The 1,092,543-nt window shown below is 37.3% G+C and overlaps 3 protein-coding genes and 5 pseudogenes across 7 annotated transcripts; 2 read left to right on the top strand and 6 right to left on the bottom strand.

The window, feature by feature from the left end:
* Nucleotides 1-47,850: 47,850 nt before the first annotated feature.
* LOC119530609 (hippocalcin-like protein 1) lies at nt 47,851-48,855 on the top strand. The gene is made up of 3 exons (XM_037831523.1): nt 47,851-47,865; nt 47,975-48,229; nt 48,274-48,855. Exons 1-3 carry the CDS (start codon nt 47,851-47,853, stop codon nt 48,853-48,855), a joined length of 852 nt encoding a protein of 283 aa, XP_037687451.1.
* Nucleotides 48,856-61,742: 12,887 nt separating this feature from the next.
* LOC119528932 lies at nt 61,743-62,238 on the bottom strand (annotated as a pseudogene).
* A 66,005-nt stretch (nt 62,239-128,243) lies between these two features.
* LOC119530608 lies at nt 128,244-129,480 on the bottom strand (annotated as a pseudogene).
* A 4,637-nt stretch (nt 129,481-134,117) lies between these two features.
* On the bottom strand, nt 134,118-137,431 carry LOC119528931 (annotated as a pseudogene).
* A 64,443-nt stretch (nt 137,432-201,874) lies between these two features.
* DCTD (dCMP deaminase) lies at nt 201,875-226,114 on the top strand. 2 transcript variants are annotated; one of them, XM_037831061.1, is made up of 6 exons: nt 201,875-202,085; nt 203,774-203,888; nt 205,181-205,316; nt 221,791-221,907; nt 223,312-223,408; nt 224,759-226,114. In XM_037831061.1, exons 2-6 carry the CDS (start codon nt 203,781-203,783, stop codon nt 224,781-224,783), a joined length of 483 nt encoding a protein of 160 aa, XP_037686989.1. In that variant the 5' UTR covers nt 201,875-202,085; nt 203,774-203,780; the 3' UTR covers nt 224,784-226,114. The 2 variants fall into 2 exon arrangements, with proteins under 2 accessions (XP_037686989.1, XP_037686988.1); XM_037831060.1 differs by having other exon boundaries at nt 201,878-202,085; nt 224,705-226,114.
* Nucleotides 226,115-293,724: 67,610 nt separating this feature from the next.
* TENM3 (teneurin transmembrane protein 3) lies at nt 293,725-1,057,107 on the bottom strand. Of its 4 annotated transcripts, XM_037831054.1 has the most exons (31): nt 1,057,093-1,057,107; nt 977,001-977,109; nt 890,374-890,680; nt 868,518-868,796; nt 544,488-544,725; nt 520,722-520,960; nt 465,498-465,620; nt 448,222-448,436; nt 428,382-428,592; nt 427,848-427,949; nt 427,461-427,655; nt 426,168-426,368; nt 419,562-419,747; nt 390,848-390,874; nt 388,232-388,378; nt 369,392-369,608; nt 368,262-368,381; nt 367,435-367,696; nt 362,566-362,833; nt 358,985-359,128; nt 354,982-355,231; nt 353,469-353,489; nt 345,858-346,090; nt 344,610-344,764; nt 343,054-343,928; nt 316,131-316,306; nt 314,627-314,862; nt 306,811-307,107; nt 302,160-303,771; nt 299,307-299,437; nt 293,725-297,276 (listed from the first exon to the last, which is right to left on the bottom strand). In XM_037831054.1, the coding sequence occupies exons 3-31, from the start codon at nt 890,603-890,605 to the stop codon at nt 296,521-296,523; spliced, it is 8,148 nt and encodes a 2,715-aa protein (XP_037686982.1). In that variant the 5' UTR covers nt 890,606-890,680; nt 977,001-977,109; nt 1,057,093-1,057,107; the 3' UTR covers nt 293,725-296,520. The 4 variants fall into 4 exon arrangements, with proteins under 4 accessions (XP_037686982.1, XP_037686983.1, XP_037686985.1 ...); XM_037831055.1 differs by lacking the exons at nt 390,848-390,874; nt 1,057,093-1,057,107; XM_037831057.1 differs by lacking the exons at nt 390,848-390,874; nt 1,057,093-1,057,107 and having other exon boundaries at nt 419,610-419,747.
* On the bottom strand, nt 493,989-494,518 carry LOC119530041 (annotated as a pseudogene).
* Nucleotides 1,041,366-1,042,008, bottom strand: LOC119530607 (annotated as a pseudogene).
* Nucleotides 1,057,108-1,092,543: the final 35,436 nt, after the last annotated feature.

Raw genomic sequence — 1,092,543 nt, 5'->3', positions numbered from 1 at the left:
CAACCTCTTTCTGTCTTCTAGGGAAACCACAAGACTTTCATGAGGAAAGGGGTGGGGGAAGCACTCCTCGGAAGAAAAAGTCCCAGTAAACACCGAGGCCACAGAAGCTCCCGCACGCCGCGCCTTGCGCCCCCGGGAAGCCCGAGTGGTGGCTCCCGAAGGTGGGAAAGTGTGAGAAGCACAGAAAGCCCTGGAAGAGTGTCCGCAGCGAGTCTAGGGACCGCGGCGCTCCCAGGCCAATGCAGGGCGCCTGGTCCTCGGTGACCTCAGCGGCGGAAGGCGAGGACAGGTCCCACCGGACAAGAGCGCCGCGCCTCGCCTCGCCTCGCCTCGCCTGCTCCGGTGGCCGCGGAGGAAACTCCGGCCTGACCCTGAGAAGCGACTGTGCCGCTCCACGGGCGCGCTGCTCGCGGGCCTGGGGCGCGCCGAGTCACCCGAGCCTCCCCCGCCGGGCCTAGGCGCCCACCCCACCCGCAGGGTCCCGGCCAGCCACCGAACCCCTTCTGCTGCCGGCCTCGGCTGCAGGGGTTAAGGACAGTTGGACGTGAACCCTGCTACTGTGGCCGCCCAGGAAACTCCGGCGTGACCCTGAGAAGCGACTGGGCCACCCCGCGACCGCTCCGGTATTCAGTCTCTTTCGTCCGGCCACACGCCGCGAGAAACCCCCCGAGCCTGGTTATGGCCAAGAAGGTGTCGGCGACCCTGGTGGAGGGAGCCCACGGCTGCCCCGAGGCCAGGCTTTCCTCGGCTCCGGACCTGTCCGGAACAGGATTTAGTATCTTTTCTCAATCAACAAGCATTTATTCAACAGCTAGTACATGCTGGTGGGCACAGGGGCCGCACTCCGGGCAGTGCCAGCGGAAGGGGGACTGGCAGGGCCTGGACGCACAGCCTTCAGTGCCCCCAGTCCGTGGGTCAGGGAGGGAACCTCCTACCCCAAAACTCTCCAACCAGATCTACCCCGCCGTCCCCCGTTTATATTCTTCCGGATTACTAAACAGGTTCTTTTAAAATACAAATACCTAGTAAGGCCCCCAATCTCAGCCATTCACATCTGGATGTGAATTTGCTTAATCCTGCCGGCTAAGGCGTAAAGACTTCCCACCCTGTACGGGACACAGTACTTGGCAGGGGCTTTCAGAGCGTTTCAAACGGCCCCTGCCTCCCCTCCGGGATTCGCAGACCCGCGGGATATAGTGAATTGGAATTCACTACTGTGCCGAGCGGCCGAAGCGCGGCTTGGGTAGCAGCAGCTGCCGGGCGCGGATGGCGACTCCGGGGACGGCGCGGGCATCTGCGGACACTCTTGGGGGTGGAGGCGGAGTCCCGCAGAGGAAAGGCGGAGGGCCAAGGCTTGGAACATCATCTCGGAGGGGGCAGGACCGGCCTTCTCGGGTAAGGGTCTTAAAGAGGAGAAGGAAAGGTCGTATTGGCGCTTGGAGCAATCTGGGCCTAAAGCTTAAATTTTAAACCTCCCGAAACTCGGAGAACTTGGAACACCTGGGAAGGAGTAACCGGAGAGAACAGGAGGTGGGAAGGGAGTCACCCAAGACGAATTTGCTCACTTTGACTATCTTTCTCAGACTTCCTCTTTTTCATCCAAGTTTCTGCCCTACTCCATTCATCAGGTCATCCCTCAAGGCTTCTCTAGTTCCCAGTGGGATGTTTTAAATTTATGAATAAAGTGTGGAAAAGGTGGGACCTGTCTGAAATTAATCTCACTCTACAGCGTGTGCTTTGTTTATGACTGCTCTAAATTGGTCCACTTCCGTGGCCAAAATTTGCGTTGTGGTATAGGCGACCAAACCAAATAATTCTTATTTAAACTTTGCTTCCCGGTTTTTGTTTTTTGTCTCCCCCACCAATCAATTAGAAAAACTTTATTATTCTAAAATTTCTAAAATGTCTACATCCTACTTTTTAAAAAACAAAAACAAAAACAAAGTAATACCCTTTGCTGGTGTCATACTTCACTTTATTTCACTGTAATAAACTAGTGTACAGTATTTTTCAATGTAATTTCAAATTTGATCAGCTTTCGGCCAAATGTTTTAACCCAACTTCTAAAGCCCATGAGGAATCCAAAACAGCATATAGCATTAAATGGCATTTATTGTTCCATAAATCTTCAGACTTCAAAAACTAACGTTAAATCGACATTCAAAACTCTAAAGCGATTAAGAGACAAACTCACAGTCTTTCCCATGTGATTGACACAGAAACCATTTGGTCATACAAAAGAAGTTAAGATGATGGAAAGGAAAATTGCTGCCCTACACCCCTTTTGTTTTAATCAAATTTAAACTTTGCTGTTCGGAATTCACACAATTTACTTAGTACCTTCAGAGAACTCTTTAATGGTTATAATGAAATTTAATTTGTATTCATATCTGTAAAAATATAAAGAGTATCCCTGTTTTATAGACACAAACGCTTAGATTTGTTTTGGACTCCAGTTGATCCTTGGCAGAGATCCAGTTTATCCATTGTCCTGGATGCCAGATTAGCCCTAGTCTATGGAACTATATACTAGCCACTAAAGAGTTTATCTCTGGCCCTCAATTTCCTTTTCTCCTGGCTTTACATTTTCTCCAGCACTCATAGCATTTTAGGGTTGAATCTCCATAAACAAGGCTTCCACTGTCAATGTTCAAATCCTGGCTTGCAGTAAAATTAGTGACATCAGAAATGAGTGGACATTGAAAATTATTTCAGAAAATAATTCTTACATCTCTCAAAATTTTATATATACGTACCTTTAATTCAGCAATCCCAGTGCTATGATTTTACTTATGGAAATAAAATTTCCTCAAGATAGACAAGGATGTTCATTGCAACATGTTTTATAATAAAACTGGAAAAAAAAAAAAAACCACCCATGTCCATCATGAACTGAATAAATAAATTATGGTACATCCATAGTCTGCAGGCATTAAAAAAGCATTCCATAAACATAAATTTGCTAATAAGGAAAGCTGTCCAGGATATATTGAGTGAAAAAAACAAGGTGAACTCTGTACTTATTGCATGTAATTTAAAAAAAAAAAAGTGATTTTTAATGTAAAGAACAAGACTGTCTCTTAAACTCTTCCTTAGTGTCAAAGGAAGAGTATAAATAGTAAAGTAAGGTGGGGTTTACAGAAGATGGTGGCTGTCAGGGAAGTCCCATGAAAGAAGCATACATGAGATAAACGAGCATTAAGGTAAAAGGATGAAGTAGAGATGAACACAGACATGATGCTGAAATGGACAGGCATGGCAGAGCATAGTCTTGGAAAGAAATTGATGTGCAAAGAACAAATCTGGCTTGAAACAGCCCAAAGCTGGCTGGTGCCATCTAGTTAGGAGGCTGCCTTGATAGTGTAGATATGTGATCTACAAAGGTAAGAAATAAAGCAGTGGGGAATGAAGAGAGATTGTTTGGCAAGAATTTGCAACTGATTTGATTAAGAAGGGAGAGATGAATAGAGGGAATTGGGATGATTGCGAGATTTTAGGCTGTCAAAAGAGTCAAATAACTGGGAAAAAATGAAGAAACCCAAGGGAGATGTGATATGGGGTTTCATTTTAGCAATTAGAGATACCCAGCAGAAAGTTAAAGGTCAAGACTAAAACTCAAGATAAAGGTCAGGACTGCAAATATACAGTTGGATGTCATCCACCTGCAGGTTTGTAGAGGACTAAGGATTCAGGACTGGGTCTTAAAAAGAAACTTCAGTGCACATCAAACAGAATTAAGTAATCTACCTATAATCCTATTTTTGACTATAACTATTCAGTAATTTGATATGATTTAGTTTATTTCTTTTAAAATATCGTCTCCATTTTCAGTGATGTAAAAATTAGTCACAAGTTTATAAATCATTTCTGAATGAATAACTGTTATAACCTTTATTGTTATGATAGTGAATCAATTCATGTGTGGGACAAGATGAACTGGTTTTCAATATTTTAATCTCCCGTGTTTCCTCAAGGACATAGAGATTATATAAACTGAAAAATTCTAAATAAAGAGAAGGTTCCCTTTTCTCTGAATCAAACTAGTGGCTTTTTTTTTTTTTTTTTTCTGGCCCTTCTGAAACTAAATTGATTAAATAAATAACGTCTCTAATTGTAGTGAATAGGTAACTCTAATCCACAATTCCTAAATATTATTGTCTAGACAGTCTTTAAGAAGACAGACATGTGATCTTAAAAAAAATTCCCAGTGCTGGGCCAAACCAGAAACCTCAATTACCATAACCACTTCCCCTCCAGTTAATTATTATACCCACACCTCAGGCAAAAACAATCCTTCCCTTTCTATAATAAGCAACATCAAACAGATTAGGTTTTACCTTATTCACTGCAGATAGGAGACCCATATTGAGCAAATCTGTGGTGCTTAAAAATATACTTAGTTAAAATCTGCCTTTATTAATTGTGAAAAGGAGTAGAAGCTCAAATGCCATGTTTATAGTATAAAGTATACTATATAGTACATAGAGTACCTATATATTCTAAAGATAGCCTCTTAGGGTAAGTATTCATTTACATTTTTTCTTATATATGAAATAATATGAGGTTCTATTTTCTTTTTACCATTTTTAATTTGCATCTTTTTTCCATTCCATTTTTACAGTCTGTAAATTAAAAAGAACAATTTTTTTAAAAAAAATTTATCACAGTAACATATATACAACATAAAACTACTAATTTTAAACACTTTCAAGTATACAATTCAGTAGTATTAATTATATTCACATTGGTGGTTGTTATAGCATAATCACCATCCATTACCAAACTTTACCTTCTTTCTAAACAGAAAATCTGTACCCATTAAGCATTAACTCCTCATTCCCCATCCCCCTGTCCCTAGTAACCAATCATCTACCTTCTGACTCTATGAATTTGCATATTCTAAATGTATCATGTAAGTGAAATCATACAATATCTGTCCTTTTCTTTATGGCTTATTTCACTCAACATAATGTCGTTGAGTTTCACCCATCTTGTAGCATGTATCAGAACATCATTCCTTTTGATGGCTGAGTCATATTCCATCGTTTGTATATAGGATTTTGTTTCTCCATTCAAAATGAAGTGGTGTGGTGGCTTGGAGTTATGCATCCCAGAAAAATATGTCCTTAATTGTATACCATCCCTGTAGGTGTGAACCCATTGTAAATAGGACTTCTTGATGAGGTTACTTCAGTTAAGGTGCGGCCCAACTGAATCAGGGTGGGTCTTAAATCTATTACCGGAGGCCTTATGGAGAAGGCCACAGAGAGAGAAGGGACAGGTTGCAGCCAGAAGCTGGAAAGTCAACAGAACCCAAAAGAGAAAGGAGGAGAAGCTACCATGTGACAGAAAAACCAAGGAACCACAAAAATTGCCAGTCAGCCAGAAGATAGCAACCCTAGGAGGAAGCAAACCTTCTTACCTCTGACACAGTGAGCCAAAAAATTCCTGCTGTTAAGCCAACCCATTGTATGATATTTGTTTTGGCAGAAGGGAAACTAAAAGAGGTTGCATCCACCTTTTGGTTATTATGCTGCTATGAACATTGATATACGGATATCTGTTCAAGTCCCTGCTTTCAGTTCTTTTGGGTATATACCTGCAAGTGGGGTTGCCAGCTCATATGGCAGTTTTATAGTTAACTTTTTGAGGCACTGCAGAATTGTTTTCCACAGAGGCTGCACATTTTTGCATACTTACCAACAATGTGCTAGGGTACCTATTTCTCCAGATCCTCTCCAACACTTTAATTTTCCTTTTTTTATAGTAATAGCCATTCTTGTGGGTGTGAGGTGGTATCTCACTGTGGCTTGGGTTTCCATTTCCCTAATGCCTAATAATGTTGAGCATCTTTTCATGAACTTATTGGCCATATGTATATCTCCTTTGCAGAAATGTGCATTCAAGCCTTATGCTCAATTTTTATTGGGTTGTTTGTCTTTTTGTCACTGAGTTGTAGGAGTTCTTTATATATTCTGGATGTTAAACCCTTTTAGATATATGGTTTCCAAATATTTTCTCCTATTCTGTAGGCTGTCTTTTAACTTTCTTGATAGTCCTATGATACACAAAAATTTTTAATTTTTAATTTTGATAAAGTCCCATATATCTATTCTTTTCTTTAATTGGGTGTGCTTTTGGAGTAAAGTCTAGATATCCATTGCCTAATATAGAGTCTTGAAGATATTTCCTTATGTTTTCTTCTATGAGTTTTATACTTTTAGCTCTTATATTTAGATCATTGGTCCATTTGGAGTTAATATTTGTATGTAATGTGAGGTAGGGGTCCTCTTTCATTTCTTTGCATGTGGATATCCAGTTTTCCCAGGGCTATTTGGTGAAGAGACTATTCTTTCCTCCACTGAGTGGAGAAAAACAGCAATCTATAAAAGATGGGATTGTATTCTGCTATCCCTCTTTTAAAATAATTTTACATTTACTTTCCTGTACCTCTGAATTTCATTTTCTACTTCATGTTCTCTCTTCCTCTTAGCTCTTATTTCCCTGATGTTGATTCATAAAGCTATGAATTTGGTCTTAAGAAATTTAGCTTCAAATCTTTCAAAATTGTCTGATTTGGAGATAGTCAAATTGAATAGGAAAAAAAAAAACTGTGGAATAAAACACAAACATAACACATGCTCAAAGAAATACATTTTGCCAAAAACATATAGAAAGGTATTTGGATATTAGTATCCAGTGAAATGCAAATTAAATTTCACAGGACACTAATATACAGCCACTAAATTGGCAAAAATTTGAAAGCCTAATAATATCAAGTGTTGACAAGAATATGGAGCTACAAGAATTCACATCAACTACTGGTGGGAGTGCAAATTGGAACAAGAACAGTTTGGCCTTATTTAGGAAAGTTAACTATATTCAGAACCTATGATACAGCAATCCCACTCATAACACACATATACGTATCATGTACATGTCTAACGTGTTTAAATTAGTACTATTTGCAGTAGCCAAAACAGTAAAATGCAAATGTCCAATAAAAAAGAGTGGAGCAGATAATAAGCCATAGTACATTTAAACAATAGAATAGAATATAACAATGAAAAAAGAATGAACTACAGGAATACAGAGCACCTTGGGTGAATCTTTAAAAACAAAATGTTGGGAGAAACAAAAGACTTTGTTGTAATGGTTAAGTTCATGTGTCACATTGGCTAGGTTATGGTGTCCAATTGTCTGGTCAAGCAAGCACTGACCTGATTATTATTGAGAGGGTATTTCATGGATTTAAATCATTAGTCAATTGACTGCATCTGATTACATCTATAATTAACAAAGGAGATTGCCTTCAGCAATGAGAGAACTCTCATCCAATCAGTTGAAGGCCTTAAAGGAGAACTGATGATTTCAGCAGGCAGAAAGAATTTCCATTTCTACTTCAGGCGGCCAGCTTCTCCTGAGGAATTTATGGTAACTGTTCTAGTTTGCTAATGCTGCCAGAATGCAAAACACCAGAGATGGATTAGCTTTTATAAAAGGGGGTTTATTTGGTTACACAGTTACAGTCTTAAGGCCATAAAGTGTCCAAGGTAACACATCCTCAATTGGGTACCTTCACTGGAGGATGGCCATTGGTGTCCATAAAACCTCTGTTAGCTGGGAAGGCATGTGGCTGGAGTCTGCTCCAAAGTTCTGGTTTCAAAATGGCTTTTCCCAGGATGTTCCTCTATAGGCTGCAGTTCCTCAAAAATGTCACTCTTAGTTGCACTTGGGATATTTGTCCTCTCTCAGCTTCTCCGGAGCAAGAGTCTGCTTTCAATGGCCATCTTCAAACTGTCTCTCATCTGCAGCTCCTGTGCTTTCTTCAAAGTGTCCCTCTTGGCTGTAGCAGCTTGCTCCTTCTGTCTGATCTTATATAGTGATCCAGTAATTTAATTCAGACCCACCCTGATTGGGCGGGCCAACACCTTCATGGAAATTATCCAATCAGAGTCATCACCCACAGTTGCATGGGGCACAAAGAATTACAATATAATTAACACTGATAGTCCTGCCCACACAAGATTACATCAAAGATAATGGTGTTTTGGGGGACATAATTCATTCAAAGTGGCCCAGTAAACTTCATTAGTTCCCTTCAGCTTGCCCTATGCAATTCAGACTTGCCATTCCCCATGGTCATGTGAGACAATTCCTTTAATAAATATCTGAATACATCCATACATGTGTATGTGTGTGTATATATACATATATACACATACATATCCACACACTGTGGTGGTGTGAACCTGTATGTACCACAGAAAAACATGTTCTTAAACCTAATCCATTCCTATGGGTGTGAACCCATTGTAAGTAGAAACTTTGGTGAGGCCCACCTCAGTCAGGATGAGTCTTAATCCTATTACTGGGGTCTTTTATAAACAGAATGAAATTCAGATGGAGAGAAAGCCAGAGGGAAGAGCCAGAAGCTGAACATCTACAGAACCCAGAAGAGAAGGGAGAGACCAGGAGATGTCACCATGTACCTTGCTATGTGACAAGCTAAGGGCCAAGGATCGCCAGCAGCCAGCCCCAGAACCCCACAGTCTTTGGGGAGAAAGAATCACCTTGATGATGCCATGATTTGGTCATTTTCTCAGCTTCAAACTGTAAGCTAATAAATTCCCATTGTTTAACCTGACTCATTTCATGGTATTTGCTTGAGCAGCCAATGAAACTAAAACAGATTTTGGTACAAGGAGAGTGGGGTGCTGCTATTACAAAATACCAAAAATGTGGAAATGGTTTTGGAACTGGCTAATGGACACAGGCTAGAATAAGTGTGAGGTGCTTGATAGAAAAAGCCTCAATTACTTTTAAGACTACTGGCAGAAATATGGATGTTAAAAGTACTTCTGATTAGAAGAAAATGATGAATGTGTTGTTGGTAACTGGTGGAAAGATGATCCTTATTTTTAAAGTGGCAGAGAACTTGGCAAAATTGAGTTCTGTTGTCAGGCAGAAGGCAGAACTTGAAAGTGATGAACTTGTATATTAAACTGAGGAGATGTCCAAGCTAAGCTTAGTTCTCCTTGTAGCTTATAGTGAAATGAGAGAGGAAAGAGATAAGCTGAGAACTGAACTCCTGGGCACAAAGAAACCAGAAATTGATGGTTTGGAGAATTCTGAGCCTATACAGAATAGTCCTCCACGTGAGGGTTAATTGAACATGGAACAAGCCAGCAATGTCAGTGGAAGTCAAGATTAGAAATGCAGTTATCCAGGAAGGATCTATTGAAAGTCCTTCTATCTAATGGTTTGGACCCCTGTGAACTACATGCAAAGCCAACAAGTTTTCTGCAAAATTTGTATGAATGGAACCACAGCCAGCCTGGACTAAAAGGGACAGCGAAGAGACAAATTAAAGGAAGAATGACTTCAAGGGCAGAAAGATGAGAGCTGAGGTCCAACCTGAAGACATCTCAGGCCAAAAGAGCAGAACCACCCATGTGTGTAGAAAGGACAGGCCCACCCCTGCACTTGGAGCATGTGGGCCTTCTGCCCTGTTGTTCAGGAAGAGTGCTGCCCCGCCCAGTGCTCAAAGAGGTGAGGCCTGTGTTGCCACCCCAATGCTCAGAGAGGCTGAGGGGCTGTACTCTGTGGTTTGGGAGAGCCTGATCATGATCTCAATGCTCAGAGAGGGTAGAAACTTTGCCTCAGTGTTCAGGGAAAACGTGGCCACTACTGCACAAGCACTTGGAAGTGGAGGAACTGCCACTATACCAGGAGGATAAAACATCATTCTATAGATGACTCTCAGAACTTGAAGTCTAGTGGACTTTGCTCTGCTGGGTTGCAAAATTGTTTGGACCTGTGATCTCTGTTTTCCTTCCAATTCCTTCGTATTGAAATGGGAAGGTCTGTTCGATGTCTGGCACTGCATTGTATATTGGAAGCAGGTAATCTTGTTGTCTAGTTCACAGACAGAGGGGAATTATGCCCCAGGATGGACCACACCCATAACTGATTTTGATGAAACTTTGTACTAAGCATTGTTTCTTAAAGGGCATCAGGCTTTGGGGATATTGTGATGGAATGAATATATTTTCCATATAGAAAGTACACATCTTTTTGGGGTCCATAGGGTAGAGTGTTGTGGTTTGAAATTGTATGTACCCCAGAAAAGCATGTTTCTAGACCTAATCCATTCCTGTGGGTGTGAACCCATTGTAAGTAGTACCTTTGTGATGAAGTTACCTCAGTTAAGGTGTGACCCTACTCAATCATGATGGGTCTTAATCCTATCCTGAAGTCCTTTATAAGCAGAATCAAATTCAGACTGAAAGAAAGCCAGAGGAAACAGTCAGAAGCTGAACATTGCTAGAACATGGAAGAGAGGGGAGAGACTAGGAGACACTGCTATGTGCCTTACCATGTGACAAAGTAAGGACCAAGGATCACTGGCAGCCAGCCCCAGAATGCCACAGTCTTTGGGGAGAAAGCATCGCTTTTTTTTTTTTTTCTGAAGTCCATGGTTTCCATGATGGTTCACGCTTTGTGTTGTATGATTCTATGGTGTTTTTTTTTTATTTGTATTGTGGTAACATACATACAACATAAAATCTCCCATTTCAACCACTTTCAAGTATACAATTCAGTTGTGTCAATTACATTCACAATTTGTACTACCAACATCATCCATCACTAAAACTTTTCCATCACCCCAAACAGAGTTCCGGATCACTTTTTTTTTTTTTTTCATTTTTATTGAGATTGTTCAGATACCATACAATTATCCAAAGATCCAAAGTGTACAATCACTTGCCCCTGGGTACCCTCATACAGCTGTGCATCCATCACACTTAATTTTTGTTCAATTTTTAGAAACTTTTCATTACTCCAGACAAGAAATAAAGTGAAAGATGAAAAAAGAAAAAAAGAAAAGGAAGCTCTAAACCTCCCCTATCCCTAACCAACCCCCCTCGATTGTTGACTCCTAGTATTGATATAGTACGTTTGTTAACTGTTTATGAAAGAATGTTGAAATACCACTAACTGTAGTATATAGTTTGTAATAGGTATATAGTTCTTCCCTATATGCCCATCTATTATTAACTTCTAAATGTATTGTCATACATTTGTTCTGGTTCATGAAGTGATTTCTAGTATTTGTACAGTTGATCATGGACATTGCCCACCATAGGATTCAGTTTTATACATTTCCATCTTTTGAGCTCCAACTTTCCTTCTGGTGACATATATGACTCTGAGCTTCCCCTTTCCACCTCATTCACACACCGTTCAGTGTTGTTAGTTATTCTCACATCTTGCTACCAACACCCCTGTTCATTTCCAAACATTTAAGTTCATCCTAATTGAACATTCTGCTCATACTAAGCAAGAGCATCTACATTTCTTCCACAAGGCAGGAGGGAGAGTCAAAGAAGGTAGAGAGGCAAAAGAAAGAGGAAACAAAAAAAATGACAGCTAGGAAGCAGCAAAAGGAAAAATAACCTTAAATCAAAGCAGAATAAAGAATCAGACAATACCGCCAATGTCAAGTGTCTAACATGCCTCCCCTATCCCCTCCTCTTATCTGCATTCACCTTGGTATATCACCTTTGTTACATTAAAGGAAGCATAATACAATGATTCTATTAGTTACAGTCTCTAGTTTATGCTGATTGCATCCCTCCCCCAATGCCTCCCCATTTTTAACACCTTGCAAGGTTGACATTTGCTTGTTCTCCCTCGTAAAAGAACATATTTGTACATTTTATCACAATTGTTGAATACTCTAGATTTCACCAAGTTACACAGTCCCAGTCGTTATCTTTCCTCCTTTCTTGTGGTGTCTCACATGCTCCCCATCTTTCTCTCTCAACCGTATTCATAGTTACCTTTGTTCAGTGTACTTACATTGTTGTGCTACCATCTCCCAAAATTGTGTTCCAAACCACACACTCCTGTCTTCTATCACCCTGTAGTGCTCCCTTTAGTATTTCCTGTAGGGCAGGTGCCTTGTTCACAAAGTCTCTCATTGTCTGTTTGTCAGAAAATATTTTGAGCTCTCCCTCATATTTGAAGGACAGCTTTGCTGGATACAGGATTCTTGGTTGGTGGTTTTTCTCTTTCAGTATCTTAAATATATCACACCACTTCCTTCTTGCCTCCATGGTTTCTGCTGAGAGATCCGCACATAGTCTTATGAAGCTTCCTTTGTATGTAATGGATTGCTTTTCTCTTGCTGCTTTCAGGATTCTCTCTTTGTCTTTGACATTTGATAATCTGATTATTAAGTGTCTTGGCGTAGGCCTATTCATATCTCTTCTGTTTGGAGCACGCTGCGCTTCTTGGATCTGTAATTTTATGTCTTTCATAAAAGATGGGAAATTTTCATTGATTATTTCCTCTATTATTGCTTCTGCCCCCTTTCCCTTCTCTTCTCCTTCTGGGACACCAATGATATGTACGTTATTGTACTTTGTTTCATCCTTGAGTTCCTGGAGACGTTGCTCATATTTTTTCATTCTTTTCTCCATCTGCTCCTCTGCGTGTAGGCTTTCAGGTGTTTTGTTCTCCAGTTCTTGAGTGTTTTCTTCTGCCTCTTGAGATCTGCTGTTGTATGTTTCCATTGTGTCTTTCATCTCTTGTGTTGTGCCTTTCATTTCCATAGATTCTACTAGTAGGTTTTTTGAACTTTTGATTTCTGCCGTATACATGTCCAGTGCTTCCTTTACAGCCTCTATCTCTTTTGCAATATCTTCTCTAAACTTTTTGAATTGATTTAGCATTAGTTGTTTAAATTCCTGCATCTCAGTTGAAGTGTACATTTGTTCCTTTGACTGGGCCATAACTTTGTTTTTCTTAGTGTAGGTTGTAATTTTCTGTTGTCTAGGCATGGTTTCCTTGGTTATCCAAATCAGGTTTTCCCAGACCAGAACAGGCTCAGGTCCCAGAGGGAAGAAATATTCAGTATCTGGTTTCCCTGAGGGTGTGTCTTAGAAAATTGCTCCACCCTTTGATGCCTCGGGTCACCGTGCTTTTCTGCCCAGCAGGTGACGCCTGTTAGCCTATAATTCTTGACTGGTGTGAGGAGGTATGGCTGTGTTCCCCCAGGCTCTGGGGTCTGGTTCTGAATGGAAAGGGCCCCACCCCTTTCCTCCTAGAGAAGACAGAGCCCCCAGGTGGAGGTCATTAGCATTTCAATGGTCTCGCTCTCTGCTTGTGGTGTCTCTACCCTTCTCCGCTTCACAGCCCTGGAAACTGAAAATGACTGGGGCTTTCTCCACTGAGCCAAAAAAGAAACAGATAGTCCCCTTCATACCCAGTCCAAGGCGACCCTCCGGCTCTCCCAGATCAGTCGTCACCCAAAGCCTCTGTCTGTTTTTTGGGGCTGGGTACCTGTAGTGAGCAGTTCACACTCGCTACTTAAAACCCCAGTTGGAGCTCAGCTGAGCTGTATTCGCTTGCTGGGAGAGAGCTTCTCTGTGGCACCACGCGGCTCCGCAGCTTGGGCTATGGGGGAGGGGGTCTCCCGACCTGGTTCCGCAGGTTTTACTTACAGATTTTATGCTGTGTTCTCGGGCATTCCTCCCAATTCAGGTTGGTGTATGATGAATGGATGGTCTTGTTTGTCCCCCCGCAGTTATTCTGGATTATTTACTAGTTGTTTCTGGTTTTTTGTAGTTGTTCCAGGGGGACTACTTAGCTTCCACTCCTCTCTATGCCGCCATCTTGCCCGAGTCTCTTGAAAGCATCACTTTGATGATGTCTTGATTTGGACCTTTACCTGAGCTCAAAACTGTGAGTGAATAAATTCCATTTTTTAACCTGACCCATTTCATGGTGTTTGCTTGAGCAGCCAAAGAAACTAATACACACACACGCACACACATCCAGTCAGTTTTGTTTCTCTTGGGAACCCTGACTAATATAGATTTTGGTACCAGGACTGGTAATTGAGAAACTGAATCTCCTGGTTGAGATTTTGGAGTTGGTTCTGGGATTTTGGAAACTGATGTGCTAATCTGATTAGATTAAAAGCCACTGATTACCCTATTTCCATTGATCAGGATGGCACTGACAGACCATGGCATGAATTGGCAATAGAGATACATAAGTTATCACCATTGGGTACAGCTACTCAAATGCTTATAAAAGGCAAGGCTCTGGGTGACAGTGTATTTGATACCTTAACAGAGTTTTGTGGAGTTAAAAAGTGTAATAATGTTGGCTGATTGCTCCTAAATATGCTGGATATAGTTATTAAAGAAAGGGATGAGCTCAAGGCCTCAAATTCCCAACTCAAGTGCTACATGAAGAAAAGGACAGTTCCTGCGTGTGTACTGAAAGAAATGCTTATTTCTTGTAGCCATGGACCCCAAATTATTGAAAGCCAGACCCACAGACTCATGTGCAAGTGGCTGAATTATATTGTAAATTGAATTCCTAGCCTTGCAGGCTGTCTGCTTTTAAAGTGAGGGCATTGATAGGGAAAGAATGAGATCCTGAAAATTGGAATGGAGACATATGGGCTAATAATGATGATGGTGGGGACCCTAAAACCCTAAATTCTCTGAGTCTTCTTTGCAGATATATCTGGAATGGTCTACCCTGGATCCTGTCTGCCCTGAGGAATCAACCATCCAGCCTCCACCTGAAAAGTTTAAACCTACTGTTCCTGAAAAACCTGTAAAGCCCTCCACTGAGGATACAGCCTTCACACATCCATTGGAAAAAATTAGCTCTGTTTTGCCAGATAAAATTGTAATAGAATGCCCTGCAGTAGTTGTCTTGCAAGAACACTGCTAATTCTTCTCATGACCCACTCCTACCACACCCTTAACTTCCAGACCCGTAACTACACCAAAGTCCCAACAGGCCCCAAAAGGTGAATTACAAAGTGACTCATGAGGAGATGAGCTACACTCCAAAAGAACTGCATGATATTTACAATCTATACTGACAGAAATCAGAGGGATATGTATGGGAATGGATTTAAGGGTGTAGGATAATGGCAGAAGGATCAAAAAGTTGGATCAGGCTGCATTTATTGATATGGGCCCACTTAGCAGAGATTCTTGGTTCAATATTACAGCTAGAGGGGTTAGAAAGGGCTCTAACAATTTGTTCAAGTGGTTGGCTGAAGTGTGGACCAAAAGTGGCCTACATTACCTGAGGTCAAAATGCCCTGGTATAATGTAGATGCAGGGATGCAAAAGCTTAGAGAGATTGGTTAGAGTGGATTTATCATGTAACACCAGCTCACCCATCACAGGAATGTCTAGAGGACACACCTTTCACCAAGACTGAGGAGTAAATTTGTGAGAACAGCTTCAATATCCCTGAAGACCTCTATGGTTGCTCTTCTATGTCAGTCAGATATTACTGTAGGAACTCCTACCACTGAAGTTAGATCCTTAAATGTAACGGGGATAATCAGATCCCAGGTTGGCAGAAGCCAAGTAGCCACACACAATCATCAAACACAAGGTAGACATGGCTACCATAATAGATAGAAGAATTAAAGCAGTAATCAGAATAGTCTGACTTGCAGAGATGCATGATGTTGGCTAGTTGATTGTGGGTACCTAGAAATGAAATAGATGATTAGTCAGCTAAATTCTTACTTGATCTGCATAAGCAGAAGATTACTAGGTCAAGTGAAAAAAAAAAAAATCTAACTTGATCACAAGAACAGAATTACAGCCCCTTGATCAATTCCCAGACTTGTGAGAGTTTACATACCTAGAACACCTTGAATGGTGAGAAGGATGGGTCCCATTAGGAAAGAATCCTACTACACTGCCAAAAATTTGTACTGTTAAATCTTCCTTCACTCCAGCGGATACTATGGTGCTGGAAGTGTCATGGGCAAATAGAGATGCTGTTTAGAGCCTTTGGCAGGCCACTAGAGGAGAGTCACATCACAGACCCTTAGGATTTTGGAGCAAAGCCCTGCCATCCTCTGCAGATAATGACTCCATTTTAAGAAACAGCTTTTGGCCTGCTATTGGGCCTTAACAGAGACTAAACACTTAACCTTGGGCCACCAAGTTACCATGCCTTAACAGATGGAAAATTTACTTATAGTTAACACATTTAGAGTGTAAATGCAAATGCCACACTAAAGGTTATTCTTTCTGAGATAGACTACGAGTTCCCTTGTTTATGTACTTACAGATTTGGGGACATATATACAAATGAGATCCATGTGCCAGTTTGGATGTATTATGTCCCACAAAACGCCATGTTCTTTGATGCAATCTTGTGGGGGCAGATGTATTAGTGTCGATTAGGTTGGAACCTACCAATTGAGTGTTTCCATAGAAACAATCAACTGTGGACAAGACCTTTGATTGGATAATTTCCATGGAAGTGTTACCCCACCCAATTTAGGGTGGGTCTTAATTGAATCACTGGAGTCCTATAAAAAGAGTTCACAGACAGAAGGAACTCAGAGCAGCTGTGAGTAACATTTTGGAGAGCAACTAGAGAGACATTTTGGAGACAGCCATTGAAAGCAGACTTATGCTAGCCCAGAGTTTCCTCCGGAGAAGCTAAGAGAGGACAAAACTCCCCAAAGCACATTTTGAAGAATGCACAGGAGCTGAGAGAGGAGCTGGAACACAACCTGGGATCAGCAGACTCCAGCCACGTGCCTTCCCAGCTAACAGAGGTTTTCTGGACACCACTGGCCTTCCTTCGGTGAAGGTATACTTGTGTTGATGCCTTAATTTGGACATTTTCATGACCTTTAGACTGTAACTTTGTAACCAAATAACCCCCCTTTATAAAAGCCAGTCCTGGAGAAATTGGAACTCTTATTCATTGTTGGTGGGACTGTATAATGGTTCAGCCACTCTGGAAGTCAGTCTGACAGTTCCTTGTAAAACTAGATATAGAGTTACCCTTCGAACCAGTGATTGCACTTCTCGGTATATACCTGGAAGATCAGAAAGCAGTGACATGAACACATATATGCATGCCAATGTTCATAGCAGCATTATTCACAATTGCCAAGAGATGGAAACAACCCAAATGTCCTTCAACAGATGAGTGGATAAATAAAATGTGGTATATACACACGATGGAATACTACGCAGCAGTAAGAAGGAACGATCTTGTGAAACATATGACAACATGGATGAACCTTGAAGATATAATGCTGAGCGAAATAAGCCAGGCACAAAAAGAGAAATATTATATGCTACCACTAATGTGAACATTGAAAAATGTAAAACAAATGGTTTATAATGTAGAATGTAGGGGAACTAGCAATAGAGAGCAATTAAGGAAGGGGGAACGATAACCCAATAAGAACAGATAAGTTATCAAGCGTAAATTTAATGTTCTGGGAATGCCCAGGAATGACTGGTCTGTTAATTTCTGATGGGTATGGTAGGAACAAGTTCACAGAAATGTTTCTGTATTAGGTTATTTTCTTGGGGTAGAGGAGGAAAATGTTGGAAGTAAAGTAGTTTCTTAAGTTAGTTGTCTTTTTCTTACTCCCTTGTTATGGTTTGTTTGAAATGGTTTTTTTATAGTATGTTTTTTTAATTTTTTTTTGATATAGTTGATTAAAAAAAAAGCTAATTAAAAAAAAAATGAAAAATATGCAGAGCCCCCTAGAGGAGCTGGTAGAGAATGCAGGGGTCTTGGGCTTCCCCACCTGGATGGTTGCTGATGTGCTCACAGACATAGGGGACTGGTGGTTTGATGGGCTGAGCCCTCTACCATGGGATTTGCCCTTGGAAAGACTGTTGCTGCAAAGGAGAGGCTAGGCCTCCCTATAATTGTGCCTAAGTGCCTCCTACTGAATGCCTCTTTGTTGCTCAGATGTGGCCCTCTCTCTCTAGCTAAGCTAACTTGGCAGGTGAAATCACTGCCCTCCCCTCTACATAGGATCTGACACCCAGGGGAGTGATTCTCCCTGGCAATGTGGAATATAACTCCTGGGGAGGAATGTAGACCTGGCATCATGGGATGGAGAACATCTTTTTGACCAAAAGGGGGATGTGAAAGGAAATGAAATAAGCTACAGGGGCAGAGATTCCAAAAGGAGCCGAGATGTCACTCTGGTGGGCACTCTTACGCACAATATAGACAACCCTTTTTAGGTTCTAATGAATTGGAATGGCTAGCAGTAAATACCTGAAACTATCAAACTGCAACCCAGAACCTATGAATCTTGAAGACGATTGTATAAAAATGTAGCTTATGAGGGGTGACAATGGGATTGGGAAAGCCATATGGACCACACTCCCTTTGTCTAGTTTATGGATGGATGAGTAGAAAAATGGGGGAAGAAATTAAAAAAAAAGGCACCTAGTGTTGTTTTTTACTTTAATTGCTCTTTTTCACTTTAATTTTTATTCTTATTATTTTTGTGTGTGTGGTAATGAAAATGTAAAAAATTAATTTTGGTGATGAATGTACAACTATATAATGGTACTGTAAACAACTGAATGTATGCTTTGGTTTGTATGACTGCATGGTATGTGAATATATCTAAATAAAAATGAATTAAAAAAAAAAAAGCCAATCCATTTCTGATATTTTGCAAAATGGCAGCATTAGCAAACCAGAACAATCCAATTGCAATAATTCTGTAAAGCAAAACCATATCCTTCTGGTTATTATCCTGGACCAAACCTTTGTAAAATCATAATAAATTCTGTACAACAATAACCCTACACCACAAATGCTCTAACTGGTTAAGAAACACTCTCAGTTTAAAAGACTGAATACTGTTCCACTGGCCTCCTATGTTGGTGGTGGGGATGGTAGGTAGAATGGTAGATGGGCTGGTTCTTCCCTGAATTGCACTGTGCACAGCAGCTTTTATGGCCCTTACCCATCAGCTCACCTCACCTCTTCCTGCACAAAACATCCAAATCACCTCTTCTTCTAGGAGTTACCCAAACCCTCAAATTGCAAAATTAAATAAATTCTTCACACATCTATTCACTTACTGTGATCAGGGTTCTGGAGATTTAAAGGTGAATAAGAGCAAGGTCCCTGCTAGATTACAATACTAATTCCCAGCATTTGGATATTCTCTTATACTGCGCCATTTTTAAATGTCTTTAAATATCTATAATTTTTTAGTGGAATACTGCCATTTTGATACTTTAAAAATTAGAAATCTGAACCATCTACTTCTTGAGATATAACCAAAAGAGTTAGACTCTGACTTTTTATTTTGAAAAACGTGAATCTTACAGAAAAGTTTAAAGTTAATAAAATGAATACCTGTGTATCTGTCTTCCAGATTCATCAGGAGATATTAATATTTTGCCACATTGTTTTTATTACTCTGTCTATAGGTAAATAGATACACTTTTTTTTTCTCAGCCATTTGAAAGTAAATTATAGACATTATGACACTTGACTTCTAAATATGTCAATATGTATTGCCTAAAAATAACCAAACCAATATCATCAAATCCAGGAAATTAAAATGGATATGATAAATATCTAATTTATACCCATATTCAAATTTCCCCAATTGCCTCAATCTGTCCTCTATAGCTACTTGATTTTTGATTGCTCATTTGTTTAAAACAGAATCCTGTCAAGAATATCATATTTGCATTTGATTCTTATGTTTTTTTAGCCTCCTTTAATCTAGAAGAGTCCCCCCTCCCTTTTTTTTTAATCTTTCACATCAATGATATAAGTTTGAAGAGTCTATGCTGATCATCTTGCAAAATGTCCCACAATCTGGAGTTTTCTGATTATTTCCTTCTGATTAGTTTCAGGTTAAAATTTTTTCAAGGATGCTTCATGGGTGAGATTGTGCGATTGCCATTGCATCCTGTCTGGAAGCACATGAAGTCCATTGTGTCCCATCATTGGTGATGCTAAATTTGGTCACTTGGCTGAGGTGGTATCTGACAAGTGTATCTTTTCTCTTTTGTAATTAATGAGTGTGTGAGGTGATACTTCGGGACTGTATGAACATCCTTTTCCCCAACAAATCTTTCACCCACTGGACTTGGCATTCATTGACCATCCCTGCTTGAATTAATTATTACACTGATGGCTCTAAAATGATGATTTTTCCTATATTTATCAGTCAAGCATTTTTATACAGAGATGATTTTTCCCTACCGCTTCCTGGCATTATTTCTTCTTATGACTATGGACTTATGGTTTATTTTTTTAATTAAATGTGCTATAATCCATTACAATCATTTCCTTTAACACTCAAATTATTTCAGATTTAGCCTGTGGGGACTCCTTCAACTTGGCTCCTGTGTCTTATGGCATTTCTCCTTCATTCTTTGAATACTACCTTGTTTTATGGCACAAGATGATCCGGGCTCCTCTTGTGTTTTCCCTGTTACAGAGCTGGAATCAGCCATTTCTCCCAAAAGCCCTAATTCCTTCTCATAGGAGGCTATACTTAGAAACCAAGATCTAGGTGCCTAGCTGGGTTTATTGCTCTGGAGATGTCACTATCCCAGGACCTTTTAGCAGACACAGTATAGAGATATTTTACATCTATACCCATCTATCCATCCATCTATCATCTATCAACCATCCATCATCTATCTATATATCTATGTATCTATCTATGTATCTATCTATCTATCTATCTATACGTCTGTCTGTCTGTCTATCTATCTATCTACCTACCTATCTATCCAATCTATCAAAAGCATGAATCACACTGATTTCTTCCATTCAAATCCAATACCAGAGTATTCTTTCTGGTTTCATTTCCTTTCCATCATAACTACTCCATATTTGCATTTGTGTTTACTTCTCCAACAGAGAGAAGCCTGACTCTCATTACACTTTATATGTTTACATATTTAATCAGTGCCACTGAATGTAAGCAAACTCTCAAGGCTGCCACTCCTCCATTCCCAGTGAGATGCCTTTCTCAGTCCCTCAGGCCTCCACACCTCAGCCTGGCTGACCCCTCATGGAAGTTTTTCTTACCTTCTGTGGGCCTTCACAGCTGGTGCTGGGCCACACCCCAGCACAGACACCATTCTCACCCCACTCTGGCTCCTACACTCCTACAAACGTGCCTTGCCAGCCACACCTGGATGATCCTTTCCTCTTACTTGGGCTTTGATACCCCAAGCTGAGCCACTCTTCTGTAGGAACACCACCTTTACCCTGCTGATTCTATTCCCCACCCATGTGGATACTTTCCTTACCCATCTCAGACTCCAATGCCCTATGCCAGGCTGTCCCTCTGTGTAGCTGCCCTGCACATCCCACTAGGGATCTGAATCTCCACTCTGGTTAGGGCAGCATTTTTCAAACTTCAGTGAACATAAGAATCTCTTGGCGAGCTTGCTAGAAATGCAGATTCCCAGGTGTCCCAGAAATCGTGATTCAACTGGTTACATACAATAAGACATTCAAATCTACGTTCTCAACATGAGCCCCAGATGATTCTAATGCAATTGGTCTGAGTGATAATTTAAGAACTACTGTTTTCATCTGGAATTAATGGATCAATGGATAAGCATGTTTGATATTTTGATACATATTGTCAAACCGTCTACCTGGAAAGTTGTACCAATTTTCAATTCCACCAGTAGTGCACAGCAATGCACTATCCCAAGCCTTTTGATGCACTCCTATAAAATAGGTAGTTGATGAATACTGGATGGGTAAATGGAGAGGTAGTTTCTCCTACCTCTGGGCCTAAGTTTCCTCATATATATATATATATACAATCAGGATTTTGGATTAAATCAATGTTTCCCAGCCTTGCCTGGTGGTGAGCATCACCTGGAACTCTTGTTAAAAATTCAGATTCACGGGCTTAATTCCATTGCATCAGAATCTCTAGAGGGAAGAGAGTGGGAATCTGTGTTTAGCAAAATCCTGAGCATCTCTTGAATAAGTTCCATTTTATTCCTTTCATTAAGTGAAATTTGTAAATATTGCCCTGATCAACTCTGAATGTTCTCTAGTTCTATAATATTTTGCTTTTGCCTAATTCTACAAGACTTTGTTTAACAATGAGCCATTTGCCATGAACTTTAAAGGAAAAAGTGCAAACTGCATACAGAGCAGCTGTAGTGCTCAAATGAGATATGTATGAATTACAGATTCAGAACATAACTTTTATATGTTTGTCAAGCCTAAATTTTTCAGATATTTTTGCATTTTTAAAGAAACTGACACTGCAAAGATTTAAAATATTCCTAAACTGCCAAGGTTGCATACTAATACTTCTGTGCTTCTTTCTCACTGGAAATATTAAAGTGATGGAATGCTACCTAATAGAATAAAAACTTCAGACCCGAAGAAAGATCATACTTCAAGTAAAAAAAAATTCATGTTTCTCAGTGAAAAGGAAATAAGTCCAGTAGAAAACAGTAACAATGATAAAAGGAATTGGAAGTAGGGCCTATGATGACACACTAAAGAAATAATGTGTAATTTGGAGAAGTTATGGTTAGAGGGTTTGCCACAGAGGACTGCACTGATTCATACAGAGCAAATATTAACTGCTGAAGATTTTCCATACTGAAATGATTTTGCTTTATGTATTATATTGATTTATGTATTGAATTTATTTACAAACACTGTTAAAATTTAAACTCATTAGGTCACTGTTGGCTACTGGATATTTTGGTCAAATAAATCTTCTGGTATAGACTTTTTAAAAAGCAGTTAACAATTATTGAATACTTACATGTGCCAGGCACTGTTTGAATGATTGACTTGTAGAAACTCATTTAATCCTTCCACCAACTTTATGGGATATGTACTATCATGACTTCTTTTTGGGAGGTGGGGAAACTGAAGCATGCAGAGTGTAAATCATTTACCCAAAGTCACACAACTAGTGAGTGATGAAGCTAGGACTCAAACCCAAGGAGACTGACTCCAGAGCTGGCATCCTCAGCTGTGTGACAGCAAAGTAGCAGTTCATGTGGACAATTTTTACGATGAGCACATCATGTCTTTACTTTCTGTCTCCATTTAAAATTGAGTGATTATTATTCACAAACATTTAGGACTTGAGCCAGGTTTCTCACTGTCAGAGAAAGAAGTTACCAATAAGCAAGGGGGAAGTCCAGAGTGAACACTGGGGTACTGAGTTAGTGGTGGAAACATCAGTATAAACAGATATTTAGTTTTATATGACACCCCAGTAGCAAGGAGAATATTCAGCACCCAGATCTTAGTTTCTAAATACCATTCTCCAATAAAGGGATCCAGGGCTACATGAAGAAATGCTGATTCTAGTGATAGAGGGGAAAAATACAAAATGAACCTGGACCTTCTAGTGCCAGAAAGTGAGTGCTCAAAAAAAAAAAAAAAAAAAAAAAAAAAAGATGAGGATACATCGAAGTGACACTAGAGCTGATCTGCAAAAACCTACAATAGCCAAAGCTATAACAATTTGAGTAGCAAAATAAATCGCATATATTGTATTATAACTCCAAATAAAATCAATATACTTGAGTCCAATCATAAATAAATGATTGAATAAGTAAGTAAATGGAGAGAAGGGACAAAACTACCTACAGAAGAATTCTGGATAACATATGTCGATACATCTCCTTCCAGAAGGTGATGCTTAATCCCCTCCCTCTTGAATGTGGGCTGGACTTTTAAGAAGTAGAGGATGGAAAAGGGAAAATAACTTTACAGTGAAGAGACCTGGCAAACTTAACCTTATCTGAGTGATCACGGTGAACTGTAGTGGTGATGTCGTATTGATGGCATGTACCCCTGATAGGATGTGGTGGAAGAGCATTTCACCTCGGTGGTAGTTTCCCCCCAAATCCATGAGAAAAACATCAGACAAACCAGATTGAGAAATGTTTTACAAAGTAGGTCATAAGAGATGAGGAAAGACTGAGAAACTCCCACACATCAAGTAGACAAAGTAGATAAGACAACTATGTGTTACCTGGATTGGGTTCTGGAAAAGAAAAAGGACATTGATGAAATCTGAATAAAGTCTGGAGTTTAGTTAATAGCAATGTATCAATGTTAATTTTTTAGTTTTAACATATGTACCATGGTCTTCAAAGATGTTAACCTTAGGGGAAACTAAGTGAAAGGTCTATGTAAGACATCTTTACAACTTTTCTGTAAATGCAAAATTATTCAAATGTAAAAATTTTATTGAAAAAAAAAATAGCTTAGGTAGATCTAAAACAACTTCTTTTCTGCATGATCAAATACCATACTGGAACAGGAAATAAGGTGATGATGTGAAATTTCCTTTAAGAAGATTTCTTTAAATGTACAAAGACAATCATTGACTTTCACAGCAGGTAGGTGGGCTGCCTCCAGGGGTGAGGCTGGACCATTTTCCATCTTGAAATTTCTTCCAGAAATCTCTGACACGATACAATTTAGATTTAATTCAGTTCATGTAATGTTGGTTAGTAATCTGTAAACCAAGAAGTATATGTCATATGGACTATTTTGAAATATTGCATATTTAGTATGTATCAACCTTTATTATATTATACAATCAAACCCCCAAGGTAAAAGTACAAGCAGGAATAATGAGGACTTATAAAATCACAGACAAAAGTGACACTAATTCTAAATAATTTTGCTTGCTTTCCCAATTTATGTGGACTGATAATGCCTTTCAAAAATCCAATATTCTTCAATAGTTGTCTTGTGCAAGACATTGTGCCATACATTTGGTGAATCCATGGTAGGCACAAGTTAAATATTCAAAAAAAATAAAATGTGAAAGGCCAAATGCACTAAATTATTTAAGGCATAAAAATAAGGTGCATTTAGATGCCTATTTAAGTCTGTAATGCAACACATTTGTGTACATTCCTTAGATAAAAGTTTTTTGTTTATTCTTAAAAGTTCATTATGGTGCAGAGGAAATAAAGTCCAACTGTTCAGACTGCCAAATAGTAGATGAAACAGATGGACTCTGACCTGCCATAAAGGCCAGAAAATTCTCCTGCCTATTTTGGCTTTCATATTGTAACTGGCATGAAAATGTCTGTTCTTCTGCCATTGTGGTTGTACATTGCATAAGCCTTACACTTTCTCATTCTTGTACATCGACCTGTCACAGTCTATATTAGGATAATAGAGTAATAGTTTATAAAGCATTCATTTATAAATAAATATGGGAGATTGAGCACCATAAAACTAATTTGGGCTCAATGCCCAGAGAAATTGCGTATTGAGATGTTGTTGACTTAAATATATTCACTGGAGCTACACCTTAGCTAAACCTCTTGGTGGATTTCTGTTTAATTCACTAAAGGCAGAGAAATATATCACGGCACCAGTATTGATTTACATTGAACTGTAGAAAGGTTGTCCATACTAAAATGATTTTGTATGAGACTATACACAAGGAAATTCTACATGTGTGTTTGCAAATGCTCAGTTAAAAGTCTTAGTCGACTGATCACTGTTGGCTTCTAAGCAATCTGGCCAGTCTTCGGTTTTTGAGTCAACCAGCTACAAAGTTCACTCCTGTATTTTGCTCTGGTTACTCAGTTGAAAAAAATAATTTTTTTTAAAAAGTGTATTGACAAGAGACTTGGTACAGATAAAACAGCAGGGTCTTTTGCTTTTAGCAGAGAGTACTTTCTGACTCTTTTGAAAAGTCCAAAGTGTAAGCTAGAAAATACTTCCTACAAATGAGTGGGAGCAACCTACCACCTATTGATCAGGTCCAGATTTTGTCTCTATTCAAGGGTTCCTGAGGTGTGAATGGCTTTGCTGCCTAGCTTCATCAAGAGTCAGTAACTCCCCCACCTAAAAGTGTTTGCCAGTGTCCAAGTCCATGCACCGTTAAATATAAAGAGCCCTTGAGGAACAGTGAAGAACAGACTAGTCATAAGGAAGGATGATGCTCTCAATCCCCCACCATGGTACGTGAAAGGACACAACTAGAGAGCTTAGCTATTATTTCACAATCTCCTGTGTTTCCTTCCCTCTTACTTCTTTCTCTTTCAATGAAAGGAGAAAATGTTCATTCGTAAATAAGAAGATACATGTAAATAAGAGTGTATTCCTTTTTCTCATTCATTTTCTGACTGCATTTCTTTCTGTATACATGTTCCAAGCTCCTTTTCTTAGAAGCACTAGATGAAATTATAGTAGCTATGGGAAAAGCTTGGACTTTGGGTTCAGAAAGATCTTGGCCAAATTCCTGGCTCTACCACATACTCCCCTGGTAACCCTAACAGGCACTTTACTTGGAGCCTCAATTCTCGTATTTGTTACGTGGTGTGATAGTTAATTCTATGTATCAACTTGGCTAGGTTTGGTATCCAGTTGTTTGGTCAAACATTGGCCTAGTTGTTCCTTTAGAGAGATTTGTTAGATGGGATTAGCAGTTTGCTCTTCATAATGTGGATGGGCCTCATTCAATCAGTTGGAGGTCTTAACAGCAAGAACTGAGGGTGTCAAGGATCAGAAGGAATTCTACCTCATGACCATACCCTCCTCTCCTTGATTTTCCAGCCCAAGGAATTCAGACTCAAGAAATTAACCTCACTCTCATGGTAATTTCCAGCCTCCAGTCTGCCCTACAAATTTGGACTTACCAGCCCCCACCACCATGCATGAGCAATTGTGAATATATATATATAATATATATATTTATAGGTATATAAAATCCTGTAGATTCCTTTTCTCTGGAGAACCCTGGCTGACACACACGGAAACAAAAGTATTTACCTCACAGAATTACAATAAGCATTAATTGAGATACTATATCTGAAATAGTCAGACTGAAAGGTGGCATCCAGTTCATTTTCCTTTTCCTTTGCTATTTTCCAGCCTCTAACAGTCTTTTCTCTTTGCCATTCTTTCTGCTTATCCCTTATCCCAATACATAATTTGCATTACCTCAGAAAAAGGTATGTTTTAAAATATTTTGTCCTTACTGAATACATTCTAAAAATTTCAGTTTCTAATTTAGAAATCTTGTGACTTCAAATTCCTCAGTGTCTCCGATAATAAATGTGTAAACATTATGATGGACATTCTTTTCTCCCCCTTGCATCTGAGCCCTCTTCTTATCTGGGGACAGCCTGACTATGCGAACCTTGGTGGAAGGCAGAGAATGACTCCCACTAGAGGAGCCAGAAGGAGAATCCAGGTGGTACTGAACTGGGCTCAGCAAGTCACGTGCTCCCAATGGATGTGACCATGGTTGAATGGTTCAAAGAGGCAGGGAGAGCAGAGGTGGCAGCAACACCCCATCTCCAAGGGCTGGAGGGGCAGGATACCAAGGGAGCACGGAGTGGGTGATGGCTGGCTTTCAGCAGGAGCTGAAGGATGTCCTCCTTGCAGTGCAGCCCCAGCTGCCTGATGTTGCCCTTGGCCCTGGCTACCCAGCCTCTCTTAGTCCAGCCTCCTTGCTGAGCCTGGTCCTTCACACCTTCTGGCTGCCCATGACAGGCCTAAGAGCGTTTTCAATGAATTCCTTTCTGCTTAAAGCAGGGAGTGGGTTTTGCTTTTGTTGCTACTAAGTACACTAGTGATGAAATTGTCGTGTTTATACTTCTATGTGGCTTTGGATTACTTTTTCTTTTTGGGTCTCTGGCCCTGGTCTGAACACTGCAAGGGGGTAGGGGTAGAAGGGTGAGGAGAGGGGAGGGAAAGTGCTTTCTTACCACTCAGTCTTTGCTTAGGAGCCCCTTCTTACCGTCACGCAATATAATTTCTGCTCTGGTGGCTTTTTGCTCTAGGTAGCTCTTTGGAGACAAATTCAAGAAGTGAAGTTTGTCTGGAACATTTCTGGATCCATTTCCCAGCTTTTGTGTCATTGTCTTGGGGAACTCACCCCTGTCCTAGATAAAAGTAACTGGCTACCAAGCTTCTCTTAGCAACCCTCAATGGTGGGAGCTGTTAGAATTTAATTTTAGTAACCTCACTTTTATTTCTTTTCATCTCACTTTTGTGTTTCTATATGTGTTTGTGTATGTGTGTGTGCATGTCCATGCATTTGCATGTGTATTTGCTTGTGTATTTTCTTTCTTCTCAATCTTCTGATGCAGAAGTCTAGCTAGAGTCAAAACAGTTCACCAAGTCATCACTTGTTAAAAACCAGAAATCAATAGGAAACCCAGAATTAAAAAGATGCTCTTATATGCCAGAAGTTTGTTAAATTTGAAAATCTTTATTTTAAGCATATAAATGCAATGTTGAATATTTTTTTCCCTGCATTTTACAGTACCTTCTGGGACTGCCACCCCACAGGTAACTACAGCCCCACAGGTAAGAAGCACAACTTAAGTAAACGTATATATTTGAAATCATAATAGGGTTGCTTTCTTTGCATTTTCTATTTGAGGCATTTTGACCATCTATTAGTTATTGTTTCTTTTCCTTTCTCCTCAAGCTGCAGCACCTAGTAGCCAGAACTCACCTCACACCCCAGGTACAGCCCCAATCAATGGCGGCCGATGAGAAAGTGCTTCTGCTCCACACTTTACCTCAAGCTCTATCTTTGAAACTTTTATCTAGGACAGGGGTGGGTTCCCCAAGACAATGGCACAAAACCTGGGAAATGGATCCAGAAATGTTCCAGACAAACTTTACTTCTTGAATTTGTCTCCAAAGAGCTACCTAGAGCAAAAAGCCACCAGAGCAGAAATTATATTGCGTGACGGTAAGAAGGGGCTCCTAAGCAAAGACTGAGTGGTAAGAAAGCACTTTCCCTCCCCTCTCCTCACCCTTTTACCCCTACCCCCTTGCAGTGTTCGGCAACACACACTTCTTCAGCTCTCTGCTGTTGATGACTAAGAAATCATTGACCATCAATACAGCGTAGAAGCTGAGCTCATGGATTATCCCAGTTACTAGCTGTGTGACCTTGGGCAAGTTATGGCTTGGTGCTCCTTTTTCCTCTGCTGGAAAGAGAGGTGATTGTTATATTAATAATCTACTCTCTATGGTTTTTGTATGTATTAAATGAGTTAATACATGTGAAGTACTCAAGACTTTGCCCAACCTATTGTAAGGGTTAGCTATTGGTATTATAATGCATATATTCCTTAGTTGACCCGTGAGGAATTTCTACATCTTAGAGCTTTATCTCAAGCTCTATCTTTGAAACTGGCTTCCGCCTTGGACTCCCTGTGCTGATTCTCCCTCCACCACATTCTTTGCTCCAGAAAGTAAATGTGCCCTAGATTTCTTTCTCAGCACTCTTCTGTTTCTAGCTATATGTTTTCTTGCAAGGTGTCTTTCAAGTTACCAGGGCTGTGCAAGGGGTAGGGAATGGGAAGTCAATGCTTAATGGGAACAGAATTTCAATTGCTTGTGTTGATGGAAAAGTTTTGGTAATGAAGAGTGGTGATGGTAGCACAAGTTTGGTGAATGTAATTAGCACCACTGAATGTGGCTTAAAGGGGAAATTATAGGTTGTACATATGTTACTGAAATAAAAAAAGTTTAAAACTGAAACTATAAAAAAACTTTTTTAAAATGTTGGTAAATCTCTGGTGCAAACGAAGTCTGAACCCATAGACTTCATAGGCTCCGAGACCATTGGTAGTTCCTAATAGTACATTAAGCATGTACTATATACATGTGTAAATATACACATACATATATCCTATTGGTTCTTTTCTCTGGAGAACCCTGGCTGATTCAGCCTCATTCCCAGAGTCTATGCAAACATGGGACTCATCAACTCTTGCCTAATATTTTGCAATTACTTCCTAATTGTTTTCCCTACCTCCAATTTTGAATCTCCATCCTTCAAGGAATTGTTTTCTTAAAACGCAAATTAAATGACTTTGTTTTCCTCTTGATTTTATTGACTAATTGTTTAATAAGGAAAAGCCCAGAATTCTTCAGTGGCATTCACATTTTTTCATGATCTGTTAGACATCCTTCCTTTTTGGCTTTAGAGGATTATTTTTAAAATTCTGGCCTCCACCAAGTCACCCAATACACTTTACACTGCAGCTATATTGGATCATTTCAGAATCAGTATAGATTTCTTAATCCTGCAAGTAGCAATCATTTATAGTCTGCAAATATATTGCCCTTGTAGATTACAAGACTTTTCTATAAAGTAGGTCCCATATGGTAAATTGAACAAGGGAGAATTCTGATTTTTTTTTTTTTCCATAAATGATGTTTTTAACTTCATAGACCCTCATGACATCTCATCCTGATGAGTATTTAGAACTGAGGATAATAGTTTGGGTGCATGCATCCCTCATTCATCTTAGGCCTTCAAGGTTACTATGGCCCTGCACCCCCTGTTTCTAATGGTCAAAGTCCAGTGCCTCTCCTTGGAAAATGTCAAGAGTACCAGATTCAAATCCATTGCAACCAAATACTTTTCCATTAAGGCTAATGACCTTTCCATAAACTGTTAGAATTCTTGGTGTGATATCCTGCACAGTAATAAAAATAAAATGGAATCTTCCTTAAATCTTGTTCTCAGGGGCTGCAAGTTCCACAGATTCCTCACTGCAAAAGTTCAGTAGACAGAATACTGAGTCTTGGTAGAGGTGGGGGGGTCTGTCTGAGTAGTTTCCACACCCAGGAGATAGCAGAACTATGCAGATGGGTACACTGTTAGGCATGGGGTGTGGAAGGAGAGGAGGGTTCTGAACCTTCAGTGTGTACACACAGAAAGGGGAATTAATGAAAAGAGACTCTGAAAGGTTTCCAGGTGATCCTAGACATGTGGCAATCAGTGCTTAAAAACTGAGAGTGTTTTAAAGAGCATATTTCTCAGTGACATATTCCTGTCCTGTTAACAGTTTGCCCAAAACTTCATCAGCATATCATAAGAAACTTTATTTTATTTTCTAATTACTCTCAGACTATTTTAGTGTCATTCTCTAACATGGGCAGGGTTTCTTTGGGGACCATTAAATATAGTTTTTAATCTGTTTGACTTGATTTTTTATTTTAATAATACCAGGAGGAATATTCATATATGAATAGGCCTGAAATAATAAAGCTTGGAGCAATTGCATTTTTGGAAAATAGGTCAGCTCCTAGTACCATTAAAAGATAGAATTTGTAGCAATAAGTTTTTTCTGAATGTTGATCATCCAAATTATTGCTATGTACAAGGACAGACATATAGACCAATGGAGTTGAATTGAGTTTGGAAATAAACCCTCACATCTATGGCCTATTGATTTTTGACAAGGGTGCCAAATTCACTCAATGAGGATATAATAGTCTCTTCAACAAATGGTGCTGGGAAACTGGATATCCACATGCAAAAGAATGAAGATGGACCTCTACCTCATACCATATACACAAATTACTCAAAATGGATTAAAGACCTAGATACAAGAACCAAACTATAAAACTCCCGGAAGAAAATATAGGGATACATATTCAGGATCTTGTGTCAGACAACAGTATCTTAGACTTATACCCAAAGCATGAGCAATAAAAGAAAAATAAATGAGAATTCATCAAAAGTAAAAATTTTTGTGTATCAAGAGACTTTGTCAAGAAAATAAAAGACAACCTACAGAATGGGAAAAAATATTTGGTAACCATATAGTTGATAAGGGTTTAATATTCAGAATATATAAAGAACTCCCACAATTCAACAACAAAAAGAGAAAAAAACCAATTTAAAAATGGGCAAAAGACTTGTGTAGACATTTCTCTAAATAATATATACAAAAGGCCAAGAAGCACATGAAGAGATGCTTAATATCATTAGCCATTAGGGAAATGCAAATCAAAACTACGAGATACTGTTTCACACCAACTAGAATGTCTACAATCTAAATAATGGAAAATAACAAGTGTTGGAGAGGATGTGGAAAAATTGGAACACTCATGCCATATTGGTGGGAATATAAAATGGTATAGCTGCTGTGGAACAGTTTGGTGGGGTGGTAGGTTGAATTGTGTAAACACCAGAAAAAAAAAACATGTTCTTAATCTTAATCCATTCCTGTGGGTGTGAACCCACTATAAATAGGATCTCTTAAATATGTTATTTTTGGTTAAGGTGTGGCCCACACGAACAAGATAGGGTTTTTTTTTTTTTTTTTAATTTCAGTTTTATTGAAATATATTCACAAACCATACAGTCATCCATGGTATACAATCAACTGTTCACAGTATGATCATATAGTTATGCGTTCATCACCACAATCTATTTCTGAACATTTTCCTTACATCAGAAAGAATCAGAATAAGAATAAAAAATAAAAGTGAAAAGAGAATACCCAAACCATCCCCCCATCCCACCCTATTTGTCATTTAGTTTTTACTCCCATTTTTCTACTGATTTTCTTTCAATTTTTTAACTTTGTTTATCAAAAAATTAAAAACAAACAGGCAAACAACAACCAAAAAAACCCCACAACATTTCAAACAAAGCAATGGATTAAGGAAAACAAATAACCTAAAATAACTACTTTGCTTCCAATATGTTCCTACCATACCCCAAGAAAATTAATAAACCATGTCCAAACAGAGGAGTAAGAAAAACAAATAATCTAAAATAACTACATTGCTTCCAACATGTTCCTACCATACCCCAAGAAAATTAACTACCCCTAAGAAAACAAAGGAATAAGAGAAAAAAAAAAAAAACCTAAAATAACTCTATTGCTTCCAACATGATCTTACTATATCCAAGAAAGTTTACAAACCATAATCATTCCTGAGCATTCCCATAACATTGAGATTACCCTCCATAGTTTATCTGTTCTTATTAGATTATCATTCCCCCTCCACTAATTGGTATCTCTAGGTCCCCTACAATCTACAGTATAAAACATTGTACATTTTTCCCAGAATTCACATTAGTGGTAACATACAATATATCTCTTTTTGTGCCTGGCTTATTTTGCTCAGCATTATGTCTTTCTTTTTTTTTTTTTTAATCTTCATTTTATTGAGATATATTCATATACCACGCAGTCATACAAAACAAATCATAGTTTCGATTGTTCACAGTACCATTACATAGTTGTACATTCATCACCCAAATCAATCCCTGACACCTTCATTAGCACACACACAAGAATAACAAGAATAATAATTAGAGTGAAAAAGAGCAATTGAAGTAAAAAAGAACACTGGGTACCGTTGTCTGTTTGTTTCCTTCCCCTATTTTTCTACTCATCCATCCATAAACTAGACAAAGTGGAGTGTGGTCCTTATGGCTTTCCCAATCCCCTTGTCACCCCTCATAAGCTACATTTTTATACAACTGTCTTCGAGATTCATGGGTTCTGGGTTGTAGTTTGATAGTTTCAGGTATCCACCACCAGCTACCCCAATTCTTTAGAACCTAAAAAGGGTTGTCTAAAGTGTGCGTAAGAGTGCCCACCAGAGTGACCTCTCGGCTCCTTTTGGATTCTCTCTGCCACTGAAGCTTATTTCATTTCCTTTCACATCCCCCTTTTGGTCAAGAAGATGTTCTCCGTCCCACGATGCCAGGTCTACATTCCTCCCCGGGAGTCATATTCCACGTTGCCAAGGAAATTCACTCCCCTGGGTGTCTGATCCCATGTAGGGGGGAGGGCAGTGATTTCACCTTTCAAGTTGGCTTAGCCAGAGAGAGAGGGCCACATCTGAGCAACAAAGAGGCATTCGGGAGGAGGCTCTTAGGCACAACCATAGGGAGGCCTAGCCTCTCCTTTGCAGCAACCGTATTCCCAAGGGTAAAACCTGTGGTAGAGGGCTCAACCCATCAAACCACCAGTCCCCTATGTCTGTGGTCATGTTAGCAACCATGGAGGTGGGGTAGGCGAATACCCCTGCATTCTCCACAGGCTCCTCAAGGGGGCACTACATCTTTTTTTTTTTTCCTTGTTTTTTTTTTTTTTTTTAACTTTCCCTTCTTTTTTAAATCAACTGTATGAAAAAAAAGTTAAAAAGAAAACAAACATACAATAAAAGAACATTTTAAAGAGACCATAACAAGGGAGTAAGAAAAAGACAACTAACCTAAGATAACTGCTTAACTTCCAACATGTTCCTGCTTTACCCCAAGAAAGTTACCTAATATAACAACATTTCTGTGAAATTGCTCCTACTATATCCATCAGAAATTAACAGACCATAGTCATTCCTGGGCATCCCCAGAACGTTAAATAGCTTATCTGTTCTTCTTGGATTATTGTTCCCCCTTCCTTAATTGCTCTCTATTGCTAGTTCCCCTACATTCTACATTATAAGCCATTTGTTTTATATTTTTCAAAGTTCACATTAGTGGTAGCATATAATATTTCTCTTTTTGTGCCTGGCTTATTTCGCTTAGCATTATGTCTTCAAGGTTCATCCATGTTGTCATATGTTTCACGAGATCGTTCCTTCTTACTGCCGCGTGGTATTCCATCGCGTGTATATACCACATTTTATTTATCCACTCATCTGTTGAAGGACATTTGGGTTGTTTCCATCTTTTGGCAATTGTGAATAATGCTGCTATGAACATTGGCGTGCAGATATCTGTTCGTGTCACTGCTTTCCGATCTTCCGGGTATATACCGAGAAGTGCAATCGCTGGGTCGAATGGTAACTCTATATCTAGTTTTCTAAGGAACTGCCAGACTGACTTCCAGAGTGGCTGAACCATTATACAGTCCCACCAACAGTGAATAAGAGTCCCAATTTCTCCACATCCCCTCCAGCATTTGTAGTTTCCTGTTTGTTTAATGGCAGCCATTCTAATCGGTGTTAGATGGTATCTCATTGTGGTCTTAATTTGCATCTCTCTAATAGCTAGTGAAGCTGAACATTTTTTCATGTGTTTCTTGGCCATTTGTATTTCCTCTTCAGAGAACTGTCTTTTCATATCTTTTGCCCATTTTATAATTGGGCCGACTGTACTATTGTCATTGAGTTGTAGGATTTCTTTATATATGCAAGATATCAGTCTTTTGTCAGATACATGGTTTCCAAAAATTTTTTCCCATTGAGTTGGCTGCCTCTTTACCTTTTTGAGAAATTCCTTTGAGGTGCAGAAACTTCTAAGCTTGAGGAGTTCCCATTTATCTATTTTCTCTTTTGTTGCTTGTGCTTTGGGTGTAAAGTCTAGGAAGTGGCCTCCTAATACAAGGTCTTGAAGATGTTTTCCTACATTATCTTCTAGGAGTTTTATGGTACTTTCTTTTATATTGAGATCTTTGGTCCATTTTGAGTTAATTTTTGTGTAGGGGGTGAGGTAGGGGTCCTCTTTCATTCTTTTGGATATGGATATCCAACTCTCCCAGCCCCATTTGTTGAAAAGACCATTATGACTCAGTTCAGTGACTTTGGGGACCTTATCAAAGATCAGTCGGCCATAGATCTGAGGGTCTATCTCCGAATTCTCAATTCGATTCCATTGATCTATATGTCTATCTTTGTGCCAGTACCATGCTGTTTTGGCAACTGTGGCTTTATAATAAGCTTCAAAGTCAGGGAGTGTAAGTCCTCCCACTTCGTTTTTCTTTTTTAGAGTGTCGTTAGCAATTCGAGGCATCTTCCCTTTCCAAATAAATTTGATAACTAGCTTTTCCAAGTCTGCAAAGTAGGTTGTTGGAATTTTGATTGGGATTGCATTGAATCTGTAGATGAGTTTGGGTAGAATTGACATCTTAATGACATTTAGCCTTCCTATCCATGAACATGGAATATTTTTCCATCTTTTAAGGTCCCCTTCTATTTCTTTTAGTAGAGTTATGTAGTTTTCTTTGTATAGGTCTTTTACATCTTTGGTTAAGTTTATTCCTAGGTACTTGATTTTTGTAGTTGCTATTGAAAATGGTATCTTTTTCTTGAGTGTCTCTTCAGTTTGTTCATTTCTAGCATATAGAAACATTACTGACTTATGTGCATTACCTTGTATCCCGCTACTTTGCTAAATTTGTTTATTAGCTCTAGTAGGTGTATCGTCGATTTCTCAGGGTTTTCTAGATATAAGATCATATCATCTGCAAACAATGACAGTTTTACTTCTTCTTTTCCAATTTGGATGCCTTTTATTTCTTTGTCTTGCCAGATTGCCCTGGCTAGCACTTCCAGCACAATGTTGAATAACAGTGGTGATAGCGGGCATCCTTGTCTTGTTCCTGATCTTAGAGGGAAGGCTTTCAGTCTCTCACCATTGAGTACTATGCTGGCTGTGGGTTTTTCATATATGCTCTTTATCATGTTGAGGAAATTTCCTTCAATTCCTACCTTTTGAAGTGTTTTTATCAAAAAGGGATGTTGGATTTTGTCAAATGCTTTTTCAGCATCTATTGAGATGATCAATTGATTTTTCCCTTTTGACCTGTTAATGTGTTGTAATACATTGATTGATTTTCTTATGTTGAACCATCCTTGCATGCCTGGAATGAACCCCACTTGGTCATGGTGTATGATTTTTTTAATGTGTCTTTGGATTCGATTTGCAAGTATTTTGTTGAGGATTTTTGCATTGATATTCATTAGGGAGATTGGCCGGTAGTTTTCCTTTTTTGTAACATCTTTGCCTGGTTTTGGTATTAGATTGATGTTAGCTTCATAAAATGAGTTAGGTAGTGTTCCATTTTCTTCAATGTTTTGAAAGAGTTTGAGTAAGATTGGTGTCAGTTCTTTCTGGAAAGTTTGGTAGAATTCCCCTGTGAAGCCATCTGGCCCCGGGCATTTATTTGCGGGAAGATTTTTGATGACTGATTGGATCTCTTTGCTTGTGATGGGTTGGTTGAGGTCTTCTATTTCTTCTCTGGTCAGTCTAGGTTGTTCATATGTTTCCAGGAAATTGTCCATTTCCTCTACATTATCCAGTTTGTTGCCATACAGTTGTTCATAGTATCCTCTTATAATTTTTTTAATTTCTTCAGGATCTGCAGTTATGTCACCTTTTTCATTCATTATTTTGTTTATATGGGTCTTCTCTCTTTTTGATTTTGTCAGTCTAGCTAGGGGCTTGTCAATCTTGTTGATCTTCTCAAAGAACCAACTTTTGGTGATATTTATCCTCTCTATTGTTTTTTTGTTCTCTATGTCATTTATTTCTGCTTTAATCCTTGTTATTTCTTTTCTTGTACTTGGTTTAGGATTGGTTTGCTGTTCATTTTCTAGCTTCTTCAGTTGATCCATTAGTTCTTTGATTTTGGCTCTTTCTTCCTTTTTAATATATGCGTTTAGTGCTATAAATTTCCCCCTTAGCACTGCTTTTGCTGCATCCCATAGGTTTTGGTATGTTGTGTTCTCATTTTCATTCGTCTCTATATATTTAGCAATTTCTCTTGCTATTTCTTCTTTAACCCACTGATTGTTTAGGAGTGTGTTGTTTAACCTCCAGGTATTTGTGAATTTTCTAAGTCTCTGATGGCTGTTGACTTCTAATTGTATTCCATTGTGGTCAGAGAATGTGCTTTGAATAATTTCAATCTTTTTAAATTTATTGAGGCTTCTTTTATGTCCCAGCATATGATCTATTCTGGAGAAAGTTCCATGAGCACTAGAAAAGTATGTGTATCCTGGTGATTTGGGATGTAATGTCCTGTATATGTCTGTTAAATCTAATTCATTTATCAGATTGTTTAAGTTTTCAATTTCCTTATTGGTCTTCTGTCTGGTTGATCTATCTATAGGAGAGAGTGATGTGTTGAAGTCTCCCACAATTATTGTGGAAACATCAATTGCTTCCTTTAGTTTTGCCAGTGTTTCTCTCATGTATTTTGTGGCACCTTGGTTGGGTGCATAGACATTTACGATTGCTATTTCTTCTTGCTGAATTGCCCCTTTTATTAGTATGTAGTGGCCTTCTTTGTCTCTCAAAACATCCCTACATTTGAAATCTATTTTATCTGAGATTAATATTGCTACACCTGCTTTCTTTTGGCTGTAGCTTGCATGAAATATTTTTTTCCATCCTTTCACTTTCAGTTTCTTTGTGTCCCTGTGTCTAAGATGAGTCTCTTGTATGCAACATATTGATGGTTCATTTTTTTTGATCCATTCTGCGAATCTATATCTTTTAATTGGGGAGTTTAATCCATTTACATTCAACGTTAAAACCGTGAAGGCATTTCTTGAATCGGCCATCTTATCCTTTGGATTATGTTTGCCATATTTTTCCCTCTCTCTATTAATATCCTTTATTGTACCCAATAAATCTCTTTAGTACTGAACCTTTCTCCAAGTCTCTCTGTCCTGTCTTTGTTTCTCTGTCTGTAGGGCTCCCTTTAGTATCTCCAGTAGGGCAGGTCTCTTGTTAGCAAATTCTCTCAGCATTTGTTTGTCTGTGAAAAATTTAAGCTCTCCCTCAAATTTGAAGGAGAGCTTTGCTGGATAAAGTATTCTTGGCTGGAAATTTTTCTCACTCAGAATTTTAAATATATCGTGCCACTGCCTTCTTGCCTCCATGGTGGCTGCTGAGTAGTCACTACTTAGTCTTATGCTGTTTCCTTTGTATGTGGTGAATTGCTTTTCTCTTGCTGCTTTCAGAACTTGCTCCTTCTCTTCTGTGTTTGACTGTGTGATCAGTATATTTCTCGGAGTGGGTTTATTTGGATTTATTCTATTTGGAGTTCGCTGAGCATTTATGATTTGTGTATTTATGTTGTTTAGAAGATTTGGGAAGTTTTCCCCAACAATTTCTTTGAATACTCTTCCTAGACCTTTACCCTTTTCTTCCCCTTCTGGGACACCAATGAGTCTTATATTTGGATGTTTCATATTATCTATCATATCCCTGAGGTCCATTTCGATTTTTTCAATTTTTTTCCCCATTCTTTCTTTTATGCTTTCATTTTCCATTCTGTCATCTTCGAGGTCACTGATTCGTTGTTCAACTTCCTCTAGTCTTGTACTATGAGTGTCCAGAATCTTTTTAATTTGGTCAACAGTTTCTTTAATTTCCATAAGATCATCCATTTTTTTTATTTAGTCTTGCAATGTCTTCTTTATGCTCTTCTAGGGTCTTCTTGATTTCCTTTATCTCCCGTACTATGGTCTCATTGTTCATCTTTAGTTCTTTGAGTAGCTGCTCTAGGTGCTATGTCTCTTCTGGTCTTTTGATTTGGGTGCTTGGGCTTGGGTTATCCATATCGTCTGGTTTTTTTCATATGCTTTATAATTTTCTGTTGTTTTTGGCCTCGTGGCATTTGCTGAACTTGATAGGGTTCTTTTAGGATTTGTAGACCAATTGAAGTCCTTATCTCTAATTTATCAGATCTACAGCTTCGTGGAGTACACTTTCTCTAACTAACCAGCAGGTGGCGTCCACGAGCCACCTGTTCTCCACAAGCCAGTTCTCCCCTGCTTAGCCTTTTTGGTGAGTGGGGGAGTGAGTCTTGTGGGGTCCAATTGGTGTACCAAGCTTGCGTGTGTAGTTGGTGTTGCCTGCCCTGTATATGGGGCGTGTTTCTGGGCAGTCAGGGAGGGGGGGGTGGCTCTAACAATCAAATCTCCCTGGTGATCCTAGAGTTTTAAAGCTACTGCAGTAGTCTAATCCTTCAGTTCAGTCCTGCCACAGTTTGTCTCTGCCACTGACCCACAAGTCCTTGGTATTGGCGTATGGCTCCTGAGACTTGCAAGTGGGCCCCTCTTCCAGGCCGTGCACCCCGGGTCCTCTGTTGAGGGATGACTGTGCTATGTCACAGGTGAGTGCCGTCCCCCCCAGGGCAGTTCTGGGCTGCTGGGCTGTGTAGGGAGGCTCCCAGTCTGCTGAAATGATGGCTGAATGGGGCTTTGTTAATTCACACTGCTCCACCTTCCCAACTCTGGGACAATCAGCTGAGGTTGCAGGGAAGACTAATGTCCACGCCCAGTTTTGTGGTGTGTGCCTGTTATTTGAAGCACTTCCGTCACACTGGGTTGTCTGGGGCAGTTCTGGGCTATGGGGCTGGCGATGGGCAGGAGTGTTTCCTGTCCACCAGGATGATGGCTGTGAGCGGAGACCCCCCTTTTCTTGGGAAGTTGTGGTGTTTAGTGAATTTTCTCAGCCACTGGATTATTGCATTTTGTCTCAGAGCTCTCCTAGTTCTGCTCTTGACTTGACCTGCCCAAATAGCAAGTCTTTGAAGGTTTCTGTATTGGGCTTCTTAGAGTAATTGTTTTAGAAAAAGAAAAAAGGATTAAAAACAAAACAAAAAAAAAAAAAAAATGGGCCCTCCTCAGCGATCTAATGGGTTATTGAAATGGTAAGAGACAAAGCAACCAGGGCCATTAAGGAAAGGTCCACAGGGCAGAGAGATCAGCTTTTCTTTGGGATTTGCATATGTGCCTCAGGGCCCTTCCCCTTTCTATGTTCACCAGAACTCCAAAAATCCTCCGCTTTTATTTTGGAGTTTTTCGTGTTGTTTTTTTTCTATGCCTGTCTCCTCTCTGCTGGGCTGGCTGCTCTCAGATTCTCTGGTGTCTGGTCTCAGTCTATCTATGGTTGGAGTTTGAATCAGTAGAATGAGTTTCCGATAAGGTCTGCCACTGCAGTTCTCCCTTCTCCTTCCCGGAGCTGACAGCCCCTCCTCCCACGGGACTGAGCCTGGCAGGGAGGGGCGCGGGTCCCCTGGCCGCAAAAACTTACAGATTTCGCTGATCTCAGCAGTTCCACTTTTTCATGAGTGTTGTATGAAGTATGCCCAAAGTCAGATTGCTCTGTGGTGTCCAGTCCACGCAGTTCCTGGCTTTCTACCTACTTTCCTGGTGGAGTAACTAAAACATACAGCTCACCAGTCTGCCATCTTGCCCCGCCTCTGACAAGATTGGGTTTTAATATGGATACTGGAGTCCTTTATAAGCAGAAGAAATTCAGTAATAGTGAGAGAAAACCACAGGGAGGAGCCAGAAGCTGGAAGTCAATGAAACGCAGAAGGGAAAGGAGAGGACATCACTAAGTGATGGGAAAATCAAGGAACCACAAGAATTACTGGTCAACCAGAATGCTGCTGACCCCAGGAGGAAGCAAGCTTTCTATCCTCTGAAACCATGAGCCAATAAACTCCTGTTTTTAATCCAACCCATTGTGTGGTAAACTAAGATAGGCTGTTCCTCAGAAAGTTAAGTATAGAATTACCATATGACCCAGCAATCCCATTTCTAGGTATATACCCAAAAGAACTGAAAGCAGGGATTTGAACAGATTATTTACACACCAATGTTTATAGCAGCATTATTCAGAATCGCCAAAAGGTGGAAACAACCCATATGTCTAGCAGCAAATAAATAGAGAAGAAAATGTGGTATATATGTACAATGGAATATTATGTAGCTGTAAAAAGGAATGAAATTCTGATAGATGCTACAACATGGATGAAACATGAAGCCATCATGTTGCGTGAAATAAGCCAGACATAAAAGGAAAAATTTAGTATGATCTCATTTATATGAAATAATTAGAATATGCAATTTCATACAGTCAGAAACTTGAATATAGATTACCAGAGGTCACGGTGGGATGGAGAATGGGGAGTTAATGCTTAATTATACAGAGTTTAATTTGGGATGATGGAAAAGTTTTGGTAAGGGATGGTGTTGATGGTAGCACGACATTGGGAATGTAAGTAAAACCACTGGATTATATGTTTGAAAGTGGTTAAAATGGGAAATTTTAGGCCACATACATTACACCAGAATAAAAATAAAAAATAAAAATAAACCAGAGCTGTTCAACACAAAGAGTGAACCCTAATGTAAATTGTGGACTATAATTAATAGTATAATTATAAAAATATTGTTTCATCAATTGTGACAAAGGTACCACACTAATGCAAACTATTAATAACAGGGAAAACTGCAGGGGAGGAGGGTGGTATGTGGGAACTCTGTACTTTCTGCATGCTTTTTCTGCAAACCTACAATTTCTTTAATAACAAAATGAAAAAAATATTGCAATATCACTTATTCCATGTATTTGTAACCTGATATTAATGACTCTAAAGGTAGAAATGTAATTTCTTGGCAATTTTTGAAGAACAAAGACTTCTGGTTAAGATATGTGGGAGTTTGAGGCCAAAATTCCATCAGTAAGATTACTCCAGTGGTACTTTACCTTATTTGAGAAAATCCATACAAATCCTTCCCACGTTATGAACAGTTTAATGAACATCCATACATAGAAATTCCATACTTGTAGATGGGCTCCTCCTCCTGCCCACCCAGGTTTTATCTGGATTAATAAAGGGTCATGAGATGCTTCTCCCATCTTGTGGTCAAAATGGGTAACTATTTTTTCAGGTTCATCCTACAACCAGTTCAGCTCTGCTCTGTTCAATAAACATTTATCAAGCTTATCTGAGGGCCAAGTGGGGTGATAATCCCTCAGAGGACAGCCCTCCCTCTCTCCCTTTCTTTTGTCTTTTATCATTTGTAATTCAGTTTGTTTAATCTCATGTCATTGCTTTCTTGAGAGCAGATTCACATCTTCTTTAACCCTCACCTCATTTCCTTTCCTCTCTACTCATGTTCAGTTCCCTTAAAAATGGTTATTTCTCTTCCCCTTCTTCGGTAAGTCCATTTGCTCACCAACAATGACACTAATCATGACTTTAAAGTGAAAGTGTTATGCTGTTAGACATTTTTTCCAAGGAAAGAGGAAATCATAAATTTTATGGTTTTTCCATGAACTTCTAAAGGCCTTGAATCAAGTGCCAGAGTTCCACAAAAAGACTTCTCTGTGTGTATCCTGCTTTTACCTTTTTTTCCTGAGGAACTGACATTCAAGAAAAAGATTTTTTTTTTTCATCTGTTTACTTTTATATTTTATAGCAATAGTAGAGGTTGCTTCCTACTATTTTTCATCATAAATATAGATTATTTCAGCTCTATATTCAGCTGATTATGGGTTAAACCAGCTTTCTTAAGATTCTTCATAAACATAATCATCATTAGTAAAACTGTTTTCAGAGAAAATTCATTCTGAGTTCAAAGAAGTAACTTAAAACCTTTTGAAATGCAGTCCACTTCAACATGAGTATTTTCTGCAATTGAAAAACAGAAAAATTAGGGGCTATTTTATTTGTAATCTAAAAAGATTTACCTTATAGAATAATTTATCATGGAATCTCCAAATCATATGGTCTTCTCAATGCATTTGAACTGTGGTTAAATTTTAAAACTGTTAAAAATAGGAGTAGTTATAAATGCAGTGGAGGTAAACAAAGATAAAACTAGGCAGAATCAAGAAAAGAATTTGAGAATTACAAGATTTCAGAATTTTATTAGCTCCACGCATATGAGATATCCTTACTTGTGTTAAAAACAATTGTGAAGCCTTATTACAATAAGAATGACATTACTTTCAAGACAAATTCCTAGAATTCCTGATGGAAATGCTAAATCAAAGAGTATATGCATTTGTAATTTGGAAAGATATTGCTGAATTTCTCTCCATAGAGATCATAACAATTACATTTCTATTTTTTTTTAACCCCCAAAGACATCATTATTATTGATTTATACAGTCAATGTTTACTGGATTTACCCACACATTTAAAACTTGCTTTCTTCTTCATTCCTTCCACATCTCTGGCCTTCCATATAGGATCATTTCCCTTTTTCAAAGTTTATCCTTTACAATTTCCTTTAGTGAGTTCCTGCTGGCAGTAAACTCCATGTTTTGTTTGTCTGAAAATCTTTCTTTTCTTTCCTCATGAAATAATTCTAGGTTGACAGTTATTTTCTCTCAGCACAATGAAAATCTCATTCTTTGTCTCCTTGCTTCCTTTGTTGTTATGGAGTCAGGTTTTCTTCTGACTAACTCTCAAGGTAGTCTTTTTTTTTTTTTAAACTTTGGCTGCTTTTAAGATTTTTCTCTTTGTATTTTAAAAATTATTGTTATTGTTTCAAGTTGTTTTTCCTGTTTTGTTTGGGTTTTTTTTTTTTTTTTTTTGGTATTTTTAGTTTCATTTGCTGTGTCTAGATGTAGAATTTTTTTTGTCCTGCTTAGGATTTGATAAGCTTCTTAAATCTGTGGATTTCTTTCATTAGTTATTTATTATAATTTCAAATATTGTCTTTATTACTTTTTTATCTTTTCTTTCTAGGACTCTCATTAAACATATATTGGGCCTTCTTATTCTATGTCTTTTAACCTCTTTTCTGTGTTTTTAATTTTTCTCTCTCCATGCTGCATTCTAAATGATCTTTTCTGACCAACATCCAGTTCAGTAATTCTCTCTTTAGCTATATTTAACCTGCTGTTAAATTATATTTGCATATATAATTTCAGTTACTGAATTTTTCAATTTTAAATGTTTTATTTGTTTTTTTTGTTAATGTTTCTGGTCCCCTGGAACACTTTTTTTTTTTTTCTTTTCTTTTTTTTCCTATAGTTTGTAGAATTCCAGCACCTGAGATATTTGTGTGACTGATTCTGTTATCTACTGTGGTGGCCATCAAAATGTGTTTCTCAGATCTCTGACTATAGGGAGTATAATTGTCTGATGACCCCAGCTGCTGTGCTCTGATATCTATAACCACATTTGTGCAGAGACCACATCTTCCTCAGGCTGCTCCCAGTCAATGACCAAGCACAGCAAAGATCAAGGCAGTCTTATTCTTGGGAGGCATTTTTACTCCTCTGATAGGTGATTTTGGTTCAAGGACTCCCCAGTCACCAACCTTGCTGAATTTTCTTAGAACTGCATTGCACTTTAAGCTTCTCCCACTTAACCCTTCTTCTTTTTCTTTCTCCTTCACAGAACCAGAACTTCACTGTGGTATGACAGCTCACCCAGATTCCCTTGGCTGCTCCCTGTTTTCCCTTATAAACATTTTCTCTAATAAATCTCTTGTATTTCTAATCCCACCTTGATGTCCACTTCTTGGAGGACCTGGACTAACACAATTGTACAACTGTGCCAGCAATAATCAAACAAAAAAGATGGTAAATGGAAATTCGAGATTGCTTCTGTTACTGCCAAGCAGGCAAAGAGGACACCATGCTGGTTGCTGGGTGGAGCCCAGATAGTTCCTGGCACAAAATGAAGGCTTAATTGCTGAAGTTTTCACCAATGATGATCTGGAAAAATGTCCAAGTGAAGGGGCTATGGCAGTCTGGAAAAATGTCCAAGTGAAGGGGCTATGGCAGTGATGCAGGCATTCAAAGGATAAAAGAGAAGCAAAAGAGGGCAAAGTAGCTTCATTACTGCTAAATTGTATTGATGCCCTGCAGAAAATGAGAAACTGAGGGCCGTTAACAAGCAGTTAATGGCTAAGAATGAGAGCTAGAGAACTTCAGTGGCAACTTGCAAAGACACTCTTCTCTGCTGCATAGAAGAGCAGACACAGTTGAGCAGCAGGTTAAAAATAGACTTGTTAAAGACCTTGGCATGCTCAGGCAAGTCAGGTCTGTTACACAAACATTAGGGTCCTGTTGGAGGAAACATGGGACCCTGAAATATGGATGAATGCCCTGATGATGTTGGCTTTGTAATCCACCCCCACCGATCCTCAGACTTGCAGAGGTGAACCACCCTTCCATAGTAAGAGCTAGCACTTCTGCCATACTGGCAGACACTGCAGAGGTCTTTCCCCTGCAAGGCATCAGTGCTCCCCACTTTAGAAGTACCCCACCTTCTCCCCTGGCTGCCAGGGTTAAATCCCAATATAACCCAGATGGAGAAATGCTGAGCATGATATAAGAGGAAAGAGAAAATACATCAAAAGAATTGCAAGAATTAGCTAGCATGTACCGGCAGGAACCGAGGGAGTAGCCTGGAATTGGACTTTAAGAGTGCTCATTTAAGACTACTGGAATGTAAGACCAGATGAGCAATTTCTTGGGAGACAGGATTTAATACCCTGGCAAGGATTCCAGGGGATAAGACAAACTCCCTGCTGGGGTGGCTATTAGAAGCCTGGAAAAAATGATGGCCAGCACTGAGCTAAGTGGAAATGCTTGAGTTGCCTGGTAAATGGTTGAATATGAGGACAGTGAGCATGCTGGAATGGAGATATCATGTGAGGGCAGAAGACCCACTAGTGGATTATGTTTTACAACATGGCCCAAAGGCCGCATTATTCACTAAGGTCTCTAGAGATATGCTGGTGAGAGAGATTGGTAAATTCACTGGTGGCTCTCCTCTGTAGGCCAGGGCTGGTGGTAGAATCCTCCTTTGGTCTACAGTTTGCTAAAAATTTAGCTGTAGGTTCTGTTCAGGAATGGTTGTCTTGCACCTCCTTTCACAAGCTAGGGGAGACCCACCCCAGCCCATCACTTTAGCATTAAGCCTGGTTTAATCTCTTTACTATACAGGAATCAACCCCACTGGATCTGGAGTCCAGTTGTCTATTGCTTTGCAGTTCTATTCTGTTTCTGGTCCATAAAGGTTTTCTGGTATTTGGAGTCCTGTTTGTCTTTCTGAGTTACTATTTTTTAATTTTCTCTCTCAGTACTATGAATTTGGAGAAGAGAAATGCATCAAAGTATAAACTCACAGCACCATCTTGACCAGATGTCTGGTTTATCATTTGTGTTTATTTGTTAAGATGGAAGCCACAAGAGCATGACTACATGCTTTACGGGAAAGTATTGAGAAGGAGAAGTTGGGAGAGAGAGGGGATAATTGATGCACTGAGCTTCCTAGGAGAACAGGAAGAGATGGGGTCCAGAGCACATGGGGGGACTGGCCTTGGCAATAAGGAGGGACATGCTCTCTGCTGTGGGAAGGAGGAGGGGATGGCAGCAGATTTGGGTGGGCTTTTAGGTTAGGTGACAGGAAGTTGAGGTGCATCCCATATGGTAGCTACTGCTTGTCTCTGTGAGACAGGATACAAAGCTGTCAGCTGAGAGGAAGAGGCAAATAGGGTGAAAAGAGAACAGGGGTTTGCAGAGAGAGATGTTGTGAAATAGTCACTGACTCTTTAAATTTTTAAAAACGACTTAAGAGCTGGAGTTGATCAAAAAGGCATAACTGTATTATATTTTGAGTATTCCACAAACAAAAAGAATTTTGAATGGTTTTGTGTTATGCATAAGAAATAAAGATATTTCTGGCATTATTTTACCTTTGAGAAACTCTTCTAATAACCTAGCACTTTTGCTTGGGCCTCAGGAGAGTGGCCACTGGCCTAAACTGGTATTTCTTTTTCTTAGCATTGATCCAAAGAAATGTCCCAAACTGCATATGAAGGTAAGACAGCCTTAAGACTAACACAATTTGTTTAATTTTATTTTTCTTGATTACTTTTATTGGATTAAAAACATTTTAAAAAATTTTAGAGCAGTTGTATGTTTACAGAAAAATCAGGCAGAAAGTAGAGTTCCCATATATGCCTGCTCCACACACACACACACACACACACACACACTTTTCCTATTATTAACATTTTGCATTGGTATGGTATATTTGTCATTTGATTTTTTAATTTCATTTTTTACCAGTTAATAATAGCTACCAAGTCAGCTTGCTTGTGTTTGAATCCTGGCTTCTCTATTCATCAGCTGTGTGATATGGAACAAGTAATTTAATATCTTTGTTCTTCTGTTCCTTTACTTGTAACAAGGGTAGAATAGCAATATCTACCTCATAGGGCTATTGTAAGGATTAAACTAGATGGTACATGTAAAGCAGTCAGAATGATGCCTGCTACACAGCTCAATAAAGGTTAGCTGTCTTTGTCATTTCTAATGGTTGTAAAATATTCCATTGTATGGCTGTGTCCTAATATATTCAGCCAACTGCCCATTGGCAGAGACTTCGGTTGCTTCTACTTTTTTTTTTTTTAACTATATAACCAAAACTTGGTGAATACATGAACATACGGAGTAAAAGGATCTCATATACTCCTAGTGTCTCAGTGGGAGTGTAAATAGGTATAAATTCTTTGGAAGTGTTTGATACTACTCATAAGGTTGAAAATGAATATACGATGTAACTCACCAATTCCACTCCTAGATACATGTCCTTGGTGTGAAACTTTTATACATTTGTGTCAGGTGATGTGTGCAAGAATGCTTATAGCTGCTCTGTTCTTAATACCTTCAATGGAAAGGAAAGGACCCAATGTCCAACAGCAGACTGGACAAATACGGCTATGGAAGCAAAAGAAGTATGGCTACATGCAACCAGGGAGAATCTCACAAGCATAAGGCTGAGCAAAAGAAGGTCACAAACGAATACATGCAATAATATTCCATTTATATGAAACTAAAAAACAGGCAAGCCCGAGTCTGGCTGGCCGGCGGTGGCAGCAGAGGCAGACGGGTGGCGCCTGCACCTCGCTTCCTCCCCGCCGCCGCCCGGCTTCCTTAGTCTCTCTGGGCGGCGACTGGCGCACGGAGCCCGCGCTCCGGCCACCCCTCGCGCTTCAGCAACGCTTGTCCCCACGCGCAGCGGGCCCGCGGTCGTCTCCGCCGCAACTGGGCTTCGGAACCAGCGGGCCGCGTCCTGAGCCGGACCCGGGGCATGGCCTAGTGATGCCTGCTGGGTGTCGGGCTCCGCTTGGCCTTGGGCGTAGCCACCGTCGGCCGCCACGGGGAAGCAGAGCAGCAAGCTGCGGCCCGAGGTGCTGCAGGACCTGCGGGAGAACATGGCGTTCACGGACCACGAACTGCAGCACCGGGCCGAGGCCTTCCTCAGGGACTGCCCCGCCGGCCACCTGACCATGGACAAGTTCAAGAAGACCTACGTCAACTTCTTCCCCTACGGCGACGCCTCCACGTTCGCCGAGCACGTCTTCCGCACCTTCGCCACCAACGACGACGGCACCATCGACTTCCGGGAGTTCATCATCGCGCTGAGCGTGACGTCGCGCGGCAGCCTGGAGCAGAAGCTCTGGTGGGCCTTCAGCGTGTACGACCTGGACGGCGACGGCTGCATCAGCCGCAGCGAGGTGCTCGAGATCATGCAGGCCCTACACAAGATGCAAATGCGTGGGGACGAGTTCACTCCGGAGAAACGCACGGACAAGATCTTCACGCAGATGGACACAAACAACGACGGCAAACTGTCCCTGGAAGAATTTATTAAAGGTGCCGAGAGCGATCCCTCCATCCTCCGCTGGTTGCAGTGTGACCCCAGCGGTGCGAGCCAGTCCTAAGGAAACGGGTTTCTGGACAGTCGCAGACAAACACAGGCTTGTCTCTCCGTTTAAGCTTCTCTTGCAAACCTGGATGCCTCCTAAGTCATTCTTGCCCTTCCAGAAACCCCGTGCAAAGGGGACACCTGCGCCAACCTCCCCCGCCTGACTAGTGTAACCCCCCCCCAGCCTCTTTCTTGCCACAGTGACTCACAGGGATGGGTGTACACGCAAGGTTCCTTGGGTTCACGGATCCCCAGCCACCCCCTTCCCAGAGGGACCCCATAGGACAACCTGAAGATACTAGGTAGGACTTCCCAAGACGGCGCCAAGGCCAGCTAACTTATTTTGTAATATCAAGTTATTCTGTCGGAAAGGTGGGGACGAAAACGGTGCGTGAGTAGACAAAGCAAGGCCTTTCCCGAGCGTGGCTCTATCTATCTCGTTTGTTTTCTCTGACCCAAATTGTTTGCACTTGTATGTGCCCTGGTCTTCTTCCTTTATATAAATTATATGTGCACTTACTATGTACTGAGGTCTTCTTTCTTTAATATATAAATTATATGTATGGTGAAGCAATATGTATTATGTGTAGGTCCCATATTTAATGCATCCGATTGTCCTTCAAGCGTGGTTCAGCTTGTGGCCTATGATTCCTTGATTCCTCCTAACCTGGTTGTTTTGTGACATTTATGCACTCTTCACCTGCTTGTTCCAAAAGGCAATGCATGTGCCACCCACAGCCATGGAGATCTACTGTCCGTGCAGCGAATGCAAGTATTTGTTTAAGGTCTGTTCTCCCTGTTGACTGGTCTGGCATTTTCTGTACTAAAAGGATCAAATAAATGGAATTATCTGGAAAAAAACAAATGGGCAAAACTGCATTCATAGATGATGAAACTGCCAAGAAAGGCACAGAAATGATTCTCACAAAAATCGGGATAAATGGCTATTATCTCTAGTGTGGTCAGGAGGGAATGAGAGAGGGGCTTTCAGGGTGCTGGCTGTGTTCTAATTTTTGATCTGGGTTGTTATGTGGATGTTTGCTTTATGAGTCTCTCTAACTGTACATAAGTTTTAGTATTCTTCTCTACCTTTGATATATTACACAGTTAAAAAAGGAAAGGAAAAGTGTAAAGCCCTTCACTGCTGTATGATTATTCAATCAGACAATACTGTGGATAAAGCCAACAGTGGTTTGCCGGAAACCTCACAGCCTCCTCACAAAGCAGCTCTAGGATTTCTCCTTTCCTTCTCCCTGGAGGGTGTGAAACTAATAGCCCTTCATCAACCAACATCACCCAAGCTTGGCCTTGCACTGGGGAAGGCAGAGGCTGTAGGGACGGTCAACAGGACTGGTCCTGAGGTGGATCTGGACCTTGGTTTTATTTCATAACACTTTACTCACAATTCTTGAGTTAAAAGGCACCAGGTGAATTTCTTTAACCTTAATTATTCAGTTTGATGTAGAAAGGAAGATGTGCTTTAAAAATATTTAACTCAGAAGTCCACTTCAAAGTGTTTCTGGTGAGCCACCAGTATTACTGCCAAGAATTTGCTGATTACTCACTATGTGCCTTATCTGAAATGAGTGCCGTGATTGCAGATGAAAAAAATGACCTTAAAATATTCTTAGTAACCAAGCAACTCTGCATTCCAAGAACTTCAAGAAAATTATCAACAACTTCAGATTCTCTTGAGTGTCAAAAACAAAAGTATTTAAAGAGCTAGACATCCAACCCTGGGGCAAGGAAGTTGGGAGACATTATGGTAAATATAGAGGATTTGGAGGAGGTTATTGTTATAAAATATGGTGGAACAAAAATAGAATGAATAAACAAATCATGCTATAGTCAGAGTGGTTATTATATGATAATGATTTAATTAACAACTACACATGGTAACCAGGATAAACCTTATAAACCCAATACAAAGGGGAAGAAAACAAGTCATAAAAGAATATAAACAATATGACTTTATATGAAATTCCATGTACAGTTCAAAATAGGCAAAGGTATTCTATATTGTTTAGGAACGCATGCTTGGGAAACATAAGGAAATTATTACCTCAAAAGTCAGGAGAGTAGTTATCTTCTTGGAGAGGGAGGGAAGACAGACCAGAAAAAGCACATGGCAGCAAACTGCCTTTGTGACAACTGTCACATGCTATTTCTTGGCTTGGGTCATGGTTACACGCATGCCTGTTTTATAACTATTTGTCAAACTCGACATTTATATCAGTTACGTTGCTCAAAGCAACAATAAAAAGACAGTGGAGCAGCTCTGCATATGGCTACTTTACTTTATGTGGGAAACATGCAGGAGGGTCCCATGGCATTGTACTATGGTTTTCCTACAGTTCTACCTGGACACTTGTAAGATGCTGACTTTCCTTATGCAGAAAAGTCTTTTCTTTATCTTGGTCACAGCAGGGTCACATCCACAGGGAGCTTTTAAAAAAATTATTATATATCGTTTAAACTCTTTCTCTATGCTGTTGTTCCTTCCTTGGACAAAAGGGAGAATTGAACCAACATTATTCTTTCCCAGATACTTTGATTAAAAAAAAAAAGTATGTGGGCGTGCTTATGTGTGTGCCTTTGACACATGAAAGGATAAAGTAAAATTAGGTCCTTTGGAGACTGTCACTATACATAACTTATTGCTAAAGAACAGATCTTCTGAAAAGCAATTTGTATCTTCTGTGTATTCAGGAGTCTGTAATATATATTCCACACAAGGGATACCTGGTTTATAAGGTTCTTGGGAAAGGGATTTACTAGAACATATACTTGTAAACTATTGACAACCTGCCTGTCTAGTATAGAAATATTTTCTTTCTATGAACATTTAATATTGTAAATGTTCATAGTGAATCCATATTTTATAATAGCAGCAACAGACTTGTTTCCAAAATTGTGTCTATGCTGTAAAATGAAAGCTACAATGCAATTTCATTAATGAAAAAATTATCTCCTTCCTACTGTGGAGAGAATTAGAGACATGTTGCCAAGGGTAAAACGTTATTTAAAAAGATCTTATTTTAATATAATTTATTTTAGTATTTATGTAAGTCTATTTTAGTATTTATGTAAGTCTTTGGGGATAGAGGAAATGTATATATGATAGTGTCACAAAGGCTTGATTCTAAATAAGATCCTAGTTGAGAAGGAAAAATTTTGCAAAATGAAGTACAGAGCTAAGACTTGGGGATTTAATATATTGAAAACCCTCCTCCAAAGAACTGCAAATGCCGGTAAAATGAAGAGCTGAGTGCTGTAGAAAGCGATACACAGAGAAACATCCAGAACTGAAAACCAGAGCTGTCAGCACCTGGTCTCATGTGGCAGCAGACAAGTGTCCCTTGGAAACCGGAGCTTGGGTTCAACTCTTCGACGGGCACAAGAGACAGGGCTTAGGGCCGACTGAGGATAGGCTTGGGAACTGAGATCTCCCCATAAATCTGGGACCCTTGAAAGAGTAATGTCCGTGAAAGAGTAGATTAGGGGGAAAACCCACTGTCCCAGGCCAAGGACTCCAGTTGATGGGTATTTCTTGGCTTAGGGATACCTGGACCATGAGCAAAACAGACTCTTACAAAAGAATCGTTCCATTCTCTTCTTCAGGAAGAAGAAAATTGCACTCAAAAGGAAAGAGTATGTTGCAAGGAAGAATAGAAAGCAAAGAAACATACACATTTTTGGCTGAATCTTTAAGGGTGGGGATGATGAAAATAATTCAGTATGAGATGGAAAAGATGAAATCAGCAAAACAAAAAAAAAAACAACAAAAAAACAAAAAAAACAAAACAAGCATGGAAAATAGCACAAAAATATGATGATAGAAATAAATCCAATATATCGTTGGTTCTAACAAACATAAAACTAATACAGCATTGGTTAAAAATTGTGTTTTTAAAAATCCTGTTGTATTCTTGTTTACAAGAGATATACCTAAACCATAATGACATGCAAAAGTTGAAAGTAAAGAATCTAAAACATGGAACCAAACATATACTGTATATGTAAACAACAATAACAACAATCAAATTTGATAAGGCTAATCAAAGAGTTAAAGGCAAAAAGAACTATTAGAGATAAAGAAAATATCTAAATAATGAAAAAGGAACAGTTCATATAAAAATATAAATCTGTAATTGTATGTACCTGATAACATAGCCTCACATATAAAGTATAAATATTAACAAAAGGCTGTGAGAAATAAACAAAAGCACCATTATAATGGGAGATTCTTAACATATCTCTCTCTGTAATCAATGATCAAACAAACAAAAGTTTAGCAAAGATATATAAGGTTTTAATAACACAGAAAGCATGATCTAATGCCTGTATGTAAAATCCTATGCCTCACAGTTAGAGAACAGACATTAGTTTTAAGCATGGGTGCAACATGTTTTAGAGTCATAAAGGAGATATCAACAAATACCAAAACATTTATATCATATTGGCCATATTCTCTTCCCTCAATGTAATTAATTTGAAAATAATAACAAATAGGAAACAAAGTCCCATATTTTGGGAAATTTAAAAAAACTTCCAGAAAGTAAGGAATCAAAGAAAAAAAAATCATAATGGATTGACAATCACCAATAGTAATTGAGGAAAAGTGACTAGGCACTCTTCTACATATTTTGCAAGCATTAGCAGATTTAGTCTTCATAACAACCCCATGAAATATGAACGACGATTATCTTTATTTTACAGATAATTAAACAGAGGCACAGAATGATTTAATAAAACTTGTCCAGGAGGCAGAACCCAGCCTATCACAACCCAAAGCAGCTTCTTCACTTAGAAAACAAGTAGATAAGTGAATGATCATGAAAATAATAACTATAAAAATGTGCAGGGTACATCAAAAGTGGTATTGAGTGGGAAATTTTTAAACTTGAATGCTTATATCTTAGTTAAAAAAAAAAAAAAGACTGGAAATTACTGAGATAAATCTCAACAAGGTGAACACCAAAGTAGTAGATTTAAAGAATTAATAGAAAGCATAAATTGATAAAATAGAAAATAAACAATAGAGATTATAAAACTCAAAGCTGATTCACTATAAAAAAAACTATTAAAATGGAAAGGCCTGCAAGAAAGATTGAGCAGGGAAAAATGAGGTAAAGCACACCCACAAATACACTAAGACTAAAAGGAGAGACATTGCCACAGAAAGAATAGAGGTTTTAAAAACCATAAGAGAATGCTATTCACAACTTAACACCAATAAATGGGAAAACAGATAAAATGGACAATTTCCTAAAATAAATAAAACTTATAAAAACAGACTTAAAAAAAAGAAACAAAAACCCTGGGTATGTCAATAATCATGGAAGATTTTATCAGTAGTTAAAAAATCAACCCATCAAAAAACCCACCAACCCCAGAGTTTTAAGTGTATAACAAATGGTGATCCGAATGATATAAAAACTCTCTCTTTTTAAATAGAAAAGAAGGAATGCTTCCCAACTCATTTTATGACCTAATACAAGTTTGACCAGAACTGTACAGGAAAGGAAAATTATAAAGTAATCTCACTTTTGAAAATAGCTAAATTTTGACAAACTGAGTTTCAGCAATATATAAAGAAAAGAATCCATCATGAACAATTTGGGTTTATCCCCAGTGCAAAGAATTTAAAATTAGGAAGTTGTGTTTATGTTATCTGTCACATTAACAGATTAAAAGAGAAAAAAAATGAGAGCATCATGGAAAACACAGAAATAGCATTTGATAAATTCAAGACCAATTCACAATAACATTTTTTTTTACTAAAACAGGAATAAAAAAGAACTTCATTAACCTAATTTTTATTTCCAGAAAATTTCATTTTCCTTAGAAAATAAAAATATGAAGCAAAATGTCAGGTAGAGCTAGGTAGAGGGTCTACAGGTGTTTGTATGTAATTCTCTGAACCTGTTTTTTCTTTTGTTTTGTTTTGATCATCTGGATGTTAAATGGAAAAATAAAACAATAGAGGAAGTGATGATGTAGAAATTAATTAAATGAGACACTGATGTATCTACATTCCTATTGGTTTGTACTTTTCTTGTGATAATCTGATTTTGGTATGGGATGATGCTGGCCTCATAGAATGAGTGAGGAAGTATTCCCTCCTCTTCAATATTTTGGAAGAGTTTGACTAGGATTCAGGTTAATTTTTGGAATCTTTAGTAAAATTCACCAGTGAAGCCATCTGGTCCTGGCCGTTTCTTTTTTGGTGCATTAAGACTTTTAGGATGCCCTCTATATCAAGAAATACCCTTGTTGGCTGCCCATTTATCTTGACTCCAGAAACACCATGTTCTATTACACATCTGTGTGGATTCCCCAACTGTCATTCCAGACTTGCCATCCTAATAGTAATCATATCATCTGGCTTCTGACAGTTAAGTTTTGCCACTTGGCCTCAGATATTTTTTTAATGCAATTTTATTGAGATATATTCACACACCATATAATGCATCTAAAGCTTACAATTAGTGTTTCACAGTATCATCATACAGTTGTGCATTCATCATCACAATCAATTTTAGAATGTTTTCATTAGTTCTAAATAAAGAAAAAAACATAAAAATAAAAAAGAACACCCAAAACATCCCATACCCATTATTCCCCTCTATTATATATATATGGTCTTTATTTTATTATTCATCTGCTTTTACACTGGGCAAAGGGAGTGTCAGTCACAAGGTTTTCACAATCACATGGTCACACAATAAAAGCTGTGTAGGTATACAATCATCATCAAGAATCAAGTCTAATGGATTACAGTTCAACCAATTCAGGTAAAGTGGTACCTCAGTATTCGACGTTAATTGTTTCTGGGAGGCGTGATGAGTACCAAAAATGACAAGTACCATACAAAATTCTCCCATAAATAATAAGGTAAATAAATTTAATGCTTTCCCAAACCAAAGACAATGACATTTTAAAGGCAATATGTAAAAAGAGATGATTGTATATCATTACTTTACATGAGAAATAAACCTGAAAATTAATAAATACTTAAATAAAATAAAATAAAAACCTCATCTACCTGTCCTGAGAGGAGTCCATGACCTAATGGGATGGTGGGAGAAGAGTGGTGAGGAGTGGTTACATGGAGTGTTGCTTGGAAGGAGAGTCCCCCTCCAAAGAATATCGGGCACTTGCACTTCAGGTGTTCTTTCTCTCTTCTGCCTTTTTTCATCCTGCACCACAGGCTCTGACACACTCTTTGTCAACTTCACTAAAAACTTATGCAATGAGGAATGCTTCTGTCTCCTTTTCAGAATTCCTCAAAAATGTGAAATTGGTCATTCAATAAATTCACATTTCTGTTTGTCAGAGCTTTGGATGGTACGTCTCCACAAAGTTTTGAACTTTTGCCCATTCTGCACACATTTCTTTTATCAAAGAACTGGGGACATTGTCCCTTATCTCATCACCTGAAGAACTCTCTTCAGCCACCTCTTGTTGCTGCTCCTTCTGTGGTTCCTGCAGCTCCTCAGTGCTGAGCTCTTCACGATGTTCTTCCACTAACTCCTCAACATCAGCCTTTTTTTTTTTTTATTGCTTCTTTATTCTTAATGACGGTGGAGACCATTGTTCTAGGCATACCATATTCTCTAGCAAGATCAGTAATGTAAATGCCACTCTCATATTTGCCTATTATTATTATTATTATTTTTTTACTCAATGGTGGTGAAAAGTAATTTTCTTTTCTTCTCAGCACTATCACTGCTCATTTTCTTAGGACCCATAATGAGAAAAAAAAGTGCAAAAATACAGAAAATGACCACATACAGTAAGATAAGACAGCAAGGGGATGTGCACAGGGCAAAAGCTTCTGCATGACTAATGTGTGACCTTTGTTTCAGCTGGAAAGGGTAGCGAGTCATGAGGCAAGCAATGCTTGCACATCGAGTACCAAACGATGAGTAGTGGAACAAAACTTTCATATCATAATGCGTTGACTACCAAATTCAACACGTTTGAAAGCAGTCGTGTACCGAGGTACCACTGTATTTCCTTCTAGCTATTCTAGCACATCAGAAGCTAAAAAGGACTATCTACATATTGCATAAGAATAACCCCCAGAATGACCTCTTGACTCTATTTGAAATCTCTTAGCTACTGAAACTTTGTTTCATTTATTTTCCCCCTTTTGGTCAAAATGGCATACTTAATCCCACGATGCCAGGGCCAGGCTCATCCCTGGAAATACTGTCCCACATTGCCAGGGAGACGTACACCCCTGGGAGTCATATCCCATATAGGGGGAGGGTAGTGAGTTTATTTGCCGAGTTGGCTTAGAGAGAGAGGGCACATCTCCTTTGCACATTCTCCTTTGCAGGAATAAATTTCATAAGGACAAGCCTCAAGATCGAGGGCTTGACTTATTAAATTGGGAGTCCCTAAAGCTCATTAGAATATCAGGAATTCCCCAGGTGGGAAATTTTAATATTTCCACATTTTCCTGTCCTTTAAGGGGACCTTGCAATTACTTTTTATTTTCTGCCCCAAATACTCTAGTATTATCAGGGTATTACATTAACCTGAACAGACTAACAAGATCTCATTCCCTATTCTAGAGTTCATGTAATTATGTTGCCTAAATAAACTAACCATACAGGTTAAAATAGATAGTGTGCTACAGAGATTATAAATTTTGTACCAAATCAACATCTTTTAAATAACAGTTAAAACTCAGGAATAAATGTGACTGCTGTAAGAGCTTACAATCTAGGAGTCTTTATAATAAGGCTTATTAAGCATTCTGTACTCCTGCATCATCAATTGCCCAATCTCTGCCCATGTTCTATCCCCTGATAACTTACGCTGTCAAATTCAGTTCTCAGCATGTGCTCATTACAGTTGGTTTACATTAGTGAGGCCTTCCAAAATTTTGTTTCTTATTTCACTCAACATAATGCCCTCAAGGTTCATTCACATAGTTGCATGCCTCACAACTTCATTCCTTCTTGCAGCCACTCATTATTCCACTGTATGTATATACCACAGTTTGCCCTTCCATTCACCCACTGATGTACCCTGAGGCCACCTGTATCTGTTATAAATCATGAATACTGCTGCCATAAACACCAATGTACAAATACCTATTTGTGTCCCTGCTTTCAGTTCTTCCAAGCATATACCAGACAACAGAGTTGCAGGATCATATGGCAACCCAATACCCAGCCTCCTGTGGAACCACCACACTGCCCTCCAGAGGGGCTGCACCATTTTATTCCCTACCAACACTGAACAGCTATATCTCTTTTCCACATCTTCTCCAGCACTTATATCTGTTTATTTTTTAAGCAGTTTTAGTGACACACCATACAATCCATCTGAAGTAAACAATCAATAGCTCCTGATATAATCACATAGTTATGCATTCACCACCACAATCTATAAGAGAACATTTCCATTTCTTCCACAAAGAAAGAGAAAGAGGAAAAAAAAATAAAAGAATAAAAAAATAAAAAAGAGAAACAACAACAACAAGAATCCCACACCCCTCCCTTACATCCCCCTTTATTGACATTTAGCTTTGGTATATTGCCTTTGTTACAGTTAATGGAAGAATATTACAATGTTACTGTTAATTATGGACCCGTTTGCACTGATTGTATTTTTTTCCATATACCAACCCATTTTCAACACCTTGCAGTTTTGACTTTCACTTGTTCTCCCTCACTTGAAAACTTTTTTTTATTTCTACGTTTATTCACTATCATGGTCCACTCTACTTTTTGCTAAGTTATACAGTCCATGTTTTTATCCTCTATCTTTCCTTCTGGTGTCACAATGCCCCTAGCCTTCCTCTTTCAACCATGCTCACACTCAGCTTTGTTCTTTATACTTACAATATTGTGCTACCATCAGATAGTATTAGGCTATTCATTTCTTGATCTTTACAATCAATCCTGTTGAACATTCTGTACTCCTTCAGCATCAAATGCCCAATCTCTACCCTCTTTCTACCTCCTGATAACCTGTGTTCTTAACTTGAATTCTCAGAGTTTGCTCATTATAGTTAGTTCATATTAGTGAGACCATACAACATTTGTCCTTTTGTTTCCAGCTAATTTCACTCAACATAATGTTCTCAAGGTTCATCCATGTTGTTGCATGCATCATGACTTTATTCTGTCTTACAGCTGTGTAATATTCCATCATGTGTATATACTACAGTTTATCCACTCATCTGTTGATGGAACTTTGGGCTGTTTCCATCTCTTGGCAATCTTCAATAATGTCGCAATAAACATAGGTTTACAAATGTCCATTCATGTCCTATCCTTCAGTTCCTCTGAGTATATACCTACTAATGGAATTGCTGGATCATTTGGCAATTCTATACTTAGCTTCCTGAGGAACCACCAAACTGCCTTCCAGAGTGACTGCACCAATCTACATTCCCACCGACAGTGAATAAGTGTGTTTCTTTCTCCACTTCCTCTCCAGCATTTGTAATTTTATGTTTTTTCTGTAATGGCTATTCTAGTAGGTGTGAGATGATATCTCATTGTGGTTTTGATTTGCATTTCCCTAATAGGTAGTGAAGTTGAGCATCTTTTCCTATGTTTTTTTGGCCATTGTATTCCCTCTTTGGAAAAGAGTCTTCCATGTCTTTTGCCATTTTTAATTGGGTTGTTTGTCTTTCTGTTGTTGAGTTTTAGTATCTGTTTATATATTCTGGATATTAAACCCTTATCTGATATGTGGTTTGAAAACATTGTCTCCCACTGCATGGGTTGCCTTTTTAGTCTCCTGACAAAGTCCTTTGATGGGCAAAAGTTTTCAATTTTGAGGAGATCCCATTTATCTATTTCTTCTTTCATTGCTTGCACTTTGGGTATAAGGTCTAGGAAACCACCTCCTATCACAAGATCTTTAAGATATTTCCCCACATTTTCCTCTGAATGTTTTATGGGCTTAGTTCCAATGTTTAGGTCTTTGATCCATTTTGAGTTAATTTTTGTATAAAGTATGAGACAGTAGTCCTCTTTCATTCTTCTGGATATGGACATCCAGTTCTCCAAGAACCATTTGTTGAAGAGGCTGCTCTGTCCCAGTTGCACTGACTTGGCCACCTTATCAAAGATCAATTGTCCATAGTTGAGAGGGTCAATTTCTGAACACTCAATTTGATTCCATTGGTCAGTATACTTATCTTTATGCCAGTACCATACTGTTTTCACCACCGTAGCTTTGTAATATTGTTTTTTTAAATATTCATTTTATTGAGATATATTCACATACCATGCAGTCATACAAAACAAATCGTACATTTGATTGTTCACAGTACCATTACATAGTTGTACATTCATCACCAAAATCAATCCCTGACACCTTCATTACCACATACACAAAAATAACAAGAATAATAATTAAAGTGAAAAAGAGCAAATAAAGTAAAAAAGAACACTGGGTGCCTTTGTCTGTCTGTTTGTTTCCTTCCCCTATTTTTCTACTCATCCATCCATAAACCAGACAAAGGGGAGTGTGGTCCTTATGGCTTTCCCAATCCCACTGTCACCCCTCATAAGCTACATTTTTATACTTGTAATGTTCTTTAAAGTCAGGTAGTGTGAGACCTTTCACTTCATTCTTCTTTCTCAAGATATTTTTTAGCTATTTGGGGCACCCTGCCCTTCCAAATAAATTTGATTATTGGTTTTCCTCTTTCTGCAAAGTAAGTTGTTAGGATTTTAGTTGGTATTGCATTGAATCTATAAATCAATTTGGGTAAAACTGACATCTTAACTATAGTTACTCTTCCAACCCATGAACACGGTATGTCCTTCCATTTATTTAGGTCTTACTTGATTTCTTTTAGCAATTTTTTGTAATTTTCTGTGTATAGGTCTTTTATGTCCTTGGTAAAATTTATTCCTAAATATTTGATTCTTTTGGTTGTTATTGTAAATGGGACTTTTTAATTTCCTCCTCAGAATGCTCATTACTAGTGTATAGAAACACTACAGATTTTTGCACTTTGATCTTATATCACACCATTCTGCTGTACTTGTTTATTAGCTCTAGTAGCTTTCCTCTAGATTTTTCAGGATTTTCTACATATAGGATCATGTCATCTGCAAACAGTGAAAGTTTTACTTCTTCCTTTCCAATTTGGATGCTCTTTATTTCTTTTTCTTGCCTAACTGTGCTAGCTAGAACATCCAGCACAATACAGTGGTGACCGTGGGCATCCTTGTCTTGTTCTTGATCTTAGAGGGAAAGCTCTCAGCCATCAGTCTCCCAGCTAGCACATGGGGAGCTCAGGTGCAGGGAGCTCCTTCCTGGATTCCCACTACATGCTCAAAACAGTGCTCGGCAAGATTGGTGTTTACTGAGTGTAGGCAATTTTGAGGCAGTCTCCATTACACGTTGGGTAGAAATGAAGACTGCCTGATTCAACTTTACTGTAGTTAGTGTATTAGTATCATTAAATGTGGTGAGGAGAATTCTATTCCATTAGTAAAACGCAAGGAAGAATAAAGAATTTGGGCCAAGATTATAACTGGATTATGACCAACTTTCCAAGCCAAATAGATGAAGAAACTGCCAAGGTTAAAGATAGAATAATTATCTTCATAAACCTTGTACTGTTTTATGAATTGCATCATTAAAAATCCTAAGCTTAACAAAAATCTTTATAAGCCAATTCATCAAAACAGGCATTTGGCCAATAAGAATTTAATTTCACACAAAAATGTGCTTTAGGCCTTAGATTTATTCAGGGCCATTTGCACATCTTTATAAAATATTTAGTTTGTTCCAGAAGATGACAAAACAGCTCCCCTTCAGTGAGACCCTGGCCTAAATATATTTGCTTTACTTACATGGCAAGAGGATAACATTAAACATGGAAGTTTTTGACTTGTGGCACTGAATTACAATCTACACAGGACATCCTTCAAAAGCTACAATTAAGGATTCACCTAGCTTTGCAGCAATAAAAGCCTGACTGAGGCCTTCTGGTCCATTTGCTTGACACTCATGTTTTATGCCTTGAAATTTCTTTTGATTGCATCCTTGGAGCTCGTGTAGATCATTTCACTTTTAGAGGTGCTAGTTCTGGCACCCACAAAGGAACACATCAACTCCTCATTTCTGGTTTCCTTGGTTTTGAGGCTTGCATCATACAAGGCATAGCAACAATCCTTTCCAGGAAGCATTCCCACAAAATGCTTGAAAGGATTGGTTATGGTCACTCCTACATCTCCAACCAAGATCTCTTTGCCTTCTTCTAAAATGATGCACATTATGTCTGCACTGAGGCAAAAATGACAGTCTTCTTTCTTTTCTTGATTTCTTCTGCTGTAGAGCACTTCCAAACTTTCTCGTCATAAAAAATGTGACATACTTCACCAGCAGCTTGCACTCCTGAGGACATCTTCACCACATGGGTCACAGGGAAGCAGTGAATGGAGCTGACGAGCACAGAGTCTGGGGAGCGTCATTCTCAGGGAAGCTGGAACAAGCGACTGAGGGAGATGGCCTCAGCTCTTTCGACATACCATTACCCCCATTGCTACCAGAGAGCTCAGTTCTGTAACAGCATCTCTTACTGTCAGCCCTGGGCTACAGAAGACAGACAGTCACTCCTGAGTTTCCCAATGATGCTAGCCCCTCACCAGTGCATTACTTATCACTTTTAGAAATGGAGTGTCCTCCCAAGGAACACGGTGGACTAGTCTTTATGGTAGACTCATTCTAGTGTGCCCACTCTCTGAGTCTTTTGATTCTTTTCTCCATCTTTACTTCATTTTCTGTAGGCCAACACTTCCCCCAAGTTTCTAAGAGTTATCCAAGCAGCATATTAGGTCCAACTGCTGGGACCCTTGCCAGGGTATAAAATTGCAAGTGGTAGGAGAGTGCCCCCATACTGACACTCTTCTTTATGCAGTTTGATATTACAACCCATTCATCCACCACCCTCACAAACACTTCCAGGCATACTCTCTGGTTCCTGCCAGTACATGTTAGTGTACATGTTTGGTTGTGCAACTACTTTTGCACATAATCCCTTAGCATGATCAGCACTTTCACAGTCAGATTGTGCTGATATTTGACACTTATTATGGATCTTGCAGCCAAGAGTGAAGTGTAGGCAGATCCTGAGGAGGAAAAGCATTGTCTTGTGAGGCACTGCCTCACTGTACAGTCTTCAGGCAAGAGAGACTCACTATCTTCCAACAAGGAGGTGTGGGAGACTTCTGCAGGCCCAGAAGGCTCAGGGGAATACAGCAATTTAAAGTTTTCAAGTACATCTACCTAGATATCCGGCAACTTAATTCTTACGATTCTTTTCCTTCCCTGTGGACGTCCTGAATTTATATTCCCACTCCTGCGTTATTAAAGCTATGAATTTCTTTCCCACCAAGTCAACTCTTCTTCACTTTTTTTTTTCCATATCATGAAAAAGAAGTATTTATTGAGAACATTGGATTGAATGTTGGGAACATAAAGAAATATGAACAGGTGCCCTCCTTCATGGAGATTCACTGTGTATTAGAAAGCAGAAAATATGCATAAAAAGCATAAACGCAAGAGACGGCTATCTAAGTAGGATCCCTTTAAGTCACTGCCCCTGCCCCTGAAGCATTCATGAAACTTCCATGATTCGGAGAGGCGCAGGTCTGAGCTCAGCGTCAGCGTAGTCCCCAGCCTCTCCCTGTCCCGGCTCTCAGTCGGCGACTCGCGAGGCGTCCCCTGCGACGACCCAGCTCCAGGGTCTGGGCGGGTGGCGACGCGGAGCCCCTGATCGCTGAGGCGGCTTCCTAGGCCTTGGTCGTCAGGGTCTCGGGCCTGACCGCGGCCTCCGGCTCCTAGGAAGGCTTCCGCAAGGGACTCTCCCACACTCTGCTTGCCTTCTTCGACTTGGCCTGGTAGCTGCGCATGAACCTACCATATTTCTACATCGCGGGCTCCGTGATCCTCAACATCTGCCGTCCGGTACACTTTCAGAGTCCTGATTAAATTGCCGGCCTGTTGGCGGACCCATCCACGGCGGGGCAGCTAACTGCAGCTGCCCAGGGCAAGCCCCGCAGTCTCGCGAGATTCCCAGGCGGCTTTGCTTTCCGATTGTCGTGGATTGCTTGCAGGAACGGGGGAATCACGGGATTCTGGAAGCAGAGAATTTAAATTAAGACCCACGAAAATGTTTAAGAAGACGTGCATCCTTAGAATAGAAACAGGAGAAACAAGGATGTGACAAAGGGCAGAGGGTGCATTATAGAAAAAGGGAGGCTGCTAAACTTTTTAGAAAAAAAAAAATTTTATGTATGCAACAAACTCATGGCCCAAACCATAAGGAAACCAGTACACTTCAGGAATTTTGGATTGTTTTGTAAGTAATACAGTGAATGATGAGGAAGACGAAGAGATTAAGGACATGATGTGGTAGCATATATTTCTTCATCCCACAAGAGTAAACATCAACAATCAAACTTCAGGTGAGAAACAACAAACCTGTACAGGAGAGGCATTCTCCAAATACCAAGCAAAGTAAAATGCTGCGGGATTTCTAACAATGGTGGTACTGTAAGAAAGTGAACTCTTATTTCATTGTCCCTATGAATAATGTTGTTTCAGGGACAATGTCAAGACCTTGGATCCTGAGAGAAGGGAATGCAGTCATAGTACAAAGTTTGGCTATTCAATGAATCATATTTAAATGATCATAATAATGTAAGTGCTGTTTATGTTTTTACTCTTTTAAGAGACTACTTAATTATGGTTACAAAATAGAATGCAGATGTTGTCAGCTTTGATAATGTAAAAAATTAGGGTTGGCAAGTGGAGATATTGAAGGGGGGAGGAGAAAGTAAATGGAATCATAATGGTGTCCTTATAAAGTGGGAAGTTAAGGGATACTGTGTGTTGTTGAAGGAAGAAAGACGTGTTTATTACTTAAACTGTAGGCACAAAGTCTAACGTGGTATATATCTTTATTAAAGAGGGAGAAGAGTAGGGAAAAATAGTATGAAATCAACAGGAAATGCCTAAAAATGGAGAGTTCACGTGGATATCTCAAAGAAAATTGTAATAGTACTTCATGCATTTGAATGTACAAATAGGAGATTTTTAGTTTTTCAGAGATTTTGGAGGTTACTTAATTATGTGTAGATTTAAAACATGAAGAAAACAAAACTGAGGCGATTGTGAACTCCAGGAAGAGTTAAAAGTTGTTAATGAACTACACTGCAGACCTCAACCCTGAGTAATACTAGTCATATAAAGTCGGCCATTATTTTGTAAACACTGAATATTGATTTAACAAAAAATGACTATATAACATTGGGGGAATAGGAGAGGGGTGAGGTGTATATGTAATTGGGGAGAGTCAATCAAAATCTAGTTTAAAAAACTGTCCAGAAAAAGGAGTATAGACATGGTATTTAGAAAAATGGAGATAACTACAGTAAGAGATAGCTAAGATAAACATGGTTGTTCTTGGAGATGGGAAATCAGATGTAGATAGAGAAAAAGCAGAGCAACGCTGTATTTCACTACCAGTCTAATGGTATTGTTTGATTTTTTTGAATTAATTATATGTATTTTTTTGAGTAAAGTTAATTTAAAGAAATTTCATTTTTTAAAATTTCCCAGATAATTAAAAGTATACACCACTGGTTGAGATCCACCAAAGTAGAATGGGATTGAATTTTTAAATCAGGCAGGCCTCTGTTAAAATACAAACTAGTTTTGTGGCTTTAGGTGAGCCCATTTATCCACCTAAACTTTGGTTTCTTAAACTGTTAAATGAGTCTGAGATTTATAAATGTCTGTCTTAGTACTGGATATATACACAATAAGCATTATATGTTGTAACAGAATATAATTAATTAAGATGTGAATAAAACTTAAAACACACACATGCACACACACACACAAAAAAAACCTTTCATGATTCACAGCTGTAGAGGTAGCTCAATTCACGATGAGTACAACATCCAATGAGCATATCTGCATTCACTGTCATCTTCCAACCCTGCCTTCAAATATCTTGGCCACAGACTTTGCTGTTTATTCTTACTTTTTTGCCTTCTCATTACCCCTTAGATTTGTAACACTGGAATCACTTAGAATGGACTTCCTAGACTCCAGTAAAAACACCCCTTCTGGTTAGAATTGACACCCTGAAGCTGCCCCAGCTTATTCTGGCTGCTTCACTTGGTGACAGCTGAGCTACAAGGGTTTATGAACCCAGGGATCCTCCAACATTAGAAAGGCTAGTGACTACTAAATTTGTTTAGGGCTGAGCACAAGACCCCTTTGTGTGTGGCAAATGAGCTAGAAACTGGAGATATATCGCAGACCAAAAAGAGTACAGGCACTCTAAATAGCGAGGGCAAGGGAAGATGCCACAGTCACTGAAACCAAGATATCTGTTCCCAATAATAGGTAAAGTAGTCCCACATTGGTTTGGATGACTTTCACTCATGCTCCCATGGTGTAGGTGTTCTTTAGATGTCACTCTTCCAGTTCTTTCTACACAGGGATTTGCTCGTTTGTCTCTTTCATTAGAATGTATGTGCCTTGAGAGTGGGAACCATATTTATGCATCTCCTCAGATCCCACTTGGCTCACTTTGGGGCTGGATGGGAAATGCCTTCTTTATGCAGAAAGGCAGGAAACATTTGTGACTAACTGGAGGTGTCCATGGCTCCAGCATATGTGAATTCAGGATAAGCCAAGGAAACAGGCCAAACCACAAGGAGCTGAGAACTGGAAAAATTCCTGCCAGAAAAGACAGATATGGGAAGTAGCCAGGACAGCTGAACGTGAGGAGAGCTGGGCAGGAGCTAGAGGTCAGTGACTCACAGGTGCATAGAGTGCACAAGGACCTGAAAGATCATGAGATATAACTGAGATCCTGAGAGCTTAAGCAGCAGGACTTCAACTCCCCTCCACCACAGGGTGGTAAGAACAGGCAAGGTGCTGGCTCCAGAGGAAATAGGCAGAAGAAAAAGACTCGGGAAAACTGAAATTGGAAAGCTAGGTACGAGAAAGTTTCAAGATAGACCTTGGTCATAAGGTACAAATCAAGAATCCAATTACCAAACCAAATAAAAAGTCAGCCTGCTAGACCTTGCTAAATACATGACCAGGAAATGAAGACAAGGAGAAATATTTGTTGGATGGGTGAATAAAAAGGATTTAAGATGCTAGACCATTTAGATAGCAGGGTAGGACTTCTTAAATTCCAACCTGCCAAGAATCAGATTGGTTCCAGATCCTAAACAAGGGCTGAGGTTCCAAGTGAGGACGAAGTGGCTTCTGCTGTGGTGATTCTCCATCCTGTGGGGCCAAGGTTTGCACCAGAACAAGGCAGAGCTTACAGTTAGAGGAAACGGCATGGGTGTGAAAAGGGGAGAAAAGACCTGCAGACTGTGCCATCCCAGGTTTACCTGAAGCTAGAAAAGTTGGTAGCTTGGTCTTACATTCACCCACTCAATCCAGACAGCTGAGCTCCCAGTGACAGCTAGCACCCACTCACCAGCCACGTGAGTGAGCGATCTTGTAAATATTCCTTGATGGTGGAAATGGTGTACCTTTTCTCTCTGAATCCCCAAAACTCAGCTCATTGACTATACAACACAAGCAGATACAACTTAGCATACTTTATTGAGTAAATGAATACAAGTCCTTGTAGAGGACATCTGATGTTTGTTGTCTAGTTTCTCTGTTCTCTCACTCTGGAGATATTCCTTCCAATGTCTTTGGAAAACCTCTGCTCCAGTATACTTATACTTGTGTGGTACTGATCCCACCGCTGGTTGTAGGAGGGAGTTCAGTTTGGGTCACATCAATCAATATTTCCCATTTCCCTTACCCCAGTATGTATTCAGGGGTCAGGATTTAACCCGCACGGGGCCAAGAGGACATGAAGGTATTTTACTGAGGCTTCTGAGAAAGAGAGGCGTGTACTCTCTATTGGATTTGGTGCTCCAAAGTTATGAAGCTTACAGTGGCTTTCCTCTGCAATATCTTGCAACCAGGAGGAGAAAGACCAGAGCTTCTGGGAACTGGAGTTAGGAGATGCTGCCCTGAGCATCTGAGAAAAGAGTCAAGCCAAAGAAAGCACTATCGAGAGAGGAATCCTGCTGACACTTTATTTTTCTCAGTAAGTCCAATCCAGAAGCCAGATCCAACTGAACATCTCAGTTGTGTGAAACAATAACTACCCATTTCATTTTAAGCCAGTCTGAGTATTTTGTTAAATGATGTAGTCATGATCGCTGACAGAGAGTTCATGATAATCAGCCTCAGTATTTTATAATACTACCTCAAAAACTGTTTGGTGTTACATATTATTGATTCATTCCCAATTAGACTATCTGTTCTGTTGGGTCTGGGTCTTAGCTGTTCTGTGCCATGATGTACATATAGAAGACATGCAATATATATGTAATACAGTGATTAGTTAATTTAATCTATTCTTTTCCCAACCTACCTCAAAAGATAGTCTCTTTTCAAGAAAAACTGGGGAGTTGTTGTCTATAGTGATATAGCATTTTTACTGCTTTAAAGGCTGATTCAAAATATTGCAGAATCAAATCCAATCTATGGTGATATTTACAACAGACTCAAAAGAGAAAAACAACTTTAGATCAACATGATAGTCAATTTGGATGCTGTACCTAGTGATGAAAAAGAGAGGCTATAAGGGCATTTCCCAGCATGTGTAGTGTGTCTTCAGAGCTACTTCAGGCAAAATGCAAAATTAGTGAAGATTAGAAATGAAAAAAAAGTTTTTCTCATTTGGCAGAAATTCTAGCAGATTATTGATATATTTCAAATATTAAATAACGATAACAAGTAGAGCTAATAACCTAAATACAGCCATATGCTTAGTGCTGTAGGGTATATTTTTAGGCCCAATTTAAGAGACTTTAAATGTGCACATCAAATTTTTAACAAAAGAGCAATACGTTTCTGGGACAAGTTTAACCTTTGTAATAATTTCCCTCTTAAAAATAAAAAGCTTGTCAGTAGGAAAGCCTACAGATAAATAATGAATTGACAGCTAGCAGCTACATATTCACAGTATATGTTCATCAACTTTAATTACTGGAATTAAAAGAAGGCAGCACATATGGTAAGACTATCTTAAAATGTAAAATGACAGATGTCTATAAATATTAAAATTCTGTAATTATCAGTATAGTCCTTTAATTATCTGCCTTTGGATCTTACAAATAGGAATGATATTTATTCACAAACATTCATCCGTTTAATGTATAAGACCTTGTATGAGGAAAGTAAGATGACAAACTGAGGCCTTTTTAGGGTAGCCTTTTACTTTTAATAATCATGAAATTGAAAGTATTGGTTTGATTTTCAATATACTTTCATAGTGTGAATATTGCAAACCAGAGCCCAGTTTGGACTTAAATATACTAAATTTCCTCAATACTTTTCTTGACGACTGAAGTGTAATGAGTAGGATCATATATATTGACAGGAAATAATTGTGATGTTGTTTGACCTGTTTGACATCAACCCTAGTATTAGAATAAACAAAATAGTAATGTCTGGCTTTCTTTCCCCTAGGAAACCTCATTGGAGTTTGGGAGAAGATGATTTATAGCTTCCTCTCAAGGTTACCTTAACCAGTGTTTTTCAAATTTTAATGTGCATATAAATCCCCTAGAGACCTAGGTCTAAGGTGGGGTCTGCATTTGCATTTCTAAGGAGAGATGCTGCTAGTCCAAGGAAATTGTTTAACAAGGAGCTACAATAATCAGCCTCCAAAAGACCTTTAACATGTTTCAGAGTTATCAACAATTATACAAATCTTGGCTTGTGAGATGTTTTACAGACATCTCTAAAGAATGTATTACCAATTTTTTTTTTTTTTTTTTTTAGGATTGATTCCTTGAGGGAAATCTCTCAGTTCTTTAGGACAAGCTTCCCAGTGGAAATCTGTCAACCCAGAGGGGAAGTGACTGCCTTATCAGAGGCCAAGCAGTTCACACTGGGAGAACTCCCTGTTCAAAATGGTCATCATAAGTGAACAAACTGAAGGGTAATATTAACTCTGATAATTTAAGTAAAGTGTTCTCTGTGCTATAAAATGTTCTGAAATAGTCCAAGAAAAAATGTCTACTTGGCTATTTCAAATGATTCATAAAGCAGTGAACATGCTTTTTTCTATGGAGGAAGTTTTGTATGAGCGAACTAATTCCTCAAATCAGGGAAGCCCCCTTGGCATTCATGTGTTTCTCATGGGGGGCTGGATGAAGCTTAAGTGCAGAATGGAGGGCCCTTTCCTCCATGTTTCCTGCTCACTCATTGTAGGAAACATGTCAGAGGCAAGATGAGAAGGATGGTGGGGTGTTACTGTGACAATTAAAAAAAAATTGGAATTTTGACTGTATGCTTTAATTAATAACTAGTTAATGTGGTTACATTAGTGAGTATTCTTGTTCTTAGAAAATATATATGGAAGTATTACATGTTAAAGGAGTATGATATATGCAATTTACTCTAAATGTTTAGAAAACATTAGTAACATTGGTTACTTAGATGGATAGATAATGATACATCAAATGTGGCAAAAAGGTAAAGTTGGTAAATCTGGGTATCTAGATATGGTGTTCCAGTTTGCTAATGCTGCTGTTATGCAAAATACCAGAAATGGATTGGCTTTTATAACAGGGATTTATTTGGTTGCAAATATACAGTTCTAAGGCCATGTAAGTGTCCAGACTAAGCATCTACAAGATGATACCTTCACTGACGAATGGCCAATGGCGTCTGGAACACTTCTGTCAGCTGGGAAGACACGTGGCTGGTGTCTGCTGGTCCTTTGCTCCTGGGTTGTGTTTCTAAATGGCTTTCTCCAAAATGTCTCTGGGCTTCTGTCTTTGCTCCTCTCCCTCAGCTCCTGTGCAACCTTACTTCTTTCTCCCAGGGCGTTTCTCTCTAAGAATCTGGGGATCTTCTCTTACTTTCTCCAGGGAAAACTCTGGCCTTCATCTCTTTTTTTTTTTTTTTTTTTTCCCTCTTTTTTTAAAATTTTTATTGTGGTAACATATATACAACAAAACATTTTCCAAGAAGACTCCTCTTGGCTATCGTTCCAGATACATTTTCTAGACCAGGTGGACTGGTCCTCCAGTGAAAAAGAATTCCCATTTTGTGGGGGATCACTTTCAATTATATAGCAGCTTCTTCATCTCTTACTTAGCATCTCCAAATGTCCTTCTGTCCGCATCTCCAGATGTCTCCAAGCATCAGGGTCAGCGCCTGTGTTGGCTCTTGGCTCTCTGAAATACTCCAGTGAGCTAATTAAGACCCACCCTGAATGGGTGGGGTCCACGGCTCCATGGCAATAATTCAATCAGAGGTTCCACTCTAATCAATAGATTAATCAGTCTGCCCCCACAAGATTGCATTAAAGAATATGGCTTTTCTGGGGGACATAATACATGCAAACTGACACATATTGGTTATATTGGAGTTCTCTGTATTGTTTTTATATTATTTTGTACCTTTCCTGTAAGTTTGAAATTAAATAAAAATAAAAGTTTTATTTTAAAAGTACAGGTTTAAGCTTTAGAAAGAGATCAGAACAGATGATCAAAAGGCCAAAGCCACCCATCCCCGATGGAAAGCTAAAATCTCTTGCTCAATTTCAACACCCAAGCTGGTTCTCATACTGAGAACTCATTGACTGAAGGAGAGATCATATCCCCATGAGGAAGGACCTCATATACACAGTATATTCAGTATTGATTTCCCCAGTGCTTCTCAGAAGAACATATGGCCATTTACTCTGGTGCCATGCAGAGGGAAGAAGGGGATGCCCATGTATTTCCAGGACTCTTGGACACAGTGTTGGAGTTGGCACTGACACCCAGGGAGCCAAATGTCACTGTGCCTCTCCCACCCCCTCATTAGAGTAGTAAAATGTGGGTGTCAGGAAATAAAGTCCTTGGTAAAGTCAGTCTCATAGTGGGTTTGGTAGCTGTTATGTACCCCAGAAAAGATCATATTCTTTTAATTCATTTCTGTGGGTGCAGACCTATTGTAGGTGGGACCTTCTGATTTGATCAGGTTATTGTAACTGAGATGTGACCCACCTCTTTCAGGGTGGGCCTTAATCTACTTACTGGATTCCTTCATAAGAGGATAAAACATATACAGAAGGTAAAAGATGAAACTAAGAGAAGCTCACAGAGAGAAATACCCAGAGAAGTTTAGAGAAAAAGCCACAGATGGAAAAACCAGAAGCTAAAGCAATGAAATTTTGGAGAGAAAGACCAAAGGACATCACCATGTGGCTTGCTATCTGTCAGAGGAACTCAAGTTCACCAGTAACTGGTCTTCAGAGAAGGTATCATCCTGTTGATGCCTTAACTGGGACATCTTCATGGCCTTAGAACTGCAAATGTGTAAGCTAATAAATTCGTATTATTAAAAGCCAGTCCATTTCTGTTACACTGCATTTCATCAGCTTTAGCAAACCAAAACAGTGGGTTCATGGATCCTGCCCACCCATCCTCCACTCTGTATCATCAGGATAATCACATGTGGCAGCTGGTAGACTCCTTACACTGATTACCAGACTGTGGAGTAGGAATTATCCCTAGTAAGAAAGGCCAGGTGGAAGCCTCTAAAATGTGCCCTCTGACTCAAATAGTGAATCCAAAACAATTACTCATCTCGGGGATAAGAGAGATTAGTGCCATCCTCAAAGACTTAAGTAGTGGTCCTCATTATATCCACATTTAATTCAGCAGTATGGCTCCTACAAAATCTGGATGGATGATGGCAGATGAGAGTGGATGATCACAAACTTAACCATGTAATAACCCAATGTAAGCCATTGTGCTAGATATCTTTACCAGAGCAGATTAACCCAAACTGGGTATATGGTATGTGGCTACTGACCAGGAAAATACTTTCTTTCAATATCCACCAGAAAGGAGGAGCAATTCCCAATGGGATGTGATGAGCCACAGCATACTTTAGTCCTCTTGTCCCAGAACTATGTTAATTCTCCCACTGTCTGTCACCATATACTCTGGAGGGACCTGGATCTTTGTGACATTTGGTTGAACTTCATTGGTTCACTATATTGATGACATTATATTAATGCCATTTCTTGCACACACACAAAAATGGCAAGTACTATGGATACTTCAAAGGGTGGGAGATAAACCCATGCAAAGATTCAGCTGCCTATCACATCAATGACATCTTTAGGGTCTGGGCAGGCTGCAACATTTCCTCCAAATAAAGGATAAGATTTTGCACCTTTTATCTCCAACAACTTAAAAAGAAGCACACGAGTTGTAGGCATTTTCAAGTTTGGGGGGCAGCATATTCTATGCTTGGAATTAGGGCTCTGATTAATTTATCAGTTTGCATGGAAGGCTGCTAGTTTTGAATGGGACCCAACACAAAGAAGGCTCTGCAGCAGGTCCAGACTGTGCTATAAGCAGCACTGCTGCTTGGGCCATATGCCCCAGCAGAAGCCATGGGACTAGCATTATCTAAGTATGGTAGAGAAAGATGCAATGTGGAGCCTGTGCATAGGAGGCTCACAGTGCATATCTCTAGGATTCTGGAGCAAGACCATGCCATTCACAGCAAAGAAGTATACGTATTTGAAAAACTGCTACTGGCATGTGAGTGAGCATCAAACCGTGGAACATCAAGTGACTGTGTGGCCAGAACTGCTCACAGTGAGCTGGCTACTCTCAGACCCACTAAATCATAAGTTTTGTGAGCCAGTAGCTATCCATAGTAAAATGGAATTGGTAGGTGTGGGATTGGACTTGAGCAGGTCCAAAAAATAAAAGTAAGCTTCAAAAACTGGTGATCCAGACACCTAAGTCATCTGTCATGGTTGCAATGATGCTTCTTCCTCAGCTCATACTTATGGCCTTATGGAGAACTTCCAATGACCAGGTTCAGAGGATATAAAGCCTGTGCTTGGTTAATGGAGGGATAATTTTTTTGGAGTATTTTTAAGTTGCATATTTTATTAACATGCATTTATATATATAATATATATAGTAAAAGTGTCCTTTTAACCATTTATAATTGTACAATTCAGTGGCATTAATTGCATTTACAATGTTTTGCTACCATTGCCATCTTCCATAACTAAAACTTTTTTTATAACATGGATGGACCATTTTAATACATAGATGCAAGCCAAAAATGGACTGCTATTGCATTGCAGCCTCACTTAGGGTGACAGTGATGAGGGACAATCTTTCAAGAGGACAGAGCTTTATGAAGTACATCTGTTCCTCTGCTTTGTGTGGAGAATGGAATGGACTGTGGTGAGGTTATCACAGACTTCTTGGCAGAAACAAATAGTTTGAATGGTTGGTCAGGGCCTTAGAAGGAGCAAAATTGGAAGCTCAACAACAAGGAGGGCTGGAGAAGTGACATATGAATGGACCTCTGCGAATAGGCACAAAGTATGAGGATCTTTGCATGTTAACATCCACTCGAGAACATCACTGCAGAGAGGCTCTAGACAACAAAGTGGACAGGAAGACTCAACAAGTAGATGTCAGCCAGACTTTGTCTTTGAACTCTCTGTGCTTGTGCAATAGACTCATGGTTCAAGTAGCTGTGGTGGCAGAAATGGAGGCTATACAAGAACCTAATAACATAGGTTCTGACTCAGCATGGCTGATCTGTAACAGTAATCAGTGTTACTGCTGCATGCCTGACTTGCTAACAAGAGAGACCAGTGCTGAACTCCTGATATGCTAACTATACTTGAAATCAACATGCCACTTGGTAGCAAGTGGAGTACATCAAACTTCTTTTACTTTGGAAAGAGACATGATTACTTCACTTGGTACAGATGTGTTTTGCATATAGGATTGCCTTTCCAGTTTTCAGAGCCTCAGCCAACACCAATGAGGACTCACAGTGTGTTAAATATACTGGCATAACATTGTCTTGTACCAGGTGACCCACTTTGGGCAAAGAACTGCAGCAGTGGGTGTATATATGACCTTGAGATCCACTTATCTTACTACATATCACATCATTCAGAAGGTGCTGGCTTGATAGAGCATTGAAATAGCGTGGTGAGGTACAACCCTTGGGATTATGCCCTTTGAGAAAAGGGTCCTATCCTTCATAATGCAGTGTACACTTTAAATCAGCCCCTAGTAACTCTAATCTACTTTCTGCATTTGACTCTTTAAAAATAGTTTCCAGCTCTTTCTCTGTTGAAATTTCCTGTCTGTATTTGACATATTGTTCACCTTTTCCATGAGGTCTTTTAACATATGTTCCAGTTTGCTAACGCTGCTGTTATGGAAAATACTAGAAATGGATTGGCTTTTATAAAAGGGTTTTATTTGGTTACAAATTTACAGTCTGAAGGCCATGAAAATGTCCAAATTAAGGCATCAACACGAGTATACCTTCACCGAAGGAAGGCCAACAGTTTCCGGAAAACCTTGGTTAGCTGGGAGGGCACATGGCTGGCATCTGCTGATCCCAGGTTGTGTTCCAGCTCCTGTCTTGGCCCCTGTGCATTCTTCAAAAAGTTGCTCTTGGGTGTTTGTCCTCTCTTAGCATCTCTGGAGCAAACTCTGGGCTAGCATCTCCAAAGTTTCAGGAGAAGTCTGCTTTCAGCGGCCATATCCAAAATCTCTCTCTCAGCTGCTCTGAGGCCCTTCTGTTTGTGAACTTTTATAGGACTCCAGTGATTTAATTAAGACCCATGGTGAATGGGCGGGGTCCATATTTCCATGGAGAGAATTTAATCAAAGGTCTCACCCACAGTTGATTGAGTCTCATCTCCATGGAAACATTCACCCTAATCAGAAAGATTAATCAGTCTGCCCCCACAAGATTGCATTAAAGAACATGACATTTTGGGGGACATAATACATCCAAACTGGCACAACATATTAATAATTTATTTTAAAGTTCCTTTCTGATAATTCCAACAGCTAAGTCATTCTCTGAGTCTGGATCTAGAGATTGTTTGTTTTTTTCCTCTTTGCTTTTTTGACTCTGCTGAAACTTCTTTTCTAAATAAACATATGAATCTGCCCTGAGGGATCAACCAACCCACATCCATCTGAAGAGATTAACGCTGTTTTGCCTGGTAAAACTATAATTGCCTCCCCTGAGAAAATAGCCCTCACATCTCTGTCTGAAGAAATTAATCTTGTTTCACAAGATAAAACTATAATGGAATTCCCTGAGGTAGTCGACTTCCAAGACACTGTTAATTCTTCTCATGACCCATTCCACCACCCACCCCTCTCTTCTTCCAGACTAATAACTAGAATGAATTCCCAAGGGACCCTAAGAGGTGTGGCCCATGAGGAACTATGCTGTACTCCAAAAGGATTGCATGATTTCTCCAATTTATACAGACAGAAATCAGTGGAATATGTGTGGGAATGGATATTACTGTTGTGGGATAATTGTGGAAGGAACATAAAGTTGGATCAGACTGAATTTATTGATTTTTTCCCACTAAGCAGAGATTCTGGAATCAGTGTTGTAGCTTGAGGAGTTAGAAAGGGCTCTAACAGTTCTGTTGGTTGGCTGAAGCATGGACTTAAGATGGCCTACATTCTATGAAGCTGAATAGCCAGAACTGACCTGGTATAATGTAGATGAGGGGATCCAAAGGCTTAGAGAGATTGGAGATTGTTTTGCTTGAGCCCCTTTTTGGGAAATCCCTGAAGGACAACAGTGAAGGGAAATCCTTCCAGTGAGCAGAACTTTAAGCAGTGCACGTGGTTCATTCTGCTTGGAAGGAAAAACGGCTGAAGGTGCATTTGTATACTGATTTATGGTCTGTGGTCAATGATTTGCCTGGATAGTCAGGGACTTGGAAGGAACATGATTGGAAAATTGGTGACAAAGGGGTCTGGGGGAGAGGTATGTGGATAGATGTTTCTATATGGGTGAAAAACATGAAGGTATTTGTGTTCTGTGTAAATTCTCACCAGAGGGTGACTTCAGCAGGGGACGATTTTAATAATCAAGTGGAAAAGAGGACCCGTTCTGTGGCTACCAGGTGGCCTCGTTCCCCAGCCCCTCCTGTCATTGCCCAATGGGCTCATGAATGAAGTGGCCATGGAGGTAGTGATGGAGATTATGTTTGGGCTCAGCAACATGGACTTCTACTCTAAAAGGCTGACCTGGCTATAGCCAGAGCTGAGTGCCCAATCTGCCAGCAGCAGAGACCAACACTTAGTCCCCAATATGGCACCATTCCCCGAGGTGATCAGCTTGCTACCTGGTGGCAGGTTGATTACTTTGGACCGCCTCCATAATCGAAGGGGTAGAATTTTGGTGTTACTGTAATATGCCCTTACTCTGGACTCAGATTTGCCTTCCCTCCATGCAATGCTTCTGCCAAAACTGTCTGTGGACTTACAATATGTTTTATCCATCATAATTATATTCCACAGATCATTGCTCTTAATCAAGGAACCCACTTCATAGCAAACAAAGTGACAAAATGGTACATGCTCATGGATTTCACTGTTCTTACCATGTTCAACATCATCCTGAAGCAGTAAGATTGAAAGAATGGTAGAAATGCCTTTGATGGTGCCATCGGGGTGGTAATACTTTGCCGGGCTGAGCAATGCTCTTCAGGAGACTGTATCTACTCTAAATCAGTGTCCAGTCTACTGTGCTGTTTCTCCCATAGCCAGGAGTTATGGGTCCAGGAATCAAGGGGTGGAAACAGTAGTGACACCACTCAAATATTTTCTCATGATTCACTAAAAAAATTTTGTTTCCTGTCCCCACAACATTAAACTCTGCTGGTATTAGTTCCAAAAGGAGGAATACTTCTGCCAGAAGGCACAACAATGGATTTCATTGAACTGAATGCTCAGACTGCCACCTGTCCACTTTGGGCTCCTCATGCCTTGAATTAATGGGCAAAGAAGAGAGTTACTGCACTGGTAAGGGTAATTGATCTTGATTATCAAGGGGAAATAGGACTGCTACTACGTGATGGAGGTTAGGAAGAGTATGCCTAGAATATAGAATATATTAGGTTGTCTCTTCATACTACCATGCCCTGTGATTAAAGTCAATGGAAAACTACAACCTAATCTAGTGAGGATTACTAATGGCCCAGACCCTTCAGGAATGAAGGATTAGGTCCTTCCACCAGGCAAAGAACCATGACAAGCTGAGGTGCTTGCTGAGGGGTAAGGGAATATGGAATGGATAGCAGAAAAAGGTGGATCTAATAAGAGCTACCAGCACATGACTAGTTGCAGACATGAGGACTGTAATGGTTATGAGTATTTATTCCTTGTTTTATGTTTTATATATATCTAAAACAAATATCTTTGTTTTCTTTCCTCTCTCATCCCGTATCATATAACATGAATTATATTAACTTGCTTTGCTATGGTATGTAAGTTACAGGGTATCAAGGATAAGTGTGAGTATCACCAAGGATTTGGATCCTCTTCTGGGGAAAGGGTTAGTGCATTTCCAGTTGTACATAGGAGAGTTGAATTACATTAGGTGAAAGTATAACATATTATTGTCTTTGTTTAGTGTGAGTATGGTTTAGGGAAATGTATGTGGATGCCAAGTTGACAAGGGGTGGACTGTAATGGTTAATTTCATGTGTCAATTTGGCTAGGTTATGGCATCCAGTTGTTTGGTCAGTCAAGCATTGGCCTGATTGTTATTGTGAGGGTATTTCATAGATAAATTTAAATCATTAGTCAGATGATTGCATCTAGGGCTGATTACATCTACAATCAACAAAGGAGTTTGCCTTCAGCATTGAAGTCTCATCCAATCAGTTGAAGGCATTAAAGGGAGAACTGATGATTTCAGCAGTCAGAAGGAAGAATTTTGTCTATATTTACTTCAGCCAGCCTGCTTCTCTGGGAAATTCAATGTCACCTTCATCTGAGTTTCCAGCTTATGTGCTGCCCCACAGAATTTGGACTTCTAACTTCTAATCCTCATGGCTGCATGAGTCAGTTCCTATCTATCTATCTATCTATCTATCTATCTATCTATCTATCTAATCTCCTCTTGGTTCTATTTCTCTGGAGAACCCTGACTAGTACACATGGAAATTGCAGGCATTAACTGATATTAATGGTCTTACAATCTATCTTGAAAGGTCACATAAGAGTACTGTGCCACTACTCCATCCTAGGTACCTACACAGTGGCAAGGAAAGGTAGAGACAAAGGGTAAGGGCAATCTGCCTGACCTTTTGACAAAAAGGAATGTGATTTTTATCATCCCTATTCAAGCTGCTAGACTCTACCTGAGGTAACACAGAATTAGTAGAAACCTTGAAAAAGTCCTAGAATCAAATCCTTACCCTGCTGCCTCTGTGACCTTAAGAAGTTATTTAATCTCTGAGTCTCCCTCATCTACTACAAAGGATTGGGACAAAATAAATGGCATTTTAGGAAGCTATTGCTTAATGGGTACAGAGTTTCTGTTTGGGGTGATGAAAAATTTTGGAAATAGTGATGACGGTTGCATAACATTGTGAATGTAATTGATGCCACTGAATTTTACACTTAAAAATGGTTTTAAAAATTGTTAAAATGGCAAATTTTATGTCACAAATATTTTAGTGGAATACAAAAATTTAAACTTCACTATAAATATAAAATGCACAGTGTCTGTACTTAAAACTTAAAAGATGTGGGCAAGTTAGTGAAAATAACATAAATTGAAACAAATAAAAAAATTTAAGACTAAAAAAAAAAAAGTATTAGTAATAAAATAACACTCACTTCATACTCCAGTATAATATATTCATCAACCTGGCATATTATTCAACATGCCAGAATGCAATTCTCCCAATTTAAAGGGTAAGTTATTTTAAAAAATATTTGATGAATAATTATTTTTCCCATCACCAGTAGGCAGTATCAGTGTCACATAAAAAGGCATACCGCGGTTCATAGCAGCACTATTTACAATTGCCAGAAAATGGAAGCAACACAAGTGTCCATCAACTGATAACCGGCTAAGCAAAATGTGTTAGATTCATACAACGGAATATTATGCAGCCATGAAAAAGCATGGGGTTATGATACATGCAATAATATCAATGAACTTTTAAGGCATCATGTTGGTTGAAATAAGCCAGCCACAAAGGGATAAATACTGTATGATTTCACTGATTTGAAATAATTAGAATAAGCAAATTCATAGAGTCAGAAACTAGAATGCATGTAATCAGGGGTTGGGAAGGGTCAGGGAAGGGGAAATTGAAGCTTAATTGGTACAGAATTTCTTTTGGGGTGGGTGAAATTTGTGGTAATGGATGATGGTGATTATTACACAACATTTGGAATATAATTAAACACTACTGAATTATGTATCTGAATGTGGTTAAAGAGAGAAATTTTACATTGTATATATACTAAAATAGAAATTTTTAAAGATATAGGCATATAAATACATAAGCAAAGTTTTAGAACAAAATGTATAACCTTTCTCCACATATTTTGTAATCTACTTTAAAAATTTGATGAATATGATTATCTTTCTATATCACTAAATATACAACATTATTTTTAATAACTGCATAGTGTTCAATTAAATGGATTTTAATTCATCTTTTAAAACTCCTGGGAGGCGGGGCAAGATGGCAGACTGGGGGAGGCGGGGCAAGATGGCAGACTGGTGAGCTGTAAGTTTTAGTTACTCCTCCAGGAAAATAGGTAGAAAGCCAGGAACTGCGTGGACTGGACACCACAGAGCAATCTGTCTTTGGGCATACTTCATACAACACTCATGAAAACGTGGAACTGCTGAGATCAGCGAAATCTGTAAGTTTTTGCGGCCGGGGACCCGTGCCCCTCCCTGCCAGGCTCAGTCCCGTGGGAGGAGGGGCTGTCAGCTCCGGGAAGGAGAAGGGAGAACTGCAGTGGCTGCTCTTATCGGAAACTCATTCTACTGATTCAAACTCCAACCATAGATAGACTGAGACCAGACACCAGAGACTCTGAGAGCAGCCAGCCCAGCAGAGAGGAGACAGGTATAGAAAAAAAACAATACGAAAAACTCCAAAATAAAAGCAGAGGATTTTTGGAGTTCTGGTGAACACAGAAAGGGGAAGGGCGGAGCTCAGGCCTTGAGGCGCATATGCAAATCCCGAAGCAAAGCTGATCTCTCTGCCCTGTGGACCTTTCCTTAATGGCCCTGGTTGCTTTGTCTATTAGCATTTCAATAACCCATTAGATCTCTGAGGAGGGCTGTTTTTTTTTTGTTTTTTTTTTTGTTTTTTTTTTTTTTTAAATCCTTTTTTCTTTTTCTAAAACAATTACTCTAAGAAGCCCAATACAGAAAGCTTCAAAGAATTGCAATTTGGGCACGTCAAGTCAAGAGCAGAACTAAGAGAGCTCTGAGACAAAAGGCAATAATCCAGTGGCTGAGAAAATTCACTAAACAACACAACTTCCCAAGAAAAGGGGGGTGTCCGCTCACAGCCACCATCCTGGTGGACAGGAAACACTCCTGCCCATCGCCAGCCCCATAGCCCAGAGCTGCCCCAGACAACCCAGTGTGACGGAAGTGCTTCAAATAACAGGCACACACCACAAAACTGGGCGTGGACATTAGCCTTCCCTGCAACCTCAGCTGAATGTCCCAGAGCTGGGAAGGTGGAGCAGTATGAATTAACAAAGCCCCATTCAGCCATCATTTGAGCAGACTGGGAGCCTCCCTACACAGCCCAGCAGCCCAGAACTGCCCTGGGGGGACGGCACTCACCTGTGACATAGCACAGTCATCCCTCAACAGAGGACCCGGGGTGCACGGCCTGGAAGAGGGGCCCACTTGCAAGTCTCAGGAGCCATACGCCAATACCAAGGACTTGTGGGTCAGTGGCAGAGACAAACTGTGGCAGGACTGAACTGAAGGATTAGACTATTGCAGCAGCTTTAAAACTCTAGGATCATCAGGGAGATTTGATTGTTAGGGCCACCCCCCCTCCCCGACTGCCCAGAAACACGCCCCACATACAGGGCAGGCAACACCAACTACACACGCAAGCTTGGTACACCAATTGGACCCCACAAGACTCACTCCCCCACTCACCAAAAAGGCTAAGCAGGGGAGAACTGGCTTGTGGAGAACAGGTGGCTTGTGGACGCCACCTGCTGGTTAGTTAGAGAAAGTGTACTCCACGAAGCTGTAGATCTGATAAATTAGAGATAAGGACTTCAATAGGTCTACAAACCCTAAAAGAACCCTATCAAGTTCAGCAAATGCCACGAGGCCAAAAACAACAGAAAATTATAAAGCATATGAAAAAACCAGACGATATGGATAACCCAAGCCCAAGCACCCAAATCAAAAGACCAGAAGAGACACAGCACCTAGAGCAGCTACTCAAAGAACTAAAGATGAACAATGAGACCATAGTACGGGATATGAAGGAAATCAAGAAGACCCTAGAAGAGCATAAAGAAGACATTGCAAGACTAAATAAAAAAATGGATGATCTTATGGAAATTAAAGAAACTGTTGACCAAATTAAAAAGATTCTGGACACTCATAGTACAAGACTAGAGGAAGTTGAACAACGAATCAGTGACCTGGAAGATGACAGAATGGAAAATGAAAGCATAAAAGAAAGAATGGGGAAAAAAATGGAAAAACTCGAAATGGACCTCAGGGATATGATAGATAATATGAAACGTCCAAATATAAGACTCATTGGTGTCCCAGAAGGGGAAGAAAAGGGTAAAGGTCTAGGAAGAGTATTCAAAGAAATTGTTGGGGAAAACTTCCCAAATCTTCTAAACAACATAAATACACAAATCATAAATGCTCAGCGAACTCCAAATAGAATAAATCCAAAAAAACCCACTCCGAGACATATACTGATCACACTGTCAAACATAGAAGAGAAGGAGCAAGTTCTGAAAGCAGCAAGAGAAAAGCAATTCACCACATACAAAGGAAACAGCATAAGACTAAGTAGTGACTACTCAGCAGCCACCATGGAGGCAAGAAGGCAGTGGCACGATATATTTAAAATTCTGAGTGAGAGGAATTTCCAGCCAAGAATACTTTATCCAGCAAAGCTCTCCTTCAAATTTGAGGGAGAGCTTAAATTTTTCACAGACAAACAAATGCTGAGAGAATTTGCTAACAAGAGACCTGCCCTACTGGAGATACTAAAGGAGCCCTACAGACAGAGAAACAAAGAAAGGACAGAGAGACTTGGAGAAAGGTTCAGTACTAAAGAGATTCGGTATGGGTACAATAAAGGATATTAATAGAGAGAGGGAAAAATATGGCAAACATAAACCAAAGGATAAGATGGCCGATTCAAGAAATGCCTTCACGGTTTTAACGTTGAATGTAAATGGATTAAACTCCCCAATTAAAAGATATAGATTCGCAGAATGGATCAAAAAAAATGAACCATCAATATGTTGCATACAAGAGACTCATCTTAGACACAGGGACACAAAGAAACTGAAAGTGAAAGGATGGAAAAAAATATTTCATGCAAGCTACAGCCAAAAGAAAGCAGGTGTAGCAATATTAATCTCAGATAAAATAGACTTCAAATGCAGGGATGTTCTGAGAGACAAAGAAGGCCACTACATACTAATAAAAGGGGCAATTCAGCAAGAAGAAATAACAATCGTAAATGTCTATGCACCCAATCAAGGTGCCACAAAATACATGAAGAAACACTGGCAAAACTAAAGGAAGCAATTGATGTTTCCACAAGAATTGTGGGAGACTTCAACACATCACTCTCTCCTATAGATAGATCAACCAGACAGAAGACCAATAAGGAAATTGAAAACCTAAACAATCTGATAAATGAATTAGATTTAACAGACATCTACAGGACATTACATCCCAAATCACCAGGATACACATACTTTTCTAGTGCTCACGGAACTTTCTCCAGAATAGATCATATGCTGGGACATAAAACAAGCCTCAATAAATTTAAAAAAGATTGAAATTATTCAAAGCACATTCTCTGACCACAATGGAATACAATTAGAAGTCAATAACCATCAGAGACTTAGAAAATTCACAAATACCTGGAGGTTAAACAACACACTCCTAAACAATCAGTGGGTTAACGAAGAAATAGCAAGAGAAATTGCTAACTCCTAGAAGATAATGTAGGAAAACATCTTCAAGACCTTGTATTAGGAGGCCACTTCCTAGACTTTACACCCAAAGCACAAGCAACAAAAGAGAAAATAGATAAATGGGAACTCCTCAAGCTTAGAAGTTTCTGCACCTCAAAGGAATTTCTCAAAAAGGTAAAGAGGCAGCCAACTCAATGGGAAAAAATTTTTGGAAACCATGTATCTGACAAAAGACTGATATCTTGCATATACAAAGAAATCCTACAACTCAATGACAAGAGTACAGACAGCCCAATTATAAAATGGGCAAAAGATATGAAAAGACAGTTCTCTGAAGAGGAAATACAAATGGCCAAGAAACACATGAAAAAATGTTCAGCTTCACTAGCTATTAGAGAGATGCAAATTAAGACCACAATGAGATACCATCTAACACCGGTTAGAATGGCTGCCATTAAACAAACAGGAAACTACAAATGCTGGAGGGGATGTGGAGAAATTGGAACTCTTATTCATTGTTGGTGGGACTGTATAATGGTTCAGCCACTCTGGAAGTCAGTCTGGCAGTTCCTTAGAAAACGAGATATAGAGCTACCATTCGATCCAGCGATTGCACTTCTCGGTATATACCCGGAAGATCGGAAAGCAGTGACACGAACAGATATCTGCACGCCAATGTTCATAGCAGCATTATTCACAATTGCCAAGAGATGGAAACAACCCAAATGTCCTTCAATAGATGAGTGGATAAATAAAATGTGGTATATACATACGATGGAATACTACGCGGCAGTAAGAAGGAACGATCTTGTGAAACATATGACAACATGGATGAACCTTGAAGACATAATGCTGAGCGAAATAAGCCAGGCACGAAAAGAGAAATATTATATGCTACCACTAATGTGAACTTTGAAAAATGTAAAACAAATGGTTTATAATGTAGAATGTAGGGGAACTAGCAGTAGAGAGCAATTAAGGAAGGGGGAACAATAATCCAAGAAGAACAGATAAGCTATTTAACGTTCTGGGGATGCCCAGAAATGACTATGGTCTGTTAATTTCTGATGGATGTAGTAGGAACAAGTTCACTGAAATGTTGCTATATTATGTAACTTTCTTGGGGTAAAGTAGGAACATGTTGGAAGTTAAGCAGTTATCTTAGGTTAGTTGTCTTTTTCTTACTCCCTTGTTATGGTCTCTTTGAAATGTTCTTTTATTGTATGTTTGTTTTCTTTTTAACTTTTTTTTCATACAGTTGATTTAAAAAAGAAGGGAAAGTTAAAAAAAAAAAAAAAAGAAAAAAGACAAGGAAAAAAAAAAAAAAGATGTAGTGCCTCCTTGAGGAGCCTGTGGAGAATGCAGGGGTATTCGCCTACCACACCTCCATGGTTGCTAACATGACCACAGACATAGGGGACTGGTGGTTTGATGGGTTGAGCCCTCTACCATAAGTTTTACCCTTGGGAAGACGGTTGCTGCAAAGGAGAGGCTAGGCCTCCCTGTATTTGTGCCTAAGAGTCTCCTCCTGAATGCCTCTTTGTTGCTCAGATGTGGCCCTCTCTCTCTGGCTAAGCCAACTTGAAAGGTGAAATCACTGCCCTCCCCCCTACGTGGGATCAGACACCCAGGGAAGTGAATCTCCCTGGCAACGTGGAATATGACTCCCGGGGAGGAATGTAGACCCGGCATCGTGGGATGGAGAACATCTTCTTGACCAAAAGGGGGATGTGAAAGGAAATGAAATAAGCTTCAGTGGCAGAGAGATTCCAAAACGAGCCGAGAGATCACTCTGGTGGGCACTCTTACGCACACTTTAGACAACCTTTTTTAGGTTCTAAAGAATTGGGGTAGCTGGTGGTGGATACCTGAAACTATTAAACTACAACCCAGAACCCATGAATCTCGAAGACAGTTGTATAAAAATGTAGCTTATGAGGGGTGACAGTGGGATTGGGAATGCCATAAGGACCAAACTCCACTTTGTCTAGTTTATGGATGGATGAGTAGAAAAATAGGGGAAGGAAACAAACAGACAAAGGTACCCAGTGTTCTTTTTTACTTCAATTGCTCTTTTTCACTCTAATTATTATTCTTGTTATTTTTGTGTGTGTGCTAATGAAGGTGTCAGGGATTGATTTAGGTGATGAATGTACAACTATGTAATGGTACTGTAAACAATCGGAAGTACGATTTGTTTTGTATGACTGCGTGGTATGTGAATATATCTCAATAAAATGATGATTTAAAAAAAAAAAAAAAAGATCAGTAACCCCCCCCCAAAAAAAAAAGCTCCTATTGTTGGACATTCATATAGTTTAGTTTTTTTTATTGCAAACAATGTTGTAGTAAACATTCTTGTAATAAAATGTGGACAGCTATGACTTTTCTTTAGAGTAAGTTTTTAGGGGGTGGGAGTGGTGGGACAAAATGTCAGCATAACTTAAGGCTTTTAATAAGTACTGACAAATGAAAAGTTGTACCACTTTACATTTAATGAGAATGTAAAAGAATGCTTATTACTCCTTACCTCTGCCAACCCTGGGATTTATAATAATAAATATTGGCTAATTTTATTGAGAAAATGATTATCACTTTGAAATTAAAATATTACCAGTGACATTGAACTTTTTTCATGTTTTTGCTCTTCTTTTAGAATTTCATCTTTTTCTTGTCAATTTTTAAAAGCTTTTTAATATATTGAAGATATTAACCTTTTGTTTGGCATGTATGTTGCAATGCTTCACACTTTATTATTTATCATTAATTTAAAATGGTTTTAATATGGAGAATTTAAGATTTTTATTTGGTAAGATTTATCAGTTTTTCCTTTATGACTGTATGTCATAAAATTTTAGCACTAGAGATAAAATTGTTTGCAAAAATAATTTTTGCAACAAGCCATCTATATCTGGCTCAAAGTCAGTAATGAGCCATATATCCAGTTTCTGTATCTTGTTTATTTCTATTAAATTCCAGGTTTTCAAGAATGACAGAAGATATTTGATGGTTTGTCAGCTAATTCTGCATATTAAGATAGAAAATAAGTCTTGTAAGTACAAAGAGCTTTTTAGCTAATGTCTACTGTCAATATGCAGTCAGATACTTACCCAACAAGCCTGTCACAGTCAAAACTGTAAGATTACACTGAGAATTTCAACTCATGAGTTAGTGGCAAATATATTCCTGTTATGTTGCTGGCCAAAGGTTCCTGGAAATTATAAAAATGGTCCTTAAGGGCATTAACCATGTCATGAAAATTGTCTAAAGACTTTGAAATCTTGGATGATCATCGTTCCTTTAAATAACTAGTGTACTTCAGTGTAGACAAGCAATTTCCTTCACAGTATACATTCAAGGGTGGCAGTTTGATTCTATTTACATATTTTCCTATTTTCTTCAACACTTAAGATCAGAAGGCATCTTTAGTCCACAACTGTTCTCCCAGATGAAACCAATGGATGTTTAGGTGTAGCCTCTTTCATTCACATAATATGTACCCTTCCCCCTTCATGCATAGTTGATGCTTTAATCCCAAAGCCCCTTCCGTTACAACGACCCTACAGTTCACAAAATAATCATTAATTAAACAAGAATGTACCTGTTTATATGGTATGGCTTTTCAAAGACACATAGAACCAAAAGCCATAGGGAGTGTCTTCTCCTTGGATGTGTTGCACACATGCCAGGAGCAGTTTTGTGCCCTATCTCTCAGTACTCTCATCCAACAAGGAGAAATATCTGCTAGCAGAGCACAGGGCAGTAATTACTCTTTCACTTTGTCTGCCATTGATCTGGTTTCATGCCCACCAGTGTCCTTTGAATAGAGGCATTTTGCCAAGAATTGCTCTGCTTTCTCCCTAAGCATGGTATTGGCCATTAACCTTGGGGGCTTATTTTATCAGTTACTTATGGGGATGTCAGTAATACCTGTTACTGACTTTTCTTTGTCTTTAGTGATATAATTCAACAGTTTCCTATTCAGAAAGCAACATTTTGCTTTTATTCCAGAAAACCTCATATAGACACTAGAAAAGTCACTAAGCTTGTTTGAAAATGATGCAAAATTTTTTATGGCTTTGTGGCATGAGACAAAATTTCAATACAGACAATGCACTAGGGACAGAAAGCATATGGATCACTTGTCAAACAAAAATCCAATTTTCAGATATTCATCATCCTATTTACACTTCTCTTTTCCACTGCTTATGTGAAATCATCACCCTCGCTGATTCACTTGTCCCATCACGTACAGATTCACATTCTGCATTTGCACTGGAGCCTGTTTTATTGTCTATGTGTATGATCTTATTCTGGATTGTAATATATATATGTTGTTATTTTCTTTATTTTTTTATAACTCAAAAACCACTTTGAGCCAATGATCCACTCTTGTGAAATGGGGCTATAATGCAACATGTGAGTAAAAATAAAAATGCACATTTAATAAAGTAAGCAGTACCATGTAAATCATTTGGAAGCATATAAGCCAGAAGGTAGCTGTGCCCAAAATGATCAACAGAGATTTTGTACCTTATGTGCAACCTCTAAACACACACACTTATTTGTAGTACTTTAATGGTATTTCTGTGAAGATCAGAGTTTATCCCATATTTCAAATTTGTGACATGTATATGAACAAAATTTGTTTCTAGCTATTTCTTCTGAAACTGTCTGCAGGCTACTTGATGGACCACTGGGACTACCCGTGGTCTGTGAGCCACACTGCTCTATGGTTTCTGCCTTCCTTGCCCCAGAGAGTATATAAATATTTGCCTACATTTTTAAAATTCATTTTATTGAGATGTGTTCACATACCATGCAATCACACAAAACAAATCGTACATTTGATTGTTCAGAGTACCATTACGTAGTTGAGCATTCATCACCAAAATCAATCCCTGACACCTTCATTACCACACACACAAAAATAACAATAATAATAATTAAAGTGAAAGAGAGCAATTAAAGTAAAAAAGAACACTGGGTGCCTTTGTTTGCTTGTCTGTTTGTTTTTTTCCTTCCCCCATTTTTCTACTCATCCATCCATAAACTAGACAAACGGGAGTGTGGTCCATATGGCTTTCCCAATCACACTGTCGCCTCTCATAAGCTACATTTTTATACAATCATCTTCAAGATTCATGGGTTCTGGGTTGTAGTTTGATAGTTTCAGGTATTTACTGCTAGCTATTCCAATTCATTAGAACCTAAAAAGGGTTGTCTGTATTGTGCGTAAGAGTGCCCACCAGAGTGACATCTCGGCTCCTTTTGGAATATCTCTGCCCCTGTAGCTTATTTTGTTTCCTTTCACATCCCCCTTTTGGTCAAGAAGATGTTCTCCATCCCACGATGCCGGGTCTACATGCCTCCCTGGGAGTCATATTCCATGTTGCCCTGGAGATTCACTCCCCTGGGTGTCAGATCCCACGTGGGGGAGGGGAGGGCAGTGATTTCACCTGCCAAGTTGCCTACATTTTTTTAAGTTTTTTTGTTTGTTTGTTTCATTTTTTGCATTTAATTCTTCAATTCTCTGGACTTTATTTTGGCATATAATAAAATATGAGAATCTTACTCCTGCTCTGTATGAGTCAGGGTTTTTCAGAGAAATAGAACCAACAGGATAAGGATATATATATATATATATATATATATATATATATATATATATATATATAATCTATCTATATCTATCTATCTATCTATCTATCTAGAAAGCTTGAGATATAAGGAATTGGCTCACCCGGTCATGGGGGCTGGCAAGTCTAAATTTCACCAGGCAGGCCAAAGTCCTTAGTCCAAATTCCCTAGGGGAAGCTGGTTGGCTGGATATTCTAGCAAGTACAAAGCTGAAGTTGAGTTTGAATTCCTCTTCTGTCCTCTGAAATCCTCAACTCTGGCTTTTAAGACGTCTAAATGATTGGATGCAGAGACTCTGTACATAGCTGAGGACCATCTCCTTTGTTGATTGTAGATACAATTAACTGATTATTGATGGAAATCCCATTTTGAAATACCCTCACATTAACAAGCAAACCATTGCTTAATCAAACACCTGGACACCATAACCTTGCCAAGATGACCTGTAAGATTAACCATCACAGTCCCCATTAGTTAACCTATTATGTTAGCATTATTTATTAAATAGTTTTATTTTCCCTGCTCACTTCAAATGCTACTTTTATCACATAATACTTTCTTACATACTTTAGGCACAATTTCAGGGGCTCCATTCACATGACTCCTGCACATGGGTCTTTCTTCACTTTTTATTCTCATTGGTCAAGCATTCTATTCTTACATCTGCACTATACTACGTTAAATTTAATATATTTTAATATCTGGTAGTGCAAGAGCCACCTAATTTCTCATCTGCTTTCAAAAATTATTGGCTATTCTTTCCCAAGGGCCATGTATATTACTTAGTGGTTTTTGGTTTTGATTTTGGTTTTTACACACAAGGTTTGGTATAAGTGGGAGCATTCTACAAATATGAGATATTTTTCTTTTTACTATTAACAAGCCATTTTACCAAAATAAGAAAGCATTATCTCATTTTTGACTTCTCAGGTTCTGATAGTTATTTGAACTGGAGTGCAACCAATATGAAACATTTTTATAAGAAACCCTTCCTATTGGGGTTCATATTGTTAGTTTTCCTAGGCTGGGATGCTGAGAAAAAATGAATGGATGTGATGTCAGGAACTAAAACAACATGCCAGAAATTTTCTTCAGTGGACTATGTAGATAACTGCCACAATATATGGGCTAAAATAATTCAGATTCAGCCTATATTCAGCCTAAATTGCCAATTGAAAAGTAAAATATTTGGATAACCAATCGGTTTCTTTGTTTCTGTGATCCTGAGCAATTAATTTCTCATGCATACACCAACACATACTAAATTAACTAACTCAGCAAGTCCAGTTTTGACACCAGGGACACAGAACTTTAAAGTAGCACCTCCTTAAAAAGCAAGCAAACAATCAAAAAATTGTGTTTGCTGAGAGTTTGCATGCTCTATGCAGAAAGTCGGAGCAAGCATCTTAGAGATCCAGATGGTTCATGAAGCATCTTTTGATTAAGTGATCTGAAACAAAGGACCCATCAGTGGCATTGTATTCTTAGTGGTTAAATATGATTTGGCCTCTGTAATTAGAATTCACTAAACGAAAACAGAGTAGGTACTACAGTTTGTACTTGCTTCTCTGTGGACTCCGAGTGATTTTTTTTTAATGTTGTTTTATTATATTTGTAATTAGCCCTTGTGCAGGAAGTCTCTTCTAGTTTCTGCAGTGATTCATCGCAGCTTTCATTACAACAAACACCCATGACCCCTGGTGCCTAACTGTAAACAATGATAGTTACTAGCCTCATTAGGAGACTAGCAGATGGCTTATAAAGTTCTCATTGGAGTTTAAATCCATTTGTGACTTGCAGTGCACAAATGTTTATCTTTAAACAGTATAAAATATGTCAGAAGGGGTCTGAGCTCTGTTTTCATTAGTATTAATGCATTTTCATCTTAAGAAAAACTTCTGTGATTACATATTTTTGTTTGTCTTCTTATTCTATGTGAACTGATTTTCAAAAATTTTTTCTGGTTTCTTACTTATTAGAAGAACAAACAAAATATTAACTTCTCACTTTTATTCATTCTACAAATATGCCTTGAACTCCTATTATGAGCCAGGCTAGAACATTAGGAGAGATGCAATGATGAATACAATATAGTATGTGCTCAATACATACTTGCTGAAAGAATCAACCCAAAATTGAAGCTTTTTTTATTTTATGTATTGGTATTTCCTAGTTACATATTACTTGATCACTCTTTCCTAGACATAGAATTGTATTATTTGTCTCTAAATATTTCTTTTAAACTACAAAATGTTAGAAATTTGACAAAGCGTCCTGCATTCCTTTAAGACTTTTCTTAGGCCAACACATTTCTTAACTTAGTGCTAAGAGTTACTCAGATGAAACAATAATAGTGAACATAAATTGAGCACTTAATATTTGTTAGCACTTACTGTGTTGAGGACTTTATGTTTATTATTGCACTTAATTCTCTCAAGTCTAAATAATCCATAGGGAAGTCACTGGTTTTCAATTTTACAGATGAGATGAAGGCTAAAATCATTAATCAACTTGCCTAATTTCTCCCAGGTGAAACATGGTGGAACCCAGCTTGTAACTGAGACAACCTGATTCCACACCCATACTCCCTTTAGCCATTATGTTTTATTCATAACAGGTCTTACATCTTGACATCTTTATCTCTTGACATCCTTGTACCTACACCAGTTCATTCCTACCCAGCATCATTCAAAGTCTACGGTTGCTATTTTAAAAGATGAGCCCTGCCCAGCAGAGTGGAGGGGGTAACAAGATGGCGGCAGAGATGGTGGAGCTCCATAAGCTGAAGCTTGCTGAACTAAAGCAGGAATGTCTTGCTCGTGGTTTGGAAACCAAGAGAATAAAACAAGATCTCATCAACAGGCTCCAGGCATATCTTGAATAGCATGCTGAAGAGGAGGCAAATGAGGAAGACGTACTGGGAGATGAAACAGAGGAAGAAGAACCAAAGCCCTTAGAACTGCCTGTCAAAGAGGAACAACCCCCTGAAAAACCTGCTGATGTATAACTATCCCTTTTTTGTAGTCTGAGTACAGAGCAGACAGTCTGGTCATGTACCTTTGTGTTTTGTGTTGGGTTTAGTGTTTCACTCTGTATACCTCTTTTCCATTCCCTCAGTCCTTTTCATTTATGATCAGATCACACATTTTCAGAAGGGTCTATTTCACTCCAAGTACATGGTCCTACTGAAGCAAAGCAGTTTGTCTCTGGATTATGTAGTAGATAATTGGACCAGGTGACTGCAAGTCCAGACACAAATTTAGTTCTCCTAGCCTTTGTTGTTCTTTTGTGGGATCACCATAATAGGTGATTCGTAAATGCTCTCTCAAGAAGTGAAAAAATATATCTAAGGAGTTTTGTAAGGGAGGAGGGTGTTGTTGGGTAGATGTAATGTCTCTCAAGTAATACTGTATTCTCTCTTGCTTTTGATTTACAGTGGATAAGGGGAGGACAAAATACTAGAGTAGAAAGTGCATCTCGATTTATTTAAGCTATCCCGACAAGGTTGATCATAAACATCTTTTATTTGGGGCTTTTTCCATAAATGCCTGGCCATTTTATACTCCAGCACTTTAAGAACAGTTGAGTCCCTTTTAAAATGTTTGTTCTTTATAGCTGTATTAATGCATTTAATTATAAAAGGCAATGGATGTATTAGTAAAAAAATCAAACAGTATAGAGGAGTTTATAAATTGAAAATTAAGTGCTTCTTATCCCTACCCTCTACCTTCCCAGAGGTTTTTAGTATATCCTTCTGGAATATTTTTTATATGGTGGGTGTATGTATATGTATATTTGAAGGTGTGTATTATATATATACACACACACACACATACATACACACATATGTGTATAGTGTATGCTTATAGTATAAGAAAACACACATATACATGTACATATATACACTGCATACTCTCTATTTCTTGATTTTTCTCCACATCTGGAGAGCTTTCTGTATCATAATGATAATTCTTTATTTAAATGTTACTTGATAACATTCTAGGCATGGTTCTAAATTTTTTTTTAAGTGTTTTCTCATTTAATCCTCATGTCAACCCTCTGAAGTGCGGACAATTATACTAGTAAGTGGTAGGTCTCTTTTTTTAGTTTGTTATTATGGAAAATTACACGTAAGTAGTATATAGCCCCCATATACCCATCATTCAGATTTAGTAGTTATCAACTTGGAATCTTAGTCTTTCTATTCTGTGATGAATTGTAGTTGATTTATCTGTGGATGAACTGTAGTTTATTTATCTAGTCTCTTGATGATGGACATTTAAATTATTCATAATAGCAAAAAAGTGTGCATTGTCCAACTTTTTAAAAATTATTTTAATTGTGGTAACATATATACAGTGCCTCACTTCCCATCTTAACTCCTTATATGCATACAATTCAGTGGTATTAATTACATTTACAGTAATGTGCCACCATCACTACCATCCATTACCAAAACTTTTCCCAAACAGAAACTCTGTACCCACTAAGCAATAACTCCGTATTTCCCCGTGCCCACTCAGCCCTAGTAACTTGAAATCTACTTTCTGTCTCTATGAATTTGCTTATTTTGTATATTTTTATATATTTCATATAAATGAAATCATAATATTTGTTCTTATGTATCTGGCTTATTTCGGTCAGCATGATGTCTTTAGGGTTCATCCATATTGTGGCATGTATCAGAATTTCATTCCTTTTTATGGCCCAATAAAATTCCATTGTATGGATATTAAAAAAAAAAGAAAGAAAAAAAGATGAGCCCTTCTCCCCTTAGATGGTCCTTATTAACACCACAGTATCACCAAGCCAACAGTAGCTTATGTATTCACTGGAATCTCAGTTCCTGCCCAGTCTCCTTTAGCTCCTGCCTGAGTACCAGGCCCAGGAAATACTGCTGTGGCTGAGGGAGGGGAACAGGGCCATGGGGACAGATAGGGAGGAGGGGATAGCTAGAAGGAGGCTGTAAACTCTGCGATGCAGCAACTGTCACCACCATGTAGCAGGCTCCAGTCGGTTCTGATGAGGATGGCCATTGGTTGATGCCATTGGCGATGCCCCTGGGCAAATGCCAGCCCCATAGGGCTTCAGGCAGGATCAGTAAGAGCTGCTCCTGCTCCCACCCAATGCCCCCATTCTCAGGAATCTCAGGACCCCTCTACTTACCAATATACTGAATATACAATATAGAGGAGCATGAGGCACATAGCAATGCCATTATTATACAATTAGCTATCATTACTATTATTACTGTTATAAAAGAGGCAGTTGCTCTTTTGTTTGAGCTCAGTGTGGCCGTGTCAGAATTCATGTCCAGTGTTGCTATATCTTCTGAATTTTAAAAACAAGCTGGAAATATAGATTTTTAAACTGCAAGGTCTCCCAATTTTTAAATGTCAGCACCTAATGCAAATTTTCACAAAGGCCGAGTGAGCCAAAGAAAACACATCTATGACATTTTCCACCTGTCCCCGCCAGTTTGTGAGCTCTGGTGGAATGAGGCTGATGCAGAGTGTTCTGGCTGCAAAGTATCAGAAATGGATTGACTTTATAAAGGGGGTTTATTTGGTTACAAATTTACAGTCCTAAGGCCATAAAAGTGTCCAAATTAAGGAATCAACAAGAGGATACGTTCACTGAAGAACGGCCAATGGCGTCCAGAACACCTCTGTTAGCTGGGAAGGCACATGGCTGGGTCTGCTGGTCCTTTGCTCCTGGGTTGTGTTACAAAATGGCAGTCTCCAAACATCCTTCTGTCCACATCTCCAAGCATCTCTAAGTGTCTGCAAGCATCTGGGTCTGGTTCCTTGCTTCTGTCTTAAATACTCCAGTGAACTAATCAAGACATAACCTGAATAGGCGGGGTCCACAACTCCATGGAAATAATTCAATCAGAGGTTCCACTCTCATCAACAGACTAATCAGTCTGCCCCTACAAGTTTGCATTAAAGAATATGGCTTTTCTGGGGGGACAAAATAGTTCCAAATCGGCCCACAGAGTCACAGAATGAGGAACACAGAATGCAAAGGTGCAGGTGGACTTGGACTTGCCCTGTGTCTAAACAGGTCTTTAGGGGAACTGGTCACTCAGTGTATGCTTTTATGGGCTTAACCTCATATGGCTGGCCTGGCCCACTCCATTGTGCTGCTGGCTGGTAAGAATTCTATTAGACACTATATCCCTCATGCATTCTTCTTCACTTAAAGATTACAATTTGAGGCAATTATTTAAAACAAAACAAAAAGGAATTTAATGACTCAGGAGAGTTACAAGATTTCCATTCCCATAAACCAAAGTCCTTACATTATCTGTGGAGAAGGTATAGCTTAGAATGCATAAATCAGTTCTATGAGATTTCTTGGAAATTAAAATTGTCATATACATGCATACACTTCTATTATGGTGGATTGGTCAGGATTCTCCCGAGAAACAGAACCAACAGGAGATATTTATATGTAAATATTAAGAGATTTATTATAGGAATTGGCTCATGTGACCATGGGGATTGGGGAATCTGAATTCTATAGGGCAGGCTGCAAATTGGGAACTCTGATGAAGGTTTCAATGAATTCTCCAGGAGAAGCTGGTTGGCTGACGTAGAGAAAGAAAATCTTTCTGACTGCTGAAATCCTCAGTTCTCTCTTTAAATCCTTGAAAGGATTGCTTAAGACTTCTCTCATTGATGAAGGCAATCTCCTCAGTTATTGTAGATGTAATCAGCCCTAGAGGCAATCAATTGACTAACGATTTAAGGCCAAGAAATACCCTCCCAGTAACAATCAGGCTAGTGCCTCCTTGACCAAAAAACTGGACACCATTACCTGGCCAAGTTGACACATGAACTTAACCTTTATAGATGGTTACACCAGAGTGTGTAGGCTCTGTCACAATGTACCATGATCTAGAAGATGACACATATTTTTAAAAAAAACAGTGTCTAAAGTTGAAGTTTACCTGCCAGGTATACCGGCACCTGGGTCCTTCACAACCTGGCTGTCAGTGATCACAGCAGAAATCACTCTGGCCTGGTCTTCTGCCCCAGCATCTTCTCTAAACTTCTTCCAGCTGCTCTAGCAGACAGTGGGGGGAAGCACTGCGGCTGATGAAAATATTCTGAGATAGATAGATGGTTTGGAAAACTCAGCTATGGAGAACGAGTATCTACATTAACTTAAAAAACTAAAGGGATTCATGGGATTAAGTAAAGAACTTTGTGTGGCCATGGGGCCTTGTGAAAGGAAGCGGTGGGGAGCTGTATGTGCTGACCACACTTTCCGCCGCCGTGTCCAGGAGGGCCTAATTTACCTCCCACTCAACAGGGAGAAGCCCCACACAGTGGATTCAAGTTGCTCTCTTCTACATTGAAGAATGCCGCACTCAGCATTGTGTTGTGTGTGTGTGTATGTGTTTAATAAGTAATCACTTAGTCCATTACTCATTTGTTTAATTCACTTATCATACATTTATTGATCTACTACTATGTCCCAGGCACTGTGGGAGCCACTGGGGATGCAATATGAACCAGCAACATGCAACAGTGAACCTCTCAAGCAGCTGGCAGGCTGGTGGGGCAGGCAGGCAAGAGAAAAGACAACACACAGTGATGAGAGCCAGAAGAGGGCAAGGACAAGATTGGGAGTCAAGAAAGGCTTCACAGAGGAGGTGGCATCCTGTTTATCTCGTGGTGAAGTCTGCATCTTCAAATGCTACCAGGTCAGTCTCTGTCTGGTTAGAAGGGAGAGGAGTCAGCCCTGAAAAGTTGCTGGTAGCCACAAAGGAGAGTCTAAAGTTGTATGTAATGGTGCCTAAGAGTCTCCCCTGAGTACCTCTTTGTTGCTCAGATGTGGCCCTCTCTCTCTCTAACTGAGCCATCTCGACAGGTGAGCTCGCTGCCCTCCCCCCTATGTGGGACCCAACTCCCAGGGGTGTAAATCTCCCTGGCAATGCAGAGTATGACTCCCCGGGGATGAATGTGGACCCGGCATCGTGGGACTGAGAGTATCTTCTTGACCAAAAGGGGGATGAGACGAAATAGTTTCAGTGGCTGAGAGATTCCAAATGGAGTCGAGAGGTCTCTCTGGTGGACATTCTTACGCACTATATAGATAACACCTCTTAGGCTTTAATGTATTGGAATAGCTAGAAGTAAATAGCTGAAACTACCAAACTCCAACCCAGCAGTCTGGACTCCTGAAGACAATTATATAATAATGTAGATTACAAGGGGTGACAGTGTGATTGTGAAGACCTTGTGGATCACATCCCCTTTATCTAGTGTATGGATGAGTAGAAAAATGGGGATAAAAACTAAAGGACAAATGGGGTGGGATGGGGGGATGATTTGGGGTGGTTCTTTTTTCACTTTTACTTTTATTCTTGTTCGGTCTTTCTGATGTAAGGAAAATGTTCAGAGATAGAATTGTGGTGATGAACGCATAACTATGTTATCATACTGTGGACAGTGGATTGTATATCATGGATGATTGCATGGTGTGTGAATGTATTCAATAAAACTGAATTTAATAAAAAAAAAAAAAAGTTGCTAGTAGTTGCAAGTGAGTCAGAACTGGAAGGAGGAGTTATAGCAGCATAGTGTTCTCCGTCTTTCCTGGACAGGCCCTGCCTCTCCTGATAGCCCTGTGATGCAGAGGCCCACATGCCAAGTTTGTGCCAGGGCCCAGCATCCTGAGTAAAAGTGGGAGGACTCAGTGCTGCCCTTTCTTCCCACCCCTCTTCTCTTTCCTCAGTGTGAAGTTCTTCCCTTTATATTTATCTCGCTGTGGTCTCTTGTTCTGGACCCTCGTCTGTTTCCATTTTTGCTTTCCTCCCCATCTCCCACTCACTTTTCTTCGTATGGTAGAGCAATTCCTTCTATTTTGGGGTCTGTGGATGGAAAAACTGCTCATGGGACCCCGATCCCTTAGCGGCTGTACTTAGCTGCTCAGACTCTGCCATCTTCAGGAGAGGGATGGCCCTGCAAGTGGATTCAGTAAGGTTTCTTGCTTGCAAGAGATGAAAACACAAGTAACATCTCAAGAACTGAGCACAGCTGCTAGGCAAGGATACTCTATGAGAAGAGTATTTTCTCTCAGTATCTGTCCCAGCCTATCTCTGCCTTCAGTGTGTGATTGGGATTCAGAATGTGTCTAGGCAGCCAAAAGGTCAGACAATTACACTGTTCCAAAGGGGAAAAGCTAAATTTGTATGTCACACTCAAAATACAATTGTGCTGATGGCATTTGGAGAAATGACTGGCTATTTTGGATTAAGCTGGTTCTTAAAATAGGGAAACTCACTCGCCAGGAGTTGGAGGAAGACCACAGATTCACTTCAAGGTATAGAGTTTTGGCTTGCCAGCAAATTGCTGTGAGTGGGCAAGGACAGGGGGAAAGTGCTGGGGGAACTAATGACTTGAGTTGGAGTGAAAACAAGAATAAAAGACTTTGTATTCAATTTCCACTCCTTTGGAACACACCACCCTGTGGGAGACATACATAATTGATGATATTACCATGCAAAAGTAGGACTATAGCAATACATTAATATTGATGAATACTTTTTCATTTTTATTGCACTTTTCAAGTATGCCAAAAAACATTAAAAGTTCATAAAAGAAAATAACTTGGCTCAATCGTGACTGATCTCATACCTGAAAATGACTCTATGGTACCACAAGCTTACCAGCCATCTGCGTTTATTGGGACAGTCCCATTTTTCACTATCTGCAGTCCCAGATGTCTGGACGTTCCAGAGAAACACTTGGGTGTGGGTATTGGCTTTTGTCAGAAGCAACGCAGTATTGGGAGATGAAATTCCTTTTCATTCCAGGAATACTTTGGGGAAGGACGTAGACTTTGGTAAATAAGATACTAAATTTGTCAGCTGATGAGAATTTTTTTTAGATCAGGCCATATCAATTGCTCTCTTAAGCTTAAAACATTATCCTTCAAATGGTGGCTTAGAGTGGACTACACAATAGTTGAGCCCTTGCTGGCTTATAGCTCCTACTGCCCTAGCTGAATTTTTGCTGTTCAGAGGTACAGAGGGCCTACACCCCTCTATGCTTACACATTTGAGAGGGAAATAGGTTTCTAGTCCTTTAATAAGTAATTCTAGCTATTCACTCTCCTGCCCTCCAAATCAGTGGGAAGCACAGTGAGGAGGAGATCTATTGCCTGCTGATGTTGAAAGGCTGAAGTCTCCCTGTGTGTAGCAGAGGCAGTAGTACTCACCAAATGTTCCCTGTCTCTCCTACACACCCAGTCCCTTGTACTCAGGCAGTGATGAGCCCTAGGCAGAAGTGAAATGGATGATCCTCACTTTTGGATGAGGGATTTTAGGGTGAGTTTTCCACATGCTCTTCTTCTTCCTTGGAAGGTGCCTGTTGATGGTGGAGACAGCACACAGTTTACCTTGTGTGAGCCAGAAATGAACTTTATAGGTTGAAACTACTGAGATTTTAGGGTTGATTTGTTGCCCTAGTGTATTATAGTCTACACACATTAGTGGATAGTGCTACTAAAATGAGTACAGAATTACCAATTAATATTTATTGAACTTCTATTATGTTCAAGGGGACATAACAGCAAACTTCCTCCCTGGGGAGAACTTTCTCCTTGGAAGGCTCTGACTCACTGTTCACTGTTCCCAAAGGCCTGATGACAACCCCAAACTCTGCAGGCTGGTGACAATCCAATTCAGAAATATCTGTCACCCACCACCCACTCTTGTGGAGGAAGCTTTGGCTCTGATGCCAGAAACTCAGATTAGCTTTTGATATTTAACGTTACTTAATCTTATCTATTTACTTATTTAAAATAACTATGACTTCCTTAGTTTGAATCACAGTGAAAGTACATTTTGTACTTGAAGGAAGATTAATATCTCTTGAAACACATCATTTTGGAAGTAATTTTAGCCTCCTCATTTTCTTCCCCAATTAGGCTGCCATCACAAAATCACCAAAGTACCCCCATCCTTGCACCCTCACCACCAATGGGCTAAATTTTAAACTGAATTATCACTTCAGGGTTTATAGTTAGGCAGTAGGTGGGCAGACGAAATTGTCTTTTAAAGTTTCATTTGAGAGGCTTATTTGTTTTAAAATTCTTCAGAGTAGCATACCTGATGGAGCCTACCATCAAAAAACAAACAAACAAACAAACAACTTTTTTCTACTTTTTGGTATCTTCATTGTAGAAACTTAATAAAGAAAAGTGAAAATTGGTTAAGAAAAGTGGGGAGAAGAGAGTGATTAATATTTCAGTTTCTCAAGTGCAAAGAAATTTCACTGAGATGTAAAGTTTGAATATGTGTATCGCTTTGATTTTCCCTTGATGTATGATTAGGTTTACGAGCTCTTGATATTTAACATTTATACACCAGCTGTACTAGCAATACATTTTGCATTCATTTGCAAATTAGTTTTCAATCCAAGATATCTCTAGATAAGGGAAAAAAATCTCACTAAAGAACATAAAATGGCTCTCATAAACCAGGATATTATATTTTTGACATAAACTAAAGGCAAGAGGGAAAGATGAGGACTAAAAATTTGTTGAGCATGTAATACAACACGTGCCGGTTGCTTTAATACACTTTTCGTCATTTAATTTCCACTACAACTCTGAAGGTAGAAGTTATCCCCATTTTATAGATGAGGATACTGAGCCTGGAGAAAATAAGAAAATTTCTAAAAAAGAATTTGGCCAGCTGTTCTGGTAGGGAAGGGTGGAGCTTGCAGGCAGACTCCAGAGTCCGTGTGCTTTCCCTAGTCCCCCAGCCTGGCCCCAGGAAGATACCACACACAGCTCTGTCTTCAATTCACATCAATTCCAAACTGGCTCTCCAAGGGGTTAGGGCATGCATTTTCAACAGGGGTGATATTGCCCCTGTGCCAGTTTGGTTGTATTGTGTCCCCTAAAATGCTATGTTCTTTAATGCAATCTTGTGGGAGCAAATGTATTAGTGTTGATTAGGTTGGAATCTTTGGATTAGGCTGTTTCCATGGAGATGTGACCCACCTAACTGTGAGTGACTCCTTTGATTAGGGTGTGACTTCTTGATTGAATGTTTCCGTGGAAATGTGGCCCCACCCATTCAGCATTGATTAGTTGACAGGAGCCCTATGGCAGCTAAGACAGAAGGAGCTCAGTGCTTCAGCTGAGAGAAACATTTTGGAGATAGCCTTTGAAAGTAGACTTTTGCTGACACTTTGGAGATACTAGCCTGGAGTTTGCCCCAAGAAGCTAAGCCTAGAGACATTTTGGAGAACGCCATTTTGAAATGCAACCTGGGAGCAAGCAGACACCAGCCACATGCCTTCTGAGTTAACAGAGATTTTCTAGATGCCAATGGCCTTTCTCCAGTGAAGGTATGTTTGTGTTTATGCTTTGGTGTGGACACTTTTATGGCTGTAGAACTGTAAACAAACAAAACCCCTTTATAAAAGCCAATCCATTTCTGGTATTTTGCATAACGGCAGCATTAGCAAACTGAAATTGAGTCCAAGGAGGCAAAAACTGGTTCTTGGGAGGGTGGTAGAAATCTTACTGTTGTTATAAAGTTCAGATATACATATACTACAGGCACAATTATACACAATATATTAGTACTATTAACATTTCTAGGGGTGGGCAATTAGGGGAAAAATGTCTAAAATGTCTTGTGATGGGGGCAATAATGAAAATAAGGTTGAAAAACATTGGGTAAGGGAAGGAGGAGAGCCAGGGAGGCACAGGTAGTCTTCAGTGAATGCCTGGCTCAGCCTTTGCCACAGTTTGTGGCCTGAGGGATGACCTGTGGCTCCTCCTGCTCTTTCTTGCCCTTCCTAGATAAAGAAGTCCAGAGAAGACACAGACCCCAGCCAGAAACTCAGAGTTTGTTGCTAGATCTTAACCCCAACCTTTCTCTCCAGCTCCTTCTTGGGGACATCAATGGTGGATTTATCTCACACTCAGCAATGGTAAAGGTTTCAAGGAGCTCCTTTCTTTAAGCAGCTGGAAGTGGGAACGTTCCCTATGGCAAAGATTCAAAAACCCTCAAGTGTACCCAATTCACGGAGCCTCCAGATATCCTATTGGTCAGGAACAGGTATGGCATTCTCCAACTGCTCTTGTGTAATTGGCATCAAGGGTGGGGTAGGTTGAAGGCTTTTCAGAAAATGAAACTGAGGTCTACCTAAAGATTCCTCTACCAACCTGGGATTCGAGGCTTTACTACTGTAAATTCGGGGTCCACCCTGACACTGGTACTGGGGATTGTGGAAATGGCTCCAATGACTGAATTCTTTTGTGTAACTTCCCCTGCCCTCTATAGAACAGATCTTAAGGTGGACATCTTCTAGAAAGATAACCCTGCTCCACTGTCATTTTAAAAATTACATTAGCTGCAATCCCAGGACAATGTTTTAAAAAACAAAAGCAAAAGACTAAAACTAAAAAGCAGAGTTTCAATATCCTTATCCATGCTTTCTCTGCATTGTAACTGGCCACAACATGTTTTCACTAACTTTTGCCTTCATCTTAAAGAAGAGGGCTATTTAAGATTTATAAATGTGGGATAAAGGAAGAGTTCTGTTACTGGAAGGAGAAAAACTATAGATTTAGGTCACTCACTAACACACTTAAAAGAAAAACGTCCCCAGTGACCATAAATAATTGGATTTCATACAGGGGGGCCCACAATGCTTCAGATAACTCCTTTCCTCTTTATCTGGGTTTTTGATACCTGGTAGGAGGGAGTGGGGGAGAGACGCTTCACAGAGGATGGAGGTGGATAAAAAGGAAAGATCTGACAGTTGCCGTTATTACCGTGTTGTATCATTTACCTCAGCCAGGAGTCACAGACTCACCAGGTCACCCCTGAGGTCGAGGGCAAGACATGAAGTTTACACAGCCATGTGGGGCGGTCTGCTGGTTGGGGGCATACATCAAAGTGTGACAACAAACATGAGAAGATTTGATCAGGTACAGAGATCAAGATAACATGCTTTCCTTGCGATATTCTGCCGGTTTTGTGGAACGGGTGCTTTAAATTTCAACATCAATTCTCTCCGAGCTTCTGAGAAGGAGCAACACAATTAGGGTTCAGTGAAATATCCTGTTTCTGTAGAAGCGAGTTCTTTCTAATCATTTATTCTTTCATTAATATCTTCCTCTGTACCAACTCCAAATTTGAGGGTTTTTTTTTTTTTTGCGCCTTTTTTTTTTGCACCTTAAATCTATGCTGTGTTTTTATTAGCTATTATGTGAAAATATTTATGAGAGTGAAATGGTTCTGTAGGCTAAATATTTTGAAATGGATTTTCCTTTTCATGATGGCATTGGTTGCCAAATATAGTCGCCAAACAGCAGGTGTCTGGATGGTTAGATGGCAGGATGCGAAATACCCGATGGCATTGTTTCTGTGTTTCAGTGAACATGCAGCCTTCAATGTTAGATCAAGGACGGCAACGGAGCAGGTATCACTTCCCCAGCCAAACAAGAAACACCATGAATTCTCCTGAATCTGTGATCCAACACCTAGTTTCCTGAGACTCTGGAGTAATGGCAATGCAGGGACTTTTAGGAAACCTGGGTTCCTTCCAATCCTAATCCTGTCACCACTTACTGGACAGTAAGCCTTAAGAGAGTCCGCCAGCCACTCAGAGCCACATTTGATATTGACATTTGAGTTAATTGTTCGTCCAGCTTTAAAATTCTATGACTTAACAGTTACTTTAAAACTGTGCTGTTGTCAAACATTGATGATTCCTTCTAATTCTGGCTCTTTTGAAAGAATCCAATAATTTTCAAGAACCCTATAATACTCCTCTCACTTTTTTGTTTCCCCACTCAACCATGGAGGGTTTCTAGTTGCAGCAATGTTTGAGCAGCTCTGCTGGATGCTTGCAATCTGCCCTTTGGTCTAGGAGTTATGAAACTCTTGACCTGGTCCCTATCTCTTTCAACATTGTGAGGTTTGAAAAACACCCTTGGAAAGAAGGCGGCACTAGAGACCTCTTGACGGTAGGGGGAGACCCAGGGGGTGTGTATAAGAAACCATACAAAGACACCAATTTCCCTGCAGTTAAAATTAAGTGCAGAAAATAATGTTTTACATCTGCATAGAGTAATTGGCTACTTTCCCCTCAAATGCTACTGTGACAAAAAATATGATTTCCCAGGTTCTTATGAGAAAGTAATTGGAATATTGGACCTGGAGTTCCAAGTTCAAACTAGCTGTTTATTTGTTTGTTATAACAGGGCTAAAATTTCTAGGGGTCACTGATAAAACCTGCTGATGAGAGTTTTTAGATTGTGAAACAGAAAAGCAACTCTAGGTTTAAATTCTCATTAGTTAAAGTCTTGGCAAGGTTTGTAGTAGAAAAGGATGATTTCATGGAAATTGAATGTGACACCCCAGTTCTCAGATTCTGTGATGGGTTCATTTGTCCCAAATTGCAGGCACATATGTTAGTGTTTTATTTTTGATGTTACTTAAGTTTATAACTCACAACTAACCCCCTCCCTTTCTTTTAGATGAGTAGTATGACTTTAAGAACTCTCAAATTCCTGCAATGATTAAGAAAACCAGCAAACTATGTCCTCAACATTAGGGTGGTAACAGTATGACTAAACAATAAAACTCCTTCACTACTGCTAAGAAGATATTTGTGTTATGCTGCAACTTAAAATGAAAAAAAGTATTTAAAACATATATATATGATTTAAAGACTAATATACCAATACATCCATCACCCAGATGAAAAACTAGAACATTACTAGCACCTTGGAAACCCACTCTGTGCCCTTCCTCCAGAACATCCTCGTCCCTACCTCTCGAGTAGTTGTTGGTAACTCTGGCAACACATTAAAAAAGAGGAAATCCAGGAATTGATATATAATATTACATCATATTATATAGCATTTCATATTAGTTTTGATGCTACTATAAATCTAAGAATGAAAACCATTGCACTTGAGTTCTCAGGCTTTACTGTGTGTACAAATCACCTAAAGATCTGGTTGAAACTCAGGTTCTGAGTCAGGAGTCTCGGGTGGGACAAGAGACTGCAAATCTCACAAGCCCCTGGTGATGCCAATGCTGTACAACCACACTTTAAGTAGCAGGGTTAGCAAGGTTGTAGAATGCGTGTCAGATAATTGGCTGCACATTGGAATTGCCTGGGGAGTTTTCGAAAACTGATGCCTTGGTCCGATCCCCAGAGATTCTGATTTAGTTGGTATCAGGTTTGGACTGAGCGCTTGGAATTTTAAAAAATCTCAGGTGTTTCAAATGTACAGCAAACATCTAGGTGAACTGATAGTGCTGGTCAGTGGGCCACAATTGGAGTAGCTGGGATGTAGAACTGCACTGTCCAATACAATAGCCACCAGCTAGGTGTGGCTACTTACATTTACATTTCAATTAATTAAAATTAATGAAATTAAAAATTCAGTTTCTCAGTCACATGAGCCACATTTCAAGTGCTCAGTAGCCACATGTGACAAGTTAATACTGTTAGCAGAGATCCCTTTTGCTGAGAAAGATGTTACCGGGGCTCTGTTCCAGGATCGTCATCTCATCTCAAGAAGAAATTCAAGGATGAAACAAGTATGTATAAGCAAGTGAGAAAAGTTTATTGAGGAAAATGAAAGTACACCCACTAAGGGGTGAGCATGAGGTGTGCTCAAGAGAGACGCGCCCTTCGTGGTTTGGCACAAGGGCTTTTTATCGAATCAAACAAAGGGAGGTGGGTGTTGAAACACTGGTACACTTGGCATGTTGTGATTGGTGAGTAATCATGCAAATTAAGTAGGATAAATAGGCTATTGCGATTGGCTGTCTATACATTCTTGTGACTGGTTAATAAACATGCAAACTGGGATTTATAGGTAAGCTATTGCAATAGGCTGAATACACATTCAAACCAAGGATTGTGAACAGGTTATTTGGGATTGGTCCATGCCGTGGCTGAACAATGTATCTTACTTTGTTCAAATTCCTCGGATATCAGGAGTCTGACTGTTCTCAGCAGATGCCACCTCCCCTACTCCCTGCACTGGGTCCAAAGGCACCTCAGAGTCGGCAAGATGTTTTTCCTACATCTAACCTGCCTCAACTCTGTGCTAGAAAGTTCAGATACAGAACATTTCCATGGTTGTAGAAAGTTCTGCTGGACATGCTGCAGTAGAGGTAATCATTATCCTAATTTTGTGAACTGATGCCTTTGCTTTTCTTTTAGTTTGGTCATCTGTGAATACATCTCTAAAAAAACAGGTGATTTCACTAACTTGTTTTTAAATTTTATATATTATATAAGTAGAATCATATTATATGTATTGTCTATGACTTTCTTCTACTTACCATGTTTTGGAGATTCATCCATGTCAATATGTAGATGTAGTCCATTAATTTTTTATAGTGGCTATGGTGGATTGAAGCTATATGTATCTCAGAAAAACATGTTCTTAAACGTTATCAGTTCCTGTGGGTGTGAACCCATTGTAAGTAAGACCTTTTGATGAGGTTACTTCAGTTAAGGTGTGGCACACCTCAATCAGGATGAGTCTTAATCTTATTACTGTAGTCCTCTATAAGAGGAATGAAATTCAGGCAGGGTGAGGGGAATGCCACAGGGAAAAGCCAGAACTGAAATTCAATGACTGGAGAGGCCGCCATGTGACAGAGGAACTAAGGACAAAGGATCGACAGCAGCCAGCCCCAGAACGCTAGTCTATGGTGAGAAAGCATTGCTTGATGATGTCTTGATTTGGACTTTCTTTTAGCCTCAAAACCGTGAACTAATAAATTCCCATTGTTTAACCCAACCCATTTCATGGTATTTGCTTGAGCAGCCAAGGAACCTAAAACAGTGTTACAGTGTTCTATTACATGAATTTGCAACACTTTGTCTACTTTATTGTTGATAGATATGTGGATTGTTTGGAATTTTCTATTATTATCAATAATGTTGCTACAATAGTATTCATAGTTAACACCTACATAACAGTACTATGTGGCAAGCACTATTCTAAGCACTTTCAAGTATAACTCTCTCAAGCTCTTGATAATGCTGGTATGCTATTATTATCACCATTTTAAAGATGAGGAAGTCAGGGCATGGAGAGGTTAAGGTTAGAGAGCCAGTAAAAGCCAGGATTTGAGCCCAGGCCAAGTGGCTTCAGAGTCCGTGATGCTCTCACCCTCTGCACTTGTCTGCTCCTCTGCTTGGGTCATTTGCTGCACAGCTCCTACTTACAGGGCTGGCTCGTATTCAACGTCACTAGGCAATGCCAAACTGTTTTCCAAAATAGTTGTTTCAATTTATGCTCCTTTAAACGTGGGTGAGATTTCCCATTGCTTCAAGTCCTTTCCAACTCTTGGTAATACTCAACTTGTAAATTTTTGCCAGTCTGGCAGATGTGAAATGATATTTCATTGGTTTTAACATACATTTTCCTCATTACTGATGAGATTAGTACATCTTTTCACATATTCTCCATTTATGCTTCCTTTTTGAGAAATGGTAGTTTATATTCTTTTTACTATTTTTTTATTGGATAGTTTGTATCTTAAAGATTTCTAGGAAATATACTAACATACTAATAATTTGATGGATATATGACTATCTTCTCTCAGTTATGGCCTGTGTTTTCATTCTTTATATGATATCACTTGATCAACAGTATTTACAATTTTAATCTAACAATGTCTTTTTTTTTTTTTTAATGGTTGTGCTCTTGGGGGTTTAAGAAATCCTTTCCTACCAGAAGTAATAAATCTTTTCTCCTATTTTGTCTTCTAAATTTTATAGTTTTGCTTTAATAGACCTGAATTTATTTTCTATCTGTCCTTGTGTGCACATGTATGTGGTGTGATATTTTTAAAATTGAATTATTTTCCATATAAGTAACTCATTATTCCATTTGCTGAATAGCCACACTTTCCCCACTACTCTGCTATATTTGTGCTTTTTCATAAATCAAGTTTCAGTATTTGTGTGGTCTGTGGCAAACTCTACATTTAGCTCTGGCTGTTCTATTCTCTATCCCTGTTCCGGTTACTCTTAATTGCTATTGCTTCAAAATAATTTTGATGCCTGATAAGGGACAGTCTCTAGCCTTTTTCTTCTTTTTCTCTTGTTTTTACTATTCTTGGTCCTTTGTATTTCCATATAAATTTTAGAATCATCTTGTAATGTTCCATAGAAATCTTTTGAACTTTTGATTGGAATTGCTTTGAATCTATATATCAATATGGGGAGAGTTGCTATTGTTACAATTTAATGTTCCAATATGAACAAGACATCTCCTTCTTTATGTAGGTCTTTTTTAATACCTCTCAGTTACGGTTTATAATTTTCTCCTCAGATGGTCTGCACATCTTTTGTAATATTTGTTCCTAAGTACTTTATGTTTTTTTACTATTGTGTATGGTATCTTATTATATTTTTAAGATTGATCATTGTCAGTGTACTAAAAAAATATTGCCTTTTTCAGATTGATAATTTTCCTTCTAGTAAACATGCTATACATTCTTATAATTTTTCTGCAAATTATTTGGAGTTATCTATGTGACAGTTGTTCCCATCTTGCAAATGATGATAATTTTATTTCTTTCTATCCATTCCTTCTGTATTTTCCTTTTTAAAAAACTTATCTTACTGCATGGCTAGTCCTTCAAAACACTCTGAAAGAGAAAGGGTGATGGAAGATATTCATGCCTTGTGTTTTAGTTTTCTGGGCTGCTCCAGCAAATCCCATGAAATGGGTTGACTTAAACAATGGGAATTTATTAGCTTAGTTTTGAGGCTGGGAAAATGTCCAAATCAAGGCATCATCAAGGCAATTCTATTTTCTCAAAGACTGGTGGGAGCAATCGTTGGCTCCACTGTCACATGGCAAGGCACATAAGGCATCTGCTGGTCTCTCCCTTCTCTTCCTGGTTTCAGTGATTTCAGTTTCTTGTGTCTGTGGCTTTCTCGCTGTCTGAATTTCATTCTCTTATGGAGAATTCCAGTAATGGGATTAAGATCCATCCTGACTGAGATGGGCCACACTTTAACCAAGGTAATCTCTTCAAAAGGTACTATTTACAATGGGTTTATACCCACAGGAATCGATTAAGATTGAGAAGGTGTTTTTCTGGAGTACATACAGCTTCAAACTGCCACACTTTGTTTCTGATCATAAGGGAATGTTTGCAACATTTCATAATGAAGTATGATGTTTTTTCAGTTTTTTTCCTTTTTGGTGGATGTCCTTTATCAGATTGAGGAAGTCTTCTCTTCCCAGCTTGCTGAATGTTTATTATGAATGGATTTTCAATGATATCAAATGACTATTCTGCATCTAGATTTTTTTGTTTTGTTTTTGTTTTAATTCAATATTATTGATATATGTTCACATATGATGCAGTCATCCAAAGTGTATAATCAGTAGCTCACAGTACCATTAGATAGTTGTGCATTCATCACCACAATCAATTTTTGAACATTTTCATTACCTCCCCTCCAATAAGAAAAGTAAAAAAGAAGAGCTAAAACATCCCATTCCCCCATCCCTCCCTACTATTCATTTACTTTTTGTCCCCATTTTCCTACTCATCTGTCCATACACTGGGTAAAGGGAGTGCGAGCCACAAGGTTTTCACAATCACATGGTCACATCATGCAAGCTATATAGTTACACAATCATCTTTAAGAATCAAAGATACTGCATTGAAGTTCAACAGTTTCAGGTATTTCCCTCTAGCTATTCCACTACACTAAAAACTAAAGAGGGATATCTACATAACACAGAAAAATAACCTCCAGAATGTCTTCTCGACACCATTTGAAATTTCTCAGCCACTGAAACTTATTTTGTTTCATTTCTCTTCCCCATTTCGGTCCAGAAGGCTTTCTCAATCCCCATGATGCCAGGTCCAGGCTCATCTGTGGGAGTCATGTCCCATGTTGCCAGGGAGATTTATAACCCTGGCAGTGAGTTTACCTGCAAAGTTGGCTTAGAGCGAGAGGCCACATCTGAGCAACAAAAGAGGCTCTCTGGGGGTGAAAGGCACAATTGTAAGTAGGCTTAGTCTCTCTCTTGCAGTAACAAGCTTCCTAAGGGCAAGCCCCAAGATCAAGGACTTGGCCTTCTACAATGGTAGTCCCCAGGGCTTGAAAGAATACGAGGAATTCCCCAGGTGGGGAAATTTAATGTTTCCACATTTTCCCCCAGGCCCTCAAGGGGGCTTTGCAAATACTTTTTATTCTCTGCCCAAATTACTCTGGGATGTATTGGGTTTTCACACTGATCTGTACAAACCAACCAGATCTCACCCCCTATTCAAGGTTCCTTGTAATTATGGTATTTGAATAAACTGACCATATAAGTTAAATTATATAGCATGTTATGGAAAGTATAGATTTTCCACCAAATAAACATCTCTTCCTTTTGTCTCATGCAGAAGTTGAGGTTTTAAAACATAGTCAATATCATCCTTTTCCTTTTAGTCTGGTTTACCTTAGTCCATTTTGTTCATATCTCTAATTGAAGTCTGATCTCTTTTTCATCTTTTTTAACATTTGCTGTATGGGGTAATGTTGACATTCATAGCTGCTAAACTCTGGCTCTGAGTATCAGGTGTCACACAGATACCCAAAGTTCCAGGGACCAATGAGGTTATACACAAACAGCTCATAACCTTAGAATTTAGAGATAACCATTATGACTCAGGAATAGATATGGCCGCTGTAAGAGCTTACAATCTAGGAAACTAACATAAGCCTTCCCCTGATAACCTATTATCTCAGATTCAATTCTCAGAGTTTGCATAGTATAGTTATTCCATATTAGTGAGGTGTTATAATGTTTGTCTTTTCGATTCTGGCTTATTTCACTGAACATACTATCCTCAAGTTCCATTCACCTAGGTGCATATCTCACAACTTCATTTCTTCTTGCTGCCACTTGGTATTTCATTGTATGTATACACCACAGTTCACCATTCTATTTATCGGTTGATGTACCCTTAGGCCACCTCCATCCATTGCGAATCATGAATATGGCTGCCATAAACACCACTGTGCAATGTCCGCTCATGTTCCTGCTCTCAGTTCTTCCAAGTATATACCCAGTAATGGGGTTGCAGGACCATATGGCAACCCCATAGTCAGCTTCCTGTGGAACCACACAATGCCCTCCAGTTGGATCGCACCATTCTACTTCCCTACCAACAGAGAATAGGTACAAACCTCTCTTCACATTTTCTCCAGCACTTGCATCCCTCTGTTTATGTTTTTAACAGTTTTAGTCACACACCATACAATCCACTCTGATTCCCAGTATAGTCACATAATTATGCATTTACCACCACAATCCATATGAGGACATTTTTATCTCTTCCTCCAAAGAAAGTGGAAAAGGAGGGGAAAAAAAGAAGAATAAAAACACAAAAGATAGAAGAAAAATAAAAATACAATACAACGAACAGGTCAATGTCACCACCACCAAGAATCCCATATCACTCCCTTATAACCCACTCTTATAGACATTTAGCTTTGGTATATTGCCTTTGTTACAATTAATGGAAGCATCTTACAATGTTATGATTAACTATAGACTCTAGTTTGCATTGATTATATTTCCCCTATACCATCCAATTTTCAACACCTTACAATGTTGACATTCATTTGTTCTCCCTCATTTAAAAACATTCTTATTTTTGTACATTTAATCACCATCATTGACCACTCTAGGTTTTGCTAAGTTATATAATCCAAGGCTTTATCTTCTATCTTTCATTCTGGTGTCATATCTGCTGCAGCCTTCCACATTCAACCGTATGCACACTCATCTTTGTTCAGAGTACTTACAATATTGTGTTACCGTCACATACTATTATGCTATCCATTCCATTTCAGGATTTATACAATCATTCCTGTGGAAACTTCTGTACTCCTTCAGCATCTAATGCCTGATCTCCAGCCTCTTTCTATCTCCTGATAATCTGTGTTCTCAACTCTCAGATTTGCTCATCAATGTTAGTCCATAATAGTGAGACCATACAGTATCCATCCTTTTGTTTCTGGCTCATTTCACTCAACAGAATGTCTGCTGTTGTTCTAGTTTGATAATGCTGCCAGAATGCAAAACACCAGAAATGGATTGGCTTTTATAAAAGGGGGTTTATTTAGTTACACAGTTACAGTCTTAAGGCCATAAAGTGTCCAAGGTAACACATCAACAATCAGCTACCTTCACTGGAGGATGGCCAATGGTGTCCGGAAAACCTCTGTTAGCTGGGAAGGCACATGGCTGGTGTCTGCTCCAAAGTTCTGGGTTCAAAATGGCTTTCTCCCAGGACATTCCTCTCTAGGCTACAGTTCCTCAAAAATGTCATTCTCAGTTGCTCTTGTGGTGTTTGTCCTCTCTTAGCTTCTCTGGAGCAAAAGTCTGCTTTCAACGGCTGTCTTCAAACTGTCTCTCATCTGTAGCTCCTCTTCAAAATGTCACTCTCAGCTGCACTGAGTTCCTTCAGTTTCTCAGCTCATTTATATGGCTCCAGTGATTTAATTTAGACCCACCTGAATGGGTGGGGTCACACCTCTATGGAAATTATCCAGAGTCATCACCCACAGTTGGGTGGGACGCATCTCCATGGAAACACTCAAAGAATTCCAATCTAATCAGCACTAAAATGTCTGCCCCACAAGATTGCATCAAAGAATATGGCTTTTCCTGGGGGACCTAATACATTCAAACCAGCACAACTGTCTACCATTTTGTTTTTTGGATTTTATACGTCATATCTTATTTTATTTTTATTTTTTCCTCTCTCTTTTTACTCTTCCTGATAGTTTTCATTTCTACACTCTTCTCCAAACCTCTCTCTCCTGTCTTTTCCTATCTGCCTATAGTGTTTCTTTTAGTATTTCTTGTAGAGCAGGTATCTTGTTCACAAACTGTCTCAATGTCTGTCTGAGAATATTTAAATTCTCCGTCATTTTTGAAAGGCAGTTTTGCTGGATATAGAATTCTTGATTGGCAGTTTTTCTCTTTCAGTTTCTTAAATATATCATACCATTGCTCTCTCACCTCCATGGTATCTACTGAGATATCTGTATATGGTCTTATCCAGCTTCCTTTGTATGAGATGGATCACTTTTCTCTTGCTGCTTTCAGAATTCTCTCTTTGTCTTTGACATTTGATAATCTGAATATTAAGTGTCTTGGAGTCATCTACTTGGATCTTTTCTGTTTGAGGTATGCTGCACTTCTTGGATCTGTAATTTTATGTCTTTCGTAACAGATGGGAAATTTTCAGTGATTATTTCCTCCATTATTTTTTCTGCCCCTTTTCCCTTCTCTTCTCCTTCTGGGACAACCATGACACATATATTTATGCACTTCATGTTATTCAGTTCCCTGACACCCTGCTCATATTTTTTCATTGTTTACCCATCTGTTCTTTTATGTGTAGGATTTCAGCTGTCTTGTCCTCCTGTTCATGAATCCTTTCTTCTTCCTCTTCAAAGCTGCTGTTGTATGTCTACATTGTGTTTTTCATCTCTTATATTGTGCCTTTCATTCCCGTAAGTTCTGTTATTTGTTTTTTCAAGCTTACAAATTTTTCCTTATAGTCACCCAGTGTCTTCTTTATATCCTTCATCTCTTTTGTCACATTTTCTTTCAACTTGTTTTGATTTAGATTTATTTGAACATCTTTAAATAGTTGTTTCAATTCCCAAATCACAGTTGAAGCGTTAGCTTATTCTTTTGACAGATCTTTGTGTTTCCTGATGTGGCTCATGATATTTTGCTGTCTAGGCATCTGATTTTCTTGATTAGTTTGTTCTGGAGGTTGTTTTCTCTCTTTTGCTTAGGGTTTTCTTGTTGGTTGTCTTTGATCTCTATCTTTTCTTTGTTTCTCTCACTGGCCACTTGTCTGATTGGCTCTGATCCCCAGTCTTCCCCCCAAAATAAGTTGCCCACTGTGGCCTGCCACAGGGATGGGAGGTAGGCCCTGGGCACCCCAGCAAGTTCACTGTGTGTGGTAATACAAATTTGCTGGCTTCCAGTGGTGCTCTATTTTTCACTGGCCAGCAAGACTAGGGTTTGTTTTAGAGCCCTGCTTCAACAGGTGGGTTGTCCATAATTCTCAGCCAAAACACGGACAGGTTTCCATGCAGGGCATGTACACCAGCTCCTTTGCTCCTAAGAAAGGGTCTGGAGTGTCTTTTTCAGTGTTTCAATTCCCTTGGACTTTCCAGAACATCCAGAACATGGTGCTGTTTGTAACTTAATCATTGTCAGAAGCTGCTTTGCCTCCAAGCACAGGCTGCATCTACACAACTGAGCTGAAACTGCAGGATTCCTATGCTTTCACTTTGTCGGCCAAAATCTGGCACAATGTGGGGCCCCGCCTCTGGCAGAAGACTCCCTTAGCTGACCCAGAACTCCAGCCACCCTCCCCCCCAGGCAATAAAACGGCCACTGGCTGCTCCTTCCCTCAAGGTGGGGGGGAAAGGCTGTCAGATCCAGGGCTGGAGACACAATCTCTGACCATGTTTTCTCAGTCTCTTTGTCTCTTACTGACCTGGGCCTTGAAATGTCCTCCCCTGTCCCCTGGGTCTGCAAATGGTAGGGGTATATCTCACTGCTATGAGAGATTTTATAGTCTTGTCCCTGGTGGGAGGGTTCCTGTCTGCTGATTCTGTGCCTTTCCTGCACTGAGACTGAGTGAGGGGGAGGGAAGAGGACTGACCAGTCCTGGACAGAAGATTCCTACCTGATATTTCTTCTCTTTCTTTAATTCAGCATTTTCAGGGTCATTCTCCAGTCTATATCCTCCTCCAGAGTTTCAAACAATTCAGAATTGTCCTTTTTTTTTCACTGAATCTCTGGAGAGAAGTTTTCAATAGCTGTTTACATTGCCATATTAATGATATCCTCTGCATCTAGTTTTAACTTTCATCTTTTAAGACCTGTTATGGTGAATTATATTAATTGACCTTGTATTCCTAGAGTCAACCCATATAGATAATAATGTATTATCATTTTTATACATTGCAGCATTGAGTTTGCTTATGTTTTGTTCAAGATTTATACATATATAAATTATATCTATCTATCTATATCTATATCTATATCTATCTATATATCTATATCTATATCTATATATCAGGCTAGCCTCACAGGGTGAGTTTCTCTCTTTTTCCATTTTCTGGAAGAGACTGGAATAATTTGTCCCTTGAATATTTGGTAGAACTAGAACAAGCCATCTGAACCTTCTTTTTACTTTGGGGGAAGATTTTTAAACTATAGGTTTAGTTTTATTAATGGTTATGAGTTTTTTTTCTGGAGTCAGTTTTAGTAAGTTATGTTTTTCTAGGGATGTAACCATTTCTTCTAAGTTTTCAAATTTATTGGCCCCAATTTTATATCTTTATTTACCCTCTTCAGCCTGTATAGGTATGCCCATCTCTGAATCCTTAACTCCTAAATAGTTAATTTTTCTCTCTCTCCCTTCCTTCCTTTTATCAATCTAAATATTGTCTATTTTTAGTCTTGTGCAAGACCCAACCTTTGGCTTTGTTGATTCTTTCTATTAAAATTATGATTTTTGTTTCACTCATTTCTGCTTTTATATTTATTATTTTATTACTTGCACTCTTTGAGATTTTTCTTCTCCTATTCTTTTCTAACTTTGTAAATTGGATGCTTAGGTCATAAATCTGAATTGTTCCTATTTTCCAAAATAAGCATGTAAGGACTTTCCCTACCATGTACACCTGATAAATTGTAATCTACTTTCTGTCTCTATGAATTTGCATATTCTAGGTATTGCATATAAATGGAATCATACAGTATTTGTCTTTTTTTGTGTTTGGTTTATTCACTAACATGATGTCTTCAAGGTTCGTCCATGTTACAGCAATGTATCAGAACTTCATTTCTTTCTTTTGGCTGAATAATATTCCATTGTATGGCTGTACCATATTTTCTTTAGCCATTTATTTGTTGATGGACACTTGGTTTGCTTTTGCCTTTTGGCTATTGTGAATAATGCTGCTATGAACATTGGTGTACAAATATCCATTTGAGTCCTTGCTTTCAATTCTTTTGGGGATATACCTCAAAGTTGGATTTTTGAGTCATATAGTAATTCTATGTTTAACCTTTTCAGGAGACACCAAACTGTTTTCCATAGTGGCTGCATCATTTTGCATATCCACTTAACAATGTAGTGTTTCCCATTTCTCCACATCCTCACCAGGACTATTATTTTCCTTTTTTAAAAAAAACAGTAGCCATTTTCGTGGGTGTGAGGGGATATTTCTTTGTGGTTCTGATTTGCATTTCCTTAATGGCCAACAATGATGGGCATCTTTTCATGTGCTTACTGATCATTTGCATATCATCTTTGGAGAAGTGTCTATTCAAGTCCTCTGCCCATTTTAAAAATTGGGTTGTCTGTCTATTTGTTGTTGAGTTGTAGGAGTTCTTTATATATCCTGGACATTAAACCCTTATGAGATATATGGTTTCCAAATATTTTCTCCCATTCAGTTAGTTACCTTTTTATTTTCTTGGTAGTGTCCTTTGATCTTTGCAAGTTGTAAATTTTGATAATGTCCAAATTATATTTTTCACTTGTTGCTTATGTGTTTGTGTAAGGACCAAAAATCTACTGCTTAATACAAGGTCCTGAGGATACTTCCTGTTTTCTTCTGAGAATTTTATTCTCTTACTTCTAGGTTGTTTATTCATTTTGAGTTAATTTTTGTATATGGTGTGAGGTAGAAGTACACTTTTATTCTTTTGCATGTGGCTATCCAATTTTCCCAGCATCATTTGTTCAAGACTATTCTTTTCCCATTAAGTGGACTTGGTACTCCTGTCAGAAATCACTTGGCCATATACATGTAAGCCATAATAATTTTTTTCCTTAAAATTTTTATTTTGAAATAATTTCAAACTCACAGAATTGTCGCAGAAATAATACAAAACACATATGGAGAACTCTAACATATGCCCACCTAGATTCCCATATCTACCAACATTAATATTTTGGCCCATTTGCTGTGTCATATCTATCTTTATCTATCTATCTATCTATCTATCTATCTATCTATCTATCTATCTATCTAACCAACCACAGTTAATTTTTTTATTTTTTTAACTGAGATTGTTCACATACCATACAATTATCCAAAGATCCAAAGTATACAATCAGTTGCCCATGGTGCCATCATACAGCTGTGTATCCATCACCACAATTAATTTTTTTTTCAATTTTTAGAACATTTCATTTCTCCAGAAAAGAAATAAAGACAAAAAAGGAAACCCAAACCCTCCCATACCCCTAACCACCTCCCCCTCCATTATTGATTCATAATTTTGGTATAGTACATTTGTTACTGTTGATAAAAGAATGTTAAAATACTAACAGTAGCATATAGTTTGCAATAGGTATATATTTTTCCTATATGCCCCTCTCTTATTAACTTCTAGTTATAGTGTCATACATTTGTTCTGGCTCATGAGAGAGATTTCTAATATTTGTCCAGTTAATCACAAACATTGTCCACCACAAGATTCACTGTTTTATACATTCCCATCTTTTAACCTCCAACTTTCTTTCTGGTGACATACATGACTCTGAGCTTACCCTTTCCACCACATTCATGCACCATTCAGCACTGTTATTCTAACAACATGCTACCATCACCTCTGCCCATTTCCAAATCTTTAAGTTCACCCTAGTTGAACATTCAGCTCATAATAAGCAACCTCTCCCCATTCTTTAGCCTTGTTCTATATCCTGGTAACTTACATTTGATTTCTATGAGTTTACATATTATAATTAGTCCTAATCATTGAGACTCTGCAATATTTGTGCGTATGTGTCTGTTTTATTTCACTCAATATAGTGCCCTCAAGGTTTCTTCATCAATCCATTTTTCTAAAGACGGTTTTGTTCACATGCCATACATTCCATCCTAAGTAATCAATCGATGGTTCCCTGTATAGTCATGCATTTATGTATTCACCATCATCACCTCTATCTGTATAAGGACATCTCCATTTCTTCAAAAAAGAAGGAAGAAGAGGCAAAGTAGATAGAGAGACAAAAGAAAAAGAAAAAAAGAAAGAGATAAAAACAAAACAAAACAAAAAAACAAAACATGACAGCTAGGAGGCAACAAAAGGAAAGATAGCATTAAACTAAAGTAGAATAAAGAGTGAGACAACATCACCAATGCCAAGAGTCCCATACCCTTCCCCTATGTACCCCACCCCCCGCCATCTGCATTTAGCTTTTGGTATGTTGCCTTTGTTATATTAAAGGAATATATATAATACAATATTTCTGTTAATTATAGTCTCTAGTTTGCATTGATTGTGTTTCCCCCCATATTTTTAATACCTTGCAATGTTGACATTCAGTTTTTTTACCTCATGTAAAAACATATTTGTACCTTTTATCACAATCATTGAGCACCCTAGGTTTCACTGAATTATACAGTCCCAGTCTTTATTTTTCCTTTTTCCTTCTGGTGTCCCACATGCTCCTAACCTTCCTCTTTCAACCATACTCAAGTCATCTTTGTTCAGTGTACTTACATTGCTGTGCTACTATCTCCCAAAATTGTTTTCCAAACCTCTCACTCCTGTCTTTTCCTTTCTGTCTGCAGTGCTCCCTTTAGTGTTTCCTGTAGAGCAGGTATCTTGTTCACAAACTCTGTCATTGTCTGTTTGTCAGGGAATATTTTAAGCTCTCAGCCATATTTGAAGGACAGTTTTGCCAGATATAGGATTCTTGGTTGGTGGTTTTTCTCTTTCAGAACCTTAAATATATCACCCCACTTCCTTCTTGCCTTCATAGTTTCTATTGAGAAATCTGCATATAGTCTCATCAAGCTTCCTTTGTATGTGATGGATCGCTTTTCTCTTGCTGCTTTCAGGATTCTCGTTTTCTTTGACATTTGATAATCTGATTATTAAGTGTCTTGGCATAGGCCTATTAAGATCTGTTCTGTTTGGGGTATGCTGCACTTCTTGGATCTATAATTTTATGTCTGTCATAAGAGATGGGAAATTTTCATTGATTATTTCCTCTATTATTGCTTCTGCCCCTTTTCCCTTCTCTTCTCCTTCTGGGACACCCATGACACATACATTTCTGTGTTTCATGTTGTCATTCAATTCCCAGAGATGTTGCTCGTATTTTTCCATTCTTTTCTCTATCTCTTCTTTTGTGTGTTGGCTTTCAGGTGTCTTGTTCTCCAGTTCCTGACAGTTTTCTTCTGCCTCTTGAGATCTGCTGTTGTAGGTCTCCATTTTGTGTTTCATCTCTTGTGTTGTGCCTTTCATTTCTATAGACTCTGCCAGTTGTTTTTCAAACTTTAGATTTCTACCTTATGTACACCCAGTGTTTTCATTATACGCTTCATCTCTTTTGCCTTATCTTCCCTAAACTTTTTGAGTTGATTTAGCATTAGTTGCTTAAATTCCTGTATCTCAGTTGAAGTGTAAGTTTTTTTTCTTTGACTGGGCCATAACTTTGTTTTTCTTAGTGTAGGTTACAGTTTTCTGTTGTCTAGGCATCAGATTTCCTTGGTTACCCCAATCAGGTTTTTCCAGACCAGAACAGGCTCAGGTCTTGGAAGGAGGTGTTAGTATCTGGTTTCCCTGAGGATGTCTTAGAAGATTGATACATCCTGTGAGGCCTCAAGTCACTGTGCTTTTCTGTCCAGCAGGTGGTGCCTGTCAGCCTGTAGCTCCAGACTGGTGTAAGGAGGTGTGGCCTGTGGCTGTTTTCCCCAGTCTCTGGGGTCTGTTTCTGAATGGAAGGCAAGTAGTAGAGATGGGCCCCACCTCTTTCCTCTTAGGGAAGATACACCCCCTGGGGAGATATCATTTGCATTTGAATAGTATCTCTGCCTATGCTATCTCCACACTTGTCTGGGTCAGAGTACTGGGAACTGAAAATGGCTGAGGCTTTCTCCATTGAGCCAAAAAAGGGACAGAAAGCCCCCCTTTAGGGCAAGTCTGTGGCCACCCTCAGTTTCACCCATCAGCCAGAGATCGCACATGGTCCTCTGGGCTCCCCCTTCCTCCAAGAGAGGTCCTCTGGCTCTCCAAGGTCAGTTGTCACCAAAAGCCTCTGTCAGCTTGTCAGGGATTCATCTCTTATATTGAGCAGTCCACGTTTGTTAATTAAAACCTCAGTTGGCGCTTGTCTGAGCTATATTTGCTTGCTTGGAAAGTGCTGCTCTCTATGGTAGTGAGGCTTTGCGGTTTGGGCTGCCAGTGGGGGGAGGGGACTACTGACTCAGGTCCACAGTTTTGGTTTACAGATTTTATTCTGCGATCTCAGGCATTCCTCCCAATTCAGGTTGGTGTATGATGAGTGGACAGTCACGTTTGTCTCCCTGTAGTTATTCTAGATTATTTATTAGTTGTTCCTGGTTGTTTATTAGTTGTTCCCAGGGGAATAACTAGCTTCCACTCCTCTCTATGCTGCCATGTTCTTCCCAGCCCAACCACAATAATTTTAAAAGGATAGAAATAATACAAAGTATGTTCTCTGATTACAATTAAACAAAACTAGAAACTAATAGTAGGAAAAAAATTTGGCAGACTCACAAATATGTGGAAATTAAATAACACATTCCTAAGTAACCAGTGGATCAAAGAAGATTCAAATGGAAACCAGATGACACAACATACTTACAGGGTACAGCTAAAAAGTAGTGGTTAGAAGGAAATTTGTAACTGTGAATGCCCATATTAAGAAAGAAGGAAGATCTCAAATCAATTATCTAACCTACCTCCTAAAGAGACTGGGAAAAGAAGAATAAACTTACCCTAAATCAAGCAGAAGGAAGGAAATAATAAAGGTTGGCAGAAAATAATGAAATAGAGAATAGAAATACATTAGAGAAAATCATCAAAATTAAAAGCTGCTTCTTTGAAAAGATCAACAAAATTGACAAACCTTTAGCTAAATTGACACACATTAAAAGAGAGAAGGTTCAAATTACTAGAATCAGAAATGAAAGAAAGGACATTACTACTGACCTTACAAAGTAAAAAAGATTTTAAAGGAATACTATAAACAATTGTACACCAAGTATTTAGATAACTTAGATGAAATGCACAAATTCTTAGAAAGACACAAATTACTGAAATGGACTCAAGAAGAAATAGACAATCTGAATAGACCTATAACAAGTGAAGAGATTTAATTGAAGTCAAAAAACTACCCAACAGGAAAAGCCCTTCTCAGATGGTGTCACTGCTGAATCCCTTAATCATTAAAGAAGAGTTAATATCAATTTTTTGAAAACTCTTCCAAAAAATAGAGGAGGAAGGAACACTTTCCAACTCACTTTATGAGGACTGCTTACCGTGATACCAAAATAAGACAAAGGCCTCACAAGAAAATAAAATTTCTCACCAAATCTCTTATGAATACACACACAAAAATCCTCAATAAAATACTTGCAAACTGAATCCAAAAACATATAAAAGGAATTTTATGCCACTACCTATGCAATGGTTTAACATCCAAAAATAAATTGTATTACTAGAATGAAAGACAAAAATCATATTATCATCTCAATAGACACACCCAATACCCTTTCATGATAAAAGAATTCAACAAAATAGGAATAGAAGTAAATTAACATAGTAAAAGGCATCTACAAAAAATTCACAAAAAAGCTAACATCATCCTAAATGATGAAAGACTGGATGCATTTCTCATAAGATCAGGAACAAGACAAGGATGTCTGCTTTTGACACCTCTATTGATTGTACTGGAGGTTTTAGGCAGGTCAATAAGGCACAAGAAAAAAAATAGAAGGCGTCTAGTATTGGAAAGGAAGAAATAAAACTATCTCTATTTGCATGTGACATGATTTTATATGTAGAAAATCCTAAGGAATCCACTAAAACTATTATAATTAATAAATGAGTTCAGCAAAGCTGGAAGACATAAGATCAATATGAAAAAATCAATTGTATTTTTACACTTGTCATGAACAACTCAAACATGAAATAAAGAAAGCAATTTCATTTATAAAAATGTCAAAAAGTATGAAATACTTAGTAATAAATTTAACAAAAGAACTGCAAAACTTATACTCTGAAAACTACAAAACACTGCTGAAAGAAATTAAATTGAAAGAATATACCATGTCCATGGATTTAAAGACTTAACATCGTTAAGGTGGCAGTACTCCCCAAATGCATCTACAGATTCAACACAATTCCTATCCTATTCCCACCTGACTGGGATTCTTGTAGATATTGACAAACAAATTCTAAAATTCATATGAAATTGCCAAAACAATCTTGAAAAATAAGGACAAAGTAGGAGAACACACACTTTTCAACTTCAAAATTTGCTGGAATTGAATGGTAATCAAGAAAGTATTGTACTGGCAAGGGTATGGAAAGAATTTTCTTTTCAACCAAAAGTGCTGGTGCAAATGGATAGCCACATGTAAAAGAATGAAGTTGTTTCCCTCCTTCACAATGTACATAAAAAAATTAACTCAAAATTGACCAATGCTCTAAACTTAAGAGCTAAACCTATAAAACTCTTGGAAGGAAACACGGGTAAATCTTCATGACCTTGGATTTAGTAAAAGATTCCTAGATATGACACCAAAAGCAAGAGATCATTTGAACTTCATCAAAATTTAAAACTTCTGTGCTTCAAAGAATTTACTCAAGAACATGAAAAGAAAGCCCACTGAAAACATTTGTGAACCATATATCTCATAAAGCTCTAGTATCTAGAATATATGAAGAACTCTTACAACACAATAATAAAAAGATGAATAAACCAAAAAATTGACAAAGGATCTGAACAGGTATTTCTCCAAGGAAGATATACAGATGGCTAATAAGCACATGAAGAGATGCTTGACATCATTAGTTATCAGCAAGATGCAAATCAAAAGCACAAAGAGAATATACTTCACATCTACTACCATGGCTAGAATCAAAATGTCAGATAATAATAAATGTTGGTGAGGACATGGAGAAATTGGAGCCTTTATACACTGCTGGTGGGAATGTAAAATGGTGCAGCTACTTTGGAAAACTGTCTTGCAATTTCTCAAATGATTAAGCATAGTTGGCATGTGACCCAAAAATTTCACTCCTAGGTAAATACCTAAGAATAACTGAAATATATATCCACACTAAAACTTGTACAAAATGTTTATAGCAGCATTATTCGAAAGAGCCAAAATGTGGAAACAACCCAACTGTCCATCAACTGATGAATGTGTAAACAAAATGTGGTTTATCCAATACCATGATATATTATTCATTCATATAAAGGAATAAAGTATTGTTACATGCTACAACATGGATGAACCTTGAAAAAATTATGCTAGGTAAAAGAAGCCTGTCACAAACAATCACATGTAATATAATTCCATATATATGATATCAACAACAGGGAATTCAGTAGAGACAGAAAGCAGATTTGTGGTTGCTTAGGGCTGGGGAATATGGAGGATGTGTTGCTAGCTAAAGATACGGAGTTTCCTTTTGAGGTGATGAAAGTGTTCACAAATTGACTGTGGTGATAGTTGCACATATATGTGATATACTAACAAATATTGAATTGTACTCTTTAAATGGGGCTTATATGTTTTATGAATTATATCTCAATAAAGTTGTAAAAAATTTTATTGAGCAAAGGCTTTACAAGAAAAGAAAACTACAGACTAGTATCCCTCACGGACACAGATGAAAAAATCCTTTCAAAATTAGAAAATTGAATCCAGCAATATATAGAAAATGTGAAAGTATCATGAATTAAGTAGGTTATAGCCCATGAGTGCAAGATTAATTTAATTTAAAGTCAACTGATCTGAGGAGGGATTGTGGGAGATGGTGGAGTGGGGAGCCCAAGGATTAAGTCTCTCCACCAGAACAACTATTAAACAGGCAGGAACTGTCTGAAACAACTATTTTGAGACTCTGGTGTCCAGTAGAACACTGTACAGCAGCTAGGGAAGAGTGAGAGGAAGAGGCTGATAAATTATGGTAAAGACTTGTAAATTGCTCTCTCCACATGGTGGTTACCAGCACCCATCGCCCACTCTTGCATCAGGCCACCGTGGGCTCTGGTCACTGGTTAGCTTGCTGATGAAAGAAGGGAAATAAAAAATAATCTTCTCCAAGGTCAGGGGTGGGCACAGTGGATCACTGATCATGGCTTTTGATCAGTGACTTTGGATCACTGGGGGCCTGGCTCTGAGGGCAGCCATCGTTCCAACCTGCCCTGGACAAAGATGGCTGAGAAGACTTAAAGAAGTGATTCTGCCTCAGGGCTGTGGGGAATAGTTCAGGACTGCATTTGCTGGGCAGGTCAAGAAAGCATACCTTTGGGGAGTCATGGAACAAGCCCATGGCACCTTCCTAATCAACCCTCTCCCCCACCCTGCCAGGGATTGCTGGGTCTCTGGCCTTGTTCCAGCTAAGAAAGACTGACTTGGGAAACTCCTCTCCCATGCCCCCAGAATTTGCCCTCTAGGTGAAAGCTGCTTGAGACCACAAGAAAGCAGGATAAGAACCTATTGAAGCAGCAGCCTGGGGCAAAGGATTACATGCTTTAAACATGGGGAAGAGGGAGAAGGTCTGTCTCCTGGGAAATGGAGAGGGCATTCAAACTCCTGTAAACAGGAGAAATCAAAAGTATCTAATAAGCACAAGCCCAGGATGAAACCCAGGCCCAAGAATGACAGGAAGAACCCCGCACTTTGCATTCACCTTGGGCAGACTTCCCTGATAGGATAGCTGGCACTATGAGAGCTGCATTGAAGCAAACAGAATTGAAAGGGGTTATTTAAAGGCATGTATCCCAGAGATCAGCATGACAAATATAGATAGGTGCTTGCATGATATTCTTCTAAAGTATGACACTGGTAAAGAGAGTTGACAAAAGAATGGTATATGGGAAAAATCTACCTATTGCATGCTAGGGACCATAATTGATAGGAATACCTTATTAGTACCACACAAATACTAGGGACAAATAACTGAGGACTGAAAAGAACTATGGGGTGTTTTGGGTCATGAGAATTGTTTAAAATGGAGAGTGATGAGGATTGTACAACTAAGTGATGATAATGTGAGATATTGATTGATTATCATGGACAGAATATATGCTATGTGAAATTAGGAACCCCCTACTTTATAATTCAAGCCCTCCATCTTGAGGCTTGCTCTTGTGAAACTTATGTTTGTAAAGGGGAGGCTAAGCCCACCTGTAATTATGCCTAGGAGTCACCTCCAGAGAACCTCTTCTGTTGCTCAAATCTGCAAATAAATTCATCACTCTCCCCCTGATGTGGGACAGGACCCCCCCCACCCACCCACCCAGGGGAGTAAGTCTCCCTGGCAACATAGGACATGGATTCTGGAAATTAGCCTGACCCTGGCACCAAAGGGTTTAGAATGCCTTTTTTACCAAAAGGGGGAAAAGAAACGCAACAAAATAAGGTTTCAGTGGCTAAGAGATTTCATATAGAGTTGAGAGGCTGTCCTGGAGGTTACTTTTATGCAAGCTTCAGCTAGATTTCCCAAATGGCCACAGTATGATAAGCCCAAGTCAACAGTAATCCTGAAAACCCCAAAGAATACCCAGGTCCCTATCTGAGACTCTATAAAAGTTTTACTCATTAAGTTTATTCTCCAGAAGCTTAAATCCTCCAGAGAGCTCCTATGCCAGCTAAGTCCCCAAACCCAGAGGCAACAGCCTCTTCAAGAATATCAACCAGTTTCATTCCCTTTTCCCACAATGTCAACACCTGTTTTCAACATGAACAAGTTAGGATGGTTACTTCCCAGACATCCTTGAAGATGAATAAAGTGACTAAACTAGAGTTAGAGGTAGCAACAGACAAAATGGAATTTAACAAAGGATTATGAATACTGAATCTCTATATAATTTTCTGTTTCTTAGTTGCTAGGGTATTAGAATAGCTAGAAGGAAAGAACTGAAATGGTGGAACTATAACCCATAACATTCTTTGAAATTTGCTGTATAGCTACTTGTTAAATTGTAATTTGAAAGTTCATCTTTTGTATATATGTTATATTTCACAATAAGGAAATAACTGAAACTGTGGAACTATAAACCATAAAATTCTTTGAAATTTGCTAACTACTTGTTAAATTGCACTTGGAAAGTTATCACTTCTATGTAAATAGGTTATATTCCACAATAAAAAAATCCTAAGGAAAAAAAATGCCCAAGGAGATAAGGAAAATACAGAGAAAAAACTAAAGAATATCAGGAAAACAATGAATGAGCAATATGAGAATCTAATAAAGTGATAGAAGTTTTAAAAAGGAACCAAACAGAACTACTGAAGTTGAACATCACAATAACTGAAATGAAAAATACCCAGGAGGGTTTCAACAGCAGACTGGACCTGGCAGAAAAAAAAGAATCAGTGAACTCAAAGACAAGACAATTCAATGAGTCAGGCTGAGGAGCAGAAAGAAAAAAAAAGAATTATAAAAAACTGAAAATAGCCTAAAAGACACCTGGGACACAATCAAGCATACCAACATGTGCATTATAGTGGTCTAGAAAGGAGAAGAAAAAGAGAAAGGGGAAGAAGGAATATTCAAACAAATAATGACAGGGAACGTCCCAAACTTAGCAAGAGCTGTGACTATGCCCATACAAGAAGCCCAGAGAACACCAAACAGGATAAACATGAAGAAAAACACACCCCATCGTATATTGGTCAAACTGTTAAATTAAAAAGACAAGGAGAGGGTCCTGAAAGCTGCAAGAGAAAAACAATATGTAATGTACAAGAGGTTCCATTTAGATTTAGTGCCAATTTCTCATCAGAAACCATGGAGGCAAGAAGGCAATGTGTTCAAATACTTAAAGTGCTGAAAGAAAACAACTATTGACCAATAATTTTAAATATCTGGAGAGACTGTCTTTCAAAAATGAGGGAGAGATTAAGAGATTCCCAGATAAACAAAAGTTTATCACCACTAGACCTGCCCTACAAACAATGCTAAAGGGAGTTTTTCAGACTGAAAGGAAAGGACACTAGTCATAAAGAAATAAACTGGTAAAGGTAACCATTTGGATAATTATAAATGCCAGTACTATTGTATTATATTTTTTGATATTTAACACCACTTCTTACTTCCTACAGGTGCTGAAATGCAAATACATAAAAGGTAATGGTAAATCTATGGTCTTGGTTGTACAATGTACAAAGATATAATTGGTAACAAGTACAAAAAAAGGTGGGGGTATGGAGGAGTATAGGATAAGTGTATGTTATTGAAGTGAATTTTGTATCAAACTAAATATGATTGTTATATATTTAGGATGTTACTTTTTAACTCCATGTTAACCACAAGAAAAATATATGAAAAAAAAAATACCCAGATAGAAATTAGAAGGCACTCAATATGGTACAACACAAAAAATCAAATAAATATAAAAGTAAGCATTGACAGAATTTTGAGGCACAAAAAAGGTATAAGAATTACAGAGATGAAATAGAAAAATGGTAGAAGTCCCTCATTATGAGTACTGATTTTAAATGTAAATGTATTAAATTCTCCAGTCAAAAGGCAGAGATTGGCAGAATGGATAAAACAGCATGACCTACTGTTTCCTAAATGAAAGACTTTTGGCCTTTCCAATCACTTGTTGAAAGGGTGAGTCTGCATTGTTACCCATAGCACATGACCTAATTTAGAATCAATTTTGGCATCCAGTCTGGCATTTCTAATCAAATTCACAGTCCACCTTTCAGCTTCTTCTGGAGTCATGTTCAGTTTATCTGTGTATGTGTTAATGCTGATACACTGGTGGATGTGACAAAAGTCAAATCTGAAGAGGCGAGTATTTTCAACAAAATCCTCAAGACAAGCCACCAGGAAGAAGTCATTCACAAGAACTGATTCACATTCTCTCAGCTTTTTCTGAGCCCCTTCAAAGTCAAAGTTAATATATAAGCACTATCAAAATCAAAGTTATTATATAGGCAGTCAACAAACTCTGTAATTGGATCTTTATACATGTAAAACTCCTGCTGAATAACTTTGACAGTTCTTTGAACACCTGCCAGCATTTTCTAACATGTTTGTTTGCTCTAACAGCTGTAGTCAAATAGTGGAGAACAGGAGGACACATTGTCTGGACTGCATTAAGATACCGAGTCTGGTAAAGGAAGAGATCAACAATATTGTGGCCTTTGGGGTAGTTGAAGAAAACAGAGACCAGTGAATGGGCCATGTTCACTGTGAAAGAGACTGGAGTGAAGAACTCACAATTATTATCTATGGTCTCTTTTAACCATGTAAGGTCTTCCATGGCTGCATCACAATTCTACGTTAAGATTTCAAAGGCTAGTTTTCCCCAGGGTGAACTCAAAGCATTTCCATTCATTGCTGGAACCAACATTCTACAAAAGTAAAGATGCTCTGCTCCTCCTGAGTAATTCCCACATTCATATTGGAATTTTGCATACCTGTAGAGTGTGTCTAAATATTCCTGCCTAAAACCATGCTAGTCAAACAGCATCAGACCATCCCTGGTTGACTGCATTTGCCTTGTAGATTCTGGATCTTCAAACATCTTCATGATTGGTTCTGTTTCTGCTGGGAGCTGTTTCAGTTGTGCAACAACTGTGGTTCTTTTTTTCTCTCAAAGCATGAGGAATATCATCAGAATGAAGGTTTTTGTATATATCCATAGCAAAGTCTACCATGTTGGTATCACTAAGAAGATCCAGTTTTCCTTGTAGTAATTCTTTTTCATTATATAGCTCCTTTATGGAGAGAAACTCAAGCAACAGAAAGACCACTTGCTGATCCAGAAAGTGTGTGATGTGAGTTGTCAAGTTGCTTCCCAAGGAAAAGGGAGCCTGTAATTTATTTTTGCAGTCAGTTAAGCAACTTGTATTTCACCTTTATCCTTTGAGGCTTATTTTTTGCTTTGTTACAGTGGAATAGCTCTATTTCTACAGAATGACTCTTCTGGGATATCTACTGAATGCCCACTCATTTAATGAGGTTTTTCCATGCTGGCTGGTAAGAACTTGACTATTTGCTAGAGCAGTGTGAACTCTTGGAATCAAGTAGTCAGCAAGTGGACCCCAGTGTAGATTTCTAGATCTCCTCTGTAGAACCTCCTCTCCAGTACTCTACCCTGGAAATTCCAGCCACCCGAGTTTCCCTCATCTCAGTCTGTAAGATCATCATGCATTGCTTGGATTCTCTCTCCCTAGGATCTGGAAAGTGCTTCCAGGCAGGTAAATGTAGGTCCTAATATGTTTATTTCTCTTCTCACATGGATCAAAGTCCTGTGATGTTTGTTATCCAATATCTGAATTTGAAAACAGATGCTTAGTACATTTTGTTCAGTTTTCTAGTTGTTTACAACAGGAGGGCAAGGCCAGGACTATTTACTCCAACAAAGATGGAAATGGGAGTTTGCAAAAGGCTTTTAAAAAATGCAATGTTTTTTCCCTCTATGATCTATTTATGTTTTCATATAACAGCCAAGGCAACTCTCTGAAAACATATGTCAGAGCAAGTTACTTCTCTGCTCAAGATCCTCAAAATGTTTCCTACCTTTCTCAGAGTAAAATCCAATATCCTTCTTACTGTCTATGTCCCTCAATTATCTGGCTTCTGATTACCTCTTTGTCTTTATTGCCCACTCCTCCTCTTTCACACTATTCCAACCATTCCGGGATCCTTCTTTTTCCTCAAACACACTTAACTCACTACTGCCTCAGAATCATTGCACTTGCACTTCTCTATGTTTGGGTCTCTCTTCTATAAGTATTTCTTTGGCTTGCTTGCTCTTTTTCCTCAGTTCTCTATTCAAATGTCAATTCATCACAGAACCCTCTCTGATCATCCTATTTTAAATCACCCCATCACCTGCACTTCAAGATCTATCTATCCCCTTTCCCTGTTTTATTTTTCAAAGCCTTGATAATACCCCAGAATATGCTGTATTTATTTGCTTATTATATTATTGTCTGTCTCCTCCTACCAGAATGTAAGTTCTGTGAGAGTAGGCACTTTGGTTTATTCATTCCTATATTTTAAGTGCCTAGAACAGTGCCTAGGTCAACAAATAATTTCTGGATAAATGATTTTTGAATGAGCTGTGGGCAATATCAGAAATTGTATTTTTATTTTTAAAAAATCATTATTATTTTTTATTAGGGAAGTTGTAGGCTTACAGATACATCATGTAAAAAATACAACATTCCCATATACCACCTATTGACACTTTGCATTAGTGTGGTGCCTTTGTTACAATTGATGAAAGAATATTAAAATAGTACTATTAACCATATAGACCATAGCTTATGTTAGGTATATTTTTCCTCATATACCATCTGTCCTGGTTTGCTAATGCTGCTGTTATGCAAAAATACCAGAAATGGATTGGCTTTTATAAAGGGGATTTATAAGGTTACAAATTCACAGTTCTGTGGCCATAAAGGTGTCTAAACTAAAGCATCAACAAGAGGATACCTTCACTGAAGAAAGGCCGATGGTGTCTGGAACACCTCTGTTAGCTGGGAAAGCATGTGGCTGGTGTCTGCTGGTCCTTTTTTCCTGGGTTCTGGTTTCAAAATGGCTTTCTCCCAGGATGTTTCTCTCTAAGTGTCCGGGAGTATTCTCTTAGTTTCTCCCAGGCAAACTCTGGCTAGCATCTCCAAACATCAGCTTTCAATGGCTATCTGCAAAAGGTCTCAGCTTCTCTTGGGGCATTTTTTTCCCTCTCTGCTCTCTGTGTGAGCTCTCTCTAAAGGATGCCAATTGCCTAATTGGGCAGGGTCTACATCTCCATGGATATAATTTAATCAAATGTTTCCAACTAATCAGTCTGTCCCCACAAGATTGCATTAAATAATATAGCTTTTTGGGGGGACATAATACATTCAATCCAACACACCATCCTATTATTAACACCTTGTATTAGTGTCAATTATTGTTGTAATTCATGAAAGAACATTCTTATACTTGTACTATTATCTCCAGTCCATCATCTACAACTGGGTTCACTATGTTATACAGTCCCATGCTTTATCTTCTAACTTTCATTCTAGTAACATACATGACCCAAAACTTCCCCTTTCAACTACATTCACATACATAATTCAGCATTATTAATTACAACCATCAACACTATCCATTTATGAACCCTTAGAATGAACCTAAACAGAAATTCTCTATAAAGTAAGCATCAGCTTTCCATTCTCTACTCCCAATCTATCATCTGGTAACCTATATTCAGATTCTAACTCTATGAATTTGCTAATTATAATTGGTTCATATCAGTGAGATCATATAATATTTGTCCCTTTGGTGCCTGGCTTATTACACTCAGCATAATGTCCTCAAGGTTCATCCATGTTGCCACATGCTTCAGGACATCATTCCTTTTTACAGCTGAATAACATTCCATTGTATGTATATACCACATTTTGTTTATCCATTCATCAGTTGATAATACACTTGGGTTGATTCCATCTTTTGGCAATTGTGAATAATGTCACTATGAACATAGGTGTACAAATGTCTGTTCAAGTTCCTACTTTCAGTTTTTTTGGGTATATACTTAATAGCAGGACTGTTGGGTCATACGGGAATTCTATATTTAGCTTCCTGCAGAACTTGCAAACTGTCTCCCACAGTAGCTATACCATTTTACATTGCCAGCAGCAATGAACGAGGGTTCCTATGTTTTCACGTCCTCTTCAACATGTGTAAGTTTCTGCTTTATAAATAGTACCCTTTCTAGTTGGTGTAAAATGGTATCTCATTGTAATTTTGATTTGCATTTCCCTAATAGCTAGTAATGTTGAGCATATCTTCATGTTCTTTTTAGCCATTTGTTTCGAGAAATGTCTATTCAAGTTTTTTGCCCATTTTTTAATTAGGATGTGTGCCAGTTTGTATATTTATGTCCCCCAGGAAAAGCCATATTCTTTAATGCATTCCTGTGGGGGCAGATGTATTAGTGTGGATTGGGTTGGAACCTATTGGTTCAGTGTCCAGGGAGATGTGACCCATCCAACTGTAGGTGATAACTCTGATTGGATAATTTCCATGGAGGCGTGGCCCCACTCGTTCAGCTTGGGCCTTGTTTAGTTTACTGGAGCACTATATAAGCTCAGACAGAAGTTGTTCATAGCTAGCTGGAGCTGAGACAGACATTTTGAAGACGACCATTGGAAGCTGATGCAGACATTTTGGAGAACACCATTTTGGAACAGAACCTGGGGGCAAGCAAACGCCAGCTGCATGACTTCCCAGCTAACAGAGGTTTTCCGGATACCATTGGCCGTCCTCCAGTGAAGGTACCCATTGTTTGTGGACACTTTATGGCCTTAAGACTGTAGCTGTGTAACCAAATAAACACACTTTTATAAAAGCCAATCCACTTCTGCTGTTTTGCATTCCAGCAGCATTAGCAAACTAGAACAGGATATTTGTCTTTTTAAGTTGAGTTGTAGGATTTCTTTATATATTCTGTATATTAAACCCATATTGGATATTTGGTTTCTAAATATTTTCTTCCATTGAGTATGTTGTGTTTTCACTTTCATGACAAAGTCCTTTGATGCACGAAAAGGTTTTACTTTTGAGGAGGTGCCACTTATCAATTTTTTTCTTTCATTGCTTATGCTTTGTGTGGAAAGTCTAGGAAACCATTGCCTAATACAAAATGCTGAAGATGCTTCCCTACATTTTCTTCTAGGAGTTTTGTAATCCTGTCTCTTTTATTTAGGCGTTTGATCTATTTTGAGTTAATTTTTGAATTAGGTGTGAAGTAGGGATCCTCTTTCACTCCTTTGCATATGGATATCCAGTTTTCCTAGTACCATTTGTTGGAGAGACTATTCTTTCTCACTTGAGTGGACTTGACAGCCTTGTAAAAAATCAATTGGCCATAGATGTGAGGGTCTATTCCTGAACTCTTAATTCAATTCCTTTGGTCTATATGTCTGTACTTGAGCCAGTACCATGCTGTTTTGATCACTATAGCTTTGTAATAAGTTTTTTTTTGTTTTTTGTTTTTTTTTAATAATCTTGACATTTAGTAATAGCAATAAAACATGAAGGGCATCCATTTTGTTTTTTTCTGTACAAACTATCAGAACATAACTTTATTCACATTTAAAAAATCATCTTAATTTGATTTGACCTACACATCCTCCATCTCATTTTCACCCATTTCTCAAACCTCTCATCACATCTCCCACACCTTCACCAGACTAACAGAATCTACGTGTAGTTAGAGCCAACACCTAATTAGAGCTCAGAAAGTCCTCTCTTCTAAAAGTTTCCTCATTTCCCTGATAATTCCTAAAAAAAAAAGCCCTTCACTCATTCCTTCCATTTCACTTTCACTTTCACATTTAACCATCAAATCAGCAAGACAGACTTTTTACCTTAATCCAAACAAGGTTAGAAAGAAAGAGTTCCTCCACAGAGCATCTTGAGCCTACACCCAGGAGTCTGTGGACCCTGGGTACTGTTCTGCTCGATAAGAAGGTCATTTAGTGGAATAAAAGTCTATGTAATTTATGGTTGAGTTCAGTCCATACTGTGTTAAGTAATCAACCATTAGAAGCTGGAAAGTGAACTTGGTCATCAAAATAAGGTTCTTCAATACAATCTGTACATCAAAGTTCTTTTTGTTGGAGTAATATTGACTGTAATACAGCTGTTGATGCTGACTGAATGATGGGTGACATCTGTTGGTTGGTGGTAGACAAGAAGGATGTGATTTGAATTGGTCTTGCTCTAATGTTGACACAGGTGTAATAAAATGGTTCTGATTCTACCCAACCTTTTTATAAATGCTCCAGAGGTCTCAACATTGCCATAGTGTATTCAAAACCTGGGCTGCTGCTTTCACTACTTTCAGAGATGATCTGTCTCCTCTGCCTTTGGTTATGTTCACCAGCTTTTCTATTGCTCTCAAGTTGGCCAGGGTGTTGGTGTTCTCCATGTTTTTGCTGGTGACCTCATGCAGAGTGCAGCAGATGGCTACTATGGTCTTGTCAGACAGTACACTGGAGGCATTGCCACCAGGCAGCCAGTTGACCAGGTCTCGCATGGCATATTTGCCTATGAGCTACGTGTTGCAAACGTACAGTTTCATATTCCTCAAGGCCATTGTCACTGAAGAAATAACTCTATCATTATCCATTCTCAAAAGTTCTACAAGGATGAGGAGCACTTTTTCTTTGGATGGCTGCATGATGTATGCTACAAAAGCCAGTTGTCAGCAGAGAGGTTCTGGAGAGATCCAGCAGCACCTTCTAAGGTAGCTGGGTTGGAACTTTCTGCTAGAAGAGTCAGATATGGTTTTACCACTGCATCTCAACCTCTTTGGGGACTTTGACAGCCCTGGGATAGGACCAACTCCATCCCATTGGTACTCTTGTGGTGTCCTCTTTTTCTTTTTCTTCTTTCCACAGAAGAAGAAAGACTCTTGGCTCAGAGTCTTTGCTGGGAGACTCTTTTCCTAGAAAGTCCAATTCACTTAGTCCCAGCAGCTGGGCCTGGGGGACCTCCACTTCCAGCCAATAGGGCAGGTTCCTCAGGGTGCACACACAGTTCTCCATCATCTTGCTGTCATAATCTGATGTGTTCACACACATGTGGATCATGTACAGAAGCAAGTCCAGTAGCCCCTCACAAAACTGCATTTGCTTCCGCACTTCCTCCCCTGCAGTGCTGAGGTTCCTCAAGCAACCTGTCATGTTATGCAGAATTAGTGAAGTCTGAAATTTAATTTTATCATCATCATCAAAAGAAGAGTGTTCCATCTAGAATCTGGAACTATCACAATGTTTGTTAAGGTTGAGAGAGCATCTCAAATGATTGTCTTTATGGCATTACATGAGGATAAATTCCAAAGAACTCCTGTACCAGCTCCTTTTCTTCTGCATCAATAAAATTTTTTCAACAGCTGCAACAATGTAGGTAACCTACCTACATTCTTCATTGCTATTTTATTTTCATCTGTAGACTTGCCAAAAACCAGGTTTTAGAGAGCACCACAAGCATTCTTCTGAACTTACAAAAGTCTATGGTCCAAAATGTCAACCAGTTGCTTGATTCTCCCCAACCTACACACCTCCATCTTCACTTTGTTGTCACTGAAGCACAGGTAGACCACTACATTTGCCTGAACCTAGTGGAATTGGTGTTGCAGCATGTGAATGACTTCAAGCAGCTCAGAATCATGCCAGGCAAACTCCCTGGGGTCTTTCTGAATGCTGTCTATTGAAAGTGATCTTGTGGTGCCATCATCTGCCGGCAAAGTGTGAATCTTGTTATAATTGCACTCTTCTACTTGGTATTGTATTGGCCTATATAGGGCTCTGCATAGGTAGCTGGTGTATTCAGTGCATAATTATTTCTTTGGTATGTAAGGATACTTCATCAGCTGGAGGGCCTTTGCAGATTTCCAGCACCTGAACCTATGTGATACAAGGCCACCTGTGATCCTTGGAGTTCTATGATTCCATGGTTGGGGCTGAGATACACTGGGCTGTAATAGATTCTCCCCTCATATATAGGAGAGATGTACAAGTCAGGAGACAGAGCTGAGCAAAGTCTTGCCCAAGCTGGCTGTACTGACTAGCATATGAACTCCATGAGCCTACCAGTATGTCTGGTCAAGGTAGAACCATCGTATTGTAAATGTAATACTGCTGCTGTCCAAATTGCTCCATGTCATGAACAGTTCTTTGCAGTGAAGATATCAGATGCTGTGGTACGTTGGTCATCCCTGAGTATTTGGGGGATGATGACCCCACCTGGCCTTGGGATGGGGACGCTACTTGAGTGTGTACACCCATCAGAGTTAGTGGGGATCCTACTCTGGTGGTGGTTTGGTATTGAGAGGTTGGTCCATTGGGATTGGAGGGCTGGCAGAAGGAGATGGACCCAATCTCTCACACGGTTGTTGGGAGGCAGGTCTTTGTGTGGAGTATGGAGAGGCTGCCTGCTGCACGGGCAATGTGGTGGAAGAATATGCACTGGGGTTCAGTGATTGGGAGTCAGTTACTGATGGAGAGCCAATTCCACAACCCAGAAAGTTCTCAGTGACCCCCTTGAAGGAAACATGCTTGTGCTGATAACATAAGAAGGAGAATGTGCTCTAGATGGAACTAAGCTAACTCTTCTCATAGCCAGATTGGCTACTGATAGCTGAACCAGAGTTTGTCCTTCAGCTCTAGAATCCCTCACCAAATGGTTATTAGTTGATCTATGAAGGAATGCTATTGTCTGCCTTGCTCATGTTCTAGCTGTTGTAGAAACTCCGCAATTCCTGGTATCCTACTGTCAGTAAGAATTCATTTTGTTGAACTTCTTGAGTTACCCAATGGTCCCTCACTTTCATGGAGAGAGGTCAGTTCTGGTGAATAGAGGGTCCCTTGTTCTGGCTCTGTCCTGATGAGACAGGTGGTGGGAGGGACAGCGCCAGGAACTCAAGGTTTGCTTACACCAGTATTCAGCACATCTGTTGATCTCCAAGGAAATGTCTTCTTAGTTGAGTTGGTGCTGGCACTGCTTGGTGATTCTGTTCCAAGCCTACATCTTTCTAGCTGACTGGCAATAATCTGCCTTTCCACTTCAGTTCTCAGGTGAGTCGTTGAAACTGAAGAGCCTGCTCCTTCACAGAAGCTAGAATAATGGCGGCTGTGTCTTGGGTTCCATGCCTGGGCCGGTGGAGGCAACTTCCTGATGGGTCTGTGGTTGCCCCTCCTCCACCAGGGGGGCCTGCTCAGGAGCTGGCATTCTTCTTTCCAGGTTAGGCAGCTGCTGTTGTCACTCTGGGGATCAGAGATATAGGCACCCAGGAGTTGCTGCTTTGGCACCCGAAAAAATTTAAAAAGTGCAGTGGCTAAGTGGCTTCCCATACCTTGCTTCCCCACTCCCTTCCCCCAGAGAGGTTCTCCCACCACCCCCAGTGGTGGCGGTGACCAATTAGTCCCTTTGCCAGGGCCCATGGTGCTGCCTCTGCAGCCGATGTCAACACAGACTCAGCCCCCAAGCCCCCACTACTGCCCAGAGGCCACACAGCAGCCAGCTCAGCCACCTGTAATAAGTTTTAAAGTTAGGAAGTGAGAGTCCTCCAACTTTGTTCTTCTTTTTCAAGATGTTTTTGGCTATTTGAAGCCCCTTACTCTTCCAAATAAATTTGATGATTGGGGCTTTTCCATTTCTGCAAAGTAGGCTGTTAGAATTTTGATTGGGATTGTGTTGAATCTATAAATCATTCTGGGTAGAATTGACATCTTAATAATATTTAGTCTTCCAATCCTTGAGCATGGAATGTCCTTCCATTTATTTATATTTTTTAAAAATCTCTTTTAGCAAGTTTTGTAACTTTCCATGTCCTTTACATCTTTTGATGAATTTATTCCTAGATATTTGTTTCTTTTAGTTGCTATTTGAAATGGACTTTTCCCCTGATTTCCTCCACAGTTTTCTCATTGCTACTGTATAGAAACACTACTGATTTTTGTGCATTGATCTTGTACCCCACCACTTTGCTGAATTCGTTTATTCGCTCTAGCAGCTTTGTTGTCAATTTTTTAGGACTTTATATGTATAGGATCAAGTCATCTTGAACTGCAGAAAGTTTTACTTCTTCCTTTCCAATTTGGATGCTATTCTAGTTTGCTAATGCTGCCGGAATGCAAAACACCAGAGATGGATTGGCTTTTATCAAAGGGGGTTTATTTGGTTACACAGTTACAGTCTTAAGGCCATAAAGTGTCCAAGATAACACATCAGCAATCAGGCACCTTCACTGGAGGATGGCCAATGGTGTCTGGAAAACCTCTGTTAGCTGGGAAGGCACGTGGCTGGCATCTGCTCCAAAGTTCTGGTTTCAAAATGGCTTTCTCCCAGGATGTTCTTCTCTAGGCTGCAGTTCCTCAAAAATGTCACTCTTAGTTGCACTTGGGGTATTTGTCCCCTCTTAGCTTCTCTGGAGCAAGAGTCTGCTTTCAACGGCCGTCTTCAAACTGTCTCTCATCTGCAGCTCCTGTGCTTTCTTCAAAGTGTCCCTCTTGGCTGTAGCTCCTCTTCAGAAGTTCACACCCAGCTGCACTAAGTTCCCTCTGCCCCTCAGCTCATTTATATGGCTCCAGTGATCCAGGCCCACCCTGAATGGGTGGGGCCATGCCTCCATGGAAATTATCTCATCAGAGTTATCACCTACAGTTGGGTGGGGCGCATTTCCATGGAATCACTCAAAGAATTACAATCTAATCAACACTGATAGGTCTGCCCACACAAGATTACATCAAAGATAATGGCATTTGGGGGGACATAATACATTCAAACTGGCACAGATGCCCTCTATTTCTTTTTCTTGCCTAATTGCTCTGGCTAGAACTTCCAGCACAATTTTGAATAACAATGGTGACAGTGGGCATCTTTGTCTTCTTCTTGATCTTAGAAAGAAAGCATTCAGTCTTTTTCCATTGAGTATGATGTTAGCTGTGGGTTTTTCATGTATTCCCTTTATCATGTTGAGGAAGTTTCCTTCTATTTCTATTTTCTGAAGTGTTTTTATCAAGAAAGGATGCTGATTTTTGTCAAAAGCCTTTTCTGTGTGAATGAGATAGTTATGTGCGTCTTTTCCCTACTTTTTGTTGATATGTTGTAATACATCAATCGAGTTTCTTACATCAAATCACCCTTGCATATCTGGGATAAAACCCACTTGACCATGGTGTATAATTGTTTTAATATGTTGTTGGATTTGATTTGCAAGTATTTTTTTGAGAATTTTTCCATCTATATTCATAAGAGAAATTGGTCTGTAATTTTCTCTTGTAATATTTGTATCTGGCTTTGGTATTAGGGTGATGTTGGCCTCATAGGATGAGTTATGTTATGTTCCCTCTTCAATTTTGGGAGAGTTTGAGTAGGATTAGTATTATTAATTCTTCTTGGAACGATTGGTAGAATTCACCTGTGAAGCCATTTAGTCCTGGGCTTTTCCTTTTTGGGAAGTTTCTGATGACTGATTCAATCTCTTTGCTTGTAATTGGTCTGTTGGGATCTTCTATTTCTTGTAGAGTCAGTCTAGGTTTTTTTGTGTGTTGGTAAGAATTTGTTCATTTCATCTAAGTTGTCTAATTTGTTGGCATACAGTTGTTCTTAGTATCCTCTTATGATTCTTTTTATTTCTGTGGGGTCAGTACCCTCTCTCATTTCTGATTTTATTTATTTGCATCTTCTCTCTTTTTCTTTGTTGAAGTCTAGCTAAGGATTTGTCAATTTTATTGATCTTCACAAAGAACCAACTTTTGGTTTTGTTACTTTTATTGTTCTTATAATTCTCAATTTCATTTATTTCTGCTTTAATCTTTGTTATTTATTTCCTTCTGCTTGCTTTAGGTTATCTTGTTCTTTTTCTAGTTCTTCCAGGTATGTGAGCTTTTAGGGGTATAAATTTCTCTTTGCGCACTGCCTTCACTGCAACCTATAAGATTTGATATGTTGCATTCTTGTTTCTGTTCGTCTCAAGATATTTACTGATGTATCTTGTTATGTCTTCTTTGACCCACCGATTGTTTAAGAGTGTGTTATTTAACTTCCATGTATTTGTGGATTTTCCAATTCTTCACCTGTTATGTATATCCAGCTTCATTTCATTATGGTCAGAGAAGATGCTTTGTATGATTGTATGATTTCAATCTTCCTAAATTTATCAAGAGTTGTTTTGTGACCTAACATATGGTCTATCTTGGAGAATGATCCATGTAGACTTGAGAAGAATGTACATATCCTGTTTTTTTGGGTTGCAATGTTTTATATATGTCTGTTAGACCTAGTTCACTTCTCATGTTATTCAAGTTCTCTGTTTCCTATTGATCTTCCTTGGTGATGTACTATCTATTGATGAGAGTGGTGTATTGAAGTCTCCAACTATTATTGTGGAGCTCTCTTTTCTCCCTTCAGTTTTGCCAGTGTTTGTCTTATTTATTTTGGGGCACTGTGGTTAAGTGCATAAATATTTATGATTGTTATTTCTTCTTGGTAGACTTTTTTTAAATATATGGTGTCATCCTTTGTCTCTTTTAACAGCTTTTGACTTAGTCTATTTTGTCTGATATTAGTATAGCTATCCAATTTTTTTTTTTTTTGGTTACTATTTGCATGGAATATCTTTTCCCATCCTTTCATTTTCAACCTATTTGTGTCTTTGCGTCTAAGATGAGTCTCTTGTAAACAACATATAGTTGGATCATGCCTTTTATTCGTTCCGTCAACCTGTGTCTTTTAATTGAGGAGCTTAATCCATTAACATTCAGTGTTATTAGTATAAAGGCAGTACTTACTTCAGCCATTTTGACCTTTGGTTTTTATATGTCATATCTTTTTTTGTCTCTCTTTTCCTTTAGTGCAACCTCCTTTTGTGTATAGTTGATCTTTTGTGATGTATCCAATCCCTTTCTCATTTCAGTTTCTGTGTATTTTTACTTTCTTTGTGGTTACCTTTGGGTTTATATTAAACAACCCACATCTATAACCTACACATTAAAAAAAATACCAACATACCTTCAAGGACTTACATATTCTTTGTTCCTGTATCCCTCTGTTTCCCTCTTTATGTTATTTTTGTCCCACTTTACCACTTTAAATTTTGCACATCTGTTGTCAGGAGATATGCCTTTTTCTTGTTCAATTGTATTCTGATTTTTATATGAATTAAAGAGTAGAGTTGTATATTGAGGATAAAGTGCTGTTGGATTTTGCATTTACCCTTTTAATTATCTTTTACTGATGTCTGCATTTTTCACACTATTTCAGGTCACTCCCTCCTGTCTTTTCCCTTCAATCTGCAGAACTCCCTTTAGGAATACTTGTAGGACAGATCTTTTGTTGATTAACTCTCTCAGTTTCTGTTTATCTGTGAATATTTTAAAGTCTTTCTCAGTTTTGAAAGAACAGTTTTACCAGATAGACAATTTTGGGCTGGCAGTTTTTCTCTTTGAGTACCTTGAATATATCATACCACTACCTTCTCACCTCTACGGTTTCTTATGAGAAATTGGCACTTAGTCTTATTGTGTATCCCTTGTATGTGATGGATCACTTTTCTCTTGCTGCTTTCAGAATTCTCTCTTTATCTTTGGCATTTGACATTCTGATTAGTATGTGTCTCAGAGTAGGTCAATTAGGATTTATTTTGTTTGGGATACATTGAACTTCTTGGACATGTATATTTGCATCTTTCAAAAGAGTTGGCAAGTTTTTGACCATTATTTCCTTCCTCTTTTCTCTTCTCCTTCTGAGACACCCATGACATGTATGTTTGTGCACTTTGTGCTGTCACTGAAATCCCTGAGATACTGCTCAATTTGTTCTATTATTTTCTGTTTGTTCTTCTGCCTGTATGATTTCAATTGTGCTGTCTTCTAGCTCACTGATTCTTTCTTTTGCATGTTCAAATCTGCTTTTTATTATGCCTCTAGTATATTTTAATCTCTACTATTGTGCTTTTCATCTTCATAATTTCTGTTATGTTTCTTTTTCATACTTTCAAATTCTTCTTTATGCTCACACATTGTCACCTTAATATCTTTTATCTCTTTATGTGTATTTTCCTTAATTTCCTTGAATTGATTTCAGATATTTGTTTGAATATTTTTGATTAGTTTTTTCAACTTCTGAGTCTCCTCTGAAGTTTTAATTTGTTCTCTTGGCTGAGCTATAACTTCCTGTTTCGTAGTATGACTTGTGATTTTTTTTACTAATATCTAGGTATCTGATTATCTTGATGGGTTATCTCTGAAGGTCCATTTCTCCCTCTTGTGTAGGCTTTTATGTTGATTTGCTTTGTGTGAAGGTTCTTCTTTGATCCTTGGTCTAACTTATTCTAGACCTTTAGAATAGCCTGTATTTAATGCTTTTTATTTTTTCCACTCTTCCTCATCTGATTCCTTCCCTGGGTATGTGGTACAGTTTTTAAGATTACGCTTTTTGTGCAATTGTTTCCTCTGTTACTTCTCTGGGAATCTTGATCTGTTCTGTTTGTTTTTGTGCAAACTTTTCTCCCCAACTCCTCTGATTTGTTTCAATTGTCTCCCTCACTCAGTGTCCTGTTTTCCTTACACTTTTCCATTCCGGGACCCATCCTATCTTACAACAATTCAGTTTATCTGCCCACCCACCCCCCCCTTTTAATCTGTGAGGCTTTTCTACCTACAGTTTTGTATTCATTAGTGTATCCTGCCTCAGGGAGCCAGAAGGCATCAATCCAGAAATGTAGGTCACTTTAGAAAAGTCCACTTTGCCTTTAAGTGCCCAGCCAACTGAGACTGGATTGAGTGAGGGCACAACAATTCTTACCAGTCTAACGCGCCCCCCCCCACTCTCTCTCTCATTCTTTCTCCTCTCTTGCCCCTGTGGGCCTTTTGTATGCAGCACTCTTAGTGGCCTGTGTTTCACCCTGCAACTCTGTGGACTTAGATCCCTGTGCCTGAATATGCATGGAGTCCTAACTCTTGCTGTGGGTCTATAGTCTCAGTCCATGGTGGAAGGAACCCAGCCCATGCTGCCTCTGTGTCACTCCCAAGCTAGCGGGATTGAGCAAGGGGGAGGAGAAAAGGAATCAACCAGTATCTGGGATGGAATTCTCCTACCTGAGATTTTTTTGTTTCTTTGATTCAGCATTTGTGGAGTCCTTCTCCAGTCTCTACCACCTTCCAGGGTTCTAAGCAAGTGGAGTTTGTCCTTTTATTCACTACATCTCTTATGAGGCTTTTCCAAAGGATATCCCATGTCACCATGTTCAGAAATTGTATTTTTAATTCAGACCTTTAATCTGAGTGACCCCCCCCAAAAAACCAAAAAAACAAAGATTGTAAACTGCCTTCCTATCACTATAACTTGCATTAAGTTGATCATATCAGGGAGATAATGGATGAAATGAAAGATTCAGCTAAGAAAGAGAATTGCTGGGCCAAATAAACAGAAAGTCCATTCCAAAATTCTCACTGTGAGGGAACTGGAAGTTGATAATAGAACTTCACTGATCCTTCTTCATAGTTGTATATAGTGATGCTCCAGTTAATAGTAAATGTATGAAGCTCACATTTTAGAGTGATGGTTATGTCATTCTTATCAAATCTTCTTCAAACTTCATTAAGTCTCAGGTTGGAAAACTACTCTAATATATCGTTATTTAAAAATTGCTGGACTGAGAGGATCCTGGCTGAACATCATGGTTAAGATACTGATGTTCAGAGTGGGCAAAGCTGGTACACAGCACCAGTTACAAAATTATTCAGCCTCTGCCTGTCATATTTTGGTATATAAGTGCTATATATGTATTTTGTTTGTGCTTACTTTTCTCTTCTCAGGATTAATTATTAAATTAATAATGGGTTTCTGGTGAGAGTTTTTTTTTTTCCCCAGTGAATTTTTTTTATTTCAATTTTATTGAAATATTTTCACATACCATGCAGTCATACAAAGCATACATTCAGTTGTTCACAGTACCATTATGTAGTTGTGCATTCATCATCAAAATTAATTTTTGAACATTTTCATTACCATACACACAAAAATAATAAGAATAAAAATTAAAGTGAAAAAGAACAACTAAAGTAAAAAAGAACACTGGGTGGCTTTTTTTTTTTTTGCCCCCATTTTTCTACTCATCCATCCATATACTGGACAAAGGGGAGTGTGGTCCATATGGCTTTCCCAGTCACATTGTCACCCCTCATAAGCTACATTTTTTTTTTATTGAGATATATTCACATACCATGCGGTCATACAAAACAAATCGTACTTTCGATTGTTCACAGTACCATTACATAGTTGTACATTCATCACCTAAATCAATCCCTGACACCTTCATTAGCACACACACAAAAATAACAAGAATAATAATTAAAGTGAAAAAGAGCAATTAAAGTAAAAAAGAACACTGGGTACCTTTGTTTGTTTGTTTCCTTCCCCTATTTTTCTACTCATCCATCCATAAACTAGACAAAGTGGAGTGTGGTCCTTATGGCTTTCCCAATCCCATTGTCACCCCTCATAAGCTACATTTTTATACAACTGTCTTCGAGATTCATGGGTTCTGGGTTGTAGTTTGATAGTTTCAGGTATCCACCACCAGCTACCCCAATTCTTTAGAACCTAAAAAGGGTTGTCTAAAGTGTGCATAAGAGTGCCCACCAGAGTGACCTCTCGGCTCCTTTTGGAATCTCTCTGCCACTGAAGCTTATTTCATTTCCTTTCACATCCCCCTTTTGGTCCAGAAGATGTTCTCTGTCCCACGATGCCAGGTCTACATTCCTCCCCGGGAGTCATATTCCACGTTGCCAGGGAGATTCACTCCCCTGGGTGTCTGATCCCACGTAGGGGGGAGGGCAGTGATTTCACCTTTCATGTTGGCTTAGCCAGAGAGAGAGGGCCACATCTGAGCAACAAAGAGGCATTCGGGAGGAGGCTCTTAGGCACAACCATAGGGAGGCCTAGCCTCTCCTTTGCAGCAACCATCTTCCCAAGGGTAAAACCTATGGTAGAGGGCTCAGCCCATCAAACCACCAGTCCCCTATGTCTGTGGTCATGTTAGCAACCATCAAGGTGGGGTAGGCCAATACCCCTGCATTCTCCACAGGCTCCTCAAGGGGGCACTACATCTTTTTTTTTCCTTGTTTTTCTTTTTTCTTTTTTTAACTTTCCCTTCTTTTTTTTTTTTTTTCAGCTTATTTCCTTTATTTTTTTTTAATCTTCATTTTATTGAGATATATTCATATACCACGCAGTCATACAAAACAAATCGTACTTTCGATTGTTCACAGTACCATTACATAGTTGTACATTCATCACCCAAATCAATCCCTGACACCTTCATTAGCACACACACAAGAATAACAAGAATAATAATTAGAGTGAAAAAGAGCAATTGAAGTAAAAAAGAACACTGGGTACCTTTGTCTGTTTGTTTCCTTCCCCTATTTTTCTTTTTTTTTTTCTTTTTTTTTCTTTTTATTTATTTTTTTTTAATTCAGTTTTATTGAAATATATTCATAAACCATACAGTCATCCATTGTATACAATCAACTGTTCACAGTATGATCATATAGTTATGCGTTCATCACCACAATCTATTTCTGAACATTTTCCTTACATCAGAAAGAATCAGAATAAGAATAAAAAATAAAAGTGAAAAGAGAATACCCAAACCATCCCCCCATCCCACCCTATTTGTCATTTAGTTTTTACTCCCATTTTTCTACTGATTTTTTTCAATTTTTTAACTTTGTTTATCAAAAAATTAAAAACAAACAGGCAAACAACAACCAAAAAAACCCCACAACATTTCAAACAAAGCAATGGATTAAGGAAAACAAATAACCTAAAATAACTACTTTGCTTCCAATATGTTCCTACCATACCCCAAGAAAATTAATAAACCATGTCCAAACAGAGGAGTAAGAAAAACAAATAATCTAAAATAAATACATTGCTTCCAACATGTTCCTATCATAACCCAAGAAAATTAACAACCCCTAAGAAAACAATGGAATAAGAGAAAAAAAAAAACCTAAAATAACTCTATTGCTTCCAACATGATCTTACTATATCCAAGAAAGTTTACAAACCATAATCATTCCTGAGCATTCCCATAACCTTGAGATTACCCTTCATAGTTTATCTGTCCTTATTAGATTATCATTCCCCCTCCACTAATTGGTATCTCTAGGTCCCCTACATTCTACAGTATAAAACATTGTACATTTTTCACAGAATTCACATTAGTGGTAACATACAATATCTCTCTTTTTGTGCCTGGCTTATTTTGCTCAGCATTATGTCTTTTTTTTTTTTTTTTTTTAATCTTCATTTTATTGAGATATATTCATATACCACGCAGTCATACAAAACAAATCGTACTTTCGATTGTTCACAGTACCATTACATAGTTGTACATTCATCACCCAAATCAATCCCTGACACCTTCATTAGCACACACACAAGAATAACAAGAATAATAATTAGAGTGAAAAAGAGCAATTGAAGTAAAAAAGAACACTGGGTACCTTTGTCTGTTTGTTTCCTTCCCCTATTTTTCTACTCATCCATCCATAAACTAGACAAAGTGGAGTGTGGTCCTTATGGCTTTCCCAATCCCATTGTCACCCCTCATAAGCTACATTTTTATACAACTGTCTTCGAGATTCATGGGTTCTGGGTTGTAGTTTGATAGTTTCAGGTATGTACCACCAGCTACCCCAATTCTTTAGATCCTAAAAAGGGTTGTCTAAAGTGTGCGTAAGAGTGCCCACCAGAGTGACCTCTCGGCTCCTTTTGGAATCTCTCTGCCACTGAAGCTTATTTCATTTCCTTTCACATCCCCCTTTTGGTCCAGAAGATGTTCTCCGTCCCACGATGCCAGGTCTACATTCCTCCCCGGGAGTCATATTCCACGTTGCCAGGGAGATTCACTCCCCTGGGTGTCTGATCCCACGTAGTAGGGAGGGCAGTGATTTCACCTTTCAAGTTGGCTTAGCCAGAGAGAGAGGGCCACATCTGAGCAACAAAGAGGCATTCGGGAGGAGGCTCTTAGGCACAACCATAGGGAGGCCTAGCCTCTCCTTTGCAGAAACCATCTTCCCAAGGGTAAAACCTATGGTAGAGGGCTCAACCCATCAAACCACCAGTCCCCTATGTCTGTGGTCATGTTAGCAACCATCAAGGTGGGGTAGGCCAATACCCCTGCATTCTCCACAGGCTCCTCAAGGGGGCACTACATATTTTTTTTTCCTTGTTTTTCTTTTTTCTTTTTTTAACTTTCCCTTCTTTTTTAAATCAACTGTATGAAAAAAGTTAAAAAGGAAACAAACATACAATAAAAGAACATTTCAAAGAGACCATAACAAGGGAGTAAGAAAAAGACAACTAACCTAAGATAACTGCTTAACTTCCAACATGTTCCTACTTTACCCCAAGAAAGTTACCTAATATAGCAACATTTCTGTGAACTTGTTCCTACTATATCCATCATAAATTAACAGACCATAGTCATTCCTGGGCATCCCCAGAACGTTAAATAGCTTATCTGTTCTTCTTGGATTATTGTTCCCCCTTCCTTAATTCCTCTCTATTGCTAGTTCCCCTACATTCTACATTATAAACCATTTGTTTTACAGTTTTCAAAGTTCACATTAGTGGTAGCATATAATATTTCTCTTTTTGTGCCTGGCTTATTTTGCTCAGCATTATGTCTTCAAGGTTCATCCATGTTGTCATATGTTTCATGAGATTGTTCCTTCTTACTGCCGCGTAGTATTCCATCGTGTGTATATACCACATTTTATTTATCCACTCATCTGTTCAGGGACATTTGGGTCGTTTCCATCTCTTGGCAATTGTGAATAATGCTGCTATGAACATTGGCGTGCAGATATCTGTTCATGTCACTGCTTTCCGATCTTCCGGGTATATACCGAGAAGTACAATCACTGGATCGAACGGTAACTCTATATCTAGTTTTCTAAGGAACTGCCAGACTGACTTCCAGAGTGGCTGAACCATTATACAGTCCCACCAACAATGAATAAGAGTTCCAATTTCTCCACATCCCCTCCAGCATTTGTAGTTTCCTGTTTGTTTAATGGCAGCCATTCTAACCGGTGTTAGATGGTATCTCATTGTGGTCTTAATTTGCATCTCTCTAATAGCTAGTGAAGCTGAACATTTTTTCATGTGTTTCTTGGCCATTTGTATTTCCTCTTCAGAGAACTGTCTTTTCATATCTTTTGCCCATTTTATAATTGGGCTGTCTGTACTATTGTCATTGAGTTGTAGGATTTCTTTATATATGCACGATATCAGTCTTTTGTCAGATACATGGTTTCCAAAAATTTTTTCCCATTGAGTTGGCTGCCTCTTTACCTTTTTGAGAAATTCCTTTGAGGTACAGAAACTTCTAAGCTTGAGAAGTTCCCATTTATCTATTTTCTCTTTTGTTGCTTGTGCTTTGGGTGTAAAGTCTAGGAAGTGGCCGCCTAATACAAGGTCTTGAAGATGTTTTCCTACATTATCTTCTAGGAGTTTTATGGTACTTTCTTTTATATTGAGATCTTTGGTCCATTTTGAGTTAATTTTTGTGTAGGGGGTGAGGTAGGGGTCCTGTTTCATTCTTTTGGATATGGATATCCAACTCTCCCAGCCCCATTTGTTGAAAAGACCATTATGACTCAGTTCAGTGACTTTGGGGGCCTTATCAAAGATCAGTCGGCCATAGATCTGAGGGTCTATCTCCGAATTCTCAATTCGATTCCATTGATCTATATGTCTATCTTTGTGCCAGTACCATGCTGTTATATAACTTTGGCTTTATAATAAGCCAAAGGCAACTGTGGCTTTATAATAAGCTTCAAAGTCAGGCAGTGTAAGTCCTCCCACTTCATTTTTCTTTTTTAGAGTGTCTTTAGCAATTCGAGGCATCTTCCTGTTCCAAATAAATTTGATAACTAGCTTTTCCAAGTCTGCAAAGTAGGTTGTTGGAATTTTGATTGGGATTGCATTGAATCTGTAGATGAGTTTGGGTAGAATTCACATGTTAATGACATTTAGCCTTCCTATCCATGAACATGGAATATTTTTCCATCTTTTAAGGTCCCCTTCTATTTCTTTTAGTAGAGTTATGTAGTTTTCTTTGTATAGGTCTTTTACATCTTTGGTTAAGTTTATTCCTAGGTACTTGATTTTTTTAGTTGCTATTGAAAATGGTATCTTTTTCTTGAGTGTCTCTTCAGTTTGTTCATTTCTAGCATATAGAAACATTACTGACTTATGTGCATTAATCTTGTATCCCGCTACTTTGCTAAATTTGTTTATTAGCTCTAGTAGCTGTATCGTCGATTTCTCAGGGTTTTCTAGATATAAGATCATATCATCTGCAAACAATGACAGTTTTACTTCTTCTTTTCCAATTTGGATGCCTTTTATTTCTTTGTCTTGCCGGATTGCCCTGGCTAGCACTTCCAGCACAATGTTGAATAACAGTGGTGACAGCGGGCATCCTTGTCTTGTTCTTGATCTTAGAGGGAGGGCTTTCAGTCTCTCACCATTGAGTACTGTGCTGGCTGTGGGTTTTTCATATATGCTCTTTGTCATGTTGAGGAAGTTTCCTTCAATTCCTACCTTTTGAAGTGTTTTTATCAAAAAGGGATGTTGGATTTTGTCAAATGCTTTTTCAGCATCTATTGAGATGATCATTTGATTTTTCCCTTTCGAGTTTTTAATGTGTTGTAATACATTGATTGATTTTCTTATGTCGAACCATCCTTGCATGCCTGGAATGAACCCCACTTGATCATGGTGTATCATTTTTTTAATGTGTCTTTGGATTCGATTTGCAAGTATTTTGTTGAGGATTTTTGCATCTATATTCATTAGGGAGATTGGCCGGTAGTTTTCCTTTTTTGAAGAATCTTTGCCTGGTTTTGGTATTAGATTGATGTTAGCTTCATAAAATGAGTTAGGTAATGTTCCATTTTCTTCAATGTTTTGAAAGAGTTTGAGTAAGATTGGTGTCAGTTCTTTCTGGAAAGTTTGGTAGAATTCCCCTGTGAAGCCATCTGGCCCTGGGCATTTATTTGTAGGAAGATTTTTGATGACTGATTGGATCTCTTTGCTTGTGATGGGTTGGTTGAGGTCTTCTATTTCTTCTCTGGTCAGTCTAGGTTGTTCATATGTTTCCAGGAAATTGTCCATTTCTTCTGCATTATCCAGTTTGTTGCCATACAGTTGTTCATAATATCCTCTTATAATTTTTTTAATTTCTTCAGGATCTGCAGTTATGTCACCTTTTTTCATTCATTATTTTGTTTATATGGGTCTTCTGTCTTTTTGATTTTGTCAGTCTAGCTAGGGGCTTGTCAATCTTTTTGATCTTCTCAAAGAACCAACTTTTGGTGATATTTATCCTCTCTATTGTTTTTTTGTTCTCTATGTCATTTATTTCTGCTTTAATCCTTGTTATTTCTTTTCTTCTACTTGGTTTAGGATTGGTTTGCTGTTCATTTTCTAGCTTCTTCAGTTGATCCATTAGTTCTTTGATTTTGGCTCTTTCTTCCTTTTTAATATATGCGTTAAGTGCTATAAATTTCCCCCTTAGCACTGCTTTTGCTGCATCCTATAGGTTTTGGTATGTTGTGTTCTCATTTTCATTTGTCTCTATATATTTAGCAATTTCTCTTGCTATTTCTTCTTTAACCCACTGATTATTTAGGAGTGTGTTGTTTAACCTCCAGGTATTTGTGAATTTTCTAAGTCTCTGATGCTTATTGACTTCTAATTGTATTCCATTGTGGTCAGAGAATGTGCTTTGAATAATTTCAATCTTTTTAAATTTATTGAGGCTTGTTTTATGTCCCAGCATATGATCTATTCTGGAGAAAGTTCCGTGAGCACTAGAAAAGTATGTGTATCCTGGTGATTTGGGATGTAATGTCCTGTATATGTCTGTTAAATCTAATTCATTTATCAGATTGTTTAGGTTTTCAATTTCCTTATTGGTCTTCTGTCTGGTTGATCTATCTATAGGAGAGAGTGATGTGTTGAAGTCTCCCACAATTATTGTGGAAACATCAATTGCTTCCTTTAGTTTTGCCAGTGTTTCTCTCATGTATTTTGTGGCACCTTGATTGGGTGCATAGACATTTACGATTGTTATTTCTTCTTGCTGAATTGCCCCTTTTATTAGTATGTAGTGGCCTTCTTTGTCTCTCAAAACATCCCTGCATTTGAAGTCTATTTTATCTGAGATTAATATTGCTACACCTGCTTTCTTTTGGCTGTAGCTTGCATGAAATATTTTTTTCCATCCTTTCACTTTCAGTTTCTTTGTGTCCCTGTGTCTAAGATGAGTCTCTTGTATGCAACATATTGATGGTTCATTTTTTTTGATCCATTCTGCGAATCTATATCTTTTAATTGGGGAGTTTAATCCATTTACATTCAACGTTATAACTGTGAAGGCCTTTCTTGAATCAGCCATCTTATCCTTTGGTTTATGTTTGCCATATTTTTCCCCTCTGTCTATTAATATCCTTTATTGTACCCATACCGAATCTCTTTAGTACTGAACCTTTCTCCAAGTCTCTCTGTCCTTTCTTTGTTTCTCTGTGTGTTGGGCTCCCTTTAGTATCTCCAGTAGGGCAGGTCTCTTGTTAGCAAATTCTCTCAGCATTTGTTTGTCTGTGAAAAATTTAAGCTCTCCCTCAAATTTGAAGGAGAGCTTTGCTGGATAAAGTATTCTTGGCTGGAAATTTTTCTCACTCAGAATTTTAAATATATCGTGCCACTGCCTTCTTGCCTCTATGGTGGCTGCTGAGTAGTCACTACTTAGTCTTATGCTGTTTCCTTTGTATGTGGTGAATTGCTTTTCTCTTGCTGCTTTCAGAACTTGCTCCTTCTCTTCTGTGTTTGACAGTGTGATCAGTATATGTCTCGGAATGGGTTTATTTGGATTTATTCTATTTGGAGTTTGCTGAGCATTTATGATTTGTGTATTTATGTTGTTTAGAAGATTTGGGAAGTTTTCCCCAACAATTTCTTTGAATACTCTTCCTAGACCTTTACCCTTTTCTTCCCCTTCTGGGACACCAATGAGTCTTATATTTGGACGTTTCATATTATCTATCATATCCCTGAGGTCCATTTCGATTTTTTTCAATTTTTTTCCCCATTCTTTCTTTTATGCTTTCATTTTCCATTCTGTCATCTTCCAGGTCACTGATTCGTTGTTCAACTTCCTCTAGTCTTGTACTATGAGTGTCCAGAATCTTTTTAATTTGGTCAACAGTTTCTTTAATTTCCATAAGATCATCCATTTTTTTATTTAGTCTTGCAATGTCTTCTTTATGCTCTTCTAGGGTATTCTTGATTTCCTTTGTATCCCGTACTATGGTCTCATTGTTCATCTTTAGTTCTTTGAGTAGCTGCTCTAGGTGCTGTGTCTCTTCTGATCTTTTGATTTGAGTGCTTGGGCTTGGGTTATCCATATCGTCTGGTTTTTTCATATGCTTTATAATTTTCTGTTGTTTTTGGCCTATTGGCATTTGCTGAACTTGATAGGGTTCTTTTAGGATTTGTAGACCAATTGAAGTCCTTATCTCTAATTTATCAGATCTACAGCTTCGTGGAGTACACTTTCTCTAACTAACCAGCAGGTGGCGTCCACGAGCCACCTGTTCTCCACAAGCCAGTTCTCCCCTGCTTAGCCTTTTTGGTGAGTGGGGGAGTGAGTCTTGTGGGGTCCAATTGGTGTACCAAGCTTGCGTGTGTAGTTGGTGTTGCCTGCCCTGTATATGGGGCGTGTTTCTGGGCAGTCAGGGAGGGGGGGTGGCCCTAACAATCAAATCTCCCCGGTGATCCTGGAGTTTTAAAGCTGCTGCAATAGTCTAATCCTTCAGTTCAGTCCTGCCACAGTTTGTCTCTGCCACTGACCCACAAGTCCTTGGTATTGGCGTATGGCTCCTGAGACTTGCAAGTGGGCCCCTCTTCCAGGCTGTGCACCCTGGGTCCTCTGTTGAGGGATGACTGTGCTATGTCACAGGTGAGTGCCGTCCCCCCAGGGCAGTTCTGGGCTGCTGGGCTGTGTAGGGAGGCTCCCAGTCTGCTGAAATGATGGCTGAATGGGGCTTTGTTAATTCACACTGCTCTACCTTCCCAACTCTGGGACAATTAGCTGAGGTTGCAGGGAAGGCTAATGTCCGCACCCAGTTTTGTGGTGTGTGCCTGTTATTTGAAACACTTCCGTCACAGTGGGTTGTCTGGGGCAGCTCTGCGCTATGGGGCTGGCGATGGGCAGGAGTGTTTCCTGTCCACCAGGATGATGGCTGTAAGCAAACACCCCCCTTTTCTTGGGAAGTTGTGGTGTTTAGTGAATTTTCTCAGCCACTGGATTATTGCCTTTTGTCTCAGAGCTCTCTTAGTTCTGCTCTTTACTTGACCTGCCCAAATTGCAAGTCTTTGAAGCTTTCTGTATTGGGCTTCTTAGAGTAATTGTTTTAGAAAATGAAAAAAGGATTTAAAAAAAGGGCCCTCCTCAGAGATCTAATGGGTTATTGAAATGCTAAGAGACAAAGCAATTAGGGCCATTAAGGAAAGGTCCACAGGGCAGAGAGATCAGCTTTTCTTCGGGATTTGCATATGCGCCTCAGGGCCTGAGCTCTGCCCTTCCCCTTTCTATGTTCACCAGAACTCCAAAAATCCTCCACTTTTATTTTGGAGTTTTTCGTGTTGTTTTTTTTCTATGCCTGTCTCCTCTCTGCTGGGCTGTCTGCTCTCAGATTCTCTGGTGTCTGGTCTCAGTCTATCTATGGCTGGAGTTTGGATCAGTAGAATGAGTTTCCAGTAAGGGCTGCCACTGCAGTTCTCCCTTCTCCTTCCCGGAGCTGACAGCCCCTCCTCCCACGGGACTGAGCCTGGCAGGGAGGGGCGCGGGTCCCCTGGCTGCAAAAACTTACAGATTTCGCTGATCTCAGCAGTTCCACATTTTCATGAGTGTTGTATGAAGTATGCCCAAAGTCAGATTGCTCTGTGGTGTCCAGTCCACGCAGTTCCTGGCTTTCTACCTACTTTCCTGGAGGAGTAACTAAAACATACAGCTCACCAGTCCACCATCTTGCCCCGCCTCTCTCATAAGCTACATTTTTATATAATTGTCTTCAAGATTCAAGAGTTCTGGGTTGTAATTTGATAATTTCAGGTATTTACTGCTAGCTATTCCAAGTCATTAGAACCTAAAAAGGGTTGTCTATATTGTGCATAAGAGTGCCCACCAGAGTGACCTCTTGGCTCCTTTTTTTTTTTTAAATAATGCAATTTTACTGAGATATATTCACATACCATGCAGTCATACGAAGCATACAATCAGTTGTTCACAGTACCACCATACAGTTGTGCGTCCATCACCAAAATTAATTTTTGAAAATTTTCTTTACCACACACACAAAAGTAATTAAGAATAAAAATTAAAGTGAAAAAGAACAATTAAAGTAAAAAAGAACACTGGGTGATTTTTTTGTTTTGTTTTGTTTTGTTTTGCCCCGTTTTCTACTCAACCATCCATACACTGGACAAAGGGGAGTGTGATCCACATGGCTTTCCCAGTCACATTGTCACCCCTCATAAGCTACAATTTTATACAATCATCTTCAAGATGGGTTGTAGTTTAATAGTTTCAGGTATTTAGTGCTAGCTCTTCCAATTCATTAGAACCTAAAAAGGGTTGTCTATATTGTGCATAAGAGTGCCCACCAGAGTGACCTCTCGGCTCCTTTTGGAATCTCTCTGCCACTGAAGCTTATTTCATTTCATTTCACATCCCCTTTTGGTCAAGAAGATGTCCTCCATCCCACAATGTCAGGTCTAGATTCCTCCCTGGGAGTCATATTCCATGTTGCCAGGGAGATTTACTCCCCTGGGTGTCAGATCCCACGTAGGGGGGACAGCAGTGATTTCACCTGCCAAGTTGGCTTAGCTAGAGAGAGAGGGCCACATCTGACCAACAAAGAGGCGTTCGGGAAGAGGCTCTTAGGCACAATTATAGGGAGGCCTAGCCTCTCCTTTGCAGCAACAGTCTTCCCAAGGGCAAGTCCCATGGTAGAGGGCTCAGCCCATCAGACCATCTGGTGAGAGTTTAACAGCCTGTAAAGAGAAATATCTTTTCAGCTGCCTGCCTTTCACATATTACATTCCAGACCAGATTTGGGTTTTAAAAGAAACTTTTTAGTGTTTATAGGCTTTATAAAAGTTGTTTTATACAAATTTTTCTTTAATCCTTACAAACTGAGAAAGCTTTAAGATGCATGACTTCACCAATTATTCTTCACTTATTGTGGAAATTAGATTGAGTTTGTTATTCAGCCAGAATATACGTAAAATATGTCCTGTGGATGCAATATCATTTACCTTTATTGTACTTATAGATGTTGGTTAGAGAAAATAACTAGATTTATTGAGTGTTACACAGAAGAGAAAATTATTAAATTATAGCTTGCCAAGATTCTTCCTTCATACATTTTCTGGAAGAAAATTGTCAATTCAGAATTTCTCTTATGGGTCTCAGAGGCTAGCAATGTATTGAATACAGAAAATGTCTTGTTTTAAACTTACATACATGTGAAAAATTACCTATTAAAAAGTCTCTAGTGTAATGTAATGTACAACTTATGCAACAGTTGTAGGTAGATATAACTATATTTATAGAGATGCACAGATATATATTCTTAGGCTTCTCCACATGTCTTCAAGAATTTTTCTTCTGAAGCTGATTCCCAAGGCTTTTTTTTTTTTTAAGAGTAAAGGAAAGATTATTATTTGGCCTTCACTGACAGTGCTCATTACTTAAAAATTTTAGTCTAAAATTTAGTCTAAGAAGCAAAATTGGCCTTATGCTCATGTGAACATTAGAAAAAGCTCCAAGGTATTGAATATTTATAAGTTTTTGGAGATTGAGAAACTATATTTGTAGATTATTGCCTGAAATAGGTAAATTGAGAATTTGGTTTTGCCTTCATAATTTTGACATAGTTGGTGCTACAGATAATTGATGGAATTTTACTGTCTGAGACAATGAAATAATAACTCTGGGTTACTGTTTGTTGAGGGCACACAGGAAGAGGGGGCTAGATGAATCTGTTGCATTTTTGATTTGAGACCAGAAAGCCCTGCTGTGAAACTATAGGAACAGGCATTCATTTATGTAAAAATGCATTCTAGCAGGAACTAATCCCTCTTTGATGTCACTTTTTTTCATGGTATCTTAATATTAGGAAATATGGTTGCATATGGCTTTATATTCGATTCTGATTCTCTAAGCCTTTTTTGTCCATAAACAAATAAGTAGGATTTTAGGACTGCAATGTAATTTCAGCAATCCTGGAAACTATCTACTAATAAAAATACATATTCAAAAGCACTCATCCTTTTTTCCTAGGTTCAGATATTTAAAGAATAGTCCTCCTTGAGAATCCCAGACTGTTTCAAAATGCCTCTGGATATGCACCAGTTGCTAGTGGGAAAACCTGGGGTTCCTCTACTTTTTTTGTGATGGCACAAGGAGCATTGGAACTTCCTGTTAATGAAAACTTACTATGTGCCCAGGTGTCATGGGACTCAGCTCAGTCAGCTTTATGTACATAGAATGAATCTACTCATGGAAATACAGAATTAAATAAAACAGTAAAAGAAGAAATACTGTGAACTAGCATCAATGTTTACTTAACAAAGTAGATTTGCTTGGAAAAAAATTAACTTTAGTTTTGTTGTCACAGTGAGAATGAGAGTTCCTAGCTGTTGTTTCTATGGGAGAACAGATAACATGGTTACAAATAGGAGGAAAGAACCCTTCCCAGTTAGATGTATGTGAAGCTAGAGTAGAAGATTGAAGGGGCACAGGTCATTTCCCCTTTCCAAAAGCTGCTTCAAATCTTTCTGGCTGCTGAGGTGAATTTTCCTGCTGATTTATGAAAATTGGGAACACCAGCTGCAGGTGAGGAATTTATTTTCTTGTATGAAGCATTGGAGGAGAAAATGTAGGAAGAAGACAAAAGAACAGGTTTCTTTCCTGGTAATTCTAGAGACTACTATATTAGTTAGGGTAATATTACCTGCTATAATAGAGGACACATAAAATACAATGACTCAAACAAGATAGCAGTTTATTTGTCATTCAAGTTGCAATTCAGAAAGTGTGCTCTGGTCCGCTGGCTCTCCTCCACACATCATTCGGGAACTCAGGCTGACAGTTGCTCTGCCATTTTCAATACATGGCTTCCAACATCAATATAGACCCTGCCATCTTCGCTGGCAGAAATTGTGGAATGACAAGTCCAGGGTTAGAGATTTTCTCTTAGACAAGTGAGGAGAAAATTGTACTTGTTACTTCAGACCTCATTTCCTTGTAATATTCTTTCCACCTTGTATAAAAAAGGTTGCATAAATGTTGTTGAGAGGTTGTTCCAGTCATCAAGTTATTCCTCTCAGTTCTAAGTCTACCCTTCTTTGCCCTCCTTTATGATTCTGGAGCTGGACCTTGTAAGTATTTCTTCTTTGCCAGCTGGCACAATGATGGGCTTTGTCAATAGAGGGCACTGGAAAGACACTGCAAGAAGAGGACAGTGGTAGTGGCTTTTGTTCCAGGTTCCAGATTTTTTTTTTCCTACAGTGAGCGGCTAGCAGATTGGCATGCAGGAGACCCAGTGGCGATCTTTCTCCAACAAGTTGCTAGGCCACACAGCAGGTATCTTCCAGTGGACCAACTCTGGCCTGCTGCTACTCTAGCAAATTCTGAAATTGTGAAGACTCTGGGATGTTACCCTACTTGTGCAGTTCTACACACACACACACACACAAACATACACTTCAGAAACACTAGACCTCTGGGTCAAGGAAAAAGACTATTTACAGATCATCTTATTACTAGTTCCCTAAGCCTCAATCCCCCATAGGGTGTTGTGATGAGGGCAGATGTCACCTGTACCAAAGGGGTTTGCACTGCAGAAGACGAACCCCAAAACTCTAAATCTCAGAGTTTATAGAGGGCAGCTGGCCCAGGCATCCTCCCCCCCGCCTCCCAGGAAGAGGTTGAGAGATTTTATCTTTCTAATGTAAACAAATCTTCTCTGAGGGGAGGAAGGAAGGTTCTTAGTGCTGTTATGCTTTGGAATGGAATGTCAATGAATATCTCCAGGGAGATAAACCTGCAAATTTCTCCAGAATTACTTATCTTTGACTTTCCATCCTTAACCCAGAATGCCAGCACACTTTGTTCCAAAGTCTCTGACCTTGCAGAAACATGAAAATATTAGTTGTTTTCTAACAGAACTGTGCCTGGAAGTTGCATGTAGCTCTCCCACCACATTGCACTTAGAATTCAGCCATGTGGCTGTACCTAATTGTAAGGGAGCCTGGGAAATGTAGTTTAGCTCTGTGTTCTGGAGATAGAGGAAGATTCAGTGGCTGCTATATCTGGGAACAAGTAAGTGGCCTCACCTCCATATAGAACAGAAAGTTGCCTAGATTGTATAATTTGAAAGTTTTCCAAAAGGTCCCTTAGCGATCACAAATATTTCCATGTTTTCTTATATTCCTATATGCCACTAGAGGTTCATGTACTTTGTGTAATTTAAAAGTCAGTCTAAAGCATTGTCTCTAAAAATGAAAAAATGATATTTATTTAATGTTCATGACATTTAATTAATTAAGTATGTGAAATGAAAGTGCCAAAAGAAGACATGGGTGAATTCCTTTATAAACCGGAATGGGGAAAATTATGAGTAAAAATTCGGAGGTGAGGAAAGAAAGAATGCCACATACATTTAAATTTTTGCATGAAAAAAACAATAATGTCAAAAGACAAATGACAAAATATAATGTAACTTATATCATATACAAACAGTTAACATACTTACTATGTAGTTCCTAAAATCTTTGGGGAAAAAAACTTGACAGAAAAATGCAAAAAAGATATGAACATATAGTTTGCAGAAAAAGAAATAAAAATGATCCTTAATATTTAAAAAGATAAAGACTGAAAAATCAGTGGGCTAATCATCCATTTCAATAAGTAATGAAAAACAGTAAATTAAACCTAAAAATATAGGATGAAATAAATAATAAATATAACAGCAGAAATTAATAAACTAGAAAACTAACATGAAATAGACTAATAAAACAAAATAGTTGCTTCTTTGAAAAGTGTAATAAAATTGAATACACCTGAGAAGATTAATCCAAGGGAAAAATAAAAGGAGAGAGGAAAAATGCAAATAGTCAATATAGGGAATGAAAAAGGGGACATCACTATAGATCCTACCGATATTACAAATATAATAACAATATGAACATGTTTATGCCAATACACTTGAAAATTTATACAGAGTGAGAAAATGTTTAGAAAATGCAACCTACCAAAACTGGCACTGATATAAGAAATCATTTTAAAAATCTGAATAGTTCTATGTATCTTAAAGAAATTCCACTTGTAATTAACAACCTTCCCAGAAAAAACACTCACAGGCTCCGATAGTTTCACTGGTGAAATCTACCAAATATTTAAGAAAGCAAAAATACCAATTTTAAACAAATAGGAGAAACACTTTGGTATTGGTCAAGGTCCAGTTAAACTATAGAAACTACATCAGTCATTCTTTATATTTAATTTTCTCTGCTCGAATTACTGGTATAATCTCCCAATTGGTGAAACAACTGAGATAGCAGTATGCCATTCCACTGGTCTCTTAGGTTAGTCTCTTCTGGGCTATGGAATATGTAGTAAGACCAGTTAATTCCATGGACACAGTCTATTTCTGCACTTCCCTTGCAATGAAATGAGTTTCTTGATCAGAAGCAATAGTGTGTTGATTATCCGTGATGGTAGACAGGAAAATATGCATAATTAAATTTTGTTCTTTATTTTCAGCAACATTAGCCCCGTGGCTATAATGAAATGAGAGAATTTTAGGACTGTCATGGAAGATTTCTGGTTCTCAGACTGAAACATGAACTGAGAGCTAAAGGATCTGAAATTACCATTTTCTTTGTGTAAGTGCTCCAGTACATTGAGGAAAATTTGTCATTACTACCATCACAGTCAAGTGCAACAGCTTGGGCTTCCAAGATGCTAGCTTCACTAGACACAGCCTCACAATCAACCACAGTTATTAGCTTGATTAACTGTGAGGCAACTGAATACCATGGATTCCCAGTATCCTACTTATCATTGTGAAGGAGCTCAGAACAGTGTCAAGCCCAAGAGAATGACCAAACCATTCCCAAGTTGCCGTCTTTGAGGGTCTATCTCCTGGGATCACTCCCTGTATAGATTCTGTATCAGTCAGGGTCCACTTAAGTGATGAAACCACACCAGTAATTTGAACAGATCTTCTCAATATTTTTTTTCTCTAATGCAATTTTATTGAGATACAGTAACACACCATACAAGTCATATGAAGTATAGAATCAATGGCTCACAGTATCATCACACAGTTATTCATACAACACCATGATCAATTTTAGAGCATTTTCATTACTCCAGAAAAGAAATAAAAATAAAAAAGAAAACCCAAATCCTCCCATATCCCTAATGCCCCTCTTATTATTGACCCATAGTGTTGGTGTGGTACATCCATTAATGTTGATGAAAGAATATTAAGATATTACTGTTAGCTATAGTCTATAGTTAGCAATAGGTACATTTTCTCCATATATCCCTCTGTTATTAACTCCTTGTAATAGTTTTGTACATTTGTTCTAGTTCATGAAAGAACTTTCTTATATTTGTACAGTTAGTCACAGTCTTTGTCCACCACAAGATTTATTGTGTAATACATTCCCATGTTTTAACCTCCAACTTTCTTTCTGGTGAAATACATGACTTTAATCTTCCTCCCTTTTCACCACATTCACCCTCAATTCGATACTGTTAATTATTCTCACAATAGTGTGCCACCATCACCTCTATCCATTTCCAAATGCTTAAGTTTGACCTAGGTAAAAATTGTGCACATATTAGAACCACTCTGTGTTCTCTAGCCTCATTCTATATCCTGGTAACCTATATTCTGTAATCTATGTCTATAATTTATGTCTACAAGTTTAAAATTATAATTAGTTCATATTAGTGAGATCTCATATTATTGAGATTTTTTTGTCTGACCTATTTCACTAAACATAATGTCCTCAAGGCTCATCCATGTTATCATGTGCTACAGGACTTCATTCCTTCTTTCTGCTGAATAATACTCCATCATATGTATATACCACATTTTGTTTATCCATTCATCTATTTCATGGACACTTGGGTTGTTTCTGCCTTTTGGGAATTGTGAATAATGCTGCTATGAACATTGCTGTGCAAATGTCTGTTCGCATCCTGGCTTTCAGATTTTCTGGGGGTACACTGAGTAGCAGGATTTCCAGGTGATAAGGCAGCTCTACACTTAGCTTCCTGAGGAACTGCTAAACCATCCTCCATAGTGGCTGTACCATTTTACATTCCCACCAGCAATGAATGAATGTTCTATTTCTTCACATCTTCTCCAGATTTGTAATTTTCTGTTTTATGTAGCCATTCTAGTGGGTGTGAAACGGTATCTCATTGTGGTTTTGATTTGCATTTCCCTAATAACCAGTGAAGCTGAGCATCTTTTCATGTATTTTCAGCCCTTATATTTTCTCTTTGGAAAAAATGTCTATTTATGTTTTTGCCCATTTTTAAAATGAGTTGTTTGTCTTTTTATTGTTGAATTGTAGGATTTATTCATATATTCTGGATATCCAATCCGTATCAGATATGTGGTTTCCAAATATTTTTTCCCATTGAGTTGCTGCCTTTTCACACTTTTGACAAAGCTCTCTGAAGCACAGAAGTATTCTATTTTGAGGAGGTCCCATTTATCTATTTTTTCTTTCATTGCTTATGCTTTGCATGTAAAGTCTAAGAAACTACTGCTTGTCACAAGATCGTGAAGATGTTTCCCTACATTTTCTTCTAGGAGTTTAATGGTACTGGTTTTTATATTTAGGTCTTTGATCTATTTTGAATCAATTTTTGTATAGGGCCCAATCCTATTTTAATAGAAATAATTAACTAGCAAATTATTAACTACTAAAAGAGGTAAAAGAAGACTCTAAAAAATGCAAAAATAGCGAAAGGAAGGAAGCAGCTATTACCTCTGGAACAAAGAGAGCATAAACAACAACTACAAAAAGGAATAAGAACTTGGAAGTTTTCCCTCCCCACAAAAGGCTGACATTTAGACCTTGTTGGAGAGGGTGAAGCTGCTACAGGAATATGTAGTCTGACAATAGCAAAGAAATTTGTCAGAGCGTATGGGTTGAAGTTGGTCTGCAGGAAGTGGCCCAATGGTGGTAGAGGAACTTGCTGGAGGTAGTCAGCAGTTGGTTCACTGGAAGATGCCTACTGTGTAGACTAGCAACTTGCTGCAGAAAGATTGTCAATGGACCTTCTGCATACCAATCTGCTAGCAGCTGCACACTGTAGGAAAAAAAGAAATCTGGAACCTGGAACAAAAGCCATTACCTCTGCTATGGTCTTGCAATGTCCTTCCAGTGCCCTCTACTGGCAAAGCCCATCATTCTGCCAGCTGGCAAAGGAGAAATATTTACAAGGCCCAGCTCCAGAATCATAAAGTAGGGGAAAGAAGGGTAGATTTAGAACTGAGAAGAATAATTTGATAACTGGAACAACTTCTCAACACCTTTTAAGAAAGCCTTTTACAAAAAGATGAAAAGAACATTACAAGAAAAGAAAATTACAGGCTAATCTCACTCAAGAATCATAATGTCAAAATACTAAACAAAATATTGGTAAAAAAGGACTCCAAGATTGTCTTAGTATTTCATACCCAATTAATGTTATTATAGAAAATTAAGAAATTATTGTTACTTTTCCTAGGAGTCATATAAGTATTGTGGCTTTGTAAGAGAATATTCTTATTCTTAGGAAATGCATTCTAAAGTATTTAGGGGTAAAATGCTGTGATGATTACAATCAATTTTTTGGTAACAGGTTTATGAGATATAATTCATACTATGCAATTCACCCATTTAAAGTGCACAATAAATGGTGTTTTATATATTCACAGAATTGTGCAACCATCACCACCATTAATTTTGGAACATTTAGAGACCCTGTACCCTTTAGCTGTCACACCCAATTCCACCAACTCTCCCACCCCCAGCCTTAAGAAACCACTAATCTACTTTCTGTCTCTATGGATTTGCCTATTGTGGACATTTCATATAAATGGAATCATACAATATGTGGTCTTTTGAGACTGGCTTCTTTCACAAAGCATAATGTTTTCAAGTTTCATCCATGTTGTAGCATGTATCAGAACTTCATTCCTTTTTATGGCTGAATAATAATCCATTATATGGATGTCTATACCACATTTTGTTTATCCATTCATCAGCTGATGGGCATTTGTGTTGTTTCCACTTTTTGGCTATTTTGAATAATGTTGCTATGAATATTCAAGTGAAAATATGTTTTCAATTCTTTTGGGTATATACCTAGTAGTGGAATTTCTGAGTCATATGATAATTCTAGGTTTAACCTTTGAGGAACTGCCATACTGTTTTCTAAAGCAGTCCCACTAGCAGTGTATGAGAGTTCCAGTTTCTCCACATTCTTGTCATTGCTGGTTATTATCTATCTTTTAGTTATAGCTATCCCAGTGGGTGTGAAGTGGTATCTTATTGTGGTTTGATTTGCATTTCCCTAATAGCTAATGATGTTGAACATCTTTCCATGTGCTTTTTGACTGTATATTCTCTTTGGAGAAATGTCTATTCAAGTCTTTTGCCAATTTTTTAATTGGGTTGTTTGTCTTTTTATTGTTGAGTTTTAGGTTTTCTTTGGATATTCTGGATATTAAGCCCTTATTATAGAAGTGGTTTCCAAATATTTTCTCCCATTGATTAGTGTCTTTTCACTTTCATGATAAAGTCCTTTGAAGCACAAAAGTTTTTAATTTTGATGAGGTCCCTTTGATCTATTTTTTTCTTTCATTGCTTATGCTTTGGGTGTAAAGTCTAAGAAACTATTGTCTAACACAAGATCTTGAAAACACTTCCCTACATTTTCTTCTAGGAGTTTTATAGTTCTGGTTTTTATATTTAGGTCTTTAATCATCTCAAGTTAATTTTTATTTATGGTATAAGATAGGAGGAGTCTTCATTCTTTTGCATATGGATATCCAGTTATCCCAGTACCATTTGTTGAAGAGACTATTCTTTCCCACTTGAGTGGACTTGGCAGCCTTATCAAAAATCAATTGGCCATAGGTGTGAGGGTCTATTTCTGAACTCTCAGTTAGATTCCATTTGTCTGTATATCTATTCCTGTGCCAATACTATGCTGTTTTGATCACTGTAGCTTTGAAATAAGTTTTAAAGTCAGGAAGTGTGAGTCCTCCAACTTCATTCTTTTCAAGGTGTTTTTGGCTTTTCGGGGTCCTTTACCCTTCCAAATAAATTTGATGATTGGGGCTTTTCCATTTCTGCAAAGTAGGCTGTTGGAATTTTGATTGGGATTATGTTGAATCGGTAAATCATTTTGGATAGAATTGACATCTTAATAATATTTATTTAGTCTTCTAATCCATGAGCATGGACTGTCCTTCCATTTATTTAGAATTTTAAACATTTCTTTTAGCAAAGTTTTGTAGCTTTGCATGTTCTTTACATCTTTTGATTAATTTATTCCTAGATATTCAATTCTTTTTGGTTGCTATTGCAAATAGAATTTTTTTCTTGATTTCCTCAAGGAGGGATTTTCTTAGCTTTTCTCTTTCTCTGGTCCACTCTGGTAAATTTTTAGCCTATGGTTTAGTTTGTATCTCTTGTGCTATTAGCCTCCTCTAATTGCTTTCCACCAAAACCTTCAATTATTTTTAGAGTGCCCTTAGTCTTGATTTTCACAGACTCTGCTTCAAAGAAAGCCACTTCCTTTGGAGAGAGCTTCCGAACTCTGTTTTATGGCCTGTCTATACCTCTGGTCAAAATCTCTGAGCTACAGCTCTGTAGCTGGGGGCAGGACCATGGAGTACATCTCTTCAAGGACACATCTGCTTCAGTAGCAAGGTGTTGGGCACAGACAGTAGCCTCTGATCTTCTCAGCTTGCCTCTCCTGGTATGGAATCTCTGCCTTGTGAATGAGTTGGGGTGAGAGTAATTAGGATCCTGGTATTCTCAGTGTGCCATGCCTGTGGTGGAGTGCAAATACCTTCAAACCCCCAAAATGGACTATTTTGGTGGGGGAGGGCTCTGTGTTCTTGGCTGCACGCATCTGGAATGGAGTTTTCTTCACACTAAATTGGGAGGTGGGAAGGAGGGAGCATATGGTGATTCAAATGCCACAGACTCCTGCTAGTCTGGATGAATTTTAGTAGATTTTCTTGAATAAATATTTCTTCATTCGCTGTGGGCCTTTAGGACCATTTATAAAGACTTTAAATGGTTGGGATTTAAAAAAAAATAATTTTCACCAATTATGCTTTTTTCTCAGCAGAGCAGATCTGCAGAGCTCCCATATTGCTATTCTAGAAGTGTAATTTATAAAACTTACTTTAAAATATAAATACAGATAGGGAGGGAGAGAGGGAAAGAGAGCGCCAATGTGGCAAAATGTTAGTAATTGGGGAATCTAAGTGAAAGATCTATAGCTATTGATTGCAAACTATTCTTTAAACTACTTGTAAGTTTTAAAATTTTCAAAATAAAAATTAAGGGAAATCATTGTAATCATCAAGGTAATGAATAAAATAAAAATTCATAAAATCACTCAACAGATGCATTAAAGTTAAGATACACTCCATGAGTCTTTTTTTAAAAGTTAGTAAATAAGGAATAGAAAGATATCTCCTTAATTTGATAAAGGGTATCTATAAACATTTGAAGTAAATATCACACTTAATGGTGCAAAAATGAGAGCTTTCCCTCTGAGATTGGGAAAAAGACAAAAAACCTATCATTATCTTTTCTATTCAAGAAGGTGCTGGAGGTCCTAGCCAATGCAACAAGTCAAGATGAAAACGTAGAGATACACAATTTGGAAATGAAGAAATAAAACTGTCATTATTTGTGGACAACATGATTAGTGTATGTGTACCATCCAAAAGAAGGTACAGATTAAACTATTAGAATTAATAAGTATATTTATTAATATTACTTGATCCAAGGTCAATTAAAAAATCAATTGCATTTCTATATACCAGAAACAAATAAAAATAAATTTACAAATTACCATTTACAATAGCATCAAAAAACATCAAATATCTAGGAATAAATCTAATAAAGAGGTTCCAGACTGTATATAAAAGGAATATAAAATATTAATTAAAACAAAATTAAAGACCTAAGTAAATCGAGGAAAATACTTTTCTTATAGATTTACTGTTATAGATATACTATATTTTTAGTTTGTAAGTCTTGAAATTGCAAAATGTCAATTTTCCCCAAATTAATCTATAGATTCCAAGCAATCCAAATAAAAGGACTGGCAATTATTGTGGCAATTCACAAATTGATTCCAAAATGTACACAGAAATGCAAAGGATCAAAAATAGCCACGGCAATATTGAGGAATAAAGTGAGAGGAATAATTCTGTTCTGTAGAAAGACCTATTATAAAGATACAGTAATTAAGACAGTGGGGTATGGGTGCAAATGGATAAAGAGACCAATGCAACAATAATAGAGAGCCCAGAAACAAACCTCCACATATATGGGCACGAGACTTTATAAATGTAGAGCCCTGGGGGAAAAACAGTCATTGCAATAAAGAGTGCTGAATCCATTAGATATCCATTTCAAAGAATAAAAGAAAGTAACACTTCACTCTTATCTTACACTCTACCCAAAAATCAATTCTAGATGGATTGTACACTGTGAAGGTAAAACGATAAAGATTTTAGAAAATAACAGAGGAGCATTTCTTCATGACCTTTGGGTAGGGAAAAATTTCATAGGACATGAAAGGTAATAATATTAAGCCATAAGACTGATAAATTGGACAACATTAATCAAAATTTTTGTTCATCAAAATTTCTCATTAAGTGAATTTTTAAAAAGCTACAGTAAGGGAGAGTATATTTGCAACACACAAAAGCATCTAAGGACTTGTTTTCAGAATATACATAGAACTCTTGCAAATCAATAAGAAAAAGATAAGACAACACATTAGAAAAGTGGACAAGAGTCTTGAACGGGCCATTCACAAAAGGGATATTCAAAGGGCCCATAAACGTATGGAAAGGTGCTCAAACTCATTAGCCATCAGGGAAATGCAAATTAAAATCACAGTGGGATACAATTATGCACTCACTGAAATGGCCAAACTTAAAAGGTTAACTACCCAGAGATGGCAAGGATGTGAAGCAACTGTAATTCCCATACATGGCTGGTGGTAGTGTAAATTAGCACAACCACTTTGGAAAACTGTTTGGCATTTTCTACTAAAGTTGAATATATATGCACCCTATGAACAAACAATTTCACTCCTGAGTATAGACCCAATAAAAATGCATACTCATTTGTATTAAAAGACATTAACAATAATGCTTTTACAGTATTATTCAGCCCAAACTAGAAACAACCAAAATTTTCAATCAACAATTGATGGATAAATAAATTACAATGTATTCATAAGATGGAATGCTGTGAGTGATCAAAATGAATGAACTACTGTTCTACACATCAGAGTGGAGCAATCTCACAGACATATGGCTGAGTGAAAGAAGACAAACACAAAAGGATTTATATTCTGCATACATTTTTGAGTCCATTATATGAGAATACATGTAAGTCCATTTATATGGAGTTCAAACATAGGCAAAACTACTCTATGGTGTTGAAAATCAGCATAATTGTTACATCTGGGGCAGAGAGAAAGAGTTGTGATTGAGGGGAACAAGACAAGGATGTTCTAGGCAACTAGTCATCTTTTATTGACTTGGGTGGAAGTTACCACGTGTGTTCAAATGGTAATAATTCCTCAAGCTGCACACTTATGTTTTGTGCCCTTTTCCATATGGTGCACATTGCTATACTTCATGTATGCTTCATATGCTGCTGTACAGCAATTTTAAAAAGTGTTTTATTTTTCTTAGCCTGGATCAGGGGAGCTGAGTAAATTTCAGCTGAAATGTGCAAATCACTATTACTTTGGATGAAGTAATCAAAGCCTCTACTAATTTCACCTTAAGGCTGCTTAAAAAAAAAAAAAGTAGAGTTTTTGTTTTTTCAGAGTGAAAGAACCCTTTTAAAGTTTGAATCTGCATACCTAAAGTTATGAAGTGATGACAAATGTCATGGGTCTTCACCTAATACTGTAACATTCAGACACCATAATAATTGAGAAACCTCTCAGATGAAGTTTATCTGCCTTACTCATTTTTTGAACTCTGGGTTACTTTTCAAATTTGCAAATTACTGCTAAGCACATACTAGCATCAAGTACATTAGCATTCCTCAGAACAAATGTCAGCATGAATACAAAACCTGTCTTCTTACCTAGAACATATGGTTTTAACAACAACAGTGATATTTTTTAATGTACCAGAGATGAACAGTTTGGCTTGTGCCTTTTTTATGAATTCAATCTGTTCTTGGGTTCCAAGCTTTTGGTATGTCTCTTTCTTTCTGAATGGATCTCAAAATTGAATGGCAATCTGTAGATGTATCTCTTTATCACAAAGGGTACTAATCTTTTGCGATACATGAGAACAGATGAAAGTTGTTTGGTTCTGAGAATGGAAATTACAGATGGATAGAATACCATTACATTGAGCTTCATTGACATTTTCTATTGAGCAATTAGCCCTTGCCAGAGTGCAAAGGCTTCTGCCTTGCCCTGAAGGGATTCAGGCAATGTGGATTTTTATTTATTCCAGAAAAACAAATATTTTGTATTTCCAGCCTCTTTAAATTTCAAGTAGCAGTGTTCCTTTGCTGAAGAGGATGATTTTTGACATCTAAGGCTAAGACTGAGTGTGGGTGAGTGAATGTGTTCATGTCTGTGTGTGTGTCTGTGTATACACAGTATTTATCCCTTATCCTGTGACCAGAGTATAAATGCGAACATAAATAAAAGACATCTTGGGATGCTTATTTTACTTGTATTAACTCGTTTTGTGAAACACTATAAAATCCAACTAATTTAATCTAATTTTTAATATAGCAGAAGCCACATGCTTTAAGATTGCATGACAAAATAATATAAATAAGATAATTCACTTAAAGCAAAATTGTGTAAATGTATCACATGCATAATAAAAATTGCCAGGTGCCTTTTATTTTGGTAGATGCTGTTATTAGTCAAAAGTAAGCACATATGCAAGCAAAATTACTAACAAAGAATTCTTTGTTTTATAAAACTGACCAAAATATTGATGGCACACATGCTTTCTGTGGATGTACCTCTTAGAATAAAGCATAATGAAATTCCACCAGTTATTTTGTGTACTGTTATAGTTTACCTTAGCCTTTAAAAGGATATACATTACTGCTCAGACATGCAAGGAACACATGGCTTATTTTCTATAATTGATACCATCTTGTCTTCAAACCTCCAGTTTAGGTGTGTAGTATGTCTGTGGAGGTGAAGGAAGAAGGGCTTGCCAGTTCAAGCTATTATGGTCTCTTCTGGTTTAAATAGTATCTTCTAGCATTTGCTCAGGTGTCCAGATTTCTTCCCTTCCCCCTTTCTCCCTGTGCTGGTTTGAATCTATCTTGTACCCTAGAAAAGCCACGTTCTTTTAATCAAACCTTGTGGGTGCAGACTTATTGTGGGTGGGATCTTTTGATTAGATTGTTTCCATGGAGATGTGACCCGGCCCATTCAAGGTGGGTCTTAATTAGTTTACTGGGTCCTCTTTGAGAAGATAAAAGGCAGAGACATTTTGAAGAGAGCTCAGTGATGCTTAGAGAGAAAACGCCCAGAGACATTTTGGCAATAGCCATTGAAACCAGAACAAGGAGAGAAGCTAAGAGATGAAATCCAGAGTTTGCCCCAGAGAAGCTAAAACAGGACCCAAGATGCTTAGAGAGAAACCCCCTGGGAGAAACAAGCAAGGGTGCAGGAGCTGAGAGAGAAGCTAAGACTGAAGCCCAGAGACAGTTTGGAGAAAGCAACAGAAACCAGAAGCTAACCCCAGGAAAGGTTCAGCAGATTCCAGCCATGTGCCTTCCCATGTGATGGAGGAACCCCAGATGATATCGGCCTTTCCCCAGAGAAAGTATCTACCACTTGATGCCTTAATTTGGACATTTTCATGGCCTTAGAACTGGAAATTTGTACCCTAATAAATCTCCTTTGTTAAAAGCCAGTCCATTTCTGGTATATTGCATTTCCAGCAGCTTTAGCAAACTGGAACATTCCCCAAGGTGGTGTTTGGGTACAGAGACATGCTCAAATGACCTCTTGGAGGCCAGGAGAGGAGACCTCAGGCCCTCCAGCTCAGCGCTTGTGCTCGCCTCTGAGCCTTTGCTGGCCTCAGTGGGGATGTCCCTGGTTCTCTGCTCCCTGTGCACTGCTGACATTCATGCTGACACCTGCAGCTGATGAACTTGCAGTCTATTCTCTTGGCTCAGTCAGGGCCCTATAGACTTCCCTTGCTGCCACAGTCCCACCTCAGCTCGGGCTGGCTTCACTGACTGCTCTTTCTCAAGTGATTCCTCCATCTGCCCCTGCTTCCTCCCTCCTTTCCTATCGCCACTCTTTACTCTCTCCTCTCTCCCCTCCTCTGTTTCTCCCTCCCTCCCTCATTTCTTTCCTTCCACTAATACTTATTGAGTACCGACTATGTGCAAGGCACTTGATTAGGCACTTGGAATCAGCACACAACATTAGATCCTTGCCTCCTTGGCCTTAGAACTGGAAATTTGTAACCTAATAAATCTCCTTTGTTAAAAGCCAGTCTATTTCTGGTATATTGCATTTCCAGCAGCTTTAGCAAACCAGAACACTCCCCAAGGTGGTGTTTGGGTACAGAGACATGCTAATGAGAGGAGTCAGGCAATAAGCAATAAGTGTAAATAAGTTATGTGATATGTTAGAAACTGATGAGTGCTATTTAAAAAAAAGAAAGAAAACGTAAAGCAGAATAAGGGAGATCAGGAGCGGAAGCATGCGGGGACAGGGCAGGCTGTCACGCTAACTAGACTGGTTAGGGTGGGCAAGGGCAGTCAGGTTTTGTGGAGCCCACAGCTTACACAATGTGGGAAGCCTTCCTTCTATATAAAAAATACAAAATTCTGATTAAAAAATAAGTCCTTAAGTGAATATGTACTTAGAATGAGAAATGATTACAAAAAATTACTGTCCCATTGGAGTGGCAGGTCACTATCTTCTGAGATCTCTTTAAGCAATTCACCGGAAATGCTTACATAGAAATGCTTCCTGATAGTCAACTGTTTTCCCCTCCTTGCACTCCACAGCTACCAGGAACTCCCAGCACACACACTGGCCTGCGTGAGTGACATGTCCTGATAATTAAGTCTCACTCACCTCACAGATAAATCTGCCTCTGACATTGTCTCACTGAGAGAGAGAGATTTGTCCGGGACTGGGAGAAGGTGAGAGAGTTAGCCAAGAACAGCTGTCAGGAAGGAGAGTGTCCCCGGAAGAGGGAACACTGGAGAAAATTCCACCTTGGCCACAATGGCTATTTCTTTCATGGCACTTTATGCAAGCACCAGGGTGGCAAAAATAGAGGCTGGTCAACATCTACTGGATGAGCCATGCCATCTGCCTGGTTGTTTAATGCTGCTTCTGTAGCAGAAATGCTCTGATGGGCCTTAATATGCAGTACAAAGGTCTTCACACTCTGTGTCCACTTCCACTGATCCATCCATAGGCCACTTCCCCAGACCTCCTGGTCCACATTTTCCAAACTTGTTCCTTGAAGGTATTTAACAAACCAGCCAAAATCCTTTGCCACAGCCCCAAAGTCAATGTATATACTCAACTGGGACCACTACTCTCTCAATGCAAAATGGATGACAAGGTACAGTGACCAAAGCCTTCTCATTGGGAGGATTTCCCCCTCATTACGGTTTTCAGTGCCACCTCAGAGTAGTTCTGTGTGCAGAAGCAGCCCATCTTTAGCTCACATCAACTTACCAAATGGACTCATCTGTGAGCCAGGTCAATTTTTTCTCTCTGTCAGTAGGCTGTAGGGATGAGATGAGGGGGAGGTAAAGGAACAATAGGGATTAAATAACACTGGAGTCTGGGTTATCTGTTTTTGCAGTTACTTGTGGCCTTTGTACTGATTCAAGCCCAATCCCAGATGTACCACTCCATCATACAACGGATTGTTTCTAGGACCACCCAGCCTTGTGAGTTGGTGAGCTCATCAGCTCATGAGAAGCTGACATGTCCCATGCCAGACACTTAGTTGTTACAAGAGCCCCTAGCAGACCAGAAGCTGCTTTTCTAATGTATGGACTTCTCTGTGGCAGATGACATGGTCTTGCTCCAGAACTCCAGCATTCTGTGCTCTGAGTCTACCATTGGAGATTTCCAGAGACTTCATATGGTATCTTTATCTTCCACAGAAACCTCTGAACAATGGGATAAGCCAGGACATGTGGTGCAAGCAGCAGGCCTGCTTGTACTGCAGACTGTCTGCTGCAGAGCTCTCTTTTGTTCCAGGCCCCCACCAAAACTGGAAACCTTCTGAGCCTCCCAATTAAATTGGCCAGAGTGATAATCCTAAGCATGGAAACTGCTGCCTCCAAAACTGAAGAAATTTACCAAATTTCCTTCTTTCTTAGTGGTCAGAAGTATAAGGTGAGATAACTTGTCCTTTTCCTCGATGAATATATCCCAACATGCCTCAGACCACTGAACCCCTAAAAGCCTCACCATTGTGTTAGATGCTTGAATCTTACCGAATTTCTCTCTCACCCTCTGGAACATAGATATGTTACCAGGGCATCCAGGATATTTGTCGCTTTCAGATTATCAGATCTGATTCACACAATATCATCAATATAGTAGACAAATGTGACCCTCTGTGTTATGTCCAGACCATCAAGATCTCTCTTCTGACTATGCTGTGATAGGAGGGTTATCAGGAGAACCTGGTACAAGACCATGAATGTCCATCCCAGGTGAGTGCACTCTGCTTCTGATCCTCTTTCCTGATAGGTATTAAACAGAAAGCATATGTAGCAGTTGTGTTGGGCTGCTTCTGTAAAGACATCACATCTGAATTAGCAGCTCTATTGGGGCTGTCACTTGGTTAAGTTTGTGGAAGTCCACTGTTGTCTGTCTTGAACCAACTCTTTTTGACAGGTGCCAGACTGGTAATAAAATGGAGATAATATGGAGACCACAACCCATGCATCCTTTAAATCTCTGAAGGCTGAGCCTTAAATCTGCCATTCCACATGGTATTTGATATTGTCTTTGATTTGGCATCTTTGTTGAGGGTGGAAAGGGTACAGTTTCAGGGACTTCCACTTGGCCTTTCCTACTGTGGTTGCTCTTACTTCACAAATCATGGAATCGATGTGAGGATTCTGCCATCTCCCCAGGATGCCCTCCATGATTGTGAATTTCTGGAACCAGGACAATGACTTCCAAGTCTGTTCTGGGTGAGTCCTACTGTGAGACAGACGAAGGCTGGAGCTTCACTTTTCACCTGCTTTCCATGGGCGCCCATCTTTAATGAGGAGGCATGATGATATTTGCATACTTGGAGAAGCTGACCTCTTCTCTGCCTTCTGCAAATCCCTTCTTGATGTCTTTCGATTACATGTATCAAGCAATACTCTATTGGTTCCACATCCGTCAGGGTCCTATAAACACCATTGTCCATTAACCATCTTCTTAGACCCCTGTGGGTCAGGGTCTCTGGCTGCTATTTTTGTTTTTTTAAATTAAATTCAATTTTATTGAAATATATTCACATACCGTATAATCATCCATGGTGTACAATCAGCTGTTCACAGTACTATCATATGGTTGTGCATTCATCACCCCAATCTATTTTTGAACATTTTCCTTACATCAGAAAGAATCAGAATAAAAAGAAAAAATAAAAGTAAAAAAGAACACCCAAATCATCCCCCCCATCCCACCCTATTTTCATTCAGTTTTTATCCCCATTTTTCTACTAATCCATCCATATACTAGATGAAGGGAGTGCGATCCACAAGGCTTTCACAATCACACTGTCACCCCTTGTAAGCTACATTGTTATACACTTGTCTTCAAGGGTCAAGTCTCCTGGGTTGGAGTCTGATAGTTTCAGATATTACTTCTAGCTATTCCAATACATTAAAACCTAAGAGGTGTTATTTATATAGTGCGTAAGAATATCTACCAGAGTGAACTCTCGACTCCATTTGAAATCTCTCAGCCACTGAAGCTTTATTTTGTTTCTTTTTGCATCCCCCTTTTGGTAAGAAGATGTTCTCCATCCCAGGATGCTGAGTCCAGATTCATCCCTGGGAGTCATATCCCATGTTGCCAGGAATATTTACACCCCTGGGAGTCGCGTCCCACATAGAGGGGAGGGCAGTGAGTTCATCTGCCGAGGTGGCTCAGTTAGAGAGAGAGAGGGCCACATCTGAGCAACAGAGAGGCACTCAGGGGGAGACTCTTAGGCACAATTATATGCAAGTCTAGCCTCTCCTTTGCAGTAATGAGCTTCATAGGGGCAAGTCCCATGATAGAAGGCTCAGCATATCAAACCGCCAGTCCTCAGTGTCTGTGACAACATCAGCATCAGTCCGGGTGAAGAAGTCCATCTCTTCTGCATTTTCCCCCAGTTCCTCAGGGGGGCCCTGCAAATATATTTTTATTCTCTGTCTGGCTGCTATTTTGACCTTGTTGCCCATTATGGTACTCACATTCTCTTTTCCTCTTACCCGAAGTGCTGCCAGCTGACCTCTACTTGTCTAGACTCCTGTCATTCCCACTAATACTCAGGAGCCCAGTTTCATAACAGTCTTCTACTTTCAGCGCTGGCCTCAGAGGACAATCACAGCTGAATTCTTGGTGGAGTCGGCAGGTGGTTTCTGCATTCTAGCATGGCGATTTTCCTGAGTTTTTTGATTCCTTCCTCAACACTCTGCCAGGACGGTTCTGACACCTCACCTCATTTAGTGTGGCTTATCATTTTTTCTAAGCTTCCGAGACCCATCCCAGCAGCAACTGGCTCTGCCTTGCCAGGGGTTCTTGCCAGGACTTTCAATCCTGAGTCACGGGTAAATGCGCCGATATGAAAAAATACACCCTCTTCCTTATTTGGCCTTATATTCTGTCCAGTTCTGTGGTCCAGCGCCTTCAAGATATACTCACAGGTATGCTCTCCCAATTCCCCAGGTACACATTAGCCTTCGGCTCCTTTGTGAAAATTCCCTTCTACTCTAAGCAGGGATAGTGCTTTTCTAGTCAGACCATATTGAGACTTAAAATTATAGTACAGTGATTGTATAGTTATATTGTATAGAAAGGAGGTAGAGACAGATGTTGAGAAAAAAAGATATTGTCATATAAGACATCTGCCTCAGTTGAGGCCTCTTCATAGTCTTCAGCCAATGGGAAGGGTGGATGCTGTCTTCTAGAAAAAGAGAAAAGGAACACTTCCGCAGATGCAGAGGCTTCAGGGGAATCTGGGAATTCAGTTTTATCAACTGCATCTACCCAAATGTCTCCATGCCTTGAATTAAGCCCCCTCTCCTTCCCTATCAAGGCCCTTGAAATTCTGACGTAAAAGGAAATATGAAGCTGGGAAATATGAACTCACTGTGTACTGTTGTACAGATTGTGCACTATGCAAAGGTGTCTGGCCAATGGTGAGAATGGGGATTGAAGTCCAGACAGTGCTTTTTGGGGCCATCTCTATACAAAGGGAGAAACTTTTTTTATTTTGAACAAAGGCTAGTAGAGGTTCAGTGGGAGAAGTTCAATATGTACTGCTGTCAAGCATTCTAGCTCTACCTTATCATGCATGAGTGAGCTAAGATTAGGAGGTCTGAAGGTTACCCAAAGATTTTTCATTTCAGACATCCAAATTACTTTGCCTCTTTGGAGTCACAGTGGGAACCAGGAGACAGAAACAGAAAACAACATTATCCATGTTAAAAATCAGAAATAAATTTGAATTGAGGATAAGACTCAACAACAAGATTCCTTTTATTATGTATTTTATCAACCAAAAATAAAAGCAAATTTCAAAACATACCTTGAGACTGGAGGAGCAATAATCTGAGAAGTTCCCAGTGAATTATAGCTGGAAAATCAAAATTAATTTACAGTACATAGTATTCCAATTTATATATTTATATATAATATATAACCAATATTTTCCTAATTGATTGCTGTTTCTTATCTAATGTTTATTTTTTTAATTTTGTGGATATGAAACTACTTAGATGGGCTTTAGTATTTATTGTTTTATTTTTCTGAACCTAAAATTTATAAGGATTTTCACAAGTTTGGGTGCAACCCTTGTCCCACAATCCTGTTTTTTCTTGTAAAGTTTTAAGTTATTCAATTACATGTCTCCGAGTAGGGGGGTTCTCAGGCTCCTAACCATCATGTTCAACAAGATAATACTGTAGATTCTACATTATTTGTTTGGGCCTTTATGTCCATGGTTATTACAGAGTGGCTCAGAGTCGCAACACTGCTTCCCCTGGTTTTTCCTGCCAGCATAGCCTAAAATCTCCACAATATTCTTTTTCCACTCCTGACATCTAAGCTTCTTCTTTTACATCTCTTGCAACTCTGGCTATCTATTTCCCACTGCCGCCAGCCTCACTGATCCTCAGAGTCTTTCAATATCCTCCTAACTAGTCTTCAATATTTATTCTTTCCAATCCATTCTCTATATTGCACTTAGATTATTTTTCCTAAAATTCCTCTTTAATAATGTCATTATCATGGTCAAAATTTTCAGTGATGCCCCATCATCCCTAGTAGCAACATCAAAACTTATTTTATTGGGCAAGCTATCATTAAAGGTCTTTTGAGTATGCACCCCTAATATGTATGTATTTACTTATAAGTTACACACATGTGCTCCTGTCCATCTATGTATGTAATATTAGTGATGTGTGATATTTATTTTTTAAATAAAAATAATCATAAAAGGGAATTTTAATATTTTTCTTGTTGCACCCCAAAGGATCATTTATTTCACTTCATTTTGGGTAATGGCATGTTCTGGTTTGCTAATGTTGCCGTTATGCAAAATACCAGAAATGGATTGGCTTTTATTAAGGGGGTTTATTTGGTTACAAATTTATAGTTCTACAGCCATAAAAGTGCCCAAACCAAGGCATAAACATGAGTATACCTTCACTGGAGAAAGAACGTTGGCATCCAGAAAAACCTCTGCTAGCTAAAAAGGCACATGGCTGGCGTCTGCTTGCTCTTAGGTTGCGTTTCAAAATGGTGTTCTCCAAAATGTCAGCATCAGCTTTCAACGGTCATCCTCAAAATGTCTCTCTAAGCTGCAGAAGCACTGAACTCCTTCTGTCTGAGCTTTTATAGGGCACAAGTAAACTAATCAAGACCCACAGTGAATGGGCGGTGCCACACCTCCATGGAAATGATCGAATCAAAGATATTACCTACAGTTGGGTGGGTCACATCTCCATGGAATAATCCAAATATCCCACAAGATTGGATTAGAGATCATGGCTTTTTGTGGGGGACATAATATATCCAAACTGGCACATGGCGTATGGGTAGAATGTTTAAAACTCAGAGAGATGGGATACCAGGGAGCTCTACCACAATCCTGGTGCTGAGCCATCACTGCACCCTCCCTTATAACTTGGGTCTCCTGACTTTGGTATACTGGAGACTCAGGTCTGACTTCTCACTGTATGTAAGAAAGTAAAGGAAATGTTATAGACGGCAGTCATAATAGTATTCTAGCTCATATGATAGAATTCCAGAGGGAGTAAAATTCTCTGTCCTCCACACTGAAGTAACAATGAATCTTTTTCCCTTGGAAAGAAGCCGATGGAAAATGAAAGAAATGGAGGGTATAAGTATATCTTCATATTAACTGAATAATTTTATTTTGCTGTTGAAAAAACACAGTCGAGAAAATATTAAAAGAAGATGTTAATCCTTACATTTTTATAATTTTTTGGCTTCATAATCAAGAATGAAAACAGGAAGAAGAATTATTCTCATAGATTGTACAGTACAATGAAGTTGTACAGTGAGGTTCAGGAATATAAATGTTAACAGGTACGTGAATACATCTGTGACTTTTGGCTATTAGAAACAAGACTGTAAATTTCTGCCTTGAGGAAGATTCTGATGATCTATAAAATGTCAACTGATGTTGTCACAAATCCACAGTTCATATGAATCTCATAAAGATTATAGAACCTGCAGCACTTGTTATATAAATGATGAAAGAGTAGTTCCTCTCTAAATCTCCAGCTAGCTACAGTTCAACTGAATGCAAATTAGAAAGCTTAACTGAGACTGAGAGTTTAGAAAAAGAGTTAGGTTTCTCATATAAGTAAAATAGAAAAACAGAAAAATATCTGGTATTGATGTGTCTCCCATAATGCTACTAGAGAATTTACAACAATTTGGAACAACTTTCTACAAACTATTTTAAAACTTCCATTTTCCTTTCTATGGCAACTAATCTCGGTCACTTGGTGCTGAGAAAAATAGATATTTGATTGTGGCCATCAGCACCAATGTTAAACTTAGAGATTAACTATTCCACTTGAATGACCTAATACACTCTATATCTTCTTCAACAGAAATTTTTAATACGGATTTCTATTAAATGAATGTGTATTTGGCACATGTTATATGCCAGGCCTTGAGGATACAGAGTTAAAAAGACTCCCTGCACTTAGGAATTTCACAGTCTAGTGAAGGACACAAACAAAAAGATAAACCAATATCACTATTTTGCACCAAGGGCCACAGTAGATATATAAACAGGATAGTATGTCAGCACATAGAGAGATACCTAATCAAACTGGCAGAGTAAGGTCGGTCTTCCCAGAGGAAATGATGCTGAGCAGACTCTTCCAAGGACAGTAGGTGTCAGCTAGCTGAGGAAGTGGGAAGAAAGTGGCATGTGCAGAGGCAAAGAGCTATGAAGCACTAGACCTAGATTTGGAAATTAAATACTGTAAATGGGCAAAAGGCAAGATTGCAAAATGACTACGTAGAACATTCCAAGGGATTTGGATTTTTCCCATAGAGCAAAGGGGAGGTGTTGAAGAATTCTGAGCAATTAAATGATATGATGCTATTTGCATATTAAGAAAATCACTCTGAAAATAATGTAAGGAATGGATTCACAAATAGTGTCCAAAATAGTCTCCAAAAGAGGGAGATGATTTTGGAATATTGCAGGAATACTGAGTAATGAAATTATGTGAAATTAATTGAAACTAATTGAAAATGAAGATGAAGAATTGCAAAAGGATTTGAAAGTCACTTAGGTTATAGAATCAGTAGGACTTTTTGAGCAATTAACTTTAGGATAAGGGAGAGTGATATGTCTTAGACAACTCCAAAGTTTCTTGTTGGGATAAAAGGATATGAATTGTTGAGCAAGGGAATGCAGAAAGAGGAGCATATTTGGGGGGAAAGATTATATAAGTTTTGGATATGTTGTGCTTGAGGTGCCTATGGGTCACATGAGAGAGGTGACAATTAGGACGTATACTTGATTTTAAAGTTCTGAAGAGCAATGTGGGCTCAAAGCAGATATTTGGAAATCATCAGTGGTAGATAGTCATGGGTGGGATCCCCAGAGAGATTGTGTAGAAGGAAGAGAGAGCCAGGTAAAGACTCAGGGAAAGATAATATTTATGCTGTGACTGGAAGAAGAGGAACCACCAAGGAGAATCAAGTCAAGCAGCTAGAGTGGTGGGATAACTCAGAGAGTGTTCTCATGGAAGCCAGGGGTGGAGGAGTTTAAAAAGGGGATATAGGCAACAATGAATAGGGAGACTGAGAAGGAGGTCTGTATCTTATTCACCTCCATTGCCATTTTTTAACCAGTTTAAATGTCTACTTATGTTCTATTAATATTTGCTAACAATATAAAGTGTATAAATTTAAATAAGGTTCCATAAAATATGCATAGTCAAAATATGTATATAATCACACCTAAGAGTTATGGCCACAGCAAAATACATCTTCCCTTTTATCTCTTATGATAATACCAGAGGTATTCTTTCCAGTTGATCTTGAAGCAAAGCTTGCAAATGTATAAAGCAACTATTCTCAAGATTCCCCAGTGTAAAAATGAAATTTTTATATTATAGAAATGAACTGTGGTATATGACTGAATGGATCCTTTTGAGAGATACTTTATAATGTCGTAATATAACTACTTTGTACTGTCAAGTTCAGCTATTCAGGTTTTTATATTTGTCATAATGTCAGAAATTACCCTGAGGTGTCCAGAGAGTAGCAATACTTTGAATATGATAGAAACATATTCAGAGTTCTCAACACTGTCACAGAAATGTGGAACCTAAATAATTGAATGAGAAAAAATATATTGTAAAAGGTTTATACCATGAATTAAGGCCACAGCATTTTATAATAACCTCAAAAATTGTGCTGAATCTAAATCTGGGATATCTGTCTTTCAGGGCTAAGAGACAAGTTAGTTGAAACTCAGAAACTCATTTGATTGGAGTGCTGTGTGTGCGTGTGTGTGTGTGCACGCGTGCGCTGGTTTGGATATGTTATGTCCCCCACAAAAAGCCATGTTCTTTAATGCAATCTTGTGGGGGCAAATTTATTAGTCTTTTGATTAGGGTGGAAACTTTTGATTGTTTCCATGAATGAAGATGTGACTCACCCAACTGTGGGTGATACTTTAGATTATTCCTATAGAGGTGTGGCCCCACCCATTCAGGATGGGTCTTGTTTAGTTCACTGGAGTATTTGAGAGAGAAGCTAAGAGCTGACACAGACCCAAATGATCAGAGATGCTTAGAGATGCTTGTAGATGTAGACAGAAGGATGTCTCGAGATGCTAACCTAAGAGATGAAGCCCAGAGTTTGCCCCAGAGAAGCTAAGAAAGGACAGCCAGAGACATTTTAGAGAAAGCACCCAGCTGACAGAGGTGTTCTGGATGCCATTGGCCTTTCTTCAGTGAAGTTATCCTCTGGTTGATGCCTTAGTTGGGACACTTTTATGGCCTTAGAACTGTAAATCTGTACTCAAATAAATCTCCTTTAAAAGAGCCAATCTATTTCTGGTATTTTGCATAGCAGCAGCATTAGGTAACAGGAAGAGTGTGCATGTATATGTGTTACGGGACAGCTAGCAACTATCTAGACTAACTAGAGTCTAGATTGTCCAAGAGGCATAATGGCATATATGTTCAGCAAGTGGGGCAATCCCTCCCAAAGGGATCTAAATTTTAGGTGGATGCTCTATTCAGTTCCCTTCTGGCTTCTCAAAGCAGATGAATTCTTAAATCTCTTGACTTCTTTTTATCCCCATCCAATGAAACAAGATGTAGGTTGAACAAAAGTCAACAAATTTGTTCAAATGTAGTTAATTTGTTAGAAAACATGTATGGATTTAATATCTATGAAGAAGTATTGGTTGGCAAAACCCTCCACCATTAAAAATGTAATATTTCTCTCAATTTATTATTTTGGAAATATTCAAAACTGTAGAAAAGTTGAAAGAGTAGTTCAACGAACACCCACACACCTTTCATCTAGAATCACCAATTGGTAATATTTGGCCATGTTTTCTTGATCAATCTGTACATGAGTGCAGATGTGTATATATTGTTTTCTCTGAACCCGCTTGAAAGTAAAATGGGGGCAGCATGACACAGCACTTCTAAATATTCTGGATTCCCTAAAAATGAGAACAACTCGTATATAACCATAGCACCATTAGTAAACACAAGAAATTTAATCTTAGTAAAACAATATTATCTATTCATATTCAAATTTCCCCAATTTTCCCTTTAATATCCATGATCTAATCAAGGATCACACATTGTCTTTAGTTATCACATCTCTTTAGTTCCCTTCAATCTAGAACAATCCTCCCACCCATTTATTTTTGCTGTTGTTGTTTATGGCACTGTTATTTTTGAAGCATCAGTCCAGTTGTCTTCTAGAACATCACACAATCTGGAATTGAGCTTGAAAATTTTTGTCAAGAATACGTCATAGGTGATGCTGTGTACCTCCCACCACATCACCCCAGGAGGCACTTGCTGTCAGGTGGTCCCATTATTGGTGATGCTAAGTTTGGTCAGAAAGCTCATGAGGATAGGGAGAAGAGGGATGCAAGAGCCAGGAACTAAACACTTCAATACATGAGGGAAGAGACCAGTGTGTTGATGACGGTGTTCAGTAGGTGGAGCAAGTGGTATTGACACATGTTGTGAGTTTCAAAGGCGGGTGGGGGAGTGATGGTCTGGAGTGAGGATCGCTCAGTCTTCACGTGCGCTCCAGGTCAGCCTAGTTTCTGCTAAGCTCAGGAAATGGAGTGAGCATGCAAGATGAGGCTGAGGATTGAGGGAGAGATTTACTTATCATAGTATGGGCTCCAGAGGGCAAAGTGTATTATACACAAATAATATGTTTGTGTTTGTTTTGAATTGTTTATAATATTTTAACTAAATAAGAAAAGAAATAAATGTTTATCCAAGGAATATTGGGAAATACAGGAAAGTATATAGAAGACAATAAATACCATCCATAATGTGAAGCCCTGTTGATAACTACTTTTAAATGCTTTGTGTGTTTCCTTTCATTCTTTTTATCCCTACATGTGTGTGCACATATATGTATGGGCTTGCATATATTACTCAAATTAATGTCATACTGTATGTATAACTTTGCATGCTAAGGAACAGTATAGCATTGTGGTTAAGTACATGGGCTCTGGAGTCAAACTGACCTGAGTTCAAATGCTGGCCCTGCCACTTATCAGCTGTGTGATCTTGGTCAAGCTTCTTAAACCTCTGACTCAGTTTCCTCATCTGTAAAATGAAGATAATAATAGAATTAATTACCTTATCAGTTAATATGAAGATTAAATGAGATAATGTATGTGTCGCAACTTAGCACAATGCCTGGCACATAGTAAGTACCCAATGATTATTTCTCTTTTCTTTAACAGATTAAGAATATTTCCTCATATTACTAAATATTTTTCAAATACAGGACTCTTACTGGTTACTTACTGTGCCAGTTTGAATGTATTATGTCCCCCCCAAATGCCATTATCTTTGATGTAATCTTGTGTGGGCAGACCTATCAGTGTTAATTACATTGTAATTCTTTGAGTGTTTCCATGGAGATGCGCCCCACCCAACTGTGGGTGATGACACTGATTGGATAATTTCCATGGAAGTGTTGGCCTGCCCATTCAGGGTGGGTCTGAATTAAATTACTGGAGCACTGTATAAGATCAGACAGAAGGAGCAAGCTGCTACAGCCAAGAGGGACACTCTGAAGACGCCCAGAAGCTGAGAGAGGAATTGAAGTTTGAAAACGGCCGTTGAAAGCAGACCCTTGCTCTGGAGAAGCTGAGAGAGGACAAATACCCCAAGTGCAACTAAGAGTGACATTTTTGAGGAACTGCAGCCTAGAGAGGAATGTCCTGGGAGAAAGCCATTTTAAAACCAGAACTCTGGAGCAGACACCAGCCACGTGCCTTCCCAGCTAACAGAGGTTTTCTGGGCAGCATTGGCCATCCTCCAGTGAAGGTACCCAGTTGCTGATGTGTTACCTTGGACACTTTATGGCCTTAAAGACTGTAACTGTGTAACCAAATAAACCCCCTTTTATAAAAGCCAATCCATCTCTGATGTTTTGCATTCCGGCAGCATTAGCAAACTAGAACACTTACCACCCATTATATTTATGTACTGTGTGTCCATCCATGAGTTATTGAACTTCCATGACCTCAGTTTTCTAATCTGTAAAATGGAAATAATTATAGTCCTACATTATTTTTATGATAATTAACTGAGATAATACATGTGAAGAGCCCAGTAAATCTTAGTGATGATGATGACGGTGGTGTTTCCAGATATCTAAGAAGTTTCCAATGTATACTAATTACATTACCAGTTTTATAATTTCTAGAAATTGAGATTAACTAAAAGTGTAGCGCTTGCTAGAAGAGGAGGTGCTCCTCTGATTGGCCAATGGACAAAATAGATTTCAAGATTCTGAAAGATGCAAGTGAAAGAAAACTTGCATAGCAACAAGTAACACTTTTTTTTCAGTAAAACTGTTGAATAAAGGAAAAAGGTCATACACTTCAAGAGGCCGTGTGATTTGATTATAAAGTAATGAGACAGACTCCATAACAAACTCATTACTTTAGAATCACACCTAGAATGTTTACTTTCTACTAGAATTAGGAAGTTTTAGTGAGCCTAATGATTATGTCACTGGCTGCCAGTTTATGATGAATAAAATACACACCCATTTATTAATGTTCTCTTTGGCTTCAAGCCTTCATTCTAAAAATATGTTGTCTTGGTTTTCACATGATCACTAAAGTTTTAAAAAAATTTTCCCCAGATATCATGTTCCATTTGATGACTCAAATACTAATAAATTCAATACAGTATTTGTTATTGTCAAAGAAAAATTCTGGTAGAGTCTTGGTTATTATCTCTGTTGATGATACAGCTCTAAATTTAAATACGTAATTGAAATTTTTTTGAAGGTGTGTGAGGTCTGTTTGCTTCATCTTCTGCTCCGTGCATGAAATAATTAGCTTTGGTTATATTAACTTTCCCATACTAAAATAAAATTATTCTGATTTTCTCAAACACGCATATTTTTATATCAAAATCGTAGATCTGGGAGTGTCAAAAAGTAGTGGAAGGTGGAACCTGGCCAAAATCAATACAATAAAGTTATTTAAATTGCTGCCTGCCAGCCAGCTGTTGATGTTAAATTAGAGGGAGAGAAAATAGATTATGCTCCTTTCTCACTCTTCCTTTGATAGGTCTTTTTGACAGAAACATTGGGGGAAAGGATTTGTGCCTAATGATGAAGGCTGTGTCTATGTGAGGTTAGGTATTAGGTTGGATTTGTTCACATACTGTAGGCCATTGTTTATCATAATCTGAAGTGGAAAAAAATGTCTTTGGCAATAGTAGATTACAAGACGACCCCACAATAGTTAAATTGAGAGCAAACACATTAACTCAAATAAGAGTACATTTCAAGGTGGGAGGAGTGGAAAATAGAAATCTAGGTGAGTGTGACCATGGGAAGAGCTGGTGTTGACCATAGGGAAGGAAGCCTGAGGAGCTCCCAGACCCAGGCCCAGTGCTCATGTGTGGGTGCCTGTGGACTACTCCGCAGATGCTTTAGAGGGTGTGCTGGTTTGAATGTATTATGAGCCCCAAAACGCCATTATCTTTGATGTAATCTTGCGTGGGCAGAGGTATTAGTGTTGATTCGATTGTAATTCTTTGAGGGTTTCAATGGAGATGGGACCCACCCAACTGTGGGTGATAACTCTGATTGGATAGTTTCTGTGCAGGTGTAGCCCTGCCCATTCAGCATGGGCCTTGATTAGTTCACTGGAGCGCTATAAAAGCTCAGAAAGAAGGAGCGAGCTTACTACAGCCAAGAGGGACACTTTGAAGGATGCACAGAAGCTGAGAGTAGCTGCAGATGAGAGACAGTTTGAAGATGACTGTTGAAAGCAGACTCTTGCTCCAGAGAAGCTAAGAGAAGACAAACACCCCAAGAGCAACTAAGAGTGACATTTTTGAGGAACTGCAGCCTAGAGAGGAACATCCTGGGAGAAAGCCATTTGGAAACCAGAACTTTGGAGCAGACGCCAGCTACGTGCCTTCCCAGCTAACAAAGGTTTCTGGATGCCATTGGCCATCCTCTAGTGAAGGTACCCGATTGTTTATGACTTACCTTGGACACTTTATGGCCTTAAGACTGTAACTTTGTAACCAAATAACCCCCCTTTATAAAAGCCAATCCATCTCTGGTGTTTTGCATTCCAGCAGCATTAGCAAACTGGAACAGAGGGGTTGAGGCCCACATAACAGTAGCTAGTGTTAAGGCACGTTTTATTGACTCTCAGGTCTATGTTATCTTCTTTCTTGCCTTTTTTTTTTTTAAAGTTTCAATCAATTTTTTAAAGTTTCAATCATTCCATATTTTTGTTTCACTTATTCTTTCTATTGCCACAGTCCTTATTCCCCTTGTACCTGGACTATGATAATGCCTTGCATTTGTATAAATATTGGACATTTACATATTTATGGACATCTAATCGACTGAGCACCATTTATTCTTTTTCCCACTGTTCTGCAGTGTTAACTTAGCAATTTATGAAGTCTTCATTATAAATCCTGTTTCTGGATCCTTTATTCAGTTCATGCCAATGCCACATAGTCTTAATTACCATGGTTTTAAAATAAGTCTTGATATCTGGTAAACAACTCCTCCCAACATTTCTTCTTCATCAGTGTCTTGGTTCTTGGCCTTTTACATTTCCATGCATTTTTTGTTTTTTTTTTAATTTGGAACAATCTCAAATTCTCAGAAAAGTTGCAAGAAAAGCAAAAAGCAACGTTTTTTTGTTTTTTTCGGAACCATTTGAGAGTAAGTTGCCTCATCACCCTTGAATATTTGAGTGTGTATTTCCTACAAACAAGAACACCCTCCAGTGTAACTGTACAACCATCACCTCCACCTGCCCCTACCCGCACGCATGGGTGCCTTCCTCGCCCAGCTATGAAGTGGATACCCTGCGCCTGGCTTCCCTCCTACATGGCCAGCCTCCTCTCCCTGCTTTTACCTTGGCACCCTGACCTGGGCCTGCCCCTCAGTGGGGAAGCCCTCCTCACTGCATGCGAAGCTGTCTCTCCACGAGATCACCCTCCTTCTTCCACTTACTTCACCACCTGTGTTGGGCTGCCCCCCACGTGGATACCTGCCTCACACCACTCAGCCTTCACACACTGTGCTGGGATGCCATGCATATACCTTCTGCATCCCACTGGCTCTCCCTCCTCACCCCTACTGAGTGCTGACGCACTGATCTGGGCTTCAGCAGCCTGCACAAAGCCTTTCTCCTTTGCAGGTGCATATCTCACCCTGTTAGGCTGCAAAATCTCACTCCATGCAACCGTTACACTGGACGCTCTCCTTACCTAGTTCAAACCACACCTCCCACCAGACTGCTGTACCTCCCACATATGTGGTCCTTACATGCTTACCATGCAGCACTGAGCTCCATTCCCCCACCCATGGAGGTTCCCGCATCACCTGGTCAAGCTCCAGTCTCTCTTGCCAGGCTGTCCTCCAAGGGGACACCCTTCCCACTCTGCTCAGGTGCCAACATCTTCTTTGGGCCACTGCAGTCCGCTACCCCACCCTAGGAATGCCTGCTGTGCTCAGCCCACTTCAAAGCATTCAGAATGAAGGGAAGGGAAGGGAAGGGGAGGGGAGGGGATCAGCTTGTTAAAGTCCACAAAAATTCTGGTGGGATTTTGATTGGGGTTGCATTAACTATATAGCTCAATGGGGGAGGAACTGACAAATTTACAATTTTGAAACTTCCACATGGAAAGAATGGATAAATTCCTCCATTTATTTGGGTCTTTAATTTCTCTCAATAATGTTTTATAGATTCCTGTATAGAAGTGTTGTACATCTTGCATTAGATTTATTTCTAGGCATTTGATATATTTTTGTCTATTTTATATAGTATCTTTAGTATTGTTTGCTATTTATTGCTGATCTATAGAAATTCAATTGATTTTTGTTGTTTCCAGAAACATTCTTAACTCATTAATTCTAATCCTTTATCTGTAGATTATGTTGATCTTTTTTACATAATTATACAATATACTAATTTTAACAAGTTCATTGAAAAAGTTTTCAAATTTGGGATTTCTTAATGAAATATTCAAATACGTAATGATAATCTTAAAGAACATTAGAGCTGGAGAAGTCTTTAGAGAACACCTGGACTCGCAGAAAAATACATGTGTACACACAAATACACAAAAACATTTTTACAAAAAGTTTTGGGAGGTCCTGGTCTCCTGAAGCTTATCCAGCAGCCATGGTCTCATCTAGAGGCATCCGTGACCCTCGGTTAAGAATCTCTGCCAACTCCTTTGGAAAGATGAGGAAACTAAGGCCTGAAAAGGGAAGTGATAGAATTCACCATCCCCAAAGTATTGTTTCAATTAGTTAAAGAACCAGAACATATAGTTTTGTTATACAGAGCTCCTATTTAAAACAATTTGCCTTGTATGTATGTATGTATGTATGTATGTATGTATGTATGTATTGCCTCTTAAAGCTTCCAAGCAACCTCTTCCCCCAAAACTTAGTCCATTAACATCATGACTTCCCTTTCCTCCAAATTATGCATCAACAAAACCCAGCAAAAGGAAAAAAAAAAAAAGGTGCCACAAAGACAGAACTGTCTTTGAGTGTTGGAGGAGAAGAAACTGAATGAGACAAGCTAAAATACTCTTTAAGGAGCTGGAGGAAGAGAAAGGCTGGTGACATTCATATATTAATAACTTTAATTGCAATTATGTTTACCTCTTCTTTCACTTGTGCTTACTCTCATTTTTTAGTCATCATCCATGCCTTAGCTTCTTGTCAGGAATGCTCTTGGTAATATGTCCTTTTGTAATTTGTAAATTCTTCCTCTACTTATTTCAGTATATCTGCAATGTAGCCCCAAGACAAAGGTCCCTCTGTAAGGAAAGTGCATTTCCTTCTCTTTGTGGGCACTCCATCTACCCGTCATCTACAGAGACCTTTGGTCTGTTCTATGTACACCATCCTTACTCAGTGCCAGTGCTTTCTGCTACCCCTCCTGTGGCAGGTGCAGACAGTGGCAGTGGGAGAAGCATGTTGCAGGGGAGAAGCTGACTTGGTATCTCCACTGAGATGTCCTAGAGGCATCTCCATCGTGCTATTACCAAACAGAACTCTGGTTTTCCTATCGACTACCACCCTCATGCCCCAGTCAGGTTTCCCTATCTCAGAAAATAGCATCTCCATCCCAGCCATATGCTCATTCCGGAAATCTGGGAGTCATTCTTAATCTCTCACTCTTCCTGTGTCCAATTCTTTAATTTTTACCTACAAAATATATTTAAAATTTGTCCATTTTCCCTCTCTCCATTGACACCTAATCCAAAATATCATATCTTCTTGGGCTTCTGTGATAGCCACCTAATGGGGCTCCTTTCTCTCTGTTCTCCATGTAGAAATGTACACCAGTTCACGCCACTCTGTTATGTTTCAAGTCCTTTTGTGGGTTCCTACCACATTCAGAATAATCCAGTCTCATTGCTGTGGTCTGAATACTGCCGCTCACTCCAACTTTGCTGTATTTATTGCCCTTCTCATCCTGTGCTTACATCATTTTGTGTATCCTTTTGTTGCTGGTACAAATCAGTCTCCCTCCAGTCATTAGGTCTCCTCTTTCCCCTATTTCACAGCTCTTCTCACAAATCATAATGATATATGAATTTGTTTCTTTGTCAATTGTACTCCCATCCCCACTCCCACCCAGATTAATCTTCATAAGGGCAGAAAACCTGTCTATTTTTTTCACACTGTACACCAGGTGCTGGGCATATAATAGATATATTTACATATTTTTTACAATGTGTGGTGAAATGATATTGTGAAATATTAAGGCATATTTTTTCCCTAAAATCCACACCAACCCATATACACATGCCTTTTAAAAAATCACATTGCCTCAATTTTGTTAATGTAATTAACATTACCTAATTATATATTTGAAAGTGGATAAAATATGAAGTTTATGGCTGTATATATGTTATCAGAAAAAAATCCACATAACTGAACAACACAGAGTGAACGAAGCCTAATGTAAACTATGAGCTATGGCTAATAGTATAATATAATAATATCGTCTCATCAGTTGTAACAGAGGTAACACACTCATGCAAAATGTTAATAATAGGGAAAGCTGTGTGTGGAGGGGGTATATGGGAACTCTATAAACCCATAACTGCTCTAATAAAAAATCACATTGCCTTTCCACAGTTAAACCTAGAACTGGACACTCCAGACTGTCCGGAAAGACTATTAGAGTTGTAAAGAAAAGGAAGAAAAGTAGTTTTTAAGATTCAAGAGCCCAGATATTGTTTCACCAATAGATTTGGAAGAATTCTCATGATCAAACTGACAACATTCTCTGCCAAAAAAAGAGGCTAGCCTCCTCCCAATGTGGGACAGGATTCCCCAGGTGAGTGAGTCTCTCTGACAATGTGGGACATGGATTCCAGGAAATCCAAGACAAAAAGGGGAAAAGAAAGGCAACAAAATAAGGTTTCAGTGGCTAAGAGAATTCTAATAGAGTCAAGAGGCTGTCCTGGAGGTTATTCCTATGTAAGCTTCACTTATATATGCCAAATGGCCACAGTGTGATAAACCCAAGTCAACAGTAGTCCCAAAAACCCTAAAGAATACCTGGATCCCTATGAGACTCTATAAAAGTTTCACTCACTAAGTTTATTCTTTAGAAACTTAAATCCTCCAGAGAACTCCTATGCCAGCTAAGCCCCAAAACCCAGAGGCAATAGCCTCTTCAAGAACATCAACCAGTTGTGTCCCCTTTTCCCATAATGTCAAAATCCCTTTTCTACAAGAACAAGTTAGGGTGGTCACTGCCTACACATCCTCAAAGACTGAGAAAGTGATTAAACTTGAGGAAGGGGTAGCAACAGACAAGATGGAATTTAACAAAAGTTTATGAATACTGAATCTCTACATAATTTTTTTCTTTTTAGTTGCTAGGATATTAGGAGAGCTGGAAGGAAAGAATTGAAATGGTGGAACAGTAACCCAAAGCATCCTTTGAAATTTGTTCTAGAGCTACTTGTTAAATTGTAATTTGCAAGTTATCATATTTTTGTATATATATTTCACAATAAGGAAATAACTGAGACTATGGAACTGTAACCCATGACATTCTTTGAAATTTGCTAACTATTTGTTAAATTGTACTTGGAAAGTTATCACTTTTATGTATGTATGTTATATTCTACAATAAAAGTATGATTTTAAAAAAAGAGGGGGTGGGAAGATGTGGGGGGACAGAAGGAGTCTTTATGTGGAAGGAAGAGTGAGCAGTGGAGGGGAAATGAGTGAGTTGGGAGCTGTGAGCATCTCTCATCCCCTCCACCATGCTTGTGCTTATTCCCCAGATGAGCTGGGGGTTCTGCAGTGAGAGGGGATCTGTGCTTGCTTCCTGGTGAGGTGCAGGAAAGCCAGCAGCGTGCTGGAGTGTCCAGCACCGAGCCAGCAGGGTGGGGCGGGGCAGCAGAGGTGCACAGAGCCGCCTGACGTGGCTGGGCAGAGAGGCCTAAGACTGGGAATAGAGGAGTGCAGAAGTGGCCGCCAGCCACAAAGGGGCCTCTAGGTTGGACTGAGAATGACATGGAGTCTAGGAAAATGTTCTATCTCATTGGAGGCCAACAGGATTGCTGCCTGCAGGTGGAGACAAGAGAGGACCATGTACCTGTGTGGACAGATGCCAGCTGAGGACCAAACACCTCCCTCGGAGGCCACTTTAGATCCTAAAATTTATAAGGGGGTCCCCTTTATTGATAGAAGGAAAGGGAAGGGAAATACTGAACAGACTGATTTTAAACCCGAAATGACCAAGTTTACATTGTCTGCCTCTGTACAGAATAAGAGCTCCAAGTAGAGGTTAATCTAAATTCTAGAAAAAAAAAAGAATATTTTTTTGTTCTGCTCACCTGAGTTTTGTGTCTTGAAATTGTTGTTCACACTACAAATGAATTAGTGTGTGATACTTCTGAAAGCAGGAGTCTCAGACTCCCTGGAGGTCCCTCTCCTAGAAGCAATGCTTGGTCCAGGTATTTCCCTACTGCCAAAGGTGACTGGATATATACCTGCAAGGTTTTTAAAACTTATGTTTCCATGAATTTCTAATGTGTTCGCTATTTGATGCCAGGGCTTTTGAATTCAGGAATCATACCTTTCCTCTGATTTGGAAATCTCCATCAAGTCTTATATAGTAAGTAGTCTGCCATGAAGGGCAATGTACATCCTTCCTAATGCCTGACAGCCTTCCCCCAGTACCTTTTTCTTCCTATCTCTGTCTTGGTCTTGGCTCTTTCAAGTGAAGTTCTCTTCTGAATTCTCTCTTTCTTAAAAAAAAAAAAATTACTCTGGTATTAATAGCAGGAAGAGGTCTGATGCACTGGAAATGGAGGCACAACTGATGATTCTCAATCCAGTGGGGTCTACAGTCAGGCCGGTTTGACTGCTGATGTCACCACAAACTGCTGGTGGACTAACATTCAGTTTTCTTATCTCAGGACTAGGCAAACAATGGCCCACTACCTGTTTTTGTATAACCCATAAGCTAAGAATGGTTTTACCTTTTTAAATGGTTGAAAAGGAACCAAAAGAAGAAGAATATTTTGACTCTTGAAAATGATATGAAATTCATTTAAAATAAAGTTTTATTGGCACAGAGCCACACTCATTTGTTTACCTGTTTCCTAAGACCGCTTACGCACTCTAATGGCAGAGTTGAGTAGCTGCACAGATGCGACAAAGACAGTATGGTTCTCAAAGCCTGAAATATTTACTATCCGGTCCTTTACAGGAAAAGGTCGTCAACCCATGCCTTATCTGGAAAAAATGTATAATGAGTCCTACATCAGATGGTTTTTGTGAGGATTAAATGAATACAAAGAGAGAGGATATGGGACCGCTCCTAGAACATGAAGGTGCTTGAGAAATTAATCTCTTCAAGCAAGCCTGATACTTTACTTACCCTTGTTACGGCCCCTAAAACAGTTACTTTTGCTTCCAAAACAGTTTTGAAGCACAGCACTGAGCATTTGCATAGGCAGATAGAAGGATAAGCCAAGTGTATTTTGTCTTCTTGTAGAAGTAACTTTTGTTAACGAATCTCCTATAAATGCACAAAGATTCATTTTAAACAGAAACACTTCCATTAATTTGATAAGGCTCTATCACACAAAACAGAAATTACACAGATAAGTTTAATAATGTATAAGTGCTTTAGGGGTAACAGCATACTAGTCGGAAAAGGCCAGCTTGCTCATAAACGTCTTCAAGGATCCAGGAGAAGCATATTGCTGTAGAAAGCATCTCTACCTTGCCTTTCCAAGACACTTCTCTGTCTCTGGATCCTCTCCCCAAATAATTCCCGTTCATCGGCTAATTTTATGTTCATCTGCCACTAGAGAGCACTTTGAGACTAATAAACCTTGTGTGCACCCAGGCCTCGGTTTGAACCCTGGTCTCCCACGATTGAAGGACTGGATGTTCAGTCACTGCGCCATCTAGCTGCCATCAGCGGCTTACAAATGGCTATCAAGGCTGATGGATGCATTTTGTGAAGCTTAGTGACCTGTGGTAGTGATAATGAAGTATTCTGAAGCCCAGATAACATTTTATTCTGTCACTATGGCTTTCTGCCTCTAGTGACATCACCTAATTTGTCCTGCTTTACAGCGTATTTCTAAGGCAAGCATTTTAGCCAGGGTCCCAGTTTCCTTATTGCTCACACTCTTTTCTGTCAGATTGAATTTCTCTCAAAGAGAAAATATTGCTTGATATTGATTCCAGTGCACAAGATAATTTCAGGTTCTCACTCTGCAGTTCATCCAAAGCCCTGTTTAAAATCTTGAAGAGGTTTTCCAAGGCTAAGAGCCACAGTTCAAAAGAACAGCTCTTAAATGTGTTTAAAAGACCCGTGGCTACATTTTCTGATGTTTCATCAGCAGTTTGCACTGATACACTTTCCATTGTTATTACAAGTGAACCATATCACAGAGAGTTGTACCAGCAAGACCATCAAGTTTTCTAAAAAGCTATAAAGCTTTAATGTTTTCTGGCCTATTTCTTACTGTGCTCTTAAAAATGTTTAGCTTCTGCTAAGCCAAATGTGTACCTCTGAAGGCATATGCAGTGAAAAACTCTTCAAGCAACTCGGTCACTGCTGCATTATCTGTACATACAGCAGGAGGATGAGATTCTGTTTGGATGAAGCAGAGGGGGAGCTCTTTGTGGTGTGTATTGTGAATGAATAATACCCACCTTCAGCTGGGCTTTGGCCCAGCGGCTCTGGGTTCTTGCGATGGCTATAAAAGAAGAATCTAGTTTCCTGATCGCTGCTTATGAGCACTTCCCAAAGCCGTTCCACTCTGGTATTATTGTTTGTATCAAAGAGAAATCAAAGGCATCAGTTCTAGCCCTGATTCCTAAACTGAATGAAGCATTTTTAAGGATAGGTTTGCAGGGGATTTCTTTGATGTTTTAAAAAATCCTAAATAATTTCTCCCTCTTTTGAATGACACTTGACTTTCAAGTCAAGAATATTTCTGCATGTGAAATGTCAGTTCTGTCTAATAATAACCTGCTTAATGTGCCACCAAATTACTAATAGAATTTGCCACATTTTTATAAAATGAAGATCTTTCCTCTGTGTAAGTGCCTGGCTCATAGAACCTGGCTAGAACAGTGCAGAGTTACAAACAAAACAGATTGCTTCATAATGAAATTACACTCCAGAAGGTAAACTTGCTATCTTACCTTTTGCCAACACATCCCATTTGTGACGTGACATGCGAATAGTGTGGGAGAAAATAGGCGATCAACCAAGACTTTTCAAGAAATATACTTCTCTGGGTTTCACAGGGAGCCAGGAATATAAAAACATAAAGGAGTGGAAGGAAAGATAAGATGTTTATCTGGAGGTATAGGCATTATTGTGTAGATGCTGTTGGTTTTCAGCAGCCAGACTTAGTTTTTAGCTATCAGTCTCTAAACCAGCTCCAGCCACCTTCCCCTCCAGTCCTAGAGGGTGTTATTTCATGTGATGCTTTTTGTATGGGTGAAAAGATAATAGAACTCTAGCTAAAAGGTAATGTTATCTCTGGGATTTAAGCAAGGATTGAATTAAACAGGACAAAGCAGAAAGATTACATACAGGTGTGTAGGTACATGTATTTATTTGACAGAAACTATGGTTCTCAGGGCTATGGTCATGATAAGGACATATTAACATTTAGCATCTGTCAAGTGCAAAGAAATGGAACTTGTCTCTTTCTTGCCTGGGCTTAACCATAGGCCTAGAAACAAATTCAGATTTCTTCAGATCTGCTTTTTCCTCAGCTGTGCAAGACTAGAGCCAGGGCAACTTCTCATACTCAAGTTTAGAATGATTCTATCTTCTGTGCAGGCTCTGATTCTTTGTGTTTTCTACATTTTGCCTTTCTTCCACAAAAGAAACTGGGGCATGAACTGAATATTGTACTGAATGGAAGTAACAATGAGGGGAGTAAGGATAACCCATATGTCTGTAAACTATTTCCTTCTGCCTTTCTAAGGTAGAAGACACCCACAAAAAATCATGTTCTGCTTTGGGATAGCTATTTTATTGTTGCCTTACCTTGCTACCTAACCATCAAATTTTGATCAACCTGTTCTACAGAGTTTTATTGTCTCTCGGGTAGAGAGGTCCAGCAAGGTCTGATAGCTTTCTTTATGATCCTCAAAGGCTTAGCACAGTGCCTTCCATAGAGGCTCTCAATAAATAGTTGTGGTTTGACCCAGAGGGTATGAGCAGGATGGCATGGAGAAAATCTCACCCGATCAGCTGTGTGAACCAGAGCAAGCTAAGCAATCTTTCCTGGCCACTATTTCCTCATTTGTAAAAAGAAGGGGCTGAACTCATTGATTGCCCGGGTCACTTCCAGCTCTGTACATTCTATGCTTTACCAAAAAGAAAAAAAAGCTCAGATCCTGAAAGAAGAACATCTTATTGCGTTTCTGGACAAAGAAACCCAGGGTCCATTTATGCTTGACCTCCTACCACATTCTGACTTTCTACTCTAATGAATGCAGGTTCTTTCTTTGGCAAAATGGCTCAGCTCCAGGATCCCTCAGTGTGATTCTAACTCTGTGCAGATATTGATTTTTTCTTGCAGGATAGTGGTAACTGTAACCACCAAACTATTACATCTCTCCTGTCCTCTGAGGGATGATTTCAGGAGTGCTGTTCCACCCCCTTTGACTGATATTTTACTCAATCCAGGGCTAATTTGAAGATAGCATTACTAGGATCAAAGTATCAGAATGCTTCGTGGCTAACGGCACTCTACCTTTTATCATTTTTGAGTTGCCTATCAAACGCTGCAGCAAACCGAGGTGGCTCAGAAATGGTACCTTTGGAGGACTCTGACCTTGTTACTGCCATGTTGTTCTCCATCACCTCCCCACCTCCTGTATCAAAGCATGGAATTTCTCACCGTGAACAGAGTCAATAGTTATTCAAACAGGATAGGCTTCCTTCCTTCCTTATTTTGCTTGTTCATGCCTGTTAGAAGGCTACTTTTCGCCTCATGCCATTAGTAACAGATCACTGTTGTCATGGCAAGACCACTGACATTACCCTCAGGATTCACATCCATGGTGAGCAGCGATACTAAAATATTTCATTTGATTCTTGCCTTCTCATTTGAGAAGTTTACCACCAGTGGGCTCTCCAGTTAGCAATGGAAGGTACAATATATGAAGCAGGTAATGACAGCTGTTAACTTCCAAATACAATTTAACAGGGCTTTCTTTTACAACAATGCTTAGGCACTCACTTTGCAACATCTGTTAAAATACACACTGCAATATGAGTGGTGACTCTGATGTCAATAAAGAATTCTATATCCAGAACCATAATACTTGTTGATTACCTCTTAGTAGATTCCAAGATGACCCCAGAGCAGAGGATATAGTTTAACAAGGTCATTAATATTTCTATAAAACTAGCAATCTGATAAATTCTCTTTTGGTAGGCACTTTCACAGAACTAGCATAAGCAACTGTTCTACATGAAGCATTATCTTTTCTTGTACAACATTGAAAGCTTACATGCTGCTTGACAAATTTGAATTTTAAAAAGTAAGAATGATTGGCACTTGGTAACTTACACAGAAATATAAAATGGCACAAGAAAATTGCCCATTTCTTTCAGATTTACATTTTATATATTTTTTTTTCTTTTAAGGAGTGATAAGACATGTAATTTCCATCAAGTTCAGCCAGCTGTGTATGAAAGAGGCTACAAGTTCAGCTCTGTAGAAGAAAAAGCAAGTCATGTGGAGAGCCAACACACGACGAAGGGGCAGAAAGCCTTCCCAGCTGCGTATTTCTAGCCTCCTTTCTGGTACTGTCGATGGACATTTGCAGACCAAGACTGAAGTCCCAAGAAGAAGATTCCACATGTCTTGAAAACAACTTTTTGTTTCTCTGGCCCTCCAGCCCCAATGTCTCACCAAGTGTCTATCCAGTTCTAACTGTGAGGAGGAAAAAGAGGCAGATAGAGAGGTATACCTGGACTTTCCAGATAAAGGTTTTTCTTTATAAATTAGATGCTCTGAAAATTTGGGCATAATTATTTTCTATTAATTCATTTATTTCATACACAATATTTATTGATATACAATATTCAAAGCACCCAGCTCTGCGCAAATGCCCGGTTAACATTTCCTTATTGACCTTCATTATAATTTTGAAGATGTGTAAATGATAAAAATAATTGGGGGCCTCAACTCATAACAAAAATCCTATTTAGGGATCCTGTTTTTTTTCTGATAGGCATATTCTATCATGTCAATTTGCAGTCTGTGTGCCTTTCATTAAAACACACAACTGACCTCATGCTCTAACACACATACAAAAAAGTATACATTGACAAGACCGCATATTTAATTTCCTTTTTTTCTAGAATTTTCTTTGATTTTTAGTGGCTTAGCAGATATTACAGTCATCTCCTTAAGGTTTAAGCAGTTCTCTCTAGCTGAGACTGTTTTATGGGATCATAAATAATTACTCCTTTGAAAAACAGTAGATGTGGTACTTTACCTCTAAGTATGGTTACTGAGCTATGAAAAGAAGTTTTTGGTTCTGATGACCCCCAGATTAAGAACAAAGATATTCTAACAGGTAGTTAATCTTATAATAACATTCATTATGTTAACTGAGCCAGCAATGGGGTTCATTTATTCACCATTTATTTGTGTAGGGGTGGGGGTGGGGGTTATGTAAGTCTTGCAAGGACAAAAACTGGATTATCTTATTCATAGTGGTGTCCCCAACATGTAGTAGAAAATTAATAAAAACTGATTGCATGAATGTCCTTTATTTTAAAAATGAGGAAACAAAGACTCCAAGCTTGTAACATTTGCAGGTCACATGGGCAGTAAGAAGTGGAATTTGGGCTCAAAGTCTGGTCTGGTTCCAAGACCTGTGCTCTTTCTTCCATGATGAACTTGATGCACAGATGTGCTACTTTCCAGTTTCCCAGCCTGTTTCTATTTCCTGAGTCACATCCTTTCTTTGACAAGGAGAGGAGGTAGGAGATTTAGTAGGCAGAATCTTGATAAGGCAGACACCCACAAATGCAGTTAAAACTCCTTCTATTACTGCAAAGGAGAGGCTAGGCCTGCTTATAATTGTGCCTAAGTGTCTCTTCCTGAATGCCTCTTTGTCGCTCAGATGTGACCCTCTCTCTCTAGCTAAGCCAACTTGGCAGATGAAATCACTGCCCTCCCCCCCCTACGTGGGATCTGACACCCAGGGGAGTGAATCTCCCTGGCAACGTGGAATATAACAACTAGAGAGGAATCTAGACCCAGCATCGTGGGATGGAGAACATCTTCTTGACCAAAAGTGGGATGTGAAATGAAATGAAATAAGTTTCAGTGGCTGAGAGATTCCAAAAGGAGCTGAGAGGTCACTCTGGTGGGCACTCTTACGCACAATATAGACAACCCTTTTTAGGTTCTAATGAATTGGAATAGCTAGCAGTAAATACCTGAAACTATCAAACTGCAACCCAGAACCCTTGAATCTTGAAGATAATTGTATAAAAATGTAGCTTATGAGGGGTAACAATGTGATTGGGAAAGCCATGTGGATCACACTCCCCTTTGTCTGGCGTATGGATGGATGAGTAGAAAAACGGGCAAAAACAACAACAACAACAACAACTAAAGGAAGAATGGGGGGGCAATTTGGGTGTTCTGTTTTTACTCTTTTTTTTTTTTATTCTTGCTTTCACTTTTTCTGGTACAAGGAAAATGTTAAAAAAATTGATCGGGGTGGTGAATGAACAACTATATGATGGTAATGTGATCAATGGATTATATACTTTGGATTGTTGTATGGTATGTGAATAAATCTTAATAAAAAAACAAAAACAAAAACAAAAACAAAAACCCCTTCTGAGGTAGTGCCAGAAGAACTTTGACTTCTGTCTTTTTAATATGGTCCCCCCACCCTCAAGGTACTGAACTATATTTCAGGTCGTGCTATAAATTAGACATAGATAACCTGCAGGCCTATAAATAAGAGAATCTATGCCAAAGCCTGTGACAATAATCTTTTCAAACGTGCTGTTGGTGTTAGCAGATATTACAGTCACCCCGTGCTCAATGAAATGCAATCTAGATTGGGCTGAAAACATAACAAACCTCTGTATCTATAGTAGGTGGAGAAATATCCTCAATTTAAACTAGAATACAAGGTATTAACAAGAGAGATTTAATATGTACAGTCACACTTGAAGTTACAAGGTCTTAATGAGCAAGATAGATCAAGAAATGTATTTTCCCCCCTTGGCTGCCTGGATTGGCTGTTGGCACAAAATATTTGAAACCTCAAGTTGTGAAACCATGAATCAGGAAGGTTGCCTGTGTTAGGAATGATGTCACTGTAAGATGAGGGACCTTTGGTGAAATGCCGGATCATTCAGGGTAAAGTGTTTGCAATAAACAGGATCTTGAATTTATTGCAGAGGGGAGTGTGTGCATTGACCAAAATGGAGAATGATGAGAAGTAACTAAATTATGTATGACAGTCTTTACAGAGGAAAGGAAGGAAGGAAGCTTAATGATGTTGTGGTTGAAGGACCAGCGGCAATTGGTGATGTATTTGTCGTAGGGTGCTAAGAAGAGAAATGGATGTACGAAGACCCAAAGACTATAGATGATTGTGACAAAGACCCAGAAGTGGGTTGGGGAGGAGAAGAGGAATCAGGGGCTCAGGACATAATAAATTTTAGTGGCAACAAGACATCCAGGTAAACTTAACTGGACATTAAAAATCATTATCTTAATCTATGTAGCTCTTTCAAGCCTGAGTCTCATCAAGGCAAAAAAATAAAATGTGTAGTTAACAATGAAGTATGTTTCCTCTTTGCTTTCCCTGGCATCCTCCAAGAGCAGTGCATAATTTAATTATTGACTTCACAGGCTGGACCATGGAGATGAAGAATGAGGTGTCTGCATAGTGAGAAATTAGATAGAACCAACTGTTTATTCTCATCATTCTTCCTGCATTAGGTTAAATTAATATAGTTAACAAGCTTTTGTTTGGATTAGCAGCTCAGATCTGGGATGTGCAGATTAAAACTCATGATTTTTATAGTAGCTATTATTTATGGAGTGCTGACAGAATCCTCATGTGCCATGTGTAAACCAGAAATGGGTTATTTTGTCATTCTCTTTTCAGGGACCAGTGTTCCACAAGACATAGGGAAAAGATGTTAGAATACCGAAGTTCATGAAAATCAGATTTAGATCCTTAGGTCATAAAGCCTTGGAAATGTCACTGATGGTTTTTCCTTTTGCCCTGTGCTATGCGTTTCTGATCTTTTTAAGAATTATAACAAAATGTGCATTTTATGGATGGCAAATGTTATCAGTGACAGTACCAAGCCAAGAGGAGTGTGTGTATGCCGACGGTGATGGGGTGGTGGCATGCTTCAACACACACCTCAAGCCCTTCCACACAATCTAAGTAGAAAGTGTGAGCTGGCCATGCAAAGTGCAAATACATCTTCGAGGCTGGTTCCTCCGTGCGCCAGCATGACCCAGTCCGCTGCCCACAAACGATCCCTTCTGTATAAAACTGTGAAGCCTTCACCTATCAGTATTCGCTACGAGGACACGACGATATGACAGGCCCATTCCAGGGACCAAAACGAAGTCTCCTCACCTAGTTTTGCCCTTTCCAATTTCACTGCACTAGACACTCGCATGAGTTGTATTTATTATAGTAATAGCTTTATGTAGTTAATGGTAGATTCGAGTGGGAAAAAAAAAAAAACGCACACCACCAACAAAAAGGACTCAGCCCTCAGATTCTGAGATCTGAAAAATGCAACGGTTAAGAGATCAGACTCCTAGGAGCCCGCATGTGCCCTTCCTCCCGTTCCCCAATGCGGGCGGCGGCCCCGACGGCGGGCTGGTGACGCCGGGGACCCTGAAGGGCAGAGCGGCGCGCGCCGGTCCCAGCCCGGCGGCCTCCCGGCTGTTCCAGGGCGCCACTGCCACCCGCGCGGCGGAGACAAGTCGGGAGCAAAAACCACAGTAGGAACAAAGGGAAACACCCGCTCCTGGGAGTAGTGATATGTCATCTGTGAGAGGAGGCACTCTGCTCCTAATATCTACCGGCCAGACAGTGAGCTGTGCGAGCTAAAATCCCTAATCGCGAGCAGCAAGCGGAAGCGCAACTCCCAGGATCCCCGGCCCCGGCGGCAAGGTGCGGGCCCGCCTCGCCCCCATCCCGCCGGGCCAGCGCCGCCTCCACAGCGCGCGGGGCCACCCGGACCGCCGCCATCTTCCGGCGACGTGGCGGCCCCGCCTCCTCTCCCGACTTCCTTCCCCCTTGAGCGCGCGGGGCCGCCGCGGCGGGAGCGGCGGGAGCACCTGTGGGGACGAGCTCGAGGTTTTGGGCTCGCGGACTGGGACCGGAACCGGAACCGGAGCACCGGCGGGGGCAGCCGTGCGGGTACGCCGCCCGCGCGCCTCTCGCCGCCCACAGCGCGCCACGTGGCGCCGCCGCCAGCACCGGGCGCCGGGTTGGGGCGCCGCGTTTGGCGGCGGGATTTCTGGGGTGGCAAACTCAGACGATGCACCATCCCCTTCCGCTAGATACTCAAATTAGCGAACGAGTGCGGAGCGGGGAATGCTCGGTTTCCTCGCGGTCACTCCTGAGCTCACGTCACCGCGAGCACCGCGGCCTTTACGGGGCTTTCTCTGTGGGGGAAGCAGAGTTGGGCTGGTTCTGGGGAGTGTAAAAATAACAGGCTCTTCTTACTTGTGGGGCGGGAATGCGTGGTTCAGTCCTCTGCTCAGAATTCAGAATGTTGGGAGGGCCTTGGGTTCTGTCTGGGCCGGTTAACTAGATGTCTTTCTGGACCAGTCGTTGAGCCTCAGTTTCCCCGTTTCTGCAGCTGAGTTGCAGCCCTCACAGGGCGCTAACGAGCATTGCCAAAGCCGAGCTAGGAAGTGCCCGGGGGAATGACAGCCCGGGATGAATATGTTCCTTTTCCTCTCCTGCTCCTTCCCAGTCCCTCTCAGACCACCTCCGCCCCTGTACCCCTGCCGGTTCCCCTGCTAATTCTGTTTAGTAGCTACTTACCTGGATAGTGGATGCTAACCCATAAGCCGGGTGGGAAACCAGACCCATCCTCCATCCCTTCATTTAAGGCTTACAGCTTTCTCAGAATTTTGGCTACGGAATCCCGATATCGACGTGTTCACTGCACCCTAGTCTTAGCACTCCCGTGCTTCACAGTAGCCTTCACTTCCAGTTTAGAGCCTGAAGCAGAAGTTCTGGGAAATTCTCCCCTTCCTTTAGAGCAGACGAGTAGGCCTTCTCAAGATCTCTCAGTGATACACATATACCCAGTTTCTGTGTTTCCCAGCGACCTCTCCCATGGCCCTTGTTTCATTCCTTTTGAAAGTTCTAGGCGCCCTTAATGGGCTCTCCCTGTTGTAGCAAGGGCTTGTACCTATAGTGATAAAAGCTTTTTTTACTAAAATCTTGGCCTTAGTAATAATGGTACTTGACTGTTCTCATAGTACTTTATTTCATTAGGAACTTGGGGTTGACAACTGCTGTCTCATCTGGGGAAACTAAAGGACAAATTATCTTATTAATATCAGAATTAGGACTGCTCAAAATGTTTTCTTTGGAATCTAACAGACAATAATTCTGTTTGATTTAGGGCAAGTTACCTACATTCTCAGTATTTGTCAGATGAGATGTTAATACCTACCTTAGCTAGTAGTGAAACTTGAAAGAGAGGATGTATACAACTGTTAGGTTTTCTTTTTCTTCTCCCTACTCTGCTGGCTGCATTTCATAAGGGAGAGGGGTGAAGGATAAGAACAATTTGTAGATTGAGCTTCTGTAGTATTTTAAAAAACATCTTACAAAACGTAAATATGGGAATGTGAAGCTATATGTGCCAAACCCAGGCTTCTGAAGTACCAACTTAATTTCTTAATTTTTTAAAGACCAGAGACTGTAAGGCAATTCTGGTTTCTGTGTTCTGTTATCTCTGATGAATAAATATAGCTGCAGTTGCCCCAGTTTAGAGATCCAAAATTTAAATGTGATTGGGTTGAACTGGCAAACAGATTTACAAAAGCTCTTTTCTCTCTTGCTGTTTTGTTGTGTTTTTCTTCTAGACCCAGCATGAGTGACGTTTCCTGCAAAAAAAGGGATGGCTATTTGGAATGGCCAGAGTATTTCATGGCAGTGGCCTTCTTATCAGCACAGAGAAGCAAAGATCCAAATTCCCAGGTGAGTGAGTTTTTTTTTAATTCAATTTTATTGAGATATATTCACATACCATACAGTCATCCAAAGTGTACAATCAGTTGTTCACAGTGCCATCATATAGTTGTGCATTCATCACCCCAATCTATTTTTTGAACATTTTCCTTGTACCAGAAAAAGTGAAAATAAGAATAAAAAATAAAAGTAAAAAAGAATACCCCACCCCCCAAACCCCCCCCCCCCCATTTTTCATTTAGTTTTTGTCTCGTTTTTCTACTCATCCATTCATACACTGGATAAAGGGGGTGTGATCCGCAAGGTTTTCACAATCACACTGTCACCCCTTGTAAGCTACATTCCTATACAATTTCAAGAGTCAAGGCTACTGGGTTGCAGTTTGATAGTTCTAGGTATTTACTTCTAGCTATTCCAGTGCACTAAAACCTAAAAAGGATTATCTATATAGTGCATAAGAATGCCCACCAGAGTGACCTCTCAGGTCCATTTGGAATCTCTTAGCCACTGAAACTTTTATTTTGTTTCATTTTGCATCCCCCTTTTGGTAAAGAAGATGTTTTCAATCCCATGATGCCAGGTCCAGATTCATCCCCGGGAATCATATCCCCTGTTGCCAGGGAGATTTACACCCTTGGGTGTCAGATCCCATGTAGGGGGAGGGCAGTGAGTTCACCTGCCGAGTTGGCTTAGCTAGAAAGAGAAGGCCACATCTGAGTAACAAAGAGGTACTTGGGGGAGATCCTTAGACACAGTTACAAGCAGGTTTAGCCTCTTCTTTGCAGTAACAAGCTTAATAAGGGCAAGTCCTGTGATAGAGGGCCCAGCACATCAAACCGCCAGTCCCCAATGTTTGTGAGAACATCAGCAACAATCCAGGTGAGGAATCACAACACCTGCATTTCCCCCAGCTCCTCAGGGGGGACCCTGCATATATATTTTTATTTTCTGTCCAACCCAGGTGAGTGAGTTTTATAGAATAATTTGACGCTCAGAGACACAGAGTTGCCCATAAATGAGCAAATTGCCAAAAAGGAAGATTCGTTGGATGTCTGTCAATTGAAAAATTCAGAGTAAATCTCGTGTCTTTTGTGCTACATTCCTGTGTGGTTACATTTTCGTGTTGATGAGTGGATATTCATTAGCTTGTGGGAGCTGCCATAGAAAAGGGACAGGGAGACAGCAAGCTCTCAGCCCATGCACTGTGTGTCTGATTTGGAGCTGCAGTAGTCCCTCTTGTTTCCCTCACGGCCTCCCCAAACGCTTGTAGTCACTAAGTCGTATGGTATGTTTTCCTCTAGGTTGGGGCCTGCATCGTGAATGCAGAAAACAAGATTGTCGGGATCGGGTACAATGGGATGCCAAATGGGTGCAGCGACGACCTGTTGCCTTGGAGGAGGACTGCAGAGCATAAGTTGGACACCAAATACCCATATGGTAGGATATGTTTTATGCTCCATTCTGCTTTAGTGGCATAGTCTGAGTGTCCACTTAAATAAGACAGTTGGTCTGAAGTGCTTCTCTCCTTTTTCAGTCATCAGCAGCTGGGAAGGAGAAAAGTCCTGTGGAATGAACCCAAACCCCATCCCCATTCCTTAAGCTCCAAAGAGAGCCAAGGATAGAAGCGTGGTGGTGGTTTCACAGCCTGGCCTGGAGGTCCAGGGCTCTGTCGCCTGTGGCAGGGCTGGAAAGCTGGCATGTTTCTCAGGCTGTCTGCCGGGCTGTACAATGCCAGAGCTGTACAATGCGGTAGCCCCTGGTGGTGACATCTAGGGAATGTGTGCTGTGGCTCTGTGGCTTCGTAAGTTATTTCTTTACTACTTGAAAGCAGAGTCAGCTAACCAAATTCAGGCCAGGGCTTTGCTCTGGTAAATGGCTGAGTTCATTCAGTCCATCTGCCTCCCGAGGAAATCTGGTTCCAGCTCACCTCTGGAAAGCAGGAAACAGACTGTGAGCTGGACATCAAGAGATGGGTGATGCGGTTTCTTCCCCTTGTCCCAGGGGGGCTCAGCATTCCCCCAGTGGGCTATGGTCAGACCAAAGCCTAGATGTGTACAACTGTGGCCTGGTGGCGTTCTCTGGATTTTCATTTTTAAATTAGGGAAGGATCATTCTTAGAATCTGTAGCTTGAGCTCCAGGGAGAATCACTTTGGAGACTGGGAGGGACAAGTCATGGCTTCACTTTCCTTTTATTCCCTGGAAAATATGCCACAAATGCCATTAAAGAGGCAAATTGGGCTTCATGTCCTAGTTGTTGATTTTTCATTGTTAGACCATCTATTTATTTCTGTAAGAGAACGAACTAGCTCTGTTAGAAGTAAAGTACAATAAGGCCATCCAAATGTAAAAGATTCTGCCCTAGGAAAGAAAGTTTTCAGGGCATAATGTAAGACCTTTCTTTTTTGTTGACTCTTCCCTCCTAGGTTTTCCTCTGAGTTATTATGAAGAATTCCAAGTCTACATTTAGTCTAATTTATGTATTTTTACTAATGTTCCTGGACTTTAATCATATTAAATAAGCCCCATAAATTTCCTTTTAAACTGCTTAAGGGCAGCTTCTCTGTTTTTGAAGAAGTAAGAATAAAAGGCACTTCAAGGTACAGAAGGAATTGAAGGATGAGGTAGGGAAAACTACTGAGCACTCAGGGGTTTCAGGGTATAAAAAGTAATTTACTGATGAAGGGAACTAAATAGTCAGATTAGTCAGTTTAACGTCACCTCTTGTAGGAGTAGGAAGAGTAGGATCGGACTAGAGTGTAAAATTGTCTTCTCGGCCCCAGCTTTATTGTCGATTATAGTGAGTTAAAAGAAAAATGTTCTAAAATATTTTAGAAATTTTCTGTCCTCTTGATTTTCATTCTTTAAACTTTTGATGGTAAGAATGAAGGGAAATGATTAGTTGTTTTTAGGTACAAGCAGAGATAATTTTTCAGAGTATAGTCCAGAGTCCTGTATAAAAATCCTGAAAGTGAAAGGGTCATTCTGTTCAAGATCGGCATTGAAATTTATGACCACCACAGTTATTTCACTGATGGAGACAGGGAAGTGTTCATCCTTGTACTGCACTCTGATGTGGAGACATTCTTAGGGATGGGAGATGTCAGTCTGTTGTATTGAGGCTGGTTGCAAAAGATACCAGGGGTTGGACCAGCCACGAAGGCATCCTCCATGGCTGCTGAGGCCTCTACCAGTGGGACATGTGCCTTCTGCAGTCACCGTGAGTCCCAGGAACATTTGTAGCAGTGACCAAGAAGTCAAAGGCTTTGCAGCACATTTGCAAACAGCCCCCCAACCCCACTCCATCCCACCCCACTCCACTACCAGGGCTCCATAACCTCTAAAGTAGCTGATTTTGTTTGTTCTGAGATGCTGCTTTTTGTTCAAGTTGGGGAGAGTGCCTTTCAGAGCTCCTTCCCGAGGAAATTAAAAAACAAAACAAAACCACAGGCATTTGTCCAGCTTCACTGATTGTTTTTATTGAATAGTCCCTGAGTTTCTGGGCACTGGTTGTCTGCATTATTGTTTGGTATCTGTATGTTACCTCTAGGTTTTCAAAGCTCTTTGTCCTAACTTATCAGTTATTCATTGTATATGTAGCTGTATTAGAATGTAGACAATTTTCTTTCACGAGGATAGGCTTCTAATTTGATATGCCATAAAAGTGGTAGAAGGTATTAAATGGTCTTTAAAATGCACTTAGGCAGTTAGTATTAGCACCATCATAATACAGTATTAAGATGGGCTTTAAGTCTAAATAACAATGACTGTATAATCTGTTTTCCGATTTGTCTTTCTAAGGGATTTCAGTTGACAGAGAAGGGAATGTTTGCATAGTCTTGGATGAGATAGAAACATTTAGTGATAATTGACTAAACCACAAATTCCATTTTTTACTTCTGTTTTAAAATTTTAAGAATTAATTAAAAAAACATGTCTGGGGTTGAGTAGTCTCTACCCTTGGTTTCCTTATTGATATTAATGGTGACTGAGCTGCTATATCAGGAAGGATAGTATCTTAGTTTGCTGGGGCTGTTGTAACAAAGTACCACTGATAAGCTGGTTTAAGCAACAGAAATTTAATATGTCAGAGTTATGTAGGCTAGAAGTATGACATCAGGGTGTCAGCAGGGCCATGCTGTCCTCTTAGAGGGGAGAATCCCACTCATGCGTCTCTCCTGGTTTCAGTGCAGGTGGGCAATCCATCGTCCTTGGTTTGTGGCAACATAATCTGGTCTCTGCCTCTGTTACATACCCTCATTTCCCCCCTTCTCTCTCTCTCCTACCTGGTACTGACTGTGTCCAAATTTCCTCTCATTCTGGGGACACTCATCATTTTGGATTAGGACCCATCCTTATCCCGTTTGGCCTTATCTTAACTCACTGCATCTTCAAAGATCCTTTTCCCAAACAGGATCACTTCCACAGGCCCCGGGTTAGGACCTATCTTTTGGGGGGACATAATTCAATCCATAACAGATAGCTTCAGAGATTATTTGTTAATCTCCGTTAAAGCACTTTAGAGATTATCTAGAGCTCTAGACCAATGATTTCCAACTTGGAATATGGGCACCCTTTTGTAAATGTCAAAAACAAATTTCCAGGGCTCCTACTTAATGCTAATTAAACTTTTAGCATCCTTTGAAAGAAAATCTGTGGTAACAAAATCTACTTGTTGCCAGTAACGCTTTCCATTAGTCTGTACTTTATTACTTAAGTAATAAACGTTTATCTGTGTTTGGAGGAGTTTCCACTTAATGCTAGCAATGCTGTTTATCCAGTCTCTGATGGGTTAAAGTAACTCATCAGCGTTCAAGGCTTGGAGAGTGGTGGGTTGTAACTAGTATTAGGCTGAAAGCCAGTTGCCCGTGACTTTCTTGAACCCTTCTCCAAGAAGGGGGCTTGAAAAAATTGTGTAAGTTCAAGTTTACCAGTTACATAAGCCATCTTAATTCTACTTTATTAATCCTGTAAGTTTGCAAGTCATTGGTCTTGATTGACACTGTGGGGAGGAGGGAAGCAGGGAATACATGTATCATAATTGGAAGATGGAGCTCTTTCTGGGCTGTGCCTCTGGAGAGGCATTTTTAAAGGGTATTTTTGTTCTTCCAGCCTTAGGATCAAAACTTCATAAAGCTATTTGATTATAATGTAGCATTAATATAAAATATTAAAATTCTCCCTGCCAGAGAAACTGCTTTTTATTTCATCCTTTTCCTTAATCCAAAAGATAGTATGTTGTCAGTAACATTACGTGGCAGGGAGAAACCAGTGTTACTATAGTGAGAACCTTTTCGGATGAATGGCAGTTGAAAAACCAGGAAGCAGCCGATTTATTTCAGTTACCATAATAAAAAACTTTTTTGAGTTTTTTAATTTTAGGGGGAAGAGGGTTGCTAAACCCGTGATGATGTATTCAGCTGACATTTTTCATTCCTCTCTTTTTGTGAAATTCATTAGACTGAAGAAAATTAATCAAAATACCAATTTTATAAAATGGAGGTAAAATGCTCTTGGTAATTGAGAAACCACTCTTTCCCACGGTTTTCATACCCAGTCACGACAACATAGTTTACAGGCCAGAGAGTTGGAGTAGAATCAACTTCTTCCATGCTCGAGAGCCAGAAGAAAACTTTTTCTCTCTTAAAAACTTCAGAGACTGTTTAATAATGTTCACTGCATTCATGCATTTTCAGCCTTGCAGCTTCTTGTTTGTTAGTCAGTGGCTTTGTGTTTAGGAGACTTTTTAGGCTTGACCTCCTGATCCTCCTGTCCCAATCTTTCAGGAAGGCGGGACTGCTTTGCCTGCTGCACAACACTTCGTCACAGAAATGCAAAGAGTCATGGTATCCCCAAGAGCTGGTAGCCTCACTGAGCAAATTGGGCAGAAATGGAGACATGGGGCTCTTTCCAAAGTCATTTCCTATTCCTACAGCAATACCCAAAAAAGGATATAATGCTATGAAGGAGAATGCTGAAAAATATGGAATTAATTAAGGTGAGAGTTCAGCATGGCAACTTTAAGGAGTTTTGTCAGTGCTTCTTTAAATTTTATATTTAAATTTAATCTTTATTTTTCAGATTTAGCATATCGTTGAGCATGCATAGATGTCATTTTAGTGATTACTTAGCCATTTACCTTACCTCCTTGAACACTGACATTTTCCTGACTGCCATGCATGTGATATATTTCTTTGGCATCCAAAAGGTTAGTCTGAGAAACTAATTTATCAAGAATTTAGGAGGCTGATCGTCTTAAGCTGTGACTTCCTCACAACTTGTAAGAGCTTCTTAGTAATTAAGACCAAATTTGTTCTTTCAGCCAGTTGAAATTGAATGCCCTCTGGTTTTGTTAGGCAGATCCCTGGATTTGATGACTTGCTGTTTCTTTTTCCCCCTCAGCATTTTAATTCCACTTAGAGCTTCTCACCATTCCTCTCCTCCTTGGCCAACTAGCAGTTGTGGCTTGACGGCCAGTCTAATTAGGGACTTTTGTACAAAATAACTAACATAATCAACTGAAAACCTTTGAACAATATTACTGGAAATAAATTAAGTAGATTACTTTTTTGAATCAATGGGCAAACTCAGGTTTGATTGTGTGGTGTTTCAGATAAACAGGGGAGAATAACAGCTTATGTTTGAGGTTGCCCCCCTTCTCACCTCCCAAAAAAACCCTCAGCTTGTTATAAGCATATTTTACTTTGGGGTGTAATTATTTATAAACAGTCTTCAGAAAAGAATGTTAATAATTGTTAACTTATTTGATTTTTATCTATATATGCAGGGTTAAATGATTTCTGAGGAGCTAAAAATGACTTTTTCACTACAAATATCTACAAAAGGTTCAGAGTAACAAAATAACCCTCTGTTCTGAAGAGCAGATGTAGGAAAAGCTAGAATGTTCATCCATGGGGATCAAACCTGCCCATGAAAATGCACATATTTTTCTTCTTTTTATAAAAAGTGGTTTTCAAGTCAGTTTACCTCATGGAAGTTGTAAGAAAACTTACAGTAGCTCAAAATAGTGGTTCCCTAATTGATGAGAAGTGAGTTGACACTTATCTTTGCATTTTCTCTCAAAAGAAAGGGGTTGTTGAGCAATTGCTAGCTTCAACAGAATTTCACAGGCACCTATTTTAGAAAACAATTGTATTGAGTATTTGAGCTCATTAATTATCTGAATGCAAGTGGATATTCCTAATGATAAATGTAGCCTATCTAATTCTTTAAGTTTGATAAGTCTTTGCTTGGAAATGCTGGGTGACCAGTCATTTGTGGTTAGAGTGAGCACCTGGAGATGTTGTGCTCATTGTCTTTATTTTATTCATCTGTTCTATGTCGTTTATGTAGATTTCAACTGATCTTGCCTGAAATTATTTGGAAGTACTAAGGTTTTATTTTTATTTTGAGTTTTTTCCATCAAGAATCCCCCTTTCATAAGCTTTGTTAATACTGATATTAAAGTAGAATATATATATATAGTTTGCTCTCAGAAATATATAATATAACCTGTTTCTTAAAGATTTTTGCAAATATTTTTATTGCTTTTTTACTTTTACTTTCTTAGGACTATTGCTTTATATTTGAATGGGAATACACGTATCTGTAATGTAACCCCCCCCCCCCCCCCCCCCCCCCCACCACCAAGAAGCTTGAAGCAACAATTACCAGTCAAGTGAAAGAATTTCAGATCATCCACCAAGAGCCCTAGGTTCAGATCTGCTGTGTTTATGCTCAGTGGTTGTGGGGTTATTAGGTACGTCACTTGACCTTTATTTCTCAGTATCTTTATGGAGCAAATTATCACTGAAGACTCCTCTGGTTCTATAATTCTAAGGAAAAATCAACAATACAGTTTTAATTGCATTAGAGTGGGGTGCTGTTTCTCTGTTTACTGGGGTTTTAAGAGAGTTCTGAAAGCATCTTCTGCCAAAGCTGCCAACTGTAAAATGCTGTTGGTGGCAATGACACACAGAGAGAATACACATATGTACATATGGATAAACTAATAGAAAGAAACAGGCTCCATTCCCTCCCTCCCTTCCAACTATTAAAATCTTCTCCAGTTCTAAGATGAATATAAACCACTCACAGACAGTATGCATAAGCAAGAGGGAGCAGTTAGAGAATGTACGTCGCCACACAGCCCTGAAGATTAGGGGACATTAGATGAAAGAGATTGTATAACAGCAGTAAAAAAAAATAGGGCCCTGTGATCAAATAAAAAAGAGAATATGTGAATATATGAGATGTACTCACAACTCTTTGGAGACAAGTTATTTTAAGGCCAAATAGAAAGGACTTCAGAAATCCTTCTGTGAATCAATCAATCTAACAATATTTATTGAGACATAGATATTTGCCTGGCATTGGGAAATCCCTGATCCAAACGCAGAATATTGGTGAAAGCAAGGGAGTTAGAAAGCAAGAAGGGCATACTTTTCTCTCTGCTCATGCCGTCTGAAGGGTAGGTGCCAGCCAATTAGAAGAGGTGTAAATTTCATCTCTGTGCTTCTTTCAAATGATAGATGCCATAGTAAATTTAAAATATTGAATATGATAACTGAGCATGAATTTTTTAATTCTGCAATTAAAAGACTTTGTTCAGAATGCCATTAATTTTGAGTTTAGGTGAACCAAGGGAAGCAGAACTCCTCTATCGTTTTTCCCTATGCAAGTGAGTTATAGCATTTTAGGAATTCAAGTAAATACTAATAAATCATTTATTCTTCTCCCAGTTTATACATTCATGATGGGGGAATTCTCTTCAGTTATCTTGCTTTTTAAAAATTTTAACTACATTTTATAACACATTTTTCAGGGTACTTTCACCTGTAGTCAATCATTCATTCATTCATTCAGCAGATGCTTCTAGGGCATCTAATATATGTTTTAAATGCCAGGCAGTCTGCAGTTGCAAATAAAATGTACACGGTTTGTTTTTTCAAGGAGTTTGCTGTCTAGTCGTGGAGGAGGTAGATATTAATGAAGGCAACTTAGGTATCATTGAATATTGCTTTCTAAGGAAGTAAAATCTGAAATGTTAGATGAGTGCCCTCAGGTAAAGATGGAGAAGGTGGTGTTTGGGGATGGGAAGAGCATTTGGGCAGAGGGATTGCTTGGGTGAAGGCCCTCAAGTAGGAAAGTATTTGGAAAGAATTCAGCTCAAGCTGGGTGGGTGAGGGGTGGCGTGAAAAGGCGAGCTTGAGGGCCTTGGAGGGCAAGGAGTTGGAATTTAAAGGATTCCTCTGCTTTTGTGTGGAAAATGGATTGTTCAGGGGCAGCAGTAGAAACAGACACCAGCTGTGAGGCAGTTTGCATGGGCTGGGTGGGAGGATATTGGGCCTTGGAGAGGGTTGGGAGTGCTGGAGATGGAGAGGGACGGCTGGTTATGGGGTGTATCTTGGAGGCAGCATCAAGAGGCCTGGAGATACACACACACACCATTTCTGGTCTGAACAACTAGATGGGCATACCAGGGTGGATAAGACTCACAGAGGAGCAGGGTTTAGGGGAAGATCAAGGACGATTTGGGCACCTGAAGTTTGAGAGCTCTAAGCAGAGATGTCAGGTAGTCAGGTGCTGTAGGAGTGTGGGGGAAGGTCAGACTGGAGATGTCAATGTAGGCAATTAGAGGACACAGTGTGCAGATGCAGGAGTGGGGGCCCTGGTCTCATCCCTGAGGATGCCCACATTTAGAGGTTGGGTGGAGGAAAGAGTGGGATCACAGAACACATGGAGCAGCGTTTTAAGAACGTGGGAGTGTCAGCTGTGACAATGGTGTTGAGAGGTCTAAGAAGGTGAAAAGATTTCTATGGAATTTTGCGACTTGGAGGCCACTGCTGACATTGCAGCTCTGATGGAGGAGTAGGGTTGGAAGTCAGATTGGAACTGGAAAGGTAAAGAGAAGGTTAGAAGAGGGTGGGCACAACCTGTTGAGATAATGGTTTTGGGTGTTGGGCTATGGAGAGAGCAAAACGATAGGGTGGTGGCTAGATTGGCAGAGGAATGTTGGTTTGTGTTGTTTATAAAATGGGAGAAGGTAGTGGACATCTGTTTGCTGATGGGAATAATCCAATAGAGATGATTGGATCAAGGAAGGGAAAAAGGAGCAAGGTCTTTGAGGAAGTGAGAGGGGACGGCACCCACGCCTGCCAGTTAGTAATGAGAGGAGGGCACTAATGGGCATGTGTGTGCGACAGCAGGCACAAAGGTTAATGGAGCCGAAGGTGGGACGATGATAAATCACCATTTTTCCATGAAGGATGAAGCAAGGTTGTCAGCTGAAAGACGACGAGAGAGGAGGAGTGGTAGCAGACTTGAACAATTTGGAGAAAGTGAGGAATGACTGTCCTAAGGGGCAGGAGAAGGCCTACCAGAGAAGTGGCCTCAGAATGTAGGGCAGTGTCAGTGGCTTGTCCCTCACCTGAGAACCCCGAGACAGGTCCATCAGTCCTGACACAGGATCAGTGAGTTGCCCTAGGCGAGCCTTGTGGAGCTGGGATTAATTGGAACATACACATCTGGACTCGGATTCCAGTGCTCACTGTACAGCCCCAGTTGACCCCTTTAAAGTGGAAAGCTTTGAGGCTCTATAGGTTTGTGTTTGCCTTATAGAATTGTCAAACAATGATTAAGTGGTCTGTTTCTGTTGGCTTTTTTTAGGACATTTTTGTAGTCAAACGTGTTTTGTGTGTACGGGAGGAGGGAGTGGGCATGGCTTAGCCCTCGATGAAATGCGGTATTTCCACATCCTCCTCCTTCGACCCGATTGTGTGCCCTGAGCACACAGGGAAGCGATGTAATTAGAGCTCTGGGGCTTTATTATCAATAATGGAAACACCGCAGCCAGAAATCTCTTTATCCCTAAGCACTACCATTGGGGCTAAGTGGCTCCCCTGGGTGCCATGAGACGCTGCCAGTAGCCTTAGCAAGAGGCAGCGGGGACGGGGCCAGGGGCTGGGGAGCAGAGTAGGAGAAAGAGAAAAACTAAGTGTATTCCTCGCAGTCGGGCTGAAGCGTGCAGCAGCGGGGGCAGGAGAGGGTTAAAGGGGTGGTAGGTAGCATTTACCAGGTAGACATCCCGTGCCAGGCTGTGGTTTCCTGTTAACAAGTCTCAGTCTTTGTAATAGTTCTTGGAGGAAGGTATTTTTCTCTCCATTTCACAGGCCAGGAGGATGAGGCTTAACAAGATGCTTAAGGTCACAGAACCAGTAGGTGGTGGAAGCAGAGTCTGCAGGAGAGGCAGGCCCTTTGTGCTGAGGGATAGATGTAGTCAGGCGGTGGCGGAGGGGGAAGGCAGAGCTGTGACCTGGCGGAGGGACAGGGGTGCCTGCTGGCAAGCCAGAGGCATAGTTCTGAGAGTGGAGGCGGAAAGTTAATGCGTTCAGTGGGACCCGGGCCGTCAGCAGATGGGGCACCCTGGAAATCAGTGCTTCGCCCAGAGCCTGGAGGATTTGCCTGCCTTTTAAGTGAGTGGCTCATCCCCTCCTTGCCATCCCTGGCCAGAATTCCTTCTTGCAGTCATTTCCTTCTGGCAGATGCACCCTCTCTGGACAGAGCTGGTAACAGAAGGTTCACCAGACATTTTCCAGGCTGGATGCTGGGTCATGTCCCCTGCATGCCCCCTTCATCTCAATTCATCTGTTTTATTTTCACAAAACCTTACACTGTAGTAATAAATACCTCCCCACTGGAATTGTGTGCCCCTGGATGCCAGAAGTTCGTGGAGTTTGGTTACTGTATCTTCTGAACAGAAGGCCACTAACTGTGCGTGGCGGGGTGCGGGGGTGGGGTAGAGGCAGTCGTGTCTTGAGTCTAAGCACATGTTGTGGTTGGATGTAGTCTGGAGGGGCCGAATGCTGTCACCCGTCACCCCTGCTCAGGAAGACCCTGCTCCTGGCAACTGGCTCCCCCAGGTCCTCCTCACGGGGATGACCAGCTGGGGCTGACTGCACTTTCAGAAAACAAGAAATTAGGTCCTGTTCTGACTGTTGGCAACAGTAGCTTCACTGGCATGACTCTAGTTCCCAAAGCATTTTTTCCCTTCCCTTTTCCTCTTTTGAGCTGCACTGTTACCCTGTGAGATGGGAAAGGAAGATGTTATTATTCCTACTTATAGTCGAGTAAACGAGTCACATTTAGAGGATGGTGCTTGAACAAGGCATTACCTTTGTGTAGGCAGATCTCAGGGTTGAGACACCTCGTGTTCTGAAAAGCCATTTGTAATCCAGAACCAAAATGACTTGCAGACTCTATTCCCCACCTACCCACAAACAAGGCATTTAACCCCTCATCTCCTGCAATTTCTCAACACTTGACTTTGTGCTCCTTCTTTAGTACTTGTAGCTTTCACGCAGTGCTCTACTGCTCTGGCTGTTTCTGTGCTGGGGTATGTCCTGCCTGTCAAGGGTGAACCCTGCAGGCACCAGCCCCCCCACCTTCCTCCCTGCATCCCCTGAGTCAAGCTTTTTGAGAGTTGTGCAGGGGGCAGGTAGTGTTTGCTGCTAGAATACATCACAGCCCATCTATGGGAAATGTCCTCCATGTCAGACTGTTTTCTCTCCCTGCTGCAGCCCGGTCCAAAGGGGATACTCTTCTACTGGTGGTGGGGGCCTCTATCTGAGAAGTCACAGAATGAGGAATGTGGCAGGGGCTCTGGGGGTGGGGGGCAGGAGTGGGGAGCGGAGGCTGAGATGAGAGTGGTGAGATGGGTGGTTGTCTCAGAGATGTGATGTGACCGTTGACTTCCCAATTGGTTCTCCTTTTCCCCACTTGCCCACTTTATTTCAAATCATTTGAAAACCCTAATAATCAGGTTGCTACTCTACAGATACAGAAACTTCATGAAAGAGAGGTAATGAAGAAAGCCGGCATGGTTTGGGGCCAAACATCTAGAGATATTTGCTTTGGGTTTGGGGGTAGTCATGACAGTGAACATTTTATAACCTTGGGGTGGGAGTGCTTGGGGTGCTGGCGGGTTGGGAGGGGCTTAATTTAGAGGCTATTCTGCTGTTAAATTATTGACTTGAAGGATAGGTACTTTGGAGGCTGACAGTGACATATGAGGCCCTGACGGGAGATGTTTCAATAATTAAGAAATAAGTAGTTGAACTTCCATTTTAGCCCCAGAAGCAGTGAAACGGTTCCTTAAATGGATCTGTTGGAGGGGTGAATGCATGCCCCATCCTTCTGTGGAAGTTTTCCATCAGGCCTCCTGTCACGGAAGCCAGGGCAGGGGAGGGGTGGCCTGTGTACCAGGAGACATGAGCCGAGGTTTAGCGACTCTGATGCCTGTAGGACCCCAGAAGTAAGAACACCTTACTTCCAAGAAGTAACAACAAAAAGCTCTGTCATCAGAATGGAAGGGGAATATCTTGTAAGAATTAACATTGAGTTACTTTTAAAAATGCACAGATCAACCTTGAATTTTGGTGCCCCATTTCATGTCTGTTATTAATTGCAGGGTAAAAATCAGTAAGGAGAAAGAAGAGCTAATAGTGAAGCTCCCCACCTTCTCATTCCAGAAGGTCGTGAGCAGATGCTTCTCGGCTCTGGAGCCTTGACCCTCTGTCTTGTCTGTGAACTGAACTGTCCGTGCTTTGAACATGGTGGCCGCAGAGCCCCGGAACCTTCACAGTCATCAGTCGGGTCGGGGAGTGTTTCCCCAGGGACATTTTGAGGCTTGTGAAGTACAGCCAGAGAGTGATGGCAGGGGCAGTGTGTCCGCTCTCAGGGGCAACAGGTGCCCAGCGACCGGCCTCCTAACCCACCCTAAGTGAGCTGCCACTCCAGGCTGCCCACCTTTTCCGGCCAGCCATGGAGAAAACCCCTCAGGCCTGAGGAAGTCATTTTTTTTTTTTTTTTTAACTAATATCCTGTACCACTACAAACAAGAGTTTCTTTAACCGGAGAAGAAACTCAGTTTTCCTGACTCCAGATTTTATCCCATCATATCTCTGTAGTAGATGAAGCTCAACTGAGGTTAGCACTATTACTGCTAAGTTGTTTGTGTAGCGATTAGATTTTGTTTAGCCTGTATTCAGGTTTTTGTGTGTTTTTTAAAGCCTATTCAAGTAATTTAATAATACCACTGTCTAAAATAGATACTGTATTAGTCTTACATCAAATGAGATGAAACTCAAATCTCTAAGATGTTGAATCTCTTAAATCTAGCCAAGGATGGAATATATCCTGTTAATTTGTCAAACTTCTGGAGAATTGCCTACATGAGACAGTAAGGATTAATCAAGCCCTAGTAAGAGAGAATTTGAAAAATACAGTTTTCTAATTATACAGTCTGTTCTCAGCAGTCCAAGGTTAATGCAGTTCTGAATTCTGACAGTTAGTAATAGAAAAGAAAAAAAAATAAAAAAAGACCAAAGCATGTGAATTGTCTTATAATTACCTGAAACCGAGGTTCTCCTTTTGGCAATCAAGAACTTTGTAATCATTAATCTGATATTTTCAGCACTTGATTCTTTTCTGTTTAAACGTGTTGGGGATCGTTAAAGGTTTTGTGTCCCTCTTTGTGCTTGTCAAATATACATGTAATGTTTGGGAGATTTCCTCTGTTTATTGCTTAGCCACTGAAGAATAATTAGTCTTTTTTTGGGTGGGGGGCAATTTAGATATCTCGTGGATGCTTCCAAGATGCTGTGGTTTCTTTGGAATACTTGGTCCTTATTCCCACTATGGATTTAAAAACTATACTCACCTCAAGGTGACTAACAGAAGCACTGCTCTTTGGTTGGCTTTTGCACTCAGCTAATATTTGTAGCTCTTGCAACTGTTATTTTTGGGCAACATGATAAAAATGCTTGCACTAGAGGAAGATGAATTTATTTCTTTAACTTACTGCTGTCAAATATAAGTAGAATGTTTACTGTAGTGCTTCAAGGTACGGAGAACCCCCAGATAGCCAAAAGAAAAGGCCTGAGAAGAAGATGGAAAATTGGGGGTAGAAATGTAGATTCCAAGGTTTTACAAATAGATCTGCTATCTGAGAGTCTAAGAATAGATGAATTCTTGAAGTCGGTGACTATAGGAGAAAAATTCAAGACCAGAGCCAGGCAGGATTTGGTGGGGCTCCGGGACAGGTGGGAGGAGAAGCTGTTTTCCATGTGTGAAGTTAGAGGGGTGCAGGGATGAGCCCAGAAGTCAGGGGTGCATGACCTTTATACACTTGACTAAACACTTGTGTTTCGTTTTTGTTACTCTCTAGTTTTGAACTTGTGGGATTGTGAATTACTATTTTTAAAGAGCCTCACGTGTGCCTCAGTATCACACTGACACAGAGTCGTTCACATTGCACAGTAGACTTCAACTTTTTCTAACAAGAAGCTTTACATTTTTCCTCTTGTGATTTTGTAGTTAAGAGAAAGGAACTCTGTTTATAATCTTGTGTGTTATTTCTATTAAAACCATCCTTTATACACAGGGTTGTCAGATGCTGCTCAAGAGGATGTGTTGTATATTGTAATTTTCATTAACGAACCAAGACGTATAATGTTAAAGTTTTGCCCCAGACTGTCTCAGAGTTAAAGGAAGATTGTTGCAGTCAGTGTGACAGGTTTTAGAGATTCACGAAAGGACAGCATTTCATAACAGATTCTACAACTATGTAATTCTGAATATTAATACCAACACCATCGAAAGTATTTATTAGATGGAAGAGCATAGTTTTGATATTTGAATTTAAGAGGACTTTCTGTATTTCCCAAGTCACCATCAATAATTGGAAACTGCATTTCCTCCTTTATTCATTCAATAAGTATTTAACACCCAGTATGTTAAAAGCATCCCACTAGGCTCTGGGGGAGTTACAAAGAACCTACAAAACTGGTCTCTGCCCTCAAGGGGGTAGTAAAAGAAACAATTACATCTAATTGTTTTTAACACTGAGCCGTGTCAAGCCCAGTTTCACAGCAGCTGGGTCACCAGGGAAGAGATGAGACTACTTGAGCCTCTCCCGAGGTCAGTGTCCTCTTGTCCTCTCGTTCCCTCCGGTTTGTTGGTTAGATCAGTGAGTCTGAGGGGAGTGTGGCCAGGGAACTTCTATGTCCAGAGGGGATTATTCTCTGATGGGCTGTGATTTGATTAAATGCAGTTTATTTTTTCCCTTTAGATTTTCCTGCAATGCTAGAAACTATTCATTTTTACACATAAGACCTCCTAAATCTTGTTACTCCTAGATTAAAATTAGCCCCTACTTTCATTTCCTGAGAAGGGTTCTAAGAGGTCAGCTTTCTGCCTGTAACATTGCAGAGCTGCTCCAAGAACACATGTGCACAGAGCGATTTGCAGTTTCACCGGAAAATGGGAAGAGTGTGGGCCAGGATCTTTATCCTTTCTGACCCAGAGTAGGTATTCAATAAATGTTCATTGTGACTAAAATGTGTGAGAGCCATGAGTTTAGGCCACCGTTTATTTAAGTCCTCAAAACCCCTGGAAGATGTTAAATGTGGAAGGTTGGTGGGTTGGAGAATGTAGGGGAGATGCTCGAAGTTACCCATGTTTATAGTTCTACGAGTTTTGTATGATTGACACCAAAACTCAATTGTCCTTCATTAATTCACTCAACAAACATTTATTTTAGCACTTGAGTGTGTAGCACATTGTTAAATCTTGGAGATACCGAAGGAGCCCATAAGGTTCCTAAACTGTCTGTATGTTAGAATCATTTGGGGAATCTCTTAAAAATCCAAAGCCCAGGCCTCACCCCAGACCATCACACCCTCTGGGTGTGGGGCACAGACATCAATATTTTTAAATTTCCCAAAAGATTCCAAAGTGCAGACAGGTTTAAGAATTGACTGTATGGTTTGTGAATATATTTCAATAAAACTGAATTAAAAAAAAAAAAAAAAAAAAAAGAATAATACAGTTTACATAACACACCCAGAAAATTAAATAACAGTATAAGACAGCAATACAGAAACTTCCCAAAGCAGGTATGTGATACAAAACAAAATCGATTATTAAAATGTGCTTTCATTAATTGTAACAAATGTTCCACACCAATGCAAGGTCTTACTAATAGAGCAGTATATGGGAATCCTGTCTTTTATGCATGATTGTTCTGTAAACCCATACCTTCTCCAATTAAAAAAAAAATACTAAGTTGGTGCTGTGACTAACACTTGCTCCCTTGCCCGGCGGAGAGCTCCCACGGATTAGGGGGTGGAAACACCTAGGGAACTGGGCCTGGGGATGGGTGGGCTTTGGCAGGTAAGGAAAGGAGAGGTAGGTGCTCCTTTTATCCTTGAATTCAGGCACGTCTGGGGCTGACGCTGCATCACCGTTTGGGGATTGTTGGTGGAATGAGCCAGTGTATCAAGAACTTGTGATTCCACTGCCATTAAGTGGATGAATGTTTTCCTTAAACAAGACAAAACTACTGGTTATATTCTGGAGCTTTATTCTTGGATGTGTGTGGGTAGAGAACTCGGAGGGGAAGCAAATCCCTCGGGATAGAAATGCTCAGCTTCGCTTCTTGATTCTCTCACTCTGAGAATTGCGCCATGCCCTCTCAACGGCCGGCCACCTCGAATATCCCCTTGTGTGCACAAACGAGCCGTTTTTTGTGGGCAGTTCCCTTCCCTAGGGTCTTGTAGAGCGGTGAGCTATTGCTGCTCACAGGGTGGGTGAACAGCCTTGACCTTGGTGTCTCCTGGCTGCTTTGGGTGCCGCAGAACCGAGTGTTACTGTGGTTTTGCTGCTAACTGCCAGCCGGGGCAAACTGCTTGGTCCTCACTTAGTATTCTCGGTACTTGCCATTTCTAATCATTTTTTTTTAATTGAGTCTATTACATGTTATTTCACCAGGAGGCTGGGATGCTTCAACACTGTTAGTCAGTTCTTCACAAGCTGCAATCTAAATTTTTCTTTCTTTCTCTTTTAAACCCGCAGTGTGCCATGCCGAGCTGAATGCCATTATGAACAAAAATTCGGGCGATGTAAAGGGCTGTACCATGTACGTGGCCTTGTTCCCATGCAATGAATGCGCTAAGCTCATCATCCAGGCAGGTGGGAACCGGGCGTTTTCCATTTGTCACATTTGCAGTGCTGCCTGTAGCTCATTGCAGATGTGTTTGATCTTAGATTGCTATTGTTTAGATCTAAATTAATTGCATTATCAACTTTGTAAGATATTTCCTGTGTTTTGTTTTTGTATGGTGCCAGGTATTCTAAGACTAATTGCATCCTCTGTGATTCTTAGCATGTTTTTAATTTAGTTTGCAACTTCTTAAACTGCAAGCTGCCAAAAAACAACACAGGCATTGCATATAATTAGTGTCAATTTACTATTCTCTGACATATTGTGCATAGATTAGGTGGGGGGAGGGAGAGAAATGAACTTCTGTCAGGAACAAGGTCAGCTGGGAGTCTGTATATGAAATTTTAATTTGTATCTTATACGTGGTAGATATTTGAAGATCCAAACATATCTTTGCATATAAATGTCATAAGACTCAAACAATACTACTTCAAGTTTTTCTTATATTATGGTTACCATAAATTGACACCAGTGTGTTCTGAATATTTCACCTTTTCAAACTGTCACATCTATGTTTCAGCTACACTTTATCTCCATAAAACTCTCGGCTTGAGATTTAAACACTTATCGTGTTCAGGCAGATGCATGGTTTAAGGGGGCCGTTTATCACGAGCCCCGTCCATCTCTGGACATAACAGGTCTGGCACTTTCAGCTTCAGAAGCCTCTGTTAAGCACTGTGAGACTGGCTCCCTTGCTTTGCTGCCCCGCCATCCTTCAGGGGTTTCCCACGGGCCAGCCCGAGAGCAGAGGTGGCAGCAGGTGCACAAAAAGAGCACTGGGGACTGCGGGGCCGGTTTCCATGTGTTTCTGACAGAGGCCTGTGGAGAAGCAGTCTTCAGTCCTGGGGGGTGGACTGAGGACCCCTCCAGGTTCCTGGCTCTCAAGCTACTGCTCCCTGGTGAGATCAGGAAAAGAAAATAGATCTTCTCTCCATAGAGCTGGCTTGAATTGGTCAGCAGAGCCATTCTTGGAAGTGTGCGGTGGTACTTCTCTCTGAACTTGCCAGCACCCTCCACTCCCCCCATTCTTAGCTTCTTGAGTTAAGAGAGTTGCCTTGTCCATAAAGAATATTTGGTTGCCTGCAGTAAAGAAAATTTGTTAATCGGATCAACGCTTGACTACTTGACATGTTTTCACTTTGCATTTGTTAAAAAAAAAATCCATAAAGACTGGGGGGCAGATTAAATATAATCCATCCTCTGCTGTATTAGAAAGCAGCAGATATATATTTCAGTAACTGGACGTTGTCTGCACACACAGTCAGAAAAGGTAATTAATCATAGGCACTGCCAGCGCTCCTTCAGCTTCGGCGTGTCTTTCGCACTATCTGTGTCTCTGTATGCTAATGTGGTTTCCATTGTTACCTCTTAAGGTATAAAAGAAGTTATTTTCATGTCTGATAAATATCATGATAGTGATGAGACAACAGCTGCGCGGCTCATGTTTAATTTGGCCGGGGTCACGTTCAGGTGAGTAGGGAGACCTTGGGAAACGGTGTGGTGTGAAGGGCTGTGGAAAAAAACATTTGACCTTGTATGCAGTTTAACTTCTACTTGATGCCCGACTGCCACACCCGGAAGCATCTTTTCAAATTTGATGGAGGAAGAATCTAAGCATATTTTTAGGGATAGATTTTTAAGAGCAGTAACAGAATTATCTGAAGACAATCTGTTTAACAGTTGTACTTTCGTATCAGTAACTTTCCGAGGCTTAGACTAGTCTAGTACTGAGAAATTTTAAATTTCAGAAGTTTTGTAATATTAACATTAGACCATTGTAAATTTTGCAAAGGTAACAGTTCTGGTATAGAAAATTTAGGATGAAAGTAATCAGCCAGGTTGAAACACCAGGAATTATTTTTATAGCAACATTTGAAATTGAGCTTTGAAGTCATTTCGATCTTTATGATTATCTTTGCTTGGCAAAGATTGTGAGGTGTGTTTCACTTGCAAGTTAGTTTAACCACTTTTGGTTCCTGGAGGAAAATTCTCTTGAGACTGGAAAGCTCTGCAAAGCCTTTTCTCTCCAGTATTTGCAGTCAGAGAGGGATTATTATAATAGGTAACAAGTTTAGTCCATTGTATTCTTCACTGGGGGTATAGGAGATATGTAATGAGTCTCTTGAGTTAAACTGCTGTGCCATATGAGACTTTAATCCAAATTATTTACGTAAGCTTTTGTTACTGATTTTTAAACAAATATGCCTAGTCCCCAAATATTTTCCTTTTAACTGTTACAGAAGGTGCATTAATAAGTAGAAGGTTGTTTTTCACTTTTGCATTTTTGGAACAGGATTTAAAAATTACTCCTCACTAAAGTGAGTTGTTTTTTGCTATGTATGAAAGGCAAAAGAAAAACTACTATTTTTTGCTTTAGAGCCACTCCAAGTTGGCTGCAGAAATTTCCTAGGAAATAAGATAAATTTGGTGGAAAACTAGTAATCAGATGTCATGTTGTGTAACTGACTTGTTAGAAATTCTTTGACTCCCAGATAATTCATGAACGCAGATAGCTGAGGAACATACAAGCAACCCCATGCATCTTTTTTTGTCTTAGTCTTTTCCAGGCCATGTTTCTCTCAGTATGGTGCACTATAATTGGCTCCTATAAAGTATCAAGTGAATCCCGGGAAATTCTTTTCTCCCTGCAGAAAATGGAGGTTAAGCCAAAGCAAACAAATTGTGTTAACTACTCAGCAGATAATAGCTTTATACATTTTGTTGGTTTGTGTGGTTTTTTTTTGTTGTTGTTGTTTTTATGTTTAGGAAATTCACACCGAAGTGCAGCAAGATTGTCATTGACTTTGATTCAATTAACAGCAGAACAAATCAGATGCTTCAGTGAGTTACATCTCATTAAATCTCCAGAAGATTGGGATTATCCTCTTCTAAGAAGCCATTAATGCCTTTCATCTTGAAGTTACACGTAACTTTTTAATAGCAAAAGACATCTAAAGAATTCAAAGCTTCAAAGCTTCCTTGCTGTCTGTCTCATCACATGGAATCTACATCTGTTTAAACGATTGATTTATGGTTTGGCATAAGGAACCTATAGATGGCCTGTCACACAGCGCTGGCAGGAGGGCCTTCCCCGCTCCCCCTTTTGTGTCCTGGCCCGCTGGGTGCTGGTGGCTCTGCAGAAGGGCGTCAGCTGCCTGTCATCTGCTGCATTTCGGCAGCCACTCTTCACTGCTCCATGTGCTGGAAGGACAAATAAATAATTGTTGTGTTCCTAGCGGGGATGAGCAGACACACGGATCTGAACATCTGGCCCAAATGAAGCATAACATGTAGTGCCCTTGGAAAAACAAAAACAGGGCCCAAATGACAGCAGCATTAAAGTATTGCTGTAGAGGGTTGAAAGAAAACCAACCACCCACCCACCTCCCCCAGTAAACTAGGTAGGCCAGCCCATGTGTCCTGACAGATGACGAGCGTGGCTGAACCAGGGCCATTTTCTGTGCCCCTGCTGTCCTGCCACGTACAGGGTGGTGCCACATTGTCCCTTTGGGGGTGGGGACCCCGGTTGGTTTTGCTTCTTAATTTTGGTCTGTGGTCACCCGCAAATCTTAGATTTAGTTTATCTGAATAGTGAGCTGTTCCTGCAGGAGACAGACCTGTCTTCCCTCACCCCCAAGGCCACGCCCTGCCCTGCTGGCAGCCAGCGGGGGTTGTGTGGACAGCAGAGGTGGACCCCCACCCCGCCCCCAGACCCTTCCTCTGTGTGGAAATGCCTTGTCATTGCTCCGAGCATCAGCACCGTTCATTTCCAAGGCTGCTCTACCACCGGAGAGCAAATTAATTCCTATCCTGTAAGTGAAATATGGGGAATTCAGCCCACCTGGAGGCAGTTTATTGCAGACTTATTGGTGACTGGAGCTCATTTGTGCTCCTGGCACTGTGCCTTCATCTGCACAAATATCCCCCTCCTAATCGCTGGGAGTTGGTGAATGTGTGGCTGTGCACCTTGTCTTTAATTTCATTTAATTTTTATTAAACATGCTCTGTACCTTTGTTGAGAAAATGGTTTCTTTATCCTAAAGATTATTACCTTTTTAAAGTGTTCTCATACTTGCATGAGTTTTTATTTTGTCTCTGAGGTTTTTGTACTCCATATTCCAGGGCATTTTGTAATTTGGCTCCTTACCAATATTATTAAACTCTTATTAAAATGTACCACACTGAAGTATGTTCATTTTTATATATCATATAATATGTGTAATTCACCATTTCTGTCATTTCTGTGATGCGCACTACATGTGTTTAATGCTCAAAGAACCATTTGAGAGCCTAATGCTGTGTGCTTCCCCTCGTGTTGATGGGTGATGCTTCTGTTTTTGTATTTTGTTTTTTTTTTTTTAACAGTTCTATGGGTTTAAAATTTTCTTTTATTTTGGTAACATATTTGTAACAAAATTTCCCATTTTAACCACTTTCTAATATACAGTTCAGTGGTATTAATTATATTCATAAGTGTTGTGCTACCAGAGTGATGCTTCTCTATGGACCAGATTTAAACTGTAAGGGGAAGGCTCGCTCTCCACTCTCTTTAATATTTTGTCTCAGGTACAGACACCTGAAGGTCCCAGGCTTCTCCCTGGCTTATTGCTGCACTCCTGGCCACCATCTCACCTTAATCTCTTTCTAAATTTCTCTTCTTTTCTCTCCTCTATTTACTTCTGTATTACCCTTGCCCTTTTTTGTTTGCACCCAAACATATATAAACTAAAGGTTTGCAGAAGAAAGAAATCAGTACAGCAACTTAAAGATAGAAAATGGATTAGATTTTTATGTTGCTGCAAATCATGGATTGTAAGCCCTGTTAGCAAGGAGTGTGGAATTTTTGTAATAGCACATTTGTAAATATGTCTAGGGGCTAAATAAAGGCAATTGTGTTTCTCATTTATTAAAATTTGATACTAACTTATATTCTTTCCCAGTTTGTTACACTGAGTTTTAGTGAAAAAGAATTTTTTTCCCTTTTGCGGAGGTTAACAGGGAAGGGTCCCTGCTTTGACAGTCTGTGGCTGGCTGTTTACACAGTGCTGTTCTCACAGTGGCTGTGTAAGTCTTCCATCTAGAGACTGTGTTGCTGAACTTGATTTCCTGGTGGCTGGAGTGTAAGTAATTATTGTCTTAGTTTCTGGTATCACTACAGGACTAGCGGAATCTCCCTGTCCAGAGAATTCTGCAGATGTCAGTGTTCCAGTTAATAGAGGTTTGCTTTGAACTGTCGCCTTTGGGGAAAGCATTCCAGAAGGAAGACGTTTTGAGCAGTTTTCTGCCCCGAAGGCATTACTAGATAATTGTGGCAAAGTGAGACCGTATCTGAGAAGAGTGTTGCTGCCTGTCAGGGCTAATAAATGACAATAAGGAAACCATCTTTTACTGAACCATTGGTGGAAGAACTATATTTAAAAGGCAGAATGTGTGAGTGAAATGATAAGAACTCCATTTCCCTGACACATTTTATGCCTTTCTTCTTTAGTTTTTAGGACTTTCATCTTTAAAGACTTCAGAAGCCCACAAGACCTAGCAATGAAAATGATCTAATCAGTCGTCTTTTCCTAAATTAAAATTGAGGCAAAATAAAGGAACAAGTGTAAAAAGAAAAATTGGATGGAGCTCACAAATAAAAATTTAGCCTCTTATGACCAGTGGTCTAAAATGACTGTGTGCTGGGCATATTTTTTATCTTTCCATGTCCATTAAAAATATCTAGGTTGACATATTAAAAAAGAACAAAGTTGGAGGAATCACATTTCCCAATTTTTAGCCTTATTACAAAGCTACACTGGTCAAAACAGCATGGGACTGCTGCAAGAACAGATATATAGACCAATGGAATTGAGAGTTCTGAAATAGACCCTCACATCTATGGCCAATTGATTTTTGACATGGGGGCCAAGTCCACTCAAAGGGAAAAGAATAGTCTGTTCAACAAAATGGTGCTGGGAAAACTGGATATCTATATGCAAAAGAATGAAGGGGGACCCCTATCTCACAACATATATAAAAATTAACTCAAGGTGGATTGAAGACCTAAATATAAGAACCAAGACTATAAAACTTGGGGAAGGAAATACAGGGAAGTATCTTCAGGAACTTGTGTAAAGCAAAGGTTTCTTGGGCCTGACACCAAAAGCACAAGCAACAACAACATAAAAATAGGTAAATGAGACTTCATCAAAATTAAAAACTTGTGCCTCAAAGAAGTTCATCGAGAAAGTAAAAAATCAGTCTACAGAATGGGAGAAAATGTTTGGAGACCACACATCAGATATGGGTTTAATATCCAGAATCTATAAAGAAATCTTACAACTGAAAAATGGAAAGACAACCCAATCAAAAAATGGTCAGAACTTGAAAAGCCATTTCTCCAAGGAAGATACACAGATGGTCAAAAAAAAAAAAAAAAAAACACATAAAAAGATTCTCAACGTCACTAGCCATCAGGGAAACCAAAATCAAAATCACAATGAGATATCACTTCACACCCACTGGAACAACTACTATTTAAAAAATGAAAAATGCAAGTATTGGAGAGGTTGTGGAGAAATAGGAACACTCATTCATTGTTGGTGGGAATATAAAATGGTGCAGCTGCTGTGGAAGACAGTTTGGCAATTCCTCAGGAAGCTAAGTATAGAACTACCGTATGACCTGGCAATTCCACTTCTGGGTATATATTCAAAAGAATTGAAAGCAGGGACTGGAACAGATATTTGCATGCCGATGTTCATAGCAGCATTATTCACAATTGCCAAGAGATGGAAGTGACCCAAGTATCCATCAAGAGATGAATGGATAAGCAAAATGTGATATATACACATAATGGACTAGTATTCAGCCATGAAAAAGTACAAGGTTCTGATACATGTGACAACATAGATGAACCTCTGAGACGTCATGTTGAGTGAAATAAGCCAAACACAAAAGGACAAATATTGTGTGATCTCGCTGATGTGACATAATTAGAATAATCAAATTCATAGAGTCAGAAACTGGAATACAGGCTACCAGGGGTTGGGGAGGGGTAGGGAATGGGGAGTTGATGCTTAATTGGTACAGAATTTCTGTTCAGGGTGATGGACAAGTGCTAATGGATGATAGTGATGGTTGTACAACATTGTGAACACAACACCACTGATTTATATATCTGAATGTTGTTAAAGGGGAGGTTTTAGGTTGTATTTGTTACTAAAATAAAAATTTAAAGAAAATATTTAGGTTGAAAAATTATAGGTTTTTGTAGAAGAGTCCAAGGAATGCAGGAGAGGTAGCTTTCTTGATGGTGACACATACATTTCAGTACTTGAAATTCATTTGTTTTTATTTTTTAAAGTAAGACCACTCTAGAAATGGCAGTTTCAACAAATCGTAACCAGGAAGCTGTCTAAAGTTAGATGGGAGGCCATAACTCTAAGGGCACAAATGCTTTGCAAGCTTGCTTTTTGTTGGGGAACCAAACTTGATGACTAGGGTTAGAGATTGCCATCAACAGAGGTGCAGGCAAAAGAACGCTTGGCCCAAGACAATTTGGAGCCAGGATCACGTTAGAGGAAAAGGCTTAACACATTTAGACTAGATGAGAGGAACTGCAGAATTCTGAAAGGACCTATAGCTGGAGGGGTCTAAAGCCATGGCGTCATGGATTTCTGTGAATCTCCAAGTATTTATTGAGGCTTCTCATGTAACAGGTAGATGCTCTGATGGTTCCTAGGATTGGGTTAGAGTACACGTAGATGATGGACATTAGAAATATTTGTTAGATGAAGCCCAACTTTGCCAACCTCTTTATTAAGCTAAATAACGCTGTGTCTGTGCCATGTAGATGCCACCTGCACTGTGTTTTCTCTGTGATGATGTTTGATATTATATGTGACATATACACACAGTGCACTCAATGGACTAGTATTCAGCCATGAAAAGGTGCAAGGTTCTGATGCATGTCTGAGTAAGGCAGGTGGGCAGAGGGCAGGAGCTTGGCTCTTACTCCCTTTCCAAGGCCAAAGATTTTAAAGTCCCTCTTTCTCTCATGAAATTGAAATGAATTTTGCTTTTGCCCAACATAGTTCCAAAGATAATGGGGGGAGAGATTCTACATTGATCAAAGAAAAGTTTGCCATCAGCTCATCACTCGTAGTGGTATTACTGTGAGGAGTCCATGGGTGTCAGTCTTGGAGCCTGAAAAAAAAATGTTGCTCTTATTTTTGGTAGCCAACCACCAATTTTCTTCTGTCAAGTCTTGGGCTCCCTATTGAGCCCTGACTCACACATTCATTTGCCTGCTACCAATCTCTATTGAATGTCCAATGTTCCTCTACAACCTAGAACCCTCCACCCTGGCACCCAAACCTCCTGAAGCCTTTCCCACAGTTGGTTTTTGTTTTTTGTTTTTTGTTTAAATCATCTTTCTAATAGACTCTTAAAAAAAATTTTTTTAATTAGAGAAGTTGTGGGTTTATGGAACAATCATGCATAAAATACAGGACTCCCATACACTGCCCCACCACCGACACCTTGCATTGGTGTGGGACATCTGTTATTACAATTGATGAAAGCACATATTCATAATTGTACTGTTAATTAAAGGCCCCTGGCTTAACTTGGGGTTCACTGTTTGTGTAGTGTGGTTTCAAGGACTTTAAAATTTTTTGTTACCATATACACAATCTAACATTTCCCTTTTTAAGCATATTCAGATATATATTTCAGTGCTTTTAATTGCATTCACAGTGTCATGCTATCATCACTACCATCCATTACCAAAACATTTCCGTCATTCCAAATAGGAACTCCGTACATTTTAAGCATTAACTTCCCATTCCCTACCCTTATCCTGTTCCCTGTAACCTATATTCTAGATTCTGACTCTATGAGTTTACTTATTCTAATTGTTTTGAATCAGTGAGGTCATACAATATTTATCTTTTTTGTGTCTGGCTTATTTCACTCAACATGATGTCTTCAAGGTTCAGCCATGTTGTTGAATGTATCAGGACTTCATTCCTTTTTATGGTGGAGTAATATTCCATTGTATGTATATACCACATTTTATTTATCCATTCATTGATTGATGGACTCTGATAGACACTTGCTACACTTCTTTCAAGATTGAGCTTGTTTCTTGTCTTTTCTTTAAAGTCTCCTGAGGCATTCTTCACTTTGAAATGATCTTTTTCTTCCGTGAAATCCTGAAATGGTTATCGTCAGTAGCAATCTTTTTGGCAATGAATCATGCACTGTTTTATGACATCTCACATGTTGTCTAGAATTGTTATTGAAACATTTCATTTAACTTCTCACATTTATCTCTTTCTGCTCTTAACTAGATTGTAAACTCCTTGAGATCATGTGTTGTGTCTTGTGTATCTTTGTACCCAAATGCCTCCCATCCCACCCCACCTGCTTTGCACAGAGCCTTACACAGAAGTGTTTAATAAACATTTTTTACATTAATTTTTCCATCTGAAAGTTATGAACCTGATTGCACTTTAATTCAGTGAAGTAGCTGATGAGGATCCAACTTCCTAAATTATTTTTTCCATGCTGATTTCCTTGTGAATGGCTTGAAATAATTGTCAAATAGAGTGTAAGAGGAAGAAATTTTCCTGTTAGCATCCAGGGTTAATGGGCACATTTATCTTTGAGAGAGAAGGGAGATTACTATTCAAATGCCTTATTTTTAATTTCTGTGTTTCAGTTAAAGCATTCTTATATGTGGTTTTGAATTAGGAATTTGGCAATAATATATGTTCTTGGCAGAACACCCAGAGATGATGTCTCCATTTAGACTCATATGATTCGAGTCTGCCTGACCCTTTCAGGTCTTAAATCACTGTGGAATGCTTACTGTTGAAGGAGTTCTTTATTTTAATTTTTATGAACGAAAGTTGTTGTCTCTTTAGTATTGTTAAAAACTTAAAAATGTAATGTGGTCTAGATTTTAAATGGGCATTTTGTTATGGAATTGCTTCCTCTGCACAGAGAGGCAGCCTCTTGTATTCTCCTGCCTTTTGCCCAATTTTTTTGTGAATAAGCAGGTCTCAGTAATATATGCAAGTATAACAGACAACTGACTCTCAGTGTCTTAAACAAATAGTATATTTTTCTCACATGGTAAGAAACAAATAAGTATTTGCTGGCATTGATTCAGCTGCCCAATGATGTTTACAACAATTTAGCAGTTTTTCTTTATCTTCTCATGACTATCTTTAGCATTATGTCTTCAAGCTTGTTTTGTCATGACAACTGCCATAACTCCTGGCATCACATTTATATTAAATGCAAGAAGGAGATGGGGCAAGGAGATGAGAGTTGTCTCTTGCCTGTCCCTTTTATCATGAAAGAAAAAACTCCCAGAAGCCCCCAGCAAATATTCTCTTACTTCTCTTTGGCCACACCCAGATCATAGGTGCATCCCTAGCTGTAAGGGAGGCTGGCAGGGTACTTGGCATCCCAGAAGGGAGTAAGTAATGGCTGTTGTGTTAGCCAGTCAATGATATGGACCACAACATATTCCTTACTTGGAAAACTGTGTAACAGCCGAATTATGCAAGTTCTGCTCAGCTGCTTTTTTATCTACTAGGTGTTAAAAAAGTATTTGTTGAGTTGAAAAGTGATAATATCTGTTTTACAGGAGTATTGTGACTTTTATGTTGATTTTCAAACTCCCCTGTAGAAATCCTAGTTGGTCAAAGCTACAAGTATTTCACAAACACACACACATACATTTTTTTCTTCAGAACCATTTGAAAGTAAGTTACTTACATCATGGCATTTTACTCCGAAATACTGAGTAAAATTTTATATATAACCATAGCATATTTATCGACTTCGGTAAACTTAACAGTGCCACAATACATTAATCTACCATTCATATTCCAGTTTTTTCAACTAAGTATTATTCTTTAAAGCATTTTCAGTACAGTATCTGTCTAGGGTCCAGTATTGCACTTAGTTGTCTTGTCTCTTTAGCCTGTTTAACTGAACATTTCCATAGTGGTGCTGCTTCTAAAAGAGTCCCTTTCTCCTGCTGCCTTATGCTAAGATTCCATAGAATCAGCAGTTTACAAACTTTTTGGTCCCAGAACTCCTTTATACTTTTAAAAATTATTGAGAGCCCCAAAGAACTTTTGTTTGTGTGGGTTATATCTATTGATCCTTAACACTTTTAAATTAAAGCAGAAATTAAAAAATTTTTTTAATGTATTTAAAAATAAAAATAAACTCTTCAAACTATTTTTATGAAAAATAACTATTTTCCAAGACAACACAAAATCTTTATTGAAAAGAGTACCATTGTTTTACAGTTTGGCAACTCTCTTTAATGTCTGGCCCAATAGGAGACAGCTGGATTCTCCTTTCTGCTTGTGCCTTCTATCTGTTGTGATATATTGTTTTGGTTGAAGTACATGAAGAATGTCCAGCCTCACACAAATATGTAGCTGGAAAAGGGAGGAGTGTTTTAATAGACTTTTCAGAAAATTGTGGATCTTCTTCTTTGATACATTACAGCTTGAAAAGTGGTATTTCCTTAAAGGTTAATTGCAATGTGGAATCTGAAACCATGTCAGTCAACATTTCATACAATCTCACATTAAAATCCATTGATCTACCTTGTACTTTTTACCCATGCCTATTACAACATCATGCATAGGTCATTTGGAAAACACTGGTTCTCTACGTTATACCGAGCTTCTAAATGTTGACGCTTTTCAAAACACAGTATCCAAAAATCACTTTCCTAAATTTCACCACTGACTCATCAGAAAATCATTTCAATTTGGGGAGTATTAAATATGGAGCTCACAATGTCAGATACACATTTTCCAGAGTTCTAATTTTATCTCAAAAGCTTGAATTTGAGCATTTTATCACTTCATTTTCCTTGAAGTGAAAAGTTTACTTTGTTCATTTTCAAGGAAATGTCTGTCATTTATCCAAATCCGAGTAACCTTGGTTTGCCAGTCTTTCAAGTCAAAATGGTATTCCACGCACAAAAAGGATAGCTCAGCTCCCAGCTCAAACAAATGTCCAAGGATTTTTCCTTGGGACATCCATTGTATTCTGGTGTGAAGCAGACGTGCTTATGCATAATCCAACTTCATCCTACAGAATGGTAGATAGGCACATGCACTCAAGAGTCAAGAGTAGTAAAATTAATATTTTTTTCTGCTTCACCAAGGATATTCTTTAGTGAAACTGGCTTTGTTCTTTCTTTTTTTTTTCCCTGAATGTTTAGTGGTGGGGAATATGGTGCGTATCGGTGCCACTGCCTTGCTCTGTTGGGAAGGAGCTGCTAGCTTTACCCACCATAGCTGTTGTCCCATCAGTGCCAATGTGAACACAGTGAAAAATGCAAGTAACATCTTAGTATTATAATGAAAATAATTTTGACAATGCAGATCTCAGGAAAGAGTCCACAGCTTTGAGAACTGCTGCCTTGGATGACAGAGTGGTTCCAGGCTGAAAGGCATTTTGGAAATAATCTGTTCCTTTTTGGTTTTGCTCCTTTCTATTTATGCATTTCTTGGCCTTAATGCATTTCTCATTGCCCAAGAAAAAAAACGAGACTTTTTTTTTTAGTGCATCATTTCCTTCCCACCTGTAATTTTGTCTCCTGTAATATGATAGTGAGTGTGCAAGGTATGATTAACATCATTGCTTTAAAAGAAGAAAAAATAGATGAATTCTTGATATATACCGGCCTATCTTGGTCTGCTGCAGCTGAACAAATGAAACAGTCTGTTACGGTTTTACAAATTAGAATATCACAGACTCTCTTCTTATTTAATGCCACTGTGTTAAAATGTTAATAAGAGACGGTGGACTGAGTCAAGTCACAGCAGTATATTTCGGGAGGATGAACTGTTGAGCAGTAGTTTATCAGCTGCCCAGCAAACTGCTGCAGAAGTGGGCTCTAAGTGCTGATTAAAACTGTCTTCACATTCTGGGGGGCTTCTGGTTTCTTGCTTCCTTTTCACTGAGCAGGGATAATAGTTTTTCTTTCAAACCTTAGGTGAGCCTGATTGACCATCTTCCACATAGAGTTAGAGCTTTTAATTATTGGCGGCGGCACGAGAAAGGCTGTAAGCAACAGAACAGTCAACACTTGAGCAACACATGTCGGCACTGATTACCCCGGCTGGTTAGAGCCGGGACTAATGAGGCGGGGGTCACAGACTCAGCCCCGCAGCCCAGGTAGCCCGGCCACCCTTCAAACGGCCGCCCCCCGCCCGGTCAGCTGCTGCACAGATGCACAGCCTTCTGGAAAGGGACCAGGGAGGCACGAGCCAGCAGCCAGCACGGGCTCTTTTTTGTTTAAAACCAAACAAAATAAAAACAGGTTCTCTAATGTACCACCCCCTGTGAACCCTCTCTAGGAATGTCAGACTTAATTATTTAAATGTAATTTGTTAGCCATTTGGTGATTAATTTTTAAAAAAAAACTAATGATTTATTTGCATTTTTATAATAAGCAACAATTTAATATCTATTAATGAGAATTCAAATGGATAACTATTTAATTTCTTAATAAAATGAATCAGAAAAGTATTACTTAGAAGAAACTCCATACTGTGAGTGTGTTCTCTGTGTGTTTTGTGACCTTGATTCTTTCTTACATTAGAAGAGCCAGAAATGGAGGGGGCGAAGGAAGGTGACTTCAGCCCTTCTGTGGCAGCTCTGACTTCCGGGAGGGAGGGGGCTAGGGAAGGGGCACGGTGGAGGTTTCATTCCGTTCCACAGGATCACCAACTGATAACGACTAAGTCCGCTGTTTTCCCTCACCTCTTTCCCATCACCGTTTGCCTGGTGAGATCGATTGAAGCTGGTTGCCCCACGCCACACCCAGGAGAAGGAGGAGAGAGGTGCAAACGAGCTTAAGAAAAGAGTCCAACAAAAATACACATATACATAAACCTAGCCACTTATTACATAGATAAGAACATCAGTTTTCGTTGGCACAGTATTTAATTTTTTCTTTTAAAGGCGGAAGGCGAGTTCCAAAATGTAGCTCCAGCTTATGAAATCCAGAGGAAAAAGAGGCATGGGACAGCACTGTGGCATGTGTCTTTCCCCCTCCTCCCCAAATGGGGGTCCTTTACCAAATAGCAACAGCACCTCGATTTAAAAGCAGCATGGCAAATTCTCACAGAATAGGTGTTTGGGCACAGAAAGGATTAAACATGGATGGAGCCTGCAGTCCCTGGTCACCAAACACCTTTGCTTAAATACCATCCGTTGGTTGGATTGGCACGGAGGTGTAAGTGGGAAGGAGCAAAATGAGCAGTCAGCAAAATTCACAACCATGCTAAGTCCAAGCAGCCCGTGCAGGGGTCTGGGCTTGAGCGCCAAGTTCCCTTGGTTTGCAGTCCTAGATGTCAGTCTAGAAGCCAGCCCAGAGTCAGGAGTAAGGCCAGCAGCTTCTCCAGGGGAGGGGCAAAAGAATACTTTGGAAATGCGATTTAATTGGTGAAAGGATTAGTTGTTTTAGCCGCCAGTGTTGGAGGATGTGAGCTTGGTGCTTCAGAACACTTGAGGTGCCTTGGCCCAATTAGGAAATCAGCTGGAGCCTCTCGGCACAGGCAGCCATATTACCTGCTGTCTGATGTTTTGCCAACTTGCTTTAGTGCAATCACTCCACTGAACTGGGATGATGTTTCAATTTAGACTCCTGCTCAGTCAGGACTCTTAAAAGCCTCATTGTCTAGGAGTGGGCTTGCTGCCTGTTACCTCTTTCTCCTCCGCCTCTCCTCTCTTGGACATTGCTCACTGGCCAAGTGACCTGTCAGTGTCCCTTGGCTGCGGTGGGCAGGTTTCCACTCTTCCAGGAGCAGCAACAAGCTTTGCAGGGGAAGATCCAAGGCTCTCTAAATGCAAGCTTGGCACCTCGGCATGCGGAGTCCCAGGGCTCTTTGTGAGTCTGCATTCATGGGTGAGCAGCGTCACACATTTGTCGCTGGAGAATATTAGAGTTGAGAATCATCTCGTCTCGCACCCTTGCTTTGTAGAAAGGGGCATGCAGGTAAGAGACTTAGCTGGGCTGGCACAAATCCACAGGTAGAACTGGGACTAGAACTCAGGTTTCCCACCACTGAGGCTGGTGCCCTTGCCCGGATAGGTAAATTTGGGCAAAGGGGCAAGTAATAAATCTGAGTCTTGGAGCTAAAGGAGGCGCTTGGGCTGGATTTGCAGCCTGTCCTCGTACCTCCCACTCCTGATGTTTAGACCCTGCTGGCTTCCGTTGTGTTCCTTGAACACATATTCCTTCCTGGCTCCAGGCTCCTGCCCTCACTATTTCCCCTTCCTGGGTGGAAGCGTCCTCTGCAGCTCTCCCTGTCGTTTGCTCTTTCACATCTCTAGCACTCAGCTCTACTCTTACTCCTCAGACAGACCTACCCTGGCTGGCCCTGGGATCCCTATCCCTCACTTACTATTATATCACCCAATATCCTTCTATCCATCACTATTTTGTCTTTTGGCTCTTGTTGTTGTCTGGTCTACCCCCAAGATAGCAGGGGCTGAGTCTGTCTTACTCATTGTTCACTCCTTCGTGCCAAGAGCGGTGCCTGCCCATGGTTGGTTTTAAATACCCAGGAATCAAATGACTGAATGAACAGATAAACTTGACCTAGGAAAGCCTTAGTCAGAAATGCTTTCTGTAATTCAGTCAGGCTGAATTTCTAGAGGCTGAGGGGAAACATTGCAGATAGAGGGGTCGTGTAAATGGATTCTTCTTGTCATATAGAGTGTGCTTCCTGGAGAAGGCATTTATGATTCCATCCTCGGTGGTGGCTTGGCATCTGTGTGGCAGGGGCCACCCTGGACCACTCCTGGGCGCACCGGCCTGTAGTATTCTCTGTGAATGCTGCCCCCTGCTGTTAAGTCACAGAGTGGTCCTCCGAGGCCCCTTATTTTAGGGTGGGGGTGACCATGGTCAGACTAATTGCAGAGGAGACAGACTGTGCTGTTCTGGACACTGGAATTAGATCCTCTCCTGGAGTGGGGTGGGCACTGGAAGACAGGTTTAGCTATAGCCCCTGAGGGGGCCAGTCATACCCCATAGAGAGCGAGGACCCCCAGCCGCACAGTCTTGGGGCCCAGTCAATGGTGGAGGGAAGGAGCAGGGGGGAAGAGCCATTGGTTATTCGCAAACCAGTGAGCAAGGCAAGGGACAAGACTAGAGCAAGGATGTCCAAGCACTCGGAGGAGCCAGGAGCAGGAGAGCCCAGTGGGCAGCAGGGAGAGGTCTGCCAGCGGGTGACAGGGCCCAGCCACCAGGGCAGGACCCAGGACCTGGACAGGGCAGCTGCTGGAGCAAGGCAGGCTCACCTGTCCTCCAGGGGCTGGATTATCAGTAGCCAGAACTTGTCAGGGGCCCAGAGCTCCTCAGTCCCCCCACTGAAGGACCGGGCCTGAAAGAGTGGAGAGAGGGACCTGCTAGTATGTCAGGTAGCCTCACCTTCCTCCTCAGGTGAGGAAAGCCAGGTAAGTGCTCAGGAGCTTGGGGAGACTGCTCCCTACACACATGATGTCAGGAGAGCTTGTCTTGGCTGAAAACTGTATGGAGAGAAGAATCTGATCATCTGATAAATTAAATACAATCATTTTTCACTTATGAACATATATTTGCATTACTTCTTTCGGAATGGTGTGTACCTTCCTACTCACCCCCCCTTTTTTTGCAATTAGCAAACAGTTTTTCACAATGACACAGGAGTCCTTACTGCTCCAGTGTCCTGGTGTGTGGCCTCTCCTGCCAGCTCAGAACCTGCTGTGAACACCTCCTCCCTCCCTTTGGGTTTCAGCGAGGGCACGTGAGGCCAAGCACATCAGAGACTATCTGTAGAATGCCTCATGGAAATGTGATATAAATGTGATTTAAAATGTGGCTGGTGCCACAATGGACAACTTAAGTGAGAAGTTACTCAGAAAAGTGCAGAAGGGTGGGAGAGAAAGAGACCAAACGCTCTGCTCTCTTCGCTTTTTATTGTTAGAATACATTTTAGGGTGGTCATTTTATGGTGACACACTCTTCATGTTTTTGCAGGATGGCAATAGTAATGATTATGGTTTTTCAGAGGAGGATGGGTGTACAGATCCCTGAAAAAGAGAACAAATAAATCACCAAAATGATTATCATGTCATTTACAAATCCTATTGTCTCCACCCCCCATGTTTAAAAATTAAAGCACTTGTAGGTCTACAGAAAAGTCATATACCCCACGATTCCCTATTATTAATACTTTGTGTTAGTGTGGTACCTTTGTTACAAATGATGAAACAACGTAATTATAACTATGCTATTAACTGTAGTTCATAGTTTACCTTAGGGTTCACTGTTTGTGTTCTACAGTTCTAAGGATTTTAAAAAATTTTTATTCTAGTAACATAAAACCTAAAATTTCCCTTTTAACCACATTTACATATACAATTCAGTTCTGGTAACTACATTCACAATACTGTGCCACCATCACCTCCATCCATTACCAAAACATTTCCATCCCCCCAAAATGAAACCCTGTACTGAATTGTATTGTCCTTCTGTCTTCTCTGGATCTGTTTATTTCTGAGGGGGAAATAGAGAAAAGCTAGGCCAGCTGATAACTGTTATTCCAGTATCTTAACAAGAGGATCTTGGAGTCGAGGGATTTGAAGAATAATTTTGAAAGAGGAAAGGTTACTGCTTGGAGAAATCTAGCAGAAAGGCCTGGTCACACGAGAAACAGCTCAGAGTGGTTGGCAGTTTTAGGGTTGAGGGAGAAACCAAAAAGCAAAAGAGATTCCTCAAAGGCTGGAACAGGTAGAAATGGAGATGGTTTCGAGGCAGTGGTGGGGCATCAGGAGAAAGACTCCAAGGAGACATTGCTCAGGATGGGGGAGCTTGAGGCTGCGGGCAGGGACTCCTAAGGAAAAAGGGCTGGGGTTAACCCTTTCAGGAAGAGCCTGTGGGATCCCAGGGTGGATGGGTTGTCCCAGTGCTGACAGGGCTCCTTGAAGAAGCAGCTGCCCCTGCCCACAGGTGACCACCAGGGCCCACGTGAGAGTGAGAATTCTCAGGTGCGGCTCAGTTCTGGGCTGCCACACCTGACTATAGCCCCATCCTCCTTTCACCCAATCAAGAATTGTAAGCCCATATACACTTCCTGCTTTACAAAAGCCTCAGTTCCTCCCAAATCCACTTTTCTGCCCAGGAATGGCCCTCCTGTTTCATCTGGCTCCCTAGGACCCTCCAGTGCAGACAGCCCCTGGGGTCTCCCATCTGCTCCCCCAGCACCTGGCCACATGTGCAGCTCTCATGGCCTAACAATGCTTGTCGGGTGGCCAAACATGGAACCGGGGCCCTCTCTGGACCCCACGCCCCAGAGAATTTGTGACTGAGCAGCCTTCCTATTATCACTTAGTAATTGGAGTTCTGCAGACTTGGGATTACTGCTAATGGAAAGCAAATGGGCTAAGAATCCAGAAATAAGCACTTGAATAGCCAGCACCACTCAGGAAAGCAAAGAGGCTATCATGCCACTTTATGTGGATAGCGATCATCATTTGTCACAAGATTTGCAAAGATCTTACCAGCCTGAAGAAATGATGCCCCCACCCAGCTTCCTAGTGGCCCTGCCCTCTCTGCCCAGCTCAGCCAAGCAGCTGCCCAGGTAGGTAGCCTCATCTGCAGCACAGCTTGCTGCCCAGCTCCTGGTCTCTCCTTAGCAAGAGAAAGTTGATTTTTACCTTTGCTACCTGCTTTCTGTCTGGTACTCAATCCTCAGAGCAAGCTCTCAGAACCAAAAGCACCCCCTCCTGCTCCTCCTTAGACCCCCTCAGCAGCGCAATGCTGGCCTTCATGCCAACCACAGCCCAGACAACAGGCTGGGACAGGCCCGGGCTGGGGCTGCCGTGGGCCAGGAGCCCGGGACAGTGGCTCTTGACTCAAGGAGAGAGAAATTGCTGTAAAGAGTGACGTTTCCCGGGGCTTGCTGACCTCTGGTCTCTAGTTAAACTTGGCCTTTCTCCTCAGTGGGGTAGTATCAGCAATCATACATTTACATGAGGGGCCTTTTCTCCACAGATCATGCCACCCCCCTCCCAGTTGCTAAAAGGCAATTTAATATGCAGAAGCTCTGCTAGAACAGCATTAGGTCACGACACGAGGAAATGGGAAAAAAAATTCTAACCCACACTCTGCCCTTCATTTGTCCTCCTGGGAGAGCGTGCTGCCACTGGCCAAGGACGGAGCAGGTGGGCTGGGATTCCAGGGCTCTGCACAGAGAGGAACACTGAGGCAACATCTGCCGTTTGCCGAAGACTGTCAAGATTCACGTGAGCTCTCGTGTTCAAGTTGGTCCAAGGGATGGAGGGGCTCAGTTTTCGACTCTCTCGCTCTGGCAGACGCCAGGAAATTTCCAGACAGCCTCTCAGATGCGGGAGAAGCAGGAGAGGGGCATCAACTCTCCGTAACTCAGAAAGGTGCCTATTCTCACTGGCCACCACCTCACTTAGCCATTAAATGTCACCGTGGCCCCATTCGCACAGGGGAGAGCATCTATATCGAGCAGTAGAAAAGGTGATGAAGGAAAGAAGTGGTGAAATGACATTTTTTTCTTCCAGGAGGTTTGTCGTATCTCCTGCATGGAAGAAAATTGCTTTCTGTAAATCTTGGTCCAACAGAACAAAACACCTATTTCTTTCCAGTTGGGGACACAGCCATTCTCATTGGCATAATGAAGATATTGTAAGCTGTGACTTTTACAAAGTCTGAGGGAAACCAATCTGCAATCTTGACAGATATGATCTTTCCAGGATGCGCTGTTCGTTTACAGCGGGCGAGAGACCTCAATTAATTTATGAGCGGGGACAGCAGGATGTGACCCCTTGTGCGCCGTCTAGGTGGAGCTGTCCCTGTCTGAATTTATGTTCTGGTAATTTAAAAAGATTTATATTAAGCTTTTCTTTCATTTTGAGAGTAGATTAAAATTCTAATGGAAACCATTTGTATGCATTTGTTGAATTGAATAGTATTTATGGCTGTGTAAAAAAAAAATTCTGCAAAATTCTGCCGGTAATAAAGTCAGTGAAGCAAGAATAAGTGTAAAAACAGGAAGGAAACACTCAATAGAAGCCATGCTGTATTATATAAGTATAATGAGGGAACGAAGCCAAGCAGAACGGAGCAGGGATTAGGCCCCCGAATAGGATAGTTTTCCTTATTTAGTGTAAGGTTTTTATAGCCCTTTTATGGCTGAAAACCAAATTTAAATTTTGAAAGAGGCCAGATCAGTCTGCGTAGACCCCATGGCCACACAGCCCTTTCCCATCATTCTTGAACCCCTACCGGCGTCCAAGAGAAACAGGCAGGAAAGGAAATTCAAGCAGTGTCTCAGAGAAAATATGCTGATACTGGGAAAAGAAGACACATAAAGCAGGGGGCTAGAGGTTGGTGAGTAAAGCAAAAACCTGAGCTCAAGAGTGTAGTGCAGCTGGAACAGCAGAGCCTGTGCTTTCTGGGCAAGACCAAGACCTAGATGTCAGTTTCCTTCAGCTGCTGTAACAAAGAGCCACCAACTGGGCTGACTAAGACAACAGAAATTTATCATCTCACAGTTTTGGAGGCCGGAAATGCCAAAATCAAGTTGTCGGCAGGGCCGTGCTGCCTCTGAAACCTACCTTAGGGGACATCCTTCTTTGCCTCTTCCTGGCTTCTGGTGGCTTGCCGGCATCCCTTGGGCCTCCGCTGTCACATGGGGGGCTAATCCCTGGTCTGTGTCTCTTCTCTCCTTCTTATAAGGACACCTGTCATATTAGGTTAGGGTCCTGCCCTACTCCAGTATGACCTCATCTTAACTAATTCCATCTGCAACCACCTTATTTCCAGACAAGGTCACATTCTGAGCTACTGGGGGTTAGTACTTCAGCATGTCTTTTGGGGAGACATAATTCAACCCATAACAACCGGGGATGTAGTCGCGCTTGGCTCTGTGGGGTGTGCCCCGGGCACCTGCGTTCATTCATCACTGACGCTGCTCGGCCGGGGCCGCTGCAGTGGGGAAGGGCATGGCCCCCACAGCGGCCTCCCTGTGAAGGGTGAGCTGAGCAAGGGCAGGAAAGCAGGGGTGACCACGTGATGGTCTGCCAGCCCCACCTCCAAGAGGACAGCACCACACAAAGACAACCACAGAAGGTTCCTTTACGGTCACCTTTCTCAGGGAAGAGAATCTTCTTGTCCTGTCGGAAGGGCAAAGAAATTTGTTATTCTCTCAACATCCATCTTGGAGCTGAGGGAGAGAGGGAGAGAGAGTGTGTGTGTTTAACCCAGAGACTCATGGTCTCTCAGAAATGGCAGCCACGATAGCATCTTGGAGTCAGGTAACACCAAGCATGACGGGTAACAGCACTAAGTGAAGAGAAAATGGAAATTTCCCGAGAGCCGCCCACCCTAGCCCCTACCTCTAATTGTAAGCATGTTCTTTAACAGAGCTGCACGGATGTCATAAAATGCCTTACGATGCATTAGAACAGAATTGTGCATTAGCAAGTTTCACAGATGCAAAGTGGAATTGCTGTCAACAGAAGCTTGCATGGAAAATAAGGAACATCTTAAGAAAATACCATCTTCTCTCAGAATTACACAAAGTCTGGAACACGAGAGTTCTCGCTTAGGTGTTTCCAGAGGCAAATGACATCCACATCCCACCCAAAGCACAGGTGCCACTCTGCTCTGTGGATCTCGTCGGCCCTTGGAATCTAGTCAGTTCTACTCGGCTTAGTTCGTCATGTCCGTGAGGCCAGGAAATGGGTCTGTCTGTCAGCGGTGTCCCCGGCATCCAGCACGGTGCCTGGCACACAGCAGAGGCCCTATAAGTATTTGTAGAGCCAAAGAGAGATGCTCTAGTCCCCATGGGTGACACAAACACGAGTGAAACATGGTCCCTATCTGTTGGGGGGCTGAGAGCAGAAAAGCCAGTGCACCTCAGGACTGCATGGAGTCAGCACTTGGCTCGGGTACTCAGCTTAATTTTAAGGGACCAGGGACAAATTTGCAAAACTTACTTTCCTATTAACTGCTTTCAACCTCTATAATGGGTTGATTTCTGTCCCCAAAAGATAGGCCGAAGTCATAACCCCCAGTACCTGTGAATATGACCTAACTTGAAAATAGGGTCTTTGCAGATGTATTAGTGGTAAAATGAGGTCATACTGAATTAGAAAGGGACTTAATCCCATATGAATGGTGCCCTGAGATGAAGAGGAAGTAAAAAGAATGAAAGAGGACCAATACCTCATACCCTATACAAAAATTAACTCAAAGTGGATCAGACCTTAATATAAGAGAAAGTACCATAAAACTCCTAGAAGACAATGCAGGGAAACATCTCCAAGACCTTGTATTAAGAGGTTGCTTCTTAGACCTCATACCCAAAGCACAAGCAATGAAAGAAAAAATAGATAAATGGGAACTCCTCAAAACAAAAGCTTCTGTACCTCAAAGGAATTTGTCAAAAAGGTGAAGAGGCAGCCAACTCAATGGGAGAAGATATTTAGAAGAAGAGGAGGGATGACAAGAGGGGAGAACACCATGTGATGACAGAAGTGGAGACCAAAGGGCTGCAGCTGCAAGCCCAGGAGCACCAAGGACTGCTGGGAAAACACCGGAAGCCAGGAAGAGGCACTGAAGGGTCCTCCGCAGCAGGTTCCAGAGGGAGCATGGCCCTGACACCTTGATTTCTTACCTCTTGCCTCCAGAACCGAGACAACACATTTCTGTTGTTTTAAGCACTCCCCCAGTTCGTGATACCTTATTATGTCAGCCCCAGGAAACTAAGACAACCCCCAATAGTACGACAAGACTTTATGTAATTTAACAGAACTCCTACTATAAGGCAAACACTAGATGTTTTCACATATTTTTATCCTCATGGGATTCCCAAATTAATCCTAGAAAACAGGGAACATTGTTTTCATTATCCTCCCATATCCTGGATGAGAAAAGATGTATTAATTGTCTGTTGTCACATAGCTGCTGAGTAGGAGAGCTGGGATTTGAATTCATGTTTGAGTTCAAGTCGGGTTCTCTTTCATTTATTCTTCTGCTCAGCAGCTATTTATTGGACATTTACTGTGCTGGGAGCTGAGAGTTGTAATTCATCGTCTCTCCTCGAGAAGCTCATGAACCATTAGGGAAAATCCATATGTAACCAAAAACTTCTTGCGTAGGATGCCAAGCGTTAAGATTGTGGGATATATGGGCACAACTCAACGGGGGAGGCAGTCGATGGAGAAAGGATTTTCAGGGAAGGGGAACTTGAGCTAGTTCTTGAAAAATAAGCAAGTTTGTCAGGAAGACTGGTAAGAGCCTGTGCTTCAATCTTGTCTTATTGGTGACAAGCCTTCCTTGACTTCCCCATGTAAAGAGTAAACTTGCTCTCCCTCGTCCCCAGCACTCTCTGCCCATTTTCTTTTTCTGCTCAGACTCAATGCGTACAACATGCCACAGGTGATAGACTGTATGGTGGCCCCCTAAGATGTCCACACCCTAAGCCTCGGGACCTGTGGATATATTACCCTATATGGCAAAGAGAACTTGCAGGTGTGAAAAATTAAGGACCTTGAGATGGGGAGGTTATCCCAGATTATCTGGGTGGGCCCAATGTAATCACAAGGGTCCTTAGAAGAGGAAGGCAGGGGGTCAAAGAGGAGAGTAGATGCTACCCAGATGGCTTATCGATGGAGGAAGGGGCAACAAGCCCCCGCTAAAGGCTGACAGAAGGCAAGGACACAAGGTTCTCCCCTGGAGCCTCCAAAAGGGATCAGCCCTGCCGACAACTCAATCTTAGCTGTAAGTCTCATTTTAGACTTCTTACCTCCAGAACCATGAGAGAATAAATATGCGTTGGTTTCATCCTCCAAGTTTGTGGTAGTTTGTTAACAGCAGCAATCAGAGGCTGAAATGCCACAGATCTACTTGTGTATGTGTTCCCTGCCCACATTCCTCCCATGGACTAGAACTCCGTGAGGATGGGGTCTTTGTCTGTTGTTTTGGCCACAGGGTCCTTGGTGCCGACAACAGAGCCTGGCACAGGAATGGCATGCAGTAAATACTTGTTGAATGAATAAAAATAGAAGGGTTGTGTAGAAAGGGGGACGACTGCAGGTAAAGGCTCTGAGTTAGACCATGGTGGGCTCTGAAATGGGAGGTAGATATGGTTACCTTGTGAGGTGAAATGGGGAAGTGATGGAGGGTGGGTTGAAGACGTCAGAGGGAGCTGATGCTGGAGCATTTTACGTTTTTATTCTGCAAGCGAGAAAGCTGTTGTAGGGTTTTACGTAGAGTAGAGGCATGCCCATATTTGTGTAGTGCTTTAAAAATTTTTTTCTGAAATTAAAAGCAATATTTGCTCATGGTGAAAAATAGGGAAAATAAGGAAACATAAACAGAAAAATAAAAATCACTCATAATCTCACCTCCTAGAGATAGCTGTTGTTTACATTTTGGTATGTGCATGTGTGTGTGTATTTTTTATTCCAAATTGGGATTATACTTTATACACTATTTTGAAACTTTTTTCCCCTTGTCATTCCCCCCATGTCATAAAGTATTCTTCTAAAAACGTATTAAATGATTATGTTCTATCATGCAGCCATAATCAAATTTATTTTACCAATCCCCTGGACAGTTCATTTTCCCCCAATATTTTGTTATTATAAGTAATAACGGTCATGCCTGAAATGTCATAGGCATTCAGTATTTGTTGAATAAATGAAGAATGAATGTTCTGAGAACATCCTTATACATAAATCTTGTATGTATCTCTGATTATTCTTTAGGAAAAAATTCTTGCAAGTGGAAGCATTGGGTCTAAGACTGTACTTTCTAAGGTCTTTCAATATATATGGTCCAATTGCCTTTTTAAAAGGTTGTAAAAGTTATGACCCCAGCAGCAACATATGAGTGCATAATTTCACTGCACCAAAGGTGGCACTGTAATTTTTGAAATCCATATTTGCATTTTAGAAAAGTTTCCATGGGGACAGGGAGGTAGTAGGTAACAGGTTTGTGAAGTTCAGGCAAACAATGAGAAGAAGGTGAGTGGATAGCCATGGAGGTTATATGAGAAAGAAGACAGATCTGAGAGCTAGCTGGATGTAAAATCAACAGGACTGGAATGCAAAGGCCGAGAGAGATGTTAGAAGGATCCTCAGGTGTCTGCCTTATGTAGAATATTGGTTAGGACTCTGCTGCAAGTGACAGAACAGAACTCTGATTTGATTAAGCAGCTGTTCATTGCAAGATATGAGGAGACTTGCAAGTGACTCCAGGCACCAGGCTCCAGAAACAGTGGGGCCAGCGCCACTGTGGGCTCCAGGAGGCATAAAAGAATGAATGATATATCCTCAGGAACTCACCGTCAGGGTGTGCCAATTTTTGCATAACGTTGCTTAAGTTTCAAATTCCAGGAAAAGGGCAAGTCTGGTCTAGTTTGGGTCTGGTGTCCATTCTGTGGCCAGGGGTAGGGGACACCTTGATTGACAGTCCTACCAAGAAGAGGGTGGGGTCTATGCTGTTACCAGCAGAAGAGCATTTAAATGAATGCCAGGCATGCAAAATTCCATGGCTGACCTCCCCCTAGGGCGGTGCCCTGCATGGTGGCAGGGAGTATGGGAGTAGAGTGTTTGGAACAAGTGGAACGTTCCAGAACCAACCAGATCCCTGCTTCCCACATGTAACAGTTCCTGATTATATTTTACTCTCTCATTGAATACCGGGATAGCTCCCTTCAAAATCTGGAGAAGAAGAGAGGATGGCAAGGAGAGACAAATAAATTCCCCTTCTAGACCTGGGATCCTGGCTCAGATCCTCTTTTGCTCTGTCCTGTCAAGCTTCCAACAAACATCCTTTTCTGAAGCCCCTTCCCATAATTTTGTGATCACCTTTCCATGGCAGAAAATTGCTTTTGGGAAGCAGCTCCATCCAGAGACAATGTTTCTCAGCCCCTCTGTATTGGAATGGGGCCACGTGACTATTTCTCATCAATGGGCCATGCCTGTAAGTCACGTGTCACTTCTTGGGCCAGAATTTTTAAGGAACGGTGTGCCCTCTCCACTTTCTTTTTTCCTCATCATGGCTTGAAGCAAAGGGGATGACTGAACTGCAAGATGAAGGAGCCTGGCACCCTGAATCACCACTTAGGGAAAGCCATCCGCCAACCAGAAACACCCATCTTGGACTGTTAATGTTTTATGTGAGTGAGAAACAAACTGTGAGTATGTTATACCAGTGAAATGGGTTTTATTTGTTACAGCAGCTCATTAATAACTGCCTAAGCACCTCTAGATTTAATAAAAGGCTGAGAAGAATTAAAGAAGCAATGGGTCAAAAGGATCCCAGAGGGGTTCAGAATCACACAATTCCCCCAAACTTAGGAAACAGTCCAGCAATTCCACTCCTAGGTATATATACCCAAGAGAAATGAAAACATGTTGTTATGGTTTATCAGGAATGCTATGACAAATACCACATATAGTTGTCTTAAAACAGCAGGAATGTATTGGCTCACAGTTTTGGAGGCATCAAGTCAAAAGTCAAGGTCTCGACAGGCTGTGCTTTCTCCTGGAGCCTGTGGACTTGTGCGGCTGGCTTGCCAGTTCTTGGAATTCCTTGGCTTGTAGATGCATCTCTGCCTCCTTCACATGGCTGTAGTTGTCTCCTCCTCTGGCTTCCACCTCTGCCTTCTACCTCCATGTCCAATTTCCTTTGCCCCTAAGGACTTTGCTCTTTTAAATTAAGGCTCACCCTCATTCAGTGTGGCCTTGCCTTAACCAATAACATCTTCAAAGTTCCTATCTACAAATAGGTTTACACCCGTAGCACTGGGGGTTAGGACTTGAACATATCTCACAAAACCTTGTATACAAATGTTCATAGCAGTATTACTAATAATAGCCCCAAAGTGAAACGACCATCATCAAATCCAACCATCAAAAAGTCCATCAACTGATGAATGGGTAAATGAAATGTGGCATATCCTTATAGTATTATTCAGGAATAAGAAAAGAATGAAGTACTGATACATGCTATGTTGCGGTTTGCTAATGCTGCCATTATGCAAAATACCGGAAATGGATTGGCTTTTATAGAAGGGGTTTATTTGATTATAAAGTTATACTCTGAAGCCCATGAAAATGTCCAAATGAAGGCATCAACACAAGTATACCTTCACCAAAGGAAGGCCAATGGTGACCAGAAAACCTCTGTTAGCTGGGAAGGCACGTGGCTGGAGTCTGCTGATCCCAGGTTGTGTTCCAGCTCCCCTTTCCTGTGCATTCTTTAAAGTGTCTCTTTTGGCTGCAGCACCTCCTTCTGTCTATGAACTTTTTTATAGGACTCCAGTGATTCAATTAAGACCCACCCTGAATGGGTGGGGTAACACCTCCATGGAAATTATCCAATCAAAAGTCTTGCCCACAGTTGATTAAGTCACATCTCCATGGAAATACTCACTCAGAGGATTCCAACCTAATCAACACTAATACGTCTGCCCCCACAAGTATGCATCAAAGAACATGGCGTTTTGGGGGACACAATACATCCAAACTGGCACGTGCTATAACATGGGTGAACCTTGAAAACATTATGCTAAGTGAAAGAAGTCAGTCGCAAAAGATCACGTATTGTATGATTCCATTTATATGAAATGTCCAGAATACGCAGATCTGTAGAGACAGAAAGTAGATTAGTGGTTGCCTGTGGGAGGGAGGTTGGGGGGAAATGGGGAGTGACTGCTAGTGGATATGGGTTTTTGCATGTGTGTGGTGATGACACACATGCAAAAATTAATGGGGACGGTGTTCCAAAATTAATGGGGACGGTGTTCCAAAATTAATGGGGACGGTGGTGATGGTTGTACAACTCTGGGAATATTCTAATAAGCATTGAATTGTACACTTTAAATAGGTGCTTTGTATGGCATGTGAATTATATCTCACTAAAGCTGTTATGTGAGAGAGAAACATAGGAAACAACAACAAAGTGAGATGATAATTAGAAGAAACAATGAAACCTGACAAATCGTTGCTGCTCCTTCCAGCAGCCCAGGCTCTCACGGGGCACAGGAGAGCCAACCCGCAGCGTCCAGATGAAAACGGAGACATCTCCCAGCTCCAAAGAAATAAACCCCGCACGTGTTTCACACAGAGGGCGAAGACTCTCTGCCTTCCATAGGATAACAAAGCTTTATTTTCAAATAATAATCTGAATATGAAGATCAAGGGAGAGCTGACCAGGGGCCAGTCCCAAAAGGGTTCAAAGAGACCATAGATCTTTGCTGGCAAAAGTCTTAAAAAGAAAACAACACAACCAAAGGACACTTCACAAGGAACTGAAATGAAAAGAAAAATGTCTTGAGCTCGTCCGTATCGAGAGAAATGAAAGGAGATCCCTGTTGACTCAGAGAAGTGTGTAACCAAGTTAGGAGCCGTTGAACTGTGATTAGCTCAGACGCCCGTCAGAGGCTCCATTCAGAAAATCGTTTTGAAAAGCATGAATCTCTCTCTGGATGTGAGGTATTACTAGGATTTGTGACAATTACTTTCATTCAAATGGAAAAGAGGAAAACAAAGAAACGGAAAGAAGCCAAAGGCCCCTTTGATTATTTTATTGCAAATTCATACTTTGAAAGGAAAATGAAGAAAACTAAATTCATAATGGCTGATTTTTAAATATCATTGTTTGCCAACAGAGATGAAAAGCAGGAACATTTTTGGTGCCTTAAATTTGGGGAACTTTTGCTTGCCCTCAGTCCTCAGGTCTGGGACCACTTAACCCCTCCACTGCCATGTGCTTCTGTGGCCTTGGGCTCGGTGCTTTCTCTCTCTCTCTGCAGAGCCTGTGGACATGGGGAGAGCACATCATTCGTGAACCCTGGGACTAAGCCCCTTGCTTAAGACAGGTTTGTGGAATAGCTTTTTGGTTTGTGGTGTTATTAAATGTGGTAGATTGAATTATGTACCCCAAGAGATGTATTTTTTAACTTTAATTCCACATTCCTGTGGGTGTGAACCCGTCTGTGTGTGTGAAAATAGGACCTCTTCAAGATGTTATTTTTAGTTAAGGTGCGGCTCAACTGAATGAGGGTGGATCTTAACCCATATCACTGGAGGCCTTATGAAGAGAAGAAACCAGAAGTTGGAGATGGCCACAGGGAGAGGCCAGATGTCAGCAGAAACGGGAAGACCAGACACCAGGAGAGAGAGATCTCCATGTGATAGGAGGCAGAGATGTGAGCCAAGGAACCCTAAAGATTGCCAGCAGCCAGCACAGAACCCTAGTCTTCACAGAGAAAGCGAGTCTTGGCAATATCTTGATTTCGGACTTCTTTTAGCCTCAAAACAGTGAACCAATAAATTCTGTTGTTAAGCCCGAACCAATTTGTGGTGTCTGTGTTAGCAGCTCAAGCAAACTAAAACAGCAAGTCTTTAGGTGCTCACCAAAGCCTGATTGGTTGTAGACAAGGAAACCTGGAAGACTTCTGGAAGAAGAAATGTGTAGAGTATTGATAGGGAGTTTCAAGTATGATGCACGTGAGAGAAGGGGGAAAACTGGCCTTGTTCCTCACAAGATCTTATTAGTTTTGTAGTTTTAGCCCTTGAGAGGTCACTTCTTGCTGCCATTCTTGAAGAACTCCTCTATTTTATTATGAAGGAAGGAAAGAACATGGTGCTGTGTGGCTTTTTAATCCTTGTGTAATCTTGCAGTAGAGGCTTCATTTTATAGGCGAAGCGACTGAGACTCAGAAATGTGTGTAAACTCTCTGTAAGCCCTGGAGTGAGTGAGACCCCTGGCCAGAATTCAAATCTAGCTCTGCGTGACTTCCAAATCCATTGTCATTCTGTTGGTCTGCATGGTCTCCCAAGAAAAACGACTTCTCCTTATCTTCTTTGTCCAAGAAAAATGACTTCCCCTTGTTTCCCCTAGGGGAGAAATGTTTGGGGGAAAAATTGCTATATTTTAGTAGAATTCATGCTTCTGGTCACACTGCATTATTTTGATACGTCCAGGCCTTCTGATTTCCAGAGACTTACACTTATGGCTTATTTTCTGATGCAAGTTGAGGGGAAAGTTGGTGTCAGTTCTCTTCAGTTATCTCCGAGGCTGAACCCAGCAAAAGCCGAAGGGAGGCCATAGAGCAGGAGTCAAACTCTCTCTTGCCACTCAAGGTCCTTGCTTGGATATAACACTATGTGGTACTTGAGATTCTGTGAGAAATGCAGGACACTGGGGTTATTCTTATCCAGTGGCTTTTCCCAGACTTGAATCCTGGTGTTATAAGAATGTAGGATCCCACGCGCTTAGTCAAGAGGTTTGGGACTGATTCATTCACTAAACCACAGGCAAGTTTGCTCCAAATAGACCCAAGGAGTGTGACCAGCAAATCTGGGTGGGGGTGCTTCCTGTCCACTGCCTGCTCTCACTCCATCTCTTTAGTGGGTAGATATTTATTGATCCCCTTAGCCACTGCAGCTTGCTCTCACCATAAACAGATACAAAGTTTGTTTTTTTATTTTTTATTTTTTTTGGAGTTATGGTTTAAAAGCAGGGATAGGGATTGTTAACATTTTTTTCACCAGGGATTGCTTTGGCTTTCCGAAGTGCTACAGACCCCTCCTCAGAATAATGTTTTTAAAAGCATAAAATAAAATACATAGGATTTCAGTGGAAACCAATTATAATGAAATATAATTATCAAACTATTTTAAAAAATTTATTTGTGATAGAGTGAACATGTGCTTTTTTATTAATATGTTAAGTAACAAAATCTAGCACAGTTTTAATAACCACCATAATTTTGAAGTAGTGAAAATGTAACCGAGAAATTAAGAATTAACAAGTGATTATGATTACTGAATCATTATATAGATATTTTTCTTTCTAGATTGTAGAATAGGCAGAAGTTAATATCTGAAATTACTGAAACTCAACTAGTCCACCCTTGTTTATTATATTGGTTATTCTAGCCTACTTGCAGCCCTGTGTATACTTACTGTTGTAATGGTAACAACTCCATCCCTCTTTGTTCAAATCCATAAAAACCCTGAACTTCTTAGACTCAGGGGGACAGATTTTTGAGTTGGTAGGTCATCTGATCTCCTGTTTGGCATGTAGCAATAAACTCTCTCTTTGAAACCCTGGGGTCATGGATTGAGTGTTATGCACATCAGGCAGAGAACACTACATTTGTTCAGTATCAAAAAGGGTGAATAACATTTCAAGATATTTGCAGCAACTGTAATGTGATATGAAAATATTTGTGATTTCTGTTGGAAACAAATCACAGGAATACTACTGTGGTTCTTTGCCCACATTTATAATTAAAGGAAATGCTAAGTTTCATTTAGTGAAAATAAAGATGTAATTATTTCCTACCCAAGTTTATGGATCCCCCTGAACTTACGGAACCCTGAATTCTTGTATGGAAAAAAAAAGCCCAGATTTCTTCTCCCAAGATTTTTTGGAGAAACAACTAACTGATATTATTGTTGTTGCTTTGGGCATTTCTTAGTTCTTTTAATTTCCCATTTCTTGATTTCTCTTATTCACCCTCTCTGCAATCTTAGAATTCTTTCCCTTTTAGCCTTTCACCTTTCTTTGGTTCTGACACCAAAGGCAGGGTTCTTTCACCAGGGTTTCAAAAGGAGACAGAGTTTATTGCTACAGAAGCAAGGAGAACAGATGAACTAGCATTCTAAAATCGGTCTCCCCAGTCTAAGGAGTTTAAGGTTTTCATGGATTCAAACAAAGGGGGATGGAGTTGTTACCATTACAATAACAGTTATAAACAATGACAATTTACTAATGTAGAGGAGTGGAGCTAAGCTAGAACTAAGCTAGAATAACCATTACCATAACAAGTATAAATACTGTGGTCAGGGGTTAGCTCTGGGCTGACTCAAGTTCCTTCATTAGCCTTAGGGGGTGGTCTTTGTGATCATAAGGCTCTAAAGTTGTAAAACAGGATAAGGGGGTACAAGCCTGGCCAGTCAGGAGGTTTTTACAATTATCAATTCAGTGGGTTTCAGTAATTTCAGGTATTTCCTTTTGGCTATTCTACAATATACTAGAAAGTAAGAAAAAGGTGTCTATATAAGGATTCAGTCATCATAAGTATTTGTTAAATCTTAATTTCTTGGTTATAGTTCTGTACACAACAAGAAATCCAAAGAAATACCTTTAAAACATCCAATAAGCAGAAAATTGGGGTGGGGGAGGCAGCTAATGTGCATGTTGTATAATCTTTCTGTACAAGGTGTTATGTGTTGCACCTCTACATACTCAACCCCCTGGGCTCTTCAGTTCTGCATTATTTCTTGCCACCACAGAGCTCTGAGGTCCCTCTGCCTCAGTACCCCAGAGTCCTCCCTCCTCTTGAGTCTGGGGTCTGCATATTTTTGGGGCTCTGCAGCCCTCCAGCCCTCCGGTGTTTCTAGCCTGTGAACTAAGGCAATAGCCTCAAACTTTTTGCCTAACACAATTTTGGAAAACGGTGTATTTCTTTACACATTTTAGGTAAACAACTAAAATTTTTTATAACTTTAAATAGTTTAAAAAGACTTATTTTGGGGCAGATTTTATATTGTCTACCTGCTTTAAATCCATATTTTGTTAGGACCTCGGAGCTGCACTTTTAGCTTTATGGAAAATGCCCTCCCTGTGACCGAAATGTCAAACCAACCAGGCAAATTAGACTTCATATTTGTCAGGAAAAGTGTGAGTCTTCATAGTGACCATCTCATTTCGGAATCTGAATTCTGGGGTGGCCAATCAGATGGAATGAGAGGTGAGAGGAAGGTAGAGACGAGGAGGGCAATGGGAGATGAGGCAGTGGGTTTCCTGCCTACTTGAGTGAACGGTCCCTGCGCTGATTCTTCCTAAAGCTCTTTTCCTTGCCGTCGGGCAGTTCCTCCTGGGGAACAAAGCATTCTGAATTTTCTGTGTTTTAGTCTCCTAGAGGTATTTACACTCCTAGAGGTATTTCAGGATGGGTGAGAGGAAGGCCTTTCTTTTGTTGAGAAGACATTGTGGAAAGGGGGTGAAGTAGGAAGGAAAAGCTGCAAAATGTTCGTGCATTCTCCAGCCAACCAACTGTAGGAAGTTGAAGATCTGGAAATTGACTCCTTTAAAGTAGTCCTGTGGCCACTGGGAAGACGTTGAGGGCTTTGGCTTCATGGAAGACCCGTGGAATAAAGGAAGGGACGGATTCCCTTTCTGATTAACTTCCTTATATAATCACTTCTTCAGTCACCAGATATTTACTGAGAACTTAACCATGTGCCAAACACCTTGCTAGCTGTTGGATGAACAAGGCCACAGTTTCTGCCCTCTTGGTATAGTCCAGTGAAGGAGACAGACAAACGCGGAGCCGGGAGGGAAGTGCTGGGAAAGGACACGGTGCACTGAGGAGAGGGACTGCGCTGGGGCTGGGGACAGGGTTTGGTCAGGGGGCCGGGAGGGCTTCCAGGAGGAGGTGTCCACTCTGATGGAACCAAGGAGTTAGGATTTAAGGGATGATTGTGATTACTGAATCATTATATAGATAGTCCTTTTTACTTTCTGGTATATTAGAGGAGACAGAAGGAAATACCTGAAATCTCTGAACTGTAATCCACCTGCCTTGATCTATGATGATGATTGTATAGCCTTCATCTTGTGCCCTTGTGATTGTAAAACCTTGTGACTGACCCGCACTAGTACACATTGTATTCCGTATGTGGACTTCAGAGTCTTATGATCACTAAAGACAGCCCCTGATGTTTATTAATGAAGGGTTCTTGGGTCAGCCCAGAACTAACCCACCACAAGTCCAAAGTTATCTTGATAACCAAAGCTGGATCTAACCAAAACAGCCCTGCCTAACATGCACAGTAGCTTGCACCTTAACCTATAAGTGACCTATACCTCATTATAATACTAACAATCACGCCCATCATCATATTAAGGCTGTCATCTTCTTTCATATGTTCTGTGACTAAGCATGTAGTCAATCTGCACATGCTCAATAATTATATCACCTCTAATCATATCATCTGGAGCCACTGTGCTCATTATCCTAAAACTTGCCCATCTTTTGATACTATAATGCTATCAGAATTACTGCGGTTCGGGGAGACAGATTTATAGGCTGATAGGCTGTCTGATCCCCTGCTTCATGCCTAGCAGTGAGCTCTTTCTCTCTTTAAAACCTGGTGTCTCGGGAACTGGTCATTTGAGCGCATTGGGCAAAGAAGTCTCCGCTTTTGATCAGTATCACTGAGGCCTGAAGAGCAGGCCTGAGCAGCCAGGAGGAGAAAGAGGGAGGGGATGGGCCAGGGCTCTGCAGGCAGAGGAGCCAGCCCGGCCAAAGGCTTGGAGGCTGGAGAGGGAACACTGAATAAAAGCATGCGCCAAACCGTCAATCCAGAGGAGAAACCATAAGGCAGTTTTAGTTCCCCTCCTGCAAGGCAGAGGCAACGTGAAACAGAAATGTAGAGGCGGCACACTAAAAGTAGTGACTCATCTTTAATTATGATCTGGACATCTTGGCTGGAAGGCCAGAGCTGTGACCTCCCTTTTGCGAGGTGCTATTTATTCTAGCATTTTTCGATTTCGAGGCATTTAATCACTGTCAATTAATTAAGGCTCTGAGGTCCCAGGAGTGCAAGATGGAATTATCTCTAGTTCAGAGAGGGGAAAAGTTAGGGTTCAACAATCCAGTCTGACTCAGATTAGCTCCAACTCAGGTCAGGAGGCCCAGGATTTTAGACTCTTGGTGGGGGGCAATGGCCGTGCCTTTCTCTGTCTTATAGGGTCTGCCTAATAGAGTTGCCAGGTGCTAGTGCTGCTGCTTTCAGGAAGAAAGATAATGGGCTGGGCACTGCACTTGCCATTGTGGGAGCCCTCGGCCGGCCGCCTGCCCATCAGCCAGGGTGGCAGCACATGGCGCTTTTACTCCTGCATTTGCTTTGCTTTTCTGAACTTGGCACAGCAAAGCCAGTCCCAGGAGGACTCTTTCCCAAAAGGAGGAAACACTTTTTGGCTTTAGTTTCAAATATGACTTGCTTTAATTTATTTTTTCCACTGCGGAGAGTTAAGTGGACATGCCACAGGTGGGCTCAGCTCTTGCCAAAAAGACAAGTGCTCAGTCTTTGCAGACAAGTTGGGGAGAGAGCTGGCCGAGGAGGGGCAGCCTGGGCCTCCTCCTGCCAAGGCCGCAGCCTCTGGAGGAAAGCTGGCGTGGCAAGGGATACCTGCTCGAATGGGGCTCTCGAGAGCACAGGCCACAGCGGCAGCGTTCACCATTTTGTCTGGTAACGTCTGTCAGCTGGCATGCAGCATGCATCTGTTTTAAATTTCTGGTTTACTGGAGCAGCTGCCTTTTGGATGAGGCCGAGAACTGAGAGTGACCCAGCTCCTCATGACTGTGTTCTCCTGAGTGTGGCAGTTGGAGCCACGCTCTGCCAGAACTCCGTAGTTGGCCTGGGGCCTGGGGTGGTGACATCCTCCTGGCCAGAAAGATGCCTTTTTTTCCATTTGGCTTTCAGTTTGTAGGAGAGCAGCCTGTCTTCTGCTCCTGCACATGCCAGGGTAGGAAAGGGAGATGGATGACAGGCTCCCATGCCTCTTGCCTGCCCTCAGCTAATTGCTGCCATGTGCTTGCAAATGGTCCCTTTCTCCAATGCCTCACCAGGAGATGGGCAGGTTCTGCAATAAAATATTTTATAAAGTTCTCTCATATGTCATTCTCTTCACTAATTTTCAAGGTATTGACAAGACATCATACAGCCTTAATGCAGTGTAGGTACTCAGATATATGTTGAACGAGTTAGCAAATTAAGTGACTTGGTTGTAACAACATGTGGCTTTGGACCCAGTTCTCCAGGAAACAAGGGCCATGTCTTTCTTTTTTTTAAATTCAGTTTTATTGAAATATATTCACATAGCATACAGTCATCCATGGTGTACAATCAACTGTTGACAGTACCCTCATACAGTTATGCATTCATCACCCCAATCTATTTTTGAACATTTTCCTTACATCAGAAAGAATCAGAATAAGAAAAAAAAAGTAAAAAAGAATACCCAAATCATCCCCCAATCCCAGCCTATTTTTCATTTAGTTTTTGTCCCCATTTTTCTACTCATCTGTACATACACTAGATAAAGGGAGTGTGATCCACAAGGTTTTCACAATCACACTGTCGCCCCTTGTAAGCTACATTTTTATACAATCATCTTCAAGAGTCCAGACTACTGGGTTGGAGTTTGATAGTTTCAGGTATTTATTTCCTAAAAGGTGTTATCTATATAGTGCATAAGAATGTCCACCAGAGTGACCTCTCGACTCCATTTGAAATCTCTCAGCTCCTGAAGCTTTGTTTCGTTTCATTTTGCGTCTCCCTTCTTGTCAAGAAGATGTTCTCAATTCCACAATGCTGGGTCCAGATTCATCCCTGGGAGTCATACCCTTCTTTGCCAGGGAGATTTACACCCCTGAGAGTCAGATCCCACTTAGGGGGGAGGGCAGTGGGTTCACCTGCCGAGGTGGCTTAATTAGAGAGAGAGAGAGCCACATCTCAGCAACAAAGAGGTACTCAGGGCGAGACTCTTAGGCACAATTATATGCAAGTTTAGCCTCTCCTTTGCAGTAATGAGCTTCATAAGTGCAAGTCTCATGATAGAGGGCTCGGCACATCAAACCACCAGCCCTCAATGTTTGTGACAACATCAGCATCAGTCCAGGTGAGGAAGTCCGACACTTCTGCATTTTCCCCCAGTTCCTCAGGGGGGCCCTGCAAATATATTTTTATTCTCTGCCCAAATTACTTTGGGATGTGTCACTATTTCACTCTAACCTATACAAACCTACCAGATCTCACTTCCTATTCAAAGTCCCATGTATTTGTAGTGTTTGAACAAACTGACTGTAGAGTTACATTGTTTAGAAAATATAGATCCTGCACCAAATAGACATCTCTTCCTTCCCTTGGTCTCACATGGAAGTTGAAGTTTTAACACACAGTCATTTTTGACCTTTACCCTTTGACCTGTTTTGCCCTAGTCTCAACCAGATCTGCTTCATTCATATCACTAATTGAAGTCTGGAATGTTTTTCAGTTTTTGTTTTTTTTTTAACAGTTGCTGTATGCGCTAACACTGACATTCATATCTGCCAAGCTCTAGCTCTGAGTTTCAGGTGTCACACAGATGCCCAATGTTCCAGAGGCTAATCAAGTTATACACTAAGGGATTAGCATCTCAGAGTTTGGAGACAGCCATTACAATTCAGGAATAGATGTGACTGCTGTCAGAGCTTACAATCTAGCGATCATTACAATAATCATTCCCCTGTAGGCTGTGCTCTAAGATTCAATTCTGAGTTTACACATTGTAGTTAGTCCATATTGGTGAGGCATTATAGTGTTTGCCTTTGTTTCTGGCAGACTTCACTCAAAATGCTGTCTACAGGATCCATTCATCTTGTTGCGTGTCTCACAGCTTCACTCCTTCTCGTGGTTGCTCAATATTCTACTGTATGCATACACCACATTCCACCATTCTGTTCCTCAGTCTATGTACTCTTAGGGCCGTGTGTTTTTAATATGCCTTTGTGAGTCCCTGGCACACTGGAATATGAGTATTTTTTATGGCAATGATTATTAATAATACACCTACATTTTCTGATCTAAAGAATAATGAGAATAAAGTAACTTGAAAAGTAAGAATTCTGTGTATTCATAAGGAAAATCGGGACAGAATATTTGAAATCAGAACATCCTGTAAAATATAATGGCCACACCTTGAGTGGAGATTTTGATGCTGTCACAGCAAAGTAGTCCAGTCCAATAACCCTCAGCCTGGGAGGTCCCAGAGGCTGCATGCTAAACTTCCTCTGCCCCAAGTTATCCCTTTAAATCAAAAAAGTAAGTGGGAGCATTTCCACACTTTTGAGAAGGAGAGAATAAGAGAAACATTTAATGGGTGACTGTGTGTGAAGGGTGATGTAGGAAAGAAGGGAGCTGGGGAATGAAGAACAGCAAGGGGTGGGGGCAGAAGTGGTGGGCAGGAAGAAGGAGAGGGGAGGCAGAGAAGGGGGTTTGTTATGTAGCCACCTGCCTCCATGTATTCATTCATTCATTCATTCATTCATTATGTTTAGCAAACTTAAACCTTGCTCTTTGCTGGGCAGTATCCTAGATAGGGTGTATGGGGTCCATTCCCTCACTGAGCTATTAAGCTATTAAGACAAGAAGTATGGAAGATTGAAATAATACCTTCATCATTCCACAGATAATATTGAGTGCTCCAATAGTGAATTGGCCCAAATGGGAACTCTTTGAGGTCAATGGCCATGTCTTGTTCATCTTTGTATCCTCAATGCCAGCATATCGACTGGTGACTTGTTAAGGTAACAGTAGATGCTTTAACAAATAAACTACCAAGTCTCAGTGGCTAATATGGTAGAAGTATATTTCTCTCACACACAAATTTCAAAACCCATGTTCCTGATTGACAGCAGGATGGCCAGGGCTCTGCTCCACACAGTTATTCAGGGACCCAACCTGTCAAAAATTGTACCATCCTCAACGTGTGGTGTCCCAGATACCCCAGGGATTAAGAGCTAGCTGGCAGACGGGGGATGAATCTAGAGCTGCACTATCCAATAAGGTATCCAGTAGCCACATATGGCTATTTATATTGACATTAATAGAAATAAAATAAGATAAAGCATCAGCTCCTGTCTTACTAGCCACATTTCAAGGGCTCAGCAGCTACATGTGACTTGTGAGTACTGTATTGGACAGTGCAGAGATGGAAGATTTCCATAATCACAGAAAGCTCCCTTGAGCAGTAATGGCCCAGAGGATCACACTTGGGAAATTTATAGGCACACTTCACTTCCACAGTCCCAATTTTCAGGGATTGTTTAGGGAGGTAGGAAAGGGAGGGGGTATTTGGAGAAAGATGCAAATGGCTTGAAAGGAGGAGAAAGGGCTTTCTAGGTGGGTCCCAGCTAGAATAGAAGTCAGTTGGCAAGAGTGAGCTTAGAGACTGGGTTTAGAGACTAACATAGCCTGAGAATGCTTGTGTTGGAGAGTAATGAGTTAAAACGCTGGGGTGATGGGTCAGGTGACCTTGGAGTTGACCTTGATCTTAGAGCCCACCTCTATTGCTCTATTGATGATGCCCTAAGAGTGTCCCCAGTGGCCTCCAGTTTAGGACACACTGACCCAAGCACAGCTGCTCCCTTGAGGCAGAGATCTCCTTTTCTCACGTGCCTGCCTGCAGCGCTGCCAAATCGGCCAGGTTTGGAAGGAAGGCATTGCGTGAACACAACCCGGTTAAGTTAGACGAACGTTTGATGAATGTGTCTTTCCATAATCACATGGATGACATGATTTTAAGGACTGAATACAGGCTCCATTATGCAGATCCAGGTGGGAGACAGCACAGCAGACAAAACCTTGGGGACTGTAGGGGTCCCAGGAGCCTAGTGTGATGGCCGAGGCTGCAGTGGCAGTGACAGAGAGAGTGTGTGCGTGGCCGGCATGAGCAGGATGACATGGCATCACCATGGAGCATTCGGCGGCTGTGCAGACACAAGCGGAGGTCAGGCTCGATGGCAGGACATCGTGCGGTGCTTTGCTCTCTGAATTTTAAGAGCAATAAAGTAAAACCGCAGCAAATCAAAAGCAGAAATGAGCAAAGGTTACAAAGGAGTTGGAAGTTGTTTAACTTGTAAAAGAGAAATGTAAGAACTGAATACTACAGAGTCTTATTCTCCTGTGTACGTGAGGGTATGACAAGGAGAGTGGGGGCTGCCTTCAGCTCTGCAGAGGACAGAAGAGGTTGAAACGAGCTTCCGTTCCTGCTGGAGGAGGTAGGTATAAGGAAGAACTCTCTGACTGAAAGGATGATTGAACACAGTGTCTCTGAAGATTGCTAGTTTTAATTAATAACCGTCTCCTATGGGAAGGTTAAGCTGTAGGCTACCCAGAGGCAGGCTTGAACTGATGAGCACAATGCCTGGCAATAGATGTTTGTTGAATGCACGAGTCATCAGCTGTTCTTTTGCAATGTTCTCTGTCTTTGTTGTCAGTGCCTTGCAGCAGTGCACTATCACCTCTCACCTGTGTTGGACGGAAAACCTCTCGTCTTTCCTTGCTTTGCTCATGTTTCCTTCCATGTGAAGGAAGTTCAACTAGCATAACTCCTGGCCTTTCTCTGCCCCGTTGCTCCGTCTACGTCTGGACTTGCTGGTTGGTAAATGTGGGAAGAAGGGGCTGGGCACGCTCAACCCAGCTTCTCCCTTCTGCTTGGGAGCACTGTCTGCAGGGAGCTGTGTTCTCCACTGCTCCTCCAAGGGCAGGTTCATCCCTCCTGTTCCATCCAGGACTCCCAGGTCTGTGTGGGGAAGACCAACCGGTTCGGGACGTCACTATCAGGGAAGGACTCTGGCTCCTGTGCCTGAGCTGTGACTCCAACCTAGTGCGTATCAACAATAAGGATGACATTTAAGCCTCCATCTGCCATTCTTGTGTTTATTATCAAATGCTCCAGAAGTCAGGCAAGAAAGAGTCCCCCTATTATTTCAGGGTCCCCCTGAAGAACCCAACAGCCTGGCCTGGCTCTAGGAATAAAACAGTGATCTCTCTACTTTTGCTCCCCTAGAATCCATCCTCACTGCTTGTGGGAGCTTTACAAACTACAAATCGGATCATGTCGCTTCTTGCTTAAAATCCTCCATTGGTTTCCCATTGCAACTGGAATAGAACTAAACCCCTCTCCATGACCCCAGGATCTGGTCTTCTGCTCTCCTGTTTCATCTCAGGCCATTCTCTCCCTTGCACTCAGGCTTCTGCTGCACGGACACCAAGCTTGTCCCACCATCTGGAATGTTCTTTGTCGTCATGCATGTCTGCGCTGGCCTCTTCGGGGAGCTTTAGTCCTTGCCCCCACTCCTCCACATTATCCTTTTGTTCCTCTTGACAGCCCATATCACAATCTGACATTATCCTGTGTTTTCATTGCTTTCCTCATTTATTATCAGTTTGCCCACGAAAATGCAAAGCATTCCCTTGAGAGCAGGAATGAGATCCACCCCATGCCTTCTCCGTGTCTGGCCTAGGATGGTCACTCAATACGTATCTGTGGAATGCATGAAGGAGGGAGGGATCTCTAAATAGATATTGTCCATGATAAATGGAACAAACCTGTACCACGAACCAGGAGACCCTGCTGACCACAAATGAATTGTATGTCCTTGTGCTTGTCACTTAAACTTTTTCACATCCTTCAACTCTACAAGGAGCTTAAACTAGCTCTCCTCGACAATCTACACTGGGTGTCTTGAAAGGGCCAGAAGATCGTCTGCTGGAGTCTCCTGCCAGCCTCTTCTTCCCCTGGGCTTTGCCTGGCTTCCTAAGGAATGCATATTTTCCTGGCCCAGGGCACATGAGAACTTTCCCGCTGCCTGCTCTTCTCTAGTATTTAATGCGGCAGGTGAATTATTTAACTGTGTAAGTGTTTGGGGACAAGGTTTGAAGGGCGAGTAAGATAACAAATGAAGCAGCACTGTTTGCACCATTCTTTTCACTGCTGGGGATTCTCGAGCTTTTATTTTTCTTGGGCATCTCGACTCCACCAACATAAAGAGTAAAACAAATCACATACACAAATCAAACCCCCATTCCTGCCAGAGCCGCTGCGGCCGAATTTTAAATGAGAAGATTATAGCTGCAGCTAATGGAGCAGGAGAGAGAAACACTTGTCCTGGGCTGGCAGCACCAAATGCCCCTTATCACCCTCGAAGAGTCTATTATTTTAATGTTAAACACAGTAAATTGCAAACTAGTAAAGTCACATTCAGACTTTCTTCCCCTCTGGTTGTCCTTATTGTGAGGTTTTTCAGCCGCTCCCTCCCGTTCTGCAGCCTTTATCTCTTTTGGTACTTTTCATTGAACCTTTCAATAAAGTCTCCCTTTTAGTACACAATACATCTCCCCCAACCCTATTCTTCTGGGGCTTTTATGACTCAAAATTGACAAAGGCCTCACTAATGGAAATGCAAATTTCCTACCTGTCAAAGACTGAGAACGCTTTCTGAAGACACAGGCAGGGCAGAAGTACATTAGCATCTGCATATTGGGGAGAGAAGCCTCTTCCATTGAATTTGTAGGATAAAAATGTTTATTTAATACAGGGATATAAATAAAGTGGTAGTGATTAGATCTCCCATGCAGACAGGACAACTACCTGGGAATTAAAAAATTTTTTTATCTCTTTAGTTTCAGCCCATGCGTAATTTAGATTCAAATACCAGATACTACTTTTTGGGAAGCAGATAGGCAGGAAATCTGGGTGCCCTGAATCTCCCCTGGTGCTTTGCTTTCCATCTTGTGGAGTAAAACTCAGCTGAAGGTCCAACTGATGTACGGCTACACTAGGATTTGTCACCTCTGAAGATGAACATCTTTCTCCTTCTTTCTCGTCACTGTTCCTTTTCTTCTCTTATTATTATTTAATTTATTGTTTGTGTGTGTGTGTGAAAAACAAGTGGGTGAAATATGGTATCTGCCTGGGGTTTTACGTTCTAGAGGAAAGCAGGCCCTGGGACAGGCCCTGGAAAGCCAGGGACGGCTGCCCATCTGGAAATGTGCACCAGGCTCTGATCAGCCCAGCTCTCCTTCCTCAAGGAGAGTGGGCAGGGATGAGAAATGCATGCTGTCCCCTGTCCTTGGCCCCTCTGTTCCCTGTCACCGTAGCCTGCCACTGAAGTGAGTAAAGCTTTCCAAGGACTCAATTACGGGCTTCTCCTCGGTGGCCCAGCAGAAGTCCTAATGGTCAACACAACACTTTAATTACTTTTTAAATGCACCCTAATCACGATGACACTGTCACAGAAAGCCTGACAAAAGTGACTTTCCCTGCAGAAGGCCTTCTCTGTGCAGGAAGGCTGTTCTCTGGGAAGGAAGCAAGGCCAAAGCTCGAGCATTTTGAGGGAAATGAGGGCATGGACTCCCCATGCCCTCGATGGGCAGTAGCACCTTTTGGATAGTTTTAAGGATGACAGGGAGATGGGACGTGGCTCCATGTGATGCTGCGAAGAGATGGGCTGGCTCTGTGTGCTCTCAGACGGGGCACAGGGCAGCCCAGGGTGTCTGACCCAAGCCCTGTTAGCATCCTCCCAGGCAGAGTGATTTGTCAAAAATTTAGAGCAACGGGATAAGCTGATGGAAAAATTAATTGCATCTCATTTACTTGGCCTTTGTCTTGTAAGTGGGGAAGGAGAGATAGCCTCCCTTTCTCAGTTCTTGAGTATCCCTAGGAAGAGTTATGGACATTATTCTGAAATGTCTGAGGGCAGAGGACACTGGGGGCCTGCAAGCCAAATTTAGATATTGCTTTGATTTTTCTGAAGTGAATTCAAATGCTTTTCATTGAGCTCAGCCTTCTCCAGTTTACCGCAGTTACCATCACTCCCTCTTTTAGTTACTATCCGGTCCCAGATTTTGAGATTCCAACCTTTAGGCTTGTGCGTGGGAGACTCCTCCTCGGAGTTGGGGAGGGAGAGTGCGAAGAGTGGTTTACTGGGAGGACGGCGGGTGGTGGGTTATGAGAATGATGAGGACCTGTGTCCTGCTTCCCCCCGCAGCCTGAGGGCAGCAGTGCTCTCTGCAGGAGGCTCCTGGGATCCCTCGCCACCTCTGCAAAAGTTTGGGGTTGGGGGAGAGGATGCCAAGAACCAAGGAGCCATGGGCTTGGGGCTTGTCGATGAATCTCTACATACCCAAAGGGACTAAAGACCAAAAGTCTCCTCCAAGCTTCTTCAATTGCATGAAAACTATGGAAGTGCTTGCAGAATCCTGAAGAAGGGATATTAGCCCCAGAAAATGACTGCCAGAGGAAGAACAGGTGGGGGCCCAATCAGATCTATTTATATATTTTACTGATTTTTTATCTTGTAGTATTTAGATTATAAAATATTTTTGTTACACGTATTTATTATATTACATAGAATATATTTATTACAATCTGATATTATATTTCAACATTTAGAATACAATAAAGTACTATAAAATATAGAGATATAAGCAAATAATATATTTTATTTTATGATATATTACTTTTATTATGATGAATTTTGAACAAACAGTAGTATAATAGTATATAATAACCATATAATAGTATATAATAGTCCATTTTTAGCACATCATTATGCCAGCAATTCCTTCCTGCTTTACTGGCTCATCCGCCTTCACAGGAGCTCTAAGCAAGGACTGACCAAGCCCTCCCTGGAATACCCACATTCATGCCTATTTCTGTCTGATGAGTTGGAGTCTTGTCCTCTGGCTTGGAAGGGCCAGAAGCAGAGCCCCTCCTGAGCCCTAGGAGGAAGCAGAATGCCTGCCCAGTGCCCCTGGGAGAGGGGTGGAGCGGACGCCGGCCCATTGCAGCAGCCCCTGAACCTACACGGCGTCTTAGGAGCCCAGCTGTGGCACCAGGGGCATGACTGCCAGATGGCTGTATGCTCCCTGGCTTGGCCGGCCTTGGCACCTCCACTTAGGAGTCCTCCAAGCAAAAAGCTAGAACGTTGGCCAAAAGTAAGCATTTTATTTGAACAAATATCTCCAGCTCTCACTTACCTCTAAGCATGAGGTCAGGAGCTTTTCCTTTCGTGTGCATCTCTTCAGTGCTGAACGGTTTAGAACAGACCCAAACCAATTTGTCCCCACTGTTTGGAAAATATCATTAGTTTCCAACAATTGTGCAGAGTGACTTGTCTTCTTTCCTAAGCCTCCCTACCAGGGGGTGTTATAATGAAAGTGAGTCTCTAGCTGATTGCTGACAAATGTACTGCTATTAGTAGGACAAAAATGAATACACGCCCCATACTGGAGGCTCAGCAAAGACCCTAATCACTGCCCTAGCAGGAAAGTTTCACTTGGAGCCACATTTAAGAATATTCTCTCAGGATTCAGTAATCTTCTGGATGGATCAGGCAACAGATCCTCCATTAAATGCATTTGGGTGGGTGGAGGGAGGGTGCCAGGAATCATCAGAGTTCTAGACCGAGGTCTCGTCCCCAACGGTGATTGTCTGGGGGCTCACAGGCTCCCAAACTTGGTGCAAGTATAGAGGACCTGTTTCTAGGCAATTGCATATTTCCCTAGACTTTAATATCACCAATTTCACTAGGGAAAAATAATTAGAAAACTCCCTTGCCAATGAATGGACCCCATGGTGCAGCTTTAACCAGCACTTGGCGTCCCTGCTACTGCAGGGTGGACTGCTGATCAAAGTCCTGCAAATGCTGGCCAATCCCTTCTAGAGTGTGGCTAAGAGGTCATCCACACACACACACAAAATCTGCACTGTCCTTACTGAGTTATTTTAACATAAGTTATGTACACTCTACCAACAGTAGTGGGCCCAATGAATATTTGTTGAGTGAATCAACGGAACTTCCATTTCTTGGGATTGGGAAACCTCTATCTGGGACCACCAAACCTGCCGAGGAGGAAGGGCAGGTCCTGGGGTATGATGGACTGTGAAGAGGGTGACGGGGGTATCTCTGTGGGTAGGACAGCTTGGCATGATCATAAGTCACTCACACTGGTGGGAAGGATGAGAACAGATTTAGGTTCTCTTGGGGAACATTGCAGGAGCACCTAGAACTCATTTCTGACGCTTCTTTTCAGTTCTTTCCCTTGGGAGGTCTTCGGTCAGCTCCCAGACAAAGTGTAATTACCCTGCAGTTTGTATGCACAAGAGCTGATCCTTGAGAGGATAAGAAACTGAAAGACTTACCAGCATTCACCGCTGGAGTGCACAGGGGGAGTAGAGAAGGTCCTGGAAGGAGGTGGGCGGTGGGTGGGCTGGGCTGGAGAGGCTTCGTAGAAAAACTAATACAAGAGGTCAGTGACCTCCCCACCCAGTTTTTTAGTCCTTTTATCAACTATGGACTGAAAAATGAGTAAAGGAAAACAGAAAATAGGGAGAAGAAGAAAGGACACGTAAAATGAAAGAGACAATGGGAAGAGCGAGCAAGAAAGTGCAGCCAGAGAGGGAGAAAGGGATTTTGTTTTAGCAGTTGGCAGTCTTGAGAACTTTTTTTGCCTAGTGAGGTCAAGGAATGAACACTCCCCTCCAGGGGAACTAAGAATCAAAAAGGAGAAGAAGAAAAGGGAAGAGTGAGGTGGTACCAATTGCCGTTTTTGTGCTCATGACTCCCTGCCTTCTCTCCACCTAACGTCCCTCTCCTAAGTTCCAGACACAAACATCCAACCATGCACAAGGCCCTGTCAATTTTACCTCCCAAGTATCTCTCCAATCAAACATTTCTCCCACCCCTCATGGCTACCATCAACTCCAAATCACCACAGCCTCCTACCTGGACCCATTTCCTAGCTGGCTACTTGATGTCAGCCTTGTCTTAGTTTTTCTAGGCTGTGATCACAAATACTCCAAACTGGTTTTGGGTTAAAAATTGAGAATTTGTTGTCTCCCAGTTTCAGGGGCTGAAGGCTTGCTTCCTCCAGGGTTGGCAGCATTCTGATTGGACAGCCCTCTTCAGGTTCCTTGGCTTTCCCATCATATGGAGATGTCCTCTCCTTTCTCTTCCGGGTTCTACTGACTTTGGGTTTCTGGTTCCTTCCTGTGGTTTTCTCTCTCTCTGTCCCTGAATTTCTCCTGCTTATAAAGGACTTCAGTAATCTAGTTAAGGCCCACCCTCATTTAGTTGGCCACACCTTAACTAAAATGCAGATCAAGACCAAGAACATTTCTACATTGGGGAACATAATTCAGTCCACTACACCCTGGTCAGTCACAGCCCTGCAAAAGGGGAAAGGAGGGAGAGTCCTTGGAGAGGAGCAGGGGCTTGGCTGCGGCCTGACCCCGTTGCTGCCTGGCCTGGGCCCGGTGACCTAACTGGCCTCTGGTATCTCCAAGGTCTACGGTTGTGCGGCTATTGATTGTAGTGTGTAACTGTCACTTATGACTAATGTGGCTCTGGTGATGAACGTGTTTTGAAAGGGAAAACAAACAGGGGACAATTGACTTGTTACTGAAAATTAATTAAAACTAGATTCCAGCAGAGGAGAAGAGGAGAAAGATGTCAGAATAATTTAGAGGCACGGTAAAGGTAAATCTCAGAACACTTGATTTAGCAGCATGTTCAATCATCGTAATAAAGGAGAGTAAACATGTTCTTGTTAGTAATTTTTAGACAGAGCAGACTTGTGTTTCCGGGGAGCAGAAGACCAGATTCTCCTACGTTCTTAAGATCTCTGAAAAAGGATCAAGTGAGTGACGCAGTAAGTGCACAGGATCAGATTTACTTGCTTTACCAGGAGGTACAACATTCCCCCTCTTTTCCAAATTAAAAGAAGAGCATTGCTGCACCATGGAACTTAAGACTTCCCTTGCCTAGGATGTTAATGCAGGTTAGTTTTATCCAACTTCTCTATCCCTTCAAAAAATACTTTCTAGGAAAAGCTGAAACAGGAAGTCATCTGAAACAAGATAAACATTTCTAATTTGGACTTGTCCTCTTTAGGTGATTTTTCAGAAATCTCCAGGGCCCTTGATAAATTAGTTCTCCAGCTCTAATTCCAGGAGTGATTGTAAGGGAGATAGAGAAAAACTGTTGAGAGAAGAGGGATTTAGAGAAGCATTTGTTGGTCAGGGGGAGCTGTCGGCTTGCTCAGCCCTGCCCTCTGGGGTGCCCCCTCGGTGGCATTTGGAGCTGGGCAGGGCCATGCTCCAGCTGTGGAAATCATGGGCTTTCTCGAGTTGGACAGACTCTCGATTTATCGCTTTGTGGATGTCTGCCCTTTGGCAGCTGACTCTCCTTCTTTTAGGCTTAGTTACTTCATCAGTAAAATGGGGATCATCACAGCATCTGCTTCACAGGTAATTAGGAGATTAAATGATGACATCCACCAAAGCCTTCAGAGCAGTAATCCCTTCATAACAGGAGCTAAATTAAAGCTGTTTCTCTCTACTTCCCATACAGTCTGAGCAGAGCTTCGCTTTTCTGACTGAGAAGGCAGGATTGTGCCTTTTATTTCTTCTTTTATAAGAGGGCGTGGGGACACTGTTGCTGGGGGCAGGGCTGGGTGGGGAAAGATGACCTTTTTGCTCTCATGGGAACAAAAGGATGACAGCATGGGGAGAGTATTCATTTGATAGATTGAATTTCTTGAATCGGACAGTTTTGGTTCTAAGTTGGTACTTTGCCATGACAATACACTCAGATCAATAGGGAAGCCTAAGAATACATCTACCAGTCTCCAGAGCCCCACCCCAGACCAACTAAACAGAATCTCTGGGGGTTGGACCCCAACATGGGCATTTTTAAAAGCTACTCGGGTGATATCAGTAATAAGCCAGGCTTGAGAACCCCAGGGGTACCCTGGCTGTGCAATGGAATCACTGGGATGAGGGGATGGGGCTTTAAAAATTACTGGCACCCCCAGGGGTCTTGATATATGGGTGGTGGGGGTAGCAGCCTGGGCACTGGGATTTTTAAAGCTCCCTAGTTGATCCCAAGTTGCAGCATTTGGCTTTGGTTGTCATTTGAGGGTGTTTGGGGTGAGATGTGCAGAGCAAGGAAAAATGGGTTCTCTGTGATTCCAGAAATGGGACACTTTGGACAGCCAGAGGCTAGCAGGAGGGTCCCAGGCCCCAGACAGAGGAGTAGTAGAGAAAGGAGCTTGTTAAAGGAGGTGGGTGTACTGCTTTATGGGAGGCAGTTCAGAGCAGGAGCCCTGGGGTTGCCTGGCTGAGTTCAAGGCTGTGAGCTTGGGCAAACTGCTGAAACTCTTCAGCCTGTTTTCTCATCTGTGACATGAAAATAATAGTGGTACCTGATACATAGGGTTCCCGTAAAACTAGAATTCAAGAATCTACAGAAATCATTTAGCACAAGGCCTGGCAGTTGCGAGCGCTTAGTAAATGGGAGCTGGTGTGCTTAATTAGAGGTGCCTGTCACCCTCCCTGCAGTCTGGCCTAGGCCTGAGAGCCGCAGTCTTAGCTGTCTTAGGAGGCCATCAGCTGTGATCTTCCGGGTTTGAAATGAAACCCAGGAAGGCCTTTCTAATCTTGCCAACACCAACGAAGGCCCCGAGGGCTTTTGGCTGAGATTAAACAAACAAAAAAAAAAAAACAAAAAAAAAAATGCCAGGGCATAAGTTTGCTGAGCCCTAGAGCACTGTGTAGAGGGAGAATCTTCCTTGATCTTTAGCAGGAGCCTAAATCTGGCTTTGCTGCCCTCTATTGACAGAGAATCGGCAGGTGGTGCACCCGGGAGGGCTGGGGGATGGTTTAGCCACCAGGGAGCCCAGGTGGCCATTGGGTAGGGGTCCCCCCCATTTCAGAGGCCCACAGAGGGGCTGCTCCTTTGGGCTGCCGTGGGCCCTGTTGGGGGGCTCCAGGCTGCCAGGCCCTCCCCATGCCGGGCTCAGGGACCAGCCTGCTTCACAGAGATGGTTCTGAATAACGTTAATAAAGTTGAGCTGTCTCTTCCCACAGCATGCTGCATCTGTCTTCATTGAAGCATGCTCTCAGTAATTTCATTGTGGGGTTTTCCATTAAAAAGTTTAATTCCATAAATATTAAAATAAGACAGACAATTAGAATCCAGGTACTCACTGTTACACAGAAGCAGTAAAGTCTGCACTAAATTATTATTATTATTAATAAGCACTGCATAGCACTGGTAATAAGTGCAGGGAAGAAGGATTCGCCATCCCTGTTATTAATATTGTCTCCCCAAGACGGTCCGGGGCGGTGGCTGCAGGCGTCTTCATGTTCCGGGAGTTGAGCCCAAGCGACTTGCAAAGACAGGTAGGTCCTCGGGCGGCTGCAGGGTTGCAACCTTGTTGTTGGTTCAGCTTTGGTGCTCACGTACAGAACCGTCTCCTGCTTCTAGTGCCAGGAGACAACTTCTCCCACCCTCTCCTGACCAATTTCTTCCTGTGTTCTGAAGCTGTTTGCGAGCTTTCCCTGCTCACCCACTCCAGGCAACGGTGGGAAAAGAGGAGAAGGGCTCAGTCCCATGGGTGTTTGCTCAAGAGCCAGAGCTGAATAATAGGTGTCTCCAAACCTCTATATAAATCATGTCGACAAGTCTAAACTATGAATCATTAAGGTAGAAGGGAAGGTAGACGGAATCAATACATACCCAAGTAAGGGGAAAGCTCCCACCACGCTTAAGCTAAAGCTCCTATTTTGTTGTATTTGGTCACAGTTGTAGCTGTCTCATCACTCCATGGTGGATTCCCAAAGTGGCCGCCTTGGAGAATGGAAAATAAAAAAAGCCTGTACTTATTTTTAATCAGAGGGACAAGTCAACTATGCAGCACATCATTTACAGCACATATTTCCTTTTTTTTTTTTTTTCAGTATTTGTTTAAAAAAAAACAGACTTCACTGTGACTGAGAAAACACGTGACCTTTTGGCAGCTCTGCTCCAGGTTGGAATTGCTCCTTTGCAACTGGGCACGGATGGAGGGCTGCTAGGCAGAGGGCAGGCCTGGCACCAAGGCCAGACCCAGTGGGGTTAAGAGACTTCACCTTCTGGACATCTGCTGTGGGTTCCATTCAGCAGAAGCAGCAGTTCCGGCTGATGACATCCCTTCTCAGAACGTACCAGAACTGACAAAGAGACTGCTACCCTAGGCCCATTTCTGACCAGTAAAAAGTGAAGCGAATGTGATGGAAAACTTGGAAGAAAACGAGCATCTGATCTGAGAGTCCCTGGCAGTCGGGAAGGAAATGCCAGGCCTAACAAGAAGGGCATTCTTGGCTTGAGGAAGGCAGATTTCAAAAGCAGAAGGGATCCTGCGGCTGGGCTCTGAAAGGGAAGGTGTTGCAAAAGCGACACTGGGTCACGGTGGAGCCTGAGGTAAAAGGGGAAGTTAGTAACACTGCTTTTGTCTTTATTTAAATGTCTTTATTTAAAATGGTGCTATTTTGTTCATCAAGGATTTTTTTTTGCATTAATTTAGACTTTAAAAAATTATTACATTAAAATTTTATGTATCTTTATTGCTAAGTTTTTTGGCACCCCTTAAATTTTGCATCTTAGTCCAGGCTCTGGGCAAGAGGGATAGGTAGTTCTTAAAAATAGACTTTGGAGGGTCCTTTACTGCATGATTCTGAGAAGGGAAGGAGGAGGTGTCTACAGAGGCCAGGATAGTTGCACAGGGGCTCTCTGATAAGCTAAGGATTGCAAAGAATATTTACTAATCTAGGAAGTAGGGCATCTACTCAAGCGTTGGTGTCTACTGAGAGCTGAACTTGCAGGAAACCTGGCAGAAAGTGAATGAGCTGAGGTGGTCACAAAAGCACTAGCAACCACATCAAGGGGCTTTAGAAGTTAAACAGGTTAAGCAAGGTGGGGAACGTATTAAGCATAGACACATTGCTTTGGAGGGCGTTTCTGGAGTGCAAGGGCTTGTCCACATCTGCTCTCAATCTAAGAGAAGAGTCTTCAAGTGAAAAAAGGTGGAAGACCCTTGGGATGAGGAAAATGAGCTCCAAGTGTGTTGAAAGAAAGCTCCCGACTGTTCTAAATGCATTGTTGCCTCTTGGCGGTGCACCTGAGATTCCTGAGAAGGTCCTGAAGAATGTTCAGCTCCTGGAAGTCTGTGCGGAACCACGGGAACCAGAGATGGGCTCTCTCAAGTTGTCAGAATGAGAAGAAAGCGAGTCAACCTGCAAGAGTGGTGTCTGTCCCAGTAAATGCTACAACACATCACATGTGGTTTGTGATCATCAGGAAGGTAAGTGGGGAATGGTAAAGGTCATAGGGGGTTACCAAGGGCAAATCAGCCAGACAACCCTGCATGTTTGTAGGGTCATCAGCCGGGTTGGTGAGAGGTCTGGAGCTCAGTTCACGTCTGAACTATTGCAAGAGCTCCCTAACTCCCTGCTTCCTTCCGTGCTTTTGCTATAGTCTTGGTGACCACTTATTTTCTTCAAAGCACTGTTTGAAATCCTCGTTTATGTATTTACTGCTGCAAGAGTGATACTAAAGTGGCTGGGGTAAGCATCTACTCCTTTCTTTCTCACGTCAGAGGCTCTGTGTGTCCCTGGCTAAGTCACCCAGCCTCAGTGTCTGCATCTGTAAATTGGGAATGATAAAAGGAGCTCAGCAGAGTGCTTGCACTAACAGTTAGGTGCTGAGTAACTGCTGACTATTGTTTTTCCTCTTGAAACGTAACACAGGTTAAGTTAGGAGTTTCAGTGGCCACCGCTAGAGGGAGCGCTGGCCCGCTTTGTGCCTCAGGGTCCTGGGGATAAGTAAGTGCCTTGTGGTCCAGAAAAAGTCAGTGACAGTGGAGAGGAGTAGAAGAAAGAGGAGGCAGTGGTAGGGGCCGGAATAATCGTAGACGTGATCCCCCAGCAACTCAGGGCATTTGCAGAACCAGCTGGAAGTGATTGAGGGATTCATGATGGACCCACCTGCACACAGGTGATTTTCCTGCTCTTCCCAACCCCCGCTCACTCATTCCTCACACCTGAGTGAGGAGGGGTCCTCACGACATCTGAAGAAAACAACATTTTATAACGGCTTAAATCTGAAGATCTGATTTAAGTGTTTCCTATGAAGTATCTTTTTGTATGACTGTGTTCTGCAAGCTTGTGGCAGAAGGAAGTGTCAACCACTTCCGTTTATAAGAGTTAAAACCCCCCAGTGGGGGTCCAGTCAGGAAAACAGTTATCTCAACAGAGGGAATTTAACGTGGGGAATTTGTTGCATCACTCAGGTGATGGAGGACTAAGGGGGAAAATCACCTAGTTAGGGTGGTGGGACCAGTTGAAAGATTGTAAAAAGTTAGTTTCCTTAAATGTATCCAGGTTTCTCACATGGTAAAAAAAAAGATGAAAATAAGAACAAGAATGGAGAAAGGAAGAAATAGAGATGACTTCTTTTTTTAATGCGATTTTATTGAGATATATTCATATAACATAAAATCATTCAAAGTGTACAATCAGTTGTTCACGGTATCATCATATAGTTGTGCATTCATCACACAATCAATCTGAAGATTTTCATTACTCCAAAAAATAAAATTAAAATTAAAAAGAGCATCCAAAATATCCCATTTCCCTGCTCCCCTCATTGTTCATTTAGTTTTTTTAAATACAGTTTTATTGAGATATATTCACACACCCTATAGTCATCCACAGCGTACAATCAGTTATTCACAGCACCATCACACATTTGTGCATTCATCAACACAATCAATTTCTGGACTTTTTCCTTACTCCAAAATAAAAATAAAAGCAAAAAAGAACACCTGAATCTTTCCATCCCTTCCATCCCACCCTATTCTTCATCTAATTTTTATCCCCATTTTTCCACTCATGGAGATGGATTCTTGCAGCCCCTTCCTTCTTTTCTTTTTTTATTATTACTAGAAAAGTAAATTATTGGGAGACTTCCTAGCTCAGGATCACTTTTAGGAGAAAGGGAGTTTTGAGAAAGGAGGAGAAAGAAAAGTAATTAGGGTTCATCGTGCTCCATGGGGTGGGCCTGTTAGGTGGAGGTCAGTGGAGACGTCAGGACTCCTGAGAGGCGGAGAGGACATGGCAGAAGTGGGAAGAGAGCTGGATGCTGGGGAGGAGGGATTTTAGAACATGTATACTTTGATATTTTTGCTCTGCTTTTGGACTCTCTCCTCATGGAGGCAAGGCCAGATATAAAATACAGTTATCCCTTCCGCATCACGGGGGTTAGGGGTGCGGCGTCCCTGTGGTCTGGAAAATCCATGCAAAAAATTTTTTTTCAGAGTTTCAGGAAACTCCCTAGCTGCCTCTTGATCAACAGATCCTGCTTTTCCCCTTACATTGTGTTGGCTGAACCTTTTAAAAGAACTTTCTCATCAGCCTTTGCTGGCCTGGAAATCTGTAGGGGTAGACCCTTCACCTTCATTTTCCTTTAGGGAATCATATAAAGATGTAGCGTTTTCTTGTATGACGTTAGAGTCTACCTGATGCCTTTTTTATAACAATCCTGTGCTCCATCTACATGGGAGGGATGTGGATCTCGTGGTTTATGTGAATGCTTCACAGTTTTTGGTGCAGCTGTAGTAACTGCTTCACAGATTTCCTTCTCTTTTTTCTTGATACACCTAATGGTCGACTCATTAATGACATAATGGTGGCTTCCACAAAATTCCCCCCAAATTCCCACTTCATTTCTTCTGCTGACCCGTGATATATCAAAACTGCAATGGGGAAAGTTGCGATGTGGGAGGGATAACTGCAGTTTCTACCGCCAATTTTCAGGGACACATGATCTGAAATTCCTCTGCATTTGCCCTAACAAATAAATGGTGCAGAGGAAGGCTGGGGAATTGGTGGTCACCCTTAGCTGTTCTTGGTTCGGCGCTAGGAAAGCAATCTGATTGCGTAGATTTACTGAAGGCAATGGAAGTTTTGAGCTGCGCACAGATGGCCTTCCCTTAAATTACATTTTTTTTTTTTTTTTTTTTTTTTTTGCTTACTAGTAAGGGACATCCTGAGAGAGAAGGATAGAAAGGAGAGTTAATAGCTATTAGTTTCACTGCTAGGGGATTCTCTCCTCAAAGCATGGGAGGATCTGGGCCTGGTGGGTCTAAAGAAGGGCAGCGAGCGGGGCGGCTGGGGTGAGTCCCCTTCAACAGACCCTAGAAATGCTCTGCATCTCCATGTGAAAGACACCCTAATAGCTGTCATTTAGGTGAACTGATTACCATTTAGGCCCAAGTGCCAACAGCACAGTGATGGCCCTGACTGTCATCACATGTGTGTCAGATGAAGTTGACTGTAAGCTTTATTTGGTTGCAACAATAAGTTCTGTTCTGTCTCACGCTTTGTAAACCCAGGCTTTAGTTACTTTGTGCTCATGTGGCTTGTCATCCACACCCGAGAAGGCCCTGTGGCAAAGGCTGGCCCTCGACCTTTCCTGCGCCTACCCTCTCCACCTCTTCTCTCCCCCTCCCCATATTTGGATTGTGACGAAGCTTCTTTCTGGACTCCCTGATGTCAGGCGAAATAGAGCCCCTTTGTTGCACTGTTCTCTCTGGTCTGAGGACGGTGTCGTGATTTGTCTGAGTTGTTATCACAAGCACCACACGAGGGGTTGGCTTAAATCATAAGCATTTATTGGCTTACGGTTTCAGAGGCTGGAAGTCCAACATTGAGATATCAGCAAAGCTTGCTTTCTCCCCAAAGACTGTGGCGTTCTGGTGCCGGCTGCTGGGGATCCTTGGGGCTCCTTGCTTTTCCCAACACACGGCAATGTCCCTTCCCTTCGGCTCTTCCGATTTGCCCCTGACAACTGACTTCCCGCTGTTTATAAGGCCTCCAGGAATCCAGATAAAGACCCATCCTCATTCAGCTGGGCCACACCGTAGCTAAGAAGAATATCTTCAAGAGGTCCCATTTGCCATGGGTTCACACACACAAGAATGTGGATTAAGAGGGAGAACATGTCTAAATGGGGGTGCACAATTCAACCTGCCACAGAAAGGAACTGCAGAATTGCAAGGCTCCTCTGTTTTCTTTTCAGCTGCTCCCCAAAGTCATTTCTTCCCTGTGCAGGGGACTTTCTGTGCATGGCCCTCCCCCTGGGGAGCCTGAGCTGTCACTTCTCCATCACAGGAAAACAATTTGCCTCTGAACCAAGTGACCTGACAGAAGATGGGGCCCCAGTGGAGGTGTGTGAGCAGATCACTCAGAAACACATTATTCCTCTTTATTTAAAAATATTCCATTGATTATGTCAGGACCTATCTGGTTTTCATTATGGTACTTCCTAAAAGATACACACATCAGGGCACAGCAGGCTCTCAAGGCAGGAATATACAAATGCCACTGGAATGCTGGGAAGAACCTGGGAAGATTAGAGCAATTTAAGTGCATTACACACTCGCCCCATTTGAATCTGTCCACATGAGATGAGGCCGTTTGAAGCAGCCACAAAATGAAGGCGCTGAGCTTTTGAATTCCCACTTTTCTGAAGAGCCTTACAGGTGTAGAAGGGTGACCACCTCTGGTTGGGAAGAAGGGAGGAAGGATCTGAATGTTTTGAGCCTTTACCTGAACAGAAAGAAACTGCCACAGACCCAGAAAATCGAGTGTTCCTCTGAAGACCCAGCCAATGGGAGGTAGCCCCAGGATGGCCACACTCAGCCCTGAGAGGCTCCCAGGGGCCAGGCGGGAATGGAGCTGTCTCCCCAACTCCAGGAGAGGTGACGGAGCAGGCTGCCCTGCAACCACGAGGGACACATGCCAGGGAAAGAGGCAAACTGGGCTTCTGAGAAGGAGGTATGTGGTGTGTGTGTGCGCATGTGCGCAGCTTGGTTTTATGCAGAAAGTCATGGGCTACTCTCCACTCTGTTACTATTTAATATAACTACCCAAATGATGGACTCCATTAATTGCTATTTTTTTTGTATCTGAAATGAGGGCTTCTTCATTCAGAGAAGTCCAAAATGATAAGTGAGAAACTCCAGGCCTGTTTGTCAACTCTGCAGCACCGTGGATTTCACCACACAGCCCTGACCCGGAGCCCCACACCCAGCTCCTGCAGTGGCTGAGCCACTTTTTGTGGGGAATCTGGCCAGAGGGAGCCAGAGGCCCAGGGCTCTGGGAGCTCAGTGGGAATCTGAGAGGCTCCGGGGACAGCAGCAGCAGCTTATAACCAGTCCGTCCTCTGAGAGGGGAGAGCCCAGGACCCCACAGAAGCCACCACTGTTATTTGTCCTGACAGTGCAATCCCTTATCTGAATTTCCTAGCGTTCTTCAGCCTCCCCCATGGCTTGGACAGGCTCCAGGCTCTTGCTCAGAATGGAGTCTGGCCAGGCCAGGAACATGGTCCTTCAGCCCAGGCGGCCTTTTTCAGGGCCCACCATGGCGTTTCCTCCTTTGAAGAGCTCCCCTTTCCACCTGGGGAGCCTCAGGCCGAGCTTCTGAGGGGACCAGCCTCACGGGCTCCAGGCATCTGCCCAGTGTTGGTGGCAGCAGGCTTGTTTTGGGGGCCCCAGCAGTGGGTCCTCTCTGAGGGGCCTTCTCAGGAGGTGGATGGAGGCCACTTGGGCCCCCCATGCTGGCCAGGTGTCCCCGTCTGCTCCTGCTGCCCAGAGTTGTGGGCTTTGTCCTAGCGGACCTGGTGAGAGGATATTTGACAGTTCTTTTCTGGGTCAGTTTTCTGGTCATCTGGATTGTAAACTTTTTAGTGAGGAGAGTGTGGATGAATTCGGACTTTGTCCTCCCTCCCATTTCTCTTTCCCGCCACTGCTTTGGGGGAGCAGGTGTACTTATGAGGAATAGGTGCGGTTATGGGGTCCATAAGGGCCCCCATCTAGGGTTGCCAGCTTTCAAACACATGCAAACAAAAGAAAGCAAAACAGAATGCCCAATTGAATGTGAGTTTCGATAAATGACGCATAATTTTAGTATAAGTGTGTCCCAAACCTTGCATGGGATATAGTTATATTAAAAAAAATTCATTAGATTGGCTATTATTAAAAAAAAAAAAATGGAAACTTAGAAGTCCTGGTGAGAATGCAGAGAAAGAGGAGCCTGAGTATGTTATTGATGGAAATGTAAAATGTAATATGCAGCCACTGGAGAAAACTGTTTGGCAGTTCCTCAGAAAGTTAAACATAGAGCTACCGTATGACCCGGCAGTCCCCCTTCTAGGTATATACCTCAAAGAATTGAAAGCAGAGTCTCAAACAGATATTTGCACACTAAGGTTCACAGCAATATTATTTACAATAGCCAAAAGGTGGAAGCAACCTAAAGATCTATTAGCAGAAGAATGGGTAAACAAACGTGGTATATGCACTCATGAAATATCATACAATCTTAAAAAGGAATGATGTTCTGATACATGCTACTACATGGATGATCCTTAAAGATATCAAATTGAGTGACATACATCATCAGACACAAAGGAACAGATAATGAAATAGCTAGAATATGCAAATTTATAGAGACAGAAGGTAGAATATAGGTATGCTGGTTTGAATCTTGGTATGTACCCCACAAAATGCCACGTCCTCTTCATCCATCCCTGTGGGGGCAAACCTGTTGTTGGGTGGGACCTTTTGATTAGGTTGTTTCTATGGAGAGGTGACCCCACCCATTCAAAGTAGGTCTTAGTCCTTTGCTGGAGTCCTTTAAGAGAGCTCACAGAGAGAGAGAGCTTAGGAAGAAAACGCCCTGGGAGAAGGAAGAAAGACCCAAAGGAGAGGCTGAGAGAGGAGCGCCCAGAGACATGTGGAGACAGCCATTGTAACCAGAGGCCAGGAGAGAAGGACCAGCAGACATTGTCATGTACCTTCCCATGAGACAGAGGAACCTGGATGCCATCGGCCTTTCCTCAGAGAAGGAATCTACCACTTGATGCCTTAATTTGGACATTTTCATGGCCTTAGAACTGTAAATTTGCAACCTAATAAAACCCCATTGAGGTGACAATGTGATTGGAAAAACCATATGGACCACATTCCCCTTTGTCCAGTGTATTGGATGGATGAGTAGAAAAATTATTTTCTACACATTGTTTTTGTGTGTGTGGTAATGAAAATGTTCAAAAATTAATTTTGGTGATGAACACACGCCTATATAATGGTACTGTGAACAAAGTGAATGTACGCTTTGTATGACTGCATGGTATGTGAATATACCTCAATAAAATTGAATAAAAAAAAAAAACATTGAAAAAGGCAAACCATTTCTGGTATATTGCCTTCCAGCAGCTTTAGCAAACGGAAACAATATGTTACTAGGAAGGGTGAGAGGGGGAGTGGGGAGTTAATGCTAAATGAGGGTAGGGTTTCTGTTCGGGGTGATGGGGAAGTCCTGGTAATGCATGGTGGTGAGGAAAGTGCGTTAATGCCACTGAATGGTATGCTTGGGAGTGGCTGAGATGGGAAAGCTTAGGTTTATACAGGTTTCCACACATGGAACAAAAAAAAGAACAACAGAAGAGACAATGACAATTAAAGACATTTAAATGCAATCTAGGATCTTGAACTGGAACTAATAATGGAGAAGAAAAGGCCCAAAGGAATTATTGGGACATATGAAAAAAAATGGAAAAAATTGAAACTTTAAGCTTTATAGCAATGTTAAAGTACTTGCATGTGCTTGAACTTGAAAACTGTATTTAAAGTAATTACATAAGTGAATATCCTTGTTCTTAGGAAATGCACATGGAAATATTGTGTTCACGGAGCATGATGTATACACTCTACTCTCAAATGTTTAGAAAATACTTAGATGGATGATAGACAGACAGACTAATATGGCAAATGTTAAGTTAGTGGATCTGGTTATGGGGGGTGGTATGTTGGCGTTCTCTATATGCATTTTGAATTATTTTTGCAACCATCCTATAAGTTTGAAATTAGTTCAAAATAAAAAGTAAAAAAAAAAAAAAAAAAAAATCGTGGTTTCTCTGACATGCAGTTTTACCTGGCGGCTGCAGCCCACCTCCGCTCCCCGTTCCCCCCTGGCTCCTGGCTCCCAGGAGGGCCTGCAGGGCCCAGGTGGAGGGAGGGAGCCTGCCTGGCTGCTTGTAACTCCATCGCTGCCCCCCTCTCCCGGCTTCCTGAGCACCGCCAGCAGCCTGCAGTCTGAACATCATCTCTACCAGCTGGATGCAAGTCTGGCAGGATTTGCACAGAGGGAGGGGGGCAGGGAGGGGAGGGAAGTGCCTGCTGGGGGGATGCCTTCCAGCGGGAGGGATCGGAGCCTCCGGGTGCTTCCAGCTGAGCAGTCCTTGGCATCAGTCTCTGCACTTTGATTTGTTCTGTTTTTAACTGTCTTCAATTTCCCTCCTGGGGAACGAGGGAAGAAAGGTGGGATTCCGAGGCAGGGGGTGGAGTGAATGAATGGCAGGGGATGCTTAGGAGTGGCTGGAGAGTCAGAAGCCAGTTGGCGGAGTTGGGTTGAACTGTAAGGAACAGGGATTCCCAGGCAAAGGCCAAGGAGAGCAGGCGCTGGCAGGCAGGGGGAGCTGCTAGTCTGTGTGCCAGCACCGGAGAGGGGGCTGCAGCCAGATGGGGCCGGACCTTGAGCGCTGCACCATCTTGGAAGGAATCTGTAGGACGCGGCAACTGATTTGGACGTGGGGGATAAAGTGACTCGGAGGATACATGCCTGAGTGGCTGGGAGGAGCGTGGTGCCATTTCCCAAAAACGGATCCCAGGAGAAGGAGGAAGAGTCTGCGGTAGTGCTCCCACCTAACAGCATGGAGGACATGGCCACAGGCAGGGAGAAACACTGGTGGTGGCCGCGGTCCGTGAGGGGATTTTCCTGAGAGCCTTCAGGAATGTGGGGAGGGCCTCCATTTGCCTTTGGGCTTGGACTGCCTGTTCCCGCAGCCTCTGGTGCACTCTCCTGCCAGGGTGGACAGGCCCCGGCCTTCGGGGATGAGGGACAGCCGAGCCAACTCCTCCTGGGGGTAAGGGTAGGCTCTTTCAAAACAGGACTCATGGAGGTCCTTCTGTGATGGGTGAGTGTGGCACGGTGGGTCCTCAGGGAGCTAACTTGGGGTCTAGAGCATCAGAGAAAGGCACTTTGGGAGTGGGGCATCAAATTCTGGGTCAAGAGCAGTTGCGCTGCTCCTTGCACTGGTGAGTATCCTGGTAACTGGGCCGGTAGGAGGTGAGGAGGCCTTTGGGGTGCTCTTGGACAGAAGGGTGCATTGGTTACACAGTCCATTCGTTCATGCATTTGCTCATTCACTTGTTTACCTCACTGGCGCTGAGCCCTGTACCTGCCCAGCACTGTCTTGGAGGCTGGAGTTACACCCAGAGGGTTTGGAGGCTGGGGGTCAGACACGGAAGCCAATAAGTAGAACCGCCACTGTGGAAGCAAGTGGGCACATGATGGCAAGGAAAGGCTTTGGGCTTTAAGTCACACTTACTGAATTGAATCCTGGCCCAACCTCTTAATAAGTTTCCTCATTGAAGTGCTGAGATTCTCAAACTGATCATGCACGGTTTTTGTTGGATTAGAGGTGATGTGCATAAAATTACTCTGCAGGGTTCGTGGCACATGGTAGATTCTTAGTGCATTGTAGCTACTATGGAAATAGGTGCAGGTCAGGTGGGGGCCTGAAGCAAAGAGACTATTGAGGAAAATCTTGAAAATTGGTTGGGTTTGATGAGGACTTTCTTGTTACAAAACAGGGCAGGGTAGAGAAGGGGTAGAGCCTGGTATTTGGAGCCTGTCCTCTATTAAGAGATGTTTATCAAGCATTTAGTATTGAGCCTCAGTTAATCTAAGTATCAAAACTATGAGGCAGTATAGATTTTGGAATCAGAGCGGCTTGGGTTCAAATTCTAGCTCTGATATTTGTGAGCTGTGTGATCTTGGACAAGTTGCTTCACCTCTTTGTGCCTCAGACTCTACAGCTCTAAGAGGGGATAATAATATACCTTCTGTGTGGGATTTTTGTGAGGATAAGGCTAACCAATATATACACAGCATCTAGAACACTGGCATGCAATGAATGCCATAGGTGTTTCTGCTACTAGCATTATTATCCATTGTACCGTGAGGAAAAAGGCATGGCAGGTTTCCGGAACATGCCACAGCCGGTGAGGAGTGGAGCGGGACTTCCACTGTGCTGTGTGGCCCAGAAGCCCACGCTCACCCTTTGTGCTGCTCTGGGGGCTGCTGCTGACTGTGATCTCCCCAGAGACGGCAAAGCTGACCCCGCTAGAAGAACGGTGTGTGGAAATAGGTGAAAAGGGGCCTTCCCAAGAGGAGGGCCGGGATTGCAGGTGAGGAGAGGATAGGCCCCGGGGAAGCCCACACTGGGGCAGCAGCAGGTCGGGGGGTGGGGGTGGGAGGCCCTCCAGAGAGGCAAGGGATGGGGACAGGGTCCAGATGCCCAAGGAGAGGAGGGGGTTCACGGAGAAGGAGCCCGTCAGTGGAATCAGCTCCTCAGAGAGGGTAGGAAGGAGGAGCCTGGAAAGCACTGGGTTTGGAGACCACCACGGGAAGCAGTTGTGGCAGCAAAGGAAGGAAGAGTTAAATTGTTTAGGAACCGAGAGGACCATGTAGAGACCCTGGGAAGGGTGGAAGTGTGGAGGCAAAAACACAGGGCCTGAAATCAGTTGGAGGGGAAAGCTGAGTGGAGAAGGTTTGCGTTTTTGGTGGCTGATGACTTTTATTTTCATTAAAGAAGGGGTGGAGAAATTTTTTTTTTTTTTCAGGGCTTCTGACCCTGGGTGGAAGGAAAAATCCAAGGCCCCCCACACAGGAAATGGCTTAATTTGTCTTCTCTGCATGTTTGTCCCACTGTGGTATCCTCAGCCAGCCTGAATGGGGGTGGGTCCCTGGCACTGTGCTTCTCTGTGCCCTCCCAGTGCCCTGTAAGATGGCAGGGAATAAAGGAGATTTGGAGCCCCTGGGCCTGTGGGAGCCCAGTTGAGGCTGGGAGGGAGGGAGGTCTTAGGTCAGTTGAACCATCAGAAGCTTCCAGCAGGCTATAGGGACACCCCATTCCCTGGCCTGGCCTGGGCAGATGGTTTTAGAGAAATACAACATTTTAAATCTATTGACTATAAAAAATTTTAAAAAGGATACCCAACTATGCAAATCCTGAAGAAATAATACGGTCTGTTTTTGTTCCCTCTTGTGGCCGGCCACGGGAGAGAGATGAGTTAAGTGGGGGGACCCCCGTCACAATTAGAGCAGCCACATGGCCCCCCCCAGGAGCACAGAGATGCCCAATTGGCAGACGGAGGCCTGTCGGAGTTTTGGGTTTTGTGTGAAGGGTGTGCTCCTCGCACCCAACTTTCCAGAGCCGGTGGGCAGCACAGTAACCGATCACCTGCTGTCACTTCTCTTTGAACTCTTAATTAGCTCTTCAATAATTTAGACTATTTCTTTCTACACTATGAATGGCTGACGTTTGAAAATTTTAAGTTTATTTTTTAAACAAGGGCCCGTTATCCTGAGGCCTTCTGGATGTTCTGCAGCCCGGAGGTTACTTAGGGTTTCATGTCTGTTCTGACCGCAGCAGCACACTCCAGGGTTGGCATTTCCTGGGGGCCTCCTGGGTGCCAGGGTGTCAGAGCTGCTCACGGCACTTGGGCGGGAGGCGAATACACACAGACTCGGGGCGATGGCCCCATGAAGTGGGGGTCCAGGGGAGCCCTGGGAGAGGCACCTGGCCAGGGGCAGGGAATAGCATTCTAGGGAGTAGAAACTGCACGTGCAAAGGCACAGGGGTGTGAGCAGGTGGAATTTCCTGGAAACGGGAAGAAGGTCCCCTAAGCTGCTTTTCAGGATATGTCCATCTGTCCTGGCCTGGAGCAGCCAGAGAGGGGGTGGAATGGGGACCTGAAGGGGCTTGGAGCCTTGAACTTGGAGCTCAGACTTTGGGTGCAGCAGGGTGAGCTGGAAAAAGCATGGATATTGGTGTCAGAGGGACTAGGATTTCAGCCCTAGTTCCCCACTCATCAGCCATGGATCTTGGGCAAGTTACTAACCAGTGGGAGGTGGGAAAAGCCTGGAAGGAAGCCCAGCGGCCCCAGGTTCTGGGCTGTGGGGCCCCATCCTCCACCAGCCCCCTTGAGAATGGTCCTCGGAGACGTGCATTCAGCAGCCCTGGAGCTCAGTGTGTGCTCACAGAAAATAGATCTGGGATTCTGAGCCTCGTGGTCCTGCTGGGAGCCCATTCAAGGTAGGGGCAGGAGAGCCAGGGGGACCCGTCCTTGGGGCAGCTCTGCGACCTCAGAAGCTTGGCCCCAGGCAGCATGGGACAACCTGGGCCATGATTGTGGTGCCAGGAGCCAAGCTGCAAGCCCTTACCCACTGCTCAATCTAGGCCAGCTGCTGTTCCCACACTTGACTTGTACTATTCACTTATCCTCACAACAACCCCATGAGGCCAGGATCCCCAGTGTTCAAAAAAGGAAACTGAGTCATAGAGAATTTAGGTAATTTGTGCAACGTCATACAGCCAGTAAGTGGCAGAGCCGGGATAAGGACCCACGTGGTCTGGAGCCAGTGTCTTGACCTCTCGCTCTGCTCCACTGCACAGCTGCCCTTTCTCCTCTGCCCTAGGCTGCTGCTGCTGACCCCTCAAGCCCCAGTGCAGGCCTCACCTCCTCCAGGAAGCCTTCCCGGCTCTCCCAAGTCAGGTTGGGTTACCTTAGTCTGTGTTCACGGCAATCACAGCTCTGTTTGGAAATAATCGGTGTCTGCCTCCCCAGCTAGACATGGAATCCTGGAGGATATGGGGTCTTTCTTCTCTGGTTTTATTTCCTTAGCACCTTCTACAGTGCCTCTCGCCTGCGGGGAGGCTGGATACTCATGTCCTCTTCAGTCTGAGAAGCCGGGCCTTTGTCTGCTTTGGTTTCATGCGAGATTTAATGAGGTAGGGGTGGGGGTGGGGGTGGGGGAGGCTCCATAACTAAAAACCAGTTGCAAACCATAGAGGGGGATCTCCAAGGCCCCTCAGGCCCCAACCCTCTGCAGTCTTCTCTGGCGCCCTGGTCCCTGTGTTGAGGCCCCAGGGCTCTTGGAGATGGGGTGGTGCGAAAGTGGGACCCTGGGGAGCCTCCTCAGCCCTTGATTTTGGGGTGAGGCAGCCTGCTGGTGGAGGACCATTCCTTCCCCCGGGGTTCCCTCCCGACGGCTCCCATCCCTGAGGGAGAGCAGAGTGCCCAGACCTGGGAGATGCCCTGAGGGGCCTGCTCTCTGGACTGGAGGTGGAGGTGTCAGTGAGAAAAAGGAAGTTTACCTTGAAGATAGACTCTCTGCTGACAATGGAAAGGACGACTCAGAAGTGCATGCATGCCCATGTGTGTGTGTGCACACGCATGGGTGGGTATGGGGTGGTGTGCCCATATGTGGCTGGGAAGGGGTTTCCTCACAGACCCCAGCAGCCCTTCTAGAGGCAGAGGCTCCCGGGGGCTGAGGCCAGGTCAGGGAGCGGCTGGGGGCTGTGGATGCCCGGGCTGGACCCTCCCTGGGCTGATTCTAAGCCCCTGTCCTTCTCCCTGGATGGCCCGAGTTTCTGGCCCGAGCCCGGCCGCCAGTGAGGTCCGGCACTGCCGCCAAGGGCGAGCTCCTTCTGCGGGGGACGCCTGGGGGAGAGCAGGGACTCGGGGCTCCGGTGGGCCCTTAATTCCGCTCTGTGTAAGCACCGCTGCTTTTGACAGCTCCCTTAGAAAGCATCACAGAACTACCCGGAGGGAGGGCCTGGGTCTCTCTAGGGACTCTCCTGTCCCTGCCTGGGCTGGTCTGTCCCCAGTGTGGTCCCTGGGGATGGGGATGGGGGCCGTGACCAACTGGAGGTCAGGTCAGGGCTAAGCTGTCACTAATCACTGTTTTCTCCCTCAGTAAACAACAGCTGGGCAGAAGCTGCCAGGATCCTTGCTTTTCTTATTTCTTTTTTTTTGCTTGGCACCATGAAAAGATTAGGCAAAAACACAAACATAGGGTAGTTATTATTGAGGAGATAAAAATGTTATAATCCTCTCCCTCCCCCATGGCTCTGGATTTGATGGGCCTTGCAGTGGCCATTATTTCAGGCATATTAATTACCAGGGAGCTTGAGCATAGTGATTAGCAAGCGAGACGGGGCTGCCCCTGAGAACCACGCAGGGCCTGGGAGGGAGAAATCCCGAGGAGGCCCATCCTTTGGGCTCATTATGTTTCTGGCCTTTGCAGCTGCCAGAAAAAGGGGGCAAAATTGCACAGCCCCAGGTGCAGACCTGAGCCCCCGACGTTACAGCCCTTTGCCTGCCCTTGTCATTCACTCATCTGCCCGGGCTCCTTTTCCGGGCCTGGGCAAGGCCCAGGGGTGCAGGCTGTGGACAGAATTTTGAAGGGGTGTATTATTCTATATGTGATTAAAAATATTCTTACCCCAATTGTCACCAACTGTTTTCATCACCTACGGTGAGAGCTGGGGTGGAGAGAGGGGGTGCCCTTAGAAGGTGTTTGCTGCAGAGAAACGTGTGCAGCCTTGGCAAAGAGGTGCCCAGGGATCCCAAACCTCACGTGCCCTCTCCTCTGCTGTTGAGTCTGCAGGGATTTCTTTCTGCTCTGCCTTTCTCCAAACCCAGCTCGGTTTAATGATGACCATGTTAGACCTGGGAGATTGTGGTTCCTGCAGCACAGGTGCTTTCTCAGGGAAAGAAATTCAGATAATAGTCTTAAAATCACCATAGCTCCTTTTTTTTTCCTAGCCTACCCCTGTCCCATGCAGTGCATGGGCAGGGGCTCAGGGGGAGAGGTTTCGACCCACTTTAAAGATGAACAAAACCGAGGTGCCGGGACAGCAAATGGGCGCCTCACTTCCGTTCAGGCTGAGTTGGGACTAACGAGTAGGTCTCTGCAGCCCGGGGGCTCCTCCCAGCTCCACTGCCTCTCCAGGGGCCGGCTAAGCTTGATTAACTGGAGCACTAATTGGCAGAGCCCGCAGAAAGAGCCCTGAGTTGTGGGGAGGCTGGTCCCATTTCCCTTTGATTCACAAGAGCCAGGCAAGTCTGCTGGCCGCATCTTAACAAGAGGAGAGTCATTGGGGGAGTAATTGCAAAAAATCCAGAGCCCCGGTGCCTCTTTCCCCTCCCCACCGCGACTTGCAGAGAATCCTGGTTCACCCAGATACCATGGTGGCATGATGGGGTCTGGGAGTGAGGGCGAAGGACCCCAACTGGGAGCTGGTTTATAGCTCAGGCCCTTCTAATCTGGAAGGCTGGGGGTCTGTGCTTACAAGGCAAGAAATTGTGTCTTAGGACTGGTTTCCCAAGCAGCCACCAAACACAGCCACAGGTGTCAGGGCAGGAGGGAGTTACTGAAGTAGGTGATGGGGGTCCGCTCTCTGTCCTGGCAGAGGCCCAGGGGGGCAAAGCAACCTCCAAAGGCACAAGTGATTGGTGGCAGCATCAGGCAAGCCTGGGGGCCTGAGACCTGGTGCAGAATGTCTCCTCCTGTCCTAGGTGATTCTTGGAGTGTATGTGTATGCGCGTGCACATGTGTGTGTGTGGTGGTCAGGAGGGATATCTCACCCCTGGCTTCTCCCCACATCACTCCAGCTCCCAGGGGGCAAGAGTGTAGCTTACCCATCCTGGTGAACTGGGAGAATGAATGGGGCACGCTTGGCTTGTGGTGAGAGCTGGGGTCTCTGGGAGCTGACATGTTCTCTGTTGCACGTCCACCTAATTCTGGAATCCAGGTGGAAAGCCTCTGTGTTTTCCATCTGAAGCTACATCTTCCAACTTGGTCTTTATCTAAGGTGATATTTTGGCTTTCATCTGCCATCTTTGGTTTCTTTTTCTTTCTCATTTCAGTAGGAACTTGGGTAGAGAAAGGGGGGCTATTTATTGGGCCCCCACAGGCCTCCAGAAGTGAGAGTGGGCTATAGCCACTGACCGTTTCTGAAGGAGGGCCACCATTTCGGGCTGCCATGTAAAATTAGCAGCTGTTGGCTTCCCTGGGTGATAGCATGGGAGCCAAAGGTTGGATCCATGATTCCTTTCTCCCTGTGGCTGGTGTGGGATGGGTAGACCAGGGACAGGGTTGTCTACCCCCCCTGGGGCCACTCAGCTGCCCCACAACGCAAGAGGGAGTTCGCTTTTCCCGGCTGTCACTCTATCACATTCTGTGAGAACCTGGCTCCCTCAGAAATAAAAATGCCACTCCGAATTTAAATGATCTGTCCTTTTGGGGAATTCTTCCAAGCGACAGGACTGTTAACACGAAAAGTAAAAGGGAAACAATGTGGTAGTTCAGAAATCACTGTTTCAGGGGGCTGCAAAACTCAAACAGCCAGCGGACAATTCCTGGGAGGAAGGGACTGATTTTGATCTGCCAAGCGAGAGGAACATTGTTTGACAAAGTTTCTGCTTGATGTGAAGGGAAATCTTAAGGGAGTGATTTTTGCAAGGACCAGGCCTCAGTGATGCGGTGCATGAAGCAGAAGTAATCGTTTTATGTGTGAAAGTCTGTGGGCAGAGCAAAGATGGGAAAACAGAGGATAATTAGAATTGGCCCAACCATGGAAAGGTGGCGGGTGGCGGGAGGAGAGAAGGGCTTCTTTTGGGTTTCTGGTCTCTGGCACGGATTCTTGGCTTCTCTGACTTTCCTCGCCAACGATGTGCATCACCAGGGGGCGCTAGAGCCCTTCCTGAGACGGCTTCCGCGGCTGCAGTAGCTGGGAGGGAAGAAAGGACCAGCCCGGTGGCGCCAAGTCCCCCCGGTTCCAGATCCTCCTTGGGATTTCGGGAGGAAGTGTCCTAAAGATGCTCCCCGCTGGACCACTAGATGTTGGGATGGTCTTTCGTTCTCATAGAAGCCAGAGCCCTCGAAACTGAAGAAGGAAAGAGGCAAGTCCTAGGATGGAGGCCAAACTTACGGAAAGGTGCCCTCTTTCCTCTGCTACCTGCCGCGCTCAGCTTCACTTGGTGTTAGGCCAGTTCTTTCCCGCTCTGTCATCCCTGCACAGTCCCCCTGCTTTGCAGTGCTACCTGTCAATGCTTGACACTGAAGCATAAACCCCAGGCCTGATTCCTCGCAACCCCCCAACACCCCCTCCCCCTTTTCCTGGATACAGGATTGCACCTGGAAATAATGTCATAGCTGAAGTGAGCTTTTTTTTTCTTTCTTTCTTTTTCTTTTAAACCTGCTTGTTTATCACCTTTTGTCAATACGTCAAAGATAAAAAAACTCTGGTTCTCTGTGATGTTCTGGATAATTATTTAAAGTCCATCTGGTCTACCAAGGGAGAGTTATGGTTTTCCTTCTAAGCCTTAGAAGGAAATGTGGTTACATCCAAGCTTCTGCCAGGTAAACTGAGAGAGACAGAGACAGAGAGAGAGACCAAAAGTCAGAGAGACAGAGGTTGACAGAAGAGTGCAGACAGGGAAAGGAATCCTGGAGTCAGTCTTCATAGAATGTTCTGCAGAACATGTGGACTGGAATCTCCCTAGTATTATTTTTGGAGGAAAATTTGGGACAGAGGGTTTCTTCATGTACACATATGGTCATTAATCAATCATGTGATAAGAACTCCAAGGTTGAGAGCCTTTGGTCCACTTTCTCAGACGTCTACTGATAAGTTCCATTTTCAGCCTTTCAGTCATGTCAAAGAACTTGTCATTTTCAATTCCTTAGGCCTTTATGCTTCCCTTACACCCCCTGATAAAAGTTAACTTGTGAAAACTGGAAATAATTCATTTTGGCCCAGTGGACTTCTTGTAAATCCTGTCAGTTCTTGCAGCAAGTTGTGCCAAATAGAAGGAGTCATTGTGGGTGGAATGCAGGAAGTCTCTGCACACATGTAAAAGAATGCGATTTCCCTTCCTAGTGCGAGCCAAAGGCCTGTGTCTAGGGCCTGCTAAAGCCCAACTCACAATTCACCCTATAAGCAGGAAGGCTTTAACCAAGCCACACTGTTGCCCTAGAAGTCACGATTTATGCTTCTAATTTTAATTTTCTTCAGCTTAGGTCTCAGAAGGATTTATTAAATTTGCTTTGTGAAACCTATTAACTCTAAACTGAATAACGATGTTACTCTAGGCTTTGAATCAGTTTATAGTAAATTCTCTACACACAGGACTCCGGGAATCCTACATTCCTCCATGACTGGATTTTAAGTTGGTTCATAAATGAAAAGGTTTACTCAGTTTACCTAAAAGTTATTAGTAATTGATATCCAGAGACCATTGCTTGCAGAGGTGGTGAATAGCAAATGAGAACTCTAGCAAGAGAGGATATTCATTATCTGGCTTAAATTAGACGGTAGAACATTCAAATGGCTTATCGGTACCTCTTTGGTACTGTGGCTAAACCCTGTGGTTAAAATGGGCAATAATTGCTTCTAACTAGCTTTTATTTTTTCATGGGCTGTGTAGGATGACCAAGGCATACGAATAGCTTATGGAAAGTCTACTTCAATAGCCCAACATATACACATATGCAAATCAGTGATCTTTCTTTTAGAAGTCTTTTTAGATATTATGGATAGTCATTAACATTGCAAGGTAGATTTATCTACCCATGATGACAGGGTGTGGAGCTAGAAATATTGGCCGGCAGAGGGGAGCTCAAGGCACCTGCTCTGTCAGTGGGTCAGGGGCATCTTGGCTCAATGAAAAAAGCACGTCATGACTAAATCATGGCAGCCTTGAAAAGACCAAATGTCCCTCGGGAAAGGGGATGGTTAAGGAGTGTCTTCAGTAGCTCCCTGGATAGTGTTACCAGGGACTGGCGATGTGGTGGAGTCTGCTCATCTGGACATGAGCCACTTCTGTGAACTTGGACAAGTCACCCAACTTAAAGGTTCCTCATCAGTATCTTGAAGTCCCTTCTGGCTCCAACTTTTAGAATTTGGTTTGATGCATTTTGTGAAATGGGGTTCTGGAAGAGGATCACTTCTTTGAAGGAAAGTGTGATAGAATTTGGGTGTCTGGGGACGGGGTAAGATTTTGTTATGTTTCCCTTAAAGGCATCCCAAGTGCTGCAGCTCAAACGGCATCCCACCCCACCCCACGGTGGGTGCTAGCAGCTCCTGGTCCTCCTTTGCATCACAGCAAGTGCGCTGCTGAGCACGGCCCAGGCGGCTTTGCTCACCAACGGAATGTCATGTGTCAGTGCCTTCCTGGCTTCCTCTTTTGGATTCCTCCATTTCAAAAGTGCTTCAGACAGCTGATTTGTTGTTCAACCTGTGAGAGAAACAGCTTCATTTGGGAGTGGGTCAGAACAAAAGGAGAAAGAAAAAGGATGGTGAACAGAGGGATCAGTGGGCATGGTTAGGGTGTTCATCAAAAGCCGAATTCTCTCCTCATCTTTTAACTTGCTCGGGACTGGTTTCAACTGAGGTGTTTATATTCAGGTGTTGTATTTTTGTTCCGGTCCAGCACTTAAAACCACACACAACTGTTAAGTAAAGAGATGAATGCCAGTTTCACAGGCTGTGATGGCAGTGTAGCCCATAACAAGAAAATTATTTTCTAAGATATAATTTTTTTTACCTACAATGTTTTTCTTTGCACTTGTTCAGACATTACTTTTAAGTAAAGCATTGTAGGGAATGAAAGTAGTAATGCACATGTTTTCTCCTGATTAATGTTAAAAGGGTTTTTCTGGACTTCCCAGTATGAACATGTTAAACTATAATTTGAGGAGAAAAAATAGACCAGTTGACCAAGTGGAGTGACCTGATTCTTGTTGGATCAACACGTTATCAAGTTGAGGTTGTCACTACAAAGAAAGTGTGATGAAGTCTGCCTTTTCAGACTAAAATCAAAGCCCTGGTCTGCCAGGCCAGAATTGCTGAACTAAGCATTCCCTAATCAGTTGGTCTGTATGTAGATTTAGACATCTCCAGGCGGCTGGGAGCCTATCAGGCCCAAACTGATTATTCTAATCAAGTGTTTTAATTAAGCACACATATTGCCAGAATCACAGGAACCCGGGCTGCTCTTGAGTAGTAATGGGCGGTATTATTTTCTTAAAATTCTTCTTTACAGTGATAGTGCTTGGCTTTGTGGGGGTTTATTTACCGTTTTTCTAAAGTAGGTCATGGGAGAATCTCCTGTGAAGTGCACGCTGCTGAGCTGGCAGTCTGGCCAGTGGATAAAAAAATTAAAAAAGTTACCAACTAGGTTGCAGATGAGTCAATACCCCAACTACTGCATCTATTTGCATCCTCCACTCGAAACACAAAAGCAATACTGGCCAGCACAAGGTTTAAAAAATATATGAACACACACACATTGGGTTGGCTTTTATTGGAATGCCTAGATGCAATCTATAGTCATCAAGTTATGGAAAATTCAGGTCACATATAAAGTTAAGAAGGCAAATGAAAAGAACAATACAAATCAGACAAAATTTACATCTCAAAATATCATGAAAGCATTTCGACTGGCTTTTCCTAAAATACTTTGATTATCAATTTCTTTTTTGTAAGCTAATTCTTTTCATTATACAGTTCCCCCCTCCCTCCCCTTAGAAAAGGTCTTTTGTTTACATATCCCCCAAGGTCACTATTTCTTGTAAAAGCATGTCCAGATCACAAGTCTTTTTAGAAAGAAATAGGCTCATTATACGTACTAACAAGACACTAATTGGGTTGATTTGACTTCATCTAAAATAAGCACCAGGAGATACTCCAAATCTGTTATTTATCGGTGCCATTGTAAAGGACCAGTCCATGTCAAGAAGAGAATAAGAATATTTTTCACTTCTGTCATGTAGTACAAGCTTTCCATAGTCAATACATCAGAATCATTTCTGAGAATTTAGACTCAGAGCCTATTTCACCCAAAAGTACTTACAGCATGCCAAATACAGTCCTGCAGAAGTTCCACGCAACAGAACTGCAATTACCTAAGTTAACAGTTAAAAAATAAAATGTAAAACAGAGTTTATGTTTATGTGGTTTGAAATATCATAGTTTTCTAAATTTGGGCTTCGTAATACTTGCCAAAGGATTTTCAGGATAAAAAATATTAATGCTAATCTGTGCTTTCATTCTAATAAAATATCAGCATTCATTAGAAGAGTAATTACTTCGGTATGCTCTACCAAACACACAAAGACAGTAATAGCACTGATACTGTAAATTCAGTAGCTATTTTGAAACTTTCCCAGCCAATCTGTTTAATAAACACACCTACTGTGCAATTCTGAGTATGTGGTACATACAAAGCAGTTAGAAAAATTATTTTCAATACATCACTTGAACCTTTATATTTACGACATGTTCACTTGCTATATTTTATCGCCATTATACATAGAGGAAAACAGTGTGTACTATAGCTCAAGGAACTGAGGAATATTTTCTAAAAATATTTTTGTGGCTGAATTTAGCGCTCACAAGAGATTTGTAAGCGCGGCAGAGCTGGCGCAGAAGCGCAGATGGCGGCTGTGCTCCTTCCCGCAGGCGCGCGCGGAGGGCACGGCTGTCAGGTCGCTTCCAGTTGGCTCTGCCACCCCTCGGAGGCTGCCATTCAAACCAGCTCCTGAGGTGGTTTAGTCATGTGGGCCTACAGGGGCTTTTGTCTCTTTTTTTCTTTTTGTTGTCCCTCTGGGTGACCCGAAAGTCCAAACCCCAGACTAACATGAGTGACCCCGCCCGTCTCCATCCAGCTCCCTCGCCTCTCCTGGGTTCCTGCTATCTTTCCTAGGTCTTAAGGAGACATATATTTGTGGTCAAGACTACGTTAGTTCCTTTCATTCTCCCCAGTAGGTTTTCCGGGTATCTGATGTGGTCTTCTCCACGAGGAATAACGGAGATCCCAGGGAACAGGAAGAGTAAAAACCCTGTGTGGTTAATGATATCAACTCCCCATTAACTGATCGGGCTGAGAGGGTCAGAGAACCCCACCTCCCCATGTTTTCAGGCTTCCATTACATTCCACCAGCCTTCATTTTCTCCGTGCCTCTTGGTAGGTAATGGTTGAGGACACTGGCTTGATGAAAAAGAGAAGGAAGAGAAAGGAGCAGTTCTCTGATTAGCCACCCACTTAGGATTGCACTGTCCTATCTGTCTAGTGATAGAAAGTTGCACATTTTTTTTTCCAACCTAATACAAAAATATTAACACTTATGGACATTATAGGCAATAAGTTGTTATATCTCTACAATATAATAATTTATACTGTACAGCTATAACAGATAACAAAAGGTGCAATCCTTTTAAAAAAATCACACAGTTCACATGTTTTCAGCATTTTATTTTTAAGTATAAACTTTTTAAACACTTTACATAAATTAACTCCTCTGAGACTAATATTTGATGTACAGTAAACTGTAATTCATATAAAAATCCATAAACAACTTGTCTCACATAATTTACAAAAAAATCAGGGTTTCCTTTGCTTATCAGTGACAAAGATTTGGTTTGCCCATTTCCCCCCCCAGGCGAACGATGTTGGCATTGGAAAATCCTTTCTTAGATCCCCGCCGTGGCAGAAGTCCCATGTGCCAATGTCCTTTTACAAAGCAGCACAGGTAAAGCAGTTGGGTTGTCTATAAACAGTAATTTTGCCCCACATTTTAAAATTAACAGAGATATAGAACACATCCTAAGCAGAGAGACTACTTCTTGTAAGCAAAGGTCGACAATTCGGTAATATTTGGAAACACCGTACGAATTTTTACCTTAGTTAAACACAGTGCCTCAAAGGAACAGATGGCCTATAAGCAAAAGATTTAGGCCTTTTTTTTCCCCCTCTCTTTTATTATTTTATTTCTTTAAATACTTTCAGTCCAACTGAGTGCAGCGATATGCGTATGTAAACATATTCTTTAAAGCCGATCACCTTTTAAGGTCATTCAGAAAAAGTTGATTTTTGTTTTTTAGTGGATTTTACTTTTTAAATAGCAGTATCATTCTCCTGGAAGGCTCTTCTGTCTCGGAGAGTTCAATTCAGATTGTGCTACAGAAAAATCTGAGCAAAGGTGTGGTTTAGGCTCAAGAGAAATGCAGCAAACCAGTTTGGTCGTCTTCTCAGAAGAGGCTGGCGCGCCGTCTCTTTGGCTGCCTGGGGCGGGGCGGCCCAGGGTGTTACCTCTTCCCGATCTCGCTTTGCCTGAGGAACTGGATGTTGTTGGCGCTGTCGGCCAGCTCGGGGTACTGCTCCACCGAGAGTACGTAGTACCCGTCGTAGCCCTGCACCTTGCCGGCGCTCAGCAGCTGCCGCTTCTCGCCCTCCGTCCAGAGGCGCGCGCCCTCCTCGCCGTCGCGCACGCGCTGCTGCTCGCGCGCCCACGCCCGGGCCAGGGCGCGCTGCCGCGCCTGCTCCAGGATGCGCGCCTTCTCCTCGTCCAGCGTCATGCCGTAGCGCACGTGCAGCGCCAGCGCGCCGAACTGCATCTCCACGTCGGCGAACCTGCGAGTCCTGCCGTTGACCACGGTGGTGGACTGCGACACGGTCACGTTGATGCCGTTCTCCAGGGCCTTGCGCCCGCTCGTCAGCCGCAGCGTGCCCAGGTCGCTCTCGGGCGTGGTGGTCTTGATGAAGTAGTGCGTGTCCTTGCCCTCGATGGTGAAGTGCAGGTTCTCCAGGTAGAAGGCGTTGTTGAGCACGGCCGCCACCTTGATGCAGTCCTCGTTGGCGATGTTGAGCACGTTGGTCTGCACGCGGCCCTGGCTGACGGCCAGCATGACGCCCTTGCCGATCAGAGACTTGACCGTGGCGAACCACAGCCACGACTGCTCGCCGCCGGCCTTGCGCCTGCTCACCTGCACCTCCGCCATCTTCCCCAGGGACAGGAAGGCCTTGGCTTGCCTCGCCACTTGCTGTTGAACTCCGAAAATGGGCTGAGAAGCGAAACAAAATGGAGAGATGGGTTAAAGGACGTCTATAGCATGTAGCTGCGGTGCACGAGGGCTTCCTGGCCCAGTCCGGACAGAAGGAGAGGACTCCGTGGAGCGGGTCAGGGCTTTTCTTAAAACCTCACCTGGTTTTTTGGAGATGAAAAAAAGCAAAAACAAAAACAAAAATCCCCAGTGGAGGAGTGCACTCAAGATCCCCTTCCCTAAAGTGGATTCAAAGGATTTTTGGAAACATAAAGAAGGTAACCCCATCGTGGGTCATTTAAAAGCTTTCTGGTTTCTAATTTGGGCAAAATATTCAGGTTTTTAGGTTTTCTTTTACAAGTTCTAGATGCGCTTTTCCCAAACTCACCTCGTTTGGGGACCCCAGCTTTCTCCATGGGAGGCTGAGGAGAAAGCACCATAGACAAGGATTTGTAAGGCTAAGACTGGGGATGCTCAGGGCCGGGTGACTGGGTCCCATTTTGTATGCTTTGAAATGCTTGCGATTTAATTTAGATAAACTCTGTCCACTTTCCTGGTGAACACAGTTTTAAGCTGAATTTCACCAGTATAACTACAGAACTGAAATGTACGAGGATGCGTGGACAGTGGGACAGCTGGAGATGAGCATTTATTACTTTAGGAAAACAATTATTTTTGCAGATTTGGGGACTTGGGACAGTGGACTATCTACATAGGCAAATGTTGAAATTGAGAGCATCTTAACTCAGCCATTTCTTACACTACCAGATGTTTGTCTGGCCAGTCCTTTCCCAAATGGAAACATCTGTTTCATTTGCAGCAGTGAAAGAAACATTTGTTTTTCTGCACTTGGGGCAGCCTTAGTGTTTTTGCCAGCGATTCCCTAAGCTGTTCTTATGGTGTGCTTCTCTTCACAGAGTTCTTGAACCATATTTAAAAGGCTCCCTAGGAAAAAAGTTGGCAGGTCCATTTGTTCAGTTAGACTTAAATGTTCTCAGACACATTGGAAAGTCATACACAATTAGGACATGCTTGTTCGACTGCATTAGGAAACGTCAGTTGTCGTCATGGTACTTTATCAGTGTAGATAGGTTTGCAATTAGGAATGTTAAAATGGCTCCCAGATTTTTGAGACTTCATGCATTCTGCTTTTTAAACGTGAAAGTGACAACTGAAAAAGGAATTGCTTTTGTGTGTTGAGTATGAAAGCTGTACCCGAAAACAGAGGTATTGGCACTGTAGCTGCTGTGTTGTGTATGTTTTAACCATGAGTGCCTTTTCTCTTTGTATTCATTGAAATTAGAAGAAATTGCTCAAGGCGGGGTATTAATCTTTTGAAGAAACCATGCATTTTCTTCTCCTTATCATTATGAGGTAACTCAATTTCTTGATCTCTAATTATTCTTGCTTTAAGCTAGAAATTCTGGTGTTTTGTTGTGCAATCCCTTCTGATATCTGAATGGTGGGAATTAAAAGTGCCATTTTATGAAATGGCAGCTTTGACTTTGCCCTTTTCCATTCTATTTCTTTTATTTCTCAAAACAGTTATTTTCAGGAAAATTCCATAAATAACTAGTTGTAGGTGAAGTCTTACCAGAGGATTTTTTTCTCCATGAACACTTACATTTTACAGAAGCTGAATTTTGTGGCATTGTTTGTGGGCTTCTATTTTGTAAAATGTATTCCCTGACCTCCTGTTTATTCTGTCTTTGCCTTCAGATCCCAAGTGCCATAAATGTGCTTTCATTGGTGTTCTCTGTTGAAACCCTGAAGTACTAAAAAATGAGCTTTTGTGTTTTATTTCCTTTTGATAATATTTTTCTGTGCTTTTGTTAGCACCCCTAAAAACAGATTTAAGCCTGTTTTACAGGCCCTTCATTTGCTGAATAGAAATACAGAGGTATGTTGTTGTTTTTCTTCCCTAAAAGAGTCAGAAAATTAAAAACGGTTTTTGGTACAGTTTAAACAAGGAGACTTTGATTAAATGTGGGTAAATAAGACAAAAGTAAGCCATTTATCACCTTCTTATACTTTTGCTTTTTGTTTCTTACCGGTATATCATCCCACTGCTGACTCTTCACAAGTTCGTAAGAAGGCTCTGTTAAATCAAATTTGGGAACAGGGAATCCAGGAATAGCATTGTGCAGATGGAAGCCAAATGTCACCAGCCAGCTGTTAACATCTAGGAGAAGAATGTTCAAAATGAATGGTGTTAGTTTATTTTGTGCTTTTATAAATTTAAATTCTTAACTTTAAAAAAAAAAAACGCTCCAAATCACAAATAATAACCTGAAAAAGAACATGTTTGCCTTAATCCTATAATTCAGAACCTAGCCTCTATTTTTAGACATGAAGGTGATAACCTTGGTACCAGAGCTATGGCAAATGCTATAGAAAATGCAGAGTAATAGATACTTGCTTAGACTGGATAAACTGTCATACTTGCAAAGTTGCATCCTGTGTTAGTAATAATGATAAAAAGGTCCATAAAACACAGCAGCATGAAAAAGACATAGTTGTAGAAAACAAATGAAATTTGTCTTTGTAGTTAGTAAAAGCTTGTCTTAAATAGAAGTGCATTATTAGCTTTCAAAAGCGATTGCCCAAGGATATGCGGACTTCCACAAGCCATTTTCTATTAATAAATTGAGGGTATTAAAACCAACAGTTGATTCTTAATCAAAGATGAATGCTGAAAGCTGGCAAAACTGGCCAAGGGCACAGAAGTTCTGATTACCATCAGTTATAACTTCAAAGGCTCACTGTGCACAGGTGGAGACAAACTTTTTCTGAAGAGAACCTGGAAATCTTTAAAATGGTATTTTAAAAATATTGCCATGTGACTCCAAAAGCCATTAAACTCAGAATAAGGCTTTTATTCTATTCTGGAGGTTATAATGTTACAGAACTACTCAGCAGGCTTGCGGCTTTATGAGTACAGTTGGGTGTAGATTATTTTATATATTAAGCACATTGCTGGAAAATTTGAAATTGCATTTCACCTAATATATTTTATGCTGTTCCATCTCTCTTTTGATGTTTCTCAGAAAATGCTGCTATAGCATTCCCTGCAGTCCACGTTGCTAGGAGAGGACGAATTCAGGAGCTGTGGGCTTTCCAGCCTTGCAGTGAGCCCCTGTTGACACCTCTTAAATAACCACTGGTAACTGCTTGTCAGAATGATGGAGAGCCGCTTGTTTCCTATTTCCTTCTCTAGGGCACAGGCTCTCACCTCATTGCCAGCCTGGCAGATTCCTTGTCCAGGCTTCATATAGCTATAAAACCAGTGGTATTCTCCCTCTTTTAAACGGGATGGTGATGGTTGGGGGCAGATAAATCCCAAGTTCATCAGATAGGATGGAAAGTGAAACTTTTTTGTTGTTTTTTTGGTGAGAGTGTATATAAGATTACAAGGTGGCTTATGTTTTGGGGGAAATACTTCCTCCCAAATGTTGGAGTATTTGGGGACAAGAGTTTTACTCTGGACAATATCCATGTCACAGTGAAAATCAGAGTGTCTTAAGTATTGAAAAGTATTGCCAAAATAGCTTGAATGCAGATGTGTTTTGAAAAACCCTGAATGAGAATACTGTAATGGTTTTGCTGAAGCAGGATGATGAAAGAAGGGACTTTCAGTGGGTTCACATGCAAGAGAGAGATGAAAAGCTTTAGGCAGTCTGGAAAAGGAGGAAGCAGTTGTGAAGTGAACAGGGGCAGCTTTTTGAGAGCAGTATGTCTCAAATATTGAACTATGGAGGAGCTTCTAACACAAGCCAAAACAAAACCAAGTCAAACAAACAAACAAAACCCCTAACCAAACCCAGACCAAAGAAAAACAAAAACAAAGAAGGAAAGAAAACAAGGAAGAACCTTTCTTTAAGGAAACAAAAATTATAGTAGGGTAGTTCAGGGATGGAAGGTGGAAGCAGGGAGAACCAGGATCTTTGGAGTTGAGGGTAAGTGAAGAAGTCAGTTTGCTAAAGGGAACTTGAGTACAGCTTGAAGGACCTTGCCTCCATTTTACATCCTAGAAGTTCTGTGGTGGCAGAAGTGGGATCAGATGTTTTAAGTCCTGTGCAAAACTAAGAGAGAACCATGCACTAAACTTGGATAGGTCTTAAATCTATACCCTGAAAATTAGCCCATATTGGTGGATGAAATAATGTGCCTATAGTTGTCATTGTGCAAGAGCTGCACTAAATGGCAATGTAGAGAGTGGTGAAAGAGGACAGAGGAAGTGAGAACAGAAACAGGAGGCAGTAGCTAAGCAACTGTTGGGAGAATTGCTCCATTATTGCCCTAAGGTGACAGTGGTGAAGAGAGAATTAAAAACTTCACAGGGATGAGATGGTGTGTCACACTGCGTTGTTTCACATTGCTTCTTTCCATTATAACTTTATTCCTGCTATAACAAACAAAATTACACATCTGTAAAGTACCTACTATTTATAAAGCAGAATTATATATACTATTGTATTTTATACCATAGCTAGGCATTTTTATCCTCATTTTGTAGTTAAAGGAAACTGAGACAAAAAAGTTACTTTACTTGCCTATAAAGCCACACAGCTTGTAGGAGGGGAGTTGGGATTGAAACCCCAGTTTTGGGAATCCAAATTCATCATGCTTTTTTGCTCTCCTATGTCACTTTCCTTCCTAAAATAACCGGATTCACCATGTCATTTTGAATTGTGGTGTTAGGCATTGACAGGCAAAAGAGGAAGTAACAAACTATGTCTCAGTTTCCCTTTGTGTACCCATAGAGAAACACAGTTAAAAGATAAGGCATTTATTTTTTGTACAAATAAAATATACAGTTAAAAAAGCAATTCCAGTTATTCCATGTCTTAATCTAATAATTACAGTTATTTAGCACTTGGAAAGGAAAAAAAAATTAAGCTTACCTGTGATGTAGTCTTTCACATCATGGATTTTGCTTGCAGGATTGTTATTCCTAAACATATACAGGTTAAAAGGAGCTGGGTCCTTCCCAATTCTTTTCCAGATTTCTATGTCAGGCGTTGTCCATCGCCCTGCCAAAATGTCATAATCTCTTTCTCCAAAGTGGATTAATTTGGTGAGTGGGTCATACAGGCCACCATGAAATCCTATTACCAGTTGGAAGTCAATATTTGAGTCAAAATAGATTTCACCATATGCAGTGTACTGAATCTGTTTTAGCATAAGCCCACTGCTACTGAAAACAGCCAGTGGTGTCCCTGTGTTATCTGATGCAATGTAGAATTCATCCCCACTGCTGATTTCCATGGCAAAAAGATGTCCTTGGAGATCATAATAGAGGGAGGTAATTTCTGAACTTGAGTGGTTGTAGACATGAGTAATCCTCGTGGGATAAGTCAGGTCAGCATAAAAAAACTGCAGGTGCTGCCCTAGACTGGTTTTACTAGATACACGCCTTCCCAGGCCATCATAACGGTAGATCACTGTCCAGCCACTGCCTTTACTGTAAACTCGAGTTAGAAGCCCCTTGGAGCTATATTCAAAGATCTCTGTGCCTCTCTGACGCAGAAAACCATCTTCATCTAACCGATACTGAACATCACCCAGTCGAGTGATTCTGTCTCGCAGGTCGTAGCGAAGAGGCGTCAAACGTGCACTGTTGCTTGGGTTCAGTAAATGGAGGTTTCCGTTCAGATCGTAGTTGTAACGCCACATAATCTTTTCATTTAGGTAAACTGTTTGGAGCTGTCCATCAACATCATATTCATAAGCATATTTGGTAGTGTTGGCAAAGGGCCCTATTTTAATCTCTCTCTTGGTAACCCGGCCCATGTTATCATATTGAATTGTAATCCAGTACATGAGTGACCTGAATATCTCATATTGAATTTCCTTGATGCGGCCATGAGCATCAAAGTGCTTCGTGTAAGTCATTACAGCTGTGGAAATGATCTGGTTAATATCATAGTATATAACTCCAAATTTTCCGAACTGCTCGACTTTACCGGAAATGTCATCAAACTGATAGAGATCAATGGGCAGTGGGGTTTCGTTGATGACGCCTTGCATGCTGGTCACTCGAAAGCTGTTGTCATAGCTGTAGTCAAATCTCGCGTTTACCATCCCATCTTCACTAAAGCGGAAAATCTGTCTGTCAATCAGGGGGCCAATTTGCCTGTATCTGATGGTGCAAATAAAACCATCACTCTGGAGGTTTACTGTTTTTAGGACTCCTGCTGTTTCATCATAGGTAAAACTGACTCTTGTGCTATCATATAAAATTTCTGAGAGCCTGGTCTGCCTTCTATATTTGAATAAGACCCTCCGACTTGTACCCAAGAAAGCCGTTTGCAGAAGCAGCCCTTCCTTATTGTAGTCTGTGATGATGGAGGCATTGCTTTCTGGGGGGTTGTAAATGTTCCGGTAGTAGCCAATGGATCGGATGGTCTGCATGGTGTGGCGGGCCACGCTGGGCATGGTGATGGCAGACAGCCGGTCCCACATGTCGTATTCAAAGATGTATTGCCGCTGGCTGTGAAGCAGAAGAACCATGGACTGAAAAGAGAGAACATACTGTTACCCAGTATTTATGAATGGGGAAAGCAAAAAGAAGATTTAGTGACCACAAATACACAAACACTCAATTTGAGAAAATGATTTTCATTTTAATTGAGTTATCCTTGACCTTACACGTTGTTAACGATTCCCTGCCTAATTTGCTTGGATGCGTAATTGTGAGGGGTTCTGCAAGTAGTCGCTCAGATTCATAATGTGCTACTTGTCATGATTGTACCATTCTTTTCCCAGACATCACAGCCAAGTAGCAGAATGTCAGTGGATTGGGATAAGTCATAAAACAGGCATGGGCAAAGCTGTTTTAAAGACAATATTTCAAGGAGGAGGCAGCATATGGGGAATGCAGTCCTATTCATAATTAGCAGTTATTCAGTAAGGTCACTTTCTCCCCCTCCCTTGATTGACGATCCATTCAAAATCATCTTTTAATTTCCAGTGCATTTAGGGGAGGAGCAAAGCATTCAAATATTTTATGAAGACATGTTTTGTATTATGTGTACATGAAACAAAATATCAACAGACGTTGCTAAATTAGTCACATGGCAGATAAGAGCTGTAAATGCCTTTAACAGGAATATGAATCCAGATAAAATTTTCTGCAGATCGTTACATGACATCTGTAATGACATAAGATCTACATTTTGATTTTTCATTTTGTGAGTATCAAATCTGACTTGTAGCTGAAGTGCTATGAGAATGGTTTCTGGACCATATACTGCTTTGGTACTTAAATCATGAAGTGAATAAATATGCAAATAAAAATAAGCTCTGCCTATTTTGCAAGTAATTCGCAGAAAGATGAATGGCATTAATTTATTAGGCCAGCATTGGAGAAGGTCAACCCTGGGGCTGGTTAAATAAAGCGCGATAGTCACATATGGTTTGGGCAGTTCTTCCCTCCGAAGAAGCTTCCTCCAAAACCTGTTAGACATCAGTGGAATGATGGCAGTACAGGGAGGATGGTTAGGTTGGGAGTCTTCCTGGGACTTATTCTTTTGCTTCTGAGATGCAAATGCATAATCCCTTGTCCTAGGTTCATTCTTTTTCTAGTTATTGTCCACCATCTTCAAAAGCAGTCTGCATGAGTCAGACTCCTGTTGGAGTCTCTTCTGTGGGCATATCCGGGGTAATTTTTACATGTACCAAGAGTTGTTCCTAATAATTTTGCATTCTTCCAAGGGAAACTTGGATTAGTGCAGAATTCACAATAAATTAGTACCTAATTTTGTAGTTACTTAAAATATTTGCTGATAATTAGTAAAATATTATTTGATTTGCTAAGAAAAAGTTTTGACTTCTTATTGCCTGTCCTAGTAAGGAAATGGAAACACTTTGGGTGGGTATTAGGGACTTGGGAGACATGATGAGAAGTTCTGGTTGGCTTTTCTGACCCCTATTGATGCTTGAAGGTGCTCTCGGTTACTGCTGCTGTCATTTTGTGACAGCAGCTCATGTCAGTGCCATGCACCTTGGCTCCATTTAAACATTTTCCAGTCATATTATGATCACTACCATCAATTTTTGCAATCTGAGTAATGTACTTAATTTAAATAGGGGAAACTGTTCTAGAATTAAGCAGCGATCCTCTCAGTTTTTTTTCAGGGAGACAGTCTTGGGGCTTGATGGGTTGGAGAGTGAAATATTTTCCAGGTGTTAGGATTTGTTTCCAGAAAGGTATGTGTGTAGGGGGATCATTCAACAGATAACCAGCTGAATGACTATCTCTAGAGTGAGATGTTTAGTATGGAGGGAATTTGTCATCTAACAGAGATAGTCTGTCATCTTGGGGTTGAATTTATTCTATGGAGAGCAGATTGGTGGGTTTGCAGGAGAGAGTGACAAGTAGGGCCCTAGCTGGAAGCATTCCAGAGATGGGAGTCTGCCTTAAGATAGGTAGCATCCTACAGTGAATTTTGAACCTGAAACCGGTTCTAAGGAAGAGAATCTATGAACAGGCTGTCCAGGTTTAGATGGGATAGCTCACGAGCCAGTGGTAAGGTTTAGATGGAGAAGTGGCATAGAGTACATCTGATGAAGAACAAGATTTTGTGATGTGAGCACAATAATGATGTGGATGTCAATTTTTTGGCTGCTAGGTGTATTGTAAGTAAGGGCGGAGGAAGTAACTGTTAAGAGTTGAGTTTGTAACTTAGGCTACCGTGTAATGGGTGGTAGAGTGCTGTGACGTTTGAGAGGTATTAGAATTCAAAAAAGAGTAATTCCCAGTGCTAAAGTTTGTTTCAAGGGCAAATGAACATTCCATGACTATGCTCTTTGGCAGATTTCTTAAGAAAGGAATTACAGGGAGATTGCCCTTTCCCTTTTTTTTCCTTTTTCTTTCACTTTCATTCCTTCTTGACCCCAAGCTTTATATAGTATGACTTAGCATTTTGCACATGTGTAACCCTAAGTCTTCATTTTTGGTATTGTGCATAGTTCTTAAGAATAGGAAAAAGTCTTAGGATGCTTATCTTTTATATGTAGAAAGAAAAGAGAGATGCCACAGAGTAACTGAAAGTGTGGCTTTGTAAGAAAATAACCTGTTTTGGTTAATAATGACTAAACAGGATCTACATGCTTTTTATGGTTATGCTGAAGCTCTGCCGGGAACAACACATGACTGACAGCTTTAACTGCGCTAACGTAAGGCTCTTTCTTAAATGGAAATGCTAGCATGGAAATTATTTACAAATAACTTACATGCTCAGGGTCTAATTTGTGAATGTTGCTGATGTACAAGCGTGGCAGGTGGGCAGTGTTATGCTTGTTTGTTTACAGTATAAATCACTTAAAAGAGTCTGATAGAACTTAACTAAGGAGAAACTACTTTGCTAATGCAGAAATTCATCATTGCCTTACCAATGCGACTTACATATTGATACTCAGAATAATAAATGGAACTCAGCCATGTGCCACTGTGGTCCCCACCCCTCCCCCAACCCACCCATAGTACTCTGGGCGATTACTGAAAAATGTTGACCATCCCTTCCCTCTTTAAATCTTAGTGTGCATGCATACCTTTTCTAAGTATGTGTAACTCCATGTTTTACCATCAGCAAAGACTCGAGATACAATCCTCCCCTGTCCATCATAATCTACTTTTTCGCTAGTAGTTCCTCTCTGGATGCTGGCAATTTGACCTGTGGATGAGTAGGTAACGTTGACGGCCATCAGCTTGCTGCTTGGCAGCCACAGAGTTGGGTGCCCTGATGTGTCGTAGGCGATCCTCAGTAGAAATTTACGGTGGTCGTCGTAGATCTTTTCCGTCTTTGTTGTTCGATCAAAGTCGACAGAAAGGAGGTTTCTGCCATTAACCTATTAAAAACAAACAAGATGATAAAATAAATCATGTTATTCTAATACTACTCACTTATTAGTCCCCGCTATTGTTTAAACACCATTTCTGATGATTGATTCTCTTTGTCAGTAAATTAGTTTAGCAACTTCTTGGGTACAAGTGCAAGGCAGTAGATTAACTGCTCTTTTAAAAGGTTTCATTAAGCAGAAAGATAGCCTGGCATTTGTTCAAAACCTTTTCAATTAAATTTCATAAACTTCAGCCAAGTGATAAGAAAAATACCAAAATGTATTTGCTTTAAAGTTTGTTGAGAAACTATGAAAGGCAGTAAACATGTCATTTATGTAAATTACTCAAAGCCCCTTCCCCCTCATAAGACATCGGAAAATAATTGCTTAGTAAATTAATCATGGCTACATTAAATAAAACACAGTGGTAAATGTGACTCTAACACTTTGAAAAGCAGTTAAGTAGAAGTTGGAACCCACATTACTGTAAATTATTAATGAGTTTAAATAGCAGGAGGTTACAAACACGATCATTGCTTTTGGCCAAGTGCTGAGATGTCACAATTTTTTAGAATGCCTTTTTGTCTTGATAACATCTGATTAACTGGTAGGGGCCTCAGAATGCTTTAGTTCCACATCTACATGGACTGAATAGTGTACTTAATTGACAAATCTAGCACCCTGTTCCTGCAGTAGGGACTCTTTGTGGCTATGTGCCATGCCCAAAATCTTCCACTAGGTTTGGCTGTTACTATCTGTGATCCTGTCATACGCAGACCAGCATTCATTATTGCGATGGAAATGTGGCCCTGATTAAATTCTACTTTACAAATAGTCTGCAGTGTTTGCCAATTGTGAACCTCCTAAGGGCAGAGATCATGGCCTATTTATAATTTGGTCTTCTCCAGCACTTTGGTGGTGGTGGTGGCTTGTGTGTACCCCAATGCTTATTAAACAGTATTGTAAAAACTTAAGTGGGGAAAATCTTAATTTTACTTTGCCATGTCTGGCTTCAAAATAAAGGCTCCTAAGCCAATCAGTTTATGTACACACACACACACACACACACATATGGAATCACACACACATATGTACATGCACATGTATGTACATTATACATGTATATTTATGTAACAGCTGGGGTAAAACTAATTTTGAATTCTGTTATTGACATTAAACAAGTCCCATGCAAAAATACTCCTTAAGCTCAAACCCTTCCAGTTGGTTGTTCAAAGACAATATTGTGAAATGGTTCCTATGGAAACCTAAAGGTATAAACTAGCAAATTCTGCTTTGATAGGTAGAGTGGTGGTGTTAAAGAAAAAACATCCAGAGAAAAGGGCAGTTCTGGATGGAAATTAGGAGATCTTAATTTTTCTGCTCTCTCTCCCCAGATTTAGCTAATGTGGAAAAAACACTGCATCATAGTAGAAATGGGTGTGTACTGGTGCGTGGTGTGGAGGTGGTGGTGGGGGGTGTGCGTGTGTATTAGAGGGATGGGGAGTCAAAAAGCCTGGTCTCCATATTGATGGGGCCTAGAAGCAGCATTACTTTAGCCTTTTAGCCACCCTGAATCTGTTTTGTCCATCTGTAAATAAAGAAGTTGGACTAGATCCCTTAAGCGTTATCTTTCATTGATTTTTATTTGATTCTGACTGTCTAGCTGGAGGATTCCCAAGCTTTCATTTCCCCATGTGGAAATCTCTGTATATTATTTGCTCCCTGACTTAATGTGCCATTTGTGCAACTTTGTTGGTTTACGTTTGCAGAATGCTTTGAGTACCTAGGAAAGAAGCTACTAGCTAATGTTACAAATATATATTTTTAAAGTTTTTGGAAAGATTGGATTTGTTAACAAATTAATGTGATACTAAACTGGTAGAATCCAGCTCTCCCCTTTATATTTGCACAAAGTTTGCAATATCTTAAGAAGAGGTTTTGCACAAATTTAAATGGTGTCCTTAGGGCTCTTGTGTTTCTCAGATTGTGATTAAAAGAGGAAAGAAATCCTGAATGTTTGGGTTTGCCGCCTTTTCTCTTCCTTCAGCTCTTCTAGGCTGTGAATACCATGAAAGAGTGGCTGTGTAGTTTCCCTGGACAATGCTGTCCACAGGGTTGCCCCATCTGTTTTTATTTTACATTGTATTCATTTTAATTTGTATTTCAATTCTTTCCTGCTTTCCTTAACCCTCCTTTATCTTTGCAGTATTTCCTCTGGTTAGAGTATAAGAAATCTGGTTTGCAGATCTGGTGTGAGTGTTTGGTTGCTGTAAGGAGAATACTCTGGGCAAAAAGGTCTGGAACCACTTCTTTTCACTGTCTATAATGTTACTGGCTTCCGACTTGCTGCTTTGTTTGTGAATGTGGCTACATGACACCAAAACATCCAAATGAAAATCAAATGATGTAATTACTATTGCCACTGTGTGAGCTGCCATGGAAAACATGTCGCCATATGGAAGCATCTGGAAGCATTGTGAGACCAAGCATCTGGAGAGAAGTTTAAAATATTCTTTTTATTCAGACTAATGTATGCAATGCCTTTCTTGTATCCTCTTCTCAAACTGAAGTAACAAGGGAAGAATCAGAATGTGGCTCTGTTTTTCCCACATGGCCAACACAAGCCAAAGCTTTACCCATTCTTACTGTTTCCAGACACCAGCCACTGTTATTCAAATGTAAAATTTCAAAGGATACTAACAGGTCTTGTGTTTTTTGATTCCTCTCAAACAAGCCCAAATGTTCTTCTCTGGATGCTGCGAACAGAAAAGTACAGGAGCCTAGGGACACTTCCATTCTAGGACATGGTCCTGGTTAACGACACCTTTATGATATCATGGCAACTTTTCAATCTTTTTTCCTTTTTTTTTTTTTTTTTTGGATAATCAGAAAACACTAGCATTGTCCCATGACCCAGTGGCCTTGTAATATTTCTAATTATCAGAAATATCAAGGTAAATCAAATAGCTCATCTAAAAATGAAAAATTTATATCAGAGTATCACTATTGAAATAAATCCATAGGATGTATATGGATAAGAGATCACTGTGAATTCCTTAATGATGTGTGATATTTCTTTGAAGTAAACATGGAAACATCCCCCTTTTCAGAGATCATGTCCAGCCTGATTTTAATTAATCACAGCATCACTTTGATATTGGAAAGGGGCAGTTCCAGTTTTCCTCCTGGAATGCTTGAAAAACTTTAAGGCATAAAGACATTAAACAGTTTTCTCAAGGAGAGAGGTGTTAGCACAATCAATTATTAAATTTACTCGATATGTTATAGAGGGAAGTATGGAAGGGCTGGTTCATTACTAGGGCATAATATGGTGATATAGTGATATATCAAGATTCCCTTGTGTCTCTTTAAAAGCATCAACTTGCTACAGATTTTATCTTGCCGCATGTCAGCAAGTGCTAACTGCATTGTACAATCCCACTTTAGGATGTGCCACTCTGATTAAACTGAGAAATGGGACATTGCACAAATGTGACTGGCATAGTAAAATTTAAATATGCTGAAATATGCTTTTGTATTTTTGTATACCTTTAAACACGTTTTTTGGCTTTTAACTTTTGAGGATTGCTTTTTAAAATGATTCACTGAAGTTTTTCCTTTAAACATCTGTATTTTGAACTGGTTTAAAAATTAATTTTATTATTAGCATGCCATCTAACAATTTTTCTAAGTGATTAAAGGCTGGTTCTAATTTTAGCACTGACAAAAATAAGGAATATTTATAGACTGTTATGAGACAAAGACCAGCAACTGCTATGTCTGCATCTCATTTTTTTTAAATTTAGCTATAAACAAGTAAGATAAAGTCTTACCTTTATTCTGCTTATGCTTTCCCACATGTCTATCATGATTTCATTTTCATGTTATGGCTTGCTGAGTCTACCCCTTTTTCCCTCGATTTACTGTTTCATAGAAAATGCTTTTTACGCTGTTCGTTTCTTATACAATTTTTTTCCTTTTCCACTACCTGCCTGGTTTTACTTTATAATCTAATACATCTAGTGTTGATAATTCAGGTTTCTTCTTTATTTCATGATATCACTATTTTCCTCATAATTGTTTTTTCATGTTTCTTAATTTTTATGTTTCCTAGCATTAGACTTTAAATTAGGCAAGTAAAAGCAGGTTAGTAGTAAAGTTCCATGTAAATGCTATATTATTACTGCCAGTGAATATGTGTTTGAGTTTTGACTTACTTTTTTATGTGTGGCTATGGGCAAATAAGTCACTTAATGCCCCTGGACCTCATCTGTATCCAGAAAATGTTGATAATGATGATACTTATACCTTGCATGGTTGTTTTGAGGAATCAATGAAATAAGTGGGTGAAAGGACTTTTTGTCGTATCTGGCTCCTTGTCAGTACCTTAAAGTGTTAATTGTGTGTGAACGAAGATTATTTTTTCCCTGCTGTGCTAAGCTCCATCACCCTTCTCTGCTTAATCCCTTCTTTACAGAAAACATTTGTTTATGGCAGTCAAAAATTTGCAAGTATGCCTTATCCAAATCACTCTCTCACTCTCCCCCTTTCTTAGGAATATCTCAGTGCAAGGAAATAGCAATAATCTGAATTGTAAGGCCTGCTTTCCTCATCCTTTCATTTAATAAATATTTGAGTGTCCACCAGCCATGTGTCAGACACATAGTTAAATTTAGGTCAGTAACTTAAAAATCAAAGGAATTTTCTGCTAGAAAATAATCAAAAGTAAGAGGAGATGTTCTCTTCAGGAGAGGGTGTAATGGAAATGAATGGCTTTTGGGGGTTGATTCAGATTGCTATGTTTTCCTCAGGTCTTTCTCCTTTTTCCCCCTCTTCCCTATTTTGGTAGACTCCAAGTTGAGTCCTTACACCGGATTTTCGTATCATCACTTTCTCCCTAGAATTTCTGTCTTAGAATCCACAGAGGAATGAAATTAGCAGTCAGAGCTGGCACATCCAATCTTATCTTGAATATAAGAAACCCTCCCTTGTGATCTTGGCATTGTCTCTATGAGAGCAATCAAACATATCAGCTGGAAATCTCCTTTCAGTGTGACTGAACAGGCTATTTTAAATAGTGTATTTTCTGACATGTCTTGCTGAGGCATTGTGGTTCTGCTATTTAGAAAGAAACTAACATCCAGGCCTGTGTGCACTAGTCTCTTCCTCCCCAAAAGAGATGTTTTCTTCATTTGGAATCAAGCAGAGAACCAGAAACTTAAGATTGATTTTCTTCTACTTGCCTCTCTCTTTTTTTCTTCTCTTCCTAATTTCTTTTTATGTCTAGAAAAGCAGTGTTACCAAGAAAGAAAGAATATATTTTAGACATAGCTCGTCTCAAAAAATAGCAGGCATTATGTTATGTGGTCAGTTTCTGGACAAAGTATTTCCAATACTCTTAACTTTTTTCCACTGATAATTTTCCTTCCTACCCAGCAGGCTGAACAGCTTCTTTCCCACCCATCCATCTCTTAGGTATAACTGCCCCAGTGTTTGTGTATGTGGCTGAGATTCTCTGAGTCAGGGTTTGGGAATATATAAGCATGCCAGTTTGTTTTCAAAGTATGTTCACATTGTCTCATTTGATTCTTATAACAACTGTGTGAAACAGAGGCAGGGCAGGGTAAATTTTATTTATCTATAATACATCTATATCATAATATTATGGTGTTATCTAGATGATAGTTTATTAGCTTCATCATAATTTAAATATCATAATATAGTTAAGAAAATTGAGGTTCAGGGATGTTATGATTTTCCAGTAAGGTATACTATTGGTAAAAATTGGAGGTGATCTAGAGCCTGTATTTTCTGAATTCTAACCAAGTGCTGTGTCTTCTCTGGTGTGCTGAGTGAAGAACACAAATGCGAGCAGTATCTTTTGTATTCGGATGAAGTCCTGTGTCTGAGCATAGGTGTGACTGGGAGTGTGTTTGTGATGGTATGTACGTAAACATTATCCCTGCTTTAAGGGTAGTTAAGATAAAGCCTGTGAAGTAGCTTCCAGTTTGCAATGGTCCAGGGAGGCAGGGGCCCTGAGAAGAAGCGTTAAGTGGTGGCAGGAGACAGGGAAGGAAGTAGCTCCTGATTCCTAGGATCGGTAGAAGAAAAGACAGGAGTTGGTGTTTACTTAGGCAACAACCCTGACCCCTTTGGAGCTTCTTTCCTTGCCTTTAACTTTATCTTCAACCCCAGTCTTGTTCATCTCTGTAGTATTCTGTTGCTTTTCCTTCTCACTCCTCTCACTGACCTAATTAACCTCTCTCCAGCTTTCCTCAGCTCATTCCTGCAGATCTCCTGATCCAGGGAGGACTGGAGCTAGAGCATCTGGCTCCCACAGACTGGAGTATGGTTAGGTGGAGGTATACAGTGTTGGTTCTAGAAGACCATGTATTTAGAGTCCCAAATACTGGTCTTACAATTGAAGTGGGGTCAGATATATCTAGCAAGTTGGATACAGTCTGTTTTTGACTGACTGATTCTTTTTATTTCATTTCTATTTCTTGGAGCTAGCCAGGGAAAGACTCAGTAGCTGTTTTTAGCCCTGAAGAATTGTCAAAGCAAATAATGTTGGCTTGTTCTAATAATAATTTAACCATTTTTGGTGAAAAAAAAGGTCTTTAATGGTCTCTTCCTTGTTTTATTCTCTCTCCTTGATTTCAAGTTAATATGTTAGTTGGGAAGAATTATCTGCATTTGTCTGATGAACTGAAGTGTTTACTAATAGAATGAATGAATTAGATTCAGTTTATTGTATTCTTAAGGTAGTTTCTTGAAACCTGTTCTTTAGTACTTAATCTATGTTGTTTTTACCATATAGCTGTCATAAATCACAGTTTGACTTCTAGATATATTTGGTCCACAATGTGTATGGTAGGAAAAAAACCTAACAAGATAAAGCAGAGAAGTTTTTGTGAAGATTGTTTTATGAGCAAAAGCAGAAATACCATTACCTTTCTCATAAATAGTATAAATTGGGGTTTTCCATCAGTGGTAAAAAGGTAGCAGTTAGGTTTTGAAGGGAATAACCTTTTATGTGCCCAAACTGAAGTTTGAAAATACTGAGAATGCAAAGAAATAATTCAACTTTCAATTGCCAGCTGATTTCTTTCAATACACATATTTATAATTTGGAAAACTTGGAATATTTAAACCAACTTTTACTTATCCCCAACCCACATAACAGAGTGGGTAAAGGAAAAGTACAAGATTTTTAAGGTAACAGTAGTAAAATGAGTATCAGTTGACTTCTAGGCTATTTGGGATTGTGCTATGTGGAATTTCCTAATTTCCCAGGGAAGAATTTCTTTTTAATCATAGATACGTTGAAAAAAACATTTTCTGAAATACGTGGCTTTTATTATGAGCAGTCTTACTGACTTTAAGGTTGGCCGTAAGTCATGCTGCAAAGTTAAGGTGAGCCACGCTGAGTGTGGCACCAGATGAGAGGGTGGGTAGGAGAGTAGTCACATCCACCTGGACAGGCCACCCACACAGCACTATCACCTGTTCTTCAGCACGCACTTACCCTAAGCTTTCGACCAAAGACATTGACTTTTCCTTGGGCTTGTTCTTTCCGGAATCTCCATTCTACCAAATTTTGACCATTCTCACCAGGGAGAGTCATGTTTCTTTTGGCAACTGTTGGGTTAGCTGTGCCAGCCAGGACGTGTGGCTCTGTTTGGTAGTGTGAATCCAGACCACTGGCATAGATGATTCTAAGGGAGCCGTCGTAACCAATCTGGTAGCTGTTCCTTAACTGATCTACAAGACAAGAAGCAGAAAGCATGAACTATAGCCATGGATTAAACAGTTGGATGGTTGTGCAGGTAGAAGTGATATAAATTTCTAAAACATTGACCAACTCCCGTTACAAGAAAATAAAGAGTCCCTAATGATGTCCTTTTAGAAAGTAGCAAAACAACTTTGATTTCTGGCATTTCTGCAAGACGTTTGGCTGAATATTAAAGGCAAACTTTAGGGGAATTTAAAGTCTTCCACTTCAATAGATTTCCTTTTCTCTTATATTTCTTTTTTACTTTTGCCTGATGAAATCAGAGCTTAATTCCATGGAATGGTCAGTATATATTTTGTAAAGAGCCAAGTATGTGTTGTTTTAAGAGACTGGTATGTTCACCTCTATGGTCTTACACTCTCTCCTACACCCATCCCTTCATAGCCTTTGTCAGGGATCCTTTGAAAGGATTTTAATATTTATACCTTGTATGCCAAAAATATAAGGTGATAGTCCCCCTGATATTAACTTAAAAAAAAACCAATTTCAGCCCTCCCCCACCAGACTCTCATATTGTAGGCTACTCTCTCAGTATTTAAATTTTAAATAATAAATTTTGATTGTTGAGATTACATGACGGAACTGGTAAAAAAAAATACTGAGTCAAGGAAATTTAGCATAGATTTAGGTCATTTGTAAGTATGACCTCACAGTTGCAAGTGTCATTGCAAACAGGCCTTTTAAAGATTACTTGAAAAACAAATAAGACAGGAGGTTCCTTTATGGAGATATTGTATATATGCCTGTAGATTGAATGAAAAAACTGAAAGTCTCCAAATACTATGTAAATGGGGCTTGGAATTTGGTATAAAATTTTCAGTGATCCACTGACTGCATCATACAGATTCAAAAAGTGCTATGTCTCCAACTACTGCACTTACATGGCAATGAAGTAGACCTGCTCTGGAAAACTATGTTAGATAACTCAAAAAGGGTCTGATGATTCATGTGAAGAGTTGGAATTAAGTTGTTTTATTAAATGAGAGTGGAAAAAGACACCTTCTAGATCAACATTTTAAAATGTGATTGAAAATATGTAAATATATATATATATGTATTACTAAGTAAACTAAATAGTATATGTAGACACCAGACTATTTTATTAATATCTCTAGAGATTTATATTTTCATTTTCCTTTCTGGATCATCTTATTAGAAAATGAGGGAATGTCATTTGCTCTTTGGGTGTTACTGGCACTTCAGAATTATCAGTTTAAAAGTATTCTTTCATGTTTACCTTGAACCATGGTATAGAAAGAATCAATTGAGGACAGATTTGAAGTGATGCTGACATCTTCCTCTCGGCTGGATGATTCAATGTCCACCGTGATAGCCTTGTCCATGTCCCCATGAAGGTTTGTGACCACTCCAGTTGGAAACGTAACATTTGTCAGATGACCTTCACTGTCATAACTAAATAAAAGAGGCGTTAACTTGGAGTTAAATAGGAAGCTACAGATTCTTCTTATTTACAAGTATAATGCGTACCAATATTAGCTGCACAAATTTGGAAGAATATTTGTGCATGGGCTATGGATGGTGAGGACTTCAAACATGCTTTGAAGTAATCAGAAGCCTATTTAACATAGAAAAACCTCAGTGGTGAGAGCAAGAGTAAACAGAATAGCTCTCCATCTCAGCATATATTCTTTGAAGTGTGACCAAAATCCTTCTGCACATCTAATTTGCTGTTTCAAAGGGAACATGTTTGCTGATAGTAAATTCCTTAGTATTCCTCTACATTTTCTACAAAATAGATTTAATTTGCTGTTACGTGTTTCAAAGTTTTATTAACTTAGGCCTTCTAAGGCAGTACAAAATGAATATATAACTTATATGTAACTTTGTAAAACAGTATGTATACATACATGTGTATATTTGCATATGTAAAATATTCTTTTAGTGTCTTGAGACATCTCCAACAAACTCATAAAATCAAAGCCTTTTGGACTTTGTTATTTCTCAGCGATTGACATATTTCATAATGGCAAACTGGCACTTAAATGTTGGCGGTGGTGGTGGTAATCTGTCTTGTTTGTATTGACATTGTAGGAATATATATCTTGAATAATGACTTATGTGTATTGAATTGAGATGTAATACTTCTGGACATTTAATGATTATTTCCTTTTTTCATTATACACTTACTCTTTATTACCATATAAGAGAACTTTGTAATTTAAATGCTTGGATATATTTTAAAAAGCTGTTCTGTGATCATAAATATGCATTTTTAGATATAACATTTCACAAAAGTACTGAATTTTTGTGACTTTTGCTATTTGTGGCAGTGCTGGAGAAAATTTCAAATATGGCGTTGTGGTCTGAAGAAAGAAAATAAATTCTGGGTTTAAAAACTAGGGAATTCACTGGGACAACAATATACTTAAAATTGGATTTCAGACTGAGACTAAGGCTGCTTCATTAATAAAACGTTCCATGTGAAATGGAGACTTAAACCATTTCTTGGTTAAAGTAAGCCCAGAACTGTAGAGAAAGAATGTTATTAGAAGAAAGACAGGAATTATCAAGGGAGAAAAGTCAGAGAATGAAGATAGAAGAGGATCATAATAATAGCTGTAAGTGAGGGGCAACAAGGAAATGAGGGATGGAAAAAAGTACTTGAATGGTAGTTTGGAATAAAAGGATAAAGAGATTTAAAAGTGTAAAAATTAGCTTTGAAAAATGTGGTTAGTAATTAGAGGAGATTCTAAGTAACAAAGGCAGAGAAGATTCAGCAAGGGCAATGTCATGATAGAGACAGGGAAGGCAGAAAAGAGGAAGGAGAAAGACAGCTATCTGTTCAGTGCCCAGTGATGAGCTGATCCATTAATTCAGCGGGGACAGTATCAGTCAGATCATGAGTTTGATTTACTTGATCTGACAATTTACAATGCTGCTTAGCCAGCAGCAGGAATGGGCACTCAAGAGGGAGAAGAGAGAGATGGAGAAATGAAGAGAAAGCAAGTGCACCATTAAGTATAAGCATTGTTTGGACTCATAAAAGGTAGACTTGAAGGGAAAAAAAAAAACCACACACACATCCTTTCCAATCCCCCATCAACCCAAGTGCCCCTAGCAGATTAAGGCATATATGAAAGAAATCCAAAATAGTTTATTCTTGTCATTGCTTTTTTTTTTTTTTAAAGAAAGTATTGCTTTTGAAGAAACAAACATGCATAGGTTTATTTATATAGCAAAGCAGAATTAAAGAATTTTTGACAAAACCAGGCTAAAGTTCAATCCTACCTTTCTGAGCCTGTTCCTTACTTTTCTTCCCAGCCCCAAGCTCCAGCCTCACTCATTCCACAGTTTTTTCCTTTACCTAATTTGTATGTTTTTCAGATAATGTGATTTTTTTGATTTCTGATTTATAGTATAGTGTTGGGATAAGAATTTGCTTGAATTCTTTTCCTATAAATTGTTTATTACAGTCATTCTGCTCTTTCACATGATCATTTAAAAATCACTTCACTTCGCTTGTATAAAGCTATACTTGGGTTTTACTCAGATAACCTCATGAATGAGAAAGCTGAGCATTATGTTGCCTGCACTGTAACTTGGAAACCTGTGGGTTAGGGACTGATTCTGAGCTAATCACTACCTCTAGTTCAGAGATCAGAGACTTTGCCTATGTGACATAAGGTCCAAGATTTTGATGATTTTTTTGGTGTGAGACCTATATTTAAACCACAATTGGGGCAGATTCATATCCATGGCAGTGAAGCTTAAGTTTGGCAAAATCTTTGTGTTGCATTACTTTTCTCATGGTATATTGTGAAGAATATGTTTTTTAAAAAGTTGGCATTCTTTTGAATGCTCCTATACAAAAGCTGGTCCAGCACCACATTATTTTTTTCCCATTTTACAGATGGGAAAATTAAAATTTGAGTATGGTATGGTTAGGTGACTTGATTAGGCTCTCCTGTCTCATGACTGAGACATAACTGGAACTTTTATGTGCCTGACCCTAGGTCTGCTAACTAACCGTTTCATAAATCACAATGCCTGATTTCAAGTTGAAAACATAGCTTTCTATAATACCACCTGCGAGCACTTTGCTGATTCATTCTTGCTGCTGTCACTGACCTGCCCTTTTCCGATCCTCTTGCTGGTTTATATTTTCTAGCCCCAATTCCATCTAAAGCACAAACTTCACCTTTCTCCTGTAGAAAGCATTTCTCCAACCTTTGACTTGGCTCTTTCATTGGTTTACCACATGTTCCCTTTCCTGCTGGGCAGGCATTTTGTATCACAGGATGCTGAGCATTCAGACTATAACCTATTAGCCGTTAGTTCTTTGGGAAATAAAAATACAAGTAACCTTTGTAGCTGGTACAGTAAGAATGACACAGGGTTAAGCTGGGATCTTAGTGGCCCAGCTTAACAGTTTAGCCTGGGAAGTTCTGAATTTTTGTGCCTTGATTGAGAGGAGTAGGCACTAATAGGGCTGAAGTGTTTGCACAAGGAAGGCCAGGAAAGCTGCCCTGGTGTAAGGTCCTTAGCAGAGCTTCTCCCTGACAGTTTCTGAATAACCTCTGCCAGCGAATTACAGTGTGAGACCCCATGAGTACAAAGTGTGTAAGAAGTTTGGTTGGGGAGAGAAGCCATATACGAGAAAACTATTAATGAAGTGAGCCGGGTGAGTGGTAGAGATAGCCGGAGCAATGAGCACAGAAAGAGGAAGTGTTTGTATGTTGAAGTAGCTAGGGAAAAGCCATATCAAGCTGGAGACCTAAGCCAGGCTTTGATACAGATGTGGGTGTCAGACGGTAGCAGACGGTAGATAAGGCAGGGGAGAGAGAGTATTCCAGCCAGGAATATAGCAGGGCGCTACACATGGGAGGAGTGAAGATGGAAGAACTGCTAAGAGGTTACCCCGTAGAAGAGCCTGGCTGCAGCAGAGGCTGTATGGTAGATGGAGGGCCTTGGATGGGCTTCAACATTGGGTATTGTGGGGGTGCTGGAGAAGGCTTTATAGAAAAGCCAGGTTTTAATAAGGCTAATTTGATGGCAGCATTGAAGGAGCCTAGGGGAAGGGTGATAAGCCAGGCAGTGAGTGGTTCCCAGACTTACTGATTTCACAAACCGGGAAAAAATATCGAGGACCAACATAGGTTTTAAGTTAAAAAAACTACCATCATTTCATAAAGAAAGGTCACTTAAATATTTCACAGGTCAAAAAGACCTCCTTTCAGGGTGAGGGACAGTTCTTTAAAAGGAAAGTTCTTTAAAAATAATAACTGAAGCTTCATGAAAAAATCCTCCACAGTGTCATTATTTACTATTATTTTTTCACTTCATTGTGAACCATGAATACTTTTTCACAGATTAGTACCCTTGTCAGTGGAAATGGAAACAAAATGAATCAGACAGTCAGACACATTAAAGTTACTGGGGAACTCTGGATAAGGGAGTGAGAGAAAAAAAGTAGTCAAAGATGATTTTCATTTACTTTCAGAAATGTCAGCCTGACCCTTCTTTACCTCTACAAAAATTGGAAAAACAATGCACCAGCAAATGCCCTACTGTTCCCTGAAACACTTTGACCCCAGGTACTGAAAGAGGCCTTTCCATCAAATGTGTGCCTCTGGATATACTCTCTGCTTATGTGCAACTTTGTGGCTCAATTTAATGTTGCTTGGTGTTGGTGGTGAACTAGCCCTGCCTGGCTTGTATATTTGAGATGTAGTTTTCTTTTATTAGCTTTTTGAATTTACATTGCAGTAAGCTCTAGGGAATTTGAATAGAACATCAACTTCATGCGCTCCACTCCACTCATCTGATCTTAGCCTCATAGCTTCAAATTCACAACACAGCACATTCTTTTCTGCTCCTGCCCGACCCCTCTTCACAAAGGACTCTCGCTGGAAAAGACAAACTCCCTCAGGCTCTTAATGACCTTCTGCTCTGTCACTGATGGGATGCTTTTATTTGATATTTATCTGTTTGTTCGTCTTAAATTTTGGTTGCATTTTTGCCTAGATTTGCTGTTTTAGCCTTTGTGGTTTATTTTTAAATCCCTTTCTAAGTTTCCTAAGCAGTGTGCTTATCGACAAATGCCCCAGAGTCACAGCCTCAGTCCTTCTCAGTTGAAAATGCTGTAGTCATCCTGACATGCAAATTTCTCTCTCTCTCCCCCTTACAGACATCATTTTTCTTTCATAATGTCTCTCAGATATTTCTCTTCCTATTCCCACAGCTGCCCTAGACTTTAAAAACTGGTCTTTCCGCCTTTCTCTATAGTCACTGATGCCAAGTTCATCTTTTGAAACACCATTATTATAATACTTCTCTGCTTGAAAATCTTTAGTGGATCCTCGACTGAGAGAAAAATTGACTGAGTTAGACTGTTACCAACCCAGTGTCAATAGACTATTGATATTGTGAATTTATTCAAGTGGAAACAATTTGCAGGTCTCGAAAACTTTCTTTAAAACTCGACAGGATTATTTATGGTCTTCAGTGCTTCCCCATAAAATGGCTTCTTTAATCAAATATTTTGTTTTAAAAATTATCCTCTGCTTTGGAGAAAAATGTATGTAAATCAGGGCTGGGCTTTAGAGAAGCAAGTAAACCAGTAGAGAAGCAGTTATAACTCTGGAGAGGTGGGGGCTGTTGAAGAGTGGTGTGTTCTTTGCCCCTTGTACAGACTGTCGGTCTATAATTCAGCCTGATACTGAATTGGTCGCAAAGATGAGACAAACATATATTTATTCACATAATGTTGGCAGTGCCCCTCCCCCAAACCTCTATTCTTTTCGCCTGTGGAATGGTGAATGAAAGCTAGGTAAATGTATGTTTTATCACTCTCACTGGTTTCTCCAATCAAATCTAAGCCTGTCTTGAGGAGGCAAGACTGCAGTAAATTTTGGTTTAAGCATATTCTGTAGGCCTCTGGATGGGATAAATGTTCAAGTTCAGTCATGACTGGCTCTTAACTTGTCTTCCCCCAAGTAAGCCTCCTGAGAGCTGTTAGTGGGGGTATGTCTTTTGCCTTCAGATTTGAATCACTATGGGAACTCTGAAAGACTTACCTAACTTGTCTTTGTTTCACTATCCCTCTTATACAGACGCAGAATCTTTTCTTCCATCTGTCAGAGTTCCTTAGGTTCAAATTTCCTTCCAGGGTTTAACAGCCATTTATATATATATATATATAATAGAGGATAAAGTTAAATAAACAAGTAAATGCTTGGCAGTAGGGGTTTACTGGAATCTTGTCTTAAGAATGCTAAGCTGCGGTTTTATCAAGTAGAAGTTGGGCCTTGTGGCATTGAAGGGGAGGCCAGATAACAAAAGTTGTTAATTGAACAGCCATTAGAGACTGAGCCAAGGGCTTGTTTGCCCTCTAGTCCCAGATTCTTTCCATTCCACTTCCCACCACCCCTGGTGCTGCTGGAGTGATCCAGGAAAGGGAGCAGGGGGAGGGGACAGACAAAGACAGACTTTCTTCCATCTAATACATAGGATGAGAAGACAAGTAACTATGCTAGAATGATGGAGGAAATGGGGAATGAGCAAATTTTACAGGTCTGACATCTAGAGAAGCTTTATTGGTTGCTAAGATTCCTTTTATCATTTGGATTCTAGTCTTCCGTGACTTCCTTCAGATCATTCTCTGATTCTTTGCAGCCACATGCACTGCTGGGATGTGGCCAGAGGAGCCAGCCAGGCCCATGTAGTTGCTCCTCCCACACTGGGAGCACAGTGTCCTTAGCAGGATTTCAGCTCTGTTACTCTCCTTCCCTGTTCTGGTTCACACCCTACTTTGGGAATAGGCACTGGCTTTGTGCAGGAATTGGTTTTCCTGCCATAAAATGTTACATGTAATGCCAAGGACATTTACTCCAGGTTTTATGATAGCCCATGTGTGCCTGTATGGAGTGAAAAGGTAGGCAGAATATGCTATTATTAAAGCAAACTTTGTTCATGTTGTTGGGTATAGAAAATTCATCATAAGGTAGCAATTAATTGAATTTATTAGGACAAATAAGTATACATTTGCATAGAGTGATTAGAATACTTAATGCAAAAAGATCTTAGAAGATGTACAATATACATTTTTCTCTCTGAGATGGTGGGTGTGTATGTATGTATTTTTAAACCCAACTACCCAAACGTTTAACTCTCCCCTCCTCCTCTTTTCCCTACCGCAGAATATCAGATACGTTAATAAGTTGGGGTAAGAAAATAATTCTATAGTTATCAGTAAAATCAGGGTAACTAAAAAAGAGCAATTGTCTTAAAACATTATGGTTACCAACATCAATAATTTTAACCCCCATGAATGTCATTATTGGCTAGCATGACTACTGATAAATTTTTTACTCTTCAGCAATATCTAATTCCAAGGCAACTGTTTTTTTTTTTTTTAATTGTAGTTTCATTTTTTTGGAGGAGACTGATGTATTTGGAAATACATATCAAGAAAGCACAAAGACATATCAAGGTAGTTGGAGGTTGAAGGAACTAAAATTTAGTTTAATAAACTTTTTTTCTCCTTCTTGCCTTTCTTTTCTCCTCCTCAAAATTTGGGGAGCAGAGACCAACACAGGATTTCTCTGATCAATTAGATTTTAAAATGCCCTTTTGTTTTCAGATAGGTCTATACCAAATCATTTAGGATTTTAGGAAGATCAATCTGGTAGTGGTAGGATAGATTAGAGGGGGGAAGAGACATAATCCAGAAGTGTTCTATACACAAGAGCTTGAATTAGAGGAGCAGCAACTGGAATGGAAAAGATAAGGCACATCTAAGAGGATGATATAGAGGGGAACAAAGGAAGAAAGAAGGAAAGAGGACTCTTGTATTTAAAGCCGAGAGGCTAGATGGTGGCATTATTAACATAAATGGGGGCAGCGAAGGGAGCTAGTTTGGCTTAATCACCATAGCCCAACTTTATATGTGTTTAATTTAAGGTGATGGTGGGATATCTAAGCAGAGAATGTTTCTGTTAGCTTCTTATATCACCAGAGGAAGACAGTCTAATACTTACGGTACTGTCTGGAATTCAGCGGTCTTCCTAAGATTATTCTCTACTTTCAGGTTGGTTTTTTGAACTGTAAGGTGGCATGGGAATTGTGATTTGACTTTCCCAGAATATTCTTTAAAATGTGCTTCTCTTTAAGTGTGCTCCTGAATTCCTATTTGGCTCTGCCCCTCTCTGCCTGCCTGCCTCCATCCTTCCTTCACTCTCTCCGATCTCCTTCTCTTACTTCTTTTGACCATCTGTGAAAATCTTCCTCACTAACAGCTTATATAAAGCCACAACTGATCCCAAAATTCCTCTTCAATTTAAGGAGAGCGGTTACTCCTCACCCTTCCTCCAGATTTGAAAAGAATCATATTTTTTTTGAAGACTTTAACAATCAGATTTATTCTAGTAGCTAATTTTACCTTCATTTTAAAGAAGAATATGAAGCTTAGAAAGTTTAACTGACTTTTCGAAGTTCATATAGCCATTAAGAGTTTTTTTTTTTTGTTGTGTTTTTAGTGAAAACCATGCTCACATAAGCTTTGACATAGACTGTTCAGGCTACTGTTAATAAGTACACAACATAATGTGACCAGTGAAATTCCTTCTGCAGGCAAAGCAGTTTTAAGTTGGCTTCTCAACAGTGTTCACGAAAGAGCATCTCTGTGTCAATCATTTACCATGACACTAAGATGACCAGTATACATTCCTTAGCTTTCTGTTCTTCATAAACCAAAATTCATATTCTGAGAGTTCAGTTACATTCTAGCCTCTGAGTCTCCAGTATATTTCAATTAGCTTTCAAGTTTTCTGTGTTCCACTCTTTTTTGGAATATGTTACAACTCTCTAATCCATGAATAATTAGTTTAGAAGAAGATAACTGGTGCACTTAAGAAAGACTTCACAAGGGAGGTAGGATCTCAACGCTATGCCTCAAATGCAATTTTCACCATTTTTTCTTAATTTTTGGTCTCCTTATCTGTACTACCTACCCTGTTTCCTGGTTCAAAATTTCCCTTTTATGGAAGGAGTATGCAATTTTGTTATTATTTGTTCTAAGTAAGATGTTTCTTATAATTCTATGTCCTTTCCCCTTCTTTAAAAATCCCTCCTAGTATTTTTCTAGATTAGTAGAAGAATTTTATTAAAAACAAAAATGTGTTATGGCTAAGACATTCAACTGTTTTGACTCTTTATTTTGATTAAGGTAGTTCACTAAAGAAAAGATATATTACTAAGGGGTAGCTGTAGCAAATCTAGATGATGGACTGACAGACTCAGTCCATGCATCCATGTGTCATAAAATTAAAATCCTAAGCCAAATATAATTTATGATTATTTTCTGCTGTCGAAACCACTTTTACGGTGATTTGATTTCACGTCGTAAAAAACAAACAATAAAACAAAAAACAAAACTCATCTTTGCCATCTGTTATGGCAATTCTTTTTTCACAGTGATAATTTGTAACATCATCTTATCCGTCATTGTGAAAGTAGAACAGAATTATTGACACTATCATAACTAAAATGTAGAACATTTTGTATGAACATGTTCCTTAACATGTAAGTAGCAAAAACAGAACAGAATCTGATTTAAACATCCAATGGTGAACTGACTTAGACGCCTAATAGCAATAATGTGATTTGTAGCACTAATATTAAATAATTTACATTTAAGTATTCTGGGAACAAACCTGAGGTTTATGTATTTTAACAATTATCTCATAGACAAATACATAATTTATGTGAATTCAGTAGCAGTATTGTCATTAAGAAATCCTCAAAAATGAGGTTCCGGATAGAAAATGTAAAATGCTTCCATCACCAAGGCTTTTTAGTGAATAGAGCAATAAACCAACCTCTCAATCATGGGATCATCTGGTACTCAGTTGACTGCTACCTCCATATTACAAACATTTCAGAGAAAATGCAAAATAAAAAAGACATTAAGTATATTATCTTATATGATCTTTGTCTCAAGTGCTAAGGGGCTTTTGATGAGAATAGGGTGAGACTTGCAAGCCGGAGAGGGGAGGATTACTTAACACCAATTTAAATTTCTTTGCTGCTGCCGCTTTGCATTATGAGGGCTTGCTGATGGGACAAATTGTGACCTGTGCTGTGCTCCATAAAAACAAAAAGGGTAGTGGTCTGCAGTTAAACTGCTACTCGCTTTTTTTTAAACACTCCAGATAGCATGAGTTTAGGGGAAGCGAGAGAAGGGCAGATCTTTCCTCCCTCATGTCTGTGCAGTGTTCCTTTCTGTGAACACTGAGCACAGTGATGGTCACAGAAAAATGTTTTCCAAGGATCAAATTCAGGAAAAAGTGACCCAGTGCCTCTTCTCTTACATAGCTATTATGACAGCAGGCAGAAGTGGCAAAGTGATGATACCCACCTCTAAAATTCACAGGCAAAGGCATCCAATTCAGGATATTCCAGAATTGGTTCCCTTAGGGGTTCAGAAGAGTCTAGGTTGGTCATCATTATGAGAAGGACCATGTTTAAGCCACTTAAAAATAATTAATTGACTAAGGAAGGTTAACACGTGAGACGCATTAAGACGCGAGATGCGTCTTACTTGTTTAGGTAACAGGTCTTGTGCTGGTCCTGAAATGCAGACTTGCTCGACTGCTGGTGTGGCACGGCAGAGTTTTGCTCCAGAGTCAGTCAGAACTTTGCATACCCTCATTCTCCTGGATTTATTCCCTGGGGCCGAAAAATTCACAGAGTACAAACCCATCGTTCTCTTTTGTCCTCCTCCTTGTATTCTGGCACTTTGCTATCCAGGGTAGCACCTGATTCAGCCATACACAGACCCACACACGAGAACATGGCTGTGCAGTGAATGAGGACAAGAAGGGATTTGGGAGATTTATAAATGGAAAGTAAGGTGGAAAGATAAAAAAGGAGTAGGATGCTCATTTGGAGAGAGAAAATTTTATTATTACAAATTGCTGTTATTACCACCAACATAATAAGTAAAATACTAGTTTCGACTGAAATATTAACAGTTGTTTTTTTTGGAATGAGACTTGCCAGGAGCCTGTGAGAAGCTGAAGAGAAAATGGCAGAACCACAGATTTTTAGAGTAGGGGGGATTTTTAATTACTAAGATGCTTTTCATTTTACAAGTGAGGGCACAGAAGCTCAAAGAGGTGCTGTGACTTGCACAAAGTCACACAATTAGGGGCAAGTGACAAAATGTCAGGATCCCAGGTTTTCAGATTCCAGTATCTTTTCCAATCTATATATGCTGTCTCTCAAAAGAGAGCAAATAGAGAGCAGAATCAAAGAATTAATGAAATGTCAATAACATGGAAAACTGAGGTGGATAAGATAGAACTGAAAAGAAAAACAACAGCAGTAGTGTAGAGATTCAGAATTTAAGAAGAAAGAATATTTTGACTGAAATGTCTGTTCACAAATTCTAAGAAAGAAAATGAATATTGTGCAAAGTGTGAGACATAAGGGAAGGCAAAGAAATGGTAAAACTCGGGCAGTTAGGGAGTAAAAGAGAGAAAAGAAAGGAGAACAAACACAAAGTAATGTCATGTGCAAGGGGGGAGGTAAGATTGGAAGCTTCCAAGGAATTAGGGATATAGCATCAAGTAGCAGAAAGTTGACCCTAGCAAATTAACACAGATGTTGTTTTTATTATTAATCCACAGGAAACTCCATTCTGTAAATTCAAATAATTCACATACTTTTCCACTCATAACCAGATCTTCTACATTCCTTTTCAGTTTGATTTCATTCATACTCATAGCTCCAGCTCTTTCAGTGGCTCTCATGTCCACAGCTCCAGAATTGGCTTCTTCTAAATTCTAGCCTGACATTTTGGACTACGCTATGGTGACCTCAAATTTGTAATTTCCAATTCATCTTTTTCTCTACCAGCCTGCTTCTTCCCTGTATTTCCCACCCACTTAGTCACCTAAGTGAGAATCCAGGGACTCATCCTGATACTCTTTCTCTTCCTCACCTTTCTCATTCAGTCACCAAATTATAGTTCATCTCCTAGTAACTACTCTACTCTGTACTCTGTAATCTCAGTGCCTAACCCTGGTCCAGGTTTTCATTTCTTAACTAGATTACTGCCTCTAACTTTCCCTTTTTTTTCACCTTCCTCATTGCTACCTTAAATCGATCCTTATATTGTCACCAGGCTGACTATGTTACTTTCTTTTTCAACTCCTTTAATATAGCCCTGTCTACCCAAGATGGAGGAACTACCCAGAGATAGTCCAACTCTTTCATATGTCAGTACAAGCCCCACTTGATCAGAACCACAATCTCTCTCTAGTCCCATCTTTCTACTGCCCCACATACACTCTAAACTGTAGTCATTCTGAACTGCTTGCTCTTTCCAAAACCTGCCATGCTCTGCCCCTTGAGTTGCTTTCCTCTGACCTAGAAAACTCTCATCTCTTGATGCTGACCTTTAATTGTACCTTACAAGACTCAGCTTAAAAATTATCTCCCCCAGGAAGTTTTTTCACCTCATCCCTCTCCTCGATCCCTAATATGATTTAAATGATCCTCCTCTGTACCCCCAGGTCACACAGAACAACTCTCTGTTTTACCATTTACCATTATAATTATTTACTTGTTTGTTTCCCCACTGGACTCTGAGCTCCTTGAAAGGAGAGAATGTGTCTTATAGCTCTGCATTCTTCAGCATCTGATAACAGTACCTGGCAAAAGCAAATTCTTGTTGAATGAATGAATGCATGAATAAATAATGAGTGCCAGGAAATTAGTGGATATGTAAGAAATTGTTTATGACCAAAGGGCATGGACAAAATTTCCAGCGTATAGCTGGCTATAATTTTTGAAATAATTTCATAATTTGCCAGTTAGTTTGTCTTTGTGTTGGAGCATTTACAGACTCAATTTCTTTTAGGTGCATAATTGATTTTGGAAAGTGTCTCCCAGCGGGCTAGTTGATTGCCTAGGCCAGTTCCATGTGGTTTTGACCCAGTCTAATCATGCCTGTGGGAACACCTCTTGTGTTAAGGAGAATGAGGTACACTTTAAAAATTTAGTTAAAAAAAAAAAAAGGGCTTTATTAAATTAGTAGGGTCTAAATGAATGAATTTTTAATTGAATATGCACATACAGTTATAAACATGAAGATAAACTGTTGGGCATAACCTTTCTCACTAGCTCTAAATTGTAAACAACCACTCCATAAACTCATTCTGATCTCCCTTAGATCTTAAGAGATTTAATATTTAGTTATCCTGAATCATTCTTGGTTTATCTAGGAATTGTCTGATGTATTTAGCTACTCAGCCATTTTGCTTCTCCAAATTATAAAATTCTGTAGTTTTTCTTTTGTAACTACAATTCTAACTTCCTGTGATAGACTGAATCATGTCCCCCACAATTTTACATTCCTAAACCCTGTTCCTGTGGTTGTGAACTCATTTGTAAATAGGATCTTCCAGGAATCTATTTAGATGAGGCCTAAATGAATCGGGGTGGGCCTTAATCTGATAAGATTGGGGTTCTTATAAGTAAAGGAAGTTTGGACATGAAAGTATAAGTTACAGGAGGGCATAGAAAGAGACAGATTGTCATGCAATGGAGGCAGAGATTGACTGCCAGCAAGCCTCATCAAGGACATTAAAGATTTCAAAGAAGGCGTGGCCTGCCGATACCTTGATTTTGGACTTCTAGCCTCCAAAGGGTGAGCCAAGAAATTCCTGTTGTTTAAGCCAACCCATTTGTGGTATTTGTCATAGCAGCCCTGACAAACAAAGATGCTGACCTAGCTGAAAAACATCACCTAAAAGTAAAGTACTTTCTTCTACTTCAGGGAAGGTTTATCATTGTCTTTATTAGAACTTTGTTCCTTCTTTCCCCTTCTAGCTGATGTCTGACCAGTACTCATTACTTAAATTTATTAACTACTTCCTTTAACAAAACAGAGTTTTTAGCCTGTTTTTCATTACAAGATATGGGAAAATCTCAATATATATCAGACTTAAATTCTTAACGTACATTTAAAGGGGGAAAACTAATTTTCAGTAAGAGATACAAAGTGGTATTTACATCAACATTTCTCAGAAAGTTTTGAGGGTCTCACTTTAAGAACCAGAGAGTCACCAAACTTTGGAATGAACTTGAGGACTAGGACATCTTTTTTGAAGTGTGTGTGTCTGAGGTGTGATAGTGGTGATGGATGGGAGGGATGATAAGTGAGGACTTAGGGACTGTAATCTCTTAGAGCTATTTGAAACGTGGAAGGAGGACTTCTGGGGAAGATGGCAGAGTAGGGAGCTCCAGGACTTGGTCCTCCCACCAAAACAACGATTAAACAGACAGGAACTGACTGAAACCACTCTTTTGGAACCCCAGAGGCCTGAATAATACTGTGCAGCATCAAGGGAAGAGTGGGAGAAAGAGACTGATTTTACGGTAAATAACAGTAAATTGCTCTCTCCATGCTATGGCTACTGGCACCCATCCCCTCCCCCATGGGAGGCTGCCCTAGGGTCCAGTCCCTGGCGAACTATTGATGACAGAAAGGGATGTAAAAATCCTCTTCCACAAGAATGGGTAGGCATGGCTGATCACTGATCAGCTTTTAATTAGCAAATTTGGATCACTGGGTCCTGGCTCTGAGGGCAGTTAGTGTTTCAACCCGCCCCACACAAAGGTACTGGCAGCCACTGTTTCAACCTTCCCTGGACAGGTGATGGAGAGTTAAAGATGCAGTGCTTCCTCAGGGCTGTAGGGGAAAGTTAGCCAAATGGCTGCATTTGCTGGGAAGACCAGGAAAGCTCAGCTTTGGGGAGTGGTTGGAGAAGATTTTGGCGCCCTTCCTGATTCCGTCCCCAGGGCACTTTGGAGCCAGTCTGCACACCCTTCTTGGATCCCTGGCCCTATGTTGGCTGGGAAAGACTGACTTGGGAAAGTTTCTCAGGGGTGACTCTCCTCCCCAGAATTTGGCCTCCAGGCAAAAGCCTGCCAGCTTCAAATACCTGGGAGAGGGAGGTGTGTCTTCTGGGAAGTAGCAGGGACAGCCAAATTCTGGTGAACAGGGGAACTCCAAAGTAACTAACAAGCAAAAGCCCAGGACAAGACAGAAGCAAAGAAAGACAAGGAAAACCCTGTACACTGCATTCATCTTGGGCAGACCGTCCTGATAGGAAGGCTGAAGCTCAGAAAATCTATCGTATCACCAGCTGGTTATAAAACCAAGAAACAACATCCTGGGGAGTAAATCCATAGTGAACATTTAAAAACATCAAAATGCACAGTGTGCAACAAAAGAGTAGAAGACAAAGACATAGGAAATGATAGCCCATCCAAAGGAAGAGGATAAAAATCCAGGAAATTCCAACAAAGATGAAAGGTATCCCAGTCATCTTATCTCCTTCATAGATTGGCCTTCCTGGGATAGAATTCAGAAGAAGCGAGCAATGTCTATACTAGTTTTGCATTTGTACCTAAAGACATCCTGAAGCCATTCCAGGATCCTTGGAATATAGACAGGGGGCTTTCTCCGTGTTGAACACCTCCTTGGGGGCTGAGGAGTTGTTACGGTCACTGGGAGGACTGCTGAAATTCCTTTTATTTTGACATCACAGAAAGGAGCCAAAGATTCTGGGTGGTCTCTGGAAATAGCCAATTGTCAATCTTCAATTCTGTGATTGTAATCAAAAGTTGTCTTGCACTTGTTGTCAATGTGTAAATTTCTTGCTCTATTATCAGACATCACTTAAAATGGCTGGTGTATATAATTTAGTCTTAGGGTAAGTCATTTGATAATCACTGAATAAGGGAAGTGGATGAAACTTACAGATAGGTGACTGTAAGATCATCTATCCAGTTTAGACAAAGTTATGTTATTGTTTAAAGAGGGAATTTGGGATTTTTGGAAGCTTCATTTACTCACTTCTGGACTATTATGGAGCAGTTGAGCACATCTAGAAGATTAATGTGCTAAATGGAACACACCACAAGAGTTAACAAGCCCATGCAATTATCAGTGCACTCCAAAGACACAGCTCATATAGTGAGACTGAGAAAATCTGACCAATCTCTTTTTATTTATTAAAAAAATTTTTTTCCACCTAATTAGGTCCTCTTTGATTTCTTTTAGTAAAGTTTTGTAATTTTCTGTGTACATCCTTGGTTAAGTTTATTCCTAGGTACTTGTTTTTTTTAGTTGCTATTGTGAATGGAATTTTTTTTCTTTTTTTTTGATTGCCTCTTCAGTTAGGTCATTTCTAGTGTATAGGAACATTACTGACTTCTGTGCATTAACGCTGTATCGTGCCACTCTGCTGAATTTGTCTCAAGTAATTTTGTGGTTGATTTCTCAGGATTTTCCAAATATAAGATATCATCTGCAAATAACGAGTTTTACTTCTTCCTTTCCAATTTGGATGCTTTTTATTTCTTTGTCTTGATGAATTATTCTGGCTAGCAACTTCTAGCTCAAAGTTGAGTAATTGTGGTGACAGTGGGCATCCTTGTCTCATTCCCAATCTTAGGAGGAAGGCTTTCAGTCTCTCACTGTTGAGTACTATGCTGGCTGTGGGTTTTTCATATGTGCCCTTTATCATACTGAGGAAGTTTCCTTCAATTCTTATCTTTTAGGGATGCTCAATTTTGTTGAATGCTTTTCTATCATTTATTGAGATGATCATTTGATTTTTCCCTGTTGATTTAATGTGTTGTATTATATTGATTGATTTTCTTATGTTGAACCACCCTTGCATCCCTGGAATGAATCCCACTTGGTTGTGGTGCATAACTCTTTTAATGTGCCGTTGGATTCAATTTGCAAGTGTTTTGTTACGAGTTTTTGCGTCTATATTCATTAGGGAGATTGCCCTGTAGTTTTCTTTTCTTGTAGCATCTGTATCTGATTTTGGTGGTTAGAGTGATTGTTGGCTTCATAAAATGAGTTAGGTAGTGTTCCTTTTTCTTCAGTTTTTTGAAAGCGTTTGAGCAGGAATGGTGTCAGTTCTTTTTGGAAAGTTTGGTAAAATTCCCCTGTGAAGTCATCTGGCCCTGGGCTTTTATTTGTAGGAAGAGTTTTGATGACTGATTGGATCTCTTGACTTGTGATTGGTTTTTTGAGTTCTTCTGTTTCTTCTCCAGTCAGTCTGGGATGTTCATGTGTTTCCAGGAAATTGTCCATTTCCTCTAAGTTGTCTGGTTTGTTGGCATACAGTTGTTCATAGTGTCCTCTTACGATTTTTTAAAAATTTCTTCATGATCCGTAGTAATGACTCCGCTTTCATTTTTTATTTTGTTTATATGGGTCTTCTCTCTTTTTTGATTTTGTTAGTCTAGCTAAGGGTTTGTCAATCTTGATCTCAAAGAATCAACTTTTGGTTCTATTTATTCTATTTTTTTTTTTTTTTTTTTTGTTCTCCAGATCATTTATTTCTGCTTTAATCTTTATTTCTTTTCTTCTACTTGCTTTAGGGATTAGTTTGCTGATCATTCTCTTAGCCTCTTCAGTTGTTCTGTTAGGGCTTTGGTTTTAGCTCTTTCTTCCTTTTTAAATGTATGTATTTAGAGCTATACATTTCCTCTCAGCACCATCTTCACTACATGCCATAGGTTTTGATGTGCTGTGTTCTCGTTTTCATTTGTTTCTACATATTTACCGATTTCTCTTGCAATTTCTTCTTTGACCCACTGATTGTTTAGGAGTGTGTTGTTTAACCTCCATATATTTATTAAAGCTCTGGTTCTTTGGTGGTTATTGATTTCTAGTTGCATTCCATTATGGTCAGAGAATGTACTTGGAATAATTTCATTGTTTTAAATTTATTAAGATTTGTTTTGTGCCCCAGCGTATGTCTATCCTGGAGAACATTCCATGAGCACTAGAGAAGAATGTATATCCTGGTAATTTGGGACCTAATGATCTATGTATGTCTGTTAAATCTAATTCATTCATCACATTGTTTAGGTTCTCAATTTTGTTATTGGTCCTCTGTCTAGTTGTTGTATCTATAGAAGGGAGTGGTGTATTGAAGTCTTCCAGTATTATTGTAGAAATGTCTATTGCTCCCTTCCGTTTTGCCAATGTTTGTCTCATGTACTTTGAAGCTCCTTGATTGGGTGCATAAACATTTGTGATTGTTATTTCTTCTTGGTGAATTGTCCCTTTTATTAATATTTAGTGTCCTTCTTTGTCTATTATGATATCTTTGCATTTAAAGTCTATTTTGTCTGATACTAGTATAGCTACCCCTGCTATCTTTTGGCTGCTGCTTCCATGGAATATTTTTTTTTCCATCCTTTCACTTTCATTCTCTTTGTGTCGCTGGTCTAAGATGAGTTTCTTGTAAAGACCATATCAATGGATCATACTTTTTAATCCATTCAGCCAGTCTGTATCTTTTAACTGGGGAGTTAATCCATTCACATTCAATGTTATTCCTGTGAAGCCAGTTCTTGAATCAACATCTTATCCCTTAGTTTTTATTTGTAGGATCTGTTTCCTCCCCCCCTCTCTTTTTTCCCCTTTACTTTGCTGGTTTGAATCTATTGTATCCCCCACAAAAGTCATGTTATTTAACAATCTTGTAGGGGCAGACTTAGTGGAACCTTATGATTAGGTTGTGTCCATGGAGATGTGACCTACCCAACTGTAGGTGAGACCTTTTGACTAGATCATTTCCATGGAGGTGTGAACCCCACCCATTCCAGGTGAGTCTTAATTAAATCACTGGAATCCTTTAAGAGAGACATTTTGGAAGGAAGCTAAGATATGTAATCTGTAATCCAGAGTTTGCCCCTGGGAGAAGCTAAAAGCTGACACAGACCCAGATGCTTGGAGACACTGGGAGATGTAGACAGAAGGATGTTTGGACATGCAGAGATAAGAGATGAAGCCCAGAGTTTGCCCCAGAGAAACTATCAAAGGATTCCCAGATGCCTAGAGAGAAATGCCCCAGGAGAACCAAGTAGAGAGCTGAAAGAAGCTAAGAGAGAAGCCAGAGACATTCTGGAGAAAGCCATTTTGAAACCAGAGCCCAGAGCAAAGGACCAGCAGACGCCAGCCATGTGCATTCCTGGCTGACAGAGGTGTTCAGATGCCATCAGCCTTTCTTCAAGGAAAGTTTCCTCTTGTTGATGTCTTAGTTTGGACACTTTTATGGCCTTAGGACTATAAATTTGTACCTTAATAAATCCCCTTTATCAAAGCCAATCCATTTCTGGTATTTTGCGTAACAGCAGCTTTAGCAAACTGGAACAGTTACCCTTACTAATATTCTTCAGTTCTGTGCCCTTCTCTAGACCTCTCTTTCCTTTCTTTTTTCCTTAGCTGGTAGAACTCCCTTTAATATTTTTTGCAGGGCAGGTCTCTTAGTAACAAATTCTCTGAGAATTTGTTTGAAAATTTAAACTCTCCCTCAATTTTGAAGAGAGCTTTGTTGGATAATGAATTCTTGACTGGCAATTTTTCTCCTTTGGAATCATAAATTGTCACACCACTGCCTTCTCTCTGAGTAGTCAGTACTTAGTCTTATGTGGTTTCCCTTGTATGTAGTGAATTGCTTCTCTCTTGCTGCTTTCAGGACCTTCTTGTCAACATTTGAAAATCTGATTAGTATATGCCTTGGAGTGGGTTTACTTGGATTTATTCTATTTGGAGTTCATTGGGCATCTTTAATTTGGATATTTATGTTGTTTAGAAGGATTGGGAAGTTTTCCCCAACTATGTCCTCAAATACTCTTCCTAGCCCTTTACCCTTCTCTTCTCCTTCAAAGACACCAGTGATTCTTTTATTTGTTTGCTTCATGTTGTCTATCATTTCCCTGAGATCCATTTCAAATTTTTAATTTTTTTCACCATTTGTTCTGTTGTACGTTTGCAGTCAGTTGCTCTATCCTTTGGTTCACTTAATTGTTCTTTTGCCTCTTCCAATCTGCTGTTGTGTGTCTCTAGTATATTTTTAATTTGATCTACAGTACGTTTTATTTCCATAAGATCTGCTTTTTAAAATTTACTCTTTCAAATTCTTCTTTAGAGTCTTCTGGAGTCTTCTTGATGACCTTTGTGTCTTTAGCCAGCCCAATTAAGTTGTTTTGGATATTTGTGTATACTTCTTTGATTAATTGTTCCAGATTCTGTGTCTCCTTTGGCTTTTTAATTTAGTCGTTTGCCATGTCCATACCTACTTGGGTCTTAAGTGCTTTGTGATTTTATGCTGGCTTCGTGGCATTTGCTTAACTTGAAAAGGTTATTTTGGGACATGCAGGACTACCTGGAAATTTATTTAAAATTTGTCAGAACCACAGCTTGCTGGAATGTACTTTCCCTGTCTTCTCAGCAGATGGCGCTCTTGAGCCACGACTTACCCTCAAGTCAGCTTTTCCCCAACTGGGCCTGCTTGTTGACTAGGGTCTCCACTCAATGCACCAGTTCTCCATGTGCACTGGGGACTGTCAGCCCTGAGGCTGGGTTGTGGGCCCTGTGCATTTTGGCAGTGGGTCTGCTTAAGGGCACAGTGGGTCTTGCGGGATACTGATTACGTGCTTCGACTTGGCGGGCCTGCGCTGGGGGACCTGATCAGCCCCTGGGGAGGGTGGTGGGCACGGGCGACAGCGCCCTCCACAGCCCCCCAGGCCTGGAAAAGTGAGGCCGGAGGCAGGCCCCATTTCCTCACCCAAAATACCACCGTTAGGGGAGGCTTGCCGGAGGGAACCGCCTTTTCCCCACCCCCTTATCTTGCCCGGACACTCCCCGTTGCCAGTGCAACTCCCATCACCACCAGTGCGCATACATTGTTGCCAGACACCGTTGCCAGAGCAACTCCCGCCCCTTTTCAAACAACCTCCGCGCCCTCTCAGAACCAATCCTAACCTCCGCACCCTCTCAGAACCAATCCTAGCCTTTATCCCCTCAGCATTGGCTTGTAACAACCCCCGCCCTCTATGCCAGCCTATATAACCTGTGCTCACCCCTAATAAACGCTCTTGGTTTTACCCCCCTGAATAAAGTCCTTTTGTCCTTTTGTTCTACCCCTACTGGAGGAAGAGTGTCTTGTCTTTCCCTTCTCGCCGCCCTCCACACCTTGCACGCCTCCGCCGGGGACCTGGCCAAGTCCCCCGCCTCGCCCTCGCCTCCGGGAAAGAGCCCCCGCTGCCGGTACCCTCCGAGCAATCCTGAGAGCCTAGGATTTAGCAACCGGCTGCCACCCCCCCCCACAGACAAGTCAACTGCGACCGCAGGTCTGGTGATTCCTGGGTCTCCAGGTGGCTCACTATCCAGCTGTGGGGCTTGCGTCTCATCCTCTAGCTCAGATGCACCCTGGTCCCTGCCTGTTGTGTACCTGCGAACCTCTGGGATGGAGGAGGGGCTCCTGGCGCTTCCATGCAGTGCCCTCACCTCTCCCCGCCTCTCATCCATGCACACTGTGGGCTTCTATGGAGGAAGAATAAATGTAGTCAACACAGTTCTGTGAAATCCTGAGTTCCCTCACAGGTGCTCCCAGCCACTGGGCTGGGGAGGGTTATCTCCCAGCTAATTACTGAGATGGGCACATGGGGAGTGGAGAGCCGCTCTCTTCCCCACTTAGTGGCTGGGGCTGGTGGTGGTGCAATCTCTTTGTTTTTTTCTGGTATTTTTCTAATATTCCGAAAAACATATGACTTCCCCATTTCCTTTCCTCTTTTGAAAAATGGACAGACCTAATTATTTTTTAAAACTAGGCTGCAGAAGAGAAATAATGGATTAAATCAAGTATTGCCTATTAGTGTTCAGGTTAATACTTGAAATGCACGGTAGCCACTTTATTCAATTGCCTACACATTATTTTACTCATGTCCCTGGGAATACACATTATAGTTAAAAATTTAAAGCGAAATTATTAAACAGTTAAACAAAGTAGCAAAGTGTAAATCAACCTTAGCATTTTTCCCATGATATTAAGTGATCTGCTAAAACCCCTTACAGATCACTCTTAATTTCCTGAATGTTTTCTTCCATAAAGAAAAAGAAAAAAAGGGTGGGAGGGTTGAGCATCATTTTAGGTATGTATTTATAAAATGGGCTGGTTTTTAATGCAGTTTAGACAGAAACAACAATGAAACGTTTCAGTGTTTGAGCTTCTAGCGTTGTTGTGTGAGATGCCTATGAAAGGAAGTTATCCTCTCAGTTTGGTTCTATGGAGGATACCTCTATACTTTTAATAACATCAGAAGCTATTAGAGCGATACATAGAGAAGGAGAATATAACACGGTACAGATGTTGGGCAGCTTCAGTGTGGTTCAGTATCAAGAATGGACTTATCTTTTTTTGAAATTGTCTTAGGTGTAGCACAGGTACTACTATTTATACTTCTTTTTTCCTCTGATATCCTCTTTCTGATACTCTGCCAGGGGGCGTTGTGGGTTTGCCATGGGTGCCAAGTTTAGTTCATTATAAAGAAATGGTTCAGAAGCTCATTCTGAAATTGCTAAGCTAGAATGAGGGACAATAAAGCACCCAAATGAGAAATCAGAGAACCATATTTACCTACATAAATGTGTAAAAGTTGAAACTCATTTACTTGCTCTGTGAATCTGAATATAGCTCACAAAAGATGACAGCTGCCCCAGAAGTGCAGAGTTCCAAGTATTCAGAGTCCCAGGACAGAAAAACTGCTAACCTGGTGGTATGCATGTGTATATCTGCTGGAATTCATAGCTTTTTTTCATGTTGTCTCCTTTAACCAGGCAGAAGAGCCTCTAGATATGCTCAAAAAGTTTGTAGTTTGTATGTGTAAGCAAGCAGAGAACTATGAAATGCCATTTACTATTAGTTTATTCTACTGCCCAGTTCAGTACACTGGATTTTCTGTGCATTCAACCATAAAAACTGTGGTTTTGTTTTGGGTATGAACTTTTAAAATATTTTTAGCAGGTGTGATCTTTTTGGTTTCCCTGGAATGTCTTTAGCTAAGGAATTAATAATGTGCAGAAATTTTTTGCAAATGGCATAAAGAGCAGCACGACACAGAACATACTGCTAAGTGAAGGGAGAAACTAGGTTTATCATGACACAAGAGAACTCCATTAGCTAGGTAGACATCCCATCTACTGCCCCTAGGTGAGTGGAATAAGTGGTCAGAGATGAGATGCCTGGCTAATTTTTCAATGAGTAATAAACAGTTTTTCAGCTCATGAAGCATATTAGTCTAAATCAGTGATTTCAAAGTTGAATTATAAGCCATATGATGAGTACTGTAGTCTTGTTATCATGCCATCCGGTAGCATGTCTAAGAATATTGGCCACTTCTCTAATGAACCCCAACAGGGACATAATACTTAAAAGTAACATTGAGAGAAATTGTCAAGAAGAAAAATATCTCTAGTTTTTGCAGTGGTTCTCGTGTTTGAGAAACAACCTGTGTACCTTACAGAGTCTCTCTGACCACTTTTTGATGAATTATAAATACTTCAAGTTGAGAATCAGCTTTTCTTTTCCTAGAATTCTTTCTGATACCATGTACAATAATAATATGCTTTAAATTGCATTGGCATGGGAAATGTTTTATGTCTGAACTCATTTTTTGGGGGAATAAGTATAACCTTATTTATACTTATTCAAAACAATAAATGAAATATAATTTATATTTATTTATAGCAATAAATGAAAAACATCAACATTTCAGAAGGAAATGATGCCAATATGAAGTAATATTTTTTTGGTTTAATTATTTGAATAACAAGATCAATTGAGGAAGTCCTTATTTTCTAAAGCAGTAACAAAGTGAGTAGACATGTAAGATTGCATAAATATATTGAAAATCAATAACAAAAATAGGAGTGTTAACATTTTTAGCATCAACTATTGTTACAGAGACGTCCCAAACTATCTCAGAAAGCAAGTGAGCATTTATACAGTACTCTTTCAATGGGGCCTCAGCAAGAGCCAACTATAGGTTTTATTAGACTCTTTTCTATAAATGAATATTCACCTATCTCCAATTTCGGTTTATTCCTCTATTCTTTTACCTAGTAGATAGCTATTGGGAGAATTCTGATACGTGCTGCAACATTCCAGGAGCTGTGGGGACCACAAAAATAATTAAATAGTTTGCATTTTATATAATAGTTTTACATTTCATCCTGTACTCATAGCATTTCTGTGACAGGCTAATGGTCATTAAAGTTTGTACAAAGAAAAAAAAGTAACAAAACATGTAAGGTAAATAGTTTGGGCTGATTCTGTTAAATTTTCTTTGGTAGAACTAGGACAACTGTATTTTTATCAGTAGGCAAATTTATTGATTCCAGGTCTTCTTCCATGTGTTTCCATCCTATAAAGAAAATACACTTTCTCAAAGCTTTTTGGATGCTAGGCTTGTTAGAAAGTTGACAGAAAAGGGAATTTGGGAATTTGGGCAGAAAAGTTTAATTTCTCTTTGAAAGTTATTTAGGCCCAGAAAGATGATAATAGAGCATGTATCAGCTCAAGGACATGGTGTCACGAAAGTCACAGTAGGCAGGCATTTTTGAGTTAGGAATTGTGTTGTGTGTGTGTGTTTAAACAACCGTGGTTTTCGTAAAACTCTAGCCATTGTCAAACTTCTCAAATCCCTTCTTTATGAACTACAGGTACACTTACAAGGTCTAAATTAGACATGTACTAATATTCTGGGAGTCTGCCAACTTACCAATGACTACAAAAACAAGGGAAATCACACAGGGATTTCAGAGTCCCCTGCTGTCTGTTTTAGGACCTTTATATCAGGTACATTCCCAAGACAGGATACAATAAGCAGAAACTCTTGTTGTCAGGGCTCTGATAAGTAGAGCTAGGGGTTGAGTTTGTCCAATTACAATCTGAAACTTACTTATACAGATAAAATGTGCTGTTCTATCAGGACACAGAGAGTACTTTTGGAGAGGCTCCCTGAGTATGACTCCCCATCTCTCTTATTTTTTGTCCTTTTGAATGTGTTTTAGTGTCAGACCTTAGAAGAGATGGCTACTTGCTCTTTCACAGTCAAATTATAAGAATGCATGGAAGGAAAAAAAAGATCATTTGTCATTCTGACATATGATGCTGAATTTCTTGGGGTAAGTGTCCTATTTTCTTTTCTGTCTCAAATTGTAATATGTTATTTTCCATAAATGTTTCTTAGAAATTATTTAGTCATGTCTTTGCTCTAGACAGCTTGAGGAAAATTAACAAAAGCACTGCTTTCTAAAAACTTTCTGTGAATTTTATTAGAAAAGTTATTTTTCAAACACTGGTTTGTTAAACCACTACATTCTTAAAATGTATTATATATATATTTATTCTATAGATAAAATCATGAGGGTTATATTTGGTAAAATACTTAAACAATTCAGCTTCTCTAGATACAAAATTTAATAGCTATACTTCAAATATAGTGTGCCATGAGTTTCTATTAGTAAAAATAATTGTGTATTTCAATTAATTAAAAACTTTTATTCTTTACTATTATATTCACAAGGTTGACTTGCCAACCAACTTGTACTTTAGTTATTGTGCCAGTTCTTGACTAAACTTGAAATTTTTGAGGAATATGTTGTCTTTGTGCACTATCATTTGAAAAAAGTAAAGCCCTCAAATTAGAGTATACAATCCTGTACCAACTCTACCAATGGACTACATCCCTTCCTCTATCTTTCCAAACTTAATTAAATTTCATTTGTGGGTTGTAAGTAAACCACTGTAACTGTTGCAAGATGTTCATATGTCAGGTGTTACCCACACAGATGAACTTCTCTGCAGTGTCAGTTCCCAGGTACAAATAAGGCATGTTCAAAACTGGCTCACAGAGCAGGGCTTGGGGCCTAGTCTGTCCTAAAACTTATTTCTTTATTTTTTCCCTGCTTTCAACTAAACTGAAACCCCACCAATGCCATCATCATTTCCTGAAGATCTTATAATCAGAGCAGCTCTCCTGCGCAGTCTCATCTGAAGATAGCACTTTTTCTGTGCTCTTTTTCGCCTCTTAGGCAATATAGCCTGCTATCACTTTGAAAACAGTGCAAAGGAACTGCTTTCCATTAACTTCCAATTTATTTCTTTCCTATTGCGATCCTAAAATCAGCAAAAGGAACATTAAGAACAGAATTTTAATGTACTTCAATCGAAAAGGTTTGTTCCTGACAAAAATCACGCTGCTGGGTAACATTCATTTTATTTAAAAAAAAAAAAAAATCTGTCAAAAAAGGAGAAGCAATTCAAGCTTCAGGAAAACTAAGCTTTATGTATAAGACCTAATGTAGAAAAGTTGTTTAAGAAAATATTTGTATACTGATTTTTTTTCTCTACTGACTTTTATTTTAATTTTAGAGGTGTGCTCCTTTTGCTTCAGTAAAAGCAGTAAGGAACTAAACATTCATTTCAAGGATTATTTTGCATTTGTCAACATGCCATCTCTATGTCTAGTTTTCCCTGATGACCTATGCAATGTTAGTCAAGTGAACAAGCAGTCAAACATAATTTTTACACATGCATTCATTGCAGAGTACACATAGCGTAAAATATACAATGCTAATATGCATTTCATTCTTATTGACCTCACAGACCGTGACCGTTTAAATAGCACACTGCCTGGGCCACGATTCCAGATATGTAGCGGAATACCCTGGGGCTAGATGAGCCTCATACTATTTCATATGCTTTCAGGCCTCCTTATTTGCGTTTAGATATAAAGGTTCTTTTAAGTACAATTTAGTTTCTCCAATAACTGATAATAAAAAACTAAGTCCTTCTATTTGATAAGAATAACATTTGTATTACTGAGGTACTCAGCAAAGTAAATGGTGGATATTTTAAGACTTTTCTTCAGTGAACGTTCCCAACATCAGCTTTATCAAATGGGCAAGTCCAAACCCAAAGGGTTTATGCCTAAAACCAAAGCTGTAGCTTGTTTCTGGAAAGGTTTGCTGCTAATATTCTGGGTTTGTATGAAACTAAATGTTATTCCTTAAGTAGACGTAGATATACCTTGAAGCTCATGAAGCTTAAGCTACAGGGTTTTTCACTTGCCTGGGTTTCTTCCAAGGCCATACATCTATTTTGTATCTCATAATTTTGTTGTCTTTTCATAAAGAGGGATCCAAAAATTATATATGCTTCAGGCCCCACAGAACCTGGATCCTTCCTGCCCTTAAGATTATATTATTAGGTTCACAGTATTTCATAATCAAAGAATGTTGATATACTTACTCAAAAAATGTTGTCCATCCAGTTTCATCGCTTTTAGTGGCTAAAAGGCCACTATTGCCGTGGTAAGTAAATAAAACTAATTCTAGTCCTTGAGCAGTCATGCTCTTCAAACATCCATTTGTTCCTATTGTCAACCATATCACCTGGTTATCAGGAGACACCACACGAACAGGCATCCGATTCGGGTCCCGTCTAATTCTAAGGGTATTGCCATTGCTGTCTGTCACGGCAGTAATATCATTATCGTTGCTGTAGCTAAAATTGTACAGGTAGTCACCAGTTACTAAACTTACAGTATACTGGTGAGTACCATTGATGTCAAAAATATAGAGTTCTTGATCAGTTGGAGAGGCGACTTCATAAAAGTTCATAGAGTTAAGTGAAGGCTTATTCTTTGACACAGCACGAATCCGAATATTTCCAAGATCTGCAATATACAGTGTGCCGTCTGGAGAAGCAGCTAAGGAAGATGGAGCATTAAGTTTGGCATCTTTGGCATAACCATCTCCACTCTGATAGCAGTCGCAGTTGGCATCGTTTTTACAGTCACACTCTGAAGGTGTTCCAGCAACTAAGGAGATTTCCCCATCTGTTGTGACCTGTCTTATTCGGTTAATTTTCTTTTCATCAGTTTCAGTAATGTACAGGACCCCACTGTAGGACACAGCAATGGCAGTAGCTGATTCCAGTGTCGTCTGAACTGCATGCTTCCCCACAGAGTATTCTACTCCAGGAACCTGACAGTGCATGGGCCGTCCAGCAGCAATGCGAACTTGACGATTTTCAGTGATCTGTAAAACTACGTTATTATCCAGGACATAAATGGAGTTATCCATAGGGTTAATGGCTAGGTCAGTGGGCCATTCCAGGCGTACCTTAATAAAAAAGAAATGGTCTGTTTAGTCAGTTACTGCACTGCAGTAATGAGCAGAAGAGTAAATTAGAACATTCAGGGAAATTAGCTTTAATTTGATAAACTGTTGTAAAATTGTTTTTTCAATAGCCACAGAAAAATAAACTTAAGAGTTTTGAGTGGAGACAAATTCAGAGAATAACATTTAAAAATGCAGCTCAGTGAAAGATACTTTAGTTATACCCAAACAGCAGTGAATAGCTCTTGATGAAATAGGAACACATATGTTCTTGTTCTGCCTCCTTATAGTAATAACCAACAAATGTCAGGGCTTTCTAGGTTATGAGTACATTAGTATTCTATTGTGTTTTCAATCAGGCCAATAAAGTTACTAATTCTAAATATAAGTCCCTTGGGAATAATCATAATGGGTTCTCTCTACTACTTAAGGAGCTCAAGCAATCAAAAGATTAGAGATTTAAGCTATTTTGTTCTTTTTGGAATATCTGCATGCTGGTACCTGTAGTTTATCACAAATACTTAGCATTTCTTAGCGATAATTGCTCTGTATCTCATTGAATTCATCACATGCAGAATTATAGAAGAAAATAAAATTAAAAATAGATTATTAACCTCCTCATATACATTTAAATGGAACAGCTTTATCAGAAAAACAAACAATTCAGCTTAAAATTTTTACTACCTGGCCAATGTGCATGCTGGTGTCACAAGTTAAAGGTCTGGCTGAAGTCAGATCATTAGAGCCCAGGAGAGTAGATATGATTCCATTTTGATCCACTTTTCTGATCATGGTTCCATCAACAAAGTAGATTAATCCATTCTTATCAACAGCCATTCCTTTATCCAAGAGAAGTAAGTATTATTAATATTTCAAAAATAATTAATATAGGCCAATCAATAAACTCAACATTTAACCCCAGTGATAACATGGACTGTAGGTAGCAGGTAGGACTGCAGATTGCAGACACATTAGGAAAAACTGAACATAGACATTTATAGTCCAAAAATATGAAAAACATAATAAAGAAATAATCCATATTTTTAAGAATCTCCAGTGAGTGTATGAATCACATCAGTAGTACCCATATATTTTAAATATAAAATTATAATGTCTATACTGTTACTATGTATAACTTACAGAAACAGGTCAAATTCTGTTTAAGTGAACTTACAGTAAAGATACTCTTCTAACAAAAAAAGCTCTAAGTCAAGGCTAGTGTTTTGTTGAACTTGTTTCAATGAAATTTGCTATTATGAATAATTCAGCACAACAAATACTTTTTTTCCAGCCCTTGTTCACCTAATAGTCACTGGCTATAATGGCAAAAAAATAAAGCCCACAAACCAAACAACATTGTTATGAATGGCATAATAGGAGTCAGTCCTGACTGAATGGCAAGGAGTCGGTCCTGACTGGCTTAAAAGCTAGAAACCTTTATCGCATAGAATTTCAGCCCTTGTTACCTCCAGAAATTCCTCACAGCAAGCATTTTTTCCCATGGCATAGAAACAAAAGTTTAACAGCCCCAAACTGGGTGAGGGTTGCTTAGTGATGGTTTTTAAAGAGGCTGGGGACTCATTCATGACAAAGAAATCCTCGGACAATGAAAGAATTTGGACACTTCCTTGAAGTTTACCAGAATGTGACCTGAATAATACAGAGTAGTTATTTTATTTTTTGGAAAGTTGAAAAAAAATGGTATGATAAAAAATGCCAAAAACCTAATATTTACTATAAAATCTACTTAGGATTCTAGCAGTTTCACGCTAAATGGCTTTTAAAAACAGTAGCTGTGAAACAGCTTTCCAGAAAACAGTTGAGGGTAAAATGTTAGACTCAGCACTAAACATGATCAGACAGTAACTAGATTTTCTTTCTTTTCTTTTTTTTTAAATGGAAAGGAATCCTCAAATTGATAACTGCCAGTACCTTTGGGACTCATGAGTGTTGCTTCCACAGCCTTCCCTCCATCCCCACATCTGGCTTCATCAAATGGAAGGCACTGCTCTCCTGTCCCTGCAACCACTTCAGCATTTTTAGTCAAGTCTTTTGCACCCGTAAGTGACTTTGGGCGATAAATTCTGCGGGTGTTAGTGTCAGAAACATACAAATCTCCTGTGACTGGATCAGTTGCAAGGTAGTATCTATGAGCTGGGTTGCTGCTGTAAAAAAGGATCATACGTAAACATCATAAGAGCGTTATTCCTAATACACAGAGAAAATTTAGAAGCAAAATAAAACAGATCATGAGGTACTGATTATAAACTGAAATCCGTTATTAAAAGGTTGGAAAATGAACAGCATATTTAATAATGACTTAAAAGAATGTGATCATAGGTAGCATTCTCTGATATTGCTGTTTTCCTTCCTTGCCTAATGCTAAGGATTCAACAGTTATTAACAGTCATCTTAAAAATAGCTAACTTTTATAAGGCAGTATGCTTGTAACCTAAAACAAAGAAGCAACTCTCTAAATTTCTTTGGCTCAGTGCAAAGCCATTAATAATGTTTCCTTGAATGGCAGACAAAGTTCACTCCTAGGGGAGGATATCTATCAATCAAACTCTCAAGTGAAGTACACCATGCTATTGACTTCTCTTGTAACTCACCATAGGGAATTATTCTTTTTCCCCTAGCTACAAAACCAAATCAAACCAAACATATGCCCCTGGAAAAATGTAGCACTGTGTCTGTCTTGTTTGCTCTATCGTAGTCCAGACAAATAATCTGATGCAGTTAATAAGAATCTGATATTTGTCCTGAGCTACAGTGTTGAATACTAAAATGAGCTCATCTATTACAGGAGGCAGTCTCAGTGGATGGCCTAGCAATGAGTCAGCATGCTTGATCCATCAGTTTTAGTTTTAAAATTTGTAAACTGAGCCCTAAAACCTGCCTATGAATTTGGTGATACATACATATTTGTTCACAAAATGTAGTGCCTCAATTTTATAAACATAAAGCAGTATAAATGTAAAACATTTTATGTACAATTACCTGTAAAAAATAAGGCCATTATCACAGAGTAGACAAATTATGACATATAGCTGAAATTTAAAAGTTAATCTCCTTCAAACACTCAATACCAACATTCTTAACAATTAATATAAATATTACCTTAAGAATAAACCAATCTGAAAAGAGCATAAATGATTTGGTGTCCTGACAAAAGATACCAACTGATAAGAATTCAGCAGATTCTGCGTTTTTATCAGAAACTTGATTTTACTGATTCATTTTCATTCTCTTTCACCTTGTTGTTCTCTGCATACACACACACAATTATATGCTTGTTTTCCATTTATTTTACATGTGAACATGTAAAATATATACTATAAACCTAACTCTGCATGAAAATATTTATTCTAATAATGGTGTAGTTTTCTCATTACTAGTTAGGGTCTAATAATAACAATTCTCTACTTAATACCCTTCTCTTTTTAAGTGATGAATATATGTACTTTATCATTTCTGCGGAAGATTCTATTCTTAAAATAATAGGTTACAATTTTTCTACCAGTGTTGATAGAGAGGGATAGCATGGGTATGTACTGGGTCTGTAGAGACCTTTTGGATCTCTGAACAGCTCTATAGGGGTGACATTGGAATATGGAGAAATACAGACACAAAAAGGCCTGAACACCTTCAGTTTCTGGGTTCTTCTTTCCAATCTTTAATAATTTTTAGTGACAAGAGACAGATTAGAGTAAGAAGTCTTAAGTGTGTAAATATGTGTGAAAAGGGTGAAAAGTGATAAGAAGTAATAAAAAGATGCAAGTCATTATGAAATAAAAACATTTCAGAACTACTGGCTATACCAAATGATCAACTTGCCATGCTAAGTTTACACTATATCATTTTCCTAAGTAAGTTGATGCCTGAAATTTTAAATGTAGCAAGACGTATTGTGCTCCTTAATGTGGTAGTTTATTATCTTGTAATGAAGAGTTACATATCAGTATAACATTCAGAACAATTTTACAGAGCTTTTTCCTTCTATAAACTGTCTGATATTGACAGAGCTAGTCTTTCAGGTATATATAGTTGGTGAAGTGGCAACTGGGTCTAATTTGAAAGATACGACGTTGGAGAGACTTTCCAGTCTTTCCTGTCTCCCTGATTATAGTAATTATGAATAGAGATAAAAACAACATATTACAAATGGTGTTATGAGGATTACCTGAAGTAATACATGTAAAATCCTTAGAACAGTGCCTAGCCCATAATATGTACTCAAAAAGCATTAGCTATTCTTAATATTTGTTTTTACCCTGTCTACTTACATTGCATTATGTCTTTTACCTTGTAAAAATGTATAAGTGCAATAAGCATTGTTAAGAAGACTGACTTGCTGTCTGAAATTTAATAAGGAAAAAAATTATCTAAACTTCGATACGTTCAAATTTGTTTCCTTAGTCCTGCTAACAGGACTAACATACTATATGATATCCTAAACCAATAAAATGATGCTGAGCCATCTTAAAATAGCCACTTTGAATTATTTCAAGAATAATGATAAAAGGTAACTGAATTATGCATACTTTTTTTGTGTCCCTCATTTTGAAAACAAAAGAAAACAGATTTTTATGGTGGCTGCTTGAGTGGTAGTGGCACACTCTCTAGCTATGGGCCATGACTTTTCTTTGTCTAAAACCAACAGATATTCAAGTCTGAAGCTGTAGTTTATTGGCATCAGCTTTATTCTAGAGGGATATTTGTAAGAGAGTGTTCAAAGCAATGCTTATATTTTATATGCTCGTTTCCTGTCATGAGGTAGCTCCTTCTTTGAAGACACAAAAGTTTCTAACTAACTCAAGCAACATATGCCATTGGTTTTGAAAATAACCACCAAACGAAAGCTCTAATTTTGCAAATAACTCTATTGTCTGGAAGAACAAATGTGGAGGAATATGTGGCCCTAGAGAAGAGAATTAGCCTCTGGAAATATTCCCCACAGCATGGTGGGAAATGAGGACTGGATAAATTCCCTGCAGTGCAGCCTACCATGGCAAATTAGAGTTGATTCTTAGGTGCTGGCTTTTCCTAACTGTAAAGAGGGATCCGTATTAAAGTACTGAAAGGGAAAAAAAAAAGTTAGTTTGGAAATTTTTAGTTGACAGAATGGTGGCAGACAGACTCTGAACCATATCTGTTAGAAAGCTAGGATTCAAGGACAGCTAATTTAAGCATGACGAGTTTTCTGACGGGGTACGCCAGTACTTGCTTTACCACTTCCTAAGAAAAGCCAAAGCACTAAAGAGGCTGGTGTGTTGATACAAATGGGAGGTGAGTTTTTAGATCAGTAATGCAGTGCGGAAATGTGAGGCTATGGTAACTGAAAACAGTATGCAGCTGGCAGCTGGAGTGCAGGGATTTACAAAATGCATGGTTTTGGGAAACCTCTGTTCAGCAGTAGGGGCACAACATCATTATTGTGTGATTGTCAGATTTTTTCATCTCAGAAAGGCTTAAAATAACATTAAGGTTTTTGACTAAAGCAGCAAAACCAAAGAAACTGAGAGCAAGTTAAAAACATTTAGTCTACTACACCTTGATTCTTCACTCATCCTGAATTGCCTAGATCATCACAATTATCAAGCCATCTTCTCTACAGTCTTATTCAATTAGACACAGATGCAGTGGTAAATGCAGGCTTGATTTGCTCATTTATTTTGTCATAATTCAGCCTTCTTAGAACTAGAGAAATCTTTGCAAAGAACAAGCCATAGAATAGACATTCTCTTAGCACTTTTATCTTTTTAGTTGGAAATTGTACCATAGTCCTTAGTATTCAAAGTGTTTGAAGAAGCATAACAAATTATATTTACATATGAAAGCAAAACTGCTTATTTTCTAGTAACCAAGACTATTCAGATTATTGCAAGCAGTGGTTTAGCATGTGCCATTTCTGTGCCTGTTTGATTTTTAAATTCTAAGTCAATAATGAATGCTGAATCAAGTTTTTAATATTTTGTTTCTGAACTTAATTGGATTCAAATTCACAGACCTGTAATTGACACTGTCTCTGATCATTTAATTGGTAATATAAAATTCACAAGGTTGACTTTTAATCCTACATGTTTAAATGCCCCTTGGCTGATATTAATTAAAGTTCCTTTATTTTGGAATTTTAAAAATTGGGAAAGGGATGAGCTAAAATTTACTACCAATAAAAAGAGTTTGTTAGCAAACTAATAATATAAACATCATAGGAGGAAATGTTTAGCATAACTAAGAGTAACACATTTTTAAAGCATATTAGGAACTTCCATTTATAAAAAAATTATGTTGATTATGAAGTATTTATATCCATTCATTAAAGTATAGCTAAGGACTTCTATTTGAAATAATACCTTGGAAGTGCTTAGTAATATGACAATACTGTATCCATTTAAAAATAAGACTTGTACTTTTATATTTACATTGTTCAATACTTTTATTAACTAATTTCCCCATTAGTCCAAATTTTAAAATGAAATACATGAAATATATTAAGAGGTCCAGAAGTAGGCATTTTTATATTTTATTTAATCATTAATAATAAACAATACTTCTCATTTTTATAGATTTAGATACATTTTTCAATTTCTGTTTCTTCCTATCACCTATTTATAAGCCTCTTAAGACTCTTTTGCCAGCCGGGATAGTGAGGATAAGGAGAAAGCCAGGCAGGATCCTATTAACCAGTAAAAGGAAAATGATATAGGTAGGCAAATAGGAAGAAGCATCTCAAGAGAATTTCAATTTTTTTGAACTAAATGAGGAAGCTCCAATGAGCTGAAATATGCTGATTTTGTTAAGTCAATTTTGATTAATTAGGTTATTAAGCAAACAGTTTCCGTTTTTATCACTATCATTGTCTATTTGATAACTCGGGCACAAAAATCTTGGTCATTTTCTATGTTTTCTTCTTCCTTATCACCCGTATAGAGTCTGTACATTTTCTGCCTTCCTTCATTTTGTTGGTTGATTTCCTTCATTGCCAGCCATCCTATTTTAGGTATCTAAAATCTTATGGTTTAGTGCAACAGCTTTCTAATTGATCTTCAAGTCATTCTGAATACAGATACCAGATTAATCTTTCTAGAAGGTCACTCTGAGTATGCCAATATCTTGTTCAAGATCATACAGTGGTTCCCCACTGTCTCTGTTAATCCTATAGAATTGAAGAGTAAATCCTTAGAGCATTCAAGGTCCTAAGCAATCTGACCCTAAGATACCTTTCTACCTGTATCCCTCATTATTACTCACCTGAATTCCCTGCTCCATTCAGGTGGATCTGATTAGTCTTAAAATATGTCATGTTCCTCTTGTTCCCAGACCCCAGTAATTTCATTTGTTCTATATTCTTTTTTTTCTTTACAGCTCTCCTTTCTTCTTGCTCTGTTTATGCAGACTTCATTCTTAGGCTTTGTTTAAATATCAACCCTTCCAGGAAACTTTTCCTTACCATATTCCCATCTCCCAGTAATCTTTCTCTACAGAATTCTCTTGCAGTTTTAAGCCATGCATATGATTATGTGTCAGAGAATGATACTGATAATGCTATTTAGTTTGTCACATGTATATCTTGTTTCCCCTACTAGATTATGAGTTCAGAGAGGAGGTACTCTGTCTTAAACTACTAATTGTCAAAGCGCCTACCACATGGTAGGTGGTCAGTTAACTTTGTTTGACTTAATAAAGATGAATATCAATATAAAACCCAGTGTATTGTACATGCATGACACAAAGGAAATATGGCCCCAAATTTAGCCATGATAATGTACACAAGAGAAAGATTAAGGAAGATCATGAGAAAGGGATGACAATGAGTATCACTGCCAAGCACCATGAGTTAGTACATATGAGTCTATATTATTAAGTATTGATAATAGCAGTGTACCTTTAACCTCACAGATTTTTTTTCCAGAGAAAGAGATTATAGCTCTTTCTTTAAGTAATTTGTCAAATGACTGTGAAATAAATCGAGCTTTTTGTACACCCAGAGAATCACCCCATAGAGACCCAGCTGTTTGGATATAAAACTGGCTGTGTGGTATAGTGAAAAGAACAGTTTTTAGAGGGGTTCAAATTTCCACTTCCCATTTCTTAGTTAGTTAGGCATATTGGGGAAGATGTGTTAACTTCCTTGAGACTCAGAAGCCTCATCTGAAACCCTGAAGGATGGTCGTGTGGATCTGTGATAACATATATAAAATATGTGGCACTGTGTCTGGCATGTAACAGGCCAGCTTGTTTGACAATTTTTTTCTGTATTGCCTCCAGCATTTTCACATTTAGTTGGTATACACACCTGTTTGTCTTTCCTGTTTTCTCCACAGTTACCAAGAAAGCAAAGCCAGAAAAATTTTGACACTCTGCTCTGGTTTCTAATAGCACAGCTTTGCATGCTCAGTATTCTGGAGAAAGTTAAGTGTTAATCTTAGCATGAGACTGAGTCATTAGCTGACAGTACAAGATCAACAGAGGATCTTAGAAAAAGGTTATAAAAAGGTTATGGAGCAACGCCTGGTCACGCTGATATGCAACAGCTCTACATTTTTCAGTAGAACTTTGGTTTTTATTTCCTAGTTGTCAGTCTCTACACAGTAGTTTAAATGGGTTATGTTGACTTAAAAGACCTCAAATAAAATACGAATTTTTCAATCTTACAGCATTTCATTAGATACTTTAATGGCTAAACTAGATCTAGCATGTCCAACCTGTCTTGCTTTTTTTGCTAGCTTTACTTTAAAACATACTGATCCCCCCCCCCTTTTTTTTGCTGTCCTGAGGAGAGTTTTTCAGTTAATGTCCATACAAGCCTTCACTGTACCTTCTCCTACTAAGTGTATGTTTCCTTCAGACTATGAAAAACTTCTGAGCCTATATATTTACTTCAGCTATAGTCATCCTTAGCTTTGAAGAGAATCTTTTCCTCTGTAATAATGCCAGTGAAAGCACACCTGAATTTACCAGCAAGCTTATAAAGCTTAAGCTTCAGGGCTCCTCACTTGGATGTGTCCCTTCCAAACCCAGAGAGGGGCCCTGGGCAATATGTTCACTTGATCAGATATTTTCTTAAATTTGCCAAAATAAGATATTTTTGATTCATTTTCTTAAGTAGGGTTTCCCAAATTTAATAGCTTTCAGGCGCAACAAAACAAGCATTTGCCCTGGCTATTGGTCAAAATTATACAGGCCTATTTAAACTCTCTAACTGGGCTTCCAATTTCTCCTGTTCAATACAGCTTAGATTACATGAGTCAGTAACTGAAGCTTGGTAGTCTTTTTCATTATAAAGTATACACTGTGATACTTTTTGTAACAAAACTTATTTTATGAACCAACTTAATACTCCCCAAATTACAGTGCATAATACAATTTGCAATATTGTATAATAATAGTTTAGTTACGGAGTTTTGATTCCTTAGATGTTTTTTGATACTGAGTTTCTTCTCATAGGATGAAATGTTATTAGAAACAGTTTCAGAGAGTCATGATGAAATGTAAAAAGGACATTTGAGAACATATAATAACCTTTAGGAAGGTGCTTACCTATGTCTAAAATCTTTATTTCTTGGTGGAAGCAGATAAAAAAGGTAAAAACAAAATAAAGCACAGTTAGAAAAGGCATCTAAAATAGAAAGAGTTAAATACTGAGAGGTTAATTATTTGTAAAGAAAACTGCCAATTTAAACAGAACATTGAAAATGAATTTCATAGGCCAAGGCTTATCAAATAACTTAGAGAAAAGCGTGCTATTTGCTAATCACCTGTAAATGAGCAGAGCAAACACAATTTGTTACCTTTATTACAGTATTATGGATAATGGTTAACCTGATTTGAAAAGCCAACATTTTAGTTAAAAGTTATAGCCTTAGTTCTTATATTATGTCCTGATATCGTAGGAAAAATGTTTTATGCCTTAATTTCAACCACCGTGAAATAAATATAAGGGTAACAACTGTATTGCAAGGTTATTATAAAGACAACTAAAGGGGTTTAAAAATCATGACTATAGCCTTCTGGAGCACAGATGATTCACTGGAATCAGAGGGCTATTTTATATTACTGGGTCGCTTTATGCTGTTACACATTTATGGTATAGTGCATGTGTTGTGCTCCTCCTAACTTTAATCAAGACCCTAACTTCTTTCTAGATAGAAATTTAAACAAACACTGGGAAAATATGTTTAAAACTAGTGCATTAGCCTCCCTATAATTGTGCCTAAGAGCCTCCTCCTGAATGCCCCTTTGCTGCTCAGATGTGGCCCTCTCTCTCTAGCTAAGCCAACTAGGCAGGTGAAATCACTGCCCTCCCCCCTACGTGAGATCTGACACCCAGGGGAGTGAGTCTCCCTGGCAACGTGGAATATGACTCCCGGGGAGGAATGTAGACCCGGCATCGTGGGATGGAGAACATCTTCTTGACCAAAAGGGGGATGTGAAAGAAAATAAAATAAGCTTCAGTGGCAGAGAGATTCCAAAAGGAGCCGAGAGGTCACTCTGGTGGGCACTCTTATGCACAATATAGACAACCCTTTTTAAGTTCTAATGAATTGGGGTAGCTGGCAGTAGATACCTGAAACTATCAAACTACTACAACCCAGAACCCATGAATCTTGAAGACGATTGTATAAAAATGTAGCTTTTGAGGGGTGACAGTGTGATTGGGAAAGCCATATGGACCACACTCCCCTTTGTCCAGTTTATGGATGGATGAGTAGAAAAATGGGGGAAGGAAACAAACAAACAAAGGCACCCAGTGTTCATTTGTACTTTAATTGCTCTTTTTCACTTTAATTATTATTCTTGTTATTTTTGTATGTGTGGTAATGAAGGTGTCAGGGATTGATTTTGGTGATTAAGGCACAACTGTGTAATGGTACTGTGAACAATTGAACGTATGTTTTGTATGACTGCATGGCATGTGAATATATCTCAATAAAATGAATTAAAAAAAAATTAGTGCATTAGATTCAACATTTTTTAAAAGGCGTGTTTAGCTTTGATTAAAATTTATGAACTCTGTTACAAGTTTGAAATCTCAATTTAAGGAAAGACATACCTTAGTTCTAAAACACTCGTTACGTTTCCAGAAGGGAATATCCGCCGAACATAGTTGAAATCTCCCACATATAGGCTGCCATCAGTCCCACAAGCTAACGCAACGGGGGCCAATAGTTTATTACCATCAGCTTGACCGTTGCAACTTGGGCATGAGATACTGCGCCTTCGCCCATTGCCCATGATGCTGCTGACAATTGGAGGCTGTTGGGAGATAAACTGATTTTCCCCATTTCCCTTGTACAAGATACCTAGAAGAAAGCAAATGCGTTTTTCTTATAACAGAAAGTATGAAGATGAATAGAGAACATAGTCACTATTGATCCAACTACAATTCAGTGCTTTTAGATTTAGATTGGGAAAACTTTATTTAACGTTCTATTGGAAAGAAATCTATTTGGTTACCGAGTATAAAACATGATATGATTAAGTACCTAAGATGTATATAAAAAAAAGTGCTGTCTGTTATGAATTTAAAGAAATATCTGCTAAAAGGAACAAAGGACTAACAAGAAAAATTAAAAACCCAAATTCTCAACATCAGTGATTCTCTAACTTGGCTGCAGATTGAAACTGCCTGGGGAGCTGTAAAAAACACTGATGCCTGCTTCCCACCCCATGAGATTCTGATTTAATTGGTCTGGGGTACAGCCTCAGCATCGAGATTTTTAAACACTCTCAGGGTGAACCTAATGTGCAGCCAAGTTTGAGAACCATGCCCTACTTAATGTTCTTCAGGGACTAACAAGTTTGCCTAATTGTTAAACAATGTTGAAAATATTATATATTAATCCAATTAATAAAATGCACCATAAATATGAATTTCTTCCTTAAGAGGTAGTTTAACATTGATTTTAAAAAGTTAAAAATACTTCGTAGAAAACAAAGTTAGAAAATATATAGGAAAACCTTCAAATCTGTTACCTATAATAAAGGCCTATTTTCAATGCAGCTATACTGCCAGAGAGTATTCTTCTTGCTTATACTCTCATCTGATACGATGGGAATGACTATACATGCTGCTATTCAGAATTTCAAACATAACAAAACTATTGTGGAAGGCCAATTTATTATTTAAAGTGAATTCTGCTTTAAGGTATAAAAGTGACAATAATTTAAAGAAGACAAGATGCCATGCCAGGCTTCTCTTTTTATGGTCATCAATGAAAATCTGATAAAAAAGTACCAAATGAATATTAAATAGTCTCATAGTTATAGATTTGAGTTGAGATTCTAATTTTATTCATTTTGCCATAAACACTTTATATAGATCAGTGGCTCCATTTTGGTCTGATGTAGACTGCACGGTCAGCTGTTATTGTTTCATGCATATTTCATGACTCTCCTCAGTGTGTTATTATCTGTAAAAACCACCTGCTGCTTTGACTTTAGAGCTACACATATTACATTTATTGAATTCTTTATGTTTCAGTGCAGTCCTGAGAGCCAATGGTTACACTTCTCAGCAGATACAGTGTTAAAAGAATCAATTTTATGAAAATATAAACAGGAAGCTTGAAAATGTGTTTCCCTCCTCACTTTGGAATAATTTTGAAGTGTAGAAGAGATCAGAATAATTATGTTCCCCTTATAGCTCAGCACATTTTCGGTGGATTCTGTGATTACTTTTTTAATGCTATGCTATTTGGGTGATGTAATGATTATAGCTAATTTACATAAAGAAATCAGATAAGGTAAAACAGGTTTATTCAAATTTGAGGGAAAAAAATCTAAATAAGGCTGTATCATAACTACAGAAGAAATGCATTTTGCCTTGAATATTCAAAGAATACATTAATGATACCTAAGATCCTTCTTTCTGTGATTAGGTTATTTGATAATTATGGAACTATAATTTCCTATCAGCCAGTTCTATAATTTTCATCAGAAGAATTCTACAAGCCAGCCTACTGCTCTACTGCACCTGATTTATTCAGTCATTACTTTGAACGATTGGCCCTTCTTGATTTTCCCCTTTTATGAAAGAATGGAAATATGAACATTAGAATGTTTATTTCCATGTTTTCAGGGTGTCTGCACAAACACGTGTCACTGTCTACATTTTTCCCTTTTCTTCCTTAATATATTTCCATAGCTCATCCACCTTGTCATGATTACACATCACTTTGTTTATCCAGTTAGACACATGTCACTTTGAAAAGCCACTACTTATCAAACTCTGCTCTTGAATAAAATTTGAAATCACAATCAATTCATCCCTTGACTTAGGTTCTACCTCAAATTTAAAAATAACACATTTTATAATTTAAAACATTTTTTGGAGGGTAGTTTTTACATCTGACCTGATATTTTATAAAAAGCTAACTATTTGGTTTAAGAATACATATATTAATAATAAATTATATTAATAAAATGGTTATATATAGTATACATTATACATGTATGTATATATATATATACACACAGAATATCTCTAAGTTTCTTAATCCAACTGAATACTATACTGAGCTCTGGGTTTCATAACAGTGTTAAATTACAGAGGACTCTCCTAGAGCTCTTTGCCCTCCTACTGGGTCATAACCTCTTGGGTGAAATCCTGTGGTTAATTTGTTGCTACTGTTGCTTCAGATACCCATTGATAAACCAAGAGAAGCCCTGAGATAATGCACGGAGCACCTTCCTTGGTTGGGAATCCTATTTTTCCGATGTATGCACTGCATATGGCTGGCACTAGTTATTGGGCTCTGCATCTAACCTTCTGGTGTGCAAAAATTACCAGTTGATGTCCAGGACACAATTGGGAAGGTGGGAGAGCTTAGTACTGTTACAAAACAGTGAAGGTGTGAAGGGTTTTTCTGGCTTTATTTTTCTTACAACTGACTTGTCAAAACTATTTTTGGCATTTTCAAGAACTATGACTTGGAAACTATAATTTTAGTACATTTGAAAGTTTTAAATGTACCCTAACTCCTACTAAAAAAATAAAAACGAATGAACATCAAAACAATGTTAATATAAAAAAGTGACCATTAACATAGTTAAACATTTAATTGTATTACATACTGAATACAACATTCTAAACCTTCCCAAACCTCTGCAAAGTAAAAAGCTGGATTATTTCGCTAAATTTGTGAAATTTTCTTCTCTGGCTACTTGCAAAGGGAGAGTAAAGAGTTACCAGTGTGATATAGTTTAGGACAGAAGGCTAAATATGCACTTGTAAATTATCTGAGATTCAGCCGGTATGTGGGCAAAATGTTAGAAACACAGTAAACACAACAGAATTTGTTTATAAATAATCTTCTTTATGAGATTAAGCTGGTCATGTTTTGCAAGTAATTTATGTTTTTTGGTTTTGTGATATCTAAAAGGAGAGAAACGTGTTTCTTCAGCATGTATTCTCCTATCAGATCTGCTACAAGTAACACCCTTGATTCTTGTTTCTTTTCTCAGATTATTCATTTATTTTTTGACTAATACTCACAAAGTCAAATAGTATATGTAACTCAATTTGAGTGGGAGAGTATTTTATTTCACAAATGCAGTCTAATTAGAACTGAAAAAATCTAGCCACTTAATTATAATAGACTTATTACCTAAAGATTAAGATCTATCAGGACTATTTTGGTAAAGTCAAATAGACTTTTGATTTTTCTTTACTGTTTTTTAATCCTCCCCTCCATTTTTGCTAAACTGTATTTAACTACTTTGTGATCACACTCATTGACTCACCATAGAATCAGACATTTCTAGATGAATCTGTGGTGAAGTCAGAGCCTACCATGTAATCCTTTCACTGCAGCACCAAAATCAGCCACATAACTGAATAGAAAAACTATTTTGGTGGTCAATAGATGAACATTTTAAAGTTCATTAAAACAGTATTTATTACCTAGTTCCCACTTTAGGCTTTTATAGTCTTTAAAAATATAGCTTTGGTATTTCTACTAAATGATTCTCTAGCATGCACAGGATAAAATGTTGGTGCAATCTAATTAATTTTGAAAGTGAACAATATCAACTGTCTATGAACAAGAACTTACCATTCTGAACATCCAACACATGATGTTTATCTAATGTCCAACCACCCATGTTGGAAGCATCTAATTCATAGCCTTGCAAAATGGCAGTCCTCTTTTCCCAGAGAGTCAGGTCCAAACAAGATTCATATTCATATCCAACTGACACTGGGATAAAAAAAAAAAAAAATCAAAGTTCTTCTCAACTTTGGTGGAAATACAATTTATTTTATTATTTTCATAAAACTGCTTTTTTCACAATTGTATTCCAAGACTATATATTTCCACTTATTTGTGAACAAAATTTATTTTTTATGTGAGAAGATTCTGATCACATCAAAAGTGTGTTTCTAAAAATCGTCTCCAAATATTATTTTCCATTGACTTATATAAAATTAGTGTTTTTTCCCCACACCACTGTTTCACAAAGGTGTTCACAGGAAATGATGTCCATATTGGGTAACTGATTAATTAAATCAGGTAAGGCAGAACCAAATGGTGATTAAATAATAGAAAACATTATTTTAGTTGTTATCTGAATAATTACAGCTATTTGGTTTCCAAGAGCATTAAGTTATGGGAAATATTTACATTATGCTCAATAGAAAAAAAGATAAGCAGGTTATAACACTATATTCAATGTGATTATTAGGACTGAAAAACAGTAAATTAATATGAATAATCACAAATTAAAACTTATCAGAGTTCAAAATGAAACACGCATTTTTAAAATTAGAACAAAGTGAACAGAGAAGTGACAATTATCTGATTAATTTGAACTAATCCAGTACAAATTAGATATTAATTTCACAATCACTTTGTGGCTCACACTCCCTTTGAACTGTTTAGTAGAAAAATCGGAGCAAAAAAGTAAATGAATAATGGAGGGGTATGGGTTGTTCAGGTGTTCTTATATTTTCAGGTAAAACAAATAGAACAAAAACCACACACTGTCCTTTAGTTTTTGATGTTCTGAACTTGAGCTAAAGCTATACTATATAATAATGCTGAGCGAAATAAGCCAGGCACAAAAAGAGAAATATTATATGCTGCCACTAATGTGAACATTGAACAATGTAAAATAAATGGTTTATAATGTAGAATGTAGGGGAACTAGCGATAGAGAGCAATTAATGGAGTGGGAATGATAACCCGATAAGAACAGATAAGCTATTGTGGGAAAATTTAACATTCTGGGAATGCCCAGAAATCACTATGGTTTGTTAATTTCTGATGGGTATGGTAGGAACAAGTTCACAGAAATGTTGCCATATTAAGTTATTTTCTTGGGGTAGAGCAGGAACATGTTGGAAGTGAAGTAGTTAATTTAGGTTAGTTGTCTTTTTCTTATTGCCTTGTTATATTATGGTTTGTTTGAAATGGTTTTTTTGCTGTATTTTTTTTTTATATAGTTAATTAAAAAAAAAAAGTTGAAAAAAAATGAAAAAAAATATGCATAGCCCCCTTTAGGAGCTGGTGGAGAATTCAGGAGTGTGGGCTTCCCCACCTTGATGGTTGCTGATGTGCTCACAGACATAGGGGACTGGTGGTTTGATGGGCTGAGCCCTCTACCACAGGACTCGCTCTTGGGGAGACTTGTTGCAAAGGAGAGGCTAGGCCTGCCTATAATTGTGCCTAAGAGCCTCCTCCCAAATGCCTCTTTGTTGCTCAGATGTGACCATCTCTCTAGCTAAGCCAACTTGGCAGGTGAAATCAATGCCCTCTCCCCTACGTGGGATCTGACACCCAGGGGAGTGAATCCCCCTGGCAACATGGACTACGACTCCCAGGGAGGAATCTAGACCCGGCATTGTGGGATGGAGAACATCTTCTTGACCAAAAGGGAAAGGAAATGAAATAAGTTTCAGTGGCAGAGAGATTCCAAAAGGAGCCAAGAGGTCACTCTGGTGGGCACTCTTACGCACAATACAGATAATCCTTTTTAGGTTCTAATGAATTGGAATAGCTAGCAGTAAATACCTGAAACTATCAAACTACAACCCAGAACTCTTGACTGTATAAAATGTAGCTTATGAGGGGTGACAATGAGATTGGGAAAGCCATATGGACCACACTCCCCTTTGTCCAGTGTATGGATGAAAGAGTAAACAAATTGGGGCAAAAAAAAAAAAAAAAAAAAAAAGCACCTAGTGTTCTTTTTTACTTTAATTGTTCTTTTTCACTTTAGTTTTTATTCTTATTATTTTTGTGTGTGGTAATGAAAATGTTCAAAAATTAATTTTGGTGATGAACGCACAACTATATAATGGTACTGTGAACAACTGAATGTATGCTTTGTGCGCTGCATGGTATGTGAATATATCTCAGTAAAAGTGAATTAAAAAAAAAGCTATACTATATATCACAACATGTCCAACTTTTAAATTTATTGTTCCAGTCATTCAGTTAAATGATTGGTTTGACTGATGGTTTAAGAATGTATTTCCAATGAATTGACTGGCCCTTCTAAGTAAAAAGAGCTGAAATAGATGTGGGCTCTTTCTCTAAGCCAACCTGGCAGGTGGACACATTGCCCTCCCCCCTACATGGGACATGACTCCTAGGGGTGTAGATCTCCCTAACAATGCTGGACATGACTCCCAGGGATGAGTCTGGACCTGGCCTGGTGAGATTGAGAAAGCCTTCTTAAGCAAAAAGGGGAAGAGGAATGAAACAAAGTAAAGTTTCAGGAGATGAGAGATTTCAAATGGAGTCAAGAGATCATTCTGGAGATTATTCTTATGAATTATATAGATATTCCTTTTTAGTTTTTGGTGTGTTGGAATGGCTAGAAGGAAATACCTGAAACTGTTGAACTGCAACCTGGTAGCTTTGATTCTTGAAGATGAGTGTATAACTGTATATTTTATATGGTGTGACCATGTGATTGTAGAGGACCTTGTGGCTCACACTCCCTTTGTTTAGTATATGGACAGGTGAGTAGAAAAATTGGGACAAAAAAGTAAATGAATAATGGGGGGTTGTTTAGGGTGTTCCTTTTTACTTTTATTTTCATTTTTTTTTGGAGTAATGAAAATGTTCAAAAATTCACTGTGGTGATGAATGCACAACTATATGATGATACTTTGAACAACCAATTGTATACTTTGGATGACTGTATGGTATGTGACTATCTCAATAAGATTGCAAGAAAAAAAAGCTGAAATAATTTTTGAACACAAATTTGTCTGATTTTGATACCCTGGTTAAATATCATCATGAGTTGAAACAGATAACGGAAAGCACAGAAAAGGATAGACAGGCTAGGCAGATAAGGTTAAAAATGAAAAAAAAAACCAAGGAAGAGACACATTAAGGAAAGCAACATTAAAAAAATGAATATGACGATGTAAAATATTATATTATTCAGAACATTCCTCTCAGATATAATTTCATTCAGAAACACTTATATTTTCTTCTTGTCATAGGGACTACGTTCCTTTTTCCCATGGTAGATCTAAACCAGGTATAACTTCCTTAGAACAAAATTACTGTCTTCCTATGCACTTATCTACATTGTCTTTCCGTGGGTTACAATGAGTTTTCTGATAGTTCTAACTGCAAGACAGTTTTTTAGATGCAGAAAAGATTTATATGGAACTTACCAACAGCTTCAGATAGACCATAGACCTTCTGATTATATGCATCTGTTTTATCCCATATAAAAGTATAGGCCAAGTTTGGTGAAGCAGGAAACCACTTTTGAAAGAGTCTTCCTACTACAGCTACCATAAGATGAACCTTCATTAAATTAAATGGTATAACAGACTGAGTCATAGTGATCTTCAGAACTGACTTATATCCTGCTGCTCTGGAACTCAAGTAGGAAAGTTTCAAATCTGTTCCTGGAATTGTGGTTTCTTCATGGAGTACCTAAGTTTGAGTAAAGCAGAAAGTTCAAAATGTGAATTTGTATGACTTACAAGATAAAATATGTTTAAAAGAATCTAATAAAGCAACTAAAATAAGGCACCAAAGACTCCCTATTCAAAAATATGCACAATTAAGAATAAGTGCTGTCAGCCCAATTTTCCTCCTCCTGTCATTGCTTCCTGAGTTAATCATACCTCAGGTGCTACCCTTCATCCAGGCACTGTGACTGCTCCATCAGGCCGACATGCACTGACTTGTTAGTTTAGCAGTCACAGTAGATTCTCACTAACCCATCTTTCACCCCAGTCACCCTGGAGAATTAGAGCACACATTTGTAAGATGGTTAACTCAGGACAGCTATGCGGTCCAGGCCAAAGATCTGATCGACACCAGCTGGCTGATTCAGGGACAAAACCTATGCCCATGGCCTCATCACCTGACTGGTCCCAGCCTATAAAAGCTGATATGATAACAAAAAAGACCAATTTATTTGGGTTAAGTCGTAGCAAATTCCAAATCCATGTTGAGAGATAATGTAACAATAGCACATTCTCATACTTCATTAAACATTGAGCTACTCACCACTGATTTTTATATGATGGTAAATAAGTGAATATTTTAAAGCTGTATAAATTTTTTCCCAGAGAGCAACTAATGTGTTATTGAATGCACAAAGCAGACAATACATGCATTTTGAACTGAGGCTGGATGGGAAAAAGTTAATATAATTATCTGCGTAAGGATTATCTCCTTTAAAAATTTTTAAAAATTGTATTTGTAACTCCAGAGGTACCAGTCACTGTGACTAGCTCAATGAACATAAACAAAATTTATACTGGCATATACAATATATGATGCCCTTAACTATTTTGAAATACATATTTTATGTAATTTGTAATATCTTGCTGAACAATTCAGATTCTCCTTCCCAATGTTCCTATTCATTTGTTTCATAATAATATCTCTTCCTGGGCTTAGACAATTTATGTGAAGTGCGAGGCAGTCTGTGTTCAAGAACCTTTGCCAGGATCTCACTACTTTATTCACTAATAATTAGTGTTCTCAAAGTCTTCTTCATATTTCCCTATTGAGATTCATTATTCAGACATAAAGGATTGTCTTTTCATGTTAGAAAGATCTTAGAATAGTGACTCAGTGTTCAGTAATGTTTCCTCTTTCTTCCCCATCACCTCTCACAGAGAACAGATTTAATGGAGTGGTTAGGAATGATGTATTTCTGCCATCTCCAAATTTTAATATCTTAAGTAGAACCCCTGAAACTAAGGACACAGCCATCAGTTTCCATATAAACAATCACACAGTTGGAAGCAGCACAAATGAATGGACTAAACAAACTTCCATTCTGGCACATGCATCAGTGTTGGCACAAAGAGGAATGCAATGCAATATAATAGATTAAGAACACACTGCTATAAATGATATACCAATTTATTACAATTAGGATTTTCCTTAACAAACATATTAACTGAATTCAGCCACAGAACTGTGTTAAGCAAAACAGTTTACAAACAGAAATTTTTTACCGCTCCATTAGACCCAGAGAAACTATTTAAGATTGACAGTACTTTTGTAGGACATTTGGGAATAGGTGTAGGGTCAATAATTAAACAAAACTCATTGTTCTCCCATCATCAGGTTGAAATATCAATGGGTTAGTTTGAAAGATAGATTCTGTGACTCCTGAACAGCCCTGAAAATAAAAGTGATTGGACCCTAAAGTATATATCATTTATTTCCTTTTAATTTTATTTTAAAAATAATTTTTTCTATATGTAAGACAGTCTTCCATTAATATGTATGTCCTATGATCTTCTAGGAGCTGCTTCTCTATTTCAAAATCTCATGTGTTATTCCTAATTTTAATAACTGATTATTGTCTCCGTCATCATTAACCTACTTCCATGGAACAAATATCTGTAATTTAGTTCACTAAAGCATGTGTTTCGCTTGTGTAATTTAACTTGACCATGCTATTTTGCATGAGTAGAAGTAAAAATCCAGCCCAGAGCGGGAAAATAAACTATTAAGACTACTTTGCCAGCTGAATGATCACTAACTCCCATTCTTGACCCCATTAAACATTCAGTTAGATAGAAAGTAAGTCCTGACAATTCTACCCCCCACATCTCTGTCTAATCCATCAGCTCTTCTCCATTTCCACTATCATTGTGTTTGTTAGGTGCTCCTCCTCCAAGCCCTGAATATGTATGGAAGTACAGTGAACAACAGACTGTTCACTTGTCTCTGTCCCCTATCAGTTATGCATTTTGCCACTTGAGTTATCTTTAGAGAAATGCTGAAAAAACTTTACTGGTTCCCTGGTTTCATATTGCTATTGGATGGCATTTCAGGGCCATTAATCAGGCCCCAGTCTTGTATGCTTCTTTCCCCTTAAATACCCTACATTTAAATTGCTCATCAGTTTTTACTATCACACTGTGCACACATTTCCTTCAACCTGGAATATCCTTCCCCTGCCCCCACCCCTTCTGCCTAATCATTCTTTAAGGCCGACCTCCTCAGTGATGCTTTCTTTGGCTTCCTTAGGAACTGATGTCTTTTGAACTTCCACAGTACTTTATTCAAATATTTATCACATTTAGAATGACTGGTTCTATGTCTTATTATGCTTTTTATTCCTGTAGAGTACCTGGTACCTAATAGTATCTCAGTAAATTTTTACTAAATGTTTGCTGACTTTATGAATGAATAGAAAAAAATGCTCCATGCATTTATAGAAACACTGACTATATGAAGCCATTTCAATGTCCTGGCTTGTTAGAAATTTGCCACATATAGACAAATAATGCCTCTAGGTTGTCTGTTTTAGGACTGCCTGAGGAGTTCAGAGTTACTACAAGATGGACCATGGGGTGGAAGCATTAAATTGAATAGTGTTACGATGAACTTACTAAGGTTTCTGCTCAAAGACTCTTGACTATTACACAGCAAATCATTGAGGTGTCTCTTCTGAATCATATTTGCCTGTGAGTCTTCTCCATATTTTGTTATGCTAGGCCTTCTTGGCTCACTTTTTAAATGTCTATCAACTCCCCCCTGGTGACCTCATCCCATGTTTTAAGTACATCAAGACACTGATGATTCAATTTATATTCTTAGTCCCAACCTTCTCCCTGGACTACACTGTTACATATCCACTTCTACCCATGTCTACCCCAACCCCCTTTGTTGAATGACCGTCACTTCTCCTCTAGACGACTGAGATTGCCCCCTAATTGGTCTCTTTCCTTCAACCCTTACCCTATATAGAATATTCTCAGCATAGGAACAACCATGATCCTTTAACGAAATAAATTAGTTTGCTGTTACTGCTCTGCTTAGAAACCCATAATGGCTTCCTGTTACTTAGAGTAGAAAAGTCCTTATTCTAGCCATGGCCTTCGGTAATTGCGATTTGTGTACCACCACTTTTACTCCACCCACACCAGCTGGCCTCCTTGCTATTCTTTGAACAAGCCAAGTATGTTTTCCTCTCGGAGCTTCTGAACTTGCTCTTTGCTCTGATTGGAATTCTCTTCCTCTGTTTTCATGGCTTATCCTTCAGTTTGTTAAAGTTTCTACTGAAATGTCACCTTATCAAAGAGATTCTCCCTGACTACACAGTATAAAAGTGCACTCTGTCTACTCTAACTACTTTATTATTTTTAATAAGCCTTATAACAACCTGACATATTAATTTGTTTATTGTCTCTTTCTACCAATTAGTTTGTTAAGCTCCTTGAAAGCTGGAACTTCATCTGTGGGGTTTTCTGCTCTGTTCCTATATAACAGGGCCAAGTCCATAACAGGTGTCCAATAAGTATCTGTGGAATGAATATGACAAAGCTGCTATGAGCTGTTGTATTTTAAAAAGCACCTTTTTTTTACTCAGCACTTTATGAAAAAGTCCATTATTATTGTACTTAATGTCCTGCCTTTAAGATCTGAAAGTTATTTCTAATTGGAGACATATGGAAAGGAAAACAATCCTCAGGTATTTCAGTAGATAAAAGTGAATAGTGAAATTATGGCTTTTTTTTCAAAAAGGTATATAGTTTTTTTTTTCCTGAGGAGAATAGGGCTTTATGAACTACAAATTAATAGAGCTTAAGACATGATAACTAAATTTTTTAGATGATAGTATCTTGAGAAAAATGAAACTTTTCTGTCAACATCTTTTCCAAGACTTTTTTTTTTACTTATGATAATAATTAAACAGTAAGTTATGGAGGATTATGACTATGTACTAAGTAAGTATGATTAGCACTTGCCACGAAGTCAGTCAGGCTGCCAGGTACATATAGGTGCTCATAACTTTTTTCAATGAATGAATGGATAAAAAAGCACATTTTCAGCTGTTGAATTTAAGTTGCTTTTCTGTTTGGTTACAACTAATAAATATATATAGATATAGCCTGAAGAAAAAATATTTTTTTATCTACTCTGGTGCACATACACATCACATTCTATTCTAGAGAATTATTTACGATAGCATTGGAATTCTGTAATCCTTTCTTACAAATCTTTGGAAATCACATGATCTGGTTTATTAAAAAATACTGCCTGCTAGAAGACTTTACCTGTGTTTCAGGAATAATGGGACTGTCTTCAGGAGAGGATCTGAAAAAGGTGGATAAAGGTGATGACACAATGATAGGATTTGGCCTCACAAATCCACTCAGATCACAGCTGGGAATGTCATTCTCTTCTTTCTTCATGACTAGGGTATCCATCACATAAAAGACATTCCATGGAATCCACACAGTGTGATACTGAGTGAGGAATGGGGATCGTTCAAATACCAAAGTTAGAGAAGCCCCACCATTTGCCACCAAGTCAAACCTAAGAAAAAACAAGATACACTTAGTGAATTATCTGGATCCCATATGCTACCAATATCCACTTCCTTAAATTAATATACTTTATAAAGAAAATCAGTGCTTTCCCACAACTTTTATGTTAAAAATTTTCAAGCCTGCAGGAATATTAAAAGAATTATACAAGGAAAACCCATATATTCTTTACCTAGATTCACCAATTTGGTAACATTTTGCCAAATTTGCTTTATCTGTTTATCTTTTTGCTCTTTGTGGAACCATCAGAGCTTAAGTTTTAGACATTATGAATGTCAACCCTAAATGTTTCAACATGTCTCTCCTAAGAAAAAGAACATTCTTCTACAAAACCACAATACTAGTATTGTCCCTTAAAAAAAGAAATTTTAAAGAAGAGCAGTATATCAGTACTTTAAATTTCTGCCTCAAGTACTGTCACAAATTTCTGGATTCTAAAACTTGTTACAATTCTACATTAAAAGGGACAATAAAACATTCTGGGTGATGCAAGAATGTCCAGGTTTTACACTTAAAATACTTCAAACAGAGATAATGTGATAGAACTAGCTCACATTCCATCCTGGCGGGTTATAGTATATCCATATTCCGGGTAATGGAAAAATGAGACATTTACTCCAATAAGTGGAGTTCCATCAGCAGTTAATACTTGGCCTCTGATGACAGATGCAAGGCTGTGGGAAAAGTAGAAGAATTAGAATGAACATTTGTCTTTTTAGGCCAACATTTTCATGATTTATAGATAATTCAACCTAAGGATAAAATAACACTATCATATGCAGTCAATTGTTATTCACAAAATCAGACCTGAAATACTCCCAAGACAATGCCTGTTTTAATTCAGTGTAATTTACATTCCTTAAATGTCTGGTGTTTACCCCGGGTTTTAATTCATTGCCATCTGTTTTTTGGAGAGTTATCAAGACCAATAATTAGAGATGAATTTTTAAAATTATAAACTCTCTGCTTCTTTGCATAAGTCATATATCTAGTGCTCACATGAAGTAAAGTATACTTTTCAGTTAATTCCAAGGCAATCCGTAAATCTGCAGGGACCAAGAAGTACGAGATTTAAGGGGACAATAAGGAACGTTTGTACAACAACTTTTAATCAACTGCTGGGCCTAACTGCATTAATGCTGTTAAATTACTGCAGACCCAGGAGTTCTAGTGTAAATCATCTTCTTTTGCTCAGTGAGACATAAGACACCTGCTCTCACTTACTGGTTTATTTTCAGGTCATTACTGCTCCGTAAAGCACCAAACAACTTACACAATCTTACTGCTGTGCTGTTAGCAGTTCCATTACATTAATTCATAATTTATTTTATTTAGTGAGCTCAGCTAAAAAAAAGTGTACTTGTTTTGCCTTTTAGGGTCTTTTCATTGCTTCTTTAGAAACATTTCCAACTGTGGTAACAAAACAACTAGTTAAATGAAGATTTATTGACTCCTTAATGGAATGTCCTGTTATATCTAAGTTGTTGAAATTGACAAAGTATGTGTGCGGACTGTGTCAAACATGCTTGAAAGGCAAAGTTTGGTGAAGAATTTGCCGAAGAGGAAAAACTGCATTTTTGTAAAAACACATTTCTCAAATTGACAGTCATCAGCATTTAACATAAAGTGCATATGACTGTTGGTAAAATCACTACAAATCTATATAAGAAAAATATGCATTAACCTCTTATTGAAAGGACTTTCTCCAGGTATAACATGGGTGCTATCAGATCCTATAAGAAAACTGATTCGATCATAGAAGGATTTGGCAGCTTGCTGAGATGGTGATTGTAAGCTTTGGCTAATGACGTCCTGGGGATCAGGCAGTCCACGACAGTAGGGCTGGTTTTGGCAGGAACTCTGTAAGCAGCAATCAGGATCCATGCAGTCAATGAGTCCATCTGTAGAGAGAAATGTAGACCAAAAGACAATTCTTTTTATGCCATGATGTGGAATGCTTTTTTGTTTGGTTTGTTTGTTTACATCAGTGACACCCCCCCCCCATCTTATAGTGCTTTCTGAAACATACTTTTTGAAACCAGATGAAATATAAATACAACACTTGCAAGCAGCTTTCATGTAAAGTAAATATTAGGATTGGAAATGGTTGAAAAGAATCATATAATAGTGATTCTGAGTAAGAAATTTAAAAAATTACTGATAAGAACAATCTCTCAGTAGTGCAAAGGAATGTGGATTAGTTTTAAGTATAATGACTCAAGCCTTCTGTGTTTTAGAGAAAATGTACTAGGAGTTAACAGAGTTAAGTGTGCATGGTAAATGGATAGAGACCTACCTAGGGTAAAGCTCTAAAATTTGGGAAAAAATCAGAAAACAACCGTCTGTGAATGAAGCAAATATAAATCAACACAAAATGGATTAAGATTAGCCAGTTGCCTTTCAAGGATATAGCTCTCTTAAGAAAGGATCTATAAAATGTGTTCCAGATAAAATTAAGGCATTTCCCAAAATTTCCACAGGAGCTTGAGCCCGTAGTATACTTCCCCTAAAATGGACGTATTAATTAAAAATGTGGTAAGTGTAAATATTGGAATTTATAAGATCCATCATGAAACAATGACCTACAGTGTTGGTGATATAACAGGAGTAATGGATAGAATTTTCTTATGACTTCTCCAGGAATATCAAAAGGAAACTACATTCAATTGTCCATGTAAGTAGTTCATTTGAAACATGTAAGCCCACCTATTAGTAGAAGAGTATGTCAGGTTATGATTGTTCGATGTCATTGTTCTTTAAGGTCATTATTCACTGACCAGTTGATGCAAGAATTTTGGTTTGCTTGGCAGTTATATTTCTTAGTATAGGTTAATAAAAACGTTGTTTCTGAAGACTTAAATCACTTTTTGGGGAGTTGACAAAATAGTTTTAGCATCTTTAAGCCTAAGCATCAGGTCTTGGTGTGACCCTATTATAGTAAGCTCAGCTTAAAACATCTAGTTAACCTGTATGTTTTACATGTGTGTTTTTGAATAACTTTTATTTTAAAAAACAACAGTAGTCACTTATTTGCTGTAGGCCATTTTTAAATAGAATGTAAGCCATAGACTGCAAGCAAGCCCTTTCATTATCTGAAAGCAAACTGAGACAAAAGAAAATAGTCTAAATTGAGTTAAATTGCTCAGTCTAGCAAGTAGATCAACAACAACACAAGTAAGGTGAGAAACAAGAGACAAGAGGGCCTGGCTCAGTGCCCTAAAGCCATTTTGCCTAACTGAAGAAGGCTGCAGTGAACATTTGTGATTTCCTTCCTAATACTCATTTTCCTTTCCTTAGGCAACAGCTCTAAATGTTCATTTGGGTATGCAGCCCTCTCCAATTCTCAATGAAGGGAGACTGAGTCCATCATGCTTGGTTCAGAAATGTACACGTGACCTAATGTCAATCTCAGGAAGTGTCTGAAAAGAGACTCCTTCTTACACCCTCCCCTCTTTCGTCACCCCCCCCCTGCCAAAACACCACCTTTCTGGGAATGAAGCTATCCTAGAGGAAGCGGACTCAAGGGCTTGCGATAAAGACAGCCGGTCATAGTGGCTGACATCTTCAGGGTTTCTGCAAAAAACCGCACCATCTGACCTAAGCTTTTCAGTTAATGGAAGCCAAGGAATTCCCTTTCTCCTTAAACCTGCTTGGGTTGAATTTTCTGTTATTTACAACTGATGGAGACCTAGCTTATCCAGAAACAGTAACTAAAAATCTTCTCACTATTTTCCTTGAAGTTGAAAAAGAAATAGCTCAATCAGTAAATACTTAAATTTAATTTATGGTGTTGAACCTTATTTTACATCAATATTAAAATTTTTTGTTACCAAAATATCTGTACACACAAAAAAATGTATGGGCCAGAATTTCTGATGGGCAGATCTTATTACATGTTTTTCCTTATGACAGTTTTACACTTACATTTTCAAAATAATGAACTTTATTTTAAACTGCATTTTTATTCCTTTGACAAATTTTAGTCATATTTTAAGAAAATCAAATGAAACTAAGCTTTGAAATTTTATATAAATTTATCAAAATATTACTTTCTTAGCCAAAAGGCCATGAAGATGAAAAATGCTTAAATATTTCTCAATACATTTAGTGGAAGAAAGAGTATATGAAACTATGCTGTAATCTGATTTTTCCATGAGGATATATAATAATAATAATGTAATATGTTGTATTTCTTCTACATCTCTCTCAAAGAAATAGCAGAGTTATTAAACTTAGGTTTCCAAAGTAGGAGACTTTTGACCTGTTGTACCAAGATCATCTGGCTTCCAAAAGACAATTAAAAATTACCTTTTCAGAAGCAATTCCTGATTATATGTGGAGATTTCATGAGGAATCTTTAATATGCATTTTATGATACATTTAAGAAATTTTACTCCAGGGATTTGGAATGAGTACTTGGGAGAGCAATTTAACAATAATATTTGATACTCTGGCAGGTTTTTCCTTTACACTCATTTAACATAAACAGAAACTACTGAATAGGGTAAGTAGTTTCAAATATTATATTTCCTCTCCATTAATCTGGCAAATTAAGGGTTAGATGCCCCTCACCTTCTCCTCTGCAACCTCTTCCATACTCCCACAGTGTCTTCCCTTAGGCAAAATATGCTACAGGTGCCAAAGAAGAATGCTCAGATTTAGTCATTCATCTTTGTTTGTTAGTTTATAAAAAGCAAATATACAACTGGCATGTAGCCTACAGGTCATAAAGCTGCATGAGATTGACACCTTTTGAACTAATCAGCTGGAAATGCGTTTCTACAAGCCTCTTTGCTGACATTAATCAGACAAACAATCTCATTCTCAACAGCCAAGATGCAGGGACACACGCTTTGTTATTTTTCTGCAAAGTTTATCTCGGTAACTTGCCTAAGCAAGTGACGGATGGTTATGAATCCGGCTCCCTGTAACTTGAGGAAACATTTTTCATTCTTTATACTTATATAGCTAGGGCTATCTAGTACAACTAAGTTGATTACCCACTTGCTTAAATGTGTTGTGTCGTAAAATTGTCTTCATGGAATAGCTTCTCAAATTCCTCAAGATTCCATTTTACTCACAGGAATTATTAGGTTGGCTTAAATGTATATTGGCTTGGAAGCTGAATCTAATAGCATTAATCATAAAGAATCTAAAGAAAATCAGAAATGTTCAAAACCCACTGAATAACAACCTCAATTATCAGTTAAAAGCCTTTCTTTTTTCAGTTTAGGCCTTCCAATGTAAGTGGTACTTTGATGTAAAGTGGCTTAATCCTTAATATTGTTTCTCTAGTCTTCTTTTCTGACCACATTTTTATTTTTTATTTTTATTTATTTATTTTTTAAATCTTCATTTTACTGAGATATATTCACATACCACGCATTCATACAAAACAAATCGTACATTCGATTGTTCACAGTACCATTACATAGTTGTACATTCATCACCTAAATCAATCCCTGACACCTTCATTACTACACACACAAAAATAACAAGAATAATAATTAAAGTGAAAAAGAGTAATTAAAGTAAAAAAGAACACTGGGTACCTTTGTCTGTTTGTTTCCTTCCCCTATTTTTCTACTCATCCATCCATAAAGTAGACAAAGGGGAGTGTGGTCCATATGGCTTTCCCAATCCCATTGTCACGCCTCATAAGCTACATTTTTATACAATTGTCTTCGAGATTCATGGGTTCTGGGTTGTAGTTTGATAGTTTCGGGTATCCACCACCAGCTACCCCAATTCTTTAGAACCTAAAAAGGGTTGTCTAAATTGTGCGTAAGAGTGCCCACCAGAGTGACCTCTCGGCTCCTTTTGGAATCTCTCTGCCACTGAAGCTTATTTCATTTCCTTTCACATCCCCCTTTTGGTCAAGATGTTCTCCATCCCATGATGCCAGGTCTACATTCCTCCCTGGGAGTCACATTCCACGTTGCCAGGGAGATTCACTCCCTTGGGTGTCCGATCGCACGTAGGGGGGATCTGACCACATTTTTAAACAGGTTTCTTTCTATTCTTCCTTAAGGCAGTCATGTTGGTCTATAATAGTGGTTGGCAAACTTTCTGTAAAGAGCCAGATGGTAAATATTTTAGGCTTTTGGGGCCACACAGTCTCTGTTTTAACTATTCCCTTTGCTGTTTTATGTGAAGGTAGCCATAGACAGCATGTAAGTGAATGGGTGTGACTATGTTTTAATTAAACTTTATTTATAAAAACAGGCTTTGTCTCTACCGGGCCTTAGTTTGTGGACCCCTCCCCTCCTCTATAGGTCAGGTCCATGATTTTGCTTCAAAATTTCTACCTTTCTACCTGTGCCGGTTTGAATGTATTATGTCTCCCAGAAAAAGCCATATTCTTTGATGCAATCTTGTGGGGCAGACATAATAGTGGGGATTAAGTTGGAACGTTTGGATTAGGTTGTTTGCATGGAGATGCGCCCCACCCAACTGTAGATGATAACTGACGGGATATTTCCATGGAGGCGTGGCCCCACCCATTCAGGGTGGGCCTTGATCAGTGGAGCCATATAAATGAACTGACTCAAAGAGAAGGAACTCAGTGCAGCTGCGAGTGATGTGTTGAAGAGGAGCAAGCTTGTTAGAGAGGAACGTCCTGGGAGAAAGCCATTTTTGAAACCAGAACTTTGGAGCAGACGCCAGCCACATGCCTTCCCAGCTAACAGAGGTTTTCCAGACACCATTGGCCATCCTCCAGTGAAGGTACCCAATTACTGATGTGTTACCTTGGATACTTTATGGTCTTAAGACTGTAACTGTGTAGCGAAATAAACCCCCTTTTTATAAAAGCCAATCCATCTCTGGTGTTTTGCATTCTGCAGCATTAGCAAACTAGAACACTACCATTCCTTATTTCCTTTCATTCTTCAGATCATTCTTAATATTTTGTGCAAATTTAAATGATGTACATTTTTCCAGATTATTAAAATTTCTGACTCCAGGTCTTTCATCCTAGGTGACCCTCTCTGCTGGCTTTGCTCTGTTTGTCAGATCTCTCACATCTTTCTTTCAAGCACATATAGGTATTTTTGTTTGTTCTTCAAAACCTTGTCTGACTGGGTAACCAGTCACTAGCCTCTTTTTGATGAATTTTCTTTTTCTCTAAAGATAATTAATGTTTAACCCCCACAGTATTTGGAAGGCCCCCAGACTGCATGGTAATTTGAAATTAGAGGTAGAATTTCTGTGGCACTATTTTATTTGGGTTTCAGAATTCATTATTCTTTTTAGTCACCATTCTCTAATATGCATGAACATCGTCTGGTCATTAGTGAATTAGGATCATGTTTGTTTTATTTTTCTTGGTTTGTCTACGTCAGCACACTTGGGAGCTTCAGTCTCATATTCAGCTTATGACTCCAGGCTGGTCATTTTCCTGAATTCCAAACCCATAAATTGCCTTCTAGGTATTTTCACTTGGATACTCCACAGGCATGTCAAACTCAATACGTCTAAAACCCAACATATGCTCTTCTCCCCAAACTTGTTACTTCTTTATTTCTTATTTCAGTGAATGGTACCACCATCCACCCACTCAGTTTCTTAAAGTAGAAAGCTGGATGCAATGCTTGGCTCCTCTTTTCCCCTTCTCTTTTCTCTGCACTCAATCAATTGCAAATTTTTTCTTTTCTTCATCCAAAATATCTCTTGAATCGTCTGTTTCATTCAATTTCACTAACTTTCAGGCCACCATTATTATCTCTTAATAAGATTTTGACAATAGCTTGGCCTTCTTGGTTCCAGTCTTGGCCTCAGACATCCATTTTCTACACTTTGGCCAGAGTAATCTTTTTAGAAGTCAAATTTGATTATTTCACTTCTCTAATTAAATCACTACTGTTGCTTGGTTCCCCATGCCTTCTGAGTAAAGTCAGAACACCTTAACATGGCTTACAAACCTTAATAGCTCATAAGGCCTTTTATGATTACTGTTTCCTCTGCCTAGAGATGCCCATATTCTATTTATCCTTCTGGAATCACTCAAATGTCACAATCCAGAGAAATTGTTACTCCCATTAGTAATGTGTACTATTTTCTTAATGTGACAGTTGTCTGTTTAAGCTCCTTGAGGGCAAATCTAGTTCACTGTTGGATCCCCACACCTGGTATATTTCTTGGTGCAGAGAAGGCATTTAAAATGTTTGCTTAAATGAAGAAAGAATGACTAAGTTCCTAGAGTTTGTGAGATCTAAATGGGTGCAAATGATGTCTCAGAAGCACATCAGATGACGTTATAAGACATACATGGAAGAACCTTGAAAACATTACACTCAGTGAAATAAGCAAGGTATCTATGGACAAATATATGCTATCACCTATAAAAAGATGACTAGAATCAGCAAATTTGTAGAGATAGAAAGCAGCTTAGAAGTTACTGAATAGGAGGATAGGAGGGGGTAGAGGTAGTGTTTGTATAAAATAAATGAAAGGTCTGGACATGCCAAAACAAAAACAAAAACAAAAACAAAACAATATTAGAGATACTCTGGCTTTGTTTTATCATGCTTCTCTTACCTTCAGAGACACTATACTTAATCCTGAATTCCTGCTTCTTTTGACTCCAATAGGTATTGAACAAATACTCTCAATTAATTGGATATTAAGCAGTCTAAAAAGAATTTAAGTATTAAGAGAAGTTATATGAAATAATTTGTATAATCTTACAAAAAGAAAGATCCTACTTAAGAAGACACAAAAACCAGAACTCCTGAATGAAAAGATAAACTTCATAAAATTGTCCGTGTATCAACTGAAAATTTCTGCATGACAAAAAGACACCATTAACAAAATTAAAAGATAGTGAAAACCTGGGATAAAATATCTACCACACTGAAGAAAGAATTAATAAGTAGTATATATAAAGATCTCCCAAAAGTCTAATAAATGGTGGTGATGGTAGCACAACATTGTAAATCTAACTGACACCACTGAATTATGTATTTAATGTGGTTAAAAGAGGAAATCTAAGGTGGTATATATGTTACCAAAATAAAAAAAATTAACAAAAAAACCCAATAGGCTGTACAACACAGTGTACCATGATCTAAGCTATGGAGTATAGTTAATAGTATAATTAAAATAATATTATCACTTATAACAAAGGTACCAAACTAAGGCAAAATGTTAATAATGAGAGTGGTTATATGGAAGGTCTATTTTCTGCATGATTTTTCTGTAAACCTACAACTTCTCTAAGAAATAAAAGAAATTGTAGCAGCAGCTATCATAATGGGAGAAAATGTGTTCATATCATGTATCTGATAAGAGATTTGAATCCTGAATGTATTAGAATTCTTACGTCTCAAGAATAAACAAAGATAAACAATCCAATTAAAAGACAAGCATAGGATCTGAATCAATATTTTTCCAAGGAGGATACACAAATGACCAATAAGCACATGAAAAGATGCTGCTCAACCTAAAGAGTCATCAGGGAAATGCAAATCAATCCACAGGAAGATTCCAATTAGCCATCAGGATGGTTGGAATAAAAAGTCATATAATAATACGTGTTGGTATGGACATGTTGAAATCAGAATCCTCTTACATTGCTGCGTGGAATGTAAAATGGTGCAGCTGCTTTGTAAAACAGTCCAGCAATTCCTTTAATGACAAAACATAGAGTTATCAGGTGACTTTGCAAATCCTCTTGTAGGTACAGCCAACAGTAAAGAAAAAAATATGCCCACATAAAATTTGCACACAAGCCTTTGTAGTACTCACAGTAGCCAAATGTAGTAACAAACCAAATGTCCATCAACTGATGAATGGATAAACAAAATGTGATATAGCTATACCCTGGAATATTTATGGGTCAGAAAAAGGAATAATTTACTGATACATGCCACAACATGGATGGACCTTGGAAACAACTACAAATGAAAGAAACCACTCACAGAAGACCACATCTTCTATGATTCAATTCATTTAAATGTTGAGAACAGGGAAATCTACAGATACAGAAAGTAGATTGGCAGTTGTTTAGGATTGGGTAGAGAGATAATTGTTTAAGGTAAGGGCTTTCTTAAGTTTTAATTAATAGGTCTTTTAGAGCAGTATTGGATTTGGAGAAAGGTTGAACAAAACGTACAGAGAATTTCCACATACCATCTCTCTCCTCCCACACAGTTTTCTTCTAAGCATCTCATACTGGTGTGGTACAATTAGTACATTTGTTGGTACTGATGAACCAATAGTGATGAATTGTTGTTAATTAGATTACATTAAGGTTCACTCTTTGTGTTGTATGGTTTTATGGATTTTGATAAATGAATGTGTAATATCATATATCCACCATACAGTATCATAAAGAATAATTTCACTGCCCTAACCTATGCTCCATCTATTAATTCTCATTCCCAAACCTTTGCAACCATTGAGCTTTTTATTGTCTCCAGAGTTCTGCTTTTTCAAGAATTTCATATAGTTAGAATCATACAGTATGTAGGCTATTCATAGGCTTCTATGACTTAGCAATATGCATTAAATAATCCTCCATGTTTTTTTATGGTTAGATAACTCACTTATTTTTATTACTGAAAAATACTTCCTTGTATGGATGTACCACCATTTGATTATGCATTCACCTATTGAGGGACATTTTGTTTGCTTCCAGTTTTTGGCAATTGTTAACGCAGACGTGAGCACTTAATGTGCAGGCTTCTGTGCTGACATAAGTTTTCAACTCCTTTGTGGAAACATCTAAAAGCGCCATTGCTGGACAGTATGGTAAACCTATGTTTGCAAGTTTGCTTTTAGGAAACTGCCAACTGTCTTCTGAATGCCTGTAATATTTTGCACTCCCACCAGCAATGAATGAGAGTTTCTGTTGCTCCAAATCCTCACCAGCATTTGGTGTTGTCAGTGATAGTGATTTTAGCCATTCTAATATATCTTAGTTACATCCAGGGTTTCTTCATGAGGAGAAGAAAATGTCCTAAAATAGGCTATGATGGTTGAAGATATGTGTGGCTATAGTAAAAATCATTGGATTATACACTTTAAATGGGTGGATTTATGGTATGTAAATTATATCTCAATAGAGATGTTCAAAAAGAATAATATGTTTCTAAGATAGAGAGATGAAAAATATTTTTTTAAAGGGAAAGAAGTGCTGGAAAAGATGTGGAGAAATTGGAACCCTTCTACCTCACTGGTGGGATTGTAAAAGGTGCAACCATTGTGGTAAACAGTTTGATGGTTCCTCAACAGTTAAATTTATAATTACCACGTGACTCAGAAAAATCCACTTCTAGGTAAATACCACAACGGACTGAAAATAGATATTCAAACAAATAATTGTACATGATGTTCATGGCAGCCGTATTCGCAATAGCCCAAAGGTGGAAGCAACCCCATAGTCCACCAGTGGATAAATGGATAAAGGTGGCACGTTCATAGACTGGAATATTATTAAGCTATAAAAAGCCATCAAGTATTGATACGTGATATAATGTGGGTGTAAATGAAAATGTTATGCTAAGTGAAAGAAGCCTGAAACAAAAGGACCACGTATGTATGATTCAGTCTATATGAAATACTCCAAAGAGGTAATTCCATAGATACATGGAAGCAGAAAAGTGGTTGCTAGGGGCTGGGGAAAGAGGTTTGGTACCTAAATACCTAATGGGTACACGGTTATCTTTTGGAGTAATGAAAATATTTTGGAACTAGATAGAAATACGAGTTGTACAACACTGTAAATGCCACTGAATTAACTATATAAGATAGTTATATGTTATGCTAATTTTACTTCAATAAAAATAAAGAACAATAAAGAACAACAAACAAAACAAAGTTAAACAGGAAAAGTCAAACTACTTGATAGAAAAAAATAAGCAAAGGAAATAAATAAGCAATTAGCAAAAGAAGTACAAATAGTCAAGAAACATACATACAAATCCTTAATTTAACTAAGTATTAGGGAAATGCAAATTAAAAAAATAAAAATGGGGTCACTTTCACTCATGAGACAAAATTATCTTTTTTCACTTTGTTGAACAATTTTATTACAATGATCATGTACAGATATAATGATAGTGGAAATAAATGCTCATATCTGATGAAGGACACACTGGTGAAACCTACTTGTAAGGCAATTTGGCAGTAGCAATCAAAATTAAATATTAAAATTCCTTGTGACCCAGCAATTCCACTTCTAAAAATCTGTTCTAGAGAAATATTGATACACTTAGATTTATATGCAGATACAAACACACGTGTGTGCATGTATAGATTCATACAGATTTGTCTATATACTAGTGGCAAAAAAACTGGAAACTAAATTATCATCAATGTAGTAGCAAAAATTAATGAATACATCCAAGTTTCTGTTAAAAACAATGAGGTATACTGCATGAAAAGATATCTAAAATATACTACTCTTTGGAAGAATCAAATGTAGAACAGTACCCATAGTATAATCCCATTTAAGTTTAAAAGCATATAAGCTAATATTTATGTAAATGTGCATATAAATGCACTGAAAGGGGGCTATAAAGATGCACACCAAGTTGTTGATAGTGGTTAACTCTTTGGACAATGAGAATGAAATATCTGTATACTGCTATTAGTACAGCTGCTAATTATAATAATAATGTAGGGGTTCTTAACTTGGAGACACATGTGTCCTAAGGAAGCCTATTCCTAAACAGGTACAATAGAACTGCAGTTCCCATTTCTACATTCTGAAGTTCAAAATGGCAGTTAATGGTAAAACCCCATGTTCCACGAGGAGGCTACTGGGGTCCTTTGCTCCTAAAAGCACATGCTGGATTTCTCTTTCTCAGAATGGCATTTACTATGCTCTAAAAATTCTGTGGATAGGAAAGGGGTTCAGAGTAACTTGAATCTCTCCCCTAAAGCAGGATCCAGTAGACTCCTCCAAGCAGTAATTTTCTCCCAAATCATCATCTATCAGTAGGGTAGTGTATATATATATATTTTTTTCAATTGATTTTTTTAATTAGAGAAGTTGTGGGTTTACAGAAAAATCATGCATAAAATAGAGGGTTCACATAGACCAACCTATTATTGACACCTTGCATTAGTGTGGCTCACTTGTTATAAGTGATTATCATAACTTTTTAATAAAAACATTTTTATATTGTACTGCTTTACTGGTTTGAAGCTGTTATGTACCCCCCAAAATGCCATGTTCTTTTAGTCCATTCCTGTGGGTGCAGACCTATTGTGGGTGGGACCTTTTGGTTAGGTTATTTGAATTGAGATGTGACCCACCCCATTCAAGGTGGGTCTTAATCCTTGTACTGGAGTCCTTTGTGAGAGGATAAGAGGCAGAAAAAGCCAAGAGAACTTAGAGAGAAACACCCAGAGAGCTGAAGGAAAGAAAAGCTCCAAAGGAGCTAAGAGAGGATGACAGAGGAAGCCACTGGAACCAGAACAGCAGACACCGGCCGTCTGCCTTCCCATGTGACAGAGGTGGCCCAGATGCCAGCAGTCTTTCTTCAGAGTCCAGGTATCATCCTATTGATTCCTTAATTTGGACATTTTCCTGGCCTAAGAACTGTAAATTGTAAGTTAATAAATCCCCATTGTAAAAGCCAACCCATTTCTGGTATATCGCATTCCAGCAGCTTTAGCAAACCCAAATAACTAATAAATGTAGTCCATGGTTTACCTCAGGGTTCACTATAGTCCCACGGATTTTAAAAAATTTTTCATTTTAGTAACATATAAACAATCTAAAATTGTGAATGTAATTAACAGCCCTGACATATATTTGAATGTGGTTAAAAGGGTGGTATATTTTAATGCTTTGAGACTGAGCACTACTCTATGTTCTGATGATATCTGTATTTCTTTTGGAAGTAAGTATGATCTATTGCAATTCCTTTTTTCTTTTCTTCCCAGTGCCATTACTCTCTATTTTATTTTATTTTTTATTTTTTTGACTTTTTTTTAATTAAATTCAGTTTTATTGAAATACATTGACACACCATACAATCATCCATGATATACAATCCACTGTCCACAGTATGATAACATAGTTATGTGTTCATCACCACAATCTATCTCTGAACATTTTCCTTACATCAGAAAGAACCAGAACAAGAATAAAAAATAAAAGTGAAAAAGAACACCCAAATCATCCCCCCATCCTACCCCATTTGTCCTTTAGTTTTTATCCCCATTTTTCTACTCATCCATACACTAGATAAAGGGGGTGTGATCCACAACGTCTTCACAATCACACTGTCACCCCTTGTAATCTACATTCTTATATAATTGTCTTCAGGAGTCCAGACTGCTGGGTTGGAGTTTGGTAGTTTCAGGTATTTACTTCTAGCTATTCCAATACATTAAAGCCTAAGAGGTGTTATCTATATAGTGCATAAGAATGTCCACCAGAGTGACCTCTCGACTCCATTTGGAATCTCTCAGCCACTGAAACTATTTCGTCTCATTTTGCGTCCCCCTTTTGGTCAAGAAGATACTCTCAGTCCCACGATGCTGGGTCCACATTCATCCCCGGGAGTCATACTCTGCATTGCCAGGGAGATTTACACCCCTGGGAGTTGGGTCCCACGTAGCGGGGAGGGCAGCGAGTTCACCTGTCGAGATACTCTCTATTTTATTTATTTTTGTTTTTTAATTTGTTTTCGGAGAACACAAGAGCCTCATTCTCCTATAGTTGGTTTTATTTTTCATCTATTGTCAAAACATTTCGTTATTTTCATTTGGTAATCTCCAAACTTAGACCATCTCCCATTTATCGTCCTCATGCTGATGCTTACATTATCATTTCATCCATTTCTATGCCCCTCTTTTTAATTCCTGTCACAGTCATGTCATTCATATATATATATATATATATATATATATATATATATATATATATATAGTTTTAACCTTTCATTTGAGTTATTTCTTTTATTTCTATTACTTTCCAATTTCTGAGTACCTTCAGTTGAGCTGTGCTCTCAGATTCTCCACTGATGTAAAAATCTCCAAAGATGTTAAAAAAAAAAAAAAAAAAAAAAAAGTCTGTTTTATGTATTTTGAGTTTCTGTAAACAAAGAATTGTTTCTGGCAAGCTGTTGTCTTTTTTTTTTTTCAGTAGAGTAATATATATAGTTAAATGATATTTATATATCATGAAATTTTCCATTTTAACCATTTTTAAGTGTACAATTCAGTGGCATTAATTACATTTATGATAATGTACAATGATCAACACTAATATTTCCAAAATTTTTCATCATTTCAAACAGAAACTCTGTATTCATTAAGCAATAACTCCTCATTCCTCTTTTCCCCAGCCCATGGTAACTTTTAATCTGTTTTCTGTTTCTAGGAATTTGCTTATTCTACCTATTTCATGTAAGTGGAGTCATAACAATATTTATACTTTTGTGTCTGGCTTATTTTACTTAGCATGTTTTCAAGATTTGTTCATGTTGTAGCATTCTTAATGGCTGAATGATATTCTATTTTATGTATATACCATATTTTATTTATTCATTCATCTGCTGATGGACACTTGGGTTGTGGACACTTTTTGGCTTTTCTGAATAATTCTGCTATGAACAATGGTGTACAAGTATCTGTTTGCATCCTGTTTTCAAATCTTTTGGGTATATAGCTAAGAGTGGAATTGCTGGGTCTTATGGTAATTCTATGTTTAATTTTTTGAGGAATGCAAAACTGTTTTCCATAGCTAGGGGCACCATTTTAGATTTCCAATAACAATGGAAGAGGGTTCCAATTTCTCCATCCTCACCAACACTTATTTTCTACTTGTTTTGCTTTGTTTTATTATAGCTGTATGTTAAGGATAGAATCACGTCCCCCACAAGAACGTGTTCAACTCCTAACCCCTGGTTCTGTGGATGTGAAGCCACTTATAAATAGGATCTTTGACGATCCGATTAAGATGAGACCAAACTGAATCAGGGTGGGTCTTAATTCAACATGACTGGAGTCCTTACAGGTCAAGGAAGTTTGGTCACAGGAGAAGCAGTGAGAAGGAGACAGGTCACCATATGACAGAGGCAAAGATTGAGATTAGGACTGCTGGCAAGCCACCACCAGAATACCTCAGACTTCAGAGAAAGCGTGGCCTACTTGATTTTGGACATCTAGCCTCCAAACTGTGAGACCATAAATTCCTGTTGTTTAAGCCAACTGGTCTGTAATATGTGTTACAGCAGCCCTGGCGAAATAAGACACCTTCCTAGTGAAATGGCATCTCATTGTGGTTTTAAGCTGTTGCATTCTGATGCTTGCATAGTAGGACTACAATATGAGCAGCTATTTAAAGTCAGGAAACCCTGATGGAACTGTCAGGCTGAATGAGATTCTTATTGGATAGGCTAGGTTAAAGCATGATGCTTTTGAAAGTATATGGGACAATTAAATTGCCTTGTAAATCTTGAGCAGGAAAAGCATGTCAGAAATTTCAACATTGGTTTTCTTGTTCTCAAGGGAGAAGGCTGTAATTTTGATGGAAAGAAGGAAATAGTGAACAGAAGATTCCTTCTGAAACAGAAGTCTATTAGCCATATGGAATAGTTACTGGAGTATAGTTTTCCTTAATATTACAACTAAATGCTATGGAGAGCTATTAATATTGCTATAGTGCAATCTGTTGTTGTACCTGCCCTTGCCTATCATCCATGCCTTCTTTTGGTGACAGGATTTCAATTTTCCTTTGGACAGGTGATATAACTAGACTAATGAGAGCCAAGCTCAGGCTCAGTTGCAGCTGCAGGCCTCATGGAACCATTAAAAAACGTGCCATCTTTGTACTGGGGTTGCTGTGCTGGCCAAATGTAAGCCTAGAGTTAGTGGTAGCTATTTTGGAGGAGAGACTGCCTGAAAAGTGCACCAAATCAGAAGAAAGTCGAGTTGACAAATGGATAAACCCGAGTTTTTGTTATCACTGCTTAAAACCTGGGTCCAGCTACACCTGAATTTTTCAGATATGTGAGTTAATAATTGTTTTTAGGTTCAACATCATTTGAGTTGAGTTTCTATCACATGCAACCAATAGTCCTTCCTGGTGAGAATAACTGAATAGCACTTTCGAGAATAGAAAGGATTTTCTTGTTGAGGGGAAGTAAAAGTCTGAGGAAGAGTGCACTGGGAAACAAACTGGGTCTCCACTCAGATGGCTGAGTAGAAGATGTACTCAAGCAACTAAAGAATGTGGCAGTAAAGGGTCACTGTCTTAAACTCCAATCTAGATCACATATCATTTAATAATGACCAGTTCCTATCTCTTCACCTTTCTTTTCTCTGATCTTAGCAACTTCATGATCAGAGTTAGTCCTGGGTTATAAAGAAGAAATGACTCAATCTATAGGTATGTTGACTTTTTAGGTAAAGCTGGAGTTGAAGAAATATTTATAAGCCTAGTGTAGGCCTGTACTGTTGATCATTTGCTTTGAAAGCATTCTCAGCTAGAACAGGATATCTTGCAGTTGTTTCCAAAGTGGGGAGGTCCATATGCCAGGTTTGGAGATATATCCACAATAACCTGGTTCAGTGACCTTATGTTTCTGACTGCCACTATGTGATTTAAAAGTCTAGTATTCTGTTGCTTGCCTTTGTCAAGTTAAATGATCTGCTCCAGCAGCTACTGTTTGATACCTGGACCTGAATTTGGGAAGCAGATGAGGGAAAGCACCTTGTTACTACCATACAGGATGGGGATTAGTGTCATGGCCATTATTATAGGTAAAAAGACTGCCCTTACTTCTGAAAAGCCATGCTGACCCTGAAACATGACAGCTGCTTGTTAAAGAAACAAGGTCCAGTTGGGCAGGAGGTTTACTTCTTATGAATGTGTAGGTATTAAGAGAGTAGTTAAAGGTAAGTAAGTTCCTCTCATCTACTTTATCAATGGTCAATTCCTCCAATTCCTTAAAAAGAATTACCTTCTAAGGTTTATTTTTAACTTAGGCATTTCAGAGAGATAAAGGATTGGAGGATACATAGACAAAAAGGGACACTGATTTAGCAAGATCCAGAATTTGAGGATCTTCAGTCTCAGACAGTGATGATGAGGTGAACTAGATTTGGTAATGGGAAGTATGTGGGGAAGGAAGATAGTTGGCCCAAGACAATGTTTAACTATTTAAACCCTTACATGGCAATCTTTTCCAAAATTTTTGATATATCATCTTGAGTCCTGGAAATGGTAAGCAACTTTTTTTGCTTTTCTTTTAGGAAGACTGTGTTCTATGAAGTTGTTCATACTAGACTACAGAAGCTAGCTATATGATGTGTGTGATTTCACAACTAGGGCTAAATCAGCCTCTTCTCCTTCTTCATCCTTAGTTACTTGCTGTGTTCTTGTTTGCTGCCTACATCACCGTATCGATACATAAACTTAGACAATGGCTCTACATCGGTAGTCACCATATGCCCTGGAATTTCAGGTATAGTTCTTAGTTTAACCATTCTGTTCAATTCTCATGTATTTTATCCTTAGTCTCCAGATTCTATGTTTGATTAGAGGTTTGGTTTGAAAAATATTGTCTCTGTACACACAGCACATGCTTAAGTTCAAAGAATTTAGGTTATAAGGTACCCAGGTTACAATCTCAAAGCATAATACGATTCCTCAGGGCACTGAGATTCCTTCTTAGAAAATCAACAAAATTAGGTTAGGGACAGGAATACAAATTATGTGAAATAAGTGGAGAATCCACAGGAGGTCTTCTATCAACTTAGATTTCCCCTTGGAGAGGGAAGCCCAGAGATAGCATAGTTTCATGCTAGTAAGAATAAACAAAGGGAATGAGGCCAATTCACAGTTGATAAATTTTGAGGAAAGAGAAAAACCTCCTTAGCTGTAACAATACTAAAGAGTTGATTAGCCCCTAAATTACTCTGCAGTGTCTCTGCAGACCTGGCCCTGCAGTTTGCTTCCCTCTGAGAGAGTTTGTAACCTCCTCACTGTAATCTCCTTTTAGAAGACAAAATCTGAAATATATGAAAGAGCTCTCCTTCCTCCCTAGGCAATAGAAAACAATGGCATAGAGAGGCTTGGGGAAAAGTAATAAGGAAAGTTGCCATCTGGGCTGTGGCTCAGAGTGGATTAATGCGGCCATTTCTACAGGGCGCATGGGAAGAAGAGGCAGCGGCAGTGGAGGTGCTGTTAGCCTGGAAAAGCTGGGAGGGCTGAGGACGACTGGAATCTATCAGGAGGAGAAAGGAAAGTTTCTTGACAATTCAGGTTGAAAGATAATAGGGAAAACAGTGCAGTGTATGCTAGAAACTAAAGGGGAGAACTGTAGCTTGTCAGGAAGATGAGATGCAACATTTGGTTTGAGAATGACTCAAGGCCCAGGCTGGAGAGTGAGTGAGTGAGTGAGTGAGTGTGTGTGTGTGTGTGTGTGTACGTGCGCGGGGTGGGGGTGGAGGGGTGTTCTGGTCACTCTGCTTCCTAGAAAATAGTAGTCAGGTCCACCCTGGATGTAGAAAGGAAAAGATTCTTCAATCTTTGACAATTTTCTGTGAATTTCAATTAGTCATGACGAGCACTTTGGAAAGCCAAAGAAGGAAAACTGGATGATAACAGCTACCACTTACAGCATACTATATGCCCAGCAAGATGCTAAGTAGTTTACATACATTTTCTCAATTCTTTCAAAAACTCTTTTATTCCTGTTTAATAGATGAAGCAACTGAGGTTTAAAGAGATTAAGAATCTTGTCTAAGGTCACGTAATTACTTTGTGGTAGAGTGAAGGGCTGTCTGACTCTAAAACCTGTACTCGTACCCAACAGTGTAGTGCTCAAGAAGGCATTCCTGAAAGAGCAGGGGGAAGGAGGTAAGGGATAAAGAAAGGCATCCTAAGCTACGGAGTAAGTGACCATAAATATCTAGATAGGACCTAAACCCTTTCTAACGATCTGTCAAAACTGAACAGCTACTACTGGGGAAGTAATGAACAACTCGCACCCTCTGTTCTCTGAAATTAAAATACAGCAGCACTGACTTGCTTAGTGAGGTATAAAATAGTAATTTCTTAACCAAAGGCTTACATTGGGTGGAATGCCACCATCTTTTAAACAGGGTGGAAAGTTAAGGATAAAAAGACACTGGAGTAGAGCTTCAAGGGAACTGTTCTCAGTTTCTACTTTGTTTCCTCCATGCCTTTCAACAAAAGAGCTTAGAAAATGGCTTGTTTTTGGAATGTTTAATTATTATAATATTGCTTTAGCACTTCCAATTCACAGAGCCCTAAATGTTGGCAAATAGTTGAGGAGGATACTGGAAAAGGAATGAAGAACAGTGCATTGATACAGTTGTTGGTTATCTTGCTTTCCCCTGAATGATAATAATCTTGCATTTATCACAGGAAAAAGGGAGCAAATTCACTCTATCAGCCCTCATACATTTTTCAATCAATCTAATCTATGGGGATCAGATTTTTTTTTTTTTTTTTTTCAACAGATAACTGTGCATTCACTGTAACTTATAAACCTGTGCTCTGGCACACACTTGCTTCATGCTCAGCATTTCTTACCGCCTTCATTGTCCTTGCTATCTGTGCAGAGAGTCTCCATGGCTACATCACATCCTGCTCCTCTCCACCCTGGCTGGCAAACACAATGCCAGCCGTTTTGGTCCAGTGTACATCTTCCATTGCTATTGCACAGACCAGGGCAACCCTCTGTCAAAAGAGACAAAAGAAGGAAAACACAAGTGATTTGAGTATTGAAAGTTTTTGCACTTAAAATAAACAGATGAGGGACACTTATTGGGAACAGGCCTTTATAAACAGCACAGATACTGTAATTGCACATGTATAGAAACAGCAACATTATCTAAGGAATCTAATTCTTATCCAAGTGGCATCTTTGATTGGCCTGACCCTTGAGACACCACTTACCTGTGCAGGACAGAAATATATGTAACGACCCACTAAATAGCTGAAGGCCAGACAAAATTAATTTTTTTTTTCCATTGGCAAAGCAACAAGGTTGAGTGTATGGTGTGAAAAATAATCTCAACAAAATAATTTCAGAATCCCTATTATATTTTTAATCTGTTGTAAATGTTACTGGTTGCTTATTAGGACATGCCACCTTAAAGCACCTTGTTGCTTTAAAAAATCCCTCTAAATTCAAGAGCATGAACGTGGGTATGAGGATATGAGTGATGTTAAAAAGAGATCATTAATTTTATCTGACCAGAGTTGCCGTATATTCATGTGAAATTACAGTGCATTAAATAATTGCACAAAGTATAGGCCAGTATTAATGACTATACTTTATGCCAAGAGTACATTCCTTTTCACAGAATAAGCAAAGCCCAGGAAATAGTGAAGCAGCTTAGCATCTATTCTAACAAACATTAGGATTCAGGCTGCATACGGATGGGACAGGACCAACAGGATTTCCAACTAAATGTAATAGCTGTGCATATTTGAATACTTAGGACGGACAAAATGAAATACCATAAGGACCACAATAAAACATTGATAGACTGAACAAAAACACGGTAGTGACGTGCTTCAAGACAGATAGCGAAGAGTGATATTTTGTGACGATCTCCCTAAGGCTTTTATGCTGTTACCTTTATATCCTATCTTGTCTGCTTTTATGGTCAAGGAGGGAAAATTTGGGAAACAATTAAAATAATTTAATATATCCAAAATCTATAATTGTTTCAGCCTAAAATGACATTTAATAAAAAACAGTTTTTGCCACTTCATACTGATGATATCTGGCATGCAGCCAACACGATCTGTTTATGAGGATGACACTTAGGTAGATTCTGGTGTTTTCATCTATGAGTGTGATGAAACACTGACAGAGCAAGGATATAAATGCATTAAAATTCTAAGACTAACTGGCTATTAGTAAGATCTCTTTGGACACAGTTATTTATAACTTAGTATAAAATATATATTAAAAAAACACTATAGCAATTGGGGCTTGTTTTATAGCTTCTTATAATTAGAATGCTACTGTTGTTTCAGTGACAAAATTTAAGGGAACAATATGTTTAAAGATGTTTATTTTAAGTCTGTATTAAAAGAATTATGTATTGGCTTCCCCTCCTCCACTATGGAACTTCAAATGGACATAGCTCAAAGAGACATACTGTCTCTAAAGAGGAGAATAACAGAAATAATATTTTGACAGTCTCTTGTGGCAGGGTATAATGAAATTATACTTATAGATACCATCAGGTCAGGATGAAATTAATTTTGCTGCTTCTTTTCTTTCAGACAATTACCAGCTATATTTATGGATTATTCAATACATAAAAGGCCGATTTTCTTTACAGATGTGTTTTTGTTTCATTTTTAAGGAAAAAAAGGCTTGGATTGTCCCACTGACAGAGGTGCAGCAGATGACTGCATGCACACAAGAGTTATTATATGAAAGCCTGGATATTGCCATGAAAATGTCCATATTCTAATGAAAAGCACAAACAAAGAATACAAAATAGGTAATCCAAGGAGAGAGAAAAAGGGAATTTTCTGAAAAAATGTTTCCACCTAATTCTACGATAACTGAAGACATGAGAATCTGCTGTTTTCTGCTGAGCACTGTTAATCTGTTTTATACAATGTACAATATTTGTAGTTTTTCAAAATAAAAAAACATAAATTATGATATCACATATATTTTGAAACATTTATAAAAATCCAAAGAAGTTTACATATGAGGATAAATGAGATTTCTCTCAACATATGTTAACTAAAATCTTCTTTAGACTGAAAATTTCTTATTCTGTGATAAAAGAGTGAACATTTGTGATTCTTCAATTTAGAATTGAAAGCTCATGAGCTGAATTGTCAACAATGAAGATATTAAAGCAAATAAATTAAAAACCCAAAACAGCAAATGCACTGTGATCTTCAGTTTTTGTTTCCAGTGAAAACTAATGCTTTTACAAAATAGGAATGAAATCTGTGATAACCCAAAATTATAAAATGAGACACAGACATTTAAGTCTCAATACTTTAAATCCAAGGCATTTCACATAATGTAAGCCTGATTTATAAGTTACAAAAAATATGCATGAAAAACAGTCTATTTTCATACCTAGGGCAGTCTGATACAAGGCTTTTTATATATATATATATATATTTATGTACATATGTCAACAAAGAGCAAGTATACAGTACCTTTAACTATCTTATCCAAATAGTGAGCTTGAGAAATTAAAAAGGAAAAAAGAACAGACAGACATTTCAGAAGTGTCACATGGGACAAGGAAATTTTCAGAAGTTACATGCAAATCAAGTAGCTGCAGCTGACATGACTCACATCACATGACAGAGATGTACTTCATATCTTCTAGAAATGTAGCATATTCACATTTGAGCAAATGTAGTCACGATTCCAGGAAACACTCAGCATTTTCAAGAAAATTATGCAGGTAAACTAACACTATCCTTTACAGATTACTCAGAATGCCCCATCATATGCTTTTAAAGATTATTCTGTAATAGCTAAGTTGAAAAATTGGACTTACTTAATTTTTTTATTATTAAAGAATGTTGGAAATTTACAACTATGAGGCGATCTATAGATAATCAAACTTTAGTTGTTAATAAAGCAAAAAAAAATTTTGAGAATCCTTGAACAAATGTGATATACTATGAGAAACATATGTATATGTCCCATTGAAAATGATTACCCAGTAGCCTTTGCTTACATGTCAGATGGACAATGAAGTATCACTTATAGTAGTCCATTAGGAAATAGGTGGTTTCTGAGATCCTGTTTCTTTCTAGGATGCGTACCAGAATAAGCCCTGTTTCTCACAAAAGTCTTGTGGGATTAGTCATGATTAAGTCTGAGTTTTTTACTGTACCTGTACTACCACTGTAACCTTGTATGATGTTACAATTAGGCTACACCTTTCCTCTTGAACAGAGATGATGTAAATACCTTTCTCCCTTCACTCAGTGTAGAGACCTAATATATTCTTAATAAGTCTCAAATCTTTTTGCTTTGTCAAAATTTATACACCTTTAATGATCTAAAATTGCTTTGCAAAGATGCTTCTGCTGATTATTTTTCATTACTGACATGCAAGTGGTAGTAAAACTCTTAACAGAATGATTTAAACTAATTCAGTATTTCAGCACTAAAAATAGGAATACATTTTTTTCACAAAATTTCTTAATAATTCCTTCTAAATATTATATAATCTAGATGAGATCTATAATATCCTAATTGGTGATTTGAACATAAACAAAGTGCTATTAAAAATTCTGGAGTTCTGATTCAGATAGTTTAGAATTTCTGAGGGAATTCAGAGTTCATAAAAAATAATGACACTGATCATGTTGGAGAGTAAACCTTTTGCGTTTCTATCAGTCCACTTCAATCAGAAAAAAACAAAATAAGGGATGTACTTAATTCTCATTTGAATTTGTAGTTTTAAAGAAGGAATAAATTACTTCTAATCCAGCCAATCCCATTATTTCAGCAAATGGAATCAATTATGCCGAACACTGGATTGGTTTACAGATAAGGTTAGGTTTGTCATTGGTTCAAGAGAATACCAAAAGGGGAGCTGAAATTAGAAAGGAACATTTAAAATATACAACAGGTCAAAATTAACATAAACCTTTAAAAATATTTAATATAAATTTTGCAAAAAGCCAAAAATCAACCTAAGCAAAATATCTGTACTGAGAAAAAGATGCCAAGATTTGTCATTTCTATTTTATAACATAGGATTATTTGTGAGGCTCATAGCTTAAAACTGAGAGAGAAAGGGGGTAAAATAACAACTTATTTTTTGGCCTTGAAGAGTAAAATTTCTCACAATTTCACAACACATTTTCTCACAGTTCTGCATAATGAAGAGGTTAAAAGGAGACAAAGTTATGAGGTTCAAATAATTATTAAAAATAATTGCAACAATAAAAAACACCATTGTATGAGCCATCACAGGAAATAATAAAAAAATACAGACATGTTGTAAGAAGCCATTAAGAACAATAATCGTAAAAAAAAAATACAATATATTTAAAAACTGATACACCTAACAATTGCTGAAACGCACATTAAGTTGCAGAAAAATTACTCTGAAAACTAATGAGAGGGTTCTGACACGAAAAGAAAGTCATTCCTATTAGAAGTTTTAAATTTGTCTTATAGTATAAAACTCTTATAAAAATGGGTGCTAGACATATAAAACAGAGCCCTTTAAAAATCTCTCCAGTAAACTGTTGTACTCATAAAATGCTTTCCACGGAATTTCAATTATTTCTTTTAAGAAGATCACTGTGGGATATAGGGGGAGAATATTACCGTTTTTCTTCTAAAACAGTCATGCTTTACTTTTTTTGGATTGTAGATCTCTGAGGAAACTGGTACAGATTATGGATTCTCTCCCCAGAAAAATGCACACATGCTCACAGACACAAAATGCTGCCTATGATCTGAGCTCATCCATGAGTCCTGGGTCTAAATAACTTACAGATTATGAACACCTGGCTGATGTATTGATGAGTCCCAATTTTCCAGTTCTTGCCCATGCTGCTTTTTCCTGGTTCAGACCAGGTTCAAAATGTTTCAGGGAACATACATGAGGTACTCTTTGATCCCAGCCTTGCTCCCTGCTCATTTTGTGCAGATGCTGTTCTAAGAGCTTTATATTATACTCTCATTTAATCCTTCAGTACAACCCTATGATGTAAATAGAGATTTATTCAATTTCCAGATGAAAAAAACTGAGGAGAGATTAAGTAGTTTGCACAAGGTCACAATCTAGCAAGGAACAGAAATGGGATTTGAATCTAGTTGTCTGGCTTTATAGCTTGTCTTAACCTTTCTATCATAATGCCTCCTCTTGGAGATTTAGAAACTTTTTTTTTTTCCAGTGCAAGAAACTAATGAAAGGAGCTCAGAAGTGCTATGCAATCATTCATGATCTAATGTGAACTTACGCAGACACTTCTTTCCCAAACGGCATAGGGGTTGTACCTTCTTTTAGATGTTTTCTGCATGGTATCCTTGGAAATGTGCCAGTTACATCTACCATAAATGCCAGAATGTGGGTGAGGGTCTTAAATGTCAGAGCTAATTTTTGGCCTTAATTGTCTCTCTTTCAAAATAGATTCAGATACACAGCTATCCCTGTGAACGTAACAATGAAACTGCCCTGGAAGCCCTTGGTCTACTTGAGGGATAGGTGGACACAGACTCAGGGAAATTTTGGTTGTGGGAGAAAGGTTTGGCTAATCAAAAATGTTTTTATTATACAATTAGCCCATAAACTTTCAATATTGTCAAGGCAAATGACTATCCTTTTTACACAGTCCATCTGTCTATGTCTGCCTGCCTGCCCATCTGTCTATCTGCCTACCTACCTACCTACCTACCTTTTCTTTTCCTTCCTTCCCTCCCACTCCCTACCTCCCTCCTTCCTTCCATTTTAAAGAATTATTTTCCTTTTCAAGGCTCCTATTTAACATATTTGTCTTTGTGCTTTGGGGGTGATGGGTGAAGATGAGCACAAAGAATGAGCTGCTCTTTTCTGCTCCCCTTGGTAACAGATCTGGGCTCTAAGCCCCTTAGGAGGGACCTTGCCCATATACAGTCTCGCACCATTATTCCTAACATACAGGGTTGGGAGGAATAGCATCTTTTTGGAAATTGTTATCTGCATTCTGTTGTTGCCTCATCTGCTTATCTATCAAAATTATGGGCAGACTTCCCCCTTTCATTTCTTCTAGTCATCAGATTCTTCCTCTTTACCCCCGAACACTTCTGACTGAACTCTAGGAGTATATACATCAGGGTACATGCAAGAGGAGAAACCAATCAAGAACTAGCTGTTAAGATGACACAAAAACACAAGGCTTTAATGATCTTTATAGACATATCTAACTTAATGTGTTAGATGTTACATTGACATCAGTCAATGTAAGCTCCTTGGCCATGCTATCTACTGTATTCCCCCTGCCTGGCTCAATGGGGAATCTTAGTATCTGTTGGGAAAAAAAAAAAGACTGAATGTACCTGTTCTGGTGTTCTTAGTATGTCCTACATGTGCTTGCAGCTTTTGAAGAAATCCTATGAATAATTAGAGGCCACCATATGAGAAAGAAGCAAATATGGGCATACCTCAAGCAAAACATCCTTCCCCTTCCTTCATCCATCTGTTCTTCCCCTGCCAATCCATCTGTCCTGACTATATACAGTAGTGTTAACAATACCTGTCATTTACTATTACTATGTGTTGAAAACTATGCAAAGCATTAAGCATGAATTAGCTAATTTAATTTTCACTACTCTATACAGTAATGGGTACTATTATTATCTTACCTATTTCACAAATGAAGAAATAGAGGGAGAGGAAATTAAATAACTAACTTTCCAATGATCGTAAAGTTAGCAAGTGGCAAAGTCAAAATTTCCAACCATGTAGTCTGACACCCAAGTCTGTATTCTTAATAAGTTATACTTACAACTCAGTAGAGTCAGAACTGTATATTTGTGTAAGGTAGACTAGAAGCATCATCTGTTTTTAGATTGGTCGATGAATTGACTTGAATGAGGAAATTGGATAGAAAAATGTGGAAATCCTTAATTCAACACTCATAATTAAAGACAGAAACCAGGAAGTAAGATTAAACTCCAAACTAATTTGAAATATTAATTTGTCAACTCAGCTTCATAAATGAGGGCATCTTATGCAGACAAGAGAGCTTTATAACAATAGTAACCTGTTCTAAAAACTCAAAAGTTTGAAAAATCAACTGGCAAAATAGTAAAATTGAAGGATAAAAATGAAAAAAATTAGTGAGTCAAACAAGTCAAACAACAGAAGTAGTAGAGTTAATGTATAAATGTTGTATAAGAAATATTTGTTGACTGTAGTTCCAAAGAAGGCTGCTGATTTAAAATGAGGTCAAAGGAGTATATATGCATGCTTTGGGGAGGAAGTGGGATATTTGGAAGTCTATATGGAATAAGATTAATTCCAAATTTACTTTCCTTTCTCTGTCAAACTGAGTCTCATGAACAGGGAAGAAGCAAAGGCAGACCAAGCTGGTTACACACACATTAGGAAGTTCACAGGGAAAAAAAACAATGGTTTGGCCACGCCTCCCTATAATTGTGCCCTAAGAGCCTCCTCCAGAATACCTCTTTGTTGCTCAGATGTGGCCCTCTCTCTCTAGCTAAGCCAGCTTGAAAGGTGAAATCACTGCCCTCCCCACGACATGGGATCAGACACCCAGGGTAGTGAATCTCCCTGCCAATGTGGAATATGACTCCCGAGGAGGAATGTAGACCTGGCATCGTGGGATGGAGAACATCTTCTTGACCAAAAAGGAGATGTGAAAGGAAATGAAATAAGCTTCAGTGGCAGAGAGATTCCAAAAGGAGCCGAGAGGTCACTCTGGTGGGCACTCTTACGCACAATATAGGCAACCCTTTTTAGGTTCCAGTGAATTGGAGTAGCTAGCAGTAAATACCTGAAACTATCAAACTACAACCCAGAACCCATGAATCTTGAAGATGACTGTATAAAAATGTAGCTTATGAGGGGTGACAGTGGGATTGGGAAAGCCATATGGACCACACTCCCCTTTGTCTACTTTATGGATGGATGAGTAGAAAAATGGGGGAAGGAAAAAAACAAACAAAGGCACCCAGTGTTCTTTTTTACTTTAATTGCTCTTTTTCACTTTAATTATTATTATTGTTATTTTTGTGTGTGTGCTAATGAAGGTGTCAGGGATTGATTTTGGTGATGAATGCACAACTATGTAATGGTACTGTGAACAATCGAATGTACGCTTTATGTTTTGTATGACTGCATGGTATGTGAATATATCTCAATAAAATGAATTAAAAAAAAATGGTTTGGCCATGCATACAGTTGCTGGGATGTTTATGAACTATTCACATCTGCTTGGTTGAGCATATTAAATAGTAGAGTATTTTCACTGGGCTACTGAATTGACTCCTGGGTATAGTGTAGACATAGACAAATAATACAGAAATATTTCTCGGTTAAATTACAACAGTTAAATCTTAGAGGCCTGTCTTCAGAGGAGGATAATTCAATCATAATCATATGATTAAAAAATAAAATGGAGACATATTCTTCATTATGGCCATTATTGCAAAGTCTGTGGAGTAGAGAACAGGTTTTTATTTAGCTTTGTGTATTTCATAATACTTTGTATGTAAACATGAACTTAAAAAAATGATTCCCATTAGTATCTCATTAAAGTTATAAGTAGGTAGGTATCATTCGTAGATTATTCATGTACCAGGTTCCTATAGGATGACAGAAAAGCAACAGTCTGCAAATAAGTACATATTAAATCCATTTATTCCAGTCAGCAGCTGTTTAAATCAGCATGCAAGCTGCATGCCCATTGATTTCATGTTCCTTAATTGGTACTCATTGCACTGTTTTATTACTGATTACCCCGTCATAAAAGATTATAACAGTGACATAATTTTAAACACCATAAAACAATTTCATATTCTTATGAGTTTACTCAAACCTCTTAAAATATATTCTCCCTCACCATAGAATCAGGAAAACTATCATTTCACTTTTTTGGAATGTCTTGGTATAAATAATGTTTGAAACTGAAGTATGACAACTTGCTTGGGTAGGTGCACATAAGAAGCAATGTATTTGTACCGATAACTTTGTGCCAAATTTCCAAACTGAAAAAACAGAAAATATGCAAACTTTCCAAACCAATTTTATTTGAAGGTTTTCAAAAATGTTTTGTCAATTTGAGGAGAGCAAAAGTTCTTTAAAGTGCACACGCATACCCACAACACAAATGGTTTTCCTTTATTGGCACCGCCTCACTTACTAGTTGTTAAAACTCAAATTAATAGACTCGCCTAAATAGAGTGTTCGCAATATTAATTAATATTCTTTTTTTTAGTTTGGAAATTTGGTGCAAAGTTATCTGTACAAATACATTGCTTACATGCACCTACCCAAGCAAACTGTCATATTTCAGTTTCAAACATTATTTATACCAAGACATTCCAAAACAGTGAAATGATAGCTTTTCTGATTTAATTCGGCCCAGAATAAATTCAGATTCTCTGGAAAAGGTGCTTTGAGATAAACCAAATTTTATAAAGGCAGCACTGCTGGAAAAGTTCCATTATAAGCTCAAAGCTTTGTACATACAACTGATAGAACACTAGAATAGTAGTTCCTCCAGTGTGGAGTTTCATGCCTTCACGTATACGTAACGGAGTAAGTGTGGCACTGTCACAGTGCAGGCAGAGTGTCACTGACGTGCACAGCCAGCAAATGATGCCTACTATTTGGTGTGTGATTATGTGAGTTTTGTGGTATTCTTTGCAAATGGCATGATTTCATCCACTGGCCCACATAAATATATTAGTAATGCATGTCTCCTTTAGGTTTTTTATTCCTTGTTTGAGTTTATGGAATGAAGTAAGCAAAAACACATTTTCTCAGGATTTCCAATATCAAAAAAATTCTTATTTGGGAACTAAACTAGATAGAGACACTTCTTAACACTGATAAATAAAAAGTATGATACAAATACTTTTCATACTAAATGAATATTTGTATATTTAAGATTTTGAAACAATCTAGAGTATTATTTTTTTGTTGTTGTTTTTTTAGTTTTTTTAATCTTCATTTTATTGAGATATATTCACATACCACACAGTCATACAAAACAAATCGTACATTTGATTGTTCACAGTACCATTACATAGTTGTACATTCATCACCTAAATCAATCCCTGACACCTTCAGTAGCACACACACAAAAATAATAAGAATAAAAGTGAAAAAGAGCAATTGAAGTGAAAAAGAACATTGGGTACCTTTGTGTGTTTGTTTGTTTGTTTCCTTCCCCTATTTTCCTACTCATCCATCCATAAACTAGACAAAGTGGAGTGTGGTCCTTATGGTTTTCCCAATCCCACTGTCACCCCTCATAAGCTACATTTTTATACAATTGTCTTCGAGATTCATGGGTTCTGGGTTGTAGTTTGATAGTTTCAGGTATCCACCAGCTACCCCAATTCCTTAGAACCTAAAAAGGGTTGTCTAAACTGTGCATAAGAGTGCCCACCAGAGTGACCTCTCGGCTCCTTTTGGAATCTCTCTGCCACTCAAGCTTATTTCATTTCCTTTCACATCCCCCTTTTGGTCAAGATGATGTTCTCCGTCCCACGAAGCCAGGTCTACATTCCTACCCAGGAGTCATATTCCACGTTGCCAGGGAGATTCACTCCGCTGGGTGTCTGATCCCACGTAGGGGGGAGGGCAGTGATTTCACCTTTCAAGTTGGCTTAGTTAGAGAGAGAGGGCCACATCTGAGCAACAAAGAGGCATTCGGGAGGAGGCTCTTAGGCACAAATATAGGGAGGCCTAGCCTCTCCTTTGCAGCAACAGTCTTCCCAAGGGTAAAACCTGTGGTAGAGGGCTCAACCCATCAAACCACCAGTTCCCTATGTCTGTGGTCATGTTAGCAACCATCGAGGTGGGGTAGGCCAATACCCCTGCATTCTCCACAGGCTCCTCAAGGGGGCACTACATATTTTTTTCCTTGTTTTTTTTTTTTTTTAACCTTTTTTTCCTTTTTAAATCAACTGCATGGAAAAACAAACAAACAAACAAACAAAAAAAACAAAAAAGAAAAACATACAATAAAAGAACATTTCAAAGAGACCATAACACGGGAGTAAGAAAAAGACAAGTAACCTAAGATAACTGCTTTACTTCCAACCTGTTCCTACTTTACCCCAAGAAAGTTACATAATATAGGAACATTTCTGTGAACTTGCTCCTACTATATCCATCAGAAATTAACAGACCATAGTCATTCCTGGGCATCCCCAGAACGTTAAATAGTATATCTGTTCTTCTTGGATTACTGTTCCCCCTTCCTTAATTGCTCTCTATTGCTACTTCCCCTACATTCTACATTATAAACCATTCGTTTTACATTTTTCAAAGTTCACATTAGTGGTAACATGTAATATTTCTCTTTCTGTGCCTGGCTTATTTTGCTCAGCATTATGTCTTCAAGGTTCATCCATGTTGTCATATGTTTCACGAGGTCGTTCCTTCTTACTGCCATGCAGTATTCCATCGTGTGTATATACCACATTTTATTTATCCACTCCTCTGTTGAAGGACATTTGGGTTGTTTCCACCTCTTGGCAATTGTGAATAATGCTGCTATGAACATTGGCGTGCAGATATCTGTTCGTGTCACTGCTTTCCGATCTTCCGGGTATATACCGGGAAGTGCAATTGCTGGATCGAATGGCAACTATTTCTAGTTTTCTAAGGAACTGCCAGACTGACTTCCAGAGTGGCTGAACCATTATACAGTCCCACCAACAATGAATAAGAGTTCCAATTTCTCCACATCCCCTCCAGCATTTGTAGTTTCCTGTTTGTTTAATGCCAGCCACTCTAATCGGTGTTAGATGGTATCTCATTGTGGTCTTAATTTGCATCTCTCTAATAGCTAGTGAAGCTGAACATTTTTTCATGTGTTTCTTGCCCATTTGTATTTCCTCTTCAGAGAACTGTCTTTTTATATCCTTTGCCCATTTTATAATTGGCCTGTCTGTACTATTGTCATTGAGTTGTAGGATTTCTTTATATATGCAAGATATCAGTCTTTTGTCAGATACATGGTTTCCAAAGATTTTTTCCCATTGAGTTGGCTGCCTCTTTACCTTTTTGAGAAATTCCTTTGAGGTGCTTGAGGAGCTTGAGGAGTTCCCACTTACCTATTTTTTCTTTTGTTGCTTGTGCTTTTGGTGTAAAGTCTAGGAAGTGGCCGCCTAATACAAGGTCTTGAAGATGTTTTCCTACATTATCTTCTAGGAGTTTTATGGTACTTTCTTTTATATTGAGATCTTTGGTCCATTTGGAGTTAATTTTTGTGTAGGGGGTGAGGTAGGGGTCCTCTTTCATTCTTTTGGATATGGATATCCAATTCTCCCAGCCCCATTTGTTGAATAGACCATTATGACTCAGTTCAGTGACTTTGGGGGCCTTATCAAAGATCAGTCGGCCATAGATCTGGGGGTCTATCTCTGAATTCTCAATTCGATTCCATTGATCTATATGTCTATCTTTGTGCCAGTACCATGCTGTTTTGACAACTGTGGCTTTATAAAAGTCAGGGAGTGTAAATCCTCCCACTTCGTTTTCTTTTTTAGAGTGTCTTTAGCAATTTGAGGCATCTTCCCTTTCCAAATAAATTTGATAACTAGCTTTTCCAAGTCTGCAAAGTAGGTTGTTGGAATTTTGATTGGGATTGCATTGAATCTGTAGATGAGTTTGGGTAGAATTGACATCTTAATGACATTTAGTCTTCCTATCCATGAACATGGAATATTTTTCCATCTTTTAAGGTCCCCTTCTATTTCTTTTAGTAGAGTTATGTAGTTTTCTTTGTATAGGTCTTTTAGATCTTTGGTTAAGTTTATTCCTAGGTACTTGATTTTTTTACTTGCTATTGAAAATGGTATCTTTTTCTTGAGTGTCTCTTGAGTTTGTTCATTTCTAGCATATAGAAACATTACTGAATTATGTGCATTAATCTTGTATCCCGCTACTTTGCTAAATTTGTTTATTAGCTCTAGTAGCTGTATCGTCGATTTCTCAGGGTTTTCCAGATAGAAGATCATATCATCTGCAAACAATGACAGTTTTACTTCTTCTTTTCCAATTTGGATGCCTTTTATTTCTTTGTCTTGCCGGATTTCCCTGGCTAGCACTTCCAGCACAATGTTGAGTAACGGTGACAGCGGGCATACTTGTCTCGTTCCTGATCTTAGAGGGAAGGCTTTCAGTCTCTCACCATTGAGTACTATGCTGGCTGTGGGTTTTTCATATATGCTCTTTATCATGTTGAGGAAGTTTCCTTCAATTCCTACCTTTTGAAATGTTTTTATCAAAAAGGGATGTTGGATTTTGTCAAATGCTTTTTCAGCATCTATTGAGATGATCATTTGATTTTTCCCTTTTGAATTTTTAATGTGTTGTGATACATTGATTGATTTTCTTATGTTGAACCATCCTTGCATGCCTGTAATGAACCCCACTTGGTCATGGTGTATGATTTTTTTAATGTGTCTTTGGATTCGATTTGCAAGTATTTTGTTGAGGATTTTTGTATCTATATTCATTAGGGAGATTGGCCTGTAGTTTTCCTTTTTTGTAGCATGTTTGCCTGGTTTTGGTATTAGATTAGATTGATGTTAGCTTCATAAAATGAGTTAGGTAGTGTTCCATTTTCTTCAATGTTTTGAAAGAGTTTGAGTAAGATTGGTGTCAGTTCTTTCTGGAAAGTTTGGTAGAATTCCCCTGTGAAGCCATCTGGCCCTGGGCATTTATTTGTGGGAAGATTTTTGATGACCTATTGGATCTCTTTGCTTGTGATGGGTTGATTGAGGTCTTCTATTTCTTCTCTGGTCAGTCTAGGTTGTTCATATGTTTCCAGGAAATTGTCCATTTCCTCTGTATTATCCAGTTTGTTGCCATACAGTTGTTCATAGTATCCTCTTATAATTTTTTTAATTTCTTCAGGATCTGCAGTTATGTCACCTTTTTCATTCATTATTTTGTTTATATGGGTCTTCTCTCTTTTTGATTTTGTCAGTCTAGCTAGGGGCTTGTCAATCTTGTTGATCTTCTCAAAGAACCAAGTTTTGGTGATATTTATCCTCTCCATTGTTTTTTTGTTCTCTATGTCATTTATTTCTGCTTTAATCCTTGTTATTTCTTTTCCTCTACTTGTTTTAGGATTGGTTTGCTGTTCATTTTCTAGCTTCTTCAGTTGATCCATTAGTTCTTTGATTTTGGCTCTTTCTTCCTTTTTAATATATGCGTTTAGTGCTATAAATTCCCCCCTCAGCACTGCTTTTGCTGCATCCCATAGGTTTTGGTATGTTGTGTTCTCATTTTCATTTGTCTCTCTATATTTAGCAATTTCTCTTGCTATTTCTTCTTTAATCCACTGATTGTTTAGGAGTGTGTTGTTTAACCTCCAGTTATTTGTGAATTTTCTAAGTCTCTGATGGTTATTGACTTCTAATTGTATTCCATTGTGGTCAGAGAATGTGCTTTGAATGATTTCAACCTTTTTAAATTTATTGAGGCTTGTTTTATGTCCCAGCATATGATCTGTTCTGGAGAAAGTTCCGTGAGTACAAGAAAAGTATGTATCCTGGTGATTTGGGATGTAATGTTCTGTATATGTCTGTTAAATCTAATTCATTTATCAGATTGTTTAGGTTTTCAGTTTCCTTATTGGTCTTCTGTCTGGTTGATCTATCTATAGGAGAGAGTGATGTGTTGAAGTCTCTCACAATTATTGTGGAAACATCAGTTGCTTCCTTTAGTTTTGCCAGTGTTTCTCTCATGTGTTTTGTGGCACCTTGATTGGGTGCATAGACATTTATGATTGTTATTTCTTCTTGTTGAATAGCCCCTTTTATTAGTATGTAGTGGCCTTCTTTGTCTCTCAAAACATCCCTGCATTTAAAGTCTACTTTATCTGAGATTAATATTGCTACACCTGCTTTCTTTTGGCTGTAGCTTGCATGAAATAATTTTTTCCATCCTTTCACTTTCAATTTCTTTGTGTCCCTGTGTCTAAGATGAGTCTCTTGTATGCAACATATTGATGGTTCATTTTTTTTGACCCATTCTGCGAATCTATATCTTTTAATTGGGGAGTTTAATCCATTTACATTCAACGTTATAACCGTGAAGGCATTTCTTGAATCAGCCATCTTATCCTTTGGTTTATGTTTGTCATATGTATTTTTCCCCTCTCTATTAATATCCTTTATTGTACCCATACCGAATCTCTTTAGTACTGAACCTTTCTGAACCTTTCTCCAAGTCTCTCTGTCCTTTCTTTGTTTCTCTGTCTGTAGGGCAGGTCTCTTGTTAGCAAATTCTCTCAGCATTTGTTTGTCTGTGAAAAATTTAAGCTCTCCCTCAAATTTGAAGGAGAGCTTTGCTGGATAAAGTATTCTTGGCTGGAAATTTTTCTCAACTCAGAATTTTAAATATATCATGACACTGCCTCCTTGCCTCCATGGTGGCTGCTGAGTAGTCACTACTTAGTCTTATGCTGTTTCCTTTGTATGTGGTGAATTGCTTTTCTCTTGCTGCTTTCAGAACTTGCTCCTTCTCTTCCGTGTTTGACAGTGTGATCAGAATATGTCTCGGAGTGGGTTTATTTGGATTTATTCTGTTTGGAGTTCGCTGAGCATTTATGATTTGTGTATTTATGTTGTTTAGAAGATTTGGAAAGTTTTCCCCAACAATTTCTTTGAATACTCTTCCTAGACCTTTACCCTTTTCTTCCCCTTCTGGAATACCAATGAGTCTTATATTTGGACGTTTTATATTATCTATCATACCGCTGAGGTCCGTTTTGATTTTTTTCAATTTTTTTCCCCATTCTTTCTTTTATGCTTCCATTTTCCATTCTGTCATCTTCCAGGTCACTGATTCGTTGTTCAACTTCCTCTAGTCTTATACTATGAGTGTCCAGAATCTTTTTAATTTGGTCAACAGTTTCTTTAATTTCCATAAGATCATCTATTTTTTTATTTAGTCTTGCAATGTCTTCTTTATGCTCTTCTAGGGTCTTCTTGATATCCTTTGTATTCCGTACTATGGTCTCATTGTTCATCTTTAGTTCTTTGAGTAGCTGCTCTAGGTGCTGTGTCTCTTCTGATCTTTTGATTTGGGTGCTTGGGCTTGGGTTATCCATATCGTCTGGTTTTTTCATATGCTTTATAATTTTCTGTTGTTTTTGGCCTCTTGGCATTTGCTGAACTTGATAGGGTTCTTTTACGATGTATAGACCAATTGAAGTCCTTATCTCAAATAATCAGATCTACAGCTTCATGGAGTACACTTTCTTTAACCAAACAGCAGGTGGCGTCCATGAGCCACCTGTTCTCCACAAGCCGGTTCTCCCCTGCTTTGCCTTTGTGGTGAGTGGGGGAGTGAGTCTTGTGGGGTCCAATTGGTGTACCAAGTTTGCATGTGTAGTTGGTGTTGCCCGCCCTGTATATGGGGCGTATTTCTGGGCAATCAGGAGAGGGGTGGCTCTAACAATCAAATCTCCCTGGTGATCCTGGAGTTTTAAAGCTGCTGCAATAGTCTAATCCTTCAGTTCAGTCCTGCCACTGACCCACAAGTCCTTGGTATTGGCGTATGGCTCCTGAGACTTGCAAGTGGGTCCCTCTTCCAGGCCGTGCACCCCCTGGTCCTCTGTTGAGGGACGACTGTGCTATGTCACAGGTGAGTGCTGTCCCTCCAGGGCAGTTCTGGGCTGCTGGGCTGTGTAGGGAGGCTCCCAGTCTGCTGAAATGATGGCTGAATGGGGCTTTGTTAATTCACACTGCTCTACCTTCCCAACTCTGGGAAAATCAGCTGAGGTTGCAGGGAAGGCTAATGTCCACGCCCAGTTTTGTGGAGTGTGCCTGTTAGTTGAAGCACTTCCGTCACACTGGGTTGTCTGGGGCAGCTCTGGGCTATGGGGCTGGCGATGGGCAGGAGTGTTTCCTGTCCACCAGGATGATGGCTGTGAGCGGACACCCCCCTTTTCTTGGGAAGTTGTGGTGTTTAGTGAATTTTCTCAGCCACTAGATTATTGCCTTTTGTCTCAGAGCTCTCTTAGTTCTGCTCTTGTCTTGACCTGCCCAAATTGCAAGTCTTTGAAGCTGTCTGTATTGGGCTTCTTAGAGTAATTGTTTTAGAAAAAGAAAAAAGTATTAAAAAAAAAAAAAAAGGCCCCTCCTCACAGATCTAATGGGTTATTGAAATGCTAAGAGACAAAGCAATTAGGGCCATTAAGGAAAGGTCCACAGGGCAGAGAGATCAGCTTTTCTTTGGGATTTGCATATGAGCCTCAGGGCCTGAGCTCTGCCCTTCCCCTTTCTATGTTCACCAGAACTCCAAAAATCCTCCGTTTTCATTTTGGAGTTTCTCGTGCTGTTTTTTTCTATGTCTGTCTCCTCTCTGCTGGGCTGGCTGCTCTCAGATTCTCTGGTGTCTGGTCTCAGTCTATCTATGGTTGGAGTTTGGATCAGTAGTATGAGTTTCCTGATAAGAGCTGCCACTGCAGTTCTCCCTTCTCCTTCCCGGAGCTGACAGCCCCTCCTCCCATGGGACTGAGCCTGGCAGGGAGGGGCGCGGGTCCTCTGGCCGCAAAAACTTACAGATTTCGCTGATCTCAGCAGTTCCACATTTTCATGAGTGTTGTATGAAGTATGCCCAAAGTCAGATTGCTCTGTGGTGTCCAGTCCACGCAGTTCCTGGCTTTCTGTCTACTTTCCTGGAGGAGTAACTAAAACATACAGCTCACCAGTCCGCCATCTTGTCCCGCCTCCTAGATTATTATTAAAGTGGTATCTGTGTAATACTAACACATCTAATCAAAGGAAAGCATAAAAATGGTCTACTTATGTCTACAATCATTACTTTTGTTGATTCAGGAAATGTAATATTTAAATAAAACTTGTAAAAAATTATGTTAAATATACTGCACCTCTCTCTTGTTTTCTTGACGATATCTGGAAAAATAATAAGTGATATTGAACAATTCTTTTAAGTCACCTAGGATCAACTAATTTCTTTTGGGAAAATAGTAAATGGCTCTTTGTAAAAGTGATTTACAAAGAAAGTACTATTTCTTTATTTGTGAATGAGAGAGAGTACAAAGATGTTTACAAATACTAAAATTCTGTGAGCCCTTTGTCATGAGTTGATACTGATGACACATGTCACCTATCTGCCTTCTGTGCATGTTTTCCAGGGGCCAGTGTCTGTGCATAGTGTTCAGTTATTCATCTCAGCTAGCAGAAAAACTGGGTACACAGCTAAGTTTTGGAAAGAAGGATGGAGAGTTTTTAATAAACAGTTTACAACTTACTTAAATCCTTCATGGCAACTGATTTTTCCTTGAACTGTTTTTGTTGTAGTTGTTACTTTTATTTTGGCAAATAAAAGTTTTTTTTTGGGTCCTGTTATCACCTATAATTCAAAATTTTCCTGAGTTCAAAATGTGACATTTTATTACTGAAACTCACAAACATCATTATTACATCTATTTCTTGGACAGTTCAATCTTTTGTTAGAGGTATATAGATATTAATTTATCTCTATCACAGAAAAGATTAATTCTCACTTATTTCACTATACATATACAAGCAAAAAAATTGAAAAAAATAATTTAGGAGAGGGCATAGTCTGAAGGTTAAGAGCATGGGCTAGGGGATGGCTCACACGGGTCTGGATTCTGGTTTTATCACTTATTAGCTGCGCATCTATAGAAAAGCTATATACCTCTCTGAGCCTCAGTTTCCTCAATGGAGATTCTAATAGCTTCTACATGAGAGGGTGCTTTTGAGGATTAAATAAGATATTGTATGTAGAGCACTTTGCAACTGTGCCTCAGTACAAAGTAAACACTCGCTATATATTAGTAATTCATCTTATGAGTAAAGGTAGTTTAAAGTTTCAAAAGGACAGACTCATGAAGTAACTGGTATATTTTAAGGGACTATGAAAAAAGGAAGAGGTCTGTCTTTAAGCAAAGGAACTTGGGACCATCAATGATTTGTTTTCATAAACCATAACATCCACTCTGCCCCAGTAATGCCAGGATAAGTCACCTCACACCACATCTACCCAAGATATACTCCCTTTGATTGGAACATTCATTAGATGAACTGACTAATTCCTGGGGTGAGGACAACTCTACTTTTGTGTCAGGAAGTATTTTCTTATCTCAGATAAACCCTCTGCTGGTTTACATGTACAATTCCTAAACAAACTGTGATTCAGCTTCTAGGAATAAAGATTACATCACAACTTGGCCTTATATATTTTGTATTTGCTCATTAATGATTTCAATTGAGCAAGGTAAATGAATAGTTTCTCAGAGTGTAAATATTAGTGTATATGGCAACCTGTTCATAAATTCAGAAATACAAGCCACTTTTACAGAAACTGTTTGGAAATTAAGACATTTAAATATCATATCATGCATATCCTATTCTATTTTGATTTTATTGAAATTTTTTCATTATGAAATATACTAAGCAGACAGAATATATTTTGCTAAATTTTGTAGCAGAATAATGTAAGTTTATGTGTCACCATTCCTAAACCCACCCTCAACTAAGACAAGTTTCCCAGTAGCTGTTCCTGTGGTGACATGCTGGTACATGCAGTCAAATTGTACATCTAGGCTTTTACCATGTGGCTTGCGTCTACACTGGTCACAGTCCAGAAAATAACACTTTTGGGGGACAGGAAAGAGTTAGGGTATGTGATATAACTACATAGATAGTTTTCTCTTCTCTTTTTCTGGCAACTCTGTGATGATTCCCCTCCTGCATATACTAATGCATTTGGAGTGGATTACTCACATGCAAATAATTACTACTGGGGACTCATCTTAAAAGCCAAGAGTTAGACTGCATGTGAAAAGCATTATTTTACACCTCATTGTTCATATGGGGACTAATTAATGAATGCCTAGTGCCGCTAATTCACAATTAGATCACTTATGTTTAACCACATGCTTTCTGTGCATACATACATAAATATTAATTTTGGATAAAATGATAATCATTCAGCACCGTAACAATTAAACAGCTGTAACCTGTCTCATGTGTTAAGTGATGGAGCTGCAAGCAAGCTCCATAAACAGATGGTCTTACCCACCCATGCTTAATGTTAAAGACTTTTTAAAAAAGAGGTGTTGACAAATCAGAACAAGTAGGCATAGTTTTAATGCAAATCGGCTAATTTGCAATGTAGATTACCTTAAAAACTAATTTGATGTATAGGAAAAAATTGAGCTCTGTTGTTAAAGAAAGACATTATATTGCATTTGGATATAGTAGATTCCCCACCAGCATAATTATTTACTAATTTCATTCAACCAACAGAAATAATGGAAAAGCAGCTGGCAAAGTATTCATATTTATGGACCTCCTTTGACTGCTCCTTAATTTATCGAAGGCACATGCCTGTTAAATCCCAGAAATAATAGTCATATTTCAGACAGTTGTTTTCCAGCTACATTAAAGAGGCACTCAAAAAGGAGAGGGTCATTGAACTTATGAAGAAGAGCAATAGAAAAAAAAAAACTGGCTCTAGCAACACCATTGTCTGTGAATATAACAGATTAAATATGAAAAGGGGGAAAACGTAGCTTTTAATGGACTGAAACCTTAACCAAACTTTTATTTCAAAACTATGTAGGTGGGAAAGAAATTGTTTTAAGATGAAAACAAACCATGTATAGCCTGTCATCTTCAAGAAACTAAAAGAGATAAATTCTGACACTGAAGGGATACAAATGTATAATTTTGGGAAGGAACACTCATCTGAATTACAGTATTCCTTATAATTATGGGCTTAATTCTTCCACCCTTATATTAAATTGAATGCAAAGTTCTGACTTTTAAACTCCATTTGGGTAATAAGGACCTCAGCATATAATGAAAATTACTTTAAAATCCACAGTAACACTCTACCAGTTGCCTGGCACTCTACAGTTATTTGACTTAAATTTTAGGAGGAAAGTGGCATATTTATAATCTGGCACTAGTTACAATCTTCCTTTTCCTTGTTAGTATTGTAGAATAGCTGATTTCACTCCCCAAATGTCTTGGATATAAACTTCTCAATAAAAGGCTTCTGGTGAGCTTGGCAATATTTGAAAGAAGCATTTTTCATCTTTATTTCTGGTAAAATTGTATATCCAGTTAATTAAGCTTTAGAACCTCCTATACACTGGGTTTAGGTGGAAATTAAGGTCTTAGATGGTTTTTTAAAGATGGCAATCAATGAAATGTTCCAAACTGAAAAAGACACTCTATCTAGTCCATTAGTAAAGGAACACAATGACAGGTTTTTAATAAAACAATGCAAATTACATACAGAACTTAATTGGCTCTAATTCAGATATCATACCTCTCAAATTTCTGAAAAACACTTTAAATTGACCTAAGATGAGAAACGTTTCCTAAGGTTTAAGGAAAAAAAAGGGGAAAACCTAAGGATTATATTCATATTTTTGAAATCTGCCTTGACAGATAACATTTAAATTCAAATTAACTGATTCAAAAATTTTCTTGGACTAATCATAATTTTAAAATCTTTCCGTTAGACACAGAGTGCCAGACATGAAATTATTTTGAGAGATTTTTAAAAAATTAGGTAGAAAATGAAATAAAACAAGAAAGTAAGAAAGGAAAATAAAACAAGACAATAAGAAAGGAAAAGAATCAGGTCTATCAAACTTTAAATCGTGGATATTTCAGTGACATCTAAGTGATCATCAAGCAATACAAATAATCATTTTCTTATATACCACTCCCATTTGAGAGAAATGACAGTGGACTTACTAATCCATTCTTTCTGAATACAGCTGCCTCTACAGCCAGTGAACCTTACAGTAAGCTGGATAAGAATAAGCTTAATTCATCAATAGCTATTGTGACCCAAGTTAAGGAGGTAGATTGGAGGGAAAACCTGAGCACAGAAAAACACCATAGTTATAGAATGCATTCATCATATGACTTTAAATAAGTATGTGAATCATCTTTCTTTTAAAGAACTCAAAATTCTCTCATTCTCATGGGCTATGTGTCAATCACGAAGGTGGACAGATGGATATGAAATTCAGATGTATTCACCAACAAAACATTTACCTACATTCAGAATTGAGTTTTAGAAGTCCTAAAAAAAACCACCCCCTTTTAAAGTACAGAACAACCCATTTCACATTTCCCAAAACAATGTAACTATCACAGAAATTTATTTCTGAGTAGCACTGCTTCCATCTGACTTGAAGCCAGACTACACTGCTGACTCTCTTTTTAGTGATGATAGATTATAGTATAAAGGACAGAGCAAAAAGGGGCTCAAATACCTGATGTCAACAGCAAAAGTTGTTTATGCTTACATTTACTCCCATTCTTAGGGATACGGAAACTGATGCCTAGGCAAATCATCAATATGATTAGAGAACATTTATCAAGATGGCCCTTGGGACTATGTCATACAAGAAATGAAGTGCAAAAGTATGTGAAGACTCTAATGCAAACTATCTTGAGGATTTGTCTGACTTGAGGAAATAATTCTAATGGGGCTTTTGGAGACATTATATGACTTGTGCAGGCAGGTTAACACGATAAGGGAGATAGAGATGCTACAAAATTAAAGTTGCAAAGCACTTCACACGAAGATGGTGGAGAGTCAACATTAGTAATAACTTGACTCCTTATAGAATATGGATTTTAATAGTAGAAATTAAGAACGATACAAACATCCTTGACATGTATTTGAGGCTAAAATATGACAGAAACACAAAGTCAACTTATTAAGGTTTCAAATTTAGACCACTAAATTAATTTTTGTTGCTCACTCTCTCACTAAACAGGTAATTGAACACTGAAAGACTAACTTAGCCTAAAGTGTAAATCTGCCATAGCTTGCAATGCTGGCTGCAATCATGTTGAACTGCTTTGCAATACTGATTTCATCTTCTTTTATGCTGAAAGTGATACATGCAGAGAAAAGCAAACAAATACAAAAGAACAATTCACACAGGTGAAGAGTGGTTTTTACTTGAAGGATTGAAGAATTAAAATATCAAAATATGATAGTTACCATTGCCATAAACAATACAACAACCATCATCTAAGCACTTCCTCAGAAAAACAAAACAATACAAAACTTTGTTTGATTGACTAGCAAAATACACATTATCTTTGTAACAGTTAAAAACATAATTGAAATAGAGTTGAGAGAGCACTGACAACCTAAACAAAATACAGCCTTTGTCATTCAGAAAGGTCAGAGAAAGGAGGTTAGCATTTTTAGAAAAGAAGAGATTAAGTGACCTCATTTAAAAAATACCAATTCTGAGGGGATTACAGAGGATAAAGTACTGAATATAAAACTGTTAGCTGAATAAATTAGACTAAAATGAGAAAATATTGAGAGTCCCCAAATAGATACTAACGTTATTTCAAAGGAAGAAACAGACACCTAAACATCTGTCTGATTTTCAGAACATGGGAGATGCCTGATGAGCATCTCTGGAAGCACTATGGAAGCTGGCTTTCAACAGTTCTCTTAGGAACTGTGTGGAATCACTGGGACTGCAGAGCAGAAAGGAAGTTTAAGTTCTCTCTTTCTGCATGCTTCATGAAAGTTGTTATTTTTTTTTAGCTTGTCTAGATTTTCAAGGCCAACCAGGTTAGTTTAGGAGCAGACTTTCCTTCCACTCAACTCCAAGCCCAGTGACTCCTTACTGGTCCACTCTTCCCTGTGTGTGACAGATTCTGAAGCATCTTTGTCTATACAAGTGGAGGGAAACAGTTCTCACATCCAGCATGCGTTCCTCTTTTTTGCTGGCTGACTCTTCTACATAAAGATAAGGCTAAGTAGGGAAGAATTACTCATGGTCAACTTTTTAGTAATTTCAGTCTGTGTACCCTTAGCAATAACAGGGACAAGAAGTAACGTCTTTGTGGTATTTACTTTTGTGCCAGCTACAGTTCTAAGCGTTCTTCCACACGTTTTAACTCATTTAATCCTCTCAGCAATTCTATGAGGTAGCTACTGCTTTTATCCCATCTTATAGAAACTGAGGCACAGAGAGGTTACGTGGTTTTCCCAAGATAACACAACTGTCAAGTGGTAGACCATGGGCAGATCCAGGTTTTAAGGGATCTGACACATATAATTTGGAGGGTCCTCTTTAAGAAAAAGAATATGATTAGAAAACTAGATATAGAGCTACCATTCGATCCAGTGATTGCACTTCTCGGTATATACCCGGAAGATCGGAAAGCAGTGACACGAACAGATCTCTGCACGCCAATGTTCATAGCAGCATTATTCACAATTGCCAAGAGATGGAAACAACCCAAATGTCCTTCAACAGATGAGTGGATAAATAAAATGTGGTATATACACACGATGGAATACTACGCGGCAGTAAGAAGGAACGATCTGGTGAAACATATGACAACATGGATGAACCTTGAAGACATAATGCTGAGCGAAATAAGCCAGGCACAAAAAGAGAAATATTATATGCTACTACTAATGTGAACTTTGAAAAATGTAAAACAAATGGTTTATAATGTAGAATGTAGGGGAACTAGCAGTAGAGAGCAATTAAGGAAGGGGGAACAATAATCCAAGAAGAACAGATAAGCTATTTAACGTTCTGGGGATGCCCAGAAATGACTATGGTCTGTTAATTTCTGATGGATGTAGTAGGAACAAGTTCACTGAAATGTTGCTATATTATGTAATTTTCTTGGGGTAAAGTAGGAACATGTTGGAAGTTAAGCAGTTATCTTAGGTTAGTTGTCTTTTTCTTACTCCCTTGTTATGGTCTCTTTGAAATGTTCTTTTATTGTATGTTTGTTTTCTTTTTAACTTTTTTTTTCATACAGTTGATTTAAAAAAGAAGGGAAAGTTAAAAAAAAAAAAAGAAAAAAAGACAAACAAGGAAAAAGAATATGAAATTAGGTAAAAAGTGAGTATTTAGAATGAGAAAAGAAATCACAAAGGAAAAAAAAAACAAATTTTAAGCTGATAAATGCTAAAGAGAACAGAAAAATCACATAATTTTTATTTATTAACTGCCTGACACGTTATCTAATACACATTTTTTTCTTACATTTTTGGGTCTACATTTACTCTGATTACCTCTTTACAAGACAATGATTTTGTAATATTTTCTAAAGAGAGAACAGAAAGATAATTCAGTATTTATATAACAACGTGGTTTACCACTGGGTGTTTACAAACTGTTTAATGCTGTTTTCATTTACTGATAGTTTAGAAAAGATTCTTTGGGCTTCAAAATTTGCTAACACACTGATGTGAAGCCACGTGCCTCCAAGAATGGTTATTTGTAGATATAATGTGATGCCCTACCCACTTGTTCTGGGGAAATGAAGAACAAAATATTAGTAAAAATGTAAAAAGACTTTTTAAAAATTTCCATATTCTATATTATTATGAATATGATTTCCAATTGGAAGAACACTGCAAAGGATAAAAAACTACTGATTCAGTAATTTAAATTAAGCATTTGTCAGAATGGTCATTTTTTTCTCTCAAAATTGTCACCTATTTTTAAATTTAATAACTTCAATACTATTCTTTCACCATTATCCTGAGAAGAATTAGAACAGGAAGCCTAAAACCGTCCACACTTTCTCTGTTTTCCTCCCTTATTGTTTAGTAGATAACTCCCCAGCTGTGTATATTTCATTTTCAATTTCGAATCTCCAGCATGTTAAAGCCCAGAGCAACCATGGTATTTAATAGAGGTATGCTGAGTACTGTATGTCTAAGTTTTTTCTGAACAAACAAAGCATGTCTTTGTGATCATTAATGATCTTGTTTCCCAATGTACTGAAGAATTAGAATAAAAACAAATAGCTGTTCTTTTGTAGCTTAAAGGAATTAGGATTTCCCATAGGCCAAATTTCCATTTGAATTGCCTGAAAGTACATGAAAATCAATGTAGCTCAATAAACAACTCTGTATTTGAGACATTACTGGAAGAAAAAATACCACAATAGACTCCTCTTTTTTTCAACACCATGCTTTTAAAAAAATAACACCTCTCTAAACCCCAACCCAAACATACAAACGTCTTGTTATCCATTCTGATAACTAGGTTACTTTTTATAACAATGAAATGGAACTTTCATTAACTCCTTAGAGTGAATTCCTTGAGAAGGGATTTTGTTTTGCTTTTCAATAAAACTTCAGCACCCAAAAACACTGTCTGGGTTGTAGTTTTTATTACTTATACTTAATAATAAAAACTCTAACATAATAGAGTCTTCCACCTCAAAATCCCATACAAAATAGATATTATCGCCATTTTACGTTTGGAAAAAAAAAAAAACAGGCTAGCTATGTACAGTTAAGATAAAAGCTATTAGAGTAAATAAATAGCAGAACTTAATTTTTATTTAAAAACCCATCCTTTTTTCATTATGTTATACTGACTTTCATAAGAAGTAGTACTTAATATCACATAAGCGATAGTCAGTAAATTGCTTAATGGACAAATAAATGAATTAAGTAAAAAATGAAAGGTAGCTGAAGTATGTAAACTACCATGTTCTACAAAATTGAGCCTAAGTGATCTGAAAAAAGGAAAGATTATTTCTGTTATTTAATGTCATAGGAAAAATTAAAACTGTGAAGTGGAATTAAGAATTAAAAAAGGAATCCCAATGGTTAAATCTCGCAAGTTTTCAAATAAAGCAGAAACTATCAATAGCTAAATTCCAGAAGAGACATCAAGGGGTTCTTCAGATAGGGCCACTATCCAAGATACTTAATCCTTTGGGATAATGGACGGAAAGAAGTTAAAAAACACCTTCCTCATAAAAACACTACTCAAACAGCAACAGAAAGAACAAACAAAAATCCCAATGTTTCATACCTAAGTAACTGTAGGATTGTTAAAGCTTATTGGAATGGAGAATTCAAAAATTTCTTTAGGAGTCTGTTCTAAGATCTAAATATGTTTTCCAAGCTGATATTTTTCATTATTTCCAACCAAAATTTATATAATCTATTTTTTTTTTTTTTTTTCATTTTTTGTCTCCTGGAGAAATAGAAAAGGCCAACCTGCCTCCAGAAGACAATTTCCCCACCTACAGAGATCTGAATCTTCTTTTCCTCCATAACAACTCTCCTTGGTAGATAATAATCAAATGTGTTAACCCCCCCTCCCCCCCTTTAGAACACAATTTCATATATAGCCTCAAATGCTCTCAGATTCAAAATGATGGCCTTAGGGGCAAATCTTTTCAACAAACACTAAAAAGAATGGTTCTTGGGAGAAGCTACAGGTTAGCCAAACTCTAAATTTGGTAGTTAGGATTTATTGTTACAGGAAACATTGTGAGTATTGCACTTAAAAGTTATTGACTCTGGCTATGAACATCTGCTCAGCAGAGGCTGGCATGTTATCCGCATTGCCTCTATGTCTACTTAACTCCAGCCACAGGCCAGTCAGGTATCACTGCCCTCCTACTTCTCCTAGGCAAGAAGGAAAGTGAAACCAAATGAGTTGCCTTTACACGGTTACCTATTCTGGTTCAAGTTAAATATATTAATAATGAGATTACTGAATTAGGCCAAAATTAGTAACTTCAAGTACACAGATTTGACCTCGACCCACATCAGTTCTCACAATACAGAACTATGCAAACTTTTAATATAGATATAGCGATATAATATTCCAATTGTTAACTTTTATTTATGAAAACAATTAATTATAGTTAATATATATTTAATTTGCCTCTGGATCTTCTAAATATTCTTGTATCTTTTCTACCATATGAGAACCAGAAGTAGGCACATGAGTATGATAATCATTCGACTGTTTTATGGAATGGTTACATACCATCATACACATTGTTGTAGTTGAACATTTGCTTATTTTATTACTTTTATACCAGTGCTAATATTATTAATCCTTGCTCCTAGCAAGTGCTGGTGCTATTTGATGGGGTTTAATCATAAACTTCCTGTTTTCTTCATTTACAAAAGGGTCCAACAATCATAAACTCTTTTGGGGAAGTAAGGAAGAAATATTTAATTTAGTATCACTAAAAGTAAAATTTCCCTTAGTTTTATTTTCCATCTGCGTATATCATGAGTCAAAATCTAACCCAAGAAAGGAGAGACATGGGACAATGCACCTGCAGATGAATATGCCTGTTCTGCAAAGCTCATGACTCATAATGAAAAGAAAAGATGAATACCTGAATAAAAATATCAGAATGGGATCTTTCAGGTAGAGAGGATGTTAAATGAATACTCTAAATTCATAATCTATTCTACTATCAAAATGCCTATGGCTTTATGAAACCATGAGCAGAGTTTATGAAGACAGTATGATGACTAATGAAGAATATTCTTTGCTTTCTATTGGGAACTTTTGTTGGTTTCTGGTTGTTAAATGTTCTCCTCCATCTCTCTTTCAATTAACCTCCCTATGTGTATTCAATGAGATAGCACATAATTTGGGGAAAGAAAAAAAGTAACGCTGATTTATGAGTATTCGTTTATAAAGTGGTAGATTCTGACGTAGAAGTGTAAGTGCTGGAATTGAGAGGAAATACACAGCAAAAGTAACTATCCCGAATGAGAAAACATACAGTAATCTCGTGGTTGTTTAATCAGTGGCTCACAAAGCCCTCTTTTAAAATGGCCCCTCGGGCTTCATGGGAGACATATTCACAGTTAGTAAGTAGACAGGGAAAATGCAATTGGATTTCTGTATGCCAAAATTTCAATAACCAGTTCTAATAGCATAAAAGAACAAAACAAGGATTTAAAGGTCCTCTACACCTTTTAAAAGGTTCACTTCCAAGAATTATTTTTAACTGAAGTAGGCCCTTTATTTCCATTGTTACAACAAAACAAAATGAAACAATAGAAAATGGAATTGTTAACAACCAAAGCAAAGTATGTTAAATCATAATAAAAAGACCTATTACAAACAAAAATCCTGTTTATGCACAGATGCCTGGAAAGTTGTTCAAGAACAGTTCCTCCATGGGAAACTATTTACCGTGTAATATTGCCAAAGTCAGTGAGGACAATGGGATGATTTGTTGAATAACTGTTGGTCAGCAAGTTAAATCTACCTATGGATAACTTGATAGTATACTTCCTATTTTCCAAGCTAGATACATGCTTATTGTACTCCCTAGTATACATATAGGTCAAATATATAACATTTATTTCCCCAGCTAGAATCAGTTCACTTCTGACCAAGGATGGGGGTCAAATATGAGGTAGTAGGGTTAGGTATTTTTAGATATTAGATATTTTTATTGCCTTGCCTCTGGTACATGTCCATTCTGGGATTTGGGGGATGGAGCTATTTGGTCACAGGGGTATTGGGTATTGCATTATCCTTTGTATGTCTACAGAATAATACAAATTATGGTTGTCAACTATTTTCTGCCTTAATGAGTTCACATGGACAACATGCTGCAATCACTAAAAGGCTTCTCTGAAGGAGTAGAAAAGGGGAAAAATAGTCTTGGGGGTGACAGGGAATTAGGGGAACATGTGGAGTTTTAAAAAGCCCTCCCGGAGAGTCTGATCTCCCATTTCTCATACCTTCTTGCCATTTAAGAACACTGCTTGAGAACGTTGAGCTATACTGAAAAACAAGGTCTGCACATGGCTTACTTCTTTCCTCCTTCAGTCACAGGCAGTAAGCTCACCTTCAACAAGTAAGAACCTAAGGATATCGTGCAGGTAAGAATCAACATGGCAGGCCTGATATTTAGAAGGGCCCCCTTGGCTGGCTTCTGGGAACTTAACTGTTCTCTACATTGATAAGCTTATTTTGCCTGCCTGGAGCACTGAATGCTTGCATTTCTTCTGGGAGTTTGGAATTTTGGTAGTTGTGGCTGGCAGAGAATACCTCCTTGAGCAGCCCCAATAAAAACCCTAGACTCTGAGTCTCAAACTTGCTTCCCTGGGCAGAAGCACTGCACGCATGTCAATGCATTTCACTCCTGCAGAAAGGAGCATCTTCATGTGACTTCTCCCAGTGGGAGAGAAAAGAACACAGGAAGCCTGTGCATAGCTTTCTCCAGATTCTGCCTCATTTGTGTTTTCCCTTTACTGATCACTATAATAAACGATACCCATACAACTGTCTGTGAGTCCTTCTAGCAAATTACCAAACATGGGGGTGGTCATGTCAACAAGAATGTCAATAAGATCTGAAAGAACACTACTTGAAGTTCTAAAGATACAATTATGAAAAATTTTCCATGACAAAATTTCTGGCTAACCAATTCCTGTAAGAAATAAAGTACAGAATACTTAATGGATGTATTGGAAGAAAAAATCTTTTAAGACACTGACACTCTTCCCAGCAACTTTATCAAATTTTACCCTAAGGACATAAAACAATGTAGAGAAACAGTACCTCCAGTTCTGAAATGTTTGTAGGATTGTGTTATTTACAATTAATACCGTACACTTTCACTGTGAGCTAGAAATTCATCACTTTTGTTGCATTTTAAAAAATGGAATGTTTTAATTCCAGTATTCCAGTGACATAAAGGTAAAAGTAAAGACAAAGGATACCTTGAAAATACTGTACTGTATATGTTCTAAATACTTTTGTATCTATGCTAAATACTATTTATGTACTAATATTTCAATCTTAAATACCTATTTGATCATTTTATGAATGTCATTATATTTTACAAAGTGTTACACATATTAAATTTGTTTAAAAACAGCAAGACTTGTACGTTTTATACTACTTTATTTCTCGTGGTATTATAAGATAAAGTTAAAAAAAAGGTAAAACCTCCTTTTTAGAGGCTCAGATAAATCTACAGGGGTTAAGGTGTGTGATTGTGGAATCTACAGAGGCCAACGAGGGCACATATTTTGAAATTCTGTTTGCTTTTTTAAAAGTAAAAAACATGCGATGGCAACATGGAACACTTAGAAGTAACAGGCAATGAAAATTTTTTTATAAATAAAATCTTCATGTGAGTTAATTTTTGTGGCCATCAGAAAACAATGAAAAGTTCTTACACCTCATACTTGTGACAGTTCTAAAAAGAACCAAATTGCCATTATAAAATTAAACCTTATTTTAAAAGTAATTCCTTTTAACTAAAGTCAAGTAAAAAAATAATAATTTGAATAAGCTTTTCTCCAAGTTTGAAAAAAAGCAAACATTGTGAGCTCTTTAGTTTCATATGGCAGTGAGATACAAAAGTGCATTAGCCTACCAATAGTACAGTGCTCTCCATTCCATCCCTGGCTGCATTCACACTTGCCGTCTTTGCAGGTTCCGTGTTCAGCACAGCGGGGGTGGCAGGCTCTCTGATTACATGCTGGGCCTGTCCAGCCCTCTTCACAGCGACAAGTCCCCCCCATGCAAACACCATGTGAGCCACAGTCCACGGAACATATTTCTATATTGAAAAAAGAGGAAACAGCAAGACAGAAGAGTAGGGAAGAATAAGAAGGGAAGTTAATAAGTTAAATTGAGCAACATCTTAAGCTCAATTTGTTAAGGAGAAAAAAAATTCAATGAAAATAAATCAAAAGTATTTCTATGCTAGGTAAATTTCAGCACTGATTACTAAGAATAATAAACATAGAATTTTACTTCTTTAGGCATCATTTAATTTTAAGTTTCCCTAATTGTGCATAAAATACACATGACAATTTTGTTATAAATAGTTTCCTACTTCATTTATATACATATATGCATGTATCTGAAGAGTATCTTTTGGTAGCCAGTAACACACAACACACACACACACACACACACACACACACACACACACACCAAACTAATGAAATAGTGAAATATTTCAGGTATCTAACAGAACTTGGGCTTTGCATATATAGCAAGAACTGAAAAGGGGTTAATCTCATCATTTAAATTTTTAAAATATTCAGAAATTTCCATTAAAAAGGACTTACTATGGTGAGCACATCAGTTTGCTTCTGATACACAGACATGCTGGCTAAGTAAAAGAAATTTTTGTTTTTCTTATTTAGTAAATTTATCCTGTTGACGGTACAAGTTGCTTAGCTCACACATAGTAGAAAACCATTTTAAACATTTATATAACTATTGATTCCATTATTTGAAAAACCAGGTGTTTCAACTACTAGAATTACTGAAAGGAACACAACTGATCAAATGGCTTCAAAGAACTATAGTAACACCAAGTTAGGTCTTTAACAAGAATTCAGATATTGAGATAATTTTTTTCCCTTAAAACATCTTAAAAGCTTCATTTAACTAGATTTCATTTGAGAAAGAGAGAGAAACACAGAAAGTTAGAAAAGAGGAAAGGAGCCTTGAAGGGTATTTTATTTTTTACACTGCAATATAAAGTCAGATTAATTATAGTTTCTCTTTTCCTAAGATTGTAAGGATATTGTTTAGTTTTTGGTTTCATTATAAAAACAAAAAGATCAACAACAGAAACCTGAAATCAGAAACCTGAAATCACTTCTAACAAATAGAAAATGGATTACAGCCTTTCAAAAAAAAAAAAAAAGTAACTAAGTAGTCACATACTTCTATTTTCCCCATTCACTGCCTAAATAACATTTCTTAGAGACTACACTTCTCAGTCGCACAGTGCTACAGAATTTTAAACACTGTATCAAAGCACCATGAGAGCTATAACATTTCTTACAGACAACAACCAGAACTATTAACTGGAAGAGAGTAGTATATTGGTTTTTCATGCCATGTTTTTTTTTAATCTCCTTTGAATTAAATATTTGATTAAGAAATCCAGGATGGTTTGATTACCACCAGAGCAACATAACATCAACTCAGCTCCAAAAGACCGAGGTTTCTTTCTGAGGTACCCATTTTATTCAATCTGATCAATTTTTCATTAGGGTGAAGGTGTTTATCAGCATTTAGCACACTAGCTTTGAGCAAAGTGCGTCAATCTTTGTAATGAACTTATTAATTAGAATTAATTTAATTGAAGTGGAATTGAAGGGCTAATTAATGGACAAACTGCTGATGAAGATAGAGGAAAGCTCTGTTGCATTCTAACCTATTAACTTTCTGATGGAAATAATTCATTTCTTCTAACAGCTTAACCAAATGTTTCTTCAAGTGTAAAATCTACTCTACTATTGAATTTAGATATCTGAAGATCATTTCCACCACAAGAGAAGTAGATGGTAAAGTGTTTTCCTTTTGGATTCAGTTAGTTAGAAATTCAGTTTTAGTGCTAGTAAACTTTAAACCACAGATATAGATTAACGTTTTTATATGTTTTCAATGCAGAGTTATGCAACAGCCAGATCTAGTTGAGGAACATGAGCCCAGATATCTTCAGAGGATGAATATAAGTATATCTGAGATCTTTTCTATTAATTCTAAATAAGTTTTCTGTCTTTTTGCAACTAATAGCAAAGTTTAATAAAGATTTTTCTGTACTTACTTTCTTTAAAAGAACAGTGTTATATTCCTTATTCAACACATATATATTGAGGACATGGTCTCTGCTCACTGTGACTAAACAGTCATTCGGCATACATGTAAAATTAGATTTTCAACTAGCAAAATAATTACATGAGCATGAAAAAATTAGTGCAAATACATAAAATAAAGATATGTGATTTTGGCAGCTGATTTCATCTTTGAATTAACATTTATATATTTTTTGTTCTTCATAGCAATATCATTTTATGCAGAGGACTAAATTACCTTTTTAAGTTATTTAATATCAATTACAAACTACTCTTTTTGAAATAATTCAGGTACTGTATTATTGAAACAAATAATGTTTGTTTTTATATGAAATGAAAAGGGGCTATTTTGCTTGCTTTTCTGCTACTTGGATAATTGCGGGAAGCAAATCAGAATGACAATATTACAAGGAAGTATTATTTTATAGCTAGTATTATTATGCCTATTTTAGTGATGGAGACAGAAGAGACTTGAATCAAGTAGCTTTAATTATATAATTATAAAAGTAATTACATCTATAAAATTTAATTAGATTTTTTTTGGCAGAACACAGTCTTTTAGTATAGAAGCCAGAAATGTAAATAAAAACTCAACAGAAATATCTAAATGCCTGTTTGATCCTTGTAATTATGAAGTATATTTTTAAAATGGAGCACAAAACAAGTTAATGAATCATTAAATAATGCCATGCACCCATGCTTGATAAATGTTGCTTGGCAGACAATTTCTTAAAACTCCTTATTGAGCCATTCAAGGTCCTCTATAATGCAGGCTGTGCTGGTTTGAGTGTATTGTGTCCCCCAAATGCCATTATCTTTGTGGTCTTGTGTGGGGCAGAAGTTTTGGTGCTGGTTGGATTTGCTTGGAGTGTGCCCAACTCAGCTGTCGGTTATGATTTTGATGAGATGTTCCCATGGAGGCATGGCCCCGCCCATTCAGGGTGGGCCTTGATCAGTGGAGCTATATAAATGAGCTGACTCAAAGAGAGGAAACTGAGTGCAGCTGTGAGCGATGTTTTGAAGAGGCGCAAGCTTGCTAGAGAGGAACATCCTGGGAGAAAGCCGTTTTGAGGCCAGAGCTTTGGAGCAGACACCAGCTGCCTTCCTAGCTAGCAGAGGTTTTCCAGACGCCACTGGCCATCCTCCAGTGAAGGTACCCGACTGCTGAGGTGTTACCTTGGACGCTTTGTGGCCTTAAGACTGTAACTGTGTAGTGAAATAAACCCCCGTTTTATAAAAGCCTATCCATCTCTGGTGTTTTGCATTCTGCAGCATTAGCAAACTAGAACACAGGCCCTAATTTATTTTTTTACACTTATTTATTCTACACAGGTTATTTTTCCAGCAGTCATGAACTTTCTAACCAGTTTCAGGTTCTCCAAACTATCTGAATCAGTTAACGTTTCTATGAAAGCAGTAATAATAAACATATTATAAACCTTGTCTGCCTACGGAAGTGTGGCAGATAAATCTGTCATGCTAATTTGGATTCATATGGTAGCAAAGATGTCACACAAGTTTCTCAAAATTCCAGGAAAGAGTATTTGTAACAATTAATAGGGACTTTTTTTTTTTTTTTCACTGAAAATAAGCATGTGAATTGGCTACTAGCAAGATTTCATTTAGTTGTATGCTATTAAGTCATATTAATAAATGCAAAGGCTTGCATTTCGTAAATTTCACGTTTGGGGAACCATATTCAATCAATACTTATGTGAAGTTCCTCTGAAATGATGAATTAAGTATGACAAATTAGCCTTTTTACTACTACTACTAGTACCAGATACTACAATACTACTACTGATACCACCACCTCTACTTCCACTAATGGTTAATACTTATTTAGTCCTTAATATGTGTAAGGCAGTATTCTAAAGTGATTTTCTCATATTAACTCATTTAATTCCTACAGTGCTTTTATAAGGTACTACTATTATTATCCCCATTTTACAGATAAGGAAACTGCGGCATAGAGAAGTGAAGTAACTTGCCCAACATCACACAGCTCACGACTGGCAGTCCAATTCATGAACCCAGGCAGTTCTGCCCCCCAGTCCATGTTTTAACCACTTACTGGTAAACAGGGGTTTAGAGAAAAGGGCAATCTGTGTGAGCAGGATTAAGAGAAGAGACCCTCAATGAATCCAAGCCTTTAAAAAAATTATTTTTTATTGAGGTGAAAGTCACCCAACAGACAATTAACCATTTTAAAGTATACAGTTCAGTGGTACTTATGTCTTCAAATATAAGCTTTACTGCAGAATGTTTTCATTTACACAACAACACTAATAACATCTGTCCTTTTCTTTCTCCTTCCTCTCCCACCTCTACACTTCCCCTCCTTCCTTTTCCTCAACTTCTACCCCACCCCCCTTTTTGGGTATTGTTTATATTTTCCTAGATGGTTTCAGTATCCAAAACAAAATTCTTCATCATCTCTGTTTCTCACAAACTTTCCCGTTGCCTCTACACAGCCATCCATCTCAGCCCTTCTCGATTTCTTGCCTTATGCAGAGACTAATATTAACCACCCGTCTCTCTTGACTCAGACTTTGAGCTCCTCTCACCAACTTCTACATTCTGATTTTTCAGCAAGTCCTATCTACATTTCCTTTAAAATGCCCCTCAGATTGATCCTTTTCATTTCTACTGACTCTCAACTAATTCATGCTCTCATTACCTCACAATTACATTTCTGGGAAAGCCCTCTAACTTGTCTTCCAGCCTTCAAATTCTCACTATTCACACTCTCTGACATATAATCTATAGGTTAATTCTCCTAAAACACTACTCTCATCACATTAGTGAGCGCGTCATTATTATCAGTGAATTCTCCATCGTCTAACACATCATTTCTAAGCTATACCTCCCATAACTGGGCCCAACCCAATTTTTATCTCTAAACACTAAATTGTTTATTGTCCCATGTGCATCATGTTATTTCTCACAATTGTGTCTCTGATGATGACGATAATAATAACTATATATAGAATTTATTATGGGCTAAACCTTATACTTTGTACTTTATATACATTAACTCAAGTAATTTCCCACAGCATCTGTGAAGATAGAGTAAATTCATTTCATAGTTGAGGAAACTGGAGCATATAGTAAGTAATTTGCTTAAGGTTACATAGCTAGTAAGTAGCAGAGCTTGAATATGAATATAAGCAGTCTGATTTCAGAGTCCATGCTCCAAAGAACTTTCTAATAATGCTCCCCCTAGTCAAATAATATTCTTTTATCCTACAAACTGCCATCTTTAAATGAAGGCAAGGAATGACAATAATGGTCTCCTTAAAAACTTTCATTACTTATCAAGGCAAGAGCAATCCTTTGAATGTTCGCTTCATATTATTCTATATAACATTCAATATGATATCAAACTGTAATATATTGGTTTCTAATTATTTTACATGTGTTCATCTTATCACCCTAATTAAACTGTAATCTCCTAACCTAGAACAGTATGCTTTAAAACTGTGGAACCCATTATTGAGTCATAGAATTAATTCACAGGTTGTAACCAGCATTTAAAAAATAGAATAGACTTGAAAAAAAAAATCAGTGTTTATCACTTTGTAAAACTTTTGTTTGTTAGATTATTGTGCACATGTATATATATATATATATATATATATATATATATATATATATATAGTAGGTCATAATGTAAAAAATTATTTATGACTGTAGTTCATGGTCAAAAATTTGAAAATCACTGTTCTTAGAGAGTGGGAACAATTTGTTCTTCTCTTTTATCCCTACAGAACCTAACACAGTGGCATGTACATCGTAGGTACTAACAATTTGGCTGACTGAAAAAAATTACCATCTGCAGTTTTCATTATATTATTATAATTAAAAATTCAGTGTTGAACCATTATATATGTCATAACATACATATATATATATATATATGTATATAAATACACACATATATATAGCCCCCGACACATACACTATTTATTGAGATCATGTTTAGCCTTATGTTGTCAAATAATTTATTTTTAATTGAGCCATCTTCATTTATGAGATTATGTGCTTAAATCCCCCAGCTGTACTTGGGCTTATTAGAAGGTTAGTCTCCATTAGTAGCTCCATAGAGTGAGAGTTAAGAAGTCAGGGCATCTTAAACAGATGAAAAATTAATCTTTCCATAATACTAATGGGTAAACTTTAGTGGCAAACTGGCTAAGTCTTTTTCTCTTTTTTTTTTTTAATAAGGCAACTAAATTTCATTACTTTTAATATTTATTCTACAAATAAAATACTAAATTTTATGTTAAATTAAATGTGTTAAAAATTAAAATATCTTAATCTTCAGCTAAACAGAACATTAAGCACTCAAACTGTATTCCTGCATTTATTAACCTCACCATTTGAGCAGTCTGGGCCAGTCCAGTTAGGGTCACAAGTGCAGGAGCCACTTTCTTGAAGATACGTTCCATGGCCAGAGCACTGATCCGGGCACATGGTCTTTACTAGTTCACAATTGTTACCCCCCCATCCTGGATTGCAGTGGCATTCCCCATGGATACACACACCATGATTAGAACATCCAGGGTCTAGACAGTCAGCTAGTATAAAGAAAAGAGAACAATTTTATGATTATATCTCGAAGATATCATAATACGTGCAGAATAAAGAATTAAATCTCAATATAATTTTTACAAACATTTTGGATAATCAAATATTTAGCTACCATTTCAAGAAGTTGTTTCTGATAATGCAAAGAATAATACAATAAAGCATTAGGAACAAGCCCAATGCCATTTTGGTAAATTGAGACTCTTTTCATGAATTAGACACATAGGCACTTGAGGTTTCAGACTATTGCTTTCTGTTCTGCCTAAAGAGAGAGTAATAAGCCCTGGCTTCTATAACAATTGGAATCAACTGACCTAATCCACCACCATTGTGTACTGACAGTTGTAAGGGACCCTCAAACTGTTTGAGAAATAAATGAGTTGCATACTCTCTATCCTTCTTAATTCACTTTAATGTGCTTTAGATGACGAGATTTAATTTAGCAATTTGACTCAATAAAACTTTACACTTGTAGGGTCAATGGCCTGAAAATTTAATTCCAGAGACTTAATTGCATTACTTTGTGTGTGTAGATCAATAAAATCAATTTGACTGAAGAACGGAAATGGTGCTTTTTGGAAAAAAACAAAACAAAAAAAAAAAAACAACTCAAATGCACTTTACAGTATCGCATCTTGATTGTTATCATTATATAATTAAGGAACTAATCCATGGTTTTGTACTTTTTTTCACCAGCACATTATATTCACTACTGTCTTTCTAGAGATACCAAAATGCTAGATTTAGAAGCTGGCATCAATGTGAAAAATCATAAAAAAAAAAAAAAAAAAAAAAAATCATTAGTGTACTGTTGGTTTCAAGGCACAAATGTTTGCTGACTTTTGTCAGAGTTAAAAAAAAAAAGAATTATTCACACTACTGAAAAAGAGCAAAGAGAATTTTTGGTATTTGTTCATTTTATTAATTAAAATTTTAATAATGCATTCATAAATATGGAAATTAAAATTACTTTTATAAAGAAGCATATAAAAAAAGATTCATCTACCAAACTAAACTTGACAGATACAATCTGTTTCTTTATGAAGATAACAATAGACTTCTGTAAATACTGACATATTTACCTTCTTCACAATTTTCTCCTTTGTATCCTGAGTTGCAAGCACAAGAGCCCATGATACAAATCCCACGACCCCCACACTGTGGGTCAATACACTGGGTAGTTGGCACATCACACTCGGTGCCCTTCCAGCCGCTGAAACAGAGGCAGCGGCCCTTAGAGTACTGCCCATTGCCACTACACAGCACTGGACAGGCTGCTGTGAAATAAAACATGACGGAAGAATTAACAGACACATTTTCAATCGCGCTTCCGAAAGAAAAGACACATCTTAGCAACAAGTAGTATACCAGTGTTTTCCCCTTTCTTTCTTGTCTTGGTAGTTTTCAGAATTACTTGGGTTTGTACAGCTTATTTACATTGGCTTAAGAAAAGAATCTTACTTGCATACCTCTTGAACAGTCTGGACCTAGAAATCCTGGAAAACAATGGCAAGTTCCAGAAACACACTCTCCGTTTCCATGGCAATTTCGGGGACATTCCACCACAGACTCTGAAGAGAAACAAAGAACACTTGTATAGCCTGCTTCTTACCACAATTCAGGGCCATCTGTGTCACTCCGATCATGTAGCCACATTTTGAAGGAAGTATCGATGGCTTGCTCCATAATCATCCAAAAAAGTATTCATTTTGTTCTTTTATGAAAGAATAGTAAAGCAAAGTACTGACTTTTTAAATGCAGATGTTATAAAGTGTTTTCATGATGTACTACTCTACTTCCCCAAGGTACTGCAAACATTTTCTTCCAGTGCTTCATGATTTGTCACATATTTATAAATAAACAATTTGAAAATATTTCTAACATTTTACCTCAGGCTTTGACAACCCAGGAATTACACAAAATTGGTGGAGACATTTTAGTTTCTAGTCAACACAGCGTTTATGTGATGGCTTTGAAAAAGATGCTTTGAAGTCTGTTCTTACCTATGACAATGGTATTAAAAGACACCTGTTCTGCATTTTTCCCATCATTATAAAAAGCCAGATGCCAGATTCCAGAATCCAAGTACTGGATGAAACCAGCCTCGTGAAGACTGACGGATCTTGCCTGTCGCCCTGCTCTTTCTGGCTCGAGGAGATTCCGCTGCTCTCTTGCAATCAACCTGCTGCCATCCAGAAGCTCCACAAAATCGTACTGAGGATGAGGACAAGTAAAACTGTTTAGTCAGAAACATTACAGTTGTGGCTGCTTCTCCATTTTTTTTTCAAACTCTTCTCTTTGTCCTCCAATAAAGAGTGTTAGAAAGTTCCTGACTGACAGGTCCAAATGGCAGAATTCTTCTACACACAGCAGTTACAAGGATGATGAAAAGCTCTTACTGCATACTGTTCTTTTATTTAAATTTCACAGATCATTTTTTTCCCTTATTGGGCAATATGGTTTCCAAATTTATTCAATTCTTGACTGATAAAAATGATCGATGAATTTAGGCAGTTTGGGGATATGAACATAAATCTATGTGAACTCACATTCCAAACCCAGCAGCCTTATTTTAGTTAGACCATTAGATAATTTCTTGAAGTTTTCTCCTACTATTTAATACTCTTATAGTAACAACTACTATTGAATACTTAATGTGTCCCAGGATTATTTTTAATCCTCACAACAACTCTTCTAAGAAGGCATTAATATTTACAGTTTAAAGATGAAGGAAAATGAAACTTCAGGAGCTTGGGCAGGGTCAGATAGCTGGTAAACAGTGGAGCTGTTATGTGAACTCAAGTGCACCTAGTTCCATGGTTTGGGCTGTTTCTACCACACCACTCTACCTCTCTTCTGTGGTCCTGATGTAACCATCCCAAGAACCATAGAGAAGCCCACGGGTTTTTATTTAGTTGCAGTTAGATTAAAAACATATAACAAGGTACCTTACATCATTGATGGAAAGTCTAAAAAATTAAACAATGGGGTAATGTCATCAACATGGTAACATAAGACATCCCCTGAAAAAGCCTCCTGAGACTTAGCAAGTAAAAGGACAAATCCCACTTGCTTAGAACTCTGGAGGATGGTAGAGACTGGAGAAGGACTCCACAAACACTGAATTGGAGAAACAAAAAAATATCAGGTAGGAGACTAATGTCCCTGACCGCTGGACAGTTCTCCTTTTCTCTTCCCCTCACTTGATCTCATGCAGCCTGGGAGTCACACAGAGGCAGCATGGCCTGGGTCCCTCTCACCATGGACAGATCCTTTAGAACAACACACAGCAGTGAGTTCGAACTCCATGCACATCCAGGCACAGAGACTTAAGTTCACAGACACCTAGGGTGGAACACAAGCTGCTGAGGAACGAGAGGAGTGCTGCATTCAAAAGGACCCCGGGGGAGAGGGGGACACCATGGAAAGACTGGTAAGAACTGTTGTGCCCTCATTCAATCCAGTGTCAGTGAGCTGCACATCTAAAAGCAAATGGACTTTTCTGGAGTGACCCACCTTTCTGGATTAACCCCATCTGGCTTCCCTGGATGGGATACCCTAAAGGGAAGAAACTGGAGGCAGAAAAGCCTCACAGAGAGGGGGAAAAAGTGTGTGTGTGTGTGTGTGTGTGTGTTAAACTGAACTGCTCTAAGATAGGCCAGGTCCCAGAACTGAAAAGTGTAGGACATATGGGGCACTAAGTGAGGGAGAAAATTTAAAAAGATCATGGGAGCTGGGAAGAAAAGTCTCCACAAAAACAGAACAGATCAAGATTCCTAAAGAAGGAACGGAGGAAAGGAAGCTCTCTCCTGGAAGTGAAAAAATTGCACAGGGAGTGCAATCTTAAAAATTGTACAACATATCTGGGGCAATAATTAGATGAAAAAGAGCTCAGAAAATCTGAACAAATGGGCTATTCTAAAAATCTAGAATAAGTTAGATCAAGCATAAAAGAAGAGACTTAACACAAAGCCAATCAACAATAAAACTGGAGACAACAGGAAGAAACAGACCTTCATATTTAACTCATAAGATAATCAGATGCTTAGAGACCGACAAAAAATACAAACTATACTAAGAAACAGGAAGATATGGCTCAGTCAGGGGAACAAATTAAAACTTCAGAGGAGACTCAGATGTTGGAAAAACATCTTATCAGAGATGTTCAAAACAAATCTCCTAAATCACCTCAAGGAGATAAAGGAAAATATGCACAAATAAAGGGTATTAGGAAGACAATCTGTGAGCATAAAGAAGAATGTGAACGTATGAAAAGAAACATAACAGAAATTATGGGGATGAAAAAGCACAATAGTTGAGATTAAAAATACGCTAGAGGATTACAACAGCAGACTGGAACAGGCAGAAGAAAGAATCAGTGAACTAGAAGGCAGGACAATCGAAATCTTACAGTGAGAAGAATGGGTAGAGAAAAAAACTAGAAAAACTTGAGCAGGGTCTCAAGGATCTGAGTGACAGCACAAAGTGCACAAACATATATGTTGTGTGTGAGTGTCCCAGAAGAAGAGAAGGAAAAGGGGGTAGAAAAAATATTTGAGGAAATAATGGCCAAAAACTTCCCAACTCTAATGAAAGACATAAATACACATGTCCAAGAGGCTCAACGTACACCAAATACAATAAAGCCTAATAGACCTACTGTGAGACACATACCAATCAGAATGTCAAATGCCAAAGATAAAGAGCGAATTCTGAAAGCAGCAACAGAAAGGTGATCCATCACATACAAGGGATCCTCAACAAGACTAAATGTCAATTTCTCATCAGAAACCACGGAAGCAAGAAAGCAGTGGTATATATTTAAGGTACTAAAAAAGAAAAAATCTTTATTTGGCAAACTGTTTGATCAAAAATGAGGGAGAGTTCAAAACATTCTCAGAAAAACAGAAATTGAGAGTTTGTCTACAAGACACCTGCCCACAAGAATTAATAAAGGGAGTTCTGAAGGTTGAAATGAAAAGAAACGAGAGAGTAGCTTGGAGTAGCTTGAAGGAATGAAAATCATCAGGAATGGTAACTAAAAAGGTAAATGAAAAACCCAATTGTACTGTATCATCAATATACAACTCTATTCTTCAATTCTTAAAATAATCAGAATACAATTGAACAAGAAAAAGGTATATTTCCTGATAATGTACAAGTAAAATATAAAGTGGTAAAGTGGGACAGAAACAATTTAAAGAGGGGAATATAGGAGTAGAGAACCTGTATTCTATCAAAGCTAAGTTGGTATCTTTTTAAATTAGTAGGATATAGATGTATGTTGTATAATATAAACCCCAGGGTAACCACAAAGAAATTATTTTAAAAATATACAGAAATAGAAATGAGAAAGAGATAAGTCAGATTCAACACAAAAGATCAACTTGACAGAAAAGGAGGTTGCAATAAAGGAAAAGAGTGACAGAAAAAGGATCTGACATACAAAAAACAAAGGACAAAACAGCTGAGGTAAGTACTGCCTTGAATACACTGAATGTTAAAGGATTAAACTCTCCAATCAAAAGTTGCAGATTGGTAGAACGGATAAAAAGGCATGATCCAATGATATGTTGTTTATAAGAGACTCACCTTAAACCCAAAGAAACAAAGAGGTTGAAAGCAAAAGGATGAAAAAAGACAGTCCAGGAGGCGGGGCAAGATGGCAGACTGGTGAGCTGTATGTTTTAGTTACTCCCCCAGGAAAGTAGACAGAAAGCCAGGAACTGCGTGGACTGGACACCACAGAGCAATCTGATTTTGGGCATACTTCATACAACACTCATGAAAACGTGGAACTGCTGAGATCAGCGAAATATGTAAGTTTTTGCGGCCAAGGGAACCGTGCCCCTCCCTGCCAGGCTCAGTCCCGTGGGAGGAGGGGCTGTCAGCTCCGGGAAGGAGAAGGGAGAACTGCAGTGGCAGCCCTTATCGGAAACTCATTCTACTGATCCAAACTCCAACCATAGATAGACTGAGACCAGACACCAGAGAATCTGAGAGCAGCCAGCCCAGCAGAGAGGAGACAGGCATAGAAAAAAACAGCACGAAAAACTCCGAAATAAAAGCGGAGGATTTTTGGAGTTCTGGTGAACATAGAAAGGGGAAGGGCAGAGCTCAGGCCCTGAGGCGCATATGCAAATCCCGAACAAAAGCTGATCTCTCTGCCCTGTGGACCTTTCCTTAATGGCCCTAATTGCTTTGTCTCTTAGCATTTCAATAACCCATTAGATCTGTGAGGAGGGGCCTTTTTTTTTTTTTTTAATACTTTTTTCTTTTTCTAAAACAATTACTCTAAGAAGCCCAATACAGAAAGCTTCAAAGACTTGCAATTTGGGCAGGTCAAGACAAGAGCAGAACTAAGAGAGCTCTGAGACAAAAGGCAATAATCCAGTGGCTGAGAAAATTCACTAAACACCACAACTTCCCAAGAAAAGCGGGGTGTCTGCTCACAGCCATCATCCTGGTGGACAGGAAACACTCCTGCCCATCGCCAGCCCCATAGCCCAGAGCTGCCCCAGACAACCCAGTGTGACGGAAGTGCTTCAACTAACAGGCACACTCCACAAAACTGGGCGTGGACATTAGCCTTCCCTGCAACCTCAGATGATTGTCCCAGAGTTGGGAAGGTGGAGCAGTGTGAATTAACAAAGCCCCATTAAGCCATCAATTCAGCAGACTGGGAGCCTCCCTACACAGCCCAGCAGCCCAGAACTGCCCTGGAGGGACAGCACTCACCTGTGACATAGCACAGTCGTCCCTCAACAGAGGACCAGGGGTTCCACGGCCTGGAAGAGGGACCCACTTGCAAGTCTCAGGAGCCATACGCCAATACCAAGGACTTGTGGGTCAGTGGCAGGACTGAACTGAAGGATTAGACTATTGCAGCAGTTTTAAAACTCCAGGATCACCAGGGAGATTTGATTGTTAGAGCCACCCCCACTCCCTGACCGCCGAGAAACACGCCCCATATACAGGGTGGGCAACACCAACAACACACGCAAGCTTGGTACACCAATTGGACCCCACAAGACTCACTCCCCCACTCACCACAAAGGCAAAGCAGGGGAGAACTGGCTTGTGGAGAACAGGTGGCTCGTGGATGCCACCTGCTGGTTAGTTAGAGAAAGTGTACTCCACGAAGCTGTAGATCTGATAAATTAGAGATAATGACTTCAATTGGTCTACAAATCCTAAAAGAACCCTATAAAGTTAAGCAAATGCCAAGAGGCCAAAAACAACAGAAAATTATAAAGCATATGAAAAAAACAGATGATATGGATAACCCAAGCCCAAGCACCCAAATCAAAAGATCAGAAGAGACACAGCACCTAGAGCAGCTACTCAAAGAACTAAAGATGAACAATGAGACCGCAGTACGGGATACAAAGGATATCAAGAAGACCCTAGAAGAGCATAAAGAAGACATTGCAAGACTAAATAAAAAAATAGATGATCTTATGGAAATTAAAGAAACTGTTGACCAAATTAAAAAATTCTGGACACTCATAGTACAAGACTAGAGGAAGTTGAACAATGAATCAGTGACCTGGAAGACGAGAGAATGGAAAATGAAAGCATAAAAGAAAGAACAGGGAAAAAGATTGAAAAAATTGAAATGGACCTCAGGGATATGATAGATAATATAAAACGTCCGAATATAAGACTCACTGGTGTTCCAGAAGGGGAAGAAAAGGGTAAAGGTCTAGGAAGAGTATTCAAAGAAATTGTTGGGGAAAACTTCCCAAATCTTCTAAACACCATAAATACACAAATCATAAATGTCCAGCAAACTCCAAATAGAATAAATCGAAATAAACCCACCCCGAGACATATTCTGATCACACTGTCAAACACGGAAGACAAGGAACAAGTTCTGAAAGCAGCAAGAGAAAAGCAATTCACCACATACAAAGGAAACAGCATAAGACTAAGTAGTGCCTACTCAGCAGCCACCATGGATGCGAGAACGCAGTGGCATGATATATTTAAAATTCTGAGTGAGAAGACTTTCCAACCAAGAATACTTTATCCAGCAAAGCTTTCCTTCAAATTTGAGGGAGAGCTTAAATTTTTCACAGACAAACAAATGCTGAGAGAATTTGCTAACAAGAGACCTGTCCTACAGGAGATACTAAAGGGAGCCCTACAGACAGAGAAACAAAGAAAGGACAGAGAGACTTGGAGAAAGGTTCAGTACTGAAGAGATTCGGTATGGGTATAACAAAAGATATTAATAGAGAGAGGGGAAAAATATATATGACAAACATAAACCAAAGGATAAGATGGCTGATTCAAGAAATGCCTTCACGGTTATAACGTTGAACAGAAATGGATTAAACTCCCCAATTAAAAGATATAGATTCGCAGAATGGATCAAAAAAAATGAACCATCAATATGTTGCATACAAGAGACTCATCTTAGACACAGGGACACAAAGAAATTGAAAGTGAAAGGATGGAAAAAAATATTTCATGCAAGCTACAGCCAAAAGAAAGCAGGTGTAGCAATATTAATCTCAGATAAAATAGACTTTAAATGCAGGGATGTTTTGAGAGACAAATAAGGCCACTACATACTAATAAAACGGGCAATTCAACAAGAAGAAATAACAATCATAAATGTCTATGCACCCAATCAAGGTGCCACAAAATACATGAGAGAAACACTGGCAAAAGTAAAGGAAGCAACTGATGTTTCCACGATAATTGTGGGAGACTTCAACACATCACTCTCTCCTATAGATAGATCAACCAGACAGAAGACCAATAAGGAAATTGAAAACCTAAACAATCTGATAAATGAATTAGATTTAACAGACATATACAGAACATTACATCCCAAATCACCAGGATACACATACTTTTCTAGTGCTCATGGAACTTTCCCCAGAATAGTTCATATGCTGGGACATAAAACAAGCCTCAATAAATTTAAAAAGATTGAAATTATTCAAAGCACATTCTCTGACCACAATGGAATACAATTAGAAGTCAATAACCATCAGAGACTTAGAAAATTCACAAATACCTGGAGGTGAAACAACACACTCCTAAACAATCAGTGGGTTAAAGAAGAAATAGCAAGAGAAATTGCTAAATATATACAGACAAATGAAAATGAGAACACAACATACCAAACCTATGGGATGCAGCAAAAGCGGTACTGAGGGGGAAATTTATAGCACTAAACACATATATTAAAAAGGAAGAAAGAGCCAAAATCAAAGAACTAATGGATCAACTGAAGAAGCTAGAAAATGAACAGCAAACCAATCCTAAACCAAGTAGAAGAAAAGAAATAACAAGGATTAAAGCAGTAATAAATGACATAGAGAACAAAAAAACAACAGAGAGGATAAATATCACCAAAAGTTGGTTCTTTGAGAAGATCAACAAGACTGACAAGCCCCTAGCTAGACTGACAAAATCAAAACGAGAGAAGACCCATATAAACAAAATAATGAATGAAAAAGGTGACATAACTGCAGATCCTGAAGAAATTAAAAAAATTATAAGAGGATACTATGAACAACTGTATGGCAACAAACTGGATAATGTAGAGGAAATGGACAATTTCCTGGAAACATATGAACAACCTAGACTGACCAGAGAAGAAATAGAAGACCTCAACCAACCCATCACAAGCAAAGAGATCCAATCAGTCATCAAAAATCTTCCCACAGATAAATGCCCAGGGTCAGATGGCTTCACAGGGGAATTCTACCAAACTTTCCAGAAAGAACTGACACCAATCTTACTCAAACTCTTTCAAAACATTGAAGAAAATGGAACACTACCTAACTCATTTTATGAAGCTAACATCAATCTAATACCAAAACCAGGCAAAGATGCTACAAAAAAGGAAAACTACCGGCCAATCTCCCTAATGAATATAGATGCAAAAATCCTCAACAAAATACTTGCAAATCGAATCCAAAGACACATTAAAAAAATCATACACCATGACCAAGTGGGGTTCATTCCAGGCATGCAAGGATGGTTCAACATAAGAAAATCAATGTATTACAACACATTAAAAATTCAAAAGGGAAAAATCAAACGATCATCTCAATAGATGCTGAAAAAGCATTTGACAAAATCCAACATCCCTTTTTGATAAAAACACTTCAAAAGGTAGGAATTGAAGGAAACTTCCTCAACATGATAAAGAGCATATATGAAAAACCCACAGCCAGCATAGTACTCAATGGTGAGAGACTGAAAGCCTTCCCTTTAAGATCAGGAATGAGACAAGGATGCCCACTGTCACACTGTTATTCAACATTGTGCTGGAAGTGCTAGCCAGGGCAATCCGGCAAGACAAAGAAATAAAAGGCATCCAAATTGGAAAAGAAGAAGTAAAACTGTCATTGTTTGCAGATGATACGATCTTATATCTGGAAAACCCTGAGAAATCGACGATACAGCTACTAGAGCTAATAAACAAATTTAGCAAAATAGCAGGATACAAGGTTAATGCACATAAGTCAGTAATGTTTCTATATGCTAGAAATGAACAAACTGAAGAGACACTCAAGAAAAAGATACCATTTTCAACAGCAACTAAAAAAATCAAGTACCTAGGAATAAACTTAACCAAAGATGTAAAAGACCTATACAAAGAAAACTATATAACTCTACTAAAAGAAATAGAAGCGGACCTTAAAAGATGGAAAAATATTCCATGTTCATGGATAGGAAGGCTAAATGTCATTAAGATGTCAATTCTACCCAAACTCATCTACAGATTCAACGCAATCCCAATCAAAATTCCAACAACCTACTTTGCAGACTTGGAAAAGCTAGTTATCAAATTTATTTGGAAAGGGAAGATGCCTCGAATTGCTAAAGACACTCTAAAAAAGAAAAACGAAGTGGGAGGACTTACACTCCCTGACTTTGAAGCTTATTATAAAGCCACAGTTGTCAAAACAGCATGGTACTGGTGCAAAGACAGACATATAGATCAATGGAATCGAATTGAGAATTCAGAGATAGACCCTCAGATCTATTGCCGACTGATCTTTGATAAGGCCCCCAAAGTCACTGAACTGAGTCATAATGGTCTATTCAACAAATGGGACTGGGAGAGTTGGATATCCATATCCAAAAGAATGAAAGAGGACCCCTACCTCACACCCTACACAAAAATTAACTCAAAATGGACCAAAGATCTCAATATAAAAGAAAGTACCATAAAACTCCTAGAAGATAATGTAGGAAAACATCTTCAAGACCTTGTATTAGGAGGCCACTTCCTAGACTTTACACCCAAAGCACAAGCAACAAAAGAAAAAATAGATAAATGGGAACTCCTCAAGCTTAGAAGTTTCTGCACCTCAAACGAATTTCTCAAAAAAGGTAAAGAGGCAGCCAACTCAATGGGAAAAAATTTTTGGAAACCATGTATCTGACAAAAGACTGATATCTTGCATATATAAAGAAATCCTACAACTCAATGACAATAGTACAGACAGCCCAATTATAAAATGGGCAAAAGATATGAAAAGACAGTTCTCTGAAGAGGAAATACAAATGGCCAAGAAGCACATGAAAAAATGTTCAGCTTCACTAGCTATTAGAGAGATGCAAATTAAGACCACAATGAGATACCATCTAACACTGATTAGAGTGGCTGCCACTAAACAAACAGGAAACTACAAATGCTGGAGGGGAAAAGGAGAAATTGGAACTCTTATTCATTGTTGGTGGGACTGTATAATGGTTCAGCCACTCTGGAAGTCAGTCTGGCAGTTCCTTAGAAAACTAGAAATAGAGTTACCATTCGATCCAGCGATTGCACTTCTCGGTATATACCCGGAAAATCTGAAAGCAGTGACACAAACAGATATCTGCACGCCAATGTTCATAGCAGCATTATTCACAATTGCCAAGAGACGGAAACAACTCAAATGTCCTTCAACAGATGAGTGGATAAATAAAATGTGGTATATACACATGATGGAATACTACACGGGAGTAAGAAGGAACGATCTCATGAAACATATGAGAACATGGATGAAACTTGAAGATATAATGCTGAGCGAAATAAGCCAGGCACAAAAAGAGAAATATTATATGCTACCAGTAATGTGAACTTTGAAAAATGTAAAACAAATGGTTTATAATGTAGAATGTAGGGGAACTAGAAATAGAGAGCAATTAAGGAAGGGGGAACAATAATCCAAGAAGAACAGATAAGGTATTTAACGTTCTGGGGATGCCCAGGAATGACTATGGTCTGTTAATTTCTGATGGATATAGTAGGAACAAGTTCACAGAAATGTTGCTATATTAGGTAACTTTCTTGGGGTAAAGTAGGAACATGTTGGAAGTAAAGCAGTTATCTTAGGTTAGTTGTCTTTTTCTTACTCCCTTGTTATGGTCTCTTTGAAATGTTCTTTTATGGTATGTTTTTTTTTTAAGTTTTTTTTTTCATACAGTTGATTTAAAAAAAAAAAAAGTAAAAAAAAAAAAAAAAAAAGGAAAAAAAAATATGTAGTGCCCCCTTGAGGAGCCTGTGGAGAATGCAGGGGTATTGGCCTACCCCACCTCGATGGTTGCTAACATGACCACAGACATAGGGAACTGGTGGTTTGATGGGTTGAGCCCTCTACCATAGGTTTTACCCTTGGGAAGACTGTTGCTGCAAAGGAGAGGCTAGGCCTCCCTATATTTGTGCCTAAGAGCCTCCTCCCGAATGCCTCTTTGTTGCTCAGATGTGGCCCTCTCTCTCTAGCTAAGCCAACTTGAAAGGTGAAATCACTGCCCTCCCCCCTACGTGGGATCAGACACCCAGGGAAGTGAATCTCCCTGGCAACGTGGAATATGACTCCCGGGGAGGAATGTAGACCCGGCATCGTGGGACGGAGAACATCTTCTTGACCAAAAGGGGGATGTGAAAGGAAATGAAATAAGCTTCAGTGGCAGAGAGATTCCAAAAGGAGCCGAGAGGTCACTCTGGTGGGCACTCTTATGCACACTTTAGACAACCCTTTTTAGGTTCTAAAGAATTGGGGTAGCTGGTGGTGGATACCTGAAACTATCAAACTACAACCCAGAACCCATGAATCTCGAAGACAGTTGTATAAAAATGTAGGTTATTAGGGGTGACAATGGGATTGGGAAAGCCATAAGGACCACACTCCACTTTGTCTAGTTTATGGATGGATGAGTAGAAAAATAGGGGAAGGAAACAAACAAACAGACAAAGGCGCCCAGTGTTCTTTTTTACTTTAATTGTTTTCATTTTAATTATTATTCTTGTTATTTTTGTGTGTGTGCTAATGAAGGGGTCAGGGATTGATTTAGGTGATGAATGTACAACTATGTAATGGTACTGTGAACAATCGAATGTACGATTTGTTTTGTATGACTGCGTGGTATGTGAATGTATCTCAATAAAATGAAGATTAAAAAAAAAAAAAAAAAAAAAGTCCATGCAAACAGTAACCAAAAAAAAAGAACTGGGGTAGCTATACTAACATTGAACAATACAGACTTTAAGTCAAAAGCCGTGATGAGAGACAAAGAAGGACACTGCATATTAATAAAAGGGGCAGTCCACCAAGAAGAAATAACAATCATAAATATTTATGCACTAAAAAACATGAGGCAAACACTGGCAAAGCAGAAGGGAGAAACAGACACCTCTACAATAAGATTTCAATAACCCACTCTCATCCTTAGACAGAAGATCAGTAAGGAAAGAGAGAATTTGAATAACATGATAAAAAAACTAGACCTAACAGACATAGAGAACATTGCACAACAAAACAGCTGCATATACTTTGTTCTGCACATAGAGCATTCTCCAGGATAAACAAGGGGCTGGGTTAGAAAAGAAGACTCAATAAATTTAGAAAGATTGAAATCATATAAAACATCTTTTCTGACCATAGTGGAAAGAAGCTAGAAATCATTAACAAGCAGATAAATGGAAAAGCCACAAATATATGGAAGTTATATAACATTCTCTTAAACAATCAGTGGGTCAAAGAAGAAACTGCAAGGGAAATCAGTAAATATTTTGAGATGAATTAAACAAGAACACAATGTATCAGAAATTACAGGATGCAGTGAAGGCAGTGCTGAAAGGGAAATTTATAGCCTTTAACACTTACATTAAAAAAAGAAGAAAGAGCTAAAATCAACAAATTTAAAACCTGGAGGAACTAGAAAAAGAACAGCAAACTAACCCCAAAGCAAACAGAAGCAAAGAAATAACAAAGAGCAGAAATAAATGGAATTGAGAATTAAAAAAAATGTTAGAGAGAATTAACAATACCAAAAGTTGTTTCTTTGAAAAGATTAATAAAATTGATAAATCCTTTTTAGACAAAAAAGAGAAAAGACGCAAATAAATAAAATAAGAAAAAAAAGGAGGAACATTACTACTGACCTCACAGAAATAAAAAAGATCATAAGAGATACTATGAACAACTGAATGCCAACAAATTAGCCAAACCAGGTGAAACAGAAAAATTCCTAGAAAAACACGAATAACCTACTAATCGAAGATGTGGAAGACCTCAATAAACCAATTACAAGCAAAGAGATTTAATCAGTCATCAAAAATCTCCCAACAAAGAAACACCCAGGAGCAGATGACTTTACAGGTGAATTTCTCTAATCATTCTAAGTAGAAATAATAATAATCCTGCTCAAACTCTTCCAAAAAATTGAAGAGGAGGGAATACTACTAACTCATTCTATGAAGCTAACATGACCCTAACATCAAAGCCAGATAAAGATACCACAAGGAATGAAAACTGCAGAGAAATTTCTCTTATGAATATGGATGTGATAATCCTCAACAAAATATTTGCAAAACAAATCCAAAAGCACATTAAAAGAATTATACATCATGATTAAGCGGTTTTTATCTCAGGTATGTAAGGGTGGTTCAACATCAGAAAATCAATTAAAGTAATACATCACACCAACAAAAGGAAGGGAAAAAAGCATCTCAAATGATGCTTAAAGGCATTTGACAAAATCCAACATCCTTTTTTGATAAAAATACTCAGAAAAGTAGAAACAGAAGGAAACTTCTTCAATATGATGAAGGGCATATACGAAAAACCCACAGCTAACATCATTATCAGTGGTGAAAGACTGAAAGCTTTCCCTCTAAGATTGGGAACAAGACAAGAATGCCCACAGTCATCAATGTCATTCAACTTTGTACTGGAAATTCTAACCAGAGAAAGTAGGCAAGAAAAAGAAATAAAAGGCATCCAAATAGGAAAGGAGGAAGTACAACTTTCACTACTTACATGATCCCAGATATACAAAGCCCCAGAAAACTGACAGTGAAGATACTAGAGCTAATAAATGAATTTAGCAAAGTAGTGGGGGTACAGGATCAATATGCAAAAATCAGTAGCATTTCTATACACCAGTAATGAGCAAACTGAGGAAGGAACTAAGAAAAAAATTCCATTTAGAATAGGAACCAAAAGAATCGATTATCTAGAAATAAATTTAACCAAGGATGTAAAGGACTTGTACACAGAAAACTATAAAACTTTGCTAAAAGAAATCAAAGAAGTCCTAAATAAATGGAAGGACATCCTGTGTCCATGGATCGGAAGACTAAATATCATTAAGATGTCAGTTCTACCCAAATTGATTTGCAGATTCAATGCAATCCCAATCAAAACTCCAACAGCCTACTTTGCATAAATGGAAAAGTCAATTATCAAAATTTTTTGGAAGTGTAAAGGAGCCCTAAACAGCCAAAACATGTTGAGAAGGAAGAATGGGGTTGGAGGAATCATATTTCCTGACTTTAAACCATATTACAAAGCTACAGTGGTCAAAACAGCATGGTACTGGCACAAGGACAGATATATTGACCAATAGAATTGAATTGAGAGATCAGAAATAGACCCTCACATCTATGGCCAATTGATTTTGACAAGCCTGTCAAGTCCACTCAAGTGGGAAAGAATAGTCTCTTTAATAAAAGGTGCTGGGAGAACTGGAAGAGGACTCCTATCTGACAACATATACAAAAATTAATCAAAATGGATCACAGACCTAAATATAAAAGCCAGCACCATACAAATCTTGTGTTATGCAGTGGTTTCTTTACACCAAAAGCACAAGGAATGCCAAATAGATAAATGGGACAACTGCAAAATGAAAATCTTAGGTACATCAAAGGACTCTGTCACTAAAGTGAAAAGACAACCCTCTCAATGGAAGAAAATATTTGGAAACCACCTATCCGATAATGGTTTAATATCCAGAATACATAAAGAAATCCTACAACTCAACAATAAAAAGACAGCACAATTTTTTAAAATGGGCAAAAGACTTGAACAGACATTTTTCCAAAGAGGATATACGAATGACTAAAGACCACATGATAAGATGATCAACATCACTAACTAATAGGGAAATGCAAATAAAAACCAAAATGAGGTATCATTTCATACCCACTAGAACGACTACTATTAAAAAAACAGAAATTACAAGTTTGGGAGACAGTGTGGAGAAATAAGAACACTCATTCATTGCCTGTGGGGATGTAAAGTGGTGCAGCCACTGTAAGACAGTTTGGCAGTTCCTCAGGCAGCTAAGTACAGAATTAGCATATGGCCCAGCAATCCTGCTACTAGGTTTATACCCACAGGAATTGATAGCAGGGACTCCAGCAGATATTCGCACACTGATGTGCATAGCAGCATTATTCACAATTGCCAAAAGAGGGAAGCAACCCAGGTGTCAACAACTGATGAATGGATGAAAAAATGTGGTGTATACACACACACACACACACACACACACACACACGGAATATTATTCAGCTATAAAAAGGAATGAAGTCCTGATGCATATGACAACATGGATGAACCTGAAGACATAATGCAGAGTGAAATAAGCCACACACAAAAGGACAAATATTTTATGATCTCACTGAAATAAAATAATTTTAAGCAATCTCATAGAGTTAGTAACTGGTATCTAAGTTCCCAGGGAATAGACAGATTGGGGGTAGAGAATGGGGAGCTGATGCTTAATTTGTACAGAATTTGTATTTAGGTTGATTATAAATGTTTGGAAGTGGATGCTGGTGATGATAGCACATTATTTTGAGTGTAATTAGCAGTACTTAATTATGTACATGAATGTGGTTGAAAGGGGCATTTTTGGTTGCGTATCTTACTAGAATGAAACTTAGAGGATAACTTTCTGGGACTGCATAAAACAGTGAACACTTTTGTGTATGATGGACTGGGGTTAACATACAAGAATGTTATTTCATGAATTATAACAAGTGTACAACACTAATACAAGGTGTTAATAGGGTGGTATATGGGAAAAAATACATGTAATGTCAACTATTGCCTATAGTACTACTTTAACATTCTTTCATCAATTATGACAGGGTATCACACTAATGCAAAGTCCAACAAAAGGGGAGTATATGGGAATGTTGTAATTTTTATGACTTTTCTGTAAATCTTCAACATCTCTAATTTTTAAAAAAATTTAAATTGCTAAGTAACTATCAAAAAAATAAACAATGTAGGCATTCCTAAGAGGCTGCAATTATGTGCCCATTTATTATTTTGAAGTCAGCATCTTTAAACTTAACTTCTGTTTAGAAATTAATCATGAACATTATGTGGTTTGAGAATTTAACTGGAGATTTTAGAGGGAATTCAAAATTTGGAATGTGATTGGCAATAGTGGGGTAAAATTTTGTAACAAGAGATAATAGAATGAATTTGGGAGACACCAAAAAGGCTTTCCAGCAGTTTCCATAAAATTTTTAGATAACAGTGTCTTAAAAGTAGAGAGATTCAGTTTGTATAGCCTATTACCCAGTTTCATTTTATTCCTGAGATATGTGTTTATAGTGAAAAGTATACTAGATTACACATAGATATATCATAAAAATCAAATATATCATATATCATCAATATACAGTATTACATATGTGAATTGCCAAGATTATACTTTATGATAGATTAATTAACTGGAATCTCCTCTGAGGTCTATTTAGGAAGAGTATTATTGAATTTCTTAATCTAAACAAATTGTAATAAAATCAGTTGTTGAGATTTTTGAGATAACATTTAAATACGTTGCCACTGTACTGACCACAGACCTCTACTCTTACTATTAGAATTTAGACAGATTCTTTTCTTGACTTTAAAAAATTTTAATTTAAATATAAAAGTATTTTTGGTGAATTTTTGTATAATAAAATTGTATCATAACATCATTCAGTTATGAAAACTACACCAAAATCCTCTAACTTGATTAGCATTCAATTCCTTTTTAAAATTTCTATCTTTCAAAGATGAAAATAATGACAGATGTGGATACCGAACTTGTGAAAATTCCACTGAAATTCTATTCCAGAATTATCAGGGGAAAATAAATCCAGCAGTTTGGAAAGGTGTCTATAACTTTAAAAAGCCATTTGCTTTCTTATCATATTTAAATATTTATGTTAGCATGGCAGAGACAGGGAAGTTTCTTTTTATGGCCCCTTTGCATTTTTCTCCTCTAACATTAAATACTGTAAATGAAAAAGTGAAAAGGAAGCAATTTTGAATTTTAACTGGTCTTTCAAGCTCATTACCATAATCATCACCTTTTATCATAGAAATAACCACGTGCTTCACACCATGAACAATAAAATAAGGCTGGGGTGGTGAGCATGATAGTGGTGGCGGCAAGCAGCTGAACTTGTTGAGTATTTAACTAGATCTAGACTCTGCTGTGGGGGCCTTTCACACATGACCTCAGGATGGCCATTTACTATCAAAAGTAACCAAATTATACAGAATGGAAATATTTAATAACTTTTGTTCTTGGGGTGTAAAATAATCACTTAAGGACAAACTTCAGTTTTGCTGTGTAATATTTATTCATAAAATGGAGGTGTGGCTTTTCAGAGGGAGGAGTGAATAATTTTTTTTTTTTTTTTGAAGGGTTTATTTTTGCTTCTGGTCTTGGGATCTTATGCTACTTCTAGGACTAAATTCTTTGGGCTAACACTTCAGCCTCACCACTTTCAGCTATCATGAGACAAAGTTTATATATGACAAAAGTTTCATACAAACTGGAATTATCTTCAAGTGAAAATTCCTTTTAACCTTTTAATATATACTATTTAAATATACACTATCTAAAAATCCTTCTTTAAAATTGCTTTAAACTACTGTGTACTTGAAGCCCTTGTAAACTCAATAGAAGTTTGCCCATGTTTGCTCTATTTTTATTGATTATCTAAAAGACCATTAAAAATGCAAACAGAATTCTTTTTTCAAGTGTCTCGGTGGCTCTTTTCTGACTTATCTATTATTTCATTCAATTCAGTTATTAAAATAATGACCACTCAGGATCTGTGGATAGTAACTGTGTTCTTCAGTCAATTTTTTGGTGATGGCCTAGTTCTCAGCTGTTTATCATTCATTGGGATATAGAGAAAGAAAAGATTTTAGAGATCATCTGATTTGATTTTCATTTTATAGATGTACATGGAGTCCCAGAGAAGTTAAGTGACTTGTTCAAGATCCTATGGTCAAAAAGTAATAGGGGTGTGCTTAGAACCCAGGTTTCCTGACCCACATTCGAAGAATATAGCCTTCATGCAAAAGAACTAAAAATGCTAGAAAAAGTACACTATTAACTGTAAAGCGTTAAATTGCTTCTTTAGGCTTCGAAATGTCCAGAAGAATGAACTGGGCATCAGGGAGAAGAAAGTCTCATCAGGGAAAGAAAATGATTCCTTGGTAACAATCAAATGGATGGATTTAGAAAGGGTTATGAGACTTTCAAAACGCAAAGTGACTATTCTGAAAGGCTAGCCAATTTCAATTATTTCAGGTTGATTCACTTAAGGTTCCCAAGAAACAGAGAAATGTTCATTTTGGGCTGCTTCATAGCATATTTCATGTTTAAATACTGAACTCAGAAACAGTTGTTTGCTATGCTGATCTTGGATAAACCAGACGAAGGAACCCTAATAACTTTGAAGCTTAAGAAAATGCCTAACTACTTTAACACATATATTGTGGCAGAAAAGAAAAGTGGATATCATGTGTATTGTGTTTAAAAACTAGAAGAATTATGAGAAAACCTGCAATTGTACCTTTTATTTTCCTAATCTTATATGGTGTATATAACTTGCAAAAAGTCAACATTAACTTTTTAAATAAGCCTTTAAAATACACAGCACCACAGAAAATTTTTACCTGAAATTATTTTCTAGAAATGTACTTCTTAGGCTACATGCTTACTGTTGTATTTAAATTGATGGTATATTTCTTGAGTTATATAAAAAAATTGAATTGTGTCTGTGACTCCAAAGGAGAAATATTTTTTCATATTTTACTGGAATACTGCTATATATGCAATCTGCTATCTGCTATAATTAAAGTTATACAGGCCCACTTACATTTAAGACAATCTGGTCAGTATTACCTATAACGAGAGCTAGAGTCAAATGTAATTTGACTCTAAAATTTAAAATTTGGTACTAGTACACAATAGAAAGTATTTGATGTGCAAAATGGGAGGCATTTACTTAAATAACATAGATGTGAAAAATGTTAAATCATAAAATGAATATTCCAAAGCAGAATTTTAAAAAAATTTATGGCTATATAATTTATATAGGTATATGAAATTTTCCCCAATCTGCAATGACATTAAAGAAAGCACTTTCAAATTTTCTCTCACTCATCTTTCTTTAAAGATGTGATTTCTTTATTATTGTATGACAAACTTTCCTTCATAATTTATATTCCTAGGTTATAAATAAAGCATTTCTCACAAAATTACACAAGGTAAAGCAGACAGGAAAATCTTCCAGTATTCATTTTATAAATCAAACCAAAATCAGCATGAAATTCCATGGGTAAATAAATTGATTACCAAATATAACTTCAAGCTCGCCTATTTCTCAATTTTAATTAACCAACTATTACATTTTTGAGAATTCTCTATATACTAACACAATAGTTGATCTCAGAAATAGTCTTAGCTTCAATTTCATAGTAGATAATTTAAATAATTTCTCTTAAAAAGTGTGGGACCGCTCTTAAGCCACAATTTCCTATTTATACACCATGACATGGTATCAGATTATTTAAAAACCTATGGAATTAATGATAGCAGCTCTCCATCTATGACTTATTGTGTTGGGATTTTCATGCATGGAAATTGACTTAAAGAACCTTTAATCTATGATATAAGGATATTTGAATTGTTCTGAGTACCACCACACAAATCTGATCATAGGTGGCTATCTAAGGAAGCTCTTTTGTCTCTTTCTCTCAGTTTTCATCTTTGGTGACAAGAATAGTGGCTTACGTTGATAAAGTTCACATCATCATATTTTTGTTTATGTTCCCATAATTTCTTTACTAAGAATAAATCTGCCATAAAGAAGTAAAAAAATATAATACAGAAAAATAGAATGAATACATATTTGAGATGAATGTTATGTATCAATTACATGAAAGGAATAAGATCATCTAAAATTATCACCAAATATTTGTCAAACACTTGGAAAATCCATGGCGTTTTACTAGATGCTCAAATAATGCTCAATATTCATTAAGTCACTCACAAATTTTAGTACATTTGTAATTAATCAATGATGATCAAAGCAGGTCAGGAAGAAAATGCTGTTATTTCTACTACTGATTCAAAATCCTCAAAATAAATGTAATCTACATTCAGAGTTCTCTGCATTGTAAAAGAGCAACATAAAAGCGGTCAGTTAGACAAACAGCTGAACTTGACAGAATAACCTGAAGAATGCAAACTAGTTGTTTTCATTTTAATGATAGCAAAGTTTACTTTTACCTGTGTATGGGAAGGTGGTAAGCCTTTTCGGCCATATACTCCAATCAATGCATCCTTCTGAAGAGAGATATTGAATTTAAGAAACTGTGGCTGATCAATAAACAGCTGTGATCTCCAAAAGATCCCAGGAGGAACCTCTTGAATTGCTCTTCGGCCAATATCAAGTTCTCCAGAATCTATGGTGTTATTTTCTTGTGTAAATCCGCCTAATTTTCCTGAGTGTAAGAGATCCACAGAAGAAGAAAGAAAAATTAAACAAACAAAAACAACCAGTTTTCTTTCAAATACTTCTTTTCACTAAACGCGCAGACATTCAGTCATCTTCTGATAAACGAAATGCTCTTATAATTTTCACTTTAAAAGCTTTTTGGGGGTTAGATGTTGTTTTGCTTATTTTGATTTAGCACATTCTTTAAGATATTTAAGTCACAATCCTTTGACTTCCCCCAAGATATGCCTATTACTGAAGCTGTTTTCACACCTACAGTCTTTCTTGATCACCTGAGAAACATAATTACCTTAAAAATTATGTCTTGTTATTTCTTGGGAGAGATTGTCTGATACTTAGGCATTCTAAACATACCATAACACTGCAAAGTGTAAATTAAGGCAGAATGGATTATGGAGATTTCCAAATCAATCCCTAAGCAAATAACAACAAAACCGATCAATGGCACTGATTCATGTGGTTCTCCCTAAACAATGTATCAGAATGAATGAAAAATCAGATGCTGGAAAGAAAGTAAAGAGGAGACATTGTGAGGGGAAGGGAAAGAGGGCTAAGTTTAGATTTTCATAAAGTTTTGTATAAGCCGCCACAATTTTTCCTCTCTTTGGATCCTCATTTCAAATCACATTCAGCCTGAGCAGGCACACTTGTACTACTCAAAAAAGACCTTCATCCTGGGGTAACAAAATCTGTTTCCTCCCCCAATCTCTGACACCTCTTAGAGACCATCTCTTCTCTTTCTCCATGGTCTTGGTTCTAGAAAACAGATCTAAGACTCCTCTCTTTTGGGAATGGTCAACTTCTCCTTCTCTCATTTCCAACATTCTTTCTTTCTTTCTCAGTTACTCTGAGGGGGTTTGTGATAGAAGATGTTTTACAATTTGCCTTAAATGGAGATATAATGACATTGTCTCTTATGCTGAAAGGGTTCATGAAGGCTGAAGAGCAAAAGGAAACCAGGAAAATTATCCTCTACAAATCAATCTTTTTATTAAAGTAATAACCAAGTTGACTTACTATTAGGTTGTTTCTTTTAAATATTAAAATGAATATAGCTTCCAGAGAAATTACTAATTCAAATTTTAGAGGACTTATAGTATAATTTCAAATCAGAGAGTTGTCACTATCTTATTTAATGATGGAGGAGACAGTCTTCTGAATACCTGGAAGTAGTTATTAATAAAATTTAACATTGCCTGTTTAATAGGGACCAGCACTCTGGGTGATAAAAGAAATAAACCAAAGATTAGAATATTAGAGACAATCTACTCTGGCTTCCATGGCTTTTGCCGTCAAGCAGCATATTATCTGCCAGGAGACAAAAACTATAAACTGATAAATTAAAGGACAACCTAAAGCAATATATGACTAAGGGTCAGAGAAAAGTGTTATCATCATAGGCTGGAGGTTGAATGATTTCACAAAAGAGGTAAGTTCCGAGCCAAACTCTGAAAGGCAGGTAGGATAAGATATAGGTTATTCAGTGGAGTAAACATGACCAAAAACATGGCAGCAGAAATGGAAATGTGTTAGGGTGATGGTAAGCAGAAAGATCCATCTGGCTAGAAAAGAAGCTAAGAAAACTGGTTTTGAAGTCACACAAACTTCGGTTTGAATCCTGGCCCTGTCACTAACTAGTTGTGTGACCTTGAGAAAGATACTAAACATCATCTGCAAAATGGGTGAGGACAGGAATGATGCAAACACAAGACTGTTGTAAGGATTACACGTAGTAAATATAAAGTGCTTATTTTGTGTATAAAGTGCTTATTGCAGTACCTAGTCCTCAGTAGGTATTGAATGAATGGAAAACATTAATGGGACTGTCATAGGAGCAATGGAACATAAAGTTGGAAAAGGAAAATGACATCAGTCTGTGGAGGGCCTTGAATGCCAGTTTAAAGAACTTGGTCCTTATACTTTATACTTCATGTTAATGATTTTTAATATTTTCACTCTAGCAAAGAATATTATTCCACCTTTTTTCCTCCCAAAGATGTATATATATATTTACAAGCATTCTATTACTATGCATATCATTTATGGTATGTTTTAAAAATAGATACTTGAAGTAGACTTGCTATTGGTAAATAGTATTTCATCGACACAAAGGTGTTCCTGAGTTGTGTATTTTGGGGAGGAGGTTGGCATGCAGGAGGGAATAAGGAGAAACAGAATTAAAAATTACTAAGAAACATGCCCTAAGATCACAGATGGATACGGCAAATTATGGGGGAGAGAGTCTAGAGCAATTCACAACAAATTCACACTTAAAGATAAATGTGGGGTTTGAGGGAGAGTATATTACTAGTAAATGTTAGCAGTGCTTTTTACCGGGACTACTGCATCCCACAGTTGTGTATGTACCATCCGCTGCAAAGGACAGTTACAGCTAAATGGAGCCCTGTTAAAGGTTCTGAGAAGGCTAAAGGTGAAATGAAATCACTGTTTTGAGAATATTAAAGTGCAGTACTGTGGAAAGCCTCGAAGTTGAGAGAACAGTTAGTATATAGTTGCAATAATCCAGATATGAGGCAGGGAGGGCTTGTTCAAAAGCTTAATAAAAAGACATTATTTATAATCTCTTTGTCCCTCCTTTCCTCATGTCCATAATGATGGCAGTTAACCCTTTGGCTATCAGATCCATTTTTCTTGAATCAATTTAGTCATATAAAATGTTCTAGAGAATGAAATTTCAAAATTGGGTTAAAGTAATCATTGTAATTTTTCATGGATCAACTCCAAGGTTAAAAACTGTGCATCAATCACAGATATTTTAAATATTTATTTTACAATAGTAATACATGTTCATTTTAGAATATATAGTTAAGCAAAAAGAGAAAAATATAATTCATACCACACAGATTATTTCTGCTTCCTATCTAACCAGATATCTTTCTTAACTCATAGACATTTTTAAATAACTGAGATCAGTTTCCAATTTTCATTTAGGATGTGTCTGCACAGGTACCAACATTTGTAATCATTTAGCTTTTATTGAGACGATTAAAGAGGTTGGAGGGCGGATGAACTAATCTTTACTGAGAACCTACAATATGCTTGCTTCATCTAAATTATCTGTTTAAAGTCCAAAACAACTCTGAGGCCAATGTTACTTTAAGAAGAGGAAATTAAGGCTTAGAGAAGTAAATTATGTCCCTAACATGTGTGGTAGAGTCAAGATTCAAATGTAGGTTCTGTGTAATTCTAAAATCACATATTTTATATAAACATCACTGTAATCTTTGCTTTTTATTAAAATGGAAATATTATTTTATATTATTATATTTTAAATTTATGTTTTTATTTCATACAAAACCTGACATTTTAACTTCTTGAGCCATGCTAGAGAATCTACTTGGCAAGCAATTTTAAGAAATAATGTATACTTATTTTTATTAGGAATGAATGCCAGTTTTTGTAAAACATCACTGCGATAGATACTATCACATAATATTTTTTTGGGTTATTATTTAAATTCCTAATAAGTTTTTGCTTTTGGTTGATTTCCACATGAAATTATTTTAAAAATACTGAATAGAGCAGTAGGCCTTTTTCCCACTAAGCTCTATTAGTATACTCAGCATATTTAAATATGGATATCGTTTATATTTGAACTCATTCATTAAGTTCATACATTGATAAGGCAATTATTCTTTGTTGTTAACAAGTTCTACCTTTCCATCTGAGCCTTATGTAATTTAATCTACTCTTTGGTGTTGATTCTACTGCAGCCATAAATGGTTTATAGAGCTGTGAGAGCTGAGAAGCATAAACTGGTACTAATCTCAGATTTTACTTATTTTTTTTTTCCCAAAACATCATATTTATCCAAGAGCATTAGCTTTGGTAATAAGTGATCGAGTTCTGACTTCTAAGGCTTCAGGTTTCCTATCACAGAGTAGTTTAATAGCTACCTATTATTGTTTTTTTGCTTCCTCCATATATGATTTGAAGGGGTTATAATCTTTCTCATTGAAATATGTGGACTCAATGTTGTGTCGATAGGTGTATCTATTTAATGTATATATTTATCCAATTAATTCCATAGGTAATATAACAGGGGGCTATTTTTCAGAAACAGGGCTCTTTCATTTGTAAAACAAAAGAACCAAGGTTGACTGAGTGTGCTTGAATAGTAGTAGTAGTTGTGATAATTGTTATTTTCTTCTTCCCTAATGAAAAAGCTTAATCAATCATAACATCACAGAATCTCAGGGATGAAGTACCCATGGTGGTCATCTAGTGCAGGGGTCTTCAAATAAAAGTAGTCATACCCATGGGGTCCCTGAAGACTTTTTAATATGGAAAAGGCTAGATCATTTTAAGGGAATTGCTTTTTTAGAACCTTAACTACCATATGTAGACTTTCTTTACAACAGCAAGGCACACATTCAGAATCTTACTATTACACGTTGTCCTGGAGTATAAAGCTTCCAGTGTTCCAAACAAAGGCAAAATTTGAAGTATTTTTGTCAGTGATGCCTCCTTTATTCAAGATACCAGAAACACATGGTAAGGCTTCAGTAGCCTTTCCTGTCTTTTACATATTTCTGTCAAGGGCAATGTGTGGCCTTAGAAATACGGTATTTACGACTGTTGGCATGTTTTGAAATCAGGTATATCAGAAGGGATAGCATTTTTGTTTAATGACCTTCTTACCACCCCCATCAACCAACCATTGTCAAAGAATGCTTTTCACTTACAGAAGACTCTCATAATTGTAAAGAAAAGGTCAATAACATAAGAAATATTAATGGAGGATATTTCTTATTTAATCCAATTTACAAACTCTTGGCAAGGATCTCTGCCTTTTCTATCTTTCTCCCTACCTCCCTAGAGTAAGAATTCATAACCAACATAGTTGCAATGAAAAATGTGTATTAATTTATTTGACTGAAAAAATGCCAGACTTTTTCTGACAGAAAGTTTGATTTTAATTGGCTCTACCAGTTACATTATATAGTCGATATTGCCCATACATTAAATTAACTAAGTAAACAGATATATTTAAAGCACACAGTATGCTAAAGCATTTAAAAATATTTTAAAAGCAAAAGTGAATTAAAATGAACAATATTTGTATTTTCACCCCATTCTGAGTATACCAATTAAAGTATTTCTAAATAAAATAATAAGTATAATTAGTAATATTTTACTAAGTCTTTTTTTATATACTCCACAGAAACTGAGAAAAAGAATGATTCTAATGATTGTATAGCAGATCTTTTTGAAAGCTAGTATTTGCCAATTCTTTGCTCTCAGTAAAACTGAAGGAGAAATGTGATGGAAATGATAGCTCATAGACCACTAAAAATATGCTTTTGGCAACAGATTACAAAGTGATTTTTGGCATATGACTAATAAGGATTTCAAAGAGTTGAATGGCATTATTCAAAAAATCTTTCCATTCCCATCTACTTATTTATGTAGCAAGATATCTAAGTGTTTATATCTATAAAAAAAGAAAACAGGAATAGAATTGATAATGAATCTTACTTTGTTCTTGTAATAGTAATATTCATCTTTAGATACATAAACTATTTGATAAAAGTTCCCATTCATTTCATTAAGAGAGGTATTTTTAATAAATTTTCCCTTTTTATGTTGAATAATTATCAAAATGTTTAACATCTATATAACAATTACATTATTTTTAGTCAAATGTGTACAGCTAATAATGGCAAGCATAATTGAATACAGAGAAAAGGTTTTTATTAATACTTAACAGTACTATGGTCTCAGGAAATTAAAAAAATTAAATTTAAATTTGTGTAAATATTTTGTTTTAGGGGGCATTGAACTACTATAACTTTTTCCATGAATAAGAATCTCATCCTTAAGCACCTATCAACTTCTATTTGCTTCAAATTATTGCTCTATTTAGAAGGAATCTGTTTTGAATTAAAGCCTCGGAATGTGTCTTTTCTAGGGGGCAGATGCAGACCTGACCTCTCATTATAATCAGGGATTGCTGAGGATTGAATCATGCCCCTCATAAAGACATGTTCAAATCTTAACCCCTAGTCTTGTGGGTGTGAACTCATTTGTAAGCAGGATCTTTGAAAATCCTATTTAGATGAAGCCAAATTGAATTGGGGTGGGCCTTAATCCTATATGACAGGAATCCTTATAGCCAAAAGTAAATTTTGACGCATAGCAGAAGCCACTGGAGGAGACAGGAGACAGATCGCCATGTGAAGGAGGCAAGATTGACTGACAACAAGCCACCACTAGAACGCTTCAGACTTTAAAGAAGGCATGGCCTGCCAATACCTTGATTTTGGACGTCTAGCCTCCAAACTGTGAGCCCATAAATTCCTGTCATTTAAGCCAACCACTATGCAGTGTTTGCCATAGTAACCCTGGCACTAAGACAGTGATGTAGAGATATAAGGACATCGCTGACTTTTCTCTGCCTAAAACTACCAAACTGGCAGTTTAGATTAGTACAGCATTTCTGCTTAAGTCTCTAGTTTGAATATCAGGGGACTAGAGTCTTTCTGGAAGAGGTCTTGTGAATTTAAATTCTGCACCTTTGCTTTTGAAGCCATGGCCCTTCTCTAATTTGGCCAAGCCATGTGTGGTCATTCCTTGTTAGCCTTTTCAGATGTTCTCATTGATAGTAAACATTCTTGGAAGTCAGTGAGTCATTGACACAGTTTGACAAACTTATAAATAACTGCACAACTTTTTCCTCTGAAGCTCCTAACTCCTCTTAGATAAAGGCTGTACACAGAAGTCTTTCATCATGTCTTGAATTCCAGAAAACTCAGGCTTCAGAGGAAATAAAAGAAGGGCTGGTTCTAATGCTCTCTATTGTGTCTTACTGAGATCACTCCATCTTTAAACCCCCAGAGCTTGAACCTGGAAATGATCATAGAAAACATGAAGATTGTCTGTAGGTTTTACTAAGAGAAAAAAGGAGGAAAAGTGGAGGAAAAAATAGAGACAGGGCAACAGAGTGCCCTGTATTTATTCTAAACTCAAAGCTTGCAGGTTAGGATTAAAACCAATTAAAGCTTTCACAGTAAGAGGGAGATGTGTACCCTGCCTTCAAACACAATAGGGTATCATCTTGAAGACTTTTTTTCAACGTGTCCTGTTGTGCCTGCATGTGGGAGACACTGGCAGTCTTTTCACCTACTAATTGTGATTTTTCCTTTCATCAGTAAGTATGTGTCACAAAGTCAACAGTCTTAATGTCTTAAAATACACTTATCAGAGTGTGAAAACAGAGGCCATGTACACAAAGCTATTGTTATTCTCCTCCTTATGTGTTACCCAGTTTCTATGAAGACACATCAGTAAGTGACATACTTTCAGATAATGCCTTTTAAAAGTCCTTTGTATTGTGAAAAACATTTTGTAAATAATAGTTTACCAACAATAGATGTTATAAGGATAATACAGAGTACTTAAAATAATACTGACAATTAGGAGGTTTGGTATTTGTTCAAAAATTATTTTATGACATTGGAAATTTGTCCCCAAAGTTACAAAATACTAAATATTTTGCCATACATATATGAATTTGACACCTGCATAGGAATTTAAGTGAACCTATAATGATTAAAATTGAAAAGAAGAAAAGAAATCCCACTGTAAAATTCTAACTGTAGTTGGTAAGGAGGGTAAATGATAATATCATTTTAAGTCCCACAGAGGCACTAATAATTAAGACAACAGGAAGGAAGGTTAGACATTAATTACAGACAATCAATAGCCTACCCTCCAATTCTATGACCTAACCTTGGATTCATACCCAAGCTGTGCGATCTCAGAGAGAATATATCTTTTTTATAAACAACTACATGCCATAACTTCACATTGTGGATACAGATTGTTATATCACAAAGCTCAATGAAATAAAACATAACTACCTTGCGTATCCAGTTTAATGGACGCAGTCAATATACCATCTAATTAAGGAACTATTACACACTGCAATTACATAAATAATATAAACAATATTGAATAAAACTCAATGGTCTTGCAGCCCTGTTAGTCTCATTTCTTCAATACAAAGGCCATAACCTGCTACAAAATCTAATTTTCTGAAGTTGTTTGGTGTTTGAGAAAATTAATACATGATGAACAATCATGTAAAACTGAAAAGCAATTGGAATTATTTTGTTTAAAAAGGATGAATCATATATATAAAATATGTAAACACACATATATACACACACACATGTACTTTTTCAATTTGTACTCATACTCAGGGAATATTTTTGAGGGAGTAGTCATTTGCCATAGTTATACTAACCCAAATTCAAGGCCTTTCATTTTAGGATATATTATCCCAAGTTACCCTGTGCTCTAATTTTGGTATTTTTCTTATTGCTCCTTCCTAATAAAGCTAGTGTTGAAATGTCCTGCTATGGTACCCTCTATTTTTCTCTATCATAATTTTCTAATTTGTTGTAATTGCTTGTTCGATTCCTGTCTTGCCTAGATAGTCACAAAATCTGGGAACAACAATGAGTGTTTTCCTCCTTGATATGTTCCCAGTACCTTGCTCAGTGCCTGAAACATAGTATCTGTTCAGTAAGTAAGGCTGAATGAATGAACACTATGCATTAAAAGGAGATTAAGGATAAGACCTCTTTCATAAAATCCAAATACTTAAAAATATAAATAACTAATGAGAGAGATTTCTATTATTGCTTTAGAGGATATTATTGATGCTGATTAAAGATCTAACTTAAGAATTTTGTTACGGATACAAGTACATAAATCCTGAACTGCAGACAAAAAGAGTGAACTAATAACTGACATGTATTGAATGCTTGTCACGTTTCAGTTACTGTTTGACATCCTACATATATTATCTCATTTAACCCTCACCACAACCTTATGAAAGAAACAGAAGGTCAGAGAAGTTAATTTGCTTAAAGCCACCCAGTGAGCAGCAGAGCTTCAATTTTTAACCACTATACTATTCCATACCACTGTCTGTTTTGTATCTATTTCATGCAAGACCTAAATGTATATTATACAAGGCATATATATTATGCAAGACAAATAATCATTATTTTCACCCATTCAGCTAATACTTACTGGGCACCTATTATATTCAAATAATTGTGCTATGAGCTTGGGCTACACCAGTGGAAAAAATAGATATGGTCCTTGCCTTACATTCTAGTGAAGAAGATATACATTAAATAATAATGGTGATAACAGCTAACATTTTTTTGAGCATTTGCTATGTTCTATTAAGTATTTACATTGAATATGAAGGACCATCCTATGAAGTAAATACTATTAGGCTCTTTTAATTGACAAGAAAATTTAGGCCCAAAGAAGCTATATAACTTGTTCTAAGTAACACAGGCATTAATTATCAGAGCTAGGATTTAAAACCAGGTGATTTGCCAGAAAAGCCTATGCTCTTTATCTCTTTGCTGTACTGTTTCTACATTATATTAAGGTATGACGAACAGCCAGATCATGGAGAGCCTTGTAAGTCACCTGACTCGAATCAGGGGCAATGGGAGGCCACAGAAGGGAGGTCAGACAGGGTAACGTATCATATTTGAGTGTGAAGAATGGATTAACAGAGAGCCCAGAGAGCAAGAGCACAAATAGAAGATGACTGTTATAATCCAGGTGAGAGGTGATAGGATTCAAGAGATATTTTGGAATTAGAATTGACATGAATTGGTGACTGATTGGAAGTGGGAAGTGAGAGAATGGGGAGAGTCAGGCATGACTCTTAAACTTCTGGCACAGGTAACTAGGTCAATATTGATGGAATTTCCTGATGTAGAGAACCCTGAAAGACAGGACACATTGGAAAGAAACATGACATGGTGGATTGCATTTTCCAAATAGGGCTCCAACAGTACCTTCTATCCCACATGCAGTGTGTGCTTGACATTTTCCTAGCCAGGAGGGAGAGCTTAATTCCCCTTCTCATGAATCCAAGCTAAACTTAGTGACTTTTTTGACTGATAGAATGTGATAAAGGTAACATTCTAGAATATCCAACTAGCTCATTAGAAGCCTTTTAACTTCTGCATCAGTGCTCACCCTTGGGATGCTCCCCCTTCAGAACCAGCTGCTATACTTTGAGAAGCCAAAGCCACATGGAGATGCTGGGTTTGGATGCTACAATAGATACTCACAGATGAGCTCCAAGTGACAGCTAACATCAACTGCTAGCTTTGTGCATGAGCTATCTTGGACTTCAAGCTCACTGGAGCCTTTAGACAGCCCCAGTTGACATCTGATGGCAAATCATGAGAGACCCCAATCAAGAAAGCAAGAATTGTGATGATACTGTGAGCCACTGATTGTATACTTTGGATGAACTGTATGGTGTGTGAATATATCTCAGTAAAATTGCACTGATAAAAAAGAATGCAAAAATTGCCCAGTCAATCCACAGAACCATGAGAGATGATAAAAAAAAGTTGTTTTAAGCCACTGAGTTTTGCTGTGGCTGGTTATACGTTAGAGATAATCAAAACAAATGATGAGTTCAGTGCTAGACATGCGGAGTCTGAGATGCTTGGAAGACATCCAAATGGAGATGTTCCAAAGATACTTGATTATATATTTTTTTCTGATTCATTTGATTTGACACATTTCTAATTGCCAGTAATGACATTCAAAGAACTTCCCCAGAAGTTCTTAAATTCTTGTTTTTTTTTAAAATATAAAATTCAATCATTTTTTTCTTTATTAGAGAAGTTGCAGCTTTAATGAACAATCATGCATAATATACAGGATTCCCTTATGCCACCTCACCATTAACACATTAAATTGATGTGGAACATTTGCTACAATTGATGATAGCACATTTTAATAGCTTTATTACTAACTAAAGTCCATGGTTTAACTTATGGTTCACTGTTTGTATAGTATAGTTCCAGGGATTAAAAATGTTTTTTTCTGTTACTATAACTACTATATAACATTTCCCCTTGTAATCATTCAGATATTTATTTCAATGATATTAACTGCATTCACAATTTGGTACTACCATCACCACCTTCCATTATAAAACATTTCCTTAATTCCAAATAGGAATCCTGTACATTTAAAACCTTAACTTCCCATTCCCCACCCTGGTAATCTATATTCTAGATTCTGACTCAATGAGTTTGCTTATTCTAATTGTTTCAAATCAGTGAGATCATACAATATTTGTCCTTTTGTGTCTGGCTTATTTCACTCAATATGATGTCTTCAAGGCCCATCCATGTTGTCACATGCATTAGGATTTCATTCCCTTTTACAGCGGAATAGTATTCCATTGTATGTATATACCATATTTTATTTATCCATTAATTGGTTGATGGAAACTTGGGAAGCTTTCATCTTTTGGGAATTGTGAAAAATGCCAATATGAAAATTGGTGTGCAGAAATCTGTTTGAGTCCCTAGCTTCAATTCTTGTAGGAATATACCCAGTAGTGGGACTCTCGGGTCCTATGGTAGTTTTATAATTAGCTTTCTGAGGAACTGCCAAACTGTTTGCCACAGCGGCTGCAGCATTTTACATTGCTGCTAGCAATGTAAAAGTGTTCCTACTTCTCATAACCTTTCGCACACTTGTTATCTTTCATTTTTTAAAAAAGCAGTCATTCTAATGGGTGTGAAATGGTATCTCATGTGGTTTTGATTTGCATTTTCCTGATGGCTAATGATGTTGAACATCTTTTTGTGTGCTTTTTGGCCGTTTGTATATTTTCTTAGGAGAGATATCTACTGAAATCTTTTGCCCATTTTTAAATTGGGTTATGTGTCTTTTTGCTAAATTGAAGGATTTCTTTATATATTCTGGATATTATACATTTATGAGACATGTAGTTTCAAGATATTTTCTCCCATTATATAGGTTGTTTTATTTTCATGATAAAGTCCTTTGAGGCAAAAACTTTAAAATTTTGATGTGATCCCATTTATCTATTTTTACTTTTGTTGCTTTGGGTATAGAGTCTAAGCAACCAGTGCCTAACATAAGGTCCTGACGCTTCTCTACATTTTCTCCTAGAAGTTTGATAGTTCTAGCTATCTAGCTATTTGAGCCTCTTTGAGTCAATTTTTGTATATGGTCTGAAGTTAGGGTCCTCCTTTTTCTGCAACCTTGTGGTTATCATAGAGATAAAATTTACCATCTTAAATACGTAACAATCATCTTTGGTTTGATAGTAACTTATGTTCAATAACGTGCACATACACTTTTCCTATACCTGTTTCCCCACCTTTTTTTGTATTTATTAGCACTTATATCTTTGTATATTGTATATCCAAAACCACAGATTTATGATTATTTTTTATGCATTTGCATTTTAGCATTTGTAGGAAGTAAGAAGTGGAGCTACATACCAAACAATATACAACAATAACACTGACATTTGTATTTACCCAAATGGTTACCCTTACTGCAGGTCCTTATTTCTTTATGCCACTTTGAACAACTGTCTAATGTCTTTTCCTTTCAGTCTGAGGAATTCCCTTTAGTATTGTTTGTAGGGTAGATCTAGTGGTGGATTCCCTCAGCTTTTGTTTATTTGAGAATGTCTTAATCTCTCCTTTATTTGTGAAAGAGAGTCTCACCAGAAATGAAATTGTTGGCTGGCAGTTATTTTCTTTCAGAACTTTAAGAATTTCAACCCACTGCCTTCTTGTCGCCATGGTTGCTGATGAGGAACTGGCACGCAATCTAATTGGGACTCCTTTGTATGTAACATATTGCTTTTCTCTTGTAGATTTCAAAACCCTGTCCTTCTCCTCTGTATTACATAGTGTAATCAATATGTGACAGGGTATATTTTTATTCATGTTTATCCTGTTTGGTGTTCTCTGAGCTTCTCAGATGTGCATATTTACATCTTTTGCTAAGTTTGGGAATTTTCTGTCATTATTTCTTTGAATATTCTTCTGCCCCTGTTTTTCTTTCTTCTCCTTCTGGGACCCCCATAATGCATATATTGGAACACTTTGTAGTGTCTCAGAGGTGTCTTAGGGTATTTTCACATTTAACAAATCTTTTTCCTTTCTGTTCCTCAGCCTAACTCATTTCAAGTGTCTTATCTAGAATTCACTAATTCTTTTTTTTTGCCAGCTCCACTCTGCTCTTGAAACCCTCCTGGCATCGTTTATTTCAGTTATTCTGGTCTTCAATGCCAGTAGTTCTGTTTGGGTCCTTTCTAGAATTTCTACCTCTTTACTAAGACTCTTATACGTCTTTGCTAAGACCCTCTTTACTAAGACTCTCAATTCATTGTTTTCCTATATCCTTTAGTTCTCTGTATTTTCCTTCATGTCCTTGAGCATTTTGAAGATCATTTTCTTAAAGGATCATTTTCAGCATGTCCACATTCTCATTTTCTTCATTGGTGTGTTCTGGATTTTTATCCTATTCTTTTGGATGGGCCATTGTTTCCTGTTTCTTTGTCTTGTACTCTTTTGTTGCACACTGCAAATTTTATTATTTTAAAACGTTAACTCTTGGATTTATTTCCTGAGATGTCTGTTTCTTGCTTCTGTAACTAGCTGGAGATAAGACAGAAATCTTCTTGAGCTTTAGCCCTCCTTTCAGGAAGATCTGCCCAAAGTGAACGCAGTGTGCACGGTTATCCCTGTCTTTCTAGGTCTGTGTCTTCTCCTGTGGTTTTGCTTGTGAGATGTTTTGGAGTTCCCCTGTTTACAGAGTTTGGTTGTCCCTTCTGTTTCCAAGGAGACTAATCTCCCTCTCCTGGGTGTCTGAAGCCATCTAGCCTCTGTTCCAGATTGTCTGCCACTATAGCTTGTTATACTCTTTTGTTGTCTCAAGCTGCTTTTGCCTGGAGAGCAAATTTTGGGAGGATGGGCATGCCATTGAGGAGGTCTTTCCCAGCTAAAAGGGCATCAGGGACCCATGAAGGGGGGCAGATCTGCTCCAAAGTGCCCGTGGGGAGGGGATCAGGAAGGCTCCCAAAAGCTTTTCCGACGTCTCCTCAAGGCTGAGCTTTCCCGGCCTTTCCAGCAAATGCCCTTCAACTAACTGTCCCCCACAGCCCTGAGGAGGTGCAGTGTCTCTACGTCTCCACTACAGCCTCCCCCGTCTGGGGCAGGTTGAAACAATGGCTACGCTCAGAGTCAGGCCCCCAGTGATCATAATTTGCTAATCAAATGCTGTTTTCAGTGATCAGCCATGCCCACCCCTGGTCTTAGGGAAGAGTATTTTTATGTCCCTTTCTGTCACCAGTGGCTAGTCAGGCCTGGTTCTTAGGGTGGTTTGCCACAAGAAAGGGGGATGGGTCCTGGTAGCTACCATGTGGAGAGAGTAATTTACTATTCTTTACCATAATTTATCAGCTTCTTCCTTCTGCTCTTCCCTGGAGCTGTATCATGTTTCTCTGGCCTCTGGAGTTTCAAAATAGTTGTTTCAGACAATTTCTGCCTGCTTAATAGTTGTGCTGGTGGAAGGATTGAGTCCTGGAACTCCCTACTCTGCTATCTTCCCACAGTCCTCTTGATTAGATTTTGTGTAGTTGCTGTATGGAGCTAAGGAGAACAATTCAGATTGGATTTATTGATTTGGCTGTCAATCACTTATCGAATGCAACTGAAACCAGGACAGTGGATGAGAAAACCCAGAGCAGTTATAGTATGAAAAAAAGCAAAGTACTGAGAAATAGAGATTTTTAGGGGTCAGGTAGAGGAAGGTGAGTCAACTAAACAAATTGAGAAGGAGCTGCCAGAAAGGCAGGAAGAAAGCCAAGGAGAATGTTGTATCACAGAAGCCAGGAGAAAAGAACATTTTGATTAGGAGGGAGATATTAACTGTGTTAAATGATACACAAGAAGTCAAATATGATAAAGACTGCAGAGTATTCATTGACTCTGTTGAAATAGCAATTGATAAATTTGGAAGATATCAGTTTCAGTGAGTGATTGTTGCAGAGGACAGTCGTGAGGAAGGAGTACCGCAGAAGCCAGATTGTGGCAGGAGTAAGGGAAAGGCAAAGAAACGTATAAAGTGAATAAATACACCTTGTTTGACTTTTTCTGCTAAGTAGGATGCAAGGTCATCTGCTGAGGGAACTGAGGAACTGGCATTTTAAGGATAGTAGGAGGATTTGAAATAACTTGAGAAATATGGAAGAGAGTTTGCAAGAGAAATATAATAGTGTTGCCAGACTGCTGAAGTTGGTGACTCAAGAGATAGGGGTTTAAATTCCTTCTTATACACTTGAGGAAGTTGAGGCTGAAAGAGGCTAAGTAACTTGCTTAAGGTTATAAAGTCAATTAAGTGAAAGAGTGAGGTTTGAATATAGGCCTGTGTGATCCTTTCCAGTACATTAAGCTAAATGAATTCTTTGGTCCAGAGAAATAATTTTAGTTTCTGGAAAGAGATTGCTATTTGAGCTAAAAACTTCATTCTTATCTTTTTATTCACTGTGTCAATTTTCATCAGTTTTGCCTGAGACCCCACACTTCTGATCCATCTATCTCTAAAATGTTTTAGTCAAAGAAGGTCTTAGGAAAAAGCAGTAAAGGATCAGGATATATACTAGAAATTCTTTTAGGTACTAAATACCATTTAGAAGCTTTGGCTCAGTAATAAAGGCAAACATGGAGTTCACTGAACACGTAGCACCATGACTGTTCTTTATATTTATGAAATAAGAATAAAATAGAATTGCATAAATAAGAGTATTGCATTTAGAATCTATGAAGTAATTTTCTTAATAGGTTTAGCACAGCTAAATCTCTCTGAGCTTTGTTTAAAACTCTAAGGTTTTCACAAGGATTGTAATTTCCTAGAATTTCTGAAGAGATATGTAATCTACTTCTCTGGACAGAATATAAAATGGGAGTAGTGTGGGATGGTGCATGGACATTGCAGGTTCTTTAGAACCTAAAAACCTTAATTTGGAAAAACAGAATTAAAAATTCCTTACGATTTAGATTTCGGGGACAATTCAAGAAAAGAAGATGAGACATTACTATTACTAAAGTCACTCTTTGAACAAGGTCTGGGCCCAGAAATAGTCTTTCCATAAACGGAAATTCCTATGAATCCTCTAGTCCAGCTTGCAGGCTGGAGGATAAGTTCTTCTCTAGTGTACCTGACTCATTCTGGGGCATCCTATCCATTCTTCATGTTGGAGGCTTCTTTCCAAAGCTAAAAAGAAGGTAGTTATATGTATATGCAGTCGATCTACAGGTATTATTTAAATACATTTCTGAATAGAATACAAATACAGTTGATAAGAGGAAACCAAGAGGAAAAAGAGCTAGGGAAATGCTTAAAGGCACAAGATGTGTCTGTCTGGTGACATAAAAAGATATCTTGACTTTGATTAAAAAAATATTATGATAGTTTCCAAAAAGTCAGAGGATACAAAATCCATCTCCTTAAATAGAAATATTTACTGGATATTGGTAGAAAAATTAATTAAACAATGTGAATACATACATACACATATAAAAAATATAAAGTTGAAATAATATAAATATACAAATATACATTTTTCTGTGTGTTTATATTGGAAAAATGAAATATAGCATTCTCTAACCACTTAAATTCCATTTTTAATTCAATTGATTTGAAAGTCTCTGTTACCTCAAAGTACAAACTCTTAAAGGTTTAGAAAAAGGGCAATCAGAGGAAAGGTCAAAATATTATAATCCTTTAATGTAGTTTGTATTTAAAAACTTATATGACAAAATTAATATAGTATCCCAACTCTACATACTAGTTGAATGAGGAAAAGTTAATAAAGCCAAAGTAATAAAAGAGATGATACACTTCATTATAATCTCTTTGCAAACTAAAAATAAAACTCAATGCACACTTGCAGGAGAAAAGGTGGAAAAACCTAGCCATAAAATCAGAAGCCAGAAAATTGTATTATCCCTATAATAAAATGTGAATTTCAACCTCTCTAGTAAATTAATACAATGCACTCATGAAAAGATATCTGCAGTTTCAGAACCTTTTCCCTCTCCCATGTAAAATCAGATTTAAACAAGGATAAAAATAAATATATGGAAAAAGGACGTTAAAAGATAAACACATGACAAATAATTCTTTCTCTTACCATTGTCACCAGAAGGCAATGATATAGTGCTTGTTGGCATGGTATCAGAATTCACTTTTCCATTCTCAAATGTGTCATTTTCAGTCTGCTGTAACTGCCAGTTGAGGCCAAATAGATGCATTGCTAAGGGTAAAGAATACAAGTTGTTTAAAGGTCTGCTGCTTATAGTGCTCTATACAGTAGCAAATGGCAAACATGTTTATAACAAGAATCATATGTGAAGTTAAAATTTCCATGTTCTGAAATATCAAGGATAATTGCACAAAAAATTATGAAACAAACAGTTCTATGAACATATACAATTTGCAGGGAATGCAGTCCAATATGGCAGCATTTTTAATAGTGATTTGGTATCACTCAGTTAATTGGTACCAGGAAACTCGTAGGAATGAATTATTTGCTCTACTTTGTCCCAGTTCAACTCTTCACTATCATTCAATGAAGCAGTAAACTCTCTATAGTTGATCACAAGCCACTAGCAAATTTATAATACTTTGTGGCAACATTTGTAAGTTTTTAAGAGGCATGGTGCTATACATTTGAATCACGGTAAAAAGCAAATACTGACTGCACAGATGAATTTGTTGGTGTATGAAATGATCAGAATTTGATTCAGATGTATAATATATGATTAAAATTTGAATATTCTAAATTTAAGATGAGCAGTCTTAGAATTTTTGGCATACAGTTCAGTAATGGCACATATCAAACAATATGAATATGTGTCAAGTAATTCCATGTAAATTTCTGATGAGTGTATGATAATTTTGTAATTTGATAAATAACATAAATTATAATTTTATAAGTAACTTAGTTATGTTATAAATGTGTTCATTAATTTTCTTAGTTTAAAATATATAGAAAATATATCACTCAAAGACCACATAATATAAATTTGCGAATATAATAAAATTTTATAGTGTTTAATATTTTTCTTAATTTATTTAAAATATTTAGAAGGATGTATCACCGTCATATTAACCATGAACACTTACTAAGCACTCATTTTGTGTTCAAAGAATATAGTTTCGGAATTAATACCCAAGAAAAGCTTAAAATCCACTGGGCCATCCAGTGATGGTCGTATTACCGTATCATGAAAAATAACATTTTTTGACATTTTGTTAGACATTATTTTATTTACTATGTATGTTGTAATTTCCAGAGAGGTGGAAGGATATAGAAAAGTGTTTATAAAATAGTATTAGAGCAGTGTGATAACTACCATTGCCAAAAAGATCTTATTAAAAGCCCAGTATACGTAGTAGCAAAATTAAATTGCCTAGTACTGTGTAAAGAGCATGGGTTTTGATGAAGTTAGATTTTAGTTCAATCCTCAGTCTAGGATTTAACCTTAGGCAAATTATGTAATAGGTTAATTTTTTTAAAATGGGGCTCGTTAAACCTACCTCATTTAATTAATGTGAAAATTCTACATTACTTATAGGAAGGATATCTCACACATAGCAGGACAGCTCTTACTATATAGATATTTCATTTATTCATTCTATATTCCAGATAACTGAACAATTTGGAGCCACCTGAACAGACCACAGCACCTCTCAACAATTGGTCACTTTTATCTGTAATGCTCCCCACTCACTGGATAATACCCAAGCATCATGCAGATCATAGGTATTGACTTCTTGGGGAACCCTTCCCTGACTGGGTTAAGTTTCTCTTCCAACACTGTTTTAGTTCACTCATTTACCTTAAATAGTGCCTGCCTGATACCTAGTAGGTCTCAGTAGGTATCTGTCAAATAAATGAGTGAAAGTTAAGACTACTTCCATTTTCTGAGGTTTTAAAATCTGAGAAAACACTGTCATAGATAAAAATACAGTAACTGAAAGGAAAAGTTAACAAATACATAAATAGCTAGAAACGGAGCATCATTACTAATCATTAATGAACAACTGCCTTAATATTGTGCTGTATGAAAGGTAGTTGAACTAAAGTACCCTAGTACTATTTGTAATTGATAGAAAAATATTTTAAGACATTCAACAACTTTGGGGCATTCTATTATCACAGTTCCACATTCTTTTGTTAATACAACCTGATATCAATGCATGCTCGAGTAAGGTCAATACTAAACACAGATAGCTACATCTACCCTTTATATTTTTGACAAATGTGTACACTCACACCCTGCTTAACTTACAGTCTGCCAGTAATTCCTTTTAAATTCTGATTTTCATGGATTAAGATACAGGCTATAGAATTCTTGAATTTACAAGTTGCCAACCTTATAAAGAGATATAACTTCACGTGTCATTTGTATTAAATTACATAGTGTTTGAATGGCAAACTACCAGGAACTTTCTAAACCTTTATCATTTCATACCTTTTTCAGGGTTTCAGATATTTTAGCAATTTCTGAACAAAATAATAGGAGCTAGTTGTGCATACAGAAAAAGGTTTGGATACTTGACAAACATACTGTGGCAGGGCAACAATAAATATTCTAATAGGATCAAAATGTCCTGAAAAATAATTTAAATCATTATCGTGAGCTTTTAACATAAAACGTCTTCTTAAATGATAGATTTGCTGATATTATTGGATTTAATAGATAAAAGAATGAGATAATCCTGGAATAGTGCACAGATATAAATTTTTAAAAAGTAATGAGGTATTTGTATTTGGAAAGCTATTTTATTTTTTGCCAGATGGCCAAAAGCTTTATTACATACAATTTCAATAAAATCAGATTCTTGTTCAACCTAAGACATTGTATAGTGAGAATCATACCCAGTAATATTATATTTTGTTTAATACTGCTTTGAAAACAGAGACTAACAATTTGTTTGGTTTTAGGATATTATCTATTTTGAAATTGCTGATGTTTGGTATTTAGTGAAGCTTTTGAAACTCATGTATAACTTAAGATTTATATACAAATGGAAGGTGTTAGTGGGATGACTAACTCCAAATGCAATGAGAGAAATAGAGAGAGAGATAGAGAGAGATAGAGAGAGAGGGGGAGGGAGGGAGAGAGGGAGGGAGGGAGAAAGAGAAAGAGAAAGAAAGAATGGCAGCAAATTGGCGAAAGTCAAGAATGTTACAGAAATTAAAGTTATCCCTTCCACATTGTGGAGGTCAGGGGTGCAGCACCGCGATCTGGAAAATCCATGTAAAAAATATTTTTTCAGGGTTTCAGGGAACCCTAGCTGCCTCTTGATGGGTAGACACTGCCTCTCCCATTAATTTTACATTGCATATTTGTATACATATATTTTATGCATTTCTGAGTCTCATCTTTTTCTGTGTTATCTGTTGGCCTTTGCGTGTCAACGGAGGCTTCCACAAAACTCCCCCAAAATTCCTATTTAATTTCTTATGCTGACCCATGATATATTGAATCCATGATGGGGAAAGTCGTGATGTGGAAGGGATAACTGTACTGAGCACTGTTTGTGTTTTAACAGCACCTGGGATTTGGTTTTGGGAGTTCGGACCTTGAGAGATATTGAGGCTCCTCCCAAAAGGATTCAAGGAATGCTCTCCAGTGATGACAACCATTTTTCTGTTCTACCATTTGCATTGTGAAACCCTATTTTGTATACATAATGATCTACAGCTTGTTTTATAAAACAAAACGAGGTGGTTGGGAACCGTATCTGTTTTTGTCAATCTCCTGGCTTATGCATGAAAAGTAACAGCGAAGTGAGAAGTTAAACTTTAAATAATTTCCAGCTTATTGACTTGAATAATCCTGCATGAAGGCTACTATACTTGCAAATCATTGAAAATAAATGGTGGAGTTATGTTGAACAGAAAGTGTAGCATTTGTAGCTAGAAATAATAGAATTGATTACTAACCATAAAGCTTTAAGCATAGAGTAATTAATTACTATCTGAAGTTGTGAAGAAAATCATCCCTACCAGCTATGATATGACGGACATGTTATTTAATCTTGTTGTACCTCAATTTGATTAGCTGAAAGAAGGGCTATCAGCACTTACACATCACAGGGCTGCTATGAAGATCACGGGATAGGAAGTAACAGAATGCTCAAAAGATGTTATACTACATAATTAGTAGCTTAATTTCCCTCTTTTCATGTGTGGTATAAAATCAGAGAGCATGAAAAGCAAGGAATGTAAGAGCTGAAAGGAATATTAGTAAGTACCTAGTCCAGCCTCCTCATTTTACAGATAAGAGATGAGGCAGAGTAACAGTGTAATAATGATGATGATAATAATATTAGTGACTACTATTTGTGTCAAAGGTCACATGAATGTAGTGGCAATTTGAGAATAGAATCTAGAGCACCTGACTTCCATACAAGCACTTCCATACATATACAATTCATATCCAAAACATTATCCAAGGCAGAATGGAATTTGTAGATGATAGCAATAATAGTATATATCTATTCAGTGCATTTTTCACATTTTAAAATTCCTTGATACCTGTTATATCCTAAAATGTAGTATGTGGCAGGGATTGTTATCTTGTGTTACGGGAATGAAAGGTAAGCACAGAGAGGGTCAGTAATTTGCCCAATGTCTTTTAAAAAGTTAGTATATGAAGAGAACTCATAACACCAGATCTCCTAACCCTATTCAGGATTCTTTGCCCTACACTATACTGCTTCCCTACTTACCAGAATTGTTCTGAATTAAAACTAAGCATTCACATTAAAGAAATTTTAAAAGTTGAATGCAAATTGTTAACTTATTTTTTACAACGGCAAACATAATCAGATGTTGTTCATGTGTTTAAAGTGACTTCTAAGTAAAATAAGTTTAACAACTATAAACAGTGTATTTTTGAAAGATCGTTTGCAAGTTGGTTGTTTGAAATTGGCATGTATTTTTTCATATTAAAAATGTTAGAATTTTTGGTCTACAAAAGTCTGTCTATAAATCCAGTGGAAACACATACACACATGTGCACCAAAGGACATAAACAAGAAAAATCTGTAATACCCTCAAACTAGAAACAACCAACAGTAGAACGGATAAACAAATTATGGTATAGTCATACCACGGGATTGTATAATGAAATGTAAATGAATGAACCACTCCTAGATGCAACAATATGAATCAATCTCATAAACATAATATTGAGCAAAAGAATGAAGACACAGAGTGAATACTGTATAAGTCTATGTCTATAAAGTTCAAAAAAAGGTAATATCAACCCATAGGTATAAAAATCACCACAGAGAAGGGGCAGGTAATGTCTGGGAGATTCCAAGGGGGCTTCTGGGGTGCTGGTAATACTCTATTTTTCTGTCTGGAAGGGTAGTTCCACTGCTGTGTTTGCTTATGATTTGTGTACTTTTCTAAATGTATATTATAATTAAATAAAAACTGTATTTTAAAAGTCCATCTAATATATAGCATAGCCAAAGAATATATGTTTTCACCCTCCCTAAACCCATTCTGCAAATGTTTTTCTCTATAAGGCTCCCAGGCTTTCCTTCTCATAAGGTTGCAGATGAGACAATTAAGACAAATCCAGTTTGCATCCCTGTGAGATAAGGAGAATCATATAGAAAATAAAAGATGCAGTACAGAAGAATGGTGAATGACTCCATTGGCTGGGAGGAAAACAGGAGTGAGGAAAGGCTTCCTGCAATGCAAATCTCAGGTGTGAGGAAAGCAATATGATTTAACAAATTAATTTACTGTGTTAATGGCTGACAGTCCAGGGCCCTCTCAAACTGATTTGTAGTTTAAAAACTCTGACTTGTCACTCAACCATAGATCCCTATTGTTAAGATGAAGCAATGTGGCTTTGTCACAGACTGAGCAACAATTTTAGCCACGAGTACTGAGTGATCAGCATCTGATTGCGACTGTACAATGAAGATTTCTGTCTGGCCCTTTTACTTCAGCATGTTTATAAATGATTTGGACGAAGATACAATAAAGAGCACTGTTACTGTAGCATGAAGATTACACAGAACTTTGAGGGAGGGCATAAATAACTTGCCGGATTACAGAGTCAGGTTTTAAAAAGATTCTCTTAATTCCTTCAAACTACTATCCTATTTCTCTCCTTCCCTTCACTGCCATTTGTCTCAAAAGAAGAATCTACAATGTTGATTCGTTAGCACATACTCCTTATTTTCCCCTTACTTTCTCTGCTGTTCCTAATTACTGCACTAAAACCTCTCTCAATAGTTGTGGGTGATCTTTTTAACTGCCATACTGAGTAGCCTCTTATCAGTATCATGCTATTCACATTTCAAAAGAATTTGGCATAATTAACCATACATCCTCAATACTTTATCTTCCTTTTCCTGTCTTTCATGGACTAGCTCTTTGCTTCTCAACTGTCTTCACCGAGTCCTGTGTGAAGTCATAGGGGCAATTCACAAGTATTCCAGTTCTCCTGGACATCTAGTAGGTTTACTCTTCCCTGTACTCTTGAAGGCTTGTGACTGTGCTTTGGACAATGAAATGTGGGCAGAGTAATTTGTGTCTCCTTCTGGGAGGAAGCTTTAAGAGTCAATGTGTAGTTTGCTGCATTTCCTTTTGTCCACTGCAGATCATGGAAACGTGCACTGAGTGGTGTTTATGGTTATGGGTGCTTGAGCGAGCAGAGCCCCCTTGGACATGTAGCTTAACTATGAAACAACAACAACAACACTGTGGTAAGCCACTGTAGTAGGTAGCCTCTAAGGTGGTCTAAATGATCCCTGCCTCCTGATATTCACACTCCTGTATAACTGCCTCCCTTTGAGTATAAGCTGGACTTAGTGACTTGCTTCTAATGAAAAAATTTTGGCAGAAGTGATGGGATATCACCACTGAGACTGGGTTATAAAAGACTGGCTTCTGTCTTGGTTGCTCTACCTCTTCTTTGGCTTGCTTGCCTCAGGGGAAACCAGCAGTTACGAGACAGCCCTGTGGAGAAGCCCAAGCTGTGAAAGCCTGCGGCCTGCCAGAAACCATGAGTGAACCTGGAAGTGAATTCCCTCACCCCTAATCTAGCCTTTGGATGAGACTGCAGTCCCAGCTGACAGTCTGACAGCAACCTTAAAAACCTTGAGCCAGAGGAACCCAGCTAAGTTGGCCTAGATTTCTGATCCACAGAAATTGTCAGATACTAAATGCTTGTTGTTTTAAGGCACTATGTTTTGGGGTAATATGTCAAGCTGCAACAAATAACTAACAAAGCCATTGAGATTTTTTGTGTTGTTTGTTACGATTGCATAAATCCTCCTGACTTATATACCTCTTCCGCCATGTAGCCCCACATGCAGACATTCACCAGTCCTTTTTTGACTTCTCCTTATTCTGTCATTTCATTCACTTCTCTGACTTCATTTTTCAATTTCCTGTGGATGGATACAAATACGTATCTCTAAAACTGATCTCTCTTCTGACTAATCCACGTTCTAAACTCTACATTTTCTGACTAGACATACCCAGAAATTCTGCAGTCTCCTCAAAATTTACTAAAGACAATAAATTGTTTTTATCCTCATAAGTTGCTTTGCTCCCTGGTTTTCCTTTCTCTGTTCCTGATATCACTTTTGCCTAGGCAATGAAGTCAAACAACCTTGGGTTGAACCACAGTTCCACCAATTACTAACTGTGTGGTCCTGAAACTTAACTTCTGAAATTTTCAGTTTTCTCACCTATTAAATGGGAATTATAAGACTAACCTTTTCATAGGTTTGCTGTGAAAATTAAGTAAGATTATGTACATGAAGCCCTTAGATTTGTACCAACACTCAATAGATGTTAGCTACAATTACTGCTCCCCCAAATTTTCAACCCTGACTCTTTAACTTTTCTTCTTCCCCAGTCTCCTCATCCAGTTACTAAGTACAGCAATGAACTGTATTAATTCTGTTTTCAGCATAATTACCCTATTCTAGGTCTTCATTAAAAAAATAATTTATTTTTTTCAAGTTATAAATGCACACAGTTTTACAAAGCTTGTGACGAAAAACAGCAGTCCTCAACCCACCTATCTAATTTTCTCACTCTTTAGATAAAACCATTCCTGAATGTTTGGGCTGGTTCTTTTAGCATTTCCCTCCTTATGCCTTAATAACATTCATATAATGTTACCTTCTGGTCTTTCCATTTCAGGCATTATCTGCGGAATTTAAGTTTGGAAGAGGCCCTCATTACTTTTAATTAGTTTCCTGTCTACCATTTCAATACACTTAATATACTATTGCCAGAGTACTATTCCAACTTTTTTACTTCTAGGTCTGTGAGGAGTGGTGGGGGAGTGTTTAAGAGAAGTAGAAGTGGATCTGTGCAGCTTGGGGATAAAAATAGGCACTTCATTGGAAAACAGAAGGATGAGGTTGGAAGGGGAGGGAATAAATGCATAGAATTTTAGATATGGGGTAAGGAAAGACAATAGTTAAGGGAAAAGCTTAATATATATCAGCTTTTTCAATATTTTGCAGAGTTATTTTGGAGGTTCGGATCTCTGCAGCTGAACTGGTTTCTGAAAATTAGGGGTGACTAAAAGAAAATCTTAGACATGAAAAATCAGAAGCAGCCTTGGGCGGCACCTAGTATAATTCCTACTTTTTTGTCATGAAAGCATAGATTCCAAGATGATTCCCAGTCAGTGAACACCCCTTTTAAAAACAGTTGTAATATCTGACATATATTATCTACAAAATCAATGAGCACAGATTTCATACCACCCCCATTATTGGTAAAAAAAAAAAAAAAAAAAAAAATTATCAACTTGAGCAGTGACTCAGATGGGATGTTAAGCTATCAATCACTATTTGAATTTACTGTTACTGAGAGCCAAAAGATCCACTCTAGACTACACGTTTTCAGGTTGTCTCGTGATATTATTGTACCTTAACCAATTTTAAGATGCTGAAATTAAAATATTTATTCTGTATTCAAACATATCCATTCTATAACCTCTTCAGCTTTTTTGGTAGACTTTTCCAGTAAATATTGAAGGGAAAACTTCATTAACTGAATAATTTTGAGACAATGGATCACTCAATGAAATTTAATGAAGGTTGTCTTTCCATCTCAAAGATCATTCAAGTGATAGAAATTACAGCTTACAAACCTTTTATTTTTCAAAGCTGATGGAGACGAACGAAATCCATGATATAGTTTCATCTCCTCCTCATAAAGAAACACAGTATATACCATTGTTTTAAACCAATATATATTGGTTTGATTCTTAAAAGCTGGCATGCGGGTCTTTGCGGGGGGCGGGGCAAGATGGCAGACTGGTGAGCTGTATGTTTTAGTTACTCCTCCAGGAAAGTAGGTAGAAAGCCAGGAACTGCGTGGACTGGACACCACAGAGCAATCTGACTTTGGGCATACGTCATACAACACTCATGAAAACGTGGAACTGCTGAGATCAGCGAAATCCGTAAGATTTTGCGGCCAGGGGACCCGCGTCCCTCCCTGCCAGGCTCAGTCCCATGGGAGGAGGGGCTGTCAGCTCCGGGAAGGAGAAGGGAGAACTGTAGTGGCAGCCCTTATCGGAATCTCATTCTACTGATCCAAACTCCAACCATAGATAGACTGAGACCAGACACCAGAGAATCTGAGAGCAGCCAGCCCAGCAGAGAGGAGACAGGCATAGAGAAAAAAAAAAACAACACGAAAAACTCCAAAATAAAAGCGGAGGATTTTTGGAGTTCTGGTGAACATAGAAAGGGGAAGGGCCCTGAGGCGCATATGCAAATCCCGAACAAAAGCTGATCTCTCTGCCCTGTGGACCTTTCCTTAATGGCCCTGGTTGCTTTGTCTCTTAGCATTTCAATAACCCATTAGATCTCTGAGGAGGGCCTTTTTTTTTTTTTTTTTTTTTAATCCTTTTTTCTTTTTCTAAAACAATTACTCTAAGAAGCCCAATACAGAAAGCTTCAAAGACTTGCAATTTGGGCAGGTCAAGTCAAGAGCAGAACTAGGAGAGCTCTGAGACAAAACGCAATAATCCAGTGGCTGAGAAAATTCACTAAACACCACAACTTCCCAAGAAAAGGGGGGTGTCCGCTCACAGCCATCATCCTGGTGGACAGGAAACACTCCTGCCCATCGCCAGCCCCATAGCCCAGAACTGCCCCAGACAACCCAGTGTGACGGAAGTGCTTCAAATAACAGGCACACACCACAAAACTGGGCGTGGACATTAGCCTTCCCTGCAACCTCAGCTGATTGTCCCAGAGTTGGGAAGGTGGAGCAGTGTGAATTAACAAAGCCCCATTCAGCCATCATTTCAGCAGACTGGGAGCCTCACTACACAGCCCAGCAGCCCAGAACTGCCCTGGGGGGATGGCACTCACCTGTGACATAGCACAGTCAGCCCTCAACAGAGGACCCGGGGTTCACGGCCTGGAAGAGGGGCCCACTTGCAAGTCTCAGGAGCCATACGCCAATACCAAGGACTTGTGGGTCAGTGGCAGAGACAAACTGTGGCAGGACTGAACTGAAAGATTAGACTAGTGCAGCAGCTTTAAAACTCTAGGATCACCAGGGAGATTTGATTGTTAGAGCCACCCCCCCCTCCCTGACTGCCCAGAAACACGCCCCATATACAGGGCAGGCAACACCAACTACACACGCAAGCTTGGTACACCAATTGGACCCCACAAGACTCACTCCCCCACTCACCAAAAAGGCTAAGCAGGGGAGAACTGGCTTGTGGAGAACAGGTGGCTCGTGGACGCCACCTGCTGGTTAGTTAGAGAAAGCGTACTCCACGAAGCTGTAGATCTGATAAATTAGAGATAAGGACTTCAATTGGTCTACAAATCCTAAAAGAACCCTATCAAGTTCAGCAAATGCCACGAGGCCAAAAACAACAGAAAATTATAAAGCATATGAAAAAACCAGACGATATGGATAATCCAAGCCCAAGCACCCAAATCAAAAGATCAGAAGAGACACAGCACCTAGAGCAGCTACTCAAGGAACTAAAGATGAACAATGAGACCATAGTACAGGAGACAAAGGAAATCAAGAAGACCCTAGAAGAGCATAAAGAAGACATTGCAAGACTAAATAAAAAAATGGATGATCTTATGGAAATTAAAGAAACTGTTGACCAAATTAAAAAGATTCTGGACACTCATAGTACAAGACTAGAGGAAGTTGAACAACGAATCAGTGACCTGGAAGATGACAGAATGGAAAATGAAAGCATAAAAGAAAGAATGGGGAAAAAAATTGAAAAAATCGAAATGGACCTCAGGGATATGATAGATAATATGAAACGTCCGAATATAAGACTCATTGGTGTCCCAGAAGGGGAAGAAAAGGGTAAAGGTCTAGTAAGAGTATCCAAAGAAATTGTTGGGGAAAACTTCCCAAATCTTCTAAACAACATAAATACACAAATCATGAATGCTCAGCGAACCCCAAATAGAATAAATCTAAATAAACCCACTCCGAGACATATACTGATCACACTGTCAAACACAGAAGAGAAGGAGCAAGTTCTGAAAGCAGCAAGAGAAAAGCAATTCACCACATACAAAGGAAACAGCATAAGACTAAGTAGTGACTACTCAGCAGCCACCATGGAGGTAAGAAGGCAGTGGCACGATATATTTAAAATTCTGAGTGAGAAAAATTACCAGCCAAGAATACTTTATTCAGCAAAGCTCTCCTTCAAATTTGAGGGAGAGCTTAAATTTTTCACAGACAAACAAATGCTGAGAGAATTTGCTACCAGGAGACCTGCCCTACTGGAGATACTAAAGGGAGCCCTACAGACAGAGAAACAAAGAAAGGACAGAGAGACTTGGAGAAAGGTACAGTACTAAAGAGATTCGGTATGGGTACAATAAAGGATATTAATAGAGAGAGGGGAAAAATATGACAAACATAAACCAAAGGATAAGATGGCTGATTCAAGAAATGCCTTCATGGTTATAACGTTGAATGTAAATGGATTAAACTCCCCAATTAAAAGATATAGATTCGCAGAATGGATCAAAAAAAATGAATCATCAATATGTTGCATACAAGGGACTCAGACACAGGGACACAAAGAAACTGAAAGTGAAAGGATGGAAAAAATATTTCATGCAAGCTACAGCCAAAAGAGAGCAGGTGTAGCAATATTAATCTCAGATAAAATAGACTTCAAATGCAGGGATGTTTTGAGAGACAAAGAAGGCCACTACATACTAATAAAAGGGGCAATTCAGCAAGAAGAAATAACAATCGTAAATGTCTATGCACCCAATCAAGGTGCCACAAAATACATGAGAGAAACACTGGCAAAACTAAAGGAAGCAATTGATGTTTCCACAATAATTGTGGGAGACTTCAACACATCACTCTCTCCTATAGATAGATCAACCAGACAGAAGACCAATAAGGAAACTGAAAACCTAAACAATCTGATAAATGAATTAGATTTAACAGACATATACAGAACATTACATCCCAAATCACCAGGATACATACTTTTCTTGTACTCACGGAACTTTCTCCAGAACAGATCATATGCTGGGACATAAAACAAGCCTCAATAAATTTAAAAAGGTTGAAATCATTCAAAGCACATTCTCTGACCACAATGGAATACAATTAGAAGTCAATATCCATCAGAGACTTAGAAAATTCACAAATACCTGGAGGTTAAACAACACAATCCTAAACAATCAGTGGGTTAAAGAAGAAATAGCAAGAGAAATTGCTAAATATATAGAGACGAATGAAAATGAGAACACAACATACCAAAACCTATGGGATGCAGCAAAAGCAGTGCTAAGAGGGAAATTTATAGCACTAAACGCATATATTAAAAAGGAAGAAACAGCCAAAATCAAAGAACTAATGGATCAACTGAAGAAGCTAGAAAATGAACAGCAAACCAATCCTAAACCAAGTAGAAGAAAAGAAATAACAAGGATTAAAGCAGAAATAAATGACATAGAGAACAAAAAAACAACAGAGAGGATAAATATCACCAAAAGTTGGTTCTTTGAGAAGATCAACAAGATTGACAAGCCCCTAGCTAGAATGACAAAATCAAAAACAGAGAAGACCCATATAAACAAAATAATGAATGAAAAAGGTGACATAACTGCAGATCCTGAAGAAATTAAAAAAATTATAAGAGGATACTATGAACAACTGTATGGCAACAAACTGGATAATGTAGAGGAAATGGACAATTTCCTGGAAACATATGAACAACCTAGACTGACCAGAGAAGAAATAGAAGACCTCAACCAACCCATCACAAGCAAAGAGATCCAATCAGTCATCCAAAATCTTCCCACAAATAAATGCCCAGGGCCAGATGGCTTCACAGGGGAATTCTACCAAACTTTCCAGAAACAACTGACACCAATCTTACTCAAACTCTTTCAAAACATTGAAGAAAATGGAACACTACCTAACTCATTTTATGAAGCTAACATCAATCTAATACCAAAACCAGGCAAAGATGCTACAAAAAAGGAAAACTACCGGCCAATCTCCCTAATGAATATAGATGCAAAAATCCTCAACAAAATACTTGCAAATCGAATCCAAAGACACATTAAAAAAATCATACACCATGACCAGGTGGGGTTCATTCCAGGCATGCAAGGATGGTTCAACATAAGAAAATCAATCAATGTATTACAACACATTAACAAGTCAAAAGGGAAAAATCAATTGATCATCTCAATAGATGCTGAAAAAGCATTTGACAAAATCCAACATCCCTTTTTGATAAAAACACTTCAAAAGGTAGGAATTGAAGGAAACTTCCTCAACATGATAAAGAGCATATATGAAAAACCCACAGCCAGCATAGTACTCAATGGTGAGAGACTGAAAGCCTTCCCTCTAAGATCAGGAACAAGACAAGGATGCCCGCTATCACCACTGTTATTCAACATTGTGCTGGAAGTGCTAGCCAGGGCAATCCGGCAAGACAAAGAAATAAAAGGCATCCAAATTGGAAAAGAAGAAGTAAAACTGTCATTGTTTGCAGATGATATGATCTTATATCTAGAAAACCCTGAGAAATCGACGATACAGCTACTAGAGCTAATAAACAGATTTAGCAAAGTAGCGGGATACAAGGTTAATGCACATAAGTCAGTAATGTTTCTATATGCTAGAAATGAACAAACTGAAGAGACACTCAAGAAAAAGATACCATTTTCAATAGCAACTAAAAAAATCAAGTACCTAGGGATAAGCTTAACCAAAGATGTAAAAGACGTATACAAAGAAAACTACTTAACTCTACTAAAAGAAATAGAAGGGGACCTTAAAAGATGGAAAAATATTCCATGTTCATGGATAGGAAGGCTAAATGTCATTAAGATGTCAATTCTACCCAAACTCATCTACAGATTCAATGCAATCCCAATCAAAATTCCAACAACCTACTTTGCAGACTTGGAAAAGCTAGTTATCAAATTTATTTGGAAAGGGAAGATGCCTCGAATTGCTAAAGACACTCTAAAAAAGAAAAACGAAGTGGGAGGACTTACACTCCCTGACTTTGAAGCTTATTATAAAGCCGCAGTTGCTAAAACAGCATGGTACTGGCACAAAGATAGACATATAGATCAATGGAATCGAATTGAGAATTCGGAGATAGACCCTCAGATCTATGGCCGACTGATCTTTGATAAGGCCCCCAAAGTCACTGAACTGAGTCATAATGGTCTTTTCAACAAATGGGGCTGGGAGAGTTGGATATCCATATCCAAAAGAATGAAAGAGGACCCCTACCTCACCCCCTACACAAAAATTAACTCAAAATGGACCAAAGATCTCAATATAAAAGAAAGTACCATAAAACTCCTAGAAGATAACGTAGGAAAACATCTTCAAGACCTTGTATTAGGCGGCCACTTCCTAGACTTTACACCCAAAGCACAAGCAACAAAAGAGAAAATAGATAAATGGGAACTCCTCAAGCTTAGAAGTTTCTGCACCTCAAAGGAATTTCTCAGAAAGGTAAAGAGGCAGCCAACTCAATGGGAAAAAATTTTTGGAAACCATGTATCTGACAAAAGACTGATATCTTGCATATATAAAGAAATCCTACAACTCAATGACAATAGTACAGTCGGTCCAAGTATAAAATGGGCAAAAGATATGAAAAGACAGTTCTCTGAAGAGGAAATACAAATGGCCAAGAAGCACATGAAAAAATGTTCAGCTTCACTAGCTATTAGAGAGATGCAAATTAAGACCACAATGAGATACCATCTAACACCGGTTAGAATGGCTGCCATTAAACAAACAGGAAACTACAAATGCTGGAGGGGATGTGGAGAAATTGGAACTCTTATTCACTGTTGGTGGGACTGTATAATGGTTCAGCCACTCTGGAAGTCACTCTGGCAGTTCCTTAGAAAACTAGATATAGAGTTACCATTCGATCCAGCGATTGCACTTCTCGGTATATACCCGGAAGATCGGAAAGCAGTGACACGAACAGATATCTGCACGCCAATGTTCATAGCAGCATTATTCACAATTGCCAAGAGATGGAAACAACCGAAATGTCCTTCAACAGATGAGTGGATAAATAAAATGTGGTATATACACACGATGGAATACTACGTGGCAGTAAGAAGGAACGATCTCGTGAAACATATGACAACATGGATGAACCTTGAAGACATAATGCTGAGCGAAATAAGCCAGGCACAAAAAGAGAAATATTATATGCTACCAGTAATGTGAACTTTGAAAAATGTAAAACAAATGGCGTATAATGTAGAATGTAGGGGAACTAGCAATAGAGAGCAATTAAGGAAGGGGGAACAATAATCCAAGAAGAACAGATAAGCTATTTAACGTTCTGGGGATGCCCAGGAATGACTATGGTCTGTTAATTTCTGATGGATATAGTAGGAGCAAGTTCACAGAAATGTTGCTATATTAGGTAACTTTCTTGGGGTAAAGTAGGAACATGTTGGAAGTTAAGCAGTTATCTTAGGTTAGTTGTCTTTTTCTTACTCCCTTGTTATGGTCTCTTTGAAATGTTCTTTTATTGTATGTTTGTTTTCTTTTTAACTTTTTTTTTCATACAGTTGATTTAAAAAAGAAGGGAAAGTTAAAAAAAAAAAAAGAAAGAAAGAAAAACAAGGAAAAAAAAAGATGTAGTGCCCCCTTGAGGAGCCTGTGGAGAATGCAGGGGTATTCGCCTACCCCACCTCCATGGTTGCTAACATGACCACAGACATAGGGGACTGGTGGTTTGATGGGTTGAGCCCTGTACCACAGGTTTTACCCTTGGGAAGATGGTTGCTGCAAAGGAGAGGCTAGGCCTCCCTATGGTTGTGCCTAAGAGCCTCCTCCTGAATGCCTCTTTGTTGCTCAAATGTGGCCCTGTCTCTGTAGCTAAGCCAACTTGAAAGGTGAAATCACTGCCCTCCCCCCTACGTAGGATCAGACACCCAGGGGAGTGAATCTCCCTGGCAACGTGGAATATGACTCCCGGGGAGGAATGTAGACCTGGCATCGTGGGACGGAGAACATCTTCTTGACCAAAAGGGGGATGTGAAAGGAAATGAAATAAGCTTCAGTGGCAGAGAGAATCCAAAAGGAGCCGAGAGGTCACTCTGGTGGGCACTCTTATGCACACTTTAGACAACCCGTTTTAGGTTCTAAAGAATTGGGGTGGCTGGTGGTGGATACCTGAAACTATCAAACTACAACCCAGAACCCATGAATCTCGAAGACAGTTGTATAAAAATGTAGCTTATGAGGGGTGACAATGGGATTGGGAAAGCTATAAGGACCACACTCCACTTTGTCTAGTTTATGGATGGATGAGTAGAAAAATAGGGGAAGGAAACAAACAGACAAAGGTACCCAGTGTTCTTTTTTACTTCAATTGCTCTTTTTCACTCTAATTATTATTCTTGTTATTTTTGTGTGTGTGCTAATGAAGGTGTCAGGGATTGATTTGGGTGATGAATGTACCACTATGTAATGGTACTGTAAACAATCGAAAGTACGATTTGTTTTGTATGACTGCGTGGTATGTGAATATATCTCAATAAAATGAAGATTAAAAAACAAAAATCATTTTCCCCCAATAGTGTTTCATTAAATAGTGCAATCATCAGTTTTAATTTAATTATATTGAATAAAAGACAGCATAGAGTTACCTGTTTCTTGGTTCCCAACCATCATTTTAAAAATGCAGGTAGAATACAATAGAACAGAAAAATGTTGGAAAGTATTTAAACCTAGTAAGATATATTACATTTCATTAATTTTCTCTTCACCTTTGTCTAACCTATAATCCATCCATTGAATTTAAATCTTGATTACTATGTTTTTAATTTCTGTAGACATTCTAGTTGGTTCCTTTTTCAATGTCATGTCATTTTTAATAGTTTCTTATTTTCTATAGGCATCATCATATTTTTCTTTTACATATTTAAACCCAGTGAGCAAATATGTTTTACAGTTGTTTCTGGTAGTTCCAGTATCTGAAGTCTTTGCCAGTCTGTTTCTATTGTCTGCCTTTTGTAGACAGGAGTCTAGTTTCCTTGTGTTCCTGGTTATCTTTGTGTACCAATCATTGCATTTGAAAAGTTATTTATAGGAATAATTTGAGGTCTAGGATGAAAGTACTTTCCTCCAGAAAGTATATTCACATTCTTCCGCCAGGGTCCTGCAGGCTTACCACTCCAAGACTACTTTAAACGAAGTTTAAGGCGTTAAGCTTCCTGGACAACCAGGCTATATTTCCTCATAGGGGCAGTTCTACTCTGGATCCAGCTCTTACCCTGAGAATGTAGCCCTTTGGGGTCACAACTGATTAAGGAGACATCTTTTGTTAGACTGCACACTTTCTGTGAACCATGGGATTGGATTTCTGTCCCTATAGCCCAGAGTGACTATCCAAATAAATTTTCAGTTTTCTGAAATCAAGAAATATCTTAGGGCAAGAAAGCTTGGTGTTTGTTTATCTTGTTTATTTCCTTTTATTCTCTTCTGTTGTGGCCAGTTAATTCCTTACTAAAAAGGACGGCATTTTAAATAGTGTTTTGGTTTGTAAGCTTAGGGGATTGATAGTAGGTTATTTATTTAGCTGATGGTTAGAAATTTCTCCCATGGATGCAGAGACTTGAGAAAATCTTGTTTTGTTATTTTAAATTTTAGAATTCTACATTCTGTTAATCATCCTTATAAAATAAATACATATTTTGAATTATCTTTTTACTGATGCTATTATCTAAAATTTTAAAATTTTAAAATCCAAAGCAGATTGTAGTGAAACTACTGCTTTCTCATCTGTGGCTGTTACTATTTTACATTGTACTGTTTTACATTGTTACTATGTTACATCATTTACAGTATGATTCAAAAGTGATAAAAGTGTTTGACATTATCTGGAAATATATCAGAAGGAAATAATCCGAATGTGTAAAGATAATATTCAATCATGAGATCAGAAGATTAGAAATAATCTAAATGTTTTAAAATAAGGAAATGGATAAATTAAGATACATCTACTTGATAGACTATTATGCAGCCCTGATAAATTATGGAAGTGAACATTCTTAAGATATATGGAAAATATTTATGATAGAGTAGTCAATGCAGGATATAGAACTTTCTGTACACCCTGATTACGACTATATAATGGACACATACAGTTAGAAAAAGACTGGAGAAAATGTATCAAAAATAAGAAACTTTACCAATTTAAAAACTCCCAAGTTGTTTAGTACGCCCATCCATTCCAGATGCAGAAGAAATCAACATAGTTGTACCAGGGTGGTATTATTTTTTTTCTTCCTTCTGTTTTTTCAAGTTTCCTATGTTATCAAGTATTAACTTTAGAAATTTAAAATAATATAAAATTAACTTGTATGTTGATGATGGTTGCACAACTCTGTGAATATTCTAAAACCCAGTGAATTGTATACTTTAAAAGGTGAATTTCACAGTATGCGAGTTATATCTCAATAAAGCTGTCATTTAAAAAAATTAAAAATATTATGAAAAAAAAAAAAAAAGAAAGTACCATAAAACTCCTAGAAGATAATGTAGGAAAACATCTTCAAGACCTTGTATTAGGCGGCCACTTCCTAGACTTTACACCCAAAGCACAAGCAACAAAAGAGAAAATAGATAAATGGGAACTCCTCAAGCTTAGAAGTTTCTGCACCTCAAAGGAATTTCTCAAAAAGGTAAAGAGGCAGCCAACTCAATGGGAAAAAATTTTTGGAAACCATGTATCTGACAAAAGACTGATATCTTGCATATATAAAGAAATCCTACAACTCAATGACAATAGTACAGTCGGCCCAATTATAAAATGGGCAAAAGATATGAAAAGACAGTTCTCTGAAGAGGAAATAGAAATGGCCAAGAAACACATGAAAAAATGTTCAGCTTCACTAGCTATTAGAGAGATGCAAATTAAGACCACAATGAGATACCATCTAACACCGGTTAGAATGGCTGCCATTAAACAAACAGGAAACTACAAATGCTGGAGGGGATGTGGAGAAATTGGAACTCTTATTCACTGTTGGTGGGACTGTATAATGGTTCAGCCACTCTGGAAGTCAGTCTGGCAGTTCCTTAGAAAACTAGATATAGAGTTACCATTCGATCCAGCGACTGCACTTCTCGGTATATACCTGGAAGATCGGAAAGCAGTGACACGAACAGATATCTGCACGCCAATGTTCACAGCAGCATTATTCACAATTGCCAAGAGATGGAAACAACCGAAATGTCCTTCAACAGATGAGTGGATAAATAAAATGTGGTATATACACATGATGGAATACTACGCGGCAGTAAGAAGGAACGATCTCATGAAACATATGACAACATGGATGAACCTTGAAGACATAATGCTGAGCGAAATAAGCCAGGCACAAAAAGAGAAATATTATATGCTACCAGTAATGTGAACTTTGAAAAATGTAAAACAAATGGCTTATAATGTAGAATGTAGGGGAACTAGCAATAGAGAGCAATTAAGGAAGGGGGAACAGTAATCCAAGAAGAACAGATAAGCTATTTAACGTTCTGGGGATGCCCAGGAGTGACTATGGTCTGTTAATTTCTGATGGATATAGTAGGAGCAAGTTCACAGAAATGTTGCTATATTAGGTAACTTTCTTGGGGTAAAGTAGGAACATGTTGGAAGTTAAGCAGTTATCTTAGGTTAGTTGTCTTTTTCTTACTCCCTTGTTATGGTCTCTTTGAAATGTTCTTTTATTGTATGTTTGTTTTCTTTTTAACTTTTTTTTTCATACAGTTGATTTAAAAAAGAAGGGAAAGTTAAAAAAAAAAAAAAGAAAAGAAAAACAAGGAAAAAAAAAAGATGTAGTGCCCCCTTGAGGAGCCTGTGGAGAATGCAGGGGTATTCGCCTACCCCACCTCCATGGTTGCTAACATGACCACAGACATAGGGGACTGGTGGTTTGATGGGTTGAGCCCTCTACCACAGGTTTTACCCTTGGGAAGATGGTTGCTGCAAAGGAGAGGCTAGGCCTCCCTATGGTTGTGCCTAAGAGCCTCCTCCCGAATGCCTCTTTGTTGCTCACATGTGGCCCTGTCTCTCTAGCTAAGCCAACTTGAAAGGTGAAATCACTGCCCTCCCCCCTACGTGGGATCAGACACCCAGGGGAGTGAATCTCCCTGGCAACGTGGAATATGACTCCCGGGGAGGAATGTAGACCTGGCATCGTGGGACGGAGAACATCTTCTTGACCAAAAGGGGGATGTGAAAAGAAATGAAATAAGCTTCAGTGGCAGAGAGATTCCAAAACGAGCCGAGAGGTCACTCTGGAGGGCACTCTTACGCACACTTTAGACAACCCTTTTTAGGTTCTAAAGAATTGGGGTAGCTGGTGGTGGATACCTGAAACTATCAAACTACAACCCAGAACCCATGAATCTCAAAGACAGTTGTATAAAAATGTAGCTTATGAGGGGTGACAATGGGATTGGGAAAGCCATAAGAACCACACTCCACTTTGTCTAGTTTATGGATGGATGAGTAGAAAAATAGGGGAAGGAAACAAACAGACAAAGGTACCCAGTGTTCTTTTTTACTTCAATTGCTCTTTTTCACTCTAATTATTATTCTTGTTATTTTTGTGTGTGTGCTAATGAAGGTGTCAGGGATTGATTTGGGTGATGAATGTACCACTATGTAATGGTACTGTAAACAATCGAAAGTACGATTTGTTTTGTATGACTGTGTGGTATGTGAATATCTCTCAATAAAATCAAAATTAAAAAAAAAAAAAAAACAACAAAAAAAGCTGGCATGTGGAACACTTGAAACCAAAATGAGCAATTAAAGTAAATTATATACCACCAAGTAGCAAATTCAGTGCCACCTTTAGTTCCATGTTGAGAGAAAAGGTGCCAAATTTTGATAATGTCTCTGGGGACCTTGCCACTGAAGTTGTTACCACAGTTACTCTTATTTCTGCTGGCTTGCCTGAGTTCTTAGTTCCTGCCAAATAAGGATGGGAAGGAGGGGTGGTGACAGCTGGTGACATAGTCCAGCAATCTGCCAGAACCTTGGAGCAAATTACAGGGAATGTTGTGAAGCGAATGTAGAAGCAAGCACCCTTGCCATGAGAAACCTGAGTGAAGCTTATGCCACCAGAACCCTGAAGAGTACATTCTGAGGTTTTGGCAAATGGCGTATAGTTCTTAGCAGGCCTGCCATTATTGGCTAAATGATGTTTAATATTACAAGATCAAGCAAACATTCTCACAAAGACAAAAAAAAAAAAAAAAAAAAAAGAGATAATATGGGAACCAGAATTTGGCAAGAAAAACTAACCAAAGAAAGCTATCATTCTGAAAAGGTCTGAAATTCAGTTTTGTTTTGCCTTCAAAGCCCGAAAACTCATCTAAGCAAGATAAGGTCTAAAGTTTCCCTTTCTTGTAATTCACCTCCCATCCTACCATGGATAATTTCCCCTTAAATCATCTTTCTGAGAAAGATTCATTAAGAACAGATTACCTAAAAGGACAGACAGACTTAGAGATGGTAGAAAAAGAAAATAAGAATCTGACCTTTTGGAGTTAAGTGCACTGTTTTCAAAGTCCACTGTCTGTGGAGTCTTGCAGAGTCTTTCATTTACATTAAAAGAGATCTGGGTCCCAGTCTCAATTCCAGCACTAACTAGCTGTGGAACCTTGGCAAGTCACCAGCCTCTCTGAGAACTGGGTCTCTTGTTTATAGAAATAGTAAGGTTTGGACTAGATGATCTCTAAGGTCTCTTCCAGATTTATATTTTATGATATATCAGTATATATTAAAATAGAATACTTAGCTAACTCATTGGAAAAAGAAAAAAAATCTGCCATCAATAAAACATTGATTTATTAGATATCAATATTGTTCGTTTGTTTTTAATTTAAAAACTATACTGCCCAGGGTTAGACTATCATTTTATACATAAGATTCCTTGGGTTTTTATGGTTTTGAATGAAAACTTTCTCTTTTATGTTTCATTTTCATGTATACATAAATATACATGATTCACATGTGGAACAATCATCTTTTACAGCCAAAAAAGTAAGAAAAATCCTCTTAAATGTAGGGTAATGACTTGATTTGATACTTGCTTCCAGAAAGCAACCAAGTTCTCTACGTAAAATGAAAGCATTTTCATGTAAAGACTGCAGTTTGTAACTTGGACCCCTACTGGTCTAAACTGTCATTAGGAATACATAGTTTTCCATAAATTAGCTTTTGTTTTGGATTTCCCGCTGTGTTCGCATACATGTTGACAGAACGTGTTAGGCAATACTCTGGCATTCTAATCTATTATTATTTATTAACTTTTAAGGCTAATATTATTTCAACAGCCTATACCCTGTAAACCCAAATATAATTATTTAAAAATTATTTTGATAGCTTTCATATTAATATGTACTCTAGTTATTAAGAAAAAGGGAATTATTCTCTTTGTCAACTATAGGAAATTTTGATAGTCAAAGGAAGTAATATTAGATGTAGCAAATTCCTCTGAGTGTTATGAATTAACATTCTGAAATCATAGAGTTTATTACCTAAGTTTTTTTTGAAGGGGTGGGGTATGGGGAGAAACGGGTAAAGAGTGGCTGCCAATATTTTACATTTCTATGGTATATTTTTCCTTTTCATCCTTTTATGGCATGATGTCATTAATGGGAAAGGAGAGTCACATTGGTTATCAAAATGTCTTGATGAGACTAAATAGCAATTTAGTAGGTTTGTTCTTCTAGAATATTGACTCAAAGATGATAATATTTTTAAAATTTTACTTTCATATTTAATTGTAATTTTTCTTTCTTAACTCTGGGGATGCAGCTTAAGACATCTATATTTGCTTCTTAGGAAATGGTAATTCCAGTTGCTCACTGACAGCCAGCATTGCAGATGACAAAGAGCTTATGAAAAGCAAGCTGCTGTTTCTGTCAACCAGGGAATTAAATTAGGATTTCTAAAACAGACCGTTTTCCTAAATTATGTTAGTTTTCTCTTGTTTCCAGGTTCTCTTCTCTGAATGAAAGAGCATTCATTCTCCACTCTAATGGAAAGAAGCATTAACCATTATGGCCCATCTCTGAGTTAACAGGTGTCAAGATTAAAGTATGGTAAGCGCAACTATTTCAAAAATATTCAGAATACAGAAGAAAACTATTTACATGATTTGTAGACTATTCCCTGCTTGCCCAAAATACTGAATTTGCTGTTATCATGAAATGAATGTAGCAGAAGATTCATTCCTGACAATTACTAGCAGCCTTGCCACTAAAACCCTATGTATCTATCTCGTTATTCAAGGCTTGTATGATGGACTCGATTTTCATCTGGATTCCTTTCATTCATAATAGCTTCAGGAACTACATCCTACTTTTTTTTTTTTTTTGAAATAAATTCAAAGTTATAGGAACAGTTGCAAAAACAATACTAACCCCATACAAAGAATTCCATCATACCCTGACCCCCCTCCCCTGACAGCTCAATCCACCAACTTTAACATGCTGTCACATCGCTATTTCTTTCCCTCCCTCCCTATCATCCATCATCTATTGCTCTGTCTTCTGAACATATGAGAGTTAGCTGCACACATCCTTGAACATACACTATAATTCACATATACACTTCCCATGAACAAGAACACTCTTTTATGCAATCCCATTAAGCGCAGCTAAGAAGTACAACAGGTTCAACAATGATACAAAGCTTACATTCTATATTTCCTTTTCCTTATGTCTCAACTGTGTCCCTTTGAGCCACCTGTCCTCTCTCCTCTAATTCCATCCAAGTTCATGCTTGGCATTCAATCATCTATTTAGACTGTCTTTTTTTTTTTTTAAGTTGTGGGAACATATATACAGCCTAAATCTTCCCATTCCAAGCCCTCCCTAGCCTTCCATTAGTGGGATTAATCACCTTTAGAATGTTGTAATGCTCTTTCCCACCATCCATTACTAGAAATTTCCCTTCACCTCTAACAGCAACTCCACCCTCATTTCTTAACTCCCCATTGCACCGTCCCCCATTTCTCTTAACCTGAACTCTACAATTCATCTCTATGGTTACATTCTCTGATAGTTTCTTTGTGTTTGCTGTGGGGGTTAAAATTAACCTCTTATATCCATAACAATCTTGTTTTTCTTTGATACCACCTCCACTTCAATAGGACACATAAACTATGTTTCTATACTCCTCCATTCCTCTACCTTTATATAGTTGTCTAAAATTACATATTTTACATTGAGTTCAAAACCACTGATTTGTCATTAGGGTTTGTGTAATTTATATCATGTAGGAAGTAAATAGTGGAGTTACAGTTCAAAAATTACTGACTTCTATTTGTATTCCATTGTGGTTGGAAAATGTGCTTTGAGTATATTCAATTTTTTTTTTTTTTTTTTTTTTTTAATTTCTTGAGGCTTGTTTTATGTCCCAGCTTATGGTCCCTTCTGGAGAAAGATCCGTGATCACTAGAGAAAAATGAGTGTCTTGGTGCTTTGGGATGTAAGGTACTATATATTTCTGTTAAAATTCTCTATATCTTTCTTCTTTCTGTTGTTTCTCTGTTGGTAGGGTTCCCTTTAGAATCTGAAGTAGGACAGGTCTTTTATTGGGAAAGTCTCTCAGGATTTGTTTGTCTGTGAAAAATTTAAGCTCTCCCTCAAATTTGAAGGAGAGTTTTGCTGGATAAAGTATTCTTGGTTGGAAATTTTTCTCTCTCAGAATTTTAAATATGTCATGCCACTGCCTCCTCACCTCCATAGTGGCCACTGAGTAGTCACAACTTAGTCTTATGTTGTTTCCTTTGTATGTGGTGAATTGCTTTTCTCTTGCTGCTTTCAGAACTTGCTCCTTCTCTTCAGTATTTGAGAGTCTGATCAGAATATGTCTTGGAGTGGGTTTATCTGGATTTATTCTGTTTGGAGTTCACTAGGCATTTATGCTTTGTGTATTTATATTGTGTAGAAGGTTTGGGAAGCTTTCCCCAACAATTTCTTTGAATACTCTTTCTAGACCTTTACCCTTCTCTTCCACTTCTGGGACACCAATGAGTCTTAAGTTTGGACGTTTTATTTTATCTATCGTTTCCCTGAGATCCATTTCGATTTTTTCAATTTTTTTTCTCCATTCTTTCTTTTGTTCTTTCATTTTCTGTTTTGTGGACTTCTAGGACACTGAGATGTTGTTCGGCTTTCTCTAGTCTTGTATTGTGAATATCCAGAGTCTTTTTAATTTGGCCAACAGTTTCTTTTATTTCCATAAGATCTTCTATTTTTTTATTTAGCCTTGCAATGTCTTCTTTATGCTCTTCTAGGGTCTTCTTTATGTAGCTTATATCCTGGGCCATGGTCTTCTTGATGTCCTTTAAATCCTTTGCCATGCTTTCATTCCTCGATTATGTTTCTTTGATTAATTCTGCGAGGAATTTCGTTTCTTCTGATAACTTGATTTGTGTGTTTGGAGTTGGATTCTCCATATCGTCTGGTTTTATCATATGCATTGAGATTTTCTGTTGTTTTTGGCCTCTTGGCATTTGCTCTGCTCAACAGGGTTCTTTTAATTTGTTAAAAAAAAAAAAAACCTATCTAATTTTTCAGAAACACTGTTTGGTGACGTACACTTTCTCTAACTTACCAGCAGATGGAGTCTGTGAGTCACCTATACCTCTCAAGTCAGTTCTCCACCTTGTCCCCGCGTTATATGGGGAAACGATTCTTGTGGGGTCCAGCAGGAGAACTCAGCCTGGGTGTGTTGCTAGAGCTGTCCGCCCTGAATGTGGGGCATTGTACAGGTGGTCAGGGAGGAGGGACAGCCTCAATATTCAAATCCCCCCGGTTCCCGGAGATTCAAGGCCGCTGCAAGAGTCCAAGCCTTCATTTCATTTCAGCCCCAGCCGCTCTCTCTCGATGACCCACAAACCACCGGACTTGGCGTAGTGTCTCTGGGATCTCCGAGCAGGTCCCCCCGCCCAGCCGCGATCCTCCAGGACCTCTGGTGAGGTAATGCTGTGCTACGTCATCAGCGCGCGCCGTCCCTCAAGGGAAGCCCCGGGCTGCCGGGCCGAGCCGGCTTGCTTTCACCCTTATGCAAAAATGGCCGAATGGGGCATTTCCACAACCCCCTCCCCGCACAGTTCCTCCTTCCCAGCTCCGGGACAACTGGCGGGGCTCTGGGCTGTGGGCACGGCCCCAGGCAGGAGTTTTTCCAGCCCTCCCGGGAGCGAGCTGCTAGTAGCAGGGATTCTTTCAGCTTCTGGCTCTCTGCTCTGTTCCCCTGGCCCCAGGGATATCTGCAGCGGGCTATCTTTCAGGCCAGACACCAAGAGGCCGGCCCAGCCCCCTCTTGCTGTGTTTGACTGCGTGTTTCCCACAGTTGCACCTGCAGCCGATCGCACCTGCAGTCGCTCCTGGCTTTTCCCCTTTTTTCTTTTTTTTTTTTTTATTTATTAAAAGAGCCCGTTGTTCTCCAGATGCCAAACCCTGGTTTCCCCGGATCGCCGCACGGCTGCGGGACTTTCAGCCAGCTTACTCACTCGTTTCAGAATGCAGACTCTCAGTTTCACCCAGTATACAGCCCCTGGGAACTAGCAGATCTCATCCAGCTGGCACATCGCTGTAACTGGTATTCTGGGTCACTCTCTGGTCCTTATCTAGTGTTTTCCACGGAGGTGTTCCTTAGCCCTGTCTCACCTAGCCACCATCTTCTAGGTTCTCCCATCCTACTTTTTTTTAAAATATAAAACTAGTCATTGACCACTGTTCATCAGTATTTACAATAAACAATATACAACTGGATAACATTCTGACTACTATGTAGTTATTGTTTTTTCTGGCTTCTGTTGAACCAACCAGTAAACCCAGTTACTGAAAAGATTGAGCCTATATATAAGGAATGTGCTGGGGGGTAAAGAAAAAACATGCAGATCAATAGCTTAGATAACAAAAGACTATTTATCCATTTATTTCAACAGGTCCTGAACTGTAACATCTCTAACCATCTGATCAGGTTTCCATGAATCATGACCTTTTTAGTCAATATTGCGCAGGTAGTTCAACTTTCCATAAAGGAATGGCTCTCTGGAAGGAACCTTCAAATGCCCATTTAAATAAGCCTTGCTTGCTTAATGAAAATATGGCAGTATTTACCTTGTATTCTCATCTGGTGGGGAGAGGAAACTGTTGGTTATGATGGATTTTTCTCCTGGAGAGTTGCAAATATTTTGCATTTATATTACCATAGATATAGACATAGAGTTTGATCTGGCTGCTTTAAATTATTTAATTTAAATTATTTGTATTATATTTAAATTGTCCAGTTAATTACTAAATCATCTATTTGATTTGAAAGCTCATGACTTCAGGAAAATTTTCAGTTTAACTTGGAGAGATTTCTTGGTTTGCTCAGAATGATAGCATCCCAGAAGTACCATGGACTTACCCATGGTTGTGAAATGCTGTTTTTGTTTTGAATGGTTTTGTTTTTGGTGAATGTAAATAATAATGATAAAAAAAGTTAAAAAAAATTACATCTCTGTTTACACACACACACACACACACACACACACAACAAACAAAAACCCAGAATGATGGTCCCTAGGCACTTACGGATTAAACACAAGTTCTGATTCAGTAATGACTATGGAATTTTTCCCCCATATTTACAAAAGTCATTCTCTAATGCAAAGGAAATAATATACAATGGTATCAGATGTTCTTTTCTGATAAATGAAGCAACTACAGAAAGCTTTTGTTTCTTCAAAGTGACCAACGATATTGATGTAAAAAAATGCAACAAAGAACAATACTCCCCAAAACCACTAACATATCCCCCAATACTACTACTTAAAAACAAGCATATCAAGCTTGATTTCCATTAGAATGTAATTATTCTTCACACTGAAACTGTGGTACTGTGACTCATAATATTCTTGGAATTTTTCTAACTAGTTGTTAAATTGCACTTGGAAAATTATCACTTCTATGTACATATGTTATATTCAACAATAAAAAACATGATTTTAAAAAACAAGACTCAGATTATACATATATATAAAGCAATGCAAACAATTATTGAGCTTCATCTTCTGGACAAGAATGCCTTGTTAATTTCTCTTCATAAATAGCAATTACAATTTGAAGATATTTCAGATTTGCCTCATTTGCCATATTCATCTGTATCTTTCCATTTCATGAGAAACATTAATTCTCCACTGCTGTCTCTGGCGCCAATTATGCGTTCAGGATCAAGACCTCTAGCAAAGCCTCTTGGTTTGCCAGCAGCATCTCTTTTCTTTTTTGATTTGCTGTCATCAGATTCACTGTCGATAAAGATTTTCTTTTTGTGCTTTCACTTTACCAGCTTTTTGAGAATTAAGAAATGTTTCAATTAACTCTGGGCAATCTAAATTTTCTTCAGGCTCCCAAGTATTGTTGGCATCTATAAATCCTTCTTTCTACTTCAGGAAATACTCCACCTTCCCATTTACTCCATATCGATCCATTACTTTTTCCACCATAAATTTTTCAGGCTCTGCCTTTTCAACTTTTTTACTCTTTCCATTCTGCTTCTTTCCCATTCTTTGCAATGCAGTTTTATCAGAGGCTGTTTTTAATTTCAGATTTGAAGAGCTATTATTCACCGGCTCCGAGCTGCTCCAGGTTCCAGTTGTGCAGCATCTCCAGCCCTGCACGCCTCCAGCTTGAGCCACATTGTTACATCCTAGATTCATGTAACAAATGTGAATGTATGCAAATGACTTATTTAAGCCTACAAATTTTCTTGGCTTGTATTGGTTTTTGAAAAAGGGGTTGAATATAGAATCTAAAAATTAGAATTCTTTGAAATTTTAAGACACTTTAATCACAATTTTAAAAAGATCTAGCTACTAGGGACATAGAGATTCTTACAGGAAGGTTGGTATATTAATGATAGGGCAAAATTTAGAAAAAACACCCCCTTCATAATAGTTCACTTATTTTCCAAAGGGTTACATTTGAGAGAGAATGTCATATGTGAGTGTGTGTGTATGTTTGCCAACTGGCAACTTTAAACAAAATCAATCCTTCAGTAATCCAGGCATGACCAGCTCATGTGGTTTATGTTCATCATTCACTCAACAAATATTTGGTAGGTGTCTACCTTATGAAGTTCTGTTGCATGTGAGAAGTAGTGTGATATGGAATCCACTTCAACACCTCTGGTAATGGTAACTTTGATAGATCACATCAGTCTCCCTTGACCAGCTCATCTCACTCCACAGGGGTGGAAAAATTCTTAGGTAGCCAATGTTTTAGCTGCTCCTCATTAATCTGGAATCATTTGGAGAGCAGTTTTCCTTAGTTATCAACTTGTCTTAACTATGATTAATGAACGTTTATGGAGTATTTGTGGAAGTGCATTTTAAATCAAAATACGGAGGAAACTGCAGTCTCCAATCCCCAGGAGATGTGTCTCAGTCTCCTTTCCTAAAAATAAATGGCCCACTTTCCCATTTTAAACTTGCATTGCTTCTTTACATGTGATTCTTTTCTAAGAGCATAAGGAACTTCTTTCAAGAAGTAAAAAGAATCTAAAAATAACTGTAGTGTAAAAACAAAACAATGGTATAATTTGTGATTATTTGAAATGATTGAATAATGTGGTTAGTTTTATATAACTTCTATAAACTCAAATGGGCTAATTACATTATGCAATTAGCTTGTTAAAATTATAAATGTAGTTAACAAAAAGATTAAGTATCTAGAATATAATTAAGATATCCAATGGAAAAGAAATACAGCATTTTCAGGCCCCACAGCAGTGATTCTTTTACATTTTAAAAAATGTGCTTATCACCTATATAATTGTGAATTGTCTATGGTATTATCTATTTTATAAAACAAACAAACAAATAAATACTTTTACATGTGTATATTTTACTTAACTTTTTTTTTCTTTAAAATGACTGACTTAAAATTTCTAAAATACATTTACTTTAAAAAGAAACTTTATATCATTATGGCAAGGAAAAATCATTAGAAGGCAAGAGAAATAATAAATGGAATGAACTGTAAACAATGTCATTAAAAGCTAGAGGAGAAACTGCAGCCAGCAAAATTGCATTTATTTGTGAAAGAAGTCTTAATTAAACACGGATGTTAGATACATGCTACCATCTACTGAGACCTTCCTCATGACATAATCAGATACAATAGACTAAGAATTTAAAATGGAATAGATTTTTCTATTGTCATTCAATATTATTTATTCTCCTGCCCATGTAGCACCTCTAAATTCTTAAATCTTATGAGAAACAACGATATAGTGGGGAAAAGTTCTGGACTCAAAAAAAGGAGACCTGAATTATAATCCCTGTTTTAATTCTTACTGGCTTTAAGACTGGACAAGTCACTGATTCTTTGGACCTAAGAATTTCCTTTCTAAACATTGTGAATAACAACATTTAATTTACTAGGTTGTGATAAGGAATAATGGTGATAATGATAATCCTAATCATTATGATAGCTGAAATTAACTGAGCACTTATATTTTACCAGGCACGTTCATTATTTTACTAAATCTGCTTATACTGATGAGGAAATCAAGTTTATGGAGGTTATGTAATGTTTTGCTCAAGATTACACAATTAGTAATTGACAAAGGTGGGACACAAACCCAAATCTTGCTACTTCAAGAGTCAGTTCTTATAAATAGTATTCTAAAATTATATTGTAATATGGTATGCAAATTTGACATTATATTTTCTTATGTTAGACTGGGAGAGCACTATGATAAAGATTACATCTTACTCATCTCTGTGAATTCAGTATTTAGGGGGACAGTCAATAAATGCTAAGTTAATGGAATTAAATTGACTGTGATATTGGAAATAACTAAAAGATTTAAACAATGTGAAAAACGTATATGTGTAAAACAAGAATTCTGCAATCTGCAAAACTGCTTGTATCATTTTCTCTCAGAACCAAGGTTCCCATATTTTAGAAATTACATGCAATAATCTTCTAAGTTATTGAAATCCTACCATCACTCTAGGAAATCTAGGAGAATATATGTGGAAGTCCTCGCCTTTGGTGGGGGGTGGTGGTGCTGAAGGTTTATCTAAAGAGACAGAGGAGAGATACAGCTCACTACTGCAGAAACAACCGACCTGTGGCAGAACTATTAGGGTGGAAAGATCATCCCAGGATAGAGGCAGTCATGCATGCCAGGCTTACTGATGGAGAAAACCTCCAAAGAGGATCATTTATTCCCTCCTTGGAAACCTGGATCAGTCACCAGTGAAGAAATCTGTTAACACAGGTAAAGGAAAGATTGGATGTTCTTATCATTACTAATGCTGAATATTTTCTCAGAAAACATCTGAATGTTACATGGAAGTGGGTCTAGGTAAAAAATGTAAGTGTTATTTTAGTCATTGTATGATGTGTGCTTAAAATGTATGGGAGGGTCTTAAAGCAATGTTCTTTCCACTTTTAGGCCCAACTCAGTAATGGAAATTGGACATGCTGACCTCTTTGGTTTCAAATACAGAGCAACATGGCCTTTATCTCCCACCAACTTTTGATACACAGAAAATATGTTTTATTTCCTCAGAATTGAGTAATAGAGTACTCATGGATGTTCAGAAAGAACTCAGAGTATCCTTTCCTTAAAAGTTTTTAAAAACAATTTGTGGATATACTTTATAAGTAAAATTCTTAAAACACATATGTATATTATCTGAAACAAAGAAAAGGAACAAACACGAAAGAGACTAGAAATTCTTGTGGCCATTTTAGATCTAGTTACCCAAATTTCCAAAGTAACAGTTCTTTCCATTTCTAGATATCAACTGCAACAAAGAGTTCTAGCTAGGTGAGGTCAACACAGCAAACCAATGAATATTGTAACTTTTTTATCTTTTTCTCAGCCACATTAGATTTTATCTTTATTATATCACAATATATTGGTTTTAATACACCTGAGAATTGATTTTTTGGGTCACATTTGGGTTTATGCGGTAACACTTAAAATTTGTTCCGGAGACAGTGTTTGTCAAAACAGTTAATTCTGGTCATTATTCAGGTCTTAGCAGGAAAACCTTTCATTAACGCCCAATCTCAGTGAGTTTTGCCTTTTATGCACTCTCATAGTTTCTCACATTTTTTAAAAATTATTCATTAAAATTGTAAGTAATTGCTCAGTGTCTGCATTCTCCAAAATATTATAATCTCTAAGAGGGAAGGGTGGTGTTACTTTATTGACGGCTGTAATTATCACAGTGTCTGACCCATACTAGTCACTCAATAAGTAAATGTTGAATTAATGATGGATGGATGGATGAATGGTGATTTCCTTTTCTGACAAGTATTACATAGCTACGGTTACTAAAGAAGAAACCATGGAAACTTATTTTTAAGGAAGAATAAGGTGAGCTGTCTGTAGACATTCTAAGATTGTGCAGGAATGATAAACTGGAAAAGTCTATACACATGTGAATTTTATTTGATCTGCCATATTTTGGGGTGAGAACTTTGTGTGAATATAGATTCAGTGGAACTTAAAGGTTTATGTTGAATTCACTAGCAATTTATCAAGTCTATTTTTTTAACCTTATGCTTGCCAGTTACTTTTCCTTTCACTCCTCAGTGTGTAGATATTTCTGAACACGCTGTTCCCAGTATCCCTGTATAAAAGCAAATGACAAATGCAACACCAATTAAATATTTATGAACTATAGCACTGAAATGGTAAATATTGTATTATGCTTTCCACTTGTCATTAGTCAGGAGATGCTGCTACACTCTGTAAAAATGATGGCCTAAAATAGAGAAAACATCATTGTATTTCACAGACAAGATATTTATGTCTGGCACAACTTGGATTTTAGCCGACTTTAAAGGTATTTCTTATTGTTGCTGTCTTTGACAGTTGCTCAAATCAGGGAGATCTGTACATTTGAAAAGTTAAAAACAGTCTGTTGAAATGTACTATTTTTCATATATTATTTACTTTACCTCAAATCAAACTAAGAGTAAAATAAAATATCTTTTGGGTGGAAGGGAGTAGAATATTTTCTACACATGAATAATTTCTTGAATTTTTAGTGATTTCTTTTTTATTTATAGTAATAAGTATGAGGATAAATTCAAAACTAAAAATTTTTATCTTGTGCTAATAAAAAATAAAAAAAATTTGCAATGTCAAAAACTTCTGAATATAAATACACAGCATCCCTCACCCCCTTTAGGTTTAATCACTGATGTGATTATAGAGTTGACTTAGACAGAATTAAATTTTAAGTGACCTCTGAATATTTTCTAGGTTTTTATGATATACTAGGCTAGAAAACTATTATTTTCTACAAATTAGCAGGTAGAATTCATATTGAACAGAGTGTAAACATGTCAAGATAGCCAAAATTTCAGTGGGAGCTGGAGGAATATATCTATGTGAAAGCAGAATTTATCCATGCAAAGTGCTGTCCTTAATAAGGAAAAAATTACAATTATCTACAATGGATTTTTACTGTTTTTTCTCTTTTTTGAGTTTACAGATTCAGAGTACTGCAGTAGTATGCTTTATCAGATTACTAGTTTACTCCCCACCTAGAGGTAAGCTGTTTTATTCTGAGCCTACATTCACCACTGTATCAGATTACAAATTATGCCCTTAATTTCATGTATACAAAAATAAATATAATTAATATATATTGGTGTCAAAATTTTAGTTTTATCATTTTCAATCCTCTAAAATATACTCAATGCATTTTCTCTACAATGTGACAAAATCGCATTAGTATTAAAATACTACCATCCCATTTTAGGCAAAATGCATTTTCTTAACAAAAATATAAGGGAAGAAGATATAGTGAAAAATGGTACGTAATCCATTGCTTAGCTGTGTTCTATAACCTAATAAAACAGCACTTTTATTACAAAGACATGCCCCAAAAGAAAAAAGAATCTTGTAACACATTTTATTTTGCCATGTATATTTAAATGGTTGATTTTTCATGAAGCATAAAAGGCTGGTATATTTTCTTCTGACCCTGATTGCATACATATGGCTAGTACCACAATCAATTTCAAAGTACACAGAGAGGTAAAATGTTCATAAAATGCAAATAGACAGAGAAGTAGGATAGATAACTGCTAAAGAATCATAACTGCAAAGAACCTGGATTTGACAGGTTATGTTTTGCCAGATCTCAGGAATGCTTATGTTGTTAAACAGCCTTTTTTAGCAGAGCTATGACAACATCTATTTTAGGAATTAGTAGGTAGCAGCTGTTCAGAGGAATAAATAACTACATATGTATGGTTTTAAATGAAAAGGAATATTGAAAATTTGAGTAGTTCTTTTGTTAGCAGCATATGTCAGGAGTTCATAAGAAAAACAATGCTGTTATTCTCGGGATATGAGTTTAACAAACACCAGTCCCTTAAAAATTCAGACAGATTTTATGATTAGAAAAAAAATCTACTGGGAGGGGGTGTGAATGGGAAGTAATTACTAAAAAAGTATGTAGTTTCTTTTGGGGTCATGAAAGTGTTCTAAAATTGATTGTGGTAATGGTTGTACAGCTCTGTGAGTATGCTAAACACCAGTGAATTGTGCACTTTAAATGGGTAAAATGTATGTGAATTATATCTCAAGAAAGCAGGTATTTACAAAAGCTGTTGTCAAATAAATTACTGGTTGAGTTTAACCTGGCTGAAAGTTCAAAAAGTTGAGATGATATGCTAGCATAATATTTTCTGATGAAATCTTTGTTTTCTGTAAGTTTCCTTAAATTTAAAGCACATATACAAATACTTTGCTGCTACTTTATATGGGAAATTATTTGAATTTTCAGACACTACATTGCAGTGTATGGAAATGTTCATGAGCTTAAAGGTCAATAATGGTGTCATCTGAAGTTTAACTTGAGTGATTTCTGTTCTAGTTTTAATTTGTATTTACAAAATAATTCCAGTATTTACTTTGATTTCAATAATGATTATGCTTTATGATATTTCTGTACATTTTCTTCGTATTCAACATCAAAATATCAGGTTATCTTTCACACAGGAAAAAAATCTGTGAGTAAAGAATAATGATAATCAATACTCTGATTTAAAATAATATCTATGAACAGTAGCAGAAGCAACTGTAAGCAATAAGACTGTTCCCATATTCTCCATTCTTTGCTGAATACCTGCTGGCTGTTGTTCCGCTTTACAATCTTCTAGTTTTAGAGCAGAAAAAAAGACGGTATACATTAGTCTGGAAAGGAAGGACAGGTATTTTTTGACAGGTCTGTATCATTACCATTATCACTGAACTTAACGTTTGTGATTACAAATCAGTCGTATTTTCATTATGTAAAGGCACACCAAATTAAAGATGAATGCACTAAAGAAGGATTTTAATTGAAGGCTCAGTAGTTCTTTAAAATTGTATGTGACACTGCTAGAAAGACCGGCCACAGTGGACAGCTGACTTTTAAAAAATACAAATTCATGGCATGTCTATTCTATCATGTACCAGCTATGGTTTTTCAATTCTGCTCACTACTCTACCCCAACAGGGCCTTGGATCTCTCCCACGTAGGCAAGGCTTCTAAAGGTTGTCTAGGCTTACACTGTCCAAATGATAGCCACCAGCCACATGTGGCTGTTTAAGTTCAAATTAATTAAAAATAATAAAATTAAAACATCAGTTCCTAGGTTGTGTTAACAACATTTCAACTGTTTAATAGCCACATGTGTTCTAGGTCCTACTGAAATGAACAGGAGATATACAACCTCCACCATTGAACAGAATATTCAACAGTACAGGACTAGACCCTTGCTAATCAAAGTGTGGTCTATGGGCCAGCAGCATAGCATCACCCAGGACACTTCAAAATGCAGAATCTCAATTCCCATTCCAGATCTGCTGAATAGGAACATGCATTTTAACAAAATCCCGAGATGATTCCTAGGTACAGTAAAGTTTGAAAAGCACAAGTATGGACTTTCTTCCATCAGACTGCATGTTCTGGAATGCCATTAAAGCAATCTTTAAAAACATAACGGAGACTTCTTCATTCCTATGCTTTAATTTCTTCCCCATTTTCAGTTCTTCAAAAACATCATGGGAGATAGTATAGCATAGTGGACAAAACCTGGTGAACACCTCTTCTCCATCTTTTAAGCTCCAGTTCAAGCATCACATTAGTTAGATCAAGTGTTTCCCTAATATCTTTAGCCAGAAGATTGCTATTTTCCTTATCTTTTCTGCTTTTTGCTTATATAGATCAAGCTAAGACCGCATGTACTGTTAAAGCGTGTTTACATGAATGTCTTTATTACTTGATTATGAGTTTCTAGAATATAGGAATAATGTGGACCTCTAACATCAACCAGACTGCCTAGAAAAATGCAGACCCAAAACTGGTTATTGAGAAACCATGGGAGTATCAGAAGAAAATTGAAGTGAATTTTAAAAATAATACTTTTAGAGCTAATAAGAACTTTACAGGTAAAATGTGAAAGCCAGAAATCATAAACAAAAAAACTGATAAACTTGACTACTTAAAGAAAATCTCTAACACACTTAATTGTGGGAAGATGGTAGAGTAAGGAGCTCCAAGACTCCTTCCACCGGAACAACTATTAAACAGGCAGGTACTGTCTGAAACAATTATTTTGAAACTCTGAAAGCCAAGAAAATATGTAGAGCATTCAGGAAAGAGAGAGGGGGGAGGCTGATAAATTATGGCAAAGAGTACTAAATCACTCTCTCTGCAAAGCAGCTACTGGTGCCCATCCCCCACCCTCGTGGCAGGCCACCATAAGGTCCAGCCCATGTCTAGTGTGCTGGTGACAGAAAGGAACATAAAAATCCTCTTCCTCAAGACCATGGGTGGGCATGGTCAGTCATTGATCATGGCTTTTGATTAGTGACTTTAGATCTCTGGGGCCCGGCTGTGAGGGCAGCCACTGTTTCAAACCAACGTGGACAAAGGCTGTAGGGCAGGGGAAAGGGGAATAAAGATGCTCAGAGGTATACGGGACAGTTAGCTAAAGGGCAGCATTTGTTGGAGAAGCAAAGAAAGCACAGCTTTGTGGAGCCGTGGTAGAAGCAAGCTCTTAGTGCCCTTACTAATCACCTCAGGACACTTTAAAGTCATTCTGTGCCCCTTTGTGGGTCTCTGGCCTTGTTTTTTCTGGGAAAGACTGACTTGGGAAAGTCCTGTCTGATGTCACCATCCTTCCAGGCAAAAGGCAGCTTGAGACAATAAAAGGAATGTAAGAAACCCCAGAGGCACACAATTTGGGGCAAAGGCTTGATGGCTTCAATCACATAGGAGACTGAGGTTTGCCTCCTAGAAAACAGAGGGTACAATCAACCTCCTGTAAACAGGGGATCTCCAAAACAACTATCAAACAAAATCCCAGGACAAGAGGGGAGGGGCAAGATGGCAGAGTGGTGAGGTGCAGAATTTCCTCTCTCCCCTAGAGCAGCTGACAATTACCCAAGAACTGTATGAAACAGTGTTTTTGGGGTCTCCAGTAACCATTCACAAGTTTGGAATTGGAGGAAAAGTTGAGATCCTGAGATTGCAGTGAACACTGTAAGTTCCCTGGACCAGGGGTCTGGAGCCCCACCCCACCCAGACCTCATAGACTGTCTTGCAGCTGGCTCCCTGAAAGGGAAAAAACAAAACAAAAAACAACAGTCTGCTGAGGGCAAGAAGAAGGGCTCAACCCAGCCTCAACTGCAGAATTAACAAATTAATTAACTAATTTTTGGAGCTGGGGGTGCTAAAGAAGGGCTGGGCTCCAAGAAGGGGGGGGACCTAAAAGCGGGCACCCATTCCCAGGCTCCAAAAAAGCCATTCCCCTTCCCCCTACATTTTGTCCCTTCTGGCTTCTCACTGACTCCTTATCTTTTTGAATTTCAGTAGCCCCCCGCAGGGGTGGAATTGAAGCTGTTGGAGAGTAATTATCAGACAATAGCCCAAAGTACATCTTTAAATGCTCTATTCTGACACTGTCAAAACTTCCAAGCTGGGGAAAGACTTTTAAAAGGGACTCCTTTTTTTTGTTTTTCTTTTCTATTTTTTTAATCTAAAAGTAACATGTGGTTATTTTCTATCAGAAAGCCCAGGCTGAGGTACTAGGCAGGGCTTGCGGGGAGACAGAGTACCCACAGCATCTTTGAGCTCCGGATTCATTTCTGAAGAAGGTGTCAACCCCTGTCTTTAATTGGGAACTCAGGCTGACCAAGGAATTTAGCTGGAGATGCCCCAAAGAGAGAGGGGAGAAGGGAATAGTGCCCTTGAGAGACAACTGGAGTTCCTAGGATTGGGAGAGTGGAGGGAGGTCCAGCTCAACTGGCAGTCCTCCTTCTGGGAACTCAGACCCCAGGCGCTGGGATTCAGATTCCAACTTCAGTCAGCCACGCCCCTGACAGGATCAGAGTCACCAGGAGAACTAAAGTCTACATACCTCCTTACACTGGTGGGGGAGCTGTGGGCTGGCAAGTGCCATCTGCTGGACAGGAGAGGAAAAGCACCGATTCTAGAGGCCTCTTAGGAGGATCTCATTCTCAGGAAAACTCCATACCCTCCCCATGAGACCTGGGCCTCTCTGGACTGGGAAAATCTGATGAAGTCGACCACATCTGAGGAGACCCTCTCACAAAAAGGCTGCATAGAGGCAGGGCAAGAAACAGAAAAAACAAGAGGTGAAAAATTCTGATCAACTAAATAGAACCTAAATTAGAGGTCTAGAATAAGTTGAACTGAATAACAGAGGTCAGAGAACAAAGCCAAACAACAAGAAACCCCTAGGTAAAAGATAGAAAACAAGCTCCAGAATAAACTAATCAAGAAAATCAGATGCCTAGACAAGATAACAAGCCATACTAGGAAACAAGAAAATATGGACCAGCCAAAGGAACAAACTAATAGTTCAACCAAGATACAGGAGTTGAGGCAACTAATGCTAAATAAATTCAAAGAACTGAAGGAAGATACAGAAAAGAGATGAAGGATATAAAGAAGACACTAGATGACCATAAAGAAGAATCTGTAAACTTGAAAAAAAAAAATGGCAGAACTCATGGGAATGAAGGCCAAAATGGAGGAGATGAAAAACACAATGGAGGGACACAACAGTAGATTTGAACAGGCGGAAGACAGGATCAGTGAACTGGAAGACAAGATATTTGAATTCATACACACAAAAGAACAGATGGTGAAAAAAATGGAAAAATACGAGCAGGGTCTTAGGGAGCTGAGTGAGAATATGAAATGCACAAATATATGTGTTATGGGTATCCCAGAAAGAGAAGAGAGGGGAAAAGGTGCAGAAAGAGTAATAGAAGAAATAGTCACTGAAAATTTCCCAACTCTTACAAAAGACAGAAAATTAGAGATTCAAGAAGTACAGCATACCTCAAATAGAATAGATGCCAATAGACCTACTCCAAGACACTTATTGATCAGATTGTCCAATGTCAAAGACAAAGAGAGGATTCTGAAAGCAGCAAGAGAAAAGCAATCCATCACGTACAAGGGAAGGTTGATAAGACTATGTACAGATTTCTCCACAGAAACCATGGAGGCAAGAAGACAGTGGCATGATATATTTAAGATACTGGAAGACAAAAACTGCCAACCAAGAATTCTATATCCAGCAAAACTTTCCTTTAAAAATGAGGGAGAGATTAAAACATTTTCAGACAAACAAACACTGAGAGAATTTGTGAATAAGAGACCAGCGCTACAAGAAATACTAAAGGGAGTGCTACAGAGGCTGATAGGAAAAGACAGGAGAGAGTGAGTTCGAGAAGAGTGCAGAAATGAAGATTATCGGGAAAGGTAAAAGGAGAGAGAGGGAAAAAATAAGATATGACATATAAATTCCAAAAGACAAATGGTAGTAGAAAATACTGCCCTTACAGTAATAACACTAAATGTAAATGGATTAAACTCCCCAATAAAAAGACACAGACTGGCAGAATGGATTAAAAAACAGGACCCATCTATATGCTGTCTACAAGAAACTCACTTTAGACACAAGGACAAACATAGACTGAAAGTGAAAGGTTGGAAAAAAATATTTCACACAAACAACAACCAGAAAAAAGCAGAAGTAGCTATATTAGTATCAGACAAATTAGACTTCAAAAGTAAAACAAGTAAAAGAGACAAAGAAGGACACTATATATTAATAAAAGGGTCAATTCGTCAAGAAAACATAACAATCATAAATATTTATGCACCAAGCCAGAATGCCCCAAAATTCGTGAGGCAAACACTGAGATCACTGAAAGGAGAAGTAGACACCTCTACAATAATAGTTGGAGGCTTCAATACACCACTCTCATCAATGGATAAAACACCTCGACAGAGAATCACTAAAGAAACAGAGATGATAAATGAACTAGACTTGACAGACAGTTATAGAACACTACATCCAACAGCAGCAGGATACACTTTTTCCTCAAGTGCTCATGGAACATTCTCTAGGATAGACCATAATGTTGGGTCACAAAGCAAGTCTCAACAAATTTAAAAATATTGATATTATATAAAACACTTTCTCAGACCATAATGGAATGAAGTTGGAAATAAATAACAGGCAGAAGGTCATAAAATTCACAAACATATGGAGGCTAAACAACACCATCTTAGAAAACCAGTGGGTAAAGGAAGAAATTACAAGAGAAATTAGTAAATACCTCGAGGCAAATGACAATGAAAACATAACTTATCAAAACTTATGGGATGCAGCAAAGGTGGTGCTGAGAGGGAAATTTATTGCCCTAAATGCCTATATTAAAAGAGAAGAGAGAGCAAAAATTGAAGAGTTAACTGTTCATCTGGGGGAATTAGAGAAAGAACAGCAAACTAATCCCAAAGCAAACAGAAGGGAAGAAATAACAAAGATTAGAGCAGAAATAAATGAAATTGAGAACAGGGAAACAATAGAGAGAATCAACAAAACCAGAAGTTGGTTCTTTGAGAAAATCAATAAAATTGATGGACCGCTGGCTAGGCTAACAAAAAAAAGAGAGAGCGGATGCAAATAAATGCAATCAGAAATGGGAAAGGAACTATAACTACTGACCCTGCAGAAATTAAGGAGATAATGAGAATATACTATGAGCAACTATATGCTAATAAACTAGACAATTTAGATGAAATGGACAACTTCCTAGAAAAGCATAAACAACCAACATTGACCCAAGAAGAACTAGAGGACCTCAACAAACCAATCACAAGTAAAGAGATTGAGTCAGTCATCAAAAAGCTGCCAAAAAGGAAAAGCCCAGGACCAGATGGTTTCACATGTGAATTCTACCAAGCATTCAAGAAAGAATTAGAACCAATCCTGCTCAAACTCTTCAAAAAAATTGAAGAAGAGGGAAAGCTACCTAACTCATTCTATGAAGCCAGCATCACCCTAATACCAAAGTCAGGCAATGATAATACAAAAAAAGAAAATTATAGACTAAATTTGAATGAATATAGATGCAAAAATCCTCAAAAAATACTCGCAAATCAAATCCAGCAACACATTGAAAGAATTATACACCACAACCAGGTGGGATTTATTCCAGGTATGCAAGGCTGGTTCAACACAGGAAAATCAATTAATGTAATACACCATATCAATAAATCAAAGCAGAAGAACCACATGATCATCTCAATCGATGTAGAAAAGGCATTTGACAAAATTCAACATCCTTTCCTGATGAAAACACTTCAAAGGATAGGAATAGAAGGGAACTTTTTCAATATGATAAAGGTGATATATGAAAAACCCACAGCTAACATCACACTCAATGGGGAGAGACTGAAAGCTTTTCCTCTAAGATCAGGAACAAGACAGGGATGCCCACTATCACCACTGTTATTCAACATTGTGCTGGAAGTTCTAGCTAGAGCAATTAGGCAATTAAAAGAAATAAAGGGCATCCAAATTGGAGAAGAAGAAGTAAAACTTTCACTATTTGCAGATGACATGATTCTATATGTAGAAAATCCAGAAAAATCTACAGCACAGCTACTAGAACTAGTCAATGAATACAGCAAAGTGGCAGGCTACAAGATCAATACACAAAAATCTGCAGTGTTCCTAAACACAAGTAATGTGCAACAAGAGGAGGAAATCAAGAAAAAAATCCCATTTACAATAGCAACCAAAAGAATCAAGTATTTAGGAATAAATTTAACCAAGGACACATAAGACCTTTACACAGAAAACTATAAGAAACTGCTAAAAGAAGTTGAACAAGACCTAAAAAAAATGGAAGAACATACCATGCCCATGGATTGGAAGACTAAATATAGTTAAGATGGCAATTTTACCTAAACTGATTTATAGATTCAATGCAATACCAATGCAAATCGCAACAACTTACTTTACAGAAATAGAAAAACCAATAACCAAATTTATTTGGAAGGGCAAGGTGCCCCGAATCGCCAAAAATATCTTGAGAAAGAGGAACGAAGTAGGAGGTCTCACACTACCTGACTTTGAAGCATATTACAAAGCTACAGTGCTCAAAACAGCATGGTACTGGCCTAAGGACAGATATACTGACCAATGGAATCAAACTGAGTGTTCAGAAGTAGACCCTCGCATCTATGGACAATTCATCTTTGATAAGGCAGTCAAGCCAAAGCAACTGAGAAAGAGCAGCCTCTTCAATAAATAGTGTTCGGAGAACTGGATATCCATTTCCAAAAGAATGAAAGAGGATGCCTACCTTACACCTTATACAAAAATTAACTTGAAATGGATCAAAGACCTAAATGTTAGCACCAAGACCATAAGACTCTAAGAAGAAAATACAGGGCAATATCTTAAAGATCTTGGATAGGAGGTGTTTTCTTAGACCTCACATCCAAGGCACAAGCAACCAAAGAACAAATAGACAAATGGGATCTTCTCAAAATTAAACACTTTTGTACATCAGAGGAGTTTGTCAGAAAAGTAAAAAGGCAACCTTCACAATGGGAGATGATATTTGGAAACCACATATCAGATAAGCGTTTAATATCCTGAATATATAAAGGAATCCTACAACTCAATAACACAAAGACAAAATCCAATTAAAAAATGGGTAAAAGACAGGGACAGACATTTTTCTGAAGAGGAAATACAAATGGCTCAAAAACATGAAAAAATGCTTAACTTCACTGGCTATTAGGGAAATGCAAATCAAAATCAAAATGAGATCATCTCACACCTACCAGAATGGTCATTATCCAAAAAAAAAACCAGAAAATTACAAGTGCTGGAGAGGATGTGGAGAAAAAGGCACACTTATTCATTGTTGGTGGGAATGTAGAATGGTGTAACCACTCTGGAAGATAGTGTGGAGGTTCCTCAGGAAGCTAAGTATAGATTTGCTGTATGACCCAGCTATTCCATTGCTAGGTATATACTCAGAGGAACTGACACTTAAGACACAAATAGACATTTGTAAACCGATGTTTATTGCAGCATTATTCATGATTGCCAAGAGATGGAAACAGCCCAAATCTCCATCAAAGGACGAGTGGATAAACAAATTGTGGTATATACACATGAAGGAATATTATGCAGCTGTAAGACAGAACAAAGACATGGATCATATAATAATGTGGATGAACCTTAAGGACATTATGTTGAGTGAAGTTAGCCAGAAACAAAAGGACAGATTCTGTATGGTCTCACTAATATGAACAAACATTAATGAACAAACTTTGGGAGTTAAAAGCTGACAATACAGGCTACCAGGTGATAGAAAGAGGGTTGAGATCAGGCATTTGATGCTGAAGGACTACAGAATGTTTAGCAGGATTGATTGTATAGATCCAGAAATAGATATCATAATACTGTGTGATAGTAGCACAGTATTGTAAGTGTACCAAACAAAGATGTCTGTGAGTAAAGCTGAAAGAGGTGGGATAGGAGTATGAATGACACAGAGGTAAAGATAGATGATAAAGACTGGGACTGTATAACGTGGCAAATGACTGTTACTAAATATACAAATATAAAAATATTTTTGCATGTGGGAGAGCAAGTGAATGTCAACCATGTAGAGTGTTGCTAAAGGGATGGTATTTGGGAAAAAACATAATCAAAGCAAACTGGAATCCATGGTCAACGGTAACATTGTAATATGCTTCCATTAAATGTAACAAAGGCAATATACCAATGCTAAGTGTGTATGAAAGGAGGATATAGGGGAGGGATATGAGATTCTTAGTAGTGGTGTTATTTTCTGTCCTTACTATTATATTGTATCGTATGACATGTTATTTTTCTTTTTATCATCTTTTTATTATTGCTAAAAAAAAAAAAACAATTTTTTTTTGTAGTAATCAATATGTTCAAGTGCTGATTGTGGTGATAAATGTACAACTTTATGGAAAAAAAAAAAAAAAGAAAAACAGTCCCAGGACAAGATACAGACCTAGAAAGACAGGGAAAACCATGCACACTGCATTCATTTTGGATAGACCTTCCTGATAGGATGGTTGAAGCTTGAGAAAACCTTTGTCTTGTACATGCTGGTAACAAAATGAAGAAACATACTTCTGCAGGAATAAATAACAGAGAGTGAACATTTTTAAAATATCAAAATGTACAGTGTATAACAAAAGAGTACAAGACAAACAAAGAAACAGGAAATGATGCCCTATCCAAGGGAATAGGATAAAAATCCAGAAAACACCAATGAAGAAGACAAGAATGTGGACGTACTGAATAAAGCCTTTAAAACAACAATCTTAAAAATGCTCAAGGACATGAAGGAAAATACAGAGAAAATACTAAAGGATATCAGGAAACCAATTAATGAGCAATATGAGAGTCTTAGTTAAAGAGGTATAAATTTTAAAAAGGAACCACACAGAACTACTGGCGTTGAAGACCACAATAACTGAAATGAAGAGTGCCCAGGAGGGTTTCAAGAGCAGAGTGGAGCAGGCAGAAAAAAGAATCAGTAGACACTAAACAATACACTTGAAATAAGTCAGGCTGAGGAGCAGAAAGGAAAAAAAAAAAAAAAAAATTGAATGTGAAAATAGCCCAAGACACCTCTGGGACACCATGAAGTGTATATGCATTATGGGGGTTCCAGGAAGAGAAGAAAGAGAAACAGGGCAGAAGGAATATTCAAACAAATAATGAAAGAAAATTCCAAAACTTAGCAAAAGATGTGAATATGCACATCTGAGAAGCTCAGAGAACACCAAACAGGATAAACATTTAGAAAAATATACCCCGTCCCATATTGATTACACTATCGAAAGCAGAGAAGGACAAGGTTCTGAAATCTCCAAGAGAATAGCAATGTGTTACGTGCAACGTAATCCCATTTAGATTGTGTGCCAATTTCTCAGAATCCATGGAGGCAAGAAGGAAGTGCTGAAAGAACAGAACTGCCAGCCAACAATTTTATTCCTAGTGAGACTCTCAAAAATGAGGGAGAGATTATGACATTCTCAGATAAACAAAAATTGAGGGAGTTCATCAGCACAGATCTGCCCTACAAGTAATGCTAAATGGAGTTCTTCAGACTGAAATGAAAGGACACTAGCCAATGGTTCACAGCAACATAAAGAAATAAGGACCTGCAGTAAAGTAACACTTTTGAAATTATAAATGCCAGTATTATTTGTATTGTATAATTTGGTATGTAACTCTACTTCTTACTTCCTAAGTGCTTCCTTCCTACAAGTGCTAAAATGCAAATGCTGAAAAAGTAATGATAAATCTATGGTTTTGGATGTACAATATATAAAGATATAAGTGGCAATAGGTACAAAAAAAGGTGTGGAAACAGAGGGGTATAGGGTGAATATATGTGCATGTTATTGAAGAAAAATTTCTATCAAAACAAATACGACTGTTACATATTTAGGATGGTAAATTTTAACTCCATGATATCCACAAGGAAAATAGATAAAAATATATCCAGATAGAAATGAGAAGGCACTCAACATGGTGTAACACAAAAAAGCAAATAAATATAAAAGTAGGAATTAACGGAAGTGAGGGACAAACACTTATAAGACTTACAAAGGCTAAATAGCAAAATGTCAGAAGAAAGTCCACTATTGTCAGTAATGATTCTAAATGTAAATGGACTAAACTCTCCAGTGAAAGGGCAGAGACTGGCAGAATGGATAAAAAGCATTACCCCACTATGTGCTGCTGAAAGAGACATACAAATTCAAATTCAAATTCACAAACACAAATTCAAAGACACAAGTAGGTTGAGGATGAAAGGATAGGAAAAAATATAAACCATGCAAGTTGTAACAAAAAGAGAGCTAGAGTGGCTATATTAATATCAGATAAAATAGACTATACGTCAAAACAGTTATGAGGGACAAAAATGGTCATTAAATATTGAAAAAGGGGACAATTAAACAGAAAAATGTAATAATTTTAAATATATATGCACTGAACAGCAGAGCCCCAAAATATATGAAGCAAATGCTGACAGATTTGAAGGGCAAAATTGACAGTTCTACATTAATAGTAGGAGACTTTAACACATTGCTAACAATAATGAGTGGAACATCTAGACAGAAGACTAATAAAGAAATTCAGGACTAGAATGATACACTAAACCAACTAGATCTAACAGACATATATGGAACACTGCAACCAATGAAAACAGATTCAGTGTTCTTCTCTAGTGCACATGGATCATTCTCTATGATAGACCATAGGTTGGGTCACAAAACAAGTCTTCATAAATTCATAAATGCTGAAATCATACAGTGTATATTCTCTGACTAAAACAAATGCAGTTAGAAATCAATAACAGAGGGAGAAATGGAAAATTAAAAAATGTGTGGAAATCAAACAACATACTCCTAAACAACCAATGGGTTAAAAGGAATATCAGAAGCAAAATTAGGAAATACATTAATGTGAATGAAAATGAAAATACAATATACCAAAACTTATGGGATGCAGTGAAGGCAGTGCTGAGAGGGAAATTTATAGCTCTAATTTATTATATGAAAAAAAGAAGAAAGACTTGAAATCTGTAACCTAACCTCAAAACTGGAAGAACTAGAAAAAGAAGAGCAAGCTATACCCAAAGGGAACAGAAGGAAGGAAATAAAGAAGATTAGAGTGAAGATAAATGAAATAGACAACAACAAAAATAACAAAAACAATAGAAAGAATAAACAAAACCAACAGTTGGTTATTTGAAAAGGTCAATAAAATTGACAAACCTTTAGCTAGACTTTATAAGAAAAAAGAGGATACAAATAACAAAAATCAGAAATGAAAAGGGGGATAGTACTACAGATCCTGCTGAAACACAAAGGACTGTAAGATGACTCTATCAACATCTGTATGCAAATAAATTAGGTAACCTAGATGTAATGGACAAATTGAAGAGGAGAGAACACTTCCTAATTCTTTCTACAAGACCAACATTACCCTCATACTAAAGCCAGATAAAGACACCACAAGAAAACTATATTATCTCTTATGAAATTAGATCTGCAAAAATCCTCAACAAAACACTAGCACACCAAATTCCACAGCATATTAAAAGAGTTATACACCATGATCAAGTGGGAATGAAGGTTGGTTCCACATAAGAAAATCAATTAATATAATACACCACATTAATAAAATGAAGAACAAAAGCCACATGATCATCTCAATTGATGCAGAAAAGGCATTTGACAAAATACAGCACCCTTTGTTAACAAAACACTAAGAACACTAGGAATAGAGGGAAACTTCCTCAACACGATAAAGGGCATAGATGAAAAGCCCACAGCTAACAACCCACTTAATGGTGAAGGACTGAAAGCTTTCCCTCTAAGACTGAGAACAAGACAAGGATGCTTACTGCCACCACTGAGATTCAACATTGTATTGGAAATTCTTTTCAGAGCAATTAGACAAGAAAAAGGAATAAGAAATAAAAGGCACCCAAATGGGAAATGAAGAAGTAAAACATTCCCTATTTACAAATGATATCATCTTATATACAGAAAATCCTGAAAAAAAAATCCACAACAAAGCCCCTAAAGCTAATAAATGAAATCAGGAAAGTGGCAGGGCACAAGATCACCATCGATTTATCAGTAGCGTTTCTATGCAAAAGCAATGAACAATCAGAAGAAGAAATCAAGCAATGAACAATCAGAAGAAATCAAGGGAAAAAATTCCATTCACAATAGCAACTAAAAGAATCAAATATTTAGGAATAAATCTAATCAAGGATGTATACAGAAAAGTACAAAACAATGCTAAAAGAAATCAAAGAGAACCTAAATAAATGGAAGGACTTTCTATGTTCAGGGATTCGCAAGACTAAATATCATTAAGATGTCAATAATACCTAAAACTATTTATAGATTCAAGGCAATCTCAAAGTTCCAACAACCTTCTTTGCGTAAATGGAAAAGCCAATCATCAAATTTATATGCAAGTATAAGGGGCTCTGAATAGGTAAAGTCATCTTGAAAAACAGGAATCAATCAGAAGACTCACGCTTCCTGACCTTAAAAGTCATTATGAAGCTACAATAATCAAAATAACATGGTACTGGCACAAGAGAGAGATACACCAGTGAAAACTGATAGCTCAGAAAACAACCCTAACATTTTTGGCCAAACGATTTTTGACAAGGGGGCAAAGATCACTCAATTGGGAAAGAATAATGTCTTCAACAAATGGTGCTCGGAAAACTGGATCTCTGTTTACAAAAACAGGAGGACCCCTACCTCACACCACAAACAAAAATCAATCAAATACCTTAATATAAGAGCCAGAATTATCTAACTCCTAGAAGAAAATGAAGGGAAGCATCTTCAGGACCTTATGTTAAGAAATGATTTCTTAGATTTTACACTGAAAACACAAGCAACAAAGGAAAAATAGATAAATGGGATTTCATCAAAGTTAAAAACTTTTGTGCCTCAGATTTTATCATGAAAGGGAAAACGATAATATCTACACAACGGGAGAAAACATTTGGAATCCACCCATATGATAAATATTTAGTATCTGGAATTCATCAAGAAATCCTTTAGCAAGCAAACAACCCAGTTAAAAAATGGGGAACATACTTGAAACAGATATATCTCCAGAGAAGAAATATAAATGGCCAGAAAGCACATGAAATGATGCTCACCACCATTAGCTATCAGGGAAATGCAAATTAAAACTAAGATGAGCTACCATTCCACACCCATTAGAATGGGGGCCATTAAAAAAATGGAAAATAGCAAGTGTTGGAGAGGATGTAGAGAAAAAGGAACACTCATTCATTGCTGGTGGCAAAGCAAAATCATGCAGCTGCTGTTGAACTTAGTTTCGGAAAGCTAACTACAGAGGTACCAAATGGCCTGACAATCCCACTACTAGATATATACCCACAAGAATGGAAAGTAGGGGCTCAGACAGATATTTGCACACTAATGTTCATGATGGCAATATTCTTATTTGCCAACAAATGGAAACAACCCAAGTGTCCATCAACTGATGAATGGATAAATAATGTGGAATATTATTATTCTGCTGTAAAAAGTAATGAAGTCCTGATACATGTGGCAACATGGATGAACCTTGAAGACATCATTTGAGTGAATAAGCCAAATACAAACAGACAAATATTATACGAGCTCACTGATTTGAAAGAATTAGAATAAGCAAACTGATAGGGTCACACAATCTAGAATATGAATTACCAGGGGACATGGTGGGGACAGAGAATGGAAAGTTAAGGTTTAAAATGCACAGTGTTCCTATTTGGAATGATGGAAATGTTTTGGTAATGGATGGTGGTGATGGTAGCACCAAATTGTGAATGCAATTAACAGCACTGAAATATATATCTGAATATAATTAAAAGGGGAAATGTTAGATTGTATATTTGGTAACAGAATAACAATTTTTAAAATCCATGAAATTACAGTACACATACAGTGAACTCTAAGTTAAACCATGGACTTTAATTAATAGTACAGTTATAAAATGTGCTATCATCAATTGTAACAAATGTTTTACACCAGTGCAAAGTATTGGTTGTGGAATGCTATACGGGAATCCTGTATTTTATGTGTGATTGTTCTGTAAACTCACAACTTCTCTAATGAAGAATAAAAAGGCAAAAAAAGAAATAAAAATTAAAAATTATGCAGAATTGTAACATGTAATCAATATTTCTGAAAATAAGTAATTAATAATTACAAGAGTTTTAGGAAGGGCTTCCCTTAACCTTACAATCTTATCAATGAATAAAAAAGATTGAGATTAAAAAAGAAAGGAGAAAAGCCCCCAACAGAAAAATTGGCAAATGTAGTATATTCACATTCATGAAAAGAAACATAAATGGTCAACAAATATGAGAAGATATTTAGCACTATTTGTAATGAAACTACAATGAAATGTTTTTAACTTAAGAGTTTGGTAAAAGTTAAAAATATTGGTAATTAGCATTGGTGGTTGTATAAACAGATATAATCTTTTTGGAGGATTCGGCCATAGTTTTCAAAATTCATAGCATGTCTGCCCTTTGGCACAGCAGGTTTCTGTCGAAGAATGTATTCTGAATAATAATTTGATCAAATGAACACACACTTATGTACTTACATTGATACAAAAATAGTCATTGCATATTTGGAAACTGGCTAATTAAAAATAGCTATATGATGATAAACAATGTATGGTAAGTGATAAAATCTTGGACAAAGTACATTAAAAAACAGGGACCTTTATGTCTATATGTATGGTAAAATATCTGGAAGGGAATGCACAAAAAGTTAACTGTGGGATTACAATTAACTTTTACTTTTTGTTTTTACCTGCTCCAAATCCCCAGAGTTTGTATAAAAAAGAAACCCCCCATGTGGTCATGTCATAAATGATGAAAAGCATCAGTAAGATCTATATTGGATGCTTTCTGCCTTTCAGTTCCTGAGGAAGAAAGTGAAGATCATGTGAGCAGGGGCCAGCCAAGCTGCCTTGTGACCTGCTAGGGTTGTATGTGTGCTCTTAGGGCTAAGTAGCAGGGTTCTCCTGAGGCTTCCTTTGAGGATGGGAAGGAATCCCTGCCTTGCGGTCTCTCTTTACGGGCTCTGCCACCCTGGACAAGCCACGTAGCCTTGCAGAACTTCAAGTTCCTTATTTGTAAAAGAAGCTTAATATCAACTGCCTCTTACGGCTCTTCTTATGGTGTACTATCAAACATTAAAACATTTTGTGATTCCTCAAAACACCTCCTCTATATAACCATTGGTACGATTGTTAGTCATTACAAAAATACCTGAGAGGTTTTTGCATTTGATATGTTGCTCAATGCACACAGTTTAAGTTCTTCAGAATTTTTTTCTTCTTCTTTTATATTTTTCTCTCTAGGAGGCGTCAAGTGTAGAAAGAGCAATCAGGGAGACCTGTGTTGGAATTTGACTTCTCCATTTCCTAGCAGTTTCACTTTCTTTTTAGGCCTTTATTTATTCTCTGAAATTCTGATAGGAATAGGAAAAACAAAAAACACGGCCTCCTCCCTGACTCCTTTCTCTCCTTTCCTCCTTCATTCTAGAAGTTATTCACTTTGACTATGTTGAGATTACTTTAGAGAAGAGACATGTTAATGCTATAATTCTCAGCACTTCCATTACGTTACTGGAGGGTGAGGAAAAAAACCTAGGATAGAAATAATTCCCAAAGCTTTTTAAACTTATCTCTTAAGGGTCTGACTTTATAATTGACATTCAATATGAGAGAAGGGGACCTGTAAAGAAGTAAAAGAAAAAAGTCTACATATGGTTGTCCTTTTGTTAAAGGATGTGGGGCTGATCTGATGATGACATTGGTTTCCCCATTGATTCTGGGGTTTATCAGGCTGATCTGACTGACAGGCAAGTGCACCCTTCTTCCTCTCTGCTTTACATGCACACTTAATAGAAGGGGATGACCTTCTCTATGAGAAGTGTACTGCTCTTTTTTTCAAGGGTAAAGGCAGCATCTTCAATCAAAAAACATTTATCATGCTAACTGATGAAAAAATGAAATTCTTTACCTGATTAAGAAAAAAATAAATGTTAGTGCATTTGTCATTAAAGTAATGAAAATTCTAAGCATATGTGCTTAATTAAAGCTGTAAAAGTATGAGACAACACTTTATTGTGATATATACAACACTGGGATTGTATCTCTAATTCCCAGTACAACTGGATAATAAGAAATGTTCAATACATATCTGTTGAACTAAAAAGAGTACACGAGGATATTAATGTAATTTATCTGGTTCTACGTAGGGCAAAATAAAAGCAAAGGGAAAAGTTTACGATAGTGGTACCATACTAGTAGACATAAAGTAGGATGCTAGTTATTAAACAGTAAAAATATGCAATTTGAATAAAGGAAATTTTGAGTTTTTAATTCAGAGGTCCTATACTCAATTATATGCACTTATGGATCTCTGCAAAGAATACAATTCTTACAAGTAATATTGATCTAATCCCATAAGAAAAATGTTATTCTTCCTGCTAGTCACACCATGTTAATAAAATTAAATAGTATCAGAGCTGTTGTTCAAAATATGTAACAATTAGTAGGACACAGGTACTTGGCAATCAGAAAGGGTGCCTGGCCATTAATACAGATATTGAATTCCAGCCCTGCATGACATTTATCTATCTGTCTGGCATACACTATAGTAAAAAAAAAAACAAACCCTACAAACATATACTTTTAATTTTATTATATCACATTTATGAGCAGTGCATTTCAGAACAATTTAAAATTCTTTAGCAACACACTCCTGACAGATACAAATAACTTCTGTAGCCAACTAGAAGAGATTCCCTTAATGGCTGGGATATTTCCTAGTTGAATACTAGAAATCTGTCTCTCATTGATTTTTATTGTTGTAATATTCCTCATTTACCTTGAGTGTTAGGAAATAACATGCTACTGTTTTATTAGTGTGTGATCTTGCCAAGTGAAACCCTGTTAGTACAATTTTTACAAGGAGGAAGTTAAGCTAGATGAAAAAATCACAAATAAGTTTCATCTTGCTTTCATCTATGACTGATAGGTAGTGGCTATATGAAGCACTCTGATGAAGATAATGTGACTGAATCCAGGTTCAGCAGGAAAAAGTGTTCTGATTTCTTAGTAATGTCTGCCGTCGTCAAAGAATTGGAAATAATAGTATACAATATGCCACATAATTGTCATACTTGACTCAATTATCACTTAAGTTTCATGTTCTAAAATTCTATTATTTTGTTAAACATTGTGACTCAAAATGATAATTTCACTTTCCAAAGACCATAATGTATAACTAAGGAGTATTGTAGCTAATGGTAGAAACCGGTTCACTGAAAAAGCATCATACTACACTAAACAGAGCTCTGTAGTACTCTTATTCAGTTACAGAATTTCACGGGGCATCACAAATCATTTTGTAAACTTGAGGATGCATCACTGGCTGTTGCTTTTAGTGGATAAACCACAGTCTGTGATTTACTTTGGTGGACACCATTAGCATTTCAATGTGTAGGCCTTTCCGTTACACTTAGAAGTAGATCACCATCTGATGTGCTCACTTTTGGCAATTTAAAAAGCATTTTCCATGTTTTAAAATTGATTGTGGTGATGAATGCACAACTATATGATGATACTGCGAGGCACTGCTTGTATTCTTCAGTTGGATTATAAGGTAGGTGAATATATCTCAATAAAATTGCATTTATAAAAAAAAAAGTCACTGCAAAAATAAGAATCACTAAAAAAATTGTATTTTTTTAAAAAAAGGTGTCATTGGTAGAACAACATTGTTAATGTAATTAACACCACTGAATTGTATACTTGAAAGTAGTTACAATGGGAATTTTAAGTTGTAAATTTGTCACCAGAATAGAAGATTTAAAAAAAACAGGGAACTGCAAAATACACAGAGTGAGCTCTAGTGTAAATTGTGGACTATACTTAATAATATAATAACATTGGCTTATCAATTCAACAAAGATATCATACTAATGCAAAATGTCAGTAATAGGGAAAATTGCATGTGTGAGGGGAGTATATGGGAACTCTGCACTTTCTGCATGATTTTTTCTGTAAACCAACTTCTTTAATAAACTCAATTTTAAAAATAGCGTTTTCCAATATATAATGCTCATTTTTGTTATTAAATAGTTAAACAAAAGGAATATTTACAACTTTTAGTACCCTCTATTATTTGGATTACTTACTAAAGGGAAAACATAATCAATACTACATCTGAAAAGATGAAAATTCTACATATACGAATGAGGATATAATCCATTCATTGTTTTATGGATGAACAGTTCTCTGGAGAGTGTTCCTGAGTGCAATATGATGGTCCTAAGTGATGAGTTTTACATTTAGATAGCTGAGTTGGCTGAAAGACGTGTAATATCACAAGTAGCAGAGAGCTCACTACTGACTATGCTTTGAAAGAAATCCCTGCATAGAGTTCACGCCTGCAAGTGCACAAATTATTTTGTGTACATGCAATGTCATAGAGTGATTCATGTTTCACAAGGGATCAAACACAAATACACACTATAGTGTGTGTTCAAAAACATACCTCATTCTCTATGAAAATAAACTACCAACAAAACCAGTTTTCTATTTAACCAAATCTGTTGAAAATTAATTTAAATGCTCTGTAATTTATACTATATTATTACTGATCCCTCCCCCATAAAATACAACCTCATGATACACTTCTCACCCAAATAAATAAATTTGAAAAACCAACAAAACAATGCTATAACATCCTGATTTACAGACACAGTAATTCTAAAAACTTGTTCTTACCTATAAAATATGACAGGAGTATTGCCAGGAGCACCGAGACTCCTACGGCACAGAGTGCAGTACATTTCCAGCTACAGTACTTTGAAGACTTCTTGAATTTAAAAGCACTTCTTGACAGAGTGTTTCTAGGTAGTGGCCGAGTAGGCGGCGAATAAACAGAGCCAGATGCCATTGTGTATCCTGGGGTTGCAGTACTGAACAGTGGCGTTGTCCCTGTTCCTGTTTTGAATAGGAAATGCCTGTAGAAAAGGAGAATATCATTATAAAACATAAATATGTTAAAATGCAAGAGACAGAGACAGCTAAGTGTTAATTCTCTTCTTTGTCTCTCTCTTTATATTTTACCGTTTACAGAATATAATTTTAAAAATTAAAATTAAGGAAATATTTTTAAAAACCAAACTCATAAAAATGACTCTAATGAAGAGATTCATTTTAATGTATACAGCAGAATTTATGCATGTAAATTATTACCATAAGTGTAGTAGACATCTTGCAAGGTGATAAAGTTGTTTCAGTTATAGCATTTCCTGCACAAAACCATTCTGGAATTTTCCTTTATGCCTTGTCTTAAGAGCACCTTTACAATTCTTATAAGAAAACTAGTCTTGTTACTTATGTGTACTATGTAAGAATACTAACTCATGTGAACATGAGTAGGCATGATCACTATGATGTTCTGCAGGCTGATTTATTTTCTGGATGTCCATGGAAACAGTCTAATCCTAACCGGCTCCCCTACTGATGAGTTCTAACAGGCTTTGCCACAGGCAGCTGGTCAGTCCTCAAAGGATGCAAACTAATTTTATTTTTAGTTTATGACAAATATACTTAGGAAGGTAAACCTGCTGGGGGTGGGGATGTGGATGCAGGGAGTCACAAAATACTTTCTAAAACCAAACCTAAATAAACAAAGGGGTCAATGAAGCAGATCTTGTATCAAACACAGAAAGATTTCTTTACAACTCAGTCATAAAATAGTGGTGCAAACTGCCTCCAAAACAGTTTATATACTCCTTTATCTTGAAAATATTTAAGAAGAAATTGAATGCTGAACATGACAAGGTGCTATAGAAGGAGCTCTTTATTGGAGTAATTTTAAGATTCCTATTAACAATCAATGTTCCTAAATTTAAACAAACACATTGTATTTTATCATATTTTTCATGCTGATAATTCATTTATTATGCTGATAATTCAAAGTGTATTCAGTTTGTGCATAACTTTTATTTTTATGTTCCCTTCTGACATGTCCAACGAAGTTAACAGACTGGGCTCCCTCTTTCACATTCAGGAGAGTATAAGTATACTTGAATATTCTACCATGGTACAGTATGGTCTTTATGCAAGAAAATTTTAAATGGTATACAGCTGAATATTTTAAATTTTAGAATATATATTCTTTTTTTAATGTTTATGAGAAAAAATATTTAATATGTCAAACAACTGAAGGGGTTAAAAGCACAGAAGTTGGAAAGGAGACTACCTCGGTTGGAATCCTGCCTTCCTGCTGACTAGGCGTGTATGTCCTTGGGCAAGTTTCTTAACCTCTCTCTGTGTTTTGGTTTCTTAATCTGTAAAATGGGGATTGAAATGGTATCTACCTTACAGGGTCGTTATGAGGCTTAGCTGAGTTGATATTTACTGTAAAGTGCTTGGACTATGGTAAGTACTACATAAGTGTTTAATAAATAAAATAGAATTCAAACTTATGATTTTATACATATTATTGCTCAGGAAAGACTAAAACATATACCTAGGTTACAAAGAGCCAATTACAGAAAACTATTAAGTGAACGATGATGGAGCTGGTATATAGATATGGCAAAGGTTAGGAAAGTTTGTCTGGCACAGGTGAAGTGGAAAGAGTTCTGGATTAGAAATCTGAGGGTGTGGGTTTAAATTCCTAGTCTTTAATTTCTTAGTTACGTGATCCTGGGAAGCCTCTTTGTTTTCATCTGTAAAACAGAGCTGAAGATTATCCTGCAGTGCTATCGATCAGTTAATGTATCTAGAAATGCTTTGCCAAGCACCAAATGTAAACAGATGCAAAATGTAAGTACTACTTCTATGAAGTATACTAGCAACTATATTGTGAATCCAGTTTTCCCCACTGAAATACTTATATAATACATTTAAAAGTTCCTAGCCTGAATCAGATGGGATGATGGAGGCAGCATTTTAAGTACCTACCTCCACGTGCAGCACGGTTGTTAAGAATGTGGGCTCTGGAACCGGATTGTTGGGTTCAAAGCCAGACTTCACCTATAATTAGCTGGATGATGTTTAGGAAGTTACACAAACTTTCAGCGCCTTGGTTTGTCTAGGATTAATATGGGGATAATAATAGTACCTACTTTATAGACTTTTTATGAGGAAAATAAAATTATACATATAAAGTATTTATTCAGTATCTAGTAAATCTCAATAAGCATTCACTGTTATTCTTCCTATATTCACTTATCAGAATCTATACTACAAAAAAAACAAAAATTGTAATTTGTTTTAAATCCCTATCTAAAATGTAACACCATCAAAACCAGCATGTTCAAAATGCACTCCCTAGTTTACAAATTTGCCTTGGTTAGTGCACACGCTGACATGTGTTCTGGATGAGAAGATGAACTGTACCATGCTATAAAGGAATCTGATAATCTAGATTAGGTGTCAGCAAACTTTTTAGGTAAAGAACCAGATAATAAACATTTTAGGCTTTGCCTGCCATACCATCTCAATTCTGCTATTATATCATGAAAACAGTCATAGTCAATACATAAGTGACTGACTGTGGTTGTCTTCCAATAAAACTTTATTTATGGACACTGACATTTCTATTTCACATATTTGTCAAGTGTCATGATATATTCCTCTTCTTGTAATTTTTTTTCCAATCATTTTAAAGATGTAAAAAACAGTCTCTGCTCATAAGCAGTGCAAAAATGGGTAGCAGGGCTGGACTCAGCCTGCAGGGTATACTTTGTCTCCTCACCTAGTTTCTCACCTCTTTTAGGATTACATATTAAGAGTGAGCAAGGACTCAGCAGCCTATTGTAACAGACTATTCTCTTAATGCCATTGGAAAGGATTGAAAAAAGCAGTCCCAAAGATGTCCCAAGGAACTCCTCTTGAAGAAGGTTCATGTAAGGCTGGACAGACATTTGTAATTGGACAGAGATCCTACTATTATCTTCCTCGAAATTCTACCTCAAAAACTCGGGCATACACTAGAGTATGCATTTTACAGAGCCAAATAATGACGTCTGCCAGATACAGAAATAGGATTTATATAATGTATGGTTGTGGAACAACCTATTATTTAGAGTAAAGTATGAGCATTAGCATCAATTCAATTTCGGATGACCCCTCCTAGAATCACCACCGACTTTAGCCATTTATCTGTTCTGTTGGCTTCATCAACAACAGTAATGACAACTGCCATTTCTTGAGTACTTATTAAGTGCCATGTATAGCAATTTCATTAAATCTTTATCATTATGCAAAGAAAACATGGCTATTTGTATTCTCATCCTTCATCCTCCATCTCTTAGTTCAAATATTTGTATTCTAGAAAGATGTTCCCTGACCACCCATTCCAAAGTCCTCTTCCCTTTACTCTCCAGAATATCACCATGCTGATTTTCCTCAAAGCATTCATTACAATCAGTTATTATCTTATCTATTTGTTTACTTGAGTGGTGGGTTAATGTTTTTAAATACTATTTAATGTGCTTTTGTTGCTTTTCTGCTGAAATTTTTCTCTCTTTTCTGGTTTTGCTCTGCTTCACCCCTCTCAATCCCAGCAGCCATTTTACTTCCCTGCCTGGAGAGATGAGACAAGATGAAAAGTAGAAATAGCCTGAGTCTCTTGCTGGTTTCCTAAAGCCTAGGCTATTGGGTGAAATGGAGTGGATTGGGGTATAAACAAAATGTTTGGGAGAAACATGGGGTGAAGAAAAAGGGGTTCCCCCCCAGACTAGGAGCATATTTTCAGGCTGGGAGCAGGAAGGGAAACAGAGGGGAGCTGATGAGAGCAGAGGATTCAACAGGGCCCAGAGAGAGCAGCCTACCCTCTGCTTTGTAGGCAGCATCCTGGGGAGATGGCAAGACTCCAAAAGAAGTCCAAGGGTACAGAAACAGCAGAGAGAGCTACCCAACGAAGCCATGCATGTGAAAACAAGCAACATTTGCACCGCACCCAGTATGCAGGTCTATGGCCAAAGTCTTAATTCACCCTTTGGTACTATGCAAAACCTCTGGGGGAAAGGAGACATACAGAAGATATGGGAAATAACCTTATTGTTTGAAATAAATTGGAATTTTGGAGATAAGACTTCCCCTTACACTAGAAAAATAGCTCATTTGACTAAGTGATAGGGAGAGAAAAAATGCAGGTGAATGGATGAGCGCAAAAGTTTCATTATGTTCCAGAGACAGAGGCCTTGATCCTGACTTCTGGAGTCCCACAGAAGTAGAAAGACTGCAGAGAGGACGGGGGCAAATGAAAGCAGAGGAGACTGGCACCTTAGTTCTCAGACAGAGACCTGAAGAGGGAACAGGATTCCAAAGAGAAAAGCAATGCATGGCATTTCGAAGTGATGCTGTTAACAGAGAGCTTCACCGATCCCTATGCTTCAGCATGATTTGTTAAGATGCAGAATTACTCCTAAGGCTTCACGTGTAGAAATGGTATAGTATGCCACGGGACCTGAAGGGGCCTCAAAGACAGGAATGAAGGCTGTTTAGCAATAACATTTGGAGTAATAATGAAAGAACACACAGCATGAAAACTCAATGTCTCGGTGAAGACTAGAGCACCAAACACTCTCTGCTGTGCTCAGAGTATCATGTAATGGGGGAAAGAGAGAAGAGGGCCCCAAATTGCCTGCAATAAACAATAACATAAAAGAATAAGATTGTATTTGTAGCATACTAAGTTGATGGTCTCCACTGTACAAATCTATTGTCTTCTCCGTTCACAAGGTATACTCCACGAAGTCCCACTCAGGTTTTTATTTCCAAGACTTAGAAATTTCCTGGGCCATACTAGGTGCCAGTAAGTATTTTGTAAAAATATAAATAAATATTTGTAAAATGAATAAAATGGTCACCATTTTGCCAATGAGGAAAGTGAGGCTCAGAGAAATTATATACCTATGTCAAGGATCTACAACTAATAATTAGGAGAATTTGAACCTGAGCCTGTTGAAATCTAAAGTCTATGCTCTTAGTCTCAACACTAAAAACATGTCACCATGTAGCTTGCACAGGACAATGAGCTAGATAGATGCTGGCTTTCAAATTAGGCATCTGTTTTCAATTTCCAAAATGTGAGATACCAATATTTGATGTCCATCTGCTTTGGAAACTTTTTTTTTTTTAGCGATCCTGGCATGGAACTCTTTAAAGAACTTGGTTCGAACTGCTACAAATTATCATTTTTCCTAAGGGAAAATATAAATTTGAGATATTGCTAAAATAAAGATGTAATTATTCTAAAATATGCTATTAGCAGAACTGAAAACCTTTTTACCTTAAAAGGGTTTCTGATTTATTTAATAAATAAATTTACTTTTGTTGCTGCAGGAGGACATGGAAATTAATTATATATTTTGTGGCCACTGTCCTTAAATCTTAGAAGCACGGCATTTCGCCCTCCTCCATTTAAATGATTACCCATATAAGGCACCAGATCAGCACCTTGGAAATATAAATCCATAATAAGTACACGAGTATTCTAACAAATTGAAAGAGGAACCAAATCATCTATTTGTGTGTGTGATATATTCTAAAATTACTGGTCCTTAATATTGTCAGATGGCTTTCTAGTATGTAAGTATGGAAAGAATTAGTAGATATTGTTTGAAGTGATGTATTTTGAAACTGTTTACAAACAAATGGAGTCATTTGTGTGAAGATTGATTTCTTTAAGTAAAATTAGGGCTCAAAATAGAGGTTAAAACACACGTGTAAAAGTATCTTAAACATTAACTAGAATAGTAGGAAAGGTCTATGTCAACATATTTTCTATAGAAAGGAACATCTCATTTGGATTTGGTAACACTATGTTAGTTATGGGTTCAGACAGGATGCCTTCTTTACAAAGGCAACAATATGCTTTTCACAGCAACATGTAAAATATAAAACACTGACAAACGTATATTGTCGTTAATGTTTATCTTTAAGCCCGGGACTTCTTTTGAACTGTCTCAAGATCCAACACAATTCTTAAAATATATTAAGAACTCCACGCATATTTAATGAATGTGAACAGATAAACAAATACTCAAATTCAGCTACATGAAAAATACACAATGACTTTCCATATAAGAAAACTATTTCACCACTTAATTCTCTATAAGGTACTTATTTCTGTAAGCCATTACAGTCTTTCCCCATCCTGTACTCTTTGCCAGGTCATATAGTTTAAAAAATGCTTGTCATACATAAAAAAATTCTGCAAAAATTACTATCAAAAATATATGGTTTTGACCTGGCATCCACGTGAGGTTTGTAGAAATAAAGGCAGAAATTTTCTTCACTTCTTAGACTATATTTGGGAATGAAAAAATTGAATCCTGTGAGAATATTCCCCATTGTATTCAGCAGTGAAACAGCCGCAGCAGCCTCTTTTTAACACAGAGCACACCAGAGCAGGCTGATTTTCTTCTGATGTTTCTAATGATGCCCTGCATGACGCCTGCCTCCAGTTCCTCAGCTATTTGTGCCACTGTTTTCACTCTGGTGAGGAACTAGAGAGGTACACTTGAAGAGAGACTATCAGAGACTGAGATGAGGAAAATCAATTTCAAAGCCCAAAAGACAGCTGGTACAGAAGGTCACTGAACACTAACAGTTGCTTTGTGGCTTTGGAATCTTGAGGGGGATTCTATTTAACAACAACAACAAGAAGACAAGAATTGCGGAACTGCATTGCATCATTAACTTGTAATGCTATGTAGCAATTGAAACACAGGTGGGAAGGACTGCTCCATATTAAGCATAATTAATAGCTGCTCTTTTTTTCTTTTTAAGTTAAAAGATCTTTTTGTTTGTTTGTTTGCTTTTTTTTTGTTCTGTGCCTTCAGACTAACCACTTCATTTCATTTCAGCTTCTACCCTTTGTTCTAACTTATATTTCTAACTGATTCTATGATGTATCTATCCTTCTGTAGGTCATGTCACCTATTTAAAATTAGCAGGGACAAAGACGGAATCCCCTCATCTTTCTTGCTGTCCCCATTCCCACCCTCTTGGTCACTGTTGCTGACTTTAAGTCTCTCTAAGGCAGACTTGGTGTAATTTTCAATTACTTCTCTTTCCTGCATACTGCCCCAGCTCTGTATTCAATTTGTTGAGAATCTTGCATTCTTTCCTTCACAGAAAATTTCTGTTCTTCTTTTTTCTCTCCCTCCCTCCCTTCCTTTTTACTGGCAGGGTGGAGAAGTTCTTCTGAGTTCATATACTTCCGCCTCTTCTTTTCATTTACTTGGTGGAGGGAGACAAGAGGCACAAGCAACACATTCATTTTAGATTTCCTTCAGACCTCAAATGAAATGTCACGTTTTGAATTTGGACCTGCACAGTAAATTACTTCTATATTTCCGTCATAATTTCTATCTACTCTTATCTCAAACCACTTAAAATTGCTTCTTATAATTTGTTCAGTTTTTTAAGCCCCATCTCTTAGCAGATACGTTTTGTTCCTTGTCTTCACTTTTGATTGATTGTCTTTCGATGTAATTACCACAAAACTTAGTATCATAGGGTTTTTAGTGGCAAGATAATAAGATTTTTTCCAGTAAATTTAAATGTGCATTTCTATATTATGTCACATATAATATCCATATATCAACGGATCTTTAAAAAAGATCTTAACATCAAGTAAAAAATTAAGTTAAGTTATATAATTCAACTGTAAGCTTACAAGAATCACTAGAGAAAAAAATGGGTTAATACAACTCTTTTGTTCAGGCATGCTATTCCTCTAATATCAAGAACATGGTTTATTAAATTGGGAATTATAAGGACTACAATGAGAAGAATCCTTAGAAAATGTGTCATAGTTTTATTCAAAGCAGTCTGAGTTATTTCTTCAATGTAATATTAGGACAGAAAATAAAAGTCAAAAAGAAACTGCAACTACTGAATTAAATTTTAATTAAATTATCTTTGGAGTTGGATATTTTCATAGGAAACATTGTGTTTTCTTCAATGTTTTATACAGTGCTGAAAACCTCTCTTTTAGAGGTTAACAAACAAAGCAAATGATTAGAATAAGAATGTAGTAGTTCTAAGTCTCTGTCACTAAGGTACATTTGAAAGCTTTATTAGTGACATATAGACACCTGGAAAAATATTTCCATTGTATATAACATCGATTACATATCATGGGGAGAGAAGCAGTAAGGCACAGGAAATGTTGATGCTTTCTCTTCTTAAATTCTTTGTTGGACAAAGAGAGTAATTTATATTCAACTAAATGTGAAATGTTTACATAAAATGTTTTGATGTCCTGTCTTCTACTGATGTCTCTGGGCAAATCAATAAAAATTTACCTAGGATTTGGATTGCTTTAAAATAGATTCTCTGATTTCAGAGACAACATGCCAATGAGAAGAACGAACGGTTATATTTGGCCAAATTTACAACCTTTTCAGAATCCAAAGTTCTGACTTAAGAGTTAAGGAATTTTAAGGTCTAGGTTCCTTTTCCTTCTGGCAAAATATGACTTTCTGGATTTAAGAGGCTTATTAAAGGTCTCACAAGATTTCCTCAACATCAAACGACTCTTCCAAAATGACATTTTTAGATCTAAAGCAAATGAATCTCACACTTGTGGATTAAAATTACCTGGAAATATATGAAGGCTAAAATTAACTACTGCTTTCAAAATAGTTTTAGTCACTTGATGATGCCGAAACAACGACTTGTTTGCCTAGAATTCATTTTAAGATAACGTAGTTTTTAAAAATTGTTAAAATACATGAAACGTAATTGTTAGAGTGTAACCTTCCATATGGACTACTATCATTCACTTACTTATCGCCTATAATTGAAAGGCAGGTGTATTTATTAAATACTGCAGGAAGTGAAATAGCCCAAAATATTTGTCAGTATATATTTGAAAGAAATGATGTACCTGAAGGATAATACTATTATCCATTTTGAACACTTAAAACCTGTGCTTCTTTATTACAGTATTTCGAATTTTTACTATCATATTCCGAATTTTAAATTACACAGCCACCTTGGTTTCTGTTAAATGCATATTAAGCAATATGTTTGTAAGTGATTAAAAAGCTGACAAAAAACAGTCTATTTAAATGATGTGCTTTATACAATGATTAAGGAAATACAAAATTTCTGCAAACAGAAAACTGAAGAAAGCAAGCCCAGATAGAAAATTACCTGTTCTTATTCAAGGCTGGGTCACTGTTGTTCCTTACCTGTTGACAACTGATTCTCAATAGATATTCAGAGAAACCTAGTATAATTACTCACTCACTGTGCTTAAATAGCTAGCTCTTTGGAAAGAAATTTTCCAAAAATCCTCAGTAGAGGCTGCTAGCCCTCAGAAACTCTGTAAGATTCCTGAATTAAGAGATTGCGGAAGCTGCTGTGAATTTTCAGGGAGAAGCCCACCTACACTAGCATCTGCATAACCCTGCAAAACATACCCCGCAGTCACCTATCTTTTACATGCAAACAGTTCAACCAGCATGGTTATGGAATCACAGGTTTTGATAGGGCCTTGTGAACTGATGTAGTTGAGGCTTAACCATTACAAGCAATAACGCACTGAGAGATCATTTCAGTTTTTAACGCAGTGGTTCTCAAACTAGACTCATCTGAAGGGCTTGTGACAACGCAGTAGATATGGACGCAGCTGTTGCTGGTACAGCCGTAAGGTATTGGTATACTACTTTCTTACCTCTAAGTTTAGACTTCAAGAATCTCACCCAGATCGTATAACAAATCAGAAAATCAATTCAAAAGACTCTTGCTTAGAAAGTCAGTGCTGGTAGCTTACTTCAAGTAGTCAATTTAGAACAACTGGAATTTGTGCAAACCAAGGCTCAGTCCAACTGACCTCAGAGACAAATGGCTTAAACATTTTTTTAAATGTTTTATATTATCTCACTCATAATTTTTTAGTTTCAACTTTCCCTTTACTGTTTTTCCTTCAGTTTCAACTATTAGTTAGGTTTTCCCTAATTAGCTCCTTCATTCTTTACAGTGTCAATACTACATTTTAAGCATCCACCCGTGTTTACTGATCTTCACTTTATCCCCAAATGAGACATGGGCATTTATTCTCTTTTGGTTCTTCTTTCTTTCCTGTAGTATCCATAGCTCCATGTGCTTCTATAATATACATGTGTTTTCCAGCCACACAGAATTCTAGCTGATAATTCACCATGGCTATTTATAATTGCTTGAAGGCTTTGACTATTTTCTTCACACAGATAATGCTATTTCTCTAGTCTTAATCTTTCTGGCTGGGATAGTTTTCATCTTTTTTCCCCTAAAATCTTCGCTTCAATTTATTACCTGTATTTAAATTTATACAAGAAAGAAAGAGCTAATCATTCTTCATAAATGATCCTTTATCTACTTGTAGTGACTCTTCTGGAAAACTCAATTCTACATATTTTTAAAACACTGTGTGTATATATATACACACACACACATGCTTATAAATAAATATAATATCCTCACCCCTTTACACTTCTGCCATTTTGAGGAAAAGAAAAAGGACTAAAAATATTTTTCCTGGACAACATGCCTTCTCCACAACTTGTCTCCTTCTTTGAAACTACTGAAGACCAAGTGTTGACAGCCATGGTGATGCACTTAGCAGGGGCCGCAGTGGAGGCACTACCGCACCCTGACAAAGGTTGTGGTGAGTGGCAGCTTCTGATCTACAAAGCAACATGAAGAAAGTAAAAATAAAAAAATAATTCTCTTACTTGGGGTTAAGAGGGAGCAGATGACCAACAGGCTTGAAAAAAAATCCTAAATCTAACGCTTATTATTATAATTAAAGGGAAAGTTTTTTCTTTCCTCTTTTGGAAATTATTTTAAAATAAGCGTTCAAGGATGGGAGCAAGAAAACCTAGAGAGTACTGAACTGGTATGAGGAAAGTAACAAGTATTAGGAGGGCTAGTTCTGAATTAACTTCTTTAATGACCACCACAGTAGTGCTAGCACTTGTCAGAAGCTATAACTAAGAATATAAATTAGAAAATGGTATCTAAACATGGAAAAGGCTTGTCTTAAGACTTGATCCAAAGATGAAACAGTTAAGAAACAATGAAACTTACCTATAGTGAGTCACAAACTCAATTCAGTAAACTCAAATTCAGTATTTTTTTCTTTGCATTTTGATCATTTAAATCCCTGCTAATTTTCAAATAGTATGATTCTAGAAAAGGTGCAAATGTGTGCTTATGTGTAAATTCTCTAAGAATTCACCAAGAATTGTTCAAAATGGATAGACTGTTTTGCTTCTCATATGAAGGTATTGTTACTAGAAGTTTAATTTAAAATGCTTTATTCTAAGTTATATACTATGCATCCCTAAATTGTAAAAAGAAAATATTAATGGCTCCTTTTATTATTTACTTTAAATTATTTATAATATGCATTTTAAAGGAAAAATATGAAAGTTAAACAACCCAAGAAGATAATCAACATTAGAATGTAAATTATATATTTTGACATGAAAACAAAAGAACAAATAGGTAATGATTCTAGCTGTGACACAGAGAGTTAGTGAGGCTGATAAACTACTTCTTCATGCTGATAGCATGTTGTGGTCTCAAATCTATTACACTTTCGAATTGATGTGCTATTATCTTTGGACAACTTTCACACTAGGAGGTGATCCCAGCAAGAAAAATGTCTTCAACGAAAAGCTTATAAACAAGATACGTTTCACTGCTGTTACCTGAATTAACATGAGCTATTAGTAATTTTACAGAAAGTGGTTTGAGACTAAAAGGCTTTTAATATTTTACATAAAATATGCATTATGAATATATTAATAATTACACACATTAGGAATAGCCTCTGCATCAATTTGTAATTATATTGGATACGCAAACATATTCTTTGTAAGTGCAGTATTATGTGTTAACTGATCTTTCAAAATTGGGAAGCCTAATTCCAGAGAGTGTTAAGGTGATTAGCGGGGAAAATATTTTAGTGAATTCTTTACTAATTTTTACATTTATTTCTTAAAGTCTTACTAAGTAGAGGATTTACATAAAATATCAAAGGGATAAATGGTTTGACTATCTTTGTTTCACATGTTAGATATTTTAATGGTATAGTCATGGCATCAAATGTATGAACCCATATTAAATATTTTCTTACATGTTTTAATATATCAATTACACCTACTGTTGGCAGTTATTACATAATACATATATTAATATTAAAACGGAAATGAAAAAGAACAGCTTAAAATTTATATGTGCTATTTGGACAGGACTTAATCTATTTAATTATTAATTAATTTAATTACTGATGGCCATCAATGCTTAAAACTTTTCAGCAAAGCTCTTTTCATAAATTTGAGAAAGAAGTGTAACAATTTCATACATAAATGTGAGTTCATGAAGAATAAGTCTTTCAGAGTTATAAGAGAACTTAAAGGCACCTTAGTCAACCACCAATCTGATGGGTATTAATTAGGAAACAAGAAAGAGATTATAAAACAAACCAAAACAGAAAACAACCACTCCAAAGAGTGGAAAGGGTTTTACACAAAGTTTATGGAGCTTCTATTTACTATGTGCCTGGCAAGTATTATTCACAAAATTCTCACTGTGTGTGTGTGTGTGTGTGTGTGTGTATTATAAAACCTCTTTTTTTTTAAGACAAGGAAACTGAGGCTTCATTAACTTGTCAAAGGTTATACAAGAACAAAGCCAGGTCTTTCTGGCCCCAAAACTTAGGTTCTTAACCAGTTATACAATACAGTAGTAATCTCTATATGAGATATGCATCTTAGCTGGTGTGAAAAACAAACTAGTGGGATAAGAAGAAAATATTCAGACTCCTATTTGATTTAATTATTTTGTAAAAATAAGAAATACACTAAGATTTTGTAATGCTTAATACATGGTGACAGTGAAGCGTACATCAGTTCCTTTTGTTGGAACACCACTCATGCAAATGAGGTATTCTGGGGGAAGGATAGGAGTTCCCCAAGTAAAGGCAGTGATAGTCATGCCCTCAACTTTAAGTTTTTGCAGCCTGTGTGTTCTTAATTAAATAAAGGATTCTTCATAATACTTTTGGATGAGCTGTAGAGTGACCCTGAAAATCCTTTTTCACCATGGCAGAGTACCCAAAAGAATTATGAGTCTTAAAAGTAAGTTAAGTACACATAAATTAAGTCCAAATTTGCTGACCATTTCTGTGATAGCAAGTGGCTGTCAGCAGTATGCTACCAAGAATGCATTTTTTAAGACATTAGTACTCAATAATCTGTCCTTCCAGGTAAAGGTAGTGTTCAACAATGAGTAAATAAAGTACTGTTACTCTAAAGAAACTATTAATTTAGAAAGAATATTTAGAAAATTTAATATTTGGAACTATTTCCATCAATATATGATTTTGATGCCCAAACCAATGTATGTCATTTATAATAATTTTCAATTTTTAAAATGGATTAAAAATCTTCCACACATGGCATTCTAATGGGCTTTGCCTTCATTTATTTAAAAATGTGAAAATGCAACAACTTCCAATTGGTTTGCTAGAACATCAGGAGACATCAGAGAAATAAGCTGAATTTCAACAAAAATCTTTATATAATTACTAGACAGAATTTAAAAATATTTAAAGAACTACCAACCTTTAGTAAATTACTTAATCATTGATTTTACTAATTTTAATTATTTGATTAAATTATTTTATAATACATATTTAATAATTACAGATGCCTACTATAATTAATTATTTATTAAATAAATAATTAGAAATAAATATTGTTTATTTTATTTCAATCTTTCAATTTCTAATTTTATATATGTATGGTAAGATATATAAGGAGTACAGTGCTACATGTATATAATTTGTCATTTAATAAATATACATATTTGGTGGTTGAGTGTTTTTCCCCAGTCAGATATAATAAAAAATTTGAAGAAACTACTAGAAGAATAGGTAACGAACTTAGTATTTGAGACCTGAGATCTAGCTGATTGTGGTCACTAATTAGTCACGTGACCTCAGCCAGCTTACTAAATCTCTATGGGCTTTAAAAAAAAAGATTAGATAATCTCTAAAAGTTAATTCCAATCATGAAGTCTGTTCCAGAAAATAGTTCATCTTTCTCAAAATCAGTCATGATTTCTGCAGGTTGTTTATAACAAACATGAGTGTTACATATTGGTACACAGTAACACTTTAATAAATATCCACTAAATGAATAAATGCATACAGGTTTTATTTTATGAATTATCACTACCTAAACACTATTCCAGATAATTTCCTCCTCCAATTACCACACTTAACTTTTTCTAAAACAAATCCTGCCCTTGAAAATTTACTTTATAATCTATCTCCTCTAGGAAGTTACCCCAATTAAATTAAGAGGATATAGTGATTATTCTCATTATGAAAAAATACCTATCTCCAAAGCTGAAAAAATGATCTAATTGTTCACCAAAGTTCATCAACATGTAAGTTCTTAGTAGTTTTCACCACCTTTAGGTTACCTTCTTAAATACTAAATCAATTATTTTTCCTCAAAATGTCATAAGAACACAATAAACAAAAAAGTAAAGAAACTAATGTATCACGTACTTTACATGACATTCATAAATCCTTATAAAATCTTTGTGAAGTATTATCAAACCGATTTTATGAAAAAACAAGATAAAATGTATGACTAACTGCCCAAGGTTATACAACTAGTAGGATGTTGAGATTCTAACCTACATGTGTCTGTTCTAAACCAATACTTTTTTGTGTACACCATGACCAGAAAGTGGCAATAATATTTTAGTGCAGAATGTAAGTGGAACAAGATGATTCCTGGTAGCAGCATTTTAAGTGGTTCAGACTATGAGGGGGTATGATGCTAGGAAATTATAAATGGGGGCGTAACAGAATCAGAGGGGTTATCTCAAACAGAATTTAAGTTTAGTTGGTTAATTGCATGACCAAGAATTTTAATCTAAAGGCTAAGAAGAAAGGGTTCTGAAAATGGTACACTGGAAAACAGTCTCTACCTCAGGTTTGAAATTAAAGGAGAAAGAAACAAAATAGGCAAACCTATGTAAAAGAAAGATGAAGACATGCAGAAACAGATTAGCAATTATATTTGATAGGGTATATATTATTTGGTGATGAAACCAGAGGATGAAATTTCAGAGGAAAAACAAAGTTTTAAAATTGGACAAAAATGAATTCTAGTAAGATATAAAACCACCATGCAGTAATAATGGTAAGTAGAGATAAAACACAAACACTCACAAATATGTATGTATATTATATATGATACACACACATACATATATCTGTCAAGTAAGGAGATTGTGACATTTTCACAGACAATATTAGTGAAGGGGAAAAGGGAAAAAAAACTTACAAAAAACTGCTGAGGAGAAAAAGGAAGAGAGATGCCTCAAAATGAATAGGTCATATTCAGAAGATAGTGACTAAACCACAATCATTAGTTACGACCAGAGGAAAGGCCTACATGAACTTTTGATTGTGTTCACAGAGAAGTGACTAGAAATATGTTAGAAGTAATTAATAATTCATTTCCCTGAGTAGTATGGAAATTATGGTTATCATATATGAACGTTTTGTGTGAATTACTGTTTACCAAAAACCAAACATTATCAGAGTACATAGCATTTGCAATTTATTGGGATTATGCTTTCAAAAATCATTTAGGACCTATAGCAAATGATTAATACATGCATTCTTGGTGTCTTAATTGCTATTATGAAGAAACTGGTTCACCTGCAATTAAACAAAATAACACTCCCACTCTGTTGTGCAGTACTTCCATTATGCTCAAAAGACACCTAAAGATTCAATACTTTAAATAAAACTGGGGTTTAAGTTCTGACTGATGTGGAGACAATGCATATATCAAGGCTTTTATTGATTGATTCCAAACATTTACTACTTTACTTAATTAAATGTTTCAAGGATATGCATAGTTATCTTTCATTATTATTTGAAACATTTCTTTCCTTCTCAAGAATAAAATTCAGCCTCGGGGTTTTTCCTACCTGAATGATAGAAATAGTAAGAAAACCAAGAGATTTTACTCTGGTAAAATTAATCATGTTTCAGAACATATGAAACTTGTAATAATTTCTGATAACAGGCCCCCCACACCCTGCTCCCCAGATTAGCTCCAAAGTGTATATGGAAGAGACCCCTTCCGTTGTGGGAAACTGAGTTTTCCATGCTGCCTGAGGCATATCTAGGGTGGTGGCTTAGAACGCTGAGCCGCAGGCCTGCACAGAATGCCATGCAGGCCTGCCCTGTAAAGAGGTAAGCCTTGTGACTATGATAACGATATACACCTGATGTGTCTTGTGACTATGATATACACCTGATGTAACTTGTGACTATGATGTTCCTGATGTAAACAAGATGTACGCACCTGATGTAAATGCATCTGATGTAAACGTAGGTATCTGGTGGGCTCTCCCGAGCCCAAGGATCTTTAGCATATGCACGTGATCTGCTCTAATAAATAGCTGGAGCAAAAATGCACTGGCGTCTACTCGCCCTAGAGGCAGTGGGCCCCCTGCTCCCTTAACTCTTAGCTTTGTGTCCGTGTCTCATTCCTGCGTCGCCCTGTCAGCAATACTCCGTAACTTTGGAGATCTGGTAGGCAGCAGCCACCAGAAGTTGCCAGAAGTATTGGAGCTTGGAGCATTTGACAAAAGATGGCTGTCCAGGTGTTAAGGGCTAGAGACGCTAAGGGAGCCCTCGACATTTTCTGTAGACCCCAGAATAGCATGGGAGAGTTGCTAGGTTGTACCATAATCTCAAGAAGGGCTTGAAAGTTAGCTGAGCAAGAGAGAGCCAGGGGACCTGAGAAGATGAGAAGATGCTATTAGCAGATGCAGTGTGGTCTGTGTGCCCAGAAATCAGTAGGTTTACAGATGCAAGGGTGACACATACTGGTGACCATGCAGTTGCTCTCCGTGGAGGTCATGACATTATGGAAGCCCATACCGCCCAGGGGTGAGGAGGAAAAAGAAAAGCCCCAGAGTCACTGAGTTAAGTAAAAAATGGTTCTGATTACCAGGACTTCTCTGCCATTAGGAAAATGCAGGCTCAAAAGAGAGATTAAGTTGAATTACAGAAAAATAAAGTCATATTTTTAACACAAAATTACTCATGGTTTAATATTCTGCTTGGCCTATCTATACATAAAGATAAATTACACCTAAATGTAAGACGAATACTTTTCTTTCTCTTAGAAGAGAGCTAGTCCTCGATTTTTTAAAAAAAGTTCAAATGTTAACGTATTAACTTCCCTTACCCTATGGCAATAATTGTTATTATTTGGTCATATTGAAAAAAAACATTTATGGAGCATCTAACATGCAACCAGTGCTTTTCTCACATTATTTCATTTAATAGTCACACCATTTTCAGTAGGTATTGTCATTGCATTGGAAACTGAGCTTCAAATTTAATTAGTTGATGATTACATAGATAGTTTAAATGATGGATCTAAGCTTAAAAAACAGGTCTATCTGACTCCAAAGAGCACATGCTTCTCATGACACTAAACTGTTTTCTATCACTACTAGCGCAACTACGTTTTATTTAGGAATAATATCAATATTGACTTCTGGGAATAACCATCATTTAGAGCTACTACTAACTAGTCCATGCCTACTTTTCTCATTTTAATAATTGGCCTGATACCTGCTAAACAACAGAACTGAGGCCTAAGATTAAACTGGTTATTAATAATGTTGCATGAAAAATAAGCTTTTTATATATTAGCAACCACCTATGAATCTTTATCTCATACTTTTATCTTAGAGTGAGACCTCTACTTCAGTGTAAGAGAATGTTTTTGAAACCTAAATTATAATGCTGCTGGAGACACCTGATTTCAATCTTTGAGTAAATTCAGGATAAATTTTATCTTTGTTTAAAGATTAATTAAAATTTTCTAGGCCTAGGCCCAGGTCAGATTTTGAAGTTTGTATTCAGTACTCTTAGCCTGCTAATTTTTGCATCTGTTTTCCATTTCTGCGATACTCTCTTTTCCCACAGGTGCCCATGGGTCTCTCCTACCAAAATTATCTTTAACAAGAGGATATAGTATTAGTCATATCTATTTTGGTGTATATTTCAGTCATTGTGCTACCTTCCCAGTGATAGTTTATTTCAAGTTATACCTTTAATTATAGAGGACTTTACCACTTACTACTTTGCTAATGAAATGTTGGTTATCAGTAAGTAGAAGAGGTACGGTTTTTCAACTGAGAAAGCTTTCCCCTGGTGACAAAAGGCCACAACACATAAGCTGCTGCCTAGACTTTTATTTTTAGTTTATTCTTTACTTGCAAAAACATTTTTTGAGGAAATTATAAGGAATACCATGAAGCAATACACTATTACCATCACTATTTGAGAAAATTTTCTGTTGAATAGACTAGTGGTTCTCAAAGTATGGTCTCTGGATCAGTTGCATCAGCATCATCTGGGAACATATTAGAAATGCAAATTCTCAGGCCTCACCCCAGACCTACTGAATTAAAGATTCTGGGGAGGGGCACAGCAATCTGTTTTAATAAACCCTCTGGGTGATTCTGATACACACTCAAGTTTGAGAACTACTTAAATAGATCATAGTGGAGGCTTCTCAAGACGTGGGTTGTTGGTCATAGTAACCTAATCATCTGAGGTGTTTGTTTAAACGCAGATTATGTACCATGCCCCCTCCTCTCCTCCCATACTGAAACTGAATCTGGTAATCTATACTTTGAACAAGCCCACCAGGTGAATCACACACACTGAAGTTTATAATCCTTATTATAGGAGTCATCTATCTATGTATATGCACACACACATACACACATTTGCCTAGGTGCCTTCTATGTAAGACTGACACACACCTGATGCTTGCATGATTTGTCTTCCCTCTCCCCAGAACTATTTTAGAGTGAAGATAAGAGGAAAAGAGGCAATATCTCAGTTTGGTAAACAGTAATTCTGTTTAGGTATTCTGTTTTTTAAAGATGTAGCAATTGATCTCCCATTAAACCAGTCAAAGACATCTTGATATTTAAATTAAAAATGTAGTAATAAAGAAGTAATTTAATATGCAATTTCATACATTAATAATTAGAAAAGCATTACTGAACTACAAGGTAAAAAAGCTATGGGAACATATCTAATGAACTATCAATGCCAAAGTAGTCTTCATAACAAAATAAGCCTTTAATAAATCTTTTATTAAATGGATACAAATAAACCACCCTGTTAACATCTAATAGGTGACTACTAAGCTACTTAATTCACATATATAAATGAAAACTTTGCAGGCAATTAACTTTACAATTGTGGAAGGTCAGGGCCTCTCAATGAGAGTTACTGTACTACAACTTTAAATGCTGCTGCTATACTGAGTCCAGGCTAAGCTTTTCCTCAGCTGCTTTATATACTTGAAGTAACTATTGTGCTCTGAAGCAGCTGAAGTATAAAATAAACAAAGGGCAAACTGTAGGCTTTCAAATGCCCTAAAAGTATATTATATAAAGTATAAGAAAACATGAGCTCAAATAAAAGGTATTTCAAGCAGAATTCTAAGCAAGCATTTGTTATTGTATATGGGCACTGATTGTTATTTACAGGAGAAGATGATATAATAAAGATCTGCTTATGAACTGCAAATGCTGATTTGTATCTTGATATGATTCTAAGAGATCTGAAACTCACTGGTTATAGACCAGAACTACTCTCCTTACTGAGCAGAAATGTACAGTAAACAATAATATTGATTGTCTCCAGCAGCAGCAAATGTTAAATTCATTAGAGAAAGGAAATAAACATTTTTATGGAAGCAAGAAACTGCCTGGTGAAAAAAAAAATGCTCTCTAATAAATCAAAATGAAAGCTTCACTGAAACATATGGGACAAGGTAGAAAATCTTTTATGCCTTCTCCACTGATTCACATAAACTCTAAGATCTACAAATTACTGACATTTTTCATGGATTACTACTTGCCATTTTGTAATCAACTATTATCAATATGTGCTGAAAGGAGAAAAGCGGAGGAGACAAAGAGGGAAAAAACGGAAATTCCTATCTACACATAACTAAATTTCATACTTTGTGGCCTGCATGTTTTAAATGACAGTTTCAGAAAAGTGAGAACTAGTAATATGAGTACAGGTATAAATTAAAATAATTGCCCAAGATGAAACTACACACTGGATTAAAAAATAGTTAAAGGCAGACAGAAGTCTGGATAAAGTTGTTAACATAGCTGAAACTGAGCCAGAGAATCATACTCAATAGGGAACCTTAACTAAAAAAGGAAAAAAATCAATGATAAATAAGACTGGTTCTTCACCTCAAGAGTTCCAACCAAGTGAGACTATTAAAGAAGCCACAGTAGTAGCATGTCAATACAGTGTGAGATTTTTCACTTCACTGCTTGGGTTGATACACCAAGTACCTGCAAGGTGAAATGTGATTTCCTTTGATTAGCAGTACTGTAAAATATGAATATCGGATAATGAGAAAATAACAAAATTATACTAGATTAAAAATTTTTAGCATGATATCCAATTTTTAGATTCATTAATCTTTATATATACTAGTGAGAAAAGAGGAACTGGTAGATTTTCTGACTACGTCAATTCATAAAACAATAAAATGTGATTTCACTGATGGCTCATATATGGTATTGCTTTGAAATGGAAGAATATTTCAGTAACTATTCACTCTGGGAATGATTTCTTATATGGTCTACATATATAGAAATCTTCTATAATCTGACCTATGACTACGATGGATTTTCCTCTAACTAACCACTTTCTTTCCTAATTTCCCCTCGACCAAAATTCATTAGAACAATATAAGGAAGAACAAGAACACATCTTTTCTTTCTCCAAAATTATTCCAAATCTCTTCACTATAAGACATAGCTTCAAGGAATCACAACTCTCCTCCTTTTGAGACTCACAGTTTTGGAGGTTTTTGTGCTATATACAACAAGTATAAAATTAAACACATTTCTGATGACTTAACTTGACATATTTCATAAATATTTGTCAAAACAATTATTGTCAACTACAAAGCAATTGTCCATATTCAATTTGATGACTTGACTGGAAAATTACTTTTTCTTAATAAAACTTGTCTAAATGACAACAATGAATCAGTGTTGATTAGTTGCTCAGTGTGTGCTAATTAATTACACTGGGTAAATTTAGCTCTGTGCTAATAACCTCAGGAAAAAGAAAATCTGTATACGTGATTCTTTGTCTCAAATGAAGAGAAATCTGTTTGCCTACTCCTTTTGTACTTTCTCTTTTTAATATCTCCCCAAAGAGTGTTCAATATACAAAATAAACAATAAAGCTCAACTACTCTTGGCTGACATGCTAGATAAAAAGACAGGAGATCTTTGGAACTTTGTCCATAGGTCAAGCATAAATAAGAGACAGAAAGATTTTTATTATTGGCAACTAACTGTGATGGCCTCCTGCTAGGTCATCCTCAGCAAGAATTGGTTTACATCATGCACCTTAATGGCAATAAACAGCAATTTATTCATTGTGAAACAGTTTCTTCATCCAGAAGCTAATCTGAATGCTGATATTAGTCAACGGTTCTAACAGGGTAAGGCATTTTGGGGGATATTCTCTCAGGGGTCCAGTGTCTTCAATTTTTTTGATTCTTATGTCTTGATGATTCCTTTCCTTTGAGCCCAGTGTAGGAAGCTTAGAGCAGGGAAAAAATAAATTATAACAGAAATGTCAGGGGAACCTTGCTGCAAAGCTACCAATAGAAAACCAATAAGGTAAGATACCATGCACTTTGCTTTTGCAATATGATGTAAAGGAGACATTAACTTGAGTTTCTGTCCAAAGGAAGAAGGTGAAAGTTTTTGTACTTGGATTGGCTACAAAAGAGCCTTTATTGACCTATACTTTTGCATGAGGAGATTGCCACCTGTGGGCAAGCGTGTGTTAGAAGCCATAATTTAAGAACCTCACTGAAATGCCAAGTAAGAGTACAGAGAAAGAACATTAAACTGGTGAAGCCTCTGGAAGTGAAGAATGAGAATCCTATTGGCCAACATACAGATATGGTGGCAAAATGGCTCTGTACAATTCTAGATTACAGATTATTAGTTATATGATTATACGCAGAGAATAGAAAGTTTCAGGAATGGAAATTTAATTCCTTAGTAAGGATGGATTTCCTAAAAGAACTGTCTAAGAATGAGTGGAATGTCTTAGGAAATAATGCTGCAAAGAACTTCAGAGGGTAGGTCTCATTTCCCTCATATTATAGGAAACTCTAAAATATCCTTAACAAGTGCCATCCAAATCATGCTTAAGTATTATACGTGGGAGTTCACTATGATTTTATGACTTAATGGACAAAATGTAGTCTGCAAAAGTAGGATGTCTAGAACCAAATGTGCCAGTTTGAATGTATTATGTCCCCCAAAACACCATTATCTTTGATGCAATCTTGTGTGAGCAGACATATTAGTGTTGATTAGATTTTGGAATCCTTTGAGTGTTTCCATGGAGATGTGCCCCAACCAACTATGGGTGATGAGTCTGATTGGATAGTTTCCATGGAGATGTGACCCCACCCATTCAGGGTGGGTCTGAATTAGTTCACTGGAGCACTATATAAGCTCAGACAGGAGTGAGTTTGCTACAGCCAAGAGGGACACTTTGAAGAATGCACAGAAGCCGAGAGAGTAGCTGCAGATAAGAGACAGCTTGAAGACAGCCATTGAAAGCAGACTTTTGCTCCGCAGAAACTAAGAGAGGACAAACACCCCAAGAGCAACTGAGAGTGACATTTTTGCTGAACTGCAGCCTAGAGAGGAACATCCTGGGAGAAAGCCATTTTTGAAACCAGAACTTTGGAGCAGACACCAGCCACATGCCTTCCCAGCTAACAGAGGTTTTTGCGGACACTATTGGTCATCCTCCAGTGAAGGTACCCGATTGCTGATGAGTTTACCTTGGACACTTTATGGCCTTAAGACTGTAACTTTGTAACCAAATAAACCCCCTTTTATAAAAGCCAATCCATCTCTGGTGTTCTGCATTCCGGCAGCATTAGCAAACTAGAACACCAAGTAAATGCTAAACATGTACTGAATCAAGCTATGAGGGACAGGGAATTGCATTTTATAACTCCATCCTTTTTCCATATGCCTAGTAATTTATGGATAAGCAAAAATAGTATAAAGGAAAAGTTTCAATGAAATCATTTATTATCTTTTGAAGGCTATGCCAACGTGTGAAAAGAATGGGAAAGTTCACCAACAAATTACCAAAAATCGGGAAGTATTCTTAGAGAAAATAAAACAGATTTTATATAGGTATGGTAAATTTCTCTTAGTGGGAAATGGGTTGGACTTGTTTATCTCTAAATTTTAGATGTTAGAAATGTGGTTTACTGACTGACTACTGTAGAAAATGCATTCTCTGTGTAGGTACATCATGCAGTCCTAACAATCAAATAATCTGGAAGTCTCACATTTGGGAGTTACCTGCTTTCCAGTGGTACATTACTGCCAAGGACCCAGCTGTCCTGCAGCTGGACGGACTCAGGTGTGGTTTGCAGCTCGGCGGGCAAAGCAGCCGGCGGGGCCGGACTCTGATTCCTTCTATTGGTCAGAGAGTTTCTATTGAGAGAAGTGATGGATGGATGATGTTGTGCAGAGTGCTGCTTATGGGAAGGTGGCAAAGACTGCAGGGTGGACTGGCCTTGGTTATTTGCAGGTTGCTCTGAAAAAAAAAAAAAAAAGAAAACTCATTATATATATATGTATGTGTACATTTCTATCTATATAGAAATTTCTTTGGGATCTACTGTAGATGAATTAGAATTAGAATTAGAAACTGCATATAAATCCATAGCCTAATAAATTTGCATATTATTCTATTAGCGGGTGTTCAGTGACATTCTCTAAGAGCAAGTTTACCCTTGATACACAAAGTTCTAATTAATATACAACAGATGGCAAAATTGCTTTTGGTTTTAATTTGTTTCAGATTTTTTTTTCATCTGGTTTTATTAACACCTACAGAAAACAGCATCTGACAGCTCCCCTAATGTGCCTTTAGATTTTAGCTTTTTTTAACAAACCAACCCTGAAATTAAATGGGTAATTTCAGCAGAACAAAAACGTTTTCAAAATGCATATAATCCCTATAATTATTTAATGGAGTTTTTTTAAGCTTTATTTAACTGCAATAAATTATTACAAGCTAGTTGCTAAACAGCAGTAGACTACTCTAGTTTAGTGCATTTCAAATAAGGCAGATCTGCACTATGATCTACTAATAGACGCTAAGTATTCTTTAGCAGAAGGTCACTCTGTGAAGCAGATGTTTTTTCATGGATATTTAACAGACTGAATCACATCTGATTACAACGTCAGAAGACTCACATACTTAATGACCGTTACATCCATTAGAACACACACAGAACAGATTTTCCAATTTCACAGTATGCAGTATAACTGTGTTTTGGAGTGAGACATAGGTGACCAGCAAAATGCAAGTCACTATGTCAGTGGTACAAATATTTTGTTTTACACCAAACCAGAACCATAAATGATGCAGCAAATTCAAAATATAAAGACAATGCTAGTTTGTAACCCTGCCAAAATTCCCTAATGCTACATAAGTCATAATTTAAATTTCACAAATTAATGTGACATTTGAGACCCACTTTCAATCTCATTACTTAGCTTTGGACCTGCTAGAATTCACAAATACTATATTTTTGCAAACAGACAGATGACCCTTAACTTAATGCTAAACTTAATATGGTTCCACACCCATAACATGTCAATTTTTGACAAAAATCAGTTCAAAGTGCAATATAATTTAAAAATGATTCATTAAATCATGCTATTAATATAAATGCACATATTAAAAGAGAATAGGAAACATAGGGACTATCTTTCATCTACAATGTGAACTCCAGCTGTGATTAAGCCAAATAAAATTCTGGTTATATGAAATGAATACCTGATATGTAATAGTTTGAACACATACTATCAAACTTATTTAGGGTACGACAATGAAAAAAAAATCCTTTCATAGCATATAACAGCAGTAATTACTGCATATTTCTAATGATCTCTAATAATCCACATCATATAATTACAAAACCAATAATTTGTCACTCTTGAAATCAGTGGCAGAGTTAATACCTAAATATAAGAAAATAAAGCTACTTCCTTGCACATACTCTATTCCTGAAGATCCCCATTTCCCATACCAGGGTTGCAATAATCCTGCTTGGTTTATTGCTTTAGTGTTCACGGAAACTGAGTGTCTATAACTTAAATTGAAATTAACCTTGGAGGGACTAGGAATAGCAGGGTTAAAATAGCTCATATAGCTCTAATTGTATTAGAAAAAAAGAAACTAACATTTAAAAATTCATGGAAGAATTCAGGGGTCGTATAACTAATTAGTTTTGTCTTCCCCAGCATCAGTGCATATGATTAGAATCTCTATTGAAGTCTTTAAGGTACATTTCAACAAGGTGCTTATCGAATAACGTAACCAGTTACAGTTATAAGGACCCAGCACAATTAGTGACAATGAAATGGAAGTGAAGAGACAAAAGGGAGAAACATTTCAAAGGGAAAAGTGACAAGCCTGTGCCTAAAAAGAAGTAGAGGAATGGGTCAGATGATTCCATATTTTTGACCATGACTCCATGGGAAAAAATGGTATTATATTCTATTTATGTTACCTAGAAGAAATTATATATTTGCTATAATACTACACAGAGAAAAGAAGGGCATACTACAAGTCACAATACTAAAGTTAAGTTCTAGTTCTGTTGGGTATCATGACAGTGAGCCTTCGTTTTCTCATCTGTAACATGCGAAAACATATTGCCCCATCCAGGTCTTAGGTGTGGCTCTAAGGATTTAATGAAATCTATTCATTCATTCATTTATTCATGCATTGAATCATTCATCCCACAAACATTTATTAATTCTATGTTCCAGGAATATGCTAAGTCACTAACAGGTGAAAACACTATAAAGGATAAAGCATTATGGAAAAACTTCCATTTAAGTTTTCAAAAATAAATAGTGCTACTGGGGCTTTCCCTAGGTTCACTCATTTACTTAGCAAATATTTCTTGAGAACTTAACAATGTACAAGACAGACAGCATGCAAATTTCCACGCTGTTTCCTGTGGTCTACTTGGGCTAGTTCAGTGCAGTGTGTTCTGTCTGTTGGGACTTCTTTTAGTTTGACTATACAATCATTCAGCATAGGTAGAAGAGGTCTACTGATAAACCATATCCAGATGATGAAAATTGGGTTCAGCTGAAAATTTGATGGAACAGAATAAGTGCAGTGTCTGAGTAAGTAGAGGTAGGGTAGTGGCCAGGAATTTAAATTATGCTGCAGACTACAAATGGAAGCACAATTTGACTAGTTAGGGGCAATGCTAGTGCTAGAGATTCGAGTTCACAGGACACAAGAGGTAGTTAGGGTATGAGTTTATCTATACCAACTTATTCAAGATAGAATAAGTAAATAAAGCATCAAAGGATAAAATAAAATTAAATATAGCTAGAAAAGAAGGAAAATTAAAAAAAAATGAAAGCAGAAAAGGAAAGATAAAGTCAGATTTAGGGTTACTGGAAAAAATGCCTGCTGTATGGTTCGATACATTTTTAAATTGTCCAGTTATCAACACAAAGAAGGAAAAGGACCAGTTACATGACTCAAGAGTGTTTTAAGTTTAAAAAGTTTTGTTTAAGGAAAACATAATTATTACCAGTACTGAAAATATAGAGAAAATTTTCTTGTAAGTCCTCACATTAAAAACAAAGTCTGGCTTCCTTCCGGAGAAAAACTAAGATGGCAGCTAGGTGAGACAGGGCAAAAAAACACCTCCATGAAAAACACTAGACAAAAACCAGAAAGTGACCCAGAATACCGGTTACAGCTATGCGCCAGCTGGACGAGGGATCCTAGTACCACAGGGGCCATATACTCGGTGAAACCGGGAGTCTGCATTCTGAAACAAGTGAGTAAGCTGGCTGGAAGATCTGCAGCCGCGTGGTGGTGTGGGGAAGCCAGGGATTGGCGTTTGGAGACCGACTGGCTCTTTAAAAAAAAAAAAAAAGGGGGGGGGGGAAAACCCAGGAGCAGCTGCAGTTGCAATAGTGGGAACCACGCAGTAAAACACAGCAAGAGGGGTCTGGGCCGGCCTCTCGGTGTCTGGCCTGGAAGACAGCCCACTGCAGATACCCTCGGGGCTGGGGGAATGGAGCAGAGAGCTGGAAGCAGAAAGAAACCCCGCGGCTAGCAGCTGGCTCCCCGGAGGGCTGGATAAACTACTGCCCAGGGCCGTGCCCACAGCCCAGAGCCCCGCCAGTTGTCCCAGAGCTGGGAAGGAGGAACTGTGCGAGGAGGGGGGTTCTGAGACGCCCTGTTCGGCCATCTTTGCATTAGGCTGAGAGCGCCCCTGCACAGCCCGGCAGCCTGGGGCTTCCCTTGAGGGACGGCACACACTGGTGACGTAGCACAGCATTCCCTTGGCAGACGTCCTGGAAGATCACAGCAGAGAAAGGGGGCCTGCTTGGAAAACCCAGGGACGCTATGCCAAGTCTGGTGTTTTGTGGGACAGTGAGAGAGAGGGTCTGGGGCTGAAATGAAACGAAGGCTTAGATTCTTGCGGCGGCCTTGAATCTCCAGGAACCTGGGGGATTTGAATACTAAAGCTGCCCTTCCTCCCTGGCCACCCATACACACGCCCCACATTCAGGGCGGACGGCTCCAGCAACACACCCAAACTGAGTTCTCCAACTGAACTCCACAAGAATCATTTCCCCACACTCCATGGGGACAAGGTTGAGAACTGACTTGAGGGGTATAGGTGACTCACAGACGCCATCTGCTGGTTAGTTAGAGAACGTGTAAGCCACCAAACTGTGTTTCTGAAAAATTAGATAGGTATCTTTTTTTTTACAAATTGAAAGAACCCTATCAAGCAAAGCAAATGTCAAGAGGCCAAAAACAACAGAAAATCTTAATGCATATGATAAAACCAGACGATATGGAGACTCCAACTCCAAACATACAAATCAAGATATCGGAAGAGACAGAGTACCTGGCACAATTAATCAAAGAACTACAATCGAGGAACGAAAACATTGCAAAGGATTTAAAGGACATCAAGAAGACCATGGCCCAGGGTACAAGCTACATAAAGAAGACCCTAGAAGAGCATAAAGAAGACACTGCAAGAATAAACAAAAAAATAGAAGATCTTATGGAAATAAAAGAAACTTGGCCAAATTAAAAAGACTCTGGATATTCACAATATAAGACTAGAGGAAGCCGAACAACATCTCAGTGTCCTAGAAGTCCACAGAACAGAAAATGAAAGAACAAAAGAAAGAATGGAGAAAAAAATCGAAAAAATCGAAATGGATCTCAGGGAAACGATAGATAAAATAAAACGTCCAAACTTAAGACTCATTGGTGTCCCAGAAGGGGAAGAGAAGGATAAAAGTCTAGAAAGAGTATTCAAAGAAATTCTTGGGGAAAACTTCCCCAACCTTCTATACAATATAAAAACACAAAGCATAAATGCCCAGCGAACTCCAAATAGAATAAATCCAAATAAACCCACTCTGAGACATATTCTGATCAGACTCTCAAATACTGAAGAGAAGGAGCAAGTTCTGAAAGCAGCAAGAGAAAAGCAATTCACCACATACAAAGAAAACAACATAAGACTAAGTAATGACTACTCAGTGGCCACCACGGAGGCAAGAAGGCAGTGGCACGACATATTTAAAATTCCGAGAGAGAAAAATTTCCAACCAAGAATACTTTATCCAGCAAAACTCTCCTTCAAATTTGAGGGAGAGCTTAAATTTTTCACAGACAAACAAATGCTGAGAGACTTTGCCAATAAAAGACCTGCCCTACTTCAGATACTAAAGGGAGCCCTACCGACAGAGAAACAAAGAAAGGAGAAAGAAATACAGAGAATTTTAACAGACATATATAGTACCTTACATCCCAAATCACCAGGACACTCATTTTTCTCTAGTGATCATGGATCTTTCTCCAGAAGGGACCATAAGCTGGGACATAAAACAAGCCTCAAGAAATTAAAAAAAAAAAAAATTTGAATATACTGAAAGCATGTTCTCCAACCACAATGGAATACAAATAGAAGTCAATAATTTTTGAATTGTAACTCCACTATTTACTTTCTACACGATACAAAATACACAAACTCTAAGGACAAATCAGTGGTTTTGAACTCAACATAAAATATGTAATTATAGACAACTATATAAAGGTGGGGGAATGGAGGAGTATAGGAACATAGTTTATGGTCCTATTGAAGTGAAGGTGGTATCAAGGAAAAACAAGATTGTTATGGATTTAAGAGTCTAATTTTAAGCCCCACAGTAATCACAAAGAAATTATCAGAGAATATAACCATAGAGATGAAAAGTAGAGTATGGGTTAAAAGAAATGGTGGAAGGGGCAATGGGGAGTTAAGAAATGAGTGTAGGGTTGCTGTTTGAGGTGAAGGGAAATTTCTAGTAATGGATGGTGGGAAGAGCATTACAACATTCTAAATGTGATTAATTCCACTAATGGAAGACTAGGGAGGGGGTAGAATGGGAAGATTTAGGCTGTATGTATGTTTCCACAATTGAAAAAAAAAAAAAAAAAAGACAGACTAAATAGATGACAATTGAATGACAAGGATGAACCTGGATGGGATTGGAGGATGGAAGACAGGAGGCTCAAAGGGACATAGTGGAGACATAAGGAAAAGGAAATATAGAATGTAAGCTTTGTATCATTGTTGAATCTCTTGTACTTCTTAGCTGCACTTAATGGGATTGCATAAAAGAATTTTCTTATTCATGGGAAGTGTATATGTGAATTATAGTGTTTGTTCAAGGATGTGTGCAGCTAGCTCTCATAGGTTCAGAAGACAGAGCAATAGATGATGGATGATAGACAGGGAAGGAGGGAGGGAGGGAGGGAAAGAAATAGCGAAGTGACAGCATGTTAAAGTTGGTGGATTGGGCTATCGGGGGAGGGGGGTCAGGGTATGATGGGATTCTGTGTATGGGGTTAGTATTGTTTTTGCAACTGCTCCTATAACTTTGAATTTATTTCAAAAAAAATGATGTAGTGCCCCCTTGAGAAGCCTGTGGAGAATGCAGGGGTATTCGCCTACCCCACCTTCATGGTTGCTAACATGACCACAGACATAGGGGACTGGTGGTTTGATGGGTTGAGCCCTCTACCATAAGTTTTACCCTTGGGAAGACGGTTGCTGCAAAGGAGAGGCTAGGCCTCCCTGTATTTGTGCCTAAGAGTCTCCTCCTGAATGCCTCTTTGTTGCTCAGATGTGGCCCTCTCTCTCTGGCTAAGCCAACTTGAAAGGTGAAATCACTGCCCTCCCCCCTACGTGGGATCAGACACCCAGGGAAGTGAATCTCCCTGGCAACGTGGAATATGACTCCCGGGGAGGAATGTAGACCCGGCATCGTGGGATGGAGAACATCTTCTTGACCAAAAGGGGGATGTGAAAGGAAATGAAATAAGCTTCAGTGGCAGAGAGATTCCAAAACGAGCCGAGAGATCACTCTGGTGGGCACTCTTACGCACACTTTAGACAACCTTTTTTAGGTTCTAAAGAATTGGGGTAGCTGGTGGTGGATACCTGAAACTATTAAACTACAACCCAGAACCCATGAATCTCGAAGACAGTTGTATAAAAATGTAGCTTATGAGGGGTGACAGTGGGATTGGGAATGCCATAAGGACCAAACTCCACTTTGTCTAGTTTATGGATCGATGTGTAGAAAAGTAGGGGAAGCAAACAAACAGACAAAGGTACCTAGTGTTCTTTTTTACTTCAATTGCTCTTTTTCACTCTAATTATTATTCTTGTTATTTTTGTGTGTGTGCTAATGAAGGTGTCAGGGATTGATTTAGGTGATGAATGTACAACTATGTAATGGTACTGTAAACAATCGAAAGTACAATTTGTTTTGTATGACTGCGTGGTATGTGAATATATCTCAATAAAATGATGATTAAAAAAAAAAAAAAAAAAAAAAAAAACAACAACAACAACAAAAAGTCTGAATGTCTAGGGAAAATTTTTATGACCAAGTTTCAAAATGGACACGTAGAACAGAGAACAGGGTCTAGACTTGGAAGCTAAAAAAGCAGTTATGAATCTCATCCAGATGGGCAGATCCTTACAAGAACAACCAGGACAGGAACTGTAGCCCTTTGCTTTAAACTAATCCATTCATAAAACGCTTTGTACAGATTTGATATAAAGTTTTGGATATAATGACTTTGAGTTCTAGTTGGGACATTTGACTTCACAGAGTCATGAGGCTTCATGCTCCTGAAACATGGTTTTGAATGTGTCCTTTTACTTCTGAAAAACTCCAAATGGTTTCCTAACGACTATAAAACATTAAATGAACTTTAAAGGTGAATGTTTATTTGTTCAAAGTAGCCCCCCAAATATTTTTTCCAACACTCCTCCCCCCCCAAAAATCGTCCTCATCTATTCTTTGTTCTAGTCAAGCTTACTGTGCCCATTGTAACATACCCCACATCCTTCTACTTAGGCATAGTTGCTTCCAACTGGAAAGACATTTTCCTCCAACTTTCTCTATCCAAATCCTACTTAACCTTCGAGCTCTAGGAAAGAAGGCACCCCTTATGCTTTCTTTAGGTAGAACTAGTTCATCTCCTCTCTGAATCTCAGAGTACTTATCCGTTCCATTTTTCTAGCTGTTTTGACTTCTCCCTCTGTATTACAGTTAATTTTGTAACTCTCATGTTCCCTGTTAAACTCTCAATGGGTAGACTCCATGTATAATTCATCTTTGAATCCCTCAGGACTACACAAGAGTAGATACTCAGATATTTGTTGAATGAATACTATTTGGGAAGAATTCAAGGAAGAAAGTATTGAAGTGGTAAAAGTGGAGCCTGCCCATATTGACTTTAATTGGAAGGTAACAGGCAAACATGTCTTTTTTCTCTAAACTAAATTCTTAATTCCTGAAGGGCAGAGATTCTTACTTAAACTTCTTTGGATTTCTCAGTACCCTCACTAAGCCTCGTACTTCAGACTCCTAAAAATATGCTGACTGACTGATGACATTTACACAACAATAGCACCTTGAGGGGCCATCTCATCCAAGCAGGGCACCATATAACTCACACCAGAGACTGATTTTTAGGAATATTCCTCTGGAACTGACTAGCAAATGTCCTGATTTTAAAAATCTATCTTTTAAGATGTGCAATGGGAAAAAATATTTAAAATATACAAAATCACATAAGCTATGAAAAGAGTACATAAGGTATATACAATAGCTTACCAAACACAGTATGTCTATCTTGTATTTTAAAACTTTTGATTAGAAATGCTCCAAATTAGACATTTCAGAAGAGACACAGATTATTTCTTCAAAATTTTCTATCCCACTTTTTTTAAAAAAACAGAATGCTTGGTCCCAGGCTTACCAAAAATTATGTATTATAGCTAACCAGTGCCTCTACTGAATTCAACCTTTCTGATGTTCTTTTTTCAAATTCTGACTGCTCATAAAAGTTTTATGAAAGCCTAATAGTTGCTTGTTTTTATTTGAGAAATCAAATGAAAATTACAGGAGACATTTTTAAAACTTCATATTAGACGAGTAACAGAGATTAAATAGAAAAGACTTCAGTCATTTTGTTCAACTCTTTGCCACCAAAAAACCTGGCTCTCCAACAATGTTATTTAAGGCTGTCATTTCCCATTTAAACCTATTAGCATGGGTTAATAACTTGGGTTATGGTATATGTTGAATAAGGTTTGTTGAGTACTAGCCATGAAAGTGCTATGAGTCATAGAAGTTATTTGATAGGAGGTAGATTCCAGTTTAAGCAATTTACAAGATCTCAATCCCAAGTCAAATGTAAGGCATATGAACTGAGCTCTTTGGAATGATGAAGTTTAACTCTATTCATGGGGAAGAACAGAAACTTTTGACAACTTTTCCTGAATAGCATCTCTGCTGCTATGGATCAGTGAGATGAAAGGTGCCACAAGACGAATGACAATAGATATGGGATATGTCATCCTTTTTCTTGATTAAGTTACTTAATCTTTCTGAGCTTCATTTATTTTATAGGGTTGATTTAAAGGATGGAAAAGTTACAGGGCCCGACATACAATAAGTGCTTAATAAATAGTAACTGTTACTAAAAGCAGGGGAAGAAGCAACTCCTTTCTGGGCAGAACATCACAAGAAAAAACAAGGTAATTGAAGAGCTGTGTTAGCAACTAATACCATCATCATAAGAAATAACATACAATCAAATATATCTGAAGAGAAAAATTTTTTACTTTAATGGGTAAGAACACTAGAATCAGAAATAAGATAGGAATAAAAAGTAATCTCTTGCCAGATGCCACAGAAGAGAGAATTTGAATGAAGTCAGGCTGAGTCAGTTTTCCCCGTCTAGCATGACCAGAGAATCATGTCAAGGGGAAAAAAAAAAAGAATACTTGTGCTTTGAACATAACTGTGCTTATTTACTAGTCTGATTTTTTTTTAAATTAAAAGCTACTATTGGCAGTTCCTACACTTACGTGCAATTCAGCTCCAGCTCCTCTGTGGTTTACAGCCTTGGGCAGTGCTTTTCTGGACAGAGTGAAAACAGACTTTCAAAGGGAAAGCTGGGAGAGAAAATACTGCTTGCTGGGAGATAAAAGTGTGTGTGTGTGTCTGCATTTGTATGTGTGTGCCTCTGTTCATATGGGAAGAAGGAAAAAGAGAGTGTGAGATGAGAGGTGAGGAGGAGAATGGGAATGGCACTTGCTTTGAGGTGGTGCACACAGTTGGAAGGGATGTCACCAAGGCTCCTCCAACTGCTTTGTCCTACTTGCTTATTTCATTATTCTGTCTCTCTCTTCTTTCCCAGGATCTTAGTTGTGGGCTGGCTGGGCATATGCCATGGTAAGGAGAATAACACATTGCACTGTTTAGAAATGTCCCCAGGGAAGAAATAGCCTAACATGGAAGGGTGAAAGTGACTGATAGCTGTGCTGCTTTGAAACAACTGTTTGCCATTTGAATAAATACCGGTAACAAACAACAAATGGCAGAAATGAAAGTGAGGACAGAGGAGAGACAGAGAGAGAGATAGAGGGATGGAGGGAGAGATGCAGGGTTTTATTGTTTCGAAACTGTTTAGATCTTGGGAAGCACAGTTAACACACAGAACACCTAGGCATTCATCAGCATACAGGTTACTCTTGGATACTAACTAACAAAACACAAAGTTGAATAAAGGTAGTCCTGGCTCTCTAAGAGTTTGCTGTATGACACACAGATCATGTTGAACTAGACAAACATTTAAAAGAGTCTAAGTCCATCTATTAGTGATTGCAAAGGTAGAGTATTAAAGCCTTTGATTTGTATCCTAAAATTTATTCATCCTCACTTCAGTTCTTGGCTATATCTTTACGTTCTTCTAACTGTCTCAAATAAAACATGTTTTCTTCAAGATTGACCTCTTTCTTAAAACAGGTCACCAAAACAAAACATAGAACTTTTTATTGTTGTATACTTTATTAATTTTAACTATATTGTACAGAACCTTCGAGTGAATGTTCCAAGTGAACAAGGATCAATCAAAGTCGGTTTTCAGTTTTGAAAATCCCCAATCTAATTCTTAGATTTAGCTGAATCTTCTGTTCCATCATCAAGTAACGCTGTGACCTTGGGAAAATTTTTTCTCTTGATTTTCTAACGGCAAATTTGGGTAACAACATCTCCCTACTTGACTGCATTTCAGGAATAATACACATTGCATTAAAGAAAAGGTTTGGGGGGGAAAAAAAGCTTTGGTAAAAAAAAAAGAGGTTGGGCTATTAGAAAGGTGGTATTAGAAATCCCAAGGTTTTTTTAAAAAATGATACCGAAAACAGCAAATTATGTGTAAAAATGTTTCCTTTGCCCAGAAAGTATCATATACATTGCAGACTCTTTGTAGTCGTTCTTTCCTATGAAGAAAAAAATTAAGTGGCAAGAATTTTCCTTATAAATGAAGGAAATCTGAGTTAAGGAAATAAATGTTTATAGTCATTACCACATACCTAGTGGAGCTTACATTAGAGCAAAGGTATTTAGATATCCAGGGTGTTCTCTTCTCCTTTCTACCCCTGCCCCACAAATACTGCATTAATAAGAGAACCACTTAAAATTGCGTAATGAAAACTGGAAAAGAAACACATCACCTGACTCAGGAAATCACATTCACATAAACCTACTCCTCTGGTTCATTATTTTATTTAGTGATTCTCACAAAATCCAGATGTTTGAAAGTGAATTGTCCATTTAAATATCTCAGTAAGCCCCTGGTTGAAATATGACACTCTGTAAAAATTTTCACCACAAATTATGTCACTTAAAATTTCAGATAGCTGTATGAAAATCAAAATGAAAATATAAATGCGCTTTAAAAATAATAAAATGCTATATAAATAAATAATATTATTATTCCATCATCATCGTCTATCTATACAAAGAATTTTGAGTAAGAAAAACCTTAGAGATGGATGAGAAGATGTAAAAGGAAGACTTGTATTGACCAGAGGGCATTACTTAAAAGAGCACAGATGGATTGATTTACTGTACTCATTGGGTTAGTGAGAATCTGATTAGGATCCTTACGGTCATTCTTGGATAGGAGGATTAGAAGAAATAGAAGCATGAGTCTTTAAATCTTTGCATTCTCTTTTTCCTTTGAGAATCCATTGTACTTTCTATTTCAAGCAATCTGACAACCCAGATTACTTGCTAACTCCTCTGCTATAAACACCTAGAATTGCTGAGTACAATATAACAAATACCTTTTGGATTAATCCAATGGAATTTATATTTTAGGTTAATATAATTGAATTAGAAACAAAAGGTGGGCCAAAAACAAGATGAGAGAAAAATTGCTGAAAGTTTGTGAGCTGATTTTGTGGCTTCCCTGAGGTTTACCAGTCTGTAACCTTTTTTTTTTTTTTTTTTTAATCATCATTTTATTGAGATATATTCACATACCACGCAGTCATACAAAACAAATTGTACTTTCGATTGTTTACAGTACCATTACATAGTTGTACATTCATCACCTAAATCAATCCCTGACACCTTCATTAGCACACACACAAAAATAACAAGAATAATAATTAGAGTGAAAAAGAGCAATTGAAGTAAAAAAGAACACTATGTACCTTTGTCTGTTTGTTTGCTTCCCCTACTTTTCTACACATCCATCCATAAACTAGACAAAGTGGAGTTTGGTCCTTATGGCATTCCCAATCCCACTGTCACCCCTCATAAGCTACATTTTTATACAACTGTCTTCGAGATTCATGGGTTCTGGGTTGTAGTTTAATAGTTTCAGGTATCCACCACCAGCTACCCCAATTCTTTAGAACCTAAAAAAGGTTGTTTAAAGTGTGCGTAAGAGTGCCCACCAGAGTGATCTCTCGGCTCGTTTTGGAATCTCTCTGCCACTGAAGCTTATTTCATTTCCTTTCACATCCCCCTTTTGGTCAAGAAGATGTTCTCCATCCCACGATGCCGGGTCTACATTCCTCCCCGGGAGTCATATTCCACGTTGCCAGGGAGATTCACTTCCCTGGGTGTCTGATCCCATGTAGGGGGGGAGGGCAGTGATTTCACCTTTCAAGTTGGCTTAGCCAGAGAGAGAGGGCCACATCTGAGCAACAAAGAGGCATTCAGGAGGAGACTCTTAGGCACAAATACAGGGAGGCCTAGCCTCTCCTTTGCAGCAACCGTCTTCCCAAGGGTAAAACTTATGGTAGAGGGCTCAACCCATCAAACCACCAGTCCCCTATGTCTGTGGTCATGTTAGCAACCATGGAGGTGGGGTAGGCGAATACCCCTGCATTCTCCACAGGCTCCTCAAGGGGGCACTACATCTTTTTTTTTTTTTTTCCCTTGTTTGTCTTTTTTCTTTTTTTTTTTTTTTTTTTTTTAACTTTCCCTTCTTTTTTCAAATCACCTGTATGAAAAAAAAAGTTAAAAAGAAAACAAACATACAATAAAAGAACATTTCAAAGAGACCATAGCAAGGGAGTAAGAAAAAGACAACTAACCTAAGATAACTGCTTAACTTCCAACATGTTCCTACTTTACCCCAAGAAAGTTACATAATATAGCAACATTTCAGTGAACTTGTTCCTACTACATCCATCAGAAATTAACAGACCATAGTCATTTCTGGGCATCCCCAGAACGTTAAATAGCTTATCTGTTCTTCTTGGATTATTGTTCCCCCTTCCTTAATTGCTCTCTACTGCTAGTTCCCCTACATTCTACATTATAAACCATTTGTTTTACATTTTTCAAAGTTCACATTAGTGGTAGCATATAATATTTCTCTTTTGTGCCTGGCTTATTTCGCTCAGCATTATGTCTTCAAGGTTCATCCATGTTGTCATATGTTTCACCAGATCGTTCCTTCTTACTGCCGCGTAGTATTCCATCATGTGTATATACCACATTTTATTTATCCACTCATCTGTTGAAGGACATTTGGGTTGTTTCCATCTCTTGGCAATTGTGAATAATGCTGCTATGAACATTGGCGTGCAGATATCTGTTCGTGTCACTGCTTTCCGATCTTCCGGGTATATACCGAGAAGTGCAATCGCTGGATCGAATGGTAACTCTATATCTAGTTTTCTAAGGAACTGCCAGACTGACTTCCAGAGTGGCTGAACCATTATACAGTCCCACCAACAATGAATAAGAGTTCCAATTTCTCCACATCCCCTCCAGCATTTGTAGTTTCCTGTTTGTTTAATGGCAGCCATTCTAACCGGTGTTAGATGGTATCTCATTGTGGTCTTAATTTGCATCTCTCTAATAGCTAGTGAAGCTGAACATTTTTTCATGTGTTTCTTGGCCATTTGTATTTCCTCTTCAGAGAACTGTCTTTTCATATCTTTTGCCCATTTTATAATTGGGCTGTCTGTACTATTGTCATTGAGTTGTAGGATTTCTTTGTATATGCAAGATATCAGTCTTTTGTCAGATACATGGTTTCCAAAAATTTTTTCCCATTGAGTTGGCTGCCTCTTTACCTTTTTGAGAAATTCCTTTGAGGTGCAGAAACTTCTAAGCTTGAGGAGTTCCCATTTATCTATTTTCTCTTTTGTTGCTTGTGCTTTGGGTGTAAAGTCTAGGAAGTGGCCTCCTAATACAAGGTCTTGAAGATGTTTTCCTACATTATCTTCTAGGAGTTTTATGGTACTTTCTTTTATATTGAGATCTTTGGTCCATTTTGAGTTAATTTTTGTGTAGGGGGTGAGGTAGGGGTCCTCTTTCATTCTTTTGGATATGGATATCCAACTCTCCCAGCCCCATTTGTTGAAAAGACCATTATGGCTCAGTTCGGTGACTTTGGGGGCCTTATCAAAGATCAGTCGGCCATAGATCTGAGGGTCTATCTCTGAATTCTCAATTCGATTCCATTGATCTATATGTCTATCTTTGTGCCAGTACCATGCTGTTTTGAAAACTGTGGCTTTATAATAAGCTTCAAAGTCAGGGAGTGTAAGTCCTCCCACTTCGTTTTTCTTTTTTAGAGTGTCTTTAGCAATTCGAGGCATCTTCCCTTTCCAAATAAATTTGATAACTAGCTTTTCCAAGTCTGCAAAGTAGGTTGTTGGAATTTTGATTGGGATTGCATTGAATCTGTAGATGAGTTTGGGTAGAATTGACATCTTAATGACATTTAGCCTTCCTATCCATGAACATGGAATATTTTTCCATCTTTTAAGGTCCCCTTCTATTTCTTTTAGTAGAGTTATGTAGTTTTCTTTGTATAGGTCTTTTACATCTTTGGTTAAGTTGATTCCTAGGTACTTGATTTTTTTAGTTGCTATTGAAAATGGTATCTTTTTCTTGAGTGTCTCTTCAGTTTGTTCATTTCTAGCATATAGAAACATTACTGACTTATGTGCATTAATCTTGTATCCCGCTACTTTGCTAAATTTGTTTATTAGCTCTAGTAGGTGTATCGTTGATTTCTCAGGGTTTTCTAGATATAAGATCATATCATCTGCAAACAATGACAGTTTTACTTCTTCTTTTCCAATTTGGATGCCTTTTATTTCTTTGTCTTGCCGGATTGCCCTGGCTAGCACTTCCAGCACAATGTTGAATAACAGTGGTGACAGCGGGCATCCTTGTCTTGTTCCTGATCTTAGAGGGAAGGCTTTCAGTCTCTCACCATTGAGTACTATGCTGGCTGTGGGTTTCTCATATATGCTCTTTATCATGTTGAGGAAGTTTCCTTCAATTCCTACCTTTTGAAGTGTTTTTATCAAAAACGGATGTTGGATTTTGTCAAATGCTTTTTCAGCATCTATTGAGATGATCAATTGATTTTTCCCTTTCGAGTTTTTAATGTGTTGTAATACATTGATTGTTTTTCTTATGTTGAACCAGCCTTGCATGCCTGGAATGAACCCCACTTGGTCATGGTGTATGATTTTTTTAATGTGTCTTTGGATTCGATTTGCAAGTATTTTGTTGAGGATTTTTGCATCTATATTCATTAGGGAGATTGGCCGGTAGTTTTCCTTTTTTGTAGCATCTTTGCCTGGTTTTGGTATTAGGTTGATGTTAGCTTCATAAAATGAGTTAGGTAGTGTTCCATTTTTTTCAATGTTTTGAAAGAGTTTGAGTAAGATTGGTGTCAGTTCTTTCTGGAAAGTTTGGTAGAATTCCCCTGTGAAGCCATCTGGCCCTGGGCATTTATTTGTGGGAAGATTTTTGATGACTGATTGGATCTCTTTGCTTGTGATGGGTTGGTTGAGGTCTTCTGTTTCTTCTCTGGTCAGTCTAGGTTGTTCATATGTTTCCAGGAAATTGTCCATTTCTTCTACATTATCCAGTTTGTTGCCATACAGTTGTTCATAATATCCTCTTATAATTTTTTTAATTTCTTCAGGATCTGCAGTTATGTCACCTTTTTCATTCATTATTTTGTTTATATGGGTCTTCTCTCTTTTTGATTTTGTCAGTCTAGCTAGGGGCTTGTCAATCTTGTTGATCTTCTCAAAGAACCAACTTTTGGTGATATTTATCCTTTCTATTGTTTTTTTGTTCTCTATGTCATTTATTTCTGCTTTAATCCTTGTTATTTCTTTTCTTGTACTTGGTTTAGGATTGGTTTGCTGTTCATTTTCTAGCTTCTTCAGTTGATCCATTAGTTCTTTGATTTTGGCTCTTTCTTCCTTTTTAATATATGCGTTTAGTGCTATAAATTTCCCCCTTAGCACTGCTTTTGCTGCATCCCATAGGTTTTGGTATGTTGTGTTCTCATTTTCATTCGTCTCTATATATTTAGCAATTTCTCTTGCTATTTCTTCTTTAACCCACTGATTGTTTAGGAGTGTGTTGTTTAACCTCCAGGTATTTGTGAATTTTCTAAGTCTCTGATGGTTATTGACTTCTAATTGTATTCCATTGTGGTCAGAGAATGTGCTTTGAATAATTTCAATCTTTTTAAATTTATTGAGGCTTGTTTTATGTCCCAGCATATGATCTATTCTGGAGAAAGTTCCGTGAGCACTAGAAAAGTATGTGTATCCTGGTGATTTGGGATGTAATGTCCTGTAGATGTCTGTTAAATCTAATTCATTTATCAGATTGTTTAGGTTTTCAATTTCCTTATTGGTCTTCTGTCTGGTTGATCTATCTATAGGAGAGAGTGATGTGTTGAAGTCTCCCACAATTATTGTGGAAACATCAATTGCTTCCTTTAGTTTTGCCAATGTTTCTCTCATGTATTTTGTGGCACCTTGATTGGGTGCATAGACATTTACGATTGTTATTTCTTCTTGCTGAATTGCCCCTTTTATTAGTATGTAGTGGCCTTCTTTGTCTCTCAAAACATCCCTGCATTTGAAGTCTATTTTATCTGAGATTAATATTGCTACACCTGCTTTCTTTTGGCTGTAGCTTGCATGAAATATTTTTTTCCATCTTTTCACTTTCAGTTTCTTTGTGTCCCTGTGTCTAAGATGAGTCTCTTGTATGCAACATATTGATGGTTCTTTTTTTTTGATCCATTCTGCGAATCTATATCTTTTAATTGGGGAGTTTAATCCATTTACATTCAACGTTAAAACCGTGAAGGCATTTCTTGAATCGGCCATCTTATCCTTTGGATTATGTTTGCCATATTTTTCCCTCTCTCTATTAATATCCTTTATTGTACCCATACCGAATCTCTTTAGTACTGAACCTTTCTCCAAGTCTCTCTGTCCTGTCTTTGTTTCTCTGTCTGTAGGGCTCCCTTTAGTATCTCCAGTAGGGCAGGTCTCTTGTTAGCAAATTCTCTCAGCATTTCTTTGTCTGTGAAAAATTTAAGCTCTCCCTCAAATTTGAAGGAGAGCTTTGCTGGATAAAGTATTCTTGGCTGGAAATTCCTCTCACTCAGAATTTTAAATATATCGTGCCACTGCCTTCTCGCCTCCATGGTGGCTGCTGAGTAGTCACTACTTAGTCTTATGCTGTTTCCTTTGTATGTGGTGAATTGCTTTTCTCTTGCTGCTTTCAGAACTTGCTCCTTCTCTTCTATGTTTGACAGTGTGATCAGTATATGTCTCGGAGTGGGTATTTTTGGATTTATTCTATTTGGAGTTCGCTGAGCATTTATGATTTGTGTATTTATGTTGTTTAGAAGATTTGGGAAGTTTTCCCCAACAATTTCTTTGAATACTCTTCCTAGACCTTTACCCTTTTCTTCCCCTTCTGGGACACCAATGAGTCTTATATTCGGACGTTTCATATTATCTATCATATCCCTGAGGTCCATTTCGAGTTTTTCAATTTTTTTCCCCATTCTTTCTTTTCAGTCTGTAACCTTTTAAGGTGGATGAAGAAACAAGAGATAATGCCTCAATTGTCACAAGATCCCTACATAAGGCTCCAGCCTTGAAGTCCTATCCCTCACGGAGAGAGTACACTTAAAAAATCTTATTCCACAGGGAACAGTAAGGAATCTTGCTGTGTTGTCTTAAGCTCTAAATGGGGAACAAGCCATCTCTTGAAAATTTTAAGCACTGGCAGAGGATTCCCTTGGGTTCAAGTTTAAGGTAGAAACTTATACTATCAACATGGTTCTAGAACCCACAATTTAAATTAAATTTAAATTTAATTAATTTAAATTGACACTAAGAGTGGTCCTGGGTCAGCAATGCCTGGGCACTTGGCAGAAGCAAATGCAAAACTTCTTTAGAGAAATATCCTCTCAACACAAGCCACACTGGACTTCCACAGATAAAACCTTGCTTAAAATGAGCTTACAGTCTAAAACTACAAAATTCAAGAGAAAACAATCTTCCTTGGGCAAAAGCCTGCAGACAAAACAAATAGGAATTGATTCACCTCCAAGTTTCAGATAGAATTGTCAGATAAAACTCTAAGTATGTTTAGAATGACTAAATACTTAAAAGATATAAAACATTGTGAAAAAAGAAGAGGTAGTTTTTGGGAAAAAAGGAGAATGTCTACAAATTTTAAAATACAGCCATTGAAATTTAAATAAATCACTAGGTGGTTTAAATTGTATATCAGATATAGCTGCAGAGAGTACAACTGAACTGGAAAACAGATCTGGGAAAGTAACTCATTTGGCATCAGAAAGATAAAGAGCACGTAAGCACAAAAGAGTAGTTTACAGACAAAAGAGAGAATGCGAAAGATCAATATACATCAGTAACAGCTCCATAAGGCAAGAACAGAGCTCTCTTTAGAGTTATGTTAACATCTTTCTCCAAGGGTCCGAATACCATGCTTATGGCTGACAAGTTATTCAGAACATAAATGTATTCATCTCTCATTTTGTATGAATTGTCTCTAATAGTATTCTATTCTCCTTTTGTAAATGGATGGCAGTTTATTTGGTCATTTTATTTAAAAAGTAACTACTCCTCAATGGCAATAATTTCTCTTCGAAGAAATCTGGCTTCTATCATTGTTCCTGCAGTTTATCTAAATATCTGCAGTTAATCAAAATGTCTAATACCTTAAATTATTTCAGGGAGTGGGAACAAGTATAAATGGCTGTTTTTTGCTTCTTAAATAAAGTAGCTCATCTTTCCCTCCACTTTTCAAGTAATTAACACTACTAATGCCAGGCACATTATCCTCTACTGAATTCTTAATTTTGCATAATCATCTCTTATAGAGACACACACACAACTTAATATTATACATGTATTGAGAACTGGATAAAAATACCTTTAAAATATCTCAGTGTATGTTTTTAGAATTTCTTTTATCCATTTTAAAATAATTTACCTAAGAGAGTAAGCAAAAAAGGAAGAAGTTGTACCACTCTTGACAATAAAGAATTGTTGGCATATAATCAATAAACACTTCTCTTTTCTCTCCTTATTACGTAATGAGCATTTGATTTTAGTGCAATTACATTCTATTGACTTTAAGGGCAGAATGATATGATCTAAATAAAACACATATCTGAAATATGGTATAAGGAGAGGGTGGAAAGCTACCAAAAGCTGGTGCTAAAAGAAAAAACATTTGTATAGTGTGTTTCAGTTTTTAATGTGTGGAAATAAAGAAAATTAAAGGATTTCTGTACAAGTCACATTTGGTTTTAAGTTTTACTAATTTCTATATGTAAATAAAATATATGATTATGTACACAAAAAAAGCTGGTGCTAAGTGACAAGAAGCATTTAAAGATTAAGAAAAAATCAAATATCCCAAATATGTAGAATTCACCATTCTTTTCAGAGAACATATTCTTTATCACAAAGAAAACATCTGGTATAGAAGAAAGAGTGCTAGAAAAGGAACAGGAGAAATAAGGATGAGAAGTTGCTCTAACTATAGGTGACCACAAATAAATCAATTAACTTCTGAGCCTCACTTCTTCCTCTTAAAAAAACAAAACAAAACAAAACAAAAGGCAGTGGGAAGTGGAGGTCATGGGATAAATTCTAAAGCTTTTTCAGCTTTAAAATTTTCTTTACTTTAGGTAAGAATAAAATCTTGAGACATTAACTTATGCCATAAATATTAAAATTTTAAGGTAATTAAAACTCACATTATCTTATGTTACACATATAAAACATTGAAGGGACATATAGTAAAAAAAAAAAAGTCACTTTTTGAAATTTATATACTGTGAAAACCCCAGTACATTATCTTATATTATAAATGTTTGAATAATTTTATTTTAAAAATAAGTCCCTCATGACTCCCAGGTGTGTAATCTCTCTGGTAAGGTGGGACATAATTCCCAGGGATGAGCCTAGACCTGGCATCATGGGATTGAGAAAGACTTCTTGACCAAAAGGGGGAAGAGAAATGAAACAAAATAAAGTTTCAGAGTTGAGAAATTTCAAATGGCGTTGAGAGGACATTTTAGAGGTTATTCTTATGTGCTATATAGATATCCCTTTTTAGATTCTGTGTATTGGAATATCTAGAAGGAAATACCTGAAACTACTGAACTGCAACCCAGTAGCCTTGACTCTTGAAGATGACTATATAACTATATAACTTATACCCTGTGACTGTGTGGTTGTGAAAATCTTATGGCTCACACTCCTTTTATCCAGGGTATGGAGAGATGAATAGAAAAACGGGGACAAAAAGTAAATGAATAATAGGGAGGGATGGGGGATGGGATGTTTTGGGTATTCTTTTTAACTTTAATTTTTAGTCTCTTTTTTTGTGGTAATGAAAATGTTCAAAAATTGATTCTGGTGATGAATGCACACCTATATAAGGATACTGTGAACAACTGATTGTACATTGTGGATGACTGTATGGTTTGTGAATATTTAAAATTGAATTAAAAAAATAAAAAAATAAGTCCCTCTATATTCTTATACAAATATTATACCTTTAGGTATCTTAAGATGCCTAAAATGAACGTCAGTTTGTATCAAATTTAAATTTACTTCAGATTTCAGCTGCTCATGAAAACAACTATTTAAAACACCAGAATGTAACTTTCAAATTTAAGAGAAAATTGATGTTTTTAAAAGTTATGATGACAATTGTCATACATTTAAAAAATAAAAGTAAAAAAGTTTTAGGAAAAAGAGAGTTGGCCTACTTTATTTAAATCCTTTTCTGATTTTTATTTCTTTAATTATTTCAAAAACTACAAGGAACATAAAAATTCAGAGAACACAAAGACCCCAAAATCTACTGATCTTGTTACAAAAAATATTCCTTTTCCATTTTTTCCCTAGCATAGTATCTGACAAACCTGTTATCTGCAGTTTGCTCAGACCCTATTTCCTGTTAACATTTTACATTGGAATAGAATAAAATCTTTCAACTGCTTTCCATATTATGGCTCTAGAGATGTGTGTTAGCACAATCATTAAATATTATGTAGATGAAAAGGACTTCAGCAGAACCCACTGTATCCTTTCTATTGTTACCATTAACAATGAAGACGGTCTGCTAGGTAGAAACCATGCAATGATGCTCTTTGACTAGAAGGGGAATAGAGTCATGTTTTAAGTTGATACATGCATACTTGCTGGATTTCCTTCTCTGTCAATAATTTGGGGGTAATTTTTTTTTCTATATGATAATACTAAAAACCTCTTCCAATGTATATTTTTTCTGCCTCTTTAATGACTGAGTACTTATGGAAGGCAGTATGGTATAAATGAACTACTGAATTTGGGAGATATTATGAAGAGCAATATCAAAATGAGAACATGTATGCAAATGTGCTCTGTAAACTGCAAAGTACTTTGCATTATTGTTTAGGGGATTAAAATCATGTATTTTCTGAGACTTTGTGGTGCCTTTTTAAAAAGAGTTTTAAAAGAGTAGCCAGCATGATTTATTGAGCTTGGAAACCCACATCTTTATTGAGGCTGCTCAGTGATACTAGAAAGCGTCCTGTCAAATCTAGTTCAAAAAGAAACAGGTGACTAAGGTATTTTTTCACAGATCTTCTGATTTTTTACTTCATGAATCTACAAAGAGTTTAGTGCCAGTTTATTAAAATTTTTCCATAGAACATAGGATTTCTAGTGGAGAAGAGCATAGAGGACCAGGGTTCAAGCTCCATCTCTAACACTTAGTAACTGTGTAACTTTGGGCAAACAAATTTCATAGTCTAAATTCTCTAGCTCCTCACATGTAAAATGGGGATAATAATAGGTACCATACAAAAGTGTTGTGAGGATTAAAAGAGATACTACATAGTAAAGTATTTTTACATACTGTGAAGTGCTATTTTAATGTGAAGTTCTAATTTCCAGGGCATTTCCTTTTTTTTAATTCAGTTTTACTGAGATATAGTCACATACTATACAATCATCCATGGTGTACAAACAACTGTTCATAGTACCATCTTACAGTTGTGCATTTATCACCCCTATCTATTTTTGAACATTTTCAGAATAAAAATTTAAAAAGAACACCCAAATCACCCCCCCCATCCCACCCTATTTTTCATTTAGGTTTTGTCCCCATTTTTCTACTCATCCACCCATACACTGGATAAAGGGAGTGCGATCCACAAGGCTTTCACAATCACACTGTCACCCTTGTAAGTTACACTGTTATACAACCGTATTCCAGAGTCAAGGCTACTGGATTGGAGTTTGATAGTTTTAGGTATTTACTTCTAGCTATTCCAATATATTAAAAGCTAAAAAGTGTTATCTATATCGTGCATAAGAATGTCCACCAGAGTGACCTCTCGATTCCATTTGAAATCTCTCAGCCAGGGCATTTCCTTTTATTAAAATAAAGCAGTAAAAGTCTTTTAAACCATATTTTCTTAGGCAACAAAAGATTGCCTAAGAATCTTTTGTGTGAGTTCCCATAAGATCATTTCTTTCTACAGGTAAGTATTTAAAAACATTTCATTTTTATTTCAAAAGTTATAAGGCAAATATATACTTAATTGTATTTCAAAAGTATCTCAATATTATTTAATTAGAATTTTCGTAAGAGAATTTATCACTAGCATAAAAGACAGAAAGAATGTACATCATTACAGAAATAAATCTCTGTTTATGCAGAGGGGGCTGGCTAAAATTTGCTTCAATTCTGTGCACTGAACTCATACTTTGAAGTTCTTAATTTGTATTCTTTCCATTTAAAGCAATACACTAGAAAATGATGCTTCCACCCAAATAAGTGAAAATGTAAAGATGACTGAAATAACTTTATGTTTTATGGCATTTACTTTGAAAATCGGATTAAAACAGATGTCTTTAGCTCATAAATTCTTCAATGTCATGTTGTCATAGTTCCCATCAGCAAGATGTTTTAAAGGCTTTCGATTAATATTGTATGCCAGAACTGAAATTACATCCTTTGTCGTTTAGTTCTTAATGGTGCAAGTGATATCTATCAAGTAGTGTTTTATGAAGCGTGTGCGATTTTCATTGCAGGCTGTTTTCACACATCTTTTTCAGTTTTCAGAAAGACTGCTTAGGGTTTACAATAAATATGCCCTTTCTGTTGAAAATCATGATAATTCTTGAAAGAGAAGTGAAACTTGTATTATTAGAATTTATTTATCAATAAAACAAACATACTCTACTTGAATCTCTTTGCATTCCAATTTGTAGTCTCGAATATATCAGCTTTAGTTCAAATATTTTAGTAAATCACTTCATTATAAAATATGCAAAATATGTACCTAATGCATACAGCTCACAAAGCCTTCAACAGTACACATGTATGTTAACTGTCTAGTAAGGAAAATATATTGTAGTTGGATATACTACTATCAATTGATGCCGACTGGGTTTGTGCCAGTACAAATATACATTTTATTTTTAAATATAATTACTCACTTAATTTTAAGAGGAATGTAGCATCCTGACATGAATTTTAAACCTCCTGAACCTCAGTTACATCAAATACAATTCACTTTAGTGTGTAAAGGCCTAGAATAAGAATAAAATATTATAAGCAAATTAGGAGGATACATATAATAAAAAGACAATCATTATTTTTGGTATTATTACTTTGCTTTGAACATAAACCAACACATTTGTGTCCTTACTCTATCACTAACGCATACTCTCCTTCAGTCTTGGCTCCCTTAATCTATAAATTAGGGGAAGAGATTACATGATTTCTAAGGTCATTTTCAAGCTTAAAAAATTCCATGTTTATATGTATATAACACACAGCCTATAGCTTTGGTTGCTAACTCTTGGTCTCAAATGTTGCAATGCTTTATCAGCTTGAAATTTACAAAATATAAATCTACTTAGGACAAAACAACTCAAAAACCTAAAGGATTAAGGCAAAGGGCTTTTCTGGTATGTGTCTCTTGAGCCATATCTCTACAGCTAATGTAAGATAAGGCTGGCTACATCTCTCCTGAGTGAGCTGTATTCTTTAGGGACCAAGCAGATGGACATGTGGCTTTTGCCAGCTTTATGTCTATTACAAACAAGACTAAAAATATTAATATTAAGATTGACATTCTTTTCCAGCTTTGCCTTGCACATTCATCTTGTTTGGATAATTGTGCATTTAAAATTAGAGGTTACTTATCTGGTTCTAGACATTAGGGAAAATGCACATGGAAAAGGTCTTTCACATTATATTCTTTGTAGCAGATCAGTGCAATTCTCTTTAATTCTATAAGGAAGAGCTTGCCTCTCCTTCAATGTTTACTTGAATTTTTTCTGCTGTATGTGGTTCACTGGAGGAATGGCAATAGTTCACTTTAAAAACATGCTCTCCATTAGCTAGAATCGATTTTTTTTAAAGCATTCCAACATGTCCATATCCAGTCTATAACAATTCCTTTAACCCCTTATACTCAAATATACTATGTGCTTGAAAGATAATCCGTTTTCATTAAGAAAAATAAAAATTTACCTATTTTTTCCTCTCTGTTATTTTTTATGATGATGATGATGATGATTATTGCTAGCTTTAAGTAAACTAGTTACCCTTTAACTCCAGAAAGGGTTAAAAAAATCTAGGCTCAATGTAACTACACAGACCCTAAGTGCAAAAAGGTAGGGGTGGGGGATGGGAGAAATCCACAAAGGAAATCCACACTTATTAAAGCTTATTAAACTCATTTTGCTATGTGCTTAACATACAATATTTTATTTAATCTCACAGCCATTCTTAAACTGTAGGTACTTATTCCTGTTTCTCAAGTGGGAAAAAAGAAGTTGAGAGAAGTTAAGAAACCTGTCAATGGTCACAAATCATGACTCCAAAGGTTGCCATCCTAAGTTATACAGGAATAATTATTTTGGCCAGTTTTGGTTCAGGAACATTGCCAAGAAGAAAGAGTAGAGGAAACCTTAGCTTTAAGACAGTAGGAAGTCAATTTTATATTGAAGTAATACTTGGTTTATTTTGAGTCTGAAATCAGAGTGCTATCTAGCAAAAGCCAATGTGGAGAACCCAGTCTGACAGGGATTACAGAAGTATTCTTTTATTACAGGGGCACTCCATTGCATTTGAAACGGGGGAAAACAGATGAAAAATAATTTGTATGTTATTTTCCAGTTTTATAAAGAGTTTAACACTTTTTAGTATGTGCACAGTATTTCAACTCATTTTTTAATTTTTTGAAGCCAGATTTTTTTCTTAGGCTAAAAAAGCTTCTAAAAATAATGATTAAAAAAAAAAACAAAAAAAAACAGGACCCTAGATATCATCCCTTTTCTTCCTGTCCTTATAATACATGTTGGGGTTGGCAGGTTATTTTACAAACTCACAATAGTTACTAATGTAAACATATTTTTCCTAGAGTTCTTAAGGGATTACTAGAACTACCCAATCAAACAATACTACAAAGTGCAATCATATCAGCTCATCTTTGATTATCACCATAATTTACTGACAAATATTTGAGACAGCATTATTAAAAGTTAATGGCCTTCATAAAGAATTGTTAGCTCTTTAATTTCTTACTTTGATCATGTTCTTCCATGTTTATACTTTTGTGAGGTCTTCAAAATAGGGTCAATTTCATATATTATAAATCAAAATAATATCTGCTTCCCTTATAATTTCTTCTTATCTGCTAAGACATTGGGTGATTTTGATTTTTTAACTTTGTATATGTTACACAGAGTATTAGAAAAGATTAAAAGTATAATTTTTATTAACATGTTTGGAATCTACTTTTTTATGCCACTGCAATTAGAGGTAGCATACCTTAAATATATACTCTGACTTAAAAACATTCGCCAAAATTAAGTTACAAAAAGACAGATGCAATTAAATGATCATTTAAGCAAAACAGAGATATTCTAACAGAGAATACTAATTATCTTTCAAACAATGAATATTGTAAAATCCAAGTTAGATACAACACATTATTGCATGCAAAAAAGTGGAAAGTGACCTGAGATGATCTCTTTAAATTAAAAAATGTACCGTACATAATTAGCATCAAAGCTGAATCATAAGGGTTAGGAGTAAACATTTTGCCCTGGCAGAGTTAAAGGAGACAAGTTTGTCAAAGAGGCTCTCATGCCTGCCATGCCTTCATTCATGCTTGTTGCTCACAAAGACTAGCATAAAGAAAACACTTTCTGATTTCAAGGCAAGTCAAAAATATGAAGATTTATAACGGGGCAGATCTATTGGAGCTGTCAAAAAGGGAAGTTACACTCACAATGAAATAGTTACATCATGATCTAGTTTTCATCACAATTGGAAAACAATTCTTTATGAAGAATCCTGCAAATGTTGTTGGTAAAAGAGACTCACAATAAAAGGGGAAGGGAAAGAAAAAAGAGAGCTTTGAATGGTTATTCTTCAAAGAATTACAGCTGAGGTCAGAGATAACGTGGTGCACAAGGAGATAGTGAATTTAGTATATAGTACCTTACTTTAAGTGCTTTATTCTCCTTTCATTTAGAATACAGAAAAGGATAAGAAAAAGACAAAAGACAACGAAGGAACCAAACTTCCAAAATAGCATTGCACTACTTTATGAATTCTGTCACACTAAGAGAAATGACAGCCCTCAAAAGAGTACTTTCGTCTCCACTTACTTTAATTAAACACTCTAGGCTTTAAAGAGAATTTGAACCTCTTTTTTAAACATTTAAAAAAAAAACCCTCAAGATGGATTGAGACTTGATTTCCTTCCTCTAATAGTTGTCAAGCATAGTTATTTCCCATTTAAAGCAACAGATGCAGCAGCAGGAGCAACAACAAATCTCAACTCATGCAATTTTCTCAGAAGAACCAGATTTCATCCTCTGCCTTCTCTCAGGTAAATGAGTTCCCAACATCTCTTGCTATGTAGCAGACACTGATCCATTTAATTAGAAATAAGAATTACAAAAAAACTGTTCTACCATGGATGAAACATCCTTATACCAGAGTACCACAACAATCTTGCTTTAAAATAAACTAACGTGATTTCAAAATATTAGTGTAAAGTATGACCTCTGAAAATTAAGTTAGCTGGTACATTCAAAAAAAAAGTTTTCAAATTTGTGAATGCAATTTAAAAAATCCATCGTCATCAATGTAGTATCATTATATTTGTTCTAAAAAGCCTTAAAGGAAAACATTTCTGGTCTCTATATGCTCTTTCAATCTGCCCAACACTAAATTCATCGTTGTGGCAGCCCCTGGCCTGAACAAAACAGGGCTGTGGACCTTGGCACACAGCAGTCTGCATGACCTAGGCAGCTAATGTTTAACCTATCATCTTTGTAAGCCAGTAAAGAGAAAACGGGTGAGCTGACCTTACAATGTAACTTTAAAACGTGAAACGGGAAGCAGGCAGGCAGGTGAGAGGCTCTTGGTCTCACAAAAGAGCAAAATGTAATTGTACCCCAGACCTCCCACTGTCAAACGTTAATCTAGTCCTTACTGCACCACCCCCCTTGTCACAGTGACCTGTTCCCACATCTATGCTCCCCCACCCTTAGGAATGTCTTTGTCTTAAACCTTTATAACTGGCTTGCAGTCCTCTTTCAATCGCGCACCAATTTCCCTGCCAATGCGATGCCCGCCTGGCCTAAGAGAGCCGTCGTGATCTCTTTGCGACTTCTCACCCTGTTGGTAAGCCCTGAATAAAAGTTCATGTATCAGAAAATGATCGTTGTTTTCTTTGGCCTCTGGACTGGCAAAGCCCTCATGGGCTGCCACAATTATCTTCCTATATACCCTTCCCAACCCATTTTCTCTTTCTCAACTATTTCACTTTTTCACTGAAATCACTATTTTTACTCATAAGTTTGGTGACCTTTTTGATTCTTACTTTTTGACCCTTTATATTTAATCATCACAAGTTTGTGATTTATTGAAAATGCTCCTTGGTCATGTACCTTCCTCTGTATTCTCATTGCATTACCTATCTAGTCCCTTATTATCCCTCCCTATCTTTCTTTTATTTAAAAAAATCATTTTCTGCTGACCATGTATGAGCCCTGTGAAAAAGTGTACACTGACATCTCTGCCTTTTGACTGTCTCCATTCCAATCTATCTTGCATGCATTTGACAACTTTGTTTTCATAACCTTCTTCTCCTTCTTGAACCAACAGTGGTTTGCTGCTTCCAAAACACAGGTCCAAATTTTATCTACCCAACTATGCTCAAGCACTGTGAAAATACAGAAAGAGAAGACAGGTTTATTGGATTAAAGGAGCTTATGCCCTAACTAGGGAGATAGGACTTACTTGAAGCGGCTAGAACACAAATCTCAGGCAAGTGCAAAATATAATTCAAACTCTGTTAACGACAGAGAATAAGGAAATCTTTGCTTTGTGCTGGGATTATTTTGAAGATTTAATGTGTAGCCTAACCTTTAGCTAAAATTTGAAGGGGAGAAGCAGAATTAGTGAAATCAAGATTAGGGATCAGTAGCAACACTGGTTTGGAGAGCAATTTAAGAGCATTTTATACAGAAAAAGTAGGGCCAACTGGTGACTTTAAACTGCAAGTGGAAGGATTTATGCTCAATTTGGTAGGCCAAATAGAGTTCCTCAGAAGAGATTTATTAGGAGAAAATAAGTCTGAGCAAGATTAACCTGGCTACTCTCCCAGGGTTAAGGGACCTTGTGGCAGCATGAAGTAATGACTATATTTTATTATTTTTTTGTTCTACAGCTAAGAGAGTGGAAGGAATTATTTATTTTACACTTGTTACACTCAGTCACAACTGAAAACAAAACTAGCCCAAACTGTCACAGGTTCAAGGCAAAGGATCAAAAGGCACTACTTTGGTATTAGAAAGGTGGGTTTCAGCTGTATTCGTGGTGATTGTATGGTAATGAAGTTCAAGAACCAATGAGACCCAGTAGCCTTGACTCTTGAAGATGATTGCATAACAATGTAGCTTACAAGGGGTGACAGTGTGATTGTGAAAACCTTGTGAATCGCACTCCCTTTAACAGTTATGGATGGATGAGTAAAAACATGGGGACAAAAACTGAATGAAAAATAGGGTGGGATGGAGGGATGATTTGGGTGTTCTTTTTTACTTTTATTTTTTATTCTTATTCTGATTTTTTCTGATGTAAGGAAATGTTCAAAAATAGATTGGGGTGATGAATGCACAACTATAAGATGGTACTGTGAACAGCTGATTGTACACCATGGATGATTGCATGGTATGTGAATATATTTCAATAAACCGGAATTTAATTTACAAAAAAAAAAAACAACAAAACAACAGCAACAACAAAAAAACCAATGAGAGAGAAGTTCTAGCCATTAACATACAGTCAACAACTTGTACCAACCATTCCATATTCTTGCTCCTGCAGTCTCCATCCATATACATGCAAGCAATAAACCTGGAACTCTATCTCATCCTTTTTCTTTAGCTTTTAGGCTTGCATATTCCCCTTCTTCCTTCATTTGGCTCTCACAGCCCAGAGGTTTCTAACAAGATGGCAATGAGGTCAAGGGTGTGACTAAGATTCTAAGCTTGAAAGCTGGCTAGATTCATTTTGGCAGTGATTCTTTCATTCACTCCACAAATATTTATTGAGCAGATACCACTGCATTAGGGATACATTAGTAAAAAACAAACAAAAACCCCATAAAAATCCCTACACTTGAGGAGCTCGCATTGTAGCATGGTGGGGGGGGGGGTGTCAATAAACAGTAAACATATTAAATAAGTAAATGACATAGAAGGTACTATTGAAAAAATATAAAGAAGGAAGATTAGAATTGCTGGAGAAGGAATCAAAATTTTTAAATTGAGTCATCAGAATAGTCCTTTTTGAGATGACATTTAAGCAGAGACTTGAAAATAAGAATGGGAACCCTTCCAAGGATGGAATAAAATAAGTCAGGTTTGGGGTATGTTTGTTGATAATGGTCTAGAAATATTTACATGGGAGTTTATTTATGTGTGCTATCTAATAGGTTGCTGAATATTCGTGGAGTAATTAAGATAGTTGAAACTGGATAAAAGTGGAACTATTATTTATGTGCATGACAACCATACGTATTAATGTTAATTCAAAACGTATTCCCCAAATTTATATATTTCCTTTCAAATTCAATAAATGTTCTGTGTTGTCTGTATATTAGAACCATGGGATTGTCAATGACTCCACTGATATTTCTGAAGTTATCCATTACAGTTTCCTATGTAACCTTCTGAAGGATTAGAAATTCTCTTTAGAAATCCATTTAGTTATCCATTAGTTATCCATTACAGTTTCCTATGTAACCTTCCGAAGGATTAGAAATTCTCTTTAGAAATCCATTCCTTCATTCTTCCTACAGAAGAAGGTCTTCATTTAAATACTCAAAACTTTTAGAAATGCCTTCTGGGCTGATATCCAATCCAATTCTAAAGAGTAAAATGCAATTATGTCTATCAGTCCTTCCCTCCCTCTCTTCCTCCCTCCCTCCTTCCCTTCATTTTTTCCTCCATTGATTCACTTATTCATTCATACAACACATACTCACTCAACATCTACACCATTCCAGGTATTTGCCAAGTACCAGTAATTCAATAATGAGTGAAAGAGATACTTTCCTGTCCTTTCGGAGCTTCCAATGTGTCTGATTCTAAAGCTTTTTTTCCTACTATGCTACACTAGACTGCCTTTTCACTCTCAGTTTTATAGACATTTAAAGAGATAAAATATTATCTGGTAAATAATCTAAGAGATGAAATATGGTGGATTCTGAAAGGTTCACAGAAAGCTTTTCATATAAGGCAATGCTTGAGTTGAGTCTAAAGGAACTAATATTTCAGGCAGAGAGGCTGCCAGGACAACTGAGAAAGAGGCAAAGCATGAAGATGAGAGGGAGCTAAATTTATCAATTAGTTCAGACTGGCTAGAGCATAAAGTGTGTGGGTAGATACTGGAATAGGAGAGGAGGAAGTCAGATGAGGTAGGAAATGAAGTTGAAAAAGATAGGCAGGAAAATATTTTGGTGGGCCTTGTTTATCTGGTACAGAATTTGCATATTATCATATTAGCAATGGGGAGCCACTGAATTGTCTTAAGCAGGGGAATAGCAAGGTTAAATATGTATTTTATAGATTACTCTAGCAGTGGGGTGGAAGATGTGTGTGTGTGTGTGGTGAGTCTGTGTTCTGTGAGTGGTGGTAGGTGATCAGATTAGTAGATACTTGCAGTAGTCTATTGACTACATAAACTAAGGACCTGGCAATGCTATAAAAGTACAGGGTCAGGTTTGGGAGATAATTAAGAGATAAAATAAATAGATTAGCTTTAGCAGCTAATTACTTGAAGGGTAAGGTAAAGAGAAAGAAAAATGCAGGATTTTCAAAATATTTTCAGAAATATCTTTTAAAATTACTTAAAATCACAAGATCTCATCATATTAACACTAATCACAAGTTCTCATCATATTAACACTATACAGCGCTAACCAACTTAAATCATTTTGGAAATCTATATATTTATATTTATGTTAAATTGTGGTTAGTGGAACATTTTCTTTATTTCTCACCAGCGCATTGTAGTGTTTGTATTGTCTCTTCTTTTAAATTGCCAAGTCCATCTTTGTTACACTCCACAGCACTGAGTGAAGACGTAATACACGTCTTTCTAAGGCAGATTATTTTCTTTTATATCCTACATTCAAGAGGTTTTTCCACAAAGCCCCATACTAAAAACAGATATCGAGGCACAAAGAAAAAAAAAGTACTGGGGGAAATGAATTTGGTATTGATGGGGAACTGAACCTAATTTCTTAAAACTATGTTTATGATGTGGCAGAATGGAGAGGAAAAAAAAGTTAAAAAAATCTACAGAATAAATATAAAAATATTGTAGTGGGTTTTCATAAATGTCTGAAAACATAAGCCTGCATGTACTATTATTTAAAGTTTAATTCTGCTTAGGATGATGCTTTATCACACCCTGAAAATAAATGTAGCTGAATACAGTCTAAACTTTTCCTGAAGATATTCAAGTCCTGAACAGAAGAAAACAAGGGAAAGCATACATAATAGCTATTTTTCAACTTAGAATCTTACTCTTTGAATGATTACAGTTCAAGGTGAGGGATGAGAATTTTAGGATAGAAATTTCATGTTATTTCTTCCTTTAATACCATCCTATGTAGAAAAAAAAAAAAAGATTTCTTCCTTTTCTAAGACAAGTAACTAACTTATTTTCATTCACCAACATAGAGAAGTATGACACCAATGCAGTGTTTTGGAGAATATTTAAAATAAACAGAATTCATATTCTTTATGTATAAATAACTCATGTAATTTAAGAAATACGAGGCCAGAAAATAAGTTGCAAATTATAGCATTGTAAGTATATAATTAGCTCTTTTTTAGCATTTTTTCTTTCTTGAAAGGAGTAGCATATGAAATATTCAAAGCTTGGGTCTCTCTTTAAACCAGGAGTCTGCAAAATATAGTCCACTCTGCTGCCTGTTTATGTAATTAATGAGCACCCATTTGCTTACATATTGGCTGCTTTTACCTAGAACAGCGTAGTTGAGTGGTTACTGCCTCATACACCCCAAAGCCTGAAATATTTACTATCTGAAATTTTAAGAAAAAGTTTGACTACCAGTATTTCTTTTTTAATTGAAAATTTTATATAGAAAACTGTATATTCACATGCAGTTTTAGGAAATAATAAAGAGATCACTGCACTTTCTACCCAGTTTCCTCCAAAGGTAGCTAAGGGCAACATCTTGCAAAACTCTAACACTAGGATATTGACATTGATATAATCCACCTAACGTATTCATATTTCCCCAGTAAAGTACCAGTAAGAACTCCTGGGGCTAGAGGGAAAAATGTTTATAAAACCAAAGATTATGAAGATCACATTAGCTTCAGGTTTAGCAGAAGTTGGGGAAATAACCTGGATAAAGATAGCTAGATTTAAGGCTTATTTGTATAAGTCATTTATGAAAAGAAGCATAAAAAAGAAGCTCTGTCTTAAGAAGAATAAAGTGCTTAACCGTTTGCAATTACATTGCAAAGGTTTTCCTTTTCAAAATATTTTATTGAGAAGCTTACCAAATCTTAGGAGAAGGAGGGTTTGCAGGCAATGGCAGGTTAGGAAAAGAGAAAAAGGCACAAAACTTGTAACTAAATTTAGGCATAATAACAAACAGTGAACTCTAAGTCAAACCATGGGCTATCCTTAATAGCATAATTATAAAATATGCTTTAATCAGCTGTACCACACCAGTATAAGATGTTGGTGGTGGGGTGGTATAATGGGAATTGTATTTTATGCATGATTGTTCCGTAAACTGACAACTTCTCTGGTAAAGATAAATAAAATAAAAATAAAATAAATAAAAAGTTAGGTGTAAGAAAAGAAATAACAAGGATTAAAGCAGAAATAAATGACATAGAGAACAAAAAAACAATAGAGAAGATAAATATCACCAAAAGTTGGTTCTTTGAGAAGATCAACAAGATTGACAAGCCCCTAGCTAGACTGACAAAATCAAAAAGAGAGAAAACCCATATAAACAAAATAATGAATGAAAAAGGTGACATAACTGCAGATCCTGAAGAAATTAAAAAAATTATAAGAGGATATTATGAACAACTGTATGGCAACAAACTGGATAATGTAGAAGAAATGGACAATTTCCTGGAAACATATGAACAACCTAGACTGACCAGAGAAGAAATAGAAGACCTCAACCAACCCATCACAAGCAAAGAGATTCAATCAGTCATCAAAAATCTTCCCACAAAGAAATGCCCAGGGCCAGATGGCTTCACAGGGGAATTCTACCAAACTTTCCAGAAAGAACTGACACCAATCTTACTCAAACTCTTTCAAAACATTGAAAAAAATGGAACACTACCTAACTCATTTTATGAAGCTAACATCAATCTAATACCAAAACCAGGCAAAGATGCTACGAAAAAGGAAAACTACTGGCCAATCTCCCTAATGAATATAGATGCAAAAATCCTCAACAAAATACTTGCAAATCGAATCCAAAGACACATTAAAAAAATCATACACCATGACCAAGTGGGGTTCATTCCAGGCATGCAAGGATGGTTCAACATAAGAAAAACAATCAATGTATTACAACACATTAAAAACTCGAAAGGGAAAAATCAATTGATCATCTCAATAGATGCTGAAAAAGCATTTGACAAAATCCAACATCCCTTTTTGATAAAAACACTTCAAAAGGTAGGAATTGAAGGAAACTTCCTCAACATGATAAAGAGCATATATGAAAAACCCACAGCCAGCATAGTACTCAATGGTGAGAGACTGAAAGCCTTCCCTCTAAGATCAGGAACAAGACAAGGATGCCCGCTGTCACCACTGTTATTCAACATTGTGCTGGAAGTGCTAGCCAGGGCAATCCGGCAAGACAAAGAAATAAAAGGCATCCAAATTGGAAAAGAAGAAGTAAAACTGTCATTGTTTGCAGATGATAGGATCTTATATCTAGAAAACCCTGAGAAATCGACGATACACCTACTAGAGCTAATAAACAAATTTAGCAAAGTAGCGGGATACAAGATTAATGCACATAAGTCAGTAATGTTTCTATATGCTAGAAATGAACAAACTGAAGAGACACTCAAGAAAAAGATACCATTTTCAATAGCAACTAAAAAAATCAAGTACCTAGGAATCAACTTAACCAAAGATGTAAAAGACCTATACAAAGAAAACTACATAACTCTACTAAAAGAAATAGAAGGGGACCTTAAAAGATGGAAAAATATTCCATGTTCATGGATAGGAAGGCTAAATGTCATTAAGATGTCAATTCTACCCAAACTCATCTACAGATTCAATGCAATCCCAATCAAAATTCCAACAACCTACTTTGCAGACTTGGAAAAGCTAGTTATCAAATTTATTTGGAAAGGGAAGATGCCTCGAATTGCTAAAGACACTCTAAAAAAGAAAAACGAAGTGGGAGGACTTACACTCCCTGACTTTGAAGCTTATTATAAAGCCACAGTTTTCAAAACAGCATGGTACTGGCACAAAGATAGACATATAGATCAATGGAATCGAATTGAGAATTCAGAGATAGACCCTCAGATCTATGGCCGACTGATCTTTGATAAGGCCCCCAAATTCACCGAACTGAGCCATAATGGTCTTTTCAACAAATGGGGCTGGGAGAGTTGGATATCCATATCCAAAAGAATGAAAGAGGACCCCTACCTCACCCCCTACACAAAAATTAACTCAAAATGGACCAAAGATCTCAATATAAAAGAAAGTACCATAAAACTCCTAGAAGATAATGTAGGAAAACATCTTCAAGACCTTGTATTAGGAGGCCACTTCCTAGACTTTACACCCAAAGCACAAGCAACAAAAGAGAAAATAGATAAATGGGAACTCCTCAAGCTTAGAAGTTTCTGCACCTCAAAGGAATTTCTCAAAAAGGTAAAGAGGCAGCCAACTCAATGGGAAAAAATTTTTGGAAACCATGTATCTGACAAAAGACTGATATCTTGCATATACAAAGAAATCCTACAACTCAATGACAATAGTACAGACAGCCCAATTATAAAATGGGCAAAAGATATGAAAAGACAGTTCTCTGAAGAGGAAATACAAATGGCCAAGAAACACATGAAAAAATGTTCAGCTTCACTAGCTATTAGAGAGATGCAAATTAAGACCACAATGAGATACCATCTAACACCGGTTAGAATGGCTGCCATTAAACAAACAGGAAACTACAAATGCTGGAGGGGATGTGGAGAAATTGGAACTCTTATTCATTGTTGGTGGGACTGTATAATGGTTCAGCCACTCTGGAAGTCAGTCTGGCAGTTCCTTAGAAAACTAGATATAGAGCTACCATTCGATCCAGTGATTGCACTTCTCGGTATATACCCGGAAGATCGGAAAGCAGTGACACGAACAGATATCTGCACGCCAATGTTCATAGCAGCATTATTCACAATTGCCAAGAGATGGAAACAACCCAAATGTCCTTCAACAGATGAGTGGATAAATAAAATGTGGTATATACACACGATGGAATACTACGCGGCAGTAAGAAGGAACGATCTCGTGAAACATGACAACATGGATGAACCTTGAAGACATAATGCTGAGCGAAATAAGCCAGGCACAAAAAGAGAAATATTATATGCTACCACTAATGTGAACTTTGAAAAATGTAAAACAAATGGTTTATAATGTAGAATGTAGGGGAACTAGCAGTAGAGAGCAATTAAGGAAGGGGGAACAATAATCCAAGAAGAACAGATAAGCTATTTAACGTTCTGGGGATGCCCAGAAATGACTATGGTCTGTTAATTTCTGATGGATGTAGTAGGAACAAGTTCACTGAAATGTTGCTATATTATGTAACTTTCTTGGGGTAAAGTAGGAACATGTTGGAAGTTAAGCAGTTATCTTAGGTTAGTTGTCTTTTTCTTACTCCCTTGTTATGGTCTCTTTGAAATGTTCCTTTATTGTATGTTTGTTTTCTTTTTAACTTTTTTTTTCATACAGTTGATTTAAAAAAGAAGGGAAAGTTAAAAAAAAAAAAAAAAAAGAAAAAGACAAACAAGGAAAAAAAAAAAAAAGATGTAGTGCCCCCTTGAGGAGCCTGTGGAGAATGCAGGGGTATTCGCCTACCCCACCTCCATGGTTGCTAACATGACCACAGACATAGGGGACTGGTGGTTTGATGGGTTCAGCCCTCTACCACAGGTTTTACCATTGGGAAGACGGTTGCTGGAAAGGAGAGGCTAGGCCTCCCTATGGTTGTGCCTAAGAGCCTCCTCCCAAATGCCTCTTTGTTGCTCAGATGTGGCCCTGTCTCTCTAGCTAAGCCAACTTGAAAGGTGAAATCACTGCCCTCCCCCCTACGTGGGATCAGACACCCAGGGAAGTGAATCTCCCTAGCAACGTGGAATATGACTCCCGGGGAGGAATGTAGACCCGGCATCGTGGGATGGAGAACATCTTCTTGACCAAAAGGGGGATGTGAAAGGAAATGAAATAAGCTTCAGTGGCAGAGAGACTCCAAAACGAGCCGAGAGATCACTCTGGTGGGCACTCTTACGCACACTTTAGACAACCTTTTTTAGGTTCTAAAGAATTGGGGTAGCTGGTGGTGGATATCTGAAACTATTAAACTACAACCCAGAACCCATGAATCTCGAAGACAGTTGTATAAAAATGTAGCTTATGAGGGGTGACAGTGGGATTGGGAATGCCATAAAGACCAAACTCCACTTTGTCTAGTTTATGGATGGATGTGTAGAAAAGTAGGGGAAGCAAACAAACAGACAAAGGTACCCAGTGTTCTTTTTTACTTCAATTGCTCTTTTTCACTCTAATTATTATTCTTGTTATTTTTGTGTGTGTGCTAATGAAGGTGTCAGGGATTGATTTAGGTGATGAATGTACAACTATGTAATGGTACTGTAAACAATCGAAAGTACAATTTGTTTTGTATGACTGCGTGGTATGTGAATATATCTCAATAAAATGATGATTAAAAAAAAAAAAAAGTTAGGTGTAATGAAACGTTACTTGCATTTAAAATTAAAGCTCTATCTATATGTATCATTTGAAATTATTATCAGAAAGCAAAGATAATATATTTAAATATATACTAAATCTTAGTTAAAATATATAATAGGACCTATAAATGCAGTTTTAAGAAATAAAACTGATTAAAAATTTTAAATAATTTTTTTATACAGTGGCTCAGAAGAATTAGTTTGCTCAAAGATGCTGTCTTCATTTCTAAAACAAGGAACTAATAAAGCAGAGTTTCATATATACAATTTAGTAAAGATGGCAATAAATAAACATATGAAGTAATGCATACCACATGAAAACAATCCGTAAGTAAACCTTTCCTACGAGTATCCTTTCTGGAATAAAGTGGAGAGTAATGAATAAATAAATAATAAATAATAAAATCATGGTAAATTGCAATTCTGATAGGACTTGAAATCTACATGTTATGGGAATCAACTTGACATGACTAGTCACTTTAAAAGATTGAGAAACGGAATATAAAAGAATATAAATTTCTAGCCTCACATAACCAAATTAAATTGTGACGTCTGTTGTAATAAAAAATTGTAGGACTTTAGATAAATTACGAGAAAGCATTTTAAGCCAAGAATGGAGAAGGCAGAATGGACAACACCTAAGTCTTTTTGTGAATTAAAATACTTTTCTGTGTTTGACATGAAATGGAAAATACTTTGGGCTAAATGCCTCTGAAAAGAATTTATTTTAGTTGTTGGTATTTTATAGTGTTTAATCTATTTCTTTTTATTCCTCAGTAACAAAAATATATTTTCTGTCCTAAAAAGTAAGTAGTAGTAAATAATGAATTTGAGAAGAATTTCTGCTTAAGTATTTAATCATTTCAATGTTGTGTGAAATATGAATCTCAGTATTTTTCCTTATTAATAAATAAAACATTAAAACATTTGGGAATAACTGGAAGTAAACTATAAATAAACTTTTCTTTGAAATATTAAATCAAACAAAAAAATTCAATTCTGATACAAAGCTTTAGTATTCCCTTTCCTATATCTGTTTCCCTAGTACCCATCTTCAAATCCTTGAGAAAAAATTCAGAAATTTTAACTGGTATATTGCTCCAAAGTCATAAAATATTTGTGACATTTGTTCAATGTAGGAAACTAGGCTAAAACACACACATATACAGGATTTTCAGTATTTCTTTTCTCTTTCATTCCATCCCTGTTTCTTTTTATAAACAGTTGTTTCTGATGGGGTTACTTATACACAATTTCATCACTATATTATATGATGCTCTCCTAAAAATATGATTGAGGAATCTGATTCTCATGTCAAAAAACTTATTTTACGTTTATGCAGAGGAATATACTTGAAAATGTGTCAAAATACATTCTAGAAATTTTCCACAAAATCAATATTTTCAATAGATTTGATAAGTGGATGATCTCCAAAATTTATGTTGTCAATATCAGAAAGGTTTAGTTCATATAAATAGGCACACACATTGTTGGCTATATTCAAAATGTGCCATTCAGATGAGTTTTCCTCAAATCTGGATAATACTGACATTCAAAAACTAAGCAATGTATTTGGGGTCTGGCAAGCTTGGGTTTGAATCTCTGAGTCTCATTTTTCTAATGTAGAAATGTGTATTAATAGCTACTAACTCTAGAGGTTTAAGGGGGATGGAATTCAATGAAATACAATATCTTGCAAAATCTGTAATTGATAGCAGACAGTCAATAAATGATAGTTTTTAATACTGTTTGGCCTAAGCAGAATCAGCAAACCCACACCCTAGAACAGAGATGAACTACATGAAGCACTCACTCCTTCCCGTCCCATCTGTCCACCCACAGCCCAACTGTGTGCCCTTTAACAGGTACTATTAATCATTTATGGCACTGCTGACACCCAATAGGGCCCTAACAATTTCTCAAAACCCAGAATCAGGCAGCTATCAACAATGACTTGGGGTTGGTATGTGAATTTAAACCTAGGGGCAACTATTTACTCCTATTTCTACTGCCTTTTAAACTACTAAAAGAAGTTTCTTTAGCCTAAATGCCTCTAAATTTGTTTATTCTACTTAGCTTTAAAGTGTATTGATATATCAGTTTGTTAAAATTTAGGAAGAGTCATGGGTCACAAAAAATAGGTACACTCAATCTGCAAATGAGTAGGCTTCTAGACATGTATTATGTCATGCAGGTAATCTCTACTGTAGATTTATTCAGGGTTATTGCATTACTGAAGGTACTACTAATTAAATATAGACCTGTGCCACAAATTACAATGATGGTGGTATCAGAAGTGACTCAGCACACCAAGTATTATATTGCTATGTTTGCTATTTAAATATGCTTCTCTAAATGGGTGGTTACTTGTATATGAAAAGATTGGGATGATAGATAAGCAACTGTCTTTAACAATGTTCTCATTTTAGGACTAATCTTTGATTTGTGGCTGTTTATAAAATATGCTGCTGTGTGCAAATCTGCTGCTCACTCCAGAGTTAGTCCAAAGCCTTTATTTTAAAACAGGTCATATCATTCCAATTTGCTGTGGGCCAAAATGGTCTTTTGTTTTTGCTTCATAGAAATTTATAATTATGTCATCTTGTTTGAAGTTCTGCATCGTCTTATGTGTTATTCGTAAACACTGGAAAAAACAATACATTCTCAAAATGCTCATACCAATGGTTACTTATATAATTACTTTCCAGTGGAAATTTACAGTGTTTGAAACATAGAAGTTCTATATTATCAAAATGTATTACTAGGAAAATTTAACCCAATTAACTAGAATTCTCAGTTAACAAGAATTTTGGCTATCCTTCAAATTTTCAATGAGAAAAACAGCAAAGAAAGGAAAGTATTGTTTTTTCAAGAGTGACTAGGTCCTGTCCTCCTAATAATACAGATTAAGCCCAGTAGACTAGGCCTTTACACTTCCAAAATAGAAAGTAGAATGACAGTTACTGAGTGTTTACTATAGGTACTGTCCTTTACTCACTCATATTTGTTTGGAGCTGTTGGTATAAAATGTCACTAATATTGTAATCTCCCACCTAGTTAATAATTATCTTACCAAAAAAGAATCTTGCCATTTCTGATTATTGTGAGCCAGGTTGGTCTGTTAGTTCTTATAGCAAACTATAATTATATACTCAGTATTTTCAGTATCACTCAGGATACACACACATGATACTACCTCTACAATCTATTCATTGGCCCTTCTCAAATTTGTTAAATCATTTAACACCACTACTGTTGTGGGTTTGAACACTAGTTCTACCACTTTCTAACTAATTTTTGACAAGTTATATAACTTCTCTAGGTCTTCATTTCTTACGTGGTTGCAGACGTTAAAATGACAACATATGACAAGTGCTTGGACTCAGTAAATGGTATTCTCTTTCTTCTTATACCCCTTGCCAATCTGCTTCTCTTTTAATGTATTTTCTCTAATGTGGTATTTGGCATCTCATCATAACCAATTTTGATCCAAGTTAGAAATTGTAGAGCAATCTTTTATTTGTCCCTCCCCATAACCCTTTCCCTTCAAATGTAATCACGAACCTATGCCAGTCAATTCTGTCTTAAGAAATATCTCTTGACTTTTACAGAGCCTCTCCACTCTTATTGCCATTGGCCTAGTCCAGGCAATCATCTTTTGCCTGGACTATGCAACTGCTTCTTAATTTATTTCCATGCCTCAAGGTCGGCACTGTAAATTTTTCTAGTAGCTACATTTAGGAAGTAAAAAGAACAGGTGGAATTAATTTTAATAACACATTTTAATTAATCCAATATATCCTACTTGTACTTCATTTTGTAAAATTCGGCTCATTCTTCAAAGTACAGTTCAAACATTGCATCTTCTGAGAAGACTTCTAGAAAGACACAAGCACCCTAGATTGCAATAATCTGCACTTTCTATCAGTTATTCAATTTATTAACTCATTACAAAATTATGCTGATTATTCCACAGTAGCATAGTCACGCTGTCTGCTTCAGCTGGGCTCTTACTTCTGCTCATTAATAGTTTTGTCTTTCTCTTGTTGACTTCTTGTTACAATCCTTAAAGTAGCTTTTCTAAGTTTTTCTAATGTTCCAGTGTAATCACTTATGCATCAAGGTCAGGAAATGACTTCTGTAATCCCACTTTTCTAAGAGAATTTGAGCCATCCCATTTGAGTTCTCATATTTTCCTTCCTATATCAGATTCCTAGTAAATGCTCATACATTTTTATTACAAATGTTTTTAATTGAAGTATAATTAACATACAGTAAAATGCATAGATCTTAAATATTTAGTTTGATGAGTTTGACAATTGTGTTACCCATCTAACCACCACCCCCAAACAAGATATTGTACATTTCCTTCACTCAGTAAGTTCCCTTTTGCCACTTTCCAGACAATTCCTTTCCCTGTTCCCCCACTCCAGGCAACCACTCTCTGATGTCTGTCACCACATATTCACTTTGTATGTTCTTGGACTGCATGTATTCATGTAATCATACAGTATGTACCCTTTTGTGTCTGTCTTCTTTTGCTTAACATGGTGTTTTTTAGATGCATTCCTATTTTTGTTTATAGCTATGATTTGTGCTTTTTATTTGCTCACTAGTATTTTATTGTATGAATATACCGCAATTTGTTTATTCTCCTGTTGATGGACATTTGTTTCCAGTTATGAGTAATTATGAATAAGGATGCGATAAATATTTTTGCACAAGTCTTTTTAAAATAAGTTTTTCATATCCTTTTGTTAAGTATCTAAGATGTGATTACTGAGTCATAGGGTAGATGTATGTTTAACCTTATAAAAAAGTTGTTAAACATTTCTCCAAGGTACCATATTATAAACTCGTCAGTAGAGTATGAGGGTTCCAGCTGCTCTACATCCTTTCCAATATTTGGTGCTAATAGTCTCTGAACACAGCCATTCTTATGGGGGTAAAATTCTATACTTTCTTGATTTTTTTCTAAGCCAGGTCCCAAAAGTTCCAAAGCAAAAATGGCTCTTGTCTTTCTCACTCTTTATTCTTGATCTAAGCTTCCCCAACTGACTTCCAGGAACCTCTTTAAAAATTATTTCTTTTCTTCTGCAGCTTTTTGAGTTCTTTTTCCTTGGCTCCTTACCTTCCACCTCACTGTGTTCAGATTAAAATGTTGTGAGGGGTGAGGGCAGGATCAGATAGAGTAGTTATGGGATGCTACCGCAGTAATACAGGTGAGAGATGATGGTGGCTCATGTGATTGTGACAGAAGTGGAGGTGGTGAGAAGTGGTAAATTCTGAATCTAGTTTGAAGGCAGAGCTCACAGGGTTTCTGATGCATTCCACAAATGCACCTATAGCCCTATCCTCTTTCCGAAGCTCTATTTCTAACTTGTAAAACTCAATAGGAAAATAATGAATTCTTATCTCCCCTTTAAAATCAACTCTCCACCTTTACCAGTTCATTTCCTTCAATTCATCCTCTCAAGAAATATTTCTGAGCACCTACCATGTATGTACCAGCACTGTTCTAGGCATTTCGTTTACCTTTATGAACAAAACAGAATAAATCTTGTCTTCGTGAGGATTACATTCTAGCAGGGAAAGACAGTAAATAATAAACACAACACAAAGTAAATCATATGGTAACTGAGTAGATGACGGTTTTTTGGAAAGAAGACAATAGGGTAGGGAGACTCTGGAGTGTCGAGTGTGGAGTGGGGGCATGGGGTATAACTTTAAATAGGGAAGTCAGTAAAAGCCTCATGGAGTCAAGACTGAACGACAGAGATGAAAGTCAAACAAGAAGCTATCTAGTTGAAGAGCATTCTAAGGAATGAACTAACAAAGGCCTAGGTACGAGTGTGCTTGGTATATCCCAGGAACAGGAAAGAGGTCACCATGCCTGGGTGGCACTGGGGAGAAGAGAAGTAGGAGATGAGGTTCAGAGGTAACAGGAGTCAGAACACAAAGAGTCTTGTAGGCCATATAAAGACTTTAGCTTTTACTCCGAATGAAATGGAGAGTTAGTGAGTTTTGAGAAAGGTAAGCATCATATTCTGACTTGCATTTTAAAAGAATCATTCTGGTTACTTTGTTGAGAACAGACTACAGGTGGGAAGAAAAGGCAGGGGAAGAATAAAGCAGAAAGACAAGATAGGAGACTTCTGCAGTAATGCAGGTGAGAAAGGATAGTGGTTAAGGCTAGTGTCTTAACACTTGCTGATAGGAAAGGGTTGGATTCTGAGTATCTTTTTGACAATAGCCAACCATCTCAGAATTTTAATATACAATTCATTACATCACAAAAATATAAAAAAACAAACTCTAGAATTCTACTATCTGATTTTAGATTTCAAGGTCATATACTAGATTCTGACTCTTATATTTATGTCTATATATAAAAGTTTTTTGTTTCTTTTCATTTCCCTTTCCAAATACCCCTTGTAGTATGGAGAAAAATATATGCTTCATTTCTTTTATAGATCTTTAGGGAAAAAATACTTCATTACAGTAAGGAAGAATATGGCCTTTCTAGGTCCTAAAATATATCACTATATATACCAATAAATTTAATTTTGAAAAGAGTAAAATACTATAGAAAAGAATAGTGTTCAGCACAACAGTGCACTGTGGAGTATGCTGTGAAGAGATTGTCAAAGAAATCCTGAAATCCACTACTTGGGAAAACACCTTTAGATTGAAAACTTGTCAACAGTGCAGAAACAGGAGCATATGCCAAACAAAATATGTCTTTGTAAATCCAGATTGACAGTCAATTGGTAGGGTAAGTATAAAGGCAGAACACCCATTTTGCCAACTGCAAGAGCTCGCAGGACAGATGCATAGTTTGCCAACTTAATTCAGTGCACTATGGTCTGGAAGAAAGAATAAACATAACATCAGTATGATTATTCTGTATTATGATCTACTTGGAAGTAGTCAAGATTTGATTCTCAAATACAATTATTCATACAGTGTGTTTCCTGGGGAATGGACAGAGTTCTATACATTGTTTTAGCTGTGTTCTCTCTCTGAGCCATGTGCTTTGCAACATTAAGACTTTATTCTGTGATTATGAAAACAGTCATGAAGGCAACTACGAGGATAACCTCAAAATAATTAAAGCCTTTGATTAGGGTGCACAACTCATGGCAAATGTATCTCTGGCAACACTACCAAATCATATTACAAACAGGGAAAATCTGTCCATTTCTCTGAATTTGTTTTTTACTGACCCCAAATATCATATGGACATTGAAACATTTTTGACTCAGAAATGTAAGTGACAAAAGCAAACAAGTACTAAGGCCAAAGGATTTTCGGGATATCTTAACACCCATCCAAGTAATGCATAATTAGTAGCAGAGCTTATTCCCAGAGGCTTGAAGAAATCAGAGAAAGACACCTTGTCTTTTACAGAACATTTCAGAAGCAAAACAATCAAATGAAGAATGCTTTCAATAACAATGGTGTACAAAGCAAATGAGTTCCCTTTGATCAGAGTGGTGGAACTAGGTAACCCAATTCTCAACAAGCTATTGAGATATGCAATAATTAAGGGGCCCTTCAAGTTTACTTGAACAGCTGGTCTTAAACGGAAAAAGAAGATAGAATTCAATCCTCCATGCTAATGATTACTTAACAGATGCGGAAATCCCACTGTTTTCTCTTTCCTCCTACCTAAAGAAAGCCAAGAAGAATTTTCTTTAAAGCAGAATACTCTAGATGTCTAATCTATTTATGTATGTAAGCAGCAAATGTGTTTTCCGAGTGTCTTATTTAATAGAGAGTAATCTAGATGTTTAAAAGGGCACTATAGAAATACTGTGATTTAAGATAGAAGGTTTGAAAACAGCAATAAATGACAATTGGTATGAGAGACACTGATTTCAAAGGGACACAATAATTTAAAATCATTTCTTGAAATATTTGGATGCATATTTTCCTTTTAAAAAATCTATTTTTGAATAACCAGTGTAGTTGAAATAATATAGTTATACCCTGAGAGAGGACTTGAGATTGCTGCTTCTGAATCATAATTATAAGAAATTCAACAATTCACATATAATTTAGTTTATAGCTTCAATCTTCATAGCCAATACACCTATTGTCAGAGAAGAACTAAATGATTGTTACTTTCTCAGCTTTTTTGGTTTTATTATCTTGGAGGTAAAAAAGAAAAAAAAAAAGTCCAGACAATAGGATAAAAAAGCGAAGGCAGGTGGTAATCAAAACTAAGATTTCACCAAGAACATCTGAAATTCAGTTCTATTCCTTCAGGATGTGAACTTTTTTTTTTTAATAAACTGTGCAATATAGCACCATTACTAATGATATAAATGAACATATTAATAAAACATTATTGCTTCTTTCTAGTGATGGTCTAATTACATATGAATAGTAATGAAAACTGGAACTTTCCATACACCATGGATAAAAAACTCAAACTAAATGGGAAACGTTTCAAATACAGGAGATAAATAAAACTGCACATATTCAATTATTTATGTTGTAGTGCAAGAATGTGCTGTTCAAAAACAACAGATATAAAAACAATGAATGGGAATAAATTTGTATATTTAAAAATTACTCTTGCTTAGAAATATTTAACACTTCTGTGAAGCTAAAAGAAGAGAGAAACAGATGTTATATCACTGCAGGAGTTGTTACAGATCACCTACCAGATGGAGGACGTATTGATGCCTTCCTTTTACAGATTTTAAAACTGTAACTAAAGAAATATTGTAATGATAGGGCACTTTAATCATTCATTAATTCACAAAACAAATATGTACTCAATGTTTACTATGTGTCAGAAACTGTGGTAGTCTCAGAGTTATACAAACAAATAAAGCAAGGAAGGAACTGGGGATGCTCAGCCTGGCGAAGAGAAAAATTGAGATGGGAAGACATGTCTTCTTACATTAGTTAAAAGGTTGTCAAGTAAAAGAAAGATCGGATTTGTTTTCTATGGAAGTTAAAGAGAGGCAATTCAGTAGAGCAAAAAGAAAGAATTCTCTAACAATTTTAACTGGGTAAAAACAGAACAAGTTGCCTTACAAAGTTTTTAATCCCCATTCAACGGTTAAAGAAAAGGTTGGGAAATAATGTATTAGGGGACCTTCCAGAAAAGTTTCCGACACTTGCAAGGGGCTGTATTTCAGGTCTTCTAAAATCTCTTTCAATTCTAAGGCCCTCATGATTATATGATCCGAGTAGGGTTCTAGTAAAATCAATTGGTGTGAAGAATGTATTGAAGCAGGAATGAATAGCAGCAGGGAAGATATATGGTAGCAGTTGTAACATGAATCCACGAAGTCCTGAATGAAGATGCCTCTGGGGATGGAAAGGATGGACTCAAGATATTTCAGAGGAAAAATCAATCAAAACCACAACTTTGGAGATGCTTTTTAATCAATAAGAGCTTAGAGAAACACTAGACACAATTAAGACATTTTTAATAGCCTTTTTTCCTTGCACATGCCTTACATACTTCAGGCCCACATTATGTATTTCCCTTTCATTTTTTTCCTTTCTTGCTCAAGATCAAAAGACACTTAAAATCTGAATGAATGTCTCAGTTTCTTCATTTGTTAAAAGAGGGATAATAGTAACTGCACTAGAACATCACAGTATTGTTACAAGGATCAAATGATATAAAACTGATGGAAGTGGTTACTTTTTTATTTAAAAGAATAATTATTATTTTAAAATATTTTAGAATTAAATAAAATTAAAAGTAAAAAGCCCCTCTTCCTCTCTCTAATCTTAAATTTTGACGACAACTAATTGTACCAGAGTAATATTTTGAAATATTAACCAAGATTCCCTACCATCACCACTGTTGCCTTGTCCCTTGTAACTTTCCCCAAATCCTGTGAATAGATTGCACCTTAGGAAAGAGTTGTGAAAAGCAAAGTATAAAAAAATTCTTGACCTTTGAGTTTCAAAAACTTAGATTCAAAAACAAAAACAAAAACAAACAAACAAACAAACAAAAAAATGACCCAACTTAGACTTACACAAGAAACAAAAAGATTCTGGAAGAAGTTCTGAGTATTTGGAACTAATCTTTCTAGCACTCACCCCCATCCCCCTACCCTACCAAAACTTGATTTACATTGTCTGATTGGAGGAGAGGAAAATTAAGCAAGGTTTTGAGAAGGAGCCTTGCCCTATGCTATCCCCTACTAAGTTGGGCAGAATAACAAAACACGAAATGGATCCAAGAGCAGCAAGATTTTGCCCTCTTCTCAGCATGGCATAGTAGCAGAAGAGTAACAATGGCTGAGCAGTATTTGGGCAGATACACCTGAGACAGTCTCAAAGTGACAACCCATCATCCCCATTCCCTCATGCCCAACGTGTCATGGAAGACAGCCACACATTTTCTGTGAGCCAAAATGGGCATGGAAACAACCGAAAGAGGGCCAGAACTGAGAACGGTCTTGTGACTAGTGTGGATTCATGAGGCAGTAGTGATTGGCACAGACCTATGTGCAGAGACAGCGACAGGTTTCATCGGAGAGGTGTGAATAGAAGACCAGATGTTTCTCACCATACAGTGACACTTCTATAATCTTATTCCTAGGATGGGTTTAAGGAGTTGATAAGAAACCCTGACTTGACTATGTCTACCTGAAGAGTTTCTACCATCTGGTGAAATTGAGGCTTAAAATTAAAAGTTAGTTTACTTAAAAGAATATAGAAGGTTATGTTTTTTAATGCAACTTGAGTTTGCATAGACACTTAAACACACATATGTGCACACACACAATTGTTTAAGGAGTTGGTAAGAAACCCTCACTTGACTATCTCTACCTGAAGAGTTTCTACCATCTGGTGAAACTGAAGCTTAAAATTAAAAGTTAGTTTACTTAAAAGAAATAGAAAGTTATGTTTTTGAAAGCAACCTGAGTTTGCACAGACACTTAAACACACATATGGGCACACACACAATTGATTCTATACATACAGCATACATACAAATGAGTGTGTGTGTATATATATTAGTTCACCCTTTTATAACAATAGAATTATGTTACTACATAGCATGAATTCCCCTTTAATGGACATTTAGGTTGCTTCCACCTGGTACTTACATCTTTAATCACTTATGTAACTATTTCTATAGGATACATCTAGAGAAATGAGATATTTAACTAAGTCAGAACTTATCCAAAGAAACAGTATTCACAGGTACTGCCAACATATACTCTCCAAAATTTGTATCAGTTTATATCCGCACCAACAGTATATGAGAGTGTTCAACTGACTGTTGTTGTCAACAGTGGATATTATCAAACTCTTAAAAAGTCTGATATGCAAAGTTTTTTCATTAAATTTTTTTTTAATTGAGATTGTTCAGATACAACTATCCAAAGATCCAAAGTGTACAATCAACTGCCCACGGCACCACCATACAGCTGTGCATCCATCAACACAATTATTTTTTTTTTTCAATTTTTAGAACATTTTCACTACTCCAGAAAAGAAACAAAGACAAAAAAAAGGAAACGCACATCCTCCCATACCCCTAACCATGCCTCCCCTCCTCCATTATTGATTCATGGTTTTGGTATAGTACATTTGTTACTGTTGATGAAAGAATGTTAAAATAGCACTAACTGTAGTATATAGTTTACAATAGGTATATATATTTTTCCCTATATGCCTCTCTATTATTAATCTCTAGTTATAGTGACATACATTTGTTCTAGTTCGTGAGAGAGATTTCTAATATTTGTATAGTTAATCATGGATATTGTCCACTACAAGATTCACTGTTTTATACATTCCCATCTTTTAACCTCCAACTTTCCTTCTGGTGACATGCGTGACTCTGAGCTTACCCTTTCCACCATCTTCACACACCTTTTAGCACTGTTAGTTATTCTCATTACAAGCTACCATCACCCCTGTCCATTTCCAAATATTTAAGGTCACCCTAGTTGAACATTCTGCTCATAATAAGCAACCGTTCCCCATTCTTTAGCCTCATTCTATATCCTGGTAACTTATATTTCATGTCTATGAGTTTACATATTATAATTAGTTCATATCAGTGAGACCCTGCAATATTTGCCTTTATGTGTCTGTCTTATTTCACTCAATATAGTGCCCTCAAGATTTCTTCATCAACCCATTTCTTTTAAGATGGTTTTGTTCAAACACTATACATTCTGTCCTAAGTAAACAATCATTGGTTCCCCGTATAGTCACATATTTATGTATTGAGCACCACTGCCACTCTCTATATAAGGACATTTCTTCCACAAAGACGGAGGAAGAGTCAAAGAAGGCAGAGAGGCAAAAGAACAAGGCAAGAGAAGGAGAGAAAAACAAACAAACAAACAAAAACTTGATAGCTAGAAGGTGACAAAAGGAAAGATAGCATTAACCCAAAGTAGAATAAAGAGTCAGACAACATCACCAATGCCTGGAGTCCCATACCCTTCCCCTATTCCCCATCCCCCCCAGATGCATTTAGCTTTGGTATATTGCTTTTGTTACATTAAAGGAAGCATAATACCATGTTTCTGTTAATTCTAGCCTCTAGTTTGCACTGACTATATTTTCCCTACAATCCCACCCTATTTTTAACACCTTGCAATGTTGACATTCATTTGTTCTACCTCATGTAAAAACATACTTGTACCTTTTATTACAATTGTTGAGCATCCTAGGTTTCCCTGAGTTACACAGTCCCAGTCTTTATCATTTGTCTTTTGTTCTGGTGTCCCACATGGTCCCAGCCTTCCTCTTTCAACCATATTCACAGTCATCTTTGTTCAGTGTACTTACATTGCTGTGCTACTATCTCCCAAAACTGTTTTCCAAACCTCTCACTCCTGTCTTTTCCTTTCTGTCTGCAGTGCTTCCTTTAGTGTTTCCTGTAGAGCAGGTTTCTTGTTCACAAACTTGGTCATTGTCTGTTTGTCAGAGAATATTTTAAGCTTTCCCTCATATCTGAAGGACAGTTTTGCCAGATATAGGATTCTTGGTTGGTGGTTTTTCTCTTTCAGTATCTTAAATACATCACCCCACTTCCTTCTTGCCTCCATGATTTCTACTGAGAAATCCACACATAGTCTTAACAAGCTTCCTTTGTGTGTGATAGATCGTTTCTCTCTTGCTGCTTTCAGGATTCTCTCTTTATCTTTGATGTTTGATAATCTGATTATGAAGTGTCTTGGCGTAGGCCTATTCAGATTTATTCTGTTTGGGGTACGCTGCGCTTCTTGGATCTGTAATTTTATGTCTTTCATAAGAGATGGGAAATTTTCGTTGATTATTTCCTCTATTATTGCTTCTGCCCCTTTTCCCTTCTCTTCTCCTTCTGGGACACCAATGACACATAAATTCTTGCTTTTCGTTTTGTCTTTAAGTTCCTGGAGATGATGCTCGTATTTTTCCATTCTTTTCTCTATCTGTTCTTTTGTGTGTAGGCTTTCAGGTGCCTTGTTCTCCAGTTCCTGAGTGTTTTCTTCTGCCTCTTGAGATCTGCTGTTGTATATTTCCAGTGTGTCTTTCATCTCTTGAGTTTTGCCTTTCATTTCCATAGATTCCGCCAGTTGGTTTTTTGAACTTTCAATTTCTACCTTATATACGTCCTGTGTTTTCATTATACGGTTCATCTCTTTTGCCATATCTTCCCTAAACTTTTTGAATTCAGTTATTATTAGTTGTTTCAATTCCTGCATCACAGGTGAAGTGCAAGTTTGTTCTCCTGACCAGGCCATAACCTCATTTTTCTTGGTGCAGGTTGTAGTTTTCTGTCGTCTAGGCATGGTTTCCTTGGTTACCCCAATCAGGCCTCCCCAGACCAGAACGGGCTAAGGTCCCAGAAGGAAGAAATATTCAGTATCCGGTTTCCTTGAGGGTGTATCTTAGAAAACTGGTACACCCTCTGATGCCTCTGGTCACTGTGCTTTTCTGCCCAGCAGGTGGCACCCGTTAGCCTATAATTCTTGACTGGTGTAAGTTCTGAATGAAAGGCAGGTAGTAGAGCTGGACCCCACCCCTTTCCTCTTAGAGAAGATAGACGCCCTAGGGGGAGGTCATTAGCATTTCAATGGTCTCTCTCTGCCTGGCTGTACCCTTGTCTGAGTCACAGAACTGGGAACTGAAAATGGCTGAAGCTTTCTCCAGTCAGAGCTAGTCCGAGCGACCCTCTGGCTCTCCAAGGTCAGTCGTCACCCAAAGCCTCTGTCTACTTGTTGGGGATTCGTACCTTGTAGTGAGCAGTTCACACTCGCTAATTAAAACCCCAGCTGGAGCTCAGCTGAGCTATATTCGCTCCCTGGGAGAAAGCTTCTCTCTGGCACCAGGAGACTTTGTAGCTTGGGCTGTGGGGGAGGGGTCTCCCAATTTGGATCCGTAGTTTTTACTTACAGATTTTATGCTGTGATCTTGGGCATTCCTCCCAATTCAGGTTAGTGTATCATGAGTGGACGGTCACGTTTGTCCTCCTGCAGTTATTCCGGATTATTTACTAGTTGTTTCTGGTTTTTTTCAGTTGTTCCAGGGGGACTACTTAGCATCCACTCCTCTCTATGCCACCATCTTGCAATGCATTATCTCCTTAAATTTTTAAAAACTTTTTCCTCATAAAAATATTACATGTTCAGTATAAAAATTGAGACATACAGAAATATGAGAAAAAAATACAGAAAACCAGAAAAAGAAGAAAACAAAAATTTTCCATAATCCATATACCCAGAGACAGTTTGGTTTATTCTTTTCCTATCTTTTTTTTTCTATACAAACATAGTCATAATTGAGATCATTCTGTATAGTTCTGTTTTGTTATTTTTCATGTATCTTTATGTCATGATCATTTTCCTGAGTCATTAAATATTTGGAAGTATTTTTTAAATGGTGAAGAACAACAAAGATATGAGTTAGTATTTAACAGCTTCAATTATGTATCATTTTACATACCATAAATTTAATCTTTGTGAACTCTGAATTAACAAATTCAACCATTTTTAATAAATTTACAGAGCTGTACAGCCACCTCCCAGTGCAGTTTTGAGTCTATCATGTGATGTTCCATTTCTTCAAATATTAATTATATCTGTTAAATCCTCCTTGGCTCTTGAATTAGCCTACGATTTTTCTTCCTATTTGTGGACAGTGGCAGCAAAAAGCCAGAAGTTACAATCAGATGGAAGCATTCCTCCAAATTATGTGTTCTTTACATGGAACCAGTTCTCTGCAAATGAATGGAAGATATGGATGCTGTAAGAGATACCACCCTACTATAAATGTGCGTGTGTATATGTTGGCAGAACCTGTCAATACTGTTTCTGTGTATAAGTTCTGACTTAAACATCTCATTTCTCTGGATGTATCCTATAGAAATAGTTACATAAGTGATTACACACAAATGGAGACCACTGTCTTCCCTGAGGAGTTATATCTTTGGCATTTATTTTTCCTTTGTAATGCTGTTTGTTATAGTGTTATTGTTTAATGTTTTTCTTTTTTCCCTTCCTCTTTCATTTAAGCAGAAATTTGTTCATTTATGATGCCCTATTGCCTTGTTTCCCTCATAACTGCTATTATAACTATGGTGTTATCCCATGAGAAATGGGGAAACAGCATGAAACAGATGTGATACTTGTCAGTTTTCTTCCTGCTGCTCCTGAGAAGGAAGTCCTTTGTTCAAGAATAGAGCAGGCATGACCACCCACTGATGGCATTAACCAGTAGGACACAACAAGTGGAAATGCACCTTTGCATCCCTGGAAAATCTCTCTTCCCTAGTGGAGTGACTGCATTAGCTTCACTCTGTTGCTTCTGCTGGCATTACTGGAAAATCACTGTTTTGCAGAAGCAGCAGCAAAGGTGGAACTATAGTCTAGGGAATAACCAAATTTTTGAAATATTAAACAGTTGAAATCATCTTCAGAATGGAATCCATTCTCAATTTAACATTAAGAAAGAATATGAGAAAAAATCATGGAATATGTATTATTGTTTCAACTGTCTCTTACGTTTTTCAGTTTTACGGCTTTCCTTTTTTTGGAAAGGGGGTGTGAACGGGTGTGCTTGCAATAAACTGATTTTGAAATTTTAATTCAAGTAATCTGTGCACTGCAACACTGCCAGGATTAAGCTGTGTATGTGTATGTGTATGTGTGTGTTTTGTTTTGGGGGGAATAGTTCCCTTGGCAGAATATATGAGGACTCACAATTTTCCATTCCTCAAATTAAATTTTAAGAAAAGCCATGTGCTTTAAAATAATTCTGAATGAAATAAAGCTTAAAGGGCCCTGTAGAATGGAAAAACTTTATAAAAAGAATACAGCAAAGCCTGTACATTAAAAAAATCAGTAGAAAATCTTCAAGTTGATTATAAGGTACTTTCATAAGACACATATTTTTCTTCTCAATTCAGGCTATCATGTTGCTATTTTATGGTTTTGCTATTAGAAAGTAATCTTAGAAAGGCAGGTAAATATGTTCAGGAGAACAAAAGTTTGAATCCTAAATGGGACAAAGGTTCTTTTGATTAGTGGCTACTATTTTATTATAATTAAACAAAAACATGATTTGAGGATGCACCAAAGAATAAGGAACTCCTCACTCCCTAGCAACAGGGAAAATAACTCTGTTAAGGGTTTTAGGGAAATCTTTGCATTAGGCTACTTCTGACAAATTTAATTTAAATAATTTACTCTTATGCACTATAATGTAGCAGGATTAATTAATATGCATAAATAGAAACTCATTTTAAGAGTCAGGTTAGTTTAAGTACTGCAAAAATATTTGTGCTGGATTGACAGAAGTAATGTTGAATTTTGAAGAACAGAGATAACAGAAGACAGGAATGAAGGAAGGGAGGGAGAGAGAAAAAGAGGGAGGGAGAGGAGTGAGGGAGGAGGGAAGAAAGGGCACAAAATAGAAAATGTAGGGAGTAATATTAAATAAAAGATCATCTAACTTGATGGGAGGGAGATTCAGTGGCCACAGCTGACACCCTGGAGAATTATGATGCCAACTGAATTGCATTAAATCCCAAGCCTCATTGATTATTCCTTAAATAACCATAAGGATGGATCAGCATGGCCATTTGGATTATTTTTTTACATTATAATTTTGGATATGATTCATTTCTCTAGTGAAACTATCAATTTTACCCCCTTTACAATTATAACATCTCAAATAAGGAAGCATTAGGCTTTAAAGCTTCTCTGGAAAAAGCATAAAAACTGATTTATACCTAATGACAAATCAGGACAAGGGGTCCAAGAGCTGATGCTACATAAATACAGAATTACTGTCTCCATTAGGAGAAATACTTTAATGGGTGTCATTTTATACTATATTATAATAGGATTAAAACTGTTATCTTCTTCATTTTGTTGCATTGATGAGATTAACACCAACTGTCTTTACAGAAGATCAACTATAGAGGCTTTTGTTTTTTGTTTTTTTGCATTTACATCCTCAATCTACTTCCTCTAACTCAAGCGATGTACAGTATCTTTCAAGAAACAACATTTTTCAGCTCTGCCATTTTTATCACCTCCATCTAGAGTGCCTGCTGGCAAATCAGCAGCATGTCAGAAATGGGTGAGGAACATGAAGATATAAACGTGTGAATTTCATGAAGCCTGATGCTCCTACCATGCCATATATTTTTGGCCACTAAAACACTGTAAGTACTTAGCTTCAGCACCCCATGTTGTGCATCTCATCCCAGTAGCAATTACAGCTAGAGTCCAGCTGTAAAAACCTGATAGAGATGCTGTGCAGATTCAAAGAACCAAAAGCACAATTCATTAGGAGTGTTTCATTTGTTTTCTGAAGTGTTTTCGCTACAGGCATGTACTGACAGGGCAGGGTCATTCCCATTCTTGCCTCTTCTACACTCCAACAAGGGCAAACTACTGGAGAGTAACCCAGAAACTCAAGATTACCTCAGATGCCATTTAAACCCTTCTTTAATACATTAAAGGGAAATCAGATTGTAGTCACAGATGAAAGCAGGACAAGGTAACAGGCAAAGCCTATCTAGAAGTTCTCTCTTCTAATACTCTGAAGAAATGAAATCAATTATATCAAGCCAGCAGTAAACTGGGATTGCAACTCTAACTATGAGAATTTTTGATAGTTATACATATAGAAAGACATAAGTGTAAATATGTGCTAATGGTGCAGACATCACTGATAAGTGTTTCTGGTGCACATAAAGCTTTTTGCCCACATAGACCTGAGGGACCCATCAGTTCAGAAGTGATTCTGATTTTCAGCTAGGGTGGTGAAAGTGCAGCAGCTGGAGGTTAGTGGGGGAGAATAGAGGTGGCTGAAGGGGTGGGGAGAAAAGAGAGCAGACACCTTTCTGCCCTGGGGTGCTGATCAGACTGTGTAATCTCTGTGTAGAACTGAACTCCAACTCCAATAATTTGGTGTCCTGTGGTATCTCTTTGAGCAATACTAGATAGAGATTATATGCAGATTAAACAGAGCAGGGCCAAAATAATCAATAAGGAAGACTGCTAACACATGGTTAATTAAGGTCTAACTTAGGGTTATGAATGATGGCTCATTTGTTAGCATAAATAAGACTCTTGTCCTTTATTAAAAGAAATGAGTATTTGAAAACATTGAAGAGCTGAGCCCGTTTATTTAACAAAATGTGAAAAGTAAACAAAATTGCAGAAATTCAAATGCATTATAATTTACTTATAAACAACGATTTTAATGAAGTTCAGAGTGCTCAGTTCACACAAACAAGTGATTAGAGCTGGCATTTGAACAGTAAATAGGGTCTCAGTTAAGAAATGGGTTAATCATTCTGTGCAGTTTTTATAATAGTCTCTTAAAATTTGTAGTTTGTTTTGACCAGTAGAAACAGGATTGGTGTATCAACAGGTAATCATTAAGTTTAATGTCGAGTGGAAATGAGGAAAGTCATTTCATTTTGCATTGTACACGAGATTTTATAATTTTGTTTTAAGGTTCTTTAAAATAAAATTGAAATAAAAAACATACAGAACCTAGACCAATCCTTTAGAGAGGAGATAACGTTTGGTAAACATAACTAGCAATTGATTCTTAGCACCCATCCAGATGTATGATAAAAGTTTGACTGTGGGAAGGAATGAATGGTTCATTAAGTGAATACTGCTTTTGGCTAACCTGATGTACAGCCCTCTTCCTCCCCTTGCCAATCTTCTAATGCCTCTCTGATGAAGAAAAGGAGCACAATGTGTAGGTACATTTTGCCTAGCATACCATAAGCCAGGATATTTAAATGTTTTCTCATGTTTACTAGTTATGCCGTTTTCTGCCTATCTGTTATATAATATGGGGTTGGTGTGTCCAACACTTCATCTTTCCTCATTTCAATGTGTCTTACAATGTAATATGAGTACTCACTTATGCTTGCCCAAACTAACTCAACGAAGTATTGGCTAAGGAGAGAGGGAAAGGGAAGGAAACATTTGTAAATGAGGACCTTAAACTTCAATACTTGAATAAGTAAAACATTTTAAGAGAGATATTTCCCTTCTGTAAATATAAAGTTCTGAATGACTCTTTAGAAAAGAAAATTTTTACTTTATAAATAGGATAATTCATGCTTATACATTCTACTGACTGACCAAATGATTGCACTAATTACTTGGTTGCATTCAATTTTCAATAGTTTGCACAGTTGAGTTTGTCATGCAATAAACTATGCCTGAATGGTCTGTTTACTCCACTGCAAGTTACAAGGAAAACTTTCTCTGTAAAGGACTTGCCTCTTTAAAATGCACAAAGTGGCAAAAAGCCAAGGGAAACTGATGCTTAAGCAACCAAAACTGAGCAGCACCTGTGTGCATTTCAATCTCAGCCAACTGAAGTAAATATTATTGGCGCTTTTTTGCTGTAAAATTGCTGCTTTCACGCCCAGTGCATCTGACAATAAGAATCCTTGATCTACTAGAAAGGAGGGAGGTTGTTGTGCCTTCTAGCCAGATTTCTCCACTCCTGAAAAAAAAAAAATGGTTGGGGAAGTAGGGTAAAACTTCTGCTACTCTTGATGGGCTAGGGACAATGAGACTAATGTCAGTGGTGCATCTGAACAGAGAAAGGGGCTGAACAGAAAAAGCTTGCATTAATGTGTGCATTAAGCGTTGGTACTTGGAAAGTTATTCTTTCAGAATAACTCAAGTGTTCATTAAAAATTTAATTTTGGAGCATATTGGATTAATCACTTATATTTTAAAATTCAATTTTCAGAAAATTAAAAAAATACTTTCACAAATTTTAAAATTTTACTAATCATAAAATTAAGATAGTAGATACATTATTGCATTTTGAAGTGTATAGATTTAAACTTCATATAATACATTTAAGTAAACATCTGCATTTGTTTTTCTTGAGATACTGTATTTTCCTTGACAGTCTATTTAAGTAAATGGCTGTTGAGTTATAATAATATTTTATTGATTTATAAGTATATTCAGTCAATGCTCATTTGGTGAGCACTTATTACGAATCAGGTATGAAATTTGATTTCAAATGTTACCGTTTAAATGTATTTTAAGCCCCTAATCTATGTTTAAACTCCAATCAATACAGATGTATTTTTTTTCTTTAAACATACTTTAAAAAGTTGTTAATATCCAGTGCTATTACTAGGTAACTATTTTTACCATAGAATAAGCATAATGTTTTCAATAATACTTAAATGGCATTACAGTTAACAAGGGAACAAGAGTTAAACCATATTTCCTGAGTTAAAAAATATTATTCAATGGTTACGATGCACAGTTAAATTTATAGCTGATATCAAAAAAGAACTGTATAGAATACAAAATTCAAACACAGATTTCAAATTGCTTGCTCATTTAGTCACAGACTAATTCTGTTAGATTGGTTTGCCATATTAATTATGCCCTTACTTTCCATTTACATACATTTTCACATGGTCATTAATGTGACCTAAGTAAGTAATCACATTCACTGCCTTTTTTGGAAGACTTGGGATATTATTGTGTTATATGCTTAAGGCATGATATATAGAAACCACAGTAGTTTTGCCTCTCTATTCTCTTTTCCTTAATATTTCAAGGTGTTAAATACTTTGGCTTCGGTGAGTGAAGAAAAAGAGGAAAGTAAATTGTGCAAAAGAAAAAAAGAAGCTTGAAAAGGAGAGAAATGGAAAGAAAATTAAAGCTGCAAAACGACAATCAGACACACCGTCCCTCTTCTCCCTCGTACCTGTGACATGATGAAGCAGGCTTTGTTTCAGAATTCTTTTGATTATTTTTTTTCTCTATGGCTTTAAGATATATCTGCATTTGAATCACTGAACTGTCACTTAATAATCCCATGACCTTGGCAAGTTATTTAACCTCTCCATGCCTCAGATTCTTCACTGTAAAACAGAGTTAATGATTCCAACTCCTCAGGGCTATGAACATAGAACTAAATACAATATATAAAAACTGCCTGGCATCCTGGCTTGCTCATAGCAGGCACTCAATAAATGTTAGTTTCTCTCTTTTCCCTTTGCATTTACATTACTGACATGTAAGGAAAGTAGCCAAAGCTAAATACACACACACACATACACATACACACATACATATGAATATATATATACATAGACACATATAAAATAGAAAGTCTTAGATTTCCCAATTAATATAATTTTAAAAATAACTCTTTGTTTGAAAGAATAGGAAATATTAAAACCAATCATTCTGAATGTTTAAACATTCAGTTAAGAACTAAGCTGGTCTTCCTAACTTAACCCTTCTAATAACTGGAGTTCTGAGTTTTATTTTTTTACTACACATGGATTTTTTTTTTTTTTTTTTTTTTTGTTACTGCACATTTCAGTGTAGCTCAAATAAAACATGAATGGGTAGCACATAAAACATAATGGCTAGTGAGAATAGTACAGATATGCATTTAGCTTCAACTATCCACTGTGTAGACCATCTGGGACCAAGTTTCTGGATCCTAACCTAGTTGATATTTGGAGATAATTCTGTCCTTTAGTTAAAGTGTTGAGTTTTGTTTTTTTTAATTTTGAGTAGATATCACTTCCACTATAGAATCAGTAGTGCCCCTTATAGAATTTTTTTGGCTCTCACATATTCTTATTATGTGTTGATGGGTCTGTATCTTTGGATATTATCATGTCTACAGCATGTCACATTTTTGGCATGTCAGTCCATCTGGGAGACATTCTCCTTGTAGAAGAAATTCTTTGTCATTCCCAAACTCTTGGTTGTGAACAGGTTGAAATCTTTCTTAGAAAAATACATGCAGTTAATGAAAGCTGGGAAGCCGCACATTCAGAGGAGATAATTGGTCTTGTCTCTATCATTAAGAAAAAGGATAGAAAACTATATATTTAATTTATATAAAAATATAAATTACAGGAATAGTGTAGTTTACCTAATTTTTCAACCACACTATAAAATTTGATTTTAGCAAGTCAGTGGTCATTGACTACAGATGAGGAGAACCTCTTCACAAAAGCTGGAATGCTCAACTAAACTGAGCAAATGTATATATTATATATTAGTGGAACAGTACAGACATAGTTTTGGCATTGCAATTAAGGAATAAAAACGCAAAAGAAAGGACTGATCAAATCATAAATCAAGACGAGATAAAAAACAAATGGCTGGTCATCAGAAAACCTTTGTTGTATTTAAAATGTTTCTCTACTCTCCCGGAGGATGAGGAGAAGAAAGATTTACAACTCTTTACCGCTTAACGGATATTCACCTCCCCAGGATTTTTATTTTTTTTGCAGATACCATATATGTACATACATTAATGCCTAAGTTTATCCATAAGTACTATGTTACAGTGCAAAGATTTTTCAAAGGAAAAAACTGAGACACCTCCCACAGCATATTGCTGAATATTAGATTTCAGTTGCTGTATGGCAAGAGAGTAGACATAAGATCTTTCATTTGGCAAAGAGCAAAGATTGAGTTAAGGGGTACTGTGCTTTGAGGAACTTTGGCACCTAGAGTGAAAGGATGGTAAAAATCAGAAACTTTGAAATAAGTTAAATCAGAAAGCAAATGGGGCTAACTCTGTTTTCTTTGACACTTTAGGTCCTAACCCAGGTTATTAAGCTGTTGTTTGAAAAAGAGCAGTAAAAGTTAAAAGGAAGAATGTCTTTCAAATCCAAATGAGAAGCATTAACTCTTCAGTTGACATCATCCCTAACAATATGCAACTTAAAACAAAGGAATAAGAGATTGTTTTAAAATAAACTTTAATCATTAAGAGGATTAAAATCTTACTCTTACAAGTTTATTGATAGTAAATGTGTTTCAATTTTCTAAATGACTTATTAAGATTATAAAAGTGGATTATTATTATTATTATTATCATTTTTTTAGATGGAAGCTGGCAAAAGCATATTACCTCCAATAGGATGCTTCCTCTTTCTGGGTCCAAACTAATTCCCTCAAATGATGCCCCTAGGCAAATTAGCTTATGGGGGAATAACAAAACACTCCAGGAAACAAGATATAATGAGCAAAAGTCAGGAAAGCAACTCACTGCAGCATAAGATTCACAGTTTGCAGCTATTAAAAAAAAAAAACAAGTGAATTAGGATGTAGTTTATACAATAGGGCTGCCCTTGATGTGGGCAGTCTGCCCCAATTCAACTGATTAACTGATTCATACCACATATATCCCGGAACCAAACATAGCTTTCCCTAGTCAAGTTCTGCAATTTTCTGAAAGACTAGAGAGAACTTTGAGTGTTCTTCTGAAACTGATCCCTAAATTCAGTCAAGATTTAACTTGGGGAAACAAAAGATAGATATTTTAAATAACTTAGAAATATCCTATAAAAATGTCAGGAGTACATTTATTAATAGGACAGACATTAAAATAATTTACTTGCTTTTAAACCTTCAAGTCTAACCTCATTCTATAGTTTAATCCACTTCTTCCTTCCCCATCCTTGGCCAACACAAGGACCATCCATTTATTACATCTTCAAAAAATGACTAATACATCTCCTCTCTACTAAGTAATTAAATTTTTTTTGAGTTTTTTTCATGAGTCTCATTTTCCAGTTCTGTAATTAGCTTAGTGAAGCTCTCAGAACACTCAAGATTCGGAATGGTACAGCAAATCTGTTTCAACTAAAGCAAAATACAACAGTTTAACTATCACATAGCTAGAATGGGAGGTCCTTGAGAGCAGGGATCAAGTTGTATACATCTTTGCAGCATCTGAAAAATAGCAGGGGTTCAATAAATGATGAATTAATGGCTCAGCAATCATTGCAACTTAAAATGCCACCTACTACTGGAAAGCAGATCAATTTATTTCTGTTGTTGTTTTTAAGTGATAGTGAGGGAAAGGAAAATGCTAATACTGGAAAAATTTCTCCAAGACCCAAACTGATAAACACAACAGTCTTGTCATGCATAAATGCCACATATCATTTAACTTAAAATAAAAAATGCAACCTTAGAATATTTCTGCATGATTATCAAATTTCACTAGTCTGCATAATAGACAGGTCACATTACGTCAAAGTAAAAGAGGAATTATATTTTGGGCTAGTCTTATTAAATTATATTTACATTATTAGTCTTACCCTATATTATGAATATTATTATTCTCCTTTTGTACATTTTATAATAGATTCATTGTATTTTATTCAGATCATTCTAATCATCACAGCTTAAAATGTTATTTTCTTCATGCAAATTTACTGAATTGATGATGTATGTTTTTACATTTACACAGTTACCCTGCTCCCCTGCTTACATTTTTATGAAAATTGTTATTAGCATGAACTGAAAATTAAGTAAAGATATTAAAAAATTAGAGTCAGAAAAAGTTAGCTTGAGAGCTATGTGAAGGAAAATCAGCTTTATCATCATTGCCTTATTGAAGGGAGAGGGAAGTGCAATTATATACATATAACTGAAACTACTAAAACGAACTGGCTTATCCTCTAAATCATTGCTCAGTCCCTGGAGAATAAGAATATCTTTCCCTCCCAGTCCCAACACCTCATACATGTTTCCATTAAACAAACACAAATTCTGTAACAGCTCTGTTAGGTACTATATTTGGTACTGGGGTTACAAATATAGACAACTTTTATTGTAACCACAAATAGTTCACATTCTAAAAGAGAGGACAGATTTACAGTGACAGAAGATCCTCTACATTTCTCTTATAGTAGAGGCATTAATCATCTGTCTCTAGTCATGAAGATCCAGGAAATCTGAAAAAATCATTTGAAGCAAGCTTCAGAGGCTAACAACTAAAGCCAAAATAAAGCTTCATAGAGAAAAATGAAGAATGAGTCCACCAGATGCTAAAATAAAGTATTAATACAACTGCAAAAGATCACGCTAAGCTCTAGAGAGTACCGACTGTTTATTTCGTTCACCGTTGTATAGCCAATACTGGTAAAGTTACTGACTACCTGATGTTTGATAAGAACTCTAAAATATTTACTGGGTGGCCAGCTGACTTACTCAGATGTTCTAGTAAAATGATTACCAACGCAAAATTTTACTTAAGGATTCAAGTTCTTCTTGTACATTTTGACAAGTCACATGATGGGTTTTCATTAATACTCTCTAGATTGGGGGTTGACAAACTTTTTCTGTAAAAGACCAGATAGTACATATCTTAGGCTCTGCAGGCCATATAGTCTCTGTCACAACAACTCAACTCCGTTATTTTAACACAAAAGCCACCAGAGACGATATATAAACCAACAGGCAGGCCTGTGTTCCAATGAAACTTTATTTACAAAACAGGCAGCAAGCCAGATTTGACCTAATGACATATATAGCTTGCTGACCCCTGGCCTACATTTTAAAGGGTACATATTTTCCAAAATAATAGTTACTCATAAATAGAAACACTAGGCAGACCATTAGCTGAAGTAGTCAACAGTATGCTTTACAGAACATAATCTGCCATTTGATTAACATGTTAAAGCGAAATAGACATTAATAGCTTACTATCGTCTGAGAGAAAAAGACACAGATTTATTAGAGAAGGAAAGAGAATAAAGGAATCAGAGTTATTTCAGTGACTGTGGTCTTAATGCTAAGTCTTAGTAAATAGAGAGAATCTATAGTTTACCAATATAAAGAATTATTCTGCAGATTAGCGATCAACAAATAGGCTTCTAAGTATAGCTATTTTTCATTTGTTTTGTGAATCAAAGTATACTCAAATTCTTAAATTTGTATTTAAATTTATACACCTCTTTAGATACTGTGCCGGTTTGAATGTATTGTGTCCCCCAAACGCCATTATCTTTGATGTAACCTTGTGTGGGCAGAACTATCAGTGTTAACTAGATTGCAATTCTTTGACTGTTTCCACGGAATGTGCCCCACCCAACTGTGGGTGATGACTCCAATGAGATATTCCCATGGAGGCGTGGCCCCACCCATTCCGGGTGGGCCTTGATCAGTGGAGCCACATAAATGGGCACATAAATGACAAATGGAAGGAACTCAGTGCAGCTGCAGCTGAGAGTGACATCTTGAAGAGGAGCTACAGCCAAGAGGGACACTTTGAAGAATGCACAGGAACTGAGAGGAGCTTCAGCTTACAGAGACATTTTGGAGAAGGCCTTTGAAAGCAGACTTTTGCTCCAGAGAAGCTAAGAGAGGACAAACGCCCCAAGAGCAACTAAGAGTGACATTTTTGAGGAGCTGAAGCCTAGAGAGGAACGTCCTGGGAGAAAGCCATTTTGTAAGCAGAACAGAGCAGACGCCTGCTGCATGCCTTCCCAGCTAACAGAGGTTTTCCAGACGCCATTTGCCATCCTCCAGTGAAGGTACCCGATTACTGATGCATTACCTTGGACACTTTATGGCCTTAATATTGTAACTGTGTAACCAAATAAACCTCCTTTTATAAAAGCCAATCCATTTCTGGTGTTTTGCATTCCAGCAGCAGTAGCAAAGTAGAACAGATACATACATACATACATACATAAGATCACGAGTTAGTCTAGGAATTGCTATTTTCTGGTTTGAATCTCACATTAACGGTTCATACTGGCTTTTTTAAAACTTAAAATTTCCAAATAAATGTTATGGTCATTTTAGTTATGTTTTAAAAAGTTACTCTTTGTAAAATAAAAAGTTGGATTGCGGTAGAATTTTCATAAGATCTTTAACTATTTTTAATATCCAAGATTCCAATAACAGTTGTAATCCCATAGAGTGATTTCCCACTACATATAAAAAAAATTGTGATTCCAAAACAAAACCCAAATTTCTTATTTTCTTTGCCTAAATAGATTTTTCTACAGTCACACTAAACTGAAAGGAGGAAAAAAGATTTATAATTAGACTGCAAAGCTTCTTCTTCCAGAACCCTCTTTCTATCTGTGCTTAATACCCCAATGTTTTGTAGACATACTTGACAGATTACAAGTATCCTATTTTTCTAGATCAGGGGTTGATAAACTTTTTCTGTAAAAGACCAGATAGTAAATATCTTAGGCTCTGTGGGCCATACAGTCTCTGTCACAACAACTCAACTCTGTTATTTTAACACAAAAGCCACCAGAAGAATGCATGACATTTTAAAGGAAAATACTTCTGAAAGGATCGCAAAGGTGAAGCAAATTAAGCAAAGAAATTCTTCAAAAGTAGGCTCCTCAGTGAAAAGTGCTGAGCCCTGGAAGCGTGACTCAAACAATGCGTGGACTGCTTCTGTGGTTCTCAGATGATGACAAGCCTGACATTTGTCTTCCAATTCTCAATAAGAAGTCACCAACACATATTCCTAATCCTAAAAACACTACAAGCTAAGCACTTAAAGAGTTCTAAAATCCCACAAGATGAGCTGGAAAACTCAAACAACACACTCCTTCATATCCAGAGGGATTTTTATACTACTACAGACTTCATCTTAGAGTGTAACCACTCCACCCATCTTTTAATGGAAAGGAACTATAAGAAAACGCTTTACTTTTAAAATGCAACTTCCAATTCCTGAATTTGCCTTTGAAAAGGATTAACTCTTTGAAGTGAACTTATTTAGTCTATGATTACTATTCTGGCATTTTATTTGATTGTAATGTAACATGACTACCACCCCCAAATTGCTCCCCCTCACCCCTGCCCCGACACACACTGGAATAAAAAATAGTTCTGAAGTAATTAAATTTTTACGTAATGTCATTGGACATACTAGAATTATAACTGGAACAGACTTTAAAAAAAATTCTATCTTACATTATTTTACTCTACTACTCATTTAGGTAAATAATTGCTAGGCTGCAAAGTAAAAGAGAAAAAATATAACATCATCTCTGTTTTTCTTTTTGTAAAAGCAAATGACAGTTTCTTTAGAAAATATCATAAAGTAATCACAAAAACAAGAGTCTAGTTTCCATGACGGGAAAAAGGGGTGGGGTGGGAAGGGGAAGCAGATGGCATTAAGAAAAGAATAAGTATACCCAGAGTAAGATTTCAGGCAGTGCTCTTTTAAAAAATAAAAAAACAGCTAGCAATGGACAGTGACTGCTATATTAAGAAAGATTCCACGGCTGCCTTTGGCCTCAGTAAGAAAGAATACCAAGAACCGTTATTGATATCTGCTGTAAGAACTTGAGGTGGGAGTGCTAATATGTATGCCCCTATCTGCCATCTCTGGAGTAGAGTATTAAATCAGATGACTAAGTAAGCAATGTCTCAATCAATAAGCCCACTTATCGGTGGGGTCATGGAAGAGCCCCTTTCTCCCAGTAAGGTGCAGAGGTCTGAAAGTCAGCGTGCTCCTCATTTTTCAATCCAAAGTCTTATCAACTTATGTTGGAGTTGTTGGAGTCTGTATTCTAAATATGGATATCCTTCAAGTTCCTGAAATTTGCATGCTGTCTACTATTAATGTTGGGTATCTGAAGGCATCTCATTTTTTTTTTTTCTAAACTGAGAGGAAAATCTGGATTTGGATGAGAGGAATTCTGAGTGGTGAATCATGGGTGATCTCTTTTTCTAGTCCAGTGAGAGATGGGAATGGAAATTTTTTGGGGGGAGAGAGATGGCAAATGACTGGGTTAAAAAAGTCTATAGAAGTGGCTACTGCAAAGTATTTATTTTTTCCCAGTCCTTTAATATGGTTAAAAATATTCCCAGGAATTTTTAAATGAAGATGTACCAATTAAAAAGTTTAAATATGATTTTGTTTTCTTACGCTATGTGAAAAATAGAGAAATTAGTCAAACTATGAACAAACTGACATCTTTTTTTTCCATGGAATGGAACTCAATATAGAAATGTATTGCTCCTAGGTTGCATTTCAAAACGGTGTTCTCCAAAATGTCTCTCTAAGCTGCAGCTGCTCTGAGGTCCTTCTGTTTGTGAGCTTTTCTAGGGCTCCAGTAAACTAATCAAGACCCACGTTGAATGGGCAGGGCCACATCTCCATGGAAATAATCTCGTCAAAGGTATTACCTATAGTTGGGTGGGTCACATCTCCATGGAAACAGCTTAACACACTCCTCCTACAAAAAGCAGCTAGTGGATAGGCAGAAACTGTCTGAACGAACAGTCAAAGCACTCCAGAGACCAGGGGAGCACTATACAGCATCCAGGAAAGAGCGGGATGGGAAGACTGAGAAGCTACAGCAAAAAGTGAGTGATTTGCTTCCACAGCAGTGGCTGGCAACCATCCCTCACCCTCAAAGCTTGCCTTGGACATGGATGGAGAGTGGTATGAAGGTCTTCTTCCCTGGGAACAGCGGAAGGACACGGTAGTAAGTACTAAGTGTGACTTCAGATTAGTGAGTTCAGACTGTTGGATTTCGGCTCTGTGCCGGGTTAGATGTATTATGTCTCCCCAAATGCCATGTTCTTTAATACTACCTTGTGAAGGCTGACATATTAGTGTTGATTAGGTTGGAATTTTTGGATTAAGCTGTTTCCGTGGAGATGACCCACCCAACTATGGGTAATATCTTTGACGAGATTATTTCCATGGAGATGTGGCCCTATCCATTCAGCGTGGGTCTTGATTAGTTTACTGGAGCCCTAGAAAAGCTCACAAACAGAAGGACCTCAGAGCAGCTGCAGCTTAGAGAGACATTTTGGAGAACACTATTTTGAAATGCAACCTAGGAGCAAGCAGATGCCAGCCATGTGCCTTCCCAGCTAACAGAGGTTTTCCAAATGCCATCAGTGTTCTTCAGTGAAGGTACCCTACTGCTGATGCCTTTGTTTGGACGTTTGCATGGCCATAAGACTGTAACTTTGTAACCAGATAAACCCCCTTTATAAAAGCCAATCCATTTCTGGTATTTTGCAATCTGGCAGCATTAGCAAACCGGAACACGCTGTGAATCACACTTCTAGCCTGCATGGAATAGGGATCTCCGCAGCCATTGCTTCAACACTGCCCAGTAAAAAAATATACAAGCTCTCTTCAGGGCTGAGGGGAAAGGTTTGCTGAAGCACATGATCTGCTGGGCCAGCAAGGAAAGTGCAGATAAGGAGAGGTAGGGAGCAAAAACGCTTTTTGGAGTCTTTCCTGAACTTCTCCCCAGGGCTCTTTGGAACTGGTTTGTGCCTGCTCTTCACAGGTCCTGGCCTTGCTTTGATGAAAAACAGGCAATTCTAAAGATCTAGAATAAGTTGAACCAAGTGTCAAAGCCTTTAACACAAAGCCAATCAACAAAATAAAACCCTAGGCAAGAGAGAGATACTGACCATCAGAGAAAACACATCAAGATAGTCAGATGCCTAGACATCAGCAAAAATTACAAGCCATACTAAGAAACAGGAAGATACGTCCCAGTAAAAGAAGCAAATTAAAAAGGGAGAGTAGACACAATTTGGAACAACTAATCAAAGATGTTCAAACAAATCTTCTAAAGCAATTCAAGGCAAGGAAGGAAAATATGGTTAAAGAAATAAGGGATATTAGGAAGACACTGGGTGAGCATAAAGAAGAATTTGAAAACATGCAAAGAAAAATAACAGAACTTACAGGAATAAAAGGCATAAAAGATGAGATTAAAAATACACTAGAGGCAAAGAACAGCAGATCTGAACAAGCAGAAGAAAGGGTAAGCGAATTAAGGAAAGGACATCCCAAATCTTATAGACAGAAGAACACAGAGAGAAAAGAATAGAAAAAATTCAGCAAGGTCTTAGACAATTGAATGACAGTAGAAAGTGCACAAACACATGTGTCATGGGTGTCCCAGAAGGAGAAGAGAAGTGAAAGGTGCAGAAAGAATATTTGAGAAAATAAATTTCCTAACTCTTATGAAAGACATGAATATACATAGCCAAGAAGCACAAAGTACTTCAAAAGTAATAAATATGAACAAACCTACTCCAAGTCACATAGTAATTAGAATGTCAAATGCCAAAGATAAAGAGAGAGTTCTGAAAGCAGCAAGAGAAAAGCGATTCATCACTTGTGTATAAGGGACTCTCAATAAGACTAAGTGCTGGTTTCGCATCAGAGACCCTGGAAGCAAGAGGCAGTGGTATGATATATTTAAGACACTGAAAGAGAAAATCTGCCCTTCAAGAATTCTTGTCCCAGCAAAACTGTCCTTCAAAAATGAGGAAGAGTTTAAAACATTCACATAAACAGTAACTGAGAGAATTCTTCAACAAGAGACCTGCCCGAAAAGAAATACTAAAAGGACTTCTGCAGGTTGAATACAAAAGACAGGAGAGAGAGACTGGGAGTAGAGTGTAGAAAGGAAGCTTATCAGGGGTAAAAAGAGAGACAAAATAAGGTATGACGTATAAAACAAAAGGATAAAATGGTTGAAGTACTGCATTTACAGTAATAACACTGAATTTTAATGGATTAAACACCAATCAAAAGGCCCAGATTGGCAGAATGAATAAAAAAGCATGCACCATCTAAATGTTGTCTACAAGAGATTCACTTTAGACCCAAGGACACAAATAGGTTGAAAGTGAAAGGCCGGAAAAAGATATTCCATGCAAACAGAACTAGGGTAACCAAAAAGAATTATACGGTAACTATACTAATGTCAGACAAAATAGACTAAATGCAAAATTGTTATAAGAGACAAAGAAGGGGCAAACACTATAATGCCTCACCAATATGGACTAACTACAATGTGTAAACTCAGAATTGAATCTTAGAACATAGCCTAATGTGGACATGATTATTGTAATAGTCCCTAGATGGCAAACTCTTACAGCAGTCAACTCTATTCCTGAATTGTAATGCCTATCTCTAAACTTTGAGATGCTGATCCCTTAGTGTATAACCTGATTGGTCTCTAGAACAATGCTATTCTCTGAGACACCTGAAACTCAGAGCTAGAGCTTGGCAGATATGAATGTCAGTATTAGTGCATACAGCAACTATTAAAAAAGAAAAGCTGAAAAAGAGCCCAGACTTCAATTAGTGATATGAATGAAGTAGATCTGGTTAAGACTAGGGCAAAATGGGCCGAAGGGTAAAGGTCAAAACTGACTGTGTTTTAAAACTTCAACTTCCATGTGAGACCAAGGGAAGAGATGTCTATTTGGTGCAGGATCTGTATTTTCTAAACAGTATAACTCTATAGTCGGTTTGTTCAAACACCACAATTACATGGAACTTTGAATAGGAAGTGAGATATGGTAGGTTAGTATAGGTTAGAGTGAAATAGTGACACATACCAAAGTAATTTGGGCAGAGAATAAAAAATATATTTACAGCCTCCTCCCCTCCCCCTGCCCCGAGGAGCTGGGGGAAGGTGCAGAAGTGTTGGACTTCCTCACCTGGATTGGTGTTGATATTGTCACAAACATTGGGACTGGTGGTTTGATGTGCTGAGCACTCGATTGTGAGACTTGCCCTTATGAAGCTCATTACTGCAAAGGAGGGGCTAAATTTGCATATAATTGTGCCTAAGAGTCTCCCCGAGTACCTCTTTGTTGCTTAGACGTGGCCCTCTCTCTTTCTAACTGAGCCACCTCGGCAGGTGAACTCACTGCCCTCCCCTCTACATGGGACCCGACTGCCAGGGGTGTAAATCTCCCTGGCAACGCAGGATATGACTCCTGGGGATGAATCTGGACCCGGCATCGTGGGATTGAGAATATCTTCTTGACCAAAAGGGGGATGCAAAATGAGATGAAATAGTTTCAGTGGCTGAGAGATTTCAAATGGAGTCGAGAGGTCACTCTGGTGGACATTCTTATGCACTATATAGACAGCACCTCTTGGGTTTTAATGTATTGGAATAGTCAGAAGTAAATACCTGAAACTACCAAACTCCAACCCAGTAGTCCGGACTCCTGAAGACGATTATATAATAATGTAGATTACAAGGGGTGACAGTGTGATTGTGAAAACCTTGTGGATCACACTCCCTTTATCTAGTGTATGGATGGATTAGTAGAAAAATGGGGATAAAAACTAAATGACAATTAGGGTGGGATGGGAAGGTGGTTTGGGTGTTCTTTTTTTACTTTTATTTTTTATTCTTATTCTGATTCTTTCTGATGTAAGGAAAATGTTCAGAAACAGATTGTGGTGATGAATGCATAAATATATGATCGTACTGTGAACAGTTCATTGTATACCATGGATGACTGTATGGTGTGTGAATATATTTTAGTAAAACAATTTAAAAAAAAGAGACAAAGAAGGATATTATGTATTAATTAAAGGGGAAATCCATCAAGAAGAAATAACAATCATATTTATGAACCTAACCACAGTGTCCCAAAATACATGACACAAACACTGGCAAAACTGAAGGGAGAAAAAAATAGTTGGAGACTGCGATATACCACTCTCATCAACAGACAGAATGTCTAGACAGAGGAGCAATAAGAAAACAAAGAACTTCAATAATATGATAAATGAACTAGACCTAACAGACATAAACAGAACATTGCACCCCCAAAACAGGATATGCATTCTTCTCAAATGCTCCTGGGATCATTCTCCAGGATAGACCATATGTAGGGTAATAAAACAGGTCTCAATAAATTTAAAAAAATTAAATTATACAAAGTACTTTTTCTAATCATAGTGGAATAAAGGTGGAAATCAATAATAGGTGGAGAAATGGAAAACTCATAAATATATGGTGGGTGAACAACACACTCTTAAAAGATCAGTGGGTTAAAGAAGAAATTGCAAGAGAAGTCAGTAAAAATCTCATGGTGAACGAAAACAATAACACAACATATTAAAACTTATGGGATGCAGTGAAGGCAGTGCAGACAGGGAAATTTATACCCCTAAATGCTTACATTAAAAAGATGAAAGAGCTCAAATCAAAGACCTAACTGTGCACATGCACTAGAAAAAGAACAGCAAACTAATTCCAAAGTAAGCAGAAGGAAAGAAATAACAGACAGTAGAGTAGAAATTAATGGACTTGAGGAAAAAAGAAGCAATGGAGAGAATTAACAAAACAAAAAGTTGGTTCTTTGGGAAGATCAATACATTGACAAACCGTTAGCTAGAATGACAAAGAAAAAAAAGAATATGCAAATAAGTAAAATCAGAAATGAGAGGGAGACATTACTACTGACCTCACCGAAATAAAAAGGATCATAAGAGGATACTATGAACAACAATATACCAACAAATTAGACAACTCAGATGAAATGAACAAATGAACATAGAAGCAAAAAACCTACACTGACACTACAAGAAATACAAGACCCCAACAGATCAATTACAAGCAAAGAGATTGAATCAGTCACCAAAAATCTCCCAACAAAGAAAATCCCAGGACCAGACCGGCTCACAGGTGAATTCCACCAATCATTCCAAGAAGAATTCATACCAATCCTGCTCAAAGTCTTCCCAAAAATTGAAGAGGAGGGAACACTACATAACTCATTCTATGAAGCCAACATCACCTTAATTAACAAAGCCTGCTAAAGATACTATAAGAAAACTACAAACTAATCTCTCTAACGAATATAGATGCAAAAATCCTCAAACAAAATATTTGCAAATCAAATCCAAAAGCACATTAAAAGAATTATATACATCATGGTCAGACGAGTTTTATACCAGGTATGCAAGGGTGTTTCAACACAAGAAAATCAATTAATGTAATACACCATATTAACAAATTGAAGGGAAAAAGAATCACATGATCATCTTGATTGATGTAGAAAAGGCCCTGGACATAATTCAGCATCCTTTCTTGATAAAAATACTTTCAAAAATAGGAATAAAAGAAAACATACTTAACTTGATAAAGGGCATATATGAAAAACCCTCAGCTACTCAATGATGAAGAACTGAAAGCTTTCCCTCCAAGACTGGGAACAAGATAAGGATGATCACTGTGACCACTGTTATTCAACATTGTGCTAGAAGTTCTAGCTAGAGCAGTTAGACAAGTAAAAGAAATAAAAGGCATTCAAATTGCAAAGGAAAAAGTAAAACCTTCACCATTTGCAGATGACATGATCCCATATTTAGAAAATCCCGAAAAATCTACAACAAATCTACATGAAACAAGCTCAGCAAAGTGGCAGGATACAAGATCAACATGGAAAAATCAGTAGTGTCTCTATACACTAGTAATGAACAATCTGAGGAGGAAATCAAGAAAAATATTCCATTTACAATACCAACTAAAAGAATCAAATATCTAGGAATAAACTTAACCAAGGATGTAAGGGACCTATACACAGAAAACTACAAAACATTGCTAAAAGAAATCAAAGAAGATCTAAATAAGTGGAAGGATATTCCTTGTTCATGGATTGGAAAACTAAATATCATTAAGATGTCAATTCTACCAAAATTTATTGTTACAGATTCAATGCAGTCTTAATCAAAATTTCAACAGCCTACTTTGCAGAAATGAAAAAGCCAATTGTCAAATTTATTTGGCAGGGTAAGGAGACTTGAATAGCCAAAAACATCTTGAAAAAGAAGAATGAAGTTGGAGGACTCCCTTGTCCTGACATTCAAAGCATATTTACAAAGTTATAGTGGTCAAAAGAGCAGGGTACTGGCATAAAGATAGACATAATGATGAATGGAATCAAATTGAGCGCTCAGAAATAGACCCTCACATCTACGGTCAATTGATTTTTGACTAGGCTTCCAAGTCCACTCAACTGGGACAGAACAGTCTCCAACAAATGGTGCTAGAAGCACTGGATATCCATATCCAAAAGAATAAAAGAGGATCCATATTTCACACCTTACACAAAAATTAATTCAAAATGGATCAAAAATGTAAATATAAGAGCTAGGGCCATAAAACTCATAGAAGAAAATGTAAAGAAGTATCCTCAAAACCTTGCAGTAAAGGAGAGGCTAGGCCTCCCTATGGTTGTGCCTAAGAGCCTCCTCCCAAATGCCTCTTTGTTGCTCAGATGTGGCCCTGTCTCTCTAGCTAAGCCAACTTGAAAGGTGAAACCACTGCCCTCCCCCCTACGTGGGATCAGACACCCAGGGGAGTGAATCTCCCTGGCAACGTGGAATATGACTCCCGGGGAGGAATGTAGACCTGACATCGTGGGACGGAGAACATCTTCTTGACCAAAAGGGGGATGTGAAAGGAAATGAAATAAGCTCCAGTGGCAGAGAGAATCCAAAAGGAGCCGAGAGGTCACTCTGGTGGGCACTCTTATGCACACTTTAGACAACCCTTTTTAGGTTCTAAAGAATTGGGGTAGCTGGTGGTGGATACCTGAAACTATCAAACTACAACCCAGAACCCATGAATCTCGAAGACAGTTGTATAAAAATGTAGCTTATGAGGGGTGACAATGGGATTGGGAAAGCCATAAGGACCACACTCCACTTTGTTTAGTTTATGGATGGATGAGTAGAAAAATAGGGGAAGGAAACAAACAGACAAAGGTACCCAGTGTTCTTTTTTACTTCAATTGCTCTTTTTCACTCTAATTATTATTCTTGTTATTTTTGTGTGTGTGCTAATGAAGGTGTCAGGGATTGATTTGGGTGATGAATGTACCACTATGTAATGGTACTGTAAACAATCGAAAGTACGATTTGTTTTGTATGACTGCGTGGTATGTGAATATATCTCAATAAAATGAAGATTAAAAAATAAAATAAAATAAAATAAAATAATGGTATCACATGTTTATAATATAAAATTACACAAAATAAGTTTATAAAACTGTAAAAAAAAAAAACAAAAAAAAAAAACCTTGCAGTAGGCAATGGCTTCTTAGACTATACCCCCAAAGCACAAGCAATGAAAGAAAAAAACAAAACAAAACAGGTAAATGGGACCTCCTCAAAATTGAATACTTTTGTCCTTCAAAGGACTTTGTCAAGAAAGGGAGAAAGCAGCCTACTCAATGGGAGAAAATATTTGGAAACTACATACTGGATAAGGGTTTAATATTCAGAATATATAAAGAAATCCTACAACTCAACAATAAAAAGATAATCAACCCAATTAAAAAATGGACAAAAGGTTTAAATTAGATATTTTTCCAAAGAGGAAATACAAATGGCTAAAAAGCACATGAAATGATGCTCAACATAACGAGCTATAGAGAAATGGAAATCAAAAGCACAATGAGATATCGTATCATACCCATTAGAATGGCCATTATTAAAAAAAAAAAAAAACAGAAACTACAAAATGTTGGAAGGGATGTGGAGAAATCACTTCCGGTGGGAAGGTAAAATGGTACAGCCACTGAGGAAGACAATTTGGCGGTTCCATATAATCCAGCAATCCTACTATTAGGTATATACCTAGACGACCTGAAAGCAGGGACACGAACATACATTTGCAAACCAATGTTGATGGTGGCATTATTCACAATCACGAGAGATGGAAGCAACCCAAGTGCCTATCAAGAGACGAATGGATAAGCAAAATGCAGTATATACATACGAGGGAATATTTTCTGCTATAAGAAGAAATGAAGTACTGATGCATGTAACAACATGGGTGAACCTTGAGGACATTATGTTGAGTGAAATAAGCCAAAAGGACATATATTGTATGATCTCAATAATATGAACTAATTATAAAGAGCAAACTCATGGAGTTAATATCTAGGATATAGTTAACCAGGCAACAGAACAAGGGTAGAGAATGGGGAGCTTATGCTTAATTTGTGCAGAATTTTTAATAACTTTGATTGTAAATGTTTGGAAACGGATAGAGGTATGGTAGCACATTATCGTGAGTATAATTAACAGTGCTGAATTGTGAGTGGGACTAGGTTTGAAAGGGGAAGTTTATGGTTGGGTATGTCACTAGAAGGAAAGCTAGAGGATGAACATGGGACTCTATAACATAGGGAACCCTGTTGGGGTTGATGAATGTGGTTAATAGTAAAAATATAAGAATGTTCCTCCATGAACTAGAACAAATGTACGTCACTATTTCAAGGTGTTAATAATAGGGTGGTAGATGGGGAAAAAAACACCTAATGAAAACTATGGACTATAGTTAGCAGCAATATTTTAATATTTTCCATCAATTGTAACAAAGGAACCACACAAATGGTAAGTGTCAATAATGGGGGGTATACAGGGCATGAGTTTTTTTCTTTTGGAGCAAGGAAAACATTCTAAAATTGACTATTGTGATGAATGCCCAACTCTGTGATTATACTGAGAGCACTGATCGTACACTTTGGATGGATTGTATGGTGTGTGAATAAAACGGCTTTAAAAAAAAAACAGCCTGGATGAAACCCACACCTAGCAACCACCTCTGGTTGTCATGGAGATTGGATAATGGAGAAGGAGAATGTTATGTTCAATAACTGATGGACCAGATGAAGAAGATAACATGGAAAAAACTAGGGAGAAGAAAACTAAAAAAAAAAAAAAATTTAAATTAAAATGTGGGTTAGGATATTATACAAGGGCAAGTGTATAGGCTTACTATTTTATTTTGAAGGCGCGTTATTCATTAACATTTAATAGTAACGTATTCACATTCATGACAGCATGCAAACAATTTACCAAATAGTTAAAAAATGTAATGAGAAAAAGTAAATATAACAGTTTAGAAAAAAATCTATAAAACATTGTACTCTACTTTCTATCAATGGCAATCCCAAGAAAATCTAAAATTAAGAGCTCACAGCATGTTCTGGACTGAGAAGGGAGAAATGTTTGCAAAGCAAACACACAAACCTGCACCATTCCTTTGCTTTACCATAATTCTCTGTTCCACTAAATAAATAAGCAGATGTAAGTAGCTACAGGTCAAGGGCCCTGGCTTGCTCAAGAGAATTAATCATGAGGTAGATTAAGAAATAGAAGAGAAGGTATTTATTTTGTAAAAATACGCATATTAAAGATTTAAAATCACATAGGATTAAATCAGCAGTGATCATACAGACCAGATTATACAAACATAAACAGGTTCCAAACCTACAGTTAAAGACTTTCCGTCATATGTAGTCACATCTATACAGATTCAAATATGAATACCTTTCTGAAGTGATCTCTGCTGAACAGAGGAGGGGCATGTGAGGAACCTTTTCCAAAACAGATAACACTAGGACTTTCTTTTGATTATCCATATGTAACTCAACCATTTTCTAGATGATCTGTGGACAAATTAAATCTCTTCCCTATTTCTTCCCATATTTCCAAATATCTGTTTAGGTCGCATGGAGAATGTGTTCACCGGAGAATGAAAACCAAAGTAACTGACGCAAATCACAAATGAGAAGGTAAATGTTCATTTAATTCTAGAATTCAACAAATGTTTGTAGAGCACCCACTGTGGGCCTGGCATGGTACCCGGTGCTAGGTGTGCAGTAGGGAACAAAACAGACATGGTCCCTGACATCTAGGGGCTTTCAATCTCTCTAGAAAGAAAAACACATAATAAGAAATAAACAAATAACAAATTAATATAATTGCCATTAAAAGAAACAAACAGGACAAAGAAAAGAAGTATCCTACTTAGGGTAGTGAAGGAAAAGTTTCTGGTAGGAGTTTAACAGTATAAGAGAAACTATTATAACCTACCCTACATAAAGTGACACAAAGAAACTTGCCTGTTTGACCTTGGCTCTACGTGGAGAAAAAAAAATCTCCGTTGAGAATTTATAACCAGGAGACAGCCCTCACGTGGACATGCCCACTGAATTTCCATTAGCTATATCTGAAAACCTCAAGCTGAGGAATTCAAATGTTCTAGACAGGATGTCCCTTAGGTGCCTGGCAGAAGGAAATCCTCTTTCGAAGAATTCACCTTCAGCCAGGCCTCAAAGAATTTCCACGGATAAAGTTCCAATGAACATGACCTTACAGGAAAACGTAACAAAAAGATCATAACATGATGTGAGGCACACAATAAACACTCAATTGAAAAAAAAAATGGATGAGGCTTTCCTTTTTGGTTTCAATATCATACCCTTACACTAAGTACTTAATAAATGATGGTTGCTATTTGTTGTTGTTGTTAGTATTATGATTAAAGATGACATTAGTTTTATTAATGATGACATATCAAATGTTGCTTAAAACCAGATTTCTCAATTGAACTTGTGGTCCTCTAGCAAATGAAATCTTTTTTCTAATCCTCTCCATCATATTAGACATTGAATTGCTGGTAATGTACTCTCTGGTATGAAAATACCTACTCCTTAGGACATACATTACATAATTTAATATATTTTAAGCCAATAGCAATATTCCTGGAAAATAGTATGTGTTCAATAAATATTACTTCCTACTTTTCCCTTTAACCAATTATATGACTTAAAATACTTGTACTATCCTATAATTTTTAGAAAATTAATTTTGCATATTGTAGAAGATTATGTTTTTTAAAGATACTGTTTATACAAATAACATTTCCTAGTATTCTACTCTATTTTGAGGGTTTTAAGGAAACAAAGAAAGTTGAAAAGTATTTCTTTTTCTACCTACACACCCCATTTAAAACTTTGAATTACTTTCTACTGCTTTTAAAGATAAAATCCAAAATTGCTAACCAGTACCACTTGATCTTGCCCCAGGGAGTCCTCCAGCCTTACCTTGCCGTATTCTACCCCCGGGTCTCTTCACTCCAGTCATGTTAGACATTCCTCTATTCCTAAAAAACATCATGCTTTTTTTCGGGACCAAAATAGAGGTTAAGAATTTAAGTTGTGAAGTCATGCTACCTGGGTAGGTAGAACCTTGGGTACTATTTACCAAATGTTTGAACTTGAAAAAGTTATTTAAACTCCCTGGGTTTTTGTTTTCTCCCCTATACAATGGGATTAGTAATAAGAACCGACCTCATTAATACAATGAAAATGTTTAAAACTGTGCCAGGCCCACAGTGGGTGCTCAGTAACATTAATCTTGCTACCATTCTTTCTGGCCTAAAATGATCTATGTATCTTTCATATGTAAGCCAAATACTGATTCCTCAGGGAATCATTCCTGATACTCAAATGAGATTAGTTCTTATTGTTATGAGCCCTACTAACTCTGAAGCTCCTCTTCACAACTGTGTGCAAAATTATGAAGTTCTGAAAGCAGGAACCATATAAATACCTTTTGTTCACCATGATATCTTAACTCTGACTTCAGTTCATAGCATACAGTAAGTGCTCAATAAACATCGCTAATGCAATACCATCAGCCTGTTTTCTTGGTGAGAGAAGTGAGGTCAGTGAACATTTCTTAAGAGTGAAATTTTCTTTGGTAGAAACAAATGCTCTATTAGCATTCCATGTATTAAATTTTATGATTTATTGAGCTATCTTTCAAACAGTATTATTATTGTTTTATTTACATCTTGAATTTTAGTTTTTTTCCCCATAGCTTTAGGACTAAACATCATAAAACTCATGAAAATGTCAGCTGCCAGATAGTAAGCAATTAAATCTTCAAGTAAGACTAAGGTTACAATGGTTTGAGGTTGTATTAAACTTTCTCATCAACCTTAGATATACTGTTTCCTAGTCTTTGATTTGCTATTCTTTCTATGCTTCTCTTGTCCCATAGTAAACTGAATATGAATTATAATGAATTCTCTAAAAATATTAAGAACAGTGCTTAAGTCAAGTTACATAACAAGCAGTCCAAGATTTCCACAACCAAGAGAAATATTTAAGGTTAAAGTAGAGTCACTGCTATCTTCTAAACTGATAAGGGTACATACCCAGGTTATCTTCAATGATTGTCTTGTGAGGCTTACAATTTGATTTGCTTTAGTATTTTATTTAAATAAACTAACCCTCAATTCTTCAACATAGCATGGATTCATGATCTCCACATATGACTCTACTTAAATTTTCTTGGACATTTTTAAAGGGTTCTACATTATCCTATCTGGCATTCTACTCATGTGCATTTAGGGATCAATTCATAATTTATTGATTTTAAGGTGAGAATTCCTACACATTATAGGACATTCCTTATAAAAATAAATAATGCCTAAGAAGGTCTGAACTTTATTAAGAAGAATACTAGCACTCAATAATTTCTATGTTTTTGCAGTGATTGATCTTGAAAGTCTTTACTTAATGTTTTCCTTATTTTTACATATTTTTAGTTTTATAAAATCTTAATTAAAGGTTGCATACTTGTTAGATAATATCGCATTCATTAATTCTTTCCACAATATTTACTGTAGTGCCTACTGTGTGCCAGGCTCAGTTCTAGGTCCTGGGGATACAGCAGTAAATACATTAGAAGTTCCTGCCTTATGGACATTATACTTCACAGTAAGCTTCTCCAAACAGCCTAAAAGACATCTCCACATGGATGTCCAAAAGACTTGTCAAACTTAATATGGCCAAAACAAAATTACTGACTCTTCCAAATCCATCTTATCCCAATCTTCACCATCTCAGTAAATATTCATTATATTCTCAGAGCCTAGAACAATGCCCAACACATAGAAGGCACTCAATACATATTTATTGAATAAATGAACTTTAAATAGTTAAGAGTTGTCCTTACAGTAGAAATGTTAATATATGAAAATTTTATATCATTTGAATAATCTAAACAGTTGTTGATCACAAACTTGGTTTGCATGTTCAATATTTCCATCTCCACTTCTTAGCATTTGGACATGCTCAATCTTCCATAATCTTAAAAAAAAAATGCTCCCTGGACCACATGCAGCTCCCAGCTTACTCCTCTCCTCCCCATTCATAGTCAAACTTTTGGGAGGAGTCATCTATTCTTACTGTCTTCATTTCCTCACCAGCCACATCCTTCTCAATCTACTCTATTCTGGTTTCCATCCCCATCCCTCTATAGAAATAGCTGTTATCATCAATAATCTCCATGTAAATAAATCTACTAGATATTTTTTTTTCTCAACTTTCTTGGTATCTTGATAGCTTTCTACACCACTGATGATGTTCTTCTTGAAATACTCTTCTTGAAATACATTCTTCATCTCTCAGTTTTTCCTCCTTATCATTCTATGTTTCAGGCTCTTGCCCCTCTACTGAGCCATTAAAATGTACAATTATTAATGGCTCTCCTCATCTTACTCTTTTTTTTCCTTAAGCAATGACTTATACATCTACAGCTTCAATTAACTCTATATAATGATCGCTTTAGGATTTATACCTGTATTTATAGCCCTGACATTTCCCTTGTGCTACTCATCTATTTATCTCATTGCTTTCTTGGTATCTCCACTTGAATGCTACAAAATACCTCCAAATCAATATGTTCAAAACAGAACTCATTATCTTCACGCAGCCCCCACAACTTGTTCTCTTCTAGTATAATCCATCTAGAAAATGGCACCATCATCTATACTTTCATGCAAATCATAAATCTAGATTCATCTTGAAGCCTCATTTTTCTTCACTCATATTCAATCTGTGTTGATATCCTCTCATAAATATCTGGTAAAATCCACCTTCTTGTCTTTAACACCACTTTCTCAGTATTGCAGTCAAAGCAATAATTCAAAATACAAATCAATGTTGGTCACATCCTTTTTAGCCCTAGGATTCTCTACTGCTTCTTGGCTACAGCTCCAAATCCTTATACGTAGTCCACCTTTGCATAGTGCTTCCCTTTGCTCTTGGTGCTCCAGTCACAATTATGTTCTCTCAATTCCTCAAACATACCATATTCCCTCCTGTTATCTTCGCATATTTCTACCCCTATGCTGTAATTTCTTTCTTTCTCCCCCTACTCTGCCCAAGTTATATCTTACTCAACCTTCTCATCTCAGCTTTGGCAACAATTCCTTGAGTAAGCCCTATCTCTGTGACGACTTTACATTTATTTGTGTAGTCATTTCATTAATGTGCTTTTCAGATAGCAAGCTCTTTAAGACATGAGAACCTTGTCTGGATTTGCTTATTTTTGTACTGTCAGCACTCAGCAAAATGCCTGGTGCCTCTAAGTATTCCACAAATACTTGTCTAATGAAACAGTTTCAGCAAACTCTTCCTAGGTAGACCTTTGGCAAAAGAGCTGTTCTGCCCATTGCCAACTATTGCTCTAATCTGGTAAATGAGGGGTGTGTACCCATCTGCCTGAAACTTAAATTACAAAACAACTTTCTAAAAGTTCATATTGGACCAATTAATTTCTATTTTTTAACATGTAAATGTCAACTACTACTAACATTTTTACTGCTCTTCAAAAAGAACAGCCAAAAACAACTTGAAAGTACTTAAAATGTCTCATGTAACAAAAAAATAGTTAAACCATTGGGAAGATTGCAAACAATGCAACCCCTAAAAAAGTGGTTCGTGAGTAATAAGATGAATCCACTATCTTCCATAGACAACGAAGTATGTTTCAAACCCCATTTGTTCACAGTCAGAGAGTACTGTATTAGCTACTGGGAAACTGAAGAAGACACTGTAGCAAACAACACAGAAACAGGTACACAAACATATGCACAGATATTCAATACAAAATTAACGTTAAGTAACAAGTTTTAGCTATATAATTAAACACAGGTGGAATATTTAGAGTTACTAAACTCAATGAGATTATGCACAGACAGCATTACAGAGAAGAAAAGTTCTCAACAATGGCAAAAAATGGTCTCATGATGAGAAGAAAGGAGTGCATTCCATACGTGAGTGGAAAGAGTTGGCAAACGGAGAGGCCAAGAAATAGGAAAAAAGAAACTGTCTGAGTAAGGAATGGGAGGCAAACAGTTTACTTGTCACAAGTTGAGAATTTGGTTTGGGGAGTAATAGACCATGAAAGCACAAAGACAGTGTAGCTTGTGCAAGCAACAGCAAAAAGACTGCAAACTACATAATTAGAGGATTGAACTTGACAAGAAACAGACCTTACATAGAAGAGAAACAGATCAAGGATATGTATAGTGAGAATTTATATCCAGCAATTACAGATTTCAGTTCATGGTGAACCTGTCGAAATTAGTCTTTCTGAAAACTCACTTAGGAAACCCCTACTGGCACACTTTGATTTATCTAGTTCCACAGGATGCTAAGAGCATGCAAGAAGGATGAGATGGGGTAAGGTCTAGAAACAAAATGAGATATTCTCAGAGAAAAGAAACAGATGATGTGTATCAGAGCTTCCAAAACAGTTTATCCATAATGTACTTTCTTATAATGTTTCTTTCCTTCTAATTGGAAAACATACCTAATTCTATTTATGTCTTCCCTTCTCCTGGACGCTCCTTCACAGTACCTAGTACATCAAATCTCGCCAACTATAAGGCTTTTTGTGAATAATAATCGAATGAACAGTTCCTTGAGAAACAGTGAATTAGTATTTAAGCTATTCCCCCTGTGAAACAAAATATCCTGTAAGACTCAGGATATCAGCTTTATCGCCTGAAGGAAGATTTTTATGACTCCCTCCAAGCTGGGTTACATCTCCTTCTTTAAACTACCTAAGTAACTGGTTTTAAACCTGTTATTGAGCTTTCATAAATGCAATGGGATTATACCATGATGCCATCATTCACTAAAAAAGCTAAGCTTTTTAAGACCAGGAGGGGCAACTGTTGAAATTTTCAGGGATATGGGATAATAGGAATAGTGACTTCACAGAAACTTTCACTGTGAAGTAACAGAGACGGATTCCATGCTCAAGAATGAAGACCAAAATTACACGAAATGTTTATGTCTTTACAGGGGTTTTCTAGGTTGTCAAAGCAAGAAAACACAAAAGCCTAGTATGAAAATCAGCAGCAGTCACTTTTGCTTATTTTTCAGCAAGTCAATGCTTTTTTTTTCCCTTCTTGGCAGAAAGAAAAAAAATGTATGTACTTTTCCTGGTAGCCAGGATTTCAGCCTATGAGCCACCTGTGAGCTACTAAGAAACTTCACAATATTTCACTGGAGCTAAACAGCATGGTATGGGGGATTGAATCACGCCCCCCACAAAAGGCAGGTTCAGGTCCCAACCCCTGGTCCTGTGGGTGTGAACCCATTAATAAGTAGGACCCTTGAAAATGTTATTAGTTAAGTCGTGCCCAAACTGAACGAGGGTGAGCCTTAATCCCATATGGCTGAAATCTTTATAAGCAAAGGAAATTGGACACAGAGAGGAAACCACAGGGAGCAGCCAGAAGCTGGAAATCAACAGAACCCAGAAGAGAAGGAGAAGACACCGCCATATGCACTACCAAGTGACAGAAAAACCAACAAACCCCAAAGATTACCATTCAGCCAGAAGATACCAACCCTGGAAGGAGACAAGCCATGAACCGATAAATTCCTTTTGTTAAGCCAACTGATTGCATGGTATTTGTTTTAGCAGCTGGGAAACAAAAGCACATGGCATGCATACTGGCAGTTATTTTGCTCAGATGTTTAGTAGAGGCATTAATTATGACGATCCCATTCAACAGTTTTACAGTCTTACTGTTAGAACATGGCCACACAGATAGAATAAAGACTTGAGAAGCTATTTGGATGCTAGTTTTATGAGAATGGCTTACAAACCTCAACCAATTTTCACTTAACAGAGCCAGCTGACACCAGTTGCCCCAGAATAATTACAAGTTATAAATGATCTACTCAGAACAAAGGGTAGCTGTAAATAGAAAATAAAAGTGGCAGTAATAATAATAGATATAATAGAAGCAACAATAGTTAACCTGTGAAAATCTAACATAAATAAAAACACACCAAATTTGTTTGTGGCATTTATCTGAACTCTCATTTGGTGTGGCTGCACTTTCTTTTCTGCATATTGGTCAGTATTCTTCGTTGGTGTAAGACTGACATACTTTTTGGAAAACAGATAGATAATGACAATAATAACCAGTGCCTCTAATAGTAGCTATTATGTGCCAGTCATTGTTTCAGGCATTTTACATATATTATGAATATATGTAAACTCATTTATTCCTCACATAATTCTGAGAGGAAGGTATTATTATTATTAACATTTAATAACATTACTTAATTCATTATGGGTCAAATGCCATTGCAATAAAAATTCCTTATGAGAAAATGTAAATATTTATAAGCATAAATCTTCAGCCTACCTTTCTGAAGAATTATTTGCTATTAAAAAAAACACAACAACAACAAAAACAAAAAATAATGATGACTAGGTAGAAGCTCTTGGAGATTGCTGAAATGAGATAAGCCTCTCCCCAAACTCTGGCCTAAGATGCATTGTGCTTTTGCTACAGTGTCCAAGAGAAGAATTCAATAATAATAATCATTCTTTTTTTTATAAAAATAGAAATACAAAGAAGAATTTCAGAATATAAAATATCACCAAAATAAGTAAATGAGAGATAGATTTAGAAAAATATAAGCACCCAGTCCTGCTGAGAATTTATTCTTGACAGGAAACGTGAAAGCTTTTCTATTTGAAACCCTGTACAGAATTTCCTGAGGCTGGGCTAATAATCTAAGGAAAATTTATAGCTTGCTTGATGTTTTCCTATAATACTCCATGCTATACATATATTAAAAGGCTAAATCTGTGCACCAGGCTAACATGAGGAGAAGGAAGCAAGTTTCCATGCCAGAGCAATCCTGACTTTCCTAATACACATCAGAGAAGTTTTCTATAAAGCATGAGTCAAGCATCAGATCTCAACTTGCTGGGAGAAGTGAATACCATGGCTATCCCAGGGACTATCCATGAAGAAAAAAGATCCATTTTGCCATCTGATTGTCTCTAATATCCCATTGTGAAGCCAGTGATTTTTTCCATTTTCATATTTAATTAGTTCAATAACTGTTAGAAAACATAGTCTAGTCTCCTCTTTAACACTTCTAAAGGCTCCCCCAATTGCGTCCTCTAGTGTAGTTATTTTTGTATAAAATTCTATATCTTGGGTCACCACATAATTTATCATCCAAACTGGAAAATTTTTGATAAAGAAAGATGGTGTTATTAGTAATTATGCTGAGATAACAGGTGTCAATGGATACTGTCTAGAGAAAACTGGCATGCATGATTACTCTATCTCCAATGTGCTTACACATCACTGTTCTTCTCTAACATTCTATGTTTACTCTGAGTTTTTACTAACAACTGCCATCCACTTATTCAAATATAGATCATTTTCAATACTGTCTTCATGCAAGAAAAAACTATTTGAACTTAACACCTGCTCAGTCATTCTGGGAAAGTTGTTTATTTTTTCTGCGAATTTGTGTTCTGGAAATCTCGAAATTGTATTCTATCTCCATCATGTATAATTTCTCTACATCCTTGGATAATTAATCTCTCTAAACAATGGGTTCTTCTATAAAATAGAAATAATTATCATACCTATTTCAAAGGTTTGGGGGAAGAATATATAAAATAATGGACTCCAGTGACCAAGTGTTGACCGCATGTGATATGACAGGATTATGCTTAGTTAATATTCATCAGTTTTGTCTCTCCAATTAGGTTAAAAAAAATCAGCAAATTTAAATCATGGCAGTTTGATCTGATGGCTCCTTATTTATTCAGCCTTATTGTCTGATTTGTTCTTGACTGACTGATGGAAAATGATGTTACAGCAACAACAAAAAAACTATTTTAGTACCACCACCCCACTACCCCTCATCCCTATGCATTTATATTGTTCTCTCTGATAGAAATGACGATTTTTCTTAGAGACTCCTATTCATTCTGTAAGACTCCGCTCAGCTTTATCTCCTGAAGGAAGATTTTTATGACTCCTTCCAAGCTGCGTTACGTCTCCTTCTCTAACCTGTTATTGAACTTTCATAAATGCAATGGGATTATACTATGATGTCATCATTAACAGTTTTTGTGTCTATTTTTCCAAGTAGACCTCAAGCTCTTTGAGGTTTTTCATTCATCCTTGTATTCTCAGAGTATATGACAGTGGTTAGCACACAGCTGGTTCAGTAAGCATTTATTGAATAAATGACTGCATAAGCCAGTCATACATTACTTTTGTATCAATCAAAGCACTTACAATACAATGCATACAGTGATGATTCAGTCAATACAGTGATGACTCAGTCAATAGTGACTCATAGATTATCAAACTATAACATATCAATGAAAAGACAACCTTATTATGTTGAATAAACTAGTACATTAAGAGTCCAGTATTATTTCCAAGTGAATGGCAATGATTTTCCCAGGGTAACTGGAAACATATTTGAATTAAAGATTCAATTTTAAGAGTGGATTGCAAGCTCTCATATATAAGAAAATAAGGTTCACTCCTGAATAATGGAAAAAATCTATTAGAATTAGTGGGAAAAACTCATCCACAGAGGGAATGATAATGTACACATTATAAAAGAGCAGAATTCCTGCCCACACTAAAGTTTACCTGCTACAATACTTTGAGATGTAATTCTCTTCAGTGCTCCAGCATTTAGGGAGACACATTAATATGACTCTGTAGTACTCAGATTACAATCAGGGAGTCATTTGTGCCCTTGGAAAATAATGCCCTGCTTGTGCAACATATAAGATGCATTTATTATCCTCATCAGATTTATTTTCTGTATTACATACTGAACACCAACACCTTAAATCCTTCTGGCAGGTTTGTGAGTGAATTCACAATAATTTTCATTGAGCTTATAAGACCTATTAAAAATAAATAACTGTGTCCAATGTTTCATTTTTTAAAGAAAATGACAATTATAGGAAGGGAAATACTTAATATAATGAGATTGATCTGCTAATAAGAAAGTAGAAAACGGCTCAGTCTGTTGGAGTCTTATTAACTCTTTCTGGTCACTTGGGTAACATTTTGAGTATTGTGCTAAAAGAGGTAATTTACTAAATGGTACCCTAATGGTCAGAAAGAGTTAATGTGGTAATCAAAAATGAGCAATTTACTTCTCATCAACTAATCAAGCTCAGTAAAATTTTTATTAAAATGCCTCTGATACTGTTCAACTGAAATTTTAATTGAAAAACTGAAAGTCATTTAGCTGAAAATATGGTAGGGTGAATATTGCAACCGATTAATCCAAGAAAAGTAATGGCATGTCTAACTGAAGAAAGACAGTAATAAAACAACAAACTATTGCTGCAATTATTAACACCAATACCAACGCCATCAACATTTTTGAATGTCTATTATGAGCTAGGCACTATTCTAGGCGTTGTATATATATAGTGCTTCACTGGATGATTAAAGCGGTAGGTTTTATTACAGAAATGGATGTACAGAAAAGTAACAAGTAACTGAGACATGACCAAAAGGCCAGGTCTGTCAGATACCAAAGTCTATGGTTATTTTATTATATCCTAGATGTCTCCTAATACTTCGCCAAAATTTTTAGTTTATTGGCTATCCAAATAGCCTGGGACATGCCAGAGATAGTTTAATAATCAAAGGCACATTCCAGAGAAATTCTGATTTAATCTTAATGCCAAGAAAAATTCTGTATTTCCTGGGTTTTGTTACATGTACAGAGAGGAGTTCCCATGGAGGCCTGAGATTACTATCTTTAGAAAGACCTGTTTACAAGGTTGGTCCTTGATTGGCATCTACGAACTTGGATTTGGGGAGGGTCGAAACTATTCACAGACTGATAAAAGTGGTTCTCTGTGCTTAAACAGTTTGTACAAACAATGTGGTTTATGCTGAACACATGCTTTCCTTCCAAGAATCTAGAATTTTAGTGAACACTAGGCAGAGAGGGGACTTGTGACCAGTCCCCAATAAAAATCCTGGGCACTGAGTCTATAATGAGTTTGTCTGGTAGACAACATTTCACAACTTGTTGCCAGAACACACACTCTGTGACTACACTGGGTGACGGATTCTTGGAAGCTTGTGCCTAGTGTTCTTGGACTTCGCTCCACAGCCTTTTCCCTTGTCCCACAGCAAATCTCAGCCATGAATATGAGTATACTCTGAGTACTAGCAAATCATCAAACCAGGGAGTGGTCTAGGGGACTTCTGACACAGTCTCTCTTTACTTTATGGTCATTGTGAATGTTGTAAATGACCAACACTGCCTTTACAAAGGCTTCTAGAATGTTCAGCGACCACCAAAAAAGCAAGGGTTTGGGTTTTTATGATTTGCAAATTTTACCTTTTTAACCTCATTGTATGACTCATTTTATTTCTCTAATACTTACTTTTTATTTGCTTTTGGACATAATTTTTTGTTAAAAATATTTTTGGTTATTTTTAATAATAAAATAATAGCTAACATTTCTAACTGAATAGCTCAGAACCACTGAGAGAAATAAATACTCCTCCTTGACACACTCCCTCTCTTGGTTTTCACGATACCACATTCTACTTGCCCGGCCCTCTTCACTGGTCCATTCCCCTCTAACACTTTGAGAGCTTGGTTCTGGGATGAATTTTTCCCCGTTTATCTACTCTGATCACTTTAAAAAAATTCTCCCTTGAGCTCCAGATAAAAATCCACTGTATATTTGACATCTCTTTTGGATTTCTAATAGATATCTTAAACATGGCATGTCCAAAAAAATAACCTTTGATTTTCACCTCTCCCATCTCCCACTCACCTTACCTTGTCCTCCCCAAATCTTCTCAGTCTCAGCAAATGGCATCACTCTCCACCAAGTATGCAAGCTAAACATCTGAGAATCATTTTGATTCTTTCCTTTTCCTCAACCTCCACAGGCAATCCATAAACAAATCCTGCTAATTCTACTTCAAAATAAATCCACTTCTATACGTTCTAAACTCGCAACCAGTGGTCCTGAATGAGGTACTTCTGCCTGCCAGAGGATATTTGGCAATGTCCGGAGACATTTTGGGTTGTTATAACTAAGGGGGTGCTACCAGCATCTAGTAGATAAGAGGTGAGGGATGGTGCTGAACATCCTACAATAGAAAGGATTGTCCCTGCAATACAGAATTTTCCACCCCAAAAAATCAATAGTGCTCAGCTTGAGAAACTCTGCTCCAGACCAAGCAATCATTATTTCTTACTTAGACCATTGCAATACCCATTGCTTCTAATTTTTAATTTCTGCATTCTGTATGTATTTTACAAATCCTTCTAAATAACTTAAATTCCAACCGGAACAAGACATAGTGTAAGTAAAATAGACTTATAAACAGGGAAGAGCAAAATTCAACTAACATATAGTGTTTCTGTAGTGTTCCTTAAAGCAATACACTGGAGAGCAATACTGTTGAAAAAAGTTTGATGGATATGAAATTTAAAGATAGCTTAAAATGGGGGAAAGTGCTCACTAACCAGTTTGAAATACCTGGTTCTCTCAAAAAGTAATTTTCCCTTACTGGATGACATCTGGATATCTTCCTTACATACATACTTAAAGCAACTAAATACATAAAAACTTACAAGAGAGAGGAAAGCCTTAAAACAATGATTGGCATTTCCTCATTGCAGGCTAATTTACATTATCTGGCACCTGAACATATGCCTAACATTGAACATATCACATCATATGGTAATTGCTGACTTACTTTTCTCCCCAACTATACTATATGCCATGAGTGTGTAGCTATTTTGAAATTATATCCAGAACACATGGCCCATAAGTTAGTGTTGAAACAATATTTAGTGAATATATAAATGAATAAATGAACAGAGGAATGAAAAGACAGATAGATGATTGTGTGAAAAGACAAACAGATGGATAAGAAATAGGGACTGCTCACTAGTAATTGACAGAGAAAAGGCTCTGTCTTAAGTATTAAGTAGGCTCCTGAAGCAATGGGGGTGGAATGGGTGAAATTTATACAAATGCAGCAGAAAGGAAAACAAACTAGGACTTGAAGACTCACACTGGACTCATGAACCTAGATAAACTTTAAAAGTTAATGGACACCCAAACCATCCCAAACCATCCCAAACCCCTTATCCTCCCCCATCTTTTATTAATATACTTTTTGTCATTATTACTCACCTGCCAATACACTGGGTAAAGAGAGTGTCAGTCACCAGGTTTTTGCCATCACACGATGACACAATAAAAGCTATGTAATTACACACTTATCATCAAGAATCAAGTCTACTGGATTATGTTCAAGATTCAGGTATTTCCTTCTAGCTGTTCTAAAACACTAGAAACTAAAAAGGAATATCTATATAATTCATAAGAATAATCATTTTTATTTTTTCTTTATTTTGGGGTAACAAAAATGTTCTAAAATCGATTTGTGATGATGAATGCACAAATACACGATGACACTGTGAGCCACTGACTGTATACTTTGAATGGATTATATGTTGTGTGAGTATATCTCAATAAAACGCATTAAAAAAGTTAATGAACAGAAAAGATGGAATTTAACAAAGGATTATGAATACTGAATCTTTATATAATTTTCTTTTTCTTAGTTGCTATGGTATTAGAATAGTTAGAAGGAAAGAACTGAAATGGTGGAACTATAACCCATAGCATCCTTTGAAATTTGTTGTATAGCTACTTGTTAAAAAATAATTTGAAAGCCATACATTTTTGTATATATGTTAGATTTCACAATAAGAAAATAACTGAAACTATGATACCATAACTTGCGGGACACTGTTATCGAGTTCTGACTTGGCGGGCCTGGGCCAGGGGAACTGATCAGCCCCTAGGAAAGGTAGTGGGGCACGGGTGGTTGCGCCCTCCACGGCCCCCCGGGCCTGAGAAAGTGGAGCCGAATGCAGGCCCCATTTCCTCACCCCAAAGTAAAAACCATTGGGGAGGGCTTGCCGGAGAAAACCACCCCCTTTACCTTGCCCACCCACTCCCCGTTACCGGAGCAACTCCCGCCCCCTTTTCAATCAACCTCCGCGCCCTCTCAGAACCAATCCAAGCCTTTAACCCTTATAGCTACCCCGCCCTCTAAACCGCCCAATATAAGCTTGTACTCTCCCCTAATAAACTCTCTCTCTTGGTTTTCATCATCCTAAAAGAAACGTGTCCCGCCTGTTCCTTTCTCGCCGCCCTCCATACTTGCACGCCTCCCGCCGGGGACCTGGCCAAGTCCCCCGCCTCGCCCTCGCCTCCGGGAAAGAGCCCCCGCCGCCGGTACCCTCGGAGCAATCCTGGGAGCCTAGGATTTAGCAACCGGCCGCCACCCTCCCCCAGACGAATCAACTGCGACCGCAACTGGCGCCCAACGTGGGGCACCTGGAATTAAAAGTCCTCTCTACGCAGTGGTCCAGTAAAACCACCCGCTCGCCCGGACGCCTCTCCAGCTCCCCTTCTCCTCGCCTGCAAAGTAAGGGCCGCCTCTCCCTCGCCGCCCCGCGGAGCCGCCCCTCCCTCGCCGCTCCACGTCTGGGGCCGCCTCTCCCACGCCGCTCCACGCCCGGGCCGCTCTTCCTTTCCCGCATTAACCTAACTCTTACCCCCGACTACCTTTCGTCTTCTCTTCCTATGTCCCCCCATTCCTCCTAACACTCTTCCTCCAGTAGCTTTCCCTCTTCCCCTCCATTACTTTGCTGTGGTCCTTTGTGTCTTTGTTTCTTTGTTTCGCGCGGTGTGCCTCTTTGCGACCGCCCCCCCCCCAAACTGCTCTCGCTACTAGAGGCTCCTGCCTTCTATTCTCGCCGTCTCCTTCGGCCTCGCGGCCACGGTTTACCTCATTTTCTTTACTCAATAATCAACTCCCCTTCTTTTGTCTTTCTTTTTTTAACTATTTAAAATATATAGTGTGACATATATAAAAACTAAACTTTTGCTTATTCATTCAAGCTACTATTACTATACATACTATCTTATAAATTAGTTTTGGATTAAAAACCAGCTAAAATATTGTGAAATAAGATATGTTTCATTGGTGGGGAAGTGAATATGAAAATGATACAGTTCAATATCTTAGTTTAATGGCTAAGAAGAAATACAGTTTATCAATGGTATATTAATTTTTTCTTACACTAATTTTATCCCTTCAAATTAAATTAGTAACCCATTTATAGTTATGGAAAAAGTACCCTTGGTACTTAACTAACTAGCTTTTCTTAACTGATTTGGATTAAAAACAAAAACTGCTACATCAGAAACATGTTAACATAATCAAAGGAAACAGCTGTTTACAAAAAAGGAGTCATTATAAATAAGTAAATGGAATTCAAATGTAAAGCTATCTTTTGTTTCTCACAGCTAATATCATTCTATCAATATTCGGACTTAACGGAAAATAAAACTCAAACCTCAGTATATCTGTTAAGATCCAATAATAGTTATGTCCACATCAGGAAAGAATAAATAGCAAATTTACAAGTCAGGGTTTTGTTTCTAACTCTACTGTGAAAAAAAAAAAAAAAAAAAAAAATCATTCTTTAGCATAAAAAGGCTCCCTGCTGTCTTTATTATAAATATAAACACAGGAAAGGTTATTTGAGCTGGAGTCCCTACTATGAATTAATTGTAAAGATGTGTGAAATCAACATATATTCACTTACTGATAGGTATTGCCTTAACCAAAAGCTGGCAATCTTTAATTACACAAAGAAATGCTTATTTCTGACATGTATAAACAGAATTTTAATGGACAGGTTTTATAATTTTCCTTCTTCACTCACACATTGGCCAACATTGGCCAGCAATAGATCTCTGCAGTAGCATAAGAACTATTCAAATAATGATAACATGCATATATCCAAGTAACCTGTTCTAAATTCCAAAGCAAAGCAAAAAAAAAAAAAAAAAAAAAAAAAAACAAACATTAGAAAGACTGTCTACTTATCTCTCTCATTAATCTTCTATTAATGTGCCTACTCTCAAATCTCAGAAAAATATTTTCATAATTACCAAAATTAACAAAATAATTAGATGATCTGTAGATTTTAAAAAATGACTGATACCATCAATCATACTGCAATTCCCCCTATGAGCACTACTGTACATACTGGGGGTGTGAAACATTAGCCACTAATTGGAAGCCTCCTGTTCCTAATCATTACCTTACCTTAAAGTGGGCCCCTACAGGGTGCAAACTCCCTACAGTTAACTGGCTCGGCCAAGAAAGTGAGGGATCCTGCACACATCTTAATCTTACAGTGCAGCTCCCCACTGATCCCTCCTGGTTACTCGGTCGAACTTGGGGCTTTAGAGTCTATAAGGACGAAACCGACCGAGGATCACTTATTCTCATAAAAAAGAAGGCTGTAAGCCAACCATGCCAAAATACTGCATTAAAAACACCCTCTGGCATAGGTCCCAACCAAGTCCTTAACCCCCTTTTTCCACAGCCTTCCAGCCGCACCTCAAGTACAAGCAGCGCATCCGGAAACCGCACCTCAGCTACAAACAGCGCATCGCCAACCCCACCACCCCAACCTTTTCTGCCCCCCTCTCGTTACTCCTCTCCCCTCCTCGGCCTTATCCAAGCGGCCTTCACCTCAGTGAATTCCTCCAACCCCAATCTTACCTCCTCTTGTTGGCTTTGCCTCTCCACTTCCTCCCCCCTGTATGAGCCAGTTGCCTCCAACCTCTCCTTTTCAGAAAACACAGAGGACAGCCCCTCGGAATGTAATTGGAATACCTCTGCCGTCCCCCTAACCTTTCATTCAGTCTCCTTTACAGGAAAGTGCATCCGCCCTCGCTCCAGTAACTCTCCCAGCCTCACTGCCTGTGCCAGCTACTCATCTCCCAGCAGCTCTGCCAAATTTCTCATTCCTCATAACTCCTCCCAATGGCTCTGCTCCTCTACAGGACTTACCCCCTGCCTTAACGTGCAAACCCTCAATACAACTAATGAAACTTGCCTCCTAATTGTCCTTATCCCTAGGGTCCTATACCACAGCGAGGAAGACTTCTTCCTCCGCCTGGAAAGAACTGCAGCCCCTGCTCCACTGCAAAAGCGAGAGCCCATCACCGTCCTCACGATTGCCTCCCTCCTAGGTCTTGCAGGCGCTGGCACCGGAATCGCTGCATTAGCCAGTCAAGGCTCCGCCCTAACTCACCTCCGGGCGGCTGTTGACGAGGACATTCGTCACCTACAAGATGCTATTTCTCATCTTAAAAATTCTGTCAATTCCCTCTCTGAGGTCGTACTCCAAAACCGCCGAGGCCTCGACCTTCTCCTCCTCAAAGAAGGAGGCCTCTGCGCCGCCCTAGGAGAAGAGTGCTGTGTATATGCCAATTCCACAGGTCTCGCCGAGGACAGCCTAAAAAAGGTCCGAGAGGGACTGGAACAACGCAAAAAAGACCGTGAAGCCACCAGCTATTGGTCCCACATCTTTACCCCCCTCCTCCCATACCTCCTCCCTCTCATCGGCCCCCTACTAATGATTATTCTAGCTCTCACCCTAGGGCCCTGCATTATCCGCAAAATTGTTCAGCTTGCTAAGAACCAAGCCAATGCTGTCTTTTCATCATTTGTGCAAGTCCAGTATCAACAACTTGCCTCCACTGAAGAAGCTGACCCTCCGCAGCGTCGCCACCCTCGTCCATCCCGCAAGCAGCGAGGCCCCTCTCGAACGCCCGGGTGCCACACCAACGTCGAGCTCCAGCCTCTCTAACTACCATCTACCCCTATCCCTTCCCCCACCTCCCCTTTCCCTCATCCCTTGGCGGATCTCTCCGGTAAGCTTCTTCCTCTAATTAGAAAAGAAGGGGGAAATGCGGGACACTGTTATCGAGTTCTGACTTGGCGGGCCTGGGCCAGGGGAACCGATCAGCCCCTAGGAAAGGTAGTGGGGCACGGGTGGTTGCGCCCTCCACGGCCCCCCGGGCCTGAGAAAGTGGAGCCGAATGCAGGCCCCATTTCCTCACCCCAAAGTAAAAACCATTGGGGAGGGCTTGCCGGAGAAAACCACCCCCTTTACCTTGCCCACCCACTCCCCGTTACCGGAGCAACTCCCGCCCCCTTTTCAATCAACCTCCGCGCCCTCTCAGAACCAATCCAAGCCTTTAACCCTTATAGCTACCCCGCCCTCTAAACCGCCCAATATAAGCTTGTACCCTCCCCTAATAAACTCTCTCTCTTGGTTTTCATCATCCTAAAAGAAACGTGTCCCGCCTGTTCCTTTCTCGCCGCCCTCCATACTTGCACGCCTCCCGCCGGGGACCTGGCCAAGTCCCCCGCCTCGCCCTCGCCTCCGGGAAAGAGCCCCCGCCGCCGGTACCCTCGGAGCAATCCTGGGAGCCTAGGATTTAGCAACCGGCCGCCACCCTCCCCCAGACGAATCAACTGCGACCGCAATAACTCATAAAAACTTTGGAAATTTCCATATATATCTACTTGTTAAATCAAACTCTGAAAGATATTACCTTTTTGTATATGTGTTATATTTCATAATAAGGAAATAACTGAAACTGTGGAATTGTAACCTATATTTTTTCAAATTTGCTCTCTTATTAAATTGCTCTTGGAAAGTTACCACTCTTAGGTATGTATGTTATGTTCTACAATAAAAAATATGATAAAAAACATTAAAACAATAAAGACAGGTTGATATAAAAATTTTCAAAAAGGTAATGGATGATATGAAAAAATTAGAATAAGCAAATTCAGAGAGTCAGAAACTAGAATACAGGTTCCCAGGGACAAGGGTGGGGGTAGGGAATGGGGAGTTAATATTTAATTAGTACAGAATTTCTGTTTGGGGTGATGGACAAGTTTTGGTAATGGATGGTGGTGATGGTAGCACATTGTGAATGCAATTAATACTAATGAATTATATATCTGAATGTATTTAAAAAGGGTTGTATGTATGTTATTAGAATAAAAATTAAGAGAAAAATCATATGTATAACAATGCACACTAATGTAAACTATGTGCCTATAGTTAATAGTACAATAACAATAATATTCTCTCATAAATTGTAACAAAAGTATCACACCAATGTAAAGTGTTAATAATAGGGCAAACTGTGTGTGTGTGTTATATGGGAACTCTGTATTTTCTGCATGATTTCTCTCTAAAGCTACAACTTCTCTAATAGAATAATCATTATTAAAAAGTCAGTGGAGTATAGCACAGAGAAGTAGCCCCTAGTTTCAAAATGATTGTTTCTATTCTACCTTCACAAACTCCAAAGTGATAGGAAAGTTATTGTTTAACAACAGGGAGAGAAAACCAATGTGTTGGGAAATTCTACATACTTGGAAGTTTACCACTCTAAAACACACAATAAGCCATAAAGATAATCTTTTTAAGAGCAGGTGATATTTACAATTGATGCATTTTAGTACTCTCTAGAGTACCAATCTTTCTAGTGTTAACCGTCATCAGTTCCCAAACTCCTTTCAAGTTCAATTACTGCACTAACCCCTTTGTGTCACCTGTTTTCCCCTTCCATATGAAAATACTGAAAACTAGAATCTACCCTGAAATATCTTCAAAATCACAGGAATAGAAATTGACAAGCTCAGGAGCCAAGCTGAGTTTAAGCCGCAAGCACAGCAATCATAAAAATTTGTCAGTGAAGCTAATCAATGCAGTATATATATTTAGCATAAAATATATCCAAAAATTTTAACCAGAAACACTTGTGGAAATACAGAACACATTCAAATCTTAAAATGCAAGCCAATGCCCATATAAAACAATATATCCTATAAAACAGATATACCTAAAAATTCACATTTTACTAATCAAGCAAGATGACTTACTGTGGCAGATATCTCAGTTTTTATCATCAAACAAACTTAAATTAGAATCCTGGCTATCCCCCACCATCCATTTGTTACATGGGTAACCTTAAACGAATTACTTAAGCCTACATTTCTTCAATTGTAAATGAGGATAAAATTTGTTATACAAGGTTGTAGTGAGAATGAACTGTAACAGCACATATAAAATGCCTTGCTATTCATTAAAACTGTATCTCAAAATATTATATATACAAACAGAAATAAATATTTCTTGGTTATGATTAATTTTAATTTAAGATAGGATTATCCCTATTGATAACATTTGCATTATTGTGATACCTTTGTTACAAATGGTTAAATGGTATTATAATTATACTATTGACTACAGTCCACATAGTTTACCTTAGGGTTCACTCTTCGTGCTGTAGAAGTCAATGGATTTTCTTTTTCTGGTAACATATATACAACCTAGCTTCCCATTTGATCCACTTTCAATTATTCAATTCAGTGGTGTTAATGACATTCACAATGCTGTGCCACCAACACTGATGCACCATCCATTATCAAAACATTTTCAACTCCCCCAGAAGAAATTCTATACCAACTAGACATTAACTCCCTTTCTGCAACCAACTCAAAACCTGGTAACTTGTATTCTAGTCTATGACATTATGAATAGGTATATATTAATTATTTCATATCAGTGAGCTCATATAGGATTTGTCTTTTCATATCTGGCGCACCACTCAACATGATGTCTTTGAAGTTCATGTGGCAGCATGTGTCAAAACTTCATTCATTTTTATGACCAAATGATATTCCATGTATGTATAATACTATGTTTTATTAATCCATTAATCTGTTGATGGACACTTGGGTTGCTTCCACCTTTTGGCAATTGTGAATAACGCTGATATGAATATTAGTATACAAATATCTGTTCAAGTTCCTGCTTTCAATACTTTTCAGTATATTATCTAGAAGTGGGATTGCCATGTCATATGGCAATCCTACATGTCAATTTCTGAGGAACTACCAAACTGTCACATAAGGTTCTTGTGAGAATAACAAAGTGGCTGCACCATTTTAGAATCCCACCAACAATTTATGAGGGTGTCCATTTCCATTTTTTTTTTAAACGTTGCCATTCTAGTGGGTGTGAAATGGTATTTCACTGTGGTTTTGGTTTGCGTTTCCCTAAGGCTAATGATGCTGAGGATCCTTTCATATGCTGATTGGCCTTTTGTGTATCTTCTGTGGAGAAACATCTATTCAAGTTTTTTTGGCCTATTTCTTAAGTTGCATTGTTTGCCATTTGCTGTTGATTTGGAGTTTTTATGTGTGTGTGTGTGTGTGTGTGTGTGTGTGTGTGTGTATTCTGGATACTAAAACCTTAACAGATATATGGTTTCCAAATATTTTCTCCCATTCTGTAGACTGTCTTCTTACTGTCTTGATAAAGTCCTTTATTTTGATGAAGTTTCATTTACCAATTTTGTCTTGTGTTGCTGGGGCTTTTAGGGTGAAGTCTAAGAAACCATTGTCTAAAACAAGGTTCTGAAGATGTTTCTTTCTGTTTTCTTCTAGGAGGCTCATAGTTTTGGTTTTTATATTTAAGACTCTGATCCATTCTCAGTTCATTTTTGTATATGGTGTTAGCAGTGAAGCATCACTGTTTTGCATATGGATATCTAGTTTTCCCAGTATTATCTGTTGAAGAGACTATTCTTTTCCCACTGAATGGACTTGAAATCCTTGATAAAAATCAACTGGCCATAGATGTGAAGGTTTATTTCTGAAACCTCAATCTGATTCCACTGGTCTGTGTGTCTGTACTTGTGGCAGTACCATACTATTTTGATTACTGTAGGCTCTGTAATAAGTTTTAAAATGGGAACATATGAGTCCTCAAACTTGTTTTTTTCTCCAAGATGGTTTTTGCTATTCAGGGATCCTTACTCTTACAGACGAATTTGATGACTGACTTTTACATTTCTGCAAAGGCTGTCAGAATTTTTATTGGAATTGCATTGAATCTGTAAAACACTTTGGGTAGAACTGACATCTTACTATTTAGTCTTTCAACCCATGGACAGGGAATATCATTCCTTTTATTTAGGTCTTTTATTTATTTCAGAAATCTTTTATAGTTTTCCATTTATATGTTCTTTAATTCCTTGGTTAAATTTATTCCTAGGTTTTTGATTCTTTTACTTACTGTTATAAATGGAAGTTTTTTTCTTGATTTTCTCTTCAGATTGTTCATTAGTAGTGTATAGAAACACTACTGAGTTTTGCACATTGATCTTGTACACTGCCACTTTGGTGAAATTCATTTATTAGCTCTATTAGCCTTGTGATTTTTTTTTTTTTTTTTAGGATTTTCTTTATGCAGGATCATGTCATCTGCAAACAGAAAGTTTTGCTTCTTCCTCTCCAGTTTGGATGCTTTTTTTTCCTTTTTATTCTTAATTGCTCTGGCTAAAACCTCTAGTACAATGTTGAACAACACTGGTGACAGTGGGCATCCTTGTCTTGCTCCTGAATTTACAGTGAAAGCTTTCAGTCTTTTAACATTGAGTGTGATGTTAGCAGTGGGTTTTTCATATATGCCCTTGATCATGTTGAGGAAGTTTGCTTCTAATTCTAACTGTAAGTGCTTTTATCAAGAAGGGGTGCTAGATTTTTTCAAATGCTTTTTCTGTGCCAATTGTGGTGATCACGTTTTTTTGTGTTTTGTTTTCTTTTGTTTTTTCCCTTTCGTTCTATTAATGTGGTGCATTACATTAACAGATTTTCTTTTGCTGAAGCACACTTGCATTCCTGGGTTATATCCCACTTGCTCATGGTATATAAATCTTTTAATATGCTGTTGGATTCTGTTTGCTAGCATTTTGTTGAGGATTTTACATCTATATTCATAAGGAATATTGGTCTATAATTTTCTTTTTTTTTTTTTACAATATCTTTCTCTGGCTTTGGTATTAGTGTGATGCTGTTTTCACAGAACGAGTTAAGAAGTGGTCTCTCGTCTTTAATTTTTTTTTGGCAGACTATGAGCAGGATTGATATTAATTCTTCTGAATGTTTACTAAAATTCATCAGTGAAGCCATCTGATCCTGGGCTTTTCTTTATGGGAGGTTTTTGATTACTGATTCGATTTCTTTACTTATTATTGGTCTGTTGAGATCTTCTATTTCTTCTTGAGTTACCTAATCTGTTCGCATGCAGTTGTTCACAGTAACCTCTTATAATCATTTTTATTTCTGTGAGATTGGTAGTAATATGCCCCATTTCGTTTCTATTTATTTGCACCTTCTTTCCTTTTTCATTGCTAGTCTATTTAAACGTTCATCGATTTAACTGATCTTTTCAAAGAACCAGCTTTTGGTTTCACTGATTCCCTCTGTTGTTTTATTATCCTGTATTTCATTTATCTCCACTCTAGTCTGTATTTCCTTCCTTCTGGCTTTGGGTTTAGATTGCTCTTCTTTTTTCTAGAACCTCTAGTTACAAGGTTATGTCTCTGATTTGTTATTGTTCTTTTTTAATGTAGGTATTTAGAACTACAGGCTTCCTTCTCAGCAATATCGGCTGTATGCCATCAGTTTTTGTATTCTGCATTTTCATTTTCATTTTCCTTTTGCAGTTCCTTTATTTTCCCTTTGCCCCACTGGTTGCTTAAGTGTGTGTTCTTTAATTTCCAAATATTCAGGAGTTTTCCAGTTCTCCCTCTGTTATTGATTTATTTCTAGCTTTCTTCTATTCTGATCAGAGAAGATACATGATGTAATTTCAGTATTTTTAATGTTGAAGACATGTTTTGTGACCTAACATATGATGTATCCTGGAGAATGATCTATGTGTACTAGAGAACGATGTATACTCTGCTGTTGTTGGGTGAAATGTATTATTTATATATATATATATGGTCTAGTTGGTTTATAGTATCATTCATATCTTCTCTTTCCTTATTGACTTACTGATCTTCTATCTAGATGTCCTATCCATTCTTCAAAGTGATGTACTGAAGACTACTACTAATAATATAAAAACTTCTATTTCTTGCCTCAAATATTTCAGTATTTGCTTTATTTATTCTTGGGCTCTGCTGTTAGGTGCATATATATTTATAATTGTTATGTATTCTTGCTGAATTCACCCCTTTAATAGTATATGGTGACCTTCTTTTTCACTAATAACACTTTTTGACTTAAAGTCTATTTTATCTGATATCAGTGTACCCAGCTCTCTTCTGGTTACCCCTGTTCTTTTCTTGTTACTATTTGCATGCAATATTTTTTTACATTCTTTCATTTTCAACCTATTTGTGTTTTGAATTTCAGATGAGTCTTTGGTAAACAGCATACGGTTAGGTTGTGCTTTTTAATCCATTCCTCCAATCTCTGTGTTTGACTGAAGAAGGTTAATCCAGTTACATTTAAAGTAACTACCGATAATGCAGGACTTTCTTCTGACATTTTGCTATCTGGTCTTCATAAGGTGAATACATTTTGTTTCTTATTTCTTCCATTACTGCCTACTTTCATATCTATTTGATTATTTGTAGTGAACCATTTTAGTCCCTTCTCAATTCCTTCTGTGTTTACTTTTCAGATACATTCTTTGTGGTTATCATGGGGCTTATATTTAACATCCTAAACCTAAAAAAATCACTTTGATTTGATACTAACTTAACTTCAATAGCATATACAAACTATGTTCCATACCCCTCCATCCCCCCACCTTTTTGTAATTCTTGTTACCAAGTATCTTCATACACTGGGTACCTAAAACCATAGATTTATCATTAATTTTTATGCATATGCATTTCAGAACTTGCAAGAAGTAAAAAGTGGAGTTATGTACCAAAAATACAATACAATAATATCGTGTTTATAATCACCTACATGATTACCCTTACCAGAGGTTTACATTTCTTTATGCTGCTTTGATCCACTTTCTGGTGTCCTTTCCTTCCAGTCTGCAGAATTCCCTTTGGTATGGCTTGTAGGGTAGGTCTAATGGTGGTGAACTCCCTTGGCTTTTGTTTATCTGAGAAGTCTTAATAACTTGCTCATTTTAAAAAGTCAGACTTGCCAGATATAAAATTCTTGGTTGGCAATTATTTTCTTTGAGCAATTTAAATATTTAATCTCAATGCCTCTTGCTGCCATGTTGTCTGATGAGAAACTAGTCCTTAATTTTACTGGGGCTCCCTTTATGTATCACACTGCTTTTTTCTTGCAGCTTTCAAGACTCTATCCTCATCCTTGGTATTTGACAGTTGGTCCACAATGTGTCTGAGCATGGTTCTCTTTGAGTTTATCCTGTTTGGTGTCAGCTGGGTTTCTTCAATGTGTATATTCATTTCTTTCATGAAATTTGGGAAGTTTTCTTCCACTATTTCTTTGACTATTCCTGCTGTCTTTTTTTCTTTCTTCTCCTTCAGGAACTCCAATAATGCATATATTGGTATGCCTTCAACCCCAGTATTTCTGTTTGGAACCTTTTAAAATTCTCCTTTACTGACATTCTCATTTTGTTCATATACCCTTTTCCTAATATCCTTTAGTTTGTTCTCTGTGCTTTCCTTTAGCTTTTGGAGCAAATCATGTTTTTAAATTCTGTCTGTTAGGTCCACCATCTGGTGTTCTTTGTGATTGGTTTCTGAAATTTTATCTTGTTCCTTTGAATGGGCAATCACTTACTGTTTCTTCGCTTTGTAATCTTTTGTTGAACCACTGTATGCTGTAATATTTGAATGTGTTAAATCTGAAATTTAGTTCCTGAGCTGTGTGTTCCTTAAGTTTATATCTAGTTAGTGGTATGACAAAGATTTCCTTGAGTTTTAGGAGTTAACAAAAACAAACAGTGTAAGGCAAAAACAAAACAAAACAAACAAAGAAAACAATGTTTTTGAGTGCTAGAAACAAACCCAAGGCAATTCACTCTGTGTTGGCTGATGCTGTCCTTCAGAGTTTATTTCTCCTACCGAGATTAGCCCAAGGTAAAAATACAGGGTCCTCTCTGTCTTTTCTGGGGATGTCTCTTGTTCTGGGCATGGGATTGCATGTGACCTTAGGAATTCTCCTTCTACTTCTTCTGAAACTGATTACACCCAGCTCTCCACCCCTTCATGCTCTATTGTATGTCTTTAAGGCAGTAATCTTTGTCCCAGGATGCTGTGATTTATTCGTTTTTATACCGCTTTGGCTGTCTGCAAGCTGCTTCTGCCTGCAGGGCAAGTTCTGGGAGGGCAAGCCCAAGATGAGTTTCCTGGTTCAGGCTTTCAGACTGCCTCCCGATAAACTGTCACTAACATACAGGCACACCAGTGTGTGCACAGGTATTACTGTTCCATGTGGAAAATGGCCAGTGATTCCCAGGGGAACAAAGGCTGGCTCCACACCATGCTGAGGAGGCAGTCATGGAGGGGCCAGGAAGGGTACCACAAGCTTCTCCTATTATGTTTAAGCCGTATTTTCTTGATTTTGTGCCCACTACGTTATTGCAACCCTCTAACCGTTCTGGAACTCTGAGGAAGATGGCTTTTCCAGTTTTGGCTAATTTTCAAAGATTATTTTGGGGGTCAACTGGAAGTGAGACAGTGAGTTTTCATAAGCAAGCAGAATCTCTAGGCTCAATTCTAAAGGCACTTTCCATGTACCAATTGCAATATCTGATCCACAAAACATCTCTGAGAGGTAGGTACCATTATCATTGGACCCATTGTACGGTGAAGAAACTGAAGCACAGAGAGGGTAAAGTGCCCAAGGTCAAACAACAGGTAAATGAGACCTGGACTTGAATCCAGCTATCTGGCTCCAGAGGTCTTGTTTTTAACCATCAAGCTATGATCAATTCCTGTATTATTTAGTTGAACTATTTTATATGACAAAGTGGTAGTACCTTTTCTTACTTGGAAAGCTTTAATACATGTTAGAAAATTAAATTAGTCAGTTGATAAGTATTAATAAGTTGATACATATTTGTGACTCCAAACAGTTCCTGATCATGTATAAACATACAGGTACAGCATAAATGTGAGTTTTAGCACTAGACTTCTATCATCAAATAAAGCAGAACCCTTTAAGTGGTCTAAATTCATAATAAGGAATGTTTCATTTTCCTACAATGTTAGTTTGTTTTAGAAGGCATAATTTACCATAAGAAATCATTGCTGTGATAAAAGAAACATTTTTGTATATATAAAATAGGATCCCCATTTTTCTCTAGCTTCTAAATTAAAGTCATTGCTGATTAATAACTAATCTTATTCTTTTTCACAGACATAAAATGACCAGAGAACAAGTCTGTTTCTTTTCTTCAGAATGTTATAATTTCATTAAAAGAGTTAAAATTTCTGTAATTCCCTCTATTGAAAGAATTCTAAAGGCAGCTTCTGTAGAAACCCTTATAGGCCACCAAGATGACGGTTTTGAATGATGCCTAAGAGTTCTGAAATCATGCTAAGTTTTGAAGATTCATTTTTAGAACAAGAATAGAATATTTGGGTTGGAAGGGATCTTGAAAAATCCATGGCCTAACTCCTGATATACAGGTGAAGAAATCAATGCTTAGAGAGGATAAATGACCTATTCAAATTCATACAACTACTATATTTCCTCTATGTGTAACCTCATGGATTTTAACATGCATGATTCATTTAATTATACCTTGTATGGGATAAAATTCTATACTTAATGTATACTTTTATTTTTAAACCAAGAAGTAATTATACCCTTTAATCCATTTAATTACATACTACTTTTTGCTTTGGTAGCACAATCACAAGCCTTCTATTCATTTAAATTCTACAGATGCTTTGGAATCACTTTTGATCATTTGCCATTAGACACAGTGCCTTGGTGACAGCCATGTCACAAATCACTCTTCTGTTCAACAGCAAGCAGGTTTCTTTTGACATCAGTTAAAAAAATACATCCCAATTTCAGGATGTTTCAACAAAACAAAAGAGAAGTATGTTTAAAATGGGATGAAATAAGGTAGTAATGGTAAAGAAAGGACAAAAACTCAAGTTTCCTAATTTCCACTATATTACCTCCTTTGATTAACTACCTTTGACTTCTTTAATTGAAATATTTGCTTTCAAATCTAAGACTTCAAACAATATAGTATATCTCTAAAGAAAAACAATATAGTTGTCAAAATATTATTTGTCAGAATGCATTATACATACCAGTGATATCAAATACTATAAGGAGCTTAGAAAAATTCAAAGAACTCAGGAAGGAGCAAAAAGAGCTAATTAATTTCAAGAAGTAAAAGACAGACAAGTGACCACTCAACACTGTTATACATCTTAGTGGTAATAAAGTTGGAGCTATCATAAAAGAGGTTCTTAATCTGAAGGTGAACCAAATATAGTTCCACAAGTCAGTACAAGGAAGAATGGCAACTACCTAATACAGGTTATTTGAGTAAAAGATCTGTTCCCATGCCGAATCTGTTAGAAAGCAGAATAGTTAAGAGAAATGAACTGTTGAGGCTTTGTGGTAAATGAGCATAAATCATTCATTCATCAAATGTTTTCACTGTTGAAGGCTCTGGTGATAGAGAGATGAATAAGACAATCACAGCTCTGCTTTCATGGCATTTACATTCTAGTGAGGGGTGAGGACAATAAACAAAATAATATCCTTCCTTCCCACTATCTCCTTTATTTATTTCAATTCCTGTAACTAGAATACATTAACAACCTCTTCAGGTATCAGTCCCACTCCAAGTAGTGAGTTGTGTGTTTGATATAGGCAAAAGGAAAGTAAAAAGAGAAGGGGCATGCAATATAACTGGACTAAATGTACAGAGCTACCAAGGACTGTAAACTGCAATGCAATAGTGAAAGGGGTAGTCCCATTAAATGGGATAGTCAGGTAATGCCTCCTCCAAGTACAGGGTCGCATCAGAAAGTGAATGCAATAGGAAAAGGTGTCTCAGGCATTGACCACAGTGCAAAATGAGTCAAATCAATAATGAGGCATTCAGTATTTTTCCTGATAATGTCCCCTCACTTGGCTTCAATATCTCCATCTTTCTTACCAAATGTCTTTCATTTATTTGGAAATCTTGCTTGCGTCGCTTTTGAGTATAGCACTCCACCTGAGTAAACAATGTTGGTAGTTGATAGAGTCAAATAATTTAGACCTATAAACATTTGCAGAATGTGAAAAGGAAGCAATGATGAAAGCATGGCATTTTGGGAGACTGGCATGGTATAGAACTCTCACAGATGACAGAAGTTCCTATATAACTTTGATAAAAGGTAGCTGTTAGTAGGATGGGTAGACATAAATTTGGTTCTGGACCATTCTATAGCAGCATTACATTCTTATTCTAACAGATGTGCCTCCTTCGTAAGATAACTTATTTTTTGAAAAATGTAAAGCATAAAGGAGAGAAAGCATAGTGTAATGGAAAGAGCTTGATCTTTGCAGTCAGTAAGGCTGAGGTAGGAATTCTAGTTTTTATAGTTATTATCTCATGACCTTAGGCAAATCACCTAACTAACCTCTCTGCACCTCCATATCTTAATTTGAAAAACTGGAGATAATAATATATATCCAAAGGCATGGTTGTGAGGATTATATGTCTGAAACCAGTAGCTAATATCATTTCTGGTTTTGTTCTTAATTTTAAAAACTAACATAATTTGTACACTATGGGAGCCTGCTTTGCAGAGTAATCTTATGGTCAACTCTTTTAAAAATTTCATGACCACCTCATTTGTTCTTTACTCTCAGCAGAAAGGCAGAGCAGGGTAGGGGCAAGTGCAAAGATTCTAATACTTAACTATCGGACTGCGTAAATTACCAATCTCCTGGGTTTCACTTTTCTTGCATGTAACTTGATTCCCTCTGGTTTCCCAAGTCAAGACTCTAAATTTGGATTTACAAATACTGGCTTGATTTTAAAAGAGGTTCAAGAGCATGTAGGTGTACTAAATTACCTTGAGCAAACAGCACAGATGTTAATCTGATTTTCAATGCAAGATGCTGGACACATCACAGATGGAAATGATACATTCAAGTATTAGGCAAAATAATGATTTAAATATTTCTACTTTTGCTTTCCTGTTTGAGCATTTTCTTCTTCCTCTTGTCCAAATAAACCTAAGTAACTACTGCCTCTTAACAAACTGGAACTGTAAACTTAAAAAGGTGATGACTTTAAGAGTTAGAGGAAAGTGATGAATAACGAAGATAGCGGGAAGAAAGAATATGAAAAGGACTGCAGGAGTAGTCCAATTTCTAGGTTTTGTAGCTTCTTTTATTTCTATAGCAAATTATTTCTTCTAAACTGGTTCTATTTCCTTGTACTATGTTATGATATGTAAGAAAAGTAAATACCCTATAGAACACTTACACAATATCATAAAAGAAAGTAATAAAATAAAATGTCTTGTTTCTATTCTCTCCAATTATGCTATTTGTCTTTCACTATAAGAATTATTCTTAAAAGAAAAAAGTAAGTAAGGATTTTTGACTTGAACCCTGCCTCTTGCAATCCAGTATGCTTTAAGTGATATATACAGGTTTTCATTCACAAAGCAATTATAAAATATAGACATTGGAATCTAAACAGTCATTAACAAATAGTTTATGTTTATGTCTAGGATTTCCTCCTGAGGAATAAAATTTGCCATAATATTTAATACTTTGATCAACAAATAGGAAAAAATGTATGTTATGCTATCTTATGTCAATTATTTTCTGTTCTAGGTACCCACTAATTTACTATGACAATAGAGAATGGATGGTTGCCCCTACCCATGCATTGTGCATAAAGAAACCTTAGCTGTTACTAAAGGATTATAATTGGCTAGAAAACCTATGACAAAGAAGAAGTGATTATTTGGGTCCAAGTAGAAAAGAGAAATAGTGGGCCTTGATCAGAACAGCAGCAGCCTGTGGCAAGAGCATTCTCCCCTTGCTCTTTGTTAATATGGATTTGAATTGGAGGTCATATTCAAAATATCTTATTAAGTCTTATTCAGAATGTACCTATAAATAGGGTTATAGGCTTAATGAATAAATAATACAGACTTGTTTAAACTCACTTTTTTCTCCTTTTATATAAAATACTTATGGATAGCTAATTTAAGTCAGAACTTCATATGAACTTTTCTGAGTGACTTTTCCAGAAAGTAAGTTAAGCCCATTTCCTCTTTGATCTATGCTACTTTGTAAGAAAAATACTTTTATGAACATGGAAGGACTTTCACGGTGCTAATGAGTCAGAGAAAAACAAAGGAAAAATTAAGTCTCCATGGGCTGTAACTTTACTGGCTAAGAATTACTACTACAAAGTTTAGAAAAACAAATCATGTACTGAAATGAAAAAAAATACATTCCTACTGGGGCAGCAACATTCATCCTACTTTTAAAAGGCATTAAAAGGAACAGAGAATTATTAAAAGACAAATGAATATATTTAAAAGTTTATTTACATTATTCACTAAATTAGAAAGAAATAACTATTATGTCTTTAATTACAAAACCATTTTATATTCCTGACCTCCCATTTGCTACCCAACCCCTAGCACTTGGCACTGACATTTATATCTCTGTTGGAGATTGTAGCCTTCTGCAGCCAACCTGTGGTGACAGTTATCTCTTAATTAAAACTCTACATGCAAATACAGCAGTATTAAAAAATGCAAAAGCACATACAAAGCATGATAAATTATAACTATACAATCTTTTTCATCTAATATTTTAATACCAAAGACAACTGCTAGAGTCAGTGTGAAACCTTCCCTGAGGAAAAATCTGCAAAGCCAATTCTTTATACATATATTATAGAAGAAGACAGTATAGATCTTCCTATTGTTATGTCACTTCTCTGAAAAAGAATGGTGACTTGTGTTTCCCTGCAAGAGATAACACTTTGAAATATGTGAAACATTCTATGGAGTGCGTGACACTTCCTTTCATAACCAATGATGACCCATTCAACCTTGAGTTCTGAAATATATTTTCTAAATTTTAGATTCTTCAACTGCTAAAGAACTGTCATTACCTTTCTGATGCAAATCTGAAATAAAAAATGAAAGCCACTGTAACAGAATTCTAAAAAAAGTTATTATTTATGTACAGAGGCGTGTATCACTTTGATATATATTTGAACTTGGAGATTTTCTGTTATTCCCAAGAAAGCAAAGAGGAAAAAAAAAATATAAAAAACTGAAATAGCAAAAGAATTCACTTGGTTATCAGTTACCATTACAAAAAATAATTAGAACTATGGCACACAAGAAAAGGAAGAGCGGATGTATAAATCTCATGGTAGTATAATTATTTTTCCTTTAAACCATTTTTCTATAAAAACAATAAACCATAGTCTGTAGAACACACAAGCCTATACTAATTTGTCCAAAACTGATTCATAAAGAAGAATAAAACTCACTTCTTGGGGAAAAAGTTTTTGTTCAGTTTTGAAATGCCAACATCTGTTGTGCAATAAAAAGCAGCAGCAAACTGTCATGCTGGCTCATATGCTTAGCAGGAATAAATTAATGCATACCTTTTTGAGTTTGCTTTTAGAAAAAGCTAATATGTCAAATATGCAACTCTCAGTGAAATAAAAAATGAACACTCAAATTTAGTAATATTTTCTTAAACCAAAACATATGAAACATTTTAATTTGGGGGTCAAATACCCTACATACACATCTATGGTATGGTCTATATAACAAAGAATTAGATCAGTCTGTGGTGGAAATGAACCTATGAGTCCACAGGATGGATTCAGTAATATGATTGCTTATTTTTCTAATTCTATTTTCAGACTGTTTCTTAGTAGAATATAGAAATATATTAATTTTGTTGTACCTTGTAACCTTACTAAATTCTCTTATAGGTCTAGAGATACACTTAAGTCCTTAGGATTTTCTACACACAAGATGGTGAAGTGTGAAAACAAAGACAACTTTAGTTCTTCCTTTCCTAACTATATGTCTTTGATTCCTTTTCCTTACAAAATTCATTTTAAAAGAATTATCTCTAGAATAGTCATTTGCTCAATTCTATACATAGCTAGCAATCACTGATAGCACTAGACAGTCAAAAATCAACTATATCCAGCATCCCTTGCCCACCTATACTATCCTCTTGAATATGCTCCAGAAAAAACTTTAAAACCAATCTTATAAACACTGGTGACTGTTGAGAAATTTCAGAAATACAGTAGTTTTAATTTTTTTCTTTTTAAACTTCAGGCTCTGTTGAATGTTCTTTCTCTGTTTAATATTTTCTAATTATGAGTTATCTTTGAATTTTTCCAGGAAAGATTTTTCAGGAGAGGTAGTGTGCGGTAGTACAAAGAGCATAGGTTTTAGAAGCAAACAGATTAGAAGTCAGAAAGACATGAGATTGAATTTCAGCTTCTTCACTTAGCAAATATAGCATCTCAAGCAAGCATTTAAAGTTCTCCTGAGGCTTCTTGTTCTTGCCCTACTGTTTCTGGACATACTGGAATAAACTATGGAGGATAAGGAGGAAAAAATGGTTTCTGCACCCCTTATATGCATTGCCTCAAAGATTCGAAAGCTGAATACACAGTAAGAGCCCAATATTTCAGGAAGAAATCACAGAAGAAGGAAAACAAGGAAAAAAAGATAAAAGGAAATAATTAAGGAAAGAAAAAAGGGAAGGAAGAATGGAAGAAGGAAGCAAATAGAAAAATATATACATTAAAAAAATAACAAAAGGGGAAGTGATGCCATCAACAAAGCAATGGAAATATCCCCTGGAAACATCTTCCCTAGAATCAACTAATAAAAGGACAAATTCTACTTGCTTGGAACTCTGGAGGATGCTAGAAACCACAGAAAGATTTCACAAATGCTAAATCAATGAAAAAGAAGAAAGATCTCCAAGATCAGGTAGGAAATTTTCTTTCTAGACCCACCAGTTCTGATACCTACCACCCACTTGGTCCCATGCAGCTTGCAGCTTGGGAGTTCTGCAAAGGCAGCATGGCCCTGGTCCCTCCTGCTATGGATGCAGACCACAGAGCCACTCACAGCAGTGAGTTAGAACCCCATTCATATCCAGGAACAGACACTCAAGTATGCAGAGGCTCAGGGCAGAGGACAAGCTGCTAAGGAGAGCTGCATAAAAAAGGGCCCCCATGTTGGGGGGGGGGGGGTGTTGTGGGGAGTGGAGGAGAGACCAAAGCAGAACTGTTGGCAAAAGAGGTACTCACTCAATCCAGTCTCTGTTGTCTGGATCACCTAAATGCAAGATGGAATTTTCTGGATTGACCCACCTTTCTGGATTGACTCCATCTGGGTGTCTGGGACACGATACCCTAATGGAGAAGAAACTGGAGGCAGAATTCTTTTCACAGAAAAAAAAAAATAAGAGGGAGACAGAGCTACTGTAAGACAAGAAGGGTCCCAGAACTGAAGTGTAAGGAAAAGGGGGCACTATGTAAGGAGAGAATTTAAAGAAAGTGTAGGGGCTGCAAAGAAAATTCGGCACAAAAACAGAACAGATCAAGATTTCTGGAGAAGGAACAAAGGAAAGGAAGATTTCTCCTGGAGGTAACACAATTGCATAAAAAGTGCAATCTTAAAAATTGTACCACATATTCAGGGCAAAAAAATGAAAAAGAGCTGAGAAAATCAGATCTGTTAAATTCAGGCTATTCTAAAGGGCTATAGTAAGTTGGGCCAAGCATCAAAGAAGAGCTTAACACAAAGCAAATCAACAGTAAAACTATGGACCAGAGGGAGAAACTGACCTTCAGAGTTAACATATCAAAATAATCAGATTATCAGATATCAAAAAAACTTACAAGCCATACTAAGAAATAGGAAGTTACAGCTCAGACAATGGAACAAATTAAAACTTCATACTAGAAACATAATTTGGAACAACTAATCAAAGAAGTTCAAACAAATCTCCTAAATCAGTTCAAGGAGATGAATAAAAATATGGATACAGAGCTAAAGGATATTAAGAAGACAATGTGTGACCAAAGAAAAATTTGAAAGTTTAAGAAGAAAAATAACAGAAATTATAGGGATGAAAGGCACACTAATGGAGATTAAAAATACACTAGAGGCATACACAGCAGATTTGAACAGGCAGAATAAGGAAATGGTGAAACAGAAGACAGGGCAATCAAAATCATTCAGTCAGAAGAACAGATAGAGAAAAGAATAGAAAAAATTGGGCAGTGTCTCTAGAGTTTTAGTGACAGTATGAAGCACACAAACATACATGTCTTGGGTGTCCCAGGAGAAGAGGAGAGAAAAGAGACAGAAAGAATACTTGAGGAAATAATGGCCAAAAATTTTCTCAACTTTTATGAAAGACATAAACATACATGTCTGTATTAGTTAGGGTTCTCTAGGGAAACAGAATCAACTAGAGATATCTATGAGTATAAGATTTTATAAAAGTGTCTCACGCAATTGTGGGGATGCACAAGTCCAAATTCCATAGGGCAGGCTGCAAACTGGCAACTCCAATGAAGATGTTTGATGACCTCCTCAGGAACAAACTGGCAACTTCGATGAACTCTTCAGGAAATGCCTGGCTGGTTAGCCGAAGAAGAAGTGAAGGTCCTCTATCTGTCTCGCTTAAAAGTCTTCAACTGATTGGATTGAATCCAGCTGATTGCATTCTCTCATTGTGGAAGACAGGACCATTATAGATGTAATCAGTCACAGCTGCAGCCAATTGACTGATGATTTAATAAATCAGCCTTCTGGTTTATTAACCAGCCACAAATGTCCTTCCAGTAATGGTTAGGTGAGTGCTTGCTTGACCAGACACCTGGACACCATCACCTGGCCAAGCTGACACATGAACCTAACCATCACAATGTCCAATAAGCACAACATACTCCAAACAGAATAAACCCTAAATAGACCCACTCCAAGACACATACTAACCAGAATGTCAAATGCCAAAGATAAAGAGAGAATTCTACAAGTAGCAAGAGAAAAGTGATTCATCACATAAAAGGGATCCTCAATAAGACTAAATGCCAATTTCTCAAACAGAAACTATGGAAGTGAGAAGGCAGTGGTATGATATAGTCAAAGTACTGAAAGAGAAAAAACAGCCTACCCAAAATTCTTTATCCAGCAAAACTATCCTTCAAAAATGAAGAAGAGTTTAAAATATTCACAATCAGAAACCGAGAGCGTTTATCAACAAGAGACCTGCCCTACAAGAATTACTAAAGGGAGTTCTGCAGGTTGAAAGGAAAAGAAAGGAGAGAGTGGTTTGGAGTAGTGTGAAGAAATGAAGATCTTCAGTAAAGGTAACTAAATGGGTAAATGCAAAACTCAACAATACTATATCTCAGTATATAACTCTACTCATTCTGACTCATGTAAGAGTCAGAATACAATTGAACAAGAAAGACACATTTCCTGGTAATGGACATGCAAAATATAAAAAAGGTAATGTGGGACAAAAACAACATAAGGAGGGGAAACAGCAATATGGGAGCAGAGAACGTGTATGATATTGAAGCTAAGCAGGTATCTTTTCAAATTAGTAGCTTACAGATGTAGGCTGTGTAATACAAACCACAGTAATCACAAAGAAAGTATTTAAAAAGTACACAGAAACAAAAATGAGAAAGGGATCAGTCAGACACAACATAGAGGATCAACTATACAAAAAAAAAAAAAAGAGGTTACAATAAAAGAAAAGAAAAGACAAAAAAGGATGACATATAAAAACAAAGGACAAAATGGCTGAAGTACAGACTTTATAGTAATCACACTACATGTTAATGGATTAACTTCCCCAATTAAAAGACAAAACTGGCAGAATGGGGAAAAAGGCATGATCCAACCATATGTTGTTTACAAGAGATTCACCTTTGGCTCAAAGGCACATATAGCTTGAAAGTGAAAGAGTGGAAAAACATAACCCATGCAAATAGGAACCAAAAGAGTTGGGGTAGCTATATTAATATCAGACAAAACAGACTTTAAGTCAAAAACTCTTACAAGAGACAAAGAAGGACACTACATATTAGTAAAAGGGTCCATCTACCAAGAAGAAATAACAATCATAAATATTTTTGCACATAATCATGGTATAGAGGGAAAGATATGATGGGATATAAGAGCTATCCTAATATCTGAATCAGTTACCAGGAACTGGGTTTGGGTTGGGAATGGGGAGTTAATGCTTAACTTGTAAAGAATTTTCTATTTGGGTTCACTGTAAAGTTTTGGAAATGGATGGTGATAATGCTGGTACAACATTATAATTATCAGCAATGAATTATATATAAATGAATGTGAATAAAAGGGGAAACTTTAGGTCCTATATACATTACGAGAATAAAAACTAAAAGATAAAACAGGACTGTACAACATAGTGAACCCTACTGTAAATGATGGACATTTGACAGTACAATTATAAAAATGCCCTTTCATGAATTATAAGAAAAGTATTTCAAATATTAAATGACAAAAAAAAAAAAAAAAACAAAGGGAAGTGATGTCAGCAAAAATGCAGAGCATATAGTTTCAAGGGCCCATCTCTCTAAAGAAAATTAGAAAAATGAAGCAAAAAATGTCAAAATCAACTTCGGTAGAAGTCTGGCTACAGGTAAAAGGTTTAGAGAAACCAAGCGAATACTAAATCGAGAGCAAGACACTTAAAAACAGTAGAAATAGTAGACAGTGTTTTTACTTACACCTGCCTCATTTAATTCCTCTGCTTAGCTGCAGTCCATATGTGCGACCCTAGTCCCTGGTTCCTGAAGGAGCAGAGCACACCTTATTCTCAAAGAATTGTATTGGTCTGTGTTCTAGTTTGCTAATGTTGCTGGAATGCAAAACACCAGACATGGATTGGCTTTTTTTTTTTTTTTTTTTTTTTTATCTTATGTCATATATTTAATCTTCACCAAAAAAAAATCTAGATTACAGACTATTGTAATTTCTTAAAAAATTATGGTATATGATTTTGCCCATAGATAAATAACTGAATTGTCTTTGATTCAAATATGTTTTTAATTATATTCTATTAGTTATATATTATTTTAGGAAACAAAACAAATTATCGATTGTGATTAGCCTGTAAAATAATGTCTTGTATTGTGTAGAAAAGTGACAGGATTTCTAGCTTATGAAATAGAATAATGCTAATCATCCTAAAACTATAAAACTACTCTAAATTTCTAGAAGGAATCTAATGAAGAGTCTTCTGCATTTTGTGTCACTTCCGAAATGTTAAGCTCAACTAAGCTTTTATAATGTTTAAATGGTAGGTATAAGCTAGTCTAGCTACATTTTGCCAGTTGTGAATAAAAGGAGAGGAGAAAATGCTAAATGTTATTTCAGATATCTTTGTAGGAATCGCAGGGAGATAGATATTCTTTGCTTTGTGTGTGTTTAAGTAAGCAGATACCTGAGCAGTTTACGATAATGCCATTATACAGAGCTTTTCCAAACAATATACTGTTTGGTTTTCATGTGCATGCATGTGTTTTTCCCCACACTAGATGATGAAGTAGGTCTCAGCACTTCAAGGCTAAGAACCGTCCTAAGAATGCATTTTACTCTTTCTTGGGTTCACAAGTGGCAGAATATGTTGGTAATATAGCAGAATATATGACCCAAATTTAATCCAGCTGATAGGGTGAATTTTTTTCTAAATAATAAATTCAAAGATTTTTTAAAAATGAAAGTTTTTAAATAAAATATGATGTATTATGTTTTATTTTTGAGTTGCATAGGGTCATAATTTATATATACATAGTCAACTTGCCATTATTTGAGGTTCTATTAGTCATCTGTGAGTTATTCTGTACTTTTTTCTCCTCTCCGTTTTGCCCATTGTCCTTTCAGTTAATTCTTGCTCTTTAGCATTTCATCACAGAATAAGCAGAGGAAATAGAAGGAAATAAAACCCAAAGCACACTGGTTTCCCCACTTACCCTACTACTTGAAAGATCAGATGGAAAGAATTCTTAAGTTTTGGCAAATATGATGGTTTGGGATTTTGTTTATCAATCATTTGTTATTACAACAGAGAATTATATTAATTAAACAGATAAATATATTAATGAAAAAGAAGAATGGACTCGATTTTGTAAATATTAGTAACCCAGCAAAACAGTAAAAAATTTAGTGATTGCTTAAAAAATGATTTGACTCAATAAGGGCAATACAGGAGAATTACAGGTTTTTGATACACTTGTATTGTTCTAGTATTAATAACAAAAAAGGGGGCAGCTCTTTTTATTCGTAAGTTTATATTCAATGCTGTCTTCAGGCATGTTCTTGAAGAGCTATGAATATACTTGTAAAAAGCTCATTCTAGGACAAAGATGACTTCTGGTTGGAACAATTAGAGAAGACTTTTTGGTTTAGGTAGCATCAAACTAGACCAAGAAGAATGAGTCAACTTTGAATATTCAGAGATCAAGAAGAAAGGATCCAACAAAAGAACAAAAGCATGCATCCCTTTTAGGATAAACACCTAAAAGCTAGATCCTTTGAGTATCTGCAGTGGTTTTGCAACCTTTTTGGGGTTACACCATCCCCACCTGTTTCCTCCCCACCAAAAAAAATTTCATTGCTTTTAATATTGACTGCTTAGCTTCCTCTGGAGAGGATGGTTAATTAATATCAGATCATCCATTCCCATGGTAGACTTGTTTGTGGAGGTCAGGTTAAAACCAACAAAACTGCCTTTTCTTGTCAGACATTCACATCTTGTTTCATGTGAGATTGACTAGAGCTGTACTCTCCTTTCTCCCCGGTTCTTTCCTTGTGCTTTTTTTTTTTTTTTTTTTTTTCTGTGACCACTAAAATTATTCTTTTTTTTTTTTTTAATCATCATTTTATTGAGATATATTCACATACCACGCAGTCATACAAAACAAATTGTACTTTCGATTGTTTACAGTACCATTACATAGTTGTACATTCATCACCTAAATCAATCCCTGACACCTTCATTAGCACACACACAAAAATAACAAGAATAATAATTAGAGTGAAAAAGAGCAATTGAAGTAAAAAAGAATACTAGGTACCTTTGTCTGTTTGTTTGCTTCCCCTACTTTTCTACACATCCATCCATAAACTAGACAAAGTGGAGTTTGGTCCTTATGGCATTCCCAATCCCACTGTCACCCCTCATAAGCTACATTTTTATACAACTGTCTTCGAGATTCATGGGTTCTGGGTTGTAGTTTAATAGTTTCAGGTATCCACCACCAGCTACCCCAATTCTTTAGAACCTAAAAAAGGTTGTCTAAAGTGTGCGTAAGAGTGCCCACCAGAGTGATCTCTCGGCTCGTTTTGGAATCTCTCTGCCACTGAAGCTTATTTGATTTCCTTTCACATCCCCCTTTTGGTCAAGAAGATGTTCTCCATCCCACGATGCCGGGTCTACATTCCTCCCCGGGAGTCATATTCCACGTTGCCAGGGAGATTCACTTCCCTGGGTGTCTGATCCCACGTAGGGGGGAGGGCAGTGATTTCACCTTTCAAGTTGGCTTAGCCAGAGAGAGAGGGCCACATCTGAGCAACAAAGAGGCATTCAGGAGGAGACTCTTAGGCACAAATACAGGGAAGCCTAGCCTCTCCTTTGCAGCAACCGTCTTCCCAAGGGTAAAACTTATGGTAGAGGGCTCAACCCATCAAACCACCAGTCCCCTATGTCTGTGGTCATGTTAGCAACCATGGAGGTGGGGTAGGCGAATACCCCTGCATTCTCCACAGGCTCCTCAAGGGGGCACTACATCTTTTTTTTTTTTTTTCCCTTGTTTGTCCTTTTTCTTTTTCTTTTTTTTTTTTAACTTTCCCTTCTTTTTTCAAATCAACTGTATGAAAAAAAAGTTAAAAAGAAAACAAACATACAATAAAAGAACATTTCGAAGAGACCATAGCAAGGGAGTAAGAAAAAGACAACTAACCTAAGATAACTGCTTAACTTCCAACATGTTCCTACTTTACCCCAAGAAAGTTACATAATATAGCAACATTTCAGTGAACTTGTTCCTACTACATCCATCAGAAATTAACAGACCATAGTCATTTCTGGGCATCCCCAGAACGTTAAATAGCTTATCTGTTCTTCTTGGATTATTGTTCCCCCTTCCTTAATTGCTCTCTACTGCTAGTTCCCCTACATTCTACATTATAAACCATTTGTTTTACATTTTTCAAAGTTCACATTAGTGGTAGCATATAATATTTCTCTTTTTGTGCCTGGCTTATTTCGCTCAGCATTATGTCTTCAAGGTTCATCCATGTTGTCATATGTTTCACCAGATCGCTCCTTCTTACTGCCGCGTAGTATTCCATCGTGTGTATATACCACATTTTATTTATCCACTCATCTGTTGAAGGACATTTGGGTTGTTTCCATCTCTTGGCAATTGTGAATAATGCTGCTATGAACATTGGCGTGCAGATATCTGTTCGTGTCACTGCTTTCCGATCTTCCGGGTATATACCGAGAAGTGCAATCGCTGGATCGAATGGTAGCTCTATATCTAGTTTTCTAAGGAACTGCCAGACTGACTTCCAGAGTGGCTGAACCATTATACAGTCCCACCAACAATGAATAAGAGTTCCAATTTCTCCACATCCCCTCCAGCATTTGTAGTTTCCTGTTTGTTTAATGGCAGCCATTCTAACCGGTGTTAGATGGTATCTCATTGTGGTCTTAATTTGCATCTCTCTAATAGCTAGTGAAGCTGAACATTTTTTCATGTGTTTCTTGGCCATTTGTATTTCCTCTTCAGAGAACTGTCTTTTCATATCTTTTGCCCATTTTATAATTGGGCTGTCTGTACTATTGTCATTGAGTTGTAGGATTTCTTTGTATATGCAAGATATCAGTCTTTTGTCAGATACATGGTTTCCAAAAATTTTTTCCCATTGAGTTGGCTGCCTCTTTACCTTTTTGAGAAATTCCTTTGAGGTGCAGAAACTTCTAAGCTTGAGGAGTTCCCATTTATCTATTTTCTCTTTTGTTGCTTGTGCTTTGGGTGTAAAGTCTAGGAAGTGGCCGCCTAATACAAGGTCTTGAAGATGTTTTCCTACATTATCTTCTAGGAGTTTTATGGTACTTTCTTTTATATTGAGATCTTTGGTCCATTTTGAGTTAATTTTTGTGTAGGGGGTGAGGTAGGGGTCCTCTTTCATTCTTTTGGATATGGATATCCAACTCTCCCAGCCCCATTTGTTGAAAAGACCATTATGGCTCAGTTCGGTGACTTTGGGGGCCTTATCAAAGATCAGTCGGCCATAGATCTGAGGGTCTATCTCTGAATTCTCAATTCGATTCCATTGATCTATATGTCTATCTTTGTGCCAGTACCATGCTGTTTTGGCAACTGTGGCTTTATAATAAGCTTCAAAGTCAGGGAGTGTAAGTCCTCCCACTTCGTTTTTCTTTTTTAGAGTGTCTTTAGCAATTCGAGGCATCTTCCCTTTCCAAATAAATTTGATAACTAGCTTTTCCAAGTCTGCAAAGTAGGTTGTTGGAATTTTGATTGGGATTGCATTGAATCTGTAGATGAGTTTGGGTAGAATTGACATCTTAATGACATTTAGCCTTCCTATCCATGAACATGGAATATTTTTCCATCTTTTAAGGTCCCCTTCTATTTCTTTTAGTAGAGTTATGTAGTTTTCTTTGTATAGGTCTTTTACCTCTTTGGTTAAGTTGATTCCTAGGTACTTGATTTTTTTAGTTGCTATTGAAAATGGTATCTTTTTCTTGAGTGTCTCTTCAGTTTGTTCATTTCTAGCATATAGAAACATTACTGACTTATGTGCATTAATCTTGTATCCCGCTACTTTGCTAAATTTGTTTATTAGCTCTAGTAGGTGTATCGTTGATTTCTCAGGGTTTTCTAGATATAAGATCATATCATCTGCAAACAATGACAGTTTTACTTCTTCTTTTCCAATTTGGATGCCTTTTATTTCTTTGTCTTGCCGGATTGCCCTGGCTAGCACTTCCAGCACAATGTTGAATAACAGTGGTGATAGCGGGCATCCTTGTCTTGTTCCTGATCTTAGAGGGAAGGCTTTCAGTCTCTCACCATTGAGTACTATGCTGGCTGTGGGTTTTTCATATATGCTCTTTATCATGTTGAGGAAGTTTCCTTCAATTCCTACCTTTTGAAGTGTTTTTATCAAAAAGGGATGTTGGATTTTGTCAAATGCTTTTTCAGCATCTATTGAGATGATCAATTGATTTTTCCCTTTCGAGTTTTTAATGTGTTGTAATACACTGATTGTTTTTCTTATGTTGAACCATCCTTGCATGCCTGGAATGAACCCCACTTGGTCATGGTGTATGATTTTTTTAATGTGTCTTTGGATTCGATTTGCAAGTATTTTGTTGAGGATTTTTGCATCTATATTCATTAGGGAGATTGGCCGGTAGTTTTCCTTTTTTGTAGCATCTTTGCCTGGTTTTGGTATTAGATTGATGTTAGCTTCATAAAATGAGTTAGGTAGTGTTCCATTTTTTTCAATGTTTTGAAAGAGTTTGAGTAAGATTGGTGTCAGTTCTTTCTGGAAAGTTTGGTAGAATTCCCCTGTGAAGCCATCTGGCCCTGGGCATTTATTTGTGGGAAGATTTTTGATGACTGATTGGATCTCTTTGCTTGTGATGGGTTGGTTGAGGTCTTCTATTTCTTCTCTGGTCAGTCTAGGTTGTTCATATGTTTCAAGGAAATTGTCCATTTCTTCTACATTATCCAGTTTGTTGCCATACAGTTGTTCATAATATCCTCTTATAATTTTTTTAATTTCTTCAGGATCTGCAGTTATGTCACCTTTTTCATTCATTATTTTGTTTATATGGGTCTTCTCTCTTTTTGATTTTGTCAGTCTAGCTAGGGGCTTGTCAATCTTGTTGATCTTCTCAAAGAACCAACTTTTGGTGATATTTATCCTTTCTATTGTTTTTTGTTCTCTATGTTATTTATTTCTGCTTTAATCCTTGTTATTTCTTTTCTTGTACTTGGTTTAGGATTGGTTTGCTGTTCATTTTCTAGCTTCTTCAGTTGATCCATTAGTTCTTTGATTTTGGCTCTTTCTTCCTTTTTAATATATGCGTTTAGTGCTATAAATTTCCCCCTTAGCACTGCTTTTGCTGCATCCCATAGGTTTTGGTATGTTGTGTTCTCATTTTCATTCGTCTCTATATATTTAGCAATTTCTCTTGCTATTTCTTCTTTAACCCACTGATTGTTTAGGAGTGTGTTGTTTAACCTCCAGGTATTTGTGAATTTTCTAAGTCTCTGATGGTTATTGACTTCTAATTGTATTCCATTGTGGTCAGAGAATGTGCTTTGAATAATTTCAATCTTTTTAAATTTATTGAGGCTTGTTTTATGTCCCAGCATATGATCTATTCTGGAGAAAGTTCCGTGAGCACTAGAAAAGTATGTGTATCCTGGTGATTTGGGATGTAATGTCCTGTAGATGTCTGTTAAATCTAATTGATTTATCAGATTGTTTAGGTTTTCAATTTCCTTATTGGTCTTCTGTCTGGTTGATCTATCTATAGGAGAGAGTGATGTGTTGAAGTCTCCCACAATTATTGTGGAAACATCAATTGCTTCCTTTAGTTTTGCCAATGTTTCTCTCATGTATTTTGTGGCACCTTGATTGGGTGCATAGACATTTACGATTGTTATTTCTTCTTGCTGAATTGCCCCTTTTATTAGTATGTAGTGGCCTTCTTTGTCTCTCAAAACATCCCTGCATTTGAAGTCTATTTTATCTGAGATTAATATTGCTACACCTGCTTTCTTTTGGCTGTAGCTTGCATGAAATATTTTTTTCCATCCTTTCACTTTCAGTTTCTTTGTGTCCCTGTGTCTAAGATGAGTCTCTTGTATGCAACATATTGATGGTTCATTTTTTTTGATCCATTCTGCGAATCTATATCTTTTAATTGGGGAGTTTAATCCATTTACATTCAACGTTAAAACCGTGAAGGCATTTCTTGAATCGGCCATCTTATCCTTTGGATTATGTTTGCCGTATTTTTCCCTCTCTCTATTAATATCCTTTATTGTACCCATACCGAATCTCTTTAGTACTGAACCTTTCTCCAAGTCTCTCTGTCCTGTCTTTGTTTCTCTGTCTGTAGGGCTCCCTTTAGTATCTCCAGTAGGGCAGGTCTCTTGTTAGCAAATTCTCTCAGCATTTCTTTGTCTGTGAAAAATTTAAGCTCTCCCTCAAATTTGAAGGAGAGCTTTGCTGGATAAAGTATTCTTGGCTGGAAATTCCTCTCACTCAGAATTTTAAATATATCGTGCCACTGCCTTCTCGCCTCCATGGTGGCTGCTGAGTAGTCACTACTTAGTCTTATGCTGTTTCCTTTGTATGTGGTGAATTGCTTTTCTCTTGCTGCTTTCAGAACTTGCTCCTTCTCTTCTATGTTTGACAGTGTGATCAGTATATGTCTCGGAGTGGGTTTTTTTTGGATTTATTCTATTTGGAGTTCGCTGAGCATTTATGATTTGTGTATTTATGTTGTTTAGAAGATTTGGGAAGTTTTCCCCAACAATTTCTTTGAATACTCTTCCTAGACCTTTACCCTTTTCTTCTCCTTCTGGGACACCAATGAGTCTTATATTCGGACGTTTCATATTATCTATCATATCCCTGAGGTCCATTTCGAGTTTTTCAATTTTTTTCCCCATTCTTTCTTTTATGCTTTCATTTTCCATTCTGTCATCTTCCAGGTCACTGATTCGTTGTTCAACTTCCTCTAGTCTTGTACTATGAGTGTCCAGAATCTTTTTAATTTGGTCAACAGTTTCTTTAATTTCCATAAGATCATCCATTTTTTTATTTAGTCTTGCAATGTCTTCTTTATGCTCTTCTAGGGACTTCTTGATTTCCTTCATATCCCGTACTAGGGTCTCATTGTTCATCTTTAGTTCTTTGAGTAGCTGCTCTAGGTGTGTCTCTTCTGGTCTTTTGATTTGGGTGCTTGGGCTTGGGTTATCCATATCGTCTGGTTTTTTCATATGCTTTATAATTTTCTGTTGTTTTTGGCCTCGTGGCATTTGCTGACCTTGATAGGGTTCTTTTAGGGTTTGTAGACCAGTTGAAGTCCTTATCTCTAATTTATCAGATCTACAGCTTCGTGGAGTACACTTTCTCTAACTAACCAGCAGGTGGCGTCCACGAGCCACCTGTTCTCCACAAGCCAGATCTCCCCTGCTTAGCCTTTTTGGTGAGTGGGGGAGTCAGTCTTGTGGGGCCCAATTGGTGTCCCAAGCTTGCGTGTGTAGTTGGTGTTGCCTGCCCTGTATGTGGGGCGTGTTTCTGGGCAGTCGGGGAGGTGGGGTGGCCCTAACAATCAAATCTCCCTGATGATCCTAGAGTTTTAAAGCTACTGCAATAGTCTAATCCTTCAGTTCAGTCCTGCCACAGTTTGTCTCTGCCACTGACCCACAAGTCTTTGGTATTGGCGTATGGCTCCTGAGACTTGCAAGTGGGCCCCTCTTCCAGGCTGTGCACCCCGGGTCCTCTGTTGAGGGATGACTGTGCTATGTCACAGGTGAGTGCCGTCCCCCCAGGGCAGTTCTGGGCTGCTGGGCTGTGTTGGGAGGCTCCCAGTCTGCTCAAATGATGGCTGAATGGGGCTCTGTTAATTCACACTGCTCCCCCTTCCCAGCTCTGGGACATTCAGCTGAGGTTGCAGGGAAGGCTAATGTCCACGCCCAGTTTTGTGGTGTGTGCCTGTTATTTGAAGCACTTCCGTCACACTGGGTTGTCTGGGGCAGCTCTGGGCTATGGGGCTGGCGATGGGCAGGAGTGTTTCCTGTCCACCAGGATGGTGGCTGTGAGCGGACACCCCCCCTTTTCTTGGGAAGTTGTGTTGTTTAGTGAATTTTCTCAGCCACTGGATTATTGCCTTTTGTCTCAGAGCTCTCTTAGTTCTGCTCTTGACTTGACGTGCCCAAATTTCAATTCTTTGAAGCTTTCTGTATTGAGCTTCTTAGAGTAATTGTTTTAGAAAAAGCAAAAAGGATTTAAAAAAAAAAAACAAAAAAAAAACGGCCCTCCTCAGAGATCTAATGGGTTATTGAAATGCTAATAGACAAAGCAACCAGGGCCATTAAGGAAAGGTGCACAGGGCAGAGAGATCAGCCTTGCTTCGGGATTTGCATATGCGCCTCAAGGCCTGATCTCCGCCCTTCCCCTTTCTGTGTTCACCAGAACTCCAAAAATCCTCTGCTTTTACTTTGGAGCTTCTCGTGTTGTTTTCCTTCTATGCCCGTCTCCTCTCTGCTGGGCTGGCTGCTCTCAGAGTCTCTGGTGTCTGGCCTCAGTCTATCTATGGTTGGAGTTTGAATCAGTAGAATGAGTTTCCGATAAGAGCAGCCACTGCAATTCTCCCTTCTCCTTCCTGGAGCTGACAGCCCCTCCTCCCCCGGGACTGAGCCTGGCAGGGAGGGGCGCGGGTCCCCTGGCCGCAAAAACTTACAGATTTCGCTGATCTCAGCAGTTCCACGTTTTCATGAGTGTTGTATGAAGTATGCCCAAAGACAGATTGCTCTGTGGTGTCCAGTCCACGCAGTTCCTGGCTTTTTACCTACTTTCCTGGAGGAGTAACTAAAACATACAGCTCACCAGTCTGCCATCTTGCCCCGCCTCCTCTCCGGATTGGCTTTTATAAAAGGGGATTTATTTGATTGAAGTTACAGTCTTAAGGCCATAAAGTGCCCAAGGTAAGTCATCAAAAACTGAGTACCTTGACTGGAGGATGGCCAATGGTGTCCGGAAAACCTCTGTTAGCTGAGAAAGCACGTGGCTGGTGTCTACTCCAAAGTTCTGGTTTCAAAATGGCTTTCTCCCAGGATGTTCCTCTCTAGGCTACAGTTACTCAAAAATGTCACTCTTAGTTGCTCTTGGGGTGTCTGTCCTTTCAGTTTCTCCAGAGCAAGAGTCTGCCTTCAACTACCATCTTCAAACTGTCCCTCATCTGCGGCTACTCTCTCAGCTTCTGTGCATTCTTCAAAGTGTCCCTCTTGGCTGTAGCTCCTCTTCAAAACGTCACTCTCAGCTGCACTGAGTTCCTTCTGTTTGTCAGCTCATTTATATGGCTCCAGTGATTTAATTTAAACCCACTCTGAATGGGTGGGGTAATACCTCCATGGAAATTATCCAATCAGAGTCATGACCCACAGTTGGGTGGGGCACATCTCCATGGAAACACTCAAAGAATTACAATCTAATCAACACTGAAACATCTGCCCACACAAGATTACATCAAAGATAATGGAGTTTTGGGGGACATAATACATCCAAACCGGCACAGTCTGTTATAGTCTTAGGGTTACCTGAAGGACTGACAAAAAGAGCTCGCGTTTGTTTTGCCTAATTCAGAACTCAGCATGAAAAGGTGGACACACAGGAAATTCCTCAAATAAACACTGGAAGGAAATGAAAAACACTCTACTGCCTGGGGGAAAAGATTTATTATTGAGGTGAGCAATAAAGCATGTGTGCCAGTTTGAATGTATTACGTCCCCTAAACGCCATTATCTTTGATGTAATCTTGTGTGGGCAGATCTATCAGTGTTAATTACACTGAAATTCTTTGAGTGTTTCCATGGAGATGCGCCCCACCCTACTGTGGGTGATAACCCTGATTGGATAATTTCCACAGAGGTGCTGGCTTGCCCATTGGGCACTATATAAGATCAGACAGAAGGAGTGAGCTTGCTACAGCCAAGAGGGACACTTTGAAGAAAGCGCAGGAGCTGCAGATGAGGGACAGTTGAAAACAGCCATTGAAAGCAGACTCTTGCTCTGGAGAAGCTGAGAGAGGACAAATATCCCAAGTACAATTAAGAGTGACATTTTTGAGGAACTGCAGTCTAGAGAGGAATGTCCTGAGAGAAAGCCATTTTGAAACCAGAACTTTGGAGCACACACCAATCATGTGCCTTCCCAGCTAACAGAGGTTTTACGGACACCACTGGCCATCCTCCAGTGAAGGAACCCGATTGCTGATGCATTACCCTGGATACCTTATGGGCTTAAGACTGTAACTGTATGTACGATTTGTTTTGTATGACTGCGTGGTATGTGAATATATCTCAATAAAATGAATATAAAAAAAAAAAAAGACTGTAACTGTGTAACCAAATTAACCCCCTTTTATAAAAGCCAATCCATCTCTGGTGTTTTGCATTCCAGCAGCATTAGCAAATTAGAACAGCATCGAAACCCTTGGAGGAAGAGCAGAATAGAGAGTTTCTTTGGGAAATTAGGGCTTTCAAAAACCTCACACACACTCTGGGGAATTTAGAAAGTCACATTTATGCACAGGGCAGGGCAAATGTTTTTTAAAAAGACCTGAGAAAATCCTAAGCTTTCAACTCTGGCTGATACTTAGGCACAGTACATGTAGGAGGTAAAGGCTAAGGCAGAGTTTAATTTGTTTTTTTTGTTTGTTTGTTTTTGTTTTTTAAGGCACAGTTTTGAATAGCCTGATACACATTGAATGAGTGGCACAATACAGATCTAATCTGGAAAAACTAGGAGGATTTTGTTCTTTTTTTTTTCTTTTGTTTGATCCTGGTGTTCAAGGAAATATCGGTCAAAACACTACCTGACCTCAATCTTGGGGCTTGCCCTTATAAAACTTATTCCTGAAAAGGAGAAGCTAAGCCTACTTATAACTATGCCTGAAGGTCACCTCCAGAGAACCTCTTTTGTGGTCTCACTCTCTCAGCCTACTCTGAAAACAAACTCACTACACTCGCCACCTAAGTGGGACATGCCTAAGTGACAACATGGGACATGACTCTCAGGGATAACCCTGGCCCTGGCATCGTGGGATTGCGAATGCCTTCTTGACCAAAAAGGGGAAAAGAAATGAAACAAAATAAAGTTTTAGTGGCTAAGAGATTTCAAATAGAGTCAAGAGGTAATTCTCATGCATTATATAGATAATCCTTTTTAGTTTCTAGTGTATTAGAATAGCTAGAAGGAAACACTTGTATATGTTGAACTGTATTCCAGTAGATTTGATTCTTGATGATAATTGTATACCTATATAGGTTTTATTGTGTGACCATGTGTTGTGAAAACCTTGTGACTGACATCCCTTTATCCAGTGTATGGGCAGATGAGTAATAAAATAAAGACAAAACATATAATTGGGGGATAAGAGGTATGAGATGTTTTGGGTGTTCTTTTTTATGTTTTTCTTTATTTTGGAGTAATGGAAATGTCCTAAAACTGATTATGGCAATGAATGAACAGCTATACAATGATACTGTGAGCCATGGATTATACAGTGTGTAAATATATCTAGATAAAATAGCATAAAAAAACACAAAAACACTAGGTGAGCACATGCTACAAAAACACAGATTTTAGAGACCACACATGGCAAAGAATACAGACTTCACATAGTTTAGAAAACTTATAAATAAAACACGGAACTATAGTCCATAAGAAGCAACAAAAACAAATTCTGAGAATAATAATCTGATTTCCATAGTTAGCATATTATAATATTCAAAATGTTCAGTTGTCAACAAAAAATTATGACACATGGGAAGAAACAACAAAGTATGGACCATTCATGGAAGACATTAACAAAAGCTGTCCCTGAAGAAGCACAGACATTAATTTACTAGGCAAAGACTTTAAATCAACTGTCTTAAATACCATAAAGAACTAAAGGGAAACATGGTGAAAGAGCTAAAGGAAACAAGGAGAACAATTCACAATAAGTAGACTACCAGTAAAGAATTAGAGATTATAAAAGGAACAAAACAGAAATTACTGAGCTGAAAAGTAAAATAATTGAAATGAAAAAATCACTAGAGAGTTTTGATAGCACACATATGCGGGTAATAGAAAGACTCAGTGAACTTGAAGATAGGTCAATTGACATTATCTAGTTTGAGGAGTAGAGGACAACATTCAGAGTAATACCATACACATGCTGGGAGTCCTAGTGGGAGAGGAGAGAGAGAAAGGGGCAGAATAAATGTTTAAAGACATAATGGCTGAATACTCCCTGAATTTGATAAAAGACACAAATTTAGACACCTAGAAGCTCAATGAACTCGAAGAAGGATAAGAGCAAAGAAATCCATTAAAAAACACATTACAATTAAATTGTAAATAGCCACAGAAAAAGAGAAAATCCTAAGGCAAAAAGAAAGGAGTGAGTGATCATGAACATGTCATCCTCAGTAAGATTAACAGGTAATTTCTCATCAGAAACCATCAAAGACAGGAGGCAGGGGGATGACATATTTAAAGTACTGAAAGGGAAAAATAACCATCAACCAAGAATTCTGTATCTAGTAATTTCCTTCAAAAATGAAGGAAATATAAAGATATACCCAGATAAGCAAAAACTGAGAGAGTCTATCACTAGTAGACATGATCTGCAAGAAATGCTAACAAAAGACTTTCAGGCTGATATGAAAGGCAAATAGACAGTAATTTGAACCCCATAAAGAAAATAATAAACTCTTGTAAAGGTGAAGCCATAGGTAAATATAAAAGCCAGTACTATTGAATTTTTGGTAATTCCTCTTTTTATTTCCAATATGATTTAAGAAAAATGCATAAAAAACAATGATTGCAAATCTATGTTAATATACACAATGTATAAAGATGTAATTTATGCTACTGAAGTGAAGTTTATATCAATTTCACTAGATTGAAATAAACTTAGGCTGTTAAATGCAATACTCATGGTAACCACTAAGAACATATATAAAAAGTATACAGAAAGGAAATGAGAAGGGATTCCAAAGAGTAAACTACAAAAAAATCAATTAAACAAAAATAAGGCCATAATGAAGGAAATGAATAAAAAGTTATAAGACACACAGAAAATAAATAGCAAAATGGCAGAATCCTTCCTTATCAGTAACTGTGTTGAATGAAAATGGATTAGGTTCTCCGATCAAAAGACAGAGATTGGCAAAGTGGATTAAAAAAAAAAAAAAACATGATTGAACCATGTACTGTCTATAAAAGGCTCACGTTAAATCTAAAGACACAATAGGCTGAAAGTAAAAGAAGGGGAAAAGATATTTCATGCAAATAGCAACCAAAAGGGAGCTGGAGTGGCTATACTAATATCAGGCAAAATAGTCTTTAAATAAAAAATTGTTGGAAGAAACAAAGAGGGTCATTTTACATTAATAAAAGGGGTAATTCCTCAAGACAATATAACAACTATTAACATATATACACACCAAACAACAGAGCCCACAAATGTATGACACAAACAGTAACAGAACAGAAGGGAAAAACAGACAGCTCTACAATAATATTTAGAGATCTCAATGCTCCACAATTAATAATGGACAGAACTAGAAAGAAGATCAATAAGGAAAGAGAGGACTCAAACAACACTAGAAACCAACTAGAACTAACAGAAGGGTAGAACATTCCACTCAACAACAGAATATTTTTCTCAAATGGACACAGACTGTTCTTCAATTCAGCCCATAAGTTAGGCCACAAAACAAGTCTCGATAAATTTTTAAAAGACTGAAATCATACCAAGTATCTTCTCCAACCACAATAAAATGAAGCCCGAAGTCGTTACCAGAAAAAAAACCTGGAAAATTCACAACTATGTCAAAACTGGATGACAGCATTAAACAACCAGTAAGTCAAGGAAGAAATCACAAGGGAAATTCAAAAATACTTTCAGACTAATGAAAATGAAAATACAATATACCACAACTTATGGGATGCATAGAAAGCAATACTCTCAGGGAAAATTATAACTGTAACTGCTCACATCAAAAAAGAAAAAAGATCTCAAATCAATAACCCAGTTTAGACCTTAAGCTGGAAAAGAAGAGCAAACCAAACTCAGAGCTACAATAAGTAAGGAATAATAAAGATTAGAGCAGAGATAAATGAAATAGAGGATAGAAAAACAATAGAATCAACAAAACTAAAAGCTGTTTCTCTGAAAAGATCAACAAATAGACACACCTTTAGCTAGAATTCTACAAATCACTTAAAGATGAATTTACACCACTCCTCCTCAAAGTCTTCCAAAAATTCAAGAGGAGTGTAAGTCATTCTATCAAAGTCAGAGACACCATAAGAAAAGAAAACTACAAATCAATACTTTTTAAATAAACTTGCAAAAATTCTCAAGAAAATACCAGCAAACCGAATCCAACAGCATATTAAAAGGGTTAAACACCATAACCAAGTGGGTTTATCCCATGAATATGATGGTGGTTCCACAAAAGAAAAATAAATCAATGTAATTCGCCACATTTTAACAGAAAGGCAAAACACCCACATGATCATCTCAATTGACATGGAAAAAGCATTTGACAATATTCAACACCCTGTAATGACAGAAACACTCAACAAGCAAAGAATTAAAGGGCATCTATGAAAGACCCACAGCTAACATCACAAATAACATCATACATAAAGATGGAAAGCTTTCCCCTGAGGTCCAGAACAAGACAAGGATGTCTGCTATTATCACGTCTCTTTGACACTATACTGGGTTCTAGTCAGAGCAAATAGGCAAGAAAAAGAAATGAAAGGCATTCAGATTGGGAAGGGAGAAGGAAAACTACCCCTATTCACAGATGACATTATCTTATTAAGTAGAAAATGCCAAAGAACCCACAAAAAAAAAAAGAGTTCATAAACAAACTTAGGAAAATGGCAAGATACAAGCTCAATAAGCAAAAATCAGTTGTGTTTCTACACATCAGCAATGCACAATACAAAAAAAGAAATTAAGCAAACAATTTCATATACAATAGTGTCATAAGAAAAGAAACTTAGCAATGAATTTAACTATGGAGGTGAAAGACTTGTACACTAAAATCTACAAAACATTCCTGAAAAAATTAAGTAGACCTAAATAAATGGAAAAGCAGCCTGTGTTCATGATTGAAAGACTTACTAAGATGGCAATGGTACCCAAAGTGATATATAGATTCAATGCAATCCCTATCAAATGCCAACATTTTTGCAAAAATGGAAAAGCCAAACCGCAAATTCAGAAGGTATTGCAAGGGAACCTGAAAAGCCAAAACAATCACGAAAAGGAAGAACAAAGTTGGATAACTCACATTTCCCAATTTCAAAACTTACTGCAAAGCGATAATGATCAAAACAGAGTAGTGCAGGTATAAGGATAGACATATAGACCAATGGAATAGAATTGAGGGTCCAGAAATGTACCTATACATCCATGGCAAATTGGGGTAAGAATAGTCTCTTCAACAAATAGTGTTAGGACAAATGTATATCCAAACACAAAAGAATGAAGTTAGAACCCTATCTCAAACCGTATGACAAAATTAACTCAAAATGGACCAATGACATAAATATAAGAACTAAAACTATAAAACTCTTAAAAGAGAACATAGGGAAACATCTTTGGGACTTTGGATTTAGTAATGAATCTTAGGTATAAAAACAAAAGCATGAGTAACATAAAAAAAAAGATAAATTGGACTTAATTGAAATTAAAAGTTTTATTCATCAAAGAATATTATCATGAGAGTGAAAAGAAAATCTACAGAATGGGAGAAAATATTTGGAAATCACATATATGATAAGGGTCTAGTATCCAGAATATAAAAAGAATTCCAACAACATAAAAACAAAGATCAAACAAGGCAATTTAAAATTGGCAAAGCACATCAATAGACATTTCACCAAGAAAGATACCTAGAAACTTTTGATGAGGTTACTTCAGTTAAGGTATGACCCAGGCTGGGCCTTAATCTTCTTACTGGAGTCCTACATAAATGGGATGAATACAAAGAGAGAGAGAGAAAGCCACAGAAGCAAGAAGCTGAAATCAAGAAAACGCAGAAGAGAAGGGAGAGACCATCAGATACCACCATGTGTCTACCCATGTGGCAGAGAAACCAAGGATCATTGGCAGCCAGTCTTACGAAGAAAGCATCGCCTTGATGAAGCCTTGATTTGGACATTTTCCCAGATTCTAACCCTAAGCAAATAAATCCCCATTGTTCAAGCCAAACCATTTAATGGAATATTGTTTTCAGCAGCCTAGGAAACTAAAACAGTTGACCAGAATCAAAATGGGGGGGGGGGGGGTGTTTTCTTTTTTGTTTTTCAATTTCTCCTCTACTAGAAATATGTTAGCAACAGATATAATTTTAATTTTTTAGTAACCACATTTTTTACAGTATAAAATTATTACAAAAATTATCTCACAAGTTTCCATGGCTCAGTCCAGGCATTAATTAGTTAACTGAGCCCTTACTCAGGGTCTCACTATGTTAAATTCAAGGTATCGGGCAGAGCTGCAATTCTCATCTGGAGCTCCAGGTCCTCTTCCAAGCTCATCAGGATTTTGGCAGAATTCAGTATCTAGCAACTACAGAACTGAGGCCCTCATAGTTGATTGCTTTTTCTTTCAATGCAAACTGGAGAGCATCTGTTGCTGCTTCTTATCTCTTTTAAGGGAGTTCTTAATTAGGTTTGGCACACCCAAGATAATCTACCATTAGATTTACACATAGTCAACTGATTAGGGACCTTAACTACATATGCAAAATCCCTCTGCCATATAATGTAAGATAATCATAGGAGTTATATTCCATCATAGTCACAGAATCCACTGATGCTCAAGGGGAGGAACTAATGCATAGCATGTACACCATGGGATGGGAGTCTTAGAGGCCATCTTATAATTCTGCTCAAGACAATCACCTTCCAGTTTACTGTGTGGTGTTTTCATGATAATTTGTTTCCAATGATACACCTGATTCAAATAACATTTCCAAAGATTTTATTACTACAAGGCCCCAGAAATAGAGTAAATGCTCTTTCCCTTTTCTGGCTGTAGGCCAACAAATCTAATCTGGAGACTTCTAAAGCTTTAAAATAAAAAAGAACAAGAAAAAGAAAAGGTAAAGAAAAAAGGTCAAGGAAAAGAGGATCTGGACCTTCTTCATGAAGTAGTTGTGCGGGTGAACCTAGTAGAAGCAAGTCCCCAGTTTGGACATGTAGGGGACTATTGTATTTTGTTTCGTCAAGATTAACGTGTTGTTTTTCTCATGAATTGTCATACACAGGATATTCAAATTCTTAGCATATTGTGGAATATACAACATACATTTTGAAATGGCTGAGACCACTGTAAGCCTTTAAATTTAAGTTTAGGTGCGAGAACAAAGTGTGAAAACTGGCTAAGCTTTCAATTCTTTTCCTTAGACCTGCTGCTTTACGTTGACTGTAAGTTTACTATGTAATAAAGAGACTACCAGAAAAGAGGAAGAAGTCTCTGTTGCAGTCTAATGCTGTAGTGAAGGTCTGAGATTTACAACAATGATACTACTCTGGAAGTCTTTCCTCTACTTTTAAATTATGATTCTGGTAGCTTCCAGAAGTTTGTCCAAGTTATGTGTTTTACACTGTTCTTGGCTGGTTACAATAGAGTTGCTTCTTAGATCTGTGTGGAATCACAAAAATTTTTTGTTTAAAATGTGTAGTTCATATAGCAGGTCTCATTTAAATCTTTTAAACCAGTATTACATTAGACTTTTACTATAACATAGATAAGTATATTGCAAACCCACAGAACTGTAAATAACTTTCAATAGTAATTTATTCCATCTCTCCTAGATGACTGACTCTAAATCATCCAAGATAATTATCTATTATTCTCATAAAAATATGTATTTCAGAAAGTCTACTCTCTCCATCAAACTTCACTCATATGCTACATAAGGTTTATAACCATTAAGTTTCTCCAAACCAATTTACTCTTCAAAGGAAAATATTAATTATTAATATGATATATAAATGTGCATATACACGAATATACCTATGTGTGTCTAAATACGTATATAAATTCAGACTACTGGTTTCACCTTTCTTCATCTAAGGCCAAAGCTTTTAATTACAGAGTCTTGTTATTTGTTTCTAAGTTGTTCTTTTGTAAACTAAATCACTGAAACGGTACAATCTTATTTTAATTGCTACTATTATTTTTCTATCTAACGAATACTCCCATTAGTTTCCTCTTAAATTCTCTAAATTCTGTTTTCAAAAAAAATCAGCAAACATTTATTGATTCTTTAACATGCATCCCTGGCAAACAAATCAGATTGGTCCAAGTACTCCACTGAATCCTTTCTCTGTCCCTCTTAGTTACGGCAATATATTATTTTTTTTTCCTTTCAGATCAAATTTCCTGTAAAAGAAGTTTAACTTCTTTCCTCCATTTCCTCACTTCCCATTCGTTTTTTCTACCCATTGCAACCTACTCTATCTGAAGCCCTCCACTGAAATTGCTTTCTCATTTACCACCGGTAACTTCTTAAATGACAAATCCAGTCTTGTTATTCTTCATATCATTTTTATCACCAGCATTTGCCACTGCTGATTTATGCCTTCCTTGAAACATCTTTTGTCCTTGACTTCTGGAACGTTACTTTCTTGAATCTACTATTAAGATTTACTATTTCTTCTCACTTTATTTTGCTGCCTCCTTTTCCTCTATGAGCTTTTTTCTTTTTTTTCTTTTTTTAAATTTTTGGTAATGTATAGCGCTATAATCTGGAAAATTTTCTTGCTCTCCAGCTTGGCCCTTAAGAAAATGTTCCATGACTTCAATTAACATCAGTATTTTTATGACTCCCAAATCTTCTCCAGTCTGACTTTCTTTTATGCTCCAGACCAGTATCTTTCCAAGAGCAGGTCATGATCTGTTAGTAGTCCATGAATTCAATTTATTGGCTTACAACAAACACTTCAAAAGTGAAACAAAATGAAAACACATAGAACGGAGATTATCAGAGTGAATCACACATAGAAAGGGGGGAGGTATTGTCTTGCAAAATCACGAAACCGTATGTTTGTACAGAGTCATATATAAAAATGTTTGTTACTGTAATTCATGGTCAAAAAAGTTTCAAAGTCACTACTCAGGAATGCATCTTTATAACTGACTACTAGATATTTTCACATGGATGTCTTTCAGGTACCTAAACAGGTTCCAAACCAAATTCTGAATCTTTCCCCCTTAAAACCTCTTCTTCTTAGTTTATCAATTCTTAGTTAATACATGAAGCTATAAGCCTGTGATTAATCATCTGCTCCTTCCATTTCCATACTCCCCACATTTTATCAGTATCAAAATCTGAAATTCTGACTCCTAAACAACTCTCCAACTTCTTCTTCATCCTCCTTTTCACTGCTTTCTTTTAAGCCACAACACCTCTTACCTAAACTACTACAGTTAAGATTCTAACCCATCTCCTTATTACCATATTCTCTTACTACCACAGTTATCTTTCCAAAAGTCAGCTCTAATTACCGATCTATATAAAAATCTTGAGTGATTCCCCAAGTGCCTACAGAATGAAATCCAAAGGGATTTTGTATTCAGGATCCTTAAATAGCTAGCCCATAAGTTCTTTTCTAGCCTCTTCTCCCATTTTGTCTTAAGAATCAAATTGAAAAGAAAAAAAGGTTAAGTCTATAGTTCTATCACTAATATATCACTCTGTTTTCAATTTTCTATGTATGTTCCCTTCTAATTCTTTATTAAATGTAAGTTTAATTTTTATAGACTTTTAATAAAGACATAATTCCAATTTTGTACTTTGTGTTTCACTTAGTTTTCTAGCACAAACTTTCATGCTGCTATATGGTTCTGTTATTTAACTTTTAACTGCAGTAAATGAGTCTACTATACTTTAACCTACCACTATGATATAGTGAAATAAGGCTTCGGTGACTCTAGCTCATCTTGGTTCTTCTTTAACTGGCATTATTCATAGTTAATCCTAAATATTAATACTCAGCCAACTGGAATAAACACATTTATGGCTTTTGACCCAAAATGCTTTCTAAAAGGATATCTATGTTCTATTCCTGAAATTCATTCAATATTTATTGATACTTACTATGTGCTAAAACAGGGCTGGGACATATACAAAGATAAACTGGATATTGTATCCCTTCCTCCTCGAGGAGCATACAAACAACTATGTTCCTATATACTCTTAATCTAGCAATTTTACTGCAGCCCTTAAAAGTTTAGATCGATTCATTTTACAGATGTGGAAACTGAGGCTCCCAGTGGTTAAATCACTTGTACCTGATTAAACAGAGGCAGTTCAGGACCAGTTTATGACTACCTTGACACCACTCTCAATATGCTCATATTTTCAGAGTATTTTTTCTTTTTATAAAGGTAATAATACTTGCTCTTTCCTGTATTCAAGGTAATAACCAAATCTTTTAACAATCTCAAAAATGACTGTCATCATCATTTCATCAAATATTTGAGTATCTTCTGATGCTCCTAGTGGTGATGTTTGATCATTTCCATCTGTACTAGTTAGATAACTCTAGCTGCTGTAATAAATAAATGCTGAAATGCTCCTTCCATCTTGTGACTCTGTTATCTTCTATGATCCTTGAAGAAAAGAGACCATGGGGAAGGCACATTTTTTTGGTCTGGTACATCATCTCTGCTCACATTTCATTGTAGAGAACTAATTACATGGCCACATCTACATGCAAGGGAGAAGGAGGTGGGGTAAGGCATGGGAATGTTGTCTAGCTCTGCGTTCAGGAGATAGGAGAAAGTATTTTGGTGAACACATGGCAGTCACTGCCATATTTTCCTTTATTATAACTATCACAGGAGAAGAGAATTAATGGTTAAGTATCTTGGGTGTTGACAGGTGATCTACCTGAGTTGGAATCTTGTTTGCCACTCAATATGAACTTGGGCTTCTTAGTAACTATTCTTAGTTTCCTCATTTAATAATACTTAACTCTTAGATTATTAGGAGAATTTAATAACATAATGCATGTAAAGCACTATAAAAGGTCCTGGCACTTGCTAAGTGGATAAATAAACATTAACTTTTTTTCTACCCAGATCTTGAGCGGTCATGTATCATTTCTATGATCTTCATTTCCCTTTATCTTTTAAGGTGGGAGTTAAACAAAACAAAACACCTAAACAACTTTAAAAACCATGTTACTTCTTTTTCTCCAAATTTAAAGTGCTGAAACCTCAAAATTTCAGTGAGAATAAAAATTTTAAAAGTGAAAAAAGAACAGAGGATACAACGAGAGAGAACAGAGACTGGGGCAGATAAATAAATATATAAGACTGAATCCTATGCTGAAGTGCTCTTCGGAAATCTCCCAAAAAGAAAGCTGAAGTTAAGTGTACCTCTATCTTTTTCAGTTGAAGCAGAAAAGTCCAACCAATTTTAATAGCTTGAGTCTTCTCAAAATAAATTCAAGAAATAAACAATTTATTTACTGTTACTGATGCCATTATTTTATGAAAAATAAACTCTGAAAAGTATAATAACTATATATGTACATCTAATGATATGTTAATATTTAGGACAGTGCTATGCATAGTAGGCTATTTTAAAAGGCTCAAAATATGTTTACATATATTAATTTATGCAACAGTCTCTATCTTTGCATAAATTATAGTTTGGTCTGGTATTTGATTTTATTCTAATTACAACCTAATAAGTTAGCATGTTGCTGTCATGAATGCTGACAGAAGACCTGAGACTCCTGGGTTAGAGACTTAGGACTTCATTATTTATTCCACAGCAAGCAGCAGGAGTATCAGTTTGTGCATTGATTCCCCTGGCCGCCCCCAAGTTCCATGGGTCCAAATGGATGCCGCAAACTCACTAGGTTCGTGTCACATCCAAGGAACACTGAGATTAGGGAATCCACTATTTTACAGTAAGCAGCAGGCAGGTCTGCACTCTGATATCACTTCGTTCCTCAAGGTTTCTTGTTGCAAACACAACCCTGAAAAATGGCCTGGATAAAGAGTAGTCAGAGCTCTAAATTTCTTTTTCTTTTTAAAATACTTTTTATTTTGAAATACTTTCAAAATTACAGGATAGTTACAAAAATAATACCAACCCTCTACAGAGAACTCCAACATACCTTTTTACCTTCAGATACCCAGATCCACCAATTTTAACATTTTGCCACATTTGCTGAATCACTCTATTCATCTGTCAATTTATCTAACTCTCCACCTATATCTGTCTTATTAATCCATTTTATGAACACTTAAGTATAGTTGTATACATCATGCTCCCTGAACACTTAATACTACCACGTACATTTCCTAAGACCAAGATATTCACTTATGTAACCACCTTAAGTGCAGTTAACCAGTTCAAGAAATTTAACACTGATATAAAGATTAAAGTCTAAATTTCAGTTTTTCTATATGTCCCAATACTGTCCTTTTGAGCGTTTCTTCTTCCACTGTTAGATTCCATCCAGGATCATGCACTGCATTTAATTGTCATTGTCTCTTTAAGATGTTTTGTTTTTTTTTTTTGTTTTATTGTGGGAACATGCATACAACACAAACTTTTCCATCTCAACTACTCCTAAGCATACCATTCACTGGGAATACTCACATTCATAATGTTTCTTTACTCTCGACACCGTCTGTGCCAGTTTGAATGTATTATGTCCCCCAAACGCCATTATCTTTGATGTAATCTTGGGTGGGCAGACCTATCAGTGTTAATTAGATTGTAATTCTTTGAGTGTTTCCATGGAATGTGCCCCACCCAACTGTGGGTGATGACTCTGACTGGATAATTTCCATGGAGGTGTTGCTCCACCCATTCGTGGTGGGCCTTGATCAGTGGAGCCATATAAATGGGCTGACAAACAGAAGGAACTCAGTGGAGTGCAGCTGTGAGTGGTGTTCTGAAGAGGAGCTACAGCCAAGAGGGACACTTTGAAGAAAGCACAGGAGCTGCAGATGAGAGACAGTTTGAAGACAGCCGTTGAAGGCAGACTCTTGCTCCGGAGAAGCTGAGAGAGAACAAATATCCCAAGGGCAACTAAGAGTGACATTTTTGCGGAACTGCAGCCTAGAGAGGAACGTCCTGGGAGAAAGGCATTTTGAAACCAGGACTTTGGAGCAGATGCCAGCCACTCACCTTCCCAGCTAACAGAGGTTTTCTGGACACCACTGGCCATCCTCCAGTGAAGGTACCCTTTGTTGATGGACACTTTATGGCCTTAAGACTGTAACTTTGTAACCAAATAAACCCCTTTTTATAAAAGCCAATCCATATCTGGTGTTTTGCATTCTGGCAAGCATTAGCAAACTAGAACACCATCCATTACTGAAACTTTCCCATTTCCCCAAACAGAAACCCTACAGCATTATACATTAACTCCCCCTTGCCCCTGACATCCACCCCTGGCAACCTGTACTCTAATTTCTGTCTCTATGAGTTTGCAATATTCTCCAATATTTTCTTTGTAGTAAATTTATAACAATCGCAGTTACTTTGATACCAACTTAACTTCAATAGTATACTCAAACTATATCACTATATCACTCTGTCTCCCCATCTTTATGTAGTGCTTGTCACAAATTACATGTTTATGAGCCTCACATGCAGCAAGAACAGTAGGGACACTCAGGACCCAGAGAAGATTACCTCTCCTAACCCAGATTTGAAGTGGCTTACAAAAAGAATATATAATAAGATTTTAAAAATTAGAGGAAATTGTTGCAAAAGAGGAGTATTATAGTTAAGATAATGCTGTAGGGAAAGTTAATACATAGATATTCATGCCAAAGACTCTCTACAATTAATAAAAATGGGCCTATAACTCAGCCCTTCACTTCCTAGTGGTAAAAACAGGGAACTTTCATCAATTTTAGTATTCACATAATCTGTAAGAAAATAATTGAGTGCTAAACTGATGCTACAAAAAGTGTGTACTGCAGAATTTAAAAGCATGGGATTATGAATAAGAACTGATATAATAAGAAAAAAATCAATCAAACTTTGAGGTTGATCCTTAAAAGACAAAGAGTGGATTACAATAATTGAGGATCAAAGTCAAAGGCCTTGAAGATGGCAGACTGGTGAGCTGTATGTTTTAGTTACTCCTCCAGGAAAGTAGGTAGAAAGCCAGGAACTGCGTGGACTGGACACCACAGAGCAATGTGACTTTGGGCATACTTCATACAACACTCATGAAAACGTGGAACTGCTGAGATCAGCGAAATCTGTAAGTTTTTGCGGCCAGGGGACCTGCGCCCCTCCCTGCCAGGCTCAGTCCCGTGGGAGGAGGGGCTGTCAGCTCCGGGAAGGAGAAGGGAGAACTGCAGTGGCAGCCCTTATCGGAAACTCATTCTGCTGATCCAAACTCCAACCATAGACAGACAGAGACCAGACACCAGAGAATCTGAGAGCAGCCAGCCCAGCAGAGAGGAGACAGGCATAGAAAAAAAACAACACGAAAAACTCCAAAATAAAAGCGGAGGATTTTTGGAGTTCTGGTGAACATAGAAAGGGGAAGGGCAGAGCTCAGGCCCAAGCTCAGGCCCTGAGGCGCATATGCAAATCCCAAAGAAAAGCTGATCTCTCTTCCCTGTGGACCTTTCCTTAATGGCCCTGGTTGCTTTGTCTCTTAGCATTTCAATAACCCATTAGATCTCTGAGGAGGGCCCGTTTTTTTTTTTTTTTTGTTTTTTTTTTAATCCTTTTTTCTTTTTCTAAAACAATTACTCTAAGAAGCCCAATACAGAAAGCTTCAAAGACTTGCAATTTGGGCAGGTCAAGTCAAGAGCAGAACTAGGAGAGCTCTGAGACAAAACGCAATAATCCAGTGGCTGAGAAAATTCACTAAACACCACAACTTCCCAAGAAAAGGGGGGTGTCCGCTCACAGCCACCATCCTGGTGGACAGGAAACACTCCTGCCCATCGCCAGCCCCATAGCCCAGAACTGCCCCAGACAACCCAGTGTGACGGAAGTGCTTCAAATAACAGGCACACACCACAAAACTGGGCGTGGACATTAGCCTTCCCTGCAACCTCAGCTGATTGTCACAGAGTTGGGAAGGTAGAGCAGTGTGAATTAACAAAGCCCCATTCAGCCATCATTTCAGCAGACTGGGAGCCTCCCTACACAGCCCAGCAGCCCAGAACTGCCCTGGGGGGACGGCACTCACTTGTGACATAGCACAGTCATCCCTCAACAGAGGACACGGGGTGCACGGCCTGGAAGAGGGGCCCACTTGCAAGTCTCAGGAGCCATACGCCAATACCAAGGACTTGTGGGTCAGTGGCAGAGACAAACTGTGGCAGGACTGAACTGAAGGATTAGACTATTGCAGCAGCTTTAAAACTCCAGGATCATCAGGGAGATTTGATTGTTAGAGCCACCGCCCCCTCCCTGACTGCCCAGAAACACGCCCCATTTACAGGGCAGCCAACACCAACTACACATGCAAGCTTGGTACACCAATTGGACCCCACAAGACTCACTCCCCCACTCACCAAAAAGGCTAAGCAGGGGAGAACTGGCTTGTGGAGAACAGGTGGCTCGTGGACGCCACCTGCTGGTTAGTTAGAGAAAGTGTACTCCACGAAGCTGTAGATCTGATAAATTAGAGATAAGGACTTCAATTGGTCTACAAATCCTAAAAGAATCCTATCAAGTTCAGCAAATGCCACGAGGCCAAAAACAACAGAAAATTATAAAGCATATGAAAAAACCAGACGATATGGATAACCCAAGCCCAAGCACCCAAATCAAAAGACCAGAAGAGACACAGCACCTAGAGCAGCTACTCAAAGAACTAAAGATGAACAATGAGACCATAGTACGGGAGACAAAGGAAATCAAGAAGACCCTAGAAGAGCATAAAGAAGACATCGCAAGACTAAATAAAAAAATGGATGATCTTATGGAAATTAAAGAAACTGTTGACCAAATTAAAAAGATTCTGGACACTCATAGAACAAGACTAGAGGAAGTTGAACAATGAATCAGTGACCTCGAAGATGACAGAATGGAAAATGAAAGCATAAAAGAAAGAATGGGGAAAAAAAATTGAAAAAATCGAAATGGACCTCAGGGATATGATAGATGATATGAAACGTCCAAATATAAGACTCATTGGTGTCCCAGAAGGGGAAGAAAAGGGTAAAGGTCTAGAAAGAGTATTCAAAGAAATTGTTGGGGAAAACTTCCCAAATCTTCTAAACAACATAAATACACAAATCATAAATTCTCAGCGAACCCCAAATAGAATAAATCGAAATAAACCCACTCCGAGACATATACTGATCACACTGTCAAACACGGAAGAGAAGGAGCAAGTTCTGAAAGCAGCAAGAGAAAAGCAATTCACCACATACAAAGGAAACAGCATAAGACTAAGTAGTGACTACTCAGCAGCCACCATGGAGGCGAGAAGGCAGTGGCACGATATATTTAAAATTCTGAGTGAGAAAAATTTCCAGCCAAGAATACTTTATCCAGCAAAGCTCTCCTTCAAATTCGAGGGAGAGCTTAAATTTTTCACAGACAAACAAATGCTGAGAGAATTTGCTAACAAGAGAGCTGCCCTACTGGAGATACTAAAGGGAGCCCTACAGACAGAGAAACAGGGAGCTCTACAGACAGAGAAACAAAGAAAGGACAGAGAGACTTGGAGAAAGGTTCAGTACTAAAGAGATTCGGTATGGGTACAATAAAGGATATTAATAGACAGAGGGGAAAAATATGACAAACATAAACCAAAGGATAAGATGGCTGATTCAAGAAATGCCTTCACGGTTATAACGTTGAATGTAAATGGATTAAACTCCCCAATTAAAAGATATATATTCGCAGAATGGATAAAAAAAAATGAACCATCAATATGTTGCATACAAGAGACTCATCTTAGACACAGGGACACAAAGAAACTGAAAGTGAAAGGATGGAAAAAAATATTTCATGCAAGCTACAGCCAAAAGAAAGCAGGTGTAGCAATATTAATCTCAGATGAAATAGACTTCAAATGCAGGGATGTTTTGAGAGACAAAGAAGGCCACTACATACTAATGAAAGGGGGAATTCAGCAAGAAGAAATAACAATCGTAAATGTCTATGCACCCAATCAAGGTGCCACAAAATACATGAGAGAAACACTGGCAAAACTAAAGGAAGCAATTGATGTTTCCACAATAATTGTGGGAGACTTCAACACATCACTCTCTCCTATAGATAGATCAACCAGACAGAAGACCAATAAGGAAATTGAAAACCTAAACGATCTGATAAATGAATTAGATTTAACAGACATATACAGGACATTACATCCCAAATCATCAGGATACACATACTTTTCTAGTCCTCATGGAACTTTCTCCAGAATAGATCATATGCTGGGACATAAAACAAGCCTCAATAAATTTAAAAAGATTGAAATTATTCAAAGCACATTCTCTGACCACAATGGAATACAATTAGAAGTCAATATCCATCAGAGACTTAGAAAATTCACAAATACCTGGAGGTTAAACAACACACTCCTAAACAATCAGTGGGTTAAAGAAGAAATAGCAAGAGAAATTGCTAAATACATAGAGATGAATGAAAATGAGAACACAACATACCAAAACCTATGGGATGCAGCAAAAGCAGTGCTAAGGGGGAAATTTATAGCACTAAACGCATATATTAAAAAGGAAGAAAGAGCCAAAATCAAAGAACTAATGGATCAACTGAAGAAGCTAGAAAATGAACAGCAAACCAATCCTAAACCAAGTAGAATAAAAGAAATAACAAGGATTAAAGCAGAAATAAATGACATAGAGAACAAAAAAACAATAGAGAGGATAAATATCACCAAAAGTTGGTTCTTTGAGAAGATAAACAAGATTGACAAGCCCCTAGCTAGAGTGACAAAATCAAAAAGAGAGAAGACCCATATAAACAAAATAATGAATAAAAAAGGTGACATAACTGCAGATCCTGAAGAAATTAAAAAAATTATAAGAGGATACTATGAACAACTGTATGGCAACAAACTGGATAATGTAGAGGAAATGGACAATTTCCTGGAAACATATGAACAACCTAGACTGACCAGAGAAGAAATAGAAGACCTCAACCAACCCATCACAAGCAAAGAGATCCAATCAGTCATCAAAAATCTTCCCACAAATAAATGCCCAGGGCCAGATGGCTTCACAGGGGAATTCTACCAAACTTTCCAGAAAGAACTGACACCAATCTTACTCAAACTCTTTCAAAACATTGAAGAAAATGGAACACTACCTAACTCATTTTATGAAGCTAACATCAATCTAATACCAAAACCAGACAAAGATGCTACAAAAAAGGAAAACTACCGGCCAATCTCCCTAATGAATATAGATGCAAAAATCCTCAACAAAATACTTGCAAATCGAATCCAAAGACACATGAAAAAAATCATACACCATGACCAAGTGGGGTTTATTCCAGGCATGCAAGGATGGTTCAACATAAGAAAATCAATCAATGTATTACAACACATTAACAAGTCAAAAGGGAAAAATCAATTGATCATCTCAATAGATGCTGAAAAAGCATTTGACAAAATCCAACATCCGTTTTTGATAAAAACACTTCAAAAGGTAGGAATTGAAGGAAACTTCCTCAACATGATAAAGAGCATATATGAAAAACCCACAGCCAGCATAGTACTCAATGGTGAGAGACTGAAAGCCTTCCCTCTAAGATCAGGAACAAGACAAGGATGCCCGCTGTCACCACTGTTATTCAACATTGTGCTGGAAGTGCTAGCCAGGGCAATCCGGCAAGACAAAGAAATAAAAGGCATCCAAATTGGAAAAGAAGAAGTAAAACTGTCATTGTTTGCAGATGATAGGATCTTATATCTAGAAAACCCTGAGAAATCGACGATACACCTACTAGAGCTAATAAACAAATTTAGCAAAGTAGCGGGATACAAGGTTAATGCACATAAGTCAGTAATGTTTCTATATGCTAGAAATGAACAAACTGAAAAGACACCCAAGAAAAAGATACCATTTTCAAGAGCAACTAAAAACATCAAGTACCTAGGAATAAACTTAACCAAAGATGTAAAAGACCTATACAAAGAAAACTACATAACTCTACTAAAAGAAATAGAAGGGGACCTTAAAAGATGGAAAAATATTCCATGTTCATGGATAGGAAGACTAAATGTCATTAAGATGTCAATTCTACCCAAACTCATCTACAGATTCAATGCAATCCCAATCAAAATTCCAACAACCTACTTTGCAGACTTGGAAAAGCTAGTTATCAAATTTATTTGGAAAGGGAAGATGCCTCGAATTGCTAAAGACACTCTAAAAAAGAAAAACGAAGTGGGAGGACTTACACTCCCTGACTTTGAAGCTTATTATAAAGCCACAGTTGCCAAAACAGCATGGTACTGGCACAAAGATAGACATATAGATCAATGGAATCGAACTGAGAATTCAGAGATAGACCCTCGATCTATGGCCGACTGATCTTTGATAAGGCCCCCAAAATCACTGAAGTGAGTCATAATGGTCTTTTCAACAAATGGGGCTGGGAGAGTTGGATATCCATATCCAAAAGAATGAAAGAGGACCCCTACTTCACCCCCTACACAAAAATTAACTCAAAATGGACCAAAGATCTCAATATAAAAGAAAGTACCATAAAACTCCTAGAAGATAATGTAGGAAAACATCTTCAAGACCTTGTATTAGGAGGCCACTTCCTAGACTTTACACCCAAAGCACAAGCAACAAAAGAGAAAATAGATAAATGGGAACTCCTCAAGCTTAGAAGTTTCTGCACCTCAAAGGAATTTCTTCAAAAGGTAAAGAGGCAGCCAACTCAATGGGAAAAAATTTTTGGAAACCATGTATCTGACAAAAGACTGATATCTTGCATATATAAAGAAATCCTACAACTCAATGACAATAGTACAGTCGGCCCAATTATAAAATGGGCAAAAGATATGAAAAGACAGTTCTCTGAAGAGGAAATAGAAATGGCCAAGAAACACATGAAAAAATGTTCAGCTTCACTAGCTATTAGAGAGATGCAAATTAAGATCACAATGAGATACCATCTAACACCGGTTAGAATGGCTGCCATTAAACAAACAGGAAAGTAGAAATGCTGGAGGGGATGTAGAGAAATTGGAACTCTTATTCATTGTTGGTGGGACTGTATAATGGTTCAGCCACTCTGGAAGTCAGTCTGGCAGTTCCTTAGAAAACTAGATACAGAGTTACCATTCGATCCAGCGGTTGCACTTCTCGGTATATACCCGGAAGATCGGAAAGCAGTGACACGAACAGATATCTGCACGCCAATGTTCATAGCAGCATTATTCACAATTGCCAAAAGATGGAAACAACGCAAATGTCCTTCAACAGATGAGTGGATAAATAAAATGTGGTATATACACACGATGGAATACTACGCGGTAGTAAGAAGGAACGATCTCGTGAAACATATGACAACATGGATGAACCTTGAAGACATAATGCTGAGTGAAATAAGCCAGGCACAAAAAGAGAAATGCTACCACTAATGTGAACTTTGAAAAATGTAAAACAAATGGTTTATAATGTAGAATGTAGGGGAACTAGCAATAGAGAGCAATTAAGGAAGGGGGAACAATAATCCAAGAAGAATAGATAAGCTATTTAATGTTCTGGGGATGCCCAGGAATGACTATGGTCTGTTAATTTCTGATGGATATAGTAGGAGCAAGTTCACAGAAATATTGCTATATTAGGTAACTTTCTTGGGGTAAAGTAGGAACATGTTGGAAGTTAAGCAGTTATCTTAGGTTAGTTGTCTTTTTCTTACTCCCTTGTTATGGTCTCTTTGAAATGTTCTTTTATTGTATGTTTGTTTTCTTTTTAACTTTTTTTTCATACAGTTGATTTAAAAAAGAAGGGAAAGTTAAAAAAAAAAAAAAAAAAAGAAAAACAAGGAAAAAAAAAAGATGTAGTGCCCCCTTGAGGAGCCTGTGGAGAATGCAGGGGTATTTGCCTACCCCACCTCCATGGTTGCTAACATGACCACAGACATAGGGGACTGGTGGTTTGATGGGTTGAGCCCTCTACCACAGGTTTTACCCTTGGGAAGATGGTTGCTGCAAAGGAGAGGCTAGGCCTCCCTATGGTTGTGCCTAAGAGCCTCCTCCCGAATGCCTCTTTGTTGCTCACATGTGGCCCTGTCTCTCTAGCTAAGCCAACTTGAAAGGTGAAATCACTGCCCTCCCCCCTACGTGGGATCAGACACCCAGGGGAGTGAATCTCCCTGGCAACGTGGAATATGACTCCCCGGGAGGAATGTAGACCCGGCATCGTGGGACGGAGAACATCTTCTTGACCAAAAGGGGGATGTGAAAGGAAATGAAATAAGCTTCAGTGGCAGAGAGATTCCAAAAGGAGCCGAGAGGTCACTCTGGTGGGCACTCTTATGCACACTTTAGACAACCCTTTTTAGGTTCTAAAGAATTGGGGTAGCTGGTGGTGGATACCTGAAACTATCAAACTACAACCCAGAACCCATGAATCTCGAAGACAGTTGTATAAAAATGTAGCTTATGAGGGGTGACAATGGGACTCGGAAAGCCATAAGGACCACACTCCACTTTGTCTAGTTTATGGATGGATGAGTAGAAAAATAGGGGAAGGAAACAAACAGACAAAGGTACCCAGTGTTCTTTTTTACTTCAATTGCTCTTTTTCACTCTAATTATTATTCTTGTTATTTTTGTGTGTGTGCTAATGAAGGTGTCAGGGATTGATTTGGGTGATGAATGTACCACTATGTAATGGTACTGTAAACAATCGAAAGTACGATTTGTTTTGTATGACTGCGTGGTATGTGAATATCTCTCAATAAAATGAAGATTAAAAAAAAAAAAAAAGTCAAAGGCCTTTTAGGCAGGTGGGACATAAGATAACCATACTGAAAACGGGACTAGCTGAAGCAAAGGTGTTTGTTTTCAGAGTAGAGAAAATAAGGCTGGAGATTAGACTGAAGCTACATCAAGTAAGGCTTGGACAGAGAGAAACATTTAGTCTTGATGGAGAAGAAAAAGGAAAAATGATTTTCTAAGCAAAAAGTTTAAACTAGCTAAAGCAATATTTAAACTAGACTAATCTGATCTCTTTCTTAGAAAAAAAACAAAAGGAAACAACTGGAAGACCTAATCTGTGGTGGTGACAACGAGACAGAAATTTAAAAAATGGTTAGGCGAGATATTTTGAGGAAAATTGTACAAGTTTTGGTAAAACACAGCTCAACATTTTAACCAGAGATTTGTGTTTTTGCATCAAATGTTGATGTCTTCTGGTTCAGGTTCAGAAATGATCTTAGCTCTGGAGTACAAACCATATACCTGTATTTCCCTAAAGTAAGCATTTTATTTACCATCCCCTCATTGGTTTAATTCTATCATTCTTCTTGTTTTTAGACATGGTACTTGTTCAAGGGAAATATTCAATTCTTCTAACAACAATCATTGGAAAGAAATATACATGTGAAAATAAAATTCTATACAATATTTTCCTCAAGATATCTTAGAAAATGAAAAATTATTTACAAGTATAGTTGGACTTTTATCACTTCAACAGTCAAATAAGTGTTCACAAAGAGGGTCAACACTGAAGAACTACCAAGGCAACAAAGAAAGCATTGTATAATGCGTATTACATTGTTCTTGTCAATAGAGGCAAAACTGCATAAAATAGACCTTGGACCTCCTTCAAAAATGTACGCTTGGAAATTATAAACAAAAAAAAAGTGATATTACTAAATGAGACTTAAAACAAATTTGAGAATATACTGACTATTGCTTGAGATGAGTTTCTGACTCACTGTCGGCCAAAGGAATTTTCATTAAATTCAGTGAAAGATACATTTTTTACTGACTGCAGGATGGGTACCTACATGATCACTAAAATACAAAAGATCCCTGTTAGAGTATCAGTCATTTTCATCCATGTGCATTAGCGTGAATATGTTAAATAACTAATAATTCTGTTCAATTTAGTCACAGCACAATTTACATGTGCATCAAAAGCCAACATTAGGGAATTAACAATAAATAATTATTGACTTACTTTATACTGCCACATTTTTATAGGTAAAAGAAAATTTACTGGATGGTGATGTCTCATTATAGCTGGCATGTAATTTATTTCTCTGTTGGAGTTGAGTTTATCAACTGTTTCTGTCCATGCAGAGAAAATGTTGCTACCTAAGAAACCAATACAAGAACACAGGTAGGAAGCTGGAAAGCTTAATTGAAAGTCTAAGTTGGGTTGTCACTTTGATGAAAAGAAAAGAAGAAAGGACCCCACTTCATCATTTCTTATTCAACTGCACAAAATCTGACAGTTAACTGTATTATTATACAGTATTTCAATATATAGTATATCATAATATTCTAATATACAATATATTCAATATACACAATATATCAGAATAAAGGACCCAATTACATCATTAACAACTACATGAAATCTGAAAGTAAACTATATGGATTAACTATAAAGAAAGACAAATATTTCATGAAAGTTAATAATGAGAGTGATAATTATTAGAAAATGGTCTTTAAATAATTGTTGATGGCAGGTCACATTTGAGGTAGCTTTGCCTAATCCATGACTATCATATTAAATTACTGTTCTATTAATTGCTAAATGTGATTTATACCATCATAATCACAATGGAGAAAACTCTTAGAGGAATAGTTATTTTGATGAAAACTATGGACTACTTTGCAAATCCCAAATGAAAGAAATCATTCTTTCTGAAGCCAAGGTCCATAGACTCTAATACAAACATTTGTGACTGAGAAAATGCCAACTAGCCCTTCAAACACCATCAACAACAAAAACAATGCTCGTTAATAGTCATTTAGCAATTACCGTGAACCAGGCATTGTCAATATTACATATGATGTATCATTGTCATAATAGCTCAATGAGGTAAGTAGCATTACTCATTTTATACAGAGAAAATCAAGGCCCAGTGGAGTTAAATAAAGTGTTTCAGGTCACCCAGCTAGTTAGTAACAGAACCAGGATTCTAATCCAGGACACTTGATGCTAGAGTATGCAGTATTGACTACTCAGTTATCAGGAACCATCTGCTCCCAGACACACGATGGTACAATTCTCCATGACCAAAATGGAATTTAAGATGCTACTGATATTCACAATTTAAAAATATGAAATAATAGTGGGTGATCTATAAGAATGTGACATAAATATATTAATATTGAAGCATTATACTTCCAAAATATATTTCTATCTGCCAAAATCTGCCAAAGGAAAAGAGTGACTATAGAAGACCAAAAAAAAAAAACAACAAAGATTTGGAAGCCCTGTATTTCAAAAGGGAAATCTTCCCAGACAATTGATTAAATGCTTTGCAAAGAGTTTCTTCCCTACATTGAAAACTTATAAACCTCTGCTCCCAAAGTTTCCACCACAAAAAGAATACATACCGATAATTTGTGTCTCCCTTCTATAGAAACATATTCTCTTTTATTTTCAGGGTTTAACAGCTTCCTGTACAACACTGAGTTAAGAAAACTCAATACTTACACACTGATTTATAGAAAAAGCTAATGCAATTTGCAGATGAAAGAATGACCCCTGAAAAGTCAAACCAAGAGAATGATGCTGTTTTGAAATACGTAAGTCCATAGGAACCGACTTTTAAAGACACTTGGAAATGAATTTCTGGCAACAGAAAGAAGGCACAAGAGCACAAGTATTTGGACTAAGAAAAAGAAAAAAGAAACAGCAAAGCTGATCAAGTCTCAAAGATCATGAGACCTAATGCTATATAGATTTACTTGAATTTTTAGACATAATGTTGGAAGAAAAAAGACAGAAGAAAAAGCATTCATTCCATGGTCTCTATATTTTGAATAACTTAGGCTTCTTTTATTTCATCTAATTTTAATGTGCTTTTTTTTCTTAGTGGTAACTTAAAAACTTAATACGAATGGAGAATAGCTTTTCAATTTCAGATGTTGATTCCAGGGTCTCTCTTAGGAGTGTGGCCTACTTTAGAGTTCTACTTTTTGCAATATGCCATCTGACTTCAAAAGAGTTTTTATGCATCATGAATATGACAGATAAAGATGTTCTATGGTATTTGCTTGTGAAGAATAAACACAGGTAACTTTAACCAGCCCATATTCACTACTATCAAGATAATAAAGGCCAGCCATCTTTAAAGCATTAAGAACCACTGAACTAACTGCTTAAGTGCTGTTAAACACAGTTGAGGAAGTTAAAAAAAATGTCTTGGAGCTCTTTCATGGAAAGTTTTGGTATCAAACCCTAAACTCACCTCCTCCATACTCATTAAACCCTGATCATTCTTTTACTTTCATCTTTTATGCACAAAATTTATTCATTAAATAAAAACTTCTTTGTAAATATACTTGGAATACATTTACTTATGTTGTATCCCAACTTGAACTGTTTTTTTCATTTTAACACAGCATAGAAGACAGAGATGTATAAATCCTAACACATACACACACACAGATACACAAACTAGATAAACCTAATATTAAATAATAAATAAGGCAGAGAGAAATGGACTAACATTTTTAGGCATCCACATGGGCTAGGCCAGTGCTTGACTCTTTATATTCATTATTTTCACTTATTATTATAAAACCCTATTTTTTAGATGTTACTAAACCCATTTTACAGATGGAGGAATTCAGCTTAATGTGAAGGCAGATTTAAATTTCAGGTTTTCTGACTCCTAAAACATGTATTTCTTCAACCAAACCATATTATCTCCAAATACTGAAAACATTTCATAAGTAGTAGGTATCTTTAAAAAACAAAACAACAACAACAAAGACAAACAAACAAACAAAAAACAACTGAAGGATGGATCTTAAAGGTTATCAACATCATTTCAGGAGGAAATGATGAAATCCTTTCAGGATCATAGTCATAAAGGCTAAAGCAAAGCTAATACTGACTGTTAAGCAATGTACTGATTTTTCCTTGACTGTCTTCCTGAGGTCTCAGTAATTTCTGCTCTTTTCTAGACTAGAGCTGTTGTATTCATCTCCATTAGTACTTATCTTAGATCCCCTCCATTTACAAACAATTTTGAGTTTTTATGATCTGAGGCATCATCTTTTAAGTTTATTTCATATTCACCATCTACCTTTCCCGAGGGAAACTTAATACTTTGGCTTAATAAGAAGAAACCTGAAACCTGTTTCCTTCTATTTTGTTATATAAGGAATGTTTCAGTAAGCACAAGATGACAATGTTAACAAAGGAATGATCTATGTTGAGTCAGTGATAATGTCGTTAGGAAACTGGAAGTAACACGGTACAAAAACAAAAGCAGAAGAGGCAATAAGAGGTACAGAAAAGTACAAGAGAATTTTTTTAAAACAAACCTAATAATTTACATACTTAATTCAGTATTTTCCCTTCAAAGTAAGCATTTGGGAATGCTATCTGTTTAATTTATTGAAGTTCTGAGATCTATACCACATTCTTTTAGGTTTGATACAGATTTTAATCTTTGCAGAGTAGATTTTATTTTTAGAAATAAACATACATTATCTGGAGTCAAAAGTGCTAGAAAATGTAGATGTTCATAGTGAGTTAACATTACCTAAAAAAAGGTACATAATACCTTCTGTAATATGACATATAAACTGGCTCTAAAGGTAATTCTACAGGAGGAGTTTCAAAATGTTTTGATAAATATTGATGATACTGATATGTTTATGACTCCCTTAAGGGTTTATTTATTTGTTGAGGTATCTGTCAACAAATAAATATTAAGATGTTACAAAAAACTAAAAACAAGTTTCATCAATCTCACATGTAAACTTTAATGAACAGTGAATAGCAGGATAAGATCATTAACAATATCACTATGCTAAGTTGGAAGAGAATATATAACAGCATGATAGCAACTAACTGTTGAATAGTCACCAAGGCTGGGGAAATTACAAGTAATGAGGGCAGAAAATAATGCACAAAGAATTCACTTAAACACAATCTGATGGTAAATAATTGTAGCTGATAGATGGGTCTGGTACATAGCTACAATGTATGGCATTGCTTTTTTTTGAATTTATAATTTAAAAGCCATGCCAAATATAGCAAACAGGTCCTTTAAATACAATTATAAATGTCATATGCATTCAATATAGAAAATGCTCTGATCCCAAAGAGGACTTTTCATTCACATCTACACAAAAATTAATTCACTCGAAGTAGGTTAACTATGTTACTTTTTAAATTGCAGGACAAACAAAATTTACTCATTCATAAGGGGGTGGCATCATAACCAAAATGTATCTTGTAGGAGCTATCATGCAAAGCAATTTACCTACTCTGTCACACTCTGTGTGTGACATTTACTGTTTAAAAATTCCAACTAAAGTTGTAGTTAATGGTTGATATGTATTAAAGTCAGCCCATTAAATCAAGAATTATTTATTTATTAATATTTAAGAATGGCCATATTTCCAGTTAATAAATCAGGGGAGAAGAGTAGAAAGTTTTTTAAATAGAGTGGACTTAGGAAGGCTTCACAGAGGCGATGATATTTGAGCAAAGACCTGAAGAAAGTGAGGGAGCAATTTATTTGGATTATCTAGGTGTATATTCACAATTATTTCTTCCCTCCTGGCCTTGTAACATGTCTCTTAAATATTAATTTTGGTCTTGACCCCGTAGCTTGCTTTAACCTGTAGAATATGAGCATATGTGACATGTCAAACTGAAGAGAAGCTTTCAAGACATTTTTGTCAGATTTGATTCTGACTCCCCTTGAGTTTTTGCCGTCTACCATGAAAACTGCATACTTCAGATTACCTGGATCTTGAAATCAGAAGATGTGTGGAAGTTAGCCCAGCTAATCCAGACAGAACCAATGCCAACCAGTAACCCTCAAGTAAAATAAGTCCTAGAGATTTATTGGGGTAGAAAAAAACTAGTACATGTAGTAAGTGCATTCTAGGCAGAGAGAATGGAAAATATAAAGGCACTGAGGCAGAAGTATACCTACCATATAAAAGAAATAGCAAGTGAACAGTGAAATTAGAGAGGAATGAGTGAAGGTTAGAGTCTGCTACTGAACCCATTCAAACAATGGGAAGACGCTGATTCAGTCCTTAGAAACCTGGAGAGGACAAGGACTGGAAGATCCCAAGTAAAACAATGGCAGAGAAGAAATTTGGGACAGAATATTGGGGAACTGAAAGTCTAAATATAGAAACAGTTGATTCACACCTCAATCCCATGTGAAGAATCTAAGTAGCCAGGTGTATACACTCTCCCCAACCCCTACCCTAAACAGGACACTAGGGGTATACATATTCTCTGGAGAAAGAGAAAGGGAAAGACTTTTTGGACTTGAGGGGAGCAGACATGATGGAAGGCAAAGGTGTGATGCAGAGATAATACAAAAATTAATTGCAACTCTGAATAAAAAATAGTTGGACCATCTTTCCTCCTCAATCCAAGGAAGCTTAGAAGAAATATTAGCATTAGCAACCAGGTTGTCTACTGTTAGTACAAGAGAGCAGAAGATTTTAAGGACAAATAAACTAGCTTCAGATAAAAAACGTCACATTCAAACATGCTGGTACAGGACCAAAAAAATAAATAAATAAAGCTGACCTCTATCAAACTGCAAAACAGTAATGCTCACCAGTTAAAATACCCAACCCATGTAGACAGAGCTTCCAATTAGGTTTTTTGTACCTCAAAATTTAATACACAGGAATAACCAAGGATCAAATGACTCATGAGGCAAGAAAATCCCAACATGAAAGAATGGGACCAAAATAAATGGATAGTGTAGGGAACAGAAAAAAATTAAACTGAACAAACAAAAATAACATTCTCAGAGTTAAAAGAAGACTGCATCCAAAAAGCCAGTATGCTATGATAAATAAATGATTAAAAAACAAGAAAGAGCTCTTGGGAATTAAAAATATGATGTTAAAATAAAAGAAAACTCAATAGGAAGGTTAAAAGCAAAAGCTGAGAAATCTCTGGGAATGTAGAATTAAAACAAAAAAACAATCAAACAAACAAACAAACAAAAACCTTGAGAGGTAGAAAATGTGAAAGAAAAGAAAACTGCAGAATCAATAAAACAGGTCCATATCCAACAAATGGGATTCCAGAAAAGGAAAACCATGAAACGGAAGGGAGGAAATTATCAAAGAAATAATATTTAAAAATTACGGTAAAAGAGGACATGAGTCTCCAAATTGAAAGGACCCAAGGAGAACCCAGTCCAATGTAAGAAACACAAGTGCATACACATGCACAAATATCATCATCACCATCATCATCATCACGATGAAATGCCACTACTCCAGGAACCAAGAGATCATTCCTTAAAGCTCCTGTGGGTACAGGTTGGGACATAAGTTGAATATAACCAAAGAAGAATAAAAATGGCCCTGGACCTCTCAATAACAATATAGGATAGAAGAAAGACAATGGAGCAATACCTTCACAATTCTGAGAGTAAATGACTTTCAGCTGAGAATTCAATGCAAACTACTGAACCAATGTGAGGGAGAAAAAAGGGCATGCTTAAATGCAAGGGACTCAGAAAATCTATTTCCCATGCACCATCTCTTAGGTGGTGATAAACATACTAGCGAAAAGAAGAAAAAACAATTGGAAAAGTATGTAGACAAAATTTGAGATGTATCCTCATATCAAAAGATAATATATAAAATGGATAAACTAAGAAATAATAGTATAAGCATATAATCTAGTTAAATGGCTTTAACTATCAAATACTTAAAAGAGATAAAGAGTAGCTTCTTCTGGATAAGGAATGGGGTGAGGTAAGGGATTACCATTATTTCATGATGGACTTTTCAATTAATACTATTTGATTTTTAACTATGTATCTAAATTACTTAAATCAAAAAATGATTTATGAAAGAACAATTACTCTAGGATAGGACCCAATTTATGACACCTACTGCATTTTTATAAAGGGTGGTTAAATCACTCACTTTATACATCCAGTGTGTAATGTAATAATAAGATTAATTGCAAGGTTTAATTATATGTGATACAGTGTTCAAGAAAAACCCCAAACTTTTAGATACAGCTTTAACTATTTTTATTTTATCTCAGGAGTGCTTTCAAACTTTGCATTTTCTTTCTCTTCATTTTTTCCTTTATTTCAATGCCTAGCTACTGATTAATTTAATGTTGATTATCAATATGACTGTGCTACCCACTCTACCAAACAGCAGGCTCTATCAAACCATTCTCGAACTAAAGAAACCTACATTAGTTGACCTTTACTGCCCAAACAAGACAAATAATCCTCGATATAACTTTCGCTAGGTGTAAGAATATATTGATCAATTCTTAATAGCGCTGACCAGTGCTGCTGGGCTCCTTCTCTTTTTACACACATAAATAACACATGCTCACATTCTAGAAAAGTTAGAAAATTCAAAGAAATCAAGACAAAAAAAGAATTAAAAAAACTCCCCAAATCTCTTCAACCAGTAATATATAAGATTATCACTAAAAGTGTACCCTTTCATACTTTTCCCATTCAAATATACACTATATAAAAATAGAACCATATCCTATGTGCTCTTTTATAAACCATTTTTTCATTTAATATATCTTATATATTTTTAATAATTATTAAACATCATATAGATCCAAATCAGTACTTTCAAGGCTTATGTGATATAAAACTGTACTTTAGTCAAACAAGCCCCATTGTCAGCCATTGAAATTTTCTTCTGCAATATAAACAATGGTGATAAACATTCTTGTGTGTTTGTATGTATTTATCTCTCTATATATACATAAACAGATTCACACATTTTTCTAATTATTCACCTAGAATAATTTCTCAAAATTCCAAATATAAATTTCTAAAGCAAATGATATGTACTTCAAATTTTTTAACATGTATTTCTAAACTGCACTCCTTAAAGTGTTTGCCAATTTGCATTCCCACCAGAACTGTTTAACTGTGATATTAGCATTCTTTTAAAATCAAACCAATGTAAGAAATGAATATGATATTTCACTACTGCTTTAATTTCAATTCTTTGATCACTAATAATGTTGAAAACTTTTTTCATGGTTCTTAGCTATCTTTTATAAATTTCCCATTTTTCTATTGTCTTTTTACAGATTTGTAAGGATATATTAAGAATATCAACGCTCTGTCATACTAGCACATAATTAATTCATTTATTTGCCTCTTTTTAGAACTTTTTTTTTCATACTTAGTCTTTTGATGGAGAGTTTGTGATGAAATTTAATGTTTTCTTGTTAGTATGCAAGGCTATTTTGAATACTGTAAATTTAGATACCATGACTTGTGCCTTTGATGATTAGCAAGTGAAACATACGATTGAATATAGCTGCTATGTTAACTTAGGTCTGTTTATGTGTCTGGACTCAGGGAGTTGGACAATAACATCAGTCAATCACTATCTTAGACTAAGCTACACTGAGAAGGACTAGCTTAGAATTACTCCACCTCCATTGACAAAGGAATACCAGAATGTTTTGATATCCACTTTTTCCTAGTTGGCAAAGCCATCTTGGCACAAGCTTTTCATTATAAGCCATAATTCAGGGACCAGAAAGGGAAAAAGGAAAAAAGAGAAATAGATTCTAAATCTAGTTTCAGGATTAAAAATTAAAAATAATTTCTAGGACTGCCACATAAGAATCATTTAAGGTTGTACTAGCTTACTCCTTTGCCTCTATTTTAAAAAGACAAGGACAAGGTGTAGAGTTGAGGAGAGGAGCAGAGATTCGATATGGAAAGTAAAGGTGAATATAATGCATGTGAAATTCACAATATAAATGTGATGAAAGTTATCATGTGAGAAACTCCTTTAAACTTTAACTTACAATACAACTGATAATATACATTTTTGGGATAGTCTTTGGAACATGATCATATTCTGTATCTTCTCAGTATTTACTCAGTAATTCTTTGCTCAACTTCAAAAATCTATTTAGCTCATTTTATTATGTCTCAGCTACCTGAGCTTTTACTTCCTGGATCCCATCCTTCTGAGAGCAGCGTCAGTCACAGACCAGAACTACTTCTGACACTTAGGAACAATATTTTGAAGGTTATGGAAACCTGAGGTCTTATAAGTCTTATAAAAATTTTTTTCACTCTTTATGGATTCTGGCACTCATGCTATTTCAAGAAACATGTCATGGAAAAGGTTTCCTGCACTTCCCTTTAAAAACACATAGAGTATTTCAGCCTGAATTTTTAAAAAATAAACAAGGTATTAGAAAAAAAATACACAAAAAAAACAAAAAAAAACAAAATAAACATAACACATAGATACTTTATGTTATTTGCTATCCAATGTTTATGTATGCAGCATTATTATAGTCTGCAAAAGTTTTAAAGAAGAAAATAATATATCTCAGGAGGAAGGTGGTGGGGGTGTCAGTAGTTGGGAATGTAACCTGCGTGGTTGAGTTAACACAACTTTCAGTTAACCAGTAAACCCTACTAAATTGCATATCCTGTCACCGGTTGTCTATTTCCTTTGGTTCCAAGATTCTGTAAGCAATGAGGTTTCCAGAACTTAATAATGGGAACTAAAGGAGTTGTCTTGTACTTGCATTTGCAATGAAAGCAACATTTTAGACTATTTGTAGTGACTTTGGGGCAAGTCATGAAGACTATGGGAGAAGAAATGATGAGCTGTGGTAAGAGGAATTTACAAAGAGGAAATAGGAAAAAAGATTTCTTTTTCTTAATTTTTCTTCTTTGTCTTTATGCTGACAACCAAACCCATGGGCCATACCATAGTATGGGAGGCAATTTTTCACTGAAAGACTTTGAAGTGACACAGATCTGAGTTCAAATACCAGATAGTCTCTTTTGTATTTGTGTGACTTTTGCAAAGTTGTTTATTTGTTTTAATTTAATTTAATTTGTTTATTTGTGGGATATTAGTTGTGCCATCTGAAAAGTGGGCTGAAACCTTAGAGGGTACTTTTGAAAATTAAATGTCAAGTTACCTTCCTCAATTAATGCTCTAATTTATACTCTACACATTAAGACTGACTTCTTCAACCTCCAATTTTAATGACATTCTTCAGATTACTCTGGCTTAAATAACCTCAGTACTCCATTTGATTCTTTATTATCAGAGGAATGATTTTATTACCAATTCAAGTTTCACAGTACTATTACTTCTTAGGTACACTACATCACTACAGACTGTGCAAAGTAAAAATGTTATTCCTTTATTTTCAAGCTTCTATAAGAATTATACTACCCAGCACCTGTAAATTCTGGCAAATGCTTAATATTATTTGAGACAAAAGACTTAGTTCTGAAAAAATTTGCCTGCAGAGTCTTATACACCTGCCACTTTATATACCATCCTGTATACTGTATTGAAATTTAGAAATTTTTTAAATCTTTTAATGAACAGTCCTGAAAAAAATAAATTTTAATAGAATTTGAGAGTGTATAGGAAGTCACTGTAAAAGTGAATGGAAGAAAAGAAGAAAAGTTCTAGCAAGACTTGGACCATTTTGGTACCATTTCAGTAAAACATAGAGTGATCAGAAGGGATCTTGGTACTATTAGCTGAGCATGCAGAATAGCATACATATTCCAAAATGTATAAAAAATCCTCAAGCAATGGGAATATGTGAGGAAGAGCAGTCTTCTTAATAGCCCTTAATTTCTGAGCTAAACTTAATGTGTATCAATTATCATCATCAACATCAAAAACATTTCTATCCCACTTACAGAAAGCGAAGTACATGTCTCAGTGCCTTTCCTCTAAGAAGCTTAAGTCTTAGACATATTTGGTCCCACATACTCTGAGAATCTCAACTCATAACTATGAAATGCTGTGCTAATAAAGACAAAACTCACTAAAACAAAAACTAAATATATTTAATTTTGAACAGAAAAAGCATATGTGCTGATGCCTCAATCAGCTGCAATCCATTCCTTCTTTACTTTTCATGATCCTGAGTTTTCATTATTCAAGATTCAAGATTCCTTTTCTAGAATTGTTAAATGCACAGGGATCTTTGAAATTTCTACCTATTCTACACATATCTATGCTCCAATGTCTAACTCTGATTGCTTTTTTTTTGAAGAATAAAACTTGACTGCTAATGGACTGATACAATTGGTAACTTTCTAATTATATTAGAAGCATAAAACTGCTGCCTGTTTTTTAAAGTCAGTTGCTTATGGTGAGTCCTCTAATATTAGAAATGTAATTCCAGAGTTCAGTGTTTGTTTGAATTGATTAGGAAAATTTTCACTTGTATGAACATTCAATCTGCACACCTTTAAACCATTAAAATGCTATGTCTCTCCATATTTTTAAGAAACTAATTTTAGAAAGGTATTTAATACTTAAATCCAAATTTTCTAGAACTTTCATTTTCTTATTCAGTATACCACACTAAAGGTAAATTTTTAGAACTTGGTATGGTTGAAAATATTTTAAAATAGCAGTAAACACACAGCTAGCTCCTTGGTGTACTTTAGCATAACATGTAATTGCTTTTGGAAAACCCAGGGCTCTAAAACACCTGTTAATTTTTTAATGTTACTGAGTCTATATTTTTTCTTTTTATTATGTTGCATTGTACAATATCTCTCATAAGAAAATCCCAAAAACATTTAGGATGTGTTTTGATCCAATTCCCATAATTGGCCATTACCTATTATTTTAGCTAATCGTTTTGCATAATAAAATTTCTTCCAGTTATCCCAGGAATTGCTTCACATCCTAACTTATCTAAGCCTCAATTTGTCCTATCTTACAGGTTTTTATGACAAGTCATAAAGCACACTCAGCAGGAGCTGTTCTGTGAAAAAGAAGTCATGCCTACATTTTTAAGAGTTTCAACTGTGAAAACAATAGACAGATTTTTAATAAGCTGGAATTGAGAAAGAAAGCAAAGTAAATAAAAGCAAGTAGCTATGCAGGGCACTAAAATTTACAATGGCTATAACAAACAGAAATCAATCAAATCTCTCACTAGAATGATCTGTTTCTTACAAAACAAAACCACTTGAGCTTAACAGACAACAAATACTAACCCAAGACACTCACATGAACTAATTAAAGGCTGATTTTCCATAACAGGAAGAAACAGTTCCTGTTTATAGGTGTCTAAAGGCTTTTTTTTTTCTTCTGAGAAAATTGCACTCTTTATGTGGCTTGAGTAAGTTCCTGTATATCATTTGTTTAAGGGGAGCAGGGGTTGGAGGCAGGCAAAACAACATTCCTAGTCCCTAAATAAATTAGCTCTGTTTAAAAGGGCAAGACTAATTCACTACTTTTATTGTGGCTCCCATTAAACCAGAATAGTAGTATTAAACCACTTCAAAATACTGGCAGAATACGAGTAAACCAAGAACAGTGTGACTGGCCCCTTTAAAAGGGTCTGGACATATACCCAAACTTTAATTCCATCACGTAATAAGAAAATGCTGAATAAATTAACTTTTTCAAAGGGCCATTATACCTTAGTTCCTCATTACAGATCTCATTACAGACTGTCTTTATAATGCTCACCTGACAATATCATGTGAAATGCTTTGCTTCTAAGGTCAGTCTAAATAAGAGAACAATTCTCCTATTTATAGCAAAGGATGAACTCTTCTCATTTAGATGTTTAAGCAGCTAACCTCTGAGTTTAATGTAATTAGGGAAGGGATATTCAATTTACAGTATCCACAAGTAATGATAATTAAATTGATCCAAAAAAGCTGTTGGTAAGCTTAAGATACCTTTGTAATTACATCCGTTTTCAAAATGACTTCAGTACTGTGAACTTGAAGCATTTCAGCAAATGAAGGCCAATACACATAAAACGAAAACTACAGTAGCTTAAAAGCTAGGCTGTTTAACATAATGAGCAGCACTACCCGAGGGAGATCTCAAAAACATTCCATAACTCACCATGGCAGGCTATGCTTTCTCCTTTCCTTTCACAAACATCCATTAAAAATATGCAAGATAGTCTTCATTTTTCATCAAATTCTTCATTAATACAGTCCTCTTTTTTCACTCTTAAAGGAAACTAAACAACCAGTTCCCATTATTTCTCTATTATTAAAGTGGCTCGTCACAAGGTTCAGTTTTATTTTATTTGAAAGAACAGATGAGAGCTATGAATATAAAACCATTCTCCCCGTGAGTTCTGAAGATTAGCTAGGTCAGCATTCCACCAGGACCGAGGTGAAAAATAAACAAATAACCATGTTCAAAGCAGCTGCAGTCTCTGGAAAATTATTCAGGCATTATGAGAAAGACGATACTAAACGCTGCCACTTGCAGCTTCACGGCTCTCTGAATATTCGCATCAGAAAAGGGATGAGCACTTAAGGGGTATCATCAGAGGTTTGCCCATCTGAGCATCTTCCATTAAGTTTTTGTCTTAAAGGAGGAAGGCGGGAACCTCTGCCTGACAGGCAAAAGGCTTGTCATAATTCATTAATATCACAGCTTTGCTCAGGTTTCCTTCAATGAGCCAGGCAAGAAGCCTACGCAAAAATGCTGAGCATACAACTTGCCCAAAGAGGCTGCAGAATAAACTTGGTACCACTTGGTCCTTCTGCACTAAAGACTAAGGCTGGAATACAGAATGCTCTGCAAGGTGTCCTAGAGCTGTTATAAGAGGAAGACCTTCAATGGTACATCCTATGAGAAAGGTGAGCTAAGAATCATCTCACTATTATATAAATCAATAGTTTATGTGTCTGAAATTCAAAAGGATAGCTCAAGAGAAATTATTGAAAACACTGCCAAAGTAAGAAAGTTAAAAAGTTCCTAATACTACTAAAGCATATATCATATGTAAAACACAAATAGAATATATTTAGTTCAGGAGAAAATTACTGGTCTTAAAAAAATGTTAGAAAACTTAAATTACACAATTCTCTATATTGCTCTGTTCTCTTGACAAATACAATTATTTTAAGGGGAATGTACAAAAACATCAATTCAATTAAATTAATACTTTAACATAAAATGAATTATACAATAAAACACATGCAGACCCAAATTTCAGTTTTATAAATTTTACTTCAGAAAGCAAAGAAATGAAAAGTTATCTGTTTATACTGTTCATACTGAAGATGGGTGATTATAATTTTCTACACATCAATATCACTTTTTAATTCTGGACATACATGAATGTTGGGTTAATGAACTAAGTACAGAACGTCTTTTTCATAATAACTATTATTTTAACTTTATTAAATTCTAGCTTTATAATATCTATTGTTTAAAGTGCATGAATTCAAGACTTAGCATTAATGTATATAATGATCATAAAATGAAGGAACAATCTGACTGACTGAACAGAAATCAATAATGGTATTTAATGACTTTACGAGGAAAATAAATGACCCTCGCATCCTTAATGGATTAATGTCAGTTATGAGCAACACAACATCACATAATGCTGACACAGTCTCACTCAAAGTGGTATCACTTTTCTTATGAGTGCCTTAAAGCCTTATCAAAGGAAATTATGTTTTAATGCTATTTTGGATGTCATTTTTGAGAGGATTTTAACAATCCCATTTCATAAAGCATAAAGCATGCTCAGAATTGTTACAAGGAGCTTTTGTCATCGCTACATATAGTAGGTCACCCTCTGAAAGCTCTCCAACAAACTGAAAACCTAAATATATAAAGGATAACAATTTATAATATTGCTCAAAAAACTAGTTTATCGTAGTTTGTTCTTTTCTGAATACATTATTTCCTTAATGCTACTCTCAAAATGCACCCCTGCCCCCCAGTTAAGGAAAGAAGCCCAGGCTACCTATATGCATTGTGGCCAATTCTACAAGATAAAGCACATTTGCGTCAAAACACTTATAAACTCCTTGATGATCAAAACACACACAAAAGAAGGCTTCAGCAATAAGTTGATATTCAGCTATTAAGTCTTTAAATTTTCTAGGAAATTTACACAAGGATACATTTTTCTTCTAATAACTTACTGTCCTTAAAAGATAAGAATTTCATATTTCTTCTCCTTACAACATAAAATTATAAGAAAATATAAATCACTCTCCTCTCTCACTTCTTGAAAATGCTAAAATACCTAGTCTTGTAGCATCATTTGTAGATGGTTTGGCTTTTGCCAAAAAAAATGCTGGCCATTATGAAACTAAAATTTAGTAAATATGCAATACCCTGAATTTTAGTTCTTATTAAGTACTTGAAACCAGTATCAATTGGAGTCAACATTAATATCTTGATCCTGTATAATTCAGGTTATTATTTTCTCAAGCATAATTTAAAATTTATTTCTGACTGATTCAGCAGTCATCGAGCAAAACTTCCAGTAACCTCACTGCAGATTTGGCACAGATAAGATGTTCAGAACAGGAACAAATGTGCAATGATGTACAGAAGCTACTACAGTTATTTCTAAAAATAGCAGGGTTTAAGGCTTTCAGTGGCTTAGGATTCTCACAAAATGAAACTGAAAAATTCTTAAGATAGAACCAGGAAACTGTAGATAAAGATTCCTGACTGACATGAATATTACTCCCTTTATCCCAAAGGATATAATAACTTCTCAAGTAAATGTAGCATCATAATTACTTATAATTGACTTTGTCTTTTAATTTTTAAGGCAATCTATAAATTATGGATTGTTATGTCAACTGGAAGACAGTTTTTGACACCAGACCATATATCTCATTATTGTAATCAAAACCAAGCTCCTTATCAGGATAACTTCACAGTCTGTTAGATTTTAATACTGTTTCAGGAAATGCTAGCTTTGTACTACACTGAGGCATACTGCACGATTTTAACATATGCTGTCATAATTCTAGTGCGGCTTCAAATACTACAAAAATTGTAGTACTATTAGAAATTAAAGGGGAATTATAAGAAATACAAACATATCTCCTACCATTACTGCCCCTTGCTTTGAGAACTATACTATATCAGCTACTTCTTTTCTGCTCTATATGCTACCCGCAGCCCATCGTCTTCTTTCAGCTCAGCACACCTGCTGGGGAGATGTAGTCCACTGACATTCCTTTGAAATTAATGGAATGTTAGTATGTACCTGTTCTTCTCAGCCACTCTGCAGGGGCACTTTACCTGGAACATTGGGAATCAGTGAAGCAACTGAAAGGGAAGGATTTATTTCTCTTTTTCCAATTACTATTCTGTTCCCAATCTCTTCCTTCTTACTTTACACCAATGTCCATGGCAGCACCTGCTGACAGTGTAATGCAATACTATTGCAACCTTGCCTCATGTCAGAAATGGATTCTGTAGGTGTCCCACATTAAAATCTATGGTGAACAGTTTAAAGCTACTAAACAGTACTCCTCTGAGACTTATAATCAATTGAATATAATTCACCTATAAAACAAAGGAATTGGGGGGGGTGGATAACACAATTTTCACTATGTTCGTCAAATTCCAAAACAAAATCCTTCAACAATATGAAAACACCACCTACCACTAACATTCAAACTTCCACAATACAGTGACGAAAACAGAAATACAAATATTCTACATACCCAAAATGAACAGAGTAGCATAATGATGTGAGTTAATTCAAATAAAAATATCACAATTGAAATTAAAGGCATACACTAGGATATGAAACATGAGCAAAATGATATAGGAAAATATCAAAGTCATCAAAATGCTTATAGCTAATCAGTTTAATTCTAATAACTTTTCCTCAGAATTATATGGAATTATACAGAATTTCATGAATATGAATTCCATATACATACATGTATATATAAATTTCTCTACAAATATTTTAATATGAAATTGATTCAGATAGAGAGTGATCTTTTATATCATTTGGTGTCATACATACAGTGGAATTCATTCACTAATCTGATTATGAGCCCAAAAGTGATCCATGATAAATAAATATCTCCCAAAGTTTGTATCAAGTATTAGTCCTGAAATACTTTTTTGAAAGTAATTTTTTTGTCTTAAAGTTTACTTTGTTAATTAAAAAAAAATTACTGACCAAACTGCATTGAAAAAACTCATTATAATTCTTTCTCTGCAAAACCATATTTAAAAGCCAATAGTAGGCTTAGTGGCATCAAAACAGTGGTCAGTAAACTTCAGTTATTGTTGATTGACTAGAATTGTTTTGCAGTAGTAGATTTGAGGTATTATATGACTTTGCATATGTTGAATTCTCTCACAAATTTGTTCCTGTATTTTTTACGTGTACTATACTGGGATGTCAACAGGAAAGAGGAAAAAAACGCAAGTAGGACTAAGCAGAAACTGCAGTGGGTGGGTGCATGATTCAAGACATTACAAGTTTGCAGCTCAGCATCAATTTTGAGTGTGGGTGCTCCAAGGCCAAGAGCTGGCATGTTTAAGCTTAAAATGATGTCCAAGACAACACCAGAGTTGTTCAATGGTGCCTACGTTTCGTTCTAAATATGTCCAAGAATAATATCAGAAACTCCATGGTTCACAAAATTAATTAAAATGGATTTTTCAAGCAATTCTTTGGTAGAACTAAAATAAATACTGGACATATTTAAACTCATACAATACTCCAAGCATACCCAGTCCTATTTACCTGTCCACTAAATCAAAACCTGTAACCACTTAGGGTACACCATTTTTACCTTGTAATCTGACATCTTTACACACCAACTAATATATGACATATTGTTTAGTGAGGTCTTGAACCACTAGGCCCAGTAGAGGAGAGGAGTGAGGATATAGCACTGTCCTTCAGTAAAGCAAAAAAAAAAAAAAAAAGGGCAATTAAAAAGATAACACAAAGTACCTCATACGATAAAAAAAAAAAGCATGAATTAATCACAGAATAATCTAAGTAACTCCTATCAATTATGGGTTGTTAGCTTGGCTATTTAGCATAATGTTGAAAATAAAGCTATATTAAACATCTTTTAATGAACACTTCCATATTAGTGAAATATCTGAATTTTTACAGGTATTCAAAAGACCAAGTATTTTACACAGTATTTACTAATTATAAAGATATAGCTCCCAGATATAAACACCTTACAAAACTCCATTGTCAGTCTGGTGGTCAGGAATTTCTAATGGAATATAATGAGATCCTACTTGTGTTAGTCAGTGAGTTAGTCAGTGGGTTCTTGATACTCACCATCAGTTCACAGCCTGTTATACAAGGACAGAGGTAGGGGAATGGTTTACCAATTTCTAAATAGGAGAGAGGGTCATGGTGAGCAGCTTCCAAATAATGGTGTGGGCAGCAACAGCAAAACCAAATAACCCCAGAATATAATGCTCTGACATGAGTGCTCAGATTAACTAATATCTTACATATCCATGTTTTAGGTAATAAAATAGGAAAAGATGGAACCATAGAAAAGAAATGAGGTTCACTTATAATGAAGGCCACTTTTATCGTGGTCCCTGTATTTTGCAATTGAAAAAATGTACCTGGAATATTTGCCCATTGAGCATTGTAGATTTGCTATTTGAGCAGTGTAGTACCAAAAAAGGGACAAATGAAGCTGGGGAAAGGGCAATAAAGATACCTGAAAAGACCTCATCTAATAATGATGTCTGCAGCCTGTGCCTATATATCAACTTGTTAAAATGCCTGAATTTATTAAATGCCTCATTTATTTCTTTAATTCAATTTTATTGAGAAATAGTCACATACCATGCAGTCATAGAAAGCGTACATTCAATTGTTCACAGTACCATTATATAGTTGTGTGTTCATCACCAAAATTAATTTTTGAACATTTTCATTACCATACACACAAAAATAATAATAAAAATTAAAGTGAAAAAGAACAATTAAAGTAAAAAGAACACTGGGTGCCCTTTTTTTTTTTTTGCCCCCATTTTTCTACTCATCTATCCACACACTGGACAAAGGGGAGTGTGGTCCATATGGCTTTCCCAATCCTGTTGTCACCCCTCATAAGCTACCTTTTTAAACAATCGTCTTCAAGATTCAAGGGTTCTGGGTTGTAGTTTATAGTTTCAGGTATTTACGGCTAGCTATTCCGATTCATTAGAACCTTAAAAGGGTTGTCTATATTGTGCCTAACGGTGCCCACCAGAGTGACCTCATGGCTCCTTTTGGAATCTCTCTGCCACTGAAGCTTATTTCATTTCCTTTCACATCCCCCTTTTGGTCAAGGAGATGTTCTCCATCCCATGATGCTAGGTCTAGATTCCTTCCCAGGAGTCATATTCCATGTTGCCAGGGAGATTTACTCCTCTGGGTGTCAGATCCCATTTGGGGGGAGGGCAGTGATATCACCTGCCAAGTTGGCTTAGCTAGAGAGAAAGGAACACATCTGAGGAACAATGAGGCAAAATGCCTCATATTTTAAAAAATATTTGTAGTATTTATTATACTGAAAAGTACAGTATTTAAAAAATAATTGGAACATTAAAGGAATAGGAACATGTCTCTATAATTTTGCCTTTTCCAGAACGGAATACAGTTGGAATTAAAGAGCTAATTTAACCTCTTTTTACAAATGATTAAAAACAAAATAAAACAACTAAATCAGACCCAAGGTTGCACAGCTGATTAGTAGCAAAGATAAGTCTAAAACTCCCACAGCACATTTTGCACACAGATTCCTGGTGAACTAATGTTTGTGATATACTATGTGAACTAATTTCTTCAGTGGCATCCCGCTGCTTACAGCAAAGTTCAAATTCTTAATTCTGAGTTCAAGGTTCTCCGTGATCTGGTCCCAAGCTTACTTTCCCGTAAATTCAAACCAAACCGAATTACTACTCACTAAACTCCTGAACCTTTCTGCTAGGTGTTTTTAATCTCATTTTTCGAACACTCTTCTCCCTTTTCTAGTTGCCTACATCATTCACATCTATGAAATATTTTCTCCACTATAGCCTTTCCTAATCTTTCTAGCCCAGTTATTATTTCTTTTGAACAAAATTTGGTTTTTATTTCTCATATGCAATCTGTCATTTTCTACCTTGCATTATATTATACATGTTCTAAATTTCCCTAAAAGACTGTGAGTTTTGTTAAGGCAATATCTTCTATTTAATCTCTACCCATGAAGCAGTGATCTTTTCTTTGTAAAAGATTTTATTTTAAGAGCCGTTTTAGGTTATTGGAAAATTGCACATAAAGTTCAGAGTTCCCATATACCTTTTCCCTCATCCTACATACTGCACACAATTTCACCTATTATTAACATCTTTCATTAATGTGGTAAATTATTACAATTGATGAGCCAATACTGGTGCATTACTAGTACTGAAATGCCATAGTTTACATTAGGGTTCACTCTTTGTGTTGTACATATTTGTGGATTTTAACAAATGTATAATTTCATGGATCCACCTTTAAAGCATCATTAAGAGTAGTTTCACTGCCTGAAAAATCCCCCATACTCCATCTATTCATCACTCCTTTCCTCCTCCTGAACCCCTAAAAACCACTGATCATTTTACTGTCTCTATAATTTTGCCTTTTCCAGAATGGCATACACTTGGAATCATGTATGTAATAACTTTTTTACACTGACTTCTTTCATTTAGCAATATGCATTTAAGGTTACTTCATGTCTTTTTGTGACTTGATAACTCATTTCCTTTTATCACAGAATAATATTCCATTGCATAGACGTACCACAGTTTGTTTTTCCATTCACCTATTGAAGGACGTTTTGGTTGCTTTCAGGTTTTGCCAGTTAGGAATAAAGCTGCCATAAACATTTGTGTGCAGGTTTTCAAGAAGATGTACATTTACAATTGATTAGGGTAATTGTAAACAATTATGAGAACAATTGCTGGATCATATGGTATGTCTATGTTTAACTTTGTAAGAAATTGCCAAACTATCTTGCAAAGTGGTTGTACCATCTGGCACTCCCAAGAGTGATCTTTTAGAAAGATAAATCATATCATTCCCCTGTTTAAATCCAAACCACTTACAAAAGCCTTCAACATGCTATCTGGTTTATCTTCTGCTTACTTCTCCTGTCCCACTCCATATACTCTCTTCTGCTTTGCTCACTCTTCTGCAGCCACAATGGCCTCCCTTGGATCTTCTTTAACACAACCAAGTCTTTTCCTCATTCCAAGTTCCCTCTGCTCTGAATAACCTTTTCCTAGATTTTTGCATGGCTGACCCATTCTTGTCTTTCAGCTTACATGTTACATCCTCAGAGAAGCATTTTGTCATGATTCTATGTAAAGATGACTCCCCTAGCTATTCTCTATGGTATCATCCATTCAATTCCTTCATTTTCCTGTCTCACCATTATTGGGGCTTATTATTACCTTTTTATAACTTGTCTGTTCACTGATACATTCCCCAAAACTAACACAGAGTAGGAACTCAGAGACTATCTGTTGAATAAATGGATTAATGAGTTTTTCTCACAATTACAAACAATTCTTGGCATTGTGCTTCATAAATATCAGTGCTGAAAATAAATATTTATATACAGGAGGAAAGGAAGAGAAAGGAAGAAGTCAACTGGTCTAATTTCCTACAACACAGTGTGTTTTCTATCATGTATTGTTTCATTCCTATAAAATATTTGATGACTAAAAAATTTATCAAATTGTGTTCTCAAAGATTATTAGTAAAATAAGATATATATATTTTAAAAGAAAATCCAAAGAAAGAGCAAGCCAATATTTGGCTTAGGGAACTTATAGTATTTTCTACACTCTATGCTATACTATGGAAGGATTACTATAGAAGGATTTTGGATAATTTGCAAGTGGCAAGCAAAAGTTTTGTGAAATCATGTTAGTCTGATACACGTGATGAGAAAACCATCAATCATTCCAACAGCATGGGGTTCTTACTAACGCATAATTCAATAAAGGCTGGTTTTTCTTTCTATTAAAGTCAAAATATTTTACACATGCCTACTGAGACTTGGCATATTCTCCCCAACTCCCCAAATCCACACATACCATGAATGCTTAATTTACTACTCAAATAAGAAGAGATTATTTTGCAGTTCTTAGAAAGATACAATATGGGTTTGGAAATTTCTACTCTCCACCACTTTAAGATATAAATATTTATCTGATAAAAGTAATTGTCAAAACTGATTTTGGAGATCAGATAAAGATAAGAAATGAGAAAATATATCATCTTGAGAGAAAAGCCTTTATTTATGAGAGCACACTATAACATATAATATCTCCCATAAAGTTTCACTCTTTCAAAATAAAATCTGGGTCCCAAAAGTCAATTTAATATATTTACTTACCAATCTTAGAGTTTCCCTTAATCTTTAAGAAGAAATTCTTTCCATTTACAAAACAAAAACTGTCAAGAGTTTCAAACATATCGCTTCAATAACGTACATGCTTTTTTTTCAAGATTATACACTTTTCAAAAAGTTAATGATTCAAAATGAAGAAAGGATATATGTTTAAATTATTGAATAACACATTGCGATGTCATTAGAAAAAATGAAAATGTCTGGTTGACCAAGATGACAGCTTAAGATACTCCATGTACCATTCCCCCACATAATCCTTGAACAACTTGCAAAAACTAGAATAGCTCTCATTCCAAAACTTGGAAAACACTTAAGGGACTGCAGTAACTGGGAGAGTAAAGAAACAAACAAACAAAAAAACACAGCTTTAAAAATGGTAGGAGAAGCTCCTGGAGCCCTTGCTGGCCCCAACCCCACACCCTCACCAGAGCACTGTAGAGCCAGCCTGTAGTCCATTCTGGAGGAAGCAAAATAACCCCTATGCGCATGTAAAGGGGCCTGCGTATTGGTGCCACTTTCTTGGGTCTCAGCATGTAAAACTGAACTAGGATACTCATCTCAGTTTCACTACCCCAGAACTTAACTCTGCTGGAAGAAACAGACTGCCAACTGCTACAGTGTTTTAAGAAAAAATTAAGTCAAAGTGGCCTGAAGCAAAGGATTACCTGCTTTGAGCCATAAAACAGAGGACCCAAGAGGAGGAAAACGTCTATTTCATAGAGAGTAGTGGAGGCATTTGAACTCTTGTAAACAGGGGAATATGTAAGGCCACAAGCAAGCACAAGCCCACGACAAGATACAGGCTCAGAAAAGACAGAGAGGACACGAACTTCACATTGTCTCAGTCTGAGCTTCTTGACAGGAAGGCTAATCTCTGAGGGAGAGCACCAGCCAACACAGAACAGATGTGAAAAGGCTACGAAAATTATTTTTTTGCAATGGTTTCTCTTTGTTAGCTCCCAGCCCCCCCAAAAATCTGTCGTATCATTAGCTGGATACAAATGTAAGGAAAAGACAGCTTGGAACTAAATCCCAGAGTTAACACTTTAAAATATTAAAATGTACAGCGTGCAACACAGATTACAATAAAAAACAAGAAAAAGAAAATGATGGTCCATCAAAGGAACAAGATAAAAATCCAGAAACCATTAACTTAGAAGAGGAGAGTTCAGACATACAGAACAAAGACTCTAAAGAAATGTTCAAGGTATAAAAAAAAAACAAAAAAAAAAGAACTAAAGGATACACACACACACACACATATCAAGAGAATTTCAGTGAAGACACAGACATTTTAAAAGGATCCAAACAGAAATAGTGGAGTTGAATACCACAATAACTGAAATGAAAAACTCTCTAGAGGGTTTCAATAGCAGGTTGGAGCACACAGAATAAAGAATCAATGAACTTAAAGAAAATTGAAATGATTCAGGCTGAGAAGCAGAAAGAAACAAAAATGAAAAAAAGTGAACCGAGCCTAAGAGACTGTGTGACACCATCATACATAAAATATATGCACTGTGTGAGTCCCAGAAAGAGAAGAAAAAGGGGCCTATTTAAGAAAAAAAAGAAAAAAAGAAAACTTCCCAAATTTAATGAAAGACACAAATATGCACATTCAAGAAGACAAATTAACCCCAAGCAGAAACTCAAAGAGAACCATGCAATCAAACTATTGAATGCCATGGACAAGGAGAGTGTTTGGAAAGCTGCAAGAGAAGAGCAACACATCATAAACAAGGAGCCCCAATAAGATTAAATGCTGATTTCTCATCAGAAATCATGTAGGCAAGAAGGCAGTAGAGTGAAATATTTAAAGTGCTGAAAGAAAACAATGCCAAACAAAAACTTTATATCTGGCAAAACTTTCTTTCATAAATGAGGAAGAGTTTAAGACATTCACAGATAAACAAAGGCTGAAGAAATTCATCATTACTAGACTTGCCTTGCAAGCAATGGTAAAGGAAGCTCTTCAAACTGAAAGGAGAAAACACTAGACAGTGGATCAAAGTGGCATAAAGAAAAACAGACTTCTAGTAAAGCTAACCATATGGGTGATTAAAAACACCAGTACTATTGTACTGTGTTTTTGGTATGTAAATCTACTTTTTCTTACAAGTTCTAAAATATAAACGTAGAAAAAGCAATGATAAACCTATGGTTTGGGATTCAAAACGTAAAAAATATAATTTGCATCAACTACTACAAAAAGATGGGGAGAGAGAGAGTTATAGGAACATAATTTGTATATGGTACTGGAGTTATGTTGGTATAAAATCACAAGAGATTGTTACAGATTTAGTAGGGGAGAGTTAACCCCATAGTAACCACAAAGAATATATTGAAAAACAAACACAGAAGGAAATGAAAAGACTTGAAATGGTTCACTACAAAAATCAAATAAATATGAAAGTAGGCATTAACAGAAGAACTGGGAGACAAACAAGTAAAAAACTTACAAAGACTAAATAGCAAAATGACAAAATGAAATCACGCATTATCAGTATTACTTTAAATGTGCATAGATTTAATTCAAGCCAAACATTTAGACTGGCAGAATGGATAAAAAAGCATGAACCCATTATGCTGTTTACAAGAGACTCATCTGAAATTCAAAGACACAAGTAGGTTGCAAGTGAGAGGATGGAAAGAAATATTCCATGAAAATGTCACCAAAAGAGAACTGGGTAGCTATACTAACATCAGATAAAACAGACTTTAAGACAAAAACTGTTACTAAGGAAAAAGAAGGTCACTAAATACTGATAAAGGAGTCAATTCATCAAGAAGATAAAACAAAAAAAAAATTTACCAAAACATTCCAGGAACGATTAACATCTATTTTTATCAAACTCTTTTTAAAAACTGGATTTTTCCTAACTCACTCTGTGAGGCCAAGATCATCCTAATACCAAAGACAGATACAGAGACTACAAGGTAAGAAAATTACAGACCAAAATCCCTTATGAATACAGCTGCAAATATCCCCACAAAATACCAGCCAGCAGAATCCAACAGCAAATTAATTAATTAAACTATACAACATGATCAAGTGGGATTTATCCCAGTTATGCAAGGGTGGTTCAGTGCAAGAAAAACAATCAAGGTAACACACCACATTAATAGAACAAAGGAAAAAACACATCATCATCTCAACTGACACAGTAATGACACTTGACAAAATTCAGCAACCCTTCTTGATAAAAACACTCAAAAAAGTAGGAACAGAAAGAAGCATTCTCAACGTGATAAAGGGCATATATGAAAAACAACAGCTAAGATCATGCATTTTTCCTCTAAGATCAGGTACAAAACAATGATGCCCAATGTTACCAGTGTTATTCAACACTGTACTGGAAGTTCTTGCCAGAGCAATTAGGCAAGAAAAAGATCTAAAAGGCATCCAAATTGAAAAGGAAGAAGTGAAATATTCCCTATTTGTACATGATAGGATCTTATATATATAATTGTGAAAAAATCCACAACAAAGCTATTAGAGCCAATAAACAAATTCAGTAAAGTGGCTGGTTAGATCAACACAAAAAAAATCAGTACTGTTTCTGTACTCTAACAGTGAACAATTTGAAGAAGAAATCAGGAAAAAAATTCCGTTTACAATAGCAACTAAAAAAACCAAGTATCTGTGAATAAATTTAACCAAGGAAGTAAAGGAATTATAAATGGAAAACTATAAGAAGTTCCTGCAAGAAATAAAAAAAGACCTAAATAAATGAAAGGACATCCCCTCTTCATGGATTGGTAGACTAAATATTGATGTCAATTCTATCAAAAGCGATTTATAGATACAATGCAATCCTGATAAAAATTCTAAGAATCTTCTTTGCAAAAATGGGAAAGCCAATCATTAAATTTATATGGAAGTAAGGGGCCCTGAATAGCCAAAACTACCTTGAAAAAGAGAACAAAGATGGAAGATTCACATTTCCCAATTTTAAATCTTATTACAAAGCTATAATAATCAAAACAGTGAGGTACCAGCAGAAGGACAGATATAATAGACCAGAGAATCAAATTAAAGAATTCAGAAATATACATTCACATCTGTGGTCAACTAATTTCTTACAATCATGCCGAATCCATGCAAAACAGAAAGAATAATCTCTTCAGCAAAAAGTGCTGAGAAAACTAGATAGCCATAAGCCAAAAAAATAAAGGTGACTCTTACTACACACTATGTATGAAACATTAATTCAAAGTGGTTCAGAGACCTAAATGTAAGAATCAAAGCTATAAAATTACTAGAAGAAACATAAGGAAGCACCTTCAGGACCTTGCATTAGTCAATGGTTTTTTAGACTTTACACCAAAATCACGAACAACAAATGAGAAAATGCAAATTGTTAATAATAGCAAAAATTGTCTCTGTGGGGTGAGTATGGGGGTGTTTCGGTTTGCTAAAGCTGCTGAAATGCAATATAACAGAAACAGGTTGGCTTTTACAATGGGGGTTTATTAGTGCACAAATTTACAGTTCTAAGGCCATGAAAATGTCCAGATTAAGGCATCAAGAAGTAGATACCTTCTCTTAGGAAAGGCCGATGGCATCCAGGGTTCCTCTGTCACATGGGAAGGCACACAGAGACCTCTACTGGTCCTTCTTCTCCTGGTTCTGGTTTCAAAATGGCTTTCTCCAAAATGCCTCTGGGCATTTCTCTCAGTTTCTCTGGGTTCTGAACTCTCTCCATAATGTCTCTGCCTTTTATCCTCTCATTGAGAACTTCAGCAAGGGGATTAAGAACCACCTTGAATGGGTGGGGCCACACCTCCATGGAAACAATCTAATCAAAAGGTCCCACTCACAATAGGTCTACCCCACAAGATTGGATTAAAAGAACAAAGGCTTTTCTGGGGTATATAACAGATTCAAATCAGCACAGGAAAAATATTGGAACTCTATATTTTCTGCATGATTTTTCTGTAAACCTGCAACTTCTCTAATAGAAAAAATTAAATAAAAATTAAATGAACCAGAATTTTTTAGTAGTTGCATATTATTGCTAAGTTCAATTCCTTCATTTCTTCATCTCTTGCTATCTATTTTTCCCCCATTGACAATGACTTCCATCCGTAGCATTTTTCCAGAACTTTTAAATTATTAATGCTTTCTGGCTATACATACCATGTAAATTGCATTATCTACTACATGCCTTTCTTTATAGTCTCCATTTTAGTTACCTTAATTAAAACTTAAACCTTCCTCTTGAAATAGTTTTTGTCTAAATATTCTATAACAATAGTTTCTTACAATTATGGTTTCTCATGTGTCTTTCCCTGCCAATGTCTCACTTCTTTTGAATTTATGATTTTCTTCCCTTATTTGCTTTCGTGCCTTGACCCTTCATATAACTTCCTACACAAAATGTAAATACAAGAATAATATAAAATTGACACCCCAGACTTGACCATGCTATCATTGTCTAATATCTCTATTTGTGTACAGAATAAATTTACTTAGTTAACTTACAACTGATAAAACTGAAGTTCTTTATTACCCACTATTAATAGTCACATTTCTTCAGTGACACCATCTAAAAGAACTCCCTCTTTTGTCACGGAATTTAAATACATCACATACCATGTCACTTGGTCTTTCTCTTTTCAGTATTTTTTAAAAATCTCCTTTGATTTGTACAGAGACTTCTCTAATAACTTCAAGTCTAGACTCCTTTTTACTGATCTAATTCTAGTCTCTCAAATGAAACTGATTCAACAATTATCCCCTTTAAGTTAAAACCTCCATTTCTTTTACCTGTTAACATACTCTCCCATCATTATTTGTATATGTTTCATATCTACTTGTTATTACCTGGAAACAATTGTTATTTTTATATACTCACTTTTACCATTTTATCTAAAGTACACTCACTTCCCCATCATCTTTACTAATCTATATTTCTGCTCATTCAAAGCTTAGATTAAAACTCATTAGTGTCATATATAATTACCTATTTCAAACTACTATACTCTAAAATTCCTGATCTAATTTGCCCAACCATTTAAACACTGTCTGTACAATAAATTACATTTAATTGATATTTAGGAAATACCTACTATGTACATATACTTGAATCTGAAAATAAATGTTTGAATAAGTGCCTTGAATCTCATTTAGGCCTCATTTAAAAAAATACCTCAAGTCTAGGTATGCTACCTATATTCAACTCCTTGAGGGTAGAGAAAAAAAAATCTTATTTTACATTTTGTAAAACATGCATACCTAGCCAGCATACTTAGTATAAATGGGCATTGTCAAACTGCACTGGTAAAACAAAAAACGTTTCCCAGTGGTATACTTAGTCAGTATATTAAGATTTCAAAGAATAAAAGCAGTATCTCTAGTAATTTTACTGTTCACACCAAATGCATATTATTTTGTATTATGAAAATGAAATTATATACTCTATTTCTTTTCTCAAAAAATGTAGTTTTTAAACTGCACAAACTTGATATAAGATGTTTAATATAGTTAATTATGCATGGGTTAGAATAAAGAGACTGATATACAAAAGAAAACACCACCACATCTAAAATTAAAATGACTTTACATTTTATCAAGGGCTTTCAGAACAGATACTCTGATTAGACGAGCATGAAATTATATTATGATACTGGTCTGCAGCATCCATAAAAGGACTTTCTATAGCTGTTTCTTTCCTACATCATATCCCATACTTCAATCATTCTCCAAATTCTTGAAACCACATGCAGGAATTAGGGAGTTAAAGGAAATGTCTCATATGGATTTCCTCTAGCACTCCTCACATTCAGAACAAAGTCATGACAAAGGGTGAGATATGGTTCCAGATGAAGTACACAGAGGCAGAAAAGACAGAGGGCATGAGCCTGACCACAGGATAGAGTTTTTTTGTTTTGTGTTTTGTGTGTGTTTGCCCAGAACCGGTTTACTTCCTAGGTTAAATACCTACACCATGTAGAAAACCAAAAAGAACTAACCAAGAGTTTCACAATGGTTAAGAAACCATTTTAGGAACATCAATTTCTTAAGGGCACAGTGGTATATACATATATTGAGGGTCATTTACAACTACATGAAGGTGAGCCCTTTAAAATAAGACAAGCCCTGAATTCAAATAATCACCCTGATATACTTGGCTAAGAAGGTAAGACAAATTCGGGCTCTCCTGAAAACAAACAAACAAACAAACAAAAAAACACCTCTATGGGTTCTCCCGAAATAAAAGTGCAGGATACATACAGGTGTTCTCTTTTATCCCTGTATTTTTTCAGTGGTTTTTGTGATCTTGGATCCTACAAAAAATTTTTATTACCAAGATTTTTGTTGATTAACTTTGATCAGCCTAATTCTTTCCAAGAGTAACTGTTCACTGTATCAGGCCACTTCTTCTATCAGTGATCGGTAACTGTAAACCAGAACTTCATGTTCTCCCTCCCATAGAACGAGTGTTTCTGGGATACAGATGTTTAGCCAGGTAATAAGCTCTTTGCTACTCTGTAATTGGGGAGTTTATTTATTACAGCAGTTAGTGTTTCCCACTAACACAATAGGGTAATATTGCACCCACAGGTGTCTGAAATAGAGAATAGTTCTTAATAACCTCAGTTAGATTATTTTATTATGCCCGTTCATCAGAGAAAATACGGAAAATATAAAACAGTAAAAATAACAGAAACATAACCTATATTATCACTCATGATTTCCCTCCATGTATTTTTACAAAATCAGGAAAATTCTTGCCTTAGTCTTCCAGGGCTGCTGTAATAAAGTACCACAAACTAGCTGGCTTAAACAAAAGGAATTTACGGTCTCAGTTTTGGAGGCTAGAGGTCCAAAAGCAAGGTGTCAGCACAGCTATGCTTTCTCTGAAGTCTTTAGTGTTCTGGCGGTTCTTGCAGGCAACCCATAACTCAATCCCTACCTCTGTCACATGACCTTCTCTTTCCTCTGCTTCTCCTCACAGTGTCCAAATTTCCTCTACTTATAAGGACTCCAGTCATACAGCATTTAAGCCCACCCTGATTTAGTTTGACCTCATCGTTACTAATAAGATCTTTGAAAATACTATTTACAAATGAATTTCACAAGACTGGAGGTTAGGACTCGAACCTGTCTTTGTGGGGGACATGATTCAATCCATAACAACTCTATACTGAAGACATTATATTGTAAATTTTCCTGAATCATTCAAATTCTTTAAAAATCATTTCATTATATAATATCCCATTACACATTTATAATTTAATCATTTCACTAAAGCTGAAATGTGAGATTTATGCTTACTTAATATTTTAAATAACACCATTATTAACTCATATAAATATTTATATATCTTGGATATATTTCTAAGGATGAAATTGCTTGGTCAAAAGTATTAACTATTTATCAACTATTTTGAGCTACAATTATGTAGAATAAAATGCATCCACTTAAAATGGGGACAAAAATTAGATAAAGAATAGGGTGGGATGGAGGGGATGGAAAGATTTAGGTGTTCTTTTTTGCTTTTATTTTTATTTTGGAGTAAAGAAAAGGTTCAAAGATTGATTCTGGTGATGAATGCATAAATGTATGATGGTGCTGTGAATAAATGATTGTATACTGTGAATGATGTAGGGTATGTGAATACCTCTCAATAAAACTATTTAAGAAAAGTAAATGAACAATGGGGGAAGGGGGGAATGGGATGTTTTGGATATTCTTTTTTATTTTAATTTTTTTTTGAGTAATGAAAATGTTCAAAGATTGTGGAGATGAATGCACAACTATATGACAATACTGTGAACAACTGATTGTACCCTTTGAATGACTGCATGTTATGTGAATATACCTCAATAAAATTGCATTAAAAAATAAAGGCAGCCACTATCTTACCAGATGAACATTAAAATGCACTTTAGAAATTAAAAAAAAAAATGCATCCACTTAAGCTTCTGACAGATGTATACACCTGTAAAGCCACTGCCACAATCAACATATAGAATATTTCTATCATCTCCAAAAGTTCTCTCAAGCCTCTCTGCAATCCATCCCTTTTTCTGTTCCTGGCCCTAGCAACCATATAGTATACACTTTTTTATGTCTGCCTTCTTTGGCTCAGCATAATGATTCCAAGACTTGTCCAAATTGCTGTGTGTATCAGTTCATTCCTTTTCATTGCTAATATATTCCATGGTATGGCTATACTATATTTTGTTTATCCGTTTATCTGTTGTTGGACATTTGGATTTGTTTCTAGTTTTTGGCTTTGTAAATAAAGCTATTATGAACATTCCTGCATGTTTTCGTGTCAAAAGTTTTCAATTTTCTTGGGTAAATTAATAGGAGTAGAATGGCTGAGCTATATTGTACATATATGTTTAATTTGATAAAACTGCCAAACAGTTTTCCAGTCTGGTTTTACCATTTTACACTCCCACCAACAGCACGAGTGTCCCAATTGCCTCACATCATTAACATGTGGCCATTCTAATGAGTATGTCAGGGGGAACTCATTGTGATTTTAACTCACATTTCTCTGAGACTAATAATTGTATTTCTTTTCATGTGCAGTTGTTTATTGGTTGTTCAAATATCTTCATTTGTGAAGTGCTGTTCACATCTTTTGCCCACATCTGGTTGTCTTATTACTGAGTTCTACCAGTTTTTCATATAGTCTGGAGACAAGTCATTTATCAGCTGTATGTGTTTTGAATATTTTCTCCTATTCTGTGGCTTCTTTTTTTTTAAAATAGTATATTTCAAAGAGCAAAAGTATTTTCTTTTGTTTAATTTTGTTATAATCTAGTTTTATTCCTATCAAAGAAATCTTCACCTATCCAAAAGTCACGAAGTTTTCTTCCTATACTTTCTTCTAGAAACTATGTTTTTAGCTTTTACATTTAGGTCTTTAATCTATTTTGAGTTAATATCTGTTTATGGCATGAAGTAAGGTTCAATAATCATTTTCATTCCATACTAACATCCAACTGTTATAGCACAATTTGTGGAAAGACTTTTCTTTCTTCTATTAGATTGCATTTGTGATTTTATAAAAAAATTAGATGACCATATACATATTTCTCTTTCTGGACTCTGTAATCTGTTTCACTGATGTATACATCTATTCTTTCACCAATTAACCACACTATTTTGATTTAAAGTAAGTAGCTTTATGTAAGTCTTGAACTGGGTAGTGTAAGTTCTAACATAAGCTTTTGAAAACAATTAATATAAACCGTCAATTCATTTCAGAAAATCTACACAATTTACCCTCTCCCAGAAGCAATATAGTCTGTCCCTTCTACTTTGCCAGTACTACAATTTAAATCCATTTTTGCCAATTTAAATTACTGAAAAAATGGTATCTCATTTTCATTTATTTTATTATTTAAATGCTTGGATATTTTTTCATGTTTATTGGCCATTGTGATCTTGATTGTAAATTTGTAAACCATGTCCTCTTGCCAAATAAAAAAAAAATTGGGATTTTTTTTTAATTGCTTCCTGAGATTTCTTTACATAATAAATATATTAGTCTTTTCCTTTTTTGTTGCAAACATTTTTCTCAGATTTTTAGCCTCTTTTCTTGCTCATTTTGAATGTGTAGAGAATGAAATAACATTTGTTGTTTTTTACTGTACAACATCCATTCTTGTTAAGAACCCTCACTTTTCCAACCTTAGTCCATGTCATTTTGGTGCATCCCCCATTCCTCATCTCCAGGGGTAAAATAAGAAATGGGAGCATTATCCATTTAGCACATTCATCTTTCTGATAGGCTTAAAATAAAACATTATAAAACTTCTAATTTATGGCTGAAAAATGGGGTATTTATGGCAGTTAGATAACTCTTAATTTATCACTACATATTAAACGATAATACCTGCATTACTATCAAATATATTATATTAAAACAATTAATTTTGTTCTGTAATTCTTTAAATATGTAATTCAAATATAATATAAACTCAGGTAGCTTTTGAGATCATTAACTGTAAACCACACAATCAGCAATAATTTAACAAGGAGTAATTTTCTTAATTTAAATATATTTTTAAATGGCTACCAAATCCGGAAACAATACATGATATATTTTCTTTAATTTACCAGTGATATCTGATAGTTTCTAAATGTTTTGTACATAGGGAATTCTAATGAACATTTTCATATATAGGCACACAATCAGTTAAAATGAATTCAATCAATGGGTAATTTATATCAACCAACATTTAACACTTTCTCCCTTTGCATCTAAAATAATCTGATGGAACAAATAAAGTAAAATACTACCACTATTTTATCAGTTGTGAAATTGGCAAACAAGTAAACAAAGTGTTCAAACTTCTGTGGTAATGGTTCATTCCATAAATGTGAGAAGTAGGAAGTTGATAGGTAAGACCATAAACTCATCAACCACACTGCCTGGGTTCAAATCCCAGCTCCACAATCTACAGTACTTAGGCAAATTACCCAGTCTCTTTGTACCTCAGGTTCTTAAAAAATGGGCAATGAAAACAGTACCAACTTTATAGAATTTCTATAAGGATTGCATACATTAGTCTATGCAGAATACTTAGAATATTCCTGACACATAATAAATGGTTCCTGTTTTCACTGCTTATTTTCTACTATATCTCAGACATTGTGCAAGATACTAGATATAGATTGATAAACAAGACAAGAATGGCCCCTATTCTTACAAAGTTCTTAACAGGCAGACACTAATGGGTATACTGACAATCTTTTTATATTGTGATGCCTTCCTAGGTATTCCTCAATGATGACATACGTGGGACATAACTTAGTAGGGCACATGGCACACTGCTCCTTTTGTTATTGGCAGTTCCATGCCTAATTTCTAAAAATAATGGTTAGATTTAACTCCATGACAACTGGGGTCAAAATGACATTAATATCAGAGAAGGTGAGTTACTTGATCATTTAGGCTTATGTATGTGACTACAAACCGGCATCAAGTAGCTGGTTTGCAACTGCTCTTACAAGGCACAAATTGTTGATATTAAATAAAGGTTCTGGAAAGTTGTACGGTTACACACATATACACACATGCTACAATCCACATCTACTACTTATTCATGCCAACTACTATTTCCACTGCAGAGACATGTTTATAATGCTGTATGGAGAAACCATCATGCTATTATTCCAGTTAAAAGTGTCATCATCAGATAAAGCAAGTAAGTAATTTTGTGTTTTTGGCAAGTCAAACAGGCATTGATGGGTCTTGCTAAAAGCTTGAATATGAAATTTTGGTGATGCACTCATTCATAAAGAAAAAATAAACTGAAGAACAACAAGTACCTTCTCTTTTTCTGTGTATTTTCCTAAAATGATATGAGAATTTGGATAATAGTTATTTCAATGATACCATTAAGTATATGACATGTAGGAAGCTAAAACAAATTCAAAAATATTGACTTCAGAGATCAATCTAAAATTCTAAATTAATGCGTATATTTAAGATCTGCACTACTATGGACTTTCATCCTTTTTATTTCAATACAATGACCACTTTTAAGTAGTATACTATGCTACAAAGAAGGTATCGTATGGGAGAAGACCAGAAAATAGACCATATTTCCAGGGTAATATCTCCTTGTAGTAGACATGAATGCATACTTGTCAAATAATGTGAATCTCTCAAAGGCAATGCTCTCTTGCCACAGACAAGATAATGGCCTACATGAGGTATTTCCAGAAGTTAGCGACGTAAATCATGGTTAAATTGCAAAATGTTAAGAAAGAAATACCCTTTATTTTCTCTTACTCTAACCTAAAGTGCCATGAAGATTCTGTTCTGTAATGCCAAAATTCAATCATATTGATTTATTCAACAATATTTGCATGATTAGACTTAAGGGTAATTTTTTAAAAATCACAGTTAGTAGTGGGAACTTCCATACTATAGTCTGTCTATTTCTATTAGAAGAAAAATGAAGTTGATATCTTATTATGTTCATAGCAATATATAATAAATTTACAGTATGGATTTAGTCATGTTAATAATTGTGTTTACTTTTTCATTATTTTGAAAGAAAAGGAGCCATAACTTCAAAAGCATTATTGTAGCTAACAAATACGTATTTATAATACAACAATAATTATACCCCCAAACCTGTTTTTCATTGAGTGTTTCTAGTACAGTATGTCCAAATGAAACCTATCCAATTTACATAATTTTGGATAAGTTATAGATATACTTTGTAGAAATATTGCTGTTAGCTCAAGTGAAATATTTAATAAAGTTCAATAACTATAATTGATGGCTTTTGTTTTCCATGAATAGATAAATTAAGTACAAGTGCAAGTCACATTGCATCTTAGGTGTATTTAACTAAGACACAGTAACTGTCTTTATTAAAATGTGCATCATGCAAGAAAAATTTGCTTCTTTGGTATTATTCCTTCTATCAAAATAACGGGGGGAGCAGGAGGGGGATGAACAACAAAGCAAATATTCTTAAGTTTGATAAATTATTGAATTATTGTGAGAAGTAAACTATAATTTTAAAATAGAATTATTTAAAAATATTTCAACATATGTACAAAGTTTACCTTTGTAAAGTTCAAAGGGTTTACAACAGTATAATTAATCTTTAAAATAAAAATTCATTTAAAGACTGCAGTAACAGACATGAGCTATATTTTATAAGGATTTCTGAAAAATCAAAGTAAACGAAAAGAGAAACTGAAGGTTTCTGTCTCCTTGTTTATGTTTGATCTAGAAAATTCAGAAAATCTTAGCCTCCCTCTGAAAATACTTTTTTCAGTCGCTTATTTATAATTACATTTAAATTTTGGTATAGAAAATCTTAGTCTCTCTTCGAAATTATTTATTATAAACTTACACTATGAAAAAATGAAATTTCCCAGGTTTGAACCTCAGGAAATAAGATAATTCTTAAAGGCAATTACATTTTAAAAACAAGCAAAAACTACTCTTCAAATAGACCACTCTTTAATGGGAAAGAGAAGGAAATTTGCTTAACAACGTGTGCCTTTCAAAAGCAATAAAATTATGAATCAGTCTATATATCTCAAAATCACTCCCTGAAAACACTTCTCCCCTCCTTGCAACAATTATCTAAAAATCTATTGGCTGATATTTGATATATTAAAACTAAACTAGAGCCATTGATTGAAAACTCATTTTGTGGCTACAATTCACCACTCAAATCCAGAGTTAAAATCAGGAGGCTAAAATTTTTTCACAAAGTATTTATGTGCTTTGATTTTTCAAAAATGTAAAAGAAAAGTAAAAATGACACAACTAATTGTCCATTAAATAGTTTACTGACATCTTCAAGGCACAAATTTCCAAATATATTTAGAACCCTAAATTTTAAGTTTTCATCTTTACTCACATACAATTTTAAGTTAAAAAATATATATATGTAATTTTACAGCAAAGTTGTTACTATGTTATTTACTTAAGGTCTTTAAAAAAACTCAAACCTCTATTTAAAAAACATTTTTCACATTTTGGCAGAAAAGAAATTATGATTTTGAAAAATATCATTAGGAAACTGGCCTGCTATATTTCTAGAAGAGTTTATTTAGTACATAATTAAGTCTATCTATAGCTTCCTACAGCCTCGGTTGTGAAAAGCTTTACTTTGGAGAGACTGGATTAGTGAAACTAGATGAGTGAAAACTGGATGTTTTGTCAAATTACTGTAAAACCCTGGATTCCACATGAGATTTTACTTGTTAAATTAAGACTATTCTTACTGGTTTTTGTTTTTAGTGTCAATTCCACTAAAGCTTAGCATGATCAAAATAAAGATGATCAAAGTGAATCTTCTACATAGTTCAGAGAAGAAAAGTGCAATCACCTTGAACGTCACCTTAAAAATTCTGCAATAATATAGATCATAAACTTCTTAAAACAAAATGACAGGTGATGCAATTTTTGAAAATGTATTGAAATACTTCCTGTTACTATCAGTCATATCTAAAGAGGAGTGCCATATAGGTTAAATGAAAAAACAAATCACTATTCCTTGCTTTTATCTTCTTTGCATTTATTTTCTAAATGTGCAGGCAAAACTTCAGGGGAAAAGACTTTTTATAATTCCATCCATTTATTTATCTTTTAAAGAATTAATATCAGTAGCACCATTAAAAAAGTGTTTATGTACAGGAAATCTTAAATCAATACATTGTTATTTCCATCAAAAAAATTCCTCATTTAGAGTTCAAAAATGTTTATTTCTAATTTTGAAGTGATATAGAGTTCTCCATAGCAAGAAAATGAGAAAAATCAATTTATCAATAGACACATAGAGTAAACATTTATTTCAAGTATGCACTCCTGTGTTTATAAAGAATGAAAGTACTGTAAAAATATTTTCAACACTACAAATGAGCAGTATTATATCAATTTCTGAAGAAATGCCTCCCTCAATGCTGTCTTCAAACATTCAAATCCCAGATTAATAAAAACAAATGGCATTCCTCATTTCTTCGAAATTGCACATTTGATTTCATCAGCTTTGCTTTTTTTAACAAGACACTAACACTTTCAATTTAATAATTAAGTATTCATAAGCCTGAGTTTAGGCTGCAGTGCTCTGTGGACTATGGGCTATGACAAATATATTTATAATATTCAAATTAATGAACGTAAGCATATGAAAATAAAACAAAACAATATAAAATTATAGGCTAAGTAATCTCTAAAAGTGGTCCACAGTATTTCAACACAGGACTAAAATAAATCATAAATGTGTGTAGTATCATTTGAGAATTTAACATATTTCTATCCCCTCGTAATTCTATCCATTTCAGAATTAGACAACAGTAACACAATCAAAATTAGAGACATTTAGCTTTTCAAGTTAAAATAGTAAATTTTTGTATCTAACAGGAACTAAACACTTAACTATATTTTTAAAAATTATTGATAAGTATTGGGATCCAAATTATTTTACTCAAAGCCTTTACTCTCCAATTCCAATTTTCAATAAAACTGGAAAAGATTTTTAAAAGATAAGATTATTCCTCCGAGTAAAATATGATAGCAAATAAAATGTGTCGAGTAAGAAAATATCCAATAAAACTTAACTAACAACCATCAACTATCAAGGTCTTCAATTTCTAAAATAATTCCAAAGGTTAATAAAACAAAAAGAATATTTTAAATCATGAATTTCCAGAAGTGCCTCATGATTAAATAATATTTTGTCTCTTGACAGTACTATAACTAGTTTAATACTAAGAAAAACATGATTTTAAATTATAACCTATAACAATATGGAAATAATTTTTACTTAGGTTTGTGCACTTTCTTCCTGGTTGAAAAGTAGACATGCAGATAAACTTTTCAAGGTTGATATTCTAGAATAATGGTTCACAAGCCTAAATAAAATGCTAAATTATGTTTAATACATCAATTTTTTTACTGCCCTCTAGTGGTAAAGATTCAAGTCATTATATGAAGATGAAAGATGCAAGTGATTATTAGGAAGATAGATGATCAGGGCTATTAAAAGATTTTAAATGTTCTATAATAGATAACAATACAGCAAAATTTTAAGCTCTGTGTCATATTTCCTCTTTTAGGAGATTAATTATTACTAAACAAAAGAAAACCCTACATACATGTCAAATTTTATTTGCTAAAATAGTACAAAAGTATGAACAGAATGAATAGAAGTAAAACTTTGTACACATCAATGATGAAATATAGAAAGTGATTAGATGGCACTAAAAAGATAGTCAAAAAACGGAAAATTCAGAACATTCTGTCTACATGTCATTAGATAATATATGACTAATTCTTTAACTTTAGTAGATTGGCTATTTTAGACCACATAGACAAGCTTACAAAAGTTAATTTTAATGCTCTTTGCATAAGAATGTAAAAAAACAAATAAAACTATAAAAGTGTTTAAATTCCACAAAACCAAGTAAGCTAAATTAATATTCATATCTGTTCATGAAAGACATTTTACATAACAAACTTTTGGAAAGTTATTACTGGTGTGATAAAAAAGTATATATAATTTCAAAATTAATTGACTTCATCCTACTTTTTACCAAATTAGTCATAAGTCCTCTTCAAGTGTTTCCCAGAACATCTGCATAATTTTATTCAGAATTTTTGGATTTTCAATATTCGTTTTCCAAAATCAGAAATAGTGATTTGAGAACTCAAAATTTTTTTCAACATAAAAGTACTGAAAAACACTTTCAATACTTTTGTGCTGAAAGTCATGAAATATGATCTGCTGTATCTCAGATATAAAGTGTATTTAAACAGCTTCTGCTGTATTAAAAAAAAAGGTGTATTTTTGGAAATTTATGTAGCTTATTCATATGGTGTTATCTTACAAGAAAATCACAGAATTCATAAGAAACATGGCCCAAAGAAGGAAAAGAAATTACAAACCCTGGCAGAAAAAGCCACTGTAGGAGGGTTTTAAAAATCAGGTGGGAAACACCTTATGAAGATCTGTTCTTTTTAATTTCTAACCTTTAGGAACTTTGTGACCAAGAAATATAAACTGTGGCTTAGTATTTTGATTATTATTTTACTATTTTATTATTTTGTTTATTTACTTATTTAAAGGATGACAGCAAACCATGGCTGCCAGGCTCTTCTTTCTAGGTGTGGAGACACGGAATTTTCCCTGGCTTGATAGATTATACAGTGGGGCCACTTCCTAGCCTCGGAAGCCTGAAGGTGGGCACCAGGCTGGGAAAAGGTCAAAGCTCTGCATGCCTGAAGGCAGGCAGCAATTTAGATAAGGGTAAGGTTGGGCTCCTGTCTCCTGCTCTTGCTGTCTCCCGTCTAGCCCCAAAGACATTGTCCCTTGAGATCAAAGGCATGCAATTACACCTTATGGCTTTAGAAAAAATGTACCCTCCCTGAAATACCTGAAAACAGTCACGTAGGAAACTACCTTGTATGCTATAAAAACCTGTAGGAATGAGCAGAATAAAACTTTCTTTTGCAAGAACACAGAGACAAGGTCGGCTCCCTTCTTTCACATCTAGGGATTTCAATAAATGCTGGGGCTGATTATGTAAAAAGGTGAAAGTAGGTGTCTTCACACTTCCCTCTGGGTTGAACACATGAAGCGGACAACTAGAATGTTTCCTAGGGCTCTTCTATACACAAGGTGGCACGATCCTTACATCTATCTGGTCATTACAAAGTTCTAGAGTGTGAAATGCTTAAAGATTTTCCTCAAACAGAAGATTTCTAATGAGAAAGCACATTTGAGAAGCACTGCCATTAGTAATTCTATCAATAAATACAGCAGAGAAGATCACTACTTAAAGCAAATTAAGAGAGATTATTATCTATGGCACAATCCCCGAATTAATATTTGAACTCTAAAATATCTAGCAGAAATATTCTGTCTCACCTTCACTGTGCCATTAGACAGCAGCTGTTCGCAGATATGTAGAACCTTTTGAGCAGTGTCATTCCAGTACAGTTTAGTTATAAGTTTAGGAATGAACAGGCCTGTTTTTAAAACAAGATTATCTGGTTGTGAATTTTCTAAGCAGTGTGTCAGAATCAAGAAATTATTAAGACAATTATAGTTATATAGCAACTAACTTGTTTATGATTAATCTTTGAGAAGGAACATTAGAAATCAGTTGCCAATCAAATCTATACAGCAAAGAAAGACCGACAGAAGGAAATGAAATTCAATGATTAGCTGAAAGACCAAAAACACTCAAGGACAATTTTGCTCCTTCTTTATGGAAATTCTGGCAAAACAAATTAATTTCAACCATAAATTCACCTTCCAAGGTACAGTATATATTAAATTTGAAAAGAACTTAAGATTAATGAAGAAAAGTGAATGCTTAAACTGTCATGTTAATGGTTTGATTGTCCCAACAAACATGCAGTACACCTCCTAATCAGAAACATAAAAAAATTTTAAAACAATATAATACGTTTTACTAACCTATTTCCCCCTACATCTTACACTAATTAAATATGAACTAAAAAATGTGATATTTGAAGAACAATGACTTTAGAGATAGTGTCTATCTGAAACAGATTAAACTTTAAGAAATGGACATTAGTAACCTTTTTGAAGATTCAACCAAGTGTCAAAACTAATGTCAGTAATGATCTACTGTGAGACAACAGGATAGCTGGTATTCGTCTGCTGCTTCTAACATTTATAATAGCTGATCTTCAAAACCATATACTCTATCCTTGGAAGTGTTGTTCAGCTCACTGTCAGCCCTAAAAGTTCACTTCTGCAGCTGATATAGAGATACTTAAGGAAAGCCTAAGTAAATTCAGAATATTAAATCAGCACAATGAAAACTTGAGAAGTTAAATGTACATATATTAGTATAAAGACACATTTACATATATGTATGTGTTAGTGTAGTTTGTAAATCTTTACATATGATAGGCTGCTGAAATTTTATGCTCAATACAACTCTTCACTTTAAATGTAACATTTTCTAAATCTGCAAAAATATTTAATGCTAAAATATACATTCCTCCAGTATCAAAGAAATCATCCATCCAGTCTTAACTTTATTCCTTCAACAGTTCCTTCTCTTAGCCAAGCCCAAATAGTTAAAACATGAAACCATACACATGAACCACTGCAATATTATCTGTTTTTACTGAGAGACGCCTACAAAAAAAAAAAAAAATGTTTTCTAAATCTGGAAATAGGGGCAATGTAAAGGTTTGGTATAGACTAAAATGGCTTCAGATAAAGACATTCATTTTAAACACCCACTAAAAGTCTCTGGGGATTTTAAGCTATTAGATGAGACTTCACTTAATCAAGTGTAGGTCACTTTGGAATGAGTCAAGTAATATCACCAGGGACTTATTCTGGAATGGTAAATGCCATTTTTAGAAAGCAAAGAGGTTACACTTAGGGCTTCCCCACTAAATCTATTCTAAGTAATTTACACAAATTAGTATCATCCCATGTATTCCACTTAAACTGGAATATATTCAATTGTACTAGAGAGACTGGAACACAGATCAAATTTTGGATAGGAGAGTACTTATAAAGCTTGAATTCTCTTTTGGAATCTAATTATCATAGTCACTTGAGGGATACTGAATTATTATTTATCCAGTAAAAATGGAGATGGGCACATCAAGCAACTGTTTAATAGTGACAGATATTAAAACCATCTGTGACAAGAGAAAGGTAAAATATCTGATGAAGTAGACAGTACAGTAAAACACCCCAAATGTGGTTTGCTACTACTTGTCATTTTCACAAGTTAAATTTATGAACAGAAGTTTGCACATGCATGTAGAAAAGATGTTAGGTTTTCTAATGACGGAAGCCACTAAAATACCAATTTTTTAAGAACTGCATAATGTTTTCTATATTTCCTCCGTTACTGTGGCATTTCACCAGTCCAATGCTAAACATATGAAAACATATCCTCTACAATTAGAATGATATGATTTTTTCACTAAAACTTGTCAAGCAATTATATTGAACACTTAAGCTTTAATAAAACCAAACTACAGCAAAAGACCAGTTTTAAATAGGTAGAATACATATAAGTAGTAGACACACCCACTCTCCATCCCATTGTCCAGGATTTTGCATTTACATAACCTGAAAATCACTATGTTAAAGAAAAACATTTTTAATAACCAACTTACAAATAAGGTGGTAACTTAAGCATAGACATCTAAAGTCTCCTCACTCTCTCTTCATACCAACGGAAATGATTAAAGGATACAAAACCAGGAGATAACTTAGCATTAGAGGAGTCCATCACATTCCAAAAAAATGTGTAGCCATTAGTATTAGAGTCATGGTAGGCAGTTGTCACTAGTTGGCAGGAAGGTACTTCCAAGGAATTTATACTGCCCATCCTGAGAAACTTTGCTGTGTCAGAGATCTAAAACAGGGTAAATTCTAATTAAACATCACTAATACCAGGTCATTTGATGAGCAGAGGTGTGTAGATGGGGGTGGGACCAGGAAAGGTTGGAAAATGTGACTTGGAACCCATTCTGAAGCATACAAGGACCAACAGCATTAGGAAGTAGCTGCAATGGGGAGGTTAAATGGCAAGCTACAGGCATAGATAAAGTAGGCAAGTTCAATTAAAAAGAAAACAAGGGATACAATAGTAACTTCAGATAAGGTAGCACTTATTATACAAAAAACACATTAATTTGGGCTAAAAAGGAACCATTAAGGTCATACTCTACAATGAATACATAATAGACATGAACTGTATGCATCAAATAAAGCCCAAACAGTAAGAAACAAAAAGAACTGAACAGAAACAAAATTGTAGTGCAACACTCTAAGAGGTCTTTCAAATCTTTGAAAAAGTAAACAGGCTTCAAAAAGATATTGGGGGTTTAAATTAGTGATTCTCAGCTGGAGACAGTCCCATTTTCTGAGAATGTTAGGAAATGTGAGGGAGGTATCCCAGTTGCCACAATGTCTAGTTAGTGTCTAAGGACCCTATTGTCATTTAAAGGACAAGGGTCAGGGATACCAGGTATGCTAAAATGCAAGGAACAGCTGAATTTTAATTACTCATCTAAATAATTAAATTTGAATTTGGCTTAACAGTTACAGATGAAGTTCTGAAACTTATATATAATGAATATACCAACAAAACTACAAATAAAAAATAAAGAAAATGGCATCTGTAGCCTTGGGAGTAAGGAAAAAGTTTCTAAGGGGTATGCAAGCCTGAAGAATTGAAAATGAATCAATTTCAGACCCTGATATAGATTTGCCTGAAGAGGCACCTTCAGAAGAGATTTCCTTTCTCATCTTTACTTTAAGAAAGAAAGACATTTATCCAGAAACTTACCATAAGGAAATGTCCCAACATAAACACTCTTGGGCAGCAAACCAAAGAACAACGAACAACTAAAATGTTCCCCAATTAACCTGACTCCCAGGGGTATAAATCTCCCTGGCAACACAGAATATGACTCCCGGGGATGAATCTGGACTCAGCAGCGTGGGATTGAGAACATCTTCTTAACCAAAAGGGGGATGCAAAATGAAATGAAATAAAGTGTCAGTGGCTGAGAGATTTCAAATGGAGTCGAGAGGTCACTCTGGTGGACATTCTTACGCACTATGTAGATAACACTTTTTAGGTTTTAATATATTGGAATAGCTAGAAGTAAATACCTGAAACTACCAAACTCCGACCCAGTAGCCTTGACTGTTGAAGACGACTGTATAACAATGTAGTTACAAGGGATGATAGTGTGACTGTGAAAACTTTGTGGATTGCACTCCCTTTATACAGTGTATGGATGGATGAGTAGAAAAATGGGGACAAAACCTAAATGAAACATAGGGTGGGATGGGGGGGTGACTTGGGTTTCCTTTTTTTATTTTTATTTTTTTAGTCTTATTTTGATTCTTTCTGGTGTAAGGAAAATGTTCAAAAATAGATTGGGGTGATAAATGTACAACTATAAGAAGGTACTTTGAACAGCTGATTGTACACCATGGATGACTGTATGGTATGTGAATATACCTCAATAAAACTGAAAAAAAAAATTCCCCAATTACACAAGGCATTCACCACCCCATCACATTAAGTAATACACTTCCAACAGAATTTTAATTTTTATGATCAATAATTATTAGAATGGGCATATTTGTTTTTTTGATTAACTGTGTACTGATTTTAATTATAATAAAAGCTCAGCAGAAAATTTATTTCTATCTTTTAGAACCCTGTGACCATAGGAAACTTTTTAATTTAAAATTTTACTTATATACATATATGGTTGTGTTTTGTTGCAGAGAAGTATAGTAATAGGTTAAACAATAATGGACTTTCAAAAGTACCCTAGGAAAGGTGCAACAAAAACGTAAGTATCAAAAAAAAAAAAACAAGAAATAATGTAAAATATTCTATGGTTAAAGAGTTTCTTAATTCATTTTAAATAAATGATGGTAAGCATCAAATTGCTAGGGCATTTATATTCTAATGGATATTTTAAAGTGTGATAGATGTTAACAGTTTTACTCAAAATGGAAATATTTGCCATACACTGGAAATTAATCTTTCACAACTATTTTTACTTGGGATGGAAAATATTAAATTTCAACTTAAGAATGTGAGAGTATTTAGTTTATAAAAATTATTTTGGTGAGTATGTAAGGAAAAAGTTTGAAGATCACCCCATAAAATGCAAAGAAAACCTCCATAAATTATTAAAAAGCTGACATTTTCCAAGCACATTATCTGATTGCAATATATTAAACCCAGAAGTTTAAAAAAAGCAAAAACCAAAATGCCCAGAGAATAAAATCTGTAGTCACAAAATGCACACAAAATTATAATTTAAAGCAGACCAATCGCACAAAGAATGGAGATGAAGCCGTATCCAGTAGCACATTAGTAGTCATAGTTATATCAGAGGAAAACAAGCAAAGAAAACTAATAAAGATAAGAGCAGAGATTATAAATATAAAAACGGAAAAATGAAAAAATGAAAATTGAGGTAAGGCTTGAAAAAATATGTAACACAGAGTTACTAGTCTAATCAAGACAACCTGTATAAAAACTTAAATATGCAAATTTTAGGATGAGAAAATGGCAGTTAAGAGTTGTATTTAAGCAGAATGACAGAAAAAATTCAAGATGCTATACAGAATGGAGAACTAGGTTAGCACCTTACTGTACAATTTACTCACAAGGTAAAAATCCTTTGAAATATCTAAAATTAAAGAGTCCGCTCAAAGACTTCCCTCCTGGGTATCTTTAGTGATTAAAATGAACTCCCCTTCTAACTTTCGGAGAAAGTTTAATTGGAAACAGTGGAAAAGTAAAATAGAGCGGCAGAGTCCAGAGAAACATATTTCAGTAAAGTGAAATGTGACTATCTTAATCATCTCTGGTTACAGTAATGATTTAATGAGGTTTTGAATACAAGGCACTAGACTTCTGAATACAATGTTTAAGAAAATGAGCTAATAAAGTATATGGTGCACTGTAATGTAATAAAGAATACTGGCTTAAATGATCGATTCACCAATGATTATCTCAACTATATTTTTTTTTAAGAGATACTTATTTTACAAATATTTACACCTATACATACTTATTATAGAAAGACTGTCACACAGATACAATGTATAGCAGCAAATTTAAAACCTAACAAAAGTGGAAGGCCACATTAAGGTATTTTTAGATAATCTGAATGTTCTTGCATTATCCCTGCCTGTTCTTGTGAAAACAGCCTATTTTTAATTTTGAGGATAATAAAGCATGTTTTAGATTATTTTCCTCCCCTTGGCTGCCCAGCTTTTGGTCATTTCACTGCTCATTAAAATTTCCACCAGAAAATGGAAGAAAAACTAATGCAAATAAAATTTAAACCCAAGAAAATTTTATTTGCATTGAAGGAGATGATAAATTTTTTACTGGAAGATTTCTATACTAAAAAAAGCACAGTATCAATCTTCATTTAAATCACTTAAAATATTGCCTGAAATCTAATTTATTAAAAAAACCTTGCAATATTCTTATTCCAATGGAAAAGTTCCAATGCTATGCAACTAAACGAGCTCCAGTTTACTTGTGGGATCAAGGGGAGTTTTTGGTTTGAAACTAGTTCTCTTATGAATTGAAAACTTCCAAAAGTTTCAAAGGACCCCATTCTCATGAGTAAATAGTTTTGACAGCCTCCTGCATTACTGTATTCCCACCAGAACAAATCTTGAACGAAAAACCCTAGCCTGGTGTTTGCAGAAGCTCCCAAGCATGGATAGTTCTTACCAATATGTTTTATTTTTACTTCTGGCCAAGATTAACCAAGGATCCTTTCAATTTCCTAGGACCCTCTTCTATGGCCTAGCGAAGGAAGAGGTCAGATTGAAGTCCAGCTGTTTAGAAAAGCTGTGCTCCTGGCATTCAGAACTGAATTCGAGAATGACTATTATGGTATTCTTCTTATAATATGTTACAGTTTGGGTTAAATAAGATTTTGTGGTTCACCCTGGGAATGTAAGAGCTATTGTGAGGAAATATTTTTTTAGTTCCAAACAAATTTTCATAATGTAGATTTGCATAAAGTTAGGGTTGCCTTTATCTGTGGCTTTAAATTGTTTTTGTTCATCAAATTTAAAACAAAGCAATCACAAAATTTTCTTACATGTTAATAAATAACTCACGTAGGATAGTACAGCCAGATAAATGACTTCAGGAGTCCAGCATGAAACCTGTTCCTACAGTAGATAAAAAACTTCCATACTTTTTTAATGATGAGCTTACACAAGGGACAAGTATGTATTCACGGCCACCTGAGATTCTTTCCAACTCTATTATTCCATTTCTCATTTCTAAAAATGGCCCTGTCCCAGATGGATATTTTGTAATTAAAAAAATTCAAATTTATAAGAACTCTTCCAAATGTCCTGGGATATCTGACACGACACAAGAAAGGACATTATTAAAATCATCCCCTTGTATTTATTTTATAAAGCAGGATCTGACGTTTATATTACATAGATTATAGAGATAGCTGTTTTATTTTCTCTAAGACAGACGCCATTATTTTAAAAGATATTGTTACAATGGACAGAACACTGAGTAAGACTACAGAGACCTGGCTTCTAATTCTTTTGCTACCACTACCTACCTGTTTCCATAGTTAAATTTCTTAAATTCTCTGGGTCTTGTTTTTATCATGATCTTGATAAGTCCTTTACTATCTAAAATTATTAGAATTCTTCTGAACTTCAAAATATTAAATCAGTTTATATTGTAGCAGAGCTTAACACAAAACATAACAGAAATATGAAATCTCAGCTAGTTTCTTTATCTGGGATACTTATCAATGATATTCAAAAATAAAAATAACTTATTATGAATAATGATTCCATAAGAGATTTGCACAAATAAACATAAACTTTTAAAAATCAGATGGAGACCCTTCTGAGTAAATATGTAAAGAGATCCCAAAATCATCTCATCATCATCGATTTACTGATCTGTAAATCATTTATTTAAGAAATTCAGAGAGATTAGTTTTTGACCCCAAAGTAACTGGTCACTAGTTTAAAACGTAGATAAATAGTGATTGTTATTACTGGAACCAAAGAAGATATACTGTTAAGCTAATTAACACACACACACACAGGATTTTTTATTTTCAATTTACTTACAGGCTCCTGGGGAATAACTAAAGAACTTACGGGTACAAAGCCTAACAGAGTATTGAAAGAGAATCTTCTAAAGTTAATACGATACTGAATTAGGTTATTTATTCCTAAACAAATCAAGATAATGAAAAAATAGATCATAAAAAGGATTGTTTTATTTTCATCAGAGAAATTTCCATGTAGTGGCAGACAAAGAACACAATTCTTGTAAATCATAATGTACATTTGAAAAGGCGGATGTTACATGTAAGTTTAAATAGAAGTACAAGAAAAGAATTTCAGGGCTGGACAATTCTCAGATCTTTTATTCCAAACCATTCCTTTTAAAGGTCTCTTGAGTCATTCAATTATGATATCCAACTCAAGTTAAGTAGTTGGAGCAGAGCACAGGTTTAGAACCCAGGACTCCTGACACTCACCACATAAAGCAGAAATCTAGTTTACTGGAATTTCCCATACTGCAAGACTCTTGGGTAAAAACAGGCATTAGGCATTTTTGGCTTATATTTAAAAAAAATCACAAAAAGAATAGGAGTGTGAGGATATGAATGCTCAATTCTAACTTACCCAAACCTACTAAGAAATGGGAAAGCAAAACTGAAGACAACAAAGAAAACCATTTTTTACCCTTTTCTTCAATGCTATCTCTTCTTCCTTTGTAGTGGGTTGAATAGCGTGCCCCAAAATTCATGTCCACCTGGAACCTACGAATGTGACCTTATTTGAAAATAGGGTCTCTGCACATGTACTTAAGTAAAGATGAGGTCATGCTGGATTCGGGTGGACTCCAAATCCAATGGCTGGTGTCCTTGAAAAAGGAGAGACAGAGCACAACTAAAGGAAGAAGGACACGTGAAAATGGAGGCAGAGACTGGAAGGATGCAGACAGAAACCAAGGAAAGCCTGGGCCACCAGAAGCTCAAAGAGGCAAGGAAGGATTCTTTCCTAGAGCCTTCAGAGGAAATATGGCCCTGTCGACATCTTGATTTCAGACTTCTAGACTTTGGAACTATAAGAGAATATGTTTCTGTTGTTTTAAACTAGCCAGTTTGTGGTCATTTTTTAGGGTAGTCCTAGGAAATGAGTACATCTCAGATGCCTAAGAAATCAGCCAACGAAGAACTACCTCTTTCCTGGAATTGTATAGTGTCTATGTTTTGTTTATTTAGTTTTCATCGATTCTTTAGTAATTACACTAAAATCTGAACTAAACCATCAGCCTAACAACCTAATACTGTTGCTCAAAATGTTACTGTATTTTGCTTTGAGCCTTCAATAACGATTTGGCTTTGTCTGTTTGGTAAATTTTACTTTAGAAAAGAGACCGATCTACCTTTGGCCTCTAATATAAGAAACAGGACAAAATATTCATGATTCATTTCTATTTTTACATGGAACCAGTCAATATTTACCAAAGTGTTAGAAGAACTATTGCTTTATTTCTTTTCTTACCTCACTCTATTCTTATAAGTCAATTTCTTATATCTTATATTAATAAAGCACTTATGTCTAATGCACAGTAGGTACTCAATAAATGTTTATCAAATCGAAATGAATACTCAAGCAGTGAATTACTGTTATAAATAACAGGAGAGTGATTTCTAATTTCCTAATATTTTTGGCAAAAACATTTATTTGTCCCCAAAACACTTCAGTATTTTATTTTAGTAATTTATATAAATCTACTGCAAACATTTATTTTACTGTACTTTGATAAAGCATAATAACACTTGCAAGCTCCTTCCTTAAGAAAGATTTAACTGTTAGAAACTAACTGTAATGGGTTGGGGAGGTATTTTACTCAACTCTCCAAAGAGTTATTAATCAATATCCCCTTCCATTGTCCACCCCCCCAAAAACGCTCAATGAGATTATCACAGAAATACCTCTGAAATACACCAAAGAACCTTCAAAGAATAAAACCTAGTTAATCTACAGAGTAAACATCAAAAGAATAAAAACACTTAGAGAATACTGATCATTTGGAGGGGGAAAGAGGGGCATATCCCAAAATCTTACAATTCAAAAAACAAGAAATAAAAGTATATTTAAACGATATTACTTATTATGTACAAAATAACATTAAATGGTTCTAAGGTAAGAAGGCTATTAAGGTAAAAACTAGTACAATACAGAATTATGGTTCTCCCACAGAATGTCTGAGAACATAAATATATTTGACATCAACTCCTTCTGTAGCATAAAAAGACTAAAACTTTTTATTCTGTAATTTTATAGCTTTTAAAATATTAAATCCATACCTGTAGAACTACATATTACTGCCACATTCAGCATAAGCCTATTTCATCTTTAGTACTTTTAATTCATTTGGAGATGAAATGAATTATAAAACTCTATTTAAAAAGTTTTTTTTTTTTAGAACTAGTTATTTTATTAAATATTAATACACATTTCAAAAGGATTTCATTGTTGTTGCCTCTAAAGCATGAATTCGTTTTGTTTTCCACACTGAACACGTGAGAATACCAATCCAACATATCTAATTTTAATCTTAACAGGCACCCCATTAGGAGAAAAAAAAAAAAAAAAAGAAGGGGGGAGCAGCAATTTACAGCTTCAAAACACTAACAGCTGATGCTTAATCCTGCATGAACAGTAACTTCAAAATCTTACAGTGAATACTCTGCAACTATGAAGTTTAGCATATTCACACTGTCAAGATAGGTTTGCTGTACCATAAATACCACAAACACTGTACTCCTGGAATTGGAAGGTCCTACTCTGCTCATTTTACCCTCCCTGTAATTAAACCAAATTCTGTTTACTCTTGACTTTTGGGAGGGAACGTAGGAACAGAGAGAGAGCGCTCTCATCTAAGCTGACAGAAGAGTAAACTTACAAAATATTTCAGAACTCTATTTCTGACTCTCTTATCACTTAGCTTCAAGTGGTACCTATGTATTCACGACCCACACCAATTCTGTCAATTTACAGTGAGTACCAAGGACCTTAGTAACAAGTTCTTATATTCCACTTTCATAAGAATCATGCCCTTGCCAAGACACACTATGTTATGCTTTCTTTAAAAAATATCTTGTTAATTTTTTTAAAACTCAGGGTGAAATACAAAAGTCAGAGCATGGTCATAGAGTTTTAAATCACAGACACAGAAAGAATAGAACCCCTTTGTTTCATGTTATGAATACCAGAATTGTCTTTTTTGTTTCACTATATCACATATATACATTGTAGTTTTCATTTACTGCTCTAGTCAGATTTCCTTAAAGTTAATAGCTGACAGTCACATCCTCACTTCCATCCTGAAACAAATGCATGGGTTTTGTGGCTTAAAAAAACTCACACATAAAACAAAACAAATCAAAACATCAACAAAACAAAAAAAAACCCAAATAAACAACTACAAAAACCCTTAACTACAAAAAACCCTTAACAGTCCACCTTTTAAACTGTAAAAACTCTATTTAAAAAGTTTTAAATCTAGAAAGTTTAGAGTAATATCAGGACTTCTTGGACTCATAGATAAATTTTTCATGTTTTGGAGAAACTCATTACTTCATAAGTATGGTATTTCTAGTTTTTCCCCTTACAACCGTGAGAGAAATATCTCTAAATCTAAAGAAGGTTAATAATTTGCTGACAATTCCAAATGTTTATAAAAGTATGGTAATTTCTTGGTCTATTTAAGAACAATTACTCCTTAATATGTCATTAATCTTAATAAGTGTGTTACATTTCACGAATAACAACTTTTTTTTTTTTTTTTTTTTTCAGGAAAAGAAGGCATAACAAAATACTTATACAAATGAGAGATACTACTTGGGCTAAATTACTCCACCAATTGTGCTATTCTACTAAACTGAAGGACTCAATATATTCACAACAGATGAAATGACTAAAGCTCTTACTCAGTTAAATCCAGACAATAATAGTTGGTCATTATCTCACAGTTTTTGCAACGGTTTCACATAATAGTTCTCTTATGTAGCAACTGATTTGAGAGGTTCTCAGAGAATCAGACAGAATAGCACTCTTTAAATTATTTTTTCTTATAAGTTGCAAAATGATAAATTCACAAGGCTATTGCTTTGAGTAGAGGGCTAAGGAATCCTTAAAAATTTCGTTTTACTATTTGTTTCAAGTATCACAAAACTATCAAGTAAATTTTAAGTGATCCCTTTTTAATATGATAAGAACAATTTTAGCGATGTGTTTGTAACTTCTTAAGAACTTGAACTAAAAGATAGACTTGGAAGTTGAGTAGTCAGTCAACAAGGCTTCCTGCTCAGACAACAGTGTTCTGAGTATAGGTGTTCTGTAAGAAGAGAGTTGCTGAAAAATAAAACAAGCAAACAAACAAAACCCCAAACAGAAGACCAAGTCTCTGACCTTGGGTTTGCCATCCAAAGAAAGCCATAGAATAAATACCTAAAAATAAAATAATCACTCACATACTAAAGAAACATAAAAAAAGCATATAGCTGATTATATCTGTATGTGAAAAACAAGCTATTAAAAGCTCACAGGAAACTGTAAGGAGTATGTAAGATACAAGGTGGTTTGCAACTATTTGCCAGAATAAATGAATTGAGAAGACTTTAGAACAAGAGTTGATACAGAGGAAGGAAGGAGCTACATTACTGCAAATTGCCTGTATAAAAGTTTAGCACATTATAGTCAAAAGAACTCCAAAGCAGACATCAGCTACAATTTTTGGTTTTGGATTTGTCACTATTTAACTATGTAAACTCAAAAAAGTCACTTGATCTTTTAGGGTCTTGGTGTTCTCATTCACTCAATTCAACAAATATTTTTTGGCTGCCAGCATGTTCCACATACTATTCTAGGCTCTGGGGATACAGCAGTGAACTGAAGTTCCTGCTGTCATGAAACATACATTGATAAACCATAAAACTTAAGAAATTTAAGAGGAAGTCATGAATTGAAAATAATATAAGGAAAAGTTCTTTGCTGGTTTCTCTAGCTCTGTCTCCCTTCTTATAATTATCTACCAGCATCTATCAGATAAACCTTCCCCCAAACACACTGTATGCCAGTGATCTATGCCACATCCCCAGTGGCCCTCCAATATCTACATCGAACATCTATACCCTTTTATCTGTGATTCAAGGTCCACCATCATGTCCTGGCTTCAGCTGACTTTTCAGTCTTATCTTCCAAAATTCTCTTTCATGAACTTCATGCTCCGACTAGGTTATTTCACATTTTCTCAAATATACTTCACACATTCTAACTTATAAAACTTCATTCACGTGCCTCCCTCTGCCAGGAATGCCTCCTCCCTGTCACCTGTCCATCTTCCATCAGGCTCAAATATTTTCTTGATGTGACAAATATTTTCTTGATGTGACACTGATGTTCTGAGTAGGGAAACGATAAGATTGAGGCATGATAATTTGCCTTTTTGGAAGAGGAAAGTCAAAGGTAGGGAAGCTAGTGAAAAGAATATTGTAAAATATGATTGTGACTGCATGGTAAGTGGATGCACTTCTCCTTGTTAGTGGAATCAACTGTTCTTGATTACTGATTGAGTATACACATAAATGGAAAGACATGAATCTAAATGGCCTCAACATTATATGGTTATGATTGAGATGATAAAGAACATATCAGGTGACACACAGTAGGTTTTCAATAAATGCTAAGAAAATTCATCATCTTAAATTTATGAACTGATTTTACTTAAGAAATTAGAAGATTCCTAAAATATCTTCTAGCTAAATAGAATATATTCAGTCTAATTTTATAGTAATTGAGAGGAAAATGTACAACATGAATCATGAATAAATACAATGACCTAAAACTAGTGATTACCGGGTTAAAAAAACATCATGTTAAAAGATACCAGGTTCAACACTAACAATTTCACAACACACACACACACACACACACACACATACATAAAGGGTCTGTTCTATTTTAGGGAAATAGGGGTTGTGTGATAAATAGCATGTATATAAAACATCATATGTGGTCAATTTTAGAGCTCTTGCTTTATTTAAGAATAATAAAATGTTACAGAGATATAGCTAAACACCTCAGCTCCTCCCTTCTCTCCCCTCCCTTTCCTTTCCTTTCCTCCCTTCCACAGGCAATCACTCATGTATAGTTGGCTTAAATCCTTCTCATGCACAGAACTGTGTACTTTAGCTTACCACCTGAAATATTTTAGCCAACAGTAGAAGCAAGCTTATTTTCATGGCTGACGTATATTGGGGCAATGTGCATCAGGTTCTGGGACACTTGACATTTCATCAGATTAGGGCTGACTAAATCATAAAACAAATAAGCCTAATAATAGTGGAATTCTCCCAAACAGAGCAATTGAATATATACTGAATTTTATTCTTGATGAACTCAAGAAATATATAATTCAATACATTGTCTTAAATTTGCCTTTATTTAATTTGTAAGGTTCTCTGTCCTAGGGTCACAGTCGTGATCCATCATTTTATCAGAGTCTAGGACTAACTTCGCTTCAAAGTTTTTCTATTTCCACAGTGCAGAGGTTAACAAAAATCTTTGAGTGGTCTCCTTCAAATGGGTACAGGACCTCAGAGTTTAAAGTGCACCCAGAGCATTTAGAAGTAGGTATCTTTTTGTTGCTAATTGAGATACTCCTAGAAATAAGAGCTAGAGAAGAATTTTATAAAATATACACAAGGATATATTTTTTAACTGAAAAGACACTATCAACTTTCTCCATAAATAACTTTAAAAATCTTGACTACTTAATTCTATTCTTGTGTTCTGCCTCAACTGAGGTGCAAAAAATATTATAAGTTTACAATTCTAATGCCTACCTCTTTAGAAATTGAGCTACTACTGAAATATTAATATACTCATTCATAAGCATTTTAATAAGTGCTTATACTGATATCTTAGCATGAAAGCAAATAATTTTTTCAAATGATGAAAGACATTGCTTTGAACCCCCTATTCCTAACTGGAAACTCAGAAGTACAGAGGGAAGATAGGTTTTCTCACGAAATGCAATATGCATGAATTTTAAATGTAAGAAATCGGGCATATTAACAAGCACTCACAGATCCTAGTAGTTTAGAAAAAGGGTATGAATCTTGTTTCAAATAAACACCTGTACATTACAAACAACTATATAAAGTTTTAGTTTCTAAATTTCTATGTTTAATTATTCTGCTCATTAAGGACACCACTGTGGTTCAGTCCATAAACATAACATGTGAAAGGGGGCTATAACGTAATGTGACAATTCTTAAAAATACTAAAATTCACCCGGAAGAATATTATTGCCTTCAAACTGACCACATTAGGGGTTATTGCCTTTTTCAAATGATTCTGTCATTTTTCAAAATAATTTTGAAATTTCTCTTTTGAAAGGGCCTTACATGCTGTCAGCATTATTTTTTTTCTGAATATATCTAACTGTGATAATTACTCTAAGAATGGATCTAATTTTTTGAAATATTCAAATGTTGGTTACTCAAGCTTGTGAAGGAAGTTAGTTAATCACACTGGTTAAATTGCTATTTGATCAAAATGAAGTATGGCTATATTACAAGAATAACTTTTATCTGTGCCTTGTCTATATATCAATTTAATCTCAAAAGAGACATTTCAAAAAAGTTTCTGTTAATGGTGCAATCACGGGAATGCGGATAGGAATAATCTATTCATAATTAGGACAACAAACTTCACTTTCAGAATCTCTATTACTACCAAAGACCAAGCATACATAGCTCTTTCACCATTCCCTGGAAGGGGGCTGCTTCCTGGAAGTTCCTCTACAGAGGATGATTTCTCTTCTTACACCTTAGGTAAACTGGCTTAACAAAAATCCATCATAGAGCCCCCAAATAACTAATCAATGACACCTTTGCAAAAAGTACAAACACATGCTCAGAAAAAGCAAACATGTACATAAAAATAAGCTAACCCAGTAGCACAATATGTAAAAATGTATTGTGCGTGCTATGTTTTATCATCATTTTCAGTTTGTTTTTCAAGAATTTTGCATCAAACAATCAAAGAAACTCTACAGAACCTCTATAAGAACCCATATCATTTGAAGCAACTGATCTGGTTTGCTTCCCTCCTTTTATAGGTAAGGCCTCCTTTTACAGGTAAGATAACAGGTTGCTAATTTATTTGGCTTCCTAAGCAGAGGTTCTTAGCAGACCAATACTATAAAAGAAATAAGACCACCAATAAATTAGCTTTGGGTACAAAGGAATACACATTAATGCAATTTATCATTTTCCAGGTTCAATAAATACCATTTTGATGTGTTAATAACATTTAACAGTGAAGGCATTAGCCATCAATTAAATAAACAAACCATTAAATAGGGAACAGAAGTGTCAATAAAAACATAATCTTCTAATTTTCTAATCAATTATGCTAACCATTGGTGGATATTAACCAGGGAGGGGACCTCAACCATATCAGAGATTCATTTATGATCATGGTCCACTAAAAAAAAAAAAAAAAAAAAAAAAAAAACTCTAAAGATTAAAAACAAAAGCAGAGCATAATATTAATACTATAATACTAATATTCTTTCAATAAATACTTGATAAATTCAGTGGTTATTTCTGAGCCTTGAACAAATATGGAAATCTTTGTAACATTCAATGGTTAGTATTTTTATGAAAGGTTGTATACTAACATATTTCTAATCTACAATAGTAAACCAACCTTACATGTAAAGACAACATTAGGACTAAAGTCAAAACAAAATGTAATTCGACAACTACACTAGAGGTAGAATTCAGTAATGAAGAAGGATATAACTTGAAGTTCAGACAAACCTGAGTTCCCAACATAACTCTGTAACTAAGCTGAATAACTTTATGCAAGTTATTTATAACTTAGGTTTCAATTTTCTCATCTATAAAATAGGAAGTAAGGATAACACCTAGTTCATAAATCACTTGCTACATATTACATATTTGATATATCATAATAGCAATTGTTTTTAATGCAAAAGAAGTGGACTCAGAGGCAGGGTTCCTGGGACTCATGCCCGACCCTGCTTCTTCCAGAGTGACATGGAGTCTCCCAAGAGAGACAGTGTAGGAATAGGAGCAGAGTCCAGGTATTTGCATAACTGAGCTCAAACCCTGGCTTTACCTATAAACTAACAGTTTACTTAACAATTATGACTCAGTTTCCCCATCTTTAAAACGGAGATTATAAAAGTATCTAATTCCATGAGTTGTCCTGAGCATGACGAGATAATATCTATCTACATAAAGAGAGACTAGCACTTGGTAAATACTTGATAAATGTTAGCTATTATTAGGCCTTAGTTTCCCCATTGTGAAATGCGTAGTCTGGATTAGGTGACCTTGAAAGTTCTTCATTTCTGAAAGCCTCTAATTCTTTTCACTTTCATAGAAGTTAGTAAAATTGGCTTTTAAATTTTTATAAGGTTTTTTGCTGTTATTCTTAAGGTCAATGAAGATAGAGAGTAGAAACAAGGAATTTCTTTTTTTCTCCTTTTAGCACTCATCTATTAATCTTTTGGTAGCAAAAATGCTTCTTTTTCTGTACAACTAGTAATCCTCATTTATTAATCTTCTGGTAGCAAAAACCTTGAAGTTCAGTGTACTGATTCTTGCTCCAAATTATCATCCCAAAGAACATATCTTCTCCTTAGTCACCCAAAAGAGTCTCATTACACTCGATGTTTACCAGTTGAAAAAAATACTAGAATCATAAATATCTATATCAACGTACTTAGGTTTCAAATGTATCTGTGCATGAAATTTTAGCATAAATTTTTCTTACTCAAATTTACTGTTATGATTCATTGAACTATGGCTTCTTTTAAAAGCCTTTATTTGTGGAAATTAACAATTTGCTTCACCTAATCTAACTTGAATTCAGCTACTCCAAAATTCACCTGTCCAGAAATGCAAAGAAATGGCAGTATTCGCACAGAAAGGCTTTTGAGAAGCCTTTAAAGCTAGTAAAATTAGCTCCGAGAAAAGTCTCCCTGGTCCTTACTCAGAACTTTTCTAATCATATTTTATGCAAAAACAGCAACAGCAAAATGGCTTTTTGATGGTTGTCTGATAGCACACAAACAGCAATAAAAAAGTGGAAGTTGACAGCATGACAGCAAGGGAGGAAAATGAAAAACCTATGTTAAAAATTATATCTGTACTTTAACTGCACATGTAATTAAAAAATGCTTACAAAAAAAGTGTGTGATATTTGGGAGAACAGGTTTGCAATCACAGGAGACTAGGTTCAGATCTCTATTTCACCATTTATGACCTGTGTGACCTTGTACTTATTTAAACTCTCTAAGTAACATTTTCCCATCAGTTAAATGGGGAAACTCCTAGTTAAAGGGATGTTGTGAAAATATAGTGACATGTATAAAACATTTAGCACATTAAGGCTCAAAAATGATAAGACAGTAGTTACACTAAGCATTGTTATATGGGACCATTTAGACTGGAGATACAACAGCTCCTGAATGAGCTATCATATTTGTAAAAGAGAACAACAATTTATGTTCATATGGTGACCTCCAAAAAGCAGTTAAATTTTATTTAATATAGTTATTCAATAAAAACTCAACAAACATTTATTGAATAACTACTATTTTCTCAGCATTTAGCTTGGTGCTGGTATGTAAAGATGAATAAGATACAGTTCTGACCTGGAAGAACTTATCCCCCTAGTGGGGAAGAGGGAAATACGTAAACAAATGATTATAGTATATGTTAAGGGAGGTAACAGAAATATGTAGCCTTCAGAGAAAACAATGCCCACGTAAGTAAACGCTTGAAAGATTTGTGAAAGAGTAAGAAACAGCATAAGAAGCACAGACCAAATGAAAATGTCAAAGCATGGGTGCATGGGTGGAAAGGCTTGAATGGAAAAGAGAAATGGAGATTGAGGTAGGATCATGAGGATCTGATTTGATATACTAATGATTTCAGATTTCATCCTAAGAACATAATAAGGATTTTATGCAGGATGTGCCATGCTTGGATTTTTGATTCAGAATGACAACTGTGATGACTGTGTGGAGGCTGGATTAAAGAAGAGAGAGACAGAAGGCAGGGAAACCAAATTGGAAGGCTAATAAAATAGAATGAGATGAAAAGAGCCTGAACTGCAGCCCTTATGGTAAGAAGAGAGTAGAAGTGGCTTACAATCCATTTTAAACATATTTCAATTTAATACATTTGTTTTTTGAACAAAAGGTCTTTAATGAATAAATCCTTAGCTATGAAGAATATTTGACTCTCCTGAAGGAACTAATTTTGGTGACTTTGAGTTGCTGAGATTTTGCGTTACCTAATTCATAGCCTGATGACAAGGAGATATCTCTGATAAAAGTTTTAAGTAATATTTTAAGTATTTTGATAAAGGGCCAGTTTTGCTTTCTTACAATTAAACTTGCATTAGCACTGACTAATTGTAATAAAAAAGAATTCAGTAAAAATTAAAGCATAAGCTAAACTCCAAAGCTTTACTTTGGAAAGCAAAAACATGTATGCAACATTTAATTGCTTTAACTGAAGTTTCCAAAAGATTAGATTTTGTGCTGTTTAATAAAACTTTCCCTATTATTGAACAATACTTATTCAAATATTTAAGTAGCAGTTCCATTTTATTGGAGATAACAACAAAGAAAAAACACAAGGAAAATATTTGTCATAAAGTTAAGAACTACATACCGTAAATATAATGGCTTTGTTTTTAGCTTCTTAAGGAACTGATGACTCTAGAACTGCAGCAATAGAATTACTAAAACTTGAATAACCTTCAAGTAAACATACTTATGCACTTGTTAAAACAAACATTATCCCCACTGCTAAACTTGAAGTTGCCAAATCGCTCATTAATAGCTTAAAAATAATCTGAAAAGTAGCAGAATAGCAGCTTCTTTGCAAAGAGACTAATCATCATTAAAAGACCTTTAAAAACAAATACAGAATGGTCAGCCAGCACCTTAATTTTTAATAAAGAAGTATTTCCATATATGTCAAGGTATAAAATAAGCAAATGAAGGAGAATCTTGATTAAAAAGAAACTAATTTCAATTTTCACCCTTACTCTGTTTCACCCTTACTCTGGTAATCAACAATCAAAGGGGACAGTATTTCAAAATAAGAAGAAATATGATAAAGCTCTATGTAAAAATCTGTCAGTGATCAAGCAGAGGTGGCTATCATAAAACAGCCAAATGGCTTTTTCCACCTCCATCAAGGTCACTTTACTGATGATGGGCTCAATAAGATGATAATGCATTTAACCACTTTCCTTGCATCTGACTTCAACCTCACAAATCCAAATGGCTTTGTTTAACTACCCTGGCCTTTCAGCATTTCCCTGAACAAAGATAATTAAGGAGATGTACTGCCCCCTACTATCACAGAAATTGAAAGACAAATAAATTTTTAAGAGCACAGCCAGGTGTCTACTCCACTAATGTACAACTTTTAAGCAGCAGGTAAAATGAAATAATGGTTAAATAATTATAAAAGGTTAACAACGTTAAATTTGTTATACATGATAATTTTGTTTGATTTAAAAGAAAAAGCATAAAAAGTTCCAGACTACATTTTACAGGTCTCTAGATAACAGGTCTTGCGCTCTCTGCCAGAAACCATTTAAGATTAAGAAAAAAAAAAAAAAAAAGTGTTGTGCACAAACTAACAAGGAGAAAACTCATTAAAACTTTCACACATCACCTCAATTTTTAAAAAGTTTCACGTTAATAAACATATAACTAAAAAAGGTTTTAGTGTTTTTCCATGCTAGTTCTATATTAGACATATTGGTATGATCTATAATACATTCTGTCTTCTAAAGGTACAAAACAATAACTCTCTAACACTAGATAATATTAGAAGGTAAAAATACTTGTGAGAAAAAGTTTATTTTTCAATACTGTAGCATGTAGTTTCTCAAATCTATTAGTTAAAAGTGATATGCCCTCATTTATGTGTATTTTTCAATTATTATTTTTCCCTTGTGCAATGAATTTACTATCACTAACATCTATGACACAAATTGTTTTTGGAAGCCAAAGGGTAGTTGTTTTTGACCTAATGCATTAAAAATTAAGAGTAAATATTTCAAAACTTACAACACCTAGGATTATGGTTTGTAACTAAAATCAACATATCAACATTAATTTTAGAACTGGTTTTCTAAGTATTAAAATACACACCATTTCAAACTTGCTAAAAACATAAAAATCTGAATATAAGGAATTTCTAATATAAAAAGATCTCTTTTGAAAGAAAAAATTAAATATTATTTTGGCTTTAAAATATTCAACGTTTAAGGATATGAAATCACTTCCTTTATGACTAATGACAAAGTAGCACTTATGACTGACAACTTAATATCGATATTTATGTGCTTCGGACTTGTCCAGGACAACGTGATATAGCAAAAATCTTGCTAATAATCCTAATCTAACCTCTGTTAACTCTCTTGCTCCTCTCTCCTTTTCCTTTAACAGCTGTTATCCTTCCATTCCTGTCTCTCTGCTAAGTTCTACAACTTGTATTTGTGACTTCAGTCGCACAGCTAAGAACCAGGTCACTTGAAGATTTACCTTATAAATACTTCAGGATCTGTGGTTTAGATTTTGAGACACAACTATTTGGAAGTTGTAGTCCAACCCAAAAAGGTAGTGCTCACTATATGGTCAAAAAAAACTTTGCTCCTAATTTACTTATTTTCTTAACCACACATCTAAGAAGTGACATGATGACTTTCATCACTTCTCTTCCATGGTACCATTTTCACAACATTCAAACATCCTTAAGGAAGAACACTCTTCTCAAGGAGTGTCAGGTGATAAAGCACTCATATGGATAAGATCAAATAATTATAGCCATACTTTAATTTAAACTACATGTATATATATGCATACCTTTGTGTATATATATATTTATATATATATGTGTGTATATATATATGCACAAAGATAGAAAAAGAAATTGAAAGCAGAGCATTAACATACCATATCAGTGTAAAATTTAAACTTCTTTAAATGAGGGAAACATTAATATAAAAATTTCTCATATTATAAAGAATATTTTGTCCTATATTTAGCATTTACATCTGTAGTGCTAGAAAAGTGGTTTGTTAAAAATCTTTATTCACAATTATTTAGCTAAAGTAAAGCCTAAGAAGCAAAATAAATTATAAAAATGAAGAACTGATGTTCCAAAGCCCAATCTCTTAATTGCTGATCAGAGCTGAAAATAGATCTTTTTTTTCTCCACTAATTGAATGAGTCTTGTTAAACCTTTTGAAACGCTCTTTAGAAAATGCAAGAATACAGCTTAGAACAGGTTCTTTAATTTGGGTCATTTTCTGTTACTTGCAGTAGTGACGGGTGCTTAGCAACGCTGTTCTGGTGGCCCTTTTAAGGAAATGAATACCTGGAATACAGCATTTTAATCTATTTTATGGCATTAATTATCAAGATCACTGTATTTAGACAGGGCTTCCTTTGCACTTTCCTACATTATGAAAGGAGTACCATGATAAATTGAATGTGTTATTTCAGATGACATACGATCCTCTGCACCCCTAATAGAGTTAAAAAAAAAAAAGACATAAAACTAACAGTAAATAAAAGCAACAAAAAGGGGTAGTTTAAATTTTTAGACAAAGATCCTACACTGAAAATCAGCATTCAGATATCTGTAAAAGTGTCTGTTAAGTCGCTGTTCTTTTTCTAAATCTTTGAGGAGAATTAAATTCTTTTATGCCACACATTATGCCACTGATATTTAACAAATGTGGTGAGACACAGCCAAATCCTATTAAGATTTTATTTGGTAGGTAAAGATTTGCTGAATATTTCAAATATTGATTTTGCAAAAGAGGACTTTTACATGCAAAATATTAATAAGAATATCATTTAAATCATGACCAAGTTATTCACTCCATATTTATTTCAATGTCCTCAAATGATTACCTTTCGGGAAGATATGGAAACGAGGTGAGAAACAGAATTCCCAAGTAGTTTCTAAGAAATCAAATTGCCATGTTATACTCTGTAAATAAGTCCATTCACATTTTATTAATAATCAATAGACAAGCTTAAGAAACTAGTAATAAAAGACATTCAGAATATTGGTTTCTATTTTTTTTCTGATCTCAACTGTTATTATTAAAAGTACAAACTCTTCTAACTTTTCCCTCATTAATTATAAAATTCATTTTAGATTTCATGTCCTGAAGAAGGAAGATGAAGCACTTCTATATCACCATTCTTTTCCATTTTCACAGCTAATAAGAGATCTAGTGACTCCCTCTTTGTCTAGAATGTATCCTAATTTCAGTCTTTAATGGTCAATTTTTTTAAAGCTCATAACACTTAGCCCCCAAAGATGAGAAAAGAACCAGGTTAACAACAATCGATCACCCTTTTTAAGATTCAGTCTATCTGTTAATGTATATCAGCATCTCTGTAAATTAAACATAATTTATACTTGATTTCAAATTTAGCATCAAACTGAGTAAATCAAAGTATAAAATGGGATAAAGCCAAAATTTCTCAAGTTTTCTAACCTTTTAAAACAGATGGACTCTGCTTGGGGCTTTGGTATTTTGAATATAACAGTTGTATTTTAATGCCTGGGAATCCGCTGAAAAAACAAAATGTGTGGCACAGACAGTATATACTGCACTAAAATATTCTCCCACTGAGAGGGAGGCTTAGTAAGTTAGCTGTATTTCTAAAACGACTTCTCTGGATATTTTCAACCCTTTCTTAAGAACTACTTTAACATTTAGTACACAGAGGTCTCTGGATGGCTTTCTGAAATAATAAAGCCAGAGAACAAAAGGTTTATTTTAAAAATGAAAACCTTGGCTTGTACAACTCCAGACGTGAATCTGCTTTCAATTACTGAAAGTATTTCCACTTCAGTGGAAGGGGATCAAATCTTCAACTACACCATCTTAAGGCACTGAATTTGATTATATTAGGCTTTAGAAGACAGAATGACTTTGTGACACAAGCACATATATTCTGTATATATCATTTATGAGATATTCCAGGGAGATAAAGAAGCTAGTACATGAGGGGGAGGGGATATGTGACTTATTCTGAGAGCTACCACAGATGTTTATTTTATTAAATACACATGTAAATGGTAAAATGATTTTTATTTTAATAGATACTGCACAAGTTTTTCCAAATTATTCCCAACTATTTTTCCACAGGAGTAACCAGCATCGAGGCACAACTGAAAAGTTGAATTTCTTTCAGAGACTGCTCTATAAAGCCCTCACCCGACGAAAATCACAGTTAAGTATTTCGCAGGCGAAAAACTGTTCTTTTAATTAGTAAGATTATTTTGTGCCTTTTCTCCCATTAAGCAATTAGCGTGATGGATTTTAGTTAATGGAACCAAACGACTGATTAATTTAGGCTCAATGCAAATTTTTAAACATTTCAGACATAAATTATCCAAAATCTTTGTTGCTAAGATTTGCTCCCAACGACTTCAATAAAATACACTGCAAAAGTCAAAGAATTCAGGAAAAGATCGCTTTACCTCATGAATTAAAGAGTAGAGTATATTACTCTTAAAACAAACAAACACACACCTAATTTAAAACACCGTGAACAAAAGACTCCATTCTTCCCAGGGCTACCCGCACCACTCCGGGTGACGAAGAGTCATCGACAAAAGTTCGGCCTTTACCTCCTCTAAATCCTTAATTTGGTCCCTCAGGGGTTAAAAAAGCCACCTCATTTCAGATGCTAATGTTGCCTCCGCACTGATTCAAACCCGCGCGGAGCCTCGTCCCATTCCGACACCACACGGGGGAAAAGCGGAGCAAATCCTCCCTGGAGGGGCGCAGAGCTGTTGCTGCCCGAGAGAGCGAGCGAGAGACCCTGGAGGAACCCGCTCAGACCACACGCCCCAGGCCGCGGCCGCCACCGCTGCCGCCGCCGCCGCCGCTCACCCACCTTGCCGCGGCGCGCCCTCGCTGTGGCCGTGCGGAGCCGAGCCCGGCGCTGCCAACTTGCCTCGGTCTGGAGCGTATCATGTTACAGCGCCGGGCTCCGGGCTCGGGCTGCCAGCGGCAGCCAGACTTGATAGGCTGAGGCTCCTCTGTTTACACCCGGCCGCGAAGTGGGAGGCGGCGGCGCTTAACCCTTTCGCGCCGGGCCGGGCCGCGGTTGCCGCCGCCGCCGCGTTTGCCCTGTGTCCGCACTGGCCAGGCTTCTTGCCTCTCGGGCCCGGCCACAGCTTTCTGACCCCAACACACCGGACGGAGATTTTAACAGCCATGCTCCAAGCACAGTGTGAAAACTGCACTGAAAATTGATTAAAGGCATGCTTTAAAGACCCTGATAGGAAGCACTACACATGCACACACACACACACACACACACACACACACACACACACACACACACACGCAGACCCATGAAACACCAATATTCACTATTGTGGTTTTTCAGGTTGCTGTAGATTTTTCAGAATAGATTTTCTCTATAAGCACTACTTTCCTGTGCTCACAAAAAGAACCTTTTTTCCCCAACACATGAACGAATCCCGATCCCTGATCTGCCACCATTCATGCATCACACCTCTGAGATGTTTATTTAATCCAAATGATAGTGATGGCAATATTCCTCTGGTCTCAGCGAAAGCAAGTCCTCTCGCTCACAGGACTCGCTGCTTGCAAGGGTGGGCAGGCGTATATCTTGGAGGCGGGAGGGGTCTTCGGCACGGGCCTTAAGTCTAGCACCAACGTGGCGGGCGCGCGTGTGGGTGGGTGTCGCTTCTGGAAGCAGCCGGGACAGGCTCAGTCCGCCGCGGCTCCGCCACTTTCTATGGCCCCAAGGCTGACCGGACCGTGAAGGGAGCTAATCTGTACCTCCAGTCCTCGCCGCAGTAACGGAACCCCATTAACGCTAACGAGAGTCAAACTCGCACCCTGGGGAGGGAAGAGAAGTTCCTTGGAACTGGAGGCAAGTGTTCCAGTGGGCTGAGCTACTCCAAATGATGTGCCTGGACTGTACAACCGTACTCTGAACTAGCTAATGTGATGTTCTAACTCGCTTTAAAATAAAAGATATATATATATCTTTTTATAAGATATATTTGTCTTTTTTTCCCTCCATACCCACATTTTATTGTTATTTTTGCATTGCCTCCAGTCCAAGGTCCCTCCTTCCTTTAATTTTTCTTTTTTCTAGAACATTCCATTCCTCTCAGACTCTTCCTTCATTAAACTGAGAACTGAATGACTGTTCATGAATTTAAAATCCACCAGTGTTTTCTTCCAGTTTTCTCCAAATCTCTCAAGTATATGTATAAATAAGTGATAATAAAATGATGAAAACAAAAGAATACAATTCCAGTGTCAACTAACATATCTTTACACCATCAGCTCATTCAACATTTTAGCTACCTTCTAAATATGGACTTAAAACAAGCCAAAAAATTAAATAATACTTTAAGAAAGAAAGGATTGGTGATCCTCTACATTTACTAATAAACCAGAAGATTATGATTAGAATATCTTTCCCCACCCTCTTTCCTCTTGTAAAGACTAAATTATTTCCTCTTTTCCATGATTCAACAATAAAAGCAATTTCTTTATTTTCTTTAGAATATTACCTTAACCTTGACTTTGGTCATTTTCTTCTTACATCTAAATGCTACACAAATGTGAATACAGCTCTTCCTGGAAACTTTTAACTTTCAACTTCCATTACAGTCTAATACATCCATTATCATGCATGGAAATGTCTAATGTTACTCAGTATTGAAGCAAAGTCTCTAGACTTTAGTGTTCTTTTCCTTCAAAAACTCTGGCTCTTCTAAAATCCTGAGTCATGATGCATTATATTACAAATAGAATTATCACAACTATTGTATCTGTTTTTCCCTTATCAATAAATATATTCACCTTTAATTGGGATTTTATTAAAATATCATAAAAATGGTTGAAGCATTCCTTTCACATAGTCTAAAATTCAGTTATTTCAGGGATTTGAAATTCTTTCTCTTTAGTTATTTTGGGTCAAAAAATAGAACAATAAATATTTTATTATTCTAAAACACCTGAAGATTTTTTAAGCTCTTAAGCAAATATCTTCCTAAGACATAATATTTTGAAAAGGATCATTTCATGGATCCTTATAATGCATGTGACTTTTCTGAGTGGATGGGGCAACCTGAGTTCATTGCAAATAAACACTATATAACTATTTAGGTCAAATTATGAAGAAGATGTGCAATTTAAATCTTAGAAGAATTTAATAAGCAGTACATTGCACAATTTGAATTTGCCCAGGACCTGGGGAACTTGTTACTCTATGCTTTGGAAATATACACCTGGGTTTTGGACAACCACAAGTTAACAGATCTGGATTTGGACTAGAACATTAGACCACAGAAAGATGAATAATCGAATGTAACAATACTTTAAGAGCTCATATAAATCACTGTTTGGGTCAAGCTGAATCTCAAGAAGACCGATATTTGGCATGTTCATACTCCCAGATAAATGCTACATAAATTGGTCACTGATTGATAGTATTTTTTAAATCCCAATTAAAATGCTAATTAAGCAATGCCCATCTATAGCAGGTAAAGCTTAGGGAAATTTTTATATTGGACTATATTGTAATATTCTACATGTATATCTAGTTCTATCTTTTTAGAAAACCAAACTAATTATTTTCAAAGAATAATCAAAATTATCAAGGGCTTATTTTGAACATGGCTGAGCAAAAGCAGCAGCCCATGAGGAAGGAGCTGAGGGAGAGACATGCTTTAAAACAGTTTCTATTGCTGAAAAGTGAAGGATGGTTTCCACATTTATCTTCCCAAGAAAAGATACGATTTTGTCGCTACACCCATCCACGCATTAAATCACTGCCATCACTTAAATATAGGAGTCCACTAAAGAGTTCTACAGAGACCTATAATTAGGTACATATTAAACTTCTATTTTCTTCTACTATACTTTGCCATACTGTTGATGTCAGGAATAATCACTATTGTGGATAATGTCTTCTATAAATTAAGCATTCTTGTCTAAGATCTGCAGAATTTCCCGCAGTTCCACGAGCAGACACTACCAAATATGTTGAATTATGTGACTATTTTATGTTGTGAATAAATAAGCACATGAAATTACACTTGCACTATTAAATGAATTTTACTTGTAACTGAATTCAGTTCTTTAGGCATAAAAGCCTAAGTACTGCACAATATAAGGACGATTTAAAAAAATACATAAACCAAATCAAAGCAAAGCAAATTGTATTAAAGAAAAAAAAATAAAAGAATGAGCTGTTATTTCAAATTGGCACCAACTTAGCTTTCATATTAAAAGTTCTTATAAGCTCTCTCTGCTTGGGCCAAAAACCTTGAAGGAAAAGCAGAGTTTAACTCAAACTGGGATGATTACCTTCTTGCTAATTATTAAGCACCAAATCCATACTGTCAGAAATGCAAATACAAAATCAAATTGCCACCACTTACAGTGATAGTAAAAATGTAATGATGATAAAAGCAAAAGTTCAACACTTCTGATATACACCTGGCACTATATTGAGCATTTGACATGAAATGTTTTATTTAATTTTCTAAGCGCTGATGAGAAAGTAATATTATTATCTTAATTTTAAAAATTAGGAAACTAGAGCTTAAACAGGTTAACATTATTAGAAAATGCCAAGGTCTAGAATAAATCTCAGGTCTAAAGGACCCCCAACCCTGACAATTAAAACATTTCACTGAATATTTAGACAGTATCAACTCAGTAGTTAAAATTGTTTTAGGAGTCTAGTTCACTTTCCAAATCAAATTTATCAGAATAGTCCACACTAAAGATTTGAAAACAAAAATTCAAATTTTAAAATTTATAATTTGTGGATATGAGAGAGAAAAAAGAGGAATCTGATAATCTACTGTGTTTTAAAGTTACCTCAAAAATTAGAGTAACTGGCACTGTACATGTTAGTGGCCTCTGCAAGCTGCAATTGTAGGGAAGACTGAAATAGTTAATAAACATCCCTGAATACTTGACTTAGGGACTAACACAGGTCAATATGTGTCAGTTACTCAAGAATCCAGTTAGCCTAGATGGAATTTATTAAAAATTATATGTTTTTTTTCTTTTTTAAAGTAAATATATCAAAGAAACTGTTTATGTCACTGAAATTACAATATGCTAACTTCAATTGGTACATAATAATTGTACAATTACTTTAGTTACATGCTGTGAATAAAATTTTAGATTTTATCTTCTGTTTTGCATAGTATTATTTTGCCAGTAGCAAAGAAGTCTTTAACTGCTGTATGGACTCTGTATTAAGTGACATAAAACTCTATTTTAAATCATATTTCTGGGTCTTTTTCCCAATCAAGTTTAATTATCATTTATAGTGGAAAAGAAATAAAGGTTTGAAAACAAAGACTTGCAACAAAGGCCAGTTCATAATTTTTTACAGATGTCTACAATTAATTTAAAAGGCTAGTATAACATTTTTAGTGATTCTTTCTTTGATTTAACCCACCGAAAAAATCCACCCACAATATACATATTTATTTCACAGCTCTCTGAAATACCCCACATCTAAAATCACTTCTGAAAGGTAAGTTCTCTTTATTTTTAAAGGTGTCAAGTTATTTTACCAAAACCACACATGCTTTCTGAAATCTGATACATGATGAACACCTAGGAATCTTTCTTTAGATAGCCAACCACGTTTGTGTGTGCCAAAATAACTGGTCCTTACTTTTGTCCTAATTGGGTGACCTTGGTCAAGAGCGTGCTGTGTCCTCTACAGTCAGGGAAGAGGAGGAGGAGACAGGATCTGGGTGTGTGTGACCAGGTCTGGACTCCCTGCAGGGGGCAATCAAGCAGTGCACTGTATCGGTAAGACTTAGTGATCATCATTGCTGTACTGGCAAGTTTCCAAGGTGGGAAGGAAGGGAGTGAAGAAGGGAGATCATTCCTACCTGGTGGTAAGAGCAGGACAGTGGAGGAGGGGAGAGCTTCAAGAGAAATCCAGATGGCCAGCAATAGTTAGTTAGAGGTATGGATGCCAGGAAAGGGCACATAGCAAGAGCTGAGGGCCCCAGACAAAGCCACCAGTTGTCGGAAGGAAAGGTGTAAGGGAGTCTGTAGTATGGAGTAGTGCAATAGAAGACTAATTCTATTAGTAAGCCACCATGATTGAGGAAGCATGGAAGTGACAAGACAGGCAGTGCTCCTTATTGGATACAGCACCTGCAAGCAACAAGACTAATTTCCAGACCCACCCAGGGATGGCAATGTTGTCCGTGCTTGGCAACTTACTGAGGTTCGACTTATTTTCAAGACGGTAGGGGTGTCTTTGCATGATATCTCATGTTTAAGAAATGTAAATATAATAATAAAAATGATTAATTGTTTTATTGATGGATCAGTTTTCTCAATTTGAACTATTTGTTTCCAACTATCATTCTGTCCAGCCATTCCAAAACACATTTTAGTGTTAGCGTCTCAAAAACACATTTTTAGTTAAATGCTGAAAAGCAAGCTGGTATATCTTTGAAATTAAATATATTACTAGAAAGACTTTGTTTTGTTTGTCTAGACATCAAAAATTACTCACTGATGGCTAGTGATGAAGTGATGTCAGGGAGGTGAGTTGTCTGCAGCGGCAACAGCCATGCATAGGTCAAATCCTTCAACAATAGACACAGAAATTACATACCCTTCTATATTTGTCCTTTAAAAATGAACACTTCTTTATAGACAAATGAATCTGGATAATCAATCATGTATTAATTACTGGTGTTTTCATTATAGAGTCACATCAAATATGTTTTTCATGAATTTTTTATTTTGTGAACATAAATTGTGTGTATGCCTATTTTTTCAATGTCATTTTGGACATAAGTATATGCTTGATATATCTTATACCTGGTCAATTTCTGCTTGTTTCTTAAGACTGAGCTTAGGAGTCCGTTGCTTCAGTTAGCCTTTAATGATCAATCAAGAATAGTTTAAAGGCCCTGTTCTGTGTTTCCATTACACTCTGTAAACACCCTTCTCTAACATTCATCATACTATATCCTGCTGCTAGTGTACTTGTCTGTAACTCCTTCTAGACTGTAAACACATGACGGCAGGGGCCATTTCTTTGCTGATTCCTTATCATTTAGTACAGACTTATATAAAAGGAGACATTAAATAAATTCTGACTTGGGGACGGGTGGATGGATAGAAATCACTCGAACCAAATAGTGCAGATTAAAGAAACTGCTTGTTAATTAAATAATTCAATCACTTGTATTTATCACACTGGTCCATAATTATGTGGTAACTCCTCTCTCTTTCTCTCTTTCTCACCTAGCATGACAGAAACCTTTTGAAGGCAGATGCTGTGATGCACTGGCACCCTTCACCACTGACAGTTAAATACATGCTGCCACTATTTCTAAAAATCTATAAACATACATTTTTTCATTATAAAATCACAGGATTATAAAACTGGATATAAACTTAATACATAATCTAACTTAGTGATACCCTCCCAGATCCCTCTCAGATCTAACCCCATCTAAATTACATTAGATGTAGATGAATCTATTTGTTTTCAAAAATAAAAAGCCCTACCATGTCATGTCCATTCCAAGAAATATATTATATATTATAATGTTTCACATTGCTTTCTGAGGGCAATTCAATTTTGAGAGTTTCTAACTTAAATCTCTAAAGTCACAATTTATGCCCAAATACTTTTGCTCAGTCTTCAGTAGAAACAAGGAGCAGCTGGTCACCATTTTTTTTTTCAAAAAGGGCCCTTCAAATACTTGAAGATGATTATTCTTAAATCTTCACTTAAAACTCACACTGTCATGCTAAATAATCTCAATTACTTCACCCTTTCCTCATAGATCACATTTTTTTCATCTCTTTCCATCAGTTTTATACGGCTCTTCTCTGAGTGTTCTTTGTAAGACAGGGGTGGGGAAGGGAACTCAGAACTCAAAACCTCTGGGTTTTCAGGCTCTGGGATTTAGAGATCTTGGCCCAGAAAGAGAAGAAATTTCTAAGAGAAGACAAATGGCATAGTGAAAGGAAATAAAGTAAGGTGAGCATTTCATTGGATATCTATGTTTAAATGTTTCAGCAAGGAGTTTGGACATGGAAAGAGAGGATTCAGTTCTGTACTGTAGATTTACTAACCCAATTCCATAATAGGGATATTTATGAGAGTAGATGGGATCTCAGAGGCAATAAGTAAACTAAAAAAGCAAAGGGCCAAGACTGAATCTTGGGGGATATCACATGCAGGGATCGGGAAGAGAAAGTTCAGCCACTCAGGAAGACAGAAGGCACAGTCTAAGAAATTGGAGAGAATCAGCAGTACAGCACGCCAAAAAAGCGCCTGGAAGAGAAAGTTTCAAGAATCAGGGCAGGGGATGTGGTGAGTGATATTAACCAAGCTATATGTAACAGACAGATTAATACGTATGATGATTGAAAAAAAAAGTTCTTGAAATTGGTAAGAAGAAGCAATTTATGACTAAAGGAGAATAATCTTTAACAGAGTAACGGGTAAATATCCAATTTAATGGGGATTGAAAAGCAAGGGGGTGGTGAGGAAATCGAATCAGCTGTGTGCAAACCAGTGTGTGTGTGTGTGTGTGTGTGTGTGTGTGTGTGTGTATATCTCTTGGGCAGAGAATACACTAAGGTATAATGGGCCATACTGGGTAGCTGATTTGTCTAGTCTTCAAAGGCAGAATTGAGTGTTTTCAAATAATAGAACAAACACCTATCACAACTTCTGTGGCCCATGCACTAAGATAAAAACTTCACCTATGTTATCTCATTTAACATCCTCAACAGTCCTTAGAAGTAGGTACTACTATTAAATAAGAAGCTGCAACTAAATTAAATTATGTAACTTAACCAAAAACCACACAAGCAGTCTGTGGCAGTGCAGGGATTCACCTCCAGGCCTGATTTATTCTGAAATCTCTGATTCCTTTTCTACCTCATGTTGTTTACATACTGAAGGATCCTGGCACATGGTGAATATGTCTTTAATATGGCCCTTGCCTTATACATGGAAAACATCTGCTTACAAACCAGTCTTCACCTTATACTGTAAGGTGCTCAAAGACAGGGATCGTGAATCATTGATCTCTGTATCTGCACTGTATAGCAGTGTTTGACACAGAATAGATCTCAGTAAATGTAAATATCCCCTTTTCAAAAATTGTTACAAACCAGCTTTTTCTTTAACATTTTTATATTTGAAATCAAATCACATTTATTGAATACCTATTATGTATGTGCCTACACTACCTTAGGTACTTGAAATGCCTTATTTAATCCTCACAAGGTAAGGTGTATCTAGTCCTGGGTATTTTCAGCTTCTAGTGATAGCAAACTTTAGGGTCTTTCTCTCCTCTTAGGAGAAAGCCAGTGCAGAGTAAAAAGATCTAGAATAATAGAAAGGCAAAATACGGCATCAATTTGATTCTCAGCAAGGTAAATATAATTTATGAGGATCCTGACCACTAAGGCAAGTGGCTAGCAGAGGATTCTGATGCCAGACTATCCAGATGTTCCGGAGCCTACTATTGTTAGTGGCAATTTGACTTCAAAATAGAAACTACTGTGAAATATGCAGAACTCCATTATTTTTTGGCCAAAGGCCTCTGCAAGATTTTCAACAAAAGGTTTGCTCAGATGTGATCATTCAAATGAATTTTTAAGATAACTCAGAACAAGTAAGAGTATTTTAGAATTAATTTCGTAATATTACTCATTAGTTCAATATATCACTGTGTCATTTTAACTAGAGTATAAGATGGCTTTAGTTCAGATGATATAAGCAGCCAGTGTAAGTAGAAAGACTCTCTAGTACAAGACTGTCTTGAATAATAACTGCACCTTTTGTGGTTTTTATCTAGAATAAATGTTTGGTAAATTTAATTTCAAGGAATTCTGGCAGGGTTTCAGAAAGATGTTTAGAATGAGGAATCCTCTAACTGGAGAGTAGCCATTAGATTAGGTTATGATTAACAACAATTTATGATTTGTGAGAAAAGTCCTAAATTATAGCTTATAAATAAAAAGCTTATTCTATTGCTTGTTTCTAAAAATTTTAATAAAAGCATGTACTTTCGTAATCAATGTCAGGAAAATTCACAGCTGTAATTCAGATAAGCAGGTATCTTTTTTATCCAGAGCATGGATTACTTAAATAGTTACCACTGCAACAACGATAAAATGAACTTACTGCAAAAAACAAACAAAAAAAAAAACTAAAAGAAACAAAATATCTTCAATAGTTTGCATGTTGAAACTGTGAAGAACCATCACACAGCCCACCCTTTAGGAATTTCTCTACTTCTCCACAAATTCTCTAGAAATCAGTAAAGCTGGGTTCTGGACCTGGCCATGCCTCTTAATTGCTATGTGACCTTGGCAAGTCTTAACCTATCTGGGCTTCAGTTTTCCATCTTTAAAAAAAAAACCTCTAAGGTCTTTTAAGTCCTTTAAATGTCTCTGCAAGAATTTCTTCCAGTTTCTTTAATCTTAGGATAAAAGTTCTCAGTTACTAGATTTTTAAATTCATTTGTTTTCTTAGGGTTTTTCCTTTTTCCATCCTGGTTTCCCACCCTCCTGTTGGTCCAGTTGCCAGACCATCCATTATTAATTTATAGATCAAAGTTTTGTTTGTTTTGAAGAAGGAGTTAAAAGGCCCATTCCACCATTTGCAAATGTTGATTTCTTAATGCAGATGTGAGTTAGAAAAACTCTATTTTTACCTTTATTCTACTCCATCTGTTACCATACAATGTATTAAGATAGAAGCCACATCCCAATGCATTTAAAAGAGGAGAGGTTCTTTCCTCCACGAGACTAGCATTGGTGACTATTTTTAGAAGCCAAGAGAGATGACAAGGTACACATGAGATATATTTTATATGTTTATTTTTATATTGTCAGTGACAAAGATCTCCTACAGCCATATCATGTGAGTGTGCTTATTCTTCCTAGCCAGGTTTTACATAACTTGCCAGGTCTCTCTCTTCTTGCCCCTGAATCCTATAACAACTTTCAGTAAAGTGTTTTACAAATAAAAGGCTCATAGTTAGAGCATGCCACCAGGTTGCTGCACAAAGAGATCACACAGCGTCATCAAATGTTAGAACCTACAGGGAACTTAGAGCTCAGCATTCAAACCCCTTGCCATCTTGCATTGCAGCTAGTGTGTATGATCATACAAAGCTGCATTCTTTGTGAATCTTGTCCCTTCCCTAATGATCTCCAGGATATCATATTCATAGAGTAATGTACCTGGAACAGCATCTACTTATATAAAGGATGCATCTCCCCTATTTATTAGTGATCTTAAATATTGTTAACATGACCCTCCATATGATTTGCCTAAAGGCATCTTTTAAGGCAAAAGAACCGCTATCAATAGAAAATTAGAAATTCTTGAGACTGTCACGGTCAAACATGAAACTGCCTAGCCTCCTTTGGTTAAAGTGGAATTTAATCAATATCACTGTAACTAGAAGAAAAAAAAATCTACTTTTCCCAGTGCCTAGAATTAGGATGTTTATATTAGTCCACGTCTTGTTTTATTTCTAAAGGATCAAGAAGACTTTCAAAAGAGTAAAATACAAATCCATATTCAATTTTCTCCCAATTATGAGGAAATAAACCAACTTCAGGTTTTTCTTATAACTGAACTGAGAGAATAACTAAAAATCACTTTCCTCTGCAGAGATAGCAACTACATATGCCTAAAAATGGGAACATTTGAAAATTCTTAAATTCATTCTTATGGCTTTTTTCCTAACCTATTTCAAATCAATTTCCTATTTTCTCATATCCCTCCCCACTGGCAGCTACTACTTCTGGGCCTTCATCTGGCCTGAGGAAGGCAGGCAGGGAAGCAGTTGCCTGCTCAAATGATGCCAGCCCTGTTCCCCAGGCTGGGGACAGAACGTCAAACTTCCATATTACAAGCAGCTTCTGATGCCCCTGTCTTGGCAAGCATGTTTAACACTCGGGTCCACAGGACAGAGTCCTCCTGTCTTACTTTTTATTGGGAATTATTTTTTTTTCTTGGAACAAAGACTCTTACTGAAATAGAGAAACATAACAACCAACTCACAAGTCAAGTCACTAAAACAAAAAAAATTCACCTGCAGTATAAACACTGAAGAAGGAAGAAGTCATGTAATTAACACTGTATTTGTAGTCTGTCTGAAGCAATACAATTGAAGGACAATAGCTTTCTCTAGGGGTGTGGCAGAGAGAATTGACTCTCCTGAACAAAACCATAAAACAGTAGAACTGGCAAAGACCTTCAACAAAGACCATGAAAAGATTTCTCTCTCACCCCCCCAGAACAGACAGATACCTAAGTGGAAATGGCATCCAGCATTCTTGACATGTATGACTGTGCATCAGACTCTTCTTGGAATATATCCAAATTATATTTTTATAGATTTTAAAGATGCCAGCAAAAGAACAGCTTGTGTTCTAGCAATTCCCACGGAAAATATCCCACCTCTTCTCTGTATCATTGTTCTATTGATTACTGCCGAAGTGATGTGCTCAGACCACAGGCTCAGTTGCTGCAGCTCCCCCATGGTGGGCCAGCCGAGGCAGAATGACCCACCTTCAATCTTGGCAAGGATTTCCAAGTTCTCTAATTCATCTTTCTTTCCATTTTTTCTCTTGTGGTATAGAATAAAATAAAAAAATATCATATTGTCTAATCTGTGGGATAGAAGCTCAAGGAAAACAGAAGAATAGAATGGGGGCGGGGAGAAACCCTTAAATACAAAATCTACCGATTTACTATCATTCTATGTTAATTCTATGAACTATGATTATAAAGTTCTATACCCAAAAAAGCTACCATATTTCCCAAAATCAGTTCTTTCTTTTGATTTTCCTTTTTTTTTTGTCAAAGTTATCAATATGTTTGTAGACATACTCTTTCCCGCTCATTTACCGTGTTCAGTCTGAAGTAGCTGTAGCACTTATATTTTCAAAATTACCTCCTGCATTCCTATTTCCTCTGAAACTACCCTACTTCTAAAGCTCATTACGTCTATCCTAGATATGTCAATAACCTACAAAATGGTCTCTGTGTTCCCACTCAAATCCATATTCCAGTTAAATCTTCCTAATGATTTTTTTGCTCCTCCCATCCTCAAATCCTCACTGACTCCATAACGAAGACCAAATAAATCCCATTCCTTAGCCTGTTATTTAAGGGAATCATTCTAGTCTTACCTCACATTTGAGGTAAAGATGTGACAATTTGATTTTCTCACATATGTCCCTTTATTTTTCTGCCACTCTGTGTGTCACATTACTCCCTCTGCCTAGACAGCCTTATTTTCATTCGTTCTTCTTTTTATAATCTTTGACATCCATAATCTGTGCCATCACTCAAGGCCTAGCTCACTAATTATCTTATTGTAGGGCTTCAATTCTCAACCAGACTCATATTCAGTTGCTTAACATATTCAACAGCGTGTCCCACAGGCACCTTAAATGCAACATATTCAAAGTTAGAATAATTATCTTCCACTAACTTTCTTCTCTTCCTGCATTCCCTGTGTCAATGAATGAACCTTATCTATCCACCCAAATGCTCAAGAAAGAAACTTGAATGTCATTCTTGAACCTCTTCTCATTCATTAGCATTATCTTCCCCACTCCCTGCACTAAATCAATCCAGAGACCCTCCACCATATTCATGACTTTCCATCTCCATAGTCACTACCTTTGTTCATGCAATGATCATTTTTAACTTCAATGCAATAATATCCTGTCTTTATTATACTCTTCCAACACATTCTTCATACTGCATTCAGAAAAATCTTTCAAAAAGACAAATATGATCCTATCACCTCCCTTATAGAAAAATTTTAATGGCTTCCCATTGCCATTAGGATAACATCCAAATTCCTTAGAAGGACTTTTAAGTTCCTTCATGATCTAGCCTCTCCTTACAGTTTGTACTTCGGCTATGGCATCTGGAACCTTGCACAAGATGTTCCCTTTCTTTGCCTGGAATGGCATCCTTCCTTGACTAACTCCTATTTATCCTTCATATCTTAGCGTTACTGTCTCTTTTTCTTGTCCTGAAAGCTTTCCTGATCCCTCATGGCTGGATGCCACTTGATTATTGCAAATATTCACTATATTAAGAAAACATGATAACAACACTTATTGCCTTAAAAAGAATTCATGTTTAATAAATGTTTGTCGAGTCAATGAATGAATATATAAAACATTTAACCTGACTACAACCCAAAGTAAATACTTTCACATGTTAGAGAAAATTATAATAAAAACATATAAAAATCTGTGCACATGTAGGTGGATCATCAACAAAATGGTAAACATAAAACACATTTTGAATTTAAGCCTACCTTATTTTCCCTTTCATTCAACTTTTGCATACAGAAATCTTATCTGTTTCTTAGCATTTAATGTCATCTTTTCCTTAAAGTCCTCCTTGATGAATTAGTTGATATTAATCTCTTCCTGTCTGTGTTCCTCTGGCTCCTCATTTTTTACTGAATTACAATTTAATTCCCAATGCTCACTGTAATTGTTTCATAGGCAATTCACATGCAACATGCCGAAACTTAAATGTACTACATGCCACCTTTCCCCCCAAAGCCATTTACCCTCTGTCCTTAGTATTGCAGCTCACACAGCTCTCCATGTAGTTGCCTAAGGTAGAAATTTCAGCAATTGTTTTTCCTTTGAACTTCTACATAAAATCTATCACCATATCCTGTTGATTCTACTCCCTAAATAGGTCTTGAATCTCACCCCTTCTTTTCCAATTATGTTATCACTGCAACATCTCATCATCTTGTGCCTGGATTTTTGTAATAACATCCTAAACATTCTCCCTCTCTCCTGTTTGTCACCTCATCCATATCCCCATCCTTTGATACCAAAGTGGTCTTTTAAAATTTAAGACTTGTTCATGTGTCTGCTTTGTTTTCTGCAGAGCCAATTCTACTCTCCTTAGCAGGACATGTTAGCAGGTTTACATTCAGGCAGGCCCTGCTCTCCTTTTTATCTTCATCTGCTTCCTTTCTTCAACTCACCCTGGATTCCTTCTTTAAAAAATAAGCTACCTACTGCTCCTCAAACATACCTGGCCTCTTTGCAGAGGAAGGGGCCTAATAACATTCTTCTCCACATTGATTAACTAGGAAATTCAAATAAATCAAATGTCTCCTCCACCTGCTACCTTTTGTCTACCTACCAGACCAGAAAAACACAGCTGCGTCATACACCTCTACAACAGTACTTAACTGCATTGAAGAATGCCAAAAATCTAAAGACCATGGGGCTTAGGAGACACCCGAGTTCAAATCTTTCATTCTCCACTTACTAGTTGTATGATTTTAGGGAAATTACTTAACTTCTATGACCCTCAGGTATATATATATAAAACAGGAATATATAATACCTATGTCATTGGATTGTTGTTGAATGAGATAATTTATCTGAAGCATCGTAGGAAATCAAAAGCAAGGTTCACATTTTATTCATCATCAGTGTCCCACAGTAGTTAGCACATGTAGGCATGGAGGAAATGTTGGTTTACCTGAACTAAATTCATGGCAAATTTTGAATTATGATGGTTAACGCAATTGTAGCTGTTAGACGTTCATTTGTCTCCACACTAACAAAGATCCAGACATTTTGAAAACAATGAAATTAATAATTTGAATTTGATTTGAATTGTTAAGGCAAAATAGTTTTACTCCCTGGCACTAACAGAAATGTTAACCTCTATTAAGAGTTCAGGAAATAAATGACTAAAAAACTAATTTTGGATCTAAAGAATTTAAAATGTAAGTATGATATAAGTTAAAAAAAAATACTACTTAAGTATTTCTATTTTTATCATACTCCCCTATATCACATATAGAGGAAATACCTATGCAGTTTATATCTGTGCCTGCAAATAAATTTCATAATCAAACATAGTACAATTAAGTATTGATTTAAAAGAGTTATAAAAATTAAACAATTTTGATAAGGGACAGAGGTAGTATCACTATTTCTGTTACAAATTAGTTCATTCTTTGACTCAGGTAGACACAAAGGTCATTATCCTGTTTTTAGAATATTGACAGTCATTAAAGCCCGAAATACATTTAAACAAAAGTAAAAATAAAAATAATGGGGTTTATGAGAGTCCTCGCAAAGAAAATGCCTCAGGGATTTTTGGGTCAACAGATGAAAGAGAAAATATCTCTTAGCACTAGGAAATCTTGGATCTTACTCCCTGTCTGTCATATGTATTTGCACATAGATAAAATAGTATTTCTCCATTATGCTTACTATAACAGGAAAGCTCTTATATCAACACAATTCCTTTTACATGAATTAGTTGCTGCCAGAGACAGGAAAAATACCAAAAATACAGATTATCTTCCCACCTTTTTTATTTTGTTCAGTATTATTTACTCCCTCTTGGGGAATTAAAATAATGCCCTAGGAAAATTCAGTGAAGTATTTTTTTAAATATATCATATGTACTGTTAAAAGTATCATTTATTATTCTAATATGGGCAATTATGGAAAGACATTTACTCTACAAAGGTTACACAAGACCTTCCAAAGTCTTTTTTTTCAGATTCTCTAATTAGCTTCGTGGTGTTACCCCTGTCACTCTGGCCCCAGTTGTAGGTGGAGTCAGTAGCTGACCAAAAGAAAGCCAACTACTGGCAAGGCCAGCATCCCACAAAATGGTCTGGCATTATGTTCTGCCCAACATGGTTGCTCTGTATGCATTGGGAAACTAGATTTGGAGATAAAGCAGGAGAGCATCAGTCAACATAGGCAGGAGAAGCAAAGAATGTATTATCTAGCGAGGTTGATCTAAGAAAGTATCTGTGATATCTCTTAATATTCGTTCCATTTCCCCAAGACCTGAGTGAACAATTGCTGATGAATAATGATGGACATTCATTTCTTCTAAAAGGCCTATTGAAGTGAGCTTCTGTTTTTACTTTCTCTGTGAAGAGCACCTAATGCAGTATCCACTAGCTTCATTAGTTGCCTTAAATGTAAATAGATTAAACTCTCCAGTCAAAAGACAAGAGATTGGCAGAGAGGAGAAAAAAACATGCCCCAATTATATGCTTCCTGCAAGAAACTCACCTTAAATTCAAAGATACAGGTAGGTTTAAAGTGAAAGGGGAAAAAATATATACCATGCAAGTAGTAACAAGAAGAGAGCCGGGGTAGCTATACTAATATTAGATAAAATAGACTTTAAGTCAAAAACAGTTACAAGGGACAAAAATGATCATTATATACAGATAAAGGGGACAAGTCAACAAAAAGATGTAACAATTATAAATATATATGCACCTAACAGCAGAGCCCCAAAATATATGTCGTGAATACTGACAGATCTGAAGGGAGAAATCGATGGTTCTACATTAATGGTAGAAGACTTTAATACACCACTTTCAATATTGGACAGAACATCTAGTCAGAAGATTAATCAGGAAATACAAGACTTGAATGATATTCTAAACCAACTAGACCTACCAGATGTACATAAAACACTTCACCCAACAAAAACAGAATACACATTCTTCTTGAGTGCACATGGATCATTCTCTAAGATAGGCCATATATTAGGTCACAAAACAAATCTCAATAAATTAAAAAATATTGAAATCATACAATGTATCTTCTCCGACCACAAAGGAATGAAGCTAGAAATCAATAACAGAGGGAGAAATGGAAAATCCACAAATATGTGCAATTAAACAACATATTTTTAAATAACCAATGGGTTAGAGAGGAAATCAGAAGCAAAATTAAGAAATATCTTGAGGCAAATGAAAATGAAAACACAACACACCAAAACTTATGGGCAGTGATGGCAATGCTGAAAGGGAAATTCATGGTTCTAAATATATATATATATATATTTAGCTCATGAAAAAAGAATAAAGACTTCAAATCAGAGACCCAACCTCAACACTGGGAGAACTAGAAAAAGAAGAGCAAACTAAATCCAAAGTGAGCAGAAGGAAGGAAATACAAAGATTAGAGCAGATAAAATGAAACAGAAAACAAAAAAAAAAAAGAGTGAAAGAGAGACTCAACAAAACCAAAAGTTGGTTCTTTGAAAAGATCAATAAAATCAATAAACCTTTAGCTAGACAAATAAAGAAAAAAAAGAGACAGGATACAAATAATAAAAATCAGAACTGAAAAGGGGACACTACTACCAACCCTGCTGAAATATTAAAAGGCCATAAGAGGAAAATAGGAACAACTGTCCATCAATAAATTAGATAACCTATATGAAATGGACAAATTCTTGAAAACACACAAACTATCTACACTGATGAAAGAAGAAATAGATCTCAATGAACCAACTACTAGCAAAGACATTGAATCAGTCATCAAAAACCTACCAGCAAAGAAAAGTCCAGGACCAGATGGCTTCACAAGGGAATTCTACCAATCATTCCAAGATGACTAAATTCCAATTGTGCTCAAACTCTTCCAAAAAAATTGAAGAGAAGGGAATGCTCCCTAATTCATTCTATAAGGTCAACAATCACCCTCATACCAAAGCCAAAGATAACACACACCCACATACAGACACACACAGACCAATATCTCTTATGAATTATATGCAGAAATACTCAGCAAAATAGTAGCAAACTGAATCCAACAGCATATTAAAAGAATTATATGCCATGATCAAGTGGGATTTATCTCTGGTATGCAAAGTTGGTTCAGCATAAGAAAATCAATTAATGTGGAAAAAAACCACATGATCATTTCAATTGATACTGAAAAGGCATTTGACAAAATCCAGCATCCCTTTCTGATAAAAACACTTAGAACATTAGGAACAGAAGGAAGCTTCCTCAATATGATAAAGGGCATATATGAAAAGCCCACAGCTAACATACATTTGGTTAATTAATATTTATTCACAAAAAACTGAGCTTATAAGAAAAGTCTCTTTAAAATATGTTTTCTTTATAGCAAATACATTAACATGCATATTTCTTATTGCCAAAATGTTTTAAATACTGATCTGCCAATCACATTTTCCTTTTGTGGGAACAGAAAGGTCAGCAAGTTGGCAAAACAACAACAACAATTAAAAAAAACAACACAAAGTGACAGCTCTGGACAGGGTTTTTGTAGGTGGATAAAAAGTCACTTCTCATATACACAGCTGCATGTAATGAATGCAACATGTTTGAGGCCTGTTCTTGGATCGGTTCCCTTACATTTTAAACTTAACTTTTCTTGGCAAGATTTCTGGGGCCATACTGTGTATGTGTCTAAATTCCTTTAGCCAAAACCTCTTAATATGAAAATTCAGCAGTCTTGCATTTTGTGTAGAAGTCATGACTCAAAACCCAGTCTGTTTTATGTACCATATGACTTGGGACTGACCTCTCTGTATTACTACAGGCTTATTTTTAGCACAAAGTGATATTTATCTATGTCATTTTCTACAGCCATAGATAAAGATGGGCACATATATTATACTTTAGACTTACAGTTTACAAGGAATATATATGAAAGGAAAGCATTTTAAGTGAATTAACAGAAAATATGTATAACCCAAACTGCAGCCTAATGAATAATTGTTCTGTTGCAGAAAAAGAGAGTGAAAAAGAAGTTCCATTCAGGGGATCCAACTACCTTTCTCTCCTCTCAAGTTCCTCTCAATATACAACCATCACTCCCCAAAACAAACAAAAGCTTCCTCTTGGCTGTGTAAAATTTCCCTCTATATTCTGGAATTAAAGCTATATATGAAAAAAAAACATTTTCAGAAAGACTGCAAATGTGATCTCAATCATTAAAATCTTCGAAGGTCCAAGAAAAAAAAAAAAAAACAAAAGAAAGTAACCCACCGACTTTGTTTAATGGGTATAAAGGAAAAAGTTGAGTATTTCCCTAAGTGGAAAAAAAAAAATAATGTTTTAACTTAAAATTTAAGAATTCAAAAGTCATATTGAGTGGGTCTCCAGAAATCACTCAGCATATAAAGAATGGGAATATCAAAAAGTATCCAAACATTAATGCAAAAAAAGATTTTGAAATAAGCTAGAAATCATGAACAGATGCCTCACCATGGAAGAAAATTAGAAATACAAATATGCAAACTGAAAGGGAAATATTTTGGAAACATGTTTGGAAATTCAATATTTTTAAATAGATAATGAACATTGAGGTGTCATATTTTCTATCTGAAACATTGGGAATTATTCTATAAATTCAACTATTATATTATTTTAAAATTATAATTGTCAATTTATTAACCAGAATCAGAATATATAATCAGAATCGTACAATGTTTAAAAATATTTGTCAGATCAGATAATAGGATAATTACAGGTGTTTATGCAGTAATAGTTAAGAAAAATGATCTGGACCCTAAAGATATTAAGACATTGAAAAAGGGCTGAATATTCTGAATTGTAATTGTTTACTATAAATTTGGTTTTAATTTCTGTTAAAAAAATATGGTGCTAATTGTCCAGGGTCATTTGACAACACAGTCAAGAAGATTACAAAATCATTCACATTCTGTTCCTATTTTTGTAAAGAGGTTTGCCCAAATATCAATGATGGAATGATAGTCCTTAGTCATTATCTTTAGAACTGTCTTTAGATTGTTTCTTTGATATTATATATATATATATATGTATTTAGAGAAGCACATCTATTCTTTGATAGTGTTTGAAGACAAAGATTTAAAACCAGATAGAATACTACATTTTCAGTGATTTTCCAATATAGGTGCATGGATGGAGTTACCCATCCAACCAATTACTTTCTCAAATAAATCCATTTATTTGGCAGTGTAGAATATTATAAAATATCCACAAGAGCTGAACTTATGGTTTAAATATAAAAGTTTGTAGTGCTTAAAGTCAAAAGAGACATTTGCCCCCCAAACCACATTATGTTGGGAACATTTTGGAAAGATATACATAGCAAACCATTGTAGAAAATCTAATAAGTTCAATTTCCACTTTTGAGTGTTTTTAATTCAACTTTCAGTGGCAAATTCAGTTGAGTTCATGCAGCAAAAGAAGGCAATATATTTTTATAGAAAGAATGGAAGCACAAGATTTCACAGATTAACCAGGGATCAAATTGATCATAGCCAAGCATCCTTATGGGCACTTTGAAACATCTGTGCTTCATCAGAAACTCAAAATGCAGTACATACACAATGGAAAAATTTCCTCCAACCCTTCTCCCTCCTTAATGGAATGTTTTACCAAGATTTGTTTCCTATGTTTGACAGAAAATAAACTCCAAGACATAGGAGATTATCTGAAGATTTGTGATCCTTACAGAGAAGGTTAATAAGAGTTAGACAAGACCAGCATTTAAAATATTTAAGAAATATGAACGCTTCCAATAGTTGTCTTAAGCAAGCAGAATAACAGGATTTTTTTTTTTTTGAGAAATAAAAACAATAAACATCTTCCTTAATTGCTCCAGAGACTATAATTGACTTCAACATAATCTCCAAATTATATAAAATGTTATTTATTTTCTGAAGCCATTAATTAAACAGCACAACAGCTAGCATGGAGTGAAAACTAAAGAGTTAATGTGTCGTATGTTTCTTTCCTTGGAATATTTTCTTCACTAACAAAGTCACATAATGTAAGAAATGCATATTCTCATAAAATAAGGATCAAGGGGCAAGCACTAAATTCTGATGAGATCTCAGAAATCCTTCTTATCTGCATTATTCCATATTATCAAAGAGAATTAGTTATTCAATAATATTTCTATACTCATTTGAAGCTTACCTAATGAGGTTAAATACAATTTTAAGATATAAGGTCAGGAAAAAGGTAATTAGCTCACAAAAAATTGTATTTTTCTCCACATTACTACTCTTTCCTCTTTTAATTCCTCTTAACCTCAATAGTTAAAAAAAAAAAAAAAAGAAGAAAGCTAAAACCTGCAGCTGCTTTGTCCCTAGCAAACACACTTACTCCTTTATGAAAATTAACTTAAAAACAGTTCAATATGGCTTCTTTTAGGTAATTTATCTGCTTTTGCCCACACATTTTTTTAGAGTGGCAATATGATACAATTGGTACAGAGTCCTCATATTAAATGTGTATTTTAAATAGTTTTACATTAATATTTTGGTATTTTTTTAAAAAAATTAGGCCCAACTCAAAGAAATGAGCAGTCTAAATGAATAATAAAAAAAAAGGGGGACAAAAAATCAAAATCAGCAGGAAAAATAATTCCTTCAATATTTGCTTTCTAAGTGATAATTACTGGAAAGATTGACTTTAAATCTAAGAAAGACAAAAATACAAATTGCCATTAGAGATTTATTCTTGAGATATTTTCACACTCAAATTGAAAAGAAACATGGTATTTATGTATTTGCTTTCTCACTTTTTCAAAAAGAACTCCCAGTTGAATTGCCGCTTTTACTGTGCTTTTTGCTTTTAGTTAGCTTTTCCTATTTAATTGTAGACAAACATCATATCGCAATCAAAGAAAACAGGAAAAATCAGACCAGTCAACTATGTGAAGTAGAAATGAACGACTGTTACAGCTTGTTTGCTTATGGGGTTTATTTCCTCCCATGTATTTTAATACTCATATACTTGTACAAGTGAAAAGAATACACAATCATGCCTTAATTTTTTCCTTGAGTAACAGAACATAGTAAGATAAAGTGACAGAACTGTTATTTCTTTATTTCATGAATTATAATCTGGTAAAATAATGGCTAAAGTTAATGTAAGGCATATGTTTAATACTCCCTGAACTTAAGTGACAGCTGAAAAACATCTAAATATATTCCCTCGTGCTTTATAAGAAGCCTATTAGAATGTATTAAAACTATTTTAAATCTTAAAGTATGGCATATTAGCAAATGCCAAAAAAGAGTGTCTCAAAATTAAACATGTTATTGTTATTGTTGATAATAAGCAGGTGTTTCTTGTCTTAAAAATAAATTGGCCATCTTGGAGTTTGGGGTGTTAACATATGGAGCCTTGTATATATTTTAGAAAACAAGAGTATTTTATAGTGGCATTGTTCTCCCATGTTTTCTAACTTTCAGTTTACTATTTCACTGGGCTTTTTTTTTTTTTTTACTCCATTTTTAAAGTCTATGAAGTGAGCACAATTTTTCAGAACACTACATCCTTAATATAGGACATAACCAAATAGTCTGAAAGAATAATGCAATAACACTGACCACAGCTGTGAAAACTTCAACAGAATGGATTTCATATATTCAGAGATATTTGGGGCTAAACTTTAACTTGTACAAATATGAGGAGATCTGGAAGAATTTTAAAGACGTGAAGGGGCGTCCAAATTTTTCTCCTCTCTGAATGGCTGTCCATCTATCATTCTCTCTCTGGATTCCCAAAGCCCCATAGAGAAAATGCAGCCTGAACAGAACTGTGCAAATAAAATGACGGTAAAGAATTTTTTTTAAATTCACACACATGTAAGAACAAAGGGAACAAGAAAAAAGATTATGGCAGACAGGAGATGTCAACAAATTTGGGCAGGTAGATGACATCCATAAGTGAACACGTGGTAACTTTCAAGGCAGAGTGAAGAAAGTTAAAGCCCACATGCAAGGGTAAAGGAAAACTAATCTAGGGCAACCTGATTCCTGCCCCAGAACCCCAGTAAGGCTGGAGGGTCAGATATACTTGGCACTCCAGAAGTTTGGTGTGGGAAAGATTGATTTATAAAGCAATTTTATTTATCATACTTTTAAAACTATCTACCATCTGTTTTGTTAACATAATAAAGGAGAGTTCGAAAACTGAGTCATATCCTTGAGGCGATATAGTTTAGAGTTTAGGAACAAGGACTCAAACTAACTCTGCCTTTATTACCTCTGACCTCACAACTTACTTAAAGTTTCTGTGCCTTGGTTGCCTCATCTGTACAATGGGGGTGACAGTAATAATAACCACTTCATAAAGTAGCGGTAAGTACTAAATGCACTAATATAAATGTGGCCTGTACAGAATGGTGGCTGGTGATTGTTAGCAATTATTTTTAATAAGTTGTGAGAATTGTACTATAAGCAGTAAAAATTAAAAAAAAAAAAAAAACAACTTTTGTCCATATACATTTAGCCCATCCTTTCCCCAGAAGGTTGATCCCAATATGCAGTGAAATTGAATGACAAGTAGATTCTAATTTCAAAGTCTTCCTCCAGAAGGGACTACTTCCAGGTCCCCACTAAATCCAGAGAGAATTCTTAAATTGGTTTCTTGGGACCTTTCTTGCTCAGTGATGCCCTAATTTACACTTCATAATTTGCAGCCTGCCAATGAGGCATTCTTGAACAGTATGATCTGAAAAGGAATTTTTATCATAATTAATTTTTAAGGCAGCAGGGACTTGGTTATGAGGTTACTTGAAGCCAACAACAGAGAAGCAATGTCAATGTGACAACAGGTCAAAACAATGTAGTTATGCCTTCCATGTCACCGCTGAATTAACGTGTGCAGCTTTAAAAGATGCAACTCTTTTCATGATGCCATTTTCACAGGACTCGAGCCCATTGCTTGCCCGTTTGCCTGGCTTTAGTAATTTCCAACATTACAGTTTACAGATAATGCTCTTTCAAAGGAGTTTTTTTAAAAAAAGGCTAGGTATTCACTGATAAATAAGCACCATCACTGGATTATAAAAAGTTGCAGGAGTGTTTCATGACAGAGGAACATATTTGCATTACAAATAGTTTTTACACAGACGAGAAAGGAAGACGAAACAAGGAGATGAAAGGTATTTTACCAGAAGCATTTAAGAAGCTATTTTAAAACAGTTTCTTCCTAACTGCAGTGGGATTCATTTCTCAGGGCAATTGCCGAATGGAGCAGCAGAGTTGCAAAGCTGGCGTTTAAATTTGACCTTCAACCCAATGGTAATCCAGAATGATGAGCACCAGCAGGATCCTGGGAATTCAGAAGGGCCATTATGGCCCTGAGGTCATGGTTGGGAGGACTTTGGCTATCTGGTTTAGATCGTATTAAGTTGCAAATCAAGAATTGCATATTCCCTGCTGATTATATAGAGCTTTGATTGTTTCTTCTTCTTCTTCATAGCTCAATTCATGTTTATTTTCTTTTGTTTTAAATGAATCCTAATAAGCATGAAAACAGATCTGATCCATATGAGTTTGAGAGCAGAATTCTGGTTTTTTTAAATCTCTCTTCGGCACATTTTGCTTTCTTGCTTGCCCTCATTCTCACTGAACATTCATAAGTAGAAAGACAGTTATGGCCAGAGGCTAAACATTTACTAATAGAAGTAAACTCTTCTGGATTCTTTTGGAAATGCTATGAGAGCATATGGGCAACAAATGGGAATTAAGGTTCTTCTATTCTTATTTATATTTCAAAGCCATATATCAGGCATGAGATAAGGGAAAAAACTTTCGATCTAGGGAAGAGTGTAGTGCACCAGGGTTTGGGTTTATTCCTAACTTGGCCACGAGCGAGTGAAGTTGTCACTTACCTTGAGGATAATATTTTTACTTTTTCTCAGGGTGGTTGGCAGTGAGGTGAACATGAAAAAATGAATGATGACGATAATGAAGGTAAGGATGAAGATGGGGGTGAAGATTATGAAGATAGATATAATGGCACACAGAAATTTGCATTTAAGTGGTCTAACAGTGACTTTTATTTCAAAAAGCTAACCTTTCTGGTAATATTGCATGTATTTCTGAAATTACCTTCTGAAGGCTATGCTGCAAACTGCCCAGTGATGAAAGTTCCCTAATATCTGGAATAACTGATTTTACTCCTATTACACTCAACTATTTTCATTGCATTTGCATCTATTCCTGGCAAACAGGACAATGTATAGACTAAGCAGGTGGCTTCCAAAATGGAGAAATGTGTAGGATATAAGAAAACTCATCTAGTCCCCAAAACAGTATCTCTCCACCAATCTGGCACTGTCCTACTTTCTCATCTTCCATTCTGAAATAGCCATCATTAGATTTGCTTTTTGGATTAGAGAAGAAAAGCAGAGGGTTTTGTTGTTGTTGTTGTTGTTGTTTTTGTATTGTTTTGTTTTTGCCAAATCATTAGAAGTGAACACCCATAAATTACTCAGGAATGCACTAGGAAGTCTTCTAACATTTTCCAATTACTTTTTTTTCATGGAATAATTTATCAGATTTACTTCATCAGGGTTGAGTCCAGGATGTGCACATTCCAATGGACGTTTGAAGAGGAAAATGCCTTGGTTGATAGGGAAGGTTGACTTCAGATTAAAACATTTGAGCATCTCCTGATGCCCTGGTTTTCATCTATGGCTGCTCCTTTATGGCTGGGCTATGTTACTGTTTTGCTGTGCGGGTTTTTGAGATGTGTCTTTTAAGTGGGTCAAATAAAAAAAAAAGGAATTTAAAAGTGTTGATTTATTGGTTTGCTATTACGGCTCTAGCCTAGTATATCTCTATAACAGCCATTACCTTGGGCATACCTATAGTTTGGTATCTATCCATTTATCAATCCTCATATGAATGTTAAAGATGTAAAATCATATACACAGGATTCCGTTTCCATTGCAGTCATAGTTCAACTAAAGTTTTTCTTTAATTGCTCTGAGCCTAATCTCTTTCAACTGATTTATCTCTGTAAGTATTAGAGTGGAATAATTGTAGCCAGACTCCACTTTTTAATTTTATAAAGAAGATAGAAACTGCCAGACAAAACTCATCATTTCTCAGTCAATTCTTGGAGGTCATGCTCCATGCCTCTCAAATCAGTGGCCGTATGTGGCAATAATAAATCTTCACCTGTATGGTAACCCAGTTTGTGTGTGCATGCATATGTGTGTGTGTGTGTGTGTGTGTGTGTGTTTGAGACAGAGTTGGGAGAGAGAGATGAACGGGTTATTCTTTATGGATGAGTGGGGTTGATTGTTTGGCAGCCCAAGTGACAGTGCCTGAACCAAGTCAACTGCAGTCCAGTACTAATTCATTTCATGCCCACAAATAGATTAGATTATAGCAAGTTTCCATCCATCTTAGAACTGTAGAACACTTGCCTCTCAAAACACCAAATTCATATTCATGAGAATTAGAATCCTTTTAAAACAAGAGGCTATGTCGCAGTTAGGGCAAGATGATAACAATTAGACAGGATTGACTCAAATCCCATTTCTACCACTTACTAGGTGGATACAATTGGACAAATTTCTTAGCCTCTTGTAGCCTCAGTTTCCTCACCCAGAAAATGGGGAGAATAATACGTTTACTTCATAAGGTTGATGTAAAAATTAAATGACACAAATAATAAAATACATTTTGCATAGGGTCGGTACCAGATATTTAGGAAGTGTTTGGTTGCTATGGTGATTAATATCAATAATAAAGAACATAAATCATTTCATACAAAGATGGTCTTTTAACTGAGAATTGCTAGCATTGATTAGAAAACTCATTTTCCAAACCATTTTTAAAATCATCTTTTGTCTAGAACCTTCTTGTGATCTCCAGATAACTCGAATGACAGAACGTGAAGCAGATCTGAGGGCTGTGGGAGGTGAGGCCTTGCAGGGCAGATCACACCCTTAGGAGCCGCCTCAAATTCCCATCCTTTCAATTCTTACGTCCTCAGTTCCTGTCTGCACCCCTGTGCCCCCCAAAACCGGAATTAGATTATAGAATCCTGTCATTACCCTCAAAAGTTATTCAGGTTTGATAATTTCTATTTCTGTGATACCCTAGCAAATTCCAGGAATCCTTTTTCCAAATAAGCAAAAACCATTATGAATTCTGTGGTTAAATACATGATGTTTACTGGGGAACCAGTTATGGGCAGCTGTTTTCTATCTCCCTTGACTTGTCATCTGAAAATAGAAGTGAAACTGCGCACTTAAAACAACTGCCTAGTTTTCTCCAGCAGGTTCACTGTCTACAGCAATCCCAACATACAATATATTTGGATGAAATATTTTCCTACCTCTTTGGCCTGCTTTTGTTCACCAATATTTTCAGAAACATCTGTCCCAAGGCAAATCTTAAAGTATGCTTTCATTTTTATGCTAGCACCTGCACAAATAAATGTTTTGGAAATAATAATCTCATAATTCATTTTTATTACAATTTAGGGCCAAATTGTGGACCTTTTTTCAAAATTAGGAATACTGAAAAACCATATAAACACAAATATGTAGGCATAAATTCAACTGTTGAAATGTAAATCTTCATTTTGGCAAGATGTACAGATATCAAACATTTAGATAAAACATGAAAAGTGTCCTCAATCATCTATGTTTCCAAAGACTTATGTTGAAAACATAAACAAAACACCAAAATGATAGACTCTTGCTGGATTTTTCCTTTGGTTCTGTCCTAGAGCATGAATTTTAACTCTTCACTTAAATATTATGTGAAAATATAACTGTCATATGGGGAAAAGAAAGAAACAACCTCTTTATTGTTCTGATATGTATTTTCATCTTTGCTTCTTGACCCTTGAGAATGCCAATGTGACATTTTTTTTTTCCCTTGTAGTGATCTTTAGGCCTTTATTGGATAATAAATCATTTCTGGTATTGATTCTTTTTAGCTCTAGAAGACCATACTTTATGAATGCTTTTTCTATTGATGGCCTACACATTGATGTTAGCAAATTATATATCTAAAAAAAAATGAAAACAAAAATAAAAATATTTTGCATAAAAACAGTTGTGCAATATAAGACATACCATTTACAACAGCAAAAGGTTTGGATGACATTTGCTGCATTGGTGATAGCAGTTTTTATATTTGATTACTGAGAAACTAATAAACATTAAATGTTACACATTATAGATTACTGAGAAACAAAAATCTAAGATTTATTCTCTTTTATTAAAAGTTTTCCATGGTGTGTATTATATTGGAAATAGAGTTCACTACCTTAGGATGTAGTGTTGTCATTCATATCAACAATATGCTGAGTGACAAAATTGATCAAAACATAATATTGATGCAGACAGTAATGCAGACAATGTACTAATGTTAAGTTTTTTTCAATAGGATCCACATTGTAGGCTTGGGTGTTGCTTGGTCAATAAAACCTTTTCCATGTTATTAACAGGAAAGACCACTTATTAGAGCACACTACACAGAACTATATAGGCAAGTTTATTATTTTACAACAAATTCTATCTAGAAATAATTTTACTACAGTTACTTTGGGAAATCACTTATGACCTTAGGAGCAGGGCTGACTTGGCCACATGTATATATTCAGTGACCTGATTTAAATCATGAGTTATTAACCTCAACTGAACTCGGAAGTAAAATCTCATAAATGCCTTGAAAAAAAATGTAGTGAATCAAAGAAATGTTAAACTGAAATAAAAACGATCCTGAGACAGCCAGATCATGAGAAATTGCTTGACTTGAAGAACTTTTAAAGGTTAGAGCTCTATTAGAGGTTAAAAAAAATAAAGGAAGCAATATGAGAGGAAGCATACAAGGAGGAAAAAAGATTAATACACTCACTGCCTACTTTTTGTTTTATTATGCTCATTTTTTTCTAAGAGGTTACCATTTTTGCAGCTGGTCAGAAATATCACATTCCTTGATGTCTCAAAAGGTTTTATCTGACTTAAGTTTAGCTATACTTTAACTTGAATAACATATCAAGCAGCTGTTGAAAATAAAAACGCATTATGGATATTTGAACGGAGACATCAGTAAGAGGAAAGCAACTTCTTTGGGGATGTGAATTAAGACTACCCATTTCCTATATTGTTCAGATTTTTACAAATATTAGAGCAGATAAAAATAGGGATTCTAAAACATTCCAGGTGCTTTTCAGTTGAGACAATTTCTTGGTACTTTTATGAGGATGGTTAAAAGTTTTATTTTCAACTAATTTAACATATGGTATGTTGGGAAGGTAGGGAATTGGATTTATCATAACGTGTCCCAGGATGATATGCCAAACAACTCCTTTTAAATGACTACAGGTAACTTAGCTTAACTGCACTGTATGAGGTGGGTGGAAAAAAAAGTAACTTAAGTCATGATTGAAAAAGCTGTATCTAAATTACATATCACTTTTCATTAAGAAACAATTTTTTAAATTTCAATAAGCAATAATTTTATCTTGATATATGTGAAGTGACCCTGTTTCTTGTCCTATTGGCAATTTAGTATACCTAAAATACTTGCCCATGATTGTTTACCCCGGGTCATATATGAAAACATACGTAAATGATACGTCTATGCTAATGAACCTTACTTTACATTAGCTTAAAATTTTCATATGCAATATTTTTTGTTTCCATTCTTGTCTGTTTCTCTTATCATGCCAAATGAATAAATGAATATATGAAAGTAGATTTCTAGCAAAAAGAAATGGCTGCCAGTCAAAAGGTTCATGTGTAACATAATACATGCATATTAGTTCTTTCCAATTTCAGAGCAAAATAATTTCAGAGTACTAAATTTGGTTATAACATTATATATTTCTTAAAGACGTGAAAGTCAAACTGACTTGCTTTCTACTGCCAAAAAATCTATAGCACATTTCAGACATTTGAAATGCTACATTCTCTTTTGGAATCAAAGAAAACAGTGCCAGAATGATGAGACAACCAAGCATTCAAATGTGCCATCAGGCTTGAAAATCACTGTGGTCAGAAAGCACATTTAAAGAAGCAAGGAAAAGCTGACCTTTCTTCTCCCTCTTGTTAAAGGGCCATCTGAAATCCATAGGCTCATGGGAAAAAAATAGACTTAATGGGCATTAAAATATTTTGAAATGGTATGCTGATTAATAGCATGTCACCAATTAGTGTTCAAGGCAGGAAATGTACCCACTAGCTTAGACAATGACAAAAGTTTAAAACAAGCCAAGTGGCACAAATGAAACCAGCAGAAAAGATGAAAACTCTTTTACTCTTTCACTTAGAGTAACAGAAGATTTAAAAATTAAATACATAGCTGATATCTATTTTGTACCTTTTTTTCCTACATGAAGTCACTCTCTAGATTTATTGTTCTGTGTGTGTTTTTTCTGAACATTTATTTCATATACTATATAAACAGCAAAGCTATTAAACAGTCCCACAATGGATCTCTGAGAAATGTTATTAGGATTTATTTCAAACATTTCTTCAGGTTAATTCAATATTATACATGTTTTAAGTTACCTAAATTTTTATGCAAATTCAGAACCGGAATTCCTGTTTTAAAGAATTACTTCAAACCAGCTTTTTCAAAGCCAAATTGCTATGATAGTTTTTGGAAATATAGTTGCATACTTTTAAAAATAAAGTTCATTTTACTCTTTTCATACATACAGATTGTGAAACAGCTAGATTAAAACTAATTTTTCTGTAAAAATTAATATTATTTCTATATTCGCTACAACATGGTAGATTTCACTTAATTCCCCTTTTAAAAATATTGATTGTAGTATCTACTTCCAAAAAGATTTCAAGTACTTTACAAAATTAACAACATCCACAAATATGGTTAAACTGTGACAGAACCACTGGGAGCAGAGTGGATGACTGTTAGCAAAATAAATTGTGGTCTGGTCTTGGCTGATCTGATATTCAAATATCTCAATCATCACAATTAGGCACAAAATTTAAATAGGGGTTTCCTAATAACTGAGGCAAGAATTAAAATGTTAAGTAGTTTCCGCTTTTTGAAGGAAGAAATCAAATTAATTAACAAGGATAAATTTTTCCAAGAACTAAACTGAAGAAGAAATACATTGTATGAGCTCTGTGTATGTAAGATAATGGACATGATTTTGTAACTTGTATAATTGCTCCATATGCTAAAAGAATCCAAAATTATCACATTTTTGTGATAATGAAGTAAACTAGATTCTCAACATTATTACCCACTTGATTTAAGAAATTCACTGTAATCAGTGTTTATAGGACTATGTCCCTAAACTAGTTTGAAAGCTCCTCAAGGACAGGAACTGGCTTGGATCTGCATTCCTTGTGGTATTTATTAAACAAATGATTATTTAGCCTCTTCCATGAAGAGCTTGAATTTAACACCTTGAATGCCAGTTTAGCTGGGAATAGAAATATAGGTTGCCAGTTATTTTCTCTCTGCACTTCAGTGGCATTTTGGAAAAATCTGTCTTCCATTAATATTCACACAAAGACTTCTGTTTCAGAGTTGTTCCTTTGTAGATTGCCTGTTCTCTCAGGTTACTTTAATATTTTTCTCTGTTTCCTTAAAGTTCTATATTTTCCTAGGAAAGACATCTTTTCTCAATTCTGCTCTGCACATGGTATGTGCATTCATCTGGGGATTCAGGTCATCCTTCACTTCTGAAAAATCCTAGCCATCATCTCTTTGAATGCTGCCTCACCTCTATTTTGTTCATTCTTTCTTTCTGTTATTCCTTTTATTTTGTAGCCAATCACTGATCTTCCATTCTTCCATGTTTCTTATTTGTTGCTATATATATATATATATATATATATATATAGCAACAAATATATATATACATATTTGGATCTCTATTTCTCTATGCTCTATTTTGGTTGAATTCCTTAATGCTACCTTCCAGGTCATTAATTTTTTCCAACCATGTTGAATCTGGAGTCCATCTCACCATCTAATTTCTATTTTAAGGGCCATATTTTCAGAATCTTTAATGGTTCTTTTTGATATATTCTTTTATTATTTCGTTTCTACCTATTTTGCTTTCGTCATTTCTTGTTCTTTTATTGATGTTATTCCTCCCTTTATCACTCATACATAAGTATTTAAAACTAATTAACCAAAACAATTAATTTAATTTACGTATTTTGGAATTTTTACCCACATACTCATTTAAAATATTTTTTTAATACTTTTTTTTTTCTGTTTCTGTCTCTCTTTCTCCACTCACTTCTAGGGAGAAGATAGGGATCTGGCATTAATTTCGTTGCCTTTACCCACCCCCTAGATCCCCAGGCCAGAATCAAAATTTGTATTGACACCTTGGGGCTCTTGTTCTCTCATGAAACTGGAGAGGTACACATCCAGCCCCCAAGGCAGGGAGTCTCTTGGATCAGGTCTTGGCTGGAAGGCTGTGTCTGCTGCATCCAGCCACCCCCAATACTCAGCTTTCCAGAAAGCAATTTGCAAACTTCTTGTTTTCAGCTTCCTGTTACACAGCCCCAGCCCAGTCCCTGGTTTCAAGCACAGAGCCTGGTTCAGGTCCTGGCATTTGACAGGGCACTTTTAGCTCTAGTCACCTTGTAGGAGTCAACTCCTGACTGCTTCTGCCTGCTTCCCTACCCAGAGTTCAGTGGGCCCACTTCAGCTTCACTTGCTGGTATATGTCTGCTATTTTTCTCAACCATGAAGATGTTTATGTTGTTTTGATGACAGACATGTCTTTTTAAAATTTCCCTTTTTATATATCATCTATCAGTGTTTGGTGTTTAGAGTCCAGGTTACAGTGAAGTGTGTATAAATGTGGGGAAGGGGAAAGTATGAACATACAATGCCACTTTTCCAGAAAGTCTTCATTGTCTTCCTAACTACAGTATCAATCTCTTTACATAACACATACTGGGGGAACTGTCTTCTCTTGGAGTCTGAATTTTAGGAGAAGAAAAAGCTCCATGCCCCTCCCCTCTTTGGAGCCAGAGCACTTGCATTAGAATCACCTGCAACACCCATTTGACACACACTCTTAGGCCCCTCTCCAGGCTAGAACCACATGTGAATATCTGAGGGTGAGTCTAGGTGTTTGCATTTTTAATTGTATGTTAGCTGATTCTTTTGCAAACTGAAGTTCTGACATTGCGTATCCAGCAACCTTCTAATTGTAAAATCCTGTTTCTAAGAATCTCCCAGGCTCTCTCATTTATGTGGGCATTTAATAGAACAATCAGCTGCACTTTTGACTTTATACTGGAAAATAAAACTTTCAGTCAGAAAACTTTCACTAAGTATCTTAAAAGCGGGAGGCATGCTAAAATAGTTATCTTGTTAGTTACTATCAAGAAATTACTCTCTGTATGAGCATTACGGTGCCTTCCTCATGACCGACAAGCCAACACTAGGCATGAGAGTGAAGGAAGCTATAAGGGACAAGCCTTAGATAACCCCTCTTGACCATGGAGCAGGACTTTGGGATAAGTCCATGTATCACGCCACTACAGCTGATGAGGACTCACAGCAGGTTAATGTCCTGTTTTAACCCCTCCTTATACCCGTCTTTGAACATATCAAAGCAATGTGAGTCGATAAAAAAGGATGGTGAAAAATGCTTGTCTCGTGCACATCAATGTACAAGTACATTTTTAAGGCACAAAGTTAGTAGAAAATAATTCAAAATATACTTTAGTTTAAATAGAGTCAATGAAATGAACATTTTCAGCTCTCCCAGTAGTAATGCAATATGTTATAGCAAAAATAAAGTTGGAATTTATACCCAAATATTTCCATAACTTGCGAAAAGTTTTTCTTTTTCATTTTTGTTCATGCGCTTTTCATTTATCGCCCTCCTTTTTAAGACAATCTCTCATCTTGGTTCTTGCTGTGCTGTTACAGCCCCTCCTTACCTCTTCTTAATTTTCGGGTGGCAATGCTGCTTATAGAGCTTCCAAGTATAACATAAGTCCCACTGATTACAATATGTTGTAACTGGAAATTCACAAAATCATTTTACAGAAGAAAAATGCCCTTTAAAAAAAAGAAAAAACAACTTTGTGGCGATGTGCCAGCTGAGAGCTAATCATTGGCAAGGCCCAGCAAAGAGAAATACAGCATTCCTTTGAAGAGAGAGAGAGAGCAGACTCCTACGTCCCAAGGGTCTCCTGCCCTCCTTCCTATCTGCCATGGCATCCAGAAATGTGTGCCGTGAAGACCACACACACCACCAGACTAAAAGTCTTTCTTAGTTCCCTGCAATCTTTTCAGATCAAGAAAATCAGAGAGCCACCTGATTAATCATTATAAACTTGACTGCTTCATCCTTATTGTCATCCTCAACATTTTTCAAGCACCCATGGTTTCAGTGTTCTGGGTTAGGAACTGTAGGAATTTAAAATAGAAGGACATGGTATTTGGGCACTTAAAATTATAAGAAGCAACATGGTAATCAATCAGATGCTTTTGAGGACCTGTCCAAAACTAAAGAACGTTTTCAGTTTTTATAAATCCTAATATTCTCATTATGGCATTGTCCTTGAGATGGTTTAAACATACAGAAGAAACGAGTCCCCCCTCTTGTGGATATCTGACAATTTACCCCCATGTAAGTGGATGGCACAAGCACAGTCCTAATCATCCAATTATGGAGAACTACAGGTTACTAACTAGAGCCTACACCAGGGCACACATGGAAAGGGATGCTGTTACTTGTGCTATGGAATATCTAGATGCCCCAGTGCTGGATCCATGCCCAACAGGGAAAAAGACCACAGCCAAATCTCCTGGGGTGATTACAGTTAAAACGAGATCAGGAGGCTTCTATTTTGGCCCCTGTGATGAAAGGAAATGCGCTCCTTGTAACTCAAACTGGAATAGGAACAGTGTTTTCACGTAGAAATTGTGTTATCATGGCAGGTTTGCATTTTTTCATTTTTCCAGGACCCTGTATGTTTCCTGAGAGATAACCCCAGAGGGATGCCAGGTGCCCCATCAAATAAAAGACAGCTTTGTGACTGGGAGGCAAGACAAAAAATGTCCTGGTGGGACAATCTGGCATGGCCCTTACTTAACAGAGTCTCCAGAAAAGCCCCTCTAATGCTGAAAAGGGATGTTGCTAGGCACCACATCTATCTGCCCTGGACCCTTACTTTTTCTTCCTCTCATTTGGTGTGTTTATCTCATCTGTCAGACTGCCACAGAGTGGATGAAGCACTTTTCAGTTATCTGAAACCTCTGCTTGCCATCTTTATCGGGACCCTTGACTGGCCTTGGTTATCTGGAACCTCTTTGGTGCTTTGTTGACTCAGGATATTGCCACCAAGCCTGAGGTTTCACCTCTTTACATACTGCCCATACCTGCCAACTTAACAGGAAAGAGGCTGCTGAATGACACACAGGTCACCTCACAGGATACCTTTTTGAGTACGGCAATGTGAACAGTAACTGGCCAGGGAAACTGGGTCTTTGAGGAAGAATGCCTCTTGAATGAGCAGGTAACTTCTATTTCATCCACACTATAAGCCCACTGAAAGTTAATGAGAAAAGCAAGTAATATAAAGGGTGATTTTTTATTTTAAACTTTTCCATTGGGCAACTTAAATTTGATTCTCGAAAAAGAGTCAAAGTGTTACGCAATGCTAACCAACCATAGCTAGCAGCCTTATCTACAATTCCTTGCCGTCCCACCTTTACTATATTCTCACATTGAGAATTCTTTCATTTTCTTCTCTTCAAGGATGGGCCCTTTAGTCCAAAGAAGATGAATGTTTGAAATTGGTCCTAAGATTCTCTCTAGGGGAATATAACCTTTCCAGTCAGTGAACTTTCAAAACCTTACCCCAAAGTTCCAGGAATGTGGTATATATTTCTGCCTGCATTTTATTTATGTTTTATTGTTACAGAAGGAAGTGTCCACTAAGGAATTTGGATGAAAAGGCTTCTGGGAGAAGTGGTTGATAAATTGCTATCTTTTTTGTGTGGAATTTGGAAGAAAATGTTTAAATACAACTAAGTTAATATTTATCCCTATTCTTGCAATAATTTACTTACAACAGGCCTTGAAAAGGAAAACTCCCTGGTTTTATCTTCCTGCTGCAAACTAGGTTACAGATGAGTGTGCCATTTCTTATGGTGAGTTTGTGATTATACTTCTAAATTGCTCCCAGTAAGATAGGAAGTCAGGATTAAAAATGAGATCATCTCTGAAGGAAGAAATGGCAGGTACACTTGAGCTTGGTAGTTCAGGTTTATAAAAATGGGCAGGGATTTGCTATAAACACTTGGAAAAAATCTCAAGATTACTAAATTTCAATTACGTGCACATCAATTCTGAAAGGGTTTCAATGCACTAGTATCACTGATCTAGTACTTGATATACTTTTTGACAAAAATAGAAGGAAGATCTGGGAATGAAGAATGAATTTCTTATGATAGCACAAAGTAAAAATGTATTATAGAAACCAGGCCATTTGCTAATGATCTATTGGGATGTCTTTTTTAAATGATGTAATACATTTTGAACAAATGTCAATTTCATTATTGAAACTTTAAAAATTCAGAGTCATTCTTTATGGCTTTAATATGTTCAATCCCCAAGTCTTTCTTCTTAATGAAGGTCAATGTGTAACAAAATTCATTTATTCATTCACTCAATAAACGCTTAAGGTCCCAGGTCCTAACACCAGTGCCATTTAGGTTATAATTTTATAAAAAGTAACAAACAATGTGACATTTTCTTTCTTGTTAGAATGACATTATTTAAAAGATCTGAACTACTTTCTACTAGTTTTTTCTTTATAGAGGTTTCAAGGGTCATACTTTCCAATAATATATTATTTTGACATATTTTGATAAATTTTGTCACTGCGAAATGAAGCAGCTGACCCTGAGAGTCTCTATTCATCTTTAAATGAATCTATCTTGGTTGTATAAAAATTCAACATAAAAGGGTAAGGTCTAACCTGTAAGTGAAAAATTCATTTTCTAAATTGATAGCCAAATGTTTATTTATTCCTTTTTTATTATTGAATTTATTTTATATGAGGATATCAGTTTTTATGTTAGAACCCTGTCCACCAGAACTGGATGTAGCTATCCATAGAATTAGTATAAAGTGATAAAACAGATTTCCAGAGGCCACTCACAGAGAATCAACTTCTCACATTACAGTCACACCAGGGATAGAAACTCCCCCAAACCACCTCCTTATATTTCTAATCAGCACAAATGGATTGAAAGCAAACAGCATTTTGGAGTAAAGGTTATCATTCTTTAGTTTCCTGCCTTAAATTCAAGTTTGTTTCGTTGCCCTCCTTTAAGCTAAAAATTTGAAGGTGGCAAATCTGCCTGTTATTAAGAGGATTAGAACTAAATATCAAAAATAATATTAAATCAAACATCATTTCAGTCTATTTTTGCTAGTGAAAATAAAGAGAAAATTCAAAATGTGTTTTTGCAAATTTACTTTTTAATATTAAAATGCTATCCTTGACATTTCTGTTGCCATGAGCTCTTGAAGAACTTACAATGATTCTGGTATTCAGAAAACAATAGCAAGTAACCTTTAAAGAATCACATTATTTTAAGAGTCAGAATGGTCCTCATTAATTATCAAAAAATATTTACAGGTGAAGAAACTGAGGAAAAATAATCATGGCTCAGGGCAGCTTCAGCCACTACCAACATATTAATGTTTTCATGTTCCTGTGTCCCCCTTCCATCGTGATGGGCAGAAATATATTTGCAACTGAGCATCCATCGGATACCCCATAGGCATTTCAGAATTAACACATCTCAAAGTGATTGCAGAGATTTAAAATAATTAGGTGGCATGTAAGATTAAATGAACTCTTATGTAAGGAATTGTGAGAGAAAACGGTTGCTAATATGTTGCTATTCTGATCCACAAAAGAGGTATTCTCTAAATCTGGCACAAATCAATTCATGATTACTGAAACTGAACTTAATTCTTGTAGAATGTTCTGCAACATACAAAGAACTGTAGCTGACTATATATTTAATAGATAGCTAGAGATGAGAAAAAGCAGATATATATGAGAAAGTTAGAGAACATTCAGTTAACTGAATATTAATAGTGGGGGCAAGGGATGTCTTTTCCAGAACCACAGACCCAGCGAAAGACATACACTATAAACAACAACTTATCCAGTCCAAAACCAAACTTTTCCTCTTATTTTGTCAGGCAACCCTCTTTCCTAACCTCGTCTCCCCCTGCCCTTCTTAAACCCTCAGGTTCTCCACCACTGCTTCTAGTGTATCAAGTTAGGAACATCTCTGCTTTTCTTTCTTCAGCAATTACAACCACTTACCAAGGCTTATTAATACTTCCTTTAAATTTTCTACCTTCTCCCCCTTCCTTTTAAAATCCATGGTCACATATCCAGCTTCCATCATTTCATGCATAGGCTTTCATGAAAGCCTTCTAACTGAGTCAAGCCTCTAACTTTTGGCAGTCCAATTCCTTCCACACAATATTGCCAGATTAATCATCCTGAAGCATTTCTTTTTATGAAACTCTCTCATGCTAACTTCTCCAGTGATGGTATGTCTCTGCCGAGGCCTCCCTGTGGTGCCGCCTCTTCCCCGTACCCTCCAGGATTCTTGCCTGACCTCTCTCTTTGGTTTTATACAGTCCTCAAAGTAAATGTTCCTTCCCCTCATCCATTCCAAACCTTGGCATATTCTTCAGCATTTCACTTTCTTCAAGATCTAATGGAACCCTTTCATGTTCTACAAAATAAATGCTCTGCACTACTCTACTGAAGGCCCATAATTAATTACACATGGAGAGCAAGGACCATGACTTTTTATTCCCTGTGGTATCCCCAGCACCCAGCACTGAACTTGGCACATCTCAAGCTTTCATTAAACATTTATTTGTTGAATGAATGAATAAATAAACTTCACCTCAAATCAATTCTTAATTACTTCTTTGGTATATGTCAAATTCCTTAAGGATGACAATCTTTGCCCTTTCCTTCAATGTCTAGCACAGTTCCATGCACTCAGCACATTGACTCTATTCCTCTTAAATGCATGGACTCCAGATACCGTCTAAGGTGAAGAGAGAACTGAGGACCAAGTCAGCCCATAGACTGACTATCTCCAAAGTTATACAACATCAACTACGAGTACAACTGGAGGCATTCAGGAGATGTGACAATATTGCCAGATTAATCATCCTAAATGAAAATCAAGGAATGTTCCATGAAGGAGGCAGAGAGATGATTTTACTTTATGGAAAACCAGATGGAAGTTATATGGAAATGGAGGCAGCTGAAGCCTTTTGGTTGGGAGAAGTGAGCAACTATGCTTATTATCTTTTTTCAGGTTTGGGGTGGGGGGTAGGTTTGATTCCTTATACACTTACCAAAAATCCTGGTCAGAAGTTAGCAAAAAGTGCCACATTACAATAAACTTAATGAGGAGAAATTTTCAGCTACCTTCCTGATGCTCTCTATTCAGTGTATCAAGATAACTCCCTTCCATGAGAAAGTGTCAGCTCAGTGACTAGGGATGATGAAGAGTATTCGAGGAGAGTTCGATGATTATATGCCTCCACAATGGCCTTGTCCTCAGCTTGCAGCACTGCGGTTACATTTCTCAGGATCCTTTGATGGGTATATTCTATTCGACACTAAGCTTCCATTGATGTAATTTCCTGTTACCCTATTTGAATACGGGATGATAGAATGCATTAATTAATAAATGTGCCTTATTTATATGCTGTGGTTTGGGGTCCACTGAACTTGGAATTCAGCTTTCAGAAGCATGCTTTCTCCTCCCGTTAGTAAAACCCTGACATTTTTAATCAGCCTGGCTGCACGGCATGCACACACAATGTGTCAGCATAAGAAAGTGGAAATACTACTGGAAGCAGTTTCCAGTTCTCAGCACTCTGATTAGGCATACACTGTCAACTTCATTTGTACTTGATCCATAAAAAGAGTTACATCGTGATATTCTCTTCAAATTCTGGCAGGCTTTATTGATGGCTTAGATGTCTGAGTTAGTTTTGCTTCTATTAAAAACTCCAAATTTGTTTTTTAAAGTGATGAATTACTTCAGTTTGTAGGTGTAATTTTTCATATTCCAAAATAATATTTCTGACCTTGGGGAAGATTTAGACTGAATATTCTCTGTTAACCATTCATAGGCTTTTCACATTTACTTATACACTGAAAGACTGTTAAGAACTTTATATTTAATAGTTCTCATGACACCTCACTGCACTGGATAAAGTAAGGGTGGTGGTTATTCTAATTTTACTGGGAGAGAGTGGGAAGCAAAATTTCAGGACTTTTTTTTTAAATCAGACTGCACTGACATTGATTAAAAAAACAAATTAGCAAATTCTGAAGCACAATGATAAATAAGCCCAAATTCTTATCACTGATTAGGAAAATAACCTTTATGCAAAAAGAATCTGCTTTTAAATTGCATCCTCTTTTGCAAAGGTGTCCTATTGTCCCATGGGGTAGACCTGCCGCCACTCTTAGAAAAACAGATGAAAGTTAATCTTCTGGGAATAACAGATAATTTTTAAACTTAATTTACTCCAGTGTTCCAACTCCATTTCACTCTCCTAGTCATCAGGTAGTGTGTTCCTATCTGTCTAAAATTCTTCAAGACAATAAAAACATAATATGGGATATATGCCATTGTTGCATTTGTACTTACAGTTGAGATATAAGATGCATCATGCCTGTGGCAAGTTACAAGGTATAGCAGTCAGAGTTCTTCTAAAACAGATGCACCGTCTCTTATTTATTAGAGACCTTCTTCTTGTTATAGTTGTACCATCATTACATTTCAAAATAATTCCTTATGCTCTGTTTGTTTGAACTATGAAAGTATAGTCATTGTGCCTTTGTAAAAGTGTCTTACTGGAGAAATCTTATTCTTGACCAATCAAGCTTAGGACTTAAAGTATATTTCACTTGACTGAACGGCCATCTCTGTCGAACTGTGTCTGAATGACAGGAATATTGAATAGCCTGGCTGCGGAAATGCTTGGGATTACACTTGTGTCATATCTTTGGAACAAAACATATGTGACCAAGACAAGAATCTAAAAACCTAAATATAATTTCAAAATAACTGAACTGTGCCCAAAGACATCCAAGAGAAAAACTGGCTTTGGGACACAAATACATTTCTATTATGGTAATATGTAAAAGCATTTCCCTTTATTTTTATATCAAATTTGTCAGAAAAACAACCAAAGCACCCTTTCATTGAAGAAAAATGCTACTCTTTAAATGCTATTCTTTAAATATTCTTTCATATTTTAAGACTTCGTAGTCTTTGAGATTATATTCAAACATCATATAGTTTATGCTGTTTCATGAAACACACATTTCATCTACCAAAATTTATTAATATAATTTACCTCTGATCTCTTTGTTAACCTCATGATTTGGGGATACAAAAATCCTAGGCAAGTGCAGCAAATGGGAAGTTTTATCCACAGAAGGATTCCAATGAAAACCAAACCAACTCTCTTACCCTCCAAGAAAAGAGGTGAAGTATATGAAATTTTCTTCTAAGCACACTGGAAAATTTTCATTATGTCCCCTTTGATTTATTTTGGGCCATGGATGTGCACATGTTTATTTTTATGGCTGGTTATGTCTACATTGGCTCAGAAAACAGACTACTGTACTGACGTCAATGCAAAAGCACGGTTCTTTGAAGAGCTGTGCTGACTTTTGTTTTTACTGTAATAGCAACCAGTTAGTATAGAAGGTTTTGAGGCATGTGGAATGATTATACAAAAGTCATTGAGGGAGGACAAATTTTCCCGAAAATGGCCTTTTGCCCCATTAAGTTAGAAACAATTAAAATAAAACTCTTTCCCCCTGTAGTTTTGAATGAACTATTCAAGAATAGCAAGGGAAAGGCCCTGTGCATTCTGGTATTTCAATAAAGTTAGTGGCAGAGCAGCTACTGAGTTCACAGTAAAGACTTGTTAATCACCTGAGCTAAGGGCAGTTGTCCACCTGCCCGTCATGCAGCATTAGGAATGCTTACAGGCGAACAAGAACCAAAGAACCACGTTCCACAGTCATGTGGTTCTGGCATCTCTTCCATTTATGACTTCTGACCATTTGTCTTTGTTAATCAATATCTTTAAATTCTGCATAGCATAGATAAGAGTTATAGTGAAGTGAGTTGATAAAAGGATAAAGTGGTTTCAAAGTGGAAACGGTCAAAATGGACCACATCATCTCCTTCCTATCCACTTCCTTATTCATTCCTCATTAAATTTTCATCTCTAATTGGAAGTACAATAAGTAACAGAATGGAGAAACTAATAAGTGTAAATGTTAAGTGAATGCCTTTAACACTTTAACCCCAAAATACCAGAGAAACCAGTTCTTCCATGCCCAGTCATTAAAGGAAATCTTTAGATTTGTGGTAATTTAGAACAGGTATGCAAAAGAAATTCACATTACAAAATAATAAAATATGTGACTCAGTATCTCCCTTAATATTATTCTTCATCTGTAGCCCTGAAAAAATGGAATACCATTTTAATAAAACAGATGTTGAATGGACTCAGTGGAAAGTGACTAACGGCCAGTACCATATAATTATAAAATATCATACATCTGGTACAAAGTTTGGCCTCCTATCAAAAGTCATTTAGGACAGAATGAGCAAGGAGACTTCTGGCCTCATGAGTCTGAGCTGGTAGTTTATAGAATGATTGATTTCAAGTTAATTCTAGATATACTTTAGTAAATATAACTTTTTTCATTAAGGAATAGTAAGTTTCTCCAAATCACCAAACAAATAATTAGGGCATTAAACCAAGACAATTGCAAGCTATTATTTCCAAGAGAATAAAGCAATGTAAAAAATTGTATAAATCAATTTGGTTCCACGGAGAAAATAATGAAATAATGTAGAACATTTACAAATGACCTTTTCATTCATGAAAAGCTAAGGTCTCAGAGGAACTCTGGAATAACTTGCATATGAGTTTATCACTAATCCATCATCAGGAACAAACTCCAAGCTGATAGAAGACCCTGCTAATGTATTCTGAGTCCACTGAAGCAAAGCAGGAATGTTCTGGCTGTAATATTTTGCTACAGCCAGCTGCCCGTCATGGGTCACATCCACTATGTATGTACCATCAGCAGAGGGTTGCTTTGCATTTATATTTATCAAATGTCAAATCTTGAAGCTGGTAATGTCTTGCTTTCCTTCTACCCCTAAAGTGCAATGAGAGTCTTGAACTAACCTGATAAATAAAAATAACAGGATATTACTACATAACTCCTTATAAGTAAACATCTCTCATAGGAAGTAGTGATTTTAGAGTAGGAAAAAGAAAAACTTTGGTTAACGAAATAACAGTAGTGATAATGAACCAGAAAACTCTGAGAGCTTCCTTAATTAGAGAAAGAGAGTTTAAAAAATGTTTGCATTGTGAATTTTTTTAAGATTCATTTCAAATACATGATTTTGCTATTTATTATACTGTTAGACTGCTAAATTGTTACAAGTTTATCCATCTACTGAATTTTATTTTTCTCATCCACAAAGATGTTATATCTTAAAAATAACTTTAATGTTATATGTAGTATGCTAGCTTTACAATTTCAACAGTACTTGGAAATAAATGAAATGAGGCTTATTTAGCCAACATACAGTGTTTTATCGATATACAAACAGAAAAATGTCATGTAACGAGATAATTAAGAAAAACATGAGCTTTGTGTCTTAAAGGTTATCCATTTTAGGTTACAGTAATTGATCCCAGTCACTTCAAATGTTTAAAACATTCCAAACCCTCAGCCAAATGTTGAAGAAATAACTCTGCCAGAATTTCAGTAGAGAAAATTTTAGAAGGCTGTTCAGATCCAAAGAAAAGGAAAAATATACATTATTGCTGAAAGTTGTACATGTGTTCTGCTTTCCAATGGAAATCTTAGCCAAATAAGCTTTCATTAAATTGGAACAAGATGACAAATACTAAAGCAGAAAATGCATACAGTAAATTGAAACATTAAACATTTTATAAGGTCTCTAATGTATAACAAAAAAATTGAGACAAAATAAAAGAAAATATTTTCAATATCACAATGCCCCTTCCCCCAAGACACACAAATAAAATAGGTAATGGTCTTTGAAACTAAGCTTTATTTTTTATAGAAGCAAAAAAGAGATGCTGTTTGATTCATAAATTTCACTTCCAAGATGCTACAAATGTAGGAATATTTATGGTAGCTGCAAGCACAGCCTATCTGGAGATCCTTTTACTGTAGTCATCAGGTGAAATGACAGACTGTCAGAGACTCACTTGCCATAAACTTCACTTTCACAACAATAACATGATATATACATAAAAGCGCAAGCTGGCAGGCGAACAATGATCTTATTGCATAGAAGTTTGGGGTACATTTTCCATGTTCTATCAAGGTTATATCAAAAACTGAACAAACAGTGTGTTGTACAGCTGAAATGGGCCATGGCATAACACAGATTGCAGGGAAAATTTCTTTTGTCTTAGTCCATGGGAGCAAGCAGAATTGCAAAATTTTCTTTGCTGACCAGGTAGTTAAAATATCACCAATCAATAATGCAAAGAAAATTCATAGCTAATTTTTGCATACAAAAATATGTACTTGTAAACAAATTACGCCAGTTATGGAGCACACAGATGAGCATATTGCTAATTGCATATTGCTAATTGACAGAACCAGAGTTATCAGCTTCTGTCCAGTTGCTTTCACTGTAAGACATGCTTCAAGTGTTTAGAACTAAAATGAAAGTTTTAAGATATTTTAAAGATGGGGAGAAAAACTCACTCCTACTCAAAACATTTTACCAAAAATATTTATTCTAGTAACTCATTCTTTAACCAAGGTGTGAATTTGGCAAACTGAGGTCTACTCAGTTTGTATGCAATGATTTATAAGTGTATTAGTCAATGCGTCTGAAAGCTGAAATGTTCTTCCCAAAGTGCACAGAGTAACTCACTAGCCTGACAGGGCCCATATTTATCTATCACAAGACCAAGTCCAGGACTGTGCACAGTGTAAACATTAAGTAGGCAATCGATAAATACTTGCTGAATTATGCTGAGTGAATTGAACTGAACTGAACTGAACTGAAGAGTTTGCAATTAACCACTTTAACTCCCAAATGATAGGTCAAGCCTTCAAACTTACTCTTTATAGAACCCAAGAAGTCGCCACATTGAAAGAAGCACTTACCAAAGGCTTCTGATGCTAATCTAATGGCTTATTTTTACCGTTAAAGAAAGAAAACTTAGTATCTGGTCTCCATAACTGTATATGGCTGGCCAGCAGGCTATTACCTAAATAAAAAAAAGTAACATTTTCCTTTCCTCCAACTTTCCATGCCTTTCATAACCACATTTCATGTCCACCAATCAATTAGGTAGAAACATTTTATTCAACTTCTATTTGCATGTAGTTCATTCCTAGGAATCCAGCTTGGAAAGTTAGAAACAAATGCCTATGAGACACTTTTTGCTTTTCTTTGATCCCCCTTTCATATTCAATCTTGTTTAAGACAGCTAAGACAAAATGGGTAATCAGTCAGTCCACAAACACTGAATTTTTACTATGTGCAGTCTCTACAACAGTACCACTGAGGGAGAGGAATTACAGAGGAAAAGCCATGGTCACTGTCCAGTAACCACAGTAACCCCCTGATGTGTGTGTGTGTGTGTGTGTGTGTGTGTGTGTTTGTGTTTGTGTTTGTGTGTGTATATGTGTTGTGCTTGACCTGCCTGGCTCTGTCCCTGCATTCCTTCATTTCTTTTCTCCTCAGAGCTATGGGCATGTATCCATAGCCTAATGCCTGTCCAAGATCTGGAACTAATCTTACCCTTAGTAAAAAGGAACTTACTGTACTCTAGTTAAATAGTAAGGGATTCAGCATCTAGTTCCCCTTCGTGCTAGGTCCAAACTTGAGTTTTAACTTTATAGTAAATGGGTTTCTGTATTTCCTGTAGCTGGAGTAACCTTACTCAAATTTCTATTTTCCAGGCTTCCTAGGGCAGCAATTCCTTCAGAGTTGAAGTCCGTCTTCTCTAGTATTGAATGCCAGACTTCCCTGAAACAGAGAATGAAAACCTGCCCTTGTGGACTGCCACATATAAGAACTTAAATGAAATCATGCCTGTAACGTGTTTATGCTGGGCCTGGCATGCAATGCCATTTGATAATTATTACCAGCAGAAGTAGAACACAGTAATTTGGAGCAGTGGTTCTCAAAGTGTGGTCCCCAACCAGCAGCATCAGCCAATTCTCAGGCCCCCACAGACCTAGTGGATCAGAAACTTGGGTAATGGAGTCTAGCAATCTGCTTGAACAATCCTCTAGAGTCTCATGCTCACAAAAGTTTGGGAACCACTGGTTTAGAGACTGATTTTGTAAGGAATGCTTGTGTTTGAATCCCAGCTCCACTACTTGTCTAACTCTAGAATCTTAAACAAGATGAATTTTAGCTTCTCTCAGCCCTAGATAAATTCATCTAGTAAAGTGGGGATAAAATGCACATCATAGGGTTAAGACAAATGTTTGTTTTGTAATATAATGCTTGCTCAGTTATATTGTCTATTCCTAGACTCCCCATTCACTACCTTGCTCTGCTCCCTCCCCATTACTTTTTTTTTTTTCACTTTTATTGAGATTGTTCAGATACCATACAATTATCCAAAGATCTAAAGTGTACAATCACTTGCCCATGGGTACCCTCATACAGCTGTGCATCCATCACACTTAATTTTTGTTCAATTTTTAGAAACTTTTCATTACTCCAGACAAGAAATGAAGTGAAAGATGAAAAAAGAAAAGAAGAAAAGGAAACTCTAATCCTCCACTATCCCTAACCAACCCCCCTCAATTGTTGACTCGTAGTATTGATACAGTACATTTGTTGCTGTTTATGAAAAAATGTTGAAATACTACTAACTGTAGTAAATAGTTTGTAATAGGTATATAGTTCCTCCCTATATGCCCCTCTATTATTAACTTCTAATTGTATTGTCATACATTCGTTCTGGTTCATGGAAGCGATTTCTAGTATTTGTACAGTTGATCATGGACATTGCCCACCATAGGATTCAGTTTTATACATTCCCATCTTTTGACCTCCAACTTTCCTTCTGGTGACATATATGACTCTGAGCTTCCCCTTTCCACCTCATTCACACACCATTCGGCGCTGTTAGTTATTCTCACATCTTGCTACCAACACCCCTGTTCATTTCCAAACATTTGAGTTCATCCTAATTCAACATTCTCCTCATATTAAGCAACCACTCCCCATTCTTAAGCCTCGTCCTATATCTTGGTACCTTATATTTCATGTCTATGAGTTTACATATTATAATTAGTTCCTGTCAGTGAGACCCTGTAATAATTATCCTAATGTGTCTGGCTTATTTCACTCAGTATATTGCCCTCAAGGTTTTGTCATCAACTCATTTTTTTTTTTTTAATATGGTTTTGTTCACTCACCATACATTCCATCCCAAGTAAATAATCGATGGTTTTCTGCATGGTCATACATTTATGTGTTCACCACCTTCACCACTATCTATATAAGAGCATCTACATTTCTTCCACAAGGCAGGAGGGAGAGTCAAAGAAAGTAGAGAGGCAAAAGAAAGAGGAAAAAAAATGACAGCTAGGAAGCAGCAAAAGGAAAAATAACCTTAAATCAAAAGTAGAATAAAGAATCAGACAATACCACCAATGTCAAGTGTCTAACATGCCTCCCCTATCCCCCCCTCTTATCTGCATGCACCTTGGTATATCAACTTTGTTACATTAAAGGAAGCATAATACAATGATTCTATTAGTTACAGTCTCTAGTTTATGCTGATTGCATCCCTCCCCCAATGCCTCCCTGTTTTTAATATCTTGCAAGGTTGACATTTGCTTGTTCTCCCTCGTAAAAGAACATATTTGTACATTTTATCACAATTGTTGAATACTCTAGATTTCACCAAGTTACACAGTCCCAGTCGTTATCTTTCCTCCTTTCTTGTGGTGTCTCACATGCTCCCCACCTTCCTCTCTCAACCATATTCATAGTTACCTTTGTTCAGTGTACTTACATTGTTGTGCTACCATCTCCCAAAATTGTGTTCCAAACCATGCGCTCCTGTCTTCTATCACCCTGTAGTGCTCCCTTTAGTATTTCCTGTAGGGCAGGTGTCTTGTTCACAAAGTCTCTCATTGTCTGTTTGTCAGAAAATATTTTGAGCTCTCCCTCATATTTGAAGGACAGCTTTGCTGGATACAGGATTCTTGGTTGGTGGTTTTTCTCTTTCAGTATCTTAAATATATCACACCACTTCCTTCTTGCCTCCATGGTTTCTGCTGAGAGATCCGCACATAGTCTTATTAAGCTTCCTTTGTATGTAATGGATCGCTTTTCTCTTGCTGCTTTCAGGATTCTCTCTTTGTCTTTGACATTTGATAATCTGATTATTAAGTGTCTTGGCGTAGGCCTATTCATATCTCTTCTGTTTGGAGTACGCTGTGCTTCTTGGGTCTGTAATTTTATGTCTTTCATAAGAGATGGGAAATTTTCATTAATTATTTCCTCTATTATTGCTTCTGCCCCCTTTCCCTTCTCTTCTCCTTCTGGGACACCAGTGATATGTACATTATTGTACTCTGTTTCATCCTTGAGTTCCTGGAGACGTTGCTCATATTTTTTCATTCTTTTCTCCATCTGCTCCTTTGCGTGTAGGCTTTCAGGTGTTTTGTTCTCCAGTTCCTGGGTGTTTTCTTCTGCCTCTTGAGATTTGCTGTTGTATGTTTCCATTGTGTCTTTCATCTCTTGTGTTGTGCCTTTCATTTCCATAGATTCTTCTAGTTGTTTTTTTGAACTTTTGACTTCTGCCATATACATGCCCAGTGCTTCCTTTACAGCCTCTATCTCTTTTGCAATATCTTCTCTAAACTTTTTGAACTGATTTAGCATTAGTTGTTTAAATTCCTGTATCTCAGTTGAAGGGTATGTTTGTTCCTTTGACTGGGCCATAACTTTGTTTTTCTTAGTGTAGGTTGTAATTTTCTGTTGTCTAGGCATGGTTTCCTTGGTTATCCAAATCAGGTTTTCCCAGACCAGAACAGGCTCAGGTCCCAGAGGGAAGAAATATTCAGTATCTGGTTTCCCTGCGGGTGTGTCTTAGAAAATTGCTCCACCCTTTGATGCCTCGGGTCACTGTGCTTTTCTGCCCAGCAGGTGGCACCTGTCAGCCTATAATTCTTGACTGGTGTGAGGAGGTATGGCCGTGTTCCCCCAGGCTCTGGGGTCTGGTTCTCAATGGAAAGGGCCCCACCCCTTTCCTCCTAGAGAAGACAGACCCCCCAGGTGGAGGTCATTAGCATTTCAATGGTCTCGCTCTCTGCTTGTGCTGTCTCCGCCCTTCCCCAAGTCATAGCCCTGGAAACTGAAAATGACTGGGGCTTTCTCCACTGAGCCAAAAAAGAAACAGTCCCCTTCAGACCCAGTCCAAGGCGACCCTCTGGCTCTCCCAGGTCAGTCGTCACCCAAAGCCTCTGTCTGTTTTTGGGGATGCATACCTGTAGTGAGCAGTTCACACTCGCCACTCAAAACCCCAGTTGGAGCTCAGCTGAGCTGTATTCGCTTGCTGGGAGAGAGCTTCTCTCTGGCACCATGAGGCTTTGCAGCTCGGGCTATGGGGGAGGGGGTCTCATGACTTGGTTCCGCAGGTTTTACTTACAGATTTTATGCTGTGTTCTCAAGCATTCCTCCCAATTCAGGTTGGTGTATGAAGAGTGGATGGTCTCGTTTGTCCCCCCGCAGTTATTCTGGATTATTTACTAGTTGTTTCTGTTTTTTTGTAGCTGTTCCAGGGGGACTACTTAGCTTCCACTCCTCTCTATGCCGCCATCTTGCCCGAGTCGTTCCCCATTACTTCTTGTTTCATTGTTGTTTTTTTTTTTAATGTACAATGCTACTTGTTATTGGTCGTCATATTCTCCTCACATTTTCTTTCTCAAATTGAATTAGGTGAGTCTCATTTCCAGTCCAGGTCCATTCAGGTTTTCTCCTTCCTTAGCTAGTTAACTCTTCTACTCCTAATTTATAACATAGATGATGTGTGCAATTGCATTTGGTTAAACTTATGATTTTAGGATTATTTTATTACTAATCTCATGGTTTTTCATTTGTATATTGACTGGAAGTGTTTGTTTCTTTTATAAAATCCAATGTAGTATGGATTTTTGCAAGTTTGATGTCATGATTCATTCATCTTGTTACATATATTTCATTAGTTGTAGACAAATACAAAATCTCTTTTACTTAAAAAATCAAAGTGAAAGATTTTACAAAAAACCCACATCAATATGAAATAATTTATAACATGCCAATTAAGAAATATATTAACATCATCATAACTAATTTTGCTTGTTTATCTTGTGCCAGCCACTACTGTTTTATTTAAGAATCACAACAATCCTGTGAAGTAGATATCACTAGCCCCATTTAACAATTAAAGAAATCCAGGTACAGGTACAGAGGATTTTAGTAACTGAATGAAAGTCTTAAAGCTGTAAGTGGCAGAGACAGAATTCAAACTGAGGGCTAACTAAACTATATTCTTATACTGCCTCCAGAAATACTGGGCTTCATCATAACAATGAAATTCTACTTAGAACCACATACTCCACAAAGATGTGGATAAATTGGAAGAAAGACAGAGATAAATCCAGGTGATGAAAGGAACAGAATGAATGACCTATGAGAAAAAGAGAAACATCCAAATGTGCTGAGGTAGAGAACAAATATGAAATATGGCATAACTTTCCATAGTGCAAAAATGGGTTTATTTATAAGGATATAAAATAACATAATCTGGGGAGAATAAAGGGGCTGGTTGTATGAAAAGAAAATTTTATGTAAAATCTTCCCTTCCTCTAACCACCCCAAAACAATATTACCCTGAAGAACTTCTGGATTTTAGCAATTTCAGAAAAGAGAGAAAAACTATCATCTAGAAAAGATCACTTGACTATCTAGACAAATGTGAAATAAAATAAAGTCTGGACAGGCAGAGAGAGAAACTGAATGACCTCTGTTCTTTTCAAACTTTAATTTTTATGTTTCATAAATTAAATATTTTTATTTTTAAAAAGTGTATGCATTTATCCATTCAAGCCTCTTGGGTCTCTTGGCTAAATAATGCATTTTTAACCTTTAATGTTTTCATTTCCCTTTTAATGGGCTTACTAGGTGAGCAACCCCCAAAATGCATAAGGAGAGCAAAAAACTAAACTGAATATTTTCAGCATAATATCTCAGGCTTCAAGGAGGTTTGAACACTCTTGGCCTAATTAGATTCATTAGACAGTATATTATTTTTGTACTTTCATTCAGCATATTTAGCCAGGAAGGCAACATTTTATCCAAAGCGATTTTTATTTTTTAATCCTCTATTAATTAATACTCCCTCAAAGCATTTTGAATCTTTTACAATTTATTTTTATTGCTTTGGTAACACACGTTGGTTGTGATCATGTTTTGGAAGTTTCTAGTCAGATCTCTTAATGGGTTAATTTTCTCATAGAAGCAGGCCAAAGAGAAGTCTCAGGTTATTTCTAAATTGCTTAGCATATCCATTTGTTTCAGAAGTGTCATATCAGGGGCAAATCAATGTGTTAAGAATTGTCTGATAATATTGTTGAGGGATTAATCTCACAGACCAGATCATCAGCACGATTATCTTTGGCATTCTGTGTGCACACAGTTCCATTTTAAGCATGAAAAGCTTTCTAATGCCAATATATGAGAGCCTATATATTGAATGATCTGCCACCACTCAATATTTAATCCTGCAATTGAAGCCACTAAAGGGATATAGCAGAGTAACAAGATGAATGAATCGTGACCTCAAACTTGCAAGAAGACAACCCAAACAATTTATCTTTCTGGTCTGTGCTGCATTCTTTATCCAATATTCCTATCACTCCTTCTCAGTCTGGGAATTGTAGATTGATCAATGCCACATTAGCAAATATTTGAAATGAGATTTGGGAATTTATACAATCCACTGTTTATGCTTAAGAATATTCTGGTTCAATTTTGTTTATCTGAAGTCTAAAATCAAGAACTCATAATTAAAAATCAATTTGATTCTCTAGACCACATTTTCAAGCAACTGTGGAAAAGATGACATAAAGTAACCCAATATCTGTGAAAAATAAAATATGTAAACAATTAAAACAAAAACTTAGAACTTCAAGCCTCAAAGAACTAATAGAGTTCTTTGGAAGTATACAGCTCTCATGTGCAAGAAAGTACCACTTCAGTTATTAAGAGAATAAATTCTCTCCCCAAGTCATTGTTTAATTGCTTATTATCATATTGCTTCAGAGTGTGGTATCATTTTTCACACTCTGGGGTCAACCCAATGTATTATGTGGTCAATTCTAATTCATATAACTTGTTGCTTCCATATGCATGTATATTTGAAGTGTGCAGGTTTGGTTTTGCTTTCACATTTAAGGGGAGCTGGCAGCTAAATTAGAACATGACTCTTTCTCCACTGCTCATGAAGTCCCCCATAATAAAATCATCACCAGATATCTTCCCCAGGGAAATAAATACAAATGTGAATTAGGTAGCAAGAGAAACCAGTGGGTTGTTCCACAAGAAGTTACAATCCAACCACAGCTCTTTTACATGCCTTAGTTGCATTGGTGACTTTCCCAATAACTATGCTGTTAGTTTTGAAATATCCCAAGAGGAACTGAATTTTGTTTAGAATCACCACGTGCCAACTACAAACTATTCCCTGTAATTACAACTGTAAAATTATGAGTATTCCCTGCCCCACGTCATGGTTACCGCTAAGTAAATACTAAATTATGACTGGTGCACCATAATATCAAACTGGCCATATTTCAGTTGGTATCTAAGATATCCAATAGCTCCTCAATAGTTTTGAGATACTTTCAGAGGGAACTATTAATGCATACTAGAGGTATCATTATTATGAACATGCCATCAATCTTCAGTGATAACGTGTCACTGATGTCCTGCCAAACCTCATGGATTGGTGACATTTAGTTAACCAATCTACTAAAAAAAATCCATAACAGGCTATTAGATGGTATTTAAAAATAATATTAAAGCAAGGGATCATGAAAAAGGAATCCTGTCTCTTAAAAATGACAACTACAAAGTCCATAATTAATGCTTGTCAATGTCTACTCCATGTAACTTAATTATTGTGTTTACTATGAAATTGTCAGAGTAAAAATGATCTTTTTGGCAGCATCTGTATGTTAAATAAATTAATATTATGGAATTATCATTTTTATATTTTGACTATATAATATTTGGTAACTACATATAATTGTAACTATCTCATATTTTTTATGCGCTAGTTTTCTATATGTTATTCCTCTACTTCTTATTTTACTTTTATTTATATCTAAATTTGCATATATTATGCCTTGTGAATAGATGCAAGGCCACTCATATAACTCTGGTTTTTCATGTTTTTTAAATAGTATTAATCCATCTAGTTTTTATTAAAGCAATACAAATCTCTTAAATGGCAGGCAGTATTGAACTAAACCCTCTTTCCTAATAACTTGTCAACTTGTGCAGGAAAATAAGTGAGAAAAGGATTTATATATAAAGGTTTATGTGAAATAATGTGTCATTTAAAAACAGATTTTCTGTTAGTTACTTTTAATGATGTGCTATATAGTTATGGTGATGGAAATGGATTTCATTAAGAGGAAACACTCTGATAGTATCTTTGATCCCATTAAAACAAACTGCCATTTATTATTTTTTTCTGTATCTTTTCCCACTGGATCTTCAACTTCAGTCTACATAGGCACTCACAAAACTCATCAATTGTTAAAAAACAAATTTATGTCCTTATTTAGTTCCCATCTCTTCAATTTTGCTTGCCAAAGAGGTCTTCTCATTCAACTTCATTAAAAATTTGCCGACCAAGATGGCAGCATAAGATGCTTCAGGGTCTCTCTCTAGCTAAGCAAACTTGGCAGGTGAAATCACTGCCCTCCCCCTTCCTCCCCACGTGGGATCAGAATCCAGGGGAGTGAATCTCCCTGGCAGTGTGGAATATGACTCCCAGGAAGGAATGTAGACCCGGCATCGTGGGATGGAGAACATCTTCTTGACCAAAAGGGGGATGTGAAAGGAAATGAAATAAACTACAGTGGCAGAGAGATTCCAAAAGGAGCTCAGAGGTCACTCTGGTGGGCACTTTTACGCACAATATAGACAACCCTTTTTAGGTTCTAGTGAATTGGAGTAGCTAGCAGTAAATACCTGAAACTATCAAACTACAACCCAGGACCCATGAATCTTGAAGACGATTGTATAAAAAGTAGCTTATGAGAGGTGACAATGGGATTGGGAAAGCCATATGGACCACACTCCCCTTGGTCTAGTGTATGGATGGACGAGTAGAAAAATGGGGGAAGGAAAACAAACAAACAAACAAACAAACAAAGGCACCCAGTGTTCTTTTTCACTTTAAATGCTCTTTTTCACTTTAATTATTATTCTTGTTATTTTTATGTGTGTGGTAATGAAGGTGTCAGGGATTGATTTTGGTGATGAATGCACAACTATGTAATGGTACTGCGAACAATCCAATGTATACTTTGTTTTGTATGACTGCATGGTATGTGAATATATCTCAATAAAATGAATTTTAAAAAAAAGGTGCTTCAGGGTGCTGTTCCTTCACAGAATCTGAACAACTGGAAAAAACTGGCAAAGCCATCTTCCTCAAAACTTTGGAATACAGTTAAAGGGTTTGCATTAACTGGGCAAGGAGTGAATCAAGAAAACATAGGTTTTAAAATGATAATAGAAGCTCCTCGTGCCTGTGCTAACCCAAAGCCCTCCTCCTCAATGACGCAGTGTGGAGCCAGCCAGCACTAGCACTGTGGGTGCCTGATCCTCTTCCAGAAGGACAACAGTAACCCCTATGCATATACTCGGCTGCCTGTATATCCATGCCATTGTATTTGGTGGCAACCTGAAAAATTGAACCAGGAAACCCGTATTTGACTCAGCCTCCCATGATTTTCCTGACAGCTGGAAGCTAGCAGACAGCTTCAGCAGTGTTAGAGACAATTTAGTCAAGTGGCCTGGGGCAAAGGATTACCTGCTTTAATTTATACAATAGGGCACGCAGGAGAGGGAGAAAATATATTTCATTGGGAGTAGAAGGGGCATTAGAATTCCTGCAAACAGGAGAATTCCTAAGGCCACAAGCAAGCACAAGCCAGGAAAAGACACAGGCTCAGAAAAGATGGAGAGAACACTGTACTTCAAATTTGCCTTGGGACAATTTTCTGGATAGGAGAGCTAAACTCCGAAACAGAGCACCAGCCAACACAGAGCCAATTTGCAAAAAAAAAGAAAAAATGAAAGTTACTTTTGCATTTGTTTATTTATTTTTGTTAGCACATGGACTCAAGGTAATCTCTGTCATATCACTAGTTGGATACAAATTCAAGGAGCAAAGGGACAGCTCAGGATACAGCAGGCAACAAAAAATTACAAGGCAAACAAAGAAACAGGACATGATGGCACATCCAAAAGAAAAAGATAAATATCCAAAAACAATCAGTGAAGAAGACAGGACTTTAAATGTACTGGGCAAAGACTTAAAAAAAGGATCCTCAAAATGCTCAAGGAGATAAAAGAAAACAGAGAAATAACTAAAAGATATCAGAAAAACAATGAATGGACAATGTGAGAATCTCAATAAAGAGATAGAAATTTAAAAAGGAACCAAAGAGAAAAACTGGAGTTGAAGACCACAATAACTGAAATGAAAAATTTTCAGGAGGGTTTCAACAGTGGATTGGAGCTGGCAGAAGAAAGAATCGAACTCAAAGACAAGACAATTGAAATGATTAAAGCAGAGAAAGAAAGAAAAAAGAATGAAAAAAGTAAACAGAGCCTAAGAGACCTGTGGGACATCATGAAAGATACCAATATATGAGAGTCCCAGAAGAATAAGAAAGGGGTCAAAGGAATATTCAAAGAAATAATACAGAGAACATCCAAAATTTGATGAATGATATGAATAGGCACATTCAAAAAGCCCAAAGAACCTAAACAGGATAAACTCAAACAGAAACAGGCTGGACTCATAGTAGTTAAACTGTTGAATGCCAAGCACAAGGAGAGAGTTCTGAAAGCTGTAAAAGAAAAGCAATGTGTCATGTAAAAGGGAGTCTCAGTTAGATTAAACACCAATTTCTCATCAGAAACCATGGAGACAAGAAGTCAGTGGGATGAAATAGTGAAAGTTCTGAAAGAAAACAACTGCCAACCAAAACTTTAATATGCGGCAAGACTGTCTCTCAAAAATGAGGAAAAGATTAAGAAATTTCAAGATAAACAAAAGCTGAGGAAGTTTGTCACCACTATACCTGCCTTACAATCAATCCTAAAGGGAGTTCTTCAGACTGTAAGGAAAGGACATGAGACAGTGGACTGAAACAGCACAAAGAAATAAAGAACTCTGGTAAAGATAACCATATATACAATAATAAATGCCGGTACTCTTTTAATGTGCTTTTTGGTATGTAATTCCATTTTTTACTTGTTATAGGTTTTGAAATGCAAATACATAAAAAGTAATCATAAATCTATGTTTTGGACATACAGTGTATAAAGATATAGTTTGTAATAAGTACAACAAACAGATGGGTAAGTGGAGGTGGTATAGGAACAGTGTAAGTATATACTATTGATATTAAGTTGGTGTGCTGGTTTGTATATATTATGTCCCCCAGAAAAAGCCATATTCTTTATGCAGTCTTGTGGGGGCAGACACATTAGTGTTGATTAGGTTGGAACCTTCTGATTGAGTGTTTCCATGGAGATGTGACCCATCCAACTGTGAGTGACAACTTTGATTAAGGTGTGACCTCTTGATTGAATGTTTCCATGGAAATGTGGCCTTGCCCATTCAGGATGGGTCTTGATTCATTCACTGGAGTCCTATAAAAAGAGCTCACAAGCAGAGGGACCTCAGAGGAACTGAGAGTGACATTTTCAAGAGGAGCTGCAGCTAAGAGAGGACAAAATGCCCCAAGACCAACATTTTGGAGAACGCCATTTTGAAACGCAACCTGGGAGCAAATGGACGCCAGCCACATGCCTTCCAAGCTAACAGAGGTTTTTTGGATGCCAATGGCCATCCTCCAGTGAAGGTACCCTATTGTTGATGCCTTACCTTGGATACTTTACGGCCTTAAGACTGTAACTTTGTAACCAAATAGACCCCCTTTATAAAAGACAATCCATTTCTGGTGTTTTGCCAAGTGGCAGCATTAGCAAACCAGAACAGTTGGTATCAAATCAAATGCAATTGTACAGATTTAGAATGCTTAATTTAAACCCCATGGTAACCACAAATAAAATACATGAAAAATGTATCAGAAAGAAATGAGAAGGGACTCAAAATCACATAATACAAAAAAGTAAAATAATCAGGAAAGTAGGCCTTGATGGAAGAATTGAGGAACTGAAAAGCTGTAAGACTTACAAAGACCAAAAAGCAAAATAGTAGAACAAAGTACTGCATCATTAGTAGTTAACTTTAAATATAAATGAATTAAGCTATCCAGTCAAAAGGCAGAGATTGGTAGAATGATTAAAAAGCAGATCCAACTATTATGCCTTTTTTTCCCCAACAACTTTTAGACTCACCTGAAATTGAAAGACACAAGTAGGCTGAAAGTAAAAGGAAGGGAAAAAAATAGACTATGCAAATAGTAACCGAAAGAGAGCTGGGGTAGCTAAACTAATATCAGATAAAGTAAAAAAATTGTTATTGAGGGACAAAGAATGTTGCTAACATACTGACAAAAGGGTCAACTCAAGAAGTACATAATAATTATAAGTATATATACACCTAATGGCATAGCCTCAAAATATACGAAGCAAATATTGACAGATTTCAATGGAGAAATACAAGCTTCTACATTAATTGTGGGAGACTTCAATACATCACTTTCAATAATGGATAGAACATCTAGACAGAAGATGAATAAGGAAAGAGAAAACTTCAACAATACCATAAACCAACTAGACCTAACATATATGAATAGAACACGTCACCCAGCAGCAGCAGAATACACATTTTTCTCTACTGCACATGGATCATTCTCAAGGATAGAGCATATATATATGAGACCATAAAAAGTCTTAAATTAAAAAGTATTAAAATCATAAAACGCATCTTCTCTAATCACAGTGGAATGAAGACAGAAACCAATAACAGAGGGAGAACTGGAAAATTCACAAATATGTGGCAATTAAATACTACACTCTTAAATAACCAATGGGTCAAAAAACAAATCACAACAGATATTAGGAAATACCTTGAGGCAAATGAAAATGAAAACACAGGCAGCAAAGACAGGTGTGCCGGTTTAAATGTATTATGTCCCGCAAAACTCCATTATCTTTGATGTAATCTTGTGTGGGCAGACGTTATCAGTGTTGATTAGATAGTAATTCTTTGAGTGTTTCCATGGAGATGCGCCCCACCCAACTGTGGGTGATGAGTCTGATTGGATAGTTTCCATGGAGGTGTGGCCCCGCCCATTCAGCATGGGCCTTGATTAGCTTACTAGAGCACTATATCAGCTCAGACAGAAGGAGCAAGCTTGCTACAGCCAAGAGGGACACTTTGAAGAACACATAGGAGCTGAGAGAAGAGCTGCAGATGAAAGACAGTTTGAAGACAGCCATTGAAAGCAGATTTTGCTCCAGAGAAGCTAAGGGTGGAAAAATGCCCTGAGAGTGACATTTTGAGGAGGAGCTGTGGCCTAGAGAGGAATATCCTGGGAGAAAGCCATTTGGAAACCAGAACTCTGGAGGAGACACCAGCCAAGTGCCTTCCCAGCTAACAGAGGTTTTCCGGACACCATTGGCCATCCTCCAGTGAAGGTACCCGATTGTTGATGCATTACCTTGGACACTTTATGGCCCTAAGACTGTAACTTTATAACCAAATAAACCCCCTTTTATAAAAGCCAATCAATTTCTGGTGTTTTGCATTCCGGCAGCATTAGTAAACTACAACAGCAGGTCTGAGGGAAATTTATGGCTCTAAAGGCTTATATTAAAAAAGTAGAAAGATCTCAAAGCAGAGACCTAATTTCACAACTGCTAGGTCTAAAAAAATAAGAGCAAACTAAACCCAAAGCTAGTAAAAGGAAGGAAATAACAAAGATTAGAGCACAGATAAATGAAATAGAAAATACAACAAAACAATAGAGTAAATCAATGAAACCAAAAGTTTGCACTTTGAAAATATCAATAAAATCAACAAAGCTTTAGGTTGACTGACAGAAAAAAAGACAGAGGATGCAAATAACAAATATCAGAAATGAAAGAGAAATACCAAAAATACAGAAATATCAAAGCCAGATAAAGATATCAAAGAAAAGAAAATCACAGACCAACATTCCCCCGTCCCCCCCGCCTTTGAATATAGGTGAAGAAATCCTCAACGAAATTCTAGGAAAACTTATCCAACTGCACATTAAAGAATTATACACCACAATCAAGTGGGCTTTATTCCAGGAATGCAAAGGTGGATCAATATAAGAAAATCAATTAATATAATACACCACACTGAGAGAATAAAGGAACAAAAACTACATGATCATCTCAAAATGATGTAAAAATAAAAAATTTCAACAAAACCCATAAAAACACTTAGAAAATTAGGATTGGATGGAAACTTCCTCTATATGTTCAAGGGCATACATGAAAAGTTCACAGCTAACATCATATAACATCATATTCAATGGTAGCTTTCCCTCAAGAACAGTAACAAAACAATGATGCTCACTGTCACCATGGTTATTAAACACTGTACTAGAAGTTCTAGCCAGAGCAATTCAGCAAGAAAATGACATCCAGATTGGAAAGGAAGATGTTAACACTCCCTGTTTGTGGACAACGTGATCCTATACATAGAAAATACTTAAAAATCCACAACAAAGCTACTAGAGTTAATAAACAAACTCAGCAAAGTGGGGAGTACAAAATGAACACACAAAATTCATTAGTGTTTTTATACACTATTAATGAGCAATCTGGGGAGGAAATAAAGAAAAATTTCCCATTTACAATAGCCACTAAAAGAATAAAAATACGGAGGGATAAATTCAAACAAGAGTATAAAGACTGTACACTGAAAACTACAAAACACTGCTAAAATAATAATAGAAGACCTAAATAACTGCAAGGGCATTCTGTGTTCATAGATTAGAAGACTAAATATTGTTAAGATGTCAATTCTCCCCAAAGTGATCTACAGATTTAACACATACCTAATCAAAATTCTAACAGCCTTCTTTGCAGAAATAGAAAAGCCAATCATCAAATTTATAGGGAAGTGTAAGGGGCCCCAAATAGCCAATTCCATCTTGGAAAAGAAGAACAAAGTCAGAGGACCGACACTTTCTGATTTTAGAACTTATTATATAGCCATAGTAATTAAAACAGTGTGGTCCACAAGACAGATGTATGGACCAATGGAACTGAAATCAAGATTTTAGAAATAAACCCTAACATCTATGGCCAACTGATTTTTTTTTCCAAATTCAATTTTTATTGCAATACAGCGGAGTTGCACCTTACTTAAGGATTTAGGCAAGACGTTCTTGTGTTCACACTTATTCTTTTTTTTTAAATTCAGTTTTATTGAGATATATTACAGTCATCCACAGTGAACAATCAATTGTTCACAGTACCATCATATAGTTGTGCATTCATGACCATAATCAATTTCTAAACATTTTCATTGTTTCAAAAAAAGATAAAAGATAAAAATAAGAATAAAATAAAAGTAGAAAAGAACACCCAAAACATTCCATTCTCCCATCCCACCCTATTTTTTCATTTAATTTTTGTCCCCATTTTTCTACTCATCTGTCCAAAAATTAGACAAAGGGAGTGTGAGCCACAAGATTTTATCAATTACAAAGTCACACAGTGTAAGCTATATAGTTGTACAATCGTCTTCAAGAATAAAGACTTCTGCGGTGCAGTTCAACAGTTTCAGGTATTTCCTTCTAGCTATTCCAATACACTAAAGACTAAAAAGGGATATTTATATAGCGCATGAGAATACCCTCCAGAGTGACCTCTCAACTCTACTTGAAATCTCTCAGGCACTGAAACTTAATTTTGTTTCATTTTGCTTCCCCCCTTTGGTTGAGAAGATTTTCTCAATCCACGATGCCGGGTCTGGGCTCATTGCCAGAGTCATATCCTGCATTGCCAGGGAGATTCACTCCCCTAGGAGTCAGGTCCCACGTAGGGTGGGCGGTGGGGTGGGGGGGCAGTGGGTTTATGTGCCGAGTGGATTTAGAGAGAGAAATGGCCAACTGATTTTTGACAAGGGTGACAAGTCCACTCAATGGGGAGAAACAGTCTCTTCAACAAATGATGCTGGGAAAACTGGATAGTCAAAGGGAAAAGAAGGAAGGTAGACTATTACCTCACTCCATAGACAAAACTTAAATCAAAAGGAATCAAAGACCTAAATATAAGAACAAAGCCTATAAAATTCCTAGAAGAGAACATGGGGAAGCATCTTCAGGACCTTGTGCTAGGCGAAGGTTTCTTTGACTTTACACCAAAATACTAGCAATGAAAGAAAAAAAAAAATAGACAAGTGAGATGTCAATAATATTTAAAACTTTTGAGTATCAAAGGACTTCATCACGAAAGTAAAAAGACAAGTACACAATGGGAGAAAATATTTGGAAACCACATATCTGATAAGGGTTTAATAACCAGAATATATAAAGAAAGCCTGTAACTCAACAACAACAACAACAAAAAAACAAATAACACAATTTAAACATGGGCCAGAAGTAGTATTCATGATTTGCAATGAATGGAGGTGGCCTAAGGGTACATCGACAGGTGAACAGAAGGGCGAGAAGTGGTGTATAAATAAAATGGAATACTGAATGGCTGAAAGAAGGAATGAAGTCATGAGGCATGCAACTAGGTGAATGAACCTTGAAGACACTATGTTAAGTGAAATAAGCCAGAAACAAAAGGACAAATATTGTAAGGACTCACTAATATAACTTACTATAATGAGCAAATGCAGAGAATTGAATTTGAGAGCATAGGTTATCGGGATAGAATGTGGGTGGAGACTGGGCAACTGACAATGAAAAAAGGAGAGTGTTTAATGAGGCTTCTTGTAAAGGTTCCTAGATTGTAAGCTCTTAAAGCAGTCACATCTATTCCTGAGTTTTGACTGTTATTTAAGAGATGATTATTTGGTAGAAAATTTATATTCTCTGTAGCATGCTTTCTAATATAACCCACATAGTGAGCTTATTTAAACAACATGGTTGCATGGAACCTAGAATGGGAATGAGGTCTTGTTAATCGGTATAAGTTAATATAATACCCCGATGCACCCCAGAGTACTCTGAGCTGAAAATAAAAAAGTATTTGCAAAGTCCCCTTGAGGGGCTGGGGGAAACTGTGGAAATGTTAAACAGACTTCTTCACCTGGGGAATTCCTGATATTCCCACAAGCATTAGGGAATCCCAATTTAATAAGTCAATCCCTCAATCTTGGGGCTTACCCTTATGAAACTTATTCTTGCAAAGAAGAAGCTAAGCCTACTTGTAATTATATCCAAGAGTCACCCCCAGAGAACCTCTTTCATTGCTCAGATGTGGCCTCTTTTTTTTCAGCCAACCCTGCAGATAAAATCACTACCCTATCTTTTACGTGAGACATGACTCCCTGGGGTGTAAATCTCCCTAGCAATAAGGGACAGGACTCTCAGTGATGAGCCTGCCCTGGCATCATGGGATTGAGAATGCCCTCTTGACCAAAGGGGGGATAAGAAATGAAACAAAATAAAGTTTCAGTGGCTGAGAGATTTCAAATGGAGTCAAGAGGTCAGTCTGGAGGTTATTCTTACATATTATATAGATATTCCATTCTAGATTCTAGTGTATTAGGGTAGCTAGAAGGAAATACCTGAATCTGTTGAATGATAATCCAGAAGACTGATTCTTGATGATAATTGTATAACTATATAGCTTTTATCATGTTACTATGTGATAGTGAAAACCTGGTGACTGACACTCCCTTTAATCAGTGTATGGGCAGATGAGTAATAAAATAATGACCAAAAGACATATATAAATAATAGGGGTGAATAAGGCTATGGGATGGTGTTCTTTTTTATTTTTTTTTAATTTTTTAATTTTTTTATATATTTCTTTCTTCATTTAGGAGTAATGAAAATGCTTGAAAATTGATTGTGACAATGAATGCACAGCTATATGATATGTGTGCCACTGATTGTATACTTTCGATGGATTATATGGTATGTGAATATATCTCAATAAAATTGCATTTAAAAAGGGGAGGGGGAGGGGTGGAAACCTGAATAGGCATTTCTCCAAAGATGTACAAATAGCCAAAAAGCACACAAAAAGATGCTCAATATCTTTAGCCATTATGGAAAGGCAAATCAAAACCACAATGAGACGTCATTTTACACCCATGAGATTGACTATTATTAATCATACAGAAATAACAAGTGTCAGAGAGGATGTGGAGAGAAAATGGAAACTCGTTTATTGTTGGTAGGAATGTAAAATGGTGCAGCCACTGTGGAAGACAGTTGACAAATCCTCATAAAGCTATGAACTACCATATGACCCAGTGTGCCGGTTTGAATGTATTATGTCCCCCAGAAAAAGCCATATTCTTTGATGCAATCTTGTGGGGCAGACATAATAGTGGGGATTAAGTTGGAATGTTTGGATTCGGAGATACGCCCCACCCAACTGTAGATGATAACTGATGGGATATTTCCATGGAGGTGTGGCCCCACCCATTCGGGGTGGGCCTTGATCAGTGGAGCCATATAAATGTGCTGACTCAAAGAGACTGAAGGCAGTGCAGCTGTGAGTGATGTTATTTGAAGAGGAGCAAGCTTGCTAGAGAGGAATGTCCTGGGAGAAGCCATTTTGAAACCAGAACTTTGGAGCAGACACCAGCCATGTGCCTTCCCAGCTAACAGAGGTTTTCCGGACGCTATTTGCCATCCTCCAGTGAAGGTACCCGATTATTGATGTGTTACCTTGGACACTTTATGGCCTTAAGACTGTAACTGTATAGCCAAATAAACCCCCTTTTTATAAAAGCCAATCCATCTCTGGTGTTTTGCATTCTCCAGCATTAGCAAACTAAGACACCCAGTAACCACTACTAGGTATATACTCAAAAGAATTGAAAGCAGGGATGTGAACAGAAAGCTGCACACCAATGTTCATAGCAGTATTATTCACAATTACCAAAAAGATGGAAGGAACCCACATGTTCATCAACAGATGAATGGATCAACAAAATGTGGTATATACGCATAAAGAAATATTACCCTGCTGTAAAAAGGAATGAAGTTCTGATATTTGCAACATGGATGAACCTTGAAGACATCATGTTGAGTGAAATAAGCCAGATATAAACGTACCAATATTTTATGGTCTCACTGATATGAAATCATTAGACTAAGCAAATCCAGAGTCAGAAACTAGAATACAGGTTACCAAGAGCTGGGGGCAGGGGTAGGGAATGGGGAGTTAATGCTTAATTGATAAAGTTTCTGTTTGGCAAAAGTTTTGGTAATGGATGGTGATGATGGTAGCACAACATTGTGAATGTAATTAACATAACCAAATTATATATTTCAGTGTGGTTAAAAGGGGAAATTTTAGGGTGTATATATGTTACAAGAATAAAATTTTTTTAAAAACTATACTACTGTGGAGCATAGTGAACCCCATTGTAAACTATTGAGTATATTTAATAGCATAATTATAATAATATTGTTTTATCAACTGTAACAAAGTACCATGCTAATGCAAAATGTTAATAAAAGGGAAAACTGCATGTGACAGGGGGTAAATGGGAGCTCTACTTTCTTCATGATTTTTCTGTAAACCTACACTTCTCTAATTAAAAAAAAAAAAAAAAATAGCCTCGTAGTCTAGACAGTTTCTTACAGTCTCGCTGCTTCCTCAATCACACCCTGCAATCTGAGGAAATTCCCTGATTTATATAGCTTTGCACTCTTTTTAGTCTGACCATATCTCTGTACTGTTCCTCTTCTGTTTCCTTTTTATTCCTCCCCCCACCCCAATGTAGGTATTTCTCTAGGTTTGTTCAGTGCTCCCCCTTGAATGATAACTTGATAACAACTTCATCTCTCATCCCAAGTCTGTATTTTCCATTCTCACCTCTCTCCTGAGCACCAGCTCTGCTTTTCCAAAATGCTGGTTATGGATCCATGGCTCAATGTGCCACACAGCTAAACACATATTTCAAGTTACATGTAATTATATTGATTAAAGTTATTTTGGAGTGTGAGCTTCCCTTTTATTTTGTCTTGCAGAAATGATCTCAAGTTGGGTGGTAAAGTGAAAGATGGTGAGTGAATCAACATTTACTGTTTCACAGTTAAGCTAGTCAACAGATTTCAGTTTTTCCTCTCCCTGGCAATACTAGACGTGTTAACGCCTCCTATTAATTACTTCAACTTGGTACAGTAGAGCAGGTGGCTATAACGACATAAAGCAGCCTTGAGGAAGAATTACCCTTAACTGTTTAAATCCCATAGCCCTTATGCTGAAAATGTGATTTTTATTTTTTAACTTGAGATAGAAGGACATAATAGATATAAATAGGTATTCAATTTGGTATATCAGTAACTTGAGAATACTTGTAGTTGAATTACAAGTAAAGTTAACCAAAAAAAAAAAAAAAAAAAGGAAAACTCCAGTTAGATCTTATTCTCTGGAGCATCCTTTTTAAAACTGAGGAACAAAACATTTAAGCAATTTGTCCAGCTAATGCCTGAAATTGCTTTAAAGTAAAATTATCCCATATTTGCCCAATTATACTTTGAAAGTCTGTTTTGTGTCCATTTTCTGGAGAAAGCAGCCAATTATAAAAGGGATAAGTTAGAAAAATAGAGGAAGTTTCTTTTGAGTTAGTCAAGAAGAATTTATTAAGCACCAACTGTATGCAAAGCAGTGCCCATCAGGTCTTCAGTGTAGATAGTCTCCTATTCTATTATCCCTGACATCTGGTTAGCAGAGTAAATAGTATACACGGTACATTGGAATTGAACTTTGAATAAAAAATGCTACATGTTGAATAATCACTAAATGCCATTAAATTTATTGAATCTGCTCAGTTGCTGAACATGAATGTTGCCTTTTAATTGTGCATTGGCCTGGACAGTGTGGCAGTGAAGCAGTGTTGTTTCTCACACCTCTGCAGGTGTGTTATTGTGATGCAGGCCTTTCCTAAATGCAGTGAACCCATTTGACTGTGGCTACTCAGCTCCGAACAATGGGCACTCAATAACTATTTGATGAAAAAAGTACATAAGTGGAATGAGTCCTACTGGTATCCTTAGGACATCTGGGTTTGATTTCAACCTCTGCAAATTACTAAATAAGCAAGTTTGGAGAAGTTAATTTCTTCAGGCCTCGGCTTCCTAATCTGTAAAACGAGACTCTCACCTCCTCCTTAGTCACAAGCATGATTGTAAGCTTCACAAGCAGGTCAATTAACACATGTGAAAATATTCTGTAAGCTGAAGAATAGCTTACAAAAGGCATTATTATTTTTAGTATTAGTCTAAAATAAAAGTCTCTAAAAGTAATTTATTTTCCATGCTAAAGTAAGTTTCACAAACGGTTGAAAAGGTCATTAAATAATTATATGTGATTAGTAAAGTGACAAGAAGCATGGAAAAGAGGGATTAGGGCAGAGATTTAATAGCTCTTCTATTAAATGACTGAACACGTACCAAGTGCAGGATATTGTGCTGGACTGTATGGTGCTTGCTAAGGCAATACAGTGATGGACATCAAAGCATTTCAAACATTCACAAATCATCATCAAAGTAGGATATGTAAGTGTCATAAAGGAGTTAAAGAAGTCAGAAGCAATATCCATTTTGAAGAGGATCAATAAAAACCTGGTCGAAAAAGTCACTTTGGAGATAATCTGTAAATGTGGGAAGTATTTTGAAGGGAACGGAGGTGTGGGGCAGTAGGGTGCTTCGAGATGATGGATCTGCATGAATGAAGGCACAGAAGGGGAAGAGTGTAAGGAGTGCAACGTCACTGGAGCACAGTGGCCATTCAGGAAATGTCTCAAAACATGCTGTGACCATATTTTACTGTCATGATATTGCTAACCATCTTGTAGATCAGGGCAGATTGTTAGCAAACTCAAAATCTATATTGCAATCCCACTTTACACAGCCGAGCATTTTCTGCTGCCTTCCAACCAGGTAAACCAACAAGAGCTCTCAAAGGAGTCCTTGGCAACAACAACAACAAAAAGGCCATACCTCTCTTAAAGAATGTGCTTCTGCTAAGTTCTTCATACTTAAAATGTTCTCTGATTCAACAGCCTCACACAGATAAAGCCTAGAGAAAATGTAGCAGTTAATAAATTATTAATCTGCTCCCCTTTAAAACATCAGGACTAGACAGTACAAAGACTTTGCATGGTCTGTCAAATGCAAACGGATCTGTAAATCTCAAAAAGAAGAATTATCTGAGCTAAGGAACAGCTGGCCCTGTGGATCCCATGGCCCACCTGGGATCCCCTTACTGCAGCCTGTCACTCTTTAACAGTTTAATGCTAATACAGTCAATGAAACATAAAACCAAACTGAGGGAGGTGGGCTACGGGCACTCTCAAAGGATCTATCTTGTGCTTCATAAAATGACCTTTGCAGAGTTAATCGACTTAAATGCAGTTTTGAAACTAGAGCTTTGTGCTTGCACAGAAATAACTTATAATGGTGACCTACTCGTAAGACACTGAAGAGTTAAATGAATCTCTACTTTGTTATCTTCCCTGTTAGATAAATTCTAGATTTCTTTGCTTGTGCCACCTCCACTGAGCTAAAACGATTAATTCTTAAAGTTATTACATGTGATTTTTTTTTTTTTTGACAGGAAACATGGCTTCAGAATTACTTAAGCTCCATTTTGAAGACTAATGTCTATGTCCTGAGCATAGCTCCCTCACCTTTTTATCCCATCTGCCAAACCCAGATTGGCTCATTTTGTTGAAATGGCTACAACAGAGTTCTGGCTTTGCTAAACTGTTTGAGTGTGCAGTTTCTGAGCAGAGTTTGTAGGGCACATGGAAAGGGCAGCTGGTAAAAGGGATCAGGTTGGTCGAAATACAAAACTAGTACTTTCATCTATATCTCCCTTGCTCTCCAACATGGGCAACTATACTTACAGTCAGGATGAAAAGCTGGAGAACATCCCAGTTCCATTTAAAAGGGAAAAGAGATTTGACATATTAATGATGTGGGATGTATAAAGAACAGCATCTTCCTTCCTTCTTCATTTACAACTTCAGACATTTCTACAGGGATGTTACAATATAATTTATGTTTGAAATTTCAGTTATGAAAAGGATCTCATTTAATAACACTGATTAGAGGCTGGTCGTGCCAAGGGAAGTCTTAAGACAACCTCTACCTAGAGCATCTGCACACATCTCAGGGCTGGTGTCAATCTGCTCTTACTGCAAAGTCAGCAGCCTTGGTCATAGATTCCTAATCCTTGCAAAATTATTCTTGGCTTTGTGATACAGATAAACGTTTCTGAGAAATTGGGGTGGCTAGAGAGTTTCCCATTCAATTTCATTAATGACTAAACTTTAGATTCGAAAGCATAATAATACATAAAAGTAATAGCAAATTTCAAGAGGTTCTATGAAGTTAGTCTTCTACCAAATGTTCCTGAAAAAATAACATTTCAAAACAGTAAGTATGTTGCTAAGAAAAAGGAAGTAAGAAATATAGGTAGGACGGGGGTAGATTTTTGGAGATGCTTGAAAGCCAGGCAGGACGTTTTAGACTTACAGTGTGAGAAAACAAAGAATGGTGAACACTGCAGCATGCCTCCTGCTAAGTACCCAACCTATATTAAGCATCAAATATTTACCTATTAAACATGAACAATACTCAAATTTACGTCATAAGATAATACATAATAATGTTTTGAGAATTAGATAACACATTGCAAAGATTTAACAGTCTAGTGCACAGAAGTGTTCAGTAAAATGTCATTACTGCATTATTATTATTAAAAGAAGATTGACTTGCAGGGAAATAACATAAGAGAAGCTGGTTGAAGGTAACTGGATTTGGCCATGGCAGAGGATTGAGAAGAAGAGTGTTAAATTAGGGACACCAGGAAGGAGGTGATGCCTGGATTCCGGGAAGTGGTGATGGAGCTCTGAATGAGGGTGGTAGCAACTGGAATGGAGGGGAAGAGGTAGCTACAGAGGGAAAATAAATGACAACCCAAACTATCCAGATGATTGAAAACAACACAATTCCCAAGAATTAATGAATTCCCTGTAACTTGTGAAAGTCCAGTCTCCTTTCTGACAAGCAAATGCTTGCCAACCACAGAGACGAGAAAAATCCCAAAGCAAGACAGAATTACTGTTTTGTTTTGTTTTTTAAATTTACAATTATTATCACTTAGAACTTTGAGTCCTATTTTATATATATTTTTTTCTCTTTGAGACTACAAACACTTGCAACAATATTTTAAGGCAAAATTCTATCCCTTCTCTTTTAACATTACTCAGAGTTTCTTGTGAGAATCTCTTCTAGTGAGATCCTCTTCTGATGATAAATTGTTTACTATTCACAATTATTAAGGTTCCAAATCACTACTGTGGTATGTTTGAGAAAAGTTATTAAACCAAAGGCAACAAAGATACTTTTGTGTATTCTTATGGCTCACACAATTGATTTTCTCCAAACAGTAACTCACTGTAGAGTTCAGTATTCACCTTCTTGTTCTTACATTCTAAGTCAACAAATAGTGAGATTTCACCACTTCTGACAGAAGAAAATGATGTTACTTTATAAACATTCTTAACAGTTTTCATTTTCAAGGTAAATATTATTTTTCCTAGGATAGGCTCAAAGGTAACAATTTTAAAAATGCAGTTTGGGTATCAGTTTAGTTACTTTATAAGAATGCTATTGAAAATAATGATAAAATATGAATTACAACTTATTCTTTCAAGAGAAAAACAGTACCTCTTGAGATAATTTAAAATATTCATCTGTCATCTACCAATAGTCTTTAAAAATCTCCCAGTTTATATCAGTTTCTTGTTGAAATAAATTATTTTAGAGGCATTGAAAGGATAAGCAGATTTTAAGTATTTCAACTTTTTATATTTCAGTTTGCATTCATTTTATTTTTATTAAGTTTAAAAATAACTTTTAACAAAAGTCCCTACCAAATATTTTAATGTAATTTTTGTTGAACAGAGTCATAACAATTTATTATTTTATAAGATGCAAAAATAAAATTTCCTTTTGCCAGATTTGCCTTGCTTATACAGATTACACATTCTCAAGTTGACATTCTCTTGATTTAATGTTTGGATGAATTTAACTTTGACAAGCAGGGAGGAGTTTTCTTTCCAGAATGGGATGCCTGATTATGTGTTTGCACTTTTGACAATGAGGGACAGCTAAATAATTTAACATATGTAACAATGAGTCTAAAGCTGAAGCACAGTTTGCTACAGTTAACATGCAGCTCTTCTCCTTGAGGTTGTTGGGTTATCTTTTAAATTCCCTTTCACTGAGGCCTGAATGCTAACTTTTGCGATAGCAAAACTGCAAAATTCTGTTTTGTAGGAGATGGGGCTTTTTTTGGCTCTGAGACTAATGTTAGCTTTAAGTACTTGTAGTCAAATAAAGAAGGGGGTGGGAAAGAAATGTGGAATGTAGGCAAGAGGGAATAAAGGGGAATAAGCAAAGAGGAAAGTCGTGAAAGGAGTCTGAAAAAAGGAAGAGTAATTAGAGGAGGGAGCAAGCAGGAAATGGTGGAGACAAGGGAAGGCTGCAGTGTGAGAGCTCAAGTTGCAAAAAGAGGCTAAGTTGCATTTTTGGAGAACAGTGAATATCCACTCTCTTTTCATCTATTATGTTGCTGGCATTAAAGCAAAGAAAACACAAATATTTCAATATCGGTGGTATTTTTAAAAGCCAATGGAAAGGAGCTAAAACAGCACATTTATTCTACTTAGTTTCTAGCTTGTTCAAAGGCTATTTTAGTACAAATTGTTTTGGGGCAATAAACATAAATGCACTTCTTTGTTTACACTCTTTGTTTGTAAACACATACAACAATAAAATTCTTCAACAATACCTACCTGCCTTTACTCTGCAATTTTCCCTCAAAGTGACGGTACTAAATGAAGAACAGTTTATACTTTCAAGAAAAAAAATTGAACTGCACAAGTCGCTTTTAAAGGAAACTTTGACTGCCAATTTTTCTGAGTATAAACATATTAACTTCTTTCCCTTATAATTTTGGCTCTGAATAAAATGTCACATGTGAGTAGTATAGATTTCTTCATTTGATAAAATCTACTTCCCAGGGTGAGTGTGAAAGATATCAGCATCATTAGTGAGGCAATTTCCAAGGGCTATTCTCAAATTCCTTCACACACACAGCATACCTCATCCCTCATACATGTAACCTCAAAGGCTGGACTTCCCAGGTCCAATGAGGATGGTGGGGAACATGCAAAAATCACACTGGGAGGATGGGACAGATGGGAGTGAGCTCAAGAGTACATAACTGCCTTGGCACAGAAATACAGTCCTGCCACTGACAGAGCCATAATTAGCTGAATTTTACACATAATTTCTTGGGACAAGTCTGCTGCTTGCCAAACCTAGGAGTAGGTAGCCCCTGGCCATGGATTCTGAGTAAGGAGCTAGAAGAGTGAGAATCATAGCAAGGATGATAGGCATCATAGAAGGCTCAGCCTGCAAATCAAGGGTCCAGATGCAACCTGTACCTGGCCCCAGGTAACCAGAAGAGGGTGAGTAACCCAGAAGTGTGATTAAGACAATGTGTCATGGTTTGGGAAGAGAAGTTTTCAAACATGAGATGCATCTGGGGCTTGCAGCTTCACCCTGCCTTTTGATGGCCAGAGTTGATCTGGCTGAAGGATCAGGCCAGTGGTATAGATCACAGTGGTCTGGAATCTGGGGAGAACCTGAAACCTGACAAGGAGACAGCAGCAGGAGTCAGCACTCCAACCACAAGTTTGGAAATTGAATACAGTACAAGGGGGAAAAAGTTCTGAAGCCAGACTGTCTACCCATGGATTTCTAAATACTCTTTGTGAAAATCCTTCACCCCCAACATAAATGAAAAAGTACTGCTGTTGGCGGGAAATGACATTGCTTAGCTGGGGTATTTTGAATGTTGGCTATGCAACAAAAATGCCTGGGTATAATTTAAAAATATCTAAAAAGCATGAAGTAGTGATAAAAATCATACAATCAAAGTCAGTTCAATTAATCAGCTGTCTAGTTTTAGCATGATTAGAATCAAGAGAAACTACTAATACAGTTTCTTTGAGAATTAGCTCCTTTTTTCTTCTTATAAATGATGAGAAAAACAGTCTAGGCAAACAAGAACCAATTCAGAATATCATTCTCTATCCACTTGCATCTCAGTAAGATCTCTTCTTTAGAAACAAAATTCTTTGGCTCTCTTAAATGGCTATAGTCAATCAAATCCATATACTAAAACTATCATACAAATTCCCTCCTCAATAAACTCAGAGCATTACCCAATGAGGTTTTCTCTGCTATCATTACTCCAAAAGCAAAATACATATTCTAAATATCTTGCAATGTCAAAAATATTCACTCAGCCCCTTTACTTCTTGGCAAAAAAAAAAAAAAAAAAAAAAAAAAATGAGTACAATATGAGGAAGATCACTTAGTCCCTTTGGATAAATACCCAGCTCTTTAAAAATAACAACCACCGCAGACCCTTGGCTCAAATCTTCATTTTTCAAACCTTTGATCCTAAAAAAAGTCAACTTTTCTTAATGTCCCCCAACATCACTTTTTTCTTTAATAGTTACTGATCATTTTTCATCCCATTCCCTGAACCATCTTGGTGTCCTGAACCTTTTGGTCTACATCTCCACGGTCACTCCTCCTTACACGTTGACACAGATACAACTAGAGTGGACAGGGGGACAGAGGTACACTCTAGAGATCAATTTATCTTTGGCAAGGGAATTGACTAATAGGTTTTTTCTGTCTCTAATTTCTGTGATTTCCCCTTGTCAGGGGGATTCCCAGACCAATGCTTTCCCAGCTGTCAAAAGCACCTGCTCTCACTCCTCCACTCGGTCCTCCTTACAGCTGTCTCATCTCGTCCCTGGTCAGAGAGAGAACACAGCTCTTTCCTGGAGCCATGTTTCTTGGAAAGGTCAAGCACAGGGAGACTTTTGGTCGACATCAGCCCTTGGCTGAGCACAGATGCAGTAAGAGCGGTGGCCAATCCCACAAGCTCAGCCACCCTCTCATCAACTTCCTCCGTGCTCTGTGGACCAAACAAGAGGAGGTTCAGTAGGAGGTCAACAAGGCAAACAGTGTATGCAGTGGAGACTTTCAAGAAGATTTTCCTAAATTATTCTGGGATGTCAGCCAAACCCCAGGTTAACCTCGGTTGCGCCGCTGGTAAACTAATCACCCCCTGCTGAAATGTGAAAGCAAGATGTGGCCTTAATTAAGTTTCAGGAAACGGTGAGTTTGGTGAGCTGCATAAATTCTTACAGTTGGGAGATGTTTTATATAACAATTTGGAATATCTTTCTTTCCTTCTGTTAGATTATTTTTTTATATGTTGTTCAAGGTGCTTGGCTTGGTATTATCAAAACTGATCAGAAACAATCATAAGCATGATCCATACACGGCAGAACACATGCATTTATAATACATCATTTATTAAGTCAATCCAAGTCCATAAATATTTACTTTATGCTTACTCAGTGCCAGGCACTGGACTAGCCACGGGGGATGTAAGAGGAAGCAAGGTGGACATAGTACCTGTCCTTGTGCAGTTTCTCGTCTGACGTAATTCCTTCATATAATCCCTCCCTCTCTTTCCCTTTGCCATCACTCTGGTTGAACCCTAATTAGTTACTGGGGGAACTACTGCACTAGTGTTTGTTTGGTGGTTTTTTTTGTTTGTTTGTTTTAATAGCTAGCATGTATTGAGTGCTGACCATATACCAAGCCATCTGCTTAGCAGTTTACATGGATCATCTAACTTACTCCTTTCAACAACCCTGTGAAGTATGTACTATTATTAACTCTATTTAGAGATAAAGAAATGGAGACACCAAGAGATGAAGAAAACTGTCTAAGGTCACAATACTGGCAGAATTGAGACACAGGCTGGACTCTAACCACTACACACTCTGGCTACACAAAGATACAGCCCTCCCTCATTCAGGCTCTCCTTCCTTAGCCATTCTACTCTACACTTTCATATTATATGTATATTTTTTAAAGGACAGCTCTGATCACATCACTCTTCTCAGCTGCTTTCGGTGACTCCCTACTAATTACTGAATTGTATACAAAGCTCTCAGACTGGCAGGAAAAGTCCAGTTCAAACTTTTTTTTTTTTTTAATTTAAAATTATTTTTTTATTAGAGAAGTTGTGGGTTTACAGAAAATACAGGATTCCCATATACCACTCTTCCACCAACACCTTGCATTGGTGTGGAACATTTGTTACAACTGATGATAGCACTTTTTTATAACTGTACTTTTTTTAATAATGGTTACCTTTTTATAACTGATGAAAGATTATTCAAATAGTACTATTAACTATGGTCCATAGTTTACATTAGGTGAATTTTTCCCATATACCACCCTATTATTAACACCTTATATTAGTGTTGTATATTTGTTATAATTCATGAAAGAATATTCTTACACTTGTACTATTAATTATAGTCCATCATCTATTTTATATGACCAAAAGTTTCCCCTTTTAACCACATTTAGCTATATAATTCACTACTGTTAATTACACTCACAATTTTGTGCTACCTTCATGACCACCCATTTCCAAACCTTTACAATCGACCCAAACAGAAATTCTGTATAATTAACATCAGCTCCCCATTCTCTAAACCCAATCTATCCCCTAGTAACTATAATCTAGATTCTAAATCTATGAATTTGCTTATGATAATAATTTCATATGAGTGAGATCATACTATATCTGTCCTTTTGTGTCTGGCTTACTTCACTCAAAATATTATCCTCAAGGTTCATCCATGTTGTCACACGAACCAGAATTTTATTCCCTTTTACAGCTTGATAATATTCCATTGTATGGATATAGCACATTTTGTTTATCCATTCAGCCAATGATGGACACTTGGGTTGCTTCCATGTTTTGGCAATTGTGAAAAATACCACAATTAATATTGGTGCACAAATATCTGTTCAAGTCCATACTTTCAATTCTTCTAGGTATATACCTAACAGTGGGATTGCCAAGTAATGAGATAATTCTACACTTAGCTTTCTGAGAACAGCCAAACTGTCTTCCACAGCAACTGCTCTATTTTACGTTCCCACCAGCAATGAATGAGTGTTCCTGTTTCTCCACATCCCCTCCAACACTTCTAGTTTTCTGCTTTTTTAATAGTGGCCATTCTACTAGGTGTGAAATATCTCATTGTGGGTTTGATGTGCATTTCTCTAATAGCCAGTGATGTTGAGCATCTTTTCATGTGATATTAGCCATTTGTATGTCTTCTTTGGAGAAATATCTACTCAAGTATTTTGCCCATTTTTTAACTGGGTTGTTTGTCTTTTTCTTCTTGTGCCATAGGATTTCTTTATATATTCTGGCTATTAAACCCTTATTGGATATGTGGCTTCCAAATATTTTCTCATATTGAGTATGTTGTGTTTTCACTTACGTGACAAAGTCCTTTGAGGTGCAAAAGTTTTTAATTTTGAGGAGGTCACATTTACCCATTTTTTTCTTTTGTTGCTTGTGCTTTGGGTATAAAGTCTAAGAAAACATTGCCTAACACAAGATCCTGAAGATGTTTCCCTACATTTTCTTCTAGGAGTTATATAGCCTTGGTTCTTATATTTAAGTCTTCGATCCATTCTGAGTTAATTTTTGTGTATAGTGTGAGATAGGGGTCCTCTTTCATTCTTTTGCGTATGGATATCCAGTTCTCCTAGCACCATTTGTTGAAGAGACTATTCTTTCTCCACTGAGTGGACTTGGCTGTCTTCTCAAATATCAATTGGCCATACAATGTGGGACATGACTTCTGGGGATGAGCTTGGACCTGGCATTGTGGGATTAAGAAAACCTTGGACCAAAAAGGGGAAGAGAAATGAAACAAAATAAAGTTTCACTGGCTGAGAGATCTCAAATAGAGTTGGAAGGTCATTCTGGAGGTTATTCTCATGCATTATGTAGCTATCCCTTTTTAGTTTTTAGTGTATTGGAATAGGTAGAAGGAAATACCTAAAACTGTTGAACTGCAACCCAGTAGCCTTTATTCTTGAAGATGATTGTATAACTATACAGCTTACACTGTGTAACTGTGTGATTGTGAAAACCTTGTGGCTCACACTCCCTTTATCTGGTATATGGACAGATCAAAAATGGGGACAAAAATTAAATGAAACATAGGGTGGGATGGGGTGGTGGCAGAATGTTTTAGGTGTTCTTTATAACTTTCATTTTTATTTTTTTTTGGTGTAATAAAAATGTTCAAAAGTTGATTGTGGTGATTAATTCACAACTATATGATGGTACTGTGAACAAGTGACTGTACACTGTGGATGACTGTATGGTACACGCATATGTCTCAATAAAACTGAATTTAAAAAAATTAAATATAAAACATATATTAAAAAAATCAATTGGCCATAGATGTGAGAGTCTGTTTATGAGTTTTCAATTTGATTCCATTGGTCAATATATCTATGATTGTGCCAGTACCTTGCTGTTTTGACCACTGTAGCTTTGTAATATGCTTTAAAGTCAGGAAGTGTGAGTCCTCCAACTTTGTTCTTCTATTCTGGCCTCCAGTCATGTGTCCCCACCTCCCTGAAGTTTTAAATGGAGTTCCAAAGTGGGCATTATATCTTCCTTCTTAGAATCCCAAATGCTTTGTAGGTACCTGGCTAATGGTAAGTACCTTCTGCATGTATCTAGTAATCTGTCAGTTCTCAGAGGAAGCAGTGGGATACAGTATGGAGCTGGGCACTAAGGTCAGATTGGCCAGAGTTTGGTTCCAGCTGTTAGAATTTTTACCTCTGGGAACTTAGGCAAGCTGTATCGTCTCTTTGCTTAAAATCCTTTGATGGCTTTCCACTGCAATTCAAGGGACACAAAGACTTCTTGAATCAAGAATAATAAAAAAAAAAAATCAAATTCCTTTAAAATCCAAACTCTACAAAGTCACTCTCCTCTCCAACCCTATTTCATAAGTCACATAGTCTTACCTCGACCACCAACGTACACTTCAGTGGCCTGCTTTCAGCTTCTCCACTGCTCCAGCAAGCTCTTGCAGTCCTCAGACTTCATGGGCAGTGTTTCCCTTTTACCTGCAATCCTCTCTGCACTTTGTCATCTGGCTTGCTCATTCTGATCTCTCGAGTCTCAGCTGCAAATCTGCGACTTCTGCAGAGAAGCCTTCCCTGACCACCTGATCCAAAGAGGTCTTTCCCTTGCTCCTACCCAAGATACTTCCTCTCCCTGAAGCCTGTACCTTTCCTTACCTATGCCGTGATTCCATATTTCTGTGGTTGATTTGCGTAAAGGCCTGTTTTCCCCACTAGACTTGAAAGGTCTCATAAGGAAAGGGAACATACCTATTTGGTTCATCACAATATCCCCAGTCCTCTCCAAGATGCTTGGCACATAACAGATGCTCAAGACAAACAGAAAGATGGATCTCTGTTTCCTAGCGGCTTTGAAGAAGCTGGGCACAATGTCCACCCAGAATACGGTACCCAATAAATGTCAGCTACTCCCACTTCCTTCTCCAAACTGCAATCTCCCCAAGGCAACTGCCTCCTCTCTGTATTCTCCACGCAACCTCACACAGGTGTGAGTATCATGGGTAACCCTCACTATTTGCTTGAATTGAATCAAGGAAACCATCTGAAATCACAACTTCTCATTTCTGCCAAATTTACTCGGTTTGACGTATGCAGAGATTTCTTTCTCCGTGATCATACAATAAACAAGCATCACTGTTGTGGTCAAATTAAGAGAGCACACAAAGGTGAGTGCACAACATGCTAGCATAGGCAGGTTCTCTTGCTCTCACACAGTGTAAAGAATTCTCCCTGGAAAATTTTCTCAATTAAAAATTTAAATTCATATGCAAGTGCACACACACATTCATGTGTGTGCACACACACGTATATGAATGTATATACCAGAGATGAAAAAAAACTTAAAATATTTGAGTTAAAAATAATTGACAATGTGCTCATATCCAACTTCAAAATTTACTTATTAATTAAAGAGTTCGAGAATATTTGCAAAGTAAATCAAGTGTAGGATTCCCGACAATTGTTTTAATCTTACTGTATAGATCATTAATAAGCTGCCTGGGAGATACAGGGGGTACTAAACTAAAAATATATTATAGATGGCATGGCCATTTACTTTAATGACCAAATCAAGACAATTTTAAGAGTGAAAGGAGACACTGTTGATCACACAGGGACAACAGGCATAAACCAGAATTGTTCTGGGGTTTACAAGCTGTGTTCTAAATTTGTGAAGAGCTCAATTTTGACTATAAGGCACCATCATTAACCTAAAAAGGCATTTATTTTTTTAACTGAACCCAGCTATGTCCGCTGTTTTTCAACAGATACTATATTCAATTTTTTGCTTTTCTTTTCCTTTTTAAAAAACAATTTTTATTGTGGTAACATACATACCTTGCAAAATTTCCCATTTTAGCCACTTTCATGTGATATTAATTACCTTTGCAATATTTTGCTACTATTACCATCATCAATTACCAAAACTAATTTTTTATTACAGAAATTTTAGGTGTACAGAAAAATCATGCAGAAAGTCGAGAGTCTCCATATATCCATAATCACACACGCAGTTTTCCCTATTACTAACACTAGGATTAGCGTGATACATTTGTCACAATTAATGAAAATATATCATTATAATTGTACTATTCATTATAGTCCATGGTTTACATTAGGGTTCACTCTTTGTATTGTACAATTCTATTGTTTTTTTAAAAACACTTATTCTGGTAACATATATACAACTTTAAAATTCTCATTTTAACCATTTTCAAACATACAATTCAGTGGTATTAATCACATTCACAATGTTGCGCTACCATTGCCACCAATCATTACATAAACTTTTCCATCACCCCAAACAGAAACTCTGTATCAATTAAGCATTTTAGCTCCCCATTCCCTACTCCCATCTGGCCCAAGGTAACCTGTATTCTAGTTTCTACTCTATGAATTTGCATGTTCTAATTATTTATATTAGTGAGATTATAAAATATTTGCATTTTTATGCCTGGTTTATTTCACTCAACCTGATGTCTTCAAGGTCCATCCATGTTGTTGCATGCATTAGAACTTCATTCCTTTTTAACCGCAGAATAATTATCCATTTTATGCATATACCACATTTTGTTTATCCATTCATTCACTGATGGATACTTGAGTTTCTTCCATCATTTGGTAATTGTGAATAATGCCACTATAAAAATCAGTGTGCAAATATCTGTTCGAGTTCCTGCTTTCAATTTTTTTGATATATACCTAGAAGTGGGATTGCTGGGTCAAATGGTAATTCTATACTTTACTTTCTGAGGAAACGCCAAACTGTTTTCCACAGCACCTGCACTACTTTACTTTCCCACCAACAACGGATGAGTGTTCCTTTTCTCTCCACATCCTGTCTGACACTGTTATTTTCTGTTACTATTTTTAAATAGTAGCCACTCTAGTGGGTGTGAAAGGCATCTCATTGTGATTTTGATTAGCATTTCCATAATGGCTAATGATGTTGAGCATCTTCTCATGTACTTTTTGGCCATTTGTATGTCTTCTCTGGAGAAAGTCTATTCTAGTCTCTTGCCCCATTTTTTAAATTGTGTTGTTTGTCTTTTTATTGTTGAGTTGGAGGATTTCTTATATATTCTGGACATTAAACCCTTGTCAGATACGTGGTTTCCAAATATTTTCTTTCATTCTGTATGTTGTCTTTTTACTTTTATGATGAAGTCCTTTGATGTTCAAAATTTTTAAATTTTGATGAGGTCCCACTTACCTATTTTGTTGTTGTTGTTGTTGTTCATGGTCTTGGTATAAAGACTAAGAAACCATTGTCTAAGACAACATCCTGAATGCTTTGCCATGTTTATTCTAAGAGGTTGATAGTCTTGGTTCTTATATGTAAGTCTTTGATCCATTCTCAGTTCATTGTGAATAGGATGTGAGATAGGGGTCCACCTCTAAATTTTTGCATATGGATATCCAGTTTTCTCAGCAACATTTGTTGAATAGTCTATTCTTTCCCCACTGAGTAGACTTGGCATCCTTGTCAAAAAATAATTGGCCATAGATGTTTGGGTTATTTTTGAATGCTCAATTCAATTCTATTAGTCTATATGTCTGTCCTTGTACCTATACCATATTGTTTTGATGACTGTAGCTTTGTAATAGGTTTTAAAATCAGGAAGTGAGTCTTCCAACTTTGTTCTTCCTATTCAAGATGGTTTTGGCTATTTGGGATCCCTTACCATTCCATATAAATTTGATAATTGGCTTCTCTATTTCTGCAAAGAAGAAAATTCCATTGGAATTTTGGATGGATTTGTGTTGAATCTATAAATTGCTTTGGGTAAAATTGCCATCTTAACAATATTTAGTTTTCCAGTCCGTGAACACAGAATGTTCTTTTGTTTATTTAGGTCTTCTTAAATTTATTTCAGCAACGTTTTGTCATTTTCCAAATACTAGTCCTTGCATCCTTATATTAGTTTATTCCTAGATATGTGACTTAGTTGCTGCTATAAATGGAATTTTTTTCTTGCTTTTCTCTGCAGATTTCTCATTGCTATTATATAGAAACACTATTGATTTTTAAGTGTTAATATAATATCAGAATATCATACAGCAAAATATAATATCAGCATAATATGTGATTCTTCCGAGGAAAGATTCACAGAATAAAAACAGCAACTTAAACAAAAACAACCCAAACCTGGTGAAGGAGAAGGCAAGATACTCATACCTCTATTGGCAGTGGACTGCCTGGTTAAGCTAGCTCCCCACTCTACCATGTTGTTGTTCTAAGGCTTTGAGACTCTCAACATGATTGTCTTTATTTCTACCTAAATAAATCTTGTGTCTGAAGTTATATTTTCAAGATACGATGACTTATTACATTTATTGCATTTTAAATGATATTTAAAATTGAGGTAAATAATTTACAGAGAAAATATCACGGGTTAGAAGTGAATATTTTTATATATATTGCAATCGAGTAGATATTTTTGCAACGTCTAGTGACATTAATGTGGTGATACTGAGTAACTGTTGACAATTAGTCAGAAGATAGAGCAGAGGTCTTGTAAGAAAATTATTCCCAGGTGACAAAATATTGAAAATTCCATTATACTCTGTTTATTACAGGCTTACATTAGCAACTATATTCCTAATAAAAACTCTGATAATAAACAAATTAATGGGAACACAGGGGAGTACTTTTAGAAATTTTTTTCTCCTTTTAGTATTCTGCAATATTGATTTCTAAAGTGCTCCAAATAATAGTGTAAATCTTGCGAAAGAAAACTCTTAACATAAATTATATGTATAAGAACATATGACATATTAAAGTACTCAAGATTATGAAAACGATTTTAATATATAATGACAATATGCAATAAATTTAATGCTTAAAATTTCAAGTTGTACAAGTATACGAATCATTTAGGAAAGAAAATCTAGTAAATGCAAATATGAAGAAATCATAAAAAGGGAACCACAAATGGTCTGAATTTTAATTAAAACAGTATGTCATGGAAGTAAATGCATTCATTCTTCCTTTTACAAGTGTGGTTTAAAAAATACCCACAAAAAATACCCATAACATAAAACTCTTTATAAAATATTTTTACAAAAGGTCAGAGTATATAAATACCTATTTTCCCACCAAGATTAAAATATTTGTCTGCACAGGGTTAAATGTTTCTATTTATTCCTCCCACCATTTCCTGATATTATGCCTAGTTCAGGGGACACTTCATTCATTTAGTTGTTGAAAAATTCTAACTAGCACCTCCTTTCGGTGTGGCTCTATACAACACAACTCAGGGAATATGTTTAGAAATCAGGTTTCTCTTCTCTAGACACTTTATGATCTAATGCAGGAAATAAGACAGATACAAAGGTAACATCAAAATAACGTAGCAAATGCTAAATGCCATGGAATAGCCAGGGAGAATAAACACTATGTGAATATAGTGTATAAAAGGAAGAGGTACTTGAGTTGAGCCTTTTCAGATGGGCAGGATTTTGAAAAGTAAAGAATAAATAGTTGGGACAGCATTCCAGTCTGTCTGCATGACATGACCATAGGCAAAGAGGCAAGAAAGCAAATGGTTTATTCACCAGGATGGCAAATAATAACGAAGTTTCCATTATAATGCCTTCCTAAGGAATCTCAGGGAAAGATGTGGAAGATAACATTATTTGGTGTTTAAGAAACAGAAAAGATAAGCTGAGAGAATTTATGTCTTCCTAAGAAGGCTGATTCAATTTCTGTCCAGTCTCCCCAGGTGAACAGATATTTATGGAGCCAGGCTTCAAGAGAACTGGAGGAAAGGGATAAACATTTCTAGATGCCAGGAAAGGATAAAAGAAGGACAAAGATTTGAATGAAATAATACATATGTTCCGCATACACCAGGGGACTAAAAATAGCTTTGAGATAAATAGTTTGAATTTTATGTTAATATATGCCAGTACACAGATTTCAAGAAGGGAAGGCAGACAAAATAATAAGCTTGAAATTTTGGACATGCTTTGGAAATGGTAGGTGGGAAGAAAAAAACAGAAAATTGGACTCTATTTTGGCAAATCATTTTTATTGCCATGATGAAAAATATATAATGCAGGTCATGTGATTTCATAATGTTTTAAAAAACTTTATAAGGTTTATGTTTGAAAACTTCTTTTAAAAATTTCCATTGTGAAAGAGAGAGAATATGTTTAGTTCACAACTCAAAGTTGCAGCTTTTGATGGCAATACGATTTTAAGTAGGAAGAGGAATAGAACAGATATAAAAGAAGAAGTAAAGATATCAAAGGCCAACAAAGAGAGCAGAATTCAAAATCAAATACAACTCAGATGGTGAAACAAAAGATTGTGGCTAGTCCATTAGTAATAAAATATTTTGTCAAAGGCCTAACCTTTAGTGGAATAAGTGGAAATCTGAGCCATGTATTGCATGAAATAATGAGAAATTAAAGCAAAAATATTAAGAGACAAAACTCGTGTGACTAAAGAGCATTGAAATGTACAAGTGACAGTTCCTACTACACCTATCTCAATTAGTTGCAAGATACTATTCAGCTGTTGTTCAGCTTTTTTAGCCTCTGAAGAGTCAGGGAAAAAATGCCTTGGCTGTGCTTGCTGGAAGGATAAATAACCAAAGAAGAAAACGTGCATAAAAATGTTTTCTCCAAGTGGGGAAACTGAGCTAAAGTACAAAAATGTTGTAAAGCTGGAAAGAGAGAACTAAAGAGAGCAGCTCAACGGCCATGAACTCAAGGGGCAATGATGATTGCAAGAGCTCCCGAGAACGACTCCAGTGAGCCAGCAGCAAGCCGTACCCTTGAAGCGTTGGTTCAGAGACTTTCAGGAAAAGGCTGATAAATTTGTCCAGGAAGACAGGAGTCAAATAAAAAGCTGGAGTGGGCTTGCTTGTCAGGCTTTCCCTATAGTCCAACAGAGTCTTTTCTGTCTTAAATTTGAAGAGACAACAAAAAATAAACCTCCTCTCCAAGAAGCAATGGAAGCTACTGAAAGTGAGAGATGTCACCCTCCTCTCTAGGAGGTCCAAAAGGGTAATAGGTATATAACACTGCCAGGACACTCAAATTGCAAAGTGAGGTACTGAATTTAATAATCAAGGGAGCACGCAATCATGGGATTTGATCCATGTGAACGTTCCCTCCAGTTGGCTATTTTCTTCCTTCAGCACGGAGACAGGTCACTACAATTGACTATGTGAATACAAATTTTGAGGACACTGTCTTTGCATGATACTCTTATAACATGAGCTATGTTATAATGCATCACAAATGCTTACAGTCTCTTGAATGTTTTATTACTAAAAACAACTGTATGTTTATTGATCAATTATCAAATATCTGTTTGAGAACAAACTATGCTTGGAAGAATATGCTTTACAGGTGAACTACTGAAGAAACAGAAATAATTAAAATACATTTAAAGCATACAATTTGAAATTATGAATGACAAAGACTGCTGTTATTTTTTAAATTCATAAAGGTATCAGTGTCATACTTAATATAGAAAATAGGCAATGTACAGTTAAAAGAGACTACCAGTTTATGTTTTTCGTAACACAATGACTCTCGTGACAGTATGTGTATTGCTATTATTTATAATCCCAGAGTGACAAGAAAATGTCACCAATTACTGGATACAATGACAGAACACAATATATTCCTAATGATTTATACTCGTTAGGAAAAAACACAGGCTACTAAAAGACAGCTACTATTCTACTCCCCATGGCAGTTTTCTTTTTACAAAGGATAACAAGTTACATTTGTTAATGAGAGTTTGCATAATTTACCTATATAACATCTTAAATTACAGAATAAAGATATTCTAGGATAGATTGTTTAAACCTGATATAACTGAAGAAATGTGTCGGTGAAGCAGACTTTTATCAAATCACATATTGTATTCCCTTTTAAACCAAGGTATCTCTAAAGCTGCATTGACTTTTAGGGTATAAGAAATGAGATCTGAAAAGCTACTGAGTTAGCCCTTCAAGTAGATATTAACTTCTCATCCTGGCCTATTAGGAACTGTCCAGCCAGGAAGTAAGAAACATTTATTTGAATACCACAGTGACAAAGACGTTTAAAATAACGATATGAGGGAAGGAAAGGGGGACAAAAATGTAACTGATGTTTATAAGTAAGATAGGAAACTAGAAATTCCAATAGAACGTTATTAGATAGGTCAGATCTGAGAATATGTGGAAAGAATTTTAAGAAAGTCCTGATCTAGTAATCAATAGTGATCTGGGAAATAAGAGTTTTACAGAAAATTCTAAAGAAATTCAAAGTTGAAATCACAAAGAAATTTATGAAGGAGGAGGAGAAAGGGAAAAGTAATGTTTTAATGGTTAGTGCTCTTACCACTTCATCTATGAAACTCCTTTCTTAATACAGTAGAATTACACCTTAAACAAAGAATTGTGAAACAAGTTAACTACACAGAATTAATCTGGGGACATGTCTACTCTTTACCAATGGCCATGGATTAATTGTGACCCACGTGTGTAAATGAAATGTTTATTAAATCTGATTAATTTCTAAAATTTGGACTACAAATAATGGTTATAAAAGGGAACCATATGGTGAATGTGCAAATATTGAAAACTCAAAATCTCAATTTCTGAATTATTTCTTACATCTTTTTATAAATAAGTAAGCCATTTCTCATGAAGATACACCTATAGGGGATAAAGAAAGGACTACAGTTAACATAAATAAAAACACTATTGGAATCCTAGTACCAAAGGATACGTTGGTGGTGATTTGTAGAGCTTTTACATTTACAAGACTTTTTACTTCTCACTGAAAAAGAAGTAAGTGATATCGAAGGAACCTACTCTCTTCTATTCTCAGGATACCAATAGATTCCACAGAAGAATTGGTAGTGTATCACAGTGAGTTTTGGAATCAGGCGGTGGCTTTAAATCCAGGCTTAGTATCTGTCTGACGTGATCAAGGTGTTTAGAGTCCCTAAGCTTTGGTGTTTTCCTCTGTAAAACAGGAATAATAATACTAACCTCATAGGGTAGTTGTAAAGATTAAATATAATAAGTGCTCAGTAAAAACCAATTATCTGTCTCTGTCTCTACCTCTCTCCACCATCATCTACTTACTCTGACATTTAGATTCTCTCATAATGATTCTTCGAAAGAACAACATTCACATCCAAAATCCTTAGCAAAATCCTTGTCTTTAGAAAGGTCACAGTTACAAAATGACTATTTTCAAAATGCTTCTGTACAGTATTGAGAACTTTCTATGGGAAGTCAAAGGATTTTGTAAGAATGCAAACCATTCCATGAAAGAATACCACAATGTCTTAATAGCAGAATCAGAATTGGTTGGAGTGAGATGATTTTTGTGGGTAAAAATTTCTAATCAAAATAGGATAAGAAATGTATCTCATAGAAAGGGTCAACCTAAGCTCTTAGTCCTTTCTGATATTTTTTCAGGAAAAGAAATCTTGCCTGATAGACAGCTGACAACTATTAATGAGTTATATATTCAGCACAAACTACTTGAAATCTGGGGAAAGCAACCAGGACTCATGGGTATAGATGCACAACATTCTAATCCCTTAAAGTACTAACCTCTGAACAGATTCCTTTTCATCAATTTTTATATCTTTAGAGATCAATTTCAGGATAGAAAGGTGAAAATACGGCAACCATTTTAAGAGACACTATAGCCTACCTGCGCTACACCCCATCCCTCTGAGTCTCTGTGCTAGCCTCTTAACATTGTAAGATAAAATAGAAAGTGCATCTGTTCTAGTTTGCTAATGTGCCAGAAGGCAAAACACCAGAAATGGATTGGCTTTTATAAAGGGGGTTTATTTGGTTACACAGTTACAGTCTTAAGGCCATAAAGTGTCCAAGGTAACACATCAGCCATCGGGTGCCTTCACTGGAGGATGGCCAATGGTGTCCGGAAAACCTCTGTTAGCTGGGAAGGCATGTGGCTGGCGTCTGCTCCAAAGTTCTGGTTTCCAAATGGCTTTCTTCCAGGATGTTCCTCTCTAGGCTGCAGTTCCTCAAAAATGTCACTCTTAGTTGTTTTTGGAGCATTTGTCTTCTCTTAGCTTCTCCAGAGTAAGAGTCTGCTTTCAAAGGCCATCTTCAAACTGTCTCTCATCTGCAGCTACTCTCTCAGCTTCTGTGCATTCTTTCAAAGTGTCCCTCTTGGCTGCAGCTCCTCTTAAGAATGTCACTCTCAACTGAAATGAATTCCTTCTATTTGTCAGCCCATTTATAGGGCTCCAGTGATTTAATTCAGACCCAACCTGAATGGGTGGGGACACACCTCCATAGAAACTACCCAATCAGAGTCATCAGCCACAGTTGGGTGGGGCATATCTCCACAGAAACACTCAAAGAATTACAATCTAATGAACACTGATAGGTCTGCCCACACAAGATTACATCATAGAATATGGCTTTTTCTGGGGGACATAATACATTCAAACCAGCACAGCATCCAAGCTGCTAATAGTGAAACTAGGAAGTTAACTGCTAGACCCTTATAGATGCAACTGTTGACAATCAGAGCTACTGGAATTTAAGTCCTTTGCCTTTGGAGTATTGATGGGCTCACTGGCTGAGTGTCAGGGCATCTGCTGTACCTTTAATAAGCCATCTATACAATGTGACCATCTTGACTTAAAATCTTAATCAGAAGTGAGACCCAGAGAAGGAAGAGGAATATGTTTTACTATTAGTAACCTCACAACCAGCTTCCTTGCACCATCCTGACTCAGATCCTGGTGTTCTAAGGAGATTCCAATGGAAAATGTATTACTAGCAAAACCCTCTTTATGGTTACGGTGAAGAGACAGATAAGGTAAACAGTACAGGAAACGTATTTTCTGAGTGATTGTTTTGAGATTTGGCAGGAATCACTAAAGGCTCTTATTCTAGTAGTAAATTAGTGCCTGTTAGGGTGTTGGAACATATGGTTGACTAGATTATCATGACTTAGTATTCTGGTAAGATACTCAATGATAACTGAATGCCCTGTTCTAAGGAATGTCTTGTTCTCTAATAAAATCATTATATATCCCCTTAAATCCACATTTAATTTTGGTTTTTGATAAAATCTTTCACATACTGTATACTATTTCACAAACTGCAATATGAACTATTCTGCACTATGACTTTAAGTAGTTGTGCAGATGACAAGCCTATTTTAACTATCTTTCTACCATCTTTCCCTTTTTTCTATGATAGCAACATTTTTTAAGGCTCTGCACTCATAAGCTCTGAGTCATCTTGGGGTCCTCATTCTCCCTCTTCTTCCCTTTACAAAGCCCTGTCAGCACCACTACAACTTGTTCCTTCCTCTCTATTCACAGTACCTCCTCCCTGGTTCATACTGGACCTTCGGTCATCAATTCCAAGGTCACCAAGTCCATCCGACATGCTTGGGTCTCCTTTAGAACACAGACTGGACAGACACTACCCTCAGAGATGATCTCAGACCTTTCAGAATGACGTTTACAGTTCTCTGTAAGTGGATTCCATTTAACTGTCTACTTTAGCTTCTATTGCTTCCCAAGAGGATTCTAACAGATTGAGTGGCCTCCTTAAAATGCTACAATTGTTTCCCTTTTTTTTCCAGTCTTTCCTCAAGTTGTTCCACTTGTAAGCATGTACCATTTTTCTGCTGCACTTAAACATATTTTTACCACCCTTAAAAGTCCTGCTTGAATTCTATAAATTCTGCAAAACTTTTTTATTTTCTGAATTTTTATTGTCTTTCTCTTCTCGACATGCAGTGTTGGCATGTATTTCACCTCATTGCTTTGTCTTCTAATTGTTTCTTAATTGAAAAGTCCTCTCTCTCCCAATCTACAAGCTTGACAGCAAAAAATGTATTTTATTCTTTATAAATATCTCTCAAATATTTAAGATAAGGATGTTCAAAAAATCTGTGAATATATCCTGACTTTTTATAGGATTGATGCTTCATTTTTTAATCAAAAGGAGATCTAAATAACGGCTTCTGACATTATATAATTTCTGTAAACATATTTTAGTCTGTTTTTCTACTACACATTTTTTGCAATGCCTAAATATCACGTTATACTATTAGTTGCTAATTATGTACTCTTGAAAATACTTCTTTTTAACTATCATTCTTAATCTATCAGAATCTACTAAAGCTGAATTTATTATTTCAAAATTATTATTCCTACAAGATATTTCACAAATCTTACTCCACTTCTTTGCAGAGATTTAACAGCACAAATTTTTATTGATGTCTTATTGCTGAAATTTAAGTAAATTAGTGTATATTTACTACATGAGACAACCCTTAATTAAATTAAATGACATTTACAAAAGTGAATAGTGTGAAGAAAATAAATTTAAGCCATTACATCACACACTATATAAGTAAACTTCATACAGATTAAATATTTTAAAAAGAAAGATAGAGGAAAATATAAATGAGTATTTGCCCTAGGGGTAAAGGTCAATATTTCCAAGCATAAAAGAAGACACAAATAAATAATGATTTAACTATATTTAAAAGTTTTTTAAAAATTGTATCAACCATTCCTTAAATTCAAACTAAAGAAAATATTTGCAAAATATTAAGATCTAAATATTTTCAAATAAACAAAAGATTATTAAGATCCTTACTAGACAAAAAGCACTTGAAACTTAAGAAAAAAATATATCCATCCTTCACTTTTTTCCAACAGTCTAAAGACTGATGGAAAGAGATCTACTCCCATTGCTACTATCATCTCTTTTAAGTTTTTTATTTATTTAATAAAGATATGGAAACTCCATGGAAATGAACTGGTCACTTGGTGTTAGAGTAAACACTGATGTTCTTGACACCTGGAATCGCTAATAAGGAATATGCAGCTGTTTAAGAAAGGCAGTGTCTTTCAGGACCTCAGGACCTTAAACTTGTGCTATACCCCAGCTTTTTAATACTTAAAGTTTGCATCACTATTCATGAAGAACATACACAAATGTCTATGAGTAGAAGCCCTGCATTTAAAGACACGTTTATACATATTAGGTCCTCCAGTCAATGTCCGGGTGTCCTTGAATTCCATCTCTACCTTCAGCTTCCTTATGTCCTGGAAAACCCATTTCTTCATGCACTTCAATAAAATAATGCATAAATGCATGAATTGGCAAATCACAAAGAAAGAAATACAAATGGTTCCCTCATATATGAAAATATATTTGACCTATTAATCAAATGAAATTACAATAGTAAGATATCATACTTCATCTTTGAAATTGCCAAAATTTTAAGGCATAGCAACACTTAGTATTGTCAATGTTTTACAGAAAAGGGCACTTTTTAATACTGCTGCTGGGAGTGTAAGTTGATACAAGCTTTTTTTGCAGGGCCTTTTGACAGGGTGTATCAAAAGCCTTAAAATTGTGCATAGCCTTTGGCTCTGAAATTCCACTTCCAAGAATTTGTCCTAAGTTAATAACAGAAGTAGCGGCAAAGATTTAACCACTAGGATAGGTATTACTACATAATTTATAATGCTGAAATCAAACATCCTATAACTCCAAAAGCAGTGGATAAGTTAAATAAATTATGATAAAGTGTAGCATGGAAAAAGTATTAATTTTAGGTCAAAACAGACATTTGCAAATGTTATTTTTTTAAAAAAGAAAACACACAGATAAAGAATAAAAGTGTAAATACCAAAACAGAAACTAGCTTTCCTTGTGGTCCAATGAGCATACAGTGCTATGCAATTAAGAGGGATAAACTAAGGACATGAATTTAAATACAATGTTTTATTTTTAAGTTCATTTTATCTAAAGTTCCACTTTTATCATGTCTGTCATACCCCAGCATTTTACTTGGGTTATTTAGACAATATAATACAAGAAAGGTTTACATGCTTAAAAAAATTCTAATGATTACCTGAAGCCTTAATATTCTCTACAATAGGTTCATTTAAACTATCTGGTTCACTATAAGCAGACTTTGTATCCTGTCACCTATACAGAGGTAGTGGAGTCACAATAAATGAGACACAGCCCATTATAAAGGAATGTTTCATACTTGTTTTCCATAGTGACTGACATTTCATTCAAGCACTTTCAAATCCCCTAGGAATCTCCATCTGCTGTATGTCAAAATATTAAGATCTCTCTTTGTGAACTTTAACACCCCTACATAAACCAGTTGGAAGGATAAGCCTACTTCCTACTGATTACTTTGATATTAACCAGTTTAGTCCAAATCATCATTTCGCAAAGTCACAAGTTTCCAAATTCGCAAGATTCACATAACAGCTGCAACATCTGGCTTGTAGCCATTTCTGTTGCTCTCAGATATGTCACTCTTGACTAGGTATTCGGTACCTTTTAGTGAATTTTTAAAAAAGTAATGTTTTATACTGCCTTACAAGAGTTCATGAATAACTGGATCTAATTATATAATTTTATGTTTGTAAGGATACATTTTGTTTTTAAGCAAGAAGACATTTGATAGAGCTAAGGCAAAACTACAAGTCACTTATTAAAGTGGAAACACTTATTTTCTAGCCATTCATTTCATCCTTAGGGCAAAGATTTTAATAGTCCCATATATATATTTTTTCATTTACACATGTGTGTATATATAAATTTATATATATCATACACACACACACAAATCAAGGGTCACAGCATAGAAATAAATAAAATATCAAAGTTGGATAAGAACGTACTTGCTTTTTTTTCTTCTTAAATTCATTTTTATTGAGATATATTCAAAGAATGTACTTTCACCAAAATCTTTTGATGCCATGAACGCCGTATTTGATCAAGTATCAATTTATAGTACACTGACTTGAAATATGTTATGATGTTAATATTAGTACTGTACCTTTGTTTAGTAAATCTTTTCTATAGTCAACACCAAACTAGAAATGTATACAAAGTGGTAAGATGAAAAGTACCTTAAAAGCTAAAAAGTTTTGAGGAATTCACATTTACCTAAATCTATATACCAGTGATCTCTCTGATAGTGGAAGCCACTTTATTCATCTCCCCCTTACTCTCCCCTACCTCCGTCGTCTCCTTATTGTACTGCTCCTCCCTTTTCCTTGAAGAGATGCTGAAATGCCTTCCAAAATAAAAATATGCTGACCCTACGTTCCCCAGGGGTCACCAGCCTAGCTTCCTCCTTTCTTTCTTAGTTGAGCTTTTTTTAGTTTCTGTCCATTTCTCAAGCCACTACAATTTGACTGTCACATCTACCACTCCACAGAAATTAGTATCTTCCTATCTGATCCAACGGACATGTTTGGCACTTAACTTACTAGACTTTTGGAAGTTTTTGCTGGTCATGCTCTCCTTTAACCTGTCTCCTGTGAACCCATCTTACTTGTTTTTCTTCGTGCCTCTATGGAATGTAACTTTGTTTCTTTCATTGGTGCTTCCTCTAACCCCTTATGTTAAATATTGGTGAATTCAGAACTCTATCTTCAATCCTCTTCTTTTTCATTCTGTTTGCTTTTGGGGAGAGGTTTAATTCTGCCCCACGGTTTCAACCACAGTCATACAGTTAAAAAGTAAATATTTCAAAACAAAATCCTATTTGAATTTCTTACATACACACATACACACACACAAACACTGATATATAATTGCTGGATAAATTACTTAACTTCCATGTTCCATAAACACCTCCAACATATCCTTATCTGAATTACTAGTTTTACCAGTAACAATATCCTTTAATCTCCAACTTGGATTATATCATCATTCATCCAGTCTTCCACATCCTTTGCCCTAAGGATACATATATAGGGGTGTTAAAGTTCACAAAGAGAACCATGCCCAAATACAATGTTTTATTTTTAAGTTCATTTTATCTAAAGTGTAAATACCAAAGAGAAGAGAGACTCTAAACCTCTTCCTCTCCCCAATGCTATGCAATCAATTCATCACCAAGCCCTGATTCCATCTCTCTGAATCAGTCTCCCTTCCTCCCTGGTTCTTGGTTCAAATTTTGATCTTTTCTCACTTTGATAATTATACTACTTCCTAATTATTCAATCTACTTCCAAGTTTGATTTCTAAGTCCATTATTTCTTCATTCAACAAAAACTTGATTTCCATATTCAGGCACTAGATGAGCAGAGCCACAACGGTGAAAACGGCCACACCGCCATGGAGCTTACTCCCTTGAGGAAAGACAATCATCATTCTACATTGCTTTCAGGTACTTTATAAAATGGAAATACGACCATACTATTCCTCTGCACTAAAATCCTTCAGAACCTCTCCGTTACCTACACAAACAAGTGCAAATTCTCCAGCATCACCCAGAAGACTCTTTGTGATATGGTCTGGGGCTGCTTGTCCAGCCTCAACTCTGATGACTCGTCTCTACTCACCCTGTGTTCCAGGCACCAAACAACTTGTGGCTCCCAGAACAGTTCTTTTACACTTTCTCCTTCTGCTGATTGGTCTATGTTGAATTTCTACACATCCTTTAAGCCTCTGTTTAAATGCCACCTCTTTCCTTCTTTATGAAATTCTCTTCTCTCCTGCTCCTGTTCTCTGTTAGCAATAATCTGCTCTGTGCTGACAATGACTTTGTATATTCTGTTGTAATAACACTTACCTCGTTAAAATACAGTTACAAGTTTCCTTCCCTGTTTGCTCAGCCAGAATGCGAATTTCTAGAGGTCAGGGACTATATCTTACTCATTTTGTTTTTCTAGCACCTAGTATAATACCCAGCATTTATTATTTATTGAATGAAGAAGCAGTTGATATACTAAATAAGAAATCAATTCAATAAATCCTACCCAAACTTTATTCAGTTTTACATCTCTTTTGACTTTAAATAATAATATTTAAAGTAAAGGTAATATTCTTTAGACATTTTTGATGGTCCTCTTCTTAAGTTTATATGCATTTGTATCCATTTAAATATGCATTCAAATAGCTTTTACATTTACTTTATGTTCAGCCTATTCATTATGGAAAACCATCTCAAGTCAACCAGTAAATCTAAGAAAAATTTAATATAGTGAAACTATCGTTTGAAGTACTCAGTAAATAATGTATAAGGTTCTCACATATAAACCAGCATACTCTATATGCATGTAATGTTAAACAGAATTATTATGATGAGAAGAATACTCTTTAAACAGCACAAAAAAAAAGTTAGTTGCTCTTCAAACACTTGAATACCCTCAGAATGGCAAATAAACTAAGGTTCTATGCCTTTCATACTTATTTTTTTCTATTTCAATGATAATTACATCAATAAACCTGATTCAGCATTCACTGCTGTTCAATTCATTAATTAAAACAATTTTACTGCTACCACTGTGATTTTTCAAGGATGCCAAAAACACATTCAAAAATCAAAATAGCATACATCATCAGTTTTGATATGTGCATTGTATGCTTTGCTTTGATTTTAACTGTAAAATTAAAAGAACATTTAGAATTTAAAAAGAAATAACACATATTCCATATACTTTGAACAAAAATACTGAGAACACAAGTTGAGTTTAGTAGATACTGCAATATTCATGTGAAGAGTAACAAACTGCCAAGTTTTCAAAAAATCTTAGAATGGAAAAATAGAAATACATATATACTCAAGTAACGATGACAACAGACTTTATATTCTTCTTAATTCTAGTTTCATAATCATAATTTTAAAATATTTAAATCATAACATGCTCAAGAGTGACTTGAATATATCCATTAAGTTTATATATTTCATCTTTAAATGAAATAGGCAAGCTTTTGCTTAAAGAATGACCAGTTGCTATCAATGTGTACATATCAAGGCAATGTAATTATTTTTATATATTAGGAACTATTTGACTGTAGTTTGCAAAGAAGAACTTTAATCCAGAGCTTGATTTAGTAAGCACACCAACATATTACTTTTGCTATGTTTGACATCCAAGAACACCTAAAATATAAAATATAATTTACAATACGAGAACATGCCAGAATTGACCATTACATGCCAGAAGAGGGGCCAGAATGGAATTTATATTCAAGCTCTAATTTATATTCTGTGAATAATAGTATTTCATAGAATCAGAATAACAATGAACTACCATTTATTTCTTACAGCAACACAATTCCATCTTAATTCTTACAAGCAGTTTCCAAAGCAGAGTGAAAGGTACACAGATAAAGTTGAAGGAATAGAAAGAATTAGGCTAGTTAGTTGAAAAAAATAATAATAATACATGTCTCTTCAAATTATCTTCAGAAAATGCAAATATTATCACTTTGTGGAAAGGGCCAGGATAGAAATGATATCTGTGTTGTTGCTGGAATCATCACAAGCATGTGACCCAACACAGTACTCCAATGCCACGAACAGTTTCTCCCAAACTTCTAGAATGTAATTGGTAACAGAATAGCTACAAATCTTTCCACTTCCTCTCTCACCTATATGCAGTTGCACAGAAAGAGAAGAAATGGCACTGCCCGCTCTTCCAGAGAACTTATCTGCCTGGCATGGTAATTTGGATTGCAAAATAACTGAAGTTCTCTGCTGAGAAACTGATGTAAATGTTATCTCTACAATAGTTTATCAAATTGGTTTAAGGGCAATACCTTTTTCCTTTTTAAGTACAATAACTCAGCTTTTAGACTTTATCCATAGAGAAGGCAGACTTTTAAAATACTATGTTGAGGCGGGGCAAGATGGCAGACTGGTGAGCTGTATGTTTTAGTTACTCCTCCAGGAAAGTAGGTAAAAAGCCAGGAACTGCGTGGACTGGACACCACAGAGCAATCTGTCTTTGGGCATACTTCATACAACACTCATGAAAACGTGGAACTGCTGAGATCAGCGAAATCTGTAAGTTTTTGCGGGCAGGGGACCCGCGCCCCTCCCTGCCAGGCTCAGTCCCGGGGGAGGAGGGGCTGTCAGCTCCAGGAAGGAGAAGGGAGAATTGCAGTGGCTGCTCTCATCGGAAACTCATTCTACTGATTCAAACTCCAACCATAGATAGACTGAGGCCAGACACCAGAGACTCTGAGAGCAGCCAGCCCAGCAGAGAGGAGACGGGCATAGAAGGAAAACAACACGAGAAGCTCCAAAGTAAAAGCAGAGGATTTTTGGAGTTCTGGTGAACACAGAAAGGGGAAGGGCGGAGATCAGGCCTTGAGGCGCATATGCAAATCCCGAAGCAAGGCTGATCTCTCTGCCCAGGGCACCTTTCCTTAATGGCCCTGGTTGCTTTGTCTATTAGCATTTCAATAACCCATTAGATCTCTGAGGAGGGCCGTTTTTTTTTTTTTTTTTTTTAAATCCTTTTTGCTTTTTCTAAAACAATTACTCTAAGAAGCTCAATACAGAAAGCTTCAAAGAATTGAAATTTGGGCACGTCAAGTCAAGAGCAGAACTAAGAGAGCTCTGAGACAAAAGGCAATAATCCAGTGGCTGAGAAAATTCACTAAACAACACAACTTCCCAAGAAAAGGGGGGTGTCCGCTCACAGCCACCATCCTGGTGGACAGGAAACACTCCTGCCCATCGCCAGCCCCATAGCCCAGAGCTGCCCCAGACAACCCAGTGTGACAGAAGTGCTTCAAATAACAGGCACACACCACAAAACTGGGCGTGGACATTAGCCTTCCCTGCAACCTCAGCTGAATGTCCCAGAGCTGGGAAGGGGGAGCAGTGTGAATTAACAGAGCCCCATTCAGCCATCATTTGAGCAGACTGGGAGCCTCCCAACACAGCCCAGCAGCCCAGAACTGCCCTGGGGGGACGGCACTCACCTGTGACATAGCACAGTCATCCCTCAACAGAGGACCCGGGGTGCACAGCCTGGAAGAGGGGCCCACTTGCAAGTCTCAGGAGCCATACGCCAATACCAAAGACTTGTGGGTCAGTGGCAGAGACAAACTGTGGCAGGACTGAACTGAAGGATTAGACTATTGCAGTAGCTTTAAAACTCTAGGATCATCAGGGAGATTTGATTGTTAGGGCCACCCCCCCTCCCCGACTGCCCAGAAACACGCCCCACATACAGGGCAGGCAACACCAACTACACACGCAAGCTTGGGACACCAATTGGGCCCCACAAGACTCACTCCCCCACTCACCAAAAAGGCTAAGCAGGGGAGATCTGGCTTGTGGAGAACAGGTGGCTCGTGGACGCCACCTGCTGGTTAGTTAGAGAAAGTGTACTCCACGAAGCTGTAGATCTGATAAATTAGAGATAAGGACTTCAACTGGTCTACAAACCCTAAAAGACCCCTATCAAGGACAGCAAATGCCACGAGGCCAAAAACAACAGAAAATTATAAAGCATATGAAAAAACCAGACGATATGGATAACCCAAGCCCAAGCACCCAAATCAAAAGACCAGAAGAGACACACCTAGAGCAGCTACTCAAAGAACTAAAGATGAACAATGAGACCCTAGTACGGGATATGAAGGAAATCAAGAAGACCCTAGAAGAGCATAAAGAAGACATTGCAAGACTAAATAAAAAAATGGATGATCTTATGGAAATTAAAGAAACTGTTGACCAAATTAAAAAGATTCTGGACACTCATAGTACAAGACTAGAGGAAGTTGAACAACGAATCAGTGACCTGGAAGATGACAGAATGGAAAATGAAAGCATAAAAGAAAGAATGGGGAAAAAAAATTGAAAAACTTGAAATGGACCTCAGGGATATGATAGATAATATGAAACGTCCGAATATAAGACTCATTGGTGTCCCAGAAGGGGAAGAAAAGGGTAAAGGTCTAGGAAGAGTATTCAAAGAAATTGTTGGGGAAAACTTCCCAAATCTTCTAAACAACATAAATACACAAATCATAAATGCTCAGCGAACTCCAAATAGAATAAATCCAAAAAAAACCCACTCCGAGACATATACTGATCACACTGTCAAACATAGAAGAGAAGGAGCAAGTTCTGAAAGCAGCAAGAGAAAAGCAATTCACCACATACAAAGGAAACAGCATAAGACTAAGTAGTGACTACTCAGCAGCCACCATGGAGGCGAGAAGGCAATGGCACGATATATTTAAAATTCTGAGAGAGAGGAATTTCCAGCCAAGAATACTTTATCCAGCAAAGCTCTCCTTCAAATTTGAGGGAGAGCTTAAATTTTTCACAGACAAAGAAATGCTGAGAGAATTTGCTAATAAGAGACCTGCCCTACTGGAGATACTAAAGGGAGCCCTACAGACAGAGAAACAAAGACAGGACAGAGAGACTTGGAGAAAGGTTCAGTACTAAAGAGATTCGGTATGGGTACAATAAAGGATATTAATAGAGAGAGGGAAAAATATGGCAAACATAATCCAAAGGATAAGATGGCCGATTCAAGAAATGCCTTCACGGTTTTAACGTTGAATGTAAATGGATTAAACTCCCCAATTAAAAGATATAGATTCGCAGAATGGATCAAAAAAAATGAACCATCAATATGTTGCATACAAGAGACTCATCTTAGAGACAGGGACACAAAGAAATTGAAAGTGAAAGGATGGAAAAAAATATTTCATGCAAGCTACAGCCAAAAGAAAGCAGGTGTAGCAATATTAATCTCAGATAAAATAGACTTCAAATGCAGGGATGTTTTGAGAGACAAAGAAGGCCACTACGTACTAATAAAAGGGGCAATTCAGCAAGAAGAAATAACAATCGTAAATGTCTATGCACCCAATCAAGGTGCCACAAAATACATGAGAGAAACATTGGCAAAACTAAAGGAAGCAATTGATGTTTCCACAATAATTGTGGGAGACTTCAACACATCACTCTCTCCTATAGATAGATCAACCAGACAGAAGACCAATAAGGAAATTGAAAACCTAAACAATCTGATAAATGAATTAGATTTAACAGACATCTACAGGACATTACATCCCAAATCACCAGGATACACATACTTTTCTAGTGCTCACGGAACTTTCTCCAGAATAGATCATATGCTGGGACATAAAACAAGCCTCAATAAATTTAAAAAGATTGAAATTATTCAAAGCACATTCTCTGACCACAATGGAATACAATTAGAAGTCAATAACCATCAGAGACTTAGAAAATTCACAAATACCTGGAGGTTAAACAACACACTCCTAAACAATCAGTGGGTTAAAGAAGAAATAGCAAGAGAAATTGCTAAATATATAGAGACGAATGAAAATGAGAACACAACATACCAAAACCTATGGGATGCAGCAAAAGCAGTGCTAAGGGGGAAATTTATAGCACTAAACGCATATATTAAAAAGGAAGAAAGAGCCAAAATCAAAGAACTAATGGATCAACTGAAGAAGCTAGAAAATGAACAGCAAACCAATCCTAAACCAAGTACAAGAAAAGAAATAACAAGGATTAAAGCAGAAATAAATGACATAGAGAACAAAAAAACAATAGAAAGGATAAATATCACCAAAAGTTGGTTCTTTGAGAAGATCAACAAGATTGACAAGCCCCTAGCTAGACTGACAAAATCAAAAAGAGAGAAGACCCATATAAACAAAATAATGAATGAAAAAGGTGACATAACTGCAGATCCTGAAGAAATTAAAAAAATTATAAGAGGATATTATGAACAACTGTATGGCAACAAACTGGATAATGTAGAAGAAATGGACAATTTCCTGGAAACATATGAACAACCTAGACTGACCAGAGAAGAAATAGAAGACCTCAACCAACCCATCACAAGCAAAGAGATCCAATCAGTCATCAAAAATCTTCCCACAAATAAATGCCCAGGGCCAGATGGCTTCACAGGGGAATTCTACCAAACTTTCCAGAAAGAACTGATACCAATCTTACTCAAACTCTTTCAAAACATTGAAAAAAAATGGAACACTACCTAACTCATTTTATGAAGCTAACATCAATCTAATACCAAAACCAGGCAAAGATGCTACAAAAAAGGAAAACTACCGGCCAATCTCCCTAATGAATATAGATGCAAAAATCCTCAACAAAATACTTGCAAATCGAATCCAAAGACACATTAAAAAAATCATACACCATGACCAAGTGGGGTTCATTCCAGGCATGCAAGGATGGTTCAACATAAGAAAAACAATCAATGTATTACAACACATTAAAAACTCGAAAGGGAAAAATCAATTGATCATCTCAATAGATGCTGAAAAAGCATTTGACAAAATCCAACATCCCTTTTTGATAAAAACACTTCAAAAGGTAGGAATTGAAGGAAACTTCCTCAACATGATAAAGAGCATATATGAAAAACCCACAGCCAGCATAGTACTCAATGGTGAGAGACTGAAAGCCTTCCCTATAAGATCAGGAACAAGACAAGGATGCCCGCTGTCACCACTGTTATTCAACATTGTGCTGGAAGTGCTAGCCAGGGCAATCCGGCAAGACAAAGAAATAAAAGGCATCCAAATTGGAAAAGAAGAAGTAAAACTGTCATTGTTTGCAGATGATATGATCTTATATCTAGAAAACCCTGAGAAATCAACGATACACCTACTAGAGCTAATAAACAAATTTAGCAAAGTAGCGGGATACAAGATTAATGCACATAAGTCAGTAATGTTTCTATATGCTAGAAATGAACAAACTGAAGAGACACTCAAGAAAAAGATACCATTTTCAATAGCAACTAAAAAAGTCAAGTACCTAGGAATCAACTTAACCAAAGATGTAAAAGACCTATACAAAGAAAACTACATAACTCTACTAAAAGAAATAGAAGGGGACCTTAAAAGATGGAAAAATATTCCATGTTCATGGATAGGAAGGCTAAATGTCATTAAGATGTCAATTCTACCCAAACTCATCTACAGATTCAATGCAATCCCAATCAAAATTCCAACAACCTACTTTGCAGACTTGGAAAAGCTAGTTATCAAATTTATTTGGAAAGGGAAGATGCCTCGAATTGCTAAAGACACTCTAAAAAAGAAAAACGAAGTGGGAGGACTTACACTCCCTGACTTTGAAGCTTATTATAAAGCCACAGTTGCCAAGACAGCATGGTACTGGCACAAAGATAGACATATAGATCAATGGAATCGAATTGAGAATTCAGAGATAGACCCTCAGATCTATGGTCGACTGATCTTTGATAAGGCCCCCAAAGTCACCGAACTGAGCCATAATGGTCTTTTCAACAAATGGGGCTGGGAGAGTTGGATATCCATATCCAAAAGAATGAAAGAGGACCCCTACCTCACCCCCTACACAAAAATTAACTCAAAATGGACCAAAGATCTCAATATAAAAGAAAGTACCATAAAACTCCTAGAAGATAATGTAGGAAAACATCTTCAAGACCTTGTATTAGGAGGCCACTTCCTAGACTTTACACCCAAAGCACAAGCAACAAAAGAGAAAATAGATAAATGGGAACTCCTCAAGCTTAGAAGTTTCTGCACCTCAAAGGAATTTCTCAAAAAGGTAAAGAGGCAGCCAACTCAATGGGAAAAAATTTTTGGAAACCATGTATCTGACAAAAGACTGATATCTTGCATATACAAAGAAATCCTACAACTCAATGACAATAGTACAGACAGCCCAATTATAAAATGGGCAAAAGATATGAAAAGACAGTTCTCTGAAGAGGAAATACAAATGGCCAAGAAACACATGAAAAAATGTTCAGCTTCACTAGCTATTAGAGAGATGCAAATTAAGACCACAATGAGATACCATCTAACACCGGTTAGAATGGCTGCCATTAAACAAACAGGAAACTACAAATGCTGGAGGGGATGTGGAGAAATTGGAACTCTTATTCATTGTTGGTGGGACTGTATAATGGTTCAGCCACTCTGGAAGTCAGTCTGGCAGTTCCTTAGAAAACTAGATATAGAGCTACCATTCGATCCAGCGATTGCACTCCTCGGTATATACCCGGAAGATCGGAAAGCAGTGACACGAACAGATATCTGCACACCAATGTTCATAGCAGCATTATTCACAATTGCCAAGAGATGGAAACAACCCAAATGTCCTTCAACAGATGAGTGGATAAATAAAATGTGGTATATATACACGATGGAATACTACGCGGCAGTAAGAAGGAACGATCTGGTGAAACATATGACAACATGGATGAACCTTGAAGACATAATGCTGAGCGAAATAAGCCAGGCACAAAAAGAGAAATATTATATGCTACCACTAATGTGAACTTTGAAAAATGTAAAACAAATGGTTTATAATGTAGAATGTAGGGGAACTAGCAGTAGAGAGCAATTAAGGAAGGGGGAACAATAATCCAGGAAGAACAGATAGGCTATTTAACGTTCTGGGGATGCCCAGAAATGACTATGGTCTGTTAATTTCTGATGGTTGTAGTAGGAACAAGTTCACTGAAATGTTGCTATATTATGTAACTTTCTTGGGGTAAAGTAGGAACATGTTGGAAGTTAAGCAGTTATCTTAGGTTAGTTGTCTTTTTCTTACTCCCTTGCTATGGTCTCTTTGAAAGGCTCTTTTATTGTATGTTTGTTTTCTTTTTAACTTTTTTTTTCATACAGGTGATTTGAAAAAAGAAGGGAAAGTTAAAAAAAAAAAAAAAAAGATGTAGTGCCCCCTTGAGGAGCCTGTGGAGAATGCAGGGGTATTCGCCTACCCCACCTCCATGGTTGCTAACATGACCACAGACATAGGGGACTGGTGGTTTGATGGGTTGAGCCCTCTACCATAAGTTTTACCCTTGGGAAGACGGTTGCTGCAAAGGAGAGGCTAGGCCTCCCTATATTTGTGCCTAAGAGTCTCCTCCTGAATGCCTCTTTGTTGCTCAGATGTGGCCCTCTCTCTCTGGCTAAGCCAACTTGAAAGGTGAAATCACTGCCCTCCCCCCTACGTGGGATCAGACACCCAGGGAAGTGAATCTCCCTGGCAACGTGGAATATGACTCCCAGGGAGGAATGTAGACCTGGCACCGTGGGACGGAGAACATCTTCTTGACCAAAAGGGGGATGTGAAAGGAAATGAAATAAGCTTCAGTGGCAGAGAGATTCCAAAAGGAGCCGAGAGGTCACTCTGGTGGGCACTCTTATGCACACTTTAGACAACCCTTTTTAGGTTCTAAAGAATTGGGGTAGCTGGTGGTGGATACCTGAAACTATCAAACTACAACCCAGAACCCATGAATCTCGAAGACAGTTGTATAAAAATGTAGCTTATGAGGGGTGACAATGGGATTGGGAAAGCCATAAGGACCAAACACCACTTTGTCTAGTTTATGGATGGATGTGTAGAAAAGTAGGGGAAGGAAACAAACAGACAAAGGTACCCAGTGTTCTTTTTTACTTCAATTGCTCTTTTTCACTCTAATTATTATTCTTGTTATTTTTGTGTGTGTGCTAATGAAGGTGTCAGGGATTGATTTAGGTGATGAATGTACAACTATGTAATGGTACTGTAAACAATCGAAAGTACAATTTGTTTTGTATGACTGCGTGGTATGTGAATATATCTCAATAAAATGATGATTAAAAAAAAAAAAAAAAATACTATGTTAAAGGACAAGAAAATTGGTTCCTTGAAAACCGTTTTATCTGTGCAAAGTAAGTAATCTATTACATTTAAAAATATTACACTTTAATGTTAGTCCCCCTTTGTTAGACAAATAAGCCCTTAATACTCTAGTACCATGCACAATTAGTGTAACATTAGTGGGTTCCTAAAACAGGTATAATGCTAAGACCCCAGGTGAGAAATAAAGTCTTCTGGGAATGATGTATTTTATTGTGTGAACTGATGAGCATCAGTTAAACTGCCTTTTAATTGACTAGCTGTCTAGGTAACATACCTTTGAGGGAAATACCACTTTTGAAATTTCCCTTGGCCAGGAGGAAAAGGAGCATGCTAAAGTCTTTGAAGTCTATAGCCATCAGACTAATTATCAGCACCATTCAATGCACACTCATTTAATTACAGTAAATTAAAAAGTATGTGGGGATTTGGGAGGAAAATAAAGTCAATGAATAGTGACAGAAATTCCAGACTATGCAAATGACCCGTGCCTTTTCTTGAGGAGACCATTCCTTCTCTCTCCTCTTTCCAAAAGTACAAACTCTTGACTAGGAAAGGTAAGAAAGAAGTGGTGAGTGGTTGAAGGAGGGGACATTTATTGTGGGACAAAACTGTGCAGGTATTTGATATTATTTATCTAACTTAATATTCACATTTAAGAGAGAGGTATCATTTTCCACCTTTTAAAAAGAATAATAATAAGAGCACACATTTATATGGAACTCACTAGATGTCAGGCACTGTTCTATGTGCATGATACACACAAACTCATTTAATCCTCACAACAGCACTTTGATGACTGTATACTACTTATATTATCTCTATTTTATCAGACAGGAAGCATAGCACAGGAAGGTTAAGAGATTTGCCCAAGGTTGTGCAGCTCGGAGGTGGTGGAGCCAAGTCAAAGCCTCATGGTCTGTCTCCGGACAACCTGCCCTCCATCCCTGCCATCACGGAGGCCCTTGGGGTCCAAATCAGGACAGAGGTAGAAAAGGAGAGCCAACTCCTCCTACTCTGTCTAACACCAAAGGCCATCTCTTTCTGAGAGGTGCTAAGAGATCATGGAGATGGAGAAGGAGCAAGATGAGAAACTCAAGCAGGAACGCCGTATCTCTGGAACTAGCAGTGCAACAGATGACCAGACAGGCGGAGACACCCAGCTCTGGGTGATTCTAGAGGAAACAGTCTTAGGGGATGAATAAATAATGATCCGAACCCTGTCCAGGGTCATTCTGAATCCACGTGCCTTTCACAATGCCCTGACAAAGGATAATATATGCATGGCTTCTTCTGGGAAATGATACATATGCAGACATTCTGAAAGCTTAAAGTTTGGTGTTTTGAGAAAAGCCCTTTATTCCTGAGATCTAAATAGATATTTAGAATTGAGACCAAAGATTACTTGCAAAGCTGTATAATGGGAATTCAGTCTGGGGTCTTTTAACAATGCAGAGAGAAAAGATGCCTAAGATATCCAAAGCATATGGGTAATTTTACCTTTGATTAGGATATCTCATCACATTTATTTTGTCACCTTTTAACAGCCTTTTAGAAATGCTGGTAATGGGTGGTCACAAGTCACTGCCCCTCCAGTATTTGCTTTAGTGATACTTGACTTAGAACTATGACAACTACAAAAATCATGTGTGAAGAAAGGACTTACTCTCATATCTTTAATTTGGAAAAAAAGATTAACATTTTGAATTCCAAATGAAATTCAACGTAGTATAAAAATTTTTCTAAAAATGCTTTTTAACTTCAAATTCCCATAGATGGTGAAGAGTTAGTTTTGCAAAATAATAAATTTTATCACTCGTTTTGAATCTGTGCTAACACAGAGATGTGTGACATGGTCCGAGTGTTCTCAGGCCATCAAAATTTCATTAGCCTCACAGCAGTTCTAGCTCCTTCTTAACTTGAACTCTTGGCCTCTTTATCAATAAATAAATGAAATCTAATCCCTTTTAGTAACTATACTCTTCTTTGATGTTTAACTAGAACATCAGGCACTCTGATTGCATAATTTTAAACACGATGAATAACATTTTTTTTCCCGGGGAAAACAGCCTTATTTACAGTTATTTAAAACGAGGAAAACAGTCAAGGAAGACTCCCATATTAAACTGATTGAAAACAAATCAATGTTTTCCTAAATTAGTTTCATTTGGTTAGTTATTTTACCCATGTCCTTCTTGATTCAACCCTTAGTGATATATTAGAACTTCCAAGGACTCATGAACAAAATTAGGCCAGAAATAATTGAAGAAGAAAAGGAAAATATAATTGGAAATGTGATTGTTTCAAACCTAGAGCATTTAAAAATACCTGAGGAGGTGAGAATTAACTATTTTAGTGAGTTTATATTTGAAACATTTGACTAGAAGTAGTGATATTAAAAATAAGTAATGGTTTTGAACATATTGTTATGAAGATGCTACAAGAACCAGCGCATGATTGCAACTTTAAAGTTTTACTGTAACCCAGCTTAAGGAAAAAAAAACAACTAATTTTTCATATCAGGAAAAAGAAATCCTTAGTGCTCTCATTTAGTTCCACCTTTCAAAATTAGAAGGTCTGCTAAATACCTCAGAAAATTATGTTTCCCTAAATCTTAACATAATAAATTACTTTAAATGGAATCTTGTTCCTTCTGACTAATCACTGAAATTTCAAAACAAATAAATTAATCTGAAATATTCCTTTGGATATACATGTTAAATACATGAAAAAGCATTCATTATTAGATCACATCCATTTTATTTTTACCTCTTCTGTTCTCTTATTGACCTTATAGGGATTCTCACACCATCAAAATGTTGTCTAAAAAAGTAAACACAACCAAACGGTGGGAAGAGAGTAAACACAAATTTAAGTCACCACTTTTCCCATCTCAACAAACACTGCTTTTGACACTTTATACTCTTACCTTGGCTGACCTGTTTACTCTCAACAAATGCTATCAAATATTCTGGATTTCAAGGCAAGGCCCTTGACACTCTTTCCCTGTCTGTCTCTTCATCTTGCTTTATAACAACCACTTGGAGGAATGAAAGAGTTCAACTTTTCTTGTCTTGACTTCACTCTTAGAACAAGGTCTATGAGATCCCTGGGGAAATGAGTTCCTTCTCCAGTTAACAGTAATCCCAGCAAATAAAGAGAGACAAAGGTGTGGGAACCTCACATAAGTCCTCCATCCAATCATCTGGATATTATATGTTGTTAACTAAAAATTATAAAGTTTTATACTTTCATATTTTCTGAAAAGAAAAATGAATAGCATGTGCTTTGGGAATTCACTGAAATGATTTTAGCAGACTTATAATTAAGAAAATAATAAATTCATTTACATTCTACCAATACAAATAAACTTGTTATTAGAGAGAAAGAAATACTACAAAGGTTTTGGGTAGAATGGGCAAGATGACCTGATGTGAAAAGATATTTTATAGATATAGATATGGACGATTTGCAGACATGCAGATAATCAGAACTGAATGTATTATTCTGCTGCTTTCTACTCTTTTCTTTTTTTATAACCATTACAAATTTCATCATCTATTTTAGGAAACTCAAATACCAGTTGCTACATTTGAATATCACTGTATCTGCAATTGCTCAAGGAGTGTCACGTAAGATGTGGATGGACAAAAAGCAATGTCTATACCATCTCACGTATTTGAGGTTAGTGACTTCTGAATCCACTATGAAAATTGATATAACCATGGGATTTACTGAGGTGAATGGATTAGATGAGGGAAATGTTGGCAGCCTGCTCTCAAGACTCATTTTGTCAGAGAGAATAGTCCTTGTTTCCTGTTTTGGGTCAAGAACTGACACTTCCAAAATGAAGATATTAAGCACATAGTATTAACTGATTTTACTTAGGTTTAATGCACTAAAGTATTTTAAATAAGATAAATTATTTTAGTTGGTTTAAATTAGACCTTTTTCATGAATAGAAAGGAAACAACTAATAAGCAGTGGGAAACACTAGATACCACCTCATATTGTGATTTAACTAAAATTGAAAGCTAACAATAAATCTGCTTTCTCATTATAAAGCCTACAAAGTTGCTCACTAAATAAGAAAAATGAAATACCATTAGTAAAATCACATACAATTCTTCCACTTTTCAAACATACAATTCTTCCATTTTTATTTTATCTTTACTTTTTGGTGTCATACATGCATGCCATTACTAATTAGATTGAACTAATATTAACACTGTTAATATTAAATGCCAAAGGAGAAATATTTTGTTGTTAACTGGTATGTTGGAGCTGACACTCCAATTCTGCCTAGAAGCAGCAATGCCTAAAAATTAGGTTTTCCTTGACATCTATTATTGCATATAAAATACTCTGCTTTGTATTATCCTGCATTGGGAATAGGAAAAAAAGTGCAATAATTTATAAATTTTTTTTTTATAATACGTACAGCTGCTAAGATTTCCAAAAATCCATTTTTTTCGCATGTGGATTTAATTGCTTAGTAACTCAGTTCCCAAAGCACATCATAGGCCACACTCCAGTCTTGACCAAGACTTCAATTGCTCTCATCAACTAGTAAGTTTAAAGTATGATCAAATTTAATTACTTGAGCCCTTTAATAAACTATTACGTGTGCTCACTCATTCATTTTAAGATTCTGCAACTTCTCTGAGATATCTTCAAGAGGATTGATTCTACAACGACATCTTTGGTTGCAAGCTGGCTCTGGGGTAAACTCTGTCACCATTTGCTTTGCTACTCCATAGATTACAGGAGACATGGTCCAAGATAAGTCAAAGCTAATCTTTTCTGTACAAGATTAAACTGTTTTTCAGAACTATAGCTTAGATATCATAGACTGTTTGCACAATTTAACAATCTGATTTCGAATACTGATTTTTTCCAGGAAAAAAAATTGCATTATTTAAGGGCATTTCTTAAGTTCTAAACGCCTTAAAACAAAAAAGAAAGAAAGAAGAAAGGACAGAAGGAAGGAAGGAAAACATGCCACCACAGTCAACCAAATCAGAAGCACTGAACGCCAACATTATAAAGCAAAGAATAAAACTTACCGTTCTCACTGTCGGACTTGTTTTCATGCTCTGTATCTGTCAGGGTGAGGGCTGAGTTGGACCGGCTTGACAGGCAGGAGCTGCGGCCTGATTTGACCCCCCGGCCCCAAAGTCTCATGGCATGCTCTGGGGACATCACTGCTTCATTTTCAGTATCAGCATCTGACCCTGCACTGATTGAGTAACCTCTGTGGGGGAGCCCCATTTCCGCACAAAATGCCAGTCCTCTTCGAGTTGCTGGTTCACAAACGCCTAACTGCCTTAGGGTAAAATTCTGTCCTAATTAGGGGGAAAAAAAGATAACATCTTGTGAGTACATGTTTAATTAGTATTGTTTTGTTTTGTTTTTTAAAGAAAATCTCCTTAAAAAATAAACACTCAAGCATTTAGGTTTTTGGCTATCAGCACCAGGTGTTTATATTAGCTTTGCTTATCAAATGGTCAAATGGGGGCAATTACAGGTGGTGACTCCACCCTTGTTTTCACACACATCCCAGCTTAGAGTCCCTCCTTTAACTGTGTAAGTCCATAAGCACCTCCAGAGATGGACAAGTAAAGCAGCAAAGACCATGGAAAGTAGCAGTAACCTGATATTCAACAAGAGAAAGGCTCAGTTATCAATGATCGAATTTGCTTAGCAGACTTGTGAAGTAATAGAAACCATGAGAATTACTTCCTGTGCCCTGATTCTTGTCCTAAACAATAGAACTTTCCCATTCAGATGTCATTTCTTTGAAACAGAAAAGGTTTCCTTCAAGAATAATGAATTGCTCATTAAGTAGGAACAGAGGCTTGGTCACTCTTCATTACATCTTCCCACCTTAAACGTAGCAAGCAACATAAACATGTGCCGTATGTACTTGTGTGTGTGTGTGTGTGTGTGTGTGTTTATACACAGATTTTGGAGTAAAACATCTTGAAAAAATTGCAGCACATTTTGGATCTCTTGGGCTTTCTAGGCTTTTTGCTTTAATAAACACCTGGATACATCTGCATTGATCAGAGTAAACCAATTTTTGCAGATAAGGTACACTCTAAAAATAAAGTGGGAGTGTTGCGTATTTAAAAATTAATAATAAAATCAAGTTCCCTGAAAAATAAATGGCTGTGATCCCTACAGGCCTTTACTAATAAATTGAGCATAATAAAACTCATGACACTGCAATAACTTAAAGCAAAAGTGTTTAAATTAGGTGACACTTTAAAATGACTGCTGTTATTAATGACTTTTCCAGTCCTGTATTTATTCTTGAAATTTCACGTTTTATGATACCATGGATGAAAAGAGAGAAAAATGTTTGCTTGTAGGATGCATTTATATGGCCCTTTCATTTCTTTTCTCTTGTCAGCGTGACAGAGTCTGATGTTTAGGTACCAACCAGAATCAAAATACAGGTAAATAATAAGTATACAAAGACTCATTTAAATGCTACCACATAACAATCAAACCTTTTAAGAATACTAAGCATTCGTATTTTTCATAGTTTTCATTTTCTGACTTTGATCTCTTAAAGTTATGAAAATTTCAAAGTTAATTGACTGTAATGAGAAATAATATGCAATATATTTTAAAAAGAGAATGTTGTAAGTTGTTTGTAATAAAATAATATTCTGAATCTTCCAGGATATAAATTAAACTGTATGTACATTATTATAAATATTTGGTTGTGAAGATATTAGCACCCTCCAGGCCTCAAAACATTTTAACTAGTGTGGTTAACTGCTTTATGGCTGTGGTCATATCAGAAGTTGGAATCAGCTTTATCTTGGTCAGACTTCCAAATGGATTCTGACAATGACACGTATAAATAATGAAAATCAGTTGCTACAATTAGCTACAAATCAAACTGTGCTTATCAGAGAGACATGTATAAGTACCTGAACCAAAAAGTATGTCAAAAGAAAAAAAAAAGTAGCAAAAAAAAAAAAAAAAAGGCAAGAACAAAGGTAACAAGAACCTGCTGAACAATGAGAAAGCAGGCAAGTTCAATGAGGTAAGACACAGTATTGTAAATATTTTTAAATGTATTATTGTGCAGAGTACTTATGGTGGTAAATCCAAAGTCAATGTCATCGTTGACAGTTAAAGGAATAGCTCTGGAAGAAATGACCCGGTGTTATTTATACATCAAGTTTTAAATGGAGGAAAGGCAAAAAAGAGGTCTAAACAGTTAAATATTACCATCAAACATGCTGATTTTCCAAAATAAGAACAATACAAAATAATGTTTAAGGGGTGAAAATTAAATGATATGATCTTCTCTTTCCTAAGCATCTTTCCTCCATTTGAGAATAAAGAGAGAAGTTAAAAGGCAGTAGGCGCTCCCTTTCTAGCCTCTGAAATGTAACTTGAAACATTTTTCACATTATTGGCTTTTCACACTATTACCATCATGATGCAAAAATCTATGAAGTGAAGGAAGGCAGAAAGCTGTCACATTTATTATTTGTTATCCAGGTATGTAAACACAGTTCAGATTGCAACTAAATATCCAACACATGATCCCTAAGAATTGATGTGTGTATCCCAAACTCCATAAACATTTGACCTTCTAAAGTCAATGTCTCACAATGATTCAAAACTCTTAAGGGCTCTTCATAAAATGCAAATTGGAAAGTAAGCATAACATAAGGAATCCCTGTCAGACTTCTTCATTGAAATAAAAAGTTTGTTTTTGTATCCACTAGGAAAGAACACTAAACTTCGTCTCACAAGACCTTGATTAAAGCCACTTATTAGCTGTGATGAAATCACTTCACTACTCTTGAGTTTTTTCATCTCTCAGGGCTATCATGACTTTTCCAAGAGGTGGTTTACATAAATGTAACTAACATAAAGAAGGGCCGAGTGAAAAATGGCTTAAAAATTTAACACCTTATCAAATATAATTAATAATCACTGAGAAAGTATAATTTGGGGAAGGGGAGGAGAGGATCATTTTCAAATCATTTTAGAATAGCCACACCACCCCAAAGCTGACTTTTCTTAAGGAATTGCCTTCACTCAAAAATATCTCTATCCCAGACCTGCCTCCTGCTTCAAATTACCATTGGCAATTCCACTCTTTAGTTAGGGATCTGTGCTTTTAGGAATCCGTTGTTTTTATGCAAAAACCCTTGGGGAGACCTATTTGTTAAACCAGAATGAATTGGTCTATTAAATTATTTCCCACAATTTAACAATATGGGCTATACTCATAGAAAACAGATATAGTTTTGACAAAATACAAGGTAGATAAAGAGAAGAAAGTTTCCTAATGTGAGGAGAGAGAGCTGGCTGTGGTATCATAGAGAAGAGCTGGGTGGGGTGGGATTATTGAAGGGAGGGCTTTAAGGCAATGTAGAAAAGTGGAAACAAAAAGGCAGGAAAAGGCACCTAAAATGCTTCTTTGGAACCAGGATAATCACTTGACAATCCTGCTTAAAGTCAGCTTTGGCGTCAACATGAAAGAGATGAAGATACATGTTATTCTTATTTTCCAGGGTTTCCTCCAATTATAAAAGCCACGGGTTCTTTGCAATGGTTCCAACACCATTATCTTAATTTCTTTATCTGCCCTTTACATTCTTTATGTTAATTCCATTTGGCTAAGACTCATGGGATGAGTATTTATCTCCTGGGCATTGAATGTTGGTAAACTTGACCAATACATCAACAAAAAAGTTTCGAATACAATTTGGAGAAGTACCCAAACAATAAATTTTAGCAAGAATACAGTATACCTGGGGATATACCTGGGGATGGAATTCATTGTGATTAAAGGGCAAAGTTAGTTTAGGCAGAGGTTTTGAAAATCCATAAAGGAAAAACCGAGTAACAGTTCACATTTTTAAAAATGAGTGAGAGTATGTGACAAAGTGGAAAAGATGATATAAGAACAAATACTTTAAGTGACATGGCACATAGCACAGGTACCCCTTTAATGCAAGAAGTGGATTGGAAAAAATGGATTAGGCATCAGACATTTTTCTTTCATATTGTCTATAACACAATGAAAGCAGGGAGGGATTTTTCAAAACTGCAATGCAGAGCGATGCTCATCAAAAGGCAAGACATCCACTGCATCTTGCCTGAGGTTACAAGAAAAAGACTCTACGTGAGGGACCAGGCTGATAGTTACAGGAAGTGATTAGAGCACCCGAGGGAGGGTGAGCCAATATGTGGGCTGTTGTGTTCTCTCCCCGCTAATGCTAGATTTCTGCTTTGGAGCACACTCTCTCCGAACCTCCCTTTGTGTTTTTTTGTTCCTTTTTTTTAAAAAAAAGCAGCTTTAGAAGGTGAACTCTATGCCCTCCCCACTATGTGGGACCTGACTCCCAGGGGTGTGAATCACCCTGGCAACGCGGGATATGAATCCCGGGGAAGACTCTGGACCCGGCATTGTGGGATTGAGAACATCTTCTTGACCAAAAGGGGGATGCAGAATGAGACTATCTAAGATAAGTTTCACTGGCTGAGAGATTCCAAACGGAGTCGAGAGGTCATTCTGGTGGACATTCTTACGCACTATATAGATACCGCTTTTTAGGTTTTAATGTATTGAATAGCTAGAAGTAAATACCTGAAACTATCAAAGTCCAACCCAGTAGCCTTGACTCTTGAAAATGACTGTATAACAATGTAGCTTACAAGGGGTGACTATGTGACTGTGAAAGCTTTATGGATCATACTCCATTTATCCAGTGTATGGATGGATGAGTAGAAGAAAGGGGAAAAAAACTAAATGAAAAATAGGGTGGAATGGGGGGAATGATTTGGGAGTCCTATTCTATTTTTTATTCTTATTCTTTCTGGTATAAGGAAAATGTTAAAAAATAGATTGGGGTGATAAATTCACAACTATATGAAGATACTGCAAACAGCTGATTGTACACCATGGATGACTGTATGGTATGTGAATATATCTCAATAAAACTGAATTTTAAGAAAAGCAGCTTTATTGAGATCTAATTCACATATCACATATCAATTCACCCATTTAAGGTGTACAATTCAATGGTTTTTAGTATATTCACTGAGTTGTGCAATCATTAGCGATCAGTTTTAGAACATTTTCATCATCCCAATAGAAACCCTGTTCCCTTTAGCTGTCATCCCCATTTTCTCCAGGCTCCACCCCTCACTCACCCACCCCCCAGCCCAAGGCAACCAGTAATCTACTTTTTGCCTCTATAGGTTTGCCCATTCTGGACATTTGATATAAAGAAGAACATATGTGTTTTTTGTATGTGTCTGGCTTCTTTCATTTAGAATGTTTTCAAGGCTCATCTGTGTTGTAGCATATGTTAGTATTCCATTCCTTTTTATGGCTGAATAATATTCCACTGCATGGATATACCACATTGCATTTATTCTTTCATCATTTGATGGACATATGTGCTGTTTCCACTTTTTGGCTATCACGAATAATGCTGCTACGAGCATTCAAGTACCAGTATTTGGGTGGACATATATTTTCATTTCTTTTAGGTAGATACCTAGGAGTCATAGTTGGGTCATATGGTAACTCCATGTTTAACCTTTGGAGGAACTGTCAGACAGTGGTGTGGCTGCACAGTATTACATTCCCACCAGAAGTATATGAGGATTCCAGTATCTCCACATCTTTGCCAACACTTGTTATTATCTGTAGGTTCTCTTTGCAGGTGGGCCTGGAGTTTTGAACAAGGTGCATCAGTGTAGGTCACTGGTACTGAAATTTGGGGGACAGACCAAGAATCACTGTTCTCTTAGAAAATAGCTGATACTATGGCCTGTTATATGAATTTACTCTATTACAGCATTTTTTCCTTTGCCTTCTATTATGCTTCTTTATTCCCTTTAAAATATTTTTCTATTAAAATTTAAAAAGAAAGAATTTTTAGTTCATCAATTCCACCTTCAGGATTACATCCTATAGAAAAAAATTATCTGATCTTAAGCATATACATACAAAAAAAAATGTTTTCTGTGGCATTGTTGCAAAAATTAAACAATCTCAAGGTTTACCAGAAAGGGAATGACTGAATAATTTATATCTCCATGCTATGGAACATTATTTAACTAGCATAAAGAGTGAGTCTGGACCTATATTTGACCTGGAAGGAAATCCATTACTATATTTTAAGTGGAAAAAAATCCAAGTTGCAGAGTAGTGTGTATAGTATGATCCCACTTTTAGAAATAAAAAGGAAGAAAACCAACAAATTATAAAGGTACTTATGACTTTCAGCATGAACGAATTGGGAAGGATATGCAGGTGTTAACGATGGGTCATTTAGAAGGAGTTGTAAGTGAAGGAGAGTAGTAATTTTCTTTTATATAGATTTGAATTAGTTTTTACGATGATTATTTCAATAATTTTATAAAACAATAAAAATCAAATCCTATCCTCTTGCATAAAACAACAAATACACATTTTCAATTATTTGTTCTTTCTTAGTTCCTACACAATAATTCAAAATTCAATTTATTACCTTATCTTGGGGAAGCTGGGTTTTAAAAAGCCCTTCCTCATTTATTGTAAAGAAATGAAGTTGTGTAAAAAATATGAAATCATTGTTTTTCTATTTCAATCATTTCCTCTTCCTTCTTCATAAATGGATTATTTTAAAGGAAATAACCATCCATTTCTTCTACCATAACAACCCCCCAAACTGAGAATGATATAAAAACTGATGAATCAATATAAACTTAATACATAGAAATAAAAACAAAATCTGGATTGTGTTTATTTGCCTTGGTTATCCTGAGCTTGGGTGGGATTATCTATTCTCAGACATAGAGTGACATCCCTCCATGGGTTGAGCATAACGCAAAATGTGCATGCATCATTGTCACCAGTAGGTAGAGTTCCTTTTTCTGCTGTGTTTACAAAATGATAAGAAGATCAGACAATAACAGAAACGTATGTAACTTTTTCTCCTGAGTCCTAATGTATATTTGATGGGACACTCCAAACTCTTTAACCTTCTTAAGTTAAATTTGTCACTGTTTAAACAGAATACCCGTCTTTGAACATGCATTAGCAATTTCAATGAAGGTGTAAATCGTTAAAAGACCCTACACAAAACTACATTTTAAAAAATTTCACTTAAATCCCACTATAAACCTTAACTCCTCCCCTCATTTTACTCTGTAGTTACAACGCAAATTTCTTCAATGACTTGCTTAGTTTAGCTATCAATAAGTTATTAACATCTCTAAGCACATAAATACTGATTACCTCAAATTTTTAGAGGACAGAAATAGGACCACCTTATGGTATACTTAAAATCTAATTTATTGCTCAAAACCCAGGTCTAACGGAAGCTATTGCAGGCTGCCACCTCGGCAATCATCTTGCATGCAGCTGTGTAGGGCTCCTTGTCAGTGGAAATATGAGGCTGCGGCTCTAGGGCACTAAGGTGAACAGGCTGCCATGGGTGAGGAAGGAAAACACTGTGTTTATCTGCAAGCAGAGAAATAAGGACTAGAAAGATTGGCCCCTGAGAACAAGCCTTTTCTTTAAGATAAATTTTGTGACGCCTCCAGGGGAGGAATCACATACAGAGACTGAATGGAAGGTTTGGTGACACAAAAGACAAAAATTAGCTTGCAAGCCGGCTGACTTGTGAAAAAAAAGAGCATCTTCTTAAACATGTGTCATGAAGGACTTACACACCCAACTACGAAAAAGTGCAACAATGATTTTAGCAACCATCTGCAGCAAGAAAAATAAACTTAATTGGGGTTTTCTCATAAACACTCTGAAAATGAATTTGCTTCTTATTTTTACTTAGTAATTATTTCCTCAGAACAATCCAAGATGGGAGGATGATAATTTGCCAACAACATATCTGCTGGTATCTGATAGTCGAACTGCAGTAGGTATTGGTTTAAAAATGCATATGGTTTGGCATGAAGCAGCACGTGTTTAATAATTGTGACTGAAGCAACACCACGGTGATTCACAATGTGGATCCAAAATTGGCAACGTGGAGAGGAACCGGATATGGGTTTAGCGGTAAGCCGGGGGCTCAAGACAGTAGACCAATAACGCCTAGGCAGGGGGAAAAGATTACTCCTACTGTGCCAGGAGGGGGGCTGTACGCTACATCTATCTACTCACACCTTCTGGTAGGTAATCTCCAAAGCAGGTTGGCCGTCAAGTCAGAAAGAGCTACTTGCCTACTTAACAGCCAAAATTAGTTAACAATCAGTTAAGCAGGGGAGCTGAAAGAGGGGGCTAAGAAGAAAACATTAACATGAAACAATGATAAACTGAAACTACTTAACTCGTGCCTTTAAGTACAGAAATGTAAGGTTGAGTAAACATGACCATCTAAATCCTTTAATCCTGCCGCTGACATTTATAGTGACTGAGAAGGATTAATCATTTTGATCTCTAAATGAATCATTTTAAGTAGTTAATATTTAAAAGTAATAAATTTTGGAGTTGCAGTAATTAGCCTAGTGAATCTGATTAAAGTTCCCAGCTTTTGTCTCTTTTCATAAAACTCTATTCTCACAAAAAATAAGTTTTCTCAGTACCAGCAAATATTTCAGAAACCTTGAGAAAGGGTTTCAGATTCCTTTCATTTTTGTATGATGACAGAGGTGAGGGGTAACGCTGGGGAAATGAAAAATTGGGGGTCTAACTGGAAATCCATAGCAGCATTAAGTGCTGAATGGTAAGACCATATGGTTATATTTCTTTTGAAGTCTAGGATCAGTTCCCATTATTCACTATAATGGCATCCAAGACTAAACTAAATCTCTGTTTAAAATTAAAAGCATTTTCCTCTTGGCTCCAGAATCTTCCTCTTTCACAACTTCCAGCATGTCTCAATGTTTAATATATTTTCATGATGCAAAAATCCATATAAATAAAATAAAAATTAAGAAGTATAAGAAAAATTCATTTATTCCATCTCACTTCCAAAGCAGGATAAAATGCTTTAGAGAGAAGAGATGATATTAAAGTAGATACATAATTAGTGTCTTAATCGAAGGAGTTAATACTATTTTTACCTCTGTTATTAGTGACATTCTAAAGCTATAGGTACAATCTTGAGGTTCTACATTTTAAAAATATGAATTCAATTCTTTTGACCTTTTGGAACATAGAGTATGTAGAAACATTTTTAAATTATTTATCTTTTTAGTAATATATTGGTAATAAAATTGCCGGAAAAGTAACTACATCTAAGAGCTTAAAATGGGCCTTTTTCTACTTGGAAATTGAAGAAAATATTTGAAAGGCATGGGTTCATCAGATGCCACCAACTCTTCCCTCTCCTCCTCAGTATAATCCCTGATACACTGTGTATGCTATTATCTACATGGGGAAAATGTCTTTATGCAGCAAAATTTATAGTGCAACGACAGCAGAGGTTGTTTTTAAGAGAAGATTGTAGTTATGGTTCAGTAGAGACAATGTGATTCTGCTCTCAGCCCTAAATGAAATCTCACCCTGGCTGAAGCTGGATGGAAGAGAAAACACAAACCCAACACTTTCCACATTCAATCAATCACAGATGTTTGAACGTACCTAGTTGATTTCGTTATTGTCATTTTTAATTGTTTAGGTATATTTTACATGCAGTGAAATACACAGATCTTTGATGGGTTTTAACAAATGTACACACCCATCTAGCCAAACAAGAGATAGCATATCCCCATCGCTTCCACAGTTTTCTTGTGTCCTTTCCAGTCCATCCCCACCTCCAAGGGCAGCCAACCTTCTGCATTCTTTTACTATACATTAGCTTTGCTTGTTCTTGAACTTCATACAGATGGAATCACAGTAATTACTCTTTTATGTCCGGCTTTTTTTTTTCCTTAAAAAAAGTGCTTTTGAAGTTCATCAATCATTCTACATGGTAGCATTTATCAATAGTTAATTCATTTGTTTTGCTGAGTAGTATTCTATTATATGAAAATACCACAATTTATGACCATTCACCTGAAGATTCCAGCTTTGACCTATTATGAATTAAGTGGCTATGAACATAAGTTTTAATTTATTTTGGGTGAACACTTAGGATATGAACATAGGGGAGATGTTACATTTAACTTTATATAATAAACTGCAAACCTGTTTTCAAAGTATTTTTGCCATTTTACATTTTGAACTCCCATCAGCAATGTATGAGAGTTCCAGTTGTTCCATATCCTCACCAACATTTGGTGTTGTTGATCTTTTTAATTTTAGCCATTCTAGTGGGTGAGCGGTAGTATCCTATTGTGGTTTTCATTTCCACTTCTGTGATGCTAGTGATGCTGAGCACTTTTTCATGTGCTTTTTAGACATCTGTGTATCTTGCTTTGTTTAATTTGCAATACAAAGTTTTACCCATTTTTAAATTGGGTTGTTTATCTTTTTGTTATTGACTTGTAGAAGTTCTTTATACATTCTGGGTACAAGTATGTGGTATAAATATATATTTTCTCCAAGACCATGGTTTGCCATTTATTTTTTTAAAGTTTTCTTCTGATAAGCAGAGGTCTTCAATTTTTAAGTCCAGTTCATCAATTTTTCTTTTGTATTTAGTGTTTTTTGTGACTTCTCTAAAAATCTTTGCCTACCCCAAGATTGTGAAAATACTCAAGAACATGTTAAGCTTTTTCTTTGCAGTTTTCTAGCTTTTTACTGTGAGTTCTTTATAGAAATTAGAAAGTTGAAAGAGTAGAGAAGGAAAAGGATTCGACTTAGCTCTGGTTATTCCTGGCTCTGGCACTCACCAGCTGATGACTGGGTCAGCATTTTAACATGCCTGGGATTCAGTGTTTCTCATCGATAAAATTGGCCATAAAAGCCTATGCAGGGACAGAAAGAAAGTAGCACGGAGAGAAATATAACATGAAACAAAGCTGAGAAGGAAAGCACTAAAAGTCCAAGGAGAAAAACATGGAGGAGAAAAAGACTTAGTGTGTACACAAAAATATAAGTTAAAGGTCACAAGGTTAGAATTTCCTTTAGCACCAAGAACTTTTGGTTTATATTTCATCTTCAAGCTAAATCAGAAGCACTATGCCACATTCTGCCCTGGCTCCATCCCCTAATCATCATATCTGGAGTCCATCCTGAATCAAAAAACAACTTTTAGAGACTGTGTGAATATTGACAAGCTGTATATGACTCTCTGGAAAGGTGTTTTTTTTTTTCCCTCACCCCTGAAAGTATACTTACTGCTTTATTTTTTTTACATTTGGAACTTGCTGCGGTTGCAAAGCAGGGATTATTTTTTGTCTTTGACTTTGGCTGATTTAAAATTGGAAAGCTTTTCCCCATAGCTCTACTCAACAAGCACAATCTCCATCAATATTTTGCTGCTTTTCATTTTGTTTTGTTTTTGTAATAATAGAGATTTTTGGAGTGTTTTATTTTACATACTTTTACAAGAGTTACAAGAGTTTTTGAGTAAAGTTTTAAGTGAAGCCATTTATGAAATGCTTTATTTTATTTTTCTTCCTAAGCAAAACTTCTTAACTGTTCAAAAAGTCCCCACTTCAGGAATAGGCTGTGTTTAGAAGTTGATAAGGATCAATATATGTTTTCCCATGAAAACAACATATAGGATGCCAGGATGGAATACATAGGTCTATAAAGTTATCTATATCTGAACAACTGGACTAACAGCACTCTAGAGCAAGTTTTCCATGGATGAGACTATCTCTTTGAGAAAATGTGCGCAGAATTACAAGAAATACTGCTCCCTACAGTAGCCTCTTCCATAAATTCTCTGCTTGCCAAGGTGGGACAGGAACTTCTTAAGCAAACCACTGGTAGCCAAGGGGGTATATGAATGCTCAGTGAAGAATCCCAGGAAATGGGCTGTGTGGTGGGGCTGTAGGAGCTGGGATTACCTATGTCTTTCTCAGACTCACAGGAAAGCTGATTGCCTTTGCATATATTTATTGACCTCTTGAATTTGCCCTTTGTAAATTGCTTATTCATGTCATTTTTCCATGGGGCTGTTTGTCTTTCTGTTTTCAATTTGCAAACTTTCCTAGCATATTATAGATATGAACTTTTCACCTGTCATCTGTTACTGTAAATATTTCTCTCAATATAATGACTTTATGGCATGTTAATTAATGTATACAAGTTTTAATTAAAACATGTCTATCTTTTCTTTTGGGTTTTCTGCTTCCACTGAAATGGTCTCCCTTATTGTTGGGTTCTATTGTCCCTGGGGCAGGCTGTATGGATTCACAACCACTTTCTCCTTGCCTTCCTCTGTTATAAACTCTGGAAAGGAAAAATAACAAATGTACCCCCTCTGGGTGCAGCTAAGGGTAGACATGTATAACAGTTCTGAAAAAGGAGATATAAGAAAAAGTCTTGGAGGAGTTAAAAGAAATAGTCCAATGTACAGAAGGCCTTTTCACCTTTGCTTTCATTCTTATTTCAACCAAGAATATGAAAGCACAGTAACGATCTGGGGACCAGTGGGACAAAAGCCACATGCTATGGATGGCAGAGCAAAAAAAGATAGAAGGAGCCTGGGTCCTTGATGGCATCTTTGCACCCTACATGGTCTACCTCTGGACTTCCTGATTTGTAAGAAAATAATTCTCGTAGGTGTTTAAGCCATTCTTGTCAGAGCTTTCTGCTGCTAGTGGCTCAAACCATTCCTATCGGATTCAGTCAGTCTCCAAGTTAACTTCTAGAATTCGTACTGCTTTATTTTTTTAATTTTGTCTTTAATCCATCTTAACTTATTTTTGAAAATGCTGAGAAATATGGGTCCAATTTTATATTCTTCCAGATGGATAGCCAGTTGTGCCAGTACCATTTATCAGATCCCACTGAATAGGAAAACCATCTTTGTTTTATGTTAAATTTCCCTATATACTAGGATCTATTTCTGAAATTTTGGTCTATTACACTGATCTACTTGTCTCTACATATGCCAGTATCACATAGATGTGATTACAGTGCCTCATAGTATAAAATATATATATACACACACACACATCTATATGGCCCTTATCCTTACTGTTTGCTTTTTTAAATATCTTGTTGGCAATTTTCAGTCATTTATTCTTACACATCAATTTTAAGATCACTTTCTCCAATTAAAAACTATCCTAAATATTGGGATTTTATTCCTGATAGCCTTGACTTCTATACATTTATTTTGGACACTTACGGTATCAGTGTTCCCATCCAAAAAAAAAAAAAAAAACACTGAGTGTCTTTCCATTTATTCAGATCTTGTTTTATGTCTTTCAATAATATTTTATAGATTCCTTCATATTAGGCCCCATACCAAATTTACAAAATTTTATCATAAGATACTGTATAGTATTTGTTGATATTGCAATGGAACATTTTCTCTGGCTCCCAGATCTAGCCAGTTATTGCTTAATAATTACTGTAATTGCTTAGTAATAGAAATAACATACATCAGACTTAAGCAGTCTACATACATTAACTCATTTCATTCTCAATAGTCATAGATTGAATGTGGAAGCACAATCGACACACAAGAAAACTGAAGCACACAGAAATTAAGTAATTCTCCCCAGCAAGTTACTTGGCCAACTTTAGGTAATTTGACACTGAACTAGTGAGTGGCAGAGCTGGAATTCAAATGCAGCTCATCCAGATTCAGAACCTATAATTTAACTATTAAGCTACACTGTCTGTGATATCTAGATATTATCTGTATTCTACCAATCAATTGGTAGATCAAACAATTATATATTTAGCAAAAATGCTTATTTAAACTTTTTCCAAAATATATATCAATTATTTAATTTTCTTCTCTTACTGCAATTGCTAAAACATCTAAAACAATCTTGAATAGTCATTGTGATAGTAGGTGAACCTTTCTTATGGTCCTGATTTTAATTAAAATGGACCTAGGATCTCACTATTTACAATACTGTTCAATTATTTTATTGATCACCTCAAATGTGATGATAATATTTGAGTGTTCTTCTTGCGTTACTTAATGATTTTTTCAAAATTTGGAATGGTTTCTCAATTTTATTTGAAACCTTTTCACCATTGATTGATAGGATTATGCTTTTCTGCTTTAACTTATTAATCTAATTATTTTGATGGATTTCCTAACACTGAAAAATCATTGCATTATTAGCAAGGCTTAGTAACCATTTGGTACTAATTTGGTCTAGAATATTTACCTGGATACTCATATGCAAATATTTGTTGACAATTTTAACACATGTTGACAAGAAACTTTGGTCTAAATAGCTTCTTTTTTGTACTATTTTACTCAATCTTTATTATTAAGATTATGCCAACTTCATAAAATGAATTTGGGTGCTTTTCATCTTTTTCGTGGTGTTGTATAGCTTGTACTTTAAAGGTTATGTAAAAGTCACCTAGGAACCTTTCTGCCCTTGGGTCCTTTTTAATGGTGTCCTTTTAAATCACCTGTCTAATCTCTTCTAAGATAACTGGTTTTGACAAGTTTCTCAAAAAGGAAAAATATCTACAATCATTTTAGGTAAATGACATTTTTTGCTAAGAAATAAATGTCCTCTAGATTTTTCAAATTTGTTTCTTGGAATAATCTCTTTCACTTTCAATCTCTTCAGTGTCTCTCCTTATTTTTGTTCTCATTATTCCTTCAACAGAATCATAAGGGGCTTTCAGTTGTATTAGTCTTTCTAAAGCATTAGCTTTTTCATTTGTCTTTAATTACAATTTTGCCTTGACTATCTCCCTCTTCCTATTTCCCTTTGGTTTATTTTTTTGATATTTTACTCATTTCTTAAGATGTTTAGTAAGTACCTTTTTTTTTGTTAGTCTTTTTAATAATGAAGGCATGTAAGAATTTGTTTTCTTATGATTATGGCTTTCACCATTTCTCATATATTTTGGAAGTAAAATTTGCCTTTTCATTGCTTTTTGTTGCTTGTTATCAAAATCCAGGGATACTGTAATCCAAAGGAAAAAGGTATTTTTGTTTGTTTATCTTTCATTATTTTTTGCTAATTTTACTAGATTACATGATCAAATATTTTGGCTTATGATGTCTCATTTTTCAGAATATTTTGTTTCTCTTTGTGACCAAATACACAATAATTTCTGCAATATTCCATAGAAATATGAAAAGCTATAATTTTTATCTGATGGATATAAATATATATATATATATATCTCAGATGAAACTTTTGGTTAATATTATAATTGCTCTGACTTATTTTTGACTTTTAGATCTGCCTGATTTTAAAAGTGGTAAACTGTAATATTTCAACGTAAATACATTTTAATAGCCTTTATTTTTTCTTACAGTGTTTGCTTTATATATTTAGCTACAATATTGCTTCATGTATGCTATTTAAAGGACTTCAACTTTCTATACATTGTACTTTTATCATTTACACAGTTACGCTGTCCCATTTAGTGTTTTTAATTGTAAATTCCACTTTTTCTGATATTAACACTGTCACTCCTGCTTTCTCTTTGTTTGTATTCACTGGATATTTCTTTGTCTGTCTGTTTATTCTCAACTATTGTTTACCATTTTAAGTCTATTTCTTATACTTAACTATGACTTAAAAAACCAAACGAATAGTTCGTGTTTATGTCAAAATTCAGTACATTTACATTTCATGCAGTAATTAACACAGATTTTACTCCTTCTATCTTGTCTTATGGTTACTGATGATTTCACTTGTTGTTTCCTCTTTTTCCTTCTAGTTGTTTTGCTAAACTGGTCAGATTGCTATTTATTCCCCTTTCTCCTTGCTAATTAAGTAGGTCTATTGTGCTTTTTCATTCCACTAGTGATTACCTTTCCTTTCCTGACATTCATATCCAAATACACATTTTCATTAATATATAAGTGCAAGATACAAATTATTCCCTCCCACCCCACTAAGATCTATTCCATGACCGTTCCCCCTCTCTCTTCAGATGGATTTTAGAACACTTTTACTTTCCCTACTGCTTTCCTCCAACTACTGGATTTCGCTAAGATAGTAAGTACTTTTAGTTCCAGCCTTAAGTATCCCTCTTACTTCCTCTTACACATTATCAACTGCTCTGTTATCATCATTTGAGATTTAATATATATTGCAAAGCTGACCCTTGAATCCTCTCCTCTTCTAAAGTCCTGATTCTGATTCAGTTGGTATTTCTTGAGTAGTACCTTAGATGGTGCACATTGGTGATACAGTCTCTGAATCTCGGCATGTCCCTAAATATCTTCCATTTACCCTGAGAAATGACTCCTGTCTGCATATAAGATTATTGCTGTGTAGTTTTTTTCTGTAGCTGTTATTCCTCTGACTTCTGCTTTCATTGTTGCAGATGAAAGATTCAGTATTAAATTTTTTTATTATGTCAGTAATAAGAAAAGTAACTTGCTTTTTCTCCTAGAATCTTGTAATATAACTTCATCCCTAAAGTTAAAGCATTTTTCTAGGATTATGCTTAGGTATGTCTGTGTGTGTGTGTGTGTGTGTATGTTATATTCTAAACTCTACCTAGAATTCTGTTTTCTGTTTTGAGTTATTTTTTCTATTTGGTCTTCAAACAATTAATCTGGCTCTCAACAATGACCACCCTCTCGCCTTAAAATAATTTGTTGTAATTTTTAATTTGTAAGTTGTAGAGTTTTTTTCCCTAGCATTTTGTTGTTATTGTTGAGTTTGTTTGTTTGTTTTTGGTACTGAGTTTCTGTTCTTGGATTTCTTTAAGTGTTCTGTATTAGTCAGGGTTCTCTAGGGAAACAGAACTAATAGGAGATATTTGTATATATAAGATTTTGTAAAAGTGTCTCACGCAACTGTGGGGATGCACGAGTCCAAATTCTGTAGGGCAGGCTGCAAGCTGGCAACTCTGATGAAGTTTTCTATGAATTCCCAGGAGAGGCTGACTGGCTGAAGTAGAGATGAAAATTATCTCTTCTGACTACTGAAGTCATCACTTCTCCTTTTAAAGCCTTCAACTGATTGGATTAAACGTCTCTCACTGCAGAAGACACTCGTCTTAGTTGACTGTAGATACAATCAGCCATAGATGCAGTCAACTTACTGATGATTTAAGTCCACAAAATGTCCTCACAGTAGCAGTTAGTCCAGCGCTTGCTTGACCAGACAACTGGGCACCATCACCGGGCCAAGGTGACACATGAGCCTAACCATCACATATTCTTCTATAATTTTTCTAATTTTGGTTCAAGTTTTCCTCTCTCTTCTCTATTTTGTATTTTCACTTTCAAAAGGCGCTTCCTGTTCTGTTTGTTTTGCATCCCATCCCACTTCCTGCATGCCAGATGCCATTAAACATGTTGTTTTCCTGGGCTGCCTTAAAGAATAATGCAAATCCTGTTAGACCCCAGGGGCAAGCCTTTGTACTCCCTGGTTTCCTCAGCTGGCACTCTCGCAGTATTGGGATAGAGAAAATACATCTGTTTAGGTCCCCACAGATCCTGAGGGGCCAAGGAAACCAGCTGCTCCACCAGGCAACATTCACTCAAGTAGGGTCCCTGGAGAGGCAGGCAGACCTCATCCTGAAACCACAACGCCTCAGCATCCTTCCCAGCTTCACCCTAGGGCCCTTCAACCCCATTCTCAGCTCTCATCTGGCCCAAAAGGGAGAAGTTCCTGCACCAGCATTGAGCTTCAGTACCCTAGTGGAGGTCCAGGTCTCATTCGTAACTCTAATCACTGTTCGGTTCAAGGAAGTAAGAAGTTGGCTTAGAGAAAGGGAGATGAGGCATCAGACAAGCCACCATCATGCCAGAATCCTGGATATATATTTATAGAAGAACTCAAGACTGCTCCTCTAATGTCATTTTGTTTCTTCACAAAAATGTGTTATCCTTGTTAAGAGGCAGGTCTAGCATCTGGCACATTTGTGTAAATGATAATCCAGGTCACAGCATGCAGCCCACTTGGAATTGCAGCAATGAGGAATCAGAGCTTGTGGTATCTACTCTCCCTCTTCTCTCTTCTCCCCCTCCTGAGCGGCGCCCCACAAACTATACTCGGGCTAGCTTTGGAGCAGCAGTGTCATGAGGTGAGAGCAGAAGCCCTGTTTGTTGGAGCTGGGGGCTGACGGGCACTGGGGATGATGATGAGAAGGCAAGCCCCAAGGCAGCCGTGAGGAAAGGGGAGTTTCTGGGACTGGACCCATGCTGTCAGGGCAGACGGGAGGCGAGTCACCCTTAGAAATCAATGATTTCCTGGCTTGGCCAATCTGCCTTCCTCTTTCCCTTCCATTCTTTTTCAATTTATTTGCCATTTTGATTCAAGAAATGTATAAACATAGACAATAGTATCTGCTTTTCAAATTTAAAATTGGATAACCTTCCACCCCATTCCACGTCTATAAATGGAGAATAAATGGTAGTCCATTCATTTTGAAATTCAGAAGGTCAAAATCTCAGTGCAGATTCTGACTGGATGTTAAATGCTTTGGGTTTAGGATTGTCTCTGAGGTGGTTCTTTACAGGCCTACAATTTCTGTGCAACAAGAGTGTTCTTATTTCCAGACATCACCTCATTTCAAAATTCACCCTCATGATCAACATTCCTTGTTGGAGCTGATAAACATTTTTCGTTGGGTCAAGAGCACTACAGGCAATGTGCATAGTGCAGAAAGCTGCAGCAGTGAAAAAAAGATCTTTTATCACTTCATGAAAACTGTGGGATGATCTTATGCAGCTGTATCATAAGAAATGTGTCTGAGACCTGATGGGATAAGCTCTCTTCAAAGACGAATCAAAGAAAATAGTATCCAAGAATGCAAAACAAGCCATTGTGACTCCATCCCACCTACAGAGAGCTCCACAGCTGCTTAAAGAATAACTATTTCCACCACCCAAAAAGCCACAGGAAGAGATTTAAAGAGCGAGAAGGAAATCTATGTGCAGATCCAGTCAAACTCACACACTACTGTGAAAAGGAAACCATCCCCTGCTCCACAGTATCTAAATATAACCTGTAATTAACAGTAGTCATCTGCCAGTCAGTAAAGTCATAAAAAATGATAAAATCAAATCAGGTAATAGGCCATAAAATTGGTTGATAAAAATAAAAACATATTTTTACATTTGGAGTCTCCATGTAATTGCATTTACAGAGTCTCCACTTCTCCCTTCCTCTATCTGAAGCTGTATTTTCCTGCATCATTCAAGGACTGAGTGTACATAGGATTGAAAAGTTGTTTTACTCCATGGACAAGCTAAATTAGCATGATTCTTTGGAACTGTTTCAAAAATCTTTGGCTACTATTAAAATTTTTAACCTTCATTTTTATTACGTATATGATGTCAGGAGCTGTGGCAGGAAGCACATTTTGTCAATTAAATAATTAATCTCACAGCATAATAGTCAGTGAGGAAAAATTGACATTTGTCAGGTTCAAAGAAAATGAAAGCCTGGGAGGATTTTTCATTCTGCTTGCTCAAGAAAAACATAATCTGATAGCAGACTTTCCTTACTCATTTCTCTCCTATAGCTAACGTTTCTGTTACAAATACTCCCCATATCAAACCACAGGAAAGTAAAAGTATTTGTAATACTTCCCTCTCTCTCATCCTCAGCCAACCAATCATCAAATCTTATCAGTTTTATTTCCAGTTTGCTTGCTCCCCTCTACCACCACCATCTCAACCCAATTGACTAAAATGCCTTACTTCACTCCAAATAAACCAAAGGGCAACAATGACACTGAAATGCCAGGTCTCTCCTTTGGCAACAGCACTGAGGTCTAACACCTGAACTCTGGAGGTAGATGAGCCTAGGTTCAAATCCCACCTGGCCTCTCACTAGCCATGGGATCTTGGGCCTCTCCAATCCTCAATGTCTCAATCGGAGAAAGCAGGACACCCTTGGAACCAAACTCACAGGTTATTTATTGTGAGGGTCAAATGATGATAGTGCACATGACCTGCTTAGCACATTGACTGGTGCACAGCAAGGAATCAGTACACAGGAGCTAGGATTAGCAGCACATTTCATCTATTTTCTTAATAAATTCTGATTTATGAACATCTCAAGTGGATCGCAGCACCATGACACCCTCCTCTTTGCTTTTCCTTTCACTTCTGTTCTGAAACCTCTTCTCGCTACTCCATTTTCAGCAGCTCCAGACAAGAGGCCCACATCTGCTGCCTTGTTCACGTTCTCTTCCCAATGCCCCTTCTTATTCTTCCATCCTTGGCTTTCAAGGAGCACAGAAATAATACTATTTGGTCGCCTAAGGATTCTGTTCCCAGGGTTTTCACAGATGGTATCGCCATGTCATCAGCAGCAGTCTGCTCTAGATTAATGCTGCCTACGAGGTGAAAATTTCAGTTCACTATTTTTAACCCGTTGAAGCATCCATAATCTCTGCCAAAACTAAATGCTTGTTTGGGGTGGAGATGAGCCTCCCCAATGCATCTTGCCACATGTGCTGGTTTTTTTCTTCCAATGGCACTCCCAGGGCAGGTCTCCTCTTCCCCCAATAGGGTGCTAAGCTATTTTGGTTAACAAAAAGCATAAGTTGACGCTGGGTTCTGATTGCATACATTTCTACATTACCTCCTATTTTTTTAAATTGGTGAAAAATGCACCAGTTTAATCTATGCAGCTGTGTAGACAATATGAAAGAAAAAAAGGGGGGTGGGGATTAGCATTGTAATGCTTTGTAAAATGTTACTAAAAGCCCCTTGGCCTACAAAGCGTACCTATCTCAAAAGTGTGTTCCGTATCCTACCTTAAAGAACGTGATTAAAAACGTTAAGCTCTTTTGTCTCCTTTCATAAAATTTTCCACCAATCATTAGTAAAATAAACTTTAGGGGGAAAAAAAATCTCTCTTTAGAAAATCCAATGAGTTTTCTTTAACATAAACAGGTCTGTAAGTGAACACTATTCAATCTAGTTAGGAAAGCTTTTTCCATAATGCAGAGAAGAGAACCATGAAACATTTTCCACCTTTTGAATCATTTATTGCTTTACTGCTTTTTCTTAAAGTTGTTCTTGCCCAATATCAAACTGCTAGCCACACTGTCTGTAAGGTAATTAGAAAATAATGAATATATTCCATATTGTATAAGTTTAATTTATTTTTTCTCATTTTGTTTCCTGATTAAATTAGCTAAGGGAAGCTAAGTTCTATGTAAATTGTACAATGAAATACAAATGTAATAGGATTTTATTTTTATCAGTTGTAATTTTGCCCATGTCTCAAGGCTGTATTAGAAGAAAAAATATATAACTATGGATGCCTGATTTAAAATAAGAGACTGTCTTAAAGTGTGGAAATCAGTAGGTTTAGGATCATGGAGTAAAGTCACACAGGTCATTATTCCAGTGGTGGAATATGCTGGCAGAAAACAGAGCATAAAATGTTTAATAAATATATGAGAATGGCCAAAAGCCATAATGGATTATTGGAAACTGGGCTATTTTAAGGTATAACCTGAAGGTCCTAGGTTGTCTGGTAAAATAAACACAAACAGCTGGGTTGAGTGGAGCATAGATGATCCAGGATAGTAAATCTTACTCTCTTTTGAGGAAAAGATGAGTTTCCCCATCAACAGCTCCTGTTTACCTGGCCCCAAATTCTAACTACAAAAATAGGTTTGTGGACACCATTATGAGACTGTAATGGGTTTCAAGTTTACGCACAAACACCTGGGCTGAGTGCAGGATAATAAACCTCACATATACAATTTGGAGCTGTGGAATTATTCTCTATGTGCATCAGGAGATGTGCCTGGGGGCCAACGTGCCCACAGGTGGCTTTCTATGTCTAATCCAGAATACTGTGTAATCACCTAATACCTCAAAATCTGCACCAGTGGATGGGACATCAAAATCAGAAAATAATCATGCTGCCTTGGAGGGGAAAAAAGTGACATCTGCAAGTTAGCAGCATTCAAGGAGGTGTTGTTTTACTAGAACAATTACCTACCTTGTCTGCTGTACTCGTCTGCTTCTCTGTGAACCAAATCCTTTACTCTGTTTCCATAAAGCAGCCGCGAGGAATCATGATCAAAAGCTTTCAAGGTTTCACTGGAACTGTAAGACTTCTGTGTCGGTACCCTACACTCGTCATTGTCTGCTGAGGAATTTGTATACCGCCGTTCTTTCTCTCGTCTGCTCTTGGTCAGGGAGCAGTAAGGCCTACGTTCTTTCACATCCATACTTCATTCCTTCTCTGGGCACATCAGTCCTGTTTGTTACAAATTATGCTCAGGGTTCAATTCTCATTGGCCTCTCTGTAAAGATAAAAGGTTTACGTGCTGTCAGCATAACATTCATCTAAATACTGACTACTCTGTCTTTCTCACCAGGAGAATGGAGCATTGCCCATCGAGGAAACTTACTTTCAAGAAGAAATTAAAATTTGTGAAATCAGTGTAAAGTATCCTGTATCATCAAAAGGAGAGGCACATCTTCTGTTAATGGGAGTCGCAGATGTTTGTCTAATCTATTACATCTGATTCTTCACTTTAATACAACCAGAATTGAAGTTCAAGCTCAAATGACATTATGATGAACCCAGTTAAAAGTTGGCACAGTAGTTTGTTAAAGTTTTCACAATGGAAAATTTTCTCTTGGAACACTTTCTCCACTCACAAATAAACTCTCTTTCTTGTTGTGACAAAAATATTCATTTTCTCTCTTTTTCTTTTTCAATAGCAGGAGCAAATTAGGAGTTTCTTAGAACTTATATCTTGTCAGACGCATTGAACATTTTATTTTTTTTTATAAAGACTTTTCTTTCAAATGTCATGTTTTAAGGACATAAATGTCTTAAATTGTGGAAAAGCCAGTCCTCCTTTTACACTCCTCTCCTTAAAATGTATTTTTTCACCCTAGAAAGTGAATTTAATCAACTCTATCCTGATACTTAAGGCAATTCAAGTGGCTAATTTGATGGGGTAGTTTCCTGCAACTGCCTGGCAAGAATAAGTTGGAAGGAACAAAGCAAATTGCATTTCTTTGTTTAACAACTCTCCTTTTCCTTCATTTGCAGAACTGACAGCGGAATGAAGTGTAGAAAAGGCTCTGCCACATAAAGTGCAGGCCTGCCACAGGGACAGACCACTGCCCAGGGCTAATCCACAGTCTTTCTCAAGTTGTCTTTCCTTTTGACATGAAGGTTCCTGAAGTCTCTGTCTTTGGCCCTCAGTGTTTTTCCCCATCCCACTCCTTCTTTCCTAAATTCACTCTTTATTTGAGTGAGTCCGTAATCAATCTGAAACAAATTACTCCCTGCTGGCACCAGGTCTTCTTCTCTTTGGGTTCTAGGTCCTTAGGGCTGTGACTACTATTTTGATATTTTCTTTTACCTAGATTCCTCCTCCCCCTAACTGTCTTTCTCTCTCTCTTGATCATTCTCTATTATTATACACATCACACCACTCTTTAATGTGCTTCCCACTTGAGGTCCTGTAGGTAACTCTGATTCTTCAGACGTCGACTCATTGTACATATAAGCTGTCAAGACATCTTGGTTCTTTCTGCACAGCATGACAACTCTTATACCTTTTACTTTTAGCTTCTGCCATCCATCCCCATGCAAATGTGGCCAGACTCTCTGCACTGGAATGATCACAGAGTTCCAGAGCATACTCTTGGAAATATTTGGTTTGTACCTCTCTGCCACCTCCTCAACCAAACTAGACCCTCTCCCACCCATCCTGCCAATAAAGGGCACATTTCTCTGCTGTTGAGCTGAGCTGGGTCAATAAAAGTAGTTGCTAATATTTTAATTAGGTTGTTGAAAGTAACTTGACCTTCCTACCTTTTAGGTCTTTTCCATGAACCTGGCTGTAAAAAAAAAAAAAAATACTTTTCACTGATGCTACCTGATACATTATTATTCCATTACTCTCTTTAAAAATTCTTCCAATAGCTCTTAACAGAAGTGGGATATCTTTTATTGCAGCTTTCCTTCCAGTTTTAGATAATGATTAATTTCAAGTTATAGTAACAGAGACAATTTTTATGCATCAGGATTAGAATAGCAATGCAGCAACACATTCTTTTTGTTCCAACAAACAAAAATTATTTAAGACAGATATTTTATTGAGTGCTTTCTATGTTTTCGGCTGTGTCCCAGGAGCTGAGGACACAGCAGCGAACAAAACTATATCCCTGCCCTCATGGAGTTACACTGTAGTGGAGGAAATAGGTATTTGCTTCCTAATATGGTCAATAAATATGTCTGAATTCAAGGGAAATTTTGTTTCTAAAATAGTCTTGATCTTTTTGGAAGAAAGGCCACAAAGACTCTCAAAACTAAATGATCATCAAAAAGTTTTCATTGATTAGAAAAATATAATTGAAATGTTTTTAGAATAGAGCTTTTGGATTCAAAATCTTTATAAAGTTTTATTTCTTGTCCTAAATTGACATCTATATTAAAATAAAGTGATATTATATATATATATATATATATATATATATATATATATATATATATGTATGTATTTTTCTAATTTGAAATGACCTGATTGAAACAAGAAGAAAAAGTTTTTTCCGTCAGCTAAAGTTTTGCTTCTGTTAGTTAGACCTGGTATTGGCAAACTCTGGCCTGCAAGCTAAGTCTGACCCACTGCTTGTTTTGGTGAATAAATTTTTATTGGAACAAAGCAAGTGCATTTGTTTATGTATTATGCATGGCTGTGTTCATGCTACACCTGAACAGAGTGAGTAGTTCTAACAGAGACCTACGGTTCACAAAGTCTAAACTATTTGCCACTGGCCTTTTACAGAAAAAGTTTGGCAACACTTGAGTTAGAGCATACATATTTTTACTCTAAGTCTCTTTTTGTCCCTTTGGACCTTTGAATGTAAAAAGTATTCTCTTTCCCATATAATTTTCATGATACAATTTTATAATTGGTCAAATTTATAACATGGTAATATTATCACATTTAAAGATGCATTCTTGTCACAATGTTACCAGGGTTTATAAGTCAATATCAATTAAATATTAATAAACTAGTAAAATAAAAATAATTTTAGATATTCCTGAGCTTAACAGATCATCTCAAGCACCAAAGATCTGAATTTTCTTAATTTTTTAAACAATTCTGAAATGCCACAATAAATCAAGATACAAAATTTAAATATACCATCAAAAACAAAGACAATTTAATCTTAGAGAATCCAAACAATAAAAAGTCCTTTGCATCTGTCTTTCCATTATTATATATATTTCAAACTCTTCAAAGATTCGATCTGCACTATAATGTATGCAACCACTGATATGCTTTTGATAGAAGTCAATAAGTTCAATATGACTTCAAAAGGCAGTTTCCTACATTAGCCCCTGAAGATGAGAAGGTTAAAAATTCAAGGCTCCTTAAGTAGCACTAAATTGCTGAAGCACTTTGATAGTGATTTCACAGTCCTACACAAGGAAGAGGGTCATTGTGCACATAATCAGCATAAAGCATTTAATGAACAAGACCTTAGGTATATCAGGGGGCAGGGCCTTTGCAAAATAAAGAAAGCTAATAGAAAGAGTTGACCCAAACTTTTGATTAAACCAGCTACAGCAAGCATATGAAAATATCTCTGATTTGGCTAATTTTCATTACCTTGGAAAACAACTCAACCTAGAGCTCCTCTGGATAACACAGCTGGTCTTAACGCAAATTGCATTACTTGGCTATTTGGTTTGTTTTTCTCAATGACTTAAAAAGTGTTTGACTGAATGGGCAGGCAGTCCCTGACTTATAAATGGTAGACTTAGGGTGATCATATCCTTTATTTCAGATATATTATTTAAATATCTTTGAAAGTTGGATAAAGAATTTAACTTATATTGTTTCATAACATGTCTCTAACTCCAAATAAATGCTTTTTAATTGCATCTTTAGTAGGTAATCTGATTTTAAGTGACGTTGTATATCCTTAAAACACTTGATGCCAATGATTATATCAGGCCCATAATAAACATCCCTAAAATCAACTGTGATTCTAAAATTCCATGAGCTTATGTAGCTATATAGTGACTGAAATAAGAACAGATATTCAAACCTGAACAATTAAATTACTGGCTGGTCACACTCACTCATGCTTACAATATTATATATTTTCTGTAAGAATTATAATCCTTTAATGTTACCTTGAATATCTCTTGCACAGAGTGTCCTCCTACCCCTATTATAATTTGGAAAAGTTCACCCAAAACAGTCAGAATTCAGAGAAACACTAATTCACCCCTAATACATTTTAGATTAAAGATCTAAATTAAGTTCTTAGTACATAATACCAAGAAATTTTTGCCTTTTGTTACTCATACTTCACATTTTGACTCATAAATCAGTATTCAGGTTTTATTACCAGTTATGTTAATTAAACAAAAATACAACTTTCCATCTCATGAGAATTTCAGAGGGTTTCCTTTATTGAATAGCTAGATTAATGTCAATTGAACACATGAGAAAATCAATTGCTATTGTTCGTTTTAGAGGAAACTGTCTTTCCTGAGGCAAATATACAAATCAAAGAATTTAAATAATTAAGTACAAAAATAAAATCATACGATGGTGAATTTTTTATAATGCTAAATTCGAGCATAACTTGAAGATTCGAGTTTCAAACAGAAGAACGCTAGAGGATTTAGCTTTTGTGTTGGTGGCACAAAGTTAAAAACAAATAAAAGTAGGAAGGGAATATAGGGGAAGAAAGGGGAGACTACTATGAGTAACAAAAGTGATGCTTATTGAGTACATACAGGTTCAGAGAAAAATAAACATAATGAATAATTAGTGGCTAAGAAGGTTAAAATAGCCAGAGCGCTTTCTTTAAACATGACAAGAAATAAAGAGAACATTTGATAACAATAACAAATGAGAAGTCAAACTTCTGCTTCCAGCCAAGATGGAATAACAGGAATTAGATTTACCCACCTGTCTGAAATAACAACAACAAAAGAACAGACAAAATACATGAAATAACAGTTTTCAAGACTTTGACATCAGGCCATAAAGGACAGTGATCTTTAAGAGATGGGAAACAAACTAAATGAGCCCTTGATTACCCCTGCTCACTGCTTTGAGACAGCTTCCAAATTGTTGCTCAGGGAGAGGGAAGCCAGATAGAGCTCAGCAGTCACCCTAAGTTAAAGAGAGACAGCTGAAAGTCCGAGTAGAACAAGGCAACAAGACTTTTCAGGACAGAATATTGGAGAAAAGAGAGCTGAACTAAGAAAGAACCTTGAAGGTCTGCAGAGAGTTCCTCCTGAGTATTCAAGAGTTTGGTCCACACATGTGAGAGGAAACAACAGTGTGCCGATTTGTATATATTATGTCCCCCAGAAAAAGCCATATTCTTTAATGCAATTCTGTGGGGGAAGATTGATTAATCTTTAATTGGGGTGTGACCTCTTGATTAAATTATTTCCATGGAGATATGGACACTGCCCATTCAGGGTAGGTCTTTATTAAATCATTGGAGTCCTATAAGAGCTCACAGACAGAAGGAGCTCAGAGCAGCAGAGAGAGACATTTTGGAAACAGCCATTGAAAGCAGATGTTTGGAGACGCTTTGAGATATCATCCCAGAGTTTGCTCTGGAGTAGCAAAGAGAGGGCAAAACACCACAAGAGCAGCTGAGAGAGACTTTTGGAGAGATGCTTGGAATTGTGGACGGAAGGACGCTTGGAGATACTAAGCAAAGGATGCACAGGAGCTGGGAGAGGAGCTGAAACACAACCTGGGACAAGGAGATGCCAGCCACATGCTTTCCCAGCTAACAGCAGTGTTCTGAAGACCATCGGCCTTTCTTCAGTCAAGATATCCTCCTGTTGATGCCTTAGTTTGGATGCTTTTATGACCATATAACTGTAAATTTATAGCCAAATAAACTCCCTTTATAAAAGCCAATCCATTCTGGTATTCTGCATAACGGCAGCATTAGCAAACTGAACAGACAGCAGGCCAGAGACAGAACTATCTCAAAGGATTACAGCAGGATTTTTCAACTTTGGCACTATTGATATTTTGGACTGAATAATTCTTTGTTGTAGGGGCCATCCTGTGCAGGGTAGAATGTTTAGCAGTATTCCCAGCCTCTACCTACTAGATGCCAGTAGCATTTCCCATAAGAATCAGAAATGTCTCCAGATATTACAAATGTCCCTTGGTGGGCAAAATTATCCCTTAAAGACCAGTGAGTTAGAGACAAGTATCCAGAGCTCACACAAGGTCAAGAATAGTTCCTGTTCCCATTAGCCAGACTGGAAAACCTTAAAATTCATTGGGTAATGTACTCAGAAAGGTCTTGCCTCAGCAGTGGAAAATAATTAGCCCTAGACTAAATACTAATCTGGCACCACCTAACAAATCTTAAAAGCAAGACCAGAAAGGATCAACCTGTTTCCAAGACGTTTAATTATGTTCCATAACAAAGCTCAAATGTAGTCACAAGAATACAAAAATATCAAGTACTCAGCTAGGTGAAATTCATCCAATAAAAGATGAAAAGAAGCAGGAAAATATTTTAAAAACCCAAACTGAGTTTCTGGAGATGAAAACTATAATGCCTGAGATGAAATATAACTAATGGGATAGACAGCAGATCAGACATTGCAGAATAAAATAGTAAACTTGAAGAAATAGCAACAGAAACTATCCAAAAAGAAGTACAGAGAAAGAAAATACATTAATTAATTAACTAAAAACATCCACAAGCTGTGGGACTACTTCAAGAGGTTTAATATAGATGTAATTGGAATCTATGAAGGAGAAGACGGAGAGGAATAAAAAGAAAACATTTGAAGAAATAATAACTGAAAAATTTCCAAATTAAATGAAAACTACAAACACAGAATCAAGGAGCTCAACAAATTCCCAAGCTCAATCAATATGAAATAAACTACACAAAGGTGTCTGATTATGATTAATCAAATTTTTCAAAACTTGTAATAAAGAGAAAATGGTAAAAGCATCCAGAGAAATAAAAGACATTACATATAGAGGTTCTTGTTGAAACAATACAAATGAGAAGACAGTGGAAAAACATCTTTAAAATACTGAATGGAAATAGTGTCAAGCCAAAATTCTATCCCCAATGAAAACACTTTTCAAAAATGAAGGCAATATAAAGAACTTTAACAGACATGCAAAAACTGAAAGAATTCATCACTTTCACTAGAAGAAATATAAAGGAAGCCCTCCAGGCAGAAGGGAAATGATGCTGGATGGAAATAAGGATCTAAACAAAGGAATGACAAGCATTATAAATGGCAACTACATGGGTAAATAGAAAAGATATTTTTCTTATTACTTATATCTTTTTAAAAGATAGACAACTAAACAAAAATCATAGCAACAACATGTATAAGTAAAATGTATGGTAACAATAGCATAAAGGAAGGGAGGGGGAAATAGAAGAATACTATTGTAAGCATTTTATACTACATATGAAGTAGTATAATATCATTTTAAGATAGATCGATTTATATTAATATAATATAAACCCTAAAACAACCATTAAAAAACTAAAGTTATAGCTAATAAGCCAACAAAACAGATAATAGAATGACCAAAACTGGAATCATAAAAAAAATCAATCAAAAGAAGGCAGAAAGTATTGGAATAGCTAGAAGTAAATACCTGAAACTACCAAACTCCAACCCAGCAGTCTGGACTCCTGAAGACGATTACGTAATAATGCAGATTACAAGGGGTGACAGTGTGATTGTGAAAACCTTGTGAATCATACCCCCTTTATCTAGTGTATGGATGGATGAGTAGAAAAATGGGGATAAAAACTAAATGACAAATAGGGTGGGATGGGGGGATGGTTTGGGTGTTCTTTTTTCACTTTTATTTTTTATTCTTATTCTGATTCTTTCTGATGTAAGGAAAATGTTCAGAAATAGATTGTGGTGATGAACGCATAACTATATGATCATACTGTGAACAACTGATTGTATACCATGGATGATTGTATGGTATGTGAATATATTTCAATAAAATTGAACTTAAAAAAAAAAGAAATCTCCACACAAAGAAGCTATTCCAAAAATGTTTGTTCCCTGATCCCTTTTTTCATCAATACAAATGTTTGTAGCTGAAGTCTCTCTTTTTGAATAGTTTACTATAAAAAAGGAGCTAAACCCTAGAAATTCCATGTAAAATATGTTATTATAGCATTATAATTCATTTTTAAAAATAAACTCTAAAATTTATCCTTCCAATTTAACTATGTTTTCATATTAAGACATGTTTTCCTTAATTTTAAAGCTCATAGCCACTTTCCAAAGTAAGTATTAAAATGGACTTGTGTTAAAAAAAAACAAAAAGGCAGAAAAGAAGAAAAGGGACCAAAGAACAGATGAGACAAATGTAAAACAAGTAGCAAGATGATAGACTTACACCATATTATGCCAATAATGACATTAAATGTAAATGGTCTAAACATACCACAGAGATTTTCAGATTTGATAAAAAGCAAGACCAATTATAGGCTGCTTCCAAAATCACTCTTGAAATATAAAGATACAGATAAGTTAAAAGTAAGTGGATGGAAAAAGATAAACCTAACTGCAGCAATAATCACATTAAATATAAATAGTCTAAACATACAAATTAAAAGATTGTCAGATTGGATGAAAAATCAAGAGAAGAACACATGGGGGAACACTCTTAAGTAATTACAAAGAATGCAGTGGATCCATATGTATTGAGATGGAAATGTGCATAAGGCATAATAACCATTAATTTCTATGCTCATTCACTAATCGTATGTATACGTATAGAGTGCCTACCACCTTTTAGGTATGGGAGAGGCAGTGGGAATGGAGAAATGAACAAGACATAGTCCCTGCTCTCTTAAAATCTGAAAGAGGAGACAGAAATTAAATAGTCACATGAATAAATATACAATTACAACTGTAAAAAATGCTGTAAATAATTACAAGATGCTAAGAGAGGGAATAGAAGGTGGGGTCTAATAGAGACTGAGGACCAAAGGAAGACCTATCTGGGAAAAAAAAGACATTTATACTGCGACCCATAAGAAAAATAGGATTTATCTAGGTCACCAGCATGTGTGACAAAAGGAAGGGGTCACCTGCATGGCAGACCAAGCTGAGGGAATAATATGTTCAAACAAATACTCTGAAGCAGAGAAGAGCCTGGTGGACAAATGCCAACAGGACTGGGGCATAGTGAGGCAGACAGTAGTACAAGATGAGGCCCAAGGGAAAGTAAGGCCCAGATGCAAGGCACGTTAAGTGGCTTCATCCATATTCCACTAGTACTGGGTGACCATTGAAGTTTTAGCAGGGAGGTGGCATGATCAGATTTACACTCTGATCTCTCTGGCTGAAGAGTGAAGAACAGACAAGAGTGAATCTGGAGAAGTGTTAAAATTTGTTGGCGTATTTTCGCAGTTGTCCAGGCCAAAGAGGATGATAGTTTGGACTGGGGAATCTGATCTGGTAGTGGAGATATAGAGAAGTGGATGGATTTGAGACACATTTAGTGGTGGAATCACCAGGATTTATGAGGAACTAATAATGAGAGTGAGGAAAAGACAAGAGTAAAGAATGACTACCAGGTTTCCAGCTTGAGTGAACAGAGCAACTAGAGGGATATGACTGGGACAAGGAGAACTGCTTAATGCACCCCCCTAATTTTTGTTTTTCTTTCATTTAAAACATATATTAGGCAAGTAATATTTGTTCTTCGTAGAAATAAGAAAATACAGACGAGCCCAAAATTTATCTCTCTCTTAACATTTTGGGGTTCAGTTTTTCATACTTCTTCCATATATATGTGTGTGTATGAATGTGAATATGTGGTGCATATATATTTAAAAAGGTTTTGTAACCTATTGTTACTTAATGTATTGTGAAAATTTTAAGTGAATAAGCATATATGTGTCTTTATTTTTAAAATAATACACAAAAAAGCTATATTCTCATATGGTAAATATGTAAACTTAGATAATAAAACAGAAACAACATACCAAAGTAGCTATGCATAAGTGTGAATAGTAGGAAATTTTAAATTGGAAAATAAATAGAGCAGTGTCACAGGCTATAAGAAAAGTGGCTTAAATTTCATCAAATCATTAAAAATTCTTTCAATAATATTTATATATAAAAGGAAACAAGAACTAGAAATGATAAAAATGAAAAAAATAAGAACTATGAGGCTAATTTACTCAGTAATATAAAGTGGGAAAATATTCTATGATTATAACAATACAATTCATTTGCATGGCTTGATATTAAAAGTGACTTTTTCCCCAATAAAAATTATAGAAAAGAATATTTAATAGATGATATTAATATATATTAATAGTAATGTAGTATAAGGTACAAATAACTGCAGAGGGAAGTCCATAATCTTCATATTAAGAATATATGGGATTAGGCATTGTGCCAGTTTGAATGTATTGTGACCCCCAAATGTCATTATCTTTGATGTAGTCTTGTGGGGCAGATGTTTTGGCGCTGATTAGATTTGCTTGGACTGTGCCCCACCCAGCTGTGGGTGATGACTCTGCTGAGATATTCCCATGGAGGCATGGCCCCACCCATTCAGGGTGGGCCTTGATCAGTGGAGCCATATAAATGAGCTGACTCGAGAAGGAACTCAGAGCAGCTGTGAGTGACGTTTTGAAGAGGAGCAAGCTTGCTAGAGAGGAACGTCCTGGGAGAAAGCCATTTTGATACCAGAACTTTGGAGCAGACACCAGCCACGTGCCTTCCCAGCTAACAGAGGTTTTCCGGACACCATTGGCCATCCTCCAGTGAAGGTACCCGATTACTGATGTGTTACCTGGGACACTTTATGGCCTTAAGACTGTAACTGTGTAGCCAAATAAACCCCCTTTTTATAAAAGCCAATCCATCTCTGGTGTTTTGCATTCCACAGCATTAGCAAACTAGAACAGGCATTCAAGAATACAAGACAGCTGAGCCAAATGCAGCTCTGCTAGATTGCAGACTTTTAGGGTAAAATGCAAGAGAATATCTCACAATTTGTCTGCCTGCCTGGATAGAACAATAACCATCATATCTATTTACACATTCCACGATGATCTGAGCCATCACCTTTAATTGTAGACACCAACATTTTATTCATCTGTGGTTCAGGTGAAGGGCTAGGCCCTTGAAAATACTGCCAGTTCAGAGAGAAAAGCAAAGAAACCATTAAATGTCATATTGATGATACTGTGGTACAAAGTATATATCTTCTTATCCCTCCAAATGGCCTCAAATACACACTAGGTAACAAACAAGCAGATAATGTGCTATCATACCAGATGGATTGTTTTGATTACTAGGTCACTAACTGTGATTCCACCTTCAAATGAGTGGGCGCATGTCTGTGGGCACCCCAGCCACAAACAAGCAATCATAGTAATAACCTCCATTTAGTAAATACCTTTTTGTGCTAGATACTTTACATATGTCATTTCTTTTCCTAACAACAGCACTGTAAGTTTATGTTATTCATCAGTTTGACAGATGAGGACTAAGAGATATTAAGAAAAAAATTTTAGCCATACAATTGATGAGTTGCTAGGCTGGGCTTCATCCTCTCACATGGAGTTCTTCCATTTATTTCTGCAAAAAGTTGCCAAACTAGAAGATCTGTGTAGCATCAACTGCAGATTCAAACCTTCAGTCATAATGATAGAAAAATAAGCAAACTGTCTAGATGGCTTAAAAACAACTGCATCCTAAAACAACTGTATCATAAAAGGGACTTAAAGAAGGAAAATTACAGACCTAGTCACAATCGGCAATGCTGTTTGCAACTGGGGGAGCTTCTTAAATGAAGATCTAATATTATTTCCCTAAGTGCTGTGCATATTCCTCTTTTTAAGAGTAGGCATAAAAGCTCCTTGATGAATTATTAATTTCAATTGTGATTATTTATTGAGTGCTTAAAATATGCCAGGTTAAAAAAATATGCCAGGTGCTTTACATATATGGCTTCACTTAATCCTCACAGCAACCTTGCTAAGTAGGAATTATAATTCCCACTTTCGTATGTGAGAACTAAGCCTTATCCAAGAGGGACTGACTTCTCCAAGGTCACAGAGCCAAGAATAACAGAGAAGATTTGAACACATTTCAGTTTAATCCCAAAACCTGGTGCTCTTAACCCACAGACTATACTTCCAAACCTTATAACAAGAAGGGGATTCAACAGACAGAGACAGACAGACAGACACATGGATGGATGGACGGACGGACAGACGGATGGATGAATAGGTGGACAGACAGAATGATACTGCAGATGTGGCAAAATGTTAACGTTGGTGGATCTGGGTAACGGGGCATAGGAGTATGTTGCAGTTCTCCGTATGGGATTTGTATTATTTTTCCAAGCGGCCTGTAAGTTAGAAATTATTTCAAAATAGATAGTTTAAATAAAAAAAAAAGAAGAAGAAGGGGATTTAAGCAATAAAACAAAGAGAAAGGGCGTGGGGAAAGAGAGGGAAGGAAAGGGAAGGAAAGAGACAGAAACTGGGAGAAATGATTGCAGAGAATTTAACAAACTGTGTCAGGATAGAAGAGATCTAGTATTAACAAAGTCAGTGAAGGTTGTCCTATTGAAAATACCATAATAATTAAATTTGCTGAGATCACAGTACTGGGGAGGCAAAAGTAAAAAATCAAGTGAAATTAAACTGAGGAGTAAGAAAAGTATAAAATTCAAGACCAATTTAAGAAAATAAAATACACTGGAAACATCCTTAAGCTTCTTTTTCCAGGAAAAGACAATGAGGAAAGAAATGAATGATATCTCATTCTGATACGATGTGCTTTGGGGGATGATGAAGGCTCAATTCCCCTTGCCTGCCGCCCATTCTATATGGTTTAATCACCAAAAGAGTGAGGCTGACTTGCATCATGGCTGTCATGGGCACACTGTTTTTCTGTATGGCCTGTATTTCTTTAATAAATATCCCTCCCCCATGTTGAGTATCCGGGGTGTAGGGGGTGCAGACCCTAATTCTGCCTACACAGAATCTCAGAGCATGGTTCAGGAATGGACACTGTGACCTAATTCAGGGCAGAAATGTCAGCTCCAGGACATTAGACAAAACTATTGGGAATGGGGATCTTCCACTTGGAGATGCTGAGCTGGGGAGATACAAACTTGGATCTGGTTTTCATTTTAGCCAGAATGTGGAGAAACCTGCTTTCAACTGAAGTCTGCATAGAGGAAAACAGACCTGAGAGAGGGAGAGCAATGTGATTCTAAGCCAGTAAGTTCTTGCCCTGATTTCTCAACCACAAATCTATGCTAATACAATCGAGGAGGAAATGTAGCACAGGTTTTTGATCAGAAAACTATGTCTAAAGTCTAGCTCTGCCATTTACAATTTATGTGACTTATGACCTTGAACATGTTGCTTAACTCTCTAAGATTTGGTTTCCAAATATTTAATTCTCTAAAAGGGATATGACAATACTTTTTTATGGAGATATTGTGAAGATTAAATGAGATAAAGATTTTAAAACATTTATCACAGTGATTGGCATTTAACATAATGAGCCAGCTATTATTACTAAATCAGGAACATAGTCCAGTGTCTAAGAATAATGTTCAGTGTCATTAAGCTCAAACCTAAGCAATTTTGGGGAAGCTGGACTGGGGAAAATGCAAAAAGGCTCAATTTTATAAGGTTGAGGGCAAGAGATTATACATCTGTAATGAAATTGGCATTATGCTAAAATATTTTAATAGAATTTGAGTATTGAATTTTTATGTGCTTACTCAAGAATACTATGTCATCAAACAAGAAAAAGATTGTTCCCACACCAATAATTTCAAAATGATTTCATCTATAATGTTATCCAAATATTTATGTCTTGATAGTAAAAGCAGTCGGCAAACACCGGAAGGACTTTCAATAGAAGCAATAAAACTGATTAAAAGTCTCTAGACTGAAAGAACTATGTTAGGTTTATTTTAGTAACAACTAGGTGGAGACCTGATAACTACCCACAAATATTTGGAGAATAAAGGATAACTGCAGTTATTCATGCCTCTGTAACCCACAGGCAAAATTACTATAATAAACATATACTCTGTCTACTGCCCACCAGATAGTTTTTATCTCAGTCTGAAAAGCATCAAACCAGCCAAATGGCACCTTCTTCACAGATGCATGGAGAGTGTGAAATTCTGGAGATGAGGGTCCTGCTCAGCAAGGAATCTCCCTGTGGCGTTAGAAGCGAGATGCAGACAGAGAGTTTCCTGAACCCCACATCCTTCTTGAAGCAGTTAAGTCCTACAAGGACAGGTCAATTCCAAAGGTGCTTCAGCATTTCAGAACACCTTTGGGTTTCGTCTGAGTATCCGATTTGCCCAAGGGACTTTGGAAACTCTTGCAGCTAGCTGTGGACACTGTGGTCCGGACTGGACTCTGACTCCATGAGTATAGGAAAGGGAACCAACATTTTCATAGCCAGTCTAGCAAGCAGTCTATGCACGTAGTTAATTCTCTTTAATATTTGTCTTCTTTTGTGTTTATTGTTTGTTTTTTAAACAAATTTTAATGCAACAGCCAGAAAACATAAATACGCTTGGTGGGGTATAGGCTCACATAGAACTATAATGGTTTAACATCTCAGGTTTAGTCACACATCTTAAAGTGCGTATGTACAATATACTCTAATATTATCACTGTATATAAATGCTGCCAAATAGTCAAGTAAAAATAGGAAAAATGTATCCAATTATTCAGCTGTTCTGGATTTCCTGGATGTATTATATCATGAAGACAAATATGTGCATAGTCTATAATTTTTAAAAAGTGTTTATGGATCAGGTAGACATGGCCCGACCCAGGCCTACCTCATCAGGATGAGCCCACTGAGGGCAGGTGGGGGTTGCAGCCCACCCTTTCTTGCCCAGACCAGCACCATGATGTGGGAGGGGGCTGGGTCTACCCAAAGGAGGTCTCTTTTAATAATTTACACAAAGTCTCTGAAGTAAGTGATCCAATGAAAATTTTTTTCATGCTCTTACAAAGGGTAGTTATAAACCAAAGCAGATGATTAAAATGGACCTAGGCAGCAGACACAAATGTCTTCTTAAATGTCTCAAATGTCTCTGAAGTAGGAGTCTTTCACCATTCTTCCTGACCACAAAAGGGCAGTGTAGGCAAGAGTGTTCCAACAGACACAGAGAGAAATTCAGTTTCCTTGGCTTCATGTTGACTGCCTGCCAAGGGGAGTAGCTGGATTTTTGCCACTGTATTTCATACCTTGATGATGTATTCTAGACAATTGTTAAAAACCACTTTCAAGGTAAGCTGGTAAACGGTGGCTACTCGATAAATATTAAACCACAACAAAACTTGGAGTGAGTCAATTTGGTCTAGCTTTCTTCAAAGAAAGCCATTACTAAAATGCAGTAGTCACTGTTGAGAAAATAAGATCTAATTTTGGCCATTGTGGTTTTGCTTTAAAATAGTTCAATTTGCTATTCAGATAATTACAAAATAATGATAGCATCAGTTAATAGCTACAGTTATAATCCATAAGCCAGGTGCGTGTTTTTCTGTTTTTCTGTTTTTGTTTTTTTTTTTCATTTGGATTGAACACTAAAGAAAGGTCTTTAATTGATGCAAATTGCTTCCTTGGGTGAGTGCTACTGGACTTTTTCATCACATTTCCAACTTGGTCATTGGCATTTCTGTCCTAGTCTAGGGGCGGCATTTCTGCAACCAGGAGGTGTATTATTTTTGATGCTCATTTAATTTCTGGTCTCTCTACTTCTAACTGCCAGTAGGGGGCCCATTACACTGATTATAATCATTTTGCATAACAGACACCTGTCACCTATGAACTGGACTGAGACCACTAACTTAATTTCATGTAGGTCACCAAGTAGTAATGGCTACTAGTTATTATTAATCTGGATTGCTTTTCCCAGCCTCACAATCTTTCCCTTTCACAATCACCATTATCCTCTGTGTATACAGATGTAATGGCCATCCCATTTTGGAAAGAAGAAATCATGGATATAAGGATTTCTATGATTAGTTTTGGAAAATAACTGTATTACGTTGGATTATTTCACAGTATATGGTAGTAAACATGTAATGTGGAATATATTTTAATTGCTGTGATGTAAATGAGACTTTGGGGTCATGTTACAGAGTGTTAACTGAAAGATCCAGCTATGACTTTAGCATGCCTGCAGGCCTTTTAAATTGTTATGGGAAATTGCAGCATTCAATTGAGTAGTTTCAACACTGAGCTCCCCTAAGGCTTATTACAGTTTGGCAACATGATGCCAATTTCAACTAATGTACATAATGCTTTTCTCCTCTCATACTTTATCTGCAGACGCTTTCTAGTAGGTGCAACTTGAAAGCTATGAAGCACCAGGCAAATGAAGAGCTACATAATTGATGCAATTTACCATTAGGTTATTGGCAGAAGTCCCCAGGTGCTATGGGACTTCACCCAGAAGGGGTTCAGAAAACCATGAGTATCAGAATATTAGCCCAATAATAATAAATAGGAATAAACAGAAAATGTCCAAATTATTACGATTTAATTTCCCATTAAAACAAGTTGCTATAAACACTTATCAAGGAATGCATCCAGAAATCTGACAAAGAGTCAAATATTAAACATCTAAAAGATTAACTTATGATAAAATACTTATAAAATATATTGCAATTTATAAACATTTTCACATGTGCTCTCACAGTAAGGTGACTGTACAAACCTGGTTCCTTCAATATGAGTCACTAAAAACAGAGAATGTATTTCCAGTGTATGGCATATACAGGGAGCACATTAGGCCTTCTTTCTTCTTGAGCACACTAAATGCAAGTCTATGTTAACTTATGGCGCTAAAGGGAATAAGACAAGCTAGAGCCTCCACTAGCGCCTGGCACTGCCAGCCCCTTTTTCTCAATGAGGTACCTGAGCAGACAGTATACAATCCTTCACAGAGAGGGCGAGATATGTGCCCAAAATTGTTGATGGGGGTTCTACCCTAGCCATCTCCCAAATGGCTTGGATCAGATCAACTTCAGTCTGATCTGCAGAACTTGAGAAATTAATAAGTCATTATAAGAATACTTTCCCTCCCACTGCTAATAAACTGCGTAAGATCTAGACTAACAACCTCTTCCTTCCGAGCCCTACGACAAAAGGCACAAAATAGGCTCCCGTGAAGTGAGCACCACATATCAAACCAGTATTGGGTATTTCCATAAGGCTTCATACAAAGGACTGTCAGTATGAACATTTAATACTCCAGTGGGAGTTAGCCTTCCACTGAAGGCCAACACAGAAAAGAGCAGCTTTGCAGAAGGAAATGAGCGTGACAGGGAAAGAGAGTGGGGACACAAATCTGACATACCTAGTCAAAAAAACTGTAGTTAAAGAGGATAAATCATAGGCAAAATGCCAGTAAACTGAATTATCATAAAAATGTAGATTCTGAATAATAAAATTCTTCCACATCCTTGCGGATGGCTCGTTGCAAGAAAGTTTTATTTGTCTGGTCACACCTAATTTTCTAGTTCAACAAATCCTCCACAATAACATTTATGTCGTACTTTGAAATAGTAAACATTTTGGTGGCATACTGAAAGGAATAAAAGACTCAAAACAAAGTTAAAAATCGCCCACAATTATAATGCAATTATTTCTACAGTAAATCAATGCCTTACAGTGTCAATAAAAGCTGTCTCCGTTAATCACACTCTTTACTTGCTGGCCCTTCAGGACTTGTTACTTGCTAATAATCTGTTGCTCTTTGAGTAGAGCTATTTATTGCTTGACCACATCCTCTTCACAGTTATAGGGCAAAATGCTCACGTTTCAATAAACATGAAATAATTTCTGGAGCTGGCTGGGCAGTGTGATACTCAGTGGTAGCCAGGTCTACCACGTTCACAACCAGCACAGCTCAGCTTTTGGGATGCTGGACCGCACTATCAACCTGCGTCCTCCTGTCTACAGCAGAAACAACCTGGACAGATGGATCTCAATTTGGCTCCACCCCTGTGCAGAGCATGAATAAACCAAGGCACAGTGGTGGAAAACTACTGCAGGACAGTAATAGATCTACACAACCCCACAAGTTCTCGGGTCAGTATCCATGCAAAACAATTTTAAGCTGTGTCATTCCTGTCCCAGAATGAATGCTATTTTTGTTACAATGGTTGAAAGTTTTACTATGCCGCCATTTTTTATTGCACTACTCCACACCCTTCTCACTTCAAAATCCACAATTACCCCATTAGAAAAGCCTACTTTGATATTGTCTAGGTCTATGTCTTATATATAGTAAGTTTTCAATAATTAATAATATTTCTAGATTTATGTAAATTTTGATGCTCCAAACAAATCTAAATGAAACAAAAGAATCTAATGAATAGGAAAAAAAAAAAAAGATCTTGAAAGAGAAAGATAATACAATATTGTTGCAGGGCATCTCCCAATTGCCACTACTAGATTTAGTTCATTTGCTTTTGCTTGAATTTTTTTCAATTGTCAATTCTCTAAAGAGTCTTCATATTCTATTTCAAATTTTCCTCTTGAACAATGGGGATGTAATGATCTAACAAGGAGCCTATTATAATAAAATCATTCTATAACATTTATAGACTTATAAATTGTGGTAAAATTTACATCTGCAAAATACAATGGTTGAGCAGAATATTCTAATTATGATCATGCAATATAAAAACAAAAAAAGAGAAACCTCCAAATCAAAATGCAAACCACCAAAAATCAACATACACAGTTAACTTGAGGATTCGGCAATCCTGGGATGCCAAAGAAGTTGCCAAATAGAAAGTAAAAGAAGTTTAATATCTAGAACTAAATATAGTGAACTAGATGTTCATTTTACATGCATTATCTCATTTAATTTCTAAAACAACCCTATGAGATGGATTCTTTTACTATCCCTCTTTTGCAGATAAGGAGAGCAACACCCAGAGAGATTTAGTAATTCATACAACATATCACAATTGCTAAGTAATACAACTGGGCCTCAAGTTGGATCCACAAGCATCAAAATCTGAGCATTTGAAGAACCTAAGATGGCGGCCAGGTGAGACAGGGCAAAAAAACACCTCTGTGAAAAATACTAGATAAAAACCAGAAAGTGACCCAGAACACCAGTTCCAGCGATGCACCAGCCAGACAAGGTCTGCTAAATCCACAGGGACCGTGCATTTGGTGAAACAGGGAGTCTGCTTTCTGAAACGAGTGAGTGAGCCGGCTGAAAGTCCAGTGGCCACACTGCAGTGTGGGGAAACAGTGGGTTGGCATTTGGAGACAGACTAGTTCTTTAAAAAAAAAAAAAAAAACCGGGCGCGGCTGCAGATATGATGGGGAGAACCGCGCATTGAAGCATGGTGGGAGCGGCCTGGGCCAAAGCCTCAGTGTCTGGCGTGGAGGACAGCCCTTCCCACACCTGCTGCTGATTGTCTTGGGTCCAGGAGAACAGAGGGGAGCCAAAAGGAGAAAGAAACCATGCCCCTTGCAGCCATCTTCCTGGCAGGCTGGGGACACTCTGCCTGGGGCCAGACCCACAGCCCAGAGCCGCGCCAAGAAACCCAGTGTGACAGGGAGTCTTTCCCGCAGCACTGCACACATGCCACAATATCGGCCATGGACAGTGGCCTTTAGTGCACCCACAGCTAACTGTCCCAGAGCTGGGAAGGCAGAGCTGTGCAAAAAGGGGGAAATTAACATGTCTCATTCAGCCATCTTTACAGCAGGCTGGGAACACCCCTGCATGGCACAGAGGCCCAGGGCTTCCCTGGTGGGCCGGCATGCATTTGTGATGTGGCACCACCTTCCCTTGGCAGAGGTTCTGGAAGAGCACGGCTGAGAATGGGGACTCACTCGGAAATCCCAGGGACCCTACGCCAATACCAAGGACTTGTGGGTCAGCGGCAGAGACAATCTGTGGCAAGACTGAAATGAAGGCTTAGGCTCTTGCAACAGCCTTAAATCTCCAGGAACACCTGGGAGATTTGATAATTAAAGCTGCTCTGCCTCCCTAACCACTCAGACACATGCCCCACATTCAGGGCAGACAGCACCAAAAACACACCCAAATTTGGTGCACCAATTGAACCCCACAAGAATCAGATTCCCACACACCACAAAGACAAAGTTGGGGAGAACTGATTTGAGGGGAATAGGTGACTCGTGGACACCATCTGCTGGTTCGTTAGAGAAAGTGTATGCCACCAAGCTGTAGTTCTGACAAATTAGAGATCAAGTAAAGCAAATGCCAAGAAGCCAAAAACAACAGAAAATCTTAATGCATATGATAAAACCAGGCAACATGGAGAACCCAAACCCAAACACCAAAATCAAAAGATCAGAAGAGACACAGTACCTGGTTCAATTAATCAAGGAACTAAAGACAGATGAGAGCACGGCACAGGACATAAAGGACATAAAGAAGACCCTAGAAGAGCATAAAGAAGAAATTGCAAGAGTAAATAAAAAAACAGAAGATCTTATAGAAATAAAAGAAACTGTTGACCAAATTAAAAAGACTCTGGATACTCATAATACAAGATTAGAGGAAGTTGAACAATGACTCAGCCTCCTTGAGGACCACACAATGGAAAATTAAAGAACAAAAGAAAGAAAGGGAGAAAAAATCGAAAACATCAAAATGGATCTCAGAGATATGATAGATAAAATAGAAAGTCCAAATTTAAGAATCATTGGTGCCCCAGAAGGGAAAGAGAAGGGTAAAGTTCTAGAAAGACTATTCAAAGAAATTGTAGGAGAAAACTTCCCAAACCTTCTACACAATATAAATACACAAAGCATAAATGCCCAGCGAACTCCAAAGAATAAATCCAAATAAACCCACTTCAAGACATATTCTGATCAAACTGTCAAATACTGAAGAGAAGGAGCAAGTTCTGAAAGCAGCAAGAGAAAAGCAATTCACCACATATAAAGGAAACAACATAAGACTATGTAGTGACTACTCAGTGGCCACCATGGAGGCGAGAAGGCAGTGGCATGACATATTTAAAATTCTGAGAGAGAAAAATTTCCACCCAAGAATACTTTATCCAGCAAAACTCTCCTTCAAATTTGAGGGAGAGCTTAAATTTTTCACAGAAAAACAAATGCTCAGAAATTTTGCTAATAAAAGACCTGCCCTACTTCAGATACTAAAGGGAGCTCTAGCGGCAGAGAAACAAAGAAAGGAAAGAGAGAGATAGAGAATTTTAACAGACATATATAGAATATTACATCCCAGGTCACTGGGACACACATTCTTCTCTAGTGATCACGGATCTTTCTCCCGAATAGACCATAGGCTGGGACATAAAACAAACCTCAATAAATTAAAAAAAAAAAAAAAAAAAAAAATTGAATTTGTTCAAAGCACATTCTCTGACCACAGTGGCATACAAATAGAAGTCAATAACCATCAGAGACTTGGAGAATTCACAAACACCTGGAGGGTAAAAATGAGGGGGAGATGAAAACATTCCCGGATAATCAAAAGCTGAGGGACTTTATCACCAGTAGATCAGTCCTATAAGAAATGCTAAAGGGAAGTGAGCAGGCTGAAAGGAAGGGACGCTAAACAATTGACTGAAACTACATGAAGAAATAAAGATTTCCGGTAATGATCAAATGGTAAATATAAATACCAATACTACTGTATTTTTGATCTGTAACTACACTGTTTACTTTCTACAGGATCTAAAATACATAAACTGCAATGATAAATCAGTGGTTTTGGACTCAATGTAAAATATGTAATTTTTGACAAGAACTACATAAAGGTGGGGGAATGGAGAGGTATAGGAACATAGTTTATGAGTCCTATTGAAGTTGTTGGTATCAAAGAAAAACAATATTGTTATAGATTTAAGAGGTTAAATTTAAGCCCCACAGTAAACACAAAGAAATTATCAGAGAATATGACCATAGAAATGAAAAGGAGAGTATGGGTTATGAGAAGTGGGGGAAGGGGCAATGGGGAGTTAAGAAATGAGTGTAGGGTTGCTGTTTGGGGTAAAGGGAAATTTCTAGTAATGGATGGTGGGAAGGTGATGGCATTGCAACATTCTATATGTGATTAATCCCACTAATGGAATGCTAGGGAGGGGTAGGAATGGGAAGATTTAGGCTGTATATATGTTTCCACAATTGAGAAAAAAAAAGACAGTCTAAAGAGATGACAATTAAATGCCAAGGATGATCCTGGATGGGATCTGAGGATGGAGGAGAGGAGGCTCAAAGGGACACAGATGGGACATAAGAAAAAAAAAGGAAAGACAGAATGTAAGCTTTGTATCAATTTTGAATTTCTTGAACTTCTTAGCTGCGCTTAATGGGATTACATAAAAGAATGTTCTTGTTCATGGGAAATGTATATGTGAATTACATTGTTTGTTCAAAGATATGTGCAGCTAGCTCTCATATGTTCAGAGGACAGAGCAATAGATGATGGATGATAGATAGGGAGGGAGGGAGGAGGGAGGGAAAGAAGGAAATGGTGGTGTGACAGGATGTTAAAGTTGGTGGATCGGGGTATCGGGGGAGGGGGGTTGGGGTATGCTGGAGTTCTGTGTATGGGGTTTGTATTGTTTTTGCAACTGTTCCTGTAAGTTTGAATTTCTTTCAAAATAAAATTAAAAAAAAAAAAAAAATCTGAGCATTTAACCATGAAAGTATTTGACTATTAGGGCAGGTACATGCAGTCACATTAGGTAAAAATAAAATGGTGGGTAATATCAGTTTTTGTGTTGTACTGTGAAAGCTTTTAAAGCAAAGATGATCACCTGCAGAAGTAACAGAAATATTACTCTATGTCATGATACTGTCCAACAGGACTCTGGTAAAATCCTGACATCCTATGGTGCCCTGGAGCAGTCATTCAGTGGCGAGTCCCAGCATAGAAATCATAATGTGAAATCACAGAGTCAGAAAGGCCAAAGCTTAAACAAGGGAGCCAACACAAATAATTTCAGCTATTAATTTCACCTGAAGTAGCGATGGAAAGTACATATGCTAATTCCAACAAGGTATGTTTAAATGAAAAACAAATTCCACCTAAGGTACATGGCAACATTTATGAGAGAAACAGGCTTCATGGGTGAAATTAAGATACGTTCCCATCCTCGAGAATGCCACAATTCACATAACTAATCACCCATGAAACCTATTACAAACAAACACTAACAAAAATTCAAAAAGCATAGAAGAGTGATGAAATTTCCACCTCAATGACTGACAAAGTGAGATATATCAAAAATCAACTGAGCTGGAAAAATGACACACCGAGAAGAGGTGCTTAGGATGATATGTGGTCAGGAGCCTCCATTAGTCAAAGTGACAACTCTCAATACATGGATATTTCAGGTCCTCATACGTGGAAGCTCAGTTCTTAATGACGGAAGTCTGTCTTCCGACCTGGAAATGAGAAAGAATGCCTCCAAAGCCAGCACTCTGAAGGAAAAATGAGTTGTCGGATGAACAGTTCCCAATCTGAACCTTAAGAAAGTCATGGCTGTCCTTCCATTTTAGAATTAGATACAAATATGATGGAAATTTATCAAATGCTCTTTAAATATTGCTTTTCAGAACCAGTGTCTTGGCTTCAAGATTTACATCTTCTTTTATCATTACTTTGGGTCAACCATAATTAATAATGTTTCTATTTAATTTTTAATTCAGTTTCGTCAAAGGGAAATATTGCTGATATAAAAAAGAAAACTTGTGTCACAGTTTACCAAATATCCTATGCTATATATCTTACTTTTAAAATGGTTAACAGCTTGAACTCTCATCAAGATGGAGCTGCCTCCGGAAGAGAGGTGGATGTTCCATAAAAGTTTGCTGAATAAATACATGACTGAAAGAATGAACCTAAAAAGAATGACGTCCAGGAAGCACCCATTTTCATGCCCAGATCTCCGAAGCATCTTTAACATGACTTTCAACTTCCAGTGGCATCAACATAAAACTAAAACACTAACTCTCATTTTACAAAGGGAAGAGTATTCAGATCACACACATTCAAAAAGGTGGTGGTGGAAAGGGGAACAATCTGTGGAAGAATTCTTGCAGAGACTCCTTTTTTTTTTTGGATGGATGGATTTTCTTTTCTTCTAAATTTTTGGTAATTTTATTTCCAAGAAAGAAATTAAATAATTCAAACAGTTGAACACAGATTGACTAATAGAGTTGATAAAACAACTTACCAGTCGTTAAAAGAAAATGTGTCAAACAAGTTGAGTCCTTAGAGCAACCTTATTTTTGGGGGGATTCTGAAACCCAAAAGGCACATTAATGCACATAGAGGAAGCACAGTGATTTTAAACTTTCTCTGATGCAGAACTATACCTACTGGATGTTTATCCTTCTCAGTATAGGCCCAATAGCTCCCTGTATTTATAGTTATATGCTACACTGATTCCTGGTACAGCCAAGTTGTCACTGAAAAGGCAAATTGCCTTTTATGGCTTTATATGCTCAACTTGCTTTTCCAAGCGTATTCATTCTGTCACTTCAAAAGAAGCAGATTAAAAAAAAAAAACAAAACTAAGTCATCTGCAAAAAGCCAGTGGTGTGTTCTACTGTAGTGTCACAAGAAGCTCCTCTCTTCTGATGATTCCAGGAGTGGGAATTTTCAAGATGCTCTTAAATGTACATTTCTTTTTTTTATTTAATTGATTATTCATGAGTTGAAAATAATCAAAGAAAAAAATCTGAAATTGACAGTAATATTTTTCTTGCTAACCTCCATTAACTTCAGCATCTCTTCGAAATCTCATCACGCTACCTGTCAAAACCGAACCCTTGTGCTGAATGCAGAAAATGAAAACCAGTAGTATAAGGAGAAATATATTATTATTTTTCTGGATATCATTTTCAAAATATAAACAATTTCAAACAGACAAGCTCAGGCAAATTCAAAGGTTGGTTGCAATTTTAAGTAAAAGAAGTAAAATTTCTGAAACTTAGAGAAATGATGGAAGGGTGTTAGCTTTCGTTGGCACATGACTGTAAATGTCCTATCAAAGTGAAGAGTTTTTATGAAAGTCAAAGGAAATATAGGAAATGGTGAAAGGAAACATGTATGTAGTTTAATAATCATGCTTGTTACTGACGTTAAATATGGACAAAATGTAGTCTTCTTCACTTTTCTTCCAAATGTGTATTTTATTTTTCTTTAAAAAAGATTGCTACATAGTTCAAAAGCAACAGAAAACCAATGAATAAAAGGAGTACTTTTTCTCCTGTACAACATAGCTAGGCTGAAAATGCCAGGCTAAGAGAGATCAAAGGTCATTTCAGCACAAAATGAAGTCAGTTATTTTGGAATCCATCATTAAATTGAATTGTTTTTGAAAGGGAAGTCTGTCCTCATGTTTCTATCTGTTTTAAAAATTTCACTGTTTTGTCAAAGTTTAGGAAGAGCTTGCAGAACTTAGAAAAGCCTCAACCTTCTAACTGTTATTCTTGCAGAATGGAAATCTAGAAATCACTGATGCATGGCAAAATACACCAAACTGGTAAAAGAAAATTCAATAGCTAAGAAAGTAAAATATAAAGATTCACTTTTGGTATGTAGATGTGGCACCTCAATTAAAAATGATAAATTTAATAATATTATTTACCTATGTACCTAGTGGCAAATGTGAGACAGGATAAAACTGATCTCATCTTCACTAGAGTTGATCCTCAACTCCCACCCCTAAAACCAAAAGTAGGCATAAGTCATCGCTATACATTGACTTCACTATTAGTATTAAAATTCTCAAGATGTTTACTTCCACTGTCAGTTCCGTAACCTGAAAGAAATACCCAACATCTTAATGTCTTTATTTGTGAAAATGTTGGGCATCATATTCCCTAATTCATAATAGAGAAAAGAACAAGTCAAGATAATTTCTCTCCCCTTTTCAACTATATGGACTTGGAAGTCAATTGTCACTTTTAGCTGTTTCCCTCCCTCCCTCCCTTCTTTCTTTGAGAAAAGACAAGACATTATTTTGGTAAATAATGGACAACTTGGATATAGCAAGTCATTCGCTACATCCATTTTAAAATGGAAAATAACCACTCTGGTTAGAGGGCAACGGAAGATACATCTTAATAGCAGATTCGAGCCTGGCTTCTCATAACCCTCCCTGCCACCCCATTATCCCTTGCACCTTGAGTCATCACAGTCATTTTCACCCAGGTGACCAAAGCAGCTGATTTAATTTACTTGCCTCTTCTCCAAAATGGGGGATAATAACACCTCTCCTTTCTGGAGGTAAATGTTAGATCTAAATTATCATGAGTAGCTGCTAATTCTAAGATCTATAATTTAAAGATTTCTTGAAGATAGAGAGAATTCCTTTCTAATTTCTGTGACTTTGATATGCAGTAAAATGCCAACTTTTCTGTGTAACAAGAGCAAAGATGAGCAACATTATGCATCTTGATTTCCCATTGTAAATTTTATCACTTCCATATCTCATAATCAAAAAGGAAATTAACTCCAAATCTATATTCTTCAAGTAGAGTAATACAGACCTTTTTTCCCTATAGATTCAATGAAGCTGTAAGAGGTAATGCTTTACTTTAGCATCTCAAAAAGTGGCCAATAAAGAGGACTCTTTGAATTAGAAACCTAGTTTTACTAAGAGATGTACAATGCCCTTGCTTGAATCTTACACATTTTAAAAAAAAAGTGGATGTTAATAACTAGAAGAAACTAGCACAATTGAAAATTTGTTAGATTATTTGATAATCCAGTGTTTTTAAAGCCCCGTTATCCTTTCAGTCCTGAGTAAGGGCCAGCCGGTGATTTCCAATCAGTCCTATGCCTCAGCTTCACTTCCCAGTCTCTGAAAATCTGTTCTGCAGCTTGTTGGTCTATCACCTCATTCTTTAATGTGCTTCAATCACTGAGGCTTCATTTTTTTCCCAGTCTTCACTTTGATGTATCTTCCTTTCAATTCCTTCATTCCCATATATGCCTTTCTACCTTGCTATTTAATTCCAAGACTGCATTTTTCTCTTTAATCTCTCAATCTGGGGAACATTTTTGTTTACTGAAAGTGTTTTGCTGAAAGTTTTGGTCCCGTGTACCATCAACTTCCTTGTAATAACATAGTAAAAGCCAATATGGGAAAATGCACATCATCATTTAAAGAAAGAAGTGCTTCAACAGGAAAACACATGATGTGGCAAAATGGGTCCCACTTCAGGTGGGGAATGCTGACGACAGCAGTTCAAACATTTTATTGGAAGAGAGTCGACTGGACAGTGCCTCTCCCTGAGAAGTGCCAGAGTATCACAAGCCCTTTGGATGAGTTCCTTGCTCATTCATAGATTAACTCGTTCAACACCTATCTCTCGAAGACCTACTGTGCATCAGGCACTTTGTCAGTCCTAGGGCTGGGCTGGGACAGAACATAGACACCCTGTCCTCATGCAGCTTTTAGTTCAATGGGGGAAAAAGACAAACAAGTAAACATGCAAATAAGTAATTACAGAATGTAATCGGTGCAATGAAAGAATCCAGTTGCTAAAACTGGTAATAATGAGGTAGGCCTGGGAGGTAGGAGGGCAATGGTTCTCTAGAAAGGCAGTGATGTTTAATCTGAGACTGACAAGATGCTGGGAGAGGCACTGGGTGACTGAAGGGCCTGGATGGGAGCCAGTACGTGTGTGCAGTGTGGGAGCAGCACGCACCATGGGGCAGAGAGGAGGCCTCCCTGGGTCTACAGTGCAAATCCGATTGGGCAATAGATGCAGAGGCAGGAACTGAACCACTCAAACTGCCATGGAGCCCCAGGTCTGGGATGGAGTAACTAAAGCTATGCTTGACTCCCAGATAACCACAAATGACTTCCTAGCTTTCCTTGAGGCCTGGCTGAAGTGTTTCAGAAGTCATAGCAATGAACTGCAGTTAACGAGGCAATCTGTCTATGCCAGTTTGGATGTATTATGTCCCCCAAAATGCCATGTTCTTTGATGCAGTCTTATGGGGCCAGACGTGCTAGTATTTATTAGGTTGGAATCCTTTGACTGAGTGTTTCCATGGAGATGTGACTCAATCAACTGTGGGCAAGACCCTTGACTGGATAATTTCCATGGAGGTGTTACCCTGCCCATTCAGGGTGGGTCTTAATTGAATCACTGGAGCCCTATAAGTGTTCACAGACAGAAGGAGGTGCTGCAGCAAGGAGAGACACTTCGAAGAATGCACAGGAGCTGAGAGTGGAGCTGGAACGCAACCTGGGATCAACAGACGCCAGCCATGTGCCTTCCCACTAACAGAAGTTTTCCGGACACCATTGGCCTTCCTTTGGTGACGGCATACTTGTGTTGATGCCTTCGTTTGGACATTTTCATGGCCTTCAGATTGTAGCTTTGCAACCAAATAAACCCCCTTTATAAAAGCCAATCCATTTCTGGTATTTTGCACAATGGCAGCATTAGCAAACTAGAACACTGACCCTATTTGGACTTGGCAGCTACAAGAGCCTAAGTAACACAAGTAGGAAGCTTCAATGCCACAAAGAATGATTATTAATATATGGTTAATTTCTGGACATGGAAATTCACATGTGTCTGGAAGCAAAACAGGGTGGTGGTGCTGGGACCCTGAGGATCAAGGGGTACTTTTAGTCCTATATCTAAGAACTAATGAAGAAAGGAGAAGAAACCACAAAATGTTGAAGTATTATTTTCATCCTCTATTTGTAGAAAGGAAGTACAAAAATAAAATAATCCATTCATTTAAAAGCAGCGGCTTTACTTGAAAGAGGAAGACAATTCAGAAAAAAACACCTACATTATCTGAATAATCATGTAAATTATTTCAGTATTAGGTCAAACCAATGAAATTGCCAATATTCTACTTTCTCTGATCTATGAAAACGGCAATGTCACATGGTTCAATAAAAACTTATACAAATAATCTAATAGCCAATCTCTGATAGACACTATTTGGTTTTAACATATGACCCCAACTGAATTCTTTGAATCAGAGTTCTTTACCAGTAGAGGGGAAAGGAAGGGAGAAGAAAGGAATATAGCATAAATTGATGACCACTTGTTTTAAAAGGAATATTAGATATTTTGTTTTAACCCCATAATTTTTTGTGTGTGTATTCGGTAAAGAGTACATGAAACATCATAATCAAAAGAGCAATCTAAATAAAGTAGGCTTCCTGAGCACATAGCAGTATAAAATATATTACGGATCCAAAAGAGGACATGTTGTCTTGAACTATAAACCTGACCATGCAATCTAGAAATTCCAGTGTCCCCTGCTCATCTGACAAAGTCCCCTAGTTATAGCCAGTTAGCATCCAGTAAATCTTTTAGTAGATCAAGGATTGCTCTGATTATAAGCATCCCTGGTTCAGAAATTTTTGCATGACTTATAGCTTGCAGATAATCCCTATGCTATAAGTACAAATGGAAAAAAAAATCCCTTAACGACTTATTTTGCATCCATAAAAAGTCAACTTTGATCAGATACTCTAAAAGAGTTCTCATATATTTACCAGTGAAGCAAATATTCACAGGTAAAATAGAATGTAATAAGACATTGATAATTTCATAATAATATAAAAATTTATTTTATGTGTGCATGAACCCAAATCATTTAAGGAGTATAACTCTATTTTGTTTGCCCACAGCTGGTCAGTTCTCTTATTGCAATTTTCAGGCCCTGACAGCCAAAATATTCATAGTAAACAGTTATATCCTCCCTTGTGAATGCCTTGTCCAGATGTCATACTTATTTCTTCCAGAAAGAAAAACATAAAAATAAAAACTCAAATAGCATATGAAATGAAAAATAATCGGATGAAAGGTTTAATCACAATTTTTACTGCTTCCCGTTGTATCATTTGTTTTGCTTTTGCATGCGCGCTCTGCTTTTTGAAGCCTTACAATATTAATGTTGCTGTTTTTGCTACAAGAGTTACAATTTTAAAATGAAGAGACTATAAAAGTACATACACCACTTGTCCCCATACGTATTGTTGAGTGAATGCATCACTATGTGTTATATCTTCAATAGGACATACCACTTTTTCTTATGATTCCAGGAAATTTGATTAATTTAAATATGACAAGAATGTATTTAAGTTATTTAGTATTCACATAAAATAAATCTCTTGATCTGTCACTGAAAATAGAGTAGAAAATACCAACTAACTCTCAATAATATCAAATTATGGTCCCCTCCCCCATTCCATCTCTCAACATATTAAGTATATAGGATATTTAAGGCCATTAAAAAAACAAGAAAAAATGCAAAAAGTTACCAATAAGCATGGCAAAATTGTGGCAAAAACAAGCATTGAGTCAAGAAAGGAACTTAAAGCAATCAATAATGGGCATATAAATTATGCTTGTCCATACTCTAATTTTTCAGGACTTCTGAGTCATATCTGAAAAAAAGGACAGCGCCTACATTTTTAGGTCCTCTCTATACAAGGGAATCCAAAGTTTGATGGGAAATGATACGAACATTTGGCAGTATCGGTAAATGCAGGGCAGTGCTCAATAATGGACCACAGCAGCTTTGGGGTTGGATTCCACAGTATTTCTTTAATTTGGATCTTGCTGGAATGTGATACTTCACTTCTAGGTCAGGGGTGCTTGGGAACAAACAGCCTTTGTATCTCATCACAGAGAGGGCTTCAATAAGGCACTAACTTAGGGACTTGCAAAGCTGCTTCTAACCCAGGCACTCTCATCTTGGTCAACTTCTGCTCCATGTCGGTCAAGACTAAAATACAAATGTTTCTCTCTCTCCTCAATTAAACAACAGAATCTGTTTTGGGGCTAAAAGGCTGAAAACAGTGAGAGTGAATGTTGAATGTTTCAAGGCAGCCACAGTAGCTGCTGTGGGGTGGACTTAGAAATCCTGTAATTTTGCCACTAGGAATCCTTTTCCTCTCTCCACTTAATAAATTGCAGGCTGATTTTAAGAAAAGAGAATGCTTCACAACCATGATTGAAATTTCACAGTATCAGCAGAAACCCTCTTCCTTCCTAAGTGATGGCATTTTAAAAACTTACACCAACCCGTCAAAGGCAGAGGTGGCAGGCACTGGAAATGTTGACTCCAATAATTTTGACTCCCTGGTAGAGTAAATCCTGCAGTTAACCCAGGCCTGGAATGGCCTAGGAAGCCCAGAGCGCAGGACAGTCTCCACCGCCCCCACCCCAAAAATGTGTCCCCATCCATTGCACTAATCATAGAGGCATTTGGGTTAACAAGCTCTTCTTTTAAAATGCGAATGCCCCTTGGGGTAGGGGGGGGTGTAAGCCTCATTCATACCTCAGTGCAAATTAGTTTAATTAGATAATCAGATCTAATTAATTGAGGGCTCAGGGAAAGAGAGTTTTGATTGAGGTGGGCCAAAGGGAGGAAAATTTTGGAAGGGACTGGGGGTGGAGGCCTCTGAAGAACTAGGAGAGGCATGAGGACAGCGGGTCAGATGGTGCTGGGGAAGTCCAGAAAGGGAAGTGTGACGGTGTCAAAGGCTAACATTGCCTACTCTTCTGTTTTTCCAGGGTCTCGGGGCACCAGAAAACCACTGAAAATCACCACTTTTGGAGCACCAATTCTTGCTCCGTAGTTAAGATATGAGGATTCATTTGAAGGCTGCAAGCTGCATCTTCCCCCAGTTCAAACATCTCCCAGGCAACTTGGGCTGGCCAACTTTCATATCTCAAGAAAGGAAGGAGGAGGAAGAGGAGGAGGAGGAGGAGGGAGAGGAGGGGGATGAGGGGGGAGAGGAAGAAAGATGCATCCTTATACCCTCTTTATTGTAAGTGAATCCTGCACTGTTGTCTCCAGATTTCCCAGATAGAAGAGACATTCCACCTCCCAGCTCCTGAAGCTCTCCTCACTTGGCTGCTACCGTACCAAGTCTGGTTTTGGGTGGAGGTTGCTGCTGAATCCTCCAGGATGTCCACCTCCAAAGAAGCCCATGGAGCAGTACAGAATAAAGGTGAACAGACCAGGTTGACATCCTGACCATAGAATTTACTTGCTGTGAGATCCTAAGGAAATTAATTAAATTCTCATGGCTTCAGTTCTTCAGCTAATTCCCAGGGCTGTGGCAAGGCTGGAGTGAGACAATATAGTGACAGCACAGAGTAAGTTGCCTGACACAGTAAGCATTCGATATAAGGGTGTAGCTTGAATTAGCGTGTGTTTGTAACAGTAACCCCAGCTCCTGGACTGCAGTGTTCTCTCCTTCCTCTGGGTTTCTGAACCTGTTGTGCCCTGTGTTGGGAACACTTTCTCTCACCTCTGCCCTTAGCTTCGTCCCTCAGCTCTCAGCTGTAAGGCCCCTTCTTTTGGAAAACCTTTTAAAAATGCCGCAGCAGCACCCTGAGCCTCCAGTGAGCTCCCTGAGAATGTGTCACACTTGCAACACATGTTGCACTTGCCTGTTCATCTGTATCCTCAAGTCCATTGTAAGTTCTTTGAGCACAGGGAGTGAATCATCTGTGCACTTTATCCCCAAAGCCTAGAATATAGCAAGTGCTCAATGTCTATTTTCAGAGGGAGAGAAAAGGAGAAAAGAGCAAAGCAGGAAGGATTTATCCATAGGGGGACACAGATCTGTGATGACAAAGGAATTGTAACAAAAAATATGTCTCTTTGTATTGGTGGCTGATGTAGATACAATCCTTTCCTAATGATACAGATAAAAGCCACCAAATAATAACATTTTGAAAATTGGAAAACTGTAACAAAATATATTTTAGGAAAACATCTCTCCTACTTGGCTGGATCCTAAGAGACCAAAATCTAACACCATGGGCCAAGCAATTCTATTACCAAGATGTGTGCTGTTCATTTTTTTAAAGGTGAATTTTACATAGGAAATATTTCCAAATGTGTGTAAGGGTGGAACACTGTGGGTGGGAAGCTTTAACAATACCATATTGAACTACTGTGGCTCATGGAAATGGCTTTGTGTTTTTTGTTCTTCTCTATGTTCAGTTACAGATATCAATATGGCCACCTTCTAATAACCCATATCCTTACAATAAATCTTCATAGTCTCCTATTTTTCTCATTAAAAGTCATATAACTGTGCCAAATTGTTCTTTAGCATTGTATTTTGTTCCACAAACAACAGAAGGCACTCATATGGCAAAAACAGCTTTTTCACGGGCTGAAAAAGGAAAAAGACAAGCAGGAAAAAAAAATGCTTGGGGGAAAACTTTCTTTATGGGCCCTTAACTGAGATGTCCAAGTTTTAATAAGAGTAAATTATTTTAGGGAAGAATGTAATTAGTCTCCCAACTTCTCCCAGCCCTGTGTGAAACAGCTGAGTTTGGGACCAAAGAACTCCAAGAGGGGACAGTCCAGGCCAATACAACTTCTCTGGACTGTCTCTGTGCCAGCTTCTGTGCGTCCCTCCCGTAGGACTCGGTCCCTGGGTCTGTGTTCACCCACTGCATCCTCAGAGCAGACCCCACGATGAGGTGGAAGGATGCAGTCTCCGCAGCCAGACTGGCCTTGGTCGCAACCATGGCTCTGAAATTAACTAACTGTGTGATGCAGGATACGTTCCGTATCCTGTCTGAGACGGCTTTCTGAACCATAGAATGGGGATGCTGCTACTCCCAAGTCTCACAGGAGGCACCCAGCACCGCTCTGACACATTGCTGGCACTCTCACAGCACAAATCTACCACTACTTCCAATCCTTGTCCCAGTTTCCTTTGATCTCCTGGCACTTTTACCGTGGTGTTCCATCTTGGTTCTTTTATAATATCTTGATATCACAATATGACCAGACCTCTCCATGCTTTGTCCCTTGGCTCCCAGGTTGCCTTCAGGACCCCTCAGTCAGGCAGCTCCCACCAATGCTTTCTCTACAAAATATCCTGGAGTCAGGGACACATGTGGCCAGGGACATGCATGTTCGTGTTCACCTGTGGAGAGCCTGCCAGAGCCTGCCAGCATATGGGTACAGTCTGCAGGTAAACAAAGTGACCACATATTCTCCTTTCATTACACTGTTCAACCTGAGATTCAATGAAATTAAATTCCTCTTTAAAAGGCATATTTTTTGGGGGGGGCACAAAACCAAAAAATAAAAAATAGAAGTTTAGTTTGATTCAATGACTATATTACTTCTAGTAGGGGTTCTGGGAACTCTAGAGACAACACAGTGTCTGAGTTGTTCCAAGGATGTGGAATATTTGAGCAATTGCTCAAAGTTTCAGGATTCAGAAATTAAGCCTGTGCTTCTGAAACCAGGCTACTGGAGCTGTCCTGGAAAGCAGCAATAGGTAATACACTGGCTGATTGCTTGTTCATTCATTCAGCCGGTCAACAAGCACTTATTGTACACTTAGCATGTGCCAGGCCCTGTGCTCAGATCTGGGGATATGTAGATGGACATAAATGGCTGTTGTTTGGTTCAGAGTCAAGTCACAGAGACAAGCAAGTGAGCAGTCAGCTAAAATACAGAGTGATGAACTACAGTGAGGGAAGACTCGTCAGAGAAACCTTCTTGGAGGAGATGACCCCTGGGTGCCATCTTGACGAATGGGTAGAAGTAGCCTGGCTAGAATGGTGCCCTAGGCAGAGGAATGAGGTAAGGGGGAGGGAGAGAACTACAAGTCAGGTTAGGGAACTGCAGATGGTAATGGTGCCCTGTGCAATCTGTAGAGAGATGAAGCTGGGCAGGGCTGTGGGCAAGCACGCAATGAAGCAGCTTTTTGCCATGCTAAGGAGTTTGGATTTTCTTCTGAAAACAGTGGGAAACTACCATAAATTGTCCCATTAAATTATAAGCTTCTACAAGGCCAGACTTTGTCTTATTCATCTCTGTGCTCATAGAAGCCTCACATAGAAGAATCTCAAATAATGTTCACTGAATTAAACAACTGAAATGGGTTGGTTTCCAAATTGGTCTCATTGGCTCATAAAAGGAAAAACAAATGACCTTAGTTTTTATAAACCCAAACTTTAACTTTTGTATATACTTTTCCCTCAATAAGATGTAAAAAGAAATTTATTTTTACAACATAAATCAAATTTCAGTCTACGTCTGACTGCACTGAACAAGAGGGCCACGGCATTCCACTTGAAGAGAGCAGGTGGACCACCCCCCACTTGACAGGTAGCATGGCAAGGCACCTGCTGCTCCCCTTCTCCCACTACCACACTCAGCAGAGGTGAAGAAAGAGCACATGCAGAGAGCAGAGCCAGGAACAGGCTACCCCAGGTAGAGCAAGCCTTTGAAGTCTACTTCTTTATTAAAATTGGACAAATTTTTCACTCTGCTTCACAAAACATCCATGTGTGTTTTCATATAAATCTTTAAAAGTGAGCTGACAGTTAAATTTCCTAACACATTCCTCCTCCAAAAAAAAAAAAAAATTTTTTTTTTTTTTTTTTTTAGTATATGTGACATCCTCGAACATGATGACTTTGTGTGCTCTGGCGTTCTACTCTGTACTCCATGGGTTATTCCAGGCTGATGGTGGAAACAACCAGGTCTTTGGAGTCAGACTGTAGTGTGCTCCATTTCAATTGGAATACGTCTTCCTTTTCATCTCGAATAAATGAATCAGTTCATCAGTTCAAATGTCACTTCCTCAGAAATGCTTTCCCTTACCAGCCTAGGTAAAGGAGTCACTCTCCCCCCTAACAATCCCTCCATTTCCCATTACCCTTTTTCATGTTCTTCAAAGAGACTGGAGGGTGATGAGGACAGAGGCTAGGCAGGGGTCAGATCACATCAGCCACTGCAGGTAAGAAGTTTCAGTTTTTTGTAATCATCTAGGTGAGAGATCTTGGTGCCTTAGTAAGTAAAATAAGTGTTTTCTTTCGTTGCCTGGAATTGGCAAAGCTGAGGACAAAGAACACTCTCACAAAACTCCCCAAACATTTACAAACAATTATTAATCTAGATATAATGAATTTTCCTTTAATTAAGAATCCAATATTAGCTATGCTTAACCCAAAGCCTGTAAGTATTCAAAGTACAAGAAAAAGATAAAATATTGGAAGTTGGAACTAGGAGCCCAAGACAAACCCTACTGATATGGAAGATGAGCATGGCTGTATTTCCTTAGAATACCCATCAATTAAAAAAAAAAAAAAGTAAACATGTAGTAAGAGCTGAGGAACAGGAGACCTGAGAATTAAAACGAGGAAAATATGTATCAGTTGCCAAGTAGCTCCTTCATTATAAAAAGGTTATTATATTCAAATCTACAAAAGTCATTTAGTTTAAAGACTTGGAGTCCTACCTGGTTCAGGTAAGTGAGTAAACCACCCCAACTCCAACACAACCTGAAATCAGAGCACAGGGACATGGAATAAACCATGTTCAGCAGAAACCCCAGAAACTATTTATTTTCTCTTATCATATCTTCACTCTGATATAAAAATAGGCTAGTTGAATCAGTGGAAGGCTGTTTCAGGGGTGTTGTATTTTTTGTTTATTTGGTTTTTTATTAGAAAGTTCTCAAAACAAAAAACAAGTGGGGACTTTTTAAAAACAAAATTTAGTATTTGAATTGTAATATATATTCCAATGAAGAGCATGTGGTGGATCCAGAGAATGAGGAGGTAACTACTAATGAAGCAGGTGAAAGCAGTGACCAACATTACATTGTAAGGAAGGATTCTTCTCTTCTTCTCCATGAAACACTATCATTTGAGCCTTTCCTATTCATGTATTAAGAGAACTCAATAGAGAGAAGGATACATAGTTTAAAATAGATTTTGCACCAAAAACATGCTAATTCTAAATTTAGAAGAGAATCTGGATTGCAGCAGCATAATATGCTTTATTGAAATGCTTATTTTGATTACTATTGGTAGACATATGCAAACTGGGACCAAACCAAGTCATAGTTTTTAAGGAGTACTGAGGCAATGCAAAACTATTTTAGCCATTTATTCCATAAGTAAAATTAGTTTTGACATTATAAGTCAATCATTATGAAATGCATTAAATAGAAAAAAATGACATTTTATAATATGGCAGTAAATATTATTAAAATGTCTTTCTTCAAGACTTGACATTTAAAAGTAATTCTGATGTTAAATTTTAATTCTATAGACAAGCACCAAAGAGGTCTTTAGATATGCCATGGAAATCTCAAAACGCCATCAGTATCTTTCTGAGTTTTTGAGAGAGAACAATATAAATAGTTTTCAGTTTAGAAGAAAAAATTAGAACTGTACTATAAAGGAAATTCTAAAAAATGCTACTTAAGCCCATAAAGTGAAAAATGCATGGTAAACTTTAAAATAATCAAAATCTAATATAATAAGTAGGTTTAAATTAAGTCTACCTCCGTAAGTTCCAAATAAGTGAATAAAACAACCCAGTTTTCACATGAAATTGCTAAAAATGCAAAATGTCATACCACTGTTACCTCACAAACCTCGTTTTCATTTTTAAATGAAATTAATAATTTTGTGGGGAATCATTTCTTTTAGGCCTACCTAAAATTTTACCCACCCTGTTATTAGCAAGATAAGATCATTCACATAAAATGTGTAACACCCTCGGAGTTCAGAGGTTCTGTCTGGTACACTGGTAACTGACTCTCCAGAAGACGAGCTGCTGAAACAGCAAATCCTCTTCCAAGACTGTCTTTGTTACTTTACTCTGCATTTCCAAAAATCTTTGCTAAATGTTAACTTGTGCCCAGATTGATCCAGATTCCCAAATAGGTATCAAACAGGAGAAAGGATTCTTCAAGGGGTCCATGTCACCCAAATTCCCAAAGTTGGTCTTAAGAAGAGATTCCTTTGATGTTTAACAGAATCAGACGTTTGGACTAAAGCAGTTCTGTCTCTCTCTCTATCGCTGCCACCACTGCTAACAATTATAAGCTTTCAGTGCTTTGAATAATTCACAATCTCATCTGTTCTACCCACAGTAAAGACAATGTTGAGAATACAAGGTCACTTTTTTTCCTTTCTCCACTACTAACTTTCCAACCCGACACCAGTCTGATTGCATGATACACCTAGTGTTTGACACGCTTCCCCTGACAGCTTCTTAACAGCGCTAGTCTATTTAGCTTAGGGTATGAAAAATAATAAGGGTGCAATGAAGTGTCAGATTTCTTCCACAGTAAAAAACACAGGTTCAGCATTTTCCCCTTCATTTTATCTCAATACACTTACAATACGATAGCATTACCTTTTATTGCAATGTTGACCAATATCAATCCACAAATATATTTAAAATACCAGACTTTCTGGACATTAATGGTGCATTACATACAACACCCATTTTAAAAAAAATCAAAATGCTAATAAGCTGTTTATAAGAGATTAACACCTATAAATATGCCCCGCTGGGGTCACCTGGAAAATCTTGCAAACTTAGAGTCATACAACCTATAATCCTGGAGTAGACAGGCAACTGGAAAGCTGATGTTACTCAAATTTCATTCATTCATTTTCATCTAAAAATGATATCAGTCAGAGGAGAGAGGTAAGAATCTGTAGCTCTGAAATAAAATTCTACTCTTAAGTGTTCAAATTTTTTTTTTTACCTTAATTAAACTCTCTCGGGTCATATAAACTCAGATTTTATAAAGGGAAATGATTTTTCAAGTTTTTAAAAGATAAAAACCATATAATAAACCCCTTCTTTAGGTTTCTCTAGTTGAGGTGATGCACATATTTCACTTCAAGACTACAATTCCATGAACAATGTTAAAAGACCTACATTCAGGAAAGTCTCTGGGTTAGTATTTCTTCTACTACTTAAAAATAATTTCTCAGCATTTTTTGTGAAAATTTTCAAACATATTCAAAAAACAGAAAAAGCAGGACAACGAAACCTGATATACATATCTCTGACATTAAAAAATTGTCATATTTGCTTCATCTTCCCATTCACTTTTTTTCTAAAGCGTTTCAAAGCAAATCCAAACACTGTTATTTCATACCATATACCTCAGTAACACAGCAATCATTTGTTCTTCTTTGTTTTTGTTTTTTGTTTTGGGAGAATACACATTGGCTAACATGATTTCTTATTCTCAATCATGCTGGAGCTAAAAGGAAACTCCCTAGATTAGTTCTAATATTCTATCTTGGAAGCAAACCAGAAACAGTTATTTATGCATCTGTGATGGTTCATTTCACGTCTCAACTTTGCTAGGTTATGATGTCCTGTTGTTTGGTCAAGCAAGCACTGGCCTGTTACTGAGGGTACTTCATGGATTTAAATCATCAGTCAGTTGATTGCATCTATGGCTAATTTCATCTACAATCAACAAAGGAAACTGCCTTCAGCAGTGCGAGAAGTCTCATTCAATCAGTTGAAGGCTTTAAAGGGAGAACTAATGATTTCAGCAGTCAGAAAGAAGAATTTCTATCTCTACTTCAGTCAGCTAACTTCTCCTGGGGAATTCAACAAAGCCTTCATCAAAGTTCCCAGCTTACTGCCTGCCCTACAGAATTTGGACCTGCCAATCCCCATGGTTGTGTGAGCCAATTCCTATAATAAATCTCATAATATTTACATTTATAAGATATAAATATATCTCCTGTTGGTTCTCTGTCTCTGGAAAAACCTGGGTAACCTGGTTTCCAGCATCTTTACCCTGGAAAGTATATAGAGAATTAAGGATGACCTGATAAAGGCCTGCTACACCTAAATTCATCAAAAAATGTATGTTTGTACAGCACAACCTTCACTGTTTTAACGCCCATCTCACCTGAGACCAGGAATAATGACTAAAAGTAATCTCTAGTAGAAAGATACCAATGGCAAATAATGCCAATAAGGCAGGTGTGTGCATGATCTGGAAACAAAAGGGGGAGGGGGGCTTTTTTTAAACTACCATCTTAAACTTGTTCAGTATATGGGAAAAAGTGCATATCAAAATGTGTGCTTTCCTTTTATCTGTATTGTTTACACTTTTTACAAAACTGGATTTGTATAATTCTTGTACAATTGAAACTAAACTTTTTTTTTAAGAAAAAGATTTGCTGTTGCTGAAGTCAATTCTTAATGCAATAAATATCCAAACTAATCAAAATAGCAAACCCAAAGCTTTCCTGTCTATCTAAATACTGGGCAGTATTTCCATTGTTATAAATTGTCAGTGGACTGTCAAGATGGAAGGAATTCTATTTTATTCTTCATTTAAAATAATAGTTCATGAAATATATTGGTGATACAAGCATATGCTAAGAGATATTTAACTATGAATTTTTATCCAGTTTCTTTTATAGTTTTATGACAAAAATTTCAGGCTCCAGACAAAGAAAAGAACATTCATACTCCACACCTACTTTCACTTCCCGATGACAGATAAGCACTTTCGATTGTCATATTTACATGTTATTAACATACTGAAACTACTCTTGAAGAAAATAATGCAAACCTCGGGATAGAAGGATAATGAAAATTTTATCTTTGCTTTTTTAATACTCACATGAAGACAAAGAACTTACTAATATAATAGAGAAGTCATAGAACTCAATATAAAATTATAAAACCCTGACTGTTCTCCTTGAAATAACTCAGCAGTGACCTTGAAGATGCTGCCTTTCCTAAACGGTTAAGGATGGGCATGCCATGCCCACAGGGAGGCGGTACTCTGTAAGACCTCTTGACCTGTCATCTGAGACTACTGGTATTTAAATTATAAAGACTTTTCAAGGCATTTTAAAGGCCTGTTGATTTCTTTAAAAACTGGAAATAATAAAAACTTGACTGTGGATAATAATTAACACTCTCCCAGGATGAACTAAATTTTAAAATGACAATGTATTATTATAACATCTTAGAAATTTGGCAATCAGGGTTATAATTAAATTTGTTGGTTTCTGTTCTGTAGAAAAATATTCAAGGTGAAAGGGGAATCTGGTAGTATTGTTTTCTTCTCAATGTTGGACTGTGTTCAGTCTAATACTAAAAGAGTTTATAATGGCTAAATAGAACTTTGAGGGAAAAAAGAAGTCTGGTCTTTTTGTTGTTCATGCTCAATCAATGGAAATATCTTCAAATATGTCTTGTATTAAAGAGACAGTTCCATAGACAAATGCCAAAAAAAAAAAAAAAAAAAAAAAAAAAAAAAAACGCAAGCTATTATAGTATTTAATATTTCTAAATTGCAAGAAGTGCTACTAAAACTGTCTCATTTAATCATTCAAGATATGGTGACCACATGTCTCAGTTTGCCTGGGATGATCCCTATTAAAGAAAAATTGATAGTTTTTTTTAACACAAAGATATGAAAGAGACTAGGAATCAATCTCTTTACTGAAGGGGAAGAAGAGGTATATGTAGAAGAAATTACCCAAGAAAGGTGAGCAGTGACATCCATCAGACAGTGCTACTTACATCTACTTTCTCCCAGAACTACATGCTTTTAGACATGAAAGAGGCATCTAGACCAGTGTTTGACAAGCTCTGCTCTTTAGGATATCTTGGAAGGTTTCTCTTGCAGATGCCTTAGAGGCCACTGGACAGAGACAGGGTCCTCACTGCCACTCAAAGTAGCCCTTCCACTCTTATGTGTTTTGCACAAAGTTTCCAAAGGTTCAATGGCCAAACAAGTTTGAGGATCCCCTTTTATCAGACGATGCCCAGAGAGATTAACTTACAATTAGATCCACTGGATTTGTGACATGGATAGACCCAGTTCAGAGGTATACAGAAGGGACTCATTTTACCATATCATGCTGACCTCAGCCTGATGTGGTTCCTGAAATAAGGGCTCTGATGCACAATATGAAAATGAGAAATAAGTTTATTTTTATGGAATGAGTCAGATTCATACTTTGTAAGAATAGATTTTCCATAAAAATAGCAATCACTTATCCTAAAATTTTTTTTTGGAAGAAAATTCCTTTCTATGTGAATATGAGAAAAATTGAGTGCTCCTCCTTTCTTCTTTTTATTAAACAATATAACCTCAGTGACTGACTTCTAGTGGTTACAATGGACTGAGCAGAAACAGGGACTCTCCCTCACCAAATTTTAAACATAAGGCTGAATAAAACACACATTTTACAAAAAGTAAAATGAAAATATATATATGGCCAACTTTGAAAACAAGAAGGAAAAACTCCAGGGGCTAGATACGCCCACACAGGAAACTCAAAGCCCAAGCGAGGAGCAGGCACTAAAGTTAAACAGACCAAAGAAGGCTGAGCGTGGATACGTATCTGAGGGATGTTTAATGGACTGGGGTTTTGATACCTGCACTGTGTCCAGGGACCTGGGGCAGCTGGATTTGCTCTCTGCATGAACCTAGGTGGTGAAATGGACTGTCCCATCTCTGAGAAGGTGATCAGGAAAAATTCTGTCCATGAGTCCGTGGTTTGAGCATAGGGGTGCCAGGTCACAAGGTGGAAAAACTAATCTTCTTGAGATAGGAGAACCTGAAGTCTGTGCAGTGTGGAGTAGAGGCTAGAGTTATATGACCCTGTAAGCCTCTGACTGAGATATTAAAATAAAAACGTATGTGGAACAGATGAAAACCCTAGGGCCCAGTAGAGACAAATGGAAAAGCATGGCACAGGGATGCCTGAACAACACAGAGTACTTGGGTCTCCGGCCAAAGATGAGTTCACAGTAAAAAATTATAAAGCATATGGAAGAAAATGACTGCTAAGAGGCTCCACAATGGACAGAAATCACACTCTAAGAACTACAGAAAAATAGGATGTAAAAGAAAATATTTTTTTGATCCCTAAGACTACATCAATGGCTCAAAAGCATTCCATATGCCCCTATTTTCTGCTTCCATGTTCCTCTGTGTATCTAATAATCATGCCCCCACTTGGATGCCCCAAGGCCTTGTTCACAGTCTCTTCCACTGTGGCACCTACTGACTATGCTGTTTGTTTTAACACAAAACATAAAGCACTTGGGGGTTTGTCTTAAATCTCTTTTATACCCCAAATCTACACTAGCACCATGCTGCACACAGTTGGTGCTCAACCAATTTTTCTCTCTATTGATGACATGCCAGCTCCACTGTAGGAGCTTGTTGCACTAAATTAATCAAATCATGAAATGTCACAGAGGGATGGAGCTTATTCCAGCTCTTTCCTTTTACACCAAGGGACTACTGGCACTGGGGGGGATGGGGGGGAGGGTAGTCACACAATAAACCAGTAGCAAAGTTAGACCCAAAACAGTTGATTTCTAGGCACACCTTACTTCCTTTATAATAGTCACCTTCATCATTATAACAAAAGGTAACATTTGTTGCGGCTCCTTATGGACCATGCACACATCAAGTCCAAGAGATAGTTTTTCATATTATCCTCATTTACAATGAAGAAACAGAAACCCAGAGGTTACGTTGAACAGGTGGCCCAGCTAGTACAAGTTCTTACTGGCAGTTAATTATTCCTCCATTCTGGCCCGTGTGGAAAAATATAAAGGGCAAAAAAAAGTACAAACCAGGTTGAGGGCAAGAGAAGGAGAATCACAGTAACAGGGTGGGAGGTAGAAGGGGATCCTGCCAGCTAACCGCTTCTCCTCTCCCTAAATTGTAAATATTCTTTAAGTAATTTTGAACTACTGTTTAAATAGAGAGCTTCTAAAGATTTTCTTCGGGTGCCTAGAATTTAAAATTGCCTGCAGAGTATCATTCATTGATGGAGCTGGACCACTTGGTAAAATAAAGAAAAAATACCTATATTACTGACATCGACAGCAGTTTGCCTCCAGTGGTTGGACGTGTTATAACCTGGGACTCTATCTTATTTAGTCATCCCTTCATAAGGCAACACTGAACTGCTTAGGTAATTCTTTTGTCCCCAGGAGGTGCCTAGCCAAACAACTCAGCCAAAAGGCTCTATACGATTATGAGTGAAGAGTAGCTGTAAACACAAGCAATAATAACAGCACTCCTTTTTCTGAACAGGAAGCTTAGTATTTTACCTTCAAGCAACCTACAGTCCAAAATGTAATGTATAATTTTTCTTTTTAACAGTTGTCATATTAAAGACTGCTTGGAAATATCCAATTTCCCTGCAACAGATGGAAAAGAAAACAATGAAAAAATTAAAAAAAAAACTCTACCTCTAAGAACATACTTCCCTAACATAAGGTTTCTCTGAAATGAGATATTTTCACCCCAGGAAAATCTGTGGATTTGGTTAACACTGCTATCTAATCTTGCTCTGAATATTCAACATAAACTAATTCCACCAAACTCAATCTTATTCTGACCACACTGCAGAATTTCTAAATCTATTATTGCCTGGCTTATGCTTTCTCTTTGAACATTCCCAAGTAATAGGACCTGACCTCACAGAAAAGCCATGCTTTAATATTTCCATTTTATTTTGAAGTCAGGACATTTTGTTCAGAATAGATATAAAAGTCCTCTGCCAAGTAGGCATTCTTATAAATGTTTCTCACTCTTTCCATACTATTTTTCATAATAATGAAAACGAAACGAACATAGCTCTTTCTGTTTTAACAAGGTAGTGCTGTAAACAACACAGAGCTGAGTTCATTTCATTTTATTCAAGAGATTTTATGCATAGCAGAGAGATATCAAAATTTGCCAGTGGAAAGGTCTCTATATACATACAGACTAAATATACTAAATATGTTGCTTTGAAAAATAATAAGCTTAAGATAAACATTGTAAAATCAGATAACCTCAGAAAATTTCACTGACAACTCTCATTGAAATATTATTTTCTCTAGGCAAATAATGTAGCTAAATGCACATTATTTAAAATAATTGGACAGCACTGTTTAAAGATATGGCAATGATTAATTCACTTTCAGTGGAAAAGAAACCTCTGATAACTTTATCAAAAATTTGTATATAATCGTATTTACCACATCTTGTCATTTAAACAAGCGATAAACTGCCATGTTCTTTTCAGAGAGGGCAGCATTCCGGTCAAAGGACTGACTGAAACCTTGTGCTCTTTTCAACACACTTATCACAAATGTTTATCTTGAAGAGGGCAAGAGGGACAAATACCCTGAAGAGCGTCCTACCCTTTTAGACGCTAAAACACTTTGTCACATAGGGTTACCTGATAACTAAGTTTACTTCAATCCTACTCTTATTTGATGAAAGGTCAACGAGGGACATCGGATTTTGACCATAAAGGGCAAGCAACCCTCCTGCCCGATGTGCAAGTGGGAAATGATGTGTCCACGCCAGTGATACCGGCCTGTCTGTTCTGGGAACACACCAAAGACCACCTTTCTTAGGGTCTGTGGAGTAGCTGCTGTGGCTGCCTGTAGGCTCCGTCCCCAAATCTCTGCACAGCTGGAGACTTCTTGTTATTCACCTCCTCAGAGAGGCCTTGCTTGATCAGCCAATTTGAGTAGTTAGGTCACTATTACTCTAACACATAACTTTTTCTAATAGCACTTACTACTCTGAAATTATCTTATCCTTGTATATGTTTTCTTCTTTCTTACCCCAGTAAAATACAAGTTTCAGGAGAACAAGAACCTTATTTCCACGTAATTCCAGGGCCTAGAACAGTGCTTGCCACTGAGTAGGTGCTCAGGCAAAATATGCAGAGTGAATGGTGTTAAAAACAAGTCTGCGCAGGAAGGGGGCAATTACAGTATAACAGGTACTGGGAACAAAGTGAAGAGTAAGACACAGTCCTGCCCTTGAAGAGCTTCCAGGCTGTTAAACAAGATGCCTGTGACATGCCCCATAGCAATTCTAACACCTGTTCCTCCACAGTCTTTCCTGCTCAGCAGAGAGGATGTCCAAGGACAGACCTTATCCAGATTCTGGGCAGCTGGCACAGGGAGGAAACTATTTGCCATCACACTAGATGACAATGAAAACAGCCAACTAATCAGCAATCAAATAAATAGTAAAATATGTAAAAATAAATAAATGAGGGACCTATGACTTAAAGTCAGAAATAGCCCTTTAATTTTAAGGTATCCTGCTGTATACACACACACACACACACACACACACACACACACACAATGAGTAATCATTATCTTGCAAGTGTCAGAACCCAAATACAATGTCAAAATATTTTGCCGTTAATTTCATAGAATTCCTCTGTATTAAAGCTCATTCACATTTCTAAAACAATGGCTCCGTGCACAAGATGCTGCAGTCATGGAGGCATTTTAGGTCTGGGAGGAGAGGGGACCAGTGACTCCAATCAGCCTCAGCCTCCTAACTCACCTTCTTTCTCCCTTGAAACCGGGTCCCCTCTCCACAATCATCACTCAAGGAGGCAAGCCTGTTGAGTGCCTCTTCCTGATTGCTGTGTCACGGAGCTTATCACTTCTGAGTTCTCAGAGATCAGAGAAAGCCAGGTCCTGGAATTCTCGGGATCATCTCCTTTCCCCTCTCCGCAGAGGTCATGGGTGCAAATTATGCCTCTTTGCCTTTACCAGAATGCTTTCATTATAACTCTAAATGAAAACTAAAAGACTACAATGTAAAAACCAAGTCTAGCTTGAGTGATTGATTTCCAAACCCATTAACTCAAAATATTCTGTAAGCCCAGCTTTCCCCAGAAATGTCTTCTCTTGCTTTTAACATTATTTTAGCATTTTCTACTTTCTTTGGAGTTTATTTTCATTTTATTCCTTAACTGAAGACTGCCCTTGTCACTCATTCTGGCTCCTAAGAAAACTGTCAGCGATACATTCCTTTCATATTGTTGTTGACTCTTTCTCCTGCTCTAACAAGTCCAACTTGGGCGGAAAGAGTAGCTGTGCCTGTATTCTTGAGAAGATGCTATTCTTACTTAAAGCATTAACAGGAAAAATGTCCTTCCTAAAAAGGTAACTATTTGCATGCTTTAATCTCTAGACTACACAACTCCTTAATTAAATTTAAGCCAAAATATTTTCTAAAGCTCAAATTTCCAAATCAGCATTCCTTCACATTTCTCATCTTACACAGTCCCTTTGTGGTGGAAAACAGGGTGATCACAGTTTTAAATTGCTTTGTGTTGAATGCCACCTCCTCCTCAAGTCTGAATAGGGTAAGCCAAGCTCTTAGAGTCTTTTTGTCCAAATTTTTCTTTAATGGTTTTGCACCTGTCTTCTAACAGAATGTACACATTTTTTTCGTACAATCAACATGTACTATTGAAATGCAGTACAATCAATAACACCTTCCTGGAAGATGTTTAAGAGAATAAGGATATTTAGCCAAACAAAGGAGAGACTTGTACCCCTTTCATGTTGATTCACTCACAAGGAGAGGAATGGCTCACCCTGTTTGGACTTCGGGGGGCTCATTCCCACGACTGAACTATCTATCTTTCAAAAATCATTACACTCCAACTGCCAGGCATAGTTGGGGAAAGGGGAAAATGCTCATTTTCCTGGAAATTATCTCAAGTCCAAGAACGTTGACCCTGGAGCCAAACCACCCGAGTTCAAACCCAGCTTTCCCATTTTTTAGCAGCAAAACCATGGGCGAATTTCTTAACCTCTCTAAGCTCCCAGTTCCCCGCACTGTACAATGAGGATAATAAGAGCACCTCCCTTAAAGGGCTGCTGTGGGCATCAAGTGAGGTCGCACAATGCTGAGCACATCATTTGTGCTCAATAAGTGCTAATTATTTGTTATTATTATGTCTGGAAAATTGGCCTGTTATCAGGGGATATGGAGCATAATTGAAACACTTATTTCTCTCCAACTCCAGCCTCGTTAAAGCCACCATCATTTCTCACCTGGATTATGCCCGTTGTCAACCCTCTCAGCTCACAATAAATCGTCTTTCACAGTTACAGACCTTGTCACTCCCCAGTTTAAAGCCCTGCCAGGCCCTCAAGTACCTGTCTCCTGCCTCCAACCCCCTCTCCTGCCATCAGTCCCCTTGCTCCCGGGGAGCCACGTGACCCCCTAAGTCAGGAAGGCTCTTCCTGGGTCCTTGGCATGGTTGGCTCTTTCTTGTCCTTCATGCTGCAGGTACGCACAAATCTCTGACAGTTCTGGACCCTGCATCTGAGGGAGCCACCCCCACTCAGTTATTCTCTCTCACAGTGCCGTGTTTACCTTATCCACGTGCTCATCACAAGCTGGAATCATTTCAGTAATGCATGTGCTTGTTTACTGACTTTTCTCCTCTTTAGATTATAAACTCTATGAGGGCAGGGACAAAGTCTGTCATGCTCATTGTCTCATCACAGGAGCTCAATAAACACTCACTAAAAAAATACTCAGGTTGATCATTACAGATCATAGTTGTTGCATTAATTATAACGGAGTGTTGTCACTCGAGACCACATGCAGTACTTAAATGACTTGCCTCCAGGAGAATATTGGTCCAAGACTAACAAGACTTTTGAGGTCTTATGTATTTGATTTAGTTCTCCTGCTTCTGGTCTTGTGCTCAGATGGTCAGCCTTGAGTTTGTGTGTTGGCCCCTAGGAAACCTGCTCTATCTCATTTTGTTTGGTACTTTGTCTGATGAATCCTGCGCTAGTGTATTATCATCATGATTAAGCCTATGGTAAATCAGCCATGAACAGTTTTTCAATGAGCAATGCATACTGACAATGCACTATTGGTCTTATAAAATTTGGGGATCTGTTTTTAGACTGCTGGGATACCTCCTTTGCTTACATCCTGATTCCTGGCTGAATTTCAGTGTTGCGCCTTGAGATTAATGACCTACAGGTAAGTGGGTTGTTATTATGGGAAAGAATGTGAACTGAATATCCTAGCTCACCCTCCCTTTGGAGAAAAAGAAAGTTATTCGATGAATAACAAACACACACCTACTCTGGATTTATGTGGAAATGGGTGAACCAAAATTCTCGGCTATGCTTGCTGTGCAATAATCCATCCTATATACTTATGTCTCTGTTGGTAGCACCCTGTGCAAATAAACTATATCTAATCAGCTCAAACTGCCCTAATGGTCACAAAGACTCTGCGAGCGCTGAGCTGCCTTCCATGTTCACACACTCTTAGTGAATTTACCTAGCAAATCCTCACTGCATCTGTTCCTATAGGAAAAAAAATTAAAAATAAAAAAAAAAATGCATCTCAGAGCTGAGATTAGACTTTTAGACCCTCCTGAGCGATAATCCTTACTCCGACACTGACTTTCTTTGTGGGGTTTGGCAAATCAGTTTTCTCCTCTGTAATACAGGGATAAGAATGCTTTAGTCAAATGGATGCTGTGAGAATTAATTACTGCTATACAATTTATTGAAGATGGGAAGCCCTGTAAAAATATTGCTACTGCTTATAGGATTGTGTTCCAAAGACAAAGGCATCACACATGGCAAAGAAATCAAAACATCTCAAAATCCCTACTGTTTCTCTCCGTCAGCGTGGCCTCCTTCTTAACTCAGGTGAAAATTAGGCAAAACAATTTTCAAGGGCGGACATGTCCTTAAATGCACCACTGGGCCCACCTGTGTGTGATGTGCAAAGGGGGGTGGGGTGGGGAGAGGAGCTTTTGTTTCCTATGCAATTCTTTTGACCCTGTTTGACCCTAATCCCAGGTCTTTCTTAATCAATGGATGCCCTGAAGACTGAATTTCAGGGAAAGATCCTTTTCAGCAGCACTTATGAAGAGAGTGGTTAGATTCTGAGCTGTCAAGAAAGAAGAACGAGTGCTGCTGTAAGGTGATAACCAACTGATAGAACTTGAGACCTGTTTCAAGGAAATGTGATCAGTTATAACAAACACTAAGAGCAAACAAGACGCTGGCTGCCTTAGCATAGGAATTTCTGTATCCTGAAATATGGTTTAAAAATGACCAAAGATAAGGGGGCATAGGTCCTCTAAGGATTAAAGAAAGTAAGGACTGGATTCTGCCCCCAAACCAACATAAAGCAACAGAATGCAAAATACTACCTATTATCAGTATTTGTGCCAAGCCTATTTTTAAACAAATGTCCATCAACCCAGGAGCCACAACTTAGGTAGAATGCACGGATCATACAATTTTCCCAGAGGTTTCATAGCACTGCCATGAGACTGCAGTTTTGAAATGGTCTTTAAGAACATGAAGAATTAAGAATGTCTGACAATAGAATCTTTATATCTTTTATAGACTCTTTAGAGGGCCCAGACTGTAAGCAGACTGAATTTAACTCACAGGACTTTACATGGACATTTTCTGCAAGTGGGGATTTTGTGTGTGTGGCTTGGGTCCTCCACATTTGTTTGTTTTATTATTTTTCCTTAATTAAGATAACTTGGGTGTTGATTGTCCTTACAAAGAGGGAGTGGATTAGATAGTGTTCAGGATCCCCTCCAATCTTATTTTTCCAAGGATTACTAACCCCTAGTTTTAAATCCTAGATGAGTAGAAAGAGAAAGGCTAATGTAAGATGACGCAACAAGAGATCCGGCCTATTTGATTTTATACCTTTAAAATAGGAGGAAAGGCCTGTAAGGATCCTTGTTTCTTGTCACCTCTGGTGATATTGTCTCAGTGCTGGTGGACTTCATCTGCACACTCATTCCTTTAATCACTCAACAGCATTAGAGAGCAACTGCTATGCATCATTCGTCGATTGTCCCTTTGTCAACTGTCCCAGAATTTTCACATTTATATTTCGTGCAAATAACTCATTTTCCTTTAGCTTCTCCTTCCTCTACATTATTTTATTCTCTTGCCCCTGCCGATGGCTGAACCTCCTTCAGGATTTAGTAGTCAGGGCTGTGGCAAGCCAGTTCATGGGTGCCTCCCGGTGAGTGTTCTGATTCCTTCCTTACAGAAAGAGGGCCCAGATGATACAAAGACAACCATCAATTTACACACGTGAGAAAATAATGATAATCTCTCCAACCTGTAAAAAAAATTAGCATCACCAAATTCAAAACTGAGCCCTCAAATTAAATGTATAAAGGCTAGTAAAGAATATATTCTCCATCTCTCTAGAGTAAGTAGCTCATGACATTTTAATAAAATTTCCTAATTAAGCCTTTTAAATTTCACTTAGTTTTGTCATTTAGTTATTACAAATGCCATGTGGCCATGAGATTATCAGGTATGGTACTTAATTGCTGTAAAAAATGCAGTTCTTCATTATTTATCTTCATACCAATTGCCTGGAAGCAGTGTGGTCATCCCTCCACCTTTTTCTTTTCTTACAAAAGATGCATTGATTCCAAAATAATTTCGGAGGGTAGACTTGTAATTTTGGAAACTTTTACTAAGAAAAAGTGTTAAGTAATAATAATTTGGAGGTCTTACAATCAATGGTATAGGTACCCAATGGGGCCTCTTCTCCGGCCTTTGTGGAGAGCCAGCTAAAACAACCCACTGTGAACTGGACATGGCTATGCAGTCCAGTTATAACACACACTATATAAACAGACTATGATGTGATGGCGTGTACTATGTGGTACGTAACTACACATGTAAAATGATGCTATGATGCTTAAACCAACACACAGGCACTTTAGGATAGGGTGAGCAGGAGCTCCACCAAAGCAGTTTTGGTGGGACTGCCCCCAACTTGGATGATCACACTCTTGCTGTAGATGTTTTTGGAACAACTCTTTGAAAGTAATCTTCAAAGCTAATATGATATTCTCTTATTTTGACTAGTCTCTCTGATAAAAACCATCATTTTTTGAAAGTATATTTGTTATTTGAAAACCTAGAAGTTTAGAGTTAATTTATGTGAATAAGGTGTGTACCTGAAAACACCAAGGAACAAACCCTGGGATATTAAATTAACTGGACAGAGTTCTGCACATCCCTAACCGGCTCTGACAGAGGTGACTCTCCTGTCACCACGTCACCACGCTGGAGCAGACACAGCCTCCTGAGGTGGTAGCTCTCTGAGGGGCAGTGTTTATTCTAGTGCTGGCGTTATGGAAGGTTTTGTTTTAAAAATACTAGACTTTCAGAATTACACTTTGTAGCTTACAATAGTGAATGTCCAATAAAATGCCTAAAACTTTAATACATACTCAATAAATAATTCATTGAACGGATGAGTGACTATTTTAAAAATACACAAATTGAGTTCTAGATAACACATTTTCGTTTTAATTCCTGGAGGTCAGTATAACCATTATTATCCAGTGAACTGATAAGTTTTGAGAGTTATCAATAGTATTCTTTTAAGTTCAGCATCTTAATTTGCTTTTCTTTGTAGATAACATGTAAGACTAACTTACCCACTGGATAGTGAAAGTTACACTTACTTAAAGTATAACCCAGTGGTTAAGAAACAAGTTTTATTTAAAGCATCTGATTTCTTTTTAGCAGAACCATTTCAGAATTGGAGGTAAATTGTGAAAAAAAAAAAAACAACAAGGAAAAAAAACAATAAAAGCTGTTATTACAGACTACCTTCGCAATTACATAACTCCTATTATTCCTTTGCTATTTAGTGAGCAATAAATTTATTATAGTAGGTCTTCTAGTTTATGTGGAATTGCTTGTTTTAACCTACTCTTTCTCATATTGCTAGCCAACACAGAAGAAAAAAGGAATTGTTTAATTGGGGACTGATAGCTTGATGTGCTGAGCCCTCTGTCTTGGGGCTGGCCCCTATGAAGCTTGTTGCTGCAAGGAGAGGCTAAACCTGTTTATAATTGTGCCTAAGAGTCTCCCTGAGTATCTCTTTGTTGATTAGATGTGGCTCTCTCTCTCTCTAACTAAGCCACCTTGGCAGGTGATCTCGCTGCCTTCCCCCCTACGTGGGATCTGACTTCCAGGGGTGTAAATCTCCCTGGCAACACAGGGTATGACTCCTGGGGATGAATCTGGACCCAGCATCATGGGATTGAGAACATCTTCTTGACCAAAAGGGGGATACAAAATGAAATGAAATAAAGCTTTAGTGGCTGAGAGATTTCAAATGGAGTCGAGAAGTCACTCTGGTGGACATTCTTACGCACTATATTGATAACACTTTTTAGGTTTTAACACATTGGAATAGCTAGAAGTAAATATCTGAAACTACCAAACTCCAACCCAGTAAGTAGCCTTGATTCTTGAAGACGATTGTATAACAATGTAGCTTACAAGGGGTGACAGTGATTGTGAAAACCCTGTGGATGGCACTCCCATTATCTAGTGTATGGATGGATGAGTAGAATAATGGGGACAAAACCTAAATGAAAAATAGGGCGGGATGGGGGAGGGAATCCTTTTTAATTTTAATTTTTTATTCTGATTCTGATTCTTTCTGGTGTAAGGAAAATGTTCAGAAATAGATTGGGTGATGAATGCACAACTATAAGATGGTACTGTGAACAGCTGATTGTACAACATGGATGATTATATGCTATATGAATATTTTTCAATAAAACTGAATTTAAAAATAAAAGTGAAAGATTAAAAAAAAAGGAATTGTTTAAAAAATAACTTTAAGAATAACTTTTTAAATTTGAAAGTGTTTCCCAGAGGTGTTCCATAAATTATCTATGGACAGTCAAGCATCACAGATCCGATTTACCTTAGCCTTTAACCAGGATCCCTAGAATCAGACCACACACACTCACTCATACGTAGTGTCACTATATTACCTAGCTTGATTCTTCTTGAATATATTTTCTTTTAACCACCATTTAGCTTGGGATGCTGTCATAATGTGAAAAATATAACTGGTTTTATAGTCAAAGGTATCTCCTTTACCTAATTACTGAAACATTTAAAAGCTATTTGTTATTCTACAGAACAAATTCTGAACCAACCAAACAAAAAAAGCACAGCACTGCAAAAATAGACAATTTTCAATACAAATGTGAAATTAGTAAATGTTTAAACACTGAGTTTCTTGAGTTATTTCCAAAGAATGAAGGCTTTGTCCCTTGCAGACTGATGTTTATGAAACAAATGCTAGCTGAGAAGAGTAGAGGAGTGGGTTTCTTTGTCAGAACTACCTCTCTAGAATCCTGACATTAGTTTAATAGGTAGTCGCTGCATATTTTTTTTTTTTTTTTGCAAAAAAAAGATTTTTTAAGATGGTTGTAAAACTCAAAGATTTGCTTTTTACACCGTAGGAATGAAATCTATAACACATGCACACTTACAAGTAACAAGTTGAAACTCAGAAAGCAGTGAAAATATCTTATTCTGACTTCTTACATAACAATACCTTTTCCTTTGAATTGCAAATTAGCCCTTGGCCAGTTTTCTCTTTGCCGTATTTTTGAGAGGGAAAATGGCTTTCCTGCAAACACTGAAGCAACTGAAAGTATGTGGTCACAGGATGCCTGAATGAAAACTGCAGTAAGCATTGGTATTGACATTTTTCTTGTTACATAGTGTAAGATACAAAAACTGAAATTCTTTTAACTCATGAGAGCTACTTTTGGATATAAGTAACTAATTACCTAAAGAATAATTCTAAATCACTTAAAATATTTCTTATAAACTGCTTGGTAGGGTTTTACAACAAACTTATTTACTGTTAAATTCAATAATAAGCTCAACCCAGAAGAACACATGTAGTAGGCTTTCATTTATGTTAGAAAAATACACACACACTTATATATATACATGCTTGTAAATGCATAGAAACTACTGGAAGTGTATGCTAAATACATTATTTTATATGCTTTATACATTTCTTTTATCTACTGTGTATATATATATATCCTATATATGTATATACTCTACATTATGTACATTTTTTGGCAATAAGATTTACTGATGGGTGGGGGAATGGAGTACGATATAAATGGCAAAGCCTTGTTCCTTTTTGACTGGTGCAACATTGTATAAAGGGTGGCATTTGGGGGACCAGATGAACAGGTATGAATTTCAATTTTATCATAATAGCTTTATGACATTACACAAGTTATGTATTTTCCCTGAATCTAAATTTCTCTTCAGAAAAATGGGGGTAGTCATTCCCATATTGAGAGGCTGCAATTAAACAAGGTAAGGCATATAGGGAATCCAGTGCTGTTCCTTTTGTGGGCTTGGCGGCTGCCATCCCTTACCTTCACCAATCACAACTCAGCCCAGGTCTTTGCCAGTTAAAGCCAAAGAAATGTGTCCTTGTGCAGTGTGGATGCACAGTAAACTAAGTCCTATAGACACCCATACTTCCGTCCCCTCAAAAACCATATTCTCCAAATTCACTTTTGTTATTTTGCTTTTCCCAATGAACTGACTGCTTGAGACACTACTGGCATGGCCCCTTCCAAAGAATCATTATCCAACATGTCCTCTGCGGTTTGAAGGACAGTCATAATCAGATCCACAGATATGCTTGTATTGTGCAAAAATACATATGTGTGTATGTATGTAGATATGTATATGTAGGCTACATGTGGATGCAGCCATTACCATAAATAACGCAGTAGTTTTCAGAGTCTCGTCCCAGACTGGGGGCATCAACATCACCTGGGAACTTGTCAGAAATGCAAATTCTTGAGCCCAATTCCAGATCTACTAAATCAGAGTTTGAGGTGGGACCCCGCCCCCTCAACAAATCCTTCAAGGGATTGTACTACATGCTACAAGTTTGAGAACCATTGCCAAAAGTAACCACCATTACATCCTTTGGTAGCAAGTAACCTCTGAATATATTCAGAGCCTCTTTTGACATCAATTTGACTCCAAGGGAGCTCTGTGTGAAGCCAAGAGAAGAAAATAACACTGGGAGCAGCTTTTAAAAAAAATAGTTATTTTTAAAGCAGTGTTTGAAAGAAGAGTAAGCTAAAAATAATAATCCAACAGAATTTGGCCTTCAACTATTTCCATTTAATTTGGCATTATATTGGGCTATATTACAAATGGCTATGCTCCAACACAGTTAAAATCTGGTTCTATATGGAAACAAGAATATCAACATTCATGGGAATTATAAACAAACACCTGAAACAAAATCTATACTTGCAATGCTATGGACTTCCTTTAGAAAGGTCAATAAAAGACCAAAGGCTACTTTAGAAGAAAAAAGCAGAAAAGCAAAATGATTACTAACTCCTAAAAACTGGTGTTGAGCTTCTTCATAGGCAATATATTAAAATTCTAAGAGTTGAAGGATCTTAAGGAACTGATGAATTCATTTTTAAAGTTTTATCTACAGGATATGGTTACAAATACTCAAAAGTTTTTAATTGCTAATATATGTGGTTTGCCTGTGGCCTTTAGCTTCAATATAACATTGGAAAGTTTTCTTAGTACAGAAGAAAGTCTTTAGATTATTAAATTGTTCCTGAGTAGTAGTACATCATCAGCCATTCATACCTTATGTGGAAATTGCCCACCTTTAAAACAGGCTGAGATGGAGCCTGTGCCAGTTTGGATGTATTATGTCTCCCAAAATGCCATGTTCTTTGATGCAATCTTGTGGGAGCAGATGTATTTAGTCTTGATTAGGTGGGAACCTTTGGATTGTGTTGTTTCCATGGAGCTGTGACCCACCCAACTTAGGTGATAACTCTGATTGGATAATTTCCATGGAGGTGTTGTCCATTCATTCAAGGTGGGTCTTAATTGAATCACTGGAGTCCCATTAAAAAGTTCACAGACAAAAGGAGTGGTGCTGCAGCTGAGAGACACATTTTGAAGACAGCAGTTGAAAGCTGACACTGACATTTTGGAGAACACCATTTTGAAATGCTACCTTGGAACAAGCAGACGCCAGCCATGTGCCTTCTCAGCTAACAGAGGTTCTCTGGATGCCAATGGCCTTTCTCCAGTGAAGGTACCCTTTGTTGATGCCTTACCTTGGACACTTTATGGCCTTAAGACTGTAAATTTGTATTATAAAAGCCAATCCATTTCTGATAATTTGCATTCTGACAGCACAAGCAAACCGGAACAGAGTCCATAATACATTGTAATTTGATCTATTCTTTATAGCTATGGCCAAAGGGGAAAAAGACAATTATCTCTTGCATTTTATTCTTACAACTTTTGGGTTGAAATAACTTTGAATTATCAGAATAAGCTCGAGAAGCATCAGAAAGGAAGAGACATTGATTTCCCCCCTCATTTGCAAGATGACTGAAACCTACATTCTCTAAATGCTCGGAGAGGACCAGCAAGGCCTCATAGCAGAGCATCCCACATGGCTCCATACTCCTTGAATGGGTCCCCATGAACACTGAAAGTCACATATTTTAATGGGATCAATTAAATAATGGAATGATGCACAAAGAACAGGGGAAAAGGAATGCATAAAGGATTAAAGGGGATGTGAAAGAGAGTCAAGACATGGTGTAGTGCAAGGATAAATATACTCGACAGTTTTAGGTATGACTTTTCAGCTCCCGTGTCTTCTTTCTCATTTAGGAAAAAAAAAAAAAATGGCAACCACGGAAAACCCAGATTTTAGAAGTGACTGTGAAGGAAACTGTCTCAACCAGGCTTTATCCTCTGAACCCATTCTCTTCCACAAAAACGTAAGCCCAATTCTGGCAGGCCATATTAAGTCTTTTTTGGAAACTCAGAAGGAAGAAAGCCCTCTGGCTGCTGCCACTGTCCTAGGGGCTCACACACTGCTATCCCTTTAGAGCAGAGCTCCTCGGGGTTCCTCCCCAGCCCCACACCGGTCCCTGAATCAGACCCAGGCATGCTGGCCATCAAACACTTGTTCAAAGATGAATCACACTTGCAAATGGGAGGCACAATTTTGGGGTCTCAGAACCTCTAATGAAAAGTGTAAAATACCATTCTCTGGAAGTTTTAATTTTAATTTCTTTTCCAGTGCAACGCGGAAGACTGGGAGGCAGGTCCTTGTGCAGCTCCTAGGTTAATTACCTTATAATAACAATCCCCTTTCTTCCATTGCTGATCAGTGCCTTCCTAAACACAGTTAATAATTTCTTCTATTAAGCATTTGAAAACGTTTATGAGATCTGTGCTTTGGGGGTACATTATGATGATGGGCTTATAGAGCTCCTATAGACTCAAACTGTCTTAGGAGAGTTCCCCAATAAAAGAGACATAGATCTGTCTAACGTGTGAAGGGAAAGCCAATAGGATCCCAGAGGGCTGTCATCCTTGCCAAGTGACGCAAAAATTAAGCTCGAAAAGTTAAATTATATACCACTATTGAAGTTTCAGGTAAAAACTGGCTCCTTTATGCTGTGTTCAAGTTTTAGATAGTTTCATATTCTCACAAAGTATTCAGTCTTTTGTTAAATGAGTACTGATTGAATTGCCTTTGAGACAAAATATGTCCCTGCACATATTTACATATATACACAAATATATACATAAAATTTGTAAACACAACACCAAAACCTAGACTCTTTGGTTCATCTGGGTTTTTTTGCTGACTGTAACAGCCTCACTTATTTTTTTCATTACAGCAGTGGGCGTTGATGACTTTAATATATTATTTTCACTACCGATTGGATTGTTTTTAGTTATACAACTCTGAAAATCTAAAACTGAGGATATAAACATATGATAACCGAACTCCAAAATCTAAAGAAAATAATAGGTTGTGACTAAAAAAATAAAAGGCTTTTTTACACACATGCCTGAATTTCTCCAGCTTAATATGATTTAATGAAAAAAATTTGCACTTCAAAAGGATTACTACTTTCAGTGTAACATCTGCCTAAATAAGGGAAATTCTGCTCTGTCTGTAAACCAGAGCCTTCTGCTGCTTTATAAAGACCTGAAAGGATAAGAAATATTCCAGCCATTCTCCAGGCATCCATACTTGAACAGTGCTAAATGCTGGAAGAATGGCTTTCCAATTAATTTTTTAAGTCTACAGTATTCTTATGAAATATTCTTATCTTTTCTTTAAAAGATTTTAAATGAGAACTTCTTTTCTATCATGTTGTAAAGCTTCAACAACTACAAAAAAATAAAACTGAAAAGAAGTGATGAATATGGATGGGCTGAAGGTGGCATGAGGTGGAGGGTCATCTAAGAACAGTAAAAAGACACCAGTCTCCTTATCCAACCTGCACATTCCTGCGATTTCAAACACTTAGCACAGTCTTTTGTTTTATAACACAAGCAATCTATCTATAAAGGTATGTAAGTTTCAGATTTTTCTCTTATGAGAAAACCATGCTCCACCAGTCAGAACACGTTTTTTAATTGAGAAACGGATGCCAAATTCAATCCAGTGATTCAAACTTCCTTTTCCATGCAGGATTAGAATTAGAGACCATGGTTCAAAGAGGGACTGGGGACCCAAGTAACGAGATTGTAGTCAGACACAAGGAAATATGATATGTCTAAAAGTGAACGTGAAGTGTACAAAATTTATATATATCAGTTGTAATATATATATCAGTAAATTATTTCAGTAAAGGTGCTTTCTTTCAGAAAAGTTTACACTTTGCTATAAACTGTATTTTTTAAAAGCTATTCACTGGGTTTGAGACATCTACTATCTCAATTTAGAGGCAAACATCACTTCATCTTTAATCCCTTTGGTAAGTTTGTTTAACAAAATAGATTAGATGATGATTAATCTTAGAACATTAAACGTTTGCTTCAATTTTAAAAAGACAATATCATTTAATATTCAGAGATCTTGAAGACTGCAGGGAGGGGAAGGAAAGGGGTGGTGATTTAAGAAAACGAGTATTATAATGAGAATATCAAAATATGTTAATCAAAGGAAATGTTTCTTTGTCTAATATATCGGCGTTATCCTTTCCGTATAAAAGTGCTCTACCTAGACTGAAGTTTGGGAAACTGAGTAATCCCATCAACTTCTTTGTGTAATTCTTACTGGGAATGATGCAGCAATAAGATGACACTATTTTTAGATGTTCAAAGGACTGTATTTAGCCCTAAAATAAAATGTGTGACAAGAGAGATCAAAGGCTTTATTGTAAAATATATGTGTGTGTGTGTGTATAAATATATGTATATATATGTATGTATATATAATTTTCTGTACCCTTTCCTAAGCCAGAGCAGTGTCTGGAGGCAGTGTTGATAAAGAAATACAGCCAAGGCTTTTGAAACAGAGGAATCTGGGTCCAAATCCTTGCTCTACAAAGTCTGTGACTTTTAGCAGACATTTAACCCACGTGAACCAGGGTCTTCTCCTCTGCCAAACAAAGGGTAACTATTGTTCCAAACTGAAAGGACTGTTGTGATGTGATTAAATGAGGCACATGGTAAAGCTCTTGGCACTTAATAGACACTGAATAAATGCTATTTTGCTTCCTTTTATTAGCCAGGTGTCTTTTTACACAGAAAATTTCTCAACAAAAGTACCAAGCCCAAAGGTATCCCAGATCCTTTTTATGGTAATTACGTCAATTTAAATATGCAGGTGAATTCTATGAGTAGAAAGAGCCTCTACATAACAGTGGTCTTGAAAAATAACAAAAAAGACTCTGTAGGTCTATGAAGAAAATTTTAGAGGAAAAATATCTTATTTAAAAATCAGTTGCTCGATAAATAGAAAAGTCAGTAGTTAAGCTTATTGCATTCTTTAATATTCATATATTTAAAGTATGCTGATTTGCCAACTGCACTAAATCACACTGTTATTTAAATTTTTTTCTCTTCCAAATCTCCATGAAAGCAATTTCTACTTTCGCAGCAGCATACATCTGATGAAGAGATTTTAGAGGTCTTAAAAACTTTGTACTTCATATTTGTTTGACTTATAAGGAGCGTAATAAAAGAAAGTTGTGTTTATACTTAAATAATTAAGAGCAATTGACTAGTCTGGGCAAATGACATTATCAGCAACCATATATTTTAACATAAATGACGGCATTTAAATTAATATCCTGAAATAGATGAAATAAATTACTGTAGTTAGCAGATCTCCTTCACAGTGAACTAGAATTTTATGTTCTGTACATATTTTAACTTAAAAAAGTTTGAGAAAACATCTTTACATGTAAAATATAAATTGTTAGCGTATATAATGAAATGGAAAAAGAAATCTTCCACTAAAGAAGATAAAACTTATGCCTTGAGAGGAAAATAGGTTGCCAGTGATTACTAAACTATGAACCAGCTCATTTTTATCTTAAAATTAGAGTCATAAAAAGCTGACTCGAATTAAAGCAACAAAGAAAACTCACCTACTACGGGAATGCATACCAGTAATTTCATTTTCTATCCACATCCTTCAATTTTAACAGTAAAAGACAATTTCCCATGATGACTTTCTCAGCAGAAAGACTTTTTCAGTTCTCAACCGTGACCCGGGAGAAACGTCACCTGGAAACCTAGACTCCGAAATGCACCCAGTTAATTAAGGCCACAGAAACTGTTAAATGAAAATGTCTTTATGTCTACGGACATTGTGAAGAAACTTGCTGGTTTAGACGGAGAGGTTCCTCATTACTCTCAAAAAATCTCTTGCTGTGTTTTAGGGACATTTAATTATTTAAGAAAATCAAATGTGGACAAATCCTTGCTTGTATAACAGATTATTACACATATCTGGAAATACTGCAGCATTCAAGTTCCTAGTGGAATTAGGTGGGACTTAATGATAGGAAACATTGCAATTAATTGTGCCATGTTTAATACCATGTGGACTAAAGAAGGATGTCTGCAAATGTGAATGGATGTTTTTTAGTCTATGCAAATAAAAAATTTCTTGTTTTAAAAGATTAAATCTTCACTAACCTGGAAAACTCAGCTGGAATGATCAATTGCCTGGAGGTTCTAGATAGCTGAGGTTTCATTCTACCAGGAATTGTTCAGCTTTACAAAAAAGTCAGTCTATCTGTGCAACCCTAAGCCAAACTCATTAGCACTTTCTCATCAACAGGCAGTACACTGAGATGGAAAGTCTGGGGTTTAGAAAAGGAAAACGTGGGTTAAAAATCTGATTCTCTCTTTTAAGAGTTGGTTTGCCTTAGGAAAGTTACTTGACGCTTCTGTTTTTCTTTCTATCCTCATCTTTCTTCCTTATCAGTAAAATGCGGATAATAAGGCCAAAAGGGTCAGGTAAAATGAAAAAAGTAACGCCTGAAAATTGACAACAGTGCCAGTTACTTAGTAGTTTGTAAACAAATTTTTTTTTAAAAAAACTACCTAAATATATTTATATAAATATTGATTCCAATTGATAAAAATATTTGTGACTTGTATCCATCCAGCCCATTCCTACAGGGGCCTTCCTCCCTGTTGCTCCTCTCAGCGGGAGGTTGCACATTTCCCACCCCATTGGCTAAGTAACTGGCTTTGGCCAAGATGTGAGCAGAAGTGGTATGGCCTGTATCCAAGAAGAAGTTTTAAGAAGCATTGCATGGTCTGCCATTACTCTTTTTCTCTGCCAAGAAAACAGAATGCCTGCGATAATGGCTTCTCCTTTTGGCATGAAGACAACATGGAATAGAGCTCAGCCAACCCACGTAATACATGTAATATGAGAAAAAAATACACCTTTGCTGTTATAAGCCACAGGCTTTGGGGGTTGTTTGTTACCACAGCATAACTTAGCAAATGCTTACTAATTGAATACAATGGCAATATTGCCTGGTGGTAGACAGCTGCACAGTATTGACAGGAGCACTGATTTGAGGTAAGAAAACCTAAATTCAACTTCCAGCTGGTTGCAGGACCTGGGCCACTGCATAACCTCTTATTTCCCATTTCCACAGCTATGGCATAGTGGGTCAGAGCATGCACTCTACCACTTATTAGCTATGTAATTAGAGGCAAGTTACTTAATCTTTCTGTGTCTCAATTGGCTCATCTGCACAATGGAGATAATAATATCTATCTTATAGGGTTGTGAAAATTAAAAGAGTTAATACTGTAAAGTTTTTTACATGATAAACCCTCAATGCATGTCAGCTATATTCTTGTGTTGTTATTATTATTATTGTACATTTTTCACAGAGTTTTTGGGGGGTCAACGGTGACAGCATTTGTGGAAGTGCTCTGTAAACTATGAAGTTTTGTTTTGTTTTTCTATAGTATATATTATACCTGTAATAGGCAGTTCATTCATCATCTCATTACAAGCAACCTTTTAGTAGTTACAAGGAACTCTACAAGAGCAGGGATTGTTGCCTATTGTGTTCACTGTGGTATCTCAAGTCTTCAAATACTGCCTGGCACATAGTAGGCGAGTAGATACTTGTTGAATTAATGAAGGAAAATCATGGGCACCTCTGTAACACATTCAATGCAGATGCTATTTTTAAACCATACCCTTACTGATTGAGTCTCAGCCAGTTTCACAAATCAAAGCTTCATATATGCAAGCTTATTTCAGGTAAGGATATATTTAACTATCTACTTAAATTATCCAACTTACTAGATCTATGTTCAATAAGAACACCATATGTTATCACTTCTCAGCAGAGATCAGAATAATTGGTGCTACACATTAGGAAAACCACCTTAAATTAAAGAATGTAATAATGTCTTTGATCAATGTACAATAGAGTACATGTCAATATTTTTCATACTCTAAATTATGGAATTAATCTAAGAATTTCAATGTTTTTCTTTTCTTTGACACTAAGGCTAAATCCACTGAAATTATACTTTTCTTGAGAAAAAGGTGACAAGTATATTTTAAAATCAAATTTTAAACTAAATATAAAGAATAATAAAATGAAATTTGTTTCATATATGCTTGGTTAAACACCTACACGCAATTACAGAAGATATATTTCAGATGAACTTACAAAACCCCACATTTGGAGAGCAAGTTATTTGAAAATGCTTTAAAAGTAAAAATAGTATTTGCTGCATTATTACCAACAGGGACACTGTTATCTCACTTGGTGGTTTAGCAAACAGTTGGTTGATGGGACTACTTTGAGAACTAAAAAGATAATTGCATTTGCTAGAGTTTGAGGAGTTATTTTTAAGACTTCTCATTAATTTTTTTTTCCAAATAAAAATTTTTGCATGTTTGCTTATATCACACAATTTAAGAATCCCAAAATCAGGTGAATTCTTAGAGATCATCTAGATCAATCCTTGGTTCAATTGCCACTGCATTTTATTCATTTACTATTTCAGCAAAAACTTACTGAGCACCCACACTCCAGGCACTGTCCTAGAGTGACAAACAATAATCTAAAACATGATCATTGGCCTTAAAAATCTTAAATAGTTGTCCAGCCTTGCTCTATGGAGCCACCATCTACACACCTCTTCCAACAGGATGCTTCTCAAATACTCCAAGACTCTCTCATGGCTCCCTTCCCTAGTCTTCTCCAAGCTAACTGTTTCCAGTTTTGTTTGCCATTTTAATGTGTTTTTTTTTCCCATGGAAAAATGGAAAACAAATACATTTCCACCCCATGTATTCACCAACTTTTTTGTCAATTTCTTGATACAGCACCCCAGGCCTGATCAGCACACAGTGAAATGCATTTTGCGTCCTCTCCAAAGTCATATCTGGCCATTTTCTCCTTGTTCACCATGTTCCACTACCTTAATATTTTTCCATTCTCCAAAAGCATCAAGTTTTGTTTTGTTGTGTTTTTTGCCTTTACTTGAGTTTTCACATTTGACCATTTCTGTCTTCCCATAGAACCTCACACAGCTGGTTCATTCTCATCTTTCAAGCTTCAATATACATTTCCCCTCCTCAAAGAGATATCCCTCGTGATCCCAACTAAACCTCTCTTCCTCCCCCAGTCGCTATCCTATCTCTCTGTTGTATTTTCCACTTAAGACTTATCATTACCTGAACTTAGCTTATTTATTGGCAGTTTCCTCGCTAGAAAGTAATTTCATCCCTGTACTCTGAGAGCCTAGAACCACACCCGGCCTGTGGAATGAAAGGAGAAGGGAGGGAGCAAACTGCCCCTGCTCTGACGCCTTTATGGCTCCATGTTACTCCACTGTTTATTAACACAGCCAAGACTGTGCAAGCTTTTCTGGCAGTCAAACCACATTTTGTTATTCCAACTGTCTAAGGTCAACAAAACCCTGGGTCTTTTTCACATGCGGTTGAGACACATTCTTACGTGATATGCCTGTGCTGTTGAATTCCAGGAGAGCTGGAACTGTCAGATTGAGCCCACTATTCTAGGTCGATTCTGGTTTTCTCTTCCAACCTTTTTATCCTTATTCACTTCCTGCCAACCATGACTTTCACAAGTTCTGCCATATATGTCCTGTAAAACAAATACATCCCCACCCCATGTCCTCTTTTATAAGCTGGGCTTTTATTGTGTCTACTGATATTGGCTTAGGTTAATATATTTAAAATGTTATTCTTGGGGGTTGAAGGACTATAAGTGTGATCTACAAGCACTGCTTTGCACTTCTCTCTTTTTTGTTTCTATACCTTCTGTTTTTCCTTCTTTTTCTTCCCTTAATTTTTTTTTTTACTTTTTCTCTCCCTATGTGCTGGGACTATTGCTGATGGTGATAAACCCTGCTGGTGATGCTGGGGTTACATAATTTACTGACACCTGGATTGCCATGCATTACGTCAATGAAACAACTTCTAGGAGCCTCATTATAGGACATTTAGGATGAATACATACCCATAAGACACCACCCTCTGCCATGGCTGTTACTGCCTGTTTGTTCAACACGAGAGACATGCACAAAGTAGCTCTTATGATACTTCTGTTTTCTGGAGAATCAAGGAATACATACAAGAAAAGGAGTTTGGGGCAACTACAGAGTGAGTATTCAGCAGCAGCTCCCACCAATAAAATTTTATATTGGTACTTATTGCTTCAGAAATTGCTTGCTCTAAAACTTGTATTTATTGACTACCACAGATCTATAAAATCAGTGAGGACAGTTATTATTGAACTGATTTTATAGATTAGACATAGAAAAATTAAGAAATCAGCTTCGAGTCCCTAAATAAGGAGCTGGGTTGACTTTACAACGCCAGCTTCTTCATCTGTTCCTCCCATGTATGGTCACCCCTTGTCCTAGTTTGCTAATGCTGCCAGAATGCAAAACACCAGAGATGGATTGGCTTTTATAAAAGGGGGTTTATTTGGTTACAAAGTTACAGTCTTAAGGCCATAAAGTGTCCAAGGTAACACATCAGCAATCAGGTACCTCCACTGAAGAATGGCCAATGGCATCTGGAAAACCTCTGTTAGCTGGGAAGGCATGTGGCTGGTGTCTGCTCCAAAGTTCTAGATTCAAAATGGCTTTCTTCCAGGACATTCCTCTCTAGGCTGCAGTTCCTCAAAAATGTCACTCTCAGTTGCACTTGGGGTGTTTGTCCTCTCTCAGCTTCTCCGGAGCAGGAGTCTGCTTTCAATGGCCGTCTTCAAACTGTCTCTCATCTGCAACTCCTGGGCTTTCTTCAAAGTGTCCCTCTTGGCTATAGCAGCTTGCTCCTTCTGTCTGATCTTATACAGTGCTCCAGTAATTTAATTCAGACCCACCCTGAATGGGCGGGCCAACACCTCCATGGAAATTATCCAATTAGAGTCATCACCCACAGTTGGGTGGGGCACATCTCCATGGAAACACTCAAAGAATTACAATCTAATTAACACTGATAGGTCTGCTCACACAAGATTACATCAAAGATAATGGCGTTTGGCGGACAGAATACATTCAAACCGGCACACCCCTCAACGAAGGAAGTTTTCAGTCCTACAGCCATTTCACCTATGGAGATCCTTGGATACCTGGTGCCAGTAGGCTCTGGCAGCCTCCCACCCACCCACCCGGTTTCCCTATAATATAGAGCCTAAATAACATTCTGGATTGCCACCATTTAAAAAGACCACAGTTGTTAAACAAAGAAAGAAATTGGGCCACTGGATTGCCTGCATTTAGGAGACTTGACAGAATTTAAGGAACGCACCACATGCGACAGACTGCTGGAAACACAATGGAAATTCAGAACAAAATTTACAACCACAACAGGAATGTGCGATTGACTCTCAGGACCACCCGAAAAGCAGTATGTGACACAAACAAACAGCAGCAACAAAGAAATGAAGATTAGATAAATCCTTTCCACTTACTCTTTTGCTTTTCTGAATGAACGCAGCAAAGTTGCTAGGGCCTACCTCTCAAGAGGACTGCTGTTGGAAACAATTGTGTCTGGTTCCCTGAAACAGTCTTTAGGAACAAAGGCCACAGATTAAGTAAACTCATCCAATGACCCGTTCCTGAGTAAAAAGAGACTGGTTTCAGCACGGCACAGACTGTCAATATCTCCATAGCAATTGACCTCTGCTCATTAAACAGACAATAGCATGACAGTTGCTGAATCACTGACTTTTAAAAAAATTGTTCTGAAGCCTTTTGCTGCATTCCCCAAACACTCAAAAGTATCATATCATTTAAGGAGATTAAAGATGTTCATTGATTATAGAATACAGGCATTAAAAAGAGAGTCTAGAAATTTAATTTTGTGAAGAAATGCAAGGTGCTCATTAATTTGATTAGAACATAAATAACAGTGAGCATAGTTAATAAAGTTCAATATGATTTGATTTGCATGAAGATATATTAACATGAGGAGGAAAAGTGATATTCTCAACCTCTCAGAAAATTATGAAGTAGTAAAGGTTTCCTAAACAATTAGATACTAGGCTGCAGAGAAATTGGTCTTGGTCTGCTCTTCATACTTTATCCACCATGGCATGACTGGTACAATGGAGTTCCTTGTCCTTGGAGAAGGAGCTAGTGAACCCAGTACCGCAGGAGGCCAAGGCTGCTTCTTCACCTTCTCTTTTCTCCATCAGTTTAGGAGCCAGTCCATTACCAAAGCTTACACATTTTACAAACACAGAATAGGAAGCAAATAAAACACTAGCTACCCTGGAGGCCATTGAGATAAATGCATCTGAATGTTAAAGGACCAAGATTTGCATGATACCCAAATTCCAATAAAATTCTTATAAACAGTAGCTGTGAATTATTCCAACATGTTCAAACAATTCCATTGGTCAAGTCGATAAAATTTTTAAAAGTTAACTCAGCCCAAAGCAAACCAGTCAAAACTATCTTTTGATTGACTTGCTCATCAGGATGCTCTAATATCCTTGGTTATATAATATAATAGAAAAGGCATATGATTCCATTCCAGAAAGCGTCTTTTAGTTTGCACATGGAGAAGATAGTCAGTCTTGAGTGCTCTGCCTTTCTTTTATTTTCTTGCCTAAGTTCTGGATCCTCAGTCATAAAAAGGAAAGCAATATTCTGAAGTCAGCAAACATATATCAATTTATTTTGCTGATGTCTATATCAACTTTATATCCTACATAAGAAACCAAGACCTGCTGAATTAGTTAACAGTATTTTTGGTAGGTACTCCATTTCGAACATCTTAAACCACTCTTCCTTAATGTTCATATTCCATCACCACCCAGGATTTTCTCCTGTATCTTTGACTTCTCCTCCTCAGGCATTCCAATTCCTTAAGAGGAGATTCTCTCCTTTCACTCTGGGCTAGTTCATCCTTGTGCTCACATTCCACCTATATAGAGATGATAGAACAATTTATCCTTAGTTTATCTTTAGTTCCGACATTTCCTCCAGCCTTCAGACCTATCTAAAAGCCTATTTGACATATGCTTGGATATCTGAAAGATATCTCAAGCTCAGCATGCCTAAAGTTGAACTTAATGGTAGCCTCCCTACATGCAGTCCACTTTGAGTATGTCCTATCTCAGTATATGATACTACCACCAGTTATGCATGTCAGAAACCCAAGGGTTACCTTGGTTTCCTCCTTTCTTTTCCCTTCACTTCCAACACATCAAGTCTCATCAATTTTATCACCTAAATATTTCTTCAGCCAGCCACTCTCCTCCATCTCCAATAACTATGATGCAAATGCAAACCACCATTATCAATCACTGGGGCTACTGGGGTAGGAGGATCCAGGTCCAAGGAATGATATGTGGAAAACAGTCAGGTAGTAAAACAAAGAGAAGGTTTTATCCTAGAGGCCAAAGAAGTGTTGGGAAGGCAAACTGGTAGAAGGGGCATATGGCCAACAGTGGAAAAAAATATATTAGATTAGGATTGAAAAGAAGCAATTGGATTTGGGAATTCGGAGGTGACCAGTGACTCTGAGAGTCATTTCAGTGGAGCTGAAGAGGTGAAGGCACGGTTGCAATGGGGTGAAGAGGAAATGGCAAATGAAGTATCAACTATTCTTTCTAGAATGTTGGCTATGAAGGAAGTGAGACTAGGAAAGTTGTTCAGGAAGAGGCAGTGTTATACGTATGTTTTTAAAAGGATGGTGATGACTTTTGCATTTGATAACTGAGAAAAGAAAGACAAAAGTAAGCTAATGAAGATATGAAAGTGACGGAAAGAATGAATGCAGCAAGGATCGAGAAGAAGCATCCTGAACTCCTGCATGGAGATGGGTAGATGGGTGAAGAGACAGGAAGGGTGAGGAGACACACTGTTCTTTTGGTGAAGGAAAGAGAAATATATGGAATACATGTCTGATGGCCTGTCATTTCTTAATGAATTAGAAGGGAGCATTATCAGAAATGGAGAAGAAAGCCATTAAAGGAGATCAAAGTGTTGGGATAATTCATAGATTCAACAAATATTTACTGAATGCCTGCTAGATAAGCTGAGCACTGTGAAGCCAGTGGTAAAGCAGAAAGATGCCACCACTGTTCTCGTGAAGATTCCAATCCTCCAAGGGAATGAGATTTTCAGTAAAAGCATTGTCATCAAGGATGGGGGAAGAATAAGCGAACCATATGGAAAGGAAATCTCAATCCAGATATTAAGAGCCTAAAAGAACTTCTGCAAGGGGATGATCTGGAGGTTGGTAGATGATAATGGAAAATGGCTTCAAAGGAGGAGGAAAGACTGAATGAAGGCCAGCGGAAGAGTATTACAAAAGAGGCAGTGGAAATGCCAACCTGTCCAGAGGGCTCAGAGATCAGATCCAAGGGGACATAAATGGACCTGGTTTCACGAACTAACTAGTGGCTTCCTGACTTGCATTCTATATAAGGTACTTATTGTACCTCGACTGGAGGCTGAATGCATGGAGAGGGAGACCCATGAGGCTGCCCCAAGGGGGATGCCACAGTGGGAGAACTTTCTGCAGGATCCTGCCTCTCTCTGCTCTTAGAGGCTGCAGGGCCAGGCTGGAGGGGGAGGGTTGCTGGGAGCTGATGTTAATCACGCACCTGTTCAAAGTTCACGCAAGATTACTTGGAGAAAAGCTGAGGCATTTTCACTCTGAGTTCAGCATGCTGATGACACATGGCCTGCATCTCCCCTTTTATCTCTAATCCTGACACCACAGTTTCACAATGTATTTGGCATCTGAGGGGCCCAACAGGGGACTGTGATCAAAGTGAACCAGAAAAGGATTAATCCAGATAAGACAGACTTTATGGTGATAGTTGGGAGAAAATATTTTAAGAATGTGGTGAGCGTGCTTCAATGTTGCTGATTTGAGCACATCTTTCTCCTACTTCCAGTTACTTCGGGCATATGGCTTGATCTCAGTCGATGTCTATGCCATGGCAAGCCTGACATAAGCAGGCCTATTTATAGTTCCCAAACTTATGGTCAGTGACAGTCTACATCGGAAGTGGCTCTCGCTTTGCCATTTCTTGGTGGCTGTGGCTGACCAGGGTCTTGCTAAATAATGAGTTTAAGGCAAGGGGCAATGTCCATTATTCTTTCCATAGAAGTCACCTCACTGCAGTTATCAACAAAGCAAGAAATACTGCTTTACTTTTCTTCAGTTCCATACTGTACAACTGTTAGTGCAATATTGTTTTTTCCAATCCTTTTAATTAATGTTGGTTTGTGAACTTTCATCCTGAATCCATGATTCTCCAAGAAATTTAATTTTAGAAAGCCAAAATGTGGCTGGCAATCTAAAATTAATTACCAGATTTTTACACTTTGAAAATAACAAACTATTCACCAATTTTTGTTTTTACTTTATAATCAGATATATTTTTTGCATTAAAGGTTTTGTATGATTATTTGAGATATTATATTACTATGTGCCACAAATATTGGATATTATTGCACAACCTCCTCATTTTCATTTGAAGTGTCAGCAGTGCTATTTTCTTCCTCCCCTAACTCGGCCTCTATACGGTCTGAAATCTTTTCAGCCTAATTCTTTAACTGGATCTCTTTCAAGAAGAAAACATTACAAAGTAAATAATTTTCTAGCAAGATAAACTTAATCTTGAAAGCACTCATTCAGATGACACAAGTATCACAGTTTCTGCAGCATGCTAAATATGTTAGGCTGTAGTCTTGTAATAAAATTTGGGCCAATTTTTAGGAACTAACAAAATATAATTAACTGATAATGGAAAGAATTCAATAGAGCGAACACTGAAAGTAGCAGCAGTTGTAACATTATACAAAAGTATAATCAAGATAAAAAATCTACACACACATTCGGGGTGTTCTCAGGGAGATTTTGTTTTGTTTTGTTTTTAGAGAGAGCATTTAGCTGTAGAAGAAAGAGTTGTTCAAAAATTATGATCTCAGTCTTTTATCTCTACCCCTCTTTACTCTTGTTTGTTTTGGCATAGACAGACTCAGATGTTAGTCTGAGTCACTAGAGTAGGTAAGTGGATAAAAAAGAGAGGGAGAAAAATTACTTCTATTTGCACAGCTATACTACTTTTAATAATTGTCCCAGCTCTGTCACCACCATTGCCTAAAATTACAATATTTTAAAGATACAAAGGAAAAGATGATTCAGTTCTTATACACAGGTCAGATTTCTATCGGGCACCGGAAATAGTAAACATTCATTCATTCATTCATTCATTTATTCATTTAACAAATAATCACTGAGTGCCACTGTCTGCTAGTCACTCTCCTAGGCCCTAAGGGATTCAGCAGAGAACAAAACCAAATCTCCTGCCCTTATTTAGGTCAAGAGGGTGAACATGTTTAAGGAAGGGAAGGGAGAGTGGCTGGTAGAATAGGGAAAGGTTTCTTCAAAGACATCACATTTGAGCTGAGCTGAGACCTAAAGAAGAAGCCAGCCATGGAATACAGGGGGAAAAATGTTCTAGTCAGAGGGAAGAGTAATTTAAAAGGCCTTAACTAGGAAATGAGCTTGGCTTGTTCTAGTTCTTAAAATTCCTCCTCTGCTACTCTGCTATCGTGAAACTTAGGAATTCATTTTGAAATAACATCCCAGAATGGCTGGGGGAGGATCCAGGGTTCATCTGGGCCCAGATTTCCATTCTAAGGATAAAATAGTAAAGAAACAGAGGAGGGAAGGACATTATTTATCATTTGAGACCTTGTGATTGCTCATTCCACATTCACTCATTCATCCATTTATTTACTTTCTCACCTTATTTAAAAGAAGCACTATTAATTAAGCCACATACATACACCCTTAGTGTGTGGAACACAGAAGAAACCTAGATATGCCAATAGTGATAACTAGTATTTCCAGACACTGCTGACATCTCCTCGTCTGAATGCCACAGGCTGGACTTGAAAATTTTCCAAAATTCCTTTGGAATTCTACTACAGGTCTGCAATCTCTCATCTGAATTCTGAAACCCAGAAAGTTCTGAAAACAAAATGAAGGAAACTCGTTTGATGACAAAACATGACCTATACTGATGCAAGGTGATTTATACTCTTAATTCATACACTGGGTTTGAATATTCATGCATTTTGCTGGAGAAACGTTAATGCGTTTAACGGCCAGGTGCAGCCCCAGACATCGCCAAGTGGGTTATACAATAGACAATACAGCCACCATATTTCCAAATTCAAAAAATTCCGAATGGGTTTTGGCTAAAAGATGCTACAGGGATCCTTAAGTCTTTTTTTTTTTTTTTTCCCCTAAATTCATTTTATTGTGATATATTCACATACCATGCAAGCATACAAAACAAATTGTACATTCGATTGTTCACAGTACCATTACATAGTTGTGCATTTATCCCCAAAATCAATCCCTGATACCTTCATTACCAAACAAAAATAACAAGAATAACAATTACAGTGAAAAAGGGCTATTAAAGTAAAAAAGATCACTGGGTGTCTTTGTTTTTTTTCCTTCCCCCATTTTTCTACTCATCCATCCATAAACTAGACAAAGGGGAGTGTGGTCCTTATGGCTTTCCCAATCCCATTGTCACCCCTCATAAGCTACATTTTTATACAATCGTCTTCAAGACTCATGGATTCTGGGGATCCTTAGGTCTTAATATTGTATAAAGAATACAGAGAAAGATCAGCAAGCAGTTCAGTCACTTCATTTATGACTATTACAACTAATAGTTTATTAATTATAATGTCATAAATTAAGTCATAAAGCTATCAATTATATTTTATTAATAATAGTCATAAATTAATTATAATAATAGTTTATTAATCATAAAAACTTCATGTTTAGAAACCTATGATTGTCAAATTCAAACCCTTTGGGACTCCATATTTTACTTCATCAAAAGTGTTTCTTAATTAAAATACCAGAATGACCTTTATTAAAATATTTTCATATATAAATTATTTCACATATAAATTTTACGCTAAATTATTATTTAAAGTCTACACTGGGAAAAAATCGAGCATGGTCCATTATAAAATCACACAAAGGGGAGTCCTAATCTATAGATAAACATATCTTGAAAGGAAATCAGGCATTTCACATAGCTGAAGTAACTGTTTATGAGAATTAATGTCCACATTATGAATAGGCAGATGGTCTATTTAACCAAACATATTACAGTTTGTCATTTCTTATCAACCACACTGATTAAGGAGTAATGAGAGTAACTGCAGGCAGATTTGCAGGAGGCTATCAGGAAGCATTCCTTAAACATGTTATTCTAGAAGTATTAATTTCAGAAAAAATAATGTCTTATTTAATATTAAAAAAAAAAGCATGAAGCTTTAGTGAATTATAAAACACTTGTCTGGCATCTTTAAACAGCTGCTACAAAATTCCAAAAAGGTTTTGTTCTTAGAGAAATGGCATATAACATGTTGAACCTCATGCATTGGTCAAATTATTGAGTTAAAAATGATTCTGCTATTGTTTCTTCCTTCACTATACTCACAATTCCTCCCTAAGATTTATTAATATGATGAGCCAAGGAAAAAATAAATCTGATAATGTCACTTGTCTATATCAAACTTTTCAATGCTTCTGCTGGCCCTTAGGATAAAATTCTACTAAAGGATAAGTTCCATGAGGATAGGAAATTGTTTAGACTGTTCTGTTCACTGCTTTATCCTTGCTGACGAGAGCAGTGCTTGCACATAATGGGTGCCCAACAATTATTTTTTGAATGAATCAGTGCATGGAATCAGTCCATGAGTTATCTATCCTTTACCTTCCTCTCCCCTGCCTCATGCTAAGGCCCTGATGCCCTTTGCTAGAGCATGTATTTTACATACCATTCCTCTCTTTCCCCATCAAGTTTTGGCCATAACCAGTCACTGAGGCCTTCCTAGAAACCCAAGTTCCCTGCAGCACTCAGTTGATGTCCCCTTTTGAAATATTCATGACAATTACTATTCAGCATTTGATTTCCTCACAAAGCTGTAAGCATAATGAAGACAGGGACCAAGCTTACGATGTCCTTCTTTATATCTCAGCACATAGTAGGAATGCAATAAACAAGTGCTGAATGAATAAACATGCAGAAAAATCTCCATTCTCCTTCCTAGCGATGGGGCTCATGTACCTCATCGGGATCAGTCTTCTGTGGGTTTGCCCGTGAGAGGGTGTTTCCTGTGCATGGGTATGTGGGAGTCTCAGGGCAGCCACCCTCCCTCTGCAGGTGCTATTTGCTCTCCGTTATGTTTACCCCAAACCACCAAGCACAGTGAGGCCAGATCTTTTACTTTTCAGAAAATGCAGAAATCTTAGTATTCAGAACTTGTGCAGAAAGATTCACTTGCCATCTCTCTCTATGAACATTGGGAATTTGCACATTACAATCTTTATGAAGAATCACCACCTAGGAAGGCAGATTTTTGCTGCAAGTTCCATATAAAGACCATGCCTAACTAACCATGTATATTTCGAAATACTTGTCCTCACACTCGGAGAAGGTTTTTAACCACTTTAGTGGTTTTTTTTCCTATAAATGCCCATGTGTTTTCAATCCAGAATCATTACTCAGCCCCATAGGCATTTTGGAGCTATCATAAACACAGGTGTTTGGTGTGCCAACAAATGTGGTACTTGCTCCCAGGGATACTTAGAAAATGAGGGCCACTGGCTGCCTGTGAGATCATGAGATGAGGTGGATGGACAACAACGGAGAGGTTTTGTGTATCAGCAAGTGAACCATTTCTTATTGCTCTCCACGCCAGAGAGTTGATTGATTCTCTGCTTTTGTGCACGAAGACTTCACCTAGAATATCCTTCCCATGCATGACTTCTATGCATCCTTAAGACTCAGTCCAGGCTAATTTTACCTCCTCCAAAAGTCTTCCCCATCTCATCTTGCAAGTCAGATTTTCCTACTCAGGTCCTGCCACACCCTGTGTATATATCTATAAATACACCATGACACTATTATCTATCTATGTCTATCTCATTCACTCACAATTTCTTGAAGATAAAGACTGTGCCCTGTTTATATTTATACTCTAGGATTGAGCACAGTATTTGACACATAGCTTGTTGGGGGAATGAATGAATGAATGAATGAATATTCTTACTGAATTTACTTGCCATGCAGATAACTGCTAGGTGAGGCATGGGACAGGCAGCAGCTACTATGGTGAAGGAGGAAACCGATCTCTGCAGGACTATTCCCTCATAAAAGGTGAACCACTAGCTCTGGGTGGGTGGACAGACCTTGGTGAACAGGAGGGCTATGTTCTCATCTCTAAGACAGAGGTTGGTAGAAAGGTTGAATTGGAAAGGCCAGGGGTTGTTAATGCCAAAAGAACCAACAGGTCACATAAACAAGGAGGGAAGGAAGGCTTTCACAGTGAGCTTTGAGGTTTCTGCATTTGTCGGAGACACTGAACCAGTTCTGTCCCTGTGGCTACTCAAACTAATAAAAGAAATAAACAACCTATGTCAGAACTACCCATGTTACAAGAGAAACACAGTGATAAAATCTGAGTACCAGAAAGCTTGAAAAGCTGAAATGCATGTGAAGAGTGACTTAAAGATAAAGCAATCCCAGGAAGTTGGAGCAATCCCAGAGAATCTGAGGGATTTCTCCCAGATATTGTATACCTGCAGATTCTTCTGAAGTAGATGATGGTCCCTCTTAAAACAATTCTCTGTTTGCTTGGTGGAAAAAATTGGGGGTATTGTGTCACCCAGGATATTATCTTTTGTAAAAGAATCTACCCAAACTCATCTTGGGAAGCTGTATGAAGATAGCAGTGCTGGAACATCTGCTTGAAGATAAATAGCGACCTGACCATGTGTCAAATATACAGCTAAAGAATAAATGAAATATATGCTAGAGAAAGAATCCAACATTTTTTGAATTTTAAACAGTTTCCAGAATGTCCTTTTCCATAAGAAGCATAAAATTTTGGAAGTGTATTGTACTGCCAAAAATGTATTAAATACAGGCAGTCCACAACTTAGAACAGGTTGTATTTCATAAGTTTGGTTTTGAGGCGGTTGTGTGGGAATTTGGAATGTGCATTTCCCACTGAAATTGTAACATATATGATGGTCAGTCTCCCGAGTCAACTTAACCCATAACATACGTGGACTGTGGTTTGACCGCTGATCTGGGAACCAGCCACTGTGCAGAGCACGGCCACCACGGGAACACGTGTGGAGAGTTCCACACACGGAGGCTTGCTCATGTTTTCTCCTGCTGAAAAACTAACTGGTGGGAGTTATCAGGATCTCCCTTGCTGCTGCTTGGGACCCTCTTACTTCTGTTTGCGAAGCAGTAAAAGCAAGGATGCCTCAGACCCCAGGTCATTGGTAGCAAGTTCTGGGCACTGGTGCCTTGCGTGGGGTGATTCGGAGGAGATGTGGTGGTGGCTTATGGAGGTATGCCTCCCCCTGGAGACCCCTCTCCTGCAAACTCCTGAACTAGTATGTGTATATGTGTTTTTAATGACCGACCAATCGTCAGTTTGCTAGTTGAGCATAATGGGCAATTCTGTTAAAGTTCTGTTGCTATAAATCTGGTCTAATGATAGTGGTGGGAGGTGCTGGGTACTCCTTCCTCTTCTCTTTCCTCCTTGATTTTGCTCAGTCTGCAATGAAGGAAGACTCTTTCAGGACAATACTGGGGGCAGCTGAGAAATGAGAGCTAGGGTCTTGAATAAAAGCAAAACTCTAAGCTCTTTCAGCCAGAAGAGTAGGGGAGTTACGAAAACAATCACAATCACCTGAAGTAGACATTTGTATATAAATTGCAAACAATTAATTGCTCTAAAAACTCCCAAACAAAAAAAGCTAGAGATACCACTATGTAGGAAATGAAAATCCTGAATTTTAAGTGTTTAATTATATCTCCAGTTAGGGGAAAGTTTAGGCAAGTGATTTTAAATGCATTATCACAGGCACATTCAAAAACTAGGCAAACCAGGCAAGGCTCTGGCCAATTTACTCACTAAGGTACTTTCCAGCTATCATTCGTTCCATTGCAGATTCATCTCACCTCCAGATCTTTAGAAACCATTGGAAGAGACTGCGTCTCACCCAATGTTTCCAAGGCAGATAACTGGACTTAGAACATGTGTGATGGACAAGCACATCAGCTGCTCCAACAGTCCGGCCCTGGTACAAAGAGCATGATGTTGTTGGCAATCATCAGCTGCACGTTACTGCTATTCTAGGAGGAGAGCCACTCCTGAAACAGCTGAGAGGTTCTCAGAGAGCAAAAGCCAGGAACATTCCTGCCCTGGACATAGCACTTTGGCCAGAACCTCTCTCTACTCCTCACCAGGGGTTCTCTTCACTTTTTAAGATTAAGAGCAGTGACCATGAAACACAAAACCGATCAACTGGACACACAGGTACCAAGTTAGTGTACTCAAGCAAAAACTAATCACAAAGATGGGCCAACCATACTTACTTACAGACATAATCATGAATGCTAGAACAGGTTGTGGGCCCAAAGATAACTATTCCTCACTTTGCATTTTTTTTCTATCTTTTTCCCCTAAGGTTATCTTTCTTGATAATCAAAGCTACCCTGAACAGACTCCAGCTCCCAAGGTCAACACCTTTTGGTCCAGTAATAACTGGACCAGATTGGGTCAGGCCCTCTCCTTGGGCAACAGTCTGAAGAATCACACATTCTAGGTAAGGGACTCCTGGTGAGTGGAAATCCAATATTCAGGAGAGCAAAGGAAGGGGGTGGAGGTTGGTAAACTGAAATCAGAATACATTTCCAGAATCTGCTGGGAAGAAAGTAGGATAACAATAAAACAAGAAGCTCTTCCAGGGCTCTTTGGCCCCCACAACACAAGGAGCCTCTGGTAGCCAACTCTTCCTCCATCAGAGAACAGCCTGGGCCTGGGGGCTGGGGCCTTTGAGTGGTAGAGTCCCCCAGGTTTGGTCTAAGAAGATGCTCGGAAATTCGCCCTTTCATTGCTATGATCACAGGGGAAGCAGAAGGTAGAAGAGGGTTGTGTATAATTTGAGAAACAATATTTAATATAGCTATTGTTTTCATAACACAAATTAAAATAATACAAACTACAGAAAATAAAGCTCAACAATATTGTCCCATCTAATGGGAATATGCAGAAGGCAGGATGCAAAGTCTTCATTAGGCTCATGCAAAGCATGGGTGCAGATGGGAAGAGTAAAGCTGTAAGTAGAGGAAGCACAGTCTGAAACACCAGCTCCACTACAGCAGTGACTGTTTTGTTCACTGCTTTACCATGAGGCACCTAGAAAAGAGCTTGACACATAGTGGGTATTCCAATAAACATCTGCCAAATCAAGAAGTTAATCAGGGTTTAGAAGGAAGTCCTATGAAAGATGGAAGAAATGTCACCTCCTCGTCCTTAGTTCCCCTGCTGCATAGCTAGATGGAGACTAAGATTCAGAAGAATGATTACCGAGGTCTCTTCTGGTTTGATTTGCTAGAATGCTTAGCTGGGTAGACTTGGGCCTAGGTGTGAGGAGTCTGGCAGAAGATGTGTGCAGGAGGATTTCATACTCCATGGGGCTGCCCACTTAGAGCGGTCCTGATCAGTAGTTATTTAGAGATAGGTATGTTGTGTTCCCAGTTCTGGGACAAATTTTTTTGGTAGCTCCAAGCAAGCAGGGAACATGAAATTTCTTTGTCTGCTTGTATCTAATTAATGTTCAGTGAGTCTCTGGCTATTTAAAATAGGGAAATAATGCATATTTATTCACACATGCTTTGAGATCTGTGGATAAAATGCTATATTACTACCAACCACAATGAATGCACATACTTTAAATATAATTATCAATTACCAGCTACCACCTGTTGAGATAACTAACTACAGTGCCTTTAAAAACCATCCTTCCAAATTTTAGAATTGGAAACACTCTTTGGTGTTATATATACTATATTCAACCACTTCATTAAGAAAATTCTTTGTTACTCTTATTATGACTTGGGTATCAGCAAGAGAAATGGAAATTAAGCTTTATGAATTACTAAGATGCCTGAGGACCTATAGTTAGGATCTTCTTATGAAGTCATTTTTCAACTTTTAAGATGCACATAATGGTGTATATATTGTCTAAGGTCATATTGACATATTCTAAGAACAAAATTTTGCCCTCTTGGCAAATCAAATATTAAATGGTTAAAATACATACAAAGTAAGAATGCATTTTTATAAATATGAAGCCCCTTGTGCAAATCAGTTCATAAACCATGCATAAATAGAAGGTATTATGTTTCTCTTTTACCACTCGGGACTACAGATTGCAGCTAAAACCATAAGACTCTGCTTATAGATGGGCAATTATTACGGGTTTTTTTCTTCTTCAAAAGCAATTAACATTTTTATAGCATAAGCAAAGTTATTACAAACAACCTCTAAAATGTGAAGAATGATTTTCCTGAAATCCCTCCCAAATACCTCTCAACATAAGGCACTATATTTGTTTACTGAAAAGGGAAAAAAAAAAAAAAAAACAGTATGTAGACTAGAGCTGAAATTAAAATGCTGCTGGTGTAAAATCAAGGAATCCTATGTGAAACTCCATCAAGCCAATCTACATAGCATATTTTCTGAAGTGCAAAGAAACAGAATAGAAAGCAAATGCACTCTGGTGTTTGTCATCATCAACATTATTAAAAACTTATCTAGACAATCTGAACCATGGATCTACAGTTCCCCAAGGTGGGGATCCACAAGTCCCCAAGGGGCTCAGGACAGTCAGTGTCATCTACCAGCTCAACCTGTCTGTAGCTCCACAGTGTGACCTCTGGCGTACGCACTATGAGAAAATACGCCACAAAATCTTCGGTTTCTAAACAACAAAGGAAAGGATATCAGTGCCTTCATGCAAAACTTCCATACGGGCATTTGACACAGACCTTCTACTCATCATACCAAAATTTATCATCTTATTGAATAAGACAAAGTTAGAAATTCTATCATAATGCTAGAAGGGGTAGATGAATTTCTGAAATCAGTTTCTGTGCCTCAAATGCCTGATAGTTCATCCCAAAAATCATCTGTGAGTATAAAAATACATTCTCTATGCAACATTAATGAATTTTCTTGACTCTATGTTGTCAGGAAGTAAAGAGACACCTGATAACTAGATAATTTATCTATGTAAGACACCAATTAGCAGTGACAATGAGGGAATCATTTCTCACGCTCACCTTTGAATGGTAAAAACTAGCCTGGAGTTCAAAGAGGCACCAAGAAAAAACTCGATAGGGTGGGATGTGAAGGGAAATATCTTAAGGTTAAAGATTCAGTTGTCCAATTTCCAACATACAACGTCTGAGTTACAGATTTTACAGCTGGCATGAATCCTAAATAGTATCAAGTCCATCTTCATTTTATTCATAAGAAATCTTAAATGCAGTGCTGAAAGGTAAAGAGATTTGCTCAAAGTCACTGGGTGCCTTTCTTCGACTCCACATGTTCTCATGGAATACTGAGATCTTCACCTCACCCTTAATATGCTTTTATGCTTTCCTTTAAAGGAAATTCCGAAAGCCCTGAACCTCAGGGCTAAAGTAACAAGAACAAGTGGATCTAAAAGTGCTGAAAGGGAATTTTCTGTTGGCACAGGAGTGGTTTGTACGCATGGCTATTTTCTTCTTCATCCTGAAACTGTAAAAAAAAGGACTATTTTGGAAAGACAACAAGATTTTAAAAACACACAAACAGCAAAGAAAGAATTAGATTGCAGCTAGACTTCTTAGCGACCATTTATTACATGGAAGTCATTACTTCTCATTCAAAGCCAAGTGCTGAGAGTACAAACCACAGAAATCATTGACATCTAAGATTTAGGAAAGATGGCAGGCCACTAACTGTGTGGCCAATGGTGGCCATGCAGCCATTCCTCTGAGAGTGGACACTGGTCAAAAATCAAGATGACCTTTGCTTCAGCAAAGGGCCTGAGGCCTTGAAAGCCCAGGTATTTTGGACCGTGACATCCTAGAGACTCCAGGGCTGTGTGACTGTGAGTGAACCCCCAGGGTATACGAACAATGCAAACCTATACTTAAAGACTAGCTCTGAGACACCAACGGGGAAACCAGACAAAGAAGACTGCATTGTCCATTCTTTGAGGTGGCATGAGAAAAACTGACCTTACCAAATGCAAAGTGTGAACATTAAAAAAAAGTCATTATGTCCTGATTTTATGGAAAGAAGTGTCTAGACTTGAGCCTTCTTATATAATATCTGAATTTACAAATTCAAAGAGATAAAAGTAGACGGAAGATAAAAGTGTAACAGCAACAGGAGCCATGGCAGAAAGGATGAATTAAGACAGAAATTCTTAAATTGTCATTAATTGCAGAAAGGTTCCAGGAACTCATGCGATTATAATACTTTGGAGACATGGATAACAACCAAAGACCATACCCTGTCACCGTAGAGTAATCCAGCACCAAACCAAGGCAGAGAGAGACTTTGCACAATAGAAAATACTTGAGACTCATTCTCTCCATCATTTAGTCACCAAGCAGGGATTGATGATTCTCAATATTCACCAATGCATTTTATAAAGTCCAGGTACTTGTATACATAAATATATCTAAGTTAGCTCATAGCTTGATTATAGTTTATTTTAGTGTTATTTAGTTTTTCCAAATAAAATCTTCATTAATCATGAACTACATTAAAAAAAACCCACTATTTGGGCATTTTTGAAATAGAAACTTGTTAAATTCTATTAGGCATCTAGATTGAGGCAATCAAGAAAAAAATAGATTCTTTGCACTTAGACTTAAGTCTCCTTCAAGGACTGGCTCTCTATGCGTTCCTTTCCTCCTTAGCAAAGTCTCCCAGGAATGCAGCATTATTTATTTTAGTTTTCCTTTAATGGGCTGCTACTTTCTCTACTTTTTCAAAATTGTTCTCTTGAAGACTGGCTTTGGAGAAGGACATACTACTCAGCTCCCCTGTCCTTGCTGACTTTGAAAATACGCACACAGGCCCTTTTCCTTTAAGGATTGTACTTTACAATAAAGAAACTGATGGAAGAACAAAATCCACAAACAAGGGGAAGTTATAAAGGTTCCAGCTATATTACAAAATGCTCAAGGTAACTGCCCTTCCATATTTCCTGGTGGTTCCTCTCTTAGGTGATATTTCAAGACCTCTGTTAAATGGTGCTTATTATTACTGCTGAGCTGCTTGGTCTGTGGTGACGGTTTAAAGTTGCCACCACTGCTAGATTGGATCATACTTTGAGTCCCACAAGACCCTGTGTTCTGACCTTCACTCCAGGCATGGCCCACCCCTTTGTCAGACGCCCTGGATGTCATGGGTAAAAAGGCCATTCTCTTTCAAGACCTCTAAAGCTTTTTCCCTTGAGCAGCAAGTTGTTGACTTTGGAGTTACCTCACATTTCCCTGGTTGGTCCTTGGAAATCCCAAAATTATCCTTTGCCTTTCTTTGTGGAAGGAAGATGTTTTCCTCCAAGAACCCAAAGACTCTCCCCTTTGCCTCAGATCCTCTTGCATTAACCTACAGCCATCTGCTCCCAGGCTTAGTACACTTTTCTGTGGTTCCAGCCCCTGGAGGACTTAACCATTCCATCTGCCATATGCCCAGTTCCCTAGAACTACATAATTTACTTATGAAAAGTTCAGGTTTGAAGAGCCAGGGCAGTTTCCAGCTCTCAGTGAAGCTTGGCTATTTTGCTGGTGGTCCTCTGTGAATTACCCTGACTACTTCATTTAGAAAACAAAGCTTAAGGGCCCCATGCCTCCGGCTAACATTCCAGCACTCAGAGACAAGGCTCCATCTCATCTCTCTACTACACCGATTTTTTTTCAGTAGTTTTTCTCAAGATACATTCACATATCATACAATCCATGCAAAGTGTACAGTCAATGGTTCACAGTATCATCACATATTTGTGGATTCTTCAACACAACCAATTTTAGAACATTTTCATTACTCCAAAAAAACCCACAAAACAACACATCCCATACCCACTACCCCCCTATTATTGACCCTTAGCATTGGTGTGGTACATTTGTTACTGTTGACAAAAAAATACTAAAATATTACTATTAACTATAGTCCATAGCCTGTAGTAGGTGCATTTCCCCCCTATACCACTCTATTATTAACTCCTTGTAATAGTGACATACATTTGTTCCAGTTCATGAAAGAACATTTTCATATTTGTACTATTAATCACAGTCTTTGTCCACCACAGGGTTCACTGTGTATACAGTCCCCTGTGTTATCCTTTAGCTTTCCCTCTAGTGACATACACTGCTCTAAACCTCCCCTTTCAACCACAACCACCCACATAATTCAGTGCTGATAATTACACTCACCATATTGTGCTACCATCACCTCTCTCCGTTTCCAAACATTTAAATTCAACCTAGTTAAAAACTCTGCATGCATTAAGTATCTGCTCCCCAGTCTCTACTCACATTCTATTTTTCTGTGTTTAGAAGCCTCATCTCCACGATGAATGCCACTAATATCCTTTGACAAGTGCCACTGCAAAACTTAAATACTGGTGTACCCGGCATTGAGCAATGTGATTCTTAGAGTTTGCTTCATTTATTCCATGAAATAAACCTGTAGGATGATGTAATTTCATCCCTGTCTTCAGGTGAATAAACTCAGGACAGAGTGGTGAAACAACTTGCTACTATCTCACAGCTAGTTAGGATGTCTGACTCCAAAGCTAATGTTCTTAACCTGTGTGCTTCATGAGCTTTCTGTGGAAATAAATAAGTCCATCACAGCTTGGGTTTTCTCTCCCCCTGCCCCACCTGAGGCCAGGAAGTAGTTTAAATGCCCAGTTTAAAAATATTAAAAATTTAAATAAAAATAAATTTAAAATTAAAAAATAAAATGTGAAAGTGGACATACTTTTCACTTTTGAAAATAGAGGATTACTTCACTAGAAGGGACAACCTTTGACAAAATCTTCTAGGCTATATGGTACATAAACAACTATTAATATCTCTTGCCAGAAAAATAATTTTCTCCATTTTCTCTCATTTGAGAATTCCAGCCAGAAATAGAGGGCTTGAATATTCTCCTTTGTAAAACTAGCAAGCCAGGACCTCCTTTTCCTTACATCTTTTAATACTGATGCTTTTATTCTTATTCAGGAGAATATTCAGGAAAAGAACTGATAGAGTACTAAAAAGATCTGATAAGTCTACCAGAAATAAAAATTGTGAGAAGTTGCCTCACATTTCAATTACATTATTAAAGAAATTTATCCAGAGATACTTAAAATCTTTTAGAGAGCAGCTTGATATGAGTTGAAAATATATATTGTGGAGTATATAAAATAAGTCAAGCTATAATCATTTTTCAGAAATCCTCTCATGTTTTGGATTCTAAAGGAGGATAATCTTGGAAGGATGTTTTAACCATCTTTCTTCCATTGCCTCCAGTCAAATACAGTCACAACAGATCACTTTAATTGGACTGAAACGATTTGGTTGGACATTCTACTGCTTATATTAACACACTGAGGGCAATCCCTTAGCTGCCAAGTGGTGTATATAAGTACTAATAATTTACCAGTCAATTTGATTTCTTTTGTTATCTATCTATCTCCGTTTGCAGCAGCATTCTATGATTCCACTCTCATACACACACCCATATGCTCAGCATTAAAGAAACACCTAGTGCAAAGGGCCACTATGAAGATTTATTCATGCCACTTAACCTCTCGCAGCCTCAGTTTCTTCATCTATGTAAAGGAGATAATACTTTTCTTCTTCAAACTTTTTTGTTGTATGGAACAAATGAGGTCAGGTGTGCTAAAGCATGTTATAAACAATAAGACAGTATGTATATTTATAGCTGTTATTCAACTGATTTCACTGCTGTTTTCTAGGCAGGATGAGACTGAGCTGCTCATCACTTTTGGCAAATAGTAAACACCAATAAAATGGAAAATGCCATTAAAATATGATATAATTTTAATTTTTATAACATTTTGTCATATTAAATATCCAGTACTGATTTTATGTATACCTTTCCTTTCTTGTGGTAGTCTAGTCATCCTCAAATCAATTTTGAGGAGAAAATACGTGATTCACTGTAGCAGCAGAAGTGGGAGTAGAACCATATACTGGCAGGAAAAGGGATATTAGCGGCGATTACTTGTTTTTACCAAAACAATGAAAGCATTATACTCTTTCCATCTCATATTCTCTTCCATGCTCTCAAAGTTCTTTCCTTTTCCTTTTCTATTTCCCTCTCTATCTCCCTCCCTCCCTCACCCTCCTTCTCTCTCTCTCTCTCTCTCTCTCACACGCACACACACAGATTGGCAAGGTGCTGAATGCATAAAAGGACTGCTCAGATAGTCAAAATCCCCATTCCCATTTTGAAAGACCAAGCTATTTAGAACCAACCACTGGGGTAAGGGCCAGAAGATAGAATGATGCTGATCCTCTCCAAAGGGCAGATTTGGTCCAGCAGATCTCTCAAGACAGGGCGTATATTCAACATAGGCTAGGAGGCCAACAGGCTCCTTATTCCTGCGTTCATTTCAGGACATTTTTCCAGAGCAGATACAGAATTGTGGAAGGCTGTCCTCCCAACCCACCAAAATTAAAATATTTTAATAAAAAACAAAATAGCTAAAAGTTGGATTGAAAAATGAGAAAAATTTGGAAAGTAGAAGAGGTTCTTAATAAACATGAAATATGTAATCTGTCCCTGAAAATGAGAGCTCATCACGATGTGTGATTTCTTATTTTCTCTTTAGAGGTAACAAAACCATTTTGTGACAATGAAATACTAATAAGGTGCAATGCTATTCTCTTTTACTTTGCATTCACGACGTAAACAAACATCTCTCCCCATACTTCCAAATATATATAATTGGGAAAAGGAAAAACAAATCAACAAACAAAATACACACAAAGCCACATGCACGTAGACATACATGTGCAGGCTCACTGACCAATTTCCTGGACGTGAATTTTGTTGTTGGTTTGAAACGTGGAGAGGAAGGAGTTAATGGAGATTTGCTGATACTATATGTGCAGGTAATTTTCTACATCTCGATGAGTTTCAAGACTTCCATGCTTCACTGACTATTGTTAAAAACATACCAAATTAGTTATGACAACCTGTGGGTTAGTTTACACCACAGTCTAAAAATTGGGAAATTCAGTTTAGAAATCTGATCAATATTCATGCCATCTCACATCATAATTCAATTGGCAAAAATGCAGTAGAAAACTCCCCAGGGCAATCCTGAAGAACAACTTACGTTTTGGTGGTTTTAACATGTGTAAACCTCTTCCTCGCAATCACTGGTGGGGTTGATGGATGGCTTGAACTTGAACAAGGACTTCCAGGTGATCTGACTGAGGGGTTAACTGTGATAGAACAGAAATGATCAAAATAAAATGAATATGCCAAGGCAAAAACTCAAGATGCCTTTTTTTTCCACTCTTCAGGAGAACTCTCCCCCAAAGCATAAAGAACTGTCAAAATAGAATCTTGCTTAAAATGCAAAAGGTATTTTCAAAGCTAGGATGACATTTGCATACAATATGTGCTGAAGACTGATGATATGCCGAAAATGTCTTACTTGTAGACTGAGTCTCTATGACATCAACTGCCAGGATGAAAAAAAAAAAAGAATTTAAAAATTTAGATTAAAAATATTTCTTGATTTTTTTTCAAATTAATTTAAAAATTCGAATATTAGCAAATATCCCAAATTTTAAACTAATATATGGACTCATGACCTCTGAAGATGGATGGGGTGTTTATTTAAAGGCAGCTGAACATGTATTAGCTAATTTTGCAAGACAACATTTAAAAGATAGCAACTAATATAGCTTTCAAATGTTAATCTGCCAGCATCATCATGATTTTAGCTGTGATATTTTTATTCTAAAATGTTCTCCCATGTGGCCCACCACCAGATTTTGGGTCGTGGCCACCTTTTATCAATTCCGAGATTATGTCTTCGTTTTAGGACAGCAACACATTGCTAAGACCACTTTTTCTAAGGCTCAATTCCAATAAAGATTCTGGTCTTTAAATAATAAATGGCATGGAAAATCCTTAAAAAGATCAAATATTCTAATATTATTCACCTCATTCTTTGTGCTTAAAGTGGCTAACTTCTAATGTGGTGCCCTTAAAGAGAAAATTGCTTGTTTACAGCAAAGAACAAAAGCACAGTGTCCTTTCCTTTTTTTCTGTCTCTCTTATTCTGATAAAATCGGAGCAAATGAAATCAAGAACTGTTTAAAAATATTAACATTTTTCTGCAGCAGTGTAACTGGATTCGAGCTAAGATACTTAAGTACACACAGAACAATCATGCCTTTCATCGAGAATTCTAAGTAACCTGACAGACATAAATCTTCATTATTTTTCATTAAGTGAAGGTCTAAAACAAAACTGCTAAAAGATACGCAGAGAGAGGCTTCCTCTGAAGCACGGTCGTTCTGATAGATCTGGTGCATAAAATCCACTGACAACGATTTTTCCAATCAGCAAACAGAAGTCTTTCACGTTCTCTTATGCTAGGGCTCAAATGTCTTCTATGTAACACATATAGCCTATAAAAATCTCTCACAATAACAAGAAGAAAAATATTCTTTATATGATGGGTCCTCACATAGCTCTAGATTTTTGTTTCATATCACACACTGTTCACTACCAGTTACCAAAAGAAAACTAAAAAAACAAAAAAACTGTGGTTTTGGTAAACAGCATAAAATGTACATTTTACCATCTGCTAGCTATTAGGTAATCCTAAAATATCACATAATATAATCATAAAACTATTAGTTTTACTTAATCTTTTGATTTGTAAGTGATTTCTACCTGTCAAGTGACCCCTCACTAGCTGGAAGCATGAACCTTCTCCAGTGCAGTTTACTATCAATCCAGCATTAACACTGGCTCCAGCGTGGTCCTTCCACATTTGGACACTGCTGGGAATGAAAGCCTTCTCTGTGATCCCACTAGCAATTGTAAGAAAAAGAGAAGGGTCAGGAAAGGATCCAGCTGTCAGGGCCCTGAACACTCCAACACTGGAGAGCCGAGACCAGTCTCTGCTCTTCTGTATCAGTCAGACTTTGTACAAGCCACCCAAACAGAAGATGTTCCTAAAGACTAAAGGATATGTACTCTTGGTGCCTGTTTTCATTTAATATGGCCAAATTTAAAGTTGAGCTGTGCAAAATAGTTTTCAGGAAATAAGAAAACCCAGTACATACAAATAGAATAAGTATTCGGTTTAAAGTATACAAAATTTTAAAAAATGATATAAAAAAGATTTTCTTCTATGAAAGTTTTCCACTTTCTTTTGCAAATAAAATAAATAAAAACAGAGGTTTTAACTTTTTTTTAGGAGAGCAAGCAGACTTCACCATTAGATGACTGACAGCTATACTTGATAAACATCAATGTGCATGAGTTTGCAATGTAAACTGAAATAATTATTTTAAACTGTCATTTGGATATTTTAAAACTGGATTTTAAAGAAGCACAATTGTATGTGGGTTTTTTTAAATTGGATTATACTTAATTGCCACCATTAGAATTGAAGCTTTCAGAGCTTTTAACTCTTTTTTTATAGTTTTGAGTAAATATATTTATTGACAATATTCAAACTAAAAGAAATGAATTGTGTTTCTTCATTTTCAATTACTTAGTTCCACTTAAAATATATCTTAGTCTAAAAAGACAATCCCATATATTAAATGTGTGTGGACAAAGTGAATTTTAACATAAATCTTTGGGCACATTTTAATTAATCTATATTTATACTAATCAAAGGCATTACTGTCAAATTTTCATCATTTTTTTTAAAGCAATTTACTTAACCACACTACGTCTCACTTTCCTCATTTATAAAATGGGGATAAAAATACCTCCTCTTCAGGGTCACCAGGCCTATTAAATGAGATAATGTATGGATTTGCACAAAGACTCTCACCCAGTAAGCTATTAAAAAATCACTGCAAAGACTAGAAGGGCAACAGTCACCTACATAACCCATTCAATCATAACTACTGTTAAAATATCTTTAAAAGAATAAAGTATCTTTAACATATCTTTTAAAACACCATATATATTCTTTCTCCCATGTGCCCAAGTTTAACTCTTCATAGCTATAATGACGTGAAGCTCTCAGGGTATAAGTTCTCTCGCAGTTGCATGAAGGAAGGAAGTACAGTGTGGTCATTCAAAACGTAGACTTTGGGTTCAGACATATCTGGTTTGGGGACCCTGCCGTGCCACTTATAACCAATGTGACTATGAGTAAGTAACTTGGTCGTCCATAAAACAGTACTTATTACACATAAGAAGATGCACATAAAGCTCATAGAACATCCTGTGCCACACAGGAAGCACTAAATAAATGTTAACTATAACTTGTCATCATGACGGCTGTCTTACTCAAGTCCTTTATTTGTGTCTCAACTTCAAGGAAATTATTTTATCACTACTGCCATGCTTTTCATATTAACTAAAATCTTTATTTTTCTTAGGGAGAAAGGCTTTCTTTTAATACAAAATTTTATAATTATTTATTAAATTATAATAAATATATTTATTACATATATAATTATATTTAATTATTATAATTATTCATATATTATAGATATAATTGTTGCATATTACAATTATTCATTTTCTTCTGCTACAAAGATAGAAAGAATAATTTACATGAGAAATCCCAAATAATAGTATCACAAAATAGCAGTGGTCATATTGTGCATAGGTTAAAAGTCCAAAAATAGATCATACAGCCTGTATCCAAGTCTCAACTTTACCATTTATTGCCTTGTGCAAGTTTTTTAATCTCTCTTGTCTCAGATTCCTCAACTTATCAAATGGTATAATAATGTTTCCCATCTCATAGGAGTATCATGAGGATTACAACACTGAATACATATAAAATGCTTAGAAGGAATACCTGGCACACAGTACGAACTCAACACATTAATTATTCTTATCATAGTCACTTGTTAGGCAAGTATTCATTAAATAAGTTTTTCTTTAAAAACATTCAGATACACTTCATAATCGTATCTTATATGAACATCAGTACTTTGGTCTTATACAGTCAACCACACACAAGCCAATACATTTGCCACAGTAGCACTACACAAATAATCATTTTGCAGAAAATTTATGGATAAAAAGCATGGCAAAATTAAAGAAAAAAAATTTATACAATGACTTCAGCATTCACATGAGAAACAGTTTGAATCACACCCATTTTCATTTTGTAAACATTTTGGTTTCAAAGACGGTCAGTGGAGTTCTTTCATGGGATGGAGGCAGGTTGCCATTGTCCCAGAAAAGGCCTGAATCTTTTACAGGATTTAAAGTATATCAGTATTGTCCTAACACAGTGGCCAACTGCAAGCAACAGTAACTCTCACTCGCTTAGTTCAACTTTTTCTGCACACCAACTCCAATGCCAGGCACAACACCAGAAACTGGGAATCCAATGGTCAAGGTCTACTACCATATAGCTGATAGTAAATGATGCCTAAAATACAATAATATTCCTATCAACATATGTCTCCTCCTTTCAAAGGGCTTACAGCCTGAATCTGCAAAGGCATTTCTCCTATTCAAGTAAGATTGGTGATGGTGGTGGGGTAGACACACCGACAGGTTAATGATAATGTACCAGATTGTAGCTGATGCCAGGATGATTTATGCTCTCCAGGAAAGGCCACAGGCACCAAAGGGCAGCACATCAGACAGTGAATTATTGACCCAATGTAGCGGAACTGCAAGGCAGGTGGGCAAGATCATACAGGAACTGAACGAGTGTTCCGGTGGAATTAGGGTCCAACTACTTAAAGGCAACTCTGTGTTCACCTGGTAACCTCTAGGTATCTTATACACAAAAGCAGTAATCCAAACCCCACAAGAAATCGCCAGGAGACCTGGTGTCAGGAATATTTCTGTCTCCTTTGTGGATGTAGTCTGATCTAGCTGGAAACCACACATGATGAGGCCTGTATGCTGGCTATCGTTACTCTTTGGTAAATACAGGCCAGAATTTCTATATACAGCAGAATTTCCATTGGTCTGTGATGATTACATGCAGATTGTTACCTGGCCTTTGGAGAAATCAACCGGGGAAAAAAAATAAAAAGGTTTTTTCACAACAGAAAAAGGAAATTTTCCACAGCACTTGGAGACCACTCTGGAGGGAGAAAGGGGGAAAGAGAGCATCCCTTGCTCCAGCCCAGGCTTCCCTTCCTTCCTTCACAACTAGGTGTTAATTTCCAATTAACATTTGACCACTTTCAAAGGTGAGTTAATTAGGGCATTCCTGGAGACCGTAGGGCCTTAATGTTAGAAACCTACCTAGATATCGGTGCATATCGAGGCCTGATTACAAGTCAGCAGAGAAAAGAAGTAAAATAGTGTCCTTTGTAGTCAAAGTTTCTTCTGTTGACATAAAAAAAAGGTTTAAGTAAAAAGACCAGTGTGTGAAAAACATTCTCCCCAGGAATCCGAGGAAAAGTCTGTTGCCACACTTGTGCTTAGGTCTACAGAATCTATTGATTTCTGTGACCCATTCTTTATCCTACAGTGTACAGGTAATTTGATTCAAATTGGCCACTCCCTGATGGCTTCCATTATAAAAAGAAATGAATAATATTTAAATACATTTTTATTGACTCAAGGATCTGGACATATTTTCCTTTTTTTTCTTTTTTTTTAACACATAGCAAAACACTACCACATAGTGGACTCAACAGAACACCTCTATCTGACCTCAACAGAATCTTTTTAAAAGCTTGTCAAGTGAAGTGGTAATTTCGTCGGTGAAGATAGAGCTCACTACAATTTAACTATAACTGCCTCATTTTGGAGGCATCATATTTTCTTTTTTTCATTAATAAAGATTGAGTCAGTCACTTGCACAACACTTTTCCTTTAATGACATTTGTTCTAAGGAGTCAACGAGACTAACTGCTTGTCCTTGTCTACTATTAAAGCTCTTGAAAATACCATTTACAACCTTGCTGTCCCAGTGACAGCCTCTGGCTCTTTGCACTTCATTTGCACTCTAGTTCAGAGCCATTACTTCAAAAGTTTCTGATGTGTTCTTTCACTATAGTTTCACGCCTGTAATCATGATAAATGATTATGGTCTTGCAGACACCTTCCTTATCTCTAACTGATATTTCTTTTGTGTACCATGATTTAGTTAAAGGGCACTATAACAGAAAAGTAATGTATTTGTTTCTATCGCAAAAATGTGGATAAATTAGGAAATTCTACAATGCATTTTTAAGTACTTATAACATCCATCACCCTCTCTAGATATCTATGCTAACTCTGTAGACTGAATTTAAATAGTAATAAATACCACCCTTTAATCATAAACATCATTTTGTTAACTATATTATCATTGGCAATATTAAGGGCTTTTAGTTACATCATTTCTTCTAAATCTTATAAATTTATAGATAATAAAAAATTTAGAGAGAATTACCCAGACTTCATGAAGGGTGTTTAAAAAAATGAACATGATAAATATTATTTATGCTGTAGAAGTGCAGGTTAATTACAGACATCCACAAATATAGCACTAAATATGTGTTTCTGATCAAGAACGGAAGGTAGTGTCTTCACATCTTAAGCTATGATAGCCATTCAACTTTTTCAAATTTTCAAGAGACAGCGAAACTACAGATCAGATATCCAGCCAACCAAATGTCTTGCTTATGTTGCAGTTAAATTTATTTTACTTTTCTTGAAGATGACAAAGCACATATTTAAGAAATATTAGGGGTAGAGAAAAGTAGAATTATAGGTCTTATTTCCAACAAGGGATCTATTATGACTCCCTAATACATCCAAATTAAATGTAGGCTTAAACCCTAGTTACCTGAACTGCACACCTTTCTTCCTCTCATTCAAGAAAGCTGCATTTCTTGTCTCTAGACAGTAGCCAAAAAATATAGACTAATTTTTAAATTCTATTATCGTGGGGTTTGTTTGTTGCTTGGAATTTGGGCCATGGAAATAGAGCTTAAGAAGCAGCATTTCTATTACCGAGGTGACATTAAATATGCCTTCATGTGGATTGCAGTGTACTCATTTAGCAGCTATTCCTAATGAGACATTCACAAGCAGCTCTCAAAAGGCAATAAATCATCATTGTATTGAATTGAATCGAGATAATAATTAAGCACTTTCAAAACAACCATGTTTGTTACGGATTATAAAAAGGGTATCTTAATTTCTTTATACCATTTGGATATAATGGCTTTATTTTGAAGATAAAAATAATTGTAACCAAATCTTTAACAGTATAATTATGAAAAAGGATGACTAAATCCCGATGCAATGTATTAGTGGGTGGGATGGTAATTCACACAATTTCTTTTCAGTATTGCTTTTTGTCCCATGTTTTATCACTTGTATATAACATTTGAACTGACTCATAGGTTATATGATATTCTGAAATATGGTGCAACCATAAGACTGAATATGTTCTGTTTTATTCATTTACTTAATAACTTCTTAGAAGTTCTTTAGAAGCTTAAAAGAATATCCACTTATAATAGGACTGCCAATTACAGGGAAGATCTGGTTTTCCTGAAGTAGAAAACAATCATCCAGCTAAACTTACAAACGCTTTTAACTGCTAATCAATGTGTAAATTCTCTGGTGGAATACTAGTGGGCTTCAAATGTGTAGGATCAAGTAAAAACACAAGGAATAGTAGAATAGGCAGGATATTGATACTTGTGATGTGGTCTCAACATCAATTTCTTTTATTTTTTGGGTAAAGAAAAAAATTGCATCCTATTGTCTGTAGTGCATTGCACCCCTTTTGGCATTTTCAGTCACCCAAGACAACGATAGAGAGCATCTATTTGTGACTGGTGATCGTTTGCACCACTAGTTCTACCTTTGGGAAGTCAAAATTGATTTTCTTCCACTTGTCACACTAAAATCTCAACTCTGTCCTTTCGGTTACACTCTCAAAGAGTTCAGTGGTGTCAGGATCAAAGGATTAGGGAGCCGCAGTTTTAAGGAAAGCAAGCCGCATGAGAAGACTTTGTGGAGGCAGTTCTGAGCATTTTATGTAAGTAATCTATTTCAGCTTCACAGGAAGCACTGGCTAAGTGGGTGAATAACATGTAAAGTGCTCACTTGACATAAGGTTTTTGGTTGTTTTTCTTTAAGTAGTTGAGATAAAGACAGCCTCCAATGGCTGACCTTTTATTATTAGTCCGAGTCCCAAATACCAGGGAGGTTTATGCAGAGGTGGCTGTCCCCAGCCTGCAGAGAATCCAGGCAAGTTCTTTGCAGTTGGTGCAATATTTGCAGCTGCAGCACTCTCTGCTTCGAGTTGTTTGTTCCACTCTCTGCCTGATGCTATGGGTATCTGATTTGTATCTCTGGAAACAGTGTGGAAGCCACAGTGTGGTCAAGGTTGGATTTCAACTGCAAGGGGGCCTATCACTGCATGCTCCCAGGGAGCCAGGCAACAACTCTTTATCAGTCTTGATTTAGCTTAAAAAATGTATAAAGTGATTATAAATTTATGAAAGTGATAGCCTCTGCAAATTTAATTCTCTTTTCCCATGTCTTAAGAGTCTAATAATGAGAATAGAAAATAAATTCTATTTATGCATAGCAATTGAAAGATATGGATGAGGTTTGGCTAAATGATACATTTTAATCTAGTTAATAAATATATTTTAGAGCTGCCATTTGCTATATTTCATATGTGCAAGGTGCTATGCTATATTCTTTACATTTAATAACAATTCATTTAGTCCTAACAACAAACGTTTCACTAAGTGTTCTATCTCCAATTTATAGATGAATAAACTGAGGTTCTGCAAGATTAAGGAATGTATACAAAGTTACACAGTAAGTGGATTACCAACTTCCAAAGGACTTTTAAAAATAACAACCAAATGTATTTAAAATAAAACATCTTTTCCTTGGTAAATCAGAAGGCAGTTCAGGAGTGAAAATTACTTCTGCCTCATCCTGATGAAATTCAATGATTCTAGCACTGCAAAAATTAATTTTCATATATTTTTTTGATGCATGGTTTCTGGATCTTTTAAAAAATTAGTAAATTGAATTATTTGATAATGCTATTTTATAGGTAGCAGTAGGTTTTATTTCCAAACAAACTATCAAGTCTTAAGAGACAACATCAGGGGTTAATTTTCATGGATGCATCAGATTTCTTTTCAAATTCAGTCCCACACTATAGCCTGTTTTTAAGACATATTTTCTTTATATGCTTAAGTAACTTTCAAATAGAAAGGGGAGCCACTGCGTAAATGTTAAGGCATCTATGTTGATTAATATTTAATTATGGCATAATTAATCATAGAAGCTCAACTGAATCTAATTTATTAGCATTCCTCCAAAAAAAATCAGCTTAGATTTTTACCAGAAAAATACAAAAAAAAAAAAAAATACAAAGACAAAAGTATAAAAAACAATGCATGTATTTATTCTTCTTGTAAATAAGAGCCACATCTTTCTTTCACACATTCAAAGAGCTTAATGAAAACTATCCTTACTCTTCAAAAGAATCCTGGTTCTTGTCCTCATTCCAGAGTGAGAAACTGGTGTCAGGAGAAGTAGTGCTCCTGTGCTTTTTCCGTATTTTGGGGACATCTCTTCTGGAGATGGATTATTAAATCCAGGAGAGATAACGATGGGCAGTGACAGTGGCAGGGCCTGTGTTGACTGTGGTTTGTCCTGTCCGAGTAACTGCACATCACCCCGTGTTTTAGACACACAAACAGAAGAAGAGGATGACCTAAAGACAAACAGTGAGGTCCTGTACATTTAAACAAATGGATGATTACAATCAGATGAGACACCCCAAGAAAAAACATGGTCTTTCTCTACCAAGGAAGGTCATCCTCTTTGCTAGAAACCACAGTCTATGGAGAGAGAGTATCTAGAGTACAGAAAGAGCCTGAACAAAATCAGATGGAGGAAAGGCCTGGGGTGGTAAGTATGGAGTAGGGGGGAGAAAAAGAGTGAGAATAGTGTAATTTGGGGATTAGAGGGAAATAAGTTTAGAAACATAGGTCCCATTATCAACCAGGTAACGGAGCCTCAGTAGATTTTAGAGCTTAATGAACAAAGAGTTTTGAGAAAATTGGCATGACACACACATAAAATAATATTGGAGAGGAAGAAAATGGAGGCAGCAAGACTACTTAAAAACTGCACACAAATTCATGACATTCTAGAAATGAGATGAATCCCAATAAACCTTATAAAATATTAAAAATATTTGAAGCTCTGGGATATCAGACATGAAGTGAGGGAACAGTAAATAATAAGTATAAGATTTCTGGACTTTGAGATGAGAAAAACAGGGAAGCCACTGACTAAAATCAGGGAGGAAGGAAGCATATTTTGCAGAGACTTTTATTTCCATTTTGATGTACTCAAAGATAACTGCTCAGAATCCCAGTGAAGTTAATTCTTAGGTATCTTAGGCCACTGAACTTGAGACTTCCCTGAGGATGCATGATAAGAGCTGAAATTGTAGATGTAGCAATCAGTCCAAAAGGTGATAACTGAGGGCCTGAAACAGGTGAGTTTGCACAAACAAGGCGATGGCTAGAAGAGCAGAGGCAGATGCAGTACATAGAGTGCAGTGAGCACTCATTGCTGGAGGGGTAGAAACCTGAAGGAAACAGATGGATTCCTGACAGAGGTTGGAGGAGAAACAAGGAAGTTGGGTGGTGACGGACGGACAAGAGCCCCTGAACCCCCTGACATTCTATATGTCTGTGGGGCAGCCTGGCAGGGAAGGCACAGGTTGAAGCATGAACTAGTTTATTCTGTTTAACCTGCTTCCTGGATGACTTCACTCACCCAGGTCTTATCAACAGGGGAACAGAGACCAGGTCTTGGATTTTACATCCTTTTGATTAGTTAATACATATTACTATACCCAGGGGCTGATATGTTCATATGCTCCTTTACGTTCCATCTATCTGTCAGAGCCCTAGCCTCTTGCCCTGTGGGAGGGTCTATTTATCTACTGTACTCCCAAGTCCAGTCCAGATGCCCTTCGAATGGTAAAAGATGCATTTGCAAAATGACTAACAGTGTCTGAAGAAATCACCCATAGGCCCAGGTAACATTTCTTTCAAAGAACTTACCAGGCTATACCAGGAGTAGTATCAACAATGGGGAGATTTCTTTTGGGGTGAGGGAAGTCATCAGCAGTATTAAATGACAACAAGAGGTTTAGGATAACTAAGACTGAGGATTTGAAAGAAGTAGTCTTGCAAACTCTTGAGTGTACTTTTGATAGAGCGGTGAGGGCAGGAAGTATATTGCAGAAGGGGGCACAGAGCACATTGGCAGTGGAGGTATTGAACACGGAGGGCATGTGTGAAGAGTCTGGCTTTGGAAGGGAGAATAGGAGAACAACAGGGTCAAAACAGTGTTTATTTTTTAAAAGAGGAGAGCCGAGCCTAAAAGGCTGAAGGGAAAGAGCCCAGGGGGTGGGAGAGCAGTAGGAAATATACTTCGACAACTAGACAAAAATTGCAAAAGGAGCAGGGAAAGGCTAAATCAGAAGAGCCTGAGAATCTGAGGTGAGGCCTAAGGATCTGCATGTTTCATAAACCAACTCAGTGACGTGTAAGCAGACAGCTCCGACGTGTAAGCAGACAGCTCCAAGACCACATTTTTTCAGAGGGCTGACCAAGTACGGCCCTGAACCAAATCCAGCCTGGTTTTGTATGGCTCTCCAACTAAGAATGGCTTCTACAGCTGGACATGGCAATTGTTTTGATGATAGGGAAACTAACTTTCAACCTAAATTAAGCAAAGGGATATTTTCCTTAAAAAGCATCCATCCTTCTCATTAGCAGATCTATATTACCAAAAAAAAAAAAAAAAGTATACTCTACTCTCATTACTATACTTCGAACGTTGTCAATAAAATATTTTGTGGAAATTTGTTTTCTCTCTTGTTATAGAAGTGCCTACATACTATCCTCAATTTGGTCTCTTGTCTCACAAAGCCTAAAATATTTACTATTTGCCCTTTAAATAGTTTGCTGACCCCTGCCTCAGAGCCTTGTCAAGAAGCAACTATTGTTTCCAAGATCAGAGAGCCACGGGCAGATTCACAACTAATGTACTGAGGTACATTTGGGTCTGGCATCTGACTTTTTAATGGTCTGATCACCACAAGATTACCCAATGTTTTTTTTATTATTTTGAAAAGGCAAGTTCTTTTGCTTCTCACAAATATTTAACATCATAAAGCATTTATAAAGTACAAAGTTTGTTGCTAGGAAAAGGTATGTTGGACATTAACTCTGTGCTTAAGCAGCTTGCATTATTTAAAAATACCTCCAGTAGAAAGAAAAGGGCCAACTTTGTTACATGCATCACTTAAAGTTTCTAAAGCCCATGACACCGACCGAAACGTTTTGGGGACACGCACACTAATATCCTACTACATGAATGTTGTCTTCCAAATCACAGCGCCTTCAGCATTTTATACCAGATGAACATTTAGAAATAGCTTAAGAGTAACCATTTAAACTGTTAGGGAGGTATTTTAACCCCAGCTGTGATGCCTCTTACATAGAAAGGAGGTGCCAAACACAAGCTCATATATTAGGAGACTACAAGGTGAAATTCTAAAAGGTGAAATTCTAAAATGATGAGAATAATAAATTGCTGTCCTAGAAAAACAGCACTTTTAGGGACCCTAGAATCAATGCATTTAAAATACTGTTGACCATATTTTCCCAAGCTTTAACATACAGAGAAATTTTTCAGATATTCCAAACCTGTTGTATTAATGCTTCTTAGATAGACTAAAGGAACGTCATAGTTTTTTTTTTTTTTAAATATATCCTTTGTAATGTGTAAGTTACTTATATGGCAAATTCAATTTGGAATATGTACTTCCAAGAAAAGCCCAAGGAGCATTAGCTACAATTATTATAACAGCTCTACCACCCCACAGATCTTTTTGAGTAGGGTCAGGTGGAATGCTCACCCTGAGCTGAGAGTGTAAGTGGAAGGAGTATTGTTTATGTAAAACACTTAAGTTAAAAGATGAAGTAAATAACTTAATTTGTAAATACAAAAAGCTCCTGACTTAGTTATAAAATATGACATTCCAAGTGAACCTAGAGCTGCTTAAATATGTGTTTTACATTTTCCAGCAGGCTGAACTATGAAAAGCAATGAGAGGACATTCTCCCCCTTGAAGATAATCACTTTTATTGTTGCCAGGTCAAAGATGCAGATTCCACACAGCAACCTCTGACTATAGAACAGCAAGTCCTTTCAGGTCAGAAGGTCCAATATGTAGCCCCCTCAGAAGCATAGCATAATAGTCCTAAAATAACAAGCAAACATGTAGCTTTCTTAATTTGCCCTGCTGGATTCCTGTAATAAGTACTTAACAACTGTAGGCTCTGAGCAGCTCAGCAGACATCAACGAGACCATTTGCCAGATGATTTAGCAAACAAATTTCCGAGAGTCTCACACTTAGGTTGAGTGCATAGCATAAGAAAACATGCAGAGAGTTTGAGATGGTAATAATAGAGAGGAGTTTTATAAATTAAAAGGAAAGAGAATTTTCAAGTCTAGAGAACAGGTAGATACGCCAAATTCTCTATCTAGATAGAAGTTCCCCAAATGAATACTCAATAACTCCTACTAGTTTTTCACTCCTTGAGCAAATAACCTGAAATTGACTTAGTGGGAAGGGAGCAGAAACAAAGAATCTGGAATTGACTGGTAGGAAAACAAGAAGAGAAGAGAAATCACTACATTTTTGAGAACTACTAACTGACATTCAGCAAGTACAGAATATGAAAGTTCTCAATAAATATTTGTTGAATGAATGAACCCACATCTATGACATGTATGGGAAACAGATACCTTCATAAAGAACGCTGAGGAACTCTCAACAAATAATAGGCTTTAAGAATAGGATGAAAAGCATATATAAAGGAATCACCCTCTAGTGTCCGGAATTCAAGGCTTAAATGTAGGAAGAAGGAGACATTTTCTAAAACGTAGAAAGAAGGAATCCAAGCAAGTAAGCAGCCACCTGGCTTATTTTTTCACAGAACTGGGCCATAATAGAGTCTTGGAGATGCTTTTAAGTACTCAGATTCAGGGTGGCAGCAGCACTCGCTATTTTAAGAGCGAAAGCAATCCTGAGGCTCTGTGGGGAAGGCAAACATAACCGAAACAGGAAAACAGAACTTCCAATACAGCAGGGCTGGCCCTCAAAAGTCTTTGCAAAAGGAGAGGCTAGACCTCCCTATAATTGTGCCTAAGAGCCTCCTCCCGAATGCCTCTTTGTTGCCCAGATGTGGCCCTCTCTCTCTCTAGCTAAGCCAACTTGAAAGGTGAAATCACTGCCCTCCCCCCTACGTGGGATCAGACACCCAGGGGAGTGAATCTCCCTGGCAATGTGGACTACGACTCCCGGGGAGGAATGTAGACCCGGCATCGTGGGACGGAGAACATCTTCTTGACCAAAAGGGGGATGTGAAAGGAAATGAAATAAGCTTCAGTGGCAGAGAGATTCCAAAAGGAGCCGAGAGGTCACTCTGGTGGACACTCTTACGCACAATATAGACAACCCTTTTTAGGTTCTAATGAATTGGAATAGCTAACACTAAATACCTGCAACTATCAAACTACAAACCAGAACCCATGAATCTTGAAGATGATTGTATAAAAATGTAGCTTATGAGGGGTGACAATGTGACTGGAAAGCCATATGGACGACACTCCCGTTTGTCTAGTTTATGGATGGATGAGTAGAAAAATGGGGGAAAGGAAAAAAAAAAGGCACCCAGTGTTCTTTTTTACTTCAATTGTTCTTTTTCACTTTAATTTTTATTCTTATTATTTGTGTGTGCGTGGTAATGAAAATGTCAAAAATTAATTTTGGTGATGAATGCACAACTCTATAATAGTACTGTAAACAACTGAATGTATGCTTTGTTTTTTAAAAAAGAAAAAAAAAACCCACAGTTTTATAATAATAAAAATGTATTTCTAATTAAAAAAAAAATGTCTTTGCAGGCGAGGGCATTATGAAACCAGGAAACCTGTTCTAGGCAAGGAGGGTAATTATCCTATCACTTTAGGATATAGTTAAAGTTGTATTCAGTTTTCTGAGGCAGTGTTTGTAACACTAATGTAGACATTTTAAATGTGAAAAATTCAAGCACCATTGTTATTAGCACCGTATGTTAGTTTATCCGATAATTTTTTTTTCATTTTATTGATTCCTTCTCTCAATTAAATTGTCTAAATTAATGAGTTGATTTTATGTCTTTTGACCAGCCTCTGAGAAGAATAAAGTGCCCAATCATTGATGAGAGGCAGTCTACATTTACAATGTGAAGTGTGACTTCTCGATAAAACTCAGTTCACTTACCTTTTTTAATATTCTGCCTAACACACTTTAACTTTGCACAGGTTACAAAAGGACCTTCCTAACCTGATTTTAGTTGACAACATCCACATCTACTCCACTGAGACTCCCCTGAGCTTCCAATATCAAAATTTACAGTAGTCAAATGTGAGAAGAATTTGCAAATAAATAAATACACAAATAAATAAAACTGTTCATGGAGTTGTCTGCTTGAAAATGATGTGCCAAGGGCACAATGAGTGAAAGTGAAGCTTTAGAATGAGCTGGGTTGCCAGATGTAGCATGGTGATTGGGGGAGGCCCAGGAGAGCACCATAAGGAGAAAGGCCGGGTGTAAATCAGCCATAGGAACACTCTATTGCATCTGGGGGGCCCAAAGGAAATATTTTCAGTGAATCAGGAGAAGGGTGCCAAGGCCCTGGGACCAGGCACACTGAGAGAGAGCCATGTCTGATGCATGAGGGAGAGAAGCTTGCAAGTCATCCACAGGCCCAAATTCCTATAAGTGGTAATGCAAATTGCTGAGGGTAGCAGATAGGAGAGTAATAGTAACAGAGGCAGAATAGTTGTGAAATGTATATGATTTGGAAGAGGATATGAGCAGAAAAGGGAACGGAGAGTTTTTGTTTTTCTTTAAGCCACGGCAAACATGTGCTTTCAGAATCAGAAGCCTTAAGTAGGAATTAAATTATCCAATGAGCATTAGAGAATTATTTGCAAACCATATTTTACTGTAGATGGAGTTATTTTAAATTCAGAAAAGCTAAAGAGCATGAAGAAGAGTGTGAGTCTTCTGGGACTACGAATCAGCTGATCTCGCAGCTGCTGAAGCTGAAAAGTCACAAAGCTTGCTGGGTAATGGAGAACAATGGGGACTCAATTTTCATTAATATTTTACATGAATTTATTTTCTAGAGAAATGTCTCACCAGATTGTTTAATGCAAATATATATGTTTGTACATAGAAAGAGTAAAGATGTCAGATTATTTGAACAGACTGTGTTTTTTTTTAAATCCTTTTTCAATTTGCATTTAATGATTATTTTTCATGAAAGTGAATTTAACACTTGAATTCTGCATAAGAATTATAGGAAAAGCTTTTCAGGAATCTTCAAAAGTCATTTTATGTGTCTCTTATTAAAATAATGGCCAAGACAGAAAAATGTGTGAATGGGAAGACTGTAATGTGTTGATTATGCTGAGCCATCGAACAGAATAGATCGTGTGACACAATGATTGAGACAAACCTGAGCTGGAAAGATATGGTGAGCTGAAGACACAGATGTGTGCATAGGGTATGATAAAATTCTTCAAGGAAACACAAACGTGATCACCTGTTCATTGCAAGTGTATTTTCAAGATAAACTCATTTTGAATGATTTTTCTCCTTCCTAAAAATAATATAAAACCTGTTATGAATTTGTTTGGAGTAAATGTTTTCACAGGTTTTCAACTTGTTGAAGTACCACACACACTTAAAATAATGGCCTTAAACATTCTGAAAGTTATTTTGGCTCTTATATGAGACGTAGATAACACCACTTCAGTCAATAACACCTTTTGAAATCTATTTCCAACTGAACCCATTATCACCTTCATGCAGCTATCTCTATATTCCTTCTTTTTTGTAATCATGCTGAAGCTCAAAACTTCATCAGAATCTTTGCCTTGTCTTTCTATTGTGCCCCACAGCCAACGAATCACTAAGTCCTGTTGATTTTACTCTTTCAGTATTGTTCTAGTTTGCTAATGCTGCTGGAATGCAAAACACCAGAAATGGATTGGCTTTTAGGTTTATTTGGTTACACAGTTATAGTCTTAAGGCCAAAAAGTGTCCAAGGTAATGCATCAACAATCGGGTACCTTCACTGCAGGATGGGAAATGGTGTCCAGAAAACCTCTGTTAGCTCGGAAGGCATGTGGCTGGCATCTGCTCCAAAGTTCTGGTTTCAAAATGGCTATCTCCCAGGACATTCCTTTCTAGGCTTCAGCTCCTCAAAAATGTAACTCTTTGTGCTGGGGCCTTTGTCCTCTCTTAGCTTCTCTGGAGCAAGAGTCTGCTTTCAACGGCTGTTTTCAAACTGTCTCTCGCCTGCAGGTCCTGTGCTTTCTCCCAAGTGTCTCTCTTGGCTGTAGCTCCTCTTCAAAAGGTCACTCACAGCTGCACTGAGTTCCTTCTGTTTGTCAGCCCATTTATATGGCTCCACTGATCAAGGCCCACCCTGAATAGGTGGGGCCAACACCTCCATGGAAATTATCCAATCAGAGTCATCACCCACAGTTGGGTGGGGCACACCTCCATGGAAACACTCAAAGAATCACAATCTAATCAAAACTGATACATCTGCCCACATAAGATTGCATCAGAGATAATGGCATTTGGGGGGACATAACATTCAAACTGGCACAAGTATCTATTCCCTCTACCCCTTCCCACCAGCACAATCAGGCTTCATTAAGTGTCCACACTCAAGTGCAGCAGCTTCTGAACTACCTCTCTCCTTCAATCCATTTTGCACCTTGGATGAAATTAATTTTCTTGAAACCCTGCTCTTTTTCTTGTCATTCCCCTGCTCTAAAATTTTTCATGACTCCAGAAGGACTTCTGTGTTTCCAACCATTGCCATAAGCCTGGGCGATGCTGAAATTCAGCAGCGGATGTCCTTCCCAAGGGGCTCCGTGCTATGCCTACAAAGAGGTCCACTTGCCAAAGAGACCACACCGGAGCAAGTCCCTCCAGTGCCTCCCTCTCAGACAAGGGAGGGAGTTAGAAAAGAGGGAGGAGGAAGGCACAATGAGGCTGGGGAATGTGAGCTCCAAAGAGCAACTTCTGCTTAAACTATTGGCCCCAGAAACAGCTCAAGTCTTCCAAGAGCCTTTGTCATTTGTTGAAGACCTTGCGGCAGCTCTCAGAGCTCCACCAACTAGGAGGCAACCTTTGCCCTCTGTTCTTTGGAAAAATTTTTCCACCATCTTTCCTTCTACCACCTTGCAGGACTGGGGAGAGGGACATTGGGGAAGACCAACAGTCACTCTCTTTCTTTCCAAAACCCTAAACTTTATGCTTAGATGAACCAACCTGCTGACCTGAAGTTGGGGATGAGAGTTGATGTTACATGACTGGGGGGTGGGGGGTGGTAAAAGGAGATAGGAGATATAAAATGGTATATTTGGGCCCGTTTTAATAATTATGCCCTAGTATCCCAAGGCTTAGGGAAGTCACACACACACTTTCCACCAACCTCATTCCTCACACCCTCTTGATTTTTCATCTCATTGCACAAGCCCTGCACACCAGTCTCTCTGGATCTGTGTGCTTCCTGCCTGCCTGCCTGCCTGAGGGTTTGCTATCAGATCACCGTCAGTGTCAGGCACTTGCAGCTCAGCAGCAAAGCCACCATGCTCCACTCCTAAGCAGGGGCTGGGGCCACAGATGAGAGGGCATAATTGGACACTTAGAGAAAAAAGTGCAGTCCACACTCCTTGGTTACACATTCAAAGTCCACCAGGAACTTCCAACCTCTTTTTAAAAATTGTAGTTCCCTCTTTGCCTTCTCATGCATCCCAAATTTCTATCAAACAGACCTATAAATGCCCCATGCTTTCAAAAGTCCCCAAATTCCCTGGAGTCTTTAACTGGAACAGGCTCTGGGTTTGATTTTACTTTTAAACTACTATGTCTAGCACAGGGTCTAGCCTAGGACAGAGACACTTGTTTCATTTGTTGAATGAAAGAATGAATATATTTTCCACAAATCAAGTGTTTTTGTTTACTTATTATAAGTATTAGTACAATTTGTTCTCAATGATTGTAAGGGGGTTTTGGAAACTGTGTAGATAGAAAATTCCAGGCTGGCATTTTCTCCAAAATGCCTTTTAATGTATAGTTATTATTCTATTTTCCATTTCCTAATGGACCCTTGAGTACAACTTTTTAGTACTTTAATTAATAGGACAGCACATCTAACATTGACAAACCTAATTCCTTGTTTTAGTAATTAGAGGCAGTAGGTTTTGAAATAAACCCATTATAAAAGATCCCAATGAAAAGAAAAATTGTACCTGTTTCCCAACATAGCAGTGCTTCCACACCTCCCTGTGGAATGACTTTAGACCACCCTCCTGCTGCAGCCCCTCACTCCTGGATCTTCTAGGGTCCTTCCTTCAGGCCCTGCCTGGCCCACATGTCAGCTCCAGAGGACTTGCTCACGACCCCTGCCCTGGTGTCCTCTTTTGGATAAGCATCTCTGGTTGACCCCAGCCCTCTCCCAGCCCTGGAATGTTTACCCTCCCCTCACAGGTCCTGTTCTGTCAAACAGCATCAGTCATGTCTATGTTTCAGTAATGTCAATCTTAATTGAAAATGTGTCAGTTTTACTAACATAAACACTGAGATAGCTTAATTCAGCTCCACTGTTACCAGTTAACTGTTCATTTTTCCTTAGTACTTTTTTCCTTAGTATTTTTATTCCAAAAAATATAGTTGTAAAGAATAAGGATTTAAAAAGTTGCTTGAGTGAGATACCATAGTGTCTTCAAATAAGGGAGCCTTTGAGATATCTTTTGTAATGTACTATTTGGTTATTTAAAGTGTCAGGTGACTCTTCTTTAATTATAAAAGGAACTCTAGCTTCTAAGGTTCTTCTTCTCCTTGACTAGTTCTATTTGTATCAGCTGCTCATTACACAACAATTGACATCCCTATATGGAATTCAGGATATTAGAGGAGAAGTTGGTAGTTTTTATTTTTCTATACCAGTCTGTCTGTAGGCTTCTAATCTTCCATGCCAGGAACAAATTTTCTATAATCTGTGTTCTTCCTTATAGGCTGAGCATCGAGTAGGAGAAAAAAGAGCATCCTTCTGTAGAGAATAACTTAGCCAAGGACACTGTGCTCCATCTTTATGATGAAATACATATTTCCCATTAAAAGGCAAATCTGTCATTTTAAAAGGTTGAATTGGATGTACTTTAAAAATAATTCCAGCTGGTTAAATTGAGAGCACTGAAAAAAAGCTCAATAAGAATGTTCTCTTGGTCTGTAGTATTTTCATTTTCCTGAACTATGAATTGGATATATTTTCTTTTACTTTAAAGTCTTTATTCTCAGTGTTTGATTCTGAGTTAGTGAAATAAGTTTTAAAGATGAATTGCACTCGATCATACTACTACTTCTAATTCTTGAAGTTTCTATTTCAGGACTATAATTTCCAGCAAAAAAAAAAGAAAAACTTACCTGCTTGAATTGATCCTCTTGTAATTATTATGCAAGAAATGTTATTTTCTACCTTGTTCCACCACATATGTATCATTTCTAGGCCTTTTATATCTCTTCCTTTCAAACTTTTAATATAATTTTTTTCCATAACCTAAATGACTAATTATATCCTGCTAAAACCCCAGCCAAGTATACCTTAAAGTATGCAATGATGCTCCTTAAAAGCCACCTATGTTTACTTTTATAAGTGTGTGTATATACATAAAATAGTATATAGTATATAAAATACTACACGTCCAGTAATTTAAGATTTATACCTGGATTTTCACAACTTCAGTAAAGTTAACACAGATGCTGAGCTATTATTGTTGTTCTAGTAAAACAAATTCAAACACACACAAACACTTTTCTACCAACTGATTTTCAACTCATTTAAAATTATGGCTAGGCAAGTCTAATTTTCCCTCACTAAACTCTGCTGATTTTTTGCTTCTCATATCCAATAATGAAATATGAAGTGCTTCTTCACCCACAGTTGACCAATCACTATCATTAAATGCACTGGGATTTCCGAGGTTTGCAGTGATGTTTCCACTGCCTAGGTTTTACCATGGTGGCCCAACAATACCTAAAATACACTTCAATTTTTTGTTCAAAGCTTACTAATATACCCTTTCACATGGTTTGCAAAAGTAAGACAAAAGCAGAAGTAGTTAAGAGCCCAACATCTTATTTTACACATAAGAACATTTTATGGTTGATTTCACTTTGGTTTCTTCTGCAGAATTAAGTTTTGTTCTTCCCTTTCATCCACCTCCTTCCTCATTTCCATTTGTGCCTTTACAATATATCTCAGATCATGGTTTTACACAACTCTCAAATGACATTTTTATCCTTATTCCTTTTCTTCCCTCTTCTCTGCCTTCCAGCTGGGGCCTGACCCAGCAGGCTGTGAGGGACGTTCCTTCACAGTTCATTCACACTAAGACTCTGAAAAGGCTGGTCCCATCCTAAATCTAACCCAGTGCAATGGGACTTCAACCTCATGGTAGCTCACATATCCCTTCACTTTACTGTGTCTCCAAACTGTCTCTTCCTTCAGTAAAAGTAATCTGATTACTTTATTAAAGTAATATACACTAACGCGTAAATGGCTGATAAACTGAACCATCTCCATAGGAATTCCTTTTGGGAGGGGAATTCCTTGATAGAAGAGAATCTCCATCAGTAGAAGGTAGAGGGAAGGTGTTGTGGAGCAGGGTAAACAAACCATACTGGGGTCAGGAGCTTACTCTAGTCCTTCCCATTGATTCTGTAACTCCTTGCTGATTAGGAGAGCAGAGTTAACAGACTGGCACCAGCATTTCTGAGAAGCTGTGAACTTTTACGGAAAGGGCACTCCAGATTTTATACAACTGAGTAGTAGCTCTTCTAAATCTGTCAGATTAAATAATTTTTAAACCAAAGTTATTGTCACTATTTCAACCATTTATATGCAAAAGATACCCTTACCACAGCATGCATTTAGGGTCCTGTACACATTTTTGAGTGTGATCATTGAGTAACAACTGACTATTTCCCTATGTAATACCATGGTGGGTATTTAATGAGTATTTACTGAGTATGTAGAGCAGTGGTCTGGAAATTTTTCTTTATCCTCTGAATCATATGCTTTTTGGTGAAATGAACTATTAAGGAGAAATCAAAAAAAAAAGGCCAAACTGCTCTTGTTGAATTGGGGGTGGCCCCCAGAACACAACTTGGTTGTTCTCCATTCCCTGAGAGGGTCATAGTGACATAATTTTCAACCCACTACTAGAGACGATACTGGGTAGCAAGAGTATTAACCATGGGTCTTGACTTTAAATGTGAACAACTTTCATAGGGAAATCAAGCTAACAAATATTAAACACTGAATGCCTACCTCTTCAGAGTAAATCTGAAAAATCTTGCAGAAAACAAACAATGTGAAAACAGAGCTTACCATTTGTTAGCAAAGTAGACTTACAAATAACATAATAGTAGGTGGCACGAGAAAACTGATGGAAGAAGTTTAAATTGTTAATTTGAAACATGTTGGCACTAAACGCAACTGGAATTATGAGGATAGAAAATGTGAGTGCAAGTAGAGAAAGGGCAAAAATGACTTCTCTCGGGAGTCAGATTCTGAGTTCCTTTGAATCTGGAAAGATGAGGAGAAGTGATGTGAAGCATTTTGTGGGGGTCAGAGAAGAAGACACGCAAATGCCCAGGGCAGGAATGATAATTTGGTTTGAAGAGAGCAATGCTCTACGAGTTGTTGGTTTTGGTGAAGAGATGTACAACTAACTAGGTATGACTGACCTAAAAACGTCATGGTACACTTCTTTCTAATACATAGGAAATGATAAGTGAAAAAAAAATGTTTAATGATCAGAATTTTTTTAACAAAAAAAAGATATGGTAAAAGTAACTACTAAAAATCTTCAGCAGAACCAATGGCAGGCCCTCCATTCTTTTCCATAATCAGCCCTGGTCATCTGAGGACCAGGGTGCAGATGGGGCTTTCCAACCAGACAGCACGATTACAGTGAAGAAAGACAAACTGAAGATGAGGCTTACGTCCTGCCACCCTGGAAATTCCTCACACTGACCCTTGAGAAGATTCTCGTCCTTCCTATTTGGCAGATTTCCTGCCTCCCAGATAAGTTCTGGTAATGGAACTGACTTTCTGAATCTGTAATCCCACACTGATTTCCAGGATGCTCCACTTCTAATTTGTCCTGATCTACACATGGCACAATTCTTCTCAAACTATCTGAATGTTACATCTAGTAAATAAATGATCTTTAGCAATTCTATGCAGAAAGCTTTTCTTTGGCTCTGATCTTCAAGATCAGCAGTAACTTCCAACCAGGGCCCTGGTAGGTTTTCAAGGTTAGGTACTTTTCTGAGAATATAATGGAAAACCATGATTTCCTTCATACATAGTTATTAATTAATGCTGGAAGTTAAGGGTCAACGTTTATAAAAAATGCAAATCATTTATTTTTTGGCATTGGCATTTCTCTTTAAATATCCTTAAATAGCATATTGACAAATTAATTTAGGGTTATGATTAGTAATTAATATTCAGAAAGTAGTAAAGCTGTATTTATACTGTTATTTCAAGATTTCTTGAAGTATTTTTTAAAGCCATGCTCTAGTGCTATCAAATGTTCTCCCTTATCCACTTTAAAGAGATAGGTTGTCCCGGTAACTCCCACCATCACGGCCTATTTAGAAGCAGGGTATTACAGACATATTAGGTTGGAAAAAAAGACACAATCTATCGGTCTTTCTTTGCAAATAAAGCCCTCCTAAGAGATAGAAAATATCATAAGACAAATACATCAGGGATTGCTCTTCTTATATTGGTGCCACTCAAAAAGGGACAAAATTTCTTCCATGTGGCTTGTTTGAATGAAAATATTATAAAGAAGTCCTTCTGAATATAAATGTGATGTGTGTGTTGGTCATTTATTCTATTTTGCCATCCTTGCAGTGATAACCACAAACTGGAGTGATCCTCTCTGTTACATCTGAATACTCCCAGGCTGAAAAATAAATTTAATCACAATAAAAAACTTTTAGAAAAAACATGCATAACCAGTCTAACCTTTAAAGGTCACTCAGGAACTAAAATCTTTATTTGAATTCATTATGAAATCAGTGGAAACTTTGGTTAACATTCATGTGATTATAAATAAAATGGAAGAACAAAAGAAGAAAAAAATGTTTGTCATAAATCTTCCACAATTTCTGAAACTTCACTTCTCACCATCACATGGTTAAATTTTCCACACCCAAGGAAGACTATTATACCACTGCGGAGTATTTAGTCTGGCTAGCTGGCATACTGCCTAGGCTTTTATGAATTAAAAAAAGATCATATGATCTGTCTTTTGATATTTTGGTTCATGTTTTTTTTTCCAGCATGCTTGTATCTTTGCCAAGGAATGCATATTGAGTCAAAATTTTCATCTTAACAAGTACTGTGGAAGAAGTCATAGGCAAACTAAAAAAAAAAAACAGAACAAAACAAAAAAACGAGTGTGGTGAAGAGATGCTTTTCTTTTTCTCAAAAGATATACAAAGTCCTAGTTTCAGAATATATTCCAGCAACTCTACAAATTCCATTAGTGTAAATACCGATGCCTTGGCAACGTACATGCCTCAGTCTACATCTGCGTGAATGCCACAGTGATTTTCAGCAGCTTTCAGTTTAGTTACCAATCAGGAGGATCACTTAACAATTCTGCTCAGAAACAACGAGGACAAAAAGCAGCTCGGATCAAGGATATCGTTTGATTTGCCTACACTAATAAGTGCCATAAATTATTTACAGAACTTCAAAGTCTTGAAACTGGTGAAGTATACCAGGGCAAAAGGAGAATTTGTTTGTTTATTATCAATTATTTACACAGTATGTTTTACAACATCAGATGTGTAGAAAAGGCATAATCCTGAGGAATGGTATACAATAAAAAGTATATTATTTTAATTCCATGAAAGCTTAACATAGGCCATCAAGTTGCGGAGACCCGTGGATGCAGCATTTATAAATGTTTCAATAACAATCTCAATAATACTAAACTCTAAAAAGCATTCTGAAATATATATCTATTTGTAATAGCTGGGCAAGAATCCATATACATAAAATTTCTTGCATACGTATGTTAAAGGGATTTCAAATCTATGACAAAATAGTAACTTCAAAATAATACATAGATTCTGGCTCAGCTAATAAAATATTTGTAACACAGGGTTACACACAACAGATGAAACAAATCCACATCTACCCAAATAGGTCAGCCAAAAAATAAACATGTCAATCTTTCTAATCAAGCCAGCACTTCAAATCTGATGTAGTAATTACAGATGAAAATGTTGCTCAGACTAAGAGCTACACCCCTGGGATGTATAGAATGTATGCCAGGATGCTATTGTTTTTTAATGTGCCTCCGGTCAAATGTGGTAAACTTCACACTTTTAACCAGTGCTGTCTGTAACAGATTGAATGAAACAGGTCTACAAAAGAATCAATAAATGTAAAGACTGGAAAGAATTAGAGAGGCTCGCAGACTTGTACCTATTGTCTGGGGGAATTAGATGTCAGTTTGAGTATTATGATTCTGACAAAGGTTTCCGAGCTTTAATTTCCTAGAACATATAATGCGCAAAGGAGAGGGGCTGGGAAACATAGTCAATCTGAATACATTATTTAACAAACACTTTAATGAATGTTACACATTCTTATACTCCTGACATATTCTCCCCATTCATTTCTCAGAATCTTGTTTATCAATGAAACACATTTCTCTAAAACAGTCTCCTCTTAGCTTCCTTAAATTTCAAACCCATGGTAGTATATACTTAGCGCCGAAATACACACTCATGGGAACATACGATGCTGACCTTAATTTATGTTGAAAGAAATACTGGAAACCCTACTGCTAAAGTTCAGCAAGCAAACGAAACACGTTAATGATAGGAAGATTAGGTGCGTTATTCCTGGTTCCGCACGTACGCCTAAATTGAACAAGATTTCACAAGAATTCTCACCTAGTCTTTATTTTTCTAATGACAGAAAGTTTAGGAAAGCTTCATGGCCAGCATAAAGAAGAAAGATTCTATGCCTTTTTATTTATTTACTTATTTTTTACCTAAGTCTGTGGATTTAACTGTGCTTAACTCACTAAGCAGTAGTTCAGACCCTTATACACACACCAGATGCAATTTAGATAGGCTGCCTCCCCCACACTTATCTTGAGAAAGGAGAAAACATTCCATTAATCAAAAACTAATGCATAATCATATTGCGAAAAAATGGAAAAAATGGAAATCATATTGCGAAGTGAGAATTAGTGTTTTCTGTAAAACAGGAAAGAATGACATGTCAGAAAACTAGCCAAATTATCCCGATAATAATCTACATGTTGTGAGCCAAAAATTATTTGAGTCTCTGCTGAGTCTCACCGTTTGCCAGTTAGTAAGTTAGTAATGAAAGGCACAAATCTCACAGAAGAAAATAGCCCCGCCTGATATTCCACAGTGCTAAAATCCATCAACAAACCAACCAATAAACACATATTTAAAGAAGTGCTCAAGAGCCATAAATTTGGAAGGGCAGCAGGGGACACCAAGATGATCCTTGTCTTCAAGGAGTTTACAATCTAATAAACGATTTCTGAGGTACTCTAACACAGGTGGAAAAGGTATTCTGTAAGGAGCAGACTATGGGCCACGTGCTCTGTCTCAGCTACTCAACTCTGCCACAGTAGCCCCAAAGGCAGTCACAGATGAGATGTAAAAAGCATGGGTCTAGCTGTGTTCCAACAAAACTTAATTTATGGACACTGAAAATTGAATTTCACATCATTTTCACATCACAAAGGAGTATTTGTTTTGTAATTTCTTTTATCCACTTAAAAATGTAAAAACCATTCTTAGCACAAGGGCTGTACAAAAACAGGCGGTGAGCCAGAATTGACCAGCACACAGTAGTATGTTGAACCCTGCTCTAAAACAATGATTATGTAATAAATAGCATAATGATTTATTGGCTCATGTATTCATAAAATTCACACAGTAATCAACCAGGCATGCAAAAGTGGATTAGATATAGTCTCTGGTTGAAGACAACACAATTATTCCAGTTGCAACATTAAAATGAAATTCCAATGCCAAAAAGAGCTTTGAATCTTTAGCCTAGGGCACAGTCCCTGGCATGTGGTAAGAGTATTTAGGGTAAAGTTCAGACTGGAAGGTTGGAAATCCATGTTAATTTCAACAGAAATTGTGAAGCATTTATTGGTAAACAGTATGTAAAGGTAAACCAGCAAGCACCGTTCCTAATATCTCGGTTCTCACAATCATAAAAGGATAAACAAATACATATTTCAATAATCATAGATAAAACTAACTGCACTAAGTTTAATAACTAAGACTGAAATGTGCTGTGGAAGGAGAGGAAAGTAGAATTTCCAATGGGATGATGTGTCACGGCATTTTAAAGGAGGCTGCATCTGAGACCATCTAGTAATCATGGGAGTGCACTTGAGTGGAAATGGCAAAATGCAACCCTCCAAGCAGAGGAAAGGGCTTGAGAAATGACAAGAAAGTGGGAAAGTGTATAGTTTCCAGGGGTCAGTGAAAACCTCAGAGTAGCTGGAGGGAAGAGGGTGTGACAGGCTGAATGAATCATGTACCCAAAAGAACATGTTCTTAATCTTAATCTGCGCCTCTGTGGATACCCACAGAACCACCGGAACCCATCTGGAACCCATTGTAAATAGGACCTTTTGAAGACACTATTTTTAGTTAAAATGTGGCCCAACTGAAGAAGGGTGGGCTTTAATCCAGATTATTGAGAATTTATAGAGAACCCAGAAGTAACAGAAAGAGAAAGGAGAAGACATCACCACATGACGGGAGGCAGAGATACAAGCCAAAGAACCCAAGAATTGCCAGAAGCCAGGACCAGAATGTACATACCCCGGGAGAAAGTTAAATTTCACCAATATCTTGAATTTAGACTTCGTTTAGCCTCAAAACCATGAGCCAATAGATTCCTGTTGGTTAAGCCACCTGCTGTGGGGTATTTGTGATAGCAGCTCAGGCAAACTAAGACAAATTGGTAGTAGACAAGAAATGAGGATGGATTCCTGTTTAAAAGGCCTTTGAATGCAACCCTGAGAAATTCTGTACTCAATTTTTATGCAAACATATGCCAAGAATTTCAAGCTATTACACAAATGAAGTAGACATCTTCTTTATAACCCAAGTTCATAATACTCTAATCACATAGTAAAAATTTACCATAAAATAATTTAAAGTCATATTTCTAAAATCCTTTTGCCGCTGCTTTTTAAAAAATTCAAACTGACTTTTATACCACAGTACTAAAATCATTGAGTAGGGTATCTGTGGCTTTTAGAATAGAGCCCAGCACATAGTGAGTGCTCAAGCACATAGTAGATGCTTAATAAATAGGTAAATGATATTTTTTTCATCTTCAGACCCATGCCGGTGTCAGGTAAATGAAATAAAGTGTAATTATGAAATTTAAGAGACTTCAATATGACATGAAATTTCTTCAATACAACATGAAAATTTGGGAGCCCTAAATACTCCTCTCCTCTCCTCACCCGCAATGTATTTCTTTGCGTAGGCAAAATGTAAATTCTACCAGGGAATTCTATGGATTAAAAAATATATATTTAGTAAGAATGGCACATGAAATAAAAATAATACTATGTTAGAGATTGAAAACAATCCTAACATTTAAACTTGACACCTCTGGGTAAACTCAGTACTCAAATATGGTCATCAAAGTATGGTCTGTTAATTGTCATCAGAGTATAGTATAGATGGACTATTCTTCTCAGTCCCCCATGTGCAACCTGGTACAGGCCGGTGCTATTGTGAGTCTCATGAAATGAGTTGCTTAGAGGGAGTCCAGTTATCCACTGAATGAGGGGCAGAAATTCTACTTGTGCCCAGATGCTAGAGCAAGGTTTCAGAGGTGAGGTACATATTAAAAAAAAAAAAAGTGAATATTTGTTTCAAATATTGTGTGCTGTTTAGTGACACTGTTTTCAGTAATCTGAGTTACGAACATGCTCATAGCCACACCAGAAATATATAAGAATGTCTGTACTGTCAGAGAAAATAAATTATAGGTATTTCCTGAGCCTTGTCTAAGTGTCTACAATTTAATGTTTAGGAGAAAAGAATTATGGATCAAAATGAGGAAATAATAAAAGTCTCCTTTTCTTTAAAATGGAAGCGTGCAACTAAACTCGAATTTTATTAATAAATACATATACTTACACTGATATATTTATATAAAATAAATAATGTGATGCAGAACACAAAATTTAATATTTGTTAATCTACCTATCTCATCAGCTACTTGTAGTGATTTTTAAGGAAACAACTAAACGGTTTCTAAGAATAATTAAAATCCTTCCAAAAGACACCCTAAGGGTAAACCTCACAAAATTGTACTTGTAAAGATGCAGATGCCCGCTGTATCCACTCATAACTTTGGGTCTAAGTAGATGACACAATTCTGAATAGAAAGGACTTCTGCCACCACTCAATTCTCAGTAAGGCCAGGCTTGCAGGCCAGCCCATGGGTGTACTGTCTGAGCACATTTGTGCAGGCTGGCAGACACACATACACACAAACATACACTTTCTGATTTATAGGCATGACTAATTATGTTTCTTCAAAAACTGTAGTCCATGGCCCTTTGGCTGTGTTCCAGACCACCAAATGTACCAACTTTTGAGATGTGTGTGGGCGACATGTAACCATTCTCACCCAGACATATGCCCAGGAAAGCCCAAAAAATGAGCCTGGGACTCGGTGCCACGCAAAATCAGTCTTCTCATCTCAAGTTCACATGCTGCACAGTCTCCATATCTGACTTCCTAATGGGCCTTTATCCTCAACTTTTGATTTCTTGTGTACATACATCTAAAAAACACACAGTTTAGGGTTTCTGATTATGCTGTAAAATTATGGGTGTTGTATATAAAAGTTAAAATCTCCCACTCATTATGGAGTCTGTATTTCAAAGAATATTTTTTTGTATGAGGAAAAGTATAAAACATTGATGGACTGGTGATGTTTGAGCAATCATTCCCACTTAATCCAGAATAATCTCACTGAACTAGAGTTACACAGTCTTCAAGTACAAGAAGGAAGCCCACCAAGAATCACAGATCAAAGTCACCTGTTCCACTCTATCAAGTGAAAAGCAAGATGAACAATACTGAGGTCTCACAATAAATTCTAGGGGGTGAAAAACATACCCAACAGAATCAATAATTTTAGTATTTTGATTTATTATATTGCAAAATCTTCAACTTATTTATTTACTTTCATCCACCCAAGTCTTAAACAGCTTATACATAAAAATGTATTTTACTGTACACATATTTAACATAATCCTCTTCTAATTAAAGTATACGGTTTTTTAGAAGATGCCGAATTTAAGCCATTAGATAAGTTTAACAAGACATACGTAGAGGATAAAGGACAACGTATCACATGACAAGCAAAGTGGAAATGAGTCAATTAGCTAATATTCTTCACATATCTAGAGCACTCTGCAGAACCGGATGCTTTCAAAAAGTTGACTGGCTTTTCCCCAAGGAGCTCTAATTATTACAGGACTTATGTTTTGTCATATCTTGCTTCCCTCTCTGCAATTACTTAGCGTTTAAGCACTCTGACCATTTGATAGTGTCAAATCATCCTCCATTTCTTGTCAACTTTCATTCACTCATTTAATAATATGCAAAAGAATAGAACAGGTCACAAAGTCAAACTGAACACACTTCAGAGAATCCATCTCATGCACTATTTGCAAGAAGAACTTATTGCAACATATAGTTAGACACCTCTGGTGACATGCATAAGATTTTATTAGGGGATTAGGTCTGCTGTAAGATAGCAAGCCATTTCTAGGTGTTGGACTTAAAATCAGAAGACATCTTTGATACTAATAAGCATCTTCAGAATTCCTAAGATTTTAGAAGAGACATCCAATCCATCCTCTAATCTACAAATATGGGAAGAGGCCCAGTGAATTTAATTGGTGTATCTAAGGTCAGAAGATTAGTGACAAACTTTGAGCTACAATGCAATTTTCCTGACTCTTAAAGAGCACCCATTTTGTTTATCCAGGTTTTAAAATACCCAAACAATTCATGTGAGGCAGAATGAAAATATATACTACATATAATAAATAACATATATTACATATAATATTTTTTTACTTTTGGTTATATCTCATTTTATATCCTCAGAATTACTGGGAATTTCACAATTGTACTTCAAAACAAACTTTCAGAGTTAAGTATTTAAGTATTGTATTACAGTAACGAAAAGTCTCAGAAACCCAAGCTTAATTTTGGTGCAATTTTACATAGATTGTTGTTAACATGCCATAAGCCGTAGACACTTAAAAATACTGTTTAATTTTCTTTAATCCATTTCGTTTTATAGCTCTAAAATGGCCATCAGACAATAATACAGCAGTTTCCATAAGGAATAAATTGTTACTGCTTGACAAAAAACTCTTTTTATGCTAGAAGAGGGAAATATAAAAATGTCTTTTTCATATAATTATATTAAAAAATGTGTTAGTATGTTCTCTCATATTACAGCTGTTATAACGTTTTTTTAAGCCATTGACTTAAGAGCTTGCCTTTCCTTCTTCATTTTTTCCTAATTAATTTCTGTTCAACCAAAGAATTCTTTCTTTTTATGGCTTCTGCTATCATAGCAGTGTCTTCATAAAATGAGCAACCCCATTTCTGAGCTCTACCCTTAAAAAAGTAAAAAGGTAAAGGTAAGATGGTATCTAAGGAGAGTACTTTCCCATTTGGGTGTTATTCTTTATTTGAGGAAGGCAGTGAATACTTACCATCCTCTACAAAAATTAAATAATCACTACTCAAAGAAGGACAGTGTTCATAAACAGAGAAGTATCACCTTTCTTGGATATTAAAATCTTCACAAACTTGGTCCTATAGAAAAGCATCTGCTATTAACAAATTTACTACATAACGTGAGTTCTGATACTAGTCTTGCTTTTATTTATAATTGTTATTTGCTGAAGTGTGTGTTAAAAAGAACTGGAATGAATTTAGAATGTTGTTTTTCTTCAAAAGATGCCTGTTCTTATATTTTCTCATATTTATTTTAGATTTTGTTTACACTTGAAATATCCTGAATTAATGAGGTTTCCTTATGTAATATGTAAAGTATACAGACCTTTTGTTTAATCTCTTTTTTCTTTTTGTGCATTCAATAGCTGTTTTTTTTTTTGTTTTTAAAGACTAAGGGAAGATAGTCTGTTTAATTAAATAATATAGTCAAACAACTGCTCTTTTTATACTACAATTGCTTCACTATTAAGAAAAAAAAGGCAAGGCATGAAACTCAACTAATTACATTTATTAAAGATCTGAAGAAGCAGTGCTATCTCTGCCAATCCCTCCTACCTCCACCCTCATACCAACTGCCTGAATATTAGAAAATCTGGAGAGATAAGATGCCTAACACAAGTTATTTAACAGGGTAGAATTCTATATAAATATATATAATATTTATGAGATACATTAGTGCATTTCTTATCCAAGCTGAGTTCACATAAACAGGAGTTTTAAAAACCATCTCACTAACATCAATTGGCACTCAATTAAGACAACTATAGTGATCAGTATTGATCAAGAAGTCAATACATTGACTGTGTTGGGATCTATTCCTTCTGTGCATGTGGACATTGTTTAGCTTTGCTTGCCAGTAAATAACATCTATAAACATAAAAGTTCCAGGGAAGTAAGTAATCTCTTATTAAAAGACAAGAAAGTAATCTTCAATTTAAAAAAAAATAAACCCTTTCTCCTGCAGTATGAATTAAATGCTTTAAAGATACCTGTCAAAAGCTTCATGTCATCATATTCCATCATCTATGACTGTCTAACACATACACACCACAAGCATGGTTGTACACACACACAAATGCAGAAAATTGAAGCCAAGCCATGAAACCATGATCTTAATACTTGAGGTCAAAAATGCCATTTAACAAGAGAGTTTTCCTTTTCTTTTAATTAATTGCATCATTTTCCCATTCCAGTTCCCCTATATAAAAGAAGACTAACTATGTACTTACAATTATAGTTCAGGCTAGAATCCATTACTTTAATTATCTTACAATGAGTAGAAAATCTAATATATGGTATATCTCTCCTAATAGACAAGCAGATTTTAAAGGCATTTTCATTTTCAAAATAAGCTGTACATACTAGTCAGGTTTTGTTATTTTTCTATATACAACTGGAATTTCATTTTGAATTACTTGAGCACACTGCAAAGCGTATGCACTATAACCAGGTCAAGTTTCACTCAGTGAATTGATTCAATATAAGAAGCACAGAGGGAAGGAAACTGCCTTTAGAGTCAGTCAGCATCATTTTATTTCAGCTTCTTGTTCTGAATGGTGGGACCAAATATACATAGTGCTCTGTGCACCTCCGTTCTACTTTGAAGAGCACAAGGCTTGAAGGGCTGTTGGAAAGAATAATGATGAAATTATAACCGACGAACTCTCTGTCTTATGAGACCACTCAGAGAAGACTAACAAGATAGCAACAACTAAAGGTCTTTGTTGTCTAGGTAAGAATGAAGGTTGTTTTTGTTTGTTTGTTTGTTTGTTTTTCTATTTGTGTTCTTTGCTCAAATGCGGATCTTAAATTCAGAAAAGCCAAAGATTCAGTGTAACTCACACTGCCTTTGATCAGAGTCCCAATATAATCTAAATAACAGATCACTGTAAAGAACAAATAAAACAGTTTGTGTTCAAACAGTGATAAGTGTTTGGAAAGAACACTGTTTATGCTTTGATGCCCTCAACTTAAAACTTTGTTCAACTGCTGATCAGAAGCCAAGGATGGCACTAAAGTTAATGGAATTGAGAAAATAAGATATATTGCTTAGATGACTAGATAGAACAAAGAGCATAAATTAAATAATTTTAAAATTGATGAAAGATATCACAAACAATATTTGCGATCCTTCGACAGCTTCTGTCCTCCTTCCAAAAAATGTGAATAAAATAGACAGCTTTCATGTGATTACAACAAAATAATTTTAGCTCAAGAAAGAAATGGATTAATTTTTCCACTCATCAAGACCATATCATTTCTTCTTTGTGAGGATTAGCCAGGGAGTTCAAGCTATACAACCCAACCCACCCCCCCAAAAAAGACAAAAACTACTGGGTTATAGATGACAAATTAGAAATAGGCTGGCTCCGTTTATATTGAGGTTTGGTTAAACTTTAAAACACTTTTTGATCTTTTCAGACACAAAAAATTTGCATTAAAGCCATAAGAAATCCAATACTTTTCAAAAGAACGCTTAATCGCACATCCCTTTATAATTGTAATTATAGCTTCAGCATCATCAAATGTATTTTATTAAACACTTCTGTGATGTAATGGCAAACTTCAGAGAGTTTTTTGGTGCTGTCGTATAATTTTATCCTGCTTCTACATCAAACTATAAACTCTTTAAGGAAAGAAACATCCCATTTAACTCCCATAGGCCCTGTAGAATGATTTGCATACTCAATAAAAGGATTTTGATTAACTTCTATCCTAGAAATTTCAGTCTTAGAAACCTAGAGATCCACTGGGAATGAACTTGTAATAACCTAAAATAGCCTGCTTAAAAATCTTTGCTGTAGAAAAATATTCTGCTTGTCTAACCTAAAACACTCTTGCTGCAGTTTCAAATTTTTTTTAAATCATACTGAACTTTTTGAAGTTGAGGAACCAAACGGTTGGTCAGCATTTTACAAAATTTATAAAATTTTATTTTGGAATAATAAAACCACCAGAACTACCATTTTCTATATCAAGATGAAACATATAACTATTGGTTTTTCATATAAATGTGGCAATGCCATTTATAGTTTTAATATAGAATAATGCATTTTCGGCCTAAGGCCAAATATTTGAGGATGCTCATTTGTTATTTATCCCCCCACTAAAACCTAGATCATAAAAGACCAAGTACACTTAAACAAGAACACTTGAATAAAAAAGTAGAAAATAAAAATGTAAAATAAATGCATGTTATATTAATATATTACAATCTAGATAAACTTTGCTGCTTTTTCAGAAATAATTCCCACAATCTTGGCCAACTTCTACTTGGGACAGTTCAGTAAATATGGACATAGTCAGGGACACAGTAAAAATGAAAATGCTGATGAAAAAATGGACATATGTTATCTAGGCTCTCAGTATGTTAAACGTCAACTGAAGTAACTAGAAAAGAAGGAAGGGAAATTATCATTCCCCATTCCTTATCATTTTTGGAGACTTTCCTTGAGTTTATGAAAGGAGAAATTATTTCTATCAAAGTAAACCTTGGTTCTGCAACTGCCAATTAATGAATCACAACCAAGGTCCTTTCCTCAAGCAAGAAATATAGGCAAGGACCTGTAGCGCCACCTTTTTTGAGCATGAAAGCACTGAATCCTTTAAATCACTGGTTAAAAAACATTGTGACATCTGTGGGTTTTGTAGTGATTAAAGTACCTTTCAATATTTCTAAGGAAATTCTGAGTTCTAAAATGCAGTTCTAATCTTTAAAAACCAAATTTCATCCTTAATTTTTTGCAACTCAATACTTTTTTCATTGTTAATGTAAGTTAACTGTTCTTCAAGTTTTGTCTAATGTTCTCATCAAATTGATGGCTATTTCTCCTAATCAGAATAGAAATTCTGTCCTGTAAACATATTCTTTTTATTAATTTTATCCTATTTTTCCATATACCATAAAATTTAACCAACCAAGTATTTAATTCAAATCCTACATCTTTTAGGCATTTCTTATATTGATTACTTTGGTGGAGGGAGAAAGTATTTTGAAGAACACAATGTCACACATCATAAGGCAAATTGCTTCTAGTTGTGTCTCAGTTAAACATATCAAGTTTAGAAATCTGACCACACCACTGATTTCTTTTTTTTTTTTTACTATAAGCAAATTATTTAACCCCTCAAAATGTTAATAATGAAACTTACACACATGAAAAATGTTGAAAGAAAATATTTAGATCGATAACAATTAGTAAAATGGCAGAATACTGAAGGCTGTCTGCAACGAATCCTGGTTTATATAGGAATACGAGAACTGTGCTACAAAGTCAAATGAAGCTAAGTAAATGAACTGACATCTAGATGGCTGATACTCCCAGATGGCTGAAACCAAACAGCTAGTTTGTCCATTAAGGTATTAAGAAATCTAATGTTTTAGTATCACAAATCACAATATATATAGTTATAAGTTATTTCATTCTGGGTCATATTTATTTGACTACCTTTTGAGTTACACGTTTTTTGCTAACCAGAAAAATTTAATTAATAAAAGAACATATGTTTAACATTGTGTTTAAATTATATTGCATGTTTGTTTGCAACATTTGGATCATATATAAAAATCAATGATTTAAAATAAAGACCAATGTTCCTAGTAGGTTCTTTCTCAAAAATTGAATCTTACTCCATGCTCCCAATGATCCCAGGAGTTAGGCATTTTTATAGAGGTGGAAACTGAAGCTCATAGAAGTTACCTGCCCCAGGACTCACAAGTGATGAATAATGGAACTGATTGTGGAAACCAGGGAGCCGAAGGTCAGAGTCATACTCTTAAAAATCACTGCTTTAGTAAGAAAGCTCACGCTGTTGCCATTTCGCATTTGGAAAGAACTAGATGATCAAGAGATGCACAGAATCCAATTATTAAGTCTGCCAGTTTAGAAATAACACTGTACTTGTACCTGAACTATTCCAAGTCTTCCCACAACAATATTTTCTATTAGAACAATCTTATTTCTAGTGACTGTCCATCATTTTTCCACTTAGTACCCTTCTTCTGCCTCCTGGACTTCTCACTAACACCAAGAATTATGTGTCTTCATGTCATTCTGAAGTTATTCTCTTCTTCATACAGGAAAGCATCTGATACTTAAAAGTCACATAATACGAATGAAATTCAATTGGTATGTAATTTAGGCATTATAGAAAATAGAAGAGATTCTGGAGGGTAGGGGTTGCCCTTCAAACAATATCATATCCGAAAAATACTGCTGCCCTTTGTTAGAAGCAGGTTTGAAATTTTCCTAACCTCTCCTAGCCTACCCTTTGCTGACCTAGGAAGGTATAACCATTGAACTGCATAATCCAATATTTTCATTGGCAATAATTCCCCAAAAGGAAAAACTGAATTTCATAATGGATTTCCTTATATCCGTCACATACCTGTTTACGTTCTGAGCATACTGGCATGCTCTCACTAATTTGTTTTAAAGCCAAAGGACATACTACCTATTAAATCCTCAACAACAACAAAAGCAACCAATCAAGTAAAAAAATAAATAAATAAATAAACCAAAAAAAGCAAATAAAATACTGGCCAAAATCATAGTGGAACATTTAAAAATGACTTATTTTTCTTGAAATTTTATTAGTGATTATGATTACACTTTATTTTTCACACTTACGAAATGTGATATGAAAATAAAGCAATGCTGAAAATAATCTAACACAACTCATGATGTTCACATATTGTAAACAATTGTCTTGAATTTACAAAGTTAATCTACACATAAATTGTTACTCTTTTAACTGAACTGACCAACTGCTAAAAATCAGTTAACGTCTTAAAAAAAATAATAAAATAAAACAAAAATAAAACAAAACTATCTCCACAGGTCAAACTGTTAGAATTTTATATTACGGAATTTCCTTCCAGAATGGAACATTCTGCTACATTACATTACCTTTAAAAAAAGGTGATCAAATACTGACCATATTAAAGGTCTGGTTTTGATCTCCTCACTAATACTGGTTTTGTTAAGAAGCTGAGCTCTGTGGCTCCTGCAGAGAAAAAAGGGGAAAACAATTAAAGACTCCCACAGGAGGGCCCCATCTTTCAGCAGAAGATTTGGGGAACATTCTCATTCATATCCAGTTGGAGTCAAATGCCTTTTAAGGGTGTTAGTTTAGTGAGGCTAGCAGGCTTTGGTTTTCTATTATTTCTTATTGTTAGGTTCAAGGTTCAAGGAAAATAATAAAGGACAAAATGAAACAGCCCTGACAAGTTTATGTATACAGAATACTTGATTGCAATTCCTAAGAAAATTGTTCCATTTTTCAAAGTCTTAGTGTTTTGTTGATTTATTTGGTTGCTAGGTTTGATGTAACACCACAAAGAAGGCTCATATGTCCATGTAGATAAGAAAAACTAGGTTATCTCTAACAAATCTTTTATAAATGTAGCAAGAAGTTCCCTGAAGCCAGATGACAGCCAAAAAGCAAAATAAAATAAGATAAAACAAAATGAAACAAAATTTAAAAAATGAATGAACTGATATGATTTGTGAAGAGGAAAAGTAATGGGATTTTACTAAAAATGAAAAAAAGTGAAATTAAGTGTATTTAACAAATGTAAAAATGTAAAATGTAAATGTAAAAATACTTCTGGAAAAAAATGACTATTATCAAGAAGCACAACAAAAAATAATTAACATTTCACATGCATTGAATAATATTGAAATTTTAGAAGACCTGACCATTTATTTGCATAGAATGAAATTATTTTATAAAACTTACACAGCTTTAAAAAGAACAAAAAATGCTCTCTTTACTATATGGCATAAGGAGATGTTATAAAGGAAAATGGGAAGATTTAATCAATGCATAAATTGATGCTGAAGATGTCAAATTAGGATTTTAAAAAGATAATTAACATGTAAGAGAAGATAAACATCACTTTAACTCTACCCTTGGGGAAAAACAAAGGCAAGTAATGCAGACACATGGGTGAGATTTTTATCCATAAATATGTAAACCAAATATCAACATTTCTAAGTTATTTGGTAAACGCCAAGGAAAAACAACCATCAGAATGTTACGAATGAAAATAAACTTTACAAAGCAGTATTTTTCCAATTCAAAGTTCACAATATTTTCACAAGAAAACCCGTCCACTTTTTTTTTACCCTGAAAACAAGTTTTATTTAAATTTCTAGTGTGTATACAACTGCAACTCTTAAGGACTTCAGTACCACAAATACTTAAGCAAACACTTGAAACAAACTGTAATTTAGTGAAGTGGATTCCTGCCTATAATACAAAGCCAACACTATCTAACCTTCTGGAGGGAGGGCACAAAAGTGGATTTGTATGCGAGCTCTGAAAAAATGACAAAGGTTAGAGTTTCTTGACTAAGCAACAAACATACTTGAAATTCATGTAAAAAACTAAAATTAAAGACAGTTTATTTCATAATATTAAGTTTGACTTAGAGTATTTTAAAAAATAAACAGTAGAAGACAAAGATCACATATAAAAACTTCATATTTCACACACATACACACACAAAGATGCTATTTGAACTTGAAAGTTGAATCCAAGGATTAAGTAAATGTATTCTGTGAGAGGAAAGTGATGGTTTCAGAGCAGAGGTTACTTTGAGGTTTGTAATACATTCCATTGTTCTTGTTGTTGTTATGTTATATAAATTATCACAGTATGCTGTACTATATGAAATGTTTAATAAGAGACATTTATTTTTTAAATTAGTATTCCATTATATATTGTTATAAAGTATATAGTATTTATTCCTAAATTGCCTTTAAAGGATAGAGAAGGTGAATTAAGAAATGCCTCTACAGTATTTTTTTTTTTTTTTTTTTTCCATTCTAGCCATGAGAGAGAGGGATATTTTAAATTAATTCAATGAAAAAACAAGACCATGCACTGCTGACCTACTCTGGTTTGGGTTCATCTTGGCCATACATTCCAAGTGTGTTTAAATGAACAGGCATTATGTAAATAGGCACTGCTAAATAAAAGGCAGCTCTCATGTATTAATCCAAAGCCTGGGGTGCTTTTAGAGCAGGCTGGAGACAATCCCAGACACCTGGCTTTTGAAAGACCACCAAGGGAATAAGTAAAAGGGGTCCTTAAAAGCATTTTAAAATTAAACCTAATGTATATGCAAGATTTAGATATGTTTTTGCTCTATAATTTTTAAATTTTATTTTAGTTATTTAATACAAGATTTCTCACCTTGAAGACACTGAACTGTTCTTTAGCCAGTGAACATTAAGTATTAAAATTGTGTAAAGGATTTGGTTGAAATTAAATTTCACTTATTGCCCTAACACATATACTTTGGCACATTTCCTTTGCTCCAATATTGACTTTTGCTTTTAAATATTTGGAGTTGAAAATGTACAGATATGTACAAGTGAAGTATACATACGGTCATCTGTTTAAGAAGCGGATACACAGAAATTACTGGAACAATTTTTAGAATATCTAATTGGTCCCAGGATAAAATACAAGTTGTTTTATTTTTCTTTTTTATTTTGTGGGAAACAATTAGGTAATGAGTTCAACTCTTATTAATTTTTCAAACCATTTAACTAAAATATTCCATAGCTAACAAAATTACTGTTATTAAATTTAGAAGGAAAACACATATTATGAGAAATTATAAGACCAAAAAGAAGAGAATTTCTGAACATACAAAATATGGATTTTATGCAGTATTAGTATGCATAGTTGAAGGTTCATATTTCTTTTTTTAAATGCATTTTACTGAGATAAATACAATCCATCCAAAGTATACGATCAATAGTTTACAGTATCATCACATAGTTGTGCATTCTTCACCATGATCAATTTTAGAACATTTATATTACTCCAGAAAAAGAAATAAAAACAAAAACCCCAAACACCCATACCTCATATCTCCACCTTACTGACCCCTAGTATTGTACTATACCCAATTTTAAGACTTACAATAAAGGTAGGTTAACTAAGACAGTGTAGTATTGTCAGAGATAGATACATAAATCAGTGGAAACACAAGAAAACATCCAGAAGTAGATCCAAACAAACATGGGCAAATGACTTTTTTTTTTTTTTTTTTTTTTTTTTTTGCTATATAGCAATATATAATCACCATCAAAGAAAAGATCAGGGCTACTGGATTACTGGATCATGGGTCAATAATTTCTGGTATTTCCTTCTAGCTATTCTAATACACTAGAAACTGAAAAGAAATATCTATATAATGGGACAATAGTCAATCATTTTTTAAATCCTAATTTCTCAGTTACATCTCCTCCTCCTCATTTAATCATTCCCTCAATCTTCAGGAATATCTGGGCAATGACCATTTTAACTTCTTCATGCTGGGAAGGCGTGTTGACCTTATAGCATGGAGGAGTGAAACTGATTGATGTTCTTGGAGAGTTTGGTACCTCTGGGTTTCAGGGCTTATCTGACATAGGAACAATCTGGAAGCCTTAAGTTTCTGAAAAAATAAACTTGCTAGGTAAAACATTTATAGAGTCTTAGATAGAGCCCAGGGTATTCTTGAGGGTTTTCAAGAATACTGTTGGTTGGGGCTCGACATACTGTGGCAATTTGTCACATTTCTTCAATTTTGTTTAAACTTATCCATGGGAGATGGCTACTGTCAAGCTGTTTGAATCACTACCAAAGCCACAGAGAAGATCACCAGTGTTGTGAAGTAATGATCTTTCACAGGCCTCTAAAGAACTGGTTGTATAAATTTATAAGGAAAATTCTACTCCTGGTCTACATAATTTTTGGTGAGACAGTAGAAACTGATGCCATCTATCTAAAAGAATAAAAGAGGGCAATTTAGTTAGGTGAATGTCCACAAATCTTGGAGATAGTTGGGGCCATTAAAGGCACAGAAGTCTGAGTGGTAGATGTGCAAATAGATCATCTATTTCTTGAATACCTGATATATATTAGGTAGGATGCTCTGTTTTGTACTATGAAACATAATCACAAAACACCAGGCTGCCCACAGGATGCTTATAATCTATCAAGAAGATACGTACATTCTACATACATAAAACACTTGAAGAGTGTTCTAACAAGGGCTAAGCCTTATCAGAACAAACACTGGTTTTGTTCTGTGTACCCAGACACAAAAGATATTTGGGCAAAAGTCTAAGTCTTTTGCCATGTAAAAATCCCTTGACTTCTCTGGAATAGTTGAACTGTTGGCTCATCTGAATTTCAAAACTTTCAACAAGCAACATCAATGTAAACAGTTTTGAGAGTGAAAGAAAGCATTTATGCCAGGGTTTTAATAATTTTAAATAAAAGAACATTCCTTTTTTATTTGAATCCTGTCTTCAGAAAAATTAACCCAATTGGAGAATTTTCAGGGTGATTTTATAGCAGAAATGTCTCCAAAATGTAGTACATCAGGAGCATCAGTTTGGCCGAAGCTGAAGGACAGTGGGTGGAGGTAGAACTGGAGGCAGGACTGTCTGGGTGGCCCTGTGCACTGACAGCTGGAACTCCAGGTATGGCTGGGCAGAAGAATTTGCAAGATATTTTTAGATTGAGAAAGCAAAAGTATTTGGGTCATCTGGCTCACTATTATCATCCTAAATAAACATTAAAAAGAATTAAATTTATCATTGGGTCTCAGTGATGGTAATACCTCATATAAGGCAAAGGGAAACAACAATCCTTTCGTAATCATCAACTGAGCACCTCAATGGGCTGAAAATGAGAGGAGGCATCTGCACCTCACCTGATACCAGGAGGTTCTTCTTGAAAAAGTAACTTCAAACTAATCATCTCTAAAATTCTAATGTCTCTTCTGCCCATCTCATGAGATTTGTATAAAATATATCAAATTTAAAATATATATGTGAAAGAGTTCTGCCAACTGTCAAATATTATATAAATGTCAATGATTATTTTAAAAAATAATTAAAACAATAATAATAATTTTATTGTAGCCCCCTGACACACATAGGCTCTTTTAGTCCCACTACCTACCTATGAGATAAGTACTATTACTCTCCATTTTGAAGGAGGAGAATCTGAATCACAGAGGGTAAGTAACTTGCCCAAAATCACAGGGGCAGTAAGTGGTGGGGCTGTAATTCAAACAGCCTGACTTTGAGTCCACACTCTTAACCACTATGCTATACTGCCTCTCCATGTGTCACATATATATTCATTCATTCTCATAACAATCATTTAACACATTCCTGTTTAAACAAGACCCTGGGCTAAGCTCAGAAATTATTTAAAGTTCTGTGCTTTCTGTATATGACGGTGCTGGTCTAACAGTTTATGTGGCCATAGGAAATGACAGTCATCCTATACACTTCATAAGACCTAACTCATTAACTAAAACATCCAAACTGTTTAAGGCATAGTTAATTTTGATCAAGTGAGATGTTAACTGTGCAACACAAAATGGCCGGAGAGACATACAGCAATTCATTCACCATGCATTTCCATCCCACTCTCAGAGATGCAGAGGCGTCATCCCAGGTTCCATTAGCACCCAAATGCCTAAGACATGCAAAGGTACAATGGGTGGATTTGGAAGATGATTAACTTTTCCCAAAGTCAAATCTCGGGGCTCAGCAGACCAACTACAGGGATATAGTTCTCCCTGCACTTCCCCCATGAAGACAGTCTGGGCCAAGCCACACAGAAGGAACCATCCTCAACGTACATTTCATTCTGCACCATCTGTCCTTAAACCAGGAGGCAAAAATCACAAGAAAGCAGCTATAAGATTTCCTGTGCTGTCAGTGTCTCTTTGACAGAGGAAAAAAGGCGTGCCTTCCCCCAAGTTATATTCAGATGTTTTAAGTAGGTCGCGCACCTATGGGCCTCTTTATTCTGGTGGCATTTCTGTATGCGCACTCTGAGGGATTCTGTCTTGATTTTAGAATCATGCTGCGGAGTAATGAAAAGAATTATGGTTTTTGTTTTTGTTTTTCAAGCAGGTTGCCAAATATTTCTGTATGTTCGTTCGCATATAGACTTTTTGGGTTTGCAAATTTATATGTGTTTGTTTAAATCTGGTGGGCTGGAGACCTGAGACAAAAAAACATTTGCTTCAAATGTGAGCAACAGTCACTCAAGTAGGCATCAGGGACTGGCCAGCTGCCAATGGGATTCTTTAAAAGAAAACCATAGTTGGTTGTGAGGAAATCAATAAAATTAATTTCTAACATAGTGAAAAGATAACATATATTATGATCATGCTATCTGCCTTTAAAATGCATTTTCTGAAGTGTTATCATGTGTTATGTTCTTCCTGGGCAAATTCAATCCTCACACCCGCAGGACCCTGAGACTAGATTGCAAGTTCATTAAGCTGTTTGCAGTCTTCTTTTTCCACTTAGAGATAGTGTGTGAAAAAAATTAAATATTCCAATTGAAATAATGAAAATGTCAATACTTGTAATAAAACTTTTCTAAAAAAAAAAAGAAATTATAAAATGAAAATGAGTGGAATGAAAATGTTTTCCCTTTTTTTTCCCTCCCTTTAGACATTCTTTCAATTAAAAAGGAGACCAAACTTAAATTATGCCTACCAATTAATTTTTTCTGCTCTGGAAAGTGAAATAAGCATCTTTCATTAAATTGGATATTAAAGCTCACTGGTTATATAAGGAAACTCCAGATCAATGGACTAGAGTTCTCCAGTTTCAGTTATTTTCTCAACTTCCTAATACGGGTCCAACTGCCTCTAGCTCCTTGATGGGACTCAATCTGACTCTTAGTTCCCCAAGTATTTAAATGATTATTTCAGTCACCCACAGGTGACTCAGGTAATCTGACTTTAAGGGGCACAATCCCCTTTTTAAAAAAATATTTTAAAAATATATAAGTAGGTGTGAATGAGCAGCTAAGGAGGCTCTCCTTAGAAGCAATCAGAAGAGGAAAAACAGAGAAAGAGCAACAGCTTTGAAGAGAAACTAGACAGTCCTCCAGAGCTTTTGTTTTCTAGCCATATACTAATAGATATGTTTTCAGGACTCCCAAAAGCATGAGGAGGAAAAATAACAAATCAGTTCCACTTTTATACTGTATCTAAGTTTGCTTTTATATTCATGAATCTATTAATTTGGGAAACAACTCTTACCCTTAGAGATGCTGCGTTTAGCATCAGAAATTACTTAATTAATAGATAAAGAGAAATTTCCCAAGAAAAAGTAATCCGATCATGAAGATAAACTAGATATATGAACCATAGTCTTTGAGAAAATGAATCTTAATTTCCAGGAAAAAGTATCTTTTTTGTGTTATCAATCTACATAAGGTCTGCTTTTCAATTAATGCTTTATGATTTACAAAAAAAGTAACTATAATTTTATTAATTTTTTAAATTTAGTACCACTAAAGAAGCAATCCAAAATTCAACATTTACATGAAGATTAAAATTTTTTCATCAGTACTCCAGATACAGCTGAGGAGAAGCTCCATGCAAGAGGAATTGGTCTAAATTTGTATTTACCCACAAATTATTTTGAAACCTCCAGGAGAAATTCTACTAGTTAAGGCATCACCTTCCTGTCACTGTCAGATTTGTGTAATACACTGTATATATGCTTTTCTCACATTCTGCATATACCATGTCTCTTTTTCATTCACTGTGGCTTGGGTCCACAGGAAGATGATACCCATTTTCTCTTAATCAAGTGTAAAGACTCTCATCCAAACTCCGTTTTTCAGAGCTTTTCAATATCATTTGTCAGTCTTCTTATTTTGAAACTTTCTGGTCACACAGGCCAATGTCTGCTCACATGAACTTGACTCTTTTCCAAACTCCACAACAGGACTTCCATTCCCATTATTAAAACCACATTCTTTTGTTCCTTATTTTTTTTTTTTTTTTTTTTTTTTTTTTTTTTTTTAATCATCATTTTATTGAGATATATTCACATACCACGCAGTCATACAAAACAAATTGTAGTTTCGATTGTTTACAGTACCATTACATAGTTGTACATTCATCACCTAAATCGATCCCTGACACCTTCATTAGCACACACACAAAAATATCTTTTGTTCCTTCTTACATCAAGTTTTAGTCTTTAGACTCTTGCTCTCTTATCGATCTCCAAAGACATTGTTATGGTCTTACCTTGACTTCTACATGCACACCACCAAACATTCTGATGTCCCTTCCTGAACTCTCATCAGGAATCTTCAAATCCTACCAGATTTCACCTCAAATTCATGAAGACAGGAACCCAGTCTGTCCTGATGACTTCAAAGCGGTAAGTCTTCAAGTGCTATTTCTCTAACTGCAGAATCCTTATGTGTATAGCATGTAATAAACATTTGTCCATTAAATGAATATTTAACAAAATGCTTGTCATTCTACACTCCCATCTGATGGAAACATCAAAGTTAGTTTTGAGAGTCAGACTTGGAAAAGAAAATAGTTTTTTTTTGTTTGTTTGTTTTGTCTTGTTTTTTAACATTTATTCTGAGGACCCAAGACAAAAAAAATCTTAGAATTTTCTTTGGATTCTTCCTTTGCGTTCATATTCACAGAGTCACAAGGTTGGGTAAATGTTCTCACTTATTTATGTTGACATGTGAAAGACAATAATTAAATTTATTCCCCATTAGGCATATCCATTTGAAAATATCACTGTAAGGGTTCCTTAGGTTCTAGCATGATTTGGGTAAAATATTCAACAAAACACCAAAGTGAGTACTTGGAATGACTCTGCTTACATATTTTAATACAAGATCCTTGACCAAACTGTAAGTTTTTGGATGACAGTATCCAACAAGATACTTGCTTCTCATTGTTCCCAACATAGATCTTTGCACTTCATAAGGTTCAGCCAGTAACTTCCTGCACTTATAAATATTTTTAGATTTACCTAGTAAACTCATGATTATAATTTCTCAGTTTTTCAGATGCCTTGATTGCCAGTGTCCAAAGTAATCAATAAAAACATTTTGGACACAGGGTTATTCCCCAATGTAAGTTAATAATCTGATTATTGATTTATTAAACAATACCATGTATATCAGGTTAACAAATCTTACCAGAGCCAGAGAACTGAAGAAGGGAAGTTTCTACAAGGTTGAGTACCAAACTGAGGATGGACGGTAACCCTATTCAGAAGCAGCCTAAACAAAAACCCAATGTCACCTTTTATTAAATCTCTCTCATTTGGGACCTTATTATATATTATTTGGTATTGCTAACTTTTAATGGGCATGTCCTATCTTACTTTGAAGACTGTCAACTGATTGAAAGTTTTCCTCTTAGCATTCTTTCCATCCCCTCCCCTGGTCGTATACTGTGCACCTACTAGGTCTGCAGTACACATTTCTTAAATAAAAACTCAGCTCTCATGGCAGATTAACATGTGTTAATAGAAAAATAGAAAGTCGATGTAAATAAATATAAATTCGAATTTATAAAAACTGAATTGATATCCTATATAAAATATGGGTACACCATGACAGATATTTCACAAAGATCTAAATAAATATTTACAATGGTATACTATAAAAGCCAATTTAGATGTCTCAGTTAATATTTTTAATTGTCACTTCATGAATATTTTATTTCAAATCACTTCTTTCTTCCTTGCCAAATGGAAATGATCATAACATAGGCCCACTTTCGAAGTCAAAACAAATTCTTTACTAATAAATTAGAATTAAGAAGGAAAAGAAAAAAAATTATCAAAGAAACAGAAAAGTTAAATATCTTCAGTGTATTTATAATAAACCTAAGCTTTGTTTATCAAAACTGCTTGTAAGCTATGAAAATTCACTTAAAACTATTTAACAGCTTTGTGAAGCCAGCTTCACCCATTTTTACTGTTCGCACAATTTACAAATATACACTATTTACTTCTCATTATATATCTAAATATCTTAAAATCAAACAAATTATGAGAAACATAATATCTGATGCAGAAAGCAGACGTCGCTGAACTGTGCTGGGAATTAAAACCAATCTATCCTAAGATTATAAATTTTTAGTTAAAAAGAACAATAAATTTGGGGAAATAAAACCAAACATATTTTTAAAAATAGAAGGGCAGCATTTGGCTAAAAAATAAAAAATAATAAAATAAATAAATAAATAAATAAGAAAGAAAGAAAGCATGGTACCTATTAGGGAAAGGGATTGAAAAGAGAATTATAAGGTTGCCAAAAGCAAATAGCTCTGGCTTCCCAATTTAGTCTCGGACCTGATAGACTACATTTATATAATAGTATCCAGGTAACTTGAAGGGACATTACACTCTTTAATTTATTAAATTTACTAATTTTAAACATTTTTTAGACTTTTTAATATAGTGTATTTTTGTGTAATTGTTTTGTTAGCTGAAAACTACTTTGTATCCTTTTGGAAGCAGGCAAGATAATAACTCATGTTAACTTTTTAAAAAACTTGTCAATTAATTAAAAGTGATTTTCAAGTTTAATAATAAAATTTTTCTTGATTTGTGAAGTGTTGCTGATCCTGATGATCATTCTACTACAGTTTTTACATTGAATAACATTTTGTCATGCAAAATTATAGATACGGCACTTTAAGTAGTATGAAAACATCACAAGTCGCATTCAAATGTTTTTAAATGAATAAGAAAAAAAATCACTTTAAACTATTTTATGTACTAGCTCAACATGACATATATGCACATCATCACTGAAATGTTACTTTGCTGCTTAATGTTCTCCATGATTTGTGTAATGAAATCAGGTAATGTGATTTTATTACTACTATTTCTGTAATAAATCTTGCAGACTTTTTTTTTTAACTTGGAAAAAGATCAAAAATCTTGTAGATTTCAGATTGCTATTAGATGTAATAATTATACACTAAACTAATTACCACTAAACCAAACCTGACTTACAACTAATTAAATTTTATTACATCAACATAGAGCATAGACATTCAATTTAACACAGAGCACAACTATAAACACAAGAGCCTATCAGCCTGTGTATTTATTTCAAGTAAAATGTCTAGGTCTGATTTATAAAGTTTGAATTTGGCAGGATTTGTAGATCAATTTGTCAATTTCACAAATCTGCTAATTTGCCGACTTCTAAGGGAAGGGAAAAGTGCTACTTGCAAAGTGAGCACCCTGAAGCATGCCACATAATTCACAAAATAGCTAAATGCATATCACAAAAAGATTAGTATGTTATAGAAAAGTATGGAATGCCATGAAGAAATGACTTATTTCACAAATAAAAATGTGCATTTTATTTGTGAAATCACTGATTCTCTGAGATTACTGACATATGACATTGCCAAGTCTTGGATTCTTTTGTGTAAAACAGTAATAATAAAAACAAGTATAAGTTATCTTACATGAACGCAAGAAGCATGAAATGCAGAATCCTTAGCTGAGATGAAAGAACCCCCATTTGTTTAGTGTTTAAGGAACCAATGCATATTAAGCTGCAACAACTGTTGCAATCCATAATCCATCTCAAAATAGTGGATGCAGAGTCACCATTCATTTTTCAATGAACCTATATTTAAGTCTGTCATTTGCAACAATTGTAAAGTATAAAAGATTCACTTTATAAACTTTAATTTTATTAAAAAAAATGTTTACTTTCTACAGATGGTAAGATTAAATTACATAAACACTGTCAGCAACTCGAATCCTCAGATGTATTCATTCCCAACACAGAAGCTTCAAAACCTGTCTATAATTTTGTTACTGATGTTTAGAAACAGCTGTAGCTGACATAGCTACATGTTATGTATGTCAGCTTTAAAGGATTAAATATTCTTAAACCCCAATGGAAAGGTGCTTTGCTGTTAACAAACGCCAGTGTAAATTACATAGGAAGTTATTACTCCAGTATAGATATTGACACACTAGGTATCTGGTAAAAACCATGGTCAAGAAACGTAAGTTTTTCATTATTACTGAAGATTCTGTTTAAGCAGAGCAAAAGAAAGATTTTTAACTACACAGCATTTTCTGACAACAAATATAAGAGAAATTCTCCTCTAAAAAGCCTTCATATATACCAACATTAATATTTTAGATGACGGTAAATTATATATTTTTCTCTTCAGAAGAATTCAGTCTGTCTCAGGAGACATTTTTTTCTGGTGCAGATTTTTGTGTGAATTTTTGGAAGAATCTTACTGTCTCTCCTATTACAGTTTTTTTTTTTTTTTTTTACAAAACAAATTGTACTTTCGATTGTTTACAGTACCATTACATAGTTGTACATTCATCACCTAAATCAATCCCTGACACCTTCATTAGCACACACACAAAAATAACAAGAATAATAATTAGAGTGAAAAAGAGCAATTGAAGTAAAAAAGAACACTGGGTACCTTTGTCTGTTTGTTTCCTTCCCCTACTTTTCTACACATCCATCCATAAACTAGACAAAGTGGAGTTTGGTCCTTATGGCATTCCCAATCCCATTGTCACCCCTCATAAGCTACATTTTTATACAACTGTCTTCGAGATTCATGGGTTCTGGGTTGTAGTTTGATAGTTTCAGGTATCCACCACCAGCTACCCCAATTCTTTAGAACCTAAAAAGGGTTGTCTAAAGTGTGCGTAAGAGTGCCCACCAGAGTGATCTCTCGGCTCGTTTTGGAATCTCTCTGCCACTGAAGCTTATTTCATTTCCTTTCACATCCCCCTTTTGGTCAAGAAGGTGTTCTCCGTACCACGATGCCGGGTCTACATTCCTCCCCGGGAGTCATATTCCACGTTGCCAGGGAGATTCACTTCCCTGGGTGTCTGATCCCATGTAGTGGGGAGGGCAGTGATTTCACCTTTCAAGTTGGCTTAGCCAGAGAGAGAGGGCCACATCTGAGCAACAAAGAGGCATTCAGGAGGAAGCTCTTAGGCACAACCATAGGGAGGCCTAGCCTCTCCTTTGCAGCAACCGTCTTCCCAAGGGTAAAACTTATGGTAGAGGGCTCAACCCATCAAACCACCAGTCCCCTATGTCTGTGGTCATGTTAGCAACCATGGAGGTGGGGTAGGCGAATACCCCTGCATTCTCCACAGGCTCCTCAAGGGGGCACTACATCTTTTTTTTTTTCCTTGTTTTTCTTTTTTTAACTTTCCCTTCTTTTTTAAATCAACTGTATGAAAAAAAAAGTTAAAAAGAAAACAAACATACAATAAAAGAACATTTCAAAGAGACCATAACAAGGGAGTAAGAAAAAGACAACTAACCTAAGATAACTGCTTAACTTCCAACATGCTCCTACTTTACCCCAAGAAAGTTACATAATATAGCAACATTTCTGTGAACTTGTTCCTACTATATCCATCAGAATTTAACAGACTATAGTCATTTCTGGGCATCCCCAGAACGTTAAATAGCTTATCTGTTCTTCTTGGATTATTGTTCCCCCTTCCTTAATTGCTCTCTACTGCTAGTTCCCCTACATTCTACATTATAAACCATTTGTTTTACATCTTTCAAAGTTCACATTAGTGGTAGCATATAATATTTCTCTTTTTGTGCCTGGCTTATTTCGCTCAGCATTATGTCTTCAAGGTTCATCCATGTTGTCATATGTTTCACCAGATCGTTCCTTCTTACTGCCGCGTAGTATTCCATCGTGTGTATATACCACATTTTATTTATCCACTCATCTGTTGAAGGACATTTGGGTTGTTTCCATCTCTTGGCAATTGTGAATAATGCTGCTATGAACATTGGCGTGCAGATATCTGTTCGTGTCACTGCTTTCCGATCGTCCGGGTATATACCGAGAAGTGCAATCGCTGGATCGAATGGTAACTCTATATCTAGTTTTCTAAGGAACTGCCAGACTGACTTCCAGAGTGGCTGAACCATTATACAGTCCCACCAACAATGAATAAGAGTTCCAATTTCTCCACATCCCCTCCAGCATTTGTAGTTTCCTGTTTGTTTAATGGCAGCCATTCTAACCGGTGTTAGATGGTATCTCATTGTGGTCTTAATTTGCATCTCTCTAATAGCTAGTGAAGCTGAACATTTTTTCATGTGTTTCTTGGCCATTTGTATTTCCTCTTCAGAGAACTGTCTTTTCATATCTTTTGCCCATTTTATAATTGGGCTGTCTGTACTATTGTCATTGAGTTGTAGGATTTCTTTGTATATGCAAGATATCAGTCTTTTGTCAGATACATGGTTTCCAAAAATTTTTTCCCACTGAGTTGGCTGCCTCTTTACCTTTTTGAGAAATTCCTTTGAGGTGCAGAAACTTCTAAGCTTGAGGAGTTCCCATTTATCTATTTTCTCTTTTGTTGCTTGTGCTTTGGGTGTAAAGTCTAGGAAGTGGCCTCCTAATACAAGGTCTTGAAGATGTTTTCCTACATTATCTTCTAGGAGTTTTATGGTACTTTCTTTTATATTGAGATCTTTGGTCCATTTTGAGTTAATTTTTGTGTAGGGGGTGAGGTAGGGGTCCTCTTTCATTCTTTTGGATATGGATATCCAACTGCCCCAGCCCCATTTGTTGAAAAGACCATTATGGCTCAGTTCAGTGACTTTGGGGGCCTTATCAAAGATCAGTCGGCCATAGATCTGAGGGTCTATCTCTGAATTCTCAATTTGATTCCATTGATCTATATGTCTATCTTTGTGCCAGTACCATGCTGTTTTGGCAACTGTGGCTTTATAATAAGCTTCAAAGTCAGGGAGTGTAAGTCCTCCCACTTCGTTTTTCTTTTTTAGAGTGTCTTTGGCAATTCGAGGCATCTTCCCTTTCCAAATAAATTTGATAACTAGCTTTTCCAAGTCTGCAAAGTAGGTTGTTGGAATTTTGATTGGGATTGCATTGAATCTGTAGATGAGTTTGGGTAGAATTGACATCTTAATGACATTTAGCCTTCCTATCCATGAACATGGAATATTTTTCCATCTTTTAAGGTCCCCTTCTATTTCTTTTAGTAGAGTTATGTAGTTTTCTTTGTATAGGTCTTTTACATCTTTGGTTAAGTTTATTCCTAGGTACTTGATTTTTTTAGCTGCTATTGAAAATGGTATCTTTTTCTTGAGTGTCTCTTCAGTTTGTTCATTTCTAGCATATAGAAACATTACTGACTTATGTGCATTAATCTTGTATCCCGCTACTTTGCTAAATTTGTTTATTAGCTCTAGTAGGTGTATCGTCGATTTCTCAGGGTTTTCTAGATATAAGATCATATCATCTGCAAACAATGACAGTTTTACTTCTTCTTTTCCAATTTGGATGCCTTTTATTTCTTTGTCTTGCCGGATTGCCCTGGCTAGCACTTCCAGCACAATGTTGAATAACAGTGGTGACAGCGGGCATCCTTGTCTTGTTCCTGATCTTAGAGGGAAGGCTTTCAGTCTCTCACCATTGAGTACTATGCTGGCTGTGGGTTTTTTCATATATGCTCTTTATCATGTTGAGGAAGTTTCCTTCAATTCCTACCTTTTGAAGTGTTTTTATCAAAAACAGATGTTGGATTTTGTCAAATGCTTTTTCAGCATCTATTGAGATGATTAATTGATTTTTCCCTTTCGAGTTTTTAATGTGTTGTAATACATTGATTGATTTTCTTATGTTGAACCATCCTTGCATGCCTGGAATGAACCCCACTTGGTCATGGTGTATGATTTTTTTAATGTGTCTTTGGATTCGATTTGCAAGTATTTTGTTGAGGATTTTTGCATCTATATTCATTAGGGAGATTGGTCGGTAGTTTTCCTTTTTTGTAGCATCTTTGCCTGGTTTTGGTATTAGATTGATGTTAGCTTCATAAAATGAGTTAGGTAGTGTTCCATTTTTTTCAATGTTTTGAAAGAGTTTGAGTAAGATTGGTGTCAGTTCTTTCTGGAAAGTTTGGTAGAATTCCCCTGTGAAGCCATCTGGCCCTGGGCATTTATTTGTGGGAAGATTTTTGATGACTGATTGGATCTCTTTGCTTGTGATGGGTTGGTTGAGGTCTTCTATTTCTTCTCTGGTCAGTCTAGGTTGTTCATATGTTTCCAGGAAATTGTCCATTTCTTCTACATTATCCAGTTTGTTGCCATACAGTTGTTCATAATATCCTCTTATAATTTTTTTAATTTCTTCAGGATCTGCAGTTATGTCACCTTTTTCATTCATTATTTTGTTTATATGGGTCTTCTCTCTTTTTGATTTTGTCAGTCTAGCTAGGGGATTGTCAATCTTGTTGATCTTCTCAAAGAACCAACTTTTGGTGATATTTATCCTCTCTATTGTTTTTTTGTTCTCTATGTCATTTATTTCTGCTTTAATCCTTGTTATTTCTTTTCTTGTACTTGGTTTAGGATTGGTTTGCTGTTCATTTTCTAGCTTCTTCAGTTGATCCATTAGTTCTTTGATTTTGGCTCTTTCTTCCTTTTTAATATATGCGTTTAGTGCTATAAATTTCCCCCTTAGCACTGCTTTTGCTGCATCCCATAGGTTTTGGTATGTTGTGTTCTCATTTTCATTCGTCTCTATATATTTAGCAATTTCTCTTGCTATTTCTTCTTTAACCCACTGATTGTTTAGGAGTGTGTTGTTTAACCTCCAGGTATTTGTGAATTTTCTAAGTCTCTGATGGTTATTGACTTCTAATTGTATTCCATTGTGGTCAGAGAATGTGCTTTGAATAATTTCAATCTTTTTAAATTTATTGAGGCTTGTTTTATGTCCCAGCATATGATCTATTCTGGAGAAAGTTCCATGAGCACTAGAAAAGTATGTGTATCCTGGTGATTTGGGATGTAATGTCCTGTATATGTCTGTTAAATCTAATTCATTTATCAGATTGTTTAGGTTTTCAATTTCCTTATTGGTCTTCTGTCTGGTTGATCTATCTATAGGAGAGAGTGATGTGTTGAAGTCTCCCACAATTATTGTGGAAGCATCAATTGCTTCCTTTAGTTTTGCCAGTGTTTCTCTCATGTATTTTGTGGCACCTTGATTGGGTGCATAGACATTTACGATTGTTATTTCTTCTTGCTGAATTGCCCCTTTTATTAGTATGTAGTGGCCTTCTTTGTCTCTCAAAACATCCCTGCATTTGAAGTCTATTTCATCTGAGATTAATATTGCTACACCTGCTTTCTTTTGGCTGTAGCTTGCATGAAATATTTTTTTCCATCCTTTCACTTTCAGTTTCTTTGTGTCCCTGTGTCTAAGATGAGTCTCTTGTATGCAACATATTGATGGTTCATTTTTTTTGATCCATTCTGCGAATCTGTATCTTTTAATTGGGGAGTTTAATCCATTTACATTCAACATTAAAACCGTGAAGGCATTTCTTGAATCGGCCATCTTATCCTTTGGTTTATGTTTGCCATATTTTTCCCTCTCTCTATTAATATCCTTTATTGTACCCATACCGAATCTCTTTAGGACTGAACCTTTCTCCAAGTCTCTCTGTCCTGTCTTTGTTTCTCTGTCTGTAGGGCTCCCTTTAGTATCTCCAGTAGGGCAGGTCTCTTGTTAGCAAATTCTCTCAGCATTTGTTTGTCTGTGAAAAATTTAAGCTCTCCCTCAAATTTGAAGGAGAGCTTTGCTGGATAAAGTATTCTTGGCTGGAAATTCCTCTCACTCAGAATTTTAAATATATCGTGCCACTGCCTTCTTGCCTCCATGGTGGCTGCTGAGTAGTCACTACTTAGTCTTATGCTGTTTCCTTTGTATGTGGTGAATTGCTTTTCTCTTGCTGCTTTCAGAACTTGCTCCTTCTCTTCTGTGTTTGACAGTGTGATCAGTATATGTCTCGGAGTGGGTTTATTTGGATTTATTCTATTTGGAGTTCGCTGAGCATTTATGATTTGTGTATTTATGTTGTTTAGAAGATTTGGGAAGTTTTCCCCAACAATTTCTTTGAATACTCTTCCTAGACCTTTACCCTTTTCTTCCCCTTCTGGGACACCAATGAGTCTTATATTTGGACGTTTCATATTATCTATCATATCCCTGAGGTCCATTTCGATTTTTTCAATTTTTTTCCCCATTCTTTCTTTTATGCTTTCATTTTCCATTCTGTCATCTTCCAGGTCACTGATTCGTTGTTCAGCTTCCTCTAGTCTTGTACTATGAGTGTCCACAATCTTTTTAATTTGGTCAACAGTTTCTTTAATTTGCATAAGATCATCCATTTTTTTATTTAGTCTTGCAATGTCTTCTTTATGCTCTTCTAGAGTCTTCTTGATTTCCTTCATATCCCGTACTATGGTCTCATTGTTCATCTTTAGTTCTTTGAGTAGCTGCTCTAGGTGCTGTGTCTCTTCTGGTCTTTTGATTTGGGTGCTTGGGCTTGGGTTATCCATATCGTCTGGTTTTTTCATATGCTTTATAATTTTCTGTTGTTTTTGGCCTCGTGGCATTTGCTGAACTTGATAGGGTTCTTTTAGGGTTTGTAGACCTATTGAAGTCCTTATCTCTAATTTATCAGATCTACAGCTTCGTGGAGTACACTTTCTCTAACTAACCAGCAGGTGGCGTCCACGAGCCACCTGTTCTCCACAAGCCAGTTCTCCCCTGCTTAGCCTTTTTGGTGAGTGGGGGAGTGAGTCTTGTGGGGCCCAATTGGTGTACCAAGCTTGCGTGTGTAGTTGGTGTTGCCTGCCCTGTATGTGGGGCGTGTTTCTGGGCAGTCGGGGAGGGGGGGTGGCCCTAACAATCAAATCTCCCTGATGATCCTAGAGTTTTAAAGCTGCTGCAATAGTCTAATCCTTCACTTCAGTCCTGCCACAGTTTGTCTCTGCCACTGACCCACAAGTCTTTGGTATTGGCGTATGGCTCCTGAGACTTGCAAGTGGGCCCCTCTTCCAGGCTGTGCACCCCGGGTCCTCTGTTGAGGGATGACTGTGCTATGTCACAGGTGAGTGCCGTCCCCCCAGGGCAGTTCTGGGCTGCTGGGCTGTGTAGGGAGGCTCCCAGTCTGCTCAAATGATGGCTGAATGGGGCTTTGTTAATTCACACTGCTCCACCTTCCCAGCTCTGGGACAAGCAGCTGAGGTTGCAGGGAAGGCTAATGTCCACGCCCAGTTTTGTGGTGTGTGCCTGTTAATTGAAGCACTTCAGTCACACTGGGTTGTCTGGGGCAGCTCTGGGCTATGGGGCTGGCGATGGGCAGGAGTGTTTCCTGTCCACCAGGATGGTGGCTGTGAGTGGACACCCCCCTTTTCTTGGGAAGTTGTGGTGTTTAGTGAATTTTCTCAGCCACTGGATTATTGCCTTTTGTCTCAGAGCTCTCTTAGTTCTGCTCTTGACTTGACGTGCCCAAATTGCAATTCTTTGAAGCTTTCTGTATTGGGCTTCTTAGAGTAATTGTTTTAGAAAAAGAAAAAAGGATTTAAAAAAAAAAAAAAAAAAAAGGGCCCTCCTCAGAGATCTAATGGGTTACTGAAATGCTAATAGACAAAGCAACCAGGGCCATTAAGGAAAGGTCCACAGGGCAGAGAGATCAGCTTTTCTTCGGGATTTGCATATGCGCCTCAAGGCCTGAGCTCCACCCTTCCCCTTTCTGTGTTCACCAGAACTCCAAAAATCCTCTGCTTTTATTTTGGAGTTTTTCGTGTTATTTTTTTTTTTTTTTTTCTATGCCTGTCTCCTCTCTGCTGGGCTGGCAGCTCTCAGATTCTCTGGTGTCTGGTCTCAGTTTATCTATGGTTGGAGTATGGATCAGTAGAATGAGTTTCTGAGAAGGGATACCACTGCAGTTCTCCCTTCTCCTTCCCAGAGCTGACAGCCCCTCTTCCCACGGGACTGAGCCTGGCAGGGAGGGGCGCGGGTCCCCTGGCCGCAAAAACTTACAGATTTCGCTTATCTCAGCAGTTCGACATTTTCATGAATGTTGTATGAAGTATGCCCAAAGACAGATTGCTCTGTGGTGTCCAGTCCACGCAGTTCCTGGCTTTTTACCTACTTTCCTGGAGGAGTAACTAAAACTTACAGCTCACCAGTCTGCCATCTTGCCCCGCCTCTCCTATTACAGTTTAAAAGTATCTTTACAGTACATGTTTAAACCTGATGGTAAAATCAGCAGGGTCTTCTGAAATGCTACACTCCAAATTTTGTACTCAGTTAATCTAAGAGAACAGAATTAACCAACCTGACTAGCCAGACTGTAGGCTTCAAAAATCACTTGATTTATGAATTAATCTCATTTTTCAAGAATCATTGATTAATGGAGTCAAATATACAGATCTTTGCAGAAGATATTCATCAATACAAAAGGTATACATTATATTATATTATATTATATTATATTATGTTTATTATATACATCTGTATACCCACACATACACACACATCCTTTTTTTCCAGACATTTTTAAACTTTAATTAATATAGACTATTTGAATGAAATTCAAAGTTCTCCTTTGTGTTAAGGATCATTAAAATAACTAAATTTAATGTAATGACTGATATTCTGTATTATCTAAAAATGTAGCTCAGGTATAAGTAATTTCTTTGGTAGAGAGGAAATCTTCTTCCTCAATGTGTCACTGCCATTCTTTACCAAATTCTGTTGTGGTATACCTACTGAATCTAATTATACACTTAGATTATGAATTAACACAATCAATTTTTGAGACAAGGTATTTAACAAAGAAATTAAGTTAAATTATTATTTAATACAAGAGAAAAATATTTCTACTAATTACGTGAAATTTATACTTTTAAGCCTAATTGGATGAAACAAATTTTTTGTGGCTTTTAAAAGGAAAAAGGGAATTCTTTTTGATAAATGTCTTCATTTTGTACTACCAGATGTCCTTCTGTATCCTCTCGTGTGTTCTGATTTTATTTTTATAAATGTGAGAACAGTGAGAATGCCAGCCATTGTAGTCACTTGTTTGAGCACCAGCAAAGATTACATAATAAGATGTTACTTTAGTGATTTTACATAAATACTGAACTTGAAGAATACCTACCTTCTAAGGATCCACAGCTCACCTTAGAGCAAACCAAAATCCAGATTTGATCATTTCAATCTCATGGAAAGCTCACTTCAACAATCCCATTTTTTTAATCCAATGCAGAATGTTATTCACAAAACAAATGTAACTTAAGTTCTAAGCATAGCTTGCTTTTTATCTGCATGATGTTCTAACTACTAAATAAACTATAGTTTAACAACTATAATAATCACACAAGGATAAACATCTAGATTGTTTTCTTTTAAAATATCAGGAATTTGGTTAGAAAGAAATTTCAAAGTCTATCATAAAACAACTCAAAATATTACTTCCATACTATGGGCATTCTTGGTGAATGTTTTAGGGTGAATTGCCACAAAGATTCTCCTGCAGTTGTAAAATGATGGCAAAATCTGCTCCAGTCAATGAGGCCAGAAAAAGGAAATTCCAAGACTGCTCTGTCCTGAGTGGCCATGACTCTCTCCATCTGCAGAAGCATCATGAGGGAAAGCCTGCACACACCTGGTGATGCTGTGCTCCCCAATTCTTCAATTACAGCTCCAGTGCTGAAACCCTTAAGAGTGACTTTAGAGAAAGATGCTGTGAAGTTATCTGCCTTTTTAGTTTCCTGTGGAGAATTGCAATCATGCCTGAAGAAACTGTTTTAAAACCTGCTATTTCATTTTACTATGCCTGTGGGAGAATTCCCTTACAAAACAACCCACTAAATTTGGTCTTTACCAATGGGGCACTGGAGTAACCTGGTCAATATAACGTATGCATACATTTAAGAAACTGCTTTTACATCTGCCTCTGTGTACCCTCATCCACTCCCACCCCTCCCCCAAAAAAGAGTGGAACAGCAGTCACTCCATGTGCATTTTAGGTTCTATTCAATCAATATTGCTGCATGATGTAATAGACCAAAAAGTTAAAGGTTCAAAAGCAGCTGTATGAATACTTCCTAAAAGTCTCAGGGATCCTGATGGAAAGTTGGTCTTCTAAGTAGTATAAGAATGCATCTGCTTAGCCTGCTCTTTCTAGCTGAAGACAAACCATGTGTACCTGGTCCTCAGTTGACTACATACCTCAAGTCAGCTCACTAGCAGGTCAGGAATAAGAGAATATGTACAGTAATTTTGCTGGGATTCTAAACCTTCAAGGCAGCCACAAATCAAAGACAAGATTTTTAAGGACTGATCTCACTCATCAACCCTAAGTCTTTGCAAAGTGACAAGTGGACATCAGTCAATTAAAGGGAAATGATGAACTAACTTCTCAGTCCTCAGCACCTTCCTAAATGTAATACATAATCACAGTCCTAATGGATCTAACAAAATAGAAAGGGAACTCTGAAGTAAAGAATATAACTATAAAATACTCACTTGCTAAGTTTTATCTCTCAGAAACTTAAATCCACCAGAGTGTTCCCATGCCAGACAAGTCCAAACACACCAAGGCAACAGCCTCTTTAAGAACAACAATCAGATGCAGCCCCTTTCCCCATGCTGTCAACACTCATGGAACTGTGACCCATGACATTCTTTGAAATTTGCTCTCTAACTACTTATTAAATAGTACTTTGAAAGTTGTCACTGTTATGAATGTTGAAGTTCACAATAAAAAAAAAGCATTAAAAAATTAAAAAAATTTAAAAAACTAAAGTAAAAACGGTCTGTATAATAGTTCCACTACATGCCACCAAGTCCTAAGAAAAACGGAGGACTCATGAGGGCTGCAATAGCTGGAGAAGGTTAGGGAAGGTTCTGTTGAGAAGATGGTGTTTCCATTGGGACACGAAGCTTGATTAGATTTAGACCAGTGGTTTCTCAATGCTGTTGGAGCCTAAGAAACACTTGGGAGGCTTTTTAAAGTTACTGATTATGATCAGGCCTTCCACTTGGAGATTCTGAATTAATGAGTCAGGGGTGCAATTCTGATACTGGGGCTGTGGGGGCTCCCTATGGATTCTAGACTGTGGCCAGAATTGAAAAGTACTGCAAAAACAAATGATAAATGGGAATGTCCACTTTCCAAGATGAAAAGGAATTGAATAGGAAATAATAGAATGACACAGCCTCCACCTTCAAGAAGTTTAATATCTTTAGGGGAAAAAAAGAATACAGAGAATCTAGAACTCATAATCTGAAGTCAGACTTTAAAATCATTCATTTGCCCATTTGACCAGTAAGTATTTATCAACAACTAAGTACTAGGTCTTCCATCATACTACTGGTAAAACAAAGGGGAAGCAAAACCAAAAAGGTCCCCAGCTTTGTGGGCTTTACAATCAAGTGGAAAAGAAAAGGAATAACAGAATCCTCTTTGCATTCCTAAAAGATCCCTCTGGCTGTAGAGTGGAGAATGAGTTGGAAGAGAGTCCAGATGACGCTCATAAACAGGAAACTACTGTGGGAATCCACTCAAGATGCCTTGGGAGCTTGGACTAGAGTGGCAGCGGTTGGAGACAAAAAGAAGTATATAATTTTAAGAGATATTTAGAAGTAAAATAAACTAGACATTGTGATGAAATGGATACAGGGGGGTGAGGCAAAGGGAATGGGCCACGGAGGCATTCATGGTTTCTGGCTTGATAACTTAATGGATGGAGGTGTATTTCATTGAGTTCCGGTCCACTGGAGAGGATGAGGTTTGCAGGGAAAGTTCGTAAGTTTAGATCACATGTTAGTTTTGGGAGCTTTTGATACACCCAAGAGCAGATGTCAAATGGTGCAATATATCTGGGTTGACTATGGTACCTGTGGCTCAGGACACTCCCAGATAGGCCAGCTGCCCTGGCATCTCATCATTTAGTAACCACTTTAGCCCTCAAAAGTGTCCCTGTTTGGATGATACATTATAAGATCACCCTGGGTATAAAGGTCTGGAGCCAAAGTTTTAAGTGGATTATAAATTTATGAGCTGTCTGCCTATAAGTGAACGTTGAAGAATCTGTGAGATCACCTGGGATGATGGGTGTGGGGGAGGCAGAATACAGTGAGAAGGTAAGGAGGACCTAGAGCTAGTTTCTGAGGAGTTCCAGTATTTGCAGGCCCATAGAAGTGTACAGGCCTAATGAAGTACAGAGGGAGTCACTGCAATGCAGAAAGGCAAGAGAGAACTGTGCCATAGAGCAAAGGGAAGCAAGCACTTCATGGAGAATGTTGCTGAGATCAAATGCAATGACGACTGAAAAGTAGCCATAAGGTGTACATACGTATTTATCTGAACTTCTGTCTGGACCCATATTAAAATAAGGGGCTTCACCTGTGTGATCTCAAAGTTCTTTTATACTCTTAGAAGCTTTTAATTCTAACGAGCTAAAATGCAGTGCAGAATGGGGTAAATGCTAAATAGAACTACAAACACCATAGTATGGGAGCAGAAAGAGAGAGAAGATGAACAACAAATTCTACTTAGATAATCAGGAACAATTTTGCAGAAGTTTAACCTGGCAAAGAAGTGGGAAGACTTGTCCTGTGCTTGGGGGCTTTCAACAGTAACCAAACACACCTGTGGGAAGACACTGTGCACAGAAGATGCACTGGGAAGTGGGGTCAGAAGGGACCCGGCCAGACCATGAAGAATACATCCCGACTACCATGCTAAAGAGTTTGGGCTTCATTCTATAGACAAAGGGAGCCACTGTGAATGCATAAGGAGAGTGACAGAATCAGACCACGATATTAGGGAGAATAGAATACTCTCTGGGGGCTATCTGGAAAAATGGCTTGTAGATATGAGAGACTGGTGGCAAGAAGCCAGTTAGGAGACTTCTGCAGTAATCAAGATGAAGGATGATGAGGGCCCAAAAGAGGAAACTGGCGGTGCAGATGAAAGGGAGGGGCAGGTACCAGAAGCTCAGCAACGGAGAATCAGCAAGACCTGATGACTGATTAGACATGAGTGGTGAGGAATGAGGCTGTCTTGAAGATGGCTCTGAGATTTCTAGCATGGGAGACCAAAGAGAATGATGATGCAAATCCAGGAGAAGGGGCAGCTGTGCCTCCCAGGCCGGGGAAAATGGACTGTCCAGGAAATGATGAGGTTGAGGTGATAGTCAAAGTAATCCCACCCTACCCATGCATTTCTCATCCTTGAGTTCCTATGGAGTAAGCAGTTTGTGTTACACAGCTTCAGTTTTGATTCCAGAGCAGATCGTTAGTTCTGCTCTGGAATCATGGCATTTTTCGTTAGAGCATCTTACATATACAGCATCTTCTTTTATTTTTGCACTCCTTTCTCACAGAGCCAAAACCAATATTGGACTCAAAACGGATGCTTAATAAATGATAACTTAATGAAGACATAAGAACTGAAAAAGAACACAAGAGACTCCCTTCCTTTGGAGCCTACTAACATTTCACACACAAATGTTTAAAATTTGCTTTTCAGCAAAACATTAAGGAATCCATTGAGCTAATTAATGTGTTAGTGGATATGTTTTGCATGATACGGTTTTTAAAAAAACAAACAAGATATATGCAAATGCTGTCATTCTGTTAATGCGATAGAAAGAGTTTTTACTATATTCAAGTTTGTTTTGCAATTATCCCTACTCAACATATCAACATATTTCAGATACATATTATAAATCTGGGTACAAAATTTCCAGAAAAAAATTTCCAAAATCTCTAAATATTATGATTTAAATAGCACATTCTTCGGTCATTTCAACTGTACCATAGAAAAAACAACAAGTTATTTTCATTCATTTAAAAAAAATAAACTGTAGTTAAAATGCTGACCTTGTAAGACTTTTTCCCCATAAAATATCCCAGTTATCTGACATCATTAAGAGATGTGTCTTCTAAGTAAAAAAAAAAAAAAAAATTTTAATAATGAAGACCTGTAATTTCATGTCACTGTCCTCGTTTCATGTAGCTATTCCTAGTGGAATGTGACAGAAGAGCTCTCCACAGTTCCTGATTCCAGAATTGTTCAACATTAACAAATAACATCACCTACAAGAGTAAATAAGTAACTTTTTTCTAAAGCACACAGGTACACCAAGGAAGGCAGCCAGCTCCTTGGCCTCCCTTTTCTCAACCCTTCTCTCTATTATCTTGGTTTCTCCATCAAATGGGAAAGGATCCAGGTAGATGGCCGATAAAGAGCACTACTCTTATGCTATTCTATCCTCATCCCAGGATCCCTCTAGGAGAAAGAAGGAAGAAAATTCCATTTTCCTGTTTCCCAAAATGTAGAGCCTTAAAACCAAAGTTTCAAAACATAACAAAATACAAAACCAAACAAAACAAAAAACTAGCAAAGCAATATTGGGAGCACAGATATTTTACATATGCTTTCATTTTCCTTGCCCTAGTGCAGTTCCAAGTGATTTTTCATTTGACCATTGTTGTTTTCACATCATTCAGCATGGTAGAATTAGATAGGAAGAATTAACCAAACTAAAAAAGAAAAAGAAAAAGAAAAAGAAAAAAAGCTAACCCTATGAAAAAACTGCCCTAGACATAATTCTAGAGAGATGAATATCAACAACACTGATATCCCCCTCACTCACCTTCCCTTTTCATCCCTGTTTCCAGGTCCAATCCCTGCCCACACCCTCCTTTCTAGATCCTCATGCATCACACTTCTCCAAAAGTCTAGTTTCCATGAGGAAGGGTCCCAAGTACCTTAGAAGAGCTGAAGATGCAAGGGCTCCTGAGGTGGCAACCTGGGCTGGCACTGTGGGCACCACCAGGTGAGCCTCTGGAATGCAAGCGGAGGCTCAGAGGCCTCGTTCATGACCTGGAGCTTGGCAGAACACTGCTTTCTGGTAGATCTGAGTGTGCTGTTGTTCACCCTGGAACTTTCCCTGAAGCTAGTCTGTACTGAACTCCACCCCAAGACCCAATAGCAACTGAAGACGTGAAGGACTGAAGAGTGAACCAAGAGAAAGCAGGTGGATTCCAGCTCTGTAGAAGGCTTCATTCTTACTGACATTCCCTAAACCTGAGAAGTATTTGGTCCAGTAATGTATAGCAGACAGTCTGAGCCTGGCCCACAGCTTGCAAAGCCTGTCCTCAATGGAACTTTTCAAACAAGATTTCAAAGGTGGGTTTGATCACAGAGTAACAGCTCCAAGACATCTGACAATTATAAAATGCAAGGAAGCCACCACCACCAAAGTACAGGACCAACCTGGGTATCCTGTAGCCATGGGGGCTTCAGGTCAGCAGGTCTTAGCTTCCTGCTGCTGCCCCATCTTGACCACCTGTGGTTCCACAAAGGGGGAGACCAAATGATGACATTTCTTCACAGATGGCCCTTTGGGCATTCCGGCTCTGGGACCACAGCCTCCTGGCCCACATACCTCCTTGGGGCTCCTATTTCAAGTAAATTTTAAAGATAAATTTTATACCCCATGAAATGCTGAAAATCTTTTATTTCATATAAATATTTGTAAAAAGTACCATACACACTAGCCTCTTTTCTTCTTTAAGGCAATTCTGGACCATCACTCTGAGTGTTCACTACTCTAATCAGTGCTATTACGTACCCTTCTCCCCACATAAGACATTGCATGCTGTCACTTCTCTGGCTTCCAGGAGACCAAATTTGAACAACTTATCTCCAATTCCTGCTTCTTATCTGCTGCAACTCACAAAATCAGAGATCAATGTTAAGAATTACTCATTAATTAAAAGTAAGATTCTGGGTGAGAGACAAGTAAAGAACAGAAACTTTGTGACTACTTTTTAGTTATTCTTACCTAAAATACAGAGCTAAAGTTGCTGGCAGTCTGACCACTGGATGAGTGTGTGTTACTATCCTAATATGCACATATACATGCTCACACATTATTTATCACTCACTAATACCTGACACTATATTCAGCCTTCTCCATGCTTTAATCAGCTCATCTTCACAACAACCCATGAATGGTTGTTCTCAATTTTCTGGATGTAGATTAAATGGCAGAGTTGGGACTTGAATTCTGGTCTCCAAACAACTCAAAATCCACGTAAAAACATACTGTTGAGCACGGCATTTACCAGGAGTACTGCTGACGACTCTGATGCATGAAACCTCCACTATGTTGTCTTCTGAGGGCTGGTGGCTGTCTGGGCACCTGGCAGCAACAATGCAGCCTGCTCATCGTCACCAACCCCACTGTTCCAAGGAGGAAACTAGGCTCAGAGAAGTGGCTTTACTCAAAGCCATACAGCAAGCAAATGAAAGAAACGGGATTTGAGCAGACTTCTCTAGTTCCAGATCCCAACTCCCTCTCCACAAAATAATGAAAACCAGTGAATTTTAGTGCCCTTTTTATTCATTAATAATGGGTATGTCCTAACCTAATAAGTCATGTCTAACTTTGGATTTTCCTTTCTTACAGAATTTAGTATTTGGGTACAGGAAACATTCAAATGCTAGCAAAAAATATTTTGATTGTAATTTACTGTTGGAAGTTCCCCAAATTATAGGTATATGATGGGTGTCAAGAGAGAAGGAACTGAAGTAGCTGGATGTAGGCTCTAAATATCACTACACAAATAATGCTTACAGAAGGCTTGCCGGCAGCCTGGGTTTCTGTTTTAAAGCAGGAAAAAGTGTACTGCAAACTGAAAACATCTTCTCCAAAATGGGTGGAAGAGGATGACATTTAAGATAATCCACAATCTGGACCCAAGCTCTCTCGCTGCAGATTCATCACAGATTTCTGCATGAAGATGTCCTCTGCTCTAGTCCTACTGCTCATTCTCAGTCTCCCAAATACTTAATGTACATTCCCGCTTCTGTATCACAGGTTGCAAACTGGTGGCCCAACTGCCAGACTCAGCCTGCAGATGAGTTTTATCTGTGTGTTTTTGTGTGTTGTTTTAAAATATGTATATATTATACATAATACAGATATAGTATCTATATGCCAACATTTGAAAATCTAGAGACTTCACATAATTCATATTTTGGCACTTCTTGAAAAATCTGACAATCTGGCAACATTAGGTTTCATTCCACATGGCAACAACTAGACTAGAGGTGTGATGCAGTGTCTTCTTTCGGATGAAGCCTGTGCCCACAGTCCCTATCACTCCTCATAACTCTGAGGTTATGTCAACATCATTTACCTTCAAACTGCTTGGTTGCTTTTCTAACAGTAAAGAAGTTTATCTGTACCCAGTCCCTTTCACAAAGTTGGAAAATGAAAGACAGAGAACTAAATGTTTTAAGAAATACGAGGAACACATATCTTCATAGAAGTGAAAATTTAATAGAAAAAACCTGGGCCATTTCATCCTTCTCTGCTACCTGCTGGCATTAACAGTACCCGTTTGTGAATTTGGGCTCGCTATCCTTGCTCTCTCTGGCTCATTCTGCTTCACTTGCCTCATCAAATGCCTGCATTCTTCCCAGAGATCTACAGTCTAGAGCCATATATTTTATTTTCCTCTAAGTGCTGACAACTCTTTGTAGTACTGTCTATTTATGAATCATAGGATATCCTAAAGTAGCAGAATCATAGTCCTTTAGAACTTCAGTGGTTCTAGGTGCTGACCTGTGTCTAGAGGCTACAGAACTTTTGTGGAAAAAATGCTATTCTCTAGTGAGGACCACTCTAGAGGGAGGGAAGATTTCATCCCTTCATCAATGAATTACTGATTGACTCTTCAGGGTCAGGCACTGTGCTAGAACAGAAGCTGGGGCTGTTCTGGGGACAGGGGTGGAAGGGCTTCTGCCTTTACAGGGCTTTTGTGGGCAAGTGTGCAACAAAGAAGTCACCTTTCCAAGTTATTCCACAGGGCACGAAGCTAACGATCAGCCTTCATACTTTCCAGGTCACTGGCTTCTAACGTCCCATTTTGTTGGGCGTCTATGGCTATGGGTGGGTGGGGTGGGGGAGTTTAAGCCCCGTGTTCAGTTTCACTATCCTTTTAAACATTTGTGGGCCTCTGGGCACCTTCTCATTTGCCCTTTCCAAAGCCCCAAAGATGTTTCAAATCACTGCTAATGTCTATATGCAGCAGGAAAGGAGGAACTAGAAGCCTTAGTTTTTGTCCTCCCCTCTGCTCTGTGGCATCTGGGAGATCCAGGGGCTCTTACAGTACAATGTGACCAAAGTAGCAATTCTTCCCTTACTTCTCTTGACATTCTTAGTATACTTAATTACTATCAGTTATCTTTTTATATTGGGCCTCAACTAGAAATGAAAACTTCCTTGGGGTTTGAGACCTTGTCTTACTTCTCCTAATCTGTGACTTGGACACAGAGGACTGGAAAAACATCTTTGGTTTGATTTAAATGAATTGGGAAAGGAAGAAACTCCTGTGTCAATAAAGAGTGAGCACGTACACAGGCACAAGCTCACAAAGATCAAATCAGAGCAGAACTTTTCCATATTTATATGGCTTTGTAATTCTCATAGGTTCAAGAGCAGTCATTTGTTATTTAGTTTTTAATACATTAAATATAAAAGGATAATTTCAAGTTTTGACTGGCAATTAGTACATTTTCTCCCCTGAAAAATTCTCAAAAGTTTCCCTGAAACTAATGTTTCACACTATGGGTCTTACATTTTGAATGCTTTTTTTCCACAACCAATATGCTCACATGCAAAGTACCAAAAAAATAATATACCATGTATAGGTCTATCTTCTCCAAAATAAACTTAATTTTTCCCACCACTCTGCACTATTGTACGCCAAAGAATTTGCAACAGATAATAGATATTCTCGGGACTCTTAAATAAGGACGCAAACATAATTGTGTTTATAAGCATCTTATTTGACAACTAAAAATAGTGAACACGACACTCAGTATTTTTCTACACTTTTCCAGTGTTAGAAAGTATCTTTACCTTTTCCTGGAGATATCCAGTCCTCCTGTATGCAGAGATGGAAAAATATCTGATATTATAAAAGAAAAATATTAAAAATAAAAGAGAAAAAAGGCTATCCTTAAAGGTTGACAAATGTACAAGTTCCTAAGGTTTAATATATGGTTAGCGTTTCTGATTTTGTTCTTTAATATTAATCACGTTAATGCAAGTACATATGTTGAATTTTCTTCAAAAAACACTCTCTATAATTTCCACAGGGTTAAATCATTGTATATCTGTTAACTGCTCATTAACACTAGTCATTCTCTAACTTGGCCCATCAAATTAAATACAAGGTTTGATAATTTCTTTCTCTACAATATCATATTTTAATGGATTTTTAAAAAGTGAAGAAAACGATGGTAAATGTGTAGAGTTTAAATGATGGTCATCACTTTAGAAAAATGACCAATAGCAGGGTGGTAACCACTTGATTCAGTGGTATCTACTGCCATAAAAATGTACTTGTTCTGTAGAAATTATTAAATTTTCAGTGATTTCACTGTTTAATATTAGTTAAACGAAACTTGTGTTTTGACATTTGTGATTCTTCCTAATAACCACTGGCATAATGACTTTAAAAAGTAATAGATTGGTCCATGGATGCATACACAGGACAGCCCTGCTTTGATAAACCTTCCTTTATCAACATTTATAGGAAGTGAGTTGCACAAAACACATGTACTTATAATTACATTTGCAGAAAAAAAGAAAAAAAAATCCTCAAACAGCTGTGGAGACAGCAAAGATTAGAATCTGATAGTGGCTTAGAATAATGAAGAAAAGGATTGTAAGGGTTCAGCTACAGAGCTGATGAAAGATAGAAGGAAAGCTGCTCTTCAAAATCCTTAATCTGTATTACTTTTACAGACTAAATCAAAACACATGCATTTTAAGAACTAAAAACAGTAAATGATGAATAATGTTTCTCAGTCAGACAATTATTTAGGAAATCCTTCAAACTTGGTATTTTAATGGTAATAACTTGGAAATTGGACAATAATATTTACACAAAATGTTTGAAGGTCTTATTTTAATTCTTCTCATTCTAAACAGTTATTGAAATTTGGCAATTTTTAGCTCGATTCTAGCTAGTACTTTTTATATTTTAACATCACATTTAGCTCAGTTATAAAGTCTAGAGCCCCTTATAAGGGCTTAAATAATTAATTGTCATATTAAAGTGATCATTAAAAAATAATCTTTAAAAGTTTTCTTACTAAAAATATTTTGAATTTAATATTTAAGAATAGAAACATGTTTTTAGATTCATATTCCTTTTACAACAAATAGATATAAATCAAGAAAAATATAATCTTAGAGGATGATAATTCAGAACAAGAATACTAAAATCGCAAAGACCTATCTTTTGAAGTTGACCGTATGCTTCAATTAATAAATACAGAAAAATCTCTATTATTATTTAAACTATAAAAAATGTATTGTATTTCCTCATTTTGCAATTTTTATATTTTTATGCATGAAAATTGCGTTATTTACAAAATAAAAAATGAACTTTGCTACTCCTTTTAAATTTCAGAAGCTAGTAGCCTCAGAAATAAGAGCCCATTTATTAAGGTAAATTAATTGTCCATAATAAATTATGCTTTTTAATGTGGCATCACTTGTGTTTTACAATTCAATGTCTCAATTAACCAAAATTTGATATTTTTCCATTTTAATAGGATGAACTATTTTCTATTTGATTGATGTTGACTAAATTAAAACTGATATAAATAATATTAGTACAATTAATTGTGCAAAGTTTGACAGTTTAATTTTTTTCATGTTTCTTCAGCCTAATAAAGGCCTCCTCTGAACATGATATACTTTTATAAATTCATGCCCTACAAGAAATTGTTCTTTCTAAAATGGGAAAATAATCATATAACAAAACATTCTCTCACTTTTCACCCATGATTTATGCATGCTATAAGATGCTATTTTACATACCTGTTTAGGGAAAATTAATTAACCCTCATGTATGTGATGACTTCACTTTTAAATATCATTATTTTGTTTCTCAATTACTTTTAATATTACTAACAAGGGAAAAGCTTACAAAAAACTTCAATTAGGCCACCTACCCTGCAGAGTTTATTGAGAAGGCAAACCGCTTAGATGACTGAGTACCCCCACAATAATCCATTCACCGGTAATCTGGTATAAATGTAAAAACATCCTCCAAAACTTTTCTGCCTTCATTCTCTTGCATAAAAATACTAAGCTCTAGATTTTAGGAATCGAATCTATTAATGCCTAAATATTTATTTAGACTAAAATTCTACATAAATATTATATTTGGGAAAGGAACCAATTAACTTTTTAAAGGAAATGAAATGATGGTCAAACTGCTCTAGTGCTACTTGATAAAACTATTGTGTAATGGATCCTGGGATCACAGATTTCGGGGAGACTGTATAATCCTTCATCAAAGAGTGGCAGCTTATCCACAAAGCTTCCTATTCCCAATGGGATATTCTTTTAAAAGTAATAACGAGGACCTAAAAACTATGTAACACTCTTCCACCAAAATTAGCCATTTATACCAATGATTCTTAATCCTAAAAGAACCAGAACCTCACCCAGAAAGCTTTGAGATACTTTCCTTTGGGGGATAAAAAATGCATAATGTGCATTAACAATTTATATGTATTCCTAACTCAAATGGTTATGTTCCAGAATTAAAATTAAATGATTAAAAATACCCTAGAAGGTATGATTTCTTTAAAAAGATAAAAATAAAGTAAAAAGTAAAATAAAATGATCCTTAGAAGGGTTACATTAATGGCATTTTCCAAAACTGAGAATTATTTACACTTTGCTTTCTTCAACATTTAAAATTATCAAAGTGAATTATACCCTTTTCAAAGCTCGAGTGGTAATTATACAACCACTCTATATACCTTACATCACATTTAAATGGAATATGTGATACATTAATGATTTGTTTTAAGTAATTCACATTGCCCTTTGCAGAAAGCAAAATACAAAATTCACCAAACTTAATATGTTAAAATTCCCATCTGAAGCACAACACAGTTTTTTTAAAACTACTTCTATCAGATGCTGTAAGGAAAATTAACTGATGGCATTTCATAGAACAGGCACTCGGTCCTCTCCTTCAGATCTCTCATTTGTCACAAGATATCAAACACCTGCATAGCAGAGTTCAACTATTTTATTTGAAGGTATAGATTTTATATAAAACTTGAAGAAAAAGAGATTAGACTTCTTCCTGGGTATACTGACTGAGGATTGACCCAACTTGCTGACATCATACTAAAGTAAAATGCAACAATATATGTTTTAATGAAATTAGTTTAATCTAGAATATCAAGAATTGACATACCTTAAAACTTAAATGTTTATTTTATAAATTTAGTCATGCAGCATAACTATATTATTATATAATATAAATACACCATTAATATTTCTTTTTTTAATAAATAATTTTATGGTATCTTATTGATATCGAATTTCTATTTATTAATGACATTCTCCAAGTGTCTAAATTAAGTAAAAATGTCATATTCAGTCAATTAAGGTATTTTTATGATTTTTAGAACCCAAATTAATCTGATCATCTTACTTCTTTTAGGTTTCTTTTAAAACACAGATTTGAATTAGCGTGTGTTTTGATTACTAATATTTTTTCATTACTGAATTATGTACTATGGAGCAATTTATCCATATAAAGAGAAATATTAAGTTTCCTGAGTAACTGAAATGCATAAAAGATAAAAGCTGTAAGTGAAAACAATTTAAATTATGAAGATTGGTTTATAAATATCTTTAGTAAAACAATATTTGAATTTGAAAATATACAAAATGAGGTCTTTGATGTTTGAGACAGCATTTTTAACTGAAATGTACTCTTTCAAATCCTCACATAAAGAATTTTTAAATGAATTTAATTTTTAAAATTACATCTTCGCATTGTTTATTTTCCTTTGAAGCCACAACACTATACATATACCCTACTATCTAAAATCAGATAAATTAAAATATGGACAGAGTAGATAAACTATTTCCTCACTGAATAAACAATATACAAAAGTATATCCCGATGATAACGCAGGATAGAAAACATTAAAAAGTTTATCATTAAAAAAAACATAAAATTATCTTTAGTAAAGTATTGATTCAAAGTTCTCATCACACCTGTACTTTTTAAAATTAGTAAAAATTTAAGAAAAAGAACTTATTGGCAAATCAACTTCATACACCAATATTGTTCACAAAAATTTTGCAATTCCAGAGTCTTCTCATTCAAAGTGTGTATATTCTAGGACAAAAGTAACCATCAAGGAGACATTCTACATTCCTTAAAATTTTTAATCACAAGAAACATGGTCAGGTATTTGATTTGTATTTGTCAAGAGAAAATTATAAGGAAGTATAAAAATTGCTTTAAAAATGAGGATTAATTTCTGGTTTGACAAGTACATCTTTAATTTTTGTTTTAATTACAATTTATTTTAAATGTTAATTTTGCTACTGCCTTCAAGAGGAAAAAAACAACTTTAACTTAACTTAAAATAGAAATATAAAGTTATAAAGATATTGTAGGTGGAAAACATCTGCTCTGTTTTAATTTGAAATATACATCCCAGTAGAAGTTGCCTGCAACCTTCACCCCTTTCTGAACCCAAATTCACTGACAGTTTATAAGGCAACAAACATAGTGTATTTTTCATAGAAGGTATGATTATTTTCAGAAGCTTTTTTAATTCTTTTGGAATGTTTCTTGAAAGGTATTTATGATGATGAGGATTAATATTTCAGTTATTTTAATTAAGTCAATTTATTCTCCAATTATTATTGATGCTGTCATAAAATTCCTCAACATCTTTGTAAGAAGCATGCCTTATTTTTGTGATGTCAAGAGACAAAATATGATTGATCATACTACAACTTTTATTCCTTGAAGATACAGCAAGACTCAATTATCTAAAAGATATATGATCTTTTCTGTTAGGAGAAAAAAGTTACAGATTTGTTCTTTTGCAAGAACTACAGGACTGACAGCTTTCTTTAGATGGAAGTTATTATAAATTCTGAAAGAAAATTTACAGCTGTCTTCTCCTGGTTTTCATAATTATTTAAAATGACAAACCCTCTGCCAGTTTTTTTTTAAGAGCTATTTAAAAGAACCAGACCCTTGCCAATTTTTTCCCACCTACATGTTTACAAATTCCAAATTCTATCATATAAGTGTTAGCATAGATGTTACACTTTAAAAGAGCATTTAGTAGGCTAAGAATAAACAACAGGTATACTTTTCAGTAGGTTCACTTTTATTATTACCAAAATAAACATCCCCAAATTAATATCTGCATGTACTTCATGCAAACCCACTTAACAAACTTCATGCATTTCTCCTCATAAATTAAATCAAAATAATTCCATTTTGTCTTTTCACTCTCTGCATAACCTACCTTCCAGTGGGTTGTCCAAGTATATTAGCTCTCCTGAGAGACCATTCCCAAGTACAGAAGCCAAATGCTGAACATAACAGAGATTCTGGAGTTGCTCTTGAGGAAGGACCTCTTCTTTGGAAATGCCCCTGTTATCAAAAAGACACCTCCTCACGCTCATAGAGGGTCAACAATTCTAATAAAATATTAGTTGAGCTTAATTGAAGATGAAATAATCCATGGTAATAAAAGAGTAACAACTTCTTTCTTTTGGGGAAAGAGGGGACCACAAATTCACAGCACCCTACTGTTCAGAGGTGCTTCAGAATCTGACTGAAGGAAGGCAGTCATTATTACGAAGCTGTTATTTCTTTCTAGCTGTGGCAATCTGAAGAGGAAAAATCACAAGAATTCTGGCTAATGTAACTAATAATTGAAGAAATAACAGATCACTAAATTATATTGATTAAGAGATGTATCCTCAAAAATTAGTGACCTTTATAAGTTATTTCCTAAATGGGCTTTAAAAACCATTTGGAGGTTTTTTTTTTAAAGTCTCTATATAGAAAATTATACCTGGGTGTTCAGTCCCATATGCAAAGAAAGCATAGCTACAAAATAAAGCTGTTTATACATTTTCTTTTCTTCAACAATATAAAGAACTGTATACAATATTTGGAATTTCTTGGATTAATAAAAATTAAAACAATGTTCTTATTCTTACACAGGGATCTAAAATACATATATTTAAGAGTGAAAAAAATCTCAAAGTTAATTTTCTTCTGTACTTACCCAATTAACTTACATGATAAAATCTGCCCTTTATAGACTGCTTTTCCAGTCAAACACACTGCTACACACAGAAAACTCTCAAAGGACTATCAGTCTTTATAAAAGAGATTCATATTCACAATCTCTGTCTCTCTCTCCCTCTCACCTTTTAGTTTTGAGGCAAAGAAGTGATAGACTCAGTTATAAAATAGTTGATTGTTATTAAATAATAATATGATCCCACCCCAAGTTAAACCAATGTAAATCCTCCCCATCCCTTACCAACTATAGCTATGGTAAGTGAAGTAAAAAGTATTCCACAATACTTGAAAATACTTTATCATCAAAGAACATCTTGCAATGACTTTTACATAATTAAATGTAAAGTGTGAAAATGCAAGTGTGAATATATGCACTATGGTTTCCCAAAACACTTCATTTTCAAAAGGGATTATCTCTTTTTGCATGCTCCTTTGTAAACCAGAGAACTATAAATTTTGGAAAATTATTTTTAAAATGTCACAGCTTCATAAACTATCATTAACTCCTAAATTTACAAAAAAAGAAATGTAACCATAGTTTGGTGATGCGTTGTTACATTTTACTGTACACGCGCTCCTAAGCATATCAGAATTATCTGTTACCTCAATGAAGTTGTGGAACTCTTAAGTCTGACAATTATCACCCACTTGTTTGAACAATCAGTGTGAACAATCAGTGCTACCCCATCCCTAGCTCTTTTACGAGTCCAAGAAAGTATCAAAAGGACAGTAATGTCTTTGTCTTCTTCTTATTATTATACTGTATGGTTTCAATCATCTATGCATATGACTTATAAGTATGTTCTATAATAACAATCTGCACAGCGCCATATTTAATTTAGAAAAAACAATTTTAAGTAGCTCACAATCTTTTAAGAGAACTCTATGCAGCTGTTCTAATTAACCAATCACCTGAGTTATTAAATCAAAACTACGGAATGATTTATCAAAAATCTTTTGAAAGAATGAATCCTATTGTCTGGATAAATGAAACATTTACATATCTTAGAGCAAGTCCTGTGTCTTGATAGTTGATATTCTAAAGGTTGGCTAAAATAATGCTTTTAAAATAGACCTTTACCAGTGTCTCAACACTTACAAATGAGTGTTTTCAACCAGAAACAACCAATCCAGTGTATACAGTCTATCATTACAGAGAACAAAATAGAAATACAACAAGAAACTTAGTTTCTATCAAGTCTTTTTTTCCCTGAAAGCAAAAAAAAAAAAAAAAAAAAAAAAAAAATGCCATTGTGGGAACTATACATGCAGTATTTAAGAATAACATCTTTCTTTAAAAATCCTATATACTTTACAAATATTAGAATTATTATCTATATTAATCTTATACTCTGTGCTTTTAATATTGCGCTTTATCAAGACTAAAAGTATGTATCACAGTAAGCAATGCAATATGGAACAAAGCCCAAGAAAATCTTAACCTGGCCTTTCCGAAAAAAATAAAAAGCTGATAAAACTGAGGCAGACCAGATATAAATAAGTAACAAATGCAAATATCACAGTAGGGATGATAATATTCACCATCTTTCCATGTTTCCAAAGAGGATAAGGAATTACCTCCACATGCATTACCTTTCATCATCAGGATTAGTAACCACGTTGTGAAATAAAGTTATAACACATGCACAAGATGCACATTTATAATTCTAAAAAATCCCTGAAAAACTCAAATATAATGTTGATAGACGCAAAAAAGAAATAACCTAGATGGATAACGATTACCATTTATAATTCAAAAGACCATAAAATCCTTTGATGAGCAAAAATACACCTCGAGGCATTATTGTATTTTGGGGAAGAAGCTATTTTAGTGAAAATGTTTTAATGAATTGTTTCCTCATGGTTTATTCAATTCTTACAAAGTTCAAATTAGGTCCCCCAAAATAAGTTTTAATTATGAGAAGCAATATTTTGAAACTCAGACAAGCCATCACACTTGTTTGAAAACAAATGACTTCTCAAGATAGAGAAGTATTACTATCAATCACCAAGTTAATTCTATATAATAAGGCACGTTTGGCTGCAAACTGATTCACTGTGGAATGCTGTATATAAAATTGATTATAACAGCATTCAAAATGAATGCAGCCCTCCAAACCACTTCTTTGCTTAGAAATATTAATCTCAATTAGAAGGAGAGTTTCATAATGGTAATGCTTGTTATAAAAAATATGAAATAAATCAGCTTTTATAAAACACAACGATCAGTTTTGAAACAAAGAAGCGTTTTGTTTTTTATTTTTTTTAGCACAAAATTTCCATCAGGACTCTTAAAATAGTTGATATTCCCAAAATCAGGTTTTAAATATGTTTTAAAAAGAGCCCACATAAAATAATTTTTTAAACTTGGTTGTTGAAACTTTTAAATAACATTGCACTGATAGCACTATCTTTTCAGTACACTTCTTTTTTCTAAATACATGTGTTAAATTCTTCTCTGGACTATCATTCCACTTTATAAAACAAATATGAACACTGACTTTAAAATTCAAAGGACTATGTAATTGGTTGTGAATCAGTGTCAAAGTTTGGTAGCCAATTATTCTTTGCTCACTTTATCACCCTAAGTAAAGAAAGTACCCTCAAAGTCAAAATGGACATTTGACTATCAAATAAAACATTGGGTAGATAAGCAAAGTATAATTGAACGTACTTAACAGGTTTCTACAGCACATCTTGGAGAAAAGGGCAGTCAATTCACTAATGCTGCTGAATACAGTGATTCACATAAGTAAAATACCTAATGACATTCCTCTACCCCTGAGAAATAAAATTTTTAAAGGGCAAAATAAAGTTCAATAAAAGGGGGTTCATATGTTATTAAAATGATCAGCATTAATAAACTAATAAAGCTAGCTTCATGGCACTTTTATGTCAGACCTTGATCATGGCTTCTGGACTTAATTTCCAGTATCATTGTGATAATCTTCAGTATTTCAAACCTATTTTCACAGCTACTGCAAAGACATCATTTTTGTACATTAAGCTCAAAGTTTATCTAGTATTTTTGATAGGCCATTCTATTCAGTATGATAGCTATCCACTTTTGCCCAGTTTCTGATTTGCCTGATTCTTTACAGAGAGAATAATTACTCTTGGCTTTCAGAAGCTAAACTAAGAAAGAGTAGCTTGAACTTGCTAACCAGATTATTGTTTAGCTAGTTTTTCTTTCCAAATAAATTTAAAACTTTTCACTCTCTTTAGGAGCCTTCTTCTATTCCTAGATAAGCATCCTTATCTTTCTTTGTCTTCACCCTAATAAAGCAAGTTTCCTTTAATAACCAAAAGACTGATGACATGCCTACCAGATCACAGTCAGAAAAGCCTCTTTAATTTACCTAAAACATTTCTTTCTAGAAAATAAACACAGCCATACAAAATGATTCAATTTAGAAAATGACTAGTCATAATTCTGCTATAAATCTACCTGGTTTATTTCAAATAATCAAATAATCCTCATTTGGGTCGATATTCTCTGTCCATGGGTTGCTGACATTGATGCTATTGGCTTGGGATGCTCATAGTTTTCCAAATATATAAGCCCTGACGTAGATATCAGCATATAAATACATTTTCCATAAAAAAGTTGTATGCTATATGTAAAAATACATTTCTCTTTCCTAAAGGAATTACTTTTTCTAATAATATATATTCTTTTTAAAGTTATATAAAATAAAATATATTTACTAGCAGAAAAAAAACAGTACCTTTGCACAAGAGGAATATTCAAAATCATGTAAGAAAAAGGCACGATTGTTAAGGAAAATGCAACAGGAATACACATAATCCTGAAATACACAATAGAAAAACTAAATTCATGATTACTCCTATCTCTGAAGAATTTAGGAATAATTTGTGAATGCCATGACATTTTAAAGTGGGATTTAGCAAGTCTTATGACTGAACTAACCTGACTCTTAGAGCAAGAATTAAATATTTGCTCTGCATTTTAAATCACAAATTGAAACTTTAAAGGGTCATACAAGAATCTCAAATAGTAAGAAAAACAAGCTAGAAGTTTTGGATAATTAAAAGTGTATGAAAGGATGCACAAAGCAAGGTTTTTGGTGTATTTAGAAGACCTCGCGTTTTAACTGAAATAGTGAAGTCTACAATGAACTGTAATTATACAATTACTCTTAATTCTAAACTCTGCTCCTAATATACTAGAAGGGCTAAAAATACCTCAGGTATGCAGTTAGAGTGGAAATACATGATATTCTAAGCAAATTCACTTAGGGAATCAAATCACCAAGTTCTGTTCAGTCACAATATCATCTTTTGACGTGCTCTTCCAAGCTTTCCAAAATGCCAGTCCTGCCTTTTTTTTTTCTTTTGACAACAGAAGGGAAAGGTATTGCCTGAACATACTTCTATTTCTAGTGAAAAGACCACCCAGTGGATTCTGCCAGAGCCTACAAATGTTTGACAAATACATTATCAGAAGATAAGAAATAGAGTGCTATGAAGAGGCAGTCCTGTTCTCGAGTATCCAGATGTCTGAGGCCCTATAAAAAGTCCCAGGACCAGCTCTCACCCTTTCACTTCCATTGAACCTACATAAAAGTACCTGGAAACTTTTCTCTTGCTTTAAATTATGGTGACCTCAGAAAACAAATGCATTTGCTGTATTACACGTAGAATTACTTGTACAGTAAGAATTAGCAGGTTACCCTTATAAAACTACCTTAACGGTGAGGCAGCAAGAATGAAACCTAAACTGCTTAAAAAAGGTGTTCAGCAAAGATCAGACATAACCCGCTTCAACCTAAAATTTTCCAAGCCCCTTCTAATCGGTTGTAAAATACGATACGAACTTAGATGAAGTTGCAGGCTCAAAAATATGTAAATTTTTTTAAAATGCTCAGTTCTGGGTATTTTTGTTTGTTTCCAGCCCCATCCAGAGTTTCCATATCAAGTTTCAGTCGTAATCCACCACTCCCACACCACTCGCAGCCCCTCGCTCTGCTTCCTGCACTCCTTCCCAACTTGGCTCTTTGGCAGTTGGAGAAGCCTCCTCTTTACTTCCCTGGGAAGTGGTGACATCCCAGGGCTTCCCGCTCGCTGGAAGCCCCACAGGATCCTGACAGACACCGTCTCAGGGAATGCGGGATCCCGCCACAAAACTGGGGATCACCGGACAAGAACGAGAAAGGCTGGACTCCCTGCCCCCACTGAACGGCCGGCCTCGGTGCTGCCTTCCTCGGGGAACCCGGGCGTCTGGAGCTTCCCGGAACCGGGGCGCGGTGCCCAGCTCCCCGGGCGGGAAGCAACGGTGAAGTCCCCACCTGCGCAGGCAACCAGAGGTGTCAGACCGGCGGGAGGGGCGGGGACACTGAGGCCAGGAACGCAGGATGATGCTCCTCCGCCAACAGGGCTGGCCAACTTGCAGCCGCCTCTCAGAGCAGCTCCGAGCAACGCGCCGTCCCAGCTCCTTCTCGCCGCCAGCCCGCCCCCGGCGCCGCGGCCGGGGCACTAGGACCCCAGAAAGGAAGGAGGGCGCGCCGGCGGCGCCGCACTTACCGCGCTCTGCTCGCCCGCGCCGCCCGCTCGCTACCCGGCCGCAGCCGCCGCCGCGTCCACCCGAGCAGCGGCACACTCAGCACTTCGCCAAATTCAAAGGAGCTGGGCGCCCGGGAGGGGTCCCCGCGGAGGGAGCGGAGTGTGGGAGATGGACGGGGGGTGGGGAGGGGGAGAGAACAGCAAGTGTTACAACTTCCTTTCCTGCCCACCTCCGGGCCGCGGCGGGCGAGGGACCGGCGAGGGGAGGGAAGCGCGCGCGGAGCGCCAATGAGTTCACTTTCTTTTTCTCCCCCGCGCTCTCCCCCTCTCTCTTCCCGCCGGCCCCTTCCAGCCTCCTCCTTGGCTGAGGGGGCCGGGCCGGAGTTTTTGGTTCTCGGCTGGGGCGCGGGAGGTTGGAGGCGGTGAAGGTGGAGGAAGAGGAGGGCAAGGTGAGGAGGCGAGCAGGGCGTTGTGCCAGGGAGCAGCATCCAGGACCTTAACTGTGTGACCGGGGAATGCGCCGGCCCGAGTGTGCCCGAGATGAGGCGTGTACACGTGTGTGTGTGTGAGTGTGTGTGTGTGAGAGAGGAGAGCAGCCTACCATGCGCTTCTCCCAGTGCTGATCGCGGGAGAGCCCAATCACAGGGCGAGCTGGACCCGGCTGTGATCGTTTATAATCCTTGACTCCTCCGTTCCTCCACTTGTCAAGATGACAGGTACTTTATTTCTTCTTCTTCTTTTATTCAAAAAAAAAAAAAAAAGAGAAGAAGAAGATAGCTATTCCCCCGTTTACTGCCCTTTTCTGTCAAATGGGATTAGCCGGACTGAACCACGTTGGCCGCCCCTCCTACCTTCCCTCCTCCCGGCCGCGTCGGGTAAGGAAAAGCACCGAGGCTCCCATTTCTGTGACCAATCAGTGCATCTACTACTCTTGCCGTGATTTAGGGGGCATCCATGAATAACACTTCACGCTGATGAATGGCTTTCGACTCATGAGGGGTTTGGCTGCCGCTGATTGCAAACACTAATGAACTTACAGCGCAATTTGAAATACACACGCACCTACAAAGTGTGGGGGTACATGCGTGGGGGTCTGCCCTTTTCTTATCCGGGTGGCCGACGAGAGGAAAAGCTGGGGGAAGGGGCGCTTAATTGCTCTGGACTTAAGTGTAAACACTTCTCTGTGTAATCAAACCTCTAACCTTTTCAGAAAACTACTTTTCTTGATCTTCCATAGGGTGGGCATTTCAGGTCAGCTGAGTCACCCGAGGAGGTGGGAGTGCAAGACACTGCCGGGAAGATGGATTCCAAGGCAGAGGGTGTAATTAAGGATTTCCACCCCCGGTAGGCGGCCCGTCCTTTACAGAGGCTCTGAAAATGACCTGAGCCTTGCCTTCCCAGTGTATCCTCTCATAGGAGACTCAAAAGAGCAAATAACCTTCTGAAGGGGGGCGGGGTTGCGCATTAAATTCTCCTGACTCCCTTACAAGCCTCAGCCCGGCACTGCCGTGGAACAAGTGTCTGCGCCCAGGTTAGAGTGCTTCCAACGAGCGCGTACTGGCTGGGGGACGGATTCCGGAATCCTCTAAAGGCTGCACCACCCCCCCCCCCATTCATTCATTCTCTCTCCCTCTCTTCCTCTCGCTCCCGTCTTCCCTCAAATTAGCTTCCGAACACCACCCCTGCCTCTACTTTGCTGTGGAAGGAAAAAATAAAGTTTACTGCTTTCCGCAAGATTGCCACTTTCTACTCACCTACATTCCCACTGAAACTCTCACTCCCGGCGCGCCAGCCCCCTCATGGTAAACAAAGCCTGCCCAGAGGGTTTTCTAAAATAAAGTTCCCGCAGTTCCGGATGGAGGGAACACGAAACCCGCAAACTTCGCGGAGCTGCTCTCTGGTTGGTCGGCCTCTCCAACCTTCAGGCACTCTCGGTTCCCTGACTGGGCGGCGGCTGGGTTGGGGCGCGCGCTCTCGGAAGTGTGCCAGAAGGACCGGTAAGCTCGGAGCCTTCTCATTCCACTGCCCACTCTCAGTTTCAGAGGGAGAATGCCACCGACCTGCACACTTAACCTGATTTGGCTCAGAAGGAAATACATTTGCATTCGGAACTAAGTGTAGAACAAGAAACAAATCAAGCACTCAGGAAAGAAGAATAACGCCTCCTAGGAAAGTAGTCACCTAAATGATAGCGTTTCTGCAAAGTTTAGGATAGAGTTGCCGAGGAGAATCCCTGAGCTCAAATTAGTGTGCCCAGACCAACAGTGTGAGTTCTCGAAGTTGCTAAGTGACCAAGCGCACCGCAATGCATTGGGAAATCAGCGCAATAAAAAAATCCGGCCCCGGCGGCGGCCCCTGCCCGGCTTCGGAGGCACCACCTGCACAACTTTGCGGAGGGATCTCGAGTCGCCTCGGGAGGCCTCTGCTCAATCCCCTTACTGCAGTGTGAATTTCACACCTGGAAAAAAGAAGGCGGTGGGGGCAGGTAAATTATATCACCTTCTCCATTCTAGCCATTCTCATCATGTTAAGAAAACTTTTAAATTATAAAGGTATTACATAACAATCACTACTTAATATTTAAATCTTAACATGATCGTAAGGAAACTACGAGGATGTTTCATAAATTACTTTTGTGGCCCAGTTCCCACAAAACCATTATAAATCTTTAAAACTTTTCTAATGTGTCTAAGATTGTCCTTGCTCCTTTGTACCTTGATATCAAGGAATACACAATAGAAAAGACACTCAACTCCAATTCTGAAAACTCAGAGCAGAGGAGTTAATTTGCTGGTAGAACAGGTGAGGATTAGAAGGCGGGAGGGAGAAGGGACCATGTTTCTTCCTTTCAGCTCTTTTTCTTTTTTTTCCCAGAACTCTCATTAGTTCTAACGCTGGTAATGGACGTAGGAAACAATAGAACTCATAAATTTAGAAATGGTAATAAATCTTGGAGCCTGTTTCTAGCCCAGTTCCCTATTACATGATATTCAAAGTTTTTCGGTATGTGATATTGAACATTCACACTAATTGGACACAGTATAGAAAAAATACTCCAGAACTCATTAATACCGCCCCGTGCACTCTGTGGCAGGCGTCGCTGTGGGACAAAGCGCGCAGGTGCCCTCTTCAACGTCTGCCTGCGTTTGTGAGGAGCAGCCCGCAATCCAGACAGCTTATTGTGTTAAATTTGGGGCCTGCAGTTCTTCTCACTCCCAACCCCCCATAACAAAGAAGTTCCGTCATTTGAGGCCGTTAGGAAAAGCTGATGTTGTTCAGTGCCAAACTGTACAACACACGCTTCTTCCTCCAAATGAATCCCTGGAAAGCAGAGAGGCAGCACACTACGTGACCATCAGACTTTTTGCCTCGCTGAGCTGTTGTCTGGGGAGGGCGGGGATGCCGGTAGCTCACGCCGTGCCCTCAGCAGCAATAAAAACTCCAGCCGGAAAAGAAATGCAAGACGTCGCTGTCTGCTGTGCAAATCTCTGGCCGTTCACAGCAAACTCTTCCCGGAGCGGCTGGTGACTTTGCCGGGTTAACGCAGCCGGTCGTGCACTGGATAATAGGACCAGGCTGGCAGCACTGCCCTCCCTTGGGGCCCCCTTGTCACACTGATATGCAGCACTCCGAAAAGAAAACGTGTCCGAGTTCCCCTAGCACCCCCCACCCCCACCCCTGGAAATGCACGGCTGCGGCCTTTGCAAGCTGCTAACAAGTGCTCCCGCAGAAGACAATGGGCCGAACCTCCGGGTTCACATTGGTGTTAGGAAGGACCAGCCTGTGTCATCAGGATTGGGGTGGGAAGGAATAGGAACAGGACCTAGCCTCGCTGCTGAGGCGGAGCCAGCAGTACCTCGCTCTGCTGCTCCACCACTTCCTCACTCGCCAAACCTCAGCCGAGTGTCTCTCCCCACCCGAATGGGATGCTTGTCTATTTTAGTCAGTATCATGTCTGCCTTCTCTGCAATTTGGGGGGCTGTCAGTTTTCTCCTCCTTTCTTAAAGATAAGGCCCGGAGCTGAACGGTCTGGGTGGCAGCTGTTCCCACCTCCCTCCCATGGGGAGCAGACGGTCTCCGCAGCCACTTCCTCCTTTGACACGCGGGGCTTTCAGGCGTGCAGAAGGGGATATCATCGGGTCAGGCAGGTATGAGGCTCTGCAAGGAGGCTCGCGGGCATTGCTACATCTGCTCTAGCAAACTGAGGCAAAAGTCGCCTGACGAATCAGCTTACCAGGGCTGCCACCTCTCCCACATCAAAGTACTGCTGGCATTAACAAGGAAGCAGAGGAAATGACCGGGTTGGGGAGAAGTCAAAGCTTAAGAACCTAGGATTGAAAAGTTTCACCCCTTGAAAAGATCAGAAAAGCCAATAATACAGATTAAGTCCAAAACGAGGTTACATCTCAGTGGAGAACAAATGAATGACTGATGTGGCAGCTTAAATAGAAACCAAAGGCTGGTAGTCACTGAGGAAAACCCAAGTCCTAGAAACCTGGAGTGTTGTGGTTAAACAAATCACTTGGCATGTAGCAAGCGATCTGGAAAAATTTACAGCACTAGAACTTAAATTGTACAGGGAAGTCTGTCAGATAGCTCTGAAGTTATTACCAGGTTCTTTCCAGTCTCAAAAATAAATAACTCATTTCTCTTGGCTGTTAGATTGAGGTGAATCTGTAAAACAAATATTCTAACTTGATCACTGACAAAGTCATAAAATTAAATGACTATTTGTAGTGGGAAATATGCTTTCATTATTTTAATTGAAGCAAGATAGGCCTCTCTCAATGCACATGCATTTTGGAGTCACTGAGTGGACTGGTGATCATACAAATCAACATTTAAATGGGACCATGCTTTTCCAGTACATTAGTTTATGTTCCACTGCATAAACTGAAACTACACATGGCTCTGACCTTTGGTGAAAAGGCAGTTGTGGAGTAAAGCACAACTGCTGAACAGGTTTTGCTAGAGCATCATAAAATAGTCTGTGAAAGATTTTTAACACAGAGGCATCTTATCACATGTGTAGCACTTTCAAATTTTGGTTTAGTTCCATATATATGTTTAAAGCCTGCCACATTATTCCTTACTAAAAGATGCAACCTTTAAAGTTAATAACTATCATGGAGTGCCTTTAAAAACCTGTCTTATTTTCTATAAAGATTTTAGTAAATAGTGTATGTTGTATAGTTATGGTCAACATTAGCTGCTGGCAAGAGTCATCATAAATTAGTGACCCAGAGGGACAATTATGCTAATAATATAATGTCTTCTAGATATAGAGGCATCCAATCTGTAAGTTAACTTGTAGATACTGGTTAAAAATATAGGCATCAAGTGACTATCATTTGGTGTCCGACTCTGAACTTCTCTTTTCTTAGAATTGCCCTCCTCTCCCCACTCCCTTTACCAACCCTTTAGTCTAGGATGTCCTGCCCCTAGAACATCTACCTTTTAAAGCACCTACTAGCTATTCTCCTCCCCCTTTGAAGTGCTTCTGCCATATTTTCTGCGTGTAGTAAATGAAGGCACTGTTTTCTGAATGGGCCTGTCCCAATAGCTGAGAGCTCCTGGACCAAAAGGGACTGGTTTTATTCCTTTTTGAATCCAAAGGTCTAACACAAGGGCTTGCATATAGAAGATGCTCTGTAAGTAAATGTTTTTGATGAACATTTGATAAATGAATGAGTGAATACATGAATAAAATCCTTTTTAAAAAAGGATATGCCATAAATAAAATTTACCTTGAAACTATATTATTAAGTACAAGAATTCTTTTCCCATCAGCTTTTTAATGGCATGTAGTTTTAAAATGATAGCAAGCCACATTAATTCACCTTTGAAGCTGGTTAACTTTTCTCAGAAACATAATTTGCAGTATAGACAAAAATAAAGGGAAAAGGCAAAGGGATCATATTTTGTCTTTCACTTTTTCAGTAAGATGTAGACTTTACAGAAATTTGGAAAACTTTGTATTAAGTACCTATTAAATGCAGATACTCAGTATTTTATGTTAAATATGACATTATTTATAAAACCCTAATTGTTTTCCAAATTACCTTTGGATTTTTAATGGTAGGAAGTATAGAGCCTAAGATGACTGCTTTTCATTGCTTTAAGACAAGGGTTCAGCTGGTATTGGGGAAACAATCTCTGTTTGTTCCTGTCTGCTCAGGAGGACTGTTTCTAATTGATCTGGCATGGAATTTAGTTGGAGATGTGTATGTTGCAACCGAAGCGCAGAGCCTGTATGCTTTGTAAAGTGATAACCATATGGGCCTTATTTGAAACATTTGAGGATTTTAGACATTAACCTGGGTTAAATTGAGCTATAAATGCAACTCAAATGTATACCTCCTGACAAATTCATCATCACTTTGGATAGATTCAATCCATGCTCCCCTCAGATTAATAAAGACGATGACCACTTATCACAAATGCAAAGGTTCGTCATGATAAAGTACCATAATGTTGTACTTTGTACTGTTTAAATGCAAATTGCCCATATTAAGCAGACATTTCCTATTATTATCACTTTCAGTAAAATGGAAATGTTTAAAAATGATCTCTGGGTGAAGAAAAGGATATATAGTCAACTCTATTTCCTCTTACACTATTTTCAAGTGCACTTGGCTATCATGAAGATTTAATTAAGCAAGCTCAGCTAAGCTAAAAAGCAAAGCCACTGAAACTTACTACTTACAGAAATGTATTCAAGACTTATGCAAAATGACTTATTTACTATTCTTCATTTAGGGATCTGAGCAATCACTGAAGGTTAAAAATACAACAGAATTCTATATCTCCCTTTTCCTATTTCTGAATATCAAATTTAGAGCTTACACTTTGTTACAGATAATAGTACTAAGTTATGGATATTGATGGTCTTTCCCGTGCAGCTTTAAATTGCCTTGAAAAAAGATACACTTTCTTTAATTAAAAAAGCTGCACAGAACTAATCCCTATAGCTGAAAAAAGAAAAGTTTTAAGCAATCTCTTTCGGCTCTGAGAGAGAAAGGCAGACAATACCATAACAGATCAGAAACATAAGCTATAGTGTGCAGCCAGGAGCACAGCAGGGAACTGAATACTGCTCCGACTGTGTCATTTTTTAATCCCCCATCCCAGTTTTCCCCGTCTGACCTCATGCTGAGATGAAGTTATCACAGAAGACAGCTTTACTCTCACCAATGAATCCAACCCTGGATCTGTATTATCCTTAGCAGATCAAAACACCGCTTTCATCAAATAGCATTATCTGCATAAAAGGCATGCAATTGCCCGATAATTTCACCCAAACTATGCTATTCATTTAAAGGACAAGAAGAGAAATGTAATTCATTCTTTTTGGGGGTGGGGAAAAGAAGTGGGACTTGGGAAAGGCAGAGGCTGGAAAAGCTAACTTACTCCCTTCACTCATGGGAACTTTCCTGTTTTTAACACAAAATCCCGAGAAGGGATCCATTTAAAAGTCCCCCTACTTCTGCCTTTAAGATTAATTGTTGGAGCAATTTGATGCAGTTTGAGTGACAAAAGTGTAAGTTGTGTAGAAAACTGGCAGTGAGAAATTACAAAGCTTGCTGATGTCATTAGCCATGCTTCCCTGAATCCCAATAAAAACATCATATCCAGTAAAATTGAAAAAGCATAAGAATTAGCTGAACAATTGGATGAAGTTTAACACAACATCGCATTGGGGGCAGGTGTTCTTACTGGAAGATCTTTCTGGGCATTGTGAAAAGTGTGAATCCTCAGAGTGGAAAGACAAAGATGCACGCCACAATTATGAGTTGATATTTAGAAGAATATTTAAGACGTTCTTTGGAGTTTTTTGTTTTTTTTTATTTAGAAAATACTTTAGCCTCCTTCAAATTTTCTTTTTCCATTTTATGTTTAAACAGTATTCTCATTTACATTGTAGATGTAAGAAGTTATAATGGGCTTCTCTTTAATGGATCCTAACTCCTCATTGAATGACATCAGTTGTTTCGATCAAAGTATCACGATAGGTTAGAGCAATCAGACAAAACCATTTGTATCAAGTAAATGGAATTACTAAGAAGTATTAAAACCCCCTTGCGGGTGTGGGTGACCTATTAGGTGTATGTTAATATCCTTATAATATGTATTACTCCCATAATTGTAATGATTTAGCTTGAAAATGTAAATCTTCTGCTTAGTTCTACCAGATTTGACTCTGTAAGATGACCCTGTAAGAAATTCAGCTTACTCCCCACCTTTCCATCACCCAGACAACGTCTATACACAAAAATGTATAGAACAATCTGAATGTTTGTAAAAAGAACAAAATTAACATATGTAACTTAGAAGCTAGGAATACTCCTAAGAATTCACTAGACAGGTAAAAGGAGCAAGAATTTTTCCCCTGAAAGAAAGACACTTGTTCTACAAGAAATTAATCATAGCATTATTATTTGTCATCTCTGACGTTTTAATTACATGTATGTATTCTCCAAAGCATTTAGATATAATTAATAACTAGGTGTTTTTTCCATACCAACTTTTTAGAACTGCAACTCAATACTAAAGTGCCCTAAAGCTAAATATTTATGCTGATACATGGTCTGCTCAGTAGTAAAGTTCAATTTCATGTGTCCAAAATATAGCTTCATGACATACAAATTATCTTAAATTTAATGTGATTAAGCATTGAACTGTGGTATTTCCTTGAATTTAATGACAGTACTATTTTCATGTCAAACTAGATTACAAGAACCAGCATTCAGAGTGAACTGTTTAAACTCCCAAATCATTAACAGATCATATAGGGTTCAGTCTCATAGACCTTCTTGTCTGTGAAATATCAACTAAAGAAATGTAACCAGAGAGGTGAGGTTCACATTTTGCATACATATGCATGTGTGAGACTGATTTGAGAAGTCATTTTTCTGTCTGAAAATGCCAGGAGAGAAAAGATGTTTATATCACCAATATGCTACTCACAACACAAACATTTCTGATGCAACTCATGACTATACACTACTTTTTTTTTCAAAATCGCAAAGTATATTATGGACCATTGTTCCCATTTGAAAGAAGATAGTGAGACAAATGACTTCTTGATGATGATAGAAACTTTTAATTCCAATTTAGGATTTTGATACATTATTTATTCTTCACAGTCACTCCAAGCCTGTGTTTGACTCATTACTAGTTTCTCTAAGAGACTAAAACTATCATTCATAAATCCAGATTTCAGAAGAAAATTAGGTCACCATCACGTAAGTTTGTTCTGAAAGATTTAAGCAATTATCTTTACCGGTCGTGAAATTGTTTGTTTTAAAGATGACATCAGCATCACCGTTACTCTCAAGAGAGAAAAGCTTCCCAAATGGGGCAGGGATAGGTATTTCTAACATTTTACGTAAAGCTATTCTTTTGCCTGAAATCTGGATTCAGTTTGCTTATAGCATGTTAATACAGCAAAGCCTGGTTTGCTCTGTAGTATAATAAATTCCTGAGAGAGGAGTTGTAGATTAAGACTGTGAAATGGCTGAAGGACTCATATTGGAATAATGCAAGTTTCTAGGCTAAAAGATATGATTTTTGGTCTCTCTCAAGAAGATGCAGCTCTGGGTATTGTTTGGCTTAGGTAAAAACAGAAAGAAATTTAGAACCCTCTTTACCCAGCGCAGAATCTTCTTTCTCCCAGTTTACTCTAGAAATGCCTGGTACTTAAATTTTTCCCTAACACTACATTCCTAGCCCCCCTCTTCTAATCCAGATTTAATCCATAAAATCTATGAAAGACCAGGGTGAAACTTCCTACTTTTCATCTTGGATAAGATATCTAGGAGTGGGGAAAAAAAAAAGTAGGCCATGAGAAGATTATGAGCTAAGAATCTATAAAGAGGGAGGAAATTGGTAGAAAGAGAATCGAAGCTAGGAGAAAAAGAAGGGAGAACAAGCTTAAACTGAAGATTAACCAAGATGATGATGGAAGGAAAGAGAGTATATGTGAGATTCATAGGTTAGAGTCAAAGCTCCTGGTTTAATGGAGTTCTGCATTTATCTTTAGTTTCTCTATTTGCACTGATCAGTGAGTACCGAATCTCGCCTGAAGAGACTGCAATATTACTTAGAAACTAGATTTAACCCAGGTCTTGGTAGAAATGATATTTTCAAGTTTATTTATTTGAATCCATCTTTATTACATTTTGAGGATTATTTTTGATAATAAATAGGTTCATCATTAAATTTTGAAGATTAACTTGATAATAAACAGGCTCAAAAATCTGAGGTAGCTCTAGACAGATATTTCTCTAATTGTGGCCTTTGGATCCTGTATCAGCTGGGGGTTCTCAGTAAAATATACACTCCTAGGCCCTTCCTTAGCTCTATGGAATTACACTCTCCAAAGATGGAATCAATAAATCAGCATTTTAAACAAGTCCTTCCAGAACATCCTTATGCACAGGGAAGTTTGAGAAGTATTGCCCTGGGCTAACTATTTTGCATAAATCAAATAGACATACAGGTTTTGTTTGTTTGTTTGTTTGTTTAATCATTTCCCTATTAAGAGGAGTTGTGAATGAACCTAGTTGAATAATTTGCAAAAGTGGCACATTCTCATTTAAGGAGGAAACTAAATTTTACAAAATGAAAAAGGTGAGAATTTCTGTCTGAAGAAATTCCAGCTGAAAATTCGGTGATATTTCAAAATTAGGTTTTGAATCATTCTTTCCAAGAGTAGTAAAATCAGTATTAAAAATGGGGATAGCATTTTCTGTACCTTGATACAACTGGAGGCAAATTTTTGCTGACTCTATTGTTCAACATTATATGTATGATTTTAAAATTATACAGATGTTGGAATGAGCCTTTAAATGTGCATTAGTTCTATTTATTATAAGAAATTCAAGAATTCTTGGTGTGTAATGGAATAGGGACTAAATCAACATGTGTAACTTTTAATAGAAATCCAGAAAAATATATATATTTATTTAAAAAAAAAAAAAAAAGAGCTTCATTGGAAGCTAGGCATTTACAGGTCAGCATCCCAGATTGCTTCTAGGATATTTTTCAGAAGTATTACTCATGAAAGGCCTTAAATTTTTAACATAAAGCATTATCACTACCCTGCCATCATCATTCCTTCTTTTGCAATACTTGTCTTTGAAGGATACACTTTTAACAAAGTACTATTATTATCCTTAAGGATGTAGCCCTGTTTTCCCTTACGTTATCAATTTGAAGTGCTATTATAAGGAGTGGGGAAAACACTGGAGTGAGTCTTCCTTTTCGTATTATCTTGACTACTACAATTATTACTACCACACCTGTTCCTCATCCTACTCCCCATTCCTGCTCTTTGCTCACCTTGCCTGCATGCATTCTTTCTTACAGGTAATGTGTTGAGCACATGACATGCATTATTTCATGTAACGCTCATAACTCCAAACATTGTTACTATGATTTCTCCCATTGTGAAGATGAGGAAATTTAAAAGGGAAGTAATTTGTCCAATATAAGTGGAAGAGGCAGTTGAGGGATGCTTAAACATTTGTGACTCTGATAAAAAAAAATTTCCAGGAAGGCTGTAACTGCTCCAGTGGCCTTTAGCTTATAGAAGTTGGTAATTATCTTTATAGGCCCAGTAAAGTTAAACAGGGTGAAATGTAAGCTTGCTGCTACTTGAAATTACAAATCATTGAAAAACTGTCCATGAGAACACCTTAGGGAGTAAATGTGGATAATAATGGTTTATTTGTGGTTGCAAAACAATAATGAACCTGTCTAATCAATTGTTCTGAATAGCAATAGATCACAGTGGCAGGGAAAATACACATCACTATTGACCCCTTGTGCATTGTTACATTTCATTCTTGTGACTTTTGAATGGTTTCCTTTTACATTTAATCATGCAGTGATGGATTAACCCTAAAATGGTTACACACAACTCTACCAAAAGGCAGAATTTAATATAAGTAAATGAAACTGGCACAGAAAATAAACCTATTATCTTTGTTTTCTGTGTGGATATGATAGAAAATACTAATTTCAAATCTGAATGAACATAAAATAAATCTTAATCAATGTTGAGAAAAGTTTAAAAAAAGAACTTAGCATTAGTAAAAGAACAAACTCAGATAATATTCATGTTCATAAGTAGATAGAAAAGCGAACTCTGGCTTGCTTACACTTTATTCATTTTGTTTTTCTTAGTAATGGATGCATATTAGTAAGACCAAACATATTTTGCATGATTTACAATGACTGATAAACTGTTAAATGACTGATTGGAATGGGCACATTAATTTTACATGTTTGGACATGCCATATGTTCAGGGTTAAATTGTCAAATGCTTTTCCTTATTCTGCTCTTTACTCCCACCACCTTTGGATTTTATAATTATGTCAACACATATAGCAGACATCTTTAGAAATAACTGAATTAGCTGAGTTTGCACAATGATCCTGGCCAAAAAATCCACTTGATAACATCAAGGATTACTATTATCACTAGCAAACTGAGCTGTTTGTCAAAAAGAACAATTTCATTTCATTCTTGAGTTCTGCCATACAAAAAGTAATTGCAAGTCATCTTTATGCCTGCTTATGTCATAGGATGTTTGAGAACCAAACAAGAAAGCATTTTTTAAACTTTAAAAGGCTGTATAAGGTTTATTAATATCTTTTATTCATCTAACAAATTATTGATCTTCTATTTCAACTCATGTAGTAAAAACCAACATAGAGTATTTCAGTGATAAGCTTAATGTAATGATTTGTGTGAAGTGATGCTACAATCTTTCAGCTATGTCTTAATCTTAAATATCTATTTAGGACAGTCTGCACAGATATAAGGATGGGAAAAAAAAGGCTTACAAGACTGATAAACTAGCTCTTTCTTCTTATAGTGTTACAGTATGTGGAGCTAGTCATTCTCATTCAACAACCACATCTTTTAATTGGTGATGAAAATGTGCAAACTGATTTGGTTTAATGTCTCTAACTAGGGAAGTAGACTTCTCAAAAATTGGCCTACGTTTATTACACTATTACTCAAACACATGGTACAACGTGTTGGTGACTGTTAACATTGGCTGAGTATTAATCAGTTACAAAAGAAATGTGATTTGGATGTGTATGTTTCATCCATTTAATTTTACTAGTGTTTATCTACTATGAAGTATCATTTTTAATATAAAATTTTGTGAGAAAACCACTAATGGAGTCTTTTGATTTTTATCCTGAAAAAATTACTTTGCAGTTTAGTATTTTTAATTCATTTAAATCCTTATCTGGAAATATTATCATTTCTTTAATTTTTATTAACTAAATTGTCCCCAAATATAAAAATCTAGATTTCAATTAAATTGAACATTATTTTTGCAGTTATGATTTCTCAGTCTATTCTCTCTGAAATATATTTGAGAAAAAAGTTTGTTTTCTCTAAATTTAGATAAAATAATACAATCTAATTTACAGTTGTGAGTTATTCTGATTGTTTTGATTTCTTTGAAATTTTATGGCTAGATTAGAAGCTTTACAATAGGAACAATAATAAACAGCTCACTATAGACTTGTTCGTTTGGGCATATACCACACATATGTATATTACCCATGTGTGTACATATAGAGACATGTATGTATCTATACCTACATCTGTCTCTGTCTCTAGGTCTATTTATATTTATATGCATAGCTATCTATCAATATATCTCTTGGTATAGATTGCCTTAATTTTTCAATAAAATAAGCTAACCCAATTTCTTGGCTGCACACCATGTTAAGGTAGATGCTTTTAAAATACCACATTTGAGAATATACCTATTTTTCTCAATTTATGAATCACCTAATACATACTTACTACTATAAAAGAATCAATACAACATGGAAAACTTTCAATCTGATTCCTTTATATATCTCAATTGTCAAAAGGCCAAAGTCAGCAATATAATATGCAATACTAATCTTTATATGGGATTCTCTCTTATGATAATCCTTTTTCAATTATCTATCCTTTTATACCTAGAGTTTTTAATTCCTAGGTTTTTCCTGATTGATGATCTATTGTACTCCTTCAAACAAGGCAGCTCTACTAATGTATTTGATAATTTCAGTAATTATATTTTGCAAATTTTTGAACATATGTAATACCTACACTATTCAAACTCCTGGCTCTTCTTCATACAGGAAGCAAGAATTCTAAAAAGTGAATTCTGATTAAGATTTGACAATACAGATTTCTGTTACTGTAGAAACACTTATTTCCATTTTTTCCTTTTCTTTGTATTATACTTTATAGAATATAAAAAGATTTTCCACATCTGCAGCATAAATAATCTAGGCTAAACTTTCTTAGGTGCTAACTCAAATGATTTATGCTTAAAACAATTTATCCATTGCATAGTGTTATTTTTGACTATTTGCAACAAAACACTCTGTGGAATGCTAGCTGTCTGTCACTGGGGACTGCAAACCTTATTCTCATGTTTTCCACCTGCTTTTTTGCCACAGTTCTTTCAGAGTAGCTTCAAATTAAGGCATTTTCCTCCCTCATGACCCACTGTAATTTTTTTGTAATGTGAATAATTTTGATGACAGAATTAATTTGAGTATGAAAATATGCGAAAAAGTCAATTACATTTTACTCAAATTAATTTTGTCAATTTTGTGAAACTAGATAGTAAGAGCAAAGTTGAATTTTATAATGTCAAATCAAAACTAATTTCTTGAGTTCTTCAAGGGTTTAATGCAGTGCAAGGGATGAATTAAAAAGTAATAATTATTATTGGATGATAAATTTAGAAGAAGGTAAACTTCAATTCAAGTTATATATTTTAAATGAGAATTCCCCAAATTATTTCTAAATAAATCATTATTGGTATATCACAGGGTAATGTCTCATTTTGGGGATGCAAAAAAAAAAAAAAAAAGAAAAGAAAAGAAAAATAGCTTAACATTGAGTTGTTCTCCTTAAAGAAAGCTGACTCAATGAGGAAAAATGAACAATAAAAGGGATATTTAAAATTATTGAAAAAGAAACAAATATACCAAAACTCAAATTTTACTAACAGCTCCTATGCCAACAGTATAACTGCAGACAATGTGTAAAATGCCTGCATAGAAAAAAGGGATACAAAGATAACATCCATTATAATAGGGGAATGAATTATCACATAAAATATTGTTTTTGAGCATCTCACCTTAGGTTTTATTCAATGGCTCTTTTGATCAAAATGAAAAAATAATTAAATCTTTATTAATAATACTATTTGGTAATGTAACCTGATGGACTATATTATAAACATTAATATAATATAAAACATACCTATAATTTTTCATATTTTCATACCATATATTATTGGTTTCATATTTACCATAATTTATATAAACTAACTTTCCATTTAAATCTGCTTAAAATTTCCAAAAATTAACTTTTCTCATATAAAATGAATATTCATTTAATATCTTATATTTAATTTACATATTATACAGAGTCTGCCTAATTTATATTCATTTTCTGTATATCCAAATTTGGACATAGTAAAGATATTCTAGCAAAAGAAAATTGACAAAGAAAAACAAAAGTAAGAATAAATGTATTAGAATTTTTTTCAACCCAACTTATTATCCTTTTCTGAATATCCTAGTTTGCATGTTAAATAGACTATATAATATAATTTAAAACAAAATTTCAAAACCATTGCTTACGTGATTAACTTCATTTTTGTAAAAGAGTATTTCAGTAAACTTTGTCTGCTTTAAGAGAGCAGAGCTCCTTTTAAAAATGCAGCAAATAGTTTCAGCATGATCTTTTCCTTTATGTTTTATTTAAAATGTTAATGGAGTAAATCCACAATTCACATAATTTATTTTGAAACACTTCTGTTCAGAATAATGCACTGTAAGAACAGTGATATACAGGCAAGTTCCCTTAAAGAACATGCATCAATTCAGTTCTTTTGAAGCATATTGCAAATGCCCTCTAACAGGGCACAGCAACATTACATAAATCATCTTATATGAAAAATTAACATGACATCAAATATTTATAAATATTAATGTGTATGTTAATATAACCAAAGCTGTAACAAACAATCATAACCTTGCCAAGTTTCCTAGGACAGGCGCCGCAGATAATGATATCCATTATCTCTGGAGGAACGCACAATTATGAAAGTTATACACAGGATGCTATGTTCTTAGCTGCTTTTAAATTTATCCATTAAATGTCTACCTTATATATAATATTAACTCTTTGCATACACATTCTTAAGAAACATAAAGGCAGCTCAGGTAGATACATTTTTAAAAATCATTTTAATTACTTACTTGGAAAATCCCTGATTTTTAATACAACTTTAAGCATCAATGGAGTATATGGTATCCTACAAATAAATTCACTTGGAGTTGATCTCATTAACATGTTAAATACCATATCCACATTTAAATGTATGTATGCTACACCTTGCTTAACAAAGCTTCCTTTAGCAAAGATAAATTGGTGATTTATGGCTCTAAAACATAATATGCTATGCTCACTCCTCTCTCCAGGAAAGTTCTCTTTGAAAGTGTATGTGTTGAGGATGAGGTCGGGGAGGATGGTTCTTGAGCTTAGCTGGGCTTGCCTGCATTCAGTGGTACCCAGTCCATAAGTAGAGTTTTTGATCGGGACTTAGGGGACCCACAGGTTACAGGCATGGACAGCCAGGCAAAGGTTCATTTAGGGTTCTTGATTCAGATTCAGCTCTTTGGGTAGGAATGGTTAAGTCAGTCAATGGATATCAAAGCAATGTGATGCAGAAGGTAGGAGAAAAGGGCCACCACTTTATATCTGTGCATATGATATATGTTCAGGCAAATCTGATTCAGAATACAATAGGTTTTCAGGGACAAAGCATGGAAATAACATTATTTGAAAAAAAACATACTTTTGGATTGAAGATATTATGCTTCACCGACAGAGATGTCAGTGAGAAAATATCGAATCTACCTAAGTCTGCTCCCAGGCTAACATGTTCTTCATCTTAAAGCACCCAACCTTTATTTCCAGTCTGATGCTTTGGTGTTGCAAATAGATTGTTCCTATGTAGTATGGATTCTACATTCCATTTCACTCATAGATGAGGATGGTTTAGCCATGGGTGTAATGGAGAAGCATAAACCTCATGTGTCTCACTATAATGTTTTTGTCCATTTCTGGCAATTAGGATTGAGTTTGGAGGCATTTTGACAATGCTGATTTCATCGATTGCACTCTTTGAAAATAATTAAATATGCCCTAAATAATGAGTGAATTGTTTAAAAAAAATTGCCACTCAAAAATATCTTCCCTTTAGAGATTCATTTTATAACAAATCTTTAAAAATATAATTGACTTTAGATGTTAGGCAAAATTCACGTTAGTATCATTATTTTAAACAGATAAGAGATCAATACTTAACTGGTATTATTTTTAAGTGAGTCAGAATTTTGAATAGGCTGTAAAGAATAAGGGTGAATTTTGCAGACCAGACATTATTTTGCATAGTCAGAAGCTTAAACATAGGCTTTTAAATCCCCCCCAAATGTATTACCCTATTTTATTATTAGCAATTTTATCCTCTCACCTATATTATCATTTGTTTTTGTGCCCAACCGAATTGTTATCATCACAAATGTGTAGTTATTAATTCCATCTAAAAAAACAACCAAACAAACAAAAAAATGAAACTCAAAAACAGGGCCTATTCTGGATTTGTCTGCAAAATGCTGTCACATTTCTTTGTTCTCTCTGCTGGCAAATTCCTTGAAAGAGTTGGCTATACTTTAAGTCTCCAAATTTTCTATTCCCATTCTCTCTTAAATCCAATCAGGCTTCCATCCCCACCATTGCACAGAAATCACTCTTGTCAGGGTAGCCAAAGATCTCCATGTTACTAAATCCCAAGTTCAGTGCTCAGTCTTCATTTTACTTGATTTGACACATCAGCAGCATTTGACACAGTTAATTATTCCTCTTTCTTTATTCAATTTTCTTCACTTGGCTTGCCCTACTTCACTGGCCACTCCTTTTCAGGCTCTTCCCTAATTCTTCTTAATGTTGGAGGGTCCCAGGTTGCCGTCCTTGCTCCATTTCTTCTTTTTCTAAACTCACTCCCTTCATGATCTCCCCATTTTCATGGCTTTAAGTACCATTATATGTTCGCATCTCTCACAGTTATATTTCTAGTTCAGATCACACACTCTCTTTGTAACTTCAGATTCACATATGCAGTTATCTAGTAGACATTTCTTCTTGGTTTTCTAATTAGGTACTTTCAAATAAACACGTGCAAAATAGAACTCCTAACCTTCCCCTCTAAAACCTACTCCTCCCATACTCTTTTCCATCTCAGTGAATGAAAATGCCAAGCCTTTCAATTGCTATGATTGAAGCCCTGGGTAGTCATAAGTGACTTCTCTCTTGTCTTTCAGTCACCTCCTCTAACCCACTGGCAAATACTTTTACCTCTACCTTAAAAATACATTCAGAATCTCACCTATTCTTACCACTTCATTAGCTAATACACTGAGCTCTGATCATCTTTTGCCTAGATTATTACAAAGGTTTCCTACTTATTCTATGTATCTACACTTGTTGCCTTAACTTTCTATTCTCAAACCAGCAGCCGGAGCAACCCCTTTAAAATGTAAATCAGATCATGACACACCTTTGCTCAAAATCATGCAATGTTTCTATATGTCACTTGGAGCAAAAGCCGTTAATAATCCCTAATGACTTACAAAGACCTGCATGAGCAGATCTCCTGTTACCTCTTTGATTTTATCTCCTAGAGCCCTCCTTTTTGTTCATTCCACTTTAGGCACCCTGGCCTCCTGCAGTTCCTTGAACACACCAGCCATGCTTGGCACCAGACCATGTATCCGCTTCCCTCAATTCTTTTTATCATTTCCTTGAAGTTTTAATTCAAATTTCCTTTTCACAATCAGGCCTAATTTGATTACTCTATTTAACATTTCAAACAACTTTTTCCCCAGTCCCTGATACTCCTGATCCTACTTATCCTACTCCATTATATATATATACAGTCACACTTACTACTTTATAAACATTTTAGATAATATACCTATTTATTTTATATATCTATTTTATGACACCCCCCCCCCCCCCAATGATGTAAGGTCTATGAGGACAGAGATTTTGCTTTGTTCTCTCATGTATCCCAAACATCCAGAATGGAGGCTGACAGAAAGCAGTTATACAATAAATATTTGTTGAATGAATCAATTATTGTTGTAGGAGCTAAAGAGGATAATAATGATAGAAGAGACAACAAAGTAGGAGAGTTTGGGAAGGGAGGTGAGAGTGTAATACACAAAACAGATTTGTCTATTTTCAATTCTGACTAGACTGAAAATCTTGCTACTAGTTGCCACTTGCCACTGCTCAGTTCCTTGTCTTCTCATTCAGAGCCTGAACCTCCCTTTAGAGGAAGGAACCAAGATTAAAGAAGAGAAAGGTGTATTTGTCTCTCTCTGTGTATATTTGTATAATAAGGAAAAAACTGTCACTGAATATAAAGCCAACTGTACTGTTCTCACGAGTTGTAGATTATTAAACTAAAAACTAAGGGTGACCATGGGCAAATCTTTTACTTTTCTGGAGCACAGTCTTCTCATCAATATAATGAGAGTGTTGGACTAGATAAAGGAGTTTCCATCCAAATGACATTATGGATCAGAAAAGTGATAAGAAGGAAAAGGAATCAAACTAGACCCATTCCTCACCAAGAAGTGATTGAGAGAAAACAAAAATTTGTCTGGCTAGCCTGAAAGATTTGCTTGGAAAATGGATACTAGATATTCTCTGGAATTATACTGTTATCAAAGTCTCTCAGATATTGTCCTAACCTAGAATTCTCTCTCTCCTCCATTCTCTTGCTTGGTAAAAACCTACATCTTAATTAGTGTAAGATCTTGCTACTCCTACAGCACCTAGCTAATATCTAAACTATTGCACTTGTTATTTTGATCCTGGTACACAAAGGACACCCCAAAGTGATGACTGAATGAATGACTGGACCATAATTATTTTATTTATTTAACTTTCTAACACCTGTTTGTGAGTAATACAAGGACAGGGTGGCTAGTCTTGTAATTTTTCTATTTTCAGCTTCTAGGACAACATTTGAAATAACATAAGCACCCAATGATTGTATCTTGAGTAATAGAAATGTAAATACAAAGGAAACTGGTAATAAAGATTGCTTCTGAAGACAGGGACTTTTGGACTGTGTTCATGTATTACTGATTCAAAAATAAAATCATATATATGCACATACACACATACTCAGCATAATTTCCTTTGTGTATGTTACATAAATTTTATGTAGGATGTTATTAACATGGAGACAAAAGACATCCCCTGAAAAAGAATTCCAAGAGATTTAGTGAATAAAAGGAAAAACCCTGCTGCTTAGAACACTGGAGGATGGTATATTTCCAGATATACCTATTTATTTTTCATGTCAATGTTATGACACTCCCAAATGATGTAAGATCTATGAGGGAATTTTTAAGATCCTAGGAACTGGGAGAAAAATCTTCACAAAAACAAACAGAACAGATCAAGATTCCTGGAGAAGGAAGAGAGGAAAGGGAGCTCTCTCTCAGAGGTGAAACAGTTGCACAAAAAGTACAATTTAAAAAATTACACTGCATATCCAGGGCAAGAATCAGATGAAGAAGAGCTGAGAAAATCTGAATATTAAACATGGGCTATTCTAAAAGTCTAGAATAATTTAAACTAAGTACCCAAGAAGAACCTTAACCCAAAGCCAATCAACAATAAAACTCTAGAAATTGAGCTTCAGAGTTAACTCATCGAGATAATCAGATACCTAGACATTAAAAAAAAGTACAACCCATACTAAGAAACAAGATATGGCTCAGTCAAGAGAACAAATTAAAACTTCAGAGGAGACTCAGAATTTGGAAAAACTAATCAAAGGTGTTCAAACAAGTCTCCTAAATCAATTCAAAGAGATGATGGAAGATATGCACAAAAAGATAAATGATATTAATAAGACAATATGTGAACATAAATATGAATTTGAAAACATAAAAAGAAACATAATAGAAATTATGGGGATGAAAGGAATAATAGTAGAGATTAAAAATACAACAGCAGAATTGATCAGGCAGAAGAAAGAATCTTGTGAACTAGAAGACAGAATAATCAAAATCATAAGTCAGAAGAACAGATAGAGAAAATAATAGGAAAAAAATTGAGCAGTGTCTCAGGGATTTTAATGACAGCCTGAAGCAAACAAACATATGCATAATGGATGTCTCAGAAGGAGAAGATAAGGGAAAAGGTGCAGAAAGAATATTTGAGGAAATAATGGCCAAAAATTTCCCAAGTCTTATGAAAGACATAAATGCACATGTCCAAAAAGTGCAAAGTACTCCAAACAGAATAAATCCTAATAGGCCTACTCTAGGACACACACTAATCAGAATGTCAAATGTTAAAAATAAAGAGACAATTCTGAAAACAGGAAGAGAAGAGTAATTCATAACATACAAAGTATCCTCAATAAGGTAGGCAAGGGTTATTCAACATAAGAAAATCAATTAATGTGATATACCACATCAACAAAATGAAGGGGAGAAAACCACATGGCTATCTCAATTGATGAAGAAAAGGCAGTGACAAAATTCTGCATACTTTCTTGATAAAAACACTTAGAAAAATAGGAAAAGAAGGAAATTTCCTCAACATGATAAAAGCCATATACGAAAAACCCACAGCTAATATCACACTCAATGTTAAAGACTGAAAGCTTTCCTTCTAAGATATGAAAGGAGACAGGATGCCCACTATTACCCCTGTTATTCAACATTGTACTGGAAGTTTTAGCCAGAGCAATTAGGCAAGAGAAAGAAATAAAAGGTACTCAAGTTGGAAATGAAGAAGTAAAATTTTCTCTATCTGCAGATGATATGATCTTACATATTGAGAGTCCTGAAAAAGCCACACCAAAGTTCCTGGAACTAATAAATGAATTCAGCAAAGTGGCAGGGTAAAAGATCAACACACAAAAATCGGTAGTGTTTCTACACGCTAGTAATGAACATGCTGAGTGAGAAATCAAGGAAAGAATTCCATTTAAATAGCAATTAAAAGAATCAAATATCTAGGAATAAATTGAACCACAGATGTAAAAGGCTTGTACTTATACACAGAAAGCTACAAAACATTGTGAAAAGAAATTAAAGAAGACTGAAGTAAACGGAAGCACATTCCGTATTCATGGACTGGAAGACTAAATATCATTAAAATATCAATTCTATCCAAAATGATTTACAGATTAAATGCAATCCCAATCAAAATTCTAATAGCCTACTATGAAGAAATGGGAAAGCCAATTATCAAATTTATTTGGAAGGATAAGGGGTCCCAAATAGCCAAAAACATTTTGAGAAAGAACAACAAAGTTGGAGGACTCACACATTAAATTTAAAGCTTATTACAAAGCTACAGTGGTCAAAACAGCATGGCACTTGCACAAGGATAGATATGTTGACCAATGGAATTGAATTGAGAGCCCAGAAATAGACCCTCACATCTATGGCCAATTGATTTTTGACAAGGCTGCCAAGTTCACTCAAGTGGGAAAGAATAGTCTCTTCAACAAATGGTGTTGGGAAAACTGGATATTCATATGCAAAAGAATGAAAAAAGATTCCTATCTCACACTATATACAAAAATTAACTCAAAATGTATCAAAAACATAAATTTAGGAGCCAGGACTATAAAACTCCTAGAAGAAAATATAGTGAAGCATCTTCAGGATCTTGTTTTAAGCAATTCTTTCTTAGAGTCTACACTCAAAGCACAAGCCATGAAAGAAAAAAAAGATAAATGGAACCTCCTCAAAATTAAATGATTTTGCACATCAAAGGACTTTGTCATGAAAGTGGAAAGACAACTTACTCAATAGGAGAAAATGTTTGGAAACCACATATCTGATAAGGTTTTGATATCTAGAATATAAAAAGACATCCTACAACTCAACACTAAAAAGACAAATACTACAGTTAAAAAATGGGCAAAAGACTTGAATAGTCATTTCTCCAAAGAGGTTATACAAAAGGCTAAAAAGCACATGAAAAGATGCTCAACATCACTAGCTATCAGGGAAATGCAAATCAAAAGCACAATGAGATATCATTTCGCACCCACTAGAATGACCACTGTGCCAGTTTGAATGTGTTATGTCCCTCAAACGCCATTATCTTTGATGCACTCTTGTGGGGCAGACATTTTAGAGCTGATTAGATTGGAATTCTTTGAGTGTTTCCATGGAATGTGCCCCACCCAACTGAAGGTGACAACTCTGATTAGATATTTCCATGGAGACGTGGCTCCACCCATTCAGGGTGGGCCTTGATCAGTGGAGCCATATAAATGAGCTGACAGGCAGAGGGAACGCAATGCAGCTGTGAGTGATGTTTTGAAGAGGAGCTACAGCCAAGAGGGACACTTTGAAGAAAGCACAGGAGCTGCAGATGATGGACAGTTTGAAGACGGCCATTGAAAGCAGACTCTTGCTCCGGAGAAGCTAAGAGAGGACAAACACCCCAAGAGCAACTAAGAGTGATATTTTTGAGGAATAGCAGCCTACAGAGGAACGTCCTGGGAGAAAGCCATTTTGAAACCAGAACTTGGAGCAGATACCAGCCACGTGCCTTCCCAGCTAACAGAGGTTTTCCAGATGCCATTGGCCATCCTCCAGTGAAGGTACCGGATTGTTGATGACTTACCTTGGACACTCTGTGGCCTGAAGACTGTAACTCTGTAACCAAATAAACCCCCTTTATAAAAGCCAATCCATTTCTGGTGTTTTGCATTTCAGTAGCGTTAGCAAACTAGAACAACCACGATTAACAAAACTGAAAATTACAGGTGTTGGAGAAGATGTGGAGAATTAGGAACACTCATTCATTGTTGATGGGAATATAAAGTGGTGCAGCCACTGTGGAAGACAGTTTGGCAATTCCTCAGGAAGCAGAGCATAGAATTACCATATGACCTGGCAATCCTGCACCTAGGTATATTCCCACAAGAATTGAAAGGAAGAGCTTGGACAGATATTCGTACACTGATGCTCATAGCGGCATTATTCACAATTGCCAAAAGATGGAAGCAACCCAAGTGTCCATCAACTGATGAATGGATAAAAAATATGTGGTTCATACATATGATGGAATATTATTCAGCTGTAAGAAAGGAATGAAGTCCTAAAGTATGAGATAACACGATGATCCTTGAGGACGTTATGTTGAGTGAAATAAGCCAGACACAAAAGGACAAATAGTGTATGATCTTACTGATATGAACTAATTATAATAAGTAAACCCATAGAGTCAGAATCTAGAATCTAGGTTACTAGGGGCTAGATTTCGGGTAGACAATGGGAGCTGATGCTTAATTTGTATAGAATTTCTATTTAGGTGGATTGTAAAGGTTTGGAAATGAATGGTGGTTATGGTAGCACATTGTTGTAGAGTATAATTAAAAGTGCTGAATTATATATGTGAGTGTTGTTGATGGGATGTTTTGGGTCGTATATATTACTAGAATGAAGGTTGGAAGATAAAACATGGGCCTGTATAACACAGTGAACCCTATTGTGGAAGATGGTTTGGGCATAATATTACAAGTATGAGAATGTTCTTTCATGAATTATAATAAATGAGTGCTACTAATACAAGGTATTAATAATAGGGTGGTATATAGGAAAAAATGCACCTAATGTAAAGTATGGACTATAGTTAATAGAACTTTTTTAATATTCTTTCATTAATTGTAAGAAACCTCACTAATGCAAAGTGTCAACAATAGGGGGGTATACAGGAATGCTGTATTTTATACATGACTTTTCTGTAAACCTATAACTTCTCTAATTAAAAAAATAAAAATTTTATGTAACTTTCAATACAATTTATAATTTGCAAGCCTGTTATCTGTAAATTAGGAGTTATCCCAATAAGTGCTCATCCAGCTTTGAATCTGTTAAAGAAAACACATGCTTATATAGTTTTCTTAATAGAAAATAATACTTTTTATATATCTACCACATATGTATATGTGCATATATAAAATATATTTCTTTTCAAGGAAAACTTATTTTATATTTGCATATATTATATATGCAATCTTTAGTGTCAAACTCATTAAACTTTTATCAACCCCCAATTTACACCTTCACATCTGGAATTCCAATGGTGTGGCAATCTGCACTGTGGTCAAGGAAAAAAAGTAAGTTAAAAAAAAATGGTTTTTGAATGGTTTAAATAGATGTCCAAAACTTCTCAGGCTAAAATCTATGCATTTCACTCATAGGAACTTCTAAAGTTGTTTCTGAACAACCTCTTTTTCTTTGTATATTACTCTAACAAATGTGATTATATGATTTTAAAAGCTGTAGAGGTTTAGATACAGAAAATCAGATCTACCAGTAGACACTGGAAAGAGGAAAACAGAACCCCAAAATATTACAAGTAGACAAAATGCTGGTTAGTCTGATTTTGGTTAATATAAAGATGAAATATCTGGACGTTCTTTAGTGTCATTCAAACTCATCATTTTGCAATGTTTATAATGATGGCCCTGCACTATTAGAAAAAGGTTAAATTATGTGGATATTCTGGTTAAAAAGTTTGGGAACAATTTATATAGAGAGAGGTTACTATGAAAATGGTTAAAGGTAACAAGAGTGGATCACTCCCTGATATTTCCAGTGTACACAAAGTCCATTCTCTTTCTCTCTCCATCTTTCTGCTCTGTGATCCTCTTTCTCACACAGCCTCACATGCACACACAAACACGCATTTGATTTTATTTTTCATACATTTTTGGTGCTTGTCTTGTTTCAGGGTAACTGCTAGCACGATGATCTTACATTTTATTTCAGAAAATAGAGATCTAATAAAATTTTATTTCCTTGAAAATAATCTAACATTTTCATTTCATATATAAAAAATGTATTGCAGCATATTCATTATTCATTTAAGTCCAGTGAACTCTCAATTATCTTTGTTAATAGAGAGTAAGGACAGAATGAATGGGTGAAATCTATCCCTAATCCCAAAACACAACTTTCGATCTATGAGTTCTTTACAAGACAGCAATGCCTCCTTTCCCAGTTTTTGTACACTCATTCAATTGTAGAATGACTTTAAAAAAAAACAACCAAAGAGAGAAAAAGAAGTAAAGCACATGGGTGATCTAAAATCCTCTTCTAAAATTAAGAAAACAAATGAAATCTTTATGTCAAGACTAATATCACAGAAAGCAAACTAGAATGATTTTTCACATTTTTTTTCTGAAACTGTGGGTCACTTCCAAATGATACAGTTGATTGACCTTTATTAAACTGTGTGAAATATTTTGCAAACTACTTAATCATTTTAAAAGTTGGCTTCTTATAGGATACGTATAATGTGCCTCAGCCTTCAGAAAAGTACTTAGATTTTTAAATGTGAATGATATCTTTATACATTTTATAATCTATAGATGAAGACGACACGTAAGTCTTTGTTTAATAACATTATTAGATATAGAATTAAGAAAGTCTTACAAGCCTGTCATCCAGACTGTTAGCATTAGAAGAGGCTTCCTAGCCATTTTTTAACTAGCAATAATATTGACCTTTTTACTAAGTATGAAGAGCATTTATGCAACAAGGAATCAATATCGAACTGAAGACTCTGAGGTCTTAATAGCGAATCCTGAAGAACATCACTCAGTGCAAAGTCTGGGATAGTGATTAACACAAATGCAAAAAATGATCATGTAAACAAATGTGTTCAAATTTGTGTACAGTTTTTGTATTGGACATCGATTGAACATTGAAGAAAATGAAAACCAGAACTTGAAGACTGCTTTTTTTTTAACTCTTGAAAAACTGCATAAATAAAGATTAAAATAAAATCCTTTCAGACACATAGAAAAGTACACTATAATTTAACACCTATTGTGCTGTAAGATGTCAATAATCATTGATTACTTTCTCTGTGAAGATCCAAAGAAATCCTATAAACTAGCATTAACTTTGATGATACAAAGGGTCAAAGTATTTAAAAACACTATCAGTGCTGCTGCTTTTTTTTCATCTGAAGAACTAGTCAGATGAATGTTGCACACAAAAACCTGTATTCACCACACGGTGGTGAGTGGAAGGAGAGGGGCCAGTCCATGGATGCCACTTTGAGAAACTGTGCTGTGAAAGTAGACAAGGCAGCTCATTTACGGGTGGGGTTGGGTGGAGAGAGAAACTCTGTCTGCGGTTGTGTCAATAGAAAATCATATATTTCGAAGAAAGGAGAAAAATGTAGTCAATAGTTTTAATGTAAAAACAGAAACAAGAAGAGGTTTGTTACTGTATACCATGGATAGAATTTTTCTGACTGTATAGCCAGAGTTTTTAGAATTGAGGAAGTGTTACTTGTGGCCTAGGCCAGGTCTTTATGCTCTGGGAGATAAGCTGAATTATATGTTAACTCCGTTTACAATAGATGATTAACTATTCCTTACCTTACCATCCCACCTTCCCGAGGCCCTCTGTTACTGAAAAAAGAACTAGGATCATCTGGCCTATCCTGAATTATGCCAAGAGATCTTCCTTCAAGAAAAGAAAGTGAATGCCCTGTAACTGCCTTTCTCAAAATGGGAACACTGGCTTTGCAGATGGTGGGGGAATCCCAAAGGTATATTAGAAAATAAAAGACATAAGAAAAAAGCTCACTTGTCATTTATCTGTAGAAGCCTAGCTATTTCAGGGTCAACATTTGTCTCAAGAGTGTATTATCTTCCCATTGCACATGCATCCACAAACACTTTTTCATTTTCTTGAATGTGAACATCCTCATTCAATTGAGTAGATGCCCTTTAAAAAGGTGTTTGCATTCGGCTCTCAAGAATCTGGCCATTCTAGACAAAAAGGCACCAGATAAATTTTTATGATTTATCATGTCTATCATCCATGAATTAAAAGGCCTTGGTGAGTGAGACCATTATGGTTTATTGCTTCTGGGATCCAAGTACTACAGAGTATGTGAAGAGAAGCTGGTATCACTGCCTGAACAATAAAAGTCCCTAAATGCTGATTTACCTGTCAGACTGAATTGGCTCTGAAAGAATGCTAATTAAAAAAAGAAAACTTGTAAATACAGATTTAGAGCCTTTCTTTTCCAAAATTTAATGGAAATCTACATAAATTTTCAAACAAAACCATGAATAAGTTGTACCTAACCATTTGTATTCCATTATTGGTTGACATGCTTCATTTCAGAAGTTTAAAAAATTGAGAAGGTCTACAAAAAAATTACATAGACGCATTCGACACGCAACAACATTCACTGCTTATTTGGTTTAACAGATCTGAAATTGTACATTTTCACAAAACAGTAGTCTAAAAGTTCTTCCAAATAAATTATAATTATTTTAGGGTTACTATAGTTTTGATCATCTATGTTGTCCTTGGATTCAGACCTATCACCTCAGACAAGACTAAGTCTAAATAATATCAAATTGCTGAGTGTCTATTCAATCTTTTCCAATTTTCAGAGAATTCTACTATTTTGTTGGAAAGCACATCAGGCATCACACTAACGTTACATATGGGAAGATTTTTCTTATGATTACCATAAATTCCCCTGCCAAAATTGAAAACCACATTCCCTAATTCTGGATTAGGCTTTAAAGATCCTCAAAGAGCTGCTCAAGTTTCTGTATTCTTGAACAGGGATCAGCAAACTTTTTCTCTAAAGGACCAGATAATAAATATTTTTTGGCTCTGTGGGCCTTAGAGTCTCTGTTCAACTTATTCAACCTTGCCATCATGGTGTGAACACAGTCACAGGCAAGACACAAATGAATGAACATGGCTGTGTGCCAATAATATTTTATTTATGGACACTGGAATTTGAATTTCATGTAATTTCTACATGTCAGGAAATACTCTTCTTCCTTTGTTTTTTTTCCCCAGCCATTTAAAAATGTAAAATTCATTCTCATCTCATGAGCTGTACAAAAGCAGGTGGCAGTCTGGATTTGGCATGTGGGCAATAATTTGTCACCTCCTGTTTTCGAAGATGCAATTGCAATGATTTCTAAGCCTCATCCACACTTGTTATTTTGCAGGAGGGGGTCATTGTTTCTAATTCACTTTGCTTTTGCAAATCCTCAATACATTTCATAGAGCACTTTCTGTAGCAAGGTCTGGGGGCCAAGTGGCAAAGTGAAAATCAGACCTCAGTATGATGTTCCCACTTCAGTCACATAGCCAAGGCAGTGTGACGTACAAATGTGGGCCTGTTTTGGGCTACACAGCTTGTAGGCACATCTGGGAAATAATCAATAGAGTATCCTTCTGCACCTTGTCTCTATTCTTAAATGCATTGATTTTTTTATTCTATTTTCCAACATTTAAATTAATTTGGTTGCTCTCATAGTATGTATATTAGCCAGAGTTTTCTGGGGAAACAGAAACACCAGGGTATCATCTCTATATCTATATCTGTATCTGTATCTATATCATCTATATCTTCGTCTATCTATATCTCTATCTATATCATCTAAAATCCATACATCTATGTTAAGAGTTTTATTATAAGGAATTTGCTCATGTAACCATGGAGTCTGGCAAGTTTGCAATCCATAGGTCAGGCCACAAGCTGGGAACTGCAATAAAGGTGATGTCGAAGTCCTTAGTCTAAGTTCCCTGGGGAAGCTGACTGACTGGAAATTCTGGCAAGAGCCAATTCTTCTCCTGACCTCTGAAATCCTCAGTTCTGGGGTATAAGACCTCCAGTTGATTGGATGAGGAGATGCTGCACATTGCTGAGGCCAATCTCCTTTGCTGATTGTAGGTGCAAATCCCATCTACGAAATGCCCTCCATTAATAAGCAGACCAGTGCTTGGTCAAACAAGTGGACACCATAATCTTGCCAAGTTGACACATGAAATTAAACTTTACAGTGTATGATGTTGAATGCAATATTTTTCTTTCTGTCATGGTGAGAATGATTAGTATCCAAAAGGTTTGTCCACATTGTCCAGTTCCCACTGATTCTATATAAATTATAGCATAATCACAAGATACGCATGAACCTGATTTAAAATCTTTATAAAAATGTTAGCGTAATCACACAAAATTATATTTGCTAAATGGGTATTCTGTAGAATCAGGGCATAATATATTGGCTATGTAAATTAACTTCCAATTCTAATGTTAGTAAAATTGGCATGCTAATTATTAGAAACATTAGTAGACAATTAAATACTTTTGTATAATAAATTGAAATATATGATTATTAAAATATTTCTCTTGATTATGAATTTTCTATTTCATTATATTAATATAAAAATAGAGTAAGAATATTCCTGTATTCTAGTTTGCCAGGACTGCTGAAATAAAGTACCACAGACCAGTTGGTATAACCAGCAGGAATTTATTACATCAGTTTTGGATGCTAGATTTCCAAAAGCAAAGTGTCAGCAGGATCATGCCTTCTCTGAAGTCTGTAATGTTCCAGTGGTAGCTTGCCTACATTCCATAACTCAACCTCTGCCTCCATCACATGGTCAACTGTCTCCTTCTGGCTCCTCAGCTAACTATCCAAGCTCATTGCTTACAAGTTTTTCCTTCCATCCGACATCAGAACACAACCTCACAAAGTTCTCTGCCACTTTAAATTGAGGACCACCTTTCCTCCAGTTTCCAAGACACACTCATCCTTTCCCTCTAAGGCCTCACCAGAATCACCTTTCACGTCTCTATTTCTACAAGCAGTTCCTACATGGCAATTTAGGCTTTTACTATCAAGCACCTTAAAATTCTTCTGGCCTCTATCCATTACCCAGTTCCAAAGCCATGCCATATTTTAGATATTTGTTAAATCAGCCCTCTACTTCCTAGAACCAAAAACTGTCTCAGTTTTCCAGGACTGATATACAAACACCACAGATCGGTTGGCTTAAGCAACAGGAATTTATTGTCTCACAGTTTTAGAGGCTAGAAGTCCAATATCAGGGTGTTGGCAGCGCTGTGCTTTCTCTGAAGTCTGTAGCCTTCTCGTGGTGGCTTGCTGATAATCCATAACTCAATGTCTGTCTCTGTCATGTGGCATCTCTCTCCCCATCTATCTCCTCCTCCTAACATGTCCAAATTTTCTCTGCTATAAGGATTAAAGCCCACCCTGATTCAGTTTGTCTTCACCTTAATTAATAACATCTTACAAATTGTTTCCCCATCCATGGGACCAGGGTTAGGAATTGAACACGTCTTTGTGGGGGACATGATTCAGTCCATAATAGTTAACAAAATGAGTAATAATGAAAGTATCTAAGTTGCTTTATAAAGGAAGCATAAGCAGGTAGACCTCAGAGATCATATTTTGAGTTTTGTGAGTAGTTATAATCTCCACCTTACATTCTCTCTCGACTTTTTTGTCAACCCTTTTTGCCTACTTACTATCTAATATATTTGGAATTATTTCTTTGTATGTTTCCACCCACCCCTTCCCATATTAGCCTACAAGTGCTTGGTGGAGAGGGGAGAGGACATATCACTCTTTTCATATTTTCAGGACTAAGTAAAATGCCTAGAGTGCTGCAGATGTTTAATACATTTTTGTTGGATGAATGAATTGCATTATTTTGTGAATCACCTTATTTGTATTAATTACAAGAAGACCATCCTATATTTCCCTACTTTTATATCAAGGAAATTGTGATCCTGATTCAGTTGCCTTGGCTTAAGGGCTTTCACAAAATGAAGGGGGAACTCATATATTCAAAGTCCTCATACTGGAACCTTACTACCAAGACTCCATAATACAGACTTCTTAAAAACCTAAATGTGAATTGCTGCAACGATAGATATTTTAGCAGCAGATAAAACACTTTCTGCAGTTCCAATACAAACAGCGATAGCTATGAGCTTGTGGTAAGAGCAAGATAAGGGTGGCTGAAGGCTTGGGGTGCTTGTGGATGAAGCCCATGTGGGCTGGGCATTTGCTGATTCTGCAAACTGAGTAATAAACTGGACACCCTAAATGTAGATTTCAGCTATTGCAAGGGTTAACACAGGTCACAAAGTTGTCATTTGTTTTACTAGTACTGTACATGAGATGCTTCTCTGATTGTGATAAAGTACAGAAAATGTCAAAACAAATTTAAAGTGACTTTAAGAACCTTGATTTGTGCTCCTTGAAAACACCGAGCATTTTATTGTATTGCACTTACCTATCTAAAAAATGGGTAAAGTAATGATTTAAATATTCCAAGGGCTGTGAAACTATTTGGAAATAAGTCCTTTAGTTATACAGTGGCACTGACTGAACCTGTCTCTTGAAGTTAAGCATCATAAGGGGGAAATACAAGCCTACTCGATGAATCAAGAAACTTCCTATCAGATTTTCTTGAACTCACTCAGAAAGTGTTGAGAGAGAGGAAAAAAAGGGAAATCATTTTAAGTGCCTCCCCTTCATGGATGGATTTATCTTTCACTGGAATAACAACCTCTGTCACTTCAATGGGGCAATGTCACTAAATTTAGTTAAATAATCAAAGGTCCATATGGTAGAATGTATTCTAGACAACTACTAATTAGAGTGGGACAAGAGTTTTAGGTGAACTTAGAAGGGAGCTCCAAATCCTCACTCCACAGTGGACAAATCCCAGCTTAATCATTGCAGCTGTGTTGCAATAAGGTCCTCCACATGTACTTCTTCTTCCCTATTCCCAGTTTTCATATTGAGACATTATCCCATGCTTGATGTCGCATGGGGTGGAGTGTGGTTCTGGTTTATTTCTGCATATAGTATTGCAACTCTGCAGTTTCCACAGCTAATACTAATACTAAAACACCCAAAACCTTACATAGTACTTCTTAGGTGTCAAGCTTCAAAGGTTCTCAGATTTGGATCTGAAATTTTATATTTCTGTTAAATATTCCTAAGAGTCCAAACGATCTATTTCAGGTCTTTATCCACATGTGGGCATCCTACTGAAGAAATGAAATCTGAGCCAACTTCTCACCATCGTCAAGCAAAATGCTCTTGGAAAAGCTATAGGAAATTTGTCCTTCTCCAAAGGCAGGAATCTGACTCCTGAGGGAAGGTGGAAGTTACCTTTCGAGAGTGTTTCTCAAAGGGTGGGCCTAGATTCAACTTCTAGCATTGGAACTCCTGATGCAATTTTTTAAAATGTAGCTTCCCAGTGCCACCCAAATCTACAGAATCAGAAGCCAGGGGGTGGCATGGGTGGGCAATGGAAAACTGCATGATTAATAAGCTCCCAGGTGGTTCTTAAGTTCTCTAAATTTGAATACCATTGTCTGAGAGAATGAGAGCCCAATCTCAGAAGAATTCAATCTAACCCATGCTAAGAAATAGGCCAGAAAGTCCTGAGAAGAAATAACCCCAACATTATTACCTGTTCAATTTTGCAGGTAATATCAGGACTTGGAATAAAACCCAATGCATAAAAGAAGAGCCAAAGTGATGATTTCTCAGGAAAGCTCAGTGATGATTTCTTCCTGCCGCGGAACTCTGGCTTTCACTGTAAAGGGTGATGGCCGCTTTCCAGGTCTCAGTGGATCAGTGACCTGCAAGGTGCGGTGGTAGATTTCACAGAAGAGAGGGAGTAGTTGGACTCTGTTCAAGGAGATCACAAAGAAAAATAAGCCCCTGGTCTCACTTGGCTGTCTGTTTTCCCAGCCTGAAGTCATGTTCTCCACTGGACTACAATATTGGTTCAGTAAAGGAATTTGGATTCAAGCCAGTGGGGTGCTGGCACTGGCTCATGTGGGCTTGGGGGTCAGATGACACTCACTTCTTCCCAACTTTGCATTCAGTGACATCTCCTTGGTAGGTTGTATTCAGTCATGGTTGGAGTTATTTACACCATAGATATCAGCAAACTGAAACAATCAGGCCCCAAACCCACAAGTTATTAATAATTACCAGCATTTCACTGGTCCAAACTCAGGCTGGGCCACTGGAAAGCACTGGCACCTTCTCCTTTCATCTGCATTGCATTAGAGAGCTGTGATTTACATGCAAAAACCCCACCTGACCCCTGAAGAAGCAAAGTGCAATACCTGCAGACAAAAAAGGACACCTGATTCAATAAAGTTTATTAGCATATCTGTGACAATTTGTGGAGGATAGGGCTCATCTTAATTTGATCAGTGATATTATAGAAAGCTTGAAAGGAACCATTTAGACATCAAGTATTATTTATCACTCAGTATCCATATAATCATTACCCTAATGGCACAACCATAATGTTTTAAATCAAAGTCAAGCTTTGATTTAGAAGGGGGGAGTTTTTCTGAAGTTGAATGAAAGGGATTCCTTCCCTTTGGCATGGCTGTAGGCAGAGAGAAGGGATGGCTATTGGCAGTGAGATGAGTGATTGATAGCTATGGATTGCAGGCCCTTTGGAATTGAGCTTTGCCTAATAGTAAAGGTGCATGAGAGCCACAAGTTGCATGTTCACTGTCATTCCATTCTTTCATATTCTGTAATTTTAAAATTTCAGTTAAGAAATTTCATAATGAGGAGTAATGTATTGAATTCAGAGTTTAATGCTGTCAGATGAAGGTAAAATTTTTTTTTCTGAACCTAATTATTAACATCTTATAGATAAAATGAAAGAACAATTGATTTCTGTTTTTATTCCTACCAGATTTTAGTATTTAAAATGTTTATCCAGTGCCTTAGGCAATATTAAAAGTGTGTCTTATTTAAGTTTACATTTTAATTTTCTAGAATGTACTCACTAGGCATATTTTATGTTAAGGCACCTTTTAGATGGTGAGTCTGCTTCTAGCATTACTGTATGGAGTAATATACATATTTATTGACAAACTGTAAATATTAGTTGAGTATAATTCTATGTTAGCCTTTGTTTCTTATGAAAAAATTTTTTGAAGTGGGTCAAGTTTTAGACTTGCAAAAAGAGATGTATTTTTGAAATGTCATTTTTTCAACTGAAAGAATAAAAATGATTGGTCACAATATTTCATAAAGCTAATATACTTTAATACTGTTTCCTTAAATTGCCACTCTCAATATGGTTTTCTGGTATAAGAGATAATGCAGTGGCAGGGATAGAGAACATTTGTTGAGCACTTACTGAGTGCCAAATGCTCTCCTAAGTACTTGATGTACCTTATCTCATTTAATCCTTCCACTAGCCCT

This window comes from Choloepus didactylus, chromosome 3 (assembly GCF_015220235.1).
Source record: "Choloepus didactylus isolate mChoDid1 chromosome 3, mChoDid1.pri, whole genome shotgun sequence".
Lineage (NCBI taxonomy): Eukaryota > Metazoa > Chordata > Mammalia > Pilosa > Megalonychidae > Choloepus > Choloepus didactylus.
This window is presented reverse-complemented; position numbering and strand designations above follow the sequence as displayed.

What these genes read in the sequence shown, in the direction of transcription:
- LOC119530609 (XM_037831523.1), top strand. An exon ending in CGGACCCGGGGCATGGCCTA is followed by an intron (nt 48,230 to 48,273) that starts GTGATGCCTGCT and finishes CCTTGGGCGTAG; the next exon opens with CCACCGTCGGCCGCCACGGG.
- DCTD (XM_037831060.1), top strand. Translation starts at nt 203,781, where the DNA reads ATGAGTGACGTTTCCTGCAAAAAAAGGGATGGCTATTTGGAATGGCCA. An exon ending in GCAAAGATCCAAATTCCCAG is followed by an intron (nt 203,889 to 205,180) that starts GTGAGTGAGTTT and finishes GTTTTCCTCTAG; the next exon opens with GTTGGGGCCTGCATCGTGAA. An exon ending in TTGGCCGGGGTCACGTTCAG is followed by an intron (nt 223,409 to 224,704) that starts GTGAGTAGGGAG and finishes TTTTATGTTTAG; the next exon opens with GAAATTCACACCGAAGTGCA.
- TENM3 (XM_037831054.1), bottom strand. Translation starts at nt 890,605, where the DNA reads ATGGATGTGAAAGAACGTAGGCCTTACTGCTCCCTGACCAAGAGCAGA. An exon ending in AGGTCCAGACTGTTCAAGAG is followed by an intron (nt 427,656 to 427,847) that starts GTATGCAAGTAA and finishes TTTATTTCACAG; the next exon opens with CAGCCTGTCCAGTGCTGTGT. An exon ending in TGGAGAGCACTGTACTATTG is followed by an intron (nt 390,875 to 419,561) that starts GTAGGCTAATGC and finishes TAATTTCTCAAG; the next exon opens with CTCACTATTTGGATAAGATA.